The sequence below is a fragment of the Agelaius tricolor genome, unplaced genomic scaffold (assembly GCF_023055355.1).
Source record: "Agelaius tricolor isolate 1412-34295 unplaced genomic scaffold, bAgeTri1.0.p SCAF_24, whole genome shotgun sequence".
NCBI lineage: Eukaryota > Metazoa > Chordata > Aves > Passeriformes > Icteridae > Agelaius > Agelaius tricolor.
In genome coordinates, this window is record NW_027269284.1 from 8,490,666 (window position 1) to 9,644,098 (window position 1,153,433).

Consider the following 1,153,433-nt stretch of genomic DNA (forward strand, 5'->3'; position numbering starts at 1 on the left):
CCTGGTTGCACTGTGCTCTAGGGCAGATGAAAACCATGTATTTTTTTCACAGCCATCAGTTGCAATCAGTGCTGTTCACCCAAGGCACAGCCCATGGGCACAGATCCAGCCAGAGCCACTCTTTGCTCTCCCTGTGGCAGTCACCAGGAGATCCTTTGGAGGTGGTGCAGGGCTGTCCTGCTGTATCCCACTGGAGCAGAAGGAACAGGTTCTTACCCTGCACAACCCATTGTGGTCACAGAGAGAACATGTCTCCAGGGATTTTCCCTCTATCTCTTTGGATCACTTTTTGCTTTGGATTTAATTCAAGCAAGTTCTTGAACGGGGAGGAGAGAATTAAAGAAAATTTTACCTTTCTAATGGCCAGGTTGTCTGTTTTGACAAAGAGGAAAGCAATAGGCCACAGAATTGCTTATTTTGGTTCTTTTGATGGGGAGGGAGAATTAAAGAAAATTTTACTTTTTTAATGACCAGGTTGTCTGTTTTGACAATAAGGAATGCAATAGGCACGGAATTGCTTAGCTATGTTATAATTTCTCCTCCTCAGAGTCCAAATTTCTGGTGTCTTCTCATTACACTTCAGTTGTGAGGACAGTTCAACAACAAAAGTTGGAGTATTTGCAGTTTTATTTCTGTTGCCAGGCTCTCTGTTCATTGTGGGAGGATTCCATATGCAACCCGATACGATTTTCCTCTGTTAAGAAATAGTCCTGGCAGTAAACGGTTTGAGTCATCTTTCTGTTTGCTTGACTTCTCCCATAATAATATTATTCAAATCTTGATTCACCCCCTAATCTCACAAGACAGGATTTTAGATGTTTAAAGAAAAAAAAAAAAAATTCTTTTATTTTTTTTCATTTTGACCTAAGAAAGCTCAGAGTCAAAAGGCTCATATTGTATTTTGCTTTAATTAGGTAGAGAGCAAAAAACTTCTACAGAAAGGCACATTCCTTAGAAGGTCAGTCTGCAACATGATTGATTACAGCTTGTTTTAGTGGGGAGGAATATGGTGGCATCATCATTAGTAGTGAGGTGTGTCTCACCACTTCTCAGAACCATCATTTCACCTCTGAACTAGCAGAGACATTCCCTCATGTGTATTCAAATTCCCATTCAGGGATGCAACCAAGATAGACAATTACAGGTCCAATAAAGGCTCACTCATAGATGTTCCCACAGCATAGGAACTGAAGCAACTCGAGTGTCATAAGGTCAAGTGCTGTTCTTCAAGACAAGAATAATAGCTGTGTTAGTCCTGAAATATTACATTTTCTTCAATACAGATCCAATGTTAAATTGTAATTAACTTCTTGGACCAGGCAGGCATAGATCTTGTCTTAGAAATCTAATACTTTTGCATCACATGTTTTTGTAGATTCTTGGTGGACTTGTAATGAACAAGAGGGGAAATCACAGCCCAGGGTCCCACCGTCCTAAATGCTGTACACAAACAGATCTCCAAAACACTGCAATTTAGAGAGAAGACAAGAAATTATGCACTTTGAACAAATCAATCTGTCAGTACTGGTGAGACTATGTGCAGCAATCTCAATGCTCCATTTGCCATTTTTAGCCAAAATTTTCTGAGACCTTCCTAATTTGGAAAAGAAGCTTTATGTGAAAAAGAGTAACCAGTGCTCAGCATCCAGAATGGCATGATGGAGCCTGGAGTAAATATCCTATCAGCAAATAAAAGATTTCAAAATTAGGATTGCACTATGATGAGTTCTGAAGACCAAGGGTTTACACTTAATGAAGGATTGAAGTCAGTGGAGAGACAAAGAAAGCAAGGGGCAGCCAAGTCCTGTGCTAAGAGAAAGTGCAAATAATGTCTCATATTGGCATGGAAATGATAAGGACAGAGGTGCATTTTCCAAGGACAGAGAAAAATAAATAATGGGTACATACTTCTATAAGTATGTTTGAAAGGGAAGTCAATTGTTTTTACAGAGAACTCAAAAGAGTTTTAAAGTCTAGAGATAGTTTGGACATAAGAACAAGGCTGGCTGATGGTGAGCTTTCATCCACACTGGAAATCTCTCCTTAAACCACTGATTTAAGTAATTACATCTGTTAAACTTTTTGTTCAGTTATTTTTTTGCTTCCATATGTATCTAGGCAACACCTGGAATAATATTATTTTCTAAAAACTTCTAAAATGCAGTGGTTCACTGCAACATGTTGCAACATTTCCAGATACAGATTTCATACACACACAGACACACACTTATTTACAAAACTCAACCCATGTGAGTGTGTTCAGAAGCAAAAATAAATTATTTTAAGCAGGCTTATGCAAATCATTATCTTGCTGGTTGCTACTTTCTGTCAGAATTCAGCCAAAAAAAAAATGTCTAAATGTAGGTTAGCATGTATATTTTTTTAAGAGTCATAACATTATCACAGTAATCATCTCCTTATGAAAGCGTAATGAATGGCAAAGAGATAATAAGGAGCTATTTGTAATATGGCATATTAATTAGAATCATAATAAAAGTTAATAAGATCATTATATCAAGAGTTACACTGTAAAATGTGGGAAAGGGAATTCTCTTATTACATTCAAGAATTACAGCAGAACTGTGAGCATACTTTACATTTTAAGTTCATACAAAAAAATAATTTGGTAAATCTAATTTTTGTAATGAAGTTGCAGTTATATTTTTGAGTCACATAAGGGAATTCCTGTTATTTTATCAAATGCATCTTACAGAAGATATTACCACTTTAATTACCTCAAGATGTTTAGAGACATTGCCTCTTAATTAAAAATCAGAGGACCTAATGGCAGTGGTATGCCTAAGAGCTCAGGGAAATCATTTGTTGATCTGTGGTTGCTATGAGGCTATTGAGAGCTATAGATTGTCTGTGGATTAACATACAGCTATGCAAACTATAAATGGTTAGAAAAGCTTGAAGGTTTCATGCAAACTCCATGTCAAGACCCCCTCTGATTACTGAGGCAATAAAATGTGTTTTAAATTATTTCATTGTACTGTTTCCACACTTCAAAGCCAAACTCTGCCTAAACCCATTCCTTGCATTTGTGACCTATGCAAACTCTGCTATGTCTCATGCAGGTCATGGTGGGTGTCTATGGCACAACAAGTAAGTCAGGGGTTAAACCACACCAAAAAAACCCAAACCCAATTGTGAACAGTCATCAGCAAGCAGTGGTCTCTGAGGCAGGGAGTTTCAGCCCATGAAGCTGAGAGGAGAAGAGCAGGCAGTGCCCTGTGCATAGGAAGCACCTCCCCAGCACCAGGGCTGTGCCCTGCCTGACCCTGTGCCACAGGAACCTGCAGGCAGAAGAGCCAGGGCAACAGCCCCATCAAAGTGTCCCCATAGCATAGCACAGGCCATGCTGGTGAGTCACCTGGACTTGCAGTTTGGGAAATATCTTGTTGCTTTGTTTTCTTTGAAAATGTCTTTGTTTTCTTGTCTTGAAATGTCATCAGGTATCTGAGTAAAACTGATCAATTCTGTCAAAGATCACAGGTATGGGTCAAACCTGAGCAGCATTTTTTAAGTCACAAGGGGAGCCCTGAGAGGATGGGCTGTGCTCCAGCCTGGCACCAAGCCCAGGTGTTAGGCACAGCCTGAACCCACTCCCCAGCCCTGGGGTTTGGCAGCACCTGCCCTGCCCCAGCCAAGCAGAGCATCTGCACAGACTCCACTGAAACGTGTGCGTGACACTCCACAAACACAGCCCCCAAACTGCCAGGACAGCCTGTGGCTCTGCAGCAGGGCTTAGCTGAAAGCAGAGGAAGAGTGCACATGAAAAACCTTTTGATTTACAGCACAGTGTGACCAGAAGCATATTTACAATTGCTTAAAATTGTTTACACAGCAAAGTAACAACTGACGCAGCTGTTTCCTCCTCCTACCAGTCAAATTCATTTTTTATCTTTTTTGCTATTTCAACATTTTGGTTTTTTGATAAAATACATTCTACCATACTGCTTTACTGTCTCCCTTGTTTTGCCTCAAGATTTAAAGATGCTGTGAAATGACTTAAGGCCCAAATGTTGATGAGTTGGCATGTGTACCATGACATCTTCCTCAACAGGGATTTATAGGTGGAATATGTCCTTTGCAGGAAGCTCTGCAGAACACAGGAAGAAAGTTGTGTTTAGAGCTGCCACTTGCAAAACTAAACAATGTCCTCCAACAACATTACACCAGAGGCTCTGTATGATGAAAGAAAGTCCTGCCTTGCCTACCACCTCTCTTAAAAATATTCCCATCTCCAGGAAACAACATCTCAGAAAGTGCCATCCATCTGTTGCCAGCTGGCATTTTTGCCTCAGTAGAAGAGCCAGAAGACAGACAAAAAGGCAGAAAATCAAGATTTTTGATCTGTGCTCAATTTAGGTCCAATTTGAGCAGTTACTGTGGGTTTGTTTCTTTTTTGACTTCCCACAAAAAATTCCTCAGAAGATCAGCTGCAGAAACAGTGCTATGTGCCATTCTAGAAACTGCATTCCAGAATCCTCCTACTCCTTCAAAACTGCCTCACTGTTGTGTCACAGGACCTCAAAGGTTTTACATCCAGGTGAAATGTGGACATGAGCCAATGCTGTTCATCCCCTTTCTTCTCTCTTCCCTTCATCACTTGCATGCTCCCATCTTTCTGTAAGCCCATCTTCCTGTCCCACAGCAATGCAGAGAGCAGAGCTGTACCCATCATTGTCAGTAGCCCATACTGGTGAGCCACAGGCACGTGAAGCTTGGCTCCAATCTTTCTTGCAGCAAGGTTTCTTCTGCTGGAACTTTAATCCACCCTGTCACACCCCACTTCAAACCTCTAAACTCCCAGTACAAGGCATTGGCATGCAAAGCCACATAATGAGGTGGGAGCACTGAGCCTCAGAGCAGGTGACAAGCACACCTATGAGCCTGCCTAGTCAGAGGGGACCAGGAAATCACATCATGTGATGATGAAAGGGCATCACAGAAGGTTTGCAGTGCTGCACTGAGGTTTTCTGAGATGCACTGACCAGAACACAGATCCCTCTGTGTCAGCCTGGGTTCCTGCACTGAACCTGTGTTCTGTTTCAGGAGTTCTCATGCCTGACCTGTATGAAATAGAAAAGCAAGGATTTCAGTCACCATAGGGTTAGGAGATGCCACAAAACCATTGGCAGGCAGGTAGCCACACTCTTCAACTACTAGCCCAGAGGCTTGAGTATGTGACAGCAGATACAACACACTTGACACCATCTTGCTTTATTTTCCACCAAAACAAGTCCTCTTTTCAAGATGATGTGATGCTCTCAACCTCTCCTCTGTGCCTCCAAGCCAAGCCCAGGGTTCCCACAGGTTCCCTCTTGTCCCACAACCTGTTTCCCTTCTTTTCCTCTGCTCCACTATGTCCCCTATTCTCCTCCCCATGAGCACTGATGTCTGACATTCACTCCCTTCTTGTGTCACTCCGAGTGCTGCTGCAGTTTTTGACACAAAATTTGAATCAAATTAACATACTTCAAATCCTCCTTTGACTCAAGTGCATGTACAGCCAGAGGCTTTTTTTTTTCTTTTCCTGGCTCTGGGGTTTTGCCAGTGGGACAATTAACACTGCCACAGGTGTGCCATTGTTCCCTTGAGTCAGTGTGTGAGGTGTCCTGTGCCTTCTCCACTGCCTGGCAGGTGAGCACTGAGCTGTCTGCAGCTTAGCTCTTCCCTGTGTTTGATGTGGTTTCCCCAAAGAACTAAAGACACCCTGTACACATAAATAAACAATAATGCAAACTGTGAAGAGGCCATTGCCATTTTGCTTTCTACTTCCACCCAGTGTGAGCAGCTAGCAAAGGAAGGACCTCCCAAATGTCCTTCTGCAAGCACTGAGCAACCCTTATCCTGTTACAGATCTTCCTCATATTGGAAATTCTATGGGCTCATTGATCTAAAATATACACTCACATTCAAAAAATCTAGGCACTCACAAGTTAGATGTCTGTACTGAATGGCAGTGGAAGCATTTCCATCACAAGAGGGGTTCTTGAGCATCTTAAAGGAGCTGATGACTTGGGCCAGGGGTACATAAATTGATAGTTTCTATGGCAAGATGCTTTTTTATCCAAGATAAAGGTCAAGCACATCTGGAAGATATAATAGCTGTGTCCTATAGAGACTACATCAACTATCTTTCTGCCAAAATCTACTATAAACAGGCACAAAGGGCCAATCTGCTGATTTTCCCAGCTGTCACTGGTTTATTTAAGGGGTTATGTCAGTTTTCAATTATTGTTCAGTTAAGAAAAAAAAAGAAATGTATTCTGTAAGCTCTGTGTCAAATTATCATTGTTGCATGCTATGATTCCTTGAGATTTTAAAAGCTGCATTTCTGTTCTACTTATCTTCTTGGATTGTACATAATTGTTAAATGGTTCCTAAAATCTGTTAGCCATTTCACACAACAAATTGAACTTTCATGAAATAATTATAGGAAGAAATCTGCTTAAAGTTTGGGACTTGCTGTCCCAATCCAAACTGTCCAGTGCATGTCTTAAATGTACCAATATTAATTTTTACTTTATTTTTGAAGTGCTAAATAAAATCACTGTAATCACATTACTCAAAACTGCATGGCATAGCTATGAGTTGAAACTGCAAGAGCCCAAGTGTAAGCAGGTGTGTCTATAGAGAGATTCTATAAGCAAGAGATCGATTGTGAGCAGAGAGGTGCAGGATTTGGTGACGGGAGGCACACTGCAGACAGGTGCACCTAGAGCCCTGCTCCTCTCTGCAGCTCCTGAGTCCAGTTCAGGATGGTGAGGAGCACCCAGGAGAGTGCAGAATCCACAGCCCCCCTGTGGTTCAGGCTGAGCCTTTTTAACCATGCTGCCAGCAAGGAGGTGACTGATTCAGAGGAGGCAAGGGCAGCATCCAGCTCCCACCTCAGCATGACCTGCACTTCCCTGGGAAATACCTTCACCACTCACTTCTGAATGAAGCAAGTCGAAACCTGGGTGCGTCCTGAGGTGTCAGAAGCAAAGCAAAGCTCAGCAGTGGCAGTTTAGGCTTGGTACATGGTTCCCAGCCCCTTCTGTGCTCCACAAAGCCCCCAGCCCAAAAACCTGTGTGATGGCCTTGGCTGAAGCTGAGGAGGAGGAGGAGGAGGAGGAGTGCATTCAGCTGCACCACATCCTCAGTGACCAGGGCCTCTGACCAGGGCCTCACCAGTTTCTGCAGCTGACAGTGCTATCAGTTTATATTCACCACACTGGGCACTTTCTGGGCTTAAAAGGAAAGTTAGTCTGATATTGGGTTGTCCATTTCATTAATCACCTTAATTGCTGCTTGAGAACTTAAATTAGCAAAGAGGTATTAAATGCAGATAAGGGGCATTTTTTATTAAAAGGGCTGGACTTGTAGCAGCTGGTTTGAATGGACAGGCAGGAGGTGAAACATCAGGGGTTGGTTTTTGTCTTTGTCCTGGAATCAGAGAAGTGAGAAGCTGACACTGCTGTTGTTTCTTTTGCACAAGCAATCTTATTCTTTAGAGAGCTAAAGTAAAGAAATAAAGAAAAAGAGAAATGAAGAGACAAATAAAGTTCTACTTGTAATTTACTCCCCTAATTAAATGAAGACACAACATTTGGTGACAAAGCTGCACCACAGAGTTAGTTAGAGATTTTTGCTAGGGATTTACAGCACTTGGCTGTGCAGTAGCTGCCTTTAAACTTGCTCATGGTTTCAACTAAGGTTTAAAGTGCTGTCTCCTTAATTTAGGCCTTAATTAATTTTTCTTTATCCCCAAACTTAATAGTTTGATGAGCCTTGTAGATATAAAGAAAGCATGAACACACTGAGAAAGATTAGATAGATAGATAGATAGATAGATAGATAGATAAGGAACAAACTCTCTACCAAGTACCATTCAACACTTCTCTACTTCTTAGTTACATTTTGTTAAAGCAGGACAAATTTTTGGACATGTACAGTATGCTTACAAAAATATTTTTCTACTCTTATCCTTTTTTATAGGCTGGGTCAAGTTAAACATTTGTGAAAAAGATGATTCAGCTCCTTTATTTACATGGAACTTTTGTAGCTCACCAGAGGTGGGGAACAATTAAATGCTTGTCTTATGAGGTCATTCATGAAGGATGATTTGTTTTCCCGGGAATCCTGTGCTATTAGGGGTGATAAGGTCTGGAGAAACTCCAGGACAAAAGGGGAGACTGCTCCAGCATATAATGGGAGAGGCTCTGATGAGTCAGCACTTCTGAGACAACAGAAAAGCAGAGCACAGCCAGGATGTTGGCAGGGACCTGTCTGAGCAGCAGGTGCACGTTAGTCAGCATCTACCAGGAACACTCACAAAGGCAGTCCCCAGTGAACTTCTCTGGGCACAACCTCAGCTCTTGAACAACTTGAAAATGCTGATTCTGGGACTGGAACACGTAGGTCTTCCTAAAATACAAGTCAGGCAAGCTGTAAGGAAAACTTGGGCTCAGTCTGCAGGCTGGACGTTGTCCAAAGGGTGCTGAATACATAGGGGTAAAGAGAGACATGCAGGAGAAACAGAAGATTTGATCTCAGATTTTTGCTCTGTAGATAGTATCTGTGATACTTCATCAAGTGGTGAGCCAGGCAGTCCCCACCTAGACCTACATTCAGCAGGGCATTGGTGTCTGAGCCAGCCTCTCCTGGCCTTAGCTATCTATTGAAGGTGCAGCTGAGGTGATCATCTAGAATGCCCTGATAATCACTGAAATAGAAGCAGGGTCTTGCAGGGTACAGCTCATAGCAGCTGTTTCAGAGGTCTGTGGTGGGGTCAGACAAATCACATTTTCCACAGACACTAAAAAGTTATTTGTTTCCAGACTGGAATATTTGTTAGGGCACATATTCCAGTGGGCACATATTCCTGGCTGTGGGTCTATTTCACATGTCCCCAGATCTGCTACACTTGCACCCAACAGCTCTGGTGAGATCCAGAAACAAGCCTGTGAGTATCTGCATACAGCCTCTGCCATTTCCAGCCATCACAGGGGGAAAGGAGATTATCCCACTGGTGGAGAAAGGAGAGTATCCCACTGATGGTCAGTGGTGGTGGTCCCTCTCCTCCTGAAGCACTGTTACTGAGAAGAAGCATGACCATGAGTAAGAGAGCAAGAAAGAGGACAAGAACCATGACATTTTAGATTAGGTAACTTTCTGTGTCTCAAGAAATGAAACTTTAGCCAACAACTAAGATTGTTTGGATGGGGGATATTTATTTAAGTCCCACACTGGGCATTAGACGCATCAGTCCAACAAGTTCTGTAGGAAACATCCTGTTTATGCAGAGTCTAGCACAAGAGGGATGAAGCAATGCTGTTCCTCTTTAAGTGGTGTTAGAGACAAAAGTGAAGAAGGACCACAGCTTGTATCTGCCAGTGAAAGGTGCCTTGGAGGTTGAGCCTCTGCTGGTAAATTAAGCAGGTTCAGAAAGGCACCCAGGCCAGCAGGCACAGGGCAGGCTCTGCCACTGAGCTCACCTGTCCTCCAGGCTGTCCCTGTCACCCCAGCCCTGCCACTGCTCTGGCAGCTCAGCCCCACTCAGCCAGGAGCCATCACCAGCAGTGCCTCATTTTTTGTAGGAATTTAACACCTAGGTGAAAATAGGCGAGAAAATTTAGGAAGAATGAATAAAATTCAAAATCATACTTTGACCTTTCCTTTAGACAATAATAAAAAAAAAATTAAGCAGGAATTTCCAAAATTTAGCAACACATGGCAGATTGGCTTAGTCTTTAGAAGTGCTAAAAAGGGAAATTTCTAATCTATAGAAATGCTCTTAAATTCACTGAGGTCATCAGAGATGGCAAAAGGTAGAGGATAGTCTTAATAGAGTGCAAAGGTGCCTCAGCTTAAGAGCAGGAAAAATAGCCAGTACTCCAGATGGGAAGCAGATTGAAAAACATTCTTTGTTTATATTTATTTATTCAATTTCATGGTGTCCTTGGTTGCCCAGAGGAGCTACTGAGAGTAGATTCTACTGTGCTGTCAGAGTTAGGTTACACACACGTTTAGAAATTCAGCTGTCTGCCACTAATGAATTGTTCAGTGCAGCTTGAGGTAATGATGCAATTAGCAATAGTAAGCCAAATCTGTCCCAGGTGAAGCTCTACTGATGTCAGTGGCTTTATTTGGGATGATGTGCTTATTCCAGTGTGTGTAGGGACAGTGTGTAAAAAGAAGAGTCTTGAAAAAGGACTTGCATGGATTTCATTTGTCTTTTCCAATACTAATCCTGCATTACATTGAGTAAAATGTCAAAACACAACATTTGCATTTCTGGGGGCCAACTCACAGGCCCAGTGCAGTAATGCAGGAACCTCATCCATGGGTGAGATCCCTGCCCATGGTGGGGGGACGTGGGACAAGATGATCTTTAAGGTCCCTCCCAAACCAGACCATTCTATGATTTATGATTCTCTGATTCTGTTTAATAATTATTTTGTATCTGCAATAGTGTCCTTTAAAATTCTACCCATAAACATGTAAATAACAGGTTTTCCATTCCCTGCTGACATGCTGCCATTTGGAATTTGTAAAAGTAAAATAAGTACTCAAAGTCCTTATACCCAGCTATTCAGGAATTAATTTGGTTCAGAGGAGACCACAGTAAGTGCATGACAGACAAAATAAGAGTAAATTTTGCCTTCACTTCCCTCCTGATTGGGACACTGTGAAACACAAAGCAATAACCTTTCCTTGGCCAAAAGGCTTTTAAAGTCTGTTCCACCAATTAAAGATATATTTTATTGCAATGAAGTTACCAGGGCTCCATGACTGTTGCCCTGATAACTAAGAAACAAAATAAAGATTAAAACTGAAAGCACAAACCAGCTATTTCACCCAGGTTGTACAGGAAGTCTGTGTCAGAGCTTCCAAATCATTCTGATTCAGGGTTGCTCAATTATTTTTTCTGGACTTTGCTGGAAAATTGTGTTACTGTCCCCTTGGTAGAAAGTGAAGCCCTGATGCAGGTCTCCCCAGCCAGAAAGCCTCTCCAAGCTGCAAGAGGCACTGGCCTGCACTAGCATGGGAGACATCAACATCTGTGACTGAAAAAGTCCAAGTGAATCATGTTCCTGGTCAAGATCTTGTCCAGAAATCATCAGCCCTAGTTGGTGTCTTAAATAAAGAGCCATCCTTCCTTCTATTGCTTTTGAAACAATGAGGGCAAATTTATGACTAACAGGAAAGTCCACTTGATAGCAACATAAAGAGTGCAACAGTACCTACAGTCCTCAGCTTTATTATCTCTGAAAAAAAACAGTGTTTTTAAAATGGATCTGCTAAAGTGTGACCTCTTAAATGATCTCTGCTAGTGGGTTGTAGCAACAGTTCCCCAGCTGTGCTGTTATTCATAAGTAACCATAGAAATTAAAGTGCTGCCAAGTATGTGCTCTTTGTTTTTTTCGAAGGGCTGAAAGATGATGCAGTGATGTCTTTGCCCCTCCTGACTTAATTCTGAACTCACCCCCTGGCAGCCCTGATGGAGAGGTGAAGATGAGACTGGCTGTTATTGGAAAGCTCTACCATCAGAGAGCTCAGTCAACAATGTCCCTTCTGCCACTGGGATGCTGGTGCATTTTCAAAAGCCCTGCAGCTAGAAATAAGATGTGGTGGGAAGTTATATCCTGTTGTTATTCAGTAATTGCTGTTTTTAATGAAAACTATATTTTGTTTATTTCTATTGAGATTTAACTGAAGCAGTGTTGGTATCTTCAGTCAAATAATTTGTTATGGAAAGAAAAAGTCGTATAAAATCTCTCCTACAGGGACACTTTCAAGTTATTTATTAGCCCACATTGATCTTTGAGTTTTTCTGGGTAATTTTGTTGTTGAATAGGATTCTCTGCCTCTGAAGTGGCATCTAGGCTTTTCCAGTATCCACTAGAGTGGCACAATTCCAATGGGCAGTACTAATCCTGTGTTAGGATGGGATCAATCCTCCTTCTCCCAGTCTCAGAGGGAGGAATTAGCTGACACCCAGCTCCTGTCTTAGAGGCAGCTACAGCTGGGTGAGAGGACCACTCATCATGTTTTGCTGCCCATTTACTGGGCAATTGAAGGACTAAGAAATCCTGGTGTTTTGCTTTTTATTACCCCAATTTCTTTTTTCCACACCCTGTACTGCCCACATGAGCCAGGTACCCATGGGCAATGACAGCCCAATGTGCTTTTGCTTTTCCTTGACTGGGCAACATCTGTCCTATAGGAAAGGACACAGCTTCCCACCTGCCCAGGAGAATTTAGAGACCATCCACAATGTGGTGCAGTGATTTCTCCTGGAGCTTTTCAAGGGGGAAATCACAGAAGGGAACTTTCTAGCTTGGCATGGCAGCAGTAAATTGTGCACAGCAGACTCAATTGTCTCTGAGCACTTCTGGCTTGGCATCAGTGTGGGAGGAAGTAACTCATGTCTCTCTACAAACAGAGTGAAAGAATCACCACCCCAGATCTGTTAATCAAAATTAAACAAAATAATAGATTTGGCAAAAAAAGTTATTATTTCCCTCTGTCACCCTTTGAGGGATTCACTAAAGCCCAGTTTGATTTCACCACAGGAACTTTGTCTAAGGGAAAAAAATCCTTTAAAAAAAATCCTTTAAAATCTGGCTTATGCTTGCCAGATATTCCATGCTGATGTGTACCAAAAATGTTGGATCATAGAAATGTTTGCAGTTCGAAAAACAAAAACAAAACCTCTTCATGTTGGTTCAAATAAGGAAATCATACAAATACCGTGAAGACAAAACTGCCAACTCCAGAGTCCAAATGAATTTAAAAGTCTATATTTAGCTCCTACTATTTCTGTTTCAATTATAAAACATTTCTTGTTAAATACACACCCTCATCTCAAATGCTACACTCAGTGTAGTTACTTGGAACCCCATAATTCATCTCTATTTTTAGTTTGCTCACAAATAAAGGAATGGCAAAGGACAGCAAGTAAATGATTTAGGCTGATATTTTGACAGGACCCTCACAGTTGCTGCACTAGGAATTGCTCTGGAAAAAATCCAAACTTGCCCAACTCCTGTTAAACAACTTCTCTTACAAAGTGTCAGATCTTAAGCAACCCTTTCCCTGCTTTGGGGAAGAGTAGGAGAAAAGGGTACATGAATCCTTGCTAGAGCAGAAGGAGTGGGTTTTCTAAGTGTGCAAATGGCATTAAATGTTGTTTTGTGACCATGGATCACTCCTTGAAAGAGGGAGATCCTTAATTTAAATGCCAGGTCTAGATGTTACTAGGGGTATTAGGCTGTTGGAATTTTTTATCCTATTTAGATTTTCTTGAAAGATTTGTAATTCCCTAATTGCACATTAGAAACAAAAGTGTTTCCATCTTCTAATAAATGCCAAATTTCTTTCTAGATTCAATTCAAAATGTTCAGCATATGTTCCATGTGCCCTGCTGTCTGCCACAGAGCATTTCAAATTTGCCAGCAGCCTGGACTCAGGAAGTGAAAAAAGGAGGAGAAATGCAGAAACATGATTCAGTCCCACTTGTGGTAAATAACAATGGGCTGAAAAATAGAGGGATTTATTTTATTTTAAATAGAAAAAATGTTAATACCTAACATTTTCAGCAGGTTGTAGAAAAAAAGAAATCCAACTGATGAAAAATCTGGATGGGCAGTGGAGATGTGGGGCCAGGCTGTTCACTCTCCCTCAGGCTCATGCCAAGGTGTGAGGGGTCAGGTCTCAGCAAACCCACTGGACACTCTTAGGGGAATTTCTTTGCTTTACCACTCCCTCACATGCATGGTGCTTTTCCAAGCTCAAGGGGAGTGAGACTAAGCCAACACCAATTTGGCAGAATGAGAATTGGCTTAGTTGCTTGGTATAATTAAATGGGCTCTCACAGGATGAAGTTTGGGAAAAGGAAAATTTAAACTGGAATACAATTTACACCAATTGAACGAAGGAGGATGTGAAGCCTTGCCATAAGGAAAGAATCTGTTTCTTGTGTCCAAAGCCTTTCAAAACTGGACCACACAAAATCCTAAGTACTTCTCCCAGGAGCAATAATCTACTGGTGGAGAGATGGAAGGGATGAAGTAATATAAGACAGATATTAAACCCTTCTTTGAGGTACAAGGAGGGAGGTATATATCCTCAATAGAGAGAAAAGACAGGCAGAGGGGCTAAAGGCTAACTCCAAAAAAGTTAGCTATAATTGAATAGTAATATAGTTTTTAAGTGTGATGTGGAAAACTCTAATTTAGCTGCTGTAAATCCCAGAAGAAGTTACATTTTACTGGTAGCTCACTTTCTCTTTAAACTTGCACATCCATGCTTGCCTCAACGCAATGGCATGAGGCAAAGCCCAGCCAGGAGCCCTCCTAGGCTGCAGGCATAATGCAAAATCCCCAAAATAATTTTAAAAAATTAAAAATAAAAGAGAAAATCACCCAGCTTCTCTCATATTTTAGCCCAATTTGTAATCATTAGGATTTGGCATAAAAGGCCAGTTTTGCCCCAGCCTTCTTTCCCTCCAACTATCCTTTAAATGCCATCTCTGAGTTGAGCCTTTGAAAAGTGTCTGTGCTGAGGACACAAGGCCAGATGAGGCCCCTGGATGGGATGATGGGATGATGGGATGATGGGATGATGGGATGATGGGATGACAGCTGGTCCCAGTGCCCTTGGTACAGCTGCCAGGCCAGGCTGTGTGTGAGGACTGCAGTGACTGCTGGAGCCTCGTAGCCACCATTTCTCTTCACAGAGAAAAGCAAGGCACATCTTCCCAAGAATATTTCTGGGATTCACATTCTCTGAACCTCAGAAAAAGAAGAAACAATTCTTATCTCATTTACTGCTCCTGTGTTGTTCACAAGTGGAATGCATTGTGGAAGATTGTTTATCTGAAGGGAATTGGTAAATGGATTCTGGTGTGAGTGTTTTGATTCACTGACTGATTGAATACAGGAGTGTGTGTTGGGACTGTTGGCTGACAGTCACAAGATTCTGGGCAGAATTGAGCTGAGTTGGGTGCTTGTGCAGATTCAGTTTAGATGGAGTGTAATATAGTGTAGAATAATATAGCATAATAAAGTAATTAATTAGCCTTCTGATATCAACAGAGTCCTCCTCAACATTTCCTGCCTTCATTGGGGTTGCCCTGATCCTATAGAGCCTGGCTGTGGCACTGGCACCACGAGCTCAGTTATTGTTATCTGTGTCACCCATCACCAGCCCCGCTGTGGTGCCAGCCCAACCCTGGCCATCTCCAGCACTGTCCTGGACACAAAGGTGATGTCCTGAACTTGCAGGGCGATGCCTGCACAGCTGGGGTCCCCAGAGGCTGCACCCCAGCCCCTCAGGGACAGGCAATGCCACCCTTCCCCCCTTGCTATAGCCAAGGTTTGCTAAATTCATTAAGAAATCTGCAGGTTTTGCCTTAAATTAGCTACTCTATCAAGAGCTGCAGACAGGAGCAGACACAGCATTGTCATATGTCCAAACTCAGTCCCAAACATTAAACTAGTTAATTATACTGAAGTATGTTTACACAAGCTGACTAAAAGGTAGAAGGTAAATGTTAATGCCTTTGTGTTTATAATGAGAGTAACGTCAGTTTCTTCATACATGGAAGTTTGAAAGCTGCAATGCAGAATAAAAAACTATCACAAGTGTGAGGATTTTTAAAATTAAATATTTATATCATGAGATTATTCAATTTGATTAGAAGGATTTTTGAAAGTAGAATTGGCTTGAAATAGCTGCACATCAAACAGCTACTCTCTCAAACTAAATTAATGAATAAAATATGGAGTCCTATACAGCACTGTGTCACATACATACAGTACAAACATACATACACAAACCATAAAGAAAATGGCTCAGTTTTTCTCTTCAATGCTAGAGAATATTTAAATACAGAACTTTTTTTAAAACATTGAAAACAAAGAGAGGTTTGACACTAGAGCACTTTGCACAGCAATACTTTTGCAGCAGCATATCTCTTTAAAGTAGCAAGAAAATGAGAAGAGTTTCTAGGAAATCTCAAAGACAATGTTAATAAAAGCAACTCACAAAAAAAAGAAAGAATAAGGGAAAACAAAACTGACAACTTTCTTGTAACCACAAGCTTTGATTAAATACTGAATTCACAGTTGCAAAGACATTTGTTCTGCAAAGTATAAAATTTATTGCCTGTTCTGAACTGCCTGTGTCCTGTTTTATCAGCATCTGATGTTGCTGATCCCTTGGAAGATATTTGTTTCACACACCCAGTGATGTCTAGTAAGTTCCTTCTCCTAGGAGAGACTAATTTGTTGCAGCAAATTCCCAAAAACCTACAGTGAGCTGGAAATCATCCTAACTCAGCTGTGTCTTCTCGGAATGACATGCACTGACTGGCTGCAGAAAGATGAACTGAAAGTACATAACCTCATTCAATGCTAGGTGGTCCCAAATGTCCCTGGAACAATTCTCCAGTGGTTTTTATTCTTAAACTGATATCACACACTCATGCTATCTCAGAGTGTGAAGTTTGAGCAATATAATGAATCATGGAAGCTGAGGCATTGCAAATACAGACTTACTAAGAGGCTGCAAAAACAGCCCATGAAAAACAGCAGAGCAGCATCTACAGACTTCAATGAACTTTGGGTCAAGCCTTGAAAAGCACTGCCTTCTCCAATGACCAACAAATTAAAAACCAATCAATTGGATTTACTTCAAACTCATGTCCAACTTCAAAGAGCAGAAGCAAGATCACTTTCTGTATTAAGAGTGAAATTCCCTCTGCTTTAAAAGATGCATTTCTTCATCACTAAATGCATTCACAGCCAGCTTCCCCTAATTAATAATGGATCATCTGAGTTGAGAATAATGTCATGGATCGACAGGCAACCAGCTCAATAGTTCAGAAATGTCTCTGTGTTGCATCTCTTCCCTGTGTATTTTTAATAATTTGGACACGAAACTGTCACTTCTGGTCCTAAATTAACTCCAGAAGATAACTTCTGTTGTTAAATCAGAAGTACCACTGGGCTACAATGCTCTCTCATAGGATGGTGCTCACCAAGAGCCCAGGTGAGAGGGAGCCAGTCCATGCCCAGGTTGTGATCAGAGGCTGGAGCATGTCTCCTGTGAAGGCAGTCTAAAAGAGCTGGAATTGCTCAGCCCAGAGAGGAGAAGGCTCCAGGGAGACCTTAGGGCAGCTTCCAGTGCCTCAAGGGGATAAAGGAGGGCTGGAGAGGGGATTTGACAAGGGCATGTAGAGATAGGACAATTGGGATGGCTTTAAACTGAAAGAGGGAATTGGATTGGATTGGATTGGATTGGATTGGATTGGATTGGATAAAAGGAAGGAATTCTTCACTGTGAGGGTGGTGAGACACTGGAATAGGTTGCCCAGAGAGGTTGTGGCCTCCCCATCCCTGGATATGTTCATGACCAGGCTGGATGGGGCTCCGAATAACCTGATCTAGCAGGAGGCATCCCTGTCCATGGCAAGGGATTGGAACTAGATAATCTTTGAGGTGCTTTCCAACCCAAACCATTCTAGGATTCTATGATTACCCTGAAGCTGGATTTCTGACTATATATAACTGAGATATAATAGAAGGGCCTTGACTGAAGTTTGACGTTGTTGTCATCGTTCCTCTAAAGCACTACAACATCAAGGATTCATCAAAGCATGGAAACGTTTGTGTTATCCAAAATCAGCCCAAACAATACATTTCTAAGTTCTCCTGTCAGAAAACCAACATCAAACACTTGGCATGCTTGACACAACTGGTTTTTAAAAGACAAAAAAAAAATCAAATGTTTCCAATGCCTCAGTTGGAAGCACGACATCTCTTTAAGCATGTTCACTTAAGGACTATTCCCCAAACACAGAGGAGTAAAGTGATTTATAATTTGTTTGCAAAAGAGGGTCAAGCCTCTAAACATCAAGGCTGGTGCCATTTTGGTATATTCTGAAGAGTTGAAGGGCTTGGGTTTGCCTGTACAAGAGGCTTCAACTGCAGCTGGTAATGGTATAAACACAGTTGTGCTTAAATACATATCCTTATACTTGTGTAGCTGATTTTGGCCAGGCAAGGAATTATACTGGTAGAAAAGTTTTTATTAATACACATTCATAACTGTATCCAAAACAGCATTATGCCAACATATATATACACTGGAAAAATAATAATACTCTTAAACAATCCCAGCTACACGATTATAGGCACTGCCTCATCTTCTCAAATGGCTTTTATCCCTCTTCTGAACACTTACTATAAGGATGAAACATATAAAAGTGGATTGCAGTCTAACTTTCCTGCAGAAAATGTAATGTATGGTCCATTTGACATCTTGAAATAACATTAAGCGAACCAAAAAACCTGAAAGTTAGATTTGGCATGTGACATATTTGTAAATCAGCTTTCCATTGCATCAAATCCTCCATTATTTTTAATAATGAAATTGGTGTTGCAGCCTTCAGCTAAGTAAAACATTCACTTAACATGGCTGAATCTTTCAAATGATTATTCAAGGCATGAGCTGGTCTGTTATGCTCTTTATGCTGTGCCTAGAAGCCAAGGAAAGTCTCAGTGGAGGGTAAGTCAGTGAGAGCCTTCCCAGAGGGCTCTGGAGGTTTTAGCAGCTATTCTGCAGAGTAGGTGCCATCAGGTGTGTGCATTTAGGAGAATTCCCAGGAGCAGAGCAGACTGAAAGGTTCCTCTCCCTCTTGCTTGGTTGTTTCACCCTCAGAAGTATTTTTACGGATAACGATGATTCCACAATGATTTTTAATTGTTTGCAAGGACCATTTGGAATTGTATAAAAATTAAGTGTGCATATTTAGTGTAAACCTGTACTTACCATTTTGGAGGGTTGTTTTCTAAGGGCTTTTGGCAAATTAGGAAACTCCTGCTGCAGCTGTGAGTACTTTTTATTTAAACATCTGAAATTCCACAGCTATCAGCACATTAGCTTGAGCTTCAGTGACTCGTAAATCTTTCTCAGCCTCTTATTTCATGAGGTCTAGTTCAAGCATTAGATGGAAATTGCATTTTGCAGAGACCATATTTGAGTGCATTACTTAAAGGGAAGCAAATGGATTTTCATTTTAGCAGTAGTCCAGGTAGATACTAGACAGTGTTCAAAAAATCAAGGATCTGGTTTGAGCTAGACAGCAGGTTTTTAATAGAAATAAAAGACAGAGATATTTTTTACCATTAGTAATGACATGAAACATCAGGGATATCTGAAGATCACATTATCTCAAGAACACATTATCTCAAAATGCAGACTCCTTGACACAGCAGCTACCTTGCCAAAAGCTGGTGACAAGGGATCCACCCACCCTAAGAATGCTGTTTGGATTCCCAGTTCTTCAGCCCCACTTTGAACACACCCTGCAGACAATGGCAGGGCTGCTTGCCCGTTTTGAAGCTATCAAGTGCAATCTGAGCCTTTTAAGAGCTCTTTTTAAACATCCATCTTGGACTGACCTGTGATGCAGGTAATGGTATACCTAGTTAAGAAACAAGAAAACTCTTTTGATGATGTTCCAAATGGTTTACCACCCAGGCATCCATTTTTCATGATCCTTAAAACCATGGCCTATTTGAGCCTGCTGAGAGACTCAACATTTTTCTGCACCACAAGAAACTGTGCTGGTGGTTTGGGGCTCGTGCTCAGTGCCATGATCTAAAACTTCCCAAATTTTAGAGAACCTAAGCCAGATCTTCTGCTTTCCATTCCATCATTGTTCTATGGATTTCTTGTCACATCCCTGAAAATGCAAGGATTTGATACCCTTTCTGAAGACCCAGGGTGACTTTTGCCTTGAATGAGGCCCCATCTTAGCCCAGCAGTTTTCTCACAAAGCGAAGATGCAAATCTCCCTCACCACCAAACATCAACACAATTGCACCACTCATGCAGGCAGAGGACCCAGGTTTGCATTGCCCATAAACTGGGCACAGTGCCTTACCAGTGAAAATAGAGAGACTTTTCACCATTTTCCTCCACCACCCATTCAGCACCTTCTACACAGTGAAATTTTCCATTGAGAAACCTCAAGAGAACAAAAGTCAGCCTGAGCACCAACAACCCCGTGGCTTGGATCCCCTCCTGACAGAGCAGTGGGCACTTAGACATGCACTCATTCTTCTGTGGAAGGTGCTCACTAAAGGCTGAGGGGAGCTACAGACAGGAGTGGCTTCACTGTGAAAAAACAATTCCAGGAAAAACATCTGGGCCAAGCTAGACACGGGAAAAATTCTCGTGCACGGAGTGTCTTTAACATTGCATTGCCAAAGACTAGAGATTTAACCTTGTTCTCCCAGCTTTTCTCCTGGCAGAACTGGAACACATCCTGAGAGTGTGCCCCAGGGGACGGGGATGTCATGAAGAAGACTGACAAAATGTGTGGCGCTTAGGAACCCTGAGAGGACTAGGTACTGATCTGCTATCAGGATTTGGAAAGAAATCCATATTTCCAACACCAGAAATGTAGATATCTAGACATGTTCACTGATGGGAATTCCATTTCTTTGAAAGGTATGAAAAAATCCAAGGATCTATGTTTTGGATTTGAGTACCTTAAGCTCCTTTGCAGACCTTGGCCTTTCCTTTTTATCTCTGACACTGATGTCATTCATGGCTTGTGCATTTTTACAGAGCAAGTGACATAATAGTCTACTACAGTCAGTCAATAAAAATCCAAATAGAGCTGCAAAAAGCAAAAGGCTATTTTTTTAAAGCCCTAAACAGGAATTGTGTGGTGTTTAATGGACTACCTGCAGTGTAGGGAATTGCTTTGGGCCAGGTAGAAATGGGGTCCGGAAGTCCTGAACGTAGTCAAAGCAAATAGTTTCCAGACAGTGACAAGGTTTTCAGGATTTATAACACAGGTGATGTAGTGCAAATAGGCAGCCTGCAGAGACACCAATCCTCCACTCCTGCTTCCTGAAAATCAGCTCTGGAGATTTTATTGTCTGTGTGACCATTCTTTTCCAGTGAATTCCCAGGCAGATGCTGCTGTCAGCACATTATGTTTCTCAGAATGGACAATAAAAAGTCAGATGTGTGACCCAGGCTGTGTAACTGCAAAATGGCAGCCCCTCAATGTCTCCATTTTCACCAGTAACTTATGCACCCAGTCAGCACCAGCCACGTAAGCTCTAGCACTGACAACACAGAAAAGCCCAGCACACCATCAGAAGACTATGAATATTCTCCTACCTCTCTTATATATTACAGGCTTTTTCAGCATGTCTATTGAGTAAGATTCTTCATGGAAACAGCAGCAAAGGTTTTGGCAGTTGTAGTGTTTTTTCATCATCTGTTAATGCAGTGGGCAGAACACTCATGCAGCCTGTGAAACACCTATTTCTAGTTGTTTTCTTAGCGTAAGGAATATCAAATTCACACATCCTAGGAATGAGATCTAAACATTGAACTGTTGGAGGATGACTTCATGTACCCTTTTAGACAGCCAGCTTTCACTGGAGTTATAAAAGATTCACTAGGCCAAGAGATAATCCTTCTATTTTCAGTCTAAAGTATTCCTTTATGAGGGCAGACTCACGTTCCAGTCCTTGCTGTAAGACCTGTTTATATATCTTGTCCAATTACTATGGATACTGTAGAAATAGGATGCAAAACTCCTACATGCAGTAAAATTAGAAGAGCGTGTTTGCAGCTTTCAGGGAAACAACCCAACCACTAAATTAGAGTGTTGATTTCATTTCTTCTTCTGTCTCATTCATTTTTCCTTGAGTGTGATCAAAACTGAATAGTACCATCGATAGAAAACCTTTTATTCTCAATTTAGTTGCTTACATTTGTATTTCATTTCATTTCTGATTTGCCCACAACATTGGTAGCATAGGAACACACTCTACAGTGTGCACTCATTGTTTTGTAAAACCAGTTAAAAATAACCAAACCAACAACCTCAAAAGCACAACTCTGATGTTATTTGGCTTCCATCTTCTCTTTTGCAAAACTATATTCTGAATCTGAAGAAGTTTAGTATCGAGCAATAGTTTTAATGTTTAGCTTAATGTTTCACTGAGTTCCTCCTCCTTACTCATGCCCCTTGGGCTACCATTCCTCTTGTTGTTTTCATCTTTAATAAATGTTTTTAGCAGGTTTTCTTCTCTCTCTTAGTCATAATTTGGCAAAAAAAACACCTTTTTTTTTATCTTCCAATGTTTTTCTAAACTTACTCATTGATTTCTCATTCAATACTGTTAACTCTTCAAATTCAACATGCATTTCTTTATTTTAATTAAATTATTCAATACCTATCCGAAATTTACATATGAAGCACAAAACCACTTGATTCTGGAACTCTACAACGTTAAAAGATGTTTTCTTACTTCTTTGTGTTAAAACTTCTTCACTGACACCAAGATTTCAAAATATCTTTCTCTAGCTATATATCTCATTCCAAAGAAAATTTGGTGGAGAACATAATTTAACATTTTTCCATATTTAATAGCATTTATTCATCCTGAAAGTACTTCAGTGATGTGACTACTATGGCCATCTGGACTTTTCATAAATCTGTGGAAAGGTACTTCCAGACAGTACATCCTTCCTCTTAACTTTGCCCCTTTTTGAGGTATGCTGTTATCTTCCTTTTTTTTTTTTTCCAAGAAAATTTAGAAAAATAATATATTCTCAGCTAGTAGGACTCAGGTAGATGAAGCTAGGCAAGATGTCTTCTCCCTCTTCTGTAGATTTTGGCAAGGTCTGACTTCAGTGTTTCTTAGTTTCCATTAACATGATAAATAATGGCTTTTAGTAAAGCTGGGCCTAGCACCAATTCTTGTAATACTTCTTATGTTCATCTTCCCTTCCAAACTGGAACATAGCCATTATCATTAACCTTGATTTATGGTCTCCTGTCTGCTTGCCAGCCTACTTGAAAGTGTAGCTATCCTACTCCTTTTTAATTCATTTCTGAAATGAGATTCCATGCCATGCTATTATAAAGTCCAGATTCAGCAAATATTCTGAATTCCTACTGTGTATTAATCCTGCCACTCCATTTAACCAGAGATGTCACTTTGAGGAGAGCACAAAGCCCAAGGACTGTTAAGAATGAGCATTCCCAGAACAGCAAGAATAGGGGAAATAGGTCTGACAGGTTGAAGAGATGACTCTGGACCTCAGAAATAGTCATATCCCTTTTCAGAGACCTTCTGTTTTATCATTATGCCAAGGAGCCAGCATGAAATTGTCTTTATTCACTTTCCTCCAGAATTCGCAAGCATGGGCTCCATTCATCTGCATAAATAGAAAAATAGTTCATTTCTATTTTATTTATTTCCTAAATACCTTCAGGAAAGTTGGCATTCTGAGGGGGAATTGGTTTAGTACAATTTTCCTTGATGAGTTCAACGCAGTTCTATCGTGTTGTAAGGACTAAAAGCTGCTCTTTCTCAAAACTTTTTTAAAATAAGGTTTGTTCTCAGAGGTCTCACTCTGTAATCATCAGACAAAGGTGTAATTAAGCTTGTTCATTGCTGAAAATTTGTTTCTCCTTGATTTCTTTCCACCTTTGTCTTTACTGATAAGAGGAGTGGAGGCAAGGCAAATCTGATTAATGGAGGTAAGAATTCTGAATCTAGGTAAGGAAAAGCCTCCTCTGAGGCAAACAACCCATTACCCACATAAGAGCACCTGAAGAGCAATGCAGGGGCAGAAATTATCTGCAGCAAATGCAATTAGAAATCTCTCATAATTTCTGAAATAAGGAATATAAGTAAGAGTAGCAATAAATTATCTAGCAAACATTTTATTTATTGGTATTTATTTCTTCTTCCCTCTGTCCCTGTGAGCATTGTTGCACAGGATAAGCAGACTGAGATACTTTTAGGTGGTGCAAAATACAGTCTACAACTTCTTCAGGAAGGAAAATAATTACCAGCAAAGCTTGAAGCTGGAGAGGTCATTAATTTTCTAGCTTTGATTCTGTAAAATAAACCTCCAACACTGCCAAGAAGCAAAGAGCAACAGTCTCAGTTGCTAACTCTTAGTTTCCATCTCCCTCTAGGGCATCTCATGCTCAAGATCTCATCAGATACACTTTGATCCCATAAGCTGATGCTTCTGCTGTGACCTTGTAGCTGGTGCTTACAGCTGTGTCTGTGCACTAAGATAACAAAAGCAACATAGGAGCCTGAGTAGACAAAATAAATCCCTTTAAGGCAACCAAAATTGTTACACAAGAACACAAGGTGGAAAGGGAAAATGTACATGAGAAAAGACAAGACATTAGGAATTTCTAATGAATTCCTGATGAGAGGGTTGGGGATTAGCTGAAACTGGTAAAACAAGTTTATATGGTTTCTTTGGGCCCAGGGCACAGAGAGGTGGAAGGGTATCTTTACTGATCATGAAGTGTAAAAAGGAAGGTGGTGTAGCTATGAGAATTGGGTTACAATTATGGGCATTTCAAGACATTTAATTCTGTTTGCCCCATGGAGTTTTTTTGTTGCTCCCCCCAAATTCTAGATGTAAAAAAGGAGGGCTACAGAAAAAAAAACATCTTTCTCTGCCAACAAAATCCATTTTGATCCCTGACATTTCTTTCCATTCTCCATATTCTTGCCTACCTCAAATTCAACATAAACTTTGGAAGACATTAGCACACCGATTTGTCTGAAACAACTGTGCTCTTTTCTTCTTTGTTCTAATCCTTTTAACAGCTGCTTTCCAGCAACTTAGAAAGAATTTGGATCTGCTAGATGTTAATTATTACACTGCTTGCCTACTCCTCCCACCATGTGTGTGCCCTGATCCTGTTCTCCTTCACCATAAAATCACGGCAAACTACACCACAGAGGCAGCATTACTGCAAAAACATTTCTACACACAGAGGTCCTTATCTAGTTATTGCTCAATACTCTCTCAGGGACACTTGACTTCAGTGGGAGCAGAGATTTCAGGTCATGGACTGCAGAGCACAGGAACCCCCACGGAAATTTTATGTAGCAGATCAAGGCAGTGAAGCCCCGCCAACACGGTCCTGTGGGAATACTGACACCACAACTGAGAAGTGTTGACTTCTGCCTCCATTTAGGATATACTGCGAGATCAGAACCTGCATTTATATATCAGCCTAAGGCTGTAAAACCTTTCATGACACTTCAAGTTTGATAAAAACATGTTTGTCACTGTTTTAATATTACTTTTAGCATGACCTTATTTATAGACCTAATAGTAGATTTAAGATATCCTAGAGGTGGAGTTGGTAGCACTGCCTACTATTAAACATTACTAACACTTCCACTTACAAGGTTCTGTATTTAACAGCATATAGCTTTGCCAGACCTGAATGGTTTGGGCTGCAGTTTTACATGTAGCTCCGAAAATATAGCCTTAGGCTGAATTTTATTGGCAAGTGTCAGCCAAAATTGTGCAACTGTCCAGCTTTCTTCAAGAACAAAAGTGAGAAAATTAAATATCTTTTGCAATGTTAAAAGTACACAGACATTTTCTTGGAGAAGCTGGAAGACACCTTGGAAACACAGTGAAAATTATACTTTCTTACATGAAGCACATTTTCAATTCTTTCCACCAAATCTAGACAAAGTTTTACAAGATAAACTTCTATGATATCATAGATCAAATGGGCTCAGCAGAAACAGCTTCTGGTTTAAAAGCTAAACAGCACCAGTTCTGTCCTCAGTGAACATCCACATCTTCTCACATCTCCTGTAGTGCTGGTCTCACAGTGAGAGTTGGAAACAGGACATCTTCCAGATTTCCTCTCTTTGGGGACAGATTCCTTGGTATAGAAACTAGGCAATAAAAATCAAACTGAAACATGAACTTGGATGGCAGGAAGCACAGAGGAGAAATGGTCTACTAAGAATTGGAGAGGAGGCAAAGACAGACCAGTGAAGGGGAGGACACTGAAAATGAGTGGACCAAGATATAAATCTTTTCTGGAGGATGGAAAGTGAGCCTGGATGAATTACTTGGAATAAGAGGCCCAGAAGAATCAATGCAGTCATAGGAACATGTTGGACAAGGTGAGACATGAAGTGACAAGTTGAGAGTCATAACATACTTTTTTTAGCCTGCAATTGATACCCAGCTTCCTAAGCCTCATCCCTTGCTGTTGCCAGATTGTGGCTGTGAAACCCATTGGTGATCTATAATGCATTTTTCTTCTTCACAGCTGGTCTCTATAAATTATGTCAATGTATTTCTGCTATAAATTATTTAACTGCTTGACAGCACCCTGCTGGGCTCAGCAATGATATATGATGAAATACTTCTATTTCTTTTACAAGAAATATGAAATCAGGCCTGGTCAGTAATGGGTGCTGTGGTTTAAGATGACACTGCCATCTAAGCCAGAAATTTTATTTCCTCTGGTGGTTTAACTGTACCAATGGTTCCATCATCTCTAAATGAAGCCTAAAAATGTCTCTTGCATATTCAGTGTGAATTCTGGAGAGGTTTTGGTGAAAATGCTCAGATCTGACTAATGTTGCACTGAACTTGACAAAGAGCATTTGCACAATCTGGTTACCTCACTCATAATTACAGTAATCTCCATCTAGGACATGGCCTAAAACACAATAAAAGAATTTGAATGCTTCATAGCCAAAAAATCATTATTTGGTAGAAAAAAAACAAATAGGCAGGCTTTTGTTAATTTATTTAGTACAATGATGATGATACTGTGGGCTTGTGTAAAATGCTACTTGATATCAATGGAAGGCAAATGTTTGTGCTAAAAGATTGGTTTCTTAAGATTTCAGTGCCTGACTGTAGTTTCTAGATTTGCCTGGGGCATTTTAAACGATTCTGCATGTGCTGACACTGGTATATATATATATATGTATACAATTCTCTGAAATATGAAATATCCCTTGTATATTTTCTTTTTTATCACATGAGATTTCCTTATTTTAGTTCCTGATTGAAGAAATTTTATTCTGGATACCAGAATTTATACGACCCATAGCTCAGTTCAATGTTCAGTTCTTTATTTTTGAAAGCAAAGAAGAAAATTACAAACCATTCTGGATACTTTTTCTGAATTTGCTATATTAAACCAAAAAAAGCACAGATATTTGTTTGTGGTTGGAAAAACCTAAGCTGCCATTGCAGTTCTTTTTCACCTACTGTTGAGGTTAGGAAGATCAGTCACAGTTTTTTCCACAGTTTAGCTTGGCCTCTGACTTTGTACAGTGACTCTGTGTCACACCAGTGCCAGCAAAGCTACCCATTTCTCTCAGCATCAAACACCAAAAACTCAGCTTCGTGGAATTAAATTCTTCCCCTTTCTTACAGCAGAAAGGTTGAAGCTCACCTGAGCTAAAGCAGGGTATATTTTATCTGTGCTCTCCAAGGTTTCCTACAGCAAGGTAACAGAAAGGTGACTTGTTAGAATTCTGATCAAGCACTCCTGGTTTAGGATTTTCTTGGAAAATCTTTTCACCTTCCTGAAATGGAGGCAATCTGGGGAGATCAATTTTCAGAGGAAGAAATTGTTCCCAAACTTAGGAGTCCCCAGGCTGCATCTTGAAGCAGTGGCTTTAAGATATTTCTTACTGGGTTTGCAGTAAGGCTGCAGGCAAGAGGAGGTCTGGATTGAGTCCTTGGGTTAAATAGAGCACATTTAGGTCTCTGACAGCTACAGCCAGTGAGGAACCTTGACTGTGAACACTGTGAGGACTTTGGTAGAACAAAGGTACCCATGCCCAATACCTCAGGCTGGATGTTTCCTATCCTGTGCCTATCTGGGATACAGGCAGGAGCCATTCCTCCAGCTTTGCCCACAGGTCCACTTTAGAGAGATTGCTAACCTTAAAGAAGACAGAATACTGTTTGTGTATGTAGTATAAGTTTTCCTCCCATAGTCTCTTCAAAAAAATTTCACTGCAGATTTGATCTGTGCTGAGTGGACCAAAACACAAGGACTCCCTCCTCCACACCAGCCACAAGTTGCATACTCCTTCTGGCTTTGTTCCCTCTTGGACCTTGGATTCCTGTTGGCTTAGTGGAGAGGGAGAGCTCCAGTTCTCCCCAGCCCAGCCCAGGGCCAGAGCTCTGCTCTCTGGCATGAAAGCACAGCTGAATGCCCCTCATTCAGCTCCTTGCCTGGTGAGAGCTTAAAGCATAAGACTCACAAAACAAGGGAATCACTTTTGTCTTGAGGAGCACTGTTTTTAAAGGAAACCATGAAGCATTATTCTCTCAAAAACCAGATGTAAATCTCTAGCCACAGAAGACCCTCTAAACTCTGAAATGTATGGATACATCATTCTGTAGGCTTGAGTCCAGAGTCTATGCTCTGGAGAGGGATAGTATTCATAACACATAAAACCCCCATTCTTTTCCTATTGGTTAGGATTAGGCTTCTCCTTGCTTAATACATGTGTTATGTATTTTCCAAGATGTCCAGTTTTCCCCCTGCTCTTCAAAGGGAGCCCATGCACTTTCATACACACTCATTCTCTGCACTCAGAGGGTCAATGAATTAAAAATCCTGGTGCATCAAAGTTCTTTTAGGAAAACAACCTATGGGCTGGATCCATATAATTAAATTTCTTGTCTGTGTATGTAATAAAATTTGGTATCTCAATTTACTTGGCCTATTTGAAACATCCAGACACCAAAAACTTACCCTCAAAAGAGAAAAACAATTTATAGTGTGACAAGCAGAATGTTTACAAAACACATTACAGAATCAAAACACTGATTTTTTTGGATACAGAAATGGAGACGTAAAGGCTCTGTATAAAAGAGTCATGGAAAACCACTGGCTGGACTGTTGCACTTCATGATTCCAAGTTAATACTTTCTGATCCGGCCACTGAAGCCACCCAGCATATTCTGATGAAACCTGTGCAAGTGATTTGCCAATATAAGTGGAAGAACTGGCTCAGTCTGTACTCCCTCCTCCTTAGTGTGAATGGGATTACAGAGACAAATACTATCACACACATTGACATTTTCCAGTTATTGTCTAAAGTGTTGCTAATGCCAAGAAACAAAACAAGAAATCAAATTTCTCTTAGGATTCCCTCAACCACACCAGTTATCACTGAATGGTAGAAGGATATAACCTGAATCTCAAATTCCCTAAGTCATATGGGAATATTTTCCTGGTAGAATAATACAAGGACTATACATTACTGATTGTTTGCCCTTTTCCTATCCTATTTAAGATGTTACTGGCTAGAACCAAAAGTACAGAATCCTTTGCTAAACAGATATTTGCTCTTTCTGTGCCATCTAAAGTCCATTATTTCCCTGCTGGCTATGAGGAAATGCTAAGACATTTGGGATTGTTCAGCCTGGAGAAGAGAAGGCATCAGGATGAGCTAATTGTGGCCTTCTGGTGCCTGAAGGGGGCCTACAGGGAGGATTGAGAGAGGCTGCAGGAGCTCGCAGTGACAGGCCAGGGAGAATGGCTCCAGCCTGCAGGAGAGAGGTTGAGCTCAAGTGTTTGGAAGAGCTTTTCTGTGAGGGTGGTGAGACACTGGGATGGATTGCTCCGAGAAGTTGTGGATGCCCCATCCCTGGAAGTGTTCAAGGACACTTTGGAGCTCTGAGCAGCCTGGTCTAGTGAAAGGCATCACTGTCTGTGGCAGGAGGGGTGGAAATAGAAGATCTTTATGGTCCCTTCCAACTCAAGTCATTCTACAATGCATTTTATGATCTGTCTTTTTGTTCTGAAAACTAACACATTACCCATACCACCAAATCCATTTGAATCATAATCTTTAGTCTCATACTATCAAGAAAGCTACATGTTCCAAAGCATGAAATCTTAATCATATGGATCAAGAAACAAAAGGAGGCTTAGCCATTCATTAAGCCTACGTATTTTTGGGCTGCCATCAGCTTCAACCTACTACATTGTTGGTTGTTCTGGGTTGTCTTCAAATCTCACTGTGCTGCAACATTCTTCTGCAAAACTTCAGAAATAACACTACTTAGACATATTTAAGGAATATGTGTCCAGTACATGTCATGCCAATAGATGTCATTAGTAAGTATCCAGGTAAAAAAATTAGAATTGCATCATCACACACTTGAGTTATACAAGTTAAAAATAATTTCCCTTCTACACAGTAGAGAATTATAGGAAGGAAAAAAAGGTGTCTAACACCTTGAAAAGGGTTAAACAACAATTATCTGACCTCCAATACTTTGAAAGGAAAATAACACTGCTCTAGTATTGAATATACTCAGTGTTTATGAAAAACTATCAACACAAAAAAATCTGTCAGATTCTCTTGCATCATTTTCATCTTTCTGTGCTTGTATTGTTTATATACCCATGGTTTTTCTCTCCCTGACTCAGACATGCATCATCACTATTTCTGGGAAAATATTATTGACATTTTGTCCTTGGGTGTCTGTCACTTGTGGAGGGGGAGGGCTGAGGCTATCTAATGCATGGAATGTAGGTCATAAAAAGCTGAGGGCACTCAAGATGTTTTTGAACCAGAAAACAGACATTACTGGAATGGGAAAATAAGGAATTAGATGGCTTCATGTGATTTAATTTTAGATGCTTCACTGAAACACCACAGCTGCTCTGCTGGTAGCATATTTTCTGGAGAAAATTAGCTGTGTTCTAACAATGGTTCAGTGCTGGTAGACAAAGTGAGAAAAAGTCAGCAATTAAATGGAATTTCTTTTTTCCCTCTGCAGAAATATTGGGGAACTCAACATTCCTCCAATTCAGCTTGCTCATCCATGGAAGCTGCAAGGTACAAGCTGAAGCTTAGACACTACCTCACCACCTCCAGCCCCATCCAAGGCAATTCGTAAAGAGCACTTCACATCATTGACAAAGGAATTTGGGACAGTTGGAAAGTGCTTCACAAGTTTTTTCCATTCCAATTCTTCATTCTGGGCGGTCCTTACCAGACCCTGCTCTGGGTTTTGGCTCTTCTCTACCCAAAGCTGGCCAGAATAATTTCAGTTATATAACATTTGCCAGACACTCCTCTATTCTTCAGCCTGTCTCTTTTCACCACATAACCCAGAGTTCCAATTTGCCTAAGAGCATTTTCTCCCCTTCCTACTTTATCAAATTCTCTCCTTGATTGTCATTATCTCTGTGGGAATCTCTACAAATATTTAAAACTATTTCATATCCCTAACTGCTTCTTCAGAGCTCAGATGTTAATACATAATGCTGCTGTCTCCCTGGTCACTGTTGAATGAGTACCCAACAACAGTTACAAAGGGAGGTATTCATATCTCAGCAATTGGAATCTTGTCACAGATATCTTTTATGAAAAATCCTTTCCTTAGGATTTTTTTTCTCCTGAGAAGCTGAGAGGCCTCAGGAAAAAATGTAAACAATGGTTATCTGATGCTGTGGAATGCAACAGGTGGATCTTTGATTGGTCCATGTTGGTTGTTTCTAAATAATGGCCAATCACAGTCAGCTGGCTCAGACTCTCTGTCCGAGACAGAAGCCTTTATTATCATTCCTTCTTTTTCTATTCTTAGCCAGCCTTCTGATGAAATCCTTTCTTCTATTCTTTACTATAGTTTTAATGTAATATATATCATAAAATAATAAATCAAGCCTTCTGAAACATGGAGTCAGATCCTCCTCTCTTCTTTCATCCTAAGACCCCTGTGAACACCGTCAGAGAATCTTTCTTAGGAAGCTCTCATTTCCCATGAAGTCAGTGGAGAATGCTGTTTTATCTAACTTTGGTACATGTACTAGGCATGGGGAATATCCTTAAACAACTCTAAGTACATGACAGAGGCTTTAGAAGCATTCATGTAAGAAATATAATTTTCTTCTAGGAAAGCAGAAGCCTCCCTTTTACAGCTGTGTGTTCCACCTAAGTGGAGTTCCACCTAAGTCTTCGTGGAACTAGGAGGAGTGATGACTTGCAGGGCACAAAAACACTGCTGTTGATCCATGTTATTGGTCCTTTTGATATTCTGCTCCCCTCCCTCTGCCCTTACCCAGTGCTGTGTGATGGGCAGGTGTTGGTCACAGCCTGGGCACGATCCTGAGCCCACATCTCACTCATGCCCTGAAACTGGCCTTGCATGGTTAATCCCTCATAGCCAGGTGGTTACTGAGCATTTTGAAGACTACTGACCCCAGTGATTTCCAAACCAATGTTTATGCAAATGGGAGGCACAGGATGTTTAATGTCTGTCTGCTACACTTCTAGTGCAGTCACCAGCAACCATGCAATCCTCTATCATTATTTAATAGCTCACTTGAGAATAGCAGCCTGATTGCCCTTTCAACAGTTGTGGCCCAGAAAATGCAAGATTACACAACTTCAGTCACTTCTTGACAGCTTACAAGAAAGTAAATTTAAAAGGTCTTTGTGGGGTTGGAAATTTCTGATTGCAGAAGCCCAATCTTAAATGAAACACCATAAAACACTACTAGGGAATAAAAGACATTCTTTCAGAGTTACAGAAAAATGCACATTGCAGGTAATTTCTCAGTAGAAGTGCCTACCAGGAATCCTCTAGTTTGTCTGCAAATGTAATAAAGTCCAGGAGAGGAAGCAGAGTTGGAGATAAATGATGCAGAAGGATCTCTGCAGGGGCAATGAGAAAAAAGACACCATCTGAAAATATATATGATCATAGTCCACCTGATTTTTAACAGTAATGAGAAAGAATTAAGAAAAATAAATTTCAAAGTGCCAATTCAAATGTACATAAGTTGTAGTAGATCTAATTAGTCCTCATAAAGGCTTGAAGGGAATGGCTGCAAATGGTAGATCGATCAGAACTTAATCAAAAAGGAGAAAACAAATTTGCCTTTAAAAATCTCACCTGAAAATAACATATTCACAACCCAGACATTCTGGATTTTCCTGTAATAGCCAAAGCATAAGACAAGAAAAAGTACTAAAATGTCATTTTGTCTGAGAGAAAAAAATTTGGATGGATGCACTGGTTGAACACAATAGAACTCTAGATATGAGTGAGGCTGTCAGCATAAGTTTCCCTGAGTAATTAATTCACAGAGAAGAAAAAATTCAAAGGTAAAGTAATTAGGAATACCTGCACCAAACTGGAGAGATGAGTTAAATCAGATGTTTTAATTACTGACAGGGCTGTGTTTCACACGTGCTTTATCACTTGGATTACTATCAATAAGTAAATGAAACAATTAAAGACAGTACAGAATGCAAAATAAACCTTGATTAAAGGAACCAAACAACTTTAAATCCATTTCAGCTAAGGCTTAATACTGAAAAGCATCAGACTGTTAACTTCTATTCCAGTCATTCAGTTAGAGCCTGAACTGCAATGTTTGAAAATTAACAGACTCCCACAGGAACACAGAATTTCAATATAGAGTGCTCTTGCATGTCTTTTTCCACTTGATCTACCTGATACAAAACTAGTAGAATAAGGGCAGATTGCAAGTGAGTCTGAATTTTAAAAATCTGGATATGTTATTAAATGCAGACAATAAGCAGTAGTAAGCACACAGGGAAAATTCTATACTTCAAGCCATGATTTTTCTTTTCAAGAACATTTTTGCAGCTCTGCTCTTTATATAAACTGAGACTCCTCAAGTTCCATCTGCCCCATTCTGCAATTCTCTGCTGATACATTCTGCAATCCAAGTAAGTACCAAAGCCCTCAAATATTATATAGAAAATATACATTCCAGACCTTCAAAGCCTTTGAAAGCAAAGCCTCTTTCAGCTTTTCCTTGACAAGATCTAGTGGGACAGACACACCAGCTGCTCAGACCTGAAAAAGGGCTTTTTGAAACAAAAAATGTGAGTATAGCAAATATTCAAAATGAGACTGCAGCACATACAGACTTCCTGAAAATTAGGAACAAATCAAAGCTGTGACACCTGTAGTGGTATTTGTATTATACAGGCAGTATTAGCAACTGGCAGCATCCTGGTTTAAACAATCAATCAGCCATCTCTTTGACTTGGCTCACTATCAGGTGACATAGTTAAAGAAAATAAGTCCCTGGAAGACTGAAAAATTCTCAAATTAATAAGATGCTTACAGTTAAAACCAATTCATGGCATATTTTGCCACAGAGCAGATAACTTGCATATCAGTGAATGGCATACAGCATTCCTTGACAGTTTCAGTCAATTATGTACTCTCTTCTGATAAAAACAAGAACAGATTTTTAAAGCTTTATCTATAGAAACTTTCTATTTTCCAATGGTTTAATTTGTGAAGGAAACAGAACTCTGCTTTCCACTGGAGAGGAAGGCAGGTGGGGTGATGGTATACCTGTGGGACTCTAGAAAAAGACAGGAAAAGTCTTGCCTGATCAGTATTTCAGTTGCCCTCCAGTTTTACATTTTTCCTCCATGATCAGGCTGAAAGCCACTGAGAGGATTTCTCCCTGGCTCCATGCTATGGAATGAATACAATCACTAGAGCAGAAAGATTGGACACAGCTCTCATGCTGATACTAATGAGGTTCCTGGTATAATTTCCATACCCCCTCTAAGCTGATGCTATAAATAACAATCAATGCAACCTTACATGGCTAAGTCTTGATAAAGTTTCTGATGGTGCCAAAATATCCTATTTCTCTGCCTGCCAGCTGCTTTCAATAAAGTGCCTTCCATCTTGTGGAGCTGTGTTTGCATTACCCTCCTCCCCCTGAGCTGCTTACAGTGATGCTTACAGTTGGGTCAAACTTTTTCCCCTGTCTTGCCCTTTTGCCTCTGTATAAAAAGTAGGCTCATTATTCTCTGCAGCCACCCACAAAGAAGAAAGGATATGTATATACCACCTCTTTCTGAAAGCATTTCACATTGATTTAAGACTTTCTTCCACTCAGGGCTCACTTGCACTGCTCTTAGTGAAAGCTCTCTAAAAATGGCCAGTAACTAATGACAAATAAAAATAAAGTTGAGTGGAAGGAAAAGAGCTCTAAAGCTGACAAGTACACAGAGACCTTTTGTCCTAGCCTTATCACAGCTGCATTGACATTGGATAGAGGCAGAGAGGCAGCTGTGGGTTGGAGGTTTTTCAGGATTGATGGGACTTGAGAAGCATTTCAATATTGCAATACTGGACCTCTGTATCTAATCTCAGTTAAGACTTATTTCAGATAGCTTCTCAGACCCCAATGCTCATAATCCAGTCTGGTTTCTGGTTTTTTCCCTTAGGGCAGGAATCATACAGAACTCCCAGAACACTGAGTAAGAAAATCCAGTTCTCCCAATTCTTATTTCCTGTACAATTAGACAATGTATTTGTTATAATTTATGAAAGGAATCTGTTCAGAACTTAAAGGTCAACTGGCCTGAATGGAACTAAATTCTTGCCCTGTGTGCAAAGGAAGAAATAGAAGACATGGAAAAAAACAACCAATAAACCAACCAAAAAAACCTGAACCTTTCCATAGTGTCCAAGTTCCAGTAAGTGCAGAAGTGAAGCAATTGCTGTCCTTCTTCCTTTAAATGAGTAAGCACATGGCTGAGTGCAGCACCTCTGCTGGATGGGCTGGTCTGGCAGGCACAGCTCAGAGCCCACCCTGGGGTAAGGCCATGAACAGAGCAGGGAGGCTGAGGTGGAGGTGAGGGTTTCCATGCATGCCCAGGACTGACCCCAGAATTGCCCAGTCCATGACTGCCCACCTTCACTGACTTCTCCTGTGGCTCCACTGTGGCACTCCAGCCTGTCAGAAAATTTCACAGGTGAAGTCTTTTACTATTGATGAGGAAACAGTTTAAAAAAGTGTATTCCAACACTCCTGCTTGTGCACTAAGCCATATGCCAGGCAGGCAAAATATCTCAGACTAAATTTTTTGGGAAATCTATCAAACCACAAACCCAGGCTAAGTCAGAGTGAGTGTGGGAGTCAATGCACTTATTTAGAGCTCAGTAGTGCAGGGCTACAGGCTGTGCACACAGAGAGAGGAGTCAGTTGTTGCTCTGAAGCAGTTCCAGTCCACAGTAGGAAAGGAGACCCAATTCACTGTGGTACATGAAGTAGTAAATGTTCAATTTTCTAAAGGGAATTTTAATTCATTTATGCCCCAGAAAGGAAAATCCTAATAATAGTCTTATCTGAACTACATCTACTTTATTTGGAACTGGAAAGCAGGGTTGTAAAGGTTATTTTGCGAGATCTGATAACTCTTAACTAAAGGATAGACTTTTATTACTTGCTATTGAGAATTGGATTAAAGCTATTCTATTGGAGTCTTCTTAAACTTCCATTATTGGTCATACTACCTTCTGTATCACCATAAATGGATTTAGAAAAGTAACTGGAAAAAGATCTGATCTAATTGCAGAAGTAAGTACAGGCTCAAGATTCAAGGCTATGATGTTATGGGTTACTTTTTCAGTTTTCAGCCAAATATTTTTAAGGCATTCTTACAAAAGGCCACCACTAATTGGGAGATTCTCCCAGAGGAACAAAATATCTGCTGTAACAAAACAGTTGCCACAATTTGTAGAGTTAAAAAGAGATATCTGTTCATATTCAATTCCTGTTTGAACAATGAGATAGTGTTGCAAGAGATGTCATAAGAATTATTTGTGTTTGAAAAAATGTGTCTCCAGGCTATAAGAGGCAAGGGGCAACACTGAATTTGAGTGTTTCTACCAGTACACCCAGCTCCAAAATAAATGTTATGAAACTTGGTGTGATTAAATTTTGGCTTTGGTGTGATTAAATTTTATCTTACTGCTGCATCAGTATTGAAAATATGATTTTGTTAGTTCTGTATTTATACATCAGAGGTAGACTGACAAACTCTTACAATATCAGAGACTGCAACAAGATTTTTCTATTGCATCTCATTCTAATTATACATTGGATCTGGTATTTTGAATTGTAAGTTATTATTTTGATTCTTGAGATACCCCTCCATTAACCTAAGAAAAAAGTAATATGACATCTAGGCTGTTTCTGTTGGACTGTGTGCTCTGGTTTCTCTTTCAAGTAATTGCAGTTACTTGTGGCTTTATATTTCTCACTTCAACAGCAGCATTGGCCCTGTAGTCTAAAAGCCTTCACTATTTAGTAAATGCTAAACTAACCCTGCACTCAGCACAGGTGAGGTCACATCTCAACTTCTGTGTTCAGTTCTGGGCCCCTCCCAAGAGGAAAGACACTGAGGGGCTGGAGAGTGGCCAAACAAGGACAATGGGGCTGGGGAAGGGTCTGGAGCAGAATTCTGATGAGGAGCAGCTGAGGGAGCTGGGGGCTTTCAGCCTGGAGAAAAGGAGGCTCAGGAGGGACCCTATGGCTCACCAAAACCACTGGAAGGAGGCTGTGCCAGTGGGGTTCAGCCCCTTCTCCCAGATAACAGGACAAGAGCAAACAGCCTTCAGTGGTGCCACAGGATGTTCAGATTGTATATTAGGAAATCTTTGATCATGGAAAGGGTTATCAAGCACTGGAAGTGGCTACCCAGGGAGTCACCATTACTGGGGGTACTTAAAAAAGGTGTAGCTGTGACACTCATGGCCTTGGCAGTGCTGGGTTAAGGGTTGGACTCAAGGAAATTGGAGGACTTTTCCAACCTAAGTTGATTCTTTGAATCTATGATTAAAATTCAGGGTACATCTAAGCTGGTCTAAAACTCTGATTTGAGGACAGCATTTTCTTAGATGTTAAACTTACTCTGTTTTATTTAGCTAAAAAGTGCAGACCATTACATAATCCTATTATTTTTACCAACTGCATGCATTCCTTGAGAAGAGCATTAGAGAATAACACCCAGTGACTGCCCAGTCACATTTTTACTGATTACCACAGTAAGGTCAAGTCAGGTGAGGACAGAATGAAAATACATAAAATAGAATAGGGTAGCATTGAATAGGAGAGGCCAAGCCAGGCCAGGCAAGGCCAGAACTAGGTTGGCCTCCATTTGATTTGATATATTTATATCTGCTATGTATTTGTAATTTGATTCTTGCAGTGTTTCAAAGTGATCTGAACACTTTTAGCTTTGTTTCTTCAGAAGAAGTCAGCTTGGTAATTTATACAGATCCTAAAACTGGCAGTATATTTTCAACTTGGCCCCTTGGCTCAAATCCAGGTCACCCCTTAACATAAAATTATAACTATTTCATGACAGATGCAAAAGGATTTTGTTGATCTTAGACCAGATCTTAACAGCTTGTAACTTACCACAAAGACAAGTACCTTGTTTGTACTTGCAATAAATATGGAGGGGATTGACTGGTGTCTGGATTTACTCCCTGCCTTTTTCTTATTGCTTCTCAGTGTCACAACTGAAAATGAAGTCCAGCAAAATTTATCAGATAATGGGATTTTTTCCCCCCAAAAAAAAGCTTATTTTTAGGAAAATACTGGTTTCCATCATGTAAAGAACCTTTTTTATTTACCTGCATTTCATGATAAACTAATGAATAAATCTTGCCTCACTACATCTCCCTCCTGGGATTTAGAATATTTCATATGGATAATAAAAATGTAGCTATTCTTGTTAAAAAGTTATCATCTTTCTGATTTCTCTGTTCATAAATCCTCCTTTTCTTTGCTTGATATGCAAAGCTTGTCTGCTGCCTTTATTTGGAAAAGTCAACTTGGCAAACAGCAAAGGCTGGGAGTAGAAAGACAGGGATAAAAAAGATAGAGGTTATTTAATTTGACAACCTGACCTTAGTGGTGAAGCACAGAACACAAAGCTCTAGCATGATCCCTAAAGGGTCTTCTGAAGGCTTTAGCAGCAGCAAGGCTGGATGCTTTCTTGCATCTTGAGGTATCAAAGGAAATGGAATAAATCTTGTCTTCTATTTTCCCCCTCAGAACTGGCTTTCTCAGAAGCCTTGCCAGTATCCAAATAGCTGCCTTATGAGTTTATACTCTATAAAGTGCACAGATTACTTGATTTACTTCAAAATTGCCTACTACTATATTATTCCATGCCTAAAAATAGGGAAAATCAGACAGCCTGTACATATCCTGCTTTCTAACAGATTTATAAGGAGGCTGACAGGTAACTTACTTGTAGTTGGCCACTTCTAGCACACCTCAAAACCCTCAGCTGGTTTTCATATTCAAACACCCCAACAGCTCCCAGATATTTCAGACCTTCCAGAACCAAACACATTGTTAATGCACAAAGATGTTTATGGGGGTTTTTCCTGTTCCTACTTGTTGTAATGTTAATTTGTAGGTGGGTGCTAATGGAGGCTGCCTTCAAAAGAACCTGACCCTTTCAGACAAATGTTTGCTGAGGTTGAGCAGGTAAGATCTGTGAACACAGGCACAATTTTAGCATTTGGGGTTTTTTCCTGCAGTCAGTCCCTATAAAAATTGGAGAGAATCCTTGTGCTTTAACTTCTCTGAGTTTTGACCCAAGCACCAGTCACTTCCTCTCAGAAGGTAAAAGCAAATGGAAGAGCTTCTGGCAAGGCAGGATTGGTCTTGTTTTGACTTATTAGCTTTGAGTATTTCCTATGGTATGAAGTATGGCCCTAACTTATAAAGGACAAAGAAGAAATTAGCTAAGGGATAGTTTAATTTTATATTTACTATTCTGCCTTTTAATTGCAAGAACCTTACTATCCTAAGAGAATGTTCTAGTTGAGATTTGACACACAAAGAAAACATATATAAAAATCAAAAAGAACACAAAAACACAAACTCCCAGCACTGACTCTTTCTAATAAAGGGGAAACAGGGTATGACTTTACCCAGGAAAACATGATAGAGAATAGGTGATGACTTATCAGGATTAATGATTAAAAATCATTAAAATGATTAAAATATAAACTGTCAGCTGAAAAATCAGCCCAAATGAAACTTTCTGCTGCCTAGAGACAGCACCCTGACTAATTGGCCATGCTGTCTTTAGCCTGCTCAGACACTGAATTCAGGCATCTAGAAAAGCACATGTTCACAGCCATAAGCTAAGGTTTCAGTGAAGGGACTGAATAGCAGAGAGGAGCCAGTGTCCATTTAGACATCTGTCTCCTTGCAGCCCACACAGGCCCAGTGAGTTGTGTTATTTTAAATCACATAGAGGCAGAATTTGCAATTTGATAGCATAATCTTATTTTCCCTGAGTTTTCAGAATGCTTTGTGCTAGCAGTGCTACCAGTTACATCTAATAGATGCAGGAAGTGAAGCAAAGGAGGAGTTAAACAACCAGTCCACCACAGATCACAGTCTGGAACAGATTTAAACTGCAACCCCACTACTTTTCAAGTTGCAGAAAACTTGTTATCTGTATAAATTCAGGGCTTATTTACCACAGCCACCTCCTCCCTTGCCCTCTTCCTGCCCCAAGATTCTCATTCCTGTGAGATTCTCATTCCTGGTCAGATTTTTTTAATGTCTGCTAGCCACAAAATTAATCTGTGATCTCCCTGGTGAATACCTCTACAATTTTTATATTCTCTTTTATAATAGTTTCTACTTTTTGTATCTTATGTTTGCATAGACAGCCTATGCACACACAACATGAATACACCATGTCTATTTTGTGGTGTATATAAGCTGGAACTCATTAGAAGTGTGTCTTCATCTCTCATAAGACCAGGGCTGCTATGAACTTGCTACCTATGGCAGAGGAAACACAGGTTGGACTGGCAAATTGTGATTACTTGCAGAGATTTGGAGGGATTATTTAATACTGGAAACCCAAAAATTCCAGCATGGACCAGATTTCAGTATTCACCAAAATCACGTGCTCAACTTCAAGCACATGCTTTCTTTCCCAGATTTTAGGATCAGGTCCTGGGATTCTGTGGTGTATTTGTGCTGGACCCACAGACAGATTATTTGTTAAGCAGACAAAGCTCCCGTGCCTGGAACTGAGGGGCAGATGAGTATTAATTTCAGAGATAATTAACCTACCTGTTTTCTCTTTCAGGATTTTAGTTACCTTACACTGTCAGTCACTCTCCTGTTTCAGTGTTTACCAAGGCTATTGAGACTCAGCATGGCAAATGAGCAGAATTGTTTTGATGCATTGTTGTAACAGACTATGAACATCTCCTCTGCTTTCAGAAACATTTACCATAGCAGCTGAAGAACGATTTTTCAAAATACAGCTATGGGATTAGGTCTTGGGTCCCAGAACATCTCCTATGCCCCTAACACACCCTTCTCTAATTCTCCTAATCCCTGCACACACACAAAAGAAAGTTAAATGACCTACAGTGACTCGGTTTTTCTTTTCTGTTTTCAGGGGAAAATTTCAATCTAAACAAAATCTATCCTGTGTAGTACATTATTATCAATATGACTTTCTATTTGTTGAAATTGGCACAATTAGAGCTGGGGAATTATCAGTGAAAATGAACTGCTGCTAAACATCACTAAGTATTTAGCCTTAATGTCATGCAGATCTTTCCTATTTTGTATAAATTTAAATGCTGGACATGAAGTTGTTTCTCAAAATGGTGTGATTTTAGCTAAAGATGCCCAATATGGAGCAAACCCCACATTTTTAAAATGTGTTTTATACAGCTGCCATTAAAAATTTGAAAAATTTCCTTCTTGCCTTCTTCTGGACATGTAATGTGCCCTGTGATGTAATTTATTTTATTTTATTTCTGTCTGAGCTGTTGATGTGTTCGTAGAAAGATGAATGAACCTCAAAATGTGCCTCTGTAATTAGGAGCATCGAGATGAACCTGAGGGGAGTCTTTCCTCCAGTAGAGATGTTTACATTCTGGTGCTTACTCCCCTAAATCAGGACACAAACCAGTGCTGTGGTGTTACATACTGCCACACACATACAAATTTTGTCTTATGGCCAGTCTCTAGGAAATAAAATACCACCCACAGTGAATCATGTAATCTATAAGGTATTCATTAAATACCACCTACATCTTCTGGAGGATCTGGACCTCAGATCCCATGGGAATGGGACTGTGTAAAGATGCAGTTAAATAAACCTCTGTATCATCCAACCACTCTGAACCACAGCAAGAGCAAGCTGAGCTTCTGGCCAGCATTGCTTTTCTCTTCTCCTTCATTTTCCTCCATGCTAATAATGAAAGCAGGATGGTGGGGAGCTCATTTTTCACTCTTTGACATCCCCTTTCTTGTTTTTCTCTAAAAATAGAAAGGACCACAGAGGCTTGATTTCACAGAGTGTATATCTATCACTGTAAGCCCACACTGCACATGCAAATGAAAAGGTGCCAAGAGCTGTTCAAAATCTGTGATATTTTAACTGCATAACTTTCTACTCACTGACCACCTAAAGCTTAAGTATCTCTTTGCATTTACCCCCCAAATCTCAGGGACCTAAACAAGATGATGACTGCAGCAATATTTTTTTTGTATATTAGAAGTAAATGTAAACAGGAATCAGTTTTCAGGAGAAAAGAAAACTATATTTTATGCTGATTTATCACCTGCAGAGTTATGTTCTCAAACAGATGGAGGTAGGTATCAGCAAGCTGGGGGATGTAACTTCTGCCCAGCTGTTGTAATTAATGGCAATTGCTGCAAACTCTCACAGTTCCATACACAGGCAAAGGTATGCCTGGCCTGCAGCAGTCAGCAGAATCACAGAAACCCACCCAAATTGCATGGCAGGCCTTTGTTGGATGACAAAGTAACTTCCAGGTATCTTTTAGAGGGTCTTTCTGTCTTAGTCTTTCATCCCAGAATCTGACTCCATGCTATTAGGGTTGTCAGCATTAGCCATTTACTCTGCTGGGTGTATAATGTATAAAATAAATTTTGTTTTATGAAAACACTGCCCATTTAAAAAGTTATCTTAGACAAGGTTCACCTCTCTCTTAAGAAAATACTGATTTTATTTAATTACCTACCATCTTTCAAAGCAAAATAATTTCAGAAATTTTTCAAATATTGTTCCAATTAAAGGAAAATTTGTAATGCCAACCAGTACAAAATGTGTAAAGATTAGTATTTTTATTTTCAACACAAATATTAAATTGTTTAAATGGCATAAATAAGGTGTAGTAAAGCTTGCTTTATTCTAGAAGGTAGTGGTGATGCAGAGAAGTTTGCCAGGCTGCCTTCAGAGGCTGCTCTCTTTCAATTTGCCAGAATTTACTCATGTGTCTTTTTCTGCAGCTGATGCTGCAGATGTCTGTGAAGCAAAAGCAAACAAACAGAATACACAAAAAAACCCTCAAAACAAAACAACCAACCCTCCCCAAAAAAACATTGCAGCTCCTTCATATAATCTTCACTTCCTTGGTTGCATAGCCTCATACCAATAAGATTAAAGACATTGATCAGCAAGAGCTCATAACTTCTCCTTAAAAATCTCAGAAGCACTCAGAAAATTTACTTCAAAAATAAAACCAACAAAACCAAAGACCATGTGTACGCATATTTTGGGGGGAAAACATGCAAAACAATGGTATATATTCATCATTGCACCTCTCACCACTTTCTCAGATTTCACCCACTGACTTTCCTCTTCATATAGCATCTGACATCCCAAATCTCTGAGAAACTGCAAAGAGTTTTTCAAAACATCAGAACTCCCTTAACCTGCTGCAAAAGTTTCTCTGCTTTTCTCTAAAAGGGGAATTTCACTGTAAGATTTATGGGCCAGAATGGCAATATTTAACCTCACAGAAGTAACACATTTCAGATGTAGAAGTCTTTCTGCAGGGGCACAACTGGCAGCTTTATGCCCTTAATGTGAGCAATAGATCATTTTCCAGCAGGATGCACACCTGGCAGTGGGTGACATGCAGGGGCAAACAGAGCACTGGTGTCCAACCACAAGGACTACCAACAGGATGGACTTCCAAACTCAGATACTTTTATGTACATAGAAAAGGGTTTGGGGAGCATTTCTGCTGGTTGAGGTGTATTTTCCTATGTTCCTTGCATCTGGATTTATAGACAGGAAAGAAACAGCTTTGGTGGTAAAACAACTAGAAAGGCAAGTGTAATTAATGCATTTCAAACACAGATCAGATAACTTTAGGTAGGTGGGCACAGGGGAGTAAACTTAAAATCCCAACAAGTCAGGAGCCAACATTTTGCTACCTTCAGTAGAAAAACCATTACTCTTGCAGATAAATCTACACAATACCATGAATGATCACATACTAATACATTCAGAAAGTACATTTCTCCTCTTGTCACAGAACTTAATGTCTTACTTCTGCTGAACATGGAAAAATGCTGAGATTTTTTTTTACTCATTCAAAATTAGGATTGAATTTAAGCTAATAATCACAGGTGAAATCTTCATTATTCTGGATCCATCTTACAATTATAAGGTTATTTATATCCATTGAAAGTCATCTCATCTAACTTGGGATTTGTACAGTGCAGTCATGTACATCAGTTCAGGTTATCAGAGGCCTCTTCAGAGGAAGGAGGCTTTATAGTAAATATTTTTAGGATACAACCTTTGGGGCTGGTTTTGAACCTCTGCTTTCTGAGAAGAGGAAAGCCACTGTTTCTTTGCCTTGATGCTAAGGGGCATGTAGCCAGGTAGCTCAGATGAAATGACCAGCAGTCTATGTGACACCAACCCTGAGGGGGACTTCTTCCTCCAGAAGGAGAACAGAGCAGTTGGCACAGCTCTTGTAGTGCTGCACATCTTCTTGATCAACAAAGATGTCATAAAATCACCATCAAAAGCATTAGCACTGTACTCTAAAGCTTCATGATCTCTCTTTGGCATTTAGGATCTTATTCAGAAGACACTTGAAGGCTTTTTATTTTCCTCTTGTGTGTTGGTTCAGTTTTTAGGGTTTGGTTGTCGTTTGTTTTTTTCCCAAGCTGCTTCAAGGGCTGCAAGCAGCGAAGCATCCTGCCCTGCTATTTATAGTGATGGAGGTAAAAATCATTTTAAGAGTGGAGCACAACTTCAGATGGAGGCAATTGAGAGTCATTGAACTCAGCAGCTGTGCAGCTGCGTCACCAAAACCCTCACACTGCCCAGTTATTTTCCTTGGCCACTGCTGCCTTTAAGAACTTGTTTTTTCCTGACTATGCTTCAGTTGGCTGTTTGTGAAGGCCTGGCTGGTGTTTGTTGAACAAAGAAAGAGCAAGAAGTCGCTTCTGTTATTCTCCAGAGATCTTTATAGGGAAAATGCTGTTTAATATTGACATATTCTCACAGTCTCTGGGGAAGAGAGAAAGGGAGGGGAAGAGGAAGGGGAGATGGGGGAGCACTGTCTGACCTTTCTCCTCAGAGGATAAAAATCAAAAGAGGAAAAACCCAAATATATATTTTCTTTTTTGTTGTTGTTGTTTGTGATTGTTGCAGACTGAAGTTCCTCTCCTGTATCCATGTTCTCTTCTCCCTGAGCATTAGTTCACTGCTAGCAAATATTATCTGCATTTTTGAGTATAAAAATGCAATAATGTATTTTTTCTAATGTTTGACAGAAGATAGAGAATTGGACCAACCAACAAGGTCTCCTAAGCAACTGCACCTTAACTGACAGAGGATCTTCTTTCTGCCTCGTTTTACAGCCCATGGCATCACCTGCAAATTCTTCTATAGCAAAGGTCCAGAAAGCTGTTCTGCTGACACTGACATAGGGAAAACCTGGATAAAAGACTAAATCTACTATTTACAGAACACCAAAGTTGCAAAAATAACCTACTACTGTTGGAGCAAGGATCAGAATAAACACAGACCTGGAGGCTTTCCCTAGGCATGTCCAATTAAATGAAGATTATAGCTAGCCAAGTAAATAAAGGGAATAATTTTTTTAAAAAAATACGCTAAACACCTTTTTCCTTCCCTTTTTAAGTTTTCTTCTTACTTCAAAGCAATCCTCAGACTTTAGTCCTGTATGTGGGCACAGAAAGCACACCCATACTGCCCATACACACTGGGGTACACCCTCAGCCTTGTATGTCTACAAACACCAGCTCCTGCCTGGTGGTGCCTAAACAGAGGCAGCATCTCCCACATCCTGCAGTGTCTTGTGGTTAAACAAACTTTTCATCAACCCAGTACCTGGGTTGATTTTGCTATGGACTTGAAAAAGTCTGCTCAGCACAGCACTCCAGACTCCAGAGCCTGGGAAGAAAGAAATAAAAATTCCTCCTTCTTCCTTATTTCTGCTAAAACAACAAAGCCTCAAGCAAGATAAAAGCACTCCAAACAAACTTTAAAGAGTGTGAGGCTGCTCCCTGGGATATATGGAGGTATGGAATAGCTGTGCAAAGGGAGAAGGGCAAACAGAGCAGCTGCTGCAGAGGGTAAAATGCAGAGGTGTGAAAGCCCTGTGGCAGATGCTGTGGGGAAGAGCTTTGCACAGAATAACTGATGCAGAGGCAGCCCCAGGACATGCAGAGAAAGGAGGGACTGTTGGCTGGGGTGTGGTTGTGCACAATGTACACAACAGCACACAGAGAGCAGGTTGTGCAGGAGAGCTGACTTGTATTGATTTTCTGTGTGAACACTGGGGCTCCCCAGTAATTCATATTTCTGCTGCCTTTTCGAGCCTTTTCAGATCTCCACAGGCCAAAATTCCTGAAGTGGCAGCAGATACAACTGCTGGACCATGAGAGTGCTCTGGACAACACAGCAGCCCCAGCCTACAAATCACAGCTTGCTGTTACACATGAGCAAGTGTAAAAGCCTGGCAAACCCTAAGGCTCGTGCACATCTTGAGCCTTATACAGTTCCGTGACAGGTGCTGGATTCCCTTGTTTTTCCTTGTTTGCACACACAAAGTGCCTCTCTCTCTCCTCCCTGTGATGTTTTTTAGCTGGTATCAGAGGTACAAGTGTGTTAGAGCACTCATTTAGTGGGGGAACAGAGAGCTATAAATAATCAGCCATTGGAGCAGCTCTGTGGGGCTCAGGGAAGATGACAAAATGTGCGGCACATTGACTACAGCCTAAAGGCTCTCTCCCCATTACTGCTTCCTCTTGGGGACAGTCACTGATGTTTTGGGACATTACAATCCTATACTGAGGGTAGAGAATTATAAGGTGCCATCCCTCCAGAAAGGGCCTTCAAGTACTTGGCAGCTGTGCAGCAGCCTGGCCCAGTTAGTTATAGGAAAGTTAGTTATGCCCATCTAGTTATAGGAAAGAAAGTAACAGACATACCTTCTTTTCTTTTTTTTTTTTCCTCAGGATATGGTTACTTTCTTTCTTTGCTTTGTGTTGTTTTCTTGTTTCCTGCTCCACCCATACCTTGTCTTCCTAACAGCCACAACCTCTATCTATGGATGGAATTTTATTGTGCATGTTGTGTTCTCATTCCTGTTTTGTACCAACATTGAGCCTGAAAAGCTGCCATTGCCTTGCTGAGCTTCCCAGTGGGCACACATGAGCAGGACAGGTGAGAGGGAGCTCCCCCACAGGGCTTAGCTAGGGCAGGGCTGAGCAGCAACCACAGATGACCTTGCTGGGCTGCAGCATAGAAGTGTCCTGAAATACTCATGTCTTTCTTACAGTAACTGGTAGTCTCTCTCTTTGTTTATTTTGCTGATTAGGCCTTGCAGAAATAATGAGGTCAATGACCACTTTGACTTGAAAAAGCTGTAGCTGCCAGTCCAGTTCTTTTGAGAAATCAAGATCACTTACTTTTTTTTTCCCTGAGAGACACAACCAGTAACTGCTTACAACAGAAAGACTGCCAGAATATTTTGTTTTAACGAGACACCACCTGCCATTTTACTTCCTTTTATCCAAGAAACAAAGATATCAAGTTTGGGCCATAAACTTGATGCTAACTGCTGGCATTAGAAGATGCTGACCCTATCTTTGAGTAATTACCCTTCACAGTTCTGGCTGATGTCAGGGGGACAAGTGGAAATTAATAAAGCCTACTCATATCTCAGCAGACAAGGGTCACACCTCAGCTGAAATGACACAAATACTTCTGCAGCCAAAGGGAATGACAATGCTTTCTTTCTAAAGAATCTCAGCTGGCCTTTGTAACCTTGGAGGGAGATCTCTGACAGAGCAACAGCACTTGCACACCACTGAATGTGATGTGCGAGTTCATCAAGGTTTTCAGAGACAGCTTACAAAACCTAGGAACTCCTGGTAGAAAGCAATATTTTTTGATGAATAAGGAAATAGCCTTTCTCTCCCCACACAGTGACTTGATTAAAAGGCCAAGGCATTTGGCAAGCACCAACAACAGTGTTTTCAATTTTTAATACTGTTGTGTCACTTCCAGTCTCTATCCAATCTTGCTGTATTAGGAGTTTTTATGCAATCTATTTCAAAATCAGCAATTTGTTAACTGGAAGACAAAAAGCTTATTTTACAGTAAAAGAAGCTAATCACTCTCTAGGGTCTTCTTTAGCAAACAATTCCTTGGCCAAAACCTGAAAAAATAGCAACAAATTCAGAAATACTTCAATTTCTTTTGCATTAATCAATGGTTACAAACAGACACCCCTCACAAACCTAAAATGTTGGGGCCAACATGGTGCATGTGGATGGATAGGCTTAACTTTGGCCATGAGAGCATCCTTCTGCATGCCACAGCTACCCTAACTTCAGAACACAAGTAGTTTTTGGCAGTCTGGATGCTAAGCTGAATCTAAACATAAAGGAATTGGAATATTCAACAGCTACAACTGACCATCTTTTGTTTGTGGTGTGAAAACAGCAGGGGGGTGAAGCCATCATTACAGGCACATCACATTTCTGTGATGGAAAGTAACACTGTTCATATTTAAGAGGAAGGTACCCCATCCACCTCTGAACTTCAGAGCTGCAGTCCCAGTCAGCCAGCAAGGGGGGAACAGATTGTGCTTTTCCATGTGTGCTTTTCCATGTGTGGCACTGTACATACCTGAAGATGCAAGGCCTGTCACACATGAGTGAGTTGGTATAACCAGAAAGTCTAGGCATGATAGCAATCTCAAGGGAACTGCTCCAAAGATTAATTCCTTTTTGCATCAGTGTAACAAAAAGACATGAGAAACAGGTCTGGAAATCACAGCTTGATGTGGAAAACGCTCCAGATAGAAATGTTCCTCTGCCTCTTTGTTAAATGAAGAAATATTCACTAAGGGAGAAGATACTTGTTTGGTTTGGGGTACCTAGGAGATCTGGATTTAGCTCTTAGCAATTTCTCTCTTGGGTTTATTACACAGAAGTCTCACATGCTCTAGCTGTAAAACAGGGTTACTGGTGTGCTTCCCTTCTGTTTCTCATCACATACAGAGGGAACTGAGGACAACAGGACCCCAATTTGATACTCTCTAACTGACATCAAAGCACAGTTCATAAATATGGAAGAACACAGCGTAAATAAATGACTTGAGTGCAAAGCATTTCTAAACATAGTCTAAATAAGGGCAGAATAATTATATCATAGGGATGCAAAGGGTTTTCATAACATCAGGGCCCAATTTTCTGTAAAAAGATTTTCTCTTGGGAGACCTTATTCCAGAGACAGTAGAAGCAGAGAAGACATTTGTTTAAAAAGAGGTTTACATCAACAGATTATTTGTGTAAACTTTAATCTCCTTACAGTAGAAACATACACAGTCAAAGCCAAAAGTAGTGTAACAATTTTACAGCAAAGCTCACCGGTAAAAATGCAAAACAGGTTTGTATCAAATTCTTAAAAAATTGTGCACTTTTTCAAACTTAACTTTGTTCAGCACATCGTTTTGATTTATATATAAGGCATTAATTCTATAAGAATCATTTACTATATTCCAAAAATCGCATGACCTAGGTGTAACACTCTATAGCCTGACACCATTTTTGTTCCTTTCAATATTTACAGATTTCATCTACCTGCATTGACATGGAGCACAGAAGCACTAAGAACAAGCTTTGCCAATAATAGGTTCACATTGAAAAGTTACATAAAAGGAAAAAAAAAGCTCAATTTTGCATTGCAATAACTTGGGTTCGGCTGCAGCCATGATTGTAGTTTAAGAATAATTCCCTCTTTATATACTTCCTCACTTCCAGTAGTATTTGGATCTTTTCATAGGCAGAGTTGAATCTGCTCTGCATCTGCAGCTACAGGAACTGGGACCCATTTCTACAAGCTACCCAAAACCAGTTTTTCTCCTCCTCCCCAGAACACAGTACTTAAGTTTCTTTGAAATTTAGATCTTCTATAAATGGCATCTTTGAAGTCATTCTAGCTACTATGTACAGAAATGGCTCAGGCAATTAAGTTAGTCCACCTTGTCATTAGTCAACAGGAAGTATAATTACTGTAGCTGTAAAGGAGGTATCTAGTGTTCCAGAATAAGTGAGTTTACTTATGGTGAGAGCTCCCTCAATTCTATTTACATGACAACTTCAGGCTCAATGTTAAATAGCAAGTCATCATTTCCTCTTCGGACTTCAAGTAGTAGAGGTGATTCATTCATCACAGCGTCCTGCAGGTCACTGGAAGTCACCAAAGGACGCCCATTGACTTTCACAATAATATCTCCATCCTGGATCCCTCCTCTGCAAAGGCAAGAACAAGGCACTAAGGATGCATTCGATGCAGAGGAAGAGTACAAAGGCTATTCACCATCTCTTTTGCGAATGTAATAAATTTTGATTTGTTTTAGTCTCCACTGAAGGGAAATTCCAGCCTCCTGACTGTGAAATAATAACCGGTGGCACTTGCTAAATGCAAAATAAGGCTCAGGTTATTTCACTGAGGATTTTTTTCCTTAACAACAAAAACAATTTTCTCATGTCTTCTACAAAACTACAGCAAATGAGAAAGAGAAAAAAGGCTTTTATCTATTACTGATTCACTTTACTCAGTCCATTTGCAAGAACATGCTTTTCTGCCACCAATATGTATTTCAAGAACTGAAAATTAAAACCTCAAAATTTTGAGACAACTAGACCAGCTAAAGCACTGGGAAATTATTTCTCTCTTGCTGCTCAAATATAATCCTTAATAGCTGCTTTCATTAATTTTGGTTTTGATCTTCCTAAAATCATTTTTAGAAATATTTTATTTACTTTTCAACTGTTCTGTCAAACAGCCTCTTCCTTTAAGATTAAGCACTGTCTCAGATAACAGCTCTGACAGTGCCTTATGTGAACATTATTCTGTTTCCTGCTTAAACTTAATCTAAGTTTCTTTTTATTAATATTCAACATACTCCACAAAACTCCTCAAACTAGTTCATTGAATTTGGGATGCTCTTTTTATTTGCACACAGTTAGTGTTTCATAATGTCAACAAAGGTTGTAGTGAGGTAGGTGGCAGTCTCTTTTACCAAGTAACAGGACAAGAAGAAATGGCCTTATATTGTTCAAAGGGAAGTTTAAATTGGAAAATAGGAAAAATTCCTTCACAGAAAGGGTTTTCAAACACTGCAACAGGTCACTCAGCAAAGTGGTGGTGTCACCATCCCTGGAGGAATTTAAAAGATGGGAAGAAGTGGCACTTAGAGACAGCTCACCGGTGGCCTTGGCAGTTCTGGGTTCATGGTTTGACTTGATGATCTTAAGGGTCATTTCCAACCTAAACAATTCCATTATTTAAATAGTTCTGAAATGCTTAGTTGTTGTACAGGCAAGCAGAATCTTAGCACAAATATTTTAAACCTAAAGGCACAATTTTTAATTGTTTAAATACAGATCAAGCCTGGAAGAGGAAATACTTGAATATAAAAAGAAATATTACCTTCTAGTATCCCTTTGGAGGTTTATTTGTGGTGAAGAAAATACTGTGCTCTACCTACCTATGAGAAGGTGAGTTTGGAACAACTTCGTGTACATAAATTCCACTTCTGACATCAGGAAAATCAGCATTACTGTGCTTCAGTTCCTCCACCAAGCTGAAAGAAGAACAAAGTTATAAAGAATTTGATTGCACTACAAAAGCATATAAATATTTTTTATTTATTAAGACTTTTTGTGACAAAAAGTAAAAGACTTAATTAATTGTTTAGCCTGTTGTTTTGTGATGAAAATATAGGGGATTTGGACTTAGATTAAAACAAACTATATAGATTTTAAGAGAGGTAAAACTCCTTACCTGTTCAAAGCATGCTAAACTTAATGGTCTTGCAAATCTCCTGCAAGAATCTGACTTTGGCTCTTTGCAGCAGTAGCACAGAGGGCCTTGTTCATGGGCACAAGAACAGAAGCACTCCCAGGGACAAAAGGTTTTTCTGCCCAAACACTTAGTGCTGGTGACAGGGCAGAAATTTGCTAACTTTTCTAGTTTCTTTTATTTTACAAGTGATTCTTAATTTGTCTTTATCTAGAACAATGGAGTTTTTGATAACTCCAGAGAGAAGACAGATCAGAGCTGGAAACAAAGCTGGATCAAAGCTTCAGTTTCCCCAAGTTGTCATCAGCAATTTGTGCATCACTTTCTAAAGAAAGAAGACAGGAACCCCCTGCAAAATAGAGCCTCTACAAACATCCCCTCATTTCAGAGATGGTGACATCATTTCAGGTCAATGTGTACAATGTGGGTTAAAACCCCTTTCTGGAAAGATTTTAAACCAAGGATGGATCACTGGGCTGTCTGCCATGAAAAACTGGGGTCCCACAGAAGGAAAACAAGCCAAAATGGCTACACAGCTTCTCTTTATTTGATTTAGTACTGAGGAAGCTAACAATTGAATAACTAAAGCAAACACAACAAGGGAAGTGGTCTTTTTCTGAAAATAGGCCTGCAGACATCTTACATGGCTTCCTTAGATGTTCCAAAAGCAGTAAAATCTCACATCATGTTCACAATTATGCAGAGAAATTCTGAGTGTCTCTCCACCAGTGATGTTAATGCCATTACACTGATTCATTCCAGCTGAGGATCTGACCCTTCAGGGAGGACTGCAGGAGAGTAGCTCAAGGAAAAAAGATGGCTTTACTACAACCCCAGCTGGAAATTGTCTTGTTTAATTTTGCAGTCTACTGCCACATTGGAAACATGCCTACTGCTGGGGAAGAACACCAGCACAAGAGCACTCATTTATTATCCAAGAATATATCTGGGTAACAGCAAGACACAAAGCAATGTAAGAGGGAAAAGGCAGTAAAGAGCCAGAGGAGGGTGTCCATTTCTGGCTTTGTTAACACAGAGGCACAAAGCTTTAGTCTGGCACTTCAGCAGCTCTTTCTAGTTAATGGCTAGGCACCAAACCTCACACCATATGGCCTCCAATGGCACTGATAAAACACCACCAAACCCTCCATCAGCTGATCTGTCATTGGCACTCAGAGTCACCTGAAAGCACCTTTTTTTTTTTAATGCCACCTAAAACTTGGTGTAACTCCAGATGTCCTTGTCAAGAACTAAAATCAGTATTTAGAGAATTTCCAGGTCTCAGAACATAGATTTCACCTATATCATTTAAATGCCTGCACATTTCCTAGAAGCCAATGTCCACTTTTGGATCTCTGAAGATTTGTAGAGAAAGATGAATGAATTTCTGAAGCACTGCTGACCACATCTTGTGTGCATGAACATACCACTACCTCTCTAGGATACTTACGCAGGTGTTATTGTCAGCATTCTGATGCCAATGAAACGTTTCTTCCCATCTGAAAGGAACACAGAGGATATTTAAGACATTTAGGTAAACACTACCTAAAAATAAATACCTAAAAATAACTTCTCTGATGACCCAAAATACCTGAAAATTAAAATGGAATGTATCAGATTTTAACAAAACTAAACAAAATTACACACATCTGTACTAAAGTGGGTTTTTTTAATTAGCTTTGGTCTACAAATTACAATCCCTCTCCCTGCAACTAGGGGTAAGAGAGAAAGCTCATTTACATTCTCTAAGAGTTTTTCCTCCAGGAAACTGCTGTGATTTAGTATCACATGAATTCAGCAAATAGAAAATTTCATAACCAGCTACCATTTAATCTGAAACTGATCAATACAATTTCCTCACATGATGTTCTCATTAAAATGTAGAAATGGAATCTAAACATCTAAATTTCCACTTTTCAGAGAAGGGGCAATCAAAAGATTCACACTGATTATAATGCAAATGGCTTGTTATTTCTACCCCAAAGAATAAAAAGCAAGTTTAAAAAATATCCCAAAACATGTAGACCTTTGCCAAAATGATCACAAAAATACTCAGAAGGTGGAGCACCTCTGCTATGAAGATGGGCTGACAGAGTTGGGGTTGCTCATCCTAGAGAAGAGAAGGTTCCAGGGACACCTTAATGAGGTCTTTCAGTATTTAAAGAGGGCTTATAAGACAGGACAAAAGGTAATGGCTTCAAACTAAAAGGGGGTAGATTGGCAGTAGGTATCAGGAAGAATTTTTTATTATGAGGGTTGTAGCACATTGGAAAATGCTGCCCAGAGAAGTGGTAGATGCCTCAGCTGCCAACACTCAAGGTCAGGTTGGATGCAATGAAAGGTGTCCCTGATCACTGCAGAGGGGTTGGACTAGATGAACTTTAAAGGTCCCTTCTGATAGAAACTATTCTGTAATTTTATGATTTGCCAGGACTCTGTGGAATTTGAAATGGTGAGAAATCACTCCTGTAGGAAGAACACCATATTTCTGAAGTTAGCTTTTACTAAGCCAAGATATTGCACAGCTGGCTTATGAAAAAAATGCACTTTGATGACTTCCTGCAGTGAGTGCTGCAGTACTCAGTTACATCCGCCATGAAACAATATTTCCCCTTACTTGTTCCAGCACAACAACTTCACAAGATCTTTGAGTTTCTCCAGGTTCTCAAATGAGGAAAAAAGAGATCTACACACTCTTCTCTAGCTCTTATTCTTTCCAAGAAAAATACTCCCAAGTAAAGGACTTAGTTCTGAATATTACACATGCCAAATATTCCCACTGGAGTCACTGAAAATGTTGACTACTAAACATTGGATTTACTACACTCTGAAAAATCTGGCATCCATAACTGTCATCCCTACTTTGCCCTGAAATGCTTGGCTCTCCTCTATTTTAAAAGAAAACTAGCAAGATCAAAATCAGCTATTGTAAGAGTGTCAAGAAGTTCAATTGCTCAAATTTGAAGTCTGAAGAGCTTTGGGCATGACCATGAACTAGCTCACAGTGCTCCTCCAGTCCCCATGGTAGAAATGTAATTTTTCACTTTTTAAAAATATTCAGACATGATAATTCTCCCCCCTAAAAACAATCCCCTTGCCCATGCAATGTAGACAGTTAAATAATGAAATTCCCTTCATAAGAGCAGTGACAGCATCTGTGATGAGAGTTCTCCCTTTGCATTAAACAATTTGATGCTGGTCATTGCCTGTGAGGCAGAAATTTGCAGAAACATGAAGATACTCTGGAGCCTGAGTTAAGAATATTTACATGATGAAAAATGAAAATGAAAGAAGAGACAAAAGAAATTGACTTGGAAGAAACAGAACTGCAAGAATGAAAAACCGCAGGAGAAATGACACTAGTGATAAAAGGAATTATTTCTCCAGTGCTAAAGATATATGTAAACATAAAGCTTTAGGGAAAAAATAAGTCTTGCAACTACAGACTTACTCCTAACCAAAATTCTAATTCTACCTTCAACTTTGGGCAGGTCAAAGTATTCCTTCACTTCTGTTCATGCACTGAAATTCAAAAAGGCCTTCAGCTCTCTCTCTGAAGTAGGTTTGTCATACTGCAAACAGCAATTCATACTACAGGAGTAGCAGGCTATTTCATAAAGTAAAACTAAAAAATATGAGCCACAGGTTACTTTAGCAGCAGAGCATACACTCCTCTCTTTCCCCTCTCCAGACATCTTGTGTGTCAGAATACAAGTTAAAAATTCAGTCCTTTTGTTTCATAAAAGTCCATTCCACTGAATTTAACCCAAGTTAAACACCTTCAACAAAAACCACAGTTTTCAACAATGATTAATGGGAATTTAACTGTCCATCTTATTTGAGGTATCAGCAGAGACTGAACAGGCACAGACAACCAGCAGTAGTGTTTTATCATTCCCAAAGTGTAGGCATGGTGATGTTGGGGCTAAGTCACATTGGCAGAGCAGTGTGTGGCACCTGGAACTACCACTGTCATATTACATCTGCTCTGTGAATAGAAAGTCTCAAAACCTGTCATTCTGGCAATTTGTGCAATCATGAAAGAAAAGAAAAAATAATTAGGAGAACTGGAATAAAGTGATGTCACAAATCTAAGGAGCACATCACAAGGGGGCCAGTCCCTCCAGTAGTTAACCTATGTTAGAATAATCAGGTTTACCAAATGTGAAACCATTGTGGCCTAAAGCTGGAGCACAGCACAGAAGAGAAAGACTCAAATCTCATTTTTGTAAACACCAGGCCAGATTAAACACTGATTCCAGGGGTACAAAGCCAAGCAAACCAACCTCAACCACAAGACTAAACTTAAATCTGCTTAGTAATAATAGAAAGTCACAAGCAGCTGACCCAAGTATCTAGAAGAAGTTCACTATTCCCAGAAATTTCTGTTTCACAGCAAGGAAAGCACTTGCCTTACTGTTAAACTTTATTTATTGATGCTTGCAATAATAGAGATAAAAGCCAGACAGATAAACACTAACCAAAGGCAGAAATGTTTATGACTTATAAACTGTAGCAAAAAGAACTGATAAATCCAAATTAAGGGGGCATATACTCAAACTTCTATGGGCTTGAGCAACTGTTGTGCAAAATTATACCCAATGCAGCTGATTTCAGTGGGGCCAGGATATCACCAGACTTCCAAGTGAAGAAACAGATCCTGCACTTCTTATTCAAGTGCCAGGCAAAGATACTTTACTGCTAAATCATTTTGCACCTAGCTCATCTTGCAGACTACATGAACAGCCCTGAAAGCATTTAAGAAAGATTCTAATGCCAAATAGAAAGCATGAAAACAGCTCAAGCCTGTACTACTGGACTCTGTGTAGAGTCCCTTTCATATAGACTACATAGCTGAATTTAATCATTGGTCTGAATCTGTGCTCAGTAAGGCTCCTAAGCAACCCTCATGATTTGTGGTAATTATTATGGGTAATAATCATTCAAATACAAAGGTAAGAATATGGATTCAACACAACTAATACAAGGCCCTGGGGATGTAAAATGAGGGTTCATGTAAATGAGTTGTTTGGTGTGGCCAATGCAGAACTCCCCCATTTCCCCTTGCCCATCTGAAACAAGGTTTATTCACTTTTCTGCTGGCACTTTTAGAGGCCAAGCTGACCTTTTAGGATGGATTTTCTCTTTATTTTTTTTTTTCAAATTGCTGACTTACTGACTTCTACCATAAAGCATCTAAAAGACTTCCTAGTTTTACTGTTCTGCTCAAGTCTAAACTAGGAATAGATAGAGCTAAGACCAAAATGGAGAAATTCCTAAAAAAAAATTTAAAAATAAAATCAATCAATGCTTAAGTATGTAGTTAACTTCCAGACATAAACACAGAATACACAGCTGATTAAAAGAGATACAGATGGAGACACTTAACTTTATGTAGCAATTTAAGACTTCCTAACTATAAAAGGACATTAACCTTATTACTGGTAACCCCAAAATTACCAAAGACTTTCAGACCATTCAACAGACAAACATCTCTGTGAAGGCTGTGACAAATCTTTAGTCAAAAATACATTAGGTGCTATTATATATTAACAATGCATTAGGTAATATAGAATGTACAGAAAATATAACCAGTGCAAATTCCTCATTCAAATTGCATCCTCTACTTTTCCCCCACTCTCCATTCCTGTTCTTCAACAGATCAGATATTTGAAGCTATATATAACAGATGAGATTTAAAAAAATATATGTCTTCTATATAAAACATTTATCTGATCAACTGAGATTTGAAAGACTAATGTCCAGCTTATTAAACAATTGAGTATCTACTATGCCAGAATAAATCTGGAAAGAGTGGTATCCTAAGGGAATGTTATCATCTTCAGGCAATATGATATTAAGAGCAAAATGGTAATACCCACAAATGTCTTTCTATGACCTAATTGTACCATAAGGGAGGATCCCACTGAAACTACTGAAATATAACTGGAAGAAAACGTGATAGAAACATCCCTAAAATTCTGCTTACATAATTCATTATGCCAAAAAATAGCAACTATACAATAAACCAGAGAACTATTACTAAGGGCCTAAGAAATGAAAACTAAGTCCCAAATATGTGGTGAAAATATTTCCTAGAAACTTTCTCTATGCATTAAGGGCAGTAAATGACTGCTCTGCTATAGCAAAATTATAAGATGCACTTCAGAGAAGCAAAAGCAAAAAAAATTTGAAAAATAATTAATAAAATTTCCTGTGCCCCAGGATTTTTGGAGCAATGACAGTCCCATTGACACTAAGAGAAAGTGTAAATCCTTTTGATTAGGGAATTATGTGATATGATTAAAAATAAAAATCTGTATGTTACAATCCCAGTATAAACTTGAATCTTTCACAGTTTTTGCCCTGGAAGAACAGGGTTCTTCCATGGGCAAAGCTGTCTCTGGGCCCTTAGCTTGGCTCATCATTCTGTGGAGGTAAAGGTGCCTGAAGGAGCAAGGTGACTGATTTCAGTGGTGACACCCCTGACCTTCACTGACTTTCCAGCCCCAGTTACCAGGAGATGGTGAGTTCTGCACAAAGCCTGAGTTCATGCCTCTAGGCAAGGCCTGCAGGCTGAGTCACTGCTCCTCCCTGGACTGGGACAAGCAGTTTGGTTCTAAAGAGTAACATCACTAATGAGACACCTGTTTGTTTTAGAAACCAACAATAAGTTAGTAACCAGGGTGAATACATAAGTTTTTTTGACATGCTGACTGAAACAAAATTATGTCAGCTACTTTGAAATGCATTTCTCAGCATATAATTAACAACCTTTTTTCAACTACTTGTCCCCCTTCTCTCAAATCAACAGTGAAAACAATATGGTTTGTGGAATCCAACAGAGCACAGATGAGGGGACCCATCAAGTTTGTGATGCTCTCATACAAGCAGATGCATCACTTTAAAACCACTGACTAAGGAAGTTTCCAAAATAACAGTATCTGAGAAGACAGTAGGGAAACAACCCTGGCATCAGAACTGGATGAACTCAGGAGAAGACAAGATTAATAACAAAGATTCAAGAGAAGAAGCAGCAGCAGCCAACACTCGTGATAAAAGATTAGTAGTAGGGTGTGGACAGATAAATTGGCAAGTGAAAGAGTAAGGAAGGTTTGGCCTGGATGCAGCATTACTAGATCAGATTTGGCTGTGCAGCCTGTAGTATGACATCTAGAGCAGGGTGACAGATATGGTGCAGGCATGTAAAAAAAGTCTAAAGTACTGCAGTTGTCATTGCCAATAGATTTAGATTTATATGCTGTCCAGTGCAGAGGCCTTTCTTTCTGCCTCTCTCCCATCTTCCCACGTATTTCTTCACAAATTAGTAACAGCCCTTCTTCCACCAGGGCCTGAGAGTCTGTCACAATATGTGATTATATAGCACTGACATACATGACCATGCTAAAATATAGGTCAGGTTCTATGGACTACATCCCACCTGTGGACAGATGCTTTAAAAGGTTTTTAACTTATTTTCTACAGTATACCTTAATCTTTTTGCTTGACAATAAGTGAAAAGAGGATAATAAAACTCCTTAAACAAGTGATCATCTGTTCTCAAGATCAGTTGAGACAGCAATGATTCATCTGTGTCCTCACTATTCTCAGAGGCCCTATTTCCCATATTTATACACACACTGTCTGCTCTTTGGGGGTGTGAGTAATAAGAAGTCTCTCCTACTTCTGTGAAATTGTTTTCTATTTCCCAGTCTGTGATGCTCTATAATGGAGAAGGATGCTGCTCCTTTCAGTAATAGGATCCCACACCCATGTCTTTTAGCACTTCACCTGGATCAGGATAATAACTGAAAGATTATCCTGATAATAACTGAATATAATATATAACTGATATAATAACTGAAAGATTACCCCTGTTTCTTGCAGACCTTACCTTTACTTTGTTTGTCATGTGACTCTGTGAGAAACTGAGTGATACGGTCTGAAGGAATTGCAAAAGAAATTCCAGCTGTGACCTTCAAGGTGTTAATCCCAATCACTTCACCATCCTGTTGAGAGACAACACCCAATTAAATTTGTTCCTAAGTACAGGATTCATCTCCCTGCCTAGAATTTCATGTTAAAAGCTGGTGTAAGAAATTCTAGAGTGTTGTAATCACTCAAGAAATAAACACTACTTATAAGGGAGGATCTGGGCTTTGATTCATGATCCATTTCACATTTAACTGTGATGGCCAGAGAGATTACAGTACAGTGTGTTCATCCAAGGTCCATCCCAACACTCAGCAAGACATTCCCTCTGCCAAGTGGGCAGGGAAGTCACTACTATCACTACAGCCACAAGTCACTGCCCTGCAAAACCAGTGCTGATTGGAAGCAATCTACTTTGGAAGAGTTGTGTGGGGTAGCCAGGTTCCATCTCTGTCGTGCATCCCAGATTTCACAGCATGAACTAACAAGTGTAACTGCTCCCTCCAGATCCAATATTCCTCACTGCTATGTAAATTTTTCTGTGCTCAATGGGGAAATGTTCTCCTGTGGTGTGTGAAATGAAACCTAATTTGCATATTCTTCATTAGCTACAGGCTATCTGCCTTCATTAGCTAAATGAATGGAAGCTGGAATGACCCATGAATCTTCCCAAAAGAACATTCTCCCACTTGAAACTAGCTCTTGAAACAAAACCAACCAACCAAACCAAGTCACATGGACTTACCAGATTAACTAGAGGTCCTCCAGAGTTGCCATACTGTAAAAATGACATAAGGGAACAATAAATTAATACTTCACTGTTGTAAATGCAATTCTCATTGCAAACAGTACTGTTTTTTAAGTAAATGAAAGAGAAGAGGTAATTTCTTAGGCAGCACTGACAGACACTATCAATCACAGAAGATCACAAGTAGCTCTTATCCTACCCCTACACCCCTCCCATGATTATAGTTGTTTGGTTTTTTCAGAAACAGAAATTAAGTTAGGAGCCACTCCAGATAGACAGACCCTGAGTTTATGACATTGAATAGCTAAAGCTAGTATTTTGATTCTCCTAAAGCCTGTCAGAACAATGTTTCGAAGTAGTTAATTGTTATTTATAGTTATACTTCAGTGAAGTGCTTCTACAATTTTTGTTTCACTCATCACTTTGGTTTGTAACACTGTCAGTCTCTCATTCTCCACTGGAGCAGAATACAGTGGTTTACATATTTAATCACAGCATATTGCTATGAGGTAGCTACTACATAAGGATTGATTTAGTAACCACAGACACATATGCCTCTCTAGGGAAGGCATAGAGCAACTCTGAACAGCCCAAAATTACCTAATACCTAATGGCCCTTAAAGGAAATAAGCAACAGGACCACAGGAAATGAGAGTTGGGGAAGTTGCTTGTCCATCTTCAAGCTGGCTCAACAATTTGTTTTTGAGTGAGGCCAGAGTTTTAGAGTAGGTTTGCAAAACAGCCAAGAGCAGCAACTTACTACTCAAAAGAAACAAAAGCTAAGTGATGTATGACAGAGAAGCAAGACACAAACTATTTACACTTAGATAGCACTGGGCAAACTTTATAGATTCATAGGAGAATAAAACAGACATTAAAATTTATCAAACAGCTTCAAAGCTCAAATTAAACAATTAGATAAATTCCTTATATTGTATCTCTCCAGTGACCAGAGGCTGCACATGTGATTTTTATGTCTGACTGGCACAAAGAAACCAAAATAATGATTTTTCAGCCTTGCTCAGCACATGGTCTTTCATTCACTCGTCTTCTGCTTGAAGGATGTGAAAGACCTTCAGCACATGCAATACAGCTCCATTTAGAACCTTATGGCCCTGTTTTCTCCTGCCCTATGTTACTGCTGTCCCAGCATTCCTCAAAAGGCAGCTGCATGCACATTCCTGCAGGAAAGTCTTGGCTGAGCCACAGGAATGCTCTGAACAGACCAACTCTCAAACTCCTCCCATTCTCAGGAGAAAATGAGTGCATTAGCTAAGCACAAAGCATCCTTATGCCAGGGACCATCTTCATGCTTTGCAGTCCCAGATGGCAAAGCAATTCAAACTTAGTGTCATTTTCCTCACCTCATCTGCTATCATTCTTTGGTCCAGCATTATCTAACACACTCTGCTATCCTTGTCTAAACCTGCTCATTAGCTTTGGAAGGCAGCAAATGTCTAAGCACATACACAAGGAAGGAGTCTGAGCTTGAAAAATGTGTATAGGCAAGAAGTCAAGAATCCCATGTTCCAATTCTGTCTCCCCCACCAATTCAGTGTGTGCTCCCAAGTAACCCATCTTGCCTAAGTTTCCAATTAAATGTCTAGAGAGGTTCAGCTCCTGGGTTGCACAAAAGCTTTTTGAAAAACCTCACTTTTATGTCATATCTTAGCACAAAAAATAATTCTCCTCTTTTTTCCTCCCTACACAATTTCTTTCAACAAGTCTGTGACAATAACAATTTGTGAAGCACTCTGTGTGTAAAACATTATTATTGCTTGTTATGACAAATTTGACATTCAAGTCCAACAAACAAATCCTGAAATATTTTCCTTTCAATGTGTAACAGATTTAAAGTATAAAATTTCAGGCCATTTTCTACCTCAGATATGTGTGCAGTGCTCATTTTAGAAGCAGTACAAACTAAACATACACCCAAGCACTTCACTTAAGCTCTTTGGATCACTCCAAGATGCTCTGAAGGAACACTATTTAATGTATTTCTATATACATGCAATGCTTAGCTCCAAACCTTACCTCAAACTTTGTTATTTTCCACCTTGACTCTTGTTTTGATTATGTGATGTGCAAAGGGAAAACAAACAGCAACAAATATCCCCAGTCCTCTCCTTATGTTCTTACCTGGGTGTCCTGTCACTACACTGAAGCACATACTCTCAATTTGACTACTCCATCTGCTTCTAAAGGATGGAGATGAAAGAAATTTTGGCTCTATTCTACAGCTTCCTTGACCAGAGCAACTCAGCAGGCAGAGAGAGAAATGTTTTAATTTACTGCTGGTTGATACAACCATGCTGCTGCATGAGATTTACAGAATTCAAAGCATCTGACCTATGCAGCATCCTCACAGACAACCTCAGTGGGAGAACTTTTATTTATCATTCCCTTCACAACGCTGCCTGAACACACCTTACAGACACTGCATAGAGTTTTGAAAAAGAAGAATTTCACTGATGTTAAACAAAGCTGCTGGATTCATGTCTCAGAGCAGGCCCTTCCATGCTGCACAGTGGGGACAGCCTGTGAGGTGGAGCTTACATTAATGATGGCATCTGTCTGGATGTAATCCATGTCCGAGTCCCGCAGGCCCAGCTCTTTGCCGTCTCGCTGAGCCGTGCTGACAATACCTGTGGTCACAGTGTTCTGTAAGGCAAAGGGGCTCCCAATTGCCACCACAAATTCTCCTGGCCTCAGATCAGCTGAGTGTCCCAGTAACAATACTGGTAGTTTTTTCTTAATCAAACAGAGAGAGAAAGAAATAAGCATTAGTTCACACTTGAAAATAATCTGATTGCAAAGATCAAAAACCAGCAAAAAGTTAGGAACACTTTCCACTACATTAATCAAAGAGCCACTCACTATCCTACACCCAAAACTTATGCTGTTTTAAACCATCTTCAAAAACAAACAGCTATCTGTAGTTCCTTGCAATTTCACCAAGAAAAGAAGGGCATCAAAATTTCCCTGTTTTCCAGCAGATTGTTGCCTCCTCCTAGAACCAGCACAAAAACCAATTGTTGACTACCACTCTCTCTGCATTATGCCCACCTTGCAGTCCATGCATACTGCCACAAAGCTTAGAAAGATTAGCCTGGGTATTTAGGTAAATATAGCACAATTTTGCCACATATTACATGAGTGACTTTTTTTTTTCTTAGTTTTTTACAGTTCCTAGCACAGAAGACAAAGTAATTTAATTCCAAAATAGGAAAAATTTCCAGGCCTGTATTTCAGTACATTGCTTTCCACAGATCTAAGGAATCCTTAAACATATATTCTAGTCAATCACTTTGTACTAAGTGAAACTGAAATTGCCCAAATGAAGGCATTCTCCTGTTTATGTCACTCACCTTAGGGTGAATCTTTATTGTTGCAATGTCAGATTTCTTGTCAATGTCTTTGATTGTTGCTTCATAGGTATCTCCATTCTGGAGCTGTACCTTCAGTTGTTGTCTCCCTGATATTGCATTTGTGCTTGACACCACATGGGCATTGGTCACAATTAAACCAGAATCAGACATAATAAACCCAGATCCACTGGAAAGGGGGACATTTCGACCAAAGAGAGGGTGCCTGCACAAAAAGCAAGCATTTTGTGTCATAAGCAAAACAAACTTAAGAAAAGATTATATTAGACATCACTTACCACGTTTCACCCTGAGAATCAAACTTTTTAAAAAATTACAAAGAAAGGATCCCTTCCTGAAAATTGTGACTGGCTTTAGTCAGTCAGGGAGACAGGAATTGAGGTTTACAGACAATCAGCAGGATCTTTTTCCTTTGTTTTCCAATTTTGTCTTCATAATCTTCCTTGCATAGAGTGTAGGTGACAAAAAAGGAAGGAGAAGCAGCCTATCTGATCCCACTGGTTATTGATTACATACTGAAAGAGGGAAATAATAAAGCTAAGAAATTAACTGATCATCTAATGGGAGAAGGGGAAGAAGGAACCTTGCAGCTGGACAGAAGCATAAAGGAAGAGAAAAGGTCTAAGGAGATCATAAAGCCCAAGTGCAGACTGGAAAAAGCATGTTTGGAAACCAAAATGACTAGGAATATGAAAGAAAAAATGGAAAACACTACCAATGGGTAAAACTTGGTGGGAAACAACATGTGCTGCAAAACAGACAGGTAAAAGATTTTGCAAACTGTTCAAGGCGTTACAGATTTTCTCTGTGAACAACTGTTGTAATGACCTTATGTTAGGGGAACATAAAGTGTCTGCACAGCAGAAAACAAGAAAAGGCCCACAAAGTCTTTCTTCCAATACATGGTCCTGGTTAGGATATTATTTGAAAGTTCTGGACTATTTAGCAGTAAACAATTGAAGCAAATCCCATGAAAAAGTAGTATCAATATTAGCACCCAGCAAGCTGCTAGGAAAAGAACAAACAATCTTAACAATATATGAAAAGATCTTGAGCATCTTCAGCTGTAACATCCTCTCAAAGGACCAATCACCATGTGCATAAAACTATGTCCCTTGATATACTTGATTATCTTGATTTTGGATATTAAAAAAGCCTACAAAAATTCTCCAAAAAATTCTTATATCTGCAGAAATTGAGAGGACTCCAGGAGGAAAGGTATTCACATAATGGAGTGCATGCAATATTTGCAGTAATTTGTTCTGAAAGCAGGTTGTTCTGAGGACTCATATTTAAACCTCTCAGGTGGCTTTGACACTCAGGGCTGATCTTGCCACATCAGGTCCAGCTTCAGCATCCTGAATATTGGTGATGTTCTGGTCAAAAACTTTAGTTCATTTCTGTCTTAACAGGAGTCATTTCTGTGTTTAGATAGACTACATCTCCTTGACATTCTACCCTTTAATGCTCTTCCTGCCAAAATAAAATCACCTCTCCTTCAAAGTTGAAAAACTAACAACAAGCCATTTTTTTCCAGCTTAGTGTCTAAATATGTGTGCGCACACACACATATAAATATACATACATATATATATATGTATTTAAACTGAGATACAAATACAGTCCAACAAGCAAAACATTTTAGTGAAGGTGGAAGAGAACTCCAAAAATGAGATATACTTATTTTAGGGTAGACAGTTATATATATTGTATAGTACTGTAAACCCATTAGAATAGATCTACTGAACAGGAACAATACACACAAACAAGTGGTTCTCTGGAGAAATGGGTCTGCTGTAATGTTTTAGAATGTTTTGTGAACCTCAAATTCAAAAGGAAAGTTAGTACACTGTAGATCTTTGTTAAACAATGTAACTAAAACAAAGAATTGAAAGTTTACCTGAGGAAAAGTTCAATGTGCACAACTGCAGGTGCAATCTTTTCCACCACATCAGCTATGAAGTTGAATTTGTATCTTGGGCTGCTGGACTGTAGGTGACCTATACTAGCAGAAAGAATTGGATATGTTAATAAGACAATACATTTTTTATCAAGTAGGCAAGATGAATCTGCTTTGATTTGGTCTGTTTCTCCAACTAGAACGGTTTCAAAACAGTACTGGAAAAGGAATCAAAGTCATTAAGATTGTTCAAAATTTACCTAGCATTCTGCATGATCCTGAGAAAATTAAATATCAGCATCACTTAGCTCTACATTCTTTTCTTTGGAAGTCTATAAGCTCTGTCTTGAGCATTTTTCTGAGGACAACTACTTGGTATTATCCAAGACACAGAGGGTCATAAGCAAAGGACTTTAGGAGGTCATTAGTTCTACCTCCTGCTCAAAGCTGCATCAGCTACAAAGGGAAACAGAGTTGGGACTTGCAAAACACCAAGGATGGACATTCCAGAAACTGCCTGGGAAACTTGTCCCACTGCTTCACTGTCCCCCATGATGTTTAGGTTTTGCTTACATCACATCTGAACTTGTTGAGCTCATGTTCCAACTCATGCCCCTTGTTTCTCATCCTCCCATTATGCACCTCTGTGTGAATCTGGCACACAGGGAGGCTGCTCTTAGGTCCCCTTGAAGCTTTCTCTTCCCAAAACTGAACAAGCCCAGTACCCTCAGTTTCTCCTCCCAGGAGATATGTCCAGTTCCCCCCAAACATCCTCATGACCTTCTGAACTCTAGCTTGTCAATGCCTTTCTTGTACTGAGAGATTCAAAACTGGATGCAGTATTCCAGATGTGGTCTGACAAGTGCTGAGTACCACAGCTGCAAAAGTTTGAATTGTGACTCCCAAATTAAGTTCTATTTTTTTTTTAAGTAGACACATTAGAAACCTGACTTAAATTACAACCTTTGCACCTAAAACTTTCTGCAAATTCACATTTAGGCTGTCATATGCATCTGGGCCTACAAATAGACTACTAAAATGTCTGACAAAAGCCAGTATGGTACTACGTTAAACAGCACTATACACAGCATTTGTTAAGAGTCAATAAAATTGTGTGAAGTTAAGATCTTAAAGAGGTGGGGGAAAAGCCCATGGCATCCTGGCTTCTAGCACCACAACATCCCAGAGGAATAGCACTGCTTGTGCTAAATGTTATATTCTCTGCAGTCTTTCATCCACAGAGCCATACCATCACACAGGTAAAGCATATGATAGGGGATGTATCCCCACACTCAAATAGCAATCTTTTGTGTTCACAGCCTGAAGCTTTAAAATTAACTATGGGATCTACCAAAGTGAGCAAATGAGTTGAAAAAACTAGACCAAGAAGACTAGGAATTTCTTCACAGAAGTCTGCAAGTTCTTTATCCTGTTACTGGACATGGGATTTAGTTCTGAATGAAAAGAAACCCTGCTTATATTTAGCAAGTTAGATTTATGTGATACTGAATAAACAAAAGGAACAGCTTGGCAGGACTAGGTTCAGTCTATTATTTCTATGCACATTCTCACACACACTGAAGAATCTCTCCAGCCAATTGAACATTCTTGTTTTAGTGCTTAGTTTAAAAGAGACACAGCAAACAAGAATCACAGAGGACAGTCAAATGTAAGCACAATACACTGTTATTTATTTTGCTTACAAGGCCACTAAAGAGTTATTTTACCTTCAGTTCCCAAGCAGCTTGCCTGATTATGCATTATATCCTTTGAAGTCTACTGACATGACTTTGAACACTTGCCTACACAGCAAGTGCTCACTGACAGGATATAACATTGCCATCACATTTATCCTAATAGACATGACCATGCATCAGTGAAAGGCAGCTGATGAACTGCACAGAACTGGGGAAAAACTGGGGATGAATGCAGCCTTTCAGTTGGTGTAAATCAGCATAGCTCTGGGTGAGTCAGGGCAACTAAATCCATTTGCATCTTCTAAGTGCTCAACTGTTCTGCCCTAACCAAATGGATACAGCACTGTACATGGCCACAAGCACAGGAAGAGCCTTGTTCAAAAACCTCACTCCTGACTAGCACCAGGCAAACATCATGGGTGGCTTTCCAGGTAGGATTTGGGGGAGGCAAAGAGAAAGTCTCTGTAAGAGGTAGTGAAAACAACATGAAAAAAAGGTGAGGAAAATAAAATGCAGCAATACAGAGAGGAGACTAAAACTGAAACAATGTTTACCTTCTTCTCATACAATAGTGAAAACATTTCTGTGTCTGAGCAGAAGCCCAGAACCTCCCTGCTGTGGTTAGAAGACAAGAATGCTCAAACCTGAAATAAAATTGAAATCTGCACCAATATTAAAGGGAAATCTGAAACAAAGGAGGATCAAGAATAACAGACATTCAGGCTTTGTATGAAAGGCATGTCTGAAGATCTGGGCTGATCAGAGATGAGCTGTTTTTTTCTCTGGTGGGGATCAAACACTGGTGAAAACTGACTTACAAAGCTGATCTTTCTGGAATAATTTTCTGCAAGCTGGCAGTGATGAGAACCTTTAAACACATTATATGATGTGCCAGGAACTCAAACTACAGACCTGGAAGGTGTAACTGCACACTTGCATTCACTCAGCAACTATTTAAGGGAACTGAAGTGTTGGTTATTATTTACAGCATTTTAGTGCATAATTATTAAACTGATGGTTTTCATCAGAAATCCTCAACATACTTCAAAGGGAAGAACTGAAGCCTGGGAAACTGAAGAAGGAAGCAACATCCAACACTGAGTATACTGTATAATGCCAGCCTGAATACAAGTGTTGTAAATTTAGAGGTAGAATCTATCCTTTAATGTGCACTAGTTGGTAGACACCAGCTGCTGCTACTGTCCTTTCTAAGAGAGAAAGTTGAATATGTATCTCTCCCCTCCATATTTCTGCTGCCTTGTAGAGCCCCACACAGCCCTCAGCTCTCTGCTGCCCTGAGCATGTAACAGCTCTGAGCCCACAAAACTTCTGTAGATTTTGACCCATTGACCCTCTGAGATTTGCCACATAGTTTTTCAAAGGCCTCTCAATAACCTGCATTATTTTCCATGTTATTACTGAGTGTTCAAAATCATCTCACACTAACAAAATCTAATTTATCTTGGCAAAAACCCATAATTTAATCCGATTAGCCATGTGTTGCATAACCAAGATTTCAAAGGTGCTGCAACCAGGTTGTATTTGAAACAAAAGCAAATTTATGCTGTATGAGTCTTTAGCTGTCTATGCATTTCTTAGTCAAAAAAACTAGATTTCCCCAATCCGCCCCATAGCCACAAATCAACCAGATTTTCAGCAGCCTTGAACTTTGAGCCTATCATTTCAACTAAGTGATTAGATCTTCAGGTCTCCAGCTCCCCTTGCAGAACACTTAAAACTCAGATTTCAATGTAAGTGCATGGAGCTAAAGATTTTCAGCCTATTTTCTAAAATGCAACCTTATGCTTCCAATTTTATGGGCTCCAACTACACTGAATTTAAATGGATAAAGCTGAGTGCCTTTCAGGTAGGAGTAGTCTTATTATCAGTTAAAGATTTTTCCTGGATAGTGGTGTTACCTACAGGCTATGGGTCCATTTAAGAGTGGTTTATTTACTTTCTTGCAGAGACAATAGACCCCACTCCAATCTCATTAACACTGCCGTAAACCGGGAACAATGCCAACAAATCTGTTGCGCTAACCTAGTATGAAGAGAACTGGAAAAAAATTCAGCAGAAATAATCATTATAATCCCACTGAAGACAATAAAACCAGACCAATTTACATTTGCAAAAGACTGAACATTTCTGAATATCTGCCAACTTAGTCTCTGTAGAAATAAATCAAATCACATTCACTGCTTTCTTAAAGACAATGCATTGTATTAAAATCCACAATTTTATATTCATTAAGAATTTGTGAGCCTGGAAAACTCATTCTTTTAAAGTTGTTTCCCCACCCCCCCTTTTAAAACCTGCTTCAGAAAAGATCTGTGCATTCAGCAAAATTATTATGTCTAAGGGAGGACTGCAACCTGGCAGATCTGATCACCAGGGATAAACACTGTCCCTACTGCGCTTTCATGGAAAGAAATGAAAGACAAATAAAAGATTATAATGTCTCTGCTTAAAAAACAGAAACATCTGCTGGAAACATAGGTTCATGGGCAGCTTTTCTGATGAATTCAGCATTAAGATCAAGTTGCATAGCTGTGCACTGACCATAAAGCCTTGGTGAGTTTAATGCCACATTATGTTTCAGGCAACTTGTTTATACAATGGATGTCTACCGTGCACAGATGAAAACAATTTGGTGAACCAACACCAAAGTGGCTTTCTTGTGCAATGCAGCAATCACAAGGGCCAGACAGAGACAGAGTGGCACAAGCTTTCTAGCACAGACACCACACTGACTTTGTATGCTTGGTATCCCTCCTTTCCAAGTGACCCTCATGAGGAGATACAGCAAGAACAGCCTTTTCCTGTCACCCATCCTTTACAAAGCATTGAAGTGCTCTACTCTGAATTGTATACCAAATCCTGTACACTATCCATCCTCACCTGCAGGAACTCAAAGCAACTCAGGCATAAGGAGAACAAGCAGCACAGGAATGTGACCAAAATTTGTGTTCCCAGCTAATACCTTGCAGTACATGTCCCTAAATACAGCTGCAGGCAGCTTTAAGGCTTTGATGGCAGCAACACCAGCAAGAGACTTCTATCCCTCACTGGGCCAACTTCTCAGAAATGCACATAATCATACACTCAGTTGTTCCTCTGTATCTTCAATGTACAGGCACATTCCAAACACCTGTGTGCAATGACTTATGAATTAATTGTGTTTCAAACACTCTCTTAGGAATATGAACTTTTAGGCTCCTATCTTGCAAAGATCTGACTGACTTGGGTGAGTAAACACCACCACCCCTTTTTGAGAGTGACTTCAGGTTAACAGTGCAGAGGACAGTAAATGGTGAGTGTCAAGTCCAGCCTCAAAGGTTTTCTAATTAAGCTTTTAATTTTTCTAGTTCCATTGACAAAAGAGCACCAGTATTTAAAAAAAATAAATTTGCTTCCATGTCTTAGGTAAGAAAAGAGAAATCTGTCTTCACAGAAGCTATTTGCAAAATAACCTTGCAGGGAATTTAACTGTACTAAGATATACTGAGATCAAAACCAGTCCTTCATTCAAGAAACAAACAGGTTGACTGTAGATGGCAGGTGACCAAGTGAATCCTTTGAGTGAGATGTCTGACATCTTAGTGGATTGATACATGGCATTGTTAAAACTTGCACTTGCTGCCCTGAGAAACAAGGCTCTGTAGGAATAGATCTTTGATTACAGAGGTTGTCCTCCAAAAGTATTTCTCCCATTACTTACATGCTGGCTTGTAATAGCTTGTTGTTATCACAGTAGGTGACAGAAGGCAGAAAAAAAAAATAGCTTCACAATATATTCCCATATATAAACATATATACTGTTGAAAAAAGTTGGAAAATCCCCCCAGTATTTGTAGAAGGGAGTTTAACTTTGCACAGGATTTCTGCAGACTGCTCCCATTAGTATCTCTGAGAAGCCCCTGGGCACTGGTACATGGCAGAGCATCAGGAATGGAGCCCCTGGACCTCCAGGCAGTGCACACCCCATTTAATCCACTGTGTGTAGAAATTGCAATTTGGCATGGTGCTTTTCAACCCAATGCAAGACTTCAACAAGGACAAAAGCATTTTAAATTCTGTTAACTTTTCAATTATCACTCAGTAACCCTGGCCACCTCATTCCTTCCTTCCTTCATCCTTTACTACCCAGGTTTCATGCATCCCTATTCACCAGACTGCTGTCACCAGGAAATCACAGCTGTTTCTCAGCCTGTCTGGGTTTATCACAGCCAGAATCCAACTCAGCATCAACACAAGCAACTCAAAAAGGAGAGGAACAGACATTTCAGGAGCCACTCTGGGCCTGTGCATGTTTTAAATAGGGCCTTAGTCATACTATGTGAAACTTCTGTTATCTGAGATTGTTTTAATATATGGATGGTTAAGTAAAACTGCATTTACTTCATAACTAGCTTATCCCTTCAAGTTCTGAGTCATCTGAGGCCAGGCAAGAACAGGAGAAAAAGAAATTTGACAGCAATTTTAAACTGTCAACTTTCTTCCAAGCCTCTCATTACAGCCATTGCAAGTTATTGTTAAAAAAAAAAAACAAACCAAAACAAACAAAAAAACCCATAATTGAGTTCTATTCCTGGCTCAACCACCAACTCAGCCTGACCTTGGGCAAGACACTCAGTTTCTTTGAGCTTCAGTTTGTGCAGCTGTAGAACTGAACAAAAAAAAAAAAAATTAAATCTCAACTGAAAACCAGATGCTTCATCTAAGCTGATGTTTTCTGAGACAAAAAAAATAAAGCCAAATTAAAGTAAACACTAAAATAGTTGCTTGGAAAAAAAAAAATCTTTTCTGCCTCACAGCCCTAAATTCCTAAGCCTATTAGCATTAGATTCAGGAGGATTCCTTAAAGAAAATGTCACATATACCCAATGCCAAGCACACAGCAAGCTCACAGATGCAGGCTAGTTCACTCATTTTGGTTAAACATTTTGATTATTTCACGTGGATCAGTTTCAACCAAGTTTTAGGAGTACTAAAGTTAACATTTGCTGATGTGAAAAGGTACAGGCAAAGAACAATTTATAACTACAAAACACTGGAGAGATGGAACACTGCAGCTTCAGGCTGGCATCTGAAACAATTCTTGGCTCTGACAAGATTCTCTGAAAGGAACTCCAGGAACATCATTTGAATATCCTCCCACTCTGAACTGGCTTAGCCTTTCCAAAGATCAAAATATATATGAAAGGCCCCCTATTCACAGAAAGGCTACAACACTACCCCTATTCCTTCTGAACCCTGCCAATCATTTTGGCCAGTTTGCTATGAATAAACAGGATGCTTAGTGATTTACCTGACATAATGGAAACATTAATGCATGTTTTAAAACACCATTAAGCATAGCACTTTTCTCTTTTCAGGAACTCTATGGGAAATGTAGCAGAAGCAAAGCCTTAAAATAATATACCAGTAAGTATGTGGAAAGATATTGCCAGCATTAACACTTCCATGAAGAGACACATTTTAATATTAAAAGGAAATTACTAGCTTAAGAGATTACTAAACTTTCCAAAGTTAAATCACCAAGCCTGAAGTTGTGTGTCATAGCATATCACAGGCTCTGAGCAGAGGCCTCAACACTTTACTGCAACCACAAGATCATTTGATTGCCTGAGTATCAATATTTTACACTATAAAGGAACTTCTCGGGCTTTTTTTTCCTTACAAGACTATTTTTCTTTACAAGGGCTCTACAAGACTACAAAACCCTTTGGTGAAGAAAACAAACCAGACAAAAGACCACGTTTTAGGTGGTTGATCAATACTCAGCGCCTTTTCTGCCCTGATGGGCTTTTAGAGGCATTTTCTGATTCGCCTGTTAGGTCAATCTGACTAACACCCCAAAATCCCCCAGGGACGGTCCCGGAGCTCAGGTGTTCCCGGGTCCTGCTCTGTTTGTGCGGGCTGTGCCCTGCAGAGGGGATGCCACCAACACCAACACGGCCACCAAACAGCGCGGCCGGCACCGCAGCCAGCGCAGGTGGCACCGGCCGGACGGGAGCAGGCTGGTACCGCTGCCCCTGCCTCCAGAAAAGCTGCTGCCGCTGCCCCTGCCTCCAGAAAAGCTGCTGCCGCTGCCCTGGCCCTGGCCTGGCAGCCGAGCCACCTCCACCCACCTCGCTCCCATCAGGCAAGCGCGCCCGCCTCCTGTCCGGGAGCACTGCGAGGCATCATCCACAGCCGTGCTGCTGGTTTGGGGGAGCCCTGCCCAAACCCACACTGAGCATCCAGCAGTTCTGCTGGTCAGAGAGCACCTGAGCATCCATTCCACATACCACAGGTGTCATTAGTTTCCACATCCTTGGAGGTTTTTAGAGTACCTAGATCCACCCAGTCTTCCCAAGCCACGGAAAATCGCGACTTTCTTTACCCAGGTGTCCCACCTCCCACCCCGCGGCAGGTCCCACCATGCTCCTACCCGATTCACAGGCTCCCTTCTGGACCTGGGCGATGCCGGGCAGCCCGTGCTGCAGCGCCTTGCGGCTCACCGCCTTCAGCTGGCAGATGTTGTCGTACGTCCGGCCGTCGCTGCCGCACACCTGGGCGCTGAGCTTGCACTGGCAGACGCCCTTGGCGAAGCGCTTGCCCATGGGGTAGCGGCAATCGAGGCTGTCCCCGCAGGGCGGGTCCTCCTTGCGGCCGCACGAGTCCCCCTCGCCCGCGGCGCAGATGAGGCAGCAGCCGCAGCGGTCGGGGACGTACCCACTGGGGCAGCTGGGGCTGGGGCATGTGGAGACATCGCAGCGGGCCGGGCACTTGGCGCGGCCGAGCTGGAGCTCCGCGGCGTGCGGGCCGGCGCTGAGGGACAGCAGGAGCAGCGGGCTCAGCAGCGACACCCGCATCCTCGGCGGGGACAGCGGCGGCGGAGCGCGGGTTGCGAGCCCGGCCGGCCCCGGGGCAGGAGGCGGGAAGGTGCGATCGCGGCGAGGGAAGGGGAAGGCGGGCTTTATGCACACTCGGGCAGCACAGCGCCGTGTGCCCCAGGCAGCGCTTCTGCGGGCCGAGCGGGACGGCGGAGGGCAGCAGGCCAGAGACAGGGCCGCGGAGTCACGGCCGGCTCGGTCCCCGCAGGACGCGGTGGCTCCCAGGACTCAGCTGGCCGGACTGAGGCGCTGAGCCATGGCACGGAGCACCGAGAGCAGGCGGAGCGGGAGGCGCTAGGAAGGCGGCGGCAGGGTTATATGAGGGACGGGCCCGCCGCCTCCCGCAGCACCGGCAGCTCCCCAGGCTCCACCCCGGGCGGGACGGACGGAGCGGGGAGGGCCCGTTCCCCTCAGCTGGGCGCTGCGGGGCAGAGCCGCCCGCCTGCTGGCAAATCGCCGCCCCGAACGGGGAGAGCCCGGCGTGAGGACACCAGGGGCTGTGGGTGCCCGACGTGGCATAAACAAAGGCGAACCTGTTACATCTGAGCGGCTGTGATCTCTGTGAGTGCAGGGGCAGAAAGCCGGCAGCCGCTTTGCCTGCCCTCATGCTTGTCTGTAATGTCAGCAGTAATAGGGGCGTTTGTCGCCACTGCCACCGAAGAGTAATCAAGTTTGGTCTCGCTTAGTTTGGTCTCTGCTGTAATGTTAAACGTGGTCTCGGGCACAAATCCCTCTTTGCAGGTATCAGAGCAGAGACACAAGTAGCTGAACGCAGTCCTTGCAGCCACTTATTCTGCAAGGCATCATTGCACATTGTACGAGACACTTTCCAGCTGCCAAAGGGGATCTGCTGGGTTCCACACCGTCATTTGCTTCTACAGAAGATTTGGCAGCTTCTCTATAATAGTAGTTGGAAGTGTTGCCAAAGCCTTCGTATTTGAGGTTTGAGGGTTTTAATCTACTATTAAACATATTCAGTAAGACTATCAGGTGGAAGAGTGCATGTGTTGAGCTCTCAACTAGTCACCTCCACAGTCTTTAGAACATGCAGAGTAAATCTTGCCCATGCATGCCATCTTTATCAAGAAAATACTCACTTTTGCTCTAAGGTAATCACAATTTTTACTAGACATAACTAATTAATCCAAGTATGGGTTGAGGGGTTGAGCTGGCTTTCAAAAGAGTTAAGCTGACTTCAGAAAAAGGACGTCTGACGTAGCTCACCCAGAACCTATACCAAACATTGGAAGTCTTACTTGACACATCCAGCCTTGACTTTTGCCTGCAGTTCCCTTTTCCTTCTTACTCACACAGGGGACAAAACTCATGTAGTCCTGCAAGGTACTGCCTCAGGCCTTCTGATGGGATCCTGTGAGCTAGGTTTTAGTAGACACAATTCACTGAGCTGCATCAGGCTGTAGGATTGGAATAACCACACTGTGTTCTAATTAAGGATCTCTTGAATGCAGTAGGCAGCAGCCAGAATCCCCCATGACAGTGACTTAGTGTTTTGTTGTTCCCTCTGTTATAGGGGCAGAGTTGGTCCAAGCCTGGATTTTCCAAGCAGCAGCAGTCTCACTTATGACCAAAAAAAAGGTATATATCATAGCTAAAGATGTGGCATGTCTTGTGATAAGAAAACTGTAAGATTTTGCTGTAGCATATATTTTTCCACATTTTGAAAAGGTAAGATTTACCTAAGTGACTTTATAGTGTAATATCTAAAATATGAAAAATGTCAGTGTTTTGATAAACTTGCCCTTTAAGGAAACAGACTAATAAAAGTGAAAAGTGTTTGGCCTGAGACGTGGATCTGAAGGAAACAAGAGTATGGTGTGTATGTAAGGTGAATATATTTGTTATTTACAATGACAGTTACAAGGAAGAGGCTGAGAAAAATGTTTCAAATTACAAAGTGGTAAATACAAAATAGTCTGTGAGGTACTGTTGTTACTAGTGTTGGACTACAGACTATTTCATAGTTCTGTTGGATTCCTGCTGTTCTCTGTAGTCACACTTGGAGACTGCAAACACAATATAAGAAAAAAGGGTGAATATCAACAAGTAAATACAGCCACCTTAATTGGAGAGAGTTTGGCATATAAAATGAGTACACAGAATCTTTCATAATTAGCTCATCAGTCTGCATCTCATTCATTTAGGATTAAAAAAAAATCTGAAAGGCATTTTCTGCTAACTGATATCTTGCAGCCAAAATATAACAGATGAAATCATTTGTCTCAGATAAACATAGGTATAGTATGGGATACTTTCCCCCCCAAAACTCATTATTCCAAAAAAACCAGAGTGATGTAGAGAATAAGGTTAGGAATAAAAATGAAACTCACAAAAAGTATTGGGTGTGTTCCTTTTGGGAACAGTGAGTAAAGTTTCTTGGCTCAATGACACTTGTTGAACACCTTTCACTAGAATTTGAATTCATTCAGAATTCAAATGTGGCACTAAAAGCTGTTTAAATGATAATTCATTCAGTAACAGTTCTCCATGACTTGGAAAAATGAGCATTTCGTGGGTTCTGAATCACCTCTGTCTGGTGGAAATGATGCTTTACTGCAGAGCTGGAAGGGAAGGGAGGTGCCTCAAGGCAAATCCAAAGCAATGCAGCAAATGTTACTGGTGACTCAGTGGGTCTCTGTTTTCTCTCTTGAGGGCCAAATTGTGTTTTTGCAAGCCCAAAGGACAGCAGAGCATGCAGTCACCATGTCCTTAACTGAATATAAAGCCTTAGCTCCAAAACTCACCTACTGCATTCTGAACTCTCCCCTTTTCTTTCTTACAATAGGAAATAAAGTCTTGTTGCCCTTTTATGAAGTTAATTGTCCTTTTGTGCTTGCTTGTTTCCATCTCCTGGCATACGTACAGGGCAGGTCCCTGGCTGCTCCTACGTGTGCCTGGCAGCATATGTGTCATCAGAGCCATGGATGCTGGGCTCTCCTGTGCTGTGCAGGTCACATAGCCATGACAGAGAAGCAGGGTGGCACATGACATTACACAGAATTAAAAGTTAAACGATGCTCTAGTGCTGTTCTGGAGATCTAGATGCTGCTGATAATGGAAGTGCCATTTGAATGATATCTAAATCTAAATTTATGAGCCCATAACCATTAAAATGCATACTTAACTGCTTAAGTAGAAGAATATTTTCCACTCTATCTTGTCCCAGTCCATACTGGGTAATTATGTGCCATCTCTTTAAATCTCTATGTGTCTCTTAGTTATAAAAGTCACAATGCAATCCAATTTATACACAGTCCTAAATCCTATTATTCTAATTCATCATGGTGTATTCATAAGTCTTATAAGTTTCTTTGGAGTGAATTTCTATGTAATTCAAATTTCTTGTTGTTTCTTTAGTATGGTTAAAGATCAGAAACACTCACTGCTGTTATAACCTAACTATACAAATTGTGTAAGTTAAAGACCCTCTGACCTTGCCATTGAGGTCTCTAAATTAGGAGCACATGTTTAATATTCATCCTCACTTCCTCGTAGGAGTATTTTGAAAAGAAATCCAAAGCACACTTTAAACTGGAGTAATAAACACTGTTTATTTATCAGATTGTCTGCATCTCATTTCCTGGACTAAACAGCAAAAGTCTGTTTGCACTCCTGACATTGCAAGTCTCACAAGCTGATCCAAGAGAACATCTGTCAGTTTGTTTTCAAGACTGGACGCTGCAGAAGAAAAGAAGAGGTGGGAGGAGAAATAAGACTTTCACAAACACATCAGTTCAAACAAAGTGATAACTTTCTCAGCTGTCTTCCAGGCAAGCAGGCAAGCTGTGCCCTAGAAATATACTTTTAAGGAAAATTTCTTTCTCTTTCCTCCATCCCCTAATAGTAATTGAAAAGCAGAGGTAATTTTTTTCTTTTTCGTGTTCTGCCTGAAACTGATGCCAATAAATAATCTTTGGAAATGTTAATGAATCCAAAAATCTATTCAAGAAATGCTCTGAAAGTGAACTGAAAGCAAAGTAAAAAATCCAAAGCTTTTTCTCCTCTTACATGTATTCAGCTGTTCTGAACTCATTGCTTTTGGTGCAGGAGAAAAAAGGTAGGTTTTTGGCACAGAGACAGGATGATCTGAAGGAAATGCCACAGCCTGCTCTCTTCTTCACTCCCAGCCAAAAGAACAGTTTGTGTTAGTATGTTTAAGGAGAGGAAATTGAAACTGTTAATAACAGAACTGGCCTAGAAATCATAAGCTATAAATTTTGCCACAGTCTTAACAGGATTTTTTGTAGTTGTGGAAGGGGGAATCATGTCTCAGACTTTATTGTTAAGTTATTCTGCAGTCAAAAGATGAGTGTATTTTTAAGCATGTGTTTAGGAACAAAATAAGAATGTTTTTTATTGGAAAATACTGATTCGTAAAAATGAAAGGTGTCCAGAGGAAGAAAGCAATAGGATTTGTGTTTTGAAGAGCTGTTTGATGTGTGAGGGTGTTTATAAAGAGACAAGGTAGGTCAAAATATGTGTTTGAACAGGGAAGAGTGGAGAAGGAAAGAAGGAAAGAAAAGACCCCTTTGTTTTTTCCCTCCGTGAAATCCAAGTAGCAAAATTTCAGGCTTTTTTCCTGAGCTGTAGGAGAGAATTTCAATTCTCTGATCTTTCTGGTCAAGAACAGGGACTTGGCTTTGGTGTTTTGGTGTTGCAGGTAAATATTCTATTTACACTGGAAAATCCAGTTTCTTATATAGTTTTAGAAACTTCTGTTTTTTTGCAGAAGCAAAAAGACAGGAAAGATCAAAGCCACATAGGAGGGCAGGTTTCCTGCTTTGCAGCCCCCTCTCTTTGCTGCACTGTGCAAGCTCAGGTGGCTGCTGCGCGGGCTTGAGGGGTCTCAGCAGACCTAAGGCAGAGTCGCTGCTCGGCAGAATACCAAAGTTTGTAGTGCTTTAAAAATACTGATCTATTGATCCTTACCTCCTGCTGGCCTCCAAAGGGAGAATGGTGACACCAGCTACTATCAGTTTAGTATGGGAAGGGCTATCTGAAAGTGAGAAAGTCAAGTCAAGTTCAAGTCAAACTTTTGTGGGTTCCTCAGACTAGACATGTTGCCAGGCCCATGCTGCATCTGCTCTAGCTCATTGATTTGTGTGTGTGTGTGTGAGATTCGAATTTGTGGAACCAGCAGCCACATGGAAATGGCTGTGACTCATAGAAACTCCTTATTCTTGTCATAATTGGTTACTGTGAATTGAAGGAAAACACAAACGTAAATGGGATTTTGCTTCTTTCTGCTCTGTGCGCTGCTTTGCTGTTGAACAACTGCCTAGAACTTCAAATAACCTAATCCCAGCTGATGTATCCCTGTGAATATACATGTCCTGCTCATCAAACAGGACGTTGTTGATGAGCAACATCCTGCTTATCAGAAAGGATGCAGTGCATTAAAGGGGACTTAATTTCTAAGGAATGAGTTAAAGGAATCACTTTTAGAGATTTTCTACTTGGCTGGGCCAATATGTTCGACCTTAGGATGCTCTTAATGAACTGCCAAAATCAACCTAGAAGAGCAGTTCACAGTATAGTGAAAATAAAATCATCTCATAAGCCTTCAGAAAACCATAAAGTAATAAACAGATATGATTAAGAACATACTTTGTCTCACAAGCCTAATTTCAATAGGTATGTAGACTGTAAAAGCTGTGGGTGTCACATGATTATATACTGATATTACTAATATCTTTGATCATATTTTTGGAAGCAAACAGTGAAACTAACATCTGGGTAAAACTTCGCAATGCACAGCTTCTTGGAATTCTGCTGTTCAAATAGTCATCAGTCCTTCAAAGTCCATCACAAATTATGTTGGATGTTTCCAGAGGAACACATCTTGAACCCTGTTGTTATGGTTCCTTCAGCTGACTGCAAGACAAAAGAATAGAAAAATTGAAATTTACAATTATTTCTTTAAATAGAGAAGTGTTTCTGGTAAGTAAGATGCAATTCAATAAGAGCAACTGCAGAGTGCTACACTTAGCAGAAGTAATGAGCAATCCAGTAGCGAAACTGACTGGCTCAGTACAGTTCCCCATGTAAGTCTGCAACCCTGTGAGAGACCCCAGCACCTCCCCTCTCCTCTTTCCTCTTTCCTCACTGCTTGTAAGGTCTCAGTTGGAATTCAGTGCCTACTACTTTTTAAGCATTTCCTGCTTAAAAAGTATGAATCAATTGGAGAAAATCCACGAGAGTGTAAAATCATTAGACCTTTAGAAATATGACTTAAAGCTAAGCTTTAGAGACCTGAAATTGTTTAGTCTAGGACAAAAGAAGACAGAAAAAGGATATGACAAGAGTATTCAAATATGTAAAAGGTTGCTAAAAGAGAGTAACAATCTGTTATTTGTATTTATGGGATAGCTCAAGAAGAAAAAGACTCAAAATGCTGCTAGGAAATTTTAGGACTGGTACTACAAAGATTGTCTTCAGTGTAAAGTGTATTTTTAAATATAAAGATAGCAAAGAACTGAAACTAAGTTTGTGGACAATATGTGGAATCTCTGTTTTTAAGGACCTTGTTAATAAGAAAGCTCATATAGTTTTTGTTCAGAAATTACTCTAGAAAGAATAGATCCTGTTTTGGAAAGGTAGAATTTTGAACTCCCGTCCTACTTTATTTTTGATTGTCTCACCATAATGCAGACAATCTGTAGGGGGATAGAATATAAGTAAATAAAGGTAGTATAGAAAGTAATCTTACCCCCTAAAGAGTTGCAGCTGGGTTAATTATTAAAGATTAGGAGCAGGCCTGACTTTCACAGGCCACAGCTGTAGCCAGTAAGATGAAGAGTGTTATAAAAGAGTGGATTGGTTGCTTGAGGGGAACTGGAGTCAGCTAGTTGCTGTGAGAAAAAGGAAGGGGCAGTGCTTAGAGGAGCTGCCTACAAGAAACATTAAGGAGGTAGGAAACTCTAGCAACATGGAACCTTTGCAATATAGTGACAATAGAACTCTTGCAATATAATGACAACAACAATCAGCCTGATTAAAGGGTATATGATTGGATAGCAGAATGTTATCATGTCCTTAAATGAGTTCAGGGAGCCCACTCAAATTTTCACGATAAAAGAAAGAAAAAGACTGATTGGAATTAGGGATGAAGGAGGATTCCACTAAGACTGTTGCAGACTAGGAGTTTCAGTACTGATAAAACCACAAGGCAAAACCCAAAGAGAAGTACAGTGAGACTGAAAGTGAAAATGGTTGCACAGCTAGAGTCTGAGGTCTAGCAATGATCAGCGGATAAAGTGCTGAGGGTGGGGGGATTTAAGAGAAATATATAACAGATGGGAGGATGGGGAAAAGAGAAACATTTCTTCCAAATGGCATATATTTTCTCGTGGAAGGATTGGCAATATTAGAGAATCTTGCCAAGAGGAGGATATACTGTGAATAGAGCTATGCTAACTGTATTACATTAAGTTCTGTTCAGCAAGTAAGAAAAGACTTCTTTTTGAACGAGTAAATTAGTTACTGTTTTACAAATGCAGATTCCATGTATTAACACAACTTGCTCTCTTTGTACTATAATTATTAGTATCACTCTGTATTCAGTACATAACTATGCATATTTTCTAAAACATCCCAAAATCAACCTTCTTCTGTTTTCCATTTCTTCCCTAATGTTTTTTTTTTCCTTGATACCATCCCATTTTATGTGACTGGTTTTTTCCCTTTTGGCAGAGTAACAAGGTTCAGGGGCCTGCAGATTTTATGAATCTTTTTATGGTGGCTTGGCTTTGTGGAAGGATGGTGTGGATGTCACTGGATGTCAGCCAATCTTTCTGTGAGAGGGTCTGCAGGGTGGGTGCCAAGAGGGATAGGAATTGGAAGACTGAAACAGAATTTTAGAATTAATTAGAGAAACAAATATAGAATTAATTCTAGAAATCAAAGTTAAAAGTTTAAATTTATGAAGAAACCTTTCTTCTCTTTAATTCAAGAAAGGATAAGTTGTTTAACTTGGAAAGGGTTAGGGGATTTACCATAAATATAGTGGTTGCCTAGAGTGTATGATGCTTTTCCCATCAAATTTTTCTAATTAAATGATCAGTCCAAAGGAAGACTGCTGAAAAAAGGTGGGTTTAGGAGCCTTTCCAACCTCAAGTTTTTAAACTCCTGAGCGTTTTCCTAGTTTTAAATTAAAAAATTAATAGGCTACATTTGTGTGTGCGGGGGGTGTTTATGGTCTTTTTATAAGCCTGAGAATTGTGTTTTTGAGCTTCCCTCTGTGAAATGAGAACTGCAAAATTGTTTTATTATGGAATGGAAAGTCTCAAATTACTGCTGTATTTAATGTTTGAAGAAAAATACCACAAATCCAAGATTTGCCATAAAATTATAAGAGTTGGAAATTTTGGGTTAAGTCAGAGGTCTAAAACTTAAAGGTAAGTAGAACTACTTCTGAGGAATTAAAGAAAAAGCTACATAAGCACAATGAGGGAAGTTATAAAGCAACCTCATTTTTCCCGGTGAAGACAGAATGATGGCAGAAGAGAGGAGCTAGCAGAACTCAAAATCTGGGTAGGGAGATTGATTGATAGGATGAGGAAAACCATAAAGAGGAGGGACAGCATGGGGACAAGCATGGAGAAGATAAGGTCAGTCTAGAGGGCCAGTGTCCTCTCATTTATGGTGACTTAAAACAGGTCCTTGGAACAAAGCAAGGAAAGTGACACTTCCCATGCTAGGTGGTGCTGCTGATTTGGAAGCAGCAGTTTTCTCACATCTATTTTAAACATGACTGTTTTAAACTGGAGCTCTCAGCCCAACCATGTGCATGAGAATAGCTGTTAGCGAAAGGGCCGATTGCAGAGGTGGTTGTTACACCTTCTCACCCAAGCTATGGGCATTTTTATTAGCTCAGCCCTGTGAAATAAGTGGCCAGAGAAAAGTTAAGAGGACAGGTGTTACTGTTGGTCCAAGCTGTTTGCCACAGGGCTGCATTTGCTTACCCTGGCACGTTTGGTGTGATTACAGCACACAAAGAATGTTTCTGCAGATAAAGCGACCAGCAAATGATTTCATGAGCCTGTTTGTGACAGATGTGTGCAGTGTGAAGAAACACTGTAGCACAAACTGTAGCACTCCTCAAGATCGTGTTATTCCAGCTCGTTAATCACTTCTTTCTGGTTTGTCTCCATGGATGACTATCTGTGAAAACTCACCAGTGCTCGCAACAAGGATTTCTGCTTGCCACCCCCCCACATAGAGGCCTGTTGAAATTCTGTGTATTGTTATCAAAGCCCCCCTGCAAGACAGATGAGAGCTGTACTTTTTTCGTGTCTGCTTCACACTCCTCTTCCATTTGGAGCCAAGAGCTGCCTTGTACAGGAAATCTCCCACAATGTTTCATGCTAAAAAAAATACTGGGTTTAATCAATATTCTCACAAATTCTTTTATCAGTGTGCTTTATCCAAATAAGTTAAAACTATCATGGCTTTTTTTTTGGTGATGACTGGACAAAAGAAGAATAAATAATAGGCACTCTAAATTAGAGGAATTTGCATAATGAAATTACTGAATCATATTGCTACAGTGAAGTTGGAGCATAAAATATGTTTGGAAACATGCGTGTTTTAAGGATATTTTTAATGTAAGAGAGGAAAAAGAGGAGATGCTTGTCTTCTCTCCACTCAAAAGAACCCAAGGGAATGTATAATTACTCCTATCCCCAGGACTTCTGTGTGCTGCTGGCCCAGATTTTGGAAAATTTTACTAGTCAAGGAGTCATGCATGCCTGTTTCCTCATCCTTTACTTGTCATGGAGCAGCTGCATTTCAGAGTTGTTAGGAAAGAGCAGTGACTACATATGGAAGAAAACAAAATGAATGTATCAGTATTTTCAGTTGAGATTAAATCTGAAAATAAGCAAGTAATGTTCATTGTTGCAAGGAAGAACAGGGATTCAAAAATTCCCTGTCTATTGGTGTACGGACTCAAAGATTTTCCGCAGACAAATCTTTTAACATTGGATATTTTTACAGGTTGAGTTGCAAGGACAGTTGTTTTATGGTTCTGCCAATTTCTTGGTGTTCAGGAAGAGCACAGTGAACCACTCAGGTCCCAAATGTGCTTTTCTCCCCTGGATTGCCATTCAGTCAGGCCAGAGAGCCTCAAAGTTCCAGTCCCACTCTCCCCAGCCCTTCCTGCTGTCCTTAGAGAAGGAAGAAGGCACTGCACCCTTAGTGGGATTATGGTGAGCTTTAGTTTTCCAAGGCAGTAGATGAGGTGTTTGGTGTTACACAGTGCTACATAGACATGAGCAACTGAGAGGGGATGGACTTCTCACAGCCAGGTGGCTGAAAATCCCCAAAACAGGCCAAGTGTGACATTGCCAGGTAGGAGTCACTGCAGGGAAACACACCCGGGACTGAAATAGCTTCTGCACTAACGTGTCTGGGTATAATCCCTGACTGTGCATTGGCCTAAATCTTCCCTTCAGAAGATCAGAAGGAGATGAAGATATAGTCATATTTTATATAGAAGTATGGGGATTGCAGAACTCATCCTGAAAGCAAGGAAAAGAGCTGTGTGCTGCTCTCACTCAGAGGGTGAGAGGAGCTCCTCCTGGCTCTCCATCTAACCCGTCACTAGTGACTTGCCCAAGTTCTGGAGAGCTTGTCTCATCAGAACTGCCTTGTTTAATGTTACCTTTGTCTCTCATCCAGCTTCTTGAAGAATCTCTCTCCTTGTTTCTTGCATTCATCCCCTGTCTCATTCACCTCCCACATTTAAAGAGATGACTCTTACACCAGATACCTGATTTGGATGATGTGATGAACTTAACTCACGTAAATTATATAATTTATCAAATTATAGAGGTCCCTTTTCATCCATCAACACCCCCAAATCTTTCCCCCAGGATTGGTAATGCATCCAAGCCCGTCTGTTGTATCCACAGGGTATAACTAACCCAGTGAACTGTAATTATGGTTGTTGCTACATATCGTGCTCAGCATTTTGCTTGTTCTTATAGAAATCTGCTCTTCCTATTGTTTTTCTCCTGTTAAGTGTTCCTCATCTTATGTTTCAAAAAAACCTTTTCTTTGAAAGCATTTATCATGTTGAAATGTTTTTATCAACAAATGGGAAGTCATCTGGTATCAATATTTAGTAAATAAGTATGATTTAGCAACAAAAAATGTTTTTTCCCCATTTTTGTAACTCTCTTTTCTTGGTGTGCACAAAGTGCCAACAATCTGTTTTTCTAGTGTAGATAATGTTTTCTTATACTAGCTTTTTGATGGCTGTGGTCTAAAACATCTGCTCATGGACAGGATCACTTGGGATTTTTGTTGCTTTTTGATTTCTACTTCTGTCTTTGGAGTTCAAAAAACGCCCACTCACCTGACAGCATCAAAACCAAACCAGAACAAAAGCCCATCTGCTGTGGGTGAATTTCCCAATGCACAGCTGACAGCAGATCTAGAAGGGAGCTGAACTTGGGGCCAAGTCCAATGCAGCTTTGGTTTGTAGAGTTCATTTGAATCCAGAGCACACCAGGAGAAATCCTGGCACCTGACACTGAGTGAGGAATGCAAAACTTGATCCACGATGTTCTGGACTTGGTTTCACTAGTGTTATATAACCTGTCCAGGACACTGAGGTCAGTGTCTTTTCCCTTGTGAAATGTTCAATAAGATCTTTGATTGGCCACAGGCCACCAAGTGTCAGGTTTATCTTTCTCAGCAGTACAGGGCCTCTTTGAAGCACACTGGGCACTTGGTGGGAAGACTGCTGTCTTCTGAATCACTACCACCCTTTCACTCCAGCATCCAGCAGTCCTTTGAGATCACAGCTGCCATCCAGATTTTAGCCACTCTGAGCCTGCATTGCTCTACAAAATCTGGAGAGATGATAACCTAAGTCGGTGTAGTGTCTGAGTTGAAAGCACCTCACAGTTTCAGCAACCTTTAAATCAATGGCTGATAAGTAGGTTCTTTACTCTGCAGGCAGGCTAAAATTTCCACAATACGCACAACTTCCAGAATACAAGTACAGCTTTCAAGGCTCAGCTAGAGAGATCAAACTGAGTTAGCTAGTGAAAAGGTAAAAATGTATAGGGAACTTAGATGTCATATTAGAAAGTCTGTCTCTTCAGTCTGAAATTTCCCTCTTAGATACCGAAATCTATGGTTGCAATGAAAGTTTCACAAAATTAGCAGGAAATATAGAAAATTATATGATCTGGAGAGACATTACGGTTCTCTGAGCACAGAAAATCCTTATGGATCAACCTGGAGGCACTGGCAGAGAAATAAAAACTTCAACTCAGTGTTGGTTATCAAACACAAGACAGAGGCTCTTTAACTTTTTTATTGTTTTGGACTTTGAGTTATAGAACAGCAGAATCTTTAGTTCAAGACAAGCAGAGCATTTAGTTCATTTCATGAATATCATCCCTTGAATTCAAGATACAATTAATTTCATCAAATGTGGATGTCTACTTTCAGATTACAGAAATAATTCAGTGTATTTTACTGCCATTAATATTAAGATTAGCCTGGATACTTGAGTTACATGTAGACATGTCCTTTGCAACTACTTATGGCTCAATCCAGTTGCACACATATGGATCTGTTGCCATCTGAGCTGCATTCTATCTGGCCTGCAAAAGGGCACTGGCACTGCAGAAAAGCATAGCTGTCTTATACACCCCATTTTTCCTGGCAGCCCTGCAAACATCTTGAATATATTAAAGTGCTAAAAATCACAATCTGCACTGATACTTAGAAAGTTGAATTCAGACCTTGAAGTAAGGGGAGAGGAATCACATGCATTGTGTGTTGTTTCATTTGAGAGCTTGAACAGGCTTTAGTTCACCTTTCACATAAGACACCCTCAATCTTTCCCTTGGTTTAGATGGGAATCAGGTAAGCTATATAAAGTAAAGAGACTGAATAGCCCTCCAAACTGACACTATCCAGACTGCATTATTTCATTTCAAATAAAAGCAAAGCTGGTCAGAATCAAAACTTATGCTTATCTAATTGCTGGTTTTTATCTCAAGTCCTGTAGATTGATATCTGCATCCCTGATAAAACTGGTGTAGTGGATTCTAGATATGTATTCAAGACCCAGATTTTATAATACTGCCAATGAAGTTTGATTCAGTTAGTGAGCTCCAGAGCTCTGTAGTGGGAAGTTACTTTGTAGTCCCAGTAAAGGAAAAGCAGGTCTGGCAATTGACAGCTGAGGGTTGGGACAGGGCAGTCATCACAGAGATTGCAGTGGAGGAATGTTGTACAGTGAAAAAATGTTTCTGTGATGGGTTCTGATTAACATTTTCAGGAATTTCTATCAGACATTGAGCATCCACACTGCTAACCAGATTCAAAGAAATTAGAGAGGGGTCTAGAGTATTCCTGAAATATGCTGGACAATCCAGCATATCCACTCTCATAGCAGTGGAGGCATTCCTGCTGACTCCAGCATCAACAGGAGAGGGACTCAAAGCCCACTTCTGCTGCCAGAACTCTCAGAGCAGAAGCTCTTTACAACAAAAAGCTGTGCATTTATGAGTTGAAATACAATACATGCCATTTTTCTGTTAAAACTTCCTTACACATATAAAGCTTTGCTTCTTGGCTTTCATGCAGTTGTTCTGTCCTGACCAAGCTGGATATCGAGCTGCCTGCTCTCTAATAGAGCCCATGACCATCCACACTGTTGATATCTTTATGCCAAATTCTTTTGATGAGTTTGTTTCACTTGGCATTTCATGCACACACAGAGAATAGTCACCAGCAGGCATCTTACATTAATTCATTTATTCTAAAATCATGCAAAGACTTGAAGAATATGCTTTTAGAAGGAGACCAATATCTCTTGGTCTTGTAACTGTTTTCCAAATTTGGCTTCCCTTAGACAGCAGAGAGAGTAGAAGAATGTGTGGGGTGTCGCTAGCAAACTTGTGTTTCATGTTTTCAGCTAGATTTTCACATTTGAAAATAATATCTGCTCTTTCCCTCTTTCTCAGTAAGACTTTTTAGAAAGAGATTAGATGCAACCATTTTCTAAAATCCCAATATAATGTAAGAGCTGAAAGAGAAGCTTGAAAGAAGGCAACTGAAAAAGAAATATATTCCCCACCATGATCATAACTCATAGCTATGTGTTGTGAGAACTCTAACAAGCTAATCCGTCTGGTTTTGGTTTTCAGTCACAGATGAACTAACAGCCTCTCATTTAAGTTACTGCATGGAACCACTGTGAGCTTAAGAAGCATTAGTCATTTTATTTGCATTCAAAGGGTTGTGTTTTTTAAAATGTAAGGAATATCCCTTCCTTTAAGAAAGGAATATATCCTGCATAGCAAGGATTAGCAGAGAGGCAGAAAAATATGTGTTAGCTAAAAATTGATTACATAGACTCATTCGGGTTGGGCAAGGATCCTTCTGTGTCATCAATTCCATTCCACTGCACCAGCATCAAACTGATGATACCAGTCGGATTGTGGGATGGAAGAAAGTATCATTTCAGAAAGGAAGAACCTAAAATTATTTCAGTGTATGTGTATGAAATTAAGGACCTTGAACTGTTCTGATCTCTCTCCTGTAGAAAAGAGAAGATTTGCATTATTTTTGCCAACTTTCTCTTTAATACCCTCAGTTGATATCCACTGTACACATTTTAATTCTAAATATTTGTTCTTTCTTTTCTCACTGTTTCTTTCAAGAATGTTACTAGAAGTCCTGAAGGAAGTAATTATCAGCAGATTACATGAGATTTAGCAACCATGCTTTTGCCACATAGCAAAGAAGGTAATATAGGGGCTTCAGCTTGTCTGCTTCGTTAAGGCTTGTAGCAGTTAATGAAAACTTCTAAATGTGGAAATATGCTTCTATTCAAGGGAAGCCATACCATAAGGAAGCAACATTGTTCACAACAGACTTCCTTTTTCAAGAACTCACTCAAGTTTGTTGTAGTTTTTACAGTGCTTCCATTTGGCATTGGGTCAGGCCTCTTCAATGATGAATTTGAAACCCTCATAGATAGGAGAATATTCTATGCAATGATAATTCAAAGAAATTACCATGCTACAGTGGAGCATAGCAGAAAATTTTGCTGTAGTAGGAATTCTAGTCTGTCATTTTGGTTTTGACCTAGAAATTATCTGACATACTATAGACAGATAAATTGTTACCATTTTTTGATTGTATACGTTGTTTGAAATAAGCTCAAACAGCTGGTTTTCAGTATATTTTCAATCTTTTTTTTTTATATTAGTCTCATTATCCATTACTCCAGTGCTATTACTATAGATTTCATAGGAAGGCAGAGATTATCTTAAAAAAATTTGAACTACATTATCCCTAACTTACTGGCAAAGTGTTCTTCATTTCTCAGACACTGATAAAGCAGGGCTCAGCTGGGCTTGGGAGGCTGTTACCTTTAATTCAACACACATCTAAGTCAATATATATCTTGTTTTCCTGCAGATAGAAAACCAATCAGACAGGGTTACATGGAAATACACCCCAGACTCTTACAATGTAGGATATCTCATTTCCCAAAGAACCATAGGGTAACAGCTTTGTTCACAGGAAGCATTTTTAGGACATCACTGTGTAAGGTCACTGGGAAAGAGTCTTTGGCTTCCTCCCCAAAGAGTTCCTGAAAAAAATATTTGTGCATAACTTGGGTCAAAGATGTCCAGACTGTTGAATGGAAAGACAGACAAAACTGAATTTCTGTGGCCAGAAAACTTCTGTGAAATAGCATGCTACTTCCATGGTACTTATGATCATTTTATGGGGTTTTATTTTGGTTTGTTTGCTTGGGTTTTTTTTAATTATGTGGTTTTTTATTCATTTAGAAGCTTCAGTACGGTGTGATTTTTTTTCTGTGGCCTATATTTATCACTAGCTATTGTTTCTAATTCTTAGTAGTTCTGTCACCTTTTCTATTAGACTATAACATTTTAGGGAAGACGATTATGGTCTTCATTCTGCAGAGATAATTTTGTCTCCACACATGAGCATACAGACATATGTGTGAAGGAATTTCTTTTCAGACCTCTGGGAGCCATTTTCAGTTCTCTTTACAGGCTTTGAAGATATGTTCTCTGTGGTGTCTGCTCTGTTACACTTTGGGTAACACTGGTAGAGATCCCAGAAGCTGTTCATGTGAGAGGTTAGAAACTCATGTACACAAGCTGTTATTCTCCCAACCAGCTTCATAATTCTCTCCTACAGAAAAATGGGATTTGTTTTGCTTTCCCTTGGGCCTCATGACATAGGTCAAGATTTTCCATGGACAAATACAGTCAGCACTGGTATCGTTTCATAACTTAAAATGGCTCATAAATCCACAGAAATTTTCTGTTAGTGAGAGATAAATTTACCTCAGAAATCCATTTTTATGAAAGCCACAGACAAAATATTCTTGAAGTCATCTCCTTTTATATGCGTGGTAATAGCCGTTTTGCCTTGAGGTGCATTTGGAACTATTGAATTTTCAATTTAAAATTTAATAAAAACACAACTTATTGATCTCACTCCTCTTTCCTCACTACATCGCTGGTCCTATAAAAGAAGAAAAATTCTGCACATTTCTAAACTTAAAAATTGTACTAAATATTTCATTTTCCCAGTATTTTATATACTTTACTTTTTTGCCAAAAGGAAAGTAACTTTTAATTTTAAAAAATAATATTTTAAGAATAATTTCCAATCTGTACTGCTTATAGTAATGGGCTGATTATTCTTAATAACAGAACCAGGACCAAATTCTGCCTTATGGCACATGAGGGTTGGAGACCACAGCCTTAGTGTTGTTTTTTCAGTCCACTAGTCTCAAGCAAAAATAGGGCTATCCCTTGAAATTAAAGTAGTTCAGCAAGAGTAATCAGAAGATAGTATTTAGGATCAAGGTCTTGTGACAGGCATATTCTATAAATAACAGCAAACAGAAATAAAAAATGTATGCCGTCATTAAAAAAAATTCTATTGCTAAATTATGTCTAGCACCTGTGGAAGACAGCAGTCAGCACCCAGCCTATAAATTTAACATTTTTTGTTCACATAAGCAAGTCTCAGTTCTTGCAGACTTGGTTCTGAGCTTTGCCATTACCTCACTGAGGATTTGTGCTCACTGGTGTGTTTGTGTTTGTGCAGCAGTGGAAATTTTTTTTTTAGCAAGTATGAGAAGAAAGCCTGCATGTTTTTCAATTTTGAAAATATTATCCTTGGCAATGAAAGTGATAAACTGAGTTGCTAAAAATGGTGTACTCTCTAGGGTATATTTCTTGGTTTATACCTGAAATAGGACACCAAACTCAATTACAACAAATCTCTCAGGTGACAAAATTAGCACAGTAGCATGAGCTCTGCCAATTAACCATGAGAAGGCTCTCGTTAACTTAGATTTTTGGAGTTACGTAGTGATACAAATAATTTATTGCACATATTACTGATTTGATACCATGGAATGGTTGCGTGCACCTTTATAACTTTTGCAGTGTTACTGGAGAAATACTGTAGTCACTGGAAAAGCAGTTGTGTTCTAGTCTTCAGGGTGCTTGCCTTTCATCAACTTCAAACCACAGTGCCCAAAGCTGAAAGGCCAATATAGGACAATCAACAAAGTCAATTGGATGTGTAATGGAAGTTTCCAACGCTGGGATCATTGTGCTTCACACACAAATGAGACCCAGCAAAAGCAGGTATATGGAAATTGCCCCACTGTTTTACAGATGGGACTTCCTCTTCCAAAAGAAAACTTTTATTCCAATAAGGACCTGCTTTTGGAACTGCAAAGCCCACATATGATTATCTGGGACCTGTGGATAAATACTAAGATATTCTGTAATGGTATCCATCAGTTTGTGGGAAACCACAAAGCCAGAGAGGCCCTGTGTGATTTCACAGTCTTACTGACCTGTTTGGAACATTCTGTTACAACTTCCTCCATTTTCTATTACCTCTTCCCCAAAATTAACAGTGCCTGATGATTAGGGAGGGCAACATGTTGCTGTTACTCTTTTTAAAAGACTGATTTACTAAGGAAGTTTGAAACTGCTTTCTGGATTGAGATGTCAATCAAAATAAGCAAAGGAATATCTTGTTAGCAGATTCTGATGGAACTTAGATTTGAGGTTTGAGCTATTCATGAAATAGAAACTAAGGTTATATCACAGGTATAACATCAGTCAGGAGAATCCAATGGCCAAAATTATAAGTGTCTATGGGTTTCAAATTGCTTTAAGCAGTTGATAAGCATGAGTTTGGAGTTCTGGAGCTTTGGTTTCAGGTGCTGAACATCTGACCATTCATCTGTCTAGCTCACACAATAGTACTTCAAAGTATTTTCATTGAGGGCAGTGGACAGAAAAGAGATGGAAGACAGAAGAAACAAATAACAAGAAGAATTACTGGAAAATATTGTGTCATGCTTCACCCACTATTACATCTGATTCTTCCTGATAAATATTGTAAAATTTTGCAAGTAGCTTCATTTTTCAGTTACCATTAGGGAGTCTTACATTCAGCTGAAATAAAAATCTGCATATGAAACAATTCTGCCTATAAAAACGTTTTAGTAGTGGAAATGAATTTCTGAGCAGACCAGAACATGCGATTGATGTAACATTTCTGTTCTAAATTATGGGTTTATAGTCCAAAATGTTAGTGACAGCTGTTCATTAGCCTATACTCCTCTCTCAATCTCATTTCCCAGTGGACAGTCACCCAGAGCAGAATCATCAGTCTTGGTAAGTAATTGTTTCTGCATCAGCCTGGAGACTAAACTATCCTCCCATAAACTGAGAAAGCCTTTTAGCATCATGTATTTCATACTGTGCCTGTGCTATGCCTGTACAGATAAAGAAATTGTCTGTCTCTTTTGCTGTCATATCTACTTTCATTCACAAGCACTAAGCTTGTCTGAGCACAAGAATAATACAATGGAAAAGTTAAATCTTCCAAAAATATTTTTTATTGTTTAGCTTGGGTTTACCAAAGCCCATGCAGTCACTGTAGGATACGTCATTCCTTACTAAGCATCTACCCAGTGTTTTGGTATAATCACCACTCAAAATCTCTCCTGAGCTCTTCAACCTGATTAAATGCCATGACACAGCTTTGTCACTGGTCAGAAACACATTAGCACTGACAGTGCCAAAGATATGGCTATAGCCTAAAAAATCTGAAAGAAAACAGGTTTCCCCTATCTCTTGCTCTAGTGATGTAAGCATGGTTTATTCCTACAGAGCACAACCAAGTGAAATAATGCTTTTTAGTTAGTGGTTGGACAACTAGACATGAAAGAGTCTGAATCACCACCTCCTTTGGCTTCTATCCACTATAGTCTGGGACATTTACAGATGGAAGGCTTTTGATCCCTCCAGCTAAAGCTGGTCTATTTTGTCAAATTAAATCCTGAAAGCATGCAAATGCAAAGGATCAGATGGATCCCTAGGGATCTAGTGCAACCCTGGTTCCCTGAGGCAGAAATACCTACAGCAAGGACACAAAATATTAAAAAAATATTTATCTAATTTGTTTTGTAAAAGTGCAATGAATGTGACCCTCCATATGTGATAGATCTTGGTATTTTAATGAAGTACGCCTTCTATTATGAAAATATACAGTATAAATTGTTTTCCTTTCCCCTGCAGATGAGAGGAGCTAACCTCTTTGTAAAAGGCTTTTACATTGTCAAGCCCATTATATCTGCCCTCAGTCTGTTCTAGACTAAACAAACATTGCTTCTTCCACAAAGTTCATATTTTCTAAACTTCTTATCAGTTTTATTGTTCCTCTTTGGGCTCTAATTTGTCAACATGTTTCTTCTGTTGAGTTGTGCCTAAACTAGATACAGTCCCAAGATCTAACTGGACAGAGAATAAATTTATCTCTGTTGTCCATGACACTTCTACTGATTTGAAGCTTGCCGTTTTTGTACTGCAGCCAAAATGTTTGTTAATGTCTGAGTTGCCACCCATCACAATCCCCATCCGCCTGTCACCCAGTCAGATATTCCCCTTCCACATCTATTTTCCATAACATAGGCCTTTAACACAAGTTTCCTTTCTCAAAGAGATTTGAATTCTGATCCTGCTCTCAGTAGTGCATTTAGCCCTTTCCAATTTGCCATTAAAGGCAAATTATATACATCCAGATTTCTTCAAAAGAAGGTTGACGTTTGAAATCCTTTCTATTTTGATAGTGTGAAGTCCCAGCTGCTTGTTTTCAAATTCTTTCTAAATCTCATATTTACATCATGTATTCCTCTAAAAGAGGATGTATGAAGTGACACTGTTTTACAAAATTTGTCATTTGTTGCTTCACCTTCATCCACTGCCTCATTAAAGCACTTATCCTGGGAAGCTCTGATGTGTGAGCTCAAGGGCATTTTACCATCATCTTGGTGCTTCCTACTGCCAGTTTGATGCCAGTGGCAGATATTATGCCTTTGTTTTATTAAATCCCACTTCTGAGATCCTTGGCTGCTACAGGTTTCTCAAACTATAAGAACAACGGCAATCCAAGAATTGCAAAATTGTTGTCAAATCTAAACTGCAGAGACTTTGTGCTTTTCTGCTGGACTCTATAATAATAAAGAATTCCATCCAAGAGTAGGATCTTGGGATTGAACCAAATTTATATGTTCTTTGGAAAAGGATGTGTGAAATAAATTTGTTACAAGATCTTTTCTTTTAATAAGTTCAATTATAAATACATAAACCTCCTTCTAAGTCATTATTTAAGCCTCAACAATAATGAAAATTTATTTTCATGGTGCTTTATTCCAGAGGTTTTATTAGTTTGTTTTCATTCATGAAAGATGAATTTAAAGACTGAACATGATTTTAATGCGCAGAAGAGTATGGACCAAATGAAAAATTATACTTCACTCCACCCAGCAAAGAGCTACACCTCCCCTTACTAGACTGATAATTTGAAAGGAAGAAAATAGCTTCAGGTTGGTTTCTGAAATTCTTTAAAATTGGATGAATTTAACCCATTTTGTTTTCCACCATTTACTTAGAAATATTGCCTCAAAATATGGATTATTTCAAACATTGATATTCCACCATGCCCTGTAATACAGAATACAGAAACTAAATGTGATAGTAAAAACCAATAGGTTCTTCTTTTTTATGCCTGAATTCAGACATTTGCCAAGATTGTGAACACATCTGAGACATTTATACTCAGCTCACTGAACCTATGGATCTGGGGAACTCAAAGGTTGTCTTTGGTGCTTTATTCCATGAGGTCTAACAAGTAATTATCTTTTTTTCTTGTATCTTCCATGGTGTCCCAATCTTCCTTGCATTGTATGAAAATAAATTCTTCAGTCAACTTAAGCAAAATAAAAACAGGGCTAAAATCTTAACAAGAATTGTATGTTTGTAAAAAATAAAAATTTGAAAAACTTGTGATCTGCAGTAAAGTAATAAAGAAATGGAAAATAGGCATATTATACATAATTTTAATTCTTCAATCTTCCATCTTTTAGTAATTCTTTTGGTACTTTTCGTGTACATTTATTACTTTTTGATACTGAAATACTTTTTATTTACTGAGGACTTCCTATGGGAATGTAGCTATTGAATTCTTGTATCTTATTGGCATGCACATTTTCAGTTACCAATTTGAGTCTCTTTGCTTAAACTGTGTTACCAATAGCAGAGGAGTGAGTTTAATGGTTTTATCTTTAGTTGCTATGGCATAACTAATCAACACCATGACAAAAAATACAAATTTTGAAGATGCAGTGAAGATATTAAAAACTCATTGCTGTCCTGTGCTTGTTCAATTAACAGATTTTTTTTTTCCTCTATAAGAACTGGATGCATAATTTGTTCTAGGGATTAAGGTTGGTTTTTTTGCAGAATAGAAATTAAGTCATTAAAAGCAGTGTAGTAACACAGTGTTAGATGAAAAATAATGCTAAAAAAGAGGATCTGCAAGTGTCACGAGACTGGTTCTGCTATGTTGGAATTCTCCAAACTACTGTGTCATTAGTGGAGAATATCCCACACATGTTGATACTGTAATTAAAGCCTAGATGCATATTAAGTTAGATCTTTCCACAGTATTTTTCATTACCTGAGTGATATTGAAAATACATATTCTTGCCTAATCAAAACCTTTGTATTAAGGTGTTTCAGCTTTAAGTTAAAATTTCTGAAATTACAAAAGAATGATACAACTTTTGAGAGATAAAAATCATTTTTTACCTTATATTTTCCTGTAATTCAGCAAAACTGAAGGCTTAGTTTTAAAATTTCCTGACTCCCCAGTACTGAAAATTAAATGAAGAATAAAATTATCCTGTCATTGATAGTCTCTCATGCAGTATAACTGATAGACTAACTGTGGAAGGTTTATGCACAAGATGACTAATTAAGGAAGAATCCAAGCAGAAATTGTCCAACTCACAATCCAGTGAAATCTTCCAAATATTAGCTTCATGGAAGAGTAAACAAAGCAGTCAGTAACTTGGCTTAGGAATTGTGGAATGGGAGAAGCCTCTAATTACAGAAATATGAATTAGCCAATAAAGGATAATGGATTTTTTCAGAAGAGAAAAAAATTCTGTAAGGTTTTGAACTATAGGGAAAGTGTGAGACTGGTTTTAAAACATGCACTTGTGATCTTCTTCCAAAATCAGGCCTCTCTAATGGGTCTTATAAACCAGACCCTGTAAAATGTGTCCCACTCTGCAGCCCACTTTCCAGTAGAACCTTTAATATTTTGTAGAGCAGTAAAAGAGAGGGGAAGGTCACTGAAAGGACAAGCAAGAAGGATGTGTAGGAATACACCAAAACTTTTACATCCTGTGGAGAAGTGCTCCTCACAGTTTAGTGCAAACACAAGGATGAGGAAATCTCTCCCGTTCATCCCTGCCCACGTAACCCACTTCTCCAGACTCTCACACGGGAAAACACACACCAGAGCTGCTCCCAGATGGGAAGGAGATCCAGTCTCAGCCCACATTCACTGTTTCCATGATTCCACTCAACTTGAGCCCTTCTGCAGGACCTCAGCATTCAGCTTTCATCTCCCATGGCAAGGGAATGTTGTGCTAGATATAGACCTTGAGCCAATCTCAAATTCTTAATTTGACCCAGATCTACAGCTTTATTTTAATGGAGCTTGGCTGATTTATGTGAACTGAGAATGTGGCTTATTGTCCAAATCAGAATTCCATGTCTCAGCAACTGAGTAAAATAAAACCTTAACTTGTGAACACAGAGGTCCAAAGGCAGAAATATAAATATTTTTAAATGCTCAAAGTTTATATTAGATTTAACCTACTATAAACTATATCCAGCATATTTAATACAGGATTATTTTCTAAAAAATAATTTTAAAATAGAACACAGTTCAGAAAAGATCAACAAATCCATTTGGGTAATCATGGTATAGATTTTAAAGTAAAGTTGATGAGCACTAAAAAAGCAGTTTGCAAAACTGCACATATTTGCAAATTATCAAAGAATAAAACCATAGAGAAATGTGCTCAGTGCATTGCTTTTGAATTTTACCCCTTGCCAATTAGAAAGGATGTGTATAACAAAAAGCAGCAAAGCATTCTGAATCCATGTAATTGCTGTGACTATGGGAGACTGGACATTATGTAGCAGTATCTTCAAAAGCAGTTCCCATGGCTTTTTCCTCATTCTGAGCAGAGGATAAGCCTTTTTCATACTTATCACAGCTTTTCTCTTATTTTCTCTTAGAAGTCTTGTTGGTTTCTTTGCTTCACCCTTTTCAGGGCACAGAGTGTGCACATGGCAGAGCCTGCTCACCCCTGCAAGATTAAAGTAGATGAAGCTTGCTCAGCAGGCACAGAATTTTGGTAGCATGCTTCAAAACATCTTTCCTATGCAAGTTAAAAAATTTTAAAAGCTTATGACAGGAATAATTTTCAATATGAGAAAACACACTGTTAAAAAAACCCCTTGGCTTTCCTGGCAAATCAGTGTTCCTGGTCACTAAGGCTTAATAGTGAACAGGTAACCAGATTTTCACAGTCTAAAATAAACATTGACCAATTAGTACACTTTTCTCTAGACTCATTCTTAGAAATAAGATTGATTTTCTTCCAACCTTAACTGGTTTGTGGCAGACACCCAGGAACCAGCAAGAGCAATGAAAAGCCTGGCAGGCATAAAAGTAAAAACGATGTCTAAAAAAGGAAAGCAATAGAGCAAACATAATTGGCAAAAGATGCAATAAGAACAACTTTTCTCTGATTTAGTAAGAAAGTGTGTCATCTTTTTAATGACCCAGAAAGTCACAGATGCAACTTTATACACATTGATCAACTGGTAGGCAGAAAAAGGAAATATGTAACTGTAAAGTGATTCTACACAAAAATTCTACTGTGAAAGAAGAAAAAATATGTCAGAAATAAAGATGTCAATTAAAATTCATTAGTAAAGGACAGGTTTTTAGGCTAAGATACTTCTTGACACATACCTCAATTTTCTTGAAATTTCCTGTAGTTGCAAATATTTTAAGCTTTTAAGAAGCCTGTAGTTATCAATAAGTTAAAATAAATGGGATATTTTGGATAATAAAGATAGAATAATAATTATCTAATTATCATTATTTCATGCTGAACAACTTATTTACTCAGCTGTATGTTTGCATGTAAGACTGCTGGCATCTCTGGTATGCAGGAAGAACAGAAAAAATAACTTTTATACAGTGTATAATTGATATACCTACAGCAGAGCATAAAAGAAAAACAGTTTTCAGATTACTTAGTAAGCAATTTACAAGTGTTTTCTCTTGAGTTCAATTCATCAGTACCAGACTACATCATTTTAACTATGTCTTTACACAACATAAGTCTTGACCAATATGAGACAGATTCAGGATTTAAATGAATTTGCAGTGCATATCACTTTAATCTACCAAGGAAATAGCTACAGATTTATGCCAAGAATTAAAAAGTCAAAAAGAAATAATTTCTAGGGAATAGCTTCATGGATAGTGTGGATGTATTTATTTCACTACCCTGTGTTTGTACAATTTGGGTGTTTCTCTATGGTTAGTAGTAATTTTCAGGAAGTTCCACTTAATATGAGGAAAAACTCTTTTACTGTGCAGGTGACAGAGCACTGGTTGCTCAGGGAGGATGTGGAGTCTCCCTCACTGGAGATATTCAAGAACTGTCTGGACACAATCCTGTGCAATGTGCTCTCTGTTGACTCTGCCTGTGCAGGGAGGTTGAGCCAGGTGCACCATGTCCAACCTCACCCATTCTGTGATTGTGTGAATATCAACTCTGAAAACATAAGACAAATCCTGACCACATTTTACATTTATGCTAAAATTTAAGTCTAAATTAAAGAAGGGAAGACTGAAAAGGGATCTGATCAATGCACATAACTATCTCAAAGGCAGGTGCCAAGAGGATGGTGCCAGACTCTTTTCAGTGGTGCCCAGTGACAGGATGAAGAACAATGGATGTGAAATACAACACAAGAAGTTTCTCCTCAACATGAGGAAGAACTTTACACTGAGGATGGCAGAGCACTGGCACAGCTGCCCAGGGAGGTCATGGAGCTTCCCTTTCTGGAGGCATTCCAAACCTGGACATGTTCCTGTGTAACCTGCTCTAGGTGACCCTGTCTGGCAGAGGGTTGGACTGGTGATCTCCAAAGCTCCCTTCCAATCCTACCAATTCTGTGATTCTGTGAATTGAGAGTGAAATTGCCTCAATAAACCACAGGTTGTTGAAGGCTACAGATACTTTTTAAAGGATTGTAGACTAAAAGTGATTAATTTACACTTGAATTTTAAGGAAATACAGATGCTTTGCTGCATTGCCACTGAAGAACAGTGTATCTGGAATTGGAATGTTTTGTATGTTATTATATGGATAAGAATTGCTAAAGAGAAATTATAGAAAAATATAGAGAATAACTTAGGGGGTTGCTGTATCACCAGACCTAAGTCCCCAATTCTCCTAAAAACACCTGCTCCCACCCATTCACGACCAGAGGTCAAAGTGCACAAGAACTCCAGAAAAGGAACCAACACTAGGGTTCACATTCAGTTTCAGTCATTTCTTGGATGTTCACTTGCACCTCCTAATACCCATCTGCTCTTGCTCTCTTGGTTTTTGATATTACAAAATCCACACTGTTATACTGGCAGTGGGTTAAATCTTCTTGAGGGAGAGAAAGAAACAGCTGTGTTGAACCTCAAACATGCACCCATGGCATATATTAGCAAAGGCAGGCACACAAAAATGTGTCTTCATCTTAAGCAAAATGCAAACAGGAGGATAATTGTTCATGATTATTTTTAAAGTCTTTCCCCAGCTTGGGAATAGATTGGATCCTGAGAAGTCTCTCTCTCTGTCAGTGTATAATCTGACTGATAGAACAAAAGTATCTAATACCAGCCCATAGTGTTAAATATAATTCAGGAAAGATTCAGAAAGAACCAGTGCTATATTTAGAACAGCAAAAATACTCCATTTATTGTGCTCATTCCAACTTCCAAAAAATTAGATATTTTCCATGCAATGGTGAAATTTCCTTCTGTTGACTTGGCAAAGAAAGGCTACTTTGAACAGATTTTGTACATCTGCTACATCAGGAGAAACACCTGCTGACAATTTTTGAGCGTTTCCCAGCACATAACTCTCTAGAGTAATTCAGAATCTAAATGGCATATAAGTTTACATAATATTGTAAGTCAGAGTAATTGTGTTTAATTTGCCTTTTCATGGAAAAATACAATCCCTTTAATATGCCAGTGCAAAAGCAATTTAACCTGCCACCCAGTGATTAAAATGCCAGAGCGAGACAGATATTTGTGAAATTAAACATTTTTCTTACCTTCATTATCTGAAATGGCCAAATGAAGGCAGCAAAGCATTAGGAGCAAAATTTTTAAAGGAAGATTTCCTGAGCACTCAGCAGAGAATAACACCAGGCAGACAATTTGTATTAACTGGGAAAGCAGCTACTTATACCAATAATAATAATATGTACCAATATTTTTGGAACAGCTTCAGAAAAATTTCTTGGATCGCTAGGTCAGGTATTTTGAATGTCACTGCCTGTACTGTCGCACCAGGCTCATGCAAAGAATTCATGGAGCGTTTCTCTTGGCAAAAGAAGTAGATGTCAAAAGTTGACCTTACTCAAAAAAAATACCAGGAGTTCTGAGCATGTACCTGCATCCAACCTCACTCAGCAGGTTTCTTCTCTACCACAGTACCCCACACTAGCACAGCAGTTTGCCTATTAAAAAACAAATCTGCATGGTACCTCAGAGCAGCCAAGCTCTAGATTGTGGGTAAGTCAGTTAAAGGCGTTTCAAAGTAGTTTAGAATTATTATCTTCCATTCTTTTTACTCCCTGCAAATGCTCTTTTGCTTTCTTAGAGTGTATTTCCCTTGCAATAGATGCTGACTGATGCTGCGGAAGCTCTGTTTTGCTTGCCCTGGTAAAGGGTCTTGACGAGTTTTAGCTCATCCATTTCTAGAGGGTTTATTTGAGTGAGTCATGGGGTTGTTAGGGCTGGTTTTTTGTTTGTTTTAAGAAATTTTAGCAGGATGGGAAGGGTATTGGAGAAAGTGGGATGCTTTTCCAAGTTGCTGGATTCCTTTGATGGCTGGCAGGCAGGAAGGCACTGATGCGAAGCTAGACATTGCCACCCGGTGGCCAGAGGCGCCCGGCTGGCCAGCGCTGGGGCCGGGCCCGCAAAACACCGAGTGCTCGCACCACATTAGAGCTTCAGGGTCCCGGAAAACGTCAAGAGGGCTCAGCTTCTCCAAGCAGGCCAAAGGTGCAAAAATGGGGACATGTAGCCCTGACATCTATTACTCTGAAATGAACTGCTTATCCATGAGAGGGGACAGGACTGTCCTCCCTTGCAGAGACACACACAGAACTTGCAGAGTTTGGAGCATCTTTTTATTGAACCAGGAGAGAGGGAGAGGACCGGCTCCTCACTGCCTGAGTACTGTACTCTGTATTTTCCTCTTTGGAAAACACATGAGCTTCTACAGGAGGAAATCCTTTCCCGTAATTAAGTATTCTGTACCATGGTACCTTCACTACAATTTCCTTCTCTCCAATCCCATTTTAAAAATGAAGGGGTGACACTTGGGAACATGTCATTTCTGGATGAGAAAGCACTACAAGCATCTGGCTCTATATCTGACAGAGTTCTACACATGGAGCTGCTCACAGGCACCAGTTTGTGCCAGTTCAGGAAGGAGAACATTGTTATCAAATCAAGCAGAAATACCTACAGTGTGTCAGTTCCTGCAGAGCTTTTAACAGCTCAGCAGTGCTTTTTGGCTCATTAAGAGTATCAAAACTTGCTGATCAGCTACATAGCTCATTCTGGGTGGAAGCCCTACGAATCTTCATGCACTTCCTATGTCTGTTTTTCATTTATCTTCAAGCATCCCATTCCTCACTGTCTTTTCTAACAAACAGACTCTGCAGAGATCTGATTCTATACCCTACCTAGTAGGTATCCAGACTCCAGGCTGTTCAGCCATTTGTTTAATTATGCTGGAAGAATTTTCTACCAGTTATCTGTCCAAAACTGATCATTTACATAACAGCAATGGGAAAACAGTTTTATAGTAATCAGATTTCCATTCAATAAAGACTTGCACCAGGAAGCTCATCAGGTAAAAGTAATCTCCCATATCTCTGGAATTCCACATTGCAGATCATTCTCAGATGGTAAAGAGACTAGGGCCACTTAACAGGTCTCTCCTGCAGGGAACATGAATCCTACCACTCCTGACTGGATGAGCAGTACTTATCAGTGTAATCCTTCTATCCAAATTCAGTTCCTCTAGAACCTGTAAATTCCAGATTTGATGTTCAAGTGCATTAATTGCATTTGTTATCTCAGAATCATAAAATTATATTGTGCTCCCTGGAGGAAAAGATGTATTTAAAGATCAAACAGGTTTTGAAGCAGCATTTAAAAATTAAATAGATATGCAGTTCTTTCAAATCCTCTGCTTGTGATGTACTTTAACCACATGCAGTAGCAAAACAGAATTCCCATGTCACCAAAGCCAATTCAGATCCTGCCTTTCCAAAAACCAGATACATGTTTATATACTGCTCTACTGGTTTCAAGGGAATGGTTAAGAAATTCCATGTACTATACACTGCCTAAGCACAATTTAAACTAAAGGGTAAATTAATAATGTAGAACAAGATTGCTATGAAAGCAAAAATTCCTTGGAATCAAGGCAACAAGATGAAGTAGCTGTGCAAGAAAGAAGATCGGCCTTATCAGCAGAATTGAGTTCCAGATAAAGTGCAGCTTCCCTTCCCAGAACACAGAGACAGCCTATGATTGCAGCAACCAGAATCAGCAAGAGGTTATAAATTTAGCTAGTTTGAAAACCAAATGAAATGGAAAATAGAATGTCAAGCACTGAAAAGCAAGCTAATGAACAGAGAGCAGCATCCACAATTTTCACAGCTCCGAAGAGATCATACAGGACTTTGTCATCTTATTGCAAAGCTCCATACCATCTTGGTGATTTCTCATGTGCAGCTCCTCACAGCACAGCCAACAAACTCCAACTCTCTCCTCACCCAGCTAACCCACGCTTTTGTAGCACTCTTCTTCTTATTGGACACAGCTGTGGCCTATTAAGGGCAGGCCTTTTCCTAATCTTTGGTGATTGGTACAGCTGCAGCTCCTCAGGTGTGACACTGGAGCGGTGGCCGGTTGGAGAGAAACGCCCAGGCTAGAGAAACAGTGTCCAGCCAACCTCCAGCCAGTCAGGCACTGCCCCAACTCATAGCCAAGGCCCTGTGCCTAAGCGATGTTATGCTTGTGGGCAGATTGGCGCGGTAAGACTCCAAAGGTTGCAGGCGAGAAAAGAAGAGGCGACTCTCAGATTCTCCGGGTAAGGGGTTTTAATGAGGAGAGGTGTGGAGGGTAGGGGAGGAGAAATCCGAGAGCCCCGAAGCCGGGAAAACTTCGGGTTATAAAGGGAAGAGGAGGGGCTAGGGGCAACAAATCAGAAGGGAGGTGAGAAAGATACATTCGAGATTGACGGTGGTAAGGGACCAACAGAACTTGGTTGGGGGTGGAGCTCTGGCCCCTCAACCAATCACCCGACACCCTAGCCAGAAGCTTCTGGAAAAAGAGGCAGGGGTGCCGAGTGATAGGCAGGCAGCCGGCGGGGGGGGGAACAAACAAGATACATTAGGTAACCATAACAACTTGGGAGGGGTACAATGACTGATGTAAACTGGAACCCGGGCAGACCCATCAACATAACTATGGGGGGAGAACTGAGCAAACACAAAGCGAACCGCAACATGACACTACCTTCTGCACTATTTTCTTACATTCTATCCCTCCACACAGGACCTTCTCTTGAGTTTTCAGGTCAAGAGCATGTGGGATAATTAATTTCCCATGCTTAATGGGACACTATGATACCAGCATGAATCTGTCATCAAGTCATTCCTTAAGACACCATTACACTAAACCTTTCAAATTTACTATGTCAGAAGAGAAAACAAGCAAAAAAAATGCTTATTGTGTAAAGAACCTTCTAGAAATAGCAAATACAAAGTGTTTAATCTCAAATGCCACTTTACTTTCTGGACCTTGAGCTAAGAGCAGGACCATAGTGAGTTACCTTGCCTAGCTATGTTATCACACTGCTTCAAGGTAATTAAAAGGTCATAGTTATCATGATAGTGGCAATCATCCATTATATAGACCATGGAAAGACCAAGGAAAGAGATGCACTTCCCCTTTCCCTGGAGAGTATCTCAATTCTATCTAGATCTATATATACTGACATAGATATGTAATATACATATAATACATACAGACACACATATATATATTCTCTCCCTGTAGGAAATAAGTAAAACTGACAAAGAATTCTAAAGGTCAAAAAGATGACAAAATTCAATTACCTGAATGTATATATAGAAAGAATTCAGAGCATGCTCTGAATGACAGGTTTTAGGAAAAGAAAGATTCTCAGGCAAAAAACCAAGCCAAGGCAATGAGATTACATAGCTATAGAGTTCTGAAAAAAAAAAATGGTGTGTTTTTTACCTTTCCCCAGACTTGACAATATAAACAAACATAATATGTAGCCAACAGCCCCATCTGGTTTCTGAGACTGTATATACAACTTCCAAAAACATCCATACTTCCTTTCTTTGTAGTATCCCTCAAAAATAAAATAAATCAGCAGTTTCTGTAGAGAGTTCCTGAGAGAATAAACAGGCATCATCTCAAAATGGACTTCTTTTGAAACTAAAGTGAAATAATAAATTTTTCTGAAAAATATTTAATTCCATGTAACACAGTAGGAAAATCTGCAATAAGTCATTGCAGGCAATAGTGACAATTCTGAAAAGGGGGCTTAAATTGTCTTTGAAAATAGGGGAGGAAGGCCTTCACATGACCACTGAAATCCACAAAACTACTACTCACATTACGAGAGCCTTCAGTTCTACAAACCCGTTAGCTCTTAGTACAATATGTATGTAAGTTTTCTTGAATTAGAAGATAAAGCTAGTTCCCATAAGTACTGCAGTAGATGAATTTGACAGAAAATGAGGAGTGGTGTCTGGGGAATTGGGTCAAACCAATTCTTAAGCCCATCTAACATGCTTGTGCAGATGCATTTACTTGATGTCAAAAAATGTAATAAAGCTAAGTCAGGCAAAGGAAGCCACAATTCATATTGAGTGGTTTTTCTGCTGTAACACTTTATTAAATATTTTTCATTGCATTTATGCATTAATCATTTTCCAATATCCATCAAGGCAGAAAGATATAGCAAAGAAAATTGTAGTTTAAAAAAAAAAGAGACTGTTGGGTTTTGGTTTTAGTTCACAGACTGATCCTTAACAAGTACAAGACTGTGTATCTCAAAGGCAATGAAATGTAATTCACTGTCATATAAACTGGTAATTTAGTCTGGGATGAGGAGCTCCACCTTTCAGCACACTGATAATGAGTCATTGAATGCAGCCTGCATCCTCCTACAAAGCCAGTGCAGTGTTTCCTTAGGTACTTCCGCAGTAGTTAGGCTGCATTTTCCAAAAATTCTTATGAACTCTTGTAACACTGATCAGGAGCTAAATTTATTCTCCTGACATTCAGCTCTGTTGCGAAGGTTCTTGCCTTTTGGTAGAAGAAGAGAGACATTTCCCTATCCACGAGGAAGTTATGGTAGATCACAGCAAGCCTGGTGTAAATCTTCAGTTGAGCTTTTTTATTGCCCAGGTCCATGGCAGCAGCGAGTGCCAAGTGGTAATAGCCAGCTGCATCAAAGGGGTCCTGAAATAAGAGGCTCAAAGATAGTACAGCCAGTGCAAGAGGACTGCAGAGCTCAGCTTTGTAAGTATCTAACAAAAATAATATGGATTTTGAGGTTTTGAGGTTTTCCCACTTGAAAAACACAAAATCAGAAAATGGCAAAATCTGATTCTATTAAATATTACTCATTATAAAAATTTGCTACACAAGTTATTAAAATTTCTTACCTTAAGGTCATAGAATATAATATCTCCTAAGATTGAGTACACCTTGACATAATAGAGTGTTTCCTCCTCAAACTCCAGAGGAGAGGAACAGAGGGACAAGGCCTTTAAATAGAAGTGTTCAGCCAGTTCACAGTGACCCAAATGGTGATGGATGGCTGCCAGGCGATGGTAAGCTATTCTTTCATTTAGCTGATTTCCTAAGGTGATAACAGAGGAGTCAGGATATAAACAAAGAGACAGACTACTCAAATCTATGCTACTTTTAAAAAATTCTTTATTGAATTAGCTGAACTTTTATTGAAAAAAAACCACATTTGCTTAAGAGATGCATGGTCAAAACCTGCCCTTCAAGAAAAAAACCTATGGAATTTCTGAATTTCCTCCTTTAAGATTAACAGTGTCTGGGATTTTAAGAAATAACTACATTCATCTCTCCTGTATATACTATAATATGTGTGTGTATATATATATATATACACACACACACAATGTGCATACTTAGAAAGAAAATGAATTATTATGAAAGAAAGTTAATGGGAATAAAGACTCCATTGACCATTCCAATATATATTTTACAACAAAAAGATTATTTTCAGACTGATAAAAATGACTTCTTAATCAGTTGAACAACTACCAAATTTGAAGAACGGTCATTTTGAAACAAGACCTATAATTTTTGATTTTTCCATCTTATGTTGGTTCACAATCAGAGCCTGGGGCAAATCTGAAAGTACTCTCAAAAGCCTCTTAGGACTATTTTCTTCATGAGTATTGTATCTTAGCTCTTAGAAGCACACTCAGTTTGGACCTAAAATTCCAGGTTTGATTCTGCGCTCTACCACAGGTTTTCCATTTGATCCTAAGTTAGAAGAGTAAAAAATAAATTGCTCATTTTTGAATAGAAGAAAAAAATAGTAATTATAGTAGTGTTATGAAATCCTGGCAAGAAATTACTGAATGCAAGGGAAGAAAAATTTAAATTTAGAGTTCTGTTATATTTTTAGAGGTATCACTCATACTCAGCTACAATGGAAATTGTTCTTACCTAATTTTACACTGAGGACAAGAGCTACTCTTGCATATTCCAGACTTTCCTCATAAGCCTTCAGATTCGTCAGCAATTCCACCAATTTATTGCATAACCTGAGTTCAGTGGTTTTGTTGCCAGTCTGAACAGCAAGTGGAAGAGCCCTGTCCTGAAACACACAACAGCAGCTTAGGAATGGCTGAACCCCAAGATGTGCACTGACAGCTCTCATTTATATTAAATCAAGTAATTTTTGGTTTCATGTTGCTCTTTGCTTAGAACAGCTCTTGCAACCAGAAGTGCATTTGAAACAGGTGATATCTGCTAACAGCATGGTAAGTACTCACTGGAACAGTTTGCTGAGAGGTTCAGCTTTTGGTTCAGCATTTATAGAATACCTGCTATGGTGGGAGGTACATAACTATCAATGCAGCAGAAAAACTGCACAAACCCTGTAGAAAGTCACTGCTTTCTCGTTTTCCCAAGTACCATTGAAAAATATGTCTCCAGCAGCTTCAAACAATTCCATTCCTAAATTTGGATCTCCTGTGCAAAGAGCAGCATCCTGAGCAACCTGAAAAGTAAAAAAGGAATGGGGAAGGAAAGAAAGAAATTAAATCTTGTTTACTCCATGGTTACAAAAAATCATAAGTATTAGCAATTTTAAAAATATATTTTTATTTTCTCTCCTATTATAGTGATGAGAAAGGCTATATTTGATGTGAACATGCCCCTTTTTTGTACCCTGTCTTTGAATTAGCCAATGGCAGGTGCAAAAGAAGAAACAAAAACCTGGTTACATTTTCTGGCAATAGTATCCTGCTATCTTTGTCAGCACATGACATTCTAAAAACAGCAGTGTATTTGATAGCTGCCACATAGTAAATTTGAATTAGATCAAACATATCATAGAAATAAATTCAAAATTCAAGTAAGATATTGCTAACTGCAGATTTGAAAGCCTGTGAACTGATTTCTGTAAATAAATGCAGGTCCACTACTCTGTTCTCATAGATAAACACATGTCTTGTTAGCAAAAAGGATATAATGACAGACAGCGTGCAAAGCAAGAATACCAGGATCCTCAGTTATTGACAGAGAAAATAACAATGAAAAATGTGCCTTTTACATAGGGCAAGGTTAAGGATCCTGCTGTGGCTTTGTCTTTAGTTCTCAAATTGCAGTCAGTTAATACAAATCCTTCTTTCTACTTGAGCACAGAGGTGTGCAGCACACATGCCTCTGCTCTCACACGTGAAAAGACAACAGCAGCTCCAGCTGGCCCTGTGTCATACTAGGCATGGCCACTGCAGGAAAAACTCTGATGCTGTGGAAATGCTTCCTAAAGAAGCTGCTCTGTTTTCCTGGGAATCTGGCCCACAAGCCAGCATGCTGAGGTGATTGTTCTCTGTTACCCACCAGCAGGTAGCATGCCTGTGTCATATAATTGCTGTGGTGCTGTAGAGCTGGTAAATGATGTTGAAGGAACCCACAGAATTAACAGGACCTAAGAAATGTCACTGCCCAAAATCCTTCCAGAATCAAGCAACAGATTAAAATGGATTAGCAGAGGAAAATGCTGAGACTTTCCCTTCCCCTGCTGAGCCTTACATGAATGGTGGCATTAAATGATCAGAACATCCATTGGCCAAATGTATGGAACTTTTATATCTGATTACTTACTCTTACCATGCCACCTGCACAACACTGATACCATGTGCATGCCTGTTGACAATGTACCTGAATATACAGATCCACAAGCTCATTCTGCCTCAGAACATAATAGATCTTTCCTGCCCGGAGCCAAGCATATGCTTCCTTCTCTTTTTTCTGGAGATCTATAAATATTCCAAGGCTTCTTTTGGTATATTCCAGAGCTGACCTGTAGGCCCTGAAACAGGTAAAAGTGCTAATCACAAAAGGGTTCTTCAGAATTGCAAATAGTTTTCTTCATAGCAAGCAATGTTGCTGTAAGACATTCTGTTTCCCCTATTTAGGGCAAAATTATAATTTCTCAGCTATATTACACTAGTAACTAAAGAACTCTTTTTCCTCTTCTGTTCCATCTACATTTCCTGTTAAATTTTTATTATATTGTTATATATTATGTAATTATGTTATATATAATGGTATATTATATACATTATTATATTATGTTATTCATACATTTTCCCTGTTATATAATTTCAAGATGGTTTATATGTGTCCTTGCTCTACCTCAAACTTATGAGAAGTAGAAAAGCTTTAACTCTTCTATTATTGATAGATTTTGACTAAAAATGTCAAAGAAATCACATCTATATGTTTTTAATCATCTATACATCTGACTTAAGTGCAATTGAGACTAATCAGCAATTGTTGAAAAAAACCAAGAAACTGGGAGGAGAGTGGTAGGGCAGAGGAGAATGGGACATGTCATGATCAGTTCTAGAAGCACTTAAATTACCAGATTTATTGATGTTGTGGTGCTTTATACCAGACATAGAAACCCCAGAAATCTTAAATCTTTCTCCATCTTGTGCTAGACTCCCATCACCTTGACCCAATGCATTTTCTTCTGAGCACAAGAGACAAACGTATTAAAATGGAACATGAGCTGCACAGCTGTGGTGTTGGAAGAGCTGAGTTTCGTTGTTACTCAGGGCAGCTAACACAAGGAATACTGGGATAGTGGGGTCTAACACAATATTGAGTTTGTGCTATTATCTGGTGGCATGCTAACATGTTACACAGTCAACATCTGGGAGCCAGAGAGCTCCATTGACTAGAAGCACACAAAGCAGCAGCTTCTCCAGCTAGAAGTGGAGAAGACTCCAGTGAAGTCCTGCAAATTCCAGGCAGCTTTAAATCTTAACCAACTCCTTTATCTTCAGTCTCTCCAAAGGATGGTCACCAACTATATCATTAAAAAGCCCTAACAAAGTAAAATAAATTGTGTGATCTACTAAGCACTTTGGATGCTCAGACTAAAGGCACTTAAAGTTGAAATAGGTATCTGTTCTCTTTCCATGACTGAGAATTCTTTTGCATTCTTACTCAGGCAAGCTTGAAAATATCTGAATCAAAAGTAACTCCTTGAAATACAGCAAGAAAAAAAAAAAATCAGACAAAGCAGCCTTAAAAAACACTCTAAATATTCTTAGAGAAAGCTAAGTTTCCTCAGCACTTGCTACTATAATTTAACTTGTGCAGTTTGTTATTTCAATAGATCAGAGAAAAAAATTGGTATTTGGAAAATAAGAGCAGTACAGAAATTGCAGAAGAGCAAAACTGTGCAGGTTTCCACTTTGGCTTTGTACTTATGTAAGTTTTGAAAAAAGCCCTTCCTCAAAGAGAAACATTTACATAGAGGCAATTTAATGCCTGACCTGTTTGGAATATGTCTTTTGGTGCCTTAAAAAAAAAAGTCTTGCAAAAATCCTTGAAAACAAATCACCTGATATAGCAATCATCAAGAGCTGCATAACATATAATAGGTTTAAAATGTATTTACATAGATTTTAAAAATAAATTGGTTTTTGGAGTAGTACTAATCCCTTCAGAACATCTTGTCTCCCTTGAGAGATTACAGTTACTTAAAAAGAAACAAGAAAATTCTCCATTAGCACTGGACTTTTCAATTCTGATAAAGTGTATTACTAAAGCAGAGAGAGGAAAAAAAAATCAGTCACATTCAGCTTTTGCAGAAAAATTAAGATCCTTTGCAGGATGAAAAAGTTAAAATCAGAATGAAAGAAAAGTCATTCAGCATGTCTTACCTTTCTGTTCCTAAAGACAAATAGAGCTGACTAATAGTTTCCAAAATTTGTCCCTCCAGAACTTTGTTGGACATCTTTCTGGCTAAAGATAGTTGATATTCATTGTAGATGACACACTGAGTCTCATTGGGAGCAACTGTACTGTAGAAATGACACAGCAGTTTAATTGCTTGCAGCTGACCTAGGAGAATAGATTGGAAATACAAACATGAATCTCTGTTTTAAAATGAAAGTTAATTAATTTTAAAATTATTCATTTTCACTGTTTCACAAATTACTGCACAGATGATGAAAGATATAGAAATCTAATGATTTCTAGAATCACCCCACTGCCATTTAATTCACCCCCAAAGTTCACAAATGCTAGAGGTTACTTCAACCTTCATTTCCAAAAGAAAATAGTAATACAGTCACCTTACCTGCATTAGCTGACTCAATTATGGCAGGAAAAATAACAAAATAATATATGAACCTTCTAAATACAGATGTAACGTATATGTATAACATTCCCAAACAGAGTACATCTTGTGACTTGTAAGAGACATACTTACTCTCCAGATGACTTGTCTCCATTGCAACTAAAAAAGCCCATTCATAGTAAAACCTTCCTTTCTCTCTGTCAGTTCCACCAACATAATAACGTCCCAGCTGAAGGAGCACTTGGATAAAATCTTGACCACAGTCCATAATTGGAAGCTTGGAGAACAGCTTAACTGCCCTGATAAAATAATGTTCTGCCAGCTTGCTGGCTGCTGCATGCAGGCAGAGGGCCCCAAAATTGGCCAGGGCTATGGCTTGGTTATGGGTCACCTCAGTCTCTTCTGAGAGACGCAGCGCTTTGTAGTAGCTCTCAGCAGCTTCTTTTGTGTTGTTTGTCCTCTTCAAAGCAATGGCAAGCATGTTGTAAGCAATGCCAAGCTGCTGAGGACTGCTCCATGCAGAGCCTACAACAGCATTTAAAATGGCCAAAGCCACATCATACTGCTTGTAAAGAATGTATAGCCAAGCAAGTGAAACCAAATAGTTGATAGTTTCCTCTGGCTTAGCAGAAGCAGAGTCCAGTGCTTTCATTATGTAAGCAATGGCTTTTCCATACTGTTTGTGGTGGCTATACAGCTTTGCTAAGCTGAGATAGATAGTGCTGCACAATCCTTCCTCCTCATTAGTAAAGACAGAAGAAAGTGCTTGTATGAGGTAAGGTGCAATTTGGGATGGGAATATTTGTCTGAGTTTTCTCAGGCCATATAGTTTGGGAGCATTTTTGATGACTAAATCAATCCTTTTCAGGGAATCCATTAAGGTACTGGAGCTCTGGGGAGAGGTAACCTTTATGCAACTTAATACAATGTGTGGCAAACACTTGTCATGGTAGGACTCTGCCAGTTTGAAGTAACAGTTGTTGGATAAACTGTTTTGTAAACCCAGGTCATTGAGCAACAGCTGAAACCTTTCCAAGAATGGCAGTGCCTCTTGGTGTTGTTTGCGTGCACTGTAATGTTTTGCCAGCAGAAAGCATGCCCTTGCCTCTGCATGTTTATTCTGGCTCAAAATTGTCCTCTTCAGAGCATACTTCAGTATATCTGATTCCAGGTCAGCACTACAAATGTAGTTGGGAATTCCCATGAGAAGAGATGCAGCCTTGTCAAAAATATGAGTACACTTTTCTTTGTTCTTCTGTGTCAAGTAGATGACTGTTAGATTTGTATAAAGAGCAATCACAAAGTACAAATCACTAAACTCTCCAGCTACTGCTCTCAGTGCTTCCTCAAAATACACACGAGCTTGGGAAAACTTCAGCTTTTTGACACTGAGCCTGCCTAAGAGAAAGCATAGCCTTGCTAGTGCCCAGGACAGACCTGCTTTCTTTGCTGCTTCCCTTGCTAATCGTAAAAAATTAACCAGTTCTTCTTCTTCTGAAAATCCATAAAACATGCTATTTGTAAATGAATAAGAGAAATTATACAGGCTTTTGAAGCTGCTCTCATACTCTTTCCTATTTAAGAAGAGTAACAATGGCTCAAAGGTGTCAGATGCTTGAGAATCTTCTTGACATATGTGGAAGCAAGGCCCTTCAGGTAGAGGAATTATTTCAGTCTTTGAAGAGCCAGCAGATTCCTTCCCTTCAGCAGCTGGCTCTTCAGCTTGAGTGGCCTCCAAATTCTTGAAGTTCTTCAGCAATTCTTCTATCTTGCCATTCTTGCTAGTGGATCCTGGGCTAGAAGGTGAGCGTGCAATTTCTGAAATTTAAAAATAAATTACAGATCACAACTTCTTGTATGCATGCACACAAAGGCCTTTGATAGACCAACTAAAACATTTGTCAGTGCAGATGCTGTTACAAAAACATTATGTAAACATACCATGATTTCTTAACAGAATGTCTAGGAGAAAAGCCAAAGGTGTAAAAAGATAGCAAGGAGGCTGGAGAAGTGTGGGAGACTGGAGGAGTGGGAATAAACACAATGTGCCACATGTTAGCAGGTTAGTGATCAGTACACTTGTCTAGCCAGGCCCTGGGGCTGATCCAACACTAATCCAACTCAGCATTAATTCAAACTGCCTTTTGTCTGTGTATACTCAAAAATACAGTCAGTGTATATTCTCTGTTCTTTCCATGTGTGTGTGAGCAAGAGACCTGCCCAAGAAATACAATTCAGACTAGCTGGTAAGCAGAAGGAAATCTAGGAAGATCCAAGGTCTGAAGTGGAGACTGGATAAGGGGCCCAGGGGTCAGGGCATAGTTGGACCTTAAGGTGTGGGGGAAATGGGAAACCATTCATGTAGAGTAAGGTTGTGTCCTGACAGCATGCTCAGGGGGCAGGTCAGCCAAGGCAGGGAGTAGACTGTGCTATTTGAGCTGGTCAAGTCTCACTCTGCTTGGGGGTGCCTGCAAAGGTTCTGTTCTCCTGCCCGGTCCTGGCCAGCCAGGCCTGTGTCTTGTGTAATAGGATTTCTTCTATTTATCAAATATCAGCCCTGATTCTCTGCTGGCACAGATTATCTTTCACAAAATTACCAATTTGTGGCAACTGATGTGGCCATCGATCTAAGTTGTCCGAGTGACAACATCATTGAATACCTTCAAATATAATAAAGGCAGATATGCCATCAATTCTTAGTCCTCCCACTGTTTTCCAGGCAGTTAATAGGGCAGGGATTAGGGATGGAGTACACAGTCATAGTCAGTTCTTAAATTTACAGCTGCAGATCCAACAGGAGCTTGTTGAAGTCACAGATTTAGAGCTCAATTCCCTTAGAATCTCATTTCTGAAACTGCAGCAGAATCACAAATATAAAAATTGTTGTTTAGGAAAATGTTTTACAATATGAGTAATGATAGTGACAGCTTAGCAACAAAATGCCAAAGGGAAATAATTCTGCATTCTCAACAAAATATCTCCTTTGGGAAATCTATTCTGGGACGAAGTTTTCTAACAACAAAAAAAAAAACTGCTGGAATTCAAACTCAGCAGTTTCCAGGTGCCCCAAAGGCAGTATTTTGCCTTGATAAACAATATGGAGGGGCTGAGATGATGAATGTGTGTCACATCAGGGAAAGTCAGTCATAGAATTTACAGCTGGATAGCAAGCCCCAAGAAAGACATTTGCTATCAGTGAAAACCCACAATGTGTTACAGAAAACCTAGTCAGAAGGGGCTAAAGCAAAATCTCAAAGCAAACAATGAGACAAGGAAATTAACATATGAAGAGACATTAGAAGGAGAATAGCTGGCAAAGACACCAAAAATATCAGAAGTCTCATTAATTTTATGTAAAAATTGTATGTGTATGAACTATTACCACATTCATGAGCTTTCTGAAATTCAGGTTCTTCTAATTCATCTGTAAGAAAGAAAAAAAAATCATCTTAGCTATAGTATCTTGGTCATTTTTCAGTTTCAAATCTCCTAAAATAAGGCTATATTTAGTTGATAATTCTTTAAGTCAGAATAATTTGGTATATCCTGGAAATTTAGGAAAAAAACAAATATTCTAAATCTGACCCAAAGCTAACAGGGGCTTACCTTCCTGCTGACACAATTCACTGCTTGTGCATGGCTATCATCAAGTTGTTACCTCTGCTCAGTAAGGTGGGGAGCACATCACAGTCAGAATAAAAGCCAACCTATCCTGCAGGAGGGAGGCATTTCTGCTACATTAAAATACAAGTGGGGAGCAAAGATATGACCATTCTCCACAACCTGCTCGTAAAATGAGGTAGCAAGGAGCCCTTAATATTTTTAGTGTCACTCCCAGGGTAATGGGGAGAGAGGTGGGAAGGGAAGTTATTTAGGGTGTTTTTGTAGATAAGTGTCAGACTTTTGTAGCCATTCCAATACCAGGTGGGTGAAAAAAAATCACTCTTTTTTAAAAAAAAAAAATTAGGTTAATTTTGTAGACATTATAACTATAGATCTAGCTTTACATTTAAACATAGCACAGCTGTAGAGCATTTAAGAATTACTATTTTGAGTAGCAGATATTTCTCAAGGCATTTAAGTAGTCATGCTGCATTTCAGGAATATTATCACTGTCTTTTTCACACTTGATGCAATAGAAGTGGTACTGTGGGTATGAAGGATATTTACAAAATCAGAGGCTCACAGACCTATTTAAGCTCTATTTAAGCTGGTGGAAATCTACTTTACTAGCCTTTGAGAATGACCTCTCACTGACTGTTTACTTCTGGAAGTTCTTTTTATAAATGCTTTTCTGACTTTGGTGGATGAAAGCCACAGATGTTTACAGTAGTTGTAACTTAATACTCTAAATATTTAATCAGGGAAGTGCACATAAGTAAATACTTCTCAGTAAATTGATGTTGTTGGAAGAATTGAAAATCCATTTAGTCAGATCACAAAACAAAATATCAAGTGAATATTGAATATTATTGCTCTGGATGAGTTATGAGAATCAATTGAGCTGTTTAAGAGAAAAGTGGTAAAGATGGTACTATGAGCTTGGGAAGATGCAAAAGGAGGTGGTACTTACAAAGATTAGGGAGGAGATGTAGTGAAAAATGTGCAACAGCAACATAGCAGTATGTCCATTAAGCCCATGCCATGCTTTAGTACCTTAGAGGTTTGAGCTTTTGTTTCCAGGCTTTTCATTAGGGCACAGGAGGGGAGACGTGCAGGCATTTTGCACATTGCCAGGGCAGGTCTGGCACACCCTAGTTATTGTTCACACTCACACACACACCCTGCTGATTTGCAGAATTAAACTAACGTGCCTGACTCCAACCTACACTGCAGCTCCTTTCAACCTGGAGCCTACAGTTCTGTCTCTCAGAATGGCATTAATGGAGATAAAACTTCCTTAGGTATTGGGCAAGCAAATGCATCACCAGCAGCCTGTGGTGGAATGGAAAACCACTGCCTCTCCTCAGTTCAGCAAGACTGTTACTGATGCCTCAGGTTTTAGCTTTTATATTTTTCAAATTCTGTACTGCTTTAGTGTGTGGGTCTGGGCTTCATGTTAGGGGATAGTAAGCTCTCTTCAGAGAGTAGTGAGACAAAACAATCCTTCTCTAGCTGGGGGCCAAGGACAACCCATCCAGATCTCAGGCCCAAGAGCATAAACAGTGGTGGACTGAAGAGAGAAAAACAAGAAGGATGGGACTTCATGGGCTGGAGCTTTAATTGGACAATTAACTCCAATATGCTAATGGACACACTTATAAAAGTGTGAGAACCTGTGACTGGTCACCCATTTTGTGACTATTTTGAGTTCACCTGGGGTGTAACCTTAGCTGGGCTCTTGTGCTGCCCAAGGTGGATCTGCTGAGGCCTCCTAATAGACATGTACTTTATTTTTTAGCTCCATTTAGTCTCTGTTCTAGGTTGGCCTTCTCAAGGCATCATTACATCACCCTGCCTTACAGTAAGTCTGTGAAGGTGAAACCCCAGTTACCCCAATTTTCTATACACAGCACAGAGAAATAACAGCTGTATCAGAGATTATGTTACTATCACTATGATTTTGCCACTTTTCTATACCTTTGAAAATTAAATCAAGCATGAAGAGGTGTGTGTTTGCATAAGCTGTCAATAATTATTAGGCTGTGCTACCTTTCCCAAGACCAAAAAGCCAGCAGTGTTTGGGTGAATATACTGCTTTATACAATGCAGCCATGTGAAGTTATAATTTGTAATTCAGTCATGTAAAAGCTTGGAGATCTGTGCAGCACAGTAAGAGAGTTTTTAAAAGCCTGTTGTTTAAATTCACTCAGGAAAAAAGAAAAAAACCCAAAAGATTTACAAATCCTCTGCTGGGAAAAGCCTTGAAACAGCTGAAGAATAGCAAAGATGATATAAAGAATTTTTACATGCTATATCAAAGATCCAATTGATTACCAAGATATTTCAAAATAGATGTAAATGCTGGAATGTCATTGAAAAAATAATTTTATAACAGGGGTATAGGAACTACACATGTATCTTGTGCAGTAAAAAGGAGTAAAACTCATACTTACCTATTCTGTACACAGAGCAAACATCTGTGATGGAGGTTTGCTTCAACAAATGTACTACTTCTTCCAAATTTTTTTCTTTTGAAAAAAAAGATAGCTCTTCTGCTTCAAGAAAATCCAGATCTTGTGGTCTAGCAAAGAAAGGAGTAACTTTGAAGGTGCCTGAAAGCAGATTTGACTTAAGGAGCTCACTGCACCAGTCACATGTAAACTTAGAGAAACTAATACAATCTCTACATTATTGGTTGTGCTGTGTTCAAAATTAATTTCAGTCAATGTATAAAAGATGCATATAAACTGATAGTAACCATGCTAACAACTAACAGTTCCTGCCATAGCAGAGTAAGCTTTGTGTCAGTGTCATTGGATAGCATTTTATGAGAGTATTTATTAGAAGCATGAGTCTTGAGGGACTTCATGGTATTGATTTTCTAATATAGGCTTTAAGTTATATATGAAATGAACCTGCAAGCAGCATTTAAGAACTCCTTGTTTCAGTATGCAAACAGTTCAGGCATATTAATAAGAGCTGCCTATTTACATGGTGCCAATGCATGATGAAATACACCCTTTTTAGAGGTTTCAGTCTGCATTATTAGCAACTGTTTACAAAGGTCCCATTAGAAACAAGTTAAGGCATATAACTGAGGGTACTACAAAAAAAAAAAAAAAAAACCCAAAAAAACCCTGCTTGTATTTGTGAGCCAAAGAATAGAAACTGAACCAATATAAGTCCAACCTCTTTTTCCAGGAAGAAACTCAGATACAGACTGATAGTATTTTGCAGTATTTAAGCAGACTTGATATTCCAATTCCTTTGCAGTTTTGACTGATATATGCTATGATAATTCACATTAAAACAACAACAAAAAAATCCCAAAAGCAAACCCCCAAAAAAACCCAAAAACACAAAGCCCAAAACACACACACACCAAAAAACCCCAAAAAAACAACAAAAAACCCAAAACCAGACCCTGAATTTAATGTTCAGCATTTCAAAACTGAGACTAGGTTATTTTTGTTTATGAGAGATAAATATGTATTACTCACTTATTTTTAGATAAGTCCAGTTTAACGTGACCTGTCTTTATAAAACCTATTTGGCCAGTAAACACATGTCTTCCAAGAAACCACTCCATGCATTCAATGAAGTAGCCAAGGATCTCAATTTTGTCCCCTTCCTGGAAACTCAGCTCTTCTGACACAATACTTTCATAATTCATCACAGCTAGACAGGATCCCATTGCTGTGTAATAAGGAGATAAATAATATTTGCAGATAAAGTCATTTAACAATAGAAATACACTTCATAGAATAGCAACTCAGCAGAATATATTTAACAAAAAACATTCCTGGAACCTGTGAGTTGAATATCTGCTGTGACAAGATTTAAAGCATCCAAACCTCATTGGTTTGATAAATAGATCTGTAAATAGCATAAAAATCCTCATTTCCCATTAGAAAGCAAAGCCTAAAATATTCTCACAATTCTAACATAATTCATAATGGAGCAAAAAGAAATGCTTTAAGTCCTTACTTTCCCTATTATAAAGGGCTCTGAACTTGGGCCAGAGTAAAGCACTTGAACCAATTTTGAACCAATTAAAATAATCCCTATGGGATAAATGTGGGTATTTACCAGTCAGTACAGTATTGAAACTGAAATCATGGAAGAAAATAAGTCATATTTGCTCTCTAACCTCAAACCATCTGTATAAGTTTTATTTCTCTGGCAGTATGAGAAAAAGCAGCACACATATCAAAGATTCACAATTACACTGGTGCATTTTCTGAAGCATCCTCAACTCAGTCACTCTGTACTACCTTGTGTAGTATTTGGGAGGAAAAGGGGGAAAGACAAGACTTTAGAGTTTGACTCTTTAGAGTTTAATCTTAGACAAATTTATAGTCTCACTAATTTTACTGCAAACTAATTTTGAAAGCTGTGTCCCCACTCTAATACAATGGACAAAAAGTCCATTTAACTTTTTAGTCTGTTCTAGCAAAAGCATAGAGTAAATTTGGTGTTATTCTAATGTTGATGTTTGAATGAAGTTTCTTACCAACTTTTTTGATTGATTTAGATTCATTTTTATATGAAAAATCTATGGGGTTAGAATACCCTTTAAGAAACCACCTGAAAGCAGAAAAAGAAATTGAAGTTAGTGTGTATAGAACACTTCACTTAATCTTGTGACAGTCATATGTAAGATACATATGAAAACTGATATGTCCCTCCCACAACTAGCTTTCAATTTCAGCACTGCCCATACACTTCAGACACATTTAGGGTTTCATTAATATTAGTAGTAAAAGTACTGCTACTATTAGTGGTAAAAGTCCTGCTACTTCAGGAAAACAAACCAAACTGAGAAAGTCTTGCTATTTTTCCCTGCCCCAGGTAGAGGCATCCCTGAGCAGACATGCAGATGTATATGGAATAAGTGGGTAGAGTCAGGTACCTACTGATGGAAAGGCTCCAATGGCTCCAGGGAAGCATTAGACCACATGGGCATGTCACTATCCACAGATCCACCTGTCACATCTGCAGTAAAAGCCCCAGTCTCAAAAGAAGTTGTTTCATTGTCTGTAACCATCATCTTTCTTATTGTATTATCAGGATATAAAACAAAAAAAGATCCTGAAATAAAAGCAGTTGAGCAGATGTCATTTTATGTAACGTTTGAGTGTCATATAAGCCCTAAAACTGGCTTCAAGATCATCAGTAATATTCATTTAGAAATTGAAAATCTGATCTTTGTCAAGAATTTTCTTGCTGATTGTCAGATATTCATACATTTCTGTCTAGTGTGTCTTTCCATAGGGAAAAAAAAAGTAGAGATTGTGTCTTAATAAGCACAGAGCCCTCTGCTGCAATTCTGCATATTCCTATTGCAGAAACAAATCACCACCTGTCCTGGCATCCTGTGTCTGGCAGTACCAGCAGGTGATGCTGTTTAGGAGAAGCACTGGTAACTGTTTATAATCCTTCTCCTGCACATCCTCCAGAGCCTACAATAATATTAAGCAAGTTGGAATGTACATCACTCCCTAATCCTTTTGTATCCATTTATGCACCAGCTGCACATGAATTTCTTCAATCCCTTCATGATCTCACTGAACCTAATCTGTGATTGCTCCTTTCTTTTCTCTTTACAATGTGCATTTGGAGTGAGTAAATTTAAACTTCAACTCCATAAAGTATTTGAATAGGTCTTAATGTCTGATTTGGGGATTTTAAATAAAGATGCTTCCCTGAACCTAGCCTTAGCATGTACAGTCTTTCTTACCTTCCTGTATGAGCAGACTTCTGTACATCAAATTTAATGATTTTTCATTTATACAGACTTCAATGCCTGTATCTTCCTCCTCTTGGGAATATAGCCAGAAAGACTGGTCTAGGAACAAATTCTCCATGCAATGATCTATAAAACCTAGGAAAAAGAAAACCCAATTTGTTTTATCTGCCATTTTAGAGTACTACACAAAAATACAAACTTTCAGAGAGTTAGAGACTACTCCATTATTACTTAATGCACAATGTATAAATCACAAAGTTGTGTTCAACAAATTCCCAAAAATTGTGTGCAATTGAATACAAATTAATATACTGAACTATTGTATGGTGAAACAACTTTACCCAGTGACTGGTAGGTTAGAAACTTCCATATTTCTTCAAAAGTTTTAAATGTCACCACTATTAAATCTTGATCACTGTGAATAGACAGGAGTCTGGCAGAAAGCTCCTAAAAATCAAAACAAGTACTTTAATGACAATTATATCAGATTTAAGCACAATTTCTCACTAGATAACACTTCGGCTAACATACTATTCATTAAGAAGGATTAAAAAAATAAGAATCCAGAATTCTATCTGTATGAGATATCTGTTCTTTAACATACAGGGAGCCAAATTTTAATCCGACTCCTGCTTAGCAATTGTACTGACAGTTTGTGAGGTTAATTTACAGAGGAAACAAAGACCACACTGAGTAGGACTGAAGGTTTGTCTAGTTCAGAAATGTCTATGTCTACTTATATGCATAACCATATATTCAAATGTTTCTATATAGGCAAGTATATAGTAGTTCTTTCCAAGAATATCCTCCACACAGAGTGGTTTACAGCACGGGAACTGCCTTTGCCAGACGTATGGGCATTAATATTCAATAGTGGAAAGGAGTTATTTTGGAGCTTTTTTTAACATGAAATTTCTCACTTGATCCGTGTAAATTTTTAGGTTCTACAACTTCCTGATGTAGATTACCCTCAGAGCTCTGTACCCACACAAAAATGCAGCTCCTTTGATGCAACTTTGAACCTGCTTCCTGGTATAGTCAGCCTTTATCCAAAAGAGATATTGAATAATTATTTCCAAGTTTCCTCGTTTTTTGTTAAAACAAATATACTAAATTATAATTTTTCTTTTTTAAAAGATGCAGTAAGATATTTTTATCCTACTTCATACTGGTTCAGATTGCTAGAATAACATTAAATTAGACTTTTGACAAAGATAAGCAATGATCATTGTAAGTGGTGATGATGGATTTTAAGTTATTCCAGAAATGCTGAAAGGAACAACTACATAAACCTTCAAATAAGTGAAAGAAAGACACATTTTGCTGGATTCTGGACAGAGGGGGGTATTATAGACTCTGGTTGCACTCCAGTTTGTAGCTTAAAAACAGGGCTCCCCAAAGATGCTGGCCATTGCCTTTCAGGGAAATACAGAGAACTGTGTAATTTATGAGACAAGTGTCTGCATCACTATCTCAGAGAATAAATCAAACTTAAAGCTAACACATATGATGCTACTGTACCCTTACTCCCATCATGTTAAAATTGAAATACAGCTCAAAAAAATTGAAGGACTGATCAAGAAATTGATTCTAACTCAAGGCAGCAGGGAAGAAATTGTCCCTCAAACCTTTTCTATAATCTGAGTAAAATGGAGCTGATTCACTGATTTTATGACTGTTACAGCACAATTTTAAAAATCTCTGAATTAATTCTGTTTAACATCCATATTTTCATTTCACACAATCTGAACACATTGAAATATAAAAGTCCAACCTAGACTTCATCAGGCATGTCTCATCACTGCTTTGATCTTCTACATGCACCTTTCTACACCAGATTACATATTAATGAGAGCCTGAAATCTATTAATAAATTGCCAACACATGCCAAAGTATGTCAGCCTCAGGGGCTTCGTGCACTGCTGAATATCAAAACATTCTAACGAAACTTAACATTATCAATCTTGTTTCCTTCAAAGCCTTTTCCAGTCTGTTTCTAATCTAGTCCATTTGTTTGCTCTTTTCCTTTGCCTCCCAATCCCATCTCCCTTCCTCCCTCTCCCTCTAAACACAATCCAGAGCAGAGAAGCAGAAGTACAGACTGCTTGCACAGCTGCAAAGTCAGCAGCCTGGTGGTAGGGTGGTCACAACACTTGAAAAGAAAATGGTATAGAAACATGTGTCTGTATTAGTCAAAAACCACAACTAATTAAGATTTCAGTAGTTTGGTTTGCTAGTGAAGGAGGCCGAAACCCTTGGCACAGACCAAAAAAAAAGACACACCAGACACACCAGAGGTTAAATGGTATCTTTTTTTTTTTCAAGAGGAAGGAGGAGACTAACTTTTTTTGAAAGTAAACCTCATTGGTTGTAGAGGACAGGTTTCCCATGCACAAAAAAAAATAAGGAGTAATAAAATTTGGCCAACAGTTGTATGCTATTTAAAGTCATGGCCATTTAGCCCTAGGAAGTCCAATGCTTAGGCTATTCTCTTTCAGACTTCCTCTTTGGCTTAGCAGTGAGCTTCCCAGGAAATTAGCATGCAAAATAACTCCAGGTGTCTGGAAGCTAAAGTGATGAGTCAATACAAGGGCAAATTAAAATAAATCAAAGCTCCATTGTTTCCCTTGATGTAAATGAAAGCAGAAATTTTTTAAAATAAACTCATTCAATTACTTATTAAGGTGGGTTTATTTCTTTTATATAAATTTGATGTTCCAGTCTTTTTCAATAATTCAATATTTCTAAAGCCCCTAAATGTTTCTGGTACACAGGAGACTGGTCACTCAAATTCAAGCACCCAGCATGTAGCTGGAAATAGGACCCAAATACCTGGAAGATGATTTCAGTGGCACAGGGGGTATTATCTGAATAAATCAAACAATTTCCAAGCAATTGACTTACACTGAAGACAGTCATCACCTCCTTGCTGTCATTTTCCAGAAGTCGGAGGTGCCCTCTGAGCTGTCTTTGGAGCCTGGGATCAGGACATCCACTCTTTCTTTTGACCATTGTTAACTTCAAGGAGATATCTGGAGGAGGATATCCATTTTCAGTACTACAAGCTTTGTGAATCAGCTTTGGAGAACCAAAAAAAGCCTCAAAATCTTAGAATACACATTAAGATATATTTTTTCAGCTTCAGAGACAGGCACACAGTACACTGATCTATTGCATGTTTCTTTTACATTTTTGTTTACATTTCTGTAGACATAGGAGCCTAGCATGAAACAATTTTAAGAGACAACTGATATTTATGGATGGAGAAGGAAAAAAAAAAAGATAAAAGCAAGAAGATTGGTAATTTGTCAATTTAGACAGGTCTGGGCATTGCAAACATGCTCAGATTTCCAAATATTCCATGCATATCAGAAATCAAAGCAAACAGATACTGCCATCACAAAAAAAAAAAAACAAAACAACTTGAAAAACAAATAGTTCTGCATGTTACAATCCATCATGCTAATCTTAAATTCATAGCTATCAGATATGTCACCCCCTCTGCTTCAGAAGCCTTTTATAAATCAAATACTGTAAAAGCTGTTTCCCAGCTAAGCTGGTTGAACAGTACCAACCAGGTTAAATGGTACAACCAAAAGCTCACTTAGATAATTTTCCCAGCACATCTGAAAGCAGCTAGATACCTATTCCCAAGCTCTTGGCATCTGTTTATGAGAAGCTTTTACTACAGCTCCAGCCAGCTTCTCTCACATAAAGAGGATCTTTGATAAAGCTGCTTTTATTTCACATTAATTTGTTAATTTAGCTCAATAACAGTAAATCAAATTTTCAGACACCCAGATGGGCACATATAAGCCAATAATACCCAGTCAGGAAGAATTCCAATTGCAAAGTATGTAAATAGGTCACACTTCCAGCAATATGGAACTGTTATGCATACTAAAATATTCCACCTCCTCTGAGTTTCACATTTTAATCAGTAAAATACATGGCTTTCATATTTTAGTCTAATATGCTGTATCTTGCTCTGTTTTCAGAGGGCTTCCTATGCACGTCTCCAGGAGTTTTACCATCACTTGCATAAATTACTCATTACTTTAAGGTCAAGAAGGGTGTCTCAGAAATATAAACCTGTGTTACTGAATTACAAGGCCTCTCCCTTTAAGCTGTGGTCATATAGTCAATTTTTAGTAGAAAGAACACACAATAGAGTCTCTGAGTGCTGTTCAGATCACTGCTAAAGTAGAATTACTGACCTTTTCATTTTACCTGAAAACATAAAAAATACTGGCACAAGAGAAGACTGACTTAAAAATGTATACATTCATTTTACCTAATCAAATTGGTTCGGAAGTAGAATATATATAATAGTAGACATGCAACCTAATTTTCTATAAAAGTTAATGAAATAATTATTACATTTAATTAAAATAACAAATACAGATAATTCTGTCAAAAAACCCCTATAATAATGCCTTATAGAGATGAAATATTGTCTAAAACCCCATTATAATCTCCAATCTGCTTCTGTGAGCCCCGACTCGAGTTACAAAGAACCCAAATCCTGTACAAAGCAAGACAAGCAGGTACATAAAGCACAAATAATTTGAGTAGAAACAACCATATGCCTGGGGAAGACTGCCTGGCACTGATGTGATTTGTCAGGTCAAGCCAGAGAGCAGGGAACAGCTCAGTGCTGGTTTTGATGGCACAAGAAGGGAAACGTGCCAAGACCCTCAATTCACAGTGCCTGCCATCAGCCCTCCAGAGGTGAAGCCTACTGAACCCACTTACTGAAGGACTGCACTCAATTGACACTTCCCTGAAAATACAGCATTTAAACAATAAAAGTAGATACTTGGAAAGGCCATAAACTTTAAAAGATAAGACATTTGAAGGATTGAAAGACATTTGTAAAATAAGCTATGAACTTTTTATTTGCTTATTTTTTTTTTTTTTGTAACCAGTACAATATAGTACATAAATTATTTCTGTTTTTTTATATCAGTTGCTTCCTCTTTTTGTAAGATAGTCTCAACAAATCTTTATATATAAGTTGGTCACTTCACAGCTGCCATGAAATACATTGTAAAACTTATAGGAGTGGTGACTGCAAATGTTGACATAGTTGAGTTGTCTCAAAAATAAAAAGTAAACTGTGAGAAAATCATTCTAATATAAAGATAGGATGGGAGAAAAATGCCTTACCAGTTGGAAAATTCTCTGCCTGACTGGGAAGGGTCCTTGAACTGACATTCATGCATTTTTCACTTGGAGAACACTCTATTATGATAAATAAAAGGAATGGTTATGTGCCTTTTCTAAGTCATATAAAATACCCTGAAAAAAACCCCAGCAAAATACCCCATGCTTTCAAAGCATTTGATGTATCAAATAACTTCTAAGACAGATTAACTATTTTCTCCCCTTCCTGCTATATAATTCCCAAACCCTACAAAAAGTCTGCAGAATATTTCTTTCCTCCTCCCTAGAGGGAGAAATTAAATCTTAATTGCATCATCTTGATGTGAAATTTCAAGATGGGGCATTGGTGGTAAGAAAGATTCTCAGGAAACAGAATTCTCATTTGGGAGAGAGCAAGGGTCAGACCTAATTTTCTCTTCCTTTGCACCTATATTAAAATGGCTCCCACTGATGCTTCAGTGGTATAAATTGCTGTGTCTTGTACCAATTAGTACATGGAGAAAAATAACTGTTCATCTGTTATATGCATACGTAACACTTATGAAAGGGTACTGTAAAATCAAGTGATTTGAAGTTTCAGGAAAATATCACAAATAAGGTATGTTTTGTATTAATAGCAATCTGCTTTTTTTCTTTTAACCTGTATTTCTTCCTCTCCTTTGGAGAATGATATATTTTTGTGCTAATAAAACAACCATTTCATTCTCTCAAGGCTTCCTGGGCAAGGGAGTGAAGACAAGGCTTCATATTTCTAAGAAGAAAAGAGAAATAGATCTTTCATTTTTTTCTAGAAAATTTCTGAGGCAATTTTCATGTATCCCAAGATATTATCCTATGAAGCTCTGCTTTTAAAATTAATCCTGTAATATAACAGGGCATGGTAATTTCCAAATCTTTTGCATCTTCCCTCAAGTGCATCTATGAATTTTAAATTAACAAAGTCATGCAAATAAATAAGGATACATAGAAAGAGTTTTCCCACCTCACAAAGAAAGGAAGCACTAAAAACATTGTCTTTAAGGCCTATTATTAGCAGATACTCAAACTAGAAATTGAAATCCCCAAACACTTTAGTTTTGTAGGGTCTTGGTTGGGTACTTGACAGAAACTTTGGGGTTGGGGTTTTATTTATTAAAAGTCCATTTTCTTAATATGGACTATATGATGTTTGTTGTTAACTAGAAATTTGATAATAAGCTCAACACTGTGCAGGCTGACTGTGTTTAGGAAATGTTCTAAATTTAAGTCCCCCAGAGCTTCTGGAACCAGGCTTACCTGTAGTTCTGCTTTTTCTGGTTTTAGTCACAATTACAAACAGAAGGTGTCAAAACTTTGACAACATGTTATTATTTTTATAATCATTTAATAGTTCACAAAAACAATAAATTAGCATTTGTTTTTGATATGTGAACTATTTTTAGATATTAAAAACTAACTTTCCTTGAAAGGTAGTTATCAAGACATTAACATCCTTTTCTGTGACTTTTAGGAAAAGGCAAAGGCTATCAGCAAGCATTTGAATTACTCATCAGTTTATTTTCAAATAATAGTTTGCTGTTAAATTGGAGTGAAAGGGTAAGAGTTACTATAAATACAGTTTGAATATGCTTGAACTTTTTAAAGTGCTATAATTAGCTTCAAAAATGTAATATTAACTCCTACTTGGTAGAATGTCTTGCATACTTCTTGGAAAGCTAAAGAGCAACTTTCTACTGCCCTGGAATGCTTGTACCTGGTCTTTAATGTCAGAAATGTTGCAGTTGTGAACAGAAAGATATTGTGCAAGTCACAGGACATATACTCTAAAATGAAATAGGCTTTTTGTCCATGATTTTTGGAAGTATTTTCACATTAAGAACACTCTTGAGCCTACTGTAAACTAAGAGCCTGGTCATTGCCACCTTCCTATGTCCCTCCACTCCTCCACTCAAAAGGTCCTTCTGACTGGTATGATTTTACCCCACAAAGTAGATTTTCTTTTGCACAAAGGCAGTACTACACCTCTGATGAAAAAGGAACTAAAAAAAATATTAAAATAGAAACTTGGCTTCTGAATCTTACAGATATAACAAAAAGAACATATATTTCAGTACCCTGGCTCTTGGGTTCTGATAATTCTCATCTCCTCTTATCTTACTAAAAGATAATCCATTTGCCTGCCCCAAGTGAATTTCAATGTAGATTGTTCAATAGTCCAATTTATGCAGCATTTCTATAGAGGAAACATAGCTGCTTTTTGTATTCCAAAAGAAGCCCATCTGGGTTCTGTGATTCTGTGAAAAACACATGAGAGTTCTCAGCTTCTACACCATTTAAAAAACACAGTAATTCAAGCACAAGGAGAAGTCAGGAGCAGAGGCACCAGGATGCATTTTTTGAGGTCTTACCCATTTGTTCTTGCAGCGTGTCCATCCCAGCTCCATCCCTGAGGGTGCTGATGGCAGCGTTGCTCTCCACATGTTTGCAGTCACACCTGCACATTTCCTGCTCTGTTTCTTCCCTCTCCAAGTTCCTGTCTTGCTCTCCCTCCAGAGCAGGGACAATGGTGCTAGTGCTGAGCATAGATGTGCCACCTGCCAAACTCTCCATAATTTGAAGTTCCTCACAGTGACAAAATTAACATTATCAATAACCTGAAAGGGAAAAAAATATCAACTGTATTTTTTATAAAAGCATCAGAAAAGACGAACACATTCAAGAGCTGTGCCTCTCCTGCAGGAGTTATTTTTAATTGTAATATGGATTAAAGAATTTTGCAACAGGCTTTTTTCAGAGGAACTGTTGCGTAACACCCAAATTTATCCCAGAAAAAGCTCCTGCAATGAGGTGGCATCACTGCTTTAGGAACAAAGCAACAGACCTGCCTAACAGCAACAATCCAAGGCCTGAAGTGAAATGTATTTGTGCCCACTGCTAATTATTTGTTCTTGGCCAGCTATAAAGCAGAGCCTCCCAGGGATAACATCATTCACATCAACTGAGGAATTGCAGGGAAAAAACATCATTTTCTAAAGGTGACAAGAATGGAACAAGTACTGCATGCTGAATTCAACCAACAAAGAGGGTTTATATAAATTCAGCTAAAGAATGAATCCTCCACAGGAACCCACTGTGCAGGAAGACACGCAGCCAAAGAGCCAAGTAATGCTTTGCAGCAAAGCAGAAAAGTGAAGCCCTACTGAAGCTAGAGGCTGAGTCTGGCAGCAAGACTCCATTTGGCATGATCAGGAAGAAGGAATAGAAATTGAATTAGAGCACAAGTGGCTGCAAGCTTCACTGCTCCCTGCAGTCACTGAGGTGAGGCGTCCTGCAATCCCCTTTTGTGGGCACAAGCTAATTTAGGGTCAGGGAGATGCAGCCAGACCACCAGCCAAAGCATCTGCAAAGGATGTGACTCATGTAGCCAGAACATGCCCACTGATATTTACACTTCTCCTCAGTGGGCTTTCACATGTGTCTAAATGATTTCATAAAGGCACAGGATAGATTTTGCTTTATTCCTGTTATTTGGATTAAATCTGAATTCCTTTATTTACTCCAGCCATACTCCATTAACGAGCTACATTCATGATGAGTGTCCAAGGTTGTAATCTTTGGGAAATTTCACCTCATTTGTTTTCCAGCAGAAAATGGTTCAATCTGAAGCTGTAGATGAAAGGTGCACTTCTGCTCTGCTAAAGCCCCAGACTAGCACCTGGTCACCCAGGATCCACTTATGCCCTGCCTTTACTCTGGTGAAGAAACGTCTCACTTCTCCATCTACCATGCAATGGGGTGTCCCAAAGCACATGGTTCTGGCTTTTTTCTTCACAACCCTGCCTCTTCCAACACTTCTTGCCCTCCAAACTTTATGTCATAGATCCCTAACCCTGAGCAAACCAAGCACCAACAAGAGCAGCACAACAGCTGCCAGGGTAAGCAGGTACACAGGACAAGGGAGGATCTGTCTGCACAACTTTCCTACCCCTTTACAGTCATTGAAACCTTTGCCCCAAATGAGCACTTCTTGAAAAAAACAGTGAACTATATATAGACCTAGGCAAGTTATGCAATTAGAGAAAATTAATGAGGTATAGTTACAGGTTGGATGACCAGCTCAGAGAATTAAATCATAACCAGATCTACCACAAGTTAATGAAGCATGAAGAAATCTAGGCTGGATTTTGCTTTAATGTTTTCATTGTCCCATTTTGCCATTTATTCAAAAGTGCCTATCAGAGTGCTGAAGCTGACTTTCAAAAGACACTTTTGGTGCTGCATCACAGTTCTCTATATAAAGCTATGTATAAAAATTCATATATGCACCTACAAAACAGAGGTGGTAACTCAAACACAAGTAATTTTTATCCCTTCTCTCAGAAAAGAACATTTGAATTATCATATTTGGTTGACACTGAAAAACTGCCTATCAGACTTGATGACCCAGTTATAAGTGATTAAAAATACAGGCCTGCCAAAGGCCAAACTCACTTTGCCAGGGATCTGTTTTTCCATTTATATAGCTGATCTTTTCCTTGAAGTAATGACAGTAGCTAACACCATTCTTTTCATTACTGTACCAGGATTATATGTAATGCATTCCGATTTTCACACTTAGCAATTAAATACTTTTCTGCATATATTTGTAAATATTAGTATGTCATGTTGATGAAGATGCAAATGTTTTGGTGTTAATGATAATTTGTAAATATTTTGGTATTAATGAAAATAAACCTCCAAAGGAGGTTGTTTAGGTTACATTGTTCTATAAATCCAAAGACAGTTGTTATTTTTAGATCAGGATTACCCTTAATCCCAGAAATGAAATGCAGTGTTCAGATTATTCATTTTTTTCCATAAGTTCCTATCTACAAACAAAAATATCATCCTGCATAAAATTTAGGAAGAAAACATACTCTAACTGGAATTATTAGAATTCAGTTGAACTGGAAAAGAGATACTGATAAAATTTTTCATCTCTTCTTCATCAGCTTCTGTTGATATGAGTAACATATATGCAGGTCTGTGAATGAACTTAGAAAGCTTGGTGCTACAAGAGGACATCTGAACAAATCAAAATGGATATAATCTGTTTAAGAAGATTCAGTCATAGAGCCAAAGCCAAGCAAAAAAACCAGAATGAGTGAAAGAAAAGCAAACAGGTATGTCCATATGTCTGTTTCCTCTGGGTTCTTCCAAGATGCACAGAAGAAAAACTCTAACCCTAAACATTTTTAGCAGTCATGTTCTCTTCTACAGATTTCTTTTCCATTTTTGCCTTACCACCAAATGTCAACCCACGTGGCTTTGTGTAAGTACTGAGAACAAAATAGTAAACTTTCCCATAACTAGGCCCTTTGTCTACCTAGGCCCTTTTGAATGTTTATCTGGCATCTAAATGTATCCTAACTGACACAAATTTGGTCCCAAGTGACAAAGATTTCATAGAAATTTACATTAAATCCCTGTACTTTTATTATTTGCCTTTAACTATCATGTAAGTACCCCAAGACACATAAGCAAAGCTACAGTATAATTATCCTATTTATTATGCTGATGCTTTCTCAGTTATTAAAATTGTTCCACCACAAATTAAAGCAGATTTAATGGCAGAGAACCAGAGAGAAACATTCATCTAGTATAAAACAGCTTTAGAGAATACTAAAGCTCAGTGCTTGAGTCACTCTCATTATTAGATATTTCTTCATAAACCTATAATGCTAGTTAAGTATAATGGAATATTAGCATCTAACCATTTGTTGATGGCAAAAAATACAAGATTAAGATCTTCAAGAGTAAAGATCTTTAGTAAGATCTAAAGATCTTCTAGAGTAAAGATCTTCTAGAGTACAGATCACTCACCATATAAATTTTGTCATCTCTAACTAGTTCTTGCAATCTACACTTAGGTGTAGACTATGCATGCTGACTAAGCATTTTATTTATAACTTAGAAAAAACTATTTTTCTCATGCTTTTTGAGGCATTTTTGCACCAAAAATTCATATTTGGTGCAGGATGTTGGCCATAAAACTGTCTGATCATCCTTTTCCTCTGAACCCAGAGCCAAGCTCTACTCAAAAGCCCTGCAGCCAAGATGTGGCTCTGCCAGATGCTCATGGGGAGGCTCAGTTTCCAAGGCAGCAGAGGGAGGAGCAGCAGATGCTGGACAGCTCAGCACCTTGGGTGCTCCTGTGTGCCCTGGTGCCCTCCCTGCCCATGGCCCTGGGTGCCCTGGTGCCCTCCCTGCCCGTGGCCCTGGGTGTTCTGGTGTCCTCCCTGCCCATGGCCCGAGCTCCCTGGACACTGGAAATGCGTCCAAGGGCTCTGTGTGCTGCCCCACACCCTGTCCAGGCTTGTGGAGCTCAGAAGGTCACTCCACCTTCCTTGTCCCTTCTCAGGGCACAGCAGGCAGGAAAGGACAGTATCCAACAGCTGTTGGACATCAGGGGGAAATGAGACATTATTTTTCCTCCTTTATCGTGCCTTTCTGTGTGTTGCTTCCCTTTTGCTGAGTGTTTTCAAAGCTCAGCTAATCAGAAGAAAAACATATAGCTTGAGATTTTTCCATGTAGGCTGAGGGTTGTTTTTCTCCCCTGCCTTTTTTTTTTATTATTTTAAGATGTGTTGTGGATAACAGGAACACCAATTCATTCCCATTTAAAGGGTGTTGAAGGAGAAAACCAGTAACATTCACTGAACCAGATTCTCTCTCTCCCTCTAAAGATATATTTCTGAGACTAGGACCTGGTATACAAAAATGGGCTTTATTCAAACTAGCTGCCCAAAACCTGTATGCAATACAATATTTCTTTCATTCATATCTTCCCTCTAGGAGCCTCAGGAAAATGTACTAATGACTTACTAAGGACCTGTCTTGCAGCTATACTGCCCTAAGTTAATCTAGGTCATTTTCCCAAACTGACACTAGAATAGTTATTTTATTCCTCCTTCCAGTTCCAATTAACATTTCTCATCTTCTGTATTAGGCTACAAACATCTTAAAGCCAAGATCATTACAAACTTTTTCCTTAGGGAGTAAATCAGACTTGATCTCTATGAAATTCAGTCACAGGGATGAATGTAAAAAAAAAAAAATCCATATTAGGTTCCATATAGGCAGCTGTTTTTATGTATTCCACATAAAGGTAAGCAAATCTAGAATCAGGGTAAACAAACTTAGGAATCTGAGTGCTTTCCAACAATGGAAGATTGACTCCTTTATTGCAGAAGTAAGTTGAGTTTAGTTAGCAATTCTCAGTAAACAATGTTGCAATAGGTATCATTGTTCCCAGCTGGTCTACAAAGAAAAAAGCCCTAGCAAGCTTCAGAGGTCCAATAGATACCTTTAAAAGCTTCAGCCCTCTCTATGATTAATTTTCTTTATATCTCAGTAGCACTGAAATATATTTTCCATCCTCAACACAGCTCTAAAAGCACCAAAATTTCCAAGTTTAGATATGGAAAACTGGAGAATAAAATCCACAATCTCATAACTGCTTAAAAATAAGCATAAACTCTAGAGATGCTTTAAAATAAAAATCAGATCACTGTTAGGAAACTATAAAAGGCATCTGTGAATCTCAGTACTTCATTCTGAGTGCTAGATGTGACAGAACTTGGCCTGTGGCAGATAATGCAGAGAAATAAAGTAGGAGCTGTTGCCACTGAATCACAGCCCAGCTGACACCACACTACCTAGAAGAGGGAAACAGAGCAGCACAGAAATCCCAGCAGGTTCTCCTAACTGTGACAGATCACATTTACACATATTTTCCAGTGATTTCATTATGGGCACACCGAGGAACAGAACACTACCAAAATTACCCATTGAACTGGCTGCAATTCCAACACATTGACAATAAACCAGTCAAATTCCAGGCCACAAGAACCTAAAGCAGAGCAAAAGAGGGAGATGTAGACACAGAGCCCAGAACTTCCCCTACCTTTTCCAGGTCTGATCCACTGTAACATGCTGGTAAAGAGCAGGCAGATCCCTGCCTTCCTCAGCTCTGCTCAAAACTGACTCCAGCACAGCTCTTCCTGTTTGACCTCCTTATCTTTCCTGTTGATTGCACAGCCTGGCTTGGATGTGGCCAGTACAGAAAGTTGTCCATTAACCAATACTGTTAATTCCAAAACTTTTTTTTTTTCAAAGAAAGAAACATTCCTGAGAAAGGAGTTGAGCTACTAAAGTTCATTATGCAAAGCAGAAATGTATCCAGGGTGCTGGAAGGTTCATTCACACACTCCAGCTTTTCAAAGCAATAATTTATTGTGGCATTTTGCATTGGTGGCTAAAATCTCCAAGAGACACATCCAGGGCATTGTCTTAAAAAAGCATTGTTCAGAAAAAAGTTACAAACAGTCCTTCAGATAAAGTAAAGGACTTTGTCACCCTTTTGCTTTTGATTGCAAAATTAGATTTCTTGCTATCATTACAGCTGCAAAACACTCTGATGAAAAATTGTTTGACAAAATATTTACACCAATATACTCAGGTTTAAATGCAGAAGTCTATTATTTAGCAGATCTATGCAGCATAAAATATCAGTTTGGGGAGTTGAGCAAGACTGTTGTGGAATGCACACAGAGTTTATCTTCTGTGTAACAAGACTGATCCATGTGCCATGTCCTGAATGACCCACAAAGGCAGTGGGCTCAAGGTGATGGGCTGTTCCCACTGCACTGTTGCCCTCCTACAGTTCTTGCCAGCAGGAATAAAAAACCAGACCCTTCAGATGCCTTTGAGACCTTAGTTATGACTCCTGCCAGTCCATCTCAAGGAACATGCACTTGAGAGTTGTTTTTAAACATTAGAAATCAGGTATTAATTATAAATCATGCTCTCATTTACCTTACTTCATCCCATCACCCCACGTAAACAGGAATTAGAAATGCTACTTCACACTGATGGGGTAGTCTGTTCCTGCAGTGTGCTTGGGAACTCTCCATCTTCCCAGAAATTATACATTTGGAAGGTACTCAAGTGATTGAGTACATCACAACCAACCAATCATCCCAGAGGGAATTAATTTGATATTGCACTATAATGCAGTACACAAAGCATACCACTTCAGGAGTAATTAATTTATGTAGTAACTATGCCAACAGCATGAAATACCACATTTCTGTCACCACTTTACTGATTAATTTTCCATGAGTTTCATACATGTCCAAGTCTTCTCATCACATTTATTTTATACGTATATTTAAAGATAATATTTGGTTACATTTTATTACATCAGTTCTTCACTGGTATTCCTCTTTTTTTATATGATTCAAAGTAGTTTTGAAAAAAAACCTCCAAGAGTCATCTAAGCCTATATTTTTTCCTAAGGGATAATAATCTTTCAGTCTCTATTTCTGAGTCTCAATCATTGTAGAACCTGCCAGTGATTAGTATGTCCCTAAGATCTTAAAAGATACAACTAACTTTTTTTTTAGAGTACTGAAACTAGGAGAGATGCAATTCACTTCAAGAAACACAAAAAATAGCACCAACTGAACTCCAGGCTCCTTAGCTCCCTTTCCCATACTATCTAAAATAGTTTAGGTAAGAAGGGACCTTTAAAAGTTGTCTTAGCCAACTCCTCCCTGCAATCTTCAACTAGATCAGAAATCTTCAGCTTCCTCTGTGATTTTACTCTGAAGTCATGCTCCATGTATTTCATCCCACCACAGCCAGTACTTCAATTCTTGGTGATTGGCATACAGACATTTAGTTTAGGTGGAAATAAGAAAAACAAAGTTTTCAGTTTTAAGGTAATGACATCAAAAGTTAGCCCTGTACTTCCTATTGTCTTGTTGGAACAGTACTAATCTGCATGACAAATCTTTAGGTGAATAACCTTATTGGACAGCTGCTCTCATGAAATAACTCCAGAGACCAATATATTGCAGCAAACAGGAAAAAAACAGAGGTAGCACAGATTGGTTTCCACATTAGTAATCATATCCCTTATACATTCTAATTACTATGAATTGTGCTACCTGTTTCAGGTTTCCTTTTGCTAAAAATAGGCTTCAAAGTTGTTTCTTCTAGTCAATTCTTTAACTAATAAAATTACATGAAGACTTGATGGTGTTGTTTATGTTGGGTTGTCCCTGATCTCTTCAGAATTATTAAAAGAAGCTGACAGGAGGCTGGGGAGGACATTGGGTGTTGATACAAAACACTTCCTCTAATTGTCTCTCTCAGGCATTGCTTTTCATCATCCTGTTTGTCTGCCCTTCTGCAGCTGCATGTTTGTCTGACCATTTTTTTCACTTAGCAGCTTGTTTTAAGGAAAACACCACATTTTAATTTTAAGGCTGACTTATACCTTCCAGTATGACTCTTATTCCATCACAGCTGGGGAAATACCTGTGAAGGAACAGTCCACTGCCAAAGGAATAACTCTAACTTGTAAAAATATTGAGGCATAACTCATTTGATTATTCACTGGCAAGTGACAGAAATATCAGATTTAGGTGAGAAGGGATATTGCTACAGATTTTACTAAATTTCTACCTGATTTCTTTAATCTCAAGTCCCATAAAAGGTAATAAGCATATTGTCCCTTGCTGGAACCCATCATAAAAAAATCCTGTTTGTTCCATGTTTTGCTGACACTGGCATTCTCCACTATTTACATCTAGCATGGCAAATTTGAAATCATGCACAATACTGGCTGCTGTCTTGGCTAAATTACTCTCTGTTGGTTCCTCTTTCAACTAGTAATTGAGTTACACCTATTTAAAAGAAATGTAATGTTATATAATCTGTATTGCAAAGTTCAAAAAAAAAATTAATTGACCCCCTAGATGTGAAAAACATTCAGTTTGAAGTACTAACTCACAGTGGTGACATTTTAGCAAATTTACCTAATGATATTAATTCTAGCCAGATTATCAGCATGCATGGATATTAGTTGTGTTATGTGCATGCTGTGATTACACACAACTTCCACAGAAACAGGTTTGGCCATATGTTTCCTTTTGATTAGCATGTTATCACTCCACAGCATATATATGTTATCTCTAACTGCATATAGAACAGAACTAGCTAAAGTACTTTCTGCTGATCTCCTGTCATTTTTGCATCTGCCTGCTTGAAAACCAGATAGCTTCCCCCAAGTCTTGACAAAACACCATCCCAGCTCCACAGCCAGGTTCAGAAAGGAAAACCAGAAAACATGAACAGAAAAACACCCTGTCACCCATCTGTACGGAAACGCTGTCGCCTTCTGGTCTGCAGGAAAATGCTGAGTCAAAGCATCCAGCTGTGACAGCACTTCCACAGCTCCTGAGCTATTTACACAGCCCACCAAATAATGGCTCACAGTTACCCTGCTAATGGTAATATTAAATCTATATTGAATTAATATTATAGAAAATTAAATTAATTGATATTATATTAAATGTTATGTTTATATTATTTAATATAATATTTACTATATATTATCTTAAAATATATATAATGTTAAATTAATTAATTAAAATACTAATAATAGATGTTACTCAGCTTGTTATTCCTGAGCACAAGAAGGGCCATGGTACACATCTGACAGAGCTTCCTCCCAAGTGCCACTGCTACTCTCTTGAAAACACTGCAGACCAAAAATCCAACACACTCCTAACCAAGGAAGCCCATATTGAAATCTCAGCAGGCAAAAGGGGATCCAGTCATGGTTGGATTCACATTTCCATATCAGCCATGGCATGGATCATAGGCCTTCCAAGAGCAGAGAAGGAGAAAACTTCTAGAAGAGTCTCATCAGCTCAGAATAAAAATTGTGATTATCACTTATCACTTAGAATCACTAATCATAGATTAATCCTTTCATTTCTGTATTTTATGGCTGAGCAGGATTTATTTTCTGCCCCATAGGAATAACAGCCTCCCTAAATCAAGCACAAACTTTGGAGTCCTGTGCAGCACAGAAAGCACATTACTTCTCAATCACCCCAAACCCAACACACTGAGAGTTCATATTCACAAGCTTCAGCATAGGAAATGAGCTTTCCCTATTTTGCTTTCATCTTCAAGTAGAATTTAATTCCTCTTATCTACTGGAATTAACAAACCACTTAGCAAATAGAGCCTCTAAAATATGCAAGGATAAAGAAATTCAGAAATATTTGTTGACAAGGAAACAATAATTCTGTTCATCTAAAAACCTCTAATTATTAAAAGGAGGGGAAAAAAATCAGTACTCCAGACACTTTACACTTAAACTCCCACAGAACATCCTTTTTTAAAAAAGTTTTTTTTTTTCCCCCGACAGGCTAAATCCTCACCTTTCACAGCATTACAGGGGAACTGAAAAAAACCAGGTACTTCCTTTTATAATTAGGTGAAGGGATTTTTTAATTAAAGGTTAACTATTTTCAGCTGCCTGAAGTTTGCAGGTAGTTTCCTTATTCTTAAGGAAACCTTCTCAGAGGCAGCCAGCAAATAATTATATATCACAATCATATATTGAGTAGAGATTATTTGTTATCTCTTTTCCTTCAGAGGACTCTTTTCACAGGGTCACATGTCCAGCAAGGTTGGAAGAGACCTTCAAGAGCATCCTTCAAGAGCATCTAGTCCCACGTTAAACATTTAGAAAAAGGCAGCACTCAAGGCTTTTTCCTGGAATAAGATTTCTTGCTGAGGTTGTCACAGCTTTTCTGCTGTCCTTTAAAGCAGAGAAAACTATGTCAGTATATCTAAAACTGTTTATTCTGAGGAGTGGAGTAGAAAGCTACAGCTCCTTGATCTTAAAAAAGAAGGGGGAGGAGCAGCAGCAATGAATATTTAGTTCTGCTTCAATTCCTTCTCCCTTCCTAGGATTTGCATAAATGTGTACTATTTGAAATGTATTTTTATATTTCTATGTACATATTCAACTCTTTTCTTTACTAGCATGCCAGAGCACTTCTGGGATGGATACAAAGACTTTGAAGAAAGAAGCACTTACAATCCTTAACCATACACTGAAACACTTAATTTGCAGAACTGAAATTTTACCCATCTGTTTGGTGATTCTGCTTAGTGCTAAAAAGTGCAGGGCCATGGAAATTTATTTATAGGAGCCTGAATATATGTGGAATACAGATATCTCCTGAGCTAGTTTTGGCATTGAGAAAGGAAATTTTGACTTCCTTAGGCATTCAAAAATTGGAGAAAAGATGTTTTGATATGGATTCAGTAGAAATGAAATCTTTTGGCTTTCCTAATGCTCTGTGGAAGAACATGCCTGAAGGAATATCTGGAAGACTAAAACCAACAGAGAGCCATCAGGATAGAAACAATCACAGAATTTCAATTTATCATCCTATAAGCTCTGTTCCATTCACAGAGTGCAACTTGGTTTACTGTCAGTAGTTTCCCCTTTGACCAAGGTAGCCCAAAAATACTGTCTTCCTATAGTTTGGGATTACCATTTCCAGCCACCAAAATGTCCACTGTAGAGAAAATCCTATAGTGATACTTTTGACTTCAACAAATAACTATAAAATCTGTCTTCACATGGAACTAGCAAAATAATTGGAATTTTTCCAAATTACTGCTGCCCTCTAGTTGAGACCTGAAGAAGGGTTTACACCTCCATTTTTTTGCAGCTTTGTCTGTAGATCTAAGTTATAATTTCTAGTAGCAACTTTCCTCTCACATTTATCCTTTTAGACCATTTGGCCACAAGTACCAGAACTAAGTATATTAAAAGGTATTTATAAACATAACAAGCACAACATTTTCTGCTTAAGTATCCAGCCTTGTATGCTTGAGGTCATACATCTTATAAGAAGAATAAAATCTTTAAAAGGTATAGTTCAACCCTCAGTCTTGAGAAATATGAGGAAAGATTTCTGTTTATCAGGGAAAATCTGAAAGAGTGGAACTTTTGTCAATACATATCTGAAAATCATGAAAACTCTAGATGGTTCCTGTCTGGAATTTGGCCTTGGAACCTTCTTACAATTCCATTTATGGACTTTTGATTAAATCAACTGTACTTGCACCAGCCACCACAGACAATAATGGTGTTAAGGTGTGACTGTGTGGGGGGATGGTATAAAAAGATTCCTAAGTTTAAGGCTATGCAGCTAAACACAAAAATTTTAATAAACACGAACCTATTTTGGACTCACTCCATTAAGTGCACAGCACATCTCATGTCCATTAATTACATTCAGTGATATTTTTTCCACTTTTTCCCACGTTTGAAAAAAATATATTGCTTCCATTCCTTCTTTTTTTTTTTTCCAGTTGACATCTGTGCATACATCATCCACAATCCCCATGTAAACTTTAAGTCCTCATTTAGGTAGGCTTGGTCCAGGCCATTTCACACAGGCTGAGACCTTCCCCTAGTGAAGCCTGGAAAGCAACACAGCTAGTCCAGGGTGGCTTTGTTGCAGCTGAGGACACAGAGAGAAGAATCAATCACAGCTGCACTTTCCTAGGGCCTGATGTCTCAGGGATGTTCACTGCCAGAGTGGGCTGGAAGTTCCTGCAAACTGTCACACATCTTCCCAGGCAAAGCCTCAGTTACAGATGGCGCTACACGAGAATTTCATCAGCTCAGAAGGGTTTTTATTCTGCTGGCATGAGGCTGTGTTGGATGGGGTTTTTTTACATAAGAGCAGTGTTAGCTATGCAGTGTAGGATAAGGAATGGGAAATCAGCTTAGGGTGCAAAACAGAGTTAAATTGAATAAGGGCCATGAATTGCAATATCATCTACTCCAAGGGAGAAGCTGCAGCTTCACATAAAGAGTGGTTTTCCAAGGAGTCACATTTGCAAGGGATAACAATATACTTAATAAGTGTTAACCTCTCTGCAACAAAAGGGACCTCATTATCCTTCTTGTTTACTACAGAAAGCACAATATTATTTACATGTTTACTGTTTTAAGTGTTGATTTCAGTGGTTACACACACTGTGTGACATGGCACTGAAATCCTTGCAAGTTCCACCTGCCATTCCCAAATTAAAATTAAATTTTTGCCCATGTTTTTTGCAAGTGTAGTGAGTTTTATATTATTCATGCTTCGTTTTGGCTCTTCCCCAAACCCTTTGCATTTGTATTTCTGTCCATTTCATTGCTGTGACCTTGGAGTTTGTCATCCTTGTGTATGAATTCTATATGGATGCTCATCATTACCTGCTAGACTTCCTGCCACGTGCAGCAGCCTGCAATACCAAAATTTATTTGTTCTGACCAACTTTCCAAAAGCTGACTGCTGACATGAGAGAACAGTCTTTGATTGTCTCACTGTAACAAAGATTCCTTTCATCCTCAGCCATTGCTCCCTTTGATGTTATTTCATGCTTGCTGTTTTCAAAGTTTGCCTGGGAGTTTTATTTGACCTACTGATCATAATGCATTTAGGTTTGTAATGGGTAATGGATATCAAGTTATAGCTGCTGATGCAGGGTTTATATTCTTCCCATGGTGTGAGAGGAGCTTTGTATAAAAGTTATTGCTGACATCTTCATAGTGCAACTCAGACATCTTAATATAGTGCCATGTTATTATTTCATTACTGCTGCTTCACACTAATTCATTATTTATAAACACGTGTGCTCCTGCCTCAGTGAGTAGCTGGAAATTTATTCCCATACCCAGAATCTCATTTTAAAATCCCAGTTTGTTACTCTTCTGGAACTTCAAGCTTGCCTTATATTTTATTTACTACCAATGTCATTCCAACACAGCAAACAGAGCAAGGTGGTGGAGAGGTAACTGCTGTCCCTGGCTGCAAACACAAGGGTGGCTTATTTTGGCAGCTGCCCCAGTACCAGTAATTCTGTGATATAGTAATTTTAATGTCAAAAAGCTCATAACTTGGTATGGAATTAGTCATAAAATTACAGAAGGACTGCAACCTAGGCAAAGTAGCCCAGCCCTGAATTCCTAAGAGATATATGACACCAGAAAAATAAAAGTAGGAATGTTTTCAACAGAGATGTTTAGGGAGCTTTCGTCACGCAAAACAGAATCAGTAAAAAACAAAAGAGGGGTCATGACAGCATGTCATGTCAGGTTCTTAATATTCTGTGATACAAAAGAATTTCTATTTTTGAATTGATAGGAAAATAACATATTTCTGTAAATGTATAGAACACGATTGAAGGATAATTTGTCATTTAAAACATAAGCACTTCAAAATACATTACTGTAAATTGCAAGATTTCTTTTGTCTTCCAGAAAATTTAACACCTGTCAAAAGACAGCAGCTTAGATTAGACAGCAGTTTAGATTGAAAATCAGCCTATAAAGCAGATCTCAGGTTAAAAGGTAAAAATTACCGTAGATTCTTAGGAGCTTAAATTCAGTTTTCAGGATTATACAATAGAACTTAATAGCATGAAATACAGAGCTGCACAGTAAGATTCACAAAAGCAAGTCTAATTTATGCAATTTTTCTCTGATTTTTTTTTCCATGAGAGATCTATTTAGGGCAACTTCAGAAGGGTTTCAACAACCAATAGCATAGCTGGCACAAAGCAACTGTTCTTTTAGGTTTCACTCCAAGTTGGTGGTATTTGACCTGAAAATCTCATGATACTGTGTCAGCTTTGAACATAAAGCCAAGGGAAAATTTAACCAGGTTAAACAGCTGCTTGGATTTGTAGTTTCCTACTGCCTGGATTAGCATGTAAATCACTTCTGGCAATTGGATAGATAATGGCTTTTTTCATAGGCTTGGTTTTGTTTGGTTTTTTGTTTTTTTTTTTTTTGCTTTGTTTGTTTGTTGTTGAAGGTTGGTTGGTTTGTTTATTTGGGTTGGTTTGTTTTGTTGGGGTTTTTTGGAAGACATAAAAGTTCTGCTTCATTCCTAGTGCAGAAGTTTTAATTCCCCTCTCTCTCTCTTGCTGGACCCTCCGTCATTGAGGTACTTTTAAAATATGACCCCTCTCATAGGGCAATGACCTAAAAAACTTTCAGACAAATAATCAAATAAAAGCAATAATTTTATTGTCCTGGAAGACCATGACCACCCTGAAGTTGGAAACTTCAGAAATATTAGAAACAATCCTTTTTTCTTGCTTCAGCTGGACCTTTTTTAACAGAAGACACACAATATGGAATTTTTTCTTTGCATTTACAGTGCTCATTCTTTTTTTTCTTTACATGAAAACATATTCCTTACTCGAGGGAAGATACATAAATATATATTCCCTTATGTGAGGAGGATGCATTTCTGATAACTGGGATGGTCACAAATTCAGTAGACAATGAAGATTTTACTTTCCTGATACAGCTAATGCAATAGAGCCAGACACAAAGATGTACTTAAGAAAGACACAGAGTTTAAATGCACATGGACAGTAAAATGTAAAGTTCTTCCATAACGTTGTCCAAATAATACTGGTGGAGAAATTTTAGAAAACACTTCTGTGCTAAAAAGTAAATTTGTCTTGAATAGCATCTTTCAAGCATTTTCAAAATCAATGCTCTTAGAAGAATTAAGGATGACACTGAGGATGTGAAGGAAGAGACAGGATCATCAGGCTTGTCAGGTGCCAATTGAATTCCCAGTAATGACAGAAATAATGCAAAGTGCTGACAGGTCAAAGGCTGACTTTTCAGTCTTCTTCACCACTGCTGAACAAGCTGATTGCTTTCAAAAATGAAAATCAGGAGATGACTGCCTACTAGGCTGAGATTGGTAACAAGAGGCTGAATATTACAGTGCCCCAAAGAGTGTATCTGCCCATTCTCAGGACAGATCATTGTCCTGAGAATGGGCAGATACACTCTTTGGGGCACTGTAATATTCATTTATTCTTAATTTATTCTGCTGTTTATTCTGTGACTTGGTGCTCAGTTAAAATTGTTTAGTATAAGCCTTCTTGGCAACCCTTCCTGGATGGTTTCACTTTGACTGTGAAACCAACAATTTCACCATACTTTTGCTATCAACCCTTTCCAGGCCAGCTTATCAGAGAAGAAGATAATTTTTTTCTGGAGAGCAAGGATAACATCAAATCCAACAGAATTCAGAATAAACTCTGGCGACTCTTTTTGCCATAGACCACTCGTGCACTGAACTGTGACCTCTTCCCACGTAATGCTTTTGTCATCTGTGTCATCCATGATACTGAACTACCTCCAAAAGTCATTGAAGCAGGGTTTTTTCTGGATAAGCTTGGGAAATGTCTTTTTTAGACAGTGGACCTTTTAAGTGCTGATTACTCCCTTATTCACTGGCTGGAGTAAGGGGATCTTATCAGAAGCAGACCGTGATTTTTCCAGGGGTTCACAGAAGCTTTTAATTAAGCTTGTGGCAGGTGGCATTACCCTAAACAGGGGGAAATTTGAAATCCATGGCCTGTTTCTCCGTGTTCCCTAAGATCTGGCTCTGTGAGGGCACTTTGAGCATTTGTGTAGTAACCTTGACCTTTAAGTTGTCTCTATGACTTGTAGGAAAATTTTCCAAAACTTCTTGTGGCCCTGGAGTTCCCACTGCAATGAATTATGAAAGGCTTTAGTATGCATTCTCCTTTTGCCACCCAGCAGAAGAGTCAAACTGTCTTTTAGCAGCCTTCAAGCCCAAGGCTGTTTCCTCTTCATTGCCTCCAATACGGATTGTACACCCACCACATCCAAGACAAGATTTCTGTCTAATTTAGCTTTTAAAGCAACCCTTATGCATAGCCACAGGGTTACTGACATCACTCAGAGATTGCCTTGAACTCATGATGATTATTATATGCAAAGACACTTCATGATTAAAACCAAAGTTGGTAATCAAACAATAAAACTCCAGAACAAATGACAGAAAGTGACAGCAGCATGGTACTGAAGTTGCAAGTCACCCATTTTAAGGAATGACTAACTAGAGTAGGAGTGAAGGGTGAAATCTGATGGAGCAGTGTAAACTCAGAAGTGGAGAAATATACTCACAGAGAAAGTGAACAGGGAAATGTTTGCTATCTCTTTTATTACAAGAATGAGCAGGTATCAAGTAAAAATAGCAAACAGCAGGTTCAAAACAACAGCAGATAGTTCTTCACAACAGACAGGTCAGCTGTGGAATTCCCTGCACAGGAGGCTGTAGTTGTTTGAGGCGTGCCTGGGTTCAAGCTACAACTGGACAAGACAACAGAAGAAAATCCACAGAAGGTTCTTCTAAACAAACAACACACATCTGGCTCAGGAAATCCCCTCAGCAGATACCCACTGATGGTGGCTGTCAGGAATGGGATGTTACTTGCTTGGATTGTCTGTTCATATGGCTGTTCAGATTGCAGGTCCACATTCTTCCTGATGGCAGTGATTCTGTCCATCCACATCAGACAAATGCCATGAGAGCCATAAGGTACTGCCATTCTTACACAGGGCCAAGGACCATGATTCTTTATCAAAGTGTGATGTGTAAGCACTGCTACAGAGCTCATCTCTTCAGTTTCAGGTGGAGGCTGGGAAAGCTGTGTAGGTTTTATGCTTACAACTGTTAATTAAGTTATAACTTTTAGGCAACTGTCAGTGGAAAAGAGCAGACTGATATTAATGCAAAGCAAGTCTTCACATCCCTATTTCCTCATGCTGTTACTGTAACCCCAAGCTGCCCTGAGCACAGTCTGAAATCAGCATCAGAGCAGCTGTGCAGTACAGCACGCTTATGCAACCACGCTGGCTGCTTTTGTATTTGTTAAAACAGATGTTTGTTTCTTAAAAAAATATCCCATTAATTCTCACAGAAATAAAATAGATTTTTCAGATGGATGAAATACTAAATCGGTATTTAATAAAAAAAAGGCTTTAATAGTAATTGTGTGAGCTTGTACTCTCAAATCCAAAGGATCAGTGAAAGTTCACCTGATCCAGAAAGCATTGCTTTACCCTGCTGAACGCCCAGACCTGCTGCCAACACCTTCCGTGCGGTGCAGCGCTGCCTGGGAGCCTGGGCTGCGCCGGGGAACAGCGCTAGCATCTTCATGGTCGCTGCCCGGCGCTTCGGGGACATCCCGGAGCACCTGTGCACCTCACGGCTGGGCCATCGTACGAGCCCAGCACCAGCGGGACAGGAAAATGCAGAGGAAGATCTCAGCCGCAGGGCGAGGGAGACCGGGCGGGGCGGCCGGCAGGTGGGAGCGGGCTGCGACTGGGGCCGAGAGCTGGGCAGAAGTTTCTGCGGGGCGGGGGTGCTGCAGCAGCTCTGCCCGCAGCAGCGGCGGGGCCGGAGCCGCCCCCGGCCGCAGCAAGGCACGGAGGGGGATGTAGTCCGCGGGGCTGCCTACACTTCCCAAGGTGCCGCCGTGCCGAGCCGAGCCGAGCCGAGCCGTGCCGAACCGAGCGGAGCCGCGGCGCGGCTGCGGGTGCCGGCACCTGGCGGCGGGGGCGGAGCGCGGCGCGGCCCCGCTGCGCGGCGGGCGGGGACGGGGACGGGGACGGAGCCGCCTGCGGGGCGCGGTGACGGCGGCGGCGGCGGCGGGAGCGCCATGAGCACCGGCACAGGTAGGCGGGCGCGGGGGGCGGCCGGGACCCCCGGTGTTTCGGGGCATCTTTGCCGCTGCCCACCTCGGGTCCGTCTCGTTGCAGCGCGGGGTGCGGGCAGCGGCAGCCGGATAAAAATTGCTCACCTAAAACCACCCGAAAATACGAGAATCTGTATGTGCGCCTGTGGCGGGGGGAGCTGCCGCAGCCTCGGGCGCTGCCGGAGCCTCGGGCGCTGTCGGGCGGGAGGGGCTGCGGACCCAGCGCGGGGCTCCGGCGGAGCCGCCCCCGCCCCGGGCATTCCCCGCAGCCCCGGCCGGAGCCCGCAGCCCCGGGCGTTCCCCGCAGCCCCGGCCGGAGCCCGCAGCCCCGGGCGTTCCCCGCAGCCCCGGCCGGAGCCCGCAGGACGGGCTGGGGCGGCCGCGGCCGGGCCGCCCTGGCTCCATCCCCTGCCGGTACCCAGCGGCTCGGGCGTCTCGGCGCGGCCCCGCAGCCGAGGCGCGGTGCGGGCGGCATCAGCTGGTGCCCCGGCATCCCGGGTGGGAGCATGCAGCTTTTCAGACGGGGATATTTGGGTTAAAAACCGGCCTTTTCTGCTGGGCGAGATATTGTGGCGGTAGAGAAGGTGGATATTAGGGATGTGCCACGGAGCCCAGGCTAGGATTGCCGCCCGGAGGAATCCAGTTGCCCAGGGCAATACAAAACTAATTTATCCTGTGATACATTCAGGATTTGACTTGGAACTGTATTTTTTAGCGATTCAGCATTCATCTGCGTTGAGTGTCGGCGGGGGGTGGTTACTTCAGAGCACAGCCGATTGCAAAATATTACAGTCCTTAAGGCAAATGCAGGGTTGCGCACAGAGGAGAGGGGACTGTGGGAGGTGGTTGTGTGTTTCGTTTGTGAGGGTAACTGTAGTGCTAAATATACGCTCTACCACAACAACAGGGAGAGGCTGAATAGCTACAATTATGTGGTGACTCTGTATGTCAACATGCTTAATCATACCACATCCTCGCAGCGAGCCAAAGGGAGCCTGCTGCAAACAGAGAGGGAGAACGAGCTCCCGGTTAGGACAGCGAGTGACCTGGGTCAGGCACCTGCTGCGGATTGCAGCTGAAAGCCAAGTCTGGCATTTCCTCATGTTTGTTGGTGGTGTAAGTGCTTTCATGTGTGCTGATTGTCCACGTCCTCGTGTGGTCTGTGGGTGAAACACGGGCTGCCAGCATGCCTGTCCTCTCTGTGGAAGTGCCCAGGCCAAGGCAGGTGTGCAGGTGAGAGCAAAGCATATGTTGCAGGGTGTTTGAACTACTGTAGAAATCCCAAGTCTGTTTCTTTCTTTAAAGAGCATCGGGATAATTAACAAGGATAGTAACATCTCCTTTGGCACTAGTGAAATGCCGGTAGGGAATCCACTCCTTGGTTGCCTGTCTGTAATGTTGAACTCAAGAACATGAAATACTGAGAAATGTTTAAATTCTATTGTGGTAGAACTGAGCTTGGTAGAGGAAATATTAGAGTGCAATTTTTTCTCTCTATAATATTTTAAATGTCAGTTAAATAGATTCTGAAGTTATAAACCCAGTAGAAAAGTTAGTGCAGAGGAGACTTGACACAGTTCTATCTCAGTAATTGCTCCAAACACGGTGTAAATTAAATAGCAAAAAAGAACAGTGCCAAGATAAAAATAACATCCTGAGAAAAAAGAGAGTGGAAAAAAACCCTGAGATTCTTAGGTCTAATTTGAAAGAATAACTGGCAGTTTTAGGAGTTTTGGTTTTAAGTATAGGGTTAGCTTTGATCTTTCCAGATTTTGACTTTGTGTGTCTGTGTGGGCTATGTAAACAACCTGCAATCAATTCTCATGATAAATTAAATGTGAGGAGCCCATATCTACTCAGTGAAATCAATGGAAATTTTCCATTAACATTAATGGGTCAAGTATTGTACAACAAATTCAGTGCCACTGTTTGTTTAAAATTGCTGTTCCCAAAAGATTTCCACCAAAATTACTATGGAAAGGCTTTAATTCAAAGTTTGCTGTTTACTCTAACAGAAATACATTTCTGGTTCTGCAAAGAAAACAAGGGTGAAGTGGTGTGTTAAAATCAGCCTCACATAAGCTCCAATGAATTGCTGCATGGTTTGGTAATCTAGGAGAAATTCCCAATATTTCTCTTACTCTTGAGATGGAGCAAACAGTTGTGAATCTGCCTTATTACTCCAGAAACTTTTGCTCGGTCTGTGTCCTCTCTTGCACCAAGGCAGCACATCATTCACTGTCTGTATCAAGAGGGTTTCAGGCAGTGCTGTGACACTGCTTTGCCACTTTAACCATAACATTTGGCATTAGGTACAGAAATGCTTATATTTGCTAAGGGTGATGTTGATAAAGTTAATACAATTTAAAATGGTTCAGTAGTGCATGCATTGAGCCATTGTCTTGATGAAGGCTGCAGACTCATGCTATAATTTTAAATCTAGAAAGCATATGATCACCTGGTTTAGTAAGACACAGCTCAGATGCATCATTACATGTGTTGTAATTAGATTTTTCCACACATGATTTTCCTCAGCTGCCTTCTACATATACTTAACCATTGGTTTTGGCTGAGACTATTTCTAAGAAAGAGCCTATTCACTGCTTTTTCTACCTGGGAGATTTGCATGAAATGGTTGTGCTTTTAGGATACTAAAGGTACTTTTAAGAGTTTATAATATGGTTTTTCAGTCTAATAATTAAGTTCTTTGCCATCTTGAAATTGTAGCAAGAAGAACAGAATAGGTTAAATATTTGAGATTGTGAAAATGAGGTTCTCCTCAATTCCCAGAAATAGGGTAACATGATGTCTATTATTTAAGTGCAAAAAGGGAATCACAGAGCTAATTACATACTAGGTGAGTTAGATTAGATTAAATTAAATGTCATGACACAAATTCACACAGCTATTTAGTCTTTAAACTATTATATTAAAGGGGCAATTTGATTGCATGGATCAGAGGACAGCAAATGGAGTGTCACAGCCCAAATGGAGCAGGAATGTAGTGGCTCTGGTTACAAAAGAGGTTACTCAGGTTGGTCACACAGGGTCCAGCTCAGCTTGGAGATGATTAATTCCTTTTCAAAGTTCACATGCAACTATGCTGATAAGAATCCTCCCTAGAGACAAAAGTTATGATTGTTTCAGACTGTGCTATATTTTATACTTTGATACAGCATTTTTCTTTCAGCCCTTCGTTCTGGGCACTGGTAAAAGAGCATTGAATTACTAGACAGGAGCACCAAGAGGTCAGCTTGCTTTGGAGTTTGCCTGCTAATGAACGTGTTCACCTTATAAGATGCAATCCTACATGTTTCATAATTAAACAAGAGTAGAACTACTTCATTTCATTGCCATTTTAGTCAGGTTTCCCTGAAAAAAAAACAACAACCTCTATTTCCTGATGGTATTTTCTTCCTGAAAATTGGGTTGAATTGCAAAGACTCTATTTAATTTCTTAGACTGTAAAAATCAGGAAGCTGTATCTTGGGATTTGTTAAGGTTTTGGGGGATTCTTTACAGCTCTTAAGAAAATGGTTTCAGCTCAGTGCATGTATCTTTTAAATGGCAGCATGTTTGTGGATGGTGGAAACACACAGCACAGTTAGGATGGGGTGACGTGGGTCAGAAGAGATTCTCAGGTGATGTCACATCAGCTGGTAACTCCTGCCTGCAGGACATCCTGTCTCCTGGTGGCCTTCACATGCTGCCCAGGTGCTGCAGCCCATCTCTGGAAAGGTGGATAGTTCTGCTCAACAGAATCCAGGCATTTGGCTTTCTCAGTGAGGTCTCCTTCTGGCTCTCTTGCCTGTTTTCAGTGCAGCACCTGCCCAGTACTGAGCACCCTTCTGGGCTGGTATGGGCTGCTGTCTGTTCACTTCTGACTGCCCCTGCAGTACGAGGTGCAAGCAGTATGCTTTCAGTTCTGTTCCTCAGGACATTATTGCTTATGTACTTAATCACCAAGAATTATCTTTGACATAAAAACATAGAAATGTAGAGAAAATTGAGAAATACAAGCATGGCTGCTTTTATCTCTCTTCTTCTGTGCAATGGGATGGCCAACATTCAAGGAGGAGTGAAGAAATCCTAATTTTAGTTTTGCTCAATTTGAAAAACAATTCCTGTCTATACAAATTAAGACTTAGCAGTGGAAACTCCTCTTTCCTGATTACTGTTAATTGTAAGCTCACTGCTGCATTTTCCAGTCCTGTAGGGGTTTGCTGGTACCATTAACTCACCTTTGGACCTTTGGTTCTCCAACCAAGCACCCAGCACTCGAAGTAAAGAATTAAACATATTTGTGTTAAAAGGGCTTGTGCTGCACGGGGCTGTTAGAAACAGAGCTCTGTAAGTGCCAGAATGGGAGGGGCCCAGGCAGCACAGCTGGGTCTCTGCATAAGCCCAGCATCAGATAGATGGAGGATGGTGCCTGGGCCTTGGAGATTATTGGACAATTTGTTGGCTTGCCCTCTGAATCCTTAAATATAACCTTAAGGCAAACATTTCTGAATTTATATTATTCCCTGTGTCAAGATCCATTAGCAGCATGTCAAGGTCCATATCTGTTAGCATCTGAAACATTGGAATGTTTTTTTTTCACAGCTTATTAGTTGATGTTCGTGCTCTGAATCTAGATGGAGTATTGTATTGCATGAAGCGTGGTTACTTATTTTTCCATTTCAGACAAGAAATGTGAGATGAATAAAAACTTTGTTCAGTGAATATTTCTGTAGCTTTAGGAGCTATTTTTTCCCCTTTCTCTTTAAAATCAAATCCTTCTACTGGCATTAGTCAAATTGATCATTAACTATGTTTTGAAGAATGTCCTGATCTTATAGGACAAGATTCTTGATTTGTATATGAAAGAAAACAGTCTCAGCACAGGTGGCCATGAAAAATACAAATTCCTGAATTGCAGGAGATCACTAGTAATGCACTGAAAATACTTTAATGTTCTTAATTGCAGGTTGGTTTTTTTCCTACTTAGAAACTGTTATTTTTAGGTTTAAGTAATGCTGTCATTGTAAAACAGTAACAGATTGCAGTTGCTCCTCATGGTGGATATGAAGACCAAATGTGTAATCTTGGTTGTTACTGCATAGTAGCTGCTCACAAATACAGCATCCAGTTCCTTGGGAAGTTTTCAAGTACCTCTTCTGTCAGTTCATTTCTAGCATGAGGCACTGTGATACTTCAGAGGAAGATGAAATGTGGTTCTTCCTCTTCCCTTTTGCCAAGTTCATTTGTGCTTCAGTGGGGAAAAAATCCCTCACCTGTACTGGTTTATGGAGTGAAGTAGCTGGGTGTGGTGTACAAAAGGGGAGCACTAAGCATTCAGTAGTTGTGTTCCTTCCAGTCTATTTCAGGCAGTGACAAAGATTGAATTGCTGTCATGCTGTTTGTATGGTAAAATTCGTGGTGAAGTAGGAGTTAAAGTTTGATGCATATCATATGAAGAACAAGCCACAGAACCTGTTCTGCTCAAGTGTCAGGCAAGAGCTTTTGTCACTTTAAAAAATAGGTCATATACTTCCTTCTCCTCCTAAGTATATGACTTAGAGATTATATGACATAGAGTAAGTGACTTAGGATAAAGGGAATTTCAGAAGTGATTCATAAGGCAGTTTACTAGATGATGTCTAAATATATACTGGGATCTTCTCTGCTGAGCAACTCTTGAGTGGGACTGAATGAATGGACAGCCTTGTATGCAAGGATTCATTTGGAGAGTTCTTGGTCAGAGACCACTTTGTTTTTTTCTTGACTTATTTTTACCTCTGTCAAGAGATTTTACTGAGGTACATTTATAAATCCTAGACTGCTGTAAGTTTTGCTTTTAAGATAATGTGAATGCCCTAGAAGTCATGAAAAATACTTTTACAGTTTCCTGTTTGTTTTTGTCTCAGTTACCTTCATTTGCTTTGCTCTGTTTACAAGTTCTGCCTCTCTTTGTTCCTGTTGGTGTTGTTGGTATTGCAAACTCAGCTGGAACCTGCAAGTCAAGCAGGCTTTTCTGTTCTTTACTTTGTAAGACCCCACTGATGATATTTGACAGAGTTCAGCTGGGAAGTTTGGCTTTATGGAGTCTTGTAGGATTTTCTGTGATGTTTCCTTTGGCTTTGCAATACCAGCAGCATGAAGGCAATCACCTGGTTACAGTTTTAGATGCAACACAGATACAGAGGATCTAATCTTTAAGGTACCATATACAATTGTGTACTGATACCAGGGAAACCATAGAAATAGAGGCTCTGTTGCCACTATTAATTACCCTGATGAGAGGAAGATGGGAATGGGGAAGGGTTTGCAGCCAAGTGCCTGAGCTGGGACACACACGGGAGCAGCTGGGGCTGCGTCTGTCTGTACCGTGGGTGTCTGGCGCTGGCCCTGGCACCTCACCCTGTGACTTGCACATATGCTCTCTGTTCTGCTGCCTGTCAACCTGGCTGCAAGTCAGGCTTGCCAATCCAGGGCTTTGCCTGTGCTCTGAGCCTGGGTTTGCTCGGCAGCTCTGGCCCTGCTCAGACCAAACTCAGCCCTGTGCTCTGGCTTCAGGCAGTGACAGGAACGTTCCTGGGTGCAGGTGATGGGTAAGTACTGGTGATAAGGGAGGAGAGTTGCTTTGCACTGACCTTTCCATGACTAATAGTGTAACTGAGCTGTGATGTTCCCACCCACTTGGTCAGCAGAGTGGACCTGCCAGGATTGGTGCAGTGAGCAGGACGGGGGAAGCTGCTGTGTGCTTCCCTTGGGAGTGTGGCAGCCAGGGAGAGGGGGTGGAGAGCTCTGCTCTTGATCCACCTGGAAAAGGGAGACAAGACCGAGGGGAACTGAATTTTTCAATTTTCTAACCCCCCCAATGGGTTGATGAAGGGGAGATGAAGCCAAGCTCCTCTCACAAAGGCATAGGAAAGGGGCAAGAAGCAACAGTCAGGAGTAACAGGAGGAGTTCATGCTGCTTGTAAGGAAAAGTGAAATCCCAGTGATAGTGCTTGAACCCAGGAGGGAACCAAGGAGGGTAGCAGAGGGGCTGTGAAATCTCCAGCCTCTGAGGTTTTCAAAATTTAATAGGCCAGGTTGCTCCAGCACTTGCCAAACTGAAGATTGGCCTTCAGTCAGCTGGATCTCTGGTTATCTGGTCCAAAGTTTTCAGTGGGTATTTGAAACTGTCCTAAGCCATGACTGCAGAGCATCTGTTGTGTTGCTACAGAGATCTGCAGGCAGATTAATCTTGAATGTTTTGTGTGGCTATTTACCAACCAATCTTCCTGGACATGTTTTGATGCCTCATTCCTGCCTTGGAAAATTGGAGAAAAATTAGTGTCAGCTGCATGTATGAACATTGGTAAGCTTTCCTGAACCAGACCCCATGGAGAAACAGCGTTTATGTATCACAGATCTCTTGAACAATTGCCTAAAGATGCAGGCCTGTCCTGGGGGTTATGTGTGTGCAGCTGCAGAGCCCCTCAGCTGGGACACGGAGTTTGGTGTGAAAATCTGGCTTCTCCACTGCTGAGACCTTGGGAAGTTTAAAGTATCATCGCCCATCACTGTAAACTGCAGTGTTTTATCTCTTTGAAACTAGGGCATTTATTTATGTGCCTTTGTACAGAATTAGGTGCAATCATTTCAGCATCTTTGTTCTAATAACCATAGGCTTTCATGGTGCCAAACTAAGGTAAAAAACACCTCACAGATTGCCTTAATGTGTTGTCAATGAGAGCATAACCAAAGCTTTTCTAGAACCTTCTGTCTGTATGAGCCATGGGACCTTTAGTAATGATAAAACACAATAGATTGTGTTTCAATTTGCTGACATTTATTGTCATTATTTCAGATCATTAGACTGTCCAGCTTGGATTGAGTGCTTGTGTGGCCCAGTAGTTTGTTTCCAGCTGTGCCCATTGTCCTGATCTGGGAGCTAATGATGACAATGGCTGTGTCCATCTTGGTCTTGTATGTTTTTCAAGATAGTACTAAGGAATCATCACCTCAGATGATGAATTTTAGCTTCTTTTTGGTAGTGTGGCCTAAATTTCATTAAATGCATAAAGCCAGCTTAACAAAGTTCTATTTATATCTTAATAGAGCTACCCACTGACACTGCTGCAGATTTGGTTGTCTATATTATTAATAGGATTTGACCTAAAGCTAAAGCCTAGGTTGTGCTGGGAACCCTCAACTTCTGCTACTGCTAAACTTTGGGGTTAAATCAAATTTCTGGTCTGCAGTCAAGTGATGCATTTTCAGAAAAACTGCTGAAGCAATAGTCACATTTTGCATTTCTTTCCATAGATCTATAATTTTAACTTATGATACGCCTGAGTTTTTTCCCAAGGTCAAAGCTGACTTTTGATGGGAACAACTCAGGCTGTGTCCTGTGAAGTTGATGATGAGATTGATGTTAGGGGAGTGCTGCCAGCTCTGGGGAAATGCTCAGCTGAGCTTTCTGTCTTGTCTCTGAAGCACATAAGGTCTGCACAGATCTAGAAGTGTGCCATAGCCGTGCCTATTTTAGAAAGCAGCAAGCAGCACGAGCTGCAAATTTAAGTTGGCAGGAGAAGCCTGGCTGTTAAGCTGAAGCTGTCAGAAACTGCCACAGTGTTGGTTGGATGCTCGATTTACCTGTCCTGCTCAGAATTAGAAAGATGGAGCTTCTCAGGCCCTTTCTAAATACGAGGGTAAATAGTATTTTTGGAAATATATAGAAATCATGTACATTGGATGATTCCATCCTAGTAATTTTGCTATCATACATGTGTTTTGTATGGTCAGTAATTATGTATTTATTACAGTGATGGATGCTTTCAGTATAGCTGTTGGCACCATGGCCATCAAAAAGCACAAATATTTCAGTTCTGCATTCCATCTTTAATTCCAGTTACTTGCATAAACAATTTTTGAGACACTGCCTAACTTATGGGTCAAATTCAGTTGCTAAACCATCTAATCCTCTCCTACTTTTCTGTATGTGGTTGTTTTCACTCATATATCCCAATAGTGAGTTACTTGCAAAAGCAGAAGTGTGTTCTTTCAAGACAATAAAAGGTATTGAACATATCCCTTCTCCTGATAGTCCATTTCTGTGCCAGTTACGCTGCATGCTTAGAAAATGCTGTACTGGTTTACATTTTGGTAATAAAAAAAAAAAATCTTTTTTCCATAGGTGAGCCTGTGAATCTTTTTTAAAGAGTTGCACATCCATTGTTGCTTAGAGAGACCTCAGCAGTGGGTAAACAACAAACCTTGACATTTTAAAGGAAAATTCCTACCCTTAGCTTGCCTTGTGGCTCTGTGCTGTGGATCTGGAAGGCAGATCGTGTCTCTTGTGCTGGAAGGCAAAGGACTGAAATTTAGATAGCCCCTGTGAATTTTCTAGGGAAATCATTGTTAACTGTGCTGTGGGAAAAAAAAATATTACATGGGTGTTACTTCCATTGCACTGATATTATGGTTCCATGAAGAATTAATGCTTACTAAAGAACTAACTGCTAAAGATTGGTCACAGGCTACCTGGCATTGCATCTTGGCAGCTCTGGGTAGCACTGAGGAGGGAGGGCTTTGGGTGGGCAGTAGGAGCTGCACATCCACAAATCCATTGGACAAAATGGTTTAAACAAATCACAAACAAATAAACAAATCACCCAATGTGTTCCACTCCTTCCTGTCTCTAGGCTGCTTCCAACATGGCTCTTGAATCTCACTGTCAGTGTTAAAATCTCTTTTCATCAATTTATTTCAGCTTTTATTGCATACTTCTTTCTAAGCATCCTGAAATGGTATGGCTTAAAGAAAGCAATAATGCAATAAATGACTGGAAAACTTTTAAATACAAACAATGTAATTATTACAATAATTGCTGTTATATTAATATTCTCTGTATCTTTTCTGACTGCAGTTTATATTGTTTGTAAACTATTGGGAGGAGATGTTGTCTCTGGCTTTGTGTCATAGGTAAACAGTTGTAGTATTTTTAATCCCAGACTAAAAGATAAGATCTTATCTTTAGGAAAATTTTGCCATATTTTGCAGGAACCCCTTCCTTTTTTGGTAGGATGTATGAGATTTACGTTCTCTGATGCCAGAGTTTCTTTTTGGTAGAATTTCATCATGGTATGTTGGTGCTCATTTTTTTGTAAATATGTTTAAATTTCTAATAGTTTTTTGTCAATTGACTGCAAAGCTCTCACAGAAGGAGGGGATTTGCTTGTGCAGAACTGAGAAGAGATTTGTGACTTGTGTTGGGTAGGATTAGTCAAGAGAAGAGGAGTCTGAAATACCAAAGTCTGAATTAAATGTTCCTTCTGTTAGATCACTCTGACTTTACATGTGTAAGACTTAATACATTTTGGGTTATTTTTGGCATGGGCATGAGTGGCTGACATTTGTCTATAGATGTAAGAGTGGAAATTGAAAGGTTAATTTGTTTGCCATCTTCCCCTAAGTTTTGAAAATAATATCTGGTCTTAGCTTGTCCAGTGGCTCAAGAAGGGAGGGAAGAGTTGGGCTTGAGAAAACTAACTGTAACAAAGCCAGTTTCCTGCTGCTAACTCCATGCCCCTGGCAGCCTAAATATTCCTGCCCTTGATTTTTGTTTCTCTCTGGATCATATTTATGAGGAGATTTCATTTCAAAAAACAACCAGGATTGCAGCTGATGTCATCAGAAAAAACTTCACATGTGAAATACTTTCAAAAAAATCCTTAGAACCTAACTCTGGAATTTATTTTTTTAAATTTTATTTTTATTTTTTATTTTTACATGGTAGGAAAAGGCAGCATGGGCTGGCACCCAAGCCTTGAGCGTGCAGCCCCACCAAGGAATCTGTGCAGCCTGTCCCAGCACACCCCTGCCAGCAGCTGTCACTGTCACTTGCCAGTTCTTTAAAGCTCTTTAAAGGTGGCATAACGTGGTGGCAAAGAGATAACGTGCAGCTTTCTCCCCTAGAGGCAGGCTTAAGTTAATATTCCCCCAAAGGCCATTGTTACGGATAAGCGCAGCAGCAAAGTGGAAAAGCTCCAGGTTTCTCTGTGCTCACCCATCTCCCTTTCCCAGCTGGGTAGGGAAGCTGGGGTTTGAGGCAACTTTCCAATTTTACAATTTCTGCAGCTTTCATCAGTTACAATGACATGGATTCAATAGGTAGTTTAGAAAATTTTGTGATCTCTTCCAGGTCACACTGATAGCATGAGTGAGCTTTTGTGACCTGAAAGCTGAGTTGTTGGGGTGAAGATTATTTCAGCTCTGAGGGTTGGTACTGAGTCAAGCTTCTTTACTGAGTATGATTGTCTAGATAAAGGGAACCTGCTCCTAGCCACACATGGCACTCCTCTTCAAAAGACATTGAGACAACCAAGTCCATCTTAAAAAAATCTGGCTAAAGTGCACTGCTTTGATTGTGTCCTGTTGCTCTCAGTTTGGAAGCATCAGATTCCTGTGTTCATTTCTTTGTCAGCAGGCTTTGATCATTTCATCATTGCAGAAGAGTGTCACTGCTGGTAGAATTTAAAATTGTTGGGGGAAAAGAATATAAGAATGATTCCAAGGAGAGGTGGAGCTGACAGGCCACGCTGGGGGTGCCTGCTGGGGACCAGCACAGGGTGGTTATGGAGATGTGTTGCTGAACACACTCCTTCCAGCTTTTTTGCTGTTAGAAGCCTTTTGACACCTGTGCCTGTATTCCAGAGGTGTCTCACAGTGGGTTGTGCAATGGGCCATTGCAGTCCCAATGAGGAGTGGCTGGCTGCCCACCATCAAGCCAGATGAGCCTGCTGTACAGAAAAATGCAGACAAGTGTTTCTTTGCAGGAATTCCTCACTGTCATGCAACATTATCCCTTAACTGGGTGTACGAGCACAGAAGCATGTTTCAGAAGCTGTATTTTTAAAAGTACACTCCACAATTTTGATTTTACATTACAGTTTAAGAAGTTCACGAGGGTTTTTTGCAGAGCTGTTGACATGACCCCAGTGCTGAAGCAGCAGCCAGCCCTGCAGTGCCTGTAGGAAAAGCCTGTCACATCCCAATGCCCAACCCAAATCACCAGGGTAAGGTGCTGGCAAGCTAAATGTGTCTTACCTGTGCCCAGAGCCTCAAGAAACCAGAAGTGCTAATGCAAGGGCTGCTGACTTATCAAAGGGCTGCAGCTACATGCAAGAGGATTATTTTTACTAATACATGCTTAGAGTTTGTCAGGCTAATAAGGCTCTGCAACATCTCTTGTGAATGCACTGAAAGTTCAGTAGACTTCATATTGCTCCTTCAGTTTGAAATGTGCAGTGTTCATCTTTACAGCTTGGAATTCCTTGTTTGTCCTGCTCATCATAATGTTTTAAAAATGATTCTAAAATTGATTCCTTAAAAGTTTTTGAGGTGAATACTCTTCATGGTCAAGACTAGCTGTACTGCCATGTATAATCCCATTGAAGCATAAGGAACTATGCATTTATATAAGAAATAAAACTTCATCCTGTAGTTATTAAAATCTGCTCTCACCTTAGAATTAAAATTTTGAAGAACATTTCCTGAAAAAGTTTGATTCAAATAAGAATATTTAGATTTCAGATTTTAATACTATTACTCAGAGACCCATTGCAAATACAGCTTTGGTCACCTTTCCTATGCAGACACAGAAATTAAGCTATTATGCCTTAAAGTTAAACTCCCAGAGCCCCATCATTTATGAATTATTGTGCTGCAGATTGTTAATGGAATATATTATACTGGAAGTTTTATCTGCATCTGTCTTATATAATTTAATGCAAATAAATTGTAGATAAAATATCCTAGGACATGAAATGTTTATTTGTGATAATAGTTCTGTTTATTCAGCTTGAGGAAACTGGAGGTGAAGTTAAGAGTAAGTACACTTAAAAGGAAGCAAGAAAACAGGTTTTAATTATGATTTAAAGTAAAATAAGCAAATAAGTCTAAAATAAAATGATTAAAGATTGCTGTAGGTTGCTGCAGTGGTACATTAACATACTAAACTATTTAGAGTGTGACACATTTTCCACATCAGAATTAAACAAATAGCAGCTTAATACGTTAAGTCATCTCAGCGACATCTGCTCTGTCAGTTGCCTACGGGCTGGAAAATGAAGCGTTACAGCAAAGGATCCACAGATGGATCCAGCAGCTCGGGATTTGCTCTGAGTGCTGGAGGGCCTGGGGCCAATTCTGGGTCCCTTGGCACCAGCCATGTTGGTGATTTGCCTTTGGCCCCTGCCTTGGTTTGGTTCAAGGTGCTCAGCTGTGGGCGTTGTCGCCACTGTCCCATTTCCCCCACCACAGCCATAAAATCAGGGAGTGGGACAAAGAGGCCATTCCTGCTGTTTCCAAGAGGAATATCACTTGCTGAGGGAGTATTTTTTCTTTTTTCTTTTTTTTTTTTTTCCCTGAATGTTTTTTTCCTTTCCTTGAGGCTACACTGGTGAGTGGAACTGCCCCATCAGCTCTTTCAACACCCTGGGAAGGTCCCTTCAACACTCATGTGGTTGGTGATTTTTCTCCAAAGTAGTGTATCTCTAGGACTTAAATAAATACTTATATGTAAAAAAAAATACTATAGTATCATAAATTTAGAGAGTATACAAGCAGAAGACAAAATCTTATGCATATTGCTGAGATCTCTAAATTAGGCCATGTTCACGCTCAAGAACATTAAGGGAAAAATCACAAGCAGTGGAATCCATAATCATAAAATGGAGCAGAAACTGGAGCCTCATTTTTACCATTTGCATTTTGTTTATGTTGTTCATACTGGAAAGGGATGAGAAGACTTTATAGAATGTTAAAGACTTCTAACCTTTTTCTGCAACTATGACAACTAGAACCAAATTCATCTAATAAAAAACTGAAGAACAGATTGCTGTGCAGTCACATATCCCTGAGGGATGGTACTTAATTTAAAACAACAAGTATTTCAAGGCTGTGATAGAACTTTGAGGGCTTAACAATACTTCTTATATTGCAGTCAAAACTCCCAGAGCTCCCATATGGAAGAGTCAGCCAAAATTCACAGTGCAGCCAGATTAGCAGTGTTAATCACATTGCCTGTTCTTTAAACTGCAAGGAGCCTGGGCAGGGTGTGGAGGCTGGAAACTGGATACCTGTGCAGTAATGCCTGTGATCCTGAGGATATATTGTTAGGTGGGATTGGTATTTATTGTCTCAACAAAATCTCTACTTCTGAGGCGAATTGCAATGTCAAATGTGTAGCTTTTTAAGCTGCCTCGGTTTCTTTAAATGTTTATTTTGTGCATAGATTTAAAAAGTGTTTGGCTGCTCTACTTCTACTGTGAATTTTTGGTGGTGGATCACTGATGTCACTGTGTATCTAATACTTGGTTTGTAGGGTCAGTCCTCAGGTTAGGCTGCTGCAAATCTACATATTTATTGTGACTGGTAACAATGTGGGACAATAAATTAATTATGACATTTAAATCTAAAAGAAAGGAATTTATTTAGCCATTTAAGCATGAGTATAATATTAGTTTTTATTCTTTTAGAATCCAGTGATCTAAAGCTACAGATGAGAACTGTTGACACCCCCTTCAGGGCATTCCAAGCTCCTTTATGGCAGATCCAGGTAGAAGAGTTTTGGTTTCTTACTTAGGATACGTGGTACTATGATGGAAGGTGACTTGGTAAAAAAAAAAAAAAAAACCTGTATGGGCAAAATGCTGTGAATTACAGGTGTTCAGCAGCACTGAACACTGGGTCAGCTTTCAAAAGATACAAAATATGGGTTTGGAAGGGTAATTTTAATCACCCTGCTTTAAATTTGTGTGCTCACTCAGCTGTGATGGTATTCATGTGAGAGAGGGATTTAGAGAGCTCTGCTTTGTGTCATGCCAGGGTCCTGGCCCTGGGGGAAGTGGAGCAGGGCTGTGGACAGGCTGCATGGCAGAGGCTGGATGCTCAAGCAGGGTCTGCAGGAGCCAGGCTCCTTTGGGAGGCTGGGGGAGACCTCAGTGTCCTCATGTCCCACTGCTGGCCTGGAGAGAGGATGTGCCCAGGCTCTGCTCAGAGGTGGGGGCAAAAGCACAGGGCTCAAGCCCATGACAGCTTGCAACAGGGCAAAGTCTGATTAAGCAGAAGAGGAAGCAAAATTGCCAAGAAGATTGTAAAGCTCTGGAGGAGGGGAAGTGGCAGCCTTACATCCTTGGGGCTTTGAGGACAGGACGAGGCCCTGGGCAACCTGATCTAGTGGGATCTGTGCTGAGGAGGAGGCTGGACTGAATGACCTCCAGAGGTGCCTTCCAACCTAAATTATTCTGGTTCTAAATATAGCGTGTGGGAGTGCTAAACTTAACTTTGGCATGATTAAAATCACATTTAAAGCTAAAGCAGGACAGCAAGACAATGCTTCTGGGACTCTTGTGCAGCACTTCCAAAAAACACAGGCTCACATACATTTCCAGGGGAAGCTCAGTTGTTCTGAAGCACAGTGTTATACCAGAGTTACATGGTGATTTTAAAACCATAGCTGTGCCTCAGAGTGTGTGTGTGGTGCTTACATGTGCTTTGTAAGAGGTCAGATTTATTTCTGCAGGTCACAAACTGAACAGCTGAATGGATTCAAGGCTCCTAACTCCCATTCTGTGGCAGATAATTAAAAGATCTAATCTCTTGTACAGCTGACCTGAGAATAAATTTCTAATAGTCTGTAGATTTGCTGCACAGCAGAGTACACAGCTTCTTATTATAATTTAATATGTTGTTAGTACAGCTAGACTAATTTTGATATAGTGTCTTGATTTATTTTCTTTTTGAGTGAATGTCAAAAATAAAAGAAATTCCTAGATAGGAGAGGTATAATCTCAGTAATATAAAACTTCCTGTAAAATGATAGCAAAAAATACTGAGAAAAAGGAGCTTTTATTTAAAGATAGAGCAATTTAAAGTTAAAAGAAGCAAATATCATTACATTTTCTAATTATGTTCCATAACTAATCATACAACCAATAAATGCATTGAAATGTGCCAAAGTTGAGGTTTAGCATATAAGTATTAAGGCTTTTGAGTAGGTCTGAGTGTGTTTGATAGGTTTTGGATTACTGCTTTAAATAAAATAAATTAAACCTTACTGTGTGAGTAGAATAATAAACTTTAAAGTGATTGTTATAATTCTACCTTTGTACAAATGTAATCTCACTGGTTGAACAGAGAACATACTAAATTAATGGAGAACTCCATCTCAGTAGTTTCAGAGGGATAATAATGAGTTTATTTTCTGTCTTTTTCTAGTTCTGGTAATTATTAACAGACCAAATATGGAACTGGGAAATCTGTCAGTCTGCTAGAGCATCTTTGGGGACTGCTGCTGCTGCTGTAGTGCTGGAGAATTGGGCACCTAGGCTCCCTGTCTGGAGGACAAAGAGATGACTCCCAGCAATTTTCCTTTACCCTTACCTGGTGCTAAGTGGAACTCACAGCTGAAATTAACCTAATCAATTTTTAAATAAGTGTTGATTACACCTGCATGGATATAACCACCCTAGCAGACTGTCAGTAATGGGGCTGAAGGCAGGAATTATGTGGCAGATTGGACCTGCAATTGGAAAGAAAGTTCAATAGAGGTTTAAAAGAAGCAAATGATCAAGTGCAGCAGAAAATATTCTTGAACTAGAGGTGCAGAGATTCTGCTGCTTTCTGAAGAGCCATACTGAATGGCCTTGTGTCAGTGGTGTATTTCTAAATCAAGATAATATTTCTATAATAATATAGAAAACCTCCATGACACCATCTTGAAAAAAGAATATTTACCCAAAAAATACTGTATTTTTTAGATGACAATTGTAGAATGACACAGTATTACTCATTTTTTTCCAAATGATTGCCACAAATCTTTGGGACACTTTTTATTATTTTGGTTAAGACAAAGAATTGACAGCAGGTATTCCTTGTAAAATAACATTTTCTCAAGAAAATAATATGAAGAAAGGCCTATTTTGTGTGAATAGCAGGGCCCAAGATCAGACAGAGATCTGCTATTTCTCTACTCTAGAGAACCTATTGTTGTTCTCTTATTATTGAAAGTAGCAGTTGGTGGGGTTTGCATTTCCCCTGGTCCTTTTCTTTCCTCAGGACCACATCTGTGTTGGCCAGCAGTTGCCAGGTATTTGTATGCAGGGGTTTACTGTTTTACAAATCTTCCCCTAAAAGAGGCAGCTTTGTTCTTTTTTCTTTTTTTTTTTCCTTCTCCTTCCTTTGTTTTTCACTTGGTCTGTAAAGTTTTGTAGATATGAGTCTACATTAAAGATACAGTTTGCACATTTATTTAATATTTGGTTATATCCTGAGCTTGCATAATCAGCATCTGGAAGTAAGAGTTTGTAACATTTTGAAAATAATCAGAAAGAGAATTTCTTCTTCCAGTGCCCAATTTTAAGTCTAGAGATTAAAGATGTTTCATTTTTATTATGCAATACCACACATTGTTAATTTTTGCCCAAGAGAAATGCTTAACCCATTAAATATTATGTCTTTGCTTTGAATAAAATATATTTGCACATTGTTTCATATACAGTGTTCTCACTGAGTGATTTTGTTTGGGAATTAACTCTTCTGATAAAATTTGCATTGCTATTGGCAGTAGCATTTCAGGAAACTTTAGCAAAGAATGGAAGACTGAAGTGTTACCTGATCTCTCTATTTGTATAAAGCTCATGTTTACATAGAGGGAAGAACTGAAAACTTGTTCCTTTGAAAATTACAGCTGTCATTGAAAAGATGCCATGTTAGACTTACTCACAGTGCTCTGGAAATATGAAGGTGCCTAAAAGAATTGCTGTTATCAACTCAGTGGTGCAATGCAAGGTATTAAAACCTGTCTGCCCTGGGCTCTAGCTGGGTGTCAGACAGGGAACCTGTGACATGATGGGGTCATCAAGCTTGTATGGCTTGGAGCATAAGGGGAAGTTCATTGTTCTGTGCCAGACTGGAATTCAGACCTGAGTTTTCAGCTCCATTTCAGCTCAGCATTGGAAGAGGGACTGAAATTGAGATAGCAGAGTTTCTAATGCTTAGTGACACAGCAAATGCTACTAATAGACTCACAAAGAGTTGGAACTGATTTGTGATTGACAGCATGAAAAATGTTGTCAGAATGACTGAGTCTGGAAGCCAGGTCAAGTTAAGGCTTTCTGAAGTCATGGTGGCTAATTCAGAGTTTTCTGCTTTCGGCACCTAAGGTCTCATTGGTTGGGTGAGCTAGTTGGTTGTCAGTGGAGAGAAGCATTTCCATAAGATGTCACATTTTCCACAGCCCCAGTGACAGTTGTAGCTAAAATTATTACAGTGGTAAGGATTGGATTGCATTAAGGAATTGTTCCTAGTTCTCTGCTTATTTAACATGTTAGCCCTTACTATGTCCTTTTCCTAGCTCTTATGTAAGAAACTCTATTGCTGAGAAAATTCAATTGCATCATATCATTTTTCAAACCCTGAGGAACCCATCAGTCTTTTCATGGAGTTGCATATTGTGCTTTGAATATGAAATTAATACTTACTGCTTCCAGCTTGATCAGTGTAACTTTATTAGGCTGTGTTTGTCTTAGGTACCTCACTCAGTGCTACAATCATGTCTGTGTTTTAAGAGAGCACCTCAAAAAGCACTTTTTGAAATTCAGGCCTGTTTCTACAGAAACACTATTAAAATGAAGCAGTTTTAAAGTCCAGATAATGATAGTGCTTAGCAGTGCAGAAAAACAAGTGATACAGGAGAGAATGTTGATTTCATTCATTACAAAGCAGAATTGTCTTCTTTAATTCAGTGAGAGCAGGGCTGTCACTCCAAATGATAGAGAGAAGTGGGATGTGGTAGAAAGGATATTTACCATCTGAGTCATCACGTACTTCAGGAGTATTTGGACTGACTCTTTGTTTGTTTTCTGTTTTGGAAATAAACGCTGGAAATGTGCTGTGGTAGCATCGACCACTTGTTCTTTCTGTGTGTTGCATTAAAGTAAAGTTGGGCTTCTCTTTAATTAAAACCATTATTTTTCTGTGGTGTTCTGGAAGCAGAGCAGTGCCAGACTGTGCTCTGCTGCTCCTTTGGTTCATGGTCAGCAGTGGGAAGGGTGAGCAGAGCTCCCAGGTGTCACAGCCCTGGGAAACAGTAAGGGAGGCTCCCTTCCTCCAGCAACACGGTGAAAGGAATGTTTGAAGAAACTGCCTGCCCAGGAGAAGGATTGAAGTTGGGAAAATGAGATGCTAAGGGCACTCAGGGAGAAGCATTTGTGGGAAAATAGAGCTAAAATATAAGTAAATGGACCTAGTAGCGAGTAAATTGGTCATTGGGTGTTACCCTGCTCTGGATGAGCCCAGTGCCTCATGTCCTCTGTTCTTAAACTGTGTGTGGGTTTTGTGGGGCTGCATGTGCTTATTGGGCTCCTTGCTGGCTGTGTGTGGACAAATCCCTGCACGCCCTTGTTCCCCAGATTTGGCTCTGCATAATTATCCTGCTTCTACACAAAGCCAACTGCCTGAAGAGCAGCTGTCAGTGCAAAGACCAAACCCATGTGCGAGCAACCATGGGGGTAGTGGAAGGGAGGCTGAAGTGCTTAAGGTGGGAGCGTTGGGAGTGCAGATCTTAGGATCTTCAGCTGGTCACCATGACTTTGAGAAACATTAAAAGTCTCTTTTCTCAGCCTGAGCGCTTGAAGAATGAGTCAGAGCTCTTCAGTTCTCGGTCTCAAGGTTGTTTATTGTGTCTTATCTATAAAAGTTTTTCTCTTGCTCTGCTGAGGTCTGTCCAGGAAGACAATTCCAGGCACTCTGCCTGCCCCCAGGGTGGTGTTATGTCTTTATACTAAAAACTACATATACAATGTTTACAATTACTTCCCAATACCTATCACCTATGTTAGACAGTGAGCTTCTACTCTAAACCAATCTAAAAGTGCCAACATCACAGCAGAAGATGGAGGCCAAGAAGAAGAAGGAGAAAGGCTGGACACACTCAGATTCCTCCATCTTGCCCCCTGAACTCCCATTCTAGAAACTCCAAAATCTATTTTTTCACCTCGTGATAACTTCACTATTATTCCACTTAAAATGTTGTGGCTTGCTGATCTTCATAAAAGGTTGGTAACTTGCTCTATGGGTTATAATCAAACCCACAGGTGTTTTGGGCTCTGTGCCAGGGCTTCTGAGCCCCCTGGCAGGGGTCTTGGCCGTTCTAGACAGACAGAAAGAAGTTCCAACATGCAAACAGCCTCAGAGCTGGGCAGGCACAAGGAGGGGATGTGCTGGAAGGTGTCGTGGCCCAAGCTGGGTCCTGGAAGAGCCATGTCTGTGATGGCCCAGCAGCCTGAGTCTGGCCCCAGTGGCATCTAGGTCAGGGGACAGTGTCCTGCGTCACTGCTGCCTTAGCAGGTTGTTATTATAGACCCAAATTGGGGGGATTATTGGCAATTGGAGCAGCTTGCAGCCAGATGAAACTCCTGGTTTCCTTGCCCTTGGGAGGGGGAGGAGGAGGAGGAGTGACCTACATCTGCCCAGGGGCTGCCAAGCTCCACATTGCAGTGGCTTGCTAGGGCTCTCTGTTAGGGACAGAGGTAAAGGCTCCTCTGGAGACAGAGGGAGGTAAAGGATCTTGGTGTTCACCAGACCTTGGCTACAATTTTAGATTAATTGGATGTGTTGTGTAGAGTGTGAGGCATTAACCAGCTTTAGCGGCTGGATGGGGAATAGTGTGATTCAGGATCTCCTGACCACACTACTGTCCACTGGACACAATAAAGATACTTGGTGTTTCAACCCTGTTGAAATCAGGGGACAGAGGTTAGGGTGGAATTTGGCACTGGATTTTCGTCTGTCCTTCACTGAATTGCATTTCTGTACATTACCTGGGAAAAATGCTATACAATATCTCTTTTTCCATATAAGACATGATTTCATCAGATGATGTTGCTGCTTCCCCTTCTGTCTGTAAAAGAGTGAATATAAAGCTTCAGAACAAAATATTTATTTTGAGCTGAAGCCCATTTGCTGTCTGAATGAGGTGGTGGTTTGCAAATTAAGCAGCTCAAAACTTGGTCTAAAAGCAAGTTGTATAGATACCTCAGAAATGTTCCTGTTGATAATAGAACTGTTAGTTGCAGAGCTGTGCATGATGTAGCACTGTAGCTGGAGGCTCTGGGGTCGTGTTAGTGTGAATGTAACACATTTCTGCTATGAATGCAGTGTTGGGAGATAATTGATTGCAGAAATTGTGTAGCCTGAATGTGGAAAGGGCAGCAACGTGCTGGTTTGTCTGATGGGGATGAAACAGAATTAGATTTGTATGGGTGTAACTGAATCTAAGAAGGAATTCTTACACTGTAAAAAATTTGACAAAGATAACTAATTTGCACTGTGTGAGGTAGTGTGACTTTAGCACCAGAACTACAGTAACATCAATATCTATGTATATCTTAATTAATTCTATGATTGCAATAAAACAAGAACTAATCCCTTTCTAATGCCAAATTAAGCAGAGCAAATAAAAGCAGGAGTTCAATTTTATATTTCAGAGTAACTATTTTTGACATTTTTATGCTGTAGACTACAACATTAAAAGGAAAGAGCCTTTGCAAATTGTAATTCTTTTAGAAATATATTTCATATGTGCTAGTGAGAAGTTAGTAAATTTTATTCATTAATGATTGGGTGTGATATATTGTGGCTTGGCAAAGCAAAATGAACTATTGCTTTCTATATTATTTTATATTGCTTTTGCTTTTTGGTGTTGCTGTAACAAACAGGCATCACTGTTGTTATTATTACTCTGTTTGTACCAGTGAATGGAAAGACAAATGAGCCATGGAAATTCCTTGTACACTGTTTTTCCCCAGTTGCAAACATTTGCTCATTTCCAAGCCAGGGAATGTGCTTGTTGCCCTCCGGCCTTGGAGGATGCAGATGGAGCAGATGCCAGTGTGAAGAGTGATGCAGAGCAGGGGTGCACCCAGCAGGTGCTGCAGACCTGGGGGCAGGAAATAGCATCACAGTCACAGTTTCTGATATTGGGTCATGGCTCTGAAAAAACACTGCCCTAAAGATGAGGGGACTGGCAGGAATATGGTTTGGGTAACTGCTGGAGGTGCTAGAAGTGATCATCAGGCAGACAGGGAGGTGCAGAACAGTAATAGATAGAGAATCCAGTGATTTTTTTTTAGTTGATTCTTAAGATTTTGGAGCTGCTTATGGTGGAACTGAGCAATAAAGAATATCCATTACTTTAGACACAGTCCAAATAAAAAAAAATCTGCTTTGTTTCTTGGTATTAAAGTGAGCTCAGACACATAATTGCATTTCAGATGTTACTGATGGGAAATTGTAACCTCAGGCAAGCAGGGGAAAGGCTGAACTTTCTGGTTGTGATGAGCCAACTGCTAAGATCAAAACTTGACAGAACTAGGAAATGAATGCTGATGAAAGTCTTCAACCCAGATCAATAATGGTTTTACTGGTGGGCTTTACTGGGAACAGTGTTAAATGTAACAGCATCACATTTCCAGTGGTGGCTTCTTTTTTACTTTCAAACCAGCACTCCACATTGTTGACAAATTCCTCAGCGATCATCAACCAAAATGAATGCATTTAAGTAGGATTTGGATGTGACCCGCTGCTTTGCAGCTACATCCCTTCACAGAGAATGGGATTTGGAAAGCAGGCAGAAAAATGTTCTCTGGCATGGTCCCTGTGGGCTGAAGGCAAGGATTAAAGTGCTGGGAGCTGTGTGTGTGTGCAGGACACAGAATGTTGTAGATGAGGATGTGTCTGAAATCCCCACTCCCCTCTGGGGCAGATTGCTTCTTCAGGGCTTTTCACTTGGGATTTAAATTCCAGATCCTAAATATGATCTTCTGTGTCTCTCTCCTTTGTAAACCTGAGCAGAGCTATCTGTGCAAACACCAGGGTTGGGCTTGCAGCTGCTTGAGCCTCTGAGGAAGAGGAATATGCACCCATGGGTCCCTATTGGATCTGTTGGTGTAAAACTCACCTTGCCACTTGTTCAGATGGTCCCAATCTGAAGATGATAGTCAGAATTTTTGCACAGGCTGATCTCTGTCTCTGCATGGCCATCTCTAAACTGTCCTGGCTGTGGCATCACCATAGCTGGACTGACTGCAGGGTTTGTGGGAAGGCATCCCAGGCTTGTGGGATGAGTGCATCCAAAAAATATGACAAGGATTCAGAGAGGTCTCTATGGTCACAGAGTTGTTTCTTGGAAAACAAGGAAGGCAACTCTTCAGATGGAAACTGCTCAGGTCTGCTGGGTGACACTGAGTTAGGGCCTTGGTACCCACACTCACAAAGGACACGAGCACAAAGAAGCACACACAGCTGTTTCCACTACATGTGGAAGCCAAAGGGGCTTTCCCACAGTCAGCCATGGACAGCTGGGAAGTGGGAAGTGAAAAATCAGTGTTGACGAGGAGTTTCCAGCCTTACAGCTTTGGACTTAACTGTGTGGCATTTCAGGCACATGAGTTCTCTTAGACATAGATCCAGGCCTCTTAACTCTCAGAATGTCCCATTTTTGTGGGGGATGATGGGGGTGGGATGTGTGCCTTTTCTTTTTTTTTTTTTTTTTTTTTTTTTTGGTAAGAAATCTTCAAAGTTAAATTTATTGATTCCAATTGGAACACATGAGAGGTTGAATCTTTTTTTTTTCTGGATCGCGTGCAACCTACATCATCATTTGATAATTTTCTAAGATAGGTAGCTGGTGATTGAAGAACTATGGCTATGTCTATGTAACTTTTCAGAAGAGAGCAGTGCAATGAAGGTCCTTTAAGTCTGTCTAATTCTTTAGGTAATAATTCTGTTTACTCTCTATTTAAGCACTTGAAATTTCCATTGATTAAAAATCCAGACAATTTAAACGATAATTTTGTATATAAACCAATGATAAATTAAAATTTAGTAATCTCTTTCTTTCTTTGTGTGCATGTAGCATCATCCCACACAGAAGAATCTTTCCTTTAAAACCTTCTCCATGCATTCATTTAGTCCCAAAAGAAATACCCAAAAATTATCTTGGCATCTTTGCAGTGCCATCTTTCTTGCACCACTCATGATCTCCTAAATGCCAAAATCACATTGTAGTTTAAATCCTCCTGTATTCAAAGATATAAATGAGTTTTTCTAATTCTCATGCCTACCATGTGCAATTTTTGGCCACATCAACTGGCTTTTATTGCCTTGTTCTGCTTCTCTGATTTCCCTCCCATAAAATGTGAGTTTTTTCCTGGGTGGTTCTTGTTACATTACCTTTTCTGTTGCAGCCAGGATGCCTTCCCTTAATACAATACATCCCATTATCCTAGCTCACCACTGGGTGTACAATTTCCCTCCTGCTTTCTTAAGTCCTTTCTGTGAAAAGTCCCTTGTAGTGCCTTTTAGAAACCTTTGATTAACCTTTTGTTAATTACTTGCCTTATCCTTATTACATGACAGGTTTTCTCTGAGCTAAATTGTAGCCTACGACCTCTACTTGAGCAGATCTTTCCTTATCTGAGGTCTGCTCCATTTTGCTGGCAGTCCCTGTGAGTTTCATAGGGTCAGCAGAGTCCTGGGCTGACAGGTTCATTCCTGAGGGTGTGACCTGCAGAACCATTGCTGTGGCTCTCATTGCCTCTCTGCTGCTAGCCAGACCCTATCCCTTTGTCCTTTCACCTGGGTGGGTCACTTCTGCATTCTGGATGTCCTCTCACTTCATTATGAGGCAATTTTCGGTTTTTTCTGTTCTCTAAACATTTTTTTGCACCCTGTTTTTAGGTTTGATACACCCCGTTTTCCATTATAAAATCTCTGCTAAAGGCTTTGTAGGGTTTATGTTTGGTTTCTGCTCACTGATTTGGGTGCACAGTTTTCTGAAGAATATTAGATGGTGCTTTCATTCTGGCTGGGGGAGCACAGGGGGCTAATGCCAGCATGGTCTGGATCTAGGTCTGCCATAGAGAGGTCCCCCCTGGAAAAAGGAGCTGCCAGTGGGAGAAGTTCTGCTTTTGTTCATCCAACTTGCTGGCCAGCAGTCAAGGGCTGTCTTCATGGATTTCAGGGCTGAAGAAGCTCTTTATTCCCAAGAGACAGCAAGGAGCAGAGCAGGACTCGTGACCCAGTTACCTCTGGAGCAAACACGGCTGCCTGCTCTCTGTCAGAGCTCAGAGTGGGTCCTCAGTCTGATTTTTCCTGCTTCATAAATATGCAGGATTCACAGAATCACAGGCTGGTTGAGGTTGAAAGGGGCCTCTGGAGTTCCTCTAGTCCAAGCTCCCTGCTAGAGCAGGTTCTTGACTTCAGTGTCTTGTACAGGAGCCCACTGTCTCTGCCCTGCCTGCACGTGTTTCAATTAAAGGTGACTGCATGTGGCTCATTGCTGTGCAGTTAATGACAATGATATCTCATGCATGGACTTGAGGATGGAGGTGTTTGAGAGCCAGATGTGTAAACTCAGGCTGGTTCTGAGCAGGACAGGTTTTGGTGGCATGCAACAGGTCACTGGGGGCAGGGTAGGGTGGGTTTGCAAGTCCATTCCCAGCAGAAATGGGATTAATGCAAGAGAGGCTGGGCAGAAAGTTGGAAGGCATGAGTTTAGTTGTAGAGGCACCAATTACTCACCATTTACCCTTTTCCTGCTCATTTTCGCTTCTGCCATGGGTTTGTCCTTTTTTGTTTCTATCATGAATGACTGGGGAAACGGAAAACATCTATTACTTAATTTTATTTTTGTCCTAGTGATAAAATATGACTGAAATCTGTATCATTATATATAGAGATATATTTAGTTTTATTGTGTTTTTCAAATAATAGAGTATCCTGAGTTGGAAAGAACACACAAGGATCCTCAAAGTTCCAAGTCTTAGCCCTGCACTGATGTGCAGGAGTCACACCATGTGCCCCAGAAGTGTTGTTCAAATGCTTCTTGAGCTCTGTCAGGCTGGTGTTGTGACTCCTTCCCTGGGGAGCTGTTCCAGTGCCCAACACCCTCTGGTGGAAGAGGTGAAGAATCTCTTCTGAAATCCAACCTAAACCTCCTCTGACACAACCTCAGGCCATTCCCTGGGGTCCTGTCACAGGTCACTACAGAGAAAAGTGCCTCCCTTTGTGATCATATTATCCCCAGTAGAAAATCCAAATTATCACCAAACTGGGTCAAAACTACCAAAAGCAAAAATAACATGAAGCAGCACTGTAACCAGTTTTAGCAACTTAGAAGAAAATAAATCTTAAAGTATACTGAGAAATCTGTGAAATATGATGATTTCTTGTATTTTCCAGCATTTTCAAAGTAAAATTCATTAATTAGAGATTCTTTATGGAAAGTTAATATCTTAATCTGTATTGAGACTGGACTCTATAGAGTCCCCATTTGCCATTAAATGATTGGGTAGAAACTTGTTGAGCTACTTAAAAGTCTAGGGACTTAGTTTTATAAAATCATAAAGGCTCCTGTGTTGGAAGGGACCCATGGGGATTGTTGAGTTCAGCTCCTTACTCCACACAGGGCAACCTAAAATTTAAACCAATATGCCAATCCCAAGCAACTTAAGAGTTGCTGCAAGCTATCAGGTTTTCGTGATGTTTCAATATACAACAGTATACCTGTTGTGTATTGCAATGTCCCTGAGTCACAGGTGGTGTTGTAGCTCTGATTTAAAAAAAAAAAATCTTAGTTAGAAAATTCTTCCATATTTTATAGTGAAGAACAAACTCTACATTCTTCTACATTTAATAAAGTAATTGTTTCAAAACATTTTCAGAGAAAGACTGTGAAAAAAGCTCAAAATTGGCCTAGTGAAGTGCAGTGAACAGCAGGAACGAGGTTAGACTATGTCCTGTCACCTTCCTAGAGTCATATTCCTAGAATCCTATTGGAATACCTCAAACCAAAAGGGACCCATGAAGATCATCAGGTCTAACTCCTTGTTCCTTGCAGGCACTACCTAAAGCTAAACTATAACCAGTCCAGTTACTACTGACATTCACTTTAGCTTACACTTGGGAAGAGGGCAGGGAGTCCAGGAAAAAAGTGTGAGTTAATTAGGAACAGGTCTGAAACATTTTTAAAATGTCCTTTATAATTCATGGTACCATAGGTTATAAAGATTTTTCAGCCAGCTCATCCATTTCAGAGTGGCCTAAATGCATTGCTGTCTGTTTGCTGTTTGCAAAGATGTTGGTGACAGCATTGACCTGGGTAATGCAACCTTGGAAAAAGCAAACCTGAAACACGATGGGTGAGAGCACTGCTGTGGCTACCAGGACTTCACTTGAGATTTTAAGAGGAGCCAAGTGTCCTGTCCTTTTCTGTAGCAAGGGCAGTGTGCTGTTATTACTGTTAAAACAGTGGAGTTACAGGTGTTTGGTCTGTGTTGGTGTGACAAATCAGATTCAAGCTATGTAGGGAGATAGAATATAAGTAAATAAAGGTAGTATAGAAAGTAATCTTACCCCCTAAAGAGTTGCAGCTGGGTTAATTATTAAAGATTAGGAGCAGGCCTGACTTTAACAGGCCACAGCTGTAGCCAGTAAGATGAAGAGTGTTATAAAAGAGTGGATTGGTTCGTTGAGGGGAACTGGAGTCAGTTGGCTGCTGTGAGAAGAAGCAAGAGTCAGTGCTTGGAGGAGCTGCCTACGAGAAACATCAAGGCGGTAGGAAACTCTAGCAACATGGAGCCTTTGCAATATAGTGACAATAGAACTCTTGTGATATAATGGCAACAAAGCTACAAGGTTTTCTGGATTACTTGCAGCAGAAGGTCTCTGATCTCTGCCTGTGCTGCTGCCACTGCTGTCCCTTGTCATGCCCATCATGAGTCAGCCCATCATGCTAATGAAGGGCAATGGCCTCCTGTTTTGTGCCTGTGAAACCCATGAGTGGTGATGGAGTTTCTCAGAAACACCACGAAAACCCTCTGAGCTCCTCCTTTGCTGTAGCCAAGTGGTGAGACTGCAGGGGAGGCTCAGGGATCACACCTCAAACTGTAAATACAAATCAGTGCACTGTGTGACTGCATTGTGATCATACAATGTTAAAATGCAAGTTACCAAGCATTTAGCCTTGGGAGCCTGGCAAGCAGAGGGAAAGGCTGTGTTAGAGTGAAAGCCCTTTCACTTTTCCTGCCTATTAATTTACGTGCCTTCAGAGTGTTGCCATTTAGCAAAGTGCCTTTTGTGTTTCTGCCAAGCTGAAGTAGCCGCTGGGAAAAACTAAGTAGGCCAAATCCTGCAAATATCTGGAGAGCTCAGCCAGGGTGGCTGATGGTGATCCAAAAGAGTGTGAGGATGGATTTGGCTTCACGCAGGCAGCACAGGAAAATTGAACAAAATAAAAAGCTGACTTAAGAGTTTCATGTCAAAAGGTAGTTGCTGCAAGATAATGCATATAGGAGATTTTTTTTTTAATTGAGTTGTTCATAGTTTTGGTTGAGTGTATAGAAACCTGGGATCTTCAGATCTATGCTCTGGGTCTCAGGCCATGTCAGCTGAGGGCTATTTAAAGTTATAGACCATGTCTGGCATGGCCCAGGGCAGTGGTGTCCTCACCATATAGATTCCTGAAGTCACAGTACTTATAGAAGTGCTCATTCTGTTCCCATGCAGTGCTTTAAATAGCTCAACACATCACTGTTATTCCAGTGCCACACATTCCATCTCCATCTGAGCAAGCAGGAGATTTTTGGCTGCCAGGTATTATTGCACAGTGGGAGCATCTCTGCTTTCATCATCTCCTCCTCCATCAGTGCTGTGCCCTCCTGCACCGGGGGAAGGCACCGCTGTGTTTGGGGGGTGTCAAAAGGGGTTTCTCTGCTACCTCAGCCCGCGTTTATAATTTACAACAAGGAGTTTGCAGGTTTTAGTTCTTTTAGCCTTCCTCCTCAGCTGCCCAGCGCCGCCCTGAAGCGGCCGTGCTGCCACCTGGTGCAAACTCACCCCTTGCTGGCACGTCCCGCACCCGGTCCCCGCGGGACAGCGGTGCCACCCCCCATGGACGTGACAATATTTCGGCTTCTGGAGGTCGCTATTTTTGCCCGGCGGTGACGGCGAGCCTGGCCCCGCTCCCTCCTGTGCGGGGGTGCGGCCGGCGCCACCCGAGCCGGTGCCGGTGACAGCGGCGGTGACAGCAGCGGTGGTGGCAGCGCTCGCTGCGGATCCCGCTCCCCGCGGCAGCGGCTCCTGCGGGAATTGCCCCTCTGGGAGGGAATTAACGCAGGAATGCCCGAAGATACAGGTACGGTGTGGTGACTCCGCGTTCTGGTCAGCCTAGACCTGAAATGAGTCGTTTTTCATCTGGGGCTGTGGTAACTAAATCACTGATGCTGTCGTGAGAATAACAACTCGGCTTTTGTGCGGGAACGCAGCAGAGTGGGGAAAGATGGTTAAAGGTTTATTGTAAGGTGTGCTTTGTGTTCTTTTAATTATATGAATGATGATTTGGAAATTATACTGATTCTGGTAGTTAGCTGACAGCTCAATTTGAACACTTTCCTTGTTTTTTTTTAATTGAAATTGACTTCAGCGTTTATATTAGACTATAATGCGAAAAAAGCCCCTATTTCTATGTGCAGATATCTTGGAGTATTCTGTATCCTATCTCATAGCAATCTGCCTAAACCTGTACAAAACCAGCCTTTACAATACTGCAGTAGCAATTATTCAAACTCAGCAGAGATTTCTATGAACTGTGTTTGAATTCAGTAAATATTTTATTATAATAATGAGGGCAGGAGGTTAGCTTATGCTTTGTTTATGTGATGTGAATCTAGCACAGAGCATATGGTGAGATTTTAAACTCTTGTGTGAATACTTGAGCTGTGTTGCACCTCTTGTGCATGGTTTATTCACATCCTGTTGGAAACACCTCTCTTTTGCCTCTGTTCCCAAAAACTCTGTAATTGGTGGTAAAAGCAGAGGTCAGCTCAGCTGTGCTGTGTGCCTGCCCTGTATCAGCTGTGGGTTTCTGTTTTGATGGTGATGAGTAGGAAGTGCTGGCAAAGGCATGCCTTGGAAAGGCACTGTAGGAGGGGTTGCTTTTATGTAGTAGAAACAGGTATACATTTCAAAAAGGAACACAGTTCTTGAAGCATTTTACTTTGTATTTTTGGACAATGTGAAAGAATTACATTGAGACACATTGAAGTAGAGATTTGTCAAACTTGGTGAATACTTTTTCTTATAATACAGGAACTAAAGAATTAGCAATGCTTTGCTGTAGGAGCCCCCAGAGAGGTCTTGGAAAGAGCAGTGAGCACTTCTGGGGGGATGCCCAGACCCTCTTGGTGCAGAGGAGCACTCCTGGGAAAGGGAGTGAGGTTTGTGCTGGCCTGGGGACACCTCAGCCCTCTGCGTGGCCAGCTGGAGGGCTCGAGGGGCCATGTAATACGGACATTGACAGCAAAACTTCTTTCCCTTTATCCTCCTGATCTTCTGGTTTCCTGTGAGACATACAGAAGAACAGGGCATTTTATTGAGAAGGCACCATAAAGCAGGGGAACACATTTGTAAAGTCACTTGACACAAGGTGCTAATTGAGAAACAGGGTACAGCAGTTACTTAATGTTCTGTTCCAGTCCCTCTAACATCTCTACTCCTTAGGCAGGGCTGGGGCCAGGGAATTGCTCTGGCTGAGTGGGGCTGGCAGGATGGATGGGAAGAGCTTGTGGAGCTCTCATTACACAATTGCTCTTTTTCTCATATTTTCTGTGGAAAGGACCAATGGGGTCTCAGGCCCCCAGAAGGCTCCATTATGAATCACTGGTTCTTAGGGGAAAAAAAAAAACCAAACCAAAAACAACCCCCTTCTCTAAATGGAACATACAGCTGACATGCATGTAGCTCTCTGATCACTGCATGTATTACTGTATTCTGTATTTCTGTGTTATCCTCACATCAGCACAGCCCCTTGTCACTGGATTTTAAACACAGACCCAAGACAGGGAGAGAGCAGAGGCCAGCTCTGCAGTGGGAATAATGCTTCACTGGGATATTTAGAGGCACTTAAATGCATCTTTCCTTTAAGAAAAACCTATCAGATCTTTAAAAACATCTGAATGTTTTTAAATTCAGCCCTGAGTGTTTTGACTCAGTTGACACAAGAAGGGTTTGTTAAAACAACAACTTAAACTCCAATCTCTAATTCCTGCAGTACTTGTGTGCATCTTCTTTAATCCTGCTCCAGGAAGATTGCAAATTTAATTCCTCTCTGGGCTGCTGTGAACCTCACCCTCCCCAAGTCACTTGATAAAGCATAACAGCAATCAATAATTTTGTCCTGTTTCTCAAATCCGTAGTGAGTAAATGGAATTTGGGTCCCATATTTGTTTATTTTGATTTTCAGTAGCCACCTGTAGTTATAGAGATAAATTTTCAGTGTCAAAGCAAAGATAATTTGCTGGTAATTCCTTCTTGCAGAATAACATCCCTTACCAGTGCTGTGTGGTTTTGGTTCAGAGTGGGAATGTGGCCTTTGCCTTTGTTGAAAAAAGTGAACGTTATTATGAACTAAACAGCTTATAATTACAGTTTGAAATTTTCATGTCTAATATTTTTTCCACTCAAAAATATGTTTTCATCTCATGAAGCAAAAAGTGGTGGATTTATAGAGGAGCCTGTAGTGCTGATAGTTACTAAAGAAAATTGTATCTTTTCTGCTGATGGAGGGTTGCTGTTGCAGGCCAATACTTTATTTGTATGAGCCTGAAATGAAAGGCTTGCACTTTTTTATCCCAGCCCCCAGAACACAATAATTGAAGCACCAGAACAATCCACAGAAAGGACAGGGAAGGTGCTCCCCCACCCCCCAGGCCCTGTGTTTTTCCTTGCATTGTTGCCTTTAGGTTCTGGTTCTGCACTATCCTTCCAGGAACCTTGGTGAGGAATTACCAAGGAATTACCACTTTCCCTCCATTGAGAGTAATTGGGGTTGTTGCAAATATTAGGAATAAAATTTCTTTTCTCATGACTTTTGTCTTTCCACTCAAATTACATCTCTCTTTAGATCACAGTACTGTTTAAAATGTCAGCATCCCAGAAGGACAGGTTGGATGGGGCTTTGAGCAATGTAGTGTTGAGGAAGGTGTCCCTGCCAATGCAGGAGGGTTGGAACTAGGTGACCTTTAAAGTCCCCTCCAACCCAAATCATTCAAGGATTCTGAGATTATAATATCAAATTGTGTCATTTGGCCCTCTATAATTTTGGGCTTCTTTAATCACCAAGAGCAGTAAATCTATTAAACTGTTTTTTTTAGAACAGAGTTAAATAATGTGACACAAATGAGTTATGTGGCCTTAACTATGTCTGTATAGTAAACAAAGAAAATGAAAGTCTTTATTATTAAACTTTATAGTTGAGGTTTGATTCCAGATTAAATGTGCATTCTTAAGCATGACACTTGTTAATTTTCAGTACTTGATTTCCAAGCTCAGAAATGGCTCCTGTAGGTTCCTGTGCAGAGTTGAAACAAAACACAACAAACTGGTAAAAGCATTAGGACTGTGTTGAATTCTGCAGTTTCTGGACATGTTTCTTCATGAGATCTGTAATCTGTCATGAAGGTTTCTCATTTAGCTCTTGGAGAGCCTGATAGCAAAAGGGTTTGTCATCTTCTGCACAGACCATCCTAGAGTGGCTCTTTTGCCAAGAGTTTGATTTCCCTCAGCAGTTTGCTCACAGCAGAGAGGAGGTGGCATGTTCTATCCCAGGCTCCTGAGCAGAGCCTGACCAGGGACTTGTGAACCCTCTCCCTTCTGCCACCACCATCAGTTTGTCTTGCTCTGCTTCCAAATGTTCCTGTCTCACCCCAATCTTTCCCTTATCTCTGGCACCTTAACCCAGTCCCCAGAGCTGTTAAATCCTGCTTGGTCTAGCAATGACAAAGGAGCTGGGCTTAGTCAAAGGGATGGGCTTTTACCACAAGCTGTGGATTTTGGATCCAGTGTACCTGTCACAGTGTTCACTGAGGTCATGCTGCAGCCTTTGATCCAAATACTTCCAAAAGCAAGCTGCTCTGCTTTCTTTTTCATGTTGAAAACCAATATATTGTATATTAACCTTTTTTCACTTTTATAAAAAGCTTAAACATTTTGCCTGAAATTTTCCCTGAAGAAATGAGTTTGAGATCATCAAATGCAAGTAATGTTTATGTGAATGGGTAAAGTTTGGCAAAGCTCTCAGGGAAATATTGGGATTTTTAGGGATGGTCCTGTGTAGGGCCAGGAGTTGCACTTGATGATCCCTGTCAGTGCCTCCCAACTCAGGATATTCTGTGAGTATGCAGAAGTTATAAGCACACTGAAAACATCACTTTCCAGCAGCCATAAGATGTGTAATGCAGCTTTAATAATAAGCAATGCCACTGTCCCTCCTTCCCTGTGGTACATGCAGCAAGTGCCCATCTAGAATAAGCAGTATAGAAGTGAGTCTGAGGAGTTTATCTCATTTGACAATTCTTCAGCAAACTGTTGCTGGTTCATGTGCCCCACTTGGTCCAGAGCTAAGCAGAATTATCTACTGTGGAGACAGTCTGAGTCTTGACATCAGAGATGTGTGAGCCCTGGATAGCTGGCAAGAATATTGGCAGTAATGTCCCCAGCAGACAAGTCTTGCACAAAGAAGTCCTGTGGAAACTGTGGAAATTGTTCATTCCTTGCCAGTTTTTGTCCTTGTCAAAAAGTGAGTGCAGTCAGATCCTTTTAGGGTTTAAGGATTAATGAGGATACCTCTGCTGGAGCAGAATGTAGTCTGGGAGAAAGGCAAATTTAGAGGAATCAGGTATTCAGTTTTATTTTGGTTTAGAAAAAGTAGCATAAAGTTAAGAAGGAAATTTCTACAAATTGGGGTAAAATGGAAGCATTTAATTTTTAATGAACTTTTTAGTCAGTTATGATCTGATGAATAGTCTCAGATTATTGCATTCCATCAGTAATTCATTATTTCACTTATTAAATATGTTGATTTTTTCTTCTGCTGCTTTGAGGACTGATTTTGATACATTAAGGCATAAAGGTAGAATACTGAAAAATTGCCATGTAAAACTTATCTCCTTAAATATGGTTTGAAATGTAAGTTAAAAAATGAAGTTCCTGAACTGAATTAGTTTCTCAGAATTGTCAGCAGTTGAAATTTCAACCTAAACCATATTATGTGTCAATGTCTTAAAATGCAAACTAATATTTGATTAATTAATATGATTTTGTTGTGCTAGATGGAAGAGTAAGTGTTTCAAACTGTCTTCAGAAGGACCTGTTTGTAATGATCTCAGAGGCACTGTATTCCCACTGGGGTTTTGTGGGAAATACTTAGTAGCTCAGTTCTGAACTGGGAGAAAAGAAAAAGAATGATTTCTTTCTCTGCAGTGTATATTTTAAATATGCTTTGTTTTACTTCAAAATTAATGGAAAAATTCCAGAAGAAATTTCAAAGAAGAATTTTTTAAAAACCTAAACCTAAATATTTTCCTTTTTGAATTTCTTTTATAGCTGAGTTACTGAGTTTTTAATTCCAAACCTTAATTTAGAGATGCAAAGGGAAGGAAATATGTGAAGTCCTGTCCTGTAGCTCTGGACACTGAGCACCAAATACATCATGGGAAACAAATTTTTCTGGTTTTTGACACATTTTCAGCTTGCAGCCAGTGCCAGAAACCAAAATAACCCAACTTTGCAACAGTTTTCAGTGTTGTGCTGCTTTGCAGAAAGTGCAGCATTGGAGTCCCAGGGGCAAGAAGGCAAATGGAAAAGCAGTGTTTTCTCTGGAAGTGGGAGGCTGTTGGCACTGGAGGCAGGATGGGTGTTTGGGGGTGGGCTGGCCCTGGCAGGGCTCTGGTTCCTCCTGGCTCTGCTCTGGGCTGGGTTTCTCTGCCCTGTGGGACTCAGCACAGCATGAGCTGGCAGCTTTCTGTGCTGGCCAGGCTCAGATGCCTCTGGAGAGATGCTGCTCCCAAAGGCTGGAACAGGGGAATAGTGGAGTGTGAGGAAAAGTCAATTGTTTAATTGTTCCAATCAGAATTTTTTATTTCAAATGCGACTCCTTAGGCCCAAATGTTCTGGCTATGGTCAGCTCTTTTTAAGTCAAGTCTTTCATGAATTATATGCTACAAATTTGATACTTTGGAGAGAGCAAACCTTTATTTACAGTTGCACTTTTAGCTGCTACTCTAGTAACTAACTCATGAAAATATTTTGTTTTGGTTTCTTACAGGGTTGATTCTTTTTCAGGGTGGGTCGTTTGTTTTGGGCAGGTTACAGTACAGAGAGATTCTTGTGTCAAAAGTAAAGTATTGCAAAGTTCAGAGTTTCCTCTGGTTTTATTTGAGGAATAAATCAGACCCTCATAGTAGCCTGAAGGATCTGTACTTGCTCTGTGTAAGTTTGAGCATCTGCCTTTCTGTAAGCTTCCCGTTGCCTGTTGTGCTTATGGTGTTTTTATTGGAGATGTCCTTAATTATAACCAGGCCTTCAGTAATTGCTCCAAAGTTCACAATGCCTTGAGCAGGACTTTTGGACCATCACAGAACGTGTAATTTTAGCAGACAAGGCAGAATGCTGGTGGGTGGTGAATAATGTCATGAGAAGCTCAAGCCCATCTATCTGCTGGGTAAAAAAAAAAAAAAAACAAAAAAACCAAAAGAACTAACCCAAACCACTTTAGTTGCAGGAGTAGAAAGTGATGTTTTGGGTAAAACTTACAGCAAGTCCTCTGGAAGAGTGTGTGGGAGGGAAGCTAAGCATCTTACTGAAATACTGACTCCTTCAACTCAGTGGATGTGGAAAGGCCTTTTTTGCTTAAGCCTATTGGCATATGAGAGGTTGCTCCATCTTGACTGGTTGGTTGGTGAGTTTATTTTGTAGCTAAAATTTAAACAAAATCACTTTGAAATAAGCAACCCAGCCTTTGAGTAAGCATGCCACATTGCAGAAGAAAATGTCATTAAATATGTCATTTACTTGAAATGCTTTATGTGCTTTCCTGTTATTAGTTCTTCACACAGGGAAAAAGCCAGATGTGTTGAGTTACAGTACAGCTCCTTTATAATTAACTGCCTTGATGTTTCCTCTCTTGACTCCTAAGTACTCTGATAAAATATTGATGCAAGTGCTGCAGCAGCACTGCAAGAATAAGGTCATATCTCACCTGTTCCACATAACACATTGAGATGCCTACTTATCTCATTTTATCAACAGCACAATAAATGCAATTTCTAATTTACATCACAAGATGGCAGCAAATTTTTAATTCACTTAATTTTCACTAACCTAGATTAACCTAACCTCTTGAAATTGTGGTTTTCTTACAAAATGACAAAAAACTTGGGTTAATGGTCAGATATGTGTGCTATTTACAGGGATGTCAATATTTCAGAAGTATTCAAAACATCTACAGAGCTTTATTTCTGCTTTAAAATCAGTAAAAAAAGGCATTTACTATGAACTTTAAATATCAGTAGCTCACAGTGTAAGAGTTACCAACTCCCATTAAAGATATTTTGAATAAAAACTATAGCTTTTATCTATATTCTTTGATTCCTTGAAGAGAAAATATGACAAAGCAGTTTTTGAAATTCAGGCAGAGGTTCTCAAGACTTGATCATCATCACAGACTTTCTTCTAAAAGGAATTCTGATTTATGTTTGAAGTGTGTTCAGTCAAAAACTTTCAAAGATATGAAATAACAGGGTTGGATTGCCTCAACTCCTTTTGGCAGATCTTTTCTCCTGTGCTGGCCAATCCCAGAAGTTCAAATTTTAGTCTGCTTGAACTGATTTGTCCTAGGTGTTGTTAATTGTCATTGCTTGTAGATCTTACTGAGGATGCATCTATGGCCTTTAAAATGCTCTACTTTTTGTTTTCCCCTGCAGTTTCCCAACCACAGGCTGTACATAGCCAGCTGGAGAAGCCATCCAGTACTGCAATTCTCTGCAATACCTGTGGAAAACCATGCAAAGGAGAAGTTTTGAGAGTTCAGAGCAAATATTTCCATATTAAATGCTTTGTTTGCAAAGGTAAGTGTGTCTGCTGCTTCTATAAGTAGTGCATTAGCAATGGTTGTGACTTAATGATCCTGCAAACTTCACAAGCGTATTTTACAATCCAATCCATGCCTGAAAGGATTTACTGTGAAATCCCTGACTCCTTACTGTAAGATAATAAATAACCAAAGTCACAAAACTGGAGAATGTTTTCAATGGATATAAAGATGTTTATATCCATATTGGAGTTTACTATAGATTTGGGATGTCAGGAAGAAGAGCACTTTGGGAGAACAGTGCAGGGCTAGGAGAGGATGAACATTTGTGAAGAAACTCAGAGGTTTTCTGTCCCCCAGCTCTCTAATGTGTGCTGTAGGGTGCACCATGGCCACATCTGTCCAGGTTCTCTTGTGCTGGACTGTGATCTTTAAATTCCAGTGTTACCCTCTGTGCTTTTCCATTTTTTGGGGGGAATGACTTGGTTTGCTCCAGATTGGTGCCTGGTGATCTAATATTGTCTCATGAATAGCAGAAGGATGGTCACAGGAAAAGGGAATTATCTGATACAGCACCCCTTCTGTAGATACTTGCTTGTTTAAAAACTTGTCTGGAAGCTGCAAAGATCTAATTTGTTTTAAATGTACAGGTACATAAATATTAACTGATGTTGACTGAACAACCTGCTTACTCTATTATTAACCAGTGCTTTTAATAAATGACATTTATTAAACCTTGTAGCCCAGTCTAGAGACATGAGCATGTCTCTGCTTCCTGATGTGTTACTGTAACTATTCCTACTCCTCTTTAGAGGAAATACTAGAAAGAAAACTGTCACTATCTGTTAGCTATACTGATATTTTTTAAAATCCAATGGGATTGAATACATACTATTAAAAACTGAGGCAATCTTTAATGATTTAGACAGACAGGACTAAATGTTCAGCTCAATAATTGTGTTCTTTGCAAAATTGCACCACAAGCAAAATAAGCATGCTGCACTTCCCTAAACAACAAAAATATTTTGGTCATCTATTCAGAAGAGATTAGTATTTAAAGCAGACCACAGCCCATACATTCATCTTTTACGTTCTTTTAAAGCCAGCTGTTCTTATGGCAAATTTCACTGTTAAATCAGTTTTTCAGACCTAGCTCAGTAAAAGAGCAGCTGATCTGTTATTCAAGAGTCTTGTTTCCTACATGAACCAGTAACATTCTGGTATTTAGTCCATATTATCATCTTTATGAAGTCCAAGCCTCCTGTATTTTTAATAGATTTGCTATGAGAAAAAACAAATTCTGCAGAAGGAGTAAGACAGAGTTGTACATCCAATTTTTTGGTTTTATAGTCCATCTCCATTTAGATGATGCCAGGTCACCAGCAAATGCAGCATATGGTCACTGAACTGATTCATTGATCCCAAATTTAGGCAGTGCAGAGGGGTCTTTCCCACCCCCATGCAGAGGAAGATGATGAATGCATTGTAGAATTGCATTGCCCCTATCTGTCTGTAAGAGATAAGAAGGAGTTTGTTCTGCTTCTGGCAGATCTTGGATAAAATGAGGAAAAAATCTCAGTGTCAGTGAGGTAGCAGGGTAGCATCTGTCAGCCACCTGTCAGTCTCTCAGCTGGCACAGGAGAGTGTCAGAGGTGTGGTGAAACTGCTGCTAGGTGTCAAGGCTCTTGCCCTCCTCCTTACTAATCATTTTGCTAAGTTTGCCCACATGATTGCTTTGAGGATTTTCTTTCATTATTTATTTGCCTTAATTTCTTTTATCTTTCTTTTACCTTTCAATGGTTTCCATCAATTTTTCTGGCATTCTTCTGGTATCTGTTTTTATTTTGTTTCTGGGCTTTATTTGTTACTTAAGAAGCATAAGTTGCTTTGTAATATGGATTTGCCATATTGTTAGGTGTGAAGAGCTTTGGAACAAACAGCACACTGAATATACAATGTCGCAGACATCTTTCATGAAAAATCCGTTCTTAGGATTTTTCCTTGTGAGAAGCTGCAGTTTCAGTAACCAAAGTAAACAATGGTTATCTGCTGCTGTGGAATGCAACAGGTAAACCCATGATTGGTCTCCTGTGGGTGTTTGGATTTCTTGACCACTCATGGCTGAGCTGGCTCTTGCTCTGTCTGAGACACAGATCTTTGTTATTCATTCTTTTCTATTCTTAGCTAGCTGCTGAAGAAACCTTTTCCTTTCTATTGCTTTTTAGTATAGTCTTAATGTAACATATATCATAAAATAATAAATCAAGCCTTCTGATCATGGAGTCAACATTCTCGTCTCTTCTTCATCCTGAAAACCCTTGTGACCACAGTCACAATACATTTCCCTGGCTGCATAAAAGGAGAAAAAGCAGGTTAGGCAAATGTGGCTTAAATTTTTAAATTAGTGGTTGAAGGAATACAGTTCATGTGTTAGGATTTAGCAAAAAAAAATGGTATTCAGTTCTGATCAATGTATCTGCTTTCAGCCTTGGAGGAGAGTTTTGTGCCATGACCTCTGCTGTGCACGGGCAGGGTGATGGTTCTGGGAATGTATTTATCCTATTGTTGATTCCTGCCTGTGGTGCATTTATTTCAATGCTGCTCAGCCATGCAGTTTGTCCTGTCTCACTCATGCACCAAAGATAGCACGTGGAGCCAGGCTGTGTGTCCAGCATGCAGGGCTGTCCAGGACAGATAATCCCATGTGTGGGCTGCTGCATTGCCCTGCCAGGATGCCTGCCTGCTGGGTTGACTGCCTCTGTGTGAAACCACCTTGTAGCCTGCATCAGAAAACATGTAGTAGTTATAAGGCTGCAGGGAGTTTTGGTTCCTCTCACAGAATTTAGGGCTGTACAGTGGTGGAAAATGCTAACTGATAAGAATGACAAATGGAGGTATCTGAGGTCTGTTTGAATGACCTCATCAGTGACAGATGACGTAACACTGGAAGAAGTTACACCTTTTTGAATATGTGTGAAATTTGAAACTAATTCTTTGATACTTTTGGATAAATTATGAGGTTTCAGAGGGTCAGATACATTGAATTCTGTATTTCTACGCTTTTTTTAGGGTAGAAAGGCAGTTTTGTGTATTGCCATACTTCTGTCTGATTATTCATAGAATGGTTTGGGTTGGAAAGAACCTTAAAGATCACCTCATTCCAACTCCCCTGCCATGAGGAAGGACACCTTCAACTAGACCAGGATGCTCAAAGCCCCATCCAGCCTTGGACACTTCCAGGGTTGGGGCAGCCCCAACTTTTCTGGGCAACCTTGTGAATTTCAGAATGGTAACAGCAACTACATAGATGCCTTTTGTATTCAAATGAAATTACATAACCAAGAAAGGTTAGGATAAAGTCACTAATTCCCATGCAGTTCTTCTTGCATTCCCCAGATAATGATTCTAAACAATTCAAAGTTTTTCGAAGGCGGACAACTCCTTTATTGTTCAAGACTAAGAGACACATCCAGATTAAAAAATTTAACAGCAGTACTGGGAGCATCTACTAGTCTTGCTCAGTATCAAAGTACAATAGGACCTAGGGAGGTAAATAGGCATTATAAATAAGGTTTGTACTCATATCTATTCATTTGTGTTATTACCTGTTCAGCTGCATGTCTAATCTGCTAATAAAATTCTGCAGGGAACATGCCATCTAACCTTACTTCAAATTTTTACTTAATTTTTGGTTTAAAGTATATCCCATTGATATCAGGTTTGATAGAAGTACTGTTATAATGAAGCTGGTATCTTTGATATAGTAAGGCAAAATTTCATCAGACTTCAAGGGCTTTGGTTCCCATGTTTGCTAATTCTTTTTTTATTTGTTACCACTATAATAAAATTGTCAAGGACTGTAATAAAAAGCACTGTAATAAAGTATTTATGACTTAGACTGTCAAATTTAAAAAAAAAAATCGTTGAATATAAACTATTCTGAGGGTGTCTGTCAGGTCAGAACTGCATTTAATGGAGCAGATGGTATTAGACAAATATTAACTTGGGGCTTGCTTACAACTGTGATTTAGTAGACCCAGCAGAGAGACAGGTTAACATAGAATTGTAGATAGGAAGATGTAGGTGCTGTAATTATATTATCTTGGATTGCCTCTTAGATCATTGATAATGATAGAAATTACCCTGTTTCATTAGTATTTAATTTTCTGTGTTTTGACAATATCCTAATATTTCCAGAGTTGCAGTGACCAATTTCAACAGGAGAACCCATACCATCTTGCTATAAAGAGTGTTCTTTGTACATATGTGAGAAGAACTATAACTCACATCTGTGTCCTTTCCTGGTTTGTCTCCATGAAAGGAAATAAACTTCCAGTGTGAGCCAGAGAGGTGAAAACATGACCTATGTGCTATACCTGCTTCATTCTATCTTGTATGTGTCTTGTTTTACCCCTAATCAAAATTGTCCTCATTGCTGGCTTGTTATGGGTGCAGCACATGAAGTCTTCCCTGCTGGCACAGCTAGCAGTTGCAATTATTAATTTTCATTAATAATTGCAACAATACTTCCCATTATTTTTCATGGTCTTTTTTTTTTTTTAATTAATCTGCTAGAATTTATCACATCTTCACCTTAGAATGGGGTACGTGGTGCTGGGGATTAGTGTTTCTGTGACCCTGCAGTGTCCTGGGAATTGTGAAACAGCCCAGGTCTGCATATATCACTTCTATACCATTTTCTCAGTAGAACATGCAACAGAACCCAGAGTTATATCATTTATTGGGAAGTCCCCTTAATGGGAAGAGCTAAGACAAAATATTCAGTGAAAATATTAAAAACATGGAGTAACTTGGCAATAGGAGCTATTTCTTTGTTAGATCAAATGCATCTGCTAGGATATAAATAAGTTCTAAGCTACACTGAGTAATCTGAGGGAATTGCATTTGAGCATAGCTGCAGGGTTTCACATTTCAAAATGGGAGTCACCTACGGGAAGCTCATTTGTGAGATTGCCCAGTCCCGGATTTTGCCAGGGAGTAGCAATTTCTGGTATTTCTGCTGTCATGGGCACTGGGGATTAGTGTAGGGACTCTTATTCATCAGGTACTCTCAGCAACGTGGCCAGCACTTCCTGAGTCCTTCAGGAGTTTGCAATCCCTGGTCATATTAACTCAATATCACAGGAAAAACTGTTCACAGTGTAATGCTCACCAAGGTTGCAGAGTGTGGTAGGTTTAGGGCTGCCTTACCAATGTCATGTTAGCTTGTAATCCTTTATTTCACTGAAATTATGATGATGATAATAATGATCACTTTTGCTGGTGCAAAAGTAATTTAATGTATCAGCAAATGGTTCTATGTTGTAGTTTTGAAACCTGAACTTTAAAATTTTTAATCTGTTTTTCTAAAAATAATTACAGCTCAAGCAAATTTTGGTCAGTTAATTAATTTGCACTATCACAAAGTAATGGGTAATTTTCCTTTTTTTATAATCATGTTCTCGTTGCAACCTTTCTTTGCATTCATGAAGACCTTTCTGCAGCCCCTCACATCCTGGCCATACACCCATCACACCAGCACTCTAGCAACATGACAGATATATTTCAACCAGAGTCCGATAAATCTTTTTTTAAGAGTATCTTTCACAAATTTAATAAATACATAATATTAGTAAAGTGTGGTGAAATGGGAGGAATCATGGTTACAAGTATTGGTAAAGGAATATCTTAATAACATTCAATAGAAGGTAGCTAACTACCCACCAAAGGAGGCCAAACCTCTGTTGCTTCTGTTTTCCAATTTATTTACTCCTTATTTGCATCCTTCTAGTCCATTATAGTTATAGTAGAAAGGTAAGTGCACATTAGAGGATAGGATTTTCAAGTCTGTGTAAGCTTTGTAGGCAGTAAAGATTCTATTCATATAAAGAAATTTTGAACATTATACATGGTTTCAACCCACATTAGATAATGTCACAGAATTATTATTATTATTTAAAAAAAGCCCATAAGTCTTTTTAATTACTCAAGTTCTCTTTTGGGGTAAGGTTTTCCTGTGGGAAAAAAAAAAACAAACCTGAGTGCAAGGATGCCTTTCTGCAGGGGACTTGCAGACTGTGATGCTCTTTCCCTTGAGGACACAGCAGGGGTACAGCAGCACTGTGGAGTAGCTACTGGGCATTTCAGTGCACTAAGGTGATGTGATGCCTGTATTGAGACTCAGAGAGAGTTGTTGCCTAAAATTCATCACTGCCACTGTGGTATTATTCCACCTCCCACTTGCTGCAACTCATTAACACGAGGCCATCTGCCATATCTGTGAATAGAGCAGGGACTTCATTTGCAAGCCTGGAACTGGCACCCAAAGCACTGTTAAAAAAAAATCTGAAAATATTTGGTGTTGTTGCTTTGCATGTTGGGTTTCTTTTGGGTTGTGGCTTTTACTGTATTTTATTGTTTTTAAAAACCTGTTTTAAATAGTCTGGCTAATGACAGCAGTATTTTATGATAGACATTTAAGATGTTATTAGGTTTAACATGGGTTAAAACACATTACTCTGTTTCTTAAATTTCTTTAGCATACTTGTAAATTTTAAGTAACCAGATTGAGTTCTTAAAATAAGAAATTAGTATAAACGAGACATTTTTTCCAGTTTTCCTGGGGATTATTTTGGTAGTTGGAAACAGCCACATACCTAATGCTGTGAGGACCTTGTTCACCTCTAAGACTATGGGAGAGCTTTTACAGGGCAGCAGCACTGTCTCTAAGCTATTGGGAAACTATGCTCTCCAGAAGGAAAATGGAAATATACTTTCTAATGAAAAATTACTCAATGTGTAGTTCCCATTTATTATAGGATTCAAGGTACATAGTGCACAGGAAACTTCCAAAACTCTCCTTCATTTTAATTGGTACACTCTAATGTTTTGTCAATCTCATAAGAGTATTCTGAATCTCAAAGGGTTTTCCTGCACTGAAGTGTTTACTCCACAAATAAATTTGTGAGCATGATGGCCAGTGTAGCCAGGGAGCTTGTGTAGGTGCTGTACTCTCTATCCTCTATAGCTTCATCAGTGCTGCATCTGCATGGTGGAGTGTAAGATGTATCCCCACAGTTCTCTGTATCTTTTCTGCTCCTGGAAGTTGCTGGTTTTCTTCCATCAGACCTGTCTTTCCTGCATTTCCTGGTTGGAAGCTGGAGAAGAGACCAGCAGGTCTGTGCAGGACTTTTCTGGGGCTGCATGCTGCTTTTGTTAGCCCTGGATAGGAACAGGATGAGGTATCATTCAAGTCCTTGAGATTATAGATGGTATTTTGGATATTATTGCTAATACCCTGCCAATGACTGACAGGCTTGAGTGTTCTTGATTTCACAGATGTGTTTGGAAAGACAGTTGATATGATCATTTGTGCACAGAAGAGAGATTGAATTGTATGGTTTATATACCCCATTGCAAGGTTCCTTCTGTCTAAGAAATTATATTCCCATGCCAGTATTTGTATGGCCAGCAAACTTGGAGCTGGGAAAGACTTGCCCAAAAGTTTTGTGAAAAGCTTATCTGGACTTACCACACCAGACCCTGCAAGAAGGAGTATCAGAGTCACAGCCATCTGCTGGAAATGAGCTTAGATTGCCTCAGATTAATTGCAGTTCAGTTTGAACTTCAGTCAAAGCTGTAATGGTGGAAGTTTGCCAGGTGGTTCTGATTCCTTCTCATAGGCATAGGGGCCAGGAGAAATATTCCTCATGTGATCCTGGGCTTTTGGAGAATGGGATCCCAGACTTCATTGGTGGTGTATGAATACATACAATTTAGCTGCCAAAAGAGAATAATATCAGCAGTGTACTACGTGTCATTCTTGGGATCGCGGTCAGCCAGCAGCATCCATCACATGGATGGAGGAAAATACCAAAGTGGACATAAAACCACAGTGCTGAGGGAGAAAAATTTTATTTAACTTACATCAGGCAGAAGATGGGAGGGAAAAATACAGACTTGATATGTGCAGTTGCATGTAAGCAAACGATTTGATTGTCTGGCACGCTGGCAGCAGAACAGCACTGCTGGGCTGACCAGACCTGCAGTGCCTGCTGCAGCTTGCTGCAATGTGCAGCAGCACAGAGTGCAGCATCCCCCAAGCAGCTCAGGACACAGCTGGTTTTTAGGCCCACCATGCAGCCAAAAAATTAATCTAATTTCAGTAGGCTCATTTGCCAGCACAGAAAACAGATGAATTTTATACTTGTACACTGCAAATGGAGTACTGATGGCATACAGTAGGGGAATAGCAATGTGCTTAAAATGCATTGATTAATTGATTTACTGCTATTTATTTTTGTAAAATCATAGCATGATGGAAGGGACATTTAAAGGTCATCTGGTCCAAACTCCCCTGGAATGAGCAGCAATGTCTTCAACCAAATCATCTTGCTCAGGGCTCTGTCCAATCTGACTTTCAATGTTTCCAGAGATGGACCATCTACCATCTCTCTGGGCAGCCTGTTCCAGTGTCTCACCAGCATCACTTAAATTCTTCCATACATCCTGTTTAAATTGTGCTTATTTTAGTTTAAAGCCATTACACACTGCATAAATTCCAGTGCTTCAGATGCTGTTGCAGACACCGTGCTAGGGAAAAAAGTAGTCGGTTTCTAAACCAGTAGAGGAACCCCTCACATCTATATGTGAAGTATTTTGGTGCCAGGCAGCTGCACATGGTCTTGAAAAGTGGAATTATCCAGCTGTAAGAGAAGCTGAGATACCCTCCCTAAAAATGGTGTGGATATTGTCCCTCTCAAGTCCCATAGCACATCTGGGTACTGGCTTGGTTCTAAATGTCATAAGAATATGACACAAACACTTCTTCAATACTTTAGAATTCCTCCTAAAGCTTATAACTGCTGAGGAAAAGAGAGTTTTCTTTGCCTTGTATGCAAGGTAATACTGAGACAAGAAGATGAGTTACTCTGTGTTAGTCTCTTCATTAATATAATTACTGTTTTCAGTGCTTTTCTCTTCTCACCAAGACGAACTCCAGAAGCTGTTGAAAACTGTTTCTAGGTTAAAAATAACCCTTCCTCCAGATACTCCTTTTGCAAGACAAATGCTAGGTGGGAGTGGATGTGACATAATGCTAATTTCCTGTCCTAGGAGAGTAAGATCTGGTAGCTGCCTTCAGATATTCTCTCTAGACTTCTTCCAGCTTTCTCTTCCCAGTTTCTTGTCTCTGCAGCATCATCTCAGATGGGCAGTGTCTGTGTCCACACAAGTAGCCAGCTAGGGGCACAGCATCTCACCTGAGGGAAGGCCAATGGGTCTCTTTTCAGAGCTGCTCTTCTCAGCTTTAAAGCATGATTATTTTTAATATCCAAGCCAGTATTTAACTGGAATCCATATGTTTTTCCCTGGTCAGCTGAGTGTCAAGTTAAACTGGATCAGATGGTTCAGAGAGTGAAGGAGCAGGCAAGGGTTTGTTACTCAAGGTATGGCCAATGGAGCAGAGCTGGTGGTGATGCTCATTCAGCCACTCTTTGGATAGGGGGAGGCTGAAGTGATGGTGGTGCAGGAAGGGGCCTGGTGAGAGGATGCTGAGCTCACTTTTATTTAAAGTCCCAATAACTTGTTTTTCTGTCTCTCTTTAGGAGAGCAGTTTCACTGCAGGGTTTCCTGAGAAGCCAGGATTAAGTGCATTGGTGCAGACTGCTTTAGTGACAGGACAGAGAGAGGCCAATACCCTCAGGGTGAGACCGAGTGCCACCAAATGCCAGTGGCACAACTGTTGCTGACCCCATGTGCCCCAAGCCTTGCACCAGGCCTCTCTTAGCTGCAGTGAGAGCCTGCCTGGCTTCCATTCAGACTATAAATACAGATTTGGTTGTGCTTATCTCTCATTTTAGCAGGTGAACAGGGACAAAAGTGCACAACAGAGCAGTGGCAAATAATTTGTGGCTACGCTATTGAGTCATCTTCCTCTGGTGATGGAAGCCCAGCTGCAAGTCCCTCTGTGATGGTGCACAGCAGAATGTGTTAACCAGTGCCTGTTCTGTAGCTCCAAGTGTCTCTTGGTGCCTTTGTCCAGGTGCACTGCAGTCAGGTGTGCCACTACCAGCATAAAGAAATGTGTTTAGGGATATAGCCCCTCCTTCCTCTTTTCAGAAATGCAGTTGTGTCCTTTTAACTTTTTTCTCTTATGATCCATTTTACAAGTTCAAACACTGTATGATGCAATTTGGAGCTGCTCTGGGGCATCAGTATCAGCTCAGCATGCTGCTCAGCATCATCCTGAATCCATAGTTGAGCTCTTCTTCTGTGACATCAGTAGGTAGCTGAAATACATAGGCTGAAAGAAACTCATGATATCCAGCAAGTTGTGCCAGATTTTTGGAAAGTCTGTTCAAAAAGCCTGTCCTTCATAAAAATGAGAGCACAGGTGAGAAAGAGAAATGCTAAAGCAAATGTGTAAAGCCTGTGAAGTAGAGAACATGAACAATGTATTCAAATATAAGCCATCTAATCTGTGTTGTCCATGACACATGCAATAATAATAATTGGAATTATTGGAATTGTTTTGAATTATAGGAAAGATTAGAGCCCGCAGTTCTTCAGTTCTTGACCATGCACTAATACAGTTCTAGCGTGATTGTTGTTTCCTGACTCCTAGCAGTCAGGGCCATCTCCAGGGAGAATGATGAGCACTGAAATCCCACACAGGGATGAGCCCTCAGAAGGTTCAAGGAGAGCCTTGAGCCCAGGCCTCCTGTGCTACAGTTAACAAAGACTATAAAAAAGGGAGGGTGATTGGATGTTATTTTGAATGAATGACCTGGATCCTCTGCTTTCTTGGGGTTTCTGTGCTGTGTGTGTTGCTTTGTGCCTTGGGCACCTCTGTTGGACTATTTTTCTTGTAGTTTAGGTGCAAGATGACTGATTCTGACACTTCAAACAGCTTTGGGTGTGAGTTGCCAGGCTTTACATTTAGAAACCAAAGTGCCTGTGGGCTCTCAGGTACCCAAGTGTAAATCTCAATCTGGAATTTTACAAGCGTGGATACTTCTCCTATTTTGGGACCAAGGCACTGAGCAACTCTGCAATGTTTAGTACATGCAACCCAAATTTATAAGCAATATTCCCACTCCTGTTCTGTGGGCTGTATGTGAGTAGTGGCACTGCTGTAGTTCAGCATGGTTTGACTGTAAACACCATTTGCTGATGGGAACACATTCCCACATGAACATCCCCAGGAGCAGAAGTGTGTAGTAACAAGTGTGGTGCTGTGACTTGTACTAAAGGAGTACTCATCACAGCAGCACAATCACCACTTTGAAGTCCAGTTCTCTGTTAAATCAAGTCAGGTCTGTTTTCAAAGATCCTGGCCAATGTGGATGATGGTTATGTTCTACATGTCTGCTCTTTCTGTATGACTTCACCAGACCATTGTATCTCTCCTTTCCCATCTTACATGTTCTCAAAATTCCAGCCTAGCTCCATCCATGGTGCAATGAAGAAAACTCCTGAACAGTCTCACAAGCCTTTGGTTAATCAACTTTAACCCTTTCCTACAGCTTTAATTTAAAAAATAGAAATTGACATTTAGGACTAAAACCTTACTTTTGCCAGGAGCAGATGAACCTGGAGATGCCTCCAGTTCATATGTGGTGAGTGATGCTCATCAGGTAAACATGAGAGCTGCTTTAAACTGATTTAACTTGTGGAAACTTGCAGCAGTTGCCATGAGCATCAGCCCCTGTGTTTAGAGACAGCACTAGTTAACCCTTTTATGTCCAGGAGGAATATCAAACACCTGTAATCTGTCAGAGATGTTTCTTTGTAACACTGGTGCTTTAGATTTTAAAGATTTATATCCTTTATGCATTTCTTTTAACCTGTTAAATATGTTAGATGTTGTATATGGTGACCCTGAACTCAACTTCTACAGACTTTAACTTTGTGCTCACAGCTGTTGCACTGAGGTTTTACATTAAATAAGTCCAGGCTATTAGTGCCCAAAATACATGACAGATGTAATTTACTGTAAGAGTAGTGCCTTTCAGATGCACATCTGCTCTGTGATCATAAGCCCATACACTGAAGTGCTCCATTATGAACCATTCAGATCACAGGTGAAAAATCAACCTAATTTTAGAACATTTGTTTCTTGCCTTCTGAGTCTGCCCTTTCTCTTTCTGCAGCTTGTGGATGTGACCTGGCTCAAGGAGGATTTTTTGTGAGACAGGGAGACTACATCTGTACTTTGGACTACCAGAGACTCTATGGCACACGCTGCTTCAGTTGTGATGAATTCATTGAGGGAGAAGTGGTCTCAGCACTGGGCAAAACCTATCACCCAGACTGTTTTGTGTGTGCTGTCTGCAGGTAGGTGTTCTACATGAAGTTGTGTTTCTGATGCCAGAATGCCCTGAATGCCAGGCATTCTAACCTATAGCCTAGAGACAAGGTTTTCTGTTACTCACTCCTTAAAAAATTGCAGAATTAAAAAGAAAAAAAAAAATCTGTAATTTTGAGTGCCTCCCTTTTTTCCAAATGTGTTTTTCTTTTTTATGTTGTCTTATCTGTGATGTTTTCAAAGTACTTTAGAAACTTCCACTGTCTTCATTGTAAGATGTTTTGCACCAAGTGTTGCTTAATTTCTCTGGTATCTGCTGCTTTGTCATTTTTTGGCCTGAAGTTACAAAGAATTCCAGTGCCAGTGGCTGAATCCTCAGCAGGCCACTACCAAAGCCAAGTGTAGATTAGTGGGATCATTTCCCACATGGGTCCCAAACTCAGCAATACAAGGGACTGATGTCATTTTGACCTGCATCTTAATCCTCTTGTGTAGGAATAGCACAAACACATCTATTGAGGACTTCATGAAGAAGCTTGAAGTGCACTTAGCCTTCAGAAAACCCACAGTTTTAGCAGTTTGGAGTAAGTGGAAATGCTGCCACAGTTTCTCTGGCTAAACCTGAGCTTTGAGGAGTGCAAGAACAGCAGCCCCCACTCTGGCAGGGTTTCAGAGCCCCGGGAGGGCTGGTGCAGCTCAGGGGCTCTGTGTGCAGGTGACTGTGCAGTCCCAAACCAGCATGGCCATGCCACTGTGGCTGTCTGCCAGCCCAGCCTGCCCTGCCATGGGGCTCAGGAATCCTCCTGTGCTGGGGCAGGAGCAGGACATCAAATCCCAGAGCAGCTGTGGCTCCTGACAGAATCTCAGTTAAATAAAACAATGGCTCAAATAATAATAATAATAATAGCTGTGATAGAGGGAGACTCTGAGATGGACAAGCCTTTATTATATTAAATTCTGTCTAAGTTCTAATCTGTTTAATAGGCAATTTTTCCTTTTGGATACTTAACACAAATGTGGAGAGTAAAGATAAGAAAAATCCTAAAATTCTTTTCATATTTTATTTTTTCTTTTAATAGTAAAGGAAAACTTCTGGCTGTACATGCTATTGGCCTGCAGCCTGGCAATATTACAGCTCTTCTAGAGATGAGCAGAACTAATTTTTGGTACCTTTATTCTCAGCACTTGTACCTTCTGTAAAGTGAGGTACTCCTTCATTTAAGAGAAACCAAAAAACTGGTTGATTCCATTTTTCTGGCTAAACATGCTTGTATCCTCAGTCGCACCACTAGAGCTTAGCAGAAATGTATTTAACTGTCTATTACTGTACTTAGAAACTGTCTACCTTGGGTTTCAGGCCATTGGAAATACCAACTCCTGCTTTATTTAGTCAATCATAGTTTAGAGCTTGGTGATACAGTTTATTTTGTCTCCCTGGAAATTTGGAATAATTTTCCTTGTGACTAAAATATTTATTTTTAAGTGCCTAACAATTCAGGTGAGTTAAATTGCAGCACTGTGAAATTATTCATGCTGCAAATACAATGTGTGATGAAGAATGTGGTAAAGCTTTTAAAAATGAAGTTCCTGATACAATAATATATCATACAAAAAATAAAATCAGAGATGTTCCCTAACCTTCTGTATCACTAAATAGTTGTATTAAATGCTATTTTGCTGTTTTTAGTCGCTCAGTAGAGAGACCCAGATCTGCTTTTGTTGCTTTTCTTGGAAGGACACACAAATTCATATTGTCTTCATCAGAGCCAGCTAATGCCCTGCTGACTAGCAGGATTCAATTAGTGTCTCCCAGGGGGGTTGTAACACTGATTTGTGGTGCAGAGCAGCAGAAGAATCCTGTCATGTGTTTATGCTTTAAATCAGCTTCAATTACCCCTGTCATTGCAAGCCAGACATAACCTGTGTTTTTTATGGGGAAGGGTGTCCTATCTAAACATCATCAGCATTTATTTTATTGAGTGATATCCTCAGCAAAAATAAGGTTGGTAGGCTGTAAAGACATGTTGTCTAAGCCAAAAGAAAGCACTTGTTTGTTTTTTAAGAAACAGTAATGATAAAAGAGGAGGGAAATGGTTTAAAGCTCTCTACCTTGACATTTCCCTTGGTGGGAAGAGTCAGGAGAGCCATTTGTGCCCTCATTTTTTACAGATGGGCAGAAACCTTAAATACTGCACCAAGGCACGCTGTCAGTAGTAGCTGGTGGATGATGCCAACTGCGTTTGGCATTACCTTTTACAGCCAGACTTTAATGTGGGTGCTGTGTTAGAAATCTAACCTCCAGAATGGTGTGAATTTGAGAGGTGCTGACTGCCTGCCAGTGGGGCTGTTCCCACTCTCATGGAAACCAAGCCAGGCTCTTACCATCTTCAGCATGAAAACACTGGCAGCAGAAGGCATTTTGCACTCATGACACATTTCTCCAGAATGCTGCAGGATCATTAAAATTCTTTTAAATGAGCACTTCTGCAACCCCTACTTCTGTAGCTGCTGAAGTAACACTTCTGAACTGTTTCTACATTGCATAGTAAACCAGTGCCAGTAGCAAGTCCTTTTTTCCCCCTTATTTTCAGAGAAGATAAAGTTTGAATAGAAACATGTGGGAAGTGTATGGTAGCAGCAGTGGGAAAACCTAGCTAGCAGGAGCAGTGGGAAGAAGTCAGCACTCCAAGCTCAGTTGTCTCCTGATATTACTACTGTAGGATGCCACATGGCTCAGTGTCACTGCATTTGTAACCTGCTGCCCTGCTCTGTGAAAAAGCTGGAGTGTCAGAAATAATCCAGCTCATCCCTGGGCATCTCTTGGGTGTCAGATGCTGCTGCCCAGGGCTTCCACAAGCTAAAGTTAAAAAAAAAAAAAAAAAAAAGAATTTGTATTCAGAGAAAAACTGGTAGAAGTACAATATATTGTGCCATCCTATTTGATTGTTTCTCTCTATCTTGTGTTAACCAAGTGACTCTTAAAAAAAAAAATCAGGTTTCAGTTGTGTGTTTGCTCTGCTGGAGTAAAGATTAAAAACTTAATGCCTTCTTCTTCCAGTGCTGTTCATAGTCTAGTGAAGCCTTTTTTCTGCAGTGGTATTTTGTGATGATAATGCCTAAAACTAGGAATGAGTGGAAGAATAACAACATAGATTGAAAAGTGTTGCAGATTAAATACTTACTCTGAATTCCCAGGAAGTGGCTGAGCAATCTTCTTATAGCTTTATTAATTGGAAGGGGCTGTGTCCTCCAGAGGATTGCCAAAGACATTTCCTTCAAAAGCTTAGTGTGTTTGTAAAAGTAAAATAGAAAGAGGGAGAAAATTGAGGCTGGCTGTGGCAATAGAAGCTTAATTTTATTAAAATTGTGCACATACTTCTTACATGGCTGTCATAGTCAGGACAGTTTGGCTCTTATGTAGGATGGGAAAGGGCAGGACATTGAGTCTTTCAGAAAGAAATGGGTTGTCATACCTGTGGTAATTCTTTGAAAATGGAATTTTCAGGAGATGTCTTAGTGTGTTAACAAGTCCTATAGATTTAGTAATCATATATAAGATATATGGTCTGTCTAATGTGGTACCTAGAGTACGTTTTCTGTTACTTGTGGGCTGTGTGTTGACTGAATACTAAAAACTAGGGATTTGATTTTATGGGTGTTACTGAAATTAGTAAAGTTGGGGGGTTGGTGTTTATGTACCCAGTTGGAGGAGTGTATGTAATGGCTCCCCCTTTAGTTTCAGTATTCTTGCACTTAAAAGTTGGAAAAAAATTGTGACATGTAAATGATAAAGAGAGAACAACTTGACCCCTAGGTGGAGGATAGATTAGCACATGCATTCTGGATTAATAAGGAAGCAGGTTTGTGTCTGCTTTTCAGATTTTTATATTTAAGTCTTTCTGAGCTCAGGAAGTTTTCTTTTAAAACAGCATCGTGACAGAAGCTGAATGTGTGCCATGTAGAGGTGAGCAGTATGTGGACAGGAAAGAGGCAGATACGTATTCTTCAAGGGGTTGCCTGCCAAATCCAGCTATAAAACCTCTTTCAACCTATTTGTATTTTTACTGTCTTCAAGAAGGCAATTCGCTTTGGCCAGGCAGTTGAATATAAAGAATCAGAAAGCTTAAATTATTTTCTTTTTTTCAGCAGAAGATTGTGTAGTCCTACATATATAACACTGCTCCTTCTAGAAAGAACTGACATCTTTTGTGTATGCATGTCTTAAGAAATTAGGATAATGATGAAAATAAAAGTTCAAATTCAGTTTCTTCTTAAACATAGAAGTCATGACAGACTTTTTGAATGCGCTAAACCTTTTTATTTGCTCAAATTTTAATGCTGCTGAATTTGGAAAGGGTTTGGTTTCCACTTAAGCAGTACTTGGTGCTTCTTAAGGCATCTCATGAAGTGGTCTTCATCTCACTACCAGTCAGCCACTGAACATTGCTAGGTAGGGTGTTGAGCCCAAGATTCTGAAATCAGCCTGAGTGTTCTTGGCATTTTGATTCTAAAGCACATGTATTCACCAATATGTGGTTCTTCCTGAACAAAGGCAGGGTGGTGTGCTGCTCTTCAGGTTTAGGTCTCCTGCTCTGTAGAGGAAGAGTCTGGAGTGCAAGTCCTGTGAGGAGCAGCTTGAGGGTACTGGAGTTGTTTATCTGGAGAAAAGGAGGCTCAAGGGGTATTTGCTGCTCTCTACAACTGCCTGGAAGGAGGCTGTAGTGAGCTGGGGGTCGGTTTCTGCTCCCAGGCAATCAGCGACAGGACAAGGGGAAATGCTATTCCAAACAGCTGATGTTGTGCCAAGGAAAGTTCAGATTGGATATCAGGAAAAGGTTCTTTGCTGAAAAGGGGGTTAAGCATTGGAACAGGGTGCCCAGGGAGGTGATGGAATCACTATCTATGCCAGTGTTCATGAAATCAGTAGACATGGCACTATGTGATGATATGAGCATGGTGGAGTTTGGTCAAAGATTGGACTTGATGATCTTGGAGGTCTTTTACAACCTTACTGATTCTAGGATTCTTTGGTTCTATATGGAGCATCCCTATAGCCCTACAATAATGTAGGATGGAAGGGATTTTTGGTGGTCCTGTGGTCCAGCCCCTGGCTCAAAGCAAGTCCAGTTTGAGTAGACAGCTGAAGGCATTTTTTTTAACATATCTCCAACAGACTCTCTGAACAGTGTGTTCCAGCATTCAACAAGCTCATGATAATTTTTTTCCTTATATTGAGTTGACATTTCCCATGTTCCAGCTTATGTCTGCTGCCTCTTGTCCTTTCACTCTTTACCTCTGAGAAGAGCGTGGTTCCAGTTTTGTGTAGATGTTATCAGGTAGTTTTAGACAGCAACACAATCTCTCCTGAGAAAGTACATCTTCTGCAGCCCCTGCCTGCCCATGTGTCCTGTGCTGCACTCTGGACCTGCCACCTTCCCTCATCTCCCTCCAGTAAATCTTGTCCTGAGGAGCCCAAGATGGTGCCTGCTGCAGTCTCCTAAATGATGAACAGAGGGAAGGTCACATCCCTGTGTCACCCCCCAGTCTCCTAAATGATGAACAGAGGGAAGGTCACATCCCTGTGTCACCCCCCAGTCTCCTAAATGATGAACAGAGGGTCAGTCCCTGTCCCTGCTGGCTGCACTAATGCCTCCCAGGATGTGGCTGTTCAGTTGCTGTGGGGACACACTGGTAACTCATGTCCAGCATGGTGTCCACTGGGACCCCACATCTTCTTATGCTTTCCAGCTGATTAACCCCTGTGGTGCACTGGTGCATAGAGTTGTTCCTCACCTCTCGTAGGATTTAGCATTTTCCCTCACTGAAATTTGTGTAGATGGTAGATAGCACTCAATGTCCACTTTGTTATCATCATTTTAATCCTCAGGGATTCATCCCTATGGAGCACCTTGAGGGATGTGATTGTACCAGGTATGAGTTAGAGCAGAATTTGATCCTGCTGGTCCTTAGGATGCTGTCTGACATTACACCTGACCTGGTGAAACTGCAGCCACCTACTGACATGAATAGCTTTGCTCTCTCAACAGCCTGACCACTGGCTTGTCTTAATTTTCATATATCAAATTTAGTTGACTGTTCAACATAGAGTCACATCAGCAATTTAAAGAATAGATGGGCATCTCTCTGCTCTGAAAAAAAAAAAACCATTTTATTTTGTCCCTCTCAGAAAGCTTGAATGACTTGCCCACAGCTGCATAGATTGAGATGTGGTGCAGAGAAAGACAAGACCTTTGGTATCAGCACAAGACCTTTTGGTTTCAACACACAGCCTGGATTAGGCTGATGGTGATTCAAGGTTTTACAATATGGTTTTGTTGGTCCCCTCCAGATTTTTTTCTGGGTTTGCAAATATTGTAGGCAGGTGGATAAAACAAAATTTATTGGGAAATGAATCATAGATGTCTTAAAATTCTGCAAGTCATTTGAGAGAGCTGCTTTAAAAATGCTCTTAATTCTCATTTTAAAAATAGATTATCCAACTGTGAAAATCTCACTGAATATTTATTAAAGGATAAGTAGCTAATTAAAACCCTGTCCTGGTTTTTGCAATACCTAGCAGTGTTCAGTGGGTGACTGGTGGTGAGATATCATTGTATTTGAAGGCAGATATGCTGTTCTTAGCCTAAAATTCTATATATAGTCCTGCTCACAACTTACAGAGCTCAGAAACTGAAACCTTGTTAATTGGCTGTTACCACCTTCTGCTGTGCCTTCACTCATACTGGCACTGAAATGCTTGAGCAGGGCTGCTTGTGAAAGGGAGAGGTCAGCTGCTACAGGAAAACTGACAAATGTGTGGGGTGTGAATTCCCAGTGAACAAGACGGTGAAACAAACTTTGAAACTTACTTATAGGTTTAGAAGACCTGTGAGGGGAGGAAATGTCTGTCTGTACCTTGGGGTGGAACAGCTCCAAGGAAGATTTCTCTGGGGTTTTTTTAGAGCAAGATGTCTTGCATATTTGGAGAACAATAAAGAATCAAAATTGTTGCTCTCCCCCATTGGAATGGAAAGGCATGGTGATTAGCTACTGAATCATTAGAAAATAAACCAAGTTCAGTATTTTTATGGGCTAGGAAACCCCTATGTGGCCTCCCATCTAAGGAGGCTCTGTGACCTGCTGTGGTGCCTGTGATCTTTGGCATGTTTGGAGCTGTCATCTGCCTGCTTCTGTCTTTGTGCCATAGGAGGTGAATATTCCTCTTCTTCTCCTCTACTTTTAACTTACTTCCTTTCAGATTGTCTGATTGCTCAGACAATGATGAGATGAGCCAATTCAAAGTGGGCACTCCCTGCTTCTACATTAGCTGCTGCTTGGTGCCTCTGTTTGAGGGGGGCTTCTGTGCTCAGCTGGAAGTTCAGCTGGATCTTTATTAGGAAGATGTAATTATCAGATATACCTCACCTCTCCGTGCTGCTCCTTATATACTGCATACAAGATTGTTCAGTAGCTACAGACATCCTTCAGAGCAGTGAATTGCTCACAGCTCCAGCACATCACCATCCCTGGGATTATTAATGGTGTTTAACTGAGACAGCTCAGCAGAGCCCAGCTGGGTCATGAGCTGAGCCCAGCCTTGGTCCCCATGGCAAAACACAGTGGAAGGAGCTGTCCTGCCCAGGGCATGCAGCTGTGCATTGGAGTGAGAGGTGGTTGTGTGCTGGTATCAGTGCAGCAGGGGAGGGTTAATTTGGGGCAGATTGCCAGTGCTTATAATAAATCTGTGTGTATCTGTAAGTCAAGATGAGATCTCTTCCTGAAAACATGCAGGAGATTGGATACAAGTTCTTGTCTCACTTCTGGAATGGTTGAAATCCCTTGGCTTGTGTCTTTCCAGGTCAGTTAGTAGTGTTAAGCTCTAGGCTTGATTTTGTAATTTTTTTTTTAATGAAAACATGAATAAATGGTTTATTTCACATTTGCAGTAGAAAACTAGGACAGCATTTGAATTGTATCGCTCCATTTTTGAGATAGTTTTTGGTAATTAGTCATGAATTTTTATTATTTATATAGAAGTGTATCACATTTACTAATTTTTATTCAAATTTATGTATGTTTATTTGAATAAATTTTTGGTTGGTCCAGATGACGTTCAGAGCTCCTTTCCAGCCTCAACTCTTCTGTGAGTTCATAAAGCTCGTTCATTTTTCAGCATATCAGAAGTATCTCTGACTTTAAAAGTATCAAAATCTGTTGCAGACAACAGTTATGGACTAAAAAGATGGTGTTGGGAGTTTTTTTGAATGTGTAACACAGAAGCTTGCTACTGCTGCAAGACAGGACAGGTTTGCTCACTGGAGTGCAGCTCCACCACATCCTGCCTGTCACACTAGAAACAGTGTTGTCTTCTGGTTAGGTTATTGAGTAAAATTAATAGTACAAAATCCTCTTTGAAACAGATGGAAATTTAGGCATGGATACAACTAGGCATGGCACATATTCCTGAATCTATACTGACATGGTGTTGGACCTTGTTGTACCAGAGTCATGCACGGATCATTTTGTTGGGTCAGAGAGTAAGGCAACATTAAAGGCAATTTTCATAGAGTATTTTTACTTATTGTACTTTGAGTGACAAGGTAGGAAGTTTTTTGACCATAAAGACTTGAGAAAGAGAGAAAAAAAAGGTGAAATGCAGAATTCATTATCAGATATCAAAAAAGAGAATAATATTTACACTCCATGTCTCCTCATTCTTTAAATTATCACCAGCGATCCAAAATGCATGGCACTTAGCTGGTTTCAAATATATATTAGTAACATTATATAGAAACAAAGGACAGCATTGCTTCTGGTTTTTTTCTAAGTAATAAAAAATTATTTTTAATTTAATTCAAGTGCAGAATAAAGTAAGTTTCTCTTAGGCAGTTTAGGGAGCAAAATAATGTTTAAATTTAGCGCAAAGTATCTGTGTAGCTTTTGTAGTGGAGACAACCTCACAATTGATATGAATTTGATAGCATTTGTGGGAGAATGCCATGAGTTTTAATGAAATGTTAATGAAATAGTGTGGTCAGATGGACTTCACCATGAAGCAGAAGGTGTGTGTTATGTTTGTGCCCCATTAAGCCATATTTTGATACTTGGATAGGGATTTAGTTGGACACGAGCTTTGGGTGGAGTGAAATGTGTTTCTAAATCCTCACCATCCTTTGCTGCATATGAAGTGATTTCTCCATCTGGCTCCCTTAGAGGGAAAGCCTCAGTGGTTTCTGTGCCCAGACAAGGAAGTGCACAGCAGAGAGCTTTTGTTTTAAGAACATTGATAAAAAGGAATGGTTTAATTAAGTGTAAGGAGAGCTGTTGTTGGGTAGGGAAAACAAATAATGTAGACGCTGTGGGTTTTATAACTGGGATAGGTTTTTTTCCCTTTGAGAGTTCAATAACATTTGCTTTCTGAGCACATAGATTAAGAGAAAGACTTTGATGTGATAAAAGTTGTGAGGACAAGTGCTGATTTTTAATGTAAAAAGTCATCACTCTCGTGCAGCTATTTAACAACATAAAAGCAGCTGCATTTGCCTCTACTTAACTCCCTGTAATGCCAATTTTATTTTCATTCTGTAACTGATCCTGTTAGTGATGAACTCTGGCTGATACTACATTTCTTAGATACACAACAATTTGGACTTGAGTGCTCACTGTGTTTTTGTAGCTTTAGATACTATTATTTTTCCTAAGAAGCTGTAACCATCTGCATTTGAAGTTGTCTGTTTGATATGCCCCTTTGATACTTAAGCCTCTAAGTGGCTGGAAAATTGAATGAGAGCTGGGCAAGCAGAGAGAAAGAAGCCAGAGCATAATCAGTTCCTTTGTGGGAAGATATTTAATTGTGATAAAGGCATGAGACTGTAACCAGTTTGCTTTTGTTTCTGCTCTTGCAGGTTGCCTTTCCCTGCGGGTGACAGGGTAACTTTTAATGGGAAGGAATGCATCTGCCAGAAATGTTCCCTGCCCCCTTCCAGCAGCACTGGCTCCTTCCCTGTACAGAACCTGAGAAGTAAGTACGGATTTCTGCTCTTTTCAGTCAGTGCTTCTTAGTCTGCACAGGTTTCAAGGGCATAATTTTACACCAGTGTGTACAATTGGAACTTCTACTACTCTGCTGCATAAGAGGTGTCATGAAATTCGAGGTAGCCACATGAAAAAGTATAGGGTGGTTTTTCAAGAAAGTCTGATATTTAAAAGAAGCACAGATGGTGCCATTATAGGATTAACAATACATTGAACCTCTCAAAGATTTGATTAAAATGAACTAAATCAAATTATTTGGAGAAAAACATAATATAGATGCTAATATTTTTGAGGATTCAGCCCAAGTCCATCTGAAATAAAAGCCAGGGTGAGATTTAATGATTTTTAAGTGTTCCAGTTCCAGCTTCAGAAAATATCACTGGCAGGACTGCATGGCTAAATACTACACAGCAAGGGGTTTAATGTGTGAGGTGTCAGTGAGGGGCATTCACCCTGACCTCAGACTATTATGCACTGTCAGAAGATACAAACAGCAGGGGAAAGAAAAGTGGTCTTTTCGCACCAACTTCTTTGCAGTAAATCATAGAGGGGCATTGTTGCTCTGGACTCCGTTCCTCTGCTCTTTTGCTCATAAAGTGCTGCCATGCTTTAAGAGTCCACTGCTCACTTCATGTAATTAAACAGCAGCAGCAATGCAATTAAACAGCAAAGACAGAAAAATTTTTAATGACTGTTACATCAAGCTGGATTCAGCATGGCTGAGGAAGGGCCCTATGGATTGCTCATCTTCCTGTGTAAGGAGTCTAGCCCACTTCTGGGAGAAATCTCTCCTTTTCTCTTTTTCTTTCCCCCCCCACATTTCTTCACAGAAGTTTTCACCATCTCATTTCTACAGTTCATCAGCCAAACCTGCTGTGTGAATGCCCTGTGAGATATTCTATGGATTCCTCTTGCTAATGCCGTTCTGTTTTGGGGATAGGTTGGCCCTTTCTGTTGGGTGCTTTCTTTTGTCACTTATTCTGCAGATGGATCCTCCTTGGCCATCTTTGCTGTCTCCTTGTCACATGTGAAAAGTGCCTTTGACTACAATGGACATTATTAGCCTGGTTGAGTACTGACAGGACAAGTTCATTTGATGGTCTGTGGTACAGAATCCTTTAATGTATTTACATTCCCTTTCTCCGTGCACACACACACCGTGGGGAGTTTTTCTTGTCATTGCATTTCCTCAGCTCTCTTGGGTCTGCACTGAACCTTCACAGAGCCCAGATACCTGCAAACCTCAGCAAAGCACTTGCCTTAGAGGGAGACAGCACTGGGAGCAAGTACATCTCTGTGGCAAAACCTGACCCTGGAAAATAAAAGTTTACCTTTTCCCCACATTGCATAGAGCAGTGAATGGTGTATCTCCTGACAAGAGCTTTCTTGGAGAAGACCTTAATGCTTTAAACGAGCAACTCTTGTTAGTAGTGCACAAAAACATGATCTCAGGCAAACGTTTTCAAGGAAGGAGTAGTACACTGACCCTGTGTTACATTGGTTTGTTCCTGTCTCAGAACTGTCTGATGTGTGCCATGTGTGCTGCTCCCCAGCCTGTTTAGCTCAGCAGTGCTTTCAGAACATCTCTGGGGACTCACTGAGCTCCCAGCATCACTGCCCCCTCTGACAATTCCTTCTGTTTTCATCCTCCCCTTTTGCTTCTAACCTCCTTCATGCACTCCATTTGGAAGAAATGAACAATGTAAAATACTTGCTTTCTGCCTGAGTCCTTGAATTTTTTATTACATAAGTACCTACCTTTCTGTTTTGTTTTGTTTTATAAAACAATAGCTCTGAAAGCCTCTTGTGACAGTGTTGATTTTGAGAGAGTACTCAAGGAAGAATATTAACATGGAGCAGCAAATTGATGTGTTCTGCAGAGTTATTGCTTGAAATTAGTTGAGTCACCAAAGGATGCTGCATCCAAGATGGGAAGACAAGGACATGCATCAGTAGGCACTGTTGGCATAGCAACCACAATATTTGTTTGTAATTATCTGGCACTTTACAGAGAAAGCAGCAGTTGGGAAAAAAAAGAGTAGCTCACAAAATGCTGCATTTCTGCCCACCCAAGCTTAAACCAGATGAAAGGTGAATGACATTTGAGCACATGATGTTGTGTTCAGTTTGTGAAATAAACCCTCAAGCAGTCGGATTAAATTAGATTTCCAGATGAATCCCCAGTACAGAGGAGATCACAAACAAATTTCTGATTGCAGTTGAACAACAGATACTGTAGAATACTGCAGGGACTAAAACCAGGCACACGCCCAAATGTTCTTTATTATTAGCAAAACTCAAATGTTCTGATCTGTAGTGCACATGCTTTTGTGCTAGGCTTGTTTCCAGGTATTGGTGCTCTGGAGGGTAACATTAAAGAGCCACATTATTGCTCCCTCAATACATTCCAAATCCACTAAAGGAAAATACAAACTGTGCTTTATCATTGTGTGCTCAGAAGTGAAACATTTACAATTTCACTTACACTGTCTCATTAGGGTCATGTAACCAGTGAAATACAGTCTTAAATCAGAAAGTTTTTAAGACTGTTTAAATGCTTTAATGAAATCCTAGGTTGAGAGTTCTGTCCTAATAACTTGATAAATCTTTCTAATGCTTTTGCATAGCTTTGTCTCCCATGTAAGACATTTTTATGGGTTTGTTTTCTCTCCTGGAATTTCTGAATGATTAAATGTCTTTCAGGCTTTGTCTTTTCTCTAGAAAATTATTGGTATACCTGAAGAATTCCTAAAAATACTATGTATTTTTCCACATGAGATGGAAGATATTTTATGGAGCATTAGAAGATTACTGAGATATTGCTACTAGAATCAATTTATCACTGGCATTTTTCCCTTTTTTCCACATATTCTACTATTTTTACATTTAGTAAGAAAATCATCCACAGACAGGAAATCTGTAGAGTGAAGGATGAATGAGAGATGGACCTTGTAGGGTATTAGAGGCTTCATTTGGGTTATAGAGAACCAGATCCATGTCTATGTAACATCTTTGAAGAGGGCAGAAACTGATTGTAGGTTTGGCTTTTGCTAGCTTAGTCAAAATCTTCCATTGTTAAAAAGAAGGGCAACCAAACCCCCAGACAGTCTTGTTCTGAATTTCTGGGGGGCATAACTGGTTTACCTACAGCCTGTTTAACCAACACAGACTAACCTCTGTTACCAGTTAGTGCATGTTCTACATGTATTTTTTGTTAGCACCTCTTGAAAGTTTATATAAGTGAATTTTTTATAGAGAATAAATACATAGACAGCCATCACTTTCACATATTGAAATGCCTCTAAGTATTGGTGTGTTTTACTGGGTACAGGAAATTTCATACCAGGATTTCAGCTTGGATTTTTTTCATGGTTGCAAAAAGAATTTTGAAATAAGTAGAGCTTGCAGATCCAAAGGCAAAGGCCAATATGAAGAATCAGTTGTTTTACTCTTGCTCTTTTTTATTTCTTTTATCAGGCTGATTTGCAGTGCTTGAAAAATCAATCAGCAAAACTTCATTTTTTAGAACACAGTATAAATGAATTAAAATGAACCTAAGTCACTAGGAAACTAAAGTCATTAGCTTTTTATCTTTGAATGATGCATGTTTTGTGGCAATTTCAGAGCTTTCCAAGGGCAGCAGCAGTTGCCATCCATCAGTGAGCAGTGGATGGAGCCTGGGTGAGCTGGTGCTGGGACACTGATGGATCCTTGTGCTGCTGTAACCAACTGCTGCATGACCACCTGAAGAATATGATTCACTCATTTGGGCTTTTCTCTTGCAGATTGTGGGGGCTGTGGTTCAGAAATAAAAAATGGTCAGTCCTTGGTCGCCTTGGACAAACACTGGCATTTGGGCTGTTTTAAGTGCAATACATGTGGCAAGCTACTGAATGCAGAGTATATCAGCAAGTAAGTAGAGGAGTATTTTCACCTCTTTTAATCATTCTTTTAATGCCAAATAATTAATTTATAATTGCATTTATTTGCATTGTTAAGCATAATATAGAAATATAATATAATAATATAATTAAGTAATATAATATATAAATGCATATTGCATTACCTTTATATATATATATATATATGTATTCAGAAATATATAAGATAGTAGAGATTATTGTCTAAATTATTACCTAAATTGTATTTTAAAAATGAAATGGAGAAAAGTGGAAGTAACATTTTTCCATTTACCTGGAATGGGACTTGACAAAGCAGCTATACTGCAGAGAGGCAGCAAGTGGAATTTGGAATTTGGAAAGTCCCAAATGTATGCCCTTAGTTACCTATGGTTTTGCTCTCTGTGATGCTGTAATGTAAAGAAGCAGGTACTGTTCTTTCTATATGCATTACATAAGAGGAAATGTTAGCCAGAAGTTCATTAAGGATGTACATGCCATGATTTTGTGCAGCTCCAGACCCTCATGCTGTCAAATTTGGACTGAATGTGATGACAGCAATGAGAAAGAGCACAAAGCACCCACACAGACCACGTCCCATGTCAACACTTGGATCACTTTGATCACTCTGCCAGTGACATGCAGGCCTTTCACTGGCCAAGCACCTGGGATTAATTTCTGCTTCAGAGAAGTGGATTATGTTGAAATTTGGTTAAGCAGCAAAGTAACTCAGTCACCAGTGCTCAGAGATGATGGAGTTTCAGAGCCTATGTCCCCCTGACTTTCAACAATTCTTTGGATTTTGATTAATACAAGTACAACATTTAATTTCACAGCTTGCACTGGAGAACAATATTTATTAAAATGGTGTTCCTAAATAAGGTTTTACATTGTCTCAATGTTGGGCTAGTCTGCTGTATTTTAGTACAGTGCTTTTTTTGCTTGTTATTGAATATACCTCCCACCATAAATTGTAAAGATATAATTACTGCAAAATCGTCTTTTTAAAAAGGCTAAATGCCAAACAAAATAACTCAAGAGAAGAAACATCCTGTCTTTAATTAATTCAATTAATTATTGTGATAACTTCTAGGTTAGTCTCTAAGAAATCCAACTTCCAGGCTATAAAATTAATTTCTATGTTTCTCCAAGGAAATGTCTGATAAAATTATGCCTCTACTGATAAATCTGTCTGATCATGGGCTGTTTTAGTATAACAAACAAAACATATTTAACTATGTTTAACTTGAACTTTGAAGCATGAGAAGAGTCTCCAGTTTCTTCTTAGAGCAATTTATTTTCATTCATCCATTTAATGGTCTATATGTACAATTTAGTAAAATTGTAAAATGTAAAATTAACAGGTTCTTGTCAGGGCAATAGTCCAAGTGATCTTGTCTTGACACTTTAAAATAAAAGCTGAGACCCCAGGTTTTTTTCCTCATATCTCTAAATTGTATCTTAACTCACTGGTGGTGGTGAAATAGCTGCTTACATCATGCATGAACACACTGCTGCTCAGGCTGAATTCTTGTAGTCATTGCTGGCTTCTGTGGAGCAATTCCCAAGTTGTTTGATCCATGACTGCCTTTAAGCAAGTCCAGTCAAGTGTGCCAGTAGATTTAAATGTTTTTCAAAACTTGGTTTACAGACAAGATATTTGAGAAATTGCTCTCTGCAGTCTCAGCTAAAGGATTAGGTAATACATATATCAGATGATACATCAGTTGGATGGATTAGATGATAAGAGGGGAAGAGTAATATGGTGAAATAACTTTCCAGAGAGGAGGAAACACGTGAAAGAAGTTAATGGGTAACATGATTAAACAGGTGATGTGAGGGTCTCAGAGACTGAGTTTTATTACAAGGCTGATGCCTGAGTTTGGCAACAAAGGAGAGAAGTGGTCCAAAATAGTTGTTCATTACTATTCAGCTTTTTACAATATTAATGACTGTGAGGGAGGCAGGAAAGCCCATAAATACCCTATGCAGTGTTGAAGCTGACAGATTTTAGATGCATAATCTCCCAGTGAACTGTAAGCTTACATCAAACAGCATCTGTACAGCCTGTTGTTCTTCCCTAGGGATGGGGTTCCATATTGTGAAACAGACTACCACGCCAAGTTTGGGATCAGGTGTGACAACTGTGAAAAGTACATCACAGGAAGAGTGCTCGAGGTAAGGAGAACCTGTCATTCAAGCACATCCCAAAGTGTACAAAAAGATTAGCTCTTTTGGGTTTGGTCCTGTGCTCACAAATGAGTGTTAATGCCACAGCTTAATGTTACTTTTAGTGAATACCAGGAACTCTGTCTGTAATCAGGTTTTTTGTTTCTTCTGTTAATGATTTGGTAATACACAAACTCCCTAAATGGATATTTATGGTACTGGAGAATGTTCAGGCAGCAGAAGTAATAAATGAATGTGTTATCAGGCACATTTTAAAACTTGCATTAAATTCATTTGCAGTGTCTGCTTTTTTTTATTCTCTTTTATGTTCCCCAAAGATAGGATGAAGCTGTTGAAAAGTAAAATGAATGATTTGAATTGTGTTTTTGCAACCAGAAATGAACTGTGTGGCAGAGATTTGTTTGCACTTGTTGTTCTAAGAAGCAGGAAATTGTTTAGTGTAGGGTTATGTTTTTATGCATTATGCAAAAATTTCCATATAACTGACTCAATGTCACAAAATTCATATATTCCTTTGATCAGAATAAAATTTATCCTTGGATCTAAGTCTAATGTTACCCTGTCAGTCATCAATTATCTGCTTTTTCTTTCTGCTTTTCCCTGTGAAGTCCAAGCAGCACTGGAATTAGGAAGAGTTGCTCGGTTCACTCTTTTCTCTTCATCAGCTAAGAAAGCCTGGAGAAATCCCAAAGGGCTTCCACCAGTGAAAGATCTGCTTGGAGTCACACAAAGACTTAACTGTCCAAGTGGTGGACAATGATAACTTGTTAGGAGCTGATGAGCAAGTATCCATACTAGATGGGAATCTGTCTTGGATGGGATGATATGGTGTTAACATAGGCACGAGAGATTTTTCCATTAACAAATGTTTTTACAGACCTTTCTGAAAGGAGATCTCTAAAAGGGAATTTGAAAGAGTATAAAGACAGTTTTCTTACTTTTTTTGGACACAATTGTCTCAACTGGAAGAGGCAAAACAAAAGAAAACATCTTAAAACCTTCAAAAATGTAAAAGGTGACCATGGAAGCTGTTATATATTTTCAGAGGTGTCAAGCATTGACATTGAATGAAAGGGAGTAAAAGGGGGTGAGATTTGAAAGTGAAGGTAATTAGAAGAGGTGAATGCAGAGAGTAGAGTTAAAGCTGTGGTAAATTTGGAGTGCACTTACTAGAGCAGTTTACAAGGAGTGATTAATGCTGAGACAGGAGAAGAACAGAAGCTCCAGTTTCTGTACTGACTCTTGGCTTCACAATATTTTGTTTTTCTATCCTGGTACTTGAAATATGTGCAAGAATCCTCTTTTTATGTGGTAATATTTTACCTGCAGTATGGTTAAACAATAGCATGTGGTGTGGTATGATTAAGAACTGGGTCCTTACTGTCTCTATGGGTAATAAAAAGAAAAAAAAAAGCCTTAAAGATCTGCAAAGTAACATTACCAAGTGTGATTTGTGGGACCTGGGAGCACATGTGACTGTAGCTGATTCTTCTGACTGCTTGGTGAGAGTGTACTGAATAGGAAGACGGTTCCTTGTTTTTATGGTAGATGGGCCAGCAACAAACTTGGGAAAAGATAATTTTTGAAAGCTATTGTAGGAGTTCTACCATGACAGATTAAATAGGATGATTTTGGTCAGTGTGTGTCCCTCTCGTCTCCACTCCTCAGTGTTGCTCTAAGGACAGCTCTGTACCACTGATCCTCATCTTGCTTTGGTACTGGTTCAGGCTGGGAGCTACATTCATTGGTCTGTGGCATTTAACTGTGGAAAAAAATACTGATGCAAGATTCCAGAACCTTTAAAAAAAAGTAGATGAGGAGAAAGGACTTTCAGCATCTGTAAAAGCACAGATAGTATCATTGTGAAACAGGAAACATAGGTTGAGGTTAGAATGGAGCAGGAAATGGATTTGAATGGTTACAATGACATTTTAATGTCTGGACACTTGTTGGAACAACATGGAAATTCTATGATCTCTAAATTTTTTTTCTATAGAACTGTACAAAACAATTTCTTGGTTGGTGTGTGACAAAGCTAATGAAGCTTGAACATGGGTGCATGTCGCATGTCCGAGCATTCTGCTGTCACAGTAGGTCCTGTTCCTCGTGACATCTCCCAAGATATCTGCTCCCATCCCCTCTGTTTTGCCATGACACATCTCAAGAGCTTTCTGTACATTGCCACTGCCTGTTCTCAGGGAGTGACTCACACTGTGAGCCCTCTCCCATGGTGATCAGCCTGGGTTTCCATGACTCTTTGGAGCTCTGGAAGGGATCACTTAAACAGCCATTGAGTTTCAGTGTGGGTCATGGAGAGCAGCTGGCTGAGGAGGCAATGCACACACCTCCTTTCAGCAGGAAGGCAAACAAAAAGTCACAGTCTGAGCAAACAGCTTTGAAAGGACTCAGAAAGCATGTCCATAGCTAATGTGTTTAAGGCATTTGTTGTTTGTGTGCAGCAGATGGGCTTGTTCTAAAGGCTTGGAACTGGGCTGATCTCTTCTCTCTCTCTCTGGTCTTGGTGTCAAACTCAATGTCTGTTTGTCCCTAGCAGGCTAATTGAGATGTTTGTGTATCTCCTGGTCAGGAGGACAGAGAAAATAGAAGGTAGCAATGCCTGTTCTTTGTTGGAGGATGCATTATTTTAGTGGAGTTGTCTGGAATATTGAGACATTTTTCAAAACATCAGTATTTTCTTTTGCCATCTTGAATATTATCTGGAGAAACACAGAAATAATAGGGCAAATTGCTCTTAAATTGGGGGGAAATCTTGACAGCAATACTTATTAGGCAGGGGAGTGCTCTCCCAAGGGAGCTGCTGGAAACCATCACTTTGAAAGTCTTGTAACAAGATTGGACAAGGCACTGGAAAATCCATGTTAGGGAACGGTCCTGCAATGACAAAGGGAGGGACTATATGACCTAATAGGATTTTTTCCATCTCTGATTTCTGTGATAATGTCAGGAGGACAGCTGCTTCCAATGTTATTCTATGACTAGATTTTATAATATTGTCTCCCTTTGCAACACTTGTTCATTTTAGGTGTTTATTCAGCAGAAAGGAAGGGAGTGTCAACCAGTGTGAGTTACTGATAAGTTATAAAATATGGCTGTTTTTGTAGGTCCTCAGCCAAATACAATGATGATTTAGTTACCTAAATTCTTCTCTCAGCCCATTTTCTGAGGGCCAGATTCATTCAGTGTAGTAAATGGGCTTAGACACAGGATAACTTTGTTTATAATTCCATTCTTGTTCCTTTCTTCCCCTCCACTCCACCTTGGCTTGCACCCACTCTTCCAGGGAACTTGTACTGGAAAAGCTATAAAAGGGGCTGAGCAGTTCATTTATGGAGATGATAAATTTTATTACTTTTAACAGCAATGATTTTGCTGTTCTGTTATTTTTTGTTTTAACCCTACCCACCAGTGCATTTATGGGCAAGATTTGCTTTGTTTGTGATGCATACAGAACACTCTTAAATACAAATCAATCCTCTCCTAGAAGTTGTGTTATTTTATCCCTGACCATATATATTGATAAACCTTCCAATTTAAATGAGGAGCAGGAAGTTGCTGGAGTTTACTTTTGTAGTTTGACTTAAAATGCACTGTGACTGAAAACCTCTAGGGAGAGAAAGGGTTTACTTCAGTGCTCATGCTGTATCTCTGCTGCCAATCCTGCAATAGTTAGCATCATGCAATAGCACACATCTTAAAATAACAAGCCATTGATTTTTATGACCAGCCATTTCCCTTTTGTCATGTTGCAATCCATTTCTCTGCACTTAGAACTAAAAATATTTTTCTCCTTTTTTCTATTACAAGCAGTAATTTATTAGTTAAAATTTCAACTTGTGGCAATGAGCATACCCTAAAAAATCTTAATTGTCTTTTTAAAAAAAAAATTACTGTATGTCTTATGATAATACAGAGCCTGCTTTAAACTCCTTTCATTCAAGAAAACATTTTCCATTTCTTTCCTCATTTTAATGAGTCTTTTAGCTGCATTTTGCTGGGGGAGGCAGAGATGTGTAGTCTGTCTCTCGGTCCTTCCCACATAGCAGGTTGTGTAAAAGGTTTGGAAAGCTGTTGAGGTTCATGACAAAGCTGTGTGACAGCCAATGACTCCCCCTTGTCCTCTCCTGGGAGGCATTTCTGGGTTTCCTTAACATCTGATACTTGAAACATCATCTCAGTTCCAGCATCTTTCTATTTTAAAGTGGTCTGCATAAGGAGAGTTAAAAATGCTTTGGATATGATTGATTTTTAGCTTTTTTTGTTTTCCCCTCCAACTGATGAAATATGAGAACTTATAGAGAGTAGTCTTAGTTCCTCTCAACTTCTATTTTACAAAACTGAGTGAACCCAGTTCTCTGCTGCTAAAGTCAGCTCCAGGCTTTTCTAGTGATGCTGTGGGTTCCTGACTGGAGCCACCTTCTCTCAGCATGGATGAACATTGTACTCCAGACAATGCCTCAGCACTGCCTTGTGCAGTGATAGTAACCCCTTCCACCATTTCTAGAGAAAGTGATTTCCTGGTGTGTCCCCCACTGGTGTGAATTTCTTCTGTGAGTTCTTTAACACTGACAGCCCATAGCGAGATATTGAGACGTTACTTTGTGGGGAGGGGTTCTCTTTATCTGCTTTTTCAGCTGGTGCTTTCCTCTATTGTTAGAGGAAGCCTCCTTATCCAGAGATAACCTTCTGAGGATGTTTTAATGACAGACACAGTATGGGCTGTGAGGGGGTCACATTTGCTTGGACAGGCAACTGTGTCCCATCAGTGCCCAAAATACCCTTCAGGGATATTTTCAGCTCTCAATTTTATCTACAACTGTCCCATGATTCACAGCTACATGACTGGTGTAAATGTGGCTTACAAGTGCTGTTGAAAATCACAGCAGTTAGAGCCATCTTTCTGTTTAGTATCTGACATCCTAACACGGCAGCATGGCACTCAGTTTATGTGGGGGAAGAAAGAGTTACCATTTTACTTGTTTACATATATGTGTAAATGTCCAGAAAAACATAATCAATGTATGTTCTTAAAATCTATTAATCACAACCATATGTTATTTTGAAATAAGGGAACAAATGCAGTGGGCACTAGGCAGGAATGAGACTAGAAATGTCAATAATTTGTATTTCGATTAGATGTCATTTATGACAAAGTCACAGTTTTAATTTACTAATTAAAACAAGAATCTTCTTTTCTGTAGTTTGTTTTTTGCCTTGCCCTGGGGTTGAGCTGATTTTGTTTGCAGCCATATCTACTTTGTAAATCGATTGCCTTTCCCTTTGCAAGAGTGTCAGGATATCAGAGAGACGATACTAATTCTTTAGAGCAGGGAGTACAAATTTCTGCCTGCAGTGTGGAAGAATGGTTCATTCTGCAATGTCTGTTGCCCTGCTGTTTCATTAACAACAGGACCTACTGATGTGTGAAAGGTGCTTGAAAAGCTTATTACATAGGCATTAATAGTGAAACATGCAATAAAGGCAGCTCTGTCTGTGGGAGTGAAGGGTTCCCTGTGCATGGGCAGCCTTGGGAGCGCTGTCAGAGCAGCAGAAGCATCCAAGTGTCAGTGCTGCCTTCGTTAGAAACTGCTCTCTGCGCTTCTCTCCTTCAACAGAGAAGAAAGAACACTGTGGGAAAGACAAATCTAAATAAATCAGCATTAGCTTTTGCAAAAGGAGACCATCCAAGGTAGGAAATGTTAACTAGCCCTTTCAGTGCATAATGTTTGCTGAGATGCAAGGCATTCTGCAGCTTGGGAATGGTCTCTGGTTTGGTGCCACTTGCATTTATCTGGGACTGCTGGCTTGCAAAGGCAGGTTAATCATCAGTGCATTTATCTGAATTTGGCTGGGTAAGTGTTGACAGTTGACCTAGACTTTCTTCTTTAAAACAGGCATTATTAAAAATACTATCAGCCAGCAGATAAATAGCGATGCAAATGCTTTTTGTCCTTATCTTTTAGCTTTCTCTGTAGCACAGTTATATTGGTCTAGATGAATTTAACTCATCTTTCTCCCACTTCCAGCCTTTCCCTTTTTAGCCACCTCTTCTCTCCAGAAATACAGATCTATGCCTGTCTTTATTGTCTGAACTGCTACAAACTCACAAATTGTTAATGTGTCAGGAGAAAACTATACATTAAACCAAACTCTTTGCATAGCTTTCACCCTGTAAATAATTTGTTAGGTTTTTTTGAAGAGCACTGAGTGCCATTTGATGATAGCTTAAGACTTACAGTTTTACCAAAGGAAAGGGTTCTGCAAACTATGTCTGAATTACAGAAAAGTTAGGATTTGAGGGAAACTGATTGATAGAGAAGAAAGAATGACTGTTCCAGGTTTTGTGAGGATTTTTTTATTTCTTTTCTCAGCTGCTTATTTGCTTTTCTGTTGCGAATTCCTCCCACATGTGTGGGGAAAGTCCTCAGCAGTGCTGCTGTGCATTTGTGCTTGTGTGGGTTTGTATGTGTTAGTTTTAGTGCAGTTTGATTTTTGAGCCTGGCAGACTCGTGGTGCCCATTGCCTTTCCTCACACAAAAATGTAGTCCCAGTTAACTGTCTCAGATTATCTGGATTGACTGACTGAAGGATCAAAGGGGTGATTGCAGCAGTCACCCTGATCCTGCTGAGCCTCAGACCCCAGTGTGCAGCTACCCTGCCTCCCTAAGCCATGTGTGGTGATGCATTAACATCCAGTGCCTTTTGCCATTTGGGTGTTCTTACAGTGTGGAATGTTGCACCTCATGGGTATTTTCAGTCCCTCATCCACTTATTTCATGTATTCTTTCATTCCTGGTGGTCCTCTGACCCACATCAGGGGAATGCTGCTGTTGCACAGCTCTGCAAAGCCCCAGAGCTCCCTTGCCCTGTCAGCAGCACAAGCCCTGCCTCCAGCTCTGTCCTGTAACCATGGCAGTGGTGCAGCAGTGACTGCACTCAGTGACAATTGCCTTTGTTGATAAAGTATCTCCAGGATGCTCTGGCCCATGTGAAAACAGTTCAACATGTCAGCTAATAGCAGGAGAGCAGCCTGTGACTCATTTCTTGTAGCTTTAAGATTTTTTCATCCTATTAACCTTCAGCACTTTTTGTGCTTTTTCAAATTTCTTTCCCCCCATGCCAAAGTAAGAACTTTTGAATGGTACATTGAACTGGAAATATGTAGATTGGGTCTGAAAGTAGAAGCTTCCTACTTTCAGGAAAGATTATTAATGTCAGTTCTGCATGTGACAGCAGCATTTCCACTCCCAGGTAAATCCAGTGATCCAGAACAGCAGTCCTTACTCAGGCACAGGATGAGAGACAGGTTCTGTTCTTAGATGTTTACAGCCCAGATCACCACGTTCAGCTTGAAAAGAGCTGTGCTGGCTTTCTCTGATTGCTTGGGTTGTTTCTCCAGGGCTGTTCAGTGTTGGTTGAGCTTCATTCTTCCCATCTGAAATGGGTGTGCTAAATACACAGCTGCAAAGTTGAAAATTAAGGGGAATATGTCTGCAAGTCATCTTTCTCCTTCTTCACTCCCTCTCTCCTATCAAGAGTTGGCACAAGTGAGAGCCAGCTGCAGCTTGTCTTGGCCCCTAGGTGGGTTTTAAGGAGTGGGAAAGGAAAGTGGAAAAGGAGATTTGTTGAACAGATGGAAAACAGAAGCCTCTTCCAGTCTCAGTGGGTGGCAAGAAAAATTGCAAAGCTGAGAAGAAAAAGACAAAAGAGGGAGATCACTCACTCCATAACAGAAACATCTGAGTGCAAAATCAGTGGGTTTAGGTATGACAGGCCATTTTGATTTACAAGAACATTTACCAAATTCTGTAGAAAAAAGTGCACTCTTGTCCTCTTCCAGATTTTATCTGATTTTGGCAGGGCTGAATTTGCTCCTGGGCCAGAACTTGTTTGGAGAGCTCACAGAATGAGATTACAGTTGTAATAGTGCTAGTTTTCCTTCTATTATTTATTTTTTTCTCAATTATCCCCTTTATGGTTTTTTAATTACTTTTATTTTATTTTCTCCCACAACCATTAGAAACTTCTTCTTCTGCAAGTCGGGTTTTATAGTAAGTTGTTATCATTCTGAGATAAATGTTCTTGTTGATTTGATTTACACCTTATACCTGGAAGAATAAGGAGTGTGTGGGAAGCAATTAAAATGACTCAAATGTGGGAGGGAATTCTCAAGGCTCTGCAAAGCACAGCAGGATGAGCCAGAACCAAGACAACATGAAACAACTGTGCATGTGAGATTGCTAAAGCTGTAGGTAATGCTGCAGGTGTGTGTAGTGAACATTTCATGTGACTGTTTCTTGGCATCTAGTAGGATGAAAAATGAATCTAGTATGGAGAAGATGAGGAGAATGATTGATATTGAACATTACACTGCATTTACAGTGGTGTAAATCCTGATGAAAATGGTTCATTTGCCCTGGCAGACTGTTGAAGTGAGTCAGTGGTGAGTCAGGTCCACTGTGACTAAGAGAATTAGAGAGAGTTTTTCTCCACAGAATTCTGTCTTTAATTTCTGGCTCTCACACTTTTTTTCTGCTCAACACTGTTGTATGACATAAATAATAGACATTTTGCCAAATACCTCTGCCTTTACAATGCTGCCTGTCCCTTCAAACCCAGTAGATGATATGACAGCTGTTTACTAACTTCATCATTACTGTGTACAACTATTACTGAGTAATTCTTTGAGTCCTTCTGTTCATATGCAAAACTCTGGCTTTGCTAGAAGTGTGAGTGGAGGTTTTATGTGATTCCACTTAAAGCTGTTAACTGAGCAGAGTGTTATATTCCAAGCACAGAGGGTATTTTCTGAATAGCATCACTCTAATTTGAATATACCCTTAGAATTCAGTTTATGGAAGCCAGTATAGTCTTTGTAATATGCCACAAGGTGGGTGCAGTGGCAGAGTTACCAGTGTGTGCATCCATGGATAGCACTTGATGGTGCAGGGCTGTGCACCTCTTTGTGGTACTCCTGAGAGAAAGACAGGACAAACATCTGAGCCCTAGATGTTACACTGCCTTTTGGATTTAAATGCACACTGTGCAGTGTGGGTTGAAGTGCTGGCCAGAAGCAGGAGGGTTATATTAACCTGTGGGAATAAGCAAGAACAACCTCTGATTTGCTTTGCTTAATTGACTTGATAGAAAAATGTTCTAAGCCAGTTCTGTGCTGTTGGGTCAGAGAGTTATTAGATATCTCACATTCTTCTGGGAGCAGGAATTAAAACCTTATCTCAGCCAAAGTCAGGGAATTGCATTTACTGAGAGAAATTGCGAATTTGCCTTTATAAATCAATGCAGTGACTGATTAGGCTATTAAACAACAAAATGCTGTATCTCATTCATAAAATTTATTAAATTTCATAAAGATAAATATGTGGAGTTCCTTTTTATACCTGTGCTTCATTACCAGTTTTGTGTACATTTCTGGCACCTAAGAAAAAGTACAATTCATTCACATAATGGCCTAATATCTTAGTAAAAACATCATTTGGGGAATGAATGAAGAAGTATAAACAGGATGAATTAAATTTCCATTAAAGGAGTTCAGTGATTTTCCACTTTTCCACCTTTTTTTTATATACTCTGAAAAAAAATTCCTAGTGAAAGTACATGCTCCTCAATGTTGAGTTTAAAATGATAGATAATGAAGCAAGTATGAAATGATAGATAATGGGAGCAGAACAGAGACAGCAGATTTTAAGGGAGTCTTCCACAGAGGGCAAGAACTAGCAATGTGATTTTGGTGGAGGGACAACCATGATAGTTGAGGGCTTGGAACACATATCCTGAGGAGATGCTCAGGGAGCTGAACTTTTTCAGCCTAGGAAAGTGATGATTTTAGTGGGACCTAACTGTGATGTTCCCATAGCTATGAGGAGGCCCTTGAATATGTGGAGACAAGCACCTTACTGAGGCACATGGTGGGAGGGCAGGAGACAACTAAATTTAAAGTCATAAATTTAAAGCACAGAGGTTCTGACTGCATAAAAAGGGAAAAAAAATCAGTATTAATAACAAAGAATAACTCCTGTCTGTTGGAGAAATATTCTCAGAGGTTGTGCAGTGTCCATCCTTGAAGGTTTTCGGTATTCAACTGAAAAAATTCCTGGTCTGAATTGAGTATCAACCATGCTTTGAGCAGGAGGTTGGATTAGATGAATGACTCTGTCATTCTTTGATTGCTTGCAAACTTCCTGTCTTTAAACTGAATTCTATTTCTGTTGCCTGTGCTATGAAGTTTGCCTGAAGGAATATCAGTGTTCTTTAATGAAAAAATGGAAATGTCCATATGAATGGACATTAGTCAGGAAATGGAGACAAAATATACAAAAGAGAATAATTGATTGTGTAATCCAAGTTTTACACTTTTACCCATCCCTACATTGCCTAAGTATTTTTACCCTTCCCATCCCATACAAACAGTAGCTTCTCTCCACTTTAAAAAGCAACACAAATCAAGTCTTATGTCTTCTATAAGATGTTTAAAGCTTCATTTCAGATTGAGAAGCTGCCAGATGGGAAGGCTTATTGGCTGTCAGTGGTTTTGTGCTTTATGCTGTTTCCCTTTGCTTGGACAGGTGGTTGTCTGGTGATGACACAACTCTCCAACAAATTTGTTCCATGTGAAAGGCTTTTAACTAAGAATGCTTTATACCAGTCTTCTGAGGGCTTTGTTTGTGAGTCAGGCAGCTGGACCATGCCTTGGCATACCCCTCAGCTCAGTGTTTTGTAGGCTGTTTTTCATTATTTCTGTTCAGGGTAGGGTACAGTTAGGACTTGACTTGGGGATTTTAGAATATGAAGTTGGCAGGATTTGGAACTGCTTCAATAGACAACACTTAGTGGTAATGAGGAACTATTATAGCAACTATATTGTATTATACACTCAAAATGGAAAATATGCTTTGATATGATTGAAACATTGCAGCAATTTAACCTTTTGTCACTTCCACAAACTCTTTACTCCCTGCAATAAAAGATGTCAATTACCCTTATGCATTTTGGTAACAAGATTGATTTTTTTTTATTGTTATTATTTTTCATTTTTACAGGAAGAAGTTTGCTGATAGCTTTTAATTCTTAGGAAAAGAATCAGATAGTTGTAAGTTTATCTAGTATATTAAACCATTTTCTGTACTTTCTATCTTCCCTTTCCTAATTACTTCATTGAATAATGTAATGAGGATGTACTTAGACTTCAGTGATGAATCAGACATCAGAAATCTTGAGTCTTCCTTCCAGGACTCAGCTCACTCTGAGCTTTAGGCTGCTCAGTTTCTCATGTGTCAATCCATAAGCAATTGTCGCTCATCAGCTGCTGTAAAAAATTATATCAATCACACTTCTAGAAACAGCATGAGACATCAGACAAGCAATGCCATTGTGGTAGAGTTACAGTTATTGTGCATATCATCTTTTATATATTCTGCCACTTCATCACTTATGGCAGCCATAGCCAGAAAATGAGCAGAGCTTTTTGCTGAGCTGTCTGCAGTAATGTAATATACTTTTCCTGGGTGATGACAGCTAATTTAAAACTCAAACTTAACTAGTTAAAGCTATTCCTTTTGGTATGAACTGCTCTAGTTTTGCTAGAGCTGCATGTTTTCCAGGCCTGGTGATCATACTGTTCTGAAGATTTTTGAGTAACACCCCTTACTGTCTCCAAATTGTGCTTTGAACAATGCGATTCACATTTGCCACATCAGCTTTATTCTCCTTTTACTTAGTTCAAGCCCTCAAGTTATGAGAAAAGGTGGTTGTTTGTACTTTGTTGCAGAGCTCTCTGGTCTTGCTTTAAGTGAAGATGAGTTTGTCTGTCAATGTAGGACAGGTTGCAGCACTGAAATGGTCCCCATGCTCAGGGCAAGGACTGCAGGAGGTCTGTGTTCATCAGCCCAGATCAACATCATTCCTCATGTTGATCAGCCCAGAAGGCTTTTCCTTCCTGCAGAGGAGACTTCACATTCAAAGGGGTCTCTTATACCTAAAGGGAAAGAAGTAACTCATAATGCTTTGTCTCAGGGTGCTGAGGATTGTTTTGACTCCATTTAAAGAGGGCAATTTGGTGATTGTGGGAAGCTGGTTCAAGGTCAGTTGAAGAAAAAATAAATTGTTAGTATATGTACTGTATTATTACTAAGGACACACTTTGCTATTCAGGTTTGAGGTAATCTCAGCTGAAAATTAATCTTCACAATAATACTATCTTCACATCTGGATTCCTGGGCACAAAGACCTGGTGCAGTCTTGAAGCAAATGTAGGATATTGAGGAGGTTTTTTAGAAACTATCACTTGAACTGTAAGAGATCTCTCAGAGATGAATGTTGCTTCTTTTGTGCTCTGAGTGTGTTGGTGTTTTATTAAACACTGAGACAACAATCTGTCAAACTAAGCTTTCAAACTGTGCAAGGAAGAAGTAACCATATGGTTAGAAATTTGTTTGCTGCATTGAACTACCTCACATTAATATAAGCAAGAAGAGAAAAAAATGATGAAGCCTTTATTACAAATAAACCAAAACCATATAATATTTGCTGCTCTAAGCTTATAAAATAGCTGGGTTCTGCTGGAATCAATTGTTCATCTGTGAGAGCAAGCCCCTGAAATTGAAGGGACAGGAGAAAGGGGCACTGGTAAAAGCCTCCTTGGTGTTTACCCAAGGGACTCTATGATTCAGACTCAGGTCCTAGGTTTGAATATAATTTATGATATCTAATCAGGGTAACTGCATACACATATCAATAAATAGTGTTAGTTAATTCCTGCATCAGCTGCCCAGCCTCAGGGTCAGCTAGCACCTCTCATTTAGAAATATAGGGTGGTCTTTTTTAAATACTTCCAAGTGTTGAAGTATCTGCTATGTCTTGTCTTCTGTGCTTTGATTAGAAGAAGGACCAAAAAAATTAAAAGGGGCAACAAAAGTCACTGTCAGCACTTAGACTTATATGAAAATTTTTGAGTTTGTGCCATTTTAATTCAGAGATACTTATGCAAAATCCATTGGAGTTCTCCTGATGTGATCATCAGCAAAAGAATCACTGTACTTTCCTCCCCCAATTTTTCTGTTACAGTTGTGTCTATGTCATCAAAGAGGTCTTTCTGTGCCATTCTATACTAGTTGATATTACTGACTATGCAAGTGAGTTCACTAAGTGAAATAAAATTATATATTTGTTTGTACTGTTAAATTTAGGGAAATAGACTTAGTTTTGTGATGCATCCAGGTTATTTGAGAATTTGTCCTGGCAGTTTATTTTACCATAGAAGTAATTTAATTCCATTAGAGAATGTCAGCCTGGGGATTGTATCATATGTGCTAAATCAGTTGGGTTATTGAAGTTATGTGTTCCATTAGCAATGTTTGTGCATTTCCAAGGGAAATTGTATTTCTTTTCAATTTGATACACCAAACATAAGTTTGTCTGGTGATAATCAAATACTCTTCTGTGCTTTAATACCTTGCCCTGTGCACTAGGGCAAGCAATTTTAAATCAGAAGTTTAAACACAATGCTGATACTTTGTGGTCTGGTACTTTAAAGGTGTTATCACAAATATTAGTGACCATCTTCCATGTCTAAAATTGCAAAAATCATTCTGAAATCTGCACAAATGGTAACATAAAAAGAGTGAGCTGGAGCAGAGCTGTTTTCAAAATGGCAATTCTGATGTGATGTGTTGCTCTTTGTTGCCAATCTGAAATGCTGCAGCAGGTTTTCAGGAGTGAATCAAGTTAACATTGATGCAATGATACCAGAGATTCTTTAATCTAGAATTACTGCATTCCTGTGATTGGTACTGTGAATGGCAAAATAGCCCCCTCCCACAGATTACATTCTTTAATGTAAATGCCTCTGAAAGCTTTGAAATTTGGTGAATAAGAAAGAGTTAGAAAAGTCACCTTCATAGTAACAGGGCTAATTTTCTACATTGATAGAAGGGGATTTGCAGTGCTATGAGAGCCTGTTGACATGCTGAAGGCAGTGGGGCAATAGTTGATAGTAGTTTCTTAAAGGCATCCCTAACCCTAGTAGCACTTGCAATGTTTTTCGGGTAAGCAGATTATGAGACATCCTACATGGACTAAAATTTGCATTTTTTTAACTTCAGGAGAATTTCTACAAAAATCAGGCTTAGCTTAATCTTGAGTTAACTTTTGCACATGAACTTTTTTTGCTTTGTGTAGGCAAGACCATAATTACATTTTAAAGCATGAATTGTCTAGAATGACAAAGCAGCATTGTGGTTGTAGGAGACTGTTGAACTAATTGTCATTAACTAATTAAATTATTCATATTCAAGAGAATGAAAGAAAAACTGCTAAATTGCTCAATATTAATCATCTGTACCTTCTTTTTGAACAGGCAGGAGAGAAGCATTATCACCCAACCTGCGCACGATGTGTCAGGTGCAATCAGATGTTTGCAGAAGGAGAAGAAATGTATCTTCAAGGTAAACCAAACAAAGAATAAAACAGTTACACTTGGCTCTCTTGCCCACACCATAGGCTTGCACAGGAAAAATTCAGTGTTACAGAAGGACTTGTGCAATAAAGTATGCAATGGGAAAAAAAGTCATTTAACACATGAGCTGAAATCCTTCATATGTAGCAACTTCTAGCTCTACTAAACTGATCAAAGAAAACCGCTTACACAGTTAAATACAGGGGAAAACACCAGAGAAAATAAAGGCTTTTGTATATGTCTTTGACTGGCATTGTCTTTTCAAAGGAAAACAGAAAAGAGAAACTCAGTAGGATGTAGGAACTGCATGGCTGGTGTATTATCCTAAAATCACATGCCTGCCCAGATCTGTGTTTACAACTTCTCAATTGTCCATGGTTTTCTAAAAGTGTACTTGGAAATTTTTCCTTAAGCTGGAAAAGTTAGACTTTATTTAGAACACAGCAGTGGTCTCAGTAAGATCTAATGATGGTTTAGTACTTTATTTTAAATGACAATTCTATTGTCACTTTGGTTTGCAACAACAAGCTCATTAAAGGGCATAGTGATACTTGTCTGTGCTCATGAATTTCCCCTCAGGAGCCAGAAAATGCTGCAGTTCTTCCATTTGAAAAGGATCTTAGCTGTGCTAAAACCCCATAATTAATCAATGCTTTAAAAAAGTACATCAAACTACAAATTTGTTTCTAGATTTCAAACCTTCTGAAAATTGTTTGCAAGTCAATCTTCTTTTTAAGTTCCATTTGTTGTAAGGGTGGATATTTGTTAGGTTTTGTTCTGATTATTAGTTCAAATAATAGCAAGGTATGCTCAGGTTCTCTTAATTTGGATCTGTTTTACTGTATTTTCTGGTACATGGAATGTTTACACCAGCTTACTGTCCTGCCCTTTTTGTCTTCACATGGAGAGCAGTTTCCATCAGAAACTGGTGTTAATGCCATGAAAGATCTATAATCAGTTATTTGGACTGCCTAAACAGTGGTCATCCAACAGACAGCTTCTGGGTAAAAGGACATTTTTTATTCAGTGTGAAAATGTTTCCCAGACAGTGTTGCTTGGCTATAGACAGGAGTAGATTAAAAAAAATCTAAATGCTTCTTAAATCCATTGGGATAATTTGAAGCAATTTATGGGACAAATGAGGGAAACTCAAATCCACTTGTAAGTGGAAGAGAACTTAGCATTAAATTTAAAGGTGCTATAAAAATGTTTCTTAGTCGTTCAGTAACAAAAAATCTCAGTAACTTAGTAAACATAATTTATCTGGTCTGTTCTTATAGGTACTCTTTTACTGCAAGAGTCTGGGTTCATCTGAGTTATTTTTGTGAAATAAATTCTAATGATCTCCATCTGTCTTCTGGGAAATAGACTGTGTTTCTATCTTGTTTCCAAAATCCACTAGTTAGAAAACTATCAAACTGCTGTGAAAACAAAGCATTTTCAATAACTCTTCTTGATACTCCCCACCCAGTATAAACATTAAGTATTTGTTGTGCAGAGGTTCTCAGATTCCAGTTTAGTCAGGCAGAAGTTGTAGTGCACTCACATTGTTTACCTCTGGAGCTTTTATCTGTGCCATGTCTGGGCTCAGACTGGCAAAAACATAAAAGTTTCTTCTTACTATTAAGACTTGCAAATGACTATTTTATTTTATATCATTATGCACATTCCACTTCTAGTGAACACTATTTTAAACGTCATGTTCAACTTTTTGAAATAGTTTTTTCCTTTGTGACTAGTGCAAAACTATTCAAGTTTGTCTCACACTTATTGTTTACTTTCATTAAGATGCTCATTTCAATACCTGTATGCAAGAGAGAATTGGTTCATTTGGTATCTCCTGCTTCCTCCATGATTCCTGACATTCCCCTGAGTTTATGCAGTTCCTTAGTAGCTAGAAGTGTACGTGGACAAACATGTGGGAAGGACAAGATTGGAACAGTGAATAAATGATAGAGTAGATTTTCAGCTAGGGTTACAAGGCACAATGCTGTGTATAATTCCATCCCACCACGGCATGCTGGGTATGAGCCAAGCCTACTACTACAGGAATATGTATTACAGGAGTGTAGGAAATTCTAACCATGTATAAAGGCAAAATTTACCATGAAACAGAGGCAAAGCCCAGCTGGACACAGCCCTGCCTGCTGTAATGGGAGCTCCCTGAGCAGGAGGTTGGATTGGTGGAGCTCCAGAGATCCCATATTACATCGTTAGGACTCAGATTTTGATGTTGGTCTGCCATATTGAGGTACATGTAGCTTTCTGAAGTCTTTTAAATGTCTATGATGAGGCTCAGTGGGATGAGGGGCTGTCCTCTTGACCTCTGAAAGTGTCCTGCACTGATGGGAATTAGTCAGTAACCTACATCTTATAAAACATTATAGGAGGGTTTAATAATGTTCTTATTTTGAACTTTTTTAAGGTTCTTATTATGGAACTGAATTAAGTAGAACTTTCAATTTACTTTGCAGGAACATCCATTTGGCATCCAGTTTGTAGACAGGCTGCAAAGGCTGAAGAAAAAAACAAGGTAAAAAACCTGTATTTTTTACCCAATCTTACTTGATTGCCATATTATTCTCTATCTTTTTTTTTTTTTTTTTTCATCGGGTATGGATGGAAGTGTTTGGAAAATTCTCCCTACTGTAATTTTAAATCTTAACTAATGGGAATCCAGTTTGCTAATGAAATGTAATCATGTAATATAAGTACTCTACTTTTAATCAGTGATTAAAGCCATAGATGAAGGAGAGTGTTGACCTAAGAGTTATATATATATATGTATAAGCTAAATAAGTAAAAATGTGAAAACATGACTAAGAAAAAAAAAGTTAATTTTTAACTTCTGCCTGATTATGATGTTATCAGTTTATGACCTCTTCTCTTCTCATGTGGCTCTGAACTTAAAAGATCAGAGGAGACTTTATTTGTTTTTACAAAAAAAAAATTTCCTTAGAGTTTCTGTTTCATTATTTGTTTCTAAAATGTTGGCAAGCCAGCCACAATTTAATTTAATCTCTGGCTTTAAGTACCTCCTTAAGTTGTGCACCTCTCTGTGTGCAAGGGGAAAAGGGGGGGGAATTCTGGCAGAAGATGAGCAGATAAATAAGCTGTCCCTAGGATATGAAGAATTAATGATCCTTCTGAAGTGGTGGGAATGAGTTACAACTATCTCATTTAATGTAGAGGCCAAGTGTGGGTTTTTCACTTCTGATGTTCTCTGAAGTGGTACCCTTGGTATCCTTGTTCAAAAAAGCTCTGCTTTGGTTCAAGTCTTGGAGGAAGGCACATGGGACAAGTCAGAACAGCAGGCAGCATCCATAAAAAGATTGTTAAATCTGGTGTGTCAGAAAGTCCAACTTTGACTAAATTACAGCTTGGAAAAAAAAAAAACAAACTTGTTTGGGCTTTACCCTAAAGGATCTTGGCTGTAGTTTTTTTACCCATGTGTTTGGGAAGTGATTGCTTGGTGTTGTTTATGACAAGCTCTGAATATCAAATAATTTTCCCAAGACTAGCAGTTTTTCTTTTTCCTGGAGTTTTTCCTATTTTCTGATCTTTATGTTCACTATTGAAAAAATAAAACCAGAAGGAAGGATGCCATTTTTAAGAGAGTAATAATGAACTTTTCAACATAACTTGTAATGTCTGGAATGAGATCTACTGCTTGAGAAATTTACTGTTCGACCTTGCAGTTTGTTGTTTTTAAGTTATCTTCCTATATATAGATACATGAACAGCATGTAATTGAAGTAGGTGACAAAGGCAAGAGGAGAAAGTGGCAGCATGCTCCAAAACTTTGAAGATGGAGTGGAGGGGAAAAAGAAGTTGTGAAAGAGAGTGACAGCATAAAGAAAGATGATGGGAGAGTGAGATTTTAAGCAGAAGGGAGGATGCTGGAAAAGACAGGAGAAATCAAAGCAGCAAGGGAAAGGAAGGTTTATAAAAAGGCATATAGGGAAAAGAGGTAGGTGGAAGAAGAAGAAAAATGTGTAGTACAGAAAATGAACTAACAGAGACAATAGGGTCAACAAAGGTGTGAGGTTTTATTGAAAAAGCTGGGAGATGATGTGGAGCAGGTGTGGATGGGGTACTAAAAGGGGTAATGGGTCATGAAGAGAATAAAGAACATGTGTGAGATGTGGGATGTCTCATATCCAATTCTTTAGCCACCAGCATCCTCCAAGTCCTTCTCCCTTCACCACCCAGTTTGTGGAGGTGGCACTGGAGATTCCCCTGCCAGGTGCAGGACCTTGCACTGGCCTTGTTGAATTTCATGAGGTTTGCATGGCCCCACTTCCCAAGCCTATCAGGATCCCTGTGGATGGCATCCCTTCCCTCCAGCGTGTTGTCCCCACCACGTGGCTGGCTGTCATCTGCAGGTTTGCCAGGGATGTGCTCAATCCTCCTGTCTGGGTCATGGAGGGAGATATTGAGCTTTACTGCTCCCTGTAAGGACCCTTGAAGAGCAGCACCTGTTACTGGTTTCCACTTGGGCAGTCCAAAGAGGTTACTGGAAATGTGCAAGGCTCATGCTGGGAACTCCAGTGACCTTGGTGCCAATGGAAAGCCAGGACTGGGCTCTTCCAAGGGGTGTCAGGAAAAAAGGACTCACCTCCTATCTTGGAGGTCCTTGGAAAGACCCAGAGCTCCAAGAGAACCTCGGGAGGTCATCTGGTCCAATCCCTCTGCTCAAGCTTGGCTGCCTTGGGCCAGATGCCCATGACCATGCTTAGGACACAGAAAGAAACCCTGAAGCTTTATCTGGGCATCCTGAGCTCTATCCAAAACTGCCATTTGACTTCAACAGGGTTCAAAACACTGGAATAATGTAATTATTCTAAAGTTATTTTTCTCTTCTGCATTGAGTGTCCTGTAGGGACCTCATGGTTTGTACATGACATCAGTGTATCAATGACACTTTCATGTCATTTATGCAAGTTCTGGAAAACTGAAAAGTGCTTTAATTATGCAGAAGAGGTGTTTAATTAGACTGTCTGTCTTAAATGATCCTTTTCCATGTTTCACTGTGAGTAAATGGCATGGCAGTGTGACATGTCCAGTCACAATGTAAAATGGTTTGATGGCATAAATTTGGAGTAAAAATGTTGCCACTGTATTGTCTTGTAACTGTCTCTGAGAGTGCCCAAAGGCTGTCCTGCCATCCCAGAAATGCTCTGGGCCATTTTGTTCTGAAGAAGGGATAAGAAAACCATGTGTAAAACAATTCCTGCACTTTTGAAAGGTTAAATTGACTGTCTGCAAGTGTTCTTTTATTTTTAATTCCATATTTTGAGCTCTCTATAATACGTCATTTTTGAGTGGTAGAGATTGAATTAAATTAAATGTCTTGTATGCTTTTTTCCAAATAACTACTATATTATCTTTGACTCTCCTGTATTTCCTATCTATTTCACTTCTCCTGCCATAGGAAACTAGGACTTCCTCTGAGAGTATTATTTCTGTACCTGCTTCAAGTACATCAGGTTCCCCAAGCCGTGTGATCTATGTGAGTATTTCCCAGTGAAATTTGTTCTGTGGGATGGGGAAAACCTCGTGCTTCCTCCTACAATTTAGCACATTATATGGAAAGTTAGTACCTCTAAAGCACTGCAGTTGATGATTCCTCTAAAATGGAATTATTTTCTCAAGTTTAAAATATCTGAATACTGCATTTGCTGTTACAGGATCCTGGCATTTTCCTCCTATATTTTGTGGTCTATTTGTAGCACTTACACTACAGCTAGGGCTGGCTTATACCAAAGCATGCAGAATACCACAGTTCTTTCTGAAAAGAAAAGTTTAAGTAAACAGTACAGCCCACAGGTAGATTACAAGCTTAGATTTGAGCACAACTTGTTTAAATTGAGCTCCTGAGCCTGTATCTGCTTGCTTATGGGAACTCTCATGTGTGTGATTGCAGGACTCTGCCCATGCCAAATGCCAGTCCCTCACTCAGAGGACCTTTGATGTGTTTATGGTTTATGGAGCACTCTGAAAAGCTCATTGAGAGAATTTAAAATAACAAGTATAATAAAATCTTAGGGTTTTTTTTTTTCAATTCAAGATCAAAATTTCTGTAGTGTAGTGTTCAAATTCTCAAGGCTACCAGCAATAGATAAAAAATGCAAATGTGGTATGATCCCTGCAGATATCTCTTGCAGGACTTGAGCATTTCCAGGGCTTTTCTTTCTCCTGGCCAAGTATCCTTCAGGTATGCAGGCCATCCTCATCAGTTAGAGCCATATAGTGAGAAACTTGCTGGAGATGCAGTTGACTTCCAGAGAGGTTATTATACAGATACTAAGGGCTTTTATCTCCCACATAGAGGCAAGCAAAAGAGTGCTTTGGATCTAAACTTGTCTTTTTTCCTCAAATAAAAGTTATTTTGAATACAGTGTGGGCTTTATCTGAGTAAGATTGAACCTGCAGTGGAACAAGTGCCCCTTCTCTAGATGCTTATTATGACTCTGAGTGCTGCTGAATACCAGTGGTGTATTACCAGCCAAGAAATGTCATTGTGAAGACAGTTCATTGTGCAGGGTGCCTATTATCATATAAGCACTTTCTTTGGTCAGATGAGCTCTTTTTTTTTCAGGCAGGGACCATCTCATTGTGTTTTTAAGCATGAGAATTCTCCTAAGATTTATATGTTTTTAGAGACATTTATCTAACTGCAGGATGATACTGTTTTTATTGATGTTTGTGTTACAACTTTAAACATGCTTCACTGGCTGTTAAAAGTCAAGGATGAACCTCCATTCTCCTTTTCTGGTTTTGTTTGTTTGCTTGTTTGTTTTTAAAGGCTATCATTAAATCAGCACACAACCCTGATGTTTTTTACTGTAATATACAGCTGGGACTGGGAAAGAATAAAGTTGACTAGCAATATGAGTCAGTCAGAAAAAAAGACTCCCCAGAGCAGTGCAGGTTCTTGTTCTGTCTGTCCCATCTCTCACTGCTTAATTGTCAAAACTTGATTTTGATTGATTAATCAATCCTATTTTGGCTTTCAGAAACAGGAAAGTAAAGAGAATTAAAAACATGTTAGAGACTTCTATATTATCACAATGGTCCCTTGGCTATCTGTTTTTACATGTGTTTTCTGTTACAGGAGTGTTATGACATACAGACATGCTCAAGATCTGCCTTGTGTGCTTTTGTGGCTGTTTTTGCCAAACCTAAATTCTTGCTGCCACTGAAAGGAAGGTCCCACCCGCACGCAGCCCTGTCCCTCTCTGGCTGTGCCTTCCCATCCCCTCTTTGCTGCTAATACTAGTGTGTACACAGAGATATGCAGTCAAATTTGAGGCCAGACTGAGCTAAACAATAACTCAGGAAAAACCTCCAGACAACCAAAGAGGCAAAAAAAACCCAAAAAACCCAAGCTGTCTACATGACTTCTAATGCTAGTGTAGAAGGCAGAACAGGGTGGGATGGTGCACACAGGGCAGCAGCTTTCAGCAGTAGCATAGATCCAATCATTAAACCTGTAGTAAAATTGTACCTTACCAGCTGGTGAGCTCTGTGGAGTATTTCATGGACAGAAGAGTTTAGAGCAAACAGTTCCAGCTTAGGAACTGTGAGTTTGTTGTGGTCAGAGCAGTGCTGAACATCATCATGGGCACCACCCCATGGCAGGGCAGCTGTGCCTCTGGGCTGTGGTGGTGTGGTCACATAGGGAAAGGTGAAAAAAGGGGTTTTTTTTTGACATAAATGTGAATGTGCCTCATACAGATGGTTTACTAAAGCCATACCACTTCTTCTTCATCTACTGATAACAGAATTTGGTGTCTTCTTGCACTGAGAGAGGGCACAGGCCAGTGCCTTTTGAAGGTAATGGGCATCTTTTCATGACCTGTAGGGATGACTTCATTATATCCAGACTGAAATTTGCCCTAGTGCTGGCAGCCCCTTGGAGTTCCTAATTAAAAATGTGTTGATTTCTAAATTATGCCATTAAACAAGGTTAAAATAAAAGTCCTGCTTTATACTTTGCTTAATTTTATTAAGGCTGAATTAGATGCTCCAACCTAATATATCCAACTGGAAGGCCTACATTACTTTACATAGCTGTGTTATATGTGCTCTCATACAAGGAATAGAAATCACACTATATTTTTATACAGATCATATTCACAATTATATGTTTGTAAAATTACATATTCCAAATGAAACAGATACTCTATACTTACTGCATGGTTTTACCAGAACCCTAAATACCAAATTACTGAAGAAATGGCTTGAAGCCTCTCAGCTGTAATTTGAGCTTTCCTGAGCTGATTTGAACTCCATTCACATAATTGAATGTAGGTGAAACAAATAAAATAAAAATACTGTGTAGACTCAATGTTTTGAAGAATTGTTTAGAAAGCAGCTATATCCCTAAGGTGTTTCTTCATCCAAATTTTCCCACATTGAAAGGAATTACATAATAAGTTAAGTTTTACTCCTCTGACATCTGAAATCTAATGGGAAGTTGCACATCTAGATGGAGAGCCAAAATTACTGTAATTCAGATTTAAATATTCCCAGTTCTGAACTACTTTGGATTCACTAGAATAATGGCCAAAAACCTGGATACCTTAACTGAAATCACAGCCTCTTTGGCCTTCCTTGTAGGTGTAATGCTGCCCAAAGTATTTCTGGGACAGATGGGACAGACAGATTCTTTACCTTTGCATTAGCTGTCTCTGCACCAGAGCTCTCTGCTGCCTTCTCAGCAGGGAGGGACTTACTTTCATTAAGGGGATATTTCATTGCTCTTCAGTTTCTGAAAGGAGCTGCAAAGAGAGTGAGATCTGTAGATGGCTGAAGAATCATGTACATGGTTAAAACATATTTTTTCATTAGTTTTGAGGATGGGAATATGTGATGGTGATGGCACCTGGTTCTGCTTTTTTATTCAAGAGTAATCTTCCTTCTTTTCATGCAGTTTATGTTTGCACAAATTCATGCATTGTTTTAGAAAAAGGGGTAACTGGAAGTTGTTGATTAAATTTTTCCTGGATTATTAACCTGATAGAAAACTTCCCTGGAAAATCTATTGAACTTTTCTTAGCTCATACTAAGAAAAAACAGAATTACTGCACACATAAATCTGGATACTTTTGTATTTTTGCATGTGGAAAACATTATTACAATTTTATAGCTGATCATACTGAGATTTTAAGAGCACAGCAAGATTCACTCATTGTTTTGTTGCCAACAAAGAGCTTATCCTTCTGCAAAACTTGAAGTGGGAATGAGACCATTATGTTGCCCATTTCTCCACTCTCAGTGTGGCCAACTTGTTGTCATATCTACAACACTGTATGTGCTGGAGACAGTTTTGGTGCAATTATCCTAAGGGTAATCTGTGCAAATGTGGCAGCTTGGTAATAAGTTACTCTTTTGGAATATGTGTGGTAGGAGGAGAACAGGGACCAGCACAGTCCTTTCCCTCTGTTGGTTGTGTGAGCCTCATGAGAGGATTTGAACTTGGCTTGAGTGGCATCTGTGATCTTCCACCACGGTGCAAATCCATCATCTGCTGGTTTGTGACCCATAATCAAGGGCTGCTTGGACATAGGAAAGGAGGTGAAGCTGTGGGACACAAGGGCATGGGAAAGATCAAAGAGCTGATTAATGCTTTTCAGCATCTGGAGAGTACATGCTGGAAATACATATTTGATTATTCACTACTCCTTACAGCAAGGGAATTCTGCACACCAAAACCACTTCAAAATTCAGTGTGTTTTGCCTGAAAAAGGCTGCAGTATCTGTCCCCTATATCTGTTTGGGCATCCAGGAGTAAGTGGGATGTAACCAGGGAATTGGAATGATGCCATGCTACTCCTGTTAGCCAAATGCCAGTGGCAAGGTAAAGGCAACAGTATATAAAAGAAAACAGCATTAACATTTAGCATAGTGTAGTAAATACAAGAGATTTAAAAGTTCACAAACAAAAAAAGTGGTTGATTATGACTTTTCTACCTACATTTATCTTTCCTTGTCTGATTGCATCCTGCTCATATTCTTTCTTATTCTCACTGCTTTCTTTCCTCCTTTTCTTAGGCAAAGCTTGGAGATGAAATTCTTGACTACAGGGACTTGGCTGCTCTTCCTAAAAATAAAGCCATCTATAACATTGACCGCCCAGATATGATCTCCTATTCTCCATATATCAGTTACTCTTCAGATGACAGGCATAGTTACGGGGAGGTACTGAAACATGGGTATTTTTTTTACTCTGAGTTTCAGGTTTTATGTGCATCATTGAACATGTTGCCAAAGACTATTAACATGTGCATAATGTTTTTTTTTTTTAATGTAACTTTTGTAGCTCTAGTTAATTTTAATTGAGTCATGTCATCCATTCATTCCCAATGACTTCCAAAAAAAAAAAAAGAGAACAACCAAACCCAAGATGTTCATTTCTGTTATTTTCATTTTTTAGTTTATAGAAATTAAAACATTGCTTTCTGTTATCATTTTTTTAAAGACATGACATGTAATTAAAATGTTTTTCCATGGGAGTAGTTCTGCATGCGGTAGGAAACAAGAGCCTTTGCTAATTACAATGCAAAAATGAGAAGCAAAGCCAAATGTCTTTCATGATTTATTTTTTTTTGAACAAAGTGTATCATGTTATTTTGGTAACAAAACAATGGTATCACTTTCCTGTGTACAAATTTCTTTCAACTGTCCCTTACTTAACTTCATCCTCATGTCATGCATGCACTTCAGCCTTTTCATATGCAGAGCTAATATGATACAGTTTGTGCTAATGAAATCTAATTTAACACAATACTAATAACTAATACCAATTCTGGGCTTTGTGAAACATATTTGTATATAACTCCTGTCATGCAAGTTAGCTTTTCTTCTCTGAATGTACCTGCATTTCATTTGACTTTCTGATTGCTTTTATACTTTTAGCTAAATTTTTACAATTTAAACCTTTACAATATGCTAGATATGAGCAATATACATACAGTGTAGCATGGAAGTCTGCTTTGTTCTCTCCAGGTGTCAGTAAATGAGCAGAAATAAATGCTATAATTAATGGTCATGATATTAATAAAAGCCTTAGTCATGCTATCACTTGCACCTTTTACACTTAATCAGTACCACTAAGGTACCACTGTCAGGTGAAGTGCAGTGCATATGTTAGATTCTGCAGACTTTCTTCCCAGCCCTCTCTGCACAGTGCTGAACCATGATAGCTCCATTGTAAAGTATTCAAAAATAATTAAATTGTATTTGGTAGAGGGTTTAAATGGTATATTGGGGTTTCTGATTTCACAAAATCAAAAGCTCCTACCTCACCCTAAACAAGTGGAGCACAATCACTTCCTTTCTATGTCAAAATTTTTTGGTGCTGCTGATGGCTGTGGCCCTTCTCAAGTGCCTGGTGACATCCAGGCTTGGCAGAGGTGCACAGACCAAACATGGACTGTGCTTGCAGTCCAACATATTTCCTGGTGCTCCAACTATTTATTATCCTTGATATTACCAGGGAGGAAAAAAAATCCTGTCTCCCAAATTTCAGCATCCTGGCTTCTTACCTGCAGCTGCAGTACTTTCAGTCTATTTGCTCAACTAACCAAACAAAGTGTTTGATTTGGAAAGGAACATTAGCAGCAGATTGTCAAATTACATGATGTTTGATTGAAAGTAAATAGTGCAGGCATTTTTCTTTCCCTTAAAACTGTCAGTTCTAGTCCTGATTTTTGAGGTCCTTCAATGCAGATTTAATTAGGGATTGTGTGTAGTTTCAGGCACTTTAACTGGGAGTTCCCTATTGCCCTTCTCTGTGCCTCAGGACTGGCCTCACCAGACCCCAGGATTCTGTAGTAGAGAAATCACTCAAAGATAGATATGAAGATATTTATATATTAGTTCTTATGTACTTAATTCAAAATAGATTTAAAAAATCGCCCTAACTTAATTGACAGGTGTTTTTCCTAACTGTATCATGTGTTATACATGGATAGTGATATTTTAAGAGTAATTCTTCTCACAAGTAACATCATGCATGAATTTGTATCACTAATTTGTTGTGTGTTGCTGTTTGCAGTCACCTCAGTTGCTCTCTCCAACACCTACTGAGGTAATCCCCAGTGCCTTTGTTCTCCTATTCTGACCCATTTTGTAATGCATTAACCTGGTCATATTATTAACCAGCAGTGTCTGAAATGTGGGGTTTGCCCCTTGCCTCTGCAGTGCATGGGGTTTACAATTTATGATTTTCAGAGTGTTACTTGTGTTCAATACGTGCTCTGCTTCTGGATTGTTATCTGTATGCATCTGTCTCCACTGTCATCCATGTTTCTGCTTTCCAAAATAAAGGTTGTATGGTGGTCACTTCTTCAAGCTCTACTGAATAAATTATATTGGGAAATATGATTTATGTTCACATTTAAAGCTGCCAGTGTGAGCTGATTCAAATTAGTGCTTGGCATAGATTTCTCTTCTTTTATTCTTCTCATTTTTTTCCACAAATAGTTAAACTACTTATACTATTTGTGTGCATCTACTTTTAAATCATTTGCACATACCTGAACTTCTAGATCTATTTTGATGTGCGTTAATTAAGTTAGTCATTGTTTCAAGAAACATCACTTTGGAAGCAGTGAAAGCATTTAATGTATTTTCCCAGATAGTAACTCAGTTCCATATCATGGGTCTGGCTATTTTCTCCATTATCCCATTTTATGCACTGCAAAATTTTGGTAATCATGGAAAATTAAGGACTTTAAGAACTGGTTAACAGAGAAGTTAACCAGTAGAGATGTAATTTTTTTGATAATTTAAAAATAAAAGCATGTTTCATATAATATTTGGTGACATGGAGTAGGTTGATTGTTCCTTGCAGAGACACAAGGTACACAAAGGTAAGGTCTGAAACAACATGAAAAATTGATGTTTTGTAAGATTATAACAATATCCTTTAAATTCAGTTACCAAACTGCCAATATTAAGTTCCAGAAGAGATACTGGTGTGGAGGTTGGGACTGCCATGATTTGTGTATACTCCCATGTTATCCAGCTTCTCTGTGCTTGCTGTCTCTTTTTGAGGAATCTGTGATCAGGTGCTTGGGCATCATCATCTGCAAACTTGTCACCAGTTTTGTTGCAGGCATTTTTTGTTAGAGGAGAGTTCCATACACGTGTCACACAACTGGACACATCACAGACCATTAGCTGACACTCATATGATATTTAAATATCATTACAAGACTTTGTAGAGCCATTGCAATACTGCTTGTAATTCTCTCCACAAATTTTAGAGTGGGTATTACACGATGTAGGTACAGTGGGAAGGAAACACCTCAAGCTGGATGTTGAGAGGAGTTGGTGGCAGAATTCCTACAGGACACTGCACACTTGGGAAGGCATCAGTTGTTCTTTGCTTTTTTGTGAAACTACTTCTGAATTTGATATTAAAACAATGATGCTGCTGGCCGCTATCCTAAACTGATTTTCCACTTTTGAAAGTGTAGCTGGTAGGTCTGGAGTGATGTTGAAGGGATGGAGCACATCTTGTTCACAGGATAAACCTGAAGATGTGAGAATATTGTACATCTCTGTAGAGTCAAGGATAGTCCCAGAGAAGCCAAATTCATCTAAAGATGAATGTATGGATTCATGATAAGTGACTGACACTTGATGTAGGATATCTTCACTCTTTTCTACTGGAGAAAAACAGGAGAGGGGAAGCATTTTTTTGAGTATGACTTTCCATAAAAGAGTATCTGCAGGTTACATTCATTTGTTCTAATATGAACTTAAGCCAATTCTCACATGTCTTAAAAAAGGGGAGATTTGAATTTGCTTTTATAGCAAGTTTACACAAAGTCACTTCCCCATGTATTTCACTCAGTAGTGCTTTTACTGTTAGGAAGACTCTACTTGCAAATTGCATTTGCAGTTGAACTAGCTGTTGAAAATCAGAGGCTTGGTGTGTACATGGTTTTGGCTGGTTGAAGCCAAGGGTTTAGTGGGAATTGGATTGCATGAATGGCTCTGCACAATGGTGCAGTATTAATGCTGATGTGCTTATATTGGATTTCTCAGGCTAATGACCATGTTACAGTGTGGTGCACTGGGCAATTTATACACAATCAGTTTCATGATGTAGTGAAACCAGCAAATGCTGATTTTTGTGTTGTCTGCAGCCATTATGCATCTATTCATATGGGTAAAAAGTGACCATAATGCTGTCATGCTGATCTGAGCTCATCTTCCACCCAATTTCATTTGTTCAGGAAATTACACTGTCCTGAAGCAACACTTTTACAGTTCTTTTCAAATTAAATTGTAATTTTATATTTATGTGTGTGCTGACTTTTCTGGCAACATGACCATTCTCTGGTACTTGGCAGAGCTCATTCAGTCACTCTGCAGGTGGAGGTGCCAAAAGCCACCTCATTTCATTAGAATTGCATGGGATCTTAGGACAGCACTGACTGCCATCTACACAGCACAGAAACACATGAGATGGCATATTCTGCCTGTTTGAGAGGTTGCTTCTCTTCCCTAGTAACATGTGTTTTCTCTCTTCCTCTAAGGGTGACCAAGATGACAGATCTTTCAAGCAGTACAGGACATCAAGTCCCAGCTCTGCTGGCTCCCTGGGCTATGGTCGGTACACCCCCACCTCCCATTCTCCTCAGCATTACAGCAGACCAGGTAATCCAAAAGCAGCCTTACTTATTCTCTAGATTTCTCCATTACTTAGTGTTATGTTGTAAGTAGAAATGACTTCAGCAGTCAGGGGTTTAAGGTGGAATAGCAATTCATGGCAGGGATTTATTTACAGTGAAAAGCGAGTTCCATGGGGAGAAAGGAAACGCTTCAGGAATGTGCATCCAAGAAAACAAAACCAGGCATTTACAAAAAATTGATTCTCTGTAGACACAAGATAGGAGGGTTTAAGGGACTTAATCCTGGTCTCATCCTGCCTGAAGATGCACACTCATTCCACAGCTCTTCCAAGGGGTGGCACAGTGAGTGCACACAAAGCCAGGAGGGAGATCAAGTGACCTTGTGTTACTTTCTTGTACCACAGGGTCATGGCTCATGTCCCCTCTCCCCAGTGCAAGAGCTGGAGGAATGACCAGTTCTGAAGGCTGAATTTTGAAGGCCAAGTTGCTTTGATTGGGAAGTTTACATAGTGTTTTTTGCAGCTTTGAGCTGTAACAGCAGCTGTGTTGGTGCTCTTGTCACACAGACAGGAGGGGTCATCTCCTTTTGACCTTTGCATGAGAATGCTTTACAAAACCTCATTCGTATCTGGGCTCTGTACAGGGTTTTATCCTTGGAAATAATGGGTGAAATTGCTCAAAATTAATTGTATTTTTTCTCTACTCCATTATTTAGGTGAAGAACACAGAGCATTTATATTATTTTTTTGTTGTCTTTTAATTTCATCATACATTATAATTCTAAACTAGTTTGGAAATATGAAAGTTCTTAATCTTTCCAGGGGAAATGAAGATTTTAGAGATAACAGAAACAGTTTTTACAGGATTTGAATATTTGTACTACACAAAGTCTTTGACAAAATGGAAATGAGGTGGAGTAAAAAAAAAATCTATTAGAGTGACATTAATCTCTGCTGAAGGTCTGGTAGCTGTCGCACCTCATCTTAGCAGCACAATGTTAAAGCAAGGTGGAAAGACAAAAGGAATTCCAAATAAAACTGAATGCTTTAAAATTTAGAAAATAATCTTCATAATCACCGTTTTTAATAATTGCCACTAATCCTCCAAACTGTGTTATCAGGACATTATTGCAGCAAAGCAGAGGTGACTTGAGAGTATTTTTAAAGGTACTTAATGACATATCTAACTTTCAGAGCTCAAATAACTTCAGGATGTTTCTTCAAGGATTTAAATTAGCCATGCACTAGAGTGCCCTGGTCATTGTGAACTAAATCCCAGCAGTGTGCAGCACCGACAGTGGGAACTGGACCCACTCATGGCACAGTTCTCTGCAGAGACAGAGAGGCTCTTCCCATTTCATTTCATTAGACCCATTATGAGCATTCCTCATTCCCTCTTGCAGCTTTTTAATATGCAGGTTTTCCCCTGAGTGCAGCCATGCCTTTTGTGGTGCCTTTTCTGGAATATTTTCTGATGCCTTACAGCGGTTTTGGGTGATGCCCTTTCTGTCTGCAGAAAGTCCCTGTCCCTTGGCCGACCCCATGGCGTGGCAACTGGCATGTTTTTAGCAATAACCAGAGAAAGAGGAAGACTTAAATGTAAACTGTATGTTTTCTAAGCATCAGGAGGAAAATGTTCCTGAAAAAAAAGGATGGCATTGTAATTTGTGGCTTTCAGTAAGTGAACTAAATAGTTTATTTTCACTTACTCTCTGTTGCCCCCAGCTGGTACTCACAGTCTTGGTACCAGTAGCTGCATCTCCCTGCCCCAACACCCAAGCCTTACATCTACATTCAGACATCATTACATCCCTTTCTTCAAAGGTAAGGTCCAGGAATGCAAAACCGTGCTGTGATAATGTAGATTTATTCAGCTGTGTTTCACTTTTATGTCTGTGCAAGCATGGCTTCCACTTGGATAAAATTTGTCTTAATTTTGTGCAAATGCTTCCTTGATGTACTGTGTAAGTTTTACAAACTGAGTGGGTATGGGGTGTTTTATTTTTGCTTTTTCAGTGAGTGTTCAGTGTCTTTCATAGGGATAGAGGGAAGGAATTAGCTTTTATAATGAAACTGAAGAAGGAAAATACTTAAAAGTCTGCTAGTTCTAAAATACCTTTACCCTTTCTGGTGATGCTAAATAGTATAATTAAGCTTACACATTTGATACAACATAGGATGATCAGTTATCTAACCTTCCAACCTACATTTAGATATTCTTCATATTATTTGTAGCATTGCCAAAAATTATGACAGCTGGTTACATCAGTGCAGCTGCACTGACTCTCAATTAGTCCATGCTATATCTTACAAAACAGTGACTGAATCTGTTCTCCTTGCCATTAGTTTTTTTGCAGTGGAATTAACTTCTAGCAGCCTCCATGTTGTGGATGAGACAGTGCTGAGGAGTACCAAGACCCTTTGAGGCAAAGGGTTTTTTCAGTCAGTTGGTTAAATATCTGAGAGAGAAGGAATTCACCTACCACATCTGCCTTCTCCAGTAACAATAGGAACTGTGAGGCCACATGAATGGCAAACACTTTCAATGCCTGTTCCTTGACTCTCATATACTATCTGATTTAATAAAGTAAAACTGTTGTTCCTGAGGTTGTAACCAGTAAAGAGAAGGGAATGACCCTCTGCAGGAGACAGACTTGCACATTCAAGTGAATAGCAGGTACTCATTGCCTTTGGAATAAAAACTAATGCATCTTTTTTGGGCCCTGATGCTGCCCAAAGTTAGCTGAATTTCACTGGGATAAACAGGAACAGAATCAAGCTTGAGGCATCCAAATATGATCCTTGAGAGAAAATTTTGGAGGAAAGAGCTGATGAGATTAAACTGTTTGTTGTTGTTTTAGAGGCTACCTGCAAAGCTCCTTTCCACAACCAGAAGCAGCCAGCATCCCACACACATTTCTTGAAAGGCTGGCACAATCCCTGGTATTCTCTGAGGCACTGCTTGAACTGTTTTTGTATCTGTCCTCTCATTTGGGATGGTATTGTCCAACCTGATGTACTGAGTAAAAGAAACTTCTTTGGTGTGCTGCAGCACATGATTTCATGTATGGAAAGCCTTTCCTCAAAGTCCTGCTGGCAGTTGCTTGGCAGCACTCCTGTGCAAATGATTTTCTGCTCAGTGCTACCTGCTGTTTCTCAGAGCAGCAGCAATTATTAAGTGCTGCTGTTTGGATGAAGGAATCATTAAGTGGTAGCTCCTTGTGCCCAAATAATTATTAGTAATGTGATCAAAATTATAATATTTTGCAATTCTGAGGCACTTTTTTATCAAGGAGCTAAAATATTTTGCAGGCAGTGCCTTAAGGTGCCTCACAATGTTCCTGTGAGGCAGGTGAACATTTTTATAATTTTCCTAAATCGGTAATCCTGAGCTCTGCCAAGGTTGAATAGATTATTCACTGGTTTACATTGAGTTAATGTCTCTGCCCAAAATAAGTCAAAAGATTTGCTTCATCCTCTTCAAGGTCTCTTAATTCAGAGTTACAGAATGTGGTTTTTTCCTTATCTTAAGGAGCCTTTTGATGATGTGGATGTGCTCTTTTTCTCTTCAAAGTGGTTAGTGTGGGAAGAGTGGGATTGTAGCAATAGTTGGTTTGTATCCAGACCAACCATAATGTTGCCGCTTCAGTTTTAAGAAAGTGAAATCTTGCTTATTTAAAAAAAAAAAAATCCAAAAATAATACACTGCTTGACTATACTATAAGTATTCTTTTTAAAACCAGCACTCCACATATGTCATAAAAGAGATTTCTTTACACTTCCAGTAGACAGATACATTACTACCCTAGGGAAATTAAGACAAGCAAAATTTTCCCTTTGATTTCACTGAGGTTGCATCATGTTCTTCCTGAGAATGACAGGGTTCATAATTTTTTCCAGTGACAAATAGGATTACTAAGTTCCTGTTCTTCCATCAGTGTTCTGCAGTCTAGCCCCATGAAGTGTAATGGGATGAACTGTTATTTATCATGAAGGCAGATGATTTGGTTGTGCTCTTTTAAGGATTTTTGTCTTCAAAATAAGTCCTGTGACAGCCTCACTTCAAGAAAGCTTCACAATTCATGCCACTGCAAGTGATAGGTGTGATATTCCAAGCACCTATGCTTGGTGTGGTAGTTCCTCATGAGTTGATGGAGTTTTGAATGTGCTGAGCCCTGCTGAAAAAATGTTTGCTTAAAACATAGTGGAAATTATCTTGCCTTTGTAGTGCAGGAGCACAGCTTCCAAAGCCCTTTTTTTTTGGCTTTGAACACTTGAAAAGAATTAGTGATCAAACTTCAGAAAACTTCTTTTAATTTAATGCACCATGGGCAGAGATATTAAAGGGCCCAGTTTATGAGTAGGCTTGGACAGCTCCCTCATTCAACCTGGGGCATCTGTTTGTTCTTCAGTCCTAAACTTAGACAGCTCTTACTAGAATTTACTGTAAATTTTCCCATCCTCACAGATAAGATAAAAGCTGGCTAAGTAGGAGATATAAGCAATTTTACTTTTCCTTGAAAATGAAGCATGGTCTGAGCCCTGATCAGTTGGCTCTACACACACAGGGTTAAAAGTACAGCCTGCCCTGTCAGCAACCAGAGGACACAAGGAAGTTTTTGTGGTTTACACTCAAGTTCAAAGTAAGCCTTCCCAGATTCTTTCCAAGTTAAACAACATCCAGGGAAGAGTTCAAGATTCTGGTTTTTTGCCCTTCACTGATCAGTAGAGAAGATCACAGCCTGTGGCTGCTTATGGCAGAAGGCAAACCCAAAAGTTTGAAAATTGCTCTCTCTAGTAGTTGTCTTTTCTCTGAGAATTTATTTGAAGTTCTTCTTCAGTCTATACTAAGCAAACCTTGAAAGAAATAGGTTATTGGCAAAGTCTCATTTTAGAGATTTAAATTATAGCCTGGCTTAAGTGGCTGTCTGTAGTTCCTACTCATTAACTTTCTACATGGGTCTTCAGTTTGCTTTATTATTAAACACTTACTTTGGTATGAAAAATGTGAAATACAGCTGCTCACATGTTTATCTGAATCAGTGGCAGAATGAAAGTTCAAATGTGCATCAGTTTGTATGAGTGGAGTCCAAGAAGAACCTTTTCCATCATTTCATCCTTAATTCTTCCATTTTGAGCAAGTTAGAGGTGATGGCTTTGCAAACTGCTCCACACAGATGATCCTTGCACTGAGCAATTTTTAGATTCCCTGTCCCCTGGTACTTGCACTTATATCTTGTGTTCCCACAAGCTTATTCCTCTTAATTAATGCTTCCTCCTGATTCCTTGCTGACACTCTACCCTGTCTGAAGAATGATTCTCTCTGTGTGTACAGTACCAGCACTTTGGGTCACTGCTCAATGAAGTGATTATTAATTCAGATCATATCTGAATAGACATTTGAATGATATGCTAATTTTTAATTAAATGAGGAATTAATACACTGTGGAAATTGCTTGAGAACTTTTCTGTTTAAATTAGAAAAATCCAGTAACAATATCTAATTTGAGTGAAGGACATTACAGAATTTTTAAGAATTTTGGAGGTGTAATGGAGTAAATATCTGCCAGTGACATTCAGGGTTCTTCTATTTAATAGGGATAAGCAGGAATTTGAGCAGCAAGCAACAAAGAAAGATGGAATTCATAAATGTGGAGTGAAAACCTGTCCCCACTTTTTTCCTTCCAAGGGCAAAGTGGGAATCTAGAAACTGAATAACTGTCTGGTTTCTTGTCTGAGGACTACTTGCCTGCAAGCTCATGGTGATGCACCAGATTCTTAGTAATTCCATATTTTTTTCTTAACATTTTGGAAGGACCATAGGCCATTAGCAGCTGTAGATGGCATTTCAATCTCTCAATGTCCCAGATTACACTTTTCCAACAAGAAATCACTGAGTGGTTGCAGCTGAACAGCTTTTGAGGTTTAATTTTTGGTCTACTGTGGACGCAACAGACACAAAATTTGGGATGGATTAGTCAGTGTATTGCCATGAGATAACACAGCACACTGTTCTGACCTTGTCTGTCCTGTCTCTGCTCCCACTGAGCTCGGTGGCACTGTCCCCTTGGCCTCAGTGGTGCATGGCAAGGCTGGCTTTGGTGCAGTGGGGTGGCCGTGCCCCCCTGTGTGTCAGCAGAGACCATCCACAGGCATGGCCTTGCCAGCTCTGGTATCCCAGCAGCTCTGTGGTTATGGAACATCCCCTTCATGAAGGCAGAACTCAGCTGCAGATCTAATGCCCTGAGCTGCTGCACTTTCTTCACCCCAGAGAAACCTGCTACGACATCATCATTACCCAGCCATTAAATTTGTGCTTCATCCACACTAAAACAATAACAGCAAATTAACAATCATTTGATGTAAGAATAAATGTCATGTTTGCTTCCGGTTGCTTAACAGTGCTGTAAACTAAAAGGATTTTACAAGTCCCAAAAAAGTAGAGCTTTACTTTTTTGTTTGCCAAGCAGCACTATAATGCCATAGAGTGTGCTTCAGGGAAATGAGCCAAGAGGAGATGAATGGCACATAATAAGCATTTGAAAAAAGAAGTGGAAAAATGAATATGGAAAAATCCTATGTGTGTCTTGGAATTTGGTGAAGTGACTATGGCATTATAGATCCATGACTTGATAATCCAACCTTGTTTGCATAAAAATGCTGTGGCATGTTACCTGTGGGAAAAGTTTGCAATGGAAAGCCGAATTTCAACATCTCTTTTTGTCACTGATATATGCAGGATTTTTTGACTTAACCATAAAGTTGATATTCTTGTCTGGTCCTGCTTTGAGATAATTTAAACACTACTGAATTATGTATTACTAGTTTCAGGGGCAGGCTATGAGCCATAGCATTTAACTTTTAAAACACCTAATCAATAGATTATTCAGTTAAGACTATGCAAAACACATGGCAAGATTCTGGATGTTCTTATCCTTTGATTTTCTTTTTTAAAGCATCATTAAAAGAGAAGTTTTCACTTCAAAGTAGGGCATCTTAATCTGATATCTATCAGATAGTAATTTTTGATGAGTTGTTAGGAGTCTGAGCCAATATACTATGTTGAAAAAGAATGGGTTTTACAAAACCATATATTTAAAACTGTTGGATTAACAAGTCATTCTGAACAAGCTTTTATGCTTGAAATACTCTACTTTGCTTTCCATTTTTCTTTTATCTGCTTTCTTTGCTCTTCCCCTTGGAGGCAGTGAAAGTGGTCGGAGCACTCCAAGCTTATCCATGTACTCTGACAGCAAATCTTCACCTTCTGTCTATCAGCAGGCTCCTAGGCATTTCCATATTCCAGGTAGGCATTAACTGCTTAGCTTTTGATCTTCAATTTCTAGCACCTGTTTGTTCTCTTCTGAATGTAATTTTTTTTTTTTTTTGGCATTGACTTGTGAATTTCAAAGTGCAGAAAGAGAAAATATCTACTAATTAAATATCTGTTGTTAAACTTCATCTCAAAAATAAAAGAAAGCTGTGTGCTCATGTACCTCTATGTTAAAAAAATTGCTTTACAGAAGGAACAGAATGAAAAATGTTACCAACAGTACAAAGCTATAGCAGCACTGGGTTAGTGGCTGAACTAGATGATCTTAGATGTCTTTTACAGCTTTAACGATTCTAAGATCCCATGATTTATAGTGCCATAACTGCATAGATGTATTGAATTTGTGTGCAGGAGGAATGACTGAAGAGGTTTTTGTTATTTGGTTGTTTGTTTTTTTTTTTTCTTATCAGTCTATTATCTGAATTTAAGTAATAGTAACATAAACTTTAAAAGAAGCTGGAAGACTTCAGAACTGCAGGGGGTTCATTGTGACAATCTCTGTATATTTACTCTACTGTTTTCAAGTTCAGTCAACAAGCACATTAAAGTTACATCCACACCGTTTAGCTTTTTGACTGCTAAACACATCTACATCTTTACTGTAATCCTTTGTTTATTCACATTTAGCTTCTGTGGTTAATGTTTCTGTAAACAGACCACAATTAGGAATTCTATCAGCCACAGTACTGAGTAAATCTGATGTCTGTGATTTGGGAACCCTAGACTGTGGCTCTGAGTGCTTCCAGAAAATTCCTGGAAGGCCAAGTTAGCTATATAATTCAAAGTAAAGACAGATTATAGGATTTCCTAAAAGAATAGTTTGTATTTCCAGTATAAACATTCATACCTGAACATGTACACTTTATTTATAAACAATGGAGAAAATCCTTTTCCAAGTGTGACAGTTGTAGTAGTCTGTTGTACTCCTATATGAATTTTCAATAGTGGCAAGTGTGCCAATTTCTTTCTTGCTGATTATGAGTTATATTCTGGTGGTGCAGATGAAACCACCTACACATCACCAAATGGATGCCACTCAAGTTGTCCTATGGCATTTTGAGGGACTTAGGGGGAATATGTTGCACAGGTAGGTATAAAGGTTTTTGGCATATGATGGATAATGTTCCATCCTCTTTTAATAACCAGCGAATGGCAAACCACTGAATGAATGCATAGTCTTTGATGAAGTTTTTGCATTGTTACTGTTGCTGAGAGGAGACAAGAGCAGCATGGTCTGAACTGCTTGCTTACTCTGTCATTCTTTCCTTTCTCTTTCCTCTTCCTCAGACACTGGCGTAAAAGATAACATCTATAGGAAACCTCCTATCTACAAACAGCATGGTACAGTCTGCTTTTCTCTGTTGCAGTTTTATCTATGTGTCTTTGCAAAAAATGTGTATTGACTCCCAAATTCGTTTGCTGTAGTCTTTGCATTTCATTATGTGTCTATAACCTCAAATAGAAAAGGAGAAAAAGTGACGTGAAAATTAAATAGCATTTGGTATAACATGATGTCCAAGGATACAGTAAGTTCTCCAGATCTGGGACACTGGTATTTTGATATGTTGTGATGATTCAGAGCTGGCAATAAGTGTCACATAAAATGGTGTGCTACACCCTGACTGCTGTTCCATGCCCTGTTTGCCCTCTCCTGCCCCTCTGTGCCTGCTCCTCAATATCAATCATTAGATGTAACTTCTCAGGCTGAGCAAAAAAAAAAAAAAAAAAAGAAAAACAGACAGCTAAAAAAGTTTAATATTATAATAGTGTTTGGAAAAATCATGAACAAATGCAAAGTAACAATCATCTAGTGTAAGTCAGCACAGTTTCACTCATTTACAGAAGCTGATGATAGGACTCTGATATCCTGTATCCTGGCTGTGTAATTTAATTTTATAGATACTTTTGGTTTGCAAAGAGGATTCTAAGCAACAGCTTTATATTTGCAGGCTGGGCATTTTTGTATCAATTTGCTGTCTGTCGAAGTCTGGATTATGTCAGTTTTGCACTGCTGTATGGAGTTGTCCTCGTAATCACTGAAGTGAGCAGAGAATTAAAGTAGCAAGTCAGCAATCCCAATAGGTTAACAAGAATATATGTTTTAAACTTTCTTTTCTAGATTATAGACATTCTGAAAGATTGTGTTGGAAATACTTTTTTTTTCCTACCAGAGAACAAAACATAATTTACTCTAACTAAAAAATCCCCAAAATCCATAAAATCCAGAAACAGCAATAACAACAAAAATCAATAAACTTTCCTCCAATAAAAATAATACAAATGAATACCAAATTTTAAAAGATTTATTTTTTGTTCTGGAAGGACTCCCAGCTAAAGCATGAACACATGAGCAGCTGATGATTCAGCTCCTCAAACTAATGGGACACTGAACTAATTCATGCTGAAAAGGAGCCAGATAACATTCCTTTGTTGAAGAGACCAAGTTTGAACAAACAAGCACAAAAATGTTCTGCAAAACAAGAAGTGCAAGAAGCTCTTCCAAAACATTTGGTTTAAAAGGTTTTAGTTACATCAGCACCCAACAGATTTGCTATAGCCACAGCTTCTGTGTTTCTATTATAAACAACCAACTTCAGAATGAGAAAAAGGTGGTGGAAGAATGGAACATGCAAGAGATCATGCTCAGAGCTGGGGTTGGAAAGTGAAGAGTGTAGGAGCCTGCATGGTTGTGTGTGTGTGTATTTGTGTTTTAGAAATATTTGAACATCATTCAAACTTAGTAAAAAAGTTTTGAAATCACGTTGGGATTCATAGCAGAAGAGAGCATCCCTTGTAGTGGTGAAGCTAATGCTCAGTACTGATGAAATTCAGGGCACTTGGATTTACCTGCCAGCAATGTGTTACATGAAGCCTTCTCAGGAACTTGGGAGGGGCTGGCCTTCATGGCCCTCACTGGTTTTGGCTGTAAATCCTCTGCATCTCTTTGGAGGCAGATGCTGTCAAGATCTTGTGGAACTTTCTTGAAATTTCTGAATAGAAATCTTAAATCAAGCATGGGGCGTTTTTCCTTTGAAAACATCAATGTCTTGGAACAAAAATAAAATTTACAGAAACGCATCAGATCCTCTATAAGGATTTCTGATTTAATGAGACCAAGATCTGTTCACATAACCTGGAATAATTTACTGACTTGCAGTTTAGGGTGTGCTCCTAAAATATCTGTGAACCAGGTTTAGGTCCTTCTTGCAGAGTAGGGACTTTATTCATCATCTGTCATATCTGAATATTCTTTCCTATTTTATTCCTCAGAGAAGCAGCTCGCCATCATGGGGAAATACCCTTGTCAGGGTGCTGTGAGATAACTGTGAAAACCTTTTTCATAATGCTGTTCACATTTTGTAACCCAGCTTTTTTTTTTTTCCCCACACTAAATGGAAGTGGAGGGAAGCAGCCAAACCCTCTACAGTTCCAGATTTTCACCTCTAATCTACAGATATTTTCCTTATGGCAATTTGTCATTTTTTAGCTACCACCTTCTCAGCAAAACCAGTTAAGGTCTAGATGTGAGCTGTGCAATGGCACCAGAAATTGGATCAGAATAAGACTGAAATGCTTTTGGTGATGGCCTTTTGCCTGTGTTGTTTAGACACAGAGCAGATCCTCAACAGGCATGAGGGCTGGGGAACTGGAGAGGGCAGGGTTTTTCCAAACTTCCTGGGAGTTTTCCAGCACTTCTAATGGTGCAATTTAATCTCTTCTCCATCTCTGTCTCTAAGAATCTCATCTGAGCCTTAACTTTTGTATTATTGTACTCTTTCTCTTAATAATAATTACATTTTCTGTCTACATTGCATTGCACAGGCCCATTTTTCTCAGGCATTGCAGACAACCCCCTTTTCACATTCATTTCTCATAACCTTAAAATTATGCTATGTCCTTCCATTATTCCAGTTTTGCCCCATTAAAACTCTCCCCAGATTACCCAAAGGGATACAAGGCAAGTAGGGGCTCAAATTTTCAGAACTTACTGAAATTGTGTGAAATTTGGCACAAAACTTTCTGTAAGATTCTCAAGTGTAACTTGGTGTCTGGAACAATACCCTGGGAAATAAAAGACAAGGAAAAACACATTTGAGGGTTGGGAACTATCTAATGAAGAGCTTTGAGGTTTTCAGTTCTCTTCTCAGCATATTGGAAAGTTACAAGGAAATAACCCAATGGTAAAAAATCTGCAACTTTTTTTGGGAAACATTCTTTAACAGGACAATATGGGCAGAAGAGGAAAGTCATAAAATTGGCTGGTCAAGAATTTTGAATTTTAGAGTCTTACACAATCTCCCATGCATATTTTATAAAGAGGACATGCCAAGTTTGTTCATAATTTTCTTTACCATGATTGTCTGCCCATCTCTGGGATCCCAGGAGACCCAGGTGTGCTGACTACAAAATATCTGTGTGACTACTTGTACTTTCATGGTCATTGTAGCACAGAAGGGGGAAGTGGCTTCCCTGTGAGTGGTGGCTGTAGAAATTTGTCCCTAAGTTATGATGTACAATTCTTTTTCCCACCAATCATTCTCCAAAAGTATTTTCTTCCTGAAAATGCAGGTTCAAAATCCAGCAGGAATAGATTCTCTAAATTCACTGTATACATGAAGGATGAGGATTACTGTAATACTTTCAAAATTATTTCAGTTAATTATGTGAAACCGTAGCTCTATACATCAAATTTTCTGTCAAACTCTGTTTTTTTAAAATTGATTTTTCTCCCCCTCTTAAAAATATTCAGAACATAACTACAGTCAAAACAGAAGACAAAAAATGAGATGCATTCTGTTCAAATTTTTAAAATTAATTTAATCTTACAGCAGCAAGAAGATCAGAAGGGGAGGATGGAAGCTTGGATCAGGACAGTAAGAAGGTAATGATCAGAAAGAACAAAAGGAAGCATTGATCATTCTTGAAGTAACTGGTTTTTAAAACGCATTCATATATAAAGGTATTCTTTAAAATAATTGAATTAATCATTATTACTTTTAGGTCTTTCCAAAAAGACATAGAAAAGCTTAATCTCTCACCCAAAGGGTTTAGAATGTACATTCTACAGTAAAGAGTAGTAGGGATATTGAGATTAAGAGCAATAAACTGTGGATTTTCACTGGATCTCAATATCTACATTGGTGATTCAGCTAATCCTGCAGACATAGGGTGCACATCAACCTAGAAGAAAAATGTCAAGAGCAGATTAATTATAAGAAAATGACAGAGGGCATCTTCTAAACTGGGGCACAGTGGGCAGCTTCATGAACAGAGAAACTATCCTCAGCCCTGCTACAAATTAAAAGTTTCTGGTAGCTGTGATGTCTAATTCACCATACAGCCAGCTTTTGTAATTTGATAAAGGGTGGTACAAGCGGCAGTGAGCATTAACAGACACGCAGTTCACAGGGCATGTGAGACAGCCGAGGTAGGAGAGCTGCCTCCAGGTGTTAAATCCTGTATCTTATAACAGCCTTTTCCTCTCTGCAGCTGAAGAGCAGCTGGCTGATCCTGAAAGGGGATCTGGAGACCAGAACCAACTCCCCAGACTCGGAGACGCGCTCGCTGTCACTCACTGCCAGCAGCGACCGGGCACAGGAGGGCACGGCCACACCGTACTGCCGTGAGTGCTGGGGCACCAGGGGTCCTGCTGGGGCACCCAGGGGTCCTGCTGGGGCACCAGGGGTCCTGCTGGGGCACCCAGGGGTCCTGCTGCAGGCCAGGCACTCAGCTCCCTGTGTGTGCTGCAGCCCAGGCACTCAGCTCCCTGTGTGTGCTGCAGCCCAGGCACTCAGCTCCCTGTGCTGCAGCCCAGGCACTCAGCTCCCTGGCAATGCTGCAGCCCAGGCACTCAGCTCTCTGTGCTGCAGCCCTGGCACTCAGCTCCCTGTGTGTGCTGCAGCCCAGGCACTCAGCTCCCTGTGCTGCAGCCCAGGCACTCAGCTCCCTGGCAATGCTGCAGCCCTGGCACTCAGCTCCCTGTGTGTGCTGCAGCCCAGGCACTCAGCTCCCTGTGTGTGCTGCAGCCCAGGCACTCAGCTCCCTGTGTGTGCTGCAGCCCAGGCACTCAGCTCCCTGTGTGTGCTGAAGCCCAGGCACTCAGCTCCCTGTGTGTGCTGCAGCCCAGGCACTCAGCTCTCTGTGCTGCAGCCCTGGCACTCAGCTCCCTGGCAGTGCATCAGCCCAGGCACTCAGCTCCCTGTGTGTGCTGCAGCCCTGGCACTCAGCTCCCTGTGTGTGCTGCAGCCCAGCCTCACATCTCCCTGGTTGGGCTGCAGCGCAGGCACTCAGCTCCCTGTGTGTGCTGCAGCCCAGGCACTCAGCTCCCTGTGTGTGCTGCAGCCCAGGCACTCAGCTCCCTGTGTGTGCTGCAGCCCAGGCACTCAGCTCCCTGGCAGTGCTGCAGCCCAGGCACTCAGCTCCCTGTGTGTGCTGCAGCCCTGGCACTCAGCTCCTTGTTTGCCTTTGTGCTTATCTCTGCCATAACTACACCCATCTGTCTGTTGTGCCGTGGTTTGGGAGCATTCAGTGCCTCCAGACTTTGATGGTGAAACTATTTTTTAGTTTCTTATTAGTGAAAGGAGCAGCATTGTGGTGGTCAAGGGTTCCCAGGACAAGGGAAGAGATGAGAATCTTGACTCCATGTTTCAGAATGCTGTTTTATTATTTTATGAGATATATTATATTAAAAGAAAATGGTATACTAAAACTGTACTAAAGAAAGAGAAAGGAGACATCAGAAGGCTAGCAAAGAAAGGAATGAATAATAAAATCTTGTGACTGCTCACGGCCTCGACACAGCTGGCTGTCATTGGTCATCAAGTAAAAAACAATTCACATGCTGGGTAAACAATTCTACAAAGTAGCAAAACATAGAGAAGCTGAAGCTTCCCAGCTTCTCAGGAGAAAATATCCTGGCATAGGGATTTTTCATAAGATCTGTCAGTGACACAGCATTGCCTGTGTAAATGAACTGTTGTCTCTTTGGAGAGCAGAGATTCCTCACCACAAAAACCCACTCCTCATAAAAGTGCCCATTTATTATATGATACCAGTTTTCAGTAGACAGGATGGCAGTATCAAGCAGATTTTTCATTTGTGCTAATTAGTACTTGACACAAACTATGTATTTTGAATACTGATGGAGCCATTCCTTCTCTATCATGATATGCATAAAGATTTCCTTGCTCCAGAGATTAACTTAGACTTCTTTTTTTTTTTTGTTATCACTCACAGTTATAAGGTCACAGAAGTATTCCAGGTGGGAAAAGGAATAATTCTGAATACTGGCCCATGTTAGCTGTCAGTACCAAAAGCATGTTCCACACATTTCTTATTACACATTTCAGCAAGTCAGAAGCATTACTATTGGGCCTGAATTTTACTTTTAAGTTACATACATGACAAAAAATAAGTTTAGCAAATTTTAAGAAATAACTGGGATGTTCCTCTCCTTGCCTCCTCCACTTTGCCCCATGCTGCAGCAGCGGGTCATCCAGGGTAAACAAGCTGGGGAAGCAGTTTTCCAAAAGAATGCACCCAATGCAAGGCATGTCTGGCAGCAGGGTGAGGATGTCAGTGTTGTGGGCATTTTGGTAATGTGATAGTTGGCTCCATCAACTTGTATTAAGGAAATTATGGCTTAGCTATGCAAGGAAGAGGGAAAACAGATGCTACAAAGTCTGTCACAAGGCTGTAACAAGATAAAGAAGAAAACTTATTTTAGACTCACCAGTCTCACAGGTCTAGCTTAAAGGAATTTGATAACTTAATCCTCACTAGAAATCACAAACATGTGCACAAGGTGTACTGCAGGATTCCCTGTGCAGGGGAAACCAAGTCTGACCACCTAACATCTGATTCATCTGTAAATCGTAGCCCACAAATGAGAACCTTTGGAACCTTTCATTGTCATACACACATGGGATCTGTCTGGAAGCTTTATGGACTAGATCTGATGCTCTTCTACACATGTTTTGAGAGACCAGTCCTTAAGTGCAGATTTTAAGCAGGGAGAAGTACATAGCACTCTGAGAACTGTTATACAGGAACAACATATGGTGTTCATTTTTTCCTCTGAGAATGTTCCTATACCTGTCACTCTGCTCTATTAGCACTTCTTTCATATTTTTGATTATCTTGGGAATGTAGAACTATTAAAACTAGAAATGCAATAGATAATTCACACCTCCGTGTCAGGGCCAATATCCCATTTGTGCCAATATAGTTTCTGTAGTTCATTTTCCATTGCTTTTTATCAGCATTTCTCTGTCCCTCATGAAAGTTGACCCCATTACCCAGTTAGCAGCTACACAGAAATAACATTGAGGAAGTTTTATCTTCCTGAAATTTACACTTTTTCTTTCCTTATGCTTTTATTCACTTACCTGACTGTTTTAATACCTGTGGACATCCTAATTAATTCCTTCTCTATTCAGTGTTTCCCTGTTTAGTTCTGAATATTTATAGTCTGTCATATGCCCCCCACTGGTCACAGAAGAGTAGCATCTCTACCTCTTGCACTTCTGCTTGAGAACTCTGGCTTTCAGCCCTATCCCTGTGGCATAGTCAGTGACTATCAGAGACAATAAACCTGTTGGGTATAGGTTTGGTGCCAAGTGGTTACATGCAGAATGGAGGGAGTTAGCAGGCTGTGAATTGGTAGTGATGTTTCTAGATATACTGAGCAAAAAGCCCTGCATTTTTCTGTCCAGGCTCTGAACATACTGGAAAAGGGTTGTTTTGCTCTAAAAGAAGTTTTGCCACATTAAATTACTTAAATGCCCAGAAGAACACAACTAACGCAGCACATCAGTGTCCGGCTTGTGCAATCAACAGACAGGACTTGTATCTCCTTACATCCACCTGTGAAAATGGGTCTTGTTTCTGTATATGTAGATGTGCAATAGCTAATAATTTACCACAATTCATGATTTTAAATGTTGTGTATTTAGGAAGGCAGATATCTAGGAAGGCATGTAACTCTTGCTGTTGATGTGTCCATGATGTGCTGAGAGGCAGCCTCAGACAGGACAAAGCAGGAGCCATACCCCTGCAGAGGGTAGCTGTTCAGATAGTGTCTAATCACAGAGGAGCGGGGCTGGATCAGCGGCTCTCAGTGCTGTGTTTGGGCCCTTCGGACTCAGCTCTGCGCTCCGCTGCTCCGGGCGGCCGCGCGGTGTCGCCGGCGCCGCGACTGCGGCTCAGCCCGGCGGCTCCGGGGCAGCTTCGGGCCGGCTCCGGCTCAGCCCGGCGGCTCCTGGGCAGCTCCGGCTCAGCCCGGCGGCTCCGGGGCAGCTTCGGGCCGGCTCCGGCTCAGCCCGGCGGCTCCGGGGCAGCTTCGGGCCGGCTCCGGCTCAGCCCGGCGGCTCCGGGCAGCTTCGGGCCAGCTCCGGCGGCTCCCGGCCAGCTCCGAGCCAGCTCCGGCTCAGCCCGGCGGCTCCGGGGTAGCTCCGGCTCAGCCCGGCAGCTCCCGGGCAGCTTCGGGCCAGCTCCGGGGCAGCTCCGGCTCAGCCCGACAGCTCCGGGGCAGCTCCGCGCCGGCTCCGGCTCAGCCCGGCAGCTTCGGGGCAGCTCCGCGCCCGCCTGGCTCTGCTGCCAACCCCTCTTTACCTTGAGGCAGTGTTCCTCGGTGACCGAAGGTTATTTAGCGATACAACAAACCTCATTCGCCCATCTTCTCTGTAGCCAAAAGGCCAAAAGATTGATATGCATGCACACTGATGTCCAACATAGCAGCTTTTTCCAGGCAGGAGCAGAGATGGCAGCTTTGTTGCAGATACAGGCATTCTGTTGCACAGGTATTATTTTACTCTTTGCTCTCTGCTGGCACTACCATTCACATAATGATTTGTTATTTTTTCCTCTCTTAAGTTTAAAAACTGTAGTTGCCCTTTTCTAATGGTAGGAGGCATTTGGTTTGCAATTCAGTTTGAGCCTGTTGCTCCCTGTTTAAGTACATTCAGTGCTTTGAATTTTTTTTTTCCATCATGACAGTGATTCACTGGCTTACCCTTACTCCTTTAGCTTTTCATCCATGCTCAGTGCTGCACTTTCTGTTCCCTGGATGAAATACTCCTTCAGTGCTCAAGCCCTACCTGGGCTGTCTTTCACCTTTGCTGAGTACTGACACAGTGCAACTCCCAGTGATCCCATTTCTTCTTGCCTTGTTCTCTTTTTATTTGGATAGCTGGAGAAACTTTTGCTATTTGTTTTAAAATCATTTTCAGTGTTTAACTCAGCTTGACTTCTGGCAGTTTTCAGTTTATCTCAGCACATTTTGAGCTCTCTGCTGATCCATCTTTTGCTTTTTCTTTCTGCATGCCTATTCCTAATAATTTCCTTAGGGTATTTATTAATCCAGTGGGGTCTGGATTCCTCTTTGGACAGAGACTGCTAACAATTTTGACAGAAAGAAGTATTGTACATTCAGTTCTTTGAGCCATCTGACTTCTGTAACTCTTTGCACCAGTTTTACATAATGTCCTATACTGGAGTCAGGAATATTTATTACACATGTATTTGTTATTCTATTGTTTAACTTTTAAACTTTCTTATTAGAGTCTTAATACTAAAATTAAGTCGTTTCAGTTGTCTCATGATGACCACACTCAGTTTCATCACTGTATTAATCATTTATTCACCACTTTGCCAGTTTTCTCCATCTTAAAACTTTCTTTCACTTGGGTGTATATACTCTGGCTGATTTACTTTATCCACCGCTGTATCTTCATTTTTGCATTTTTCCAAGAGATGTTTTACAGGAAAAAAAAAAGTTTTTATTTTTTTAAGTAAGTGGTAGGGTATCAACCCATCTTTTTTAAGAAACGAAACCATAACCCAGACCTCATATAGCACATTCAGAAGTGATGATCTAAATCCCTTTAATCCCAATTTCAAGTTATGGTTTAGCACCAATCTGGAAGGCAGAGATTTCACAATCTCTCAAATCACAAGCTTTGCATCATGTAGGTGCATGAGGCTTCCATAATGTGAGCCCCACAACTCCCTCCACATTGTGCCCTGGCCTGCTGCTGTTTCTAGATATTGCTACACATGTTCATGTGCATGAAATATGGAGAAAAGATGAGCATAGGTCAGTTATATCTCATCTCATTGATAGAATATTTGCATTGATCTTGTAATTGCTGTTTCTGGATGTTTTCTTGGATTCCCTGTTTTAGTAGGCTGTGAAAGATTTAGCTGTATATTATGTCTTTTACAGGATTTCCATATTCTAAGTCTGCTTCTCTACCTGGCTATGGAAAGAATGGCTTACATCAGGTAGGTGCACATTTAAATCCATTCTCCAAGGAATAAGGTCTCATAAACAGACAACTCAGTAACTAGTTAAAAACATACACAGTAGTAACACTTCAAAGGTGTTTTGGCTGCCAGCCCTGTCTGACAGAGTCATTCCCTAAGTGGGTTACAGTTTGTCTCTCTGCAAGAGTGAGACTGAGGCTTCTCCTTTTAATTGTGTGCATTGTGAGCATTGGGAATCTTGATTCTCCTCCCAAAGCAAATAAAGATCTAAAATGTACAGGCTGCACACATTAGTCATAGGATAGCTTGAATTAATGATAGAGACAGGGCTGTAATTAGACAAGTAATGATCTTAGAGCAAAGGTGGAACAGCCCACATCCACTGCATTCCTTGAACCATCTGTTCTGTTTTTTCTAGTATGAATGTGTGTCTGTGTGGGGTGTGTGTATTCACACACAGCCATTGTACTTTTAAGGCAGGGAGGGATCAATGAAGACTGAATGACAAGCAGCAATCTAGAAAGAAAATTGTCTAACAAAATTATAATCAGAACAGACAAGGAATGCTTTTTTAAATCATTTTTTGCAACTTTTGTTCGTCTTTAATAAAGAGGAAGCTTTGAAAATGTGGCCTCTCTGGCATCTAGCATTAAGGATTCTCAGGTCATGGCTTACACTATTAGGTGAAAAACCACTATGGTTTATAGTAATGAGCAATACATAGATGCATGTGCACCTACAGTTTGAAGAATTGATTTGTGTCCAAATTGCATGGAGAGGACCTTGTTCAAGTTCCTTTCTTTCTCCAAAGGAAGATGTGAAACCTGCAAAAGCACAGGTTTTGAGGAGGATTAAACTTCCCCAGTAACAAGAGTCAAACTGAGAGTCACTTGGAAGGAGCTACAAGAAAGAAATTATCAAGGAGTAGCTAAATGGATTTTTCAGTAGCTGCTGAAATGTCCATCCCTTTGAGTTAATATTACAGGACTAATTATGTCTGTGTTGCTTCAATACCTCGTTTCTTGAATTCTTCTCTGAAGAAAGGAATGACACTGAAATTTTGTCAAATAATATTTAGAAATTTAAAAGGGTCCATATAAAACTAATCCCACCTGTGAGTCAAGAGGTTTTTCTGACTGTTCAGAATAGGTGTTGCCAGTAACCTGAAGTGAACAAGACACTGACTTGTGCCCAGCCACTGCACTGGTGGTGAGGCACCAAAGCCTTCCCAAGCCTTCCCGAGGCCAGAACACTCAGGATGCCTTGCAGTGTGATGGGAAAGCAGCAGATGGCAGCATCTGTCCCTTTTAAAGAATCCCAAACCTGGATGAGAGTTGAAAAGGTTGCTCATGGTCAAATCCTTGAGGCCAAAATTCCTCTCAGAATGGATGTCCTCTGTTTGGATTGTAGGTTCATTCATACCAGCTTTTTTGGTTCGTTATTTTTAATCAGCCATCCTAGTGCTGCATAAATAAAACTCCAAAAGCAAACAAGGAGCCTTGCAGGTTATTGTGGGCATAGCTGTGCACACCATTGATACCCTAGCAGGCAAAAATGAGACTTGGGAAAAAAAAAAATCACATAATAGTGCTTTTCTGCTTTCCTGTACTGTTTTTATCATAGCATTTGTCAGCAAAGGAAGAAGACAGTGATTCAAACAAAGCACATATATGGCACATGTAGAGTTCTCCCTGGTCAGTGGCATCAGCAGTGTGAAGCAGAAGGAGAAAAGTTGCAGTGCAGCAGAAGTGATTTGGGATGATGTCAGTAACACATCAGCATGTGACACTTTCAGTGTGTTTACCTTGCTTACTTGAGCAATTAGGTCAAATTTGATTGAGACTTATTTCTCTTTCTCTCACACAAGGATCTGTATTTGGGTTCTATGTGTTTCTTTTTTTCTCTCAACAATATTCAGAGTGGGGTTTTTGTGTATTTTGCTGTTACATTGCTTCTTTCTTTCTCTGTCAGCCTGAAACTATGGGCCAATATGAAACGGACCAGGATGCAAGCTGGGGGATGAAAGGTACATTTTTTTTGCAATATCATTTCCCCTTGTGTTTTCACCCTTTGAGGATTTTAATTAACATATTGCCATAAAGGTTACTATGCTGAGCTCTTCCTGTAGTTCACATAATAATGACTAGCCAGAGGCACAGCTCAGTGTCATGGTTATCACAGAGAATATTATTTTTTACTTACCCCAAGTTAAAGGCTTGACAGAAGTCTTGCATCATAGGGTGGTGCAACCAGGCTGAGTCAACAGCAGGATCCTTGATATGTGGCAACAGCTTTGTGGTGTTAGTCTCATATCAAAGACAGGAGGAAATTTAAGATAATCTTTCCTTCAAGTCTAGTTGGAAAAAGTCCATTGTGCTTCAGTGTGGTTAAAAAGTGCAGAGTTCAAAATGCAGAATTTATTTGCAGTATTTTCTTTTTTTACAGTTTTAAGTGGACTGTGCATTTAATATGGAACTTGGGTTGGAATTTTCTAAGGAGCTGAAAAATTTTATTTCCAAGACACTTTATCTCAGTTTTAAAATCTTACTCTAATGCTTCAGTTCATGACTCTGTGCTGATAAAAATCTTTGTCGCTGTGTTTGAATAGGTTAAAGTACAAGTTTGGAAAAGTAGACTCAATCTCTGATTTTATTTCAGACCATAAAGAGGTCTGGGAAAACCTTTTGGCTCTCCTGGTTGTGTTTAATCACCATTGTGAATAGATAACATTGTGTAGTTATATCATACATAGTCATACACTGACCTAAGTAGAATTCCCTTGTGCTAGTGTAGATCCAGGAGTCACTGTTACCACATCCCCAAATCATCTTTTCTTCCCTATTGTTATTCCCACTGTAGTCAGCCCAAGTGCAGGGTGTCAGCATCTTGTAATATGGTATTATCTCAGTGGTTTTCATCTATGCTTCCAAACTGACATGCCTTTAATAATCCATATATTTTAACTATTTTCAGTAAAGAACAATAAGGGCAGGAGTTTTGGATGACAGACTGACTTAACTCTGCACATAAGCCTCCTGTAAAAAGAGATACCCAATTTTGCCAGACATACTCACCGTGTAACCCAATGGCATCGGGAGATGGATTTTCTGTAAAAAGCCTTTGATTTCCAGGACAATTGCTTTGGTAATAGACAGTGTTATAGGCATTCAGGGCATGGGGGTCAAATTCTTACTATGCATGCAGTTATCCAACAGCTATTGAGAAGAGAGAAATGTAGTAGCATAGCACATTTGTGATGTACCTAAATGTTCATTGTGGCGACACCAAAAAATGACTATAAATTCTAAACTGTGAACCTGTTCTCATTCTTTTGCAGAATACAAGGTAAGAAGGGCTTTTCCAGCACTGGAAGAACAATCAGATTCAGCACTTCCTAGCAAGGTTACATGGGTTCCTTTCTTTTATTTCATTTTGTTAATTTTTGTCCCAGTGAAATATTTGTCAAATCAGGATGCAAGTATGTACCATTTTTTAGTAAGTTCCTCATACCACCATTTCCTTGCCTCAGAATTGGATTCAGCTGGAGTTCATATGCTCTTGTCTTTTTAACAGATTTACCCCTATGAAACACTTATTGTAACAAACCGAGTTCGTGTGAAATTGCCCAAGGATGTGGACAGGACCAGGCTGGAGGTAGGAATGTTTGCTCAACAGTTTTGCAAGCACTTCTCCTGTTTGCCTACTATCCTGCATACCCCTGTGCCTCAGTAATAGCAACAAAGAAGAGAGAAGAGTAAGGGAGAAGAATGGCATTATGTATTGTATTTTTTTCTCAAAAAAGGCAGTATGTAGGCAATTTAACTAAAAAATTGCCTAAAACCCGGCAAATGTCTGACCAAATGGTGTTTTGCAAAGATACTGATAAAACCCATCAGTTTTGGATGATTTTACAGGGTATTGGAAGTTCAGGTGGGGAGTGGGAAAATGTGGAGTTTGTTTTGGTTTGAATTCATATAAAAAACATCCTCATAGAATAACCTAAATATTACAAAAGGGCTCAATTCATCCTGAAAACACATGGATCTCTGTTTGGTCTGTTGTCTTATTCAGCCTCTCCTTTGGCTGTGTGATCTGTGTTCATTCTACTGCAGCTTTGCTCTACCATACACATCTTGCTTAGGATAGAGAAATGTAGATATAATTTATCATAACAGAAAGCTGAGTATCCAAAGATCAAATCCTGAAATTGATGTTCAAACAAAATTCCCAAAAAATCCAAAGTTGATTTTTTTGACTGATCAATGACAGGACTGAGTAAAAACTCACCTTAAGTAACCTATCTTTCTGTGAACTACTATTAAGAAGAAGAGATAGCTCAATAAAAAATATGTGATAACAGTACTTTTAGGAACATTTATATTTTAATAAATTTACTGTATTTTGAAGTTGATAATATGACAAGAAAAGAAGAAAGAAAAATTACTTTTAGAACAAGAAAAGAAGTAAAACTTTGAAGGAGCAGAAAATTCCTCTGATTAAAATCAGTTTTTAAAAACAATAATTTACCAGACTTGCATTCATGTACTATGTTTTGAAATTGGTGTTATGCTCTCGAATACTTGAATGTGCTTGTCACTTGATTTCCTTGCATCAATCAGTGTTGATTTGATTGTAAGGAAAAGAGAGCCTCAGTTATGTGCTGTTTTAAGTCTGGTTTATAGCAGGGCAGGATAGCAATACTGAAAAGCATGATGAGTCTGGAAAAAGGAGCAGGGAGTTGGAGGGATGCTCCTCTGGACACATCCAGTGAAGGATTCTTTCATACATATATATTTACCCACATGTGTAAATATGTATGTGTGTGTTAAAGAATAGAGTCTCTGTTTAAACACAGCAGACTGGTCTGAATAGCAAATGCAGCTCTAAATTGCTTTGTTAAGACAACACAGAGTTTGCTTTGGATGGATCATGCCTGCCCTGGCTGCCATTATCTGTAACTCATACACCATCCTCAGCTGGGATTGCTGTTTGTTTAACTTTGGAGCTGTTCAGTCTGCCTCACACCAGGTGCAGCACAGGGCCTGTTGGCTCAAGGAGCCCAACCACTTCAAAGATCTCACAGAGGTTTGCAAAAAAGAACAATAAACAAGATCTGCTTCAAACCTGCACCAGAAAAGCAGTGAGGGGACCAGGCCAATCCTGCTGATTGCTGCACTATGCTAAACACATGTGTCTGCAGGAAGGACTCCTTTGTAGACTGTCTTACATTTAATAGGGATTGGTAGTTTTTTAAACAATTAAATTAGCAGAGTTTGAATAGCACTGTAACAAGTGTAAGAGCAGAGGCAGTTGCTCACCTACACATTCAAACCACGTGCAGAGTTGAGTGACAGGCACAAACCATTGCCTTCCCTGTCAGCCTCTTCCCCTCATTCCTGACCCTTTCTTTTGTGTTACAGAATTCCTGGAAATAAGTAGCTTTGCATAGAAAAGCAGCCTATCATTATTTCCCGTTTGTGGCAGAAGTAGAAGATAATAACTTAATTATTGACTTGTACACTCAGCAGATTTCAGGCTTGGGTAGGACCCAGGACTCAAGGAGCCCAGGACTGTGTGGGTTTTTAGGTTTGCACAGAAGCAGACCAGGCTTAGAAATGGATACAGACGACTGTCTGTTAGCAGAGGGCTCACTTCACATACATTGATACCTTGGTATCTCCAAGTTTTTGAGGACAGCACTGGGAATACTGAAAGCATGCACTAACTAAGGTTATATTTCATCCTTTCTTGAGATCCATTTCACACTTGCTGGATGGTATGATTCAATGCTTGGGATCTCTAAGAGGCAAGTGCTCTTTCCAATCTGAATTTGTTTCCAGCTGATATTCTGTTTTCATCCTGCACATCCAATGTCACTTGTGAAAGGGCTGGATTTCGCCTACAGAAATGGTAGCAGTGCTAAAATCCATGTATTATCCAAGCTGTAGAGTGATATATCTAGGAAAATCTCCTAAGAAAAAAAAATCCATGTTCTAATACACCAGTTTTATTCTGATTATTTGTGTGGGCTGAAGCCTCACCAAAGCAGAGCAAGTTTCTGGTGTGATGGCTGTGTCCAAGGGTACAGGTGGTGTCTGTGAAAGGAGACCTGGAGCTTCTGTGCTTCATATCAGCTGTCAAGCCTGAAAACAGTCTTACTGTGTCTGGTATCAACAAAACATCTCTCTCACTCATGATGTTTCTGATTTCCTGGTCCAGTTTGGAGCAATAAGGTTCAACTAAGTTTGCATGAGGTAGATTTATTTAAGAGCTGTCTCACAATTTGACTCGAAGCAGCTCCTCTTTGTGAAACAGTTTGTTGTGAACTTTGAATGATCCATCATAGATGTGATGGAAGGGGCATTATTGTTTGTCTATGAGTCATTCTGCCAAGCAAAGTCTCCTGCACTGAGTGTTCCTATCAGGAGAAGTGAACTCAAGTCAATGATATTAGCTCCTGGGGTCAAATTAAGGGAGGCCACAATGAAACCTTGGCTAATGTTCAAGGACCACAGGAGGGTGGGGGTTTAATGGGTGGTAGTGTTTTCCTAACTTCACTCCCATTGTGAGTATTTTTTAGATTACACTGTTGTGCAAGAAATTTATTTTAAGGATTATAAAAATATTTTCCTGTAAAAATGCATATTTCTCTAAACCCTAGAGGTATCTAGAGATTAGGATGGCTCAACTGGTAATAAATGTATTCAAGTAGTCATTCTTTCCTCAAAAGTATGTGTAACTAAGCATAGAAACACACAGCATGTTTTTGTTTGCTTGTCTTAACTCAGCAGTGAGACAGAAGTACCCAGTTCCTTGTGCTCTTCCAAGGAGATGTCTATGCCAACAATGAACTAATACATGCAGCACCAAGAACTGGTTATAATGAGCAGCCTGCTGATTTTTAAATACCTTACTGGCACTTTGGTTTTTGAATAAATAGTCTGGATCTCACTTTTGTATAAGCTGATTAGAAATGCAAGGAATTCACAGTAGATAAGGATTTGGCCAAGGAATATTTTAGGAGTTTCTCTCTACCACGGTGCTGTTTATTGTAATGTTAGATGAACAGAGCAGCATTCCCATGAGCTATTCTAACAGGAAATGGTGAAGAACAAGTTTATTCACGTAACATTGCAAGTTATATGAACAACCAAGCAGTAACACCGGGTGGATTATCCATCCTGGGTGGAGAAGAGGAGTTGCACCCTCCCCATGTCTGCAGATGAACTTGAGGGAACTGCAGCTGATGCTTAGGTGAGCAGAGCTCTGTTCAGAGGGCCCTGGCCAGGCTGCAGGAGTGATTGACAGACACTTCATGGAATTCAGTGGAGATAAATCCACATCCTTGCACTTGTGACCAAGTAACACAATTCATCAGGACAAGATGGGGGGAACGGCTCTGAGGAAAAGTACCTGATGATGCTGATGGAGAGCAAGCTGAAAATGAATCAGCAGCTTGCCTTTGTAGTATGAGGTGTTACAGGGCAGATCATACCCTTCCCAGAGAGTGGCACTGGAAAGCCAAGAGGCAACAGTCACAATCTGCAGGAAAGGAAATTACAATTGGATATAAGGGGAATGTTCCTCGCTGTAAGAGCAGTGCAGTGAACAGGTTGCCCAAGAGGCTGTGGAATCTTTACCCCTGAAGGCGTGCAGAGCACAGCTGGAGAAGACCTTGAGGAACATGGTCTGTTTTGTCTTTATAGTCTTCATGGTCCTTAAAGTTGACCCTGCTTTGGAGACCTCTCTAAGTCTCTAATTTGCCTAGACTGGTATATTCTGTGAAGATATAGTATAATTACAAAACAGGATTATTTGGTGAGTTTGTTGCAAAAGCATCTGAAAAAAATAGACAATTTGGTCTATCTCAGAACTTTTTCCCTTTTTATTTTTTTTAATGCAACAGTTAAAATATAAGTGTTGTAAACTAAACTTCCCCATTTTGGACAACTTAAGTCCTGAGTTTTCAGGTCTAAGACATCTCCTTTGGATGGTACACATTGGCACATTCCTTACCTGATGCTTCTCAAAGGAAATTGAGAATATTTACACTTCATATACACTTTCATACACAACATATACACTTTCAAATATTTTGCAACCTCTTTTAAGTACTTGAATACCTTTATCATTTGAGCCTTGTGCTCCTAAAAGCATGCATTTGAGACTTTTCTCTTAGCTTGGATATTGTTTGCCTGTTCTTCAGTCAGAACAGTGTGGTTCAGTGCACACATTGCCCATAGATATTGGTAGTTCATGCCCAACTGCATGGATTTATTTTTTTTTTCCTTCTGCAGTTGCTTTTATCACAGAGTATAAGATTTCTTTTGTGGTCACAGGCTGGTAGTTTTGAAAGCCAAAATAGTTAGGATCTTCCATTTGGAAACCATGTTTTAGTGTTTTCATTTGATTTCCTTATCTTAATGTAGCTTAGGTTTTTTTAGCTGTTTCTTTTGAATGCCAAGGCTTAAAAGCATTATCCATTCGTGCCTATCAAATGCTGTAGAAAGTAAATTATTACACTTTTTGTTTGAGCCTGTTCATTCTTTGTTTAACTGACACAATTGCTAAGGAAAAAGTACCCTGGAATGTCAAGTAGCAAAGTTTCATTTGCCACCTTGTTCTTCTGTAAACAGAAATGAGAGATTTAAACATGGGTGTGGTCTTATTTGAACAGAGCACTCACTTTAAATCAAACATGCTTTTCCTCCTGGAACTGCTTGTCTGGATTTGCTTTAGGGATAACATTTTTTCCACTACTTTTCATTCAACAACAACCCTGGGTTCCAGCCATTTGGGCTTCAACAATTTTAGGACTTGTTTCCAGTAACTGAGGCTGAATGTTTAAGAGCCCAAGCTCCTGGATGTCATTCATACAAGTAGCATCGTGTGTCTCACCTCCTCTGGAGCTCAGATGGGGAAAATAAGAGCAAGACTGGACTGCTCTGTGTTTTAGAGTTTGCAGTTTGGGGCTGGGTTTGAGGTTACAGGCTGACTTGTAACCAAGTTAAAATAACTTTTAACTTATAAAATAAAGCTGATAACCTGGGGTGAAAGTGTGGGTCACTGCCTTCAGCAGAACTATTTCGCACTGTTAAACTTGAAAAATACATGGGTGGTGTTTCTCATTCTAGGCATGCGCTTGTGTTGTGATCAGTGATGCATGTTTATATCAGATTTCAAAGCCTTTTACAAAAGGAGCCATTATAAGATGAAAATACGCATTAGAATTGATGAGATATAATGTGGAAAGTAATTTCTGCGTGAATGGAAACACTGTAGGAGTGAACAGAGATTAGATGTGGAACACTTACATTACAGGTGCATTGAAGTCCAAACTGAGGGAAGCTGGAAAATCTGCTTTAAGAATAAGGTATTTTATGCCTAAAACAAATGAATTTTTTGAAATTCATCTTCTTTATATTTTCACAACTTACTATGGATGCCAAGGGTTTTTTTATTTATGAATTATTTTCTTAATTATACAGAATTTTTTAGCAGCCATCAGCTGGAGGCAATGACTTATGTCAATGTCAGTAATGAAAAAGCTCATTTGAATGACAGGATGGTGGCATAGATTATCATCAGAGATATTCTGTGTATGCTATTTACATAGTGTTCATATACCTGACATACCATATACATAATGTTCATATACCTGAGAGAAATACATACAAGTCCCAGCTTTCTGTACCTTTAGGGATGACTCAGCTGGGCAAAATCCTGGCTGTGCAGTGCTCCTACAGAAGATGTTCTGTGTGCTTTGTGATGCTTCCCAGGAGGTTAGATTGGCAGCACCCTGCAGTGGTAGTGCTGAGTGGAATGCAGCCTCTCTAGGAGACTTCATGGTACCCTGAAGTACTGAATGAGATGAAGCCCCAGACCCAGGGGCCTTGTAGAGGTGCTTGGGGTGATATGGGCATGGGGAAGGGGCTCAGACTCCTTTCCTCACTGCTCATATTTCACTGCTTTCCCTGGAAACCCCTCTGGGCACCCACATTGCTGCTTGGAGGGGGATCTGCAGCTCCTGCAAGGCTTGCCTGCACAAGGGCTCTCTTTGTGCTGCCAATAATTGCCCTTGTCTGGGGTAACTGCAGGTGCCTGCTGCCTTATCCTCTGATCAGCAGAGCTGCCCTAGTCATCCTTTGATACCTTTTAAAGTTCATTAGGTGCAATTCATGCCATTTCTTAACTTTCCCTCCCCAATCACATAATTACTTAATAGTTTCAAATATTTATTGAGCATGAAGCTTAATTAGGCTGTAGATGAGCATAACATTCAATACTCCCTTGGGAATGTGGCACATGGCTAATTACAGCTTTGTAATTAGCCATGCAGCAGGCTTAGAAGAAACCTCTGAAAAGCCTGCTGAGCCCCAGCAGTGAAACAGAAAGAGGGGTGAAGAGTGCAAACCTTGTGAAAGCAAAACGAGGTTTCACAAGTCAATAGAAAAAAAATTCCAGCAAATTTTGATTGGCCATCTGAGAGTTTTATTTGGGCTAACCTTGAGAAGCATGAGAGAAGAGAGTGGAAGGGCAGTGAAGAAGAGAAAAACTGGAGAGGGGAAGAAGCTATTATTTTCTAAGTGTTGAAATACTTATACAATCCTGAGTCTTACTATAGGAAAAGTTTGTGCACCAACTTGAAGAGCTGAGGCTTGGTTATTTACATGAATGCTCACTTACCTGTGAATAAAACTTTCTCAATAAATCCCTGTTTATTTTGAGTATTTCTCATACTGAAATCTCTGGAGAAGATCCTGTAGCTTTTACTTTTGGATTATGTGAATCAGAAGTTGGAAGTGTGGCAAGGATTTTGAATAAAAACGAATTGAAGTAGACAGCTACTAAAATTCACTCTGTTAAACAGAGTGCACAGAAGTGCCTCAGAGAGACTGGCTGAAAGAGTCACCACAGATTCAAGCAAAGGCAGTGTGGTGCTCAGCTGTCCTTTCCCATGAATACAGCAAAACAAAGAGCAAAAGAGAAACAAACCTGAGGTTTTAAATTCCTCTAGGAACTAGGACCTTGATTTTTCTGGTCTTCAACTCATCACCTGCTGCCATCCACTGAGTTCTTTCATTGGCTCAATTTTTTTTTTACTTTATGAGGAAGTAGGATATCCTCTGAGCTTCCTACATCAGCAGGTTTGCACATGAGGGCTCCCATCCAATTACTGACACAGAACAGGGATGCCTGTGAAGCACCCCTTGGTCACCAGGTACTGCAGGTTGGCTGCAGGTGAGCTGCAGTTTTATCTTCCTGTGACTTATGCATAACAATGCCACATTCCTAAGTGCTGGGGTAATTTTCTTCACAATGGCAGTGTGGGGCTGTGGTGTGGATTTGTGCTGAATACAGGGTTGATAATATGGAGATGTTTTTGTTATTGCTGAGCAGAGCTTACACAGAGCCAAGGTCTCTGCTTGTCACCCTCCACTCTGGCAGGGGAGTTGGAGGTGAATGGGAGGCTGGGAGGAGACACAGCCAGGACAGGTGACCCAAACTGACAAATGGGATAATGCAGAGCATGTGACACCATGCTCAGTGTATAAGTGGGGAGTGGAAGGAAGGGGGAACATTTGGAGTTTTTGTCTTCCTAAGTAGCTGCTATGCATGATGGGCCCTGCTCTCCTGGATATGGCTGAGCACCCGCCTGCCCATGGGAAGCAGTGAATTAATTCCTTGTTTTGCTTTGCTTGTGTGTGTGGCTTTTTCTTTCCCTATTAAACTGTCTTTATCTCAACACATGACTTTTCCAGCTTTCACCCTTCCAATTCTTTCCTTGATCCCACTATTGGGGGAGTGAGTGAATGGCTGTGTGGGTTGCCAGCTGCAGTGAAACCATGACACTATGTATTGGTTTTAAGCATCTCTGAATTTCATTAAGAGCTAAATCATTCTTGGGGAAAAGAAATCTCATTGAATTAAATAAAAATTATTTCTATTTAGAATTATTACTGGCTTTTTAGCAGACCACAGAAATAGAGACAAGCCTCATTGATTTATAGTGAAAAGCACCACTTCTTTCTGAGATAACACTGTGGAGCAAGCATTTGAATGTGCAATTAATTACTTTTGTTCTGAGAGAGTAAAAAATGAGGTCATGTCTGTACTGCTCATTTTCATATTTGTGTTTCACAGAGAATGAGGATTTTCTGTTCTAGTGGTTGCAATGCAGCACAGAGGTTTAGCTCAGCCCTTGCTTAGTTCTGTGTATCCTAATAAAAGGCTCAGATTAATACAATGTTATCAAAACAACATGATGCCATAGTCCTTTCTATTGTAGCAATATCACACTTAACTATATCACAAAAGCTGATATTCTGATGCTGTGAGTATAGCAGTCATCATAGTGAAGAATCATCTTTAAATTGCTTACCTTATCTTTTAGCAAGGTTTTCAGGTAGCATCATGTTAACATCATTATGTAGCTTCCAAAATGACCTCACTGACATAGAGTGAGTTCAGAGTGTGGGCAGAACAGGTCCTTGGTAAGTCCTCTCTTCTCTCCTCAGTGTCTGCAACGTGCCCAGCCTTGCTGTTGATGCAGAGCAGAGAAGGAGATTGAGTTAAGCTGCCTGAATATGGCCAAACTGTCACAAAGGGAATTAGGAATCACTTACTAGCACACTGTAAAACACCCAGACTTCCTATGTAAACAAGGCCAACTGTAGTAAAAAAAAAAAAAGGAATGATGTTGCTTTTACTAGTAAGTTTGGCCATTCCTTCCTTTAATAGCCCAGTGATGCATTATTAACATAGCTGGATATTTTAAGCTGATCCATTACTGAAAAAAGAAAAAGGAAATTATGTTCTTGGCCTTGTAAAGCATAGCTTCACCCATATTCTCTCATACCTCAAGATGAGTATCTTTCATATTCCCTGCTCATAGTTTTCAATTTCCCTTCTTTTGTTTCCCTAATGAGAGAAGGTAACGCTTCAGTTAAGGCAAATTAATATTCCAATAGCTGAGAAGAAAGATTAATCAGCCCAGGATTTCTTACTGGTGCATTTTTTCTGCCTTTAGGTTTGAGAAGAGCTCTCGGTTTTAAAGCTTTGAGGAAAGCTGTTAGGAAAGTCCCAACAATAGTGCAGGCAAAATTTAGCATCACATATACATAGAAAAGTGTGACCATAAACTTCTGACACTGGTGTGTTCCCCTGGTGTTTAGACCCTTCAAATATTTGTAGATATTACCATATTTTACCTTAGTCATCATTTGGCTGAGCTTAGCCATACTTAGGCCTTTTAGTGTTTCCTCATAAATCAAACTGCAACCCGTGATTACTTTCGTTGCTTTTATCTGCAGCTTTGCCAGTTTGATGACATCTTTCTGGGACCAAGGTTTTATTCCAAATTTGAAGACAGAACTTAAGTCATTGCTGCTTCTAGGGTCAGTCCCAAATCTAGAGGCCGTGGTGCTAAAGAAGGGTATGGTGAAAGCTTCTAAGATGCAGGGACAGCAGCAGGGAATATGTTACACTGGGGATAGACTGGCATTCTCACAGAGGGTTCAGACTAAAGGGAAAATGTTCCCTTCTACCAGAATTAGTTTTGCATGTGAAAAATGCCTTGATGGAATAAGAAACTGCTAATGTGGAAGTCAGTTTGTTAGTCCTTGAGGTGAGGGTATATGGGGAAGAAAATTAAAAGCAAAGAGACTCTCTACTTGAATGGATGTGGAAATAAGTGAGTTTATGCTTTCCCCATCTCAGTCACTTTGTCCCTGGGCTGGAAGCTGCCACCTGCTTTTGGACCAGGCAGCACCAAATGAGACCTTCTGTGAGGAGGAAAAAAATGGTGCTGTTATAAAACAAAACTGAGGTACAGGAAATAGAAAATGAGTGTATGCAGAGAATGAAGGTGATGTCATCTGCACACAGGCAGAGGAGCACAGTGCACAGCTAATTAATTCTGCCTTGGATAGCTGCATATGGATGGGAAGCTCACTAAGCCTGAGGGCAAAGCAAAAGGATAAATGGCAAAGTACAACACTGAAGGGGGAATTGCACAGCTTGTGGTGAGATGGGTGGCAGCTTCATTAGGAGGGGAAGATGTAGCAAATGTTTGTCACTCTGGAGGAAAGAAGTGATTTTGGGCTTCTTGAGTTTTCCTCCACTGACCTTCAGTACTGGAACAGATCTGAGACCACAGCACTTTCTCATAATACATGGTGTAAATTACCTCAGGAAAAGAAAAATGGTGAAAACATAGTCCTTTTAAAGTTTTATGTGATTTTGTATGGTTTTGGAAGATTGGCAAGGTAGCTTTACCTGCAAGGGTACATAGGCTTTCTCACTTTCTGAGTTAGAACTACAGTTTGCCACTGCTTTCTCCTGAGTGAGGAGATGTCTTAAGTCTTATCCACAACCTAGAAAGTAAAATAAAATAAAATAAAATATTTCACATCCAGACTTCCTTTTCAGCCTACAGACTTGTTCCTTGCTGTGGGAAGTTGCTAAAGTTAAACTTACTTGCATTTGTCCGCTGGATTACCAGAAAAATATTCTAAAAAAACCAATGCAGAGAGAATGCAGAGACTTTCATTCTGTCAGTGAGAGATTGTTTCTAGAATACATTGTCAGATGTTGCTCATTTCCATGTGAAAAATGATCTCCTTTGCTAAATATGCATGGTGTGTTTGTTCCATGCTATGAGCAGTGCTTATGGTGGGTTGCTGTCATTTGTCAAATGAAAAGTGAAGGCTCAGTTCCAAGATCTTAGTCACTGTTGTTCTGAAAATGTGGAATCTCAAGGGAAAAAAACAAGTCCTGTTTAAAAAAACCAAGTCTGTCCTTTCTTAAGAAACAAGAAACCATGATAACTACTCAAAGCAATTATATATAATGACTTCTTACAAACAATTTCTTTCGTTTTCTTGAGTAAATTACATTACAAATGAAATCTTTGTTAATAAATGGAAAGTGATATTTTGCTTCCAAATTCATTCACATATTTACTTTTTCTACCTTTTCAGTGTGGATGCTAATAATTTCTAGGGAATTGTTATCCTACCTCCTTCCGATTCTTTATGTTGGATTTCTTTCCCATCTCTTTTTAATTTTTTTTTACTATTAAAGCATCAAAACATCAAATAGGAGCATATTTCCTGACATTTTAAACCCCCCTACTTTATCCAGCCTGAACGTCTGACTAGAGTCTCTCCCATGGATAAGCACATTTTGGATTTCAGAATTTAGCAGTATGCTCTCTCCTTTGTTACAAGGTTGCTATTAGTGGACCAGTGTGGTGTCCAGTGCTCTCATTAAAGATCAAGGCAAAACAAATCCAACTCCGAAATTACATTGTTATCAATCTCTTTAAAGTCCTGGAATAACTTGAATTTGTCTCAGTGTGCTCTGTCATCAGGCACCCTGGATAAACATACTTTCTCCCAAAAAACATAGCTTCTGTTCAGTTAGAACTATATTAAAAAGATCACTTTTTTTCAAAAGTCACTACTGCCATCAATAATTTCATTTCCCAGCTACTCTGAGCTCATTTGGTTTCAATGCAGTCTTTTCCAGAAACAATTTTGGAATTTAAATGCAAACCCTAATGCATTATTTTGTGGTGTGTTTTAAAACTTAGGGCAGAAATATTCCTGTGCACAGACAAGCTTAATGATATCTTTTGTATTTTCATTTTCAAGAGGCATTTGTCCCCTGAAGAGTTCCAGGAAGTCTTCAAAATGAGTATTGAGGAATTTGATCGTCTGGCACTTTGGAAGCGGAATGACCTGAAGAAAAAGGCCCTGCTTTTCTAAACCCTCCCGGATCAAATATGTGCTTAATCAAAACAAAAATAGTCTTGCCAGAACTATCACATGCACTTGCTGTTGAACCATTGTCCAGCTTCATTGTGTTAGTATGTGTCGGGGAAACAAGACAGATTAGATGGTAATGTGTTGGGATACAGAGAATTTGCTAATCTTGCATTTCCAGCTGGTTTTGTCAGTAACTCCTGGTCCTACCCAGTTTACAATGTGCAAAAAAATCTAGCTTTAAATTTATTGTTGCTTGCATTTGTTGCTTGATGCAAATGGAAATTCTGAAAGGAAGAGAAAAAAGTGTAGCTGTACACAGGAAATGCATCCAACATTTTATTCCATTCAGTTTTATAATGCAATTTTTTACAAAACCAAGTAAGTAATTATTATAGAAATTTGCCAGCGGGGGATCAGATGCTATTAAAATAAGGTAAAAGCCAAAGAAAAGCATATCTGCGAGCAATTACTGCAATTGTTTATCTGTGGTACTTTTTAAGAATGAAAGCAGAAATATGGAAGCACCTTAATTCTACTTCTTATATTTAAACACAGTGTACTCTTTAAAAGATCATATTTCTCTAGAAGGTAACTAGCTATCTTTAATTACAACACCAGAGTTTTTATTTTATTAAGAATATATTGTGACATAAAACGGTTATAATTACTAAAATGTATACAGACCTACTAAGATTTAGTTCCATTCATCAGGAAAACTGAAGCCTTATACAAAACTGGTTGAAGAGTGTATTGTGCCAGTTGACTGTGTTTTCCTGTTAGCCTGGGGTGTTTGAAGAATGGTTTTTTTACATTTCATGCTGATAAAATACCATGTAATCTTAATTACTATGTAGATAGATATATCTATCTATAAAAGAATTATTTTCATTAATATATGTCCTAAGTGAAGGCATTCTTACTTTCTCAACTTTCCATCTTTATACAGTAAGCCATGAGAACTGTGATGGCATTTGGTAATGGAAATGGAACAGTTCAGCATAAAATGTAACAAAAAAAAGCTTGGTGTGCTCTATCAGTAATACAGACAATTAGAATCAAATCCATAAAACCCTCATGCATTAATATTTGCATGTTTCTGTACAAGTCAATTTGAGAAAAAAACAAACTATGTGATACTGGTGCAGTACCTTGAAACTATCTTAAATAACAAGCAAAGCTAACAAAATCTAAGCATTTGATATAAGTGTTAGACCTTAATATCTCTTCCAGCTGAAAGACTGTATTAAATTTAATAGTTTCATTTGGTCAGAGGTATGGTTGCTGACAAAGAATGTTTTAAAGTGAGTTGCTAGTTTTTTGTGATACTAAATGAGCATTACAAAAAGTACATTTTTCAGCCATGTGTCAGTATTCTGCATTTTTACTGCCTTGGATGTTTGTACTCACCTCCTAGTTCACTATGTCTTTTCGCATTTCCTTAAGGTAACTGGTTAATATATGCACTACAACACACTATTTCAACTGACCCAGCATTGGAACAATCATAGCATTGAACATGCCTTCTTCCAACTAACTTTCAAAGTCCATGCTGTTGGAAATAAATATTTTCTCATTACCTAAATGTTTTGTCTGATGATACAAATGTTTAAAAAAATTCATTAAAACAAAGACATAACGGAATGACTTTGCTAATGTGTGTATAATTTTTTAGATGATATTGCTGCTCTGGATAGGGTCTTCCCCTTATATTAATGTAAATAATATCTAATTTGCATTGTTTGCTCACCGAGGAGAGCATTGAGGGTACCTCTGAATGTCAAGTTACTGTAAAGTTGGTCTTGATTTAAACAATCAAGCAGCTGTCACAGCTCAGCAAGCAGAAGTTGCTTCACTGGTGATGTACAGAACCACCAGCCTGTGTAGGGAATCATTAGCCAGTTTCAATTGAGAGCTCCCAGTCACATCTAGACCACATCCATAATGCTCTTCAACCTAGAGTAGCTTGTTGCATTATTTTGTGAAAACTGGCAGCCCATTGAAATGGGCCAATGTAAAATGTGAGCAGCAGGGTCCATTGCAACTATGAAAAACTAAATCCAGGAGAACAATTGGTTGGAGAACTATTATGAGGAATTTTGACACTGGCAATGACCACTCTTCTCATCCACACGTTCCTGGGACATCATATGGATTACAGGCATTTTCTGAGTGATTAAGAAAATCTCAGGTTGATCAAAGAAATCCATGTATCAGTGCAGATCAGGTTCAGTATGGATTTTCATAAATAATTTGAAAATTTCTTAACCGCAACAGCTTTTGTACTGGTGTAGGATTCTATCTATGCTGTAAGGAAAAAGTGCATTACTGAGCACCACAGGCAGCTCTGTGCTGCTCTATTGTTTTATTCACCAGCAGATGTATGGCTGATGACAAGTGAGGATGGTGAGCTCATGTGTGAGCTGTTGGACCCATTTTCACTGTTTTGAGACAGTTCATGTTTTATAATGTCAAGCCTTTAAAGTGTCTCTTGAAGGTCCTTGTCCTACCTGAGCTAAATCAGGTACAACTCTTGCTTTACATACCCCCATCTAGAGTTTTTAGCTCATGAGCATCAGTTCTTACCACAATGCCCAACTCTATTAGGAGTTGTACCCCTTCCTCTTTCTATATTTTCAGACAAATTCCTTTATCCTTCTGTGCTTCCTTTTATGAATTGCCCCTATCATAGTCCTGTCCACTGAATATAAGAAGGCAATGCCTCTGCAGAAGTACACATTGCAGGCTACCTAATCTTGGATGAAATTAATTCTATTAATTAATTAATAGAATTAATTGAGGGAAATAAGCCAATTTTTACCAATTGGTAGAGTACCAGTCTTAAAACTACTGGCAGTTCCTAGACCATGTTACCAAATCATTCTCCAGCAATCAGGAAAATACTTTGAGTTGCACAGATCTCACAAAACTCCCTAACACAGTAATTTTTTGTGCTCATTATACTATTCACTAAACAGGCATGCATTCAATGCCAAACACGCAAAAATGTTTTAGAAGACAGTCAGTTTATCAACTTACGTTCCTAATACCAGCCAAAACCAAAAAGGAATTTTGGCTTCCATACACAAAACCTTTGCTGACTTTAGATGAACAAGTACTCTTGTGTGTCCTTATTTCATTTCCATGAAGTTTGAAATGGTCTGTTTTGTGCAAAGGTGGCACAGCTCGGTAAGCTGTTCATTTTTTCACGTGATACATGCCAGTGTATCACCCTATATTTAAAGCATCTACTGTCATATGGTGCAGTGACCTATTCAGTTAGGCTCTCCAGCCTAACTAAATTCACATTTACAGTATGATATTGTGTGCTGGATTTGGCACCAGCTAAATGTACCAGTGTGAAAGGACCATAAAGTGAGTAGCATTGTAATTTACTTCACTGCTGAGTTGTCTGTACATCACCTAAACTCCATAAACCGTAGTATACCAGAGAATACAAGATTCCTGTTTCTAAAATCTTATTATGTTTTCCCTGTTTAAAAATTGCAAATTGGAATTTCAGGCATGTTGTTTTCTTTCAGGAACTTTGAGTGTCTAATTAAATGTGGATAGACTGACGTGGGAAGTAAATATTCAGGTTTATTTTAATAGGGTTCCATATGCTAATCTTATGTAGGATTATGAAATTGAAAAGGCATTCAGAGTAATGAGATAAGACTTTGCCAGAATGTTCCATCTGATAGTGTGGTCTGGTGTTGGCAGTAAAAAACTGAGTCTCAACAAATCATAGGCTGTTTTTCAGATAATGCTCTTTAGAGTTATTAAGTCACTGTTCTATAGTCTTATTTTCAAGGACATGCTGCCTTTCGGCATTTTTGTAAGTATGGATGTGGATATGCAGCTCCAAAGGATCAATATAGCTCTTGGAGCAACTTATTTTGATATGTATACAAGAAGCAGGGGAATTCTGTCAGAGACTTCATTTTCATTCTTGGATCTGAGCTGTATGTCTCAGCTGCTCATGTCAGCCCTATGTATGACCTAATTCTCACCTCATGTATTTTAAAGAAGACATGTCTCAAACTCAGCAATGAAAGAGACAGCATTTCATCATCACAGTCTTTGAGACAAAGGAATATGTGGGGTTTTGTGGTTGCTGAAGGAATATCTTACCAACAATTCCAGCTAGGAATGCCTAGGCATGCTGTCTGAGAAGAACTTGACATTTTTGTCTGACCTTCTGCTATTTCTTCTCCTCATGGTTCAGGGGAGAACTCTGAAACCTGTAATTACAGAAACAAGAAAATGCATAGTTGTGAGATAGTACCTGGAATCTAATAACCCTCTGAGGCAAGGCTGATTTTACATAGGGAAAAAGATATGGTTCAGACCAAGAGAGATGCCTGGTCTTACATTCCACATTTTGATTTTGAGAAGCCATCTATTTGACATTTCCCGTGTGTGACTAAGACCAAATTATTTTACTAACCTTTTCACATATCTACAGGAAAATGCTGTTCTGTTATTTGCAGATGAGCTGGATGAGATCCCAGGCACTTCTGTCTGGCACTCAACTCTGGTGCATAAGTTTCAGAGTGTCCTTATATTTGTATTCTCCTGCCCCTTTGATTTGTGTGTGAGAAAAAGGACAGGATCATTTTATAAGCTTCCTAAGACCTCAACTGACCTTTGACCAATGTGATTACTTGCTGGGTCACAGTTGTGGCTACCATTTTTCATATATCTTGAGTATCTCAAAAAAAAAAAGATGGCTGTTATTAATTTTAGAATGACAGATGTGACTCTCTTGCACATGTAAATTTATACTGAGGCTTGCATCCCCTTATCATATCCAAGCTGCCTCTGAGGTATGGGTAAATCCTTAAAGGCTCATAGGAGGAGCTGGCTCAGGCTTTTTGAGTCTTTGCATCCCTTCTCACTTTTTCTAGACTGTGAAAAGCCATGTTAGAAAAGGTGGTACTCAGTCAAAGTACATGGCCATGAAAAGCAAGATCTCAGTAGTTTAACTCCCAGGTGATGAAGCACCCCCAGCAAATTGCAATTTGTTGTGCTATTGCAGCAGCTTGTTACTCCCTCCTCACAACCACCATCTCTGTGAGTTACACTCAGAGAAGTTAGTTCTAAATGCTGCTACTTTTCATGATTTAGGACATTTTTCTTCCTTCCCCTCGGTGTTTGACATCTGTGCCCACAGGTAAGCAGGTAGGTTCCTTGTCTGTAATGCTTGGACAGATGTCTGCAGCACCCAGGCTGTTGGGACCTGCCAGTCCTTCCCTGCCAGTCTGGACAAGCAGCAGCTCCAGAGGGGTCAGGAGGAAACAAAACCAGGCAAAAGCATCCTGTCCCACACAGGTAAATGTATCCCAATTTGGGCATTAGTGTCCCAGCTATTATGTATTTACCTTTTGTTACAAGTCTGGAGTCCGTTGATTTCTGGTTTTCAGTCTAGTTACATTTGTGTCATGGATGATTTGCTGTTGATCTGTTTTTTCCATTTGCTATCATCCATTCTTTTATTACATCCTCTACCTTGTCTCTCCACTAAAAATTGCAGTATGTTTTATTTCTTTTGAGACTAAAACCTTTCTTTGCCAGTGATAGTTCTGCAAATCTTCTGCAAATGTCTCTCAGCCCATTGTGTTCAGGAATGGTCTGACAAGAGAAAGGCTTCCTATTTGCCATGTTATGTCAAGCACTCTATATATATATATATATATATGGTTTGTTTGTTTGTTGGTTTGGTTTGGTTGTTTTTTGGGGGTTTTTTTGGTTGGTTTTTTTTGGGGTTTTTTTGGGTTTTTTTGTTTTTGTTTTTGTTTTTTTTGTGGTTTTTTTGGGTTTTTTGGGGGTGGAGGGGGAGGTAGGGAAGAAGAAAACTGAGAATGACTTTTTTTATTTACAAACCTACAAAACCTACGTTATGCTGATTCCTTGCTTGACCTAACCTCACTCTTGCAAATTGCTGGAGGTTTTTTTCCATACAAGTGGACACGATTCTGAACTCTGACATGAGTCATTGTTATTTCTACGGCTATAAATTTTTTTCTATTAACTGATAATTAAGAAAGCACCATGATTGATAGCAAACTGAGGTTGTTAATGGTCTGTCTGAACTTCCTTTCAGTGCTCTGACCTGGAATAATTCATTTGAGGAACAGGGTTAAAAACCTTCATGTCACTTGACAATTTTGCTAGTCAGACTTTAAAAAAAAAATTCTCTCAAGTTATGGATGTGGAACATAAACACTTTGAGCTCCACAATTTTTCCCAATTTTATACTAGACATTTTTCATCTGACAGTTTTTGACAGATGGAAGTGCCAGGAGAACTGTATGAGTTGCTGTATAAGGATCAAATTATTCAAATTGCATTTTTTTGTCTTAATACCTTTTTTCAGTATGATAACTGATTATTTTTATAGTGCAATAAAAATAATATAATAATCAAAAATACTGAAATAATTTACTCCATTTTAAATGGCACAGGAGACAAATACAGAATAGAAGCTAAAATTTATCTTTCAATAAGATTCCAGTTTTGGCCCAATGTTGATTGAATTCAAAGAAAGCAGGGGCAAGAAAGCAAGACTTAGAGGAAATCTTCCCCTATTGTATTCATCTTTAATATAAAATTTAAATTTATAAGAAGTAAAATTACAAGAATAAGATTTTTTTTTTCAAGTTAGTAATACCCAAAGACAGAGCTACTTTTCAGTGATTCTGAGGGTTTAATATGCATTTAATAAAAGGATGTTAGCATAGTATTTTGAAAATGTCAGTAACTAAATGCTAATCCCACTGAAATCACTGGCGTTCGTACCTGCACCAGAGCGCAAAGGTCAGGTTATACAGAATTTCTTCCAAAACTGAAATCACAGGGAAGGATTGTTTGCCTATGTTTAGTTCAAACAGAAGAATGTAAGTGGAAAGTAACTATTTTTACCTGCACATTAAGGTTCTATAAAATGTATGTTCTCCTTTTTTACATATTCCTTCTTTAGCCCTGATTCAAAATCAAGAACCTAATTTGAGGTATTTACATCTCTGTGAATTTATTTGCAGATAGTTTTGTTACACAGATGACCTCCCTGTGTGGAGAGTAAGGAGAGGCCTGTGCATTGCAGAAAAGCAGCACAATCCCTGCTCTTGAAGTTTCTATAATGCACACTTTTTCAGATTTGCTTTTTGCACAAGGGTGAATGGCATTTCTGCTGTATAAGTCCTTTTGGGACATGTATCTACTCAGCTTATAGATCCCTGAAACAAATTTTTCACGTGTATCTAAAATATAATTGCTTTTTCCCCCAGTGGACTTGGAAATTATGTGGGGCCCAAGAAGAAATAACTCATGATACTCTTTTAAAAAAATAAAAAAGATGCTATTAGGTTCTTAATAACAATGGATTCTGCTGTAACGGGATCACAGTATATGATAAGCAAGGGCAAAAGACCCTATCTTTATCAAGAACTTTTTTTCTATTTGTAAAATACATTTTTTCCTAGTCTGTAAATGCCTTGGGTATCTGAGACAACTTCAAAAACAGTGATGTTTTCCTTACTGAAAAATTACGGTTTCAAAGTAACAGAAGAAGATTTCTCTTCTAAAAAGGCATAACTTGCCTCCTGCTTTTGAAATCCTGCCATCAATATGTTTTACTGAAGAGAGTGGCAATTGCTGCAATGTCACTCCATCTCTTGACAGCCCAGACTGCACAGGATTTTTGCCTGCTTTTCACTCTTCCCTGAGACCATCCATTCCCCCCTGGCAGTACAATATGAGGGCAGGAGTTTGGACACATCAGGAGGCAGCTGAGCCTGCCCTGCCCTGCCTGACACACCAGTGGCACAGGGCAGTGTGGGGTCTCACATGAAGTCAACATTTTGCCCATTCTAGGTCTTTGGGTTTTTTGTCTGCTCAGCCCCCCTTCCAAGAAAAAGAAAAAAACAATCCAAAGAGGCAAATTATTTTACAGTCTGATACCAAGTATCACACAGGCTTTTCCCCACAGCTTTGATTTCACTTTAAGGTACTGAAAATAATGAACATAACCTTGTACAGTCACCCTGAAAGGTCTTACTGAAAAGTATTGAGCAGACTTTCAGGGAACACCAGTCATCACTTAGAGCATGCAATAGGTTTTCTTACACTTGTTTTCTCAGGATGTTGCTGAGAACAGGATGTTGCTGAGTTTTTGGGGCCTCTTAGACTAGTGAGTTGTCAGGTTATGGACTCAGTCCAAGGCAGATTTGAAGTGGAATTGAGTGTATCTTTAAAAACTGACCCATACTTCCAAATGCCTAAACTACTGTTTTCCTGCCTTTTTACATTACTTAAGTGAGCCAAATCCAAATTGCTTGGAGTACCTTGCAAGACATAAATCACAAAAAAAAATGGTTGGAGATTTTTTTTTCTCATGACTGTGTTTCTCAGATTTCATCCAATGTTGATTTTCCAAGGGGAAAAAAACCCTTAAAATATGCATAAATGACTCCTTTAAGCACATCCTAAAGATAACAAATATGGTCTGTCATTGTCATGACTTCTCTGTTTCAACACACTACAGATTATCTGATGGTTCAAGTCCCAGTTTTGTAAACAAGTCTATTTGGATACCTTACTGCTGGGACTACTTGATTGTTTTATTTTTCTTTGCTCTGATTATTTTCTTTTCTTTTGTGATAACCAGTGATAAGAAGATTATAGGAAGACTGGGGATCCCTGTGACTAAGCTTCACCGAGTCCTGCCTAAAGCTTGTGAAGATTATTTCTACAGTAATGAAGTTACCCTTGATAGAGTAGAACTTTATAATGAATTATTGAGAATAAAGACAGTTTGAAACACTGCATGAATATTTGGTCTTAAAGCTAAAAAGTACTTTTTCAAGCTAGAGGACATGTATTTCAAATAGGGACGTTTCCACAGATTTGCTTTCTGCTGCTTTGTGTTAAAAGATGATTAGTTTAAGAAGTTTATTGGGTACAAAGTATGACGTACAGTTACTGTGGACCTCAGATTTCCTATTAATGATGTGACTTCAGTTTCCCTGCAAGCAATTCCTTAGGAATCACTTGATTTATTTTGATGATATTGTGTTCTAGGTGAATTATATGCTGTTCTTTTAATTCTATAAAATAGAATTTGTATTTAAGTAGCGTCATTAAAGATTCATGGGGAAGAAATTCAATGAATCACTAAGTTGTATTTTGCAGCTGAAGCAGCTTATAGAATGCATATGTACAAATGAAAAAGTGGGGGAGTAATGCCATTTTGAAGTGTAGCATCGTGAAAACTAAAAATTCAAATAAGAAAAAAGTTCTTTTGAGCCCTTCTGCCTGAGAGAGAGCTTGTCCATGAGGAACAGCTTGTGCTGTCTGATGATTGTCTTTATGACAGATAGCCCATTATTTAGTCCCTATGGAATTACCACCACAAGACATGAAGTCTTTACCACTCTCTCCAACAGCCTAAGGACAAACCCTTAAGTTATCTCACTTTTATATCTGACAGAGGGCACAAAGTGCCTATTTTCTTGCTGGTCTTGTGATGACTTTCTCTGATCTGTGTTTCTCTGCTGATCAGCTTCCTAACTTCTTCAGGACATTTCTGTGGAAGAAATACTCTGAAGTGTTGCTAGAACCAAGTGCCCTGTTTACAGACCAGAGTGTCTTATGGCAGGCAGAGGCTGAAGTGTTACTTAATGTGATGTGCGCATTAAAATTAAAAAAAACCCCAAACAATAAAACTAGAGTCAGTAAAGCCAGCAAATAATGGAAGTGCTCAGTGCAAGCATACAAATCAATGGTACTGCATGTGCCACAGCAGCCAAGGGCTGTGCTTTTACAACGAAGTACTGGATTGTTCTCCCTAGAGATCATATTTTACAGGTCATGATACAAATTAAATAGCTCAAAGAGAGCAATAGCTGCAAGCAATTGAACCGTGGAGAAGAGAAGTTGTGGTTTAATTTTTTCAAGACCAGCTAAGCATTTACTATTGCCTGAAAAATCTCGACTTCTAAGTACTCCAAGGCTCCTCCCTGCCAACTCTCAACAATTAGAATACAAAAAGGCAGGTAGGAGCAGGCTGCTGCTGGAATAGCTCAGCCAGTAGGCAAGTCCTTCCCTGCCCATACCCAAAGGCATACAAGAAAGAGAACAGCTGAAAGTGAGCTTTTAGGCTAAGTAATAGTTGTTGAAAACGCTGGGCTGTGAATTCAGCTCTCCTGTTTTGGGCTACAGAGATCTCATGCATATCCTAAGTGGCCACACAGTGTACATGCTGACTAAATAGAATTTTCCCTGGTCAAACCTGTTACCTTTGGTATGACCTTCTTGGAATGACTGAGGATGATGAAACAGGACAGAAGAGCACATTAAACCTGGCCAGAACAACCCAAATTTTATTAATCAAAATTTAAGGTGCTTAACAAGTTGCATACTCTGTGATACAAAGTAAGCTACAAGCTTGTACAGAATTATGCACTTGCATGTCCAATGCTCCCCAAATATTTCTCACAAGAGCACACTTGTGCATCTGGCTGAAGTTAAAGGAGTTCTGACACCCAGCTGGACTAAAGACAGAGTTGCCTTAACTAGTGTTCTTCCTTGAGTGACATTCTTCTGTGACCTCAGATTTTCAGTTTCTGCATGGACAGGGAGGAAAAGAAATATATATAAATATAGAATAATAAATAAATATCTATATGTATTTATATATATATATATATTTGGATATCTCAAAGTTGGAACATGTTTACTCAGGTTGCCCCTTATAAGTTTGCCCAGGCTCAGCAATTTTGTTACAAACTGAAGCCTGCAGGTTTAATCAATATAAGTCTCAGTTTAATCAAAAAGTCTCACTTTGATTTAGATCTGGTTTATATTAAGCTAAACTAAAATGACAGAACCAGGTGTTGGGTTTGTACATGATTTTACACCATTTCAACAAAAGAGCTTAAATTTTAGATAAATGCAGACATGCTAGTTATGCCCCAAATCCATGTTATTCCTCTTCTGCTCAGTGCTCAGGTCACAGCATCTCCTGGGCAGGAATGGGGAGGGCATGGGCTGCACTGAGGCTCCCGCTGTGGCATCTCAGTATTCCAGCTTTTACTCGGGGAACAAGCCTCCGGCTCCAGGGAGGCTTTACTCTGGGGCAAGAACCCAGGTTTGATCTGCCAGCATCTGCCTCGCAAGGAGCACTTGGGCTCACCTACCCCGCACCCGGGGGCTGCTGCGCACCCCTGCCCCATCCTGCCCCGTACCCGGGGCTGCTGTGCACACCTGCCCCATCCTGCCCGCACCGGGGGCTGCTGCGCACACCTGCCTCATCCTGCCCGGGGGCTGCTGTGCACACCTGCCTCATCCTGCCCCGTATCCGAGACTGCTGCGCACACCTGCCCCATCCTGCCCGTACCCGGGGCTGCTGCGCACACCTGCCCCATCCTGCCCGCACCGGGGGCTGCTGCGCACCCCTGCCCCATCCTGCCCGTACCCGGGGCTGCTGTGCACACCTGCCCCATCCTGCCCCGTACCCGGGGGCTGCTGCGCACACCTGCCCCATCCTGCCCGCACTGGGGGCTGCTGCGCACACCTGCCCCATCCTGCCCGCACCGGGGGCTGCTGCGCACACCTGCCCCATCCTGCCCGGGGGCTGCTGCACACACCTGCCCCATCCTGCCCCGTACCCGGGGCTGCTGCGCACACCTGACCCATCCTGCCCGGGGGCTGCTGCGCACACCTGCCCCATCCTGCCCGCAGCCGGGGCTGCTGCCCGCCCCCCCCGCCTTTGTTCCGCTGGCTCCGCCTCGGCGCTGTCCCCTCCCCGCGGGGCGGGCCCGGCCCGGGGGCGGTGGGAGCGGGCTGCTGCTCCCGCCCCGCTGTCCCCTCCCCGCTGTCCCCTGCCGGCGCGGCGCTGGCTGCGCTCCGCGGCAGAGCGGGGCTGCGGGAGGAGCCGCGGGAGGAGCCGCGCTCGGCCGCTTTGTGCCGGCAGCCGCCGCAGGACGGCCGCAAAGGTAGGAGGGCTCCGGCCCCGCTCGCCGCCGCCCGCCCCGGGCAGCATCCCTGCCGAGCTCCGCGGGCGGAGAGGGAGCACGGCAGGGAAGAAGAGGGAGGGAAAGGGCTGGATCCAGAAATGGGCTTTTTCAGCCGCTGCTCCGTTGCTGCTCCCGGCAGCCCCGTGCTAGGAAAGCTGTGGGTTTACTGGGGAAAAAAAAGCTGAAAAAAATAGAAAAAAAAAAAAAAGTCTCGCTCGTTTTCTCGGCCGGGAGCAGCACATGGAAAGAGCTGGAGGGAACCCGGTTATCGGGCGGTGGCGGCCCCTGCCCGGGCTGTGGAAGGGCAGGAGCCCGGCCGAGATCCTCCGGAACGCAGCCCTCTGTCTGTCCGCCATCCCGAAACTCGCATCCCTTCCCGGGAAAGGCACCGGCCCCGCAGCCGCGCTGCTGCTTTGTACCGCTGCGAGCTTCCTTATTTTCTGCCTTGCGGGGTGGGCTGAGGTGGTCTCCCCGCAGGCTGGGCCATTTGATCTGTTTCATCATAGCCGAGAGATTGCATCATGTTACAGTCCTGGAGTCAGTCAGGGCACAGGCGAACAGAACCATCTTTCCAGATCCATCCCCTCGGCTTCCCGGGCCGACCCCCTCCTTGATTTCCTGTTGAGCTGAGGAGCAGCCTGCCATTGGAGGCTGGGGGGGACCGGGCACAGCGACGTGGTTCGATTTCTTCCACTGAGAGGTTTTTTGGAAACTCGAGTTTCTCGGTCCTACGCGCGGTATATGTCTTGTGTAGAGGGCTTAGAGGAAACTTGCCAAAGATTTAGGCGGTAGGAAAATAATGGGCGGCAAAAGAGGCAGATAAACTGCCAAAAGCAGGAGTCGCTCCATAAGCTAAAAGCTCTGGAGTGGCAGGAGGTGAGTGGGTTCAGGCAGGCATCCCTCGGCAACCCAGGTATTCACCTGCCCTAAAGGATAGTGCAGCTGAGTAAATGCACACTGAAAGGCAAGACAAGGCACATGTGAGAAACAGAGAAGCATTTAGCTCATTTCCTCTCTGGAGGATCTCCTTTATGATCATTTTGATGCAAACACTTGGTGTGCCTGTGCCTGTTCTGTTTATTGTATTACTGAAGTTTGCGGCTGAGGTCCAACTATGAAATGATAAATCTCAAAAGCAGAGAGATCCAATTAAATCATGTACTTCAGTCTAAGGCTTCTTAAGGCGACAGATTCTGCTGTCCTTTGTGCAGCTCTTTGTTTTGTTCCATAGGGGAAAAAAATGTTGTGGCAGGGCTTGGTTCAGTTCTCAGAGGTATCCATAACAATTAATGATTATTCCATAACTAGTGTCTCGCCCTTGCAGGTGCTCTGCTACTGTTTGCTCCGAGTGTTACAGGGCCACTCTTTTCCTTTCATGAAAATCATAGTATTGTGAACCTTTTTTTGTGTGCCTTTCTGAGAATGGTCGGTGCAGGGGCACAAGGGAGCAGCTTGGCAGCCAGATGGATCAATCCATCAGTGCTCTCGGATATGGGCGCCTGGTGCCTTTCCGTCATCCCTTATGCCTCCTGGTGGTTTCCATGGGAAGAACTGCACAATTACTTTCTTGTTTTGAACGAACCATTTTTCCTTTTAGAACTGGTGTAAAAGAAGAGCAAATGCTACATGAGAGCAAGAGGGAGAGTATCCCGTCTTTCTGGGGCTATAGGGCCCCACATGGGTTTAAGAAGAATTTGAAATGGATTTGAAAAAGAAGGATCTACAGTTTTCTTTGTGTGTTAGCCAGTGATTGCAGTGACAAGCCGGCAAACAGAACAATGAGCAGATACTCACTGCCTTTGGTGATATGTGGCACTGTTTGGTGTTTCCTAGGAAATTTGTCATCAAAAGTCAAAGTGTTATATTGTGTTCCTGTGGCTTGGGTAGATTTTTAGTTGAAGGGATTTGGAAGGTCTGTGGGGTTAAATCTGAAGTATTGAAGCAGTGCCAACGAGGACAGTGTAAAATGCAAGACTTCAATAGATCAACCACTTACATAATTTCAAAATTTTACAATCTTAGTGAAGGATGATTTTCCTTTTTCTCTCCTGAAGTTCTCAGAGTTGAAGAGATACTGTCTGACACATAAAACCCAAAAGCAAATATTGAAGTCTCAGTGGGACAGACTGTGTTTGGTACATGTATGACAAATTCCTTACAGTGGTGCAAAGACAACTTGCTGTAAGACCAGGAATTGTATTGCCCTGCTGCTTGCTGCAGTCTCCCTTGTGACACTGCCTCAGGACAAAGAGCCAGCGGTTCAGGGCTGGTTGATGCTATCTGGAGTCGACTGATTTAATTTCCATGCATTTTCAAAAGTTTTGTGTCTGATAGGTCAGTCAGGGGGAGTGTGGTATCCAGGAGCCCTCCTGGTTAACTGCTTTGTTCAAAGCTGTGCTCTTTGTTTCCTGAGGAGGGGTTGAGGAGGAAGAGGAGGAGGAGGAAGAGATGTACTTTATATTCATTTGCAGATCTCCAGCTGAGGTGGGAGGGTGGGATGCAAAGACTTGCACCTCCAAACTCCTGTATAGCTTAGTCTACTCTGTTCTGTTATGGGTTAGTCATAGTAAAGCATACTGTGGCAATTTTCCAAAAAAATTATGCATCCCTTCCAGCTGTGCAGTTCAACTGGTTTTAGGTGTGAATGACACCTAGCTACTGGTATGGTTCTAACTTCCCTTACTCATCACTTCATTGACAAATAGTGTTTCATCTGGTGTAGAAACTGTCTGGGCTGGGCAGGTGACTGGGTTACACACTCAGTATGTGTTATTCCAGATCACTATACTTCTAATGTAAAGTGTTTTTAGGCTCACAGTTGAACTCCTAATAGTCAAACCCATCAAGATTAATAGAAATGTTCAAGTCAGCCTGAGGACTGCAGGTACTGTGAACTCTGAGCTTTCAGTGAAGGACTGAAAAAAACAGATCTTGAATGTACTCCTCCATCTGTAAGGGTTGTCTAGGAGGGATTAGTTTTAGGAATTAGTTTTCCTACTATGAAGCACCCCAAGCTGACCTTAGAGCAATTTAAGTTTCCAAGACCATACCAGGTGTCTTTTTGGGGAGTGTCTGCATGGAGCCATACCAGAGCAGTCTGTCAGCACAGAATGAGCAGGTAGGAATGCATGTGGCTGCAGTGGCACAGGGATGAGCCTGAGCTCAGAGTGCAGGGGTTGCACCAGCACAGCTGTCTCACTGCACCAACCTGTCCATGCACACATGAAGGTCTGCCTTTTGTAGTGCATCACTGCTCTAAAACATTTTGTGTCTATTCAATTGCTCTTTCTCTACTATCTGATTATCTTTAGGGCCCCTCCAAACCCAAACTATTCTATGATACTCTGTGATCAGAAGTTAATTCTTGACTCTCCAGGTCATGAAAGACATGCTGCTGTGAGTAATGTTAATGAATAATGTTGCAGGCACATAGCTTGGGTATGTGCAGTGGGGGATATCTCATAGCAGGTAACAGTCTTTTGGGACATCATCTCTATTTTCCAGAGATATGGCAAGTAATTAAAACCTGAATGGCAAAACTGCCATCGGTTTCCCCTTTGCCATCCTAGCAAAAAGTCAGCAATGGCTCAGTGTGCATAGAAAGGTTTGACTGCCAAAGGTGCTGAGCACCCTTAACACAGCAATGCCCAAATGAGCTGCTGGTGGTTACCTCTCCAAGTATGCCTTGGAGAATACAGGAGGCTGTGGAAAGGATAAATCAATAGCTCTTTTATATTTTGCCAGTGTTCATCAAGAAATCTAGGAAAGAAACTCCTAAGAGGATTTTTTTAATCAGCTGGATCTTGTATAGATACTGCTCTTTACATGTATTGGTATTTTAAAAATCGATTGTGTATGTTTGGCAGTAAAAGGAGCAAACTGATAGACGTGTCTTTTCTAAATCTCTTTCTTAAACTGGAACAGGAAAAAAAAAATCAATGTATTATTCCTTTTATGGTGACATAGTGGTGGGATTTTTTTAACTATCTAGGGGATGCCTGCTGCCAAGATCTCTCTGCCATTATGTAGTTTTGAGCTGAGTGATAAAGACTCTTTCTCTAAGACAGATGTTCGTAATGGCCTTACTGTGCCAAAATCTTTGTGAGTACAAAATGCTGTATAAAAATATTTCCATCCATTAATGGTGAGTGCCAGAAAAGAGTACACAAGTGGTTTCAAATTTAATCTGTAATGTAGCTGATGTCTCAAAGATAACAACATCTTACCCCCAAGAAATCCAACACTGTATGTGAGGTAATTGCTATGACTTACACTGAATATATATAATTCATTAGGGGACTGTCATTATATCATGCTTGTGAATTCCCCAAAGTCTCTTATCAGTGTCCTCATGACATCTCAACATCTATGGAAAAGATGATTTTGGTGTCCCACTTGAGTGGCTGATGCTCTGGCTTGCCAGTAGCCACTTCCAGTGAGCATGCTTGCCTTGTTCATTTAAAATGAATAGACTTTGAGAAAGGAGCTTAGTTCATATATTCACATCATCAGAGATAGCACTCTCTCACAGGGAATATGTAGTGGTATGTTATCTCAGTCTTGCAGAAGAGCAAATAGTAAAAGCTCTTTTATGTGCAGCTTTCATGCTAAACTACTCTGCACTGTCTTCAAAGTATAAATGCTCAATATTTGGCCAGTTGCTGTGGATAGATTTTTTTTTTTTTTTTTTTTGGTCCAAATAATGATCTTTAAGTATGTCTTGGAAACTTATCTGGTCTTTCATGGGTTACACATGCTTATGGCATTCCTGTTAGAAACTGGAAGAGAGGAGAAGGCAAGGTAAGGACGGAATTTCCCTGTTATTAGCAATTAGCGGATCCAGATTTTATTCTCCTGTACCATTTTTTGCCAGGAGCAGCTGCAAAGGGAGAATTACACTGTGACCTTCACAGCACTTCCTAGTGCCATCATCAATCAGATCTGGCAGGAGCTTTATCACATCTATCAGTGTGGCTCATAAGCCACATGCTGTCTAGTCTGGGGGGAAAAACAAACAAACAATGGGAGCTACTGTAGGGTTTGTTTAAAATAAAACAGCCAGGAGTGAGCTTTTCCCATATGTGCCAGCTTTGTAGGCAGATTTCTGTTTTTGCCTGTGCTTTTGGGCTGATTAATAAAAGATGATGGTTGTAAAGCAGTGGAAGAGATTTTCACTACATTTCAATGGCACTGGCAACTCATTCACAAGTATGTAAATTGCAGCTTCAACATTTCTCAGGCAATGCTCTTCAGTCCCATTCTAACCCTCAGCATTATTTTTACTAAGGCATTTATGCAGTTAGATTAATTCAGGTGTTTTCTACACAGGTAAATGTTACAGAATAAATAAGTGTTTTCAGACCTCTCTGATTCTTATATGAAATAACAAAGCTTTCTCAGATTAAGTGGTTTGCTATTTTTTTTTTTTTTTGGTAGGATCATGTGTGCCTTTGTGGGCTACTCTAGGTCTCTTCCAGAGGCAAGTTCATAATGTAGCAGCCAAGGGCAGCTGATCAGTTGCAGCATCTCCCTTTTCAGCATGCAAAACATTTTTAACATCTTGTAAATGGCTGGTTTGTTCTCTGCTTGGTTGGTTGGTTTCCCCTATTTACCTTGGTCTGATTATGGAGTTTTACTAAAATTTAAAACATTTTGTGTTCTTACAATTTTTCATTGTTACACCAAGTTCATTGCTGTTTTCAAATTCCTTTGCTCTCCTTTTCTTGCTATCTGCACTAGATAAAACTTTCTTGCTTTCCTTGCCTGTGCTCAATACAGTGACAGGTTGTCACCTCATGCCTGACTTGCTGGCAGGCACAGTCCTTGCTGACAGGGAGATGGGAGAGCAAGAAGCAATGGGGACAGGCAGAATTGCTACTGTATGTGGAATTCTAGCTGCCTTCATGGTGGTGATATGTTTGTATGGGATATATACAAATGAAGATGTACATGTATATAGATAAATAAAGATGTGTAGGTGATATGTTAGAGCTGCCTTTGTCACACAGGTTTTTTGAGAAAAAAGGCTAATAGATAAATAAATGTACTGTTATACTTTTGAATAAAAGATTAAGGCCTTGAGCTTCAAACTGCTAGTGTTAATGGCCAACAGCAGGGTGTGATCTATAATTTCTGGGGTTTTTAACCAGCCAGTTCTTGGCAGAAGCCATCTTGGTACCAGATCTGGGCAAGGAAGTTTGAAATGCCATATGAAATGAGCAGGTGCAAGGAAAAGGCACATAAAATGTGAAATACACTTAGCAAAAGGTTATCTATTCTGTCAGGAAAAAAGAAGTCACGTGAACTGGCTAGCTGGTTATGGAAATAATTACTTTTGTGTTTTTCCTCAGTGTGTGCTGTGTCATTTTGACAGGTTTTATAGCCCCAGCTGCTGCACTGGGCAGGGCAGTGGCTGCAGTGCTCGGTCCCTGCCCCACAGACCAGCAAACCTGAGGGGCAAGGAGCCTGCCCAAAACTGTACTGCCTGTTCTCCATCTTCTGGTTCCTGCAGCCAGGCACCATGCACAAACACTTGGTAGAGAGGTTTGAGGAGTCCACAGCCATGAGCAGTCCCATTTCTGCAGCAGGATGAGGAGGAGAGGGAAAGCTGCCCGCAGGACTTGGTCTGAGATGCTGAGTCCTGTGTCTGGGGGCTCCTGCTTCAGGAGGATGCAGCAAACCAGCTGCAGGTCAGGCCAAACAAAAAGACATGGTTTCAACCCTGAAACCATGGAGTTGAAAACAGGACAGATCATGCAAAAGGCAGAGGGATGAGTTAAGGAGCAGGGCTGCTCAATGTCACCATGGCAGTGGTGGTTGGGAGCTGAGCTGCAGAGGGGCCACTCTGATGCTGCTGCATCTCAGCATAGATCAAACAGAAGGAAATTGCCCCTTGGAGAGTGGGGTTTATTCATGTAATGCAGCCCATGCTAGGGAATGGAGTGAAATACTGGATTTGTCACTGGCTGTAAGAGATCAGGCTGAAGAAAGTAAATACCTGAAAATGTTAGGAAGCTCAGTGATTCTAAGCTCTCTTAATACACACATTATCAAAAGAATACCTGTTGGAAAATGAAAAGATCTGGTTCTTGGAAGGGGAAAAAAGGTATTCAGACTGAAGAACTTCTGAGAATATTCAGAACTCTTCTCCTTGCCTGAGCCCTGTGTCTGCACCATGTGTTTGTCATTAGCACCATGAACAGCTGAGAGTCTCCTTAGAGGGGCAATGATGGGTGCATGGTGCGTCCTTCAGGAAGAACCAGGAGAGCTGAGAGGAGATGAGGGGCTAGGTCAGGCCACAGCATTTTGTTTTGAGCTTAACAGGAATGAAATCCACCCTGAAGAGTCTTGGGGAAAATTCTGGATGAGGGCCAGTATGAATAATGCTGAGTGCAGATGGGTGGGACCCCACCTGGTTACAAAAACAATCCCATTTCCAAGGTTAGCTATTTCTGCTGAAAAAAGGGATATTTAACAAGTAAGGTTTCACTTAAAAGGAAAAAAAAAACAGTTGAGACCTTAAAAAAACAAACCGAAGTCAAAATATCTGAAAGTCTCTCACTTCAGAAATTAATGAAAACAAGCCCCCAAACATGCAGACAGCTGAAAGCACACACCAAAAACCTCAGATAAACAAAACAAGTGTCCTCTGGGGAAAGGAAGAGTTGTTCCCTCTCTGGGAAAATTTGCCTGTTCCTGTGGCTTGTGAACTTTTCATCTTCTCTGGGACTTTCTGCTGTCCTTGGTTTGCTTTTTTCAGCTTCTTGGTCTTCTTTCCCTGGAGCCTAGAAAAGTGTTTATGCAAGCACTGGACTTTAAGTAAATGAATGACGAGTGCTGTTCCTCAGGGCTTGGTTTTGGGAGCAGTCTTGTTTAACTTTTTGTCAGTGACAAGGGCAGTGGGATTGAGTGCAGCTCAGCATGCTCTAGCCTCTACCCCTGCAGCTTGTGGCCACCAAGACACCCTCACCTTGTGACAGCCACATCCTGAGCATTATTCCAGAGCTAATCTGGAGCAAACTGTATTCAACAAGCGCCAAAAATGCAACAGTTAATTGTAGTCTGACTCAAGTTTCCATTAGTCTCCACTTGACTACTGTTCCTGTCTGAGTGAGCCTCACAGCCTCTCAACACAGCAATTTCCTTCGCATCCCTTTGGATCTTCCTCTTTATTGTTGTTTGCAAAACACTGAGTCTCGATTTTGAATATGTGGAAAATCTTGCTGAGAGCTGTCCCCCCTTTGACCTCATTCTGTTCAGATCTCTCATTTTTCTGTCTTCCTGCCTATAGTCCAACTATGTAACTTTTAAAAGTGGTCTGAGTGTAAAAAATAAGTTGCAGTGAAGGCTTGTCTGTAAACAGTAGCTGTCTCTACAACCCAAGGGCTAGTAGAGGTGTGTGGAAAGCCCAAATGACTGACTGTCCCAAAGAAGTGACTAAAATAATAATTAGATTCAGAGGAAAGCAAAAGTTGCCTCGAAGAGGTATGATGTGTGGAGATTTCTAGACTTCCTCAACCCTTTTTAAATCCTTCAAAAATTTTTTTTTTCTACCACAATAACATCTTTTAAAGCATTATGGAACTAGCTCTGCTGTTCTTGCACTTGGGATTCCAGTCTGGTTTATGGTCAGCACACCCACAGGCTCTAGGATATAAGTGCAAACTCAGATTGCCCTGAAGTTTATTGTACTTTATGGGAGCAAAGGGTGAAATCCATCTTCAAGATTTGGGGTCATTTTTTCATTTTCTAGGTTTCTTGACAAACCAACTCTTACAAACAACCCAGCTGTTCTGGGGTTTTCTACCAGCTTTAAAGAAAAACAACCAAATAAAGGAAAAGTACTCTGGCAAATAGGGATCAAAGCTTAGCTTGGTTTGAGTGTGCTTTAAGTAGTCTCAGTCTTTGCACTGACACCAGTTAAGTTCTTCTGCTTCAGGGAGGTAACTTGGAAGCAGCACTTGTGAGCGAGTCCAGGCCTTTCCCTGCACATTGCTGTAGGGAAGGGCTGTTTCCTGCTAAGGTCTGAGTGTTTCCCTCTGTGAGATAGGATCTGAACAACCCAGAGCAAGACCTACATGTAAATAATGTGAAAATAGAGATGCATGAAACAATGCTGCTTTCCAAGGTGTGATTGATGAGCAGTTCTTGGCCGGGAGGCATCACTTGGATGGCCCATCCTTGGCCAGGAGCAAAGGAGACAGCACAGAAGGAATGTGCCCTTTCCCAAGCTGTAGTTGGAGCCATGTGGAGAGAGCAAAAGAAGCAAGGCCCTTCTAGCAAGTGCCATCAGTGACTTATAAAGCACTTGGTACCTTAGAGCAGCTCTTTATATGTTAATAACTCATTAAAATCTAATGACTTCATGAAATTGGACAGTAGGAACTGGAAATGGCAGATGTTCAGGGTGCAAAGGGAAGGGAGAGAAGCATGTAAGAATCCTTCAGCATCTTTTCCATTTCTTTGTGTTGCCACCCCTGCTTTTTAAGCATAATAAAATTGTAAGGGTTTTGGTGCACTGGTCACCTCTCATCAGCCCTGCTAGTGCCTCAGCACTCCTGAGGTTTCAGTACAAACCCACAATCTTCTCTAATGAAGTGCAAGGAAGGGAGAGAAGCATGTAAGAATCCTTCAGCATCTTTTCCATTTATTTGTGTTGCCACCCCTGCTTTTTAAGCTTTCTTTTTAACTCTTGCAATGCTAATGAGTTCAGGAACACTCCTAAATTCTGGGATAAACAAGCTTTTATCTACTTTACCTGGAAACCTTTCTGACATTAGTGCCAGGTGTTACATCCCTAAGACCTTTTGTCACTCCTAAATTCTGGGATAAACAAGCTTTTACCTACTTCACCTGGGAACCTTTCTGACATAATGCCAGGTGTTACATCCCTAAGACCTTTTGCCACAGCACCTTTGAACTGTGCTTTGCAGGGGTTACCTCACCTGCCCCTTGTGCCATGCAGCCTGCAGCAAACATCTCACCTGATGTTTTACACTGTTGGCATGAGTGGTGCCACTCAATGCTCTGCTCTTTGCTATTGAAATTACAGCCTGTGCCCTTCTCCCAGTGAGCCTGCAGAGAAAAGCTGTGCAGGCTTTCTCACTGACTTGGGACATGCTGAGACCTCCACATGTGCCTGCACTTCTCTTTGATTGCCTTCTCCAGGGTCAGCTGTAAGAGCTGACCAGCCTGGATCAATTCAGTTCGTGCCAAGATAATCCTTGCCCTGTTCAGTTCAGCTGCATGCAGAACAAAAAGTACGTGTATAAATCCAGAGGGCTCTTACCAGCTCTAGGATGGGTGGAATGAGGCATGGCTCTGTGTGTACCATAGCACTTCATGGGGCTGCTTTGTTTTAATCAGGCATAAAGAGCATTTTTGTATAGTTCAGTAATATAAAAGTAATATTGAGCAACTGCACCTTGTGATGAGAGTTGCCAGGGTGTAACTACATAAAAGCAGACAAAGGGCATGGCAAGAAGGTTTTTGCTTGGATTGAAGAAATTGTTATTAGAGGCATAATTCTCCAAAATTGTGGTTGTTGGACCATCTGAAGTAAGCCTGCCTAGGAAAATGTTTAACTCCTTTTGCCACTGTTTCTTTATTAAAGTGAGAATTTCTTCCTGGTGAGATTTTTGTAAGGAGGAAACTTCACATACACCAGTGAAGTTGTCCAAAGCAGAAGGGAAAATGCCATTTCAAACTGTTAAGTACAGAATTAATAAAGGCCACCTGGAAAAATAAATGTTCATTGGTTGCTGATTTCACATGTAAAGTGCATTTTCTTCTGGAATTATTATTTATACTGTAGTAAACCCAATACAGAATTAAATCATTTTATTCAGTTTTTAATTTGGCATTATAACCGGCTGATGCCTCTTCCTTCCTGTGCTTCAGAATTAACATTCTTGTCTAAAATAACTCTTTGTCTGCCTGGAGGCAAGTGAATTTCTGTCATTGACTAATACCAGAAACTTCAGGGACTTGGGACCCTAATACTGGGACTGCTGGGAAACACTGAACACCAGCAGAGTGGCCTTTGAGTGTAGAGAATTGAGAATTTTCATTGTCTGCTGCCATTATCTTGTTTTACATTCTGCTTGTCTGCCAGCTTGTTGCTAGTAAAAGATTACTAGAATCTGGGCTTTTGAAAATCCCATTATTTTCCTTTCTTTATCTGATCACACCATGGAATTATGTCACTGAATTAAAATTCTGAGAGTGGTAGACTTTGTGTCCTGGATGATTAAACATTTTGTCAGCATGAAGTTGCATGGTTTCTAATTTAAGGATCAGAGGGCTGCATCCCTTCTGCTCAGTGTGAGGGCTAAGAAATAGCATTACCAACCTAGCAAAACAGCTGCAAAATGTGTATTAAGACTGGCAAGTGGATTCGTTGGGGTACTTTCCTGTTGTCCTAGCTTCTTTGTCTTCCCAGATGGTTTTTTCCTACCTTCTTCATGCCTGAATCATTTTCAGAATCTCTCAAAGCAAGAACTGTATATTCTGGATAAAAAATGTGCCACTGCTCTTTTGCCATATAGTCATTAATATTATATTATATATTATAGTTATTATAGGATTTTTTACTTGTTAGGTCAGATTGGTGTCATTTTCCAGATTAAAAATAGTCACTTCTGAAGGGAAGATATAGAATGATGTATTGATTGTGACTGATAGCTGCTTTTCCAAATGATCACCTATCAGCATCTACTCATACAGGGCACTTAGCAACATAGAATGACTTTAATCTAACTGCAGGCCCAAAGATGGCAATATATCTGCTGGACTTGAAAAACATTAAACTGGTTTGTCTGCACACTTCACTTGAAAATATCCCACCCCAAAACAACCATATTAGTTATTGTTTATGCTTATGTTTGTTATTAAGCAGCAATCTGCCCCACACTGGAGGTATTTTGGGTCCACATCTGAATGGTACCCTATCCTCTATATATGACTTTTGCCATCCTTTTTATTAGCCTTGCCTTGCTCTTTGATTGAATACCTGTGTCTGTTGTTAATTTTCATTTGTGATGAGTTTCGGATAGGGTCGGCATCCTGACAAATTGCTTTAGAAGACAAATGGTGAGCAAGTGTCCCCATTGTAAGAAATGAGACCAAGGTGCTCCATCATGGAGATTTTCAGTCCCTCAATACAGAATGTTGCTGATGGGAACTTGTTTGGGTCTCCTTTCTTATCAGAAGACCATGGGTAGAAGTTATGTACGGGATTTAATTTCAGACTACTTGCAATCGCTGTCCCTCAAATACAGAATGCAACTTGACATGTGCAACCAAAGGTAAAGTGAAACAGAACACAACCAACTTAGAATTTTATTTCATAAAAATATATAAAATCATCAATTTTATATCACTGATTAAAGATATGAATGATTGCAAATAGTTATAAAATTTGTGAAATAAGATGCTTATCTAAATCAGTTGTAGAAGAGCAGTAGTGGGATCCAGAGGGGTACTAAAGGGATATTTAACTGCATTATTCAGTGTACTCTGGGGCTGGAACTAAATTGCTACAGCTGAACTGGCATTGGTAGGTTCGGAAAAGCAAAGGTACTGAGTGTACTGCAAGCCCTGCTTATCTGTGGGACTTGTGGGAATAGGCTTGCTGTTTGTTAAAACCATTTTCACTGTGTTTGTGGTGGCCTGTCACATTTGCTGTTCTTGATAGATGGGTGTCAGCTATGAGCCAAAAGTGCTTTCTTTCCATCCTCCCTTTTCTTAGGACAGTGGGATGAAATCTTTCATTTATACATCACATCTGTTAAGTTTTTCATGTTTTGAGACATGGAGAAAAAGACCATGATGAGTCTGTGACAGGAGAAAGCCAAAGTTAAAGTAGAATGAGAATGTATTTTTATGAAGTTATGTTGCATTTACCAATTGTGAAGATTAGCATTTGTAAATGTGCTTCTTAGCTGAGGATAAACAGTTTGTTTTAATCTACTCACATCTAAATTAGGACTCAGCTATTGGTACTTGCAAGGGACTAAGAAAAGCACTCACTCAGGCCATCTGTTGAGAAAATGGGAATATGAAACTGTCATTGTATGTTCACAAATCCTTCCTGTCCCTGGTGCTTTAAGAGCAGCCTCATGTGAATGCTGAGTGAGTCTGAAAGTGAGGAGGCTCTGTGGGATCTCCACTGTGGCTCTCTGTGGTGCCAGTTAATAGGTTCTTCAGAAAATGCAAGTCTGGATATTTCTCACACTCCTGCTCTCAGCAAAACTGGTTAAGTACTGTTAAAAGATGACCTGAAAATAATAAATAATAATAGCACAAGTAAATATATGTGAGTATAACATATCACTAAACAACTTTCTACCTATGTATCAATATGTTACTGTAATGAAAAAGCTCTTTTTCACTTTCATTTTAGTAAACATGGGATCAGATTTCCAAATGAAAGGCATGTGAAATCTGATAGGCACTTAGAGTGGGGTGCATTGTGCCTGACTGCAGAGCAGGTCTGAGCTCCTTCCCAGCAGACCTTCTGTACAATCAGGGGATGCAAATTGGCTTCTCCAGGATGTGATTAATCTGATCTATTCTAGACATCTGTTTTAGGAAGACTGAATTTCTCCACTGGCTGTGCATTGAGCCTAGGGCAGCTAGCTGAGATACAGATGACTGCTTTGTGAGCACTGGCATTTAGAGCAATGGCACTGCTAAAGCTCAAATGGCCTGCGTCACCTTTCAACCCTACAAAATGAGTAATTCTTCTGAATTAAAGGAGTTTATTCTGGAGGCTTAAGACAAGATAATCATTCTTTGCATTTGCATGCAAACTCTGGGTTTAGTTAGTACTTACAAAAAGGTCTGTCACAACATCTTTGCATGGCTGCTACAGAGTTTTGATGGCTTATGGTATTCAGGAAAAACATCTTTGGAAAGAGAATGGAAATGCAAGAAAGATGACATTCTCAGTAAATGAGGTTTATGATATAAAATTCTTAGTGGTGTTCTTCTGGGCATTGCTGTATAATTTTAGTTTTCTGATTTATGAGTACTTTGCCATATTGGTCACATAGAAAATTATTTGCATACCAAATGTGAATTCATTCAGCTGTGAGATTTTCATTTAGGCTGCTGCTCTCCATGCCTAACTAATTAAGATATCATGCATTTGAGTAACTGAGGTTCTTAATCTTCAAGAAACTAAAAATAATTCGTTTTATTGCCACTGTTTAAAATTTTAAAACAACAAATAAAAGTGCCATCAAAATAAAATGTTCTCAAGACAGGAAAAGAAACTGATTGTGTAGTGGCTTGGAAGTCATCACATGGGAAACTACAGATAGAATTTGGGAAATTTTTTTCCTTACATTTGAAAAAGGTGCATGCTAGAGATTGTAATTTCTGGGAAGTTGGAGTGTCTGGGTTTAACTGATAATTTACTAATCTGTTTAAAGATGAATCTTACATTTAAACAATATCAGGAATTTGGGATTTTGATAGGAATCCCAGGGGAGGACCAGTGGCTTGGATTTATTTCCAAGACCTGATTATTTTATAAGTATATTTCAGGTTTGGCCAGGAAGTATAGATATGGATAATTGAGAAATATGACTTTCTTTAGGAGAAATGTCTATATGAAATGTTGTATTGTAAGGTGATTTCCTTAAAGGCTGCTCTTTAATCAAACTCAGTTGTTTGGTTTTTTATTATATACTCTATCATATTACTTATTGAATACATTTTATATCTTTATCATTCTGAGGTAGTGTAATAGAGCAATAATTTCCATAGAATATAGAAGAAATTTAAATAGCGATGACTGGAAACTGTAAACCTGCAACAGCACTCAAATGACTCCAGTGGGAAATGAACACCTGTAAAAATGGGTTTGCCCATGAGATGCAATCAGGCAGAGTTTGCTGCACACGTGTGCTTGCATTGAATCCCATGGAAAAGTTCAGAGAGTTAAATATGTGTATTTCCATGCCAAAGTCCCAGTGGAGCTGCAGACCTCTGAAGATGCAGCACCTTGTGGAGCTCCTTCATTTTCCCCTGAGGCAGACAGTGCACACAGCCCGTGTTCTCTATTTCTTGTTGATATTTGTTTACTGGTATCAGCCTTTGTCTGACTTCTTGTTGCTGTTTAAGTCTTAAAAATAGTTCAAAGACTTAATAATAAGCTTAAGCTATTTTTGTAAGGAATGTAGTTCTTCATCACTGCTGCAGGCTGAATAATTGCTGGGTTCCTTGTATGGTAGGTGACCTCCCAGAAAGATTCATTAGTGTTTGGAACAGGATGATTATTCTTGTATTGTTTTACCTAAATAGTTTTGGTTGAAAGAAAGAGATAAGTTAAATATTATTAGAAGTTGGAGAGGTAGAGTATATTTTAGAAAGTGCTGTTCATAAACACATCACATTCACTCTGTGCAGACCACCACATGGTTGCTGTTTAATTTAGGCAAGTGTCCATTTATGTGTTCTTTACAAGGGCTTGTGATACATTGAGCAGCTGGAGTTTTTGTTAGCTTTTTATATTAACCAGAGAGGCAAGGTGGAACTAAACGAGAGCCTTGGTAAGTACTTCTCTGCTTTCTTCAAAACTGTATCCAAGATCCCTAGCAAAATACCACAATGTGCTGCAGGTGTTGGTAGGGAGAGATGAGTTGTAAATATATTTACACAGCTCTCCTTACCTTTCTGTCCAGAGAATTGCTGATTTCTTTGACAGTTAAAGACCTTAAGTGCAATAAAATGTAAAGGACTGGGCAGGGATAAAGGATTTTAAGTGCAAGGAGCTCTGGAGATGCCTCCCTTTCACTATTGACCTTGATTTAGAAGAAATTGGTTTCTACTAGCAACTATATAGCACATAGGTGCTTATACCTCTTTACTTCGACATTGGATAGGACTTCTTGATATAAAACTGATTTGTAACTAGTCTTGTCCCCTGCAAAGTAGTGAGGTCACCTAATCTAGTGAAATGTATTGCAAGTGTAGTTCTGGAATAAAACCACATATTATTCAACAAGCCTACAATTGAGAGTCTCTCAGTTGCAAAATGGTGGAAACTTCTAAATTTTTTAATTCAAGCAGTCTCATTTGCTGATCACAGACAGATCTGGGGAGAATTGACCCCAGCTTCTTTGAAGATGGCTATCTGGTGCCCATCACTCCTTTTGTTGCTATTCTGATATTCTGCAGAATGTGCTTTTATTTATCTCTCTCCCTATGTATGTATGTATACATACATATATAAATATACACACACATGTATATAAGTATGCACTGGTTGTTGTTCTAGTGTCAGTGGAGGGTGTCTGAGAGAAGCCATGCTGTGAAAAAGGACACCCCAGTCTCTGTCTCCCTGTACTGCCTCATCCCTGGCGCTGAGATTCCTGTGTGACACATGCCCCTGGGTCTCAGCAGGGCACCTGAGGCTTCTCTGCTTAATTTAGGGAAGCTTGCCCACTTTTCCTGAACCCTGGTGAGGATTTTCAGCTTTAACCTGGGCTGTAGGATTTTGATGTGGAAACAGAAGCACTAAGTAAACTAGATAGTGCTTCCAATTGCTGAATTGGTTTAGCTGAGTGTGAGTTGTGGGGTAGAAAAGATACAGGAACTTAAACTGTGTTATGGAGAGCAGGTCATATATAAATACAATACATGCATTTATACATGTATTATATATACAAGATATAGAAATACTAACCCATTGCAGGGGAATTGTAAAAGCTTTCAGGAGAGATTTCTTCCTATTGCTTCAGATGCATTTCCATTTTTCTCATCAACTGGAAACACCAACTACCTTTCCATACTCCATCCTTAAAGGGTATGGGTTCTTTGTATTTGTTTGAGTGTTGGGGTTTATTGTTTTGGGTTTTTTGTGGTGATGGTGGGGGTTTGGTTTTGTTTTTTTGTTTAATGCTTTCATTTGCCATGCTACTTGTGGATTTCAAAACCTTGCCAGAAGGTATTTTTAAAATTGGTCACTCCTCTTGGTTGTCACACGTCAGCACAGATCAAAATACTTGTCAACTATTTTTCCAATAAATATCTTTATTAAATTCATCTTACAGTGTGAGTGTATATGTGTAGTCTGCTTCTGTAAAGGTTGAATAATATTCTTGAATCTACTTTCTAGGAAAAGAGACTGTAGTAGGAATTGTAATGTATTCAATTTCCCCTGGAGAACAATGTCCTGAGGGTTAAAATACATCAAAAAATTAAATATTTGCCTTTGGAATGTGAGATGTGGATGACTGTGTGCATTCCTCTGTTAAAACCTTTCCTTATCCAGTTGCACTCTCTTCTATTTAATTGTCAGGTAGGAGCACAAATCAAAAAATATAAAAAGGAAATGGTAATTATGATAGCCCATTGGATCATTATTTATGTAAGCAAATACAGTCTCTACTGATGTTGTATTTATTGACCTTAAACCAAATTTCAGAAGGCAAAATAAACAATGTCTCTAATGTAACACATGAAAGACTACAGGACTGTTTAATTCTTGCAGAATTATTCAGAATGAACTTTCCCACTCTTTGCATGGTTGCCTTGTAGTTTTTAAAAGCATTGTTACCAGAGAAGATAATGCTTTCCACAGAGCTGCAGGATAACACCCCTGCTAGGGATGCACTGCCTCAGGGAGGAGAAAGCCACAGGTGAGCCTGCTTGCAGCTTTTGCTTTCATTTGAAAATAATTATGACATTTAGGCTGTTGGTGACTGTGCCTCTGATAATTCCAGCAGGTTAGAGCATCTGAGTCTGTTTCACATGTAATACACAGAAGTATTTTGCATATGTTTTTAATAATTACCATTTTTTCCTTCAGGTGTTTTTCCTTCAGGTGTTCCTATGCAGCCCCAAATTTCTCTGTCGGAATCACACATGCTCCAAGAAGCTGAGCTCGCTGATGATAAAACCAGCCTTGTTTCTGCTCCCACATAGCTACTGAGTGCTTCAGATAAACAAGGGAAACCCCTCAGGAGCAGGGGCTGCTCCCTGAGGAGCTGGGAGGGAGCTGCAGCCTGAGTGCCTGACCCTGAGTGCCTGACCCAGGAGACAGAGATGTTTTCTCCCACCACTTGTCCTCTGGTAGCTGTCATGCTTCTACCCACAGCTACATGGGGACAGTCACCTATGGACATGTATATAGCTTGTGGAAATAGATAAATAGATAAATATATATATTTATATATGTACATTTTTATACACACACATATACAGGACTACACCATATGCAGTGTTACCATTGTGTGGCATCTACACCATGGACTGCTGTTTCACAGTGACTTTAAATTTAAATGTAGAATGCTGTTACAAGATATGATCCAGCTCATGCTCCCTTCCTTGCTCTTGCCCTGCAGAGACTCTCACTGGCACATGCTGAGCTGGCTTCATGCCCTCCTCTGGCTCACCCATGGCCCAAAAATGCTAATTTTGGCCCAAAGGAAGTAATGGAAATGAAGGATCAGGGATGACATCAGTCCCTCTCAGCAGCAGCCTGGGTTAACTTTAACTTTTTGTAAAACCACAGCTTTCAGGAAAGGCAGGGATGAAAAAAGAAACCCAGAAATAACCATCTGATTTGAAATACCTACTTGCACACTTGAGTGTGCTTCTTTTACTTGTGCAGACTGCACTGAGAGTCATCTCAGTGTCTCAGAAAGTGACTCTCCAGTTACTGTTTTCTCAGTGACCCGTTTCAAGGAGAACATCCAGCCTGGCCTGAGGGACAGCAAGTTCTCTAATCAGGGAATAGTTAAGATGAAAGCACCCTGCAAGCATCTTGGAAGGGGGAAGTAGAGAGGGCATCAGCAGGAGTTTTTTATTTACATTTAATTGAACATCTTGTCCTCTCACAGAATATATGGTTTTAGCTCCTGCCAGTCTAAAAAGAGAAGTAGGAGAAATACCTTTGGAATTTAAACTCCTAGTGATGTCAGAATTACCTTTTGTCCTGACTTTTCCAGGTTTTTTATTATTTGGATGGTATGTCACAGCTACTCTCTAAATTAAACTGCTACTCCTTGACATGCATCAAAGAGATTACTTAAGAACTTGATTTTTTTCCACTTAAATTTAAGTGGAGAACTCAACATTATTAGATCTAAGTCTTTAATGAGGATCACTAATTTCCCGTGAAAATTGCATTTTGTTTATATTGAAAATTGTATTGTATAATTGTATATTTTATCACATTTTCTGTGAAAAGTAAGAAGAAAGAAAAGGAAGATCTTAGGACAAGCTCTGCACAGACTTCTTTATTGCTAAGCCTGTCAAACCCTTGGTTAAGAGCTCTGGTGTACCCTTCTTGGCCAGCTGAAGTTAATTCTACTCATGCATGGCTGAGCTGCTTAGGATTCAGCTGCTGAACTGCTTGGCATTCAAATACTAACAAGAAACAGGGATCTTTTGCATTAGCATGACTCTTTCAGGCACAGTGGCTCAGCAGATGAAATAAGACTGGTTCAGCTCCCATGCATGGATGGGGAGGAGGGAGAGGGATATCCTTGGCAACTGTGCCAAGGTCTGTCCAAACCCTGGGAGATCTGTGCCATTCTGTTGAGAGGAGCTGATGGTGAAGGGCCTGTATAGTGTCTCTTCCTTCTCTCTTTTTTTCTCCTGCCTGAACTTACATAACAATTCAGGACTGACAGAAAGGAGCCAATAACCCATTATTGCTTCTCCATAATTTGGCTTTGTCTTGGCCACTTCTTTACAACCTCCTAGTTTGTCATGTTAGCAGAGCTGTGTTTCCTCATCACAACTTTTTTTAATCGTGAAGGGATAAGGTCAACTGAACTATATATGTATATATTGTCACTACTAATACTTCAGGCAGACACAGAGCTTTTTCTCTGATTAAAGTGATGTGCAGTAATATCAGGAGGTGTTGGATTATGTCATGTTTTTCCCCGTTACTCAAACAGAGCTTGAGCAACTGAAGGTTGTTCCTGGACTCCCAAGCACATCATTTGTATCATCTTGCAAATCCTTCCCTTTCCATCATCCTGCTTTTCATAAAAATGACTGCTAGAACATGAGGGAGAGTTGGCAAGCCTTCTGCAATATTTTGGCATGTGGGAAGGGGTCTCTCAACCTGCAGCAAAGCAGTTCCTTCAGACTGCCACCAGCTGGGATGTTTGCAGCTTTTTTGTCATCTTGTCTCATGCCCAGATGACAGAAAGGTTTATTATTCTGGGCAATTAGGGTGAATGTTCCTCACTTGTTTTTCATCTTTGGTATGATAAATTTGGTGATGAAACCCTGAAGAGTGTTTTAATGCTGTTTTTTTGCTTATGCAGAGGCTGAAGGCCAGTAACATTATAAAATGTCATGCCTGGCCTCCCTTACCCGTGTTTAATAGAAGTAATTAAAAGTGTTACCATGTTGTTGCATTACCTACAGCAATAATCAAATAACTGTATACAATAATCAATTAGCTGTAAACACTCCCAGAGTGTGAGAAGTGGTGGCCACATCTTGGCCAAGGCTGAAGGACTGATGGGAAGCCTTTGCCAGGGTAACAGGCAAACACTGTACTGGGAGTGTTGTCTGCAAGAGATGTCAAATAATCCTCAGGGCCCAAATAACCTTGGAGGGCCTCATCTAGAGCAGGGTCTCATGTGGGGCACTGTGCTTGAGGGATAATTTGGACTATGACTTATAAAAGAGATTTCAGTACAAAAGCAAAAGGAATATTCAGAAGTTCTGAGGATGCAACCTGTGAGAGGTTGGGAAGGGATTTCAGTTGTTTAGCAGAGAGGAAAATGAGGAGAGGCATCACAATAGTCTTCAGGTATGTTAAGGCTGCAATAAAAACAGCGTGTTCCCCCTATATTCTGTGGGTAGAACCAGTGTAGATGGGCTTAAGACTCAAAAAAGAAGATTGATAATACATGTTAGAACCACTTTTTCTTAGGTTAATAGTTTGAAGGTTGGGTTTGATTGCCAGGTAAAAGGTTGGACTGATTTCCCTGAGGAGTGAGATAGCTGGTCTCACCTAGGATGAGAATGATCTTCCTCAATGTTGCTTTCAGCCATAATCTTGGAATGAACACAAACTATTTGTGTTGTGTGCATTCTCCTGGTTTTTTAAACCCTTTCCCATGCAAAAGATTGATCTTTCCTCATGCTAATGCATAATGATGTCTAAACAAAGTAAACTTAAACAATAGTAAAGGACATTTTTCATGAGGGTAGCTTGGATTTTCTGGCTGCTCTCTTCAGTGACCTGACAGCTTGTTTACTCATCATACAGTATGATGGTCATACATTAAATAACTAATGAAAAATAGTTTTGACCTCTTGGAAGCTTTAAATGCTAAAATACCATTGCTTCACTTATCATATTCATAGTTCTTCTCAAATCACAGTTTCATGTTCACCCAAAGCTGCTCTCCCATAGAACTTTATATTTGAAATTATTCTGTTCTTTTTCTTCTTTTCTTCTTTTATTGTGTTGAAATTCAGTTCTACAGTCATAGCAAAATTGACATGTCCTTCACCTATTCGCCCTTGGAAGCAGCTACAGGATTGGCTGCTTTGTCACCTCTTCTCAACAGCAATACCTTCCCTTTCTCTCCCTCCCCTTTGCCTCTCAAATGGCCAGAATTTGAAAACCATCTGCTGTCAGGCTGGGACGTGCTTTCTGTTTCCTTTCAGTTTTTGGTTGCTGGCACCTCTCAGTCGCTGATGAGAGCGCATCCCTGTCCTGATCAGCTCCGCTCTCCCGAGAGCCAGCCCGCCAGGGACACGGCTGGCAAAAGGCGGGGTGGTGCAGTGTACAACTCTGTCTTATTAAAGTCTCCAGGAGGAAAATGTCCAGCTGAGTGTTTAAAGGAGGGAATGCTGGAGAGGCTCTGACAGAGCAGACATCTTCTGGCACTGCGGTCTGTCCTTCCTTCCGCCTGCTTCTGCTGTCTCATCCTGCTTCCTCTGATGGCTGCTGCTTTAGAAGTGGCTTTAGTACAAAAAGGGTTTTCTTTGAAGTATTGTGGAAATGCCATTTCTAAGAAAATATGACCAGCAAAATCCCAGCTTTCTTTTTCAGCTATCTGGTTAGAGCACAGCACACAGTATCTGTGTTTCTCCTCTTCTGGTGTAATATTAAATCTTTCAGTGACTTTTACGGTTCAATTGCTTTTGGCAAACTTCAGTTCTCCATCTTAAACCCACGCACTTGTATAAACATAACTGGCTTCAAGCTGTGTCAAATATAATCACTTAGCTACAAACACAAAAACACCCAGATATAATTGCTAAGATTCCACTTTTTATAAACATTTTAGACTGAAAATGAGAATTTGGAGTGACAATCACACCCCGCTTCCTAGAACCTTTTTGGTTCTTCCATTCATTTTTCCCTGTTGTCATCCTTTTCTATTCACTAAAAGCACATTTTTGCTGCTCTGATCCCCACAGAAATATATTCTGCCTAAATTGTGTCTTAAAAAATACACAGAGACACATGACAATGGGAAATACAAAGCAAAAGCTGAAATATGACACCAGCATTCCTTAAGGAGAGGAATACTGAATATTAAGTGAAATCCTGAAGTTTCTTGTGCTGCTGCCTAAAAGCAGCTTGATATGGGTGGTGAGCATTAAAAACTAAACTATGTTGAGGAAGGAGTGGAGTCAGCAAAACAATTCAAATAATGCATTGGCTTTATGTTTCTGTTCGAGAGTAAACATTAGTCAAATAGGAAAAAAAGAAACTAAAAAATCATTTTAAAAAAGTCAGTATGCTGGCAAAAACAAACCCACAAGTGGTGGGGCAGAAGAGATTGCAGGGTTTATTTTGAGGAGGCTCTTAGGATATTTTTGAGCAATTCCTCCCTCCCACACAGTGCTCCAAAGCAGTGGATCACTTTCGGCTTTGTTTGAAAGTTAAAAATACTAACCAGAAAAAAAAGAAAACCCAAACAACAAACAACCCCCCCCCCCCGTGCTTTTTTTAAAAATTGCCAGTAAAAGCGTGGAAGTTTTGTTCTGTGCAAACGGTGTCAAAACAGCTTTCAGTCCCCCAGCACTACCCAAACTTGAACTTTCTGAAAGGCTCTTCCTGCGATTCAGAAAATGTAGTTGCACTTTGCATGAACATCACAAGCTGTAATAAGAATTCAGCTTGTTTCATACTCATCTGTAATTCTATCCTTTGGTTTAAAAAAAAAGCCAAACAAAAAAAAAAAAACCCAAGAAAAACCAACTGTGTCACACAAATATTAAGCCATGTGTTACCATCCATTAAGCTGCAGCTCTGGGACTGCTGAGACTCCAGGAAGGGTAGATGAACATGAATTAGCTGCTGATCCTTTTGCAGGCTTCACTCCTACACTTGCCCAGGTATTGTCTAATTCACTCCCCAAACACACTTCCCAAAACCCTGTGAACAGAGCTTGGAGCTGCTTTCAGGGTAGGCAAGGATGGTGGTTGCTTGTGTTGATTATGTGGAAGGTATTAACTACTGAACAGCCTGTAAATATTTACTGAGCTGTAAAAGTCACAGAAAACTGAAAAGTTTTGGATAATATTAAAAAAAACCCTTGAGAATCTTTTCTAGCTCTTCGTACAACCTAGGTATAAATTAAATTGTAAGTTACATTATTGTCTTCTCAAATGATAAAAATACTCCAAATTTCATAGTAAAATAGCTGAATTGTTGAGAATTCCAAAGGTTTGTTTTCTCTGTGGTCCAATTTGTTCCATTGACAAAAGCATATGGTTAATATTACTAAAGAAAGTACACACTTTTATTGATGGAACTGCCTTCATTCACTTGGTTTTGGAATACATGGGTTTACTTAGGGAAAACCCAGATGTAGATGATTAGATGAAAGGGAAAACCACCAAAAACAATAGGATGAGACTAAATCTGTGGAGCCACCATAATGTATCTGCATATCTGGATTGCTATTTTCTCATAATGAGTAACAGGACCCGGAAACCCTTTAACATATGTTACGTTCACAATGAATCAACTCACAGTTTTACTCATATCCTTTTTATACTTTTATAAAACAAAATTTGGATCTGGTTCCAGCAATTTAGAAATGTTTTATGGCAACTGAGTCAAAGAATTTGGCAGGTTTTGCAGTTTGGAAGGCCACTGGAATGTTTTGAAAAAGCCATACTAACGTCTTAGTAATAATGAGGTAAAAGTGATAAAGATTTCTTTGTTGCAGAATGTAGGATTCTAATTTTTATTTGAATAGTTGGAGAATATTCACTCTAAGAGATTCCTGTAGGTTTTGTCTTTCAGATGATATATTCTCTGTAAGGAAGGAGTCATCCATGGGGAACCTTCTGACTTTTTCTGTATTTGCATGGAGATGGATGGTTTGATTTGATATGAAGAAATGGACTGCCCTGTTTTGTTAATAGATTTGTTTAGATAAACTTGTTAAAAAATAATTGCAAAAATTTCTGGTCTCTACCTATAAATTGCAAAAACCAGTTACAAATACATATTGGTTTTCTAATATCAAGCTTAGGTTTTCAGGGAAGTAACAGATAGACAATGTAGGATAGAGTTTTTGTGTTTAACATAAGGGCCAAGAAGGTACCAGGTGCTCCCTGGAAATTATGAGAGTGTAATAAGAAAAAAAATCTCACCCCTCTTTCTTAAATATTTAAATGTCAATGAACCACCATGTCAAAATGTTTAATGTGGGCAACATGATTGGCATAAATAACATGATCTGGCATAAATAACTGATGTTTTTTCTGTTAAGTTTGCTGCCTAGCAAAATACGTGTGCGGTTTTTGGCAGTAAGCATTAACAATTCCTAACAAATAGAATCTTGTCACTGATGCTGCACTTTTCCAGAAGGACTGGGATGAGGAATAAGTGCAAAGGGTTAAGGAACTGGTTTCTGGCTGCCACAGTATTAAGTATTTTAGGAATATAGCTGGATCTTCTTGTAAATCAGAGTAAAGTAAGGAGTAAATGCATGAAAGTTAACAGAACACTACACAGTTAAAGTCAGGGTCTGATTGTGTTGTGTTTTTACTCCATTATGGTGTATTTATTCCATTATGTCAGCTAGCATGGCACATGAGGGCCTGTTGGTACAGGAATTGTTGGATCATTTTGTTTGTGGAGAAGTTACATTGTCAGTGGTTTGACTCTGGTGTCCTTCCTGAGCATCGTGCTGTGTTAGGTGTTTGATGTCACGGTGGGAAGAGGCATGTTGGGAGTCTGATCACTTCCATCTGTAATCAGAGGACTTCAGGATATTGCAACATTTGTGAAAAGAAGCGTGTCAGTGTGTCACAGTGGTGAGAGATCTTAAATAAATTCAACATAGGCTGTACTAGAAGAACGTGAAGAACCTGAGACTAAAATGTTGCAATCTAAATTTCCAGCCTCCCTTATCTGATCATTGAAGCCACTGATTTACAGAGTAATGAAGCTTGAAAACCACCAGGAGCTCAGCAGGGTTATCCATCTTTGGATCAGCTTACAGGGCTGGAGTTATACTGAGTTCTTGACACTGAAGGTCACTCCTTGGCTACCAGCAGAGGAATAATCCTGCTTTGGCTGTCTTAGACCTTGAGACTGAACAAAGACCTTGAGATTTTGATTTTCTTGTTAAGTGGTTTGTGTCTGATATGTGTGCCACTGGGACACATGCAGGATGCCTTTGGGGTTTGATATACCTTCCCATGTACACTTGTAGCACTGGTTTGCAGAGCAGGTGTCCCATCTGCCAGGGACAGCAGAGGCAGCAGGGACCTGGGCTTCATGGGCACTGAATGCATAGGGGCACAATTGTGCACTACAGAGATGTTGTTTCTCGTTTGTGTTTTTTTATAGTAACAGAACTCTAGGGAAAAACAATGTTTGCTCATTGTTTTGAGGGACAGCAGGAACAGCATATTTGTATTTCGTCATAAATTGTTAATGCCTTCAGTCCAGTTATGATGATAAATTATTAATTATTCACCATTTTGTACTCTTCTGTATCTTAACATGGCATAGGTGGCTTGTTTCTCACTGGAGCATTAGGAAGGGAATGCATCTGGTAATAGCAAGACTTTCATGAATTTGAAACAAATTAGATTAGGGAAAACAGAAGAGTGAACAATCTTAGACTATCTATTAGTGTTTGAACAAAGTTGTATTTCACTCAAGATTTTTCATTTAAAATATATATTAGTAGATCATAATTCTTCATTTTTTGTTGTATTTTTAGGTTTGATTTCTCCACTTCCAGTGCCAGTAGTTATTATATAAAATCAGTAGTTATTTTAACTGGCAGTCACATCATTAACAATCTGTGCAGGTTTTTTGTTGTTGCAGTTCATATTTACCAAATGCTTTTATTTTTTCTCTTAAAAGCTGTTTACTCATAAATTATTTCCCTGTTTCAATACAGAATGTGAAATAGTTTGTGTACTTTTTCAGTAGATGCTGAAGCAAAAGAAAGGAAATTTGGGCCACACAGTCATCATTGGCATTTGTTAGGATTATTATGCTGTATAACAGTTTGCTTTTACTAAATATCTTTTGATTGGCCACCAAGCCTTTCCTGGACTTTTAAAATTTGACAGTTGAGTCATGCATGTAATTTCAAAGATTATAGTAGACATCTGGAATTGGATTACAAGTTTATGGGTGTTTGACTTCATGGCAATCCTAATTTTAGACTATTCTTTAAACAAATAAATCTACTATTTAGTTCAGACAGATGCCAAATAAATGGCTTCTGCCAACCTGGCTAATTTTTTCCCCTTTTTCCCTCTGAATACAAAGATAAGTGTTCTGTTAGTGTTCATTTGAAGGGACACAGTAGTTGGATATGTACATCTATTAATCTTTAGGCTATTAATTGAAATTTGGCCAACCTCAAAGTCATTAGCATGATTGAGGCTGTTTCTAGCTAGTGTGAAATGAGCTGGAAGTCTTATCTAAATATAGATAGGCATCTATAATAAAAAGCTTTTGCTGCAACTGATGCAGAAAATATATATGTGGTGGGCATAATTAAGTATATAAATAACAAATTTTGCATTCCTGGGATGTAAAAAAGTTTTTTTTACCTAGAAAAAAAGTTGTCTGAATCATTGTTTGAGGTCTTCTAGTGGAGAGTATCTTTTTGAGTTTTCCCTTACATTATTCTGCTATGCCTGCACATGCTGCTTTTGGAAATAAGACTTTAGTTTTCGTGACTGAGATGTATTTCAGACACAGTGGAATAACCTTCAGTATAATTACAATGTCTGTGTGTGGATGAAACCTTGAGATGAATGTAGTTTTGATCCAGAATGGAAAGATGTAAGAACTGTGTCTCTCCTAACATTAAGATAAGTACTAGAGGCAGATGAGATTAAATGTGAATAAGCCAACCTGAACATCTAGTCCTGCAAGTAGTGGTACTGTCTATAGCTATAGTAAAGCCTTAGTTCATTTCACACTGTTTTGCAATCTTCTGGGTATTACTGTAATGAAAATAGTAAAAGTATTGTCAATATTTGTAACTGTCATCAAAAGACTTGTTCTGCAGACGTGTGTATTCTGCAGAAAGTTCTCTGTTCATAATTCAGTTAAATGAACTTAAATGTATTAAACTTAAAAACACCCCACACATTTGCCATTGTAGATGCAAAAAGAATGTAGAATTAAATGTCTTTAGAAATTTCAGTCATTTTACAGGCTGGGATCTATTACAGCCATAGATCATCTCCCTGGAGCATGGAGTATTTCCCTTTTGGGAAAGGCTGAGGGAGCTGGGCCTGTTCAGCCTTGAGGATACTGAAGGGAATCTTAAAGGTGCATACAAATACCTTAAGGGCAGGTGTCATGATGGTGGGGTCAGGCTCTTTTCAGTGCTGCCCAGAGACAGGGTAGGGGCAACAGGCACAGACTGAGCACAGGAAGTTCCATCTAAATATGTGGGAAATCTTCTTTACATTGAGGCTGAAAGAGGACTGCAACAGGGAAATAATTTTGTGGTCTCTTCTCTGGAGATAGGCACAACCTGCTGGGGTGCAGCCCTGTATAACCTGCTCTAGGTGAAGCTCCTTGAGTTGGGCTAGGTGATCTCCACAGGTCTCTTCCAACCCCAAGCATTCTATAATTCTGTGACAGAAGGATGTCAGAGTCTCACGTCACTTTGGCCACTAAGACTGAAGGAGATGGGGAAAACCTTCATGTAGAGCATCAAGCTCTGCCTGCCTTTGTGAGGAGGAGCAGACAGGGTGATTAGAGAAAAGAATGGTAATGAATCTGTCAGTATGTGTCCTCCTGTTTGGATGAAATGACACCTTCCTGCCAGAGCATGTACCAGCCTTCTGAGGACCCCAGAGAAGGTCTGAATCTCTGAGTAGCTGGGTGCAGAAGGAGCATCTTCTGAAATGACTAGTCACATGAATTCAGATTATTATGGCTGTGACTGGTGTATTTTGCTTAATGTCTTGTAGGAGCAAACCTTAACAGCTGATAAGGATGAAGGTTCCCCAGGTGTCATCTACCCTGCAGCAAGTCTCCCCCAATACCTCTCAGGTCTAATTCTATTATGATGCTTTCCACTTTGAGAAATCTTTTTTTTTCCTTTATTTTCCTTAGCAACTTCATTACTATCAGAAAAAAGCCAACACTGGCCCTGCAGCACAAAGGATGGTTCCAAGGCATGGCTGTGCCTTTGTGCATGAAGGGTCTGTAGGAGAGAGGCTCAGCTTCCAGCAGAGTTGTTTTGTGCCTCAGGAAACCTGACCTTGTGCCATCATCAGGTCTGTAGTGCCAAGAGACAATGACCTAATACAAAAGCACTAGCAGGAAGTATTTAATGAAAATCTAGAAGTCACTTTCATGGAGACAGCTCCAAATTTTCTATATCTTAATGTTAGCAAAGCATTCTCTTGAAATAGGAGTGACTTGTTGAACATATAAATGGATTTTGTGATTAAACTCAACTATTGAAAGATTGCATTTTCAACCTCAGAGTAAGGCATTAAAAAGAAGAACAAAAATCAGTTGCTCCAGAGTAATTTTAAAATGAAAGTCAGCAGCCCTGAGGACAGCACCTGGCTGGGTTGTTTTACCAGGGACTTGGTTGGATTCATGATGAATGCACCAGATCTAGCAGTTGTGCAGCTACAGGGTGAGATGGCTCTTCCTCAAGGAGAAGGAATCCTTCCTTTTGCACTCAGCTGAGGTGCACTGCACTGCTGAGTCCAGTTCTTGATGGGGGGAAAAGCCAGAAACCCACAGCAGAAAGTGGGGACAGAGCAGCTCCACCCCTTCCCAACCATCAACAGTCTCACTGGGTTAGGAGCAAGGAATTGCATTTTCTAGCCAATGTGCCAGAGGAAAATAATCTAAGTTAACTTTTGTGTTTACTGTAAATTCTGCAGGTCTGTTTAGAATGACATTTCCCACATGTCTGAAAGCAAGAAGGTGTTTTAGGACTGTTTCTTTTATTACAATTGTCTCTGATATAACGGGGATTTTTCTTTCATATGAAACTATATAAAAGTAGTACATTATGGCATTGACACTGTTTCCAAATTGATGTTTTTGTATTATTTAGAAAATGTTCCAAGCCAAAGGCAAATGCCCCAAATTAGCTTAGAAACAATATAACTCAAAGAAAAAATCGTCCCCTGGTTAAAATCCAGCTCTGGAAAAAGGGAGAATTAGATTGTCATCCTAACTGGCACCAGCTCCTGCACAGCATTTGGCAGATTACTTAGGTCAGATTTAGGTGTGGTGTTTATGATTAAGTGAAGAGGCTCTGGTTTCCAAGCAGGTTGATATTTAATGATATTTTAACTGATAATAAGGGCCAGTTCTCTCAAAAGTGCTGAAATTTGAGCTTTTGGGGATTTTAGAAATGAATCAACTAAATGCACGTTTAGGAAAGTATGTAAAATAATTATGTAAGGACACAGACTTAAGTGTCCTTTTATTAACAAAATTACTTTAAGGAATTCTAATGCCAAAAATTAATAGGCATTTGAAAAGAATGAAATGCATGGCTGTTAAAAAGGTACGAAACAGACTAAAATAATAGCAGTTCATTTTTTCCCTCCAAAAATAAATACTACAATTGAGAAGATAGTGCAAGTTACAAAAGCTTTTATTTACCTCATTTTGAATAGAATTGGAATTTATTTCTGCTTCAGAACAAAAGTTTGGAGGAGAAAAAAAGAAGTTTCCTATTACAGATGATTTTAATTTACTCCTAATAAATCTGACTTGTATTATACTCATTCTTCTGAGCTCTTATTGGAAACTGCCTGAGCAGAAAGTTCATTTTTCCTGAAAAGTCACACTTCCTCCTGGATGTGAGTAAGAACGTGTATGTTTATTTAGTAATTTATTTTTTTTAAAACTAAATAAAAGACCTCTCCAAATACACAGGACTGCCAAGAAGTGGATATTTGCCGGTAATTTTCGTGGTAAGTTTCCAGAACATCTTTTTCTAACATAAAACACTGTGTTATTCTGAGGTGTAATAAAATGTTCTTGTGCTTTTAAAGCATTAAAAAATGGCTCTGAAACACTGGCTGTAAATGAGAGGACCTTATCTCAGTACCTCAGGTTGGTGGGACTTACGTTTCTTCTTGATAGAAGACTTCTGAACAGGTCTCTGGTTCTCAGGAGGGATCTCTCACTACCCCACATGGTGTTCGTGCTTGGCACATTGCAAATCTCACCTCCTGGTGTGGCAGTTTCTCATGGTCTTGAGGAGAAGAGAGAAGAATGGTTGAGGGGGTGCAAAAGAGCACTGGATCATTACAGCATTTGGCTCTTGCTGAGGAAATGGCCATTTAACCCTCCACTACCTCCTCCTTCTAGCAAGAGTACACCAAGACATAACTCCATCAGAGCTGACCCTTGGCAGTGATCTGTGTGTTCCATAAACCTCCTTTCACTGGAGGCTCTCACAAGTGCTCAGTTAACAGCAATGTGATGTTAGAAACAGAGAAACTTCATAATTCTGGGATGGGAGCTCCTTTGCTTCCCCCTCTCTTGCTGCCATGGTGAAGCTGGTGGCTCTGGCACACCGGTCAGCATCTTTTTGTGAAAAGCACAGCTGGACAGCTGCGTTCCCACCAGACTATTACATTAATGTTCATCAAAATTATACTTTACCTGCTTTAATGGACCTAAATCCTGCTATAAAGCAGACTTCTGTTTTCAGGAATTCAGCATATTCTTGTACAATGCCAAAATAAATAGGGGGTAGGAGACAGGGATGAAACAGAGCTAATGAGGGTTTTATGCTGAGTGAATGTTTGGACTGTAAACTCTACAGTGGTTTGGGCTGTGTATACACACTTGTGTTCTAAGGAGGCTGATCTCAACACCAGTGTCCAACAATAAATAAGATTTTGCAAAGAGAATAAATAAAATTTTGAGAAGACAGATAAGGCTGCAGCCTGTCCAAAGCTGAAAGGCAGCAGAGAGGCTCATTATGAGGTGCTGAACCTATAAGAAAACATTAGGATTCAATGCCCTTGAAAAACATGTGTAAATTAGAAAAGAATTTCATACAATTAAGTGAAACCCAAAATAATAAGCAAATAAACTATGACCCAGACTATTCCTTGAACTCCACTTTGCCCTTGACTTTTCTGCTGATTCACTGACACCAAGACATGCTCCAGTGTAGGGGCAGAAACAGGGACAAATTGTGATGGAATCAAATACTGCTAAGATCCTGCCAAAGCAGATGCAGCCCTTTTCTCCTCTCTGTCCATGTCTGAGGGCACTGTTGCCAGAGATCCAGCTTTCTAGCAAAGGCACAAAAAGAGCGTGCTCCATCCCATCATTTTGGTCACCTCGGCATAACGAGACTTCTGGGAAGTTTCTTATTAACCCCTGAGAAAATGATCACCCTGTCTGGTCTGTGCCCTACCCTGTGGACAGAATCATTAGCAAAAGATACATTCTTTGCATCCTTGCTGATATTTTGTATTTTTACTTTTCAGTTGCATTTTTCAAGTTTCTACCATACATATTATATCAGTTGTTTTCTTTGAATTGTGTTCACTCTCTTCAAAGTTCTTATGTTATTTAGCTTCCTGTTGTTTAAGTGGGAAAGACTATAGAAGGTATATGTTTATTTGTTCTTTTGGAAGAACTTCACTATTATTTGGACCACCTAGAAGATTAAATCCTGCCAAAGTATCAATGACCTGTCCTGAGTCCTTTACTCAAAGGTATATACTGTAAATAAGGATAAATAACAATTCCTTATTGTCTTATGCAGGGAAAGTTAGAAATGACTGAAGAAATCAGACAGAAGGGCTGGATTGCTTGCTGGCAGACCTTTGGGATCATACTCTGCTTTTTACTTACATACATTTTACTTCTTGTCATGCTTTCATATTTCTATAGCTGAAAAAACACTTATAGCTGAAAAACCACCTCTTTTATAACACATATATGAAAGCAACATAAGGATTCTTGTGTATGCCATCCAAGCATACACAAGAATTCTTATGTTGCTTTCATATATGTGTTATAAAAGACATAAACAATATTATTTGTATCTCCAATGACAAGGCCATAAAAAGCCCCGGAGGAAGTATTGTTTGCTTCAGTGCACCTCATGGGTGCATCAAGAGCCAGAAGCATGTCTGCTTAGTCCTCTGGTATCTTTTATCTAGCCCTCTCATTCTGGAGGAGCAGAGGTGTTGGGGCACAGCTATTATCTGTCTGCTTCCTAGGCTTTCCATACAGCCTTTGTAGCCAGGATTGTTTATTCTCTAAATAGGTTTCTGAGATGGTGTTGAAGCTTCTTGAGGCAAAACTGTTGCCCTGGTGTGTGGCTGAGGCTTCTGTAGCTTACCCCTGCATAGGTGCCTGTGTCTAACTTAGTGCCAGGAGGTGTTTGCTGTGCTGGTCCTCAGCTGCAAATTCTGCAAATCAGAACATACAGGCCTTGCAAGACATTCCCTGACAAAATGCTTTCCAAAGTTGATATATATTCTGAAAAATGCCATCTGACTGTGATGATTGCCAAAGAGCAGTGTTTTTAAGGCACCACTGCTGAACCTAAAATTTATGTCAAGAGCTCAATGAACCCTTTTCTTTTAGCTTTTAATTTGAAGGCCTGCTGACAGCACTGCTCCATTGATCTGCTCCATGGATCACTGAGCTGTGGCCTCACAGAGCAAGCTTTGGGAAACTGTTACCAGAGCTCCAAAGAGTGATATTATTAGCTCACGATTTGCTACACTTAAGTAGTGCTCCCGAAGGAGCAAGGTACTGGACTGAGTGTGCAGAGTTCTGAATTCTCCTCTGTTTTTGCCATTTATTTTTGTAGTGGTCTTGGGCAATTGCTTTTCTTTACAGTCGCTTAGTTGTTGCTCTTTTAACCTTAGAGAATGATAATTGTTAAAAGACTTGATGAGACTATGGAGAAAGAGCAATCCTCAAGTTCCACGTAGATGTTTGAGACTGAGCTTTTATGCTTTGTTTTTTTAATCCATAAAGGGAAGATACCAACACTCAAACCTGAAGCCTCCTAAGCTGGGAGGCTTAATGAATATTCATGCAGTGCTCTGAAGAGTAAGTGCCTAAGAATTTTCCAAATAATAATTACACCTGCTGACTTGTATTCTAAGCCCCCTTCCACCCTTGCTCTTTCATTATTTCAACATAGTCTCTCAGGGCTGTGGAGCTGAGACCATTGGAATTTAATAATGAACATTTCAGAGTTGTGCATATGTGGTGTGCTTGCATATGACGATAATTTTCACCTATGGATTTTATTTCTCCATTTTCTTCTTGTTTCAGGCATTTAGGATGAGCTGTTACAGTGGGATACAGTTTCACTGTAGCCTGTGATAGAATTTTTTGCTAATGTCATTGTGTCAGAGGGTGACACAAGACTGTGCCCTGGCAGCCACCAGTGGGGGTGATGTGTTGGCATGGTTGAGTATTTTTATTCTGAAGCATTTATTCTTTCTCAGTATGAGGGCTTAAAAAAGGAATCCGAGTAGTTCTAATTAATCCATGCTGCAAATAATCTCTGGCTTGGCTTGCAATCCAGTCCTCTTCCTCCCTACTCCTGGACCTAGGTAATGCATTTGCCTGCAGGCTACTGCAAGCCAGGAATGTGAGTCTGGGGCCCAGGGTGACCTGTGATTGTCCTTCCAGGCCAGACTCCTTGGGCTGGGGAGACTGGGCGTCCCTCTGAGCCTGCACCTCCTCCTTGGCAGTGGCTCAGCATCCTTCAGCTCCATGTCAGGATAATGAGGTGAGGGGCCCCGGGGGCCGCGAGCGCTGCCAGGATGGATCTCAGCCCCTGACTCCTTGCCAGCCTTCTGAGCAACTTTGGCACTGGAGATGGAGGAGAGGCTGGAAACTAGAAAGTCATGAATGCTTACATGGTTCTGCCATCATCATCATCATCATCATCGTTATTATTGTTTATTAACATCTGCACATCTGGTCAGGCCATGCTGTGGCTTGTGCAGAGGCAGCTCCTGCCAGTGGGATCTGCCTCCATTCACAGTCCTGCAAAGTCAGGGAAACCTGCACAGTTGTGTTGAAACTTCTTAATAAAATTTAATGTTATAAAAGTTTATATAATAGTAAATTCTGTATGGTTTTAACAATTTATTTAACAATTTTTAATGCAAATATTTAATGATTTACTTTATAGGAGTTTGGGCTTTTTTAGGATTAACGAAACATTTCTCTTCTTCAATAAGAACTTTCCACTGCATTCAGGTCACATTATTTAGATCCACATTTTCATTACAAAGCCAAAGACAAAAATAAACAACACTGTCAAAAAAGGATAAAATTAGTCACATTATCTGGGGAGGGCCACAGCTTGATTTGAATTTTCTGATGTGCTAAGAGTTAGATTATCTCAGCAGCCATTGACACTGGGAGAACTTTACCATTAATGGGAATCATTAGAAAAGGCTTTTTGGATCTGAGATTCCATCTCAAACATTCAGTGTATGTACACATTCAACATGTATGTGTATATATATATTTGGTCTGTAGGGCTAATTTGGTGTTGCAGCACAGCAGCTACATTGACACCAAATTTGTGGATTTAGAGAACTGCAGAACACAAAATTTCCCCATTTTTCACTGGTCTCCCCATGAGGGAAGTGCCAGGGTGTGCACAGAGCTGCCCTTGCATGCAGTGTGGTTGGGACACCAGCTCTCAGTGTGTCCTGTCACTCCTTGTGTGGAAACAGGACACAGAGGACAATGTGATTCTTTCATTACCCCAGTATTGTCTGATTGTAGGATAAAATGAAGTTCAGATTAGCCTGAGTTTGTGCCTACAGCCCTACAAGCTTCATGGAGCATTAATTTAGGTACAAGTATGTCTGTGGTCGTGTTTCACCATGAAGTTTCTCCAGCATGACTGGGCATTGCTCTTAAAAGCTTTATCAGAGCCCTGCTTCAGACCATCCTGTGGCTGCACAAGCACACATGCCAGCCCAGAGAAGAGGCAGAAATGACAGCCTGGGCTTGGGAAAAGCTGTGGTTTGGGAAAGGTGCCCATGGCTGCTTCTTCTGGTGGCAGTGCCAAGTTGTGCTCTGTGACAGTCTTTGTGGTACTAAGCCTGCCTCAGTTTCCCATCTGTGAACCACAGAGTGCTGCTTTGTAATCCAAAAGGATGGTAGGAAAATGGAGTAGTCTCCAGTGCCTTGAGAATGAGCATTGCTTTCTAAAAGTTAGGAGATATTTGCTCTCCTGTTTCTCTGACTTGAAAAATTGCAAAGGCTTTTTTTAGAATCCATGCCTTCATCATAATGATTTCTTGATTTAGCTGTTAGTCAGTTTTCATCACTTTGCCATCTGGAATGAAAAGGAAGTGTAAGCAGATTCTGCCTTTCTTCATATTTCTCTTAAGGAAAACTGTGGTAAAAAAAAAAAAAAAGTGTAACCAGGAGAAAACAGATTAAATAAGCAAAGAAGACAAAAAGCCTTACCCCAAGCACACATTTACATTTTTCCTATAAACAAGCTATTTAACTGAGTTAAACCTTTCTGTTTTTCTTCAAAGAATGCTGTAAAGGTTCATGGATTGTGAATGACCCATCTTCCTCTTGTTTTTCTTTTCATGTTCCTTCCATTTCATCAGGACCATGTGGCCTTTTTTGAAGCACCTTTCTGCCATTCTCAAATGCTCCTTATTTAAATAGTTTTTATTTTTCTCCTGGTCTTTTCTGCCTTTTGCCAATTGTCTGTCCATTTCTTGCTTTGAGGAGGTGAACAAGGTTGCCCAGCATTATTTTATTTCTAATGTATGTATCTGTCCTGAGCTCCTACAAATATGGGGACAGATCTAGAAGGGACTAGGACATGATGGAACATTTTATCCTTTCTAATGTTGTTTGGGTTTGGGTTTTTGGGGTTTTTCTTTTTCATTTTAGAACTTTATTAGCAGTAGGCATGGTTCTCAAACTGTAGCTTAAGAAAGAAATGGTTGTAAACATTCATCTTAACAGTTTCTTCACTTCATTTTCAAAGTGATTTAAACAGAAGGGAAATGGTTTGGGCTTTGGTTTTTTGTAGATACGTACATTTTACTAGAATTCCCCTAAGACCTGCTAAAGTGGATCTGACTGCTTGCTTTCTTATTGTAAATAATTTCTAAATTGAATGATGAAAAATACATGTAGGGTAAAATATATTTTACTAGGAGGCTTTTAAAAATGCTCAATTTGATGATGTTCCCAGAAGAAGTTTCTAGTGTGTCTTCCATGGAAAAGAAGAGAGCAGATGGCTATCTCAGATTATTGCCCTTGAAGCCTGTGAAATTAGTTCTTCTCTAAAATCAGTGTGTTGCAATTTATATATAGGGAATGCCTCTTTGAGACTTTCTCTGGATAAAAGGCCACAGAACTAAGATTGTATGAGAATTGTAACCTCAATAATATGCTTGATTCTTCTCACATTTTGCTTTTCTTCATGCAGTGCAAATCAGATGCAAATAGGAAACTATTAGGAATAAATGATCAAGATGATAAAATGTAATTTCACTTGTTTCCTTAACAGCCATGAACAGCCCCTACAGGGAAATGTAATTTATACAAGCAAGACCAGTCCTGAGTTTTCTGTACTTCAGCTTGGAAAAGACCTTCTTATGTTCTTTGAAAGAGATGTACACTTTATTAATTTACTTTTTAACTCTGATGAAAATGTATAGGGGAAGGAGAAGGGGAAAGTACTATAGCACAGACTGGGAGGAAGATTCAGACCAATTTGTTTCAGGGTCTACAATTTGGTCTCTCTTGATGGAGGACAGATGCTGTCAGATTAGAGGCCACTGTCAGCCCATTTGAGTTGCAAAGAGGGTTGCATGTGTGGTCTAATAATGATCTAAGGAGGACAGATGTAACATCAGCTTCTGGTTCAAGCAGCCACTGTATTAATTTTCAAGTGAGCAGCAGCAGCAGCAGATGGTGAGATGAGGCAAGGATGCAAATGCTTGCCATGGCCAGCTTTTGTGTTTGTGCAGGGCAGGGCTCAGCCCCTGCCTGGCCAGCCCAGCTGGTCAGTGCCAGCCTGGCTGGGAGGGTCCTCAGGGGCTCAGAGCCTGACCCTGCCTCTTTGTGCTGTGATGCAATGGGATAACTTTTATAGAGAGTCAGCACATTTTTGGTAATAACCGAGACCAACAGATGCATCAGGCTGTGGTTTCCTAGTTAGGTTATGAGTCTGGGAAAAACAAAGCATATAAACTCAGGAAAATGTGCAAACTTGCTACAAACTCTGATCGTTGCTGTTTTGCTTTTTTTTCTTGAGGGAGGGTGCTGAGTTTTTGCCTTTGAGATCTCAGTGGGAGGACATTTGGCAGTGCATCTTCTTTGTTACTCAGGAATATGGGAAAAGCTGGGGAGCACCTTTAGGCAAATGTGGCTAAGCAAACCATGCAGTATCTCATCCAGACAAACAAGGCATTGAATTGATGGCACACTCAGCCCTTGGTGAAGCTCATGTTGATCAGGGCATTCCCTGAGCTGTGACAGAAGTTTGGTGAGGACAAATGGACATGCAGTGAACCTCTGAGTCATAAAATGTGACTTCCCTGCCCAAGTGATACTGCTGAAGTGTGCTCAGAGGTTATTTGTGCTTGCTGTGTAGTTTGAATATAGGGTTTTGTTCTGAACCCAATGGTCCGTTTTTATCTTTATGGTATCCATCAGCTGATACAAGTGGGCAGTCACAGAGAGAATATGCTAAGGATGTGGGTAAAGTGCTTTTCTTCTTCTGCCATGTGGCCTGATAGGAAGTTTTTAAATGCTGTAACAGTGAGCAGCTGATGTTGCTCGTGCTGTTCCATCCCAGCACTTTTTACAAACAATAAATTATCTCCTTGACCTGAAGAAACACAGCCAGACTCCAAGTGAGTGAGAGCCACTGGTCACATTTTGGACACATGTCCTCCGAGCTTAGAAATATTCTTGGAATATGGAACAATGGTTTTATTTTTTGCAAATACCACCTCTGTGTTGGAAAGGGCCAGGTGTGAGGGGGAGGATGGAGCTGGCACAGCTGGCCAGGCAGTGCCCATGCTGGTGCCAGGATGTGTTCTGGCAGCTGCCCTGGTCTCCCATCCTCAGAGCTGTATTTTCCCACTGCTGGCAGGAGGAACAGACATCTCACTGTTTGTCTGCTTTGCTCCTTTTGCGTTGGGATGAACTTAGTGCCTTTTAGATGTTAATAACTAAAACGCTTTTTTTGTTCCCCTCTCTCTGAACCCATCCTGCTGCTTTGGTTATTGTAACTGATCAGAAGGATTGGGAGGTTTTTTTACCATGGGAAAACATTGGCAGGGTCTGACCCAAAGGTAGATAAAAACCCAGCTGCATGACGAGACGTGGTGCAACTGTTGGTCAAGGGGAATGTGAGGATTGCTGCTGAAGGGAATGCTGAAAGAAAGAGGGATTTCATGGGAGAGAGGGAGCCTGCCTGGCAGGGAAAAGGGAGGCTGTTCCAAACATGTGGGGCAGTCTGACCAGATGTAAAAAAAAAAAAATAACAGATAATGTACAGAAAACAGAAAATGATGCAAGGGGAGTGCAAGTCGTGGAGGTAAATTTTCCCTGGGATCTTGTAGGTAAGGCTGTCTAGCACAGTCTGTATTCCAAAGAGGTGCAGGGCTGATTGAATGGAAGAGGAAAGGTGGCTGGAGCAGCCTGAGAGAAAGGTGTTGACAGGAGTTTATTACTGTTTCTCAAACATATGTTTTCTGGTTTCATGATAAATTTAGAGCATGGCCATAATACAAGTATTTGCTGCATGTCCAGGGTTGCAGTGAATTAATTGGGCTTTAGTGAAACTGCATGAAGTACACCAGATAAAGACCCAAAGTTTTGAATAAAGGTTTTATTTTTTTCTTTCTTTTTTTGTTATGAAGATAATTTTTCGTTTCTTTGTTTTCTGAATATGTCTTGTTTTCTGGCTAAACAGTACCAGAGATAAAAATTCCCATCTATCAATACTATGGATGTTGAAAATAATTCAGCTTTCCAATTAGTCTATCTCACATGGTATGTTGGTGACACAGTGACAACTTCTTACATGACATTTGTGGGGTCTAAATCTAGTCACAAAACCTGTGCCAGAGTGTTTGTGCTGCTCTCTTCAGCATGCTCACTTTCAGGTCCCATAAATACAGTATTATTGCCCATGTCCTGCCAGGGCAATGAGCCTCTCATGTACTGCTGCCATTATTTAAAACTCCCACTGTCACTTCCAGCATTGAATATTGAAATGATGAGGTTTCTGTGTATTTGTAAAGGTGGGAAAATGAGATTTTGTGACAAAATAGCATTTTGAATTCCAGTACAGTCCTTCAAGTGGCAACATTTCAGTTGACTTATTGGACCCACTTATTATTAGTATATTCTTTAGCACCTCTTCCTTTCTAAAAAATACATGAAAGGGCACTTGTTTGAATTCTGATTCTCCTTTTGTAAGAAAATATAACTTATTTTCAGGGACCTAGGTTTTCATAGTTTCCTGAAATGTATTTTCTGACTTTATCTTCTTTTAGAGAGTAACCTTGGATCGGTTAGTAACAAATGTTGACAAAGAAGGGGCATTGAAGGATGCTCTGTGGAGCTCCATTAGCAGGTGTGGGTCCCACTGCTGGCTGATCCCTTCCTGTGCTCAGGGACTTTGCTGTCTTTGCTGTCGCCCTCCCTTGTAGCAGCCTCAGTCCAAGCCCAGAGGCACCTGGATCAAACCCAGGCTCCCAGCACTCTCTGTGCTGGCCATGGCAGGGTTCCATAGGGAGCCTTGCTCTGTCTCATTGGCATGCTGCAGAGCTGTGCTGAGGGCAGCAGCTGAAAGGAGTAATTTGCCTCAGGCTGGCTGAGCTCAATTTTTTTCAAATTTATTTTTTTATTTATTTTCAGAAACTATAAAATTAAAAGTTTATTTAATTTTCTTGTCTTCCTAGTAACCATGAAGGAGAACCAGAAGGAGGAAAAATCAGAGAGACATTGGTGTATTACAGAGAATTAACCTGAGGGGTAGAGGGAATTGAATTTCCCCATTTTAGAATTACAGCTTTCCTACTTTATCACAGCTAGCTGAATCCACTGTTGAAAGGCATATGTTGCTGGTTTCAATAGAGAATATATTTCATGCATTTATGGATCATGTGTGTCATCTGTATCAATGTGTACATATATTAATAGAAATTTTCAAAAGCCTGACAGAAAAAGCAGAACATGCTTCTCTCCTTGGGGAGAGCATCAGACAATAATCAATATATGGCAGAAGTTACTCACTGCATAATGAACCCAGCAATGAGAACTGTCATATAAAAAGTGTTGTAGGACAGAAAAAAAGGAGTTCTTTTCCATCTTCGCATCCAAATGTGAGAGCTTATGGATCTATTCTTATAAAATGCAATATTATCTCATTTCTGGCTCTAATTTAGCTGCACACTGGAAGTCTGGACTCCAGATTCACAAAGTGAAAACTGTTCTTCAGCTGTCCTGCTCACATGGATGACATGATCAGACTCTGGACTTGAACAATTTTAAAGTTTGCTATTTGGTGTGGATAATAAAATTGTGTTGCTCAATACAGAAATACCAAATTATAATGTGCAGTTGCTACCATTGCCATATTTGTATTTCTTTGTCATTGTTTTGCTATTCTGTTGCTCCATTCCATTAACTTCCTTAATTTACTGTCTCACATTTCTTCTGGATATGTAATTATTCATAACTTTGATAGAAGTTCTACCCTAAGAAGGGATCTGTGTTCAGCTGGGGACACGAGTGAGGAGCTCACAGGGGGTGCTGCAGTGCTTCTCTTTGTTTTTACTGCCACAGGTCATTGGTTTCTGTGGTCTCAGCCTTATCTGAGCCCGTTTCCCCTGGGATCTGGAGACAGGCACAGACTTTCACCTCCTACTGCAGATTTTCTGTCCTCTTCATCAGAGGGAAGTGCTTTTCTTTTGTGGATTTGGAGCCTGTTCATTAATTCTGTAGTGGCTGCTTGTCTTTGGTGGTTTGGAGGGAGGGAGGAGGTGAGATAATGCAGGAGCCAGCAGACAGGACCTGGAATGCCTTGTCCTGATGGGATGATGGCAGCTGATCCTTTTGGAGGTGGTTAAATGCAAGAATTTCCAGTTTCCTGCTGCAGAGGGATAATGGGAGTCCAAAAAGAGAGCTGAACCTGGGTGCCCACAGAGGCAGGGGGTGAGACTTTCTCAGCCTGCTGGGCATCCAGTGAGGGTGAAATCCATGTTCATATGCTTTACAAAGTGTGTCACATTTATTTTGGGAACAATAGAAATCTCATATGGAAAACATACTTTCAGATAAAGTCTTGAACAACTTTATAAAAGTCCACTGTAAGTTTAGTTAGTTAGTTATCAGCATTTTTTTCTTTTTGGCTATCATATTATGAGTTCCATGTAGTTCTATGTGAAATAAAAAGAAATTCCTTGAACACTATTTTTTTCTTCTTTTTTGGTTCTTCCTTTGTTTCTTATTTTTTATTTTCTTTTTTTTTCCTTTTTTATTTCTCCTTTTTTCATTTTTCCTTCTCTGTTTTATTTTTAGTTCTTTTTTTTTCAATGAGTCTGTGAATTTGCTTACAAGCAGGCGTTTCCCTCCAAAGTCTGTGACATTGCTTAAAGATTGGTTTGCACCTTAAAAAATAAATGCTTTATCTATCCACCCTGCTAATGGATTACACCCCAGCACTGCTGTCACTCATTGCATGGCTGTAGGATTTTTGGCATGGCTCTAGGATTCAGTGATGGAGCAGGATTTTTGGCAGCTTGTTTCTTGTCCAGACATTCCTTAATGCCTTCCCACCTCTTGTTTTATCACCCAGGTATTGAAGCAGTAGCACTTGGAGCTCTGATAGCTTTTTTGGAAAGCTGGTTCTGTAAAAGCCAATTCCTTGAGATCTGAAGCAGAGGAGAGAAGGAGAAAGAGGAATACATGTGCATTGTGGGTGAAGTGATCCCTTGAGGTTGATCATGAATATGCATAAGACAGGAGGAGTTTTTAGTAGATTTGTTTTGCCTCTCTTACCCCAAGCTGTCTGGAGAGAATCTTTGTGACAGGCTGGGGAATGCCAAATTTTAAACAATAAACGGTTTTTTTGCCATTTTTAGAGGGGTGTAATTATTTTTATGCTAAAACACTCTAATGGAAATCCTTGTTTATGTTTTACTTGCATCATACTGGTTCTTCATCTCTAGGGCTTCATTTACTGTTTAGGGTTCACCCCTTTTTAACACACTACTATTCTTTGCTCCAATGCCATGTATCCCCAAGCTGATCATCTGCACTTTCTGATGCAGGATTTAGCATATTTATCAGGTAGAATCCATCACACTTGTACATTATGGTTCTCATTATGTACATTATGAGCAGCAGAGAAGGGTGAGTGCAACCAAGAGGAAACTCATCAAGTGAGAAGTCTTGACTCCTCATAGGGTGTTCCTCAAGCAACAAGACCTTTTATTTCTTGAGGGCAGGGGATTCTAATACAATTTTCAAATATGTCAGCTAGTTTCTGGTAGCATATTGAAAAAATTAAAAAAACTTTTCCTGCTGCTAAATATGCTCTCACTGCTTGCTTTCAGATTTTGTGTGCTTCTGTGTGAAAATATTTTCCTGGATAATGATAAATTAGTCATGAAAGGAGCTTTTTTATTAATTGCTGGGTACAGGATATTTATAACTGCATTATAGGATTGAGTGAAAGTGCATCAAAGTGATTTTGTATTTTTCTTCGTAAAGATTTTTGTCTCCTTGTGGCTCTGCATTCATTGTAGTGTCCCTGATATTTATAGCTTTATAAAAAACAGCCATGGTTTCCTCAGCAGTAGTCTGTTATGAGCTTTTTAATAAAATATTCAAATTACAGCATCCAAAACTAAGGATAATGACACTATTTCAAGAGAAATGGATTTAAGCATGAAGTTCACATTCTGCTTTTTATTTTAAATGAGAACGCATGTCTGGTTTCTACAATGTTGCTTGGTACCCAAATACCAGTGAGGTTTTTTTGAAGGACTGGGAGAGTCACTATGTCTCAAGAAGATTTTATATATAGGTTGAAGATTGGCCTCAATGTTACCCATTAATCCAATCAAATTTGTTTGGGGAAGTCAAGTGGGATCACCCCCCATGAAACCAGGGCTCAAGATTCTGACATAGATTTTTTGCTTTCCTGGAAGATGCACTCCCCAAAAATACACCTCTCTCCACAAACAGAGAGGTAGCAAGGTGGAAATCTCTGGCCTGTATTGTATACAAAGTCAGATTAGGTGATTTCTTGTAGTGAGTCTCTGTTCTAGCCTTCAACTTCTGCAAATGACAAACCAAACAGAGAACAAAAACCACAAGCACAGAGAAATTTGATTCAGCAATGTTCGCAATGTTCAAGGAACTGATCAATAGGATCTTCTAAAAAACTGAAGCTCAATTAAAATTTGTTATGCTGTGATAGGTTTGTATACTTATGTATTTTCATAAATGCATTTATAACAGACATGCAAGCCTGGAAGTGTGGGAGGTTTGTGCTGTATGGACAAGACAATAATTAATAAACATATTTCCTGTCCTCCTTCCTGGACTTGCATTTCTTTTTCTTTAAAAGTTCACTAGTGTATATTAGTCAACTGAAAAACACTTTCAGGTCATTTATGCTATGGCAAGGTTAAGAAATACTGTAATTGCTAGGACTGACCAAAAACAATCTGACCATTTTTCTAATGAGCTCATTCTTGTCATTTCTTCTGGTTTAAGCAACCTTGAAATCATGTGTGTGATACAGAACTGTCCCTACAATTTTTTTCAAATCAACTGGAAGTGAAAACTATATTCTTTTAAAAAATGGTTATAAGCTAGTTATCTGTAAACATAGATTTGGAATAATTGCATCATTATGCATTTTTATTCCCATTTGGTTTTAGTTCTGGTTTGGAACAAAATCTGCAGTGTGATGTAATTGGCTTCTTCTGATTATTTTTGCCTTAGTGTATTCTGTTGCTGGCTGGTGTATATAGTTTTTATGTGCTGCCATTTGACAAACTTTAAAACTCTTGAGAGCTGGTCTTGGAAACCCTTCTGGATTTATCATTGTTTTTTTATTTGTGCATGGCAATTACAGCAGCCCATTAGGGGCCTATAATTCCTATTGAGCATAGAATGGACTTCTCATCATTTAATATGGAATGTGATTTTGTTCCTCAGTCCAGCTAAAAGCAGCTTACTGTTGTGATTACCATCCCTGGGCTCCACCCTGCCTTTCACCACCTGCCACTTACCAGTAATTCCTTTGGCAATGAGAATACAGCCAAAACTGTCAAATAAATTGGCCCCTTTTTTGAGAGCCTTCTTCTGATTATTATTCTTTCTTTGTGGTGATGTCAGATTTCCAAGGGTAATCTCTCACTGGAGGAGTATGTTTTTCTTTGGTGCTTGCATCACCCGCACTTTTTCAGTCTCCATTTAAGAAATAATGATTGCTTACTGAAAATATGTAGATTTTCTGTTACTCAGTTCCATTTTTTTTTTGTGAGTACATCTTCACATTTCTAGGAAGGAGAAAATAAGATTTTTTAATCCAGAAAATCAGCCAAGGACTGACAACAGGGAAACTTGTTTCTTCCTCTGAACATACAAGTTCATCTTGGAAAAAAGAGTTTTCAGTACTTTATTTCAGTACACTCCATGGCAGTATTCCTGCTCTTTCCTTAAGCAGCAAAAGTACTAACAGAGGAAAGTATGCTTTAGGATATGTGGAAAGAGTGTTCCTTGCTAGCTGGGAACAATGTTTCCCTTCTTTCTTTTCAGATGTTTGACTTCTGTGCATATATGAAGTGAAATTCAGAACTTTCTTCCTTCACCCTTTGGTATTTATGATACTATTAACTCCCACAAAAGAAAATACATCCCTCATTTAGTCCTGGTAGAAACAATGTCTAAGTGTTCACGTCTCGATTTTTTTAGCAGCTGCCAAGAATTTCATTCTGTTGTCACACTAGAATTGCGAATTAGCATTTTTGGCTGCCTGCCTGAAGTCAGTGTGACACACCTGTGAGCCTGGCCAGGCAGGAGCAGCAGTTTGTCCTTGCTCTGTGTTCCTGGGTGAGGCACTGCTCCACCTCCGAGCCTCTGGACAGCTGGCCCAGGGCACATGCAGTGAGTGCCACTGTGCTGCCAGGGCAGTGCTTTGGTGTGGTTGTGTTTTCAAGGATTGCCTCACTGGTATCAGGTTCATCTTCCCATCCTTTTATCCATCCTAACCAAAACTTTGTGTTTAAATCCTCTGCTGGGGCAGTTCAATTGTTGAAAATCCTCTTACCTCTACTGTTTCCCACACCAGTACCTTTGGTGGGCTGGTCACTGTAGGTCTATGGGAAGGGGTCACCAGGGACTGCAATGCAGATTTCCTCCAGGATACAGAGAAAAGCCACATATTTAGTACCACATAGGGTACAATCAGGAGAGATTTGGGCTGGTGCAGCTCCCAGAAGTCTCTCCAGTTGTGGTTTCCTATCCCTTGTCCTCTTGCTCCCCTGTCTCTTTCCCTGGTAACTCCCTATTGCTCTGTTTTCATTTCTCATTGTGCAATCCATCTGTTTATATTAGATTATAAGATCCTGAGAAGGAGGATCTGATAAGTTTTAATAACACGGTTGTGTACACTTTGCATATCAAAGGTATCTGATGCTTTCATCCTTTTTTCCCTTCCTAGAAGTTCTCAGCAAAGAAGTGAGGTGACTGTGGCATACAGTATTCTTTGGTGAAGAGGTGAAGGCAGAGCTCCCTTTCAGCCTATTTACAGTCCCCTGCCTTAAAGAAATCAGGAAACATGGCATTGCAAAGAAATATTAGTGCACTAATATATGCAATTACTAACAGTAATTGCAGTTACTAACAATAAATATGTCTGTAGAACTACGTGAAAAATACACATTTCTTGTACTGCATACTGATTAGGTTTCACAATGATTGCCTAGATTGTCTGATAATGATAGCTTTTGAAAGCATGTATCATATCAAGTAACTATTAAAATATTCATATATTCTGTAACTAAAATGAACAATATTAATGCATTTTATATTCAAAGCATACTTAAAAGGTGGAGACCAGTATACACAGAATGGACTATACATCTTATCTCTAAAGTTTATAATTTGAGAAAAATATAAGAGCTGATTATTTGGATATTACTTTTTTTTTTTTTGTTGGTCATATGGACTTTTTATTTCTCCTAGAGTCTTGTGATCACTTTGCTAATCTGAACCTATGCCTTTGTGCTTCAGAAAGCTGTATGCTGTAAATATTTGTTTCATAATTTGAACAACTCTGGAAGTAATAGGGTTGTTGTGAAATACTTTGGATTTCTGACAGATTTCTAGAGAGCTTAGACAGCTACAAATATGATGGCAAAAAAATTACCATTGTAGCCATGGGATGTTTTTAATGAGCTACATTGTGAAGCCACACAGACAGTTTTCCTGTCATTTTAAAAACCCTTTTCTTGCCAATATATTGTGACAATCTTGGGGAAACAGTTCCTGAAAATGTTTATGGACAGTTTATGTCCACTACTGCTCAGTTGAATAAAAGAATATCATCACCAAGAAAAACTTGGGCAGGGTGGAGTTAAATGTACAAATGAATAGTGTCTGAGAAAATTAAAGGTTAAGGGTCTGGAGCACAAGTCTTAAGAGCAGTATCTAAAGGAGCTGAGATTGTTTAGATTGGAGAAAATGGGATCCAGGTTGGCCATTGTCTACAACTGCCTGAAAGGAAGTTGTAGGGAGGTGGGTGCCAGTGTTTTACCCCAGGTCAAAAGGAAATGCCCTCAGTTTGCACCAGGGGATGTTTAGGTTGGATATTATGAAAAATGTCTTCTGTGAAAAGATGGTTAAACATTGGAGTAGACTGCTCAAGAAGGTGGTGAAGTCACTGTCCTTGATAACCACGTGGATGTGGGGCTTCGGGACATGGTTTAGTGGTGCACTTGGCAGTGCTGTGGTTGGACATGATGATCTTAAAAGTCTTTTACAGCCTAAATGATTCTATGAAAATACTTGCCCAAGCCTACTTCTTCAGGGATTTCTTTGTTAAGATGTTTTCATGCCCTGGTATTGCTGACTGGCACATCTTCTGTGCTTGCCAGGAGTTTGTTGGCTTTGCCAGAGCAGTCAGAGCATAGGTACAGTCTCCAAATGCATGGGAGAATCTGCATTTCTTGGAGACAAAAATAGGCCAGGAGTCCCTTGCAGGAGTGTAGCTGACATCTGTGGGGTAAAGCAAATGCACCTCAAACAAGGGTTGTTTAAACATCCTGACATGTTCTCAGAAATGGAAGAAAGGATTCCAGGTTCACTTGGGTAAACAATTGTATCAGAAAGGTTTTAGGAGTAGGGAAGAGCTGGTAAGGGAGTAAGCAGCAAAGAATGTACCTTTTAGAGGTCTGAAGGGGCTTAGCAGCAGTTGCCCAGTTAGGCCTGGAAAAGACTGTAAAAACAAATGTGATTAAGTAGAGAAAAATTTAAGTGGAGGCATTTCGGAATGAGGATACAAAACTATAAATAGTACATCCCCTTAAGCAAAGGGACCAGAGAATCTCAGAATTATGAGAGAACTGAAGCATGAAAGTGGGGTTCAATATCATGGGTTTCCTCAGAAATCTGCTGAAGAGATCATATGATCAGGCTAACAAAAGTGTTTCTATGTATGGTCTGAGCTACTGCAGTTCTTAGGATGATGCAAGACTTTGGTGATAACTTAAAAGGAAAAAAGTAGAACTGTGCTTATGAAATTCATTGATAAAAAAATTGAGAAGCACTGGGAATAGAGAGAAGGAAAGTAATTTTTTCTAGAGTTGGAAAGCTTTGAGATCTGGAATAATAGAATAGGATGAAATGTGAAATGCATCATGTAGAATCTGGGGAGGGATAAGAAAACATGTGAGAGATTGGAAGCTTGTCTTTGGAGATCATAAAAAAGAAAAATCAGTACCTGCTCTTACCACAGCAAACAGAAGAAAAAAGATGAAGGAAAGATTCATTAAAATACCAGTGGTGTCTGGAAGCTTTACCAAGCCTTACATTTGTTCTGCTGTTAGAAATTTTGCAGTTTGTTAGTGGGAGGGGAACCAGAGAGGCAGAAATAGAAAAGCCAGGGGCCACCATTCCTGCACATAACTTGTCTGGTGCTGGCTTCATTGTGTGGCATGTGAAAAGCTATGTCTTCCAGTTAGGAAATAAATGTTATAAATGCCAGCAGTGCTCACTAATGGATTATTCTGTTGGTTCTTTAATGCATAATAATGTTAAAGTCTCTTTTCATCAGGGAGGACCATACATTTTTAAGAAATACTAGAAAATATCCATGAATGTAGATAAATGAGAACTAACTTTTGTTTCCAATGGGACTTTTCAGAAAAAGTAATTCTGTTCTTTTGTCTTTCAGCCATGGAAGAGTTAATAGTTGAGCTGCGCCTGTTTCTTGAACTTCTGGACCATGAATATCTAACTTCCACTGTCAGGGAGAAGAAGGCAGTAATAACTAACATTCTCCTGAGGATACAGTCATCAAAAGGTCAGTGCTGGGGTGTGTTTTCTCGCTTGCAGAATGCACAGAATAAGTCTGTACTCAGTGAAATAACTTTTAAGAGCTGAAGACAGGCCCTAAATTGAAGCAAGACAGAAAGACAGGGTGAAGCCAAAGTGTAACTTTCCTGAATGCTTTGCTTTGTGTCCAGCAGTGAAATACAGCAACAGGCACACCTAGGAATTATTGCCTAGGTAGAAAGTTTTCACTTCTGCTGGTAGAGTGGCTGCTTCATTTAATTTGTGCCAGTAATGCTGTTTGTGAGTTTTGATGCCAGGGAGTGAGTGCTGGCCACAGCACCGTTTCATCTGTGTCAAATCACCCAAATCCATCAAAAGGCCTGATACTGAGGTGGAGTCTGGTGCATAACTGATACAGGAGTGCCAAGCCAGAGATAGGAAATGGTTGCCAGAATGTTTGGATTGCATTTTGCAGTTAGACTCACTTTCTTGTTTTCTTCCTATCTAAAACCATTTTTATTGCACAACTTCTTGTCTTCATCACGATTATGGAACTGAGTGCAACATAAGTGATTCACTGTGTACAGGAACTTTTCCACAGAGCTTTGGTGAAGAACATTCCTCACTATTTTTTCTAACAGTACCCTTATATTTTTTACCACACTTTTCTGTATGCAGTGACATCTGGGCCCTAAGACCTCTGTCTGCACTACATCTGACAGAAGTACTGCCAGTGTAAACCCCCAGTTTAGATTTTTGAAAAATAACAGTTTGTTGAAGAAAAATGCCACATTATGAGCAGCTGTATTTCTCTTGATTTGTTTCTTCTCTGGTGCTAGAAAAATGTGGTCTTGTTTTGATGCAGTGTTGCCCCCGCTTATTAAAGAAATAGTCTTTGCTGTGGGATTCAAGTCCAAGGAGATCTTTAAAGTCATGATTGTCCTCTTCTCCATTTCGACATTCTTTAAGACTCACCACTATTTTTACCTTACACTGAGAGAACAAGGTAGATACCAGTTTCTCATATTGTGGAAGGAGTCTTCATGCTCCAAAAGCTCATCAAAATACACCAAACTCCCCAAAAATCTGTAGGGGTGAACCTGCAATTTATGTTTAGAAACAGTTGTATGTCACTGGCATGCAAAATAACCTCAGCAATGCTGAGCTGACACTGCATGTTCTTCTTGCAATCTTTACAACTAGATTTACTACGAAAAACATTTGACTTGTTCTGGAAGTCAGGTGTCATTCTTTTGCCAGCTTTGAAAACATGAGGAAAGATTGTCACATTCTTTCTTTTGGGATTGTGGATGGTGTTCCAGGAGGAAAAACCCTCCATTTCACAGTGCCGAATATGTTTCTGGACTCTAGAGCTCAATTATTTATGCTGTTAAATTGAGGAGTGATGCTTGCATTAGTTTGGCCTGAGCAGACTCGTGTCCTCCATCAGTTCCTAGGCATGATGTGGGAGTTAGCTTGGGCAAAGATCTGCTCCCTGTACACAGATCAAAATCACTTTGAGAGTGAGAGGTCTTAACTGTGTGAATATCAATTTCTGTGTGCCAGGGCACCTTCCTAGGTGTGTCCAGTCTATGTCTCTGCACGTGGTGACAGATAAGAAGACCCCAGAACCATAGCTTTCCACTAATCAGCACCTACCATTTAGGTTTTAAAGCCTATTGCAGGCTCTGTAACAAGGTCCATTTCATCCAATTACAGGATCCACCCATCACCAAGATCCCTGTGAGATCCATGTATTAAGTGGTAGGGCTTTGCTCAGCACTTGCTAGTGCAGTTGTTACTGGAACATTTTACTCACCTCTAGTGCCTTCCTTCAAGGAGATCAAATGTAGGCATTTCAAAGAAAAGTTGTAAAAGTGATTAAAGGATCCAGGAATATGCCTTCAAATTAACCAAAATGAGGTGCCATAATTAATCTTTATGTAGAAAAGGAGTGACTGAGAACAAGCTCCTAGACTTACACAAGAGTAAGTGCAATGCTGAATGCTTGTTTCAAAGTGGAAATAAAGCACCTTTTGAGCATTGAAGCTGTGAACTAATGGAAGAACTTAGCAAGTTCTGCATGCCATTGCTGGCATCTTATCAAGATGGAATATTTTGCTAAAAGATATGCTCTAGTACAAACCAGAGTTAAGGAAACCCCATAGTTCAGTTAAATAAGAGATCATAGGACTATGCTTTATATATCTATAAACTTTAGTTTATGTAGTTGAGTGGAATTTAAGCCAGCATGGCCTCTAAAAAAGCATCCAGTTTCTCTCTCCAGGCTACTCATGCATTGCCTCTTCCTTTCTGCTAGCACAAACATTATTTGCTTTTTTTTGCTGGTTTAGTCCTAACCAGTGTCACTTCCCTGGTCTGGTTCATCCTAAGGCCACACACATGCTTATGCTGGCTCAAAGGAGAGGTTGGTGCAGGGGCAGGAACAAGGCAGGGAAGGAGAGGAACTGCCTCCTTGGGAGCTCTGCCATCACATCCTGGCCTTGAGTGTGTGTGAAGCTACCCAGGGAGTCATGTACTTTACTGGAGCCGACCCTGCTGCTTTTTTTATCGGTCATAACATTCAGTACTCCCATCCCTTTGAAACTATTCATCTCTTCATTAAAATTAAAAGCAATAAAAGACGCATAAACCCACAGTACTCTGTAACTAAGATGAGCTATCATTTGGAGTCTGTTTTTCAGATTGTTGTTTTACTCCACCCACACAACTCCACGAGAGCTCTTGGGCTGCTGGCACAGTTTAAGAGGCTTGAGGACTGTGCTGAGTTCAAGCTCTTTAGCTGCATTTGCAAAAATCAACAGGGTGAATCCAACAGGATTGTTTGATTGCTGGAGAAAACCATGTAAGATCAATGGGGATTGGTGATGATGGATCTGGGAAACTGGGAACTGGCTGGCTTTGTTAGAATGTCTGGAAATGAACAATTATGTTTTTCTTTGTAAAGGTGTGGAAATTACATTGATGGGCCGGTTGGGTTTCAGTAAAACACTTCAAACTGAGTGAGTTCTTACTTGGGGAATTCTTTAGAAATCTTTTGCCTTGTTTTGTTCCATCTCCCCTAAATGCACACTGTTCTCTTCATCTAATATCTATCAAGCAGAGAGAACTGGGCCAGGCAGATGTGTTCTTCACATCGTAGCTGCTTGGCCTCAACTTGCCCTGCATCCAAACTAGTGGTTACTCTGAATAGCTGGCAAAACTATAAACCTTATTTTTCTTCCTGAGCCTTGGCATGCCCAGTGGCGTGTAAGTCTGAAGAAAACACTTGGCATTTCATTCTAAAACTCAGACTTTTTTCTAAAAAACAAAGACACAAAGAGTTTATTTTGGAGTAAGAACTGTTGCTGGATTTAGGCATTTAATATGACTATCAACACTGCCTGTTTTCTTTAACAGGACCTGATGCCCTAAACCTGTTGTACTCCTTTTGCAATATAAATTGGTAGAAGAAATTAAATGATAGAGCAGGTTCCTGTTAACATACACATAGATTGAAAACTGGGGAAAATAGTTTTATGGAGTCCATAGTATTTACTTGGAATTGTTTGGGTTTTTTTCAGTAAAAATACCTTCATATATGACTTCTGGTTGTTATCGAAAGCATGGGAGACTTGGATATGGCTGGCAGTCATAATATGGACTCATCACTCATCCTATGTAAAGAGCAATGAGTGAAAGTTACACTGGAAAAAAACGAAAAAAGGAATGTTTCCCAAGACTAATCACTCTCTCGATTTGTAGGAAGAAAGAAGAATCTGTAGTCTTTGGAGACAGTTTAATAAATCAGTGTTGTTTTTCAGCCCATGACTTCACAGCCAGTGGGTCTGGGATATTATGACAAGAAACATTTCATCATTGATTACATTTTTGAGAATTACATGATCTTGACCGAAAGGCATCCATTTGACTGTGTAAATATGTATTTTAAAAATGCAACTAAACACTAGGAACTAAATTCCATCTGGGGTTAAGCAGGGTAGAATCCATGGACTGAATGTTTGCCAGAACATTGAGGAGATGCACCCTAATCTTCTTTTGATATTTAGAAGAATAAACAATATCCTGTTTCTATGAAGGGAATTCAACTGTGACTTAAATTATTGTGCCAAAAACACAGAGTGAGTTAGTCCTTCCTCTTTTCTCCTGTCAGGGAGATGCAACAATGGCACAAAGGACCCTCAAAGCAGCTTTTACATTCATTCTTTTCCCTTATCAAATTCACCTGGAAAACTATGAGGTTATTAAAATAAAAAATTAGTGAGAAGGAAATGGTGGGAAAATACTCTCAGTGTGCATTTCTGTTAATGGTGAATTGGTTAGGGCAGTGTCCCTCCGCAGTGCTCCAGGCTGGGGTGTCTCAGCATCCTGTCTCCCCTGGGACTTTGACTGACACAGCAGGATCCCAGGGAACATGGGCACTGTGGGCTTGGCTAAAAAGCTGTCACCATCACTTCCAGGAAAAACAGGCAGGTGGGGGCTCTTCTTCCACCCTCTTCTCCATTCCTTTGGCATGGAAGATGGTTTGGGGCTTGTTTCTCCATGCTGGCCTTGCCCATCCAAAATGTGCCATGGAAACAGGTGTTGATCATCTCCATTGAAAAAAGGCAGCTGGTCATGTACTGCCCACAGGCTGTGTTTTATTCACTGTATGGTGCCACTGGGATGTTTTCAAATGTAGCATATTCCCCCAATTAATGTTTTTATCTGGCAAGCACCTGGCAGCGTGTTTGAAAGTTGTTCAAGTCTTTGAGTTTGAGATGGATGGGCAGTTCAGAATGATTTCCTGTAATTTTTTTTCAATGTCTGGTATTTGTTGATCCAAACAGCATATATGTCATTATCATATAGAGCAAGTATGTGTTTGTTCTGCTTGATTAAATTCCTGAATTCCCAGCATTCTTCCAGTCCTGCCTCAGTAACTGCACTTGGGAGGTGGGCTGTGATCAGAACTGCATGCCAGATTTCACTGTGTGACAGTCAGACATGGGAGCCACATGTGGAAAAAATACCCCATTTGCATCCACCAAGGTATTAAGTGATGTTTGTTGCTCTTCCACAGGTTTAGAAATAAAAGAACATGTCCAGAAGCAAGAAGTTGCCAACAGTTTGCCGGCGCCTCCTCAAATGCCTCTGCCAGAAATACCTCAGCAGTGGCTGGTGAGTGTTATATTTAATTGTATAAATATATACAAGAGAGAATGTATTTATGGTAAGTCCTAAAAGAAATGGTTACAAGGGAGAAGAGCCTGCAGGTCCAGGGAAATAATTATTCCTCTCACCTCTGCTTTGGTTGAGGGAATTCGGTTCGGCCTGCAGAAGAGACATCAAAAAATAACCTGTGGTGAGATAAGCCTGGGAATAGGTCACCTGCAAAGGCTGTGGAATGGCACTCCTTGGAGATTTTCAGAATTCAGACAGAAATCTGAGCAACATAGCCTTCATTTCAAAGGTTGACCTGTCCTGTGTTGGAGGTTGGCCTAGCCAAGCCCACAGGGCCCAGACAGTTTCTTACACTTTTATTGGTAACATTTCCTGGAGCAAGCCTAACGAGAAGACTCCTTTCAGCAGCTGAAAAATGAAGATCCAGAGTTTTAAAGTTAAGGAAGTATTCTTCTTTCATTTCATGGTGTTGCCTTTCCTGCCCAATCTCTGGGTAGGAAATTCCCTTCAGATCAAGCAGATGCACTGATTCTTAGAGGTGTTTATAGCAAAGGTATTGATTGAGATCTGTAATTCAATCCTCCAGCTGGGAGCAGCTGTCTTGTTATAGAAAAAAACTGTAAACAAGTTTCAGGCCTTCTCTCATAGTGACTCTACAGAAAGAAGAAAACATTTTCAACATTTTTTTAGAGAAGTGTAAGCATATCGTGGTTTAGCCTGTTGAAGGCTGAACTGATACTCTTAAAGTATCCATCTCGTTATTCTTGGGTGGAAAATATTGTGCACAGAGATAAGGACCATCCATGGAGACCCAGGTTCATTGAATCAGGAAGCACAGATGCAGCTTACAGGGCGAGAGGAACTGGATGGCTGATATTCTGCCTCATTTTACTGTGGTATTTTATGCCTGGGCCTGAGGGAAATATAGCCAGTAGCATCTTATGAATGTAAGAAGTAATGTATGAAATGGAACTCCTGGCCAGCCTTTTGTAAAATGCTGTGGACTGCAGAAAAAAAAAAGAAAAAACACAGCAAACATTTATAGTATGGAGCACCTTAATCTTACTTTCTTTCTAAGCAATGCCAGCTTTAGGTTTGTGACAGTAGATTAATTACGCATTTATTTAATGGATGCAAAACAAGTGTTATTAATATTCAGTGAAACTTAGAGAATTCATTTCACGGTTAACAGTGCCAGAAACTGATTATTTTTATTTAATTCAAAATACGTGCAGCATAAATTACAAGGGAAAGAGTTCAGAAGAGGCAGGAAAATTATGCAAAATGAACATGCCTTTGAAATGTAGACTTCAGGTACTTCAGGTTTCATAAACTGAAACCAACTAAGATCCTCATTCTTTTATATTTGTGTGGGTTCAGTTTGGCTCTGAGTATTCAAGTTGTTTTTCTTAGAACAACCCATCTCCTTTTCCTTTCTCATACACTAATGTGTAAATTCCCCTAAAGTTGGTACAGCTGCAGCAAGTTAAATGGTGTGAAGTATGAATTAGGTCCAGGAGGTCAGCTCTGGTTTTTGCAGTAGTTAATTTTGGATTTTTAATAACAAAAATATTTCTCTGAGATACTGTGGGAATTACCATGGAAGTTGACACAGTTAGAGCTGGCTGGTCTGCAGTGTGGTCTTCCCAAGTTGAGCCTGGCAAAGCGTATTTTGAACATGGCCCTCCCTTGTGATCTGCCTGTAACACTGTGGATGTTTTCACCTCAATTCATCAAGTTTTTCTGTAGTGTTAGAAGCTGATTTTAGCCAGTGTTTCTGCAATTCTGTTGCTGCTGTCAGGCAGTGGTGGATTCACCTCCCTTTCAGTGCCACTATGAGATGAGCCAGGAGGTGTCCCAAGCCTCTCACTGTCTTGCAGTACCCAAATACAGGTTACAAGTGGTGATATTTTAATATGGCAGCACACTGTAATTTGTATAAAAGATCACAGACTGCTGCTGTCCTGCAAAAGACCAGGAGGAATCTGAACAAAAAGACAAAACCATCAGCTTTTTGTGCTTTGAACACTATGGTAAGCTCAGAGCCCAGTCTTACTTTGAATTCTGCTCCTGAAGTCACATTGATATAATGGAATTGATCATTATATCATTGATCATTTCTTGGAAACCTTTCACTATTAGGTGTCTCTTTATTAAACCCTTGTTATTATTGATATGTTCAGAGACTGTCATCTCTCTTTTCATACACAGGACATTTGTGCCAGTGGCCAAGATCTAATTCTCTTATCCATTACTGCTCTTGCATGGTGATTTTCAATGCACCCTGAATCAATGGAGTCCTAAAAATTTGTAGCTGATGCCAAACTCTATGAACACTTTACATAATTGCAGTGATATAAATACTGAGCTACCTTTCCTAGCCACTTTTCATAGACTGTGTTTTCATAGCTGAGTGGGAAAAATTCCCTGGGCTCACCAGAGGCTGGAATATCCTGCTGCTGGTTGCCCTTCTTCACATGGCAAGTTGGAAGTCATTCTCTATGGCACCTCTCTTTGACAGCTATTCAGGACAGAAAGTTTTTTTTCCACTTGCTAAGTAACATCTAGTGATGGTCTCAGCTTCCAATGAAAGCACATTGTGCTGATGCAGCATAGGAATTTACTGGAGGTGGGAATCAATAACTTCAAATAAACTGCACACTGTTTTAAAATCTCTGGGTTTAGCCCATCAGTTATTGAATGTGATGAAAATTAAAGGTTCATTTACACCACTGTTTCTCTTTATGTCACTCAAGGATTTCTGCATTCAAAAATGTTTAGTCTGAATTGGTGTTTAAGTTTCTACTTATGTAAAGATGTGTGGGTGGAAAGGAATTTAATACTCCTTAAAGTAGTGCCAGGAGCCAGAAATATGTGTGGGCAGGTGCTGTGCAAGGCTTCCTTTGTAAATCTGTAAATAGACCTGCATATTTGCTCAGGCCAAATCTTTTATCGCTTTTGTTATTCATCAGCCCATGAACTAAGAGTATAAAATTCATTTTATTGAGACATACTGTTAATAGTTTAAACAAAGTCTCAAGTTATTAAAACACATTAGAGCCTGCAGAGTTTTCCTGGACTCAGTGGGCTTTGAAGGAACAAAGTTGAGGGACAAAGCTGGGCCTTAGGTATAGTTGAATTAAGAAAATCACTAAGCACAGTCTCTTAGTAATCCTCTTTTGCATACATTTCCTTGGCTGCATTTGGTCTAGCAGACTTTCTGTCAGGCGTGGAAAGCCCAAATCCCCTCTTGCTTTAGTCTGTGTGTGCAGCTCCTTTAGGTCAGCAAATGAAATGCTGCAGATAAAGGATGTGAGGCTTAAGGGCAGCTCTGAGTTCCTCTGCAGAGCTGAGACACCATTTGTCTGGGTGCCTTACTCTGAGCTTGCCAGCAGGAATTCAGTGCCAGCTCTGAAGCTTTGTTTGGGTCACTGTGTTTGAAATGGAGTCCTATTTGTTCTTAGTCCTTCTGGATGAGCCTACAGAGAATTACCAGGAAGGAAACTTGGACATGATGGGTGCCCACATGCCTGCTTGCCCTTCGTGCACCAGGTCCCAGAGGTCTGTCCATCTCCTCTCCATCCCACGGTGCAGCTGCTGCACAGCCCAGGCCATGGGCTGGACATGTGCAGGGATCTGGGGAGACCCCCATGCAAAGAGCTGGTCCAAAATTCTGGTTCCAGCATCTGCTTCACCCTTAGAAGGGACTTCATCAGGAAGGCAGATCAGTGAAAAAGCAGGGAGTAGTTCAGATATGCTGGATTTGACTTTGCTGTCCAGAAGGGGTAGCTGCAAGTGCCGCCTTAGGTGGGACTGCAAGTGGAAATCCCATTCCTTCAACAGAGATCCTGGGCAAAAGCTCCTTTAAGTTCTAAGGAGACTTTGAAAACTATTTTTTTATCTCACAGGCTGCTCCAATTGCATAACCTGATCCAAAGCCTACCTGAAAGCCCAGCAGAAAACTTCCACTAGATTACTTTGTGGGTTCCAGGAGCTGGACTTGATGATCCTGGTGGATCCCTTCTAGCTCAGCATATTCTATGGTTCCTTCCTGAACCTGCTCACTGCCAGGGCTTGTATTCAGCCTGCCTCACTCACCTCTACATCAGCAGCTGCTTTTTTGGCTTTCCCCTGCTCCTCACAGGCACAAAGCTGTGCTCAATGATGGGTTTGGAGGAATAACAGAGCCAAGGCTCTGTGCATGCTTCAAAGTGCTGCTGGTGGTTTAACACCTGGGATCCCATCATTGCACCATCACCAAACTGTCTTGAAGTGCATTTTCCACTGGGGCAGTGGGATAATATCCGGCGTGTCCCGCTGCTCAGAGGATTCCTGGCATCAATTATCCACAGCATGACAGTGACAGAACACTTCTAGCCTCCAAGCATTTGGTTGTCATATTACATCTGACAGTTGGTGATTTCATTGCACTGTGCTGTCCAACAAAATCAAACACAAACAGCACACTTAGCTATTTTGCATGATTTTCACAGGGAAATCGAGTGTGTGTTTTGTTTTTCTTGGAATAGTGACAATTTAATAATTATTTAAGCACAGCAAATGTTCAGCAGAATTCCAGAACCCTGCAGATATGAATCAAAAGAATGGGTCATCTTCCTCCAACCCACTCCTGCACAATACACATTCACTCTGTAGGAGTTCTTCGTATAAATGGGTTTCCTGTTGTGGGGAAATCATTTCACAGCCTCCCTTTATCTGGTTGCCTGTCAGGTAAACTCCTAAATATTTATTAGAAAATGCTGAAATGAGACAGTGTCCTTGGAGAAGAAAAATCACCTGGAAATTGAAAGGATTCTTGAGGTGATATATCACTAATTATATTAATCATCCTTTGCATAGCAAACAAAAAAGTGCCAGTTTTTAAGCTTTTTCTAAAGTGTGCCTTGAGAAAAGTGCCATTACAGAAGAAAGGGGTCCATGTGTCAGGTGGGTATTTGGGAATCTCTGTTTCATCTACGTTTTTTTTCTAACACTGAAAAACAATTATTATTCTCCATTTCTCTTTAAAGATGATCTTAAGGCAGTATTAATTTTCAGGTTCTTTCCTTCCTGGAGCAGAGTCAAAAGAAGAGTTGAAAGCCACAAAAATAAATTTAACAAATATTTATTTGTTTCATTCAGAGCTGGCTATGCTTTCAGCTTGAACAGGTCTGAGCAAGTTCTTCCATAATGAAGAAACAAGTAAAGAGGCCTTTTTAAATTATCAGTGCAGTTAAAATCTATTCACTAGCTTTTAGGTTTCTTTAACCCACTATTTCAATTTTAAAGTTGTTCCACATTGTTTCTTTGACCCACTATTTCATTTTTAAAGTTGTTCCACTGGCAACTGTTCATTGTCAGTCTTTGTGTGTTTAAGTAGGTCTTTTCCCCTCACCATGGTATGTGTGCTTCAGATACCCTTTGTAATCCCAATCATATTCCCCTCAGGTTTCATTTCATTCCACTGTGTATAAGAAAAGCTCTGTCAGTTTTCATTCTGAGCTATGGTTCAGTGCTAGTGAATGATATCAGTGTTTCTCCCAAGCACCTGCTATAAGGATCATGTACTTTGATCATAAGTGACCAGAACAGCAGTCAGTCAAAACAGCAGTCAGTCAGTCAGGCAGTCTTCTGGACATAGAATCAGAATCATTTATGTTGGAAAAGACCCTTAAGATCATTGAGTCCAGCTGTTTGCCTAAAGCTCCCCCTAAACCGTGTCCCCACGTGCCACATCTACCTGACTCTAAATAGCTCCAGTGGTGGTGACTTCACAGCTTCCCTGGGCAGCCTGTTCAGTGCTCTACCACCCCTCTGGTGAACACATCTCTCCTAATATCTGAGCCTCCCCTGGCATGACTTGGGAGTGTGATATTTGTCCTGTTGCTTGTTACTTGGGAGGAGAGCCTGACCCCACCTGCCTACAGCCTCCTTTCAGGTGAGGGATGGGGTCTCTCGAGCCACCTTTTCTCCAGGCCAAACACCCCCAGCTCCCTCAGCCTCTAAGACTTGTGTTCCAGACCCTTTCCCAGCTCTGTTGCCCTTCTCTGGACTCACTCCAGCACCTCAGAGTCCTTCTTGTTGTGAGGGGCCCAAAAGGATTTGAGGTATGACCTCACCAGTGGCGAGTACAGGGTGACAATCCCTGCCCTGGTCCTGTTGGCCACACTATTGCTGATCCAGACCAGGTGCCATTGGCCTTCTTGGCCACCTGGGCACACTGGGATTGTGGAATATAATATGTCATTGCAGAAGGAATAAGGATGAAGAAATGTATGCCCCCTCTTTTTTGTGTTAGCAATGTCTTGCAGGGCGCTCCAGTTGCCATTTCTGTTTTCCACGGCTGAGGTTGGTGAATTATTGTTGATGATTTATTTCACATTTGCAAATGGTACCACAGAAAAGTTTTAGTTAAAGCAATTACCTTCTCAGTTAATTTATAGTATACCTTTATAGCAATACATATCACCATATTTCAAAACTTTCCTCATGTCTAAGCTGCCAGAATGAGCTGTTCTCAGCTGCCTTTAGTTGGAATTTACATTTAAACTGCATGAGTTAGAGTAGAATTGAACTCCTTTACCAAGTTATTTCTGTGATCATTGTGAAGCTATTTGCCTTTTTGTCTTTTTTTTTAACTAGATACTGATGATCTTTGACCTTCTTACAAGAAAATTATTAAATTACTAATGGCACAGATTTTGTAGGATATTGTCCCACCATTTACTGTAGAATGCTCACACTTCTGACCTCAGGTTTTTCATTTCTTATTTCTATGCTATACCTGTCCATAAAATGCCATCTCTGTGTTGATAGGGCCCAAATTTTTTTGCTTTCTTTATCATACTCATTAATGTTCTGTGCACAAATACATGGGGAAGGAATTAGGCCAGTAAGGACCAAGTCTCCTCTTGTCTTAATTTGATGCAGTGCTCAGGCTCTTATACAATATAGTTCCAGTGGAAATGGCATTGCCTACACTTTTATCACTGTACTGCCTTGTCCTCACTGTCATGTCACACACTTGGATGAGTTTATTTACTTCTGGAAGAGAAAGGTGATTTTGTCTTTTCTGGGGAGTACAGACACTTCTTTGAGCACAGTCAGAATAAACAACTCTGACTGAGAGCCCCATGCTGCTTAAAATTCAGATTAATCCTTCTCATGTAATATGTATGAAAGTGTTCCCTAGCATTAATTAAAGCCCATTTTATTTCTTGGTACACACAGACCCTTTGCTTGACTTGAGTCAAGTCTATTGTTTTGTCTGAGTGATGCTTCCAACTGGCTGTGTAATAACCTTTTATTTTAAATTATGAATGATACAGAAATACCTTGTTTTTGTTTCTGGCTCATTCACTTTCACTTTTAATTATTTTGTTAGATCTTCTGTTCCTTCCATTGAGTCAGGAGTTTATTTTCACTCCAGTTGTCCGCAGAGTTTGAGTGTAACTCTTTCCAGCTACCTGTCCTTTCAATGGTGCATTCCATGCTCCAGTCTTTTTGGTTTTATTTACTATCTCAAATAATATGTATGTAATGATATACAGTAGCAAGAACTGAGACAATTTGTGTCTGGACACAGACTGACAGTGTCATCAGAGGTGCAAGAACCAACTGGGTTTTCTACTCAGTCAATATACTATGTTGTTCTGTTTCTGTTCCAGTTCATCCTCTTCATTGTCATCTTTGCCTTCCCGTTTCTTAGGTGAAGGGGTTATTCAGGTGTCTGAGCAGATGTGTTGTACCTTGTGAACCAGTAACTCAGCTCCTGGTGAGGTACAGCTGTAAATGCTCTCCAGACAATCTTCAGATCAAACTGTGGAGCCATAGGACGCCCTGATTCATTCTTTAATGCGAGCAAGCCTGTTCAGATCTCTTTCCCATCATCAGGCTGTGCTCTGTGAGGCTGTGATCTGTTTGTAGTCACTGTCTAAGCACTTTTCCAGTGATACCTTTAATTAGGCATTCACCCCCGAGTCAGCAGACACGCTCTCAGGCTGTGTCAGATGTTCCTCCGCTCCCTGGAGGACAGGGTGCCAAGTGTGTGCCTTCTGTTCCTAACCTGAAACCTGCTCAAACCCCTGTTCAGGATCACCCCCTAAGGAGAAGCTCCACTTGAGCTTATACTCATCCTCTGCCTGGTGATCACTTGCACTTCTTTCCCCCTTGCCCTATCTGTCCAGCACTGCAGGAGCTGGTGAGTTGTTGGAATTCAGGACATCCCTCTGGCTGTCCTGGATGGCTCGAGCCCCTGCCAGGGGGCTTAAGAGACCATGGCACAGAGCCCAAGATACCTGTGACTTTGATTATGACCCATGGAAAAAATTACCAAGCTTATATGAGGATCTGCAAGCCATGAAAGTCCAAGTAGAATAATAGTTAGTTTGTCATGGGGTGAAAAATAGATTTGTGGTGTTTTTAGAATGGGGGTTCAGGAGGCAAGATGGAGGAATCTGGGCATGTCCAGCTTTCTCCTTCTTCTTCTTCTTCTTGACTTCCATCTTCTGCTGTGATGCTGGCACTTTTAGATTGGTTTAAGGTGGAAACTCACTGTCTAACATAGGTGATCGGTATTGGGAAGTTATTGTAAATATTGTACACGTAGTTTTTAGTATAAAAAGATAACACTTCCCCAAGGCAGTCTGTGTGCTGACCTGCTGAACAGACCTTGGCAGGACAGGAGAAAGAATTTTATAGTTAAGAAACAATAAACAACCTTGAGAACGAGAGCTAAAGAGTTCTGACTCCTTGTTCGACTGCTGGGCTGGGAAAAGAGACTTGTACGTATCTTGGGGTCACTCTGACCAGCAAAATTCCCAAGAGTGGTGACCAGTTCTGCTGTTATAGGATTCATATTGCTGGGCCTCCCATCATGTCAAACTGGTTGTTGGCTTTTCAGGGAATTCCTTCTGTTTTTTCCTGATAGCACTGGCATTGTAGAGGTGTGTGCTGTAACTGCACGTGCAGTCAGAGATGGTCAGGTGGGATTACACCAACAGCCCATCATGTGCCCCTGTAACCCCCCTTCTGGTGGGACTGACAGGGTTACTCCATTCCAAAAAGTTGAACTTTGTAGCTGTCTGTCTGGTTTTGCTGCCTTTTGTGCTCAGAAGCTGGGAAGATAAGTTGTTAGACTTCCTTCACATTATTTGGCTCCCGGTTTTGTGGTCTCCAACTGACAAGCTCAGAAATAATAAACTTAGAATAAGAAGCAGAGGTCAAATGAAGAATATTTCTCAGCTTTTCCTTGTGTACTCTCAGGCTAATATTGCACAGCTTAAAGTGATCTTAATGTCCCACAGTCACCACTTTTGTCCTGAATAAATCCAAGGTCCATCCAGGTCCTCAACTGCTGAGAATTAATAGTGAATTATCTTTAGCAGAATTTTGAATTTATTTAAGGGCTGTCGTACCAAGCACATGGCAAGTACTAATGCCCAGTTTCCAACCCTTACAGTGTTACAAAAAAAGCCTGATTGAAATGTATGCTCAGGAATTTTGTGAATTGCCTTTTACCCAGTTTGTTGGTTCATCTTGCTTTGTGGACATCCATTTCTGCACATGTGGAGTTAGAGATCATAGATGTGTGCATACTCTTCCCCCTGCCTCCAGGCTGAAGATGCAGTGGGGTTGTGCAGAGGTCAGGTCTAAGCTTGCTCCAGAGCAATGTGCCTGTCTCAAAATTTGTTCTTGACAGCCTGGATTTGCCTGCTGGCTCCTGAACAGCTTTCTTGGACATCCCCAGTGTGTGACCCCTTTTCTGTTTTCATGCTGCTGCCTTCAGCACTGAGGGGCTGTGTGTGAGCTGGATCCAAACTGGTGGTTGCTATAATAACACAGCTCTAAGTGTGGCACTTGAGTTGCTGGCAGGGTTTGCCTGCAGCACAGGTTACTGACAGGCTCTGCTGAACTCACAGCTTTGCACTGGAATCTCCACATCCTAAATCATTGCATAAAGGAAGCTATTGCTTTCTATTTTCTACAGAGTGTAAGTCTTCATTGGGATATGAAGTGATTTTATATCCTCAGACCTCTATACATTGACATTTATTTTCCTTTGTCACTCAGACTGCTTTCCATACTGTCACCAGATTATCAGATGGGCCATCTGTAAGATAAAAGTTACTGTCTATCTTGCTCAGTACCCTTGGGCAGAAGGGGGAAAATAAAGTAGTCTATCTCTTAGGATAAAGAGTTTATTTGTGATGTGTGGAATACAGGTGGGCAGGTGGAGGGGAAGATTATAATATGCCATTAATTTAAAATGTCCATACAAGTCCGTTTCAGAGTCCAGTAGGATAACAAATTTTACCATTTTGTTTCTCTTAACAATCAATCCTGTGACCTGGAATTGGGGATCCTGTGCACAATCCAGTCTCTAATTTCATCAGAGATCTCAACTCTGTAGTGTAATGATCACCTCATCTGCTTCTTGGTTTCAATTAAAGCAGCTCTCAGTTGTTCTCAAACCCAGGACCTGACAAACATCTTCATGAGCACTGTTTCATTCTTGCTGTTACTGTTCTGGACAATAACATATTCCATTTTTGTCCCTTTTCCTCCAAGGAGATAAAAGTAATGTCAATTTCTTTTCTCAGTTCTTATTCCTGTGACTGAGAGAGGTGGTTTATCTTAAGAGGCAACATTTTCTAGGCTTTTTCTCTGTTGCCTCTTACTAAAACAGGAGAAAACAAAACAAATAAAAAAGGAGGAATTCATGCTGATGCCTTCCTTGCAGGTTGCCACGTCTTTCCTCCTGATACCACTCAAGCTACACATGTTCTGGTCTTTTTTTTAATTTAATCCTTTTACAGAATATGTAAATAATTTTGTGGAGTTTATGGCCTTTTTATATTTTCAGGTAAACTATAGAAAAGTTACTGAATAGAGACTTAACTCATAATTCATAACTTCATCAAAATTCTTCCACTAAAAATTGCTAAGTGGAAAGAATGAAACAATACAACAAGCAATAGTAAAAACATTAACCAACTATAATATTAGTAATTAATACCAGAATGCACACATATATGTTTTTGCATCTCTTGGTGGTCAAACTCATAAACTTCATAGCTGTCAAAAGATGTAGTTGTTTATGGTACAGATTTGAAGTTTTATTTTGTATTTAATAAATTTTGGGTTTTTTTCATATTAAAGCAGCCCCACTTTTATCAGAAAGTATTTAATTTTGGATGTTTCTGTTTCTCCCTTTTAAAAAAATATTTTTTATAATTGTTTTCAATTTTGTTATGGCAAGCACTGCAAAATGCATTTCAGAGAGGAGGGCCCAGTTAATTCAGCAATGGATTCCATCTGTGTTGACCTTGGCTGCACAGCCCAGCCCGCCCCAGCTGTATGAAGTAACTGGTGCTCCAGCAGGGTCAGAATCAGACAAGCACCATTTGTGTTTCATTTCCTTTTTTCTTTCTTTCTGAATAACATTTTGTCTAAAAACAAGGATTTTTTTTTCTCCTGATCTTTATTGGGATTTTTCATTTGTCCCAGGATAAAATACAGCTTTGAAACCTTGGTGCTGTTTCAAGTCAAAATTGGAATGACTCAGGACATGTATTTCCTGGGTGAATGAGGTTCAATAATGATAGGAATTTCATGTATTGTATGCAGCTGATGGAAAAAATGGTTTAAGGCTAGACCAAGAAATTAAATTTGTCTACTGAAAAGGGTGGTATGAATGTATACTGCCCCAGGAACAAACTGTGACCCCAGTTAACGAGAACAAGGTTCTGCCCACTGTGTGAAGGGGGAAAATCAACTCTTTGGAGGCAGTCCTGCCTCTTGTGTTTAGCACTTCAGGCTACACAGAGGTGATATGTGTAGAGCAATTAATAACTGCTGTCAATTTTCCAACAGTAATGAACATGTAATAATTTTTAATGCCCCTTATGGCTGTTGTACAGCAGCAGCTAACCTTGAAAGATTTATTTTGTCATGATGCACAGGTTGTCAATTTGATTTTTTTTCCCAGCAAAATTATGGGATCACTACACTAAAAGTCATATTTTTTTCTTTATTCTGCTCCTTTGACAGATAATTTCTCTACCACATCTGGTATGTGAGGAAATCTCATTTGGTTCACATAATAAGTAACAGTAATTGCCAACTGTAATTTGTAATTGATTGTGACATAAGAAGTTGGCTGTATCATTTGATAATAGAAGTAATATTAGTGTAAATTTCAGTCTGACCAGGAATTTCTGTGCTCAGTCGTGAATCAGTTCATTGTTTGTGAAAAAGTTTCTCCTTTTACTTGGTGTGCAAAGGTGAGTCCATGCTGGATGAGCTGAAGGGCAGGGTCAGTCACTAGCTCCTTGCATCCTGCACTCTGGGAATGCACAAGCACTTACCTGCAAGGTGGAGCAACCTCCTTGATGGGAATTGGACTACAGAGCCCTCTGAGGGTGGGACTCAATGGTGATGGTGTCAAGAATTGGGTGACTGGTGTAGATGTGTAATCAGCTATGAGATTTGGAGATGTCTAGCTTTGAAATATTCAAAGATGAATCCAGCCCTGGAAGTGCCCACAGAAGTAATTTCACTGCAGTTAATGGCACATGTTATTAAAGCTCAGGCTCCTCCCAGGTAACTTCAGGTCTGTAGCAAAAGAGGAGCACAGTCCCTGTGGCCTCATCTGTGTGATGTGGAAGAAGGCTCTGCTAGACTGGTCAGCCCACCTGAGGTACAGCCCAAAAGTGTCTGTATCTCTGTATCTGACCAGGTTCTCACTTCAGTATCTTCCTTTATTCCCTTAGTTTACACTGCATCAGTCCAGTGCAGGCAAACACCGTTGCATCTCTGTCATTCCGTTAAAAAAAAAAAATCTTGAAAAACTGTTACTGCAGAAATGCGACTCTGCTTGCAAGTTAATTTTTTGTAATAATTGGTGCTGAAAAAAGGCTTCAATATTTTCTGTAAAACATAAATATGAAACTAAAAACCTGGGGCAAATATGAATAGGTTCCATAAAATACAGTTGTTTAGGTACTTGTTCTATTTCCTTACCTAAGGAAATAGAACAGTAAAGTCATATGGAAGAAGTCACAGAGTACTACATTTACTTTGTTATTATATCTACATACCACCAGTTGGTCAGTTTTAAATTAAAAACAGGTTTATATTTAAAAGAAGCATTTTGGAATTTGACCTATTATTTGACATAGTTATTTTATCATGTAATAGTTTATTGATTTTTCAAACTTTTCCTTGTTTGTAGATCACTTTTCACTATGTAGAAATAGCATTATAAACATTAATATGTACATTAAGAGTTGATTTGCCATTGAAGAAACACCTATCATGAAATTATGGTTCAATTTTCTGTCCTTAGTCTCTGCCAGCCCAGGCTATTTAACTTTTCTACAGTGTGCAGCCAAACTGCTGTTTGCTTCTCTAATGTGAATTATTTTAGGTGTAAAATGCTAATAAATTAGCCTTAACACTGTAAAGTGGTCTGTGCATAGAAATCTGTTTCTTACATAGACCCATTAGATCTAAATGGAGAACTATATCTTTTCAGCATTTTTACCACTTAATGCTGTTGTAGAGAAAAATTCTTTTAATGTAGCTGTAGGATTCTACAGTGTTTATCATCTCCGAAGAACTCAGTTGGAGGACCTGTAAAAAAGTTTTGTTTCCTTATCATGGTAGAGGTGAAAGTCTGGACAATAATGATACATTTTAACATGTATCAGCGTGTTATGAAGCATAATTAAGTTGCTTTACTGCTTCAAGTCTCAACCTTTCCTTATTATTGTTTATTTATAATAATATATGGGGAACTTGAGATTTGGGCTTTCTTCTAATCTAAAAGATGCTACCTTGCAGAGCATCTAATTGAGCCCTCCAGAGCCTTGCCTTTAGAGATAGTCAACATAAGAAATAGTCACAAGAGCAGGGTTTATGAAGCTGGTTGCATTGACCCTGATCATGAGCAGATGTTCTGTCCATTTTAATTTAACACCTTGTTGGTCTGTAATCACTTTTTCTCTTTTTGTTCATTTAGCCACCAGACAATGGGCCTCCACCACTGCCAACATCCTCCCTTCCTGAAGGCTATTATGAAGAGGCAGTGCCACTTAGTCCTGGGAAGGCTCCTGAGTACATCACTTCCAGTGAGTAAGACATTTCCAGGCAGTTTCTGAGCAGTTGGTAATTCCAGTGTCCTTCAGCTTTTTTATTATTGGAGAACTTAATCTCTTTTGGTGCTGCTGTGGTGTTGTGTTGTGAGTCACTTTGACAGTTTGGGCCATTTCTGGTTATCCTTGCTGGCCATGTATTGGGTTGGTTTGCAGAACTGTTTCGGTCTGCATTGGGTTGGTTTGCAGAACTGTTTTGGTCTGCATTGGGTTGGTTTGCAGAACTGTTTCGGTCTGCATTGGACTGGTTTGCAGAACTGATTTGGTCTGCATTGGGTTGGTTTGCAGAACTGTTTTGGTGTGCTCAAACCAGGCTCCTTTTACAGAAAACTAAATTTGGTTCTCAAGTGAGGAGCACATAAACAGGTTTCAGCAGCTATTGCAGACTGAGGGTCCAAATTAGCCATTAATCTTTTAGACTTCTTTGAACCACAGATAATGGGGGCCCTGGATGAGGAGTCCAGAGCTAGATATTGCCCAGATCCCTCTAAATTGATCACACTGTGAATGTGGAGGTCTCAGAAACTGGTACTGACCTGCACATCTGCCCTGCTGTGCCTCTACTGCACTGAATTGCTTGCTAAAATAGACAAATAAAATTAAAAAAAAAAAAAAAGGAACTGTTGGAAAGATGTATTTGCAGCATTTCTGATGACACATTGTGGAAAGGGATGAATTGGTCACAGCAGCTCCCACAAGCCATGTGTGATGCCCATGGCAGTACTTTGTGCCCACCTGTTCAGGGCAGTAGGCAGAGGGCTGCCTCTGGCTGTCTACCAGAATGTCCTTCTGCAACACCCAAATGTTCTTTTTCACACCCAAAGGCTTCCCCAAAGAGCTGTGCACTTCAGTGGAGCTGTGCTGAGAGCACCCTGATGAAACACTGCAATGACTGCTGTGACCTTTATACAGGGTCATTTGTGTACCATCTTTATGCTGCTTTTTTATTGGCTGGAGTAATTTATTGCTTGTGTAGGGCTGATTTATCACTAATCGTTATTTTCTACGGTCCAAAGATTAAAGGCATATCTTCCCCTATTTTATAGCCATTTTAATTATTTTAAATTATCTCTCTGTTCTTAAAACATGCACAAGAGTCACCTTAAAACTAAAATACTATTCATCTGTATACTGCACAAACTGATGTTATCTAGCAGCTTTTAATTAACCAAAGAAATTCAAGGTAAGAAAGAGTTTCATGTGCTGGAAAGCAAATGAAAGAACATATGGACTTAGAAGAGCAGCAGAATCACTCTTCATTTCCTCCCTTGAAATGCTGCAGGGTGGTCCTGCTGCACCCTGTAACCCAGTGAGCTTCTGACTTGGGTTTTGTTGTTAAACAAGAGCCATGCTCAGGCAGAAAAATATTAATGGTGCAAATATTAATAGCACTGCTAAAAAATCACCTAGGGTAAAACAAGGCAAAGTATGAAGCTGATTTCTTATTGTACTTAACCATTTCCATGCATAAAAATAGTTAGGGTATCAGCCTTAAAAGTTCATTAATAATTTCATAATTTAAGTATAGTATATCTATATCTCCAGACATTTAAAGTTCTGTTAGTGTGACTTAGCATCTCACTTGTTGAGGTTTTGTTGTATTTTTTTATGTTCTGAACTTCATAATATCTTAAAAATTGTTTTAAAAGAATTCCTCTCTTTACTGGCAATGAATTTGTTTTTAAATTCAATTGTGCAATTAATGATACATCTTCACTCATGCAAAATGTCCACTAAATCCAGTTGTGTGGTAATTAAAATCAGCTACTAAAGTATATTAAAATATATAACCATTGCTGTTTGGAGTATTTTAGATGGAGAAGACAATAGAAAAAAGTACTTGAAGTAAAAGAAGTCTAAGAATGCATCTATTGGGATAGATATAATTATTTTAAATAAACATTCCCATGGAATATTTTTGTAATGTCATTAATAGCAAGGAGACTTACATACCATGTGTCTTACCTGTAAAAGTAAACAAGCACTGAAGAAAATTGCAGAAGAAAGTCATGAAAATTAAATATCCATAACTTTCCCAAGTCCCTCTGATTGGTTTGTAAATAAGTGCTTGCATGTAGATGAAAAGAAGAGCTTGTATGACTTACTTGTCTGTCTTTGGGAATTCTATGAAACGTTGTGGTGGGTAGATCCTGCCCTATAACCTATTCCTATGATCTTTGCCATATGGGGGGTTTGTTTCTCGATGTGATGCACTAAAGCAAGATGAAGATGTCTCTCTGTGAAAGAATTACAGAAAATGAAGCTATCTGTCAAAGAATATTTTGAAGATAATGAAACACTACCTAAAATTCTAGCTATGTATTCCCAGCTTACTGTTTCATTAAAATTCACACGGTGTCTGTATGGGTCTTGGCAAAGTATCTTATTTTAATTAATGTAATGCATTGATATTACTGAGCACTGAAACAGTAACTTGTTCTTGGCTGATTTTCAAAAGCTTTCACTTAAAATGAACCTTCTTGAGGTTTTCAGTTATTACAGTGTGCTTCATGGCTAAGTGTTTTAACCTAACACTTTTACACTTTTATTAAAGATTATGACTCAGATGCCATGAGCAGCTCTTACGAATCCTATGATGAAGAGGAGGAGGATGGAAAGGGGAAGAAAATGAGACATCAGTGGCCTTCTGAGGAAGCCTCTATGGATCTGGTGAAGGATGCCAAAATCTGTGCCTTCCTTCTTAGGAAAAAAAGATTTGGGCAATGGACCAAACTACTGTGTGTTATCAAAGAAAACAAACTACTGGTAATTCTTATTTTTAGCTAGCTATATTTTCATTGTACCTTTTAAATAATGTATTTATTTTTACAGGAATCTGATTTTTGGAATATGTTCTGCAAACAGTGGCCAAGTCTGCAGTAACCTTACCAAAGAGTTCGGTCATGATTTACCCAAGAAGCAGAAAAGCACTGAAATTATAAGTGTATCATTTCACCACTTAAAACTTTGATTTTTATTTCACTTCAGCTTGAACCCCAGCAGTTCTCTGATATTGGAAAGAACATCTGGCCCATTATCTTCTAAAATATTTAATTTGGAAAAAAATAGTTGCTGAAACTGTAAATCCAGTCTTTCATTCCCTGCAGACAAAAAATCTCATAGGGAGCTCTGTGTGTGAACTGTTGGATCAGACTGCTGGAGAGAAAAGTCCCTTGTTGGACTGAGAATTCACTTGGCAGCATATGCTGTGGTAATGTACACACTTTAGACTAAACCTTTGCCATCTGTTCTGCAGTAATTATGATGCAGTATTCACACGATGCACAGCTGCATTATAAAAGGGACAGAAACAAGTGGATGTATTTATTCCTTAAGCAAATCTGTTATGCCTCTTTCTGATTGGAGGCACCAGTGAAAGATTCCATGAATTATCTGCCCACAGATGTAGTTTTGTTTTCTGAAAATAGACCTTAATTGAGGGAAGCATTTACTGTGTGTTGTTATGAGCAAACTAATGCTTATATTAATCCATAAGTTGGGGTCCTCGGTGCTCCTGCCTTCTGATATGGTGCTTCCAGCCATTGCACCTAATTACATAACAATTACTGCACTACCCCAAGTGTTAAAAGCTGATTAACAAGTCATAGAACATTTTCTGTAGAACCTCTCTATTCTACAGTGGTACAATATAGTTTAGGTGTGTTCACTTTCCAAGTACATTTGTGCTTATGGCAGTATAGAAAATAGCAGGATATGACATGGAGGTAGGAGATTTCTGAAAATACAGTTGGAATGAATTTGCTAGTTTGCAGTAGCTTTAATTTTTGTACCCTCCTGTATTTAAATGTCGAAAAAAAGTTTATTCTGATTCAGCTTTTATTATATTCTTATAATGCCATCATCCTTAATGCACATTTTTATCACCATATATCAGTATCATATCAGATTTCAGGACCATCTGATAACAGCTTGAAGAAGGGAAAGAAAGTGATGGAGAAACAGATTTTTCCCTGAAGTCATACAGCATTTGTTCTACAATTACATTTATTGTTTCATATAAAAATATGTTATTTTTTATATTTTCATTTCCTTTACCCACATGTGTGGTCCGAAAAGCTTTTTTTTTCCTTATAGAGATTGTCTTTCAGTAATTCTATAATGGGGATTAAGAAAATAAAAGTCACAATAGGAGTCTAAAGACCAAGTTACACAAGATTGGTTTATTGTTTGAAGGAGGACTTGGACAGTTAACTTATGAGATATGCAAGTAAAACAAATATGTGTTCTTAGGGATTAGTAATTGCTTGTGTCATAAATGCAGCTGTCATCATAAAACAAAAATATTTTAATTAGGATTAGACATTAGAAATAACTTTTAGTAGGGAATTACTTTTCACTTAAAGTCCGTTAGGGACTCATTTTTCACCTAAAGTCTTTTAATATATACATACTTCAGTTTTAGCAATGTATAATTTTAAATAAAATATTTAGATAAATATAAAAGGAATTACAAGCTGTTTATTGGTTCTTAAAGTGAATAATGTTGTATTTCTTCAAGACTTCATAGCTTGAAAACTTAGTATTTTTTAAATGTTGCAAATTAAAATCTGTGACCAAACTGGAGAAACTTTAGGGTAATGGGCTTTAGAGAGGGAAAGCTTTTCAGTGATCTGCAGAGGCTGGTTTAGAATTGGCTGTATTTGCTCAGCCTAACTTCTGGTGTTTATAACATACTTCTATTAATTGTCTTCCAGACAATTGCATCCTGGCATGAATACTGCTGCAGACAGGCAGAACTTCATGTGCTTTTCTCTATTCACATAAATGCTCAGCTGTCCTTTGTATGCAGATACTGGTTAGTCCTATTGATTGTCAGAGACCCCTTTTTTATCAGATGTCTTTTCAGCCTTAGTGCTTATTTGTATGAGGGAAAGCCCAGTTTACATAAGTATATAAAATAACTGGACATTTGTACAGAGAGTTAAACATTGTTCTGCAGTCTTTGGGAGCCTCAGCTGTACTTGATGGGTTGGAAGGGGGGAATGGAGGCTGGGTCTGTAGGACAGGTGATGTAAAGAGGGAGCCCTCTGTCTTCAGACCACCAGTTCCAGCAGAGAGCAGGCCATCAGTGACCCAGCAGGAAATGGCTGTTCACTGACAGCATTTACTGATGAGGGAAGATGAATTTACTGATGAGGGAAGAAATGTAAGTACATTATTGTAGCCAGGAGCTTACAAAATGAAGTAACATGGAAATTTGTGCAGGGACTATTTGACTTTATTAACTGGAAAAGTGTGATTTTACCCACTTTCCATGAAGTTTTTTTTTACTTATCTCAAGAAAATGAACAGGTGAGTAAGGCTGTGCCAGTGTCTTTGCAGTTGCAGTGTGTAGGCACTGATGTAGATTTGCCTTCATATTCTGGTCTGTCACTGGAGGGCAAGGTAAACATCTGGGCTTTAAAGTTGTTAAGTTACAAGTTTATTCTGCTGCTACATGTGAACAGATATCCTAAATCACCTTCTTCCTACCTGATCAAGATCAAGGTTGAGTCATAAGGATAATGCAGAGACACTTAATGCTCTCCATATGTTGTACCTGTCATGCAATAAAAGACATCTTTTATTGTCAGTCTGGAAGTAATTTTGCTTTACAGAGTGGATGAGTTTGCTCTGGCTGAACTCTGTGGTATGTGGTAAAGGGATGTGTAAAAAACATTCAAAATTTTATGAATTAAAAATACAGCATTTCTACAATTTCCCCCAAGGTTCAGAAAGATAATATCTAACTCTGGAACTTCCCTTATGTTTATTTAGTGTTACAAAAGCTCCAAGGACCAGCAGCCCCAGATGGAGCTGTTCCTGAATGACTGCAGTATCACCTATATTCCCAAAGACAGCAAAAAGAAGAAGCATGAGCTGAAAATCTCTCACCAAGGAGCAGATGCCCTGGTTCTGGCAGTGCAGAGCAAGGAGCAGGCAGAGCAGTGGCTAAAGGTAAGGGGGGATTTCTGACCAGGAGTTTTTCTACCCACAGAGTGTTCACATTGCTCAGATGCTGTTACAAACTGAGACACAGACAACAACTTCCAGACAAATCCAGACCACCTAATTTGGTACTGCAGAAATACAGACTTCAGGTTCAGGCATCAAAGCAATTCCTCAGGGTTAACCCAGTGCTGCTGCTGTGATGGTTTTCACTGCTAATAGCACAATAATCTGGCACAGAGAGGAGAGGTGGCAAATTCCCTTCCATCTTCTTCTCCAGATCATTTTCCAGAAAGATTTGGTGGTTAGGGTGGAAGATTCAAATTCCCTCAGGTGGAGGCAGCTGGCACCAATACTATTTTTGGCATGGTGTCACCTTTTTAAAAGAAGATTCTCTGAGGAGATACCTGTTTGAACTGCTTTGGATGGGGAAAAATCCTTCAGCTTCCTGTAGGCCGTTCAAGTTTCCTAATTCTGGTTTAGCAAAGTATCATCTGTTACGGTTTGTCCTGCAAATGCAGACTTCAGAGAAAACGGGATTTTGTCATCTTCCATTCCTCTCTGTTCAATGTCTGCAAACATGGAAAATCCCAAGGCAAGGGCTGCAGTTACAGATCCTAACCAGATTACTGGTATTTATATTGGATTTGCCAGTCTCAAAGGTGGAGGTCAGTGAGTAGTGTGGGAAACTATTACTGCAGTTGCAGTAGCAACTGTTTTAAGACCTTGAAATCCAGCCTTTTAAATACATGTATAAGTCTGAAAGCATCAGACTCATCAGGCATTCTCCATGCTGTGCTCTGATCTAACCTTATATGGTACTTATTTTTCTAAGAATAAATTGTATTTCCCCAAATACAATTGAATTAAACACATAGGAATTTCCTGATGGCAGATAGTTTTTCTGCAGAAGAGGGAGACATAAAATGCAGCTTAAGCGGTATAAATTCTGCTGTGGGCTAATGTACTAAATGGAAAATTAATCTGTAATTTCCTATTTTGCAATATTTGAATATACCTTTTGGGGGTTTGAGGTTTATGTGTGTTTGGTTTTGACTCTGGCTTTGTATCCTAGCTTAGAAAATGCTCTATTGTCATTTTAATGGCAATTAATCCCAGCCATGTATTTGTTAGGCTTCTTCTAACATCAATATCTTGTCCTAAGTTTTAAAGTCATGCAAGTGTCCCACTAGTTCAGCTAGCAGTTCAAAATCACTGTTTGGAATGAAGAGAAGTTCATAAGTCATGTTCCCTTCCAAGGGAATTCTGCTGTAATTAGATCATAGAAACTGCACCCTTATTTCCTCTGTTGTTCTCAATTTAGTAATACTGAATTCACTGGCATCTATCAGACGTTCTTTCATAAAAATTCTTTTATTTTTTTAAATTGTATATAAAGCATCCCCACACAGGCAGACAGAGCAGTACTAGATTTTTCCATATCCCAGATGCATTCCTGCTGCTTCAAACTGAGAAGAAAAAGAGGGATTTTGTGCAGTTGCATGTTCACACAGTTGTGTATTCTGTGTCTGCAAAGCATTTGGAGAGAGTCTGACAGCACTTTATTTAGCTCCTTCATGCTGCAAAGCTCTCTATTCATGAAATCTTTCATGTACATGGCAGCGTTACTGTACTCAACTTCCAAGTCCTCAGTGCTGCTTCAGCCCTTTGCTTCTGCAGAAATTGCCTTTCCCACAGCTAACCAGAAAAGATTTGTGCAGCTCTTGCAACAGCTCCAGTGTTTTCCAAAAGTACAGCCTTGGGAGAAATAAAATAAGCATTGCTTTCTGTATTTTTTTAAATACATCAAAATTTAAGGATTTTTTTTTTATTATATAAGCAATTATGTTTGAATCATTCAAGCCTTACTCAAAATTAGCTTCTGAAAATCACGTGTGACTTTGTGTGGGACATCCTTACACTATGAAAGAGGTCACTGCTTCATTTTGGGTGATTTTTGCTTTCCCAGCCTCTCAGTCAGAGGGCCAAGATCCTTCCCAGTGCTCTGTCCCTTACATGTGATTTCTGTAGTTAATAAAATGGGCAGATCCAGAGACTGCCAATGAGAAAGAACTCTGCAACCACATTTTTAGAGCATAAGAGGAAGATGCCTTCTTGGTCAAAGGTACTGCACAGTGTTTGCCACTTGAGGCAGATTATCACCCAGGAGCAATGGGTTCTCATGAATTCAAATGTTAAGTGTCACATTAAAGCTTTACAGTTGATCCTAAAAACCTCAAAATGTTTTTGGAGACTAGATTGTCCTTTGAAGGCTAAACCCAATTTTTTTTCCAATTTATGTATATAATCCGTATAGAATATGTTTATCAAGTAAATAATTTTAAAATATCTATTGGAAGACAAATTCTAAATCGATGTAGAATACTTCAGACCTTTTTTTTTTGTAAAGATGACACCAAAAAAGCCCCAACTGATAAACATAGTGCAAATTGAAGTCTAGACTGGAAACCACAAAGGGAGTTTCAGATTTACCAGCTAACAAATGCTTGATGAAAACAGATAGCTGATGTCACCAAAGAGCCTGTCAAGATTTCAGAGGAAGGAGCAAAGCTAGTATAAATTCAGGCTAGAGCTGAGATCATCTCAGTAATATGGTGGGCAACAAAAAGTGGTGGAATTTTCCAGACTTGAGTCCTAAAATGTTCCCACAAAAATGTACATGAAAAAATGTGTGCAGTTACACACTCTGACCCAAAAATGATCTTTTTCCATGCGTGCTTGAGTATATGTGCATCTGTGCATTTTGTGGTCAAGTAAGGTCTGAAATTTTCCTGTTTGTCTCAGCACATCCAACAGACTGCTAAAACTACACTTATTTGTCAGCATCCCTGGGAAATGCTGCTTTAAAAAAAAGGACCAGTAAGACCATGATCTTACAAGAAGCTGCTTATTCAGTGGCTTCGTTTGTACAGCTGAATGTGCTCTGTGTGCAGAACCCTCAGACTAGGCCACAGAAAACTGCACTCAATATTAGAAATACATGGATGCCAAAGAAATTGAGGTAACTTGTTGTAGAAGACTGGCAGAAGAAGGAAATGGTCACAGTGACTGGTCCCAAGGCCTTCTCTTCCTCCTGACATTCCTCCTACAAAAATGTATTTCTGGTTTATCATGCATGAGGTGTAATCTGTCATTCTGGAGTACTGGCCTTGATTTTCATTTTTCCCTAACATTAGGCACCCTTAGTTAACTTCTCTTCATTTTCTGGTGCTCTGGCACTGTGCAGCAATCTCTCCAGCTGAGGGTCTGTAATTGAGCAGTGAATCTTCCAGCCATACAGAGACATTGCTTCATCTATCATTTTGACAATGCTCAGCCAGTTCTGAACTTGTCAAAATAAGGAGGATATTTTGCCCTGAAGAGAGAATAAAATCATGGTTGGGACTGTATCCAGTCATCCAAAGGCTCTGCAGCATTCCTTGTAGGGCTGTTTAGCTGGTTCACCTACCCAGTTTTTCTCTCTGATTAACTGCATGTTATCTCTTATGAAAGTCTATGAAAACATCTCTTTTTTTTTTCACTGTCCTGAGTTTAGTGAAGGTAATCAAGTAACTTCTGGCCTCCAGTCTTTATGTGGACAGTTTTACTGAAGAGTAAACTACTGACAGAGCTGTTCTTTAGCCCGTTTATATCAGCATAAAATTGAGTTTGTAACTGTAAACATTGTGTGGCTGCTTTTGCTTTCTGTGGGGATTTCCAGCTAGAGATCTTCAACACTTCAAGCATTTCTTTCTTGGCTTATGTAATAACTCCCCAAAGAGGTTATTAGCTGCATTTTGTAACTGAGTAGAATCAAGTGCGGAATGGTCAAGCCCTAAAATTGACTTTAAAAAGTGGTTTTGGGGATGCATACCTGGTACTAGTGGTTTCCATGCAGTGTTTGTTAATTTGTAATTAACTTAAAGAATGTACTGTGACCCAAGGCAGTCGGGCCAGGTTCTTTCTCCACTGCCCATCATCACCAGCAGCAAAGGCTGTGCAAACTAAATGAAACCTCCCAGGAATTGCACCCCTGTTGTCTCAATCAGATGGTTTAAAATACCTCAGTTCAAGTCACAGCAAGGTCAGTGAGTTTGCATAAGAGCTCTTTAGGGCCTCGCCTGCAGAGGGGACAGACCAAACTGCACGTGGGAGTTTTGACCAGTCTGCAGGACTCTGCCAGTGGGCAGAGCCAGAGGATCCCAGCTTGGCTGTGAGCCAGAGTCTCTGTGTGTGTGTGTGTGTGTGTGACCAGCACCATGGAAAACAATGCATAATTTAAAAGAACCAGATGTATATGTAAATTAAAGAAAAAACCAACCAAACCACCCACGAATACAGAACCACAAACATCCTATTTCCTTGTCTTCTCAGTGATAATTTTTCTCTGGGTTTCCTGACTAAAATCACAAATGCAAGCTGTCACAGTCAGAGCAGAACCCAGGAGGGCTGGGATTTTCACCACTAGATACTATTCCTCCTCTTTCCTACTCACAGCTTTGGATGGAGAATCATTTAAATCACACCTAGCTGAGACTCACAGCCTAAAGTGCCATGTGCATCTCTGTGGCACCCAGGCTGGGGATGCAGCTGCCCTGGCACAGGGCACCTCTGCTTCCTGCCACCCTCCCCAGCCTCTGGGGAGTGCCTCCTCCCTGGGCTCTGCCTGATCCAGCAGCCATAAATGGCAATGGACTTCATGGCAATAATGCAGGAGAAATGATACAGGGCTTGTCTTGGTTGGGTAAGTCAGAGGAGTATTCCTAAGGGGATGCACAGGCACTAAGGACAGGCTTACTGACTGCTAGGCTGCCAGAATCTCATCCTCACTTTGCTCAGACAAATGGCAGTAAGGCAGGAAGATTAATCTTTCCAGGCTAAGGGATAAATAATGCTTTCCAGTCCAGAAGGTAAAGGGGGTTTCTTTTTGAGACTTAAAACATAGGCTGTGATGGGAATAATTTTTGCATTTCCTGCCTAAGATTTTCCTCTAGGTGAACTCCTCAGGGCATTTCTGCTCTGCAAAACACTAACAGGAGTTCTGCTGCTCTCCTAAGGAGGAGGGTATTGACACTAGCATATGAAACAGTCCACAAGAAGGAGAAAATGAGGATTTAGTCATGCCAAAATGACAGAGTCCCAGAAAGGCAGTACTCTTCCAGCAGTGAAAAAGGAGTGTTTCAGGAATGGGAAATACTGACTTACAGCTGGAGCCAAACCCTTTTCCCTGTGCTGTGTTGTACTTCAGCAGATTTCAGCTTTGCCATATTCCGGTTTCCAGAGTTAAGTGGCAGAGCCAAGGGACACAGCCCATCCCATTCCCAGCAATTCCAGTATTTGTGAACCATGTGGGCAGAGGGGGACAAGTGGGTGGGTGGCTGGCTGGATTTCTGGCCTGATTACATAAAGTAAAGCAAATGTGCAGTCAGGCTGTGAGCTTTCTGTCTTGAACTCGATCATATTAAAAGTGTGAGCTCCTCATGGGAGTTCCCTGAGAACACAAGATGATACAAAATGCTGTAATCACATCCTTGTGGCAGGGAGGCTGTAGCTTGAGCTCATCCATGGTATCTACCAGGAGAGAGGTCTGCAAGCTCCTCGAGCTCCTCTTATTCCTTAACAGGTCCCAGAGAGATCAGCCATAAGGAACTATCTACAATTGTACTTTTACTCAGAATTTGTTTGGTTTCTGTGTGGCAGGGGCTGGCTGGCAAGTAGCTGGCTTTCTGGTTTTACTACAGAGCCAGTGCTTTTTATTTGGAGCTTGGAACTTTAAAGTAGCCAGAAGAATCTAATTTACTTTTTTTGACTTCATATGTAGAATAAATGTTGAGCAAGTATTTTACTTCTAGTCCTGGTGTGTCTTTTAAAATAAGATACAAGAATTAAGAAATTTGTGGGTGTATGCAGATATGAAGTTTTTTATCGTAAATATGAGTGCTTCTGTAGTAAGATAGTTTTAAAGAAAGAAATATTCCAGACACGCCATGTGGCAGAAATTCCACTGACTTCACCCGTGGCTCAGGGCAGGGGATCTTTCCAGCTTCCTACCTACAAATATTTCTCCTCTGTGCCTTATGTCATTGCACTCAGTGCTGTACTCTGACTTATATCCTGATCCACCTGGGCATTCAAGGTCTGAAGCCCAAGTCTGATGAGGAGCAGCTAAGGGAGCTAGGGCTGTTTAACCTGGAGAAAAGGAGGTTCAGGGAGGACCTTTGTGTTCTCTGCAGCTGTAGCCAGGTGGGGATCAGTCTCCTCTCCCAAGTAACATGTGACAGGAAAAGAGAAAATGATCTCAAGTCTCACCAGAGCAGGTTTAGATTGGATATTAGGAAAAATTTCTTCACTGAAAGGAACAGGCTGCCAAGGAAAGTGGTGGAGTCAGTCCCTGGAGATATTTAAATACTGTGTAGATGTGGCGCTTAGGGACATGGTTTAGTGGTGCATTTGGCGCTGATGGATTAACTGCTGGACTCTGTCTTAGGGGTCTTTTCCAACTAAATGATTCTCTAATTCTATAAATAAGAAATAATAATACAGTTCAGGTTGCAGAAGCTTTTTCCAGGTCTGCTAATCGTAACATGGTAATGGTAATTGTGGTACTTCAGATTCTTGTAATGGAATAACAAAAGATTATTTTAAATGCATTTGGTTTTGAGGCTATTCAAAGAAATACTGGGTCTTCACTTTTCTGATTACATTTGCTCATAGATTTTAAGTATTTGAATAGATAGTCTGTTTATGGTGTCAGTTTGATTTTCCTGGCAGATCACACTGTGTGTGTGTGTACATGTAATGTACAAAGGTATTTGTGTTGAGAAAAAGGGAGTTATTTCCTTTCCCTAACGTGTGAGAAAACTTAAGCTAATAATGGACTATTTGCCATTACAAAGTGTTCTCGGTGCACCCTTCCACATGATGCCATTTTATTAAAAATAACACTCTTGGGGATTCCTTTATTTTCCCTTTCTGTTCTTGCAGCTACTGAGATACATTTATTGATATTTTTAGGCATTTCATTGCAATGGATAAAAGTTAGCTGAACTCCATTCCTCACTCTCACTGACAATTACTTTTTAATGAAAATAGTAATCTTTTGTTTTCATATGGCTCCAGAAGATGGAACATAGAAAAAACTGACAAGAACTTTTGAGTCTTGTGATTGAAATTATGCAAGTTGGCAATACTGGTGGAATGTTTTATCCTTAAAATTTTGAGCTGAAGCTATATGCATGTGAAAACCAGATTTTTAATGGCAGCTGTCTGCAAACATAATTACAGAGAGTGCATCCAGGCAACCATTATATATTAAAGACATTTCATCCTGGTGAGGTGGAGGAGAATGAATTTTGTGCTGTGCATTAAACACAATTATAGTGCACATAGAAGGTGATGAGCAAGTCTTTGCCAGTGAACCTTTTGAACCCAAATGAAGTGTTCGACTCTTGAGTATGCATTTACTTTAGATCCTGCCACCAACTCCCTTTTGACAATGTGTCATTTTTTAAATCAAAATTTAATTACAACCCAATTAAGCACTTCATCTTCTCCTTAAATATGTGGGGTATGATAAGAACCGGATTTACTTGAGTGCATGACTTAGCACATACTGTTGAGTTAGTGCTGCCAAATCATTTCCCTCTGTTCTGTCTGTAACTCCCATTACAATCTGCCTTTGCCAAAATTAACTAACTGTGTGGTGTGAGCAGATGCTGAAAACATAAGCCATTGAATCAGGGTCATGCAGGAGACAGAAATGAATGTTCCCAGAAACTGTACAGTCACATTTCCCTAGGAAGAAAACGACAGTGTATTTACACCATACTGATGACCAGTGGTTGAAAAAAAAACCAAACAGACACATCAAAAATCTTACAATTTTGGGGAGTTGAGGGCTTTTCTTAACTGTGAGGTGCTCTGCTGCAGATACATCTACATTTTGTGTTACAAAGGACACCAAGTGCCATGAAATGCTGCTCTTGTTTCTGGAACAAAATATAGGGTAGTCAGACAGTCAGGAAAGGATGCTGAAGTGTTTTGAGATTTTAGCTCAGAAATAAAAATGTAGGTTCATCTCCCAGCTTTGGTTAGTTTTTTTTTGTGTGTGTCATTGACATCATTCTTTTGTTCCTGGGTTCTTCCTCTGTAAAATGGGGTTGCTGCTCTTCCTTTCTCTAAGGTGTATAATGCCTGTAATGTATGATGTGCTCCTGAGTTAGCATAAGGGTCTTTGTAGGCCCATAAACATTTGATTTGTTTTAGCTTCACCCTTAAAGGGAGCTTAAGTGCTGGGAAAGGACTGTTTGGTGCCATCCTTTGCTTTTTAGTATTTCCTCATCAAAATTGTTCAGTTTGAAACTCAGCATGAGCTTGGATTGAGAGCCTGTTCTCATCAGCACAAGCAGTTTCAGGATGATAATGGGCTGGTGATAGCTTCACAAGAGATAAAACCCTTAGCTATGGCCATGGGGAATCATCAAGCATCTTTACTCATTGTGTATTTTTACATTTTTGTAATTTCAGGTTTTTAAGTTCTTCACAGTCCATCAAAATATCAGCAAATTCCCACTTCAAGATTTTTCTTTAACTTTTTAGAACAGAAAGTGTCATTTCTGTTTGCTACAAACATATTTACAAATTCTTTGACCTTTAACTCTTGAGTTAATGTGCAATTATAATACAAAAATGCCCCAAAATACCTCTGTGCAATATTAACTCAACCAGCACTTCACTGGTTTTCTGATAGCAAAAAAGAGCATCTGTGAAGTGTGTTATATAAAACTCTTGTCTATTGGCTTGAGGTACCTTGGATCCCATTTTCTCATCACTGTAATTAAATTACTTTGCTTGTGTCAGCTGAGTTCATATAGCAAAATTAGCTCATGGAAATCAGCAGTGCTATTGGTGTCTTCACTTAGGAGAGCCTTGGAGCTTAGTCTGCTTAGAAACTGAAACCTTCCACCTCCAGACTTTATGTCTCCTTCAGGTCATATATGAAATGACTTAGGGAGGGAGCATGGAGAGGTTGTTGTAGTGTCAGCCTGCCTGACACCTGCCAACCTAGTAAAAGTCTGTGTGGTTCTCCTTCCCATCTCCTTTCACATCCAAATATAATTTCTAATCTCTCTGATTTGTATTTTATGAATTATTAATAAGTTTTGCCTTGTCTCCTAAGGTTATAAAAGATGTGTGCAGCAACTGCACAGGAGCTGTAGACTCTGATGGGCCATTGTCTAGTTCTCCAGTACACAAAGTGGAGCTGGAAAAGGTAAAGTTATCAAAATGGTGAATGCAAAATGCCTTATGATTACTCAAAGAGACACTGGATGTAAATCCTTGCTGCCTTGTGCTGCTGTTTCAGGCACACAGTGCCTGTGTTGTGTTGGTCTGTTTGGATATGTGCACACATCCTGCAGAGCTGAGGTTTCTGCCATGTCAGTTTGTTTGGCCATGAACAAGGAGCAGCCTGGCTTGGGTCCAGCTTCTCCTCAGCCATAGCAGGGTGCAGATTAATGGGTCTGGTACACGTGCTGAGATGCAGAGATAGATGGTCTGCAACAAATGCAAACAGCAAGCAGGGGTGTCACTCTTGAGGAAGAAAAGATGAAGATTATACCAGGGTTTTAAGGGAAACTCTCTTATTTTGGGGAATTGAGTCCTTGAAGAGCTCCCTGGGCATGCTGAGCTCACTGTTTTGGCAGACTCTTCCAAGCATTCGTGTCTCAGTAGAGAAACTTGGCTACTCACACGTGGTACTTGGCTACTCCACTGCCTTGACTCAGCAGGATGTGAGAGCAGGAATTAGGGAAGTGAGCAGCTTTGCAGTGAATGATTGGTGCATTACCAGCACCAGGTTAAGCCCCTGCTCCATTAAGGCATCCAGGTGAGCAAATCTCTCTCCAGCCCCTGCTTAAAAATCCCACTGACAGTTTTCATCACCCAGTTCCTGGTGGCAAGTGCCACCCCTGTGGTGGAAGTGCCTCACTGCCTCTGGTGTTGTTGCTTTGGTCCTGGGAACAGTTCCAGGACAGCCAGAAGCTGTTGTCTTTGCATGTTTGCACACACACAGACAAAGGAACTTAAAGTGCTGAAAAATAGGGGTTTTTTTCTAAAATACATGCCATGAAAAGGTGTAGTTTATGTGGTCATCCATTCTTTTTTGTGATAATCTGCACATCTGCTTCATGGCTTCAGTTCTGAGTAATGTGGCCATCAAAACTGTGCTGTCATAAGCTCTACCTACATCAACCCAGACCTCACACATAACCATTATAAAATAGTCAGTGCTAAGAATTTCTTTCAAAAGCCTTTCTTGCACATATTGAAAGTACTGAAGGACCTTGTAGGATTACACTATTTTCTGATAGGTTGTAATTGCAAATGCATCTGTGAAGCATTTTTGAAGATACAGCTTTTACTCTGCTCATATCTGATACATGTAATTCTTTATTGCAACATTTAGAGCCTAGAAATACATATGGTGAATTATGAATATTTCACTGATTTTAATACACTTTCAAATATATACTATTTTATTGTTTCTGCGATTTTCTAAAGGCTCTAAAACTGAATTTTTTACTATCTCCTAATTCTCTTCCAAGTGGATGAGAGCTTGAAAGTGTGTTTTATCTCATAGTAAGTCTATTTGTGAAGGGACTCATGACATTTGATTTTATGAAGGTGCAAACATTGTATGTCAGCTGATCTCTTTCCCCTGCAGAAGCTGTCATCTGAGAGGCCAAGCTCAGATGGGGAAGGTGCTGTGGAAAATGGCATCACTACCGTGTGCAATGGTAAAGAACAAGGTATGTCTGGTGTGAGTGATGTGTGCTGAGAGAAAGGGGAATACCTCACTTTCATCTTTCCAATAAAGTAAAGTTTCTGAATGGTTTAATTAGGATTCAGTTTAACTTGAAAGCTGAGCTATGTCAAGAAGGATTCCTTCAATTTTGGCGGCTACATTTGATGTTATTGGGCAAGTAAAATCTGTATAATTAGTATAAGGAAACAGAATATAGAAATTTTGATTTGGCCCTTTCTGTGTTCAAAAGTATAGGTTTTCAGAGCAATAGGCAAATAACAGGTTTTTTAGTAACTGTATAGTGACAATATAAATAGTGGTGTAAAGCTTCTAAACAAAAAAAACAATCATTAAATACTAGAAGGAGAGAACCATGCATATTTATATATATTAATATATGTGTGTGTGTGCACAGACACCTTCATATATAAGCTATCATATTACATATGATTATTTATCTTAAAAATATATAGTCATGCAATATCAGTGAGTTTTGAGTACCTATGTGTATAATTTTGCCTATGCTACTTTGGAGCCGTGCATTTTCTGTAGTCCTTATATTCTAACAAAGGTAAACCCCAAATCCAGAGGGAGTTCTGGCCAAGTTATTTCTAATACACTCAACCCTTGTGCTCTCTTCCCCATCCTCTTTCCTCCTCCACAAAGCAGAAGAAATTCTGTGCCTTCCTCAGCTTGCTGTTAGATAAAGCATTTCCCTGCTGCTGTTAGTGAAGGGTAACATGAGCTGCAGAGAGCACAGTGTCAATACTGGCCTTGGTGCCAACGCTGTCTCACCTTTTGATCTTGTCCCTTATCTCCTGCCTGGATCTCTGAACAGTATGGGACAATGCCATGGTTTCTGGTTTCCTGAAAGCCGTGGTACATTTTCGCTTTTTTTTTTTTTTTCACATTTTAAAATCTTCTATTAAGCTTTCATAAAACTCTGAAACATGTGGAGAATCATCTGTGACCCAAAACCTGTGTTGGCCACGAGGTCCAGAAATACCAGGTGGCCCAGGTACCCTGCAGAAGGTGTGGTGATGCAGCTGGAAAAGCAGCCCAGCTTAGATGCCTCAAGGAGGGTCATTTAAAATACCAAAATTTGGTATTTTGAAAATGAACTTTCAGCACATAGTAGGAGAAATTATGGGCATTAATGACTGCAAGAAGACTGAAGTGTGCTTGGTGAAGTTATGCTATGCCTTTGTAAAATGGATAGGGAGTGTTTGAGGGAGTACATGGGAAGGAGGCTTCAGTGAATGATCATCTCCAGCTGGCACCAGCCACCAGCCCTGCTCTGCTCTAAACCAGCTGCTTGCTTTGCTGTGGGGAAGGAAATGAGAATAAAAGGCTTTTGTGAAAAAAAATCACTGGCAATTGGGCAATTAGTATATCCTTTGACTCAAAAAGATTAAGTCATGAAGGCCTTATTTCTGCTGCCTCTCAGTTCTGCAGGGAAAAAAACAGCAATGTAAAGGGAAGACAGGACAGGAAAACAAACACTAGAAGGGCTTATTCCACTGTCTGTTCATGCCTGTGGGAATGATTCCTTTTAGCTTCTGTCTCAGAGAAATGAGGTTTTCTGTCTCTGGCTTCTTTCAGTGCTTTTCATCTGCCCCTCAATAGCCTCAGTCAGCTTTTGGCTGCTGCTGTGTGGGATGGAAACCTGTGTGAGGGCAGGTGCTGTGCCCCCAGGCAGGGGTTCCTGAGCTGATGGGATGGGTGGCCTTCCTCCCTCCAACGAGGAAGCCCATTGCATGTTTAGAGAGAACAGTGTAAGTTGTGAGCACCCTTCCCTTGAAACAGATAATGAGACCTGGATGTGTTGGGGTTGGCTGGGGGGCAGCACTTGCAGAGCTGCCTTTCCCCTCAGCACCGGCAGATTTGTACAGTCTTGGCTACAGATACAATTTCTAAATAACGTTCCATGATTGCTAGCAATTAAACTAAGTGATAAATTATCCCATGGTGAGTCCCAAACTGCTTCTCTATTTGCTGTGCATTCTTCTTCCCAGCTCATCAGTTCATGCACTCATTTCTCATGTGAACATTTTGTCCAATTTTTTCCTCAGTTTGTGCAAACCACTATGGACAAACTCAGTTTGTCCATAACCACTAAGTGTTCCCTAATGCAAAAGTAATTGATATGTTGGGGATAAAGATAGAGAAGCTCAATTAGTAACTATTTAAAATTAATTGTTCATTGAAATCACATATGAGGGCAAGTTGATGGAATTTTTGATGCCCCGTCAGTTAGCAGAGACTTTTGCTCTCTTGCCAGAATCCAGTTTAAGCCACTGAATGCAGTTTTTGAAGTTTATTTTGTTTGTTCTGTTTTTGCAAAGAAATTCTTGTTTTGTTTTTTTGTTTTTTTTTTTCTGAATCTGTTTGGTTTTAGAAACTCTTCTTTAAAAAAAAAATTAGGATTTTAATCAGGTAGGCACTTCTAAACACCTTATCCATAGTTCTTGCCATATTTCATTCAGCAGCTGAACCTGCTTCAGTTCTCAGAGTGGTAATATTCCTACTATCAAATGAAGTTAGTGGAAGCATAGACTGGATGTTAGCAAAATACCTCTTTTCAGCACAGCTTTTTCTTTCCAATGGTCACAAAACTGGCCAACTATAGCTATTGAATGTTCATACTGATCCCACTGATTTCTTATCAGTTAGTTCATAAATCTTGTCTTTCTAAAATGTCCATTGTGATAAGATCTCTTAACCTAACTGTACACAGAAAAAGTCGTTTTGCTAAGCAAGCATATTCTGTCTTTTTTGTGTACTTAATTATTGAAGTATTTTGAGAAAAATGCTTAGGAATACTGAAGAAAACACTGAAGAAGTGTATGACTGGATTTTTATTGCTGTGTATATGATCTAAATTTATATACAGGTACTTCAGTCATACTCCTAAATTAGGTGATGACTGCTGTGGAAAGAGACTTGAAGCTTGATTAGATTAAATAAAGTTGGAAGATTGATTTTTGTTTGTATTATCCTTCAGAATGCCATGATTCTTATCACACAGAGGTTATTGGGTAATCTAGTGTTTGTCTCATTGAAATCTGCAACTTTTGTACAGTTGTTTGTTTTTGCTCTTCCTTATGTCTTGCATAGGATATTTTTGTCTGAACTTCTGTTTTTATTCAGGTTCTCTCTGTTGGTTGGGGTACACACACTACTAAATACACACTTCTGCTTTCTTAATAGTGAAGAGGAAAAAAAGTTCGAAAACGGAAGCCAAGGGCACTGTGACTAAAGTAACAGGGAAAAAAATAACAAAGATCATTGGTTTAGGAAAGAAAAAGCCATCGACAGATGAACAGACCTCATCAGCTGAAGAAGATGTTCCAACATGTGGTAAGTGGTTTTTTCCTTGAGTCTTAAATGCACATTGCTATTAAAATTTTATAGCATTCTAGCCTAGGAATTTCTCTAAGATTGCTTTTACTGCAGTAATTCTTCCCCATCATTGGAAGGATGCACCCAGACTGCAAGAGGAGTAATCAGGAGTTTGTCATTTGCAAAGAGACTGAAATAATTTGACTTTTTAAATAAAACGGTAACAGAGGCTCAGGAATCACTGCTCTTTGCAGAAGTGAGGAAGAGGAGGGAGAAAATTGTGAAAAAGAAGCATAAAGAAACAAGTGCTGTTCTCAAACAGATGGTTATAAAATGAATATAGGCTGAACTGTGAAATAAATTGAGGCTACAAAGTAGAAGAAGGTTCTTGGAAAGTGATCAGGTCTTTTATAGTAGATTGTGGTTAAGGTTTTATGAAATAGCAGACAGCAGTCAACTAGCCTCAACCAAAATGATTTGAGTTTAATTATGGGTTCCTAAAGTGGTACATATTGGACAAAATGAAGTAACAAATTTCTAGTAAGCTATTTTAACTCTTAATTTTGACCATTCCATATGACAGCTGTAGTGCACAGGGAAGTGTATAAAAGGGCATGCAGAAAATACTTGTGTTTTGTATTGTAGCTGCTAAGATTTGCTCACAATTTAAGACATCATGCAGTGCACTTAGCTGATGTCCTCACAGCTCTGCTTTTTTAAAACAATGCAGTGTAGTTACATTCTCCAGTTTATCTTTTGGTGCTCCAGTATTAGGTCACACTTACACATGAATAAGATTGAACTCACCCTTCACCCAATCCCTTCAAAAGACAAATTTCCTTGGAAAGCTTTGAAGCAGTTGCACCAGATTCTGAGTTTGGATTTTACCCTTTAATTGACTGGAAAAACTTAGGGAAACCCAGAAGTCTGTGATTAGGGAGCAGCTGGCAGAAAACTGATTGGGGCATGAAGTGTGTTAGATGCCTGCCCAAGGTGATGGCAGTAGCTCCATGGACCACCAGAGAGAACTTCATCAATTACAGGTGGCTTTCAAACCACACTTTGGGCATCATTCACATCAGCAAACTTTGATTAAATAAGTGCATGTGTCTATACATCAGCTAAGTACAGATGTGATTTATTGACCAAAAGAGCAGCTGGGGAAAGCTGTGTCCAGCCAGATGCATTGTCCAGGGCATCTGGCCTCCATAAGGACTCAAACTTCCGGGCTCTCATACTCCCTTGATAATTCTGCATTATGTGAGAAGTTAACCACTGCTGTACAATCTAATTCTTCATATTTCTATCATTAGTTTGGATATGGACATAAATACAGATTCAGCCTTTGCTATTTGCCTCCATTTGGCTCTACTCAACACCACTTGCAGATTTTAAAGGAAAATATATAAAAGTCTAGGCTTTGGTCATTGCAGGAAGTCTTGGCTTGAGGGAGTTTCTCACCACCAGCAGTTTGGCTCAGTTCAGTGCCCTCTGGGAGGCTGCTCCATAGTTGAAGGTTTTTACACTTCAGAAGGCTCTGCCTCCTGTGAAGAAAGGCAAAATCCCAGCAGGGCTGCAGGTGTCACCCAGCTGGTGTAGAAACTAAAACCCACCTGCACTTGCAGTCATGGCAGAGCCTTGCCTCCAACACCACCGCTCCTGGAGTGCCTGCACTAAGCTGAAGTGCTCATGCCACAAAGGGGAGCACACTCAAGGCGTTTTGGTCATGTCAGCTTGTGAAGGTTTAAGCAGAGATGCGGGGGGTAGAAAGTGGGATCCTGTGTAGTTCAACTCTGAAGCAGGAAGTGTTGCAGGAGCTTTTCTGAGAGGTGCCCTGGGAGCAGAGGGGAAAAACTGTCTGAAAAAAAAGGACTCTCACTCCAAAACAAGCTGTATCTGGCTTGCACGGGAAGGTTTTTTTCATTTCTAGGGATTGTAATGTAATGCACAGTGATACAGGGTTTTGTTACAGGAGGAGGGAGGAGAGCTGAAGAGTGTGATTATCACAAGGAGCCAAAACCAGAGGATTAAGCACATCCTCATTTTTTATAGCACCTTCCAAGATGTGCACAATTCTGATCTGCTATATCCTGTTGGATCACACTTTGACATTGGAACCATAATGTTGGAAGGAAAACCTAGAAAAATGAATAATAAGTCATAGTTTTAATGAAAACCAAAGAGAGAGCTCTCCAACAGGATTAAATGAAAATCATGTCTGAGATAGAAGACAGCTTTTTAACCTCACTTCTGGCTTTTGCAAGATATCATTTATTTCCTTCCTCCTAGCCTGTTTGGAAGCAGCAACATGCTGAATTCATGTACCATTTGTAATGTGGAAGCAAAAGTAAAAGGTTTTTGGGTTTTTTTTGGTTTTTTTTTGTTTTGTTTTGGTTTTTTTTTTTTTGTTTGTTTGTTTTTTTTTTTTTTTTTTCCTATTTCCAAACTCTAGTAAGGCAGGAAAAAAGGGCATTGCTTTGATTGTAAGGTTTGAGTCTGGAATGATTGTTGCTATGGCACAGAGAAGGAAAACCACAAAACTCTGCCTGTTTAATGATATTATATGCCACTATATTGATATAGAGCATGGTAAGAAAACTGGGTGGTTTTAAAAGAAAATTTTTAATGCATTTTAATATGTAAGGATTCTGTATCATAATTACTTCCTGAATTTTAAATCAACATGAATTTTATTTCTATTTGTAAAGGTAACAATCTTTTAAGTTCTGGTTTGCAAGTGCGGCAATCCAGATGTGCATTCTTCTTTCTAAATGTAATTAGAACATAGAGCATCAACACTTCCTAGGTCATTTAAACACTGCTTTTGGATGTTACACAAGGTAGCTCAATACATACTTACATAATATGAGCTGTGATTTTCCCAGAAAAAGTTGGTCAGACACAGTTACCAAAGTCATTACCCACGGAGAGGCAGAGTGAGCACATTGGCTGTGTATGTTACTCCTTTCATAAGTGTCCCTCTCCTGTTCTTACTGAAGTCCTGGGGACCTGTGTGCTCCTACACGTGCAGCTGCTGCAGGCACTGACACAGAACAGCCATTTGGATCACATATTTATATGCTTTTTCTTGGTTATTGGCACAGTGAGAGTTTTCATTAAAAGAAGTGGGGCAGGGTCATTTACTTGTCTTCCTAAAATCCATCTGGACTTTCTATTAGAAGAGGAACAAGTTACTTAAAGGCTAGCATTACATTGAGAAGTGAGTTTCTTTTTTTCCTCCTTTTCAGAAAAAGCGAGGAGTAAAATATCTCACATTTCATTTTATTGCAGGATATCTCAACGTGCTCTCTAATAACCGCTGGCGCGAGCGCTGGTGCAGAGTGAAGGACAATAAACTCATTTTCCACAAGGACAGGACAGACCTGAAGACACACATTGTTTCCATCCCACTCCGTGGCTGTGAAGTCATCCTGGGGCTGGATTCGAAGCATCCCCTGACCTTCCGCCTGCTGCGGAACGGGCAGGAGGTTGCTGTGCTTGAGGTACAGTGGCTGTGACTTTTAGCAGCTCCCACAAGGTGAATCAGAGAGGCACTTTCATACAGACTGTGTTTGCCCATTAAAAAAAAAAATCTTCAGAATAATACTATTACAAAGCTGAACTATAAATGTTGGAAGGAGGAAAGAAGTAGTAAATGATGCAGACAAAGAAAGAACTGAGATTAAATGTAGTTCAGAAATCTTCTCAGTAAAATACTTTTTTCTGCACTGACCTCCCCTTGACCTGGTGCTAGATTATCCCCGCTCCTTCTCTAGGCATACTTTTATATCAGGATTATAATTACTTAGGGTAAATAACTTAGCAATAATTAAATAATGGATCACTGTTGATGAGAGCTCTAAAACTCCTAACTTTCATTTGTTGCTATTTATGGGAACTCCTTTTGTTTAGTCTGTGTCTGTATTAATACAGTTATGCATTTCAGAAAATGCAGTGTGCCATCAGCCTGGGGTATCTCCTGACTCTCCTCACATATACACACCTTTGTCTGTGTTAGGTGGGTCAGGCTTTCTATAGGGGCTTTATTCATCATCTTGTAAAACCTAAAATAAGAAGACATTTAAAGCCAAGTATAATGAGCAGGAGGCAACCTTCTACTTTCGTGGCAGGACAGGGACTTTGACTACTTTGGGTTTCTGACTACACATCAAGTCTCCTGTCCTTGCAACCAGGCCTGTTATATGACAGCAGTTCAGAGAATTTGAAAATAGAAAACAGCTCAAGGAACTGTGAAAAGCAATGAAATACGTAAAAATAAGAAATTTAGAAACCACTATATTTGTTAAGGAAAAATTGTTGCCTTTCCCCTGCTACTTCTATCCAATATTTGTTTTGCTAGTGTTTAACTTCTGAATTGGTGACTTGAAGCAAAATATAAAAAAAACTTCAATTATTTTAATAGTATTAATGCTTTTACTTGTGTTATCAGGAAGATGAATGCTATCATTTAGACAAATGTAGCAAAATTTTTCAAAAAGTAACATTAAAATCTCTTCACTATTTTGTTCCCTCTTCCCTTTTGTTTCTGTTTAACAGTAACACTTTCTTCTCAGGAGTCTTGCTGTCCAAAAATCCTCCAGCCTAACATAAGAAAATAATTATGTTAAAGCTTTCAGTATTCTGAAGTCTAAAATAAGCATTACTTGAATCTAAATCCACTGGCCTTAAATGATTATTTTTTCGTCTTTTTAGTGGATTGCCCACTTTGTATTACATCATAAATGATGAGCACATAGCTTAGTTAAAGTGCCCTCCTTCTAGCAAAGCAGATTTAATATGAAATCCTGGGGTTTTTAAGAGTTCAGCAGAATGAAACCAGAGCCTCTCATACCATGTGGTAGCAATTTGTCAGCCGAGAAGAATGTGCATTTTGCAATCATGCTCAGCCCAGTGGCAGAGCCAAGACCTGACCTGTGTTCTTGCCCTCTCCTCACAGGCCTCCTCCTCAGAAGACATGGGCAGATGGATTGGAATTCTGCTGGCAGAAACGGGGTCTTCAACAGACCCTGGAGCTCTGCACTACGACTACATCGACGTGGAAATGACGGCAAGCGTGATCCAGGCTGCCAAGCAAACCTTCTGGTGAGGGCGTTCCCAGTGCTGCTCCCAGGGCTCTGGGCATGCACCGCCGTGTGTCAGCTCCACTGCCAGCACAGCTTATCAGAATCCACCTCCCCCCTTGCACATATTGAATCCTGAAGTGGCTCAGCATTGCAGCATGTTAGATGTGTTTATGATTATTCTGTTGGAATCCTGCTAAGTTCTGTAAAAGATGCAAGGTGGTATGCAACTTTACTCAAATCTTTACTGATTTTTTTTCAGTAGGTCCCCTTATCAAATGCTATATTTTAATCTTCTGTTTTACCTAAAGTCTTAGAGCTGTTCCTGAAAGAGAACAAATATTCTGAAATATGCAGCTACGTAATTCACATTTATTGGCTGTATTTGCTGTACATACAGGGAAATATACAGCATATTATTGATCAATATATGCTGCACACTCACAGTATACAGCAAATTTAATTCTTGGACAGTCACATAATCAGTGTTTCCTTTTCAAGTTCTTTCTGATTAATTAAAAACTTTATCAAATCCACCCAGTTCAATTAATTTCTGGGGTTCAGTATAGGAGGTGGAAATTGAGAAAGTGCCTAGAGAGTGCAGCATGGAAACTGTTTAAATTGCAAATCAATAGAGTGAATTCACCATTACTGATCCTATGCTAAAAGGAGAAATGCATACTTAGCAGATACAGTGATTTACATGTTCAAATCATTTGAGGCACTAAAGCAGTCCTTGATGGGAAAACCCATCTTTTTTCCTTGGCTAGATGAGGTTTTTATAAACAGGAGTGAAGAAACAGTGGGGACAGGGGGATGCCCTGCTGGAGTTGTTCCCTGTGGTCAGGAAGTGGGTGGCCTGAGAAGACAGCTGGCAAAGGCATCATCCCTCATCCTACTGCAAGATGACACACCCCAGACTAATTTGGAATTTGTGTGACTTAATACATTAGAGAATCACACCCCATCTGCCCATCATGACTTTGAACAGATAGAAAATGAAGGGGGGAAAAAAAAGGAAAAAAGTTTTGGAGTTTTCCAAAAGATGATCCTATTGCCATTAGCAAGCTTCCAAGAGAATTTAACAAGGGAAAATGCCCAGCTTCAATGAGAGTCCAGTTTCTGATGGAAATCAAAGTGACTCAGTGTTAACACAAGCCCAGTTTTGTGAAAACAGAATAATTTTGATAGAATTAAAATGCTTTTAGCATTCAGACTTACGTTAATATTTGTTTAGAAGTTAATAGGGCCCAAAAAGTTTCTCCTGTGTTGACATGTATTTTTGCTTCAGTCAGCATCTAGCAATAACCACATTTAAGAGAAATAGAACGGTAACCTTTTCCCCCTGAATTCTGCATGGCTTTCCTTTTCTGTACAAATGTGGTACTAATTGGAGCCAAGTGAAAAAACATATGCAAGTAGACCACATGTTAGAAAGCAATGTCAAACAACTTGCAAAATAGCAGAATTTCCCTTTTAAGAATTAATTAAAATTCATTGGGTGTCTTAAAGAGCCTGTGAGGGCTTGCTGATAAGCAATAGAGTAGCTGTCTGCTGATTTTCAACTACGGCTAGAAAATGAGGAGAAATTACAATGGTACTTAAATGTTAATGAACTACTACATTTGCCCTTTATAGAATGAATATCAGTATTCCAAATTAAAGGAAGTTATCATTAAAGCTTAGTTTATCACTCAGTCACTTTAGATTATTGGTTATTCACTTATTAAGACTGATGCTTTGCAAAACTATCAGCTCCTCATTAACAGTCCCATCAATTTCCTTCACCTAAGTCATTAGGTATGGAGGAAAAGCTAAGGAAACTTGCTTCCAGGCAAATTTCTCCATTTTCCTTCTAGCAGTTTCTGAATACAATTAACTTGCATGGACGCACCTGAAAACATGATTAATGAGGATTATTGAAATAATGATTATGAATTGTTTGCAATTACTGAGATAAATCCTGCCTTCCTTTGGTGGTGGAAATAGTTCCTACAAGTGCATCAGATGCCACTAATGAATATCCCAGTTTTCAGACATGGTTATTGTATATTGCTGTAATTGAAGCCTCTTAACTAGAAAGAAATAGAGCAACAACTCCAAACTCAATTCTTCACACCAACCAGAAACATTTGTGTAATGCTCTTCCTCAAGAACAGTAAACAAATGCAGCCCTCTAATAATGTCTAACAAGGCATGAGTTATGATAAGGTTAAAAACATTTTTATCATGGGCTTTTCCTGGGCTTTTTGCTGTCAGTTTGCTTGAAGTAAGAAAAGCTTCTGTCTAATGTTTTTTCCATCCCCACACTGCCCTGAAGGGTTCACATGGAGCTGGGCAGGTTCATCCCTCCTCCCTGTGAGCCCAGGGTTCCCGTGGCTCAGGTGAGCCCCAGTTCTCCCTCTGAATGAGAAACTCAATGGACTCCATGTTATTCCAGAGCCAAAAGAAAGCAACTGTTGAAACCACAGCATTCCTGAGCTCCTGCCAGCACCACAGAAGACCCTCTCTGCTTTAGCAGTGCTTTATCATATTTTATGAATGTCAGCACAGACTCTGAATAGTTCCATTGTTTGGGATGGAAAACATTGTTTTCCCATTTATGTACACCTGAAACTGTAGGAACGGAATTATTTTGGATCTCACTCTATACCTTATTCAATTCCAGCAGTTGCTACAAAGGAAGACTCACCCTTGGAGTCATTATTAAGCAACAGTGTTGATTGGAATAGGCTAAGGGGAAAAAATTAAAATATATTATATAAATGTATATCCCTTTTGAAGTTTCCAGAGGATCAGGTCCACCATGTGTAACAGATCAAGAACGAACATATAGAGTATTTGCATGTAAAATTACCCATGGAAGGTTGGGGAGCATAGTGCCATAGCCAGCCAAAAGTCCTGATACAGAAAAGAAGAATTCCCAGGTTTTGAGGAAGTAATTATTCAGGAAATTTTTATAGATATGGTAACTTGGATTTCATCGAAATTATGTGGGGTTTTTTTGAATTTTTGCTGGATTTTATTCTTAGTTCTCTTATTTCCTAAGTTTGCAGCCCCTTGGGCATGCATGCACACAGAAACACCTGCTTCTCCCCAGTGCAGACAACAAGGGAACATTTCTGGGACCCTGTCAGGCTGGTGTGTAACAGAGACCAGCAGGTTCCTATGTAAACATGCCACTGAGCAATTACAGCTGTTGCCCTCCTGGCCTTCACACAGCCATATCCCCACTGCAAGAATGGAGAACAGGAACATATGTTGTGTTGCTGGCTGTAGCAGCAACATGTGAGTAGCGAAGAAAGAAAAAACCACCCTGTGGAAAGTGAGAAGCTGCGTGCTTCCAGGCTGCACAATCAGGCACAGGGAATTTACCACTGTATCATCACTTAGGCTTAGCTTTGAGTGCTGGTTCTTATTATTTTCTCTTTGCATTGTTCAGCTTCATGAACAGGCGGGTGATATCCACGAGCCCATACCGGGGGAGCGCTGCCAACGGCTACGCCTGCCCCAGCGGGATGGCGCTCCATTACGACGATGTTCCCTGCATCAACGGATCGGTAAGAGCTCAGCCTGCACACAGCAAATGCTTTGCATGTGTTCATTGCCATGTGGACATCTGAAAATTGTATTATCTAAAGATCCTCACTGGGCAGTTTCCAGATGAACTCATGGTTTTTTTTGATTGGGGGTTGCAGACTCCTCTCACACCTATATAGAATATAAGGGCATGGGACATATTGTTTACATTAACCTGCTTGTGAGCCAATGTGCATTTAGAAAGCAGTTGCCTGTTGATGATTTGTTGCCAAGCCCTTAAATATAATACTCACTTGAGGAGGTATTTTTTTAGATCAGAATGGAAAGGGCAAAATTAAGGACTCAGTTACACCAGGCACGTTTTGATGTCTGTTGAAAAAAAACACCAACACCCAAACACTTCTCAGTCTCTGTGGCTGCATTCCTGAGGATTGCAGGTGCTGCTTGTCCCAAAGGAGAACCACAGTGGTCACTTCCATCTTCATAAATTGCAGAGCTGATCATAGGCAGATGTGTAAGAGGATTTAACATCTAGTGGATGCTCACCAATAGCAATATGGGGTCCTCAGGAAGGTTGAAGGTTTGCAGGGAAGCTACAGCCTATGTCAGCTCTTAATTTGGGCTGTTGAATTGGGGCCCCACTAAGGGCGAACTCAAGAGAAATTAATAGTTTCAGAGTGTGAAATTAACTGGACATTCAGTCCTCCAATATGTCAGTACTATCCAAAAGATGTTAGAAATCCCCTCTTGGGAACAGTGCATGATCACTTGTGTGGGGAGCAGTCTTTGAGTAGTTCTTGGATGTGCTCATGCCTTTGTTTGAGTAGTGTACTGCCATGGCCAGGACGGGTTAATGAAGGTTATTTAGCAGTCAGGTTGGTTTCTTTTAAGGTTAATCAGATGAATCCTGGAGTACTGTTGTTGAGATTTCCATTTTTCTAAAAATTAACAAAAAAAGGAACTATTTTAGTTCTTGTAGCTCAGAATAATAAATCTCCATCAAATAAAATGTGCTAGCATACCAGCAGCTGATATTCATGGGAAAGACATGTAGCCTGAAGAAATTAAAAAAACAAGCTAGAAAAAACTTGGCTTCTGATAGCTGCTAGGCTGTATTACTTTTAACAAGTCAAGGACCAGATGTAATCCCGTGGACTCATCTGTGTAAACCTGAGCATCCCCCTGCTAACACAGTCTGCCCCTGCCCCCTGGGTGCTGAAGGCATAGTCAGGGTGCTAGGTTTGCTTGCACTCAGGGCTGAGGCTGTGAGCCATGGAATGCAATGCTTGCTTTCCACACAATGTCCTCCCCCCACTTTCTAAATAGTGTCAGTAGTAAGGGTGTATGCTCGCTAAGCACTGAGGGCTTGCTGGAGTCCAAAGCATCACTAATGTTTTAATTTCACTTAGGAGGTTCTGCATGGTGCATTGTTCACTAACTGCTGAGGTGTATGTGTTGCAGTGGGAACCAGAAGATGGCTTTCCTTCTTCTCGTAGCAGGAACATTGGAGAAGAAATGCTTTATGATAACGCAGGCCTGTACGATAACTTGCCGTCTCCAAAAATCTTTGCGCGCTATCCGCCAGCTGACAGGAAAGCCAATAGGTTATCTGCTGACAAACTCTCCTCTAACCATTACAAACACCCTGTCTCATCCAATCTGTCTTCTGCTCAGTCTGTCACTAATACCTCTGCTGTGGGGAGGGGATCTGGCTCACAGGTACTGTACTGTTTAATACTTAACAAAGCTTTTTATTTGTTCTGTTTATCTGGTTGTTATCTGAAGGGACTCTTAAGAGTCCCTTAGTGTTAGCACTGAAGTGCCTGGAGTTTAGTTATGAGCCCACTGCAAATGAAGCAGATTTGCAAAGGTGTAAATTCCAATGTGGAAGTAGTGGTACTTGGGAAAGGCTTTGCCAGCATGTTCTTGATGATTTACAGATGGTGAATAATAAGGAAAAAATCAATGTGACCTTCTACACTTAACCTGAATGCATGTCTAGCTACCTTTTGGCTCCTCAGGCAGAGATGTCTTAGAAAAAAAAAACCAAAAAAGATAGGTGACATGTGACCTGACTGTGACAGCAAATTTGGCTCTTTAGAATTGTACTGATCTATATATCATGTATACTATGGTTAAATATTTTGTGAATATGCATGTATATCATAACTTGATGTTATATATTCAGTAAATTATGTTGTATATATTCATATACACCATCTTTTTATTACTGCCTGTTATTTTCTTCCCCATAAAAAAAAAAGCCTTTGTCTCTGCTGCTTTCTGAGGGTGGCTGCAGGCTTTTGTACGTCAAACATGAACCTACAGAGCAAATGAAGTCCTGTGAGCTCAGCCTTGTAGCAGATGGGCACAACCCAGCAGGGGAGCAGAGCAAGCCTTGCTCACAGCCCTTAGCTGGTCTCTGAAAGGTGGCCATTGGCTTAAACCAATGTATCACAGTGTGAATGTATCACAGTGATGAGTGGTTTTCAATCTAATCTGACATGGAACAGTTAAGATAAATGTTTCCCTTGTATAAGGTACTTATCATACTGTGTGTTAACTCACTTAACCCTTAAAAAACTTCATATTGGAATATTGGAATCCAGTGAAGTTGCAGAATTGGAGGTGGACATGAGCAATAAATTACTGCAGCAGCAAGCTTCTGTGTGCACTCCCAATTCAGTCCTCACAAACAGAGCATGGCACACATGTGCCCTTTGCTTGGCTGGAGCATCCTCCAGGGAGACACTATGAGTAGTCAGGACAGGGCTATCTCTCCAGAGTTCAGTTCATTTCTGTGAGTCCTCTAAATGGAAATCCCTTTAACATGAGATGCTCTGTTCCTGGTAATCTTGTGAGCCTGTCTGGCCATTATGAGAGGGTTTCTTTAAGTAAGAAAAGCTTTTAAGTAGTAGCTAGAAGTTGTATAAGGGGAAAATGATATCTTAACTCCTATCACTTAAAAACATGTAATAATCATATTGTTTCAAAAAAAAATCCACAAGGATGGCAAGGTCATATAGTAAATAAGAAATAATGTTGAATTTTTTGTGTGGCAAACCCTAGTAGGTTTTACTGTGTGAAATTAACTCTGAAAAACTTGTGTTTTAAGTCTTTACTGTAAAAAATTTTTCAAAGGTACTTTTTTTTTCTGCCTTGCAGTGGCTTTCTTAATACTGTAAATGCCAGGGTTCTAAATGCCTTGGAAACCATGATGCCACCAGAAACAGGGAGTTCATCCTTTGTTATCCTGTGATTGCTGGCGTGGCTCCAGCTGAGCAGGCAGCTCCCAGAGGCATCTCTGGAGGAAGCGCCGTCTCCAGCTCAATCAATGTGCTCTATTAAGGCTCTCTGATGTAGCAAGCACCTTTCTGTCAAGCTCTGCCCTTGATGAAAGGGTGAAAGTAATGGCCAGCGGCACGGGAATAGCTGGAGCCCATTTGTACTTTTGTTTTCAAACAGTTTAAAGGCAAGAAGCCTCCTGTGACTGCTAATGGGATCACTGCAAAAGCGAGGACTTTAAACAGCCAGCCCAAGAAATCCGAGACGGCTTCGTGTGTGAAGCGCACGGCATCCAGTAAGTGTCTGTCCTCACTGCTGCTCACTGGGCAGTCAGGAGGGTCCCAAGAAGGGCTCTCCTCTTAGCAGGCAAGGTACAGAACCAGTGTGGTTTTGTGAGCTGAGAGGCTGAGGAGGAGGAGATGCCAAGACTGAACAGGACATACTTTGGTGACTTAATTCCAGCCACGCCACACAAGAAAAGGGTGCCTGTCATATTGGGAGAATGATAAATATGAAATGTGGACCTGTGGCTGCTGCAAAGTCATGAGGACAGCAGGGAAAAAAGGAAGGATAATGATTCCTCATTTGCAGCAGAGAGGAATTCTTTCTTCCTGTTGGAAAAGGAGGATGAGGAGCTGGTATAGATGTAAGAACACTGTGTTGCTCTTAAGTGGACTTACTAATGAAGTCTTATTTAAGAAGCCATGGATTTAATGGCAACAAGAGAAATTGGTGTTGGACTTTCGGACAAAAGTAAATAGCTTCTAACTGACTAAAACTGGCCTAACAATTCTTTGTCAGGAATGATTTCCTATCATAGAGTGTGCCTTCAGATATGTGACAGACAAAGTGATCTCTTAGCTGACCTATCTTCTTTTAGTCTGCAACTGGAGCAGAGCTATAGAGGGAGCTGTGATATCAATCAGACCACAAATATATGAGCCACAAAATGAAAGCATTTGTATGGGAAATTAAAAAAGAAAAAGAAAGCTGTGAACAAAGAACTGTGAACATCTTTGTATTCTCTTATGTAAGGTGAGAAAAGATGTGCACTTGAAGTAGGAATAAAAGTCAGGCAAAAGGCCAAGCAGGTGGTTTTTCCTCTGACCCTTTCAATTAGAAACGAAGGGTTCTTAGCTAGAGAGGAGCCTCCTTTCCATCTTCTGAGCTACAGAGAAAGGCAAGACCATTTTTCAAAACCAGTGTGCTATAAAGTAACTGGTATTTCTCATTTTCCTCATGTAAATATAAAGAACAAACTCTATCCCAGATCACTGTTGTAGCTGTGCTGCAGAACTTGGCAGAAATCATGGACCTTGAGAAAGAGCCAGTGGAAGAGGAAGGCCAAACCTTTTCCTCAAGCCATAGAATTATAGAATGGTTTGGGTTGGAAGGGAGCCTTGAGGATCATCCAGTTGCAGCACCCCTGCCGTGGGGAGCCGTGACATGCTTCATGTCATGTTTAGTCTCAGGGACCAGTTCAGGGTTGTGCTGTTAATTTAAACCCTAATTAACTACAATCTGATACATGCAGATGCAGAGCAGTACAAATATGGCAAGAACCGTGTGGAGGCAGATGCAAAGAAGTTACAAAGCAAAGAGGAGGAGCTGCTGAAGAAAAAAGAAGCCCTTCGGAACAGGCTGGCCCAGCTCCGGAAAGAAAGGAAAGATCTGCGTGCTGCCATTGAAGTCAATGCTGGTAGGAGGTGCTTTTTTGGGCTGAATTCTCACCTGAGAATTAGGCTTAGCTATCCAAACACCTTTGTATTCCGTGCTGAATGTCACCCTAAACAAAGTTAGGTTTCAATGCTGAGTAATGCTCTGTAATGTCTGTATTTGCTTTCTATATAGATACAAAATGTATAAGATAAAAATACATATGTGTAAGTGTACATCCTTATTTTTATACATGCATGTGTATTTGTACACATACCTAAGGAATTACTCTGGTGAGAACTTCAGATAAGAGGAACATGGGAATAATTTTTTTGTCACTAGCTAATTATATTTTCATGATACAGAAAAATAAAACAATACTGATTGGAAACCAGACTAAGATATCTAAGAATGTCACTTGATAGAAGGCATTTGATTTATGCTACTAAACATTTTTACATTAGAAAAGTGTTTTATGTAAAGAACCTAATTATTTTTTTCATGTCACTGATATGTAGAGAGCTTGTTTCCTTACTTTTTAGAAAGAAAATAATTTCTCCAAGTGTCACTTTAACATTATTATTACTGAAATAATAAAATTGCTGTGAATGGCAGGCAGGAAGACCCAAGTGATTCTTGAAGACAAGTTAAAGAAGCTGGAAGAGGAATGTAAGCAGAAGGAGGCTGAACGTGTAAATCTGGAGCTGGAACTGACTGAGGTGAAGGAGAGCCTTAAGAAAGCCTTGGCTGGTGGCATCACACTGGGCTTGGCTATTGAGCCCAAATCAGGAACATCAAGTCCACAGGTATGCAAAGCCATTGAACATGCAAATCCCAGCACCATGGGCTGGGAGTGCTCAGCCTTCCCAGCTCCAGCAAAAATGAGTAGGAACTGAGAGTTGGATAATGGTTTTTTAAGACTGAGAAATTAAGAGCAGAATTAAATGCCTTTCTGTGTTATTTGCATTTCCTGCAGCAGGAGGGGACAGGTAGACATGGGAATCACAGGCAGGATATGTTAGGATAATGTGCAAAAAGCCAACACTTTGTCCCCAGTGGTTGTATAAGTGCAGGAACCAAGACATTGCTCCAGCCCAGGGAGATTTAAATGCACCAAGTCATCATGCAGTGATGAAGAACTGCTTGTGCTGTTCCCCTGTCAGCTGTGTCACACTCTGCAAGGGCTGCAGCCATCACAGAAAGATCAGAAGGATACATCAATTCCTCTGGATTATCCATAGTTGTTTAATCAGACCCATAGTCCTTTAACAGAAAAGAAACTTCAATTTTCATCACAGAACATGCATGTACATTGTTTTGTTTCTTTTGTTCTAATCTTCTTTTCATCTATTCATCATTATTATGAATATACTTTCTTTAAAGAAGAGTTCTGCAGTTCTGAATATAAAGTAGAAAGTATTGCACGTGTGACTACTTGGAGGAAACTCAATATAGGCTTTTCACTCTTTATTAGTCTCCAATTTTCAAGCACCGAACGTTGGAAAACTCTCCCATCTCCAGCTGTGATACCAGTGATACTGAGTGCTCCATCCCTGTGAACAGTGCAGCAGCTCTGAAGAGACCTCCCTCAACAAACAACTCTCCATGTCGAGGCCATGTCCTTCGAAAAGCAAAGGTGTGAGCACTGGTGTCTTAATTGTCTTCTTCTGTGCTTTTTCATACTTTCTTACAAAGTCTTATTTAGCCTTAAGAAGAGAATATGTAAATTATTCATATTACTACATAAATACTGCTGATTTGGGGAACCTTCTGCAGAAGAGTTGGTAAGTAAGTTTGGGAGACAGATTTGACTGTACTCTGATTCCATGTTTTTCTCTGTTGCTTTTTAGATTTGATTTGCAAAGTAAGTAGTCTGTGGTGTAGACAGTCCATGTGTCCACTACTCTGTAGCAGAGAAGTGGTTAAAAGAGCACTGTTACAGTAAGTGATTAGAAATGGCACAAGATTGGATCTGACCTTTTCCAGCCACTGCAAGAACATTATAATTAATGACAATCTGTTATGCAAGTATCTGCTCAATGTACATTTAAAATAAAAGTTGAATGACTTCAATTTTGTCTTGCAAGTACCAGGCTGAAATTTGCTGTCCTCTTGTATTGTTAAAGTTTTCTAATTTTTGTGGTTTCGTTTAAATGGGATTTGTATGACCATTCTTCTGGGCGGAATTTGCTGGCAGCATAAACATGTGGGCAACACATAACCAAGGGTGGCAGTAATAGTGCTGGGCCCAAGCTTTTGTTTATTTAGTAGTTCACTGCCAGTTGTAATTATAAACAGCAATAATCATAAACACTCATGAAAGCTATTTCCAATTTCTTCAAGTGACTTTTGTTACACGTATTCATTGATTATATACATTTCCAGTGTCTGAGCATAAGCCTGGAACCTAAGTGTAGTAGATACTGAAAAATAAGCATCTCAAAAAATTATTTTATTATTACATTATTATAATAGAATTATTTTTCCTGATACACCATTTGTGACAGCTTTCTCACTCTTCTTCTACCCCCTTTGCGTGGACACAACTGCTTTTTCCTGCCAGTTAGCCTGATTCATTTAAATCCAACTAAGAATAATTACACTCAGCATAATAGGTTTCAGTTCTAATCAACTTTGAAGTCTGCAGCTTGTGTTTCAAACCTGAGGAAGGATTTATATGCTCTAAAGCTTATCTGTGTTTTCCAATTATAGCCTAATTTGTGCCATAACGATATCATCTCTAACTGTACACTTTGTCTTAGATGTGGATGGCAGCTCAGCAATACTCAGGGAGTGTGGTCTAGCAGAGCACAGTGCTTGCAAATGGGAGCATGGATTTGTGCTGGACAGGCACATTAAATCCAGACATCTAATCGTTACAGCTGGAGAAACCAGAGCATTATAAAAACCTAAACATTTTTGGTGTAAAGAATACCTTCCTGGAGTACATTTTTTATGCTCAGCACATACCATACAGGAAAAGCCCTGCTGTGTTTGGTGTTGGTGTGCTTTGGATGGCACCATTAGTTGGTCAAGCTTTTTGGCAGAGGAATCTTGGATATAGGATTAGTCTAATCGAAAAGGATATGGAGCAACTAAGCATATTTTTCCCATGCTGGGAAAAATAACTCAAAGTATCCAATTCAGCTTGAATAGCTTTTCCCTAAAACCTCATGCACTAAATATTAAGAGTGAAATTTTGCTGAATTAGATAGTGCAACCCAATCTGTTCCCAGCCCATTGGCAGCCACAGCTGCCATCAGGTGCACATCTGCAGCACGCCCCACACTCAGGGGTCGCTGTACGTGTGCGGGGGTGGAATTTGGCTCTCAATTCTTTTGGCCTTTTGCAGCTGCTAGTGAGCCCAGGCCTTGTAGATGTGGTCAGGAAAGGGTGTCACACATGAGTATCCCAGAGCAGGACTTGGCTCTCCAGGCATGGATGTCAGTGCAGTTTGTGGGAGTGAAACTGATCCCAGCATCTCCAGCAGCTGGCACCTCTCCCGATGCTATGAGGGAGTTGTATAAATGTTCAAAATATCAGAATATGGTTTTTACCCCTGGTGTGTATTTGAATGCACTGAATGCCCCCCTTCTTGGCCTTTTCCTTGCATTGTGTCACAGCCAGCCTCGTGTCACAGCATGCTCACCAGGCAGCAGCTGCTGCTCTCTGTGCCTCTGTGCCCTGCACAGCTGGGACAGCAAGTTTGGAAACTCTGCCACCAGAAGCTTTCTCCTCTCAGATGCACTAACATTAGAAGGAGATACAGAGAGAAGCAGTAAGACAGATCTAGTGTTAAGAAAGAGCAGCGATTTGGGGATTGGCTGTGCAGGACACACATTATATCTACACATACATACGCATACATACATTTGAATTTTTAAACTTTACTTTTTTACAAGTGTCTTTAATTATTTTTTTTTAGAAAGTAATTATGCATATTTTTAAGAAGCCAGAAGGCATTTTAATTGCAATTTTGTCTAATCTGTACTTGGCTAGAAATGGAAACTCCAATTATAATACGGAAAATAATATTCTGCATCAGTAGTCCTAGAGAAGTAAAAAGATTCAAAAATCCTTTCTGTACAGCAATTATTTAAACATTTCACATGTTCATTTAAATATCAAATTAGTTTCTAAAGCCAAATTGTTATGTGCAGCAAGAAAACTGAAATTAGTACTTCTGATTTGTTTTTGAAACTACTGGGCTGGTGAATGTCAGCATCTTACATCTTGCTTGTGTTCAAGGACTGCAGAAGAAAAGGATCTGTCCCAGTTTCCCAGCTCCCAGTCAGGCTGTCAGTGTTGACTGAGACATTCTTTCCTTAGTGTGAGCCTGCAGGAGCAGTGGAAAGAAACAAAAAGTTCCTTTTGCACCTGCAAAAGAAGCTTCTGCTTTCAAGCCTTATTTAACACTTCAAAGAAAATCTTCTCCCAGTTGCTTAGCCAAGGATTTCCTTTATAGCCTTGGTAGCATATCTATAGAGAACACAGATTTAATAGAGTTTTTAAAGTAATCTAATTTCTACCAGTACTGTGTTTTAACTTTAGAATTACCATAATTTGAAGAATAAAACTGAATATTTAAAATACATTGAATTTTAGTAAAAGCACCATTTAAATTTTAAAAAAACCAAACAGAAGTTTAGAAACAAAGTAAATTATTGTCTAATGTTAAACCCAAGGATTTTTTTTTTTCTTACACTGCTAAAGCAGCCATCAACTGTGACCTTCACTGTTATTTTACAACAGCTGAAGAGGTGTCATGGTCATACAGCTGTTGTAAGAGCCAAACTAATGCTCTTAGTGCTTTCAGCAGCAGGAACAGCTATTTACGTGCATAAGTAATGGATTTCAGTCAGTGCTCTTAAATGTTGTGGAATGAGTGTTAAATTCAGGAATTCAGGTTGGAAGCCAAGTCAGCAGGCTGCCTGCAGAGTGTCTCTCCCTGGTGGGTCAGAGAGGAATCTGCAGCCCCAGTGCCTGGCGAGGAGCAGCTGGGGGTTCCTCCAAGGGGATTGCTGGAGCCAGAGGCCACCTCCTGTGGATCTTCAGTAGTTCCTGAGGCTGTAAGGGTGGGATTCAAGGAGGGGTGCAGTGTGGATGTCCTGAGGTGAGCCCACCCTGCTTCAGCCCTTCTGCTGCTGTGTGCTGTTAGGAGATGCTGTAGGTGACACTCGACAGCCACAAGTTTTACTGACCTGGGGGCTCAGCTGTGGCAACCTCATGATTTTCACTTATGTGGCAGAAGAAATGGCAGTACCTTGCTCTGAGACAAATGACCAAAAGCATTATAGATTACATGTTTTGCTGTGGATGGTGTCCCTGCCCTCAGCTAACAGGTGAGGAAACTGAGGCACAGAAAGTCAAAGCAATTTCTTTAATTTGCCAGGCAATAGCTCAGTTTGGATTATCTATAAGGGAAACAAATGCAATGCAAACTGACTTGTTTCTCTTAACCCTGTTTGTTAGTCTCTCTGCTAAGTTGCTCTTTTTAGTCATAAATTTATGTGTTTGCCATGAGTCTTACTTACAATAAAAAAAATTGAAGAGCAGTAAAGCAATCACTTGGTGTCAGCTCTGAGAAATATTGAGGGCTTCCTGCTGTCTTGCAGCAGTCATTTAGAGAGCCTTGTGTGCTTAGATCAGCCTCTCCCTTACTCAGGGAGAGCTGAGTGCTTTACACCAGCTGTGGGGTGTCAGTTGCTCCAGAAGTCCCCTCTGCAGAATACAAACATGGCTTATTTGCACTGCACTAGGAAATATGTTGCTGTATGTAGTTGTGGAAGGGTGGATGCTGTGCACAGACTATCAGAACATACTTGTTAGCATTCCCTAACTAATTTTTGGATTGAATCCAGCAAAGTTAATGAAAAAACCGTTATTGACCTCAGTTGTGGCTCAGCAGATACAATCACATCAGTGAAATACCCTGATTGTTATAACATTTTCTGTATTTTTTTCCCCTTTCCAGGAATGGGAGATGAAAAATGGAACATAAACATAACAAAGCCACTCAATTTCCATAAAGGCCTTACCTACTACAGACCAAGACCTAGGCTGCAAAGGACTCACCTGGAAGGTCACATCAAGTGATAAAACATGAGAAGTTTTATAACTGTTAAGTTAATGGTAGCTTGGCGCTAATTTGCCTGTATTCCCTCTACTGTATTGCTGTGTAACTACGTGTGCCCCTTTTTATTAGCTGTAACTCCTTGTTTCCAACTTCACTGGTAGAGAAAATGAAAACCAAAAAAAAACCCCAACCATAGGAACTAAAAAGGAGCATAAAGTCACAGTTGAAAGTTTACTTTGCTGAAGCAGCAAGGAACCAGCAGTGTTAATCATAGTGCATCAGACGGCTGGAACACTGCTGAAGACTGGTGGGAAATCCTGACTCCTGCAGGTTAAAACTGCCTTTGGAGCTCTGCCACAGAGCAGGTCTAACTCATCAGCAGAGGCTTTGCTGGTGGCTGCTCCCATGGCAAAACAAAGCTGAGGAAATGTGCTTGCAGAAGCAGCAGTGCCTGCTCAGCCCAGCAGCTCTGCAGGGCCACAAGGACTCATTGGTGAAGCATTTTTGGATACTTTTCAGACAGATGCTTTTGTCATGGGGAGATTAAAAGCTGCCAAACTTCGAGACAGATGCGTTTTTGTACGTTCTCTTTATTGCTGTTCTGAAGCACCAGTCATTTTCAAAGGTCATGTTCTTGAACTATGACTTGTTCCTGATTTTTTTAAAAGGCAAACAGGTATTTTTAGATACTGCTTCTTTTCTATACATTTTAAAGAAGAAAAAGAAAACAATTGAACTTAGTCCTCAACAGATAACGGCAACTCAGAATGACTTATGCAGTCAGTCTTGTTTTGTTTTTTATAATATAGTATTGTTAAACTTGAGGTATAGAACACTGCTGTACTTAGTTTCCTTTGTCTGTTTTCAGACCTCAGCTATTATTTTTTGAGGAGGATGGACTGAAAAGGTAATAATTTTCAGACTCTTTTATAAACAGTTTAACAAATAATTGGGAATTTTCTCAAACAGGGGTCCATTTCTGATTGCTAGGAAATAGCATGTTGCATTTTAGTCTGTAAAATTACAAGAATCTGTTTTTCTTTGTCTCTTATCCATGTCATTCCTGAGAAATTACATGCAGTAAATTGCCACTGAAGCCCTTCAAAATCTCAAGATTGGTTTTAAAAAATCAGAAGGGGGTTGGGGGGAGAATGTATAAATCTTCTTTTAAGTTTTCTGTTTTGGTTTTTTTAGGCCTTTGGAGAGTTTTCAATCATACTCTCAAGATTTTTTTCCTCCTCAACTGTGAGGAGTAGAAAATTAATTTTAAAAATTACCTCAAAATATGAGTAGTGTTTTAATCACAGATGTTAGGGCTGGAGTCTTGATAATCAGTTAAGACTGCAATTAAAATCACAGAAGTTGGCAAGACAGCAGTTATCAAGGATCCCATCCCTTCGTGGCCAAGCCTGCAGATTCTCTCTTACCTTTAGGAATGGGCGTGTGCAGCTCCAGGGGGGGAACTGGGATTCTCAGCTGAGCTGGATTCCAGAGGGCTCCCTGCAGGAGCTTGTGGGATTGGAAGGCACAGATCTGTCAGAAAGACCTGACAGCTGCCAGGAGATGGGGCTGTGTCCTGTTCCCAAATGCATTTAGGGCCAGGGACCCCACTGACCTTAGCAGTGTAGAAATGGAGCCCAGCATGAAAAAAGGCTCTTTGCTTCCTGGTACCAAGGGCCACAGGAATGCAGATACAGTAGGAAAGCAAGTGTCAGTGTGGTTTTCATTGAAAACACAATTTTTTAATATTAGTTTAGGTCACTTATTAACTCTCTAACTTGAGGGCACATTCTGTACTGTGTGACTATGGACTAAACAGCATCAAATTCCCATAAATAATAGCAGAAACAAATTTGAAGCAAAAGTTCATTTAGGCTTTTTATTTCAAATTAAGTTATTTATTTGTATATTTCAATAAATATTTAATTTATATCTGTACATATTTATAATGCAAATTAGGCTTCTAGTCAAGGTTAGCAGTGATGTAACAGTTGCCATTAAGAAGTGGTCCCACATGAAGTAATGCAGAGTAGTCAAAAGCCAGATCACTTGTCTTGTTTACCCAATATTGGCATTGTCTCTTTCCACCCCCTTATCCAATGGTTTAAAAAAAAAAAAAAAAAGAAAGAAAAATTCCTTGGCAAGGACAGGTTTAATCCATGCCTGAGGTGGATGTGTGTCAGTCTCTGCCCAGGTAAATGGAAATTGTGTGGTTCGTGCTGCCTCCTTCAGCCCTGCTGTAGGTGCAGGTCTCCCTCAGCACCTGTGGCACCCCGAGCCCCTGTGGTGCCCCCTGATCTGAACATCTTCCACTCTTCCTCCAGCAGAGGCTCCACAAAGCCACCACCACTTCAGTCTGTTCTGTGTAACAGCCAAGGTTCTGAAAGGAAGAAAACCAAAAAACTTGGGAAATAACCTCTCTGTAGACCACTCTCAGTGCTGTGAAATGTACTCTGTTGCCTTGAATAGCACTATTGCTGCACAATTTTTTATAAAGAGCAACAGAACTTGTATTTTTCACTGTTTTTAGATGCCAGGATCACCAGGCAAACTCAGCCATAGAGCAGCATGACTTTTGTTTTAAAAGAAAACTCTCGTATTTTGAACCATTTCTATGTCTTCTAAGAAAATGTTACACTTATGCTTCCTCACCAAATGCCTGTTACTGTACCAGGTGCTTTTTTAAAATTGTTTGTTTTGTTTGGTTTTTTTTTTAAATGGGTGATGCTTTTTTTTTTTATAAAAAACCCAGATCGTAACTTTGGGGGATCAAGGGCCTTTTTTTAATGAGATGATTGTGGCAATTTGATTTTTCAAATGGAGAATATTAATTTAGTATCAAGTTTTGTTAGACACTTTCAAATTAATTGGCCAAGGGTGTATGTTGTATGATAATGTTCTCATATTAAGAATGTAATTATTTCCTTATTGTATTTTTTAAAAAACAAAATCATATTTAAAAAAAAATCTCTGTGAAAAAAAGCATGATAGAAACATGAAAAAAAAAGGTTTTGTTTTATTTTTGTTATTGGATATGTTGGCAGTGCCCATTATAATTGTCTGTAAATATAGCCTTTCTACTGTATTTCTCAGTGTATTTAAGTTCTTTCTGACACACATTCATGGACACTTCTGCTAAAAAAAAAAAAAAAAAGAACAAAAGTCCAAAATAGACCCACCTTCAAATGTGTGTCTTAGTAGCTTCAACTAACTTTATGCCTTTCTAGTTTATTCTTCAGAAAGTCTTGCAAAGTGTGAAAAAAGACTGGCACCTGGCAGGTGCGACAGATCCGAGACCATTATTAATAAAGTTACCTGTCAAAAAAAGGATTTGCAGTGCTGTTTCTTGGTGTTTGTCAGTTCCAGAAGGCCCCTAAGGTGCTGAGATGGCACCATAGCAGCTCTCCCACAACAGAGACTCAGCTGAGAACCATTCTCCCGTGCCAGTCAGTTGGAAAATGTTTGGACGTTATCTTGAGTATTTTTTGGCATCAGTTGTATCCCCATTTAACTGAGCAGTGACCTCCTGCAATGTGAATGCAGCCCAAGGACTCTCTTGGCAATGGAAATGTGGAATTTGATGTATTTAGAGCTCATAGCAGCACTTCCTGCTTGCCTGTTGCATCTGCACCAGTTTGCTTAGATGTCAATGCCACTGGTAAATTATGCAATATGTAAAACATTAAAAATTACCTCTAAGAAATGAAAGTGGATTAAAATTAAACTGAGCTGATTACCAGGCTACTTAAAGATGAATGTAGCAATTTCTTATGGATGACTGACAGATGAGATTGAGAAGTGTAAAGCTGTAATTACTCCTTGCTGCTTTTCTTAGATTTTGCTCTTGTTCCTGTTACACCACAATTATTACCAAATTTATAAAGTAGAAAGCTTAAGTAGAATATACATTTCATTTTCCCAAACTGAGAGAAGCAATATTCTGAAGTAGCTAATTGGGGTTTTTTCTGTAGTTACACCTCCAAGATCATAATGGAGTTTTAATAGGTAGGCCCGTGTACTGCAAAATAACAATAAAATACAAAAAAAAACCCCAAAACAAAACAAAACAAAAAACCAACCAACCAACCAAACAAACAAACAAATACAAAAAAAACCAAAGCAAAAAAACCCCAAACAAACAAAAATTAACCTAAAAATGCAACAGGAAAAACAAAAACAAAACCAAAAAAACCTGCTATAATACTTATGGTCTAAAATGCAGCAAGTATCTTGAGTCTCTGTCTGATTCACAAGACTTGCAGAAGCAAATGGCAAAAGAAAGGAAACCACCTGCATTGCTGGTGTCTCAATCATCTGCATTTGTACCTATACAACATAATCCAAATGGCTCTGACTGCCATAAATAGATAAACTCTATGGGAGATGGTACAAGGAGCACAGCAATCCCTCCAGACAAGGAAAAATCCTTGTCATATTACAATGAAATCCAAGGGAAAAACAAAGATAAGGTCATTCCAGTGTGAAAAAAAATAACTTTGAGGAGGGGGGGGCTGTGTTAACATGTTATAAACATGGGGGAACAAAATAGTACCTGCCAATAGTCCCTGCCACTAACAGTACAAACACTGAGGGTATCTAAATCAATGGTCAGGTTCAAAAGAACTGCCCAATTCAGCTACAGAACTTGTCACAGAATTTTATTGATGCTAAAAGCTTATATGATGCTAAAAGCATAAACAATAAACAAAATTCTTGGCAGAAGGGAATTACTTAAAACTATCAAACACAAAGCTCCCTGCTTCAAAACAGCAAAGTCCAGCTCCAGGGAGGCTGGAAGTGTGTTCTGTTTATGTGTCCTTCTGTGCTTCCCCCTACTCTCCTGACATATTACTGCTGATAAATGAAGCTGTTTTCTTTCACAGAAAAATGCCTTTTTTTTACACCAGCAGTTACAAAAACATTCCCTTCTATACAGCCATGTATCTTATTCTTTTCAATTTGACTTTTAAAGCAAGAACCTGTCTTTTCAGATCAAGGTAATGCAAAATTATTCCTTCACAATTTAGATAACAAAAAAAAATCTTATCAAGGGTATTCTTCATCAGTAATCTGATTACAAGGGAATAATTTTCCTATTAGATTTTGCAGAACCAGCAGAGTTGCAGTTACATGGTCTTGAGCTGAACATAAGCTTAATTCCTGGTTTAACTACTAATTTTTAAATAGACTGTTAATTGCTCTCACTAAATTATTCCTTAGAATTTTTACTTCTTTAGCCTGGTTTTGGCATGTACTGCTGATTTTGAACTTTGTTTTGAAATCAGCTTTTGGTATGGTACTGTAATGGCAGGAATGGATCCTTTTATCACTTTCAAAATACAATGCACAACATTTGTACTATTTTGCTTCAGCTTTTGAAAGCCATGAGGTTTTCAAAAAGAAATGTTTCAAATGTACTGCACCAGAGTACAGTACATTTTGTCCACAGCAGCTGGACCCATAAGAAAGCAAAACGTCTTTCAAGGCATAAATCACAAAAAAAAAAAAAAAAAAATTGAAAAGAAATCAGTGTCTTAATGGAAAACAGGAAAAAATATTGCCTGTTGTTTATGCCTCAAAAGTTTTATTAGAGAGACATGACTTATGATGATGTTGAAATCAGTTAAGCTTCAAAATAGTGTAGCAATTGATATGACTTTGATGATGATAGCAAAGGAAACAGAAGTGAAGCAATTATTCTTTTCTTTCCACAGAAATCAGTTTCTGAAGTAAAGTAGCCCTTCAGGTTAGATATTAGCAAATTTTATTTGGTGTCTCATTTGTGGGAACAGCTTGGCTGTGTCTGCTCTCACTCCTGACCTTCCAAATCAGGAGCTCTTCTTGGAAAGAACTATTTGCAACATCATTAAAAGTAACTTTATAGTTTCTTTGAGTTTTGCTTTTATTTATATCAGAGCACTACATTTGGAAAATGAGATGTCATTTGAGATTCAACAGTCTGCTTTTGTAGAGATGATGAACTGCAGTTAAAGTCTCAGCTAGGCACAGGATAGGATTAGAGAACCTAAAATGACAAATTGCAGTGTTTCCTAGCTGGGCTGCACAAGCAGGGGAAGCTCAAGCTTCATTCCTGCATCCAGCCCCACATTTAGCATGGTGTGCCACGGGGAAGGGTCAGAGTGCCCACACCACAGGGCTCCCCCAGCTGCCAGCTCCTCCAGCAGGCACCCTGGGAGAGTGCTCAGCTAGGGCAGACTGAGAAAATTCAGTTTCATCTCGTCTGAATTATTTTTCTTTTTAATTATCCATCTTTAGATCCCTCAAAATATATCCACTCTGTGAATAAATAATCCATTTGTGGTCCTATTAAAACTTCATTGCAGTCTATAAAATTTGTATGGCTAATTAAAAAATCACTAGATAATAATTCATGGTGCTGCTTTATCCCAGTATAAGCTTTAATAAGACTTCACATTGCACATCCACAACAATTAGCAACATCTCTGTTTTTCCCTGTTGTGGGCAAGAGGCAGTGAAAAGAAACATCGAGTGTTTATTCTACCAGTGTCAGACTTTCCCTGGGAAGGCACCAAGCTACACAGCAGCAGCCACCTCTCAGCAAACCATAAACTCTATTCCAGCCTGAAAATATCTCTAAACTTTGAAGCAGGAAGGAATGCCCAGTCTGTAGGGATGGAAGGCATTTTCTGACTTCAGCAATTCAGTGACCTTCAGCAAAGACAGAGAGCACTTGCCAGGACCATAGGAGAAAACCTTTAGGACATTAAGGCCAAGACTTTATAAAAATATACTATATAATTTTGCATTTCATTTCCAAAGACTCTAGGCAGAGTGAAATAAATATATGTAGCAGCTGGGCATGTCCAGTGGGCATAATTCTGAGGATTTTGGTTTTGCTAGCTTTGTATATGATTGAATATAGTTTGTAGCTCAGTTTTATTTTGAGTCAAGGCCTGATCCTTACACACAGCTACATCCAGCTTAAGGGCTAAGTGACTTGCAGACCCCTCAATTTTGCAAAGAGAATGCAGCTTCTACAGCACAGGCATCTCCTTAGGAAAAGAGTGGGGTAAAGGAAGGGCAATGAATAAAAAGAAAAGAAGAGATTGGAATAAAGGCACGGGAAGGGCAGAACACACATACCTCTGTTCTGTGGATGGCGCTCTATCACAGGGAGATGAATTCTTTAGCAGGACAGAAATACCCAGCCTCTGTTGCAGTGGCAGAACAGCCCTGCATGGCTTCTGTCTCACCACAGGATGTCACCCTCCACCAGCTACACTGCAGACCCTTCCAGGAAAAGGAAAAAGGACTTTTCCCTCTTTCCCTATGAATGGAGCCGAGCTGCAGTGTAGGAGGATGGAGTGGAGTGGCTAAAGAGGAGGAGAATGAAGGTTTGCTGCAGCCTTTGAGCTCAGTGTTGCAGAGTTGAGTCGTTTGCTGCTAAATTCAGACACACAAACTCAGGGGACTGGTTAAACCATTTCCCCTCCACAAAACCCATGAGAAGCTTCAAAAGAAAAACAAAGCAATCAATAGTTTAGAACCAAATTTTATTAAAGAAAAACCTGGAGTGCAGGTTCTCAGGACAAATGCATACCTTTGGATGCAGTGGAGTACACAGGTACGTATACAGTAGTTTGCCTGCTACATGTTTGGAAGCTGAAAGAGACCGTGATAATCTGTACTGCACAGTTCATCACCATTGTTAAAAGTTGCCAAAAATTTGCTTGTGGATTGCTAACAGATACTTGGTTATGTGTGTGCACTACATATTGCACAAGAGTTTTTGATTAAGCTATTACTTGTGCAATTGAATCACAGTTAAGTGTTACGTCAAGCATATTCAAACATATATTTGTTTCCTTTTCTCAAAAACAGCACATCACTACAAAACTGCCATTAAATGTTACATATTTACAAAAAATATACAAATAACACTTTTCCCCATTTTTGACAATGCACCAATTATGGATTTATTTCATTCTTCACTTGAGCCCTGTTACTGTATACAAAGAAACCTGCTTAAAGTCAAGGTCACCTGAAACAAAATTAGGAGAAGGCATGTTCTGTTTTCACAAATACAGAATGTGCAAAGGCAGAAGGAGAGGGCTGTGTAGCCATGTATGTTAAAGGTAGGGGTTATAGCATACTGATGACTGCTAAGAACCTACACAAGGAGTGGAATAACCCCCAATCAAAATTAGGCATTTGCTGACCAAGCAGTCATAAGCAGTTAAAAAATTCAGTTCTACCTTGGTTTTAATTAGCTTACATCTATCCAAAGAACTCTCATGCTAGCAATGGGAATAAAAATTATGGTGAAAATCAGTGAGTAACCTGTGAGTAACAGGTGCATTGAGAAGACTGATTTTAACCTGCAGTTGCTTTCGAAATCCACTGTGGATGAAATTCTTCTGTAACACAAAGCTGAACTGATAATGTCTGTGGAACTGCATGGCCATAAATTAGGGTAGAATTTGGGCCAGCAATGCCAAATAAACAATGTTCCACATTAACAACAGGGTAGCTAGACATGCTTTGTGAATCTTCACAAGACATATGTCAAGTCTAGTTTTTATTTTACAGCCTTTCACATACTTACCAAGAGCTGCAGCACTAATTAGCCACAAAATATTATTTAGGCTTGGTTTAATTACCATTTTTTCCTCTTTTGTTTTCATGGGTAATGTCAGCAAAATCTGTATTTGTCTGTCTGTATCTGGATTCAGAGACTTTGCATACACCTGTGCTGGAACAGCCACAGATGCACTGTAAAAAAGCTGGCTTCCATCCTTTGCTCTTAAAAAGGAAAATTCTCCTATTCCAACTCTCATCTCTCCACATATTTCTCCAATCTAGGATGAAGCAATATTTCTAGTGCTGTTTCATAAATATAACAAGTTAATACACCAAGTTAATTTCATTTAGGTAAGGAAGGGCAATACATGATGTCACCTAAATCCACACTTGCAATGCAGTAGGGTGGTATTCTTTAAAACACCTTCTGCAAAGAAACCTGTCAAAGTTTAATGGAAACATAAATCACAGGTGCTGTACATATTTGTAAAAATAAGTGGGTAGGTGAAACAAAAAAAAGTGGAAGCTTCCCAAAGCACTCTGCCAGATGATCAAGTTCCCCACCCTCTTCCAATTTGCTATTCCTCTGCAAACTTCTTGTATTTATTTTTCCTCAGCCACACGGAAGAGGATGAAAATTAGTTAATCACCTTTTAACATCAACCCAGTTTTTTGACAGAATGACAATCAGAGGAAAACAACTCAGAGAAGACTGGGATCAAGAGAGGAGAATTCAAGTATACTTCTCCATTTGATTACGTTTTCCCTCCAGAGCCTTCTGCACTGCAGCAAGCACAACCATGACTTTACACCCATGAGGAAATAAATCACAGCCTGTCAGTGACAAATGAAAAAAAGGATCTGTACTCAAAGGCCTGGTGTGCATATGAAATGGAGGAACTCTCTGTTCCTAAAATTAAAATTTCTAATCACATGTTCAGTAAACTCCAATCACTGGTGTTTACCCTCAGGAATACTACACCAGCTCCATTCATCTTCTTTAAACATTATAAAATTACAGCTCACACAGGCATTCTAGCAAATTACATTTCAACAGTACAAATGCAAGAGACAGACTCTATAAAATAATTCTTTTCCCTTGTGTCCTAGCTTGGTGCTGTGCTAGGGAGGAACACCATTAGCAAATGACCCCCAGTCATCTGGAGCACCCATAGAGGCATCTTGACTCCTAAAGCAACATCTTTTCCATGCACCTCAGGTGGAATGTTGCTGCAAGTCAGATCTGTCTTAAATTATCGGCAGAGATGGTGATAATTTTGCATGTTCCTCGTGCTGCATCAATTTAGACTCATGGTTTAAAGACTCTGCATGCAACCAACAAAATAAAATAGTTGCCATTACAAATCAAAGCTTCCAGACTTAACCATAACAAAATCAACAACGTGGTAAAACCATACACACTGGTAACACTGACTTTCTCCCTGCTGTTCCTTGTCCTGGTTAGTCCTGTGCTCCCCTCCCTCCACATCTCTCCCACTTACATTCCCTAAGACAGGCTATACCTTTCCAAGATACCACTGGACTTTTCAATGATCTTACTCCCATTACATTCTCCAAGCTCCTCCAGCATGATGATTCTGCCAAATATATCTGGTGACTTTGCTTAAATTTGTATTTTATGGAACTTGAATCCAAGCCATTTTCCCCACCCTCTAGGAAAGGTTTCATACACACCCATTCCATAAACCTGTCAAGTCAAATTGCTCCTGACCCTCTGTTAACAAAGAATTCTCTTTACTCCACCTATGGCTCAGCTTTGGGTTGTAACAATTTCTCTAAAAGGCTGTGTCTCACCTTGGGTCTCAGCATTTCCCATACTGAAATACAAATGCAGCCCAGTGGTCTGGCAAGGTGCTCTACCCCTGCTGCAATTCTGTACCTGCCAGACTGTGAGGCTGGCAAAGCAAGCCAGCCCTTGCTGTGCTCCAGGAAACTCATAGGAACACCATGTCTCAGCCTGGAACCCAAAGGAAGGCAGAGGAAGATATGTGGGAGATAACAGATAACCATCTTTGCCAATTAAATACATAATTTTACTACAGACCAACAGCAAAACCAATCTATACACTGGAGAGAGAGGAAATGCTGGTTTTTATTCTTTCAGGGAGTATAATATTCATCCACATCTCAAACTAGAAGCATGAGCTCCCTGGGATGAACATCTGAGAGAAGTTCTTGAAAAGGAAAAGATAAGAATTCCAGAAAGGTTCAGCAAAAATGAGAGCCAAAATTAAAGCTGAAAGGATTAAAAGATACTGAAGTGGGAAAGAAGCAGGAAGGATGGACTGCAGTGACACAAAGCACAGGGAACCTCATCGACTCAGACAATAGAGCAGAGCTAAAGGAGAGGCAGGGAGGGGGAAGATTGTGATTCTTGCTTTCAGCTGGGACACAGTAGGGTGCATATCCAAATAGAAACACAGACAGTAACATAAAGCAGAACAAAAAGCAAGGAAGGAAAAGTGAACCGTAGAAAACTGTCATCTGGAAAAGCCAGGCAAGGCAGAGCCACAAACAGCAGCAACAATGAAAGAGAACAAAAGGACTACAAAACAGGGGTGGGGGGACAGGAGGAGAAACAGAAAAGAGTGGAAATTTGGCTTTTTTTTTTTTTTTTCTAGTTTCAGAAGCTACTTGGCAAAGATTTGGAAGTATTAAGCAATGTAGGTAACTTCAGGAACAGTTACTTTGCTACTTCAGCATGTCAGAAGATTAACCCCAAAGACAGGAGTGTATTTACGAGTAAATGGAGCCAATGAATTTGGCAATTCACTGGGCAGTTTGTTTGTGAAGATATGCTGTAATTTTAAACATTTAAATGCCCTGATGTGAACCTGAAGCATAGAGGTGGTGTATTACAATATTCTCCTTAGGACTAGTTTTACCATTTGCAAACTGCCTATGTGCCTGTTACTGATGTTTGAGGCCACGCTTCCTCTGCACAGTCCTTTCTATTCAAAATCCATAACAAGAATATCTCAAAAGCCACATGGATATAAGCCTGCTGTTTTCCTGTATGAGCTGTCCTCATTAAAAGTATCTCTTTCACCATTTCAGAATGATTTCATTTTTAAACTCTTTTAATCAATAAGCAGTGTGAATTAATACTTTTTCTAAAAAGTGAATAAGCCAATTCATTTGCTTTGATCTGCAAGAGCAGACACTGTCAGTAAGAACTAAATATAAGTATCAAAAGCTGGCTAAAATTAGCAACAAATAACATAGAAATATTAAGACATGTTAAGAAAGTTATTTGGAATGCCTGGCCTTCCTAGTGATTAATATACTCATTATACCATTAAAAATACGTGCAAAAAAGGCATATTATTTAAGCAGTGCCAGGTACTGCTGCTTGTATTATTGCTGCTTAACAGGGCTTTATGTCCACTGTATTGCAAGTAATCAGTGTAAAGATGCAAATTCTACAGAAACTCAGAAATCAAGGCTGATCAAGGCAGATGAAGTTTGTGTGAAATCCAAGTGTTGCGAGGAAAAACTATTAAGCAAAATTACTTGTGTAAGGGAAAGAATGCACTCTCTGTCAGGGCTAGTAAATGTTCTTCTAAAAGAAAATCAATCTGGAAGGGAGGCAAAGAGTTTGCAAATAAGATTATGTATTTTTACATATTCTACTAAAAAGTATTTAATGCAAACCATAATAGCTCTTTGATAAGGATTTTTTCACACAGCTATATTGTTGTATTTCAGAGTACATACTTCTAAGCCTTCCAGTATTTCTTATGTTAGAAACTGTTTTACAGAAGATCACCTCAGCTACCAGCATATAACCTAGCTGGAAACAGTAATACTGATAAGCTTCACATATAAAAAAAAGGGATGAAAAGAATGGAAGTCATACATGGCTCCACAATTCATAGTTTAAGTAATTTGCTACTCCATTTAACAGGAGGAAAAAAGCTGGGACTGAAGACTTACAGAAATGAGATCTCATATTAAAAATCATGAAACTAACTTGCTGTACATATCAATTTCAGTGGAAAAATATTCCAAGAGGATGCATTCTTTACCCTCCAGAGCAGCCTGAAGTACCATTACAGGTTCTTCCTTCCCCAAAAACATGCCTCCTCTCTGCTTATGCAACACACCTGAAAAGAAGGAACAAATAACAACTTTTTGTGCATGGCATTCCATTCAGATTTGGGGAATGGGCTGTTCTAGGGCTGTCTCAACATGGAGCAACCCCTCTGAACCCCCTGCAGCCTGAGCATGCACAGAGAGCTGGAGGCAACGCGGCTGGGGTGGTCAGATGGGGACAAGGGCTGCCCTGGGACAGAAGAGTACAAATTTGAGAGGGCACAGCTTGACATTTCCCAAAGACTGCAGGGTTAGGCTATTAGTTGCAAAAGCTAACCAGGGGTCTGACTTATTTGTCACTTTGATGATTATAGTCTAAAAATAAGTCAAAAATATTACAGGAATAAAAATGCATTTAAATGGCACTGAGAGGACGAATGCTAAGAAGCTGAAAGGAAATACAGAACATGAAAATACAAACTTAATGTTAAGATAATTGTCTGAGCAGACCTTACTTACAGTCAATTAAATGCCATTCTAATGAAAGTTTTAGGCTTTCTCAGACTAGTACTGGCTATGTGCCAGTCTCTTGAAGAAAGTTGTAGAAGCAGTGTGCAACTGGGACTAAAACAGAGAAAATGAGCCAGGAAGCAGCTTTTTCGATGGACTTAAAAGACAAATCAAAATTTTGTATCTCAAAAATCAAGATTTATAAGGGTAAATGCTTATAAATTTTGTCCTGGTGGAAATTCAATACTTTGAGAGAAATGGGCACTTACTTTCATCTAAATTGCTGAAATAAAAATGAATATGGAAACAATATAGTGGTATCAATCAATATACAATAAAACAACTACAATAACTCCAACTGGAAGGAACTGTGCAATGAAATAAAATGTTTAGTCTCTCTTTTCCCCTGAAGTCTCATTAATGAAAAAATTACAAAACTTTTTTAATAGGAAACGTAGAAAAAAATCTATGACTGAAATTGTCATTGATTCTATCTACTTAGAAACATTGACTTGAAATAACACTAGAAATTCAAAACTTATCAGAACCTCTGGTTCATCATCAAAAAGCTACTGCATGTATTTAATTTCTTATAAGGATTTTCTTTTTCTCACACATTTTTTTGAGCATGTATCTGTGTAAGGAGGATGGAAATTACTGCAGTTCCATTCTATTGATCTCCATTGAAGATACAGCCTACAGTAGTAGAGTGTTCCCACCAAGAGAAGGTCTCATTGGACTGAAAACACAGCTAACCATGATAATCATGTCAGATGAAACCTGCTTTGCACTAGGAACTACTGATGGCAAAGCAATGATTTGTCTTTCTCTACAGGACAGTTAGTTAACAACTCATCTACTTTATATGAATAAACAGTTTACTCCTCATTACACCAGTCGTTGAAAGAAGAAAATGCATCAAGAAGGATTTAATTCAATGAGAATATCATAAAAGAGTTCCAAGAAATTGGATGTGAATTGTGGATACAACATCTCGCCTCAGGCTTTCTGTTTCTTCACAGCCATTTCCACCACCCTCTTCAACAGAGTATAAAAATATTCACTGGTTTATATTGCTTACATTATTGAAAAATTAATTAATGCTGTGTGCATTTTCCCTAAATGTCCTCTGAGCATTTCTGAGTATTTTATATGGATGGGCTGCTCCAAAGCCATATAAAACATTTAATGTCAAAAGAGAAAGCAAAGACAACAGCTGTAAATCTTGATGGTTCTGTTAGAATGCTTCAGATCATACTGCTTGGAGCACTCTGACAAGTACAGAGTGTTACTGAAATTGCAAATACATCAGATTTTAAGAAGGCCAAAAGAGGCCAATGAGGCCAGTACACTGCCAGTTTTTTAGATTCAGTATAGTTCAATATCAGTGCTGATAAATATCACTGTACCCATTTTTACAAGGTTTTTGATCAAATAACAATGCAGAGAAGTCAGTTCACAATACTAGTGTGCAACAGCAAATTCACAGCCAATGTTGCAGTGCTACCACATAACAGTATGTTCCAATAGCAGTGTTTAAATAAAATTATCTTCTTTTTTCTATTTTACCAGTGATGCACCTTTCTTGAATTATTCATTTTTTACATTTATACATAATTGCAGCTGGTTTCAATAGAGAACTTTTAAGAACAATGATAATTACAAGTGAAACAAAGAAAGTTAAACCATTAATAATTTATAGTAACAAAATTCTTTTGCTCTGATGATTCTGAACAAACAGTAATGAATTTAGCCTCACAATACCCCTGTGAGGTAGGCAATCACTATCAGCCCCATTTTACAAGTGGGGAAACCAGAGCACATACAAGGGAAGTAACTTGCTCAAAGTCTGGGTACAGAATCCAGGTATCTGACAGTCATCTTCTGTTTCTTAGCCACCACATCACCCTTCCCCACTAAAAAACATAACTAAAATATGTACAAATACTGCATGTGTGCATGCACACATGTGTGACTAGCACTTGTGCCCAGAAGCAGCTCTGTGTTTCTGAATACTCATGTGTCAGGATTTTAGATACATATAAAGAATAAAAAGATATTTATTCTTTATATGTATCTAAAGATTTGAGAACTAGCACTAGTGAGTCTTTTCATTTACAGATAAACCGAGACACCATGAAGGAGAAAATGGTAATAATACTTTCTCAGTTTTAAAAGAACTCATTTAAAAATTATTCTTGAGAGGAAATCAAAGGCTTCCTTTATTATCTGCTGGGTATGATTAATACAGTTATGGCAATACCAACATGTCTTTAGAAAACTGTTTTTAAGACATGACAAATCAACCTCACAGGAGTGCTGTATGAATCAAATTAATAAGCATTGGAAAAATTATTACAGGTACTAGACTGTGCTAAGTGTTAATTAGAGTACCAAGCAGTTACATATTCTAAGTTCCAAAAGACTCCTGTGATCAGAAACACAAATCACCCTGAATTAAATGCATAAAAGTAGCTGTTAAAGCATAAATTAGTTGTGTGACCTAGTTCCAACCATGTGAGAACAACCCCAAGCTGGAGCTTCCATCCCATTCCTTGTCTGTGGAGCTGGTTTGCCACTCACCTGCCCTATACAAACAACCTATTTCAGATTTATTTCACAGGAACAAGTAAGATGGTTGCAATGTTATTTTATTCTCTGCTCCAGCTCATTTCCACTAGAAAAAGCAAGAAGAGCTGGTGAGGAGAGAAAGCCCCTGGTGCAATGATCCCAAGAGTTTCCAATTCACAGCATGTTTTGTATATGCACTTTTCTTCAAGAAACCCAGACTCAGAAACATTTAAGACCTTGGATTTCCCCAGTCTGGCACACAACAGTCAGCCAGGGCATTGCTTCTCTGTTAATAAGTTTACATGGCACTATACAACTAAATAGGCAGAAATCTTAGAACAATTTTTGTAATTATTTTCCTGAGCGGTTTGCAAGTGCTTTTCAGAATCTTCACTCTAACTTCTCCACCTAGTTCCTTACAGTAAATTTATAATCTAGATTTTCTTGTGCTTTACTCATACATCCTATGGGGGTTCATGAGAGCCTACAGTACTACACTGAGTTACTACCTCCCAATCTGCTGCATTTGATGATAATATGCTCTATATTCACAACTACATGGAAGAATGATTCCAATGCATACACTGATTTTAAGACAGTTCTTTTCTATTTGACCAGCCTTCATTATTTTCTGTTTGCATTTCTGGATGATGCACTATCTGTATCCTTCTCAAACAAGGTGGTGTGCAAGCTTGTCACTAGCATCAGTATGACATTCAGTGAGTACAGAGTTATTTATTCTCTATCAAAGGCAAAAAGTGAAGAGATTATATAGGTTTCTGAGAGAAGCATCCTAATCCCAGGCAGCTGTGACACACAGGATGCCAGACATTTAAACTTACCACACAGCACCACACTTGTTTTCCTACATGGCAAAAATAAACCACAGAGCAAAGACAAGAGGAGTGTGGATTCACTGCATCACCATTCCCTAGGCATGCAGAGGTCAAGACTAGGAAACTCTGACCCAAGTGACAAAAGTGGGATTAGGAAACAAGGACCTGACTCACAAACCTTTCTGCAGGCAGCTCCTCCAGGAGCCCTTCCCCTGCTGTCCCTGCAGAAAAAGGGGCCACTGGTGGTAGGGACTGAGAGACACCCCTGGTGATGGGAAGGGAACAGGAAGCCCGAAATCCCTTCCCATCATCCCCGTGACCCTTTGGATTGTCAAACCAACCCCAGTGGAAAAGGTCAGGTTGGGGTTTGCTCATTCCCACCAGAAAGGGCAAATGCCAGGAGAAATCCCAATCAGGGATGCCCTGGGAAGGAGAAAGGAGATGGCAGCAGTACCCAGCCCTTCCCAGAGCAGAACACTGACCCACCCAGCACAGCTGCCCTTAGAGGAAGTTTTAAAAAAATAACCATACAAAGAAAACTGTGTAAAAGAGGTATTTACACTCTCTGCAAATTTAAAAAGAGACAGGCCACCAGCCTAGGGTTTAACAGGAGAACTCATCTGGCAGCTGCCATCATCCTAGAGGGGCTCGCTCAGGAGAAAATAAAAAAGAGCAACTAAAATGACTGTCTGCAAGTGAAGGCACCTGATCTGGAAATAGCATCAAGCTGGTGTTTTTCTTTCACATGGGATGGGAGGGGGGGAGATACTGCTGCTGATAGTTTTTCAAGACTTGCTACACTTACAAGAGCATTATTGTATATTACAAGAAATCCTAATTAACATTTTACTTCATTTAATCCTCAGAAGGGCCTAAGCCTAAATTTGTTAGATTGTCTCACACATGTTTAAGTTAAGAGCTGGTCTCAACTAGGAGTGCATTTGTCTCTCTCTCAGTCCTTTCCCAGTACAGAAACACTTGGCCTACTAAAAAAATTGTCATTGTGATCAACCATCTTTTCTGGTCTAGTCACTTGTGTAAAAATCACCTTTTTGGGCTGAAGACTCCCAGCCTTCCACTGAATACCTCAATTAAAAATATAATTAAAAAGTTACAGTCAATCATTCTAAAAAAACCCATAAAGAAATAGAGCATATACAGAAAAGAAACAAGGTGGCATTGAAGGAGCCTAGGGCTACAAATTTGCTACCATAGTTTGAGTTTCAGTCGAAATGAGTTCCCAGGCCATTGAGTGAACACAAGACATGTTATCCTTTGCCCTTGGTAACTGAGGATGGATGCTTTTTTCCACAGGACTGATAAGAAACCTCCTCTCCATCAGCATTTACAGCCATGTTTGCAATTTTGGGACATCACCAGGGAAAAATAAAACGGTAGAGTGAAGAGTCTTTCGGTTTTTGTGTTCAGCTGCAAATATCAGCTAACCAGGTAACTGTGCATCTCTCTGGAGTTGATGCTCAAAACCACGCCTGAGTGATTGCCTAGGGAAATACAGAAACAAAAGGCCAACATTAGTGCACTTCAGGTACTCCACAATAAATCCCCCTTTTATTGCAGAGACAAGTAAATTGCATAAGAGAGTGTCTTATCAAACAACAGGTCAGGTGAAGGTTGGTGCAACGGCTCCATGTACCTACAGCACACTTTTGCACTAAGCTTTTGCTCATGGTGGTGGATTTGTGGTGAATTCCTAGGGTTTCTATCCAAGTGACAGCATAAGTTGGTTCTCTTTGTGGCTTATAAAGGTGTAGTTGTCTCGAGGGGTGCAGGTGAGGGAGGAGAATGGAACCTGAGGCGTCCATTCGACATGCCACTGACCTGGGACTGGACACTGACCGGCATCAGCAATAAGGGAACTCTGTAGCTGTTCAAGTTGCCACCTCTCCCAGAAGGAGTCACTGCAAGGTAATGGTGTTGAGGAGTCCCAAGGTGGGGGTTGCGATAAAGTAGGCAACATAAAATATATAGAAAACAAAAAAAGTGGATGGGTGAGTCTGGAAATATTGTACTGTGGAAATTCAAAAGTTATGAGAAGAGAGAGAACAAACAGAAACCCAGGCCTGTAACTCCCTGCTGCGCATGGACATCTCCCAAGAGGGAGGGAGAAAGCTCACCAGAGCTAGGAGGGATCTCCATAGCATAGGAACCTTCTGCAAATAATGTAGTAAACCAGAATTTAATATAAAGCAGGGATTATAACAGGTTTCATAGTCTAAACCAGATAAAATAGAGTATCATTAACAGGAATATTTTCTTGGCAGTACTGAGCAATACCGGAGCTAGTGGAAAGTATTGCAAATAACAAAACAGTAGAGCGAGCAGGAGTGTAGTTTTATGTATTAAATAACATCTTCTGTCTCAAGGCTGTACAGTAGCTGACAAATACAAATGATTATGATCCACAAAAATGAGCTTTTTACACTCTCCTGGAAAGTCTGCTGCTGCAGACAACGTGGCTGAAGCACAAATCACCTCAAAATCACATTCACATTCTTATGTCATCAAAACATCATATCTTGTACTCTTCAACCCAAAAATAATGCTCTGCTCAGATGGAAGATTTTTGTTTCCTCAGAGTAACAAGTGCAGGGCAAGCAGAGATTAATTCTAAAAGTGTTACAAATCAGGGTAGCATTTCTTTTTTAGAGCATCCCAAGCTGCCTTCTTTTAAATAAGCCATGAGGGATTTTCTACCATTAAAAGAAGTTATGCTTTTCTACTAGAGGTGTTTGAATGCTCCACTTTAATAGGCATGTCTGCAAGGACCTTGTTAGCATTCAGCTTCTTCTCTAAAGGCCCTGGAGACGAGGTGACCAAACAAATTTAACTTAGACTTTGTTTTTCCAGGTTTGTTTTTGGAACTAACTCCGGTAAAGTCAGGGGAGCAACAAAGGTCATCTTGCAAAATTAGAATGAAAGCAGTGATACTCATACACAAGGTTGTCAGAGAAGAGATAGAAATACACAAAGCAAAGCAAGAGGCTCGATTCTTCCCTTGTGTTCAAAGCTAACACCTCCTAGAAGAACCTAGAAGCACACACAGTTCTGCAAATGAAAATAAAGACATGGACAACAAACAGAAAAGGTGAAACCCCAAATAAAGAAATCTCTCGTCAGCCCAGGTTCTGTCTTGCCCAGGCTACCTTGGGTGCAGCTAAAACACATCTTCTTCCTTGGGGTTCACAAAGACATTATAATTGCCTTTCACACCATCAATCTACTGCTATAAATCCCAAGAGCTTTGGATCATCTGATTTATTTTCACAAATTTCCAGAAATGGAACTGGGTGTTGTTTACATTGTCCTACAATTTTCAGACTGTGACCTGAAAGCAGTCTGAAGACAATGTATTATAGATCAGAACTCCATGTTGCATTAAAACTAACCACAGGGTGCCAGGATATACACTTCCACCTGACACTGAAATCATTTGCACTGAGGTACTCACAGAAAGTTTCCCTCATGGGTTCTTTATAACCACCTCATCAATACTAGAAAATCAACAGCTAAATTAAGGAAGACTTATGATACTTTTAATACATGAATAAATTTAATGTTTCTAATAACAAAAAATTTAAATGCCATTGGAATATGAAGGCAAATAAAGCAATGGATCTCCATACAATCCATCTGAAATCACAGAAGCATTGACTCTACAAATCCTTCTGGCCCGAACTCAATTTTCCGCTAATTCAGAGGATTACTGAGTGAATTCAACTCTTGTAGATTATATCCCATTCCACCAAATAAAATTTATCTCTAAAATTGTCTAAGTCAGTCTCCTGACATTAAACTACTATGTCTGTACTCATGCTCTATATAGCACATCATCCATACATTAGCCTGTATCTCAAGCAAGCCAAAAGGTGATTGGGATAATCCCTTGTTACTGGTGTTAGCATTTGCATCTTTTTGAGACTGAAAACAAAAAAGAATTAAAATGAAAACAAACATAAATTTAAAATCAACTACTTATGAAAATTTATAAGCTAAAAACGAAGTTACCTCTTGCGTTACCTAGTGTTTGAGAGTCCAGATCATCATCAATAAACTCCTCACCCTGGATGATGTTCTGGGTGTCCTCACTGTGATTAACAGGGCTTGTCATCTCCTGCTCTTTTTCATTGTGCATCTGGGCGTAGACATTTCTGCCTGGCAGTTTCCTAAATGGTACAAGAAGAAAAAAATTTTGGGATGGAATTTTTTGTGCCGCACACACATTGGCATCAGAGCAGAGCTCCAGCAGGGCAAAGCTGTTCCAAAACAAAAAATCATCACCAATCCCATCCTTCCTTAATTTTGTGATTATAACCTAAACTTACCAACTCTTTGTTCTCTGTCACAGTTTTATATAACTGCCTTTTCAGGATCTCCAGACTAACATAATATTTAAGCATCCATTTCTAAGATTAACAGACAATAAGCAATGTTGAAAAAAAATTACTAAAGCCACAGAAAACCTATTTTAAGAATTCAAGCAATGAAAGGGCCCAGTGGGTGTTCATTCTTGGTCCCAGGTGTCTTCATATACACTAAGCTGGGCTGCAATCATCTTCACATCTCCCTGGGCATGTGGGCTGACACTGAAGTGTGATAGCATCAGCTGGCACTCATAATCAATCAGGGACAGGGAGAAAAAGTCAGGAGAAGTCCAGGAAATAGGGAATGGAAAGGAGCAGACTGAAGAGCCAGGAGGCCAAGACCAAGGGGGAAGGAGTAAGAACATAAACAGGCATCAATAAGAGCACAAGACAGGGGAGGCTGCTTAAGTTTAGCAGGCAGCACTGAAGGAGACAGAGTATAAAGTTTGGACTGGGAACTGATGAATTAGACAAACTCCACAAGAGACAATAATTCACTCACTCTGACTGGAATCTAGAGAAACAAAAATCATCTTATTAAATTATCACCCTGGCTGAGACTGAGAGGCTTAAGACTTAATAAAGATAAGGGGTTCTTAACTAGATTAATTTAAATTAGACTTTGTCAACTCAAAGGGAAAAATCAGGGACTGCTAGCTTTGCAACAGATTTTATGGTTTAAACATTCCTCAAGAGCCATACCCTTTGTGCTGTAGCTGTGCTCACCTGCAGTCTGCCTAGGCACATGAGGACATCCTTTCCCAAGCACCAAGCAGACACTTCAGATTAGGGAGCTGCAGGCTCTAAGCTCCATTTCCTACAGTGCCAGAAGCTGCTTGACAGCTTGAGCAGCATGACAGCAGATCATGGCTGTCAAAGTCTGTGCTTAAAGCCAGATTATTACAGTGGGCAGAAAAGAAAAACAACGAGAAGGAAAGAAAAAAACAGGGTTGAACAGCTGTGGTTTCTGTTGAGCCCCTTTAGACAGTGAGAGAATAGAAAAAGTGACACTAATTTTTAGGCATCTCTCTAAAAGCAACCCTCTCCTGCTCCGTATTACAGTGGCAGTTTAAAAGCTGGATAAATATACAAATTATTCTATTTTCTCTAGGCTTTTGAAGAAGATCTGTTTGAAATGCCATTTCACAAGAAGGTGTCTTTAGCAAGGGGCACCATTTTAATTTGAGATTAAAAAAAGTAACTGCAACAAACTATTCTGAAAAACAACTTCCATTGCATCAAAGTAATGAAAATAAATGGAATTTACTAAAAAATTAAAGATGACTGAAGATAATCTCCTTCCTTTAATCTGAGCAATCCAAAAGATAAATTGAGTCCTATATATCTACATAAACACACATATCTGTATAGGTATGTGTATACATACACACACACAGATTTATATCTCTAAATAAAAAATAGGTATTTTATCCCATTATTTATAAGCAGTACAAAACCAAAGGAAAAGGAGAAGGATGGAAAGAAGGTCTGATGACAAAATGCTGTGTTATTATGATCACTTCAACAGGTCTGAGGGCTCCTCCAACAAAAACATACACATAAAGCCAAGCCCTGCATCACTCTCCTTTCATTATATGGATTTTAAAAAAAAGCAATTTTGCAAGAGGGAAGGACATTCCTTATAACCAAAACAAATACATTAGGTAATTAATTGTGATTTTTTTTCTCTAGGGCCAGTAACTCCAGACTGTTTTTAATGTGTCTGGTAATGAAACTGGTCATGTGGAAAACTATTCTCTCAATCAGACCTGCATCAAACCTGTCAAACTGCTCACTTTCAGTCCACCATCAAAAGCCTAAGGGAGACAAAACCCAGAAGAATGTCTCTGTAACACATCTGCAGAATTAGCACATATGTTTCTACAATAATTATAATAACCTCCTCTGAACTATTTCTGACAGATTGGAGAAGCATCAATGGCATTATCAAAACAATTTTGACATAATAAAAATGTTAAACGTCTCAAAGCCATATGGCACATCAGACCTTTGCAGTTAAGTAAAGGGAGAAGAGCTGCTAGTGTGACTATTGCCTATGAAACCAGGGTAACAAAGTGTGTTCTTTGGTGTAAATCCTGAGGCTTCAACTCACAGCTCCTGCATGGCTTGCTAGTTAGAGATACCATGAGCAGAACACATACTAGTAAAGATGTTCAGGAAAAATGAAGAAACCTCTCAAATTCACAACCAACCATTAAATGTATTGTTGCTAAGACCATTTCCTTATGGTTTAGGAATAAAAGGAGAAAGAAATAATTGTGAGCTGTTATTTCTCACTCGCCTTATCCTGCCCAATTCTGCTAAGTGCAGATCCTTTGGGGAAGGTATAAAGCTGAGGTACTCAGTACTTCCACACTTTCCTTTGCTTCTCACACTTACATGGAAACGACTAACATTGAATGGATTGGAGGGAGGAGAATATCACAGGCCTGAGAAGACATGCACTGGAGGCATTAGACCTTTGCCACACTACAGAGATCTGCCTGTGTTTCATAGTGGTTCAGCTTTACAAGGAACACACTCAACCACACTGAAGGAAATGATAGTCCATGTGGTATTAACATACCCTCTGAACAGAGAGAAGCTGTGAGACAAGCAGAGAAGAAGGAAAACACTATTCTTATCTCGCTTGCTGTGCCTGTGTTGTGCTGAAGTAGAATGCAATACTGAGATTGTTTACCCAAAGTGAGGATGTTTTGTTCCCTGGCCAAGAAGTGTGTGTGGGTCAGACTGTCACAGGACAGTCAGGAGAGAATCAGAGATGATGAGTGCAGCTCTGTGCAGCTGTGAGCAAGAGTGAGTGCATGGCAGATTCAGTTTGGATATTACAATGTACATAGTATAGTATAATAAAGTAATTCTTTAGCCTTCTGATGATGGAGTCAGACACATCATTCTCTCTCCCCTTTGTCAGAGTCGCCTTTGATTTACACTAAGTCCAAGCCTTTTCAAGAGGCATTTTTAACACATGTGCTGGATATTCTGTTTATGGGGGATGACCACACTGTGGGATGAAATAGGATGTGGATACTGGAACCTCGCTAAAGATGGGCCTGATTCTGGCAAATTTTATGGCTTGAACATGCAGGAAGGAGGCTGCCACCACCCCTACTCACACAGAATAAAACTCTAGTGTACCCTGATGTGCTTTGCTCTTCTTCAAGAAGCAGCTAATTTTGAGTCCAATGTAACTGTTTGAAGCAGGCAGAGCTGAAATTTTTGGGTCTACACAAAAGACTACTGTGAAAACATGACAAGACACGAAATTTGACCCAAGAGATTTGTATCAGCAAAATGAAAATTGAAAGCACATTTAGAAGAACAGACAAGAAGATTATGCAATAGCTTCTTTGGGGGTTTAACTCATCTGCAAAATGCATGTGCTTCACATCCATCACTGGAGACAATTACCTCTTCTGAGCAGCACTCCATGGTTTACATTTTTAGTTCCTTTTGTTTTTCCTGTAGCGTTTTATTTCAGTCATGAAAAAGAAGAAATATTATGCCTGCTTTGAGGACCATAAAAATACGAGCTAGAGATGTAATTCTGCACACCACTGCTAAAGAACATCACAGCGCTTGATTTCACCAAGCTCTCCAGGTCCCACACCTTTTAGAAGCTATTCCAGGAAGTACTTTGTTTTCCTTCCTTTATTCAGAAAATCTAATCAATTCATACCCCAAACTGTTAGCACTTAGAAATGTTCAGCAGGAAGGAACAGCAGGAGGGGGACGTGATATTGATTCCTACTCATTTAAGCTCTAGTTTATTTGGCTTCAATTCCTTCTTTGTGGAAAAAAAAAATATCCATTCGCCTTTATGAAACTTCATTTATTTTCCAGAGGCTTGATTAAAATTCAGTTTACTATAAAAAATTTGAACATATTCACATGGCAAAGAGTATGGAATAATGTAGCATTTTCTTGGAACTTAAATAAAAATAACAAAAATAATAATCCATTAAATAGAATACTTTACTGTGGTGTTGACTTTATTATGTTTGGATAAATGTTCAGATGACTGATTTCTTTGTGCTTTAAGGCACTCCTGATATACTTGCCTCTTCCATTTCTGAAATCTTTTCTGCATGCTATTACTTTGATTTCCGAGGATGTTTTTACAAAATATTATGGAACATTAAATTAGTGCCTGGTTTTTTTATCACTAAAAGGCATGGATTGGGACTAAGCTTGCTCTCATGGAACATAAAAGTAGTATAAGCAAGGTGGGGAAAAAAGATAGCTTTTCTTCAGAGACTGAAAATGAGATAGTAAGTCAATGAGGCAGAAAGATAACACAGTTCTGCTCCAGATTGTGGAAATGACCCAAGAGGGGGTTCATTTACCAAAATTGGTACTTGATAGTAGCAGGCAAAAAAGGAATACACACAAAATAGGATAAATCTGGGTGAAGACGATTCATGGTGATTTGTGAAAACAATGCATGCAGCTTTAAGTAGTAAAGCAGTTTGCAGTAGTTTGCATACAAATTAAAAGGTGAAGATTTTCATACTCTTTCAGAGAATTGAATTTGCTGCAATTAGCCAGGTAAAATATATAAGCACAACAGCCAGCCATTTGCTCTGGTTTGGCTACTCTAATATCCTGCTATTGTACAGAAATGAAAAATAAGAAAATGATGATTTCAGATCTTCTGCTAGTAGCATGATGATTACATGGCAGCTTTGATGTGGCTAAAATATAATTTTCCTTTCCTCCACTTTGCCTGGTGCAGACAGTGCTATTTCCCTTCTCTATACTGTTGCCCAGGATCCCACACCATAAAGCTTCTTCTGAGAGGATGAAGAAATCTTTTCTGGATGGCAGCATGAAAACCACAAAAATTACAAACATTGTTTCAAAGGGAATGGAAGAAATGTGTTTTTACTGAACCAAATCTAGTAAAGATGGCATGGTATAAAAAAAATATACGCAGATCCCAGATCCACATTAAGAAACAGCCCTGGATTTTTCAAATGATTTCCCAGCTGCTTCATATTGTTGTGGGCAAAATAAGCAGCTGCAGTCCATTTTACCTGCATGCTTAAACAGCTGGAGCACACTAGTGAGTATTCCAACATGTTGTTTGCTTGAGGCACCCACTCTGTGGTGCTTTCCTTTTCAGGAAGTGAGAGCAGAGCAGGGCAGGGCAGAGACGCTTCACTTGTGTCTTGCCCACACCCACAGCTGCTCTCAGCTCTGCTCCTCCTGCACAGGCAAGGTTGGTTCACCTGCAAGGAATGACCCCTTGCTCCTTGCTGCCACGCTCAAAATCCTATCTAAACCAATAGCTCAGATAAACCAAACAGCCCATTTGTTCAGCACCATTACAATTAGTTTTTAAAAACCCATCGCATTTATCATTTAAAATTTACTTGCCCTATACGGAGTAAAAATAGCCCTAATCTGAAGTCCTTATCGACTCTGATGGCAAAGGAGCAAACCTCTGTGTTTCTCAAAACATTTTGGATTCTTTTTTTCTTTCCTTTGTTTAAAGAAATGAACCATTCTTGGGATTGCCACAAGTCCCTTCCTGAGCTCTGGGGACTCCATCACCAGTTTTTCTGGACGTGGCTGGATGCACAAAGAAACCATCAGATAAAGTGGGGAGTGCGTGAATTTCAGGAATGGGGACATGAAAGGATAAACACTTGCAATTTTACAGCATGTGAAAACAGAGGGCAGCAGTCTTCCTAGTCAATGCCTAAGTATTTGGGATTAGGGCATATAAGATGTGACCTACAGTCATCCAATCATTAGCTAGACAGCCATAACAGCTCTGGTTATCCAGCAGATCATAAAATTACAGACTTCAGAAATGATTTGGGCAGGTGACCATGCTTGGGGACAAGATGTTTCAGCACTCAGAATCCATGGGGCAATTTGGCCATGTTTTGCCATTTTCTATCAAAGCTGTAGGTCTACACAAAAGCCTGCTATTTTCTCTCCTTTTTTCATCACAAGTCTGAACTCTGTCACTGCAAGTAGATGACATGCTCTCATGTATGAAGCTGTAACCTCCCTGCCAATCCAGTTACCATCTTATTTTGCAAGCCAGTTTTTCCATCTTGCATCTTTGCAGGTATCAAACTTAACTTTGAGCCAGCAAAGAGAGAGAAAGCAGCCCAAGACATGTTCATGCAGTCTCCTGCCAACCACCTGCTTTGCATGTGCTCCAAGGCTAGCTGCAGGTCCTCTAGACCCATTCAATGTAGTGATAAAACTAGGTTCAAAAAAAACTTCACTGAGATAGGGAAAAAGGAGTTTTAACCCTTGTATTAATCTTCATGAATGAAGGGAAGGCACCACCAAATGTTTTCCATCTCCTCCTTAGGTTTGTAAATCATACGTCATAATTATGGACAGTATTATCATTTCAACACTTTACACATCTGTAATTTCTCTGTTGAATTAAATAATATTTCTATTTCCCCAAGTTATCCAAGTTACCATAGGCCACAGTAATTCTGAAATTATCACTTAAAATTGAACATTTTTTATTGCCTATGGCATTCTTTCAGCAAATTAATTTTTAATACCCAGGCATATAATAGTGAAAAGTCTCCTTAATGTATTATAACTTGCAACTTTTATATCTATAAAGGACACTCATTTCATAGCCTCAGTCCCTGTGGACCAGTTTGTAAACTTACACACTCACTGTACCGACTTTAAAGGGACTGTACTCCCAACAAGCACTCCATGAGGACCCAGCAGTGCACCAACCATCTCCATCAACACAAGAAAGACTTTTAAAAAAGGATTCAAGATTTTGGTGGGACAGGAGTTCATGGGGAGCCCATGAGGAAAAAGCAATTTTTGAAACATAGCACTGATTAGGTGCTTAATATTGTTTGAAGAAGAAATTGCAAAGGAAGCATGCAACCAAAAAATTGTCAATTTTGAAAAGCTTAGCAGTATTACTTAAAAAGGATTCTTTCAAATATCTCAGAAACAGATAAGATACAGACTAAAATTGAAAACTACTGCATGGCCATTCATCAATGTCAACAGCAGTTTTCAGGCTACTGACAAACTTTTGAATATATCTCACAATAGTCCTCACTTGCATCTAAGTAACCCCCAGCCCCCAAATGTAAATGCAAATGATTTTCATGAATTATATACAGAAGTGCAAGAGACATTCAAGCTCACAATTTGGAAATTGTACTGTATTTTCCTCCTTAATAAAAGCTCTACTTATAAAGCAATGGTTCATAGAGCATTTTAGAAAGAACTCAAGGAAAAATATGTTTCTATTCCTTTCTTGAATATTTTATACTTCTTCTACCATGCAGTAATTGTGACTGCTATTTAATTGCTCTCATTTAAGAGCTAATAAAAGATATAAATCCGATAGCCTTTAAAAGATATCACAAGGAAATTTTATGATCGAAACACAAACAGAAAATCCTCCATTGTATTGCTATTGAAATAATATAATTACATCACATCAACCATTTTTATGTTTTTTCCTTGCTTCAGGCACCTAAAGGACCAAAATGGATTTTTATTTCATTTTAGACAGGCTGATTCAGTATTCTGTGCTTTGTCCTTTAAAGCAATCAGTCACTATGAACTCTAAAAAACTCAGGTTCTTGAAGAAAAATGGGTTTTTCTCTATTGACATAAAAATCCTTTAGCTAAAAAAACTCTTACTTAATGCTAGTTTCATTTACTGCTGTCACAAACTTAATGCTGATAGCAGTTCTATAAACTTGTATTTATTTTAAATAAAAATCACCCCCTAAAAAATGAGGCAAATCAGTATGAATCCTCACTGACATGAGATGATGATGATGATGATGATGATGATGATGAAGGCTTGTGTCCAGTATGCTTAAACCCAACAGCTTCTGAATGCCCCAGAGATACAGAAATGCCATTAGGATAGACAATGCTAACACTGTCCCATGAACAAGAACAAATTATTTAAATTGCACAGCAGCTCAGATTAAAATTAATTGCAGACTAAAGATATATCAGACTGTCCAAGGCTGGCATTGCTCAGTTTTGAGAATATCCTTCACAGAAGAAATATTTCCTGCAGAAATATTTCTTCCTTCCACACACTCTAGTGCCAAGTTAACGCTAATTTCTTTCTGTCAGTCATTTTCCATGGCATTGCCTCAGCAATTAAAATGTAATGTGTGCAAAGAGAAGCCCCAGAGCATTACATGCTTTGATAAAACTACTTTTTTAAGCAAATCAGCATTGCAGATGCAATCCCTGTCCCAATAGTTTTAGCTTATTCATAACTGTTAGGAGTAATGAAAAGGGAATTAATCAGGAATGATATTTTAGTTCATCTATGATTCTTGATGGTATTATTTAGACAAACTGAACAAACTCTCCATAGTTCCTATATTGTTGATATTTATCTTGGATCACAGCAAGTGAAACAAGCAACAGTTCAGTACCTTGATGTCTGAAAAGATCAGAAAAATATGGCTTTTCAAAGTGGTGCACTTCTTGCAATTCTTCAATAAATCTTCTTTATAAATGACAAACTCTGTCTTGCTAATCTATGGATAAATCTAATTATTAAAATGCATCTATTGATTAAGGTTTACTTGCCTTTTGAACTTGTAGAGGATGAAAGCCCCAACTGCAACTAGACAAACAACAAAGAGAACCACAATAGCCCAGTAGCCACCGCCTCCTCCAATTGTCTGAGAGTCTGAAACACAAAATAAAAGAACAGTTTTGCATGTCCCCTTCCACATCATTCACATTCTTGAGCATTCTTTTCTATTTAATTGTCAGGTCAAAAACATTGGCTGTTGTTTTTGCAACCTCTTCTTTTCACTCCATCTGGCTTCTTCAGAAAGGCAAAACCACAGAACTGGTTGGTGACTTGTTACTGAAGAACAGAGGACCCATTCAAAAAATAGAAAGCAACAAACAGCAAAACACAAGATCCTGAAGATTTAATTATTTGCGTACACAGTGGTTGTTAGGGTTTTTTTCAGAGAATCTAAAGTTATCATAGTAAATGATCACACACCCTAAGTATTTGCTTTGCAAAAGCAGGGCTGCATTAATTTCACAGATGGAGAAACCAAGGCTCTGAACAACAAATGAACTTGTCAAGGTCATGCATTGGTAAAGGCTGGAATGAACATGGACTTCTTTCAATCCCTTTTGTGCTGGCAAACAAATGTCAACCCTTTACACCAGACAAGGTACCACAGTGAGACTGTAGCACAAGTCTACACTAGAAACTAGATAAAAGAGCTTTGTTTTCTACAGAGAGATGACAGATAAAATATCACACCATAATTTACAAAAATTGAGAGTGGCTGGCTAAAGCTGTTCTCCCACAACACACTGAAATTAATAAAGAAGGATATATTATGGAGACCCTACAGCAACCTTCCCATTAGTTGATCAGAAGATCAGAGATACATGGCAGAGATGCAGCAGGCCTTGTGTTAGACCCATGTAGTCACAGCAGCAGAGGTAATGGCTGATATAAAGGCAAAGAAATTCTGCTTTCTTAGCAGCCAGTGCAACCTAAAGTGCCTTTGATCACCAGAGGAGTTTTTGAAGCCTAGTTGGCTCTTCCTTCAGAGCACTGTTCTGTACAATGGAGGAATTTACTTTATGTTGTGGTTACTCAGAAAAAGCAAGAAGCACGTGATACAAATCGTGAAGTATGAATGGAAAGGGAAACATAAAAAAAAATTATTTGGTTGTGATTGTTAATAAAGGCCAAATGAAAATGTGTGTGTATATATATATATACATATATAAAAATAACCACATATAAATATATATAAAAACATATATTAAAACATAAATATATAAATAAACATACATATAAATCATATATGCATATATGTTTATTTATATGTAACAAGTACCAAGGAAATATATACATATGTGTTATATGTACACATACATATTGATATAAAGATTTTTTCCCCTTAAATTATTAGAACTTGAACAGGCATCCAAAAGTTGGTCTATTGATAGCTTTTTTTATATATTTACCTGAACTGGAGTCAGCTAAAGTCACTAAGACCCAGTATCCTCCCCTCAGAAAGAAACTGATGTTGTGTGCATTCAGGGCTTGCTTTATAGCTGCTATTCTCTGAAAATACAACAGAGAGAATGTCAGATGTCTTGTGCTCTGTTCCACTTTGAGACACTCAATGTTTTAAAAATGAAAACTTCTGGTTCTTTAAATGGTGAAAGCACTTGTCAATGACGAGCTGAAATCTAAAAGAAATTCAATATTTAAAAATCAAGCAAAACTCCAGAAGACATAAAAGCTGAAAACATCTCAATTTTATAGCCAAATCTTTCTTTTTGATTACCCAAGTCTTTACATTTACCCAGTATGAGGCAGACAGCAAGCAATTTGCACGTGCTATTGGGTTTACCTGGGTCATAACTCACACAATGCATAATCCATATTAAAAGCCCCCATTCTTCTAACTTATCAGAAGAAAACCTGTGATGTCACTTTGGATTTTTTGTCATGAAAATTAACTACTATTTAATAATGAACTGCATGTCATAATTTACCTTACCTCCTTACCTATAAGGGAATGAATTCCATTTATAGCTAATTTTTAACAATACTCCATAGAAATAGATATATTCATTCATGTGGAAAAAAAAATCAGTATTCCTCCCATTTTCCTCCAGTGGATAGAGCAAAGTGAAATATGGTCTTTCATATTTTTATGGAGCAGAACCATTAAATATACCCTCACATCCTAACCCTGGATGACAAATTGTCTGAATTATACTTTCTACTTGCTTGTGTCTTCAACATGGTCAATTTTCTAAAAGATCAAAGCTAGTTTTATACTCTATGCCTTATAATTTGGGACACGACTTCCCAGAGGATGCCAAATTAGAAATTTGCTTTATGTCCATGAAACCTTCACAAGTAACTCCTTTTACGATATTATCAATTATGGTGCTCATCTTTGACAAGCTTTTGAAGTATAATGGATAAAAATTCCTGTAGTCCCTCTCATATTATGGACAGACACTATACAAAAGTTCAAACATCGTCATTCTTTTTGAGGAATATCTAACTTCTGAAGCTATTCCACTGACTTTATTAAATTTTTTTTATGTGGGAATGACTCAACGTAATGGTGAAGTGAGCATGGCTTCAGTTATTTCACAAGACAATTACAGCAGATAGCTCCTAAGTATTTATCTTGTTGCCTAAAGCCTGAAAAGAAAATGGATATGAAATCTTCACTTAGGAGTTAGGAGTAACTCCTTCTTAGGATTAGGAGGCCTTAAAGTGATGCTGCTATCAATGAATAAAATTTCTTTGTATCAATCCAGGGTCATTCATGAGTTCATGGTGTACAGTGCCAGAGAGACAACTACTTTAGATTAATCCGACTTACAGCCACCAAATGAAATTTATGAGCTCCATAACTTTTGATTCTTCATATTTTCCTGGCAGGTTTGTAAGGAACCCAACATTTGGTGTGGTTTTTGCTTAAGTGATTAAGACTTGTTTCTTATTTAACTCCCCACTGTTGGATTTGAACCCAAGTCTAAATGATCATGTCCTCAGGTCCTCAAGTCAAAAATTTGAATCTCATGTGAATCCAACCAAAGGTTCTGGCTTACTTATTTCACTGAAAGACTAATGTTTTTTTCAGTGCTCATGGGGTTTTTTCCTGCCCCAAGATATTTATTGAGCTCCTCTCTAGACTTCTTAAGTGTAAGGTTCGTATACCAGCATTTGAATTTTCCATCTTCTTTTTTTACATCCTTTACGATGACAATGTTTGAATATGTCAATGGCTCCTGCATTATAAGAATGTAAAAGAATGAAAAATAATGACACTGTTCAAACTCTTACCCACTTCTACATCTTGGCTTCTGACTTTCCCTTTTTGCCAAAGCAACTCACTGGGAATTTTCATGAAGTAGTTTGTCTGGATAGAAATCTTCCTCAGACCCCTGCCTTCCAGATTATAGTTTAATTACATTTTAATTGACTCTTTCAACTGGACTCATCCCACCTGACATTAGACATACAGTAGATGTGCATAAATTAAGCAACCAAGTCTTCTCTGGAGTCAATAATTAGAATGGAATACTTTTGAAAATTCTCTGTTCTTGAAAGCAGGTTAAATCACAGCTTTTATTTCTCCCTGCATATATTTGAAACAAAAAGGGGTCTTGTCAGAGTGGAATAAAATTTCAGAATTTCCAAAGGGCTCCTCCTACTGCACTGACAGCTTTCTTACCATCTTTGTTATTGATGGCTACTTTTATCAGTAATGATTCATATTCTACATGACTAACCTAATAAACAGCATCACATCCCAACACTCCATGTAAAGCACCAATAAAAACTCCAGCAAGCAGCTGTTCCTTGCCTGAGCAAGAAATTATTGCCTTAAATCTTTCTGAAATAATGTAATATTCCCAAATCTAAAAGGTTTTCAGCCAAGAACAAAGAGGTTCTCTTTAAGAAAAGACATTTTATAACTATGTCTAAGTTAAAGGTATCAGGGACACCTCCTCGACATGTGCAGAAAACATTCTGCATTGCTGAATCCTCTCAAAAGTGTCACAACTCTGACTTTGAGAACTGGCATGAGCAGTGTGACAAAGCACATCTTTTCACTGATTCATGATACAAATCTTCAAGATTCTCTTCTAGTAACAGAAGGGATTGTAAGGAATCTTTAAAATATGACAACATGAGTATTTTCCTGCTGACTTACCAGAAGCTATTGCTTCTAAGTTTATTTATATAGGATATATTTTCAGGATATTTCTCAAGTCACAAATGATTCTGATATAACACATTTTATCAAAATTTCTGCCATTCAAGTCTAAAGCAACAAATTTATATGCACATATCAATAGCTAAAACAATGTCTATTAGCAATAATATAAAACCAGAAATGTAGGCAGCTGTCACAAGAAGACTGGCTGTACATCTCTACAGCACTCTACTCTACAAAACAATCAATGTTGAGATGTGAGACTGCTGCACCTGACTTATCATCACAGCACAGCAAAGGCTGCTGAAATTGCAGTCTCCCTTGTTCCTGCTCCAGCCACGGGTCTGACCTGGTTCATCCTAACAATGTCAGAAATGTACACATATTCTCCAGATTATATAATTATTTCCCCTTCCCCTGCTCCTCTAGTTCCAGAAAACCTTCCAAGGTCTTACTGGAGAACTAATTACAAAACTGTGTCCTGTTACACTACTGGGACATCCCTACAGCCCCACTGAATGGAAGCTTTTCCAAATCATTTGCAGCCTGGGATTGCTCCTCTTTATGCTTTAAAGTAACTCACATGATGTTTCATACACAAACATGGGAACAACCTTGAGACAGCATTGATTTTAACTGATACTCTTTAAGCTGCCTTGAAGCACAGCACTAATATTGAAATTGAGATTTAAAGGGAAATAATATGCATAACACTTTGCACTGAAGTAAAATGTTTGTACAACCAAAAGAATCTATCACCATTAGTTTCCCTAAATTATTGAACATATCCATTCCCCAAAGGCTCAGAATAAGGAATTTCCTTTAGAAACTTCACCTTGCTTCCTCAAGAAATGTAAATTTTCAAATAATTTCGAAGTGGTAATATTCCCCTGGCTGAGAGCCTCAGTTCATGAATGTGTCTCTACAAAAGAAACAACCTGCAAAAATTAACTAATTCCTGACACATAATCAGGAATTCAGACTCCCAGGAATTCTCACTGTGATTACCAGGGAGAACAGTAAGGGTGTCTGCCAAAAAAGTAGAAAGCTTTGTGCACTCACACATTTTAATGATAGACACCTGTTAAAGTACTTGGACAACTTCAACATATTCCTTTGGACCTTCCAAAGTATATCTCATGAACTCCAAACACAATCTACTTGGTTTTTGTTAATATGAAGAGCTTTGTCTTGCCTACTTCCCCAGCTCTTCAGAGACCGTGACCTTGTCTTAGAAAGCTTTAAAATGCCCCTCAAAGTTAAGGATACCTTACACTGATTCTTTGTAACTGGCAGGACATGAACTGCAAGGTACAGGCACAGGATCTGTTTCTTCTCTATCACAGCAAAAGGACAAATACAATAAATTTTAAGTGTCAAACAGTCTTCTGGTTTTCAACTGGCATGAAGTCTTTTACTATGGAGGAAACATTGTTTGGAAACAACTAGGGAGAAACTAATGTCTGATTTTCAATCCTGTGTCCACTAAATTTGTTTTGTACCAATTCACAACGACATTTTCTTACAAGGGCAGAAAATACTTGCTTGATGCTCTTTACATTATGGGTCAATGACTAAGGTTCTGGCTTTGTTTGGACCTGAAATCTAATTTCCTTCTGAAGACAGTGCAGAGACTTTGCTCTACTGGATCTTCACAGAATGACAAGCATCACTGCTGTTTCTGTTTAAAAGACAGGCCAATATTAAATACTCTTGAGAAACACACTAATACCAGAAAGAAGTAGATTGTGCTGGTCTGGACACTGTCAAACACAGCAGACATAGCTGCTGTAGCATTCACACGTATCTGTCAGATGGGAGCGAGATCTTTACATAGACAGGATCACCTCTTAATTTCATATAAAGGCAATGAGAGTACAGCCACTTATTGCAAAACAGGATGAAGGCTGTCCTAGGCAGATGTGCATTGCTCTGGTTACCTTATCACTTGTTATGCTTCTCTTCTTTTTTGGTTGATTTGCAGGTAGTAGCACATGCAAGTCAGCAGCTGTGGGCAGACCAGGTTTCACAACTGTCATGAGTGTTTCTTCAGGTATACTGGTCTCCTGTGAAGACAATGAAGACACACTCTGTGTTTTATATAAAATACATAAGTAACTCCACATATGGCTTTTAGACTTCATTGTTCAGATCCTTAATATCTAAAGGGAATTCCACTAGAAGCTGAAATATGAACAAAGCCAAACATAAATGTACTGAAATATGAGTTGCTCTTTGAATATTGGAAGACCTAAGTGTTGTTATCGCATTAAAGTAATTCAGTGGCATCAAGAAAAGAAGCAAAATGAGGAGGTTTTCAAGTTTTATCAAAACTCTGCAATGGCCAAACACTTCTGAGGTAACAAGAAAAAAAAATCCCTAGTGGTTTAGGATCCTTTGTGGGCAATTCAGACACAGTGTAGACTTAGAAGTGCATATTCATTACAGCTAACTTTAGCTTCTGAAGGTTGCTTAGGAGGGTGCTTAATGGACAGAGAGAAGTCCTTCAATGTGAGACTAAGAACACTCAGGTTCAGCTTCTGAAATTGTAATGAATACCTTCATTCCCCTGCTGAAAGTCAAGTGCACCTCTTTGTAAAACAGTTTGTGCAAATTTGGCATTTAGTCCAAAATTTCTCCATGTTTGTACAATGCAGCCACACAATTTTAGTGACCATACCCTGGGCACTTTCCTTGGTCTTCCTCAAACAGATTCTGAGACTCTATTAAATTGTTCATATGCTTTGGTAAATGTTTTAGTAATTATTAAAATGCAAGAGGTTTTAATAGGGGAATAAAATAGTTTTTGACTGACTCTAATGGAACTCATTATGGAATGAGTTTAATTTGATAAAAGCAAGAAATTAATTTGACATCTGATAAGAATCTCAAAGAACAAAAAGCGGGAAACTTTATAAAGTCAAAAAGTTTAGAACCTGATTTGCATGACTGCAAATCCAGGAAGAGTAAAATGATTTAGAATTCCAACATTTTATAAACAATATCAAGCTGTACCTCAGTGCCACTGCCCCCATGAAAGCCAGTGTGTGCACCCTCACTTGCTGGCAGGGTGTGTGCCTGAAGAGCTCTCGAGCCCAAAGTTTCCATGAGGTGATCTAATGCCACAGCACTACTGCATAGTTTGCACCTGATTTAACCTACAGGATTCAGCTGTTCCAGATTTCTTTTGTGAACATGCTCTGAAAAACAACTGTATAAATTTTGTGCCTATATACTATACATAATTTTCAAAGTTACAGAACAAGCATAGGAAATTCTTTCTTTCTGCTTTGTTTTCACAAAAAGATAATGTCTTTTATATTACTCATTGCTTAGCTTCTAAATCTACCACATTTAAGCTACTTAACTCTTCCTGCTTTGGAGTCAGCAGTGTTTGCTAATATGTCTCTTCCTAATCCCAGAGAGCAATATTTAGCATTAATTGCCAATTAGGCTGTGTTAGACCTAAACTGTCTGTGTTACAATATCATCGTCGACAGCTTGCACTTAAAAGTGACACTAGGCTCAAACTTGCATGAAATGTGGCTCATGAGGTTCACTTTATTATTTTGCTCTGCCTCCATTTCAAAATACCTTCTACATGAGAATGTATTAACTTAACCTTCAAGCTTTACAACTGGTGAGGGACCATTTTATGACCAATCTGAAGGAGCACCTTTGCAAGAAGTCGCGTCACCACCCGCCCAATGTCTTCTCTCCACTCAGGTATGTCGGGGTTGTACATGTCCAGGTCCTTAGTAAACTTCAGAGGAAGAACATGAAAATTATCTAGAAAAACAAAAAGAAATAGCACGAAATAAACTAGATTGCAGAAGGGGTTTGATAGAACTGAAAGTCTCTATTTAGCACTTTGTGCTGTGCAGCACTGCAGTATCTAGGACCCCTGCTGCTCTCTGTTGTCAGGCATTCAATTTCTTTCTGTATTTTCATCAGCACCATCAAAATTGTGCCCAAAGACTAAAGAAAGGAGGAAGAAAAGGAAACAAAGTAGATTTACATACATGCTCTAGGGTCATAATGTTCCCAATAATTTTCCCCTAGCTCAATAAGGGAGTATTAAAAAGAAGTCATTGGTTTCTTTTATTAGAAATGCTAATGTACCAATGGATTTTATTCTCACTAAATCATAAGCATGTGGGGGTTTTTACACTAGATGTTTCTGTTTTCTGTATAAAATGAACATATTACTCCATAAATTAAATATGAAAATAGGAACAGAAATTACATTACAAAGGCTAACTACTTCCCTCTTTGAAGAAAAAATAAAACAAAGGTACACCCACAATATTTCTCTGGATATTTTCAAAAATATCTGAAATACTAGAAATGGGATGATCCTCAGAAAAAAGTCTCTAAAATCTTCCCTTTCTCCCTACAGGATCCTTGGATGAAAACCTAGGGAACTTAATGCAAAGCAGGGATAGAGAACCTCTGGAATGCACAAGTCAAACCTGCTTCCCCTCAGTGTTTCCAACAGAATTTTATTTAAACATGGCTTTCTTTTTCAAAAGTTTCTTTATTTTTCTGATGGCCAGTACTTTCATGCTCTTGATATCAGGATTGGCAAAAGAAGCACTGGAATGATAAAGCCATTGATGTAGTCACACTAAGAGGGTTATACTTCTAAAGGTTTCTTAAAGAGCTGATGCATTTATAAATGGTAATATAAATATTATACCCATTTATCTTTGAAAATGAGAAGGTTCATAAAAGCTCCATTTAGCATAAGTGTGGGTTTTGTCATTATTTCAAAATAGTAAGTATAATAAAAGCAAAAATAACACAATCTTCTTCAGACAACAGAGATGTATCACGTCTTGTATTGCATGATAGCTGAAGGCTTTTAGCTCTGCATTAAAATAAAAGCTTTTATACTTATCACAGTCCCCACATGTGACAGTACAATTACAAATTTAAATAATTTCCCAGCACTGAATTTTCCACAGTATATTCTGCCTTGTCACCACATAATAAAACACAAAAAAGCCACACCAGGACACAGTGTGGAACAAGAGCTGAAGGGTTATTTAATAATTACAGCAGAGCTATATTTGATCCAAAATCTCAGATAAACATCAAGGTAACAGTGATATATTGTGATGAAAGGCAATTATTTGACACGGTTTTCAATGCTGAGAGCATTTTCTTTTTTTTTTTTTCTTTTTTTTTCAGAGGTATTTAGACTACTTTACTTACAAATTCTGGGAAACTTTCTAGTCACTGGCCAAAATACTATTTTAACACATATAGCATCTAGGAACCACAGTAACATTTAAAATAAGCAAAGTAAACAAAATGTTTGACTATTCAGCTTTTTGGAGTTATTTAGTGACTGTTCATGCCTCTTATTTTAACAATTAAATCTGGCATTAGATTTAATTTTACAATAGGTTCACTTGTGGTAGGGCTGGTTTTAGACATCCAATAAAATTACATATTAAACAAAAAAAAAGGAAAAAGACTAATGTCTCACCAAAAACATGGATAACTTTTGAGTCCTGAAGCATAGAGCTCCCACAGGAAACTTGTACTGTAACTCTGACATCACCTGTCTCAGCAAACTTTGTCACCAGAAAACTCTCCAATGTAAGCAGTGGCTTTAAAAAAAACAAAGAACAGAATTTCAGCAAGAACCATGAGAACAGTGCTGAAAAACACTGTTGTTAAAAATATCAGCAAAAAAAATTTCACATAAAATTTAAAATTTTCAATATTTTATCAAATCTATCAACTACAATTTTCAATACAGAATTTTTCTTTCCTTGAAAGGATCTTATGCAATCAAGCAGCCAGATGAGAAAAATCTTTCTTTTAGAGTAATCAGTCAAGTATTAGGTTTTCAGTCAGATCCCACTAAAATTAATGGAGTCTGAGTGAGTCTCAACAATCTCTACAAGATTATATGAAGCAACTCATTTGCCTCAAAAAATGTAGGGTATAACAGGGTCAAAAGGATTAATGCTGTCAGAGCAGCAGCCCACAGTCACCTCTAAGGTGGAGCTGAGATACTCTGCTCCCTTACCACATCCTTAAGAAAGACAAAACCCTTCACAAGACCCTCAGAGCCTCTTCTTGCAATGGCAAAGTCAGTAATGATGAACAGATACAGGCTGGGATTAGGGTAGACAGGACATTCACAAGAAGAAAGTTCACTGCACTTATTTGAAGCATTCCTCTGTCACACTTAGTCTGCCTCATAAAGAAAATTTCTTATCTGTTATTGAAAAAATGACCTTAAAAGAAATTAACCCAGCTATACAATAAATACTCCCCAGCAGAAATACTTGGATGCTCTAGGACATGTTTATACAGACTTTGATCCACAAATGAATAACACTAGATTGTTTGAGTGCTCTCAATGTTTTGATATCCTTTAAGATAACACATTTATTTTTGATATGACAGTTATTTTAGACTCACAGAAAACATTTATCTATACAATGAAAAAACCCAAACAACCTATATATATATTTGTTCAGCACTTCAATTTACATCACTCATGTTATTAGCTTGGAAGTGCATAAATCTAAGTTTCATCATTCATCAGTAATGATCCCAAATCCACTCCCCTCTAGAAACTGTTTTTTCCCACAGGTAATGAAGCAGAAGAAAATGTTGTTTTCCCCCCACAAAGCAAACAGTTTAAAATTAGAAAGAAAGGGACAACCTTTACTGGAAAGGGATTGAAATAATCTCTTGAAATAATCAAAACCATGTGTGTACCTGAAGATTGTTTCCTATCCACCAGTAGAAAACTGTCAAATTAGGGTTCTTAGGCAGGATGATGGCTGTCAGGTTCACCTCCTGGTTTCTCCCAATGACTGGAACCACTTCTAAATTTAAAGCCTGGAGTGGAGCTGAACAAAGTTCCAAAAATATCATTGAACAAGAATCCATCAATTTATTAACACCTCCTTCCCCAAAAGCCTCCCACCTGTTCACCATAAGGTCCTGAATTTATTTTTCCCTTCCTCCTTTCCTTCCTCTTTTACATCCATATTGAAAGCTATGGACATAATTGGAAAGACCTCATTTCAACTACAAAACATCCCCCAGATGACCCCAAAACCCCTCAAACCAAATCTTAAAGCAATAAGACAGATCAACAAAATGGGCTTCTCTCATACCCATTCGTTTCATTCATGTCCAATTCGAGACACATAAGCAAATACTCCAGTTAAAAACTGGAAAAGGCAATCTCAGCTTTTTTTTTTTCTTTTTTTAAACTCAGTAACAAAAGATCAAATGAATAGAAATCTAACAAGTCTCAAATTGCTAAGGGAAAATCAGAAAACTGAAAAAGAATGCTGCTGACTACTCATTTTCATTATAAAATATCAGCTGTTAGGCTCACATAAAAAATCTCATTAATTCATGCTTTAAAATAGATCTGTACATCAGGGGAGCATTTATTTGCAAATCAAAATAGATAACCTCTGGACTCCAAAATGTGGTAGGTTTATTCCTTTCTGAACTACTAAAACCATAAACATGACTATTTGTTTAAAAGAAATGGATCATTACAACGGTTTTATCTGCTTGTGTTATGTTTATTAGTGTTGTGCTGTTTCACAGTACAGTAACTGTGTTGAAAGAAAATCTTTCCCTCAGAGGTTTCCCAGTATATCTTTATCAGAATGTCTGAAGGTAAAAGCTTTTTAACAGCACAATGTGGGAACTAGAATTTCTTAATTTCTTCACCTGCACCAACTACCTGGGATACGAAACCACTGCAGAGTTCAACATTCATTCCTTACACAGAATGAATACCATCCATTTCTGTTCCATTCGAAATATTTTTTAACTCATTCAAAGGTTTTTCATCTCAGTGCAAACTTAATGGTAATTAACACTGCTCTGAAGCATTTCTCTTATTTTGTATCAGGGACTGAGTCATTGCTGGTTCACTTCTAATTTCACTTTGACTAAACTGACTGAACTTCTGAGAGTAAGCTGTCCAAAGCCCTTTTCCACCTCACTTCACTTGGTCTGTGTGGTGCTTCATCTGAATGTAAGGCTCTATTTTACTCTGCATTTTCTCCAATAACTCTCAAACCACCTACATGAATTCAAAAAATGTTGGGTGCTTTAACAAATTATTTCTTCAGTAGCTTCCAGAGGAGTAAAAAATGCTTCTCTGGTGATGGTGTCTTGAATAAAATTCAGAAATGTTAGGAATTTCAATAAATTTGTTCCTCCTAGAAATATATTTTCCTTCTCGAAGGATCTGAGAAACTTTTTACCTTCTGCCACAAACCTGTGTTTTCACAGAGGAAACTGATTACTTTGAGATATGGTTTTGTTCCAGAAGAAGATTACTTTCTTTTCCAAAATTTTTAGAGGCCAAGTTACTTGGTACTTGAATGATGACTGTAATTTCAGGTTTGATCTTTCTATATATTAAAGAGCTGAGAATAATTACTGTGAATCCTTCTGCTTGTCTCTGTTACACAATTCCATAATGCATTTGAACAAGCTTCATAGCACTCTTAAGTGTGTACAATTAAGACTGAAGTTATATGATTTCTATTTAACTAAGTTCAAATTTCAGTAGTTTCCAAAGTTCTACACTATACAGGTCATGGTTCCGTGAAAAATAAAATGCATGCAGCATATGTATTAATGGATGTATGCAGCTCTTCTTTAGTTCTTTTTATTCTGAGTTCTTGGGCCTCTACAGTTGCCTACTCACATTTATGCTAATTCTAATTTCTAATTTGTCTTGCAGTTCATTAGAAAGTTTTAGATTGTTTAATCTGGATCAGAAAGTATGATTTGCCTGACAGGCTAAAATTCTCATAACTGTCCTGCATTAAAGAGTATCACATAGCAACCTGGCAGAAGTGGAAAGATTTCCTCTTCCATTTCCCTCTGAAAAAATTCCCTGGGAATAATACATCAGTTGAAGACTGCTGACTCCTGAAAGAAGAATTCTACAGAGACCCCTGCTTTCATGGTATTCCACAGTGAAAAATGTCCCTTAATGGCTATCAGTGTTTCACTAGAACGTAGAAATTGCAGTTTAATTAGTGCCAACTAATTTCCTCAAATCTTGTAATTTACCTAAAAAAATTAAACAGAGCAAATCGCGGTGAAAGCATTTCCTCAAGCAGGCTGTGTAACACACTTCCATGAGTCTGCCAGTCCCTGTGCAGCATTCAGGGCAGGCTCAGGCAGGAATCACATCTGCCTCAGTGCCCTGCTGCCTCTGCACTTCAGCACCAGTCCCCTAATGCACCAATCATTTACTTGTGTAAAACAACTCTGCTTTCTGCAATTTGAAAATCTGCTGCATAAAAGAGAATCAACATCTTTTAGTTTTACTGTTTACTCTAACATAGGCCATGTTAAAAGCACACTTTGAGAAAGTCTTCTGCTTTTTATCAGGCCTTGCTACTGCTTGTCATTCTCTGAAGGGTTAGAAGTTATTCTTGGAGAGAAGAATGTCACACAGAGTTTTTTCCTGTTCATTGCTTGTATAGCTCTACTATTTCTTTGCCTACTCCACTTCTCAGCACCTAGAAGCTTCTCAAATGTAACAGTGAAGCCCTAAGTAATTTATCTGAGCTCTTCGGAGGTGTCAAATGATTTAAAAAACAAACACAACAAAGAAACAGATAATGAAACTGAGTTGTAAAATTTGATTCTGAATCTTTATGTTTGATACAAACAGGAGATTGGTCTTTAGCATGAATGTGTTTGCCTTTGTCTGCTACTCAAAGAAGAACTGGAAACTCTGAACTCAAGAACGCTGACTAGCAAAATACAAAAATATCAGCAGTCACTAGACAAGCTGACATAAAGCAGATGGCTCTGTGCATAACCTGGTATATGGCTCCAGTGATTTCCACTGCTTTGGGATTAGGATGGAAGGCACACCACTCACAACAGAGGGAAACAGACACCTGGAGAATGCAAGATGAGTATCTTTCCCTTTGATGTTACTAGTTTCTGAATTTTTTGACGCATCTGAAAACAGGCAATAGCTGTCCTGAATCTCAAAGGAAGAGGAGAAATCAGTTCCACTTCTGAGTTTCCTTCTTCATTTCAGTTATGAGATGACTGAGGTACATTAAGCTTGCAATGGTGCATGATATTCCCTGGGCCGTGCTATTCTTTATTTTATATCTGTTTGATTGGGGTTTTTCAGTCTTAATTAAGGAGAGGAACAGAAATACAAGTCAAATAATACTGCCTGCAAACATTAAATTATATCCAAGCACCATTTAAAACTCTGTGACAATTAACTACCTAAAATTTAGATTTAGAACCACTGAGATTTTGACTATTTTTTAGAATCATACAAGAACTCATGTTTCCCAACACGTCTGTTAACTTGCTTTACACTGCACCTGGAAGCTCTACAAAGACATAGCTCAAAGTATTAAATTTTAGCTGCTAAGGCTGACAAGGGGTTTTGAATCAGGAAGATGGATCAAACCTGAAATTTATACTGAGGCATGCTTGTTATTTAAAAGATTAATAAACCATCCTTCTGCCAAATCCAAACAAAACTAATTCTGACCTCCTGCTGGATTAGGTTTACAAGCTTCTGCATTAATAACACACAACACTGCAGGACTGCATGAGGATATTGAAAAAATAGGGTCTTTCTTAATTGTGACTAGCAATTTTCTTTCCTCCTTCATAGCTGACATGAGGTTTGTACACAGTGGCCAAAGTAAGAAAACCAAAGAGCTGATTTACAGTTGACTTGGACGAACACCACAGCCTCGTCATGCCCAGCCACATTCTCAGCCTTCACGGAGACGCGGTAAATCCCGGGATTCTCGTAGCGGTGACGGATGGGCTCTCCAGTCATCGTCAGGTTCACGTATATCGCCTTAAAGCCATCCCCAAGATCTACCTGGTATTTGGTACTCAATACATCACCCTAAAAGGAAATCACATCACAGATATCTGCAATGGCCACAACCAAAATAGACAGGACACATGTTCATAACCTTTTACAGAATCACAACAGCGTTTTCAGCCCCAGCCAGACATCTTGACCCAACTGCAACAGCTGCAGTAAAACCACTACTGCCATGGCAATTACATTAGTGCAACAGATGCTGTGTGCACTAATAGAGAAAATACCATGTTTACAGAGCAAGGTGCTACCTTAAAATTACATACCCCAGACCACTAACCAAGTTGTATGGGACAGAAACCATCACTCTTCTCTTAATGCAGCTGGACATTATGTAACATAATGGTGCAGAACAGCCCAAGGTTCAAAAGTGATGCTCATGTGATTGTAAGCAACAGAAGATTGCTATTTTAGCAATTTACTACTCATCACATGAGCTTCTAGCCTTTGCAGTTATAAAGTAAAACCAATTGGCTTAGATGTTCTTCACAGCGCTTTCCAGCCATACCTTCTCACTGTCAACCCTGTGGCCTTTAAGACCCAAGCTGGGATCTTTCCAGAGTTGTAGAGTGTTACATGGATCTACCAGCATGTTAAGAGCTAACATGCTCTAGTGCAAAATTAGATGCATGCTTAATAAAGCTGAGTTTGGGAAATGGTTTAAAAGTCCAGTCAAATAATTCGATCATGTCAAATAGCTCATGAAATTTATAATTCATAATACTTCTGTTAAGTGTTCCTTTAAGTAACACTGCACTCCTAAATTCAGGCCTAAAGTGCCACAAGGCTGATACCATTGTCAGAGAACAAACATGCCCATCATTCATGTTGTCACAGCATAGCTGCTCAAGAGAGAAATCAGGTCTGTGCCACATGGACCGGTCATTTGGATTCAGTCAAAGGAAAATTTGTTTTAGCTGTGAGCAGCAATGCTTTTTCAACACTACTGGCAGCACTGCCTGAGCAAGTGGCCCTGATTCCTTGACCTCCAGCAGTGTGGATGTTCCTGCTTGCTTCCCAGAGACCATGGCAAGCTGCAGGGCCAGGCTATGTAGAAAAGCCTCTTGGTTGTGGAAACACAAGTATAGATTTCAAAAACTTCCTTTCCTCTATGAAAGGAATGTATGCACCCATATGCTGGTCAAGCAACATGAAAGGCCATCAAAGCAGAAAAGGATTGACATTAAAGTATTCAAAAATCACTTCATTTCTCCAAAACCCACGCTCTGAAATTGCTTTATTTCAAAATTTAATCCTAAAAGGCAGCACTATGTAATTCTTTTCACAATGACAACGATCAGTGATTGCAATAATCTCCCCAGGAAACTGATAAATTATCCAGAATTCTATTCTATTCTATTCTATTCTATTCTATTCTATTCTATTCTATTCTATTCTATTCTATTGATTTAGCAGGACAGGTGCCAGGCATCTTATCCAGCTCTATGATTTTTCCAAGAGAGGTTAGACCAGATGATCCTTGAGGTCCCTTCCAAACTGTCAGTCTGTATTTCTATGATCCTTTGAAAATCAAAGGAGGTATCATGCCTAGAACCCATGTAATCCTGACATTACCTTTCCAAAAGGAAGGAAAACATACTATTATTTCCTCCTTTTATTATTTTACAGTGTGGATGATTTTGTTCCATGTTTTATCACACGAAACAACATTGCTTATAATGTAAAAAATACCCATAATAAGGAACCTCTAGGATTATCAAATACCTAAGCACCATATTTCAAGACACATAAAGGACTGTGAAAGGCTCTTCATTGTGAATAGTTTTTTCCCAAATAACATCTTTACTTTGACAACAGAAGGGTAGAATTTTGCAGAGGAGATAACATGTTATTAAAGTTTAAAGCAGAAGAGATATCTCCTTGCCAGCAATGTGTCAGCAAGTGGAATCTCTTTAGATGACATTAGCTTGCATACAATTCTTTTTCACTCTGTCTAATGCTAGCAAGTGTACATGCATATTTTTTCCAGGTGAGACAGAAACCAGCATTGAAAGACAGTAGAGGAAGGTTCTCTTAACATTTTATTCTATTAACTTCCCTAGTGTGAAGATGAGGGTGCTTTCTTCAAAACATCCAGGTATTTCTATTTCCTGACGGGTAAAGACAGAGTATGGAGAAGTAGCAAAACAGTGATAAAGGGAAAAGGCAGATAAATCTATAAGGAATTGGGGACATCTACTTCTATAAAAAATAGAGGATTGTCATGACATTATTTATTCATATATTCAGCCAAAAAAATTTGGGGAAAATTATGACCATGATGGTGTATTTATTCTTTATTATTATTTCTAAGGACAGTTGCAAACTGCCCAAATGTACCAGAAGCCTGCTTCCTTTCCTCTCTAATGTCTGGTATTCCTGCACCTAACAACATGCATTCACAGAAACTAGCAAATTAATTTTGTTCACCAGAGAAAAGAATATGTTTTGGTTTGTTGTAGTAGAGCTGATTCCTAAACTCAGTAATTGTTATGAATTCTCACTGGACTTTGTCATACAGATTAAGTTCTAGGCAGTGCTCAGAACATTTGAGTTTAAATATTATTCTTAGCCATAGAGGGCACCAAACTGCTATATTTCTTCTAAGTCTGTCTTCCTCTTTGATGCATGGAGCAAAGAGTTCACCAAAAGACAGAGCAAGGGATTCTCTTCAAGATCCGTTATTTCTGGAGATTTTTGAATAATTTTAAATGTTTTTCATATTGCCACAGAGATTCATTAAAGCTTCAGTAGGAAGAAACTCAAACTGCCAATCAAAATCATTAGAGTCCAAATTGTAACCAAATGCTCTAGGCTTACAATAAACATTTCCAAACAAATTCTAAAAAGAGAAGGCAGCAGGACTTGCCACACAAACTGTTGGGGCACTGCATGCACTGGGACAGAGCCTGTGAAGCATTAAGCAGCCCAGTGTTCTGCACGTGACCTTCTTGATTCTATTACAGAAATAAATCCCAAGTGCTTGATTTATAGAGCACAGGTTTGCCAAAATGTGTGAACTTTCTTCAAGTTCTTGCAAACCAGTGGGGTTAGCCAGGATTACAATACTCTGGTAACCTGAGCAGAGCAGTTATAGCTTAATGCTAAAAAACAAGCATGAGAAAACAAACCCATGGCAAACAATTCATCCAAGAGTTACTCGCTGCTGTTGGTCAGGGCCTTAGGGAATTGTCTTTCAATAAACAGAAAATGCCCCTGTATCTTTGGCAACACAACTAAAATATAAAAATATTCTTATGCTGAGCTATTTGCTGATTTCTGTAAGGCTTTGCCTCATTCCTTTCTGAAAGGTTGATTCTCAAAAGCATCTAAAGCCAAGTATTAAATGTTCTCTCCATTTTTGTTCTTCTCTGATACAGCAGTTGAAATTTTCAGTTCAAGAAGACTTTGGTAATCCAGTTACTCTGACTTTCCAAGAAATCAGTGCTTTTTCTCCTGAGGAGACAAATCCTGTTCTGCGGGTGGAATTTGGAGGTTCACTGAGTTTACTGGCTTATCTTATTCACTTGAAATCAAGTTTCAGTATTTAGAAAGCTGTTAATCTTTGTCTCAAGCACAAATTAATCTTCAATCAGCAGCAAAACCGGTAGGAATGAAACTAACCCTAAAATCAGCAATTCACCTTCCATGTAGCCAATGTTTATTACTACCTGCTCTTGTTGGACAATGAAGGTGATGTCTTCCCCAGGCCTTACAGCCAGACTTTCTTCTCTGATGCTGATCTGAAGTCCCTTGGGAGCAATCAATGGACACATATGGTGTGCTAAGTTCTGCTGCAGGTCTACTCCACCTTCACACACATTAGAAACAACTTTCCTGTACCTGCAAAAACAGTAAACAGTGGGCACAATGAATTGGAGGTAAGGAAAAGAATGACAGCAAAGGCACCAAATGCATGTGTGATTGAGGCCACTGCATTTTCCTTGGGTTCACAAACAGAGAAGATTGCAAATGATCAAAGCCAACTAACAATGCAAGTACTTTCATTGCCTTAACTGGGGTAACCTGCTGAAGAAAGGGTGTGGAGCATGGATGAGAATTTCACTTACATGCATTGGAAGAGTCTGTGTTTTCCAACTTAGAAACATGCCTGACTAGCCCTTGGGCACCTAGACAGTCTGCTGTCCTCTCTGTCATCCCCTTTTCTAGCATCCAAGTCTTCAATGCTCTAGAGGTCTTGGTTCAAATCCCACAGATTGGGAAGAAATTAGACCAAACAGCTTCTACATTAACCCAGAACTAATTGCTTAACTGCTGCTTCCAAATCTATTTGTTTCTTAAAACACTTAAAGCATTTGTTTGATATAACTGTATAAAAGAGTGAAAGGACTCACACTTTTAAAGTGCTAATAATGAAATGGTCGGATGTGTACAGTAATTATTTATAGATCACTTTCACACAGGTATGTTATTTTTAAACATCCTTTACAATCAGAGTTACATTTCATTCTTCTGAATTCCCACTCTGTATATCCCAGCTGTCATCCACAACCCAAAAGGCAGCATTTTCCTCTGTAAGGTAAATATACACAGAGACTGTGATTCTATTGCCAGATTGGACATTTCAGCATTTGGTTCTCATCTCCACAACCGACTGTGATGGTGTTATGATAAGCCAGAATAGATGCCAGCTGCAAGTTATTCTCAGCACAGACGTCAGACTACATTGTAGTGTATATTCTATGCAGTATTGTTTATAGTTACTAAAGCTTTCCTTTGATTCTGAGTGTCCCATATGGTCAGGAAAAGAATCTTTTCTCCACAGAACTCCTTACCCTTATGGAAGTGAGAAACTTGGAAATTCTGTGAGATGCTGTCAGTTCCTCAGAGTAATTCATTGGACCCAAACTGAAAATTACTCTGAACCCAAGAAACGAGCTAAAAGGCTCATGAACATTCCTATCAGAAGTGTAATAATAGATACAAAATATTACCAAAAAAATAAAAATTCTGAAAAGACAGCTCACCCTCTTCTCAAATGGATTAGTTTTTAAGTGCTGTGAACACACAAGGCAATATTTTCCTTTCATTAATCTGTAGGAACCTCCTGATCATGCCCTATGTCAGAATCAGAACTTTTCCATTTCCCAGTTTTTACAGTTTGCCTAATTTACATTTCATAGAATCATAGACTGGTTTGGGTTGGAAGAGACCTTAAAGATTATCTCTATTAACCCTCCTATCATGGACAGGGACATCTTCCACTAGATCAGGATGCTCAAAGCCCCATCCAACCTGGCCTTCAACACTTCCAGCGATGGGGAATCCCCAGTTTCTCTGGGCAACCTGTGCCCAGAGAAACTCACCACTCTCACAGCAAAGAAATTTTTCCTATTATCTAATCCAAACCTTCACTCCTTCAGTTAAAGGCCATTCCCCCTGGTCCTATCACTACATGTCCTTGTGTAAAGTCCCTCTCCAGCTCTTTCGTAGACTCCATTTAAGTATTTAAATATGAATTTCTTTCAAACCACATTTGAGGCTACTGATTGAAATATTCTACCCCTCTCTGGAAGCCTCATCGAGCCCATGAAATGCAAAATCAGCTTACCCAGTGCTGCTGGTGTATGCCTGCCCCAACACACAATCTTCAGGAGGTGCTTCTGGGTTAAACCAAAAGTCAGCAAAGCATTTGCTCGACTCCAGCTTCAGAGGTGCAGAGCGCTCAAACCCGTAATCACTGAAAAACATCAACACCAAACATGTTACTACCCCCACTTCACTCTGCAATCCAGTTTGGGGTGAACGAGACTACATTTTTCAAAGTCAATATATTTTTTCAGTGTTATTCTACTAGATGACCATACAAGTTGATGAAGCCAATTCTGTTCTAATTTCAGTGGGAGTTGTGTACACTTGGGGGAAAAACTGGTTGCAATTACTTCGTCAGTTCTGCAAAATTACCTCCCTTGGTAAAAAAGAATTTTTTTAAAGGTTTCCTTTGACACTCAGACCAAACATTTCTTTTCTTTTCTTTTTTTTTTTTTTTTTTTAAGCTTGCCTTTAAAATTAATTCCATGGTCATTTTTCAAGTCTTGGTCAACAAAGAAAAACATCAGGATCTGTTCAGTCAGGTGAAACAAATACTTAAACATAGCAAGATTTTTAATGGGAACAGGGGCAAAAGGAGGAAAATAAACCCATCTCAACCTCTATGTAAATATTTATTAGAAATAAGTCAAAAGGCCCACAGACAGACTCACCATAAGAAATCAGTGTTCACACATTCACAAACTTTGGATGTGAGAGCTGATGTGAAACTTTTCCCTTTAATGCACCAAGATGAAATCTTCCTCTTCCGAAAGCTTCTCTGCTGGCCCATGATGCAACGATCACCCTGAATATCAAAGCACTGGACTTATTGCCACAGAACCTCCACAAACAGACCTTGTGTTGTCCTGAGAAAGGCTGGTCTTCCTGCCAAGACTATAAACCTTACCAGCCCTCTGATCTCAGATATATAGGTATAGAAAGCCCTCATATCCACTGCTGTCCACTAACAGATCATTACAGAGTTGTAACATGGGCCATATTTCCAGGACACAAATCTGAAGATGCACATGAAAATGAAAGTGCAATTTATGTTTCATAAGTGCCCAAACCTGTGTGCAAAGCTCAGAATTGCCATTTAAAAATTTCATCTGTCTTCAGATAGTGAATTTCTCTAAATGACCATATCTCATGTTGCCTGTCCATTTGAAGCACCAACCATGAGGACACAGAACGAGCTCTCTCCATACACACTCCATTGGTAAATGGGCAGCTGCAAGTACTCTGTCAAAGTAATTTTAGTAGTTTCTAATTTCTGAAAGATATTTCAATGCCAATACCCCAGGATACTGTTACCCTTTAGGCTCAGATCTGTGTAACATTCTTTGTATACACACAGCAGTCCCAAACAGGAGGTGTAAAATTAGGCACGAGAACTAGAAAATGAGAGCTGGAGTAACACTGAAGTATGCGAAAAATAAACCAACCCTGGTGGAAGAAGTAAAACATAAAAATCAGAATGATTATGAATAAATATGATGTGTTCCATTTAATAAAAAATACCACCACATATTGGTCTCTTTAATCAGTACATAGTACAGACAATTTAGCTTCCGGAAAGTGGATTTGGCCAGAGCATCATGATTAGCACAGCCTTAGTGCACTATGCAGAAAGGATATTGCCCAAAACAACTGGACTCCATTACATTATTGGTCCACTGAGATCCTAAATTACTTCTGGAATGGACTTTACTTATGGCAATTTATATATGAGTATGGTATGTGGTCAGGAAGTTGGCAGAACATGACTGCATGTTGAAATTGTTTCAATCAATATTACACACTTCACTTTATGGGACATGCTTCCCAACCCAGCAGGACCACCTATTATTATGGCAACCCCCCAGATATACTTCTGCCTTTTTTGGGACACAGATCACACAACCAAAGGGAACACGAAATCCTCTCTGAATTTAAACTCCAGCGAAATCAGCATAAGGAGACTAAGCTGTGGGTGTAGCATCCCAATTCAATTTGGAAACATTTTCTTAGCACACAACACTATATGAATCTGAAAGCTATGGAAAAATTTTGTCAGTTAACATAAAACTATGAATACCTGCAGATTTGTGAGCTCCCAAGACTCATAGTCTTCATCAGTGCACTCCCTGGGGAAGGATGGTCTGAAATCCACCTTCACCAGTTCCCAGTCTGAGCGGTAGCTGATATGTCCAAAGACTCTGAACAAAAGACCAAAAGGAAACTCTTACTGCAAAGAAATACCAAACAGCTTAGATTCAAAATTTCAGTCTTATCTTTTCCTATCCACAGTCGTAGTTCTCTGCTAAAAGGTGCCAGGTTAATTTTTCTTCCACTTTTATTCCTCTTCTATGTACAATGAATCTAGTTAGGAAACACTTGTTAATTGTATGAAACTTTACAATGAAGAGATATAACTCATATGTTAAAGGTTTTTTTCCCTAGCAAACTATCCAAAAATTAAATAGGGAATAATATTTTCTAATTTGAAATAATTTTTTTTCTCTATTATCTTGCTATGTGAAACAGACAGAGCTCTCAGATTTTGACAGGAAGCTCAGATCAGGGAGCAGAAACCCAGATGACCAGAGTCAGTTTCCAGCTCTGTTGCTCATTCCTTGTGATTTGCAATTTCTTCAGTTCTTTTTCTTGTGGGATTTTGTTTTAATTTCTACAGTCTTCAGATGGCAACATGCTATTGTTAAACTCACAGCATTATCATAATATTTTATTAATTTCTAAGGAATACACTACATCTCCACAGTGTGCTGGAGAATTCAGAGTCTCTTCTTCATTTCAGATAGTTCAAAGTATAACAAAAACCAGCCAAAAATGGTATAATCTTTTTTTGGGGGTGGTGGAGGGGGAAGGAAAAAAAAAAGGAAATCTCATTGCTTTAAAAAACAAACTGCACTTTCAAAGCAGACAACTTTTTTTAAGTCAGAATCTTTATTTCCAAAACAAAATGGGTACATATGACATCAAACAACAAATTAGAAAGGATAAAGACTCTTTTTGGGCAAAAGTAAAATGTATTTGTGGTTTGTATCAGGCTTATGTGACTTACTTGCCAAAGAATTTAAGGTTAATTCTGAAGCCAACAATTTCTGTGCAGTTCATACTGCACGGAGTTCATATTCCAAGTTTTAGTATCATTGTCCAAAGTAATTAATTCTTTTGCTTTGCCCTCAGTTTTGTCCAAATCCAGGCACAGCAGGAACGGTACAGTTTTACTAAAATCATTCTGCAGTGCCCAGTCATTTCTCTTGTCCTGAATTCCAGGTTCAGATTGGAACTGGAGTAGACCAGAAGTGATTGATTTTCTACAGCACAGAGGCAATACACAAAGCATGTTCCCTCGTAAATGGCTTACAGCTCTGAAATATTCCAAAAAGGCTGAAAAATAGTTCACAGAGACTAAAGATGTACAATGATTTCCCCCTTTCCTTTCTGGTGTCTTTGCTTCTCCTCCACAGCAGAGAGCTGTAGATATCAATAGGTTATTGCTCACACTGCTCCCATTATAGTGACTGGACAACCCATGCTCACAGGAAACCACACCACAAGCAGTGCAGTTAATTAAACACAAACATATGCATTTAGTTTGTATTTCTTACTCTTTTCTTGTAAGGCTCTGAGATTAAAGGACTTGGAACATCTAATTCCTTTCCTTCTAAACGTACTTATGGCTCAGAAGTAGAAGCAATGCACACAAACTAAAAAATGTGGCTCAGTCACTGGCTGTATGTGCACATAGGTGTGTGGTCCCATTTCTCTCATTAAGCCTAAGGGTTTGGTTCTTTTTTCTGGTTCAGCTGGATCCTAAGAGCTGCTGTCACCATATAATCTTATTCACTGGTAGTTACATACTCAATAAAGTGTCTACCTAGGTGGTCTCTTGCTTTTTCCACAATGCCTGTTTCAATATGACTGGGTTTGCTGACAAACATGAAGTGTCTTTTGTATGCAAAATGTCCTGTGCCTGTTTTCTAAAATCTTTGTTTCTCCATACAAGGTACTAACATAAGGCAGACTTCACCATGTGCTTATGCAACTACCTACCTCAGTGATTGCTGCTCCAGGCATCACAAGACTTCACAAATTTACTGCATTTCTTTTATTAACTCGTTCATAAAAATATACATTCAAGTGCAAGTAGCCAAGTTAAAGCTTCACTCCTGCCTCAAGAAAAGTATTTTCTACAGAACAAATGAAATTTTCTCCATTCGTGTGAGCTATCTCAGGCAGATTAGCCAAGGAAAGAGGAAGAAAGGAGGTGGTGTTTTGAGTTCAAGGCAGAACAGAATAATGACATTCTCCTGAAAACATAATCTCTGAACTATTATTAACGCTCTTTGAAATCTCATGAGGATGATTCCAAATAACTATGGCAAGGGAAAGATGTTGCTTATATATATAAATACACACACACAACCACACATACACTTTTATGTGTGTATATAGAACCAGAGATATAAAAGAACAAAACAGAGCTCAGAGAATTAGAGATTAATTTTGATACCCACAGAGATACCAAAAAATTATTGAGCTATCCACTTCTAAGCACCTTGGAGATAATTAAAATGATAACAAACAGCTACCACAGATTTATCAAAACCAAATCATGTCAAACTAATGTAATTTTCTCCTTTTACAGGGTGACTGGATTAGTGGATAAAGGAAAGAAAAAAATGCAGCATGTTTTGACCTTTGTTAAAACTGTTACACATTTCTACCTGACATTGTCTCAATATAAAAAAGAAAACAGTGCAGATAAAATCACTGTGAAGAGGAATGGAAGTACATATTGAATTAGAAGAATCCATTTTCAAAAGGTAGTTATCAAATAAAGAATATTTTGAGATATGTAACACAAAGATATGATGGGCCCACAGTCAATATTTTCATTAACAATTGTGGTCAAATAAGAAAGACAAAAAGTTTTGCTGGTAACACACAAAGAAGGGAGTGGACATGATGGAAGCAATGTTCAGAAATCAATATGATGACATACTCCAAAACCAAGCAAAAAGTACTCCTTGGGAAAAAAGAAACCCAAACCCATATGAAAGGTGGAAACCAAAATGGAAAATAACTTTCAAATATCAAATAAAAGACTTGGGTAATTCTGTGGAATTAAAACAAGAATGAAGTGTTGCTGCAAAATAAGAAAGACTAATTCTAGGTTGTATTGAGAACTCAAAAACAGAAGACATGGGGGTAATTATTTTGATAAACTTGGCACTGGTAAAGCCTCTGGAAGAATATTGTGTCTAATTTTGGATTTTATATGCATATTTACAGACCCACTAAAAATGAATTTGAAGAAGGGCAAAATGACTCATAAGCTGCTTAGAAAATGTAACCAATGAAGAATGATTGAAAGAATTGGGTTTTTCGCTGGAATAGATAAAGCTGTACAACAAAATGTTTGCAGAGTCTTGTTACAGAGTAAAGAGCTGACTTCAAAGAGACCTAGAGGAAGGGCAAGAAAGACCAAGGACAAGGATCAATTTAAAAGATACTGCCACATTATTCTCTAATTCCTGCTCCTCAGTACTGGTGAGTTTACATGTGAAGTGCTGGGTCCAGTTCTGGGCTCCCCAGTACAAGAGAGAGATGGAATGACTGGAGGGAGTCCAACAAAAGGCTGTGAAGGGATGAAGGGGCTGGAGCAGCTCTTGTGAAAGGAGAGGTTGAGAGAAGTGGGACTGTTCAGCCCAAAGAAGAGAAGGCTCAGGGGAAAATGTCAAAAACTCTCTATAAACATCTGGAGGGAAGGCACAAAGAAGATTCTTTGCTAGGATTGGAGCCAGGTCTTCAGTGGTGCCCACTGACAGGACCAGTGGCAACAGATTCCAAATGAAATACAGGAAGTCTTCTCTGAACATCAGGAATCAACATTTCTGCTGTGAGGGTGCACTGTGTTCAGGGGCCCAGAGAGGCTGTGAGTCTCCACCCCTGGAGACATTCAAAAGCCATCTGGGAACAGCCCTGTGTGAGTGGCTCTGGGTGGGTGTGTGTGAGCAAAGGGGTTGGACCAGATCATCCCCGGAGGTCACTTCCGACCTCAGTGATTTTATGATTCTAGAATTCTGTTGAAGTTATCATTCAAGATGTTGAAGTTGTTCATTCTGCCCCACTAGAGTGGGAAATTAGAAAATATCAGGATTATAGATAGAAGGTAGATAAATATTGTTCAGTTCCACACCCTATAACGATAGAAAAACTATAGAAATTACTCTGGAAATTATGCAAAACCTACTGGGATAATATGGCAGCTATGTACAAACCATGTGTGCAAACAGCAAAGTCACTGTTTCAGGGGGTGAACTGTAACATTCTCTTCTGTGGATTTTTAGCAGAAGACTGAAATAACATTTCTGCACGTTGGTCCAGGCTCTTGGGGAAAAAAAAAAAAAGGAACCCAACAAAAAAACCCCAAAAACTCATTTCCATTATGGCTGTTCTGATTCTACAAACTGAAGATGACGTTCTCACAGAGCACAGTAATGACACCAAACATTCTCTGGCTTAAATAAAATCCCAAAGATTTAAGAAAGTGTCCCAGTACAGTCACAAACTCCATTAAAAATCCAGACACACAGCTTTGTAATTCCTAGGGTAAATTTTCCAAGGAATGAAGCATTTTACACACATCCACTTTAGCAAACTGTTTGAAAAAAAGTCTTAATGATTATTAATGCTGTTGCTGCAGTAGCATGTGTTGCACACACCTCACATGAGCACATTTAAATGTGCTGCTAAAGATAACTAGAATAAAAAAGAAGTATTTTTCAAGGTAACTAAGGAAGTATTAAGTAGGATTCAATGGATTAGACAAAAATATGAGCTACAATAAAGCAATACATAACAGCAATCACAATATAATTGCTCAGGTGCAAAATATATAATATATATGATGAATAAAATCATATGAATGAAAAAAACTGAAATGGTGCAGCAAGTGTAACTGATGACTAGAAGTTATATATCAAGATGATAGCAATTCATAAGCTACTAAAACCTTCCTCTTGATTAACTATATTTCATTAGAAAGCCATCAAATCAATTCTGTTGAAACCATAAAAGATGATGCTGTGATAAATAATTTTTGGAAGAAATTCCAATTACCTTGGAAATTAATTTACTTTTATTTGCAAGATTTAGGATCCATAATTTTAACTTCAGTGTTTCAGTTGCCATAACAACTTTGTACATTTGTTCCTAGTTCATTTATGAGCACATAATTTTTTAATTTGATTGCATCATTTGATAGATAAGACAGTTTAATGCAGTTTTTAAGCTAACTCATTTAAACTATTTGTTGGAGGATTGCTGGTTATTTCTGTTCCTGATAAAGCTCATAATCAGGCAGAGTTAATTTAACAGAAATTATATGCAATGATAATCTTTTCCAGTAAATTCTGTTCAATAGACGAGACCTATTCAATAGAGACTCCTTGCTCAGGTGAGCAGCAGTAGCTGTGTCATCTCCTGTCCCTGTGTTTTGCTTTACTCATGAATACCTGAGAACACTCAAAGACCTCAGAGTGGTGGGAGTGATCCTGCAGGATTTTCCCACCAAGGTCACAAAGGTCACGTGGGGAATTTATTCAGATGTTTAATGTAGCAACTAAAACTGTGCAAGTTTTGCAGTTGTACTGAGGACTAGTGATGACAATTGTGTGATGCACAGTCCCTTTGTTTGAAATCAGAAGCCTCTTTCATTCTAGACTCACTGCTTTAATCTCCAAGTGCTGCACTGGCTTTTGCTCTCCTCTGTATGAGTTTGCCATCAGCTGTGATGTTCAGAACAGGACACTGCAGCAGAGTGTCTGCACAGTAATGAGCTGCCCTGTTGGCATACTCTGCTAAATTCATATGCCACTTGGGGGTGGCCTCTAGTTTTTTTGAAAGAGACTTCAAAAGTATGGAGCTACTGACAGTAAAACCTAGGATTTGAATCAGGGTCAGTTGAGGGCCCACATACAGGTGAGATGGGCATCTCAAGGGCTCTCTCTTGGATAATATGTCGAAATTCCTTTGGAGAGCACCTAAGCAAACTGTCCAAGCATGTACCCAAAATTCTTTACAGATCCAAACCTCACTAGCTAACAGTGAGTATATGATCAAGGTGGGAAAGGAAACCACACTATGAGAGATGCTAGTTAATTCTTTTAACAATTCTTTCTGTCTCCTTTTAAATGGAAGCAGTCACAGGGCTTCATCAAAAAATTATATTTATACCTTGTTCCGAATTGAAGGTCTCCTTTCCAGCAGTAAATCATATGAGAAGGAAATAGAATGGTCAGTGAACTTATTGTTTTGTACATTTTTTAACTCTCATGTTTTGTATATTTTTTAACTCTCAGACCTCTCTGCTAATTTTGATAAGACTATTGCAATTTCAGATTAAATATTCAATCTACCTTACAGTTCACTAGATATCAAAGACCATTTACATTAAAAAACCAGCATCTTTCTCAGTTATCTTCTACATAAAAGGATTAGTTAGAAGTCTTGTCAATTTATGGTGACTTCAAAGAGCTGAGTCCTTTGCTTCACGTAGACCTTTACTATGAATGATGAAAATATCCTTGAAAAAGCAAATAAATGTGACAATCTTCTTTTTGTTCTGCCTGTTGTGGTTCATATTATTAAAGTGTCTTTGAACATACGCTGAGACATGCCAAAATCTGTGTAGAAATTACCTAGCTGAGGAGCAATTCGATGAGATGGTGGCAGGGAAGGATGTACTTTAGTGTAGTCACTGCCAACAGGCAGTGCTCTTGTTAACTCACAGGAATAATATTATTATTGAAAGATTTTCCAAGGGGATTTGGGTTGGCAGAGATAGCCATGAATATGTCCTACAGTGACATTTAAAGCCTACTATTTTCAAAGGAGAAAATGACAAGTGACTCTTTACTAGATGAGCTTTCCTTCCAACAGTTGTCTTTGCTTCCATTACATTGTTGTAAAATCAACAAAAACCCAGATAAGTCAGAGGGTTCCTTCTGGTAAAATGGGTGAAAGTAATGTGAGATTCAAGCTGCAGTCTGTTACACATCAAGATTATAATTCAGCATATTTTTCTAATTCTCCAAAAGAACATAACAGAGGTCACATTTCAGTGGCCTTCCTAAATTGCAACTAGAGAAATGATGAATGCTTCCATGTGCAAAAGTAGACACCTGCCTACATAAAGCAACTGCACATAAAAAGTGCTTGTGTATACAGGAGATCATGTTCAAATATGCTGAGACATTTATGATTTAAATGCCTTAAACTACAAACACATGCATATACTTAATACACTAAAGAGAAGAGTAGGGTTTCTGGGTTGGGCTGGTTTTTTTGGGTTTTGGTTGGGTGTTTTTTTTTTGGCTGCCAAAGTGAAAAATGAAGGGAGGAAACAATTTACTTGAAATTGAACCAAAATATGTTTTTTCATTGTTTCCTGTTCCCATAAGCTAATAATTGCCATTCATTCTTTAATGCCAAAACATCTTGGTTTTAGCTCTTTTGGGGAAAAAGAACGGAAATGAATGCTTAGGTTCTGAGAAGTGCTGGGGAGAAGCAGAATGAGGGTGTTTCCACTTCATCCAGGATTTCAGTGTCTCCATGATATTTGTGAATTACATCCAACATTTTTTCCCATCTATTTGATAAATTCCTATCCAAGAACAACCTTTTAACACGTAGGCTGTTTGGAAAACATTGCAGATTTAGTGCCTAGCCTAATGTCTTATGCAGAAGTAAATACAAAGTGGACAGTGAACAAAATTGTTTAAAGAGAAACATATGACACTGTAGAGGATAGCTTTTACATAATTCAACTCTCTGTTTTCATCTTACTTAAAGATCAAATTAATCTGGGATACTTGTAAAATTTTAAAATTCTTTAGCTAATACTCTCTTTCCTACTCATATATTTAAAAAGCAAGTCTCATCACAATTAGAAATTCTTAATTCAGACTTCACCTAGCAGAGCTAGAGTTACTAGACTACAGTCATCTAAATTGTGGTTTCTTCATTTTGAGAGTAAAATATAGTTCAAGGCCCCAACCAAAAGCAAATAAAGTGTTAAGAAAATTTAGTTGTTGTCTAAGTTTGTAATGGTTATTTATTTGAAATAGAAACCAAAAGGGAAGCATAGTTAGAGGATCAAAGCTTCAGGCACTCTCTCCGTGAAAAGGGCTTAAAATTACACAAAGCCTATTCTGAATGAAAAAGTCACATCACAATTTTCTGTCCTCTCCTCCTGTAAACAGTGATAAGGCAATAAATGGATTCTAACAGAACATGGATTCCTAACTTTTCAGTTCCTCTTACTCAAATATATTAACAGATCTGTCCTAAAAATGTATTAAATATGGGCTTTAAAGTGACACTGAAAGCATCCTGTTCCTGTGCTTCTGACTACAATATGAAACTGTAAGGAAAGAAATTTAAAGAACAAACTTTACTTTAAAGAATAAACTTCTTTTGAGCAGAGTGAGACTGGGGCAGTACAATGTCTTGGCTCCAAGGTCACAAGATAGTGGTGACACTGCAATGCTTTGACTTGCTCTGCTAACATCTTTGTCCACAGAGATGACAGCAAAAGCATTAGGCTTGCTGCTAAACAGAGATCTGTACATCTGCATTAGCTGATGTCTAGATTGCATTGGAATAGAAGAAGCAGTTTGCTTTTCCAATGCTTTTTTCACCACATTTCCTCTGTTTAATCTCAGATATGTTCCTTCTCATGAAGAGAGCAGGACAACCATTTCATAACTGAACAATGATTCTCATTCAAGACATTAACTAGCTGAAAAGAAAACCCAGAATTTGCCTTCAGAAACCAGCTATTCTCCACCATAATGAGGCTTTATCTACCTTTTATCTACCTTTTATAAGTGTTGCAGTATGAGGAAGTCAGTAGAGAAGAATTCAAAACACAGAGAAGTATCTTCACCTAGTAAGGTACTCAGAGGACAGGAAAAGGAATGTCCTGCCATGTGTGATAAAAAGCTCCAAAAAGTACATGCAATGCTGACTGCTATTGATGTTGTTAAATGTGAGGTTGACATTCCTAGCAGAATCAACAGTTACAAAAATCCAGACAGCTCTACCGAATATCTAACACTTATTAATATTCATCTGGTTTAGAGTAAGTTAAAATTAAACTATCTTCCTGTTTCCATGATCACCCAGGAACCCCAAGGAACACAATGGGCATTCAAGACAGCAAAATATGTAGGCAGGAGTTCAGAGATGCCATAAAGTTCCTAGCAGCATCCAAAGTTGTTATTCTATGAGACAATACAAAAAAAATAGCCCTCTGGAAAAATACAATTACCCACAAGGAAGATTTTTATTCTACCTGACATAAAGAAAAGCAGTTCTTTTATGTAACCTCTTATTGGCCTTTTAAAAGGGGCTATGGTCTGTGGTACCATATGTTATTGTGCCTACTGGGTTTACACTGCAATCTAAATAACCTGGTTTGGGAAACACTCCCAGAAGCTGAGATGTGATTTAGAAGCATTTCAAACAGGTTTGAAACTTTCATTACATTAACTATTTCCTCTGGAGAGGAACATCAATATTTCAGACACTCAAAAATTCTTCCTTTTGCACTGACTTAGGACATTACTCAATCCATTATTAGCAAGTAATTTTTCCCAACTATAAAATATTGTTCAGTATTGTTCAACAGAGTTGCAGTAACTTTGATTGTTACAAATTTAGAACAAAATAAAACCTACTAGTCCATGCACTATTTTGATGAAAATACACTAGTTGAGAAAATTTCTTAGCAAACCTTACTTATTCATTTAGCAATAAATACTGAATTTGAGCTCCTCATTTAGAATTTGATTTTTACACAGATCAAGTTTCCTAAAATGTATGAATACTTAATTGCTTATCTTTCCTAAACTCATAACCAGGTCTCTTTAGAAATGGAAATCTAGACAGATTGAAAACAGAATGAGTTTCCTAAAGTTTTGAATATTTTACCACTAAAACTCCTAAAAATCGTAACTAGGTTTTTTGCAGAGCACAATGGAATAAAATATATTTTCCTTAGCATTTGTATGTACATACCTAGAATACTGCAGGGGATTTTGATGAATGATTTAGATTAATGTTGACTGACAGATGACAAATGAGTTTTAGGAAAACTTTTGACAAGTCAACATTTGGCTTTCCTCTCTGTTTTGGAGAAAACACAAAACTTTCTGAAATGAAGACTTGAGGCAACCAGGTTCACATTTTCCTTTTTCTTCAGTAAAGCTTACTAAACCACTTCACATTGGAATGAAAAACAATCATGAGTGACATTCCTTAGGGGTCAGTATTGGGACTAGTGCTGTTTAACACCTTTGCTGGAACATGGACAGTGGGATCAAGTCCTCCTGTAGAAAATCTGCCACTGACAGCAAACTGTGTGGTGCAGTCAACACTCTGGAGTGAAGGGACCATCCAGAGGGACCTTGAAGGCTTGAGAGGTGGGGTTGTGTGAACCTTGTAAAGTTCAACAAGGCCCTGCACCAGGTTTGGGTCAATACCAAGCACAAATACAGGCTGGTGGAAGAATGAATTAAAAACAGCCCTGATGAGAAGAAGTGGGGGGTGTTGGTTAACAAGAAGTTCAACATGAGCCATCAGTGTGTGCTCACAGCCCAGAAAGCCAATTTTATCCTGCAATGCATCCAAAGCACTGCAGACCACAAGGCAAGAGAGAGGATTCTGCCACCCTGTCCACTCTCTTGAGACCCCACCCATAGTGCTGCACCCAGCTCTGGGGTCCCCCCAGAGAAGAACACAAGAAGGATGTGGAGGCATTGGACCATGTCCAGAGAAGCTGTGGATACTCCATCCCTGGAAATGTTCAAGGCCAGGCAGGATGGGGCTTTGAGCAAGTTATTCTAGTAGGTGCCCTGCCCATGAGAGGAGGAGTGGAACTAAATAGTCTCAAAGTTCCCTTCCAGCCCAAACCATTCTGGGATTTTATGATTCTGGATAAATTAGGACAGAACTGAAATTCAAATTCAAGCCACTTACAAGTCCAGTAAATATCCCAGACACCATGCTGGAGAATGAGAAGTCTCTTACACACAGATTGACTTCAGTGGGTCTAGGATTTTACCTTAACAGTCAATTTCAGGACTTCTAAAATTTCTTTGACTCTTTTGGGAGTTTATTCTAGAAGCTTTAGATGAAATACTGTCTATTCCTTAATTTTGCTGCACACTGCACATTTTTTCAGTTATTACCTTCCCACTTCAGAATTGTGCTATCTCTACTAATTTATGCAGATTTTGACTCTTTATTCAAAGTCTTTATTCAAGCACATTCCATACCAAAGGAAGAGAATCAAATTCCTGTACTAGGAAAATATATCAAACTAGGTCCTTGGCAATGGATTTGGGGATTCCTCAATTAATTTATTTCCATTACCACTTACAAGGTCATCTTACCATATTCTACTAGGAAGAAAATTCTTTCAAACAAAATGAAAAGATAGACTAGTTGATTTCCGGGTTTTTTTCCAGGGAATGTGCATTTCTCAAAAGCAACAAATCACTGTAGATTAAGTCAAGCACAATAATTTAGTACAAGAATAGGTTTTCAGGAAAAATGGACTAAGCCAGACAGAACGACAAAAGGTCTTGACATAAAGTCAGACAGAGCACCACTGGGCTGACAACATCACCCTGAAGGTGACACAGTCAAAAGCAGTGGGAGAGATGAGGAAGTTTATACAATGGCAACAATGAAACACATACTGCAGGTTTATTCCTCTCTTTTTCTTTAGAATCTGGTAGGAAATTTGCATGTATCTTCAGGGCCAGTCTGTGCTATTAAATGTTTGATGCCCTCCATGCTCAGTAAAACTAGTTTAAAAGTAAGATCCGACAAGCCTGGCATGACACACTAGAGTCAGACTCTTGCTGTGCCTCTAGAAATACACAAGTCACATGATGCTTTTATTGTCAGATTGGGCTCATGTACCATTCCTAGCTGCAGCTCCATGTACTTTAGATAGATGATTTTAGACAGGCATCATGTTTTACAAGAGCTCTTTAGCCCATTCAGCCAGATATTTAAGCACATCTTCACAGAATCACTGTTTTTAATGATACTTAATAAGGAAAGAACCCCAAGCCCAGAGCATACAGTCACCACACATCACTTTATGTGCCAGTAAGTACAGTTTGGGATAAGCTTTTGATCTGTCTACTTTTACTGAAATCAATGGAAATCCCTCATTCAGAGGCATAAGTGTCTCCATGTGGCATATATTATATCATAAATAAACCTGTATTTGAGAGAAGAGAGAGATGATGGGATAATACTGTTCTTCTCAGGTTATAGATGCATAATGGAGGATAAATGGGGCAGTGAAGAAAGAGAGAAAAAACCAACAGCCCAAACCCCACGTCTGCACAGTGCTATGGACTTGGCACAGCCCTTGGAAGTACATTGGGTAGGATTTCTGCTTTGCTGAGAGTCCTTTATACACTGGGCTATTAATTTATTTTTCCCTGGGGAAAATGCCACTGGTACATTTGTAAGTCCTGGGAGACAAAGCTTGCCATGAGCACGCTGAGCTCCATATAAAGAATCACACAAACTGTTGCAACAGGAGCACACAGAACAACCTGCGTGCATTGCCCTCAGTGCACTCCCCTCTCTGGCTGCAGGCAGCATGTGCCTTTCTCCCCTACTGGACAGGTGTGTTTTACTCTCAGACAGTTCTAAAACACTAGCATTTATCCTAGAGATGGAGCAAAATGTGCAGCTCAGATCCAGATGTCCCAGATCCTTTGGTAAAAGACAGATAAACAGGATAAACAATTCTGAGTTGCAGAATTCGGTTATTTTTAACTCTATTCACAGCATCTGCCTCTGTCACTGCACAGAATGAAAACAAATATTTGATAGCACAGTGCTTGGTTACATCAAGTACTGCAGTGCTATTTACTAAGACAATACTACAGTTATTTACACAGTGAAGACATAGATGTTTTACATTTTTGATCTGACTAAAAATCTGTAGAAAACATAAAAAAGCCAAGAGGAAATAGTTATTTTTTCCCCTGCATCTTTCAGATTTGTAAAGCAGACCTATTATTCCACTCTCCCCAGTGGTAACTTTGCAAGATGTAATTTCAACATAATCTTTAAAATCTGAAATACTGCAGTCAGATGATTTCAAAGACAGGTTACATACCAGGGAGGTTCAGACATCACTGTAAGTGTCTATTTGACTGTGAGAAGCAAAAGCCACTGACTCAAGGACCATCTCAAACATGCACAGCTGAAAATCTATGCAAATGCATACACAGAGAGAGCCCTGAAAACAGAGGTGAAACCAAAACCTTACGTCATGACCAGTGTCTCATCTCCAGGTTCACTAAGTAGTCCATCTACAAAGACAGAAGTGCTGGTAAAATTATGTGTGCTCCAGGTCTGGCCTTCATCTATGCTGAACCTGGAAAAAAGCAGAAAAAGCTTTCATTTACAACTATTGGTAAACAAAGCAGAATGTACTTTAAAAATCCCCTCACTACTAAAGCTTAGGATTTTCAATCACAAAATAGAGTGTGCCTAGACAGTGCATGATATTAATGTGATCTTCTCCAGGGATTGGAGAAGATCCAGGGATTCACATTTTTATGAGAGGGTGTAATAAATTTTCCACAAAAATAAATTTCCTCAGGTCAATTAAAAACTGAGCTCTGTCAACAAATTATCTTGCTACCTTGAAGATTCAAAAGCTAATTAATTCACATTTCAATCTTTCTATGAGCTAAAGGCCTGTTAAGCAGAGGCCAGTGAAACATGAGAGGCCAAGTGCTAAAACATGTGAGGTGCACTAACTGCAGGCACCAGTATGAAGGTGGCCCTTCATGGCTGCTACCATCCACTTAAAGATTTGTAAAAGATACTGATGAATCAGCAAAACATATTTCAAATGTGCACCCCAAAACTTATAAGTCAAAGTCTCTTTTTTTCTGTACGTTTCCTTCAGGTCTTTTGGTCAGTGGGTTAATGATGGCTTTCAGTCCAGATAACCAGGTACAGAGCCTAGTTCCTATTCATGTATATAACACAGTTCTGCAAAAATGAGCCAATTCACAAGTGATAAAGATGTGGTTTTATGTCTTTTAATGTCTTTTTTAAAGATGTATTTTTATGCTGAAGATTATAGTTCTGTGTGCCATTACACAAGGTTACCATGTTTTGCTGCACTATCTATGCAGTCTAAAACTTGATATTCTATACCAAACTGCTTTGCACAAACCTTTGCTGCCAAACAGGCTGAGAAGGCCATTTGCTGCACTGTCACCTATGAGAAGATCTATGCACACTGCAGTTACTTTGTGCATGAATATCTCAGATGAGCTGTGATTCTGGCACACTAAACTACACAGCACATAAGCGCAAATAAGTCCTTCACCTGTTGGCTCTCAAGCTCTACAATAAATTGCTCTTGCCAGAGAAACCCAGGGTTATTCTCCAATTTCCCTATGGCCCTTGGAGGGGACAGAGACTTTACAGTATCAATGAACTCTCCTGATTTCACACCTAAGCCATGCATGCAGCACAGGCTGAGCATCACTGACACGCACTGCTGGTGCCAGGCAGCAGCAGATAAACAATTATGCTGAACATGGCTACTGTAGAGTTCCAGAAGAGTCATTTAAGCAAAAATTGCCTACACGGATGCAAGAAATTTTATTATGATTAATGCATGATGCCATGGTATTTTCAGCATCATGACATCATCTTAAAGTAAACATCCAACAGCATTTTTGTTGACTCAATGAATGTTAAATTAAGTTGATTCCACCTGTGCTTCATACATGATCACAATGAAATGCTTATCTTAAACTCTGAAATTTGCCTGAGGTCTTGAGTACACAACAGCTCTACTCTAATAGACTGTAGAATTACTTGAGTATTTTCAGAGGAATAGAGGTGTCTTTGATAGCCACAATAACTCCACCATGGTCCAAGTACAAGATGTGGTGCTCTTCTTCAAAGACCTACAAGTCAGACAAAGAAAGGCCAGCTAAGCAAATGTACAAAACAGCTGAAATAAAATGAACACGCAAACAAGAATTAAGAGACTTATGTTTTATAATGTCCACACTTCAAACTGAAAAGAACATAAAAGTCGTGTTAAGTCTTATATTTCTCCCAGCTGTAAAAGAAAAGAAAATTAAGTAGGTGAATCAGAAAATGTTCAGGTTCAAATCATAGTCAGATTAAACTGCCTAAAGTGATTTTAGCCCAAGCTTATATTTCTCATAGCGTGCATTCTGCATTCCTTCCTGTTATATATCAGCAAGTGACCCATCACCTTACTTTGGTGTTTGCCATATTCTGTGTATCATGCAGAATAAAATGCTTTGCAGTCTAATTCTAAGAAAAAAAGGAAAAGTACTGCTGTCTGTGACTTTCTCACATATTCCCCAGAACCTACACAACGTGAAATAATTGGTGCAAGATGTTTTCTGCATTTCCAATGTCAGTGAGTTTAAGTTCAAATATTATGTGATGTCCCACGGAGACCACTGTGAGTTTGGAACCAAGATACATGTAATATTGATTTAATGGTATAAAGGATTAAAAACTTCATAAATTATTTTAATTCCTTTTCTAGAGGTGACTAGCAGTACTAAAATAAAAGCACAGGTAGATACCTTTCCTGTTTTACATCTAAAATCTGTTTTAAGACAGGATTTGCTTTTGTAATTAACCTCTGTAGTTCATTAAACACAAAACCAAGTGATACATGGGAATTATACACACTTAGCCTTTATAGACAAACATGCAGTCTCCCGTATGCTTTGACAAAGCAAAGGTGAAAATGATACAGGTTAGCTTTACTTTGCCTTGTAAATGAAAAAATACTGACAATACTAAATTATTTTCTTCTTTTGGAAAATGAAGTGCTACATTTAGAGGATTTCTCAGAAAGACTGAGCTGGAGCTGGGGTGAAAATATCTTGCAGCACACTCACAATTACTTCAAAAATAGGAAGCATTTAATTTGGGTTGAGAACTCAGTCTTCCTCTCATCTAGTAAGAACATATTTTATGGGAATCCTAGGACTTCAAGGGTCTGAGCAGTTTTTCAGTGTTGCCAGGCAAACCTGGCAACCCCTGATATGAGGCACTGATAGTCCAACCTATTCATTCATCCAGCTGCATATTTTAGAAGAGAATTCAGTAAAGGACAGACATTAATTTTAGATGCACTTCAAAAGGATGAGATCAGCTGGAGTCAGATAAGCAAGCAGAGTTTTGATCCTCCTCTAAACTTTGTTTGACCTTTCCTTCAAACCAAAATGCAACAGGATGTGCTGGGACACCAAGTCTCCCATAGCTTCAGCACCAAAGATAAAGGAAGCTGATACCTGCACCACTTAATGCAAATCAGCCTTTCCCAGAAAAGCACCATGGTAGGTCTTCATGTAGCATTTTAATAACCCTGCTTTAGCACACTATAAAGCACAGAGGACACGTTACAGGCATATTAATGCAGTTGTTATTTCATGCTCTTCTTGCACACACTTCAAACTTTTTATAAACAAAATGTATGAAAGCCTTATGAAAATAATTCTTCATCTTCAATACATTGAAAAGAATGAACAGTTTCGTGGCTGTTTATCACAAAAGTAAATATTTATCTCTACTTGCTGGTAAAAAAACTCAAGACAAACAGTTTGCAAAGGATTGAGGCAAAGGTGGTCCCAGTGTGAGAGATGAAGTTCAGACCTATGAAGATGAGATAATGTGAGTTCACAGCAGGCCACAAATTCTGATATACATCTCTCCACTAACTAAATTCTGGCCACGAATTTTGATATACATCTCTACACTAACTAAAGTAGGCAATAAATCTATTCTGATCCTTACTACTAGCCAGCCACAACAGAAAAAGATTTTTATAACCTATTTCTGTATTTTTTTTTGTGCTTTATAGTCACAATATCATCTCCTATTCTATCCTCTTCCTTCTGCTCTAAATGCTTTTTTTCCTATGTCTGTCCCAACACTCCAGCAGCTATTTCAGGCCAGAATATCTGTTGGAAGAAATTGGGACAGCTCCATGAAATCAGTGAAAGCATATTTAAGTGCTCCTAGAAAAATAGATGCCATACAACTTTACTTCATATTACAGAAGTTGCAAGAATAAACAAAAATTCCTGAGATTACCTTTTTATTTCAAGTGATATCCATTACTAAATTTAAATCTGGAAACAGAAGCTTTTCTACACAGAATGAGCCACAGTTCTCAGGGTTGAAAGGCTGGAATTACATTCTATTTTGTTGTGCTTATAAGTGTTACCATCTATCTCCTAAGATGCCTGCAGGAAAACATGTATTCTCACTTAACCAAAGGTTTTTCAAGTTGCTTTGATACACAAGGATTTGACACAGTTAAATAATATTCCAACAAAAAACCAGCAGACTAAAGCTCCAGAGATCTAGATTTAGTTCCTAGACATCCAAAAGGCTTTATCTGCAACCTCATTAGTTTTGCTGAACATTTTGTTGCTGCAAGAGCTACTCTGGTAGCAGATCAAATGTGAAAGGTTTATTATTGCTGACTTCTTCCTTTTATTTATGCCATTTTCTTTGAAATCCAGACCTTTCTCTTACTCTTTTCTGTATAAATACTTTGCTGTATTTCAAGTACAGTGTTGTAACAGATGCTGTTAACATAACAACAGCAACCAGACTTGTGAACAGATATCAGTATTATAATAAAATAAAAACACTCATATGTATACATAATCCTTAGCACTTAACAGAGTATCCTAATATTTCATGTTCATTAACACATTTTATTATATTGTTCTCCTGGTATAATAGAGAAATCTTTCAAATAAACATGAGTTCACCTTAGGCTACATCTTCACGGTCCACTTGGCACTTAAGTTAATGGCTGGACTTAGTGATCTTAAGTGTCTTTTCTCACTTTAATGATTCTATGATTCCAAGCCCAAATATTTCATGATAATGTCAAGGTGAGATTCCTTTCTTCTACAATCCAGTTCACGGCATGGGTGTTTAAGCTGCTTGCCAAGCAGCTCCTAAAGCACTACTGTTAATTACAATGCAATGTTGCACAGTACATAGCCACAATTTGCAGTTTTCTTCAAACAAAAGAGTGATGGTTTCAAGATATACCAACAAGCAGCTCAGCTATGCAACAAAAAGGTAGAAGAACAACTGGAACTAGCACAAGTGGTATTGTGGTTATTTAGAATAACAATTCTTGGTTTTGCTTCTTGTGTGAGCTGACACAGACAGGATGCAGGAACAACCACGAAACCACAGATGAAATGCAATAATAAATTTATCCTCATTACCTGGCCAACCAGGGGAGCCCTGAAGCAGCAGCTGGGCAAAGGCATACAAGTGGGGATGTAGACACTGCAGATCAGTCCATGCCAGAGGATCACCCAGCCTACTGTACTGTAGGGGTTTGCACAGACATAATTTACCACTCTGCTTGGTTTTTGAAGCAGCAGGGCAGGGATCTCAGCCATGTTTGATACTGTGCATCTATCACAGGCCTATGTTATCTAAACATAGATGTTTGACTTGTCCAACACAGAGGGCCAAAAAAATTAATAATATGATATATGTGGGTTTTGACACCTGCACATGACTGTGTTTACAGTCCTCCTCACCAACCTTCTGATTTTCCTGGATATTTCTATTTATCACCAGAATTTACTTAATTTCAAAACCTCTTATTTAATCACTCATTTCTGTCTATGCACTCTGGCTGTGTTTATAGATAAGTCTTCCTGAACCCTTACATGACCACATCAAATGCAAGCTATGGAAGGTTTGGTGCTGTCTCAGAGGACACCATTGAATTACAGCATCTTTGACCTTCCCCACAGTGCTCTAATGCACAGTCCTATGAACCAATACTGCTATTATGTCAATAAAGGTTTAATTAATTCCGTGCACTACATTTTCCCCAAAGTCTCTTAGGTTTGCTTTTCCTCATTCTCTGTCCCTATACACAAGCACAGACTGCTCCTCTCCTGCTCTGTACCCAGCTCAGTAACATCATGTGAGCTTGTGAGAAAGGTGCCAGGCCCTCATTAATGACAACCACAAAGTCTCCAAGGCTGAGACTTAGACAAAGTGTTGTGCCAAAGCACAGGATTTCACCAGCTCACAAGACCTGCAATTTACTGAATTATCTAAATTCCTGTATCACCTGACTGAAGCCTTCTCTTTTGTTGTAAAAACTCCAGCAGAGAAAGGAAATGTGCTGCTGTCCTCTGAAAGAATTGTTTAATTGTGCACAGTGAGGCCATGAAATACATAAAACAATCTACAGTTTCATTCTGATCACAAATATTAGAGTTTAGTAAGCTCTTTCAAGGGCTTCATAGGAGTTTCAATTAAAATAAAGCTAGCAATGTTTTTTGCCACATTGACTGTCACAATGAGGGATTGGTTTGTGGTTGATTTTACAGCATAAATAGGTACCTTAGGGTCAAGTTGCAACATATATCATTTACCTGCGTGTCTCTACAAATAAAAAGCAGTGAAAATATTAATTTGATCTCATTCCTCTTTTCTTCTTATTTTTCACCCCAGAAAAACTATAAAACTTTGGCAAATGCAGACAAGAAATTATGAGAGGCCTCTAAAAGTATTAAACAACCCAGTACCCACTTTAAATCCTGGAAGGCTTTTGCATTTACACACCTATTTATTGTATGCTAGATTTCAAGATGGAATTTGGTATAAAATTTTATCTTTTAAACATCAAAGGACATTATCATTACAAAAATAACCTAATTCTTTTAAAAGTGCTCTGTGGAGTACTAATGGAACCCTACCACAGCAATATAAGAAACTGTCTGTATTTTTCTCTTTTAACCTCAAATTCCCCAAGCTCAGTCAGTAACACTACTGAAAATATTTTCACACTTAATGGTTCTAAAAAAATAACAAAATTTTATTTCAGCTGAACACTACGACACTACTTTAACTGAAATTAAATTATTTTTTGAAAACACTTTGGTCCTTTGAGGGTGCTTTTTTTTATCCTGGATATCTATTATAAGTAGAATCTATATGATATTGTGTATTGTTGCTATATACATATATAGAGAAAGAAAATACCCCTATGCTGAGTGCATTGGGTTTGCACAGCAATGTTTGGTAGCAGGTTAGTCCACTGGGGTGGCTTCCTTGAGACACTTCTAGAGAAGCTTTCCCACATCCTACAGCCAACACCAGCCAGCTTCAAGATGGACATGCCACTGGTCCATTGACTCAACTCAAGGCTGAGTTATCAGTGACAGCAGCAGCACCTCTGGGATAATGTATTTAACAAGTCCACAACAGCAACTACAACAGGAGTGAAGAGGTGAGGATATGAGAGGGTAACAGCCCTGCAGACACCAAGGTCAGTGCAGAAGGAGGGGCAGGAGGTGCTCCAAGTGCCAGAGCAGAGGTTCCTCTGCAGCCCCCAGTGCAGCCCATGGTGAGTTCCTGAATTTATTAAATCATGCCAAAAGACTTAAAAATTTTTATTATTTTTTGAAAATATCTTTTCACTGTCTCCATTTCAATGAAGAAAAAGTTTATGCTTTAGTAACAGCTTTCAGACTGAAGCAGAAGAATTTTTGCCCTTGTACCTAAGCTGTCTCTTAGCTCAGAATATTTGTACTGTAAGATCTAGTCGAAGTCCACTTCATCATTAGCATAGGAAGATTACTTAAATTATTAAAAACCAAAACAGACACTATGTTTTTTGCATAAGATACTTACAGGATCTTTAAAGAGACCAAAATATTTGAACTTCAGCAGAACCTGACAGGTTGATCAATTTTAGTCTTAGAAAATCACCTTCTTAATCTCTTAGTTTCCAAGCAAACTGGAGATAATAATACCACCTCCTTCAAAAGAGTGAGTATCTAAAGATTAGTTAAGCATTACATAATTCATGACATTTGGTACATTAGAATTATTTCCAGTTCCTTTGATGATTTATGCCTCCTACCTGACGCCACGTGTTGCCACAGTCAGATGTTATGTACATCTCTTCTTTGTACTCCACCAGCTGGGACCCCAGGTTACCTGTCACAAAAGAGGAGAAAACAAGGGTTGCATCCACATGAGCAAGAGAGATTGGATCTAGCCCTGATGCCAGTCTGAGTAAGAAGTTTCCAGGTCAGAGCAAGAACTAAACACAGTTGAACAGGCTTACTTCATTTCTGGTAGAACCAGCTAAATCCTTTAAAAACACAAATGTACAATTTCAAAGTTCTCCTTTCCATTGCTAAGTTGTCCATAGGTGGAAGCAATGAGGCTTGATTCTAATACCAAAATACCAACATTTTAGTTTTGTTGCTGCACGCTGAAAATTTATTATGAAACAACATGTATTTAAGATGTAAATATGAAACACCCATAAACTCAGAAGCTTTAACCTTAATATACTGTAAAGTTATTCACATTGTACTCAAACTGTTAAAATGAAATATTTTATCTTTAAAGCTTGATAAAGTGGTAGTAGACTAGAATCTGGTGAAATATGCAACATAAAAAGAGGGTATAGGGCTTTTGAAAAAGAATAAATACAAAAGAATTGAAAGCAGAATTATTTGATTTACCGAAATATTAAGCAGAAAGTTACTGAATATACTGACAAATAGCACTGAGGAGAATTCAGTTAACTGAATTCAAAGTTAACAGAAGTGTTGAACTTGGGGAAAATGATAGCAGATGCAGTCCCAAATACAGAGATCTCCATCTTTTAACATGCAGTACTTCAAATAACAAATTATTAAACCATCAGGCAGCTTAATGTTCTAGGGGAGAATCATGCATGGCACAATATTCCTTCTAAATGATATCCTCCTGGGGATTTAGACTTAAATATATGGTTTGAATGTTTTCACTGTAGAAATAAGATGAAAATTATCAGATCCTCTTAAGCAGAAGAGATGATGAAAGAAAACACTTGAGATTAGAACAGCACTATGAAATTTCACTTGTGTATTATAAAAATAGTTGGTTTTTAACCACTAGACCAGATCTGTTTATACAGAGTGTGCTTACAGGTTCTGAATGGTTCCCAAGAGGAATGACAGCACCCACTGCCCAAAATACACACTCTATTTAGACCATCAAGGGTGCATGTGCTCCACTCTTTGATAAGATAACTCTACCTCATTTAATCCTAAATACATCCCAGACAGAACTGGAATACTTGTATTGAATCAGGGAATTTATAGGAGCCAGTTAATTCCTTTAAATTGCATCTAACAGTTCAGAAGATGCCACTTCCCATTCTTGGGCTTTTCTTGGGTTTTCATCTTTCCAACACACTCCACATTCTCTCATTTATCACATAATTCAGTAAAGATTTAGTTGCTCATAGAATCATAGAATATGTTGAGTTGGAAGGGACCCATCAAGATCATTGAATCCAACTCCTGGCCCTGCACAGGACACCTCAAGGATCACACCATGTGCCTGAGAGCATTGTCCAAATGCTTCTTGAACTGTCAGGCTGTGCTGTGACCCCTTCCCTGGGGAGCCTGTTCCAAAGCTCAATCACCTTCTGGGTGAAAAACCTTTTCCTGATATCTAACCTAGACCTCCCATGAATATAACCAAATGAAATAGTTCCAAAAGGAAAGCTGCAGACATTAATTCAGTTATATTTTCTCCCCAAATTCAGCTTTAAGATTAATCTGATCACTAGAAGGAGATATGAATGAGAAATCACCTTCTCAGGGCTGAAGGAAGGGAAGGAAGATTTGATAAACTGCATACACAAAATACATTTCTTCTGCTATACCTACTTTACTCTGTTATACTTTTCACTGCTATATCACCTGCAAATGGACATATTCTTGTGCTACTGAAGTTAATCACAGAATGTTTTCTATAGGACAGCTGAAAACAGAAATATTTATCTGCTTGCTAGAATCTAACATACTGCTGTCAGTCTACACTCTTCTTTACACAGATAACTTTAATAAATGCAGTGTTAGTTTTGCTCCTGAATAAATGTTGTTTATTCTACCTCTTTTCACCACTTACTGAATTCCACTTGCATGAGTAGGTCTTTATTTTGAGCATTGCTAGGGATCTGCACTTTAAAGAATTCAGTGGTAAATTGCCTTGCTAATGGAAAATTGCTCTGTAAACTAAACAGCATCTACTTGTGCTTCATTAAAAAGCCTTTTCTATCCAGCTGATTTAGTAATGACATTAGCAACATTGTACTTGCAGCTCTGTTAAAAGACAGACATGACTTCTCCTAGTTCTGATTTTACCTTTACTGTCTTTTCTTGGTAAAAGACCAAAAGGAGTTGATGGGCTCAGTTATAATTCCAGAGACTTTTCATTCTGCCTAAACCACAACTGATGCCAACAGGAATAGAATCTGGGACCCTGCTTTGGGAAAAAGGACTTCAGTGATATTTGATCTTTGAAAAGAGTCCATCGATGGGCCAAGGGTGGAAGCCCAGAAGTGGTGCATGGAGGACCTGCTGATTGTTGACACAATGTTTAATTGTGTCATTAATGAAGGCTGTAACTTTCACTACTTCCAGAATTTTTGGAACAACAATTATATTATGTAATTTTGCAAACGTTGTAAAATGAAGTCTTCAAGCAGAAAAAAACCCCAAAACATAAAACTTCCTTACTTTTCTGTAAGGAAGGATAAAACTTGTAAGTGCAGCTGGAGTTTTCTCTGTGGGTACCAGAGACCATGGCCTGCTGAAAAAGAGCATCAGTGGATTCAGACAGAAACAGCAGGCAAGGCCAAAAGAAGGAAAGCTGCAGCACCACGGGAGCCAGGCAGGCTCCTGCAAAGTGCACAGGGAAGCACCCATGCAGCCAAACCTGACATGTGACAGACAGAAGGAAACTTCCACAGGAACACATAATGATGCATACATTTTATAAGCCACAGAAAAGCCATTCTGAAAGCTGTTAGCCTGAAAAAATAGAACTGGAATAAAACCAAGTTCTTCAAAGATCCAAGAGAAATCGCCCAACTTTTATTAGCAAACCTTTCTATTTAACATGTGTGACACAAGAGTTATGAGTTTTCTCTAGTTAAAAAGTTACATTGTTTTAACTTTATTTTTCAATTTGCTAATAAAAAATAACTTCAAAGATTTGGAGCATTTTGTTCTTTTTGAGATTTAAAATAAAGTGCATAATTTTAGGCCCTAGCTACCTTGTAGAGTGTTGTGTTACTGGATAAACCAGCTAACTTAACACAGTGTGTGTAATGGCACCCCATAAACCCACTCACAACAGCTCCAATTCACATCAAATGAAATGCAAAAAAATCCTGACATTAATAACACCACAAACAAACAACTGCAAAGCCACAGCAGCACTCCAAGTAGAACCAAGAAATTCTGAACCTTTCCATGACATATCTGAGGAGAATTATAAAACATATTTGTGGTAAGTGTGGCACCCAATAACATGTGAGCACAACTGACACTGTGACCAAGTGACAGGAGAAGGTGAGAAAGACACAATTATGACCAGCCCAGGACTGGATGACAACAATGTTTAAGTACAATTCCCACCATGTCCTGAAGTGTTTGGATTGTACCACACCCCATAAATATCAGTGTGCTACATTGCCTGGTGGGCCACACCAAAATTTGTGTTTCTTATTACAGCTGTAAATACCTGCAGTAACTCCTCAGGTGTGCCACTACAGCAAGGAAACTTTTCTATCATGTTAGTGTGTCTGTGTTAGATCTCAAAATCCATCTGGGGGAACAAGCAAATGTAATCTAATACACTGAAGGCAACTCAGGTCCATACTGGAAAAGCAACTGCAACTGGAATGGGGACTCAGCTGCAGGCATGTGCTTTTTGGGGCTGTGGTAGAGTGAATTTTCTTCACAGCACCTGGTACAGGGCTGTGTTTTGGACCTGTACTGAGAAGGTGTTGTTGACAATACAAAGGTGTTTTCAGTCCTGCAGTGCTTACACAGAGTCAAAGCCTTTTCTGCTCCTCACCCCACTCCAGCAGCGAGGAGGCAGAGGCTGCCCAAGGAATTGGAAATGGGCACAGCCAGGACAAATGAGCCCAGCTGACCTGGGGATATTCCAGGCCAAGTGTCAGCATGTTCAGCAATAAACTGGGGAGAGGTTGGTGCAGGGGCATTGCTCAGGGACAGGCTGGGCACCAGGTGGTTGGAGGTGAGCAACTGTTTTTATTTACATCACTTCCCTTTCTTGGATTTCATTTCTCTCTCTCATTTTTCCTTTAATTTCAATTTATTATTATTATTATTATTATTATTATTATTATTAATTTCAGTTGTTTAAACTGCTCTTCTCTCAATCCATGAATTTCCTCACTTTTACCCTCCCAATTCCCTTCCCCCCATTCTCCTGGAGGGGAAGGGAGCAAGGAGCTGTGTGATGCTTAGGTGCTGGCTGGACTTAAACCATGCCAAGGCTTTATTAGCCACAGCTACAAATGGTACCATTCTAACATGACTGAGTGTCCTGAAAACTCCTCTGACACAGAGTGACACAGAGTGTTTGCCATCCAGTTTCAGCAAGTTTTGTTTGTAATACAGAAATTTCTCAAATATTTCTTACAATATTTTGTATTCTTTTTGTGACTAATAAGACACACATTTGTGTGTCTACTCCGGTGCCTGGGGGATGATACACGCCTGAATTGTCCTTAAACACTCTCCCAAAGGCTTTTGCCACCAACACAGCCAGGACACTCTGCTAGATGGACTCTGCTTGAGTCAGTTTTGCTCTGCTGTTATGTTCTGACACTGCTTCTATTCAGGAAGCAAAAGGAAATATTTTGGCGTACCTTTTCCAGTTTTTGATTAAGAACAGTTTGCAGTTTCCTTTACTTGCATTCTTAGAAACCTTTTCAAATTGTGTTTTGGGATACATGAAATCTTCTTTTGCTTTTTCACTTGTCCTGAGTAAAGGCTGATTTTAAGTAACTGCATAAAATCATGTGTTCCATCCTAGCAGGGTGGCAGTACCAAAAACTAGAATACAGAGGCACTAACTACTGTTCAACATAGCTTTTTCCAAGCTTTCTTTAACTCTGCACATGGAAGTTTAGCAGCTGGTAGCACAGGGATGTAAAAGAAATCAATGTTTTCCAGTGATGTCTGGTGGCCAGCAAAGCTCTCTGGAAAGGTGGTACAGCTGTGAGAAACACAGCTCTCAATACAGATCTCAAGAGAGTTGGGCATTTTGGCAGGTTCTTACTGGATCACAAAAAATATAGAAGATTATTTCATTTAAAATTTACCACGAATTTACATGTTTCAAGTGCTAGTTATCACTGTGTTTACCCATATTTTTATATGTGACTTTGGACATGTTTACAGTAAGAAGAAATAATCCCCATATGCAATGCTTAGATAATCCTTCTAAAATGGAAAATCTTTTCCAATCATTTAAATGAAGCATACAAACAGACACCTACTCCAAAAAGAGAGATGTGCCTTGCCTGGATTACTGGTAATTAATACAGCTGTAACATGCCCTTGGGCCATGCACAATAAGTTAAAATTTCATGGTTTGCAATCTTGTAGTCACAGTACAGAACAAACATACAACCAATTTGTATTTAAATCTCCCAGACACGCAGTTTTGCCTGGCAAGCTGAAGATATGTTCAGATGAGGGAGTGGGGAATCAGAATTGAGGAATGTAACAAAAATTTAAAGGAATTTCAAGATGTTCACTCCAAAATGTGCTGGAAAATGCTCAATCATCTCCCTGTTCCCTTACCCATTTTTGATAGAGGCATCCTAGTGTGCTACTTCTGTGAAAAATGATGGAAATTCACCACAATGTATGCAATTATATTTGGCCCTGATATGAGAAAAAGTAAACAGAACTTCTCCAGCACTTCCTCAATTTGTGTGAATGTGCAAAATTTACTGCTTGCTTGATTTGCCATCTGGATTGGAAGCTAAGCAGGCAATTATTGTAAACTAGCACCTGAAAAAGCTACACTTCTCTAAACATTTTTCATAGAAAAGTCCTTAGCAAGTTTATAGTAAAAATTTGCACATCAATTGACACACATTTCATAGCTGATGCTGTGAGAAATAGAAGTCGTTGCCAAGATTAAAATGCACAAAAATCAAATGTAAATGCAAAATCCTACTGCATTTCTTAAAGGGAGCAAAGCAGTTATTTAAAATACCACTTTCGTATGGAGCTACAAAATTTAATATTCTGTCTGAACAATTTTTATATAGACAGAAGCTAAAAATATGAGTTCCTTAGAACTATTTATGCAAGTTTAACAGAGTGGGGTTTTTATTTGTAAACATGAGTTTAAAAAGATGCAATTTTATCATTTTATTATAGATGTTAAATTTTCCCAATTTTCTAGGTGTTAAATGCAGTTCACCAGTTAATTATTCCTTTTTTTAAATTAAAACAATATTCAGGAGTCTCTGATCTCTGATTTTTCCAGCATTTTCCATATCAAAACTTTACTTAAATCACGGAATAGCTTTTCCATTATCAAAAGCAGCTGTGTTGTATAAGCTTCCCAGAAAGAAGTCAAAATCCACTTTTTAAAGAGATTTTTTTCTTTTTTTGCTTTTTGATTGATAGGGTTCTTATGCTTAGGAACCATATTTCCAGTTCTTATCCACTTGTTTGCATCACTTGTTTGTTTCTACCCTGTGGTTACCCTGCCAGGAAAAAAAAAAAGCATATTCTTCAGTGTCCTTTAGTTTTTCAGCTAATGGGGGTTTTCTTGTAAATATTCTCTATTTCCATCAACTGCCAAAGAGACCTTCTTAGCACCTGCTCACTGGTCCTGAAAATTGATTATCAGAATTGTACACAGTCGTATTAATAATGTCACTGTACAGTATTTTGCCAGAGTATTAATAATTCCCTCTCTCTGTTGGCAATTATTTACCTATTTCACACCAAGAATAATTTTGCTTTTTACAGCTCAAGGCACTGATGATTCCTAGACACGCTGTGATCAACTGACATTCATGGATCCTATCCTCTTCAGTCATTTCCAGAAGATGCAATCTCCCTAAATCTAACAGTAAAATTCCAATAGTATGTGATGTGGCCCAAATAATCTGATTCCTGGATCTCCTAAGAACCTAATACTTATGTTGATTCAGGATTGTGAATCAACATATAGGATTATCAGTTTCAAGGATCAGGCCAAAGGAAATTCAAGCTCACTCTGTGTAAACATTTCTGATAAGAAGTGTAAGTTTACAAGGGTATCAGGTTTGCCAGATAAGACTGAACACATGCACTGAATCCAGATGACCTGGGCATCCAAATAATGTAAATGCAAGTCCAAATCAGAGTTGATTCAGGTCATCTTTTGGCAAGGGGATGCAGTTGCTCTCTAGTATTTTTAAGGCTCCAAAATAGATCCCTTTGCTCTGTTTTCAGCTACAGAAGTTTTTCTTCTACCAGAAAAAGGATACACTGCCCTCTCTTGCACTCAAACTTTTCCCACTTCCACACCACCCCTCCCAGGGGATAGGCAGCTATCAGCAAGGTGGCTTGGAACTGAGCAAGGGTGTCTTCTACCATTCCCATTACATTACTGGTTGCTCCACAGGCAAGTCAAATTTAACATATTGGTTCAGTTCCTCCTGAGATCAGGATTTTATCAAAACCACTCCCTCCTGATCACATTGAGGAAAGTTGCTGACAAGTTGTCTACCTGGCAGAGTAAGACAATGTCACAGTGACAAATGTCACCCTGTTCTAGAAGGGAATGAAGGGCAAAATACTCTTCTACTTTTCTACAACCTGCCCTCCCTAATGTGGTCTCAGAGAACAGTGCACTTAAAAAACATCTACAAACCCCAGACAAAAGAAAACAACCCAACATCTCAACAAATATCTGTTCAACACATCAGATTACAGTGCAAAGAGAAAGAAAAATGAAATAGGAATAATGAACAAATTAAATCTCACTGATTAATTTACTACTGGAAGGCATTTAATATGATGAGATTCAAATTAAGAATTTACATTTTGAGTGCCTTTGTGAAAAAAGAAGATATTTGAAATGGAAGATATTTTTTTAAACATTTGAATTCATAAGGTTTGACCTGAACACATATCAGGAATCTATCTACAAGGGCATTGCACAAACTCTTAGTCTCATTTGTACCAATAAAAACACAGCAGCATTTCACCAGATAGATCTGTCTCCAGTAAAACACTTTGAACTCCCTTTACATTACAGAAAAACTTGAAGTCTTCAGTTATATTGAAAAATTACCAGTACTGGCAGCTGTCATTCTGTTTAAGCACCAAATATTCTCACCTTGACATTCTCAGGAAACTTTCAACTTAGTAAGCTGTTTGTCAGAGACTAGTGTAGGATAAAGTAGAAGCCATTATTCATTAAAAACAGATGCACTTTTATGAAAAGAGAAGCTACATGTGTGCATTTCACCTAAACATCATCCATAACATAAGAATAAAAGAATACAATTTTAAAAAGCTCTTAGTATCGTTAACATTTAGACAATTTTGAAACAAATAAACAGAAGGTTAAATAAAATGAAGAGATGGGTTACAAAGATACAAAGCAAAACTGAGTTATGTGAATATTTTTCTTGATGAGTGCTCAACACTGCAATGGAATTTCCTTTATTAAATTCCACTTCATACTGACATAACTCCATATGTAAGTTATAATGGAGAAGCCACAACCAGCATCACTCCCAACACAGCCTCTTTCAATTCCTCTCTCTTTAGGCAGAAAGGAATTAATAAAAATTACAAGACAAATTATCTGTATCCAGGCTTAAAGAACAAAGGATTGACCACTGTTTCCATTAGTTTTTCTGGGTTATTCATGATGCTGAAGGGCCTGCACATCAGTTCCAGAGAAAAAGAAAGCAGGACGTCCTTCAGCCATCACCACACCTCCACAGCACATTAATGGGGAAGGAGGGACTGCACAGCACAGCAGAGCATGATGGACCCAGGTGACTGATTTAGATCTGATGTAGATCTGTGTCTGAGAAGATGCAACTCTGGGCCTTCCATTGACTTATATATTGAATTGTTTCATCATAAAGGATTATTCTGCAGGAAAGCCTTGTTTTGGCAATGTTTTTAGCACGGTATTCTTACAAATCCAAAGCCTACATCTCCAAAGAATCCCTGCCAGATTTCAGGTGTTAAAAAGCAATGCCATGGACTTACCTGCCCCCATGATGAGCCCTGGTGCAGTGTCCTTGGTGTGCACTGTGCCTGACACATAGGGGTTGTCTGCCCACCGCAGATGCAGGTGGAGGTGACAATCAGGCTTGTGGGGGAAGAAGCAGAGAACAGGTTTAAAAATCACTGCTATCACTTATGCTCCTAGAATAAATGAAAGCCCAGACAGGGAGCAGCTTCAGCAATGTATGTCTTCATAAAGAAGAAGAATGGTTGCTTCCCATGGAGCCGAATTCCAGTCTGAAGTATCGGTCTTCACTTTATATCAAGAGTCTCTGGTGATGTCTGCATAGTGTGCCACTGTCTCAACAAAAAGATTTGCAAACTCAAGGAAGTCAGCATTATTATACAAACCCCCTCCTGACTGCATAATTGCTTAAAAATATTAACTAACAGCAGCAAGTATTGCATGTTTGTTGGTCCCAGGTAAATGGCAAAATTATTATTAAAAACAACTGTTTGGGCTGAAATGCCTTTTTTAGTAAAAAAGTGGTATGAAAAATAGCATAGTGAGTTTAGGACACATCATGTCTCCTTGCTAAGCAACTTACTGCTTCTTGCCCTTTGTGCAGTGCACTCAAAGGTCATATTGTTCACAGCAATGTGACCAGGAGCTTCACCAGGAGCCAGCTGCCAGCTCTGCCTGGGAGCTGCTGCCAGTGCCATTGTCCCACTCACCTCAGCCTGATCTGCACCAGACCCCACAGGCTGGAGCCCTGCAGCACAGCCTTGAACTCTCCAAAAGTGAACCAGCAGCTCCAGCCCTTCACTTCTGCCATGGGGAGAGGGAGTAAATCTCTGGCAGTGGCAGGACTACAAGCATTTGTTTTGCCCACAAATGCAGAGCTTTGGGTCTGCAGGAGCAGAGAGTCAGTGGGAAAAATATAAGGCTTTCAGTAAATCCTTGCAAATAATAAAATACTATGGGCACTTGGGACATCTAAACAAACAGAAATAACATCTTACAAAAAGAAAGGAATATTTTATGCAAGTTACCATGGTATTTATTTTCAAGCAACTGTCAGGAGTTCCCTTTAACAGGGAACCAAAGGTTACCTTGGTTTATTATGAAACAAAAATATGAAGAGATGGAAAGAGAAAAATTATTGGTAATCTGAGTTTGACTCATGATGTGCCCCATATATCCAGACACAAATGACTGCCATGATTATTCTGAACTGGGTTGTGTGGTTGACACACAAGAAATGTGCCCTCTTTGTGTCAAAGTGATTTCAAATATGAAATGCAGTGCACCAGAAAGCACTGACTCCTCATTCTACATGATGGCTGGACTAAGAGCCTATGGAACCACAGCTCAAGCAATGCAAGTCCATTTGCCTGCTAAACTCAGCACAAAGCTCTTGGGCTGTTGGAACTCCTGCACATCCTACCATGCAGGTAATTCTTGCACACTTCAGAGGGAGGATACACCAAAAAGAGCCACTTACAGGTTTGCAGTTGGTGGGTTTGCCGTTCATATCAATGTCTGGAGGGTTTAGAAAATCCCAGTCACGGCCTTTGTTGTAGGTTATCAGGGTTGTAACTTTCCCATCAATTTTCTGGTTGGCCAAAAAGACTCCTTTTACACCTCTGACCTGAAGCATAGAGAAGAAAAGCTAATATCCAGCACATACACGTTTCTTTCAGCAAGGATTATCCCTGATTAGCTGCTCTTTTGTGGCTCTGAACTGTGTATCTCAGGTAGTTTCTCCTGGAAACTGAAAGGAAAGTGGATGATACCTTAAAAAAATATGAGGAAAGAAAAAATATAAGAGGAAAGGGACAAAGGGGGAATACAAGGACAATTACAAACTGATTTTTATTTCTAAATGTATTTAAAAAGCATATGCAGTTCTCTCCATGTCAGAAGGGTAATTAAAATACATGTTTAATATAGCAAAACACAACAATTTATATAGCAAAATATAAAAATTATGGTAGTATGGTCCACCAATAAAGTTTCCCCTCTGCATTTTCCTTAAATATGGACATTTTTAAAATGCTGTTCTACAAATGATGTAAGCAATTTTTAACAGTCATCTAACTTTTAACCTGAATTTCTGTGCCCATATCACACAAATACATTACAATAACACAACACAGTATCATAGCCTTTAAAATAACACTGATCTGGGAAGCAGTCTTGTCCTTTGCAGGAAATAAATACAGGCAGATCATCTGAGAAAGACACATTAAGGGCTGAATCACCCTCTCAAGCATCTGAAATGCTTCCACAGTCCACCCTTCACCAGTTTAACCTCTGGAGAAAAAATAATAACAAAAAATGACCCTCTTCTCTTGGGCTGTTATTTTATTTCAAAACAACCTTTATTAGAAAATTACTACAACTCAAAGTGTCGAAGTTAATGGGTATAATTTTAGAAGCAGCCTGACAGTAATTATAACTTAATATGTTTAGTTCTAGCCCTAACATTTAAATTATTAACATATTAATGTATATTCCACCCATGGGCACGAGATAAGGTCTTCTATTAAAAGTGAAGGTTTCCTTAAGAGTGCTCTCGGTTCCCTTGCCATTATTTATGAGACTTCCTGAATTTTTGAAAAATTCTGGACAACATATATAAACTGATACACATTTCCAGCACAGTACAGCTTGCTCATCTCCTTGGATGCTGATTCTTAACAAAACTGAATCATTCATTACAAATACATGCACAAGACAGCCAGCTCTTTGGATGATCAGGAATATTTGGCTCCTGATAATATGATGCACTTCTGAACTTTTATTTTTCATTTGAAATATTTACTGTTCCTTTCTTTTTCCAGTTGCCAGGTCTTAACTCCATTTAACATTCATTTAGCAGAAGTCTGCATTGAAGGTGAAAAGCAGGCATCCCTACCAGCAAGCTACAGATTTGATACTCACTGTTTATTAATACAGGAAGGAACTGATCCAAACCTACAGAGAATGTGGGTGTTCTGCTGGTTATGGTAACAGCCTAGAACTTGGAAATATATATAAGTTTATATATGAAAAAAGTTCTATATAAACATTTAAATACTCTACTCTCCCACAAGCTCCTTCTTTCTCAAATCCTGTGCATATGTGGTTGGGTTACTTATCCAGGACGCTGAAAGTTCACAACCACCTCCAAGTCAAACCTACCATAAAAGTAAACTATTTGCAGTGCAGGTGAGAAAAGGAAAGGAAGAGAAGAAATTGTGAACCTGCTTTCTTTAATTTCAAAGCATTTTAATCTTGCCGGGGATTTTTTACATAGTCTACCTTCAAGAGATAGCTCAGCCACAAAAAAAGCCTGGCAGTTCAAATATTTACATGAGAAGGCAGACTTGGGGTAAAATTTTTGTGCATGTCTTCCTTCCAGTGAACACAATATTAAATATTTAAACAATAATTAGATCAGAGACTGCAACTGAGGTTTCCCTCTTCATCTGTGGATGGCAAAACCAGTGCTGCATCATGATTATTTTTCTTTCTCCTCTCTTTCCCTTTCCCACCCACTCATTTAATGAATATTTAATAATTCCATATAATCATCAAATAGGAGTCAGGCTAAAATTTTTCTCCATTGCCACTCCCATCTCTAATCTAACCAAGCTCTAGGGTAACTTCTCCTCTCTAGAAAATGGGACATAAGTGTTTGGATCTATCAAGCACTGAAAGGTTATGAAAACATTTCTTCCAGTATCTCAGTTAACTTCTCTCACTGCTGTTTTAAAAGATAAAAGCCAACCAGCACTTCACAGCATTTGCACTTTGAATGAAAGGCATAAACCCTGCTTGAAATAATAAATAGGTTTCAGGCATCTATCTTCAGAGCAAGTTCAGAAATATCATGTTTGGAGTGGTGCATTAATCTAAAACCCAATAACTAACACAAAATTATGGTGTGTAAAAAATGGCATCTTTAAAACATCCCACCCCTGCTGTAGCATTTTCCATTTCATTTGTCCTGTGGCCTATACAAATACACACCTGACTTTGTAAATACTGGAAATGAAGTGTGTCTAATCTATCTCCTGGCTGTGATGCCAAGGCACCCAAATTCTTCTGTACATTCTATTCCTTGACTTAGTTCCCTAATCTAAAATTGCAAGATAAGTATCTTTCTATCAAGAAAGGAAAAGATTCACATTAATAGTAAGTTTCTATGGAAAAGAAGACATTTCAACATTGTGCAGTGCTCAGTTACTGTGATGAACAGCCCAGGACAGCTGTACAGGAGGAAATTCAAAGCACCTTTCTGCTGATTTTTTTTGGACTTTGAGCTTAGTTCTCAGAGTGCCTATTTTCTTAAACAGTTCAGGGGATAGTTGTTCCCCAGTACTCTTAGAAAAGCACTTTGTACCTAATAAAATTGTTTTCTGAGACTTTCTGCTGTGACTTGTTAATTGCTCCTTGTTACATTTCTGATATTTCACCCCAACAATATTCTGTTTTGTTGGTAGCAAGAAGCACAGTTCAGATGTCCCACAGTCTTTTATAGCAGCAGTTACTGAAATGTAGAAATTACTGCTATATCATATATGTTTGTGACTAAAATTTAAATATATACAATTTGTTGTTTGGGGGAAAAAGGCATGAAGAAAGTGTACTGCAACTCATGTAGCTCTTATCTACAGAAGGAGTCACAGCAGGAACCAATGCAGAGGTATTGCCTTAGTATGCCCATTCTGCAAATATGTTTATGTCAAATTTGTGACTCCTTCACACTGGCAGCACTAGATACAATTTCAAAAACATGCTCCTTGAAATTGTCACATAATTCAAGGGCATGGTCCTTTTGGACAGTCATTTAGTGCTTAATTTTTTTTTCTTCTCTTCTTTAAACAATTATTTGTAAATTGTTCCCTTTTACGTGTGCAACATGAGAAGAAATATGGTGCAAACAAAAGATACAGCATAGAAAAGAAAATTAATACAGACAGGCAGATACCTATTAAAAATTTTATGGCTGATGTACAAGCAAAAGATTAAGTGCAGTCAAAAGATAACAAAGATGAACAGTACAAATTGTAAGGAGAATTACATACTGGCAGAAAGAGAAGCTTTCCACCACTGAAGATTGTCTCTGTGCTGCACTGAACGTTCCCCTACCCAACATGGGACACTTGCATTAAAATGCCCGAAAGAGAAAACCCAGATTAGAATAAAAAAAATCCCATCCTCAAGGGCTGCAATATGTGTTTTATTTATTAGCAATTTTATACTGAGTAAACAACCCACACATTATGAGCACTTGATCCCATTCTAGTAAACAAGATGAGCACTAATTATTTATCATGCAAGCTATCTAGAAGCCATCAGCACTCTCCTATAAAGCAACTCAGTTTCAAAAATAGCTTAAAAGAATTGAATTGTATGGCTCCACGTGTATAGTCCTTATCATGTGTACATTTTCTTCTTAATGTAACCCTACAAATTGATCCAGCACACAATAAACTACAATTGCATTATCTAATATGCCCTCGGCAACATTGGGGAAATTATTAAACAATCAGTGTAACTGAATTAAGTTAATAATTCTTGTAGACAAAAGGATAGCCAGGGGTAGCATCTCTGTACGACTTATCTGAAATTACATGCTACAGGTGATGCAAGGAGTAGAGATTGCACCTGACTGCCTTTTAGCTTTGCCTGGTCACAGGGGTGCCCAAGAGTAAAACGCTGCAAATTAATGCTATCGATAAATCACCCAGTGGGAACGTGGCTACACACAATGTGTAGCTTCACTCATTAGGAAGCCTCATTTCTAAAAAGGTAGAGTCTAGAGAATAATCACTGGTAATGAGAGACCTTTTTGTTTTACCACAGCCATTTAGAAAGAAAAAGCTAAAGAAAGATGGAGGAGATAAGGAGGAAGAAAACACTATCATTTTCCTGCACCAAGAGTCTAATTACAGCCATTTAACAGTTCTGTCATTGTGTGCCTTGTATCCAGAATTACTACAAACCTTTGCCAAAGAAGTCTGGTGCACCTTTAAAATTTTTGTTTTTGTTTTTGTTTTTGTTTTTGTTTTTTAAATTAACACCAGGCAAATTACATATAATGGGACAAACTGAGTCAGACCAAAGCCAGTTTAATGCTCTGATACTGGCCAGAAAGAACAGAACTAGAGCAAATGTTACATTGAAATTCATTATTCTGAAATTCCATTCCCTAAACAGGAATGGAATTGATAACAGCCTCTGATTCTCTTCCAAAACACTATAGTCTTTTATTTTGCCAAGTGAGCTGATGTTAAAATACAAGATAAATTTGTTTACAGCTGAGTTGGTCTCACAGAAAATGCTGTTGGCACACACATGTACTGAAAGCAAGTGAATTTGCTGCCCAATATCTAATTTTGTTGGCTCTTAGCCTTTCAGAGCTCACACAACCTAGCACAAGGCTTGCAGGATTACTACTTAAAACCCTACTGGCTAAAAGATGTCCTGCTCTTAAGCCAGGAAAAGCACCAGTGAGTCACCTAGAAGAAAAAAACTGTACATAGACAGCTGCATAACTTCTTACTTCAATAATAAATTGTGTTGCCAGATTCACTTTTCAATATCTTAAAAAGAACTCAGTTTTGGATTTGCATATCCATAGAACCCCATCACAAGAATCTAGTTAGAGTATACACAACACATTAGTAGGGCAGGAGGGAAACATGTAAGTAGTAACAATGGGCTACAAATAAGAAATCCTAGACTTTCTATTTAAATATAACTGTGAAAATACATTACTTAAAATTAATTCTACTCATAATAAATAAAAAAAAAAATCCTCCCCACAGACTACACATAATGGGAAATGTAAAGATGTACCTCCAGAATATCTATCAGGACATTCTCTTCTGGCTGCTTCGTGCTCCGGACATTCTCCAGCAAGATGGAGTAGTAAACACCTTGTGGGTCAGACTGGTACAGGTTGTATGTGTCTGTCTGGTACCACTCCTGTACAGCCACAAACACCTGGTTTTCATCTGTACTGATTATCTGTAAATCCTGTAGGAAAATAAGGTACAAAATGACTAATTTTTTACATAATTTCTATTGTACAAACAGTGAGTTGGTCAGGAGTGTTTAATACTGGGGGGGGGGGGAACATCTGAATGTTTAAAAACAATAACCTCCCAAAATAATACTAATCAGCATGCCTATCCCAGTGCTCCAAAGTGGTTCCTCACTGCCTTCTGACTGCAGTGCAAACCACCTTAGTGAAGGAAAAAATCTTGAATGTACAATATCTGTACTCTGCTTTGACTTCAGCAGGAAATGATTTCTTGAAAGGAAAAATAGTGAAAGGAAAAAAATCCCAAGTGACAGACTTTTTAAAATCTGGATAAGAGTCAATGGAAGAATGAAACAACATTAACAAAGCTAATCTAAAAAAATAATCTTCAAGTAATAGAGAAATGAAAATTAGGTAAAAAAATAGCATATCACAAAGAGGATCAGATACATTGTACAGCACTTCACATGGGATATAGCACTTATCATGCACCCAGCTCATGTGCATTGTAGTAGATTACATTAATTTGTCTATCTATGTCTACACAACCACTTAAATATTCAACAGTAATAAAAGGAGAGTCAACATTCTGCAATCATTTCCCAAGAATTTCAGGCATGGATATTGCTACAGCTTGCTTTCAGTTTTCCCAGCTTCTTCACTCCAAATATCTCAGACAAAAAAAAAATGCACAGCTGGGGAAAATAATTTAACACTAATATCAAACAGAAGAAATAAATCAGGAAGTAGCAACATTGAACTAAGCTTAGGAAAGAGAATAAAGGGACATGACTTGGCAACATGATTTGGGAGCACAAAGGCAGATGTTGGGGCTATGTAAGAAATGACATAAAGTCACAGAGACTGGAAGCTTGTCAACTCTTGATGACCTTGGAACTTAACTGGGATATTGCATTCAGTTCTGGTCACCTTATTATTGAAAAAGTTTAAGGCAATGGAGTGAATATTAAATAGTTACCAGAATGTCAAGACAATATCAATTTAGAATGAATTGGCTTAAAAAAAAAAAATCAAGAAAAAAACTTTGTAGAACTCAAGGAGACAGACCAGTTTCAGAAGAATCCAGTTAAGACTGAAGAAAGAGTGAGGAACAGAGGAACACTGAGTACTCAGCAAAGCATGGCAGTCACACTGTAGGCAATGCACAGTGACTGAGACACTTAGATTAAAAAAAGGCATGTATAGAAGTAAAATAATGCAAAGGAAAGATTTTTAATATGAACAGAGGAGGGTTATTAAATACTAATAGTTTAGTTATAGTTTAGTTAAATTTAAAGTATTTTTGCATATGTGACACATCTCAACACAAAGGAATCTAAGTGAAGTTTCCTATCAACGACAGCTCAATGCTGTTTCCAAAGACTCTCATTTGAACTTTGTAGTAAAGTAGATTTTTGTTTAGCATCCCAGGAATAGCTCTTTTTTTTTTTTTTGTTTTTTTTGGTACTGAACAATTACTCCAAAGCAGAGTCTGCCAGAAATGCCAGCAAAACACAGCAACTGATCACAACAGGTTCTTTTAAAAGTCTCTTTAATGTATAGAATGTTTCATTTCCTGCCTAGAACCAGGGCAACATGAGGATTGGTAGCCCACATGGAAAGTTCTCATGGCTATCTGAAAATAAGGATGGAAACGAAGCAGAGTCAAAAAGAATAAAGAAACTATTTTTTAATGTGAAAACCTCTAGAAAACCCCTAATCTTCCACGAAGCCAGGAGCTTTCTGCAAAATTAACGACTACATTATTACAATAAAACATTCACACAGTGCCACAGAAATGCAAACCCCCAGGGAATGTAGGCAAGGCACCTTCCCTGCCCCAATGCTGTCCCACTCCATGCTTTCCCTGGTGAGGTGGCAGGGGTTGCCTGGGTGGCCCTTGGTGGCAGAGGTAAGAGCTGGGGATGGGCTCAGATCTGGGTCTCCCATCCCAGGCTGGGGTAGGAGCAGCTGAGCCATCAGAAGCAACACACAAAGAGCCAAAATGTGCAGTGCACAAGGACAGGGAGATTAATTTGGGGCAGACTGTGGGGGTCATGTGAGGGAAAGAGAGGTTGGATGCAAACTTTTACTCAGCAAATCAGAATTCACTTTGCTCTTGGCAGTGGCTGCTCGTAATAAAGATGTTTGTCCTCTCAGGCTGCTGGTTGGCAACTTTGCTGAGGCAAGAGTTTAACAGATCCTGGTCTTAGCAAGTGAAATTACCCTTGCACTGCCTTGAACTTTGTTCCTTCCTTTCAGATTTCCAGCTCAGCCTTACAGCTATTTTCCTTTCAGAATGATTTCTTTTCCCTCAAGAAACAAAGCAGTCTTTCAGTTATACTACCTTGCAACAATCCTGTGCAGCATTTCCTGCTTTCTGATACAATCTTTTGGGAAAAGTAATTGACAATGTGAGGAAAACTGCAAATTTCATGCCCAATTCTTCAACTTATCTTTCAAAATCCCAGTTAACACAAACTGCTGAAAATCTAGTTAAAACAAAGCCAAATGGCCATGTCACTTTTCTACTATTCCTATACTGAAAGGTGAATTTAAAAAGAAGGAATTAACTGGCAAATACAGGGGATGGATTCCATTCCTTCATCCCAGCTACCCCCACTGCTCAAGAGGTGAGAAGCACATGGACAGGGGACATCAGCAAACAGTGCTAGGCAGTACCTACTGTCTGTCACCTAAGAGTTAACCAGAAAGGATGTCCGAGGGAAAAAAAATCTTGATGGAGAGAATGCACGTTTTTACTGCTTTATCTAATTCATGGACACAGTTACAACCTTAGGCTGTAACCTCAGCAGATCCTACAAGGAAAGCATTTATTCTTTTATGATTTCACGCTTGGACTACGGCAATTGCCTTGTGCTGGACCTGCTGCCTTCTCTCTCTTCATTCTGCAAGCTACTCAAAGTGCCACTGATCACCACATTTTTCTGTAATTATGCTATTCACACACAATTTATTCAAATTAATTTATAAAGACCTTCTTCACTGATGTTAGAGATCTTCAGGGTTTGGAACATTCCTTATTGTCTCTATTCAGATTTTTGTTATCTCCAGGCTGCATTTTCATACACATTCACTATTTAAGATCTTGTGATTTTCTTTCACTTCCATGCTGAAATGAGAACCCATGGCCTTCCAGAAGACCCAAGGCAGAACCTTCTCCCAGATTTGCCATAGCAACCATGCTGTTTCCTCTGTGGTATGTTCATTTCTCCATGGGCATCCCTTCTCTTATCTCTGCTACTTTACTTTTGGCCTCTCAAGTCTGCTATGCCTCCTCTGCTCTCTCTCTTACTGACCCACGTATCCATGCTCTTGCTATTTTGACTTTCCTCTTTATCTCTTTGTTTTTGCAAAGCTCACCAATGTCAGCTGGTATCAGCCACAGTCTGTAATTCCCAAATACCAGTATTCTCCTTCTTAGGTTGTAAGCTTTTGCACAGTTCTGAGGTTCTATGAGCTGCATTGCCCAAAACTTCTTGTTGTTTTGTTTTGTTTTTTTTTTAAACCTCTAAGCCCCCATGAGATTTCTCTGTTTTGTTTACTAAGGTGCTTCTTGTGCACTCTATTTTGTACAATTCCTTTGTCACAATTTTTCCTTCATCATTCTCTCTTCACTGGGACATGTTATACCACACTAAGCACAGAAATCTGTATATTTATCAGTAAAAATCTGTGAAACTATTCATAGGTCCAAAGCAGTGAACCAGCCCATGGAATTAGAATTAAGGACAGCTGGAGATGTATTGAATCAGAATTACTTTTTCTACAAAAAATGCTAAACAAATCCTGATCAAAGACTTCATATTAAAATTTGGCATGATTAAGTTAGGCATCCAGTGACAGGTCATGTCACTCCTGCTCTCTCAGGGACTTGTAAGCTGCTATGTTTGTACTACATCAATAGCAGAGAACATAATTAACAAACAAATAACACAAAGAGAGTTTCAAAGTGATACCCAAAATAATTAGGCATTTGCAGAAGGCCAACTTGTTCCAAAAGATGAGCATCACTTCAAAGAAACTCCATATCACATGGAACAGACACAGTCTGTTAAATCAGTGAGTCTGAGGGTGTACACAAGGCATTGAAAGAACTGGGCATGTTCAGCCATGACCTGGAGCACAGGCATCCAAGAACTCCTCCATCAAGTATACAGACACAATCAAATATTTCTTCTTGAAAACACTGCTTAAAAATTATTTCTTTACTTCTAACACAGAGATGCCAACAGTCTTTCCATAATTAATTACCTGTTTTTAATGTAGTCAAGTCTGTTATCAGATAAAGCTGAATGAACATGCAATCAAAAGTTGGTCCAAAAAGCCTAAACAGAGCTGGATGTGGGGCAGTTGGGGATAGCAGGAAAGAAGGGAAGAGGTTTAAAGGAGGAAGGGAAGGGCAATAAGTTGTCTTCATTGTATACAGACACATACCATCTACATTCAGTAACTGACCAGCCTATAAGTTTGCAAATACTTTACAGAATTTTATATTCAAGAAATGTTCAGTATGGTTTATCATATTACTAACTGTGATAAGAAACTCTATGACACAAATAAGTACAATTACAGCCTGAAGACAGAAGGCTACAAAAGATGACAAGATTGTACAGCCCACTAGTGCTCCTTTGTCTACAATGTGCTGATAACATAGGAAGTATCATTCAAAATTCTTGGGGGTTTAAATCTTACAATTTATGGTCATGCCAGAATTCTGCCCCTTTGCAATCCTTTGATGCTGTGGTTGAGCAAAATGTTAACATGAAATAAGCAATGTATTAAACAGAGAATGGTGAGGAGTAAATGTATCAGTAGTGGAACAGATGTAAGGACTCAAGGCTCTGCAGTCTCAGTCTTGACCTCCAGATGTACCACATTTATACTCCTGTAATCTCTCAAGCACAGTCAAGGTAACTGGATGGCACATATCCCAAAGATAATCCTCCTAATCTTCCTTGCATGGCTGAGTAAAAAAGTTCATGGAGAGAAATCAATAAGTTGCACAGTGAAGAAAAGAACAGTTCCTTGAATCCTCCTCAGATGGATTTGTACACCCAGCAAGTCAGACAACTGCTATAGCTCAGGTTCACTGGCTGCTGTGGTGACACTGCCTGGGAAAGGAATATTTCCTCTGCAGCAAATGCCACTGCCACCTGCATTCCCACTCTTTCCCTTTTCTTCTTTGCTCAACAGCTATTCCAGTGGAGTTCCAGAAGAATGGAGCTGCCACTAAAAACTGCTCTTCTGCCTGGTACAGGGGAACAACCTCACCCAAAGCTTCCCAGGGTGGTGAGTGGCAGAGGTGGCAAAGGGGCTTCCCAAGTGGAACAAAAATTACTGGGAGACTAAGAGCCTTGCAAATGAGCTGTCATAGACTCAGTAGTTTGCAATCCAACCATCTGGCAGCCAAATCCTTAGAGAACATCACACAAAAGGGTTGCAGGAATCTTCTACCATTTCTGCTGTTAATGGATAGACCCACTGAAGGATTGTCTTAGATCTATTATTGAATGACACAGACAATTTCAGAAGTCTATGCTTAAAACAGTGATGAGTATTCAGACTGAAGCCAAGAAGAGGTGGGCATGCTTTGAGGTGACCAGGTGAAAATCAAACCAAAAAAATACATGGATCTGATAGAAGGCATCTATAGGAGATTTGTATTGCCATGAATAAAGTACAGACTTCAACCTATTTCTGAGGCAATTGGATTTTTTTCTTCTTTTGTTTTTGTTTGTTCTTACCCTATACTTCTATTTTTCCTGGTTACCTGAAAAATTTTACATTATTGCTTATTTCACAAGATAGAAAATAGATACAGAGATTGAAAAAGATAAAAGAAGCTTTTCCCACACCATATATTTTCAGAACTAAACTTTCTGAATTGCAGCAGGATACAACAAACAATAGAGCTCTTGCATCATTAAGATTTTGTAGGAGGCATGAATGAATGCAGAATCAATCAATGCCTTGTATCAGTTCTTAAAGGGAGATCATTATCAATAGGATTTATTTAAGAGAGACGGGAAGAGGACTCAGAATAATTAAATTATTCCAAATTCCAATAGTAAAATTGCCATAATTTGTAGCAGTTTCCTTGGCTTGGTCAAAAATTTTGTTAACAATGTTTTTTCCTTAAACTCTCAGAATGAACTAGTTCCCAGTTTTAGTGTTACCCACATCAGAGCATGACTCAAATACCTGCACAAGGACCAGCCCCAATGTACTGCTCCTCTCTCTCCCTCTTCAAATTGCACTTCTCAAGGAGAGGGCAATCAGGGCTGGTGCTGACAGTCGGGATGGGGCTTTAGCCTGTGCCTCTGGGCAGACTTGCCCTCCCAGCTGTGGCAGCTGAACCTCCTCTGCTCCAGGCTGAACACAGCCCAGGGGGGATTGCTGGATCCCCTGGGACCCTCCTAACCAGCCAAGCTGACCCACAAATGCTGTCCTGCTGCTCTTGCCTTGACTTTGGTATTCACTTCCCACGAGTTCCTAACTTGTGATCTAGTTTTAGCAGCACAGAACAAGCAGTCTTGGTACAATGGAATACAGTATAGAAACCAGCTCAATTTTAAAACAACAGTTTGAAAACAGTAGTTTGAAAATTCCTCTTCTGTTTTGGGGAGCATACAAGCAACCTTTGATATGGTCCCACCAGCCTTTGCTTCCACCTTTCCTGGCAGCAGCCAGCACTTGTCAAATGCAGGAGACAGCTGTGGGATTCCATGCAATGTCAGTATCAAACACAGTGTTACAAAAAGAAAAAGATCTCTCACCAGCACAGAAGAAAGGTTAAAAAAATTATCTGAATTCTGATGGCCCCCAATGGCTCTGCTGTCTGTACACACACAGAGCAATGATGTGTTACAAAAAGGTGATCTCAGAGGCACTGTGGAGCTGGAGCCCAGAAACTTAACAGAGGTAAAGCTTGGCTGGAAGCTGCTTTTAGCAGCCTCTCATTCACAAGTAAGGAGGACTGTAAATATGAACAAAGACACACTATTATTTTCTAGGTTTATCTTTGGGGATGCATTTGGACAAACACAAACAAAAATACAAATGCAAATAATATAAAAAAAAGATAATAAATTCCTTGCAGATTTCCAACCTTTTTATATTGAAAGGAAAATGAGACATCAAAAACATTTTTTAACTATTCAGTCTGAAACTGCTCATTCTATCTCTTTATGCAAAATCATCATGAAAGGAATCTATGCAGCAAAAGAATAACATCTGAAGAACCCAGCCCAGTTCCCTAAGGCTACAGGTTGCATTTTGGCACAGCTCTCCTGATATTGTTAGACACAACCTTGACCAGTCTAGAGCAAGTTCTGACTTAGCTACAGTTTTCCTTCCCTATTAACAATCATTGCTCAAAAATTCTGTACAGAGACCACTTGGAAAGAGATTTTTTTGACACTTCATTTCATGCTTTCAAGAAAAATGAAATATAGCCTGTTATAGTCATGCTTCATCTCCTGGTTAAGCAAAATCTAATATTAAAACTCTCTGAAACTCAGATCTTTCAAAAGCTATTGGTTTTAATCAATCTTAAAAAACATCCTTTGTAAATTCTTCCATTCTGTTTATCTCCAACCACCATAAAAGAAGCAGCTTCAAAGCCACATGTTCTAAATGCACATTTAATGTGCCAGGATCTTTGCTGATATCCTGTGTCTTTGCAAAGTTCCATGATCCAATTCTACTGCACTTGGATGATTCTCACTGAAATATAGCACTGTAAAAAATTTTAGAGCTGTGTTCATATTTATTTCAGTATGTAAAATTTCTGTTCTAATGTGAAGGTACCAAATCACTTAAAAGAAAATGTCTTAGAAAAGGTTAAAATCTTTCATATTCATAATTATTCTAAATCACTATTCAAAATGTATTTCTGGCTTCCAGGCCCTCTTCCTGCAATTTTCAACTCTGTTTTGTGCAGATACCAAAGAAACGTCTCCTGGCAGTATTGTCAAAATGCTGAAGAGATAATATTTACTTTATTTTTCTTGTTGGGTATTGTCTGAACTAGGAAGAGCACAAAAACATCCCTTTCAAAATGACATAGTCAACCTGTTCCTAGGTAGCAATAGACTCTATCCAAAATGAAACCATTAACTTCTAATTTATTTATTCAGTCAGGCCTGGGGTAATCCACTTAGCAAGGAAAAAAAAAAAAAAAAGAGAAAAATAAACAAAAGCCATATTTTCCAAGGCAAAGAATTGAGCATGCAGCACTATTTCAAACAATCCAGACTCCATATGACAGAAATGCCAGGGAATTGTGGCTGACACTTTATGAATGTGTCAGAAGCTCCTTGTTTACACTCTGCTTCCCTGCCTTGCTCCTTAATTGCTTATTTGTGTCCCAGTGCAGGGTTCAATGGGCTGCAGTCCCTTGAGGTTTCCATGTTTGGCATATTTTAACCTTCAAAACCTGGATATTCTCCTGCTCTTTTCCTGACTACAGTTTCCCCCAAGAAAGCACAAAGGCTGCCTTGAAGGTCTAAAACCCACAGAAATAACTTTGTGTTACTGTTGGTCTATATATCTGTCTTTGACTACACATTTCTTACACAAGATAGAGACACAGAGAGATAGAGAGATAGATATTTCTGTAGTGTTACTAGGAACATATCCAAGTTTCAGATTTTTGTCCAACTAATACCTGAGAATTTGATCTGAGATTCTGGTAATATGAAGTAATTTAAAATTACTTCAGATCACCATATATACTGGCATAAAAAATCTAAGATGAAAAAAATCTAATATTAGAATGTTTGCTTTATAACAATAACAGCAAAAGGAAATAAATTGTACTCTAATGTCCATCCTTAGATGGGCAATTAATTAAACTAATACAATTCAAGGCATGCAAAGAAAACAAGTTCTCTGCTAAGTAAGTGGCAGAATCACAGAGAATCACATGAAAAAGCAGGAACCTCATGAGACCTCCAGATCAGCCTCCTGCTGGGAGCAGGGAAAACTGTAAGGTCAGAGTTGTTACTGAGGGTTTTATCCAGCTGGATCTCTCTAACTTCCAAGTTATTTTTCTTCAGGACTGCAGAAGCCTTCTAACTGTAAAGTTAGGAAATAGACTGTGTGCAGCACAAAAAATTCAACTGCATCAGTTAGACCATATTTAAATTTCTGTGCTTAACTGCTGATTTACTATGGAAATATAGAAACCCTACCACCAGGAAGATATGGTAGACTGAAGGAGCCTCTCACCAAGTCTTGCAATTTCATTGAGCAGTCAAAGTCAGTACTGGGATTCTTTAATGAAATAGAGAAACACCAAGTAGCTAATTTCTCTTCTATTAGTATTCATGCTTATACCAGACAACACCATGTGGAATTAAAATGTAATTGATTCTTGAAAGAACACTTGCTCTATATCTTTCCATTGCCATTGGGTGTATAGCACTGCCTTATGGAATCAAAGCTCAAAAACTGTTGCAGTAATGACAAATAAGCTGTTATACATTATTCCCCTCTATGGTTTACAAGTACTACATTAATGGAATAAAAAGTAGCATTCAAAATAAAAACAAGGGTTCAAAAGTCCTTACAAGGAGAAACGTTGATCTCAGAATAATGAAGTTTGAAAAAGAGCAGAACAAAACTGGTTTAGGTAGAAAGAGAAGATGACAAATGCAACAAGAGAAAGGAAAGCATGCACACTTACTTTTGGCAATGCATATTTTGGCAACTTCATCTGAACAAAGCCATTTCGACGGTACGACACGTAATACTTGGTCCTGTTTGCTGATGTTGTCTACAGAAAGGAGAAACAGAACTCTGTGACAGCTTATGTGAAATCTAAAGAGCCTGAGATAGAAAACTGCTTTGCATTTAAGCTGTAACTGAAATATGTAGTCATTACTTTTACTGCAGAGTTCCAAAGTACCAAAAGGAATATTCCAAATAAACATCAGTGAAAATTGTCAACTCACAACCTCTCCTGGATTTTCTAATCAAAAATTTAACACCAATGTGCTGGTATATAAATTGGCATAATTCCAACTAAACCTTTGAGCACCACCAGATCATATCAGTAAATAAAACTCAGCCTTTGGCAATATTTCACTTTTTTCACATTGAGCCTCATCTTCTTTTTTTGACTTGGGAAATCCATTTAAAATACTACTCCAATCCCACTATTCTTCTCCTAAATTTTTGTGTTTAAAAAGGGAACAAGATTCAAAAGACAGCCTATCCTGAAACATGAAAACTTGACTTGGCTTGGTAAAAATAAAGTTGATATATGACAGCAGGTCCACATGCCTGAATATTTTAAAAGTAACAAAGTATTTAATATTGTATGCATTTTTTTTTGTGGTATAAAGAATGTGATGCCTTTAGGAATGTGATTTGTGAAATGATGATGGATCAAACCAAAAACCTCATCATTTGCTTAACTAGTGCTAAATGGCAGTCTTACCCATCTGTCCACGGGCTTTTTTTAAATGCATGTTTTATCATCATTCATTTAAATGACTGGAGATGATGCAAGGCAGAGGAAAATTGGACTTGAAGCACATAGTCATGTCAAGCCTCACTGATATTAAAGGCTGGTCTGTGCTTAAGAACAGTGTTGAAACTTTAATCCTCCTACTGAAATCACCTCTGAAACTGTCTGACTGTCAGTGCAAATTGGGAAAAAAAATGAGTATTAGAAAGTTTCTAATCTTTGTGGACATAGGCATACTAAAGAAATGTGGCTGAGATGGTAAAAATCTCCAAAATAGATTTGGGCCAGTGCAGACCTGCAACACCGTGATTCACATCTGCACAGCTCAGGCAAGATGAACAATGCCAGAGGCAGGGAGACAGTCTCAAACTCTCCTGTCTTGTTGCACAGAGGATTCTGTCCCATCCTCTTTCTGACAGGCATCATTGTGATATCATGAGGAGTCCTTGGTCTGATTATAACTTATATAACTGTACTTTAGTGTAGTGATAAAAGAATTTCCACATAGTTTCAAAAGTATGTGTTTCTCAGATGTGCAGCTGATGTGTGGTTCCACTGGAACAGGTAAATGCTGTCCTGCCTCACAACTCTGGGGTGCTTTGCTTCAGATATGACTACAGGATCCCAGAGTCACCTTCTATCCTCCAGTAATACAGATATGGCTAACTGCAAACCAATTTAGCAATAAGATATACGTTACATATTGTGTTTTACTGCAGAAAAGTCCAAAGGAAAAACACTAGGGATGTTTCCCCTTTATGAGGAACACATGAACACCTCATCTACTGGCACTGACATGTCTCAGATCTAGAGAGACCAAATTACCAAAAGCATCATTGAGGTGCAACTGTCTATTACTTATGTGTATACATTTCCACTTTTTGTGTCTGCTCATGTCTGTCATGAAAGGGAGTAATAGCTCAGGATGCAGTTGTACATGGCATCCAGCAAAGCAAAATGCTTGATGAGGAAGCAGCCAGTGTTTTGCTGAGCACAGCAGTCTGGAAGTTTGCATGGTGAGAAGAAGTTCTCAGCATCTACACACTACGAAATGGATTTTTAGACTGTGCCTGAGGGGAGCCACAGATGATAACACCTTTGAGCAAAATGCATTCCATGAGTGCTAGATCTTATCTGAAAAGGGCTACTTTAGTCCAGAAGTTCTTTCTCAATGCCATTGGGTTTTAGTTTTGGGGGTTTTTTTTGTTATTGTTGTGGGTTTTGGTTTTTTTTTTTTCCTTTTAGCTGGTGCATGGGTTTTTGTTGGGCTTTCTTTAGTTTTTTTTGTTTGGATGGGGTTTTTTTTAGTGTTAATTCTTCTAAGCCATGCAGGTCCTTGAAACCACTATGCCAAACAAGAGGGGAAAAGATCCTTTGTGACCCTGCTAATTTACAGGTCCTTGTGGAAGAAACAGGCTCAAGGGGGGAAAGTTGGAAAGGAGCCAAGCTGATGCACACTGAGGCACTGGTGGGGAGGGGTATCCACTGCCCCAAAATAGCTTTCCTGCAAAAGTCAGTAAATATACAAGCCTTGCAGCAAACAAACCTCATCAAAGTAAGAGAAAAATGATAGCTGAGCACTAAGGAAAGCACAGCAACTTCCCTACTAAAATCTAATAAAACAAAAAGGGCATAACTGCTCCTTGAGAAGTTTGCAGCTCTGAGAGATTCAAACCACAACCAGTGCCAAGCACTTAAAACAATACTTACAAGTGTGCCTGAGCTGTACTGGTGCCACATGGCTGACAAAGTTCCAGCCCATATTTCTGCAGGCAGGTCTTGTAATTTGGGAATGAAACAACCCCAACGTAATTTGGACCACCATGAGCTGTAGACGTTGCGCTTGGGGACACGGTTTAGTGATGGACTTGGCAGTGTTCGGTTTGTGGCTGGACTCGATTTTAAGGGTCTTTTCCAAACTAAATCATCCTATGATTCCATGCTAATTTGCTCCAAGCTCCCCAGCTATGGCCATTTTGCTTCCTAAGCACAGCCATGTTAGCAGTTCTTTCCTGGCAAAATCTCTTCAGAGGAAAATCCACGTGCAAGAGAAGAAGCTGTGCAAATACTCTGTCAGTGGCTGCCCCTGGATGCTCTTCCCAGGGAATGTTTTTGTGTTTTGTCCTGGAAAGGACCTAGAAGAGTTTCTAATCTCAGGAACATAAGGTTTGCATTTCACCTAACACACAAGAGTATTTATAAAAAGTAACACAATCCACTTGAAAATTTTCACATAGTTAAAGTTCAACTTGTTGCACAAACTAAAGATGCTTTTTTTTAAAATTTCTTTTTTGTTTGGAATGATAAAGGAATGCTTTTTACCATGTAAAAAATCATAAATCATCATTCATGAATTCCTCCCTGCTCCTTACAGTGTTGCTGCACTGTTTGGAACTTTATTTTTGAATTCCAAAATAAGCTGTCTCTCCCAAAAATGGCAGAGAAATATGAGGTACATATATACCTGAAGAAATATGTAGTCATCCTGCACAGTCAGGGAATCCCGATCAGTGCTGCCAGCAAATGGGACTGTCATTGTCTTATCAGAACAATTTTGAATCTGGCAAGTGATGTAGCGATAACCTGAGGGAAGAGAGACAGAAACATATGACAGGGCTATCAAGGGAAAAAGAAGCAAGCAGTACTAAATGCTATTCATGTAGGAAAAAGGCTGCCTTTGCCAGGTGAGTTAGTTGTAGAATTATTACATTAAACTCTCCTATAAGACTTTTTCAATCTCCAACATACTGAGAATATATTAACTGCTTACAGCTCAGATCGTTCCCTGGAGGCAGCCTGTTATTATCCAAATTTTGCTGGTCCAGAGAGATTAGGGGTTAGATGAATGAGCCATTCATGGGTGGGGATAATAGAAGGAGCCTCTTTTCTCACTTAACCTATGCACAGAGCCGAATTATTCACTTGGAGATATGGCAGCCTGACACAACATAGCTGAAATCAATAGATCAAGCCCAGTATAAAATTGTGATGAATGAGAAAAGAATCAGGCTCCATTTAATAGACAGCGTGCAGAATTTTAAAGCCTATTTTCAAAGCTCTGTAAGAATGTTCAGACACACTATTAGCACACTATTGGAACTGGTCTGTTGGGGCAGGATTTCTATATTCAGAGTTAATACCTTGCTGCAAAAGCTTAGGCTGATTTACAATCAGAGGAGGCTATGGCCTTTCTCTTCCTCTCCAGTTAGCAAGGACTATCTTCTCTCCCTGGATTCTTAGAACAGCACCACTGCATCTTTGATATAATCTGCTCTTATCAGAGACAGCAGAGCCAACAATCACTATCTTATACCAGCTGTGACTTAAAGACCTTCCCTGGGACTCTTTAAGACCTTCCCTAAGCTCTTGTACAGCTCATCCTTTGTCACAAGCTTCTGAGCACAAAGCAGTTGAGCGACTTGCCCAAGCACAGTGAGGAAAATGTTATTTACACAATCTTGTGCCCAGATCACTGATGCTACTCATGCTCCAGGTACAGTGTGAGAGAGCAAATCATGTATCCCCATGTCCTTAACTAGCTTTGCAGTGTGAGGGGAAATGCATCCCACATTTAATGACTTTTTATTAGAGAAGGACAAACCAGTATACTGGATACAATTATTTGTTTTAAAATCTGGATCTGTTTTAGAGGCAGTTAGAGTCAATCCAAGTTCTCCTGCTTATGTCCAAATCATCACCATGAGGATATTTGGTGCAGCAATGGACCAACTAAAGTCTTGCAGGTGTTCACAGTTCACAACACAAAAATTACAGTTCTTTGTCATATGGATAGTGCAAAGATGCTGTTTCTACTAAAATCAATGGCTATGCTTTTATTGACCCTAATTGCATAAAGCCAGTCCAGGAGATATTTCACGAGAGTTTTTCTTTCTCTGCTATTTCTTAAATAATAAAAAATAAAATAAGAATCCCACAAAAAAAACCCCAACCAACCAACCAACCAACCAAACAAAAAAACCCAAAAAAAACCCCCCAAAAAAACCCAAAAAAAACCAACCAAAAAACCAAAAAACCCCACCAAAACTGAAACAAACAAACAAAAAAAGAACAACCAACCAACCAAAAAAACACCCAATAACTAACCAACCAACAAACCAACCAACCAATCACACTCCCCTCCAAAAAAGCCACCCTAAACCAAAACCAACCAAGTGAAAAAATAAACCAAAAAAACCACCCAAAATCCACCACCAACCAAAATCTCCTTAGCATTCAGTCCCTGAAGAATCATCTTACATTGTCTCTAAAGAAAACATCTGATGGAGCTGTCACCATGTCTCATAAACCTCACTGCTAAAAGATTTAGACTTTTTTTCATTCAGCTTTTAACATGATAACTTTGATTTTTTAATAGGGCTATGATTAAGAAAAGCTATGGGAACAGAGCAAGTCAAACTGTGCATTCTTTATGGCTCACTTTTAGACTGCACAGGAACTTAGATGATCTGATTCAAGGAATTAAATTATCTTTCAGGAGTAGGATAGGTAACAAGAAACTATACAAGCATTTGGAATCATGGTGACTCTTTAAGCACATTCTGACTACTAATCAGCTTTTCCATTTATTTCCCTTTTGAAGTTTCAGAGTATAGTGGATACTGTAAGATGAGGAAATTCTGAGAGATGGTGGCTGCTGCACTAGACCTGACATGTGCAATGATTCACATTAACAGACACTCACCCAGCACTAACACTGCATTGCCAGTTTTATTCGCAAATCAGGAAAAACTGTTCAATGTTCAAATGCCAGGATAAATTGCACTATTAATGGACATTATCAATAGAGCTTAGCATCTTGACATCAATTCCTCTTAAAGTGAAAAACAAGTAGATTTTAAATTACACTATATTTTTATATAACAGGACAGTTTTGCTGAGTACAAATAAACAGAGAAAGAATCTGACTTGCACATTTTCTCTTCTGACTAGTTTTAAAAACAGTCCAAAAAGTACCTGTAAACCAAAGAGAAATAACTACATACTAGTGTATCAATTGATAGCATTTTCATTTGCATACCTCCACTGGGGTCCTGGATTTCCATATGAACTAAATCAAGGTCCCCGTCAACTCCAGCAACAGCCCTGAGAACATAATGTAATCAAGTTATGTAGAGCCAGCTACAGAATAGCAATCATGTGGATGGAAGAAAAGAGAGGATTTCATACCAACCAGCTTTAGAATTCTAGATGGGAATAAAATAAACCCCATTTATAATGTCCTATTACTAACATCTACAAACAACTTATTTTTTCCTACTTTACATTATGCTTTTCTTAAATTTCTTTAGAATCTCTTCTACTAAAAATGCATATAAATAGAATCAATTGAAAAAAAGGAGTAGAAATATACATGAAACTAGGAAAAAACCTTCATAATCATAAATTGATATATACACACACACAGATATGCAGACATTCACATGCACTGGCAAGCACTATAGCATCTTTTTACAATTATGTTTAACATTTGAGACTATAAAGCAGATATAATGCTAAAAAAGAGTTAGATTCCTTTCTTATTAGAAATATCTTAGACTTGACACATGGTTTCCATAACAAATTGATATATCTTTGGTTAGCATAGTCAAGAGAAGAGTACATTCTGCTTTGACAAAGAAAATGAAGAATAATTTTGAGAAAAATATCCTGAGAAGGAAATTCAGTCAGAGTTGATCAAGGTACCATTTAACTTTGTAAAGGTGTAATGGGAATACAGGATGATTTTCTCCCAATATCTCTCATGTCAAATATGCTCAGCCAAAAGATGAGTTTGCTGCCCTCAGGGCTTCCATCCTGGCAATGGCAGCCCCAACTGTGCTTTTTTCTGGCCCTTCTATTGCCATCAGTCAGGCAGGTTCTGCAGAGACAGCTCTGGGCTGGCACTGGGGCTGTCACAACGTGGAGCAGCATCCAGCCCCACTCCCACAGACACATCACTTTTCTCAAGGCCCTTCACTGGCAGGGCAAGAGTCATCGAGGCAGAAAATGTGAGCTGAAGACATGCAAAGGAGATCCACTGAGTGATAAAGGGCAGCTGGATGCAGATATTAAAAAGGTCCATTAAGATACTTAAGAGAAGATTATCATTTTGATACAATTATTAACAATCAAATGCCATAAAGCTAGACTTTGTCTGAAATTACATCATTGTTTAATGGTTTTAGTAGCAGTGATTTATGAGGAGTGGTTAAAACTCAGACTCAGTAATTGCTGGCTCCTCAGGAACACAGGCCAGGGGGAAGAAACTGGCCACTGCTGCATAACAACCAGAAATAATCACATTTGCTGTTTTTCCCTATAAGATAAATGATCAGTCCAAAGGAGGAAAGGGAGGGGGAGACATGAACCCCCTCCAAGCCATAAGATGTCAGAGAAACTTATAGTGGGATTTTCTTTTTAGCAAATGCATGGAAAAATCTTGCATTTATTAAGAATTTGATCTCTCAAACACAAACTCTTTTAGCATTTTGGAGGCAATACATTAGCTTAGAGAAGGTTTTAGAGCCACTGAGGTCTGATGAAAATATAAATGAGCAGAGGGAAGGGATCTGTGAACTTCTGTGTTGTGTGTGCTGTTATCTATGTTTCTAGATAGCCACAATCCAAAATCAAACCTGTTATAACTCTGTAGTCAGCAATTTGAGGGAAGAAAATGTTTGCTGAATATTTTACTTTTAGTGTTGGACCTCAGGCAGCTGAACCAAAGAAACTTTTGGGTTGAATTTTCTAAGCCTGACATGCTAATAAACATCAATAATGCAAAGAAAGTTTTTGGGGACTTCTGAAATGATTTCTTGTATCTATAATTTATCACACATGATTTCATAAGCACAGTTTGAGGTATTTGTCAATATCTTTACCGTCTCATCTTTATTTCAACAGCTCAGAATTACAGTGATCTCACTTCTATCATGCTCCTCCTAACAGTGGCAGCTGACACATATAGATTCAAATCTTGTTTCCAGTGCAATTTTTCAGTGAAAGAAGATGTAACTGATCTAAGGAACACTGAAGAATGAAACTTTCCAACCCAGACTACTTTTTTCCTTTAGACTTTAATAAATTATAATTATTTAATTAATTATAAATTACACAGAATATTTCAAAAATATTATTTGTGTTTTTAATTACTCTAAGTGTACTGATGAACTCTAGCAGCAGACACTATTTACTCAATGAGGATGTTACACCCTCAAAGTCTACTTTTGAATGTCAGCTATGGAGCAGAGTTTCTGAACTCCAAAGTTCCTTTAGCCAGCTTTACAAACACTTAGGAATAGTCCTTTCTTCTTTTATTGAAAAAAGACCAAATCTCTTACAGCTGCTAAGAAAATCTCCAGAAGAGAGTATAACTAATATAGAGAATTTGAAGCTATATCCCTGAAGAATAAACTAATCTCATTTCAGTGGACTCTTCTGCCAACAGTACTTAAAAGATAATACAGTTATTTCACTTGTGCTTAAATCATGAACCAGAGGAAAAGTTGTGTGATGTTCTGCAGGCTAAACACAGAGCAGGGCCCTCTGCTGAGCTTCTGAAAATACCAGGCAGACAAGGTGCATACAGGAACACAAACCTTATGTGGTCCTCTGAAAAGGAAAGCTCAGTTGCATACTTTTTCTTTTTGAGGGAGAAATGTAAGACACAGTCAGGATTTTTTTTTCCAATTTCATTTACAATCTCCCTACTACCACAACATAAGTGCACTGTACTGGTGTGAGCATTGTGTCCACACATCCATTCACAAGGACAATTTATTGTTCCCCAGCTGGCTTTAGGACAGGAACTCTTCTGTCTTATAAAGCACAGATGCAATGGACCCTGATAATCTGACAGCTTCTTCCTTCTTGGTTGACCTTTTAGAATAAATTCTAATATTTTTTTCCTCCAAATACAACAAGCATTTTCTTATAAACTATCTGTTTTTTCTCAGTTTCAGTAGTGGTTACTTTTGGTTTGGTTAAAATTCCCCCACTCTTCTCAGGGTACTTTGCAATAAAAATGTTCTCACCTCAGCGGTCTGGGACCACTTGTTTGTTTAGTAGTTTTACTTAGGTAAACTCAGGGCTTTCTGGGTAACTTTTTAATGTTTTACATTCAACTGCTGAGTTTTCCAATGAAATTCAGACTAACTTTCAGATCAGACACGTCTTCCTCTAGGAAAAGAAACATTTCTTGACCAAGTGTACGTGTGGGATAAAGCAAGTGCAACACACCAACACTTCAGATCACATAACAGGGTGGTTACAACACTTCAGAATTAAAATATTCCAACTTGACTGCAGGGTGGTGTAAATAAAAGTAGCCTCAATATGCCTCTTTCCTTCCCTGTGAACATAAACTCCCATTATCTCCCTTGTGCTTGTCTGACACCATGTTGAGCCTCTTGGGAAAAATAGTTCTGCAAAATGTAATTTTAGAAAAATTTTTTGAGGGATTAGTTTTCTTATGCATATGAGTTTTTTGCACTTTATAGAAGTTCTCCTGAAAGATTAGCTAGTGTATGACCTAGTTCTTCATAATTTTTGCATTAGTGCTTCACCAGGTAATTTCACTGACCTGAACTGCATTATATCAGCATGAAAATAGTGCAAAGGAGGTGACTGCAAAGCTCTTTGTGTTTGTCTTAGTATGTTTATAAATGTATATTTCATGATACAACCATTAGATATTTTGTAGTTTTAAATAACTATACTGAAATTCTAAGAATTTAGAATTTTAATAGAAGTTAAAAGTTTAATGAGAGACTTTTGGTATTATTTTAATAAAATCTTTTATTTTATATAGCTATCTCTCTTTTTCCCTAGATGCCCCAATATTTTCTTCCTCTAGTTCAGTGCAGCATTGGGCAAACACCAATAGTCACCTGAACTTTCACAGTTATGTCATATTCATTATTATTATTATCATGAATACCATGATTCAGTTAATTACCACTGGCATGTAATAGTACACATCTCAAAATGTGAATCATAAGCATCAGTCCCTTCTATGATAATTATTATTCAATTTTACTTCAAGCAGGAAACCTTTTGTTTCCAGTAGTCCAGGTCATTATGAAGGGCAGCAATTGTCTGCAAACACTAATCCAGTAGAGTCTGCTCTGGACAAATGTCTTCCCTACCTCCAGTGGATCCCTTCATTGTTAAACATTTGATGCAGTTCATTTGGATGAATATTAATGAAGAGATAACTTCAAATAGGACATCTGAAAACAAAACCAAATCCAGACAAACATGCCTGCTGATGTGCAGGAGCCTCCAATCAAAGGCCATCTGAAAACTTGCTGGGTTCCTTAATCTGCCCCTCTCATAATCTTGGAATATAAAGTTTATCCAAAAAGTAACATGTTCCCCATTGATACTGACTGATTTTTAGCAATTGGCTTAAGGGCACTGCTGTGCTTAGAAAACAGATCAAAATTATACAAATGCTTTCACTAAGTAGTTTAAAATGGCATTGACTCTTGGCAAGCTGGTTACTCAGGAAGACAAAACTATGATTTTATTCATACAACCTAAAAATCCATCTGCTTATGACTGATTTGTGTTCCAGGCTTTGCTGTCTTCCCATCCACTTTAAAAGACACACCTTTAATGTTTCAGTCAATGCTTTACACAGCCAGATTGTTCTCTTATTGTTTATTTCCTATAATTTATTTCCCAATGCCTAAATGCTTTTTAACAGCAATGTTTTTCCTGCCATGTTTGTCCAAACAGAAGAGCTACCATGGTTTTTCCCTGCCTAGGGTTCACCTTGGCTGGCCACAAGGTGCTCACAAGCTATTCTCTCACTGCCCCATCTTGGCAGGACAGAGAGAGAAAATATAATGAAAAGTTAAAGAGTGGAGATAAAGACAGGGAGCTCACTCACAAATTAGTGTCACAGGTGAAACAGACTTGACTTGGGGAAGAGTAATTTAATTTATTGCTAATGAATAACAGGGTAGAATAATGGCTCACCTTGGCCTTCACCACAGGCTGCAGGGGTGTCTCTGCCCTGGCACCTGGAGCATCTCTTCCCCCTCTTTCTGCACTGACCTTGGTGTCTGCAGGGCTGTTCCTCTCACATATTCTCACACCTGTTGTGCACTTTTTACCCTTTCTTTAATCTCTTATCACAGAGGCACCACCAGCATCACCCCAGGCTCAGTCTGGCCAGTAGAGGTTTTCCTTGGAGCTGGCTGGAACTGGCTCGGTCTGACACGAGGGCAGCTCCTGATCTCATCCCACAGAAGCCCTGAACACTCCTGCTACCACACCTTGCCACATGGACCAGCCACACACTTCATTACACAGAAACAGAAACAAAACCTTTTTCAAGTGATTAAGTCAAATAATAAAAAATTCAATGACAAAGGCTTAGTGAAATCCTCTTTGCATTTCTCTCCTTGAGGACATAACATAGCTGACATCCTCTCTTTCACCTGACACTTGAATAGCCAGGCACCCACTACATTTGACATAAATGGGTACAGCTGTGACTGAGTATCTGCATGGAATTTCATGATGAGAACAGAACTTTGTTCCCAGAGAACAACTGCTTCATCAAAATTAACTCATCATTTTTTTTCTTTTTATGTTCTTACCTCCCAGAAAATGGAAGACCTGTAGCTAAAAATAAGAACAACAGATGCCCATAGCATAGGATCCAAATATCCAAGTGAGTCAAGGATAAAGAATTCCTAAGGCTCTAGATAATCATAAAAGAAATGTGTTGAGCCCAATTCTCTGGTAATTACCAATTCCTTTCTTGCCATCCCAGGGTATATTTGTGCTGGTGTAGACAGCTGATTCACAATCCATTCTTTGCTAATGTATTACTAAGACCTATTTTGAGAAATCAAAAGGATTTCTCAATGCTGCATAAGCCTTGGGGACTGAGAAGAATAGCAGCAGACCTAGAGGAATTCCAAACTCCACTACTCTTTCTTCTTCTCAAGGATTACCACATAATGCATCACTTTTTAAAATGGGCTTCTTACACAAAAGCAGTTATAAACCATCTAATGGGTAGGTGTTTGATTTTTGGCTGAGATAGTTCATATCTTGCATTCCATGCTACAAATGCACCAAGAACTGAAAAAAAGCACTTATAAAGGATGGGTGCTATAACATCTCCTAAATAGAAATCATCACACTGGGGCAAGTGCAATTTGTAGGCACAAGTAAAACTGGTCAAAACAAGTGAAATTTATTAATTTTACAGAAAAAAAGTGGCTCAAAATTAAAAAAATGGCTAATATTTATACAGAAAAAACCCTTATTTTCTATACGTTGATACAATTTTTTTTAATTACAGTGTGACAGTATTATTTGTTAGTTTCAAATCTGGCTTTCATGCTTTTGCTTTATAGGTCTTTGGTTTTAGAATAGGGTAGAATGAACTATTTCAGTTGGAAGGTATCTACAAGAACCCTCCAGTCTCACTGCCTGACCTATTTAACACTGACCAAAATTTAAAGCAAGTGGTTGATGGCATTGCCCAAATGCCTCTTAAACACTGACAGGCCTGGGGTATCAGCCAGCTCTCTGGTAAACCTCCTTTGCCTCCTAAAATGCTAGGAGAGACCAGCTCTTATGAAGGCTTAGCCAGCTTTCTCTTCCAAAAGGATAAATGAATCAAATAGGAAAATCAGCTAGGATGGTGTAAGAAAAGATCACACTGTATCACAGAAGAAAATATTTTGTGGTCCTAAATTAGAGAGGGTTGTGTACACTTTCTACTGATGCCAATAATATTTTCATTAGTTCTACCATCCTGAAAGATCAAATTCCACACATAAAATCTAAAAACATATTTAAGGAAGGATCAAGAACAAGAAAGCAAATAAACCCTTGAAGATGATATTAATATATTGCTCATAAATCTCTAATATGTATCTGAACATAAATATTTAGAATACTCAGTCTCGACTGACCTTCCCTTAATATAAATACATAACACATTCTATCAAATTAACTGTATTTAGATTTTAATTTCTTTTTGAAAACAAAAATAAAAGCCTATTCAGGAAATGCATGAAGATCTGGCTGCTTCTGGAGGCACAGAAAAAATGGTTTCTACAAAGCACAGGAAAATATTATGACTGATAATATTTGTAGTTACCAGACTGAAATAAAAATCTTAGGCTATATGATTAAACTCAGTGGCAAAGATCAAATTGAAATCAAAGAGGAAACATCTGCTAAAGATCTGCCCAGTGAAATGTTCTTGGCACAGCCAGCCACGATCAGCAAGAGACATGCCCTCATTTATCATGAGATGTACAATTAGTTTGGCACAATATTTTTAACACATCAGATGTACACTGACAGGAAAACAACACTAGACTTGTCCCCACAGTGAAGCTACTACAAAGCCCAATTCTTACATCTGTTGAAAATTACACAAACACTTGTTTCTATCTATCACTCAGATAATTTGGGTGACAAAGGCCATAAAATACTGGAAAGTCTCACATGACAGACAAACTCCCACTGGAAAGCCATCATGTCCAACTCTCCACTCACAGCTCACTCTTTATAGATTGCAAATTTCCATATGAAATGGAAGTAAAATATAGATCTTTATTTTATATAAGTTTATGAGAAGGATAATTTGGTAGTGCTGCACTGAACATCTGCTTCCAAACCCTTGTTATTGCTGGCTGATACAGTTCTTGAGAGGAATCATTCTGGTGATACAGAAAAGAGGGAAACAACCCCCTAGAAAATATTTCTACTGGTTATAAATGTACAGAATCTTCAAATTTATAATTCTTATTTGTGAGGAATGTGACATTTATGAACAACCATGACTTTGAAGTACTACATTGGAGTTATTCCTATCAAATGATATAAGGAAACATAGGGATTCTGAAACACAGCAAAATACAGACTTTAATATTAAACATGCCCTTGTAGGCCTTGATCCTTACATACAGAAAACAGTGACAAATTATTTGGGTCGGAGCAAAACTGAGACACATTTCAGTGGCTTTCTGTATTTTTCATTATTTAAGTATCAGATGAGCATAAACTCCAATAAAAAAAAGTCTGTGAGAGAGAGGCTCCCACTCTTATTTCTCACCTGTTAGTGACTTGGATGGTTTCCAGACTTCATGCATTTTAAAATATTTTTATTAAAGATATAACCACATGCCCTCATGATTTACATCCTATATAATCTCGCTGGGGAAGAATTGGTTATAACACAGATATGACATTTCTGACATACAGTGCTACTTAAAAACAATTATACCTTTCCACAGGGTACTTAAAAGACCTGCAAAGTGTATGGCCTATGAAACTCCATCTGCTGTGCAGAAATAAGCTGTTCAATAGCTGTCCAAATCTATACTTTGCAGGAGCAAGTAAGCAGAAAGCGTCTGCTCAACTCAACTGTTTCAGCAGATGAAGCTGAGGCAAACTGCAATAAATCAGATGAATGTTCTACAACCCAACTATAGGCTACTTATATAAAATTATGGGCAGTAAGTAGGTTGCAGATTGAAAATGAGGCACTTGGAAGTGTGAAAAACCTTGTGTGTGTTGTGCCCAGGGCTGATGAGACCAACAGGGCAGCAGGGCAGGCTGGGTCTTGTGCTCTCAGCTCTTTCAGACAGGGTTTGAACTGTCCCTGTGTCCCTGCCCCAGCCTCAACCTTCCCCCTGCCTGGCTTCAGCAGCAGCAGCAGCAGCAGCAGCACACCCTAGGCTCACCAAATTATGCTTTGGCAGTGGCCATGTATCTGCAGGCACCATAACAACTCTGTGTGCTTTGTAATCAGTTTGTGCAGGTTTTGTTCTGTTGCTTTGTTTTATCCTGAGTATGGCCAGGATGAGTCTTTATTTAAACACAAGTTATTTATTTAAACAACTACAAGAAAAACTGGGAGGGTCACAGACAAAACCAAGATCAGGCATCTATTGCAATACTGTCAATGCCTCCAGCACACCACTAAATTACCACCAAAAGCCAGATATGTTTCCACAGACATATGGAAAATTATACTTTGCACAACTGACAAGGATCAGAGTCCAGTTAGAAGTTAAGAGCCATTTAGGGAACACAAGTGTTTAATGTAGTATGACTTAAACCTGTAATAAAAAAATACATACTTACACACCAAAATTAAATGTGAAAGGTGAGAGTGTGAAACTGACCAATTTAAAAAATAAAATTAATTAAAACGTTATCAAAAAGTTAATTTTGGTTTTAAAGAACCTATACCATTTTCAAAATAGTTTTATTTGTTAAAATAAGGACAAATAACAAATAACAAATAACTTTTCAAACATTTTGTCAACCTGTTTAAATCACTCCTTAGATACTTTGTGAGACACATATACAATGTGAGATACGTGCACAATACTTGAGATGCAAATTAAATAATTAGATATATATGTTCTCAATAAAGTCACATTTTCACCAGTTTCCTAACTGGTGAAATCATACCCACTAACTGGAATCATATATACACTTGCACTTTCCAAGTGCATGTATGATTCCAGTTAGTAGGTATGATCCAGCCTCTCTTAAAAAATTTATAGATCTTTCTCTGCAAAAAAGACTCCTCTCCTTTCTAAAGATAATTTCACCAATAAAATGGAGAGCAATTTCATTCAACATTGCAGCTTTCTTTAAATCTTGGGCTCCATAGATCCAGACCTATACCCCTTGCATGTGCTGATACTCAGTATGACCCCTGGCAAGAGTATGGCTTTGCAATAGAGGATACAGAAACATTGCCATCATCTGCAAAGGATGCCAAGACTCACACCATCCCCATCCATACTTCTGTAAACATCTTCTTGGATTAGAATGAAATGCTTTTGCTGCTCATTCTATTATTTCAAAAATAACAGACTTCTTACCAAAAAAAATGATCTTTAGAAACTCGTTCCTGCAGAAGATTCCATTTTTTCCCCAAGTCAATAGATACATAAATCTAGAAAAGGAGAAAAGAAGGTGAAAAATTAGTTTATAGGAAACTGATAATACTGTACATCTTCAAAGACAGGCCCTATATCACTATTAGAAAGACAGATCGTACACAAATTTAATGAAAAAAATGAAACAAACACAAAAACACATTACCAGGAGCTCAGTACCTTGTTTTCCAGAGTAACTGCCTTTCATAGAGAAACTATTTTAAAAAATCATCTATAATAAAGAAAATGCAGCAACAATGACTTTTTGTTTACTGTGAAAACACAATTCATTTAGGGTCAGATTTTTTTTTTACCTCAGCATGGTTACACAAGAGGGATGGTAAAAGGGCACTTCTTCCCATTCATTGACCAAAGATGCACAAATGTTTCTTTTATGCTTCAAGCCTTAATGCCATCAAAACTACTTAAGCTAGGAAGTCAGTGGATTTAAAACTCTGCTAAAATAGGACTGAAATATATTACAGAAATGCTTAAGAGATTTGATGGGAGATGGACTTATGGGCTTGCTCCACAGACACTAATTTATAACCCATGAGAAGTGGTCCTTCAGCACAGAGGCACAAAATGGCCTGGAGGAGAAGGATTCCAGCTCCACCTTTTCCATAAACAGTTCCCCTATGGCAAAAAACCCAAATGCTAATGACATGGATGGATATCAAAAGTGCCAATGAAAGATGTTTTCCCCCAGAATAATGTGGGATCTAAAATAGCTCTTAACAAATCTCCTTCCTTTAGCATTTGCCTTCAAAATGTGTTTCCTCAAGTTAAAATAGGAAGTTTCTATCAGACTTCTAAAAAGACAGATTTAAAGCCCCCTGCTGCCTGCATGCATTTCTTATTTGATCCAATTTACATAAGATGGGTTTTCTCTTGATATCCCTAATAAGGAGGATAAAAAGGCAAGGAAAACTGTTCTTCTCTGATGTAGAATTCACCAATTCAGTAACTGAGTGTTCTGGGGGAAAGTATCTTAATAGGAGTAGTCAGGAATGCTTATGTTTTAAAATGATAGGTTCAATGACAAAAGATAAAAAGCCCCCACAGCTCTGTATTATGTTCTATTATAGAAAAACAGCAATATTAATATGTAAAGATAAAGGCTGAGGTAAAGCAGCATAAACTCTGTGGGTAAATCTACTGAAGTTTGAATTAGAGATAGAATTTCCCAGTCACTCTGCAATTCACAAAAACTGGGCTTCCTTCCATTGCACACTTGATTAAAGTAGACAGACCACAGAGTAGGAAACTACAACGAGGACTCAGGCTGCTTATTGACCCAGTCAATGCAGAGAAAAATGATTGGGGATAAAAATTCTTCATCCTCAGATCTAAATGATGGGGCTGCAGAGCCAGGATCCTGATTTGCCTGCTAAATTTTTGCTATTAATTTTATGTGGCTTAGGATTTGCTGCAGCCAGGGTGTTTTATAGCATCCTGCTCTGAGCCACCTCCCTGGGGGGTTGGATGTGGCTGTGAATGAGCTGGACTGGACTGAGCAGGGTGAAGAACCTGAGCTGCTTACATCTTCAAACACCTGTGACTGCAGGCATTGCAGAGAAGATAACCATTGGGTTTACCATTTTTCTAAACAGTCCTGCTCACTGAGTAACCTCCCTCAGGGGACTGCTTAAATCTGGAGAGATGATCATTTAATACACTATCCCAACCCTGTTGTCTGAGCTGCAAAGAAAGCCAAGAATTCAGATGTTCCCAGCAAGAGGGAAGAGAACTGTTTAGGATAAGGGACAACACTGGCACATGAACAAAGGGATGTATTTTTGTCATCAGTGAATTTCAGCAGAAAATGAAAGATTCTTGCTCTTTGAACAGAGACACCTGTACAAGAGAAGCCAAAGGCCAAACCAAATCCACCCCCACTTCCCCAAACCCAAACTCACACACACATTTAAGATCAAAGTCTGGGAGCTTATGAGTGAACAGTTTGGCTTTCTGCAGAGGGAAGAAGCCCCTGCAATCTCACTGTTAGGGAGAGTAAAGTAAGACTAATAAGGCATATTCACACTCAAATGAAATTTTAACTGACACAGTATATGAAATATATAAAAAATAACATGGAGATAAAAAATAACTTACGTACACATTGAACTTCCTGCAATAAAAAATCCAAGTGATCCATATGTATTTTTTTTTCAACAGGCACTTGTGATAAAACTCTTAAATGAGATTAGATAGGATGTGAAAACAGTTATTTTATTAGACAGCTAAAATCTCTGGCTGAAGCAAACAGATCTAATAGGTCTTATAATTTTGCCTATGCTCACTTGTTCAATAAATGTGCGGAGAAGCATTTTAAAAAATATTGAAAATATTTTTCTGTTTTGCCATTACTTCATCCTTTCTGCTTCCAAATGAAAAATTAAATCTACTGCATCCTTGACAATTTTTGAAAAAAAATCTAGAAGCATTTATGTAGGCTCAGCAAATAGATGATTGTTATTCATTATAACTGAGGGGTTGCCAGAAAAAGAGTGTATAGATTTGAGTCAGTAAATGGATTAATCCAACCACATTGACTGGATTTGCATTCATTTATGATGTCAGCTAGAGGCTAGAGATTTATTTAAACAGAATCTAGGGTTCTGAATGAAAGAACAACACATATTTTGCAATATGAAATAAGCCCTAAATCGAATCAAAAGTTGTGAAAAAGGCCAAGATGCTCCAGTAGACAAAGAAGCCTTGCTGACTGCTATTTATGAAGGACCTGATTCCTTGCATTCCTTGCATTCCTTGCAGTCTCTTACAAAGTGCCTTTGTAAGGAATTATTTGAGTAACAGAAGCTAATTGTTTCTCCAGTTTAGAGTTTTAGATTGCATTACATTCTGATACTACTTTTTTTTAGGGAAGGTAAAGTTACTTAACTCAAAAACCTAGAGTGTACTGACTCCTCAGGGCAATTTCAGATCAACACTATCTCTCACGATCATTGATTTTAGTACAGTGACCTTTTCTTGTGTCAAGTTGCAATTTTGATTTTCAACTCCTTCTCTGCAAACATCACTTTATCTTCCTCTCCCTTCTAGACCAAATAGATCAGATTTCATACAAAACATAAGCAGGTTACTGACCCAGTTATAGTCAAAGGCATCCTTCATTCCTACACATCCAAGGTAAAGATGTAGGACTTGTCAAGGAAGTCTTTATGGTTGACTCCTTTTTGTGTCATTGATAGCCTGAGAAAGTCCATCAGATTACCTAACCCTTCCAGCTATTCCTGCAGAACTATTCCTTGCTGAATAATTTTTATAGTTTCTTTTTTTTTTTTTTTTGGTCCAGTCACATTTTAAGCATGGCAAATAGCATCACCCTTTTGGGAGATTCTCCAATTATAAAATGCCTGAAAAGCTTCCTAACATGCTTAATTGATCAAAACACAAACCAACTGCTTCACTTTGTACTTCTATCTCCTGCTCTCTTGTGATAAATACTTTTACCCTCTTGTTGTGGGCTGGACAACTTGTTAATACACTTTGGACTCTTACATTTCATGATTCTGCCACTCTGTAAGTATAAAAAATTCAATAATTATATCTACTGTCAGGAACAAAAGTCAAACTTTAAAAATATTTTCATAACAAAGGTTTTCATTGATATTTTCATAACAAAGGCTTTTCGTTACTTCAGGCTTCCCTGATGCATTTTATTTACATAACACGCATTCAAATTATTTGTAATTGTGTTAGGATTTCAAACCAAAGCTAAATAAAATATTTTGTTTAATTTGTGACTTAGCTTGGTTTGCTATGTTTTTTATTCTAGTTCTACCCTAATTTGCAAACCCCTGTAAAAATGAATTGGTTTGGGGTCAACTGTTAACTTATATATTTAAAAACATGTCCAAAAGGGTGACTTGGTACAACATCACTGGAACCAGCGCAGTATTTGCCTGCAGTATGTGCAACTTCTTTACTAATCTCACTACCTAAACAATCACTTTCTTTGAGGTATGATGAGGGTCAAATGGGCTGGAGTTTACCAATTTAAGTTTAAAACAGGAGTTTTGGTAGAGGTGAGTCAAGGCTGGAATGAGAGTGAGTTTACAGCTGCAGTTTTGGCACTGTGAAAGAGAGATGAGCTACACACTTAGAGATGGTGTGCACACTCACCAGTGCTTAGCCCACCCCACCCAGAAAATTGACTCCACAGTTTAAGCACAAGAAATCTGAAAGAGGGTAAAAATTTATAAACATGAACAGCTCCTGAATCTGAAAGTGGTATAAAGCCACTACAAGGGAGATAATTATTGTACATTTCTACAGAGTCACTGATTCCACAAATCTTATTCTTCTTAGTGAGTGTGCAGTTTGTTTTGTATGAGTTTATTTTATATCCTGTGAACAGCCTTTGGGGACAATATTTCAACTTCATTAACTTGCTACTGTACTATAAATTGTTTATGGTCACTTTTCAGGGAGGGGCATGTTTCATTATTATTTAACTATTATGCAGAAGGATAAATATTCCCAATATCAATACCAACTGAAAATGCCAGGATTGAAACTACTATAACCACAAAGATTTGGACATCAATAAAATAAATATTTAAATAAATCTCAAAACCACTATATGATTCCCTTCTGGGCAATTGTTATTTCATAAAACCCAACACTAAGCAGCATATCAGAATTACTTTATTTAATAGAGCAATTCCTAAATTTCAAAGAAATTCTGTATCTTCAAGCCTTACCTTGCCTTCCTTGGTATAAGCAAGTACTTTATCTTCTTCTTTGGGGTGAAAAAGGAGAGTTTCCACAAAGAAAGCAATGGGTTGTTTCTGGAAAGTGGCTCCTTCATCCGTGCTTATGAAAAGGCTTTGGTCACGGTCATTATGGGAAGAACTTACAAGAATTATCTAAAAGACAAAAACAACAAGAAACCTTCAGAAGCCTGATTTCTCTGTAACAGGGAACAGAGCCTTATTTTCTTTGTGTTAATGTCAGATTTTGTACACACCTTATCTTACATTGCAAAATTCTGCTGACAAGAAACTCAAATCACCTAAGATAAAAAGATTGCAAGGTTTTATTAATCTTCCCTGACCAAACTTGTGAATGTTACATTCTATGACTTCTCTTGGAATCCACACCAAACTGGTTATGCTTCTCATCTCTGCTCAGAATGACTGCCTTGGGTTTTGGTGCTTGTACAAGGTTCATGAGGCCACATGATAAAATCTCCAGACTAATGAAAAAAAAAAGATACTACTAGTAATGACTTATTTAAATACGTCCATATAAATACATCTTTTTATTTAGTGAGGCTACTAAATGTAAGAGCAATCATTGCCATAGCAGAAGAATGACTGAGGAGAAATAACTTCTTTATAATATCTCTCCATTGTTTCATCATTCTCCTCTTCCTGACAAATTTTGAATAAAAAGGCAATTCACTTTGATGCAGAAGAATATGCAACAAATTATCTGCATTTCCTTCTCAGGTCCAAACAATGCCTTGGCTCAAGATAATATCTTGAGCTGTTTCCTTGTGTGATCTTTATGGAACAAAGAAATTCTCCCCACATAATTTAGTTACAATTTCACTCATTTCAGCTTCTTCACCTTTTGCTACAACATCATGGTCAATGTGAGGATCCATTTTGATTGTTTTTCCAGATCAAAAAAGTCCAGTTGGCATTCAAAAATCTGCCTTTATCAACTGATAGCCTGCAAACAAACTGGATTTTCAAAGTCCAACTGGGCTCTCTCTAGCTCATACTTCAAAAACAATTTTAAAAAATCCTTAACTCAAAATGTATTTAGAATATTCAGCAAATGGTGCAGAAAACACCACAGAATACTGATCACTGTGATACAGTGACTGTAAATTGCTTACAGAGATAAATGGCAATGATTTATGCAAACAGAATCACAATAATGTGAATACAGAGAAGGAAAGAGATTAACAAAACCAGTACAGTTTTAATGTAGTCACTTTTTTAGAGCAGAGCTGAAGTTAAAATTTTGAAACTTCTAATGAATTATACAGATACGACAGCTGGGCTGAGCTTTTACTGCAATTGGTCTTGGGGGGAAAACTATAAATTCAACATTTACAGATGCTCCAATTTGACAAGTAACTTAAGCATGTGCACTTTTCCTTGAGGCACATACACAGTTGCACTAATTTCAAGGGCTTTCATATACCTCAAATAGGGCACTTATTGAAGTACATTGTTCAACAAGAGAGACAACTGCAGATACTTCAGGGTTCGTGGTCCAGTGCTGAAATCCCACACTAAAGCACATATTAAGGCAAATCTATTCCATTAGCTGAGTGACTAGGTCAGTAAGAAGAGCAAAATAATAACCCATTACATTGTAAAATCTTGTAATTTTTAATGATATAATTTACCCAAGAGAAAGAAAATGACATTTTTATTGGAAAGTCTCTGTAAATGACACCTTCACAAATGCCTTCTCTTATTTCTATTGTATCCAATGGCTTTCTGTCTCTTGGGCTTTTTGTCCCTTCAGTGTCTGTTTAATTCATTACTATCTACACTCCACCAGTAGCTGCTGGTGGCCTAGATACAACATTCAGAGATTCTTGTGACACACTCATTTATTAGGTTTTCTGCAGCAGGCATGGCATGAACCTGAAATTGAATGTGGCTGGCATGTGCTGCCCTGTCCCTGTGCCTGCATCTCAAGGGGGAGGGAAGAAGTGTTTGTGCCAAGCACAGACATCTGTACTTTCTTGCCAGACTCCTGTCTGTGACTTAGGCTTAAAATATCTATTTTCTCTTGGAAATAAATAAATTCAAACTACTTTCCTGCTGAGTGAGGTACACAGTGCTCATTCCTGTTGGTTCGTGACCAGAACATAGAGAGAAGGACCTGCTCCCCAGAAAAGGCATGAACTGCACTAGACCAGAACAGTAATCTCTGGACCACAGAAATACTGGCTTGCCTTTTTTTCTTTCTGACCCTATAAATCTTACACTTCCAAAGATATAAAAATTATGGCTTCAAAATAATAAAGGACTGAGATTCATAAAGTAGCGAGTGGTTTTCACTGTTAATGAGGCTTAAATATAGGTATGGCCAAGTTTCATAATGTGGACTCAACAGCACTGAAATCATAGGAAAAATGCTTGTTATAATGTAATGCAAACACACTGTGATATTTGCTAATGCTGTCCTTCAGAAAATATTATGTATCTTTTAGAGTTAAATCTGTTTTTAAAAATAGCCTAAAGATTGTAGACTTGCAAGCATATATAGCAGGGTTGCTAACTATTCTTTTATTCACACACATCATAATTCATTTAAATCAATATTTTTGAATTTCACTCAGTGCTGTGATTTATATTTCCATAGTTTAAAGTGATCATTATGTGTCAGACATACAGATTTCCTCCCACAGCTAACACACCGGGTGCTCAGACTTGCCTGCTGGCTAACACCAGTTATTTAGGAAAAAGCTCCAGAGTAAATATTGTATCCACATTAGATGCTTTCCATAGCAAGTTTTATTTACTTTGTAAGTGGAACAAGTAGCAAAACCCTCCTGCAAGCAGCTGATGAAGGGATGCATCTGGGACATACTGTCTGGAGAGCCAACTAGCAGTGATGGCTTTACCTCAAAATAAACTTCTTCCTTGAATAACTGTGCATTTAAAAACCAGAACAGATTTTAAGCACAGATAAATTTGAGCTCCTTATAAACATTTTCCATATCATTTCTCACTCCTGTGAGATTTTTTTTTTTTTCAATTGTAGCATTATATTTATGTTGTTTATCTCAAACATCAGTACGTAATTTCCATCCAGCTAAATAAACCACAATAACATGTGTATACATTCAGGTCTTATGTAAGTCTACAACTGCCAGTAGCTACACAGAAGTAAAAAAATATATTTCAAGGAGATAAACAGCCCTATGGATTGTAAAGACAAAGAGTAAAAATAATATCTGTTATAGATGAACAAAGGGAAAAGGAAAAAAATCCAATAAAAAAGAAAAATACCACACCATGCCAATATAGGAATTCAACCATTCCAAAACTAAATAAAAGCCGCGCTTTTCCTCATTACAGGAAAAGTCAGTGAGGCAGGAGTTAACAGAAAAACCAAACAAATCTGAAAATAACATAATTAAATCCATTTGTTTAATCTCTCTTTCAAGACTGATTGGCCAATATGCCTGTCTAACCATTCCTACTATGAGTGGAATCACAATCTGAGCCCCAAAGAATGAAAAGATTCTGATGGCTTAGGCTACAGTTCTTTGCATATCAGACTTTTTCTTTCACTGTTACCATGAAGATTTGGAATAATCATAGTGATTACTTGGGAGTCTTAACTGTAGATTTGGCAGCAATTCAGAGCTATGCTGCAATTTCAAGTGGCAATAAACAGAGGATATTAACATGCATCATTTGCACTGTGTCTGAAATATAACCCCCCTCCCCTCAGTTTACGTCCAATCAAAATTTAAACTCAAGACAAATTTGATCTTAATCAGCACTTTCTCTAAAACGAGGCAATTTTCTAACATATTACAATTGTGCTGTCTCTTTCAACTGTAGCAACTGATCTTAATTTTAATTGTAGCTTTTATTTTCCTTTCTATTTCCCTCATATTACAAAGGCAAAAAATAAAAAAGTAAAAATGCCCATGATTAATAAATTTTTACAGTCACAGCATCTGAATTGCTATAGGACACTTCTGCAGTGAGTGGTGAGAGATGAGACACTATTTTTTAATTCTAGAATCCTCCAGCAGGTCAGAAATCAAGACATTCCTCAGTGCTCCATGCTGACCCTGAAGGAAGAAACCTCCTTTGGGCAGAGGAAGAAATGAAACAAATATAGAGACTCTTCATTTAAGCACACAGCAGACATGCTCTGAGAAGCCAAGCATGGCCAGAAAGAACCTATCCTTTCTCAGCCATCCCCAGCAGGCTGAACTCCCACTGGACATAGAGGATTCATCTCTGGAGATACAATCCTAAAGAATGCTGGACCCACCCACTCCAGGGAAAAACCCTCAATGATGTGAACATATAAGCCATCCCCACTGAGGTCAAACAATTTCATAGAACACTTCCAGAGAGGGCTCATCAACAACTACTCTGAACAATATTCTTGCCAGCACCTCACCACCCTCACAGTAAAGAACTTCTCCCTAATATCCAGTCTAAATCTGCCCTCCCTCACCTTAAAGCCAGGAAGAACATGCAGTGCTAATGCCTAGGTGAAGGTGCTTAGCCAAACTGGAGACAAGGCTGCTGAGCACAGGGCATCACCATTGACACTATCACAGACACCTCTGTGCCTGCACAGCTCTGATGGGAAATGGCCTTTGTGCCAGCAGTGCCAATCTCAGGGCAGTACTCACAGAGCTTCACAGCACTGCAGTCACAAACTCAACATTTTTAAGACTAATTAACTCATCTATTTGTCTTGGGTTTATAATTTGTGTTATTCATGTGTTATTAGATACACCTGGCTGAGAGGGAGATTACTAAAGCTTCTGGTCCCACTTGTAAATGAGATGTGGCTTCTCAGGCAGCATTCATAGAACACACAAAGTGGACTCCAAAGGGTTATGATTTTTATTTTGGATGGTATGAGAGACCTGATAACTCAAGAGTGTCTAAGTGAGAGTGAAATATAGTCCCTTTACTCTCAGAGTGATGAAAAACAATACCTAAAAAATCAGACCAAGGTCATTCCAAGCAGAGAGTAAAATGAAATGTCTCCCAGATAGCAGTTTAATCTTGTAGATTTTCCCAGGAAGATGCATTACAAAATCACTCCACACAAATGTTAAGTTATAAGTGGATCTAATAAGTCTGCTTCTGTGTCCAACTGAATTGGGTGGAATACATATAGAAAGGAATTTACAGACACCCCAGAACAGTATTTTACTTTTCATATTAAGCATTCACAACTTCCTCTAGAACTGTTACTTTCCCTTGAAGAGTCCCTTTTAAGATGTCACACAGAAGCATTTCAAAACAGCAACTGGTCTCTAGGAGAAACACCATAAGGGAGGGGAAAATGGGAATATTAAGGATGATTCCTGAGAATTATTTGCTACACTAATCACATAATCTCTGGACACAATCAAAGCCCATCTGAAGCTATCCTGGTGGAGCTAATGGAAAGCATGTATCACAGTTTCTTCTCCCCTGGGTTGTGGTCAGCTCATTAATCATCTGGAATATCACAACAGAAGGTGCAATATTTTTTTGTCTCGTATCAGCAACTTATTAGGCACTTTAGGATGTGGAATGAATATTTAGAGGTCAGGATCTTAAAATAGGCTGGTTAGCAACTGGAGCAGTTGGTAATGTATGACATACTGAAGAAGGAGTGAATATCAGAGTTAGAACCTTAATAGAAAAATGTGTTCAGAGGAACTGGACAGACCACAGTTGGCTTACACTGCACCTAAGCAAGCCTGAAATAATATAATCAGGTCATAAAAGAAAATAGTTTTGAAATAGTTGGCTTTCCTTTAGGAAAGAAATCAAGTTTGAGGGTGCTTACATATCATAATAATGAATGCCTGCAGAGAACCAGCTATGGCTGTTCTGACTGGTATTGATGAACAGACTGAAATTTCTGCCCTGTTGGCAACCTGTATCTAACTAAATCAGCCAGATCTTTGCAACTAAATACCTCAAAGGGGCTGATGATGCCAAGTCTCTAGGGAATACCAATTACAACTCAGTTCATCAGTCTCTTTACTTAGAAAAGGGGAGGGATACACAAGCTGATCCCAGCCCTCCACAGGAACAAACCTCATGCATCTATAACCTGCTAGAACCAAAACATCATTGCCACTTGACTACCATGACAGTGCAAATTTTCTTGAGAAATGCTCCCTTCAAAAACATTTCAGAGCAGTACCTCATCCTTCCAGCCTGAGAATTCAAAAAAAAGTGGCACGCATTAAGCAAATTAGGAATTTTTGCAATATACTGAGAATATGCCAAAGGTCACAGTAAAAACAGAAGAGTCCTTTGATCTTCTTGCAAAGTCCAATGTCAGCCTGGCTATTGCTAATTCTTCAGCAAAAATGATCATTTGATATATCCCTTGTAGATTCCTACATCCAAAGTGGGCAAAACTTAATGTTGAGATGCTTTGAGGGGTGGTCCCCATATAGGTTTGTTCACATATTCAAAAGTTTGGGTTTAAATTGATGCACTCCAGTGTACCAAGAACTAAATCAGATGGTCTTTTCCAGTATGCTGTAAATCAGCAGTTTGAGAGGGAAATAGCACTAGGAAAGGCATAGCACCAATTCTTGTCACAGCAGGGGAATGTTCCCTAACCTGGTTTTATATTGCCTATGAAACAAAAACATTTTTTGTGTCTAAGAGGTAAAAAAAGAAAAAAAAAAGAAAAAAGAAAGAAGAAGAAGGAAAAAAAAGTAGTATTAAAACCAGAGATGGGCAAGTTTAACTCTTTCCCACTAATATTTCCACAAACATTAGTATTTACTGGAAAAAACAGGCACACACTGACCTTTTTAGCTTAGGCATTCACAGATTAATCTAATTCCAGAGCTTATTTTGTAGACCTCCAACTAAACTGCAAATATTTTCTTCCTCAACACATCACAGAGCAAAAAAATATAAAACAATGCTTTCCAAACAGGATAATGGATGCATAACAAATGACTGCAGTATGTGATTTGATCTAAATTAATGAAGAAACAGTTCAAACAGTTCCTAGCTACCAACCATTAATTTGTCAACAGCAAAATCTGCACTAAGCTCAAAGAGAAATTACATGGATGGTAATTAGTGACGGGGAGAAAACATGAAGGAAAAAAGGCAGTTGTGGTGGCTAAAATGATCACTGATATAGGATTGATCAGGACCTCATCATCTTCTGTAATAGATAAACACATTTCTGTCTTAAAAATACTAAAGGTATTCCTTTTGGTCCTCTACTATGAATCTCAGCTCTGTTATAAGACTGTATAAGAATTTTCTGGGAAGACTACAAAAGTGAACTCTCAAAACATTGCTCTGGGGTATCTCACTTTGCACAATTTTTCCTCTCCAATCCCAAATACTCATCAGGTGTTTTCACAGGCAAAGGCCGTCCTATAATGCACCCAAGACATCCCCAGCATTAACTGAGGCATCAACTTCCAGCACATCTATTCCTCTCTCTCCCAGTTTTACAGAGCATTTCTTATGGAGATCAAGGTAATTGATAACTCTGCCAGAAGTTATGAAGAATAAGTAGCATTTTCCAAACTTGTAGGTAATAAATGTGTGTGTGTGAGTGTGAATATACACATTTGCAAACACAAACAAGGTCAAGGAACCAGATGGGCCACCTCCAAAGCTGCTGAAGCTGCTGACTCCAATCACTGAGAGCTTTGAAAGGCTCAGTGACTGGGAGTTCCTGAAGACTGGAAAACAATAAACATCATGCCTGTCTTAGCATCATCTGCAAAGTGCTTCAGAAGGGTCTCACAGGTCTCACATGTATTTTGCTTTTGCCCATTTCCATACCTAAAGGGGTAGCTGGCACTAGGAAATGAGCTGGTAAAGTCTTTATCCTTCAGGAAGCTCCTGATTCCTTTTGAAAAGTGTAGACACTAGCCTGGATGGGTATAGTTAAAGATTGAACAGGTCTTCTCCCCTACACCAGGAGGGAAAACACAAACCTGGGGGAAAGAGCTGCTCTGAGCAAGTCTTTTGTACTTAAGTCACACCAGATTATGTGGGTTTGAAGGAGAAAATGGGAGACGGAAAAAATGGAGAGGAGCAGAGGCAATGCTGGAAAAACAGTAATTATTTTTCACTTGAATTTGGCCATACCTCCATTATGTAGGCTACAAAGCTTAATTATAAAAGCTCTTGCTATTGAAATATTTCCCCTTATCTTTGATATCCAGTCCAAATGGACTGGAAAAAAAACCCTTGAAAAGCAGAAAGAAAATGTCTTTTAAAGTAATTTTTGGTCCCATTAGGGTGAATCTCATTAATAGAAAAGGGACTTCACTGAAGAATAGAGCTTTTATATTCAGAAGCATACAGTACTGCTGTGCCTGATTGTAGCAGCACTGCAGATAATAAACCTTTCTCCACTGGGGCTTAGATTTTTTGCAGTTGTAAAATACCCATTTGATATTGAGGTAGGATTTCAGTAAATACACATACCTGGTACCTGTTGTCCTCGTTTTCTCTGGGTGTACTTGGGTGGTGGTGACTGGTGCTTTTGGAAGAGGATGTTTAAAATATTTTTTCTATTGAAAAGCATATTTTTTTTCATAACTGAAATGTATTGCTGAAAACTTACATCAGATTTACAAGTATGATTCCTAGGGCCCATGAGGGACTTGAGGGGAGAGAACAGCTCCCTCTGGGGATGCTCCACCTTATGTGCATGGTTAGAAAATATTTGTTGGGGCAGAGATACTGTCTTTGTTCATTAGTTGTTAGAGCACTCATGTGTGGGATTGCAGGAACAAGTCCTGGCCTCACCCCTGTTGAATGCTACTATTACTAAACCTTAGGCAATTCTGTACATATTCTCACACATATGAGAGGGACATCACCCAAACCAACTCAGAAATAGAAATAACATGCTCTTGCTCATTTGCTACATTGGAAAAATTTAGGGGCAAGTGTTATTGTTTCTATCTTTGTCCCTGAGAATGTTATTTTGACTCTTTTCCACTAGATTTTAATGAGTAGTTTAAAAGTGAATACAGACATTAATAAATGAATGAACAAATATTTCTACTAATACCCTTTTCTCATTTTACTAACATTTAATCCTCCTTAAAAGCTTGTAATTAAAACAGGCATTTGTTTGCTTGTTATTTTGTTTGGTTTTAACATAATATTTTACTGGAAATGGAAAGTTGAGGGGCTTGGCTCCTAGCAGTGTGTTTAGAGACAGGGAACAGTAAGGAAGATTTCAGGAGCTTTCTCTCCTCCCAAGAACATTGCTAGAGATTCAGCTACAAATTATAACTGATATGGAAAAAGAAAATCCAGGCAATATTGTTCTTTTCCTTTCTAAGACAAGCAACTACACAGAGCTCTAAAAACATGACACCAAGGTTAGTCTTGGAGTTACAATTCTGATCCCAGTCAGATAGAATTCTGCAAAGTGACCATTTTGCAGACCCTGGGACTGATGCCATCTTAAAGCAGAATCCAAACAAAACATCAGCCTTATCACTGCTTTTGCCCTTACAAGATTTTTGCAGTGGTTCTTGAGGCTGTAACATGAATGTCTTATGAGACTTTGCATTTATCACAGTTTCTCTATATCTCCCATCAATACCAACAAGATGTGAGTAAAAATAAGTGTCCTTTGAGTGCTGTTAAAAGATGGGTGCCTGCAGTGTGTGGAAGGTAACTTCCCAACAGAGCTGATGAGGGACACAACTAGGGAACACAACTAGGGAACATGCCCTGCTGGACCTCCTGTTTAGGAACAGGGACACTGCTGTGGTCACAAAAATTATAAGTTTGCTGCTCTTGGAGAAGCATTTATGGCATTTGGAAGAAGGTCCTCCTGATGAAGGGAGAAAAGTGGAAGGGCCAAAGCCCAGCAAGAATTTAACCTGCCCAATGCCATTTAAAAAAAAAAAAGTTTTGGTGGCCTTTCTTGCGTGTTTTGGGTTGCAGTTTTTTGCTATTTTGTTTGGGACTTTTTTGTTGTGATTGTTGGGTTTTTTTCCTGTTGGCATTAGCCCTGTAAATGACACTGTACTTACTTATTTTTATAAAGTCCTTGCCAGTATAACTGTCCAACACATCTTGTTCTTCACCTCTTATGCTTTAAGCCACTGCAGCCTGGGACTACAGCTAGACATTGATAAAAAATGCAAGAATACTTACAGACTTTTTTATTGATTGCATTTGAGACAATGCTCCTAAAAACTTGTGAGCACCATCAAATCACCATAATACAACACAACTAACTGGGTGGAGGCCAATGTGAGCAAGCCATAAAGGATGAGACATAAAAAATGAAACACTGGGATATATAAAGAGCCTCTTTCACATAATTAAAGTTAATTAAAAACTCCCAGTATAATCTATATCCAGAAAAAATGGCCTTTTGTCATTTCTTCAAGTGAGTTCCCTGAGAGAAGCACTCATCTGAGACTGCAGTCCATTCCAGAAAAGTAAATAGAAATCACAAAATAATCAACAGCCTGTCCCAAGGGGCAAACTAATTTACCAACAGTTCTTGATAATTTATTGCAAGTTAAACAGTTCAGTGACATGCAGGAGAAAAAAGGGGAGAAAAAAACTTATTTATTCTCTTGCCTGACAGTGTCTCACAACCAAATCTATCTTCCTACATCAGCTTGTTCCTTGGCATTTCTTTGAGAGAATTGATAAGTGGACAAGAAAAAGTTTGTAGAGAAATAAACTATAACTTATTTACTGTTACTGAAAATAAAAGGGCTTATAGAACTCAAAAGGTATCAAAGATGGCATGTTTACAAAAAAAAAAAACAAAAACAAAAACACAAAAAACCCCTCAACCTTCCCCCAAAAACCAAGAGAAAAGATAAGCCTCATTCAAGAAGCAAGATTGCCCAGGGGGATGGCTAGTTTTCCCAAATTGCCTGCAAACACACCTTCGTGATCTGTGAAATAATTTGCCTTGGATGACTAAACAATATATTGTATGTTTATACAAAGGATCCTAATAAAAATGTTTCAGGAAAAATTACGAAAATTAAAATGACCAAAATTTCTCAGAGTTTTAACTGTATAAATCCATGTGGTGATTTGGCATGCAGAAATAACACTGATGCTAGCATTCATAAACAAAGCAGCAAGAAGACCCCACCATCTAAAATGTGCTCAGCATGCCTGTAATCCCAGCTAGGTTTTCAAAGGGCTTCAGCACATCCATTTTTCTGTCAGCCTGATTACAAGTTGCCCAGGGCAAGATTCTCTCCCTGTTTCCCATCTGGACAGTGGTGAGCTCAATCATACCTCTGCCTGTAGGTGCAATAATGATAAAAGTAAACAAATACAGCTGCAAAAACCACACTGGTCACACCCAGTGCTGAGAGCAGCTGAGTGTTTTTTGAAGCAATTTTTTTTTTTAAACTTCAAATGAGAACTTGGTGATTTTTAAAGAAACAATAATTATTTATGGCATATTAATTCAAATGAGCTACACACTGTCCTCATTTCCTCTGTCATATTCAGAAAGCAGATCCACTAATTTCATTCACTGTACTAGTGTGTGATTTGCAAACTGCTCAGCATCAGAAATTCCCAACTGCAGCATCGCTTATGCTTTCCACAATTTTTAGAGAATTTAAATCTACGCCTACAGAGAAGCCTGGGTCTGCTTAGCCTCCTATTCTGAGCATCTTTTGCAAGGTTTATCACTAGGAAGAGTTTTCAGTATCCCCAAGCTACAAATGACTTTCCAAAGAGCCATGGCTGTGGGTGTTAATGAAAGGCTCGCTGTGATCTGGGCTCTTGGAGTAGCTGCAGACAAGGAGAAAGAGAGCAAAAGAGAACAACACAGGTTCATGCCCCAAGAACCTGAAGTGGCACCATGCTAACAGACAATAATCACTGCAAGCAATTGAGAAGCTGAACTGTTCCCCTGGAAAACATGCTGTGACAGAGAAATGTCAGATTGCCAACAGCTAGTTGAAACAGGATGAAACAAGAAGCTGAAGTTATGTTTTTGGAGTGGCCTATATAATTTCTGCAGAATGCTAAATTCTTGCAAACTCTCAACAACAAAATACCCAACCTGTCAAACCTCAGCTAAGATGTGTTCATCTGGTTGCCATCTCTCTCTCTCAGTGACATTGAGGACTGTCAGGTCCCTCTGCTGAGCAGGGCACAGGATTCTACAGAAATCCAACCAGCTGGGGCAGCTACAGCATGATGCCAGTGCTTTTCTAGTACAAAACAATTGTTTACTTCTTTCTTTTCCACATTCAAATTTACGGTGAATGTATGTATTTAGTCTTTCAGTTTTGAGAATTCAATTTGTGAATTCAGATTTAGGCCATAGATTCTTACAGAGCATGGAACCTACATCTACTGCAGAAAGATTCTTTGCAGGGAACTGGGACCATAAGGTTCAATGTAGTGCAGATTTGTTTCCAGTAAAGGATTGTTGTACAATAAAGTAACTTCCCACTGGAAAAAAAAAGTCTGTCTTATATTGAGACACTTTTCAGAAACAGGCAAAAGCTAAACTCTGCAGCCCAGCCCCCTGTTCACACTATAACTTATTAACCACAAGTTGGTTATCTGTGGTTTCTACCAGTAAAATGAACAGTCTTTACATGTCTGCAGAGCTTGGGAAACATTCATGAGACACAGATCATTATTTCAAGTTTGTATTGTCGCTAGTGTTCAAGATTTACCATGTTCAAGCTGGGAATTTATATATTTTGCTCCCCCAACCCCCAGGTACATCTTTTGATTTCCCTCCATTATTCATGTCTAAGTGAAACTGCAAGTTGACAAACAGTTATTGAAGGAGAAGGAGCAGTGTAGGTTATAGGTAATTTAAATATGCATCTCCATCAAAAGTTGCAGTTGAAGGGATTTGTTCCTGCTCTGTATCTTTAGAAAAGGAGCAGTTAAAAGGCCTGCCCTGGGCCTCCCAGGGAAGCACTGATTGTCTCTAGTTCCCATTATGTAGCTCAATAGCAATGGGGGATCCTGTGATACTCTAACTTCCCATGAAAAATGGTTTGGCTTTATGTCAATGTTCTGCCTACACCTGCCTTCAGAATTTAGGAATGATTTAAGATTTATTTTAATCTATTCCCAAATCCTTCACTATTTTTAATCAAAACAGTCAACTGTGACCTTTGTTAATCCATGCTCGCTATGCTAAATATAAGGGGAAAAAAACAACTTCAAAAGTTTCAGGGTACTTTTTGCAATTGTAGTTATAGCAAAAAACAATTTGTTGTGAATGGTGTAACATAATGGAAGCTGACAAGGTACAATAACTGTTTCCCAAAGCACACTGCACTCTGCAAACACACATCACAGCAGCAAAAACCACACAGCTTTTCCTCAATAGAAGATCTGTAATAAAATTACATGCTCTCAAAGCCTTCCCTCTCAGCACAAGACCCTAAATCTATGCCAACTCTTCTGTATGTTGAGATGAGACTCTGCAGCTTCTCTGCTGAAGGTTACATTCTAGAAAAGGAGCAGTAAAAAGGCCTGTCCTGGTCATAGACCAGAATATTATGATAAATTGCTTTATTGGTAGCTTAAACAAGATTCACCAGGATATGATTCTTGGAGCCCAACAAAGATGTGCTGTGATGGACAGGCAGCAAAACAAGGCATTAGAGAGCCCAGGCTGTATTTGATATTCTCTCAGCAATTCAGTGTAAGACTTGGGGGAGTGTTTTCCTCACCTCTCCGTGCTTTATAATACCCATCAACATAATGAAGGTAAATGCTTATGTGCATTGCAGGATTAATGTGATGGAATAAAAATAGGCCTTAACATTGAACTGGCCTTTGCTATAAATACTCCAGAATATCCCTACTTATATTTCTCAAAAAAATAACAACACAGGTTTCATCCTCTCTGGGTTTCTTCTCATTTTCTCTGCTGGCATTTTGACCATTTAATGCAAAAATTTTGTTGCAATGTGCATAGTGTAGATCAAAATAGTAACCACTGAACAAGAAAACAAAAACTATGGTGAAGAAAAATAAACATCTGTACTGTTCAAAGGAGTCTCAAAAGCAGATTTTCCATAAATAAGTGAATCTTCTACTCATTCAACTTCATAGCTCCCTGTAGAAATGACAGAGCCAAATATGCTGTTAAACCTGCTGAGCTCAGTCTAACAGATGCAAATCTTTACCCTGAGAAATAAAATTTCTTGCTATAATATCTGTTTTAATCACATTTGCCAGTGTAAAATTGGTGGCTAAAACAATGAAGTCCAGATGTATTTTGACCTTTCAAAAAAAACAGAGTTGCAGGTCTATACAGTCCTTCTTCACTTTAACATGGGAGGTATTTTGGAGAAAAAACTAATCATTCCTTATGTAAAAGAAGGCTGCAGAATCAGGTCTGCCATGACCATCTGTTGAACTAAAACAATTTGTGATGAGCATCTTGTTTTTCAGAGGTGTGAGAATTCAGGCCTTTGAGCTGGTTTATCCTCCATAGCACACCAGCACTCTGTGACTTTCATATTACCAAAAACTACTCAATTCAGTGTGAGAAGTTAGCACTTGTACTAGCACTGCATTTCCCCCACCCTACCTGTTCTGACCTGAAAGTTAGCCAAATACCTGTTTTTAGTTCTAGTAATTACCACTCTTCAGAGTCTCACCACCCTGCAGAAAGACCTGAATCACAGGACTCACCATTATATAAAACATAAGAATGGACTGCACTTGAGCTGCTCAATAAAAAGTAATCAAAAGCTAAGGTGACTCCATCAGCATTGAGAGCTACCAGAGCTTCTGGATGCTGAGTTCTCTGTCAGTTTATTGGAATTAATGGAACACAGACTAGATACTGTCTGATCACAGAAAGATTCTTAAAGATATTTTTCAAGCAAACATTTGTGCACAGTCTTGATCTGATGTTTTATTAAAATAAACACATTTCTGTAGTCTGCAGAGTACAAGACCATGAGTGCCCCTTGCAGATGGCAGAGAAGGCTTGGAGGCTGCTGGCAGTTGTCAGCATTCCCTTAGACCTAACCCCAAGGAAGGTTTGTATTCTGCAGGGACAGCCTTCCTCACTGAGTTGGGGAGCAAAAGGAAAAGCAGAACTACAATACTCATGGAGACCCACTGGAAATAAATAAATCAATACAGAATTTACAACTATTGCTGAATGATCAGAATATCTTTTCCTCCCTTTCTTTCTTCTATTCTGAATAGCAGTTTGGAAAACAATAAGTATGTAACATAGATTTCCAGCTGAAATTTTAATCTTGTAAAAAGACAAATGGATAAAATGAATGAAAATCAAGTATGAGTCTTACATCAAAGCAGTTCTAGTGTGTTCCAATACAAGAGTGAATATATACCATTGCAGAGAAATATGTCAAATAATCCTAAGATTTAATTTTTTTCTTTCTATTTACAGAGAAAAATGTATTTACTAGAGTAATTTTAAGAACCTTTGAAGAGCAGTATTTGGCTGCTTGAAAAATATTAAAAAGCCATTAAAATGTGGCATTTGTGCAATCCATGCAGACAAAAACTGCAGGAAATCTTAAAAGTCATGCTGCCATCTGAATAATCACTGGGAATATCAGCATTACTCACTCCACATCACTAGCTACTCCTCAGTCACAAACAGCTGTAATTAGGGAATTATTGGAAAATGTGAAAATGTATCTTACTGGGCTACCAAAATTATTTTTTATCACCTCAAGATATGCATTAAAAAGACAGTGTCAGTAACAGACAAAATTTTTCTTCCCAATTCATACTCTATACATAAACAACTCAATTTTCACCAGACTGGATCTCTATTTGCCTTGCTTTCAGTAATTATTATAGATACAGTCAGTCTTACATGAGAACAATACAGGTATATTTTTCCTTGTTCATCATCTCTTTACTCTCAGTCTTAATTATTTAATTACATCTACAGCAGAACTTGCTACATTTTACAGGGACAAACCATTTTACATTTCAATAGTGGCTCTTTAGTAATTCAACTCAGCTCCCTGCTATCCAGACACATTTATTTCTTTATTCTCATTACAGTGTTGAATTAACACATATCCAACATTCAACCAGGAGAAGCACTTCAGGTGCCTTGATCCAGCATGACTGAATTATTGACATGACATTCCTTCCTGAATCAAAAAGTCTTCCTTGTCAAAAGCAATCTCCAGTTCCTACTTTCTGCTGCTGCTGCTCTTCCTTTCTCTCCCTGCCCTTGCATGAGTCTTGATTTCCCCTGGAGGGATACTCATCTTTTTTCAATCCCACTTGTCTTGGTCCTTCCCTGTTAGGTACAAAGCTAATACTCCTGTTCCTTTTAACTTTGATTGTCAAACATATCAGCTGTCTGCTCAGAAAGAGTCACAATTAAAAGCACTGTGATCCTCTATATACGTATTTGAAGGGAAGGTGTCAAGAGGATGGAGCCAGACTCTGCTCAGTGGTGCCAACCACAAGGTCAAGAGGCAGTGGGGAGAAAATGATGCACAAGAAATTCCACCTGAATAATGGAAATAACTTTACTGTGTGGGTGACCAAACACTGGAAGTGTCCAGAGAGCGTGTGGAGTCTCCCTCAACTGGAGATATTTAAGAACTGTCTGGACACAAACCTGTTCCATGTGCTCTGGGATGGCCCTGCTTGAGCAGGGAAGTTGGACCAGATGACCCAGTGGCTGTCCCTTCCAGCCTGACCCATGCTGTGATTCTGTGATCCTGTCCCAGAAGACTAAAGTACAACTGTTGTATCTGAAGGGCTTCTGAATACTTCTACAACTCTTTACAAACCACAGCAGCTCAGAAATGTGAACAAAGAGATTCTATTATTTTTACTGTAAAAAAGCAAACAGACTGAAGGACAAAGGAAAAATATTACCATTACTCTCCATGTTGTGAACTGATGGAGAAAAACAAAGATCTGCTTTAAAAAAACCTCTTACTACAGTATGTAAACAAAGCCATGGAAAAACACTGAGAATAAAGCAATTCCTTTTGTAACGCCATGAATTTTCCAATTATGTCCAAACTTGTTACTCTAAGCCCTTAAAAATCTGGTCTTAATCTTAGGCACTAAGCACTTCTGTCCTTGCCTACCATCCCCCAAATCTGTTCCCAAAAGGATTCTATAACTTGAATTCTTTTGGGAAGTCTATTGCAGAACAGGGTATTGATGTAATGCATGTTCTGTTTCACTCAAGAACTTTATACATAAAATTGATACTCAATACAAGAATACACATTTCTTCATTTCAAATATGCATATATTTTATGGCAACTAAATGCCAGTTCTCAATGTGTGTCATTAATACCAAGCACCAGTAGCATAGAGACATTATTTCTAACATCACACTAATCTTATGAGTAACAACTCATCCTTTCTATCAGATAAAAAAGAAGTAACAGTTTCTGATCTCAGATTACAGCTGTGATGTTGCTGATGGAAGAACATTCTGTCTAACAGAACGACCTGTGTTACCTTTTGTTAGGGAAGTGTCAACTGTGAAAGGCTTCATTAAGAAGAGAGAACGAATGAGCAAGACAGAAAAGCCCTTTAAGAAAGTTAGGCTGTCAGGTTTTCTTGAAGGAAAGTAACAGTCCTTTCAACACTGCTGTGTGAATTGAATTATATTTGACATTTATTCCAACTCAAACCTACCTAAAAGTTACACAGTCAATCAACATTCATTAGAGTCAAGCAGATTTATTAAAGTGTTTTTCTCTTCCCTTCACACTCTCACCTTTACAGATCCTCCCTCAGTAACTTTCCAGCACAGCATGATGCAAGACAGTCAACTTTTTACTGAGCTCTGTGCATGGCACATTCTAGCTTAGTGAGCTTTAAGAAGGTGGTGTGTACCTATGAAACTTCAGAGATAAGTTTAATTGAGAGGCAGGTATCACCACTGATACACAGCTGACACAGATGTGCACCGCTGCCCTTCAGGGACCTGTCCAAGGCTTTGTGATAGCAACTCTCTGCTATCAGATATTTGCCACCAGGGGTTTCAGGGGGGTTCAAAAGCTGTAACACTTGAGATTCCTATCCTGCCTCCCCAGCTTCTACCTCTTAATCAAGTTTTGATAAGCCATCACTTGTACAGCAGGTTGTGAACTTAGAGATTAGGCAACAGAGCACACTCAGCTGTGCTCAAAGCATGACAGTGCTGGTCTCAGTGCAGTGAACTGGGGATGTGATAGCATTAAGCTGTGCTCCTGTTCAAATGCAGGGCATGCTTCAGAAGGCCAGGTAACTGAAAAACCTTTTATCTCTCTGTGACATAAAAAAAGACAATAAAACCCTATAAAAAATTATGGAAAGTTTTGCTGCGTGCCTCAATGTTAACTCTGAGCACCTGATAGTGCTCAAATACAGCTGCTATGAGGCTTTCATTTGTTGGAGGAATTGATCTAAAAGGCAGCCTGCAACACACATGTAAACAGCTGAATCAGTTATGCATCAAACTATTGACACCAAACAATTTTAAGCAGTCATTTACCATAAAAAGGCAGAGCAAGTGCTGTATTTTTCCTAACTATAAAAGCCTCACAGTTTCATACCTTTTAAGTCTAGAAAAGGCCACTACAACTCTCTCTCGTGGGAGCAACACTGCTGAAACTGCATGTGATAGTAATGTAAATTTCTAGCATCATTTTCACACTGCCATAATTTTGCTGGCTTGCTGGATTTCCCCCAGATTTAATTACCTCTTTAATATTATGCTGCCTATACTTGTCATATAAAAAACACTGTGATCTAAACCTTCAAAATGGGGCAACTTTATTTCCTATACAGGGTTCACTGCATGTCCCCTTCTGCTGTAAAATGTAGTTCAAGCCAAAAAACAAAACAATCCAAAGATCAAGAGGGACTGGGGGGAGTAATTCTAACACCATCCTTCTCAACATCATATCAAACACAGTGATCATGGGGGGGGGGGTGTGTATGAATACTTCAGGTTTTATCAGAAGATATTGGGACACCATTAATATCCAAGTAGCCTCCATTTATTTCTGCATTAATGGAATCATATTTCAGCTGAAGAAAGGTCATCAGCTGTCAAGGAGGAGCATTAACTGGATTAGGAATTGCAGAGGCAGTGGTGGCAAATAAATTTGGCTCACAAAGTACTCATGGGCTGTATTTTTTTGCCTGAAGCCTATTTTCAAGTAATTTTCCAGTCCCATCAATTACATCAACAAAGTAAATACTTTGTTTATTCCAGACTTGAAATATCCACTCTTCAAAACAAACAAACAAAATTTCCACAAAAGCTTTACATAGTTCCTTCCTTTAGTCTATCTCTCAGAAAATGAACTCTGTGCTACCAAAATATTCTGGCTTTAGGACAACAGTTGGAAAAAAAAAAAACAACAGTAAGATCACAAATATGTATGGCTGTCAGTTTTCCATCTGAAGTGTTCACTAAAAAACTTATCTTGGTTGAAATCCAAAACTGTTCCATTAATTTTAATGGAATGACTTTGGAATTAAACTAGCATGGAGCACAATTTGCTCCTTAATGACAGTTATTTACAGAAGGGAAGCTGCTTCATGTAATCAGTCAGAGCACCTGCTTTTGTAATCAGCCTGTGGAATCAGAGAGATTACATGATTACTACCAAACATTTGCAGATACATTCTGAAAGAATTCATTGCTACTTCATAATTTTAATCAAGGTGGCAGAAAAAGACCCACTGAAGAAATAAAAATAAGGTACCATCTCAGCAGGTATTAGGAGGATGGAAGAGAAGCACGACATTGGCCTGAAGCTTGTTTCTAAAACAGATTTAAAACTTTTAAACCACATTTTTTCACCAAAATTCCAAAGAAAAATTCATCATTTGATTAGCTCCTCATAGGGCTTGAGATCAATCTGCAATCAACTGAGATCATCCTTAATTTTAATAACATTTTATAGTAGCAAGGGTAATAGGAATTGGCAGAGGATAACCCCTCAGACTCATGGTACACTATGAAAGACTTGTGTGGATGATAAAAATTAAGACACCAACCTCTTCCCTAGATCTGCTAGGAGATTCCACCATTGAATAGAAACTTTTACTAGAAAAAGTCACAAAAAGAATAATTTTAGCACACCCTCCACCAAGTCACTGGGCATTTGTACACTCTTTGTTTCTCTTATTAAATTCTAAATATGTTGTAAAATAGTTTTCTTCAATGACCACACTCAGTAACATATCTGACACCAAACAAGCTGAGAAAGAGCATCAATTAAAAATCTTGCAGATAGTGAGCTTCACATTGGATTTGTATAATAACTAGTTCAGAAGAAAATTGGACTGCATAGCATGCAAAATGCTTCAGTATATTCATAAACAGACTGAAAAATCATTGGAAAAATTAAATCTGCAGTCCATTATCCTGATACACAGCAGCAATACAGAGAAACAACTAAGATACCTGACTGTAAGGACTCAATCATAACACTATTATGAATATTTTTGTTATGAGGAACTTCAACATTGAATTCTATACCCTATATATTAAAAAAGAAGAATATTTGCATCTTGAATGTATAGTATGATTCAAATCCAAAATATTACAAGTTTCTCTCAGCAGTGTGAAAATATCTCTGTGTGATGCTTGAGCCACATTACTTTGCTTAGAAAATTAAGCAAATCCAAGTCTTGGAGAATGCTGATTTACAGCATAGGAAAGTTTTTCAGTAAAAAACCACTCTGTTAAAATGTTGGCTACTTTAAACCTTTTAATAAAATTCCTCTATTTATAAATAAAAGAGTATGCTAGCCTTTTTCTCCGTTTGATTATGGACTATGGCATGGAAATGTTATTTTTCTGCACTTTTTTAATGTAAAAAACCTCCAAACCCCAAAACTAAGCAAATGGCTGTTCTCCAAAGGACAGATAAGCTTCCAGCAGTGGAATTCAGCCCAGAAAGACTCAGGTGCTCATCCTTCCAGTGCTGCATGCATTATCTACAATTTATCAGCTCTCCCAATTACCTGGGGATTGAAGAGTTTTTGTAATCATAAACTTGCTAACTCTATTATACTAATGGACATACTGTCAAGCAGGCTCTTGAAACATTAAGATGAATGACCATTTTGTCAGTGACAGAGTAACCAGAATGAATGACTTAATTTTTAAGAAGTTGCATGCATAATTACACATGCAAGTAGATGCAGACATGGGACTGCATCTCATGTACACGTTTACTGAAGCAACAACTGAATTTTCATCATCACTATGGGAATAGGTCAGAGCTTTGTGCTTACAGAGATCTATACACTTCTATACATACACGTTCCAAACATATGAATAAAGCCACTCAAGACTTGCTGGAAACAAAGTATAACCTCTGGCTTAGTGTTTGGAAGAAAAGCTAAGAAATCAAGTTACATAGAATAGGAAAGGCTAAGATTAAGATAAAATTTCAATGCCCATTTGATTGGATACTGATTTTATGTTTATAAAATGTAATATATTTCATCTGAAAGAAAACCAGATGCACAAATATCAAGAAATACAGATAAAATTCATTTTCCTTAGTATTTACAACAGAACCTCTTGATTTCCTCTACCAAAAGCGCTTCTATGTTGACTACCAACCTATGCAACACCTTACATGAGTATGATGAAACCACACACCATGTCTTGCTGGAAAGAGACACATAATGTCTCACCATTTAATCAGGTTGACCAAGCACAATTCTATTTGTTTGCCCATACCTGCTCACATGGTTTATGTGTGGCTGTATTTGCAGTGTGCCCTTAGCATCACAATATGTCTTTTTTGCATTGCCAAAAGAAACCAAATCATGATGTGCTACCTCAGTATTTATTCCCTGCACATTTCTATGATTTCCTGCTATTTTTAGCAGAACATGCTGGAACTCAACATCAGAAAGAAATCATGAAAACATTAATTTTTCTTATTGCCAGATCTTCTGTCTGGTCTAGTGCTAGAGAATCCCTTCTCTACATCCACTCACATGAGAGACCTCTTGCTGTATGAGCAGATCCAATTAATGCAGTAGGTTTACTCCTGCAGCCAAATGCTAATGTACACAACAAGTAAAGTCACTGAAACGGGGCTCCAACATTTTGTTGGTTCACAGTAAATTCCCACTCATTTTCACAGATGTGTTTACTCAGCTCCTAATATTCCAGCACTCCTGTCCCAGAGATATGGACCAGAAATGCTGGAGCTAAAATTGCCAAAACTTACACTGAAGTTTCTTGTGCAACCTTGGCTCAGCATCTCAGGTTTTCATCACAAATTAGTCTTTGAGCATGTGTTCCCTTTGTTCTTGCATACAGTCCCATATTTTCTTCATTCCCTGGCAAAAGATCAATATTTAACCTTGAAAGACCATCTACTACCTAATATTAAAACAATCAGGTAGGAGATATGGAAAATAAAAATTCAGTGTAAATTTTACCTAAAGCCAGCCAGAACTATAAGCAAAAGTCCCACATTAGGAAGTACTAGGGAACTTTAATGGCAATCACAAATACTTGGATCATCCTTTTGACAGCATAGGCAGCATGATCCCATAGTTTTGCTATCTGTGCATTTTATTTTCTATTGCCATGGGATCTGCTGGCAATAATGTATTGCTATTAATGTGCTATGAAAAATGTCTGATATGATTTGCTTCAAACCCCTGCTACCTTGTCTGTACCCCATATTAACAGGAGGTTTATCTAGGATCTGTTGCTCAGTGTTTTGTACTATACAATTCTTAGCTCCATCAGTGTGCAGGGAACCCAGGGAGAGGATTCTCACTTTCTACCACCAAAATCCTTTATCAACTTCTTCACTTCCACTTAACAGAAAAGTAAATTTTTGTCTGCTCTTCCCAGCTTTACAGACTATGACATATTTCTCCTTTCACATGGACTGGCTTTATTTCAGCCTTATTTCATGTCTTCCCTATTGATCCTTTTTACAAACATGTTAGGGTCAGATTACATTTTCAATAAGTAGAACTTGAGCTTAATTTATTAACATGTTTAAAAAGTTCTATATCCATCATTGCTATCAATATGATGACATCTCTGGGTTTGGGTGTTTTTTTTGATTGCTTAGTATATAACCTGTTTGACACTCTGTATATAACAAGCTTCACAGTTGGTGAAGCTGAAGGTCAAGAATACCTCTTTCTTCTTTTGCTCCTGTTTGAGAGCTCTTGCCCTAAGATGTGTCCAAAGGGAGGAGGAGCTTTCTGCCCCTCTGGTTATATTTGCTCTTTATCATGTTCTTGATGCAGAGCTGGAGGCTGAGGCAGGGAGCACTGTTGTACTTTGTGAGGATTCTTATTTCAATGGATTTCTGCTATTCTTGTGTTTTAAGTCACCAGAAGCCTTTAAGTTACAAGCCTCCAGTAATCCAGTTACATATTGGGAATGTGCTACATAAGCATTAAAGGCAATTGTTGATATCTTCCAGGGGCTCCAAACAGCTCAGATCATTTTTAACTGGCCCCCTTGGCTGCCACACAGGGCTGTATTACTCATATCTGGAGGGAGATGTGTCCAGCCAACTTTATCCACTGCCAAATATGTTTATTTATTGCAGCACTTCAGTACATTCCCTAAGCTCTTCTGTTCAATAGCTGGTGGAAGAGGCAGGATTAAAAGGCTGCTTCTCAGCATCTTTGGCTATCTTTACATTTTTCTTCAAAGACATGTATAGGACAGAAGCTACCCCATGGCTTTTAGAAGCAGAGATGATGAGTGATCCTCTTTGGCTGTAAAGCATACCTTGCAGCTGTCCCTGATTTTTGCTTCTAAAGTTCACTACCCTCCTTGATCTCAATTGTGACTTCGCTGAAAAACGGAGGCAAGGAAATGTCAGGTTATAAAACAAGGAACAACCCTTTGGAAACAACATTCTCTTTTTAAAAAAATTCAAAACATAATGAAGAATTCGTGGCTTAGTGCAAAATTTAACAGTATGCCTGCTTCCAGGCAAAAGCATATTAATAATTTGTTTAAATAACGAATTTTTCTGATGTTACATATTCTTAAGGTACTCTCTACATGGAAGGGTCAGAGAAAGCAAGAAGCCAAATATCTTTAAAGGAGCTCACTAAGTGAAAATTAATGTGATGCTTTTTTCCTCTTTTAACATACCCATAGGGACTGCTCTATCAGCCAAGAATACTAACAGGTCTCACTATTCTGAACACAAAATCAGCATGTGAAAGCACACGTTTCCTCTGAATATTTTCTAAGCCCAGCCCTCTCCCATCTTCATCATCCTTCCTTCTTGGCTTCCTCCCCTAAAGGGAATCCTTCAGATTCAATGGTGGCATATTACAACTGGGAACCCAAATGCAATGGGGTTGCTTTTATTTGACTTAGGAAGTAAAGAACTTACCCAAACATATCTCATTCCATGATGTGACCTTACTCATACAGCTGGTCTTTTGACAAATAATACAATGTTTGCAAGTCTAGAATACCTTAGGTAAGACAAAATCCACATGCTCGCATTAGCCTAGATGCGGTAAAAAAAAAAAACAAATGGAAACATTCACCTTGAATCTCTAATATTTAGGTTGCTGCTCATTAAATTCTTTGGAAGGCTTATTTCAGACAAGATAGATTTATTGGATAAGGAAGCTTAAGGAGGCCATTGCTTCTCAATTACCATTAGACACAGCAGAATATATTTGTGCTTCATATGACATGGTCATCATTGTGTAGATATGTAACTTGCCTCAACATTTCACCCTCCCTTCTGTCCATCTACACTTGGGACTACAGCTGTGTCTAAATTCAATATATTCACTGGGTAGGGATTACCTCACATTTTCTATGCACTGCATGAACATTAACTTATTAACCTTCTTAAGAGCCGTGGGAGATTCATCTGAAACCCATTCAAATCCCACTGGAGGATATGGGAAGATTCAGCTTTGAATCAGGCTCACATATAAGTAAAGCAAAACATAAGATTCCATTTAACTTAAGACTACATAACAGCCCAAACTTCAGTCAAGGTCAGTTTCATCCTCTCGATTATTTACGGATGTTCCAACTCCTCTGGCTGTTTAAAACATTCCTGTTACTTCTGGTTCTGCTTACAACAGTCAGAGTGTTACAGCAAATCTCACAGAGAGGACAAAATGTTCAAGTTTCATGAACTTGAGGTTTCATCTAACCATTTTTAATTTTTTTAAAGCAATGCTTATACTCTGAGAAATGAAGATTTTATCTAAATCATTACTGAAGGGATCAGGGTACTTGGTGTGATTGCAGCATGTTTTAGCCTATGCATATCTAAAGTTTATGATTGTCACAGAGTACAGTAAGCACAGGATATAATTTTCTAAGGTATCTAAGCATACCCTTTCCATTGATAGATATTCTTGTAAGTAATTAAGTCACCTTAAAAATTATCCTATCTATGGTTAATTATGAGCAATAGAAAAATCAAAAAGTGGGACTCTGCAATATCTACTGTGATTACTTAATGAAGTTTTTAAAACTCAAAATGAACTTAATATTTAAATTAACTAATTCCTAATGTAAAGGCTTTTTTCTTCATAGCTATGGTAAGTTAATCACTTATAAAAGGAATAACATAACTGGAAGTGTTTAAAGCAGGTTTGAATTGGTCTTTGAGCCACCTGGTCTACTGGAAGTTGTCCCTGCCTATGGTAGAGGGGTTGAAATTAGATGATCTGAAGGGTCCCTTCTAACCCAAACCATTCTATAATTCTATGATCAAACTTTCAGAAAACTTCTTTTATTGCTGAGATATTTGGTGTTGAGATTTGGGGTTGCATTTTGGGTTTTTTGTAAATAACCAATGTCAGAAATCCTTAACATAACAAGAATACCCTTAAATTAAAACCCCGGTTACACTACAGCCTTTTCTTAAAGGGCACTAAGTTATAACATGGATTCTGCTTGCTAAGGCATATCACTTCATGCCAAACGTAGTTAAATTCTTCAGGTTCAGTTTGTAAATTCAGCATTTATTTCCCAAATGACCAAACAACTACCACAAACTGCAAAAATCATGAAGGACCCAACCCATTCTGAAATGGACCACTGTGATTCCTTCCTTTAAATATTAGTACATAGAAAAAGAAAAAGTTCAATTAGTATGTGCACTAAACTAAGTAGTATTGTCTTTGTGTGCTTCCCCAAAGCTTTTGTCAGAATTCATGAATCATAACAATAGGACTGGGAGAACCTCAGGTTCTTGAAAACCCTTCCAGCCACCTGGTAGCTGAAATGCTTTAAAATGTTCTAGCAGAACTTACTATCAAACAGAGTCCTCCAGTAAACATAAGCCATGTTACCTAGGGTTTCCCTGCTAAAAAATCAATTTTGTAAAACAAAACTTTCAACTAGAGGCCAGGTTTGAAAAAGAAAAAAATATTTGGAGGAACATAAAACACCTTTGCAAGAAGAGCAAAAGAAAAGCTTGTCTATTTCTGCACATTCTTTCTACTACTCTCTTTTATTTCAACAATTTTTTCTTCCCTTCTTGTTCAGTGATGACTGCTTTGGGAAATTTTGAAATTTCTTCAGTAGACAGTTGTACAAGAGGTAAGGGGCTCAGGCAGGAGAACACTGCAGTAAAAATCCTTCTATTGGAAGATCTGTATTTCTGACTCACTGGAAAGAATGTGCCTATTAGAAGGAGCACAAAAAAGCTGACTATAAAGTATAACAGGACTTATTGAAAACTTATATAAATCATCTGCAAGCCAAACACTGTATCACAAATACCAATAAAGGCAACTTCCAACCCTGAGCAGCTGGTAAAAAAAAATATGATTAGTACTTGAATAAATAGATTGATGTGCCCCTGCAAATCCTGGTTTAAGATCTTATACTGTCATGAAGAAAATTATTAATTTGACTGTAACAGAACTTTGGCAGATCGGATGACCTTGACTCACAGTGTGAGAAGCTGTCCTGGCACAAACACAGAATTGCAATTTTAGGCAACTGTTTTGACTTTTAAACTACAGAATTATAGAACCTGCTGGGGTAGGAGGTTCCACTTGATTTAATTTACTTTATTTTGACTTTTCTCAGGCATCCAAGCTTGCCAAGGAGTGAACTAGATGGTTGCTGTATTATCTGACAACTACAGCTACATGGTACGTGGGCACTGTGAATAATTTCAGCTGGATAACTTTTTTGATGATAAAATTTCACTATATAAAGTGCTTAGGACTTTTCATCTACTAGAATCCAAAACTCCATGCACAGCTTTATATTCTCCTTCAGATCTTCTCTATTAATATGGTACTCACTTGAGAGGCTTATCTTTTACAGAAAAACACATTATGCAGCTTCAAGAAATTTGCTAATACTTTTATGTCATATTGGTCAAACTATGATGGGACACAAAAGTGTCAGACTAATAATACAGAATCTCAAAGTAACAGGCTAAATGGAAAGCATTTATGCTAAGCTATCATTTACATAATGTTTTTTTATAACTAGTGTAGTTGATATAAATAGGATATTATATTAATGGCAAAACCTCCAACCCTTTAGGGTTGGTCATTTTTATCTTAGCCTGGGCTTGATTTGTGCTTAAGCTAAAAGAGGACACCAGTTCTGGATTCTATTTTCACTTTCCAGTTCAATGACACACACGACATTGAGGTTTTTTCCTCATCTGGTTTTAGCTGGAAAAAGAAGATCACAAAGAAATACAAATTACACCAGATGAGCCCAAGGCACACTACATGTGCTTCACATTTCAAATGTTAAATAGTTTAGATCATACAACTAATGAGAAAAAACTTTTCCAAACTGGTTAGATGGCATTAAGTGGGCTTAAGTCTGAAAAGAGACAAGACAACAGACAGGAGAGCAAATGAATATGAGCTACTAAGGCTACAGTCCTCAGAATAATTAAGGAGAAGATGGAATAATGCTGCTTGCAAAGAGGAGTAATTGTTCTATATCAGTGAGACTATAAAAGTTACTCATTAAAAAGCAAAATGCACTATATCCAAAATGAAGATTACTGGAAGGGATAAAAACAAATGTTTAGTTTTTAAATCAACTTCTAGTGCCTGACTTTGCTATACAATTAGTGTTCATGTCTCTTTTCAAATATCAGTGACAATACTGAAGTGAATATTGGAAGAAATGCTGAAGCAGGATTTCACTGGGGTCAAAAAATATGTTTAACATGCAAAAAGATTTCTTACTTAAAAAGTGGGTCTCACTATAGGTGAAACAAAACCACTTCCAGAAAATATGTCTGGAAACTGGTCACTTACTAGGTGGATTCAAAGCAGGAAAGTAGGGCTAGTGCAATGAGGAATCACAGAAATATGATAGAGAAGGCAGTAGTCCTGCAACTAAAAATGGCCACTGTTCACAGAGATTTAGCCCCAGACAGATTGCATAGTCCCCTTAACTGCATACAAATAAATAGAAATCTGGCTGAATGTTTTTGCTTTCACTTCCTTGGCAAGAAAATACAACAGCTATATGCATCTAGCAATAAATACTGCCCCATTTCCTAAAGCAGCTGCCTCTGGCCACTGAGCAATCCTTATGAAACCCTTTCTTCCCTCTCTTCCCAGCAAGGCAGCACGTTTCAGCAGTACAAACTGCACCCCAGTGACCACAATCCTGCTCCAGGAGCTGTCATTATCTGGGGCTGACTCTGCCAGAGAATCACAATGAAGAAGCCTCTTCACTTTCCTGTCTATTGCAGTTCTCTGTAAAGATGATGATGCTGGTGATAATACCTTTCTAATCACAAAAATAAAGGGGAATGATAAGGGCTGTAAATGATTTATGCAACACACTGATATAATGGGGAGCCACATTTAAGTGTAAAGTGTATTTCAGTTATGCCAGCTAGAAAAAAATAGATCACAAAAGCATATTGGAGCTTGCAGTAATATTTTTTGCTAATTAGTTGTGCAGAGAGAATGAGGAAACTGGCCTTCCAATACCTATCACTAATGAGACTCAATTTAGGCCTTTTACATAATCTACTTATGAGAGCAAATAAAATCCCCACCCTATCTGATAGATATATACTGGGATAAATTTCCCAAAGAGATTTGCCTCAATCATGAAACCAAGCAGAATGTTAAGACTTTGATGTGAAGATGGAGGCTTAAGATGAAAATCATTCTACAAATTAAAAAACTGTGCCTTCTAAAATAACAGCTGGAAAAAGTTCTAAAATCAATCCAGAATGAATGATTGGTAATGGTGTCTCAGACCAGAACCTAGCCAGTGCTTTTCCTGGGCACAATCATTAAGCTTTTGAAAGTGGTTATATGCTCTGAATAAACTTAATTTGAAGTTAATGTGCTAGTTTGCCCTTTAAAAAAAAAAACAAAACCACACAGATAAGGATGTACCTTTGGGCAACTGTGGTTAACTGAATCAGTCCTTCATGTACAAGTATTAGAAGAAATTTAAGAATGTGCTTACAATATTATCTTGCAGCATCAATATTTCTGCTAGTCAGATACTACTTCTCCATTTTTTACAGAACCAAACCCACCAGTTCCATCAAGATCATCATGAAGCTACTGCTCTTTCTCGGCTATTTAAAAAATAATTTTGCTTTTAGCCTCAGAACAAAAATACCACAATACATAAATCCACAAATTAGCCACCATGTAATGTGAAAACCCACAGGAAAGGCAGGTGTAGACAACGTCCTATAAACTCTTGGGATGCTTATTCAAAGACCTGTACATGCTGGGTAAAAACTAGTCACAGTTTACCAAAATATACCCAGAAAAGACAGTTGATGATGTATTTGTTGAAAGATTCCACAAAAGATAGGCTGAGCATTGCCAATGACAGATTTTCTCCAAAGGGTTTTTTCAACCAGAAATCAAAAAAAGTGCATACAATAATAATAGCTACTATAAAAACCTTGTTTTACACTGGCACCATTGCACACAGTGATCTTTCTGCCCAGGTATGTTCCCTTCAGGTACAGACCTGATCTTCAGGTACAGACCTGACATGGGACTCAGAGCTGCCAGGGAGGAGAGCAGCAGGATTTCTACTGGTACTTGCATCTATAACATCTACATGCACCTACTACTGATTTAAAAACTTGCCAGTGGTTGTTAGGATCTAACATGGCAGCCAAATTTGAAATCATATTAAATTTACCTACTTTGTCAACACAAAATTTATCTACAATTTTCAGCAAATCAAATGAACCTGAAATACATTATTTAATCAACTCTACACATTGTAAGGTCCAAAGAGAGGACAATACATGAGGAACATGCTATGATTTAGAAAACCTTTGTTTGTGAAGCAATCTGAATGAAGTCAACCTCAGTGGTTTTTATTTAAAATCCCTTGATATATGTACTTTGTGCAAACTCAGGTAAGTTGAGCAGTTTTGAGTTTTACTATATGGATGGGGTTTCTTTTCCTACTGGAATATTACGTGAAAATCGTTAATTGTTACACTTCAGAACCAAAAACTAAGAGTAATTAATGAAAACAATGTAGAACAACTAAAAACACTGAGCTAGCTGATCTCAGCTATAGCTGCTAATTAATTGTTATGTTATCCTGCTTGTAAAGTGTTATCTGTATACATAGAAATCTTTTCTCCATGCCATCCCTGCACGTCCTTGTATATTGTCCTGTACCCTTTGTCACTGACCAACACCTCCAGAGGAAAGCAAAACCACCACAGTAAATTTAAATTCTGTTGAACTTTTAGCTGATTAAGGTAAAGGATGACATGATTTGACCTCCCATTAAGAAATGTGAGCAAGTGTTGCTTTTCCAGACAAATTATCAATAACATTTTAATTAAGGTTTGATTGAGCCAAAGCAATTATCACATGGCAGCAGGTAGTGAGCAGCAAAGAGCTCAGGGTATCATTCTTTCCCTGCAAGGGCTGGAAGAAGACAGGGTAATTACTATTGACGAGGCTAATCTTCCAGTTTTCTAACCTCAGGCATGCTCAGAGAGACAAATCCCACTCAGCATTCCTTGTCGACAAATTGGTCATTTACATAAACATGTTTTCTCGCCAACATACGCTATTGTAGTAGATTTCCCAAAGATGGCAGCAGGCCAGACACTTACTTAGCAGCCAATGTTCATGTCTTTTGCATAAACATATGTGCTTTTCTAGCCTTTATATAAAAGTCTGGAGACTAAACCTTACTAAGGGCAAGTGGAGCTTTGGGTCAAAACCTACCAACGAGGGTCCCTGCCTTTGAAGTCACTCCCTATTATCATAACAGGATACAGCTATAATGCTTTTTTCCCCACTGGACATTTCCTGTCCCCCCAAGGAAACTTTCAAGGCTTTTGGAAATAAAATTACTGTTAGACAGAGCATACACAATTTTTTTACATACTGGTTTAGCTGTCCAAAAGCATTACTTCAACACTGCATCTACATTACCCACACAAAGCAGTAACCCATGGCGTGCCCTGCCCAGGTTGTTTCAACACAGCATTTACATTGTTCTCCAGGTACCAGACTGAAGCTGGGAAATGGTATTATTTCATTCACAGGTTTTATTCACATGCAGATGCTGTATTTAATACTGTTCACCCCCTTGTCTCCCCAAAGATCAGACTAACTCCATTCACAAGGGATGAGACCACCCTGCCAAAATGCTTATCTGCAATAAGACTAATGTAGATTTTTGCAGTAACAATTACTGATAATAGTGACTGCCCACCCAGCTTATGGATATTTCTGTGGTCTTCTATATAGTATTGGGAAAATAAAATAAATTTAGGAAAAAAACCCCTTGTATCTACCTCTTATTAATGATACGACTTTTTTTTTTCTTTTTTCTTTCTTTTAAAAAAATTTTTAGGCTAAGCAAACTCAAATGCTGCAGTATAAACTAAGTGAATACACAAAAATATTGACAGAATGTAGACAGATTTTTTAGAAAGTGACCTCTGTCATGTTCTTCAAACATTTTACAGGCTATCCCTGCTGATGAACAGCTATCCCATCTCACAAGGTTCCATCAGACAAGAAATAGGATATCTAATTATTCTGCATCCATCACTGGAATGATCTAAGCTTGGACTAAGAAATAACCACCATGACATCTCATTTAATAGTAGATATATTTAAAAGATGATCTTCATAAAACAGATTTCCTTGTATAAAAAAAAAAAAAAATGAAACAAAAGACAGAAACCAAAAAAAAAGAAAAATCAAACATTTCTGTACATCCAATTTAACATTCTGCATCTTCTCAATTATTTCACAAGGAAATTTGCAAATGCATTTGCAAATTGTGATTACAGTCTTCCAAAGGCTAAAATTCCAATCATCATATGAGGCCTTTTCTGCTTCGCTAAGTACATTTCTCTAAATGTTCCTGACTCTCATGGCAGGTCAGAGGAAATATTGTTAGTATTTATCACTTGCACAGTGTCAGGAAGAAACAATAATGCACTTCCTACAGACAGATGGATGCTATTCTGAAAGGCATAAAATCAAAGTAGGTAAAGAAATAAAAAGAGAATGGATAAAAGCATTCCTAAGCTCAGTACACATTTTGTTGTCTCAACTCTATTTGCTTTGCTTTCCACATTTCTTTGTAAATAAAGTCAGAGCCTGATAAAAGGTGGGCAGCAATGTGTACAAACCCTGCAATATACACTCCTCCCTGGTATCATCCATGCTGAGACTAAATGGTGGAACAGCATCCCAGGGCCTTATCTGAATACATTCCCAGGCTGCCTCCTACCTCAAAACCCCTTCTGTTTTATTTCCTACATGGCTAAGGATTTTACCCACACTTTACACTATAAAACCAAAGAAATCACTGAATTTGTTTGTGCTTCCACAAAAGAACTATAGAATTCACTATGGTGAGCAGTGCAACAAACACTTTGGATACAGGTAGTCCTGCAAGGGGCAGGGAGTTGGACTCAACAACCCTTATGGGTCCATTTTAACTTGAGACATCACCTGGGACTCAACAAGTAAAAACAGAAAAAGTAACTGAAAGATACATTTATTAAAATTCACCTGACAGTTCAATCCCTTTTGTCCTTGAAAAGTTTAGTTACAGCTTGAAGATGACAGCTGTAGATTTCCCTCCAAGGGGTTTCAGAGTTTTCTCTCAATATATTCATCATGTATTGATACCTTTGCAAGGCTAAAACGAAGATTACACCTTCTCATATCTGATGTCAGATACTAATAACATGGATTCTAGTAAGTCAGTAAGGATTTGGTCTGAGACTTTTCACTGTGCCCCAGTTCCTTACAGTCTCCTTGTGATGGGGTCAGCCAGGGAGGAAGGGATAACACATTGGCTGTTTATAAACTTCAGGCTGTTACCTCCCTGTTTATCAATTTTTGAGAATAGTCATAAATTTTGACATTACATTACTGCACTAATGAAATCAGAGGGAACCTTCACAATAAATATTGAGTGAGAATTGAGAAACTTTTGCTGTCAGGTTCCCAAGCTGGCCAAGGAAAATATGCCCTGTCAGTGGGGCAGCATCCTATACTGTGGCCTTAGTCCAAATCTGATTGAAATAACACTGATAAAATTTGCTCTGCCCTGAGTGTTGCAACAAGTGTTGCTTCATGGGCTGCATAATTGAAAACCATAGGGAATTATATTCTCTCCCAGCTAAGGGTCTCCTCATTGACAGGCACAGGTAGATGCTTTATTTACCACACAGCTCCTGGAGCTCCCCATTTACCAGCATGGCTGTCATTAACCTTCCACAGGCACATTGCTGCTGCTATGGGGATCCACCCTGGCCATGAAGACAGCTCCATTCTGTGCTGTGTATGCCAAGGAGAAGTTACAATTCTGAAACCGCGCTGTCACGAAGGGACGTCACAGCAGTTGTGAGCATCAGCAGCTTGGCAAGAGAGGGGACAACAGCTCAAGAGGAAAGTCAGGACTGGTCTAATGAAATGAAGGCCACAGGAGGTGCCAGGGAACCCAGAAAGCCACGTTATACCAGTTCAAATCACCTTTCCTCCCACTTCTCCAGAGTAAGCAATCACTGCTGAAAATAAAAATTTCAAAGCAGGAGAAAAGAGTGCAGGAGAGCACTCTCCTGCATTTCCACATCTAAATTATATCATAATAAACAACAAATTAAAAACAAACAAGCAAACAAAAGAATTAGCTCTTTAACCTAATCTACCATAGGCACAGAAACTCAATAACACTATTTATTTTTAAAATGAATTCAGTAGACTTACCTATCAGAGGAAACAAGAATCATAAAATCTAAACAGAATAGCACCTTTATTAGATAATATTTAGTTTGCACACCACAATTTGCATTATAATCATCACCTACTTTCTTCTCAGAAAAGATTTCTAAAGACCAACATAATGAGATTTACAATTTATTGTATTTGTAATTATACATTACCGTACCAATCTCCAGCATTATTTAAATTTGTCAAATAATATTTATTAGTAGTCTAGGAAGCCTTTAATTCAATAGTAATCTACATTTGTCAAATAAAGAACTAGAATACATTTTGATTTGCATTATCTTTTCTTTCTTAAAAAATTGAATTTTTATATTCACTAATTTTCAAAATTCAGCGTCCATTACATCTTGAGATCATTAACTCCTTTGCATCCTAATACACTATTAATGAAATCAAAAGTAAAAAAGCCAATCCATTTGTAGATATGAGAAGGAATTTCTAACATAAAACATTCTATTGCAACGTAAAAGTACTAATGATGTGTTCCTCAGGTTTCCACAGAAATATTTCATCTGTCCATATTCAGGGAGGTAAAAAAGTATTCAGGCATCCAAAACTCAAATCAGACAAAATTTAGGCAGAGTCAAAACATGAGAGCTACAAAATAATTTTCACTGTACCACCTCCCTTATTTAATGGACCCTGAGAACTTCTGCTTTCTCCTTGAAAAAACAATAAATCCTGGGATGTTTTGAGTTTACTGTTGTACACTTGCCGACTTTCCTCAGCTCTGTCTGTAAATGCATGCCAGCTCCAGCTCAGACTCACAAAGTCAGACATCTATGAGTCTAAAATTTGTGTCTACTAATCTAGGAGATGTACTCAGCCCGTGCCCACAAGGATGGACAGCAAGAAGCTCAAAAAGGCAGAAAATGAAGAGCAGAAGACAGCAGCATTGCTCACATTCTCCTAATGGCATGCGATGGCCGAGCACTCTGCCTGGGAAGTGCAAGACCCAATACTACACCTTCACCTGAAAACTATTTATTTACTATTGTAGAAGAATAGGAATATAAAATGCATAAAGCAGAGTCAGTCAGAAGCTGCAGCATGATTTCTGAGCTGTGCTCTCTCCTGACAGACAAATGCCTAGCCCAGGAACACTCCAGGCAGGCCACAGACACATTTTTGCATGCTGTCTTTGTCCTGACAAATGGCTCAAAGGCATTTCCAGGCTTCAATAGCATTAAGCACAATTCAGTTTTGTAGTGGCACCACCAATGGTTGGGAACAGAGAGGGGGCAGGAGCAGGTTATCAGCATTTCAAGGGCAGCAGTGGCTGGAGGGGCTTGTGTGTGAAAGGCAAACAGCAGGATGGAGGTACTGGGATCTGCCTGATTGGGAAGAGCTGGCTCTGAGGGACCAGGATCACAGCTATTTAAGCTGCAGATGGTTGAAATCTCTTTCTTTCTCTTCCCCCAAACCATGTTTCTTCAGGGATCTCACCCTCTCTCCTTACTTCCTCATGACACTGCTGACAGCCTGCAGCTGCTGCTACACCTTTGTATAATGTCCTGCAGCCCCAGGCAACTTGGCTCCTGCTTTGAGCTGGCCAGACAGTCCAGCACACTTCACATCTTGCACACCTGACAGTCCTCATCTGTTTTATAAAGAGCATGTCCTGGAAGGTGGGATTGTGGGCTCCATTCCTGGAGCTGGATTTCAAAGAATAACTGATGATGTTCAGCAGTGCTGCAAATCCTCTCCCAGGTCACCTTCAGACCTGCTGGGTGATACAAAAGGCTCATTCCCTCAAAAGGCTTCATTCCCTCAAAAGGCTTTGAGGGAATCAGGGTGAGGATGCCTCACTGCCCTTTTAGGGCATTCAAAACTTGTTTAAATTAAAATGAAAATTGATTTTCTGCTTTTTGTTTTTCTTCTGCTAGGGACCTGCTCCCATTTTCACTAGGCTGGTCCAGAATTTACAGTACTCAATAGGAAGAACTGTAATGACAACAGTTTCTTTGAGCCAGCACTTTGATATTGACCTCAACAGTGGCTGATCAGGCTCTCAAACAAACACACACACATAAATTTTTGCCCCTCTCAGTACAGAAGAAACCAGCTACAAGAAGGAGTTGGGTGTCTGTGCCAAAAATGAAAGGAAGAAAATATATGATATTTTCATGTTCACAAATACATGAAACACCCAAAACCATGATGGGTCTCATCACCTTGATTACCAAAAGATGACCTTTACTCTTAATTATTTTCATGTTTCTGAAGGTTTGAGTACAAAGCCTGCCATAGCTGAGCTTTCCATGGTTGGAAGCATTTGTATATGTCCACTGTGTTTATGTATTAAGCACTGTTAATGTACTCTACCACTAAGTACCTTCCTCAGTTTAAAATCAAAACATCACAATCAACTTTTTCTTTCTTCAAGGCACTGCTGTAGTGGTAATCCAAGAGGGGAGGCAGAGTCTGTATTTCAGAGATCCTCCACTATGTAACTGCTTGAAAGGCACTTTGCTATGTCTTTTATCACTTTGAGTACTGAGCAATCTTTTCCCTATTACCAGTTACATCCTCCTGAAATAAAAGTGTTGGAAAGTCCCTCCACCTCTGTTTAATGTTAAAGTTACCATTTGGTCACTGTAACTTTCCAAATTGCAGCAGTTTTTTCTTATGGGATTTCTAGATGCAATCAGATACTTAAAGGGGACACTAAAAAGCCTAAGGAAAATTAGACACTGAACTATGAACTTTTCTGGGTGACCTTAGACAACTTTTCCTTGTGATTCATCCAATTAATCTGGGGAAGAAAAACAAAAAGCCAACAAAACTGCCAAACTTTATTGCCCCCCCCAAAAAAACCCCATACCTAAACAAAAACAATAGACCAACAAAAATAAACAAACAAAACCCAAAAAACCCACCCACAACAGTGTAAAACTATCTCAGATCTTGAAAAAAATTAGAGGTGATGTGTCATCTGAGCTCACCTTGCAGCACCATCCTACTACAGGGCTGAACACATTCCTGAAATTTTGATTTTATAAATTATGTATAGTGTACACAGCTAGAAGATACAAGCGCAATCTTGAGAAGTCAGAAGTGCCAACTGGCTAAATCACTATATTTCTTTAAACTTACATTCTGAACTTAGAAATCACTGTGAAAATTTCAATTAGCGCAAACTAAGGTGTACTAATAAACTGAGTACAGGAAAATATCCCAGTTTGCAGCTTTGATTGTACTGAATTCACGAGTTTTCCAGTGAAACATCACTAATGTGGCAGCAATGGATGTTTGCTGATCAAAAAGAAATCACTTTAATAAAGAATTTACCCACCTAACACTGCAGTGCCTTTTTTGAGGCCACACGTGCAGTGTCTCTTTGAAAGGTGCAGCAAGAATTTAGGACATCATAATCTGACCCACTATTCCTCAGTCCAGGACTTGAAAAGGTGTCCTACTTCTGGAAATATTTTTTGCTGCTATTTCTTTTCCTTCACTTCTTCATCATATGGGTTTTAAAAATTTACTGCTTATTTTCTCTTCCTCCAAATGCCATTTTCTATCACTCCCTGCTGCCTTCCTCTGCACTTGTCTGGAGCTCAGAACTGAAATGGATTATCTGAACTCAGTGCTGTCTCCAGAGGAGTCACCATGATGACAAAATTCAAGGAAATAAAAACATCTGAGTCACTGATTAGTCTGAGGAAAGGGCCAGACAGGACAGGTGGGGAGGAGAGGGAGATGAGCCCATTATTGTTTAAACCTCCCAATGAGTCACGATGAATACAACCCTGAGCCCAGCTGAAAACAGAATTTAGGAATCAGGAATTATATACTTCAGCAAACATATTGATAGTGTTTCCCATAGAAATAATTCCCCTTGAAGCACCACAGAGTTGCAAAGGGACTGTTTCTGAGTTGTGTTTTACAGTATCTCACTGGCAAATACACAGCAACACACCTTCACAATTCACCTGCTTGTCTTAATTTACAAAGATAATCCACAACATGAAGGTATTTTGGGTTCTAATGTTGTGTAAAAATGCTGGAGACTATTTCTAAAACCAACCACAATTAGGTAGAAATAGACTCCTCAGCCTTGTCAAGAATGACAAGCAGTTGGAAAGAAAGCTTTTGCATAAAGTCACAGGTTGCATCCTTTTTCTCTAAAGGAGTGTCAATGCTGTGCACTGCAATGATGAAGGGGAAAAAGAATAAATGAGAAGTTGTCAGGCACTGAGAGGGAGCAGCACTGATTTGGTATAAATTCAAAAAGCAAAAAAACAAAACACAAAATGTCTTGGTACAGATGTATAGCTTAGTAGTTGATTTTGTCCCAAAATAGACAATTTCCAGACATAACAGCCTAGCAGCACCAGGGAATCACTTTAATAAGTACTTCCTTGTTTGGTTATCACTGACTTATTTTTTCCATTAAAATTATAGATATGCTGAGTTACTGAAATCTCTACAATAAAATTATATTTAAACGTTAAAATAAGTTATTTTAAAACCTAAACAAAATGTCTGCAATGAGCAGGAAATGTCCCTTACTGAAGAATAGCTGCCATTATTACTGTTTCATGCTATAGCAGATGTCTTATAACCCTTCTATGTACTATCCAAAGTACTTCTACATTTTATATATTATGTGCCTCATGAATCAGAACATTTTTGTAAGACTTTTCTGATTTAATAATCTAATATTTTAATAATACTCAAAGCATTTTGCAAACAGTCTGTTTTGCATACAGATTCCAGACAAGCTCTTTTAAGCTCATCACACTGATGTCAGTCTGTGATCTATATTCTATAAAGAAGTCCAATTGACCTTCAGGCCTAAGTTTTATTAATTTATGCACTTCCATTACAAAACAGCACAACAGCAGTTACAGCTTACTCCAAACTGTTTCAAGTTTGAGGGATCTGGATTGATGGGCCAAGGCCAATTTTAGGAGGTTCAACAGGGCCAAGTGTTGGCTCCTGCCCTTGGAACACAACAGCCCCAGGCAGCACCAACCCAGGGCTGGGTCAGAGTGGCTGGAAAGGCGCAGTAGAAAAGGACCTGGGGGTGCTGGTGACAGCAGCTGAGCAGGAGCCAGCTGTGCCCAGGTACTCGAGATGGCCAATGGCACCTGGGCTGGAGCAGGACTCGTGCGGCCAGCAGGACCAGGGCAGTGATCAGCACTCTCTTTCCCCTGGGTAACAAGGGACAGTACAAGAGGACATGGCCTCAAAATGCACCAGGGAAGGTTTAAATCTGATACTATGAAAAGATAACCCCACTGAAAGGGTTATCAAGCATTGGAACAGGATGCCCAGGGAAGTGGGGGAATCACTGTCCCTGGAAGGGCTTGAACGTGTAGGTGTGGTGCTTAGGGACACTGTTGAGTGGTGAACCTGGCAGTGGTAGGTTTTTAGCTGGATAAAGGTAGATTTATGGATGGTTTATGGATGATTTTGGAGGTCTTTTCCAACCCTAATGATTCTATAATTCCATGATTCTAGGTCTCTTACTCTTCAGTAACCATAAGTAGCTGCCTCTACCCCAAGGTGGTTTGAGTGTGACTTGATAACTTGGTGAATTCTAGTGGCCAAAAGCTGTCTTCCTCCAAAAAAAAAAAAAAAAAGACAATTCTGTCACACTTCATAAGGTTTGGTTTGGTTTTTGTTTTAATACACAGTATGAAAATGGTAGGGAACCCTCCTCCCCTTCTCTCAATGTCTTTATTGAGTGGATGTCCCTTAACTTCATTCCTTGAATAGCCTTTTCTCTTAGACACAAGCATTCTCTTATGAAATTTCCTTTATGTCTTTATCTCCAGGCATATTCTGCTCTTACCATTCACTTAATAGCACTTTTCTTAACCTTTACAAATGAAAAATAAATCCTCCCAATGGTGTGAAAAGCATTATATTGGGTTGACAGTAAAGACTGGTGTTCAAAACCATTCACAAATTAGCAGGCAACTAATAAATCACAACAGTATTAGAACAGTATGCAGGAGAAATATCCCTGCTTTGGGGGATCAATTTGAAGAAACACAAATGAATAGCACAAAATGACCAAAACTTGATGGATTGACAAGCCCATCTAGAATAAGGAAAGAAAAAGGAAAGTTAAGCCCAGAGGAGGATATCAGATCCAACATCTAGGGGTGAGAGTGACAGCCATGCTATTACATGACCAATTCTTAACATTATTCTCCCCTCAGAAAAGATCCAGAAGAAGAAACTTTCTAAAAGTGGTAATTCAGACAAATTTTCTGCCACCTATGTAAGACAAAGTTGGTAAAATCTGAGAGAAAAACAAATGAAGAATAAGAGAGAAGATAGTTCCACCATCAGAAAACTGAAAACACAATATTCAGTCAGTTCTAAAGAACTGGACACAAAGTTTGGGAAAATGTCCAGTAATGGTGACACAGACAGCTTCAAATGATGTAACAAAGATCATGTTTCAATTGCTTATTCAGTTTCACATGCAAAACATAGGACAAGCCAGATGTAACTGCCAAGATATCAAGAAAAGTTTATGATTTTCAAGTTCTCTATTTTTCCACATTTACTGAAGGAGGTTTTAATTCTGTTAACAAAGTTTACTGTCATTTTTGGTCTAACTTTGCCAATTTAATTTTAATAAGAATTTGATACATAAGTATTAACTTAGTTTTCCCAGAGCTCCTTTTATTACTTGGGGAATCACCAATTCACAGATTTCTAATGGAAAGGATCATCATCACTCCTAGCCTGGAATCAGCACAGTAGGACTACATGGAACCACTCACTATTCACAAGTTCAGCTATTTATTCAGCTAGTCTACAGTATTTTCCACATTATAGAATAAATCAATAGTTTCATACCAAGTGCCTCAAGAGGTGAATGTCACAGCCCATTAAAATTTGCATGCAGTATGAAGTTTAAATTGCCTGGCTGAGCATTTCTGGAAAAATACCTCCTCTTGCCATATACATAAATTGTAGTCACACCACAGTCACATGATATCTCAGTATTTCTTTTGAAAAACAATGCAGTACTTCAAATTCTTTAAAACATATGTATGCAAAACTCCCCCAAAGATTCAGCTTCAAATGAAAAAAGTCACCTAATTTGTCACAATTTGGATTTCTTTACTATGCTGCAGAAGGATCCAGCCCTGCATGAACTCTTGAGCTGCAAGGTGAACCACAGGTAACTGAAAAAAGTCATCTAAATGACAAATCCATTAAATACTACTGGAGATTACTGGTGATTTTTACTGATTTGAGAGGACTACCTCTACAGTTAAAGAAAAAATGCTGGCATTCAGTCTAGGTACCTCTCTTGTCTACTGTCTTAGTTAAATTAAATAAAGATATGAAAATCTCTCCTGGATTTGAAAGAAAAAGAAAGAATTGATTTGGTTTGAGGAGAAGGGCGTATTGGGTACAGCCCTTAATTGCTGGCCTTAAGTAAGGTTTTAGAGCACTGCTATTTGTTGAGAAGCCATCACCAGGATGGATAACTGCATCTGTGAATGAGGGCACATGCTTAGAAATTCCAATAACAACTCACAGAATCTACTTGAAAATACAGTGGAGAGTGTTGACCTGACAGGACTGAAGCACTTGATCCTCAACTGCCTTCTTGTGCTGGACATTCCAAGCACACACATGGCACACCTCTAGCACCTTTCCTCCCCTCTGAAGCTCCCACAGCCTCAGAGCTTTGTCACACACCTACCACCCAGTTTCCCTTTCAGTTCTTATTTTCCTGATAAATGATTTGGCTATGCTCAGGTTCTGACTCTTCCTGCTATTCCCATCTGTCTTCTCTCACCTTCTCTCACCCCTCTTCTCTTATCAAATGCCCAACAGAAAATCTATCAACAGCCAAGTGTAAAAATATTCCCCCAGCATAGTGACACATTTTTCCATTCTTCTAATCAATCTGTAAAAATGGTCAATGTTCAGTATGATATGTCTTGAATCCAGCTGAAGATATTAGAGTTAATATCAGGATATTAACCTGATATATTAACCTAACATCATGGATCCGCACTCCAAGAAATCAAATCATATAGCATCCAAATTCCTGCACATCTTTTGCAGATGTGATGTCATACAAGCTGTGTTATTCTCATGCCCATAAGGAATTGTAACTCCTTTGACTTCTCTCCAACACACTCCTTTTAATTGAAGCTGGACCTTCTGCCAGTAGGAAAGAGTTGTTAAGAGAGGAGAGGAAATAAAATACCTGTCAATATGTCTGAAAGAAGAAAACATTAATATAAGCCAAAAGAACAAGACCACACTCTGGCATTTTAAAGTACATGCCACAAAAGCATCATTTAACACACTGGTCTCAGAGAACTGCCTTTGTAAACTTACTTTTTCATTTTTTTAAAAGGAATAAGATGTAGAAGCCACAGTAAAAAATTCTTCAGTTGAAGAGATTGATTCTCACCAGTAGCATTGCTCATGTAAGGTAAAGTCATGATAAGCACTATCAGATTTTGATCACTCTGCAGAAAAAGATTCTTAATGATCTTATGAAGAATCTAACTAAGCTACATTCAGTTATTTTTTATGTTTAATCACCACATATCTAGTACTCAGAACTGAATTCTGTATGTTTATTAAAAGTATTAAAGAAGAGAGGAAAATCTACATTGAGGAAAATTTTATAAAATTCTGAGAAAACTATGGATGCGTATTTCTAAATACTACTGCCAGTTAAAAAAATACATTTTCTCAAGTAAAAAGCCACAAAAATAATATTTTCTCTAGAATTTAATTTATACAATAAAACTTTTAGAAGGCCTTCTCTTAATTTTCCTGAGAACACTGACAACAAGAATTGCTAGAGATGTCCTCTGAAATACTCACATGTAAACCCACATAGAGGCAGATGAGAAATCCAGAAATCCACCATGTATGTACAAAATACAATGGGGATTTGAGTGTCAAATCTCACAGTGGTGGACTTCATCAAAGAAAGAATTACAGCTTTGTGTCTTCTTTGAATAGTGGACCAGGATTTTCTTCAAAGCTTTCAGTGAAATTGACTTCTAACCAGTCACCTTTAATCTTTAAAATCACAAAAAAAATAGGTGCCATTCTTGAGATGTAGCTACAAGAATGAATTCTTTACCAATTGACCATTTTTATTAACACAATTGAATTTTGACACAATTTCCACTAAACCTAAGCAATTATGAGATCTAAGGATTCCAGGTTTTTCATCACAAGGAGGATATCTCAAGGCTTTGCCTTGAAACAATGCACTGAATGAGGTCTGCTACTGCAACTGCATTTGTTCTCCAGTAGAAAAGAAAATCTGATGTCACTGTAATGACACTGATAATACCTTGTTACCACAGAAGAAAGCCTGTGATAAGATAAAGGGATTTCCCTGTAGCATAGGATAAATCTGTCTGAACAAAGAAAGATCATCCCTGCTAATCCTGAAGTACACAAATTTAGAGAAATTTGCATTATAAATATGATTGCAAAATATCATCGTAGATGACATTCTTCTTCTGAGAATTTTCACAGCTATTTACTGGTCCTTCACTCCATATGGGAGATCAAAGTCAAGGTGAACTGCTCAGAAGTCTGCCACAACCAGAAATACAGCATCATGTATCAAATAATTTATATTTATTCAAACACATAATACTCAACCCTGACTTTAGTGAGATGCCAAAACACCTTCTTTCAATTGATTTTTAGAAGTGCAACTTCTTTCAGGTCTGTAAATAATCTGACTGACCTATAAACATAAACATTAATGAGTTTTCATGAATATAATAAAATTTAGTGTGATATAGGGTTAGAGTGATGCTATAAATGGGAGGAATTAGTTTGGAGGAGAGAAGGCTCAAGGAGATCTTATCAGTGGAGGGTGCAAAGAAATGGAGCCAGGATATGTACAGTGACATAGCCAGAGGCAGTGAGCACATACTGAGACACAGGAGGTTTCCTCTAACATCAGGAAACACCTTCTTGCTGAGTGTGACCAGGTGCCCTCACCTTGCCTGAGCAATCAAAGTTTGTATTTGCCAAAGTCTCGGTGTATTTACCCTAGACTAATTCCAGTACCTTGAAATGTCACCCCTGGAGGATACTGCAGGAGAGGCTCAACTACATCCTACAGATCCACCCAAAATCAGGCAGTCAGTGAAGCAGCATCCATTCAGCTCTTTCTTGCCTTTGAGTCACTTCTGAACAACCCGGGGTGTACCAGCAATTCCTTCACAGCTTCTGATGCACACAGCACTAGCTAAGCTGGTGACAAATTGAATTTTGAAGTAAGTATGTATTTAGAAGATAAGAAATGTGAGAAGTTCCTTCTGGGTTTTAAAATTAAGTCTGTTTTGGATTAGAAGAAAAAAACCTGAGAGTTTGGTTCTATACTAATATTTAAGTAGGCTAATAGCAAATAGTCTGGCTAATACTGAAATTATTGAGGTTTTCCTACTGCGATGTCTTTTTCTTTTTTTATTCACTGCTTTAAGCTGTTTTACAAATATGCTGGAACTACAGCTTTGAATGGCTTTAACAACATAGGAGCTATTGATTTTTGCACCGAGTTCCAAGAGCTGATGAATGTCCTTTTTCCACTTCAGGAGAAGAGAGATGGCAGCTCTTCCATCTGTTGGGACTGAGAACCTCTTTCACTGAAAAACAGCTGGGCCTTTTTTCCTCCTAAGGGAGGAAAACCAGAAGAATTTGGCCATGTAGAAGTTCTTTAATAGACAGTGCTTGCATTGAGAGTCTATAGCAACATGGGCTGCTTTCTATAGAGGGTTTGTTTGTGTCCCAGGCACCAGAGCCAAGGGACATGGCAGCATTATTTGCTGAATGTTGCTGTTACTGCAAGATAAATACAGCAATTCTTCTTTTTATCTGTGAAGTGCCTTTCAGATAAACAGTCTGACCTGAAGTAAAGTCCTTTGCTGTTTAAAAACAGAACCAGAAAAGATCTCTTTTCCCAACAAAAGCAGAACAAAGCAGAGATGGCTTTGGACCTGATCTTTAAGACCAGCATCTGATACCATCCCAACCAGGGTAACATTAGTAACATTAGAGGGGAAAGAAAAACAAAAAAAAAATTAAAAGGGAAGTTCAAGAAAAATGCCACTGAAGAAATTATGAGACATAGAAACAAGACAATAATAAGGCTGAAATTTTCAGGACCTTTGCTGTCAGGTCCTGCAAAATCAAAGTCAGTAACAAGCCCTGGCCAAGAAGCAGGAGCCCAGCAGGGCCATTAGGACTGGGTTGGGACTGAACTACAACTCTCCAGTGGATGTGTTGTGCTCTGAGCTGCTGAGTGCTGAAACAGCATTTTAGGAGGATAATAATCTGTAAGAAAATTTGTTCTCTATTTCACCTTTGGTAGACTAGAACGTAGAAATGCTTTTGCTCATAAGAATGAGAGATGCAGGGAATAAGTTTGCTCCTCTTCCAAGCTCAATGCATATTTAACTACGTTACATCCTTGTATTTTCATGTACCAGTAATGTACAAATAAAAATATGTTGTTTCCAAGAATCCAACATAAAGATACTAGATGTTACTAAATGCATCATATGCATCTATTCCCTTTGGTCAAAGAGCTCTCCCTGCTCCCTCTGGATTTCCCCAGCACCAAGTAAAGACAGTTGTTCTTGAAACCTCAAACAGTGGAAGCCTCACTCTATCTCTAGGCTACCTGCTTCAAGGCTTCACCCTCCATATTGTTAGAAGTTTTTCTCTGATGTATAACCTAAATCTTCCTTGCTGCAATTCAAGCCTTTTTCTCACTGATCTCCTCGTAAAAGACCAGGAATGCATTCTCTACCTCTTTGTAACAGCCTTTTATATATTTGAAAGCTGTATCATAACCTCATAGTCCCACCTCTCTACCAAATATATTTATTCAAAATCCAATCCCTTCAACCTTTTCTTATTACAGTTTTGTTTTTCTTAACAGACTTCTGAGGGCTCTTGTTTTTTGCTGAGCTCTTCTAAATTGGCCCATATCTTTTTTGACCTTAGGAGAATCAAGGACTAAAGAATTCCTTCTGATGTTTAACACAATATTCCTGTGTTCCTGTCACACACTCCAGATGGTGTTTGACACCACTGACAAGAGATTGTTTACCTAAGTTCAAGTCAAAATTGACTATTAGTGCACACTTCTTGTATGGCTGACTCCTAAGGAATCATTACCCACCCTCTGCTTGTACAGTTAATTATTCCAGTCTAAATATAGTAGCTTAAATCTGTCCTTTCCACACAGCTAAGCTTATTTTATTTTTCCCATAGTGTTTCAGTAACAGAATGGCTAAAATGATTTTAAATTCACAAGATTCAGACTTTGTCTTCTAAACATCCTTGTATGTTTTAAAATATTTTTATCATGACCTGAAGAATGAATAAGCAGTCTCTGTCCTTCATTCAAAGTATTTAATGAAAATATAGAGTAGCAATTGGGCTCCTGAAAGGTCCCATTTCATATATCTGTCCGTTCTGACAGATTTTCTCATGTATAACTATATAGACATCTACAGCTTCTCTCCTATCCATCAAAACTGTTAAGCCGTCAGGATAGAAAAGTAAATTTACAACACTTTTTTCTTTTCTTGATTAACCTTGGTTTCTTGATTACAGTTATTATGCATAATTATAATCTTCCAGTTGCGTACAATAAAATTATTTATTTCTACCAATGCTTTTCTAAAAAATTAGTTAAATTGACAATCTTGTAATGCCAAGAATCTTCCTCCTTCCCTTCTTTTACAGATGGCATTATGTTTGCCCTTTTCAACCAGGTTTTGCTTAAAAACTATCATGCCACTGAAGGCCAGCCAGTTAAAAAAACCCCTGGAGTATTTCTTGCCTACAGAGCCTCCGTCTGGTAGGGGTTCTCAAAGTATGAGTAATATAAAGACCTGCACAAAATGCAGCAGTGGCAGAGTAGAAGTTTGAAGTCCAATGTTTCCCTCTGCCTGGAAGGACTCAAATCCATGTCTCCTATCAAAGCAGCTCTAGATATGAAATTACCTCTCTGGAGGGTGCAGCAGGGAGGAACAGGGATTTTGAAGCCTTGCAGCACTTCTCACAACACCACTCCTGTATTTTATAGCAGCCTTTGCTTAGTGCAGAAGCTGAGTCATAAGGATCCTCATCACCCCCTGTATTTTTCCTTTCTCACTTCTTGTGCCTTACAGGGCACAGGGGGACAGTTTCAGCAGGACAGCAGAGTCAGAGCCCATCATGCTGATGACAGCACTGAACCAGTCTCTTTCACCTCCTAAGCAAACTAACACAGGACATTAATGTCTTCAGAAGTCCCCTCCAAACCCCTCCAAGACTGCTGCCATCTTCCTGGAGTGTACCTAATAAGGTTCTACACATTATGTGGTCTGTCCAAATTACTATAATTGACAATATTTAAAAAGATCAATCATTATGCACAGATATTCTAAAAGTCAATCCTAATATTTAGCAAATCCCTTCAGAACAGTATTTTCTGTTTCACCCCAGTGTATTGAATCTACTTCCATCAGCAAAACTGAACTCACCTCGCTAGAAAAACACTGATTGAGGCCATGCACTTAGAAGTACTGACATAGTCTGTGTGCCTGAAAATATCACTGCAAGAATGCTTACTCACTCCTTATGTTCACTGCAAGAAAAACACTATAATAATTTCCTAATACATAAAAACACCTATCTCAATGCACCCATACATAGTAAGCAGTGATTACATTCAGAAAGCATAGCCTGAGAAGTAGTTAAATGTCAAAAAAAGCACATAATCCCTCCCCTCAAGAAAAATATCTTTTAATGACATTTTTCAACCATACTTTTAATTTGCTTCCTAACAGTGACAAAAACCCCACTACGTTTAGCATATCACAAATTTCTGACCACCATAATCATCCTCTATGCTGGATTGCTTTAAATTATAAAAGAAAAAACAAACAGACAAAAAACTAACCAACCAAACAAAAAAACTCAAACAAAAAAAACCCCACTACAATCAAAAGTAGAAGATTACACTTATTAAAACAAAAGTACATGGAAGCTACTTATTATTCCTTACTTTAGGATGGGCAGAAACAGTACAGGTAGAGCAAGGAAAATAGGCAACATAAACATAGAAATGTACTGTAGCTAAGTAAGAAAATAATAGAAACTACTTTATTATAAGGTACAAAGCTTAGAAAATATTCTTGCAAAAGACATGATCATTGTTATTATAGAACCATATAACAGGGGAATGCCTGTGGGTGTTCCTCTTATGCATGTGGGATTTAGCAGCAAAGAAAATGAATACAAATAAAGCAATAAGAATCCTCTCCAGACTTTGGTTTAGCCCTGCATGCCCTCCTTTGTCATTCCAGCTGATCAATTGGTCTTTACTGTTAGCAAGGTCTTATCTTGCTAACATTTGCATGTTTGCAGGCTTATTTGAACTGTAAACCCTTGAAGCAAAAAGCTGACAAGCTTTCTGGAAGTAACCACAACATATAAATAGCTACACAATCAGGAAAATTACATGGTCTTTAGGCTGTTTCATCCATTCCTCATGGAAGTCTATTCTAAAAACTTTTCACTCCAATTCAACAAAAATAGTTTCCTCTTAAATCAATGGATTAGGCTGAGAACACCTCCAAAGCACAACCAAAATGAACAATAGCATGGGAGCACGTCCTGTTCTGAAACTGAGGCAGAGAGCAACACCTCTGATCACAGGAAAAGGCCGAAAACTGAGAAAAACATTGTCTCCATAATTTAATGGAAGAAGAAATGACCACATCTGTTTTGCAAAAACAGAAATGCCTACACTGCAGTTCCCTTAAAATGCTGAAGTTTGTTTAAAATGAAGTTATGTCAGGTTCATCACCCTTTCATTAATAACACACAGTTATTTGTGGGAAAAATAAGAGATCTTGGAAGAGTAAAGTAGATAAATCCTGTTTATGGATACCTGATGCTGTGGGGTGCACTCAGGTGGAAGGCTGGCAGTGGCCCCAGCCAACTCATGGGATCTGGGAGCACAGCTGGAGTCAAGCTGATGACTCAATGCCAGAGAAACCTTAGTGCCCCGCAATTACCACTGGTTTTATACCAGTCTCCTAACAGTCTAAAACTCATCAGGATCTAATATTCAAAGCAACCTGATTTTTCTGTAAGTTTTAAGCAAACACCAACAAGACTTGCATCAACTTCATATTGAAAGAGAACCCCAGGTGCACAAAAAGATCCAAGAGAAGCCTTCCACTCAAGGACTTTATGTTGTCCTATCAGAAAGGAGGAGAATCAACAGACTACATGCAAGAGGTTACAGAGCTACAACTCCAACTTCCACTGAATGGAGAAAGTCACTGACTTCAGGCAGGGGCAGTAACCCTCTGGAGAACAACTAAATGCCTCTAGTACCAGGGTCGAGTACTTGTGAGAAGATACAGCTCACTGACAGATTTCCTGCATTTAGCATAGAAGTACCTTTCTTTCAAAAGGATGGTTTACATTCCTGGAGTCTTGACCTCCTTCTCCTTGGACAGAACATCTGAGCCTTTTCCATTCCAACAAGTACCAAACTATCTTCTCCCAAGTGGTATAAATGGCATTAACATAACTAAATACTGGTTAACCATTGTCTTTCAAGTTTACCCAGTTCTGTTTGGATGACAATAGTCCAAAAGCTTGCCCAACTTTTCGCAGCTTTATGGTCCGTGCCACAAAACATTGATCAACTGTCAATATATTTGCCTCCTTTGTAAGTCTTGGAATGCACAGAGAAGCCTAAGGCTGTGGTTTACCAAGGTAGCTTTTCAAGTTCTAATTGGAATTCCTGTTTCCATACTCAGACCAAAGATCTGCAACTCAGATCTTTGAGGCATCAATGCAAAAACTATCACCAAGACTCATCAACCAGTTAAAGAGTGACTTGAGTAGGACACAAACATTTCTACAGGTAGATAAGTAGGTGAAAGGTGCAATTTTACTAATTTCTGCTAGGAAATTAGAACACATGGTATGATATCCCAGCTTCTCTAGCAACAGAATTTTTACACTGTCTAATAAGTGCATCAAATTGGAAAAAATGTATCATCTACAGTCTGAATAACCAAAATTTTCCTTTCTTCTTATTATGAATAATGTTGAAAACAATAATATAAATTCAAATGTCAGAATCTATTAAGACCTCCTTGCTAGAAGAGGCTTGATTTTTCAGGGGAAAGAAATCCATACAGATCTGACTTATTATTGGTTTATTAAAAATTAATTCATGCCAAGGCCACATTAAATGCTCATCTCATTAAAGAAAATATAATGATTTCAGTGAAGATAACATAAGAAATAGATGTTAAAACTTATTATTAGGATTAATCATAAAAACATATTGTCGAGAAATACCACAAATGAAACGCTAACGTGATGACTAAACTATTGAAAAATATTCTCCACAGCTATTTTTAAGTTAAACCACCTTAGAAAGCATTTATTGTTCTGAAATTTGATCATTTAGGACCAATAATTTTGATATGCTATAAATAAATTGTTTGGCAAGCCTTTGCTTAACCCCACAGTGCACAATTTCTTTAATGAAGTTAACACTATGCTATTAAGGGAACAGGGATTTGAGTTCCAGTCTCGTATTTCTTTTGTGAATGTAAGTAAATTATTTTCTTAAACTAATAGTATCTTTCTAAGAGAAGGTTTAAGGAAAAGATTTTGAAAAATGTAAGGCTCTCAAGTAAAATGAACATGTATATAGGGATGTAGGTCAAGGTAGTATATTAAGACATATATACAGATGTTAAAACAATTCTATCAAAAGCAATTCTATCAGGGTATAAAAACAAAGTAACTGAAAGGGACAAAATCCTTTTAACAAAAATATTCAAATATGATGCTAAACTAATATTACCAAGAATATTTGTTTTCTCATTGTTACACAGAGGTAAAAGTTGCCTCATCACAGCATTTTTATTCTGATATTTCCAAACAATCAAATAAATTCTAGTATTCCCATTTAAATGTTAAAACATGAGTCAGTACAAGAAAAAGCTTATGGTTGGGTAGAGCAGTTGCCATGCTGAAATGTAAGTTTTAGGCAGCTGTGATATGAAATAGCTGTAAAGTTTCATGTAAAAATCTACAATTTTCTGAAGCAAATATTATGTCCCTTTCCATTTGTATGGACTCTTTCACCCACTACATAGATGGAAATATAACACCTCAGGGGATAAAATGGATGCAGAAAATTAAATCGTTTTCAATTGAAATCATCAAGAAAAAGAGCAAATGTCATGCTTTGTGCTCAGCCACAATTTATTTTAAACTTTAGCACAAGTTTAAAATACATTGAGGCATTCCCCATTAATTGCAACATCATTACATTTTCCAGGTACCTCTCCCTGTTTAATCACATTATCAGGTTTTTCCTGATCTTCTGCTTCACTATTTTCCAAGTGCTTACAGTACTCCTCAGGTTGGTGTCATCTATAGATTTAATAAGCACATTCTTGACACAAAGGCTTTTTTTTTTTGACAGTGAAATATTAATAACATACCCCTATTATAGCTTTTTCAACATTTTTTTATCCAACTACAATAATTTCTTCTGTTGAAGTCAAAATATGACACCTACTGCCTGTCCTTCACCCACAAAACCTGTTATTCTACACAAGATGAACATCAAATTGGTCTGACACATTTTGTTCTTGGCAAATGTATGTTTACCATCCTTTATCCCTTTATTTTTCTAGGTGTTACAGGTACCTTGAGTGACTTCTTCCAGTATTTTTCCAGTAATTGAAGTACAGCATGTAAAAAAACCTCACTGAATAGCTGAAGTCCTGAGTAGAATGGATGTATAAGCTATTAATTTAAAATAAATAACACTTTAAAAAGCTTATTTGATTCAAATTCCATGCAACCTAAAATACCTAGGCTTCCTAATATCAGAATATTTTCTTCTTAGAAATACAGTTGTGACATTTCAAGAGTTGGGAGAAAATGACCTTATTCAAATATTTCACTTATTTAAGCATAATTCAAACATAACACTCAAAAACCTACTCAGTGTTCAGTGACATAGGTTTCAGCATGCTGTAGCCAATCATTTTTTAATTCACTAATGGATTGGTTTTACTGAGTTTGATATTATTGTAGTTTTTACAAAACTCAGGACAATCTTTGAAGCCCTGGTACAAAAGACAAGGGAGCACACGTGTTATTTTCTGCCCTACAGGAGACCCAACAGCTGTTATCACACCATGGCTTTGAACAGAACTAAGAAGCAGCTCAGGTGATGCTTTGCAGTAGCTGTAACCACTTAAGAGACAGTGCTCACCTTGCTTTTAAAAGATCTCTAAATGGGCTGTATTAAATTGATGTCAGCAGAATTTTGTTACTATAAAACGTGGTGAGGCATGTAACTTCTTCCACATTACTTAAAAACAAAGCAAAACACCCAAAACACCCATTCCTTACATGTTTAAGAAACAAAACTAGGGACATCACGAGAAGAAACAGTTTTCAATTTCCTCCCTTAGGATCTCCTTGCTCAGCAAGCCCTGACTGCCTGCGTGACAGAGAATGTCTAACACACTACTGCAATTTACTGCAAGGCACCTCATACTACATGGACCAAAATCCTGCTGCAAATGCTTTTCCTGTTACAATCCTATCACATCTTCAGGTGAAGGAAAAAAAAATATCTTGGAGAACCTGCTTAATTAGACCAACATTGAAAATTTTAATACTATTAAATAGCATAACTGCTTGTCCACAACTGGCATTTCCCTTAGTCTTCAATGTGTACACTGTAAGACCATGAAGGCACGACCTTTCTGTTCACTTGAGTAACATTTTTATATATGCAAAGATCTGGCTTATTTTCTATTGACCATGACTAATGTATTGAATTGATACATAACATGCTTAAGTCACACAGTTTACTACAGACTTACAACTGCAAATAAAAGCTGATAGGTGACTGTCTTCAGTGTAAAACCAGGCAAAGGGGATTATATTTTTAGCAGAAATATCCCTATTCGCAATGAAATTGTGTTTTCCCAGCTAAGCGCTTTAAGAAGATGCATTTCCTTTTCACAGCACGAGGATTTGATGCTGTGATGGGTATATTAATACCAAGCTGCCAGAAGTGCTTAGTAATCTCCTGTGGGTGCAATCAGCCCTGCTCTCACTCCTGTTTCATCCAAAACAGGAAGGAGGAGTGAGAAGAGCATTGCCCATTTTCCTGCAGAGTAGGAGAGAGAAGAGCTTTAACAGAGCCCTGAAGGGCTCTGGGATGTGTCAGAAACCTGCCTAATCCAACAAAGGCTGTGACATGAGGCAGTTCAGAGACAGAGGCAGTAACATGCACTTGTTTTTCTGATAACCAAGATCTCTGTATCCCCACAAAAAATAAATAATTAAAAATACCAGCATCAAAAGATGAACCAAAGACCCACTCAGGAAGCTCCAAAGTTAACAAGGAGCTACAGCATGAGAAGAGGGTTGTCTATAAATTTCTGCCATATTCAGAAGTGAAGGCATCTGAGTAAGGGCTCCCCTCACTTGAGATCCAGGTGACAGAGGCAGGACTTGTACCTAAAAGCCACATCCAACTGTGGGTGACAAGGACAACTGTGCCCTGCAGGTTAACACATATAGCCAGGAATGGAAGAGGTGGGGTCAGAATCTTTCCTTGGGTAGAAGAAAACTCAGCCTGTCAGGCACCTCAGAGAGGCAAGTCTGCTTCCATCTAATTCCAAATGCTTTCATAAATTTGGAGAGAATTCGCTGCATATCTCTGCAGGTTGAGAGAGAATAGATGTGTGTTTACATCCCATGGGCAAATTATCTGTAAATATGTTTGGTGAACTGTTGCAGGCAGGTAAAAGATGTTATAAAAGAAGGGTCTTATAAAATATGGATTAGGCCGTGCTAGTTCAGCTAAGCTAACAACAGCTTGCAAGTTCCCAAGCAAAGCAATCATGAGAGTGAGAGTTCATTAACATAACAAACTATTTCTAGTTGAGAAACAACCTAGTAATAAAATCTGTAATAATAAGGGATCTGTCTCATGAGAATCAGAAGAAAAAGTATGTAAGCTAACTAAAAATACAGAAGTTTATATGCAAAACACCATGTACTGACCAATGAACTAAGTGTGAGTATATTGTCAATCAATAAGATCTGAAACAGTGCCTTCTGATAATCCTATAAAATATGACCTATACAATAAAGATTTGGCTTTTCTGCATGAAGAAAATGGAGTCTCAGTGAACAACTGCTTCTCTCTTTCCATTCATTATTGAGGTAAGAACCTGAACACCTCAGGGCATTTCAATTAAACATCTAGAATTTACTAGGAGGAGTACAAGTCAGAGTGCCTGCCCACAGCCTACAGGAGAGTCTGGTGAAGAGGTTTCATGGCTGCACATTAGAGCAGAGTGTTTGCAGGCAGAGTCAGCTGTTTCTGTGGCTTCATACTCAGAGTACTCAGTGGGAGAAACTGGGTTATGCACCCTGTTTAGTTTATGCATTGTACATTTTACAGCCACCCAATGAAAACAGAAAATGCCCAGAGCAGGGCTGTGAAGTCAGGTCTGAGTCCCCTGACATTTGGCTATGGAGCAGCTTGCAAAGGAGACACCACATTCCAGTTACACATTGGTGACTGAGGTGCACAAAGGGGAACAGAGGGTAAGAATTACACTGCAGCCCTTACCTTTTATTAAAGCATAACCAAAAAACCCTCTCACACACAAAACCTGGATCACACTTTGTATTGCAATCAGACAAACATTTCATTTGTGGAACACCATGTGTCCAAGGAAAAAACAGAATTCTATTAAATAAATGTACTCATCTCATAGCTGCAAATGTTAAATGATTTTTTTTCTTGAAATTGCTACACAAAGTGCCACAGATCATCCTCATCTGTTTCCAGCTGTGATCTAATGCTTTAGAGGGATGCATAAAACCTCATGCACCTGGAGATTAGGAGATTTCTATAACTCCAGCTATCAGCTTGCAAAACCAAAGCTCAACATTTTACATAATTTGTACTTTATATTTAAAGTGTGCATGATGGTTTTACATTCAATAAATTTTACTGTACTCATTTTCACATTAAAAATATTTTTCATCTTATTTTCAGATTACTTGTTATGAATTAAGCCTTTTTAAGGGGTGGAAAAGGTGAATCTTGCATAAGAAGCTTGGTTTTGTTGCTACCCTGAAGGCTTCTCCTCACCCCTTGTGTCCATTTAACAGTTTAAGTCTCCTTACTGAGACTAGAGAGTACCATAACAATATTAATGACTTTTAAGAGAAAGAAACAAATGGCTTGCAAATAAAATAAAATATTTTTTAAATGGAGTGGAGGGGGGGAAAAGCTATTTTTTACTGATGTACTTACACTCTTTATCCTTATTTTTAATGCAGGATTGGTGAAATACTGCCTTATGGAAGCTGATGGCAAAACTCCCTTACTCCTTTGGTGAGGAAATATATTGGAAGATAGGCAATAGAAGGGAGAAAAAAAAGCTGCAGTTCTCTAAGTCTTGTGCCTGCTCCTGGAATGTTGTGGTGGAATGAGGTTATGCAGAAAGAAACAGGGATGTGCTAGAGTTAAATGCAATGCTCAGAAAACACAAAAGAAACTGGAATGTTAATGAACCAGAGAGCACAGTTAGAATGCAGAATTAATTTGTAGTCAAGACAAGTGAAGCCTGAAATTTGCTTTTGAATTCTGCTACTTGTTGTCTGTAGTCTGTGTTAGGTTCTGAGGCTTGCTTTTTTCCTCATTCTACTAGGATTTAGCATTTAAGAATAAACAAAACACAAGTATATGAGTCACACTAATGACCCAAGAGTAGAAGGTTTTAAAATTCCTGTTTCTTGGCCAGCTGAGCTCAATTCTACTCTTAATCCTTTTGTAATAAATTAATAAACAGAAAGAGAAGACAATCCTTTAAGTTGAAAAAACAGAGGGTGGACATGATGGAAGACAAGCTCCACATAGTTCTAGGGAAGAAACAGATTTGTACATTTCTTCACAAAACTGCAATTTTGGCCCCATTTTGCAGGAATATCAGAGTGGAGCATTCAACAATACCTGTCTCATTTTTTCAGTGGCACAGCTGGACTGCTTGCTCATGCTAATTTGTTTACCTTTTCTTAGCAGCACCAGCATCTTATCTATTATCAGCCCTACTTCCCCTTTTCTCCACCCTGGGCTGACTCATAGATGCTTCCACAAAGGTACTGACATTCTGAATTAAAAGATACACATTGGCTTCTGCAGGGACATGTGGCCCTTGGAAGCACCAGTAAGTATTTTATACCAATGCCACCTTGTTTTGCAACTTAACAGATGTTCTCTGTCACTTCTCTAATAACTTCTGTGCTCTTCTAGCATCCTGAATGCATGGGGGTAGGACCCCTCCTCATGGAACTCTTTTGCAATTCCTGAGCATGATGAAGGGCTGCCCTCAAGCCCCATCATCACATACCTCCTGAAGGCTCTTCTCTCTTCTCTTCTCTCTTCTCTTCTCTTCTCTTCTCTTCTCTTCTCTTCTCTTCTCTTCTCTTCTCTTCTCTTCTCTTCTCTTCTCTTCTCTTCTCTTCTCTTCTCTTCTCTTCTCTTCTCTTCTCTTCCCTTCCCTCCCCTCCCCTCCCCTCCCCTCCCCTCCCCTCCCCTCCCCTTCCCTTCCCTTCCCTTCCCTTCCCTTCCCTTCCCTTCCCTTCCCTTCCCTTCCCTTCCCTTCCCTTCCCTTCCCTTCCCTTCCCTTCCCTTCCCTTCCCTTCCCTTCCCTTCCCTTCCCTTCCCTTCCACTTTTTCTGCAGCCCTACAGCCTGTGCCAGGTTCCTCCAGGTATGCAGATTCATTTATTTTGTGACTTTGTCTTCAAGCAGATTGTTCTTCTCTTCTGTCTCACTGGTTGTGTGTGTGTGCCCAGTGTGCTGGCCATGCTCTGACATCCTTGCTGAACTTGTGCAGTAAGACTCTGAAGATCATAATCTGGTAACCTTAGCTTTTCATCTCCATTCCCAATAATTTCAACTCTCAGTGTAAATGTTTGCTGTCAAATATGATTCACATTTAAAGTAATGGAATGCCCAAAAGAAAAAAATGGCCATTACTTTTTATGAGTTGCCCATGTTGAGTGGTACTTGATAATACAGCTCATTTGGACCACTCATTCCTTCTCATTTGCAACAACAGGAAGGCAAATCAGCTAAAAACCTGGGGAACTAACCTCAGTGTGGAGAACTGAGCTGGCATTCTGACAAAAGAAAATGATCTGGCAATGAAAGAAAACCCTTCACAAATTTTTCAAGATTACAGGTACTCTTAATTTCACTAAAAGGTCCTGTTTTCTATTCTTAGCAGAGAACCATGTAACAATTACTAGGTGAAGGGGAGAAGCTAAAAATGGAAACAGGAAAATTTAAGATTATTTTTCATAATGATTTCCTCCATATTGTATTATTTTTTTCAAAAATAATTGGAAAAAAAAAATCTTGGCAACAACCTCCTTCAACTAAATATTTAATGCGTATTGCTTTCTGAACAAAAGAGAAATAATGGGAAACTTAAGTCCTGCACTGGGCCTCCTTTATCTGTAAACTTTTATTGAATCTCCATGTTTGCAAACAATAAATAATAATAATAAAACTGAGCATTTTTATAGTTGTTTTCATCCATAAACTCCAAGGTACTCTTTAGTACGCTTGTCTAACTATAGCCAATAATTTTCCCTGTTGACTGGTGTGGAATGCTCAATGCAAGTGTAGTCCATTAAAAGGGAAATGAGGAGAAAGATTGTCTTGTGGTTAGTGCCTGTGACTGGGAGTAATAATTCTTCAGTTTTATTTCCAGCTCAGACATTGACTCACAGAATGACCCTGGGCAAGTCACAACGATGAAGAGAGAAAAAGAGAATAAAGTTTGTACCTTCAAATGAAGCTTGATTTTCCTAACTGCCAACTATCTGGAAATTCTCTTTGTGTAAAAACTCTGTCTTAATCCCTTGTTCCAGTATTTGACCCATCTGAAATTCAATCTTCACAAGAAATGGAACTGGTTAAACTGGAATCAATTTCAAATTGATCTCATTAATTTGGTATCAATCTCAACTGTATACATGCTTAAGCAACTAAACTCTCACTTAAGTAACAGGCTTATTTAGTAAAATATCTATCTTATTAAATAAAATTTCAAGTCAGCAATTTTAGAGCTTCTGGACTAGAAGATGACACTGGATTATCCTGGTTCACACTCAGCTTTCCTCTAAGGCACCTTTCTACCCTGCTCCTGCATTTTGTAGGCACTGTTATGTCATGACTCTCCTCCCACGTGATTCAATTCTGTTCAATATATTTCATTGTCAAACCATTATTGTAGATTCCTTTTTCCTACCTTTAGCTAAACTTTCACCATTCTGTGACTGCTGAGAAATCTGCTCCCAATTCCAACTAGCCAATCTTATTTTGCAAATGTCTTTGGGGGAAAAAACCCAACAAACCATCACACTCAGAAAATAGTCTAACCAGTAACACTGGTCTGACAAGATTAATCTTGATTAATTTATTCTCATATGAACAGTGAAAACTTGTCAATTTATGGGTTTTAGATCAAACTGTGATCTCAATACAAGGAAAACCAAAGCAAATCCATATGCTAATATGTGATGTTGCTGTGAACCTTTTCTGTGGATCACTAATAAAAGCCAACAGAATATCAATGGCACCTTATTGAAATTATCTCTCACACTCTCAGATATAGGAGAGAGTCTCATGTGCATTTAACACATTTAAAAGGGAATTCTCATTAGTGAGTGTGTACATTTTAGAATCAAATCAATTCTAAATATCAAGATGACATAGATGCTAGATAGCCACAAATAGAACCTTCCTGATGTTCATATTTTAACAAAAACTAAATCACATTTATAAATATTTCAATATAGTGTCTGCATCAATGTACTGCAGTAAGAGAAAAATTTCATGTGCTGATTTGTGGGTACTGGTATGCACCCTGATTTCAGAAAGAAATTACCAACTTGTGTTTTTCTTTCAGATCTTCTCACCATCCTCAGATTATCTATATAACAAAGTGGTTTATTTCTTAATTGGCATGGTACTATCCCCAGTAAAATCAATAGTTTTACTTCATTAATTTTGAAGTCAGCAGAGCCTTCTAAGACATTTAATATCTCCCATGGAAATTCTTGAGAGTTAGTCAAACTGCAGAAAGAAAATAAATAATACAGATATGTATGAATTGAAGTATTTCAAGCTGGACATTTCTGCCAACAGGATAAAGAAACTTTGCTTAAAACTACTAGCAGCAAAGAAACACCAGTTTTAAAGAGAGAATATAACTCAATGTCCAGCTACTCAGCACAGGGGTCAAGAGGGAATGAATATCTGGAATTATGTTACATGGAGAACAAGAATTTTACTTCTACCTCTCTCCATTTCTGTGGGTGAAAATCTGCCATTTTTTTGTAAATTCGTGGATCAAAATAAAATGTGAAAACCATTATTAGGCTGTGAAAGATTAGAAGAAATTTTAGAGAACAGAAAAGAGGAGAAGTAGCAGAAAATAGTGGTCAGAAAGGTTTGAGCACCACACAGGAGAAGCAGCAGTAGTAAGGACAGATGAGAGGAGAGAGGCTTGAGATAAAAGAACAGAAAAACTGAACAGAATTCTGTTTCACAAACTCAAAAGCCTTCATAATCTGTTCACTGAGTAGCTTTATGAAGGGAAGCAAAGTAGCATATAAATAATTGAACAACTTTGTGAATAAAAAAATTGAAAAGAAACCCATCTGTTATGTTTTTCACAGGAAAAAAAACCATAAGCTTATAACATCACAAAAGCATGTTGACAAGAACCTCACCAGGAAGAAAAGCATTGCTTTATAGTACTTAATATTCATAAAATCACAGAATAGTTCAGCCTGATATACACATACTGCAGTTTTAAAAATAATAACTATCATCCAATTTTCTATCTTTGTTGAGAACAAGTGAATGCTCTTCACCAAATCTGAGCCCCCTCCATCGTGTTGGTTTGATCCTGAACACATCAACACTTTACTTGCTTTGTAAGAGAGAGGAGGAAAGATCAAAGGAAATATCTGAAACATTAGGAGTAACACTGGGCAATAAGAGCAAAAATTAAGTCCAGTGCTTGTAGCTAGGTTTAACAACAGCACCGGCACAAAGGGTACAGACATTTTTTTTAAATGCCACACAAATTCCAAGAGGGTGTCTTGGGTCTGTATTATGTTACCACTGTGTTATTATTAGTGCTGTCATCACACAAAACATATAGTAGTTATATTTCATTTGCATTTTTTGGATAGGTTGCACACTACTCAGGTGGGGACTGGGTCTTTTCCTGTAGCTTCTGTGGCATAAAGTTGAAATACCTCGTATGGTACCATAGGAATTTAAAATTCTAACACAAGTGAAAGCGTGATTCTTGGTTCCTGACCTAGCAATCATTCTTTCCTAAGCATTTCCAGTGGTTTACATGCACCTGTGGACTGTAAATGAAAATAATTTAATTTTTAAATCCCCAAAATTATACATTTGTTGCAGGTTTTAGCTCTTGTAGTCAGATTTATGAAGATACTGAAAGCACACAAATGCAAATATGTGCTTAAAATGAGCTCCAGCAGTGCCCACAATCATTTAGCTAAACTTTGGTTTTAATCACCAAGTTGTTTAAACATTTATGCAAATTCTACAAGAAGTCTGCCTGCTTCCTCTGGTCCCTTGACTTCTTTATAAACCTTAATCAGGGTCTGCAGTTTTATTCACGTGACCTTAAAGCTTCATGAAATCTTAAACACATAAGAGATCTAAGCAGAAGGGAGCCAGATCTTATTTCAGAATTTCTATTGAACTATTTATTTGATTCCTCATCAATGCTATGATAAGGAAGAAAAAAAAAAAAAAGGAAAGGAAAGGAAATTGCAGCAGTTTGTCCCTGCAACATTATCTCAACTTTGTCCAAGATTGACAAGACACCTCATTATACAAGCCAGCATGTGTACAAACTGCACAGGGACACTGAGATGACATTTATAAGCTCTGTGTGAAATTTTCCATGCAAAGCCCAAGGGACAAGCCTAGGTTGTTTGTCATGGTTTGGAATGAATTTAGTTCATTTTTAAGCCAATATTGGGTCATGTTGTATGGTAGATTACCTTTTCCTTTCTAATCTAGGTAGCATCTGGTTAATAAACAATTCAAATACACTGGGGATATGGTAGATCACTGAGAAAGAAGCATGGATATAGAAGTGTTCTAATTTATTTAGAGAAAGTTCTCTTAAGGTGAGAAAATGGTAATTACCCCTGCAGCACAGAATCATCAGCATCTACGCTCGAGGAGCTGTAAAAAATCAGTCTAAAAACTGGTTCAATTTCCAGAGCCAAGACAGTCCCTACTGCATGGCTCACTGGGGTCCAGACCTAAATGGAGCAAGTGAAAGAAACCAAACATACCGAAGAATGCAGCATTCCAGTTATAACTGTTTGTCTAATTTAACTACTGCCAAACACCTGCTCCTCTGCCCCTTCCCTGTGCAGCAGTGATTCCTAAGTCAGGGTGATTTAAAGGATTTCCCCTTGACTTATACCTGCAATGAAATACACTTTATTTCTTTTCTTTTTTTTTTTTTTATAAACGGCAATTTGGTAGTTTTGGAACTAACATTGGAACTAACTTGATTTTAGCCTAACAATCCAGAAAGACAAAAAAAACTCGTTTCTCACTAATGTTGTGCCACAGAGACAGACACCTCAAAAGAGCAACTTTTACCAGTCATCTTAGACATTTATTTTAGGACAGGATGCATAATATTTATACTGCAAACAACAACCCAGAAATGTTCCAACCTTTAACATCTGATAGAGAGGTTTCTGATGTTTGTGGACTATTAGTTCTAGAAACAGATGTTAAAGCCCTAATTGATATTATGATCAAGTTTACCTTTTTTTTTGTTTACCTGAAGATATAAAGCTCTTCCACCATTTAGTAGACATCCAGATGGCTGAAAATATTCTCAAAGGCTGCACAATTAATTGCAGTATACGGTTCATAACAGAGAGCAGATAGTCACTTTATATGTGCACAGCTAATCCTGAATGCCTTGAAACACCATCACATTCTCATTTAATGAATCTCTCTCTTAATGTTGCCAGTTTGTGATGTCTCCCTTTGGAAAGCAATGAAAAAAAAAATTATCTCCCTTGCAGACAAAGCCAAAGGTGGTAAAGGAAAGCTTTGGTCTTCTATTTCAAAGAGAGTAAATAATAATTTTGAAATTTTCATTAATGCCACCATGAACACATCTATAATTATTTATGCTGATTCTTGAGACTTAACTATTAAAGGAAGCAAAGGTTTTTCATGATACTTTCACTCCCAAGACTAATTATTTTTTAAAAAATATCATTGTTGTTATTTTTAAAGTAAATTAATACAAATTTAGAGATTCAATCACTGGTACTCCACTGGTGACAACAGAAATATGTTTCATTTTACCTTAAGTTCACATTAAAAGAGACTCTCATTCAGTTTGCACCTCTTGGCACACTGGGCACTAAGATACAGAAATATTCTGCTTTCTCCTTGAATCTTCATTAATATAATTTACATTTTAAAACGGCATCAAAAAGAAGAAAAGAAGAAATGCATTTTGTGTGCTCTGTAAGTCCAGTGGCTGGTCAACTGGACCAAAGGAACACTAAAACACATCCATGAAGCAGGCAGATAGTATCCAAAAGCTTCAATATTAAGTGGCCCAAAAAGCCCTCTGAAAAACTCAGTGCCAGGGTTCAGTTCTCCAGCAATTAGTAACAAGCATTTGCACAAAGAGAGGCAGAGATGCTCTGCTGGCTGTAGAGCCCACCCCAGAACCTGCCAGCCACTGTGGTACAGAGAGGAGCACTGACAATTGAAGAGGAAAAGGCTGCCCAGCATCTCCTCATTATTAACATTTGCCACAGCACATTTTCCTCCCAGCACACCTATGGCAAAGCACAGGTTATTACATGGGGTTGTTCTTTTATTTCACTTCACCTCAACTTTCATTTAGAAATATATGTCTCCTCAATCCTCATTCTGGAACATTTCTTCTGCTACAGAGGCAAATTTTAAATATTTTATAGATTTATATACATACAAACACACTGATTATAGATGACTTCTGATTGCCTGTCAGACAGAATTGATCCACTATTAATATGTGCCTATACTTTAGTACAGTAAAAACCTGGTCAAGTAACCTGATTAGTCAGAGAGTTTGGTTTCATAGAGAGTTGTAACCCTACCCTATAACCATCTTTCTCTCCTCCTTCATCTAAGCACACTTTCTCCTCAAAAACTGTACCACAAAGAGCTGCAATGAACTTGGCTGTTTGTGCTCAATGCTTGCACTAGCCAAGTTCAGTTTAAATATGTATCCACTTTTATTTCATTTGTCAGCTACAAAATAAATATCACATCTTACATAGCAATTATATTGAAATATCCATCACTTGGGATAAGAATGCAGAAATACTTAACTTTTTTTGCATTTTGTTACCTTAAACTATCATTCTTCACTTAATAATGACATAGGTTTAGTGCATTAAATACATATTGCAGTGAGAATGGCTGAGTTAAGAGAATATTCTTCTTCTTATCCTTCTCCTTCTTCCTCTTAGTAGTATTATTATTATTTCCACCTTAGAAAATATGCATCTGGTGGCAGAAGGATATAAAACTTCAAGCAGAAATCCCCACTAAGTTTAACACATACGGATTATGGCCTGGAAAGACAAGCACTGGATTTCAGGGGAGATAACCAGCATTACAACCCATGGAAGTCCTAAGAAACAAGACCTCTTCAGGACCCTTGCAAATCCAGGCTTTATTTGCTGTGCATCCACCCCACAAAAGAATTTAAGGAATTTAACTCAAGGCCCCAAATGACAGGTTTGTAATGCACAGAGATAAAGAGCTATTGTGCTGGATGGATTTTCAATGGAAGGCACCATTATACCTTTTATCAACAGTATGAAAACATACAAGAAAGAAATATGCACAGAATTGCTGGAGAGATCCCAGAAAAGCAGCTAGGAGGGGCTGTGACAAGGAGGAAACCAGAATAATTTCAGGAAAAAAAATCTGTACTACCATAACTTTTGTTCTACTTCTTCTGTTTTAAATTTAAGAGAGTATGCCAAGAAATACATATGGGCTCTGGTCCACAGTGTCCTGGAGAAGGTCATTAAATTTTGCCCAGCCACAAGAAAATCTTCTTTGGGTTGGTTTAGGAGAGCACAATTATATTGCTGATTCCAGTGCCACAGTAAAAAAAAGAATGCTAAAAAAATTAACACACTTCATCAGTGAGTATCTGATAATTTGCAAACTCTCTGTTTTAAATCTGTTTTATAAAAAAAAAAAGTGAATAGAAAGATCATTACTTCACTTAGGGGGAGGGGGAGGACAAAATTCATTTCAACAAATGGTTCCTAAGATGCCTGGGGGCAGAGTTATCCATGGTACACATATACAGTATCCAACACAGACTTTACAGGTGCTCTCCAGATTTTACTGCAAGTCTGTGAAAAATAATAGTCCTCTCAAGGACATCCATTTTCCCAGGGTTTAACAAAATAAATCTAAAAGATGAATGGCCTTTTTTCAAACCAGTCTCAAAATTACAGGGATTCACCAGTATTGCAGTCTCTTTGAAAGTAAGAGAATGCAGCCATAAACAGTTTAATCTCTTGATTTGATGATGTTTTTATACCCTTTACATCAAAACAGAGCAGCTGGTATGCACTAATGAATACGGCCCATGGCCCCCAGCTTTAAACTCCCTCTTGCTCATTCTAAGTCCCATTCTAACCCAATTTGACACTCACAGCAGAAGCAGCTTCTTGGAAATTTTCAGTTGGCAACAATGGTAAGGGTTGGACCCCAGTAAACTGTTCTGAGATAGGGGAGAGACATGCACACAGGCAGAATGTCATTCCTGATTAGGAAGCAAAAAAACCACCATGGTTTAGTTCCAGGCAGTTCCTTTCTTGCTGCTTTCCACCGCCTCTAATCAGAGCCCTACCTCGTACATATCTCTCACACCCATCTGGCAATAGCCTCCACATTCTTTATCCCCATGAACCACAAATGAATGCAGAAAGCTGCCCTGTTCTCTCTTCACACCAATCCTCTACAGCCCAAACCCCATCCCAGCTTAAGTGAGAATCAGGGAATCACACAGCAGAATGCAATGCCACCAAGAGGAGGGGGCAATGAGGCAAGGACAGCAATTCCAGATCTCCTTGGTCAAAAAAAAAATAAAAAGCACAAAGGAACTTGAAAGGATTCAAGGAGCCCCTCAATTGCATGTCCTAGTTAAAACAATCCTTGGGCTTTCAGAAAACTTAGTTTTTAACTCAGAGAAATAGGACTTGATACAATCAGAGAAATGTAGAATTGTTGAGATTGGAAAAGACCTTTCAGATCATCAAGTCCAGGCATCAATGTAGCACCACCACCATTCATCATTGAACAGATTATCAAGGGGCATAGCCACATGCTTCATTAGCACTTTCAGGAATCATGACTCCAACACTTCTCCTGGGCAGTCTGTTCCAATGCTTTATAACCCTTGCCATGCTTTTCCCCCCAATATCTATTCAAAACCCTGTGTAACAGACCAAAGCTGGCACAGAAATAGACTGCATTGCCACATTTCATCCCACAGCTGGAGCAATAACAGGAGCTCATATTTGCTAGCTGCTGAAGTAAAAAAAAAAAAACCTCACTGATATTTGCAACAGATATTTAATGACCTAAAAACAGAACTAAATCTAAAACACTACATTGGCCACTAGACACAAGACTGAAGTGAGTGAAATTGTTTTGATAGATCTGGAATTCAGGAAGAAAAAGTACATCTCCCTTTAATTCACTTCCTCTTCCTTTGGTTATTCATATAAGAATAATGAATTCTCATTCTCTTCCTTAGAGGCTCTATCAATAACATTGCAGACAAACCCAATTAGCATTTAAAGGCTGCAACCTGCTTGAATTGCTTTGAGATTCCTTTGAGCTCATCTCCCAGTCAGACAATATACTGAAACTGATTTAGCCCACTCTTTGAAATATCACTGCTATTTTGCTCTTAATATATCACAAACAAAAATCCGCCTTCATTCTGACAGAGGGCCACAATGGATTTTGCATAAAGTTGAATAAATGAGAGCAGATGATAACCAAGCAAGATCCAATCTCATGATTTCAAACAGTACATCTATTTTGCATAAACAAATTAACTTTTGGAAAAAAGTTCCTCAAAACCATTTGCTTTATACTTGGCTCAAAAGTGGTGAAATCTGAAATCATCCCAATGCCACGCTGGTCCAGGAGTTCTGAAATTACTTTGAAAACACTCAAAGCTACTATTGTTTTAGAGAGGGGGATGTTGCACATTATTATAGCTGTAGATGTTTCAATTGTTCCCATATATATATTTCCAGTTATTTCTTCCAAGGCTGGTAAAACACTAGCCTCAATACCATCTTAAGGAAATGACTGCATGGGTTAATTATACAATGTGTGAATAAATCTTTTCTTCCATCCTTTTTTTATTTCCCCCTTCCAGTTTCAATCAGTGTTTCCTTGTTCTTCTATTCAAGCGTTAAAAATAAAATACAAATTCACATCCTGATTTTCTTTACTGTAATCACTACTTGGGCTAATTTTACTGTTTCCCTCTTATTCATCTCTCCTTAAATAGTCTAAGGCATTTCAGGCTCTTCATATGATAAATTTTCTCCATAAACACCTAATCCTCATCTTCCCTCTAAACCCCTCTCTGCCTCTCTCAGGTGTCTTTCTGATGCAGCAATTGGAACCAAACATTGAATCTGAGGTAAGGGCAAAGCACTGATTTTTCCTGGGTTTTTAATAAAATCATAGTAATAGTGTCCTCAGCATTTCCCCCTCCCTCATTGTCACAACTTTTGAACATTTTTTTAATTTGTTTTTTGAACATTTTGAACATTCCTTGGCAGCTGTTGCACATAGAAGTCTGAATGTAGCTGTCTACACTGATGCCAAGATTTATTTTTGACTTGATGTTGTCAAGTTAGAGCATAAAATTAATTTCTAAATTTAAACACCTGCATGAATATCTAGATCTGAAATAGTTACCCAAGCTTCTCTATGTAATGAAGAGAAATAGGCACTTTAAGGCACAAATTCAGACATGCATTCTATGAATTGGACTACATCCTAAAAATGCAGTTTCGTCCACCAATTACAATTAACTGAGATAATGACATCTACACCTTAGGCCTAGAGGAATCCTACCCAATCAACCATCTTTCATTTTTACAATTCCATCCATTCATATTTTTGAATAAGTAAAAAAAAAAATTAAAAGAAGAAAGGTAACAAAAAATCCTAAGAAAGAAAAAAATAACAATAATAATTTTAGGAGATTTTCCTCCTAGGCCTGAAGCCAGTTTTGTAAAGTGATCATTACCAAATCAAAGAAGCAGAGGACTACCAGAATGGGTCAACAATGTTTATCTTGATGACAACATTTCAAAATCAAAGTTGTTCCATTCATAATTCTCACAGCTTTGTCACATTTTTCTGAAGAACTGTCAAACCATTTTTTCTTTCTTAATAAAAAAGCTTCCATTCCATCTGGCAACTTCCAGCTTGAATTAAAGAGTTGGATTCTCTGCTACTTTGTTGAGTTGGTTCCATGGTCAGATTTAGATTTCAGGAGGGCACACAAGTAAGACACTCAACGTGCAAACCAAATAGATGGAGTTCCTCTGAGACTTCCTTAATGTCAGTTAAGAATTCCCTTCTGCACTTCCTTGAAATTTCATTCCTATTTATGTCATTGTAGAGAAGTGAAGTTGGGGATGGAAGCAGAAGAAGAAAAGAGGGAAGAAAGCAAAACATGGAGCTGACTTAAAAAAAAAAAAAAGAAAAGTTCAATCTTTTCCAGTAGAAGTTACTCTATTGGTATAGCACGTAGAAGAACAGAGGATTTATATTCCACAAAAACAGCATTCAATGCTTTCTGTAAAAAAAAACCCAAAAGAACACCCAAAATCCCAAAACAACATCTTAGAAAGGTCCTGAAAAGAACTCAAATTTAAGGTAACACTCCAACAGCATCATTGTCGTTTTGTGAAAATGTTGAAAGCTAGAGGAAGATTTTGTTTCCTAATGGCAATGACAGCAGCTGTGCTCAAGAGCTGCCCTGGGTTTTCATTTTGCTTGCTTGTTTTCCAATAAAGTACTATTGATTCCCAGTCAGGTGGTACAAAGGGCTGTATAAAATACTCTCTGAGAAAATTACCACAATGTCTTTACTCACCTTCCACCCTCTTCTTCAACTCGATTTAAACAAAGGAGACTTAATGATTCCCCTGCTTGATGCTTTGGAGAATAGGAATGTGCACTTAAAACAGCAACTGCTGTTTGCTTACCAAATCTTTTATCTTAAATGCAGGCACTTTAAGAATATGTTGAGATGATTTTAAAAACTATGAAAAAATTTAGAAGCACTTTCTCTATAATGAGACATCAAAGTTTGATGTAGAATATGGTTTTGCAATAAAATTTCATCCTTTCTCATTTGCATTTCAAATAAACCATTAATATCTTACAAAAGGACCAAGAACTGAGATAAAACACACTTTACACTTTGATATGTTAGCTGTTGTTCACCCCTGTGGTTTCAACTTTTTCTGCTACTAGAGTTACTACAACTTCACACTTTTTTTAATTTAGCCTTATGCCATCACCAGTGTCTGAAGCCAAAAAAGCTGCCTTGACATGGGTTTCTAAAGACCACAAAAACCTACAGTACAGATGGATTATGGCTTCAAAAGCTTTCAAAAGGGACTTGTAGCTTATTTTTCTCTTTATGCCCCTTTAATGTCTTCAGCCCCCTTTGTAGCAAGCATCATCTGCTGCTGAACTCCCCATCTGCCTCTTGCTGCAACCTTCTGTAACCTGAAAACAAATTTAAGATAAATATTTTAAAAAATCTGATGAATGTCTTAAACAATTAACCTGAGTTTCTTCAGCCAATACTGCCAAGTTTGCAGTTGTATATCTAGGAATGCTACCAGGAAGGAGAGGAAAAGAGAGGTGCTTGTTCCTACCATCACCATGTGCTGTAAGAAATCCAAGCAAGTTTGCATCCACAGGGTCCCAAAGCAGCAGCTGAAAGTTCAGGGCACTAAACTTCCCCGTGAACAACAATCGGGATCCACAAAACGTCTGTTTATTGCCTACCTGCCTTGTTTCAGAAAAGCATTTTTAGGGTATAAAGATTGTGATTATTCTGGAGATAGCTTGCCTTTGATTCAGTGAGAGGTCATTTCTGGTTTGTGAGCAGCATGGATTCATTCCTGTGAGAGAGATGCACACCTTAGACATGCTGATAAACAGACAAAAAGGACAAATGCAGCCACACTTCATCCACATTTCCCAGGTGAATGACCTCTGCTCTCCACTAGAAAAGCACAACCTGACTCTCCCATTGCAAATACAGATCTCTGGCACTGCCGCCGGAATTTCTACTAGAGTATTTTTATCCAAAGCCTGTTTTATCAGAAATGTATCAGCCAGAAGAATGTGGACTGCAGAGAGCCTCAGCATGCCAGGTACTAGGGGAAACCAAGATTTTTAAAGTGGAACCCACAAGAGCTGTTCACAGAGCATCATCATCAGATGCAGGGAAGGCAGTAGATGTTGTTTATTTGGATTTCAGCAAGGCCTTTGGCACTGTCTCCCACAGCTCACTCCTAGACAAGCTGGCAGCCCGTGGCTTGGACAGGAGCACTCTGTGCTGGGTTAGGAACTGCCTGGATGGCCGGGCCCAGAGAGTGGTGGTGAATGGTGCTGCATCCAGCTGGGGTCAGTCACCAGAGGTGTCCCTCAGGGGTGTGGGCTGGGGCCAGCTCTGTTCAATATTTTTATTGATGACATGGATGAGGGTTCAGAGTCTTTCATCAGCAAATTTGCAGATGACACTAAGCTGGGAGCGTGTGTCGATCTGTTAGAGGGACAGAGGGCTTTGCAGAAGGACTCAGAACGGTTGGATGGACGGGCAGAATCGAATGGGATGAAGTTCAATAAGTCCAAGTGCCGAGTCCTGCACTTTGGCCACAATAACCCCCTGCAATGTTATAGGCTGGGGACGGTGTGGCTGGACAGTGCTCAGGAGGAAAGGGACCTGGGCGTGCTGGTTGACAGTCGGCTGAACATGAGCCAGCAGTGTGCCCAGGTGGCCAAGAAGGCCAATGGCATCCTGGCCTGTATCAGGAATAGTGTGGCCAGCAGGAGCAGGGAGGTCATTCTGCCCCTGTACTCGGCACTGGTGAGGCCACACCTTGAGTATTGCGTCCAGTTCTGGGCCCCTCAGTTTAGGAGGGACGTTGAGATGCTTGAGCGTGTCCAAAGGAGAGCAATGAGGCTGGTGAGGGGATTGGAACACAAGCCCTGTGAAGAACGACTGAGGGAGCTGGGGTTGTTCAGCCTGGAGAAAAGGAGACTCAGAGCTGACCTTATCACTCTCTTCAGCTTCCTGAAGGGTGACTGTGGTGAGCTGGGGGTCGGTCTCTTTCTCCTGGCAAGAACAGACAGAACAAGAGGACACGGTCTCAAGCTGCACCAAGAGAGATACAGGCTAGAATTAAGGAGGAAGTTTTTCACAGAAAGAGTGGTCAAATACTGGAACCATCTACCCAGGAAGGTGGTGGAGTCACCATCCCTTGGTGTGTTTAAAAAAAGACTGGATGTGGCACTTGGTGCCATGATCTAGCTGAGGTGTTAGAACGTGGGTTGGACTCGATGATCTTAAAGGGCTCTTCCAACCTAGAAATTCTGTGATCTGGGGATGGATGTTAAAGGTCAAGTTGGAATAGCATCTCTTTTACTTCTAACTGGGCCTTTTCCATCATATATATCTCGTCAAAGCATACATCTGGTAAGATCTTTATCCTGCCTGGTCTTCCTTCCAAAAGAAAATACTTTGGAAAGTTTAAGACAGGTTTACTTAGCCTGTTTTGAGTATTCAAGCATAACAGAGAAAGCAGTTGTGTCTTTCATTAAAAAAAAAATGTTCTGTACTTTTCTGCACACTCATCAATCTAACCCTCACATTTTATCTGTAGTTTACTTGCTCTGAGTGTTGAGAATATACTCTGCACTTCATAAGTAATCCCTGCCCCAGAGAATGAGGATGATCTGCAGTTTGAAACCACAGTTAGTCCCTACTGAATTAAAAAAAGATTATTCATGTGTGTAAAGCTCCATTTATACAAAAAGGAAACATACTTAGAGGTTAAAGGAAGGCTGAAAACCATCTCCCCCCCACCCCAAACTAAACCAACCCAACCAACCATTAAAGCCACTGGAAACAGCAGAGGATGAAGTGAAGAGGGGAAAATCAAAGAGTGCTTCCCACCCCTAAAGAACCCCTTGAGAATGAGTCTGTACCACTGTTCAATTATTCTGTAGCATAATAAGCCCTAAACGTTGATGCTAACGGGACTGTTCATATGGATATGGTTTCCCCAGCTGAGCTCAGGTATTTTCAGCAAAACATAAAAAACCCCCTATGGCTGGAAAGCAAGTTTGATTTAAAATTAAACTAAAATTAGAATAAAATTCTAATAAAAATTCAGAATAAAAATTGTTAAGTTAACACTTTCATATTGTTGGCATTGTACATAATCTAAGTTCTGATGCATGTAATACAGGACAGCTATATCGTTTTGTGCACACAAAAAAAAAAAGAAAAAGAAAAAAAAATTAAAAATTCAGATTATTACATGTTGGGCATGGAGAAATTACTCTGAGATCACAAAGGCTACCTTTGGATCAACATTACTCTCATATCAGTTAAGTATTTGGGGTAAAAGGTTTGCATTTGCTTTTGGAAACTGCTTCTTTACCAACTCGAATACATACTGCATCCACATGAAAATTCAGACTGTCTCTCACCATGTTTCCAGATGAAATATGTGTCTACTCTCCAATTCCAATGGGCTTTGTATCTATGTGATGCTAATCCTAATAATGAATTACTGAATCTCTAAATTAGAAAGATTTAGAAGTTGATGAACATAAGATTCTAAGACAAGTTTCCTTTATTTTCAAATATTTAAGGAAAAAAAAGGATTAGAAACTGTCATTAATAAAATCACTTCTCCGATGTATTTTCCCACTTTCTCATTAAAGGTAAATTTAAATTTAAAAAGCCAATACCTTACAATATCATAACCACTTTTTTCAACCTCTTGTGTATTAATGATACTAATGCAACAATAATTTGAAAGAAGCTTTATTAAGCAAATTTCTGCATTTTTCACTGGATACAGCTATTACAGGCAACTTAATGCCTCTCAACTCTAATAAAAGTCATAAAACACTTTGCAGAGAGATTAACATGATTAAAGTATCATCCAGGGAGACTCTGAACTATGGTTGCATGTGAACTCAAACAAAGGGGTTTTGCTACAGACAGCATTGTCAGCCTGAAGAGATGCTGCTACATTCAAGTTAGGGGAAAAAAAATGAAAATCAATATTATTATAAATTAGATATTTTCTAGAAGTTTGCAGTAATTGAGAGACATATCTTGAGAGACAGATACTCGTTTGTAGACCAAGCCTTTGAGCCACAAGAGTGATACTGATAAAACACATACGTGTGTCGATACTTGAATGAGTAGTCACTAAAAAGGTTACAAGTGCAGCAATTCTAATCCAATTATACAGGCAAAAAAAGTCCATAAAATCTATATCAAAAGCTGAAGTCTAAAACTTATTTCCATTCCACAGTGACAGATGAAAGTGATTTCATCCTTAGAGGTATCTACTGAGTGATACATTTTTTGCTATCATTTAATAGTCTAGTTATTTAAAATCAATACTCCCACGCATGCTGTCATTCTTCTCCTCCTGTCCCATTCAGGACTGGGGAAGCAAAGAATTCCCTTATGTAATTATAAATCCATTTAAAACAAAATATTGAACCATGTTTTCAAATCTTCTTCCCACTACATGGCATTTTCAATGTAATTACTTCTAAAACTTCCACAGCTGAATTTAGTTTCCTTATAGAAAAGGCTTGGGAATGCAGAAGAGAAAAGGCTAGAAATGCAGAAGGGGATGAAAATCTGTATTGGATTTCAGCATAATTATCAACACTCTCCTCTGGTCACATCCACAAGGGAAGTCAAGACACCTACTTGCCAAAGCAGAATAAACAACCCTGCTTTTTTAGATGCATAAAGGTTTGTCTAAATAACTGCTCTGACAGGGCTCCCTGAGCCATGCCTGTAAGCAGAAGCATGATGAAAGGACACTTACCTATCATGCCAGCACAGAAATATTGATTGCAGGGGTAAAAAAGGTAAACGTGCTTATATTTGGGTTCCCTTGGCTCTGTGTTAAATTTTTGGTACTTTTTAATGATTGTTATTATGATTTCTTTTTTTAATCCACTCCCTATTCTGATTGTAAAGACTGAGGCATATAGAGTGGAATACAACTCCTGTTGATACACTGAGAAGGGCAGAAGATCAAGAGTTCACTTAATGCAAATGGCATAAAATGGTGAAAAATACCACCTCCTCCTAGAGATTGTACACTGAGCAAAAGTCTGCAGCTTGATACTAAAAGAAGACTGAAATTGTCAGCTTCCTCTCAAATTAAGTGTTTCATTTTGTATGGACATAAGTGACACAGGTAGTATCAGGGGTTTTTTTGGTTGGAGGAAGGAGTGTGGGAATTGTTATTTATTGCACTATATGATCAGCTACACTCTAGGTTAAAGAGCATGACACCTACCAGCTTAAAGCCAAACTGGACAAGGACATAGACTAATACCTGTTCACTGGGTCAGCAAGAAGAGATTTAGAGAGGCAAGAAGGGCCAGTGATAGGACCTGTCTCTACATCCCCTCTTCCATGAATAATCTGGGAGGGCAAAATCCTGAATTTGGTTCACAAGTACTTTTATATCTACTGATCACTGAGTAGAAAGTAGAAACCCTCCTAGGGGAATGGAGATTTCTCTGAAAATCACAAGCTCTGGTTTGGATTCCCTCTAGTTAAAGCAGTCCTGTGATCCTGGTACTACATTGCCTGGACAGATGCTCTCATCCCTCACCCACAGGTATACAGGAATGACCCCATATAGCAGCCACAGCTTTGCAGCACTGTCAGTACCTGTTAGACATGTGCTAAATACACCTGCTAAAGTATTTGCTTGGGAGGTTGAGCAGTGAGTGCAGCTGCAAGATCCACACAGCCTCTGGCACCAGGCACGAGCCAGGACATCCAGCTCAGCTGAGCCTGAGCCACCTCTGGGCTCTCATGGCAGTAAAAGGCACCTCAACTCCACTAGTGAAAAGAGCTGGACTTCCAGGGTTTGCAGCTCACTCAGTGACGTTCTCAGGTTTATTCTCCTGCACTTTGATTCCATCAGAACTGTACTTAGGTGCTAAATTTTGAGCTAGGCTTAAGCAAAAATTATGAGAGTGCTGTGAGAGGCAACAAAGGAATGAGTAGCTGGGAGAGAGGGGTGTCACAGCCACAGCAAAGAGGGTATCCACACCTATCTGCTGAAAGAAATGAGAAGATTTAGAAAGTGATGAGAAAGTTCAACAGCCAATATCATGCTCATCCATTGAATCCATCACTTAACAAAGACAATATACAGCAAACATCACATGAAAAAGCTGTAAGAGAATTCCATTTGAAGGTTGAAAAAGAGTACGCTGAATCATTCCAGGAGCATCCAGATATATTCTTGTACATCTCCTTCTGAACAGGATAATTTATTATGTGATACACATCATACTACTGAAGCAGTTTTTAATGAAGAATATTCAGTTATAGAAGAGCAAATATTCAATAATAATCTATTCAGAGAACAATATTAAACTTTAAAATATACTGGGTGAATTTAGCATTTAATATTTTTTTGAAATAATATAGTCACAGGAAGCACTGGCCAGAGGAAGATGCAGATGCTTAACAGGGCTTTTGCAATTTTACGCTTTTCAGATATTCATACAATTACCCACACTAGTGATGACAGAGGGTTTACATCAATGTCTTTTCTCCATGACAGGAGAGGAATAGATTCTGAGAAAAACTACTATAGAAAAGTAAATCTCTGCTCCATACTTTTTGCCCTACAGTTTTTATACACTGCAATCTTCCACCGATTCACAGTTCAGTACTTTTCAAAACAAGAGTGGCAGCTTTATGTTTAAGAGCATAAGCATGCTTTTCTTCCATAAATTTCTTAATCCATTTTTAAACAATTTCAAATGTTTGCCATCAACCTACTCATGTACCAACAGTGAAACACACAAAGCAGCTGTAGAAGAAAGAAAGTAGGACCACCAGAAAACCCAGATAGACTATCAAACAAATTCTTCTCTTTCAAATATTAGTTGGATCCTCAAAAACATCTCTGACATACTTCCAATATTCAGAAACTCCTCAATGTACATTTTATTTATTATTTTTATTGTTTAAAATTTTTTCTAATGATTAATTATGAATCTTGAGCTTACTGGGTAGTTTCACATATCACACATCTTGACCCTCCTTCCCCTTCAATTTTGAAGTATATTGCACACTTTCTAGTGCTCTCGTGGCACATCAGACTTTATCAACTGGTACAAGGCAGAGCTGTTTCATCCCTAAATTCCTCTTCCCTCCTGGGTAATTACCAATAGCCTCTGGCAATACATTTTAATATCTCCTCTACTGTCACTTCAGATGTTCCCTGTGAGCAAGAGTGATGGTAGGAGGAACCCTTGTCTCAATGCACACAGTAGAAAATTATTCCACTGTCTTTATTGTTTCAAATTTCACCTGACACAATCAAACCAATTGATTATCTTCACTGTGCTACTCTGAAGTGAGGAACAACAAGGTGCTTACCTTCCTTTGATGGCTATAAAGTCAGAGTAATTGCTGTTTAAGTGTTCTCACTCTAAGATGTGATTTTACTGCAAAAAGAACATTATGCAGTACAGTATAGCAGAAAACAAGTAATTATCCTGAACAGCAATTAAGTTCTTCACAAGCTCAAGTTCAAAATCTATTTCATCCATGTTAGGTTAAAAGCATTAAGGAAATTGATCCAAACTTTCATATCAATGAAAGAGTATTATTTAAAAAGATGAAACAACTTGATTTACCTTTCGTAAAGGTGTTTCCATAAAGAAGGAAGTCCTCTAATAATTTAGAGGATCAAATTAAAAAAAAAAAAAAGGAAAAAGAAAACCAGAAGTTATTTTGTTTTGGGTTTTTAATCTCACAATATAACCTTACTTCTGTTAAAACATTTATGATCTTTCAAGACTTTGCCCAGAAATCCAGTGGCCTATGGAATCCTTTACTTCCTTCTGCAAATTTAACTATATAAATTTCTCTAACAATATTACTGTAAAGCCATGTTATTTTATGGAGGGGCATTTGTTTTCTTTATGCTTTTGTAAAGCCAAACACTTTCACAGGCAAGACTGCAGCTTCCCATATAAAATGTTTACACCCTTTAAAAAACACTTTATCACATTAGTAAACTTAAATTGGAGCTGTCAGATTTCTTCAAAGTATCCTGAGGAATCTGTCAGCAGCGTGGCCATGTGCATAAATTCTGGCATTTCCTTTCACAGTATATCAAACCCTAGATGGATGAACGATCTGAAACTGTTATGTGTGTGCTGCTGTCTGAAAGAGTTGAGCTGTTTGGTTTAATGGCAGAAAAATGTTCTTCCAGCTGCACTTACATGACATAATCATGATGTACAGTCAATGGCCACATTTACAGCCTGTGATATAACACCTTTGGATACGTGAAAGCAGCAGGCAGCACACTGCCCATTGCAGCTCCCAGCTCTAAAAGCCACCCTTCAGTCAAACAACAGACACAGCTCGTGTCTAACTACAGGTCAGCATCAGCCATCAGCAAGGAGGTGCTCAGAAGACTTGGTTGGGAGGTTGGTCTTGTCACTAGCCCCTGCTGCCAAATAGTGATTTCAGGGAACCATGCCTGCGTTTACTTCTAGAGTAGAATAAATAGCAAAATAGGGTCAGCTAAATGCACTAAAATACAACAAACATCTACTGCAATCTCAAATATCTTGCTGACCAAGGTCAGCAAAAAGAAGGCCTTCAACTGCATCATCTCAACTACAAGTTAATGCAACCAAAATGGAAATGTAAAAAAAAAAAAAAAACCAAAAACCAAAAAGGGGAAACAAAAGTAGCCAAATACTACCAAGATTCAAAGGTATTTGCTCTTCTTACAGAGAATTTTGATGAAGGAAACAATACTTCATATACACAAGAGATATGTGAGTAGAGTAACAGAAAACAGCAACCTGTTGTGCGGTTAACAAGTACTCTCTGCTTAAAACAGGTTTAGGCTTTTCACACTCAGATTGCACTGTTGATCTGGTCTCTCTTCAGCTGGCCTTTACTAAAAGAAACTTATTCAGACACTTTAAAATTGCCTAGCAGTGGAGAGAACTGCCCTAAGCTGAATCAATCACTGTTGCCTTACTTCTTTTTCTTAAACAAACAAACGAAAAAAACCCCTCTGTTTTCTCCCTGTATGAAAATTACAAAAATTATTACCAAGTGTTGGGAGAATATTAAAAAAAAGATAATATAATAAAAAAGAGAATATATAAAAAATATAATAAAGATAATATATTAAAAAATATAATTACATCCTTTGACATCTTAACTACTATCATACTGAAGTATGTCAAATGCATCCTTTGTTAAAACACTTAAAACTGATTTATCCTAATATCAGTGTTACTTAATTTAATAAGCATTTCCATACAGCTTTAGTGTCTTTAAAAACACTAAGTAAATGAGCAGTTAAGAGAAATGTTACAAAATCTCAGACAATCAAGGGAAACCTGCGGAGCTGAAATTATTTCTCCAACATTAATAGGACCTAGAACCCTTGAAAAGCTGATTTGTTGTCCTTGGGAACTTAATAGCAATTATTGCTCATATTCAAATGACACAATGGAACACCAAGCCTTCCATTTAAATGGCAGCCAGAGATCACCTCTGTCATCCCAAATCCTGGGCCCAAACATGTGAACCAATATGGATGCAGACTGCCATGGTTTATTTCCCAAATAATGGACAACCTCATAATGACTATGGATTAAATTATTTGTACAATTTTGTGTAGTGAATAAAATACATATTTCACACACCTATTCACAATATCAGTAAGCAAGGAAGTGCATGATTTAGTAAATGAATATTTGTTAAATTGGAATTAATTAGGGAACATGCAAAATTGGAAGTTATTCAGCCCTTATATATAAAATGAAGGACACTTATTTTGTACTTCCACATCAAACTTGTTTTGAATATGTTTTATTTTCTCTGACAGATGAGAAAGCCCTCTAGTAATCCTTCAAGAATCATTTTCTTGCAGCAAGACAATATTAATAAATATAACCACGATGAAAAGCATATTAAAAAATGCATATTAAAAATTGAATTGTATTTACAGAATGTAAGTTTGAACAGGGTCTAATTTGCACCCATTTAACCTGAATTTCCCTGACCTAATAAAAAATTCAAGCAACCTCTGTTATTCTACAGTAGCAAAAGCAACACATTGCTCATTAAGGTGGGAGTTTATACTCAAAAGCACAGGAAAAATTGAGTCCTTTGCTCTCCTTACTACATAAAGACTCCTCAGACAAGGTATGTGCAGTCTGTGCTGCATGCAGTTATGGGATGGCAGCAGAAACATCACTGTTAACATCCCCCCACAGCATCTTCTGACTCCCTGAAAAACAACTATTAAGCAATATATAGACAGAGGTACTAACAACTTTTGACTTGCCCCTGGGCTAGGCATGACTTGCCTCTTTCTGAGCTGTCTTTTTATAATAGCTTCCACATTTTGACTAAGACTTCATTACACACAAATTAACAATCAGAATGCCTTTTTTTTTAATGAATGCTGATACATGGGAAAAAAACCTGATCCCATCAAACCTGTTTTTCAGTTTTTATAAAAAATATGCTTCATCAAGTACTCAGACAGCTCAGATCTATCTCCCAAAGTTAAAAAACAAGTTTTGAGCTGCACTTACATCTAATAATTTTCCAGGATGTAGTAATTGTTAGACTACAATTGTGCAAGGAATCAGCAAGTTTATGTTTACCTTTATACCTCTCAACTAATTCCAAATACCTTATTTGTATTGTAAAACAAGTCACCTATCACTATATAAGAAATATATGAAGCTGTAAAACCTAATTTAAAGTTACTCTAATGTCTTGGTCCTTTCATAATATCATTGCCTGTGCAATGGCAAACTAAACAAATCTTTTGCTTTGAAGAACATCCTGACATGCATTTTAATGCTCCTGAATGTTCTTTGTCATCTGCAATAATAAATTGAGAGCCAGTGCTCAAGGAAATAAAAAAAACTCATCTGAAAGGCTGCATTGGCATAAGAGACTTCTAATTGAAATGTTAAAGCTTTGAGATGTGAAAAAGACTTTACAGAGACTTTTTGTGTTCTAGTTTTATATATATATAAACACACCCCTTCATCTACAGTCAAGATCACACAGCCCTCACTGCTCATTACACAGAAAACGTGGGTTCTAACTCCAGTCCTCCAATTCACAGTATCACAGAACCATTAAGGTGGGAAAAGACTCCAAGACCATTGAGTACAACCTTTGACAGACCAGCTCCTTGTCAACTAGGCCATGGCACTAAGTGTCACATCCAGCCCTCCCTTGAGCAGCTCCAGGGATGGTGATTCCACTGCTGAGGAACTCATTCAGTGCAGGCAGCTCAGTGAGCTGCAGGTTGAGCACCAGGCAAAAGGCCATGAAATGCCACCCTTTGAAAACCAAAGGGCTCAGGGACCTGTGGCACCAGCCAGGGGACTGGACACTTAGGGCAGGAGACAAGGACTCACAGACATTTTGTGCTTAGACTGTGAGAGGTCTTTGTTCAAGGTCCTTCCTTGGAGGCACCAGCTGGAGAGATTATTTTGTTATTGCACCAAGACTGAATTATTTTAACAATTGAGACGTCTGAGACTGTGCTGTGGGGATCCTGGTCTGGCTGGGTGAGTGTGGAGGGTGTAGCTATGGGGTGGCCTCAGTCCCAGCTCAGGTGGTGTGGGTGTGACTGCCTGAGTGGCTCCTGGATGGTTGGATAGGGAAGTTCCCTTAACACCACCATCTCCCTGGGCAGTTTAACCCAATGCCTGGACCCATATCTACCTTAGAGGTCTTCAGTACACAAAACACAGCCTCAGGCAAACGATACTAGGAGTATTCAGGCCATTTCAGAGTATGCTGGGGTCATAAGAAATGTATTTTTTAAATAATTAATATGTTTACATATAAAAAATGTCTAGACAACATAGATGAGTATGACTTAACTAGTATTAATTAAGAAAAACATTAAGACAGATAAAAAGGGATGCTGTAATTGGAAGAAGCAACTGAGACAACAGAAAGTAGTAGTTGTTCTTATTTATTCACATAAATATGTAGATTATCTTTGTTCCTCCAGTGACTGCACTGCCTGGTTTATGCTTCCCTTTGTTACCATTTCTAAGTCACTGCTGGGGAATTGGGCTCTTTCATTCAAAGCCTCAAATACACAATTTGCAGATTTTACAAGAACTATGTTGTACTGTCCTTATACTCCAAAACAGAAAAACAGAACAAGACAGATTTTCTCATACTAACTCCAGCTATTTTCAGTGTAAAGGTAATTGTGTCATGCCAATGGACAGAGAGGGCATTATTTTCTGACACCATCCTTTTCTATGCTGCTTTAATAAATATAACATATGATAACAAAGACTTTGTATTCAGAACATGCTTTTAAGATTAACCATATTTTTAGGAATTCTTTGTAAACAGAGCTTCTTCCTTTGAAGTTGGATTTGAAAACATTGATAGTGTTTATCCCAGAAGGGAAATAAACAAGAAGATTCATAATTAATGTATCAAAAATAATGAGTTATATTGAGAGGGAACTTTAGCTCTCTGCCTCATGACAGAAGAGTCATTCCACAAAAGTGACTAGTGGTATACTTTAAAAAAAGGAAATATTAACTCTTTCCTCTTCACTCCTTGTTATGAGATATTGTTATCCTAAACAAATTTCTTTTTGAGACAGGATATTAAACTAAGCAGATCACATCTACCTACCTTAGATTCCCTTCTATTAATGTTGGTTTCTTAGCACACAAATACTTTAATAAAGAAGTTCAATAACAATAGTCCATGCACACATTCAGCCAGGGATTAGATTCCAAATCCAGTTATTATAGTTTATTCAGCTAACAAATATTACATGGCCCATGGCAACCATCACAACAGTGTATACAGCCTTAGATCACAATAAACACAAATGAATGCACTACAGCCTAATGCACAGTGTTAAAGACAACTTACATGACTTTGTCAGACACCATACGCGATCGTGCGTTTGAGGCGTTAGCACCAAATTCATCCCTCCCAACTGCAGACATCCAAGGGTAATACTTAACTTGTGTGCATGCCATGGTTTGTGGTCTTTCTCCAGTGAGTGAAGGCTCACCCTGGGCTATGCACATCCCAGATGGAAGGAAATGCACCCTCCAAAGGCCACGCCCGCTCCACAAGGAAAAACTGAGGTTAGGAAGGTAAATCAAAGATAGCTCTGCAGGTTTTGGAATTAAGCTGGAGCCCAATGTACTAATCTCACCCTCCCAAACTTTTTTCTTTGTGATTAAAAGAAACCAAGAAAAACCTGAAAGCTGGCAGCTCCAATGGCTCCATGTTTCTACAAGGCATAAGCCTTTTCCTCATATAAGCTGCTGGCTAATTCTTTGGCTCAAGTCCACCCCTCCTGCTGTTGACTGAGGAATTGATTGTATAAGGATCCCTCTTCCTCCGCACAGACTTAGGTGGCTTGACTTGGAAAGCTATGAACCTTGATTAAACAAAGATTGCTATTTTGCACAAAAGATGCTGAAAAGCACTTGGATCATTTGTTCTGCTACCTCAGCTGCCTTCTGGCAAAACTTCCAATGCAAAATGTTGAGCAATTCAGGGATGATACCATCTCAGCCCACTACAGACATTTCTTGAAGGCCATGTGACCCCAGCTGAGATTGCACTGAATTCACAGAACAAAGTATTGTTCCTTCAAGGAGGATAGGACTCAACCTCGGATTACAGACACTATGAACTGGCAGCATCGCTCTTAAAAACTGTTAATAATTCATTGTCAGCCCCTGGAGAAGAACAAATTAAAAATGCTGCTTGAAATATCATCTTTATTGGCAATACTGGTGAAAAAAAAAACTTCTTTTCCCTATTCACTGCATGCAAACACACAAAGAAAATGGCCTTCTTTAAATGAAAACAGTTGCTGACATTTTACATTTCTGATTTTACTTTATTTACAGAGGATTCTGATTCTGTCTGCTGGGAAATGACATTTTCCTTCAGCTAACAAAATGAAAATATATAGAAAAAATGGTGGAGCTGGCATTTATAGGAAATACAGCCAGAAAATTACAGAGGACAAATAGCCAATTGTGTTTTCTATAATTACAAAGAAACGTGAATTAGAGTTTGAATTATTGTGTTTTATTTATGATTCTATTTATGACCTCAAGTATACAATAATAGCATCCTTTTTAAAATCTACCTTTCAAAGCATCAGTTAACACTGACTACCAGAAAGGACATTTCTTGAAATTATAGTCTTAGGAGTACAATTGTAAGTTTTTAATAAGGTGACTAAAATATTATAGCAATGAATATATGTAAGTATTGATCGATAAAAATAACAAAATAATTCTTATCTCTTATCCAGGAATTACCATAGATATTTATTGTAAGATGTCAAAATGATCTCATGAATTTATTTATAGCCTTGAAAATACAGACAGAAAGATGAAATACTAAACTCACAATAGAATTATTCAATCAAATATATTATATTTCACCCAAAAATAGGATATCAGACTAACAGTGTATTCTGGTTAGGCAGCACAATTTGACTAAGAATGCATATTTTTATTCACTATTTCTACAAACTGTCAGCAGTTGTAGAAACACAGACTTTATGTTTCCAATGATGGCTGACAGCACAAGTCAAGTCACCAGCTTTGCCTTCCCTACATGGTTGAAGAACTGTAGTATCATTTATCCACTGCAAAGGTTCACAAAGGCCTGGCAGAGTGAGATTAATATGTTTCTTTATGAGGCAAGCAGTAATGTTTATATCCTTCCTTCTTCTTGAGTAGTGTCTGACTGCAAACCCTTTGTATAATCAGGCTTGATGGGTGTCACTGGAGGCTCAAATTAAAATAAATGCAAAAATCAAGCTTTGGAACAAATGAGGGAATACTAAATCATTGTGGAAGAACTTAGAAAGGATCAGCAATGTTCCTGGTTTTCAATTTACTTTTCCAGCAGAGCATTAGCAGAGCACTGCAGACATCCCCATCCATTTGCGCTGCAGGACCAACACCACCCACCCTGAAAAGCCAAAATACTGTATTCCCAAATTGTTTACATCAAATACAGAAAAAAACCTTTCCTGCACACCTTCAGATAGACTCTGAAAAGCCAAACCAAACAACAAATTCAGTCTCCCAGGAGGAAAAAAAAAATCAGTTGTTTTTTTACACACAGGAACCTGGATACCTTGTTCCCAAGTGACATTTTCATAATTTCAGCCTCCTGCAATGGTGCAGCCAGGGTGCAGCCAGGGGAGATGCACTGCTGGGGGTCACAAGTCAGCATGAATCTGAGTGCTGAACCTTGGTAATCCACCCAGGAGTAAAGCAAGCCAGGGGACACCACAGTTTATATTCTCTCTCACCATGAAGGTGGCATGGATTTGGTAACTTTAGAGGAGTTGATCAGGATGACTCTGGTCTAAGTGCTGAACACAACACAGTCCCACATTTGCTGCTCTATTTACAAAGCAGCACGCCAGATTCCTTCTGAAAATCCAGCTTTTCTGCAGTTCTGCTGAAAGTGATTCGTTTGCTAATACCAACAGTCTCACTGTTTTATCACCTATTAGCTAACCATAGTCTTAAATTTAGCTAACCATAGTCTTAAAGAATTGCAGTCCTTTGGGTAATACATATTTTAAAATAAGGTAAACAGGATGATGAAAAGAGAGTAATCCAGATTCTTCAATACATACTTCTAAATCAACCCAAGGAGGGCAAAAATTGACAGTTTCTGAGTTTCTATGAACATGTACAAAGCACACAGGCATATGTTTAGATGCAAATACTCCCTTTGCAGAGCATCCAACACTTATTTCTTAGTCCTGAAGGCCCAGAAATGACAGGCCTACAACTGTGTCTTTGTTGAAGCATTGAAGAGCTCCTCTAAATAATTTTTAGGTTGAATTCCCCCGCCTTCAAATCATCTTCAGAGTCCTAGAGAATCAAACTCCCAGCAGGTGGCTCAGCTTTAAAATAAAAGGAAGCAGTGACAACCACTTGCTAAAAAATTATTTTTGGTTGTAATTGTAGGGTGGGACTTTCTAAAGCTCTCATTGCTTAGCTTTGCTCCCACAGGCTAAGAAGTGAAGTATGCTATGAACTCCAGCAGGAAGCCAGCAAAACAGCCTTTGACTAGCCAATCTCACCCACAATTACAATTACATATTCTTGAGAATAGAATATTCTCAAGAAATAGCCAGCTGCTCCAATTAGTGCTTATGTAAGTGAAGCAGCATTCGGGGTTCCTTATCTCCCAGAAATTTGTCACCATCAATGATCACACCAAAAAAAATCAATACAGAATATTAGGTAGGTGGGGCACAGTATATTTAGCAAGTAAATTTTCTCAAATGTAAAATTTTATAATGCCACAAATCTGTAAGGAAAATATAAGCCATAGAAATGCTCTAAGAGCTGAAAAGTCAGCTTTACCATGTAAGGCCTCCAAGCTCAATCTGTTCAGCAAGAGCAAACTGTTCTTACCTAAACAAGGAAAAGATGTGATGAAAGAGAAATGTTCAATTTCAATGCTGTATGTATGTTAGGATATGACAGCTGAAAACTGAAATAAGACCTGATGTTGTAGCAGCGAAAACAAAGCAATTTTTAAATTCATGGTTTTGTCTTGTCCATGTTCACATGAGATTTAGTAACTGGGACAGAATCTTGCCCCAGCTCACCAGCCTCGGTTTCCTGCACAAATAGCACCAATACTCTGCTTCTGCTCTTTACACATCTAGCCTTGCTTTTCCCCACCTCCTTTCAATTGCAGTTCTACTCATTTTTAAATACAGAGAGGATTTTTTTGCTTATGGCTTCCTGCCAAACACTTCTTCTTTCATGTTCTTGAGCCCTGGCTTTATTAGCCTTGTCTATCAGCATGCCCAGAAGATGCTCTCACCCATGCACTGACAGGCTCTTCCTAACATTTCCTAAAGTACTATCAGCAATGAATTGTCTTTCTTCCTAGTCTGAAGGAATTCTAAGTTTCTCCTCTCTTCTTTAGCCTGTCAGAAGCATTACTTCCCTGGCATTAAACATTCTGCTGAATGATCAATTGCAATAAGAAGAATTACAAATCTTTGGAAACTTACTTAAATATTCAATAATTTTAAAATATGAAAATTCACCTACAGTGATACTTTAAGCTTTTTTCCTGAAGACCTTAATGCCATCTGCAGCTGCTGCTTTTATTAAGATTAGAATTAATGCATTTGTATTTTGGAGCAGATTTATATAGTGGTCCAGATGCAATTAGGGTACAGTTAAAATTTGACATTGGGGATTCCCAAATCCAACACAGTCATGCACTAATGCACAAAATCACTGTTGTCCAATAAATCTGCCTTCCCATCTTGTGCTACTGAGACTTAGAGGAAGATTTTTCAAAGGGTAATATTGGCTTACTTCTTTGGTAACAGAGAGGTTCTGGCCACTCACAGGTGATCTAGAAAAGGGATACAGTGGTACCTGCCACAAACCATGGACAGGTAGGGTGGTACACTGACCACTTTGCTGTGCCCCCCATTTGCTCTCGTTGCCTTTACAAAAGGACTTTTACATTTTTTTCTTCACATTGAAACTCCCATTATGTGGTTTGTATTTGCTCTACTACTACAAATCCTACAGGAAATGCCCACCAAATACCTCTCCATGGAATCCTCTCCATGCCTCCTGAAGTGACACATGCCTTTTACTGAAATCTCTGATGCCAATAAATCCTGGTGTTCTTTTCTTATAGAATAATAGACTGTCCTGAGTTGGAAGAGACCCACAAGGATCATTGAGTCCAACTGCTGGCCCTGCACAGCACCATCCCCAAGATGTGTTGTGTGCCCAAAAGTATTGTCCAAACACTTCCTGAACTCTGTCAGCCTTGCTGTTGTGACCACTGCTCTGAGGAGCCAGTTCCAGTGCCCAGCCACCCTCTGGGGGAGGCCTATTTACACCAGGCCTTTTCCTTGCTTCCTAATTCTTCATTTCTGCATATTGGCTCTTATCCAAAATGACGAGAATTTCTACAACCACCCAGATAAACACTCTTAATTCTCTTTAAGACCTACTTTTCCTCTATGTTAAATATGACTTTGGGGAGCAGATCTGAGGTCAGTTTAATCCAGCCCTTTTTTTTCCCCTTTTAGAAGAAATTTGAAGACATCTGAGAAAAGAAGCTTATGACATTATAATTTCAGCATACACAACAACCCTGCCCTGGTCTGACTCTCTAGTTTTTATCAAATATTTAGATTTAGGTCCCTTCTGATTTATTTTGTAACCAATCAGTAGCAATTTGTGTCTTCTCAAGGCCTTTACTCCTTCCCCATTCCAGGAGCCCAGGTGGTTAAAAATTTGTGGCACAGGGTGGATACAGGGCAGGTCCATGAGATGCTGCTCCTGCAGATCCAGAGGGGAATCACTGATAGGCTCAGCCACCTCAAGGAAAACTGCAACAAAGGGATTCTGTTTGAGGCTCTCAGGAGGAAAAACAGAACTCTGCTTTTATAATCAGCCTGTCCAGTGATCAGGCTCCACCACAGAAACTGCTGATCCATTTACCAAACTTAACCAAGTTGAATATCAATCATGCACACATTTCTTGAAGAAAGAAAAATTAATATATTTCAAGTTAAAAAGTTCATTCTTTCATATTAACGTTGCAGAAACTCATATCTTTGTCTGACTTATTACCAAGTAACCTCTTGAATATCCAAGGATATCACTCCCTCACTCACCTCCCTGTACAAGCCTTCAAGGCTTCAGAAATCCCTATTGATCCAATGCTAACTCCCCTGAATTCATAAGTCAACAGCAGCAGTGGAAGCTAGAGGTTGCAGGCCTTACTGCAGAAACCCCTCTGTCAAAAGCCTGGTAACACACACAAATGTTTTCTCAAAGAATTGTTAATTTGCCTCCCTGCCATCTGTGACACTTTTAAGAGTCAAAAGCCAAAGTTGTTTGTCTCAATACCCAAATTTCTATTGCCACTGCTCCTCACAAAGGTTCACCATGTAGATCTGCACATTCTGCAGATCTGAATTTCCCTAGATAATGTGTCATTTGCTATTTATTAGTAATATTTAATATTTCTGGGGTGAGCAGTTCTGCTCACCCCAGAAGGATTCTAAGTCACATATAGGGCCAATGAAGCTTCTACAACAGAGTGAGAGCTGACAGCTAAAGAACTTGCCTAACAATTACAGATTTCAGCGGGTCACATTCTCAATGAATGAAAAAAAAAAATCCACCTTTACTAAAAGAGCCATGGAATCTGAATAGCCTCATCAAGCAGGTAGCAACTGATATTTTCCCTTCAGCAGAAAATACCTGTGTTAAATTGAACAAATGACAATGAACTTGCTTCAGAAGGGAGATGATATTCACACCTGCTGCCAAATCTGAGTGGTACCACACTGAAATAGTTCACTGATAATATATTTCATAAAGCATGTATTGGCATGCAACTGAGGAAGATGCTCAAGTTCCACAAATACATCAATAATTTTCTGTACTTCCTATGCATTAATAATATTAAAAAAGAACTTAATAAATACTTCCTTTATTAATCACACTGAGATTTTCATTCAGGGTTAATTCTAAAGGAATTTAGTTATTTCAATCATACCTTACTGATCCTTGTTTCCTGTCAGAACTACCACCTTTCTCATTATACCCTGCTAAAACAATGCCCACCAGAGATTGTTAGCTCAAAATGACCTGCAAGTGGTTTTGATCTACAGGTACACAGTTGCCTTTGTCAGAAGACCCCTGCCTATTCATTTTTACCATCTCTATTCGAGTAACATTAGACACAAAACTGTTATTGTCCCTGTTTCCCATGTCTGCAGGAAAACCTCCCTAATATTAACACAGCTGTTGTTTTGAAAAAGACACCTACAGTACTTCAGTAGAGCCCATCTGAGGCAACACACAGCAAACACTTTTATGCCCAAGTAACCAATAGGAAATGGCCACGGACATTGAATACTATCTAAAATGGTGTGTGACCCCTAGTTGAGTATTTTCTATTACATTTTCCAAAATAACCTCAACCAAGTTATTATTAGTAGGAGTGAAAAGACACTTCAGCAAAGATGGAGCTCAAATCTGTCATGTGTGCATATTATTCTGAATTTAATTTCTTCCTGAAGGTTACCAGTGCACACACAATTGAGGAAGAACATAGCTTTTCTAAAGACAAAAGATCTGGATTGTAAGGAGATCAGCTGTTAACAAACTCAAAGTTAGAAGAGGTATCCCCAGCTCACTATGTCCATCTCCAGACATCCTGTGATCTTGCAGAAAGAACACCTATTTTTCTGTACTGTTGCACTCTCATTACAGCAATTTACAGCCTGCATCACAGTTCCACAAGTCTCATCTTATTGCTTTGGGAGGTGCCCAACAATCCCCTTGCTGCAAAGAGAGGCACCAACAGCAACGAACAGTCACCCATCTAACACATTCTTAAGAGTAATAATAACAGCAATTCATACCAGAAAACATGAATTACTTAGCAACCAATAACATCTATCTATAGTTTCAAGTCATTTTATAATGCATGGAAGGAATGCAGATGGAAATTAGGATTTCCTCATTAATAGTTTTCATTTGTTGTGTCAGAGATAGAAAAAACTCTTCAAACAAAAGTTTCCTTTTTTAGTATTGATTTAGAAATGCAAACTTAACACAGGATTAGATGCTTAAGGTTTTAACAGCAAACACACACAAAGAGGAAGTCAATAATGACAATGAAAGGCCAAGTTCTAAATCTTTACTGGTTATTTCTAAAAATCTGCCTCTCAATGTACATTTCCTCAGTCTCTAAACAAATCTTGTTATAGCCAATCAATGATATATTTCATGTCTCTCTCCAGTTTTATGACTTTTCATTGTGAGATGTCATCGGCTTTTTATTAATTTGACAACTAAAATGTCCTAAATGCCTATGTTTTATTGCTACAGTGAAAGGAAGTGAGACCTTTCTCCCTACTAGATTACTAGTAATTATTACCAACATTTGTATAATTTCTGGGTCTGGCCAACACTGTACAAGACTACACAACTACAGCAGCAGTCCTTTTATGTTTTCTTTTTACAAGTCACAGGATTGAAGAATTATGATGGGGAAAAGGCCATTCTTTAAAAGAGAAATTATATACAGTAGAAGAATTTCTCCTTTTCCTAAATCATGAGGAACCAGAGGTACAGTGTAACAAACAACTTTTCCTTTTTCCACATACAACTTTTCTTTAATATTTTGCAAGCTAATTCTTTGTTCAATACACCTGCTCAGTTAGGACACTCAGCCCTTGCAGCGATTCTGAAAAAAGGACAAAGGAGTATGAAAAACTGTTTAAAAACTGCAATATTAAATGAGCCATAAACACTGGATTGTTATATATCAGCCCTTGAGTTCAACTTGAGGATAACACAGCATACAGATTTTAAAACAATAAATGGTCTAGCAGGAACCAAGATGAGCAATATTCATTACTGTGACTATAAAATCAAATACAGGAGCAAGCTGGAAACACTGGCCACACACCACTTATATAAAATACATATCCCAAGGGATAAAATATTGAACCAGTGCAAATTTTGAGTTCTTTTTCTACATTGTAGCCTCTGTCTGATTTCAGGGAAATCACTTCAGCCAGTCTCAGTTTCAAAAGTGAGCACCATAACATGAAGAGAGAAGCAAAAAAAAAAAAAAAAAGTCTCTAAATGGTTTGATTAATACTTAACAGAAAAGTTTGGGGTTTTGTTTGCTGCCTTGCACTCAATGGAGGGAAGGTAGGTAAGAGCCACCAAGGTCAGGTCTGCTTTCTTCTTACTGCCATGGAGGTGGAAGCTGTCAGATTTTCACTGCTTTTATTTATTTATTTAAGTGACTTTACTGTGACCATGGCTGAAATACTGGTCCTGGTTCCTGCCCATTTAAGTGGCTGTTTGCTAACTGAAAGCTTAAAAATCCAATGACCTTTTGTAGTTGCAGCAAGGTGTGTGTTATCCTGCCAATATCTACTCTCTCATGAGCTCCATGCTCGTTAGTTGACATTAAGCATGACTGCCATAAAGGTGATGTAGCTGAGCTCTAAATGGTACCTGCATTGTCCTATGGATATTTATTCCATGGCTACACTGTAATTAAAGGCTTTATCAAAACCTTTGGGAAATTCACTTACAAAGCAGAGTTAAAAAATTTGGATTGTTCTAAATTACTGTATTTTCAACCAGCAATTCAGTAGACGGCCAGAAAATGCAGCCAAAAATCTTAAACAATTTTTAGACTGGGAACAGAAATTAGCAACAACCAGTTCATACAACTACTGTGTTATTTTCAGAGAGCATTAACAGATACTGACCTGTACACAGCTCATGATGGCTGAACAATATGTTATGTTCAAAAAAATTCTCCAGAACACACTTCCTTGCAGCAAAACAGAATGAACTCTGTATTTTCCACTCAACTAAAATGTTGCCAGTTAGACAGCTAAGAGACAAAGCTAAGCTCAGTCAATAGCTCTTTTTGATATGTTATCTGGGTAAGAGTTAAGCCTGCTTTCTACCCTTTCATAGTTAATTCTTGACATTCTAAGTGTGGCTAAAATAAATCCACAGCAAATCAACCCAATATAAACATGAGATATCATATAAAGACAGGTCACCTGAAGTCTACAAAACTCTCCTCTATAAATCAGCTTATTGTTCCAGGCCTTCATTTAAAAAGCAGTGAGAGACAGGTTAAACATGGTGCTGAAGGATGCAGACACACAGTACAGTATTAGAGCTCCATTTCAACCTTTCTTAAAGGTAGTCTGAGGAAGTGCAGTAAACTCAGTAATTTCGGTGAACTATGCTGCAGAGATTTAAAAGATTTATTTCTTTCTCCATCTATCGACATTCATTTTTCGTGTAATTAAACTGCTGTCATGGATCAATGAGCACAGATAACAACTAAAAGTAGCACAAGAGAATCCACCAGCAATCTTTTTCATTAAGTACATAACCAAATATTATTTGTTAGGCTGCAACACAAAATGCATCTAAAAGATCTCATTTTGTTTGAAAACAGAGGGACAGCCAGAACTTGTGACCTTCTAGAGATGAAGACATAAAATCAAAGCATTCAGGAGAAAACAAGCCAGTCCTTAATACTAATATGAGGTTTAAATCTAATATGAGGTATAAATCTAATTTTTAGAGATAAGGCTCCAACGAAAATATCAACCCAGTTAAAATGACAGCTGTTAGAATTAGGCCCTCAGCAATAATATAATTACAGAGCAAAATAAATTCAAAATCTTTAAGAACAAAAAAGTAAATATTTCAGATGTGTATACGCAAATCAATTTTTCATATTTCGACAAGCTGATGCTTCTTTAAAGTCACTGCATGAGTAGGAAGTATCACTTAGGAAGTAGATGAAGAGTAATGAGAAAATACAGAGAAAGTAATGTTTGAGTTTTTTAATTCAGCCCCTTGACATTTTATTTGTGTTCCTAAAAATATCAGCACCGGTTGACCATAAAAATCTGCTTCTATACTAACAGTGACAAAAAAACCCAAACATTATAACAACAACAAATATTGCTTCTAAATACTTAATACACAATTATTTTTTTGCCAGGGAAAAAAAGAGATCCTTAAGCTCGTTCCCCTGCCAAATTTTGCAGTCTTTAGGAACCTGAACTTTGGCATTCTCTTTTGACTTTGGCCCAGTATTAAACCAATTCTTATACAGAACTATCTTATAAAGCTCTTTTTATTAAAAAAAATGCTTCACTTTGCTTATGGATCCTACATGAACAGCCTTTGCACCTGAAACACTGAAATTACCAGCGAAAGCACAAAGCATCACAGCTACACAGTACAGAAACCAGTGAGTGATGACCTCCATTTAATACAGCTTGTGATTGCTCTATTTTTTCATAAAAGCTAAAGCAATTTCAGTAAAATCTAGACCAGCAATATGTCAGTTTTCAGACAATCCTGACTAAAAAGGTATGCATATTTTACACGAACTTGCATATTTTTTTTACATTTGAATACTAGCAGAATTTAAAAGCATTAGCACCATTGGTATTAATAGCCTTTGCATACTAAAATCCCACAAAGCGAGACTACTTCCCTTGGTTTCCATTTCTCAATGCTTTAACTACTAAAAATGTCCCTGCAAGCATATCTGTACCAGGCAAGAGACCAAGTGAGTTTTAAAAAATCTCAAGAAGAGGCACCTTATCCAATTACACCGTCCAAAGATATTCACACTTTATCTATAAATGACTCAGAAACCAAGACAAGGTTAGGACAATGATCTACCATTGACTCATTAATGGCCCCACATCACATCTGCAAGTGTGCTCTCAACACACAGTGGCAGAAATGGCTATTCAATTTTGCAGGATGATTGGAAGCTTCATATTCCAGGTGTAAAAAGAGAATCTCACTCCTCAATATATATTACATTTCTAATTAGCATAAAAATACTATTCTGCTTTTCTGAAAAGAACTGTAGCTGACAGAGTAATCCCGAAGAGAAATACAATTACTTGTGTTGTATTGTCCTCTCTTCCTTAACAGTTGCTCATTAAGGGGCTTGATGCTAGTGAAAATGGTGTCAACATTCTCCTTTAATGCAAAGCAGTAGCTTTGCAGCCTCTGATTATTTTGACATTTCTACCCGAAACAAAAAGCATTTCAAAGTCTGCACTGTCTGTAAGGGATGCAGAGAGTGGACAATCTGTTTATTCTTGCATGTTTGCTTTCAAGGTTTATCACTTGGTTCATGTAGGAAGAGATGGGGGAAAAAGCAAAGCATGCCAAGAAATAACAAAGGGAATACAAGACAGGAGCACATCTGCTGATGTATGCTGTTAGAAAACTGCACACTTGGAAAAAAGGGGGATACACAAAATATTGACCCCATCATCTTCCTCACATCCAAACCAGGGTTCAATCTGGACAGAAAATTGCCATTCCTAGGTGGGAAGATCTTGCTCTGCTCCCTTTGTACATTATATATAGATTACAGACAGTATCTCCCACAGTGTAACACGCACTTGTGGCCTCCACAACTCTCCATGGAGGTAATTTACAGGAATTTTTGTGAGCCTCCACTGACCAGCTTTCTGCAATCAAAAGAACACATGCAGCTGAAAGTCAAACGTGCCATGGTTCCCATCACAAAGCTGCCACACTGAGCCATGCAGGGGAAGACAGCAGAAAGCCTCCCATGGGCTGTGTTCTGCAACAGCCTTGCATCCTCGCACAGCCCCAGACCAGCCTGCTGTACCTGGCTGGCTGGCAGTTTCTCTATAAAATGTTTGAAACTTGTACCAAAATTCTCTGCTGGGAAGCAACAAAGACAAGCTGACAGTGGCAATCAGCAGCAAGTACATGTGCAGGGGTTTTTCTGCTTCACATGCTGGCTCACCCCTTAAAGGCAAGCATTTATGGAGAAAGCAACAAAAGGCTGTCCCAAGCTTAGTTTCTTTACATTACTGTACTTCCATGTTTCACCATCTTTTTCAGCATGTTTCCCACTCTTACCCTGTCCTGTTCCTTTGTGCTGTCCTTGATGCTTTCACAGACTTAGATAAGGAAATTGTACTCAAATAGATAAAGCTGTCTTCTGCCACTATTACTAACACCAAACAATACCATATAATTCTTCCTCTAGAGTCTTATTCAATATGAACAAAGGAAATAAAAACCAATCCACAGAATCTAGTATTTTTTTAGAATAGTTTTCAAGCTTATCTATACAATATTATAGAATGAACAGAATTTATCTAATACGTTACAGTTATTCCACAGGGAGAGAGAAAAGGGTAAGACAATCCAAAGGAAGTAAACAAAATAACTCTGGCAGGGTATGCTTAGATCTCACCCTACCACTCCTCCCACATAGAGGGAAACACACAGCCACTGAAGTAAACATATATTATACTGTAGTTATTACCACCTTATTGATACAATTATAAAACCATTAACTTTAAGAAAGCATATGTTTTTCTGAACTTAATTTAAATGGAAAAAAATATGATTTCTACAAGGTTACAGTCTTGCAGTGACTATTGTGTTTATTATTAGATATATTATTCTTACTTTCCTAACCAGGATGTCTTACTCAGATCAGACAGTGGTGGGTGTCAGCTAATTCACACCTCTAAGACCACAGAAGTGTCACTTGAGACAAAAATCTCAAAGGCAGCAAGTCAACAAGCACCACTGACTCCATCAATGCTACCAAACAGGGGTCTGGCCCACCAGACACATTTGATACAAAGCTCTGCCACAAGAGCATCCTCACCAGCATCCCCTGCTCTCCTCAGATACAGCTCTCATTGCCACCACTCTTTTCTTTTGACCTTCCAGGACCCAAATCATCTTGCAGATGGCCCCACTTTACTTTGCTACATGGTTCTGCAGACCTGGGTGCCTTCTGTATGTCATCTGCTGACAGCTCAAAAAAGATGTACCACTCACCTTCTTCCTAATTAACTTGGGCTAAATTACAGGCTAGTGCAGAAAAAAAGATTCAGTGTGAGAATGAGTACTAACATGTAGCAAGGAACTGAATACCTGTACTCATATTTACAAAATTTACCTCACTTTTAACAAACAAAAAGAAAGAAAAGCTGTAACTATGGCAATGTAGCTGTTGTACCTACTCTCTAGTTCATGTGCTGCAAAGGCCTGCACACATATTTTGTCTGCTTTAGCAAAACAACTCGCTGCTCCATCTATTCCTTCAATCTCCAGTTAGCTTCATTGCCTCTCTCACACTTCTAGCACTGACTTAACTGGCCTCTTTAGTCCTCACAAGTGCATTAACAAAGCTTCCCATCAAACTATCACCCAAAGTACTATTATTAGCTGAGCTCTAATATAGCACAGAAATTGAGAATGGCTGCAGCTAGAAAAAGCCTATGTAGATGTTACTTGTCTGACAGCTTCAGGCTTATTTTCAACATGTTAAATAACTCAAAAATGACTCAGGCAGAGATTCACTGACATCAACCCCTGCACAGCTGAGTAAGTAATGTTAAGGCCCTGTAAATGGAAGGAAATCCTATTATGAATGCCAGAAGGGGCATCAGTCTTTTCTTCCAAGCCAGTGCTCCCTGTGAATGAGGGGAACAGTGCTAAGAACCAAACAAAAAGCCTGATTTCCAGCAGTTACAGTAAAGCAATGCATTCTTTCAAGGTGGGTGACACCCAGGGAAAAGCTCCAAAAGACCACTGAAAAAATTACACTTTTAGAGATCAACCTTAAACATGAAAATTTCTACAGTGCTAAAAACTTAATGGAAGCTATACTGAGTAAACAACACCTGGCTGCTCTGCTTCTTGCAATTTATGGCTTTTTAAATTTCCTTTTGCCACTTTCTTCATTCAGGTCCTAACAACCCCAATACCACCAGCCAGCCTGCAGGCAGGCAGGAAGAAGCTGGGTTCTACAGCCTTGGTCCTGGGGAGGGAAGGGGGGATGATGCAGGGGGAAAGGGAGCAAATAAATACACAAAGAGAAACTATTAGTCACTACAAAATGTCCTGCCAGGGAACGTTTGGGAAGTACTGTTATTGAGGTGCACGTAAGCGTGAGCAGATCCTTTCTGTCACTTCAGAGGAAAAAGGGGTGAGGATGAAGGAGGTCTTACAGAAGGGAATATCTGTGCAGAAATGGCAGCTATGTCTGGGCTAACCAGAAAACAGGAGCTGAACCTCGATGCCAAAGTCTCTCCCCATTCAGAGCCAGGAAATCAAATTCCATTCTTGTTTTATCTTGGCACAGATCTTTTGCTTCAACCTCTGAATTACAGCAGTTTCTGGGATTAGGACTCAGGGCCATTATTTTTGGCCTTTAAAAAAAGACTGCACTAAGCAGAGAGTAACTATGTCTAGTACAAATACAAGTTGAGCAATGGGTAAGTTTTAATTCAGACACATTAATCAAAGAAAATAAAGCAATGTAAAAGCATCTGGCAACACACAAATTAGTTAGACTAAATGTCTCACTTCTCACAGTAATTGTTTCTTGGGTTGATTAAGGAGGCTTTTCTCCTCTCAGCTGTCCTGAAAGGTTTGCATTTTCCTCCCTTCTTTGAATCCCTCTAAGGTATTGCCATAATGAACATTTCTCCTGGAGACTTCTGGATAGATTCACCATGTTTTGGCTGTGATTTCCATGTGACAACTACTAAATTTCATCACCTGAGCAGCCCTGCAACACTTGCTGGACTGAAGCACAGTTCATTGATGTAATATAAATGAGAATTTTGCATCTTGTCTCATCTGTGGCTTCTGCTGTCCCAGATGGGCAGAGATCAGCCCTGTAACACAGCACTTACCTGTAGGCCACCAAATTGGCCTTTATATTATTTTCCTCATTAGCTGCCCATATATCCCAGAGAGAGCTGTATCTCTTTATGGATTCACTTGGAAAATAAATAATTACCTTCAGATGGTTATGTTTTACAATGACATCTATTTCTCACAACCAGCCTGACAGAAGCTTTTCCTCCTCACAGAAATTATAAAACAGACTGCTTGTTCCCTTAAAATTACTCTACCCTTGGCCCTTAATACATAAATCTTATTCTTCCAGTGCTCACACACAGTTTGAGTTTTCTTTCATTTAGTTAAAATGAAAAGTATTTAATTTCAAGATTCTCTGAATCATACTAAATAATTCATATAACCAAAACTAAATCGCAGCCATGGTCTCAGTTATACATCAAATCTTGGTGTAACTTGCATGACATAACATCAGAAAACATCATCTTTGAGCAAGGGATACTCAGACTCTCCAATTACTTTCCCTTTACCACTAGGGGCCAGCAGTTCACCTGCTGCAGCTACACCAAGGAGTACCCGCCCACCTGAAAGAAATTCTGCTCCCTCTTCCACCTGCTAAACCATATTAAAACAGGCCAGAAATTCATATCCACACATATTACAAATAAGGAATATCTCCTTTTGGTCAAAAGAAATACTTTATAGAGGGAGAGAGAATAAACTTGGGCCATTATGAATTTAAAGGAGGTACAAGAAATATAAAAATAGAAGCATTAGAGTGGAGGAGAACAATGGGGGATTTTTGAGGGATGGTTATTTTACCCCATTGAAAGCTAAAAGCCCAAGGAAGGGTGCTAATTGTTTTCACTGTTTTAATGCTGTCTTTGAAATTAGTATCTATGGCCTGAGACATATAATTTAACATTTGGCTGCCCTTCCCTCTAGCTGTATCAGGCTACCTAGGGAGCAAAGACACAATGGATTTGATATCTCATCCCAGCACATTCACTTGGAGACAATCCTTTGCTTTGGAAAATGGCAAGCACTAATCATAGGAAAAAAAATTCTCTGTTTAAACATCAAAAAAAGCAAAAATGTTTAAAATGTCTTTACCATATATTTATTTACCTTTACTTGTTTGGAGACAGGGGAGCAAGCAAGAGCTACTAAACAGCACCTCTATTATTGAGCTATTATGTCATGGTGTCAAAATTACAAGGGAGGAACATCATCTTATCTCAGACATTGCATTACTGTAAGCAATTACCAGATTATGCAGCTCTGGGCAAAACCAGCTTAGCATTCTTTTGGGTTCCTCTGGACTTAAACAGCACCCATCTCCTAGGAATTGTGTAATTTAAGAGCACTACAAGAGAACTACTGAAAGAGATTAAGAGATTATTAATTAAAATTTTATCTGATATTGAAAAACCAACCAACTTCTAGTGGAGATGAATCTGTGTATAAAGGACAAAGTTTAGTTATAGTTGTTCTTATTTACAGTTTTCCTAAGGAACAGACAACGAGGAAAAGATGAACCCACCAATTTCATCCCCTTACTTCCACCTCTTTGCAAGCCAGTGGCCAAGACTGCAATGCAGATACTCCTCACATGGCAATACCTTCAACAATACAGTTTCTCCTTGAAAATTGGACCTCCTTTAAGCACTTTTGCACTGTGCTGTGAAATAAAGCCTCACAAGTATTTTTGCCTACATTAGGAAGATTCCATAACAGTGATGGCTGATCCCAGCTAGGAAAACCTTGGCATGGTGCACTCTTGGAGAGCTGGGAAACATCAGAGGTGGTAAAAGGTCTCTTCAAAGTCTGAGCAAGGAATCTCTAAGACTAAACCTAGATATTTTCCCCACCTCACAGTAAGCAAAACAGCACAGCATGTGGGAAAACCAGCAGTCACATGCTGCCCATCAGCCTCAGAAAAACCCTGAACAGCAGACCCCAAGGTTGATGTGACAAGCAGAGGTCCCCTGAACACAATGTAATTGCATCAGGTTATACCAGCTGTGAGTCTAGCACAGGGTTTTGCTATCTATTAATAGCTGGTATAATTCTGTTAAAACTTCTCAGCACAGTTCAGCTGCAGGTCAGTCTGTTTTCAAAGAAAACAAAGATGATAATTCTGGTGAAATGGTTGCCTGAAATACAATAAAATACTCATTAGGAAACTCAGGCTGCTTTTACCCTCAAGAACATTTATTAACCCTTGTATTAGGTTCCTCAAATCCTTTCTGCTTGCAGTGTAAAACCAGCCCTGTTTTCCCTGCTGCCTCCATTTTGCATTGCCACAGTCGTGTGCTTGTAGCTTCTCCTCACAGTTTTAAGCCAGTAAATGGGTTTCAGGACAATAGACACTCAAGCTCCTGTTTATCAAAATTCTTTAGGGAAAAAAATACATAAGAGAAGTTAATTCCATCTGTTCACCTTCACTGAATCCTTCCCTTCTTTTGGCATGGATTTTCCATCGACATCAGGCTTGCACCTCCAGCAAGAGAGATGGTCAAGCCATTATATTTACCAAAACAAATTATGCAAGCTGATGAAAAGAGTTGCTTGTAGCAATATCATTGGGAGAGGGCATAGAGGAAAAAGGGCTCAAAATCAAGTGTTGTTATCAATGGAATTTTGTTCATGTCAGTAGAGAATCTGTGCACCAGAAGAAAAGAAACAGGGAGAGAATGGCTGTAATTCCTTAGCAGGAAGCCAAAATGAAAAATAACATATCTCTAACAGAGCTACTTAGAGAGTCCTTCAGCAAGTAAGCCTGGGTCCAGTAATTGCAGCATTCTTACAGCAGTAAACAGATTACTAAAAAGCAAGAGCAAGCCTTGGGAAAATGCAATTACAGGAATGATAGGTCTCATCTAACTATTTTGTGTTATTTAGCACATATTTTCCAAGTAGTAGAAGACCTGCATTTTCAAAGAGAAAAACAGCTGCTTTACCAAACCAAGGGAGAAAAAGGCATTTTGAGAGACTTGCCCAGAACATGGAGCACAGAGATTTGCAGATATCCAGATAGGCTTGATTAACTACTGCTTTCTCTTGACTGGCAGATAATTTGCTCAAGAGGCCCAACACTCACACCAAGCCTAGAGTTTTAACGTGCACTGGAGACTTAAAATTCCCAAAACTTGGGACTTACATCTCTGTCAATGTACAAGAAAAGAGCAGGTACACAGTTATAGAGGTAATAACGCATAACAGAACTCACAGTTCCAAGCATAGTCTTGGAAACAACAGAAATTATGTTTGTATTCAGAAATAAAACTAAAATCAGTGATATTAGGTCAGTTGGACACACTATAATAATTTCATTTGTTATTGATTTGTATGTTTGATATGCTATGTTGAGATAGCTCTTCTTTTTTAAAGTAGCATACTCAGCTTTAGGAATGTGCCCTGTGAAAATCTCAAAACATTTGTTTCACATTATGGTCACTGTTCTGAAGCCTACAGTGACAGACTCAGATCCTAAAAAACCTGTTTCTCCTTTTCTGCCAGAGGAAGTTCACCAGCTCACAACAGTGGGAGAGACAGAAGAGATCTGTAGTGATCTGAGTCCTTTCCTGTGGCACATGCAGACTGACAGGCGTGGTTGGATATAGCTGCTAGAAAACAAAGCAAGCTGAGCAATTACAGCTGTTTGTCTCAGGAAAAGAGAATTGTGTCATCAGTAAATCTAACTGAGGTGTACTGATTGAGCCAGCAATGCTGCCTCTTCAGAAACCTGATGAAAATGCCAACACAAAGGCCACCAATGGGCGCTCTACAGTTTATGGGGAGAGCTGAAAGGGGTCACCAGATGTTCTGTACAGAACATACTTTGTCTATAGGCATGGTGCAGGTTCTCATAGATTGTCTGTTTTAAAAAGACTTCACAAAAAAAAGGTCCTATAAAATTCTACCATCAATACCATGTGTGCTCAGCCAAACCCCCAGAAGCTCATACACTAACAGTGAGGATATATGCCTAGGAAACTACACACAGGGAACACTGCCACTTAATTGGCTCTGCAAGCAATCCCTGATGCTGTCACACACACAGAGTGATCCAACTCAATGGTGTCTAGCTTTCCCTATATCTTTTTTCCATGAAAAATTACATTCTGGCACCTCACACAATTTTGCCATGAGTTACACAAATTTGTCTAACTTCACTTGAAGTGAAAGGTCTAAAGCAGTTTACTTACATAGACACATTGTAAACAAAACTAGATTGAAAAGGTGAAAAAACCCCTGTCAATAAACAGCAAATAATGCAATATATAGAAAAATAAAAAAAAATCTGCAGAAGAGAGGGTGGCTCTGGAGGGGGGTGAATACTCCCATGCACACTGTGTCCTTCTCTTTCACCAGTGAACTTGCTACACAAGGAGCTGGCAAACCTTTTGCCTAAAGGGAAACCATAACAAGGCATCTGCCCCAGCCTTTACTGAATTGCAAACCACAGCTTCAGGCACCCTTAACTCCCACACAGTAGATCACCAGTGCCTCTCAGGTTCAGCTGTCTCCAGTGTGCTGCTAGACTTCAAAACAGGAAAGTTGTTAAGTAAAAAGTCAGCCAAGTGACAAAAGAACCAATATCAATAGACATAATGCAACCAAACCAAGTGAACTGGGGTCATCTTGCTTACAGCAGCATGGCTTTCCATCCCTGGAGAAACTGGGATGCTCTCAGCCTAACAAGGCACTGATTCCTGTCTCACTCGGGCTCCAGGGGCATGACAGGAGCAATCTTTTTCTCCCATCAGAGAAGGAGTGGGGAGGAAATGCTGCAACCTTGAAAGGTCTGGATCAGATGGTAACTGAACAAAAGAGAAAGGATGTCAAGGAAATTATAAATAAATGTTTAAAATGGGTATTCTGGCCAACTGGAGGATTGAACCAACACATTTTTGTACAGTGAGCTGTGTGAAACTGGTGACTTCAAGACTCAGAGGATCTGTTTTAACAATTTATACTGCAGGTTGCACAGCATTTTCCTTTCTCATGGTGTCTTTGACTCTGCAATATAAAACCAGATTATATATATAAATAGGCTGACTCACACTGTTCATCTTGTATGAGAAAGAGTCTTATGCAGTTTTGAATTTAAGTTAAACAATTAAAAATAAATACACATTAATTAAATCATACTCTGAGTGGAAAACCCACGAAACTGAATTCTGAATGGGTGGGGCACTCTGTCACCCCAGAAACCCAGCAGACCTCAGGAGGTCTCCATGCCAGACTCCTGCTCAAGCTGACCAGTGAAAGAACTGCTTTAAAATTATTTTAAAAAGATATTGCAAAAAAAGGTACTAGATCATATAAAGTATCTTAAATAATGGAAATAACTTCAAGCTACTTGAGTTTACTTCATCAACATCAGACAATGCATGCTGTGATGTAGAACCACATTGCTACTTACTGATCCAAAATAGTAATTTCTCTAAAGGTAATGAAATAAACCCTTATTTTGCAGGTTGGGTTGGTTGCATTACCAGCTCAGTAAAAAGCAGATATGTTCAAGGTATTCTGGGGCAAGGTATCTAGTCTATTATAAATGGCATTCATTAATCACATAACCAAAAAAAAAGAAAAAAAAGAAAACTGAAAAGAATATCTCCTTTTTAGGAACATATTTCAATTATTGAACAAATATTGTGTTCACAGAAAAACAGTTGCCCTTCTATAACAGGCAGTTTTAATGAGTCTATTTCCATAAAAATGCTTGATTTTCAGCTTCAAACCACTCCAGTGCCCTCCTTCAACTCCCTTGCTAGGCATCTGATTAAAAATAAGTATCATGAAATATATTCGCAGTTTTATTCATTTGAGTCTTTTTCCAGGACTATTCCCTGATATCACTTTTAGTTGTTTCCCATTAAATACTCTAGGGCTTCCATTGCTGATTAACACACAAACGCACACACCTCACATCCCACACTCCATTTCAAAGAACATGGATTGATTTATGGATTGTGATATGGTCTAATACCACTTAAAAAATCTCCTACTTTCTACTGCAAAGAGAGTAAAATGAGTCACCTTCACAACAGAGATATTTGCCACTTCCACAGGAGATGGAGGTTTCATTTCTCTACTCCCTGACTTTCAAATTAGCCACTGACAGCTCCACAAAGGTAAACACACCCAACCCTACACTCTCACCAAAAACTGCTACATCCCTACAGAGCAGGAGCTCCTAGAGCATGAGCAGAGCAGCCAGCCTCCTCCACAGTGTCCTCCTGGGTGACAAACCTCTCCTGCAGGAAGGCTGCTGCATTGGATTCTGTTTGAAAGACATACAGAAAAAACATCAGGACTCACTTCACTTAAATCATTTGGGGGTTTTAACTTTGTCAGAAGAGCTCCTTGAAGGCCAACCTGCTACACTCCCTTTTTAGCAGGGAGGGAGGGAGGGAGAGGGAGAAGGTCTGTCTCTAAGAGCTCTGTGCTGGCCTAAAATCATATTTAAACTCACACCCTGGGAAACGAGGCTCTGGGACAGATCCCCAGCACGTGAGTATCCCTGCAATACAAACCAGCTGCTGTGTCACCTCTGCATGGGCTAAACCTGGACGTCTTCCCTGGTTTGGTGGTGCTTTCCATAACAGTAGCTTAAATCCAATTCTTACTATTGGCAGAATTTCAAACCCCTTCACACTACATTTGCCTGAGTTTAAACAGCACTGAACCATGCAGTGAAGGTATAGCCAAAATTTCAAGCTCTTCCAGAAGAACCTCCAATGAACAGCTGATCAGAAATGTAGCAGCAATGTGATACTCCTTTAATTCCTCAAGGAATAACAGGACAGTGCTTTTTCTCAATCATTACTATGGTCATTACATATACTGCTGTATTTCAGGACTTAACATTGCTCTGATTCACAAGCAATAAAGGAGGGAACAGAAAGGCAGTGGATCTGCCAGGTCTGCTCTTGGTCTGGTTTGGTTTCTTTTTGGAAGTGTGCAATTGCTGTCAAGGCAATGAACTGCAGAAGGTGTTCCTTCAGGAAAAACCACATTGGTTTTAGTCCTTTTATCTCAGCAGAGGTCACCCTGAAAGCTGCATTGGAGAAACAAAACAAAAGCATGTCTGATGTAATGTGTCTGACTACCGAGAAAGAAAAGCCCCACAAGCTTGAAACAAAGCCTCCAGCAAAAGATTTCTGTGTGCCCTGTGACACACACAGCCACCAGCAATTTATAACTTAAAAAAAAGAGCTAAGAGAAGGCTTCAGATAAATTGCATTTTGCTGTAAAACAGACACTTGATTTGCTTGGGGGGGGAAAAAAAAACTACTCTTCTTATTTATAAATTAAAATATGGAGAGGTTCCTGTCCCACTCCTCTACTAAAGACTAATTTTTGCACATTCCATCTTATTCCCCAGCTCCCAAATGCAATTGTGCAAATGCTTAACCTTAAGCACTGCACTGAAGTCGATAGCATCATCCACTTGCTCAGTGCCAAACATGACCAGATTAAACTCCAGCTGCAGCAGAACACAGAAACCAACCTGAAATCCATGTTTTAGATGAAACTGTGACCAATGCTCTGTAGGGTGAGGGGACAGCTGAGGCTGTTCTAATGTTCATCTTAGAGACACAAAATAACACAGCAGCAGAACAGGGAAAAGAGCCCAGGATTTGTAGCTTCTCTGTTCCAGACTGAGTCTTTAATTTCTCAGGCCCATATGCCAATGGAGTAGTTTGTTAAGCTGTTTCAGTCCTGATCAAGACATTTGAATATGAATCTTTAGATTGTTGCTGAAGCTGCTTGAATTAAGCTTAAAAAGTAGCACAAAAAACACAGAGTAACAAATATGTATTACAGGTCCCTTAAGCCCAGTCCTTACTGATTTTACAGGACATTTGAAGAGCTGAAACCCGAATTAAAAAGACATGCATGGATTCTATATTAGCAGTATATGTTTAACAGCTAAAAACTCTCTTAAAAATTTTATTAGTCCAATTTTGAAATTTGCATGACAACACATACTGCAGTGTCTGTGTACAAGCTGTACTGCTACCTGACACCAAAACAGGACTTTCTGAGGCAATAAATAACATCATTTCTAGTGAAGATGATGGGAAGAAATGCTGCCATTGGATCATCTCCCTGGAGCTCCTAGAGCCTCACAATTCTTTCTCCATGGCTTTCTGACATAAGCCTAGAAGAAGGATATGTATTTTCTAAATAATAAAGCTTGGTCTGAGGAGGCAATGGGCAAGGGGTGTTAAGCAGGACCCTTTCATTAGCCGTGGTTATAAGACAGAACATTATTACTCAATGCAATGATATATCACAGCAACAGTGTACAAGACAGCTTGAAATACACAAATATAAAGCAACTTATGCTATTGATGAGGTTAACATTCCTAAGCAAGCAAAGATATTGAAAAGTCAATTTATAGCCATTTCAAAAATATTGTTGCTCAATAGGCAGGCCAAAACTTTCAATTTAGCACTGCATTTTAGCACAAATGCTTGTTAAAAACCAACTGAATACCAGCAACAGTTATTCCTCTCTTTTACTGAAAAATCAATTGTTTGCTGTGGGAAAAACATGAGTACATATTTAAATTCCTATTAAAACAAAACAAAAAAAAAGTGCAGAGAATTTTACTTATAAAAATGTGGACAAATGGGCTATTCCTTGCAAAGATTTATAGATCAGCTAGAGACTGTTGTCACACCAGACTTAAAAAAATTTTACCACAGTACAGAGGCTCAAGAATACTTTTGTTTGAGCACAGAACTTTTCTAAACATAATGCAGCTCTGCTAACAGCCACCAGCCCTTAAGTGGAAGCCCTTGGAGAGGTATTACCCTGAAAGCCATTTATCTTTTACTTCAATTTGCAAGCAAACACCAACACAGAGGGCCATTAGAGAACAAGTGCTCTCTGGATGCTGAAAATCAATGGAGGAAAATTAAAAATCAACAAAGCTCTCACATACAGCCTCTTAAATGAAATGGCCTGTGATCCAGTCAATCCTAGTTAAGAGGAGAGTAAAATAAAATCTTAATCAAGGATGAGCTTTAGTGACACTTCTTACGATATTTATATTGTATATGATGTACCTCCAACTATAACCTGTGTCATAAGAATATAATCTGCTAATAAATAAAGTCATAGTGCATAGAACAATTAAGAAACTATTTTCAACACTCCAGTTCTAATGCCAGACTAAAGGTTGATGCTCCAAGAAGGCTGATGACAAATGAGGTGGCACAAGAAACATAGCAGAAGTTTTGTACAATATTTCGATAAATGCCCCTTCACTTGCATCCTCAAGAGTAAAAACTCAGCTAATTTACATTTTATCAAACTTGGGTTAGATCCTGTAGCACCACTGGGAGTAACACACTACCTGTGATGCTCTTCCATGTTGCTCACAGCCATGGAGAAATCAAAAAAATAAAGAAGTAAAAATATTTAAAAGATTTGTTTATGCTGTTTTATCTACTAATCACTATCACCCATGAACCACTCAAACCACTGGTTCTAAGAATATGAATATAAAGATGGCAAAAGAATTCAATGTCATGTGAATTAATCTCCTGTTACCTTGCAATAAACATGCAACAGCATGAGGTTTGCCAACAAAATAAAAGATCATTCAAGAAGGCAATTATTAGCCATCCTAATGAGACAATTCCTGTAGAATGCAATAGTTATAGCACAACAAAGTAGTTTTATCCTACACGTACTAAAATAATCTTTACTGGTTGAATTAATTTTCTCTATTATTTCTGAATAAGGAGAAGGTCAGTGTTTCTACTTTTGGTGATAATTCCATAACATGGCAACCAGAGAGAAGATGAAAGGATTTACTTAGATCCTTTCTAATTTCCATTATAAATACAATTTCTGTGTGGAAAGAGGAATTCAGAGGTAAAAAAATAAACAGAAATGAGAGACCTTACACCCAAGGCATGTCTCCCCATTTGCTTACAGCCTGTTCAACAAATAGAACCAGTAATTCGAAATTAATGCAAAGGATAGGGTAGGGAACCAAGCACAACAGTTTTGAGTGAGAACAAGCAAAATGTAAAGATCAGGTCTCCAAGTTCTCTACCCTTTTTGCTGCAATTGCTCCTAGGTGGATGTGCCGTGCATGGCACCATGGTAAGGATTGATTGGTTTACAACTGTACTAGGTGGACAAGGTGAAGTGATGAAGCTGTTAATTACTCCAGAAGATCAGAACAGTTTGAGCCTTTGATATGGTGATGGATTTCTCTGTTGATTTATGTGTCATGGTCCCACCTGAGGCTGAGCGTGCCATCGGTTGTTAGATGTTGTGGAACCACCTCGTGTTTCCAACTTCAGCCAGACAGATCTGGGCAGAATATGGTTTCTCTTTCCCTGTTCTTTCAGAGAAGAATCAGTGCTTCAGGCTCTTCTGTGAAACTCCTTTTACTCAGCACAATGGAATTACAGATCCAACCAAAACACATAACGCCTCTTTTTTTGTTAGGGCTCTTTTACCTCTCTTACCTCTGTTACCTCTTTTGTTGGGGCTGATTTCATCAGCAGCAAATGAAGTCCCTCCTCTTTGCCTGACCTGCTAGAAACATACAGACTTTGAAAACCTTTTCACACACCTTTCATCCTGTACAAGGACTGTTTTTCAAAGGCTTTGCAAGCTGTTGGGTGCAAAAAGCCTTTAATGATTACCATATTTTCCTTGTTTACTAGTGTGAGTCTGCTAAAAATGTGGGCATCATTGATGTGTTCTACCAGAAAATACGAACTTGAAAAGTGCCCAAATGGCCACCTATCTTATAATCATGAAGACAGAGGGAATGGCATATCTGAACACAAACACAACAAACTGAAGACTACATAAATCTGCAGAACTGACATTTCAAGATAATTGTTTGGCAGTCAAAGTGTTTTCCAAAATGATAAAAATGAAAATTTGCAATTTATTCTTCCAGAATAAAGACAGTTTCCACAGGTGCCTAACTCAGGAAGTCTTAGATGACAGATTCAATAATTTTTAATAGGTAAGGGAATAGAAGCTAAAATACAAACGGGAATAGAAGCTAAAATACAAACTGTACTTTAACTTTTTGTTTTCACTTCTGAGGTTAAAATTTAAAGATACTTGAAATTAGGGTGACAAAGAGAATAGCTCAGGACATCTTTCTTTATTGTAAAGCTCAAGAAAATTTGTAAAAAATCACAGGAGATTTTCTCTGATTACAAAAGGCAAAGATAAAATGGCAGTTGCCAAAACCTTGACTACATTGCCTGCTTTTCCCTAGCAAGGTTCATTTGATTGCAACTTGACTCATCAGATGTTGCTTTAACACCTCTTGAGATGCACAAAGTTGATGTCTATGCTCCCCTGAAGACAAGAACATATTTTTCAAAGCTCTAGGCTGCCAGCCGCACTGCAGTGAAACATATGCTGTCCTGTTACTTCAGATAATAAACAGCTTCTCTTTTGTTCAGCAAATCAGCCACAGAAATAAATTATTTTGTCTCCTGAGACTTCTGAAATGAGTGAGGTCTCTGCAAAAAGGCATCAACTGCATTGTGTTTACTGGGTAATGTACTTCTAACACAGGACTAGATTATTGAAACCAAGGTATGATAATTCAGCTGGCTTCTGTAGGCAGCAGCTGAGGTAATCAGTGGTGACTCTGCTATTCCCACCAGCAATCCTTGTGGAAAAGCTATAAATACTGCATACCCACCACTACATGTGATGAACAAACATTGACAATAGACCGTATTCTGAAATGGTCAGTAAGCAACCTCATTCCCATAGGAGAACTCCATTTAGGAAGAGATTTTTAGATTGAGAAACTACATCCAAGTGAAAGTATATCCTGGTGACATTGTTTTAGAAACTTCAAGCACTGACATCAGCCACCAGCTCAGCCCCTTGGGGCACTACTGCTCATATATGAAGAACATTTCACCCAGATAATGGGTTCTTCACACAGAACCAACCTCACAACAACCATCATCACATTTATTTCATTTGGAAGCCACCCATCACCATGGTGCACTCATTCCCATCATCCAGATCATTAACATCTTCATCAGTGATCTGGATGGGGGGGACCACAAAATCATAGAATACCAGGTTGGCCAGGACCCCTGGAATCATCTGATCCAACAAATCTTGGCAAAAGAGTGCACTTTCAGTAAGTTCACAGATAACACCAAGTTGGGCTGGAATGTTGATCTGCCAGAGGGCTGGAAGGCTCTGCAGAGTAATCTGGACAGTCTGGATTGATGGGCCAAGGTAACTCTGTGAGGTTTAACACAGTCAAAGTGCCAGGTCCTGCCCTCATGACCCCTTCATGGGAGTCATGTCCCTGGCACTTGGGGACATGGGTTAGTGGTGGCACTGGCAGCGTTAGGCTTACAATTGGTCTTGATAATCTTAAAGATCTTTTCCAATACAATTAATTATGTGATTTTATGGTACCCCAGTGTGAACTGGGGATTCATACCCTCGAGCTTTAGAAAGGGAAGGAGTTTACGTAGAGGTTTGACCAAAATAACACCAGGACATTTCTTAAACAAATGAAGGAAATAAGACACTCTGAAAGCAGAGCACCAGTTTGAGGTGATTCTTGACTAAAACTGCATCTGATGTGCAATTTTTCATCCAAGTACAACTCCCTCAGCTTTCAGTGCTGCAGTTGTTAGCAGTGTCCATGCAAGGCTGCCCAGCCATACAGGCTGAGCTGAATGCTGCTGCTGCTCCTGGTGTGCCAGGAAAAGCCTCCTCCAGGTCAAGCTGCAACTGGAAGGGTGGGAGGACTAAAAGAGAATTGGGATGAAAATAAGCTGGAATGGAAAGATCGAGGAAGAGACTCTAGGGAAACACTTTTTTTGGAGCTTTCACCAAAGGAAAGTGGGGAAAGATGTGCCATTTCCATCAACCCACCACTCCCAGAAGCTGACTAGAGTCACAAGGAATAAAAGCAAACAGGTCAGAGTGATTCCAGACCTCCCCAGGTTACTATTCCAGTTCTTGCTGTCTGAAAAATCAATACTCAAAACACATGAAAGGCCAGGTTGCAGCACTGTGCACAGCTAGACAACAAGCCTAGATGAAAGGTCATCAAACTGGAGTACATCTGATTACCATATAACATACTACCACAGAGCTGGGCAAGCCTAAATTGAAGGTTTTCTCCTGATGTTTACAATTCCTTAAGAAATTAAAATAAGCTGGAAACTTCAATCATCTTAGTGTGCAGCAATCAACATATATTTACCAGATTTAAAAGTAAACTGGAAATTTACTGTGCATTCTTACATTATTCCTAATTTTCCTAAGATCTACCAAAAATGCCTACAGCCTTGAGAACAGACCTTTTGTAGAGATTTCTGGTAAAAGCCACGGTAGATGTCACTGCCAGTTTACAACAGCTGTAATGCTCTCTGGGATAATTTTGTTAGCTGAAGCTGCAGGAAGGCAGGAAGGGGGACTCTGGCATTCTGTTACTACATCATTTGCTGATTTTTAAATAAACTTATTTGCTATCATGAACACTTAGAGACTTAGATTTTGTCTCTTTTTTTCCTGGGTGATATTCTGGACATGGCTTAAATGCTGTGTGCAGGTGACAGAGCAGTGTTAAGGAACAGCAAAGTGTCCAACCTCAAACACTGACAAGCTGCAGTAGTTCCTTTAGTCAGAGAGCAGACAAGAGAGACGGTAAAAAACCACCACTAACAAAACACAGCGTGCTATCAAAATGTTCAAAAGAGATGAATAACTGGCAATTACCTAAATCATGGACCACTGAACACAAGATAGAAAACCAGAGCAGTGTCACCTGCAGACTGTGAGCATCAGCCTAATGAATTCGCCTCTTAAGATCTTGGTTTAAAAAAAAAGGGGGGGAAGAGGACAATGCTGCTACTGATGAATCAAAAAAAAAAAAAAAAAAGAAAAATTTAAAAGCAAAGCAGTATCCCTTATGGCTTGGAAGTAAACTCAGAGTTATAAATATTATGTAAGTCAAAAATTTACCAGCTATCAGAGTAAAAAATGCGTAAGGTTGTGACACTTACCAGGCTATTAAAATGTCAAAGCACTTTCAGAAAAAAATAAATTTGGGCCAGAAAATGCTGAAGTAGCAAAGGCAGTGTTTACAATGCATGTTTTAATTCTGACTAGTTTGCCAAGCCAAATGCTAATTTTAATTAGGAAAATTTATTATTTTTATAAGCAAACCTTGACATCATTTTAAAGCACTACATTTAAAAGGGTGACAACAAACAAAATATTCCACTTTATCTCATTGGTTTTCCTTATCTTAGAACCATAAACACTTTTCCAAGCATTTTAATTTGGAAGTCAACATATATATTTTTTTTTCCAGAACTTTTCAGTCTTGGTAAAAATTTCTGATCTTATCCTAATACAGCCATGTGATAATGGTACTTGACCTGGTAAATGGCTTATAGAAGTGTTAATAAAAATTGAATTCTGTGAACTGTGCAGAAACACAGGGGCAATGTTTTCCAACTGAGTATCTAGAATTAAGGTCCTAGGTGTGAATTGAATTCTCTTCTTCATTTCTGAGTACAACTTTTTAAATATGTAGTTCAAATTGCCTCAAACACTTTAGAAAAGCTTTAAAACTTTCATTATCTTCATGGAGTAGATTTCTACAAAGTTAAGAAATTTGACTCAGAAGTTACATCATTCATCTTAGACATTTTATCTTAGATAACAGAGCGATGAATATTTAATCAAATTATGTGTATTCACCTATTTAATATTTTTTTAAAAACAACATAATGTGTAAAAATCTACTTGATCCCTCTTAAATCTAATTATGATCTTTCCATTGAAAATACTTCGTAAATTTTAGTCTTTGCAGAACTAATGAACTTTTTTTATTTTTGGTCATCAAAATATACTTTCATATATTTGACTACTGATATTTATGGTATTGATACACCTTCCATAAGCCCAAACTCCCCTGTAAACTGGTAATAATGTATATTATTTAATTAATCTAATATTTTGCTGTGATGAAAAAGGCTAGTTTTCATGACTAGTCTTCAAGCTGAGAGACTGCCTTAGATGTGTGGCATATTATTAAATTTCTCTAATTTCTTTCCCATGCAAGTAATTTACATCTTTCTGTTTCCACATCTGTAAAAGGGAAATCTTATAACCTCTCCGGAATTCCCAAAGTTATTAACAGGAGACGCCAAGTCATCCACGTGCACATAAAATTCTGAGATCTTATGGCAGAGTGCAGAACACAAGTGGTTTTAATATGGTCCTGCAATATACCCAGCAATACATTAGTACCTCCTGAATGGAATTTTAGTCCAGAGCAGACACTTTTATAGACTTTGTCAGCCTAAATCAAGTGAAAAGTTACAGCTGGGCCTTACAATAATATACAGCATGTAAGAGTTTCTGAGGAGCCTTTGCTTTGCAATCCCAAAGCCCAGCACAAATCCTGTATCCCTGAGACTTACATAGCAAATATGCAAGAAGAACAATATAGAGCCAGATGCAGACTTCCTGCTCCTGTGCTACAGCACTTTGCAGAGCAGAGCAGCATTTCTGAAATCCTCAGCAGCAGCACCAGGTAAGAGAACCATTGCCTTTCCTGGGGCTCACAGAATGAGCAAGGTGTTCAACACTATTATTCTCATGGACAGACTGGAACCTTTAGCCAAACCCCACTAATTTATGCCTGCCAGCACTGCATCCCAAACAAACTGTAAAAGCATTTAAACATAGAGCGATGCTATCTGTAAAAAAAATTGTTCATGGGTATGGCTAAATTTTAAAAAATCAGGACATGTATTAGCACTAAAAAAACTACTCTAGTGCGTTTACTATCTTAAATTGATATGAGATGTTTGATTCTTTCCATGGATCCCAGGCTGATTCCTGTAGTCATAGTTACACTGAAAGCACAGCTTTTATGCAACTTGCAGTTGTCCGTTTTTGGCACCGATTTTTACAAGATAAACACCCACAATCCCCCAGTGCTACCTGACAAACCTCCATCCCACACTCTCCCTGCACAGATTCCTGCCTTCTAAAAGAATGAGAGCATCTTAGTCAAATCTGAAAGCCAATTCAAGACCCAGACTGCTAATTTTGTTTAGAGGACTGAGAATAAAATAACATAGCTATAAATTGTAGATCCCGCAATTGCAGCAAAAATTGATCCTGTTTTATTTGGGGCAAAAAGCTGACTTTTCTCATTTCACTGAGAATAAAGGTATTACCATCACATTCAAATTATTACCTATGCACTGAACCAGACATGACTCATAAAAGCTAAACAATCTTAAAAAATACAGGAACATATTTATAACAATTATTTTCAGCATGTTGCAAATCTTAAAATGCTGATGAAAATTGCAGGGGTGTGACAAAAAAATACCTGAGAAATGTGCATTTGTCTTGAAATGGGTTCCTAAAAATACTTAGCACTTATTTAGGGATCATAGGTGATCTAGAGACTTCAGTATTATGGTCAAGTATATAAATAAGGAAACTAAGCCAGACTAATTCTGTACTTTGTGTAAAACCTTGCCTTGCAAACTGATCTGAAGGTAGGGTGTCAAACCATGTCATGTCACAGTGGTTTTGCATCAGGCAAATGCAATTACAAGGTATGAGGCAATAGGAAGCCAGGCTTCAAGGAGGCTCAGGCTTGCTCAAGGTCATAGAAACTGATGTCAGGTCTCCTGGCTAACAGCTCTCTAACTGAACCATCCACCCACCACTGCTGAAGAGATTTGTTTCATGAATGATAGTTAAGGATGTGCCAGCAGATTTATTATTATTATCCCAAGAATACTGTGATTTTTAATAGAAACAGACTATTAGCTACATTGTTCTAAATAATGTTTTTCTTTAGTAATTGTAACCATGAAAGAAAAAGCTTAAATTTGGTCCACAATCTATGTGAGAGCTGTAAGAAAAAGTAATACTCAAAAATGGAAAAGTAGAAAGAGTTTTGGAAAGAGATTAGGAAATGGAAAAGCGGAAATAGATGATGAAAGGTTACAAAATTAAACCACCAAAAGAACAGTGAAGAGAGAAATACCTACTAGTCACAAGCTTAAACAAGATTGGATAAAAACCCTCCTTAAAACCAAACAGGCAATATTAAGGAGAATCCACCATTCATTTCATAGCAATCTTCTGCTATGAAGGGATGGCAGCATTACTCCCACAGATGGAAAAAATCTGTCTCTAGTACAAGCCCCAAAGAGACCACATCAAGAAGGCTTCAGAGATGGCTTAGTTAAATATGAGAATCCAATTTCCAGGAGAAAGTATCTTTCTCTGACAGAAACACATTGTGTGGAAAAAAAAAATTAAAATCCTGTTTTATTTTTGCTGACTGTGCTCAAACACACGGGTGCAGGCTGCATTAGAACATATTTGCCACACAGGTGCTGCTTTTTCAGTAGACATTTGCTGCTGCTGCAGGGTGCTGGGACTACTGGGAGTCAGGATTCATTTCAGAATTAGAAACAGGTAAGCAAGCAGTTACATTCACCCCTTCTAGGAAATGGCACAAAGAGAGTAGAATAATCAAAGTCACTGTAATGCTTAATTTCCACAATCGTTTAGAAGTCCTGCTTGTGGCATGACGGGTTGATTGTAGAAGTTGACTGGTTTAACATCAGTTTTACTCCTGCTGGAGCAGATCAGGGGGGCAGCAGGGATTCTCAGGGGGCTGAGCACACTGCCAGCCCTGCAAAATGGCCATGGCCACCATTTAAACCTGCTCATTTCCACTGCGCTTCCATGCCAGCTCTGGGGATAAAAGTCCTGCTGCATTTCTGCCACTGAGAGAGCCAGGGAAGCCTGTGTGGTCAGCACAAGGGAAGTTGAACAGCAGTGGTGAAGAGAAGCAGGATTTGACACATCAGTAGATTGGACAATGCTAGCAGAGCAGGAGGTGGGGATGCTGGGACTCATCCACCACTCCATGCCTGGGGAAATGAGAAGGAAACACACAGGGCTCCAGGAGATGCAGACAATCCATCAGCAAGCATAATGAATATGTTTCAGCCACACTACACCATGATTTTCTTGGGGCTGTGTGGGGAATACACCTACTGCTCACAGTCCTTGCAGACCTCCTGAATGGTGCTCATCTCTTGTCAAATACAGTTTGGCAGTTTTCACATCATCTCCTTAGCACAGACCTCCTGGTTCCTGCTGTTAGGCTCTGAGTTAAGATGAAAGAGTTCCAAATTTCTTCCCTTCTGCAACATGGGGAACATGATACAGCCTCCTGGCATGTTGGGATGTTCAGTAAATAATTAGACAAAAGTAATCTCAATATACAAGACTATTGAAATTTATATAAATAATCTAAATCAGTCACAAAAACCTTGCCTATGCCAGTTCAACACAAACCTGACTCTGTTCTACAGATTTATCTGTACCCATTTCATCCAAGCAGATTTGGTGACCAGCTAAATACTTACTGAGTACAGTAAGAGGCTTGTTACCAATCCTTTACCATTTCCTATTTTTAGTTATCTTTTCTCTCTTTTCTCCCATTTCATCTTGTTAAGGTTCAGCACATCTTCCTTTTTTGTTTTACCTGTGACAGAATTCACACAGATTGAGTAACTTTCTATTCACTCTTCATATGGACACCTTCTCCTTTGGACACTATCCCATATATTAAGATTTGCCTCCTTGTTATATTTAATTCTGCAAGTTCCATATTGCATCAGAAATTCTTCCAGGATGATATTTGCATGGAAATGTAATGGAAATGCTTTAAAAAAAAGATGTTTATGGTACTCATAATTATTGATTAGAAGACATTTGCAGCTTTTGCTAGGACACATTAAATTCTCTGCCATGACAGAGAAAAGCCTCATTCAGGTCCCACTCAGGTCTAGAGATCTACTGCAGATAGTTGTGGTTGATTATTTCAGGGTTTTTTTCCCCCTTAGTTGTTATCTCAAGCAGAGAAGGATTTCAAAAGTACTTTCAGGTCAATAAGCACATGGGCAGGCTGGACAAGGGAAACACACGACTTGCCTGGTGTCCAGCACAGCAAATCCACACCTCCCACCCCCTCTACATTTTTCTCTGGCATATGGCTCAAATTTTGAATTGGGCCCAAGAATCTACATTTTAAAATAATGAGCCTGAAATAACTACCTGGTCTAAATTTTGCAAAAAATTTAATTTATCCTTATTTTTAAACATAGCAAATCAAAGTCTCAGATCTTAAACCCCCCCTGGCATGGAATATTGTGCATTGCCATTCCCTCTGGCCAGCCACCCCTCAGCAGCACACCCTCCCCCAGGTGCTGAGGGCAGCTTCAGACCTGCTTTCTGCTGCATGCTCTTGATTGACTGCTCCTATTTCTCCAAGCAATGACCGCTGCTCACCATAATAGCAAATAAAACCTTGCTGAAAATACGATGCTTGGAATCCTTCTCTTTCCAGAATTACTGGGAGGGAAATAGATGTCTCTCAAGAGCAGAATCATATGCACAATGGTCTCTTAACAGTTGCTCGGAGGTCTTTTCCATTTTCACATAAATCTTTTTTATGCTGTACTCCCACCAACTAGTCATTTTATTTTTGGCTTCACTACAGTAAACTTAATTTAACATTACGTCTTTTTGGTAGTTGTTGGTGTGCTTTTATGACTAATGAGTTTTAGACAGGATATTCATAAAAACAGAACAAAAGCATCTATAATGAGCACACTGTAAAGGCAGGCCTATTTTTCCTCAGAATAATTGTATGCCTGAGCACAAAAGATTGCAAAAGTTGCGCATTAGGCTACAAAATCACAGTGGAAGGTCAGTCTCAAAAACTTAAATTGAGATCTCTAAGCATCAAATGAATTCTAGGATAGAATAATAACACAGAATGTTCAAGCATGCAGCCATTTAGCTCACACACCCTCTACCTTGATGAGCAATTATCCTCCATACCTACATGCTGTGGGAAACCTACATGGTCATGGCATTCTGCTGTTCACTTGTATTGTTACCCAGGTTTGTTGGCTTGGCTGACTTTTGTGGGTAGTTTTCTTTCTTTTTTTTTAATATCAATTGCAGCCTTTAAAGACAGTGTACTTCAGGTACTGGACTGTGGAATATTTATTGGCTCCAAGAGAGTAGAATTGACACAAAAATGTCAGAGGCACCTTCAGCTCACATGGTTCAATGTTTTAGTAGACCTGCATTCAAAAGGGTACTCAAAGACAAACCTGTGATGATCAACAAGATCAAACCATGATCAACAAGAGCTGAGGATTCCTTCTAGCTCTGCACATACAAGAACAAGATGGAGAAATGCAGAGAAAGAGTTTTGATGGAAACAAAACTAAACCTTTCTCTGTCACACTGTAGGAAAATACATTCATAATCTACTGGTTAGGAGAAAGGGTATTCTCAAATAGAGCAGTAACACTTGCTCCTACTTACACTTATTGAAAGGGTTACAAGGAGTTAGAATATGACAATGACATAGGAGTTACATATTTTTTTATGCAGCCCTGTTTACATACAAACTGTGAAAAAGCCTTGGTTTCTCAACCACAGCAGAAATCAGTCCAGCTGGAAAGCTATGGCTCCTAACCCTCCATTTAGCCAGTAAATAACTCAAATACTTCTTTAATAGCCAGATCCCAAACCATTGTTTCATCCACAGCTTTAATTTTCAACAGTTCCACTCTGTTTCTCAAAGCTCTATCCTATTTTTTCCACATATACATAGTCACACCCCATCAAACAGCATCCATCAAATCCTCCCCATATATGTCATGGGCTTGGTAGTGCTGCATGAACCTCTGCTGTGGGCTGTGACTTCAGCTAACAGCTCAATGAAAGCTCTGACTGTTTTAACCTATTGAGTTCCAGTTGCATTTAGCAGCTTCGGGGTTGTCAACGAAGCAACTGCTCATCAATTGTGTGTGAATAAAATCTGGGATTTCTGCCCAGGACTGCCTCTCACAGCAATCTACCAACAAGCAAAGTGTGGGTGGGGGGGAGAAAAAGTCAATTATTGGGCATATTTCTGGTAGTATCTAGAATACCTGAAGACAAACTGAACAGTCATGGACTTAAGCCTTAATCAAACCAATGCAGTCAGGTCACATTAGTGCCCTGATGGTGCATCACTGGAATAAAATGGAATGGTGACACTGCTTATAAGGCAAGAATACACCATGGTAGAGATCTCAACATACAAACTCATATTCTGTAATTTCACAGGGAAATGTTCCTCAATTAACTACTCATCTTATTGAAAGGAATTTCCCTTACCTGACTACTAGTAGAAGTGTAAGATAATTCTGCTCTCTATATTTGCAGATATTCTGGCATGGTCTCTAAGGAAACTGATACTTGAGTAGAATTATTCCTTACAAGTGAATGTAGTCAGACTGCATTTTGACAAATTCCACAACCAATTGTTCTGCTCTGAAAGACAAATGTCAAAATTATGTAAGACTGCATTTACCTGCAAGTGCTTACAAACATTGTTCAAAACAACTGCATCTTGGGAAGTGCTTTTATGGTTCTGGCAAATACTCTTCTGCAAAGTATAATTCATACTATTTAAATTATCAGGAGTAAAAATAGTTTATAAAAAAAGTCTATATCCTTATTACTATCTTAAGTGTTCTGCCTTGTTTGGCAAGGAAGAATATGCTTGTCACCTTGTCTTTCATTTTGGAAAAAAACATGCAATTATTGGTTATTGTGACAGCTGGGAAATGTAAGTGTTCAACTCATTTAACTAATAAGTTAGTGTATCACAATCAATACTTGTTTTCTCTTAATATTAAAAGCCTGAATATAAACTGCTTAGCTGCATGTTTTCCAAGAGCATATAAATGGAAGGATGGATGCACCAATTGCATTAGCATGAATTGAAATTAAAATATGCACTGAATGTGAGGGGAAATAAAAAAAAAAGAAATCAGTGTGTTCATTCAACTCCTCCCCAGCAACACTACATAAAATAAAATATGTAATTTCTACATCCAACAGCATATATGCCCCCAAAAAAGTTAAATATTTTATTGATAATTTAGCCGAGTGAAATTAAATTGTGCTAACTTTTTTCTTCTGTAGAAAGAATTTACTTTGTTCACCTGATTCCAGATTGACACTATAGAAGCCTTAATCCCATATCAATAAGCCACACACATCACACTTCCAAGTCAGAATTAAAATGTTGGTTTGGAAATGGAGAACACAAAGCAAATTATTTCCTGCACGTGGTACATGATGGATTTCCTGCACCATTTGATGCTATCAGCACGTGCTAATTACTGAAAAGGAGATAATTACATAAATTCTGTTGTTTAAAGTGCAGGGACATACCTTATCACTGCACAACCCTTCAAGACTGCATAGGGAAAGGCTATTTTATGACACAGATAAATAAAAAAGTGCTTCAAATGGAGACGTTAGCATCAGAGGGATTGGACAGCAGAACTCCCCTACACAAGTCTACAGCTTTCCAAAACCATATCAGTGTCTTTAGCAGCTAGTTTATACTACACTAAAACCAGACAGAATGCAAACCAAGGATTAATGCATCCTTAGGAAGCATAAACTCTTAATTAGAGTGTGACCTTGCCTATTACTCTGCTGTTTCATAGCATTTAGGGTGATGATCTTTGATCCTACTTGGTCATTTGCAGGTAGGTCAAAATGTTTTCTACTTGTGCAGCTGGCTGACTGCAATTCAAATCTGCCTCACAAACAATACAGCCACAGTTCACACCTACATCCCATCATTTCATCAGAAAAGTCCATTCAGAGCAACAAACAAAGCCCTCTAAAGCTCTAACCTCAGAGATTTGCCAGCATTTCTTGTCAAAACTGGGTTTCATAGCTTGAGTCCTCTGGTAACTGCAGCAACACAATTTCTGTATTTGAATTTTGCTGCTTTCAGACAGAAAAAGACCCAGAGTGAATGAATTTACCTCAACTGTCAAAAGATTGTGTAGACATGACCTTGCTACAACTCCTTCCAGATTCTTAATTTAAGCCTACAGTACTCACCCACAGCTTGTTCATAGAAGGCTATGACACATTTCCAAAGCAAAATGGAATGTGCCACTTTTTGAATGGATGTAGTAGGGTTTTAGAGATGATTTCTGTGCTTCCTCCAGCTTATTCAGTCCCCAACATTCCTATATTTTACCTCATACAATCCTTTTTCCATATAGTACTATGTGAAAAGGATGCGGTTGTACTTTTTGTTAATGCACTTCATCAACTGCATTATTTTCAATACATCTTAAGAAAATGAAAATTAGAGTCATTCACAGAAAATTTCCAGAACAATTTCACACTTACTGTATAAAGCTCATTTAGAATTCCATTGCTCTGTCTGGTATGATGGCAGCTCACAGAATGGAGGCAAGTTGAGTGAAAGCCTAAGCCACTCCAGGAGATGGTATATTGGAAGCTATATACTGTAAAAATGATGTCAGCCCAAGAGCTAGATTGGAGCCTTCCAGCAGATATTTAATTTATTTGCATTTCAAAACAAACAAACAATCTCCCACTTCATGTTTGTTTCTTGGCCCATGAGATCTCTAGTCACACCACCCAAATCAAAGATGGCAAAGGCTGGGACTGGAAGAATGAAGAACTTGCCATGGTAGAGGAGGACAGGTTTGAGACCATCTAAGGAACCTGAAGGTGCACAGGTCCATGGGACTGATGAGAGGAATCCACAAGCCCTGAGGGAACTGGTGGATGAAATGAGCCAAGAGCACTCTGGTACTTAATTGTCATCTGGGGTTAAACCATGGCTTAATTGCCATGGTTTAACCATTGTCACGGGTTAAACCATGACCCATCTCTTTATATGTCTTTGTAGGAAGCCACAGTTTGATTCTGTTCAAACCCACAACAGTCACAAAGTCAGTTACAGAGACCTCCACAAGATAATTCAACCTTATTCTCATGGAATTCTTACAAAGAACTATGATTTTAACAGTATGAACTGCCTGGAGATACCCATATTTCTCCTTTGGTGTTTTTGTTTGCTTGGGCTTTTGTTTTTGCCTTTTTTTGTTTGGTTGGTTGGTTTTTGGATTTTTTTTTTTTTATTGTAGAGGGAGAGAGCTGGACCAGTTACCTAATTCTATAGAACTTAAATCAGATGTAGTTAGTGCCCTGATGACACTGAGGTGGGAATGATGAGCTTTAAATGTGCAGAATCTCTTCTTCCACAAATGAGGACTACAATGGCTAAATGAAATGAAATAATAGAACATTTTTTACTATATGAAGTATTAAAAATCCCCATAAATATATTTTATCTTTGCTTTCATATATTTTCCCAGTCACTAAATGCTAAGTGGTAGCATGGGAGTACTTATGCTTTAAATTTAAAGTGCATGCTCAGTTCCAGTATAGGCAGTCCAGTTTCCATTTTCAGCACATTTTAAAAGATGGGAACTGGTTGAAGAAAACCCACACATAATGATCTGAAGTAACATCAAGAACAAGTAAAACCCTGAAGCTTCTGCTCAGCTATGAAAAAGGGAATCAGAGTTCTAAATATCCTATTCCACCCCAGCACAACTGTGCTGAAAGAGACAGACAGGGAGATTCATCTGTGTTTTCATCTCATTTCAAAAGTTCCGTATCTTTTCAGTGATTTCTCATGGGCAGCTCCTCACAGCACAGCCAACAAACTCCAACTCTCTCCTCACCCAGCTAACCCACTCTTTTGTAGCACTCCTCTTCTTATTGGACACAGCTGTGGCTTGTCAAGGGCAGGCCTGTTCCTAATCTTTGGTGATTGGTACAGCTGCAGCTCCTCAGGTGTGACACTACCTTCTGCACTATTTTTATTTTCTTACATTCTATCCCTCCACAGATATGTTCCTCCATCATCCCAATTAACTTGTGTGAGATCAACTTAGTCTTGCTCTTAATGCCCAACTCAAAGGTCGAGCACCTAAAATTTCCCATTACAACAGACTTACAACATGAAGCTCTTAAAACATGAAGACTTCCCTCTTACCTTCCACAGGTGACTGTGAAACCTCCAAGAATAGTCTGAAGCAGCTGGCTAAAGCATGCAACCCCACTGCTTTTATCATTTTTGTACCACATATGCATGTATGTATATTTCCATGTATTAATATATCTCACTCTGGCATCATTCAAAGGCTCTAGAAATCCTTTCTGCTCTGCTGGTTTTGTTGTTTGTATACTAACAAACAACACCTTCATAGAAGCAAATATTCTATTTTATACACATAAAAATTGTGTATTTATATTGACTCAAAGGTACTTTCTGTATCAGGTGGCTTTCAATATCATATTAGCTTACTAAGTGGGGTTTGTATCTCTAAGAACTTCAACTTGTGAAATTCAGTAGAATATAGATTTTTCTTAGACAGGATTAAGATGAGGGTTCTTGTGAACACTGGTATGTCTTTCAGGCCTGAAATTAGGCAGTGGTATTACTGCTGTTTATTTTTTCACACAAATGGCACAATCATATTGTCGCTGAATCGTTGTGCTTGGGCAGGCTTTGATATTGTAGCTGATTGAGCTGGGATAGATCCTCCATGGGGCTCTCAATCCATCTCATCCTTCTAGCTTTTATTCCAGAAACTGAGATGGGTAAAGATTTTTGGTTTTATTCTTTTGGACTTGAAACCACCAGTAGATTGTATATCTGAACCACATAATCTGAAGCAACTTCGTGCTTGTTGGCAGTTCCACTTTAAGAAACAAAATAATACTTTCTGGCTTCTCAGTAGATTAAAAATATATTACCAATTTCAGACATAGCACAGCTTGGGAAATACAATATGTACTTAATCATCAAGGCAGACTTACTGCGTTCCACTGATTTTTGATTAAGCAAAACAGACAGAAAAACAAAACAAACATTGTTCTTCCAATCAGAGGCCTCTACTGGAAATCAGTGTTTCTGTATTACACTGGATTTAAAAGGCCCTTATCAAGAGAAAATTCTTATTTCATGAAAGACCCACTGTGCTTATGTTTCACATTGCACTTCACAATTCTTGCCATTTAAATCACAGGCACTTTTAAGACATAAAAGGGCTGTTACTGTGATTTTTTTCCCCATAATCATTGTTCCTTTGCTTCTAATATAACATCCACTGTAAATACACTCAGTGGGTCGATTTTGCTCCCACTTATGAAGTCCACTTAACCTTTCCAGGTTCCAGGAAAAGTGTTTTGTTTCTTAGTAATGATGCAGGAACATTTCTTAAGAAAGCTTCATGGGGAGGGGTTTTTAAAATTTATTTAATTAAGGTTCTACACAGGAAAAACTCATTATCAATGACAGCCTGCCCAATCCCTATACTTTATATTAAGGAACATGTAAAGAACCTTGTGCATTAAAGATGAAGAGTTTGAATGTTAGTCCCAGAATCCACTGGGATGTGTGAAAACCTACAGAATTTCATTTTTCATTTGCTCTATGAAAGTTTGATTTCCAGGAGTCATATGAGTCAATGATCTCATAAGGTTCCCATGTCCATCAAGGTAATTTTTTTTTCTGTCTGTACTATTCAGGAACAATAAATATCCCACTTCTGTATGTCACAAATGCACCAAAGGTGATCTTCACCATCAGGAAAATCAGTTTCCTATATTGTGAAAACCTGTAAAACACTCTTTACATAGTTCCAGAATCTCACCTGCACTACAAAAAGGGTTTTATGCCACATACCTTCTTTTTGTTGGTGGAACAAATGTAGAAATTGTCAATAACAGTGGCAATCCCGGGCTGTAGATTCAACTTTGTGTATAATGTCCCAAAATCTGAAGACCTGAAAGAAATCAAACATCTGTAAGTGCTCTTTTCTAAAGGCTTCAGCATTGAAACTCTGCAAAGAAAACCTCTCTGTGCACTAACAGCCCATTTTCAATGCTTCTCTGCCATCCTTTTGTTCTTTTCAGTGTTCATTAGCTACTAAAAGAAACCCACTACTATGAAGAAAACTAAATTCTAGGTTTGAAAAAAATGCCTAGTTCTGTCTGTACTTTGAAGTTCTCTGCAGTGTTAGCTTATTTTTTTCTGTGCAGTGACAGAAGCCTGACATGTACACCTTTCCATCACCACCCACAAAGTGGGAAAAAAAGACCTATGATGAGCACATGCTCATTGGCAAGTACTAACAGCATCTCCTCAGCTGTGCAGAAAAAGAAGAGTTGACTTCAGAGCTTGCTGTTGCTTAAGAGAAGAATTTGGCCCAAGATCTCGAAGATTCACATTAGACCTCTAGCAGAATTAGTATTGAATAAAGGTATCCCATCCACTCCTCCAGGTCTTTTTCAGAGGATCACTGAATTTGAATTAAAACAAGGAAAGTCAGTATTTGGCCATCAGTATGTCACACAGACATCTTCATGAGTATTTCAAATGTAGGCACTCTGCAGAGTTGTTCCATACTTCTGAAAAGCTGCCAGTGAAAAATGGCATTCATGCTCTGCAATTGTATTGCCAATTTCAATTAAAAAAGAATGGACAAGTAATATGTTAATATAAAGAAAAGTCAGAGCAAGTCACACCCAAATTTAAATCACTTTGGATGAAATCTTGCTTGTTCTTTTCAGGATCAAACCATATGCCCTCTCCATATTTACAGTTATCCATCTTGCATTTGGAAAGGGACTCAGACACATCTAAGGCACTTGTCCCTTCTTCACCAAGAAGCACTCCCTAGGACAGAGTTGGTGGGAGGACTTCCACTCTATACACCCTTTTCTCTCCCTGGAATAACAAGCAGGGCTGAAGGTACCCTGCCTTAACTCTGCATCATTCAAACAACTGGGAGCACTCAAAAGCTCTCATGTCAAGAGAACCATGACAAGACTGTCCCACCCAGTGTGACACTGCACTGCCTGAGCAGTGATTTCTGCCCAGCAGCTCCTTTCTACCACATTCATTGCTCCCCAGCAGGCTCTGCTGCCTCATGCTCCTCACCCAGGGCAGTCACTGCTGAAGTTTGTGGGAGCATGACTGAGTACAGTGAGAGAGAACAGAGAAGAACCAAGTCCCTGGCTGAGTGTGCACACATTGAGAAGTAGCCCACTGCCAGAGGTCTCCTCCAAGCCATGTGAGGCAGGTTATTCCCTGAACGGCTGGTGCCCACAGAAAGCCACCGTGAGCATCCCACCTATGTCCCAGTGCCACCCAGAACGTCACTGAAGTTGGAGGGCATGTTGTATGAAGCCAGGGGTGCCTTCTGTGCTTTCACCAATCCAGCTTTCCACAAGATACAGGAACTTTCAGCTGCTGCCATGGAGCAGCTTTCTGTCTTTGGCATCAGCAGGCATAGTGGGCAGACAGAGATATGCCTGGAACAGGTCCTAAGGAATACCTAGAAAGGTTAATATTTACCTTGCTTTTCTTCCTTCTCCACCAGTTAAAAAAAACCAGCTGGTCATAACACAATGACAGCCAGGCCATCCTCCAGACTAAAGCTGAGAGTTTAGCCATTTTATTGTGTTATCTGAATGGATTTGATCTGGGATATTTTTCCCCCACAATGTTGCTTTCTCTGCAGATATACAGCAACACATTAGAGAATTAACCGAATCATGGCAATTCGATTTCGACAAATAAATATGTAGATATCAAACACATAAAACTGCAGTGTACTACTGGGTGTTCAGCACAGAACTAATTAAAATTCTAAGGGGAATAGGATGGACAGTGCTAAACCTAATTTGCCAGTGGTATTTGACAGAAAGAAATTACAGCAAAGACATAAAATATCAACTTCAGACAGATGTATTGAAACCATGCAGAACAAGTATGTATAATGGAAACATAACCTAGTCTATTCTCTTTGAGGGAAGATTATCAGGTCAGTGGCTAGCCCAGTAATAACATCCTGAAATAATTCTCTGAACCTTAAAGATGATTCAATTTACTTTGAAGAGGCAGTTTCAGGATTAATACAATGGGACCACTGGAGAGTGACACCATGCGAGGGACACCATGGCAACTCTGTCAATGTGTGAAAAGAGTCCAGGCAGGAAGCCCAAAAAAGATAAGCAAGTTCCAAGATAAAAAGTTCTAGTCCAAAACTTTCCCTTCTAATTCTCATGACTTATAGGTAGAATGCAAAAAATGAATAAAGTTTTAACAAGATGAGAGCACTAAGTACTGTGTTTTCAGACAAATGTAATAAAACTATACAGTCAAAAAATTTTTTTTTTCAGGTAAAAATTAGCAATCTCAAGGGAAAAAAGAAATCCAGTTCCAGCCTGAGAAAATAGGCAACTGTATGTCCTGAAAAGTACACCATGCCTAAACAGGAAAAACATGATTGGAAGAAGATCTATGGATCTATGGAGTCAGAATGTATTCTGGCTTCCAAATCTTTTTTACTATACCCCAGACTTGAGAGAGCCCAGGAATGCCAGCTATTCTTTGAGACATTCATCCACAAGAGGACATAGTTCAAGGGCATCATTCAAGGGGGGCACTGTGAAAAATAATGGGTTTTCCAAATCTACTGTAATCCAGAGAAAACAGGTCACCTCAACTTTTTCACTTAAAATATAACTTCAAAGTTCCTGACTGCATATATAAAGAACTAACATTTTGAAGCATGCAGCTAGAACAGAATATCCTTTAATTGCACTACTAAGCTACAGACAGTTGGGGAGGATGAATTCTATAATCCCAGTGCACACGTATTTCAATATATATTTAAACATATATTTGTACTTGTACAAAATTAAGGAAAGGAGGAGCCCTTTATGGTTTTAATGGAAAGAGGACACACATGTACCTGATGAGAAGAGTAAAGCTTCCTCCTATACCGTGGTTTATTTGAAGTGGCAGCACAACAGCAGAACTCCATAAACTGGAGCAAGATGTGTACAGACTGCCTTGGTAAAGAAGGGTCTGACCTGCAGTTCTAAGTGATCTGGACACAGTTAATCAGAATTTTGGCTTTATGTAACACATTGTAGGGGAAACAGCAAGCTATACTCAGGCTGCTTCCTGCTGCTGTGTATCCATCTGTGCACTACAGGCTACAGATTACAAGGGTGTTTCTTCATTGAGCAAAACTTAGTGGCGGATTCACAGGATACACATCATCCAGTACTCAGGAGACAGAACCATTGGATGGTGGGACAACATGATTACTCACATACTGATGCAGACATCACACAACCTGAGCCAGGCAGTTTGTGGCTTTTTTGAAGTCATGTACATAATTCTGCTGTAATATGTGTTAGCCTTTTTTTTTTTTCTTTTCCCTTGATGGAAAAAATCAGTTCTCACTGTAAGAACAGCATGTTCAGATAAGAGTCCTCAAAATCATACAGTGATATTACAGCACAGACATAATCAGCTCTTTTTAGCTTAATATTGTGAGCACAAAAAAATAGGTGGGAACACGTCCAAGTGGTAAAGAAATGTACCCTCATGAAATAAAACTCCCAAAGCCCCTAAGCTCTCTACAAATTTAGGCCTCATCCTCAAACATGTAACTTTTTTTAGATTTGAGGTAAAATAAATCTGTGTCTAACATAATTTGGAACTGTACCTAAACATTGAATCTGGATATCTTCCAAAAGAAATTTTGAGAAAGAAGAAGAAATTTAGCAGATACCGAAAGAGACATGAACCAAATGTCTGCCTTTCTGAACTTCACTACCATTATAAAGCTCTCTCCTGTAACTCACACCTATGATTGAACATTGCTCACTGTTAGTTGTTTTCCCAGGTTTTATTTACAAGTAGATATTTAAAAATATATAAGAAAAATTAAAATTTAGTATAGTAAAATGTTAATGAAGATTGTTAGAGATGAAAATTGCATTCCCAAATCAAATGTAATACTCAAAGAACACATAAACTGCAAAAAAAAATGCTTCCTTCCTTTTTTTTTGTAATGAATTGAAGAGACACTCGAAAGAGAATGGTTGGAACACTTAACACACATGTTCATCAGATTTCCTCTACTTTTTCTTCTTGAAGACTAACTCAAGATTCATTCTAGTCAAATGAGTCATATTGTACAAGCTCCATTAACCTAAAATCTTAGAAGACAACAATGAAGAGGTTTCAAATGACTCTTGGACCACTAAACTGGTGAAACTAAAAAAAATGTCTATTTGAAAGAAAAGAATAAAAAGATCTGCTGGTTTAGATAATTGGGAAATTGTTGAAAAAAAGATTCAATTGAGATGCACATTAGAGAATCAAGGAAGAGTGGATCTGTACATAAAACTCACTCAACTGCTTCCCACTTAATTTTCTCCAGACTCTATTGCAAATGTTGTCTTCCCACCTTCCCCTCCTTTCAGTCAGCAGAACAGTCCAAGATTTACAGCATGAACTTTTAAAATACAGGATAAATTATTTCAGATTCTTGCTCTGGGACAGACTTAGATCTAACAGTAGGATTTCCTTTGTGCTCTGGTCCCTCACCTGAATAATAGAGACAACATTGTCGACTACACCTCAAATGTGTGTAAGGAAAATAGATAACTAGAGCAGAGTAATGAGGAACTGGCTGATGGAGTATCTAAAACAGACACATCAGAGGTTCCAGCAACAAATACCAGGACAAGCGTACTGAAAGGGAAGAAACCAGAGGAACATCATTAAAGAAGTGGAAAACTAACTCATCATCTTCACTTAAACAACACAGAAGCCTTCAAAGGTTTTTACATGTCCAATGTGGAAATTGCAGAGGCTTTGGTTAGCCTCATAAAATCCTTTCAAACAAAACCCAAAACCTCAAAAGCCCCAAAGCCTTTCTTCAGAGAACAAACACATTGTAACATTGAATTCCAACACCCAAGTCATATATTGAGGAATTCATGTGGCTGAAAGTTTCTTCAAAGACTGTAGAAGTATAGGACTCCTAGCAATCCAATTAACACCCAGCAATCTAATTAACAGATTAATAATCAGCTATCAGCTTTGCTGGAGTACTTTTTGGAAATGCCTCTTTCTCTACTTTCCAGAAAACTGAGCCTTTTGGACATTATACATTTTCCCTCCCAAAACCAAAAATATAGAAATGCTTCTTCCTTAATCCAGTTTTACACTAAAGAATCAATGGCATAGGCTAGAGGGAGCATAAAATATTTTAGCAACTTCGTATTTAGGCAATAGAGGGTTTACCTACTATTCCCAAAACCACTAGAGATTAACATGTCCTGTTTTCACTTATCAATTATTGATATCATATATTGATCACATATCTGATAACACAGATTTTTAAGAGCTGTTGGTAATCCCAACAGTGAAGTGACCTGTTCCATAATTGCCCTGCTGTGTACAGGACATGGTGCAACTTTGCATTCATACAGTTATAAAGACTTCTGCCAATAATTACAGGTATTCATGATTGTAAATTGCTGACCTAAAAAATTCCATGGGGAAAGAAAATAAAAGAGCCCAAAATACTGCATTTGCATCAAGTGAAGAGTTAAGGAGGATCATAAACATTGCATGTTCTAGAACTGGGCTTTTATTCAAAGCATGAAACATATCGAATTCAACTGGCCACAGCAGAAGGAAAACCAGTCCTCTGTAGCCAACAATAAAAGCCAGGATTACCATGACTAAAGGTGACTTTAGGGAGTCAGATCTCTCCTCAGGAGCTCTGGCTGCTAATATCAGAGTGACAAATACGACATGACCTTATTTTGCAATGCACACAGCCGGGTCCTCTGACACCACACGGTACCAAGCCTGACTGGGCCCCAGACTGGCATGCCAGGCTACAATCTCCTACCCTGATGTTGCAATTACCTTTGAAAAAATGTTTTGATTCCACATTTTTCAGGAACTATCCTGTCTCAGAGCTGTCTGGACCCAATACTTCGTACAAGTACAGGAACCACTCACATTTTCTTATGGGAGAGCATGGATGGTGATAAACAGAGCACTTTGTACTGATGGGGGTGTTACTTGATGGAGATATGGGAATTATGCAATATGTATTTATGTACAGTATCATTTTTTCCCTTACTAGTATCTTCTGTCATGCATTTATCAGGTACTGGTTTTGGTTAATTGCTTCATCTGCACAATGCACACACACACATGTTCAAACTCCAATAGTTAGCAGCATTGTGTCTTTAGTATCTACTACATATCTTTCTGTGCTGTATTTAAACATTCCCACTCTGCATATCTCACTGTATTCCATAGCAGTTATCTTTTGCAGCCCTTCATTAGTCCTTCAATATACCACAAACATCCTGCTCATTAGCCTATAATCACTCTGCTTATCAGTTACATTTTCAAGCTCCTCATTACTTTGCTGCACAGCTGCAACAATTAGCTTTTATATTCTACAGGCTGACAAAACATCACATTAGCTTCTATTAGCTGCAGCCATCTCCTGCCCTCTCAGAAAGTGTTAGTTTAGGTTAGACACCTATTCTGAAACTACTGCCTTGCTGCATTAATTCCATCACCAACAACAGCACTTGCTGACAGCACGTCTTGGAAGGTACAGCCTGTAGCCACGCTCGCACTACACAGATACTTGTGATGAATCCACTCAAGCATGAAACAAGCAGTGTCACAGTGACAAAGCAGACAAGACACCGCCAGCAAGACAGGGTTATGTCTTACTTTTGCAAAAAGCAAAAGCTCTGGGTTATTTCTTCTTTAGCTTTGCAGCCATGGAAGAGCTGGGGCATGCGCTGGATCAAGCTGCTCTCAAGGGGCACAGGGAATTTTGAATTTGCTTGGGGGTAAATTAAAAATTCTCCCACAATCATTCAATCCCAGTCATTTGTTCCCGTTAAAAACAAACTTATTGAAACAATTCACAGTCAAATTAACAGTTTTAAAGTCCTGCTCTTGGATCATTTCAGTAATGCTGTTTACAGCTCCTTCCCACAAACAGTTCCAGTGACCTACATGAGGGAGTAAAAAATAAAAATGAAATTGTTGGAAATAGGGAAAGATCAATTTCTTACCACACTTTCTTTACTGAATTCAATGTATTGTGTAACCAGCAGTTAGTATGCAGGCATTTCTCATAAGAAACAGCCCTGTATAGATTCAGTTTCAGCAGCTGCAAGTCCAGCACTGCATTAGCAAGGAATGGAGTGTATTATGGAGCATTTGGGAGATTTGCTACTGAGAGACTTAACTATTTAATTAACTATTCAATTAACTACTCAATTATTACCTACAAAACAAATTGATATTTCCTACATAATAATAGCTTCCTTTCACCTATTTAGACATGCATCTTTGGAAAAAAAAAATAGGTTGGGTTTAGTTTTGTGGGGTTTTTTTGTTTGGGTTTTTTTTTAGTTTAGGAAAAAGAAGTCTTTGTTGCGAAAATGCAATTTTCCAAAATTATGATTACTAACTATATTGCCAGAAGTGGAAACATACATACATCACTTCCAGTATGATTTCTTCTTTATGAGTGTTGTGAAGGGAAATGAGTAATTACAAAGGAATTATTTCTTATCTCACATACTTGTGTTCTTTGGGGAAAGGAGATGGTTCAAGAATATTTTCTTGAGGTTTACAAGGAACATTAAAATTTTCCACCATGGAAAAATGCTAGGCATTTCCCATAGCCCAGGGTTTTTATTTAAACCACTAAACACAGCTGAAATATTTCTGAAACAACTTTATTCTCAGGCAGCTTCTTGGAAGGCAAGAAGCATGTTGGGATATATGAGAGAATTTGGCCTTGTGCTTTCTGACCAGAACAGCAAATTTTCTTGTAATCACTGGATAGAACTAGTTGAAATAGGAACATTTATTAAATTAAAAAAGAACTGATAATAATTTAATAAATTGCATATGCACATTCACATGCAATTATCTATTCCTCTAGCAATGGGCTCTGCCAACTATAACAGTCTTCTACTCATTCTTCAGTAAGCACAACTTTTCTTTAACTCCAATTGTAGCAGTTTTAGCTTTTGCTGCTGATGTGCTGATCTCCATTTTATGATTGCTGTGGGGGAGGTGAGAGGGAAAATGAACTATATGGCCAGGTGTAGCACTTTATAAAAAGGTAAATGAAGTCAACCGAAGTTTTGTCAGTAATTTGAGCATACTATTCTGCACCTGAAGCCAAATGCTTGGCAAAACTAAGGGAGTAACTGGACATTTTTAAAACAAATAAAAATCCTAAACAAGTAAATACAGTAAAATAGACTCTGGAAATGTTATCAGAGACCCACTGTTGCCTGTTGTGAGTTTTCTGGAATGCTTTTCTGAAACTGCAAGTATACATCCGGGATGGAGGCTGGTCAGTGCTCAGATGCAGCTCAAGTTCATCCAAGATATTTCCAATGTTCCCAGTGTCAAAGGAGTGATTATTTCAAGTTATTGAAATTACATCACAACAAAACCTTTACAAGGAATTTTAAAGCATTGTTTTGAATCCTTCTCCTTCACAAACAGTCCATGTCAAAACAATCATCTGCCTCACCCATGTCTGCCCACAAACAATTGATGTATCTGAATCATGAAAACATTCAGATGGTTAAACAGAATCAGGTTTTCCTAACAGGTTTAAAATCACTGAGTGTCTGTGCTGCCTGAGCTGGCAGCATGCAGAACACATCAGGAAACAGGTAGGAATGGGAGGAGGCACATCTCAGGGTGCTGCAGCAACCAGGGGCACCAGGGAATTCAGGTACAACCACTTCAGCAAGGTTTGTTTTTGCTATTTGCTAATCAACCCAACTATAATCTCCTAACAGCATTCTACAGTTGCTGAAGGGATTTTATTTACTTATTTATTTATTTATTTATTTTGTTTAGAGCTTTCAGCAGCCCAATTTCCCTTACAGTCATTCTCCCGTAACTGCAGTGACACCTGTGGAGGGCTGAGCCCATCAGCTGTAGTTTGGCCTCCTGTTGAACTTGGCAAGCCAGCAGCACATAAAGCCCCAGCAGATGTTTCTGCTTTAATAGCAGCTCTTTCAAACCCTTGGCCAGACATAAATCCAAAATAGATCCAGAAAAGAGACAAGCAGTGCCACCATCATGGCTCTTAAAATTAGGAGGCAGAACTAGCCTTTTCTGCAGGACTCTGAGAGACCATTAGCAGCAGAAGGTGTTGGGAAGTGTTCCCATAAATTATTCTGACAGGTTAAGAGGGCCAGCCACAGCAAATGCAGCACATTTTGCACTGTGTCACAGTTTGCTAGGAAACAGAATCCTAAGACAAACACACGCATTTACACAGGAGTTTCCAAACTGAGATCACACTTCATAGCAACAAGTACAGGAAGCAGCCAATTTTATGGCCATTAACACTTCCACATGGATCTATGGTGCTTCCACACCATGTTAATGAACATTGCAAAAATAAAACAGTAAGGCAATGATCCTTGGTAGAAAGGATCTTCTGAATACATGCCTTGCTAGATCTATTTTCTTAAAAGAAAGCTGCACTAAGAGTGTATTTACAGCTGCCACTGTGCTTTATGGGAGAGGAGGTTGATATATACCAGGGTGACAGGCTAATACATCCATTCACTTGGTGATGACTAACTGCCCCTAACAGAAGCCTGGTCCACTGTAAATTACTGACATGTAATTTCAAATGCAAGTTAAAACAACCCCCACAGAATAAGAATAGTTCTCAGCACCCAAAATAACTCAAAGCACTGAAGGAGCTGAAAACTTCAATCATATTCTTGTCTGACATTAAAGGAGACTGGGAAGAGAAAAAAGTGACCCAGTGTCTAAAAAGGGGTTCTTTTGTAGGAATGAAGGTTATTAACTGTTCTCCTGCTTCCCCTATCACCTACTACTCAGGCTCAGATGGAGGTGCCAGTAGCAGATGTAGCTCTGAGGCTGTCAGGGTGTCTGGGCTTTCTCACTGAGGCTGGGACAGCAGGGGATGGGCTCCTTCCTTGCATGAGCCTTGTGGTGTTTGAAGGTCACCAAGAGAACAGCTGCAGATGGAGGCCAGCAAATTTCACAGTGTCCAAGAAGATGGGAAAGAGATCCATGATGATGGCAGCAAGTTTAGAGATGAAACAAAACTGTGAGGAGTGGCTGATATATCAGTAATACATCTTGTGGAGACACAGGCAAACAGGAATCTCATAAAGCTCAGCAAAGTGAGGTAGAAAGTACTACATCTGGGAAGAAATAACCCCGTGCATTGGTATGTACTGCAGGGCAACAGGCTGCAAGGCAGCTTGGCAGGAAAAGCCCTGGTGGACATCAAATCAAACCTAAGCCAACAAAGTGCCATTGCAGTAAAGGCAGCTCACAGTGTCTTGAGCTGAATCAGGAAGAGCATTTCCAGCAGGCCGAGGGAGGTGAAAGCTTCCCACTCAGCAGAGCTGAGATAGAGCTGCAGTGATGGGGCCCCTCAGAAGGAGAGGCACAGACATGCTGGAGCACACCCAGCAAAGAGCCACAGAGATGATTGGAGACTGGAGCACCTACCACAAAGAGCAAGGCTGAGAGAACTGGGGCTGCTCAGCCTGGAGAAGGCTTGGGAGAGACCTTATCAATGTATATAAATAATTGATGTGAGTGTATAAAGATGGAGCCAGACTCTTCTTGGCAGTGCTCAGTGACAAGCAAAGAGGCAATGGACACAAACTGAAGTATATCAAACTCTGTTTAAACATAAGAAATTTTTTTTCTTTTTTTTATTTTTACCGCAGGCTGCCCAGGGAATTTGTGGTATCTCCATCCTTAGAGATATTCAAAAGTCAGCTGGACAAGATCTAGATCACTGGGCTGGATTCAATGATGTCAAAGAGCTCTCTTCCAACATCACTCAACTTGTAATTCAACTTTCAGTAACTGCAGAATCACATTATTTGACTTCACTGAAGATACTGTGCATCAAAAGTAATTTTCTGTAGACAACCAACACAGTTAAAGCATCACCAACACATGGGAGGAATTCACTGCATATATGCTGGGGAATCCAAAACTTCACAAACTAAAACTAAAAGCTTTGTTATTTTGCTTGAAGTCCAGCAGAATTGAATTCTGCTTGGAGTGTGCTTGTTCCAAAGAAGTTCCTAACTGGCAGCACTGTGAATTAAGCCAACAAAAGAAACCTTCACATTTACTGATAAGAAAAGTGCTTACAACACAGAGCTTGCATAATCTTAGGATGTGAAGTCTGAAATTACAGTTGTATCCAAAACTCTACATTTGAAGTGGCACAAAAGAATTTTATCTAAATGTCATTTTGCAGTCATATAGCTCAGTCTTATTCAACTGCCCAAAGCAGTCAAGCTAAAATAAAGAGAAAAAAACAGATTTACCCAAGGAAAGCTTTTTTTTTATCCTTTTCTGCTGTTGTTGGTTGCACTCTAAACCCCCACTTTAGGAATTTAACCTATGAAAGCTTTGGCAAACCTTTTGGTATATGCGGTCAAGCCTACAGTTCACAGGGAAAGTTCAGCATGACACAACTACTCTACAAATAAATGCAGAGATTCCAAATTCTAGCCTCTAGTCCCACCAAACATGTTTTATTAAATACCTTTTACACATTACTTGGAAACCAGCTTGACTTTACACCAGTAAATTAAAACCCAACATGCCAGCATTTGGGAAGAGACCAAGATACATTTGCTGTTCTTATTTCCAAATAATTTCCACTTCAGGGCAGTTTCTTCAAAGAAATTCAGATTCCAGTTATCACTGAGAAAAACAAAGTAAGGTGGTCAGAATGAGTCACTCGATGCCTACTGCCCTACATTTGTGGAATATCCCATGGAAAACCACAGAGTGCTATCTGCTCTCCTTCTCATAACATCATAGAATCATTTAAGTAGGAAGGGACCTCTAGGATTATCAGCCAATGAACCATTAACTCAGCACTGCCAAATTCACCACATGAGATACATTTATGTATATAAGTATGTATAAATTTAACTGTAATATAAATATGTGTAAATTTATATGTAAATGTATCTTGAATGCAGACTGGATCAGACTGGTTCTCCAGGTATAAATTGTTTTCTTTTTATTGAGACAGACTCTCATTATAATCATATATATACCTTAAAGACACATATAATTCCTTGATTGCTGAATCCCCTGAAGTGCTTTATCATACAGGCATTTTATATTTTTTCTGATTTTTAATATTCTTGCTAATATCAATGAGATATTCAAGTCAAAATTTTGTTGGTTTTATATATTTACTTAGTAGGTAAAGGGAATTTCTTTCTTCCAGAGCCATCTGTCTAACTTTAGACTGTGTCCTACTATAAAAGTGGGAGACTGGCTCTATTTAACATTACCATTTATTAACCTATGTCTAACATCTAACCCTGTAGAAAAAGTTCTACAGAAAATTTAGGGAAATGAAAGATAGTGACACATTTTTAGGGCATGCTAAAAAATGCCAAAATCTTTCAGCATATTGAAAGACAAAAATTACCTAACTTCTGAGCATGTATTTGCCAAATGCATCATAGTGAATGCAATAGTTGAAATAAATAATTTTTTTAATGCCTGTAAATTACCCTCCATGCATTATCAACACTAAAACATGATAATTCTTAAATTAAATTTAACCATCTTGCTTCTTTTAGTTACTTAAATGTGTTCAGTACACATTTAAGTTTAGTTACTTAAAAAGTTGAGACCCCTTTAACATAATAGATTTTTGCTATTTCTAATATTCAGAAGTAATAAACTGCAGAATGCTGTCTTCCAGGTCATATGTAATGGTTGTTCATCATTAGCTACTATTCCAAGGATACCAAAATGGACATCATGCACATATATTTTCCAAGATACACTTTTGTCATGTTCTGATCTCTCTTCTTTATTAAGAATTTGCTAGTAAAACTGATTGATAGGTAGTCCTATTGTACGAGGAAAATGTGTCATTCAACTCTTTGACCTTGTCTTTGCAGTAACAGTCAAGTGTCTTTGAAATTTGTTTACTTCAGAATTTACAAGAGCATTAAAGACAGGATGTCAGCACATCTCGAGTTTGAAAAGATCTTATAATAGTAATAAATGAGTCTGGACAGTAGGGTCATCTGTAATGTACTTTAAGAAAGAGACACAAACTTCATTTTTTCACTTTATAGTTAAAGACAAGTAAAACCATTCTTAAACTACGCTGTGGTTTTTTTATTGGTTTGGTTTTGTTTTTTTGGACTGAGGAACATTATTTTTTGAGACCAAGATAGACCACATTACATGAGATAAAGACAGATGCAAAATACTTTCCAGAAACAGTTCCAGAACCTAAAAAGCTTTTTCTTACCTCTCACTGAGCAAGCTCTGGGCAAGTTTGAGAAGCAGCCTCAAAGCTGGTTTGCTCTTTCATCATGATGTACAATGAATAGAACTGAATTTTTCCATCTATCACTAACATGGTATCTATCAGCATTCCTGCACTTCAGAGTCACAAAAAGAAGTGTGATGGAGGATGGAAATATTTTCAAGTGCTAATGCTTTCCTTTCTTCATTAGCATTATTACATTAAAAAATTACATGCAGCAATATTTTTCTTTTGTGTTTCCTAAATATTTGCATTGCTGCCTAACTGCATAACTGTCTCAGAAAGAAAAGTGATCTTTTATTCCACTTAAGAGCAGAGTCCTAATGATGCCAAAGTTGTGGCTTCAACCCCTGTATAGGCCACTCACTTAAGAGTTGAACTTGATGATCCTTTTGGCCCCCTCCCAAGGGGAGAATAAGAATAAGAATATATTATAAGAATATTCTGTGCGTGAATATAGTTGCACTCTCTTTATTTACCTCCTTGGAAATTCATCTCTTCTACTGCATGAGATTAGTAAGAATAATACAAAATATGTTAATCAGATGACCCATCAAATCCCACAGAAATTGTCCTCTATATCAGTGCTGTGTCTTCAGGATCTGACTAATCTAGCATAACAAGGAACAGTCACATCACGTCCCTGTTTGCATTGGCCACATATGGGCTATCAGCAGCTACATGTGGATAGCATTTTGATTAGCACTTAAAGTTGGTAATTTTTTTTTATTGTTATAATTTTTGGATCTGTCTCAGATTCTTCTAATAGTTTGCATATTTTACATAAATAAGTAAATATGCATTCAAAACAACTGAGCTTCAGATGCTTCATATTCCCTCAAATATTACAAAAGGTCAGAGAAACTTTTGGATTTGTCTCAATAAAGCATTAAAATCGAACTAACTGATACTTGTAGCCTCTAAGACACTAAGAGACGTAAATGTGAAGGGTATTACCATACAACCAAAAGAAGTTGTAAATAATTATAAAAAGAAGTAAAATAAGAAGCAGCTTTGAGTCACTTATTCTGTTAAAAATGCAGATTATAAGGAAGGGGTATTAGCTGATGATTGATAAGAAACTTCAAGTGATCCCAAATCTTTAAGTTATTCATGCTGATATTCAAAATGTAATTACTTTCAAACCACACAGTAGAGTTGGATTAATGGAACAAATACTTTAGAAGTAATCCATGAGTCATGCCTACTTATTATTATGAGGTTTGGATTACTTTTCATTTCAGCTCTGTGCCTGTACTAAATAACAACAATAAGTAACACCACATTCAGGCTCTCACATCTTTATACACATACTGTCAAGTATAAAAGGAAAGAAAAGAAGAATTTTTACGTAAGATTTTTAATGAAATGTCTTAAAGAAAATATAGATTGGGTTATGCATATAGTAGGTAGATTTTCCAGTTTTATGCTGTGTGATTGTCTCTTCAAATCTTTAGGTACAGATTTGGGGGAAAAAATACCTTGTCTTTTTTAGTAAATGTGTTAAAAGGCAAAGAATGTGGGAGGGAATTAGTTCTGCTGTTCCTCAATCCCTCAAGCATCAGACACACAAAGGAAGAGTATAATGAAATAGGAAGACAGAAGCATCTTCCATGCTCGTAGTGAATAAGCAATACTGCAAGGCATACAATTACTAAACATGTATGTGACTTCATCATTAGAAGACCTAAGGTCCTGAGGAGGGAAACATGATCTGTTATCCTTTGCTGCCCACTCTACCCCTACTTCCACTTCTAAGTCTATGAGAAGGAAAGCAAAATTTGCCTTTGGAGATGGTTGACCTTTAGTAACTGCATTTCCAATAATTATCACAGCATTGATTGCACATATAATCTTTCTTTTCTACCTATCTTTTCTTTGCCTTCCCCATGACAGTAGCATTGTTTTTTGCTACTTTTTCTTCCCATTTCATTCTTATCTCTTGGTAGTGATTACACAAGACTCAGTGTGTAGCAGAGAAAGGAGAGAGAAATGCATTAGTCCTTACTTTGAAAACTGGACATGCTAGGCACAGATTTAATCTAAATTGCCAGTACAGCATCACTAACAGTACTGATAGCAATGTCAGGCATCCTTGGACAAAGTCGAGAAGGCCTATTTGCATTTGCCTTGGAATTTTCTATTATCTTCTCTTTTAGCCTAAGAACACTTGGTGGCAATTTACTGTCCTGTCTCAGAAAAGAGAAGAAAAATTCCTTAAATATCAGCTATAATGTCTGCAGGCAACTGCTTCCAAAACTGTTAAATAAGGTGCTCTCTGTCAGAATATTTCAAATATCACTATACACTGCCAATTGAAAACAACACACCTGCAATGCAGTTCCACAGCTCAGCTGTGAAGCACTGGCCCATGGGCTTGCAGACCTCACTTGCCACTCTCACCACCCTGGTTTCCATTATAACTGAGAAAAGGTGAAACTGAGAATGATGAAACAATTTGCATTTCTTGAAAAGGGTAAATATTCTGCAAAGATGTTTAAAGGAAGGGAAGAGATGCTAGGAGCCATGTTTTAAGACCCCCTTTAAAAAGGCACCTACCTAAGTAAATCCCTTGGAATCAAGCTCTGTAATTTCTATGTATATGAACACTAAATTCATCTCATTACACCAGTATATCACAGAACACTGTTATTATGTTATTCAGAGAAATTACTGTTTACAAAGTATCAATGATAGTTGCTTCAGAATATTTGTAAAGTAATTCTTGACCTGTATCTTGTTCGGCATAAAATGAAATGTTTCCTTATGCCCTGTCAGAAGTAAATTTAGTTTTGACTGATCAACTCGAGAGTTGGAGAACCAGAGTTCTGCCTTGAGCATTTGTGATTATAAATTCTGACTGCCATCCTCAAGAATTCTCTAATGCATAGTTAAAATCTATTGATTTGGAAAATCCTTTTGCCATTTGCTGAAGTCTATTTGTAGATGATGAACAAAAGACATGTCTAGACAGGACTGAAATAAATTAATTCTCAAATATGAGCTAATATTCACAGAAAACAATATTCTGTTGCTTGACTCAAGCAGAACAAGACATTCAATTAGGCATGTGGCTTCTTTGATGTCCTGTATCCCAGCACAAGACTTGGCTCCCCAGCCTGCTGCCATATGCTTCCTGTTTGAAACCAAACTCAACTGCAATCTCAAACACATTCAAACACAGAGAAGACTTCTGAGGGAAAATTTACTGCCACAATCTTCATCCTGGTTGCACCTTCTCTGATTCCATGATGGTATTGGCTTGCCAGTTAATTCTCACTGTGGGAGTAATGTTACCATACTGTCCATCAAATTGCATCCACAGAACAAAACAATGCCAGCTCCTAACCTCAGAAAAAACACCTGCAGACAGAAGCAGAGGACCCACACTGGGTGCAGTCTGCCCCTAGAGAACAACAGTCAGTTTAGAGAAAGAGTGATATGAAAAATGGAATTGGGTCTACATGCCATGAAGTACATGGTAACAATTCCTATCAGGGCTGATTCTGTTTACATGCCACCCTGAAACTCCCAAATACACCCAGGAGCTTGGAAGGACTTGCAGAAAACAAGATCTAATGAGAGCTGCCCTTCTCAGTTGTGGAGGTTTTTCACAGGAGCCAGAGCTCCTGGTCACCTTGTGCTCACGATGAAAACCACTTGCTCATCCAGAGACAAGGAAATATTCCAGCATTATCCTTCCAGTTCTCTGGCACTATCCCTGCTGATGCAGAACAACAACACCTTCTAACTTAACAATTCATTCTTTAAAGAGTCCTTCATAATGTAAATGTTAATTCCCTACTGCCCTTCACTACAGACAAGCATTTAGAAATACTAATTTCATCTCGAAATCTGCTTATCCAAGTGGTTAAAAATCATTTCAGTTGAGAACATGTACCCTTCCAAAGAAAAAGTTATTTCCATAATCAAAATCTCTGTTTCTCCTCCCCAACTTGAGACCATCTCAACAGAAGTGTGCAGGGGGAGCAGTTCAAGAGGTTTTTTTTGTTCACTTCATGAACCACTTGTAACAGAACTTTGTATCCTTGAACGAGTCTCTCAATTATTCTTTGTGTACTGCATATGCCTGCAATAATGCTCTCTTGCCTAAGCACTCCCCAGACACACTGCTCCTCTCTTTGCAACTAATAGTGACTGAACAGAAGCATAAGAGGTGATTTGACTGAACAGAACTGTAAAACAAAAGTGATCTCTGCTGCATGGAGATGCTGAACAATCACCATACCTGTCCCAACAAACCTATTCACAGAACAAGTGCTCCTTTAGCTGGTCTGCACGTCTTCCTTTCTGGCAGTGTTTTGCCACTAGAAAACATCCCTCTTTCAAGATCAACCTTGGAATTACTTGGTTAATATGTTTTGGAATACTTCAGCTTTCATAAAGATTTGATTTCACTATGGAAAAGTCAAAATGCCATCAGTCAGTAGCACAAACATTTCTTAGCTCCTCTTCCTTACCTACATTTGGTGAGTGTTCATATTTGTCTGAAAATGTATGCAGGTGGAAAAGGCTGTACCATATAAGAGTCATACAAACCAACCTCCAGCCAAAGCCCTGCAGGTATTGCCATGGAAGAACTTGGAGAAGAGAAGATCTAATGAGAGCCCTCCTGCTCACATCCTCCAGTAACAGTGGGCTACTCCTAATAGCAAAGACATCAATTGATTTTCTTTTTTTTTTTTAATGGATATTGAATCCAGCAATAAAGGGATCTGATTCCAGTGTTCTGCCTTTATTATGGAGCTGACATCTGTGTACAATAGCAAATTCATTTACAACTTGGCCCATGGCACAGGATTGGGAACTAGATTATTTTTAAGGTCTCTTCCAATCCAAGCCATTCTATGATTCTATGAACTTTTCATGAGAATCCAGGAGAGCTAACAGGGCTGTTTTCTGTATTTGACAGCATAAACCCATGAGGAAATCCTGCAACTTGGAAGAAACAAGCCTGCTAGAAACTGTTCCTTCTTCCAGATCTAAAAGATATTTCAGATAACGAAGAGAACTGAAAATGCATTAGGGCAGAAATGTAACATATGCAAAGCATGAAAAAGCTAAAGGAACCTTCTTAATTTGAGCATAAGTCATAATGAGCAAATTCAAATTTCTTGCCACAGTGCCTAAAAATATTAAATTTTTGTATACAATATTAATTTTTTGTATACAAGTACTGTAAAAATAACTTTCAACTCAGCAAAAGTGTTTCAGTCCTCAATCCTTCCATTACTGAACAGTAGATCTAAACACACATTTCCAGCATACCTGCAATCCAGGTTTGCTGGATTCCAGCATTGACAGAAGCACCTCTCAGGATTAAAAACATGTTTTCTCTATGAAAAATGAAACATCCTGGTGGCATTCAGAACAGCTGCCAACTGCTGTATTACTGGTGAATGACTCACCCCTAGAAAGGATTCCTTCAGGTGTCCCATCCACCTCAAACACCCCAGGGCACCCTGCCTGCTCTGCCATGCCCACCTCCACCTTTGCAAAGGCAATTACAGGGATAAAAGAAAGTGAATCCTTTGCCTCTCTTGAATTCCCATCATTTCCTGCTGTAGGCTATTCCTCTCTGTGATAAAGGTGCCTCACTGCTTTTCAATCTGAGTTTATGCCTCTTTAAACTACAGTATCATGCCACATAGAGCAGCATAGAGTGACAATGAAACCCAAGGAATGGAGGCAAATTTTGCTTTATTGCACCATTGCTATGGAAGCTGGCAACAAACCCTAATGCCACCCAGGGCTATGTGCCACTGGAGTCTGTGAACTTTCTTAATGTGCTTTCAAAATTACCACTTTCAGAAGGTCACAAGAGTTATCAGAATAACTCTGACACTTTTAAAAAAGCCAAAATACTAAAAATATGTTTCATTTACCACCAAGACATCACAGCAGATAAAAGTGTTTATTTTAGGCATGGCCGTAAAAGGTTTTCAGAAGGAAGACAAAATTTACCACATACTGGAAGGATAAGAACATCTGATTTTACCCTACCACAGGTACATTTAATAGTTATTGATCAATGTAACAGTATGGATCTGCCTAACACGAGAAACTCTAACAATGTAAATTTAAGCAATATTACCTGTAGGCGAAATTTTTCAGGCTTTAAATACACAAAGCAGTAAGTAGTCCTAAAGCCCAAAATTTCTTTTCTGATAATATCAATTTTCCATTAGAATCAAAGTAAACAAACAAACAAACCCATAGAGAAATACAGACATCAGGGCTGCAAGTTTTTGCAAAAGACACCTCCCTAATTTCCATCACTGCCAAGGCAGGTAAATTATACTTTATGCCTAACAGATGTTTGTTTGTACATTTATTAACCTCCAGTAATGAAGATTTTAAAACTTTCTCAGGCAAACAATCCAAATAGTATAACACTATAAAGTTTTTCCTGTTTCCTAACTCATATTTTCTTTGCTGACATGTAAGCCTGCTATTCACCATCTAGCATTATGCATTTAGAGTCTGCATCCTCTTTGCTGGTATTTTTTATTATATTTGATTGACACATTGCCTGCTGACTGCTATTCTTTAAAATGAAGCCCCCACATTCTTCTGGTCTTTGTCACAAGTCAATTGTTACATCTTCCTTCACCCCTGATTCTCTTTAGGCTCACTCCCAGCTGATGCCCTACAAAACCAAATTGACCAGAAGGACTAATCCGTGTCTTTTACACATAAAATATACATATATTTCAGTGTGAGGTTTGACTTTTCTGCATCACAAAGACAGTACTGTAGTTCAGTTTGTGGTTAATTTTAAAACTCAAGCTTTATTTCTGTAAAATTTCCACTTAATTGGTAGCTGTGAAGCTGTCAATTCCTGCTAAAGTGAAAAAGTTTGCCCTTAGACCTATTAATTAATCTCCTCTGGTTTTCCTATCATTTCCTCAGTTTGCCAACATCATATTGAATTCCAGTTCTGTCTTCCAACAATACTTAGAAACGTTTCAGATTCCAAGATATACAGATAAAATATAAACACTGTCTATTCCATCAACCAGATCAGTAATAAAAATTGATTGACTCCAAACACAAAATTGTCAAAAGAATCTCCTTCATCTCACTTTTCTGTTTTTCCAGTGAAGCTGACTGTGAAGAAGTCTTTAGACCACCTCTCCACCTTCTCTGTAGCAGCTTCATTCTATTATGCACCCCTAGATACTGGTTTGCTTTCCATGAGACCATCAAAATCTTTGGACAAAAATAAAGAACTGGATACTCTAAAATTACTTTATGAAAAGTGACCAATTAGAGCAATAAAATGTAGATGCCTTTTACTCAACTCACACTGATAATCCCATTATTCTACATGCCGGATTTCCATCAACTTCAGTGCTCAGCATTGGAATATTAACAATTCACATTATAATTCTGGTACTTACAAGTGGGATGTGGTACACAACAGCAAAGGAGATAATTTACTGTAGTCTTTTGCATGCTACCCACAGAACAAAAAATTTAAAACTACAGCAGCATGGGATAAAATATTGGGTTTAGACACTAACTTGAGTCAGCCTTGTGACTAGAACTATGTTTGGTGGAGAAATCTGGTAGTGGATTATAGAGTTGTCATTTGTAACAAGTGTAATCCTCATACTGCAAAGTCAGGAGATTTCAGATTTTGGACTGCAGAGAAATCCAGATTCATATGCATGACAGCCTTGTGCCCCTGGCCAAAAGAATTCTAGTGTGGGACATTCAGAAGCCAGTTTTGAACATGATCTGGATGCAGTAGAGTATGTACTTGTGCTAGACTTCCACTGCTCACATTCCAAATACATCACTTTTCTTGTGCTGACTATATTCAAAAGAATTGCCCACAATAATTTGTCTGTATCAATGCTTGTAGGATGGGTAAAAGAAGAACTAGCAAGACATTTTGAAAAAAATAAAAGAGAAAAGGTAAAGTTTATCCTAAAACAAAACAGAATAACGTAACATGAAGACAGACCTGAAGAGCTGAATCCACATAGGTTGGGAAACAACGAGGATTTTGGCAGAGCAAATTTAGCAATGACAGCCAGTGTAGTATGACAACTAAACTATAGTTTAACAAAAGGAAACAGCCTCTAATATCAACATGTTTAGGTTTCATTGGATGCAAAATAACCAAGCTTCTCCATACTTAAAGCAGAGGTGGTTTATTCAGCACCGAAAACGCATTTCCTCTCAATTTATCTTTGCTAGGAAAGAATTTCCCAGGTTTCCCCAGAGCCAGCAGCACATGCTGAAATGAGAAAGTTTAATCAATTCTAAATACTTCTTCAGCTTACATCTCCTGTACATCTGAGTGAGCAGTTGGGTATTTGTCTCTTTTCTCACAATTAAATGGAAAGGACTTTTTCATATGACACGACAGAAATTTGAAAGTGATTTCTAAGAAGGTGCTTCATAATGCAAATCTAGGTAAAGGCAACATTATTTCTTCCTGTCTAATTCTTGAAGGGTGTGTCTGTGACAAAGCAAACCTAAAACATGTCTGAACAGTATTGCATTATACTTGATAATATTCTACCATATCCAAAAATCAAAACTAATAGAAAGCATTAATATGAAGCAAATTTAATACATGAGAGAAGGAAATATATCTGCAGTGCATTTTATGCTAATCTTCTCACATGACACAACAATGCTCAGATCAACACCTTTTGGCAAATAAAATATGATATATATGTATCTACACACACATAAATATGTATGTGGTGTTACACATTTTTATTATTAATTTGGGTAAGTAAGTCTATCCATACACACTGGTATTACTGAGATTGTACAATTTCCTCTACTGACATTTCATCTTTCTCACCTTACAATGATTCCTCCCTTCACAGATGGCCGGGAAACCATTTTCTTGTCATAAAATCTTTGAGACTCCATATTGCTATGGTTTGACTTAGGATCAAAATAAGGGTAAAAGAACAACAAACCAAAAGACTTTTATCAATATATCCACTAGTCCTGTGAGACCCCTTGGTTCAGCTTCTCGACCCTGCACTCCCTACAGGACCACATTGCTTTTTCTGAGATAGGTGTTTGTCAATGTGTGGCCCCACAGAATTCCCAGCCACAAACTACAAATTTTGGTAAAAGGATTCTTGGTGAAACCAGTACAGATCTGTAAAAGCTTTATTTCCATAAATGTAAATGCACATAAAAAAAAAAAAAAAAAAAAAACCCAAAAAAAAACCAACAAAAACAAAACCACCAGTCACTTTCAGGCTGACCCTCAGTTTATGCTCTTACTGAAAGCTGGGGAAAGCACAGAACCAGGAGGAGTGTACACACTTTATCCCAGAGTGACTGTTGGCAGAGTAGAAGTAAAGTCAAATGGGAATAAATGTGTAACTCAATATTCTGTTTTAATCCTATTCATAGCAACTGACTGATAAGAAATAAATGAATATAGTTTTAGTTCAATTACTAAAATATTTGAGTTTTAATATAGTTCTAAATAGTGTATTTATCATTAGTTTCCAGACCTGTAAAATCTTAATTTATGAGCTTTTTTATTTTAATCACCCTAGCCATCTGTAGCACATCTGTTACTTGCTAGTATACAGTAATTAACTTAAATGTGGACCAGGTACTATCCTGAATCAACAGATATCAAAGCACCTGCTTTGATAAGAGTCACACACTTCTTTATCAGCTAAAATAGTTGCTCAGGTTAGAGCTAGATTTACTATCCATCCCCTAAACATATGTGATCTATCTCTATGTAGTAATTTAAAAGAAAGCCTTGATTTTTTTTAATGTTCACCATTTTAGTTGCAAAATGGTCTCTCTTAGTGAGACATCTCATATAAAAAGACAGGTACTCTGATATTAATATGTATTTGGTTTTAGATACAAAAAAAATGATTGTTTCACATTCACTCAATTAGAAATGCTGTCTCACTGAAATTTTTCTGCTGAGTATGGGGAAAGGGTCCATCTTTGTGGTCTCTGCTGGAGAGAGCACATTTAATGAATTTATTTAAAAAGTTCTTAGAATATTAATTCATTAGGTTTTTAAATACTCATCATGAACATGCTGAATCCACGTAACTACCATTCCAAAATTTGCAGGCAGCCTTGGTCACATGGCTACAGCCATGAGACTTCCCAGCCAACTGGATCTGTCTTTAATTGCATCCTCAGCACAAGTCACTTTTGACAATCCTGTTACATTTCAAACAAGACATAACAGAATCCATCATGAATCCCTGGATAATTACATTTTGTTACCTTAGAGGTCTGTGGCTCCTATAATTAATCGCCTTCCTTTTAAAGTCAGCCTAGAAGAGAATGGCTTTCAGCCAAGAAAGTTTTTAAAATGTTCAAAGACTCATTCTGAGGAACAGCAGGTGCTCTTTGTTTTTATTTCTCAGTGCGCTCATGCCAGAGAAGCAGGGCATTCAATTGCCATGTGTCCACAACCTAATGCTCTCTCCATCTCCATAAAAGAGGGAGATTATTGTACCATTCACAGCAATACTCCAGTAAACACAGCAAGGATTGCACTATTAGGAAGGCTGTTTTGGGAAGTTTTTCTCTTGGGGAAACACGGTTCATAGGTGCCCATGAAAAAAAGTCTGCTGCAGTATTTGTGCATCAAACCTTTCATCACATGTGTTCCATCCTCACTGAGGGTGCTCAGCCTGTTAGTTCTCAGAACACAAAGCATTTCAATCCTCCTTCCCTGGGCAGCAGGGAGCTCATTAGTACCACCAGCTCACCATCTGTCTCTGAAGGAGGAAGAGACGGAATTAATATATGATGGAGCAGAGAGGGGAAAAAAAGGCAAACAAAAAAATGGTTGGGGAGCAGCAGGATGTCATCCAGAATGGCATACAAGTTTCCTTTGAAATAATTTCTCCTTGTCTGCACAAAACATGGAGAATAGTTGGGGCATGGCTATGAAATGTTCACAAAAGCATTTGTAAAGACTGAGTTTTGGTAATTTTAAATACAGTGTTGTTCAAAAATTCTCAGGAGATATTCATTAAATACAGCTGTGCTCAGAAGAATCCTGTGAAACCTTCCTTGAGCTGTTCTGTCTGAAGCCAGGGGCAGACAGCAGCTGAAATGATGCTTTTCTGCTTTGAGGCATAATGAGAGAAAAGGTAATGAAAGTGAGCAGCTCCTGGCACAGACTGAGGCACATCCTGAAGCATGGCCCATGTGAGGGGTCAGTGACAGAGGGGAACAATCATTTATAGCTGGAAAGGGTCACACCTGGCCTACACACCCAAAACAAAAGCTGCAATCACCCAGCTGTGGAGCACTCTCCTTCCCACTTCAAGTCAGTACAAGTCACTGGGAAAGCAAGAAGAGGCCAGAGAGGGAGAAATTGGGCTGGGATAAAGCCACACATGGTCACAGCCAAACCAGAACTGAAATCCCAAATTATTAAGTTGAAGCTCAAACCGAAAGTCAATTATCAAGTGAATCCTGTACCATCTGATCCTTCAGGAATTTTGATAGAAATATTCAGAAAGAGAATACATCTTACTGAAAAGCAGGAGTGGCTGCACAAAGCATTTAGGGCTTTGAAACAGTAACATAAATATCAGCCTTACAACTGATCCCACAGACCTTCAGATCAAAGGAGCAACTTCCCAGATGTACAAAGATGAACAGCTCAGATATTAAATGTCCACAATCTGAGCCTCTTTCAATTCTGTTTTCTTTGGCTGTTAATTTCTTTGTTAAGGAAAACACACTACAAGCCAATTAAAAATTTGGAAAAAGATCCAGCCAAATAATACAGAATACTTAAGTCAGACAGGGATATTTACACTGTTGTACCTAATCGAATGCTTTGATTTTCAGAATGACTGAAAAGTTGCCAACAGGTATTGTCAGCACCATTTTTTGGAAAACCAACTCACTGATCTACAAGGTACTACAATCAGCTTTCAGGTTTTTAAATTTATTTATTTCAAAATTGTGTTCTCCTAAAAGGGGAAATATGTCTAGCTATGAATGCCAAAAAATGTTAATGGTCTGACCTCAGTTTTCTGCTGATCATGAACTATGTGGCACTTGTCCAATAAACATAATAGAGTGGGAAAACTAGTAACTGTTTTTTCTTGAAAAAACAAAGTGAGTATGCCATCAGCACACAGAGTAAATGCACTTCTGTGCTACTTTCTGGGTCACAGAGACTCTCACAGCTCACAGTATCCTTCTCCTGACTATTTCATACCCTTCTGTGAGTCTGACATACCTTGACAACACATCTTTGTCATATTTGCAACTTCAAAAGACAAATGTAGTTACAAAAGCAACCCACTATAGCAGCACTTTGGTGAAACCAAATCTTACATCTGAAGAAAAACTTGTTAATGACTCAAATCCAGCCCTGTTTTACAATGTGTTTAGCTGGACTAGATCCCTGATTTTCACTGGAACTGCCCCAGAAGTGCAACCAAAGAACCCTTTTTATCATCAGCATAACAAAGAGGTGAGTCCAGTTCACAGCACAAGAGCTCTTACACTTCTTTGAAAAAGTGTCATCCAGACTACTTATGAAAAACATTTTCATTTCTGAAGTTCTAGTGCCAGTGATGAGCAGATTATTTGATTGCATTATATTACTTTCTGTTCCTCATGGACAAATGTACCAGAATGGATAGAGGCATGTAAACTATTGGATGCAAATCCCTGCCATAGAAGAAAATTCAGAAATACTGAGCCCAAGACAGTGAGACAAGACATAACTGCTAATACTGGTTTTTAGCAAGGAATGGAGTGGCTACAGCCCTGTTCACTGGCTGAGGTAGAGAAAACTGGAAATCATGAAAAACATAAGTGTGGGTAAATAGGGAGACACGAGCCAAGCCAGCACTTGGCTGATGTCTCCCTCAGAAATATGTCTTTGCCCATTATAAACAGCTATTTGCTTCTTTTGAAGATATTAACATGAGGTTCATTCATTCATGTCACTACTGTACACTCAGCTTTCGAGGTTTCAGTGTTGATGGCCATTCATAAAACAATAAATGAATGAATACTGGCCTTCACAATATATTTAACAAGCCTCTCAAAATCTGAAATCAATAATCTTAGTGCTACCCAAGTAAATTGCCACACTGCCTGCCTCTTACACAAAATGGTTTAGATTTTCTAAATACAGTAGTTGACCATGACAGCTGACAATCATCTAAATCTCTTGTATCTGTTGGCACACAAAGAGGACCTTTTGTAGTAATTCACAATTATGTCCCCAGGATTAGTATTTGGGTTCTGCTCAAGAAGAAGTGTGCTAGGTAACAAATGCCACATGGAAAATTATGTCTGAAAATTAACCTTCTCTTTTGCTTAAATTTGTTGGATGGTAATTTTGAAGAAGGTGCTTGCATTTCTTGAGTAGGGAGTTTGACTAGACTGATGACCTCCAGAGATCCCTTTAAGGACCTGGCAAGCATCCATTCTCTTGAAAAAGAGGAGCATGTGCCAACCCACAATACACAGTAACCACTGTTGTTGCAGAATTTTATCTCCTGAGTAGTAGATAAAATCAAGGTGCCCCAAAGCCAGAAATACAACCAGACTCACAAGAAGGACGAGAGAACAGCTGCCAGTCCTGAAGACAGATTTTCACAAGGAGATTCACATACAAGTTCATGACACATTTTGTTTTGATGAGCTTCTAGCAAGCAAATATATATATATACACACAAAGAGACTTTTATACCATTAACATATTGGTAACTTATCTGGAATCATGTTTTCAAAAGAAGGTACTCTCCATTTAACTGGAATTGTGTCAAAGTAGAATCCCCTCTTTTTCTTTGCTTACCTCTTGCCTTGAAGCACTTTTCCAGGGTTTTTATTTATTTATAATCTAGGTAGGCCTCCTAAAGAGTTGGAATATTGTTTGTTCTAACAAATTGCAATCATAATTAATAAATGTGCTAAACCTGCTGTCGACCTAACTGATGAGGAAAACTGATGAGGACTGGATCCTAGCAGGGAAGGATTTTTCCCTGCTGTGTCTTTTTTAAAAGAAAAAAAAAAATCTACTTGTGGTTCAGGACAGAGGTAGTGAAATGAGAGAAATTATGTTGAAATGCTTTAGTACTCCAAAGAAGTTTTAAAAGCATAAAATTTTAATTTTAAATTTAATGCAAAATTTAAGTAATGACTGGTATTGAATTAAGAAGCCCTTAGAGATCATTAAAATGGTAATTTGAAAGCAGGAGATGGTTGTCCTGTTTTATCTATTGCTCCTCTAAGAAACAAACTTCTGCTTGATCTGCTGTACTGATAGCCCACCATATTCTTGTTAGTGTGTCTTTCTCACAGACATCTACAAGCTTTTCCCAGAACCATCTAATAGAGAAGAGGGAGAATTATCTCCAATTTGGTTACTCAGTGCCCTGAACTTTGTTCATAGGGCAATTCACAGTGGCCCTGGGCACTTTGGTGAGGGTAAGAAGAAATATCATAAAACCATCATACTACTACACTCATTTTGAGGGTGAAAAATAAGGAAAACACAAGGGAAAAGGAAATCCAACATGAAAACCCAACACAGCATCAAAGGTGTCAAAAATCCTATTCACTAATGCCCACTACCAACATTGTTAGAATTTTCACCAAACACAGTGGTGCAATAACTATTCATTAATAGATAATCACACTGAACTTCTAGGATTCTCAATTATGAGGACAGCACACATGTGTTAAATATTTAATTGGAAATAACCAATTACATTAATTAGGGGGACTTTAGGCTGCTGTTCCAGTGGTAATTGTATTTGTCAGGACAGAGAGAGATATACTCCACAATGTCAGTATAATATTCTTCAGAAGAATAAGTATTGATTAAACCTTACTGTGGTTATCTAATTGTGGCTAGAGGAATTATGGTGCCATTTTCAGGGCAGACCATAAGTAAGTGAAGAATATGCCTGTGATAAAAAAAATAAAACCAATAAAGCCATTAGGTTCCATGTGATGCTTTAGGAGCTTGCCTGGAGAATTCCCTCAAGTAAAACTGGTTGTACTATTAAAACCAGTGAATCATAACAACTGCCATGAGGGAATTACCCAGCACACTTTCCTGCTCTGGTAACCTTGCACCCCATGGACAGCAAGGTACATGAAACCACCCCCTGGGAAAGACTCTTTACTTCTCTACTGTGTTGTTATGTAAAAGACTCAGATGGCAATTTACTATTTTCTGTTCCAACTTTTTTTCACCCTTCTTAGCCACCAAGCCTGTCTGATTTCATTTGCCATTAATGATGCTTAGCTGAGGGCCATAGAAATTAAACTCTTAAAGGACTCATTTCACCTGGAATTTCCATGATTAAAGGTATGTCTTTGCCAGGGAAACCAGAGCAAGTTTCTGACTTCCCAGTCATACTGCAAAATACAAACTATTTATTTATGCTCAAGCTCCATAGCAATGTCTTGCTCAAACTAAACTATTGGGTCTGACAGCAGTGTTTAGCTATCAATATAAATACTGTCCAAGTTCATATGAAAATTGTACAGTCCCCAGCTCCAAATTATCTGACTATCTAACAGAAAGGTGGCTGAGTAATGTGGTACCTTCATACATCCCAGAGCACATGCATTAAGCAGTGCTAAGCAGAAAGGTTCTGCTGAATTTCTGCCCATGTTATTCAGCACAGTCCATCCCTGCTAAGAATAACTCTCTGCTCCAGTAACCCAGAAAGTGGAGCAACATCCTCTGCTTTAGCCCCACAGCCAGTCAGCCCACACAGCATTTACTCAGGCTTCTGTTGAATCCCTTTGCTTGGATACTACATTCACAAATGTAATGGGGTAGGGGGAACATGATAGATGTGATGGGAGATAGCAAAAAAACAGAAAAAAATTTAGCATTCCCCTCATAAGAACAAGAAGCATATATAGCAACTATATGTAAAAAAGGAATAAAATTTTAAAAAAAATTACTCCACTCTGTATAAGTTTTAAAGGTTGTTGCAAGCTGGAGAGAATCCACTTTGAAATTTCTTATTTTATTAACTTTTCCAACAGCTTTAAGCATTTTTTCAGTATAATTTTATGGCTAATAAATTATCATTATTTTGAATTGTCTGAAAATCATGAATCAATTCAGTCACAAAGCAGATCTGTTTGATTAAATGTTCTTGTTCCTTACTGCCTCTGTCTTGCAATTTTCCCCCTTTGCTTCCTTTATTTCTTTGCCTCTCCTCACATCACCCTGTTGTACTGCCTTTAATATAAAAGATGGCCTTCATTCTCATGTACTATTTAAATTCATCATGTCTGACCTCTTCAAATGCAATGAATGCATAATTAATTTTCATTATAAATTTAGAATACTTCCTCTCTTCTTGCCAGTTCAAGCTTGTTGTAGCTTTCAACAGCTATCCTGTTTTATTTTATATTCCTTATGAAATTCTTTCATGCTGTCTTCCTTTCAAATTTCACTTCACAAACAATTTGACTCTGGTGCACACAGCAGGAACCTGCTCAGAGCCTGATGCAAGAATCAGCAGTAAAAGAATGGGTGTTTGGTCCATCACTAAAACACAGACTGTACTGATATGGGAGGAAAAACAGCTGTGTGCATCATCCACCCTGGAAAGAGAGGTTTTAGGATTGATATGCAGAGTCCTTACTGTTAATAACAAGTGTTTAAGAAATAGATACAACACAGAGCTAAAAGTATACACTTGTTTTGCTTGTTAAATTTTGTGATTACTTCAGCATTTTTCTCTTTTTCATAGTCATTAGGAATGCTCTTACTTTTGTGTTCGCACAGATTTCCAAAACCCTTGGCACACAGGCTTTGTTTGGATATTGCTTCTCCTCTTCAAAAAGGGTAACAATTCTATATCACTAAAATACTGCCAGCTGCAGCTTCAGCTGACAATGGGCACTTCACACAAATTCATGGACAGGGTGATCAGCCAGAGACCACAGGAAAGGAGAGCAGCTTGCTCAGGTTGGATTTCAGCACCTTCCATGTCAAGGGGACTACCACCTAAGGGAACTTCCTTGCAACTCCACAGCACTAAAAATTAAGAACTTTGCTGAGCAACCATCAGGCTTATCTAATTGACCAGAACAGTTTTGAAATCTATTTCAAGCTGAACAAATAGACTTGTGAAAACTGCAGCACTCAGAATGTTTTCCCATGAAGGACATAGAGGTGGAAGACTTATTTCCACTCTGCATTGCCAGTTTGTAGGAAAAGCATAACAGTACACTTCCCGTAGTTTTATGACTTGACTAAACCAATTTTGGGGGTTTTTATAACAACTGCATTAACTTTAGTTCCTGTGTTTATTCTTTTTTCTGTAAAATAGTCATCAAAGAAAGGAAAAAGCAAAAAACTTAATAACAGGTGACTACTCATGACTAAAACAGATCTCCAAAAGTTCTGCTCAATTTAGTTGCTTCTGTAAAACACAGCATTTAAAGACTGAAGCTTAGTTGGTGCATCAGATCCACTGTAACTGCACGGGAAAGCTTTCTATATGCAAGTTAAAGTACTTTTTAACTATTTTGCAGAACAACTATTATCTCTACTAGCTCACTGACTTGAAAAGAGCCCTTTTTCAGAACAGTAAACTGTGAATTGTCTGGGGTTGTTTTGTTAAACCACTTTTTGTGGCAAATAAGTAATTTTGTTGTCATTTCCATCCTACTGTCCAAATAGATCAAATTTCAACCTACAGGCAAATTCTTGCCAAACAAGGTCCCAGTGACATGACACCAAGGCAGAAAGGTGACACATTAAGAATGCAATAGTGGCAATTGTTGTTTTAATGGATTGTCTTAGGAGGCATGAAATGTTGAATTTTCCTTTTTATCCATTAAAAAAAAAAGGCAAAAAAAACCCAAAAAAAAACCCACAAAAAAAAAAAATACCCAAACTAAAATCTGTGAACTTTACCTTCTGAATATAATTCAGTTAAATTAATGGAAAGCTATCTGCTGTACCCAATCCTGGTTTTGGCTGGGGTAGTGTTAATTTTCTCCTTGGAAGGTGGCACAGCACAGAATGCTGTGTTTTGGATTTAGGATGAGAATAATGTTGATCACACTCTGATGTTTTGGCTGCTGCTCAGCAGTGCTCACCCTACATCAAGGACTCTTCAGTGGCTCCTGTCTGCCAGTGAGGAGCTGCACCAGGAGGTGCCAGCAGGGAGCAGAGCCAGAGCCCAACCTGTGATGCCCAAAGTGATATTCCTCACTCAGGGCTTCATGCTCAGGAAATAACCAGGGAGTTGGCTGGGAGGTGCCAGGCACTGCAGAGGGAGTCTCTGGGCAGTTGGCAGCAGATGGTGAGCAGCTGCAGTGTGCAGTGCCTGCTCTTCGTGGGGTTTATTTCTCTCTCTCTTTTTGTTGTCCACATTTTCATGATAATTATCATTATTAGATTTTATTCCAATTATAAAGATTTTATCTCAATTATAAATTCCTATCTCAAACCACAGGTTTTACTTGTTTGGTTTTTTCTCTGATTGTCCTCCCCATCCTTCCATGGGAGGGGAAGGTGGAAGGTGTGGGAAATCAGCAGTGCAGTACCTGGCTGCTGCCTGGGTTAAACCATGACACATGAGCTCCATGTATTGCTGCTCCTATCTGCTATACTTGGATTTAAATAAGCTGTAAGGGAACTAAACAATACTAAAAAGAAGCAAATGGCACAAATTCCAGAGATCTAACTAATGCACTGGAGATTATTAAAAAAAGGGAAAGGGGGTTAGAGCATACAAAGTATCCCATATCACGAATGGATATAATGACAATCAAAACCCACCCTAAACAAAAGAGCTCTTGAAAAAGTGATACCAGTTTCTTAACCATGGTCTTGAAAAAGAGCTAACACACTGTGTCAACTACAGGCCTGGAGACTATGACTACATGCCAGGAGCACACTTTTATAATTTTCCTGGTTCTATTGAGAGATGGTGAAAAGGGCATTTACTCTATGGTTAGATATTGATACAACCATCCTGGAAATTATCCTGGAGAGAAGGAGGAGAAAGGGAAATGCTTGAGTGGAAAGAAGATTTATTGGATAATTTAATACGATTTTCTCATCACTAAATTTTATTTTTTTTTTGTCCCTAATCACCTTTCTTCTACCTCATTAAATCCAATTTCACTTCATCTTATCTTTCTTTACTCTCTAATTTCATAGACCATCATGTAATTCCTCTCTTGCCAAACAGCATACTTTTTTTTGCATCAGTCTTTCCACATCTACTTTTCCCCACCTTATCATTTAGCTGCCTCATTTCTTCCTGCTCATTATCTCTCTTGCCATAAACTTGTCACTGCTATAGTGGTGTCCATCCTGTCTTTCTGCAGCCTTATGCACCTCGACTTTGCTTGATTTCTTTGTTTTGGCCAATTTTTTGGCTGTGTCATTTTAAATTTCTTCATTTTGCTTCTTTCTAGAAACACACACACACACACACATATATATATGTATATAAAAGGATAACATCAGCTATACAATCATTGAATTGTGTTACAGGGCATCCATGCTCCTGCACACATTGTTAACTATACTGAGGGTTAACTGTACAAGAATAAAAATAAATTTAGTACTTCTACATAGTTTGGACTGATCTGCATTTTACTCATGCCCCTGAATTTCACTCTGTTTCAGCAATGGACATTTCAGTAATTCTGCACATTTTCTGATTTTATACATAATGAGTAAGATTACTTGAACATTATGTCATCTTGGGAAGATTCAACAAGGTACTTGGACCAGCACTCAGTCTTGCTGGACTGAAAAGACTGAATCCTATCAAACAACATTACAACACCATCTTTTGTAATTTGTCCCCCACATATTCTTAATGAAGGAAAAATGTATATACACATACAAATCTCCTCCTTAGCCTCATTCCCCATCTCTCAAGATTTTAATGGAAAAAAGAATTTAAATGCCACCATCAGTAATTGCTTTTATCAGCTCTGAAAGAGTCCCTATTCTATCATAAGAGTAGAACCTTTCAATGAGTTAATGATCGATCATCTAAGGCAAAGAAGGGGACTGGGACACTCCCCAAAAGGGCAAGGCCCCAAATAATCAGGCACTGTGGGAGGTCTGAGACTCATTCCTGTGTCTCTGCACCTGTGTGCAGGAAGCCAGCCTGGCTCAGGAGTTTGCATTGCATTACCATAGGCACAGTGAGCAAATGGAAATCCTCCTAGAAATGGGAGCACAGAAACACTCAAGAAGGACCTGGATAAGTATCAGCTTCATGACATTTGGCTCATGCATCACAAAGGGAGGGCTTTGTAAAAGGCAAGAAACAGCCCTGTCAAAGGCCCAGGTCAGGGATGAGGGGCAGACACAAGGATTCTTCCAGTCAGTATGACCAGGACTGAGATGCAGTTTCCAATCCATCTTTGACCAGTTTGAAGTCAGGTATCACGTCCATCCATCATGTCCTGGAGTGATCCCCCTCTCCAAAAATAAAAAGTATAGATGCATTTGTACAATGTGGGCCTGAGGTCCTAAACTTTGATTGCCTGGAGCTGTCCCTGAAGAAAGCCAGCTCCCAGGAGATAACATCCATCACACACCAATCTGCCAGCTCTCCAGGAAACTCTGTGTTCAAGCAATCATGCCCAGTGGGATGGGCAAACTAGGAAAAAGAGAATGTGCTGACCTCTTCCCTAAACAATTTTTATGAATAAGGGAAAAGATGTTCAGTTGACAACATTACCAGCAATTATTAAGGAACAGATATTGGGTGTCTTGTGATTTAAAACAAAAAAGAATGTAGAAATATCTGGTCATGAGCAACAGAATATTTTTAGGAGTACAAGCAGTGTTGTCTGGAGCTGGACCTATTCTCAGTTTACCTTTGGCAATAAATGTAAAATATTAATAGCCACATATTGTCAATATATTCATATATTCACATAGAACAGTTCAAACTGGAGCCCTCTATATTTACAAACAGAAATTGGCATGAAATATTTGATCATACCAGTCTCAGAATAAACCCTGCACATCTTTTGCAAGCAGACCCCAAGAAGAACTAATTCTTCTCTGATCCCTCTGATAAAACTACTGGGTAGACAGAGAACTGACTGGAGAGGTGCAAGTTCAAATCATCTGCATAGATGTAAAACTGTTTCAAGAACACAGTAACAGGTGAAGGTAAAATAAATGTTAGTCAAATTCATAAGTGTAAAAACACAGTATGCGAATAAATGGGGTTCTGGGACAGGCAAGTCATTCCCACTGCTCTTTTTCCCCTGCTAAAAGTGCTCTCTTTCTGCTTACCTTATCATTTCTTGTCTGTCAGACAAAGATTTGGTATTACCATCCTTGTTAACAGACCATCTCTTTAAAATCAACACTCAAATTCCCTGGTTCTTGGAGACCACATGTAAAATGAAGGTGCAGAAAAAAACCCACAAATCAAATAAATTCCAGCTTGTTCTGTATGTTTTTTTCCAGTCAAGGGTCTTAATGTTATGTTTTATAATGTTTAACAATGTATGACTCCATTGGAATCAACTTAAATAATGAGATGTCAAAAATATATTTTGTTGCATTTATCTAAGTTAGTAAGAAATTCAAAATTCCTTTAATGACAAACTAAAATATTTTCATTTGCTGTCAAAGAGTCTTTGATGTTATTCTGTAAGTGAATGCATCTGTTGCATTAAAATTCTTGTGTAAAGCTACATTCATCATTTGCTTTAGAAAATAACCTCTCAACCATAAAACTGGTTCATCTGGACATTAAAATGCAGAACATCAAGAATAGAAATAGGAAGAAGAAATCATTTAGATACAGAGATAGAGTAGTAGAACCTCATTCACTGCTATGTTAAAATACACTTGTGCTCAACTTTATTTTTTGCTTTTTTATCACTAGCTGCTAGTACGGAGAACTCACAAATAAATATTCATTATACAAGAATAATATACACCAAGAAAAGCAATATATTTCCACATATCTCTGTTCCTGATTTTATCTATATAAAGAAGAAAACTTTTGTATTTCAGGGCATAAGTACATAAAGCATGTGGAAATGAACATACACATGGCATCAGTCAGTTCACTGACAGCTTCTCTGAGGAAAGGATTTTGTCTGGGTACAGATTCTAGACTTAGAGGTTTCACAGAAATTCTTATACAGGACCAAGAAAATGGGAATCCACCTCATGGGACACTGAATTGTGATTTAACAGACAGAAAACATATTAATTAAATGAATGCAACGTCTTTGCTTCAACCTTGGAAAATATTTTGGATTTAGGGCCTGATATGACTAGTCCAAATTCAAAATATCACATGAAAGCCCTCTAAGTTTACCAGGCCTGGGAACTGACAGCCAATGAGGGAAAATACAGAAGCAAATGGGTTCTCATTTGTCATAAGCAGAAGATGATGACAGAATTTTAAAAACACCATTTTAATATTTTACCATGCAATTTAGATTTCTTCAAGAATGCAGAAACTTTAATGTCTTCTATAGAGAAAATGTTAATTAGTGTAAAGTGATAACTTGTCACTGCTTATATCTAAAACCTTGTGAGCAAAATACCAATGGGGAGAAAGGAAGGGATGAAATTTTCATTCTGCAACAAGTATGTTAAATCTACTCTTTTCAGGTCATGCTTTTTCTCCTTTTAAAGCTTCATTCACAGCTGTTTCTATCCTCCTTTTCTGTCAAAGCCCTTTTTTAGCCACAACATTGAATGTCTCTGGTGCATCAACACTTTAATAACAGTATAGGGCTTATTACATTTGCTGGTTTCATTCATTCTGTGCAATATTTTAGTATTCAAAAATAGTCATCAATCCCTTCAGGCCTGCTCACAGTCTTAGCAGAGAGTAGGGCTGTAAGTATTTAAGGGTCTGTAACTGTCAATTTATTTGAAGAAAATGGATGATAAAACATGTAATCTATGCCATTTGAGGCTCCTTCTTTTCCATTAAGAATTTACATGATTACTGAAACAACAAGCCAATCTTCCCTAAACCAAGGGTAATTAAAAACACAAAATCTGTAAGGAATACCAATTTTAAAGACAGGCTTAGATTAATCTAGTCCTTGAAGGGATAAGAGGCAAGATGGCAGAACTGAGGACAATGGTGTTTGCTAAAAGCTAAAGTATTTTGTGATATGAATCTTAATAACCCTGTTGTGTGTCTCATGGACAAGATTAGTCTTCTACAAGTGGAGAGCTGGGAAAATGACAGCAATAACCCTCCTGCTATGGAGGAAAGTTCGGGGTTCAGCAGGTCCTAGTTCTGTCCCTAGAGCATAGTTCTGTAGCCCCAAATTGCTTAATTCCTCCATTCTCCAGCTTGTCAGCTGTAAATGGGAGTGAAATTTTGGTTTTTTTCCAAAGCAAAACTCCTCATGACCCAATGGGAATACAAAACCAGAGTTGCACACAGACACACACACACAATACCTGCACACACCACACACTCTGGCAGAGAGGACTCTGTCTCCAGAGAGGAGCCCTTCATATCAATGTAGTCCAAGAAATAGTAACCAGCAGCTATGGACTTCTTGTAGCCCAAGAAATATTAACTAGCAGGCATTGAACAGAACTATTTTTCTCAGATTATAGTTCTACTCTACTACACAACCAAAAGAATATGAAATTGATTCATTACATATGGCCACTACTCTCTCTCTCTGTAACTGCATTCTCTAACTTTACCTGTACAGAAAATGGTGTGCTTGGTTATAAATGGACAATATTTTGTGTTACCACACTTGTAAAAAATAATCAAAATGCTACATATTGAAATATTACACAAAAAGAAAATTAAATGTTCAAGAGGCCAACACACTTTTTTACATGGTTTTGTTGCAGATGTAATTTTTTGAGAATTTTTCTAGTTTGTTGATTTCAAAGAGTGGCATTTCTGCTTATTCATATGTCAATTTATGCATTTTTCCTTTCTTCAAAACCAATTAGATTATGTAACAAAGTTTTTCATCCCTGCAGAGATTAAGATAAAGTTTTATGGAATGAAGAATAGCACAAATATTCAGATGATAAGTATTATTTAAAGTTCTAACATTGAAAATCATGCTAACATTTTCAAGTGCCCAGACTTTGTAACTCTTCGGCAACAACTGGAATATATTTTAAACTTCTTAGGAAACTCCGATCTTTATTCAATATTTAACTTTTTTAATGTCACAAGTTGTATTACCCCATTAATCAAATTGATAGAGGAGACTTGAATTTCCCATTAAAATCAAAAGTAGCAATTACACAACAGTGAAGAAAATTTAGATTACATGTCAGTCAATCTCTGAAGCAAACACATCAGTCCCTGCATTTCATTTATAAATCCACCAAAATTTCTGTTTTAAAATCTTCTAAATCAAAATTTAGGAGTCGTGCCAACAGTACATTTTACTAAGATGCTTCTGCTGAGAAAATACCCTGTTTGTTTCCATTGGATTGAGAATAAAAGTCATTGCAAGGTAGGTTTTAAATGGTTAAAAAGGGGAATCATGTTCCACAAAGGTTCAAATTAAGAAAACAGAGCAGTGCAACACCCCATCTATTAGTCAGTAATAACATGACTCGTTCAGTGACAGGAACATGCTCAGAGCTGCATGCAAAAGAAAGAAGACAGGAATGCTGCCCCGAGGCAGCTGTAATGACACACAAGACAGGCACATAAGGCATCTCAGAGCTGAAGACAACTTTATCTTAAACTGTAAATCATTTTAAGAAGACCTAAAATCATTTGTATGACCTATCAGTATCAATCACACATAGGAGATGAAAAGAGTTTATTTCCCCCCTGAATGGGGAAAATCATCCAGGTGTAAATAAGAGATCAAAGTTCGGACTGGATAAAAAAATAACCAACCCAAAAATAAATGATTGAATATGAAAAGCATGCTAAGGAAATAGAAGGTGAGAAATTCAGAAATGTAAACAGCATCAGAGAGCAGCATATAAATGGATGACATTAGTTTTGCCAGCAAAGAGATCCAGGGAAAAAGAAAGTGAGCAGTGGGGAGGGCAGCAGGAAGGATACACAACCAGAAAGGTCAAGGGCACATCCAAAGAAATTAAAATAAGGAAAAGAAGTTCTAGTTTGGGGGACAGAAAGACAATTCTACAGAAGAAGCTACAGGTTAAAAATATTCCCAGAGGCTGAAGGAAGATACTTAAAAATAAATTCTTTTTGTATGCAGGTCCTTTCCCTCAGTATTTATTGCCTCAACGCAAGACACATCTGTAAAAATTGATCCATAGGTATGTTGGGTAATTGAAACTTTAATTTACAGTTATTGGTCCTTTTATTAGAAAGGTCACTTAATCCATGTCAGCTTCTGCTTTCTCTGACATTATTTACACTTGTTTTCAACAGCTGGAGAATATTTTCTGTATGTAGCACACAGAGTAGATTAAGATTTATAGTACATGGGCCTAATAAATTAAAAAGCATGAACAGAGGAGTGTGTAGGTGCTATATTTGCATTTTTATCAAAATTTTATATTTCATACAGAAATGCATATAAGTCTAGCAAGAAAATTAGTAAGTACCTATTACACTTGCACATAAAACAGCTATTGACTGTGCAAGGCTGCTAAAACCATGAAAAAGTCCATTTCATATATGAGAGTACTATTTGCTAAGGGAGAATTATATTGGTTGGATCAGTGGCCAGAATAAATTCAACAAATTAATGTATTCTAAAGATTGTTTTCAATGTCACATCTTTTCTATTTCTCCATAAGGTACTGATCTTTCCTGCAGAAAGGAAACTGGGCTGGCAGGACCCTTGCCCTGATCACAGCAGCAGCTGTTCTGCTCTTTCTTGGGCAAAATCAGGACATCCTGAGCAAAGAAAAAAGAATACACGTTTTGAAGAGAAAGGCTGCTTAGAGTTTACTAAATTCCAGATTTATTAGGAGACAGAGGATGTGGCCAATGCCCTTGCTAGTGATCTTGCAATTTACTGAAATTGATCAGATTATGTGCAAATCCTTAAAAAGTAGAGTTATTCAAAAGAAAAGTAAACTCAAGGCCAAGAAAACAGATGCTAAGCCCTATCCCAGATTACTGCTAATGAAAGAACACAAATTCTCCAGCTATAAAAGGGAGCTTGAGAAACAAACATCATAGGGCACAGAATCAGCTGAGCTAGAAACTGCAAAAAATGTACAAATTAAAAAGTCATTCATTTTTCCAATATGGCTTTCTATAACATGTTTTCTGATATTTCAGTGCTATATTAAACTCCTACTATTAACAGACCCTATGCAGGAGTCCTCCTTTTTGGGAGTCTAGAGAAACTCCTCAAGTGACTTACTCTTGAAGAGTTGAGCAGGGGTGCTTTAAACATTTTCTCCTTCCCAAAAGAAAGAGATTTCAAAACCTATGGATTGTTTTTGACAGTCACCTGGGGCTGCATGTAAATCCCTGCCCCAAACCCTGTTTTCCTAATTACAGCACTGTCATTAATTTGGAATGAAGGATATTCTAAGGCCAAAAATAAAAATAGAGGCTTCTGATCAAAATCCTTAGGGTAGAAAAAGATACTGAACAGATGAGAACAACTCAGGTAAGAAAAAGTCAGCCTTCCAAAACAAAAGCTGCCTGAAGTTTATTAATAAAGGTGGGAAGAGTTTCATGTGACTAACAGGATAATAGTTTCATTTGAATTTTAAAAGAAGAGTTTCACTTGAATTTTAAAAGAAAATTCACTGTTGATTGACTTCAGGTCCTTCAGGTTAGGACTTTATGAGTTTTAAGAAAAAGATGGAGCCAAGGTACAGAATCTAGCAACTGACATTACATGGTGCACTAGCTGTGGTGAAGCAAGGAAAACCTATCAGTCATTTCTTTTGTAAAGGTCTTCCAGAAACTCATCTGTATCTGGGTTTTACCCACAACATGTTCTTAACTTTAGAAATTCCAGCTGCAGTTGAATTTTATGCAGGTCAATCCCATTTCTATTACAAATGGGTATCTTAGGGCAATATTCCTCTGCCAAAAAGCAGGTTTTGGCCAATATTGCCAACTTATTCCTACTTATTTAAATTCATTAGCTGGAGTAAAAAAAAAAAAAAAAAGGAAAACATGGCCTTGAATAACTTGGAGCATTTCATGTTTAGAAATTCCTGTGCCTGCAATGTCTTTCTCCGCCACTACAAGCCATGAGATATTTCACCATTGTGAAAGTCAGGTGGGAGCTGTGCCCGAGTGTTGACAGTGAGCCCCAGGAACATGGTGCATGTTCACAAACTCTCCAGAGTCCCCCCACAGGCACTTTTTCTCTCAGAAGCTGTTGCAATGAAGATCCATGTTGAAGGACTGGATAATTTTACAATTACAATTCTCAGCCACTTGTGAGCTGCCTGATTCAGTTATACTGAGAGCATTTCATGTATTAAAGCAACTGTACAAAGTGCAGTGTAAGAAGCTTAACTCTCATTTCATTTCCATCACACTGTATTGCAAAAGCTCTATGGACCTTGCAGTGAATCATGCTGAGATCCCAAAGGGGTGCAGTTAAAAATTCAGAACCTTAGATGTTCTACTAAAAAGACAGATTACCTAAAATGCTGTTAATGAATCTAAAATATGAAATAAATGAGTATGCTTCACAACTCAAACTAAAAGGATAGGTCAAATATTCCACTATTTGTAAGGACATGTCAATGAAAATACTATATATATATATTTGGTTGCCAAATAACCAAGTTACTGAACTCTTGCTTATCTCTCAAATGGAGAAAAGAGTAAAACTATGTCTTAAAAGATCCTACAACGGGGACATTGATAATGGAATAAAGGGAGCCTTGGAAATGTGTGCTACACTGAGATGTGTAATTAGGACTTCTAATTCTAGCAAGACTTACATCAACAGATGGCTTAAAACCTTAATCCTTTTATCATTTTATGGCATCTATAGCAGACAGCTGGAAGAACCAATGGAGGTGGGAAAACAGAGAGTTCACTGATGAATTAAAGCCTTTCTTCATCATAGTGAGACATAACAGAAGGAATTTGTTAAATTATTACTAGTGTACACACACATATTTAACTGAATTATAACTAAAGATATGTCCATAAGAAAGTAATTCTTCTCTGAGTGACAATCCCAGGACTGTGAAATTATTTTCTAAAACCTTTTCTCATCTGGGATTATAAACATTTATTCCTTAAAATCGTGACCTCTGTATAAATTAGAGCTCTTGTCTGTTGCACAGACATTTGACCACCCACATTTCATGGACTTTTCCCTCCTCTCCAAGGCAGAGTGAATGTGATTTATATTTTCATTGTTTAAAAGACAGATATTATTTTAGTTCAATTTATGTATTCATTTGAAACTTGAGTGTTGTGACTCTAAACCCATGTGCCAATTAGATTAAGGCAGGCAGACTCCTGTAGAGAACAATCATTTTTCCATTCAGAAACTATAAAGTCAGAAATCAGTAACCTGTTTATATATTTTTTAAAGGACCCAAAATTCTAAATGTCTACCCCAGTCCTCCCCTAACACTCTAGAGCTGTTCTCTCAGTTTTTTGCTTTCTAGCTCATCTTTTTATGCATCCCATAGTTATTCTTCCTTTCTTGAAAAGAAATACAAATTCAATAGAATGAACAATATTAACTGAAATTTTGAATGTGACAAAGTTGAAATGCCATCACAGGTGACAAATGAGTCTCTTCAGACAGACATTTTTCTTTCTAAGAACTGAAAATCAGAATTCCTGTCTTCCAACCACACAATGATTAGAGCTTCTCTCTCCAAACAATGTGAGGTTTTTAATGAGAGAGGTATGAAAAAAATGTACAGCTCGTGATATGTGCTACTTAAAAGAAAGTAGAAATTAGCCTTAAAGCAAAGTAATTTTTGCATCAACCTGATTCCTATTGAAATTAATGAGAAATCTCATTTAGGCTTCTAAAAAGGACAGATATATTATAGACTTCAAGGCATTTTAAAAACTGCATGTCCCACAGTTTCAGCAGTCAAACAAATGGGATGTCCATAAAAGAGATTAAGTGTAATTGAAAACAAATTAATCAATTATTAAAGCTTTACCAATATACCAACTGATAGAAATTCTTTTGAAATTGCATTCAAATTAATGGGAAATATCAATGTTTCTTACTAAATTATTATAACTATGGTCTTTAAACTTCTATTCATAATGGACATTTGGGGGATTATGAAAGAGGACCATACACCTCTACCCATGTTCATGGATTACACATACTAAACAGGTTTTCAGGGAAGAAATCCTCTAAGGTTTTATTTGGTTCACAAATTTCCACTTCTCCACCTTTTGAAACTGAAAATTCTGTTTAGCAGCCATTTAAATCAGAAGAAAAGGAAACAAAATATTTTGAGATAACTTCTCTGTTGGCTCCCACATGCCTTCACAAACATGACATTTTGGCATCCTTCAAAGCAATGACACCTTTGCAATTATGATCACCTTCTACAGCAAACTCCAACAGAATAGGGAAAAATATATGTATAAGGTAGTCATATTTTTATACATCTAGCCAACTAAAAAAAAAGCAAGAGAAATAATTTGAAAGGTTTATTTTTTTACATGAAATAAGGGAAGATATCTCTAAAAACACAAGTGAAAGAAAGTGGGCTTTTCCCATAACCCCTGTGTTTGAAATGCAGAGGACAGAGCCATCAGGGTTGGGCACTGACAGTTCTTCTTTAATTTGATCCCTATCAGTGATTTCAGAAAACAAAAGAAACCTCCACAAACACTAGAAGGGATAGACATAATTGCAATGTGACTTCTTAACAGCACAGATGTAGAGATGAAGATATTTTATCAGTACAGTAGGCTACACTTGAGATTTACATTACCATTATCAGCATTACTGAAGATGACTGCATTTTTAACAGGTAATAAGCTACACAACAGTAAAAAGGTAGAAATGGGAATGTTAAAATGTGAATCAGTGTGAAGAGAAAATTTTTTGAAATTCTACCTATACAGATTAGTAGGACCGAAAGCTTTCTTGCCTAACAGTACAATGGAGACACAAGTCTATATTTAAATTCTCTGCAGTTTGAAACCTTTAAAAAAGCTTCTTAACACCTCACATTTTTGAAGCTTGTTAAGATAATTACAGGTTCAAAAGCAAGTTTATAGGCAAAGTTTCTTATCCTTTGATAGTGCTTCCTCTTACTACCCTAGTACAGTGGTACTTCCTTTAAGCATTTCTCTCATATTCTTCAAGTTATTCCTAATACCATATTTCCTGGTATGGCACTAGGGGAATTTAATCTTCATAATAAGAGGTCTGGGAACTTAGAACTCTGAATTATGTCTGTAAATTTACATTAATCTTAACTTTTCATTTACATCTAATCCAATGTGAATATTTTATTAATCATTTTATTAATTAGTAAAAAAATAGAAACAGAAATAGTTGAAGAGCAGGAGGGGTTCTTTGGACTTTTACATATGATATAGTGAGGAAAAAGTGGTGCAGTTACCACACTTCAGACAGGTACCTCCCTAATAATAGGCCTTGAGACACTTTATAAGGAGCCTCTGTTGAAAAGTTTTATCAGGATTATACACACAAGTTTCTGCAAAGGGGAACTCTTGTTATTGTTCTAAATACTTCTACTAAAATCCCTAAAACTGGCCAGTGATAAGGAGACATGAGATCCTACTACACATCTTCCAATATTAAACTGGGAACCTCCTGGAGCTGTGAAAAAAGCTTTATGCTTCTCTTTATCCCACAAAACCAGGGTCTGAAATTAAAGGTCAGATCCATTATTTCACATCAGTGCTAAAGGCAGGAGAATTTATTCACTACAGAATTAAAGATTAACCAGATGCTTCACCAGGCATATGACTGTCATAACTTAGCAGACATTATGAGAATGTAGAAATCTGGAAGCACCCTGTAAAAGTTGATGCTATCTCCAGTCTTTTGCTGTATTCCAGAAGGAGGCTGGGAAAGCTGAAATACCAAAGATGGTTTTGTCTTTGTATTTTCAAAGCCAATCTTTTTTGCATCACCCACCTTTGGCTGCTATTGTGCTAGTAAATCAACCATCAGAACAAGGAGAACAAGCAGGGTTCATCTACAGATTTTGACAAGTGGCAAAGCATCGCAAAAACCTAAAATTAGGATCAATAAATAAAATTAACTCCTCATATTTTCCCTCCTTCTCATACTTAGATGTGCAAATAGAGCAGTAAAATATTCCATGTTGCTTAAAAATGCTATACTTCAGGTGTTGCTTCCCTCTCTTTGTTTTGTTTTTCTTTGACTACTAGATCCACATGGCCTAAATACATGGCAACTTAGCTGTTGCCTAGACTTTTCATAATATTTCCACCTCTAGCCTCCTGTAGGCTAGACACTGAAACAGCGACATCAATGTAATCTAATTTATGCCAAAATCTGGTAAAATTATTCTGTAAACAGTCATCTCAGCCTATTTTCAGATGGGTTGCCTATGAAATTCAGTCCTGTGCTATTCTTAGCTTGCTTTAATGACCAAAATTTTAGAAGACGCAATTTAATGCAATTGTATAAAGTTAGAAAGACAGCCTCTTTCCTGTTAACATTCTTGTTCTCAAGCTCTAACAAGAGCATCATTTCACACTCTCTCCTGCATTCAGATGCGTTAAATCCACTGGGGCCAGACTTTGCTTCAGTTGCCTTATTAAAACTCCAAGTTACTCTACCAAGCTAAACAGGATGAGGCTAAATTTGTGTCAGCTTAACTGAAAGCATAATCCAGACCTTTAAGATTTTACCCCAAAACTCCATTCAATTTATATTTTGGGAAATGGACTCAACACTACGGTCTTAGCACAGGAGAGAGAGCCTTACACAGTGTGTAACTTGTAATTCCCTTCAGTTCTTGTTGCACCTGTCTTCACTTGCTCTGGAAAAGTGATGTATTTGCCTTCTGCTCCAATGCATGAACAGAGCTGCTTCATCCATAACCTTGTCATTACATTTCCGGCTCTTAGACGCTTCTTGGATACTCCCTCAGGCATTGCAGTTTGTTGCAGAGCATGACCCATTTCCATAATCTCCTCTTTCCACTGTTGTCTCTCTGAATGGGATATGTTCTTTTCTCTGGGAATCTGCAGCAGGTCTCCCATGCATATCCAAAATGTTCGCTCTTGCTTACAAGCTCCATCACTGGCTTGTTCATAATGACATACAAGCACCATTATTCTACCAAACACAAAGGACTTTTTTGACAGTAAAAGGTGTCCCTAGTGATCTAAGGCTGACTCAGCCTTAGATGCAAATGTGTAGACTGTAAAATGATGATAAATTGATTCTGTACCAATGAATGCACATCAGGCACCTTAATAATCTGTTTTCAAAGGCAATCACTTAGGTCTTCTGTTCATTTTTAGAGACAAACTATTAAATCAAGTAAGAAAGCATTTTTCCCTCTTCAAAAACATGTCAGAAAACATTACGGTTTCTCCTCTGCTCAAGAGAAGTAAGGTCCATGCACACAAATGTGATTTAACAGAGCACCCTTGGCAACTCTTCTCATTTTAGGGCCCAGTTTGGCCTTTCTCCCATGTAATTCTATCAGAGCCACTGCCCAAGCTCTTGAAGTCCCTGTGAGCAGGCAAGAGCACACAAGTGCAGGGCAACAGATCCCAACTTGCCTCACCAACAGAGGGATCACAGAAACATTTTGGTCTGGAAACCAGAGCGTGAGGGTCTAACATGGCAGTTTTACTCCCAGCTCCTTCTCTTACATGGAGCTGGACATCAGTCTTTGTGACACCAAAAGCAGGGTCTATCTGCTGTTTAATTTCTCCTCTCAATTTATCTTCCAGCTCATTAATCCGTTTCCCAGCAACCTGTCCCCAGTTTCTATTCTTACAGGCAATTCTTCTCTGAGCTCCTGCTGGGAGGCATCCATCTTTCAAAGCAGCCAAGCTTTAATTCCTTCTTGTCTTGCTGCATCAATCCTTCTTTTTTTCTGTCCTGAAAATTCAAGACTTGTTCTCAGATTAAGAAAACATTGCTGGAAATGGGACAGCTAACCTGAGTAATGGACACCCTTTCTTAGAGAAAAAGCTTTCAAGTACCTGGAAAAGGAACACCCCATATTCTAGTACAGAAATTATAACATCCCAATAAACAGAGTCTCACTTAGCTAGACAATTCTTGAGAGAATAGAGCAAGTGTCTTCAGTGGCAAAGCACCTTCTAGAATACAAGACCTAAAACCAATTTGAAATTACCCCATCTAAAACACTCATGTATATATTATCGAGTTCCTACATTTGATGTTTTCATTTATCTAGCAAACAACTAAACAATTGAGATGTTATTAGTTTCAATTCCCACCACAGTGAGAATGTGTATATAAATAAATGGAAACCTCCTTTTAGAGCATTTGCATATACTGCCAATGCACATTTGCAGCCCAGCTTCTGTGCTGTTGTTTGCTTTGCTTATGCTAACAGTGGAAAATATTTCTAACAGAAAGTGCTCCAGGTCACTTTTTGTACCTGATGCAGAGATAATAAGAGGTTGTTTCATAAAAACTTTACTTTCAGTCTCAGCTCAATTAAGAGATGTGTTTTCTTATCAAGTTTCTCTTCTCTGTCCTTGTATCCTTGTACACTCAAGGATTGCTGCCAGACTAGCCAAGCCAGCCCTACTGCTATTGGAATGCCTGCAGGGAAGGTAGGTGATGTGACCTCTGGTTGCTTCAGTACAAAGTACAGCTGCTGCCACATTTTGCTTTCTCACTCTTGTGCTACTACCTATATTTGTTCTGTTTATGCAGACTCATGCCATATATTTGGAGACACTTTTATCAGTAACAAGAAGGTTTTCTGTGTTGTTCTGCTTGGATTTTTTAATTTAGAGAATTTTTCTTGCTTTCCTTTTTTTTCTTGCTGGCAGTTACTCCAATATAGGACTATGCATACTAAGAAAAGATAACTTGGAGAAGAGTTAGCAGATATGATGAGTAAGGGAAAAAAATTGATTTCCCTCTCCAGTACTCCTTTTTTATTACTTCTTTAGGGTTTGAGGCATGAAGTAATTCCCTTATCTGGACAAATATATTTGACCAGAAGTAGTTCAAATAATAGAGGCAGCAAGGAAAGCTCCGCTGAAGAATACAGAGAAGAACTATTGGAGACAATAGACCTGGGGAGAAGCTACAAAGGCAGAGAGATGGTGGATGTGGATATCCACAGGAGACATCATATTGAAAATTAAAAAAAAAAAAAAAAAAAGAGGACTGAAAAGCAATAGTCTAGCTTGAACTTTTGTATATTTCCTCTATACTCCAAGGCCTGGACCAATTCCTTCTTTGTTATTGTTGTTCCTATTTCATTAAAGCCTCTGGCCCCACTAGAGATGCCCTGGCTATTCCTGTTCTCAGGCTCGCATCATCCTTCCCCATTTCCTATCTGGACAGCCTGAACCCCTTCTGCTGTTGAAATTCAGTTACATTTTTGGCAAATAAACTTGGTGGTCAGTTAAGAAGCACCACAGGAAGGTCTGCTGCACATGTGCCAGGGCCACAGGGGACTGTCAGGCTGCACAGGAATAAATACACACTGGAGCATGCACTGGAACAGGAGCTCCCAGAACACCACTCAGAGGCACCCTGAAGGCACTGGAGGCACTGAAATGTGCTGGGGATGCAGCTGGACATAAGGCTGCCTTTGGCTGCTCCTGCACAGCAAGAAGGATGTAACTTCCCTCTACAAATGCCTCCTGCTGTAGATATGGTATCACACAATTCTAAAGCAAAAATTTCTGCACACCCAGGCACTATAAAGGGATGCAGTCTCTTTCAATATTGCACAGCCCTAGTCATCCTTACAATGCAGAGTGACACTAATAACCATAACTAATAGAATTTTTTTCCCCTTATATTTAGGTTAAATGATAATCCACCAAGGATATTGGGCATCCAATGCCATGTTTACAAATATAAACTGGTAAAATGCTAACATCATCTACATTAGAGAATACTTTTTTCCACACTTGAGTAGAATTAGATGATTCTCTAACCTTGTGCTATGAACAGTTCATTGCCAGTTTCATTTATAACAATGTTACTACAAAAAAACAGTACCTGGGGAATTTTAGGGCATGAAATCTCTCCAATACTCCTTAAAAGTTGCAAGGTCATAATTATAACTAAGATGGATGTCCATGTTTTTATTCATTTATCACAATGGAGAAGATTTCTTTACTGTGAATGGCAACCAAAAAAAAAAAGAACAGACGAACCAAAGACCTTGGGAGTTTGACAAAGTACAGGATTCAGTAGCCTGAAACAGCACAGACTGAGCAGGCATGCTGGAAGAGAACAAGTCTGGTCCAGTGCTTGATGGAGTGACTATCATAAGCTCCCTATCTTAATTTTTTTTTTTTTCTTGCTTGTCTTCCTTTTACTGTTTGCTATAAACCTTTCTGTGCTTGATATTCAGTCACTCTCTTTTCTCCTTCAAAGGTGCTTTTTGGGTTTTTTTGTACAATGTGGAATCAACTTACTCTCATACAATCTGCAAAGAAATTCAATAAAGCCTGCAATTCAAGCTGTGAGTCTTTGAAAAAACACAGAATCAAATATCAACAACACAACTGTGTGCCCCCATCTATTTCATCCTGTGACAGCATCATAAGTTTATCACAGAGGAACTATCTGTAGCAGTGGAGACTGGCTTTCAGCTGTAAGCCCCATAAAATATTTTTATAGAAATAAGAGTTAAAGAACTCATCTACCTCTCTACTACAACATAACAAGTGTTTTCCTTCACACATACATTATATCTCCTCAAAATGACAAAATATATGTGACAGCTTCAGCATACCTAATTACTAGATCACAAATAAATACATTTCCAGCTGAAGGATAAAATATCCTGGAGGCATGAAACATTTCTGTCAATAACTGATTTAAAGCCTTGAAGGACACTATGTAGCAACTAAACCACTTATTAATCATATTTATTTGCTTACATGGCACCAATGTATTTCTTAGCACCACCAGCTGAACTGCTGCCATTTCTTTAATCAAAATCTATTTCTGGCCCGTATGGAAATCTGTGGCCCATAAACATAAAGTACATCTTGGGACTATGTCCTTTTCAAAATTTTTAATGTTTATTTAGGATCAAGTCCAGATTTTATTAAGTCTTGGAAAGAGTCTTATTTAGTTCTAAAGTGCTTGTTCAACTCACTGGGCAGTTTGCACTGCCTCAGTACGGGGCTGCCATGGCTGGAGGCCCTGGCCCAGGCTCAAGACAAAAGTGTGAAGATTTCCATTACCATCTCCTGCATGAGTCAGCAGGGAGCCATCACACTCCAGTCAGACTCATGAGAAACTCTCTGTGCTATGTTTCCAAGTGGAACTGTATATTTAAAAGAGAATGAAAGATAAGCCTTGACAGATGTATTTCATTGGCATTAAGTGTAATGTAAGAGCATGTGATAATGAAGAGTTGGCTGGGTCCCTTAAGACCCATCTCTAGAATAAGTTTATTCCATCTAATTTTTACAATTAAAAGGAATTGCAGAAAGGAGAACCAAAGCATTATCCAGCTCAAAATACAAATATGCTGAATTAGCAATGTCAGAGCTAATTGTTACTGGCTGATAGAACCTCTGCCCACGCAGCAAGCAAGTGATGGAAAAACTCTGTATTAACAAACAAACTCTGAACTCATTTAAGACTATAAATCCATTTTTCTTTGGTGAAGATATCTGAGATATTGCTTCTTTTTTAGATCATAAAGTAAACCATAGAACAATACTCAGATATTCACTATAAGCAATCCCACCCTGAGTTTCTAAACAAAACATGGAAAGTTATTTACATACTCTCATACTTTCAGACTGTGGTCTCAAGCCTGCTTATGGGTCAGTCACAGACACATGACAAGCTTCCATAGCTGCTTCAGAAAACAACATTAAATGCTTATTTCTAATTAAAAAGAAAAAAATGTTTATAAGGCAGCCCAAGTCAGATGCAAAAGAAAAAAACAGCCCAAGTCAAACAAGGAAAACACCTCAGAAATACAAGTTAAAGCAATACATACAGCAATAATTAAACAACATTATACTGACTCATGTTACTCTCTTAAATAGCCCCAGTGAAAGCAAGAGGATGACTTTTAATATAAGGTTCAAGTAATATGGTTTTCAGTTAATAAAAGAAACTTATTCTTCTGGGCAGTCTTTTATAATGATGAAGTTCAAAAGAGATTAAATGACTGTGAAAGGCTTTTTTCCCCTTTTCCAAAATTCATATTGCTCTTTTCAGTTTCACTTTGGGTTACACATTTCATACATTCAGTTCATGAATGTGAATGTAATCTTACACTATGGATCATGGCCCCTCTGGAGCAGGGACAAAGGAGCTAAAGGAAGATTGAGCATTGTTAGGCAGCAGTAATCTGCAAGAACTCAGCTCTTCCAAGGTTCCAAGGTGGAGAAATGAGAGCAGGCTGTGATAAGTGACTATGCATGGTTTCACATGCTGAGAAAGTGCTCATCTAATGCAATTGTTTACAACAGCTCAGATCCTCCAAAACATTTGTGTGAGCCAGTAATTACAGATGCATCTCAGTCTTCACATGGTAGAGGAAGTAAGTCAGTGTCAACTCAGGGGGTCACTTCAAAATAAGTAAACCAAAAAGAGGTCAGGAATTTCAGTTTAAAAATGCCAAGTACTCAGATCAAATACTCCAGAAGTCTACAATAGGAATTATTCCTGAGCTGTACACAATGATTCAGATTTCTACAAGCACAAGTGACAGGGGCTGAGCATATGGGAGCTAGGCTGCAATTACACACTCACTAGCAGTACTGACTACAGCAGCTTAACTAATCTTCTCAGTCCCAGCCACTTATTGCTGCCCTTGCATGGCAGGCAGTACTGTGCTGGAAAAGGTGTTTGTGTGCCCAGCTCATGGCTAAAAAAGGAAAACCAGTCAAACTGTAAAACAATTCCATTAGAAAAATAACCATGATTGCTATCACTAGGGCTGTAGCAGCACACATGGAGAGCCAATAAGACAGCTGAGAGAAGACACTGATCAAGTTATGCTGCTACCATGAGTTGCTCAGCAGCTACATCCAGCCAGGAAGAGCTGCCACATCTCCCTGAAAAGCTTTACCACATCTTGTGCCAGTGTCATGGGTGCCCAATTTCCCATTATTTTTTTGGTTTTTTTTAATCAGGAATATAAGAATAAAAAGTAAAAACAAGGATTCCTTTGGCCTTCTTGGCCACAAGGGCACTTCTGGCTCATGAAAAACTTGTTCACTATGAAGCTGAGGTCCTTCTTGCAGAAGGTCAGCCTCCAGCCTGTGCCTGGGGTTATTCCTCCCCAGGTGCAGGACCCTGCATTTGCCCTTGTTGAATTTCAGCAGGTTTCTCTCTGCCCATCTCTGAAGCCCATCAAGGTCCCTGTGAAGGGCTGCACAGCCCTCTGGGGTGCTGATCACTCCTCCCAGCCTTGTGTCATCAGCAAACTTGCTGCCCCTCCAGCACTGACAAACAAGTTAAAAATACTGGGCCCAGTAGAGAACCCTTGGGGGACATCTTGACCCTGTGCCACTGATCACAACCCTTTGGGATTAGCACTCAGCCAGTTTTGAAACCATTCCAGTCACCCAGCACACACTTCTTGAGTCTGCCTAGAAGGACTTCATAAGAGACAGTGTCAAAAGCCTTGCTAAGTCAAGGTTCACATTATCCACAGCTCTCCCTTCATCCCTCCAGGTAATTTTTAGAGGCAAAATACCCTGTAAGGAGAAAATTTCAACTCTCCCTGGCAGTATGTATGCATAACAGATACAATTTTGTACTTACTGCTTATTTATTTTCAGTATTGGAAAATAAGTCTGTGACTATGATCTTCTGGAAGACTTCAACCCCGATTCTCTCTCCCCGGATGGGTTGATCTCTCCTTGGTCTCGCATTTGTGCTCCAAAAATCAACAGAACACACATCACTTTTCCCAGCAGGAAGTTTTTTTACCAGTACAAGGAAAAGTGGCTTTTCATGCAGGACATTCCTTTTAAATTGTTTCTCAGAAGCAGCCACAGAGCATAACATTTGTGCATTTTGTCTCCTTTCTTCCCTCATCAGGATTTATAATGGAATGAACCTAAAGCAACTACTGAAACACTGGGCTGCAGTGTTTGGATTCATGCACAGGTAATTTTTCCTGTTGTAAAATAGATGGACTTATCCTTAATTTGTCAAGGTGCAACAAGGGGTGACTGGTCTCCAAAGGCCAAGGTCACCAGGGCAAGAACCTCACTGACCAGTGTTTCATTGCAGCACATCAAGTGAAGAGAGCTGGGCAGGCTGGAGATGGTGGCCTGGTCCAGCTGTGAGTCCAGAGGGTAAGGCAATGTCCTGGTGATGAGCCAGGACTGAGCTCCAGCCACACCAGGCTCGTGTCAGAGTCAGAGCATGGAGCACAGGGCCAGACAGGCATACCTGGTGTGGCAGCAGAGCTGGAGAAAGCAGCAGCCATGGTGTGGCTCAGGCTGTGATGATCCCCACAGAGCTTGGTCATGGCCGCCAAAACCCATCGGTGCCTTCAGGGTGCACAGTTCCAGGAGGAGTGAATGGGTTTTGTTGTCTGTTTGATTTTGAATTTAAAAACACTGAAAACTAAGGAGATAATGCCTAAGCTCTTCTGAATGTTTTCCTGAGCTGGGTTCTTAACATCCATCTAATCTGGAGGATTCAATTTGCTTAGCTTTTAGAATATATAATTTTTCAGGGGAATAAAGGGTATATGTGTTTTCCTACTGAATATGATACTATTTCTTATTGCCAATTCATTATTAGCATAATTTCTACAAAATTTCTAAGACTTTGTTCTGAAAATAATCCTTATGTCCATAGGCCTTTAAAAGATAATCATGGGGTATTAGGTAAATACTATCTCTAATCAGAGGAAAAATCTTGCATTAATGCCATTTCATTCATATTTGAAAGTCAATGTTCAACTGCCCTTGAAAGATTCCCCAAATGACACTGAATCAGTGACACTCCAGAGAGACTACAGAATTGGGCCCAATGGCAAAAAATAGAAAACAACTTTGCCACAAGAACAATAGCCAGTTTGCTGTCACCTACTTATACCAGTTTGCCAAATAATCCTTCTCACAAATCTATGCATTAACAGTAAGTATTTTTATCATCACCAAACACAAAGAATTAAAAAAAAAAAAAAAAAAGAATTCTAGTGTGCTGGGAGCTGCATGCCACCACATATATGCTGAAGCAAATCTTTGAAGTGTTCTTTTGGGGTTTTTTATGTTGCTCTCCAGTTTACTTCTGACATCTCTGAATCCTTAAAGCTTCACCTTTCTTCTTGTGCAACTTTCTGTGCTTTTCTCTAATTGCTAAATCATGATAAAGCCAAGATAGACTTTTGTGCTAAAATTCAGTATTGATGTGCTTGCTCTTCATTACACCGACCTCAAATTTCCCAGGACCTATTTGCAGAACAGCTCTCAGTTATTCCTTGTTCCAAATGTGGATAGCTCTTTATGCTCCATCCCAATTCCCCTTGTTGATATGGTTTTTCATCTTTACAAATGACAGCAGACCTTTTGTGTACTTGTCAACACTTTTTTAAAGTTTTAAGCTATCCACACCTCTTTCAGGCACAATAGTTTAGACACATGGTACTTCTTGGGATGTTTAACCTTTGCTGACAATCGATTCCACAAAAAGTATTTGTACTCACTTTATTGCTGTCATAAAAGAAATTAAATGTGATGGACATATGGTTATTTTGAAGCAATGTGTTTTAAATGAACTCTTAAGAAGTAATGTTGTACACTAGCCAATCAAATACTTTGATATAACTCCAGATACTCTATTAATTCTGAATTATAGCCCTCCTTCCTACATCTTCTTTCAGATCTCATGTCCTTAATATACAATGAAGAGCACTTATGGGAATTGGAAATAGAGGGTTCATACTTATGGCTGCAATCCATTTTTTTATTAGAAGTCAAAATCAGCCCATCAGTCAAAGAAATACCATTTCCTATAACAGTTCATGAGGGATGGGATAGAATTTTTCTACTACTTTTGAAATCCATGATAAGATAGTTGAGAAATCCTAAAATCAGAGGTAGCAACCAAGACCAGAGTGATGCTTCAATTTGCAGATAGAGGAATTACAAGTGGTTTGCCTAGTTGAAATCTAACATTCAGGACCAAAATCTGCTGCTTTTTCCTCTCAGAAAATAGTATTAGAGATTCTTTATCTCTAAAGTCAGACATCTTACATGCTGTGGGACTGTTTTAAATGCATTTTGTGATATTTAAATCTATAAAGAGCGCCTGAATTTAAAAAAAATACAAATGAACATAGAACTAAACTAACATGGAATGTCAGTGTGACTGTGCATCTGTGCCACTGCATTGTCTGTATGCCCCAACCTGAGGCAGACAGCAGAGCAGAGAAGAGGATGATGGTCTTGACACAACACCTTACAGTGTAGGCAATTAGGCTATTGAATATGAAGTCAAAATAACAAATTGCTCGTTAAATAATTTTAAGTGATACTTTCCTAGAACATTCTTGTAACAAGATTCAATGCCTGTGTCAAAATTCCATGTCTCCAGTCCTAGAGACTCTGGCAAGCAGATTAATAACTGAAAGTGTAATGCACTGTTATCTTTCATTGTTATCCTTCACTGACAAATTATGAGGTCCCAGATACATAATTTTTTTAATCTTGTATTTAAAAAATGATATAATCATGAATGAAACCACTCCAAATTTTACTCTTGACAATCTGCAAAAGACTGTGCTTATGTTGTAACATGTTGCTTCTGGTTTAGTTCTTTGAACATGAGTCCTATTATTAGTATTGGAAGAGATGAAGGATTCTGGTATTAACCTGTATTTGCCTGTTTTAGCAGGCCTAACTTGGTTTCTTTGACCTAAATGGCACTCTATAATTATATTTTCCCACACTGACAAATTTCACCCTCGGAATCCAGGCACGTGGACAGAACCAGATTGCATAACTGCATTGCACTTCTGCAAGGTGTTTGTATCTGCTCTCATTTCAGCTTAAGCCATGTATTTATTTCAATTTAGCTGCAGCTGTGTAGGAACACACTGAAGGTAAACAAAGTTTAGACACACGAGCAATACAGATATATGTGCTGAAAACTTGTGAGCAGTAACAGCTGTACTCAGGGCCTTGGAATAAACCTATCTAAAAGGGAGACAAAAACCTCATCTCGCATTTGTGATGGACTAAGAACATAGATTTCATTGATAAAAATTGAGCTGATGAGCTGAACCTGTAACACTACCAATATTCAGAGCAGGTTTAAGTCCTCCTAAGATGTAAGCCCTTTAATTAAGGGCCCCCATTTAATTAAGGAAGACTGTGCTAAGACAAGACCTTATGTTAATACTCTTATACCACCAAAATCAAACAGCTGAACTATTCAGGATCACATCACCTGACATTTGTTTGCACAAACAATTTGGCACATGCTTATGAACAATGGATGCTTCTGTGGAGGCAGGATCGTTCATTACAGAGCATGGACTGAATTATTCATAGAAAATAAATTATTTAATACCAGTGCTTTAAAGTACTGCATGCCAGTTTGGGCACTTATTACAAAAAGGGCATTAATAAATTAGAGAAAATCTGAAGTAGGCAAGCAAAACAATGAACAGGTTGTAGAGACAAAGCCCAGAGGCGAGGGAGTGAAAATGCTTTGTTTGTACCTGGCAGAAAAGGTGAGAGTACACTTTTCAAGAATAATTCCTTCTGCCAAGGGATTATTTACAGTGGGGTAGAGACACCTAAAAGAAGTAACAGATTGAATCTAAAAATGGCCAATATAAAAAAAAAGCTAAAAAATATTTTTTAAATTACTGATAATATAAAGCTAAAGTTAAGAGAAACAGAAGCAGTAACAAAATTGTAAATGGCTTAGAAATCCAGAGACATGGTGAGACAGGTATTTCAGATATTCTACTACACTTCACAGAGAAATTCAAGCTACAAAGCCTAGGTTAAATTTAAAAAAAAAAAAGAAAAGAAAAAAAAAGAAGGAAGAATAACCTTAGTAATCATCTGCCACCAGACACTGGGGAGAAGAATCTAAGCGACAAAAGTCTGAAAGGAACAGATCAGACAGTCTGAATCAGTGCCATCCTCAATAAAAGGAGACATGTTGTGAAAGGAGGGGAAAAGCTGGCCACAAAAGGCATTAGAGGGATTCATTCTATTCAAAGACTCATCTGTGCAGCATATAGAACACCCTGTCAGGTAGCAGCAGGATTTCATGAGTGGGGGAGGTGTAAAACATGCTATCAGAAGATGTACTGGGGCATAAAAATACCAATATGGCTCAATCAGGGAGGGGCAGGAAGCTGAGAAACCACCAGGCCACATTCACTTTTGTAATAAATCTTTTGCTCTGCATACTTTCATGCCTGGTACAGTGAGAAATGACAAAACCTGCCTCTCTCTCACAAATGGTACACTCTTTTACCTGGCATTAATAATTATTTTCACCAAAAGCTTTGGGAGAAAATAAAATTGTATTTATAAAACAGATATGAATTCTTGAGATTACTTTAAGTTCAATACCTCTATTAAGGCTCTAGCATTAACCATAAAATATCACTTTCAACAGTGTTACCTTAGCCCCTCCTTATCATCTGACAATGAACTTTTTTGAGTTTTCTGGAGTGCTTTCCCTTTCCTCTTTCAGATAAAAATTGCACTACATTCTAATATTAAACAGTCCAATCAAAAAGCAGCAATAATGTTTTGTTGTCTCTTCAAGGTGGGACTTGAATCTTGCTCTTCCCCCAGCCTTTATTTACATCAGGAGAAAGTGCCCCACCAGCACAGAGCAGTTTGTAGTTTGCACTCTGAGTAAAGAGTGAATGAATCATTTAATCATGTAACACATCCAACATTTGCTAGAGCAGAACAAGAAATGCAATATTATCCAGTAAGCCTGTTAGGTGGGTGGGTGTCTTGTTACAAAGTAGGGCTGAAAAATCATTAGAAAGACTTAGATAATCCTCAGATTGGCTCAAATTTTCCAGCTGGAGAAAGGTCTTCCCCTATTAAAATAGCCCCAGATATGCATTAGAGCACCGGAGCTGTGAAATGAAATACCCTGAGGCTTCCAGAGCTTCACAGAAGCCTTGTACTTACAAATGTTTCAAATATATCAGCTTGGTGACAATGTTCAAGCCCTTTGCCTGGCAGGATGAATTGCTGTTGCCAGAGACAATTACAAAAGAAATTTTCAAACTATTCCAAAGCGTTCTGTATCAGCTGGTTAAGGGAACTTTTTAAAGAAGACACAGAGAAAGGCTGGGAGCTAGAAATCACTGCTCTTTTAGAGACTGGTAAAAATGTTAACATTGTTATTGTATCATGCTCTAAATTTCTAATGGACAGTGAAATTTATAAAAATTATCTGGTATCCAAAATTTTACAGTGCTGTTGTTGCATTCTGTGGTTGAACTGTACAATATTCTCAAGTCTTTGAGCCAATTCTCTGCAGTGGTATTTACCAACAGCAAGCACCCCTTTCTATGAAACATGAGTTACAGTTTGAAGAGTAAAGGACTCTGACATAGGCAGGGGAAAAAACCAAATTTTCTAGTTTTTTGAGGTCTGGACTAGTCATCCCAGAGGCTGCAGCCAAGCCATGGACTGTAATTTAGACATTTTGCAAAGATTTGAGCATGATATGGTCCATTCATAAAGCCACAAACATACCCACTCTAAATTAGTTCTGTTTTTTCAACACAAGAGCTACTGAAATATTTTCTTTGGTGCAAGGCAAGAACCTCATCTGTTAATTCTGCAGACTGTACTTTTGCCCTAGAAAAGGTATGTTGAGCCACATCAAAGGGAAGTGCAAAGTGACTGTGACCATGAGAAGTCCTGCACCAACCATTTCTACTCTCTGACACTAACAGTGCATTTCCACCTTCTTTGCTTCTTCATCCAAAGCTGAAAATGGGCTAAGACCATACAGATATGCAGAGGCATTGCCTCCATGGCCTGAAGTTTTAGCTATCATGGCTCAGTTATTATCCTAACACATTTTTCTGTTGTAAAACCATTCCAGAAAATTTACTCTCCCTATTCCTACTCTCTCCATTCAGCTTCCTCCTCTACAGAAGTTCCACAAATGTTTCTTTTCACTGCCTGTGAAAAAGTTGAATGTAAGGGAATAGCATTAACATCTGCAGATTTTCAAATTTTTTAAAGGCTTATTATCTCGAATATTGCAACTTGGTAAAAGAAAAAGAAATATTTGGTCTTGTTCATTGATAAGACAAAAGAGACTCCACTGATCTTTAAACAACATTCTACAAATCCACAGTCTTATTTTTATTAAAAGTCTCACATTAAACCTGCTCTACTGACAAATATTGCTTGACAAGGAACAAGTTCAGCTCATTTAAAGACTAGTGTTGCCTAGAGCTTGCCATCAACCCTGACTCAAGCACCGCCGTAATCCTTCCATTTGTTACAGACTGATCATAGCCTAATTTACCTAAAGTAAAAAATCAGAAAATTGCATTTCAATTTCATACATTTTCAAAGTAAGTAACTGGTAAATCCAGAATGATACATTCTCCCACTTGTAATGCTTTCAGTCAATGAGCCCGTGGATCCCAGCAGTGCTGATTGCACAACACCTTTCCACACACTCAATCCCCTGCAGCAGTGCCACTTGCTCCCACTGTAGCAATAGAGTAACCAATTTCATGCCAGCCTTGGAGAAATCAGTATGCAAAAAGTGTTGGTACCCTACTGAAAAATTAATTAGTGCTATTTGTATGCATCATTCAACTTTTTGTAACAGTGAACAAGAACTGCATAGCTATTTCCTAAATTTTGCTCTAACTTTTTTGCGCTGTTTTAAAATTCAATAAGCACAAATCACTGGTGCTCTATACAGCTAAACAACAAACTGCTTTGCTATGACTCCTCCATTTATTTACTTAATGGAGACACTTATAATGCAAAATCCTTTGAATACTAATGCTTGTTTCCATAGGTGCTCTCTCCTAATTTTAAGGGTTGTAAAAGTAACAAAAGAGAAAAAAAAATTACACTGTACTCAAAATTCTTCTACAGTTTCCACATATCATGCCTGTAATTCCAGAATTTGCACTTCAAGCACGGATGTGGCTCAACATCTCACACAAAACACTGGACCCCATGTAAAGACATTGAGACAATTGATCTCCATGTGTCTAAGGAGGATTTCAATCTGGGATCATTTGGCATAAAGAGAAGACTGCTGCTAGCACTGACTGAGGAAACTCTTCACAAAGCAGCAGTATTTTTATTTCACAGGTATTAAAAAATAATTCCTGCTTCACTTAGCACTATTAACATTCACAGCATTACAAATAGTGAAATAAAATCCTGAATAGCCAAAATAAGCAGCCTTACCAAGTTTCTCAGCAAGCACACAAAACTGCCAGCAGTGAGGCATTTCAATAACGAAATTTAAATACAATACCTAGAAGTACTGTGTATGAGTGATTGTTATGTTAACACAACAATAAGACATGAGTTATTTATTTAAGCCCTTAGTAATCCTGTATCATATCAGGCAATGGTCTTATCCCACTCAAGATCAATCTTAAATGCTTAAGCCTTTCAGGTGGGCTAATGTTGCTTCTCAGTCTTCATTGCAGTGGGAATGAAGGGCAAAGTAAATGATTAATGGAGCATTTCATTAGTTTTTTTCATCACAAACTGTGAATAGGAGTTTCCATTTGACTGCCCAATTTCAGCCCATTTGGAAGGAGATAATATTGGCTGGATTGGTTGGGACACATGGTGAGAGGCAATTCACATGCAGTGTGTTTGTGGAGACAAAGCCATTGACCAGAAAAGTAACAGCCACCATTCTTCTACCATCCACTACCTAAAGGCTGAAGTGTCAGCAAAAGTAATGTTTGGATAGTCAAGAATTTCCAGTATCTATCTTTTTTCAAATATGCCATTAGAAGGAAATGCTGCAAATATAGTCACACACAAAGCAAATTCAGCTGTCCAGACAGAGGCTACTGCAGTCTCCTAAAGCAATCTCCAGTCTGACATATATCCACAAAAACCCCAAAACATTAAAACCCCTCAAATTTATGAAATTCTGAATATACCAGCGTAAAAGTTTGTCTATGAAGGCAGTTGGCAAAGCAAGTATGACTGAAGTAAAATATTCACGAAACACTGCATTTGAAATATGCTAATGGCTAATGGAATTGATAACTATATTTTGTAACAAACTAATTCACTACCTGATAGTTGCATGTCTCTTTTCTGAACCTTAAACTCAGCTAAACTTTTGGAAGCTAAAAAGTTAAGAGTCCAGCCAAACCTCTGAAGAAGTAATAATTCTACTCTTGCTAAAGCAAAATACCAGGAATAATCTGCCAGTGTTCCAGATACAGTTAGTAGTTAAACCATCAAATCAAAATCTAAAATTAAACAGATGTTAAGATTAATCTGTGGGCTCACATGATTATGGTGGTATTTGCAATTACCAAGAATTAACACTGGGTTAGATATTGGGCTAATTCTAGAGGGTTTCAGGTTTGGGTTTCCTCCTTGGCCTCTAAGTGCTACAAACTTTGACACTAACTTCAGGAAGAGAATGAGTGTGCTACATTCTACATGTAAAGCTCCAAGTGATATTTATCAGCAAAAATTGATGAACAGCTCTTTTGGGAAAAGGTCTCAAATCTCAGCTCTGATTTAAATGGCACTTAAACTCTATTTTCACTGCCTTCTGGTTCAAACTGGCCAATTGCAAAACTCCAAATCTGCTATTTTCAGGATTTACTCCCCAAACTCCTCCCATCTGCTATCAATCATTCCAAATAGCAGCAGTAAAACCCAGGGGAACATCTGGAACAGTCTTATGGGTAGAAATACCTAATGAATATCTCTAGCACTATAGCAACCTTGGCTGGATTCATTTCAAAGTGACTTTTACCAGCAAAGACTAGGCAGGGTTAATTAAGAAATATTAATTCAGGCTTATTATTCTTTCACAAAAGAGGGCTAAGCAAATTCAACTGTATTCAGCTGAGCTGTGAAGCCTGTTTAAAACCTAAACAGAGGACAAAATCTAAGTAATGATTTAATAAAGACTAAAGCAAAATGATACTTACTCCTTCTGGAGTAGGAACTAGCAGAGCATTATTATAATTTTGAAAAAAGCTCAGATGAAACACTATTACCTGATCAAGAAGGTATCTGCTGAGGGGTACAGAAATACTTCTAAAGAGATCAAAAGAAAGGACATCAAATTCAAACAAATAGTTTTAAAACAGAGACCCAAATCAGAGGGGATCCTGCGCCACTTTACAGCCAAATACACCAGAAATGATGTAGGAATGAGATTATCAAATTTGCTAAAGCATTATTTCACCTCTTTTTTCTGTCAGCCAATACATTAAAATACCACTGTAGCAAATGGCACACCAAGCTTTATGAGCACCTAGCTTGGTTAGCATTTATGCTGTCCCAAACACGCTGTTGTTCTCCACCCTTCCAGTCACCTTTGGCAAACCACCCTGCTGTTCTGCTTCTCTGTAACTGCTTGCTGATGCCTTCAGTAGATGCACAGGCTGTCCCTAGCCCTGCTCCCCTGCCACAGGCCATGGCTCCCTCATTCACAGCAAAACCCTGGGCAAGAGGAGTGAGCCAGAGCCAGAAAGTGCTGCAAAAACACCTGGCTGTCACCTCCTCCTGTGCCCAGGGCACACCCTGCCCTCTCTCCCTGCAGCCACACCAACACCAGCCCCTGACAGGGGATAGGTGGCCTCTGCCTGGGGTAGGAGAGGGAAAGGAGCTGCCCTTTCTGTACCAGAGGAGATTCTGATCATTAAATTGCCTGTGCAACTCCAGCCTTAAGATACGTGTTGGATATAAAGAGGACTAAGAAACCCAACCCAGCACACAAACACAATACCCCAAGCCTTGCACCTGCTGTCCACTTAAAAATAATTTCAAGGCATTCGTGGTGGTGTTTCTTATCTTTTTAAAAAAACATACAGCAGTGTGAAGGCAGTGCTGCTGTGTGACCCATGTCCATGCAGATGCTCTATCCTCTAAGGCAGAGGCTGTGAGACAGATTATGCTCAGGTAACTGATTGCACATTCATCTAACCCACATGACCACCCTTTCACATGCAGCTCCATAAAATACATAAGCATGTAACAAAGCAAAATGCCCAGGTTCATTGCACAAGCAACATTATATTCAAAGTCAGACTTCTTTTGCAGAAAGATTAATTTTAATGAACTTACAAATAAAACCAATGAAAGCCAGACAAATTGAAGAGATTAAAGTGTACGATCAAGACAGGCAGGAGAAATTGTGTTGTGAATAATTAATCACAAATCAAAAGTCTTCTGAAGCCAATTATTTTCCTAGGATTCCTTCAATTGTGAATATCCACTATGGAATGACCTATGCCTTTCCCATTTATGCTTCTCTAAGGCACAGTGCAGGTACTACTAGCAATATCAAAGATTCCCCTAATTCAGGATTAAATTCCTGGTGGCAGCAGGGGGTGGTGGGATTCTTGTTAATTGATAAATCTTACAATTACCTCCTCTGGAGAGATTTTCAGCCATGAAAAATCCATTATTTTTAAATGTCTAAAAACCATCTGTATCTTGGGATATCCCATAAGTTCTCAATTACAGGATGGACAGAGGCTGAATGAAATAACTTCATCCAAGTAGAAGGAACATGGATTCATAGAATGGTATTAATTAGAAGGGTCCTTAAAGAACATCTAGTTCCAAACCCCCTGCCCTGGGAAGGGACATCTCCACTTCACCATGCTGCTCAAAGCCCCATCCAACCTAGCCTTGAAATCTTCCAGGGATGGAGGATACTGGAAGGCTCCTAATTCCAGCAGTACAGAGGGGTATTACACACTCTTATGCAAATGCATGGATTTCTACTGCAAACATGCACAATTGTGCTCAGGTTCTCAACAGCAAATTGGGAACACTGGCCTTTTTTGCATTGCACACTTTCTTTTTTACAGCACACATTTACTTAAGCAATTACTGCCTGCTGTCTTCTGTGTACTAAGCATTTGGACTGCTTTTTTACCTCATCAGTACATCTTCAGAAACAAGGTCTCAGCAGAATCTTCTCTCTTTTAATTGTCTAGTTTGATACTTTAGTCTTTTCAAAGTGCTCCCTGTGTTCTTTAAATATTTAAGGAGAATACAACCCCTTCATCTTTTGAAAAGGCCAGATTGTCATCCAAAATGCTTTGTTCCAGTTTGGAGCTCCATTGAACTAGAAGCACAAAGTCTGTGAAACTGTCCTGATCTCTCATAAAGTTGCTCCCGTGCCTCTTTCCTCCACTGACAGCGTGACTTCCCACCCCTCCTTCCAATGCCCCTTTTACACATGAGAGGCTCTGTTAAGCAAATGATTCATCTTCAGATTTCTCATTGCTCACATCCCTCCTGAAGACCCCCTACTGCCATTTACACTATGCTAAAAAAAAAAAATAACCACCAAAAAAAAACCCCAAAACTTTCTTTTCTAGTAGGCTTTTTTTTTTTTGGTCCAACATGCTGTGCTTGCATGTGATAGCAACCCCTTTAACCAACTGCTTTCTCCAGTGGTTCTTTTCAGCCTTTATGCTCTCCAAGGAAGCTTCTCTACTGTATGAACAAAGCACACAGCCCCAACAAAACATATTGGCCAAATACTGAAATGTAGAAAGATGCATTAAGCTGGGCTCTTTTTTCTGTTGCTTTGTTTAATTTCTGACATTAGGGGATCTCAGTGAAGGACTTCCCTGAAATGCTTTATAGAGTCATGGTAAAGATGTAGGTGAAGCTATTTGATGCTGAAAAAATAAGAAAGGAATTCAAGTTAGAAAAGATAGGAATAAAAGACAGGTAAGGACACAAGGACACACAGAAAATTATATTTGGGAAGGAAATACAAAGGCAGAGCAGGCAGAGAGATGGGAACAGGAAATGCAAATACTAATCTTAGCAAATCACTGAACATTAGAAGAAAATGTTCATAAGCTAAAAGCCTATTCAAATACCGAGAAAGGTAAGTACAACTTGGTTCATCATGTTTTAGCTGTAGGACAAAGCTCACACCCTATCTGTACAGGTTATCTGGTCACTTTTCCTCAGCTGGAAACACACACAGGTGAAATTGAATGTTGTTGTACAATGTGTAAAAACAACCTGCATCAGTGGATGCAAAAAAATCTGCTGTGAAATGCATGATTAGGAAAGGATGTGTATGGAACACATTTTGCATTGTTTAAAGTATTGATATAGGATCTACCATTGTTTTCTTTATTTTATTAAAGTACTTATCTCTTGAGTGATCAGTAACTTAGATCCAGGCTGGGTTGGTGAAGAAGCTTACAGCACCAGCAATTAAGCTTTAGATAAACACATAAAGTGGAGTTTGTTTTTCCTTACAGATATAGGGCAAGCATGGGGGAATCTGATGATTTCACAGCATGGCAACACTTTTCTCTCAGCAATTCACAAAGCAGCTATCATCAAATCACAAAAACTGCAGCCTTCACAGGTTTCTTTGATTGTTTTCCTGTATTGAAAACACACATTGCACAATATGTTTCCTGCACTGTGAAAAAATTTCACTTTTGCTTCTAGTATCACTTCTGAAGTTTTATTTCATTGCCAAATCTGTTTTTTTTCCCAAGTATTTACTGGGGAAAAAGAAAAAAATTCTCACCTTTCAGCCTCTTAGAAGTTTCCTGTCCAAAACCACTTCACAGAGAGCAAGCCCAGCTTGCACCCACTCCCCTTAACAGCAGACCTCAGGAGGCAGCGTGGGAGAAAAAGCAGAGAACAGACATGGAGAACAAGGTAAGAAAGAAAAAAGAAAACTGGGAGGAAAAGAACAGGTTCAGAAAAGACCTGCCTCAATGCACAGCCTCTCAAGGCCACCAGCCCAGCAAGGAACAGGTTCAAGAGGGCACCTCACTGCTTCTGGGAGCACTCCTGGGCACTGGCTGAGCCAGGGAAGGCCAGAAACTAAAGATGCTTCCTGCTGCTCCCCCAGTGCATCACCTGCCCAGCATTCCTGCCAACTGCAGCCTCAACAAGCAGCTCTGAGGCAAAACTGGGGATAAAGGAAGACAAAAGGTAATGTGCTGGATTTACGAAAATGTCTTCCTTAAAAGAATATGTCATGTGTTCTACCTGTCAGTCCCTGCCCAAAGGAATTATATACACACATAAAAAACATTACAGAGAGAAAACTCATCATGAGCTGTACAATCTTTTACAGCTGCTGGAAAGAAATCTTTTTCTGCAATGACCAAAACCAGCTTTACCTCTCCTCCACCCCTTTTCCACCCCTCCCCCTTAGCAACTCTCTTGCAACTCTTCAGCCTGGTGAGTATCACTCATCTCTGTGTATGAGTGACATGAACTGTCCAGAAACTGAGGCACACTGTATACCTGACACCTGACTGCTGGCTTTGAATAGCAGAACATATTGCCAAGAGTTTCTCCTGCAATTGCATCATTTAGCACTGACAGTGGCTGAGAAGCTGCTAACACTTTCAGAAGCTTCAGACCCTATTCACAAACCTCATGGTGACAGGTCTGAGAGACAGAGGCTGTAGTCTCAGGACATACTGGCTTTCAGCAGCCACCTCCTCTGGAAGTGTTGCTAAAGACAAAACCAATTAGAATTAATAACAGAGACAGGTAGGGAAATCCTGAGGGAGACATCCCTTAAAGTGAAGGCTTTGCTTGAGCTAAATCCAGATGAAACAGATCTGTGAGGGATGTGCTTGTAGTTAGGTATTTCATGATTAATATTGAAGTTAATTATGATGTCATTATCTTTTGCCTCCTTAGTGTACTTAGAAATCACAGACTGGAATGGAAAGGCACAGAATATCCTGCCTACCCCAGAAACACAGAATTTTAGAATGCACAATGATGCATCTATTTAGATAGCAGTACTGGCAAAACAAATGCAATATTTACCCAAAAATAAGTGTTCTGATTAAAAAAGACCTACTGTCATGGGAAAGAAGCTACCAAGACACGAGTCCATTTATAAAAAATGAATTAAAATGAGAAATATGAAAAGTCATCAAACATAATAAGGGAATCCATTAATCCAATCAGAGATGCCATCTTTCAGAGGCATTGCCAAAACAGGAGTACCCCACCTGAGGATGCACAAGAAGCCAGAAGCAGAGAGTAATGGCTCAGAAAGCTGACCAAACCCTACAAGGGGTCTTGGCAACAACTACTTGAAGATATCCAAACTCATTTGTCAACCTTTTGCATTTTATCACTTGTTAATGGGTGACTCAACTGGAGGGAAAAAAATACGAAGAGTGCAGATGGGCAATGCTCAATATTTGAATAATAGATCATTTCCATTAAGTTGTAAAAAGAATGTAAAATTGCATGGTGATCTATTAATCTGATTTAGTGATGGATAACTAAAATGATGAATATGGATGATATAATTTTAATGAGTGCTACATTTAACAAGCATGAACATTGGTGAGTGTGAACACTAGTGAATGAATAGCACGGCTTAAAAAGTTTTGGATCTGACAAATATAACTAGAACTCTTCCTAGCATGCATATTATTAGTATCTTGAGATTAAACAAGATCTATTGGAGCATGTAATTGGTGACAGATAAAGAGATCTTAAGTCATGTAAGCAGTTTTCTCTTGCTTGGTGAATATATTTTAGAGTCCACATTGTACTGCATGGAAATGTATTTGCTGCAGCTAAACTGACATTCCTGTCTTTTACCAGGCTGGCAATGGAAAGAACAATGAAAAATACAAAGGTTGCTCAAATTTTAGTATAAGCCAATTATTAGTTATGAAAGGAAAGCTCAGGAGAGGCAATGAGTTGAGACTCAAAGTCCCATTAGAAGACAATCAGATGCCCGGCTGCCCATGCCCCAAGTATCTATACTGGAACAGGGACACAAACCTGCACACCCCCACCAACCCAGCCACCCATCTTGCCCACAGCTGTTGGCCACCACATCCCAGCTCCTCCACAGTATCCCAAGCTGCTCATATCCAAATTCAAGCTGCTATTTTTCATCTATTCATGCACAATGCAATAAAGATTCTTCCTAGTAAAGTTCCACTAGTTCTCTACCCATTTTGTAGCAAACACAAAACTCACTTCACATCAGAATCAATCTGCCTGCCAGAGCTCAGGCTTGAGCCTATCCAACAGTGTCCTCTTTCCTTCTTTTTCCCCTTTTGCAGCCTTATATAGCTGCTGCACAAGTGTCAGCAAGTGAAACACATCAGTCTCCTTCTCAAAGTACCTATACTGTATTAAATAGATAACGCCTATAGACAATATCTAGACAGCTTCATGGCTGTAAACTGCAGAGATTTTGTTACACTTACAGTTACTATTTCACTTCAGATATTCACCCTTCATCACTCCTTTACTCCATTATTCTCACTAGTTTTTTGGCATCATGATGCTTGCACACTTACAAGATAGAGATATGAAAGCAATGGCATGAAGCTATACAATGGAAAATGCCTCTTTGAAAAAGAAAGATCTTTTAGGCTTTAGGCAAAAGGTGAAAACTTATTCCCTGTTCCAGACAGAGCACACCAGAAACAGCATCTTGAGTGGAGCCTCTTGTGGAGCCAGGGATCAGAATCCAGATTTGTTGGCTTTCACTACCAGGATCTCATCACTTGAGCTCCTCATGCAGCACCTTCTCATACCAGATGTGCTCAGGGTACTTTGGTTTGCTACATTGAGCTCTTCAGCCCATACTTCCTGTAAACATTCCCCATGCATTTTGATCTAAAGTTCCTTTTTCATATCAGGTACTTCAGTCTGCCTAAAATATTTTAGTTAAAAAAAAAGCAGGACTTGGCTAAATACCATGACAGCTCCAACTTTCCTTAGCTTTCCAATTTCATTAATTCAGCCTCTGAGCTCAATATGCAACTTTGATGCAGTTCTTTTTTTCACATATCAGTGAGTACTCTTCTCAAGAAGATAATTTCCATTTTCTTTAGCACAACTGAGGTTTGTTTCTTTTTCATTTTCCCACCCTAGGAAGAACAGTCTGCCCTGAGCCTCACTGGTAAGCAATTAAAATCTGGAAACTTGCCAGCCTCTGTGGTACTGTGAATTCATTTCCCAAGTACACATGTAATTCTTGGAGCTGAAGTCGAAACAATAAAATGTGTAAAACTTGACTATATTATGACTCCTCACTCAATGACAAAGCCCCTTTCACACAAAGAAATTGGAGCAAATCAGTCAATAATGAGAAAGTGCAGGCACTAATTATTTTATTACAAATCTGAAAAATATGCATAATTTAATTTTTGGAAATTAAATGTGCTTATGATAGAATAATCATTTTTCAGCTGTGACATCATTAGCACTCCAGTTGCCTTTAATATTTCTCAATAATATACTTATTCTCACTATTAAAGCTGAGCAATATTCCAAATATCTGGACTTCAAAAACTCATATTCTGTTTGCAACTATCAGTTTGATCCTCTCCAGATACTGCAGAAAAGCCAAAAAACACCAGTGATTGAGGGGAAAGGACCTTGTAAAAGCAATGTTTTAAAGGTAGCATAGCCCAGTAAATGCAATTAGTGAATCTTTGCCCTGTATATTGTATGAAATGCAGAACAGCAGCAATAGACTTGCTGGAGGGTTCACAGGAAGGTCACAGGCACAGATGTCAGTGCCCAGCCCAGGCACATTTCACTGGAAGGGAACTGAGTCCCAGGGCCTTATCCCTGTGGATTGAACGTGGATTTGGGAAAGCTTCAGGTTTCGGGCTGGAAACAGAAGAAAAAGGGCAGGGGGTGGGGGAGAGAAGGAGGCTCATCAGCCAAACCATATTACATTTCCCTCTGCACTCCCACAGCTCAGGCCATGAAAGCAGCTAATCCTAACAAATCCATGTTATAAAATTTTTTCACCTAATTCATACAATCATTTTATTGTTTGTGTATGTGTACCTATCCCTCACAAAGATTTAAACTGGTGTGCCTTACATATATTGGAAGATTAACAAAGCTGCTACAGCATGTGGCTTGTTGGAATCAAAGGGAACAGATTTGTTCCAATGTCCTATAACTGTTTTAAAATAAATTCAGTGATTTCACCTGAAATCCTATATGGTGTTCTATGCTATATAGTCATGATTATGACATTAAAGTTAAAGGTCATTCAAGGTTTATTTTCTAGCCTTTGATAAGTGGAGGATTTATTCTCGTGAACCCTTTATATGCCAAAATTTAGCACTGCGTTATTTGGGCTCTACAGTAAATGCAAATGTGTTTCTGAAATGTGGTGTAGATCCATTATGGAGCAAAGTAAAATTTAGGACCTAAAAAAATCTTCACACACTTATACAGCAGTGCACAAGAGTAAAAATATTAAAAACAGTCCTTCATCAAATGCTCAGTAATTTTATTAACCTAATCCAAAAATAGCTAATAAGGAATTAATATTCATTCACCAGTGTCTGCATCCTAATTAAGAAAGACTTTTGAATTAACCAATGTATTCTTTTAGGCCAAGGTTCAGCAAAACATAAAAGTACAAGTCTAAATCCATTTCTAGCTGAATAAGTCTGCTTTATGCTTAATCCAAAGGGCTAAATCCATTTATTAAAGATCTAAAAGGGGTTTGAGGATTGAAATATATAGAGTGATACCAGTATTCTCTCAAAAAGAGTGACTTAAAAGGCTGAAAGATTATTTTATAAAGATAAAAATTGAGGAAACATGATAAGCATGCTGCATAACGAAAGCACATGCTACAGAGGGCGGTTGTAACACTTTTTTATTTAATGCAGTACCATGACAAAGGTATTCTGAATGAAACAAAGAATGAATCAAATCAAACCTGATCAAGCAAAACAATCTTTTTTGAGCAACTGATGCACAGATTTCCATCTATGTCACATCACAAAGAAATCAAGTATAAAAGAATGATATTTACCTCATGGAATGATATTTAGAAAAACAGGAATTTCTAGAGTTACTGGCAAGTTTTCCATCACATTTTGAAAATCTTCCTGAACCCAATCCTTCAGTGTCTCAACCAGTTCAGGCACCACAGAAACCTCTCAACCCATTCTGCACTTTTCTTTAAGCATTTGGTACTCAGATGTTACACACTGGACTAATTGCATCATTGGTCCCCTAGTAACTATCTGCTGCTTGAAGATCAACATACAGATTCTCTTATATCAGCAAGACAAAGTAATTTGGTTACCTGGCAGTATAATGGCACTGTTGAAAAATTTGCCCTTTCACATTCTCTTCTTCGGCTTACCCACGGTCTTTATCTGTTGCTCTGAAACAGCTGACTTTTCTTCCCAGGTATACCTCTAAAATTGACATATTTTAGTTTGTTTTTTTATGTTTTGTTCTTTTTCCCATTAAAGAAGAGCTGCCATTCAGATGTGGGCCACAAATGTACAACAGTCTCCAGGTGATACACAAAGATCAGTGGTCGGGAGGACGGGTGTGTTCAAGTGAACGTTTGCATTTTGTCATGACAACAGCATGCCTTGCAACTAGCATTAATTGCTTCTCCTGAAGTAGATCTGACAGAGCTTTGCTCAGAATACATTCAATCTATAAAATTTCATGCAGCACTGCAGAAGGAATACTGATTTTGAAAACTGTAATACCAACAACTCATTTCTCATCAGCTCAGAACCACTTGTGGTATGTTTAATAGATTCATTTCATTAAGGTGCCCAACCCTACATAAAAAGACCAAAGTCATCACTAACTATATTTTTATTATTACACTTATTTTTTAAAATTCAGTATTTTTCTTTTACAAAGCATCACAGTATTGCAAAGTAATTTTTCCAAAATCACTAACAGCAGAAAAAAGATTAGTGCTAGCACAGGTCTGAGGACCTGAAGAGAAGAGAAGGCTATTTTCTCAACAGGGGCTATAAGATGGTCTTTGTTTCCTGCTATATCACTATAAAATGTAATGCCATGAACTTGTGAACAATTTATGTCAGAAAACAATACAACATCAGACTCCCTTCCTTCAACAGTGAAGGCAGAAGATCCAACAATCAGTGGGATTATCTTCCAAAGTGCAAAAAGCCATCAGTATTATTTCAATATAGCACAGACCATGGGAAGGAATGTAATCATCTTTTTATTTGAGTAAAAATTGAGAATAAGATGGCCTGTACTAAATGAAAAAGGAAACTTCAGACACATAATCTCTTCATTATAGCTATTTCCTTTTTAATAGAGAGTTTCTTTTCTTCTGATATGAAGCTTAATTTATTAGCTGCTATTTAAGAAACTGATATAAAGACATTAAACTAAGCTATACACTTGATTTACAGCAGAATGTTAATTACTAAAATCGTAACTGTAATTTAAACTTGCATATTTTTATAGCTCTAAATACAAATAATTTCTCACAGAAAGAAATGCTATAGTAGCATAATTTTGGTTATATAAAGAATGTTTATACTCACAGAATAAGCTTGACTCAAAAGTGTCCATTCTCATATGGCTGATATCTGTTCAAATATGCTTTATTCTACACAGTCTAATGATTTGAATCCACTCACAAATGCAAAAATTTCATTGTTCTATATTTCCATATCACTTGTGTGAGCCCTGTTTGGTAGTGCTTGATACCATTGCAACTGAACAGTTAAAAACTAATCTACAATTCAAATGCTCACAAAAGCACTGCATGTACTCCTGTTTTTTGTAATACCATAGTGAAAATACCATACTGAAGACAAGCATTCTTACTTAGCACAGTTGCAAATATGACTTCTACTCTTCCAAAAAGAAACACAAGAAAAAGTTATGAGTAAGAGTCAAAGAAAATTAGTACATAATTCCATAAGCACTCACTCATACAAACTACCCATCTATTCCCCACCTATTCCCCTTGCTCATATAAAGGAATCCCATGCAGTGAAAAACATTTGCCTGTGTTTGATTGATTTCAGATTTCAGAGATCAGGACTCACAGGTTACACTTTCACTCTGCCACTGGCTTGTCTGTAACCTAGGGCAAATTACTCAATGTCTTTATCTTTTTTTATATGAAAAATGGGGCTACAAATACTTCCTTTAGGAGGGCAGTTACAAGGATTATTAATGCTTCCTGAAATGCTCCAAGTTCCTCCAATTAAAAACATGTCATAAATACTACCCAGAGCATAATGTTACAGTGTAACAATTGCAGGCTAGTACTAAAAGTGGAAATTATTATTTTGAGAACAAGGATAATATAATGCAGATTTCAATTACATCTTTAAAAAAGTTCTGTGAAAAGCTTGAAGAAACTAGGCTACTATCATTTATGATCCCTTGGCTTCCTAAGTTGCTTTAAGTCTAAATTCTCTCAAGCATTTAGTCAATAATTGACTGCTTTCAAACTGAACTCAAACTGCAGAATCAAACCAAACAACGTCCCAGACCTCCACCAAAATCAAAGCTTTGTGTGAGGAAAACACATACTGGGCTAATGCAAAGCATGCTTTGATTTTGATCTTCTTTTGAATATTTCTCAGTTTCAATTTTGTCCATTAGGCAAATGACTGAGACAATCAGAAGGTAGTTGCCCTTGGTGAACTAACAGTCAAAACCCACCACATTTTGACCCTTTTGAAAAGCTCCAGGAGCCTGCCATACTCGAGGCAATCTTCGGACTTAATGTCTTCCAGTCCTAAAGAGTTTATTCAAATCTCCATGGACAGTCCCTTCTTTAGCCTCTGCAGGAGAAGAGATGTTTCAGAGCCCACCTTCTACCCTGATCTCCAAGGATCACCCTTATACCAATGAAACCCTGCTGCTATAGGACCATGAAGAACTTTTCTAAGTGCAGCTGAGCACAGTCCTGAACAGAAGACATGGAAAACCAGACACACAGTAAGTCATTGCCCTGTACTCAGGCCAAGAGCCAAGCAAAAGTTTTCATTTTAATTTTTCTTCCCCTGATCTAAGAAAAACACCCTCTATATGCAAAAAAGAAATATGACCAAGAGTAAGTACCTCACAAAACATTCACAATATCTCACAGAGAATGATATCAAGCATGTGTTCATGCCAGATTTCATGAGGAACATTGAAGTGAGGTTAAAGCCAGCTATATGAGTCAACATAAAAGTGAACATTTTCCCACTGCTGAACATAATTAATATACCATTATTCTTCCAAGGGAAGGATTTTTCAACCCCAAATTCTAGATTTCACCCTTTTTTCTATAGCCTTTTCAATTTTTTTTAATTCTGCATGATGACAGCAGAGACAATCGAATTGTTATGTTTTCTCATGTTTCTGTATAATGACTAAAGCATTTTGGCTTGCATTTAGAAAGTAGATAAAAATCCCCCTCACACCAACAAAAGCCTCACTCTTTTGGGCAGAGACCAAGCACAGACAATTACAGCCTTAGTCAAATAAATCTTTAAAAGAAGGAATCAGAATACGTCCATTAGTAGAACTTCCTTCTCTGCTGTCTGTAAAACTACTTTACATCTAATCAAGGAATTTAACAGGTAGTGCAGCTGTCCTAAAATATTATCTTCTTTTGCAGAAATGCATGGGAAATGAAGATCACCTCCAGCACACTGCATAACTCAAAAGCCAATAAAATAACTGCAAAAAAAATTGATCCAGAAGCCATATCAGGCCATCTTTGTATCTGGAGTGATATATTGAAACCAAAAAGTGACAAAGGCACTTGATAAATCAATTCATAATCATGCTACACACAGCACTAGAAACATAATCCATATTGTGCTGGTGAGATTGCACTGGCGCCCAGCAGGTGCTGGAAAATATTTCACCTCTGCTTAGCTTTATTACCCATCTCCATGGGCACACAATGGCCATCTACAGGTTCCAGGGCACCAGAACCACGTGCACCAGAACTAACAAATGGTCATACTTGAACAAGACATGCTGGTTTCATTCTCTGCACTGCAAAGAAACCTATTGTATAATGCTGGAATATTCAGCCAGAAATTTAGTAATTCAAATTCATTCTTTACTGTCTGAATTAAATTCTTCATTAGCTTATCATGACACCAATGCTCAGTTTTCAAAATCACACATCAAACTTTGCCTAAAAACCATATATATAGAAACTCATGTTTTCTTTGAAAGTGTGAGTAAATCACCTTTTCAATTACTTTACAGGTCTGCTTTAACCTATCACATCTATGGATGCTTTTTGCCTTATCTTTTCTTGTAGAGCTCAGGGAATGAAGAGAAAAATTTGTGGGTATTTTAATATTATTGATAAGAAGGACACTCCAATGCCTTGGCTTTGAATCCAGACAAAGAAGCCTGGTCTACACCAGGAAAAGAATACCCTTAGAACTTGGTTTGATCAGCAGTCATAAAGAGGCAAAAACAATAGAAATTATAAAGAAAACAATTATAGCAGTTTTCTCACGTGGCTTAATCACCTACAGCAGCTGCAGTCACTCCCTGTTGTGTTTATGCTCAAGATTTTAGTTCACATGCATTAGTACATCCTGTTAGTGGGAATTTAGACCCCTCATGCTTAAATGAATTGGGCATCCTCCTCTTTATACATTTTACCTAGAAATTAAAACCTGCCAGATCCATTTAATACCATGTACATTATGAGAAAGATTAAATGCATCAAACATAAGTATTCACTAATCAATAGCTTCTTTCTCCTCTCCCCCTCAAATATCTTCACCACTTCCCACCCAAGAGTGAGCAATCTACTATTTCTATAAGCTGCATGTTGAATAATAGCTTATCCATCTATATCACCAGAGATTATAGTAACCAGCATAAAAGCCATTATCTGATTCAACAATCACCACTAAATTCTGCAGCAAGCCATGCCTTTTCTAGATAATGAGATTGAACGCTACTTTGAAGTTCCTTACAGCCTAATTTACTGAAGATTTGTAGGGCATTTATGAAGTTTTCCCTGCAGAGCTCTGAACTTGCCAAGACCAAAATCAGGAGCGAAGATGTAAATAAAAGAGAGGCAGTTTAACAGTCCACACCAGCTGCTCATTTCTTAGACAAACAGTATTTCTTCTACTTTGAAGATACAAAACAACTTCTAAAATGAGGTATCCAGGAGGTATTTTGTTTTGCTATTGAACCTGACCCAGAGAAGAACTGCAGATACATCACTATGAAAACCTGGTTTGTTGTAGTGCACACAAAATTCTTTGATTGTCTAATGAAGAATTAAAATTTGCATTAGATACTATAAAGGAAGACAGATGATCGACAATGCAGCAATAGTATAGAAGATGAGACAGTGCTGCAGAAGAGAATGAAAAGGGGAAGGGGTGCCATCAAACAATCATGATTATTACAGTAATTTGCTGTTAAAGCACATCAGTTCCTTATTATCCGCACTTCTGGCCCCGTGAATCAATAAACACAGTATAGTAGAAGACATTATAAGTTAATGGATGAGCTTTTTCACTCTGAGGGTCAACAATTAAAACATTTCTCAGTTTTGTTCATGGAGAACTTGAGAACAGAGGCTGCTCAGTTCAGAGTAGTTCAGCTGGCACAGAGAAACTGGCCCAGCAGCAGCTTTGCACTGTTCCTGACCACATTGTTTGCTGCATTTAAATTCACTCTTATCATTTAAGGAATGTAGTATCATTAAAAAAAAAGAACAGGCTAGAATAGGACAGGATAGGATTGGATAGAACACATAATTTGGAATAATGCATAGAGAACAACATATGTCTCGACTAATTTACCACAGCAGTCCATTCATTTATAGCACAGCTGGTTTTCAGCTAATTTACACCACAACAGAGGATAAATGTCCCTTTAAAAACATCCAGACAAGCAAGTGACCTTCCTTTCTGATTCTATATTTTCACAATCTTCAAAAAAATGCTTTCATCAAAAAAGAGAAACACTCTGAGGTAGAAGCAGCAGTAGTTATAGAGCAATAACACTCTTTCCACATTTCAGATCAGAAAGAATGGATTCCTTCAGGAACTTTATGGCATGACAGTGGCTTTCCTTGTTACATTTTAGCAATTAATTTTAGAAGCATTTCCTCAGCATCACCCACATGCAAGTAGCCACTCACACCACTTAATAGGAATAATTTTCTCTCTGCGTTGCAAGCACACACGCATTTTAGTGTGTGCTTTAGACCAGAAGAAAACAGGATGAAAACAAGCCTGTTGCACTGTACTTCAACTTGGAAATAAATGCAATAAATCACTATTTCTCTTATATGTTCTGAGGCAAAAATACAGCTTAGCTCTTTCACCAATTTCTAGAAGAGCTGAAATCAGCAAACTGAATTTGGCATGCCAGGTTGGGTAAGCAGCCAAATTTGGACGTTGAAGGCTGGTGGAACCAAAGGGCTTTTTACATTTTAAGAATGGTGAGAAAAGCCTGAAAAAAGGCAGTTGACATGTCATAGGAAAATTCAGAGAATATTTAACCACCATTCCATAGGAGTCAAATTCTTTGCATGTACCACTGCAACATAAAGAACTTGTCCTTACTTCAAACAAACCAACATTAAAAAAAACAAACTATGATGAAGTGTTGTTTAAGGAAGAAGATCAATATATTTCAGATATATATTTCTGAAATGCTAGAGATATTCAGTTGTGCACCAAATTTTCACCACTAGGTAAATTTAAACTCTCTCCCAAGCAATACCTCAAGCTCTCAGTATACTATAAGCTGCATTCACTTGTCCTGTTCATGAATAAAATATTATGATATAGTGTGGACCTACTAGTGCAATATCTTTAAATATTAAAAAACTTTAAACTCCTCTCTAGAGAAAAATATTACCTCTGCTTCCACAAAATGGATAAAGAGTCTTGTCTTAAATCAAAGCTAATAACTGACAGAGTTGGCAACTAAGTACTTGGGATACAACTGTTTGAGCCAAGCCTTTGTCTTTAAAGAAAAGATAACTCCTCTTGAAAACTGTGATTTGCAAGATGAGCTTTCATTGAGGCAGTACAGCAAAATTCATATGCAGAGAAGAGGATGATAACAAAGTAGGTTATAAAAAAATGGTGGAGAGTTTTCCAAAAGATATGCTCATAGCAGGGGCAGCAGGTTCCTACGCCAGTGAGTAACCCTGGATGTGCATAGAGCAGACTTCAACCTTACTGGCTCTTTGCAGGTCATCTTCCTCAGTATTGCATCAGCAAAGAAGAACTCATGAATAGCTACAGTAATCCTGATGCAAACTGTGGTTCCATGAATCTGAAACTTTGAATGCTGACAGAGGCAGGACATGTCTCCAAATCTCCAATCTGTGTGTGTTTTCATGGTCTGTCCTAAGCATCCTACGTCACTCCTTGCTGATAAGAAGACACCAGGCTTCAAAAACCCATGTGCTGAACATTTCCAGTTTTTACAACGGTTTAGGTTTCTTCAGTCACTTAAATATGTTGTGCCTTAGCTTGGTAAAAAAAACTTCCTGTGAAAATGGGCACAATTCAAACAAACACTGTCATTCTCTTGCACACTGCTGGCACAAAACTGCACCCACCTCAATTTCTGCTATAAAACTGCACCTACCTCAATTTCTGCTATATAATACCATTTAGGTATTATGACCAGTTGGGGACAGTATCATGAGGACAAAAATTCTGTTATAAGAAACAAGACTATGATCCAGAAAAAGTGCTGAGAATAATTTAAGACACCTTTTAAGATCAAAGTTGACAGGGCTGTGACCATATCTGCAGTTATTCAATATTACCTTCTGCAAGAGTAGCACTAGCTGTATGGTAAATGACTCCAAGAAAGAGAAATTTCTCATGATTTTGAAATTTCTTTTTCCTGGGAAAAGGTTACCTTGAGACATAAGAGCAATTTCTGCAGCACAGAAAGTATTTGTTCCATGGTTATCACTACCTGCATCAGGACTGTGGCATATAAGAAGCCTCAACTGTTGGGAAATGAAGACACTATGATATGAAGTGTTATGTTTTTGTACAAACACAGAATCACAGAATGACTAGCTTGGAAGAGACCTTCAAGATCATTGAGTCCAACTCATGCCCCAACGCCTCAATTAAACCATGGCACCGAGTGCCACATTCAGTCTTTTTTAAACACATCCAGGGATGGTGATTCCACCACCTCCCTGGGCAGGCCATTCCAGTACTTTATCACTCTTTCTGTAAAAAACTTTCTCCTACTCTCCAACCAATATTTCCCTTGGCACAGCTTCAGACTGTGTCCTCTGGTTCTGTCAGTGCTGCCTGGTGAAAGAGATCATCCCCCACCTGACTACAGCCACCTTTCAGGGAGTTGCAGAGAGTGATAAGGTCACCCCTGAGTGTCCTTTTCTCCAGACTAAATACCCCCAGCTCCCTCAGTCATTCCTCACAGGGTTTGTGTTCCCAGCCCCTCACCAGCCTCATTGCCCTCCTCTGGACACGCTCAAGCATCTCAATGTCCTTCCCAAACTGAGGGCCCAGAACTGGACACAGCACTCAAGGTGTGGCCTCACCAGTGTTGAGTACAGGGGAAGCATGATCTCCCTGCTCCTGCTGGCCACACTATTTGTGATCCAGGCCAGGAGCCATTGGCCTTCTTGGCCACCAGGGCACACTGCTGGCTCATGTCCAGCCAGCTGTCACCAGTACCCCCAGGTCCCTTTCTGCCTGGGCACTGTCCAGCCACACCATCCCCAGCCTAGAGCATTGCAGGGCGTTACTGTGGCCAAAATGCAGGACTTGGCACTTGGACTTACTAAACTTCATCTTGTTAGACTCAGCCCATCCATTCCACTGTTCCAGGTCTCTCTGCAGAGCCCTCCTACCTTCCAACAGATCAACAAATGCATCCAGCTTAATTTACCTGCAAATTTGCTAATGAAAGACTCAATCCCCTCATCCATGTCATCAATAAAAATATTGAACAGAGCTGGCCCCAGCACAGAGCCCTGAGGGACACCACTGGTGCCTGGCTGCCAGCTGGATGCAGCGCCATTCACCACCACTCTCTGGGCCTGGCCATCCAGGCAGTTCCTAACCCAGCACAGAGTGCTCCTGTCCCAGCTGTGGGCTGCCAGCTTTTCCAGGAGTGTGCTGTGGGAGACAGTGTCAAAGGCCTTGCTTAAGTCCAGGTACACAACATCCACAGCCTTTCCTGCATCCACCAGGTGGGTCACTTGATCATAAAAGGAGGTCAGGTTGGTCAAACATGACCTAAACCCCTAAACTCATGGTGGCTGGGTCTGATACCCTGGGCATCCTCTAGGTGCTGTGTGATGACACTCAATACAAACTGTTCCATAACCTCACCAGGTACTGAGGTCAGGCTAACTGGCCTAACCAGGATCCTCCTTCCTTCTCTTTTTGTGAATGGGCAACACATTGGCCAGCTTCCAGTCATCTGGAACCTCACCTAAATAACAAGCCAAAACATTTATCTAAAAACAAGTGTTCAAGGTCATCATCTGCCTTTGTTCAACTTAACATCTGGCTGAATTTTCTAACTGAATTCTGCCTCCCTGCAGAGCTGACAGCATGCATGGGTACTCCTGTAACAAAACCATTTATGCAAAGCTATGGAATGTTAAAGTATCTACTCCCAATGCAGATGATACTGTGCTCTCACATGCCCTGCTCCACTCATAGGCAATTTCCTCCTAGAATTCATCACCACCATCTTCCCATCTCCCTCATGCTTTGCCTGCTTCAACAGCTGCTACCAAAGGCAGCTACTTCTGAGCTATGCAAAACACACATTTTTTGTTTCTGTTTTATTTGTTTGGTTTTGTTTGTTCGAGTTTTCTTGTTTGTTTGTTTTATTTTTGTTTTTTTCCTGTGGAAGGCCACAAGTGGGAGCCTACCTCAATGTGCATACTGCCCTACAGCATTTCATCTTCCCCTCCCAGGGATACAACCAGCCACTGACACCCAACCACTTCAACATTTGTACTCTGGCTTCACAGGAAGCAATTTCACAGGCCATGAGTTCTCTCAGTATTGTCTCCTAGACTGATCCATTAAGGAATTACAGAGTCTGTCTGTCTGTGTTGCTCAAGTAGCCTCTGCATTCATAACTGCAAGTGGGGGAAAAGGAAAACAGCCCCACAAACTTCAACACATTTGCTTTGCAAGGCCACCATGCTCACACTGCTCACTGGCCTCCTTCAGGTCTCCCTGCTCTAATAGAAACAGGGATGACATCCTAAGAGTTAAATGAGCAGAGTTTTTGGGAAATAGGTGGTGTTAAATTCTATTAAATACAAAACATCTTTTCTGCCTTGTCTGCACATTAAAATGCAAAGTTTTCCATTAAATGCTTGGCTTACTTATAGAAGATTGTTTACATTTAATCCAGTGAAAGGGAATCATTCACCAGCACACTCATGCAGGTTGTGGACTATACTGGAGGCTATTTTTAGTCCTTGCATGGTTGCCATGTTGCCTTGTATTGTTTAGTCCTTGGTCTGTCTGCCATGATCCTTGCTGATCCCTTCATCAACTAACTTTGTCATCTGAAATGCTGTAAAATCACGTAGACAAACCTCAAAGAAATCAAAATAAATAGCAGCCATCACTTGGAGCTCATTTTTGCACACAATTGTGTATGCTTCAGAATTGTGCCTAGAATTCAGATACACAAATTTCCACTTAATCTGTGTCCAATTCATATTTTGTCACAGATAATATGTGTGCATTCACTAGATCACTCATATGTTTCCAAGCCATAAACCTAAGATAAAAAATGTGTGACCCTCATCGACACAAGGACCTGCAACTAAGTTGCTGGCATGGCATTAAGGGAGAAACAGAGCAACTTTAAGCAAGTTTGCTCACAGTGAACTCATTTCTACATAGCTACATTTTTTCCAAAACTAGCTGTGTATAGCACATTGACCTTTCTTTCACTATAAGCAGACTTTCTGTGAAGGGGGGGAGGCAGAAAAAAGAGCAGAGAAAAACAGAGGCAGATCACAGGTCACTCTAAGAACAGGTTGTATTCTCAGATTTGAACAAAAGTGACTATCAGCATCAATTTTAAAAGATTAGTTGTATCAGAGGGAGGCCTCAGAAGGCAGTCATTTTCCAGATACATTCTTCCTATTTGTAAGACATCAAAGGACAAAGCCCAACTTTTGTCTTTCTATTTTCACCTTTACTTTTATTTCCTTTTTAAGCAAACCTCTCAGTGGCAACTGGAACATCAGAAAGATTTAGTCATAATAAAAATCTATATCTATATATGGGCATATATAATGATAATGTGCAAGGATATGACACTGACTTCATCCTTTAGGGTCTGAATCCCAAGAACATTAATTTCTTTTTATTAACGGAATAGGGAGGAAGAAGGGAAAGCAGCATCAGAAAGCTAATAAGAAAGAAAACGTGTCAAGTTTTTTTTGGTAAACTTAATTCCATAAACACATGTAAATGATGATACAAAAAATGCCCAAATAAGGCAGAAAATGCTGAGCTGTAGGAGACATACATTTGATGAGGCTTTCCTTGAGGCAAAGTTTTCATGCAGAAGAGCATTTTCCTCTTTCACCATTACTGCCGCCTTGCAAGGGGCTTTCCAAAAAAACAAAGTTTTCTTTGGGTGCTGTAAATGGACAATGTTTTCTGCACCAGGAGTGAAAGGTCTTCTGTGAGCTGCAAACACTCTGAACTCAGGGCAGGAGCTCCTATCTCACAACCCCCAGAGGACTGGCTTTCACCTGACTCTCCACACATCACACCAACTTTCCAAGGTTAACCTGAGCATCACTTGGAAATTTTCTTCTTAAAATAATCAGTTATTCATAATGTATTCCAAACATCAAATATAATTTCCTACATTAAATATTCATATCAGATAGGTTTTCAGTTGTAAGAAATTAATGCCATTTTAAAAGGCCCTAAGTCTGCAGTATGTAACTTTAAAGAATATAAACATTTCACAAACTGAGTAGTATTTATATTGCTCTCAAAGCCTGTGACAAATGTATGATGTATCTGACAATCTTAACTTTTTACAGCTATTGATTTAGAATTAATTTAGAATTACTACAGATTTAATTGTATTCTAAGCAGTCAATGCTACAAAGCGACACATTATCTGACTGCAGAGACAACTTGGGTCAAATTAGAGTTGGATATTCAATTAGTTTCAGCTTCTTGATGTTTGTGTGTGTTTTTCCCCACTCCTACTGAAGTCATGAATGTGTGACTTGCTTATTTAACAGCAACGTGATGTGCGCAAAGTAAGAAAAATGTAGAGAAATAATTATAATTAAAAAAAAACAAACCAAAACCACTAGCACATTATAAAGTAGAAAAGAAGAAAAGCACTCTCAAGCTGTTCTTTTTGCAGAACAAACAAACTACTCAGACCTTCAAACAGGCAGGGGATATAAATATCTCGAGCTAGAACATTCAGACTTGAGGAGCTTATCAGACCCTTGAACCAGAACCATTCAATTTGCAGCAATTTGAGCTAAGGCATCCTGAACTGAACTTGTAACTTCCACAACACAATAGACTCACTTGACAATATATAACTCATGGTACACAGAAGCATAATGAGGCAAATTCTTTGAAGAGATCACAGTCTCTCTGTATTAAACCTTGTTTCATACTTGTAATATAGCTATAAAATATACTAATGCTTCTTGTAGAAAATTCAAAACAGTTTGGTAATTTTTTTTTAATTTAATTAGGATTTTCCTCTTTTCTTAAAGAAAGATTAGTCAAAGCAGTCCAACTCTCCTGTTTTCCCAAAAGCCAGGCATTTGCAAAGTAGGCCAGAGAGCCATTAAAGCATTTTCAGATGGGCAGCAGGTATATTGAATAACCTTCTTTGCCACACAATCCAGTACAGGCAGTAATAGCAGTAGCCCTCTACATAAAAGAAAGGAGAAATCAGAGATTTTTAGGAAAAAAATGTCTACATTCCCCTCAGTTATATAAAGTAATCTGCTAAAGATGCCAAAGGGAGATAACAATAATCTTGTATAGGGTAGAAGTGAATGTCAGCTCAAGTTTGCGAGTGTCCACTGCTGCCCACCCCAGCCCTGCACATGCAGAATCACCTTCCTGCATGCAAGCACCACCTGCTGTGGGAAAAAGGCCTCAATTCAAAGATAAGAGTCAGGGATTTACTGCAATTTATGGGGAAGTCTTGTAGCACAATGAAAAATAAAATTTTACAGTGAACTAAAATGATTTGGTCTGCATTTACTTCCATATTTTATATTATAATGTGTTTGATTAACTTTGATGGCTTTGAAGATTTAAATAGCAACATGGATAAACTTTTGTACTGAAAATGGAGAAGGACATTATAAATCCTGTCAGGAAAGGCTATAGGGAAAACAGAAAATGTGACAGATGGAGAGGAAATACTGCGAAGTTTAGGTACATGAGGAAGCTGTCTGAGTTGGAAAATCAAGCATATTATTTAGTTAATTATTCCACATCCTAATCTAGGCAATGAAACAATTAACTAAACTTCAAAGAGCTGGTATCCATGCAAGTATAATTTGATTTTTTTTTTAATGTTGGCATCTCAGTGAAATAAATATTTACACCTCTTAATGACTATTCTTGCAGCCAGACTTTTAAACCCAGAGAAGCAAAGAGTTGCTGGTTTGCACTTCTAACAACTAAAAGAAATTACTGAAGAAAGAGGAGCTTGATTTGTTTTGGGTTCCTTTGTTGCTGTTAGATTTAGGGTATTTTGTGTTCCTTGGTGATAATGGTGATGCTTTGTTTTGGGCTTTTCTTTAGAAAAGCTTAGCCACAGGACTAGATTTAACCCAAGGAATAAAATGCAACATATTAAGAGTTGCACAAAGAGTTGTAGAAAGTGACTCAATTATCCATCCATGCACAAGCACTCCAACACCAAAGCACAGTCCAACACAACCCTTTTGTCATTTTCACAGAGAGCACGGGAGGCAAGGGCAAAAGCTTCTCCTGAACTCTACCAGACAAGGAAGGAGATAAAAATCAATCAGATTTAGAATCATGCAGCTGATGTCTTGTAGCTCCTTTCCATTTTACACCCATGTCTCAGGTGCTGAATTTTACCACTGACTTCAAATATATCCATTGAGGCAAGAAATGAAACAGCACAGGAGATATTCTGTGCTTGGGGCTGCAAGAACAAAGACAACATTTTACATTCAAGCTTCCAGGAATGTAGTTTTAATTTTTTTCTTCTGCCTTGCTTGTGTAGCAAAAATTACCCTCTCCAGCAAACCAGAAACTTACTCTTAATAAAATGAGAAACACTATATAGAGCTGTTTTGCCTGGATCTGTAGGTTTCCACACCACTGATGCAGGCATTGTTTTCTAAATTTGTTTTTTTCTGAGTTAATTAGAATAAATAGGTTTTCCATTTTTCCTCACCTCTTTGGTGCCAACAAGCACTTTAGGGAATTCCTGGCTGGGTTTTATCAGTTAGTTGATCAATCACTTTTCTATTAGAGACACAAACATTGAAGATGTGATTGAAGTATAAGGTTATTTAGTCTTCACATATTCAGTGGCAGCTACAAAACAAAGCAGCCAGCAAAGTGATTAAAGTGATTTAAAAGGGTCAAATAAACCATAAAGAACATTCTTAATTGTATTCATAATAAAGTTATCTTTACCACAGCAGTCAAAGCAGCTGTGGATGCTCTGAGATCTGCAGAGTACTAATGAGCAAGGGAATACAGCACAGGACTTAGACTCAAAATCTGAAGAGGTGCATGAGATGTATGGAAAATGCTGTGCTAAACACGTCCGATTCTGAAAGATGCAATTATTCTCAGGACATCAAGTCTGCAGTGTCTTAAGTCTCTGCATTCCAAATTCCAGTTTTTATCCCCAATCCCTCTCTTGGGGCTAACAGGAACATACAGATATGTGAGACACTTCTAATTGAAATCGATATTAAAGATGTTCACTCAGATACTGGAAAAAACCCTGCTGGGAAAAAGCCCTGCTGGGAGTATTTGCAAGATGAGCTTTCATGTGCACATGAGCTACCCTGTGCCCTCTGCTTTCAACTATCAGCCCCTGTTCTTATGCTCCTCTCTCCTTCCCAAAAATAAAATCCCAACTGATGTCCTTTGAGGAGATTTCTTCATCAGCCTCACAAAACCTCCTGCCCACAACCCTTTGTCCCCATGGCAGCACCCTGAGCCTACCTGAGCTCACTGAACAATAGAGGAGATGGAGAGAAGATCCACCAGAGCCCATCATGAACAGAGCCTGTTCCAGGATGGCTACACCATCTGTGTTGGGTTCACACCAGGCATCAACCACTTCTGGGTGGTGGCTTTCCCCCTGCAGAATTTCCTAACCATAAATCTCAATCTGTGCGGCTACAAAGCTCTTGGCTGCCAAAATACCAAAGACTTTTGAGGGCAGAAAAGCGTCCTCGAGGGCATGAAAGTGTGTTTTTGAGTGGGTGCCAGAACAGCTCATGGAAGATGCCATAGGGAGCCAGTACAATTTAAAAAAGCCCAAACCCACAGCTCCTCAAACACTGGGGGAGTAGGGAGTCACAGTAACGCTGCTGCAGGTGTAACACAGAAGGGACAGCAAGCAGGAGATGTAGCACGTGGCAGAACACCTCACATAGCACAGGGCCTGAATGAAAGATTCTCACTGTACTACTGGGCAAATACCCCTGGGCATTGTTAAAAGTGTGTCATATTTGCAGATACTGGCTGCTGGAATTTGCCAATGGCACCGAGTGTCTGTGCTGGCACAGCAGCTCAGCTTTCCATGGGCTCTGCACCAGCTGATTTTTTCAGCTCTGCTGAGAAAAAGGAAAGGAAGTCCTAGCAAAGACAAATATTTGACTTCATACATTCACAAAACCAGCACATATGAACCTGAAAACTTTCACCCACAATCTGTTTCACATATCTGAATGAGAAACACTTTAAAAAAATATGCTCAACATCAGACTGCAATATTCATGATGATGACTTCACTGTGATTACCTTGAGCAAATCACCATCATAAAACAAAATTCTATTTTAAAATTCAAAGCACATATTTTACAGGAAATTGGAAAACTCCAAAGAATCACTTCTCCAAAATTTAAAACAGTAGTTGGCATTAAAACTGAAAATAAACAAAAATATTAAGTGTAAGTTTTAACAAAATACAAGGATGTCTGTACAAATAAAAGCTTCTAAATTCTCAAGAAGTCATCATTACTCAAACAAAAACCAGGCAATGAAAGTATCATGCTTAAAATGTGACATGGAATTCGCAATGAAAACAGAAAAAAACCCAGAAAATAAAAAATACATATGAGAATAAAAGTGAGCATGTGGATGCATAAGGCTGAAGAAAGGAAAGGGAAAGAACGTAAAAATAATAATGGCAAGAAAGATACAGCAGATCTGCAAGGAGTGAGTGGCAAAACTGCAAAGGATGATGTAAAGTACAAAAAGTACACAGAAATGCTCTACTTTTTCCCCTGTCCTCTATTCAGAATGAAGCAGGAGGATGCATTCACCTCATGCAAAGTTGTGGATGGAATAGGAAGTCTGCCATATGTGACAAAGAAGGATGTTAAGCAATATCTGCTAAAATTAAACAATGTTCAAATCAGAAGCCTGGATAACACATACCCCTGAGTGCTAAAAGGGCATGCTGAGGAGCTTCCCTGAATTGCTAATATTATTTTTAAACAAACCTTTGAAAAATTGGGACCTTCCAAAGAAAAAGAACTGCCAAAGGAGACCTAATATTTAAACAAGGATAAAAGAGACGGGCCACAGACCTCTAGAACAGTTATTTAGCATTCAGTAAAAGGAGTGATTAATTTGAAATTTCATCAACAAAGAATTAGAGGCTAAAAATCTAATTAATGTCAATCAGTTAGTTTAATGGAAGGCTGGTCTTGTAAAACAAACCTATTTTCTTTTCATGAAGAGATAACAGGTCTGCTTGACAAAGGCAATTTTATGCTATAGTGCACTTGATTTCTCCATGGCATTTGACTTAGTACCACATGACAACTCAATTAAAAAATGATGACGTGGAATTAACAGAGTGTACTTCAGTTGGATTTAACTGTGGTATAATCATGGGTCTCAAAATGTTCTTGATACCAACAACTCCTCCTCTAGTGGAACGACAAGGAATTCATTCTTCATCTGAAGTTATTTTTATAAAAAAATATAAAATGTCCTGTGGTCACCACGGTAGGTGAGACAGTTACTCAGAGTTAGGAAAGAAAATGAGGTGCCTGAGAAACAAACTGAGCTCCTGCCTACATGGAGAACCTAACAAAATTCATTTTAATAGAACCAAATGCAGGACAACACAAGGGGAATTCAGAATGGAGTTTTTATGTGCTGAATGGGAAGTCCAGAATTGTACTTGACTTGCCTACTTAAGGAATTCAGATATTTGTCAAAGTTTTTAAATTAAAAGTCTATGCTTCTTACAGAATTACAGAAAAAAAAATAGACCTCTCCAGAGTTGTATGGCTGAAGGTTATCAGTTGGTCACTGCCATGAGAACCACCCACTTTGGGAACTTGGAGAACAGTTTCAGTTGAAGTGAGACTTAAAAAAAATAAGCCAAAGGAAAAAGAAGAATGAGAACTTCAGGAAAACCTCTTGAAATGCTTTCTTAGTAAAAAGCACCTATTACATTTTTGAGGGGAAAAAATAACTATATAAAGCTTAGACAAACAAAGAAATCATCCCCATTTTATATTATTTGTGAGCCCTCTGACAGAATACCAGCATAACATCCACAATTTAAGAAACATGTGGAAATACTGGAAAACATTAAAAGGAGGACCACAAAAATTACTCCAGTCTAGAAAACATGATTTATGATCTGGGACTTAAGAAGTGCAACATAGTCAGATCATCAAAGAGAAGGTTATGAGCTGACTTCATCACCACATAGGTATTTTCACACATAACTGATAACAGGATGGAAATAGTTAATCATGCAGGCAATGGCATAACTAACTTCCAGTCACTGGATCTCATTAGCAAGTTAAACCTTGAAAAAACCTTTTGATTACTTTCACAGCCAGGAAAATCAAATTGAAATATTTTACCAGGGGATTCTGCATTGCTTGAAGTCTTTCAAAGAAAATTATGCCATCCTTCTAGAATATATTTCTCTTCCTTTTTTTCCCTGCAAAAATTCTCTGCAGTAAGCACGCTTTGGACTGAACGGGAAAGATCATGCTTTGACTTGCAGAGGCAGAAAGACTATAAAAGTAAGACTCCAAACCCTTGGCCTGCTCATTTCTCTTCATTCACAGGTTCTTACCTTCACTCACAGTTTCCTTTCTCTGCAAAGAATCAGATTTAATTCTCTTCTCCATTAGGAAGATGATTTTGCTTAAATACCATGTTCTAGGACTTCCAAAATCACTCGCTGAGGTCAGAAGCAACACCTTCTCCCTTTCAAGCAGCTAACTAGACTTACTCCAAAGGCAGAAGCGAAAGGACTCTATTTAGCTTATCCTACTTTATTAGATATTAAACACATTTAAAACTTGAAACTAGGAAAATGGTGCTATGAACTTTCTTTTCTGATGAACTCATGTAATCATACCTAATAAATTCCCTGTCATTCCAAGAATATCACATAGTGGGAGGTTTTCTCATCTCTCCTGTTCTCTGGAATAGTCTCCAGAAGACAAAAGAGCTTTAATCTGAATAAAGGGGTATTTGAATTAAAGAAAAAAAAAAATCTATTATTTTCTCTGAAGAAAATAAGAACTAAATTCTCTAGTGGTTTCTTTGGGCCTGAAACCTGTGAAGTGAAGCTTGTATCTTCCACAGTTTTCATAGTGATTGTCAGCATGCCAAGATATAACGTGAAAATAGGTCACAAGTAGCCCTGGTTGAGATTGTAATTGCACTAAGATTATGACAATTAGAAACCAAGAATAAATCTCCAGAAAGATAGGATTGCAGCCTGCATTTTGCATGGGATTTGAGAAACACAGTGTATGTCTGTCAGTGAAAGAAGCTCAGTTCCCAGCCCAGGGAGTCACATTCCCAGAGACACACTTGACCCTGAAGCCTCATGTTTCCTAAATGAACAAAACATGTCACCAAGATGCTCTGTAGATGCCTAGGAAAAGCTCCTAGAAAAATCTTTAAGAGCACCACACATGAATCTTATAGCAGAGCTAAAACCAGGATTTATGCCTCAACCAGATTGTGCATCTATTCTGTGTTCCAGAATACATGGCACAAAGACTGCAGTTAATTCTTACCTGACTAATCTTCACTATTCAGGGCTAGACACAATCCTGTGATACACCCAAAAAAAAACCCCTCAGTGAAAACTCCAAGCAAAAAACCACAAAATCTTAGTCATCACATGCAAAGTAATCTTTCAAAAGAAGCAACAAAGAAAATTTGTGCCTTATTTCTAAGGCTAATAAACCACCATCATGAGCAAGAGTCACAGATACAACATGTAGCTAATTATTTGGTGGCTTCCAGAACCATCTGCTTACTCAACAGGATGTGAATGCTCTGAATTACAGGGAGATATTCTTCATTGCATTTGCACTAAAAAAATTACACAGCATCTGTTATTGATGGTCTTCATTATGACTGGATGACCACAACTCTTAGTCACAGTCTGTCATTTGTCCACAGTGTCATATCATCCATCTGGCATCTTCTAATATTTTCACCATGCCACCAAGGTGTGCATAACACAGTCTGACTATGAAGTAAGCCCAGTGTTTCAAACACCAAAAGGTTTCCATGAAAGGAGGTAGCCTATTGCTAAGTACTTACTCCTGAAAAGCAGCTCACCTAAACTTGTGAGCCCTTTAAAAAAAAAAGCCACCACAAGGCATCAAGACCCCCAAGAGCCTACTACAGCCTCCCTGGGATTTGAGGCTCTGCTCCATGTGTCCCTGGGGAGCACTCTGTAGCAAGGAAAACACTCCCAGCTCCTCAACTTCCTGAAATCACTCATCTAGAATTTAAGTGTAGTGTGCACATGGCTTCCTTCATTTACACCAGAATATGCCTTTCCTTTCCTCAAGTAAATAATTTTCTAGGTTCAGAAACACACCAGAATGTTTTGATCTTTATCATTGTTAGAAAACACAGCCCAGCTGCCACAGCCATTCTTCTCTCTCCAAGTGTTTGAATACACCTCACACACAGTTTCTTTCAGTCAACAAATGTTTGTCAGAAAGAGACACCTGACTTCCTTATCTGTTTTGTCCCCAAAAAACATAAGGTTTCTCGTAAAACTCACTAGGCCTTGATCTAGTCCTGTTTTAGGGAGGAAAAAAAAGAAAAAAAACCCAAACAAACAGGTGGGGAAAGGCAGAGAAGGAGCATCTACTCAGGCAGCAAAACCTTCCAAAAGCAAATAAAGTCATCTGTGTTGTTACTGTAAAGTGTCTATAGTGCTGCCAGCTAATTGTTGGTGCAAGAAAGAAACAGTTCTGATATTTAAAATAATCTAAGAGAATGTATATTCCCAAGATCAAATCTCATGCAACACCATCTGGATTTGGGTCTAGACAACATCCCTGACATTTTACAGTACTTATCAGCACCCCAGTTAAGTGTTGCTGACAGGGGCTGTGGAAAGTGAACTGGGCAGGTGAGTTAGGCTGGAAACTTCAGGCTCCTGGGAGGAGCCTCTGTTTAGGACCTCTATTTCAGGCAGGTTCTGTGTCCATCTCCAGATCATTGTGCCATTGTTTGCAGTGGCTTTAATATCTCTCCTGCCACAAGCTGACAGCCTTCACTAAGGTAGAAGGAAAAGCAAAGCAAGCCACCAATTCACACCAATACTTTGCTAAATAAATAAATAAACAGAACTTGTTGCACATACCATGTATCCTTATACTTAGCAGCAACACATAGTGAGAATTCGCAGGTCCCATACATTGCAGATTCTTTAAGTCCTATTTAACATGAAGGAAAATAAGAAAACAAACCAACAAAAACCCCTCAGAATACCCAGATGTTTCTGAAAAGGCCAGCATTGTTTCTCATTTCACTGCATATATTATACCACCATCTAGAAGTTTTACAACACATTTTGTATTAGCTTTTCAGGTCAGCAGTTTTTCAAGCTTTGTGGGCTCAGAGCGTTTAGCACCTCTGCAATTTTTCCAGTTTGGCTTTCTCCAAAGATGGGCCACCATCCAAAAACCCAACTTCTACCTCATGGCTGCTCTCCCATCCTGCATTGCCAGCCCTCATTTCTGATTGTGTCCCAAGGCAGGCCAAGTGAGCGGAAGAAAAAAGAAAAGTCAAGGTTTGTGTTAAATATTCAAAAGTCATTCTGTGGTTTCCTTTAAGTTTAATTTAATTTTGCAATTTTCCTAAAGGAAGTTCATTTCAGACTTTTCTTTCAGAACAGGTAATTCTCTCCAACTCCTGAGAGAACAAAAGGACTGAGTCTCAGGGATGAATTCAGAGCACACCAGAATCACTATACTAAAGGTGAGCTCTTGCAACACAAGTTTGCCACCAGTTCCATCACAATGCTCTGTCTGGACTATTCCAGATGTATTCTGGATGTACTAATTCCCATGGGGTATGACTGTAGGTGTCCAATTCCCTGACTGGCACTAGGTTCAGTTGTCACACCTGCAGAGCAGGTCCCAGGAGGAGGGAGTTCCCAATAAAATCATCCTGCTCTTCCAAACAGCACTGACCTTTCCATCTTCAGCTCCTACAGGAGACATGAAAGATGCCCAGCCTTCTCCATAACCAGCTGTGTATTTTTTGCCAGTGACATTACATAAAATAGACAATAGAGCCCTTCTGGCTTTACCATGTGCCCAACCCATGCCTTCAAGGGCCATTCTGTCAGGGCAGGGAGGAACAAATGCATGGGCAATCTCTAATGATTAGTGAAATCTACTTGTCCATTTCCTACTATTAGGAGATCAAACAGAAACCTCAGCCTGGATGCATTACAGTCTCATTAAGCCTTAAAGCCAGAATGGAATAAACCATTGCACACAAATTCATTTACTCTTGAAATTCAAGCCAGTCAGTCAGGACAGGAAGGACAAGAAAATAACAGCCTTTTGTAGTGAGTAAATTACAGACAAATGGGTTTACAGGGCAGATGATCTCAGTTTTTAAATCTAGACTCAACTAAAACAACTCCACTAGAAAAAGAGGTTTCATATTTTCCTTTAATGCATGGAGCATACATTTGCTGATGTACAAAAGGAAACTAAAATTTGCTATTATAAGGTTGGAATAAATAAGGCCATGGTCTCCCCAAGCCCTCCCCTGCCTACAAACGAAGTAAACAGAAAGATGGCATTTAGGAAAGAACACAAACTGAGCAAGTAATTGCATTTAATAATTGCATAGATCAGTAGGAAACTGCACAAGAGAACAGGATTTAGAAGGATATCTTGAATAGCCTACTCCCATTTGGATTTTGTTAAGCAGACTGTATAAAATCTAATATTAAATGTATAAGTATAAGAATGTTTAGACAGTTTTGCAAGCTTGGACCAGTCTCAGAAGGAGAACTGCTCACCAGCCATGACAAACATAAAAATAGAGCTAATATTTCTACAACAAGCATTGGTTTTGAAATAAAAAGAGCCAAAAGATGCAAACTATTAGAAAGTGCTGCTAGTGAATGACTGCTATTTCATTCCACTTCTTCCCATTCAGCATTGGAAAGTAAGAATATTCAGGTACCACTGCATAAGATCAGTAACAAACAATGAGAAGTTATGATCTCTTCTGAGGCATCATTCTTAATTAATAACATACATTGTATTAATACATGATGTTCTAATACATAATTAAGTACAAATATGTTATTTTATCTTTAAATAAATAATTAATTTTAAACCATTTGTTCTATGAATAGAAAGAGAACTTACATATGATATATGTATATAAATTATGTTTTGAAGTAATATTAGCTGGTAAAGAATATATTTTAAAATTGGCATATGCTGTTTTAACTTGACCTTTTTTTTAACATTTGCAACAATTCACCTTTATAAACATGGCCTTAAACTTATACTGTAAATAGGAACACAGTCAAAAATACTGGGATTTGTAATTTTTCTGGGTTCTGCATTTGGGACTACAGGTAGTATTTGCATGCAATTCAACAGCTGTCACAGGGAATTGTTCTGTACTGAACCTGGAACATCAGACTTGCCAGGTGAATGAAGGAAAACAAGATCCTGCCCCAGATCTGCTTGACCGAAACTACCCATGTGATCCTTACAGTTCTCAGCATTAATTCAACAACTTCTTCTCAATCTAGGGATTTTTTGCATGTTTTAAAACATATGTATTTGTGAATTCATACTTGTATTCTAAAATTTCAGCTTTAGCTCAGCACTCAGTAATTTCAGATGTTACACAGCTTCAGTTACCTTCTTTGGCTTAGTAGAGATGCTGCTTTTCCATATTTAAAGTGTTTTGAGAAAAGACAATTTAAACTCACTGCAGGATTTGCTTTGCTCCTAAGTGCTCTATATCGATTGCCCTAAAATCCCTCCTGTTCTTGTTTTATTGTTTGCTTTATTTCCTTCTGATGCTACACAGGGAACTTGAATCATTTTTCCATCAGCTTCTATAGTGTGAACCAAAACCAGCTCGAGGGGAGCTCCACTTGCCCATTCTGAGCATGAAGAGCTCTGACACCCTGGGTGGTGGAAGGGACCCTGGACCCTGCATTCCCACAGAAGCGCTCGGTGCCACCATCCATGGGAGCCCTCGTGGCTGAGAACTTGCAAGTGCTGTGTCCATGTGTGTGACAGTCAGCAGGGAGGGTGGCAGCAGCTGGAGCTGTGGCTGGACTGCAGGTGTGCTACAGCCCTGCTGCAAAAGAGCCCATTGGCACAGGAAATACCCACCCCAGGACCCAGCACACCCTGACAGCCCCAGCTGCAGGGCATTAGAGAGAAGGGGACCCTGTTCTAGGAACGGGCAAGATACAGCTCTAGCCATGGGAATTGTCCTTTTTTTCATACTGTGAAATCTTATAACAAATCTGAGTATCATCCTGAGACTTCAGATAATTATTTTTCCTTTAAGTGGCCTTTCTTTTCAGACAGGTAATCACAAAAAAAAATCCTGGCTCTCTTTTTTTCCTTTATTTAAATCAATGCAAAAGAAAATTTCTGTTAATTCCTAAAGTAGGAAAAAAACCCCTTAAAAATACCAGTCCTAAAGTCAAAAAATGCCAGAAGATAAGTAAAAATAATTCAAAGTTCAGTAACTGAAACCTGTTTCTGAATTCTGGATGTACAGAATTGACATTGCCTAAAGTCCCCTATGACCCCAAGTATTTACTTCTACATCTTCTATTCTCATATGCAAATATAATTAATTTTAAAAATATATACTTCAGGACTAAGTCAGAAGACTTCTAATGCCACTTGAATTATTATTCCCCACTCTTGAAATGTGATTCTTAATCTAATTCTCATGTTGACTCTAACAACTGGTCTTTCTAAATAGTCCAGACTTCCATTAGCAAAAGTTATGAGAATGCTGTATTGCATATGATAAAGTAATTTTATATATTTATGATGTTGAAGTTACATGAATAAAAGTGGAATCTGAGATTTTATTGATAACTAATACAGTATGCAGTGCTCTGCTTCCAAGAAAATTTGCATTATGACCTGACATTTCTTGGTGTATACATGCAATTCTGGTAAATCATAAGGGAATTGGAAGCACTCACCAAAATTTGCTATTTAATGAGCATGGAACACAGGTTCCCACTGATGATTAATATCCAAATTTTCATCACATCTAAGTGCCTAATTAAATTCACTGATTTGTTCTGATCCTCTAGAGAGAGGAGATCCAAAAACAAAGTCTGAATCTAGATTTGCTCCATTTGCTTCCTCAAATCCCATCTCTGGGAATTACCAAGGAAAGCACAAATAGACTTCAAGCAACTAGAAAAGCCTCTCTAAAGGAAGAACTGCTTGTATTAATTCACATGCTCCCACTGTAAATTTATCAATCAACACATATATTTAGCTAACCAAGATATGCATGCAATTTTTATTATAAAACATAATAGTCAAGTGAAAAATAAACGAACCAGATAGTGGAATTCTGGATTCTGTGTGTCAAAACACGCATTAGAAGTTCTTTAACAGAATGAAAGGAAAGGGAAGGATATTGCAAATGTGGACTTGAAATGAAAAGGCTTCAAAGAATCACACATGGACACACACAAATAAATTGTGCAGGCCCTGCACATGACTTCTTTGGTTTTAGAGGCAGTTTAACTAATAGCAAGAGATTTTATATTTTCCAGGGAGGCTTTAAAAGTAATCATTGTCTGTGTGTTCTTTGTCCATAACTCTTTTGTGGCAGCTAGCAGAATTTAATTTTCTTCCCTTATTTCAGTAATAAATTTCTTTTAACTTTCTTTTGCCCCAACACAAAAGCAGTATTCAAGTTAAAGAAACAGAAGACTTAACCAAGGCAAAACCCCAGAGTTTTAGAGGTTGTCAAATCTGACAATAGTGGAGTACTTCTCTGGATTCTAGCTCATGGTCTGAACATGCTTCAGTTCTTAAACACCACATTTTTAAGGCCATGGTATCAGGTGGCTGACTTTTAGGAATAAGAAAGGATGCTCACAAATTGCATCTGGATCCCAGGTTAATTCTTCATCTTGGATAGATCACTACTCAGGAAGAACAAGCACTACAGGAACTTCTGTGAAACACATGTTCAAACAAAAACTTCATTGGCTTCATAGTTCCTTAATTAAGTTTTAAATTGTTCATACATAAACACCAATGTGTATTTATATTTCTGTGATACCTTTTCTCAATGATGAACTAAACAGGCTATTCACTTCTTACTGTAACAACTTTTTATGGAATAAGAATTTTACACTTCATTCTATAAAGCACATAAAACCAGAATATACCAAGTTCTGAATGCACAGCAAGTTAATGTATGGAGCATAAAAGTTTAACTTCCTAAAGCAAAGCATTTTTCTTTCCATTCAGTACTGTATTACCAAGGGTAGGAAATATTTCATTCATGCTTACAACTTGTACCCTGAGTTCCTGGGTCACTTCTGACTGGCAGTGCCAGATACCCAGGTTACTGCATGGCCTGTGGCAAGAGATACTCTTGGAAAAAATATTATGGAAAGAAAGAGGCAGAAATAATCTCCTCTGTTGTGGCAGGAAAGAGGAAACCGATGATTCCCTGGGGTTTCTTTCAGTGTGAGAACATTCTGCAGCTTTAAAACATTTACTTGAGAAATCAGTATTACTCTGCAGATTAGACTCACATGAAAGTTAGTAAATGGCAATATGCCAGAGCACTCAGCTGAGTGCTCCTGTCAGTGAGGGGATCCCTCCAATACTCAGGAAAAATCTTGAACCATAAGAATCTGAAGACTAACAGCTGGACCCCGCAGTCTGGGATCTCAGTTTTCTGTGCTTTAACTTCTGAGCCCTAGCCCCTAATTGCAGTAAGTACAAAACCACAAACAACCCCCCTTACACCTTGCCCAGAATAACCCTAAGAAAACAGAAATTGAAGTAAAACTCATCAAAGCTGATGGAGACAGACACATCTTCAAAGGCTTATAAGATTGGCTTATTTTAGTTGGTGGGCAAATGCTGGAAGAGCAGCTGGGCCTATTAATACCTGTGTGTCTCACCTGTGTGCAAAAGCCCACAACTAACAATGAGAAAATACCAAATTATTATTCCTGGATGTGTTTATTTTCACCCAGGTATTCCTAAGTCACACCCATCACTTTTCAACAAGGTAGAGATATTAAACCATCTAATTGGGCATCAGTGCAACACATGTCTTCTTGCAGGCTGTGGGTAACATTAAATACTCCAGCAAGATCCAGGAATGCAATATGAAAGGTTTGAAAAAGTTAGATTCACAAAAGCTACTGACACAATTAGCACTAATTGTCAATCACACACTAGGTGGTAGTGATTCAACAGGCAACAGCCATGGAGGCTGCACTCTCCCTCTGCTAAAGATGGACCTTCCACAGCATGGAGCTGAGAAACAGCTCTTACCATCACTGAACTGAACCTGTTCTGAAGAGAAAAGGTGGCCCTTACTTCCCAACATTATGATTCATATTTCAAAAGCACAAGGTTTTTCTTAAATATTTATCCTTTAGATGCCATAAGATATTTCAGAAACACAGTAAGATGGAGTTCCTAGCTACAATCTATCTTCAAAATAATAGTAAGGTATATATGTGTATGAAATTAATTAATTCTGGAGTGCCCCATGAAAGCACAAGTCTGATTTGCCCTTCCACATTATTTCCCTCATCACTTCATATATGCACTTATATGGCCAAACTAAAACCAGACTGTCTTCACCTAACATGTTGATGAAATTTTGCCATTGTCCAAAAAAAAGACCTCTCCCAAAATCCAGTTATATTCAAAGTCAAATGTTTGGAGCCAGGTTCTGAAATTCTTGTTAAGGGCACTCAGGTGGTTTAGGTTAAGCAACTAAGGTGGAAGGATGCAAACATCCAATGGTTCTTACTTATATGAGTCACCTGAGTGGTTTGATCCCTCTCATATGCACTTCATAAGGGTTACCTTTATTACAAGAAGAAACAGTACCAAAAGTAATTGTTAAAACATATGCATATGTATAAGGTAAATACCCAGCCCCAGAGATGCAATAATCCCTCACCTCAGTTTGCACAGCTGCTGATGGTGAAATTGCCCAATGCAAAGATCACAGGAGGCTGCACCACAACCTCCCATAGTCATTTCCAGCCAACACACCTGGGATTGTATGATCCTGCTTCTGCAGCTCTCTTACCCCTTCCTGGGAGCTTTAAACTGTGGGTAATTAAGCCTCAGAGGCTAGACCACAAACGAACAAATAAATCTGTTTCTACTGCCTCCAAAGGGAATTCAGATTCATCTGATGTAAAACTTCTGTGCAATGCCATCTCCCCTTACAGCACCTACATTGGCCAGGGAGACACTTTTAGCTCAGCTTCATCCTGGCCCCTGCTACCTCCACTGTGCTCCTTGGCACATGGAAGAGAAGTCTCTCTCTCATCTGGTAGAAGGTCCATGTCCCCAAGATTTGCAGGCTAAAAATGTAACCCTGACAGTTTCAAACATGCTTCTTCAAGGACACAATTCTTTCCAAGGAAAGGCTGCAATAAGAAGAGAAATTTGAGAATTGTACGAGCAGTTCTGGTATTGAACAGAGAAAGAAACTCAGGAATTTCCCTCCTCTATATACACCAGTTCTGCAACTTAGCCAGGTAACAGACTTATCCTCTGGTAAATTCTCATTTTCAGAGCTCAGGCTTCATTCTAATCTCCATTTCCAAAGGTGAGAATCCTACCTCTGGCCTGCTTATCCAAGGTGACATCAGATTCCATGAAAGTGGGCAATTCCTGCTGCAATCCTGATTTGGACTAGATCTTCCCCTTCAGAATGGTTTACAAAAAGTACTTGGTATATTGCACATGAAATACAGTGAATCTCTTTTTGACCACCAAAGCTCTATATATAAACTTGAAACAAATCCAAGACAAAGGAAAAAAAATCTCCAATGTTATCACCCCTGTAGGAAGGGCCTAGAGAGAGATAGGTCATTTGTTCAAATAATCTCATCTTGAAGAATGGCTTAAGAGTTCAAAAGCCTGAGGGGTATTGCAAGAATGAATTTTACTTTTCAGGGAAGACATCAAACCCAGGCATTTCTGTGGCAGACATACCAGCATATCCTTTCAGATCCCTCTGAGTATATTTTCCGCTTTTTGGATTTGAAATCTTGAAGCAATACAACAAGCTCTCATTTTTTAATTAAGTTTCTCGTAGGCAAGACTGAAGAAGGAATATCAGTCAGTGTCTCTAAAGTGGGAGCTAGCACAAAACCCCACTAATAGGCCTATTGACCTAACATTCACAGACTTTACCATTCCTAAAATATTTTCCACCAGTCCAGGCAGCAACAAATAACAGGTTTTGATGTTCTTAGTCATGGTACATTATCAGGGAATATACAATCAACTTCTCTTTGAAAAGGTTGACTGCTACTGCTCTTCTAAGTTCATTTATGCATTATATTCTCCTGCCTGCAGTGCCAGAGTATGTACTGCATATTCTAATTGGACAAAATGGAAATGTTGCACAGCTGCTGATGGTTATTCAAACTCTATTTGGGCTGGTTTGTTTTTCTGGGTTTTTTTTTTTTAAGATAGAAATAGTCTCTTAATTGAAGGTGTGTTTGCTGAGAGAAAATAATTGTTATGAAGGCAAAACTGTCTCGTCTCAAAGGAAAGAAATTCAAGTGGAGTAACAGGATGCATATCAGACAACCATATGTAGGAGACTTCATGAAAAGTGCAATTCCTTCTGATACTACATTCACATTCTTGACAGCCACACTTTACAAACTACCAAAGATTGGAGAAATGAACTCTAATGATAAACAGCTCCTAAGAAATGAATAGCTGGTCAGGTTTACACCAATTCCTTCCCAGGAAGATATTCTTGGGAATTAAAGCTGCTGCTTTTGGAATATCTTCTCATAGGCAATACATTGAAAACTAAGCACCAGTGATTTCAAATCCAAACACTTCACAAAAGTTTCATGTAATAAGGAAATGTTTTCTAGTAATACCAAACTATTAATGTTGCATGCTGCAATGACATAATGCTAGGTATATTTTCTGCCACTCTAGAAGAGGAGGTACATAAAGCAAAGCACAAAGTTTATTTTATTTTTAATTTATATCTACAAGAATAATTTTTTAATTTTGTTATTACTTAGTGAGCAAGCTTGGCCTCTACCTCAAGTGTTTTCCAAAATGCTAAAACACAATTGTTTTATTTTGACTTACTTTTTAATTTAGCTCTCTAGTAAAAAGAAAAAAAAAAAGAAAGAAAAAAAAATACATTGTTTGCATTTGAAACCCACAGGACTCTCAGTGCTTTCAAATCAATGAATTCAGAAAGAATTAAGTCACACTGTTTTTCCCATCAAAAAGTCACTATGACATCCAGATGCAGAACTATGACTCTAAACACAGACATGAGAGGATGTTGACAGTAATTGCTCTTGTATCACTTTGGTTTTCTTTCCATTGAAATGTACAGCTCAGAATTCATACCTCTCCCAGCCTCTCTATGTAGTCACATGCACACACACATCCAAAAAACCACATTTAAATATATGGATAGATCAATATCAAGGTATATAAAGGTAATCATATTCCCAGAAAATAAGGAAAGATAGAAGGAGTTTTTTGGTTGGTTGGGGATTTTTTTGTTTGAGGTTATTTTCTTTTGTTTTCTTTCCCTAGAGATGAAAACAACAGCAGGGAAACAAAAAGAATATAATTTTATACTGAGGTCCAAAAGTTAAACTTCAGGAACATACTTGCAATATACACACAATAATTAAAAATATATAAATATGCCCCTTTTAATGATGAAATTTCAAAGTTACAGATCAGGACTTCATTAAGACATTATTTTAGTCACCCAGCCAAGAAAAGTTGCCAGCTGATAGAGCTCACCTCTACCCTTCCTAAGGTTTCTAGTTTGCCTCAGGAAAGCCTTGAATGTGCACCTCCATTTTTGAGACACAGAAGAAATCCCTTTGCCCTGAAGGTTCTCAGCATGCCACTCAGAGTATTTTATGTAGGAAAGTCACAAAAGGAAAATACATTTCCCAAGTTCCTCCTCCAAGTACAATCCAAATGATGAAGTGCAGTAACAGAATACTTAAATGGCCAACAGTTTAAAAATGAAAGTTTAGCTCTGCTCTGTACAGAACAGAGCACATTTACTAGAACTACTCAGGTAATTGATTTCTTCAGGTGGAATTAACATTTTAATTAGCAATGAAGTCATTTTGCACTCTAAGGATAACAAGGAAATTATCACATTGTCAGAAACTAAACACAAAGTTTGTAAAATGTACAGTTTATATAAGTAATTGATTTACACAAGGTTGCATTTTAGAACAAATCATGATGCTTTCTCCAAGTAAAGATGTGTATTCAATCATATTTTCAGTAGTATAAATATACAGATATGCCTGTATCAGTGAAGTTATATTCCACAGTAATATCTTATGCAATTAATCAATGTAATTATATCCCTGCCATGAAAATATAAAAGATTATTTAAATCATGCAAGGGAGGGCTGTAATTTTCCATCTCTTGCTGATTAAATCCCACTTTTCAGTAAGGGTTAAAGTGTACATTATGCTACCTTCCTACTTACATTTTCCAAGGTGCTAATTCTCTTTTCTGAAATCGGTTTAGCTGCCAATATGTTCAATCAGCAAACGAAGGTGCCACACTAAGCAGTTTCTTTACATAAGAAAAGAGAATCTCCCTGTCCATTTCTCAACTAAGCCAGCCAGGAATTAGGTGAGGAGGACTGTAGTTTCCATTTCTCTTGGATACTTCTTCTCAGAAGGAAAAGTCTAGCAACTTACTGAACAAGGCAGGAAGTGATGGCAGCTACATTCCTATTCCAATTCCACCCAAACCATTAAAACTATGGTTATCATCACCTACCTAGGAAAACCCTGAGTACACAATACACAAGCAGCAATCTGTCCCTATCCAGAATTGTCTGAATGGACTGACAGGAGTGAACCAGATACAAGCATCATCTGAAGGCTGTTTGGAAAAGAGCAATTTAATCTGCTCCTGTTTTCCTCACTCTGTCACTCAGTCACTCTCCTTCTGCATTCCTCCCACCTTCATTCAGGTTCTTGCTCAACAAGGCACCAAGCTGAACTTCACCAATCCCACCTACCCTGAATTGTTTGTGCTGTATTTTTGTTCCCTCTTTCCCCCTAAATGTATCTTAGATCCAGACCAAGAGAACTGCACAGAGCTGGTACCTGCTGACTCCTCCACTTTTCCCAGTGGGACTCTTATGATCCAGATTCATCCCACTTAACATTCACCTTACAGAAATCAGTGGACAAAGGCAACTGCCATGGTCAGGTCAGCACCCCTCTCTTCCCAATCATCCTCTGGAGACCTATACTCATGTCCATTAGCAACACATATGTTCTCAGGCAACTAACTACCTACTTAATTTAGGCATTTAAGTTAATGGAAATATCTGGGGCTCACAGTCACTTGGTGAATTTAGAAAAGATCTTCCTTTAAAAAATAAAACCTACAAGGAAAAGAGGGAAATGGAATTAGTTACAATTCTGCTCATTAAAACTTAAGTATCTGTATTTTCCTTGTTTTCCTCTTTGTTTCTAGTAGCACTACTAAATATTTTAGATAGTTTCTGCTTGGCAGAATAAATGGATTCAAGCCCTTACTAATAAGTTCTTTAACTCCAAATTAGTCACGACTGTAAGAAAAGGAGCAAAAAGGGCAATTTAAAATTTATAACCTCCTTAATATTGTGTACAGTCTTGACAAAAATACACAGACAAACCTAAAAAGCATTTAAGTAACTGTGGTCCACTTGCCAAACACAGTAAAGGCACTTCCAGAGAATGATTATTTCTGTTTAACTTCAGCTGTCTGTAGTTTGTGGGGCTTTTCTGACACGGGCAAAGAGGAGCTCAGCCAGAAATCTGAAACCTGTTACATTTAGGAACACATTTTTGTGTAGCAACTAGGTGCCTGATGACTTCATGGGAATATCTAAACCTATTTAAAATTTGGCAAAACAGCTTAATGAGTATTTTTACTTCCTGTTTAATTTGCACACTACAGGAAAAAAAAAAAAGGAAATGAAAAAAGAACCAGAAACAGACAGTTGGTCTCCAAAAATCCTATACATTTCTTAGTCTCTTAGACTACCATATATATAAAATCTTGCATACTATTGCAGAGATATTGCATACTATTGTAAGAGCTATATAATGTCTTTCTATAGCCTTAAGGAAACACACTCAAAAGCAAATATTTGAAATTACAAAGAGGGATGACAACAGCAGCTTGGGGTGGCTGAGATGCTGCAACTGCTGAAAGTTGATTGTATCCAAGTAACACCAAGGCAGGATTTCTCCTCCCACTCCAGGGCTGCCAGGGCACAATACTGAGTGGTACAAGAAGGAACTGAAAAACAGATTAAAATGCCTGTTCAAACCCTACTTCTCTTCATACCTCCCATATATACAGAGTTTGATAGAAAGTCCAACTCCACACTTCTAATTAACATAGAAACCACAAATTAATAATAAATAGAAGAATACAGTCCCCACAGCACAACAGAAAAAGCACCGAAAAAATTATTCCTATGTCTACATATTAAAAGGGTCAAATGTGCCAAAAGCAGGAAGGAAAATAAATTGTTTTAAATTGCTGCTCTTTCCTCTTCATTGGAAAATGAAAGCATCTCAGTATCCCCCTGTTAAACCAATGACAAAAGTTCATTATGAAACCCAGTTAGAGCCCATCTTCTAAAGTTTTCCTACATTCATTTGTTTTTCAATACATGTAAACTACATGCCCATGAGAAGGGGAAAAAAAAAAACATAATACAGAGCTAGAAATTAGAAATTTAAAATAGGAATTTAACATGTGCCTTCCTTAAACGCTTTCCCCTCCACATTTTACTAAGTTTGCTGGTTTCCAGTTGTAAATACATATGCCTCACAGCAATACTGTAAGTATTTAGATTCACTTGGTTTTAATCTGGAGCAAGCATTAGAGCCTGTAACCTGACCTGCTGAATAAAACTGGCCAGAACATGTTGCTCAAGTACAGCTACATGAGAGGGCAGCAACTCACCTGACCAATGCACTTCTTTCTAAAAGCCACCCAGCCTTAGCAGAATCCATCACTTCCTCTGACTGGTTTGTTTCAGTAAACAATTATGTTTCTAATTAAAAATGTGTTCCTGAATTCTAATTTGAATTTGCCTTGCTTCAATTCCCAGCCATTGCTTTTATTCGTGTCTTTTTCTTGTTAGAGTTTAGAGCTCTGCAGTACTTGCTCTGCTAGAGAGGACAGTGGATTTCTCCACAATGGGCTACATGTGTGCCTACAGAAATACACAAATACAGAGTATCACATCCCCATTACCTGAGAGCAACACCTCTACAAAGTCCAAAAATGTGCATGTAGCAGTTGAAATATGTCCAGGCAAACAGGCTTAAGTCCTCTCTTTTTATAAAGACTGCTTTGATAAGAACAAAAGATAATAATTTTATTTAGCACCTCATCAAAGAAACAGCACTCACATGAATGTTCATCATTTGAGCACTATGGGTCACTCAATGCCCACTTCCTTCTCCCTGCTACACTTAGCACATAGCTCCAGGTCTGAGCTTGCCAGGATTAAGGCTCCACTGCAATCATATACCCCTCAATAGCCAAGTTGACATTTACAGGCTGACAAAGTAATGATTAATAGTTTAACCATTAATAGTTTTCAATATAAGTATTAATAGTTTTATGCAGCATTTATTTGCACATTAGTTTTTTTCTGCAAAGACAGAGTGAAAGTATGAAATACCCTCCTAGGAGTTTCTTCCACATCTTTTTTTTCTTTACAGGTTTTCCCCTCCTACTGTCCTCTTTCTCAGACACAGAATAGACCAGATAAAAGAAATGCAGGGACAAGAGGACAAGGCTTCCTCCTTGTCTTTTCTTGGCAGCTCTGATATAAAGATTTGTTCTTGTAACCGGCTCCTTAGCAAGGAAGGGACCTTCTGTTGTACAGGAAGGTCACAGGCAGAGTTTCACTACTGCAAAAACAAACAAAAGCTCCTATCTTAAAAATATATGAAATCATATTTGGCAAGGCTTGGAAACCTAATGAAATTCCTAGGAAATGTAATCCACAATTGACCTTAATAAGTACAATTCTTGATCATTTTTCTTAGAAATGCTGGTCTCCTGTTACTAACGTTTCTTATATTTTAAAACATCCTGAAAAAACTGGTGGCAGAGGATGAAGAGAGATCTCTTCACAGATGACAGATGTTTTCCTGTAAACAGGGAGGGCATAAGCAAGAGGCACAGACAGTGAAGAGGGGACTCTCAAACATCACTGCTCAAATCCCTGACAGGCAGGATCTACTACAGACACAAGCAGTAGTGAGAGAAACTACAATCCAGATGACTGAACTGTCTCTGGCCACTAAAATTAACAAATAATAACAAATAATGGTGTTCTGGAGGTAGCGTCCATGAAGCATTAAACAGCAGTTTTATTTTAAATGACGCAAATGATGGCCAAGCATTGAGGGTGAATTGCAAAGCCAGAGGAAAGTGTTGGCTGCCTGGTGGATGCAGTGTGGGAAGCTGCTGCAGACATGCAAAGCCTGTTTTATTCATGTGTACTATCTCTGTTTTGATTCACCAGAAAACACCAGAAAAGTCAAAAAAAAAATCAAAGCATGCTGGTTAATTTCAACTTAGTTTTATAACAAATATATATAACCAAAAAAAAAAAAAAAAAAAAAAAAAAGGCAGCCAGATGACAAATGTACAAAAAACACATGGCCATGGATTTTACAAAGGCTTCCTCACTTTTTAGTGAGAATTTTCCCAGGGAAACCACTGGAGTGAGGGAGAAAGACAAAAATTCTTTTGAGTTAATGACCCTCTTCCCTAAAAAGAAACAGTTCTGCCTCATCTTTGGCATTTCCAATGCATAAACTCAGTCATAAGAAAAGGAGAAAGTAAAAGAATTCCCAAAAAAATATATTGATAGTAAAGACATAGCATTGCTTTCAATTTTTAAATGGAAATAACAATGCTGAAAATTCCATTTACTTTCTTTCTTACATTTGAATTCTATAACATTGATAGCCACATGATGAAAAAACAAATTAAGAAAAGACATATAGAAAAAGAATGTTCAAAGGCACAGAAGAAGTCACATTTTGGGACATGCAACTTTGGAAGAAGGAAGGCAAACACTCTATGTTAAACAAAGAATAGGAGAGAGATTGTTAAAACTGAAACTGGAGGTCATTGTAAGCGGTCAGATTAAAACATCTCCCATTTAAACAAGCATGAAAAAGTAGAAAAGAATACCAAAGGATAAATAAAGCAATGTCCTTCTATATATAAATGTTAGATATTAAAGAAACAAAGGGGGAATACAGAAAAAAAACCCAGAATAACTAGCAAGGGTACTATCCATCAGAAAAATCTGAAAGCTACATCTAATAAATGAGTTCAGTGTAGGAAGTGACATGGAACCCCCTGGAGTGGCAGTTGCTCCCCCAGAGGGTGGGAGCACAGCAGGCAGCATTTAGCACATCACCACTGGGCTGGCCTGGTGGGAGCTGTGAGATTTGCTCCACAAACTCAACCAGAGCCAGACCAGGAAACTCAGAACTAATGGGAGATTTCAACAGCCCCATGCAGATTGCTTAAATGTTGTATCAGGGCACGGGGCCAAGAGGAAATTTTCAGAGCAGCTTCGTGAGCGGCTATCCAGGAAACTCAGAGGGGAAGCAACTCTTCACTGGGTCTCAGCAGGGCTGTCAGGGAGTCACTGCAACCGTGAGCAGCACGGACGTAGATCAACATCTGTGCATAGGTAAGGAAGCCAAAATATCCACAGGGAAAGGGCTCTTGCACAAAAAGGAGGAAGCTTGGTTAAAACAAACAAACAAACAAACAAAATCTACAAGAATGAATACAAAGGGTAAAATTTTGGAAACATCTTTCCAAAGGCATAAGGCTGAATTTCAGTGCAAGTGCATACCACATAAAGTGGACCAAAGATAACAAAAGGCAGGATTGAAAAGAAACATGACTCAAAGAAAGACAATTTTAATGAGCTGAATTTGACCTGCTGAAGATAATGGGGAAAAACATCCTCAGAAGGATAACCCTATAATGCAATAGGCCAAAATAAAAACCTTTGAAACACAACTTGCAAAAGTTTACGCTGTAATTATAAATCTTCTGTCAACCTCCCAAAAGATGCAAAGTCTGCCACAGCAATCTGTGGAACCAATACATGAGCAAGGTGAGAAAAGAGCACCCAGAGACAAAGCCACAGCAGAGAAAGCAAACTAATGCTTTGCATCTCTGCTCATCCCAAAGCTGCTTTGAAAGGTTCCCATGTCTTAATACTGTCACTGTATTAAGAAATGCCTCAGATTAAAGCGTCAGTGAAAGAAATTTTACACAAATCAATGCTACTCATCTGTCCAGACCAGATGGTATTCATCCAAATGTTCTAAAGGAACTCAAGGATGAAATCACTAAGCCATTAATTGCAAAGTGTCTTCTCATTTAAAATAATGTTTGTATTAGAAAAATGAACAGTGCAATATGGGTTCCAATTTCTTAAAGGTCTCCAAAAGCAATTCAGAGAGGCACTTCAGGGCATTAAAATCTGCAAAATAGTAAAAATTATTCCATCTCTGTAATTTGACACACAGAGAAATAAAAGGTATTGAGTCAGAGTCCACATTACCTTGGAAAGGGAATGCATGATCCATTAATATCTTCATTTATTTGACAGAATCAATGAATATATAAAATTAAAACTCAACCAAATTGTCTTCTCCAAGTTTTTCAGAAAGATCCCCTACAAAATGTGCTCAAGAAGCTGCATTGCTAGAAGATAGGAGGACAGGTCTTCATTTGGAGAAATAATTATTTTAAAATCAGGAAACATTAGGTTTGATTAATTTTTTGCTATTGAGAAAAGTCCTCAAGGAGACCCACCAGGTTCTTCATCAGTCCTATTTAACCTATCATAATTATAGAAATGAGGCAGATGGTGACAAAAGTATGCTGATAGCACTGGAGCATTCAAAGGAGTAAAACAAAGACAAGTAAATATCAGGTAAGATAGTAAACATAAAAGTTTGTAGATGAATCTCATGATGCTGAGTGACATTAAAAAGGGAAATTCTGGCATTACATACAAAATGAAGACTTTTGAACAAACCCTGAAGGTACTTGAGTTATATGACCCAGGGTACCATGAAAACACCAACCTGCCATTCAGCACTGATTCAAGAAAACACAACCTCAGAAATATTTAGAACAGTAACAGGTTTTTTCTAAAGGTTTAGAAACCACCACTATAGCCCTGTATTAGCCCCTTCACAGTGCCTTTACCTTGAACATGTTCAACACTGCTGTACTTAAACAAGGACACAAGGGAAGCACAAGAAGTACACCAAGGAGGAACAAGGACAAGCAGAGAAGTGAAATGACTCCTCTTCAGGGACCAGAAACTGAAGTGTCCACAAAACCTAAAGCTTACAAGATAACGTGGAGCAGCTGTTTCCTCAAAACCTGTATTTGTGGGGGGAAAAATGTGAAAAAGGTGCTCCACCATTTTTCAAATACCAAGGAGAGTGTTCATGCAAGAATAAATGTCCTCCCTATCTTCTAGAGAGGCTAAAAGCAGCAACCAGGGAGCTACGAGCACCTCTACCTCTCCTTCATCCCTGCCTGAGAGACAGAGAGCTGGGAGTGTTGAGAAGAAAATACTCAGGGGCCCCTTATTCATACACATAAATACATGATGGGGAGGTTTAAGGAAGCTGAGAGACTTTTTTTCTGTGGTGTCCAATGATGTGACACAGGAAATTCCACGTAAATACCTAAAAAAAGACCTTTGAATGTGAAGAGGGTCAAACACTGGTGCAGGCTGCTGGCCCAGACAGGTTTAGTCTCCATCCTTGAAACTGTTCAAAAACCAGCTGAGCACAGTCCTGGGCTGACAGTGCTGTTAGAAGGACCTTGGATCAGATGATCTTAAGAGATTCCTTCCACTCTCAATTATTATATAGTTCTCTGAAACTTCAGTACAGACTTCTGCCCTTTCCTGGCAGTTCAATTTGCTATGAGCAACTGGAAAAGACAAAGGACTGCTCAGCTCAGTGCTCTGCTGTGAACTATGGTCATTTCCACTTTCTGAATTATTTTCAGGAAACTATTCTTATTTAAAACAGGTAAAATGTATCATTTTAAGATGGAATCAATTTATGTTCATGAAGACTACTCAATGTGACTAATATTTTCCAAAGGTTAAAACCAAAAAAATAAAAGGAAAGAAAAAGGAACAGTACACACAACTCAGCTTTCTTCTTGCATGGAAGAATCAACAGTAGAGCAAATCACAAATTAAAGCATAAACCTAATATTTGCTTTCTTTCACCTCATCTGATTAGAGCCATTAAATTTGCATCATCCTTAGCTGTGCAATAATTATCACGGAAAGCTTAGCCTGTTAAATTCAATTCTCACATTGCAAAAGCTTTCCAGGGAGAGAGTCTCCTTTTCATATAACTTCCCCAGGATATAAATGGAGGTTATGTCATTGGAAGAATCTATTTTTACTCCTAATCTTCTTTCTAAAGGTGCTTAGAACTGACTTGTAAGAACCTTCTTATCCCAAACCAAAGAATACAGGGCAGAAAATGATGAATTTGTAGCTGTGAATAACTTTAATATTGCTTTGCACTACATCATCCTGACTCTTACCATACTCAATGAGTTTAATGTCACTTTCCCTCACTCCTCATCTGATAGAAAAAAAAACAGGAGGAAAAAATTAATGGCAAAGAAGGGAATATGTAAGGGAAGAAGTTCCTAAAACAATAACCCCCTAAACAGCTTCCTCTGCATGTACAAGGTGTATATATAGGAGGGGTTTGCAAAACCATATTCTCCAACTGAGATTTCATCTTGATTTATTTTTCCTCTTCCTACCCATTTATTTTAAATTATAATAATATTCAATCCATCTAAATTTAATAGAACAATTCAGAACAAAACTTGAATAATTTTTCAAATTATACAAGACTGCTTATCCAGTATGGATGCCATGCAAATTGAGCATTAAAATCTACCAAGACCATACAATCTTCAGTAAGAGAAATGCCCCACATCCAAGCTGTCTGACACCATTGCATAACATCTCTATTTAAAGCTAAACAAAACCCTCATTTACATGATTCAGTAACACCATAAATTAGCAAGTCTCCCTCTGAGTACCAACCCCTTTTCCTAATGAGTACATGGGTAATTTGAGTATTTCTGGTTGTTAAATGCTACCAATCTAAGGCATTGGGTTTTTTGTGTCTTTTTCAGAATTGTTCCTCTAAGCAGAACTGACACAGGAGACACACGAAAGATTCACTCATTTAACGTTTTCATGCATGCAGCTTTTGCTGATAACCTTTCAATCTGAACTACCTTGTTTCCTTTTAATTAATGCTCACTGGGGAAAACATTCCCATTCAAAGTGACAGGATGCATGGATGAGGTGTAAAGGAAACAGGAATAATGTCCTGGCCTCTGCTGTCAAAGTAATGCAAAAGCCTGAGAGTGCACAGGTACCCAAAGGCAACAGCCCTGGTCTGTACACACATTTTGCTAAGACACTTGAGTTAATCAGGCTCTCAGTGAACACCAGGCATGAGTGTGGATGCCTTCCTCCCTCCCTCCCTATTGTACAGAGCCTTCTGACTTCACACAGCCTTTAAAATAATTGACAAACAACATTTCACAGTTTCAAACTTAATATTTATGACACTAAACATTAAAGGAGATAAAACTGAACATTGTACTCATGGCCAAAACTCCAGTCTGAATCATCCCCATCCCAAGAGCATATTTCACAGCTGCATTTGTATCAATTTCCTGGTCCTTCTGCACTAGGTCCCTACTGGAACATAAATCATCATTGACTCTCTTGGGGCTTCTGCCCACTTTAAGAACTTGGCTGTGAGCAATCAGGTGGAGATTACCACCTCTTCCAATGCACAGTTGGTGTTATGCACTATTAATTTATAAATGGGATGAAACTTATAAACTAAGTTAATGTTTTTAACAAGCATTATTGACAAGTCAGAATGTTATAAAGCTTTTTGTAAAGAACTGTGATAGTGTCTTCCATGTACTTATTTTCTAACTTCCCTACTACTTTTTGACGTTCCCTTCACCCAACCAGTAGAAAAACAACTGGGGAATGCACATACCTATCCAACTGAGCAATTACTACCTCCCTTTCTTTCTTAAAGAAACTCACCAAAAAATAATTTACAGAGAAATCTGGATAAGGAGCAAGAAGTCAGAAACGTATTTTTGGTCAAACCAGCTAAGATGGGGAATATCAGCAAGAAAAAACAAATTAATAAATACATCCATCACTTCCCTCAAGCCTGCTGGCTACAGCAAAGGTCACCCAGGATTGAGCAGAGCAAGCAGCAAGCCCTCCTGTAAACTGAACCTTAGATTGAAACAGCCCTTTACTTCCCTTTGATAAGCTGGACATCTGAAGGCTGTGCATCCCTCACATCAGGCCATTTTCTCCAGCTTCCAAATGCCCCCATGACTCTATCCCCCTTTTTCTACATGCCCTGATGTACTTGTCATTTATAGAAATGTTCAGCTCATTTATTTAGCACTTGAGCAAAGACAGTGCCCAACTTAACACACATGCTAGCAGTTTTGGTTAGTCTTACAGTACTCTTGGTGAGTCACAGGCTGATTTGAAAAGAAAATGTGACCACCAGAAGCCACACCTCATGTGCACCCTACCTCTGACCAAATTCTGAGCAGTGGCCCTACACAACTGGAGGCAATCAGTTTTCTTACACTTACATCTGGATAATCACATCTTTCAGCAGGGCTGGGACTGATCCATTTGCTTGTTTCCAATATGGAGCTAAGCTGAGGTGTTTTAAAGAAAATGAAAGATACCATTGCCTTTCTGCAGGTGGCTGTCCTGCTGCCATTCAGCTGTCCAGGTAGGACTGAGTTCAGCCTGGTTAACTTAATGGGGGACAGGGACTCAGCTCAACACTGGGACTCTTGCCATTTGCTATCAGATGCAGAAGGAAACCAGGAGCCAAGAATCTACTCAAGCCACTTGGCCTCCAGTGTGCCTCCTTCTGCCCATTACACTAAGTGACAAAATGAGGTGTGAGGCTCAACAAATATCCTTGCTTGTGACAGAGCAATGAATAGATCAGGCAGATGAGAATAAGGGGATCAGCAGACTTAGTTCTAACACACCATTTCTCTCCATTTTGATGTCCAAACTGATGCAATCACTATCAGATGCACAGAGGAAGCCCAAGGCCTTTCAAGTCTACAGTTTTAGCTCATATTAATCTAACCTATGCATATTCAATATTGCCTTTTTCCCACCCCAAGGAAAATCACCCAATTTCTGCCTAGTTGAAAATTCTTTATGATGCAAAAAAAACCCAAAACTGCTGAGCAAATTTTGTCAAGATGAGAAAGTTCCTCCTGTTGAGCTTGAGTTTAACCCTTTTTCAGCTACAGGACTTCATCCATAGAACACATTCTCCAGTGATCCAAAAAATGCCCCCCCCAGAGGCCATCAATTGGATGGAAAAAGGAATGGGAATGATGATTACTACTTCCAGAAGAAATGGCATAAGAAATGCACTGCACAGATGTTCAGTCTAAAGACTCCACAGTTGGTACAATTTTAGGACCTGACTTGTAACCCATCCAGATCAACAGAGCCCCAGTGCTTCCAAAGGTGCTGGAGTGCTTTATGCCAATTCAGCCACTTTATTCTCGTGTCCCCCATGCATTTGTACCCTAAAACACAGTTTGTTTTCCAGGAGAGAAGATGGAGGGCCACACAGATTAGCTTGGCCCCAAGGGTAAGACCACACAGTTCACTTCTTCTGGAGTGGCTGTTTTGCAGTAATCAACCTGAAGGGGAAATCCTGCTCACTGTGAGCACAGCAGCACCAACAGCTGCTGCTTCTCATGGGAATTTTACAGACAGAGTGCAAAGGAAAATTAAACTGTGAATTTATAATACAGAGTGGAGTTTTGAAAAGAAAACTGGAACAAACCCTGTGTGGTCCAGGCTCTGCCTCAGTGTCATCCCAATATTTTCTTTGTAATGTGCAACACAGTCATTCACTTTGCTTCACTACCCACAAGAGAACAGACTAGAGCCTTTTCATAAACTCCATTCCCCATTAACCAGCCAAATGGAACATATTGATTCAAAAAAAGACAGAATCATAACACATAAAAGTTTTGACCCTTTGTTCTTTCATTTCTCCTAACAAAACACAATAGCAAAACAGCATGTTCAAGGGAACAACTTTCAACAGAACAAGTGCAACCTGGCTCCCTTTTGTTTCCCATCCTCTGTTCTGAGTGTTTTCATGACAAAGACTGTTTCACTATTTTGTTACATAAATTGAAGCAAATCCATCAGCTTCTCAAAGGTTCTGGGGTGGCTACTGTATATTTGGACTTTCAAAGTTAATCTTGAATTTCATTCAATTTCTTTGAATTATTTCCAGTTCTTGAATTTATCACATAGTCCACAAAAGAATCCAGCTTTGATATGGGAAGATGCCAAGAGACAAGAAATCCACCAAACTGCACTCTTACAATTACTTCTCAGTTTGTAATCACCTTTTAAAGCAACCAGCAGATTTACTCCAGAGGTTTCAGGTGTCTACATTGACCCTTGAAGCACTGTCATTTAACAATATACATATGCAAAAGTACAGATCAAGCTAAAGATGATTCAAAATTGTCCAAAACCCAAATCCCATAGCAATAAAAACTGCTGTATGAAGTCCATTCTTTGAACAAGCCTTTAGATTTACCAATATCCCAAAAGCCCTCAAAAAATTCGGCTTTGCACTTTTCAATATTCTCAATGGATAGAACACTCTTCAAAGTGAAGGATCATTAGAACAAAAATTCTCCTTCCTTTCCTGGCAAAACCTAATGTTTGTGGTCACATTAATGTTTACCTGTGGTAGACAAATCTTCAAAAGAAAAAAAATACTTTAATCTGCCATTCAGTCTGACTAATGCTTTATTTAGAAGAGCCTATGTTACAACCAATTACAGCACATCCTTCCTAATTACCTGGGAGTTGCTCTACAACAAAATACAATTCTATTACTAGAAATAAAAGGCTTGGCTTTGGTTTGTGGATTACAGCAGCTGCAGCCAAGAGATGTCATAAATAATGTACCAGCAACTAAATCAAAACCTATCAAGAATTCATAGTGCATAACAAAAGTGAGGACAAAAAGTTAATGCTGGCATCCCCACTCTTCTTACACTGAGCAGTTGAGTGCAAACAAGACCAATGTTATCTTTCTGTACAGGTAATGAAGTGACTTGGGTGTCTAAGCAATTTCTAAAGAATTGAATTTCCCCTGCTAATGATTTCAGCATTTCACACTGATTTTTGCATTCAGATAAATAAGGTAACTATTCTAAACAATTCCCCATAGAACAGGCTATTTTATATTGTGAGAGCAGCAGAAAGGAACTTCCAGAAAACAGATAATCCCAGTTCTGCAAATGGAATTAAAATAATAATAATTAAAAAAAAAAATCTGTGTCACTTCACTGAGGAAAGAGTTCAGCAATGTGAAACCAGTCCAATGCAGGGTCATTTAGATGCTGGGAACTGGAGCATACAATGTACAAGGAAAGGCTGAGGGGGCTGGGTTAGGTCATTCTAGGAAATGGGGCTGATGGAGAATCTGATTTCACTCAGCATCTAAAGAGAAGTTTTAAATAAGACAGGGTCAGAGTAGACAGTGAAAAGGCAATAGATGGCAAGCACAAGCTGCAGGATGGGAAATGCCAGCTGACAAAACCCCTCACAATGACAGCAGCAAAGCATTGCCCAGTAAAGCTGGGAGATTTCTGACCTGGACATTTTTCAGATCTAGGCAGGATGAGGCCATGAGTGACCTGATTAACTTCTGCAGCCACTCCTGATTTGAGCAGGGATTGTACTTGATTTCCATTGTGCTCCCTTGCAACTAAATCATTCTCTGCATGGATGCAATACAGTATAAACTTGCCAGTAAAGCAGAGATATAAGTGACCCACTGGGTATCAGAAAACTTACATCCTATTCCCAGACCTAACAAACATGCTAAAGAAAAAACAATTAATGATCTTTATTATATTAACAGAACTGTGCATCTATTCCAAACATGAATTTAAAAACAAACCAAAAACATAACTCAAGCATTTGGATGTACCAAGACTTCCAGTTAGCATGGAATCAAATATAATTTCATATTTCAATATTCACTCCTATTTATTTATTGATCTACCTTACAAATGTCCACAAGGCTTTTGAGAAGCTAAGTTTTATTATCACTTTGAAGATCTCAGAACTCCAACCCTGCTTTTCTCATATCTGGGCACATGAAGAGAGCTCCTCTAAGCAGACCTGTTAAGGCAATGCTATGATAGGTCATGGTGTTTTATAAAGCATATTTGTAACATACTTTCCTGGTCTTTACATCATTAACTTCACTTCCTTCTTCAGTTTTATTTAAAGATGATTCTTGGATGCTTTCCACTCTGGAATACCAACAGATTCTTATATTCATCTGAGGCCACATGGAAAGCTGAGGCAAGGGAGTTTTCACTCTAGGCTTCCACACTGTGCCAGAATGTGCTGCACTTTCACAGTGCACAGGTTTAATCTTTTACTGGTGCATCCTCCCCAATAGCACTGAGAAGTCTGAATTGTACTGAAAACTGCACCAAAATAGCAGAGCTTAAGTATTATGTACCTGAAATCATCATATATACAAAAGTCCATCACATGTATATTTTGCTTCCAAATATTTCTACATGGAGATTAAAAGTAAAATGCTGTTATTTTTCTAATTCTACCTGTCAGGCTGAAGAAAATTAAAAGTTAATGAAACCTGAGAGACCACTATTTAGCATAGAAACTGCATAAGAGTAGGGTGAAGGGAGGGAAATCTCAAACCGTAGTCAGCATACTTCAGAACAGCACAACTTGATTTTCCCATTCTATCCCTACGAGACATTGCAAAATTAGGGACTGGACAGCATTTGGCACTAATTAAGATAAAACAATGATAAGTTTCCAAATTCTTGGAGGAGAGTAAAATTTAAAATAATTTTACATTGAAGTCTTCAGAACAGCCAACAATCCTAAGGAAAGATCAGCATTACAGAAAACTATTCTAAATCATACAGAGAGCAGAACCATACATCCCCTTCCTGCCAGAAAGGAAAGCTTGGTAGCCAGACTATCAAAAGGCTGAATGACACAGATTTTTTGAACCCAATTGTTAGTTTTTTTGATATTAAGGAAGCATGTTTTACCATATGTCTCTTTATTTGTTTCCCTAGCTTTTGCCCAGGGGTGGTTGTATTTCACTCTTACTGTGATGCCTTTTTATCAAGGGGAATAATTTGAGCTGCATGCACACTCTTCAAGAAAAATTATGTTCATTTGGTAAAGAAAGTACATACCAGATTTGAAAAAAAAAAAAAAAAAAAAAAAGAATTTTTTACTCACACAGATGCTTTTCAACAAATAGGTGATAACAAGTATTGCCCCACTCCTGCCCAAAATGACGATTACAGATCCTATGATAGAAAGTTGGGATAAAATGTATTCACAGGTCACTGAAATATCTACAGTCTGTCAAAGCAACTATGAAGAGAAAGCTCTGCCATCAGAAGGGTATCAGCCAAAATACCAAAATTTTCTTCACACCTCATCTAAAAAGCATCTTCTCCATTCTGGACTGAAGCAATCAGGCCCAGAAGAGACAAACCAGTTCTGTGAGAGAGGGAGGGTAACAGCTGGCCAAAACAAGGCCACTAGGAGAGAAAAATCACTGAGAAAGTGAAATATCCTTTTTGAAGGTGAGCTCAAGAACAGGTATTTGTTAAAACATTGTAACTTGCTATCCCTGTTCTATATACAATAGAAGGAAAATACACCAAGGGAGAAATAGGGGGAACAGTAGCAGGAGGGGACAAACTCACACATAAACCTCCTCAGAATATTTTTATTTTTTTTTTAATTAGCCTGAACAGAGATTCAATTGACTAATTGCCATATGATCAGTCATCTTTTCAACGAGAGGTTGCAAGCAGAGGGAGGAAAAGCCCTGAATTAACATTCTGTATTTCAGAAAGCCCCCCCCAAAAAAAAATCAAGACATTTAAATCTTACTGTAATACAAAAATGTATTTCATTTTTGTCATCTACCCACACCCTCAAATTCTTCAGCATGTGAGATTATATTTACATTTTAGAAACTAGCCTGTATTGCTGTATTGAGTTTTTAATTTTCCCTGTTCTTACCAAATTAAAGCAGAGAAAGCTGCCTAACAATACGATGATCTTAATAAATAAATTATGTGGGAAATATTGCCTTTGTTATTTTCACACTGAAAAATATATTCCACACTGCAGAGATAATGAGGGTATAAAACATTAACACTACATTTTTCTATACCATTCTGCATAATTAACCATGCAGCTGTTCATTCATTTAGTCCCAACAACCAAATTAATTTGCAATCAGTTCACAGTGGATGCTCTGGAGCAGACTGCATGTGCTGCAGGAGCAAGTGAAGCTGCTCACATTCCACACACCACATCAGTGCACAAGGTGCTCAACTCTAAGAGATGCAATGGGGGTTGCAAAATGGTATTTTCAAAGATCAGCTATGAAAAGGCACTGTGCCATCAGCTGTCTCATAGGGAAAATATGGGTATTTTCAGGTGAGCCTCATGGCGTGTCCGTGCCCTTTGATGGACTCCTGTCCTTCTCAGGCTCAAACCAAAAACTTTAAGGACACAAACATTAAACATCCATAAACATTACAGCACCTTCCTTTTATTTGTATTAATGCAGTATTAGAGCCCCAGCACTGATAGGTATCTCACAATCAGTTCTCCAAATTATCTGTATTCCCAAGAAACAAAAGACCAAGTGAGGAAAGCAGAGTAAAGGCAGATTCTCAAAAAAAGGCCACAGAATAGGCTGGTGGAATGAAGGTGGAACCAGCAGCATCACTGGCTGCTGAGTAGAATGTCACATGTGCCTTATCACAAGCTCCCTGACACCACGATTTAACCCTTTTCAGGTTTTAAAAAGTATCCTATTCCAAGTTTTATACCTCATTCATCATCATGAAAATGCAATGAGCAATGAAACTAGCTGCTTTGATTGTGGTTTCTCATTGATTTCATTTCACAGAGTGGCAAAGGAAACACTGTGAGAGAGAGAGAGAGGAAGAGACAGTGTCATTCCATCTGCCCCAGGTTATGGGCCCTGCACCTCCCTGCTGTGCCACCCTGCTGACAGTGGGAGTTAATGGATGATAATCCAGCAAGGCACCTCTGATTACCAAAAACTTGACAGCTCAACTCTCTTCATATGAACTTAGGACAGAGGATTCATGCAAAAATAAAAGCCCCAAGGTTGCTGTTCACAGTTTGCTCACACAGAAGTGTGGATCATGGGCAAAACTTCCCTCTTTTATGCAGGGAGGGAGGGCAAAAGAAAACCACAAGCCCCATGGATAACTAATGCATAGAAAGACAGCATTTTCTGTTTCTCACCTTAAATCTGTCTGCTGAGGCTGGCAAGAAAGAGGATCATTTCTTGTAGGGAGGCTTTTTCAATAAAATACCATGACAAAGCTGAGGAAACACCAGCAAAGCAACTTTTCTAAGCATCCTACTGCTACCAACCTGCATGGGTCTTGGGAAGCAAAGATCAATTCTGTTACCATCAGTCTTGGCCAGAGTCTACTTAAAACAGAAACCTGTGGTATAATTCCCACAAAGTGTGCTGCACTAGTTAAAGGAATCAGAAATTCTATTACTTAGGCTCAAGTTACTCAAACAAGAGAAAAGGATTCTTAAGCCATTTAAAATAAATGGTTATTCTTTTTCAATAAATTGACTCACTCATTATGAGTTATATCTTGCAATGACTTAATTCATTTTCCAGATGGAGGATTAAGGGGAAAAAAAACAATCAACCTGTAAAGCAGCAAAATTCTCATGCTCCAAGATGTATTTAACATGTTCAGCCATGCTGCAATCAGCTTCAATGAGCACAAGTGTACTGCAAGAGCCCTTTCCTAACTACATAAATCACAGCTTTCTAACTGGATCTTAATTTGCATGTCATATATTCTCTATGTGATCACAAGCTAGTGCAGTAACATGTTAACATTCAAAATCATCATCATTATTCCAAGTTGTTGAAGACATGGAGAAGTAGTTGTGACACAGCACTCTCAACTGTGACCAACAGATATTCAGTAAAGAAATTTGGATAGACTTATTTGGTAGCTTTTACTTGCTTGTAGGATATGTTCTTCTCAGTTCAGACCTTCATACATACTAAGACATCAAAATAATTTTTAAATGCTAATATGGCAACATAAACCAAAAATTACCAGCTTCAGCTAAATCGCATGCCTTTTAAAAGGAAAACCTTTTTAAAGACATCTCTTTCAGATATCCACAGCCAAATTTCACTCCTCTGTGTAATGGCCAAAAACTACAGCCAAAACATGGCAGGATGAGTGGAACACCAAGGCACCAACAAGGTTACTGCCAACCCACTGTGCTGGGCTTGGGCTCAGAAAGTCAATGGTAGGTCATGTGTCCATTAGAGCACACATGGCAATAGCAGCACCCTCTGTGCTCCTGAATCAATTCCACTACCCATTAAAAATATCAATAATTGCCTCTTCAATTCCTTGCACATTCCAAGGTTTGTCAAGATATGTATATTTAATTTCCTTTACCTTCTACATATTTTTCCTTCTTATACCCATAATAAAACATTGCTGAAATGCTGAAACCCACTACATCCACTTTTTAACTATGGTTTTACAGCATATTTTATATTTCCAAAATAAATTTAGAATAAAGATTTTCCTGCACAATTCAATTCATAATGGCACACTGTTGAGTTTTAGCAAGACAATGCAAGTTACAGCAAAACAATGAAAGTGTTTGTAATACTATTACATGAATACAGAAATATGATCAAAGAGAGCATAAAAAGCTGTTGTTCAGTAAGAAGAATAAAATTCTAATTGTAAGACTGCCTTTTCAACGCTGCTCAAAACCTTTGCTCAGTGGAACAGGTGTAAATAAGGATATAATATGAGCACAAGAGAGCTGCACAGGTATAATTGAGAACACTGTAGTTTGATTGCAGAACTTGCATTACTCATGATGATGCATTAACTAGAGAAAGCACAGCTAGACATTAGATCCCAAGCTGAGCTCACTGGGCTAATAATTAGAAAGCCATTTCTTTTTATTTTTTGACTTCGAAGGAGAAAATTTGATATGAAAATCACAGACTCAATAACTTCATCCCTTGGGGCCATTTCTACAAAGTCACTTTTCAAAGCAGAGCCACAATATAAGGCCATCTGGAAGTTCAAGTTGTTGCAGAATGCAACAGTTGCTCATTTATTAAGCAGTACTTCATACCAAAAATTTCACTGGGGCACTGAACTGTATATTGGGGGGTTTTGTTTTCCTTTTAAAATTAATTTCAGGAAACAGCTGAAATGAGTTTCACCTACAAGTCCAAAGATTTTGGAAACAAATGTCCATATTCATTTTCACACATTCTGTGAGCCATCTGGAAATTTTACTTTCCTGAGCCATATGCTGTTCACTCTATCCACCTTAAAAGAATCTCCAGCTCTTTGTAGTCTGGATTTTTGCTTTAGTGTAGGCCTGCACTCTGCAAATGCCCGAAGCCCCCTGCAGTCACTGTGCCCCAATCACTCCTGAGGGCCAGCAGGCTTGCACAAGTGAGCCTTGTCCTTGAATAGATGGCTTGCTGTGGGTGCAGACAGAAAGAGCTGTGCCACCACAGGCAGGATATTCCTGGCTCCTTGGGATTTGGCAAGCACGATGCTGTCTGAGAGAGAGGCTCTCCGAATGTTCTCACCTCTATCTGCTTCAACTTTCAACCTCCCACAGCACTTCGACTTTCCTTCCCCCTCAGGCTGATTTTGGAGTAAGAACTCCCAGAAAGCTCAACTGGGACATCCAAAAATATTTAAAGAGGTGGGGAAGTTTCTTCATTTAGTATTTCTTTAGTGAAATTATGGGGCAAAACAACCCAACATCTCTAAAAAACCTGGCATTTGTCTAGGGCTACCAACATCTTGGACTATCTAGCACTCAGCAGGCAAAGCTAAGGGGATCCAAGAGTGCAGTTAACATCAAGTAAAGTCGTTTGTTTTGCTGTGGTGAAGCAGTAACAACATGGTGATGCCATTGGGAACAATGGCAATTACACAGCAAGCCACTTCAGCATTACTCTATCATTACAGCTTGATAATATGCAATCAAAACGTTATTAGCAATCATCAGCAGCATCTATTATTCATTGCTTAGATCAAGCTAAGAAAGGGAAGGCTGAATGTCTACCAGTAACAGGACTCTGAGCCAGTCTAAGCACAGGGTTGGAAGGTAATTCCATGGCCACATAGTGCTGAGTCACCACTGCATAACCTTCAGAAATATTACCATCTCAGTTGTTCCATGTATAAAAATGAATAAAAATAATCATCTATATTTCCAATTTTATTAGGAATAATTAACTCAGATAAGTGTTATCATTAATTTCATAGTGGTTACTAATTCAGAGTTAAACTACTTGATTGTAAAATTTAATACTTATATCTAAAGTTGCAGGCATTCAACAGATGCAAGGAGTTATCTGAAGTTGTAAAATATGTGCACCTACATATTTGTGCACAAATGGGCCCATAAAGCATATGAGAACACACACTCAGCCTAAATGGTCAGTTGGTTTCAGCTCCTTCATACTGAAAATATGCTGGATAAATGTGTGTGAACTCTGCCACAAACAGCTCTAGTATGTAAAGTATCTTCCATGTATGCACCACTTGTTGCAATAATTTTAGTATTTGAGTTGCCAGTTTTTTCAGTAGGCTAATGAGCTCTAACATGACAACCAACCTGCATTCCCAATATGTACCACAGTTTGGAAACTCCAAAAGTAGAGCTGAAAACAATCCTCTGTTCCTTCTCAAAAAGTAATTTTAGTTTATATTCAAGAGGCAACCAATGTTATCTCTATTTATTTCCCTACCTTATTTTGAGTAAAAGAATTATACAATTTACACCTTGACAATTACTTGATAAGTAAATTAGGAAAGCATCAGAAATAGCTAACTAAAGAAGCACAGTCTGGTATTTTTTAACTCCATACTTCCATCAGCATTTTATCTTCACCTCTTCAGTGCAACCAGACATGGCTATTACAAGTAAAAACCCTGTTAATAATTTCATTAACAGCGCTAGTTTCCCTATTTTTTTCAACAAGGAAGAATTCTAAGTTAATTGAAATTTAGGTCTCCCAAGCCTGTAACATGACTTATGTGGGCAGGCATAAGTTACCTACACAAACTGACAATGCTCTGCAGAGGTACAAAAATGCATCACCAAGATCCACCCACACATCTTCTTCACACTGAGTTCCCCCACCTAGGCATGTACCTCTGACTGGTGTTTTTAACCACCATTTGTATCACTCTTGAAAGTCTGACTGCAGCTCCAAAGTCACTAAGAACAAGCAAGGATCACTAGACCATCTTTTCTCATTCTTTGTTCCACTAAACAAGGGGGAAAAAGTTCTTTTGAGTGATGGGAGAAAAGAAAAGAGATGAAGTGGAAATATGTTTTAGAAGATGAAAGACACAGTTTCAAGTAACAAAATAACTGATAAACACCAAGGTAGGTTGATTTTTACTGACCAGAAAGAGAAATTGGGATATTAACATTAAAAATTACCCTAGTCAGAATTGATCAGTTTATAAACTAGTTTATTTTCACTTAGTGACTAAGTCACATAGTGACTTAGATAATATGATTTCTGGTATTATCTAGCCAGGCAACATAGGAACAAAAACATCAGGACATTTCAGGAAATAACTGGAGAGGGTCTGTTACCACTAGGGCACAGAAACAGATTAATGGCATTTCTCTGCTAACAAAAAAAACCCTCTATCGTTTTTCACACCTGTTTTACACATATTTGTTTCATACAAGTAAGAAGAGTGCAAAAGAGAATTAAACAAAAAAGGTGAAAATATATACACTATGCATGCTGGGCAGGCTGCCAATGTGAATACAACACCCCAGTTCCATCAGCAAATGTGGGTGAAAACTGGTGAAGCTCCAACCATTTTACACAGAAGTCCCTTGACTGTAAAGGGATTTCAGCTTCATTCAGTTATTTAGTCCAAATAGTGAGTTACATCTCAGCAGAGAGGGGCTCTATTTGATACTTTTGCAATAGTTGGTCTGATTTGCACTTTTCCAGATCCAAGCACTTTGTAACTCTTCTAGTTTGACAACTGTGTCTCTTCTATGTCACAGAGGGCAGAGATGGAGGAAGGAAGTGAGCCCAGAATATATCCAGGCATGGATCACCTAGCTAGCAACCCCTGGCACAGGTGCTCATCTAAAGCACTCACTTCCTTTCAGCTTTTCCACCCTGGTTTTAGAAACCACAGAAACACGGAATGGTTTGGTTTGGGTTGGAAGGGACCTGAAAGACCATGTAGTTCAACCACTGCTGCCATGGGCAGGGAGCCTTCCACTGGACCAGGTGACTCAGAACCCACCCAGCCTGTCTGGTCAACGAGTCCCAGCCTCCATCCCTGGCTCAGCAGGTTCTGGCATCATCACATGATGAGTGAGCTCCCAGGGGCTCCCTTGACAAAGTGGATGGTCCAAGGCACCCTGATGCCCAGACCCTGGCTGGGCTGTGCCCTGTGAAATTGCAAGATGTACCCAAGGAGAGTCCCCCAAGGCCCCATCCCTGCCGCACTAAAGCGGAGCCATGGGCACTCAGCATATCCTCAAAACCTGACACCACTGAGAGAGAGCCCTGGGGACATCTGTGCCCAGCCCTTGGGGCAGGACCTGACCTGTGCCAGTACCAAAGCATCTGGTACATCTGTTCCTTGTAAGTAAAAAGGCACGATTTCCAGATGATGCACGCTAGTATCAATTTTATTTGAATGCAATTCACACCAGTTCTTTACACCAGCTGTCAGCAAGGTCTGGATGACCTTGTTTTAAGTGTTTATGTTTTCCAAGGAAAGAAACATTATCTGAAGCCTGGTTTATGTTTATTTTGAAAGACCAGAGTTTATTTTGAAGAATCCAACTGAAAATGCTTAAAAAACTATGATAGATACTCCGAAGTATGAATTGGAAAACTTGAAATATATTGCATATGTTGTATGGGCCACTGACAAATAACAGGAAAGCAGTGTGTGCTTACGCAGTTGGGAGTATCCAAACTGTCATTTGGTTGTCTTATTTGCACAAGATGTTGGACAAAAATTAAAACAGAAACAAATGTGCAATAAATTTTATGTCTTGCAAGTTTAAAGGATGGTTACAAATGAACTGTCACAGCCCAAAAAAGGCCAGTCTCCATTTGATCTTACTCTCTTTCCTGAATACCTCCTTCTTATAACTAGAAATACCCTTATTCTGCATGGACCACTGGCCTTGGCCAGACTGAGCACTATTCAGACACTGGTATGACAACAAGTTATGGCAGAAGCACTGTCACTGAGAAACCCCACACAGTTAAAACAGTGCCACCTCTTTCAAAATAAGTAACGAGGCTGTTTTGCAGCATGCCCTGGAAAGAGACTTTTCCCATTCCCTATTCCCTTACCCAGTCCTTTTCTTGGATTGTCTCTGTAAAGGTCCTTACACTCACAGCTGAAGGCCAAGTCCCCATACAAACTCTTGGGACAGCATGAAGTTTGTAAGTACCTAAGCCATGAGGTTTTAGATAAATTATTTGTTTCTAGACCCAAAGATTATGAGCTACATTTGAATTTAACTCTCCTGTCATTTTTACTGCTAGAGATTACCAGCAAAACCATCAGAGCAAATACTGGTGCAGTATCACATTTATTGATAACAGTGAAATACTTTAGCTTTTCAAATGTACATGATGGGTCCAGAAAAAAAATTTGTTGTGGAAAATTTTGTACAATCTGTGCACACACAGGCAACAAGCATATGGGTATCTTAATTCACAAGTATTATGGGAATAAGAATCAGTTTAGAAATTTATTTGGATTACGATTTATTCCCAGTTGTCATAAAACACAATATAACCTCCACTGCTGGTATACTTCATCCAGACAATCCTAACTACTTCCAAAGCAGGATTATTTACTAACCTCAGTACACTACTCAAGCAGTAAGGATTCCCAAAGGACATATCCCATCACAGTAAGCATTTCAAACTTTTAGAGTAAATTTGATGCAGAATTTCTAGGCAAAGGAAAAACATGGCAACTTGCAAAGTAGCGTCAAGATCAACCTTATATTCTCCATCATTCTTTGTTTCTACTGTTAAAACCATTACAAACTCTAATTCAAGAACAGGAAATGCATCCAAGGAAGAGAAGGGGTAGGAGCTGATGACAATCTGGATAATCTTACTACAATAGTATCAGTCAGCTACCAACTCAGCTCAGCAGCAGTCTGGAAAAGGAAGGGATGGATCTATTCCAAGAACGGCAGGAGTGAAGATTATAGAAAAAGCAGAGGTCTTACCTCCACAAAGAGCTCTCCAGAACTTTCCCCATGTCAGTATGATAATACTTGGTAAGGATCAGGATCACCTAAAGAAAATTAGAATAAATAGATTTAAATATGTAAACTGATGTAGAAACAGAAACAGACATGGGCAGCATGATTTTGGGAAAAACAAAAGTGAGGCTTCTGAAAACCTGAGAAGTATTTTACCTCATTTTAACTCTTAGAGTTTTGCTTTTGAGCCTGGCATTTTCATTTTTCTTTCTGGGAAGAGTGATTTCAGTGCTTGAAGTTTTCTGCAAACCTGGTGACTGTGAAAGATTGCCCATTTCACATAAACAGTGGAGTTGGAATTGTCACATAAATACCACCAGCACATGACATTCCTCAAGCAATCTTTATGACTTTCTGATTAGGAAAAACCAACCTGGTTGCTTGTTTAAATTTAGGAGGCAACTCTACAGACACAATTTTTTTTTAATCCAAAGTGTTAAACAATGGTGATTAACTTTGATTATCCAGATTTAAAAAAATCAGGAGAAAAACAGCTCTGGTCTTCCTTACAAAATCAGCAATGCAACTTTCATAGCTATCACTTTTCACTTCTTGAAGCATCACTTTTTCCCCTTCATGAACCAGCTCTGTGCTCAATAAATCACTCATCTGCATCAGCGACAGCCAACAAAACACACAAGCAAGTTTTTTCCACAAAACATCTTCATCCTATGAAAATAGTCAGCAAGAAATATTTTTCATCTTCTCAACAAGTGACAAATTCACTGGTCAAATAATGTAAAGCAGTAGCCCACAAGCAGTGGACCAAGCTCAACACTATGGTTTATGCTTGGATCTTGTACAGGTTTCTTTCATTTGCTGCCAGCCCATCTTAGTGGCTCTCAGAGCCCCATGCCCACGGCAGCTCCAGAGAGGCAGAACAGGCTGGTCCCCTGCACAGCTGGAGACTTTCTTTAATGTGGGGTCAGCAGCAGCCTCCAACAGCTTGGAGCAAGCTGTTCTTTGACTGGCACTGCTCTGCGCTGACCACCAGATGAAATCTACAGCAAACAGCAACTGTAGGTGTTTGCTTTGATTATTCAGATAATTAAATATGCCAATGATACATTTATGCTGCACTCCATGTATGCTGGAGATTGTGAGAGAACAGAATTACAGTCTAAGGATGTTATTACATGGAAATAATGCAGTGTTTTACAGAACTGAGGTGTAATACCAGTCTCACCCAGGGTTAGCCAAACCTAATAAATTCATAACACATATTCCTGGATGTATATTGATATAAGCAAAAGTGGAAACAATCCATAATTCACAAGTATTATTCACTCCTATTCTCAAAAGAACCACAATTTACCAGATCACTTTTTTTGGAATTTGATTATTTATAAAAATAAAAGTTTTGGCTTAAAAAAGAAAAAAAAATAGGTTACTACAAGACTTACAAAGCAAAGGGTAAGAGCCATTTCCCAAAGGAGAGTCTATCTGTGGATGAGATTCCTGGCTACAGCTCAAGCACGTTCTACCAGGTCAGCTATTTATTGTATCATCAGTGTCTTAACTACAGCTTTTACTGGTGCTTGCAGTTAAGAGGAAAAAGAAAGAAAATTCACTATTGGGAGCATCTATTGGCTCCAATTATTAAGGAAAAAGTTTCAGACTGTGCTTTTCCAAACAAGTATAATCCCTCTTTAGTCACAAAAACTGATCTGGAATTTATTTTTTTAAGAGATACAAGAATGTATACTTGGTACATGATAATAAAAAAGAAAATACCTAAAAATACAAGAGATCATACTTTCTTTCCTTCCATTTATGTAGAAATGGAGGCTGAATCCTGAACTTGGTGAACCAACTTTTTTCATCCCTGTATGTCCTAGAATTAGAAATTTTAAAATTCAGATAATTTTCACCAATGTGTGTTGGAGCCATCCTGCCATTGTTCCATTCCTGAATTAAACAGATTAAAATCACACACAGAAATTCCTATGGTGTCATCCTCAGTCTACCCGCTTTGAACATAACCTGTATGGATGCACCAACAAAGAACCTTCCAGAAAAGCCATTTTTGTAGCTTAGCAGCTGTCAGGAATGTTAAAGACTGACAGGCTCATGGTACTGCTGGCTAGCTGCAGTTCACCTGAGCATGCACACACTGAACCAGAAAGGCACTGCTGTTCCACCCACCTCAACTGAATGGCTTTCAGGTAACTGCAAACTGCAGTGGGGAGGAGCCATAAGCAGTAAAACACCCTCTGGATGCTGCAGGATTGGTGCTTTAAACTGAGTCAGAGCTCTGAAAAATAGATGTCAGTACTTTCCAATCTGACTGGTAAATTCATGTAAAAATTTAAGTTTGCACCTTATTTTGCACTTGGGAAGTAAAGAGAATGACTTAGTAGGAAAAACAAAGCCCTAAGAAGCCATCTCTGAACTCTCAAACAACATTAGCAGATTCCTGTAACGAATTAAGAAGAATGAAGCTGCTGAGGGGCTGACCATCGTGTCAACTTTGCCAGTGGATTTCATCCCAGTATCTGAATAATGGAGGCCATCTATTTAACAGATTTCACAGCACAGTCCTTTAGCCTGTGGGCACCTTTTCAAGTGATCCTGAAAACAGGATCCAGGCTGATCATAATGGCAGTTTTTCCAAATTAATAGATAGATCCAAAGAACAGAAAGAATTATTTCACAGTGAAAGCATAAAGGTCTTCAGGATCTCTGCATTCTACCCATCATTTTTAAGAGCAGAAGCCTGGTTCACTGATTTCATTTTAATGAGACTCCATAATTATGAGCATTTTACAGGCTGGATTGAAGCCAGTGGTTCATACACAGTGGTTCATACATGGCTCTCCAGTGAAAGTGCTTGGGTGGCCTGTGGTGGGGAGAGACACAGCAGCAACTGAGCAGTGATCAAGGATATGATTCTTAACCAGCTCATACCATCAGTCATGGACAGCTACAACAAATTTAACTTTTTTTCTCTTATTATTTTACAGCTAAAACAAATGTAGGCAATGAAGGAGAATTAAGATTTATCAGATTTTTTACTTTAAGTTAGATTTATAGGATTATCTAGAAATCTCCACTCTATCCAGACTTCCAGAGACTTGTGAATCCATTTTAAACCATTTAAACTTCACCCACAATTCTTTGAGTTCCCTCCCAGAGTATGACAATGGAGGTGACAAGAATGATTACTGTCATGTGCTAGGGGCCTATGAATACCTGATGGTGCTTCTGGACAAAAATACTGAAAGGGAAAAAAAGAAAGTGAAAACTTTCAGCTTTTGCCACAAAAATGATACTCTATTACCTGCTTCTTTACCAAAGCCTTTGGTAAAGGCCTCTGCATCAAGCCAGTATTTCTCTCTAGGTGCCATGGTATGGAAGATAAATCCCTGATGAATTCTAAGAATCAAATGCAATGTGCATCAGAAGTTAGTTTTCCATGGAAGAAATACCTAGCTTCAGTCAAATTCTCTGTGTTGGGCCTTCAGAAATTTCTCTACCTCATCCTCCCCCTCCTTTTTTGGTGGGGAGAGGGACAGTGGGGTGCACAGATGGAATTCTGGTTCTCCCACATCCTTCCTCTGCTTCCATAACTTCGTTCTGCCCGTGTGAATTCTCAGTAGTCTCAGCTCCAAACTGTTCTCCAAATAAAGGAGTTGGAGCAGTTTCCATTCAAAATCTTTTCTGGATGTAGAGCTGTCTTCAGGGGTGCACTGGGTTTCCAGTGAATGACAGACCAGGAAAACAAATGGAAAATTCCAGATATTATTACCCATGAATAATGCAAGGTAGAATGATCTATGTTTATCCCCTCTCCTTTCCTGTTGCTCTCCTCTGAAAATGCTTTGCAGCAAGGCTGGGCTGAAAAGAGAACAACTTCACTTTACAAGACACAATGTGCTTTTAATCATTTCCTAATAAAATTTTGGCTTTAAGAAGCCCATTTTAATCCTCTCTTTTCATCACCATGTAAGCTAAGGGGGCTGAGAAGGGAAAAAGGAATGAATTCTAGATCAATCACCTTTCCTGGTGTTTATATTTTATCTTTCTCTGGAGGATTTGCTAAAGTCCTTTTCTCTTTGATAAACATCAACTTTTGGAAAACTATTTTATTTTTTCCCCATGCTCCCTCCATGATGCTTTTTTTTCATGGACCATTCTTAACAAAGATCTCTCTTTCTCTATCTACATGCAGATTCTTTCAGATAAAGTTTTATTTGGTCCCTGAAATTTGTGATTTTAGGTTTCAGGATTTTTTTAATCTATTTAGAAGTTCCATAGCAAAAATCTCATACTTTCAAATGCACAATTACAAGTATGATTGCGAGGTTTTGTCTTTTCTCAAGTTTTTAGACATTGAGAGCATGCTGTAAGTACTTCTGGGCAGCCAGAGCTACCAGGAAAATAAACTCCTCAGACAGATTCAAGTTTCTGCAAACTTTTTAGCATCTGCTTAATTTAATTCATGTGAATGAACCCACTGAAATCCAAAGAAGTGTTTATGAGAGCCACTTAATACCCTGTATGACTGGAAAATAAGCTGCATTTTTGCTCAAGAACAGATCCTCACTCACCTTTTCAACTATTTAACTATTCCACTGTACACCACAACTATTTTGGGGAGATCAAGAGGTTCTAGGCACATCCTATTAATTTTTCACTACCACCCCCTGTAATTCCAAAACTTTTTTGACACCTAATAATCAAAAAGCTCCCTAACAAATTATAGGCAGCCACCTACTGCTCCAATCCCTCAAGCCATTTCCACTTTTGCAGCAGCAGGCTCTTCAATCATCATGCTAAGAGCAATGTTAATTTTCACATCTCTTATTTAAAACAAAGACTCTTAAGAGAAAAACAAAATTCAGGAAATTATTAATATGAAGGCACATTACTACAAGTCTATTATATGGACTAACATACTACTCTTAATAACTACATCATAATTTGATTATGCTAGGAAAACTAAACAGAAAAAGGGCATTTAGGTTGACTCTGTTGCAGCACTATGATAAAAGGTAAAAAAGCAAACATTTAAACCATTATTTAAGCTATTAAGAATTCACTGTATAAGCTTCTACTCCTCTCTGGTAATAAAGTTCATAAAAGCAATACATGATTTAATATGAAATACTGAAAGAATTAGATTTCTATTTCTTCCAACTAAATTGTATTCGGAGACTAGAGGACTTACGGTGTATGAAGTCACTGACTATACCAGTGCACTTGTATTAAACATTAGCAATAATTCCATACAGTGAATTAATTCATAATTCAAAGTAAGACACAATAATGACTCAATTCCTGTTCTCTAAGAGGTATTTCCATCCACAAGAGCTGAATATGTGCATAGTCTTAAAAGCAGTGGTTGTGATTGCTTCCAGATTCAAAACCATTTTAAACATAGTACTTTGCACATTGACCCTGAAAACATTCATACAGAAAAGTAACTTTAAGATATCAAATAGATTTAATCTACTGTCTAGCACAGAACAGGATTATCCTCTGTTAGCTCTGTACAAACACAGGACAAAAAGACAACCTACTGCCTTCAGGAGCCTACAGTTCAAGCACAGAGCACAAGAAGTCTTCAACACCATCACCATCAACCATTACCGGCTCATGCCAAATTTTCAATACAAGCTTCTGAGAAAATTATGTTTCTGTGATACCACTCCATATGTATGACTCTGTATATGTATGGGTTTGGCTCCTCATCCCCACTTTTTAATTCTAAATCCAGTGACTGATTTCAATCATATTTAACAGAAAAGTAGATAGCCATATGGCTGAAGTAGCCACATCAGTTTATACCACAAGTCCACGGCACAGATGCATCTAGAACAGCAATAAACAAAAAACTACAAAAAAAAAAAAAAAAAAAAAAAAAAAAAAAAAAAAAAAAAAAAGAATGGGGAAGGCATATAAATAAAGATGCTTCCCAAATCTAAGCTGGGCTTCAGGTGGAGTTGTTAGCAGCTGGCTGCTGGATAAGCACAGGTTTCTGTGGTACTGCCTGACCCATCCACACAAAAACAGAGACTGTTGTTATATACAGTTGTTATATAACTGTTAATGATCAGACCCCAAAAATCAAAGTTTATGCAGAACTGGTCAGCCAATGTGAACTGCTGCTACTTCAACATATTCACATTGCTGCTCCTTTCTAGAACCAGGAGGTGCAGGTCCAAGATTTCTGGGCATGCTGCAGATGCAGAGCTTGCTCAAGCAAATGGGAGGGAACTCAGTCTGAATTATTAGAATCAAATCTGCAGCTTTGGAAGCTGTCTAACATTTTAACTAGTTGTTTAATTAAACTTCCTGTTCTTTTTCAAACAGCCCCAAACAATGTCACCTCTGACACAAAAATCTCCGGTTTTCTGTCATTTCCTTTTACTACACAACCAGAGGAATTTTTAGGTTTAAATATTTAACATAGCATTTGATAAGTTCTTAAAACCACATTTGCAAACATGCCAAGAGAATAAATTTCTAAAACATGAAGCAAGGATTTTTTTCCTGTCTCTCTAGTCCCCTAATTGTGATTCTTTTTTAAATATGGACTAGCTTTACTTATCTTCCCTACTAATGTATGCTAAATTGAATTAGCAATCCTTCCTGCAGAACCAAACTTATTATGTGAATATTCTTTTTCTTTCCCATGAAAATTCAAGAGGAAGCAGAGCTAATATCGAAAGATGGCATATGTAAAACATCTTTAGTCTCTTCCAAATATTTCAAGAATTCAATATTATAAATAAGCTGTTTACCTCCATCATCACTATTATATAGCTATTCACTACCAGAAAAGAAAAATCAGATTTTAAGTGCAGTTTGTGAAATATCCCCAGTCTCTCATTTAGTGTTACAGCCCAATAGTAAAATATAAAAATTGAAACAGCTTCTAATCTGCATCACTAAATGCTTTCTCAAGGCCTGAGCTTTTTTTTTTTTTTAAAGAAAAACATTTACATATAAAAATAACTTGGCTTTTTATTTTAAAAATTAAATTATTATGCAAGACATATGGAAATACCAATAGAGGAGGATACTACAAGCTGGGAAAAGCATTTCTTTGACGCAGGGCTGTGGGCAGACATGTTCATATTGGTTACTCTCCCTCACAGCTGCTCTGTCTTCACCAGAACCACAGGATTAGGCATCATTGAACCAAATAACATCATATTTACCAGAGGTTTCATCAACCTACAATGACCTCAAAATAACATTTAATTCTTTCTGAAATGGCTGACGGTGTTCAAATGAGACCTAATTGTCTATCATAAAAAGGCTTTATAAACACTGTACATGGAAGCAAGGACTTTGATACTTCATAAAGATCAGTCAAAGAACCACACTGTTTAATATCCTTCTTCATAATGAATAAGGGCTGAAATTTGTATTAACTGAATATTAGGTGCCTGAGTTTGTTCTGTATGAGTGAGAAAGATAAACAAAGGAACATGGTCTACAGAGTGGAACACGGGCACACTCCTACCTGAAAGAAGTTCTGCCAGGACAAGCATGCTAAAGACCAAGGCAGTTCTATTACAGTGACAGAGTGATGCTGATGAATATTTCAGTCAGAAGACCAGAGAGAAACCAGAGGCAGATGCAAAACTTGTTTCACACCTTTTGTGATGTGGACCCTGTATGTTGTACTAATCAGCATTTACATGGTCAGGGATACTTTAACTCTGCTTATTCTAAAGCTGGAAAATGAAACAAAAAAGAGAGTAAGGAGGATTAAGTGGAAAGAAAAAAAAATCAGGTTGCCTAGTAAAACAGGAATAACCCAAAACAGATCTGGGGCTGATACTCAAGATCCTGTCTAACAAAAGTCCCTGAGTCCCCCAGTTTGATCACCTTTCCAGTGAGGAGTGCCTGGGTGCCTCCCCAAAAGGGATCATACTCTCTGCAGTTTCACACAGGCATAGACAAGGCCCAACTTTTCCTGGGTGGAAGTCAGTCTCTCTAGGACTGCCTTTCATTTTAACTGTTTCATCTTACTTATCTTGCTAAAATAATTAATTTCAGAAGTACCAACACGCTGCCCCTAGCATAATGTGAGAGGGAACCATTCCCACTCCAATGCCAAGCCTGCCTGCTCCCCATGGCCCCATTCACAATAAACTTGGAACACCTCAAATGGCATTAACAGAATTCAGCTACTGTAAAATACTGGGAATGAACCCCTTTGAGAAGAAGGATGAAAGCACATTCATCTTCAGCATTATTCCTGAAGCAGCAGAACTTCATATCCGTGCCAATGGAAAGGGCGTAAAGGAGCAGAGGGAACATCCAAGTGGGTTAGGAGACTATTAGAGAGGGCTTGGGAGCAGTTGGGAAAATTGGTCAAGGGCCAAATACGTCAAAGAAAACATTGGAAGCGACTGAGGGAGTGCTGGAAAGTTCTCCACATTCAGTCTGAAGCCAAACCAGGAGATTTCCAATCTGTGAGCACCGAGTTTTTGCCAGCTTTTTGTGTTCCTTCACCCAGCCTCTGCCCTAGGTGTCCATTTCTTTAAGAGCCACGGGGACATAAAAAAGCTAAGTGAAATTATATGGCATTATCTGTGAAAAGGAACAGCTCTTTCACCACATCATTTTGGATCCCTCTTGTCATATAGACACTGTGCTTTAGTTTAACCACTATGAAGTATAATAACATCATCAGTCATCTTAGAGCCAGGTTTCAAATTAACCTCGCATTCCAATCTCAAACCTCTAATACATTTTAAATGACCCTCAGATCAAGTAGATACAAGCAGGGAAAGATTGTAGGCCCTGATAAATGAGATCTATATTTCTTTATTTTACTCCAGTAAAGACTTAGGTATTCAACAGATTCTTTAGAGACAGTTTTTGCATGTCAGCATTTAATTGGCTGTAGCTAGAGCTGCAAAGCAGTTTCAGTCACAAACCCTTAATGTGAAATTCTCCCTCTTAAAGACTGATGTTTTTTCATGGTTGGTCTCTCCCCATGATCACAGATTGGTTTAGAAATATGCTAAGTACGTCTTTCTTCATGTTATGAGCACTACTGTTTTCTGTCTTCATGGATTTAAGGATAGATCCAATAGTTAAGCAGCACAAGAAGTGGAAGGAAAATATTTTAAATTCATGCCTAGAACTCTTCTGAACAGTTACCTCTACACTTACACCTTCTCATGGCTCTCTTCTGTAGAAATGTGGTAATTTCAGTCTTCTCACGCCCCCTTAACATAATGTTTATTTTACAGTTGAGAAATGGAGACAGATGTATTACCCTGGTTTATCCCAACTTTAGGATAGGAAAAGAGAGAGATACCTCTAGAGATCAGTTTTGCCTACATGTAACAGTTCTTTGGAAGTACTGTGTTTCCTAGTGATTTATCATACTGAGGACCTACACTTCCAGCTTGACCCTCTCAGAAAGATTGGATGAATCCCTGTCTAAACAAGCTGCAGGAGAAGTCCAGGCAGAGCAGAAAACATCATATAAAGTGAGAACAAACTGAGAAGCAGGATCAACAGACACATCTAAATTCCATATGCCTAACCCCAAGGATCTTCTTTTCTCATCCATGATGTTGCCAGACCCAACTCCCACACCTACCAAAAGCTTTCAGGGTCCCAAGACCCTTTCCCTTTTCACTGCTACCCACAGCACACCCACATGTGGAGCTAGAAGGTCTGCAGTAGTTATGTGCTTCTGTATCACCAATGTCCTGACATGCAAGAGAAACTGTGCCAAAGAGGCAGCATCTTTATTATGGAAAAAAATCTTTTTTCCCTTACCTGCTAGAAAAACAAAGGAAAGAGTTGAAGAAATTTGATATATGAGATATATCATCTCAGAAGGTGCAGCAGACTAAATTTTTTAACTACTAAAAAACCCCATATTTCATTTCTTCAAAATGGTAGGTATGACCATGATATAATTAATTCCAAGGTTCTTTACAACAGAACTTTATACTATCAGACAGTTAAAACTTTTGTACAGTGTACATGACATTTACTGTTGTCCTCCATTATATTGAGCATCTCTCTGGAACTGCTATTTATTTTCCAATCATTTTTCCTAATGAGTTTGTTCTATATTTGAATTACAAATGCCTGTCTCTATTTATATTTTATTTCTGAAACTTAAGAGAATAGTCTTCACTGTTTACCAGTCAACAGTCTTTTTCTTATGGAAATTAACTTATCCCAAAACAAAGAAAAAAAATCTGAACCTTTAAATTCTCGCAAATTGCTTTTCCTCAATTTAGGGGTTTAAGTGATGCCATGACAGAAAGACAGTAATAGCCAGAGCTCAGAAGCTACAGTCCAAAACCAATGGCAGCTTTTCAGCTCAATGTTGTTCAGCAAATTGATGTTTTTGCTGTTCCCTCCTCCCCCTTCCATAACCATGCCTTACTCAGAGTATAACCCAAAGTCTGAACCAATTAGAATCTGGATTAAGCCCATTCTAAACACAGGAAAAATAAATCAGATCTTGAAATTTCTTACATGAAGAGAAGGATCCAGTTTTGATGAAACCTGCCTCACCCATTCTGTGCACAGGAAAAACAACCACATTGTATTTTCCACTAAATGCAAGTAATTGTACAAATTTCTGACTTTAAATGTCAAGTTATAATGGACATGAGACCACTGCAAGAGAATAGCTAGAACAAAACCTAAAGATGCAAGCTTTTTCACCATACAGTGTGAACTTACACTGCCAGAGGTATCTCTAAATAGACATTTCTTGAAGTAAAATTCACTCACAATGTACAAGAGAAAGCAAGCAGAACCAACTACTGGAAATTACCTCCGACCTATTATGTCAATCCCTGATCAACTACACACATTGTTGTTATTTTTTTTAATACTGTATTTTGCAATCGTTTTATAAGATTAGAGGCCACAAGAAAAATGCATTACCCATATGTCTAAAACAACATTCAATTACTTTCATTTCCCCACTTTGGAAGGAGAAATAGCTTTTCATCAGTAGAAATTATTTTCCAACCTCTCCCAAGTCCGTCATCATCTTAGACAAGGCAGTAGCCCTGTATTTTTCAAAGGCAAATAGAAGGAAAAAGAAGCTTTCAGTGCAGCCCAAGAAATAGCTGCAGAAGATTATTTTGTAAACACACACAGTAAAATGAATAAAACATCTGTTCAAGACTACTCAGCCACCTCCTGAAGACAGAAGCATGTCAAAACTGACCAAGTTTTAGGGGGGGAGAAAAATAACTCGAAAAACCTTCTATCTTCCCTGCCAATTCTTCCATGAATTGTCTTTTTCCAAATAGAAGACCAGTGACATTTCTTCAGGAAACAGAGTGTTAAAAATAAGGAAACTAAAGTTTGTTTAAGCTCAAATTTGACTTTTAATAGTCATTTGTACCAATGGTAACTCAACAAAAATGTTTGGGCATGATACAGGAAAAATAGAGAGCAAAGTGGCTCAGGCTTTCTTTCTGAGACTTAAAATGAGCAGGGATAACAATCACACTAGTTAATTAATAAAGTATCCCTATTACTGCTATGTGAAGAGAGAAATTAAAAATGTTAAAGCCCAATGTTGAGAGATTTTAGCTCAGTCCAGGGATTTTCTACCTGTGTTCACAAACTGCCCAGCTCAGAGCACTACCCACAGACACTGAAGCAATTTCTGGGGCATTGATTCCGTATCAGCAGGGAAAGAAATCAAGTCCCCTCAATATTCCCTGGTCTGGAGAAGGTGAAAGAATTCTTTAATCTTTGTGACAACAAATTGACAGCAATTTACCTGAATTTGGGTTTTTTTTCTTTTTTTTGTAGATTATCTATCCCTTCCCCAAATCACAACACAAACAGCTTGAAGTGCATTTCTCAGGAAGAAGGCATAATATGTACACCTCTTAACCAGTTGTGCTTATTAACTAAGTTACCATTAGATGATGATCCAAAAATATTTTCCCAAAAGAAAGAAGAGAGCCAGTTTATGGACATAAAGGTCAGGGGACTACAGTGAAGAAGTAGAAATTATCCAATATCTGGAAATAATGCAAGTCCTCCAGGAATAAAATAAACAGGCAGTAAATGTGCTATCAGAGAAATGCATCAGCCAGGAAGGGGGAAGCAGATACTCACATAAATTCTGTTTCTTGGTTTCTATTTTAACTAAAGCAGTGCCTATTTTCTCAGCGAGTTAAGCTATTTGGAGATCTATCAGTCCCTAAGGATTTTTTACTCCTCAGTGCCTTAAGAAAAATAGCTTAGAGAAACATGCAGGGTCTCTGATCACAGCTCAGGCAAGTTTTTGTTTTGATTTTAGCATCCTGGTATCTAGGGTTGGCCCTCCTTCCCTTCTTTTTATTTTTTTTTTTTAATTTTATTTTCTCAGAGCAAAGAATACTAACAGTCTGTGGCTGTGCATGACTGGCTAACACAGAGACAGACAGAGATCTGCAAACTTCAGTCCCAACTCCCCCGGTCCAGAAACAGCATTATGGATAGATAATAAGAATTGTAAACTGAATTTTGAAAAATGGATTTTTATCCAAAACCAAGACTAGTTGCTAATTCTTTCTTTTACTTAAAAAGATAAAATCAACTTACCTACTCCTCCCCCCACAAATCAATGCATTATAGATACATTTCTCTGGATCTGTCTTTAATTATTAATTACCTTTCAGCTCTGCAGTGACTCTCATGGTTATTTCACACTGATAGACCAGAGAAAAGGGTCCATCCCACTGCAGCTAGAAGAGAGGTAGGAAGATGGACAAAAGCAAAAAGGAGGGGGAAGGTGGGAATTGGCAAGCTTCCACGACAGTTTGTTTATTTTAGTTTCCAAGATTATGAAAATTTTATTTTCAACACCAAAGGAAAAAGGCAGAAATAAAAAATTAACTAACTGCCTGGAGCTAAATGTTTCCTGCTTAGAATTGAGCTGCAAATGTGTAGAAATAGATATTTCTACAATTATAACCTTAATTCTAATAGTGTTTGATACAGTGAAATGTAACAGTCCTCATAGCAGGTAATGGGAGATAATGATCAGAAAGCCAAATGTTTTCTGGCTAAATTCATAAGGAATCCAAGAGGATAAAGGCTACAAAGGAAGCGTTCCTAGGGTGGGAGGGAAGGTAACACTTTCCTGAACTAAAAAAGTATTTTTGCTTCCTGGCAGTGGTTCTTTTTTACTGCAAAGTGAAGAATTTCTGTACTCAGGCATCTCAGAGACCCTGAAAGGCATGTGTAGCTTTTAGGCTCTCTAAACTGTAGGTTCTAGCTCCTAAGATGTACTTGTAGTTTAATTTACCCTAAAACTGTTTGTATTTTGTGTAAGATACAGTGATTGTTCCTGAAGGTTTATGTGTCAGAAACATTCTGATTTATCCCAACTGATTAATCTGATATTTTGCTCTTACATTGGGATAGGAAGACAGAGACAAAATCCCCATAATCAAGATTGCCATGACTCAGGCATAAGGAGAAGATGGTGTCTCTAAGCAATGAGGCAGGTTCTCTCTGTCCATTCTCCTCTCCTCCCACACTTCCAGACCCAAATCCATACAAATCAGAAACATACTTAAAGCACATTGCACAAAATGCAACTATCTATACTTTTAAAAATATACTGCTCCTACCTCTTCCTCTAGCAATGAGTTTCACATTTATTTAAGCAACCAAGCAAGTAATGATGACTTATTCCTTGAGTAACTTTATCTACCTTCGATATTTATCTACGGGATCATGTCATGTGCTTTTATAGAAGATTAAAAGACCTCTTCTGACAAATATATTTTCCATAAATAAGTACTTACACACAGTAATCACATTGCTTTTTGACCTTTTCTCTTTGGTAAGATTAATGACTGGCCTCCCTGCAATTCACCTCATAAAGCTTACTTTTCAGCATCTGGATGATTTTTTTGGGGGTCATCTCCCTCCTCCCACCTCTCACCCCTTATCTTCAGAATGTATTTTCCAGAATTGAGGACATTTCTGAGGTGACAATACCAGATCTGAGCAGCAGCAGCTACCAAAGGCAAAGCCAAGAAGCCAAGTTGATTTTCTTGTTCTTGATATGCCCTTTATGGCCAGCCCACAAACAGCTTTACAGGAACCTCACCACAGGTTTCCAGGAACAGAGATTGTGGGATAAGCCAGCATAGTTCTGCTATTGGAAAACTAACTTAAACCAGTTTGTTCTTCTTTCCCCTAAAAGTGAAAGCTCGCTTGGCAAGTATGCTTAATACTTGCCGTGCAAGGAGGGACTAAATGAATATACATATACATACAAAAATAAGCAGCATTTTTTTCAATTACCCCACCAGGTTCTCCCTGAAAATTCAAGAACTTTCTAAACCCAGACATTATTCATCTCTCAGACTCCAAAGAGCTGGTTTTAATCTGTCTCCTCTTGCTTAGCCTTAGGCTTTGTAGACCTACACCTACACCTCCAGCAAAAATTATTCTAACTAGTCTGTGCTTCCCTGGGCTAATTGCCAGCAGAATTCAATGATTTTCTGCAGAAGAGCAAGCAAGTTTGTCAAGAAAAAGTCTGCAGCTGGAGACAAGGAGAAAAAAAAATGAAAGCAAGAACATCTTCCAGGTTCAGTTCACAAATACATATATAGGACAATATCAGCATCAAGAACAAACCTCTTGAGCTCTCTTTCCCATCAATTCAGTTGATTTACTCATTGAGGAAGCTACCCCCAAAAACCTTACATTCACTTCAGGGTTGCTAATTCCCAAAGCAGCCTTCCATCCTGAAAGCCTTATATCTTTGCATGTGCAGCTCTCCATCTGTTTCCATAAAAGTGAATTTTTGAATTTTCATCTAATCAACCATTTCAGATTATGTTTGCAACAACCTTCATTATTTTAGTGATTTTTGTGCTATCTACAAACTTATCAGCAAATTCATGTCACTATCCATATTGGTGATTGAAAATATGGAAATACTGACTGGCACTGGATTCAGAAAGAATGCTTAGAAAATAAGTAAATGAGTTTTCACAAAATTGTGAATTATGTCCCCACTGCTTCCTCAAGGGAGATTTTCCTTCTTTCCTGGCACTTGCTCCAAATGGACTATTCCAGCTTGTGGAAAACATGCTCTGACTTCTGTAGCTGACAGACCTGCCTTGGATCGTAAACACCCAATATCCTTTTTTCAACACTAAGCCATCATTTGAATTCACAGCTTTTAAGGAAACACCATGTGTTTCAACTGTCATATTTACCCAATACTAAAATGCCTACCAGGAAAAATAAATTTTATTCTCATAGCGCAACGCGTTACATTCCTAATTGCAGAACTGGAAACAGTCAAAAACGGAAACTGTTCCCTGCATGACATCATGCTCAGCACTAAAGTGGCTCCAGTGTTTCAGTGAGCAATGTGCCAAAAGACACTCTCACTCATCTCTCTGCAACTTGCTTCTTCGTCACGTCTCCAGGAAAATCAAGCTTTAGAATTTGGAGTTCATATCAGCGCTATAACTGAGCACACTCTTCTTTCAAACCAGGCTTCTTCCCTCTTTTGGTTGGTTTTCCCCTCAGAAATGGAATAAAATGTGCAAGGGCAAAGATCTAAGTAACTCGTTCTTCCTGGTTGCATTCAGCTTCTCATGACAAATCTGCCGTATAAACTATGTCCCGTCACATCCAGGAAGGTGTGGGGATCCTCTCATTGATATTTATCATTCAGGAATTCCCTACAACAGCAACATACACAATCCAGAATACTGTGTCCCTCTTTGGGACCCTCTGCAACAGACTGACAGCCTGGAGCAACTCCAGTAGAGAACCATGATGAGAGAGCTGAAGCACGTGTCAGAAAAGGAAAAGTAAGGTGGCTCCATTTGTCCAGTGAAGAGAACACTAAGGCAGCACCTTCCACCACCTAAAGAAAAGAGAGACAGACTTTTCCCAGGTCTGAGAACAAGAGAAATAAAACCACAAGCTGGAGGGTAAATTCCAGGGGGATATAAAAAGAAAAATAATTGCACCCTGAGATTGATTAGGTAGAAGGTCACCCAGCGAGGCTGACAAATCTCTAACCTTGGTGTTCTCAAATTATACCTGAACCAGACAGACCCTTAACAGCTTCACCTCACCTTTGATATGGGCCCTACCTTGAGCAGGGAGCTGGGCCAGATGACCTCCAGATGTTCCTCCCAACCTCAATTACTCTGTAATTCCATGCTACATGGATGGTTTAAATTAATCTCATGTGCCTTAATGTATTATGTGAATATAATACTTTAAGAGTTGTGTTCATCAAATTTCTAAGTCCAAAAGTTTGCAGGAAGCCAAGTATATTTTAATATCATAACCACTTTCCTCACTTTGTAAGGAAAACAATTTTTTTCTATCCTTTAATAATGACTTCATAAAAAATATTTGAATAATTTTTAACTTACCAACTTTCTCTCTGCTGCTGCAGTTAGCTGTTATCACTATGATAAGCACACAGTAAAAAGTATTGGTTTTCTTAGACATAGCAAGTTCAGACATAGGATGCCTACTCAGACTTAATCTCTAACTCAGTTTCTAGGCATAATTCATGGTCAGAGTACATCATTCTTTGCCTTTGCTGTTTTCCTATCCTTTTTTATTATCACATTATGGCAACAGTAACACTACAGCTACAATAACCTAAACCCATTTAATAATACTAAGTAGGAATAGACTCACTTACTAAGGAGTATGATGAATAACAGCCTCTTCCTCCACAAAATTATTTTCTCTAGTATGCCAATGGTTGTACTCAGTTGAGGCTGGATCAGATGATCCCACTGGGGTCCCTTCCAACCTTACTCCTGAGATTCTCTGATTTGGTGCCAGTCATTGGACAGGTTGGTGGCAGAGCTGGGACCAGAGCCAAGGACACCTCCTTTACCACTAGACCAGCAGCCTTCACACATTTCAATATTTTTTTCCAGTGAGATACTATAACTTATTTATATATATGACTAAATAAATCAATAAATAACAACAACAACAAGCTTTAACATTTTGTGATTTTAAACAATATGAATTATGGGGTATTTGTTATACACGAGCAAGTATATTTTAAATTGTGATGCTCAGAGTTGAGCTAATAATTTTTCCCAGAGAAGGAACAAGAAAAACTCTCAGTGCTTTCCCAAAACACTGTTATATACACTCTTTGCTAAGTAGGGGCACTAGATACCAGTGATACACAAAAGATCTTCCAATACAGTCTATAAAATATTTCAAAATATTCTTGGTGAAACACTGCACTGAAATATAACATCACATCATACGCTGTCATTTTGGAGGTAAAACTTTATGCTGTTGCAGTATGCCTTTCACTCAAATTCACAGAACTGAAAAGCAAGGGGAGAAAAGTAGTGGCAGGATGGCTCATTTGACAAAGTACCCTGTAGCAACCACATCAATTAAGTTTGCATAGATCTCCAAGTGTGAGGCAGTTAATGAAACACTGATCATTTTCCCCAACTCTAACTTAGACATGTTAATTAAAAATTAGAAGAAATCATCATCATATAAAATGAGTTCACGGAGAGAGAGTATAAAAATACCTACCAGGCAGTGCTCTGTACACGAGACTTCTTTTCAACACTAATTAAAATGGATATTTCTGCACATGCAAGTCTACCCAATGAAACGCAAATAATAGTGTGAGTTTAACATTTAATGATTTCTCTGTAAAGGAGAAGACTTTCATTTGGGAATGCTATAATTTACTCTGAGTAAGATCCATTTAATCATCATGTTTACTGCCTTCTTTTTCTGCTCACATTTCCTTTTTCTAGCCAGTCATGCAATTGGCAATTTAAGGTTTAAATTGTGACCACTTAACACTTTATCTATTGCACTTCTCAACCCTCATTTTTATTTTTCTCCTTGTACCACAAACTAGCTAGCTGAAAATCTTCCCTAGCTGATAAAATGAGTCATTTACAGTACCAAATGAAACAGTGATGCCTACAGCCTCACCCCACAGCAGAGGAATCACCCGGGGGCAGGCTCAGTTCAGCTGCACGACTGAAAAGGAGAGGGGTTTCAGAGAGCTCTGCAGAGGGAGGGGTGAGGCCAAGCCAAACAGGAATAAGGAGAAGAGGGAAAATGCTCTGGAGGCACACATCCTGAACATAGACAATTCAGATCAAGCTCCTCTGATGGTGAATTTTCAGCTTCAAGGAAGTCTCCTTCACTTAACTCCCCATGACCAGAGAATAGATACAATAATTCTTTGTTTTCCCCACACAGTCCTTAATTTGCTAAAACTTTGCAGTCTCCAAGACAAATGCTTTTTCTCCTGTAAGTAAAGTATTCAGTGGGATCAAACTCTGACACTGACTGAGACCTTAGGGAAATGCACAGTGGTTAGCAAAATTAAAGGATGAAATATCAAGCACTCCATAAATAGCCAAAGCTAGGATTAAAACTACTACATTTTGTCAACTCTTTCTCCTGCCTGTCTCTTCCCAACTAGCTCTGTTTCCCAGTCCATGGAAATCATTTATTACACAAATCAGCCTCCCTTGGCTGTGCATTCACAAGCAAAGCTGCTAACTTAGAGGAGCCTATTTTTAGCTAGTGTGCCTGGTTTCCCAGAGCGACCAGGGCTGGAGCTGCAAAGCATTTCTTTCACATCTCCTCCTGCAATGAGGTGCAGCAGCCAGAACGGGCAGCAGGGCTGCTGTGGGTGAGCAGGATCTGCCCTGAGCACTTACTTGCCTCTAAGATAACATTAACTCCTTTGAACACATTTGTTTTAGTGAAAAATTTACCAGACTACGAAGAGAAGACTGAATCTCTACCTGACATTCGTAACAAAATGATCACACAAACTTCTTTTTAATAAGATGTACATGAGCAGATGAGCAAGGGGAGATGAGTCACTTCTTTTTTTTGAGCCCAGAGATTTCTGTTAAGCCCATCCTGTCACTGCTACAGAACTGGAAGGGTTCCAGGCTAGTAGCCCACTATGAAGGAGAAAGAAAATAAGGGTGTATTGTGAAAAGCACAATGGAGGCTAATGGCCAAATGGTCAACTGCTGTCTTAATCAGTGCTGCTAATTAAAAAAAAAATTAAAAAGCCACTGCAAAAGTACTTTTAATTGTTAAACTGCATACAAACATACAGAAAAGAATGCAGAACCTTTCAGAGCAAAAAGACCCATAGCTTAAGGAGAAAACATAAGAGCAGTGCAGCTGCAGCAAGTGGCCACAGCTCATTGCAACAAGCGTGGACTTGTTCAGTTGTGTGAGCAACAATTTCCAGTCCTGAATGGTGACTTTCTCAAATACTCATCATAAACTTAAAACGACCCTTCCCCACCACCCTCTGCAGGGTGCTCAAAAGGGACAGAAATCATGACCTTAGGAAGCATGGAAATACAGACTTCTATTTAACAAGAGGAGTTTAATACTTCAGTTGTCCCACAGAAGGGATAAGTCCACACATAAGTCCCTAATGCACAAGATGTTCCCTCAACTAAAAAAGCTCTAAGTGAGCAGAATTCCCAGGATCAGCCCAAAGGGGACTCAATTAGGAGGAGCCAAGGCTGTAATTCCAGCACAGAAACCATGATTCAGCAATGCACCCAGGCACATACCAAGTATTCATCAAATAAGGCCTCAACTTTCTAACACACATTTTCTAAAGGACAACTGTGTTGCTGACCTAGAAAGCAGCAATTTGTTCCAGCCCAACTTTTATTCCATTCATACAATGGGATAGAGAATGCCATTGATCAGCTGCAATTTAGAATTAAAGAAAAAATGCATTGCAAAAAGTGGAGGTTTTATTAGTTTATTTTTAAATTCTGATAATTCTCCTGTAAGAGTCAATTCTATGAATGTGACTGAATTTTATTGTAATAAGGAATAGTGCCATTCTATTGATGCTGGAGTAAGATTTGTTTTGTAGAACACAAGAATTTCTGTGATGATCTCCTAGGTACCTGTAGCACCTTGGAAGCCCCCAGTATTTCAAATCCATAAATAGTGCTAACATATAATTGGATAAGATGTGATATTGTTTCTGTAAGTATCAGTGGTGTCATGGGCTTGTATTTAAAAAAAATAAATAAAAAACCAACAACAAAATCAAACACTTCATTTCAGCATCTAACTCTCATGCCACAAGAGTGACTGTCTGTTCATGACCAACGAAATTCTGCTTTCAAGAATGTGAAAGATACTACTTGCAGTTAGGATAAAATTCTTTCCACAAAATCAGAATTGTCTGGTCTGATTCTTAATGTTTTCATTCTCTACAGATTCAGCCAGTGTTATAGGAATATCTCCTGTTACATGAATGTGATCACTTATACAGTCCATTGTGATGCATCAGAATAATTCCCCTTAGATCATACATGAATATATAAGAAACCCTATACCTTGCTAAAGATGCATTTCTTTTCTGAATCAAATAATTTCACTTCAAACAGAAAATGTTGATGGCTTGAAAATAAAACCTTTAAAACAACATTCAGGATACCTATAGATTATATTTTAAAATAAACTTAAATAATATTATTTATTTTACTGTTGTAACCTCTGGTAATTACAAAGCACTGTAGGTCACATTAGAAAAAAATTAACAATAGCCAGTTTCCAACAGGACAATGACAGATATGATAAAGCAAGAATTCTCCCTTTAGGATAACTTTGCAATAGTAAATAGCACCATTAAAAGGAAGCCTTCTTCTATTAATCTTTTAAGATTTCCTTAAGACAATGCTCTGATAGTTGTTGTAGTTTCATTCTGGGAAACTAACTAATTTTGCAAAGAATAAGTCTTCAAATTTACACAAATTATCTGCACCAGTAAGATCTTGCTAAGAACATCAATCTCATAGGGAAGACTTTTCAGCAACTTCTTCTTCACACTGCAAAAATATCATCTGTTGAAATGATGCTTCATAGCAGCTGATCAGGGTTTCAAAGTGAGAACATTAACTAGCTGTAAACTACTAAACAGCTCTTAAAATTGCACAAATAAGTTGCATGAATTTACAATCAGATTTTCCTCATAAATTGCTATGTTATGCACCTCGGAGATTTTTTCTTTTGGCGGAAAGACGTATTTCAAAGCATTCCTTTCTTTCACAGAAACATAGAGAAACCTATATATCTAACACACTGCTAGACTACAAACATCACCATTAAAACAGCAAATCACGCTGCTAATAATGTGAAGGAAAAACTCATTTTACTGTAATCTCCTTCTCCTGCTGTGGAAAAAAAAAGAGAAATAGGAAGAACCCAAAATAATGGTAAAATGTCCTTAAAAACTTAGAGCTAAGAAATAAAAAGCATTCAGCACTAGGCCTGATTGTGCTTCATGTGCAGTTGGTTTCATTTAGTGCCATTGCACCCAGGCAGCACATGGGTAGCCAGGCTCAGACTGCTCATTTTACATCTGAAACTAAGATGAACAGAACCCAATTGCTGGTTAAGAAGAGCTGCAGCACTCACTGTGTTCAAACCTCTCTCACAGTAAGGTTTCCAAAGCAGTTGAGGAAACACAACCACTCATTTTCTTTCAACATTTCACCAGCAGATTTACATAAATAGCTGTTGAATTGGAGTGAGGCTCTACTGCAGAGCTACCCCTCGGGCTCCTAAAAAAACACCAAAGCACTGCTTCAGTATTAACCCAGCCTGACAGTTCAAATCTGACAAGCAAATGCTGAAAAGTTAATTTGCTATTGTCAAGCTATATGTTGGCTCAGGTATTATCCTCCTGCACTCCTCCAATCACCCCCATGGATCAGGTAACATCTGTCTTCCAGCATCAGGCACAGAGCCAGCACGGATTTCACGCTGCGCTGCCTGGCTAATTTGACAGCAGTGCTCCAGATCACACTTGGTCTGCTGGATGATAAAGGAGCACCTGGTCTGGGATTAACAATCATGGAGCTGGACTCTTATTTCTGATTCACACCAGCCTGGGAGTAGCAACAGCCTCCTGGGGAGGAGAGAAGAACAGCATGAGAACCAGCACCTCCCTGCCTGCGGGATCACACAGCCCAGGACCAGCGGGAAGAGAGCACACACGGCCATGCCCAGAGCCTGCAGGAAAACCTTCCCCCACAGCTGTGCACCAAGACAACCTCAGTCACGAGGATCTGAAGGCTGTCAGAGCTCATTCACTGCTCTGCAACTCCAGCAGTCAGATTTCTCTTGCCTAAAGTGGACATGGGGACAAAGAAACAGCCTCCCAGCAACTGCTCCACACTGCACAGCCCCAGATGTGGGGGAATTGCTCCCCAGCCATCCTTGGCTGAGCAGAGCTGTACAGGTGTAACTCTGACCAGAGCAGTCTGGGTCACACAGTGCTGCAAAATGCAGGCCTATTTCAGAAGCCATCCAGGTTATTTGCTATTCAGTGGAATGTAGCCACATTTCTCTTCACAGAGAAAAGCAAGGCACAATTCTTCCCAAGAATATTTCTGAGATTCACATTCTCTGAACCTCAGAGAAAGGAAAAACAATTCTCATCATTTGCTGTGCCTGTGTTGTGCCAAAGTAGAATGCAATATGGAGATTGTTTACTCAAAGTGATGATGTTTTGTTTCCTTGGCCTGTCAGAACCAAGTGTGTGTGTCAGGACTGTCGAGTGACAATCACGAGATTCTGTGCCGTGTGTGCAGTTGTGTGCTTGGCAGATTCAGTTTAGATGTAATGTCATACAGATGTAATATAGTATAATGAAGTAATTAATTAGCCTTCTGATAAGATGGAGTCAGATGCATCATTTCTTCCTTCCTTCCTGCAAATACTATACTGGAAAACACTGAGACACTGTCAGTCTGGGATCTCATTCCTGAATCCAATTTAATGGTATTATATGCTGATAAAGATCCCTAACATTTAAATTTCTTTTTTCTAAAGCCTTCTAGGCAGGGAAAGCAACGCTGAATCAATAACAAACTTACATGAACCATGTATGTGTGTAATGGGAGACAGCAGAACCTCCACAGGGGATACAGGAAGCAAAAGTTTGGTGTAACTGTGATTGTTGTCACTCTTGCTTTCCCTGAGGACCAATTTCATTGCAAAATCTATTAACATTGGCAACAAGCAGAAAGTTTATAACAACTGAAATCTAAGTTGTTCCTTTTTACAGCATATTTTGAGTAAAATCAATTCCACAACAATTCCCCTATGTCTCACTGCTAAGGTGACTACGTATGACTTTTCCCCCCAACAAGAAGTTTCTGTATCCACCTGATTTCCATGGTACAGCAGGAAGGAGGGTGACCAAGCCACATTAATGCACTGATGAGCTAAGCAGCTTGTTAGTATAAAGACTTACTATGAAGTGTTTCACATTGAGACTACACAGTTTTTTGCTAGCAAGTAAATAAGCTTCACCAAAATCTTCCCTACTTACTTTAAATGAAATATATGCATCATCACTAGAAAAAAAAATGCTAAAAATTGTTCTTGTGATTGCCAGACTCAAATCTTCCCTGTTTCAAAGACATACATGAACTAAAGGAGCATCTCCCTTCTTTATACAATATATACAATTGTAGAGAACTGTAGTACACAGTCAATGCTTATTTTTCTTCTTTTTTAATTTTTTCAGTGAGGGGGAGAAACATTTTTACCAGGATTGGTGTGTTATTATTCTTCTGATGGCCCTCATTTGCTTTTTTCCCCAACAAACCTAAACAAGAAGCACAACTCTAAATGCTATTATGTAAATGAGATTAAGTGATTAAACAGATGAGATACTAACACCAAGAAGTAATAAACTATAAATATCAAGAGATCCAGAAAGATGTACCAAATATCTACAAAAAACATTAAAGAATCGTAAGATAAGCTCTAGAATAATGTAGACACAAACCAGAAAATAACAAACTATTAAGAAAATTTGGAAGTTTTCTTACACTAAGAAAGAATGTATCAGATATCTTTGACCTACTGTTAGATAAAGAAGTGTTCTCATTGTCAGAGCACTATTGAACCTGCTGCAAAACAAGCAAACTTGAGTGATTTTCTTCATGTATCACTAAGGAATCATGGTGCTTTTAAAGCAACATCAAATTAAAACCAGATGTATTAAGTGTTCAGGGGATGTTAACATGAGGTAATGTAGGGGACCTGACATTTGTGCATTTGAGACAGCCCCACAAGTGCCCCTCTGTCTCAGCAGTGCTCCCTCTGAACCCAGCCTGCCCCAGCACTGCCTTCAACTTTAGAAGCTGAGGGAAGCAGAAAAGAGCTCTGCCATGGAGCACCACAATTCCCTGAAGAGACATCACCATAACCCCCCCAGAAACAGTCACATTTTCACTCAGTCTGGTGCCTGAGAAATGTAACTTCTCCACTGTCTACCCTGCACAATGGTTTGTGTCACACACCAGGACTCCACACACTCAAGCAAAACCCAGCGCTGCGCACAAAGGCTGCTGCAGAGGGGTCAGAACAACTCTCACAGTGACAACCTGGTCACTGTAAAGTCAGGTCAATGTGACAAAGGTGCAAAATGCTGACAGCTCTGTCACTTGCTCCCAGCCATGGCCAGACTATTTAAGCTGCCAATTACCTGTCCTGGGTTATGGATGCAGCTCCACACAGAGCACACTAAACTAAGGTTTATTAGCTCAAGTGCAGCAACAACTCATTTTTGCAGCTTCTCACCTAGGTTTTGTCTAGAAGCAGAGCAGAGGTATTTCTTGCTCACAACTTGAGCTAATTAGCCTTTCCAAAATCCTGGGGGCTTAGAACAGTGGTTCAAGGGTCTTGAAACTGCACTCCAAGCTTATTCTGGATGACACATATTATCCAAAGCCTACACCTGCCTCCCAATACCCTGGGTAATAGAGAAATGACTACAAGCATGATCTCTTGACTTACAATGCAAGGATCTAATCACTACACCAAGTGATGAGAAAGGCCACCTGAGGCCTTTAAAGTGCTACAGTTTCTCAGAAGAGAAAATTAGACCATACACAGGGACAAATACAACACATGCACCAATCCTGAGCTTTGCATGAAGAATATATTTCCATTATACAGTTAGACATAGGCAACAATACTGATCAGACACAGCAATTCCAGGAGAAAAAAAAGCATGTGTATTCCCAATTCCAAGGCTTTGCTTCCATTTCCAAGGTGCTGCATTCAGCTACAGTCTCTGTTTAACCCTCTGTAATCTCCTTCTTGCTGATTTTAATTTATATCACCTGATATAAATTAAAAGCTCATTAAATTATTTATTGGCTGCTTAGGCACTTTTTCTTTGATTTCCATTCTGTTTATTCAACAGAGGCCACACTCTGAGAACAGTGTCTAAGCACATTAGAGAAGTATACTAAGCAATGGTTACAAACTACCATGTAACCTTCTCCAAGAGTTCTCTTGGCCAGAATTCTGCATGCCACCAAGAATTTTGAGAGCTTTAATAAAACAGCACAAATCTAACCTGCTCAGTGTTTGCTTTTCAAAAGGCAAGCAGATGAAGCATGCCTGCTATAGGCAAAATAAGTTGATGAGCTTTGCAGTGCTCTATATTGCACAGAAATATTACACAAAAAGATACAAATGTCCACAGCCTACCACATGCTACCCCACACCAGAAGGTAGGGGTAGCAATCTCATACTGCACAGGTCCAACATTCTCCTTCAGCCAAAGGATTTCCCCCAATGAAATGGGGAGAGATGCTTCTGTGCTGACTCTCTGGGTTGTTGCCTTTATCTGAAGTCAGAGACCACAGATGATAATATTCTTTATTGCTTAAACTTGTAACAGCATCACATCCTCTGCAAGGGGTTCATTGGCTTTCTTGCACCTGAGATACATCACCCAGTCCAGGAAACCCACCTAGATAAATAATGTATACTCTGCTGTTACCTTTCTGCTTTATAACTATTCTGTCCTGCTTGGTAGCCTGGTAACCCTAGCAATGAAAGCCACCATTCTGATGAGATTTAAAAAAAAAAAACAAAAACCATAAGTTTCAGGGCATGATTCAGCAACTGAGAATACAATTTAAGTCATAAAACTATTTTCACCTTGTCTCTTTTCTTCTCTCTCCTTTCCTCTCTACCCCATTCCTCTCAAATACAACAAAAAGTCCCTGGCCTCAGGATTTTTGCCAGGGGGTTGTACCCTAAAGTCCTTTCAGAATACAGTCAAATCTCAGTCCCTTCTCTGATGCTGGGAAACAGCATTACTCATCTATGACAGCATGATAACTCTGGATGTTTCCATCAAGTTGACAAAGATGCATAACTTAAATAAAAATTCATGTTCAAATTATCAACAAATGAAAGTTAATGATGGATCAAATTTGGCAGAACTATTCTAACATGTAACACAATTTGGTACCAAGCTATAAGAAGTGAAATTTAAGTGATAAATGGTTGCTGGAGACCTTTTCAAGATAATTGACATGCTACAGTGCATTAATATTTCTTTCATTAGTATCCATCTGGAGCACTCATCTGTTGGCAAAAGGCCAAGTGCATTGTGTAGAAAATACCCCTACCACAAGAGTCTTCTACTTAAAAGACAAATGCCTTGGGAAACCAAATATTAGTCAGATAATATTAAGAGTCTGATTTTTGACCTTGGTTCTCCACTGTCATCTCTTCTTACATCCATATCATTTACTGAAATGATACTACCACAGTCTGAATTATTTTTTGTTCTAAGTACTTGATTTTTTTTCTGAAACCAGGTATTTTGATATGAACATGACCTGAGTATCCCCTGCAGATCCTTTTACAGATCAAAAGCACAAAAATATTTTTGAAAGATAGGCTTTTGTAGCAAGTGTCATCTAAGTCTATTGATTATTTTCAGAGTAAATCAGTGTCAATTATCATCTTTTTCATCTGTTCTAAGAATTGTAGTTGTCCTCTTCCCTCTTTCTCTACTGAATAAGAGTCTTGTTACAAAAGAGCATGGACTGGAATCACAGGTTCCTGAGGGCTTCATCCAGCCTGATGCTGTAATGATATTATCTCCTCTTCATGTTTCCTTATAATTGCTCCATTTTGAAGCCAGCATGAGATCCTCCTGCTCGTTCTCAACACAGTCAGCATCATCCACCTTTCAGCTCTACTGGGCACTTCTAGTTTGTCACAGTGACTCTGGCCATAAGATTCTCCCAGCAAATGCTTTCAGCAAGTTGTATTTGTCAGTCCTGAGAAGCAGGACTTTATTTGCCATGGTCAGTCTCACCTTGGAGCCCAACCCAGGCCCTTCCTATTGCAGAGCCTGCCATCTTCATTTCAGCTCTGCCAGAGTCCTGCCCTGAGCTGTGTCAAGGCTGTGCTTGTTCCCCCCTCCCAGTCTCTGATGTTCCTGAACCCTACTTAGATCTCCTGGCTTTGGACCCGACTTGATATCTTTCCTGCAACTAGGGAAATGCTCATTCTACATAATTTTTAACCCAGATCAAACTTAAAAAGGAAGAAAAAATTAAAAGCTGACAAATTTTCAGACCCTGGTTGACCTGCTTTTCTACTTTGTTTTATAATATCTGTCCAGTTTCGGAGAGGTGGTTACAGCACACACCTGCAGCTGAGGTGGAGAAACAGCACCATCATTCAATTAATGTTAAAAAGCTAATAGAAATACTTTTAAACCAATCATTGGCAAAAAGTCAAATAAGTACAAAAGAGAGAGAAAAGATAAATCCTGTGGATTCCCCTGAGCCAAACAAGCCTTGAATTCCCAGCATCAATAAAAAGAGCAGAAAAAGAAGGAAGAATGCAGTTGTCCCTTGTGTCATCATATAGAAGTTAAAAAGCACAAGACCCTTTTCACCCTGCACAATCACAGTTCACTTCTCTTTGAAAAGATCTAAAGATCTTTTGAGAGATTAAAATACATCTATTTTCTGCTATTACAACCACAGGACAGTGATCTTTGTATGGATTTTATGCCCACACGCAGGCAGCTGAAAAAGATAGCGATGTGAGCAGCTGCTAACCGAGAACTGTAGCACAAATAAAAAGAAGACAACACCACAGGCTAAGCTTCTGGAGCCACAGCAAATAGCTGTTAATGGTGTGGTGCAGGTACTGCTTTGGGACCCACCTGCTGCCAGCCAGCTCAGCCACAAAAACTTCCTTCCTAAGGAAAAGGAGCAGGAGAAGTCAAGTTTTTCCTATCACCAATCCAAAACATTATATATGGATTTCAAGGGAATCATAATAGAATAAATCTGGAGTATCCTGGAGAAGAGGGTTTTAGCATAGGAGACTTAATTACTTTTACCACAGAAAGAAATTCTTTTCCCCACAAGAAAACAGAACTGAACTAATGGCCTGGGAGAAAAAGCTAAACAAGCAGGCAAGTGGAAATGCAAACCAAGATTATCTTAAATGCACATGGGACAGAATTCAGAAGAGTAGGAATGTTGCTGAACAAACAGCATAAATCCACCACACTAGAGAGCCACTCAAGGGACAAAAATCAGAAGAGAGCCTAAATTAGAAAGAAAAGGGGGTAGAATAGCATATATACAAATGAGAATGACATTCATAAAGAGCTTATTATACATTCCTTCTCAGTTATACAATCACCACTGCCAACCTGTTTAATTCTGTGAAATCATAATTCATCTTAGGATTCACACACATCCATCTTCTTCATTTCCTGTCTCTCCTCCAGTTTTAGCATGTATTACCTCCTAAAATACAAATACATCACTTGCTTCCCAGCCACACGGATCTCTTCCTGACTTCCCTGAATGTTTTCTATGCACACCTTCCCCACACAGTTTTTGTCCATTTGGATATCCAATAATCTCATCTGGAATCTATGCAGCAATGATTTTTTTCCTGCTGCTTAGAAACTCCAGCAGTCTACCCCATCCCACAGATTTTTCAGGATGTGAACTATACCAGAAACAGCATCATTCATCTGTATGAGTGATTCCTGACCAGAAAGGTATTTAGCAACACAGGCCTTTGAACTGAGGCTACTAGGGGCTGCAAATCTCACAAAATGTACCAAATTCTGCATACACTTATGATCAAGGTTACAGTGGCCATGCTACACCATGGGAATAACCAAATTCAGAGGGACTGAGGTATCATAATCAACAAGAATGTTGCATTAAAAGACTAATAGGTCAAATGGACACCCATCTCTGATCAGAGCAGCCCTCACAGGGATGTACACTGAGAAGGGGACGCAATATAGAGCAGCACAGTGACAACCCCCCATAAAGATCCTGAACCTTACAGAAAATTCAACCATCACACAAACCTTGTCATAGGTAGATAAAGGGAATATTGATCAGCTAACACTGTTTTAGGATTTCTTTCTATTACATGTATCACAGGAACAGCAAACTGCCTCAGTCAGGGCTCAGTCCCCATTAAGTCACCTTGTGGAGGCCTGGCCCAACTGGACTTCTCATACTGGTTTTCAGTAGCATCATGGCTGACAAACTGTTTCTCCTAAGTGTTTAAATTTCACTTGGTTGGGTGCAGCCATTCTTGATTTGGTCAAGGTGAAGAGCCTGTGCTTCCCTAGCTTAGTGATCCATAAAAAAAAAAAGAATATAAATGTTGTAAGGCTTTGATATAGAGCAATGTTCAGTGAGGGTACCAATAAGGCAGCAGGAATCTTCATTAATCCTATGGGGAAAGGCATATATTTATTCTGGTTTCCATCACATAGTGGAAAACATACACCAACGTTATAGGAATTCCAGACCTTGAGTAAGAGCATCTGTAAAATCAAAGAGTGAAATAGGGGAAATGGGTAAAGAAGATTAAAAGGCCTCATGTACCTCTGAAGTACAATAATTTGAGACAGGAAATTGGTATCACTATAGCAACCAACATAGTATCATGAATGGCTGAAAGGAATTTTTAAAGCCTACAGGGGTGGGAAACTGGATGTTTGGGACATTAAAGGAACATTTTATTTACAGTTAAGCACTTAAAGAAACAAATCAGTCATATGGCACATTGTATTTCTAATAATTTTTTCCTCAAACTCGGCATTATGCAGTTTTGTTACATCTAATTAGTAAGAAGTCTCATTACAGTTCACAGATGGTGAAGTCTTTAACAGGAATACAAAAAGACTACTTTTAATCAGTTTAACTTTGTGCCTGCAGACTTAACTTTGGTACGACTGCAGGCACAATATCCAGATGTAAATAAAATTTCAAGTGCCAAAATATTTCCCATGAGGGAATGACTTGCAGGAGCTATCAAGCAACAAAAGCTTGCAGTAATAGGACGAAATTTATATGGAACTCCAGTGGGAGAGCGTGGAAAGATGGCTTGGGGTAAAATTAGAAGAAAATGAGAAGTTGTATTCACATCCTAACAAAAGTTGCAACACTACAGAAATTATAGGATAAAATGCAGCTGCTGCTCCCTGGGTGGAATGCATTTGGCAGCTCAAAACCTCTGCCATGATTCTTCCCCATACACAGAACCTGCAACCACAGCACCTGCTAAGGAGGATGAATGCAGGATGAGCAGAGCAGAAGCACCTCTGCCAGGCTCTTTTGAAGTCTTTGCAGGGAAGGGAACTCAATGGTAGCTGGAAATCACGCGGTGCCTGTCAGCCAGGGGAGATGGGGGAGGGTGTCCTACTGCTGAGCCAGCAAGTCAGGCCTCAAATTGCTCTCCTCAGATGAACTTGGTTCATTAAAACCTAATTGTAATACTAACACACATGTCCATCCCAAAGTTACCCTTCTCCAAGGTACAAACCACCTCTCCCTGAGTATACAATCTGAATTTATTGACTACTGACTTTAGGAGCAAAGTGAGAGAACTTGACACCAATCAGTAACAAAGGTATGCATGACTAGAGTCACTTGAGCTCCACCTAAACAAAGAAATAGTACGAAAGTAAGTTGAGAATGGGGAAAAGTCAGGGAAGACTCCATCATAAGTGCTGGGATCAGTTGATGGGCTGAATTCTCCTCTCCCTAATAGGGACATCTATTGGTTAAGAACTCTACTCTGTGCATGCAGAATACTCTTAGTGGGGATTAGAGTTTGCCTGTGTATTATTTTGAATATATTTTTGCATTCAGACACTATCACCGGCAATCCTTGAAACTTAACCTGTCACATTTTTATAAATATAAAGTGTTATTCCATAAACTGTTGGTGTGAGTCCTTCATGGTCATCAGTAGTTGCCAGCAGTGGGCAACAGCCAAATAAGGTGGAGGACCCACTGAGGGGTCTCCCTTTTGCTGTTGGAGTGCCCCTAAGTCAGTCAAACCCCCTCTGCTCCAGCAGCACGCTCAGCCCTTGTAGAAAGGGCTCGATAATGGGACACCAACAGAATGGCTGGGCACAAGGGACTCAGCTTTCCTGGGGCACTGACAAACCAAACACTAAGGACTGAAGAAATCTCCCCACATGAAGGATCAAGGAAAATACCCCTTCTCATGTGACAGATGCATATACAGATATGTCCTGTGCGCAATGTGTCAGAAATTTCTCTTCCAAACCACCAGCAAGAGAGGCATAATACAATTTCTCCTGTCAATCTGTCAATCAAATTCCCAGTTAGCAATGAAAGTCCTACCCAATAAAACAATGATGAGGCTCTAACAACATGCTGGAAGTTCAGAAGTGTTGTGACAAAAAAAAAAGGAAAATAACTGTATTTTAAATTGTGAGAAAGGATGAAAGCATTCTGAAAGCATGTGAAAATAAATAGGAATGCCAGGCAAGACAGTCAGCATGGTTAGTCTGGTGAACAGACCAATGGAGTATGGAGACTTGCCTATCCTCTGTAGTTGTTCTGTATATTCTGCTCTTGATTTAAGTGGAATCATTTAAAGGCAAAGATTTCCTGAGAAGACAGTGAACCTACTAAAGTTTGGTACAAGCTTGGTTTAAGCTGTCCCCTGAGCTTTACCAGACCATTAGCTTTCATGATGATACCACACAATAGGTCTCTTGTTACACCCACAGTGCTAGATGCTGCACAAACACCAAGCCCAAAAGATGCCCACCCCAAAGATAAGTCTAGATAAGCCCATATAAAGTTTATATACAGCAGATTTACCAATACTGGAGGACCCTAGAGCCAGAGTGCCTAATCCATGAACTGAGGCAGCATGGGAAAGAAATTCATTTCACATATGCAGAAATAACTTTGAATCACTCAGTCTTTGCTTGGTCAAAAAAAATGCCCTTTTTCAGACACAGCAACTTCTGCTGACATGCCAAGGCCACCTTTCCATCCTGGCTATGAAAAAGGCACCGAAGGCACAGCAGCTCTTGTTCACTGCAGCCACAGGCCCAGGGAAGCCATCACTTGTATACCCACATGGAGAACAAGAAACATCTATGGATCCAATTGGCAAAATGAGACAGGAGCACCCCAAGACTGATGACAGGCTTCTTCCTCATTCTATAAGCAATTACTCCAGCATGCTAATGGTCTGAACAAAACAAAGCACTCTTCTAGAAGACTAATCTCAAAATCAAATATTGAGTCCAGATGTGACATGAAAAAGCAGCATTCACCAGGCCTTCTTAGAATTTTGACCAGCCAAAGAAAGTGCAAACTTGAAGAAAAAAATTCTCTAAGACTCTAAACACCAGAAAGGGGAGCTAGAAGGAGAATCTCACCAAAATCAAGGAATAATGGAGATTCTTCCTAGTAAAGAGCAGAAGGAAGTGGTTCCAAAATCCCAGTTTACCTAGGACTTGGCCAACTGTACTTCTCCATGCTTACCAAATGTGGAAAGCTGACAGGATCAAGCAACAGCAGCATTTCTTGCTACAGAAAATGTTTTTAATAAGCGAAAAGACAAGTTTACAGCTGACAGAAGTTGATTAATTTCCTTGTATGTAACCCTTACAATATTAACAGAAGGAAGCCTTTAATTAATATAGTAAGGTTTTAAAAATAAACAAACAAACAAAACTCCCAAAACCAGGGTGGACATTTCAGCTACTGCCAGGAAGATTTTGCATGAGGCATTCAGATGAGACTTCTGTGAGCTAGGTTTTGTAGCAATTAAGAAAGTCTGAAATGAAGAGGGGAAAAAAAGAAGACAGAGAGACTCTCTAAGATCAAAAGCTGGGAAAGAATCTGTGAGAAAACGTGCTTTTTCAAAAATTGCAGCCATGAGACACATCACATTGTTAAGCTTGCAAAACCCAAGACAGCACTGAAATAATTTTCTATTCTCTTGCTTGTGGTATTTTCTTAGAGCACCAAGTATCTTTTATTATCATTATGACTATCATGACTGCAACTTGATAATAATAATCATTATCAGAACCCAGGATTTCTGGCAGGAGAACACAGAAAGCTGCAGAAAGTACTCAGAATACATTTTAAATTATGCATTTCTTGGCTAAGATGTGGTGAGAAGAATTTGCCCTTTTACTGTCTGAGTTGTCAGAAAATTCGTAAGAGCAATAAGAAATAAAGTGCTTCAATTTTAAAGTGCTGTTTTGATTATAAAAATAGGACAAGTAATGAAAAACCCAGTATTTTGATTACTACATGTTTACCACACCTGATGTCTGAATAAATCTGATAGCATGATCACATGTTTTAGTATTCCCATAAATATTCCTAATCCCTAAGAATTTTAAGTTATCAAATGGTGTCTAACTTGCAAGACACCAAACCCCAGAGATAAATGATAATCAAAGTTGTTCCAGCAGGAGCCTGCTGTAAGATTAGACCTTACAGCTATTCTTTCTCCTGATCACAGAATCACAGACTGGTTTGGGCTGGAAGGGACCTTAAAGGTCATCTCATTCCAACTCTCCTTCCACTACAACAGGCTGCCCAGACCCCATCCAAACTAACCCTGAACATTTCCAGGGATGAATTCCATTTACTTTAACAGAACTCTGCATTTTCACTGTAAGTAAATGCAAAGCTTAGTGACCAATCAAGCAATAAGAATTTTTTTAAGAAAAAGACTCAAAGAATATTTTTCAAATTTAATCAGCGTGCATCCATTTTTACTTCAAATGTCTGAGTCACAATCCATTACTGAAATGAGAATTTTAATAAGGTTACTATTTTGCTTCTGTCTCATTAGTTTTATTACTAATTGCAATGATTTATATCTATTGTAAATATTACTATAAGGCACATACTTCAGGGTTACATTCAGGCCAAACTGTGATTCAAATCTACATTTTATTACATTTAATTGTGTTTCTCTGACACATGGTTGAGCTATCAGATCTACAGGAGGTGTGCTTGGTCTTGAATTACTTGAATGGAGCTGCTAAGGAATTTAAGTTAAAGATTCTCCTTTCCCCTGGAAACACAGATATGTCCTACTACAGTAAAATCAGTCCCAGCTGCTTACTCTGTATTGCAAGGTGTAGTGGGAGATGCAGAATCTGGACAAGTCATTAGAAATATGAGATAAGATTTTCATCCCTTTTTTTCAGGGGAAGAAGCAAAATGAGGGGAAATTAGCTCAGGGTTTTGTGTTTCTGCAGTACCCCTCACTCAGAATTTCACAGCTGAAAATTCACCACTTTTGCAACAAGCTTGGCAGAAAGGTAGTAAGCTCCAAAGTTAAGAGCCCACTACAACTGCATTAAGAAGGGAAACTGGGGAAAAACAAGGCCAGCCTTAGCAGGATACTTATTGACAGCATGGACTCTGAGAAGTTCATGTCAACCCTTCCAACCTGCAGACTGAGACTAACCCAAACCAAAACAGTGTTCTCCTTGGCAGTAAGATGACAAAGTTACTCTGGTTTGTCCTTGCAATGACTATCTTTCATTTCCAGCAACTGAACTTCTTTGTCCATGAAAATCTTCAAGAGGTGAGAGTCTTGTGTAAAACAAAAAAAATCTGCACAGCAATTTCTCCAGATATACTCAGGATATGAAAGCTCTATGGCTTTAAGTAAAAACATGAAGTCAGCAAGAGGGAATACATAGCCCTTACACTTATATCTCACATATTTCTTTTGTTTTTCCCCAGAAAAGGCACATTTAAAACAAAACAAAACAAAAAACAACAATAACAAAAAAAACCCAAACCCCCCCACACACACACACAAAACCTAAAAAAACCCCACAAAACCAACAACACAGCATGTCTGAAACATGTTGTTTAACACACTTGAATTGGATCTCTATCCAACCTTTATGCCCATTTCAAATATTTCTTTCACTACCAGTGGAATACAAAGTTGCTGCTGTACAAATTGCTCTTTTACTTCATGGAACACGAAGCCTAATAAAATCCTCCTGTTAAAGTTTTGCCTCCCAATTAAAAAGAGGGATTAGTGCTCTCAAGCAAAAACCAAGAAACATTTTCTTTGAGTTCCAGACCATGAGATTTGTTTTCTATCTCAAAGGCAGTGGATGCCAATAAGCTTGATCCCTGTTGATAAGAACTTGAGAGGAACTTGCATTACAGATATTCCCATCAGAGCATCTTCCTTCACAGCTGAAATGAGAAGCACTGAAGGCCAGCAGGAAAAGCTGTCTCTCCTGGGCCAATTGGGATGATAGGAGCAATCAATGTGCACGAGCTGTTTGTATGATTTCAATACTTCTCATTCAAAGGAGTTGAGATCTCCATCCCCTGTGTAGAGGCTGAGTGCACTGAGTGTCTAAAATAAAACCAACAGGAGGAGGAGGTTTCATTGCATGTGCAGGAAACACTGTGTTCAGCCAACCAGGGAAAAATAATAGCAGCTCTCTTTAGACTTCCAAAAAACCTCTCAAAGCTTCCCATTTCACCTATGTTCTTGCAAATATTACAGTTCCACATCAATGAAATGCAATCAGAAATTTTAAGTGATTCTTCCTCTGTGTGTGTATATACATACATATACTACATATACATATATAAAGCCTTACAAGTAGAAAGAAAAAACAAAAATCTTTTCAATTCTACACACGCTTTAAAGGTACTTTAACTACCTAATTACTCTGTAAAAGTATTTAGGAACTCCAGGCCACGCAATACTAAGAAATGTGTTTTAAGTCTATTGTTCTAAGAATAAAAATATATTTAGGACCTACAGCATGTGATGAGTTAAAAAAAAAAAAACACACAAAAAACCAAAACCAAAACAACCAACAAAAGAAACAAAAGAAAAAGATCCTGAACAGCTCCTTTGTGTCTGTAAACAAGCAGGCTCTTTGGACCCCTGTCCCATGCTCCCATAGCTTGTGACAGCTTCAAGTCACTGGCCTCTGCCTGCATGAAAGATCTGTTTAAAGAGAACATTTCAAGAGACTGTAAATCACTGGGTATGGACAACAATGTGTTTTTCTCAACACATGAGCCAGGTCCCCTTGGGAAGATGTTGGCAAACTACATCAAGAGAGAGTTTCTATGCAAGCGGTGTGGTTTGGACCTCTGCTAATTCCTACTGCCCACGTTTCCCCAGTGCTAACCCCACAAAGTGGGACCAGCTTCTGAGCTTAGGAGGAGAGGGATTGCATCAAGATGTGCACTGCTGAAACCATGCTCACATTTGGGTTTTTATTTTCTCTGAATATATGAGTTTTGCAGGATGCTTTCCTCACAAACAGGAAGCCAAGCTAAGTGCAGGGCCATGTGCACTGGCAATGCATCCTGAACCAGAGACCTTCTGCCCTCCAAAGCTGAACTACTGCAGGCAGGATGAAGCTTTTCAAGACTAAATTGTTCTGTGGAAAGCCTCTGGCTGCCAGCCTCTGCTCACTGCTGCAGGGAGATGCTGGCAGGCTGTGCAGACAAGCTGGGTCCTGAAGCAGCAGGAGGCACAGTTATGTGTGGGGACATGGGGCCAGAAGCTCATTCAGGCTTGGCACCAAGCCACATTATGATGGCACCTGACAGAAGATTGCAGTGATTTTGTTACCTCCATCAGCCTTCTCTCCAAACACCTACTTTGCCTTTGCTGAGGTGCAGAAACCCTTCTGATTTTCTCCTTTTCTGCACTGGGGTTCAGTACAACCCACAAGCACATGGTGCAATTTTACCCTATAACACTCCATCCATGGCTAGTTTGTTTTTAGGAGTGTAAAAGGTGATGTGTCTCTTGTTACAAAACTGCTTTATACATCTCATCTGCCTGACATGAGAAGTGCCCTGGGCAATTGGTATTACTGCTAATGATGCAGTTACCACCAACACACATATTTCTGTCCTTGCCTTTCCTTATTTATTTGCTCATTCCTGAACCAAAAGTACAGAATTTCCAATTCTATATGGTTATAGATAGGATGCATAATAAGGATGCAACTGGGCTGTGACCTCTTTGTATAGTGAGGAAATGCTGTTATTCTGCCACAGAACTGTACTACCATGAGCACCAAGATGATTTGGCCCTTTGCCTTTTCACCTCTGCAGTACAGACAGATCACATGTTCACCTCTGCAACACAGAGAGATCACATTTTTGAAATAAAATATTTTTAAATATTTTATAAAAAATTATTATTCTTCCCTCTTATTTCTTTTACATTCTGAAATTCTTTACCTTGTCCCTGCCATATTGGCTGTGATAACCAGTATCATCTGCTGCATCACTTCTGGGTGAGCTAGAACAGCAAGCCAGCTGCATTTGCCAGGTAAAACCATACCTACCCAGCCAAAAAACCTTCCAGATCTGCATCTTAGCATTAAAGCTGGATAACAAGACACTGGTTATTTATTACAGTAGATGACAAATAGTTGCAAATGTCTGAAACTGTAGATTTTTGCATTCAAAAATTCTGATCTTTCAAAATAATCAGAAGTGCTGCCAACAGATTCAATTGGTAAAAGCATTTTCATGAGAGTAAACTTACTGATCATACTGATCAGTAAGTCAAATCAAGCACCTCTATACTCAGATTTTGGAGTTGTTGTTTCTGCATATGAAAATGCTAAAGAAAAAGCTGCATTGCCTCTATCAGAATTTGCAAAAGCAATACCATAACCTGTTGCTTGTGGTTTCTCAGGAGTCTTAGAGATAGCTGTGTAAGCTTACAGCTCTTCCAGGGAGGAGAGAAGGCACTTAATACTGGCTTAAACACTGAAAGGGATGGCAAGCCAGAAGGCAGACAGGAGGAGTAATTCAGAATGCCTATTTGTATGCACTGCAAATACATTCATGCAGTTGTCCTCGTGCCAGTTGTCTTTAGAGACAGCCCAAGTGAAGTTAAGCCAGCTGTGCCAGGCCTGGCAAGGGCATCCCAGCCGGAGTTCTGTGCCCAGATGTAAAACATAAGACATCGTCTGTGGAAAGTCAGTTTGCAAACAATTCCTAAGGGAGCTCCCTAATGCACTGGTGAGCAATGCAAACACACTGCACAAACCTACAGACTGTGTTGTGTGCAGATCTATAAAGTAGATTCCAAATCTAGGTTTTTCCTAAAGATATCAGCTCTAATTCTTAGCCTCAGGGCAACTACTTCACACCAGATGTAACAATTCAAGGAACAACTGCTAGAGAAGTGGATAAAACAATTGAAAAGGTCCATATGCAAGTTAGTTACTGGTGTCACGAGGATCAGATGAGAAAGATCATTTACAAGGCAAGTCCCCAACCAGCTGACATATAACAATAACATGAAGTCAACAAACACCAGAGATTGAACTGCAGAGTCAAGTAGTGCCAGGAACTGAGAAGTGGCTGATGCAGAAGAATAACCAGCAGCAATTAACACAGCAGCCTGCACAAGATGCTGCCCTGATACCTGCTGGTATCTGGTACACAGACACATGGAGAGGCTGAGCATTCTGAGATGCTGCAGAACTACAGTGTGGTCTGATACAAGGCCCTGAAGCAATTCTATGCATGAGATAAAACTCCTGAACTATGAATGGAGACTTGTTGCTTTACTTATCAAAAAATTAAGGAATAGTCATAATTCATCACCAGGCTTTGCAACAAGGAAAAATTTACTTGCAATGGAATGAGAAGTCTCTGCTCATTGTATATACACACATACTTTGGAAACAGTATTTCTAATACTGCTGTACTAAAAAAAAAGCTCACCCTTGATGACCACATCACAAGACTTCATGGCACATTGACAGAGCAAACTTACTTTTGGGTGATGTTGAAGGTGGTCCCATCTGACATCCCTCCAAAGCCGTCACCTTTCATTCTCAGAGTTTTTAGCTTGCTTACTAAGTGATTAAATGCTTCCTTTGGTGGTTCACAGGAGTTCCATGTAGCCTAATCAGGCCATGCCCCCCAGGATATTGTTGCAGTAAGCCCAGAAGCACATTTTTAAGCTAAAAAGCTCCAGCTGGGACTGCTGCTTCCACCAATTTTTGATGCCAGGTGGACAAAGATAAAGGCTGAGCAAGGGAAACTAGTGCAAGTGATCAGTAAGGACAGCTGGGAAGATTGAAACACAAGGAGAGCAGCTGAAACTAGCTGAATACATGTCTTTCAGTGTAATACTAGGAAAAAAAAAAGTGCAGTTTAGTCTTCTCTCAGCCTCCAGAAGAGAGTGAAAAAGCATTAGATGGTCTTCTGACAGCATAAAGTATAAACAGTCTGAGGAATTAGTGTTGGCTAATCAATATATCTACCAAAGGAAAGCAATGCTGCTGAGCCTGCAATAGTTCAATAGCAATTCAGCCTACTGATCTAGCCAACAATTTTGCCTCTGCAGGTTTTGCAGGACTGTGTTCTCAGGAAGGTCTCCCCAGTCCAGGGCAGTTTCCATAGTACAGTAGAGGATTTTTTGGGGGGAGAGCACTATGCAGATACAGGGCAGATCTCATATCTCCAGTTATTCAGGTAATGGCTACCAGGTGTGTTTTACTCTGTGGCAGGTAATTAGATTGTTCTTAGTGATTAAAAACATGGAGGAGTTCATACAACAAAAACTATCTCAGGTTTCTCTGAAAAGAAGGAGATGAACCATGACCCAGGGATGCAGGAGGAAAGTATGGTAACTCCCCAGCATGTTTCATTCATAGCAGTGGGGTATCAGATCTGAAGAACTAGTAGAATAAACCCAGAGACTCAATTCAGGGAAGTCTTCAAGAAGCTTTTTGCAATAAACCCATGATCTCTTTGCTCTTCCTCATACAAGTAGGCAGATATACACACCTTCTGCACATGTGATGGGCTAAAGTATTTGGATTCCTATTAAGTAATGAAAATAATAGAACTTCTAGTTTTGTTTTCAAATGCTTACTTTAAAATGCAGATATATGAACTGGTGAAAAGAGTCTCTGCACCATTAGATGCTACTGCTCCTTTATCTTCAAGGTCTTTGATGTTGTATTGTTATGGATGAGGAGTTAAAGAATGTTAATGACTGCTGATACATAGCAGCAACTGCTGCTTCTTGAATTCCAATAAACCCTTTGATATCAATGTATGAATATTATAGGAAACATTGTCCCATTGAAGTGACTAAAAAAAGACTGGCAAAAGAGGAAACCATGTGTAGATCAGCAGGAAAGTTGGACAAACATGCTGCAGAGAAAGCCACCATAACTCTTGTCAACTCTGTCCCTTTTGATGTAGGTCACTTAGGAAAGGCAGAGGCACAACCTCATATCCTCAGCAAAAGGGAAGAGTGGGAATTCTTTGGGGACAAAACAACTGAGGAAGGCATCTGGCACACAGGAATAACTCCATTATGGCAGGCTGCTCAGAAGCAAACAGACCTTCAAATGGAAAAAAAAAAAAAAAAAGGGATTATTTATAAAACAGATTTCAGCAGTGGCTGGGGAAGAAGAACGAAGTTCTTATCTATATTGACCTGGGAGGAAGGCAGGGTAGAAGAATGTGACTGAGACACATTATCTCTCTGTTCTCAGAGAAAAGGGAAACAAGGAGAGTGTCCCATATGTTAAAAATTAAGAGGCTGAAGTCCCTATTACAAAGATCAAGCAATCAGTTTCCACCTTCATAAGCGTTTTAACCACTACATCCACAAAGTCTGTGGCTTTTGCCTTTCCTGTCAGCTCTACTGAGGTACTGAAGCAGGAGCCCTGTCTTCTGGCCCACTCACTTGGGGAAATCTGGTGCACTGCCCACTCACCAGAAGTCCTCACCACACCTCAGACCACTTCTGACCCATAGCTCAAGTGCTGCTGAACACAGCAAGTGCAGAGGCAGAGCTTCAAGGCACCTCTGGAGAAAGGGCAGAGACCTCCCCTCCAGCTGCCTTGCACTTACAAGCAGAGACCACAGGGCTGTGGCAGCACAACCATCAGCTCAAGGGCCTGCTGCTGACTCAGCAGTCTCATGTTCTTCCAAATCCAGCTGTATTTTACACTCCTCAAGCACCCAGGAAACTTTTTTCCTAAGCACTCCCTTGCTTTTCTGTCCAAAGTAGCCCAAATCCCCATAATTTATGTGTTCTTCCAATAGCAGCCCCTGAGTTTCCACCAACAACCAGCTGTCAAATACCCACACAACCTGTATGATCTCAATACACACCACCAGTCTCACAAAGCCATTTTTAGAGCCACCCACCTCCCAGTGACTAAGCACTCCATCCACATACAGCTTTCCTGTCAGATGCCTCTCAACTCTCCCACTTGTTTGCAGAAGAGGTCAGGCAGGGGCTCTATTTCTTGTACATTTCACAGGGTCTGATGTTTCCCATCCCTGCCCTACATGAACAATATTTTAAGCAAGATTCACTGATGAAAATCCAGATTTTTATTATAAATTTGCTTACATATAAAGAGATTTTACTTCATAAACCCAGACAGAACAACCTGAATAGTATTTGACAGTAATTTTTTGGCTTTACCTAGCTAAAAAGAAAAAAACAATATTTTTTACTGTGGGTGGATGTGGATGTGTGTTGAAGTGGTATTTTCCCAAAGTAATCTTAACAAGTATTGCATTAGAGCTATTTATAAAATTAAATTCTATGGCTGACAGTTTTTCTGGGAGCTCAATGCTTCCTATGACTAAGATCACTTTGCTGGAAGTCAGAAGTTCTATACTTACAAAGTCACAGATGGAAACTGAAGTATAGCACTAAAAAGTATTGATATTCACCACTACTAGCTCAGATTAAAACAGCTAACATGCTTTCCCAAAGGTGAACAGGTTATCAACAGCAAGAGTGAGTAAAAACAAAACTCTTTTTATTCACAGAAGTGAATAAAAACCAAAACTGCATGTACTTCAAGATACTGAAACAGGAATCCCCAATCCCAGAGACAAAAATAATAGTATGCCCAAGCTGAAGTTTGCTACATAAACCCATGATAATATTTAAAACAAGCTATGCTTCTGCTAACAAATCATGTTCAAATTATGATTATGGAAATTTGGGTATGATCATAATTGTTGCATATTTCCATCATAAACAAGGTCGTGTTCATGACAAACTCCCAACCTTACGTTCCCTTCTTGGTCAGCAGGACATAGTGATGCTCTTCTCTACTAAAAATTCATTAAATTATTTAAGCTTGGCTAAAGATCTATATCTGTTCAGAGGCTTTTAGTTTACTTGTTTGCTAGCATTATTTATTGATTTACTTACAAGTGAGTATGGGAGGCATGGGAACACTTTCCCCTATTATTCATCAGCATCTAATTTTGGCCAGATATAAGTCTGCTGTTGCAAAGTTCCATGTCTACCAGCAGTGCATCCCTGGCCCACACCCTATACACAATCCTTTACCAATTTTTCTGAGTCTGAGTTTCTAGTGGCTGTCATTCATTAATTAAAAGGGCAGAGGACAAAGCTGATTATGATAAGAACATCAAAGAAATTAGAAAGATTCTATGATTTCCAACAAAAGGGGAAAAAATTACATGTAACTAAAGATCCATAAAAACAGGTATGTCCTTAGATAAAACAATCTAAAAAAACCACAAAATTCACCTACAAATACCTTTAGTATCTACAATGCTTAGAGCATTTGCTATAGTACATATCTGCATGCACAAAAGAATGATCAAAATTCTTAGACAGCTTTACTGTTTTACTTCATGTAAAACTGATAAGATAAAGAACAACAAAGTTTTGTGTTTAGTCATCTATGAACAGAAGTTGTTCCTAGAATTTTATAGGTGTCTGTTTTCAGCACACATAATTCATGTCCCTTCTAAATATGTAAATCAGAGATTTTATAGACACCTCTCTCTAGCAAAATCATACTCAGCATATTCTAAAGTGGGAGACTAGAACCAGCCTATCCTGTCATTCAATCAGCAATTAGCCTGATTTTAAAATACAGAACATAATCTCCCACAGAATTCAGTAGAAAGTGCAAGTTATCAGCATTCAGGAGATCTAAGTTGTTTCTGTTTAGCAACTGAAATTAATTTGAAAATGTTTAACCTGCTGGGCCCAAACCTTGAGTAAATGACTTCTGACTTGAACAACATCTTCCCTAACATAATTAAGAATATTCACTGGTAACAGAGCACTTAACAAGGCACCAGGGGGCCTATATGTAGCCGACAATAGGGAAATTTCAATTATTAAGTTGTAACTTCACAGAACCTACAAGCAATAAGCTTCTGGACATGAAGACCGGCCAAAAAAAGGCAAGAAGACAGGGAGAAGATTTGCTGCAAGGGAAGGTATGTGAAGAGATTTTGTTCTTCATAAATGGGTCATTATTTTAAAGTCAGGAAGTGTCTACTCCATCCTCTGAGCTCTCCTCTTTTAGGCTTCACTATAACCAAGCCTTCGTGCCACATTCTTTTCTATACAAATTGGCAGCAGCCAAAGTAATACCAGCACTAACAAAGCACATTTACAGCAGAACATGAACTACTGAACTTTGTGGTTTGCAGAGCAAAAATATCAAAGGAAGAAATATCCCTGGCAATGAATTCTGCTGCTACTGATTAACAGATAGACAAGCACAGCCTCCCCTCCAGAGATCAGCAGACTTCCACAAAGGCTTTCAGAAAGTTGAAAAACACACCTCAAGGCATAGAGCAAAAATCAAACCTGTGTCTGTCCCCTCAAACACCTCAGTCTCTGCTGAAGTCCTCTCCATGCCCACCAATGCAATGCATCACTGATTCTCAATACTGTCAAAAATACTGTATACTGAAATTCGGCTATAATTGGAGGAGGAAATGAACCTGGCCTTAGACTTCCCACAGAAAGCAGAAAAACCTTAACTCAAATGTTTGAAGTTGCAGGATAAAAGGTATTTCTAAGGGTATACAGAAAAATCTGTAAGAAACATAGATTGTTATTGTTTATTCTCATATGCAATGTTAACAGAAATCATTAATTACATAGTACACTAAAAATGCCAGTCTTGGGAAACTTAATTTGGCAACCAGAAAACACAAGTGTACATTTAGGACAAATCCTACCATACCCAGCACCTAGCAATGTCATGCTGAATGCCCTTGCTCTCACTGACACAATTCTTCAGGGGTCCTCAGTGAAGCACAGAAACAATCCTTCAGTTGCTTTCTTTGCTTCCAGTCTAACAAGATGTGTTGCCTACACAGAAATACAATACAATACAGGACAAGTATGTATTGCCTAACATCTTCAGTTTTCCATCATGCACCTCCTCTTTTTATTTGTTGAATAGTGCTCCAAAAGTTCATTAACTAATACTTGTAAAAAAGGTTTGAAGATTAACATGAGTAGATAGGGATGAGTATTGTTATTATCAAAGAACAAAGCAGAGGTCATGAAGTGTCGAGCAGATTTGTTCTGCATGACAAAAGCTTTACAAATTCTTTCCCATCTCTCTAAAAATTCTTACATATCATGAAAGGATCTTGCAGGAAGGACATACTACTTGTCAAATTCTTTCAATGCTATTTACTGATACCAAAACATAATACTAAATACAGTTGTGGGGAAGAAAATGTTTTTCTAAAGTTATTCTTCTATTTAAGTCTAGCACAAAACTTCTGCTGAAAATGTACATTTTGAAAATACTGATGGATAGAGGTTTGTGTTTGCTTCTACAAGTCTGTTGATTCTGTTCATAGGTGACATGCATACATACCTCTGCCTCTGACAAAACTGAAATGGATTTGCAGTAGTTGTCACTTTACTACAACATTAAAAAACCTGATAAAGCAGCACATCTGTTGAGAAAACATATAGAAAAATGTTCATGCTGCTGCAAAGCCTATCCAAGTGCAGGATGATTTCTCACTGCATCAAGACCACATGGATGGGCATGCAAAGAACATCCTAATTTAAGCTGATCTGTAGGCAGGCAGCTCTTCTCCAACAGCAAGGGCTGAATATTTATCACAATTCCCTGTCTGTTCTTTAAACAGAGAGTAAAATGGTACCGAAACCTGCAAATGCATCTCCTAGCAATGGCAGCTAATTACCATTCAGGCTCCAGCTCCTATCCCAGCTGCTCAGGGATAATTACCCCTAATGAAAGTGGTGGTGCAGGCTTCTTGGCTCTGCTAACTTGTCTCAGAATAACAGACCGCCAAAGACATTTGGCATTCAGCACACCTTGCCACAGAGGAACACTATTGATCCACGTGCCACAGCATCACATCCAGACTGAGAAATACTGTTGTGAAAAACATATGATACACTCAAAAGCAGAGGAAAACATCACTTCACAAGACCAGACAGTTCCTCTGTGCCAAGACTGTCTGAAATGCAGCCTGCCCACAGGACAGCACAGCTCCTTAACACAAAGCCATTTGGGACTACAGACAAGTAATGCTCTTATTTACAGAGCAATTAGGACAGGGGAGGGTGCTAACACACACAGCAAGCTTAGTGTGGTTGGGGCAGACCCTGGTCTTTTTGGCCCCTTTGGCCATTTACTGTTACACTGTGCAAAACACTTCTCACTATGGTGAAAACATCATCAGGATTTACTTCAGCTCAAATTTCCCTTCAGCTCCAAATTTGCTGTTTTGGCAAAACATCCAGTGAGCATCCTACAGGTCGTGCTCCCCAGGGATCAGTGTTGGGCCCAGTCCTGTTATGATGAACTGGATGAGGGGATGTGAGCATACCCTCACAAATTTGTGGACTACACCAAGTTGGGCAAGAATGTTGATCTGAGGGCAGGAAGGATCTGCAGAAGGATCTGGACAGGCGGGATTGATGGGCTGAGGTCAATGGCAGGAGGCTCAACAAAGCCAAGTGCTGGGTCCTATGCTTGGGTCACAACAACCCCAGGCAGTGCCACAGGCTGGGGCAGAGTGGCTGGAAAGCTGCCCAGTGTGAAAGGACCTGGGGGTGCTGGGTGAGAGCAACTGAACATGGCCAGTGTGTGCCCAGGTGGCCAAGAAGGCCAATGGCACCTGGCTTGGATCAGGAACAGTGTGTCCAGCAGGACCAGGGAAGACATTCTACCCTTGCACTCAGCAGTGGTGAGACCACACCTCTAGTGGTGTGTCCAGTTCTGGGCCTCTCACTGCACTGAGGTGCTGGACTAAGTCCAGAGAAGGGCAGCAGAGCTGGTGAAGAGTCTGGAGCACAAGTTCTATAAGGAGTGGCTGAGGGAGCAGGGGGTGTTTAGTCTGCAGAAAAAGAGGCTCAGGGGAGACCTTACTGCTCTTCACAACTACCTGAAAGAACACTGTAGCCAGGGGAGAATTGGTCTCTTCTCCCAGGCAACTACTGACAGGACAAGAGGTCCTGCCTCAAGCTGTGCCAGGAGATGTTCAGACTGGATGTCAGGAGGGAATTGTTCATGGAAAGGGTTGCTAAACATTGGAATGGACTGTCCAGGGAGGTGGTGGAAGTCACTGTCCCTGGGGGTGTCCAAGAAACAACTGGATGTGGCACGCAGCTGGACAAGGTGGAGATCAGTCAAAGGTTGGACTTTATGATCTCAGAGGTCTTTTCCAAAGTAAATGATTCTGTGATTCTGTCTTACAGTTTCAGCTCTAGAAAAATGGTATCAATATTTCATGGTCAAGATATTTTCATTAGATGGCTTTTCTTACATGTGCTACACAGCAAGTGGCTGCATAATATTTGCCTGAGGTTTTGAGAAGGAATGATTCTCATTTGGTCTAACAGAAACAGTAGGAAAATAATGTTGCCCTCCCTCTTTTTCTACACAGCCATAAGCAACACAGATAAACCAACATCAAGATGCAACTTTGCATGACAGAGCTGGGAACTGATAGGGAACATTTACAGAACATTTCTGCAGGGAGCAGCCTCGGGAATTGACAGAACAGAGGAAATATTATGAAATTTCATCTTATTTTGAGTCTTTCAAACAAAATTTACCTCTTTTTTTTCTTCCTTGAAAATATGTACTTAATGACTGCAATACCAACACAGAGCAGAATGACACAGAAATGAAGGTACAGAGAAAAGGGAGAAAGATACACTCTTAGACAAAATGTGAAGCACAGAGGACTGTCAATAATGTGAATTGATGAGCTGGAGAGATGTGAAAAAATTGTTCCAAAGGATAGAAGAAATAAGGAGTTTCTCTGACAGCAAGAAGACTTTTTGATTTGCCAAGGAAGTGGTCATCAAGATGAAGGCACAGGAAGCTGGGAAAAGTGACAGAGAAAAATACGAATTGAGAATGTGGAAGATTTGTGAAACCTCTCCAGCTTTTTTATTTTTTTGAATGTGAAAATCATCAAGTCCTATTGTTATTGAGATGAAATGACACTTTTGCCTTTAAGTATGAAGAAGAAAAGGAGCGAGAAAAGGAATAAGTACTATGATGAACAGCTCTGAACACAAAGTCAATAAAAACAATGGTTGAGAGAATATCCAATCAATACACAAACTTTATAAATAACGTTTTGGACATAATACTACTTACTTTTTTCAGTCTGCATATGATAAGGCTCAGTAATGCTGAAATTTATATTTATTTGGCAGTTACATATTACTGGCCACTTTCTATCCCTGTCTTTGGAAAAATCAAGTACTTGCTAGCAGTAGAGACCACAGGAGTCACACAGTTCTTTTGATGCAACACTGCAAGTTTTGCATTCTCCCTGTGTTTGGTTGACAGTTGAATTCAGAGTTTGCTTAGAGAGATGCCTAGGTTGATAGTCCTTAATTCAACAAAATTTGAATGCCACATTGCTAACTTATACTTCATAAACACAGAGAAATATAATGTGAGACCCCAGAGACTCAGGCTCCTAGCACAGCTGAATTTTAACATCCTAACTTGTGAGTACACATTGTGATTTACATGTTTTAAAAATACCTAAGTGATTTGTAATAAAGTTAAATAAAAGCCTTCTGTGCTGAGGCCCAGGACAAAAACGGGAAAAAATTCAGAGTCATTCTTAGTGTTCCTTGCAGTATTTGAATAATAAGTGGTCTCAAAGCACTGGATGACCTCATTAAGAAGTGGCATGGTTAAATTGCAAAACATTTCACTATAAATGGAGCATCTGCAGACAATGCTGTACAACAGAAACTAATTTAAGTCTTAATTCCATAGATCCCCGATATGGTAGGTTTGGCTTTGCTGGAATTTAGGAAATAATGGGAATGCTATTCCAAATCCCACACCTGTGCTTCAGAAGAACACCTTGTGCTTAGAGCATTTCAGGATGTGCACAGACACACACAGCCCTCTTTAGAAACAACTTACTCTGCACTGATAGTACTCCCACTTAAGTCTTTTTCTCTTAACAAAGCTGTCAACTGGCTGATAAAACTTTCTTTGCTGTCCCTTGGAGATTACCAGTTTATCTAAGATTCTTCCCAATTACAGCATAAAAGAACTCTCCAAGTCCTCACACATTCACTCCATCCATCTAGTGTGATGCCCCCTGCTCTGCTGAGGAAGGAAAGAGGATCTTTATGCTTGCAGGTTCTGCACACAGGGTGATATGTGACATTGCCACCCAGTTCTCAATAAAGATCACCCACTCCACTGCACTCAATTTGCTTCCATCAGCTGTAACAAATGTTCTTTATTTCTCTACACTTGGGGGGAGAAAAACAGCCTTAACTAAATTGGGGCTACTGGTAGGGAGCCATGAAGTCCAAATAACAAGGAGACAAAATTATTTTTCTTTTAACCTCGTTTCCTCCTACAGCCCTAGCACAAAGCCTGGTGGTCTGGGAAGGGAGATGTAACCTGCAGATCTCTGCACTGTGCAGCTGGCAGCGAATCCTCCCTCGAAGCCCCTACGAAGGTACTTACTGCTTCAGTCACAGCCTTGTCTGATCTGAATGGCAAGGGATGAAAATTAAAGGATCAACAGCATTCAAAATTACAGTCTTCTGTGTCAGCTAAGTGTCAGGCAAGGCAATAGCTCCAGTCCACTTCAATTAGTTTAATTCCCATTTGGAGTGCATCCACCCTCCATCTCAGCAAACAGCTCTGTTGCCTTGTCTCTCTGCCAGACTACTTGGCCTTCTTATGTGATGATATACATGTAGAAGGACAATTTCTAGGATACAAACCACAAGGTACACAGTTTATTTTACTACAAAAACATCGTGGCTTTGTTAAGGATTCTGAACTCCCCCACACAAGTAGATTTGCCCTGTTCTGTGACAATACCTGCGCCTAATTTAACACATCATTTTAATTATTGCTAAAAATCAAATAAGCAGCACATTATTTCTGTCTCCTGGGAGAGACTGCAATTTACATCTCCAAAAATAATATAATTCACAGCAAAATTGAAGTCCCAGTGTGTACAATAATTTTCTAAAACATACCCACCACTGTCAATTAACCAAAACCTATCTAAACCATTCTCTAATGCACCAGATAATTTAAACACTAAAATAGCCTTTAAAATCCCATAGAATAAATACAATACCTCATCCAAGAGAAAGTGATTATCATTTTCATTTCACTCCTTAGACAGTTCCTAATAGGGCCCATTCCCCTAATATATGTCCAAAACATCCATTAAGGATAATGAGAACAATGCACATGAATCATGTGGGAGACTGCAATTCACGTTTTCTGGTAGGGACCACACTGTGACCTCCTGTGCAACACAAGTCTAAAATAGTTCAGCTGAGCTGTTCCTCCACACCTTTACAAATGAAAGCAGACCAGAATCTTGCCCCAGATTCCTAGTATTTACATAATACTAATGAAATAAGATATTTAAAGAATTATCTTGAAAGAAACCTTGGAAATCTTCCTGCCATAAAGGGATATAAAGGAAAATATTCTGACTAGCTGAAGAAAAGAGAATACATATCTAGTGCAAGTTTATGTACTAATAGACAGATACATTTATACACCTGTATTATTTTATATCTAGAAATACATCTAGATAACTTACAAAACAGATATGAGTTACTCCACAGCTGCTAGTGTGTAGCCCCACATTTATCTCCACAGAGAAAAGCAAGGCACAATTCTTCCCAAGAATATTTTTGAGATTCACATTCTCCAAACCTCAGAGAAAGGAAAACAATTCTTATCATTTGCTGTGCCTGTGTTTGTGCAAAAGTAGAATGCAATATGAAGATTGTTTACCCAAAGTCATGGTGTTTTGTTTCCTTGGCCTGTCAGGGACAAGTGTTTGTGAGTGTCAGGACTGACAATCATGAGATTCAGTGCAGTGTGTGCAGTTGTGTGCAGAGTTGAGTGCTTGGCAGATTCAGTTTTAGATGTACAGAATAATATAGTATAATAAAGTAATTAATTAGCCTTCTGATATCAATGGAGTCCTCATCATTCCTCCCTCACTGGGGCCTCGCAGCACTGCTATACCAATGGTGTCATTCTCCTTAGTGTTCTGAGTTGCAGTATCAATTTAGGCCAGCCTAATTTTTTATAATAGATGCTATTTCCCAAGTTAAAATACACAGCACCCTGCAAAACAGGCACTGGGTAAATGGAACTTGTAAGCTGCAGCCTCTCCAATACAATTATAACCCCAGTGCTCAGCACTGTGCCATTATCACAACCCATCCATAGCCCAGAGATACCAAGCAGGAATACACCAGCCTAACTGAACAGGCACTCTTATTAGACTGCAGAGATGGCTTGTACAGAATCCCTTACACTCAGGGCAGGGACATTATACAAGGAGCAAGAAGTCTTCATGTGGTATGGGGGAAGTTACTCTTTTTTGCAGGCTGAACCACTCATGTCACCTTTCATTTACTTAACACAGAAATTGGTACCAGAACTAGCAGACTGTGATGCAATGTTTGATTTGTGGAGCTATGGTGTTAGCAATGGTTCATTGAGACTATTTCTCATAAACTACCATTAAAGTACTCTTTGTAATTATGTGGAGCAATTAAGCATAAATTACCAAAAATGACATTGGGCAAAAACATTTGCATATATTAACTCTGCTGACCCCTGTGACTTTACATGGGGAAGAATCTGGAGCTAGCCAAAAATATGCCTTGATGGGCAACTTGGAGCTAGGCAGGAATAAAAAAATTAATCCTATTGAATTTAAAATACATTTATTAAAAGCATTCATTCTAATCCAGAATCTTTTAAATTATTTACTGAATATCAAAATATACTGAATTGGAAATGCCATTTTTAAAGCCTTCTCAAATTGAAACCAAGGCATTACTACACATCTGGCAAAGTTCTGCTAGAAATGCTGTTGTCCTGTACAAACAGCCACTTCTACTGAACAGCAAGGAAGAGAATTTGGTCCTTTTTTAAATACTCTGTACAGATTATAAGAAAGTTTGTTTCCAAATGTTGAGGGCTTACATACATGTGCCTCCACAGTACATTAATATATGCTCTAAACCATCCTATGTTTCAGAGTAAAAACTAACTGAATACATGGAATCATTTCTCTGTCTTCCTTGTCTGTATTTCCCTGTGTCTATTTTGTCTATGTCTATATTCAAAAGGGATGAGTGCCATAATTTTAGAATGAAGACATAATAAAAAAAATAAAGAACACATGTTTTCTAAAAATTTGTGTATTTCTGATACTTCTTTTTTGATACTTTTTCTTAAGATTCCATTAAAAATACCATCTTTAAAATAAGCTTCCTCTTTCACTTTGAGAGAAGAGCAGATAAAACTAAAGCATCAAAAAACAGTACAAGATAAATAATATCATCTACAAACCAAAGAGCAAATGTATGTCTCATAAGTTAAACATCTTAAGCACTAGAGAAAAAGCCAAAGTGGTTTCCCCCTTAAACAGAGAAATCTTTTTTTGTCCTATACCACCATAGTCAATGGAAATCTGACAAATATTGAGTCTACAGTCTTTCCAGTCTCCAAGATAATAAAAATACTTATCTTCAGTCATCAGCATTTTCTTTAAATCCACAAATGATTAAGTACTTCTGTAGAGTCAAAGCCATTTCTCAAAAAAATAATTATAATCACCAATAATCCTTTTAAGAAATTGCACTGTATCCTCTAGGAAGCCTTTTTCCCTCTCCTCTAAGAACAGCTTCACATGCCCAAGCTTCATGTGTCAAGTTACAGGCATCACATGTAAGTGGATCTTACAGTTCCAGGGAGCAATCTACAAAATCCTTACTTTCATGACTAGGTTTCATGAAATATTTTCATGTCTTTAGGCTCTCTGTTACTCTCATTTTGATTACAACTGCTGCTATGTTTGTTTATTAAATGTACAGGGCTCAGAACATCATCAGAAGAAAACCAGTATGAATTTTGCTTTGTTCAAGTGTTTGTTGTGAGCCACAGAGATTTGCACCCCGAGCTTTATCTTGCTGAGAAGATTTGTGTGTTTCACAGAAAACTGGGTAATATGTTGATAACAACATGCAATGCCAATTTGATGACTGATGAGAAAAGATAGTGTGTTCAGAATCAAATACCATCCCTAGAGACTTCCCATAGCATGCAGAGAGTAATTTGAGACAGGCACCATGATTTCTTCAGCTATTTTCTATCCCTCCTTAAAAGAACAGGATTGACAGATGTGAAGATTTAACACACTTCAGCTTTTCCTTATGACCTCTGATATGGCCACCCCTGTTCTTTATTGTTATAGTATGTGCAGAAACTGTGTGTTGACTGAAAATCATTTGTGGTTGCTTAATTCATGGATGGATTCTATTCTATCCTGCTCTGATCTGTTCTATATCCAAAAATAGTTGAAGACATTCAACACCGTTTATCTCTCACTGATTTACCTCCAAGGAGAAGGTACTCAGGAACTGCTAATATAAGGCTCTAGCTTCTCTCTGATTTATTCACTTGCTAGAAAGGCGTATCAAGTTTCTAAACACTCAAACACAGGAGTTCCAACAACACAGAGAAAATAAATTCCATCTTTGACCTTTTTTAAACTGCTCTTATAGCATCACTCTGTAAGACTGAATTCATTATTCTACTCAATATATTCCATTCAGTGGCTGCAAGACATTAGCTAGGATTAAAATCAGGTCAGCAGCACTAAGAATATGTAGCACTTTACCTTGAAGAACACAAAGGCATCAAAACACCCCAAAATGGTCAAAACTGATCTGTTTGCTCTAGGATTCGGTATTCTCTGTGGCAAGCTGATGGCCCTCTTTCAGTTTTTCTGAAGAGTAACAATGAACCCCATTTAAAAGATCGATATTTATAAAAGAACGTGATGAGGTCAGGACAGGCTTTAAAGGTGGAAATGACATTACTGTTATTCATGACATGATAATACCCAGGGCCTCTGGGTATGATATGACATGATAATAACCTGGATACTACTGTGTTAGTTATTTTACAAAGAATGAGAGGTAAATGGAGCCATCACGTGAAAAAATATTTTAAATATATAGGAGAGAGATAAATACATATGACAGAGAATGGGCCAGAGCCCTAGGGTCACAGCATCTCACATGAGAATTTGAGACTATACAATTGATCAATTTATTTACTCATCTTCCCACAACACTAAACACCTCTTAAATTAGATAATTTTTAAATTAGTTCCTCCCTTGCAGGTAGTATATCTGTATGTTGGTTGTACATCACACCATCCAGGCAAGTAGGGGCATCATAGAGAAGAGCTGCACCTAAAACCTTAATCAATGAGGGCAGACATAGAGTATTCCCAGTTAGGTTCATCTCCATTCAAGGTGGTTGAACTGTACAAGATTTGTAACACTTTCTCCCTTTCCCCACCTACTCTCTAAATACGGCTATTACATACGGATACCAAATTACAGATGCATTCATATCCCAACTCATTATCTGCATCTGTTACTTGCTATTTCAGCAGAAAATCCTCTATCACGAGCACTCCCGCTGTGCTTGCCAGTGGAGTTAGATGCGGACCTCCTGACCTGGAGCACGAGGTCTGTAGAGCGTGCTGAGAACTAAATCTGCCCGCGGGCAGCTCCAGCAGCCCAAAGAGCTGGCTGGATGAAGTAACGCATTATTGGCCTCGAGTCCCACAATAGGCGCGGGCTCCTTTGGGATCGGTGCGGGCTGGTTTGAGATGGGTGCGGGGTTCCTTTGGGATCGGTGCGGGCTGGTTTGGGATGGGCGCGGGTTTCTTTGGGATCGGTGCGGGCTATTTTGGGATGGGCGCGGGTTTCTTTGGGATCGGTGCGGGCTATTTTGGGATGGGCGCGGGTTTCTTTGGGATCGGTGCGGGCTGGTTTGGGATGGGCGCGGGTTCCTTTGGGATCGGTGCGGGCTATTTTGGGATGGGCGCGGGCTATTTTGGGATCGGTGCGGGCTGGTTTGGGATGGGCGCGGGTTTCTTTGGGATCGGTGCGGGCTGGTTTGGGATGGGCGCGGGTTTCTTTGGGATCGGTGCGGGCTATTTTGGGATGGGCGCGGGTTTCTTTGGGATCGGTGCGGGCTGTTTTGGGATGGGCGCGGGTTTCTTTGGGATCGGTGCGGGCTGGTTTGGGATGGGCGCGGGTTTCTTTGGGATCGGTGCGGGCTGGTTTGGGATGGGCGCGGGTTTCTTTGGGATCGGTACGGGCTATTTTGGGATGGGCGCGGGTTCCTTTGGGATCGGCGCGGGTCCCTCCGGGCTCCGGGAAGGCGCCGATCGGGACTGGCGTGTGCCGGCGCCCTCTGCTGGCGGCCAGCGCGAACCACGCGCCGCTGCCCGGAGGTCGGGCCGGGGCCCGTCCCGGCCGGCGGAGAGGCCTGTCCTCCTCGTGTTGAAGCATTCCCATAATCTTCATGGTTATGCAGTGACAGCCATATTAGTGCGTGACAGACAGCAGATATTCACGTGTATTTTGGGGTGAGCTATTTGTGTACTGTCCTTCTAAGTGTAACAATCGTGCTGACCCTGTTTTCAGCGAATACTTGGCTCCTTCTGTGCGTCATTTTCCCTGGATTCATGTCAGTGATGAAAACCAGCACGAGGGAGGCAATCTCGTCTAGGGTCCGGGTAAAGTTGCCCTGGATCCCGGGTTCCCCTGCCTGGCCCATGACCTCCTGGCCTGCTTTGTTCACACTGCAGGAGCACCTGGGGAGCTCCAGAACAGGGCAGGGTGAGGGCACTTCTCTGGTGTGAACCCTTAACAAAAACCGGGCTTGGCCTTCCTGGGTAACAACATACAAAAGAAAAATGAAATAAATAGATTGCAATAGGGTGCCAGAAGTACTGTGTCATTAATTTGGGTTCCAGTTTCTCCAAAAGCACCTCCAAAAGATGTTCACATGAAAGGTGAACGTGGATTTTTAAACGCTGGTATTACATTATGTGGGAGGTTTTTTGACACATTTTCCTACAGTAGCTTTTTTCTGTGGAACAGGTAACACTGAATCTTTCTGTAGACTGTGTTTCCATCATGACAAGATACAGAACTGCACAATACCTCAATTAAATGTTTGCTTTACAACTAGCAGTAAAAAAACTACATCTGAAACCTTCATCCTTGGTAGTTATCTCACCCATAGCTGCAAATGATCTCTTTTAAGAGAGATTCAGAGCCAGGACTTCCACATAAGCAGTTTCTCAAAGAGAAATTCATTCAGCTGACAGGACCATGAAAACCTCAGAAGTTTAAAAAATAAAAATAAAAAAATCACTGCAAGTTTTTCTTCTTTGGATTTCACCCCCTGCTTTTTTAGCTATGTATGTCCACAGCTCCCTTCCCTTGCCTGCACACACACACAAAACTAGCTGCAACGCAAAAATTCAATCCTCAGTATGAGGCTGTCATCACACTAAAATAAAACTGCTCATTTTTAACCGAAGGAAACTTTTTTATGACTTGTTCCTCCAATAAAGCCATCATCCCATGCTAACGAGGTGCTGTGAGATAGCTCACATGGTCCTGCCGAGGCGCTGCTCCTCGCCGCAGCAGGAGGAGCGGGAGGAGGCTCAGCAGCTCGACCTGCCTGCTCCCTCATAGGCAGGGAGATGTCACCTCCTCCTGACCCCATCCTTTGAGCAAAATTAAGAGCCTTTCCACTGGAATGCAGTGCTACAGGCAAACATGCCCTAAGGAAATAAGAGCTATCAAATCAGTAAAGCCTTGCAGGATGAGGCCCTGTCTCTATCTTTCCCTGATATTCTTTTCCAGTTCTCAAAAGCTGTGTCACTGCCAAACCGCAGCTTCCACATCATTGATGTTCACATGAAGGGGCTCCTGTTTTGTTTAGGGAACTAAAGTGAAGACATTTTAAGCTAAATTTTAATTAACCACTTATTTGCACTTACAGTGACATGTTCCTAAACACAGGTTGAAGAAACCTCTGCTGCAGTTTCCTTTTATCTGTTTATTCTAAATTCTCTCAACAAGATTATTAACAGGTAGCTAAGCCTAAAAAGGATAAAATTCTACTTTATTATAACTGCAAAGAATACAATTAAGGGGAATTAGAGAGGTAAAGTGGCAGTTCCAATTTTCCTGTTTTTAAGCCGGTAGAGCTCTCTGCAGAAGACTTTGCATCTTCTGCAAAGCCTGTGTATGCATACACACATAATGCAATGGAGTTTTAATAGAAGAGTTTCTTATTAAACAAGGTCAATTTTCATTACTGTTACAAAGATAATATTATGAAAAAATAGAGTAATACTGGGTGTAATATGGTGAAAAACTTAAAACACTGCAATGATCTTTAATAGACCCTGTAACAGTTTCCCATGTGCTTCTTTGGCACAGCCTGCATCTTTTCTGTCACTGTGAGACTGGGAATAGCTACCAATATCCCCACTGGGGGCTACCATCATATGCGCCAGCCATGCTTAGCACAGCCTGGAAATAAGACTCCAAAGATTTTACTAAGGGTTATAAAGAGCTGGTAGGCACAGAGCCCACATAAATGAGCAAGACAGTCCATCTAGCTGATGGACCATGTCTTGTAATCATCCACAAGGAAAGCTGCTGCCCTGTCTGTTCAGTCACAGAACTACTACCACGGCTGAGCTTGAATTTTGTCATTCCAACAATCTCATTGGAAATAGGAGATGTATGAAATATCCTGAGTCTGCACTGAAGGATTGCTGCTGTAAAGCCACTGCTCCTCAAAACGGCCCTACCCATCCCCTGAACTCTTGCAGTACTAAGTCCATAATTTAGTACAAGTCTAAAATATCACTTTGATCAACCAACATGCCCTGGAGATGTCTTCTCTCAAACAGGCATGTTGAACTGCTTAAACCTGACCTGCATGTGACTGCAAAAATGCACCTGAGAACTACTGATTTATGGAGCTGACTGAAGAACTACTTCCCTTCTAATACAACAGGCAACCACAGCTCTGGAGATACTTTTCTATTTGGGAATGTTTCCTCAGAGCATGTATCTCACGCACACCTCCTCCAGTCCAATTGTTTGTGGTTCCCACTGGCCCTTTCTTTATTTGGGACCCATGAGTGCAACATATAAACACACTTCATGATAGGCTAGTGATAGGTTAATTCCTACCCTTGGGATGGCCCAAACTATTTAATGGGAAAGACCAAACCCAGCTGGATGGCTTGCAAGTATCTTATAATGAATGTGCTTAAAAATGGCAAGATTCAGAGATGGACAGCCATAATGCAGCCTAGGACAACAAATCACCTTCTGCCACATAATGAAGGTCAATCAACTCAAGTTCTGTGGGACTGAGGGTGGCAGCAAGTTTTTAGACATAGATATTTGCATGATGTCTAATACAAAGCCTATGCTCTGTGCCTGCTAATAAATGTGTCCTTGTAAAATCCCTGTGAAGTAGAAAAGTAGTGTTATCCTGATTTTTCACAGATGGAAAATGGAGACACAGAGAAATTAAAGGGGAGAGGCTGTCTCTAGGGTACGCATGACGCAAAACAGCCAAATCTTTATAGGTCAAAACTGCCACTTTGAATTGCACCTAGCAACAGATGGGAAACCAGATTCATTCCATTATGTGTCCTTTTCAGTGAGGAGAGAGAAAATAACCAGTGTAAAAAAAAATATGGCTTATTTTTGCTATTATTGTTTGTTAAGGACTGCTAGAACAGAATGTGCTGTGGAGGAGATGGAGGGGAAATGATGATTATTGCAAGGGTAACATTTACCTACAAATCTTGTAATCAAGGAGTTGCTTTTTGCACCAGTCTATTCCCAGCAGCTTTAAAATCTCCCAGATGAGTAAAGACATTTGGTCTCTAGCCCAGTGTTCCCTCATAGGAAGTAAAGTAAATAGCAAGCCAGCAAGAAGGGAAAAGCCAGGCTTATCAGGCTGTTGCTGCTCTATCTCGTGCTGCCTTCCACAGTTTGCAGGGCACATGAAAAGTAGAATAAATACCCAGTTACATTTTGCTTATCATCTGACACATTTCACAAAAAAAAAGAAAGGCATCCACTGAGGGTTTTCTCTTTTTAATTCTGTCTGCTGCTGACAGAAGGGGTGCTTAGAATCAGACAGAAAAGATAAAATGGTTTTAAATATGTATATATTTAAGAGGTTATCTCAAAGGAAAAAATATTTTTCTGCTGTGGTTGTCTGCTATCTTAGCCCTGCTTTAAACATTTATCTGATGAAATCACTGCATTCCTCAAAAGAGACGGTTCGTGAGTCCTCAGGTTCTTATGGCTAACAAATAATTAAATAGCCCAAACCCTGCACTTTTAACAGTGAAGTGTCTGACTCATGATGCCTAGTTAAAAACCCAGCAGGTCCAGCATGGCCCCCTGCCTGGGGGGGGTAATGCACTCTCCCACAGCAGGACAGGATTTTGGCCAGGCCCCTCAGCTCAGGACTCCCACGGCATTGCCAGCAGCCCCTGCAAACAGGATACAGACGGATTCACCGCAGAGCCACGCTGACAGCCTGGACAAGAGGCATTAACATTGCAGAAATTAAAGCAAGATGAATTAAGGACATCAGCTTTTCTTTGGGATTAGCTGCTTTTATGGACCTTGGGAAAAGCATCAGCTTTTTAAAACTACTTCTAATTTGAGACTGCATGGTTTGAAAGGCTGTTTTTAAAGGTATGGTGGTGACCCCAGTTCAGACAGCAATACAAATGGATGACTAGTTGCTAATATTTATAGTTCTTTGCATCCAGGTGTCTCAGAGCATTTTAGAGACACTTGTGAGAGGAATTTCTAGAAACTGTAAATCATATGGGTGATGGCAAACAAGAGACAAACAGGTACAGAGGGCTAAATGACTTCCATGAGGTTGGCTGAACATCTGAAAACCTAAGTCAAGTACTTTCCGCTCCACTTCCATGTGGTTTTATTTCATAGCAATTCAAAAGTCCTGTCCTGCTGTTATTGTTTCACTGATATTTTTATTTAAGCATTTTGTATAGTATAACCTGTCAAAGTGCAAACTTCTAAGAGGAGTTCCAAGTAAGTACATAATTTCTACCTGTACCCTAAATTAGGAGAGAAATTTAAATTTAAAAACAATTAAACTAGATCAATTCAATCTGGAACAAATCATGTAAGGGAGGAAAAATATAACTTGCCATCCCTTTAAAAACATTCTGGGCAGTGAGTTATGGACAGCTGTCAGACTGGTGGAAAACCCAAGGGATCAACACGAGATGACCACAATAACATCTTATATCCAAAGGAACCTCTAATTTCAGCCTAGTGTTTGTAAATACAAATGTGACATTAATACATGTGAAGGTCGGCATGTGTTGGAGACACCAACTGCTGATTTGAAGTGCTAGTAATCTTTCACAGTACCTCTACTCCCTGACAGTGTGAAAAGAGGTGGCTGGTACAACAGCTGCAACTTCAATTACCTGTGAGGACATAATTCTAGATGCACACTGTCTTCAGAGTAAAAAACATAACCCATGTCTTGTGCTCCAACCAACCCTGGATTTAACACAATGAGCAAACTAAAAAAATCTGCAAGCTGATGTGAGTGAGATGCAAGGTCAGGTATCCTTCAGAAACACAGGAAGGGAAGGAGGGGAAGATCATGAACTAGATTAATCTGATTACAAATAACCTTCCACCATGCACTTGATGGAGGTGAGCACTGATAAGCCCCTGTAAGAACTGAAAAGTCTTGAAGTCAGGGATCATAGTTTATCTGAAATGGCAGAAAACCTGCCTGACTACCTTAGAAGGGGCTTGGCCAATTCCACTTTGATTTCTAACAGGTGCTACAGAGAACCATACAAATTAATTAAAAGGTAATGAAGGAAATGATCCCTTAGACTTTATCGAGCTCTCTTGTATCCAATATCGGTTCAGTGTAGCAGCCAGGAAGGGATCTGCAGGAAAACATAAAGGAGAAATTGGGGAAAACTTCTCACAGCATCCAGACTTTTCAAGTGACTGACCCAACTCTGCTACATCTCACCATGTGGAAAAGATCTAGCACCTTTCCACGTGCCTTTGCCTTGCTTCCCCTTCAAGTGGTGGCGACAATCTGAGGGATGGGGGTGAGGGAAGGAAATTGATGTTGACAGAATGTCCAAAAAGGGCAATGCATGCCTTGAACACAACTAGTTGAGTGGTTAAATGGGGTAAGATGTACCACACAGGATGTAAGGGGGGATTCTATGCTCTGTACTTCAGACAGGCCAACAGTTCACTGCCAGCCTGAAGACTGATGATTATTAAGAAGAAAACCTCCAACTGTTGACATTATTCATACTGAAGCTGCACTTATTCCAAGATTTAAAAAAAAAAATCTCTTGCTGCAAAATGTTCATTATCAGAGATATATGATGTGGCAATAGCACAGGAGTGGAGTTTATAATCCTGCTCCTGTAGCTCAGCCCAGCCAGGGCTCCACACAGCTCCAATCCTGCTTGGGAGGAGCTGAAGATGAGCCATGCAGCTGAAGAGTGTACAAAGCAGATCTGTATCAGCTTTCCTTTCTCAAAAGCATCCTCTCTGGGACAAATCATTAAAAGCACCTGCACAACATAGAGGGACAGGTAGCTCTGGATATTCACAAGGCCAAAAAACATCCATATTTTGAGTGTATCTCCATAACAGTAATTCTAAATACATCATGGCAATGACAATATACATCTTCTGACTCACTTATCAAGAACTAACTTAAAAACAATGACTTCAGGTTGATTTGAATGGTTCTGATCCATCAGCAGGCTAGAAAGTTGTTCAAAATTATGTACTATATACCTTGAAGTGCTTAATGAAAAAGCTTTATAGTTAATTTCTATGAACTGTAAATCCCAAACAAATTTTTCATCATTCTTCCCTTGTATAACCTCTCCTTACTTGTAGCTAATTAAAAAGCAGGGTCCCAAATTGCCTGCTCTTGTAATATCATCCTATGGAGAAAAAAAATTAAAAATTGTAAAATTGCTCCAACACTTTTGGAAATTACATTTTAAAATACTGCCTCTGAGTGCAAACATGGACAGAACAGAAATAAAGTCAAGTGAAAACAGACAAGCCAGGCCACCAAGAAATAAGTTCTCCTTACATTACTATGTAAACATATAATATAGGGAATCTAACACCTGGAGATCACAATGAAAAGCCTAAGAGAGGTGGAATATAACCAATGATTCTCAGAATTCGGGCCAAAGAAAGAATGCAACATTTGTTTCTCTGGCAAACAGGTTCTGGACTTGTCCCTACTTCAGGCCATTAAAAAACTTGCAATAAAAATACATTTTATACCTTAAAGCTTGAAGGAATCTACGCAAGAATGGACTTTTTCCATGTTTGCTCTTATTTAATCAAGTGAAAAATTTCATTTCACTGAAGTTTACTCTGTATGATTTCATCAATGCACAGTAGTAGCAAGTAATTTAAGCATTTCTGTTTTCAGATCTTAATCTTTACAATGTAGTTTTTAAATCTGCCACTTTCCTTTTTGGAGGGTAACTAACAACAGAGTGCATTCATTCCATCCTTTCCCAACCAAGCAAAACACTCACTGGGATTTCCTTTTCAAGCCTGCTAATTGAAAACATTCTGCAGTTTATTAGTCACTATACAGATTATCTGCTGACATGCAAACTCTCACTCATTCCAGACTTGTTAATTAACATGTAATTACTGATCCCACAGAGACTGGACTGCAGGTGTGATGCTCTGGGTCCTGCTCTAATAACCGCTCCTCTCAGATGCCAGCACAGATGCAATACACAGCAGTTGTATTGTCCCAGAACACCATCTCACCCTCCCTAAAAGCACACAGGCTCTGTTTCAGTTTCAGTACTTTTTACTTTTTTTTTTTACTTTTTTTTTTTACTTTTTTCTCTGGGTTTATGTGCAACACCCACTCACAATTTAGCACAGAAAAGCAACAAAAATCTGTGCTCTCCCATCAGCCTGTCTCAGCAGGAGCTGGCCCACGGCAGCTGTTCTGCATGGTGAATTTGAATGGGAAGACCAAGAGGACAAGAATGGCAGAGGATGAAGGAGAGAAAAACAAGGAAACAGACAGATATTCCCTGTCATTTCTGTGACCACCTAAATGATGATCTCACCTACTGGTGTATCCAATGGAAGGCGATTCTCAGTAAAGTCTCTTACAGAGCACTAATCTCTACATTAAAATACTACCTTCCAATCAATTACTCTTATATGAAGCCTCATGGTACCATAACTATTCCCTTCATGTATTCTTTGGATAATGGGATGTTCAAGAAGAAACCTTTTTCAAATACCTTGCCATTGAATTTCCTATAAGGCTTGAAATGTTTCAAAAAGTCTTTGCTTAAGGAAGACAAAATGGTTATCAAATAGTAACAGTGAGAGTATAAAGGCACTGCCATGGAAAGTTGGGTCAGATGAAACCACCTACAAGTTTATAATTCCTTATTAGCAAGGTTATACTGGTCAAGAACCAAGTCCAGAAGGAATTTTATTAAGCAAAGTACAGTTGTCAGGGAAAAGTACATCCAAATTTAAAACAAGTAGGGAATGGGACTGTTAAAAGCATGTAGAGTAGCCACATAATTTTATCACTGAAGTCAGAAGTAAAACTGCCCTTGACTGCAACCAATGGGAGCAGACTGTATTGACAGTTTTGAAAATGTAATCCTGCTTATATAGGTATTAAGAACAATTTCTGAATCCCTGGAGAGCATCTCCAATAAAAACATGATCAGAAGTCACTAAAATTCCCATCTCAGACGGACCTCAAAAATTTGCTGCACTGCAGTTCATTGTGAACTGAGTATGATCATAACAAGCAAGCTTTCGATACTCTTTCATAATCCTGTTAGAGAAAACAAAAGACTAAACTGTTCTAAGCAGGAGCCACATTCAGTTTGAAAGTTTCATTTACTGGATTTCAACAACAACAAAATCTTTGCAACAAGAACATTGTGCCACTACTAGGACCTTCTGGACCTGCACGGACTCACCTTTCTATGCATTGACAATTCACCTTTAACTGCACTGCTAGTTTACCAACCTTTCCAGAAGGAAATGGATGAGAAAGAACATGCTAGTACAAAATGGTCAAGAGAGTCACTAAGGAAAGGGACTTTTGGAATTAATAAGTCTTTTTCACAAGATATACTGTCTGGGAAGCAGCTGTGCATTTGCATCAGAGGAGAGATCAACTCTGTCCGAAACAAAAGCACATAACCTGTCAAGGGAAGGAACAGGGAAACTCCTGTGTCATAGATGATTCCAAGATTTAATATCTTGACCCAGATCTGACAATCAGAGCAGAAGTAGTTACTTTTATTAAACATGACACGTTAACAACATTCAAGACCCACAATGACTCAATAGCCATGGCACTGGTGGAGAAAGCTGTAGCAACGTCAGCCTTTCTGTATTTGGAGCAGCAATATTTCAACCTGCTCTTGCATATGGGCATTAGAGGACATCTCTTCAAGGCACTGGCTTCAAAGAGACTTGAAAAAAATGAAGCAGTAAGATAGGTCACTGCTTAGCTATCATATGGCAGTAATCTTCTGAAACCTTGACAATTCCTAGCAAAACCCAGGTTCAGCCAAGCACTTGGTCTACCATGGTCACTATGTGATCCTGACCTTGCCAACTTCTCTCTGCTAAGGATTCAGGAAGAGCCTGTTCACAAAGCTCCCATCAGTGACAGATTTAGAACAGACTCCACGACAGCATTTCACACAACTGAATTTGCCAATATAAATGGACACATTATGCCATGTAGGAAACTTTATGCAGTGGAATTTTATAAATTCCACCTTCGCTACAAGAAGGTCATTTTATGCAACTCAGTGACTAAAGCAGACTGAAGAGAAAACCAAACCTCTGAAGAAGGAAAATGCAAGACAGTTGTTCACAAAGTGACGATAGGTGGGAACAAACAGATTTATATAAGCAAAGATTAAGATGAACAGTTCAGCTTGACAGGAGATGTTTTATCTGTAAACTCTTTCACAAAAATCAGTGAAGATACTGCCTACAAAATATAAGTTGGAGCAAAATCCATCTCTTTAAGAGTTAATGTAATTCTAGGAGAATAAAGCAAATTCTGCTTCTGACCCTGTCCGTGATACATCAGTCTTCATCATTGTGAAGTGGCCTGACCTCTTCCTCCAAGCAGAATGATGAAAGACAGCTACTAAAACTACCCACTTTCAGATCTTGGCTTCTAGAAGAGAGGCAGTTGCCCCTCTTTCTGAGTAAGAAAACACAGAAAAGAATTACCAGAAAAGGTCACACTCAGCCACATCTATGAAAGGGTTCAAAGGCTTTTTCATACGTGGATAACACTGGGAAAGGCTTGTCAGGAGAGCCTCAGCACTGTACAGTGCCACTGAAGCTTCCAGCCTCTAGTTTGCTGCTGACAATCCAGGACAATAAATGGTGAAAGGAAACGCATCAGGAGCAGTCCTATTTATCTTTCCATTGCTGTTATCCATAGGTAGGGTCCTGAAAGAGCTCCTTCACACTTCCAGTACAAACACTTACATGGGTTTTTCCTCTCACCTCAATTTAGTTTCAAATAATACCCAAATAAGTCCATCAGCCTTTTGGAAGGATGACAAAGAGACTGTCTATCAACAGAGTCACATGATGACATTTGCAGCACATACTCTTAAATCTGTGCTTTCAGGTAGTGTCTTGGACCCTTTCTCCTACAGATTGTAATGTTCATATAAAACATACCCCTTGAAAGAGGAGAAAAACTGGTTACAACAGAAAGAAAATGTAAGCACATTTCTGTCTTCTAAAGTAAGGCCAGAGAAGACACGAGCTATAAGTGAAATACATATGGAGGCTTCTCAAGTAAAAATTATTTGTATAACTGAAAAGAGAACAAATATTGAGTAAGGGATTGATAAGAAACTACTAGTTCTTTAATATTCTGTTATCTCTTCCTTATTTGTTAACCTCAGAATAAAAAATATGTTATATTGTTTATGTGGATTTCTTTTCCTGAGATTATATTCAGCTCTGGGAAAGGTGAAGAAAACAATGACGTTTTCTCAGTCTAATATTTCTGCTCAATAATTAATGGAAGAAAGAGAAATCTGGAAACAAACAAAGAATTAAATCAAAACCTATCCTTTATCCTGTCTGGGGCTGTTATCTATACTGTTGTTCATAAGCGAGCATGGTTTTCATTAATGAGCTACTGTTTCAAGCTCAGTGTTTACAGATCACTACAGTACCACAGAAATCTTTCAGTATTAAATACACAATTCTGACTCATTCCAAGACTCCTCCCAACTGTGCTCATCAATGCATTCCATGGCAGAATTCCTTTTGAACTAGCTCAGTACACCGATGTTATTAAAATGTACATGAATGTGATTACAGTAACAATAAACTGAAATTTGCATCAAATGCAGTCTCATTAATTGATCATATCCAATTTGACAATTTAAATGCATTAAAAAAAATACTGTTCTAGATGACAGATTCTAACTTGGTTAATTTTCTAAAAAATATCATTCTTGCTTCATCTTGATTTTATACATTTTAATTTTAAAAACACATATTACTTAAACTTGGAAAGAAGATTAGTCAAAGAAACAGAAAACCTGAGTGTTGTCCTAAATTAATGAAGCCTCAAAAGAGTGCTTTAGATTTCTACTTACTTGCTTCCCCAATCACTCAGGACACCAGAGATGCAGATGGACAGAGATGGCAGATGACAGCCTGCTGCACTTGGGCTATCAAAAAAGCAGGTGCAAAAAAGCATGCCCAAGCACGGCCCTCTGAGCTCACCTGAAGGGTGTTCAACAGAAGAGGGTTGGGTTTGGCTCCTGAAGCTGGTGCAGCATCATTGCCACATCTTTGTAAGGCAAGATAAATGCTTGGGCAAGAAGAATTATACTCAGTTCTTAATGTCTACTTCCTACCACCCATCCAACAGGGAAAACACCAGCACTCTACAGCAGCTTGGGTTGTAGTTACTGAAATGGCTGGATTCAACAGAACAATGCCCACAGTCCTGGCATCCTGACTTTTTTAAAATCAAACACAAGTGAAGGAACATACTTCATGCTCCTTTTAGACACTGCTAGGAAGCAGGTGAGCTTGGAGCATTGTTTCACCTTGCAGAGAGGAATCCAAGACAAAAGATTCTTTCAACATCTTTTATCTTTTAGAACAATTCAGAGGAAACATTAGACCTGTGAATAACAAAACCACTACCAATTACACAGAGTCTGCATTTTCACCTGCTGACCCTGTATTGCACAGACTTCAGTCCCTGAACTATTCTTTCTAAGTCAAGTTACTGGTTTGTTTTGTACAGCTACACAGATGTGATCACTGTACATGAATACCTCTGCAGAAATCCATCCATTGCAGAATGAGACAGCCTTTAAAATAAATCATTTTTAAATATGCAGTAATCAGAACAGATTACAAATTGAGTTAATATCTTTAAGATAAACTGAAGGCTTCTTACTAATGTAATAGACTATGGATCATATCCTGGGGGTGCTCAAACCAGGCCCACCTATTTTATAAAAAGCCTAAACACATGGCTTTGTTTTCAAAGTGCTGAAACTTTAGCAACTTGCAATGATCTTGAAGTTCAAGATTTTTGAAAAACACCAAGGAATATAATTTAAACATCTAAATACAAGCTTACTGGAATTTTCAAAGAAAATTCTAAATCAATACCTATGTAATTAATTTACAGGCCTTGAGCAGTACCACTGGAAGAATCTTACTAAAGATTCCTCATTTACATACTGGTGGCTGTAATCCACTGAGGTATTTTAATGCACCAGGAAAAACACAAACACTTATCCCAACTCTCAAATTCATGTTACCACAACTCTGACATCCTTATGTACTCTCTCAGCCCACAGCCAGGTAATCCCATGGAGCTCAAACCTCTTACACTGAGATTTAAGGTAGATTATGTTGTTGGGCTTTCACTCCTGTAACTCAGCTGATGCAAGGTAATTTATTAAGCTTTAATAAACTGATTACAATCTAAGCCCTAAGTTTCTCCTGAAGCTACCAGGAGTTGCTGAGAGTCATGGAGTTACAATCACTTAAGAAGTTACCACTTACCAACCATTCTGTGTGGATACTTACATGAAGCATCCCTAGGGGTGGCTTAAATCAATTTAACTTCCAGTTAGTCATTCCACACTCAGTTGTGTCTGTACCCTATACAATATAATTTCAAGCTGCATCATTGAACACCATCCAGTTGCCCTTAAAAATATATCTGATTCAGATAGGTTAAATTTCCATAAGTAAGCATTCAAATGCAAATTAAACTGATGTAACTGTTTTCTAAGAAATAAACAGTTATGCATGGAAGACTATCAGTCCATTTAAACACGTCTTTTTTCTCATTCTTAAATAAATTTTAGACTATATTTAGAGTATGTTGGATAGTAGCGCTCTAAAACACCTGTTTCACATAACTTTTTGGATCTTTAAGGATTACCAATGATAGTAATTATCAAAGATTCAAACAGCAACTATACATATTTTTCTTTATACTATATACAATTTATAGGTAAATCTTCATTATATTGATATAGGAGATGAAAGCTAATCTAGCAAGGAAATGTTGAACTAAATTTAAATATCCTTCAGGAACCACCATTAATGAATTGCTGTAAAGTTTGTATATTATACTATTATATACAAACTTCCGCGACTCCAACCTAAATGATTCACCATTTCTTAGAATCAGTGAATCATTTAGGTTGGAAAAGACCTTAATATTATCAAGTCCAACAATTAATCCAGGTGCTGAAACACCACTAAAGGATGTCCCAAAGCCCCAGTTGTGCACGTTTTTTAAATCCCTCCAGGGACAGTGATTTCACCACTTCTTTGAACTCCCTGTCCCAATGCTTGACAACCCTTTTGTAAAAAAGCTTTTCCTAGTATCTAACCTAAACCTCCCTTGTGCAATTTGAGGCCATTTCCTCTTCTCCTCTCACTTGCTGCCTGGGAGAAGGGACCAATCCCCACCTGGCCACAACCTCCTTCAGATATCTTCTCATTAGTCAATTTACATCTATTATTGTTCCAGAAGGAAAAAACTAAACTTAGAGAAAATGTAGGCAAACCCATGACCTTCAAAAGAAATGGGAACACCTGCTCATTTCTTTTATTTGCTGCAAAACTAGAAACATGAAGAGAATTTGGTATGAAGAACTGTCTAATGCTTGTATGCAGACTATCAAAATACAGTGGCAGTGGTTCTTGGCAGCACTCCTCAACAGGATGCTGCAGCAAGCACTGGTAAAAAAAGATCCATAGGGAAATAGATGAAAACTGTTTTCTATTGAGCACCTATTTAAATAGCAACTGATGCTTTATCAACAGAAATGGCCAGAGTCAAACCTGAAGCTCTCTAGTAGCATCCAAATGCTGCCAAAGGGTAAATGTCCCATTGTCTTTGGTATGTTACAAATTATTACAAAACAAAAATCATGGTCATTTAAAAATCTTACTCAGATGGAAAGGAACAATGACAGAAGTCTGCACACAATATAAATAATTTATGCCCAATTCTTTGCAGAATCAAGGCATAAAGTTACAGATGCAGAAAGTCTTCAGATTTTATAATATTTAAACAAAGTTTTGAGCTTTTATTCTGTTGTACCTAATCCTATATCTTCAGGGGCCATAGTGATGAACTGCAACTGAGTTTACTGTCTGAAAACTATTTAAAATATAATCACTAAAGATTATAATACAACAGCACATATTTCATTAGGCTACTCTAGATCCCAGTTGACAGGATATGAAAACGAGACTGCCTGCTTTATCAGAAAAAGCAGGAGAACACCTCCTGGATTTTGGCAGAAGATCAGTCCAGAGTTCTTGGAATACAAAAGTATTTGCAAAACATCTGCAAGGATCCTAAAGACAATAGATTAAAAAGCCTGACTTTCCCAACTCTCTAGAATCCAATAAAAATTTTGTGTGCTAGTAAAAGAGGAATCAAAATGTGTATATTACCTAAATAATTTATATCTCTCCTCCAGCTCTGTGGACACTTAATCCCTTGTTGGGTCAATATTTCATTATTCTATGAAATTAGAACCCAAAAGGTTAACCCAAAATTAGAGGAATTCTAGAACCTATGTGGAATCATCTGTGATTCCAGAACATATAATATTGGTGAGGATATGACACAGAGCACATAGAAAAGGAACAGCTTTCTTTGTGCCTTCACAGCCTGTACCTGTCACTCCAATGTGTGGAGACCTATGGAGAATGTTATTTTCACAAATTATTTAGGAGCCTTGTTTCAGCACTGTCAGAGTTTGCAAACTAGATGTCCCACATTTCTGAACACTTAAACACAGTTATGTGGCATTAAAAGCCAGAATCTGTGTGTGAGAGGAGTGCACAGGCTGCTGCAGTGGCATCAGCAGCAGGGAGCTGTCATTGCACCCCCCTGCTGCAAACACGTCAGGGAGTCAAGGGCATGGCAGGATGAGTACTGATGAGTCTGTGTAACACTTCCTTCAAGTGATGGCAACTTAACACACAGGTCCAATCAAAGGCTGCAGCATGTGAAAACAAAATCAAAGCAGGGCCCTTGAGGGACTAAATATAGCTCCAAATCTAAACTTTCTGAGAAATGCTAAGAAAAGATGAAATGTGCAAGAAAATTGACTTATTCTAAAACAGAGTCAAGAGCTACATCTGATCTTTGGACACCTGCCTATCAAGCCACATCTTAACCAACTGCCTCCAGTGGTTTAGCTCATACTTTTCATTTCTCCTTAATATGGCTATTACAGTAACTACTTTCAATTTAAATCTGGCACTACAAGTCATAGTCTGGTGCTATTAAAAGAATGTATTAAACAGGATTATGTATTAGATGATTCTACACACCCAGAAAGCATTTGCTGGGAAACTGTGACATTCTAGCTTTGCAAACACTGTAGCATGTGCTATGTATAGATGTACACATTCTTGAGCTCCTATGCAAGCACACACTCTGCCATGGCTCATGTATATATAGATGCACGAGTACCCACACTGTAAGAGAAAGGATAAGGTATTGGATCTGTAAGCAAAACAGCAGAAGATCAAATCGAGGAAAAGTGAACCAAGAAAACAAATACATCAGATCAGCAGTGCAGACACATCACTTACCACTTGGAAAGCACTACATTAGGCTGCAACTTCATTTCTTGAAACAATGAGGAACAGGTAGGAGAGCTCTACAGCAGAACCCCCACTGTTGTGCCAGCTCTGGCTGAGCAGAGCAGGGGGGTTGTTCCTCACCCCTGAGAGCTTTCTCTCCCTTTCTTTCCCAACCTGACCCCTGGCACCACATGCCTGCAGGCTTGGTGCTGGACTGGGTCTGGCATTTCTTCTGCCAGGCCTGCTCTGCTCTGATAGGTGCCAGACTGTTGCTGCAGCTGTAGCTGAGGTCTCAGGACATTGTGCACATATGACCAGACTGATGATAACAACTGTAAGAGGAAGGAGGAAAAGAAAGAGACTAGAAATCAATGACTTACTGTACCAAGAAAGAACCAATTATTCAGCAAATCTGCTTTTGCTAATTCTGTCACACAACCTCATTCATTAAAGTTCCATCATTATTTGAATTAACTGTTGCTGTCACAGCAATAATAGTCACAATCAGACACTCACATTCTGCAACTACATAGCTTCTATTAGTCCCAATTTAGTGATGTTGCCTGCAACTAATGAACTGGTTTGTAGTTTAATTATAGTGCTTACCAGATAATTTATTAGACAGCAATAAAGTTTAGATTTACTTCTCCTGCAATGCTGCTCCATTATTAGATGTATACATGAAGCTGCATTTTGTTCTCAATTACACATGTATAAATCTTGAGAAACTCTACTGAATTAAAAGTTATTTTAAATTGACATGCAGCTACTTTGCATTTGAAAATTTGTAACACAGCACAGTTTTGTTCCATGTACATGCATTACTTACAGCACTCCAGGTGGTTACTTTGATAATGATACAGAGCATTTTTGTACTGTTGAAATAAATGCCAATCCTGTTACAGAAAGTGCTTTTATAATAAAAAATAAAATTAACTAAACATTTAGTGCAAAAAACAGCATTCAGACAATTCCTGCTATATAGTCAAAGATGATTAACTAAAAGGAAAACTGTTCTCAAAAAGGTAAATTTAATTTGCCTCAATACCAACTCAGTGAAATATTAGGAAGCAGAAGCTACTGTATAAAAATCTGATATCAATTAACAGAGCTCCCATTAAAAAAAAGGGATTGATTTTGGCAAGCAGATAAGAATAAATACCAAAAAAATCACAAGGTAAAGTTTTATTTATTATATTACAATATTATATGGTTTAGCTCCACATAGAACTAAAAGGATAGGACTCAAACTTCAAATTCAATAAAGCCTGAACCTGGACAAACTCAGTACTAACAGATACAACTTTTTTTTTAATACAGCATAATGGTGGGATTTTATAGTTGCTTTGAACACATATAAGCATATGTTAGACTCTTTCACATAGCTGCCTTTTAACTCATCAGTGGCATTCAGTAATGAAGACTGTGATTCTGCCCCTGTCTCAGTGGTGAAATTTGAGCAGGTGTACTACTGTGAAAGCAAGGAAAATCTTGCATTAGCCTTCTAACTCCCCTTTGGGATATCTGGCTTTGGGAATGCCACAGAAAACCTGCTTCACTTCTCTTTCAGTGAAATGGGACTTAGAAAACCAACCAAGTTCAATTACACTGTGGGGTGGTTTCCACTGGGGAGGCCTCCTTCTATGTGATTCTTAAATAATTCTGGCCTGTTCAATGGCCCACCCAGTCAATACAAAACAGATTCATTTCTCCAGAGATTTTGCAAAATGTGGGCTTCTCTTCCTAGGGATCCAGGTCTTGAGCAGATGCAGATTATGTAAACCCAAATTACTGAATTTCCCTGTGCATTTACCCCATTTACACAAAAAGATACTAATGTTTCCTTTGTCTACTGCTAATACTCATATGTTTAGACTGAATCCTTTCAATCACAATGGTTTCTTGGTTCATTCCTGGAACAGACAAGGTACTAATTGATGGTGGAACAGGTAAAATCTAATTACAGAAATAGTAAAATGGGTTGTTCTGAATGCTGCACGACATTTCTTAACGTTGAGAAAACAGAATGAAATACATTAATTTTAAAACTGTAGTCTTTTAAAAACATTACATATTCTTTCCAATGGTTTGCTTTTGGCTCTTCAATTTTTAACGAACAAGAGATTTTGGCTAGGACACCCCATGAGGTCTCAAAGCCCACAGCAGTTTCCATCATATCAGTAACTTCAGCCCAAGCTGTGAAACTTTTGTCAGAAGAATGACTTTGAAGTTGCTGGATTTCTGTAAGAAGCATGGGTTTGACCTAAAACTAGAATATTTTAGAAAGAATAAGATGAAGAAAAATCCAGATGGTATCCAACCTGTGCTCCAGTCCTTGAAAGTTGAGTTTTATTTCTCAGACATCATCTTTCCTCTGAAACTGGCTTTCTCTTCAAACTAGAATGCCTTCAAATGGTCCGTGCATCTGCCCACACAAAGGGCTGACTGCCAGTTTAAGGTGTTACCTCTACAGAGATTTTTACTCCACAGCATCCTGTATGTATTGAAGTGGCAGTGTGGCCTTGGACAAAACAGAAGGAAAGGAAAATTACAGAAAAGAGAATTCTAAAATACTTGGGGGAGAGCAAGGAGGCTGAAGGAAGCAGGTAGGTATGAACACATTCACACAAATACATAAAATCAATATGAACTAATTTACATTTCAAAGCTGTAACTGATGGGAAACCAAGAAGACCTGTCCTGAGGTTTTAAGTCAAAGAGCTAGGGGCTCTTGGCCAAGTCAGCTCTGAGTTCATATTTCTGATGTGTACAAAAGCTCAGGAGCCAAACTCACCGGCAGAAGAGGAAACATCTGCCACACACACATCTTCTGTCTGCATGTGCCCCATGCCAAACTCCCAACCTTTTTAACCAAATGCCCAGAAACTTCCAATGTGAATGCCACTCCTTGATGTCATATAACAGTGAAAGGAGAATTAATTTTTAAAAAAATAAATGAGAAAGAAAGAGAAAAAGAAGTATGTAAGGAGGGGAATGAAACAGTTTGTTTTCACTTCTCAGTATCACTCACCCATACACACACACTGAAAAAATGGCAAGGGGAGCACTCACAGACCACTACATACTGCACTTGTCAAGAAACAGCCAAGTAGCCAAGAAAACCATGCCTCTCTTATACGTGTTGTATTTATATATTGATTGTCTGTGTGAAGTGACCACATTGCTTTAGTAGGCTCCAGTCACCAATGACCTGTGTCAAATCAGTTACAAAAATGCAATGATCAAAAAATAATTGTTTTTTCTTTCTCCACTGAAGTAAAATTCTTGTATTTTCTTTACCTAAATCCTCCAGCTCCTGCTACCTCTTCCTTTAGGAAGAGTGGCATTTGTCACAGACAAAAAGCACACATTTGGAAAAAAAATACCTGGAAAAAGCTGAATAAAGCTGAAAGAGTGGCTCCACTATATCAAAATAGCAATACCAACAAATGACATAGGAAAAATTAAAAGTACACAGAAAGAAACCAGCATCTTCCCATCACTGCCCCATTAGCATATCCAAGAAGTCTCTGTGTTGTCACCTTACTGCAAAAGTTCCATACCATCTTGGTGATTTCTCATAGGGAGCTCCTCACAGCACTGACTCCTCCTTCTTCACAGCACAGCCAACAAACTCCAACTCTCTCCTCACCCAGCTAACCCACTCTTTTGTGGCACTCTTCTTCTTATTGGACACAGCTGTGGCCTCTCAAGGGCAGGGCTGTTCCTAATCTTTGGTGATTGGTACAGCTGCAACTCCTCAGGTGTGAGTCTACCTTCTGCACTATCTTTATTTTCTTACATTCTATCCCTCCACATCTCTGAGTTCTTTCAAACCTCTCCTAAGAGTGCAAGAAAGATTTGGACAATGACACCCATCACCTTCGATGTTGCACTGGGCCCAGTTCCAATTTCCTGCAGCATTCCAGCAGACCTCAGAAATACCAGTGCTTACTGCCTCAGGCTAAACCAAATTACAGAATCTCTTGGTTTCAATTTTCTATTCCACCAAAAGTCCCCAGAGCCACAGCTGTCACTGGACTCCCCACTAATACCCATATGCAGGGTTAATATTAAGGGACAGTTAATACCCTTTAATTCATTTTTGGCCTGTCTGCATTTTAAGCTTTACACAAAGTGGCAAAACCAAGAAAACCAAGAAATACAGTCAAGTTCCACAAATTGAGTTAGAACTTGTTTTCTAAAATATTTTGGTAATACAGAGATATCAATGACAAAAATATGTCAGCTTTCAAGATAAACAGGGAAAACAATTCAAGTAAGAAACCAAGATAAGCTTGTGCAGCTTTGGTGTTTTTGACACCAGTCTGTTGATACACATACAACCTGTAGTTGAGTTACTTAAATATAAGATATTGGCCAATTTTAATACACCATATCCATAGGTTTTATATTTCTATTTTGTTTTTGGTTTGGTTTTTTTTTGGCCTGAACTGCTGGATTTGTTGTCATCTAAAATATAAAGCTATTTAGTCATAAACACTTATAGCAGCAGCAGCAGCAGCAAAGACCCTCTGTGACTACTGCATAAAATCTCTATTTTGATTTGAGCCATATTGAATTTAACTATTTTAATGATAACTTCTCTCACCAGGAGGTCACATAATAACTTTCTCAGCCTGTAGGGAGAGAACACAGCTGAACTGATACATCACCACCAGTTTTCTGCTTCTATGCTTTATGCTTTAAGGAAGCATCTTCTTTCACACAGCTCTACCTGTTAAATATTGTGCAAGGATGCTGTTCATTTGACTGAAAAAATATGCAGCATAAGGCAGGCCTGCACTACAAAACCACTGAATTTAATTGAAGATACTGAATAGCTCTTCAGAGGTTTGGTTGTTTTAATTCAGCTCCTAGTTTTTATTCCCTCATAAAACAGACCAATTCAAGCACAAAGCAACTATGTAGCCCATTGTATTCTGCACATAAATTCAGTGAGCTCAATAAAAGTACTCTAGCAAACAAACTTATCAATACTTCAGCAAATCTGGAAGACCACCACTAAAGGCAGCAGCCCTTTTCCTTTCCCAGTTTTGTGCACAAGTGCAATGTCATGGATCCAATAGATGTGCATGTGCTTACAAGTCCCACAAGGCAATGGCTGCACCAGTCTGAGCAAGAAGGTTTGTGGTCCCAGCCTATACACATTTTTAATCTCATTTTTCAACAAGTATCCTTTCCTACCTCTCCTCTAAAACTTGAAACAAACAAGTGTGCTTTTGCAACTCTTGCCTGTACTATAAACAAAATATACACCAAAAAATGCAAACCAGAACATTACTTACTGCCAAGCTCTGAACAAACACAGAAACACTTACAGTAGACACATAATGATTGTTATTTTCTACTCATACCCTCCATACTAGACATCTGCCAAAAGTTACTTTATTTGAAATCCTTAAAATTCTTGAAAAGCCAAAAGCACTTTGGAGACTTCTTACTTCTCTGAGTATTGGATTACAGTATGTGCATGCAACCGACTGACAAGTGAAAAAAAAATATTATTTATGCTTGCATAAGATCAAAAGCATGTACAGTAAATATTTCTGACAATATCAGGACTATTCCTGAATAACCATCCCATGGAACTGGAGTGGAAAGGGAGGGCTCATCTTCAGCTCTTGTACAGAGGCTTGGAAGTATCCCTAGTCCTTCCCAGAGCAGAAGAAAGCATAAACACTGGAAAGACCTGGCCTGAAATCCTGGCTCAAATGATTTCAGATGAGTCAACATTTCACCCAACAGTGAATGTGGGAGATTTATTTTGTAAGCAAACATCAGGCAGCACAAAGCAACTGAAGAAATACAGTTTCAAAATGGGACTGCTGACAATCGACCTCCAGAGCCTGCAGGACCCTCCAGAGTTGTGAAACGGACACTGGCTGCAGCAGAATGGCACAAATGCTACAGGCTGGCCTCTGCTTCAACACAACAAATGTTTGGGGTTTATTCCTCATTACTGCTACTTTCATTTAAAATCCTTCTGGTAAAAAGCAATAGATTTCCCTTTAGGTGTGTTCCTTCTATATTGTGAATGGAAGCATATAAAGAGTTTTACTTATACTTTTAATTTCTGATTTTAATTTCTAATGGTCCTTCATTGCCTCTTGGATGTCAGGCATAATACAAGATACTGTGCAGTCTGCATCAATGTGTCCAGGTTCTGCCCATCTCAGCAAACCACAGATCTCTCTCAGCTATACCTAATGCAGGGAGCAATTGATTTCCAAACATTTTAAACTACCATACTTATTTGTCTCCATATCCTTTACCTCTGTTCTACTCATTCCTGGTGAACTAGCTCAGCTGGTTAGAGCAAGGGACTAATAATGCCAAGGAACACGTGGAACACTCAAGGCAGGATTGCTAAGCTGTGACTTCAAAAGCTGATTTAATGCCCTTAAGGTACACACTGTGCATACCTAGATTTCAAAAGACTAATGAGATGGACAAATAAGGTCGATCACAGCAAAAGTTGGAAGCTATTCCAAGTGAGGATACCTTGAGTAAGGTGCCAGCCAGAGTTCAGACATCATGCTGCCACAAGCCCTGGGCCAACACTTTACCTCTATGTGCCAGTGCAGCAATAGCGTAAGTGAATTGCATCTAAGAGGGCACACAGCTGTGTAAATCTGCACCCCTGGGCACAGAGTGTTCCAGCAGTAAATGCCTGGAGTAAAACAGAGGTGCCTGAAGTACAGGGGGAATGAGCTATACCTTTGCTTGACCTGAGATAATACTCAGTGCAACTGAAGATCAGAGAGTTCAGGTTTTACCAAACAAGAAACACATCTGACTTGGAAAGCATTATTCAGGATGTCATGGTACTCGTTAGTTGTAAATCTACAGTAATTCTAAAACAGAAGCTGGAATAACACCAATTTTAAAAAGGTGAGATTTAGAAAAGAATTAGGCAATCCCCTTGGTTTGTTTTGCATGGACTAATTAACAATAATTGCAATCTGCACTAATGAGGCAGGTGTTACCTAAGTGTAAGCAGCAAAAAAACAACCTCCTAAGCAATTCTCTGTCTAAACATTAGGTCTTCCTCAAACTTAAAGATACATTCCTTACCAATTTATTTTAATTACCCATAAGCAACAGGGGGGGAAATCACTCACATCTCAGTCATTTAAGTCCAAATTTCACTAGTACACAGATGAGTTACAAAGACCTCCATAACACAGCTGAGGATGAAAATTCTGAGAAGCTGTTGAATATAATGATGCAACAGAGAGATAAAATTTACCTCACAAACCATTCAAATCTGGACAGAGACAGATGGAGGAAGTATATCAAATGCTGGTATTTCAGGGGAAAAAAATTTAAATAGTGAAAACATGATTACAATATCAATTTAGAAAATATAAAATCTACTGAAGTCTTACTTCCTGAGTCCATAGAGGTCTCAAATGCAACTGCTGAAGGATTGATGCTACAATTTAATTGTGGAGATATTCTGAATTCATATATTCCAAATGTTTCTACCCAGCTGCTCTGTGCCCCATGAAAAAAAGAGCTGAGCTTCATTGTCCATCCACAGGACCTGGCTTCAAATACTCACTTCAATTCCACTCCTTTCTGAGACTGGGAAAACAATTTAACTCCTGATGGCCCAGTACTAATGCTGACTAATCCTGCACAAACCCTCTGATCTACCACGATTCAACTCATGAATTCTTTTGGAGCATACAAGTTAACCTGATACTACTTTCTGCTCATCCAGTGGCACTGCAAAGAATTCACCAAACAGCCACAGCCTCAGCTCTACCCAACAGCCCTTCCCCTGTCCTTGGAAAGACTTGGAACCCAGCAGACAGCATTGCCCTGCTGCCTCATCACCCAGGCAGGGTGGTGCCACAAATCTGGGCAAAGCAGGAGCTGGAGCCAACTGCAGCTGAGCACAGCATAAAACAACTGACCATAGCATAAAACAACTGACCACAGCATAAAACAGGTCCCTGTCTTGGTCAAATATTATTGTCTCAATCTCCCTGCTTTATACTGCAAACCTACAATTACTTTGCTCCATCCTCTGGATGGCCATGATCTGTGTTATTTAGTGGATGGGAACTACATATCCTAGGCTACAAATCTGTAACACTACCCTGGTTCTTGTCATTCAAAGTGATACAGAGCCAAGAAAAAGTAAGCAAAATTCTTCTCCCATCGCTCCACTTCTTCAGCTACTCCAAATATTAGCTCTGCAGAAGTTCACATAGATAATACACACACACACACAAGTTAAAAACCTGTGCTTTTACCTTCTGCCTGAATTTGTCATGCTTTGGTTTCCAGCCAAATGTTCTTGCCATGTCTTTGACAACAGGATTGAAGATGCCTCTACTCTCAAAAATTATTCCCTCTGTGGGTAATTATGGTTGTCACACCATTCAAAAACCTTCTGAACGCTCACTTCTACCATAATAATTTAACAAATAAAACTAGTCAGGTTTTACTTTTTCAAAGTAGGTGTTTGTAGACAAAAATTGACTTCTCCATATTAAAACGGGGGGGGGGGGGGGGGGGAAATCCCAACATTTTGGAAGAGAGGTCGGGAGATTTTGTTACTTGCTTTGACAAAACTCATGGTCTCCTTTTTTTCTCTTTTCTGTAGTTCGGTTTTTTCCTTCTTTTCCCAGATCCTTTCATTTCTTGTAGTCAAATCAAAAAGTAGGAGGCAGACAGATTAAAATGGCATTTAAAATTCAAATACTTAATTAAAACCCACAAAATGTAAAACTTTCTCTTGAAATTTTCAAACTTTTAGTAGCATAAAAACTCAAAGCATGAAAGGGTTGCTTTTCTCTTTGTTAAAGCAGCTCTGTATCTGGGCAAGTTACGGTCTCTCGTTAAAATTATACTCTTGAAATTAAAATATATAAACACATATTTTTGAAGGCATATTCTCCTCTACTACTTAGCCTCTGAAATGCACTTTGCCTGCTTTCTTTTCTTAATTTTCTTTCTATTTTCATTGCTTCTGATGTTTTACTCCAAGTTCTTCTGCTGTTTTAAGACACAAAGAAAAACATTCAAATGCCACTGAAGGATAAATGTATACAGAAAAACAATCATGAGCACCATAAATTTATTACCTCTAGCTGTATAACAAGATGACCTTATTTACAATATATCATATTCATTGACTGTTACATAGTGTCCTTTGAAATCTGTTAATTCGGCAGTAATGTCTTAATAATATCCAACTGTGTCTATTACAAAGCATATATATTATCTCATGTATTGAAATAACTTCTCATTACAGCATTTCCTAACTCCTACATCCCCATCTGACAAACATTTAAACAATTTTTACCTCATATTTTAAAGTATGGCTGACAAATGCAGAAGATGAATACTTCCAGGAAAACAGGGGAATAGTAATGAGTATACTTCTTATCTATGACACTGCATTTTTCTGTTTTCATTGTTCACAGTGCTAATACAGTGCTGCTTCAAAATGCAGGTACTGATAGATGCAAATCACTAATAATGGCATGTTCTTCTTTTCATCTCCTCCCTTAAATCTGAGTATTTTTAAAACTAAATTATACTTTAAATATGAGCAGTATCAGAAAGCCAATCAGGAGAAGAAATCTAGGCTTTATTTTTCCTCTTTGCTCACCCAGAAATATCGCCAAAAGCATAAATAAATTATTGATTTAATTAATTAATTACTTAATTAATAAAATCACTTTCCTGCTATTAGTAACAGGAATAAGTGAGCTTGGTTTTCCAACCAAAATGAAATTTTAAGAACAGAAAGTAGAGGGAGGGAATAAATACGGAAACCCACAAGCAATCACTGAGGTCACCTTCTGAACCACACACTGATTTTTCTGACAACAAACCTACTCTAATCTAGAATAGAGGTTGACAATGATGTTCCTGTGGTCACAATACTCCATTGTAGCAGCCAAATTAGTGTTTCTTTTATTCATAATGTCCTTGTGTTTTGCTGTCCAAAGTCACTTAGGTGAATTTACTGAATATATTTTCACAACAGTAGATCAATTGGAAAGGCTTAGGAGCATATAATTATTCCATATCATTGCATTTTACTGCTGTGATAGGACAAACTTATCCAATGGAGGAAAAAAAAGATCCATTTCAGAGTACAGAAGGTTTATTTCTTTCTATTTCTGTCTTTTTTTTTCCCCTAAATGTCCCTGGCTTTTATACTTTCATAAGTAAAATGATTCACTGCAGGAAATGAAGCGTTAGTGCAGCTTCACGACATTTGGAAGCTACAGCTGTTTCAATAACAAGAGTTTTAGCCCTGAATGTACTAGTAGCACTTGGAGCTGAAAGCATCTATTGAGTGAGGAAGGGCTTGACCCTTTGCTCAGTGACTTCAAAGTTGTGAGTCATATGGCCCGAAAAGAATTCCTGAAGTCTTTAGAAATAACAGTGTAACATAACCATTGTGCTACAAATGGCTTCTGTTAAAAAGCACATCTATCATTATGCACCAAACTACACAAATGAGTCTGAAAAATGTAACCACACTTTTCAAAGGCTAAATGCAAAGAAATAAAAAGCTGCAGGCCTGGACAGCTCAGTCTCCCTGCTGGGAGAGGAGCTGGTTCATTCCCCCTGCCACCTGCAGCACAGGTGGGCTCTGGGCTGTGCTCTCCTCACTAGAACATCCTTTTCTAACATCTACATGAATTGCTTTGTCACAGGAGAACAGGTAGGAATCACAATTACTAACAACTGTACTGTCTTCTATCTTCTCCAGCAAAGATGCTTCATTTACCAATTAGAGAATACTCTTTTTTGCCTCTTAACAAACCTTTTCTCATAGCTTCAGTGGGAGCTTCCATCTCTCAGAAGCCTCAGCCAGGGTCACTAGGCAATGAATGAGTCTCTAAAAAGGAAGGAAATACCTGCAGGTGTTGCTGATCAACTGTACAAGAGGTAACAGCCACTATGAGCACAATCTCATGTCCAATATAATGAAGTTAAAAGGGGGAAATATATTTTAACTACCTGTATAAAAGATAATTAAGATAGAGGCAAGAGTGTCTCCATAAACAAAACAAGAGAGAACATATTAAAAAATAAATAAAAAGAGGGAACTAGGAAAAACAGTTGAGAAAATCAATTATCTAGAAAAAAATTAGTAATATTGGTTCCAAAGAAGGAAGGGGTAAATAACTGGAAAGGAGACAAACAAAGGAGAAAAATACTGCAAGCAGCAATATCAAAGGCAGGAAAACTGCTGTGAAACAGAACAAAGGAGACCCTGGGGAAGAAAGGATGGTAATGAATGCTTACTCAACCCAAGAGATGTGAACATTAGGTATTGGTCAAAACAGACAGTACCAATGTTTAAAAAGTATTTATATAAGAAATTAATCAAGAAACATGTTTCCATCCTGCAATCAATGGTTTATGTAACATCTTTATTAGAAATCTAAACAGTTAAAACAGATGTCTGTGGGTCAGCATCACTGATCACAGCATCACTGAGGCTGGACACTGAAACAACCTGAGAAAAAGTCCTAAATCCAAGCAATACAACAAATTCCAGCAATACAACAAAGGAAAGCCACTGTAATGAAATGCACTCTGGAAAGATTCAATGAATTCACAATCAGCCTTGACTCCTCAGGGAAAGACATCACCTCCTTATGGTCATATGGGCTGCTTGATTAAAATCTTTTGCTCACTATTATGGAAAAGATGCACTTTGATCTGTGAACCAAGTTCCTTTCCAGTGAAGAGGCATTGGTTAACTGTATCCTGAAGTACTTTAGTTCTAAGAGAACTCGAGTAACTCATGATTCTTCTATGACACATGAATACTAAAGAATGCAGCAAAAACTTTGTCTTCCTTTAGTGGGGTTTTTTAATTCAACAAATCCACACACACAAAAAAAAAACCAAAACCCCACCAAAACCCAAAAAACAACAACAAAAAAAACCCACCAACAACAAAAAAAAATGCAATAAAGCTGAATTTGATATGAAAATACCTATTTTCTTAAATAGGCCATGACTAATAAAATGTACCCTAAAAGGACTGGATTGCCAGACATGCAAGGGCCAGATGAAGCTGCCTGATGACAGCCCATCCTTAATTTTCCTGCCTGCAACAGACTCTAAAGGGTTAAGTACATGAGGGTTTTTCCCTATTCAAAACTCTGTGCAACCTATTTCCTTACCCAGAACATCTCATGCATTGTGTTAGAGCACAATGAAAGTATTCAGAAATTCTTGTGATTCATTCATTTTCTATCATTGGTTTTAGGCTGCTGGTTAGGAAAGTGTTACTGTGGAATAACACAAGTGCTCTGATTAAAATGACTTTGGGTCTTTAATTCACCTCTTCTGGACTTTGGGTGACACAAGCTGAAGCAGAATCTGGCCTCTTCCACTTCTCACATCCTTAAAATAAATCCTTGAAATATGGCTTCATCACCCTTTTCCTCAGCTATAGGAGCAATACTGGGTTAGATCATGAATGTCAGTGAGTTGCTAAAGCCCAAAGCAATGCAATGATTTTGTCCAGCAGAGAGATTAGGTCTATTGTTCTGTAAGGATCTAAAAGGTGATAAAACTTTCCATTCTGGAAGGATGCTGCTGTCAAATGTGCATCTGCTTCTTCTGATTTAAACATCCATTTGCATGTGAAAAGATTCTAAATTATATGTGTGCTCCACATGCAATGCTTCACAGTAATCAAATAAAAGGGCTAAGAATGACAGAGATGCTTCAGTGCTACACATGAGTGCTTATGGTTACTGATACCACAGTTGCCTATCTGCAATTAAAGGTGATCTAGAAAACCACTGCAAGCCCCTGTGCCCCCAGAAAAGCTGGGAATAAGATAATACAGCTGCATGGGCAGGGAAGTGTCTCATGGACAGGCAGCTTGTGGCTCCATCTCAGCTCACCAGGCCTCCAAGTATGATCTCCTCAGTCTTGCTTCTGGGTCAGGTATCCACATAAAAAATAATCTGAACTGTAGGCTCTGGCTTGGTTTATTTAGAATATGCCAAGAAAAAAAGAAGAAACTTTCTACAAAAACAAAACTACAGAAGATAGAAATAATTCTTTCCAGGTTTGGATTCAGGCTGATCCAACAAGCCTAGCTTTGTCCCACATCTGTTTGGAGGATGGAAAATTTGCTTACACTTGCCCTCAGGAAGGGTAAATTGTGTATCAGAATGTTGGTTGAGCAAAATAAGGAGCTTGTGTCCAAATTGTTTCTCAGACTGCAGAAATTAAAGCTCTAAAAGATTACGGTATCTCCTTGCTGGAAGACAAAAACTATGTTCTTTAATAAAAGATGCTCTTACAAAGAGGATTTTCTGCTACATACACACATCATTCCAATTTTGATGAAAGTCTCATAAATAAAATTAACAAAACTGTCTCTCTCCCTGGCAGGTCATTTTTTATCATACCCAAATTTCTTAACAAGTAGCAATTACCAAGCCACATTGCCTCTAAGTGCACCCAACAGTCACAGACTACAGGATGACATATTATACCCATGAATACCTCACAATTGAAATACATTTTCCCTATGGGACTACATCACTGCTTGATTTAATTTTTCCTGACATTTGGCCTGGAGCTTCTTTAAAGAAATGAACTTAGGATGGCTTTGCTGACAGCAAAGGACAAACCATGGCTATATACCCAAATCCTACTTAAATCATGCACACTACCCTTTTAAAACACTGATCCTGTATAAATTGTAGCATAGTCACTGGATCTATTAGTCAGAGTTCATCTTCTACTGTTTGAGGATGAGCTATAGGTCCACATAAGCAGTACAAAAGGTCCAGCATAAATCATACAACTGCAAAGGAATAAACAGCTTCACCAGTGACAAATTTATCGATGTGGAAGGAGATATGCCAACTCGTCAGAATCCCTGCCAGGGCTTTTTACAGCCTCAGTAGTTCTTACTATGAATCATCTATATTCTGCTTTGGATTGGTTTCTTCTTCCTTTTCCTCCACAACATTCACTAAAACAATGGTACCTAAAAAGACTCAATTTCAAGAGAGAGAGGCAAATGGAGAACCTTACTGTGAACTGAGGGAAAAGAGATAAGTTAGGAATTAGAACACTACAGTGTTTCTAATAAATGTCCTGTCTGAAGAGCAGCCAAAAACGTCTACATTCATTCCCCAATTAGGTTATATATCTCTTTAACATTATGAAGCTGTTATTAATGTTCTGAAGTTTTGTGACTCTTCAAATAGTAATGTCTATTTTAAGTGACATATTGACAAGTTCAGAGAAGGAAGTGCTCTGGCTTTGATAGAGGCACAGTAATACCATCTATGGAGTATTTTCAGTGGTTTCATGACAGTGTCTCAATCCTGTGCCTGAGAACCAAACTGTAGCTGTGTGATCTCCACTTCTGGAATCCTTGGTTTCAGTACTGAGGGGAACTGAATATATCATAAGGAGGAAAACTACTTAGGCAAAGCTCTAAACATTTATTTGTATTTTAATTAACATATTGTCTCAAAAATATCTAGAAATGGTTCCCAAAGGAAAAAAAAAATAAAAGGAAAACTATGAAAAAAATTAAAATTAAGACTGAATTAGGCCTGGCTCCAGTCTCATTCTTCTAAGGACAGTTTTCTCTGAGCTCCACATCTTCACCTCACAGTGGTCTAACAATAAATGCTCCTCAATGCAAACCCATCCAAGGCTGACATTCCACCAAGACATCAATAAACTGCCTGTACCCCAACAGGAGCAGAAAGTATTTCATCCATAAACAGAGTGGTCACCCAGGAAGCAGTGGAACACTGAGACAAGTTAAAGCAAGACAAACAGCACTGTTTGTAGACACCATTACACTACATGCACTCTAAGTTTTGTGACTCTCTTTGGACATTTTGATGCACTTCATCTAAAGACAAGTATTTCAGGCATTTTATAATCTGTTCCACACAATTATCTTTAAACTCAATTTTTTCTCATGCTCCTTTATTTTGCTCCCAATCCTCTTTTCTCTGCCCTCTAGAGCAGCTTGTCCACCTGCAGAACAGAAGAACACAGGCATGGAATAACCCATTTCTGAGTTAAAAATGGTTAGTTCAGGATTAAAAGTGGCAATGGTTGACCCATCTTTGAATACATGAATCTTTGAATAAGTGACTAAATGCTTAAAAGCAGCTTAGATCTGTCCCATGAATAGCAAAACAGAGAAACTGGACACTTTCAAATGCCCACTATTCACCTTTCTCATTCTTTTAAATGCACAGACTGTTTAATTGTAGAAACCATGGGACAATATGCTCCAGGATTAGGCCTCAAGAATAATCTCTTTCCTTTTTCATGCATCTACAGGATTGCCAGTGTTCTTGTTGTCAGGGTATCTTTTGTGCCCTGAGCAATCTTTTAGAACATGGAGAAACAATCCCATGCAATTGAGTCCCTGCTTATCACACAAACCTTGGATGAAATGTTCTCACTGAAAAAATGAAATTAAATTAATGTAAACTACCATTAAGTAAAGAAATTGAAAGGTTTCTGTGATATAAAGATTGCCTATATGAGCCATTTTTCACACACTGTTGTATGTTTTGAAAAAAAAAGTCTCTCCACCTTCTAAAATAAGTGAAAAAGTTTCAATTCAATCTTTGAAAATACTTGATTTTGAAGAGGCAAAAAATGCCTTTTAAGCGTTCAGATTTGTACAAAGAGCCTTGTCTGAATCATACTCTCAAGAACAAACAACAGCCCCTTCCAGTTCAAATGAACTGAATTCTTTTTCAAAAACTCCATTCTTTTTGCTGAGCTCTAACTCTCTGTTCTGTCCCTCTGGCACACCTGACCCATGTCTCCCTTTGCCCATGTTCCTCTCAATAATGATGATTTTCGCTCTCCAACACTGTAACTCAATCTCCTCATCTTTCCCTAGGTTTCTTTGGCTTGAGGCAGTCAGAACTAAGATTATTTTAAGACCCACATTTTTTCCTAGGTATGTAGCAGACCTTTGGTGTGACCAAAGCAAATCTTTCAGCTCTCTGCTTCCATCTCATATATTTAGGAGAGGATGTCAGGCAAGGACAGTCCCTCCATCACAACTCTTCATGTTCAGTAGAACCATGACCTCATTAAAGGACCCAAATGATAATATTTCTGTGCCAGATTTTAAATTCAAACATGATTTGGTTTGCAAAATGGTAAGCAAATTTGTTCCTTGACAACACTGTAAACCTTTTAAATCATGTGTAAGCAGCAGAATAAACCTCTGCATTGCTAGGGCAGAATAAGATATTTTAGTGCCAACTCTGGTCCATTAGATTTTAATTGGCTCCAGCTGGCAGTCCCATAAACTATAACATTTTTTACCTGCAGTTGAGCAGCTGTCCACACAAAGTGAAGAAAAAAATTTCCTACCCAGGAAAAAGGAGAAAATATGTTGCCTGTAACTTCTTCCTTATAGTCTACAAATACAGAACTAAGTATGGCCAGTGTACCTGATTAAACAGCTCCTTCAGAGTTCCTTTTTACCCATAGTCTAAATAACCTCAAAACCTTAAATTCTGCAATATATTTACACAAAGAGAGTCAGTCATTCAAACACAATTCTTCAAGCAATCTGTATAACACTGTATGAGTGAGAGAGTTAAATTTAACTCAGAAACTTAATATGAACTCAGAAACAGAAATGGTCAGGGTTTTTCCAACTCTCAGCCTCTGCTTTACCTGCCTGGCTAGATGCACTATGGGGCAGAGCACCTCACTGCTTCTTTGGGGCAAACTCAACAGGCATTACAGCTCAGACTGGAGAATTCATTGGAGCTTTCCCACTCAGGTAAAAAAGATTTAGTCACAGAAATGATGAATTGAATTAGTTCTGCCACTACAACCATGAAGTACAATTTTAGTGAAGTACAGACAACTGTCCACATATTCCCTATGTATGTGTAGATAGACAGATACCAATTACAAACAGTTCACAAAAATCACAGCAGCTTCATCAAATTCTAATCTCATTGAAGTAAATCCAGAATAACTAGCAAACCAAAGATTCCAGATTTTCACTAAGAATGGCCAAGATGACAACTCGGTCTGCTGGGTTCCAACTGAACGATTTCCTTTCCCTTCCTTTATTTCTCTTTGAGAACAAACAAGGAGGGAAAAAAAAAAAACCAACAGAATTTCAGTCTGAGCTGCAAATCAAATCTTTTCAGCTAAAGAGTCTCACGTGTATTACTGCTAATAACAGACATGGCACTGTCTCCTGCAATCCACCTGTGAGAGGAGAGGGTGGGAGCTGGGCAAGCCCTTTCAGAGACACCAGAGCATTCCCCAGGGCCACTGCTGAGCCCCCTCCCAGCACAGCAGGACAAGAACAATCCTGCTGAGCTCTGCAGGCACTGCCAATGACCAGCACTCAAAGAGCTGCAGAAATCCCCCTTTGCCAGCTGATATGTGCAACACCCCTTTAAAATCTTGAATCTCAAATGGGTGTTTGTTGCGCTGTCCCCTGCTGAGCACACAAGCCCCATTCTCCTGCCTCCCTCGCCCCTGCTCCTCTCCCGATGCCACAAAGCTCTGTTGGACCAGGAAAACCACACTGAAACATGAACATCTGTGGGGTGTGCAGGCCTTCAGGGTTTGAAGCCTCCAAGATTTTTTTCTGCTCAAGGAGCACCCAGGAGGATGTGAGGCTGAGCTTCCCACCCCACTCAGAAATGAGCAGCCTCGCACTCTGGCATCCTTCCTCCCCACACACGTGCCGGCAATAAAGCAAACAGTCAGAGCTATTTAAAAAATTACTCTAATGATGTAAATTAGACAAACATTAATAAACTCAGCAGGTTATTTCCCTACTGGAAAAACCACCATAGATCAGAACAGCTCTCACATCAGTGATTCATATTGTTATACAAGGCCTGTGTCTGGAAATAAAAGTTCCACATGAGACTTGCACTGAAAACACCTTATCCGTCAGGATTGCCTTTATTATTTCTGAAGTACAAAGAGGCCAATAAAAGAGCTGTATTAAAACAGGGCCCCTGTTACCAGAGTGCTGTGATTAAATGTTTGACTTACAGTTTGCTTTATTAAGTAAAGCAAACACCATCAGCTTTCCAGCTTTCTGAACTTTGAGTCATTTTTTAACATGAGGGCTGACCCAAACCTGCTCATGTCCTACAAGCCTGGAAACTGCACATAATGCAATCCTGCAGGTTATATTTTATCCTGCTGTAAATTGTTAGCTGCCTGATTATATAAGGGTTAATTTACCATTAGGGGGATATGTTAAAGTCAGACAACAGAGAGACTGAAGAATCACAGGTTTTGCTCTTGATAAAGCCAGACAGTTACTTCTCATTTTAAAAGAAACACATAATCTTATAATAAAATTGAATCAAAAAATTCTCCAATTCCTAATATTTTTGGTTAATGATGTCATTTCTATATGTGAAATAATAGGTGATTCTCAAAAAAAGAACACTGAGGAACTACAGACTAACAGACAAAAGACACCGAAGTTCAAGTACTTTCTTCCTACCTCCATACTGGAGAAAAATTTAAGCATGAAGAGAAGCTTCTCAAACACCTGTAACAGAAGCCACGGGACATCAACGGGACTCTCAGCTTGTCAGTGGTGGGTGAGGCTCCCAAGCACCTGCCAGCAGTGGTCTACCCTTCCAAGGCTTCCTCCAAATATAATGGCACAGCTAATCCTGACTTGGGGGTTTTTGACCATTTTGGCACTTGTGATTTCTCTTTCCCAATACTATCTTCGGCAATATCTTATTATGAATGATTAATTCTATGCTAGAAACAAAAAACTATGGAAGCAGACCAAACTACCAGTCCAAACCCTGCTTTTAAATCTGATGTCAGCAACCAGCACACAATGCTGAACAGCCCTAGACTGTGTTACTTCACAGGCTGGATAACTCTAGACTGCTACAATGAGATCTTTACTGACTTAAAAGAATTTTTGCCTACTGCTTCCTTCACATGTAGACAACTCTATTCAGATATTTGAATTCAAAAGCAGGATCTTACCCTAAGATCTAGAGGGATGATGCAGGCTCAGGTTTTACTGAATTTTTCCACCCCAAAGAGAGGAGTGCCTTCATGAGGAGTGTGGGGAACTTTGCATCAGAGACAGATTTTACAATTTTCCCTTTGTTAAGTCACAAAGGACAGTAGTGGGTGCTGTTCCTTCTGCCTGCAACTTGTAAGTAAAAAAAAAGTTTTAGGTAGGTAACTTAGCCATTGTTCCTCACATACAGTTTAGCTGTTCTGTTGCACTGCAGACTGTGAGGCCACAAAGGATTTAAGCATGTCATTTAATCATTCTCCAAAAGACAAGCTGAACAATGTCACATCTTTATCATTGCATATGGCATCACTTACCCTGATAGCTGTAAAAGCAAGAATCACTGTTAGGCATTTAATCCTGTCAGACAGGGATATTAACCTGCTATTTTAGAAGCCATTGCCATCTGATCTGTAGTACTGACAATGATGGCTTCCCAAGGAACAATTCCTTCTGCCAAACCATTGAACGGTACAAATAGCTTTGATGGAAATGGAACTCTAGAGCTGGTCGAGAAAACTTTTGATGCAAATGGAATTTATTTCAGTAAAGATAGTGTGGGAGGAAAAACAGGCTCTTTAAAACATTCATTAACTTCCTGTAGTACATAACAAGTTCATCTCTTTCCCTCATTTGTAAGCATGCACACATACATTATTCACTTATCTGTGCCTACAAGGATAAAATCAAAGAATGACCTCATGCCACAGTTAATTTCCTAGCAAGGATCTCAACCCCAAAGTACACTTCAAGGGGAAGAAGGTGAATAAACAGAGGATTTTGAGTAACAGATTAGACATTTGCTTGCATAGTACTGAGCTGAGCCTAAGCACAACTGCAGGAAGCAACTGGACCCTAGACTCTCAGCAGAATACAGCCAAAGCAGCTGGACTCAGTTGACAATGAGTCTTTCAGACATGAGATGTTTCATTCATATATCACACAATGGCTACATGAGTAATGAACAGATGGGTTTGCTATTCCCACCACTTAGTGGAGCATGAAGTGATGCACTGACAGGTAGGAGAGAGAAGAATTCGAAGCAGGTGTTGTAGTAACACTATGACAGCATAGAGTATGTCAAAATGCAGGGTGCAAAATAATTAACTAAAATGTATTCAGAGGCTCCAAAATTAGAAGTATTGTTTAGTAGATAAAGTTTTTAAATTATTTTTCAAGCTCAGAGGGCAAAATTATAATAAGCTAGGACATTTTGGAGTGAACCCTGTAACTAATCCATTCAGGCCTGTATGTCCTTCTGTATTAATGGATGGGAGACAAGGATCATTTATATATTTGTGCCCTCCAAGCCAGACTGCTGCAGCACACAGGACATGGAACTGAAAGCTGGAGAGGTCTAACAGACTCCAGCTGATGTAAGAGGCAGCTGCCCAATTAGTAATGGGTTTGCTGTCTCACTGACACATCGGTGCTCTAGACACTGTACTTGCTGATGAGAGTAAAATGAAAAAAAAAACCAACCCAAAAACCACCAAACAACCACCAGAGTTTTTATCTTCAAATCTATCCTACTATTTGACTCTCAACTGGAACCTCCTGAATTGGTTTTCTGCCATTGTATGATGGTGTCTGGGACTGGAAGCTGACTTGCCTTGTAAAGCTAACATAAAGAAAACCAAAAGCATTGTTTAAAATCACACCAATTTCTCTTGGATTTAAGTAAAATCATGCCAAATCTCTCCCAGAAGCCAAAAATTCTCAACTTCAAGTTATATTTTGTATTCTTTTTAAGTCTCATGAATGACTTTTAAAAAATAATTCATTAATTTAGTACTGAAAGTTTTTAATATTTTAACAAGGAATGCATACCAGATTTCATTTCTTCCTAAAATATTTTAATAAAATATTAACATTTAATTAGGTATTGCTAACAATTACAAAGTAAATTAATTTTTGTGTTATACTAAAAACTGTGCGGTTTTTGCTGCAACTGTCATAATGTGAGTGAAATAAAAAATAGTTTCTCTTCCAGTCTCTGTGTGAGAAGCTTTGCTTGGGAGCAGTACACCTCCTCATACATCACTTGTCCTTAGGGTTATACCCACATTACTTTCCTCCTTGGGCTTTTTCTCATCATTTTGGACAAAGACGTTGCTAAATGTGTTTGGGATTGACACACCTTCCATTTCCTCTGTGTGAATAAACAGCAGCTCCAAAGCTCAACAGCCATGCAAAGCTACTGCTAGTGAGACAGAGCTTCGATCTCAAGTCTCTGTTGCTTCCAAACTTTATGGTACAATAAAAAGAGCAGCTGTTAACTTGGAAAGACAAGATGTAATTGATGGGAGCTGTAGGCCACTGGGGTGGAACACACATATTTCCATGATTTCCATGGAATCTGTGCACAGTCCTGACTGAGCCCAGTCACTGGGGTGTGGCCTTTGTGCCTTCTCCCCAAGAGGGGAGAGCCCTGCAGCTCTGGCTCACAGCCTCTGCACTGAGGAAAGAGACTGCCATCTACTGAGGCAACCCCTCCTCTGGCAAACAGGGAGTTAATGCCATGAAGAGGGGATTCATGGTTAAGGCAAGGAGTTTAGAGAGCTCCCACAGACATCAGCTGTTCACACTAACAAAGACTTAATAGGGAACGATAATTTCAAATAAATCTTTTTCTTCTCTTCCCTTCTTCCCCAGCTACTTTCCCTTAGTCAACAAACTGATTTTCTAATGGAAATTATTCATTCCATGTATACTTTTGCAACATCTAACCCCTGTAATCCTTTTGTTCTGAAGGACAGAGATTTCTATGCCTGCTGTTTTGCTGCACTGAAGAGGCAAAGCAAAAAGGTGGAGTATCTGAAAAAGAAAACAGAAAAGGAGAGTGGAGTGTTGCAAGAAGGAAGGCTTTTGAGTGCTCACAAAGTTCACCAAAACATTTATATGAAACAGTCACTGGAAAAGATCAAAGAAAATGCAGTAAAACATATAGTGAATAAAAGAACATTGCCACAAACAGCTCATACCCACTGACAGAGAAGTGTGTTCCTACCATTAGCATAGAGCTTAATAAGCCTGAGCACTTGAAAAGTATCTTAAAGCAAAGATCTCAGAGCAATTGCAAATATTAAGGCTCGTTCTTGCAAGAGGTGCTCTTCATCATCAGCTGTTAATATCCATCAGAGCCTACGATGTTCAGGATCTTGCAGGACCCAACCCTAATTGATTAAAAGCCTCAAAACAATGCAACGATGTATTAATTATTGTCTCCAATTGAACCAGAAAAAAACCCTAAGAAATAAAAGATTTCAGAAGATACTGCATGCTTCTATATTCCACTAAGATCCACTAATTTTCCTGGAAACCCAGAGAGTTCCTACAGCAAACATAAAGCTGAAACATTCAGTCACGAACGTCGGTGTGAATATACAGTTAATTACAGAAATAGCAAGTGCTGGGAATGTTGGCTGTCCAGAATGAAAAGCAGAGTTCTGGGTTTACATGAAGAAACTAGGTGGCTTATATAAGCACCTGGTTTTAGAAAAATAAACTCAATCTTGTCCATGTGATTTTTCAAATGTCATCCAGCAAGCTGATCTCAAAGGTGGGATGAAAATATATGAATTTTTATCCCTAACCAAAAGTCCCATCCCATTCTTCTCATGATGTAAAGTGAGACAAAGGAAGAGGGTAATTATTTTATCCTGGGATAACTCAATTCCATTTAGCTAACTCTGCCCTGATGGAAATAAAACTTTTCTGCTTTCCATCTTCCCAGGGCTGTTACAACAAGAATTACCACATAGTTTCAGCTGACTGCACCTGTTGTTGACAACGTCACTTCCCAACTGTGCAGAGATTTAGAAATGGCTATTAAACACTCATCAAAGAATAAAAACAAAATTGAATCTAAATGGGCTGTGCTACACTCCATGGAAGAGAGACAGCTGGCAGAGCTGCATTGCACTGAGGCCTTCTGTCAGGCTCCACAAGGAATGTCACCCAGCTTCACTGGTGGCATATCAGCTGTAGTGGCAGATTCCCACATTCCAGGTTATCTGCTCAAATCAATTCTCCATACATAGCATGAGATGCCTTCCTTGGTATGTTTATAACAGACTGTTGGATATATATTATAATATATATAATACTGAGAAGCACCCAAGAAAAATTTAACCCAGCTGGTTTGTTAAAAAAGTATCAATATCACTGTTCATTTTTTATCTTATATTCATTCAAGACAGAAATGCCTGAAATAATTTCCTATACTATAAACCCTCCAGAAATAAACAATCAGGCTAATGTGAAAGTCCATATTTTGTTATTATGACCATCATTTTTATTTGTTTCAATTGTCTCTTGCATAGACACAGAGATGCCACATTCTCCCATCTCCCAGGGAGGTCCTGCCATTGGCAAGGTGCTTTAAAGAGCAGTCTGGGAAGTAGGTACACATATGATGGATCCCATTCCCACCAGCAAATTGCCTTACAGGCAATTTGAGAAAGTTTGAGAAGGCTCCAACACCCAGCTTGACTTGATTACAAAGCCATTACCATTTTTGTCTTGCTGCAGTCATGAATATTTCCAGCCACTTCAAGCAGTCTTGCATGATTTGGAGCTAAAGACTCTTAGAGAGATGTGAGGACATTTTCCTGCTCAACTACTATGCATTGTAGGTAAATAACTGATTTCTTTATCCAAACTGTTGAGCTACAAGTGGAGAGGGTGAGGGAGGAAACCTCAGGGGAACAGGTCTGATCTCATTTCTTATCAACGGTTCACTGCTGCCAAATGCAGCCATCAGAGAAAATCCAGCAAACCTTAAACACTTAAAAATGGAAAGACTGAACATCCCCCAGAGAAAAGCTAATGGGATACAGAGCTTTTCACCTCCAGGTCACAAGCTCAAATCTGGCTCCTCTCAGAAGCAAGAAGACTAGCAGGCTGCTCCTCAGCTGGATGGAGGGATGCTCTTCAACCAGCCAAGCCCTCACTGCGAGTCAGCAAGTTTTGAGAAATAATCCATTGCACACCAGTCCTGCTCTGAGCAGAGGCTGAAACTTCTGCCTGCAGAATGTCTTAACATCACAGCCACAGCATATTAGTGTTGAGGATGAGGTAGAAATACACTGCCCAGGATGCTTATTTAAATTTCAACACTTTCATCTTCTGTCATGGTTGACAGTTCCCAACCCAGTGTTATGTACTAAGCTTTTTTTATTCAAGATGTTTTTCTTACTGTTTCTGCTTCATATAAATGGCCTGACAAACTTGTAGCAAGCCTCAGAGGGAAGCCAATGGGAAAGAATGCAAATAAAACAGTAGCTAAACTTTTAGGCTACAAAATAATGTTTCTTTCATACAGTAATACTGTGCAATACTGCCTCCCACACACTATTATAGATGTCACATATATAAATGGATTAGAGAAATTAGAGAAATGAGTAAGAGTCATAAGGTCTGATTTAATGGGCAATAGAACAGGACTACTGAGACTTGGAACATGTACTAATTCCAACTGAAGTTAAAATTAACATCTCCACCTGCTGTAATGGCACATGGACACATCTTTTAGTTATAATTTAGTGAAGCCAGTGGAAAAACAAGTACTAAATTCACATCCAAATATCCAGATGCATATTTAGAAGCCTGAAATATAAGGGAAAGGATTTCTGGAGGTCATAAGATCCAATGCCTTGATGAAAGCAGGGTCAGCTTCCAAATCAGAGCAGGCTGTTGTGGGTTGTGCCAAGCAAAACAGTGAGGATCCCACAACATGTCTGGACAACTGTTGTAGTGCTTAACTACCAATTGCTTTCGTGGTGAAAAACTTTATACTAATATCTAATGATATTTTTATGCTCTTTTTAGAACATAAGCAAAGGACCAAGAATTTTCCTGAACTGCTGCTAGTCTAATATCTAATGATATTTTTATGCTCTTTTTAGAACATAAGCAAAGGACCAAGAATTTTCCTGAACTGCTGCTAGTCCCACCTCAATGGGAAAGAGAGTTTCCAATCATACCCAATGACATATTGTATCCTCTCCATTTTTTATCTCATCTTTAACAGGAAAAAATGCAGCGGAAAAAAGAAAAAAAAAGGAAAAAAATCTGCTTTTTTTTGACATCTCAGAATCCATGACACTAACTGCTATGATTGTCTCCAACACCAGAAAGGAAAGTCTGTGTAAGCAGTCAACAGTCTAACAGATGGTGAGGCTGTCTGTGGGTATCCTATTCTCTGAGGCATTATATATATATATGTGTTTATATATATAAAATCCCACTAATGTCTAGTCTCTGATTTATTTTTTTTTTTTTGAAATTATCATTCTGGAGTTCCATTTCTGTGAGTCAAAAAAATAATAAAAAAAAATTCATGCCTGAGGAGGTTATTTCCATAATGGCAGAATATTTTTGGTGACAGCACAGTGTGCTGCAGGTGATGTTACAACATAAAATCACTGCTATATTAAGTTCATCACAGTAGTCCCTTGGGATACTTTACTGAAATGTATTCTTATGATAAAACTCAAATTTAAAAATAAAAATGACCAGAGCTATATGTAGCCCTGTGTTCTAAGCAGCATAAGATGCTGTTAGAACTGCACCTCCAATATCTTCAGGAATTTGCTGCTTAGGAGTAATTGCCAGCAGATCATGAACAAGACAAAATACAGACAAAATACAAGACAAAGCATCTGATGGAATAAAAAGTGGCATTATTTTCCTTGAACTAGAATCTATTACAGCATTAATGATTTAGATATTCAAAAGCTTTCAACTAACATTCAGATAAGACAGTGGAACATAATGTCAATATTTATGAATATACAAATACATTAAGACAATAGCAACAAGAATTCTCTTCTACTAATTGACTCCTTTTCCATAAAGACAGCATGAACTGCAGTTCTCCTTGACTCTTCTCTGACACTTAGATACATGTATTCTCATAAATTCAATGTTACTGAGGAGAGATGAGGGAATATTTGGGAGAAAAAAGAAGTCAACAAAATCTGCTCAGAAATTGTTGAATTTCTGATGAAAGTTTTTCCAAAATACCTGGTGATTTCACACGCTTAATTTCACAAGGAATACTGAAAGAACTTGTCTTTCACTGAGTGATGAGGATGTTTTTATGAGGCAACAAGACAGACATATAAAGTAATTAGTGATTTTTCAAAGAGTAAATTTGTGCCTAGAACGCATGCCCAGGAGACTAAGCAACCAATAGAATGACAAAATCATAGAATAGTTTGGGCTGGAAGGGACCTTCAAGATCATCTAGTTCCAGCTCCCCTGTCATGGGCAGGGACACCTTCCAGTGCACAGCAGGTTGCTCAAAGCCCCATCCAGCCTGGCCCTGAACACTCTCAGGGATGTGGCATTAACAATTTCTCTGAGCAAGCTGCTCCAGTGTCTCAGCACCCTCACTGTAAAGACTCACCTCCCAATATCTAGCCCAAACCTGCCCTCTTCCAGCTAAAAGCCACTTGCCCTTGTCCTGTCACTACATGCCCATGTCAAGAGTCCTTCTATGCCTCCCTTGTAGCCCTTTATTTGTACTGGAAGGTTTCCTGGAGCCTTCTCGTCTCTAGGCTGAACAACCCAACACTCTCAGCCTGTCTTCACAGCAGGGACACTCCAGCCTCCTTGTGGCCTCCTCTGGGCTTTCTCCAGCAGGTCCCTGTCCTCCCTGTGTTGAGCCCTGCAGGTGGGGTCTCAGGAGAGCAGAGCAGAGGGGCAGAATGCCCTCCCTGGCCCTGCTGCCCACACTGCCTTGGATGCAGCCCAGGAAAGCTTTGGCTTTCTGGGCTGTGAGTGCACATGGCCTGCTCATGTTGAGGATCTCATACACCAACACAAAATAACATTACACACTCATGTGGGACAGGACTTGAATGCAATACCTTGCCCAGTGGCAGCTGATGACAGAAGTCAGTGAGACAGCACATAATTACCCAAGCTGGAATTTTGCCCAGATACCCAAGTTAACAACCTAGAACATACATACCACAGATCTTTAATTACCACCAGTAATCATGACCTCAGTTTTATGCATCATCTGAAGTGTGCCCTGGGAAATAAAAAAAGTGTCCAGTATACATGACTGAGTGAAAAACAGTAAAGATTTTGGTGATTTTTAGGGAGAAAGGCAAAGCACTGGTTAGAACTGCAGAGATCTCCCTAGGAAGGTAATAGGGATACAAAATCTGATTTTTGTCACAAATGACTTTCAGCTAGCAAGATCTCTTGGGGAAAAAAAAAAAACCAATACCCCTTTTCTTTCATCAGTCAAAGCAAGTTTGATGATGCTGCCTCTTGATTTAATGTTGCTCTACCCAGGTATAAAAGGGAATTTCAAATCTACTCTACTATTTAAAGAAACTCTTACTGCCTTAAGTCTTTTAGAGAATATACTGATTGCATTACCAAGAGACCAGAAGCACCGTTTTTTAAAGAATTTCTGTTGTTACCATCTTCACCTGACTGTGATTTTCTATTTTTCATTTTCCTCTGTATTGTGATACTTAGGAACAGTGAATTGTTAGATGCACTCCAATTGTTGAGAAAGGTTTTCTTTCTTCATGTCCCTTAAAAAACATGTTGAGGCACTCTTTAACATAAGTTAAATTGGTTTATGCAAAATATTGTTTAGAAAACAGCCCTACCAGCGAGATTATGAAAAGCAGAACAAAAGTTTTCCTTTAGCATCTACTCTAATTCATCAATGAGCTGGCTACTTCTTTAATTGGACAGGACTTTCTTTATCACTGCCTGTCTCTTAAAACTATCCATTGCAACAGTACATATATAGCTCTGAATTTACTCTTATATGAGAGTTAGGGAACAATTAGCAGGAAGAAAAAAACAATGGCTCTAAACTGGTTTAAAACATTTTTTTTTGTTTCCAAATTTTAATTCATTCTAACGAGGAAATTGGAAGAATCATTATTACTCATTCAGATTTACTCCTAAGACCTAGAGAAGTTGTTGGCCACAGGACCATCCATTTTATGCATGCTAGAGTTAAGGAGGTACCAAATCAGGCACAGATGCCTGTGTCAGAGCCTAAGCCCCTTCTCTCACACTTTGCTGAATTACACAGACTGCAAGGTAAAACGATGTGTTCATTTCCTTACCTTTTCCTTGTTAATGTGTCATTCTCCAGTCATTTTCCTCAGTGTATTTTGGCTCCAGCACAGATGACCCATTGTAATTTGCCTGCAAAGTCTCACTCTGAAGGTCTCAGATGTTTGGTTTTACTCAGAAATGTGACTACATAAAGATTTCACATTTTTATTGCTATTTTTGTCTTACTCTACTGCCCCAGTAGAGTCTCAGGGAAATCTGTTCAGTGGAATAACACAAGCAGGGCATGCTGCTTTCTGCCCCTGCTCATTCTGCAAATCTAACTCAGTGAACAGAGGAGGAACTGGATTTTATTCTGGCCCACACTTTGTCAGCAGGACCATTAATGAAGTTCCAGCATTTTCACCTGCACCACCACATTAACAGAAACTTGTTTAACACTGCAGTAGCAAAGAACAAAAGTACAGTAGGAACCCACAGTGCTGCTCTGGCACTCACTTTATTCTCCAGTTCTCTTTGAAGGAAGGATTAAATCCACAGCTGAAATAAACATCTCTGTTGGGAATAAAACCCAAACCCACAATCAAAAAAAAAACCTTCAACATACAGAATCCCTCTTTACTGTCTGTGTTAAATCCAGCTTTTCAATAGCATTACTCTGCTGTAAAATCAAATAGGATATTAAAATGACAGTAATTCCTCAAAAATGGCAATTTGTTATTTGTTAGTTGTTTATAATTTGTGTTACTATTCAGAAATACACTCTGTTAAATAAGAAGTGGACAGTTTTCACAGTTTCTGGTCTTCCAAACAATATATCACACAGTGGCAAATACTCTGACCATCTTCAGGCAAAAGACATTTTAGTAGGCTCTTGGGGTTTTGGGGGGGTATCAGGTTTTTGGCTATGGCTCTTGATGGGGTTTTTTTACCCTCTTGCAAACCATGGTATCAGTAAAAGAGCTTTTTTTCCCCAAAAAAACAAGTCAAACTTGTTTTTAATAAAGATGCCAGAATACTACCAAGGTTCAAGAAGATATTTGGGATTTTAAAAATGAATGCAGACCTATTAGCAAACAGATTGACAAAGTTCTCATATGTATGGGCAAAAGGACAGGAAAAAACCCCCGAGAACTGTAAAGTGAAATCACCTATGAGCAAATGAGTTTGAGTGCATGTACAGGCAATTACAGATCAAATAAGCAACCAATAGCAACTGAATTAGTACCATAATTCTGATACCCTCCTTGGCTTTTGGCACTTATTAGAAGCTTAGAGTTTTTGTGAGCATTTTTCCTACAATAAGCCTTAACATGTACAGCAGTGTTCAAAATCCTATTCATTACCAATGCCAAGAATATGAAAGGACATTACCCAGCACACACAGGCAGGAGCCAATTCATCTAAACTCAGCATGAAAATGTGCTGTTACTATTCAAACCAGAGGGCACAACAGGCAATGAGGCACTGGCTGGCCTTTGTTGCTGAAGAGTTGATCAAATTATCAAGTAATGCACATCCTGATTTAAAAGAAGAGGGGGGGAAAAAAGACAGTAAACTGAATTTTAAGATTAATAAAAAATAAGCTTTCTTAAAGACTAGCAACTGAATGAAAACTTCAATCAATTTTCTGATTTAGGATTACTGGACACCATTGAGAAACAAGGAGAGCAGATAGCAAGCTAGTGCAGCCAGTCAAATCACTGCCATCTCACTGGAGATCCCTGTGAGCAGTCAGGGCACAGTTAAGGGATGAGCCTCAGGAACACACACTCACAGGAAGTCACCATGGCTCAGCTCATTTACTGGTTAACAACACCTGTGGTGAGTTTCAATCTTCTGAAGAACCATGGTGCAAAGAAAAATGAGACTCAATTCCCAAAAAGCCCAAATCCAGAAAGTCATTGGTTAGATACCAGCAAAAGAACATGAAATACCAATCCTTCCCTTGTCTTCATGCAGGACTCCTGGACAGACATTCACAAAGCAAATTATGGCCTGGGGAAAGAAGTCAATTTTAAATAAATTCATGGATGACAAAGTCTCCAGAAGATAAAAGCCTAAAGAAGGTAATTCAGACTCACAACCTGTTTCTTTTTGAAAGAAGTGAACAAGTGTGAAACCTGGCTTCTCAGCACCAAGGTAGCTCATGAATACATCTTGAACACTGACTGCTGTCTAACCACAGGGCCACAGACACACTGAGAGATCTCACAGCAAGAGAAAGACCTCAGAGAGATGCCAGAAGAACTGAAACAGAAAAGAATGAAAAAATCCTCAACAGTTGAATATTATTTTCAGTCTTAATTGACCAGAACATTGTGTGGGATCTGCAATTTTATCCAGATGGACATTTCATGTAGGGAAGCTCCAATCCCAGCTCTGCTCTTGGATCCACTGGACACCACAGTCCCTTGCTCTGAGGTTACTCAAAGTTAATCTCAGCTCTGCAACTGGCCCAGTAGCTACAGCACATCACCCAAGCCCCCTGAATTCAGATAATTCATCTATGCAGTACTTAATCAAAATATATCTCATATATAAACTTTAATCAAAAGCACTGTTATGTCCTTAGATGTAGGACGATAATCATATAATTTACATTTACATCACATTTCCATATATCATACATGCTCCTCTCATTGTGCTTTCATTATGTAATCCTGGTATAAACCTACAGTGTGGCTGAGCAGTGTTTTTAACCTCTCCTTTTAGTATTTCATTCATCTTGTAATAGCCTTTTACCCTGCAGTTTGCTGAAGTTTTTTTTCTTCTTTTTTTTTTCCCTTTTTTTCTGTTCCTCATTACTTGGCAGCCCAAGGGAAGCAGGGTTTGGATTAACTTTCAGGGAGGAAGTACAAAATATTAAAACTCGCCCAGCCCAATATCTATTTCATTTAATGTTCACTGGAATATTTATTGGTCAAGACACTTTGTTAAATGTGAGACTATATTCCAGGACACTTTATCTAAAAAATAAATCTGATCAGGATAAGGACATGAGTTTGGATGTACACTATACTTATAGGGAGTGGTTTTCATAACATGAACATACTTGTCTTCTACAAGCAATTACTTCAATGGCTAAAGAATACAGAAAAGTAAAGAGAGCACTTAAAACAGTGAATCTCATTTTGTTTTGCCGTTTGTTATCAAAAATTCACTTGAAAAATAAAAGAACAAACAAAGGAAAGAGGTCAGGGGTAGGGTAATCTAGCTGCACTGGAGGAAAATGCCCATGTTAAGTGCAGTGTTAATGAAGTTTAGTGAATTTTAAAGACAAATGTTAACAGATACTTCATAAAGCAATCAAAACATGTTTTTGCAGCACTCTCTTCCCTTGACTTTACTCTCTCTTTGTTCCTTTCAAAGAAGGCTATGGAAAATGATTTGGTATAAACAGGGGATTACTTTTCTCTCTCATTGCTCATTCCCCATTTGCTCTGTTTTGACAGCAGAGCCCATTATTAAAGCAATAACACAAATACAATTCTGCCTGCTCCACAGTACACAGCAATCACAGGTACTTTTACTTACTGAAATGGAAGTAGAAAGGATGAGCAGCAAGGCAGGTCATTTCCAGATTCTATTTGATTCTCAAAAGCCAGAAGAGGGTATGGAGACAACACATCTTTTTATGTTCTGCTCTGCATCCCTTTACAGTGGGTTGGGTCAGATCAGCATCACTCACTGTGCCAAGCCCCAGGGGCAGGAAAGGAAGGAGAGTGTGATGGCACTGCTCCCCTTTCCATGGAGACATGCACAGGGAATGCAACAACCACGTGCCCACTCTTGGAAGCAGTCTGGCTCTTAATGCTGCCTTTGAAATTTTCTAACTTCACATTAAGCTCCAGCTGAGCTGTAATGCTACTGCTAAGTCCTAGGAATTCAGAAAATTACTACATTTTCATAAATCATGTCAAGTTCTCAAATTCTCCCTCCTGCACACAGTCCAGTCTTGAAAACAATAATCACTTTCATTTCCTAGGTTGGGTACAGTTTGTGACAGCTACATAAATCTGTAAGATGTCCATATTGCACTAGATTTACACCACAAGGAATGAGAACAGAATCCAGCCCAACTCTTTGAAGTGTTTTCTGGTGTGTTTCCATTTGCTGAACTGCTTTTGATTTTGGATTGCCAGTGTCACAAGAACACAGACAAACCAAAAAAAGTATTTAGCAAAATTTAAATCATAGCAAAATTTCTAAATCTATGCAGAGTTTCATATCACCTTCCTTTCCTTTCCTTTCCTTTCATCCTTATTTGATAAACAATGTCTACATTTAGGGCACAGACTGTATGGTCTAAAAATGCAAGTGAATAATTCTACTGATAACAAAAACTATTTTCACACAAGCAAGGTGAACAGGATTTGGCTGGGAATCCCTTGTGGAGGAAGAGGCTGAAGGCAAAGAAAACCAAAAGGAGAAGTGGAACTCCCCAAGGCTCAGTGTTGCTATGTCAGCATCAATGTGGGCACTGCTCTGTTTTATTTTACAGAGAGATGTGAACTTTAGCTACATTAGAAGCCAGCTCTATCTACAGCTGTTCCTTGACATCTGAGGCCAGATGGTTCCCAAAAAAGGCTTATTCAAGACAGTGCAATCCTTACCAAAATGGAAGCTGGTAATGCTAATAGTAGGATAATGTCAGAGAAAGGTCTGTGGTACATGATAAAGAAAAGCAGAGGTGATAAGAATCAGTTCTCTGCTCCATCTATTTGATGCACAGCTGCTGCTTAGCCATCACAGGCTCTGTTCTAACACATTCCTGTAGTGTAATTCCTATTTTTTTTATCACTTGGGTTGTGAAGGCCCAACTTAATTGTTTCTCTCCAATAAGTACCATTTTGTCTGATTATCACTGATGTTCTGACAACAAGAAAGAAAAAGGTATTAACTCCTGACAGCACTGCACTTTCAGAATTGGCCTCAATATTTGTTTTCTGCTTCTCTCTTGTCCTCTCCATTTCAATTTTGGTCACTTGCATATTCAGCAACATGCTTTACAAAGTGTTGTATCCCCCACTGCTTCCTAACCAACCTTTGACAGTGTTCATTGCTAATCCAGGAGTTTGCACAAGTCCATAGCACAAGGTCAGGTATAATTATCTTCTCCACTTTTTCCCCACTCCCTCAAGGCAATAATAGCTTCAGGGAATTAAATACAGGATCAAAAATGAGAACTCTACTCCTATTAATTGACCTGCATTTTCAGAGGCATTACAGGGGGAATGTCAGGGTTTCAGGTGCAGCAGAATGAAGCTATTAGCACCTGCTGTCACGTGTGAGGCTTCCTTACTCCATTCATACTGTTTAGAGCTCACACAAATTGCCCAGACAGCATTTCTCTACTTTTGGGCAGAGGCTGTGAGAAGTTTAGGCTACATACCAGATGCAAAGTTATGCCTAGGTGAGCTTTCAGTGAACATGAATTTTTCAGTCCAACATTGTTCCAAATACTCTATTTCATCTTTCTTCACATATGTGCAATTCCTTGTCTTCCTTGCACATCCTTCTCCTTCCACAGAAAGTTACAAGTCATCTAAAGTTCACTGAGTGCCTCCAAGATGGCAGAAAGACAAAGTCAATATTCACACTTTCTCGTGGTTTAAATAAAAAGAAAATTACAGGAGAAACACAGAAAGAAGTAGGAAGAAATTAAGCAAAGGTCGGATTTTCAAGATATGAGTTTCCTTGTTTGCTCTGGAAGCAAGTCATGCTCCACCAGAAGCATGCTATAATCTATTTCACAGTGCTAGGACTAGAACTCAGACTAGCAGCATGCATGAAAGACAGAAGTCATTCTTTTTTGTTAAAAATTAAGGGACACCAAAACCCCTAAAAAGACCCTGCAGGCTAAAATTCAGGAAAACATCTTCTGTGTTATCTGCAACCATGGAATGTGGTGTCTCTAGGATATCTCCTCATAGATATCAGAAAATTAGATAAATGTATCAAATTTTCTCCAGATCTGCTGACATATTCTGCCACAGATTGCCTTCTCCTTCTCATCACAGAGCAGGAGCATGCACCCAGCCTGCAAACTCAACATTTTCACAGCACCGAGCTCATCCCCATGAGGACCATCCTAAAGCTCTGACACATCATTCTTACCACTGAACTCCCTCCACTGGCTCTCATTCAAGGACACCTTCCTTGGCCTTTGCACTGCCTGCATTTGCACTGCTTGTCTCACTCCAGTATGCTCAAACACACCAGTAACAGCAGCCTCAAACAGCCTTTTGTCCTGTCACCTACAACTCTGGCACATCCAGCCCCAGAAATGCTGTCTCAGGACCAGCTCAAAAGGTTCCTCTGTCAAATCTATTTCTCTTAGAGGTTAGCAGTTAGCTGTGGCCAGACACTACCTCCTTCTGCTTACCCTTAGGGACTGATTTTTGTCTAGCCAACCATGGGCCACATCATGGTTGTCATCACAACTTTCCATCCCTTCAAAAGCTTTGAAATATCTTATTTTGATCAAGATCACAAGCTCCCTGGAACATCATTTCTCATTTACCACTATGTGTTTGCACAGTTCTTGGAGCACTATGGACCAGGTCTGACTAAGAGTGCCCAGTACAACAAGAGTATAAATACAACCAGTTTTCAGTTTCTGTTCATATTAAGAGTACAAGACAACACCATACAAGTCTTCTTTATAATCAGCAATTGAGCATGTATTTTCTATTCTCCTCAACTCTCAGGTAAGCACTCTGAATGACTCCATCCATACTGAGGACAGAATTCCTGCTATATTGCTCTTTTCTGCTTTGAGGTTTGTCTCATGAAGGCTTAAGGTGACCAGCACTTCTTATTCTGTCCTGTAAGTAAAATCTGCCCTCTCTGATCTCTTGGTAGAGCCTCCACCCAGGTGTCCCCAGGAGTTGGGGAGGAAAACCACAACAGTAAAATCTCTGTTGGGAAGAGCAGACCCAAAGAGTTGCTGCAGAGGGAATGGCACTGCAGAGGGCTGGGATGCAGGAGGGGGAGGGAGGTTACTGCCCTTCTCCCACCAACCCTGATAAAACCTTAGCAGAACAGAAGAGATTTTTACTCTGGAGAATCATCAGACTCAACAAATAATGATTTTCAAGGTGGGGAAATTGCTGGACCAAGCCTGCCACAACCTCACAGAGAAGCATCTGCAGAGGGAAGCCTGGGCAGCAGTGCTGCCATCAGCAGCTGTTTGGCACAGCTTTTACTCACAACAGGCTTTGCCTGGGATGGGCTATCAGCCCCTTCCCTCTGCAGTCCCCTGGGATACCCAGGGCACTGGTGTGGAAAGAGTTAAGATAAGGAAAACCATCAAAGCTACAGGGGACTCTTTCAAATTGCTTCTTGTGGGGCAAAACACAAATGTTAAAATACACATTAATTTTCTTCCCCATAGCAGGAGCTTTGCAGATATTGACAACTCTCTCAGGATGAAGCTTACAGCAGCTGCATTAATTTATACTATTGAGCTATAATGCTTTTAATTTATTTTCTAATTTGCTTCACATCCCCAAATTCCCTAAACTGTTTCTGTCTGTTTAATATGAAGGTTAGGCAAGGCTCTACCAGATAAATCCACCTTAAGGCTATCAGAAACCTTTTGTGAAGCAAAAGCATTCTCCTTCCAAAGAGGCCTTTCTTCTGTTCATGAAAAGACTATTAATAACACAATTATTCCTGTTGAAAGAAAAGGCCATAATTAATAGACTCAAGAGCAAAACATCCATCCTACAGAAAACAGATTTTCTGTTCCTAGAGGCAATATTTTAAATCCAGAGTATTCCTTTGGATTTAGGAGATGCTAAATCTAGAAAATAATGGAAAATAATAGAGACTGAAAACATAAAAAAAAAAGTTGCAGATTCCATGAATAGCTCAGCACTGAAACAGAAAATGAGAGGCTACACTTCTTATTTCCAGCAGTCAATTAGACTTACCTTTCACACCATGGCTTGAACTAAATGATCTGCAAATATATTTTACACATGTTATACCAAAGCTCAGCATTTGAAGTATACAAGCATATATTTTTAAGGATACAGCTACTTCAGAAGTATTTCCCTTATTTGCAACCTCATTCAGTTAGCTGGTAGCTGAACAAAATATTAACAAGCTTTCTGTGCAGTGCTAGAGGAAAAAGAGCATGGGAAAGAAGGACGAGATAAATGAAGAGCAGAAAGCAGAGTGATAGCAGAATTTTTTGAAAGCTAGTGGTCTCCAAACCTTCCCAGCTATTAGCTGATCAGCATCACTCTTGTACCAGTGATAACCTACCCAATCTCAGGTGTGCTCCAGGAGAACAGTTAGAGTCTACTCCACACCTCACCACCTTAGAAAACACCTATTTGCTGGAATTGAGCCCCATTTTGATTTAAAGTGAACCTAATTAAATGGGATGCATGCAGGGAGATAGAGAGACTCATTGACTGGGTAAAGAGTAGGAGCCTGGAGCTGTAGTGATAAAAGTGAAGTAGCAGGGGTGTCACCCCAACCAGCTGTAAGTTCATTTCCATTCTGTAATATTTCATTGGCATGACAGCTGCTCGTCTGTCGTGCTTCTAATCAGCTGCAAATGTCTGGGGGGCTGTCGTGGGTCCATTTGTCACCACTGGCTTCTCCTCATTCACACACAGGCATGGCAGCACCTCTGCTTTTATGCCATGTTAATCAGAGTGTGGGTTTGGTGTTTCGAGTTTTGTTGCTTTCTTGTTGGTTTCGTTTTTGTTGTTGTTGTTTGTTAGGTTTTGGTTTTGGTTTTTTTTGGGAGGGTGCATGTGTCCTTTTTCACCCCCTCCCCTCTGCCATGTTCCCACATACCTTTGGCACTGGAGAAAAGATCTCTGTTCCATTTTTTCCCCTATCATGATTTACCTTTACTCTGTCCAATGTTACCCTGTGCAATGTTTTGGTTATCCCACTTCCTACCATTACTACATGCTCATACTAATAAATACTCAGTATCACAATGGAGAAGCTTCTCTCCTTTTATCTTAACTGTGCTGCTGGAGGAGATTTGTTCAGAGTAGACAATGATTCAGCATCTTTCTTTATCAAAATCTCACCAGAGTGTTTGGTGCTGCTCTGCCTGAGCCCCCATTGGGGGTAGTGTGTCACCCAACACTCACTGAATTTGAACAGTGCAAAGTCACATTAGAAACACCACAACTCACTCAGAGAAAAATGCCTAAACCAGTACAAAACACTTCACTTATGTTGCAAAAATAAAGTTGCTATTTCTGACAACTGTGACCTTTAAGTGTTCAGTGTACAGAGCCAAAAAAAGGATATTTTGCTGCCACCTTTACAATAAAAGATTTCAGTATGTCCTACAGAGTGTCTAAACCCACAGCTTTTGGTGGTGAAACTGCTGTGTCAGTTCACTATTGCCAATTGTACAGAGACACATGCCCACATACAGACTTATACACAAGTATATTGAAGGATGCTGTAGCATATGATTTTTTAAAGTAAATTATGTGAAATTATTTCATTACTATACTCCAGTACTATCCCATCAAAACCAAATCAACACAGAGCACTGCATGAATAACTCTGAGATGACAGAAACTAAGAAACAATGTGAGAGTTGAGGAGACCTTCTGACAAATTTGGCTTTGATTATATACTTGGTGAGAACTAGTTGCTTAATAATTATAAAGTGTTTTGCATATAAAACCCAATAGCTGTAGATATTTTCTGTATTTTTCTACAGTAAAGAATCAGAAAACAGTGACTACTGCTGGGTCTGGTCTTGGTTTGGTTGCACCAAAAATTCATGCTTCACTTGCAAAATCTTGTATGACAACAGCTATCATTAAAATCTGCTTATTCTTTGTGTTGTTTCAGGCTTAATGCACATCTCTAAAGTGACAGGCTACACAGGCACCCTTCAGGGAAAAATCTGCAGAGTATTATTTCATTTGGATAGCCAGGCCTAAGGTGAAAATACTCATCAGTATAAGCTTGTTAGCTTATATATCTGCTACCATTTATGACAAGGCTAAAACAGCTCCTTAGAGGAGTTCAAAACACATACCATCAACTCAGAGGACAGCATCTGTCACAGGAAAAGGGAGGTGAAACACATTTTGCATTAATTCAGCACACAGTCCCCACAGAATTCCTTGGCAGAAGCTATCCTGCCACTGCCCCACGGGGCAAAATGGCAAAACAAGCATCTCAGGTTTGTGCTGTGCCCTCCATTTCACACACACAGACACAAATCTGCCATTAACCTCCCCATGCACCTCAACAGAAAGTTGTTGCAACACAAATCTGTGCAGCTGAGCAGCAAACTGCAGTTCAGGAGACACGTGGTCATTGCCTATGCCTTACATCTGGCAAGTCCATCCTTTGCATTTCCAAAGGCAAACCTTTAAGCCCTTTTCCCAAAGCTCCTGGCTACCCCTGCTCTGAAGGATATCCACATTTTCCACTTGCTAGTACATGCAAGCCAAGCTTTTACAGCTCAGGAGCTCTCTTTCACAGATCTTTTCAGAATTCTGTCTTTTATTAGGCATCTGTGATATTTGCCACAAGGAGGAAAAGGAGGGAAAATACCCACCTAACAGCCCCTGCTAGATTAATTCCTGTAGATTTCTTCTTTCATGGACTTTAGCGAGTTTATATACATATAAACAAAGAGAGCACCGTTGTTAACAGAACGTTGTTAACATTCTCTATAAAAGAATGAGTCTCTTTTATCTTTCACCCATGGATTGGCAGGACATTCTGATGTCACTACTTTTCCCACTTCCAATATGAGTGCAACTGACTGCATTGAGGTCAGAGCTTAGCTCACCTCAGCTACATTTAAGACAAGAGAGCTCCTTCAGCTGGCAAAAAAAGATAGAAAGCGACACCCAGGAGAATGAAAAAATCTTTCATTTTGTATTCTAATTTTTGGTGATTGGAAGCTGCTTCTCTATGGTGATGCTAATTTGTTTTTTTAAAAATGAGACTCCCCCCTGGGATGAAAATCTCCTCAGAGGTCTCTGGCCTTTTGTTTCAAATTCCTTGTGAAGTCCTTAGGGTTGAAAATGCGGCTGCTTCTTAATACATTCAATTTTCCATGTGTTAGGGTCAGTAATCCAGTCCCATGCAGAGCAGGATCTTCCAGTTGGTTCTGAGCTTCCATGACGACAGTGAGCAGGGAGATAAACATTATGGAGACACACAGAGCCCCCAACAGCAGTACCTCACAAAAACACTACCCAGCCTGCCTTTCCTTCTCTTCTTTTTTCTTTAAATAAATCATCAGTGAATATGTGCCTTGTGGTTATGCTCCTATGAGAAGCCATCTGACAAATCATAATTAAAAACCATCCGAAAAATCATTCACTGCATTTTTTAACATCTGCTTAGAAATCCCTTTTAGATTTTCCTACCTATTTTGGGTGCACAGTGTATGTAAAACCCGGCACACAAAGGGAGAAGCGTTCATCTCACGCCACTTTATCTTTGAAGTGCTGATAAGGGGACCTAAAAATGCTAATACATTTGGAAATTCCCCACAGAGCCATAATGAACAGATTTCTATAAACCTCAGTATTCTGCCAGTGTCTCGGGTGAGAGAATTCTTCAGTAAAAGCAGTTTTCTTCCTCATCCATGCTGCATACCTCAGACAACCAGCAAAGGAGAAAGCAACACTTTACAAAATCTACATTTGTTTTCCCTTTCTGCATGTGTGTATTAAGAGTTTATACATTTAAATTCATGCAGCCCACCCTGAATTGTCCAGCTGCCATCCTACTGGGCAGGGCAGTTAAAAACCAAGAGCTAAATTAACTTCAGCTCAGTAGAGAGCAGTGGTCCAAACCAAGACAAATGTGAGAGAAAGTGGCTCAGTCTAACCTGAGGGCAGCATGTGACTCCCTAGCAACCACAAGCAGCAGATGGGCTTTTTCCTCTGCCTCTCTCTCTTACAAATGGTAGCAAAGTTGTCCAGCAATTAAAGCTGCTGGGAGACAAGAACATAAACCATTGAGCAAGATGTATATTATTCAAGAAGAATCTTGTTCCTTACAGATTCCTCATGGTTATAGCTGTAAAACAGAGAATATGCTATCCTCCAACCTTTCCAAAAGACCAGGAGGTTCATGGACGTAAGGTAGATACACACAATTTTTTTGGAGGAAAAAACACCGGTTGGAGAGGGTTTAATGTTCTCAAGGAAACACAATACTAACAACTACACTTGGATGGTAACAAAACAACAAAAAGTTGGAAATAGAATGGCATTTTTCATCAAAAGATGACAAAGGATTGTGCAATGGATCTCTGCCTCCTTATCTTTAAGTGAGGACAAGACAGAAAAGATTTGCCAAGGCCACCCACTAAGTGAGAGCTAAGACTAGAAAACCTGACTCTGTTATTAGGTACCAACCATCCTGGGAGAAAGGACCTTGTTCATGTGACCATATCTGACTTGGGCTTAAATATATTTAATTGTCTTCCTAAAATTTTGATGTACATAAAGCAGTATTTCATATTGGAGTGGAAGCTGAATTAACAATAATACAATTTTAAACACACAAACCTTTTTCCCCAAAGGATTTCCTAGTGTTTAGGAAAACCTTACTTGCAACATCAAGAAAATGAAGTGGCAGAGGGATATAGCACCAATGTAACTCCTGTGAAAATGTTTGAAAGTGATGGAAGAAAGGTGTCCAAAAAGTCTAAGACAAATTTGCATCATTACAGGATTGTGTGATTTCAGTAATGCACATACTGGCAATACATATATAGGCACAGTGCATAAGCTGCCAGATAAAGAAGTTGTGTTTATCATTTTTCCAAATAAGAGAATTGGAGAAATCAGTATTAAGCATAAAATTCAACACATTTACATGAGACAATTTTAGACAAACACTGAAGCACTGAGAGACTGAAAAAAATTATTCTTAATTCCAGCTCTGAGCTGGGCATCTCCTTTGTAGCTCGCATGGAGTTCAACTCCCTTTCCTACAAAGTTATTGGGATCAGTATTTTCTGAGCTCTGCTTTGTTTGAGGATGCAGAATTGGGTGTAAGGAGAAGAAAGTAATATTTAAACACTAAAATTTAAGTGCTGGCTGTGATAACATTGCCCAAGTCCTGCTAGTGTGTGTTCCAAAGCATAATGCACTGACCATGCCTACTATGACAGATACAGCATTTTAGGAGCAATAAGATCAGGGTAGTCTTGGCACTTGAAAAATCTCTAGCCCTGAGTTCCTGCCCCTCTGATTACTGACAGAGTTAGATAGAACAAAGATCTACCTAGAAGTCATTTGAGTGCATAAGAGAAAAGACAAGTTCATAAAAAGAATAAACAAATCCATTTGTTTCAACTTCTCCTGATCAATTTTAGGTATATTTTGAGATGATATAAATGCCTGAGCAAGGAGATAGGCACACAGGATGTCTGCTGATCCAGGCTGCATTGCCTCTACTGCATTAAGGCCTTACACAACTGCATAAATGGCCTTGGGATTAGGTCCTGTGGGAAGTGAAAACAAAAGTAACATACTTGAGTGCAAACTAAATCAATAATCGTGAAGCTTTTTATTCCTCTCAGTCAAGAGTCAAATGAAAGACAATCAATACAATTATTGTAACTTCTTCCTGAAAAAGCAACAGATAATCTATTCAGCAGAGTTGGAGGAACCCAAAGCACAGTGCAAAAGATCAGCTCTCTTCATTGTGAGAACAGCAAATGATGCTCAGTGCTTTTCTAGCTAGTTCTGCCAAACTCACAGGAAATAGAAACAAATTCCAGGCTAGTGCCATTATCATCAGTGGATACTTTCTAAAAGAGACTGCATTCTCCACATCATTTAAATCTGCACATCAAATGGAAACACTCGTGTGCACAAAGCTCAAAACAGATTTTTTGCAGAGTAAAACTTTCATCAATAATTGTTTTTTGCTGTAGGACAAGAAATGTTCAACAATCCAATTTTTCCATTCCCATTCACAACACCTTTGATTTCTTCAACACCTCCCCATTTTTTTCAATTCACACCTACACCACCCATGCAGAATTCCCTTAGCAGCACTGGCAGCTGCACTAACAAGAACTGAGCATCTCACATTATTAGACCTTTTTCTACTACAGGTTCTTTATAGAGACTAAATAGCCTACAAGCCAGACACAGCAATGAAATGTAAACAACCTTGGTAGAGAGAGGGAAAAAACAAAGTATTGAAAAAGGAACTGAAGAGGAAATCCAGGAATTTTGAACAATCTAAACTGGTGACAATCGTAGTGGTTTTGTAGCAGGGATGCTTCATTTTTGAAGGCATTTTTCTTAGTAGCACTTTCCTAGCTATAAGAACCACATATATTTCCCCTACAAAAATCTGTTTTGCTAGTCTCAGCCTAGCCCACTGCCCTGACAGCTCTGCAGTATTCAGAGCTGAAAGCATCAATTTAGAAATATCAGCTATGATGTCCCTGTCAGAGAGATTTGCACCTTTTTGTCTTCCTTACAGGTGACTCAGTTTTAGTCTTTCACCTCTCTGTCTAGTACACACAATCATAATGGCAGCAAGAGAATGATTCTTCTGACAGGCTGCTCCAGTATCTTGCTCTTCAGTCCTCCAAAAATGTCCTTCTGTTTGCTTCTGATATTATTGTTGTTGTTATGACCTCTCTATGGTTTTGTTTCAGCTCTATCAAAAGGTAGAGATTTCCCAAAACCATTTTCTCAAGGACTCTGAGGAGAGCACTTCATCCCAATGGCACAGACTTTTGTTCAAACCAATTCCTCTTCCCCTTTTTGCTAGAAGTGTCACAGAACAAGTTTTATTTGAGAAGTTTAAATAACTGAAAGCAACAAAGAAAATTCAAAGCTTCCTGGCAAAGGAGTTAATTCAGTTATGCATGTACTTGCACTCATTATTCCCAGCTTTTTACTGTCATTCACAACTCTCAGTTACTCACAATTCTATTTATTAATACAAAGGAGGAAACACTTATCCAGTAGATTCTGGTCCTACAGTGAAACATGCACCTCTTGCTTTGGTAGAAAGTCTTCTACTGGCCAGACCATTAAAAAGATTGGAACAGAGATACTTTCTAACCCTTCTACTGCCCATATAAGGGACTATTTAGTATTTACAACTCAAAAAAAAAAAAAAAAAAGGTAAGAGGGAAAATAAGCAGCAGAAGAAGTAAATACTAGGACCCAAGTCCTTTTATGAGGCTAAAAACTTGCCCATAATAGCAGAGGAAATTTGTGGAAGATAAAGAAATAAGTCTCAGTCTCTCAAGTTTCATAGTCACAAGGTAGACTTCCCTTTCTATGAACAGTACAGCTTCTGTACACCCAGTAACAAACAACTATTGTGATTCATAATCTATGTTAATATCTTAAACCATCACCTCTAACAACAGCCTGGAGAACTCTACTGGTTTGAAGAGCAGTGGAATTAGAAACTAATGTATTATGTTGGACAAGAGTTAAACCACAGTGGTATAGATCCAAATCCACCAAAACAAAAAAGTACAGAGGAGTACTCAGGAAGACTTCACTGCCTTCTTGGTACACAGACATTTTTCATTTGCTCATTATTTTCACATCAAGATTAGAAGTTTGTAGAATTTCTAATGCTCCAGGATATCATTATTAGAGATATTCCAGGCTTTGTCTTCATCCTTGTACTATTTTTAAAAGAATGTTATTAATGAGGAACAGTGTGTAATTTTGTGCTTGGAAACAGATGAAATCAGAAGTGTGTGTTCCTGTGTTTTAATATGGAATTGGAACAAACCTGTGAATTAGTCACACCATGCAACATGAGCTGTTGCATTTGTTATAAGAACCTTTCTCCCAAGAATTCAACTGGCTGTTTGATTATGGATATGTAACTAGGGGTTTATCATGGCCCAAAATTTTGACTTTGTGAACCACACCAAAGTCTCTTCTCCAATGCCAGGTTTATTTCTGACATACAGTGAATTTTTCGGTTTGTGGTTTGTAGGTTGTTTTTTTTAATAAGCTAAAGCAAGGCAATTTAATCATCTATAATATAATTTATGTAATAATAATGAAAAAATAAAAAAATAGGCTGGAATCTCATTAAATATAGGAATAGAGTTGTGTGTGGAATTTTATCTTCAACTCAGAGTCAAATTCCACAAATTTTCCTTGCTGAACACCTTTCATGGACTATACCAATACATCTGAACATCCCTGAAATACAAGAAGCAAGAGAATACAAGAAGAAGGTAGATATCAAACACACAATCTACACATTTTTGAGTAGACTCAAATGTTTTCCTTTATTTTAAACTGGAGAGGAATTATGCCTTATGCTATCTCGCTTAATTGAAATGAAAACACATTTTGAGACAATGAAAAGACACACAATGTCAGCTTGTATTCTAAAATTGATACAATTAAGTAGTTAATTAATGCAATTATAATTTTCTTCAGAAAACATTTCATTGCTGTTTTCTCTAAAACTTCACTGTCTCTGAAGGTCTCTGTGTGGAGAGGCCCTTCTCTACCATAAAGTCATCTTATGCTTTGTATAAACAGATATAACAATCCATCCAAAATGGCAAAAGTAAATAGCAATCCCTAAAGGAAGTAAAAAAAAATAGGAACAGAATGTAGAAATGTTTGTGTAATACAGAACTAGAAAATATTTGCAAATATTTTACTGGTCAAATTTACCTTTATCAAGGTATTAACACAGCTGAAAACATTTAAAGCATTTCTTAACAGGCTGTATTAACACAGTTCTGGTTGCCCAACCAGCACTTCTATGTGTTGTATTATTTGAAAGGTGTTTTAAACTGGAGAGCTCTCACAGAGGGAAACAAAATGTTCTCAGTGCTGGAGGAGCTCACCTACAATGAAATTGCAAAGGAAGCAAAACCTATGAGCTGCAGAAAAGAGAAGGAAACATCAATGTAGTTCATGACTAACTAGGTGAAAAGTAAAGAGGAAAGAAGGGAAGGATTTGGGTACACCCAAAATTTAGTGCAAAAGGAGAAACCATTTGAATAGCTAGAAATTGTATAATGATCTCCCTGTAAAAATGACAGCAGACATGACTCTTAAGATACTTGAAAGTATTGTTTTGTTCTGAAGAGCTTCAAAATAGAATGACACTCTCTTTTCCATAGCATCTGCTCTTTGCAAGACACTTGAACAAAACAGAATATTACTACTTTCATTCCTCATAACCTTGTTCTTTCTGCACAGTTCCATCACCTTCAGTGAGTGAGATCACGGAAGGCATAATCTAAAAAAAGTAGATTTTTCTTTTCTGATAACAGTCAATGAACCTTCTGCCACAAGCAGCTTATCTCTTACTGGAAATAGATTTAAGCACACACACAGAAAAAGAAGGAACATAACTTAATTCTCACATTTCAAAATTGAGTTTATGGGTCTGGCAGGAAAAAAAAAGCAGTTTTTCACTGATAAACTTAATACTTAAAATATTGACAAGTTGGAACTATAGAACCCCAGAATGTACCAACAAAAGCATTATTTGAGACAGCAATTTAGAATTAAAGAGAACTCAAAAGTAACATCCAACATTAGAGCTCAGAATGTCGAGAAATGCCAGTGCTCAGACAATATCCTCAAGGGTATGGGAGCAGTTACAGCAAGGAGTTCATGAGGAACCAAAACCTCCTGCATTCATCACAACAGATCCTTTCAGTGTGGTACCTATACATATGTAAGATGACAGTATTATTGTATACTTTTTAGAAAACCAAACCTTTGCCTTTACATATTTGCTTGTGCCTGAAAGCAAGAATACCAATTCATAAATAATTTCTAGAATAACATTTTAAGCAGGGTGTGATTTTTTAAACAGATTTATAGTCCATGGTAGGTAATCATAAAGGAACAATTTCTTCTCATATAAAGAGTTTCCAGCAGAATTTGTGACTATGTAAATTTACCAGGTTAAGAATATGAGAAAAATTTCAATTTCTTTTAATTTGGACTCCTATTGAAGGAAGTTTATCAATCTAAGTCCAATAATCTGGTTTTATATTGAGTAGGTATCAGAGCACATTCCACAATTAATGCTCTGTTCAAATAGACCAGTTAAAAGTCACACATTCTGAATTGGAACTTGAAATTCCATTTTGAGTTCCAAAAATGTTTTCATAAATGAAAAAATTAAGAAAAATCACAGGAAAACAAAACAAACAAACAAACAAACAACCACCCAGAAATGTTAGGATCCTAACCTCTCAAAGTACTGATTTTCTTGCCACATTACAAAAGAAATTAAGAGGGAGGGAGAAGGTGTTGATGGTGATGCTGACATGCTTGAAAATTTAGTCTCAATGCCACTAACAGCATAACCATTAATAGAAAACCAAGTGTGTGTTTTTATTAAGTTAACCTAAAGTGGAGTCAGGGCTTTCCCAAAGATTCGGATGATATTATAGTGGAATAGAGGAATTAATAAATTAAATGCAAAGCTACTGCTATTTAGTTTTGCAGCCAAATCTTATGGGCAATTATTTCTATGAGGATTTGGGGGGGGAAGGGGGAGGGGGGAGGGGTTGGATTGGGTTTTTTTTGTTTGTTTTGTTTTGGGGTTTGGGGGGGTTTTTTTTATTTTTGGTTTTTGGGGTTTTTTTTTTATTTTTACTGCTTTTCATTATTGCTACTGATTATCTGATCCCAAAAGAGGAAGCATGTAGAGAGGAGAATGAAGAGAAATGAATGGGTAGATAATTATACTCTATCAGATGTACTTGAAATCAATCACGATGCAGTGTACTCAGGCTGTTTTCCTGAGTTTTCTGTGCCTATGAAGTGTTCAAGGGGAAACCTCAGTAATGATCCAGCTTTCTAAACATTGATTTTTAACAGTGCTGTCATTTCAGCCAATAGAACTCAGGTAAAGACTAAAATGTTTTCCTTTATTTGGGAACTAACAAGTGCGTGTAGGAATTTCTGCAGAAATGAGGTGAAGAAAATAAAAGGGATGGTTGCATGAAGAAGGAAGATGATCAGAAAAAGGAAAAGGCAGTATTTCAGGTTTTATTAATGAGGTTTTTAAATGTTGCAAATTTTGCTTGTGTTTTTTGTATATGTGAAGCATTCTCCAGGTAGATAGTAATTAGTAGTGTCATCAGTCAGAATATTTCCATGTCTGTTCACCAGCTACATTAAGTTAATCCACTGGGTTCCAGTAAGGGACAATAGTATGTTTGTTTATGGCTTATCTGTACAATAAAATTAGGGAAGTTTTACTAAATTGAAAATGAGGAGAAAATAGTCAAGTATTTATTTTTTCATTAAAACTTTCTGTAAATATCTCTAATGTTTATTTCATGCTCATTAGGTGTTTGGACAACAGAATGTGCCACAGGAAAATAATACATGTGATAACTGACACACCTCTTTTGTATATTAAAAAATTTGTAATACAAAGCCTGAACTGTTGTGGGCAAAATTAATTTAAAACACTTTCCATTTTAAGGAACCATAAGTAACTCTACATGAAATAAGTAACTCTAAATGAAAGACTTAAAAAGAAAATGTTGCTTTTAAACCACTAGTGGTTTAACACCAAAAGCAATCATTTTTGAGAGAAGAAGATTCCATTTCAGCAACTGAGTTTGTTTTACCATTTGAATAACCAATAAACTCAAATTACCTTAACATGTCAATCCAACAACTAAAATTGCTCAGGAAGCTCCCCACTCTAGTGAAAGGTTTGCCAGTGCAATGGGTGATGCTCTTACAATTACAAAACAGATTTTATATCCAGAAGGCTTTCAGGAAGAGATCTTCACTTTCAAGTGCAAACATTCAGAAACTGTGCACATTTTGCTTGTAAAGATTACTGAACTCAACAGTAATACGATTACTAGAGAAGACTTGTTACATTGGTATAGCTGAGACCAACTTTATATTTGAAAGGTCAAATGTCAGGATGATCAATGTAGTAGTCCATGTAATCCAAATCTAAACAACACATTTACTTCATTTGAGTTCACAAATAAAATTAATTTTGATTTTACACAGGATGACTAGCACCTAGGCACTTCAAGTTCTAATGCAGTGACTCCTTCCATCTTAGCTTCCCCATGTGTAAACCAAGGATCAAATTTACCTTCCTAACTCAGCAGATATGTGGATTAGCTAGGGAGACTGAAAGCCCTTTGAAGATGAGAAGTGCTCCTCATTATTATCCAATGGCAGCATTCCAATTACAGGCTCTCTCCTTCTTCCTTTGGAAGGTGTCAAACACAATATAACACCCCATGCCTCACAAAGATTAAATATGTCTGATATGACAGGTCTAAGATGGACAGGATATTATCCTAACGAAGTTACATGCAAACATAATTACTCGTTCTCTAATTCATTTCATTTAACCTGCAAATGCTGTCAGTCTGCTTTCTGAAAAGAAGGACCCCAGAGCTCTGCCATTAAGAGAGATGTTATACTCTGTTGTTTCTTAAGAGTATATGTGAAAAAACCTCTCCTTCCTACTACCTCCACCATGTCAGACCTGTTATTTCATTTTGGTCTTATAAAGACATTGTGAGAATTTCATATTTCTTGGATATCTTGGATTCCTTGATATCTTGGAAGTTTGTTTTTATCCTCAGCACTCTGCCCACCTGCCACAGCCTTCCTATTAGTGAACTAATCCTGGTTATATTTTCATTTTACTCAAGCAATATCTAGAGTAGAGAAGCCAGGGGCAATTTTTAAAGGCATTTAAGCACCTACAGTAACTGCAGGCTAAGAACAGGTTTGTTTTTAAAATTTCATAAGGCCTCTGTCTGAATATTTAACTAACTAGATGCTCTTAAAAATCTTCTTTTCTTGAAGTCAGAGAAAAAAACATCTAAACAAGAATTCGTGTGTTTTGATATCAGCAGGATGCATCTTCTGCAGAGGTCACAGTCAGCTGATTCTCTAAATTGACTTCCAAAGTAACAAGTACCACTTCATAACAGAAAATTAAAAAAAAAAAAAAAAAGGGACTGTCACCAGCAAAGTACATACAGTCCCAAAGAGTCCTGGAGGACAAAGATGCTCATTTCAGAATACCAGGTTCTCTGCCCTAACCAGCACACACTGGGTGTCCTGTTTCTGCACAACCCAGGCAGAGCTGCTGCACCCAGGCTCAGCCCATGGCCTGAACCCAGCTCCTGACCGTGCTGGCAGCTCCTGCTCTGCTGGGTGTCCCCAGTGCCAGCAGCCACAGCCTGTCAGCACGGGGCTCACTGCTACCCCAGCAGCAGCAGAATGGGGACACACTGCCAAGGGCCTGCACTGCCCAGTGACAGACAGGTAAGCTCCATTTTGCAACATAATGAAGTGAGCCAAATGAGAAGAGCTCCAAAAGCATCTGAATAGGATAAAGAGAACACTGAATTTTTTCTTTGCTTTTTCTCAAAATTTTCATGTCAGGCTAAGCCAAGATGAAAGCATCAGCTGACAATCCTCAGCTAACCTGCTGGAAGTCGAGTTTTACAGGTTAAATTCAATGAGGCCTTTAGAAACCCACTGTATTCCTTATAGCAATCCAACTTTATTAAAGAGTTTTCAAACATACCATACCTTTGAAATAACAGGTGATGGCACCTCTAGCTTCTGACCTAGATATTTATCTTAACAGAGCTAGGATTTACAAATGCCCTGCAAAAGGTGCTGGTCTTTCTAATCAGTTCAAGCAATAAAGAATGGGATTTTTAATGCTCACTTTTCCATGAAACTACAGCTGTACCCTTTCATGTGGCTCTGCAGGTCAATCCTACAGCACATGCACAGGCAGCCAAGACCCCCATTTGCTGCAGCTATGCACACAAACTCACAGGAGCCTGCTGCTCTTTCAAAATGGTGAGAAATGCTGTATTTTGACTTATTTTAGGCACCGCTGCTACACTGTCAAGGGAATCAATTCCATAGAAAATTCCTCCCCATTGATAAGGACAGCTTGCTAGAGAAATCTGTGCAACAAAGCAATTTCAGTTCTTAGGGAGATGGTTGCATTTTCTGCAGATTAGACCACTTAGGAGTCATCCTTCTCTGTTAATAATCACCAATTTCTAAAAATTTAAAATTATTTTTAAAACCAGGATAAATTCTTCTTCATGATTGTCTAAAGACTCAAAAGGATAACAGGTGAAGGGTGAAGGACAGTGTTCACTAGAATTATAATTGCCAAGCCATTTGAAACACATTTTTGCAGAGGAGCACATAGATGCACTTAGAAGTTTGATGTTCAGACACACAATTAATTTTCCATCATCTCATGACAGCAAAGAAAGAGGCTGAGAACTGATTGACAGATTATGCTTCAGAGAAACAGAGGGATATCTGTTTGAGCAACTTAACTTTGTCTTGTCAGTTACTTTGCAAGAGATTGACCTTTTTAATTCCCATGTGAACCTGAAGTTAGAGCAGAAAAGGCCTGCCACACACACTGTACTGATAGATAGAAACACTTTTTTTTTTTTTTTTAAATACTAGAACACACATTCCTCTATCTTCAGTTCCTCAAGGGTGGGGCAGTTTGGCCAAGAGAGACACTGCTGGAACAGCAGCAGCAGCAGCCCTGGGACTGCAGCTGGAGCTGTATGGCCAAGCCAGAGCATAATTCCTCTGCCTGCATCCTTCACACTCCAGTGTGGCTCGGTGAGGCTGGAGATCCAATTCTGCAGCCATCCATCTTGATGTGATCGATGAAAGTACAGTCCCCTACAACGGCAAGTCTCAACAGGCAACACTGAATTCTGATTTAAGTAACTTCCAACTCTGACCACCTGAGTCAGTGGCCACATCTTTATATTAAAGACAGCAAAACACTACAACTCCAAAGGCTGGAAATGGAAGAAGACCAAATACAATAATTTCATATCCATATGGGCTTATTTCTATCATTGTTTTTTATTTCCTTAATGGCTTTAAATATCTTCTGTATCCCAGATAAATGTGCAAATTAGACTCCTTCTTTGCATAAACTACAAGTTTCTCTATAGCTATGTACACATTAAAGTAATCTTTGCAAATGTCTACAATTTTAAAAAAGCAACAAAGGCAGCACAAATAATCTGAAATCTTCCTGTTCCCCTGAAATGCAGGGTGGGTAATTTTCTTTAACCATCTGTCCTGGCTACTTTAAACAAATCATAATGCCCCCACTCATCTGAAGACAAACTTTTGTGACATCTCTGCTGCACCAAGCAATGGGTGCTACACCAAGCAAATGGATTTTCAATACCATGCTAGCTGCCACCATTAATACCCCTTTGCTTGGACTGCTTAGATAGAGCTGTCTTGATTTAAGATCTCCCCTTCAGCTCAGCCCTGATCAGAGTAGCATCAGAAACCTAGCAGTATATTTAAAGTTATTCACTGTAATGAAGCCATACCACACACAGAAGGAGTCTATTGTCAAAGCATAATTGCCATTGCTGGTACACCTTGGGACCTCCAGACTGGATTACTGTATTGATTTTTACATGGAGCAGTTGTGGATCACTTAAAAGTTGCAAGCAATGGAGAAAGCAGCCATCAACAAGGAACACAACAATTTTTCAAGCCATATTTCTGCCCTGTTAACCCTAATACAGCTCAGGATCTTGGTGCTGAGCTATGAAAGGTTAGGTTCAAGCTATTTTTAAGATCACCTTTCTTCCTCAGAGTGTTGTAATGTTAAAGGAAGCCTCCTAGTTTTAATTAATAATATCAACAGCAGGACATTTTTATTGAAGCAGATTTAACAGTGGCCTATTGTTTCTGTACAGATCTGATACAGTTCTATCTCTCTATGTTTAGGACAAGGTAGATGACTATGATGACACACACATGGCAAACAGGAACCTACACAAACACATCCCTGCAGTACATGAATGCCTCTTTTTCATTTCAAAAATATTTTAAAGCCTTGTCTTAAATTTGCAAATCCTTTAACCAGGCTGCCTTTACAATCCCCTCATTTTCCATGGCCTTGCAGGATAGCTCTGCTCTCGAGAAACAATGCAGCTTTGAGTGAAGCAGCAAGGACCACGTATTTTCAATGGCTGGATGCCAAATATTAAAGTCCTTGTCAAAAGAAATTTGCCAAAGACTGATATTTAACTCCAAACATAAACTACATTTTGGGGAGACCTTTCTCTAGGTAAACCATTGATAAAAATCATCCCCACAAGGGGAAAAAAGCATGTTTGATTCATATCCTTGTGAATGCAGAGAAATAACTGTCTTGATGGGAGTGGACACTGATAGTCTTATTTTTTTTTAAATAAAGCTTGATAAACATATCAAGATTCATACCTCAGTGGAAACTAAATTGTGTTTCTAAATCTTCATCTATAGATCTTTGAAAGTACTTAGTGTCTGATGTTGGGTGATTCTGTTTTCTGTGCTTTGAAAATCAAACCATGTACTTCAAAGCCCAGGGAGGATTTAAGCAGCAATTTTGAAAAAAACCCACCCACCCCAAAACCAAACTAACTTCAAAACCTACCTTTCAAATCATATATGACCAAAGAAAGGAAGGGTTGCATGATATCTGTATGTCTTAATCCTGGCATGGGTATATTTATTTCTACTGCCTTTGATCAATAAGCAGTAGAAATCCATGCACCTGGGAAGTTAAAACAGAAATCACAGCCTGACTCAGCAGCTTCTCCCACACACAAAGCTGTACTTCTAGAGAGGGTCCTGCTGAGCCAGGATCACATTTAAGGAAGGACTGTTAAACATGGAAGAAGGCTACATAATCAGGAGGAATACATCACTCACAAGAGACTAAGGAACAGTAGTATTTCCATACTCTATTATAGGGGAGGCACATGGTTTATGCGTTCTTCCATGGGTGGCTTGGATTAATTATGCATAGCACAGTAAAAAATATGAACCATGAAAATTGTAATGGACTGGTATCATTTCTGGCCACTTAGTGGCTTTATGCTCTCAGCATTTTTTCCCACACACTGGAAAACAAACAAGTGCAGGTGCAAGCTCCTTGTAAATGGAAACAAGCAAAGCTTCCCTAACAGCTGCTTTATCTCCTTGCTATCTCTGAGATAATACTGCAAACCAAGGCCCTAACTAATCCAACAGCTGTAATAAAAAGGCTGATGTTGTCATTTTTCTAATCACTTCAACAAGGTACACATACACAAAGTGATTATTGCATACACTATTGCTCTCTTTGCTTGCAGAAAACTGATCAGCCTATTGATTACAGCTTTATATTTACAGTCCAACAATGCAAGTATCTTTAACTTAGAAAGCAACAACCTGGCTGTCTCATTGGGTAGTACCCTATCAGAAACCAGAATCTACATTAATATCTATGGCTCACTAAAAATTTCCCCCTTTAAAGAACAGCTATGCACTATCTCCACTAAGAAATACAATTCCTTTCTTCTTTGCCCAAGACAGAAGCAGCTGCAATTCCAGGCACAGCCCTTACAGATACACCAGCCCTGTCAGCAAACCCAGCAGGGGCATTATGGTAATTACAGAATTCTGTCCATTGAAGAATAGGGTTATTCTGAATCAACAGGCACCACTGAGAGATCTCCATGTTTCCGAACAAAAAAGAAAAAAGAGAACTCATGCTTATGCTCTGAAACTAGTATTACAAATATTGTTTCATTTTTAGCCATATGCCTTTGCATTTGGATGGTACCACATCCCAAATGCCAGAAACCACTGTCCTGAAATGCTGTGGGGAACAGCTACAGCTTTGCATTAAGTTCAGCCAGCACCCCAATATGGAACCAGACAACAGATGTCCTGAAGAGCTATTTAAGTAGAAATTGTTCATTTATTCTTCAAAAATGTTATGTTTATTTGAGGGTGTTGGCAGGATACATGAAACATGTATTAGAGAACAAGAATGCTGTAAAACTCCTGGTGTAACCAAGAGACGAAACCAGCAAGTTTGTATATTTTTTTATTCTGCTGCTTGCTATTATGTTCCTCCCAGATAGTAGCTAATATGTGAAGTTGACATTGCAGGTGTGCAGCACAGGCCTCTGTGTTATCAAGGCATTATGGAATTACATGAACTGAATATTTTAATTGAAATAATCAAAAATAACTTACTAGACTTTAAGCCAAATAGGAGTATCTTGGCTTTCCTCCAGGATGTGTAGGAACAATATCCCAAGTTTGTTAACATATTGCAAACTTTTGTATAGGCAAGAGATCACAAAGTAAATCAGTTCTTCCCCTTCTGCATTATACAAATCATGTACTCATTCAATACATACCAAATCCTTCTCAAATATCTTGAAGTTTTTTTTCTGAGAATATACCAGGCTACCTAATAAATACAAATGTCTTTTATAAGTGGATTAAATTCCCAGTGAGGTATATAGAGTTCAGGTACATCACAAAGCAGATCCTTTCAATGAGTTAAGCAAAGCTAGAGAAAACATCAACCCTCACTGAAAGATATTCAACTTGTTTGTTTTGCAAAGTTTGCACAGAATTTCTTTAATGTATTTCAAATATTACTTTTTTGGGAATGAGTTAGTCCTCTAAACTACTGGCTCAAACAATTATATAAAGTATTCTTTATATAAATTCATGTTTTCAACTTAGTTTGTCACCTTGCATATGAATGTATAAAAAGACAAGAAGACAATAAATAACATTGGAACATACAAAAACCAAATAAAATCTCCTGCTTCAATGAATCACTGCACTATTACCTTGTACAATATCAATTCCTCATTAACAAATTTACATATAAAAAGCCTGTGCTCTCTGCCTTAAAAGACTGAATGGGTGAGGTTGTCTATGGAAAGGTGTCTTTGCAAGCAGAAATCTCCAGAGTATCCAAAGTGCTGTTGTCAGGCAAGCAATCAACTGGTCATGAACAGAAGCATCCAGCAAAGACATTGCTGCCTTGTGAAGCTGCAAAATAAGCATTACTGCAATTCCTCAACCTCTGAACACAGGCAGAGCCACAATAGCCTGGAGCTGCCAGAACTCTGGCAAACACTGACAGACACTTGAACTGCACCCACACACAGATCATCCCTGCTCTTCCAGGCAGCTGTGGGTGAGAGAATGGATAATGTCCTGGTGGGAAGGAATGATGGCTTTGTGTTCACTCAGCAGAATCCATGACAGCTGACCCAGAGCAGTGCAAGAACAGCAGCTGTAACTGCTCAGGGGATTGCAGAGGAGAGGGACAGGAGAAGGAAGGAGGGAAGATAAAAGCAGCCAAAGAGATGATGCACCTAAAAGACTATTCCAGAAAACAGCACTGAAGCCTATGATTAAATCATTAAAATAAAGGCTGAAATACTGAAGACGTCATCCTAAAGCTGGGAGAAAATTTATCAAAGTAACTTGTTTCCAAATGATGAACACCATGAAACTTAATTAAAGTTATGAGAAGGTATGAGTGCTTAGCAGTGATACGGATCAGGTCACTTGGTTATTTAAGAGGGAGTGATGAAATCTCATCTATGAGCTGGGCTACACATCCCAGATTTGGGGTCGGGAGGTTTTCATGGGCCAGGCTGATGCAGGAGTGACACATCTGAGTGCCTTTCCATGCACAGGGGGTAGCTAATCCCCAACTCCTCTGATTCCTCTCCAGGAAAGAGAGAGCAATACATGACATCCAAATACTAACAATTTATGCTGATTTAGGGATATACCTTGAGATATGTCTGGGATTTGAAAATTTTGTTTGCTGTGACTTCACGCACGAGCAAAAGAACTCATTTTTCCAAATCCTAGTAAATCAATAGCTGCCACTAAATATGAAACTATTTCTGAATCTTCATGGTAAATAAAGAATCCATGTCTTATCTAGCCCTCAATATAAAAGGATATCAAATTCTCGAGGTCATATTTTACACTCCCTGCTAGCACACAGTACAATTTATTAGCTTGTGGATCACAAATAATAACTTATGATATATTAGTGCAGGCAGAAAATAACCCACCTCTGCCAGTTAGACCCAGAAGGCACTCAGAAGTTTATTTTCCTCCTGTGTCTTCCATTCTGAAGACGTGGGAAAATGTGATTCCAGCTGATTCCACTGACTCGTATTCTCCACATAAATAGCAATTTAAAAGACAGAAATGTTAAAGGGCTGCTGTCTGTTGAGCTCAATATATTACATCTAGAGAGAAGGCCATTATGACCTGATAAATTGAAACAGGTAAATCTTAAGTTGTATCCAGATCATGAGAAAAAATTAATCATGTAGATGGAAAAGAAAACCATAATGTTATGCTACATTTGCCTCCTCTCCAGGAATATACCTAGAAATGTAAACATTTCAGGAAATAATATGAACTAATCAGCAAATCTTATATTGTGATTGGAAAGGACTACTCTGTCTCCAAAAATTACTATAATCTGTACATCAAAAGAGAAATGAAAGCTCTGCAAGTTTATGTAGTATTTAAATATTGCTGAACTACAAATGTAATGGTAAATTCAAGACAAAAAAAGGTAACCTATTTCTTCAAGGCTGAGAAATCATGAGGGTTGTGACCAGTTCAAATGATCAAAAACTATACTGCAAGTGTGTCTCCTGAGCTGTACACTTAACACATCACCTGCTTTGCAATGCAACGAGCTAGAGGGTACATATTACCTGGGGAAAATGTCCTCTTACATGTTTTCTAAATCTCCTGTGCATTTGTGTGTTAACAGACTCATACTCTTTTCTACCCTTTTTATCTCATCCATTAACACAGAACAAAGTGTTCTCAGGAATTAGTGTCCTCTTTTTCTTTGACTGATAAAAACTAAGTATGATAGGTAGCAAATTTTACAAATATTTCATCATAGTGAGCACCACACAGTGTAACACATCCAGTGTAGCACTCAAAAATTCAAAATATCAACTATAAATATAGTCACTAAGCACACCTTAAGAGTTCCCAGAACTAAAGCTCAGAGCTAATATGTGTTTAATACACTTTACAAGTACTGCCAGGCCAAAGTCAGATGACACCTTTAAGTCAGTGAACTCCACAGACAGTTTCATATTAATAACAATGAACATTTGGAAGACATGGGCAGAGCATTTGAAAAGGCTTTTCAGCCCAAGCTGGCACTCTTCTGGCACAAAATCTTAGTTTAACAGATACTGGTGTAAAAATAAATTATTAAACTGAACTGTATTCATCTGGGAAGGAAGCTTCTTATTTCTGATGGGAATACGCACAAAATAGCTCTTAATTCCTGAAAGGAGAAGGTTTTAACTTCTGGATGGTACTTCCCCTATTCACCTCCAATTGTCACAAGTAATTTAATTCAGAGGTAGAGCACAGAAGAAGGACTGGAATTACTCTACCACATTAACTTCTGATTAGAGATGGATATAAATTTTGGGAAATGGGCATAGTCAGACCCACAAGACAACCTCCAAGACAAGGACTGTCATTAAAAAAAAAAAGACATGAGCTGGCCAGACATTTGTGTTCTCTTTTCCACATTCAATAACAAATTCTTCTGTTGATTTTGTTTTGTTGTGTTTTTTAATTTAAGGGTGTCTCTACTACCTCCAAATATACTTCTTGAGGTGGAGAACAGTATAAGGCATACAGATGCAAGAGCCAGCAACTGGGGAACAGTTACTGTGGTACTTAAAGGGGGCCTGCAGAAGAGCTGCAGAGGGACTTTTGACAAGGGCATAGAGGGACAGGACAAGGAAGAATTACTTTAAATTGAAAAAGAAATTCTTTACTGTGAGGGTGGTGAGGTGCTGGCACAGGTTGCCCAAAGAAGATGTAGATGTGTGATCCCTGGAAGTGTTTAAGGCCAGGCTGGATGGTGCTTTGGGCAATCTGGTCTAGTGGAAGGCGTACCTGGCTGTAGGAGGAGAGTTGTAACAAGAGATGGTCTTTAAAATCTCTTCCAACCCAAACCATTATACAGTTCTAAGTACAGGTTTTAATATTCTCTGCCTCCTGCTGTTTTTCAGAAAGAGAAAAAAACCTCAAACTATCACAACAAATGAAATATCAGGTAACTCTTCAAATGGATAGCCAACATTGCTGTGCCTGCAATGCATTTCTGCTCACAAGCAGACATGAATCTCTTCTCTGCCATCAAGACCTTTATTATCAAAATAAATACTATGGGGGCAAAAAAGGACTCCCATGATGGTCACCTCATAGTAGCCACTCTTCTGACTCTTGCTCTAAATTCAGCTTCAAGTGCCTTCATCCATGTCAAGAAAAGCATACTGAAGTCAAAAAGCCTTATAAAATATTTGACTCATCATGATTTTTAAATCATTTTAAAGCATCAAGTTGAAAAACAGATGCAAAGGTTGAAAAAGTATCTTTTCTCTTTGAGTCCTCACAGAAACATTTTTACCCCTGCTTGTGAGAGCAGGACAACACCAGATTCATTCTAAGAAACTCCACATCCTGGAGAAGACTAGAAGAGATACCAGCCTCAGTTTCTGGAGCAATCATTCAAATCCCAAAACAGGTAAAACATGGTTCATTCTGAACATTTGCATTCTCTCAAAATAATCAATTTATGCTTCTATTAAAAAAAAAAACAAAAAACCAACACTTCAGATGTCTGCTTCAGTGAGCAAACTCCCCAAATGGAACAAGGATGGGACCTCCCCTTGGCATGTTTACATCATTGTAATTAATTCAGGCACTGCATCTCACCAGTTAACAAGCTGGTATATGAAATAATTCAATTTCATGGATGGCCCTACACGGTGCAGTTAGATGCACTTTCTGCTGATACAGAACTGTTTGAGTTTAACCAAATCTGATCCTTTCTGGACTGCAGGCAGAAGCAATACAGGGAGCAGCAGGGAGCAGTGCTCCTCTTCTTGCACATCTATCAGCATGGAGATGAGCCCAGCTTTACACAAGTGCTTGAGAGTGCTGGGGCAGTGTCCAGAAGGCAACTACAGGACTTGCAGTTACACAGATATCCTGTGCAAAGCAAAGCAGGGTTGGTGGTTGAACTTCAACACACGCAAGGCTCCTGTTCAGCTTGTTCCAATAAAAATTTCCTTACCATTCTCCCAAGGCTGTGTAGCAGGAGATTGTGTCTCACAAGAGAGAAAGGTTCTGAGTATTAGGAACTGTGTTGCTGTGGTGATGTTGATGATTCACACTCAGTCTGTGGCCTCACACCTGCCTGCCATGGCACAAACGTCACACTCACATCTGACACCATCAGACTCCTGCAGTCACACTGGAACAGGTTCCAAAGCAGCAAGGAACACACACCCACACTCACCTCTCATGGGAAGGCACTGGGACTTAGTCACCTGCTGAAGTGACTTGTTGACTAAAAATGGATTAAAGCCACGTCTGTAGTCAAATGCATGCTGAAATATTTGGCTGAAGAGGGACATTAATCTGTCTTAAGTGTAATTTGCTTTGCTTCCTTCATCTGCGTAGATTTGTGGTGGTGGTAATAGTTTTTACGGATTCACAGAAAGAGGAATAAAGATTTTTCTACTTTTATAACATCTCCAAGGGTTATCTGGGAGATCTCAGGCTAGAAGAGAATATACCAGTAACACAAACCATAGATCACAAGCAGAGTTTTGCAAAATGCATTAAAATTAGCTTGCATGATTTTATTTTCAAAATAAAACTTACCCTATATAGGAAATACTTCAATACCACAAAGCAATATTTAATTTGGTTTCCTCAAAACTCATCAAGCAGATGAATATCATTACATGGATTTTCGTACAGAAGGAAATAAAAATAAGGCTCCAAACACCAATTAGCTGACTCTGATCTTAGTTATTCAGATGTAAATGGGAAGGAACTCTACTGAAGCCACAAGAAAAAGAGCGCTGGCATGACCTTAATCTCAGCACACTACACAAACTACAGTCAACATTTGCCAAAGATCAGAGGTCTGAGACTTACCTAGAAGAGCACAAAACCTGGCCTGGAGAATCCAAATTTCAAATCCAAATTGCAGATTATTAAACAAATATGCCAACAGAAGTGCAAAAATTTCACTAGTGCCCAGCACAATCATTATTTTGTAGACATTTACAATGGCAAGCAATGCCCCAAGTACTTGCATGCTTAAAATCCAAATGGAACAACAGAAAGCTAAAGTTCATTATATTGTATTGTCTTTATATTCTATTGTCCACACCTCAAAATAAACATATATTTTCATTCTCATGCAGTAAGACTTGTTTTGCTTTGTGTGGCTTCTATATGTGAAGTATTTGGCAGCATTCTCTATGAACTATCTGGAAGAGCCTGCTCTCAAGCAAAGATTTAACAATCTTTAAGAAGAAGGAAACAGGCAGACATACAAACCATAACAGTTTTGATTCTGGACTGTTGCCAGTACTCAGCATAGTTTTAGTGTTTAAATACACATTTTTTTCTCTGCATGTAGATTTTACAGTGTGTTTCTTACTAGTGTGATCCATATCTCTCACTCAGACATACATAATACAAACAAATGTATATAACCTTTTTCCAGGAGTGAAATGCAAATTGCATTTCACACACAACAAATCCCATGATTATACACAGATGTACTGCACAGGACTTTTATGTTTCAGTCATGTCATATCTGAAAACATTCAGAGAGAGGGGTTTGCATGTGTGTGCTCTCCTTTGTTCCCAAGCAGCTAGTTCACTGCTAAGAAATGCTGATGAAATAGATTTTTATTGATGCTTCATCTAACATACTAGGATGTTTGGTTCACAGTAATTGAATTATCAATTCCTAGCTTCTTTAATATATTAATTTAATAAATGCAAGATATGTACAGCTGCTATCTCAAGAAGCTAATTTTCAAACTAAGGCAATGGTGGGATTCTTTAAGAAGATGACCTCTGTTTCAAAAGTCTGGACATATATAATAAAAAGGCAGCCAACAAAGTAATAAAATATTTTAAATATAGTTGTTTGAATTTAGATAACATAATTTTATTATCAGCCTTGGAAAACTAGGCTGAAAGAAATATTCTCACTAATAAAGAATGTGATTTTATTTCAGGCTAATTTTTTTAAATTATGATATGTATGTTAGCCAAACCTCCCCTGCATTTTCAGAACTGTCAGCAGTTTTCCTTTTAATCATAAGTCATGGAACAGAAGGATAATACAACACTCACTCCATAACAAAGGTAAACCCATCAATCATTACCATCATCACCTCTGGGTTAGTGTTCATCCTTATGAAAATGAAAGAGAAAATGCCAGTGTTCCAAGTTCTTTTAAAGTGGGAGAGAGAAGCAAGGTTAGTACAACTGTCTTTTTTTCTTTTTGAAACTCTTGCAATGAGATTCAACCTACAGCTCTCCACGATGGATCTCAAAAGCCTTGTCATGTCTTTCTGGAATGATGCTGGCAGGTACATGTCCTCCAAAAACCCACCCTCTTATCAGAGGAGAGCCCCGCACAGAAACAGGCTGACTAGGGGAGAGGGAAGTTTTAGAGCTCTCCCTTTTCTTCCTCCCCTCTCTGAAATTGCCTCCCCAGCTGCAGAGCAGGTAGTCCCAAGGCAGAGGATGCAGTGAGGGGTCACCAGTCAGGCAGACACTGCCCATCCTGGCTGCAGCTGCAGCAGGGGCTGCCAAAGTTAGCTCAGCCTGGCTGCTTCCAGCACACACTGCACCAGCTTCTGCCTTTGAAAGCTGAGGTACAAAGCTGGTATCTGAAAGAAAAGGTTCTTGTGGCTCTAGTTTCCACAGGCATTAAAATGTCATTGCAAAATCAGCTATTAGAGAAGAGAGAAATATCTTCAGGGCAAGAACTGGTTATATTCTCTGCAATAACTTGCTGGTAATCTTCTATTTAAAAGGTCTCTGTTCCTTCTCATCCATGCTAGGCCATGACCACCTAGCCACTATCTGAACTCCAGTATCACACATTTTGAGGATGAGACTTGTCATCTCACTACACTAGAAGAGAGTCACACATTTTGACACCAGTGGTGCTTAAACCATACCAAAACATCAGGGAGAGCCTTTGCATCAGCAGGGAGAGTACGAGCCCCACCAGAGTGGCACTGAGAAGATGCTGCCTTGCTTTCAGCTGGGGAACTGGGAAGTAGATTTCCCTTGTCTCCTGCATTAGTCCCAAGCCCCAATATAATCATGATAACTGCACTCTGTGCTTCTTCCCTGCAACCATGCAGTATCAGGAGGGATGAGATTAAAACTTGGGCAATGCTGTGTGCAAAAAACACCTCTGCTGTCTGCAAGGTCTCATATAAGAAATGATAGTTATGAAAACCTGTTCCTGCTGTCTGCTTTTGCTCTCATGGAGACTCCTGGGTAACTCTTCACCACAGGTAGCAGTGAGGAAGACAAACCAGAAATCTGCTGCTATACAAATGGTGCCTAAGCTGCAACCTGCCAACAGAAGCAGTGTGTTTTCACACTGTATCAGACTAACAAGCATGACAGGAAACCTAAAGCACCTAGATACTGCAAACTGATGCAAACCTCCAAACAATCTTAGCCCAAAATGGAGTATCAGCAATTTAATGAACATTTTCAGTGATCAAGTGATTGACTCAGCAATCTCAGTCGAGCATGGTAGCTGACAAAGTACACTCCCAGTCCTTTGCAATACAAAATAAAACAAAGACATATAAAATCCTTCCACAGCAAGTTTCTAATATATGAGCACTTGATTGCTTGCAAGCAGCTCTTCATGTGGGGATGCTTCCTCTGGAATCAGAGGGGATTATTTCAATTTAGTCACAAATTTGGTTTGTCAGTCTAGGAAAAAAAAAAAAGGAATAAAAAAAAAATCACTGTAGAATACAGATATCCCCATAGAGACATATATCAGTAAATCTGGAATTGTTTAAAATCACACTTAAATTTTTCCAGTAAAGCTTTTTACAAGCTGGCCATGTGAAAACAACACAGACTGGACAGCCTGTGAGAAATAAATTATAAGACCTTGAAACATGGTCATAACGCAGCCAGCGCTCAATCCACCATGATTCACACTTTCTTATACAATGAGAGTAATTTAAAAAAAAACTATGGGTGATCACTGACATTCACAAGAGCTGTGAGCTTTCCCAAAGCATTACCAGACAGCAAAAACAAAGGTTTGGGAGAAAATTCTTTTAACATTCCTGGCATATTTGTACAACAAAATTGGATTTCATGAAGATACTCCTTATTTACGTGTCCCATTAAAATTTCATCCTAATATCATGGAATCAGAGTAATTTTGATGAAACTAAATTAAAAAAGGAAGTCAGATGTTTTTTAGAATGGGAAAAACATGAATTACCCATACAAGGCAAATAAATTAGATCAAACAGTTCTGTGGCACCCAAATAAATCTGCTGAACCAAAGTTTGCAGGATGTTTTCTACAGGGAAAGAAATTGTTTCTAATCCCACCCTTTCTCCCTCTTGTCCATTTATATTCGAGAACTATCCCATAACATTTTATTTGGTAGAAGACAAAATTGTCAAATTATTTTTAAAAATGCTGAAGCAGGACTTTGCAAGTATATTTAGGAATAAATCTCAGAAGTCATGCACTGCCTCAGTATTTTTATGCCAATTCTACTGTATTTGTACTGATTTCATTAAGCATTCTATCTGCCAGAATTTAAATGTAAGCAATTCATAACAGAATATTTTGAAATAAAGTAATGCAACACATTAACTAGAACTTTCAGTTACACGGTACAATTTGTCAAATTGCCAACAGAACAACTCATTTGAAAAGACAGATTGTTGCTTATTCTTCAGCTGTCACTTGTGTTACTTCACTTCAGCTCCCTTTGCCTGACACTTGGCGCGGAGTTAGTCAATCATACTGACGGCTACCTGATGAGCTCTGATAAAACCCACAAACAAAACAGAGATTCTGGTGACTCATCCATCAGTCTGGAGAGCAATTTGATACCCCAGATAGTGGCTCCAGGAAAGCAACCCCTGCCAGCCACACATGCCAGCAGATATTAGTGACGCAATCTAGGCATGGCGTCCTCCCCAAGGCTAGGATATTATGGGGATAAATTACTTGGATTTGCTGGATTAAAAAAAATATAGTGAGATTCTGAATCTGTGGACTTTCAAAGTATTTTTGCAAACTCTCTCTGCTAAGGGTTTCTTTTAATTGTAGGCATTTAAAACAGCTACCTAATAAGAAAACAAAAAAAACCCAAAAAACAAAAATACCAACCCAACCAAAAATCCGAACCAAACCAAGCAACTTTGCAGAGTGTGTAGAGATTCTCTGTACTGGTCCAAACACCTCTGGAGATCCAACCACACATCTTCCACCAGGGATTCCATTGAGATCATGACCGATTTCTGTATTAGGTACACAACAGTTACAATGCAATATGATCATCTTGTCACTCTCCCTTCTCAGAGGCTTGATTTTCCTTTCCTGTGTTTAACTTGACCATATATTTTCATATCCTGTCTAGAGTTCCACAGGTGGAGCACAAATAAGACCTTATAGAATGATGCATTCACAGAAATAAAGAGTACATCCGCTGCTACTTTCCCTCTCCCTTTCATGTGCATCACATACACAGCAATAACCTTCATGCATCTTAAAGCTGCAACTGCTCACTCATGTGTGAAAATGAACCTCAGACTTCTACCAGTGATGAGGACAGAAGCCTAATGGTTTTGTCCAAATTAGCTCTTGAATTGGGTCATATATATTTTAATGAAGTAGAAGCTAATGTGGGAGCTAGATGCTAGATGAGTGCTTGTGATAGCTTTTGTCCTTGGTTTGATTAGTTTGGCAATCACAATCATTTACATAAATGGTGAGCACCTTACAGAGGGGCAATCACATCCCAAGGGGGCAGGAGAAAGGAATGTACATTCCATTCATAAAAAGATCTTACTGTGCAAATAGATGCCAGGTAATTTCATTCTCTGTCCCTGTGTTCATCATTGACAAAGAAACTCAGGTGGCTCAGGCAGCACTGCAGCAACCAGGACTGCATCCTTGGCCTGGTCACTGTGAGAAACACAATGAGCATCAGGGGAAAAAAGATGGGTGATTTTCCCTCTCATGCTGGTAAATGGGCATGCATGTTCTAGGAAGAATTATAATTTCCTGCAAACACATCCCCACACAAACATTTAAAATTTGCCCAAGTTTGTCAGCACAGCCTTCTCTCAGTTGTTCCACCCTTCCCAAGCAGCACTGCAATTCAGGATGGCATTCAGAGTTATCCAGTTTATAATCTATTATGAATCTAAATGGAATTAGACAAGCATCAAAATGTTAAAAAATTTCATCTGCTCACAGAATTGATACTGGCTGCAATTTTTTTCCACTGACTGGTGTGTTTTTAGATATAAACTCATTCATCTCAGAGCAGAAGAGAGCAGTAATGCACAACCTGATACTCCTTTCCAGTCATCTTGGCTTAGCACACTGAGAACTTAATTACCCTTCACTTATGGAAAGCATTCTTTCACATCTTTCTTTCCCATACTGGACTGAGACAACCAAAACATTTCACCATCACTGAGCAGGAGTAAGCAGGTGTTACCAACCCCTTGATTCTTCCAATTTTTCAGGGAAGTCATTTCTCAAATATTTTAATCTGTTGTATAGGTGAATCAACATTATTTCTAAGACATATTAATAAAAATTGTAGGTCTGCCCTGCCTATGAACTTCATGGTTACACTTCCAAGTAGGAAACCTGTGGGACTCACTTCCAAAAGATGTCATGAAACCATGATTTTACATGGTGTTCAACATGAATTGGGCAGGTACATAAGAGATCCATTGACAGTCACTGTGTAAATGAACCATATCAGGTTCAAGAAATCCCCTGAGCTAAATATTATCTGAAGCTGAGAGAACATTCATGGCAACATCAGACAGGCTTGTCCCCTTCTTGCCCCCTGGGTCTACTCACTGTGGCCACTGTTGGAGACAGGATATTGGGTTAGATGAAGTCTTTGTCTGAACCAGTACAGCTGTTATTATGCAGAAGCAGTAACATCCATAAGAGTTTACTGTGACAGAACAGATGTGAGGAAATGTTCAAGAAAACAGAGGAGCTGAAAAGTAATTTGGCAAGTAATGTTTTGGCAGCAGTACTGGCTTAAATAGCCTCCTTTCTCCCTGACCTCACCCACTTATTCCCACCGCTCCCTTCTTTGTGCTTGTACAGCTGTTTGTGCAGCCACATCGTGAACCAGGCTAGAAAACCATTTGGATGAGACACCTCTCTTCTTTCCTCCCCCTTTTCTGTAAGTTATTTTTCAGCCAGATCAGTATGCAGATTTAGCTGTGCTGCAGATTTAGCTGCTGCACAGCTGAACAAATAGTTTGCCACAACTACACAAGAAGCAGCACAAATCAGGAACACGTGTCCAGGGCCAGGACATGTTTATGCTCAGCATAAGCAAAGCTTAAGCAGGACCATCACATCACTACCAGCAGCCCACAGCCTGAGACTCCCTGGGGTAATGAAAGAAGTGTCTCTGTCCAGGGCAAGAGCCCAGCTTGCTGCCCAGCCACAGCAGCAACTGTGAGGACACTCTGCTCACCTGGTCTAGAAAAGAGAGAGTTTCAATACTGATCAGACAGTGAGACAAGCTGTTTGTACAGACACTCCCAAAGAGCATCATAACTCAGACAAACGTTAAAAGCTCTCCTAGGAGAAATGAGGCCACATTCAAGTTAAAAATGGGACATGGCCAGGTACCTGTAAATCACCTGAGGATGTTCCTGCTAAGCAGAATTACTGTGTCTCTTAAACAGTAGTTATTGAGTGCATTTGGCTTTATTAGTTCTCTGGGCAATTTCCCGATTAGGAACCCCCTGATTAAGTGGAAAAGGATACACTGCCTCTGCATTCTCTATAAACAACATATGGTAGTTTACTACCTAGGCACACACAGAGGCTGAGCAGAACACAAAGCAGAGGAGGGACCTGGGTACTGCTAATGCTTTCAGAACACAGGCACTAAATGACAACTTGGCTTCCATCTCCTTGCACAACCCAGTCTGACACCTTTGCCTCACAGTAAACAAGACTAATGCATTAGGAAACAGCAAGGTGCCATGAAAAGCACACACCTTTTCTTTCTTACATACACAGCATTTAAAGGCAGGGATCACTGTGCACATTGCTTTCCTGACAGACTGCCACAATAGGAACCAGCTCCTACCAGAAGCTGCATTATTTTCATACAGGTGGACCAAAAGGGCAAAATGCAGAATTGAACAGAACTGCCTTAAACTAACAGCAGCAGCTGTTGAACAGTGTGTAAGTGCTGGCAGCCAGAGACTGCAGCCCTCGTGACTGAAGGGCTCTGACTGCATAAACTAAACTCCTCTCAAACTCCATACACCTGCCTGGATGCTACTTCCCAGGTTAGCTGGAGGAAACCAGCAGAGGCTGCAGATGGACAAATTAATAAATGGGACACTACGGGCAGCTTAAACCCTGCACTTCATTATGTTCAAAACACAAACACAAGTCAAACACATACCAAACAAGCATCAATCGAAGTATTGATGTTGTCACTCTAAATTGTCTCCTTCTGATAAATTCTTTGAAGATGAAGGAATTAGGTGTATTCCACCAGAAAGGTCATATAATATGACTGTACAGAACCAAAAGAAAAGAAACAGAATTCAGACACAAAAGCTGATTTCTAAGAAGCCCCAAATCTAAATTGACTTCACCTCTCTCAACCCTTGAGATGCAACTGTCTCCAGTAGATTCTCCCAACACATACATACCAGCTAAAATTAGGCTCATTATTGTGACTCATCCAAGTGGCTGCCAATCACTTAAGTTAAAAAAAGAAACAATTCCAGCAGTTGTGTACTGCACACAGCCCTGTGCTGCACAAGACACTTGAAGCCAAATTGGAGCAAAGCAGCTCCATCACTTCAGAATGAAAAAACAACATAAGCAGTGCATTTCTTAACAGTCAAGGTCTTTTCTGATACATTATTTAAAACTATGAAAAACACAATTGTCTGAGCTGATTCTGCTCAACAGCTGGATTTTGAAAGATTGATCAAGTATGTGATAAAACCATTTACTTGAAGAATGTTTTTCTGGCAATCAGAGTGATACTGTCTCTGTATTTGTTCTCCACCCGTTAAAGGAAAAATTGTACCATGATAGTCAAAATAGACAAAACTTTCAGGGTTAACCCAACGACAGAAAGAGCACTGTCACACCTCTGCATCAAAGCAGAGGAAAATTTTGTTTCTGAGCAATTATGTCTGTCTATTTAAACTGGAATCTTCTGCAGTGAAGAACCACACCTTCCAAGAGCAGTGAGCAGTCAGCTCATGTTTAAGTCACTGACAGCAAGAGGCAGTCAGTACTTTTGGACATAAACTCCCTAAAGAATAAATTATAACAGAAGAAATCCAGTCAGGCTGCCACTACATCTAAAGACAAAATTCCCATTGAATTCAGCAGCACAAAAGTAGGCTTTGATACACGTTCCACACAAACTGGCATCAGACTTTGGTCTGTCCCCAAAAGGGGCAGAGCTGTGACAGCCCTCACGAAACGGAAGGGAGAGAGATACTAGAATTGAAGACACTTCTGCCTGCAAACAATTCTATATTCACTGGGAACTTCTATTTTAAGATGCACACTCTGGAACATAACTGTAACAAGCTGAAAGCTACAACTTTACATGCTACCATCCGATCTAGTCCTTTAAAGTGTGCCACAGAACTCACTCCCTTTATATTAATATATAGCAAAATTAACATGGTCTTGCCACTGTAAACCCTGACCAGAAGAACTTAAAAGGAGAGTTCTACACTTTGGTCCCCATGTGATGAAAAGGAATTTAGATTCCAGTGTAGCTGTAAGCTCTTCTGTTCTCTATGCCAGAGTTATGTCAAGAAAATGAGATTGGAATGTGGCCCCAAAACTCTACCAAAACAGTGGAAATTACGGGGTTTTTTTCAATCAAATGCTCCAGCATTCTGCTCTAGCCCATCAAGCCAGCATACTTATGAATCCAGAGTACCACAAAGAAGCCTTTATCTCATCAGTATGACATTGCACATGTCTCTAAGAAGCTGTCTAACTACTCATTAAGAAAGTGCAGTTCATCTGCTTTGGTAGAGGGTGGATCAAACCAGACTGTGTTTAACAGCACAGTCTTGGTATTCAGAAGTGTATTAGATTGCTACATTTGCACATGACAACTGCATTATGTTTGGGCGACAGGTTTGAAGAAATCTCCCTCCTTATATTGTAATATTACTGTCTTTATTTATAAGCTAGGAAATATCAGTTACTCATTGATCAAAACACACTGTCCATTAGTCCTTCTGCATTCCTCTTCAGCAAGGTAAGCCTTTTTGGGTTGGCTGAACAGAGGAGCAAAAAATTCCAGTGTGTACGTCAAGGCTGACATTCTCCAACTTGGCTGACTTCTGTTACACTCCTAAATCCTCATTTAGTTTTTCAGTAATGCTGCAAACCCCCACACAACATAACGCATAAAGACACAGTGGGAGTTAGCATCTATAAAAATCAGAGCAGTCCTACTTTATGCTTAACTACAAATTTGGATGGCTAACTTCAGCTATCAACATTCAAAAAATGTTGGCCTGATTGCTGTTCAAAAAATGTTGGCCTAAGTCTGCAAAGACAGTCAAGCTTAAGGACTGGACATGAACCAGAGGACCTCACTTAGGCCTCTGCCTAACCAAAACCTTCTCAGTGTGCAAATGCAGTTATCTGTGAGCTAGCACAGAATTAAGGGAACAAACAGAGCTGAAGAGAGGTGTTCACAAGCTGTGTGAAAAGAATCATGCACAGAAAGCTCTTTTGCTTTCTCTATGGAAGCTTAATAAGCAAGGTCCTGATATGAATACATCCACTTCCCAAAGGCAATTGCATCCAGTTTCTCCAGCAATGACCTTTCAGTGCACACTTTACTCACTTTACTCAGTGTGTAACTGACATTACAGGATGCATCCAAGGCCAGAATCCAAAAGAAAAGAAAGTGCAGTTACCATTAAGCTTATTTTTCACTCTGTATTTCATCACCATCCAGAAGGACATTAACAACTAATAAAGCTGCAATCTGGGTGCTCTGCAAAGGAGGTGGCTGTGAACAGCTGCTGGTCCATAAGCTGGTAAAGTGCTGCTGCCTGACAAGCCTGTCCTGCTCTCCAGGAGGCCAGAGCCACCTGGAGCATGGGGGAAGCCCTTGTCCCTTCCTTTCAGAATGCACAATATGCATGTGTGAATCAGCACCCACACCGAGCTGGCCTCCATCTATTGCCAAACCACGGAAAATTCAAAGTGAAAAACCATGGAAAATTCATAGCTCTGCCCACCCCCACTCCATTGTGTTTAGCTGAGGTAGTGCTGTTGTGGGTCATGTTGGATTGCTGTGCTCTCAAGGACATTGGCAAGAGCAGGCCTGAGAAAGTGAGTTAAAAGCTGTGGATTTCTGATATGCCACAGAACATCCTCGCTTCTGGGACTTCAAATTGGATCCACATTGTTTCCCCAGCATGGTCTAATATTTAATATTTCCCAGGCTCCAGAAGGCAGGGTGGGGCCCAGCCCCATGGCAAACTACCCAAAGCCATCACCCTCTCAAGGACCTGCAGTTTAATGCTATCATTCAACAGAGATTCAGGGAAAAGAGGGGAGATCTGTGGATAAAAACAACAGCACAATGCTTAGTTTGGCTGAATAGTCTTCAATGCTGCCTATTTCTCATAAGTATGTGCATGTTAATTAAAAATATTTCATAATCTGGTAGTGTTTTGCTTGAATGGCTTCTGGCAAGCTCTATGATATGCTTGAGTTTTTAGGGCATAGCAATGTAAAGTCCTACAGGTATCGGGTTCAGTACTGAAAGAATCTGACATTAAAAAGGTCAAACAACACAGCTTTAAAAAGACGAGATGGGAGGAATTTAGCAAGAAGAATCAAGTACTTTTCGTATTATTTTAAGGTGGTAACATGAGGTTTATTTCTTCAAGAGATGGGATTGTTTCTCAAGGAACTGAGCCAAATCCAACAAAAAGCTAACAAGACACAGACAATAAAGTACTGCCAGTGAGTTTAACAGATGTTTTTCAGCTCACTTAGTTTAACCTGTCCTTGCCTTTGGCAGAAGACTTTTAATTTTAGCAAGACAACTAGGATTTCATAGCAATGCTGAACAAACATTTTAGAAAGAACACAGCAGAAAAATGTTTATGCATACTCTGTGCAAGATGGACACTGGGTACTTCCCTCACCTTCCTCTGTTTGAAGTGAAGGATAAAATTCACAGAGCAGAGTTAAGCCACTACAAAGTGCCTTCTGAAAACCTTGCCCTTAGTAAGTTCCACTGTTTCTCTTTACACTCCCATGAGGTGGTAATTTATTTTATTAAACCAATAGTTTACACTGGAACTAAAACAACTTATTGCAGATCTTTCTTAATCAGCTTCATCAAGCTCAAGTGAAAAATATTTAGCTTGTTTAAAGAGATCAAATATTTGCATTTAGTGGATTATTAAGTAGGAACAAAACCATGTTCCTGACATATCTGGGATTTGATTAATAAGAAATTAAAATGTCTACACTGCATCTTAGCAAAATTCAGAGTTGCTGCATTAATAAAACACTGTCATATAATTAAAGCATGAAGAATATTTGGCTGATTTTAAAATTACATATCCTATCCTTGTGCGGGGTACACATTAAAACACAAGATATATATTGCTTCTCTCCTAAAAGGAAGCCTTAAATGGGTAGCTCTGAGAGCTACTTGGTCTGAGCAGCAGAAATGCACAATATTCTCCTGGAAGTTAGAAGTTCCTCCACTGCTAAATGTTTCTTCTGGTGCCAGTAAAGTGAGGATGTGTCACAAGGGGAATATCTGCCACTTCAACTGTAATTAAATTTGTTGCTGAGTATGATCCATATAAAAGTAATTCTTGATCCACTTCAGCTGGTGGTTATTTCCCCACAGAAAAATGAAGGACATTTCAGTAGGCAGTGATGAAGGCATGGGATTGAATACAAGCAGAAAAAGAGCCACTTGGATGGGAACAGGAATGTTGAAGGTTTTACTCTTTGGAAGCATTTTAAAGAAGGATACAAGAACTTGCCTCCTTGTAAGATTATTCTCAAAAGTCAATAGCACCTCACCAGGGGTTGAAATTGCATCTTTCCTATGGTTTTTCCCTTGTGACTGGTACTTACCACATTACTTACTACTGCAAAATCATTCCTTCATGTACAAAACTTTGCATTCAATTTCTAAGTATAAACCTCTGCCTAATGAAAGGCTGGTGGCTTGGTATCTTTTCCAGGCACAGGTGTGCAGCCAGCTGTGAGCTAACTGTGCATAGATGGAGCCAGAAGAGTTCCAGGCATTTAAACTGGAATTAAAATAAGTATTTAGTGCAATTTCAGATGCCTTAGAGCACCACACCCGGCTGATCTAAAATGACATGTATTTTTCCCAGGTCCAGTATTAGGCCAATTCCATGCATATTAATAGGACATGGTGCTTGTAGAGTGCCAGAGGGGCACCAGGTCAGTACATTAAACATCTGAGTTGCTAAAAAGTAAAGATTCTGGACCAGGGCCATGCAAGTACTCACAATACACAACTATGAGATGTTAGAGATGATCCCCAAAGCATATGAGAAGGAGCTGACTTCTAATCATACACTGCTTTTTCTGGCACAATAGGTCAGATAGGCATTTGGGAAAAGGAGGTGAATAAAACTTGTATTTGGAATTGTTTTGACTGCTATTGCTTGTACTAATTGCTTTTAAAAGGATTTTGTTTGATTGTTTAGATAGCATTTTAGGAGAGTAAAATTAAGCACTGAGACAGGTCTTTGAACACTTTAAACATTTCCAGAGGGATTTATGGACAAAATCTTTGGTGATCAGGAACAATCCAAATCCTGAATCAAAAGGTTAGCCTACTTAGGGCTTTTCATCTCCTTGAGAAACCATGGGCTCTTGAAAGACTTTGGCAGACCTGGCTGGATACTTTGGTACTTAATATGCAACAGCAAGAGCGAACAAGCTTGTGAACAGCCATTAAATCACAATCAAGGATAGAGTCTAATCAAGTCTAAAAAGAGCAACATTAGGTTTGAGCATGCAGTTTGTTATCAGCTGAACATATTAAACCATTAAAAGCATTCACACAGGAATCTGATGAATAATTTCATAGATCGATGATACCAAAATTTGAATATGAATACAAGCCACAAACTCACTCTGGGTTGAAATGCCTGCATCTCTCAGCTACCAGCAGCACCAGATATAATGCAGGACACAAATGTGATGTTAATAGGAATATTTTACAAAGTAGGCATCAAAACAAGAGATGGAAATAGCTTAAAATTTCAGCTTAAGGGGCTAGCACAGGGAACTCTTAAGCTTCAAAACCTGCAAAGGGGGAGCTCATGAAAATTCCCTATTTCTATCAACTGGTTTCCATTCTCCACAGGAAAAAAAATTAATACCAAATAATAACATTGTGCTCATTTTAGGGAGATACAGATAGGCAAAGTATGTGTCTGTCCATCAGGGGCCACAATTTATGAAGTAATACTTTATCTATTGAGAGGTGTAATTTGGGAAGCATTCAGAATCTTTCAAAAGTATTAACTTTGACAAGAATATGATGAAGTACATCTCTTTATCCCGTGCACAGAGTGATTAAATGAAGCTAGAAAAAAAAAGACATCATTGTTTCAAAACAGGAACCTTAAATTAGGCTCCTCATTATTAGATAGATGCAGATTTTCAAAAATGACTGATGAACTGACTCACACTCATCTTCACTTTAAGCAACCTTAAGTAGATCTGATTTTTAGAAAGTATTGTATTCTCAATCCTTTCAAATGATCCTTTAAAAAAAAACCTCAAAATGGGTATCTAAAAATCTTAAATATTTGAAATAATTAAATAGCTGTAAACATATCATTATAATTAACCACTTCTAAAACACTTGGTTTTGCTATCTTATTTTTGTTACTGGAAGAGATAGGCCCTTGGTCTTTGTAAGAGTGAAAAAAGCAGAATATCCCTTCTGGAAACAAACCAACAGCCAAGTTCATCTAAATACCTGGAGCATGAATTTTAGAGATTTAATTTTATTCATACAAATTTGTAAAGTGTTCTCCAAAGCCCATTTTGTGCTATGTGTACTGAACACACAAAACAAAGATGTTCAGCTCCTGCCTGGGATGCTTGGACACTCTGGGAAGGAGCAGCAGTAACAGATCAGCAGACAACCAGCACCAGCTTCCCAAAGTCTGCACTCCCAGCATCTCACCAATGCCCTGACTGCCAACACATCCACTCTTACTCAAGAAAAGGTAACAAAGCAGCACCAGAGCATTTCAAGGTCCTGAATTTAAAAAATGAAAACCAAAAAGATGCACAAAGAGTGACTGCTCAAAGGAAATGCATTAGTGATGGGACAAAGGGTGACTTTCATACACTCTGACATAGCAGCTAGACACTGAATCAATACACCATAAAAAATTAATTTAGCTGAAAAAAATCTTCTTGGCTCACCAGATTTTCACAGATTGAAGGGTTCTACTCTTACATAGAAGGGTTCCCATTAGGGAATACAAAGTAGACAGGTAGTGGAAAACTTTGTTAACAATCCATGGAACTGAGAATATTCAGAGCCCAGAGCCTGACAAAGAAAACAGTTACGAGAGAAAGAAAAACAGTAGAATGAAAACATAAATACTGTGGATGCATTGTGTTTCTGCTTGGTTACACAGTCCTAAGGGGCACACTGAACACTCCAAGGCAAGGGCAGTGACAACTGGCAGGAGTGTCCAGCACACTGCAGGACTCAGCTCTCTAACACAGTCCAGAGCTATTGCTCTTACATGATTTTATAACATAATCAAGGCACATGCACATATCCAGTGCATGCCCCATGCCTAGTTAAAGACAATGCAAAACACTATTTTGCTTTTGTTTTAACTTGGACCATGATTGAAAAGAACAGAATCTCATGTTCCAAAGAAGAGTCACGAGAACTGAGTAGTCTTCAAGAAAAAGAACTTCTGATTCCACTTTTGGGCTCATCTCAGTGTACTACAATGTACCAAACTTCAGAAAACCTCAGAAATATTGCTGTGCATTCCATAGATATAGTGTGTATGCAATTATACTCAATACCCATACCACCACCACCAGCAGCTGGAGGTTAATAAATTAATTTTCAGGGTAACTACATGTAGGTAAGGAACCATTGCTGTTCTCACTTTACAGAGTCAAAGCAGAAGCTCAAGAACCCAGGACTGTTCACTTTGATCTGGCTCCTGTTGATCCAAGACTATGATATCCATCATCAAACACAAAGCAATCTCTTTTACTGTGACTTAAAAGATTCCATTAAAGTCAAACTTCTAACCAAACTTCTCAAAAAAATTACATATAAATTCTTCCAGGAAAAATGGATACACTTTATGGCACAGTCTAAACTCACATTATCCTGCAGTATTTCCACAGGATGGTAAAAACTCATCCCTAATATCTGGTTTCATTTTCTTTGAAGAAGATGAAGTCCTAATACATCCACACTGGGGATCAATTAATTTGGGCAGTCCTTGTGATACCAGGACTTAAGAAGCTTCAGTTTAAATTCATATTTTCTTCTTAATTTGTTGTTTGGGATTTTTGAAAGCGGGTGTTTATAAATTTTATTATGTAAGAGGCCACTACAGTGAAAACTAAATGTCAACAAAGGTAACTAATATTCAGGCTAGCAACAAAGACAAGATAGATCTATCCAAAATCACCTCTTCTAGAAAATCCTGCAATCCTTAGCCAGGGAGATGGTTCACTTCATTTGACACAAGTATACACAAAACAACTGCAGATAATAAATCCACTGCTTTAATATCACCTATTATGCACTTTAACCAATGATCCTTCAAGGAAAAAAAGTATAAATAAAGCCTAGAACAAGCAGCTGAAGCAGCATCCATGCTCCTGTAGCATCCTGCCTCATCTTGCTTATTCTGCATCTGGCCCCCTTAAGCCTCTTTACCCAGCAGCAAAACTCTACCAGAATGAGCTGAGCAGCTCCTTCCAGCCCCATCTATTACTTGGTGAGGAAGAAGCTGGCACTGAACAGAGCTGGATACTTGTCAAAGAACAAGTTTGCTGAATGCACACAACACAGTAAATTACAGGCATATTTGCTTTAATTTCATTCTTATGCATCTCCTTAAATCAGAAGGTGGGAAGCACAACCTTTCTGTATTCAAAGTATTCATATTGGTTCCTAATCATCATTCTAATAAAAGGAAAACAATGAGCCTGTGGAAGGCTTTTCTTGCAGTTTATATGTTCTTAGACACTCTTTTGGTTACTATTCCACCTTTTCTCATTTAAGCACAAGCTACTTAAAATCTGAAAAATGTATTGCATTTTCATAGGTAGCACAGACAACTATTTCATTATACTTCTGCAAATAAATTCTTTTTTCATTCATGCTATGCAATGTTAAAGAAAGGACAATCAGCTGGCTACTGAATCTAAAATAGTTATTGAGCTTTGTGAAATGATGCAAAGATAGAAAAATGGAGTTAGATGGCAAAAGTAAAAGCCAGACTATCTTCTCTAATTAACATCTCACTAGATTTTTGGTTTCCTGGCAACTTTGTAGTTTCAGCCTTGTCAGATGAAAAGTATTTGCTTGATAAAATTTTCAGAAATTCCAATTTGTGAGTAAAACAGATCTTTACAGGGATCAGGAAGAAAAATTAGATCCTGTTTTCTTGTTTATTCAAATGGATTAAAAAAAAAAAGAAAGAAAGGTCTGACAAAATATTATGTCAATGGTATCATTTAGCAAAAACCAACTCCTTATTTCATATGAAAGACCCAGTGGTTCAACCTGGGTGTATATAACCCCCTTGGAGAGACTGTAATATGACCTTAATCTGGATGACTGAATCTGACTCTTAGGTTTTGCCAAAAATCTGTACACTCATTTGTGAACACAACATCAAGCATTTAATGTCTCATGCATCACTACAATAATGAGAAATGCCCTTTCCACTTGGCTGTCAGAAAGCTTGTAAACTTCTGAGCAACAACACTAATATAACCAACCTCAAAATATGGCCAGAGACTTTGCTGTCATACAGAAGAAATTAATTCAGTCCAGTTCAGATTCCTGTACTGCACTTCTCAGCACAGCACCTGAGCATGCCTGCACCATAAAATGGCAATAAATCTACTGCAGTCACAGAAAGAGAGTTGGATCCCTGGAGAAAGCCCTTCACAGTCTCCCTGTTCCACTTCTGTGCCATATGGCTCAACTCACATCACAATTTAATAAAGGCAAGAATATGTGATCCCTTTGAATCAGACTCTGCATCCAAAACTTTCCCTCTTGCAATAGGATATAATAGGATGAAAACAAATCTGCTTGAAAAAAACTTTTGGAAAGAGCACGACAGCTCCCAATTTCTTTTTCTCCCCTTTAGCTTTTCCAGGCTTATTCCAGTGAAAGCACAGCATGCCTGGGCCAAGTCCAATGAAAAGGTGCTCTTGGAATCATGTCAAAACCCACTTTGTGGCAACCCAGGCACAAACCATACTGTTAAAAATACTGTGCTCCTAAGATGACTTTGCTAAATACCTCTTCTACCACTAACTAAGTAGCACTAGGAGACATTGAACATTAGCTTGACAGTGTTATATGGAGCCTTGGCTGTAATCAAAGTCTTTTATTTTTCAAAATTGCATTATTAAATGGCCATAATATCCTACAGGAGCTTTTGAAGCTTTAAATCCATTAGCCCAGCATATACTATCAATGGTAAATATATTACCTATCCTTCCAACAGACACAGAATGATGGGTTATTCTCATTTCAGTCATCCCAAGGGCCAAATCTTTACCTTGTTTTGTTCTGTTTCCCAGCTACAAAGAGCAAAACATGTCCTTTCAGTCTGGCTGACTTTCATCAGTGATTAAGGGGAGAAAGAGAAAACCTATCAAATCTAAGGGACACACAGCACAAGCCAAAATGTTCCCTCCTCAGTGCTATGCTCAGGCTGGATGAGCGCTCAGTGTCATGGCAGAGCAGCAGCAGCTTTCACAGCACTCTGTCCCAGGGAACTGCCAGAAGCTGAACAAGGCCAGGAATTCAAGGAGCACTGACAAAGAATCCCTCGCTTCTGGCAAGGTAGCAATTCCTGCTCTTGCAGGCAGTTTGGTGCAGAAAACCACTGTCTTCCCAAAGGAGAGATAAGATTGAACAAGAGAGCAGAAGGCAGCTTACTCTTAAAGAGGCCAGAGAAGGAGGGAGTTGCTGCCCCAGCAGAACATGAGCAAAGAGGGATTTCTGTCTTTTTGCAATTTCTTTCTGTGATTTCTGTCTTCCAGCTCACATGTGCCAATGCTCTCCAATTTTATTTTTGCAGCTTTGAGTGTCACCCAACTATGAGCAATCTTTCTGGGGAAAAATAAAAGTATGGAAACTGTTATTTAACATGTAGAATATACAAAATGGAATCCCACAGAAATAATTTTCCAGCTGGCCTTGTTCTCCCATTCATATGATAGTTTTCATATTCTTCTGGAATTCTGTGTATTCGAGCTGCCAGAATACAGATGCTGGCCACTGTAACAGAACAAACTAACTCAGCACCCATGACTGACCTGCACAAAACACATCCTGTGATAGACACAAAGTTACTTTGAAAAATCCATCTAATATTAGAGAGATTCAAAACATTGTTTCTCCTGCAATGTTTAATTTTCCACTAGTTTCCTTGTGTTCATTTCCTTATTTATTGCAGAAAACTGGATCCTGCATAGTTAGGAAAAATTACATCTTTTCCTTTTCATTTATCCCACACAGCACAGACATTCAAGCTGGTGATTCAGCAGAAAGAAGGTCAATGTACTAATGGAATCAATAAACTTAAGTGTGATGAAGTGACTGCCACTTCAATTACTGTATAAACCGTAAATCATTTTCAAATGCAAGAAATGTCCTTCTATCAATAAACTATCTGTTTAAGCAATTGTTTAAAAATCAAAGTGTGATCTTGTAAACATTTTGGAACTCAGTTACATTGTACATCTCACTCATAACTTCTGCCTATTGCTCATTGCTTATTCCTTATAGACTTAGATTCAGTACAGAGTAAAGACTAACTGAAGGAGTATTTACAATTAGAAATTGTGGCAATGGTCTCCTGCTCCTGACTTCTTTTCTCTACTCCTTAGTCATAACTGGATGCTGTGACATTTCTCCCAAAAAAACTGGGAGCACAGAGTGAAACCTGTGCCCACTGCAAGCCACTGGTGCTGTCCAGACACAAAGAGTTCCATCTTTACACAAGCTGCCATCGCTACCAGAAACTTTAAAGGCTGATCTCATGTGTGCTGATACAGACCAATGGCTAAATATTCCTGTTAAGCTCTACATGCTGCATGGCCCTATATGACATGTCTCTCACTCAGGAAGCAAAGTCACAGGCTTTTTTTCTCACCCTGGAAATTTAAAATATGGTCCCTGGTGAAAGGAAGTCTCGTCTGCCCAAGTTAACAAAATACCATAGCATGACCTGCTCTTAACAGTCCTCGTTCCCCAGTGAAACGTATCACCCACTCACTGTCTCTCTCTCAAAGCCTGAAGGATGCTCACTGGCACAGAAAAGGAAGAGCAAGAAAATCCAGAGAGACTATTACTGATTAAGTACTGTATATCCAGTGGCATGAGGATGCACAACAACCCTTAGATGCAGCAGAAGCTTTTCATCCTGCAGCCCAGGACAGACAGGAGTTCTTACAGAGATAACCACTGGCAGCACTAATTATGTAGCCTGAAGCGGAACATATGTGGGATCACAAACTACTGAAGCATAGATTATTAGACAAGTGGAGCCAATATTCTCTCTGTAAACTTTTTCTAAAGATCTGCTACACTTCTGCAGGCAAAATAATGGGCATCGACTCTGCTTTTGGTGAACTCCACTTTCCAAATTATAGAACTTCAAAACTCTGTCAAATTTGGGATTCCTGTGCACTTTGTGCCACAGAAATGCATCATAAGAAACTGCTTTTTCCCTGAAGTTTTGGGAGAGATTAAAAGCATTAAAATAAAAATGAAATGTAGATTATTCAAGTCAAGAGAGAGACTGATTTCAGGGTTCAAAAATCCAACCTGGCTGTAGTAGAGCCCAAGTGGGAAACTGAGTCTGAAGACAGCAGTATCACTACTCCCAATCACAAAACTCCCACAACTCTAAATACACCCACCCATTCAACATGAGCCCACACTCCTTCTCAGAGCTAAACTTCCTGGCTCCCAAGAGAGGCAGCAGACTTTAAATTGCAATAGCAACTCCCACTGGCCCAATCTCCTTTGCTCCTTGTTTCCAGGTCCCAAATTATTTTCAGAGCCTCTGTTGGGTATGTACAAATTTCACCTTTGTTTCTTGTACAACAAGAACACCATGAGCTCCAAAAACTTCCTGACTGCATTAAAAAACAGTCCAAGCAGTAAAAATGTCAAATCCAGAACAATCTTTAATATTCAGTGAAACTACCTAATGCCAAATCTTTTACAATGTCTTTTGAAGATCCAAGACCTCTTGCTTCTGGGATGCTAAGCCTTCCTTTAGCACTCTGGCTTTATTCTGTCCTTAGCTAATGAAATCTTGGACCCTACCAGAGGTAATTCTCATATTACAACTCAAACTGCTTCTTCACAACACAGGTCCCCCAGGACAGCACACACAACTGCTGATAAAGCTGCACTGACCTCTGAAAAAATATTTGGGAAACACACAGTTCCATGCCTCCAGAATTTCAGTTTCCTCACAATTCATGGCAAGCCCTGTAGTTTTCAGTCATCTCATACCTAAACTGATGCCAGTAGCAGCCTGTGAAACCTCCTCAGCTTCCAGTGTAGAACATGCAAGACAGAGAGGCATTTTGCTACCATGAACTGCACCAGAAACTTCACCTGATGTTGTGTGAAGCTCCCACAGCACTCCTGTGTGCAGAGCAGACACACTCTGCTCACTGGTGTCCCATTTTTCACTGGTTATTCTTCAATAGACTTTCCTCAACAATTTCTTTGCCCTGTCAGTAGCAATAGCTTGGTAGAAGCACCAGAAATGCTGCTTCTTTGTTCTCTTCAGCAAGCTATGCACTTCTATTTATCTGAAAAATCAGTTTAATTCTTACAGATGTAAAGCTTAATATTCTGTGGGGTTTTTTTCTTCTGTTCTCTGAATGTCTCTGCAAGAAATTCTGCAGTTCTGAGGGTTCAACCAACGTTTGGTTTTACTTTAATTCTGTGTCTGGTCTTGGTAACACTTAATTCATATTGCTCTCAGAAGATGTTTTGAATTCATCAGCAGAAAGGGAATTTTCCAATCATCAGTGTTATCAAATCACATTTGTCACTTTTTCTTGTAAACACCCAGAAGGAATTTACTTCACTCAATAAATTCCAGCTATCTGCCTAGGAAGATGCAGGGACACTTAAAAGCTGTGCAGTAATAATAATAAAAGTGAGAATCCTTCCTCTGAACTCCTATGTTTAATGCATTAACATCTGCTGAATATTATTACCTGCTTTACTGTGGCATCTATATGCCCTACTGCAAAACCAAAATCTAAGGGACATACAAGGTACTGTTTGAGAAGCACAGATTTCACATTGGCCACATGGGAAAAGTGACAGACAAAAGGGAACATTCAACCAAAGCAACAGAGGTCATTTGTAAACATTTCAATGATTTTCTGTGAAGAAAATAAAGCAGAGGTTAACCTACAAAGTAATTCAAGTGAGACATAAATAAGTATATCTACATGCACACAGAGCTTCTAATTTTAACAGAACTTGTTTTTACTGGTGTAAATTGCTTATACAAAATTTACCAATAAATGTCTGAATGTCTGAATGAATAATCCAGAAATGTACTATGATGCTCATGTAGGTTGAAAAATTAAGGGTGTAGAGGGAGATAGAAAGAAAATTGCAGCAGTGCCAGAAGACTAAATAGAAGAAATAAAGAAAAAAAGAAAAAAAAAAAAGATTACAGGAGACCAGGAGACTGCTGAGCAGTAAAAGTGAAGTGAGGTAGAGGTGAAAGGAGATGTGGGAGCACGTATGCTGTGTGCCCATATGCCAGAAGGGAAGAACATCCAGGCAACAGCATGCAAAGCCCAATGACACCATGCAAGACTTGAAGTAGATGCACTGATTCAAAGCACAGTTTGCCATGAGAAGTAAGAGCCACAGAAATACAAAAATTCCCATTTTTCTAAAAGATTCCTTTCCTTATACATTATTTTAGTCAGCAAGGAAAAAGAATTAAATTTGTGGAGTTTACCAATAAAATGAACCTACCTAGAAGACCACAGTTGGAAGAGTGTGTTCCTGCCAGAGCATCACAGGACTAATGCTGATTAATGTTAAAGAGCCTGGAAGAGCACTGTAAAAATGATGAGCAGTCCAGAAAAGCAGCACCAAGCAAGCAACAAGGAAAGGATGAAAAAGCTGAGGGTATTAAATCTAAAGAACACAATACATAGGAGAAGTCTAATAAAGGCTTTCAGAGATATTAAAGCCTGATGAAAACAGACAGGAAATAAACTTTTCTCCATATGGAGTGGATAAGGAAAGAAGTAAACTGAAGCAAAGCAGATTTAAATCAGACATTAAAGAAAATAGTTTAACTCAGCAGTCCAGGTTCTTGTTATCACAATAAATTCTCTCCAATTCAGTTCTCCACAAACAACGACAGTGAAACCAGCTGGGAGTGTTTGTGTAAGTCTGGAAATACTCTGTAGCAGCTTAAGGCAGCCCTGCTACCCAGACAAACAGGTAGCAAACTGTACATCAAGTTTGTTTCACAACACACTGATTCAGCAGTGAAGCTACTCTCCCAACATTCCTGTTTCCATTCTGCTTTGGCCACATTTTCTCTGCCCCTTGTCTGTGTCAGATCTATCTCAGGTGTGTCAGCACAGTGGCTGCAGAGCTGCACCAAGCATCAGCACACTTAAAAATAACCTTGGGCTTGGAGGGTTTAAGAGGGCTAGAACCAGGGAAAATGCAAACTCAACATACTGCAAAGCATTTAAACTCACCAACAGACAGGTGAACCTCAGCTACTCACATAAATGGGACTTGCATGCCATGCCTAACACTCAGGAGCTGCTTACATCTGAGATCTAGAGTGCAAGCTCTCACCACACTGGGGTTATACACCCAGCAGAAACTCACATCTTCTCTGATAGCTTTGCACCACCATGCTCACAGGGCTGTTTCATGCTCTATACAATTCTCCTGAGAACAAATAACTGGCTCTTCAGTAATGAAACTGGAATGCTACAATGACATATTCTAAAATTAAAATATCAACATGACTTTCTCCTAGAAACTCCCAAGGAAATGGTTGCACTTACTCTATTTTGCAGTAAATTTCGAAGAAAGTATCTTTTGAAACTAAACATATTATGACCATTAGCAATGCTAATGGAATCCTCATTAAATAAATACATCTACCACAGAACATAAATTAAAATCCCTTTCAAAAATAAAAGCTGTCAAGACAATTATTGAAGTTTATGAAGGCTATAGCTATAGGCAGAAGGTTGGCTAGCATTATCTAAATATTTAACCTCATTGCTAAAGTACAATGGTCAATGTTGTACAACACATGTAGACCCCTGAGGCCTTCCAGAATAGAGTTACAGTGATTACAAATCAGGTAGGTTAAATTTGTTGTCTAAGTAGCTCAGCAGTTGACCCTGAAAGTAACTAAATATGAAGGCCCAGTTAATATTAAAGACACACAGATTATGTTACTAATGCAGCTCTAGGAAGTGGAACAGGAACAAAAAGCATTGCCCCAAACTGCAATGATAGATTGAAAGATTCAGGAATCAAAGCAAGGTCCAACTATGATGAGTTACAAGCTCACTCTCCTAGACCACTGATATCCCTCATTATAACTTGAAGACCTCATGTGGCAATTATTTTAGCTCAAATAAAACTTCTGCAGCACTTCACTGATTTGTAATTCTTCTTTGGCAGAAGAAGTCATATTCTTTCACCAACAGTTTAAATACTAATTATTTCTTTGCTGAACCCTGCAGTGAAACTCATCTCTAGAAGGGGCCATGTGAAAGCACTTCCAATATTTCTGCTGCCCAAAGAGCAATACTCTTCATTCGCTTCAGTGATTTTCTACCCAACAGGTACAACAGTGAAGTAATGAGCATTATAAAACTTAATACAGTGCCATATATATTTTATGACTCTGTAGATCCAGATCAGAGAACATCCAGATTGTTTTTACAGAACTAATGCCAGACACATTTCAAATTATTATGTATGCAATGATTCTAATAAATTTATAACTCTTACCAAACTAAAATTTAAAAAAACATATAGCTGAGAAAAATAATTTTAAAACATACCAAACATTCCTTAAGGAAGTTAAAATTTCCCAAGAATTTTAATAATAGATGTTATTATGAGAGAAAATAATATATATCAAAATCAAAAGTGGCATAATAAGAAGGATTTTTCACTAATGCAAGTATAAGACATTAAAAATACATGAAAATGAAAAACCTTTCACAATGCTCTACTGTTTGTACAGTACAGCATTTAAAAAGCAATACCAGGGAGGATGTAAAGCCACATAAAAGCTCTGGACAAGGGACTGTAAAATGAGATTCCCTCATATCAGACTAACATCAGAAAAATAACTTCCCTGTGTAGATTGCCACTATTTCTCTTCTGTTTACCTATGGTAACATGATAAATTTCCAAAATATCCAACAATTTAATGATCTTTGATGTTGCCCTTATAACCAAAAGACGGAACAAGACTTGCATATTTGACATTTAGATATGGAAAGATTCAAGTTACCTGCTCAAGTTTGAACAGAAAGCCTCTGGCAGCCCTGCAAACCAAAACTGCTCCTGAAGCCCAAGAGATTCAAAAACAACTGGACCCTCCTTGTTTGCCATTTCTGCAGGAACACATCAAGGTGCAACCAGGCAGTCCTCTGTAGAGAAACCACAACTCACCTCAAATCTGGTTTTGAGACAGAAACTACAGGGACAGAGGCTTACACTGTTGACAATCTGAGCAAAAATCTCCTACTTTAGGACCTTACTGAGGAGAAAGATTGGCTGTGCATCAGCTCTGGGCATAATAGTTTGAAAAAAGAGCCCAATGTCCAAATATCTTGATTAGAAAGCTGTTTAAAGTTTGTTCAACACTGTTCGCATCCATCAAACACTTCATTTTTTCTTTATTCAATTCCTCTTCCTCAACAGGAAGTTACAGCCAGGTGTAATCACAGAGAATTAGCTCAGCATTGGCCAAGTACAGCAAGAAAGTTCATAGGAGCACAGTTCTCCTGACAATAGCATCACAGTTAAAGGCAACATGAGTGGACAGGCTTCCCCAGCTCAGGATTGCCCATCCTAGCCTCACTTAGAGAATATACTATGTTTTACTTACATCAATCTGTGTTTTCAAAGAACAGCAGCTCAAACTTTAAATCTACAAACTATATAGGCAGAGTAAGTGTTTAACATAAAACATGTTTCTGTGTGAAAAGAAAATTGAGAATATACACACTTGGAAAGCACAAATTTCAACAGATTTTTCATACCTAGTGTGTGCTGGTTTTGGCTGGTGTAATTTTCTTCACAGTGGCTGGTATGTGGCTGGGTTTTGGACTTGTGCTGAACACAGGGTTGATAACATAGAGATGTTTTTGTTATTGCTGAGCAGAGCTTACACAGAGCCAAACCCTTTTCTGCTTTTCATACTCCACTCTGGCAGGGAAGTTGGAGGTCAATGGGAGGCTGGGAGGAGACACAGCCAGGACAGGTGACCCAAACTGACAAATGGGATAATGCAGACCATGTGACACCATGCTCAGTGTATAAAGTGAGGTGAAGAAGGAGGATGGGGTGGGATGTTTGGAGTGGTGGCATTTGTCTTCACAAGTCACTGTTACCATGGTAGGTCTGGCTGTCCTGGAGGTGGCTGAACACCTGCCTGCACATGGGAAGCAGGGTATTAATTTTTTGTTTTTCTTTGTTTGTGTGTGTGGCCCTTGATTTCCCTATCAAGCTGTGCTTATCTTCAACCCACCAGTTTTCCAGCTTTTACCCTTCCAATTCTCCCCCAGTGCCACTGGTAGGTGAGTGAGTGAGGGCTGTGTGGGGGCTGGTTGCCAGCTGAGGTGAAACCATGGCAGTCCTTTTTGTTGCCAACTAAGGCTGTTGTGGTTCAGGACTGGTATTCTCCACTTTAGTACTCCTTTAAAACCATGTGCCCCTTCCCTCCCCCCTCCAAATGGAGGCAGGCATTGAGGTAAGAACAATTTGCTGGAAATAGCAATGATAAAAAAAAATTAAAAATTATATTTTAAAGCAACAATATTAATAACAAAAGGTATAAGAAAATAAATTATTCACACAGAAAAACTCTCAATACTAGACAATATCAGATGGATCCCTCTACTATGTTTCTTGAGCAGAAGGAATCTCTTCTCCCCAGAAGGGATTCCCTTTTCCCCCACCCCAGCAATGACGAGGTGGTATAGAAGAACCTCTGTGTCCTACCGTGCCCCCTCCTGGATACTGCAAAACAAAACCTGTCCTGGCTGGAACCAGGACACACAGAAAGTAGTTTCATGCAAAAGCTGAAGTCCAGTTTAGAATGAGCACAAACTCTTCAGGAAGAGGGCCAGCATACAGTCTGCTAGTGCTGTTACACGTTGCTTTTCTGACCCATGTTTGACAGAATCAGCCTTGCATGCTGCCACCACCCTGAAGAATGACTAGGCCTGTCTAAGACAACATTTCATAACTAAATCCAGAAACATCTCACCTAAAGAGCAAATGTGTGATTCAGTTATTTTTTGCTTGGACAAACAATTTTTCCACCTAGTCTATACCTACAGAACAGGAAATCTGCTATTTCCACAGAAAAAGTTGCAGTCTTCACTCTCACCAGAATATCTCCTTCATATTTAAGAAACCCAATCAGCATTCTCAAAGGCTCTGATTTCAGTGCAAGTTGTACATCTTAATTTTATTTAAAATGTCTTCTGGAAACCACTGAACATCCTCTCCTCCAGTTTCTCACAGTATGTGTCAGGGATACACAGGAGGGGCCCAGGAATACATTGCAATATCAAATATTACATATGGTTGGGTTTAGTTGTGTTAACACAGCACAGCCATCCCAGCTGAATTTGCCTTGAAGATAAAGTATAAGCAGCACTGCTTAGTATGCTTCACAGTTGCCTCTAACAAGGTTTGAATGAAGGACAGAACAAATACAAACAAAATTATCTTACTTCCTATTGCACTTAAATTTTGACAGACTGGAAACTCTCCAAATTCTCCTAGTATTTTGTGGTTAAAATAGGAAAATCCAGTCTGCTACAAATGGAGAACAGTCCAATTAAACATATTTATTACTGAAAAATTGTCATCTCTGGAGCTGCCTTGAAGCATGATGCATCAACAAATTTGCCTGCTAAGGAAGCATCATGTATATAATGACCGAAGTTTGTGACATTAGCAAAGACCCTTCGAGAATGAAAAGTGATACAAATTACTGCAAGCTTTGCTTTCCAAACTTCTGATTGTTCCTGAATATGACACAAATGAAATCCATCTAAACTTACTCATTTTTCCAACATCTGTTAGGATCTCTCAAAGAGTCTGTCCTTGGGGACAATTTATCACATCACAAAATGATGACATTTGCACCACGACATGCTGACATTATGCTACCCTATTGTCACTATTTGTGACAAACACAGCCCTACAACAACCTTTTGTTAACCTCTCTGATACCATGGACAAATATTTGACCATGTAGTGCAAATAGAATCAATGACACCCTTGGGACCAAAGCAGAGCAAGTCTGTTCCCTTGTGTAAGCCAATGTCAGCCTATTTGCTCCTAATTTTATGGTACCAGGAATGCCACAAGTGCCACACGCTCTGATCCTGCAACACCTCAGACCAAGGACAGCCTGACATGCAAGGAGTTAGTTCATTGCAATAGTCAAGCTAAATGAAGCAGTAACAGAACTCTACAGTCAACATCTTTAAGTGGTAATAGGGAAGGATGAACCCAAATTAGCCTTCTAATTATTTTCTCTTTAACTTGACTATTTAGGCAATTACCTAAGTTACACAGTATAATGCCCTGACAATTTTTAGTACTGAACAGACTTGGTTTGCTGCACCACTGTTCCTTCAACAAAAAAAAAGAAGTGAAGGAAGAAAACCTTTTTTTTCCCCCATGTAGATATAATAATGATGCCTACTTTTGTGTCATTCCTCAGAATTACCAGCATGTGATTCAGAAACTACAAAAAATTACAAATAGAATTGGTGCTGCTTTTGTTGTCAGGATGAGCCTCATGCTGTTAGCAAAGAGAGATGAGAGCCACCTAATGCTTTGGGGGCTTAAATAGCTGTTAACTAACAGAGTGACCACTATGGTTGCAGTATTAGCCCAAGGATGTGACCCAAAGCACTCTGAAGGTGCTGTGGCCTGGCAGAGCCTTTGGGCTCAGTGACACCAGATGGAGAAGCCCTGCTCTGACAGCTCAGTGAGTGCAGCACAGAGCTCAGGACAATGAAACTCCACTACAGGGAGCCTTCTGCTGCAGGGAAGTGATGAGGACTCAGGTCTCGTTTCTCTCTGCTGAATTGATTGCCTGAGCAAGGAGATTGATGCAGAAATCAATTCACTGATGCCAGCTGGTTTCCCTCTATCTGCACTGGTAGTAAGTTGATTGGGATATTAGTTTCCTTCAGCTGATGTGTCTTCCATATGTAACATGCTGACCCTGGTGATGCTGAACACACAGCAGCTAGAAAATTTAAATTAACCAATCCATAGAAAGGAAGGTAGGGGAATAAGAGAGAATAAGACAAAGAAAAGCAAAAACGAGCAACCCTCATCTCATGTTAAGAGGCTTGTTTCTTCTAGATAACTGCAATAATGTAGAATTTTAGAGAAAATAAAATGAAGTGGAAGAACATAAGAAAGAACAATGTGGAATTCAACAATTAAAATATAATTCTTGGGTTATTACTTGTTTCTGTTTACTTTTGTCCATTTTGTAAGCTCTTGCACCTCTTTCTTCCCATTACTGTTAGCATTCCATTACCTGTAAGACAAATTAATGCCAAGGATCCTTCCATAATGGATGAAATTTAAGTCAATGAAGTGGTGATGCTTCATTCATAGCTGAGAAATACAATCACAGCCTGAGTTCCCAGAGAGTCTATAGATAAACCACTATAATTGAATGTTTTTACTGATGACCTTCAAAACAATTTTTAAAATTGAAAGAGAGCACTAGTAATCTCTATTTAAAAATGATGAGCTATTTGTAAATAATAATGAGCAAAATTTTCAAAATTCACCTTCAGCACTTCTTAAAATCTAAGAAACTTGATCATGCCTGTTTAATAAAACTTTTAAGCAACTTAAGAGAAAAGGATTGATTTCCATTTCAAAAGAATCACCAATTTTTAGTGAACAAAAACCTAGCTTAACTGTGTCATGCAAACTTGGAACAAACAAGCAGAATTTCTTGTATGTATCAAAACAACTTTATTATACAGCACACCAGAAGATCAGCTGTTTTAAAGTCAAATGCTGAGACATCAAAGGCATATTTTCATACATGGAAAGGTTGAGACACTTGAGTACTCTCAGGTAAGCTTCCATAAATTAAAAATGAGACTCACTTGTTGATAAGAACATACAAAGTATTGGTTATTTACCAAAGGAATAATGGCTTGAATTTAAAATTAATCCTGGCTTAGATGAAGTTGTCCATTTAATGAACATTTATTCAACTTCAAATAACCAAGGAAAACATTTGGGATATTTTGTGCTTTTTGCATATGACAGCACCATCATCCACACATCTAAAAGGATGCTTTAATAAATTCCATAGAAACAAAAAGACATCTAAAACTGCTTTTGCCATGCATCTTTCCTTCCAAAAACAACACTCACTCAAGACAAGTAACACTCATTAAAGTACCTAAATTGGTGAGAAATTTACAATAGAAAAAAACACATCATTTGTAAATTGTGTGGATAGATCTACTTGTTACTTCATATAATTTTTCTGACTTCAAATACTATTTAAATCAATAAGAATCAATAAATGGTTTTAAAATTCTAAAATGTAGAGACAAATCCACAAAATCTAAATTACTCAGAGAATATACCCCAAAATTTTTACTCATTTATCTTTAAGGAAAGGATAATAGAAATCCAGTACTAGCAAGTACATGAGCTCATCTTCCCTCTCATTTCATGTTTACAAACAAGGTGCTTCTTGCACCTGAGAAGCTTTTACAGTTACCCCTGAGCCACAAAGTGCTGTTGGCCAGAAAAGCTGTCTGGTGAAGGATCACAAAATTTTCATCTGAGTCTGATGCTCTTCCCTAAATATCCACAGGTCTAGCTGAGTACAGACATTCCCATGCTCTTCTTAGAAGTCATTCCCATAAGACAGTATCAATTTCATGTTAGATAAAAGCACTCAAAATCTGTTCATCTTCTTTCAGTCCATGAACCTCAGTGACTGCACAGCACTTGCATCAGAGAAATAAGCTATGCCAGAAACCAAGACCTTACATGTTTCTGCTTTTGACTCTCATGTTTTGAGAGCTCTGATAAAGTGACAGCTTGGATATATGAGATTCAAAGTTGCCTCCTGTGACAGCTTCAAACTCATTTGCTGCCTCTGCTTTCCTCAGATTGTGTTTGTTTCCAAAAGAAGCTTCATTCATTTAAATTCCTGCAATAAGTAACAGCTTGTAAATATTTAATTTCATTTAAAGGAAAAAGAATTCATTGCCTATCAGCTGCAAAAAATAATAATGAGGCATACTTGGCAAAGTCCCACCTCAGAATGACATCACCCAAGTATGAGAATGACATGCACTAGTATTTGAACTTAACCCAGACAATAAAATCCACAGCAACTGACATTTCAGAAGCTGTGTTTTGCTCACAATACCTCTTTTATATATTAAATCTAACACTGAATAGATTATGATTATTTTTCAATTACACCTGGATGATCAACCAAGTCATTTCAAATTCTTATTAGATGGCATGTGCAGATCACAGAACTGGAAATGGAATTTTGAGTATTTCATTTCTAATTATGATTATTTAAACTCACCTGGAAGCTTAACACAGAAGCAGTATACTTGATAGTATGTCCCCAATCCAAAACTAACCCTAGCTAAGTTTAAGGGATCTCTTCACAGCTTTCAGTTTGGGGCATTAGGTGAAATATAACACTCCTGGGCCAGTTTCAAGTAAGATGATGTATTTTGGGGACAGTTGTTTTTTAAATATCTGCTATTGCTATGCTCAAGAGCTACAGGTCCTGCCATGAACACAAGATTTCCTTAAGCAATGCCATGGAGTGTTTCCAATTCTACACACAACATGTGACCAAGTGTGAACGTCTACTTTCATGGGAATGACAACTCCCAAACTGATGGCATGTCAGTGTCATAACTAACCATGGCTTTCAAGATCTTTTTCTTCAGATGGAATGAGGAAGGTGATGCTATTCAAGCCCTCAAGGGTGAGAAAGGTGATTTAATACTGAGAAGGAAATGAAGGGACACTAACAAAGGAGACACACAAAGGAAGGAGGAATGAGACATACAAAAAAAAAAGCAGGCGAGGAAGTAACAGAAACAATGGACAGCTGCAGAACTTGCCTGAAGGGGAGCAAAGTTTCTGACTCACTGATAGTGACTGTGACAATCAGGTTCACTTAATAAATACAAGTCTATTTAGTGGCTACAAAACATAAAAGCTTGCCTATTTTGTGCAAACCATCCACATACAACAGACTGTGGATCAAAGACTATGAACTCTTTATATTATTCCCTGGCACAGAGTGTATGACTAAATGTGAATTTCAGTGCTCTCATCTCAATGGGCTCAACTTCTGAGCTATGGACCCCTGTGAAACATCACACTGGGCTGAGCTCTGCTCCCTCAGGGAAGCCTTGATGTACTTCACAAAGTACAGCAATGCAATAACCAGACTTGCTGGCAGTTTCTGCAAACAAGATAAAAATTACATCCTTCTGTAGCTTTACATTCCCATCTTTAGGAACAGTCTCTTCACAGTTAGGAACATGAGAGCCAAGATGCAATCCCTGCCAATAGATGGACATTGATTCAAACAGGAAGTAGAGGCACTTCTTTTCATGCAGCTCCAGTGTTCATAAAGCATCTCTTGCCTCAGAAACACACACAAAAGCACCCTGAACATTCCTGTGTGCTTGCAGACTGATCAAACTAAACCAAGTCCACCCACTGATGAAGAAACTTGTCTTTTATTCAATTCTTATGTTGTAGCAGTTCATGTCAGTTTAAGAAGTGCCTTTCTGCAGTTAACTAAACCACAAAAAAAACCCCAACTTATATTGATAATTTACCAGCTAACAACCCAGTTCTCACCTGGATTATATATGGTTGTCTGATATCAGTCATCTCCCTATCAAGGATTTTTAAATCAAGGAATGGAACAGAGGGCACAACATGCTTATATAATAAATTTTAAAAATTCTCTCTTAGGGTTTTCCAGGAGCAATGAGATTATTAAAAGGCTCAAAGCCTTCTAAATGAAGCCCACTTTATAAAAAACCGTCTGGTTTAAAGCAGTTGGAAGAGGAGGAAGAAAGGAAGGAAGGAAAAGAAGATCTTGTTCGTAGCCCTCAGTGCTCTGCCCAGTAGCCCTTGAGAGAGGCTGCAGGAAGATGAACATGTGTATTTCATTATGAACTGAAAACATGTTCACTAAGCTACAGTTTTTAAGCAAAGGTGCCTGATTCAGCCTATATGCAGGGAATGGGTTCCTTCTGCATCTTACTTCACAGAAGCTGACAGGAACCAACAAGTTAATCAGTGAATCAGAAAGTGGGTTTCACAGAGCTACAAAAATGCTGTGCAGCTGACATGCAACACATTTTTTTGCTTCTCTTCTTTAAAGTGGTTTTAGACAGTGTTAAATAATAGTATCTGTGACCTGAGAGAAATTTAGTACATTGATAGTGGGCTGCTTGCTCAAAGAACATGGACACTTTTGTTCTATCCACACATCTTCTTCCCTCTTGCATGTGGTCAGCAGCACCTTGGTGGATGTCACATACAAGAGAGGAAAGAAGAAACTCTGGATTCTTTCATATGTGTTTTGCCTATCAGGCTGGGAAATTACAAAAAGAAGAGGATCAGATCTCAGCTGACACCACCAGTATTGGCCTCCCTCACCCAGGGAGAAAGAAAGGCTCAGAACCACTAATAGCTTCCCAATTTTCTACCCCAAGCACCAATACAGTTCAGGGCAACCAGAGAGTTCCCTGTCAGTCCCCTGTAATCTGTCACTGGTGCTCAGGACATAGCTCTCAGCATAAATGTTTTGCACACTTTCTGTTCAGCTTGTGCTTCTCACTCAGGGCAAAGAACATGTTTCAAGACTGCTCTCAAGGCAGATGAGCACTTTCCACATACTAGCCATTCTGTGGTTGGGTAACAGGCAGGGAAACACAGGAAACCACTGATTAAAAGCCAAATAAATTAGCAAAATAAGAAATGGCCTTTTACATCAAAAGCTGCAACTTTGATGAAGTCCTACGGCCTATGAGGAGGCATCTGTGCTTGGGAGAAGAAAGCTTTTTCTATGCTCTAAGCTCATAAAATACAACAGTACTGAAGATTCCAAAGCCCTATGCACAGCAATTCAATGAGTGCAGGTTACAAGAGTGAAATGAGAGGCCAGAAGGAGTGAAGTTCAGTTAGCACACGTGCAGAACAGTGTAAGGCAGCCACATCTAATGTGAACCCTCAGTACTCTCAACAGGGCCCCACAAAGTGCTCAGAAAGAGCACACAGGGATCCCTCCCAAAAGCAGCTGGGAACTTACAAATAGAAATTTACTGATTCCATCCTGCCATGGACTAGGATACAGGGGTTTCTTTAGTTAAGAATCATCCAGATTAGACCCTGTAAGTAGAAACACACAAATGCATAGCAGATCCTGAGAATCTGATTTTGACTTCCTTTTCCACTGGGAAAATGGCTGCAGGTTTGAGGTGAGGTGGGCACAAGAGCATCAGTCTTTCTATGACATCCAACTGTTCTAGCATCACCAGCCAGGTCTATGGGAATCTCCAGGCATTTGCTGCCACAAATCTCCCCAGAATTCACCTCCTGAGCTCTGTACCAGGCTGACTGTTAGAGCACTGCATGTGTGCATGACATCCATTTGGATCCCCATTGACTGGTGGTGGTAACTGAAGTAAAGATCTCTGCACCAGGAAAGAAATCCAATAATCCACCTGCTCCTGGCCCATGCTGCTTTTGTTTGGTTTATTTCTGGTTTTCTATCTCATCCATGGAGCCCTTCAAAAGCCATGCATAAACAGAGCTGCCCATACACAAGGGGCTCACGAGTTCCCTCAGGGTTATACTCTTATCTCTACCTGTGTTAACACTGGTGCCTCCTTGGGCTGAACACCCAAAACAATTGCTGGGAGCATAAAACAAGAGCTGAGAGAAGTGTATTCTGCTCTCCATAAATGGCAAGACTTAATGAGTGCTGCTGCAGATTTAGATGTGTCAGACTTCACAAACAAATCCTCTGAAAAGACCAAGTTACAAAGTATCTTTCTGCTAGCAAACACAGGAAAAATACCTTATTGTATGTACCCCTGGAGGATTTTATGGCAACCTACTACCACTGATACAATTGTGTTTTCAATGAAGAAACAACAATTTCTTCAGAATCAGTTATATTTACCACTGTGAAACAGTGCTGAAAGCTCAAAGAGTGATTCCAACATCCTCCTCTCAGCCTCCAGCTCCATTCCCTTGGGCACCTGTCTTGCAGTGACAATTGTTGGTGGAGGGAAGCATGGGAATGCATTAATCATAAACAGGCTCTTCTTCACCACCTGAGAAAAGCAGCATTTCTCCACCATAGCTCAGTTAGGGAGGCCAAGCTGCACATTGGTAAAATTTACAGGTGCAACAGCTCAGTTCTCAATCATCATCATCGCCATTATTTATTTGTGTTTACAGCACATAAATGTTACCAACTCAGAGCAGAACCCCAGGACACATCTTGCTCACACACATGCAGGGGGAAGACTGCTCTTCCCCTGGGCACTTGCAGTCCAGGGACCAGACCACAGACAGTTACTGTGATTTAAAAAAGTGTTTTCACAGAGTGTAGCTTGCCATCTGCTAAAACTTAACACTCTGGCCAGTAAACATGGGCCTACTGCTCTACAGGAGTAAGGACACATCACAGGGGTTGGTGCTCCCAAATACAATGCTGCAACACTCATGCAGCTTTACTGCACCTCCAGTGACAAAGAAACAAAGTTCATAAAGTGAATGAGGAAAAAAAAAAACATCTACTTTATCTACTAGAATAAATTTTTAATAATGTTACTGCACAGAAACCACAAAAAACCAGCTTTTTTTCCTAATGAACAAATTAAGTTTCTATGACTTCCCTTAAAAAAGAAAAAAAACCAACTATTTGCTGTTCTGTGATTTTCTTTTTAGGAAAACAGATAATCATAATGATAATTAGAAGGATGCCAGAAATTAACAATAATCTCTGTGTGCAAGTACATTTCTAAAAATGTGCCCGTCAGACACACAATAGGTACTATTATATCTAGGTACTGTCCTATCCAGATGGTGCAATTAAAGAGCTAGAAAAAGTGAGCTACAAAAGAAAACTTAAAAGGTAAAAAAAATATTATTCAGAGAAATAATTATTAGTTTACAAGAGAAGAAAAAGTACAAACACTGAGAAAGAAACATAGTTGTTTGATTAAACTGCTAAACAAAGGCAGAAAAATCATATTAAATACAGGTTAAGTTTCACTGATACTGTTTTTAGTCACATAATCTTAAGACTGTTCTATGATCTTGAAGTGCCAGAGTCTAGGCATTTAAATTAAACTGGACTACACATTAAAAGGAGTCCTGATCAAAACAAACATCAGAACAAGCAGACAAGTTTGCATGACTTGTGAGAGTCTTCTCCAATTCCTGGGCTGTACTGTCAAAGGAACAAAGAAATCACAGATGTGATAGTCCTGCCTCTTTTAGGTGATAACCATTACTTTAATATCAAAGTGCAAAGCTAATTTTTAGGCAAAAGCCATCCCAAGAGATGGAGAAGTAACATTATTCTCACCTTGCAGGTGAGAAACTGCAAAATCACCCATGAAAGGCAAGTGGTATTTCAGAAGATACTGGTGAAGTAACTGGCAAAAGTTCTTTGGCACTACTGTTCAGCTTCTTCAATTTAATCCAACAGCTGTTGGAGCCTCATGCTCTGTCTCTGGCCAAGCCTTAAATTTCCCCCAGGCATCAACTGCACCTCAATTCTTGCTTAGAGCTCACAGAAGTGGTGACAGGGCTGTGCAGAGCATCCCCAGCTCTGCCAGGGCTCTCAGTCCTGCAAGGCAGCAGCACCTCAGCGTCTCTGCTCTTCCCACTACAGCCTCACCCAGGGCTGATGACCCCCAGCAGAATTCATAAGCCCAGCACCTCTCATCACACTAAAGTCAGCAAGATGTACACAGCTTTCTCAGGCATGTCTGTCAACATTGTCAGGGATCAATCCAGAGACCTTCCCCATCTCCTTCCTACTGCAGAAGTCCAAGCTTAGACTTAATGGCTGAAACACAGAATCACAGAATGGTTTGGTTTGGAAGGGACCATAAAGTTCATCGAGTTCCAGCCCCCCTGCCATAGGCAGGAAACCTTCCCCTAGACCATGTATCTCAAAGCCCCATCCATCCAGGCCTTGGACAGCTCCAGGAATGGGGCACCCACAGCATCTCCAGGCAACTTTTTCCAGTGTCTCACACCCTTGCAGTGGAGAATTTTCTCCTTCCTAAAGAAGTAAAGCACAGCAAAGGATCCCACACATTATTTCTTTAGAAGTGGTTTTGTCATTGGTGATTTGTTAGAGTTTTAAATTATTATTACTGGGACAGGGGGTTGGGATGGGAATGTTTGGTAAGGAATGTGAGACTTTGAGAATAAAAATTCTGAAGATGTTGCAGGTTATCAAGTTTCATTCTGAGGTACAGCAAGAAGTCATATACTGCAGAATAGTTTCAACGTATACTTTCTGCTTTTGCATAAATGAAGTTGAGTTTTCAGAACAACAGAAGGATCCCACCTGATTGTACTGCCCATTCTCTCTCCTTTATGCGAACAACCTTTGGTCTTAACTGACACAAACATAAAATATTATATTTGGACAGGCAAAAGACTTGGCATAAAAGCTTCTGCAACCTGGGCAGTTTCATGTTTTAAATTCATAAGGTGGTCCATACCTTACAGAGCTTTCCATTTTAGCAGGACAATTACTGTTTTTATGAAAAGCTCATAATTTCCCCCTTCCATTCTTTAAAAAAGGATCTTCTACTCTATTGAATTTTAATAAAGTCCAAAGAGATGTCCTCAATTCTTTCTCCAAAGATGTATATCAGTAGATTTCTAAGACCATCAGCTTGGGAAGAATGGATTATGTTCCCACAGGGATATGTGAACTGCTATCCCCAGCCTAAACCCATCCCTTATGATTGCTTTGTTTATCATGCACGTGCACTGCATCAGCAGTATCAGAGGGAGGATTTCAATCTGGTCTCTCTCTAGAGTGTACATTGCCAAATTTCCCTCTTAGATTTAAACTGAGCCTGTCCCAGTGTCAGCACAGTAGTTTTGCTATAATAGTTTGTTCCTAAGCAAGTCAGGTAATGCCAGTCAAACCAGCAAACCAGGTAAAACCAGGAATGGCTGCAGGTTCATGGAGGAGGACTTGGAAGCATGTTTGAAATACACATTTACTAATTAAATTTTATATCAATTTTAAGTGTCTGCTTAGGGGATGAGAAGAGGTGCTATCTCTCCTTCAGCAGCTGGAATTTACTGAAATGTGGATAGATCTCAGCAGGCAGCAATATGACTTACAGCCAGATGTAAGGCTGGTAGAGAGGGAAAACAGAGGCTGGCAGAAGCAAATAGATGAAGTAAGCCAGAAACTTTATACCAATAAAAAAGAAAAAGGAAAAAGAAATTTTAAACTCCTGAGTTACTTCAATCAGATTAAAATCATTCTGCTTTCCATGTGGGATTCTGCTGTTCCATTCAAATATGATTATTGGGTTTGGTTTCTGTTTGTTTTTATAATCACACTCTCATCTCAAGGAATTTTAAGAAAAACCTTCCCTATGGGAAATCTACTTTTCACTTTGCAATATATCTGCCATTTATCAAAGGTCTGAGCTGTCAGAATTTTTGACCTCATGCTCCCTTTAGTTTCATAAAATGTAGTCTGACTACTCTGCAGAAACACCACCCAAACCTTACCAGAAATGGACTTTAGCCCATGTTTGCACAGATAACTACATTTACCATTACAGGTACTGCAACAGTAGTGTTGAACTCAATGCTTTTTGTAGTTTTCCTCACAACTGATGGCAACTGAACAAAACAGAAACCAATTAAATAAAACATCTGCCAGAAGAATACATGTAGTCATCACTAGCCTCTACAAACCATAATGGTGAAACTGTATCAAAAAGAGAAAGTTTCTAAATTGAACAAAGTATCTGTACATCAAATATAAACAAGTCTGTATCTGCTAAAGTTTTTGTGTGTAGCAGTATCTGTACACATGCAATAAATCTTTCTTTTTGGTAAACCACTGCTTTTCAGGACTCAAAAAAATGTATGTGCATATTTATATTTATTTTCCAAAACAAACATGTTTATGGGGGATCACGACATCAAGTTACTGCACAAATAAGCACCTGCATGGACTTAATATTTTGACAACAAACAAAAAAATTAAATACTGGCACCATGAAACTGCAGACTTAGAAGAAGCTGGCCAAAGTCCTGCTCACACTACTTTAGCAGTCTGCACACAGCACAAAGAGCAGCCCCTGAATCAAAATCAATTGTGAATACAAGTCTCATTCTCCCCCTATTTCTGCTTTGGCTTTGATTTTTATTTTTTTTTTAAATTGGCTAGTATGAATGCAGAACGGGAATTCTTCAGGAGGGTCAAAAAGAATATAGTTTTGCAAACAAAGTTGCTTATCTAGCACCAAAAAAAAGAGTTCCTGGGATGACTAAGGTCTCTTCAAAGGAAAAGTAGGATTTTTAAAAGCTGTCATGAATTGAGTATTTTTCCCCCAAATCAGAAAGGCTTGCATATTTTTAGTAAATCTGGGCACATGCATATTTAGCTTAACACACCAAGGGCTATTCTTTTAGCATGCCACCTGTATATATTCCAATTCTCAGTGTTATTTATCATTACATGGATGGCAATTACTTGCCCTTCCCACAGTAAATGAGTGTTGCACCACCCACCTGCCATGTCTTCAGTTTATGATATTTTAAGACTGGCAGGAAAATTAGTTCCACTTGCATGAGCCTTTGTCTGAAAGTAAGACCACACAACAGCTTTCTGTGGGCAGAGGGGACAGAGAGCAGAAATACTAATTGCAGGAATTCACTAACCAGATACATTCTTGCTGTGACAAGTACAGGCTTTGCAAGACCTACACCACCAGTGATGGTTTTGACTATACATCCCACTGCAAAGAAAGGCTGGGGACATGCTTCTTGTTCATAGGATTTGTAAATAATTATTAGACTACAAAATAAAGTAATGAGGACACAAAGCCAGAAGCAATTTGCCTATCTCCCAGTACAGCTCTCTCTTGACAAAACAAGGAATTGTACCCTGATCTTCCCAGCGATTCAAGCCCACTTCACAATCATGCAACCACATCCTCTGCTTTGCCATCAAAGCCACCATTTCTCTAACTCACCAAACTAAGAGCATTACAAGAGGATAATAAGTCAATATCAGACTTCTACAGTACAGAGAAGAGGGAAGAGAGAGGATCAATTTAATTTATAGCCACCCTAGCTTCTCTCAAGACATCTCATGCAACCAAAAATCTCACAGCCCTACAACTGCAGCGCAGGATGATTTACACAATGGAAATTATTTTTTTAAAACTCCATCTGCACATCAACCTAACCTCTGCCCCTCTCACATTTATGTATTTGCCCTTGATCCACACACAAGTACTCCATGGCAGCACTTTCAATGAGCTGTTCATGCAGGTGAACATCCCTGAGGGATGCAGCTGCCCTCTCTGCTTTTATAGTTATTTATCTCTTCATCATGGAGCTCAAAGGAATAATCCTATTGCAAATTTCTTCTTCATTTATTTTACTAGGTGAGGTGTTTAAGAGGATATGTGATCATCTGGAGCTCATCACTGTCAAATTTTCAGCCACAGCTGTAAAGGGTAAAGAAACCAGTTTAGCTCCTTGGTTTACAAAGTGCTGAGTACCTCCAATGAGGTGCCAAATGTGTGTGGTGACACTTTCAGATTGCTGAGTGCCTCCTGAGGTTAGCAGGGCCTGATCCAAAACCCCACTGCAGGAATGACAACCCTTTCCTTGGCTGCAATGTTCCTGGGACAGAACAGAGCTTTGAGACTCAAGCCTGTGCTTCCAAGACAAGGAAAAACTTGCCACAGATTTAAGAACATAGAATAAGGTGGCAGGTTTGAGAAGCACTGGATCATAGTGTTCCTACCTGCAAACAACCCAGAGTAATATAAATAAATTCATACATATCTACTTAAAGAAATAGACATTCAAAACTACTTTAAATATGTTTGGGATCAGGTGCTTATTTTCAATTGTTTGAATATAACATACAGACATGCAGCAAAATTCTCTCCAATCCTCTGGAGGCCATCCTGTTTCCTCTGAGCTTAATGTATTTCTTCCACTCCTTAAAAAAATAATAATAAAGAAAAAAATATTCTATGAACTCTCTTTACAAATCATTTTTCTCTGGAAACCTTTGTTAAAATCAGCCCTTCTTCTGCAAGCATGCAATAAAACAAAGCTAACTAACATGAAAAGAAGCTGAAAAAATGCTGACAGTCATATTGTAAAACATCCAGTGCAAAGACTGGCTGCTTTCATTTGGGTTAAGGCAGCAAAGTCCCTCCTTAACAGGTCACTTGTTCAAATACTATCTTGCTTGACAGTAATCAGCTGATGGCAGGCAGAGTAAGCACCATACTTTGTGAGGAACTTTGCAAAAGTATTTTTATTGAATGTATAAATAATGTACAGAACGTTTGCAGGCATTTGTGATGAGTGTGTCCTTCTGCAATATTGAATTAGTAGATAGTAAATAAGCAAACAAAAAAAGAGCTAAGTTGCAGCAAAGACTGTAACCACTTTCATTTCTTTTGACAGTTGCCACTTATCTTTGCTTTTGAAGAGACTATGTGGTAGTATTCTAGTAAGGGAGCTGTAGCATACTGTGAAAAAATAATAACATTTTAGCAATACAAGCCCTCACTGCAGCATCTGTTATTAAATCTTTGCAGAGAGGCGAGGCGAGACCGCTAGTCATAACTGTGGATTAGCAAGGTTCTACTATATTCATTTTAGAGTGCAGAATGCTTTGCATGAAAGCTGTTACTTGCCTTCTATGTCAAAAAATGAACTTATGCCAACTTTTTAATACCGAATTCTTCAAGGAAGCTGTCCTAACAGCCTGCAAGCACTGTCCACAAAAAAATAGCAGCCGTCTAATAGCAGAGAAATGGAGGAAGGACAGAATCAGAATAGCTGATGCTGCTGATTTGCAACACTTTCTTTTCACAGAAAATGACCATCATCTTACACTTCCTTCCTGAGCAAACCAAAAACTGCCTTTGAAAGTGTCAAGCTTTATGATGCTGACTTCAACTCTGACACCCGATTATACAAGAGCATTAACATAAGCGCTCAGCATGCTCCAGGGAATCACTGCATCCTCATCAGTGGAGCCTTAGCAGCTCCACATCCTGGCTGACTCCCTAGCAAGACAGGCAAAAACCCGGGACTTCAGGTCCTAGAGAAAGGATGATAATTCACATACTTATGGGAAGTATAACACACACACTCTGAACTGAGCCAAGTTTAAGTAAACTTTATACTAAATTCACAAAGTTCAAGCAGAGTCAGAGCTTAGCTGAATGTAGTTAAAACGCTCAGGAGTTTTCCAGAAACACGAAAATCCTCCAGGAGAAAGTTCATCTTAAGCTTTCATAACGATATTTTCCTGACTATGAAGTTACACAGACAGTGCAAGGTGCTATGTAATATTTACCCATGACGCCCACTGTTATGATATAACGTTTCAGTGAAGAATAAATTAGAAGCAGCAAATCCCTGAAACCACCCTTGTGAATACACAACCATTAATGGATTAATACATAAAGAAGTGAAGACTAGCTGAAACTGAAAATTAGTTTAAAAAATCTTTGTGGCACCCACCGTGAGAGTTGCTGTCTAAAGCAGACAAACAATAAAGGCAAGACACATTGCTTTAACCGTGAAAAGTTGTGAACACTGATGCTCTAACGCAGTATCACTGGTCCCAGCGCAAGGTTTTTATGCACCGATGTGGCTGTAAAAGCCCCCTCGGAGAGCTGCTGCTATTCCGGACCTTTGCGGGACTTCCCTACGCACCTGCGGCGCCCTCCCGCTCTCTCACTCCTGCTGCTCACATCACCTCAAACCCAGAGCTACGTTTTATTTCATTTCCCGTTTGTTTCGGGTTTTTCTTTCCCCGGCGCTTGAGGAGGCAGAGCGCGGCGTGGGGGAGATTACATGGGGATAACTGAATCGCGGTGAATCGATTAAGCCTCGACAATTTAATCTGGGACTTCTTGCGGAGCTGGAGGAGATAATCCCCGCACCGCAGGTCGTCCGTGCCTCTCCTTTACCCGGATACCCTGGCACAGACCCGGGGGCACGCCGGCCGCACACGGACACCGCCTCGCCGGTCCGGAGCTAAGCCGCCTTCCTCCTCCTCCTCCTGCTCCTCCTCGCAGCGCGGCGCACACCGCGCACCCGGCGCCTCTGCAAGATGCGCGCTCGCAAACTTTCCAAACTTTCTGGGGAAGTGGCGAGGGGTACGCCGGGTCGGCCCGACCACGGCGGCGCTTCGCCTCCCGGCGGCACCTCACCGTCCGCAGCGCCCCGAGCGCTGCCCGCGGGGACTCCCCCGCCCCGGGCCGGCCAGCGGGAGGCGGGAGCAGCGCGCTCCGGCCGCACCGAGCGCAGGTTGCTCCCCGCAAGTTGGAAGAGCAAAGCAACGGCAAGGGCAGGGACCCCAAAGCCCGCCCGCGCTGCCCCTCGTACTCACGCTGCTGTTCTCGCCCGTCCAGTGCACCATCGCCTGGTTGTGAGACGCGTCCCCTTTCAGCACGAAGGAGGTGCTGATGAGGGAGACCTGCTCCCGGCCGGCCGCCAAGGATGCTCTCCTGGAGCGGCTGCTCCCCGCCGCCGCCCCGCCGCTCCACCGCGGCTCCGGCGGGCTGCGCGCCCCGCGGGTCAGGGCTACGGGGCGCGGGCGGCCGCAGGGCTCCGCGCAGCGCGGCGCGGCGGCGGCGCCCAGCACCGGCAGCAGCAGCAGCAGCAGCAGCAGCAGCGGCGGCGGCAGCCGGGCAGCCCCGCGCGGAGCGGCAGCGGCGGACACGCGTGGCCCGCCGTGCGCCATGGTGGCTCTCCGGCGTGGTAGTGACAGGCGGGGAGGTGGCGGGGAGGGAGGGAGACACCGCGGCGGAGGGCGGGGGCGGGGGAGGGCTGTAACTGGAGCGGGGCTCAGCGGCAGCGCCGTGCGCGGGGCTGCGCGCCCAGCCGGGGCGGCGCCGCCATCTGCTGGTCCGCGCCGAAACGCCGGGCGGGCGCCGGCGCTCACGGACACGGGCACTCGCGCCCCGCGGGAGCCGCGGCGGGGACAGCTCTCCCCCGCCACTTGTGAACTTTCACCGAAAGCTCCAGGGAGACGCTTCCCAGAGCGCCCCAGCAAGATTCGCGCAGACGCTCGGCGCGGGTGCGCTGCAGCCCGAGGGGCGCGGAGGGCGAGCACCCACCGCTGCCTCCCTGGACACGAAGGATGGCCTTGGCTTGGCCGTCCGTCCCAGGAGGCCGCAGTGAACGGTCAGAAGAGGTCTGTGTCAGAAGCTGAGAGCTGAGGAGCAAATGAAGCCCGTGCAAAAATATGATTTCTGTCATTAAGACAAGCGCTTCCGTGGGGAAAAGGATCTGTCCATTCTTCTGCCCCTCAGCTCATAGGTGGCGCCAGGCTCGTCACCTGCATCGTCCAGAGCCAACTGCTAATCTGGTGTTGCCCACTGTGGGGACATGAGCCTTGTAATTTGGGATTGATCCATGGCAGCCCCAAGAAAGGCTCTCCGGGCATGGGTACATCCAGGAGGGACCATGACTGGACCTGTGCAGGGTGGCATCACTCAACTGACAGGCGAAGGGGTGGAAGAAGATTCAGCCACCACAGTTTGAGTGCTCTTGCTGCTTCACTGCAGTGTGCTGCGTAACTGTGAATAAACTGGGACTTTGCCTCACGTGCTGTGAAGAGGGCACAAATTAGAAACCCAGAATAACTGAGGTTGGCAGGGACCTCTGGAAAAGTCCTGGTGCAACCTGCTGCTCAGTTGAGGGCCAGCTCTGAAGCTCAATCTAACTTCATGGTAAGATAAGGATACTCAGGCCTAAATGTAAGAAAACAAGTTTGAAAGACTGTTGACAAAAGTAATGACTCCAGGTATAGGCACCCAACAAAGGAGATCTGGGCTGGTTAAACCCAAGGTGAGTAAAGTTAATAAACCAGCTTTAGCTGTAATCTGCCTTTACCCTAATGGCCTAGAAAATTAGGATTACAAAGGCTTTTCTAGGAAGATTAATAGAAAAAATAGTATCCACTGGTTTAACTGTACCATTTACAGGCCTGTGATGACTACCACAGTGACCTACAGTGACCTGGTTTTACCAAATTCATGTAAAAACTACTTTCAGCAAGCTATATGACTATGTATTAGCTGCACACCTTCAGTGCTAGGAGACCTGTGGTAATCTGCCCTGTTATTACTGTAATAGCTCAAACCAAAAGGCAGTTTCAAATTCAGGATAACTCTCCATTTCAAAAGAAATGCAGAATAAAAGTTAAAATAGTATTTTTTTAAATCACATGTGCTTTTTCTGCAGCTCCCAATAAAATCCTCTTTCAGAGTTCCAAGCACAGCCCCACAATCTCAAAACAACCTCTGTGCAGCCTTCCCCCTTGTTCTTCCAGCACAGTGTCTGAACCAAAAGAAGATATTGCTCCTTATCTAGGAGTCTCCAGATGCCAGTTGTGGATATTCTGTTCCAAACACCCTGTCAACAGGAGCCTAGGAAGCACCACATGACCCAGGTCACCAGTAGCTGCCTCTGAAGGGGACTCCTGAAGTGCCATGGATTAAATTCATTTATTAAGTACATTTTGTGTATGGAGAAAGTTAATTTTTGGTCTCAGATCTTGATTCTGGAGACAATATCAAAAGCTCAGAAGGCCAAGGAGAAGCCATAGGGAGCTAAGGAAGGTGAAACGGGAGTGTGAGACAAGACTGACTTTGCATCCATTTAGTTTTCTCACAGCATCTTATCCCTCTGAAACACTACCCTTGTAAAGCAAAAACCACTGGGTTTAAGTGAGCAGAAAGTTAATTTTCCAGACAAAACCCTCCTGACTCTTGTAAACTGGTCTCAAGGACAGCTGTGGTCCAACACTTGTTTGAATCACTGCTGTTGGGCATGTTCTTTAGGGACACACAAGTTGGGCAGTGATTCAACAGTTCATAGAAGACACACCAGCAGAAAGTGATTCCTGTTGGAATAACAGTTCCACTCTGAGTGAGTCACCTTCCATCTTTTGCACCTCTGCACAAAGAGGAACAAGAGAAAAATGCAATGCAGAATGATTAAGGAAACATTGACCAACCACAACTGTATCAACCAACATGAAGGGGTCATTTCCCCATTATTAGGAATACAATAATTTTGATTCTTACATCATGCCCTGTCTCCTGTGTAACTGTGAATATTACCCACAGTTTGTAGAATAACCTAAAAGTATTCAGAAGAGATGGAAGGGCCCAAGTCCCTACATGTTAAAACTGGCAAGCAAAACCTAATCCTTCATCCGAATAAATGTGGCTGGACTTTGTCATGCTCATCCATTTTGCATTCACCACTGGGTTTGACAGGCTGGGCTCCTGAGAGCAGCAGCAAAGAGATGGTAACATCCACATTCCTAAAAGTCAAGCTCTCTGTATCTGTCAGCTACTGACACTTCCCATAATGAGACTTAAAAAGGAAAAGAAAATCAGGCAGTTGTTGCAGAACTAATGAAGCCTGGTTTCCTCTAGCCTTGCACCCTATGGTCAGCTGCAAGGTCTGCTTGAGTCTTTCCCCACTGTGAGAATATCTTTTCCATGATTTTCACAGGAACCTAGCAAACCCACTAATAAAGTTCTCCTTGTCTGCCCAATCACAAAACTTGGCATTTATTTTTGTGATCACCCCCAGTTTGCCAATTTAGCTGAAATTGTCTTAAGGGTTCAGAAGACTCTGGCCAAGGTGGGTGGACAAATCCACAGCCCAATGAATCACTCACTGACAAAGACTAATCAAGCCTTTTATTCTTAGGAAAGTTAATTAAATATTTTACCTAAAGAATGCTAAAGCTGCGAGAAATGGATGCAATTCTTATGTATAAATTGTGAGACTTGAATACATGGAGATGAATCACTCAACCCTCAACTATACTTGTCACTAATTGAATCCCTTAGTATCAGGCTTTTAAGAGGTCAAGGATTTAATGGAATCAAAAGTAACTTCTCCATTTTCCTTTCTTTAGAGATTATCATAACCAAGACAGATGTGTGGGCAACACAATGAAAATCTTTGCACCATCTCCTGTCTCTGGCACTTAGTGAAAGACTTCTTGCCTGGCTTCTTCAATGGCTGTTGAAGCTGGGTTTATATCAACCAGATTAATACATACTTGCTAAATACTGCAATCTAATAAATATTTCACATTTAATATATCAGTAATCCACAATAATAAAATGTATCTCTAGACAAGGGATGCTGTAGAAACAATACCTATATGGTATTATTTCACTGTGGTGCACACTTAATGACAGTAGAGTTTCAAAATACAAGTATGGAGCAGATTGGATGAAAATGCTAAGATTTGCAAAACTGGAAAAGAAGCTTCATTATATAACTCCCATTAATGCATTCAAAGTCCTGTGGCTAAGTCACCTGAGATAAAATGATGTCTTTATTTTGTCCAAAGTCAGGTGACTGCATCACAGGTCAGAGGCAAATTGTCTTAGATGGGTACTGTACAAAAAGAGAAACAAAGGTTGATCCAGCTTCCATCCATGGGTTTGCTAGGTTCCTGTGAAAATCATGGAAAAGATATTCTCACAATGTTTGGTTATGCAAAGGACAATCAAAACAACACACTTCTAGTCCAAAGCATGACCAGAATATTTAATTACTTCTTATTCTGTTGTGACTATTCTAGGTGAAATGCAAACACAAGAGAAGTGCTGCTGATTTTTATGGGCTTGTTAGCATCAAGGTTGATAATAAAGGAAGGAAGCTAACTGACAGACTAGCAAATATAATTTTGTTTAGAAAGCCCAAGCAAGCTAAGCAATGTAAGAGACCAACTCTGATAAGTGAGGAGCCCTCCCAGTTTCAAGTCTTGTTTAACTGGAACTTCTTAAGAGGTGCCAAAAGGATGGTTTAGATTTAGTTTAAGAATTCCTAAAACAAAGAGGCTTCCCTAAATGTCTGTAATTTTTTATGTCTCTTATAAACTCTGGCTCAGCAAATACACAGGGGCAGACAAAAAGATAAATTACTGAGTATCACAAACCTCTAAGCTCCTCTAGTCCCAAAATAGAAATGGCTCAAAAATCCAAGGCAAGTTTTGTCCTGTTAATGGCAGAATTATTAGTGCTATACTAATAACATTTACTTACATTTTTACTGACTGTCAGATTAGATTAAAAGGCTTCAATTAATCCACTTTATTTTTTACCACATCAATTTCTGATCAAGCTTCAGCTACAGAAAGCTTCAAAGTCTGCTCAGGCAGAAACCAATATGCAATACTAATACTCCTTTTGTTTGCAAATAAAAATATTGATAACAATTTGTTACATGTTTCACCCTCACAGCTGCCTTAGCTTTAATAAATCAAGATGACTGCAGATGCACAATATGGTAGAAAATCACAGAAGAATTACCCACTTAAGCATGCTCCTCATATATTGTTCTCCTCTTTTAAAGGTTGATTTAAACTAATGTATCAAGGTGCATTTAGGATGCCTTTTTCTATTCATTAGATCCATAACAATTTCCAGTTACATTGTGTTTATGTTGATCACATCACTAAAAGCACAAGGACCTGCAGGTTTTTTGACAAAATGCACATGCATGAAAGCAACTGAATCTCACACATTTATCAAAATGCCCAACTCCAAAACTCCTTATGATTCACTCTGACCATATCATTAGATAACAACTTAATAAACAGCAAAGCTTTACTACCTCGTTAGTCAATTAACAAAACCCAAATGCTTTCTTCTTTGTTAAATGAAAATTATTATACATAATACCATACTCTTATGCCAAACAGCAGAGCTTTTATTTAGCTATGCCTCTGAGGTTCCAAAATAATTTTATTTGTACACTGCAACTACCAAAAAAAAATCTTTCTATAGTCAACAAATCTAGGTGTCTTAACACTTTTCTCAGTAGTTGCTCCATTTGACAGAATAAAAAACAAAGCAGGTGTCAGGTTGTTTTTTTCTCATTAATTCATTGATGCATTGCTGTCAGCAGCCAGTCCAGATGCCCACAGAAGAAAGCTTAATTAATAGGTAGCATTCCTTGTCACAAAGAAAAAAAAAACTCTACTTCTGTGGGAAGTTGTGAAGTAAAAAAAAGTGAGTAACTGCCTTTGTTCTATGAAGAACTGACTAAGCTACAAAGTACATGTTCAATTATGCTGTTCAAATTTGAACAATATAAAAGAGTGGATTTCAGTATAGTGTATTATCTCTGATTATTACAGAGAGCTCTCTCCAGGTATGGGTATACTAGCTGGCATGCACTTATGAGAAAAAATTTGGAAGAGCTCTAAGTGATTTAAGGAAAACCTAAATAGCTTCCAATTTTACCAATCTCAAGTTAGCAAACAGCATGTACACAGAGAAAACTGACACAACTACCCCTTGGCCAGTGGCCTGTAAGCAGGCAGTCACTGATTCAATGAAAGCAATTGAGCAGCTAGGCACTTTTACTAGTGAGTAGGTAAATATACATTATAGTTTTGTTTAGTTCTAGCTCATAAAATAAAAGAGAAAACAAGTTGTACAATCGCTGTCACTGAGAAAACAGGCTGACAATTAATACAAGCTGGCTTGATCTCCTTGGGTTTTATCTTCCATCAATCAAAAGAAAAAAACCCAGCTAACCTGTACACATTTGTTATGCCACAAAGTGGCTTAGTCTGAAACAGAAAATAAAAGGTGAAGTGTAATGTTGTGGTGGCTATTGTAAGATTATCTGTCTTCAACCTTCATAATTTCTCATCAACAATTAATGAGCAGAGCTCTGAAAACATGGGAGCCATCTACACCTTAAGAGCTCAGAAGAGAACAAGACATTTTTGGTTTATGTGGCCAGCTAGACTATGGGAACTTGGTTTTCCAAGAACAGCTTTCACTTGTGTCTTTTCTGCCCTAAAATTTCATGGAGCTTATTTGGCAAAATATGGAAAGTTGAGAAATATTTGGGTATTTAGATAATCACAATGTGATGTGAAGGATGTAATCCTCAGGTTTAGATTCATCTTCCTATTTGTCTATTAAGTTCCTTTTATTTCAAATATAATGTTAATGTCCTACCAACCACTTAAATTCTGATCTAATCTTAACAGTACTTTTATCAGTGTCATTTTATTAAACAGTTTGCTAATACAGCTGCATTTCTGAGAAAATGGTGTGAGAAAAATAAATATTAAGCTGACCTAAAACCAAACCATTTTAAATCAGTCTTAGTCTTTTCCAAAGTGTCCAGAGTTCCAGCTGGAAGATCTGGAGACATCATAAAGGCACCATTTTTCTAGGAGGAGATGTTCCCACCTGGTAGATGTTTAGTGGGAAGTCAGTATGACATGTTTACAGCTACCTCAGTCCCCTTGAACTCTTCATGCAAAGAGCTTAGCAAGGAATGCAGATGTGAGCAGGCTCCAGTTAATGGTGAATATGTTTTGACCAGAGAGCAAATCCTTTCTACTGCAAGCATGCAAGCTTCAGTGGGTGTGGGACTGGGACCTAACTGTGTGGTCTTGTGTGCCTATTCCAAGGGTTGGGGAAGGCTTTTGCTCTGAGTTTTCCAGGGAGTGTGCTAAATTTTGTCTCATGGCTGAGGTCTGCAGATACAGCACTGGCTGGTTCAAAGCCAAACCAAGAAAAATGAGAGGGTTTTCTGCAGAAGACATATTCAGCTAAAACATCATAGAAAACCACGCTATTTTTAAGCTGTGAAATAGATTTACTTAAAGTAACAGCCTTCAGGAGTGTCTTCTTTAAATAATTAACAGAACTGTACATGAATTTTGTTTAGGTGGTACTTTTTTTTTCTGAGCTGATTTATTCTTTTTCATGTCCCTTTTTTTTCCTTGTTTGCTTGCTATAAAAATTTGCATGGTCTCAGTGAATAGATAGAGATAAGTCTTTCCCCAAAAAAGGAAGTTACTGAAATAATGTAGCACTGTGAAAAATGTGTACTATCAGATGCCAGGGAACCTGACTGCCACACATTTTGGAGAAGATCATTTTCAAAAAAAAAAAAAGCTGTATGAGTAATACTGAAAATTAAAGTAATAGAAACATAATAGACAACTGGTGCCAATTCCTCTCCTACAAACTATTGTTTTTGAAAAGCAAAACAGCTGGAGGCAGATGTTTTATGTAAGTAAAAGGCTGGAGGGCTTTGGAATCACGAACTGGAGAAATACAAAGCACTTCACACTTTCCAAGGCACCCCTTATCGATTCCATTTCTCCACTTAAGAATTCATTTCCTTTAAGTCACTCTTGCTCTGCATTTGAGCCAGTTAAACAAAACCCTACCATATTTTTAACATCTTAAAAATCTTATTTTATGCACAAAGCCAGGTTACTTATATCAAGACACTAAAGGTATATATACTATATACCTTTTGTCATTGTCCTATGAACACAGGATGACCTAACTACCCTGGGAAAAACCAGACTGGTGCATAAATATCACACTGTTTTGAACAGCCCTCTATAAGTCCTAGCATTGGTACCTCATTTAAACACAAAGAATGAAAAGGTAAAGTATTTATCTATCTTTTTTGTTTTCTATGTGGTATTTTCTCTCCAGTCCCAAACATTTGTGGCCGACTGTGAAGCTTCCTTTCACCCAGAATCTTGAAAGTGTCTGAATGTCTCAAAATGCAGGTAGACATTTTCAATGCTCTTGGTTCCTAATTTCTAGGAAGATCAATGGGAGCTATAAGCCCATATGCATTAGAAAATGCATTTGCACTTAAAATCTGGCATTAGTGGCTGTTTCCATTTTCTTTGGAATTATCAAGAAGAGGGAAGTCTGGCAAACATCTGTGTTTTTTCCATATGCCTGGTACATCATTCTGGTACTTTGAACCTGGCAACAAGCACCATGTGAGAGGAAAGGAAGAGCAAATGTGTGTCCATAGGAAATAATTCACTTGCCCAGAGGGGCTGTGGACTCTCCAGCCCTGGAAGTGTTCAAGACCAGCCTAAAAGGGGCTCTGAGTAACCTGGTGGAAGGATCCCTGCACATGAGAGGGGGTGGAACTGGATGATCTTTAAGGTCCCTTCCAACCCAAACCATCCAGTGATTCTAATGCACAAAGTTTGTACAACAGCTTATAGAGTCACAATATTTTTCATAGAGCTCCAGCTGTAAGATCAGGAGATTACGTAAAAGTCTCAGTGCTGGCTTTAGCAAGTGTGACAGTCCTCATGTCTTCAAAGAAAGACTGAAAACACAGAATAAATTAATCCTCTACACTCAGGATACTGGAAAACAAAAAATAGAGGGATCAAGAACTTCATTTTAATTTTACATTATTTAACACATTCTCATGATTTTTCAACATTTTAGTTTTTCTTTCACAGTGCTGTGGCAGAAGGGTCTAGCATGATGTTCTCACCATCTTCTGCCTGACTAAACTTGCAAAAGCATTTGGTGGTTATCACATTACTGGACTTGAGATGATTGCTTCTGCTTTTGAAATGATACTTAGAATCACAGCATCATAGAATGATTTGGGTTGGAAGGGATCTTAAAGATCATCTAGTTTTGACTAGATGCCATGGGCAGGGAACCTCCCACTAGATCAGACTGCTTAAAGCACCATCCAGCCTGGCCTTAGGAAGTAATTTTCATGAAAAAGGAACTTAACCTAGAATTCTTTTTTTCCAGCTTTGGTTGAATAATTCTGTATCCCTGAACTATAGAAGACAGAACACAAAATCTGGGGAAAATTACATTTGAAACACCTAAGAAAACAAATCTGCTTAGGGCTCATGAAAGAGTGTTTGAAATCTGAATTTGCATCACAAAAACTGTAAAAATTGACAAAGAAACAGAGAATGACTTTCATGTACATTTCAGTGACAACACTACTGCTAAAGTCCCACACCTCACTCTAACTTCATATATGATTCAGAGACTAGCCAAAGAAGTAGCACATTTATCCACTGAAATACTTAAAATACAGTGTTAGAAAAAAACCCAATCAAACAGAATGATCATATCTTTGCTTCAAAGACAACTTGCTCAAGAAAAATACAGTAAGCCCACAGATTTGTTTCTGCTATTGTAAAGATTCTGCAGTTTTAGTCTGCTGTAATCATATAAATTCATCCATCCATAAACTTAACTACTGTAAGTCTTATTCAAGAAAAGCCATTAAAAATACCTGAATGGCAGAGCAAAAATAGCAGTCTGAAAAGCAAATAAACCATCCATAGCTATTTTTATAAGACTGAAACTACCTACAACATACTGTCAAAAATTACTTTTCCCCATGAATTTTAAAACTGTTTTATGTGGCAAAAAATAATCACCCTTTGTGCCTATAGTGCAGTGTTTATATGTTTTCCCTTGTTCAGTTTTTGATACGGGAATAAATCATTGTTCCTGCAATTTTCCAGCAGTAGTTCCAGCTCTTGTAGTTTCAGCCTGCATAGAACTGCATGAAAGGATACAAATCTTCTGATTTGGGAGAAAAAAATAAAATTAAAAAAAACCAGACTTCTCATGAGGTTTCTGTTGTCAGCAGAAAATATTAGTGAAGAGATTCAGTTGTAGATATCTTGCTACAAAAGTTTTCTCATCTCTAGTTTATTTCTACCACTTCATTTTCAAAGCACTTTAATTTTCTAGTTTTTCCACCTCAGCTGTATTAGTAGTTATCCCTAGGGATATGAGTATTACTGTGAATCAGGTGCATGCCCAAGTATCCTTCCATGTCCAAAACCAGTCTAATTCTTTGTCCAGCTGTGGAGTATTGCATATGGCTGCTGGACTTCATTAGTTTGATCAGTCATCACAGCAGCATTTGATACAGTGCCTGTCACTGTTAGGTTATAAATTATGAAGAATATATTGAATACATTACTGATTTTGCAATTAAAAAAAAAAGGCAGTAAAGGAAGATCCTTACCAAGGCTCTCAAATCAGCAGAGACCTTGAGTATATAATTAACTCATTTAACTTAAGTCATGCAAATGGATCCACTGATTTCACTAGGAATCTTCCTTTGCATGCCTTGAAGAAAAACATTTTAATGAGTTTTTTTAAAAGGGTTAAAATGGTGCAACTATTCACTTCATGTCATTGCATCCACTAAGCATTAGCATTTCAGAGAAGGATTCACTTCATGGTTGTGTTTCCCATACTACTGATGCCTCAATGTAAGCTGTCATATTGGTCATCTGGACCTTTTATTTACCTTATTTATTTACCTTATTAGCCTCACTCATGCTGTGACCCCTAAACCAGGTTGGAAACCCATTTGCAACACAAAGGGAGAGGCCACTGAGTAATCCAAGGTTTTTAGGTCCTAGAGGGATGACACCTTAGAGACACCTGGATCCCAAGTGTGCCACCAGGTCAACAGACCACTCAAATTAAAGGATATTTCAGGGTATGGGTTCTACAGAGGATGCTGATCTAGGACAGGTCATGCAATGCAACAGAAATACTGCTGCTACTTCTGGCCACACACACCTACCAGAGAATAAAAGCAGCCTCTGGCCATTCAGAAGTTCACCACCTCTGACATATACATCAACATAAATAATGTCTGAACAGCTACAGCCATCCACTTACTGCTTCTCTTACTATAAATGTTGGGGGTGACCCTAAGAAAGCCTTACTGACATGCAAACCAAGCCTACAGGGATCTTCTTCAGGTGGCTGTAAGCCTTACATAAGCTCAAGTGGAAAAAAATGTTCCAAGAAAGATCCCATTAGAGCCATAATGCAAATAAGATATGTTTCCTAACTTTTTTTTTCTTTTTTACTTGGTTCCATTACTTCCAGTTAGCTAGATATCCTTACAATCTCTCCAAAAAAGTTTAACTCTTTCTCTTCATGGGTTTATTTTTTATTACCTTACAGAGTTCTGCCAGTATTCCCCATCATTGTCATCTTGTAATTGTGGTTTCCCTGAGATTTACACATTAAACTAGACTCACACATGGGGCTGAAAGACACAACCCAACCAGCTCTGCTTAAGCTCAGGTGTGCTGGCCCCAGCTGTCACCCAGGCTGCTGGGCTTGTGCTGACTTAGCCAGCTGAAACTCCAGCAGAGACTGCACCAACTCCTCCCTGAGACGCCTCACTGGACACAAGCAGAGATTCACATCCATGTTTGCTTTTTCCTTAGGGACTTCCTGGAGTGGCAAGTCAGAATCTGACTTTTCTTCATAAAAGGTTTACTGATTATGAGTGTTCTGTACCGTTCTTCATCTTCTTATCTCCTCCAGACTTCCAGAAGATACATATTAGGCATCTGTGCATCCTGTATTACAAGAGGATCTTTGCTTTTCAGCAGCAGCACTTTCATGAGGGTCTGTGCAACTTTCAGAGAATATTATCCCATGGGATTTATTGTTTCCACAAATTCACTTGAGCCAATTTCTAAAACATTCTGAATCAACATATTCAAAAAAGTAGAGCAACAGTGTTCAGAGTTTCTTACAAAAACCAGATTTTGCTATGCAGATTGTGAATGAGGCATTTATTACCAAATCAATAACTGCACCACTTACTTCTGTAGTTAGTTTGACCCTCTAATTTTGAGTGTTAAATAAATGAACCTACAATAAGATAACAAAAAAAAAAAAAAAAGACAGGTGGAAAGTTTAAGTGTCTCCCTTAAAACAAATAAACAAGAAAGGAGATATTTGCAAAGATTTGAGTTGAAAGATCATGAATGTGAATACAATCTCATGAAACATTGCCAAGAGTTGACCCACTAATGACAACAAGAAGACAACACAGTCGTTGGTTTAACAGGGGCAAGAGGAGGCTTTTTAGATAGCAATACACCAGTCAACTGAGTCAGGGCCAGACTGCAGGCAATCAAATAGCTCCTGCTGTTCTGATGAGCATCAGTAGATTACATCACCTTCTGTGCAAGAACATGCTTTACACTTCTCACAATAGCATCTGCTTCTTTAATATATGTGTGTCACAAGGGTTTGGGTAGGGAATCCCTGGACAATAATATTTTAGAAGAGCTTTCATTGGCTCTATTTATTTTCCAAACATGCGCAGGTGTAAGAGGCAGAAAGGTTTGGCTCTTAATGCTACAACATTCCTCATCTGCACATCTGCACTTCTGGCTGCTCTTCTCATCAGAATGCTGAGAGTTGGTAACTGGCACTGTTGTATGATTAATTTTAGTGTTTAACATGTACTAGCTCTGTGCATTCACAAAGCTAATCAAAACTAAATAATATGTGGCACTATCCAACTGGCTAAAACCAGAGAAAATTACATCAAATTCTTACCCCTTTTGAAGTCAACAGAGTTAATTGTGCCAAGCAGCATATGTGTTGAGTTTAGGCTTGGTTATAGACTGAGTGCAGCTGTAGGACTGACCACTACAGAAAGGGCATTCATTTGGCATGTTGTCTGAACATCCTTCTTTCCAAATCCTCAAGGAGCCATGCTGAATGAAGTACTTAAAAACAGTCCTCTCCTCACACAAAATTTCAACACAACATCTGTTATTTTATCATATTCAACAGCAGCAAGGCCATCAACACACACCAAATCTCTGAAACTCCCACAGGACCCTCCTGTGACAGGCATGTGATTACTGATTCACTCACTCAGGATACCTTGTCATGTGGCTGGACTCTGGTGCTGAGCTTTCTTTTCAGAGCACTTTTTATTGCTAAAGAAACCTGTGAATACTTGTCTAGTTCTAGAAAAGCACTGGGAACACCTTTCTCAGCAATTGTTTCATATGAGAACTGAATTTGTCTCTCTGCTGTTTTTATTCTGCATTTCTCAAAATAATATCAGTAATCACTCTATTGTCACAACACTTTTGATGAAAAATATTCAAATTAGAATTCACCAGCCATGAATGTTTCCCCCCCAGGTTGTATTCCCATGGACTTCTCTAAGAAGCATTCTCCTTTTAAAGCCAGGCATTTCTTCCAGGATTAATATGGTGCATTCATTTGTAATTGGATGCTAGATATTCAGCCAAAAAGTAGCTACATCAGGCCAATATGCAAGTATTTCTGTGTAAAATACACTAGAAAGAAATGCAGCATCTCCTATTTTGTTGATGACTCGTGTTCCCTGTCTCCAGAGGCAATCAGATCACTCCAGACTAGAGCCCAAGCATGTCACACAGACATTAGGGATGATTTGGAGAGCAGAGAACTGAAGTTTGAGATTCAAGCTAATATGGCAGCAAGATCTCATTCTCATCAGCTGAAGAGGTGGCTGGAAGTAAAGGGTCTGAAATGCAGAAAGAAATGCTAAGGTGAGGTATCAGGAAATGTTCCATAAGGTGAATTGGCAACACTTGGAAGAGAATGGCTCTGGTGACTGCAGATCCCTGTGCACCTTTTTAAGCACAGTAGAACAAGGCTTTCTGGAGAATGGCTGAGGTACAGCTGACCCTGGTTCAGAGCCAAGAGGTTCACCAGATGGCCATTACCAGCTGTATATTACATGTGCATAGGCTTTATTTTAAACCAGAACACCACAAGTAGGAATTTAGCCCTCAAAAGAGCACAAGTTCTGAGCAATACCTTTGGCTCAGCTTATCCTCTGCCCCTTTTCCATCAGATATTCCTTTAACTCCTTTCAAGCTATAGTCCTTCTTGTATTCCTTGGTCTCCTGGCCCATTTGCATACAGATTTTCAAAGCTCTTCTATGCTTTAGGCTTATATTATCATTTAGTTTTCCAGTCACTCTGCTTGCCAGCTTCTTTACCCTCCATTACCTTGTCTGATAGAATTTAGATTGCTTTTCCAGTATCTACTTCACCGAACCATTTAAAAGTCATTCTTAACCACTCTTGTATTATTTCTACAGCAACTTTCATTTTTTATTCTCAAAACTCCTTACATGTTGTACATACAGGTCTAAGATTACGAGGAGAAAAATATATCTTAGGTAGAAGTTTGTTAGTTGTAGAATATTTTGTAGCTTTTTAAAGCAGATGTTTCAACTATCAATAATAACTTTTTATCAAGTTATGAGTACAAAAGACTTCCTGGGCATAAAACCATGAATACAATACTATGATGGGAAGTGCTTGTTATTAACCTTACTGTGTATTTAGCAATTTATTTAGTATGTTTATTACTGTAGCTGCAGAGAACTGGAGGTTTTTGACATCTTCACTTGAAGATGTGTCTAAGGCACAAGAAAATATAATCTCAATTGTAATAATTATCACTTGATAAAGTAATGGAGAAGGCGCACATACAGTATATGTACATACAGTATGTGTGTGTGTATACATATATATATATATATATATATAATATTGCATAGACCAGAATTGGCCAGTACCTGCCATGTATAATCTGGGGAGGACTTTTGCCAACCTAAGAAGCAGCAGTTACACCAAAGAAGCAGCCAGAGGCAGCTGTGGAACTCAGAAGTAAAAGAGCTAAAGGAGGTACAGATCAAAGAAGTATCTCCTACAGAACTTGTCATATCCAGTGAAGAAAATTTCACCACTTGGGTGCTCTGAAAATCCTTAAAAGTAGGAAAGGGTGCAGTGGATGAGATTAAAGGCATAAGTTCTCATCTTCCTGGATGAACTGCACAGCTGATTGTAAGGTAAATGCCTTGTAAAGACCTTGTAAATATCATGACAAGGTATTCAAACATTATTTTCCTATAGCATGGTCACATTTTTAAAAAAATAAATTGTGAATAGATGCAAACACAGCTATCGCTGTTGTGTTTATACTTTACCCAGAGAAGTTGTGGATTCCCCATCCACAACTTGGATCCTTGGAAGTGTTCAAGGCTGGGTTGGATGGGGCTCTGATCAATCTGTTCTACTGAAAGGTGTCCCTGCTTATGGCAGGGGGTGGTGGATAAAGTCCTTTCCAACCCAAACCATTCAATGATTCCATGAAATTCTGTGTGCAGTGCTGATCTTGCCATTTCACAAAGGGTGTAACAGAACCTGGAGAAGGGAAGGTGCAATGATGATTGAAAGTATGAGCAACACTGGTATGTATGTGAAGAGGCTAGACAGACTCCTGAGCTTGGCTGAAGGATGACCAAAGAGGACTACAATATAGTTCTATGAAATAATTGGTAGGGAGAAAGTAGTTCATTAATTTGGCATGCAGAAGGGCTAAAACATTTTAAAAGGAACACTTCTTAGTATAATTACACTCCACATGAGATGTTGTAGAAGCAGAAATATAAAGAGAGAGCAGAGACAGGTAATGGCACATTAAGGCATTTGAACATCATGATACAGATGGAACATCCAGCCAGGTCTGAAAGTCCATGAGTTGCAATTTACAGAAAGGCTGGATGGCACCAGGGAAAGATTATTCAGTATTTGCCCTGTTTCCTTTATTTTTCTCCAACCATCTGTTACTAGATATTGAGAGAAAGTGTTCTATTTATATCCCTCTGCTTTGTTTGTGTCATCACTTTAACTTTTTAAATGCAAAGTAGCTAAACTATAAAAAGGAGAGCACAGCAGCAAGCCTACCTTTCTGTCCCTTTGTACACTCGGATACAAAGTAATAATAACTAAATAACAACAAAGGCATGTGAAATTCAATGGCTGACATGATGGCATTATCAAACTAGGCAGACAACTACCAGAATCTTGTCCAAATGGTATTAATTTCATGACCTTTAATTGACTTTTGCAAGATATTAAGTCAGCCATGTGAACATCTGGGGCCCAAGAAACTTGGTGCAAAAGCACCAAGCTTGAAGTCTCCCTCTTGAGGAATGCGTTATTCAGTGAAGGAAGTGGTGGAAGATTGCTGAATTATAAGAAATTGTCATCTAGTCACAGAGGAATTTAGGAAAATGACATGATTTAATGTCTTAGAAATTGTGAGGGTAGACTGGAGTATGTGTTCTGGACAAATAGGATTAAAGATATAATGGCAAAAACAGAACTGTAGAAAGAAAACTGTATCTGCTGGATAGATTATTATTAGTTACTAGACATTTTCAGCAGCAATTCTGGTTAAAATTTATTGAACTCTTCCTAATGCACAGTGATGGTAAAATTCTAGTAATGTTCACCAGGAAAAAGGAGCTGTAAACTATTAGGTTTCTAAACATTCAGTTTTAGCCTCATGCAGGATGACAAGTTCAGTTTTAGAAGTTGCCTCTATATTACCTATTCTCCTAAAACACTACATGGCACCTACATGCTCCTTTGCATTATAATAAGGTGCAAAGTCTATTCCAGGTTGATTGGGCAAAGCCTTGTCACCAACAGATAATACCATAAATTATGGTCTCTATCATATAATTAATATCAATCTGAATTGAATTAAGGTGTAGTTGCTACTTATTAAAATTCTAGCTCTAAGGCATGGAAAACATATATAATTAATTTCATAAAAAGAGAGCAGATTCTACTAAAATCAAGTGCCCTCTCATCACAGTCATAGTGAATGTTCTGTTATTTATGGTCTGCATATAACTTCATTTAATTAATTCTCTTTAGTAAAACTTTTATTATCCTAACTTACAATCTCAACATAGAAGTAGTGTTGGAAGCTTTGATTTTACTCTATTTAATGAGTACTCCTTCTGAAAAATATGTGTTTTGTTGTTTGAATTATACCTTCTGAGTATAAAATTCAGAATTTTTCACTCACATTTGGACTCTCAGCTTACAGTTTATTTATGAAGGGCAGTCTATTTCAATAATGAATCAAAACACATTGTTCCAATAAAGCTGAGAAACTGAATTACACAATAAGTCCTAATAGTTTGGGGTTTTGTCAGGTTGTTCAGCAGAAATGGAAAGAGGTCATCAAACCCCAGAAATTTCACTCAGACAAATTTCAGTCAGACAAATGACAAAGGTGTAAAGATTAGGATCAATATGGTTCCATCTCCTGCAAAAAGTCTGTATTAAATATTTACATTCTGAAAGCATCATGATATATCTGATTTCTGTGAGTCTGAAAAATGGATCTAACATAAGGATCTGAGTGTTATATCTAAAAGTATGCTCTTAAAATATGTGGGAGGTGATAAGGATTCTTAGGGAGGCTGAGATATCTGCCTTCAGCTTCTTGCAGTGAAAACTCTCCTTTAGAAATAAATAAATTAGAAATTTTTTTCAATAGTTTTTAAAGACATTGAGAACATTTACAATTTCAACGATTATTTCTTGTATATTCAAAAGATTGTCTAGTTTAAGCAATTGCAGAAAAAGTGTCAGAAAGTCCAGTTTTTCCCAGACAAAGACTTCCAGTTATAAACTACAACCAAAATAAACCATGTTTTAGTGAGCTCCCCAGATTTAAAATATGTACTTCAACAACTCCTAGCATTAAGAAAACTCAAGATGGATTGACACTGATGTCTGAACATATTTGAATCAAAGCTATTCCAACACAAACAGGCCACACCTCCCTCACCAGCCAACTTGTTTTGAGAAAACATGCAGGAATATTGTACTTCTACTCCCTTTCAAATTCTAGTGATTTAAGCATAACTATTGGTGAAACCAGACCTGGCTGTGTCTTTCCTTAGCAAAGAGGCTGTTATTATTTATTGTTACTAAATGACTCAAAAAAACTTCCTGATGCTGCTCAAAAGACAAAGGAAACTAAAATCACAAGTGGAACTTCCATCTGCAAGGACTCACCATTGTCTAGAAAAATAGAGTAGACATAGCTGCAAGAAATAAAAAACAAAGGAGCAGGCGGGGAAGGATTATTTCTGATATGTCAGAAACTGACCCTGAAGGAAGGAGCTTCTTGCTGTTGTGAGAGTGGCTGTGGAGGAAAGTCAGGGCATGGTGCTTCACTCCATTCTCTGTCCCTACACTTCCTAAAGGCACTGTGGGGGCCAGGAAAGCAGTGGAGCAGGAGGAGCACATAATACTGGTCAGATGCATCCAGCAGCATCCCTTCTTTCACATTATGGCTGCATCTGGTACTGCCATTCTTCTTAGGTCAGTTTGTAGCATTCTCTTGAATTTTCACTTTCACATCTCTGAATAAAAGCGAATTATTTTCAGCAGTTTTAAAATCAGAGGGACAATTCTTGTTGCAATGACACCTACTGAAATCAAAAGCAGCTTTGTTGGAGGTGCACTGTGGAAATAGAGCTCCATAAGATCTTGAGATATTCACGCTCCATGAAAAGGAGAAGACAAATGTAGTAAATAATTCATGTTCCACAAAAACAAACCAACCAACCAACCAACCCACCCACGAAACCAAAAACAAACAAACCACCAAAACCCAACCAACCAAAAAAACCCACCCGAAAATGTATTTAAAATAAAAAAAGTTTTACTATAAACTGCAGGTGAACCCTTGTTAAAATCCCCATTCCTTGATATAAGGAATAGTAGATTCTGTAATTTATCATCACAAAAGAAGATGTAATAAACAAAATAGATATAAAAATAAATTTCCCTCAATATTTTTATTTCTTCTTCTAAAAATGCTGGTGAATTCTGAGTTCCATGCAGAATGTATAGCAGCAGAAATGAGTAGTCTGAAAGCATGAAAGCTGCTCAAGTGCTGCAAGATGTCCTTAGACAGAAGACCACTGAGTGATGTGAAGGCTATGAACAATCTGACAGTTTGCAGACATATTGAGCAGCAGCAAGACTGCATTAGAATTTTAAAATATCTCACTAGAAAACGTAGCTAAAGCATTTGCTGTGCGTTAATCTGAAGACAAACTGGCAAAAAACAAGACAAACAAAACTCTACTAGCTGGCTGATAATGCATCAGCTACAGAAACAATGTAAGGAGGAGAAAAGCAGAAAGAGAGCTGGATTTTGCTTATTCAGTATAGTAAATCAAACTTTCAGTGTCATGAAAAATTACCAGTTTGGGCCCCTGTGCTTTGCATAATTAATATGTAAATAATTAATTATGAAAAGACTACAGAAGGTGAACATGGTACCTGATGTTATGAGCACTGAAAGAACAAATCCCAGTTTGTGTTGTATGAGGACTATCAATTTAGCCAGCTCCCTCAGTGCACTCAAACCTAAAGACTGGGACAAGGGGATGACACTCCTAACCTCAGCAGGTCTCTTTTAGTATCAGTGGTTTAGCACTTTAGAATTTATTTACCTGATACAGAGATTTTTATCATTATCCACCTCTGCCATGATGCCTGGATGAAGTAAGCTAACATGTAATTGAGCTAAATGGTTGGGTTTTTTACTTAGTCTAGCAAAAATGTGTGCCTGGATACATGCACATGCATACACTACACACAGAATGGTCATTTCTTTTGGATGCTTTCATGTTTCTCCACTACAACCTTACACTGTAAGAAGCCAGACACTTTGCTATCAGCCTTGTGCAGCATTAAACAGAGAAAAGCTCTGCTCCTCTGCAGCTCCTCCAAGACAGACAGACATTGATAGTGGTGATCAGGGCCAGAGTCCTGAACAACTCAGTACAAGACAGAGCCATGTTGTTCCAGTGAATCTTGGGTGAGCCTTGCATGGACCCACTGCCACAAGGAGGAACACCAGGGATGAACGCTGAATTTGTGAGTAACAATTAAGGATCTGTGGTACGGTTGACTCATGCATTAGGTGAAGATTCTTTTATAACCACAGAGAGTGTATCATAAACCCTCAGATTTTTTAATTGCTGTGCACTTGAAAGTTCTAGAAAAAATGAATTCTTTTTTTTCCCATCACATCAACCAGCTGTTTAGATAAAACATGTGCAATTAATAGGATGAGAAATGTATACTATTAGGTAAAATTATTTTTTATTTTATTCCTTATCTATGTGCATATACTAGATATATCAATCTACTGCATATCTACTCTCTGTATCAATCTAAAATGATACGTAACTACTGATACATTGTTAATTTGTGTACCCAGTGTATTGTATCCTTTCACTTTTCAAACACACTGTGTACATTCTTGCCATGAAATGAGATTTTCATATCTATACGTACATCAGGACTCAACCAGGTAATAGACTATACACTGTACTGCTCCTGCCCAGACATACATTTTTTGTCCATTTTGAGTTTGCTCCTGCCCAGACATATATTTTTTGTCCATTTTAAGTTTTGAGGACGAGGGATGTAATTTTCTTCAGATTTTTCTCACCCTGCACTCTTGAACATAGCTCAGCATGTTGCTTATTCATGCTAATTGCAGCTAATGAAGCTACAATTCTCAGGCACTGTTTCCCAATCAGGATGTATTATCCCTGCTGATTCTTTGGCCGTGGCTACAGTCACCAGCCCATCTTTAGCTGAGTTTGCTCAGGCTCTTAAGGGAATGACACAAATGTTTGTCTGACTCATTGACCCAAGGAGCATCCCTGGATCTACTGGAGCCTGTCCAGAGAAGGGCAATGAAGATGTTCAGAGGGCTGGAGCACCTCTGCTGTGAAGACAGGCTAAGAAGGCTGGGGTTGTCCAGCCTGGAGAAGATAAAGCTCTGAGGAGACCTAAAACACCTCCCAGATCCCAAGGTGGGGCCTTTAACAGAGCTGGAGAAGCACTTTGGACAAGGGCATGAAGTAATAGCACAAGGGGAAATGGCCTGAAGCAGAAAGAGACAAAGTTTAGATTAGGTATTAGGAAATAAGTCTTTGCTGTGATGGTGGTGAGACACTGGCACAGGTTGCCCAGAGAATGCCCCACCCCTAAAAGTGTCAATACAACCAGGGAGGATGGGGCAACTCAGTCTAGTGGAAGGGTCCCTGCCCATGGAGGGGGGGTCAGAAGGAGGTGATCTTTACCATTCCTTCCAGCACAAACCATTCTAGCATTCTACAATTTCTATGAAAACACAGGACATCTCTTTGGGAAGGACAGAAATATCTTTCTGTCCCTGGTTGACAAAAAAATAAAATACTTCTCTGCCCTTCCCCAGGGCCTTCTTAGAATCAATAATGCAGAGCAAGCATCAGTGTCAGCTTTCTCACTCCCTGCCCACCTCTCAAAGACACCTGCACAGGCTTTGGTTCATGCCAGCCTTGGCCTCTTGGTGGAGATTTCCTAAAAACATATCAATTATGAAAAACTTGCCAAGAAGATACCACCACAACTTCTACTGGAGTTGTGGTGGTATCTTCTACTTGTTCCCATTGGTGAAACTTTTTTTTTTCATTACCATATCAAAATGCCTTAGAAAGGCATCGTGTGCTTTCACCAGTCCACTCAGCAATCCAACACATGAGGGTTTTAATCCAGACATGGTTCACTATACATTAATCCTGTCTGAATTAATTAGGCACAGATAAATTCTAAATTAATTAGAAGCTTTCAGGAAAGAGACAGGAGCACTACTGTAAACAGACTGAATACAAAAGCTTCTGATCAACACACAACTGCAAATAAAAAGGCAAACAATGGGTAGAATTATGGGAGAAGGAGGGAAAAACATGATTACTTGAGATTCTCAGACTTATTTTTTTGTAATGGATTGATGTAAAAAATACATTTTAGCACTATTTTAGTCATTAGTATGTCTTCAGCTGAAATAGCACATTTAGTTCTGAGAATCTTTCTTTATTATCTTTGAAAATAAGTGCTTCAGCAAGATGCCAACAAGAAGAGACCTATGATGGACATATATAATCAATGGCATAGCCACTGTCAGCCAAGGTGTGGTATACCTTCACTCAGGGAAGTAGTGAAGGCAAAAGGCAGAAGTATTTTAAATACAAAAATTGTCAGTTAACCTCTGAAATTCATCACCAGCAGGCATTAAAAGCAAATCTTAAATGTTTATATAAACAGGATGAACACACAATTTTTATAGCAGGAGTAAAAAAAAAAATTAACTTCATGTTTGGGTGGATTTCTCACTGACAGCCCTTACAAAAATGCCTCTCCCAGAGGAAGGTGACTGTGTAATTTTAGAAAAGGGTTCCTCAAATCTCACTGTGGAACAAACCTGGGATACCAGACTAGAGACATGTTATTTTGACATACGTGACAATTCTTGTGTTCATGCACTTCATTGTTCACTAAAGTGATAGGTCATTAGACTAGGGCATTGGTTATCTTCAGCCACCTGGCAGAAGATACAACAAATATCAGCAATTTTATCTTTTTTTACCCATTGTCAGTCAGTAAGAGGCCCAGAGCTGCATCAGCCAGTTAATGGGATTTTATGTTCAAACTGCCTGCAAGAGCAGGACAGGATTCACTGATGAGGCAGGACTCTTCTGGTCCTAAATTACTAAATACATACTGTACCTGAAAAGCAAAGGGTTTCAGGAATTTTACATGAGGACCACAGTCTCTATTCAAGAAAGGCAACATCAGTTATGCTTGAATATCCATCAGTTTGATTCTGCATGCAAGGCACATAGAAAGAGCTCTACACCTTCATGTCTGAGCCCACAAAAAGTGATGCAGTGATGCTTGAAAGTGCCTGAGCCACTGGCAAGACATCTGTGCTTATTAAAAGCAAAAAAATAATAGAGTCATATTAATTTTTTGTTTGATCAGAATTTGAATTTCATATTAGTTATGTTTGTTCAGATTTAGAAGCATCTGTCATCCAAAACCACCGATCAATATTTTATTCATCACAAACCATTTAAATCCATTGTGAAACAACCTGGAGTAACAGCACAGAATTTAAAACTGCTACAATTAAAAACACAGCTCAGCATTTTCAGTACAAATTAATGATCTTCTGAGGGCTTCTGTTGTTGTTTCTTCATTGTTGTTCATACCCAAAGGTGAGCTGTTTTCATTGGCTCAATTCCCTTATGGTGGTCAGTTTATTTTATGTACTTATAGTTAAAAATACAGAGAAGATGTTACCAGGAGTAAGAAGATAGAAATACCAAAAAAAAGCAAGGGACCATCTATAGTCACAGACTGGTCAACCACCATGTTACTGAACACAAAGCTGCAGTGGATGGGATTTCCTGCAGGGTAACTTAGCATTTCAATAGAAGGAAGAACATTTCAATTCAGCTTTAACTGCTGAGTAAGCCTTGTGCCACTAAGGAAATACTGCAAACAGAATTGTCAGGCCACTGCATCTTTCTCCTGTTTCCCATCTTGTCACAGAAATTTCTAATCTTTGAATAGTGAGACTGTCTGAAAAGTAAAGAAAGCTATGCTGTTGCCTTTGAACTACTGACAATTTGCAGCTATGCTGAATGCCACAGATTTTAATGATAATTTGAATTACCATGTAGATAACATTAAATAACTATTGCTTTTGTATTGCAATTGTATTCTTTACTTAGTTAATTTTCATTGTTGGTATGCATTGTTATTTTCTCTTTACTGACAAAAATAAATTAACAACTTATTTGAGTAATACACAATTGTTGGGACTCTTCAGGGTCTTAGAGTCAGACTCCTGTGAATAGCATCTGTCTTGTTTGTTAAAGGTCTGCCTCTTTGTAATTTCTGTCAAAATGAACTAGGATTATAAATTCTAATTCATCCCAAATGTATAACACAGCATTTGAAGCTATTTAATGAAAAGTAAAAATCTTTAGTCTGCTGTATACCTGAAGAAAAATGTCAACTAATATTTTCTCTACATAACTTCCTAATTGATAGGGAAGGCTTTCCTAATCTAAAATTAGCAAACTAACCTGATTTTCTCTTATTTCTGTTGTCACCAAGTGTTTAATTAGTAGATCTGATCATCCTATCAACAGTTTGAGAGAAAACCAGCTTCATCTGCTCTTTCAGCACAGGTCAAGTTCTCAGCTTGGCATTAAATAATTATTGAACTGAACTATTTGAAAAGTCCAAAATAAGGCAGTTTCTTTGTATTTGAAAAACACCCCAAAAAAACCAACAACAACAAAAACCCAAACAAAACAACAATAACAAAAAACCCAAACAAAAAAACCCAACAACAACAAAAAAAAGAACAAGAAAACCCCTAAACTAAACCTGTATTCTAGCCTCAGTAACCAATGGTTTAAAACACTTAGTCTGTGTTACTCTGTGACCGCAGTGTTTTGACAACTGAAAATATTTGCAATATAATAAACCTCTATGGAATAAAAATAACTGAAAAGTAACTAGAAGTATATTTTACTAATAACAATTTATTATATACTCATGTTTTAAACATAAGGTTTTTTTAAGATATATTTTCAAAAGAAAATAGTTTTAGCTTAACTTCTAAAAATAATTTTAAATTACTTGGTTTTTATTCTACTTTATCATTACAAGCCAGCTTGATAAATAACTTATTCAAATTGATTTTTCTTTATTACACAGGTCAAGAAAGAGGAAGAAACACCTTTCCATGCAGTATAAGGTAATAAACATGACCATATTCCTGGGGCCTCAGCATGTACTCTGTTGGACCTTCTGGGAGTCTGAAGCAGCAAGACATGAGTGGACTAAAATAATAAGCTGGAAAAAAGGAGAGATATGGTGTAAGAGACCAAAGTTCAGCAAAGAGAGACTGCAAGACAAAAAAATGCTTATAAAGGAAAAAATAAAGTAATATTGAAGGAGGAGTCCCAGAAAAGAAAAAAAAATGGAGCAAATGTCAAGGTGATCAACAGCAGTCAAACATCAAGGCCTAATATCCATGTGGGACTTTATCACAGAATTGCCTGAGTTGGAAGGGTCCCACAAGGATCACTGAGTCCATCTCTCATGTGAATGACCCACACAGAGTCATCCACAATCCCACAACCCTGGCATTCTTAGCACCATGCTCTGACCAAGTGAGCACACAGGAGGTGTTTGCTGGCTGCTGCACAAAGTGCCAAATGTCCAGGAGATTTTCATGGCGTGCATTCCATTCATACTAAAGACCTTCAAGGTGCTGAGGACAATTCATGGTTTCAGTCACCATTATTAGGGATTGGGGAATATTTGTACATATCCACAGCAAATCTTCTGGTTTAGTTTCCTCTGAAAGCAATTTAGGTCATTCAAACTGCAACTCCTCTATGATGGAAGGAAATGCACAGTAAGTGTTGACAACTGGGAGATCTGCTTCAAAAATACTCTTCTGCTTCAGTCTGGGCTGACAGAGAATCCACCAGTGACACATTGGAGCCTGGATCTTCCTTTCACACAGACCATCAGGCTGGTCCTGACACATGGATGTCAAGGCACAGGAAGAAGGGAAGGAACAGTTCTTGATGTACAACAGCACACAGAGGCTTAACTCCTAATTTCAGCCACTGTGAGAAGGGCGCCCTTCACATCGAGGCTGTGAGTTCCTGTTTTGGAACAGGTAACATCCATTCTGACATTTCCTGAACTGATCTCTTGGAAGCCATTTGTAATATTTGTGTGTGTAACTAAATACATTTGCACAGTTCCACAGAAGCAAGGGGATACTACTCTAAAAAAAAAAAATCCTCTTTTCTTACATATAGGTAGATGAGGGAATACACAGAAGCAATAAGACCATGTTGATCTGCACAACAAGCAGCATGCTGCAGGGTGGAAACCAGCAACACAAAATATGGGCTGCACTTACAATAAAGTTCCACTTACAAATATTTTTAAAGGTTAAATGAGCATAATGTTATAAAGATGGTGTAGATTTCTATATATAAAGATTTACGTACTAAGGCTGACAATATCATTAGAAGATTTAATCTCTAGTTAAAGGCAATGATCATAAACAACCTACTGGATTGTAATGGCTGATTTTCCTTTTACTCAACTATCTATGAAGTCTTTTATTGACCCTCTGTATGATCCTGACTGTAACTTATGACCACAACGTGGATTTCTGTGGTTTTTTGCATCCTATCCACTTGACAATTTCCCTAGGCTAAAAAAAACATTTTAGACAGTGCTTATAAGCAGGTGTTATCAATACACTATGTTATGCTGTTGGAAGGAAACCAAAGTTTATTGCAGTTCTCCTCTATATTAAGCACTTTGTCACTTGGGAGGACAACATTGCTTACAGAAAAAATGTTTCAAAGCAGTTTAAAATTAGTTCTTTCTGCTATTATGGTTTACTGGCACTCTTTCCTTTCTCTTTTCCTTTCTCTATGTTCCCTTTGGGACAGATGGAGTGAGTAACAGTGAATAAAATGATACAATTGAATTAAATGCAGCAAGCTTCAGCAAGCACAGTTCCTGATCCTGCAAGGTGCCAAGTACTCTCAAGTCAAGATAAGGTACTTAGAGCTCTACTCTGAATCAAACAAGCATAAAAGACTAAGTATGAAACTCATTAATATGAAACAGGCACCAAAGAAGGGCATCACTTCCCTTACCTACAGGACTACTCCTGAATCACTTAAATGGTCAATTACCCAGGTCATCACTGCAATATCAATTTCCATTTTTGACTCCCATAGTCCTATGAAAATCAATGACTATACCATTGGTGCATATTGGTTTTCATGCACCTTGATGCTCCCTTTTCCCAAACTGCTGAAGCCAAAAATTGATATTACAGTATGTCCTTTATAGGATGCCTAATAATAAAAAAATGTTTTTAATGAGCACGGTCATACCCCATTGTTTTATTTATTTTTTCATAAAGCCAAGTAATGATGAGGGAGTGACTGAGGATAACTCCAAGGGCCACAGCCAAAGCAATGCCTGTTTTTATGGCATTTACAAAGAATGGCTTTTCAATTTTACACCACCATTCATATGTGGATTTCAAAGCCCTTGGCAGGCGCCACTAATACCTCCCAGTTAATCAAATAGTTAAAGGCAGACAAAGGAATCACAAACAATGGAGTGGAACACAGCAGCCAGTTAGCAGCACAGAGAGGGGTTTGAGAATGGATGTTCTAAGCTTTGATGCCAAAGCTTAGAACAGAACTCCTCTGTCTAATTTGGAATCAATTTAAAGTCCCCAAACCCATAAAAATTCTTGATTCTTGTGACACCTTCCACTGAAATTAATTAGATCACTTGCACAAAACAGGAGTTAGGGGTTATCCTTGTAGAGTGTACGTCAAGGACACTAAAGGTAGTATCCATTCTCAAATCAACTTTTTATCAATGTAAATTTCAATCAGCTGCAAGGACAGGCTTCTAGGTATCAGAATCATAAGACTAATGAAAAAATTTTACTCAGCCTTCTCTATGCTACAAGTCAATCCATTAGCCCTACATAATTAAAGAAAACTAATAAATCCTTAAAAATACAGAAACTTTAAAGACTTTTTAAAATCATCAGACCAAAGAAAATGTATTCAGGCATCAGAATTCTTCATACTGTGGACACATGACTCCAGCACACAGTTTGAGATCAGTATAGTTCAACTGGTTTTTCTGGCTCTTTTATCAATTTATCTCCCTCTCTTAATCATATATAGAAGTAATAGAAGTCAAAGAGAATTTTACAGAATCATGTGCAAAGATACTTCCTTTTCAGCAAACAAAACAATCAAGACTATGATCACAAATGTGTTTTGACAAAAAGTTAAAGATGATAGGTTATGCTTTAGAATGGTCACTCAGCTATTTCTCAGGTGTCACCAAGCACAACAGTTATCAATCTACAACAAAATGAACCATCCAAAAAAGCCTTAATCTAATAGGACTGTTATCTTTGGTACAGTCATCAGGTTACTTCTGGCCATCTGTTATTCCATTTTGTGTATGGAATTACACCATCAGTTTTTCCCAGGATTATTACAGATCAGAAAATTTGCTATTGGAAGAGACCTCTCCTCACCTATGTATTTAGTCAAGATACTCAAATTCTAGCCTATTAATTTCAGAAGGATGCAAGTTCCTCTTCTGGAGCTCCTCTCTGATACTGACCATCATACAAACAGTGTAACTGTGGACAGCAATGAGGCTGCACATAAAGATACACTTTAACCCAGTCTCCAAACAACATAGCTGAGAACAGCAATGCTTGCACCAGACATGCTGCCTGGGTAAGCTCTAAATTTTGGGTTGAGACTTGCAAAATCATATTATTAACTTTCACACAATAGTCCATTAAAAGTTCACCATAAGTTCTGAGTCTCTGTTGCATTGATAGGGCCCACTTAGGCAGATAGGTACAGTGAGACACCAAAATCCAGTGATTTTCTGGAGGCCCCAAAGATAAAGCTGAAAAAATCCATATCTCCTGTCATCAAGTCCTGTGATCCTCTGCAAGACCAACATTACCATATTAGTTGCATATAATAACACATCCCTTCTAGATCACAGCCTGGAACTTCACAAGGAATAATGAGACAAGCAGGGGCAGTAACAAAATAAAATTTAAAGCTTTTTGAGTTTCAACATACCTGTTGTATGTTCATAGGAGCTCTATCAGAGCAAAACTGAGCAAAGGATAAGTTACTATTTCTAAAAAATACTATTTTCACGTTTATATCATCTCCAGAGTAATTTAAATCATAGCTTATACTCTCAGTAGGTAAGAATCCTTTTTGTTGTTTTAATGAGAAGGGTGAATTCTGAAAAATAATTGTTGGGTGGGAGCTAATATTTTTAAAAGTTTCAGCCCATCCTGAGCTGTCTCAGATGTCAGCTTTCAGTTTGGGAAAGGTAAAAAAATCAGCAAACAGTTCACACTTCCCTTACCCAACGGTCAGAAATTGCTGTGGCAGGCATTGTGTGTAGATTCCAAGAGATGCTCTTCAGGCAATTCACACTGCTGAAGCACCACATCATGTCCTGATGGTACCCACAGCTGCACAGACCAGGAGACAGTAAAAACAGAGCTCTTCCACGAGTGAGTTCACCTGCCCCTGCCCATGGGGTGGGCATTATGGTTGCTCTGCTACAGCCTCATGGTTGGAAACACAACCTGAACTGTTCACTGGTGTCTGAACTCTTCATTTCAACAGCTGCTCCAGCTGCCTTTGTAAGAAGCTGCAGGGAAACATGATCAGCCATTCCCTTGTTTTGGAAAAAGAAGCAAAGGAAGCTACAGTACTTTGCCAGAAACAATTCTAGTGGCAGCAAAGCTGGCTACAGAAGTATCTCAACAGACTATAGCAGCAGTCCACATCAGTTATTTTTCTGAATTAGGGCTCCTAAATCCTGTGAGCACTTTACATCAACATTAATTGGAAGTCAAGGGTTCCCAGTACCCTCCAGGAATTAATACTACAGAAGGCACAGAAGGTCTTCCACCAAGTAACATAAGGATTTCAGTCTCAAATAAAGCCCTGTGGTTTTATTTTTATTTTGGGAGGAGGGAAGGGAAGGGAGCCAAGATACAAGCAGAGTCTTATGAGCAAATATAGATTCTTCTCCCCTGTCTTGCCCCATTAACTGTAACAAGGCTCTCCAGCCTCTCTACTCCACATTACTCTAATTCAATCCCAGTTTCCAGTCACCATTGCTAGCACTTCCATTTATAATACAAGTTAATTTAAGTCTCTCTCTGGGAGCAATACAACACCGAGGACTTTCATTTTCTCTCAATGTTCAACAACCAATGTAGTCAGACAGAAATTCCAGCTATAACATTTTGCATTTTTTCAGTATTGTTCACTTTCAGATGCTGTCTTACTTAGAGGCTTACCCAATATGAGGCCCTGGCATGCTGGATGCTAAACAGCTTGTTAAAATTCACTTCCTGAGCCAAACAGTTTGCAGTCTAAATAGGGAAAGAATGGCAGAGGAAAACAAACCAGTGACTTTTATACATTATCAAGGCAGAAGTATGGTCAAGTGCAAAGCCAGCTCAGACTTCCACATGGCACCATGCTGTTATTTAGGCACTACCTGAGCTCTGTGTCACTTCTAAGGACAGATACATCCATGGAAATCAGGAGAAGAGATGACTCAAGGACTAGCCTAAGATCTAAAATGTCTTCTGTGAAAGTGCACAGAATAACTTAGAAACCTCATACTTCTTTCCCATCTCCATTTTACCTGTCCCACATTTCAGAAGGATGTCATGTCCAGAGGTAAAGACTTGCTATAGAATGGGATAATTATGGAACAGTCAGTTTGAAAAAGAACCTCTTAAGAGCAATCTCTTCCTCAAAACATGGTGAATTCCAAAGTGAAACTGGGTTGCCCAAGGACTTAACAAATTACAGTATCTACGAGAATAGGGACTCCACAACCTCTCCAGATAATCTATTCCAGTAGTTAAATACCCTCCTTTCCCTGTAAAATAAAACTACATCATATCCAGAAATTTGACTAATGCCTTTGAATGGAGGCTATGGAAAAACTTGTATCCATTACATCTGGCCCTTCTGTGCATTCCTAATTCCATTCTCTCTCTCTATCTCTCCTAGAGGTAGTGGAAGACTGCAGTTAGATCCTCCCTCTTAATTTGTCCAGCATAAAAAACAACAGTGCTCTCAACTTTTCCTTGTGCTACCCCAAATTTCCTATGCTGCAGTTCTCTAACCATCTTGCTCCCTGCTGGACTGCTCCAGTTTATTCCTCTTTCTCTTGCACAGCTGGTCTAAATTGAACATAGTTCTCTACATGGGGTGTTATAAGTAATGAGCAGAGGGGAATAACCACTTGACTTGCTGGCTACAGACTTGACAAAGGTGCTCAGTATGCAACTGGCTTTCATTGCTTTGAGCATATTCCTGCTTACTCATGGTCACCTCACTGCCCACTAGCACCCCCCAGGTCTCTCTGCAGCATCACTTTCAAGACAGTTGGCCCCCAGCCTGCACTAATCTGTCTTGGCAGGATGTTGTCATCTTATTGTAAAAGTTCCATACCTTCTTGATGATTTCTCATGGGCAGGTCTTCACAGCACTGACTCCTTCTTCTTCACACTACAGCCAACAAACTCCAACTCACTGCACAACCAACAGAGCACACGTCTCTTCACAGCACAGCCAACAAACTCCAACCCTCTCCTCAACCACCTCTTTTGTAGCACTCCGCTTCTTATTGGACACAGCTGTGGCCTATCAAGGGCAGGGCTGTTCCTAATCTTTGGTGATTGGTACAGCTGCATCTCCTCAGGTGTGAGATTGCCTTCTGCACTATCTTTTCTTACATTCTATCCCATGGCAGCAGAACACTGCCTTTGTATTGTGAGCATTATGATGACTCTACCAGCCCCTTCCTATCATTTGTTGAGGTCACTCTGTATGGAAGCTCTGCCCCAGTCTAGCATATCAACTGCTCTCCTTCCACACACACAATTCTGCATTATTTATGAACTTGCTGAGGGTGCACGTTGGCCCTTTAGGCTGATGTATTGGAACAGGCTGCCCAGGGGAAGGGGTTAAGTCACCATCCCTAGAAGTATTCAAAGGCATGGAGAAGTGGTGCTTAGGAACATGGCTTAGTGGTGGACTTGGCAGTGCTGGTTTAACTGTGGGATACAATGACCTTACAAGTCTTTCCCAAACTAAATGATCCTATAATTCTATAAACCTATGAAGATGCTGAACAGTATCAGCCCCAACACTGATTGCTGAGGAAGATTACCTGCCAGTTTTAGTCCAAACCATACAGAGGTCTCTTTGAGCAAACAGTCCAATTTTTCAAAACTACCCAATTCAGGTCTCACCAACTTAGCCCCAAAGATGGTGTGGGAGATCACATCAGAAGCCTTGTCAAGGTAAACAACATTCACAGCTATTCCTTTGCAACAGAGCATTCATTTCATTCTAGAAAGCAATTAATTGGTCAGGTATCATTTATCCTGGTAAATCAGGGCTGTTCTCAGTTATCTTCCTGCTCTTCAAATAGCTGGGAGATAGCTTTCAACATGACTTCCTCCACAACTTCTGTAAGGACTGAGAGATGCCACCAAGCCTGTGGTTCACACAGTGCCCTTGCTTGCATTTTTGTAGAACATCATTAATTTAATAAACTCATGGAACAATAGATTGGATGCAAAATAGACACAATTAGAATGGAAAACAGCCCAGTGGAACAAGAAACTACAAAATCCTTATGATGTTTCCTGTGTCTGATGTGGCAGCAGAGGAAGGAAGAATTCTGAATATCCTGAGCAGACACCTGCTGTGCAGATTTTCCACATGGAACGCTATTTGAAGCCAAAGCACACAATTATTGAAACTGAGCTATTAACTGCCAGATCTTTTCCATGGTGTCATATAGGAGGACACTATAATCAACCATTTATCTGGCTAGAACAGAAACAAGACAAGATATTTCTGCTTATTCAACCTCTCTTGTAGACTTAAAGATGCTTCTCTAAAATCTCTCTCATGTTCATAAAAAAGTCAGGAAATATATTTAAAATTGCAGAAAGGAAAATTGATTCTCATCTCAGAGGATGGCTTTTTTCTTTTAGAAGTCCAGCTCCTATTCAACAACAGAATACCTCCTACTACTTTCAGTATGGGTTAGACTAAACCATTGATTGCACTGAGTTCATGACTAATATGAAGGAAGTGTAGGGACCAGCATATATTCAAGCTGAAGAATCTGAAGTTGTTCTAAGAGAGCCAGAAAAAACAACTTTCCTCTAGAAAACAACCTGGAATTCAAAGTTAACAACTATTTGACAATCAAAACCATCCATATTACATGAAAGACACTTAAGCACAGTTTAGAGACAGAAATCACTAGAAAACACTACGGTTTTCACCTCAATAAATTAAAGATGTTTATTGTAGCATAAACACAACTTCAGTGAAATATTTTTCTAGAAAATTTGAAGTACAGGCAGAAACCCTCTTTCAGACCCAAACTACACTTAAGAGCTGTGAGTATGTCTGCCTTTCTACATAAGACTTCTGTCTGAGAATTCACACAGCATTTGACACCTTTGGTTTCTTTGCTACAGAGCTTTACTAGGCATTTCAGTCACCTTCAGTTTATGAACCACTTCTTTTTTTAGACCCTTTGCAGGGGTATCAATACTAAAGAATCAAAAAATCAGAAATGGATGTCCAGGGAGTTACTGTTCCTTTCACTGGCTAATTCATGTTAGTCTAATGTACATAATTAAAAAAAAAAAACAACAAACCCACCAAAAAAATCCAAAAAACAAAAACAAAAAACAAACAAACAAAAAAAAAAAAACCAAAAAACCCCCCCAAAAAACCCCCAAACCAGTAACATGTACCAAATTAGTCACAATTTAGTACAGAGCGTGACATTTAAAATAATGTGGGTCACCCAGGAGCCAGATATTATTGACTTTCCATGACATTTATTTTTTTCAATGCCCAAGTTGATTTAGACAGTGGGGCTTAATCTTTGTAATATAGTACCTTTTCTTCCCCACAAATCTCTTTGTGACTTGAATGAGATTAATTAATGCTATTTTCAAGTATTATGCATGAATATTATGGCATTCTTGTGCTACATCTAATCTGGCTAACACCTGTGTAGTTTACATCTGCTTCTTTGAGTTTCTAGGAGTTTACATGTATATTTTTATGGTACAAAACTAACAAATGAAAACTAGATTTTTACCTGCTGTCTGGAGCAGTTAGTGCCCTAACATTGCCTTAGGCAGTGTCAGTGCCCTAGAGCTGCATGTTGCTATTGCTTGGCTGAAATGACTCCCTTCACATTAGAGCAGGGAAGTGAGAATATGTGAGTCCTCATTTCCCCAGGACAAGGTCAAAGCTTGCCCTTAAACCATGCCTGTCTTGGCTGGGGCTACAGTGCCTGATTTTGCACCACACTGCACCATTTGCAATCTGATGCTCTGCAAGAGCCATGCCCACCTCCAGCTGAAAAGTATGTCTGTCCCTTTACCCACCTTCTGGATAGCAGGTCTACCCACACTTTATTAGCATTTACATAGGCTCAGCACAGATTCAAACAGGAGTTCAACTGTGCCCTTTTAGCTCAAACCAAAATTGCAGGTTTTGGTAGAAAACTTTATGCTAAAATTAAAAAAAAAAAAAAGTGGGTAGAGCAGTTCTTATGCAGAAGCTAACATTTCAAAAAGGAGAATGATAATTACTTGTAAATACTACCTTAAAAACAAACAAAATTATGTCTACTATAGAAAATCAGGCTGTGTACATATGATATACCATTACAATTTTTACATGTTAGTTATTATATAGTTAGCACAAGTCCCTTTCCCTACTGTGGAAAGATCCCAAAGCCCTATAGATCATAGCTCTGCATAATTTTCAGCTATTTAAAATAAGTGTTCAGTGTTATTAACTCATAGAAAAGTGTTTTTCATTCCTATTACACTGGTGTTGGCAATTTGCATCACAAGCCATGCTGCAAAGTTGCAGAACAAAATGAGCACATCTTTAATGCTGGAAGTTGTTCTTCCACTTCAAAGTAAGACCTGAAATATCACTGAACAAGTGAAATGGAAGTTCAGGTTCACATGCATGGTTGCAGGAAGAATGTCTCAGTTATCAATTATTTACAGAGGGTTGTTCCTATCCCTCACAGGCTGCTGCCCCCAAACCTCTGCAAGTAGAAGAAACAAGCAGATGTTCTTCCTCTCCTTCAATGCAAAGCTGGATGTCTCAGCTGACTTTTCCAGGAGAAGCATTGAGAGCACCTGCACAATGCAGAGCACTGGGCACAGTGCTGCCATTACCAAGGGCTGTAGGGATGACTTTAATTTATAGAATTATAGAATATGCTGAGTTGGAAGGGGTTGACAGGCATCATTGAGTCCATCTCCTGGCCCTACACAGGACATCCCCCAGAGTCCCACCATGTGTCTGAGAGCATTGGCCAAAGCTTCTTGAGCTCTGTCAGGCTGTGCTGTGACCCCTTCCCTGGGGAGCTGTTCCAGTGCCCAACCAGCCTCTGGGTGAAGAACCTTTTCCTGATATCCAACCTAAACCTCCCTAACTCAGCTTCAGGCCATTTCCTCCTGTCACTGGTCACAAAAGTGAAGAGATTGGTGCCTGTCCCTCTGCTTCCCCTCATGAGGAAGCTGTAACTGCACTGAGGTCTTCCCTCAGTGTCCTCAGGCTGCACAGACCAAGTGTCCCCAGCCACTCCTCACACAGCTTCTCCCCAAGGCACTTCACCATCTCATGCCCCTCTTTTGCTCACTACCTAACACTTTTTAACATTGTGGTGCCCAGAACTGCAGCTTGACCCAAATTACCATGCCCAGCTAACCACAGCACTACATTCTTGTCTATGCTATATCTGACCTGAGAATAAACACAGCATTTTGCCTACAAGGTTGGCAATTTTTATGAATACAAATTTCATTAAGGAAAGATTCCTAAATTAAATATGACAACTAAAATTTCTGTGGAGAAAGAAAGCTTACAAAACATTTAAAAAAGAAACAAAGCTTTTAAAGCAATTTCACATTAGAACTGAAGTTAAATGAAAGAAAAATAAGCTGACTAAGCCATACACTCCTCTGTTATGGCTGAAATGCTTTCAAGTGAACTCTTTATGACAGCATTTGACATAACTAGGGAGTTCTTCATTTCAATTCAACATTCAGGACTTGAATAAATATCAAAAGGTGCCTATCTATTTATTTTATATAATTGCTAAAATTTATATGAAAGAGGTAGAATATTAATTTAGGTTCCAGCTTGCTTGTTGTAAAAGTTCTGAGAGACTCTGCTGCCATTTAATAATCAAGAAGTAATTCCTCACAGAGACACTGAGAGTGAACACAATGTTTCTGGATTTGTTGTAGTTGTTACATAATTCAGAAAGAGCCCTCCATTTTTATTAAACAAGTCAAAAACTTTGCTCACTGAAATTTTTCCATTGCATTTCCAAAATGCAACAAGTACTGTCTAATTTATATATAAAAATAAGCATTGTCACTAGACTTCATAAATTTTACCCTGCTTTATAATTTCTTTCTTTAGGAAATAGGACAGGGAGAGAAATTTGACAGTGAGTGACCTCCACCTTTGCCTATATCTATAACTAATGATTTTAGAGCTTAGTTTTTCAGGTGTCTTCCATGGAGTAGAAAGAACACAACACTACTGGATCACATTCAACATTCTTCTTTTGTAAGATATCTCTGGAACCATGAACAAAAACAATTAACACAAAGCTAGATCAGAACCTTGGGAAAGAAACTGAGTGTGGGTCTGTTAGACGTCAAATAAATCACTCAGAACATAATTTTTGTGGACAAAATAAGAATGTCAAATGTTTTTGCTTCTTATGCAATATATTCCACAGAAGTAAAAGAAATTTAATGGTTTTGTGAAATGTTGTAAGACAACCAGATTCACATAGGCAAAACAAACGTTAGTTCTAGACAAACAGTAAGTCAGAACACCAAGAGTAGGATTTTTGGGAGACACCTCAAAGGCACAGGACGCTAATAGTAAATGTTACATTCCAATAGGTTACAATATGGCAAAATCTACCTGGCTTTCCTGAGATCAACAGAAGGAAAGTCTTCTTGCCTTTGGACAGTAAACAAAGTATGGAGGAGAGAGACACACCACAACCAGCTTTCCAAAGTCCTGTTCTTGTGCATGGGTTTTAAGATTTCACTCTACAAGGAATCTGAAAGGAGCCGTGCCTTATAACATCTCAGGTAAAAGGGACACTGAACTACCCAAAGTGTTTATCAGCACTTAAAAAAAAAAATCCCCAACATGATTCAAATCAATTAATTAACACTCTGAAAGTCAAATCTAATGCTGAAATCAATAAGGTATTCTGTACAGCAACATTTGTCACATATTTGGAGTCAATTATAATAGAGTCTAAGGTGAAATGGAGTTGCAAGTGCTTTTACTTTTACAAAACAATGTAGTGAATAAGTTTTATTCCTTCCAGTATAATGAACTTCAGCCCTTTAAACAGAGGGGATCAGAAAGTTTTCCTTGGAAGTATGAAACTTTACTGGTCTCTTGTCATTCTGCTAACAGCACTGTTCTACAAAGGGTGAATAGAGCTGTTAAATCAGTGTATATACACATGTGACCTTCAGCATGGAGTGTTCTTTCCAGCAACCATGAAGTGTCTACAATAGTGACAAGTTATTTTCTGAGTAATCTTGTGTGTACATATATATCACAGGATGATATAAGATTTCATGTAGTAATCTTACTCTGCTCAGTAGAGTTAGGGTGACATATGCTGCTTTGTGATACAGAACAGAGGAAAATTGAGTTTTCTAATATAAGTCCTGACAAAAATAGTAAGTGAAATACCAGTAGTGCCAAAGATGATGGGGCAAACAGAGCCACTATTATGGGCTTTGTAATATCTCAGACACAGTCCTTGATTTTTAGAATTAATTTCACTGGGAAATGGAATGTCTGACAAGACACAGAGGTGATTTTTAAGAGGGCCATTGACAGAAGCGACCTCAATTTAACATATCAGCTGAAAGATAGTACCTCTTATCATGTAGCTTCTTCTAAAATCACTCTTCAGTGACAGCATCAAATATGAGGCAAAGTCCCAAGGCAATACAACAACCACCTTGTAACTTTCTGCTCCAAAAGCAAATGTACAGTGAAAAATTAACACTCTGTCACCAAGGACTTAATGGATGAATAGAAACTCATCAGGAACCACAGGTTATGCAAAAAAAAAAAAAAAAAAAAAAAGCCATTGGACAAAACTACCTCCTATCCAGAAATACTTCCATTTTCTTATCTTCCAAGAAAGAAAGCAACATTGGACTAGTTTCACAATGGATCAAGGACATGAGTTTAAGAGATGTTCTATGTGTAGAAAAGTGAATTTTCAAGAATGTCCTTGATAGCTCCCATTGAGCTCAGTGAAATGTGGGTAACTGAAATGTGGGTAAGGAGTGTTCAAAAACGTGCCTGAAATGACTTGATGAGGGCAGCAAGTTAGATGTAACATCCTAAATGAAACAGCAGAGGGCCAGCACTGTGCCCATCCCTGCACTGACGCTGATCACATCACTTTACACTCCATTCTCTTTTTTTAATTCTGGATTCAGCTCAGCCACTTGGTCACACTCTGATGCAAAGAACTGACAGCAAGAGGTCCAGAAATGTAAAGAAGGAATTGACAACTTCAGCCTTGGTTCCATATCATCTCAAGTAATAACATTCAGCAGCTTATGTCTGATTTTCTATTGTCTTTGCTTCACAGTCCAAATATCCTACATTTCTGTGCCCTTAGGCTGCTGTACTGTCACTAAAGAACCTCCTTCCCAAGACACGTTGCTTTCCACATTTTTAACTCCATATATAATTTCTGTCACCTCAGGAGCAGGAAAATCTCTAAAGCAGTGTTAACATCTCAGTTACCAGCTACTCATGTTTTAAATTAATATTTACAATGTTAATAAAAAATTCATTGTTTACCATGGCAACCTGTATCATACATATGCTACTGATGAGAGTGAGAGAACCCATTAAAAATAAATAAAAATAAGCACAGAAATGAACCATATCCATTTCTGGAAACATGATACTTCCAAAGAAGATGAAAAAATTAATCAGCTCTATTAAAAATCCAGATTTTCAAATCAATGCAAGGGAGACTGGAACATGAAATCTTGGGAGTCAATTATGAATCTTCAGTTTGTGGGGAACCTCCCCAATTTGGGTGTGTACAGTTCTAAGAAGGAGAAAATGAATAATATTAAAATAGAAATTGGATGTAAAAATATCAGTTTGATCCTACTTCTGTCTAAACTTTATATTCCTCTATTCCTTTCTGACATACTTATTAAAAAAGAAGCCTTGGAAAACTCCTATTTTGGCCTATTTTTTTTTTTTTTTGTCCCACCTGTTCATTTAGTTTTGTTGTTTTGGTTTTTTTTCATAACCACAAAATATTCTGCTACAACGTGAGAAGCTTATTTTAAAAACCAAAGCTTTCCCCACCTCGATTTCAGGAAACTCTCTAGAAAATATCAAGCCTGGACATCTCATAAGTACTAACCCCAATTTTTTTCTGAAGAAGGCTTCTGCCCAATCATGTCTGTGGTAAAGCTTTGCAGATGAAGCATGTGATAAAGCAGCATTTTTCTCCTGCAACAACAGGAGCTCATCTCCTGCACCTGAAAGGCTCAGATTCAAGTCCCTGTGCTGTCCTGCCTGTGCTGGCTGCAATCCTACAAGCAGCTGTACAGGTAAGCACAATGACCTGTACAGGTGTATTAAACCAAAGAGAAGGAACCCTGCTGGAGTGCAGCCCCTCCCAGAACAGCAACACAATCAGAGCAGGTCACTCTCCTGCCTAGAAGAAATAACTCTGCCGATTTCAGAAATATTACAGCAAGGATAAATTTAGCTCTGCACAATAAAAATGAGAACTTTACTGCAGGTGAACAATTGTCTGTACCCTATCTTTTCTGAGTAGCATAAAACATCAGGGGACAAATATTCAGTATGGTTTATTATTTTTGTTGTTGTTCTTGATGCCAGTTACTGTCAAAAAATATAAATATTTTCAGAGCAACAAAAAAAAATACTCCTATACTTCCTACTCTTCTTTAACTATGAGAAAAAGATATTAAAACATCATGAATTATTATTTTTAATATAAGATTTTTATGTGCAATGACTTTTTTCCAAACATTAATAAATCAGGAGGAAAGGCTTGGTCTCTTTGCAAAACACAGAATACATTAGGTACAATTTGTTTTTATTGATTTTCAGGGGCATTTGCAGAACACAAAGTGCAGTATAAAAAGAATATATTGCTTAAATATATTCACAGGCATGTTCTTTTCATTTCAGAACTTCAGAAAAACAACAGAAGGTCTTTCCAATCTGCTGTATGCTGGCTGCCACTTCTCTGTGGCACTTGGGGCAGCATTTATTGTGAAATGCAGTGGGGTTTATTTTCAATATGGTCCAAGCACCAAACATTTGATCTCCCTTTCTATTCACTAGAAGGAATGAGTTATCCAAAACTACAGGAGGATCTTAAGGAGCAGACAAAGCCTTCCTAGCCAATGGTTTCATTTAGAAGTCCATGTTTTGATGTTGTCCTAGGGTTCAAAGCAAGAAGAACAGGCTGGTAAGTATCTAGGAATTCAACATGAGACAAAAGGATGCTCTCAGATGACTTAAATCCAGGTTATGGTGACCCTCACATTTCTTTCCAACTCACAAGACAGAGCACAAAATGGAAGAGTCAAGACTGAAAACACCTCCTGAAATAGCTGGGTAAACCACTGACAAGAGGCAGAGTCACAAGAAATGCTGTGAGGCAGATGAGAGAAGAGCCAGGAAAAACAGACTGAAGACCAGAAAACTGAGCCAAACAAAGGCCTCAGGATGAATCTGAAAGGCAGACTGGAAAGGGCATCAATAATTTTGCCAGAAGCCAGGCAGACTCACAAACACAGGGGATGCACAGGCAGACAAACCCGAATGAAGCAATGCTGTGTGATGACTGCAAGGCAGAGAGCAACTTGCTGAGTCTTAAATATCTTTGAGGGGCCCTTCTTTGACATGCACAGAGAAGCCTGTACAGCAGCTCCAGTGACACGGCTGATATGGCACCTGTAGAACTGTGGTTTACAGGATCTGGGCAGACTTTTCCACTAGAACTGATGCTTGAAAAGTGATTCAGGTGCCTAAAAACAGGTGTGTAAAGGTATCAGTGTGGGACTGGTGGAAATAGAGCAGGACTCACTAAGGCTTGTGTACTTCTGGAACAGCAGCTGGAGGCCAGGTGGGGTGTGAGTTGTCTACGACAGATTTAGGTTTAGCACCTGCATCACTTGCTTTGTAACTGACGAGTAGAAAAGACAGAACTCAGCCCAACTGACACATACAGAAGTTCCACAGTGACCTCACTTAGCATTTGGATGTAAAAACATTGCTTGGTTTTGAAAATATTACTGTTTCCAGCCTAATACCACCTCTATCTCACATTATATGTCACCTCAGCTTCTGTGCTTCAAGTAGTCTTCAACTCCAGAAATAAATGCAACAAATTTCGCATAAAACCATGAGTTCAAATAAAGTAGGAGTGCTTACAGGTCAAATGGAGGATTGCTTTAAATTAAATTCTAGAAAGCCCCTAAACAAGGTGATATTTCACCACAGGGCAGCACAGGCTCTTCTAGAAGAAAACCGAGACAGTTCTACAGGAACAAGTTTCTCTAAACCAGAGGTTTATATTTATCTAGGTTATAGATTTACTTAACTAGAATTTCACCTAAATACAATGAAAATATGTCATGAAAAGCAAATAAAAACTAATGAACACACAACCACTGTAAAGTTAAGCCTAACACAAATTTTCTGGAACTACAAGTGAAGAACATATCTGAAGACCAAAATATTTGTGTGCATAAATAGAAATCTGATGCACAATTTCAGCTATTCCATTTGAAAGTTTTGCTTATAGCTTTCATAAAATGTATTCAAAGTTTAAATACCAGTATTTCTTTATGACAACTGGACACATGTCATTAACATGGATTAAGGGAAATTAAAAAAGAAGACACAAATACAATCAGGTCATATTTAGAATTAGCAGGATGTTAATCTAACTGCAAGGCCAGGCTCACCTATTGTTTTATGTACTGGCTCTGGCTGGGATGGAGTAAATTTTCTTCACAGCAACTTGTAAGATGCTGTGTCTTAGATTCATGGTTAAAACAGTGTTAATAACACACTGATTTTTAGCTAAAGCTGAGCAGTGCTTACAGTGTGCCAAGGCTACTTCTGGTTTTCCCTCCATCCCCCAGCAACCTGGCTGGGGTCAGGCAGGAGGCTGGGAGGAGCATGGCTGGGACAGCTGACCCAAGTTATCCAGAAGGTTATTCCATGCCATGTGCCTTGCTCAGCAATAAAGCTGGGGAGGGAATCTTCCCAAGGCAGGCAGGGCTCAGACACTGCCTGGGCATGAGCCTGTGAGTGAGCAGTGGTGATTGCCTTTTTTCTTCATTTACTAGACTGTTCTTTCTCTGAGCCACAAGCTTTTCTTGCTTTTGCCCTTCCAATTCTCTCCCTGGTGCCTGCTGTGGGAGGGTTAAGAGAGGGGCTGGTGGGTGCTTTGTTGCTGGCATCACATTGTGTCACCAGAGGAAGACAAATGTACCCTGTCTCTGCCATGCACTGGCTCTGCTGGAGAAGCTGAGACTGACTTTAAGTCATCACTCGACTTTTATCAGCATTTTGCATGCACTTTGTGATCTGCAGAGCCCTTACAAAGGCAGGTAATATCTGAAAAGTAAAAAGCTGGGTAAATTTGCTTTCTGCCTTGGAACTGCCCCCAGTTGGGAAATTATTCCTAACAAACCATAAGCTGTAACAACAAAATTGCCATTAAAGCATAAATGTTTTCTGTGCTATGTTCTTGCTTGACCTTGCTCATAGCTGTGCTGGCCAACTGCTAACACGATCTACATAGTTTAGCTGGAGTTTATGGAGAACTTGGCTCTGAAACACAGTTATTTGCAATGCAGAGGACCATGAGAACAGATCCTCTGAGTTTGTCATGCTGTCTTCTGGCAGAAAAGTACAGCATCTATTTACAGCTCTCAGAGTTATCTCTGAATCCACAACTTCTTGTTTATCCATATTTTATTCTCTTGGGTTTGTACCAAAGTATTAATAATAGTTATTGAAGAACAAGCAACAGTCCCAAGCAGCTCCTTCTGTCCCAAATCACAGAAGAGCTGTCAGATCAATGTGTAGACAGTTACTAATTTATCTGCAGAGCAGTGTAGAGCTGCATGAGATAGAAGTTGCCTCAGGTACTCCAGCTTTCCAAAAGCACAACCAGCTCAGAGTTAATTACCATGACAATGGACCAGGACACTTCAGCAGGTTTCTAGCTGCCACAGAATTCTTTGGTACTTCCTGACTACTGTCAGCCTTTGACTTATACCAAGTTAGTCTGGGTGGATCTGTCCTACACAGCCAAGACTATAAAAATAGCACAAATACACCATTCAGTACATGTACTTAATGCAGAACGGGGAAGATCAATGCTTCAACAGTTCATAACTGCACAATTATATTACAAATATTTTTCCTATGTATTCCTATTTTACTTGAAGTGATTCTGAATCTGAATATGATTCTTACTTTCCTCAGCATCTTCAAACTTGCATGTCCCATTCCAAGGAGGGAGCAGATTTTTATAGCTGTAACATGACAGTAATTTTATACATTCAGACTTTGCCAGCCAAAGCACTTGGGGAATCATAAAGAAGTTATACACACATGAAAAAAGACGCAATAGAAATATATATATATATTTTTTTAAAGTATCAAAATACAAATTAAACAAGCAAAGAAAGGTGGTCTAATAAAAATACAGGCATCAGTAGTCATAAGAAAGCTATTTCTTTGAAATGGAAGAGCCTGCTTTGTTTGGTAATTATGATGAACTAAAAGAGAAGCCTTGGTGGGGCAGGCATTCTCCACCTCGATGCTTTCTCACAGCACAGGCATAATTACCACCCAACACCAGCACCATGGAGCAGAGCAGGAGGTGCTGTCACACAATCTTAGGGATGGACACAGTGCTCTTGAAGCACTGGTCAGTATCAAAAAGCTGAAATTGTTCTTGATCACAGTGAGATCTAAAGGAAACCCAGCTTTGGCAAAACCCAGGAATGAGTAAGCAGAGATAGAAGCAGTGTGTTAAAGAGATTCTTCCACTCTGAACACAGCAGATGTGGTGATGCAAAGCGAAGAGCAGAAGTCAGAAGAGCAGGAAGGAGAAAGAACAACATAAGGACAAAAGCCAAGGACCAGTGATGTGTTTTAGTGGCAATGAGAAACAGTTCATCAGATCAGACCAGAGAACAGTGCAGAGAGCAGCAGCTGGCAATGGAGCCAGAAGGGAAGACTACATGATTTCAGCTACAGCAGAATTCCTATTTAATACCAATCATTAAAGTACAGATTTCCTTCTTGGTATTGTATTTTATTTTATAAACATCTAACACAAGAGCATTCACAATGCTGAACCAGTAATTTCCATGCACTTTCTGATGATTATTAACACATTAACCCGAGGTGATTCATGAATCTGAGGTGACCTTTAGAACAGCAGTGGAAGTGTGCCAATTGGTAAAAAACTTAAAGCAGCCATGTTCTTGCTTTCTGAACAAGGTGCAAACACTGTGGATGTAATTAGGTGTTTTCCTTCAGTTCTGTCTGTATCTGCCTGGCAGAGATTTACATTCTAATTTTATATCCAAAACCTGGAGATAGAGACCTAACCTAACCATAGTGACAGAACCCAAATGATTTTGAGGGAAATCTAACAAAAAGACACACTTGCCTTAAATGTCATTGGCCTAGCTTTAATGATGATATGAGCTCCTATAACATGGTTGAAGTTGCACCTTCAGAGATGCTTGTGGAAAGCAAAGAAAGTGTGAAGCATTCATTTAAGGGACAGGTTCAAGTCCAGCTTCAGAGACTGTGATCTTCACACAAAGCACCAAAAATGTATTAGGCAGATTTTATTTACATGGCAAAATTTTGAAAGCTTTTTATTCCTTCCCACTACAGCTATTTTTAGCTGAACTCCTTGTCCCTATTCTGGTCAGACTCATCTAGCCAGATTAGGATTAAATGGAGCACAGCAGTGGTCCCACAGGAGTGTTCACCCCCTCATTAATTAGGCACAGAATTACAATTAAAAGCTCTTGCTGCTTTATAGAGTTAAATAAAAGCAGAAGAAAATATTTTTTAAATTTTGCTTCACACTTCTTCCATTCATAGCTTTTCAAAACCATTGCACAAGGTCAGCAGAATGAGAATCCCCCCTTGTCAACCATCTGGGAGCTCAGAGAGCAGCCTATGGGACTGCACTGGGATTCTGAGCCCTGAAACATTGTGATGAAACAGAGCTCCCTGCACCAGCCCAACCAACCCTGCTGTTCAACATCCTGTCAGTCATCACAAAAAATATGTCATAAGCAAAGGAGAAAGTCACACCTGAGCAGTAAACAGCCACCTCAGGCTTTTGTGGTGCTACTGGCAGCCTATTTGCCAGCATCTGGCTCTGACTAATACAAGTCACTTGTACACAAAGGCAGCAGAAACAAGCCCACAGCAAGTAATTCATCAAACCTTAAAGAAAAATTAAGAGAGGAAAATGTAGATCTGAATGTCAAAGTACCATTCCATTGTTAGCCTATGTGCAGAAATAGAGACCAACAACTGCTCTCTTCTTGGCAAACCTGAATGTGACCAGAGAGCTGATCTCCCCTTCTGTCCAATTGTTCTGGTAAACTGAGAGGCAACAATTGATTTTTATGAAAAAAATCTTGAGAAAAGCCATGACACCATACTCAAAGAATCACAACAGATTTGACAACTCTTCTCTCAATGCTCAATAATTTTGTCTCAAGGTGGAAAGCCACATCAGCATGACAATAAATTGTTTCTGGGCATTTGAACAGCTTTGTTCTGATGGTAACTAAATAAAGTAAGATAGACAATGCCTGATTGGCAGAGTTTTCCCATTTTTATCACTCCAGGAATGCTACACGAGGCATACACGACTGTCCACAACAATATGAGGGCTAAGAGAACTGAAATAGATAGCCAGATTTGTAAATCCTTGGGATACCAGATGACTTATGCATTACATTACAATAAATTGCCACTGAAATTGTGGCATGCTGCTTTGGGGAAGGAACACTTCGGTGTCCTCCCAGGAACAGAACTTTTGTTATTCTAAATTGCTCTAATTAGCGCTCTTCAGAGCCCTGTGGCTATAGCTATTAGCTTTCCAACACAGCGACAACATTCTCCAGGCAACAAGATGGTTACAAAATACACCCTTCAAACTAGTTAGCAAAAGGCTATGGGAACTCCAAAGTACTCTTTATAATCAGAGCAAGATGTATGATTCTGTATTTTCAGCCTAGGGAAAAACCAGGCAGAATGTAAGTATTACACATTCACTCTTGGGAGAGTTTTCTTAAAATGTTTACAGTAAAAATGATAAATTCTGAATGTACAGATTAACTGTCTTAGTATTGCTCTAATTAAAAGTAAATAAGGTTGTCTCCCTACATACACATCCCAACCTGCATTTCAGGATTAAAAGTTTCTGAATTCAAGTACTGATTTAAACTTTATTGTCCTCTGTCTGAAATGGACCCATGGATTATCTGATTCTCAGTCTTGGTAACCCTTACAGAAGAAAAACTGCTATTATTTTATACACAAGGATCAGTCCCTTGATTTGCCACTAGGCATCTTCCCAGAGCAGACTATGGAACACTGTGGCTGTGTGGTCTGATCTGTGATCTTTTCTAAAGGGCAGAGCTACTAATGTTTGTCTTCACTGCTGTATGGTTCAGTAACAGGCTCACAGCTACATTATTATTTTTTAATTTGATTTAGGTATTTCCTGGTTACTGGCCTGAAAGGTCACTGCTGGAATATTTACAGAGATATTTTTGGTGGTGTCCTCCCCACCCCAAGCTTGCTCCCACCACAGCTCACTCAATATTTGGTTCTGGCTGGGATAAAACATTTGATTGGAGAAGATACAACAGCCTTTTTCCTTTACCCTCAAAACATTAATAAGAAAGTTCATATCTGAAACACAAATGCAATGACATTCTGTTTGCTGCTTGAATAGCAACAAACTACATCCTAGCATTAGGACTCTGAACAAGGTTTGGGTTTGTTTTTTTTTTTACAGAAATAGAAATGCCTTAATTTTTCATTTAAGTTTTCAAGCACAGACCTTACACTTGTGGCAATGTTCATCTTGAAGTATTATGGGGATTTTTTACTGCAAGTGCAATATTAATAAAAAGAGACTTATTCAGTTGATATTCTGAATTTTCAAAATACCACAGAAATTTCTTCGTGCTCACTACACAACTTTCTTGTAAGGTCCTGAAAGATTACTGCCCTTAATTGTAGTTGTAGAAATGTAGAAATGAGGTTAAGTAACTGCCCAAGACCACAAAGTTAATCACTAGTGGAAGTGGGAATGCTATCCTGACTATGTCATTCTATCACAAGCTCAGAGAAATTAGAGATTAGAATCACTTTCAAACCACAAGTTTAAAAGTGGCAGCTGGTTCACAGAATCTTCTGTGATGGAAGGGACCCACAAGAATCACTGAGTCCAACTCTTAAGTGAATGGCCTATGCAGGGATGATGGTTGACTGTTTAGAATTCAGAATAAGCATTATTTATCTTCAATTCATATTTAAACCAAGTATTTATGTGAAGAGGTAAAGATTGCTTGATAGGGAGAAGACTGGATGAGAAAAAACTGTACTTGTTCCTGAACACTATGACAGCCAACCAGGCCCAGCAACAGATGCTGAATACTCAGGAGCTGAGTATAAAAACACCTAACTCCAGAGCTGACTCTGCAATAAACCCAGAACAGCCTGCAACAGCCTGAGTCAAAACAAGCCATGAAAAAGTCTTGAGTGGGACAGTACTTACAGCCAACATCAGCCAGGATGCAAACAAGCTCCAGTAAACTTGCATGTTCTTCTTCTGAAGCTGCAGATGTTGTTTGGTCTTGACCCATCAGCATCTAAGCCAGCTGCAGGTTTTTCATGGCAGCTGTTCAACTTGCACAACTCACAACAAAATGAATTTTCACTGTTCCTTATCTTGAAAGGTTACTTGCAGAAGGCCAGTGAAATGTCATTTGGGGTAAATGGCTTCTAATACAAGCAGGATATTGTTCCAGATATATAAAGTCTAATGTATATCCTCAGTTATTGAGATATGTTGGCAGTGGGTTCTTCTCAGTCTTTTGTTATCAATTCTGTGATTTTGTGATCAATCAATCAAGCACAACTTCCAAAGATGGTGGGCAGCAAAGAAATGGAGACAAGCAGAAACAGGAATCTACATCCAAAGATGTGGGGGAAAACAACTCACAAGAACTATGAGGCAGACAGACTCCTTGTCTAGGTTTTGTAAGGAATAATGTTTTCAGGAAATATTTTAAAAACATCAGACCTAAAGATCCAATTGCCTTCTCTGTCTCATTTCTTCATGGCTTTCAGTAGATATCGTCCTTAATAGCTGCTCTTTGTTTTCTCCTTGTTCTCTATGATTCTTTCTCATCATTATCTTAATGATGAGAAAGATAAAACTTCCTCAATTATTTCTTTCAATATTTCTGAGGATAAAGGTTGAAATTTGTGGCTCATCAACTTTCTGGAAAGCAGATACTGACCATCACTCCATGTGGACAGGACATGGCACACAACCTTCCTCTTTGCTGTGTTACGGGATGTACCAGAACAACCACAGGCAAAATAAGCCTCAGTGGGATCTAAACCTGTCATGGTATGAGGCCACTGACCTGTTCAATTTATCCTGCTTTCTGCACAGGCAGGATGAATTGAAAGCCAGGCAAAGCAATCTGCTGAGTAAAGGCCATGTTGGAACCTTGGTGCATCCTGGCAAAGTCCCACTGTACTGAGCAAGGTCCCACGGGATCCTCATGCAGTGAGCCAAAAATGTCTTCTACACCTTTTCTTTCAGTATGAAGTTTAATTTTTCACTGAAACATAACAACTACTAAATTTGCATCTTTATCCTTCAGATTTCATTTGGAGAGTGCACAAACACGTGCAGGAATCAGGCTAACAGCTGGCATTCAGGCATCTGTGCATAACCTAGCACTCAGCCTCACAGCTGTACAATAAATACGTGACCCTGATTTATTTCCCCCTCCCCTTTAACAAGGTATTGACAAAGCAACTGAGGAGCTGCCCGAGTTCAGCTATCCCAGCATCACGGAGCAGGGCTCCCTCAGCCTCCAGTTACACATGACACTTGCGCAAACAGTTTGCACAAGCAGGTGGCCCAGTCTCGAACTAGGGGATTAGCAACATTATCCTATTTAATGAAAGCTCAAGGTTTCATTAAATGAAATTATTGTCTAGCAAGAGTTTACACAGCAGTTACAGCGAGTGCGTGTCGATCGAAACCTCTCTGTGGAGATTTGCAAATTACTGACGGGTGCTACAAGGTGTTATTGGTAACGGGCTTATCCAGCACTTAAAATGAGCTAAAATCTTCAAACTTTTCCAGTCACAGCTGGGACAGGCGGATCACGCGAGCAGCCCCCACAAGACAGCGACTCCCCCCTCCCACCAGACAAAATGGCGGCCGGCCGGCGGCCGGCCCGCGCCCCGCCCGCGGCCCCGCCCACCGCGCGTCACGGTGGGGCGAGGCGCGCGCGCCCCTCTGGGCGCTCCGCCGCGCCCCGGAATAGCCGCATGTTCGGCCTGGGGCGGCGCGTCCGCCGCGCTGATTGGCTCTCGGCCGCGTCACTCCCGGCCCGCCCGCTCGCTGATTGGCGGGGTGCGGGGGGCGGGCCGAGGCGGCCGGCGGACAGGAAGGCGCCATGGCGGCCGTGGCCCAGTGCGTGCGGGGAGCGCTGCGCCCGCGCCTCCCGCTATTGAGCGTCGCGCTGAGGTGAGGGGGCCGCGCCGTGCCGCGCCGTGCCGCGCCGTTCGCCCGACACCGGGCACTCTGGCTGGGGCCGCGCTCACCGCCGCACCGGGAGGAGAGCGAGGCGCGGTCCCGCCGCGCTGGGGTCCCAAGCCCTGAAGAGCCCTGTCCGACAGCTGGGCCGGGCCGGGCCGGGGCCGCCCCCATCCCCTGCCGCTCTTCGCTGCTCTCCCTTGCTCTTCTCCGGGAGAGCGGGCCCGGCTCGGCCCGGCTCTGCGGGGAGCCCGGAGGCTTCAGGCCCGGAGTGCCCATGCGGCGGGCGGGGATAGAACCCTTGTGTGAGGGCGGCGCTGGTCCCGCAGCCTCGTCCTTGGGTGGCTCGGCTCGCTCAGCCTCGGGAACGCCGCGGGGCGATGAGGAGCCATTGTGTGTGCGGGTGGGCCCGGGGGTGCCGCTGCACGGCGGGGACAGGCGGGCCCGGGGGTGCCGCTGCACGGCGGGGACGGGAGGCCCGGGGGTGCCGCTGCACAGCGGGGACGGGAGGCCCGGGGGTGCCGCTGCACAGCGGGGACAGGCGGGCCCGGGGGTGCCGCTGCACAGCGGCCGGGCCCGGCTCTGCGCCTGGCGTTTCTGGGAGACTCTTGCCGGCGATTGCATCACGGAATTTGTTTCTTCATAGAGCTTAGGGCTGCAAACGCGTGCTCCCCTTTGAAGCTCTGTGAAGTTCTGTGACTATAAACTGAGTGTAGTGGACACTTACAAGCTGGTATCTTGCAGCAGTTACTTACTGCTACAGTTTAAATGGCCGGAGATCTGCTGCTTCTGATGGAGGGTTCTGCACCCAGTATTCACAGGCTTAGAATTGTATTAATTCATGCTTTGATGTGGGAATTTTGTGGATGTTATGTGTCAAAGTGTCTTTTATGTCTAGAAAATGCTGATATCTTACAAAATAAGCATTAGAATAGTAATGTCCATCTTCTTATCTTAGAACATCTCCACGACTGCTTTGTGCAGCAACACAACAGAAAAATACCGGCCAGAACTTGGAAGAGGACCACAGTCAGAGCCAAAATGAGCAGAAGGTGGAACCCAGCTCTGCTGAAAAACTGCTAGCTGAAGAAAAGGCCAAACTGGAAGAACAACTAAAAGAAGTTACTGTAAGTGCCCCTGGGTTATTAGGTTGCACATGTTGCAAGCTGTGTGCCCAAGAGCCTGCGCTGTGGGTTCTCAGTGCACAGTCTGGATATGGTTATGTGACTTCTGTTTAGTTGTGTAAAATCCACAATTTGATAATTTCTTTAAACTTAAGAGTACATGTCCTACAAGACCTGGGATGCATCTGTTATAAATGATCAAATCAGCAGCCAAATTAGTAATAAAAATTTAACAAAGACTTACTAGATCGATAACAAAAAATAGAATTTCGAAAAAAAAACCCACCACAGCCTCGGGCAGTGTTGAACCCGGGTTTCGGTGCTGGGTGAACCAGGATCTGACTGACAAAGTGCCAGCGTTTCCCCAGTGGTTCACCCCAAGGGCTTCAAGCAGCCAGCTTATATACAGTTTATTCTGCCTGAGGCAGGGGTGACCGAAGGTTTCTTTGTGTCTCTTCACATGTAGAACCGGGTCCATACGTGTGCAGGAATAGACAAAGGTAGGTCCAGGGGTCCAGAAGGATGAGTGGTTCAGACATTCCATGGAAACAATCAATCATGGCCCAGGAAGATTTCTTTCATAGTTAACAGACTTGATATTATCTCACTGTTGTCCGGGAACTAATTGAATAAACATAAGACTCTGCTCCCAGCCAGGGTGGTCACAGAAATATCTTAGATTCTACAATATTTTATACACATATATAACATGAATTATCTCTACCATATACTACACATCCCTGGTCAAAAATTAAGATCTTGGTTAATTTTTTCCCAGTTTCTGGATGGAGTTGGACCTTTTCCTGCCAGAAAACTTGTTACTGGTTTTCACATAGGTTTAGCTCAGTGGAGAAGTAATTTCTGGGAGCCATGGAAGGGTGTGAATGTGTCTCTGGTGTGTGCATTTGTGTGTGTTAACAGTAGACTTCATGGAAACAGCTGCTGACTTTCCAAAGGTCAGAGTTAATGGTGCTTAGCTTTTGTACAATAGTGTACTTAAGCTGTAGTTAGGAAGTTTCAAACCTTTTCTGTTGGAGAGCCCTTCAGACTCCAGGCTGAAGTGTCACATCCCTTCTCTGTGGCCTCGTGTATTCTCTCCTGTGCACAACTGCAGCAGCTGAAGGATGCCCGGGGAGGTGGGAGGTGGGCATTAAGCTAAAATATTAACGAGTGCTTTATATAAAATGTCTTTCTGACATTTGAGGCTGCAATAGGTAGCCCAGAACCTTCTGTAGAACCAGCACCTGTGGATCATATGTCGACTGAGTTTGCTTTCTGTTGCCCTTCCCAAAGCTCTACAGGAAAAATTTGAGATGTCATTTCGTGTCTTGGTTTGCTGTTGGTTGCTTAATGCAGCTCTTCAGGCAGCTTGTTGACTATTTTTATTCTGTTTTGAGATTCTTTACTGGCATACAAAGCTCAAGGATATTCAGGGTGGAAGCCATTCAGGGTTAGTTGGTAAAGCACTCAGTGTGAATTTTTATTTTATTAATTTTACTGTATTTCACACCATAGTGCATCTGCTGGTAAATGGCCATATTTCTAGGAATAGACCAAAACCTGACCTAAACAACAGAGGAGTTAGGCTTCAGTTTGTAAAGGCTGAGAAAACTGAAGGTACCCTGTGGTGTTTATGCAGAAGGAAGAGATGGCTTGGAAGGCATGCCTGGGTTGAATCTGATTTGCTGTATTGTCAGTGTTCCTCGTGACTGATGAAGGATTTCTGGGAGCACACAGCAGAAAAAGCAGAAATACTGGGTTCATAGAACTTTATATATCTGTAGAGGGAAATTTTTTTTCCAGCTAATCTGTTGACAAATACTAAGAGTTTGGAAAACTATCTAATTTCCTTTCCCTCATTTCTGTCCTTATGAAGTGAAGCAAACTTTAGTCTTGCTAGGAGGGATGGGGTGATAATTGACATGTTCTTTCAGATTGCCCTAAATGGTGGATTTAGGGTATGAAGCTGTTTCAAATGCTGTTTTATACTGCATATGCTGGATTGTTGTCAGCTGCCTGACTAGGAGGAGTAACTTCTGTTACTTGTTTTTCTTCTTTAGGAGAAGTACAAGCGTGCCTTGGCAGATGCAGAAAACGTGAGGCAAAGAAGCCAGAAACTGGTGGAAGAGGCAAAGTTATACGGTCAGTGGAGGCTCCTGGTGTTCACTCAGTGAGACCCAGGAAATGCAAAACCTGGAAAAATGAAGCTGACTGACCTTGCAGTATTGACAAGTTCTGACAATGATTCTGACTACGTGCTTAAAAAATGCTTTTGAGGCAGAGAGGTTTGAACAGTTCCTCAGTTTGCATCAGAATTGTGACCATCTCCCCAGCCAAGGGCAAGATTTAAACTGCTGAAGTCAACAGCTGGCACTTTCTCTAAATTTGGTATCTGGTTTCCTACAATGTGTACTGCATTTGTAGATTTTTAGTAAATTTTTGCAGCCTGAAGTTTGCCTTTTTCATGTGTTTTGGTCTCAGATCTTACCAGGAGCATAGAATATTGGTTTGCCTTCTGGTTTGAGTTTCTGGTTGGTTTTGGGTTTTTTGGTGGTGGTTTTGTTTGTTTGTTTGTTTTGTTTGTTTTGGGTTTTTGGTTTTGTTTGTTTGTTTGCGGTTTTTTGTTGTTGTTTTTTTGAGGGGGATGTTTGGTTATTTGGGGACTCTTGTGGGGTTGGGTTGGTTGGTTTTTTGGGGTTTTTTTGGGTTGGTTGAGTGTTTTTGTTGTTTTCTGGTTTTAGTGTTTGTTTTGAATTTGGTCCTTTTTTGATTTTGGGATATTTTTGTGGGTTTTTTTAGCCTTTTACAGTTGAATAACTGTTCTGTTGAAGAGGAAACCTTTCAAATAGAAGTAATGCCTCTGAATGAACGGATTCTTTTCAGTTGTAGAAATGTACAATCACTGGCTGTGAGGAGTGCTAGAAGCACATCTTCCCTCAAGAGCCAGGCTAGCAGCATCTGATTTAGCTTTCTGACATTTCCAACACATATCTGTAAAACAGAAGTTGTGTGCAAATGCTGCAGCAGCAGAGTGCTGTTTTATCCTGATGTTTGAAAAATGAGCTGCTCTTTTTCACCACACACCAGACACAGCTGTAGTTTAATTCTCAGTACTCAAGTTCTCATTTCTGAATACAGGGTCTCCAGTTAATGTGTACTGTAAGAAAAGTACATAGTACTCTTGCATTCTTTTTCATGGATGTTTGAGTGCTTCATCCTGAGGTTGATTTGCAACAAGCATTGTTTGACTAATGTTCTACATACTGCAAAGGACTTGGAGTCATGTCTGAGCTCAGAGGTGCTACAATGGAAATTAATTTATTTTGAAAACTAGATTACATATAATCTGTAAGTTTTATTGCTTGTGCCTGGCTGCTTGTTCTGTTAAAAAAAGAGAAATTCCTTTCTGAGACTTGCATAAATTCTGAGTTGCAGTCACAGATATTTGCAAATATCATGTATGCAATAAAAAAACAAACCAAACCACCTTCTGAAGAGTTTGGTTATTTGGTTTGATGCAGAAAACTAGACAGCTGATTTGTCTATATTTGGTACAGTTCAGCCCCAGTCATAGCTCTAGTTTCTAGTTTAAAACCATGACAGTTTTTTTCAGATTGTTGGAACTACTTGGATGTTGTTAGTCACTGTTCTGTAAAGAGCTTGAGTCTCTACAGAGCTGAGCAGTTGTTAGAGAGACCCTTTCCTGAGAACCAGCTGATCCCCCCAGATCTTGTAAGGTGCTTCTACAGTTGTGGGGTTTTTTTGTTTAAACCAAAGATGTGGCCTCTGGTAATGGTCATATCACTTCTTGGTAAGGAAAAAAACCCCATCCAAAATGTGAGCTAGAATTAAAAGGCTGAATCCAGCTTAAAAAAGAACCAAACTGAAACCCAGTGCTGTTTGTCCTTTGCTTACCTCTATGCAGAAATGTGTTAATTTATTGAACTGTTTTAATTTTTTCTTGATTGCTAATGCCTTAAGTGAGATTAGTCCAGATTCTCTTAGTGTGGGCCTCAGGACAAGGACTGTGATTAATTTGGAAATTGCTCAGTATTTGCAAGGCACAGCTGCTGATTCTGTAAAAGAGGTTTGTAGAGGGAGGGAGAGGTGCAAGTTCTTTTCATTCAAGGAAGAATCCTTGTTCATCTCTTGTAATCCTCATGAGTCTGATTACATGCTTGTCTTCTGCAAATCTTTTTATGACATCAGATTAAAAGGTAGAAAAGTAGGAATTATGCTTTGAACGTTAGGTGATGAGAGAGACATGAGGAAATTACTTGAAGCCATCTGAAGGTTTTGGTAACTTTGGCAAGAATTCTGTTATTTTTATGTCATCAGCCTAACTTTAACTCATTTGAGTTAAAATCACTTTTTTTTTGTTTTCCATAGAAGTAGAGGAGATGGTGTGGATTTCAAGGTATCTCTAATAGTTCTTTATTGTCATCCAAAAGTGGAAAGGATATTTTACCCCAAATGATTACAGTCTCTCATATATTCTTAAAAGTCTGAGAGTGCAGATTATTGCTGTAGCTTTTGGGGTTGTGAGGTTGGGGGATTTTAACACTTGTTTCCCTCAGTGGACTAATCCCATTCTCTCCTCCTTTATCCATTTTCAGGGATCCAGAGCTTCTGCAAGGACTTACTAGAAGTTGCAGACATTTTGGAGAAAGCAACAGAAAGCGTCCCAAAAGAAGAAATCAAAGACGAAAACCCTCACTTGAAGAGCTTGTACGAAGGTCTTGTCATGACAGAAATGCAGATTCAGAAGGTGTTTAAAAAGCATGGCCTGCTCAGACTGAACCCTGTGGGGGCCAAGTTCGATCCGTACGAGCACGAGGCGCTGTTCCACACGGCCGCCGAGGGGCAGGAGCCCGGCACCATCGCGCTGGTCTCCAAGATCGGCTACAAGCTGCACGGCCGCACGCTGCGGCCCGCCCTGGTGGGAGTGGTCAAGGACGCCTAGCGGCTCCCGCGGCGGCTCTCCGGTGCCCTACAACTATTAAACAGCTGGATGGTTTTTCTCTCACACCGTGCTTCCCTCGTTCCTCTGCTCCCTGAGAGGGTTACATGAGTTGGTTGAGGTTTCCCAGTGAAAATGAAGTAACCGATGAAATTCTCCTGCTTAGTGGCCTTCGACATCACTGTTCCATGAGCTCTTCTTTAGTGTGAAGAGAGCCATTAAGCCCCCTAATGCTTTAGATTAGATAATGTTTTATACAACTATTGCTCCTGAGATGGTGAATTAAATTGAAAAGAATGAAACGCTCACAAGAATGGTGCAATTTTGAGTTTATCACTGTGTGGATTGAAAATGCAGATAGTGGTTCAGACACTTCCTTTGGTTTTGTAGAATCTCACCTTGCAGAAGAAGTGATGTAGTACAAATAACCTGCCTTCTGCAAGCACCCATCAGCTTTTACACACTGATGTGATAAATGCCCTGTTTTGTCTATTCAGAAATAATCTCTCAACAACTGAAGCTGAAACCTGTGTGAATTCTGAACTGTAAATAAATGGCAATGGAGATTAGATATCTTTTGTAATTGTTCAACCCTTTTGTCCTGTACTAACATTGAATCAGGAAAACCATCTAATACTTGTATGGCATTGGAGAACCAATAGAATTTATCCTATCTCTGGATTTTTAATTTAATGTTGTATAAATTGGTTTAAATAATTTTTATAGTCTTGTAACTTTCAGCTTTGCAGTCAGTTTGTTATGCAAACTGTAGTTACAATCCTGATGAGAGCCAGAACACCCAAAGAAGTGAATTGCTCAGAGTTTGGTATATGATTTCTTTTAGACTTATATAAATAATTGCATGTAAGTGGCTCAAACCAAAGTGTGAACCTAGTTTCATTTTCTTTATTTCTTACATTTACTCAGCTTGGATATTAGATTGCACCAGAACTTTTCTCTATGCAGCTCTTGCCATGTCTGACTCCACCTGCTGCTCCCAATCCTGCAGAATCAGCATAAAATACAGCACATGATTACCTGAACAACATTTGTCTGGTCACCTGGATGGGAGTGGGTGGAACCTGGCAAATTACACAACTGACAAAGGATCTGTCCTCTTGTGTTCTGAAAGCCCACACTGTTAACACACAGGGACAGGATCTTCAAACTTAGGGAAGTTATTAGGTCCTGTAAAAAGTAAGTACTTCTGAATTTTTTACCATGTTTCTGGTTATTGTGGATTAAGGAGCTTCTTACCTTAAATATTGATTACATTTTTTGTGATTCAGATGGAGTTGCCAAGAGCTTACTGAACACTGGACCTACTCATAGTGAGAAGTGATTAGTCATTCCTTAAGACATTTTGCCCAGTGTTGTTTTCTTCATGGGAATTAAGCAGTTAACCAGGAACAGCCTAAGTGCATAAAACTGTTTGGAGGTTAGTCATGTCAATCATATTTAAGGATTCATTCCTTCTCAACTGTACAAAAGAATGCTTTTACTGGGCAGAGGAAGGAGAGTAATTATCTGATGTGTGAAGACAACTACAATGTTAAATTTTTTAACTTATCAAGTACAGGGGAAAAATGCAAAGATCAAGTTTAAAAATAAGAGGGGGGAAAAAGGGAATTCCATATACTAAAGTTGAATTTGGAAGTATCTTTCCTCCCTCTGGGTTTAAGAGCACGCTGTAGTTGTGTGCAGTAGGATTGAAGAAATTGTGTTGTTGCACTTTGACTGGGACCTGTTCTCACAGCTGGTAGCAAAAAGGGACCAGGTTCCATTTTATATAAAGAACTGTCATGTGTTCTGTCTCCTCCCAGTCCCTCTGGATCTAAACTAAATGTAATAACAATGTCCTTAGGATAGCAGTTTTTGTAATAGAGTTAAAACAAAGGGACACATTGTTGCCTAGCAGATGAAGATTTTGTTAATGAGCTTCCCAGTGCTTCACACAGTCATTTTGGACTGCATCAGTTCATTAGGGGTGTTCTCAAACACAAGCTCCTGTTCATGTTCAACACAGGCTCATCTTTGAAGCTGGTAACCGAGTCTCTCATTTAAGTGCTTCCCCTGCCCTCAGAAAGGCTTTGGCTGGAGTGGGTCAGTCTGTGCAGAGCTCCACCAACCTGTGCCCTCTGCCACAGCCCAGGAAGGAGCACTGAAGAAAGGAAGGAAGTTCTGAAATTTAAACACCCACCAAAGCTAGCACCAGTACTAGCTATCTCCTACACTGCATTTCCACCCATCACATTTAGCTGCAAGGCAGCTCCAATTGTTAGTGCAAAGATTTAATCAATTTTCCTACATTATTGTTAAATCAATCATTGAAAGAAACTTTAATACAAGTTTATTTACCAATTCACAATGCAAAAATTAGTAAAATGCTGTGTGCAAACATCAGTGAGGCTTTGTGTGATTTCAGCACAGGCGTTTGTGTGTCTGGCACAGCTACAAATGTAAATTTCAAATGAAGGCAACGTTCCCTCTAAGGAAGAAAGAAGCTGATGAGCTGAACATGCTCATGGGGTATCTTGCTTCACAGCATTGAGTGTGCCATCACTTAGGAGTGACTGGGGCACAGGCAAAACCATTGTGGGAAGAGTAAACCAGAAGGTTCGTGAAGCCCGTTCCAGTTGCAAAGGAATCGAATGCAGTGGGGCACAAGAGAATAAGGGCAGAGCTTAGTTTGGGAGATTTCCCAGGCAGTTCATGGTCACAGGCTGGTGCAAACCCACAAACCCTGCTCTCACTGCCTGCTGGGCCTGCCAGGAGCAGGGGCACGAGGGGCTGGAGCCAGAGCCCTGCAGCATCCGAGCACAGCACAGTCCCCACCCAGGGCACAAAATCAGGATTTTCAACAGCTTAGAGAGTGTTGCTTTTCCATAGGCTTACATCAATGGTGTTAAGACAGATACTATCATTAGTAATAACTTTAATTAGAAAAGTCAAGAGCATTAAGCATATAAAACACCTTGTCATTAGCAACATGAAGGCTGGATTATTTGTACAGTACAGGAAGCACTTCCAGATCAACACAAAATACAAGTTGAAAGAGCTCTTTGCCATCCCAGCGCCTTCACCACAGAAGAGAAGCAGCATAGCTGTAGTAAATTGCTGGATTAACATTAACTGCATCTCAATTTATAAGCAATCAAACAGAAAACCAGCAGCTCATAACAAAGGAATGCTTAGACTAAATCAGTTCCATGTGAAATATGGAACAGCAGCATCCTCTAGTGCAAGTCACCTTTAAAATAAAAAGCATAGCTGAAAATGAGACATTGCTTCTAGGGAAGCCTGTTCCAAGGGACTAATATTTGCTAAAGCAAACATTTACCACCTTGAGTTAGCTTGCAAGTACAAAATAAATATTGATATCCATATTGCATACATTAAAAATACTTTTATTTTACATTCATTTTGATGTTCAATAAGTTACATCTAGCACCAAAGAAACATTTTGGAGGGGTTGAGGAATTAAGAAGCTACAAAGTGTAAAAGCAGAATTCACTTCAACATTTAAATGACTCATTGGTGCCTAGATTTTTTCCTAAGTTATTGTTCAGATGGGCTTTATGCTATTGCTTCAGTTTAACTTAGATGTGCCAAAACAGTGTAGAAATATGAAAATCACAGACTTGAGGGAAAAAACCCCAGAAGAACCAAAACCAAAACAAATCTCTCAAACTCCCAGCTACATGCAGAATTGAGGCTTCAAAACAGCATGTTATGGCAGTTAAATAACCAAGTTACAAGAAGAACCAAATTGCATAACTAGAATGCTGAAAAGAAAGACTGAGCTTCCTTCCCACAGGAGCAGGACAGAGAAAATAACCAAGGGTTTATACCTAATGAACTCGTGTGCTGCTTGTACATGCAAATAGGGTGGAAGTGGTTATTAAAGCTACTCAGCACACTGCAGTTAGCTCCACTGCTGCCAAGAAGAGACAGTTTTGTCTCGAGTATGCCACAACAAACCACTTACAGATAAGCCAAACAAAGTATTACATCCCAGAGGACATAGCCCTTACCTTTTTTGAAGGGACATAACATAAGCTCAAAAGAAAAAGGCACTAGAGTTTTGGTTTTTTTTCCTTAGAAATGCTGGCTTTGTAATTGTACCCCTTTTATTCTAAACTCACTGGTAACACTAGTTTGGTAATGCTGGATGTATTAAATGAAACCCAGTTCTGATCAGAATACCCTGCCAAACTGCAGAATTAATACTGTTTTAAGATTTTGTGGTATCCTCACTGACTACAGCCCAAAGCATCAAAGCAAGATGACATTTCCAGGCCTTGCACTCATATTGAAGCCAGTCAGGTTCCAAGTTTGGTACACCTGCACTCCAGACCTGCCCAGCCTGCCTCCAGCCACAGCTTCCTGCTCCAGACACGACCAGCAGAGAGGCTTAGGCACAAGTAACTGTTCCATCTTCCACGTGGCAACCACTGTTTTTTATTCATTTGGTTAAATACCAGCAGGGAATTGAAGGATGAAATGGGCAGAAAAATTTTTTCTAATTCTCCTTCAACATCTTTCCCTTAATCAACAGATCTTACTAGAACACTGCTGTGGGCTGGGCATTTGTGTTTCCCACTGTGCTACATCCCAGCTGGTGCTGGCTCCAGCAGCACTCCAGGCAGCAGCTGCCAGAACTGGAGGAGATCCCTCCCAAGGTGCACTGCCCTTCTTCCTGTCAGTAAACTCAGATTCAATGGGCCTGGGCTGGTACATTCAAGGTATGTGCAACTCAGCCTGCAGGGGCTGGTTAACCAAATTTGGGAATGCTATGTGCATTTTGACCAAATCTGCATCAATAGTTATTTTTGTTTTTAAAGACCAATCTCAGCCATCACAACCCATTTGAGAATCTTGCTCCCTTTCCCTGACTTCCCAACGAAATTCAGGAGGCAGCTACACCTCCTCAGCCTCTATGAGCTCAGCAGTTAAGATCCCAAAGGAGGATACGCAGACTCCCCCAGTAAGGAAAAAACAGTGATTTTGCTGCCTGAGGCTCTCAACTTCTGCCAAACACCTCACTGCCTACTCTCCCAAATGCCATTTCTGGCCCAAATCAGGTACCTTGCTGTAGCTGACCCCTCCTCTGGAGCAGAGCACCACAGCTGCTGGGGATTCCTGACACTCCAGTACCAAGCAGGAAACGTCAACTCTTCAGAGGGGTCTGTTTCAGGAAACTCAGGTCAAAACAATGCCCGGATCAGCTGGGAGCTCTTCAAGAACCCCCCTCCACAGCACAAGTCCCTGGAGGCATCTCAGCTATCCCATTTCCTCCCTTCCTTCCACTCCCTGCCACAGCTCAGCCCTGCTGTACTCCTGAACTCTCATCCCGGCGTCCCCACGCCTAGGCTGTAGTCACGAAGGACAATGTTCCAAAAGCTTAGCACTGCTCACCAAAGTCCCTGCTCAACTGCTCCTGAGCACAGGACTTCTGTAAGCTTCACTTTGCTGCCAGCATTATGCCAAAAAAAAAAAACAAAACAAAGGGTGAAGAAAGTTTCCAGTGAATGAAACTATCTCCTACCTTCAAAGAAAAGCAAGGATTACGCTGATATTCATTTATCCAATAGTACGGACTAAAGCAACTACTCTGGGACTACCGGACTTGAGTAAGTTCACATGAAAAAATCTGTTCTAAGAATGTACCAAAAGCAGTGAAATCCAATGTAGAAGTTTCACAATTAAGTATTTTCCATGATCCAAAGCAAAAGTCTATTTAAACCACCATGGATCAGGATGACTGTGGAGGTTTATGTATTTGCTCTTTTGTGTTTTTAAGCGACATGGTTTCTGTATCTTTGGGGAGGGAAGGAAAAAATAACGAAGTCCTTGAGGCTGTAATGGGCCTCCGCTGTGTTTTTTGAGATCAGCTGAATTTCATGAAGCATCCCTGGATATCCAACCACTTTCTGTCAGAAAGTTTAAAATCCTTTTCTTCAGTACCTTATCTAAGTAACTGGGAAGGCGACTCTTTGAAGGAATTCCTTGTCTTTTTTGGAGATGGTCTTTAATGATGATAGTTTTTACAGTCACGTAACGTGCAGGACTCAAGTTCAGAGAGCTGCAGAGCACCTTTTCCCTGTCCGACAAGAGTTCAAAGCCAGGCAGGTTTTCAATGGCAGCAAATTCACCTTCTTTACCCTCTTCCTTCCCTCTCTTGGAACTAGCTATGTTCTTGTTCTCCTTCCTCTTTTCCCGTTTGTGCCGGGCCGCCTCATACTCTGCCGACTCCTCCATTTTGGTGATCCCGTTCCGCCGGTACCGCTGCAGCTCCCGAATCTTCGCTCGAAGTATCCTCTCCTTGTGCATGTTCTCAAAGAAGTCTTCAAACTCCTTACAAGACATGAACTGGTACAAAGGCCTCAGTTTCAACCTCAACTCCTTCTCTTCCTTTGTGATCTTCCGTTTGGGAGTTTTCTCCTTGTCCTTTTTGTCCTTCCCTAGGAAGGCCGGTACCAAGTTATAATCTCGCGCGATGTTCTTGCGCCGCTGCCTCTCCTTGAGCTTCCTCACGTACATGTCCACGTGAGCCCTCTTCAGCTCGATCTCCACGTCGTCGTCGTCGTAGTTGACCGAGAGGCCGCTGATGAGCGTCTCGGCGTCCTGGTCGTACTCGATCTCGTAGTCGTCGCGCAGGGGCATGTAGCCCAGCTGCTGCTGCTCGGCCACCGAGATGTCCAGCGGCGGCAGCGGCGTCGTCAGGCTGGGGGACAGCGGGCCGCCGCTGGGACACGTGTGGTCCGTCACCCTGTTGGGAATGGTGTCAGGGATGCAGGCCTTGCCCAGGTTGCCGTGGATGTACATGCTCACGTAGTGCTCCATCACCTCCTGCGGCGTTCGGGACGCGCCCACGTGAGCGGCCATGTCCTCCTAAACAGAAGAAACGGAGGAGTGATGAAATGATTCCTGTTATTTCTCCAGCATAATGAGCACTCAGAAAGGGCATGACTTTCTCCTTGCTCCTCAAAAGTCAACTCCCAGTACCTAAACTTCTCTAGCAATACCGGCCCCATTTCTATCAGATCTGTGATTTCAGCTCTGGATGAGCATTTACAGTGCATGGAGGCAGGTAAGCCACGAAACAGCACCTCACAGTGACTCCCACAAAGCCAGCTCACCATAACCAGGAAGCTTTCCAAGCCCCAAGACAACACCAATAGCACTGTACCCCACGGGTTTTGCTTGTTTATATCACGTTGCTGAGGACCAACATGGAAATAAACAGTATTTACTGTAAGAGTAACAACTCTTATTCTTTTCTAGTTATTTAAGAATTAAGCAAGTTGCAACAGTTGTACACTTTAAGGTTTTGAAAAAGTCCTTATATTTAATGAAGCAAAACATAAGTAACAACAAATCAAGTAAATCAGAAATTAATCAAATGGTCCAGCAGAGGGCAATGAGGATGACCGAGGGACTGGAGCATCTCTTACAAGGACAGGCTGAGGGACTTGGGCTTGTTCAGCCTCAAGAAGGGACAACTGAAAGGGGACATCACCAAAGTCCATCAGTATCTGAAGGGAGGTGTCAGACGGACCAGGCTCTGCTCTGTGGTGCCATGCAAAAGGACAAGAGGTAACAAGCAGAAACTGATGCACAGCAAGTCCCACATGTACGTGAGAAAGAACTTCTTCACTGTGCAGGTGACTGAGCACTAGGACACACTGCCCAGAGAGGCTGTGGGGTCTCCTTCACTGGAAGCAGCCAAGAACAATCTGGATGCAATTCTGTGCAATGTGCTCCGGGATGACCCAGTGGAGTCCTTTCCGACCTGGCCCACTCTGTGACTCTGAGACGCTTTCCCACGGCTGCATTTAAGCCCAGGTCTGGCTGTGCAGTGCCGCTGAAGGCGAGCAGCCAGCCCCAGCCGGGACACACGGAGGCAGAGGCCGAGCACGGCTCAGAGGCAGGTGCCAGGTCTGTGACACGGACGGGCTGGCGGGAGGCAAACGCAGAGCTTGGAGCGGCGACAGCTCCGAGCTGCGGGTGCGCTCCTGGGAGCGGCGGGGAGCCCGCGGGGAGCGAGGGGCAGCCCGGGCTCCGCAGCGCAGGACGCGCCCCGGGGCTGCTGTCAGGGCCGCCGGTCCCAGCAGGAGGATCGCCCCTGCCCCCGCCCCCGCCCCTGTCCCTCGGCCCTTACCCAGTTGCCGAAGCCGAACTGCTCGATGGCGTCCAGCAGCAGCTGCTCCTCGCGGCTGCTCCAGCCGCCCTCGGCCTCGGCGCCCCAGAGGGTGAAGCGGCCGCCGTCCACCAGCTGGTAGCCGTGCCATCGGCGGTGCGGGCCGATCTCGGCGCCCGCAGAGAAGCACTCGGGGCAGAGCTCGATGTCGGCGCACTCGGTGCAGCGGAAGCGCAGCGGGCTCACCTCGGCCAGGCAGTACACGCAGTACTTCTTCCCCAGTTCCGCCATCTTACCCCGCCCGCGCGCGCGCGCGGCCGCGCCCCCGCCGCCCGCGCCGCCAATGGCAGCGCGCTGGGGGGGCGGGGCCTCGGCCAGCGCCGGCCAATGGGGCCGGGGCTAGCGGGCGCGGGGGGTGTCAGCGCGAGGCGGCGGCTCCGATTGGCCGAGCCGGGCCCGTCTGCCCTTCCCGCGGCCAATGGGAGGAGCCGCCCCGAGCGGAGCTGCCGCGCAGGGGCCGCCCGCCAGGGGGCGGGGCCGCGCACGAGCAGGGGGCGGGGCCTCGCGGGTGCCCGGCAACGGGGGAAGCGGGGCCGGGCCGGGCCCGGCGGGAGGAGCCTCGTCAGTGTCAGTGTCAGTCATTGCCAGTGTCAGTGTGTCATTGTCAGTGTCACTGTCATTGCCATTGCCAGTGTGTCATTGTCAGTGTCACTGTCATTGCCAGTGTGTCATTGTCAGTGTCAGTGCCATTGTCAGTGTGACATCCCAAACGGAAGCACCTCTTCCCGAGCAGATGAGGATTAAAGAAATAAAGAGATTCTTCTTTTAGTTCTATTCCTCTCGGCCCACACAGAAAACATCAGGCTGAGATGTGAAATCCAAACTGTGGAACCACCGTGACTGCTCGGAGAGAACTGCTCAGCGCTCCATGCACTGAGAGCACGTGAAAGAAGAGCTCAACCGTCTGGGATGAAATCCTGAAACTCAGAAAGAACTTATTGAACTCAGTCCATATTCTCAGCCACTTCATGGAAAAACTGGAGCCAATGGAAGCTGAAAGCCAAGGTGAAAAGGCTAAACTAATGGGCGTGGAAAAGTGACAGAAGAGAGCTAAATCCTGACCAAAAGAAAGCTGGCCAAACAACCTGAAAGCCTGTGGAGAAACAACCTGGAACTGCAGCAGAAACGTGGGTGCTTGGAAGTGAGATACCACTGCAGGATTTCGAGGAGAAATACTGTAGAGCTGCTGAGTCAGCAGCTGGAAATGCAGAAATGTCACTATGCTGGGCTGACCCCTGCTTGTAGGGGAGTTCAGATGAAAAGCCAGAAAGCAAATTCCTCCTTCCTTGCTGAGCATGGCTGAAAAAACTTGGAATTATTATTTGGGAAAACAAAGTAAATCTAGTTTTGAACAAATGTGTGCAACTCCTGTAACAGATACAATGTAAATCTCTTTCAGTATTCGGTGTTAAGAGAGAAGAAATCTGATGTCACATTCCAATTCTGCACATCAGGAGATACTTCAGTGGAAGGAGGTGGGACAGCTGCTTGCTGGAACAACCAGATCCATGGCAGCCAAGGCTTTGCCCGTGTTCTGCACATACCCTTGTTGCACAGGTACTGCCTTCTCTCCCCTCTTTTATTTGATCCTTCAAACTCTTCATTTCAGCAACAGGAAGTTCTGAAGTTATGCCTATGTCAGAAGTAAAACAACACTGACTTAACTTGAGCACAAAAATGCTTTGTGATTATGAAACCTGCAAAAAACTAAGATTTCTTCTTTTGAAACCAAGCCAGGATAAGGTATTTAAGCATTCCTGAACTCTGAAAATACACAAAGATTTATTTACAACTATTTTTCATAATACATGTATCAGACCTCAGGTCTTGTCCAGAGAAAGATGTATGAAAAGGGATAAAACCACAGGCATAGTAAGTATCAGATTTTCTAAATGTCACAGGGTATTTAACAGGTATCTCAACATGAGAACTTCAAAGCATCAGCAAAAAGTCCTCTACCTTCAATTAACAAATAGCCCAAAGTCCTCTTTTTGAACAGACAAAAATTGTTAAAGCCACCTGTGAAGAAAAAGACTAGTACTGGAATTTTTAGTATCTGAATTACACTGACAACAGTTAAGATAACTTTACATGACTTTATTTAACAAAACCATATATTTACAGTTGAAAAAAGTTCCAGTTTGATACACATATCTAAACAAAACAAATGTGGTAACTACATAACCCAATTTAAACATGATGTACAGGAGATGTACAACACTTCTCTATATATCATTCTTGTTTTAAAACATTCAAAAATAAGCTGTTACAAGGTACCTTTTTTCCCCAAATGAATTGTTTACTAAATGAAATAATATTACTGATTGACTGCAGATCGAAGTTGCAAAACTGCTTTATTATAAAGTGCAGATTGTAAAGAATCCCAAAGCTGGCTGGAGTTTTCTGGCTTCTCTGATCTGCTGCATATACAGTGGTACTTCTCATGTATTGCAGCAGATTCATTTTTCTTTACACCCATGAAGAAAAGAAAGTTTGCTTGATGGGGACATTTTCTGCATGAAAGAAAATCTCATGCAACATTGTTACAGATACTTTCAAGTACCTGAACAATAAAATTGTCAATTTTTTAATGCAATTCCCTGAATTTCTTAGAGAAGATTTCTGTATTAGCTGATTAAGAGATTTGGTATACTGCAAGAAACTTGAAAAGCTCAGTGGCAACAAATTCTATGCCATTACTACTCAGCTCTGTTTTTATCAAAATTCAAGCATGACCTTCAAATCAAGTAATTGAGAAGTTGAAATAATTGCATGTTTAGGCAGGTGATTTTTTTTCACATGTATTTTGTTTGAAAATAAACTGTGCAAAGCTCCTTATTGCATTGCTGTTTCTTCATTAAAGAACATACCTTATATACACAAAGAAATCATTTAGAAAATATATACAACTTCTAAGAACAGATCAAATCACAAAACAAAGTAATTACATTTGCAAGTAACAAACAGTGCACAAGTGTTGCAGCAGGCCTTTTCCCCACAACTATGCCCACTGTCACTGTTACATTCAACATCTTATTGAGAAGAGAAAAAGAACAGGCTGTGATGGCTGCCAAGATACCTAGTAGCTAAAAAATGCTTTTTTAACCAAACAAATGAGCCACACTTGTAGACTTGCTTTAAAAGAAAATACAAATGTAGTTGCAATGAAGACTTAAATCACAAAGCCAGTTAAAGTACCACCTAAACATGTATATTGAGGAAAAAGTGATCTCTGTGTTCCATAAACCGTTTAAAAGCATAGTGCAAATGTTTTGGATGGTAGGCCTCTCGTATTCTTCATGGAAAGGCAGATTTGTTGTAGGAATAGAAAAAGTGATATTAAAAAACACTTACTGACCTTCCTGCTTTCTATTGCACTTCAAAGCAATGGAGCATACAAGTACCAGTCATTGGAGGACAAATTCTGTACAAATTCTGAGTGAATTAACACGTTTGCTATCACATCTTAATGTCTATTTTCAGTAAGTGATGACCGAGGTGACGTCTTGTGGTGGAATTAAGATGATCAACAAAAACCACATCCATTACACCAGCTACACAAAGTGGACAGGAGAAGAGGTCAATGAGGTATCGGACTTGCAGGCTGCATTTGCATTACACATCTTTCTAAGTGATTATGAGTCCTCACTTACCAGGGAATCTTGTCCTCACTCTTCTTAATATTACAATCAAATTATCCCTCATAGAAATAATGTCTGTACCAAAGGACAGTGTTTTGATTATGTCCCACAGTCCTTTACACTGTATGTTGAGTTGAGCAGTGTGCAACTATTCTTCTTGGTTTTATTCAGACAATGCCAAAGTAATCAGCATAAAGCAGCTGAAGAGCACTGGGAAACTGCTGACCATACAGCTGGAGGATTTAGTAATGCCTGTTCACAGTTAACACAAATATTGCTTCAGTTACCTTTCCCTTTTCAATGATCACCATTAGCATAAAATAGGTTTTACACTACACACTATGCAATAAACATTCTTGTAAATCAGAGGCACTCATGATTTGCCCTTCAACATTCACCTGAATGCAGAGAGGATCTACAATCTATGAGGAGTTTACGTAATGGCCGCTGTAACTTGCCTCATGTATCAGAGGTCAGATGGAACGCTCAGAAATGACAGCTTGTACTTATCCTGATGGTGCCTGGCATGTTTCCCAATAAACTTCTTTCACCTGTCACTTGTGGATCTGCTCCATATAACATTCCCACTGTGGCAGCAGCTTCAGGAGATTCCACAAAACCTTTGCTTTTCAGCAGCAACACTGGCAAATATTAATAGCTCCCCTACAACCTTTCCTCTTTAGTTCTGCCAGTGAGCAAAGCTTGGTTTAAAGCAGCTACCAAAATTGCTTTTAACCATTTCTCAGTTTATCTGCTAAGTCCAGTTCTATCTCCATGACTGGACACACGGCACACAGTAAGCAGATGGTTGTGAAGAACATTGTGAAACAGCAGTACCCCAGGAGAAGGACACATGCATGGAAACATGCATTTAGTGGTATGTGACCTTGGCTTTCAACAGAGGAAAGAAAGCACAATTGGGAAATTATGCCACCTTAATACCAGAACCCTCTTGGTGAGTTTAGAATCTAGTCTGATGAACGTTATTTCCTCCACATGCATCCAGATTGGAAAATAAATTTCCAAGGCATCTTGAAGAATAATTAGTTTTGCACTGCTAGTTTGACTTCTCTTCCAAGCTTATTTTCTACTTAACTTTTTCTTATTAAAGAAAGGAATGTAGTTCTATGTCTACATGATTTCTTTGGTAAATGGGACCCACATCCTATAAAATCAGAAGCATTTCTAAAGAAATGGTCCTTACACCATTTAGAATTCAAGCACCAGTTATCTAAAATCCAGATCCAGCTACTGTTACAGGTATTGGGAATATATCCTGCCTAAGAATGGAACGGGAACAGCTGTCAAAGCAACCAACATTGCTGAATGTCCAGTCTTTTAAAACATCTAAGAAAAAAAAAAAATTAGAAAACCCCCAAACCCTTGATGTTATTTTGATTCACTGCCCTCATCAGAAGTACAGAATGTGTAATGCTCTCCACAGTATATGCTCATACCACTAAAAGTTTAAGGCTAAGCCTAGGTTTAGTTTATAAGGGGTTTATCCCCTAATTTCCTTTCTCCTTTTGTTTTTTTTCACTCCTCCTCCTCGATTTTCTTCTCTCCTCCTTAAGGCTATTCTACTACTAAATGTAACTCTGAACTAACACTTTGATTTGCAGGCTCATACATGTCAAACAGTATCAATACTTTTGCCACTTTAGCTCTTTTCCTGGGAGTCACTGGAGGTGAACCCAACGTTAACGCTTCAGTGAAGGACTTCCTTTTTCCATCTCCCGGTTATCTTTCTGCAGAGCAGCCAGTATCTAGACATTGCAGGAGAGGAGAGAGAAGAAAAGCATTAGATTAAAGAAATAATAATTCATTCTGAAGAGTTTCTAATTATGTCTGAGCAACACTACTTTTAACTATTTAATGTAATTAAATTTAGAAAACTTCTCCCCTGACAAGAGAGCTCTCCCGTAAGTCCTTGTGACATGGTGGATTAGAAACAGATTTAACAAAGGTTTAAACTCCATCTCCCCCAACACACACTTTTGAAGCCCCATTTAGGGTTCCTGGCAGAATAGCACCCTTATCTCTCCTTCCCCACGAGGGAAACAGCAGCAGGCTGGCAATTTATTTGGAATGCCATCCTCATGCACACATGACATGTTCAAGGAAGGTGAGACAACTGAACAACCTGTGGAGCCACTCCTGCTGTGAAGGTTAAAATGTTCATCTTGAAGAGAAAAGTGGCAATCCCCAGCATCTACAGGCTGGGAGATTCCCCAGGAGAGAACCAGAAACACCCAGTTGCAGCTGAATTGCCCCAACCCCTACATTTAACACCACCTTTCATTTTCTCTGCAAAAAAGCAGTTGGATAAAATGGGCAGAGCTCTGTTATGGAATGACTTACAAAGTGGGCTGTATTGCTGCTTTGAACATAGAAAAAAAAAAAGGGTGTGTTTCCACTCTCCAACATAAATGGCTGCTACAGGCAGTTAATGATTTCCAAATTCAGATGACACATCTTTTTTTCTTTAAACTGAAATTTAGTTAAAATTACAGCAATGAAACAATTTCTGAAATCACATGCTAAATCCCAATAAAGAAGTCAGAAATGCAATCACTTCTGCAGAGCCCAAATTAGGCAGAGTAGAGCTCTTCAAGAAGATTAAAATGATTGTATGATAGCATGTGACAACTTCTCCCAAAGAGTGGATATCTGCTTTTAAGTATCAAGTTGCAATGTTGCTAGCAGCCTTTGTAATTAAAAAAATTTCCAAGTTGTCTGACTTTTTACTTCATAAATTTCACTCAATATTTCAATTTTGAATGTTGGCTGAGCTCTCCCTTTCCAGAGGAGATTAAACTGAGGGAATCCACTCATCTCAATGTATGCTAAGAGCATGGAGTGAGCTACACAGTCCTACCTACCCATAAAATCGAGCACTAGCTCTGCTGAAACATTCTTCCAGATGTTGCCAAACCCCATTTTCATGAGTAAAGTAAATTCATCAGTTAACAAAGACTAACATCCTCTTTACCTGAGCCCATTTTTTGTTTCTACTTTGCATCTGAATGGCAGCAATAGATGCGAAGAATTCTTCTGAAGGCAAGTCCTCTGGTAGCTTTGTTAAAAACTGAGCTATATGAATGAAGTCCATTTTGGTCAAAATATCTTCAAAAAGTTTGAGTATTCCCAACGCTGTACGGAACAAGAACTCTTCTCCATCACGGCAGAACACATCCCAGACACGACAAGCCAAGTCTAGTGGCAAAGATTTGCTGTACAATGTGAATATCCTGAAAGACAGAACAAAATTTTCACTTCTTGGACAAGAAGGCTTGGATACTCACAGAAACACACACACCAATCATCAGTCAGTTTGAGGCTTCTCAAATATTTGTAATTGAATATTCCTTTTTATATTTCAGAAGTACTTCTGTTAGTTGCAGCACACCAATCCATGAAACAATATAAAATTGTACAACTATTAAAGTGTGGTCTCTAAGTTTGATTTTCTTGGATCATACCAGAAGAAACAATATACATGATTTTACAATGGGCATGTGATGACCACAGCTGTAATCAAAGGCCTATTTAATCATCACTTCAGAGCTGAGAATTGATGCAGTTTTAGTTGCAAAAACTCAAAAAGCTGAACTTTAAGAGAAGCTTCAATGGGCATTTTGTGGTTCAGATAAAGGAGATGTTTCTTGTGTTTCAGGCTTGATTGACAGGCAAAGTAATATTAGTGTGAATTTTGGAGGAAGGATCAGCCTGAACTCCCTTGAGAGAAACAGGCCAGGCAGGATGTCCAGAGAGGTGCAGATAGTGGTGATAAGGTGGTGGCTCAGTGTGCCTGTACAGATGTGATTCCAAGGGTAATACCAGAAGCGACAGCTTCATCCCAGTTGCTAAAACTCCATTCTCATTAATGAGCATGAGCACTTTTCTTCCCTCACCAAAATGCTGACAGCCTTGCAGCCAGAAACAAGAAGTTGCTCCCTCCTCTCTCTTTTATCCAATATCTCACTGCACAGCAGAGCAGGAGCTGCCAACAATGATCTAACAGCACGTGATGAGAATAATTTCCTGGAATCATTTTACATTATATAAGGGGAAAGAGTTATGGTGGTTTTATCCTTCAGAATTCAGAAATAACTTTTCCACAGATGCACTGCACAAACATCTCTGTAAAACTGCAAAGAACTCTCTCCCCAGCAGAGGTCAGCAAAGGCTCAAATTGCAATCAAACCTTTCCACAGCTTTTAACAAATAACTCCTTTTCAAGTATGCTGAATTGAACAGTAGTGTACACGTGTTTAAAACTACCTCTATCCCCTCCAATTTTTTATTTGGGAAATTTGGATTCACATTAAAAAGATAAAATGGAACATATATACACACACATATATATAGGTATGGAATATGAAGTAATGTATTTTCACAGCAAAGTCTAATAATCAAAGGTTTTCTGCATTATCTGCTTTTTACTATATAAAAATTTATTTGAATGATGTGTTGTTAAGTATATGGCTTCTGTGTGAATCACCACACTTTAGAAAAAAAAAAAGAATATATTCATTTGATTAACATCCTGATGAAACTAACATTTGCACAAATTCAGGTGACAGGTGAATTGCAGGTTTAAGATCCTTAGGATTTTGCTGTTTTTGCTATTTTTACATCTCATTGCAATCTTCTTATAACAAGTGGAAACATTTTAAATCCCGTTCTCCAAAAAGCTAAGTTGGTATTCTAAAATAAGGGATGCAAAACCCAGACACTTCTTCACCATACATACATGAAGGTGTAAGAAGAGCATGATACAAGCTCTTTCTCTGGGTTACTGGCTGATCCTGCACTGCAGACTTCATTTACTTTGTACACTCTTTCAATCTTTTTGAGCAGTCACAGACCATATAAAACTGTACTGTCACAGAATACCTACATGGCAGAATTAAGACTTTTGTCTGTACACACACACAGAGGAAATAGCAACAGGTTTTCAATTTAAAAGGAACAGTGTAATAGGAAGCAATTCAGCTGAGTCCTTTCCTGGTCACCAAGTAGCAGGGAAACACTACTGCAGCCAGAAATAAGTCTTGGTTAAAGAGAAGTAACATTGCCAACTTTATAGACCCGTTGTTATTCACAAAAGCAATTATTCTGTCATGATTCAGACCTAACCTGAATAACCCATTTGTATTAAATCTCCAACTGTGCAGAAAATTAACTGTCAAAAGACAGAACTATTTATGAGAACACTTCTTTTGTATGAAAGGATTTACTCGCATCAAAAAGGCTGTCACATCAAGTCAGGTATTTGCTACTGAGCTCTTCATAATTTGGAAGGAAGTGCCATTTGCAGGAACCTGACAATTAACTTTCATTAATATCTGCATGGAATTGATGCATCAAGACCTAACAGCAGAGACTAGGCCCCCTAGAATAAGCAGTGAAAGGCCAGTAGGAATCACTGCTTAGATTCCTAGAATAGATACAGCATTTCATCCTTTCAAACATTTCCTACTGAAAGACATTTTTATTAGACATCTGAGCTACTGGTTGAAACTCTGCTGGAATTTACTGGGGTAATAAAGCAGCTGCCAGACTGAGGCAGTTCCAGCAGCATCTTCCAGCAGCACTGGCACTCCTTGCACATGACCTGCTGTCCCTGTACTGCAGGGTGCCTTCTGTCTGCAGCTCTCCTGCAACGCGCTGTGTCGCAGGCAACACAGCTAAACTCACACAGAGATGTCCAGTGTCAGCAATACAGGCTCCTGGCCTTTCTCTGGTTGGAAGAGGAAGAGAAGCAGCACCAGAGGCTCCTCCCTGGCCCTGTTTCTGATGAAAGTGTACTTTGAGGTAGATGAAGGCCTGGCTGGTTTGCTGCTCACAGCAAAAGCATATGACCATAAAGTCATCAAGAAAGCAAAGCACTGCTACCATGATAATAATAAGCTCCATCCTTCTTCCCTTAGCTTTTTCTTCCTCCCCTTCCTTTTTCTCTTTTCTTTCTAATTAAAAAGTCTTTATAAGATATCAGCAAGAGCAATGCAGACAGGACAGATTTTGGATTGAGAACTCACACACATCATTGATGCAAATCAGATCTTATGTATTCTTGCATTACACATTCCTTTCCCATATCTGTAAATTTAAAAATCATTACAGTCTAAAAAAAAAAGTACAAGTGTTTATTTAATTTCTTATTTGGAAAAGAAATTTAATGCTGACTGCAAGAGAACATTTTCTGGGGGGCACAGACTATGCTTTTCTCAAAGTAACAGAAAACAAACTTATACATACTTTACTGTATAAGTGTATGGAAGGAAGTGCCTGCTAAAAATGGCCACACAAAGTGGCTTGGACCTCTATCCTAACAAGCACATGGTGTCAATAGAAACTTCGTGTTCAGGGAGCACAATCACACTCCATGTAGTACTAAAGAACCACTGATCAATCCATCAGTACAAACACAGCCCTTGGCTATAATTATTGCCAAAACCCTTTTCCTGAGTAGGGATAAAGAGGTGTTTGCATAGCAGCAGCAGGCCATAAATAGACAGCATGTGTCCTTGGCAAATCCACATTCCACTCTGCTCACAAGAGCCTGCAGAACATCAGCTGACAGAGTGAGAGGCCAAAACTGGGCTATTCAGACACACTATTTCCCCTCTGTTCTTTGTGAACCTGACTCCACATTGTTCTTTATGGCTTTTTCACACTTGATCCTCTTTATACTCACCAAAAAAAAGTAAAACCCTGTATAGTTTTTGAATTCTTTCTACAAGATTTATCAGTTGGAGTTTAGGCTTAGAGCACATGGGTCCTTTTTAAATGAGATGCCTTACCTGTGGCAGGTGTACCCCAATAATCATGTCACAGTGCCTTTCATTAAACTACTCAGCTCTTGGAGTTTTCCCGTCATAGAAGGCAGCAGTGGAACTAAACTGGCAGGGAGGCTTTCCTCCCTAAGTCCTCTACCAGCTCCAAGAAAACCTGCACAGCTGGGTCCACCTACAGCATTTCTTTTTCTTGCAACATATCCCTTCAAAAATTATTTAAGCACACCAATTTTACTGCTGTTCCCTGCAGCACAGGTGACAGGAAGAAGCACAAAGCAGACTAGTTGTCTCCATTTTAATTGTGGAAGGAGCAGGAAGGTTTCCCAGCAACTGGTCTGTGCAGCACTGGCTACTGGAGCCTCCCAGAGCTGGCAGCAGCAGAGATTTACTGCACACATGCCTGCACAGTAACCACACCAGCCACTGGAATAGCAGCAGGGATCCCCTTTGGAACTCAGAACAAATGTTCATTTAAATAAAAGTAATGTTAGAGCAAGGCTGTTTCACAGAGATTTTTACCTACATGCAAAAGGTCTGCCTACTCAAAGCAATGTTGTACCATATTCTTCCCTGACTTTAAATACACTGCAGCCACACTCTTAGTGGGAATTTAAAGAAAAAAAAATCTAAATCTGCTTCCTACAGGATCAAAGTATTTTGAAGTAGAATGTATGTATATGTATGCACACACACACACACACACGTATAAATATCATCACACCTATATTTAAGTAAAATATGTAAGTTTTACACACATACAACCTTTACAGTCTAATAAAATTAAGGACAGAGTGGTATGAGCTGTGTAGTTCAAGACAAGTGTGAAAAAGTTTAATACAGTATTGGGCAGGTCTATCTCAAAGAGCCTACATTCCTGTGCATGATCAGTGCTGTAACTCTCTAGGGATGGGAAGGAACACAGTAAATTGTCCTTGGAATTAAAATAAACAGCTTGAATATGGATGCAGGTAGTCAGCAAGAAATGTTAATCATCAGTTCACTGATGCAAAGACCTTGAGAAGCATCATCCACAGTCACTCCTCACTGACTTCTCTTTCAAGTGCTCTTGACACCCAGAGAGGTAACAAAAGGAGGATCTGATATGCCTCAAGACTTCAAGAGCACTTCAACACAGATGTCATCACTTCAGTTCTTCACTCACAAGTCAGTCATTTTTCCTTTTGGTTTGTTTTGGTTTTGTATTGGGTTTTTCCCCTATATATGTACTAAGAGAAAACAACTAATCACGTAAATGTTTACTCAAGAAATATAAATATAAATAAAGAGTATTCTATCAAAGCAAAATTATTGAAGGGAATGTAAACCTTCAATCTTCTGTCAAAACAGTATTTTTTCCTAAATCTCTAATTGCTGGTACTGTTTCTTAGGATTTCTTCTTTACAGTGTGAAGTTAAACAATAGCATGATATTAACATGCCTGTACCATGCCCAATTTTAGTTCCTCCTACAGAGCAATCACCTTATTTATGACAGCATCATATCCAATTAGTAATCCACAGTATCACAGAATACCCTGAGTTGGAAAGGACCCACAAAGATTACTGAGCCCAGTTCCTGGTCCTGCACAGGAGCCACCTGGAGTATCACACCATGTGCCTGAGAGCATTGCCTGAAAGCTTCTTGAACTCTGCCAGGCTTGGTGCTCTGACCACTTTCCTGGGGAGCCTGTGCCAGTGTCCAGCCACCCTCTGGGAAGAAGAATCTTTTCCTAATATTTAGTTTGAATTTCACAGCTTCATGCACTGTTGCCACAGAGAAGAGATCAGTGCCTGCCCCTCCTCTTCTCACAGGGAAGCTGTAACTGCAGTGGGGTCTCCCCTCAGTCTCCTCTAGGCTGACCAGACCAAGTAACCTCAGCTACTCCTCACACAGCTTCCTCTAAAGCCATTCACCATCCTTATCGCTCTCCTTTACACAGTCTTTAATAGTTAACTATGGTTTTTATATTGTGGTGCCCAAAACTGCCCCCAACACTCGAGGTGAGGCTACCCCAGTGCAGAGCAGGACAATCCCCTCCCTTGCCTGGCTGGCAATGCTGGGCCTGATGTGCTTCAGACAGGGCTGGCCCTCCTGGCTGATTCACACTCAACTTGCCACTGACCAGGACCCCCAGGTCCTTTTCTATGGTGCTGCTTTCCAGCATCTCATCCCCCAGTCTGTCTGTACATCCAGGATTGCTCCATTCTAGCTGCAGAATCTGGAGAGGTTACTGTGAGATGCTATCAAAATCTTTAGTGAAGTCTAAAAATATCACATCTACCCAACCAGGTGGGTAACCTTGTCATAAAAGGAAAATAAATTTGTGAAGCAGGGCTTTCACCTCGTGAAAGCACAGCTGGCTGTGCTATCCTCCAGGTGTCTTTCAATATGTTCCAGAATAACCTTATGGCTCCATAATTTTACCAGTCACTGTAGTGACTCTGACAGGCCTTTTGTTTCCTGAAAATCAGGACAATGCTAACCAGCTTCCAGAAAAACAGAACCTCTCCAGATTGCCAAGACTGTTCAAAAATCATTGAGAGAGATCTCATGATGATATCTGCCAGCTCTTGCATGAATCCCATCAGGCTGGAACAGCAAATCCCACAAGTTCAGGGTCAAATGGAAGTTTATCATCCTCACAGCCATGGTCTTCCAGCTCAGGGCTCTGAGACTCCCAAAGCACATCATCATCATCATTAAATACCAAAGTGAAGACAGCATTAAAAACTCTGCCTAGTCTGTGTCCCTGCTGGCAAGGGGACATCATCATGTAACAGGCTGACATAATTTCTGGACTGCTATTGACATTATTGTCCATTAAAAATACAATATCCTGGTGATTTCAGTGTTGTCCTTCCAGTTACTCTCCCACATGTATGTTTACATGTCATCTTATTCTGATGTCCCTTTTATTCAATTGCTTTCTCCACACAGGGTTTCACAACACCCAGGCATACAATTTCAACATCTTTCCTCTATCACTGAACACACCAGCCTCTGCTCTCTTTCTTCCCTTCTGTCTTATCCTAGTACTTTTTCTATTCTCTGTGCACAGATCTACTTCAGTTTAATACTGTCAGCCTTCAGTCACAAATTCTTTCCCATGGTATTTCTTCCATTAAATGTTGGGAGAAATGAGCCTGTTCATTACAATTCCCAACAATTCCCCTGCACATGATGCATTAAAATTTAATCCCAGTGTAACAGCCAAGTCACAAAGCCCATGGTTTGTATAAGTTACACCACCCTCTGTGCAACAGGCACATACAAACCATGCAAATCAAGCAAAGGCAGCACAAAAAGTCCATTTGGATGGAGCTGAATCAACCAAAGGACATTAAGGACAACAAGAAGGGCTTTCCTGCATCTGCAGGAAAAAAAAAGACTGGTCTTAAAGAACAGGGTACTGCCAAAGACCTTCAGGTAAAATCACATTAACACTACAAATATTTTCCAGAAAAATAAGCTGTTCCAGAAGAACAGTTTATTAATCTCAGGGAAAAAATCCCAATGTTACCACTGGGAATTTATTCTCTTACTTAAGGTATTTGTCAGATACCTGAGAACAGAAGAAATTGTCAACAATGTAAGGGCAAACCAATTTTTCACAAAAAAATCTTTCATGTCATCCCAAAACTGACAATCAAGTCTATCTGAAAAGAGACTTTTTAACTGCCCCAAACCAAGGTCTCACAGGCACAAATGCAAGCGCTCAATGTGGAGTGCATAATACCTCACTGAAATTTGGCAAAAGTGCAAATAAGATCTTTGTCTTTTTTCCTCTCTAAGGAAAATCTTCTGATTATACTAGAACTGAAAGGAAAGACAGTTTCATCTAATAAAAAGACTCTAATTGCCCATCTGCTGAGTGGAATAGCTTTTCTGTAGCTTTGAGTTTTATGTTGTATGGACACATGTTTTAATTACACTTTTCCCAGTCTGTGCAGGACAAAGTATACATTTCAAATGCAAGACTGGAAATATTTTCTGAATAGACAACCCTAGTAGACACCTGCACATGCAACAGACAAATTTTCTCAGAAGGCCAGCATTATTTCAAAACAAGCTTCCAACTTAACACAAGTACAGTAATAAAGGTTAGGCAAATGTTAAACATCACAGAAGTAAGTGGGAATGATTTGGATTGACAACTCAAGTACTGAACAAAAAATAAAGCCTCTATCTTAGAACAAAATTAAACCAGGTAAGAATGTTCCCATTTCTGTCATGAACACTGACATGGAGCTGCATACCACACAAATTAGTAATTACTCTTTCAAGTCTTACCAATCAATTAGATAGATGTCTGGAGTTAAGTTATTTTTTTTGAAGTGGGCAAATAACTTTGGCAGATTTTCTTCAAAGAATACCTCAAATGCAGCAAAGTAAGTCAACATCTGGGAAAATATAACAGGGAGAAAACAAGCAGTTAGCTGTGTTATTAATAAGCTTAAATGTATTTTCTGTTGTAGGATTAACACCCTTCAAAAATAGGATCAATGAATTACATGATTCTATAAACAGCTAAGAATTTACATAAAAGGCAGCATCTGCAAGCACTAAGAGTTTAAGATCCACTCTATATATGATCCTCATACTAAACAATGTAACATTTTCTTTGGGTCTTGGCCAGCTTCCTTTGGAAAGAAAAATACCAGCAGGAGGGAAGTTTTTGGCTGATTTCTCAAAATAATTATAACAGAATGGTGTTTTATGCTTGTGGCAGTAATTTAATATTGTACTGAATAAAATCCAAGACCCAATGGAACATAATGAAATACAAAACTAAAATAATGTTAATACTCCACAGCAACAGTGAAGAGTCCAGTATATTCCAGTCATAAATCATAATCTAATACCAAAGCTATTCTAATAGTCTAATACCAACATAACACCATACATTCTACATTTAGATAATAGGCATTTCTTTTGCAAAAAGGAAGATATGAGTTTCACACAAAAAATTCAAAGACTGGGAAAAAACATCTATGCAAGAGAAACAGTTTGTAACTCTCTGACATCATAACCCCTCAACTTCATTGCTTTTAACAAAAAGACTTTTATGCTATCTTAGAATTCAAGTATTTAGTCAAATTTATTAACAGAGAACATGTTAAAAATATTTTCTAATTCAAGCAAGAGTCAAAACCAAAAGATTATTTAATCACTGTCCCTAATACTATAGGGAGGAAAGCTAAGCACAGTCCTTGAATGATTCAGTAACACAAATCCCAATAAAAGCAATAAAGAAAGGCTGTCATTTCTTCAAAGTATGACTTGCAACAGCACACTTTTCCCCAAAACATCGTGACAGTAAAGGGAAAAGGGATCCTTTTGGAAACTTCTGTGTGAAATCCTTTTAAAGAATGAAGAGCTTATCTCCCAGGTTTTTTAATGTCCTTACAGAAATATTTCCCATTTCCTCTGAATGACAGATGATGGACTACTTTCATTAACAGTGACAAATAAACACCTGAGCCTGGTAGTCAGTATGAGGCTTTCAGTAAAACAGAGATGGGTGCATGCTAGAGAAATAACTGAAGCCACTGGAATCTCTGAACTGTCAGTTACTCAAAAACAGCTTCAGGTCAAACATGACACCAGAAATCCAGGAACTCACTTTAGAGAACTGTACCCCTGAATCAGCTCCCCAGTGTGGATTTTTAAATGCATGAAATCCAAGCACCTATGAGACCTGTGAGTATAAAGGAATCAGGTAATGCATCAAACAGTGCTACTTTCAAAATAATCTGCTGGCACCACTATAAGACACTTGTACTGAAGTTCCTACTTTCAAAAGTACTGCAGAGGCAGGACCTTACACATAACTGCTACAGTCATTTCTATTGATGGTAATGTGGGCAGCAGTACAAGTAGTATTTTGATCAAATCAACATTTAACAAGACTTTTCCTTAGTGGTAATAAAAATATATATTTAATAAAATTAACCAACAAAGGTAGTCAAGATAAACCTGTATAAATTACTATTATTCACACAACTAGCTTATGCTGGTATTATTTTTTATTAATTTACTATACAAAAAAAAAATCAGCATTTGCTTATTAAGCTGACACAAAAAGATGAGGGTAGACTGCAGATTAGTATGTTCACCAGAGAAAGCAAAAACTGTCTAACTCAAGTGTCACTAGTCCCTTTGAAATATTAGATGACATTTTCTTTGTGTTGTTAAATCATGGGTTTGCTTTCATGACATTAATATTTCATGTACCACCATCTCTGCCCTCTGTAAGCACACAGTTATCCCATAGTCCCTATTTGGCCAGGCTATTAGAACTGAACAGCACTATCTGAAAGAGCTGCAAGCCCCTCTAGCTCAGCTAAAAAAATATTTATCTAATTCTATCCAATTCAATTCCAAAACCATCTTCACAAAAACCATATTTACACACTGAATGCATGAGCATGTCCTCCTTTTCCAAGGACTGTAATGGAGATAGCTGATACTGCTCCTAGCAATGCTGGCTGCCCTGGGGCACATTTTCCCATGGTATTTACAACTGATGAAATTCAGGGACTGAACAGGGAATACTTTTCCATCAGGAATACTGATAAGATTTCTAGTGTCTACTTTTTAAACCACAACAGTGACTGTTGTCATCACTCATTCTCTTGCATTTGAACTCTTAAGAGGCAGATCCTATTTTAATAGTGCTAAGAGATGAGAAAGAAATACAGAATGCCATATATTTTACACAAAAATACCTTTAAAGTAAATTAAAACCACATCTGAGGAGCTGTGTCTTATTTTGCTAGTGCACCTGCTGACATGGAATTTTAGAGACTCTAGAAAAAGTAAGGGAATCAGCTCCCAGTGAAAACTTGGGGGGTGAGAGGTTTCTTTCTCTGAAAAGCAGCCTGTGGGACTCACACACAGCTGCTACAGGAAGATATGGAAAACCTGGTTCTCCCTGCAATAGTCTGTTTTTAGCAACCTATTAGCCTCTGATAAAAAGTGCTTTCAAGACACTTTCATTAAGGTGCTTTCAGCTTTCAACTGCAGCATTGTTGAGAACCACCTACAGTAATATTCTCATAACTATTCTCTGAGCATCATAAAATAGCTACTCAACAATTTCATTCACATGTCTTTTTCAAAAAGATTGATAGGGTGATCTTTGGTTTGACTTTTTTGAGGGATTATGCATACGTGTTTTGGGGGTTTTTTGTTATAAAGTGTGGTGATTTAAAACAAATTCTGATTTCTTTTCCAAGCCACTGAAATCATAATTTTTTTTAACTTTTCCTACACATTATCCACAGCACGTTGATTACATGGTTTTTTGCATACTTACAAGGCCATGGTCCACACGGAAAAATGCCATCTGACAGGGCTTATTTAAAAGGTTAGAAAAAGCAATGAAGGCATCTGCAGTATCCAAGTTCAAGATCAATACAGCTGCTATGAATGACATGCCCTGCACCTGAAGAAAGGAGAAGAGTTACTCTTTAGCAGTAATTCTATTATATTGCCTCATTTTGTCCTTGTGCTCACTAGTATTTGATGCACTCATTGAGCTGCTGCATCTTGAGAAATGTTCAGAAAAGTAGGACTTTTTAACCCACATGCCCCTTGATATCACATGTTCAGTGCATGGAAGTTAACAATTCCCATGTTGTCTTCTTTCAAAGGCTCCAAGTTGAACTCCTAGGATAGGCTAGGTTGACAACACTTTCAAATATACAGAATAAAGATTTTTTTAACAATTAGGTGTTTCAAAGTAATCCCTTTTCTCCCAGGGATGGGTCATCTAGATCCTTATTTAAGGAAAGCTGAACTTGAACCCTAGAGACAAAGCCTGTACTTTTGTTTTCCAATAAATTACCAGCAGTTAAAAACAACTGCACTGAGTCATTTGATAAACAAAACCATTCTAAGATTATACATTTGCTTTATTGATATTGTTCCCTTTCTCTACAAAGTCTGTTGTGGAATCCAGGCAAACCTCTCTCACCCGAGGGTGCAGTGCTGCCACAGTGAGTCACATGGAGCAAGGTGTGACTGTCATTCCTGCAAACCTGAGGAACAAGCTCCTTCCCAACACAACAGGTTGTTGCTGTGCCACATGAGGCACAGCAGCTGATCTGCCCTTTGTCTCATTCCCAGCAGTCATGCTCAGCAGCTCCTGCCAAGCATTATGTGCTACCCACAAAGTAGGAATGTCCCCTCTCTACACTTGCCTTGTCTAAAACTGCTCCTCAATAAAGAATAAGCCTCTCTGTATAACTCTGCTCTGCACACAGAGACTACATGAAATCACTCAGCCCTCTCATAATCACTACTTCAAACACTATGATTGAGCTCATGTAGCTTCAATGGGCATTGCTTTAGAGATTGGTCCAGAAACTCACAGTGCTAAGGGACAGAAATAACAATCATTTCAATTCAACAGCAGTCTCAGTAAGATTGGTACTGATAATAAGGACATAACTACACCTTGTCTTGGATTCCAATTTTCAAATTATGTACTTTTCAGTACAAATATGGATTTTCCAATTACTTAACCTGTAAAAAGTTTAAATCCAGCAAAATAAATGTTATACACACTTCTCAAGCATGTACAGTAATAGAAAAAAGCACACAACCACCCCCCCCAAATCAATTAATACAGGTCTAAAAATGACTAATTAATAAAATCCTTCCTCCCCCTAATAACATCTCCCTCCCCACCCTGAAAAAAATAAATTCTTTACTTACATAGCCTACATCAGGTCTGTAACAAGTATAGGCTCCTAAAATACTGTGCAAAGTGTCATGGTAAGGACCACCCTATAATTAAACAAAACCAGCACAATACACCTGATTATACAACAAGCATGTTAAAAAACCTTCAGTGCTACAGATGGTCTCTATTACTGCTGACAAAGTAGCAGTAATACTCTTTCCCAATGTAGCTTAGAACAGCTGAACTATTCCAAATAATTTTAGCTTTAACAGAATGAAACAACTCTCCAAACCCCATTTATTATAAATACAAACAGTTCATCCAATACATTGATTACATATTAAATACTTATACAATAGGAAGGCAAGCCTAAGAGATTCCTTACAGCTCAGCAGCACTCTGGCAATGGTGCTAAGGATGCAGAACCACTTAATTGTCTCTGAGACTGGAGGCAAAAGTCAATCATGAAGAAAACAGTCAAAACAGCAATATGCCATAACACAGAAAGAGCATATTGAGAAGGACATGTACAGCTAAAAAGAATTTCACATTGCTGACTATTAACAGCTGCCATATCTTGCACTGAGTACTGTAAATGACTGAGAATGTCCAAAGAGAGAAGATTTTGCGTAAAAATGTTGATTTATCACAATCTAAATCTTTTAGAGGGCTGCTGAAATCTGTGCATAGAAGTACAAAAACTGATTAACCTGAGTCACTAAAGCACACTAAAACCATACAAGCTAAACCAGTTTTGCCTCAAAACAAAAAAGGCCAACCAGTCCCATTTGTTTGAGATGTTCTCTCTCACTGTATATTTATAACCAGCAATGTTGATTCACTGACTTTGGAACACTCACCTGCATCACTTCATCAGACAGAAACCAGCATGAACTATGTTAGATAAATCACAGTGATTACCAAACAGTTTGGGGTTTTGTATGCACCTTGATGTTACTCTCCTCTAGATTATTTCTAGTTTTCCAAAATCTCTAGGAACTTTATCCTCTCAAGATGTGTGCTCATTCAGAACTCTACAGCCTGTTCCAACCAAGGGACAGGCCAGATTATGTAAACCTAATTTCTTTGACATATCAAGACAAAAGTTAACATTGCTTACTTGTTGGAATATACAGAGACTAGGAAATGTTCTTGAGATATCCAATTTTATTAACTCCAAGCTTGCTTCTCTGTCAGCTGCAGAAAAACCAGCATCTGCAAAAGCCAAAGTTTTAATACATTTATTACAAACATTTGCTCTTGTTTTTATTTTCCAGCAAGGTTTACCTTTTGCACCTTTTGATGTGAATGCTAGGGAATAAGGCTACAGACAGAACAAATTCCCACATTCAGCAGACAGGCTAAGCAGAAAGTACATCCTGACCTCGAGCAACCCTCCAGTGCCCAGTGACCCTCAATATGTTTTGAAGTGAAGTAGGGAAAGATACAGGGCAAGGCAGGTCAGGCACTTTTTGTGTATCTGCTGACAAATCATTTGACAGATACAAGCCTGTTAATTGTGACCCCTCATCACCAACAAGGCTTCCCAGTGGATCCTGAGGTAGCTGCTTCTCTGAAAAAGCTGTGGTGGAAGAGGGAAGTGCTAAAGCAGCAGCCTGTGATAGATGCCACCTATCTCTATTACTCTCCTTTCAGCTTCATGTTTATTTAGCCTTTGTAGATCTTGTAACTGATACTATAATACCCTCTCCATAACTGAAACAGATCCTGCATCAAGTACATTTCTATAGCATTAGCCTTCATTCTGGTATCAAGATGTCTTACTGGTATTCTGTCTGTTCTGTATAGTTGGGAATTACCTACTGCTGTTTACTGAGCAAGCTGTCAATAGGCAATGAGCATCAATCAAATGAGTATCTACACTCCAGAAAATAAAGTGCAAGAGGAAGCTGGAAACATACTAGGTGTTATCTTATTTAAGATATAAACAATCTCAAGGGAACAAAGTGGGAATTTCCAATCAAAAATATTTTTCTGCTTATAAATGCCAGTATGTAATGTTGTCTTTTTTTTTTCTCCCTTCGGTATAATTACTTACTGAAGGCAATTTCAATCATTTGCATGTAGCTGCCTAATCTCTCAAAAACAGTCAACTCTTCCAATTAGTAAACCTCAAACTACTTCATCTGCAAAAAAAACCCTGCTGCTCTCTGAAGCACACCAATGACTTGAGCTCAAAGTTGCAATAAGGGACTAGAATGCAATTTTCTGCTCTAACCTGAATTGCAATCCCAAAACTATAGATGCAGAAAAGTATTTTGGTGTCCCAATTCCAGTGATAATCCCCAAACTACTATTTGTAGTTTTCCTACAAATTTGCATCAAAGTAAGAACTGTACCCAGAGATTACTTATAAAAAAACTCAAACAAGTGTGTACAACGCTTTTGTACAACACCAGAATTTCATTGAGAAAAATACAGCTATTCCTGGCTTTCACAAAAAGACATTTTCTTTTTACCAGAACACAACTTTAAAGCTGATTTTTTTTTAATTTTTTTTGTGTGTTTGTTTAAAATATGTGATTTCATTTTAAGGAACTAGTTTACAAAATGTCTTATTCTATAACACAGCAGAAATCATTTACAAAAAGCATACCTTCACATTCTACTTCAGGCCCTCCTGTACTAAGTGATCGCCACTTCTCTTTGGCACGAGCCAGGCAAATATCATACAGTTCTGGAGAAAGAAAAACACAAAACCAAGTTCACTATTTTATATATACATACATATATACATATATATTCACTATATTATATACACTGTAGCACATGCTCATGTCCACTAACCACCCACCACATGGACAATGCTGCCCTAGGCATTAACAGCAGCAGAACTTCCAGCTGGGTTACAGTGTTGAAAGATGTGTTCCCCTCACCTGTAACTTCATATTAAGTGAAAAGGAAAGGCAATCTAAACTACATTTTACATTCAAATATTTGCTTTTTCTTGCAGAACACTGATGTTCAAAATGACAGTCTGAATGGATAATTAGGAAAGTCTAGCAAATTATGTAAGAACTATACCCAAAGTAACTAAACAATGCACAGAAAAGCAGCACAATACAGCAGGAGTATAGGCAGTCTATCCCATTTCCATGTTGGAATTAATAACATAAGTTAGTCTTTCAGAGCTGAATTTTTCTGTACTCAGAAGTAATAGATTATTTCTACTCTCAAAAATCAAAGTACAAATCTTGCCAGGGGTCTGTTAATCTCTTACAAACCTGTTGTCTTACTTCAAATCAAAGGAAATACACTATACACATACTCATAGGCATTTCAAAATTAACAATTTTATGTTTCAAAAAGAAAAAAAAATTGAGTCATTAGTTCTGACCATCTCCATCCAACATCAAAGCAAGACACAGTGACAGCAATACTCAGAAACAATTCACAGCAGCAGTCCTAGAACAGCTACAAGACTAAAAGACACTGTATTTTTGAACAAAACACATCAAAGCAGCACAAAAAAAGCATAACTAGATAACATTTCCTCACACCCACACCACAACAGGTACAAGAATGTCCCCTTGCAATTTCACTCTGTGAGATAGCAGCAGCCTCACCGTGGGTGATGTTTAACTCGTTTCCAATGGCCAGGCTCCAGACTTTGCCTCTCACGCTCGGAGGAATGCCCTGCCACCACAGCTCTCGCACTTTACGCGAACAACACCTGCTCAAAGTAAAACAGGTCATTCTAAGAAACATTTCCTTGCCAGCTGAATTGCAAATATCCTATCACTGCTGATGGGATTCAAACCAAAATGAACATCAATGGCCCAAGAAGTAAAATACAATTTGCACATTCTTTAGTACTATTTTGCTTTGAACTGCAAAGGAAATCTTTTTTCTTTCCAACGTAATGGCTTTATATTGACAGAAGCACAGCAAACACAATACACATAATCTGCAGCCACACTTGATTAGCAAAAATCATAGGGGAAAAGTAAACAAATGGAAAGGAATTCCACACCTATGCCACTGCCTATGCTAAAGACTGGACAGCTCCATACAAGACTAAATACAGGAACAAGATACGAAAGTCTGCCCTCTGCCATCACCCTGCTGTGCAAAGACATGCAGCTTCCCACCTATCTTTGCAGTTCTGTGCCTCTGGAAAAATCCACAAAGATGTGACAAGGATTAACTTTTAGGTGGGAGCTTGAAAGACATTTTAAATGTCTTAAACAGGCTTTGAAATGGATGCAGCTGACATTCAGCAATCTGGGAGCCCAGGAGGAGGAGAAACAAAATAGCACCTAAGCACGAATGAAAAGTGGTAAAACCACAACAATCCATTTATCCTTCAGCAGATTCTGAAAATTAAAATGTAAAACAGCAAATACATTGGGGAACTTCTGAATTTATAAACCAATAAAGGAAAAGGTGGCCCAATTTTTACAGCAATCATAACAGATGCGTCTTCAAATACTAAAGACAAACATGTAAATCAACAATTTCTTTAGACTCAGTTTATTACACCTCAGTTCTCCAGAAACACATTTTCCAACAAATTCTGTCTTTTTAATACATATTCTCAGGATAACTGAATTCAATTGTTAAGCAAATTGGAGTTCTGAGTGCTGTTGGTTTATGGCTTATGTTGTGGTGGTTGTATTTGGAGCACTGGGGGCTGGTTTTTTTAAGATGACTGGCAAGGATCACCAAGGTATTTTATCAACTGGCTGTGCCATGTCTTTGAAGGAAATCTTCTAGCATTTAATATAAATAACTTTTTCCCTATTTCTCTTTTCCATCATTTGATTATCCCAGCATATATACCATTCTAGAATTAAAGAGGCTTCATAAACCATTCACATACCTCAATCTACACTGATATTACACTAACAGCTCAGTCAAGGAAAGCTCATTTCTGATAAATGAATGTTCAAGTACTATGCCTTATGCTTTTACATTCTCTACCACAGATCACTCCTCAGTGCTTCACAGTTTCTGAGTATCTTGAGCTTTCATTAAAGACAAGTAATAAGACTCAGCACTGCATCACTTCCAACCACTCTGTAGAAATAAAGATGTTGCTTATTTTTTTTGTAGCTGTTCAAGAATGATTTTCTAACAAAAGCTTCCAAGACCATTTAAAATTTATGTTTCTTAACTTTGCAACTTCTCTTCAGGATATACACTACAATTTTAATTAAAACTCAATATAACATACTGTCTTACATAGTTTCCCAGTTGGGTAAGATTTCATTGTTCCAAGTTAAAACAGCATTGCCAATGCTGTCTTCCAGTTTACAGCGTTCTTCCAGTTGTTTCTTTCTCTTCTGGGCTTCTTTAAGCTCTGCAAAAAAGGAATTTCCTTCCTAAGTTAATAAAACCAGAAACTAAATATTCAGTTAGTCATGGCTGTGCAACCATGTTAAGCACACTGTGTTCACCCTAAAGTACAGTGGACTGTTCAAATTCTGAAAAACTCCCAAGCATACAGCAAGCTGAGCAGTGATTGCAAATGTGAATAAAGAACAAACTGGAACTACAAGTTTCATTTTCCACAGATGGGACAATGAGAATTGGATAGTGCATGATTTCTTTGACTCTTCAAATCTAACCACACTATTAACTTTGATTTAACACCTCAGTCAGTCAACAGCCTCACCTAGTAGAACAGGTCAGAGTATTTCCTAATAAAGCCCCACCCCTCTTATGGCAGACTCAAAACTACAGGCCAAATTAATACAATTTTTTTTTTGGTTTTGATTCTTCTATTACAATTTAGGTATACTGTCATGAAATCACAAGAGCCACATTTCTGATGCTACTTCACATATGGATAATCTAAATGTTACACATACCAAATGGAAAACTTCAGTTCACTAAGAAGAAAATGTATTTCATGTCTAGTTTAGACGTACTTTGCAGTTTGAATTATCACTCAGTATTTCTTCCTGCATTATCAATTACTGCTTTTTCCACTGGCAAATTTGTTAAACAAATGCAGGCAGTCTCTACAGCAGGACATGGGTGTGCATTCACATGCTATCTACAGTATGAGGAGGTGCTCACTTGGCAAGCAGAACTCACTGAAGAACAGCAGTACCATGAACAAGGTGTTTGGAATGGACACATTTTACCTGATGGATCCACTTTAAAGCCCCACAGAAACTGTGCCTGAGCAGAACCATAGCAACTGCCTCATAATATTTTCAGCTCTGACACGAGCTCTTTGCAAGCCTGCTGAAATGCAGGCTTTCAATTTTTCTCTAACCAACAAGAGGGTGTTTACAGTCTTTGATCTCCTGACATCTTGACAATGTATCGCCCTGCAAAGCTGTTCATCTGGAGTGGCTTCAGGGAAAATGGGTTTGTCATGGTATTTATCTGGACAGAATGACTTACTCCAGTTCAATGAAGACAGCACAAGGGCCTGGCCATTGCCTAACAATCATCCCATTTTCCCCAATCCACCCACCCTCCATGCAGAGAAAGAACAGGGAAACTCCTTTACACTACACATACAGTAGCAGATATACTTAACAGGAGTCACATGAAGTCAGAACTTCACTGGTAGGTATGTGATGTTCAAGATGACAAGAGGATACTTCTATTAGTGTGTCACTTGCTGCAGTTAAGTCCTGTGTTCACATACCCTTTTCACTGTTTCATACAGTTCAAGGGTGTGACCAGCTGGAAAACTATATTTCCAGTAGCTCCCACTGGATGCAAAACCCAAGTCCAAATCTCCTATTATTGCAATGCTTGTTTTGAATTAGAAAACCCAGATGGTCAAAAATACCAGCCAAAAGAAACGACAACCATCACCTCTTCCTCATGTTCATGGTACAGTTTTACTAAGACACTTCTGCAAAAAATATCAGGCAAGAAATTATGAGCATATCCTTGAGAAAGCTGTAAATTTTAAGTGAGAGATTATCAAATGAACATAACTGCATACATTTTCCTGTGTGGAAAATTATGTGTTTATGTACTACGGCCCGAACAGGTTGCTTCCAGCATGAAACTGACAAATATCCTGCAGTTTCAAGTCCAGTCTTCACTAATTTGGCCAACAATCTACTTCAATATATTACTAAGTTTTTAAACCTACAAATAGTGGGTTTGTCAATCACTCATTTAAGAGTTATGGATTAAAAAATTATTTCCTGCTGAGTTCTAGGACCATTTTTTTTCAGCTTGGAGCTGGGCTTTTCAACAAAACTACCTTTGCTCCTCTTTCTTGGGAGTGATCTTTCTTTGAGAGGAAGCAGAGATCCCTCACATTACAGAGCAACAGAGTGACTCAAGTGCATTCCAGGTTTAGAAATATCCCTATACTTTTCAAATCTGAAGACAAGAAATTCCATCACCTCTTTTTTTTGCTTGAACCACCATTTCTTCGTACTGTTGCCTGTGTTTCTGAGCTTCTTCTGCTGGTTTTGCAGGAAGGTTCCTAAAAAATAATATTTACAGTTGGCATGACTGTCTAAATAAAATTCTAGACACTTCTAAATGAAAAGCACACTCGGCTTCCTGTCAAAATATCCAGTCAAAGAGCAGAACAACAGATCCTTGGAAAGAATCTTTTTTTTTGCCAGAGTCAGCAGAAGGGAAGAACACTGACCAGCTATGAGTACGTTTATACACAAAATACGCTGAGTAATTTCCTTACGTTTGGTAATTTCAGCATTTTTATTGTTAAACCAACTGAACCCACAGGCTGGTCTTCATAAAGAGAATACACTGCTATATACAATACTGGCTGCTTTGGATTTGAACTGGTAAGATACAGGACTGTATTCTTTCTTACTGTTCACCTTGTTTAAGAGTTACATCCACAACTTTCTTTACTCACATGTAATGACTCCCTAATCCAGCTTTTTCCTGCTCTCTGAAATTCCATTTCTATTTTAAAGAGTTAACTCCTTCCCTTCTCTTCTAGAGCAACAAGTGGCACTGGAGTCATCCTCTATATTCTCCATTTTTTAATACTAACAAAACATTTTGATTTGTGATTAAGGCTCTGCCATACAAATGCATGTGTTCATATGTCAGAACACACGACCTTTCAGCTAATCCTATTTGTAATGAACATAACCATATGTATCTCTTACAGCTACAGCATCAGCAAAACATCAAAACAGGAAATGACTATTTTGTTCTGTATTGTAGAACACTGTATTTTGTTCCTAGAACAGTATATATCTTTCATTAATAGAAAAGCTATGCAAAAATTCACTTTCATGTTCCATCCTGCCTGATGTGTGACACTGTTTCCATGTGTCACACATCAGGCAGCTGACAGCCCCCAACACCATTAACAGTTAGAAAGCATTACTATTTATGTAACCACAGTGCCTGTAAGGTACACATAAGCATGTCATACAGGCCCATGAGTATTTTTACAAATCAAGGTTGTTAGCAGAAAAACAAAAGTAAATTTTCACTTTGGTGAAATGTTGGTTTGTTAACCAGAGAGACCAATCAACTCTTTATCCATCTTCACTTTGGTAAATCGATCTGCATCCTTTTCTTAAATCCAAGTCTTTAGAAATTATTTAAGTTAGGGGAAGTTTGGAAAGGAAAACCAGATGAAAGAAGTCAAGTATTGCTAACTTAAATTCTACCACACAAATTATTGGCTCTATATCTTAACATTGCCAACAAACATGTGAGATGGTGTTTAGTATCTATTAAAATTCAACTAATGCTTTTTCCAGTTGAAGCTAGAGGCACTATGTAATATTTATTGATTTTTTACTGTGAAGTTTTACCTAAGCCCTACAAACAAGTGTGAAATCAAGAGCAGGTATTTTGAAAAAAAAATAATCTCACTCCACTTTTCTGTCCGAAGTCTTAAAAAGGAAACTACTCAAAGACTAATAGGCAAACACAAAAAAAAGTATACAAAGTGTGGGTAAACAATGAAAAAAAGATTCCTTAATAAGAGTCAGATAACAGCACTGCTGTCCAGAGCAGTTTTCCCATTAGATGAAAGAAGTGATGCTTCAACTGTCTTCAATTTTAAAAATACTTTTCTGCTACAAGTTCCCCACTCTATCAACAGTAGGAAAGAAAGCAAAATCTGAACATTCCCTGTAATGTAACACTAACTTCATCTGTCTGAACACTGTACTACTCAGATTATCCCACAAAAAAGAGATTTTTAATAGACAAGTTTTAAATACAACAGATAACCTAGTACACTTTGTTTCCAGTTGGACATAATAAAGCCTGCTATAACAAATAATCACTCTTATACTTTTCTACATCTCCCAATGTCTTGCCACACAGTCCATCAGCCAAGCCAGAAAGTTCTTTAAGTAACCCTACAATTAGACTACTTGGATGCAAGCATTTCTTATACAAGTTTGTGTTGATGAAAACACAGATCTATGTTATGCCAGTTCTTCACATCAATGCACAGCTATACTAAAAATGCAGATGTCATGGCCATAAAGCCAGTTTACATTCATAATCATAAACTGACTAAGCATGACTGAATTTGTGTAATTCAGGAGAAAAACATGGTAAAGCAGCTGCTGGTAAATCGCTTTGGAGTCACTCTGCATATGCAAAAATCTCCTTGCAGTAAAAGGTATGAAACAACTCATCAAGTGCTTGACAACCCTTAAAATGTGATGCTGAACTCCCTGCAGAGCAATCACTATACTGTTTCATTATTTATGGAGGTGTGGCCTTTCTCTGTGTAAACAGGACATTGTATTCTTGCTTCTCAATTTCTTTAGCATATACTAGTTTTGTTTTTATGCTTAGGTTATCTCATGGAAAATAAAAATCCCTTAATCATGTTAAGGAGGTAGAATTACTCAAAACAAAAGCTCTGCTATCCTAATTAACTCTCTTCACAAAAAGCCATTGCTTTTATTATAAAATGAAGTTCTTTCTGTTTGAATAATTTTTCTCATAATCACCCCAATTTCATATTCAGTAGTCTGAAAAAAAAAATCTACTTTAGATTTTAAATTATCTGTTGAAGTTAGAGTAAGCAAATACACTGAGTTAGAAAATACTTGCTAGGTTTTAAAGAGACCCTCACTGTGGCACTTCCAAAACTTACGCTGGTCGGTCCTCTAAAATAAGTGCTGTAGTGGAGAGTGGTTCAAAATCAAGATTCTTCCTCACATTCTGTTTAGGAGAGAGTGGTCTCTGAGCTCGTCCAGTTTTTTCTTCATATTCCTAGAGAAGAAAAAGACAGGGAAACTTACATGAGTGCAGAGCACCAAGATGATGCACTTGAGAATTTAAAAAGGGATCTAGAAAACTTTTCAAGACAATGTTTTCACATCTCAGCCCTACTACAGTCCCTTTGAAGCTTTTCAACTAGAGCAACCTCAACACTGAAAATACCATAAACAAAATTTATGTTCAGGAGTGAATCTTGATGGTTTTTTCCATTCTTTCTGTTTGTAAACACATCTTAAGTTCCCCTGGCTGACAGCCTGCTTTTCCGAAGTATTACTAAGGAGTTTACAAACAGCAGGTACTTTCTGAGGCACAAAAATAGGACCTATTTAAATTTTTATTAATTTACACTGTTTTCAAACTAAAGTAAAAAGTGACCACAACCTCCATGTCTTAAAATCTCATTGTAAGATTTCTCCTACACAAGCTGTTTTCATACGCAACAGCTCAACAATGGGGAGAGAAAAAAACAAAGGCCACACTTGGTACAATGCCTTGGACAATCCTAAATCACAGTAGATCATAACATGCTAACCTGTGTCTGTAATCAGACACTGACACACTGGAGCAAGGCTAGCAGAGAGGCACTGAGATGTCAGGGTGTGGAGCAAGTGCCACATGAAGAGAGGCCAAGAGAACCAGGCTTGCTCAGCCTCCAGAGGAAGAGGCTTTGTAGGGAGAGGAGGCGAGCACTGGGACAAGTTGCCTTGTGACACAATTCCCAACCTTGGAAGCATTTAAAGCTCAGGGGGATGAGCCCTGAGAACCTGGTTAAAGCAGACTCTGTCCTGAGAGGAGAGTTCACCCCTCAAGGTCCTTCTACCCTTAATTACTGCATCACCCTGACCTGCAGGAGAGGACTTGGCATTCAGGTACCATTTTATTTTTACTTTTCCTACAAAAACTGGTTTAAAAGAAAGTATACTAAAACCATGACCTAATGGGATAAAACAACCTTTACACAATTTCCATGTACTTCAGTGCTTGAAGTATTACAGCAAACATTAAATATGCAAAGTATCAGTGATACACAAACAACAAACATGGTCAAACAGTCCTAAGGAAAAATCACATCCACATTATATGTAGTTACTTCTACATTAAGCTTTATAATGATTCTTGCCACTTCCAAAACTCAAAGGCTTTAATGCACAACTTTTTTATTCCATTTCTATTAAAATAAAATTTAGAAAAACACAAATGTGCACTATCAATGAGCACTATGAAGAGTGCTCCAGCCACACACCTTTTCCTGCTAGCACAAAGAGTTCCTCAGATGGTTCTGCTCTCTTTCTCTCAACCTAACCTCTCCATTTCAGCAAAACTTTCTTGAGCAATAGATACAGCGTTTCCAACCAGCGATGTTCTTTCGGCAACTAAAACAGGATCCATCCCTTCCAGAAAGGCTGTCTCCAATCACATCTTAAAAAAGGTGATGGATGAAAACTAGTCATGATGTAATGAATGTGGACCAACACAGCCTTGGTCTTCTACTCCGTGTTGTACAGTTCAATCCTCGTTCAAACTACTTCCATGGGACTCATGGATACAGGTCTGTGCAGCCCTCAGGACACACAAAATCCCTATTTTTCCTTGTCTATTAACTGGGCACTGCCTCAACAATCAATCCTATGATGACTACATTGCTGTAATGGGAAACATGGTCATGAATTTGGAATGTCTGGCTCATTAATACCAGCTAATACCGCTATGACATCAGTTGGAAAACAAGGAAAAGAACCAAAGAAAATGCATTTAAACTACGGACTAGCACTTAGCTTGTCAAGTAAAGGGACAGTGCTCATGCTGACAAAGCCATTCACTAAAAAAAACCTCCAGAAAGAAAATAAGCAAAATCATACTATAAAAAAGGTACTGAGGTAGAGAGCATATTCAGAAAGCACAGGTTTACACTGGTCACTTGCACCAGCAAACAACTGAGAGTGACCAGTGAGTAAGTGCACCATCATAATGGGCTTCAGCTGCACCAGCTGCAGAGTAAATCCACTGTGCTGATAGCAATGAAGCAAATGGCTTTTCTTTCTCCCAGTTTCTATTAAGAGACTGATTTTTTTAATGAGCCCTTTTTCACAAATTAACATAGTCAAATATTAACCTCTCTTACTCCCTAAAGCATCTCAGAATTTGACATTAAAACATATGCACCCATTGTTTATTATAGCAGAAGTTCCAGAAAAGCTGCTTAATTTTGACTTATGAAAATTATATTCAGGGTCTTCTTTCACTGAAAGCCAACTGGAGAGCAAAATTGCTTTTGGAAAGTGAGAAAAGAATGTCCACACTGGGCTTCAATGGGAATTTTATTCTGAACACCCAAATTGATTTGGAAATCCCTTTCAGCTAAGCAAAAAGTTCTCCAGATCAGCACTACACATCTCCTTACAAGAATTTCTTGGTTAAGAAAATGTTTTATTTCTAAATATGGATGCTAGTTACAGTATCAGCACATCAGGACAATTACGCAAACCTCCCAGAAGAGCCAAAGCCCACCCTGCATTTCAGCAAGTATTCACTGGTGTTCTACTCAGCACTACCCTACAGTAAAAAAGCCAGACCAGCACAAAAATGGGAGTGGCACATTTGATCAGATTACAAGTATGATTCCTTTGTACCAATTTCATCCTTTTCAGTGGTAGCCAAAAAAGAATAAAAATGTCCTCTTGTGATATTATCTACAAGACTGCTTTTTATTAAGGGAAAATTAAAAAAAAAACCAAAAAAAACCACCAACAAAACAAAACCTCCTACCCCAGTTCCCCCCCCCAAAACCCACAAAAACCAAATATCCCAAAATTCACAGAAAACAGAAGTTCATGAAAATTATCTTTTACCCCAGTGAGAAGAGAATGCAATTTCAGAGCACAATGTATGATACAGCAATGAAGCACACTGAAGCCTCCACAAACTCATATTAAGAGTATCTGCTGACTGAGCAAGTGCAAGTATTTGCACATACAGGCAGATTGCAATAGGCTGAGCTACACAATAGGTCATTTTAAGCTTTTTCTTTTAAACCAGACTCAAATCTCTCACAGGTACAAATAATTCAGGATATGTTTAAATGCTATGCTGCAATTAGGGGTTACTAACCTGATACAGTTACAAGTTAATTTTAGGATCAACTTAGGATGAGCTGACCGTTTACGACTTAAAATACAGCCTTATGACTGGGATCATTTAGGCTTTCTTCCAGGTTTCGCCTTTAGCTGTTCACAAGAGCTGAACAAGGGTTTGAAGATGTTCTATTAAAAGCGTGCTGTAGATTAAAGCACTGATTTAAATAATCCAAACTAAACAAAGAAAGCCCACAGAAACACGCCTCCTGAAACCAAGTTTAATTCTGGGTGGAACCTGCCAGCTTTGCAGTTAAAATGCGAGAAGCTCTGACTGTGGTGATCCTATGCGATTCTTCAAAAAAGACAAGCCAACCTACAAAGGGATCCTCAACAATCTCTGCCGAGAGACACAAATAACCCTCTAGAACCCAGGGCAAGCGCTCAAAGACCGACTGCTCTACCCGGGAGAGCGCTGTGGGACTTCCCACACGCCCCAAGGCTCCCCAGGCACCAGCAGCACAGCAGAACTGAACCTACAATAACACAAACTGCTCTATCAAGGTCATCTTGTTTTGGCCCTGCGTTTTTAAAGGCAGCCACTTTCCGACAGAGCCGAATATGAAATATTCATGCTGGCTGCCGGAGCGGCAGACGCCAGGCTGCGGGACTCTGGCTCCAGGGGCGGCAGCAGGGCAGGGCAGGAGCGATGGCCGGGATTCCAGCCGGGTTCCAGCCTGCAGCCCCCACGCTCCGACACCCCGAACACCCGGCAGAGCTGCGCTGCCGCCTTCCATCCCGGCGGAGCCCCGCCCCGCACAAAGAGAATCCCCTTCCCGGTTAGCTGCTTCTCCCCCGGACTCGGTGCGGCGACTGAGAAGCGGACGAGGCCGGGTTCACCCACAAGCGTTCAAGTCCGCGCCCGCCCATCCCGCCTGCCCCGACTCCCGCGCCCCGCAGCTGCCCCGCTCCGCTCACCATGAACGCTGCGGTCCCTCACGGGCGGCGGCGCCGGAGCCCCATTGCCCGCCCCGCACCGCGGGCCTGGCTCCCGCCGCCCGGGCCCGCACGGCCTCGCGGGCCGCCCGCCCGCCCCGCCCGGGCCGCCTCCCGCGGGTGGGTCCGGCCGGGCCGCCCCGCCCCGCCAGCCGCGCTAATCACCCGCGGAGCCGCCGCACAGCATCGCTTCTCTCCGCCTCGCCCAGCGCTGCCTGGGCACGCACGGCACCGCCTGGCACACGCCTCCCGCCTCTCGGGCCGCTCCGGCAGCCCGGCCCTGCCCGGTGCGGATCCGGGGCCGTGACGGACAACCCAAGCCTCGCACAAGCTCGTCTGCATTAGCCGCAGTCTTTGTCAGCTCGGCATTACGGGTGCCCTCAGGACGCAGCTGCATTCCTCAAACAGTGACATCTCTCTCCTCTGCTTTCCCACACTGCCGCTTCCCCTCCCCGCGTCCCTGGTTCCAAGCCAGGCGTTTGCTTGTACCGAGTCCTGCTTTGTGGCTTGCTGAGACTGCCTCGGTACCTGTCCGAGATGCAAGAGCAGCTAAAACTCACCAACCCCTACATCAGTGCCGAAGGATGCAATACTTCCCTACAGCATAAACATCTTTTCAGTACCACTCATGCTCTGTCCACCTCTGACAGCTCTATGAGATAGATATATAAATCTCTTCTACAGTTCGGACAACTTCCACATTACCTCTTGCTAAATATGTTGCCTCAATCCAGATAGAATATCAACCTTAATTTTAATTTGTCCAAAGGCTCTGTCATTTAACTCAGTAGAGACACCCAAGTTGCTGTGGCTTCATCTTTGGTAGACTTGCATTTTAAAATATTATCTATTGACCTGCAAGTGTTGCCATTTTCTCAGCTCTGCACTAAGGATTTCATATTCTTAAGCATCACTAGCTGTGGGGTACAGCTGCCAGCTCATGATCTTTATCAAAGTCTGATCCTCAATCCCAAAATTATTAGCAAGGACTGATCTGAAAACAAGCAGTCACTTAAGTATTCTGCTTTCTAAGGGTGGATTTGCAGAAGGTAAATTATTTTCTCAGAATTGCTAGGTGCTGTATCAGCTATTGTTTTCAACCTGTGATTTCGCATCTATTTCACAGATTCAGTGATACAATGCCAAATACAGAACAGCTCACTGTTTAAAAGTATCTCAGCTCCATTCCCACCGATGCCAATTAGTTGCAGACACCTGCCATCCAAACATCTCATGTCAAAGCAAAAGTCAACACAGCCCATGCAAAACACTACGGGCTCCAAACTAAGTTACCACATACATCAAAAAACCATTAATGTAAAGTATAGTTGTTAACATAGGCAAAAAGCAGCTCCTGAGGAAGAGCACCCTTGGATGGGCAGTGGTATTCCTGCAGTACATGTCTGTGCTTTCACACTGAAAATAGAATTATATTGCAGCTCTTCTGCAAAGCAGACTGGCAGAAAGGGATGCCTGGTGACACAGGGTAAAAAGTGAAGTACTCCCTGTAACTCAAACCACAGCTGGCCACATGTTAAGAGTTGGTAGCAGTCACTATTTTTAGGTTGCTGCATTTACAACAGTATCTGAGACTACTTAAACAGGTAGTGTACAAGATTCAATTACATTTTATTTTTTCCACTGGCCTCACCCAGCATATGAATTAAGAACTGGACCAGAATTGCACAAGCAAAGAGAAAACTATTTTTTCCTGGTTTTTAAGTCTTACCACTACCTCAACAGTGCTTCAGTGTTCCCTTCCATTGTTTCATGACTGTCTAATGCATCTCCATCTGAAATCTCTTCCCTTTTCTAAATGAAATAGTTTACCAGACAAATTTCAGCTGGTGCACACCCAGCTCCTCACTGCCCCCCATCCCCCTTCTGGCCCCTCACACCATTTTCTGTGCCACCATTAATCAGCAATGTGACTTGCAATATGCTGCACTGGGGAAATGACACCACCAAACCCACACCTTCTGTTCTGTTCCATTAGTTTGGTTACTCTGCAATGCCTGCTGTGAGGCAATGTGAACGTGAAAGGAAAAGGAAAGGAAAGGAACATGCAGCAGGACTACCAGATCATGAAATTTGTTATGATCTTTGGGCTGGGAAACTTAAGATCTGATTCTTCACATGGCACCATGCCACATAGTAGTAATTTTAATAAAGACCCTTATATATACAATGACCAAAGAGAATTTAAGGAGACTGAAACCTCAGGCAAAGACCAGATTATGAGACTATCCTTCAAAACTTAACGGAGAATACATACTTCTGAGTTCAGATATTACACTGTCAAACAATTTCTTAGGGATCTTTACATATAACTTTAAAACCAGTACAGAACTATTCTGAAATGCAATTAATTTATTAGTTACTGATCTAACAACCTGAGAAATCAGAATTGCACGCTCAACCTGTACAGTTTAGTGATCAGCCAAGCTCCACAAATAATTAATGGTTCAAAACCCATCAGCCCTACTTGCTTTACACAGCTCTCTGTATGTGTATACATTTATGTTTAATCCTCTTACATTAAAGAAAGGATATGAGCAGAAGATAGCAATTACATGACAGAACTTGGCAGTAATAACATCTCTATGAAGTTTTATCTTCCACCAGGACATCTTTCTCATCTTTAGTACTACAGCACTCTCCTGTTCTATACTTTACAAATTAGGAATGCCTAAGCAATGTAAAAGATAAGATACTATGGCCAGGCTGTGAGGAAAACCTCCCACTATTTGTAGGCATCGTTTCAAGTGCTCTGAAATTTTCCTCATTTCCCCTGGGAAGCAGCTACTTTTCTTTTCAGATTACAGGGAATACACAACCTGGGCTGGCAACTGATGTGATCCCACCCAATCACACTAAAGTTAAATGGATAAAATAATCCAGACATGTTACAGAAAGTTACGAGTAAAGCAAAAGAGTGAGAAGCCACATATTCTGTATTTCAGTCCTGTGCTCCAGCACCTGGACTATTTTAACAATTTTTCCATATACGTATTTTTATAACATCATATTTTGAGCAAGGTTTAGATTAAGGAACATTTAAAACCTAAGCATAGACAAGGCCAGGTAAATTCTTTGAAGAAAGAATAACAGCTTGCTGATTTGTTGCCTCTAATCATTCAACGTGCTATGTATCAGGTGGTTCTCACCCTCAGGGCTCACATTTCGCTTGTGCTATATGTAAATAATTTAAGTGGGTTTTGGTTATATAGAGTGACATGCTTCATTAAAAAAAAAACAAAAGGAAGGAAAATACTTGAAGTACTCAGAGACAAAGCATACCATGAACCATTTTGCTTAAGAACAGCTTTTTACTGTCAAAAGCAGGATCTTCAATCAGATTGTGGAGTGTAATGTTACAAGTGACTCCAGCATGAGTCGCAGTAACAACAAAAAAACAACACCCTCCTGCTTAGAACCCTGCAAAGGACACCATTGAATCTGCACATACAAAAGCGTGCACACTTTCCCTAGGTACTGACGCTATCTGGTACACTGCAGTGTTAATCAAATGGAAACATCTGCAGGAAAGGCCTCCAGCAGGACAAGCATCTGGGAAATGTCTGAACAAGAAAACACAAGCTAAACGGTTGTTTTATTTTACTGCTATTTTCTCGTGAGCATCTGCCAGAATAAAACACTATAAACACCTGCTTTCAACACATCCCATTAACATTACTTCCAGGGACTGGAATTCCACTGGATATGGACTTAATGTGAAAATGTAACTTTACTTAATCTGTATGACTACTCACTGATCTCTCCACCTTTATTATCTGTGTAGGGTCAGCATCATACCCTTCCACATAAACTCTTAGCAACTTTTTCTTCTGACATTTCACATTAGTGCTGATGTTGCAGAAGAAAACCAACCTTTCCTATCTAGTCTCAACCCTTCTTTACTGTGGCTGAAGATCATGTTAGAACTGTTTCTCTCATTCTGAGAGACACTAAAATAAAAGGACTCTCCATGCCACATCAACCTGATGCTAACACCACTCTGAAATGGCCAAAAATCCAGATTAATTTCAGAATATAGAGGAAAGGAGTCAAGAAATATCACATTTCATCTTGCAAGTTCTCAAATCAGTTGCCAATACTTGTAATATTCAATACAGTGCAGAAGTCCCCCAGGTATGCCACCTACTTCGCAATGCACATTTGCATTTTATGCTGTTCAGAGACCCCCCAACAGCACACAGTCAGTGTTTTGTTTGCAAACAGTTGCTTTGTAGGTAAGTATGTGCCCACTTGTATCTACCTCCATGACTCCAGCACATACACCATATTGGAGTAGGGAAAGATACTTCACTTGATACTTTTAACCACATTCTACTTCTCCCCTGGTTTTCAATCTCCCTGTTTATCTCCCTTCTGCTTCCTCAATCAAGACTTGGGTATCTTTAAGGGTATCAGACCTCTTCAAGTTTAATGCTTGTCTGCCCTTGGAAATTACAGAAAAATAAGGAAATAAGTCGACTGCATTAAAACCTCTGAGTGTTTTTCTCCACCCATGTTTGCTTCTCTAATCCCTGAAATTACCTTAGAAGCCATTACTGATGCCAATTTCTTACATGCTTAATAAAAGCTTCTTTTGTACTTATACTGAGTGTGCACCATATTTTCTCTCATCACTTGGCCAGATCCTTGTGTATTCATTATTTTACAAAAAAAAACCCTATAAAAAAGTAAATATTCCTGAATACAATCATCTTCACAACTTAAAGTTCAGTCTTGACAGGAAGAAATTGTAGTTTTTTAAAGCTACACACAAATATAATATATGAAGGAGGGCACCATACCTTCGTAGTGTGGCTTAAAGTGATGACTATTTTCAGGCTTTAATATTCATGAAGCTGTTTCCACTGAACTTTGTCATGCTCAAGTGACAAGTTCTCAATAGAGCACAAGAAAATTATGTGAAAATACTGACAGGCATGAAAAAATTGTAATAAAATAATGGTAAAAAATAGGACCAAGAATCCTCAGAGAGAGAATGAGAACATAAAATTGGCTAGTCTTCCTTCAGAAAGACACTTCAGGAAAAAGCACCAGTCTGGCTTTTCAAAATCCTTACATCCATTTCTTCAGGTACTGTGTGTTGAGGGTTTCCACCAACACACAGTACCTCCATTCATTTTGCAGAGCTAAAGAAAATCAGCTTTATTTGTTGGTGCTAGTGAGCATGGTAAGAGTTAGCCTTTCAAAACCTGTATCTATCCCCATTCTTTAATTTTAGATGAAGTTTGAGATGTATAAACTGGAAGACAGACAAAGAAAACCTTTGGGTCGAGTTTCTTGGGAGCTTGCTTCTGCTTAACACACAATTAGCACAATGAAGTCTAGCAAAGCTTTCTCAATTTTACATGTCAGCAATGGAAATGTTCCAGTCTCCACTTAAAATAGGCAGTTCTAACACAATATTTAGGGGCTACACACCTGCTTTCAAAGATTTATTGCCAGCTCTGCTTCACAGCAATGTTTTGCCAAGTGTTTGTGCAATGCAACAGCCAAAGGCACATGGGGTTATTTCCAGGCTTGCTCTCTTCAGACATCTATTTTCATTCAAAAACCCATGAGGGGAGGGGGGAATCTGAAAGCCTCCTGTGTGTTGCCAGTGGAAGGTTACTACATGGAAAAAAACTTACTGCCTACACAAAGGAATAAGTGTTTAAGTATCTTTCTATTACCACTGGAAGAAACACAAATACCAGCTGCATGATGGATTCTTACTTAACACAATTAAGAACAAACTTCCACTGATGTATCAGCTGTCCTCAATAGTTATAATCTTGGCATTGAAATTTTGGGATTAGAAAGAGTTGTGTATTTGGTACTCAAAAGTTGATCATTTTTCCAGGAATTTGTGGCTTCCTGCATTTAAAAATAATCTTGTGCTATCAGCATTCATATTCCAGTTAATGCTAATTATCAACTTGGTCTACAAAGTAACTGTCCCTATTGAGACAAAGGGAACAACTTCAAAGTTCCTGCACTTCCCCCAGAACATGCCACCAGCACTGAAACAGACCCTGCAGCAGAGACCAGCAGCTGACACTGTAACTGCAGCACCAACTAACCAAGCTTGTCCTTCTATTTAGTGTCTCCCCTCCTGAAAGCAGATACTTATCCTCCAACACTGCCTGCTACACTCTTCAGGATCCCTCCATCTTCCAGGGCTTTTGATACCCACAATTTACAAGGTATTCTAGAGAGTGAGAAAGCTAAAATAAAAGCTTTAAATCTGAAAAAAGATTTCAAAAACACTTTGTAGCTTGTCATAGCTATTTAAACCAATACTCAAACCTGTTTTCTATTAGTCTAATGCTTGTAACATATTTTGTACTTTCACACATTGTTAACATATGGGAAGAGGTTCCAGCAGCATCAAAAGCAAAAAGCTAATCAAGAGCAGCACTTTGTCAGCTACACCTTGCTAGATTATGATACCTGACTGGGTCATATTAAATGCTTTTATTATTAAAATACACAGGAACAATCATCCTGACATAGCTTTCATTTACTGTGAATGGAAGCAACTACTCTTGCTTTTTCTGTTTAAATATGATAGTATGTTTGTTTTAGGCAGATTTTCAAGACAGGACAAGGGCAACACACTCTTTGTAGATTAATACAGTCTACTGGAATTGCTGAATGATCTATTTATTACTGCTCTTGTTGGGGAAAAAGAAAAGACTTTTTAAGACATCATTGACATAATAGGTTTCTTTTTTCCCTTATTTATATTTACCTTCACAAAAGTTAGATGCCCTTTACATATGATTACAATAAAATAAAGGTATTTGTAACTGGATCAGAAGGAAAGATACAAAAGAGCTGTGCATTAAGGCAACTTGCAAGTTTTGGGTTATAATTGTTAAGTAAGAAAGTTACACCTTTATTTCCAGGGAATGTAACAATAATAGACATAGGTTAGACTAACTTTCTAACTATACCTTCTTACACTGCACTTGCTTCCTGTTAAAAAAAAGGAACTCTGCCACACAGATCTAAATCCTGACAAAAAGAAATGAACCCAACAGTGAAGAACATGGGAAGTGACTCATTTTCACCCTTGGACTTCTCATGCAGAATACAAAATAGGCACTACACATTTTCTAGCTTCAAAGTGGCAGTGAAGTCTATGTACAAACACTCACCCCATTGGCAGCTATAGCCAGCAGTCACAATGACACACCCAGGCTACCCAAAGACAAGCTCTGTACAAACAGGAGACAGTGCTCTATCCAGAGCTGCACCTCTGGCTCCTGCCACAACCAGCAGCCAGCTTGAACCAACTACTTCCCCTCCAAAGGCCTTAAAGGGGCCATGGGAATGCAGCAAAGCACGGCTCAGAAAAGTTCTGTATTTTTAGCACTGCAGGCCATCAGCAGAGGCTGCAGATGTGGATGTGGAACAGGAGGCAGCAGCTCCCCACACTGCACAGATTCACCCAGGACAGGAGGCAGCAGCTCCCCACACTGCACAGATTCCACCTGGAACAGGAGGCAGCAGCTCCCCACACTGCACAGACTCCATCAGGACAGGAGGCAGCAGCTCCCCACACTGCACAGGTTCCACCTGGAACAGGAGGCAGCAGCTCCCCACACTGCACAGATTCCATCAGGACAGGAGGCAGCAGCTCCCCACACTGCACAGATTCACCCAGGACAGGAGACAGCAGCTCCCCACACTGCACAGATTCCACCCAGGACAGGAGGCAGCAGCTCCCCACACTGCACAGATTCCACCTGGAACAAGAGGCAGCAGCTCCCCACACTGCACAGATTCCATCACTGCACAGATTCCATCAGGACAGGAGGCAGCAGCTCCCCACACTGCACAGATTCCACCCAGGACAGGAGGCAGCAGCTCCCCACACTGCACAGACTCCATCAGGACAGGAGGCAGCAGCTCCCCACACTGCACAGATTCACCCAGGACAGGAGGCAGCAGCTCCCCACACTGCACAGATTCACCCAGGACAGGAGGCAGCAGCTCCCAAGCTGCACAGATTCCCCCAGAACAGGAGGCAGCAGCTCCCCACACTGCACAGATTCCACCTGGAACAGGAGGCAGCAGCTCCCCACACTGCACAGATTCACCCAGGACAGGAGGCAGCAGCTCCCCACACTGCACAGATTCACCCAGAACAGGAGGCAGCAGCTCCCCACACTGCACAGATTCCATCAGGACAGGAGGCAGCAGCTCCCCACACTGCACAGATTCCACCCACGCACGTGTAGCTGCACGAGCACCTCCACACATCAGCACTCTGGGGACTCTGTTCTGCTCTGGGCCTTTTTTATCCTGGAGAAAACACACTGCTTATAACAGGAGAGTTTATCACTGTCTGCTTGAAGCATGGGCTGTAGTAAATTCTTTCCATATTTCTTGCTGGGTGCTGTTGCTTTGAAACTCTTTTCCATCTAACAGATCCAAGCCAGAAAACAGACCTTTATAAAATCTCTTTACTTCATCAACCAGGATTATAGCTTAAATCAAGTGAAAATTGTATTATAATTAACCCAATTCAACTTACAAAGTTTTTCCTATAGTAATATTATCAGCTTTACTGTTCATCCCATAACAAAGCATCACCTGTGAGCCAAGCAATTTATTTTCCAGTTTCAAGAGCTCATTTTCACTTTATCATGTGCTGCAGAGTGAGCCTCTTCAGTACAACTGATTTTAATTGACTGGAAGGTTGACCCCCCACATACAGCCATATCCTAATTATTACAGAAAAACATTTGGGAAAATTATAATCCCCAAGTTAAAAACCATAGTTATTTTTAGTTATTAAGGAACTACCATTAAAATTTTTTAATATTCCAACATGGATATCAGCAAATGAGATATAAAACATTCAGACCTGAATTTTTGAATAAAGATTGTAATTGAAAGGCCTCAAGTGTTATATGTGCTTAATTTTATGAATATTGAAACTTTAAAAAATGAAGATATTCCATTCAGCTCTGATTAGAATTCATATACTGAAAGCTAAATTGTACAGCCCTCATAGGGTCAAAGCACACTTAGAAAGGAAAAAAAAACCCAAAGCTTGCTGATTAAAATTTGATTTTGCTATTACAGAAAAGAAAATTAAAATAAATACACTACATTAAAAAAAAAAAAACCAAAAAAACAATGGAATTTCACTGGGGATGAAAGCTGTAACGTCTCTAGGATACAGCCAAAATCTGGCTTTCCTCTATATGCCTTAATCTTTCAATACACAAAATCTTGACTGGCCATATGCAAACAAGTTCTGTGAAGACAGATCACATGAGAGAGACAACCAAATTATATGCTGGCTACTTCTTTTTGAATTTTAAAAGAATTTCTTTAGAAGAACATTCACTAACAAAACTGGGGGAAAAAAAGTTGCTGCAAATAAATGGTATTTACATATAATTCTGCCAAGCTTGAAAAGAGTTTCTGAAAGAAACAGTGGCTGCAAAGCTTAGTTCAGTTCTACAGTCTACTGGGAGAGAACTTAGCTTCAGTGGTTATTCTTGGTGAAGTTCTGTCATCTGACTGACTTTGTGCATTTTCAAACACCAATTGCAAAAGCAACTGGCATAACCAGTTCTGCTCAAGCAGAATTCCTGAAGAGAACTGATATAAAAAATTAATCATGCAAACCGCCATTGCAAATGCACTTCCAGCTTCTCCAAGATTACTCATCCTGACAGTTTCTAAGTTTTAAAACATTTAACAGAATAAAAACTATAAAAAAGCTCTCAGTGACCCAGTAAAGCAACCCAGCCTGAGCATATTCCAGTATTGCTTCTCTATCAGAAGACTAATACATATATTTTCAGCATTAAAAACAGGACAAGCAACATCTTAGCTGGAGCGATTTTAATTCCTATACTGTTAAATCACAGTATGATGCTGTGTTGTATATACACTTGTTGAACAAGAGAGTGCTGTCAGAAGAGTTTTTACAGGGCCTGAGGAAAGGCTCATGTGCTCACAAAGCCTGTCTGAGCATTGTTTTGGTGAGGGGGGCACCTAAATCAGGCTGTGCTTTTAGATGCTGCTGAGGCTCAGTTAGTGACTTACAGCACTACTCATGACTCAAAGCCTACATGTCAAAAATAACTTCAAAAAAGCACCAAATCATTTAGGAAGGATTAGTTATTGTTACCCAAGAGGCACTGGAGACAATTGTTTTAGGCTGCAATTTTGCCAGGAACTCACTAATGGTTAGATGCCATACCACACTACCAATTTAATAGTGACTGTTTTGTAACAAATACATACAGTCATTCAAAGCTGTAATGTAAGATAGTTTGGATGCAAAAGAAAAATAGTCACAGTACCAGCAACAACCACAAATTGTCAATAAATTATTTACCCACTTAATAAAGAACATGCACTACAGTAAAATATATTGATAAATGTCAGGGTACTGCACTTATTAAGCCTCTTCAATTTTGTCATCAAAAATCTTTGGTGGACACTTCAGAGCCACTAATTGTGTCAAGACAGGCTGTAGATAAAGCCTGAATGGTTGAGTACAGTGACAAGTTCAAAAAGCCACCTCAATTTCATCTTAACAGCCTAACTACAGCTAAGAACAGTCACATGACATGTGGATTTCCAGAATACTTTACCCTGAATTAAGCAGCACAATCCTTCAAATCAGCATTTGCATTTCACACACAGTAGCTGGTTTTAAAGTTTCACTACATGGTCTCTTTCCATGCAAACATTACTATTCCCACAGTCATTTGAACAAGGAAGTGACAACTGAAATACAGAAAAAGCTCCAAACAAAAAGGCTACATGCAATCCAAAAATCCCAGATCAAGTCAGACTGAAAGAGGCTGTTTTCCTGTTACTGAAAGAGCAGCTCATGAGCTACTGACCACATAGCTGGATTTCACAAGGTTTTCCCCATTGGAAAGATAAATCATTTGATTCACTAGCCAAGAGCTTGGGTTCATCTCTAGTAGAACCAGTTCTCTGAAATGTTGCTTTCAACAATGCTGGAAAAAAGTGACTTTCACTTAGGTTTTTTATTCTCTTATGACACACTAAGGGAGGCTCTTCATGCCTCATGAACTCAGTGTAATGAGCAAGTAGAACACATTCTTCTGAACAGCACTGTTGTAACAGAAGTAAAATTTCAACAAAGAGCCTTTTCTGGTACTGAAATTGTGTGCAACTCCAACAAACAGGCTGCACAGTCCTATTTACAGATCATAAACTTAACTGGCTTCTTCATTCACCACTAATGCTAACACAGAATTTAACAAATACCTTTTGTATTTTCTTTGGGTCTTTCTGTAAGTTTTCTCCAAGAGGTACTTTTCCAAACAACTTCCATCGCACATCATTTTGTTTTTCAAATCTTGCACTCTGCTTTCTGGTAAACAAATTCCTAAAAAAAAAAAAAAAAGTTTTATTAAGAAAAAGGGTTGATTAATTATAATAAAAAGAAGGATGAACACTTGCTAACCTTATGTATCCTAATGATATATTCCAACTTCTCTTGTGGTTGTGCTGACACACTGTTTCCCAGCTTCAAAAGGAGCATCATGCAGTATTATCACCATACCAGGCAATGGACTTTGTTAAATTATAACTTTTAGTAGATAAAAAAGTTCATTTTCCAGCTGTCTAAAAGTGGACACCTTTCTTTAGCATTCCTGGAGATCATTCAGCCTCACTCTTTAAAAACAACTAAGAACCTCTTGCTGCACAAACATTCTTTACCCACCTGTTACAACACATTACTACCAAAAACCACAAAAACCTTGGAGACATGGTACCCTTCTGCTGCATTCGATCTGCTTTCACAAAAGATTATTTTTCTAAATAAGCTTAAAAGCAGCTATCAAAACACATTAATTCCGAAGTCTCTCTGAAATGTCCAATATTTAGCTTAAACACTGTAGGAACAGTTATAAAGCTAGACACAAAGCCACTGAAAATTAGATTAGTTTTATTGACATTGTTAGTTTTTAATCATAAAGAGATTTTCCAGACTTGCATCTTCACACCACAGCTACTTTTTCCAAAACTGGACACACAGCACAGACCAATCTTCATGATTTTGATAGCACTCAGCTCCTCCAAGAACAGATATTCTACTCCGTGGCATGCCTGCATTATTAAAGTAACCAATTTTCTTTTATCCTACTGTCCAGTTTATCACATATTCAAATATGTCCAGGTTAGTTCTGTTATTTACTCACCTCAAGGCAGATTTTTCTGGAAACTGATTATTGCTTTTTGCTCACTCATCAAAAGAAAAAATAAATCCACTGAGATAAAAGCATTTTTCCTACTGCGATCAGCAGGCAGCTGCAGCACCTTCAAATCACAGATGCTTCCATTCTGACATTACTGCTTTTCCTTACAGTTACCACCTTAATGCCCTGTGTGTTGGTCCATGCAGTACACACTGTTTCTTACATAAAAAGTGTGATTGTTTGGGAAATAAAACTATTTTGAGTTTCACATTCTAGAAGAGCTGAATACATGTCTGCAACAGGAACAATCTAGGTACTAAAAAGTTGTTATTCCTGGTCACTTTGTATCAGTTGCCATGAAAAATACCATAGCTGTACCAACAGAGAAAACACTGCTGGAATACAAGAGATATGTTTCATATGTGAAAAACAATTAAAGTTATAACATCAAAGTGTGCTGAAATATATTATAAGGTTAATAGTATGCACTGCCATCCATAAATATGCATATATTTATACAAATTATCACATGCTTCTGTATCACAAGGGTACAGTTACCTTGAAATTCAAACCAAGAATAGATTATCATATTAAAAGATAAGGACAAAGTGTTTATGTACAGGAACCATGCAAGTCAATTACATCTGATGCCAAAGCTAAGCAGTAACTGTACCCCTCCAAACCCTTTCACTTAGGCAGAGATTGTAAGGGAACTAAAGCCTGAGAGGATGCATCAAGCAAGTTCTAAAATGTATCTAAGAATAAAAAGGAAAGCATGGCAAAAATAACATAACAAAATCTACTGCATGTGAATAGGATATACAATGCAAGACTGGCTGCTCTTGCAAAAGGTTTTTTTTCAGGTTGTTATTACTGCAGAAGCAAGCAAAATCCAGACTCCAAACCATCTTCAGAGAAAACAAGAACTTTTAGCATCAGGGCCACTGGAAGAGCCCTGTAAGGAGGCACATCTCTGTGACAGCTCTGTGCACATTCAAATCCTTTTGCAAGTAAAAGGCTTTCATCACACTTCATTAGCACTGCAATAACACAAAAATTAAAGGCAATTTTCTCTCTGTCTTTATCCACATTAGAGGTTCCTAGCACAAGTGTATATACAAGCAACAACTCCTTCAGTCTCCTCTGAGGGATTTTAAGAACAGCAGTAGGTCTTTACCCTCAGAGCAAAGTAAAGATGAATTGGAATGATAAATTCTAACAGCTCTCTGCTGCAAGTGCCTGCATAAAAACGAACCAAATCTGAAAAGCCAATCTCACACACTTCCTCTCAACTCAATTCCACAATCCTATCTACTTTCCCTTTAGCAGCAGCGTCACAATAAATAATCTGTTCTACAGCTTATCTAGCAGATGGCACAGCACTTGTTCAGCTCACTCTTCTCTGTCCCTACATTCTAGGGCACCAGGCATCTCTTCCTCCCTTTGTACTATGTCAGGGACTTACAGTTCACTTTTAATTTAAAATATATATATATTGAACTGAAAGCAGCAGGCATGGTCAATATCCAAATTTCATTCTGTACTGTCCTTTTCCTCCACCCTGTGTCTGGGCCTAAATCCCAGTGTTTGGTTGATGTCCACACTCTTTACAAACTCCAGAAAGTCTTAAAATCCCCTGAAGGCTTAACATAATCAGCAGCCACAAATCAGTAAACCAGATGTAGAAGAGCAAACTACAATGTGTTCTTGCTTTGACTGAGGACACACAGCATTAAACCCTGATCTGCCCCACACTGAAACACAGCACAGGTAATATATGACAGGATGGCATGGAAGGAGCAGAAGAGATGCCACCTAATTTGCACCTATTCTGAGAAAAGGGAAAAAATAAACCCAAAAAAACCCCCAAAAAAACCCCAAAATCCCAAAACCAAAAAAACCCCACCCAACAAAAAAACCCCACCCAACAAACAAACACAAAAAACCCCACAAAAAACAAACAAAGCAAAAAAAAAAAAAAAACCCCAAAAAAACAAACCAACCAACCAAAAAGGAACTATGGAATGCTCTCTGGTTCAATTTCTACAGAGCTTTGCAATAAATCAGGACAACACCACAGGTCCTGATAAAGTCACTACTTGAGATTCCTGAACTGAAAGTAAACCCTTAAAATATGCAACTGCCTTAGGAGGAAGTTTCTGCCATATATATGTCAGAGCAAACAACTCATAGCAAAACCTTTCATTTTTCTGCTGCTACAGCAACAAAAGGAATTATTTTTCTTCTATTTTTACACAGCTCCCTCCGATTTTTTAAGAAAAGCATTAAGCCATTTCACTTCTGAGCAAATTCACTTCAAAATATTCCACATTAAAGGTAACTTAAGAGCTTACTAACAGAAAATGCATGTTAACAAGAAGCAAAGCTTCTCTTTTTGAAAAAACAAAACCCTAAACAAACAGATCTTTACTCTGAAGATGAGCCTAGAAATTCTAGGGTAAAAAATGGCAAAGCTTCATTACAAGTGTTTGAAGATAACAAAAATAAATTGGAGGTCCTGATTGTAAAAAAGTGCTTGACATGACTTGAAAGAAAAGATTATATGCTCATCATTAGTTCAGTTTCACTGTCCTCTTCAAATCTATCAGAGCACATCATGATGATTTACAATAGGGATATTAACAAGACCATCTGACATGATGCATGATGTCTGCAGCCTCATTAGTGTGGAGTCATCACAGTGTCATGGATTGCATCTGCATTTCTGTTGTATGTGCCCACTATTTTATACTAAGTATTTGTAGCTGCTTATTTTAGAAAAGCCAAGTACAGAAGTTAAATTGAGATCAAATTTCAGTTAGAAAACTGCTATTTCACAGTCCCCTACAAACAGTATTTTGCACCAAACAGCTGTTTAACCTTGCTATTTTAATTGAGCTGTGGAGAGGGATTACCTACCTGAAGAGAATTTAATTCTAACTCCAGAGTTCATTTTTACATACAAAGAACATCCTGTGGTACAGGACAGAGATGGAACAATCTTTTGCTTGAGCATACAGATATTGCATCATCACTCTATACTTATCTGCCCAGCTGCCTTTTCTGTGGGGAAAAAGAGGAAGTTAACACCAAGAAGCAAGTTTAGCAGCGTCAGGAAAACCTTATTTTTTAATAAAACTTAAGAAACAATTCCATTTTGGGTCTCTAAGCACTGCTCAAATAAATGTACAAAACAGCTGTTAATAAATGTACTGCACATGTGTATATTGCCACTCTTTAAGTAGCCTTGTATGCTATCATGATCAGGGTGAAGCCTCAATCAAATTTTAAAAATGTGTTTCTAAAGATATTAGAACAACATCAATAACAAGTAATCAAGTCAAACCTATTGATACTGCATCTGTTGGAGCATTTTCAAGCTTTTGCTTTTAAAAAAACCCAGCACCACCACAGTTTATGTAGTTCTGTCCAATTTTCTTTCCAAAAAGACAGGAGGTCTGCAACACAACTGCCAGCAATTACTGCTGCATGAGGAGTTGAGAGCAGCAGCTCCACAAGCACTCAGTTATTCATTTTTTCCACATTTCAGCTGTGCTTTGTTCCATGCAAGGTCAGTCACTTCTGTGAAGTCACCTCCTAAGAGGTTATTCCTTTCTACCACATCCCCCCTGTTCAGTACTCAAACCTATCCACTAAAGCAGCAGAGACAGTGCTGCCATGACTGCCATGGCTTCTGTTGCCAGTTTACTCCAAATCTTGAAGTCACTGCAAAGCTCCTTCCTGAAAAGTCTCAAAGTCTTCTCAAGCCAGGAAGGCCCAACCCTGAGCCCATTCAGATATCTCTGAAGTTTGGTACCACCAGAGTCAAGGAACTGTTTCTCTGGCACATGTCCCTGAAACAACAGGAAAAAAGGATGGGCTCCCACAGGGGCTGTCAGAGGGTGGAGCTGACCAAGGCAGGCACACACACACCCCTCTGGACTTCAGGCAACACACAGTATCTTTTTACCAGAAAGCCCAAGATGACCAGATTACTGAAACAAAAGGGTAGAGGAGCTTAGGATTTAGGAGCTTTTACAACCAGAGCATTTGGGTTATTCAGAAAATCTGAATTTCAGCTTTACTGATGTGACTGTTTTGCCAGGGGTCCTTAGAAGAAGTTCTGCAGTACTTGAACTACTGGCATGCAGCACAGAATCACAACTGCAAACAATAGAAAAGTGAGATGGCAAATGCTGCTCTGTGATAGACTTACACTGGCCTAGCATAGAGATTACACTTCCAAGTAAATGGGTTCCTTACTCTTAAAAAGATGGTTGGTATACAGAAACATGTATGAAAATTGTCTAGAAAGTGATTCAGCTCATGCAAACTGATGCAATTTCTTATCTGCATTTAACCAACACTGATTTGCAAAACCAAGTAAATTTTTGTTACATGTTTTAAAAATACACACATCTCCAGCTCTCAAGATGCATGCTCCAAATTTTAATTGTCTTTCAATTAAGGTTATTTTCAGAAGATAAAACAAGCGAAATAGTTATGCAAATTAACTACTGGAAGGACTTAGCAGTCACATGAGCACAACAGCTGTAAAATAAGGACAGTGGAGAAAATTCAAAAGGTTCAGTTTTGTAGAACAATTTTATCTTGAAAGACAATTTTTCAAATGGGTATCAGACTGGCATGTGTTCTGAAGAAGCAAGAAAGAAACAGAGGCAAGTCAAACTTCATTTCACCTGCTTCTGAAAGAAGACCCTGAAACTCCCCTGATAACTCTGAACTACACAAGGAGAGAGCACCAAGGTCTTGAACCCCTCAATGAATTTAGCCAGGCTGAGGCTAAGGTCCATGTATATTTAGATAAGTAAGCAGATGTGAATCATATCTGGTAAACCCTCACTGAGCACACAGGCACTGTAAGACATGTCTCCACAGACATTACTCCACAAGGCATCCAGAAAGCTACATTGAAACAAGACATTTTTAATAACATACAGCACCTACTAAGCAAAAACTACAGTAAGATAAACTTTATTAAATATTTGCTGCATTGTCAGCAAAAATGTCCAGCCATCTTATCTGATGTGGTATTAATTAATTAACACTAACTAGGAAACATTCCAAACAACAACATTATTTTCTTTTCATCTGCCAATGACCCTTTCTGTTCTGTACTAATCATAACTTTTGTAACTTACCAATAAATAGAAGAAAGAGTCTCATCTCTAGATGTTCCTAACTTGCTCACTTAAAGAATTTCCAGAGAAAATAAATCCTGAAAAATCAGCAACATATTCTATCAAAGGAATTTTTGTTACCTGACTAGTGGAGGAACAAGACTGACACATAAATCAGGATGACTGGAGAACTGATGGACTTGAGAAGGCACAGTTGTCAGGAGATCCACCAAAGTCTCCTGAAGTGCCCTAAATCTACATCCTCCAAAGGGAAAAGCAACAATTGGTACCCATGACCCAGTAATGCTGGTTTCTAGAAATAATTCACTAGATGCAGTTCTAAACAAGCCCTCCTCTCAAACCCAGATCACCTCTCAGTCAACCTACACATCAACACAACCAACAGACAGAATACCATCAAAAAAGTTCAAGTACTTTGGCTACAGTCAAGAACCTCCATAAACAAGTCAGAAGTTATGCTTTGAATAAGATTCCAAAATTACATACAAAAGCAGGGTTTGCAGAAGTTTGTCCCTTCAAGATTGCCAAAGGTCAGAGTAAAGGAGGAATAATGCTTGGTTTATGGATAAACAAACCAACAGAAATAAAGCCAGACAGCCTACAAGCTGACCTGCCTATGAAAGAGGCTGAACTATGATAAATTCCTACCACATTTTCTAAACAAAGTTTTCCAATCACTAACATTCCAGTATGTTCAGTAAGAATCAAAAACAATAACAGTTCACAGTGTAACAGATACTTGCAGGTCTGGAAAAAAAAGACCTCCACAGTTGAGAGAAGCAGTAATACAATATAAATTAGCAGTATAGGATATCTGATAGCTTGCAGAGGGTAACTTGGAAATTTCTCTAGATTTCTGGGGGAAAGAGCAGGGTTTAATAAACTATTTATCAAAACTACAATATTCTGCATGTATCTTTCTTCTTACAGGTTCCCCTCATTTTACAGGGGAACAAAGCTGTTACTTCAGCTGCTGACTGCTCTGAAGTATCCAAGACATGCAAAGATAAATCAGGCAGTAACCTGGTGGGTTCAGCTTTAGAACTGGCTACAGCAAACCAAGAAGTATTTTGCACATGGAAAATGCACAGTGCTGGTCTACCATGCAAATACTGAAGAATTCTCAGAAACTGGAGTTTCAGCAAGTAAGGACTGTCACAAAAAATCAACACTCAGGTCCAGCTTCAAACTAATATATTAGCATCAACCAGCTAAAATTAATGATCCTTTTCTAGCTGGCCAAATTCCCAGTTATTCTCATATTACCAGAGTAATTGAAATTCTATTCCTAAAATTTGAAAGTAGATTTCTTCATTGATTTGAAGCACTATTACCACACAAATAAAAAAAACAGAATACATGAAATGTCATCCTAAGCAAAAAGCTGAACCAAAGTAAACTCTAAGACCTTGCAGCAAAAGAAATTAAATATGGACCTGTCTGCATTAAGATCAAAAGGAAAAAGTGAATAAAAGCTCTGCCTAATACCTAACAAGACCATATCTGTATCTGGTGTGGGGCTCCTGGACTACAAAAAAGAATCAAAAACTGGAGAAAGTCCAGTGGATTAACACTGTGATGGCTGGGTGCTGAGGCCCACACCACACAAGCAGGGATGCTGACAAAGGTGTTTTCATTTAGCCTGGATGACCAGAGATGCAATGAGGGAAAAACCCCAATGAGGAAAAAACCCCAAGCTGCTGTAAGGCATGTTCCAAATGGATAAAAGGGGAGGAAAAACAATCACAGTGGCAGAATATGAATGCTGAACTGTGCAGTGCAGGGAGGTGAGCTCCAAGCTGGGATGCACTCACAGCTGCTCGGGGTCCCAAGGAACATGGTCTGGTGCTGAAGCCGGCCCTGCACCAAGCAGGGGCTTAGGAACAGCTCCAGAAACCCTCCCTGAGCTGAGCTGCTCTGGATTCCACACTCACAAAAGGCTCCTGCTCACCAAGGGGAGTCCTGTTCTTTGTCCTACCTCCAACTGCTGCCAAGTTCTTGTGTTTATTCTGTCAGCTCCAAAGGGTAAATGACCCTAATACTTACTGAAGGGTTTTTTTTAATTATTATTCTTAAGATATGGCTGGAGAACTTTGGAGGCACTTAATGACTAAAAAGAGACTTAACACAAAAAAGAATGGATTCAGAAAATTTATGGTTTCCATGTACCAGTTCTGTTAATAAAATTCTATGTAAGGATGAAAACTTCAACAGACTGTTTCTTGTTTGAGCCTTTTTAAATGTGTTTAAAACCAAAGTTAATATTGACTCCAACTCTTCCAGATTATGTAACACAGGAAGGGATACTGTATAAATCAAAACATCAAGGAGCAAAAATTTATTTATTCCATCTAATTTCATCTTGCTCACTGCATTTTTCAGGAAAGAAAAAGTCAGCTGAATATTAAACAGTACTTTGATCAGATGGAGAGAGAGAGCATCACAAAGCAGTAATTGTGCTGATATTCTCCATTCCTCATGTCATCTACTTCTCACAGCTCCTTTTAACAAAGGAAAACACCAGTAAAGCTCTTGCAAATTAAACAAAGATACAAAGACCATCTAACCCACCCATTTACTAAACCTTCATAGAGACAGTGAATCAGAATGAAACCAGAGCTTAACTTCATTAATCTGAATTAGCTCCTGAAGTCTCATGCACATCTGTGAGAAACTTTTGTAGTTCTCACTCCTTCTATTCAAAAGCAAGCGTGTGCAGGGCTGTACTGGGTTTGCATGGCAAAGTTTTGGGAGTGGGGGACTACAGGAGTGGCTGCTGTGAAAAGCACTCAGAGGCTTCTCCCCATGTCCAACAGAGCCAATGCCAGCTGGCTCCAGGACAAACCTGCTATTGGCCAAGGCTGACTCCAATAGGGACAATGGTAGCTTCCATGGAATAGCAGTTCAGAGAGGAAAAAATCTGCTGCACAACAGCAGCAGCAGCCAAAAGAGAGGAGTGAGACCATGTGAGAGGAACAGCCCTGCAGACACCAAGGTCAGTGCAGAAGGAGGGGCAGGAGGTGCTCCAAGTGCCAGAGCAGAGGTTCCTCTGCAGCCCCCAGTGCAGCCCATGGTGAGGCAGCTGTGTCCTGCAGCCCATGGAGCCCCAGGATGGAGCAGAGATCCATCTGCAGCCCCTGGAGCCCCAGGATGGAGCAGAGATCCACCTGCAGCCCATGGAGGTCCAGGATGGAGCAGAGATCCACCTGCAGCCCATGGAGGTCCAGGATGGAGCAGAGATCCACCTGCAGCCCACGGAGGTCCAGGATGGAGCAGAGATCCACCTGCAGCCCACGGAGCCCCAGGATGGAGCAGAGATCCACCTGCAGCCCATGGAGCCCCAGGATGGAGCAGAGATCCACCTGCAGCCCACGGAGCCCCAGGATGGAGCAGAGATCCACCTGCAGCCCATGGAGCCCCAGGATGGAGCAGAGATCCACCTGCAGCCCACGGAGCCCCAGGATGGAGCAGAGATCCACCTGCAGCCCATGGAGCCCCAGGATGGAGCAGAGATCCACCTGCAGCCCACGGAGCCCCAGGATGGAGCAGAGATCCACCTGCAGCCCATGGAGGTCCAGGATGGAGCAGAGATCCACCTGCAGCCCATGGAGCCCCAGGATGGAGCAGAGATCCACCTGCAGCCCACGGAGGTCCAGGATGGAGCAGAGATCCACCTGCAGCCCACGGAGCCCCAGGATGGAGCAGAGATCCACCTGCAGCCCACGGAGCCCCAGGATGGAGCAGAGATCCACCTGCAGCCCATGGAGCCCCAGGATGGAGCAGAGATCCACCTGCAGCCCACGGAGCCCCAGGATGGAGCAGAGATCCACCTGCAGCCCGTGGAGCCCCAGGATGGAGCAGAGATCCACCTGCAGCCCATGGAGGTCCAGGATGGAGCAGAGATCCACCTGCAGCCCATGGAGGACCCCACAGTGGAGAAGGTGGACGAGCCTCAAGGACACTGACCCTGGGAGAACTGGAGCAGGCTCCTGGCAGCACCTGTGGCCCCTTGGAACGAGGAGCCCATGCTGGAGCAGGTTTGCTGCCAGGACCTGTGACCCCACAAGGGAAGGAGGGTGGGGGAAGCATTACAGCTCAATGCTGCAAGCAACATTCAACACCCATCCATGTTACAAATTTCATTCACCAGCCAGTATCAGGCTTCTGTAATGCTTCCCACCAGCCACTAGAAAAGAAACATGCACGTGTCACCTGCTTTGAAGTAATAACTAGACCACACTAAGTCCTCACTTACTGCATAGTTTTGTACAGTTACTAAAAAAAACTCCAAAACTCAAACTGTCACTGAGCAGATTTTCATTTAGTTTCTATAATGAACAAATAAGTTCAACAAGCTTCTTTGTTTAAAGTCTTGTTTGTGTAAAACTGTTTCCAGTTACTCAACAGCAAAACTAAAATATTAATCTACTACTCTTTATACTAAAGAGCCACATGTCAAAATTTAGTGAAAAGTTTAAGGTAGAACTAAAAGAACTGTAATTGTAAAGAGTTACATTATCCCACACAAAAAGGGAAAATAAGGATTGCAATTAATTTAGACAGTTTCAGTTCAACACCTAGTGGAGAACAGGCCACATGACAAAGTTCAAAACTTCATTCTCTGAATAAGACAGGAATTCTGAAAACTGTATCATACAATTTTCAACTTTTATCAAAAGCCAAGGCTTTGTAGAATTCCAGCCTTCCACCTGTGGAAGATTTGCTTTGAGAGAGAATGTTTATTTCAGAAAATTCTGCTGATTTCTTCTGTTCCACACAGAGCTGTGGTAGTAAATACAGGTGGAGAGAAGATTTTTAGTCTGTCAGTTCCACTAGAGAGAGTGGCCTTCAAAGAAGAACTATCCAAAACCACACTTTGAAGACTGAAGCCCCTTTCAGATGAGCCCACCTGAATGCCTCACAGGCTGCTGAAAGACTGCTGCCAGCATCCTGTGTTCAACAGATCCTCAGTGCCTATGCTGCTTCCCACACCACTGCAGCATGAGCTTGTTTGCCCTCCTCTCTTCCCAGCCCTTTTAGCCGCCTGCTATTGGCAACAATTTGCTAGAAATGCACCCAGGGAAAGCAGCAGGGAAGGACAAAACTGCCACTCAGTTATTCCCTTCCCTCCACAAGGGCAGTGAACCCTGTGGGGCAGCTGCAGCACTTGGGAGCCCAGCAGCCTGGGCTGGCTGGCCCTGCAGCTCCCTCCATCACAGGCTGCCTTTCTGCAGTCCTTCCCATCAGCTTCTGGACAACTGCACCTGGAGCTCAGGTTGGCTTTGCTCACTTGTGGTTGGAAGCAGTGACTTCTATCTGCCCCCACAGTGCATCCAGCTCTTTCTGTTCCTCTGCCTACACACTTCAGTCCTGCTCTCAGCTGGTCTCCTCCTGAACAGCCAATACTCTAAGAGGCTTCATTGAACAGAAACTTCCATAGAAGAGAGGACAGCATCATAACTAATATCTCAGATTGGTCAACTGCAATTATTTTCACAATTTTTCTTCCCTCCTATGGTCAGTGAATTCCCATTATTGGAGACATGAAAGTGGGAAATCAGCATTAGAGTGCTCCTTGTCATTCTACCTTCCTTTTAATAACAAAATTATAGAAGTACAATAAGCTGTCCTCTCATTAAAAGCAACAAACTGCATTATGAAAGGGTCCTATCCATTAACACAGATGACTGACTTTTGCCATTGATGGACCTAATTTCTAAATTCAGAACTCCAAATTATATGTGACCAGTAATCTCAAAACATGGGTGTACATATGTGATGTAAACATATTAAATTCATATGATTTCAGACTTAAAACAGTTACTGAAAGCAGCAGCTACTGTTTTGAAATTTAAGACTTTTTTCTTCTCAGATTACAAGCAAGGTCACAGGTACATGCTTCTACATATGGTATAGGATGCCAATCTTGCTCCAGAAGCTTTCTTCCAGAAATGCAGAGATTCTTTGCAAATAGTAAAATGTAACATTCTTCTTAAAGCCCTTTATTTCATGTGCAGTCCCTATGCTCCTTAGAGGCTTCCTGACATCCAAATACTTAGAACACTAGGATTAAAAACTTCTAGGAGTAGCCTGAAAAGAAAGAAGATCCAGATTCTTGGGAAAACACACAATATCCATGGCAGTGGACTAAGTAAAGACTTAGACTGCTTGTAATCCATTAAAATGAAACAAACTGCATGGCTTATTATTTAGCTGTACAGAGAGTGACCCCTTTATGGTCACTCTCCATGTAAGCACAAAAATCCTTATTCTCAGTCTCCAAAATGATAATTGAAAATTATAAACGGAAAGGGCAACTTCTGCAGTAAGATCACTACAGGTCTGATTCAGCAAAGCTGTTTAAGATCCACACATTTAAAAAGTTTCAGCAGTACTGTACAGAAGTCCAAAGGTAAAACTCATTAACCCACACTACTCTGGGTCAATAAGGCAAAGGAGCAGACAAGCCAGACTCTTTTAGTCTCCCACCCAGTTATTTGCTCACACTGGTTTTAAACCCAAGTTCCTGCATATATTCAAATGAATGAAATTAATTCCAACTCAGGATTACATAAAAGACCTCTGGGCTTTTAAAGCTGATACAAGTGACACTTGAAAACAACCAACATGTCAGTTTTTTTTGTCAACAGTCAGCATTACAGCTTCTTTCAGAAGCAGTAATTCATTTTCATATGCCAACTTTGAGCCTAATGACAGCACTGTACCTGTGGTGCCTTAAGCTCTTCCAAGAGGAAAGCTGTGTGTAAGCAAGAAAGCGACCTCCTTCTCACTTTTGATCTTCCTGGCCACACCCAAAGATGCACCCAGCAGCCTGAGGAAACCACTAGGCCTTATGGATACTCAAACTGCTGGAGACACAAACTGAGCCAGAGAAGCAGGCCAGGAAACTTTCTTCACACAGTGCTCAAAGAAGCAGGGCAGGAGCACTCCATTCCCAAGTGATCTTGAAGGTGCCAGAACTGAAGGAAGTAAGCCAACAGTGCTTCCTTCTTCCTTGATCTCTTCTACAACTCATTTTGTAAATGCAGTCTCAAACCAAAACTTCATAACACACCACAGAACCGACACAGAATATGCAACCTTGTGCACAGTGCACATGCACACATGCATACAGTCTCAAAAGGAAAAGTGAATGTACAGAGTGCCAAAAAATTACTTTATATTCTAAACCAACTACTTCTCTAAGCATTTTCTTGGTATTGAGAAAGACTTACCCCCTAGCTGATACATAAGTAGCTTAAGCACATGTGACCAAGCACTGGAGGCATCTAATTATTGTCAGTATTATCTCTACAGGCAGCCACAAAACTGACATGTCAAGGCCAAGTTTACTCTGATAAGATCAGAGAAATTAGCACATTCTCAGAGGCCAGATGGGGTTCAATACAAGCAGAGGTGCCATTTCAAGAAGCAAGGTTTCTCCCTTTTACCAAATATCAACAACCTGTGCAAAACATTAAGCTGACTCATCTTTGCTCTCAATGGCTCAAAGGTGTACCCTATTACCCAGAGAAGCCCTCAAAGAGCTAAACCTGCAGATTAAGGCTGAGTCTCTGCACTGCAGCCTTACCCCAGGACCATCAGGCTGCTGCAAGGCAGTGTACAAAGTACTCAGGTCTCATTATTCCATGTTGTACACATGTATGCCAGCCACTGGCCAAAGCCAAGACAATTTGGCTTTCTCCTGGCATGGTTCATGCTTGGTTTTCTGAAGTGAAGTTTATGCACTCAACCTGAGACTGAAGCACAACTTTCAGCAGAGTGCAGTGCTGAGAACACACTCCTTTCTGGGACTTTGTTTACACCCACCACTGCAGCATTTGGAACAAACTGCTTTAGGGAGCTCCCTCTCAGCAAGCTGATCTTTAACAATACTGTTCAAAATGCCTCCTCTTCATCTCACACTGTACACAAACCCTGGTACAGAGCACAGGGGGAGCTGAGTAGGAAGGCCTCTAGAAAGCAGATACTTTCAAACAAAACACTGGAAGACCCAGGTTCATTTACTTCAGTACTCGTATAAGTCCTGGGAATCCAAGAAACTCCAGGGAACAGGGAGTTTTCAAACCCAGGGATGGCAGATTACAAACACCAACATAAACTAGCAAGGGCATGTTTTGAACCCTTACAATGCTGACAGTATAAATATAAATAGTACTCCCTGTGGCACAGAACAACCTCTGAGGCTCCCTGCGTGTTCAATACCTGTGAAACTCACCAACAGGTCTCATGACATGAGACGGTGCATAAAATATGGGGGTGTGGTGTGCAAGTACAGACAGACAGTGGGCAGCTCTTGTTTCCAAAACAGTGCAGGAAGTGGATGCCAAAGAGGAGGATATTCAAGGTCAGGTTACAGACTGAGCACCTGGAACTTCAAAGCCGATCATCTAGTTTGAACTTAATCCTCATATTCTTACAATGACATCACCCAGTGACCAAGATTATCTGCTCCCCATTTAAAAGGCAGTAATGACAGCCCTTGTTTCCTGGCATTCAATGTACCTGCAAAGATTCAGGTGAAAAAGCTCAGTCTAGTGAGTACTACAGTTTCTGCAACACTGGTAAAACCACCACAGACTACACTAGAACAGAATTTGGACACATGGCTTTGCTGTGTTGGATAAGAAAAGCTGAGAAGTGGTTAAACATCCTACTCTGAGTGGGGTCTAAATGTGCCTGTTCCACTCTGCTCCCTGCCAGGCTGAAGGACAGCATTTGTTCCAGTTAGCAGTTGTGCTACCAGAACGGGTAACAAAAGTTTATGCTTTGAAGTGCTGAGAAGCCTCCTGCTTCAGAATTAAGTCTGGTTCCATGGCAACAAACAGACAAGGGTCCACAAAAGCATCAGCACCTCAAACATGACTGATGACTGGAGTTCTGCTGCACAGTACTTTAACCTAAGAATAAAAATCAACAAAGGCTTCAGTCAACTTAGGTCTAAACAAACTGATTTTCTTAAGCTTTGCAAATAAGGCAGCCTTTCAAAGAATGTTTTCTGCCAATTCTTGATGTATTTTATTAGCCTACTTATCTCATGCAAGAGAAAAATTGCATGAGGAAAGAGATACTAGCTGAAGCCATGTGCAAAACAGGTTATTTACAGCCAACTCTGCTTGATGTCTAAAATGTCTTTCTAGAACAATTTATTTTAAATATATCAAACTTCAGATGATAAAAATAAGAAACATTATGAGCGCCTTACATAACTTTAAAAAAAGAACCCACTAGCAAACAGCTCAACTCCCCAAAGTAGCTTAGTCCTCTTCCTTATTCCCCACTTCCCTGGGGTATCTGCATTTAATTCATACAAAGGCCACAATTAGAAACTGCTTTGGGTAGTCAATGCCATCATTTCAACAAATGGGTGACACAATGTCAGATGTTTTTATTCCACACAAAAATTAAGGGAAAAGGTATTAAAAAAGCAGTAACTGAGATTTGGAAAAACCAGAGTAGTCATACCAAGTGTTTGTAAAGTATTTGTATTTTAAGCTTCATACCCTTAGAATAATCAATAAAATATTCCATCACTACTAAACTACTTATGAATTTTCAGATGTCAAAGTCCTTTAATACAGGTATGGATTCTACCTATATTTATCTATTTATGTGACACAAGATTAAAGACCTTGGCCAAAATCACAAGATATCACAAAAGATATCACTGGAGAAGCCACTGTTCAGAAGAAAAAAGACCTTGTTCAGAAATCCTTTTACTGTAACATAGAAGGAATGTTCCAAGATTTAAGATGCTTCCATACACCATGAACATAACAGAGTAGGATGCAGAGCCTTAGACCGCAGCAATATTTGCCTATTTACTCAAACCAGAAAATATATGTTAATACTGATCTCAAAACACCAAGGTATTATATTTTGCAAAGTACAACATCAAAGAGGACCTTTCTCCTAAGATCTTCCATAATCCATTAAAATATATTTTATGGAAACATTACCTGGCAAAGAAGTTTGTAAAAGGTCCCAGTATTTTCCGTTTACTGTCCACGTCTGTCCCATGACAATACTGCTGCTGGTTCTGGTCAGTGCTGTCTCTAGAGGAATTCAGGGTAACATCTGAAAAGTGCGCCTCATCAGTCTCCAGATTGACAATTGCACTTGAACTGCTTGTGACCACAAAGTCCAAAATGTCTTCATTGCTAACTGATAGAGTTGTTGACAGTTCCGTGCTAAGACTAGACACACTACAAACAGAGATGTCATCGCTTCGATTGAGCGTTTTTGAGGTTGGGCTGTAGAGTTTGACCGTGTCATAGCCAGTCCTGGGGAAGGTGGAGGATTTGCGCACGGCGTGCTCGTGCTCGGCAGCCGGCGCATGCGGAGGCACGTACGGCGGCAGCGTGCACGCGCTCTGGAAAGCCCTGTCAGGCACCAGCTCGGGTTCTGACTGCTTTCTCTTCACATTCAACACACTGCAGTGAACAGGCTCTGGATTTCCTATTTCTAGAGTTGGAATACCAGAATCCACTGATTTAAGGCTATGACAATCTTCTAAAGCACTGGAGAGGAGGCCAGGTCCATACTCGGGCAATGAGAGATCTCTCGGGGTCCCAGAGTTCAAGTTTTGAAGGCCCTGGATACCGCTGCCCACTCTTGCATCCACAATTCCCACGAAGGTCAAACCATTTAAAGAGTTGGATATATTTGCATCAGTTGTCTTGGCCCAGCTAGTAACTGGTTAAAAAGAAAGAAAAGATTAGGAGTTTGCAGGAAGGTTGTGGATTGTTCTCGACTGTTTGTTTTGTAGGATTGGTTTTTTTTCATGGTTGTTTTCTTGGTTTGTTTTTTTAATGCACTCAGTCCTGTCCTAATTTAGGCTTTTAATTAAAAATTATTTGTCTTCTCTTGCACATGATTATTATCCCTTCCCCCCAGCATGAACAACCAGGACAATGGCAACTTAAATTAGGTAAACGTGAAGCATGAAAAGCTTTTCATAAGCAGTTTGTGTGCTCATGTTTGCTCCTTACACATCTCCTGGGAGTGAAATTACATACTATAAAACCTGCAGTATTTTAATGTTCCCTGTCAATACTGAGGCAAATATATGAGATTTATTTTTATACAGTCCTAAATTCATATTTGCTGATGTCAGAGAGCTACAAAACTTGTTTCCATACACTTAGACCAGATTCATAATTGTTCATTTAAACAGAATTTCTCAGCATTCTTTTGGAAACTATAAAACTGATAATAAAATTGTCACAGAAGAGAATGCATAATGTATTACTGTTGCATTAAGGAAGAGATGCAAACTCTGAACAGCTATAAAACTATCCACAGAGTCAATGTTTTGACAGTATGCACAATGCACTTCATCAGTGAACATTTGGTAGCAATAACATTTGCAAATACACTGAATTTACTGCGCTCAGGGACTCTGATCCTCCATCCATGCTGTCTCCCCAGGGGCTGCCAGCAGGTCAGTTAATCCAGTCAGTGCCCCAATTCCAGTCTGAATCTGAATGACCTGCAAAGCAAGGGCTGTGAAAAAGTAGCTACAGGTTGGAGGCACCGAACTTAACGGCAACTTTTATACACCTGGGACACCAAAAGGAATACTGCCCTGGCTTCCAGAACTGCTACTGACCCTTTAAACACTATATGAGCTATATAACACTATATATTACACAGATCTTTTTCCATATGAGTAGTAAATTGTCTACAGCTCTTCTGAAGTTTGCAATGCAATTACTCTGCAGCAGTTGGCAGAACAAATATGCACATATTGCTTCAATTTCTTCTGTCTGAAACACTCTGGGATAAGTGTGAATGAGTGAAGAACACTCATTCCATCTTGCAAACAGACTGCTTTCTAGACAGATTTTTCTTCAGCTCCTGAAGCCTGGTCTCCTATTCTCTCTCGAGTAGAGCACTCAATTAAAGGTCCTGGTTGTTCTCTAGAAGGTCCTCCCCACATTCTATTTTTAAAAAACAAATACACATGTACCCAAAAGAAAACCCAAACTTCTCAATCTCAAATGTCAGGGAAAACTGCTATCTCACAACAGTTCTAACCCCCTGGTTAATGTCACCTGAGCCCTGCCAAACACCAGGGTTTGACACACAGTCCATCCTTGGATCTGAGGACATCAATACAGTTTGGCATTGTGATACCAACAGGCAGTGAGTGTGAGAAAACTCATTTCAAACATATCACACTGGTCCAAACAGAATTTTTTTTCCGTAAGTTTTCAGTCATGTGGAAAGTTCAGGAATCCACCTGTACTTCGTATGCTACACTAAATCTTTAACTTACTACCCAAACAATATTTGCTAGCAGTTCAATCCACTTCTAAGTACAGGCAAAAGTCGAGGACAGACAACCCTGGATATTTCATCTTTTAGACTTCTTCAGAACTTTTTAACAGCCAACTATATGCTACCCATCCAAATCAATCATAGCATCAATTGCCTAATCCTCTGCCTAAGCAAGGTTTCAAGTGTATTGTTTTGACTAAAAAGCTTGTGAAGATGTGTGAAGTCTTTCTCAAAGAGTTGCTATAGCAACTTTTTCATATTACCATGGTTTGAAAAGTTTACATCCCCTGCAATTAAAGTGTGTTTTGAAATAGCTGGCATACCAACTGTGTACATTCTAAATTCTTTATTCACTAAATTAAAGTTGCAAGGGCCAGCAAAAAACAAACCCTAAACAGCAATTTTTGAATGCAGGCAGCAAACTATACTCCAGGAGTCAACAGTGATAGTTCAAGTGTACAAATAGGACAGAACATGGAGCATCAGATATAATTACTGTTGTATATACTGGAATCTCCTGTTCTCAGACCTTCTTACTTGAATTCACTTGTTTTTCTAACATAACTCTGACTTTGTTCTTCTCCTTGCGCTCACCTTTATTCCTTCATATACTTCACATTGCTCTTCAAACCCACAGCCCACCCCAGCCCCTTTTGTTACTCTAAAGCATATACACATACACACTTCAGAACAGGGTAACCAAGAGGTTTGACTTAAAAGAATTCAAACTTTTGAATGAATCTAGAAAGTGCAGTCCAGGAAACAAAACACAAATGTAATCTGTCAGGAACAGCTTTGATGATGTTTGGGTAAACAGTACAAGCATGTTCCCATAATGAATTCCTCCCATGACTGCCTTTACTTCTGCTCAATGATTTTCCCAAGCAGCAGCCAGTCCTTAGCTTAATTGCACTGCTCTTCTCAACCAAGCTTACAAATGGTAAGCATTCAAGTGACCTTGGCAGAGGCAGTAACTACAGCAGCTCAAGAGGCCAAATACTGTAAACAAAAGAATTACAAAGAAAAAAAGTGAAAATAGCTTCTGTACTCAGTGTGGAATTTTATTTTAACTTGACTTGGTATTTTTTCAAGCGATAAATTTAACAGGAAGAGTTCCTTTAAACGGGCAAGCAAGAAATGCAGAAGCATACAACACTACAGCTTGCTGGAGCAAATTATGCAATAACAAGTTACAAAGGTTTTACACAGTTCAGCAAAACTGTGGGAGGCTTTGAAGTGTACCCATCAAGGGCTTTAAATGAAAACTTGAGATGCAGTCAGCTCTCAAGAACACACAGGAGAACTCCTTGATTCATTTTGAGTTAAGCTGTTGTAGGATTGTTTTTAAGGATGGAGTGATATTTATACTCTGTTTTAGCTGCCTCATTGGTAAGTGCAAAATCTGACAATTTATGTCAAATATTCTGTCGTGTACTCCCAATGCTAACTTCTTTCCATAAAGCATTTATTAACATAACAATGTTGAAACATTATCATCTGAGTACCATAAACTACTGAGAAATAGTATGCAATTTTGTCTGCACAAGATTCATAATCCCCATTGTTTATTTAAATATATTAGATTGAAATAAAATCAATATTTGTAAAGTCTTAACATCCTATGTCTTATAGAGAACATGATCTCATAAGAGGGAACATCCCACAGGAAATAACAAGGAAAAGGGAGTTAGGAAAATAAGCCAAGGTCACAAGTGGCAATGAGAGAGCAGGTAGATGCTATTTACTCATTAACACTTCCAACTTAAGTGCTAAGGAGCACATGATAAAGACAGTTTTGTAGCCAGGTTCAAAATTAACATCAGGACACAACTATTCACACAAAGGGCAGCTAACCTGTGCAACTCTTTGTCACAGAACACTGTGGATGCAAGAAATTTACATCTAAGCTTGGGAATACAAAATCACTGATGATTCCTAAGCAAAGAAAAACTCAGAAAGGCTCTAAACTGCAAGTATCAGAACTTCAAGAAAACATCAGCACACATTAGTTCTGCTTTCAGACCCTCCCCTAGGTACATTTTTTTCTGACAGGTGGAGTTTCCATCTGTCTCAGTAGGGCTGTCTGTACGGCCTCACATTCCCCAGATTCTGATCACAGCATGCAAGAAGGCATGTTCTGACAATAACCAGAGGCTTTAAAACACATTTTGGCTTTGCATATCACTCAACCATACAGAGGGAACAAGTCATATTTGATTATAATTTCTAAGATCCACAATAAAATGGCTTTTTAAACCACTTTGATATAAAAGTTAAATATAACAGCAATGCCAAACCATTAGAGTAAAACAAAATCAGAAAGATGCAAATTCAAGGCCTGTTATTCCAAGTTTGCTAGGACTTATGATGCAGTCCAGGCAAGCAACAAGGGTAAGACAATAATTTGCAAAAAAAGGCTTTCTCTTTGCTTGCCTCGCAGGAATGAGAAGAGGAATGATTGCATACACAGCTCAGTTCTCAAAGAGTTAACATCACACATTACCTCTTCAACACTTACTTCTGCTAGGAGTTTTTCTCAAACTTTTAAGAACAAGGAATTTCTTCAATTACAAAGTTGCATTTTTTTTTCTTCTTAAAGATATTTTTTAAATTAATGGCTTATATTCTCCATACTTTTGATATTATTTTTGTTGCATGTATCAAGAAATATATTGCTGTTATTGAGTGACCTTGGTGCACAAGAGCATCAAACTCAGCTTTGTTTATTAAAGATTTCTTTGTTCCATTTGTGTGCATGTTCTAACAGTCACAGCATTGCCAGAAGTGAAGAACTCCTGAAACTAGAAAAAGTCTGCCCTTTAACTAAACATGGGATACAGCAATTAAGGTTACCTATGTAAGTACTGCCGAAATTTTGCTGGCAAAAAAGAAAATAACCTAGTGGGGATGTTTTTTGTTTTGTTTTAATTAAGATGACTATTATCTAACTCTCAGCGGTGACCTTTTAGAAGTGTGAGCTTTACAAAGCTGGCTTCTGAGCGGAGTGCTCGGAGAATAATCATAAGTAAGCCATTCACCGCTTTCCGACTGTTTTTGCTCCGTCAGGCAAGCAATACAAACAAGTTACAGTGCTCTGCTAAAGCTTCTGCTCCAGAAGCGCTTTACAGGGCTTTTACCCTCCCCACACCATTATTACTGAAAACTCTGTGAATCACATTAAATTTGCAGCAACGTCAAGAGAACTTCAGCTGCTGTGAGATGTAGTTTTGTTTGGTCTTTGGGAATTGCCTGGGAGACCTCGACTAGAAGAGAGGCAGCGAGATGAAAGTTGCTTCCTTCTCACGGGCTGAACCCGACTCGCTGTGCGAAGGCTCCGAGCTAGCGGCCTTGGCTTACAAAACAACCCAAAGAAACTGAAACAACCGAAAGAAAAAAAAAAAGCCACAACCAAAGCCTTGAGGAAGCAGCGTTTCACTCTTCTCTGCGGTCTTCAACCCACTCGGTGAACACTCCGAGGGTTCAGCCCACCTGCTCCTCTCAACTTTTTTACGTGGCCACGGCCGGGTAAGTCAGCCCGGCAGCCAGCGCGGCCCCTCGGTGCTGAGGCTGCTCCCTCCCGCCCGCCCCGCTCGGCCCCGGGCTCTGCCCCTCACACCAACAGGTACCGCCAGCACCCCCAGCACGGCGGGGCTGCGCCGCCGCCCGAGCAGGAACAGCCCCGAGGAGCCCGGACGCCTCACCGGGGTAGCGCTGCCCTCCGTCGCTCTCGTCACGCTGGGCCATGCCCGACGCGCCCCACAGCCGCTGCTGCGGGACTAGGAGGCGGCCGGCGGCTGCGGCGGGCACTCCATGTCGCTGCTCTCCGGTCCCCGCGGAGCAGCGCCGGGCTCAGCGCGGCTGAGGCGGAGCAGCCGCCCCTCGCCGGCCACCCCCTCGGCGTGGCGCGGGGCCTCCCATGGCGGCGGCGGCGGCGCACACCTGGCTGCGGGACAGGTGCCGGGCTCCTCCGGCGATGCTCCAACCCCCGCAGCCCGGACTCCTCCCGCCCCGCCTCCGCTCCCCCTGCCCGGCGCGCCGGGGAAGCCCCGCCCTCCGGGAAAGGGAACGCCTGCGCGCAGGGGGGCGAGGGGCGGCCGCCGCCGAGCGCCATTTTGAATCGCCTCAGCGCCTGTGGCGGGCTGCGTTGCGGTGCTCGCTTGGCTCAGCCGCGGGGGCGCCCCGGGAGCGGGGCTGTGGCTCGGGCACTGGTTCCGAGGAGCCCCCGGAGCGGAGGGAAACGGGGTTGTGGCTGAGAGCGCTCGTTTCAAGGAGCCCCGGGCTCGGCGGGAGCCACTTTGTGGCCGCCGGGCGCTGCAGCCCGTCCCGCGTTACTGCCGGGGCCGGCGGGCGGCCCTGGCCGTGCCTGGGGGGAGCAGGTGGGTGGGCGGGCTGCGCTCGTGTTGGGGAAAACCAGAATTCAGTGGGTGTGGAAGTGTGGGCTGCGGAACGTGTGGAGGTATCGTGTCCAGGTGTGTCCCTAGCTCTGTGGAACTCTGGTATTATGTTCTGTAATGCCAAAAGCGGAAGCTCTAGGGTGGTAATTGCGATTTGTATTTTTATCTTTCCATTCTCTTCACCTTCCTCTCAAAGTGCGCCCTTTTGGGGGTGGAGCTGTGCACACCCTGCTCTACCCCCACACTGATTTCCGAGCAGTCAACACCTGACAGTAGCAGAGCTGTCGTGTTTCCTTATCAGCTGCGAAACTCGGCGCTGTTTTGTTTTCTGTTAAGGCTGCATGTTTTGCACCTAGAGTCGGTGATCATGTCTCTAGAACGGTGGTAAGATAAAGCTGCCCCCATCTGAACCGAGGATTTAAGCACTCCCGTCACCTCACGCCTCTCATGTCTACACTGAAGCTGGAAGTGTGAGGGCAGCAGACACAAATATCTGAACTTGTGTTGGGGCAGCTGGTTCACTATGAAGTGATGCAAACCCATGATTATTCAAGCTTTGATATGGGCAAGTTACACTTGAATGAATCGTGAGAGGCTGAGGTAAACCTGTACCGAAGTACTTGCCACCATGACCCTGTTGACACCAATTCCATACTATGAAGATAAGAATTGGATTGTCCTGAAAGTGCTCTGAAAATCTACCATCAACCAAAAATTATACCTCTGCAGATAGTTTGTTTCTGTGACGGCAGTTCTTAGTCGGCTGTATTTCTAAGATGGGTATCAACATAAAATGATTTAAGATTGGCACTAATTTTTCCATATATTCTTTTGAAAATGACTACCATCTCTGTAAGAGAGCTTCCATATTAAATGTAAATAAATAAAGGTAAATAAAAGCAAACCAATTTTGAGGCACTATAAACTTGTTTATATGCAAAAGATTTTTGGAGCTTATACTCTCACTAATTCCTTTTATTAAATTTTTTCTTCTGTTTTTGAGAGCATGAATCAATTCTTCTGTTGGAGCAACCAGAAGAGAGTATTGTCATCATGATGTGTCACTGTACCTAGGTTAGTTGTTTGGTTCCCAGGGTAAATAAAATAATGGAAACAGTCAGGACCTCCCTACTTCTGCAGAGTGCCTGCACAGGAAATAATGATGCTCCCAGCTTAATATAATTTAGGCTGAAGAAACAATTAGAAAAACCTGCTGCAGAATCTTTCAGTGGTAAGCAGAGCATATGGGAAGTCACAGAAAATTGCAGCCTGGTCAATATAAAAGAACCACCCCTGTATTGTACATGAATGGCTGTGTAACTCATAGGAAAGGGGAAGTAGCATTTCTGGTTGTCATGAGCTGTTACCAAAAGGTGTTTTGTATTAGCAGTTAGTATCAGTCCTTTCATGCCCCCCTCCGTCCCAGATAAGGTAAATTTCTGTCTGCAAATGTTGTGTATTATTACTTCTCTGTTTGGGGAAAAGCTGAAGGGCTCACACTGTGACTAAGTACAATGTCACACCAGTAGCTGTGATGAAGTGTGGCATGTGCTAATTACTGAAAGGAAACAGAACAGGTACTGCTAGGTACAGGAAGTACAAAAGCATAACTCAGCATAAAGGGGACCTTTAGCACCTTTATTTTGCAGCAGCTGTGCAAAATTTAAGTCCACATAGAAAGGCACACAGAAATCAATTCTTCCTGTTTAAACACGTGGGTTGTAAGTAAATCCTCAGAATGTGATAAGAAGTTAATTGTGGCACATAAAATCAGTGTGGTTATTATCAGTCTATTGCCACTGATTCAGGGTCAAGTAAACCTACAGCACACTTAATTTTATTAAAATTCTTGGAATAAAATCATGTTCTGTTTAACATGCAGCTGTTGTGTAGACATGAAATGTTACATAGAGCAGCCTCACACTGGCAGTTGATGTTCAGCTGGTGGGCAAAAAAACTTCTACATGTCTATTAATAGCCTGGTGCTAGTGAATTTAATTTTTTTAAAAACATTCTGTTCAAAAGCTCTGTCATACAGGCTCATATTAATGCCAGTAGAGTTTGATATCCCAGGTTTATGGTTATTCTGCAAGAAAGCATGAAGAGTTTTTGCTCTCTTCTGTCTTGGTGATTTCTCTAAAATATACAACATATGATAAAAGTACACCAAATACCAGTCCTTCCTCTGTTTCATTAGAGCCATGGAACAGAAATGCAATTTTCTGTCATGCTTCTGATGCCTGTAGATATGAGAAAGCATTCTCTACTTAGGCTTTCAGTTCTGTTTTGAAGCTTCAGCAATTTTGTAATTTATACAACTTCAAATTTATTTTTTAAGAGCTAGATGAGAACATCTAGATTGAATTTTAATTCATCACAAGCCAAGTGTGATGCCAGCAGCTTTCAGAGCTTCATTTGAATCCACTGTGCAGCTCTTCAAAGTCAGTAATTCTCTGTCATAAGCTAGAGGACAATTTAATTTTTTTCTTTATTGTAAAGGAAAGAGTAGCATGTTGTGAAGGTACAGCAGTTGTGCATCACTGTGAGCTGACCAACAGCTCCTGCCTCCACTTGCCATCTCTGTGATTTAAGGCAGTTCTGGCTCACCCAGGCCTGAGTGCAAGGGTTCCAAGTGTGGCAGTGCTGGACACTCCCAGCTGTCATCCATCAGAGACAGAGAAGCTCTCTCTGAAAAGCGAATGTTAGCAATACAGGAGACATTGCTCCTTTTCCTCCTTGCTTTACAGAATTACTGTAGGCACAGTGAAATAATCCATTCATGTTATATGGCACAAGAAAAGGGAACCGTGAATATATTCAGGTTTCTACTGACTTGTAGCAATAAAAAGGGTAATAATTCTGTGAAAAATTCAATACCTTGGAAGCAAATGGTGATGCTTTTGAGGAATGAATATTATGCTCTTCTACTTCAGATTCATCAGAAATTAATTTTGTTCACACAAAACTATTTTTGCCTGTCTGTATTTGATAGCAGTCCATTTTCAGCATGACCACCATGTGCACTGGCATTCCTACTAGAGGTGGACTGTCTGTACACCAGGCCATTTTCATAGGTTAGGGGTGAATCAGGAACAGCTGGAGAACATGGTATTTGATTATCCCAAAAGGATGCCTCTTCCTATAGGAACTTCGACCTGATAAAGGATGAGGAAGCTTGGTCTATAGCTACCATCACTTCTGTTACCACTGGGTAAGAACAGACTGAGGTGGTTTCCCTCCATGAGACAGCAAGAAAGTGAAGAGCAGGAAAGACAGGGTAAAGTGTGTGAGACTTTCCAGCATGTTTGAACTGATATTACTGAGACACGATGCGTGACAGGATTGTTCCTATCGCTGTCTACAAGCTGTTTGGGAAAGACAACATGAGTAATAAGGTGTGAAGGAGTAAAACTGTATCAACTAAAAACATTACTCCTTGCATAATATCTCAGAATTGCAGACTCCTGAGTGCCCATAAATAATCACTCACAAAGCCTCCACAGTACCTCTGTTACAGATCTTCACTCATCACTAAATCATGCCAGAGAAGGAAACATGGTTGCTATTATGCACAGCTGCATAATGAAAAGCTGGAGTTCTATAACAGATTTATTCTCTTATGCAAGCACTATTTAAATTACATTTCCAAAAGAAAACAGATCTATTCTGGAGCAGTTGCCAACATGGCAACATCTACTGGAACTCACTACAAAGTAAAAATGAAGTACTGGACTAAAAATCAATTGTTGTCTAGACCTAGTAGGGATGAAGGAAACTAAGTAACATTCAGTTTGGGCAGGTAACAGATTATTATGCCTCCATGGAACTGAGAACATGCAGTGATTCAAGGAATTTAATATTTTTGTACTGAATACAATAACAGGAAAAATGGTAGAAAAATATTTAAAACCCATGAGTGACACCTTAGACTCCCTGAAGAAGACTTTGTTGTCAAATAGATGAAGGTTCCAGAGGCAAATGATTGAGGGCTAGAACTCCATTGCAAAGTGAGGACCATTAGAAGCCAAATAGCAATGAAAAAATTAGAAGTTATGAAATGTAAGAAAAAAAGTAAAAAGGCAAAATCCTACTAAAAGGGCATTGGAAACATAAAGGATGTCTTTAATATTTATTATTGCACAACTAAAGTAACTGCAAAAAATTAAAAATTCAACACCAGTTTCTGTCCTGTCTCTGTAAGGGATCAGGCTGGCCCATCATAGCAGGTAGAGATTAATGAGACAAATTATTCTACAACACACAAGTTGTACTTTTTTTAACATAAATTGGGGATGAATGAAGGAAAAAACTACACAAGTTTGTGTAGACACAAGTTTGTGGGTCATTGCACAATTTCTGACACATTTGTCCAATATGTACCTAAAAATCTCTAGCAGTGGAAGTGGCATCCCTTTTTTTAGGTGGTGCTTATGTATTTGCTTTCAGTACTGCTACTGTACTGTACTGTTCTTTGCTTGAGCATTTCCATGGCTACCAACAGGAAAGCAGAGATTAATCTGAAAATGTATTCTTCTATACTTTTTAACAGTATTTTTAGTGCTTAGAAGGAAAAATGGTTTTAGAAGAAATTTAAGAATTTGAGTGTTCTCAGTTTTATGAGACAAGGAGAGTTGCTGCTTCTCCTGTGTCTCTGTTTGCTTGCAGTGAGTAAAATAAGGCCTGTGCAGAAATGATTGCAGTTAACCCTTCATCAGCAAATCCCAAAATTTTGATGTGACAAGCAGTTGTAGCACTTTAAATGACTGTCACAGCTGTTAACAGAGGGACACAGAGACTTTGCACTGCTTTTGCAACCCCTGGCTCTTGGATTAGCTGCAAATGCAGCAATGACAGACACTGTTCTTCCAGAATCATTTGCCCTACAAAAAGGCTGTCAGGCAGAAGGCAGTGCCCATGGCAGCCTCTCAGCTCAGCCTCAGTCCTCATTGTTTACAGGTGAAGTTGTTTTACACGGATGAAGTAGGACAGGGACACCAGTGTTTTGTCACTCAGTGGCTTTTTCTCAGCAGCATGTTGGCCCACTGTCAGCTCTGGCAGCTGTTTTTTCCTGTTCATCCCATTATCATCCCATTGGAGCAGAGGTAGACCATAAAATTTATAAGCATTTGCATGTAATACTACAATTTGAGAGGAACTTGAACAATGGAACAGAAGTCTTACAGTAGGAATCTAAAATGTATCAGCAAAGACTCCTTTGTCCCAGACCTCTGGAGTCTTTTTGCTATTAGTTTCACAGGTAATAAAAGAAAATTATGTGACATGCTGTATGTGGAAGGTAATGACTAATTCATTGGGGATAATACTTAACTATGCTGGTCCTGGCAGGGAAAGAATGAGTTACTGTGAAGGAATCCTGGCTTTCCAGAAGGTTCACTGCCTTCCCATGTATTTTCACATCAGACACTCCCATGAAGGCACAGTGTGACATGCATTTACAGCCAGCCTGTCCTACCATTAACAGATGCACTTGCTCTAGGACTATACAGTGGCAGTTTTTGCATGACAGAAGCATTGTTTACACTGGAAACAAATTCTTTACAATATGTGTATTTAATATTAATTCAGATACAGGAATTGAAAAGCCTGACTGATGAAATGTAGTTCTTTTATCAAGTATCTTCTATAAATGCAATGATAATATACTACTTCTGCTGTATTTAAGAAATAATTGAAAAATAATTGAAAATAACATATGCCTTTTAAAGTTTCAATGACCAAGTTTGAACAAAAGTATTCACCCAAGGACCTTACAGAGGGACTTCCATTATTTCCCAGTGTGTGTTTCTGTGTTGTTTTCACTGAACTCTTAATTCAGCAGAACTCATTCTGCACACAATCCCAGGTTACCCTGCCTGCAGACTTACAGCACCAAAATGCACAAGGCTCCACCAAGTAGAATGTGACCTGTTGGGGCTTTTTTTCCTTTCTCTGAAAGGAGGTGCAGCCATGGAATTAGTGAGATACTGGTTACTTGATGGCTGAACACAAATTAAAAGCAGAAATAGAAATCTGCTGGGTTAGATCCCCGTATTACATTACCAGTTCTGTAACCGTTATGTGAGAGAGGGTCTGGGTTTGCTTGGGTTTGATTTTTTTTAAAAGGTCTCCTGTTTTCTAAACATGAATTACAGCAATGAAAAGGACTCCCAAATTAGGTATGTCATGCCATTTCTCCAGAATATTTAATGCTTAACTGCATGTTGTATCTATACTATACACATTAGCCGAAGAAAATGAAGACACACACACACACACCATCCAATTGTCCTTTTATATTTTTATTCGGTGTTAAGTAACTCCACAAGAAAACAAAATCAGTTACTCTGGTGTACGTGAAATCAGAACAATACAACCACTTGAAGCAAAAAGTAGAAACAAATTTCAGCCCAGGAATGGAAAACTGATACTTCAATGCTATGGATATGCAATGCGCTTCATCCCACAGTGCGGTTCAGCGTATGCCAACCTTTAATGCTCTCGTCGTTGTTATTGTTGTTGGTGTGTGTTTCTATCCATATAGAAAAACTAAAAACCACACTTCAACTCTCACTGAAAGCCTTAGAGCTTTAGCCATTAAACTATGAAAACGAGTAAAGACAATTTGTTATTGCCCAAGCTCAAGATAGGATTTTATTTTCCCCAAAGGTGCTGGGATCATTACATGCCACAGTGTAACTATGAGCAACACCTTTGTTACTTTTGAGCCCTTTCTTACCAAGGAAGAAGCTCTAGCCAGAATTAACTGAGCTGAAGTTTGTGTTTGAAATATGTCCACTTGGTCACTTCCTGTTCTCAAATGAATTCTATTCCATTCTTCACTGCAGTGATTTGAAGAATTTGTGTGTAAAGTTCTTTTTTCCTTTCATGTTACAGTTAACTAGTTTCAGTGCAGGTGCTAAACAACCTCTCAAGGAAGCTCCAGAAGAAAGTAAAATATATAAAATCTATTCAAAGTCTGCAAATAAATTAAGAAAAGAAACTGTAAAGTGTCAAAAGATTTGCTGTATGAATACAAACCCTAAAACATAGTCTAAGAGGAGGACCAAAAGAAAGTCCTTGGATAAGGGCAACCAAGCCAGTTTTAGTAAGGATCTCACCAAAAGCGTTGCACGAAGACCGGCATGGTTTCCCAACCATGTATTTCAATTCTTACACTGTCAATTGAATAAAGGCAACAAAACCCAGTTACTCAGAAAGCATTTCTAGCGCAGAACATATTTCAAAGGCAGTTCAGCTCACATTTCAAACAGCTATGTTTCTTGTGAGGTTTATTGCCTGTCAAAAATAATGGTGAAGTTTTTCAAGTCAGTATTGGACTTTCTGCACTTCCTGGTGTTATAGACATGCTGCGATCGTGTAGACTAGTTAGTTGTTGTCATTTTTTAAACTAGGAGTTGTTAAAAACTCAGAATGTTTAGTTTTGCAAATATTGCTCCTCCTGGTTTATACATTTTGCATAATGTGTTAAAAGCAGAAGGAGTTGATAGTCTTGTACAGATGCAACTTGACAATGTATTGACTTTCTAAGTTAACAAAAGAAAATTTAAAAGCAAGTCACATAAAGCAACAATCACTACTGCAATCACACACGTATGTTGTAAGTCATCACCTTCCCTACCCCCACCCACCACACACATAACTTGCCCCACACATTCTCTCAGAAACACAAAATGAACTACGAGATTTACTAAATTACAGCCACAACAGCAGCTAACTGCAGCAGCCACAGGATTTCTTTCAAGTGAAGCACTGACCCTTTGCATTTAAAACATTGAACACTGAGCATTTTAGAGAGTTTCAGTCATTCAGGCTCAAGTTCAGTTACAGGATGCTTTTGCAGGTTACATGAATGCCTTCATCTGCAACAAGACAACATTCTCATTACTCATTAACAAAATTCACAACAATCCACACGTCACCCCAGTGGTTTATTATTTTTGGTGTTACTTTTTGAACTTCTGCCCCACATTGGCAAATTGCTAAAAAGGACAAAAAAAAAAAGAAAAAAAGGAAAAAAATAAAACCCACATTGCCTCCATACCTACAAAAAAATCCTTGGCTTCTCCAGTTAGCAAAAATACAAACCATGGTATCCTCAGTGTTGGTTTGTGGGAGGGGGGAATCATAGGATAGAAAACACAGTTTCTGTAAGTCTCTAAAGCACAACCCTGTTGTTCCTACTTCAAAGTTATGAGATTTACTGAATGAAGACTGGACAAGTCATTCATGCTTTTCTCCTGCATTCAGAAAGGCACTGATAGATTACAGTGTTAAGTATTTATCTCCCAGTTCTTAAAGAACAAAGCCTAATGTGCAGAAAGCTGAAGTCTCTGAATAGCAGAAGTAGTTGTAGACACTGCGATGCTAAGAAGATCGTAATAGTGGTAGGGCTACAGTTACGAAAGAAAATAACTGCAATTAAGATGCAAAAAAGCAGTGGTACTACTAAGACAAGCACATGCACATCCATTCTTGATTTGACAACACAATCTAGTCTAGTTCAAATAGCCAAGAATTTAACAGTATTTTTTGGGAAAAAAAATCTTCAACAGGACAGCTGTGTCCTCATCTATAAAATAAGCAAGAAGAGAAAGATAAATACACATCTGAATCCATTAACTGAAGAGGAAACTCAAGTTGTTGTTTTAGAGCTACAGACCCTCAAGAAAGATAGTTTTCCATCTTATGTTACTTTTCAATCATCTGCTCTACTCTGCAGTTTTTACAGTTGAGTTCGAGAAAAAAGCTCCTCCTCACATGGATCAGCCCATTCGCTTCCACCTTCTGAAGCTGTGTCTTCAGAGCTGGAGCTATCACTGGAGTAGATCTTCTTCCTGAAGCCATTTGGTTTTGCCTCAGCATTTAAATCATCTGCACATCTTGCTTCATAAACAGAAGAAACCTAAGGATTTAAACTGACAGTGTTGATGGGGAACAATAAAGAACATGCTTGCTTTTCTCTGGGCTGGGAGGTTATATGGATTTTTAGTTGTCCAAGAGAGATGCCACGATTACAGGGCAAGTCCTCCTCATTCCTGACTTAGTCCACTATGTAGAAAGGACTGCAGAACAGCAGGGAAAAAAGGTGGTGCTTTTATTATTTTTTCCTATTCCTTAATTTTAGGATTTGCATAACACAGCAAGAGAATCAAAAGTGAACTCAGGATGTATCTTTATCACAGTTCATGTTAGAAAAATTACTGTAAAAGTTATCTCCAAAACTTGATAGTAAGTATTAAATAGTAGGAAAACACAGCACAGATCTGACTAAACTTCAAGCAAATGTATTTTAAATATATTTTCATCTGAATGAGTAAAGCCATAGCAAGCATGTCACAATGTTAAACTAAGCACTATCATCACTCTGAAGTTTAAAGTTATATCAATAAACACATGTATACATGAATTTTTTTCCCTAGAGAAAAAAACAGACTTTTTTTGCTTGTAATGAGGACAGTATTCAGCATATATTATCTTTATGTCTTTATTTGCCGGTCCTTTCTGCCCTCATAGTGCACTTCAGCTCACTCTACACTTACTGAAATTAGAAGTTGAAGGAAAAGAAGACTCATGTTTAACACTCATGACAAGCAAATGGCAAGCATTCCCAAAGGAAACTGGCTTTGCTTATCTACTGGAAGTACAGCTGTTTGTACAAAGGGTTGTACTCCCCAAAGTACAACACCCTGAGGAACTTTTAGAAAGATGCTCAAGATGCAGAGGAGGTTAAAAAACAAAGTAAGAGAAGAGAAGCTTTTGAAGGTTCTTGCAGGAATTTCATTTGAGGGTAGACTGAGAACTGTGATGAAAGGAAAGATGCAGTAACCCACCCTTATAAAATAAGAAAAAAACTTTCTCCCCCAAACCATTGAGAAACTTACCATATTAAAATCTAAATGATGTTCATCATCATTGGATACTTCCTTTACATCTGCAAGTTCTCCTACACCATTCTCTCCCTTGGCATTTGTATAGCACTCTTATATTGTTTTTGTGGGGGTGTTTCAGATGCAAAGGAAGAAAAAACAGAATTGAGGAACACTGTTATTTACATTTACCATAAATTTCAGCATCCAGAGATGTATTCTTGGAATTCACACTCTATGCCATGTAAACTCTGTGCTTGTGGGGGTTTTTATGGTCTGACACCCATAAAGAAATCACCATAATACCTCATGGAAACTTCATCAAATCCTACCTGAATAACTAATAGTAAAAGAAGAAGCTACTTAGTTAAGGGAAACACCTAAAATACCAAAGAACGAGTTTTTTTTATGATAAATGGTTCAGTACATTTTTCAATTCTGATATTGCATTGTGTTCCACATCACTCCTATTTCTATACCCATACTGTATAGACTGAAACAGTAGCCTGCTCCTCACTGAAACTCAAGAACCCCAATTGATGTGAATGGCTATGATTTCTACTTACCAGAGTAAACTTGTATATATAATATCAACATCTATCATGTAGATAGATACATATGGACCACATGCATCAACACCCACATATAAAAAGTACCCATACTGAAAACTGGATACAGAAAAAGGTTTGTGGAAGAGTAATGTCAGCTGTGAGGATCAAGTCCCGGGCTTGTTTAAAAACTGAGTCGCATAGAGCAAACCGTGGCTCTGCTGTCCCTGACAGACACGGCGCTGTCCCTGACAGACATGGTGTTGTCCCTGACAGACATGGTGTTGTCCTTGACAGACATGGTGTTGTCCTTGACAGACACGGTGTTGTCCTTGACAGACACGGTGTTGTCCCTGACAGACACGGCCCTGTCCCTGACACGGCCCTGTCCCTGACAGACACAGCGCTGTCCCTGACACACACGGTGTTGTCCCTGACAGACACGGTGCTGTCCCTGACAGACACGGTGTTGTCCCTGACACGGTGTTGTCCCTGACAGACACGGTGTTGTCCCTGACAGACACGGCCCTGTCCCTGACACGGTGTTGTCCCTGACAGACACGGCCCTGTCCCTGACACGGTGTTGTCCCTGACAGACACGGCCCTGTCCCTGACACGGTGTTGTCCCTGACAGACATGGCGCTGTCCCTGACAGACACGGCGCTGTCCCTGACACGGTGTTGTCCCTGACAGACACGGCGCTGTCCCTGACAGACACGGCCCTGTCCCTGACACGGTGTTGTCCCTGACAGACATGGCGCTGTCCCTGACACGGCGCTGTCCCTGACAGACACGGCGCTGTCCCTGACAGACATGGCGCTGTCCCTGGCTCTGCATCAGCAGCTCCTGGGCTCAGGCGCGCTGGCCGCCAGGGGGCAGCCCCGGCGCCGCGGCTTTGCGGGGGACCCCGATCCCCCTGTGGGAAGACTGACGGCAGCTCTGAGCGCCCAACTGCTCCTGCACTGGGCACACTTCTACAGCTGGGAGTGAAGTAAAAGTTAAGATGTTCTTGGAAGTCACCCAAACTGTCCTAAACACCAAAGTAAGGCTGTTCTGGAACCAAGAACACAGTTTTAGTTGGCTGCGCTTAAAGGTGTGCTTCAAAAATAATAACTGACTAATCTACTTTCAAACTACTAAGGAACCAGGGCTCAAATCAAAACTTTCTCACCCTGAGCCTGTACTAACAGAAAGCACCAGAGATCCTGTCAATGCAGGATACCAATTCAGAATGGTCTAGTTTAGCTTCTTGCTTTGGAGACAGAAAAGGTGAATTGGTATGTGGGCAAAAAAAGCTGTGGGGATTCTTGCCGGTCTACTGAAAACCAGGGCTGGAGTCAGTTGTCAGAAGCTAGGGATTCCTGGGAGTGCTGGAAGCACACCTGCTTCTGGTCACGAGGAGCCTGCCTACTAAGACTGGACTTGCTCTCTGTGCAAGACAGAAAAATTCCCAGTCTGTCAGTGTAAAAGGAGTGGGCAAGTGGCAAATCCATCTCCTTCCCAGCCTCAAAGAGATTCCACACATTCACTGAATAACTGGCACGTTATTTATGCACACCCATAAAAGATAATCATCGTGTTTTCACATTGTTATAGACTTATCTACCTAAGAAGTATTTTTCAGGATGAAACATTAAAAAAATGTAATAAAGTGTTTTCATAATCAGAGATTTCCTGTTTATTTAATTGCAGGCTTTGGAATTAAGTAAATATGTGTAAATGTTAAGATTATTTAAAAACCACTTTCTTTTAAAACCAATTTAGAATCATGCTAGAGATCTACTACAAGTGCAACTGAAGCATCCCAGTTCTCTCTCAGATGAGAGATTTTTTGTGGAAGCTTACTGGTGGGCGTTTTTAAAATACAGACAGTAAATCCAATTCATCTGCAGCAATTCTAATCCATAACAAGGAGCATTTCATTCTAATATGGGTGCAACAGAAGGTTAGTTCTAACAGGCAGAGGTGCTTACCTTCACACTGTGATGCAGGAAAAAGGGGAGAATAGAGCGCCTTTTCCCACCAGCATTGCTTTTCCTGGCTGCCACTCATTTTCTGCAGATTAGTATTCAATATAGGAAAGTGTTTAGAAAATAATCACATTTCATTTTGCCACAAATAATATACTTACATGTAGAGGAGGAAATTCTGGTATTACAATGAATTTTCCTAAGTCTTACAGCTCACACTGCTCAAGTTGTAACATTAATGGGTAATGATTGTCAAACTACAGTGGAACATCCATTCTCTGAACTCTTACAGCCAATATGAGCTCCATGCTGGGGCTCAGACTTTGCCCATGCAGAGTTACACAAATACAGAAAAAAATTTTAATTCCAGCCCTACACTTTATAATCTAGAGAGAGCTACCCAAGAGATAGAAGTACGGTGAAATGTTAGCCAACATGACAAACATTTCATTGTAACACAAGACAGAGAAGACAGAGGACAAAAATTGGCAAAATTTCATGTTTAAAGTTTGGGAGGATGAATTGGCAGAACCATTACTCAATGGAAAAACACAAAATTAGAGAATTATGTGTCAACATGAGGAAAAACAGGTTATGAGGATGATCAATGATTTGTCTTTATGGTAGAAGTAATCCATTCACTAAGACTGCCAAAATTCTCTCCCTTTCCCCATATTTTAATGCTAGTTTAATTTTACCAGAGGCCTTTCCTTATGACATTGATGGACATGGCTAAAATAGCAAGGGCTTGTCACAACACACATGCCCCCAGTTTCACTGCTGTCCCTCAGGTAACCCCATTAGCATTCAAAAGATTATGCCACCTTGTAACATCCTCTATAGATATTAGAATGATTCAAAAAACAACAGTGCAAATGCCTACAACAAACATTAACAAATGAGCTTCAACACTGACTTTCTAGCCAGCTTCCTCCTCAGTAAACTTGAGAATGTTTAAACATGCAAGATTAATAAGCATCCTTTTGTTCCTCCTTAACCTGCTGTAGAACTACACACCCATAGAACTTAAACTGACAAACACTCCCTCCTTAATAAAGAGAAGCCCCTCTCAAACCAAAGGAGTGACTCAAGAGTGCTGTATTTAGAGACACGTCCTAGATTCAACTTACTTGAACTTATCCATGCTGGTTTCCTGTCATAAGACCCAGGAACAGTCTTTTTGGAACCACCCTCCAAAAATTCAAACCCTTAATTCCAGAAAAAAAAATTCTTAGGAACTTAAACCATCAGTTGGTGTCTTTTTTTAACATTAAAAAAAAAAAAAAAAGCAGCAGCTCAAGGGTATAAGCAGGACATAGTAAGAAATATGTGCATTTACAAATACATTCAATCATGGAAGCCACACTCTGTGCTGATTATAGATAGAGGCATCTAAACTCCACAGGCACAATGTATTATTAACTTCAAAGTCTCTCCCCTGCTGCTGTCACACCTGCACATGGGATAAGCTGCATGAACCCCAGCAGGTACTGGCAAAGCCAGCATCAGTCTGGCAGGGCACAAGGAGCTGCAGCAGCTTTGCTTCCGAGGCTCAGGCAGCAGCAGAGCTCAGCCCCTGCTCTGGGATGGCTCCATGGCTGAACCAGCAGTGGCTGCTTCAGCCCCCCTGTGCTTCCATCACACCCTGACACCTGGAGAGCTGGGGCAGGTCACAGAGAGCTCCCAGCTCATTGCTGAATTTCTGTTTGGGAGGGGATAGAGGACACTTTTAATGTCCATTTCATACATTTGCAGAAGAAAAGTTTTTTCCTACAGTTGCTTAAGTGTTTCCTAGAAATGCAGTCTCACATTGTGAAATTTCCTGTGAATCAAAGAGACACTCCCAATCAGGAAATACAAAATACCTACTCCCAAATAGCACAAGTCTACCTTCCTTTGTTGGCAATCTTTCCTTTTGAAAACAGGATTTTCAATTTATGTCTCCTTCTCCTCCTCTTTCACACGTACTCCTATACACTTCCAGTGTTTTATGAAAAGTTTTACTAAGTTTTCCAACTAACCATCTAAATAGCTACTATTATTTAGAATGGTGATAATAAATATTATGACTGGAAGTCTCTCCTCTCTGAAACCATTCATATTCATTTTACTTTATTCTTAAGTTAAACTCATAGACAGCAAGGCAAAACCAGCTACAATACTGTTTGAATCCCAGTTTTGCTGCAGGTCAGAGAGAAAACTAATGGGTTTCCTTTCTGGTTTTAAAGCTAGGCATAGAGTAACTGAGAGTAACTTCTCCCAGACTATTAGATACTAATTTGAAAACACCATCACTGACCAGCTGTACTGCTTCAGAACACATGGCTGAAAAGGGTAACAAAAGGCTTGAAGAATGTGAACAGAATAAGCACTAAAGCCTCAGTATGGTCTGAATGAATATTATCAGAAGTGTTACAACTGACAGAAAAAAATCATATTAATCTGTAAGCAAATATTTCTTTGAACCTGCTCTGCAAGCCCTTACTATCAGGAAGAATACAACACATGAATAATTCAGAAGCCTAAGCAGCAATGAACCCATTGACTCCCATTCCAAAAGATGAGGCCCTAATTTTAGTTCATCAGCCACCCAGTGAAGATACACTTGGCTCAAGAAGCCAGTCACAAATGAACAAAGGGAGCTGAGTCTAGACTTTATATTCTTAAAACCTATTTGGCAGTAACCTCATTGCTGAATTTTACTGAAAATATATGTGGAAAGGACTCTATGAGATAATCTAGCCTCTACTCTTGCACAAAGCTGGAATCAACTACAATGTACGATTCTTACGTTCAGTCTCATCAAGGCAGAATTTCCACTTCTTCCCTAAAAAATAACTGAGCCTTACAGTATGCTCCTTGTCTGGTTACAATTCTTATTCCTCAATTTCCTTTAGTGTGATTTAAGGTAATCACATCCAGTTCCTTTGTGTTTACTGGAGCCTACAGAGAGCATAGCTTTTCCCTTATCTCCTCTATGGCTTCTGCAAAACTGCTGCCTCTGCTCAGAGTCTCCCTTATTTGAGAAGAAACACCCCCAGTTCCTTCACTCTGTTTTCCTAAGTAGTGACCTTTGTGTTTTCTCCTCAAGACATCCTTCCTCATACAAGGAGCCCAGTACTTCAGCAGAGCAACTCTGCTCTTACAGAAGGGTATTCCTGTTCAAGGATCTCCATGTTGCTGTCTTTTGCAGTATATCATTCCTGATATACACTCAACTATGATGTATTTGAAAATGCTTTTCTGTTTCACATCACTTCCTCACCTGTCACTCCTCCCACAGTGTTTGTAAAGAGGGTTATTATTTTCTGTAGAAATTTTAGTTGACCCAGCAGTATTGCATTTTATGTTTCAGATACTATTCAGATTTAAAAACTTTTTGATTCTAATCCCGTCTTCCAGTGTACCTGCAGAACTTCCCAGTTTGTTATTATCAGGGATTTTCATAAACATGCCACATACTAAAAAAAAAATCATCTCTGTTGTCCTCTAGTAAGCCATTGACTGTTATTTTGAGAGTGCAATCTTTCTCCTAAACTAATACTTGGAAACTTCCTGTTACTGACACATTTGGGCCATTTGCAGTTTAAAGTACAGTTTAGGCAATTTAAGAGGGTCATTGGTTCCATTTTCCCTGAGTTCCATTTTCCTCTTTAAAAACAAGATTTGCTTCTTTATATATTTTCTATCTTCCATGTGTTTTTAAACAAGTATTCTAGTAGGCTTTTCTGAAATTAGTTGCTGCTCTTTGTGATACTCAGGTTAATACTGCAGTGACTAACTGAAATATTGTAATATCTGTATTTTCATTAACAGTGACAATAGATGCACTAATCAATACTGTGGATATTACATTTTCATAGCTTTCCAAGCTTGCTAGTTCTGTTTATCAAATATCTTTCTGTCATCTTTCTGTTTCTGATTTACTTCTAGAACTTTCAGGTGTACCAAATCTTTTTTACTTGCTTTGTTTAAACCTTGGGGTTTTTCCCTCATGATTTTTAAACTACTATTGTGAACTCTTTTCTTATCTTTTTAAAGTCCTTTCATACAATCCCTTCAATATCTTTGCAAAATAATGTTCTCATAATTAGAAGGTTAGAGCTTAAGAGTCTTTGTAGGTGTTTTCATCACCTGCCATGATCAGCACTTACCAAGGACTATCTGGCCCAGTCCTGTCTTAGGTAACCCTCAAATTACTCACTGTTTACAGTCAGTCCTTTGCTTTGCATGTGGATGACTCTACATGCTCTTTCTCCACTTGATTTCCCTGATTTTAAGGCACACAGTAGATACCTCCAAATTTTGTCTCCCACCTACCACTACCTGGATTTATGACTGTTTACCTTCTACCCTGCTGACCTCAGAACCAATGTTTATAAATCACCCCTCTTCCCTTCCTCTCCTGACAGCCCTTTCTAACGGGGTTATGCACTTCCACTGCACTACTCCACTCCAGCACAGAACCTCACCATATTCAAGGCCAATTCAGTCATGAGATACACAAACACAGTTTTTGTCAGTAGAATTTCCTCATCTCCAAAACCAGTGTCTCAGGCATGTTCAGACCTTAAAACCCCAGAGGTCCTTTTATTTATCTCAAGGACCAGACAGGAGGAGCATTCTTTAAGCACACCTGCTGGATTGGAGCCCATATAAAATGTGTTGACAGGAGATGCAGTGTTGGTATATTCACAGGCCATTAACTGGTGCAGACTGTGTACTTACCCATGACTCCACAGCTAAACAGCAGGAGCATTTACTCAGAAGAAAAAGGACTGTACTTTGATGGGGCAAGGGAGCTGTGTTTGTGGGGTCTTATGTAGTTGTTTGGGTGGCATGTGCTGGTGGTTTTTTGTAGAAGTTGTTTGGTTTGGACTTTTAAAAAAAATTGTTTTGTTGGTTTCATTTTGTTGTTGATTTGATTTTAGGTTTTTTTAATCTTATGGCTAGATATATAAATATCATTCATGTTTGAAAAAATTCTGCAGGAGCTGTTTGCAAATTCCTGCTGCAAAATACACTGTAATTCTAAAACAAGTGCTCTAATATAGAAGGTAAGAGGGAGGAAACTGAACCAGATTCTCCTACAGTCTTGTTCATAAATAGGAAGTATTTAGAGATGTGTGTTTCCACAGCACATATATAACTCAAGTTTAAGTGATGCAAAACAGAATATGTTACTATTACACTGTGGTTTATATTAGTATTTTCACATCCATTATTTATGCAAAAATACTGGAAGTACCTCAGAACACAACTCAAACTTTACATTAGATGACTGAGTTAAACAATGACTTTCATTTCTGTCCAAAGTCAAGCATAGAAACACAGAAAGTTTCATTTAAAAAAAAAATCTTTACAAATATTGATCTATACTAATAAATCCACACCACAGTGCCTGCTTTTCCCCCATGCATGTATGTGTGGGGTGTCCATGAAAAAAGTTGTTCCTAGACTGTCCTAATTCTAGGTATTTTATATTGATTTAGCTTAATGCTCATGAAAATAAATAATATCACTCTTAAAAAGAAAAAAGCTCACACACATCTTTTACAGACATTTAAGCACAATAAGAAATTTAAATACATGCTCTTGAGCCCAAAAGTCAATTACCTTCAGACTCCAGCTCAGGTGCTTAGAAAAGCCTGGAGTGTGCACACGCCTTCTTGAGACATGGTAGACAGAGGGGGACAAGTTAACCCAGGCTGTCTGAGCTTAGGGGGTAATCAAGCTCCCCAAGCCCCCCAGGAAGAGCTGAATTGCAAACCAAACTGGAGTCTAGACTGCTGAGAGGGTTGTTGGCCTTCTCAGTGGTTTATCACTTTGAAACTATGAAAATGCCTACAAAATCATGTGACCTGAGCAAGGGAAGCAGTAAGTTTTCCTCTTGCACTAAGGAACTCAAATGAAATGAAATACCAGGGCTTTCTGAACACTGTTCACTACCAGAAGACCTTTTACAAGCCTCAGAGCTACCATAAGCTATGGTACCACTGTATATACCAGCCACTTACTAGTTTCTTGAATGGATAAGTGGTTGAAGTGAAGATGAGAATAAGCAACCTCACAGAGCACTATGCATCCAGAAAGAAGATCTGACAAGGGCTGGAAGGAACTTCAGGCTCTTGCTGTCACAAATAACTGTAAAATCACTTGTTCATTCATTATGCCCTACTGCATGATGAAGTTAGATTTCACTTACTCCTGGTAAAAGGTAATTCCAGAATCTGTTCTGACTTACAGTCTAAGTTCATTAAGTTTTTTGATGACTCTTTCTGCAAGGCCTGGCACAAACACAGAAACTTCCCAAACTCCATAAAGCTTTTTGAAGCCACTTCTCTGTTAACTTAACAGAGCTGCAGGAACCAAGATGTCTAGAAAGGGTCTGGAAAAGTCACAAACTTGATTCTCTTGTGCAAGCAGCAGATATCAACTTATTGATGCTGGGAAAAGAAGCAATTAATTTAAAGAAGGATGAGAGAAGAAACAAATAAGGAAGAAGGAAAATAAGAAAGTCTGATTTTGTTGAACAAAAAGGTGAGATTTAGTTTTAGCAAGAGAAAGGTTAGCTTGCCTATGTATGAGTTAATGTTTCAACTTATAACTTGAGAAATAAGCAATTGCACAACACAAGCTGGGTGCAACTCTTCAGTTGAAAATGGAAAAACTTCCTCCAAATGTAAATACTACAATTGCTGAGTATGTGCAAGAGGAGGCTGAAGAGGAAAAGAAAATGTACAATGTAAGGAAAAGAAAATGTAAGATGTAACTTATAGCTATCCAGACAATATCTCTGGGCTGGCCACACATCTAATTCATTTTGATAGTTAAATGTTTCTACTCAAGAACAGAGGGAGCTCAAAGCAAGAAAAACTCAGGGTATTTTTGGCTAGAAAGGAATTTTTATCTTGATTATTACTTAACTTATGGCAACTATTATCAGAAAGAAACCTCTGAGCTTAACCCACAGTTATGCTGAGGCTTTCTTACAGTACTGTGGTAGCGAGGGATATTTTGCATCCATGTTTTATTTCTTTTTGGCTCTATGCTGACAATTAAGCCTTTTTACAAGTCTTTCTTTGCTGAAGTTTACATCCAGTAGTTCAACTCCAAATTCTTCTACTTGAAGAAACTATATTGAAAAGACTGACTTCAGAACTTTTTCTTCAGAATTTTAAAATATGTTTGAATCAAAATCAGTAATATTTCATTACTCAAAATTTATGCACATTTTAACATTTTATATGTAAATCAGATAACCTAAAAACCTAAGGTAAACAGATTTTTAAAGTCACGTGAGTGTACACATGCATATATTTCTAAAGGTATGCAAGATGACACCAAAATACCTGAAGATGGCTAATTTTTCACAGAATCACAGAACGACTGAGGTTCAAAAGGAACTCTGGAGGTCATCACATCCAACTCCCCCTGCTCAAGCTGGGCCCAGTAGAGCAGGCTGCCCAGGACCTTGTCCAGATGTCTTTTGAAATCTCCAAGGATGGAGACTCTACAGCCTTCCTGGGCAACCAGTGCCAGCACTCGGTCACCCTTACAATAAGCGAGTTTATTCTTACGTTCAGATGGAACCTCCAGTTTCTCTACAAAACTGTATTTTCTAGAGATCTATACAATCACAAACATTTAAACTGAACTGTCACATGACAAACTGCTGGTTATCAGCTGCCAGCTGCAAATTCTGTAATTTCATATATCCACATACCTCTTCATGCTCTCCTGAAGAAACAGGATTATCCTCATACGTGGGGAAATGACACCCTGCTTTACAACTGCAAAACCTGCCAGTCTCCTCACGTGGCTCCACTATTCTGCAGTTTACTTTAGAGCTCTCCACCACTCTCCCTTCTAGAGATTCTTTCATACTGCATTCTAAACAGGGATCTTGGTTTCCTACTGGCAACATCCCGGCCGACTCTTCTTGGGAATCCAGTGATGTCTGTGCACTCTTCTCCATTCCAGACTTTTTTAATCTGGGAAGGAATTTTCCAGATTCAAGCTCTGATTTTCCGTAATAATGCCCTTCTTTTTCTGCATCTTCTTCCAGAGGTTTGAGATCTGCTTGCGGATCCTCAAATACATCTACTTGGGGAGGGACAGCAATACCCCCCTCATCTTTTTCTGACTCAAATTCTGACTCGCTTCCACCACCTGGAGAAAGTTCAGATGCAGAAATTGGGCGAAAGTGAGTCCTCGGAGAAATCCGTATAGCCCTGTACTGCGTTCGATCCACACCACATATCCTGGGGTGTAAAACCTCACTGTCTGAATCGGAGCACAGAATCGACTTAGGTTTAAAACTAGGGCTGAAAGATGCAATTCCTTCTGGCTCAAACGAACACTCTACATGAAGAACTTGTGAAAATGGATTGTTCAGGTCAAAGGAAGAGAATGAGTATTCAAGCCCTGGTTCTTCGACTTGAAAGTTCCCACAAGCTCCCAGTAAGTCTTCATGGAAGATAAAAGAAAAACCCTTATTTAATCCGTTATCTCCACTCTTGGATTGCTCGTTCTGTTCAAATGACACAAACGGCCTCCATAATTGCCTGTGCCCAGGGGCAAAGCTATTACCTGGAGTCATAAAAACATCTGTGCCAGCTATTGTCACCACATCGGAAGCTGCACACTGCAGTAAGCTCCCCTTTGAGTGACCAGGTGGCACCACTGCCCATTCTCCATCACTGTTAAATGTTTTGAGCTCCCCATACACACCACCAAGTATAAATGAGTTTTCTTTATCCTGGTTAACATCCCAGGGTTTTGATGGTGTGGTATAGTCACCACCATCTACTTTAGATAAATCATTTGAGACAAAGGCTCTCTTCTCTACATTCTCCTTTTGACCTTCCCAAAGGTGATACTCTGATCTTTGCACTGCTTTATTGGGTTCCTGGAGGGTTTCAACTTTTGCTTCTGTATCCAAACAGCAGCAATAGTTATTTACATCAGTTGAAAACAATTCATCTTCTATTCCTTCTATTTCTACCATCGCTGCAGAATTTCTGTCTGTCATATTTGTCCAAATATCTTTAATAACCCCTGAGCTGTAGCCATCTCCATGTGGACTGCTTTCCCTACACCCTTGTGTAGTTTCATAGTCTTTACTTTCTGCTTTTTGTTCTAGCTGAATACCACAGACAGATTCTAGCTTAGATTTCTTTTTGAAAATCAAAGCGGGCATTTCTCCTAAACTTCTAGCTTGTTGCTGGCAGGTTTCTTCTGGCAGAAAATCTAGAATTTCTTCATCTACATAATTCGAAGACACTCTAGGAACTACATAATTAATATCTTCTGCATTAAATTGCGTGGATTCTTCATATGGAATATTTATAGTCTCATTGTCTGAACGTGTTTCTTCCGAGTGTGACCATGGACTACAGGTTCTTGTTGAAAGATTAGAACAGTGTTCATTTTCATCAAAGGCACTATTTTTGGTCCATATTAGCAATCTAGACTGTGTTTTCCCAAGAATATTAGCAGTGCTACTAGAATCTGCATTTTCATTTCCCAAGCTGAGTGTTTCAAAAGAAAATGGTAAAACAGAGTTACTGCATTGCACTTCAAACACTGAAAAACAAGAGTTTATACCAGACCCTTCATTAATATCTGAAAAGAGCTCTTGATTGCCAGCAAGCATGTGTGAATTAAGCATTGTGCTGTCTAGGATGGGGGAGAATCTGATCGGAGAATCTCCTCCAAAACTTTCCCCATCTGCATCACCAGAACTAGAAGATGAACAGCACTCCCAAAATTGAGCTAAATTACTAAGATCTTGCAACAACCACCCTTCAGCACCAACAGAGCTGGTCGAATCAGTCCATATTGCACTTTCCCCTTGCAACTCCATTCCATCTAACACTATGCAACATTCTGCCTCAAAATCAGTTTTTTCTTTACTCTTCTGTCGAATCATATTTAAAATCCGACTCTCCCCTTGCATCGTATCTGAGGCACCAGGATCCAACATGGATTGATCAATATCCACTTCATAGAAGTGCGTTAGTTCTGACAGATGAACATCATCTAAATACTTGTCGTCCTCTGGTTGAGAACATATTGAGGTCCCAGCGAGGTCAATATCCTCATTTAGAACTGCAGGCATTTCTACAAAGTGACCATCGATGAAAGTACCTGCTGCGAGGTATGTTTTATGAGTATTATTGTTGCTAATACAAAGACCATGCACTGATTCAGACAACTCTTCTACAGCCTCTGATGTTACTCCACATATATCTTCTCTGTTGCGGTACGTAGTCTCCAGCTTGCTTTTTCTGCTAAGAGGAACAAAGTACTCCGTAATCGGCTCAGTATACCACAAGGGCTCTTCTTTATATTCCTTTTCGTTTCTACTGTCTAAATACAAATCTTTTCCATCACTACCGCCAGCTTCTTTTCTTCCAATTTCTTTTAATGGCCTTTTACCTCTTTTGCACAGTTGTTTGATGGACCCGCTGCTGCTGCTGCTGCTGCTTCCGCTGTGGACTTTTCTATCAACCTTTTCACCAGATTTCACTGACAGCCTGCTCTGCCCGTTCCGCCCTTTTTTACTCCGAACCTCTCTTGTTTTGTGTCTTACTTTAATACATTTCATTGATGCCTTGTATTCACCTTGATTACCACTAGAACTTGAGCCAGCCTCGCTGGATCCCGATGACCAGGAGCGGGGACGCATCTTCCCTTCAGACTTATGTCGGACTTGCTTTTTGTACAAAACGGGCTTCTCTTCAACGGTGTTGTTACTGAACTTGTTTTCTTTCTCGTTTTTACTCTTCTTCTGCTGGGTTCTTTCCTGTACAGTGGCAGATACTTTGTTACTTCGGTCTTTAGTTACTTCACTTTCACTATTGCAGTCCTTCGGAGAAGATGTATCCGTGCTAGTTGGTGGAACAGTGGATGAAGATGAGGAGCTAGAGTAAGAGCATACTTTGGATTTATTCCATACAGTCATAATTTCCTGCAGGCAAACTGGTTTTTCAGAAAGAGGAGGAAATGCTTCATAGTACCTGAAAGCAAAACAAAAGGGACATTTGGATTGTAGAGCTTCAGATAAGTATTAAAAAACCACAGCAAAACACTACCAGTCTAATTGCTAAAAATCTAGTTTGCAGTACATATGCACATGCCACTCACTGCACCATTTGAATGATATCAAAGGGAAAATTAAAATGAGCTTTAAAAGTGCTTATATTAATATATGTTTAGAAATATACTGCATACAAGTAAAATAATTTCCTTTTCAGAGACTACTAAACATCACTGTAGAGAGAAATCTTAGATGCTCACAACAGTGGCTCCAGGTTTATTAGATAATGTGGTAATTCACTACAGTCTTCTTAAATGTTTGATTTAGATGAGAAAGTCCGGAATTTCAGTTTTTAAAATTTTCATTTATGAAATGAGACATTATCTGTTAAGTTCTACATAGTTTGATCATCCAGTTATTAAGAAAAAGCTATTAAAAAAGAGTAGGTTTTGAGTAGTTTAAGATGCTTAATAGCTTTATGCAAGAGGTACAAGATTAAAATATGCTTTTCTGCAACATTTATAGTAGTACGTGTTTGGTGGTAGAGAGATTTTTACAGAATCAAATATATTTCAATGAAAATTAAAATTTTTAGAAGTCAGTTAAATAAAATGCACATTAGCACAATCAGTTCCCTGAAGACAGATCATCCATTTAGTAACATTTCTACTAGGCTGTTGCTACTATTAAGAGATACAGAAGCAGTTGTATCTCTAAGAGAGGTCAATGACAAAACTCCTGGGTAGTTCAGTAACACTGGACTCAGGTACTTGCTAACTAGGAGATCACTTTGGTTATCAAGAGTTTAAAGGTTATAAGAGTTTGTTTGCCATTTCTGCAATAGAAGACAGCGAGATCTGAATCCAGGAAACAAATTATTCCCTCCTTGTAAATCTACATGTCAATTAATGTTGTTTTAAAGGTTTTTGTCTGGTTGATTCAGTCTTCAGGAAACTAAAAAAAAGTATGGTTTGAGTTCTGTATATAGTCAAATGAAAGCAGTCTGGGCTTTGACAGAAATTGAATTAGCCCATGGTACAAAATGCTTATACTTAAATATACAAGATTAACAAAAGAAGATGGCTTGAAAAGAAATTTATTTCTTAATATCCACAAAACTCCAGATTCCCCGCTGAGTTAACTTCCCTGTGTTAAAATATGTGAATAAAAAGAGAAAAGCATCTAAGATAATAATAATAATAAAAAAATGCATACATTTCTACTTGATCCTTTGCTGTGGGAGATAAATCAGTCTCAGGAGTCAAAGAGCCTTCTAACTTTTTGTGAATCTTCTCCTCTGTTTTGGAAAAAAATCCCAAATGCTTAACAGAAAAATTCAAAAAAGACTGTGTACTTTATAACAGTATTTAATAAAAAGCACCAGGATGTATAACCATAATAGTAGTAAAATTTCCATACAACACTGTAAATAACATTAAGAAATTATGAATTACCACCACCCAAGATTCAAGTTTTTCACACTTGTCCAGTCCTGCAAATCTGACCAAACACGACCAGCCAGCAACTCCATGCAACCTCATGGCTAGCAATGCCCCACTGGGAGGATTCCTGCTGAATGTTTAATTGGTCCAAATCCTTATCTCATTCTTGCATTGCTACAGACACAAAAAATATTTCTTAAAAATCGACTATTTAACTAAATGTTTTCATTATTGGCCACACACTTCTCATGTGTTTCACTAACAGGAAATATCCTTACAGTAATTTTTGAGCTTTGAGTGGATGTAAAGGCATATTTCCTGTGTGAGAGGTGACTGAAGATTTTCTAATTCTTTACATTCAAACCTTTAAAATAAAAAAAAAGTGAGACATACTATTTTTTTATTTTATTCTTTTCAAAATAAATGTTCAACATCACCTTGGCTCAGAAAGAAATTTACAGCATTATGAAATACTAAGAGCTGACTAATGATTACTGTTTAAAAACAAAAACAGGGAATGGAAACAGCTAAAACCATGCTTTAAGCAGGAAAACGTTTCTTTTATTTACAGCTACTTATACTACATAATAAGCATATTAATTTTACTCTAACTGTCCAAGGCTGCTGCTGTGTGCCTGAGTAAACATTTATGTGTGATGAATTTTCACTAGAGACAATACAACTTTACATTATGCTCCCTCTCCCCTAAGCTTGGCATCATAAAGCGCCCATTATCATTCCCCTATAGCCCAGAAATTTTAAGTAGTGGTGGTGATTTGGATGCTTTTCACACAAATAGTTTCCACATAATTATTTTGAGGCAAACCTGCTCTTTGCAAGTATCAATACACAAAAGGAACAGAATCAAGCCTACCTTATTATCATTACTTTTGGTAGAGAGGGGAGATGCTGAATTTGGAATATTTACTAAAAAAGCAGGCACAGCTGGATATGAATAGTTATAGCTTTTAATGAAGAAAGCTCCATTTGTGACTAGCTATTTCTTAGTAAATAAAGCATACCAATACAAAATTGCTTAAATTATTTGAATGAAATTATTCAAATGTATTTTAAAATTGCATGGCCTGTACTAAAAGCTACTGAAAAACAGCCTACTCCCCCACACCCACCCCTGTCCCAGAATGTTGCAGAGCTGATACATACAATACATGGCCTCAGAAGTTTAAACATTTTTTTTCCTCACCTTGCTTACTCTGAAGGTCTTTCAGTTTGGAGCAAAGCTCCTCCACTAACGTTTCAATCCCAGAGCTCTGCACGACAACAAAACCACGTGGGAAAAAAAGAAAAGAAAAACAGAAAACATAACTTACTAAAAAGAATTTTAATGTCATAGAAATATACCAATACAGTAAACATATCTTGGCAGACATACTGTTCTTTTTGCACAGTAACTACATATGAAAAAATCAACAAATATTATTCCTAGTATTAATCCAATCCTATAAATACATTAGTTAGAGGTCAAAATGATTCCATAGAACATGAAGATACATTCACACAGAGGTTTCAAACTACAGGTCACATTGTTGCACCATTGGATATCCAAAGCTTTGCAAACACAGCATGTCACATTTACTGCATGGTATGGCTGCAGATTTAGCCAGGAGTCTCAGCACAGAAGTTCAATGACCCACTGATCACCAAGATTCATTTCAAAAAGCTAGGCCTGATCCTTCTGGCTGCACAATTTATACCTGTGGGAATGGGACTGTTAAAAGGATACAGAAAATCAGGCATGAAGGTGGAAAGGAGAACAGGAGGAAGGTGTACCCACATATGTGGCAGAGAGGGAGAGGAAATGCTTCCACAGCATCTGTATGCAAAACCCTCCCATAGTCTTGCCAATTTAAAATGACTAGGTATTTTTTTCTTTTTAAACATTGTGTTATTAACAATACAGGACAGAAGAGGGAAAAATAAACATCTTCTTCATATTCCTATAAGTCTCTATTTTTCTTCCTTTATTCCTCTACATAACAAACATACACACAAAATAGTCCAATATATTACCCACAGAGGAAAACCCCATGTCACTCCAATGGAATAAAATTTGAATTCCAGTCAGTGAAATACTAAAAAGCAACCTAGAGCCTGAAATGACCCTTCCTGTTGGAGGGAAAACTAGGTGAGGTGGGTACTGTGTGGGTATTTGGATTGTCATTATTCAATGCTCAGGAATTGTGCTCAAAGATTGCACTTCACACTTTCCATAACAGCAAACAGAGCTGGAATCACAGCTAAACACAGCAAACTGGAACTAGTGAAGAAGATCCCAGAGGTCCCCTGTATGTCATCCTACAGCTGGGAGTGGTAATGAGGGAAGACCATGCAGCTTCTTGTATCTTGTGCACAGTTTCCTCAATATCAACTCCATTGTTAGAAGCCTAGTTCCAATTATACTTGGAGAAATTTACACAAACCCCCAAGAAAATTATCTCATCTTCTGAATTTAACATGGCCTTATTGTGCATATAGTTATGGGACATGTTTTCTCTCCAAAGGCAACGCCGATCAAATATCAAGTTACAGAAATGCACAGAAAAGAGTTTGCCTTGCTTTGTCACCCTGGTGGTATAAAGATTTCATTTTTTCAAGATCTAAGAGTTTCTCATCTCTCCTGATTGCTGTCCAGAAATTGCTGAGAAATGTGAATATATGTCGCTAAAGCACAAGCAAGTACTATGAAAAAGAGAGTATCATTTATTCAGTCAGACTGGCTTGTTTAATTCACTGTCAGAAAAACACACTTGAAAAATCATACACTGAAGCAATGATTTATATGCTAACTCTAAACTTTAATTATTTGCAGCCAAGTGAGAAAGAAAGCAATGTTCTATTCCTAATTGTATTGCTGCACTGAAGTGCTAAATATAAACCTTTATACCGCATACTTAACTGAGAATGACTTAGCAATATCAAACTTCAGAAGGCATCTTCTATATCAGTAAATTTACCAGTATAAATTTAATCATTCAGCAAGAACCAAGCAGGACAGTAATACGGACAAAGCTATGTAGTTGTAATAATTTGTCACTTTATGCCCTTACCACTCTTGACTCCCCCCTCCTCCCTCAAAAAGGTCAACAGAGGAGGAGCTGGCCTTGGTTTTCCTGAGCTCCCCAAACTGTCTAATCGAACAGACACCTGTAGCAAACACTCCAAGGAATACAGATTCACCTCCTTAACTTAATATAACATCATGCTAAAAAAATGCCCCAAACCAGCAACAATATTCTTACCATTACACCGAAGAAGCGAAAACTTTTGGAATCAAACGTTTCATTTCCTCCTGGACCATGAAACTAATACTGGAGTCAGCTGACGCGCCGCCCGCTGTCCTGCCCGGCGCTGAAGGAGACAGCGCTCGCTTGAAAAAAACGGGGGTGGGACCCACTGAGCACAACGCCAGGACTCCAGAGACCCCCTGCTCAACTTGCCACTGGAACAAATGCCTTAATGGAACAAATGCCACGGCAGCTATTTCATATATGGCACTGGTGTTCTCAGAATAGGAGATTTAGTTACTTTTTTTCTTGTTTACCTTAATGCGTTGTAGCTGTTACAAGCCCATGGCCTGAAAGTAACACGTTCCAGGCACTGGCTTGGTTCAATAGGACACAGCTAGCTAACAAAGCTAGGTGATCTGCTTGAATTACTTTGCTTATGTTCAAATTCAAAGACAGTCTCCAGTACAAATACTGGAGCACCTTATAAACATTTTGAAATATGGAAGTTTTAGTGCCCAATTATGATTGCTTTTTTAATTCCATCATGAAAGGCTTAAATCTCAAAATTGTCTGGCCCAGATTTCTACCAACCTATTTCTCTCATTCAAATTACAAAGGACAGTGCATAATTTTTAATTCATATTTTTCATTTTGCATAACAATATTTCCAGCACACCAAACACATTTTATTCTCTTCTACTGTTTTTAAGATATTTCTCTTTCCTTCCTCTACTTTAATATACATCCAGTTTCACCAAAAGTTTTCTTTTTGGCTTTTTATCAGCTGGCTGCAGCAAGGGAAGGATTACATAAAGGATAGGTGTTATATTACTGGCATAGGAGTGATGGTGCTAACAGATAAATTAAGCTTCTGAACTCACCCAGCATGAATAAGAACAGTCAATCTGACTGCTGGAGTTACAAGACTCCAATAACCACTGTCTTCCTTACTGACCACCAAGACCCTATTCAGAGCCTAATTAATGCAGTTCTGTATAATGAAGAATAAGACCAATTAAAAAAAAAAAAAGAGCAAAGCTCACACACATTTTTATACATATTTGTAAATATGTTTGGTACTTCTGACTTCTTTTTGAGGTTGGATTTTTTTTTCCCTAAACACGCAAGCACATACATATATATAATGTCAAATATTAAATCAAAGACCTTTTGAACACACTCTACTTTGGAAGTAGAGCAGTCAGAGAAGACAAGTGGTAACTCATTAGCCTCAAGCAGTCCAATTGCTTTTGTATGTACATTCACACCTCTGTATAGCTGCAGAAAATATTCCCAGATGATATTAAATCTGTAAGTGTAGTTACTTCTTAATGTAGTTGTTATAAATTTAAAATATTCAGTTATATCATGAACCATGGAGAAATCCAAACTGAAATTCACTAAAAACTGTTGCCTATGTTAACAGTGGGCACTGGCTTCTGTGTGTTCACAGTTTTGAATAAGAAGCTGTGAAACATTAGCTCCTCTCATATGCTTGACAAACCACTTGAATTCTTAACTGATATTCACCTCTGCTAGCAGGTTACTTCTGAATATTGCAAACAAGCACAGCACAGTCACCATCCAGAAAACATAAGAAGTTTTTCCTGCATTTGATCACAAACAGCACCACTATTATTTCACATAGCTATACTACGGAACTGAGAAGGGGATTGTTCAACAAAATTTTTCATTTTCACTGAGCTTTCTCCTCTTCCCATCACCCAGTAATATCATCTGGTTATGGGTTTCATATTTCCAACAAAAAAATGCCATGCAAACATATACTTTTTCCTGCAGCTCTGCACATATGCAATAGCCAAGCCTTCTGGACAAAACAAAGGAAAACAAACTTCTGATAGCCAGTAGTTAAAAGGAGATTTTCCACATCTGACAGATCATGAATATAGACATAGTAACTGAAAAATTCCATCAGATTATACTACTCAAAGGGAAGTGCTGTTTTAGGGAGATGCTGTTTGGCTTTAGGTTTTTTGGCATGTTCAAGTTTTTTGCCTCTAGTCTAACATAAGTTAAAAGCTTCCTCCAGAAGCTTTGAACTGTGCACTGCAAATATTTACTAAATATGGTTTGTTACTTCAGTCCTGTAAGGTGTGGGGAAAGGTCCTTGCCCCTCTTCCATCTTTTTGAAAAGCAAAAGCATTACAATTCCTTTTACTTGAACAATGAAAATAATCACTCATTTGCTATTAGGCTTTTGAGAGCTTTCTAGCTTACACTTTCAAAACAAATCCTCATTTTCTTTTCCCAAACATACAGAATTTGTTTAGGTTGGAAAGTACCTCTGGAGATCATCTAGTCCAAACCCTTGCTGAAAGAGGATAACCTAGAGAACACTGACACTCCTTTCACAAAATACAAGTTCAAGCAATCTAGAAATTAGAGTAAATCAATATATTCATACTTTCAAATCATTGATTTAACAGGCTATAGGCTCTCCAGAGAAGATGGCACTGTGACTGAACCAGGGCCATTTTCTTGGCACGTCTCCTGTCACCAAGTGCAGGATTAAACAGCTTTCCTATATGAATCAGCTGTTAAGCCACGTGAACTGAGTAAGGCACAAAATGTGATTCACTGCAACCACACATCTATTTCTATATTTTGTAGGATGATGAGAGAAAGTTAGAAGTCTAGGTTTTCATTTTTTAACATTCTGACACAGTATAATTCATCTGATTACAAATACTCTCAAAAGAGGCGCTCAAGACAGACTGAAAAAAAGACTAAAAAAAATCTTGGCTCAAGATCAGCACTATATGAATGAATAAATGAATAAATAAATCAATCCATTAAAACAGTAGCTTCTCTGGGGTGTTCAACCCAGGTGGAGTTCAAAGGAATAAAATAAGGTTCCAGCTTGCATTATGGAATTTTTTCCATCATAATAAGGTGGATGACACTAGGAAACATTCAAGAGTATGTACAACCTTTTTGACCCTTTAGAAGTAAGAACACAATTAAATCTTTATCTGATCACTTGAATACATAATGATTTACAACAAAGATATTGGACCAGTCAGAAAAACAGATTCTATTTATTAACGTCTCTTTTTGGGGCTCATGAATACTTGATCCAAAGTAATCTTCAATCAATGTGTGACCTCAGAATGTCAATTTCCAATCAAACTGACTTAATATCACAAAAATCCAAGCTATTTTAAGAAATAAGAGAGCAATAAATCTCCAATAAGGAAATAAAAATACTTCCCTACAGATCTCTTAATTGTGTCTTTGGTATTAAAACAACATTAGGGGAGGTAAATTACATATCTAGCACATTGCTAGGATCAGGCTCAGATTTCAGAGCTATGATTCACCACTTCACACAACACCTTCTAAGAGAGAGAGAGATAATAAATAGCACATGTTATTTACTAATTCTAGATAAAAGAGATCATCTGCCAGCTCAAATTAACTTCAAATGAACATGCTATCCCTAAATGTAGGTTACTAGAGCAGCTAATCTGACTTCTGTTATTTAAAACTTAATTCTTTTAGATCCCTCCCATAGCAGGCTACACTGAAATAGAAGTTATCCCCCCAAGAAAGGATAATTCCTCACTAGAAGCTATTCTTTCTGATTATTATTCATCACATATAAACAAACATGCTGACTTCAAAGCCACAACAGACTTGCTATCCTTGTAAGCAGTGCTGCTGAGATTTCACTTAATCACAGTACTTCAGCTTGCCCATGCTAAAACGCTCTTATCTGTATCATCAATAAAATGGGAGAAACTCGTAAAGTGTGTTCCCACCAATTATGCAAAGGCTCTTTTCTGCATCAAGTGAATTGCAGAAAGGACACTTGAATTTTCCCCAGGTGCTCTGCCAAATTTGTTCAAGTTTGCTTGTGTGTATGATAAGAATTCATAATGGACCCCCAACTCAAATTTTTGGTGAAAATGATTGTTCTGCATTAAGGAAAATGATAATCTAATAACACTGTTCTGTGAGGCAACACAGGGATATTTAGGAGAGCTCTGTAACCAACTCCTCTGGCATTTTCCTGGCCACTCCTTTGTGCCTGAAAGACTGTGCTGCTCCTCCCTCCAAGAAATGCATATGCCAGCTTTGCTTCTGTCCCAGGCTTAGCAGAGAAGCTGTGTGAGGACAGATCTGCCTTGCCCCAGTTTGTTCCCATTTTCATTGGAAGCACATACAAGGTGAAATAACTTTTAATCACACTGAACACACACTTTCAGCCTCCCAGACAGTCATCTGTACTATTGGAAATAATGCTTATGAAGCCACTTTTGTGTAGACTAAGCTCCCACAAGGAATTTCTCCAGTTCAATATGTATCTTTTCTATATTGAGAAAATGCATACAAAAATTGGAATAATTATAAGTTTTGTCAACTTCAATTAATGTTACTATTACTGACAGGGAAGAGGCTTCAGTAACAAGACAAATCAGATATGTAGTACTTTGAATATCTATTTAATGCCATAGTCACAGAGCAAAAGAAATTGATTTATTGTAATTAATCTATTCTTTGATGGTTACCTTGGCAAGACAAATTACTTTTATTTTCTATATGGCATCTAAAGTTATTTTTAAAATTCTTTTCTAAATAACACTGCATGTTCTGGGAACTGCTAGTATATCCCTTTCAATAAGGGCAACTGGACACAACTCAAAGGAAAGATAATATTCATTGACTTTGTGAAGGAAGTGCTTTGGTATTTTCCAGTAAAAGACTCTGAACAATCAGACACACAGAAATGCTAACTACTGAGCTAGTCAGCATATATGCTTCAAGAACCATCAAGGCTCTTTTGGAATCTTAACTTCAGTTTTTTGCTTTAATAAATTCAAATTTTCAACATGCACTTCACTCTTCTGATTTGTTAAGATGGCTTTTACACAACTTGATTCATTCCCGTGAAGTCCCATATCTTTACATTACCACTCTCATTCATGTCACTTCTAGTTATACAAAAATGTGTAATTTAAATCACTCAAGAAACCACACAATGTTTATAAGCTAATTCCCTGGTATCCCAGTGTAGTAGTTTGTATGTATTATCTAACTAATATTGGCTTACATTGAAGAAGCAGGGAACAGCAGGAATAAGTCAGTGATTAAAATTAATTTTAAATCATCTAGTTAAGGTGCCATTCTACTTAAGAGGAAAAGAAAGACTGCTCCCTTGCTACAAATTCCAGAAGTCCATTTTTCTCAGTTCTTTATCACTACTGCAAAGCGTAAGGCAGATTATGCAACAGTGACCTAGGCCAAATGTCACACAGATACCATAATCTGTGGAGGCAGCAATAGCTGGCCAAAGTAACCCATCAATAAAAAACATGCTCAGATGTGCAATCATAACCAATTTATTCATTTGGCCTGCACTAGCAGATTATTTCTTCCAAGAAGATTCATGTGCAGAACTGCAATAACTGTATGCATGCCCCACCTCTGCAAATGCTGAAGGCCAGGTTGGATGGGGCTCCAAGCAAACTGGTCTAGTGGGAGGTGTCCCTGCCCATGGCAGGAGGTTGGAATGAGATGATCTTTAAGGTTCCTTCCAAACCAAACCATTCTAGAATTCTATGATGCTATGAAAGTTTGACAGTTCTGCACTTCAAGTAAGAAAGATGACAAACACTAAGAAAATTTCAACAAAAATCTTATTTTAGACACATCTCAACTCTGTGCTGAAAGCAAGGCACATTTGAGAATAAAATTATAATTTTAAATTTTTAACAGAAGTGTTCAATAGAGCCACACTTGTTCCTCTACGTGGCCCCATATGATAACACAAGTATCAGAAGAGTTATATTCCCCCCTCATGACTCAAAGTAAGCAAAGCCAATGCTCTGTACTGTTAGCATGCCACACCTGAGTAATTTAAAATAAATTACTGTTACAAAGTTTCACCAATTATGTTTCTATGTTATCTCCAAGCAGTAATTTCTTAGAACAGTGGGATGGAAGGCACTGTGTGTTCTTGTCAAATATATTAGAGTGGTTCTCTTTCACAATTCATCACGGAATCCATCAACCAAGACTAGCTCTTGCTTTAACACGTTGTACACTGTTTCATGTTAGCAGATTTTGAGAGCTTGGTTAGTTCAGAATGGACCACATTGTCTGAACCCTATTATGGCAGGCCTTGGGACACCAGCAGCACTGGACACTAGGATTGTCTCAGGATGTGCTGTGGACCAGCTTAGGTAAAGTGGCCCCCTACACTGGGAGAAGGAGAGTCTTGGAGCACTGGTTTCATCCGTGCAGAAAGTAAGATCACAGGAATTGTCTCCTTTTCTCATTCTTAAAAAGTCCTCCCACATTTCAGCAGAAGGACACAGCAACTGGTTGAGCTGAAACTCTGGCACCATCTTGGGGTGCAGCTTCTTTGGTGACTGAACTGCAACAACACAGCTGGAGACCTGCTTGCTCTATTGAACAATGCCAATTTTAGCAGAAATTAGCCAGGTACGAGCTAATTAAGCTTGGATTTGTGACCAATGGACAGGCACATAAGCAATTTCAATATTATTACTAGGATATATACTTATTGAAAAGTCTCACATGCATCAGTCTCCATAACTAACCTCTAATTCCAACCTTGCTCCCAGTATCCACCTTGTAAAAAGTAACACACGTGAATTTCTAAACTCTTATTTATTTAATAAATTTCTGAGTCTCAAAGATACTGCCTTCTGTCTTTTTACAATAACAAGACAAGCAATGACAAGTTTCATTATTCAAATACAAAATAATGTACTTTCAGAACTAGGAGGTTTAAAAAAAATGAACCTCCACTTGCACCTGAACAAACTGATCACGTTTCTACAAATAACAACAATAAAACTAATCACCAAGCTATTTAATGTTGACAGATCAGCTGGTTTTACTTAAAATTTGAGGCAGTAATTTCAGGATAATATTTCTTATTTTCATCAAAGAACTTTTGTATAAATATTCCCCAGTCCCAAACATTAGGAATTTTTATCCAATGTTTCATTAGAATGGATATCCATCCCTACTTGAGCAGTTAATTGCAAAACAACCTTCAAAAATTTCTTCCATACTTTAGCAGGACAAAAATTAGGACAAAAATCTCTACTCAAGGTCAATATTAACAAGCTTTTTAAAATTTGAGCAATTCTTCAGCATGTCTTTAAACTGCTATTTATTCAAGTGTTTCAGAAAAAATAAACTTTAGAACTACAGTAAGAATAGCAATTGATTGCTGCATTAAAGTACTTGTCTTAACAGTCTTTCCCACCATCATTCTGCATTTTCTGGAGAGTTGCAATGTACTTACATTTCCTCTGCTCCTGACTGCATCAAGAGCATCTGCAGCCAAAGACTCATTTATACAAATATAGACAATTTGAGACACCAAAATGCTTGTCACACAAAAAATACTGTCCTCAGAATGTACACCCATTAACAATTTGCATTCTCACATATACCAGATGGTGCCTGTCAGAACCAGGCCTCCCCCCACAAACACACTTGGTCCACAACAGGCTCTGCCATGGCAAAGACACAGAGAGGCAGAGCAGCTTCTCTGACTCTTCATTCTCCACAATGTAGGAAATGTTTTAGAAATAAACAAAAAATTTGGGCTTCTTCAAGTCAGATCTTTGTTTTCAGCACTGTGAAATTAAAACTAGAACCTTGGATTTCTGTCTCAGATGAGTGTTTTACAGCATTACTCTTTTTAACACAAGAGGAAGAACAGAAGTCAAGCAAAACTAAGCTACCAAATGAAGCACCTAAGTATGAATGTAAAATATAAATTAAGTAAAAATGTATAAATGAAGTACCCTAAGAATGAATACTGTGGAAATGAAAACCCACAAGAGGTTATTTCAAAATACTTGTTTCAACCACTAAATGAAAGTCTGACAAAAAAAGTACTTACTGCTATCAAGCCAATTTTCATATAATCTATTTTATCACTTCCTCTCTCCATCAAGCACCTTCTTGAAGTGATCACTCAATTTTAAGGCTTTTGGTTACTGGTAGGGGAGGAGGCAGACTGTCTGCCGTTTCTTAACATGTTATTGGTTTAAATAGTTAAATGCAAAAATCAAAATTACATTAACCATATCTCTGTAATTTCCTATGAGAGTTACAAAAGTTACTACTGACCCTCATTACCTTTTCATCCTCTGCACACTTTTCTCTCTAAAATGACCAGGCTGCAAAATCCTAAAGTCTTCCCTGAATTGTCACCCTGCTTTGGCTCTTTTGTGTGTGTTTGTTTGTGTGTGCCTATACCCATGTGTGTATACATACATACATACTCTGTCTACAGACACACACAGGGTAAACACTACAATCACTTAAATACAATTTTATTTAAATATATTCAAGTTGAAATCCACTAAGACTTTTCCCCAATTATTCCCATTAAAGGGACTCAAACTTGCTTGTCTTACTACAATACTAAGGTTGAAAGAAGAGCAAGTGTTCCATATCCATGTGAGCAGATTGGCATTTCTGCATCCGCCTACTTTGAAAAAGGGATCACAGAAGGTAAGCAAAACTATAAACAAGCTCCATAACTGCCCATGTGGACTATTTATCAGCCACTTGCAAAAAGAGAACATCCTAATGAACACCTCTACCTCATCTGACAACAAAAAAAAATCACAGGTAAACATTTCTCAGACGATTCAGAAAACTGTTTTAAAAAATTCAAGTGGCCCTGGAAAAAAAGTATTTATACGTATCTCAATACTTTTCATAAATATTCCTTACACACAACTGATCTACCATTTCAACTACAGTTCACAGAGTATTTTTATCTTTTTGTAGAGAAAAAAACCATGAACATTGTATGGAGCAGCTTGAATGCCTCAGCAGAAATATTATTTTAACATTATCTTTCACAGTCCAAAATCTATTCATTATTCCCATCAGACCAGCACACAAACTTAAATACAAAAACACAACATCAGAAACGTGTTTCAAAAATCAGAAATAAAAGATATCTTACAAGTTACTTTAAAATATTACTAGCATTTAAGTAGGATCACCCCTCCCTTTAATTCTGGGGGAAAAATTGAAAGTCTGCATTTCTTTCATGCAATGCTTGTGTTAAATTACCTACAAAGCAGCTTTAAGTAAAAACTTTTTTAAAAGGGTTTAAAGGTTCGATTTTGTGTTTGAATATACATAATAAAAATTATGACCTGCAATTTCATTAATGACAAAAAATGTGCAAGCTTAATTGTCTGAGCAGGCAACAGAAGTCAAAATAGCTCTGAAATAACTCAAGTCTACAGGCTGCAGATTATAGGTTAATGCTGAACACTAACAAGGTGACAGAGGTCAAAGGTGAAGTTATTTTTCAACCTTTCAGATCTCATGTATTTTTATTCTTTCAAAACTGTAGTTGAATAGTTTCTTCCCTTCCCTGTTAAAGATTATTAATAAATTCACCTCCTTTCTTTTGCTCTGCAACTAAATTTCTCTATATAACATAAATTTAGTTTTAAGTGATGATTCTTGATTTTCAGCTATGCAGAGATGAATCAAGAGTGTAATTTCTGAAGTTAAGAATCAATCATCAGTATTCCTGCAGTGTCTGTATGAGACCTACATTTTATTGTTCATAAAATGAGTATACAAAGACAAACATATCCTCAAGAAAGACATTACTTCTTGCAATTATTTCTCTGTATTTGCTTCATATTCAAATTAACTTCTATGGTAGTTGGAGTGCTGACCTCAATATTCTGTAATTTTGAGAGCAGAGCAAATTACCAACAAAACTGTACTTTGCATCACTTTGTTAGGATAATAAGTAATGGGAAAATGGGAGGTCAGAAATCTCCCCATTAGTCAATTAGCAATTTAGTAACTGAACAAATACTCAAGTAGCTTCACAGTGAGCCAGAATGTGATGGTAATGCTGCTGAAGGTGGTGGGAATAACCACCACATCTTCCCCACTTCCTTGATTACTTTGCTACAGCCTTGCTGGCACGAGTGCCTGTGCCACAAATCTGACCAGGAAACCTCTCTGGGTTAACATTTCCTCTGTCCCAACCAGGTTAATCTCAGGAAACTGATTCACTTTCCCAAACCAGTTGTGCACATAGCCACCCAAATGCTTGTGCAAGCACAAGCTATGACTAGGAAGGTGTGGAGAGCAGTAACACAACTAGGCTGCAGAGGTGGGGTGGTTTCTTCTTACAGCACTGACAGATCAGAGTATTTATAGTTCTGTAAACTAAAAACAGTTTCTCATTTTTGCTGTCTGAAAAATCTCCCTGGAGAGCTTCCTTTGACTTGTGCTACAGATCATTCTTTCTTTTTAAACATTGCCTTCGACTGCTTCTCCCTTTGTCCACTTGTCTGCTCAACTACACAGTATCTGCTGCCTCTGCTATCTCCCTTCAACCTGCTGCCTTCACTTCTCCTCACCTGCTCTAGTCAGAGCACTTCCACTCCACTTCCACTCAATCACGTAACCTGGAAAGTGAACATGTGCTACTATACATGGCTTTTTATTCAGGAATTCTGGATAAAATGTTGCATGCACAGAACAAGATGGCTTCTGCCCACATGTTCCAGTCCTTTCTATCCACACACAACACAAAGTCAACTTAGAATTTTTAGAATTACTTTTATGCAAAGATTTGTGGTAATTTCAACTCAAACTGGTGCCCCTGACAAGAATAGGGAAGGGTTTACAGAAAGGAAAGCATGACACCACATAGTACAGAACCTCTTGTGAAATCATTCTAACATACACTGATATCATGATTTACTAAATAAAAATAAACAATTCTTGAAGAGCTCTTGGCAAACTAGTACTTTAAGAAGCCACAAATTAAAATATAAGCATCACAAGCAAAATACATCTTAGCACAAAGAAGGACATAAAGCCTTAAGAATCTATTAAATAGTTCAAACTTACTTCATCAGAAGCAGAGCGAAGACACTGGACAGCAGCCTGTTTTTTCATTTCCTCTAGTGTTAGATCAGAGCACTTTTTCTTACTCTTTCCCCATTTCTTGTAAGCTCCCTTTTCCCAGCCCAGGAAGATGTCATTCTCCTAAAATCAAATAAAGAAATTACATTATTTAAATACATTAGTATCTCAGTACTATAGCAGAAGAGGACTACAAATAACATACTGAGCAAAATGAAACCAACCCCATTCTATCTGCTAGAAACTACTTTTTGCCAAATTAAAGATTAGTTTGATTACATAAAACTTGCACTTACTATTCAGAAAAGCACATGCATCTTTCACAGGACATGAAGGCAACTCACACTTCACTGTAACATTTTCCAATTTTTGCAAAGAATATCCACAAAGGCAATATTATGGCCAACTTATGGTTGAATGTATTACTGTAATTTACACAAAATATGTTAGTTTCACTGATCTCTGAAATAATAAGAATGAGAAGCAAGTAGTTCAGAGAGTTAAGATCAAACTTAAGAGAAAGTTAAACAAGCCAGAAGAAAATGTGGTGTTAGATCCTGAAGCCTTCAACTCAGTGTTAAAATGAACATGATTACAGCTAGAGACAGCAGTAGCTATCATAAAATAAACCTGAACTATTTCAGAAGAAAATTCAAGTAATTGAGAAGTGAGGGTGAGTAGGTGGGGTTGGCTTCCCACACATGTAAGAACGATGAAGAACAATAACATCAGAGTAGAATGTTTTGTATTACATGCAATCATCTGAAGATACAACATCCCTTTGCAATCCCTTCTATATGGCTTTTCAGAATTTACAAAATTTATTACCAGACTTGCTTGTTCTTCACTGTCTGTTCACATACACATATATGATTTGCCATATTCATCTCATGAAATAAGCATTTTGGCTGTCAGTGAGATAGTCTTTAACATCTTAAAATGTATGCTTGTCTAAAAACATCTTCTCCAGAGAGATCCACAAACATCTGATACTTTTCAGCCTACCTGTATCAATCTTTTCAATGTATCTGTTACTGCTTCCAAAGAAAACCAGGCTAAGGCCTACCCTCATTTAGAAGAATTCCTAATTCCCCATGGTTTTAAAACAAAGTAAAACAAGCTGTCAGTGCAAATAATTGCTCCTGTGCAAAGAACAAGAGGGGAAAAAAATAGGAGCCAAGAGAGACCAATCATCTTCAGAAACAGCCACCAAAGGGCTGCCATTTGTGACTTCATGAGAAGGAGCAGAGCAATTTGCTGGATTTACTGCTTAAAGTCTTATTTGAGCACCAAAACTGGAGAACTGCATTTAGTGCTGAAAGAGCAAAAAGCTACCAATCACTCTGATTTTCCTAGCACTTGTGCAAGGTACCAGTAATTCACTTAAAACCAAAAATTTGAACAGGCTACTGCACTGTTATTAGAAGGAATAACAAAAGAAATAATAGAAAAGAATTTTAAAAAATCAGAGAATAGGTTTAAAAGACTGTGTATATCTACAATTCATTTTTAAAAAATAAATTTTTAAGTCTTTTCCAAAATTGCAGTGTATATATTTCTTTATACAACGAGGCTGTAGAGCACTCTAACTCTTCCCAATATTCATGGGAAAGAAAACAAACTGATGAGAATCACCTACTCCCCACCAGCTCCCAAAATCCCTCCAGCTCATTCACATGGGCACAGCTGCAAATAAGTAAATAGAGACCCATTGTGGGTGAAGATCCAGGTACACCAGCAAATTTACACTGGGTTAACTTCATTTATTCTGATTTTACGTGGGAAGTTCACAAAGACAACATCTGCAGTAGGAAAACATTCCCAAAATGCTATGTATTACTGCTTTTCTCTATGCTAACAAAGGTTTGCTTTGTACTGATAGATCATAGCTTTACCAACTATCTGTCAGCAGAGCAGCAAGAACCTTCATGCTCACAGAAATTTATAAAGCATTTCATTCAGTCCTTCACACATGTAATTTCAAAAATATCTGACACTTGTCTACAAACTTTGACAGTTTTCAACTTTTAAAAACTGAAAAACCTCTTTTAAGAGATATGCAGTTTTTTTAATGGGGGAAGGGAAGCTAAATGGAATTCTCACTTGGGCCCCCACCCCACAGATGTGGTATCATGGTCTCATCCCTCCTTCCAGAGTGAGTGACTTGTTTGTGCACTCTGGGAACAACGTGGCTTGTCCTTCAGGATGCAGCAATTGAGGACATAGCTCTGACAGAATTCTTGTTTTCTTTCTACCTCTTTATGCGATACACTTACAAAAAAAATTTCGGAGACATGGTTTTCAGTCACACTTGGCTGCCAAGTTTAAAACTTGGGTTTGGATTTTTTTTCCAAGACAAACTTGTAAGTTTTATAGCCTCAGATTTTACAAAACTAGCAAACACCATTAGATTAGAGCTATTCCATGAAAAACTTTGCAGTTTAAAATCTTCATCTAAACTACAGTATTTATCAGCACCATATATGTATTGGATATAGGCTACGTTACTGAGGATCTTGCACCTTCTGTACACAAATCAAACACCACACCCATAAAACCCTACAGAACAGTGAAGAAAAAAAAAAACTTAGGCATAATTCTTGTGTATCAGAACCATTCTGGATCAAAGACAAAAAGGTTTAACAAAGCCCAACATTACAGTAAAATGCCTGAGAAACAAGGAAATGTAATACACCCTAGAGAGTGAGTTTGTAGAACAGTGAGACACAAACAGAATGATCCTCTTCTTTTATGATGACTAAATTGTCAAAAAAAAAAAAAAAGACAGACAACCCAGTAGTTCTAACGGTTTAAATTATTTCAATTTAATGGTTTACATTAGTTAAATAAGTCTCTTAATTGTTTTCCTCTCTTTTGCTCCCTGTCTTCAGCAGTCAGGAGCCCATCAGTAGGTTTACTCCTTAGACTGAAAAGTATCAAGTCCATAACGAACAGGAAAAAAAGCAGCTCAGCAAAACATTCTGTATGCATGAAGACAGGTAAACTACTTCCTTCACATGGAAAGAATAACCAAGGACTTCTGATTGCTTCACCTACTAGATGCCTTCATTTACCATGTTTCCTAAGAGAACTAGAGATTATAACGTAATGCTCGTTTTAATGCAAGAGCTCTACACTGGTCACTGAACTTTTCACAAAAGTAATGCCACTCTGAACTTACAGATTTTAAAAGTGTGCATACACACAGAAGAAAAACCAAAATTTTGCTTACAGACTTCAAATATTTAAACCAGACTACCATTTCAAGAGGTGACCATCCAATATTAAAGAGGTATCAACAGAAAGCCAATACCCTCTGGATACTGAAAAAACCCCAAGTTCTTATATCTAAACTGTTATTCAAACATCTGCTCTTCAGAGTCCTACTATCTTCTACTTACTACGTAACTAGATAATTTCATTAGAGATTTTCAATCATGAAGACACTGAAAGTGCAGTTTCCTGACAAGAATAACTTAATAACTATAAATATGGCTAAAGAAACATTGATGAAGTATCTGTATTCTTCACACTAGTGGTGCCTCAAGAAAGCCAGTATTTTGAGTGCTTTATCTCAATTTTAAATTGAGATACAGGCACAAATTTTAAAAAGATTTTGAAATGGTTTGTTCTATTCAACTATGCAAAAGCAGCAATTCCACCACTTCCCTCTAAACTATCAAGAAATTGGAGAAAAAAAAAAAAAAGGAAGTTTGATAGTGATTCTCCTTTCATTTGCTGTAAAAAGAAGTATCTACTATCCATAAGAAAATAAATGTGACACCTTGCAATACGACTGAAATAAAAACATTATGAAGCTCATGATCCACATAAATGGTAATATTAGAAAGGGAAATATAACCTGTTTTTACAAAGGGAAAAAAAAGGAAGCCTTGGGGAACTACAGACCAGTCAGTGTCACTTCTGTGCCTGGCAAGATCGTGGCACAGATCCTCCTGGAATCTGTACTAGAGCATATGGAAAATAAGGAGGTGACTGGTGACAGCCAACATGGCTTCACTGGGGACAGATCATGCCTGACAAATTTCATGGCTTTCTATGACAGGATAACAGCTTTGGTGGGTAAGGGAAGAGTAAATGATGACAACTACCTGGACCTGTGCAAAGCTTGTGACACTGTCCTTGCCTCTGAAAGACAAGGATTTGACAGATGGACCACTCAGTGGATAAGGAATTGTTTGGATGGTCACACTCAGAGCTGTGGTCAATGGCTTGATGTTCAAATGAAGGCCAGTGCCAAGTGTGTCTCTGGGTCTGTATTGGTACTGATGCTGTTTAACACCTTTGTCAGTGACAGGGACAGTGGGATCAAGTGCTCCCTCAGCAAGTTTGTCAATCACACCAAGTCATAAGTTTTCTCCATGGCAAAAAAATATTGCTAAACACAGAATAGAGAGGACTGGGAAACGTTCTTTAATGTTAGATAATAACTCCAAATCCAGGTATTATCATGGAAGGAATTCATCTTGGACTCATAGTGAAAAACCAGGGAACCACCTAGCCACTACAGTCACCTCTTTCCCAGTTGTCCCAACCAGAACAGTCCCAACAGGCCCCGCAGAGCCTGACTGTAACAGAACTGCTGATAATGTAGCAGATCACAACATGCACTGCTATGACCTCAGGGTATTGGGAATGAGGGCAGGCAGGAAAGAATTCTCCTTATCAAAACTAATCAATCCAAGTATAAAATCCTGTAACCTTAGTTTCTGTCAATTATAAACTCTTGCTTATAATCCTACCAGTTTGAAAGGGCAGTCTATGTGATGTTCACTCATTAGAAGTTAGTTCTAGGCTAAAACTAAGGAGAAGAAATTCGTCACACCCACTCCAAAGAATGAGAGAACATGCAAATGCTGCATCTGTTAAAATCTTGTATTTGTTAAGCAGACTGCCTTTAGACTTTTCCCATTAAAGTGAAAGCAGGAAAGAAGAAAATTTAGCAAGGCTGTAGCTAGAGCTATAAAGGCATCATTTTACTTACATGCCTGACTTACAACGCAGAAAAGAAAGCCAGGAACTCAACAGAAAACTGCCACTACAGAGTCAAGGTGTCTGAAAGGGGCATGTCATGACTGGAGAAGTTATTTCATAACATTTATGGTTGCTTTCTTGGCTTTAGAGATAAAGTTGTGTGTCAAGCATCATAGACCACTGTAATAATCTGATTTCAGAGAATATAGGCAGCACATGTCTATGCTTGGAGAAATGTGGCAAGTGTACTGTCATGCAATGACATATGCCCAAAGAAAACAAAGGAAGTATCTCAATTATACCCAGAAATACAAACAGTACAATTGTATCAGCACAGAGATGGCTGCAAAGAAATCCTGACTGTTAGCAGGACTCACCAACCTGGCCCTTGGCCTTCCATCTCTGCTTTGTATTATGTACATCTTTGTGAGAATACATTAGCAGCCATAGCTTGATGAAAAAGGAACGAGCAGCTCAACATGATCACTCACACCAATAAAAACTCAGCCAAGTGTGGAAATAAAGTTTCTCAGATAAGCACAGTCCTTGACAATGAATGCTTCTCTTCTGCACTTACACATGAGTGAAGCTGACTGTCCTGGAACCTGTACAGTTTGCACAAGCCTACAGCTGAGCTCCAACCCCTGCCACCACAATTCCCACCCCTAAAACAGAATAGAGAATACAAACTCACAGTCCATGATATTCCAAACCTGTCCCGTATCTAACAGTCACTGGACAGAGAAATACAGAACAGATCAGTTACTGCACAATTTACAAGACAAATGTCAACTAAAAATCAAATAAGTTTCCTGACCCACATGCTTTTACAGTAAAGACACTTCAGCCATCTTCCATTGCTCGAGTGAAGAAGAATCCATATCCACCCAATTTTTCTCAAAAAACTATTATACACAAAAAATTACTTCCCAAAATTTGAATTACATAGCTCTCAGCTATAGTACCCCCCTTCCTAGAAAGGGATAGAGGGCAGGACCACAGCTAAGTTTTCCTCTATAAACTTTAAAACTTAGTTATCTGAGCTTTTAGAAAGTGGTTTAACTTTTGTATGAATAAGCTTTATGGGCATATTAATTTCAAGATATAGTACTATTTTCTAAATATGATTAATTGGTCCTTTCTTCAGTTTACATGTTTATGTATGGGAAGAAGAAGGGGGTTATTCCCATTGCTGTAAACATATATATTTGAGTAATCTAAGGATTTCAAATTAGTCATATAAAAAAGTACAGCTAAAAGTCTTGGTCTCACAGCTCCCCCTCCTACCTACTCTGTTCTTCATACACTGATTCCCACAATTTGAAATTTATATACTTAGTTGGGGTACTGACTAAAAAATTATGGTCAGAAAATTTTAAAAATTGTTCCTACAGGACTGCTTAATAAGTAGTATAAGCTGTTAAGTATAAGCTTAAGCTTATACAGCTTAATAAGCAGTAACACAAATACAAACTAAACAGAAAATGCTTTGCATTCAAGAAATTTATTTCCACATGTTGCTGGTGCACTTTGAAATTTACTGACACTTGTGTACAGTAGTCACACAGCATTTCCCTACTGTAGCTGAACCCACTCTGCATATTTAATGCCTTATCAAAAAATGTGTTTGAGTGACCCAAAAGCATTTCTTAGGGATGATAAAAGAATAGGTGCAATTATACTAGAAGCAGCATTGTTATTTTTGTGAAATAGGCATACCAGACAGAATAACATTTAACACATGGTTAGTGGAGTGCACAGGACCAAATCTTCATTCCTCCTCCTCTCTTTAGGTTATGGATGAGACATACAAACACACAACACATACAAAACCCCACATCCTCTTTCACCCAAAATGTACATGGGAAAAACGACTATCTATTACTAGAATAAAAATCCAGACATCAGGTCCCTCTACTGGGTTAATATGGGATGGCAGGAGAGCTAACAGCATCTTCCACTAGATCTGGGAACCTAGCAAGTGCATCCCAAGTTCAGTCTCCGAAGTGTCCTGTGTCCTTAGCACATGCAAGCCAAACACAGACTAAAGCTGGCAATGATACCCCCATCCCAGGGCAGAGGGATAGGCCAAAATCATTTATGGACTTAAAACCACAAGGTCAAACCCTCAAATATACCACATATGGGCTGAGGCGTCCCTTCCATGGCTCTCTTTTTCTCTTAAAAGAGAACTACATTTTGGACTTTAAATATCTAAGTGACAATGATCAAAAAGCAAGAATAAAAACTGACCAGAGTCAGGAAAAGTGTAACTACCATTCTGAAGACTTTTTATGCCTCCATATAAAAGATTACCTGAATAGAACTACTTCAAATCAGTCTACAAATAATTAGTCTTCCTGCAAAAAAAGTCTCTCTGTTAAAAATTGAAAAATCAAAAGAAAAAATCTCAACCTGGTCACAAAAGTACATAGTTTGCAGTGCAATAGCTAATTAATTCTGAGAGTTAGGAAAACATTCTCTTAAAAAAAAAAAAAAAAAAAAAAAAAAAAAAAAAAAAAAAAGATTTTTACTTTTGAGGTTCAGAAAAAAACTGTTAACTTCCAAAAATGAGTTGGAAGAAGTAGATCAAAAGCAACAGAAGACACTTGATTTGGAAAGTATGCATAACAAATGCATTTTGATCTTCCTGCTGCACAACCAAAGGTTTACAAACAAAGCCTTTATCTCACAGTGTCTAGCTGTTGGGGTTAGGTTTTGGGGTTTTTTTAAATAAAGGCTCTGTAAGGGAGAACAGTACACAGGAACAAATCTATAGCTCTAAACCATAAATTCGTTATATTCAAAATCAGTTAGGCTTACAATTAGTATGTGAAAGATGCAACACAGAACACTGATTTTAATACTGTATAAAGAATGATCAATGAAATAATGTTTCACACAAAGTATATTTTAAGGCAATGCCTTCTTCTTCACACAGATTATATTATCTTAATGCCATATTTACTGCATCATAAACTGGTTTGAGAACACATGCATCTACAAATATATTTTTAATCAGCATTTAAACAACAATCAAATCTTAAAAGCACCTACTTGGTTTGCTACTAGGAAACTAAGAGCAAGGTATTCTGATCAAAAATTAGTCTAGCATGAAGTCAAAAGGCTGTCTCACAATATTCACATCTCCACCAACAGCAATTCTGTGGGTGCCCAAAAGTTACAAACTTGACAGCAATTTCATGATTTTCTGCTTAATTTATCCAAAGTAAGTAAATTCAGTAATAAAATGCAAATGGTGAAAACATGTATACTTGGCAGAAACATTCTGCACTTTACTTACATTAAACAGTCTGTAAATCCACACGAATTTTATGAGGTTTTCCTTAATGGACCAAAAGTGACTAAAAAGTCATCTATCTCAGCACAAAATACCAGTGATTCCCAAACATTTTGAAAAGACCATTGACAGGCCTCAAAAAAAACCCAAACCAAACTGAACCAAGTAAACTCCCTAACACACTCCCTAAATAATGAATATCTTATATAGCATTGTTCAAGAGATTTCTTTAGTAATCTTTAGGCCATGTAGACATCTAATATATGCGCAAATCACTTTGAGAAAAAAAAAGGGCAAGTCTATCACTAAAATCCTTACTTGTCTTCTGATATGACAAACCTCAACTAGCTCAAAACTATTTCTGTGAACTGTATCACAGGAATCAAGGAAAATGTGGAAATCCAATGATCCAATGCATACTATCTTTGTATTTTCCATTCCATCAGTCAATACTGGGGAAAAAAATCCCAAAGAGCATCCTACTTCCACCCACTTAAATCCTCCCATCAGCAATATCTTTGCTGCCAAACAAAAACAGAGGGGAGAGGGAAATTAAAAAAAAAAAAAAAAAGAAAAAAAGTGTACAGTCAGAGTGAAGTACTTAAGAACTTTTACATCTTGAGCTCTTAGACTCACTTCCAAAAGTAGCAAGCATGGCTTGGATAAGAATTGTGCTCTAGGTGCCAACAATAACTCAGTTACCTTCAGTACTTGAGTATTTCAAAACAAACCAACATGCATTTAAATTGTGTATATTTAGAGAATTTTACAGTAATTCTTGATAGGTATGAATAACACATGTATAACCATAGCAGTCCTGAAGACCCTGGTACCACAGTACAGTTTACCATAAACAAGATTCCTTTCTTGGAAATTCTCTATTCCTTTGAAATACAGCTGGGCAAAACATACTGGCTTATAAATTTTCCCAATATTTTAATAGCTATTTCAGCTTAAGCCAATGAGCCAGAATAGAAACTGCAAACATTCCAGTAAAATTTGGTTGCAGTGTATTAGGGTTTTACTTCCACCCATGTTTTCTGTATTTGCAAAAATCCGCTATGAACTCTCTGGAAACTCATGACTTACCAATCTAACATTTTGTGATACTGAGCCTGAATCCATATAACAATACCCAACAAAAACCATTCTAACTGGGCAAGGCATAGATGTAACACCACTAACAAACCCAAACAAAACCCAAACAAAACAATCCCACCCTCACATACATACAAATAAAGGGGAATGAAAACCAACACAACCCCCCCTCCACACACACCCACATCCTTAGTCCTATCTTCTATGCAGATATCAAACTAGCTCACTGCAGAAAAAAAGATAATATTGAAGACAGCCACAGAAATCTGCACCAGAGTAACACTGGAGAAGACTGCATCAGAATCAAGACCAAAACCCACATATTAAATATTACTACCAGAGCAGAAGGGAACATCCTGCTTATTTGTAAAAATAACCCTGAAGATCTAATCAATCAAGACTCCCAGAGTCAATCAAGATTCCCATATTCCTTTGAAATTCTTATTTTAACTGTAAACAGAAGCGACTGATAACATAACAACAGCTATATCTTAAATATCTGTGTATGCCCAGTAAGGTTGGGAATGGGTTTTCTTACTTATTTTTGATACTAAATTTTTTTTGTACTTACCTGACAGAACCTCAGTCCAGACTTCAGAGTTCCATTTCCCTGCTACACTTGATGACACTAGAACATTATAAAGCAAGCACTGAAGGAGGCTCCCTGAAGCAACTAAAACAGTGCTAATGATACCATCAACACCCTGAGGTGGAAAGATCTTAATGACCATCTTCAGTCTGTAGCATTTCTAATGAAGATGACAGTATCCATAAGATTAAGACTTCCTAAATTAGTCCTCTTCACTCCCACCCCCCAAAAAAGCAAACTGCAATGGATTGTTCCTATGCATAATCCCATTGTGAGACTATACATTCCTTGTAACCTGCTCTAAACGGAAGCCACTGCTGTATTTTTAGGAAACAGGGATGGCTACTCACTATCCCCAAAAACAGAGTTCTAAAAGCAAAGAATCACAGAATCACATTACAGCTCAGGATGGAAGGGACCTCAAAGAACCATGTGGTCTACCCTTCCAAGGGAAAAGGAAAATAGACAAGACTATCTAGCACCCTACGGCATCTCAAAAACCTCCAGCAACAGGGATTCTATCACATTCCTGAGGAGGCTGTTCCAGTGAATGACTGTTCTCACTGAAGACAAGAAAACAGAAAAGGAAAAAAATTCTCATATCAAGATGAAACTGCCCCCAGTGCAACATGTACCCATTGTCCCTCGTCTCCTCCATGTGAATAGACTGCTTCAGTCCTTTTTGTAGCTGTCCTATAAGTTAGAAATCATTGCAAAAAGACTACTATTGAGAATAGCTCTTGCCACGGAAATTCTGTTATCTTTCTTAAGAATTAAAGGAATCACATGAGAGAAAAAATTCCTGAGATGCCAAGGACCAAATGTTCAATGGGAATTAATCTGGATTAAAGAAGCTCAGCAACTCTAAGTATTTTACTCCTAAATTAGTTCTCATTTAGGTATTTAATTCCTGTTCTCTTCCTTGACTTCTATTTGTAAGCAACACTAGTATATGTTTTTCCCCTTTAATATTGTACCCATCACCAAAACTGGATTGAAATTTCTTATACCTAAATACATGTTTTAGAGTAAAGACTTTTTTGTTTCTGAATAACTTTACCAAACAAAACTAATTTAAAATGTCAGGACATACAAAGAACCAGTAAGTAACAAGAAAAAAAAATTAAAATCAGTAATAAATAAATAACAAAACACATGTATTTAAATATTTCCTCAATTCTATGTTAGAAATTTGTACTTGCAGGCTTTACAGACTAAGCTATTTGAGGAAGGAATTAGGGAGCAGTATGTTTCATAACAGGTGCACCTAATCATTACTACAGAATATAATCCCAAAACTAAATAGATATTAGGTCTCAAAACTTAGGAAATAGTTATTTGAAGTAGGGCGAACACAGTAGAAGTAGATTATAAACAGGATCAAATGGGAGGAGGTGGAAAAAAAATCTTCCAGCTGCAAAGCCCAATGTTGTTCAGAAGACATCCTGCACGTTGGTACCACAGCACCCACTCAACAACACAGGTTTTGGCTACCCTGTCAGCATGTGGTATTCTTCTCCCTTTGGCTCATTAGGTTCAGATAATCAACTTGGAAAGAGAACAGACACATTCCTAAAAGCTCTGTTATCAAACCCACAAAGGATCCAGTTAAAGTATCAAAATGAGAAATAAACTGAATGAGATTTTAATAATATAGTTACCCTGCTTCTTGCAAAGCCTGATAAAAAGAAAACTAATTGTGGCACTTCAGTAATTTGAAATATCACAGTAGCAACTTCAAAGTTATGACAGTGGTCTGAAATGGACTGAAAAGAAACACATTTTCATTTCCCCCAAGGCCACTGGCCTATCTCTAAAGCTCCTCAAGTTCTCATGTGGCTTCAATTGGTTTCGTTTTTAATGTTCTCATCCCACATGCTCCTTTCATACAGGTTTTGGAACTTTTTTTTGCCCCCTTCTAAAATACAGGTATTCATGTCTGACCAAGACCTACATGTTCAGGTACATTCCAGAAAGTGCTTACACTGTGTTTTTTAAATTACTATTAATCATGGTGTTGTTGCTGATGTCACCTACTGCTGCCAGATACACTTTTAAAAAAAAGAAACAAAAAAACTTTTACAGATACAAGATTTCTGGTTTGCACAAGGGAAGCATTAAGGCTGTTATGCATGGTAATGGTTGCTAAGAGTTCAAACACTGACAGCATCTGACATGAATTTTTTTATTCTCCAATTACACTTACATCTATCTCACAATAACCTGCTCTGCTCTTGCTGGATTTTTAAGAAGATAAACTAGGAGACAATGGAATTTCTGAAGCAGTTAGGCAGCAATGCTTGAAGTATAACCAAAACAACAGTAATGAAAAAGAACTAATAATTAAGCTATCAAATAATAGGTATTTGCTTTTCTTCCTTCCTACTGTTACCACAGCCACCTTCTAAGACAAAGCCTATGTTTAATGGCATTTTCATCAGCCTTTTCAGAAAACACTGTAATTTCTCTAAGTCCTGAATCCATAAACTCCACTATTAAAAGTATTTCTATACAGGTTCATGATGCAGACAAATAAAAAGAAAAAAAAATAAAAAAGGTATCAAGACTGAATACTATGTTCTAGGGTCATAACTCTCTTGCATGCTTTTTATCAGCATTCAGCATTAAAATTATTTTAGAAGAAATTAATCATGTATGTATAATAATGTATTTCAAATACTTGAATACTAAAAGATATTTGGGGGGTGTTTATTCTTTACTGAAAATAGCACAACATAAAATCCACGGGAAGTGATGGGGGGGGTCTACAAACTACTGTGAAGCTGGGCAATGTGACACAATTCACAAGAATTACATTCATTTACTAATGTTCCTATATTAAATTAAGCTTCCAATCACAAGTAGTGATGGTCTCCATTAAGGACACAGATATTCCAGTGTTAACAATTCTGATATCAGTTGTAGCCATATGAAAACATTGTTTAATGCAATTGCCCATACAGCAACCTAACTACTTTAATCTCAGTTCACCCATCAAATCTGACTCCTGTGTGGTTTATACCCTCCTTCCACCCACACACTTAAAGACATCCACCCCCACAGCTGAAGCATACCCAGGTATATACACAAAACATAACTGGTACAAAAACTCACTTTCACTGGACAACATCTAAAATATGTAAATACCTGTTCCTGCAGGTCGTAGTCATAGCTATCATGCAGCAGAAGACTGAGGACATACCGAGTATAAATCATGGCATCAATGCCACACTTCTCTAGCTCTTGTCCCAGCCAGGTCTGCACTGGACCCAAAGCATGTAGCAGAGACATTTCAGAAACAGATACAGGGCCTGGATAAGAGCTTGAGGAGCTTTCAGATGGCAAACCATCCACAACAACTGTACAGATAGGGCGCATGAATCTAGGTGGTTGGCATCCTTATAACGTGAAGCATTTTCTGGAGTTGATTTTCCGTCGGTATCTGGAGGTGATTTTCACTCCAGTAAATAGGAGAGAGGCTTGACTTCTAGGACAATCATTTATATTTCCTGGCTGTTAGCCGACTGGAGACGAACATCACTCTTCAGGCATGACCAGTGAATAAACTAAATCCTAATAGCAAACACATATGTAGATGTGTTTTTCTACCTTAATTTCACATTGAGGCCAGATGCAAGTCCCCAGCAGGACCTATAAAGAGGAAAAAATGATAAGTTGTGACAATATGTATCCATACATGAATAATATTAAACAGTGAAAAAACCCACCCAAAGTAGAAAGCAGTCATTTACATACTGCTTACTCCAAACATATCGTACATCTACTCAGTGTCATTTTGAAGAGTGACAGGAATTATTACAAGTTTAAAGGTGACTTTTAGAAAAGGTACTTTTTACTGTAGGAAGAGAGACTTTTTCAAACATTTCACAAGTAATCTGTCGATTGAAACATATGTCTGACCTAGCTTTATGGGAAAGCTGAGATTTTATTACTTTCACTATCTGCTGAAAAAACCCACTCTCATAAAAAAAAAAAAGCCCTATGCTAGTTTGAATAAAGACTGCATATTTTGCATCACTAGAAGACAATATAATCCTACTGTTTTGCAGAGATACCCATTTCTAGAATAGAAGTGTTTCGTTTATAAAACACTGAATTAATGAAATTCATCTGATCAGGAGTTTCATAAATCCTACTACTAAATAGTTACTACTACCTTCAGGTTCAGGTTTTTTGGTGGTGGTGGTGGTTTTTGGGGGTTTTTTCTTAGTTTCAATTATTTGCCTTGTTCCAGGACAGTAAAACATTTTATCATCCAAAAACTGTCCTCATAAAAATATAAATCCCTGGAATAACTTCAAAAATTTGAGCAGAACATAATTTATCTATGCCAAAAATTAACATTTAACCCTCTTTACACAAAGCATACACCTGTCCTACCTGAGAGCTTAAACTCTAAACCATGTCCTAAAATAGACAAACTATCCTACGACTTATACCACCCACAATCACAAATCAATCTTGATAAGCCAGGGGCAGAAGGTGCAAGCACCACACACGTCAGCATTCTGCTCTTGAACGCAGAAAATGTCAGCCCAAAAAAGGCATTTTTGGATTGGTCTACTTATCAACCACATGCCAATCTGGCATTTGTGTAGGCCTTCTTTCTCCTCTCCAGCTTCTTAGCATGAGAAAACAAAGCTCAACTCCAAGCAGGAAATATCCCTTCACTGAAAGGAAACAAAATAGACTCAAGTGACTAAGCAAAATCTGCTGGTTTGTTTCAACCCCAGTGCAAGACAACCAGCACACAACAGCCATCACCTAATACAACTATCTGAACTAGGTACTGGGGGCAGCATTTCATGTGGGCAGCATGTGTTCTGCAGCCAAACAAAACTGAAAGTCGATACACGTCAACACAACAAAAGATTATAGTTTTAGGAGCTTTCTTTATAGCATCACACAGGTACAAATGTGTAGTCCAGATTTTTCTAAGTCAATTGCAACATCACCAAATAGAAACCCATTAAGATCAGTTGCTACCGAGTTTACAAAACCCTTTGCCTCTCCCAAAGTGACCTTACTGCTCTGGTTGCAATGTTCATTTTGAGAAAGGAGAAAACACGAAATTATTCAATATTGCTCAGCAGCATGTTTCAATTAGTCAAAATCTTTTAAGTAAGCACAAATAACAGTAGGTAGAAACATGCTGCAAGGCACTGGAGGTTACTGCTTCATCACATAATTAGAGAACAGAAAGTACAAGTAAAATCTAGTATTGTGACCCAAGGTAGTCCAAATCCAAGAGCCACATGTCCAAACTCTTAAGAAGTCCATACTATCTTAATTGTTAAAGAACAGCATTCCAGTCCTGCTGGCTCTCCACAGCACAGCATGTGATGAATGTTCTCCCCAAGTCAATGCCACGGCCCTTGTTGGCCCCCCAAATCTTACATTTCATAGATATAGGAAAACTGACACTCTTCATTTATCTTTCTTGAGACATGGTGCAGAACTACCTAAAGGTTCAAGGGAACGGGAGCCTCAATCCATTCCACTGCTACCAGTTTGATGCTAGAGCCACCAATAGATGCTCAGAGCCTGGAAAGGGATTGTAGGTCAGCAGGAGAGCACCTGAAGAGCAGCACAAAGGAACTTCTGCCACTCCAGCCAGCAAGTTGGCTCCACTGGGAGCCCAGCTAAAATGGAAACACGTGAAGCAAAGACAATAAAAAAAAAAAAAAGAAGTTAGCGACATGCACATGCCTGCATGTCTATCATCTTACTGGCATCACTAAGACATGGTGGGATGCCTCCTATGACTGGAGTGTTGGAATGGAAGGATACAGGGTGTTTAGGAAGGACAGGCACAGGAGACAAGGAGGGGACGTTACCCTCTATGAGAGTGACTGCCTGGAGTGCACGGAGCTCTGCCATGGAACAAAAGAGCAGCTGACTGAAAGGTTATGGGTCAGGATGAAAAGGAGGGCAGGGACAGGCCATGTTATACTGGGGCTCTGCCACAGGCTCCCCATCCAGGAAGACTGAACTATGAAGTCCTCTATGGACAGACAGGAGCAGCCTCACATTCACAAGCCCTGGTCCTCATGGGGGACTTCAACCACCTCCATATCTGTTAGAGAGGCAACACAGCAGAGCATAAGCAATCCAGGACCAGGAGGTGCCTGGAATGTGGTAATGGTGATACCTTCCTTCCCTGACTTAGAGAAGCCAACAAGGAGAGGTGCCATGCTGGGTCTCCTTCTCACTGACATGTTGGGGCTGCTGGGGAATGTGAAGCTCAAGGGCAGCCTGGGCTGCAGTGACTGTGAAACAGTGGAGTTCAAGATACTCAGGGCAGCAAGGGTTCACAGCAAGCTCATTGTCCTGGACTTCAGGAGAGCACAGTTTGGCCTTCTCAGGGATCTGCTTGCTAAAGGAGCCCAAGAAAACTGGTTAATATAGAAGATCACCTTCTCCAGGCTCAGGAGCAATGCATGCCTACCAAAGGAAGTCAGGCAAAACACCAGCCACCTGCATGGTTGAACAAGGAACATGGAACTCCTGGACAAACACAAACAGAAAAATGAAGCCTACAGAGGGTGGAAGCAAGGACAAGTAGCTTGAGAGGAATACAGAGAAATTGTCCAAGCAGCCAGGAATCAGGTAGGAAGCTAAAGCTGTGATAGAATTAAATCTAGCCAGGGATATGATGCTTGATGAAGCTTCTACACAAGAAAAAGCTTCTATAGGTACATCAGTGGTAAAGGGGCCCCTATCTCAAAGGAGACCCAGGACACGGACAAGGCTGAGGTACTTAATAACTTCTTTATCCTGGTGTTCACCAGCAAGTGCTCCAGACACACTCCCCACTCCCTGGAGGCAAATGTGGGGACCGGGAGAATGAAAAACTGCCCACTGCAGCACTAGGTCAGATTTGAATTGATTTCATCTAAGGAACCTGAAGGACATGAGTCCATGGAACCTGATGAAATACCCCTAGGTAGAGGGAACTTTAAAGGTGTTTGGAAGAAAAATGGGGACAGACTTTTTATAAGGGTCTGTAGTAACAAGATTTTGAACTAAAATCTGGTAGATTTAGATTGGACATTAGGAAGGTATTTTTACATTGAAGGGGTGAGACACTGAACAACTTGACCAGAGAAGCTGTGCATGATCTGTTCCAAGTATTCAAGGTCAGGCTGGGCAGGGCTTTGAGCAACCTTATCTAATGAAAGATGTCCCCACCCACAGAAGTGAGTGTTGATGATCTTGAAAGATTCCTTTCAACTCAAACCATTCTGAGTCTATATGGCAAAGCTTCTGGATACTGAATCACTTCAATCAAAACTGTGACACATTGTTTAGCTCCTTAGTTAAACCCAGTAAGGACTGAATTTATGTTTCAGCTTTTCCCTGAACGAGATGATAATGGGGCCTCTCTTTTCTACCTTAACACTTATTTAAGTGAGACGTTTGAGAAATTCAGTTCTTGAGACCTAAACTAACGAAATCTGATTGACTTCAGCTGACCAGTTACAGTGTGTCTTGCTTTTATTAGATGGGGAAGAGAGGGAAAAGACAGCAAGAGAGAAACAGATTATAAGAGGAATTATGAAATCAGACAACAAAATTTTTGTAATTTGTTTTGCACTCCAGCTTTTTTGAATATCATATTCTATTACCTCTTTTACAATTCAGTTACATGATATAAAACCTGGAAATCTAAACAAATTTATTAAATATTATTTAAGAGTTCTCATTTTACAACTCTCAAGTGCTTTGTTTCACAGATGGCCTTAAGCATTTCCATTATGTTTTAAAGTTAATAAAATTTCATAAAGAGTATTTTTCTATCTCAGTACTAGAGAGATTTTCCATATCAAATTAATACAAGTCACTCAAAGAGCAAACATTTCTGCTGATAGATGTGAAGCTTGATTTTAGAAATAACACTTTCTGACAAATAAATTATTATCCCTCTTAAATCTATTTCACACTGTCTCACTAAAAATAATTTTTCCATCCTCACAAGGCCAGGGCTAATCTGAACAGAGGGAGCACATTACATCTTAAATAATTAGTGGAAGCCTAGTTATTTTAACCAAGTCAGAAAGAATTCTCCATTTCCAATTATAAAATATTACAGATGGACATGCCTTAGAACAAGAATTACCAAATACAAATTTAAACATCTGCATCAATACTTTCTGAAAACTACTTTTATTTACAAAGTAAAAAATATATGTTGAAACTATTTCAAAATAATTTCTCCTTACTCCACTTCTTAGTATATTTTTTCCTTTAAAGTAACCTTCAGTTTTTGCAATACTAATCAATGACCTTAACAAGGTCACACTAGTTAAACTGTCAGCAGCTTAACCAGTAGAGACACAAGGGCCAATTTATGAAGCATCTTCTAAGGACTAAGAACACAATATTGTATAAACATTCTGATTTTTCAACTCAGACTGTCTTAGAATACATGTAATTCTCAAAATTCTATTCCATGTGATAGACACTAAATACTCTTTTGATCTACAACAGACAGCAGAAGAAAATAACTAAACCTTGGTCTCCTTAGATCCAGCTATGGCAAAGCAACAACTTTAAATAACATATAGAAAGCAACAGAAAGGAGGATCAATGATATGGAAAGTGATGCTGGAGCTTTCCAGGTTTGTTCCCTACAACACATTTGCTCTTTTATGGTAAATAACCTTTTTTTGAAAATTAAGTAATCTAGTCTTCTCCATAAAATAACTGGAATATGGGTACTGTCAGAACAAATACACAGAACTTTTTTTTTAAGTGTCTTGGTACTACAATAATCAAAGTAACACAAACAACTTCTTGTGGCAGTTGTCTCTATGGGATACAGGATGATAGCATAAGATCAAAGATTACCAAAGAATGCAGTAAAAGAAAGGTGTAATTAAATCACTCTTCAATGAAGCTCGATACAAGCACACCAAGAAACTGCTAATGCATGGACTATCAACAGAAAGATTAACTAAAAGTTCATGCCAAGCAAGACAATTCCATGTCTTTAACAGCTTTTTTCCTCCATATTCTCTTGCATACTGTTAGAAAACAGTAACCAAAGCCAAACCACAAAACCCACTGAATTAATCTCAGGTAACCCAATCTCTATTTCATCAGCACCAAGAGGCCTCTGAAAATTGTGCATCCACACAGCAAGGTCCCAAACCAACATTTTTTGTAAATTAAAAAACCCCAAAACAATACAATGATTTAACACTCTTTCAAGTTTTCTTAAATATCAACTTTTAAAGCAGTAGAAGACATTGGAATAAGTAAAAACTATACCCCTTACAATTGTCCCATCAGGTAAACTAAAGGTCCACAGACAATGTCTTGGGGATCATAAAAGGTAACTTGAAAAGGAAGCAAATCGTTTGTAGCCTTAAATTCACTACACTGGGGTCTATACTATCACTAGGAAAAAAAAAAAGTTACAAGGTTACATATTGAAAGAGGTTGAAAACTAATAACTGTTTACTTGTACAACCTGCGAGTCCCTACAAACTCAAATTTACTCCTCACACATTTTGATACATTTCTAGAGAAAGCCAATCTCTTGGATAATCCACAGATACTACTTTTCCTTCCTTCAGTTCTCAAAAGGGAAAACATCTGTGTTTCCAGTGTTTCATGCTGCCTACTGATACATGTTAACAATTAGACTAAACATATTCTCACACAATAGTTAAATCAAAACTGCTGTTTTATACAAAGTTTCCTGTATTATTCTTTGAAATACGCCAGTGTATGACACAGTTTAAATTAACAGCTCTCATTTCAAAAATTTTTTTCTCCACTTTGACACTGTTCATTTATAAAATGAACATAGAAAAAAAAATATATATATTTTTTAATGTGGAGAGAGCACATTTTTGTGGATAGTCCACATTTTTTAACCAGAACAATGTTTTTCAAACTAATGTTTTTTTCCCAGAATAGTTTTATTAAAAGCAAACAATATGTCCTCTCTCTGGCAACTACAAGTGGGGAAAAAATATGGAAATCCTAATTAATATTAAAAAAAGTAAAAACTTTGTCAAGTTTGGTCAACAACATACTAAAATCACATATACAGTGCAGCAAAGTTCAGTCCCCTTTAGAAAACTGATAGTCAAAAGCATGACCAAATTATATGATGGCAACAGAATTCCATATTGTTCTTATATATTGTGGAAGAATGTGTAATTTTACCCTAATTTCTTTTGTTTCTTTCCACAAAAACGCTGAACAAATCCTTAATAGAAAAAACCAAGCAGCTACACACTGAGAAAGGCACTGTCAAAGCCCATAACCAAAGCCTATTTAAAGTCTAGCAAACAATGGAATTTGTGTGTTTAATTTCACACAGTATTTAAAAGACATGTGAATTCAGAAGTAAGGGAGTTGTTATTTTTTAACCACATTCCTTGATAATCTAAGAAATTTGACTGTGTAGTCTTCAGAGCAAGGGCAGCTTTCTTTATGCACAACAAACTGCAAGAGCAGCAGCTTGATTCATGACCAAGGCACTGAAACACTACAGAAATATTGTCCTGCCATGAGAAACAGAGATTAAACACCTGGCTGCAATCAAAGCACTAAAAGTGGTCAGAAGCATAAAAGCAGCTCTGTGACTCAACTTTAAATATACATAAAACCAACTTTTCTAAGAAGCATTACCAAGAGGTACAAGAGTGATACAGTCCTATTTGTAATGGGTTTATGCTTTATAGGGAACTGGTGTTCTCTAAGGAGGCTGGGCTTACGGTTCTAGGGTAACTCAAGTCAAAGAACCCACAGGGGAGATCGAAACCAGTGCCTGAGTGTTACTGCAAGATTTTTTCCCTTGCAAATCTGCAATCTTATTTTCATAACACTTATCCAAATGAAAATCTGAAGCTGCTAATCCTGTATAAAAGCTTAATGGAATTACTCAAAGGATTCAAGAGCTACCATGTAAGCCCTAGTTACTTGGGTTAGCAAAGAAAAAGAACAGATATAATCAAGATGACACCAAGGGAAGCTAGGGGAATTCACCAGTACAGTTCTGAAAGATTCTGCTCTGGGACCTGTATTACCTGATAAATTCCTAAGTGGCTTAGAAGATGAGATGGGTGACAGTTTAGAAGCTACCAAAGGACAGCAAGTGACCAGGAATAGTGACTTCAGAGCAACTAAAAAATACAGAAGGCCATTATGAAACTGGACTGGGCAATAAAAAAGTAAACAAAAAATGGCATAGGCAAACTTGAAATGAGGCAGAGGGGCAATAACCACCCTATTCAGGCATAAATCAATGAGTTGTGAGCTATTAATCCATGTCTCTCCATGGATAGAGACTGATTGTTCAACATCTAATTTTTGTTACTAGAAAGTAACAATGAGTTAGTAAGATCTACATACAAAAATTCACACAACAGCTAGCAGAATTCCTTGCAAGACCCTCAATGGAAATCGAGTAAGAGAGATCCCTTGAGAGTTTTCAATTAGACAAACCATATCAGGGTCAGGAAATCCCCTAGGCTGAAAATAGTGTATGGCTGAGGGAGAATTTAGGGGAGGTATCATTCCCCCTGTTCTGTTTTTGTCCCTAACTGCTCCTTTAGAGATGATGCTGCAGACAAGTGCAGGGTTTGTCAAAGCCTTTGTCTGAACCAGTACAACTGCTCTTATAAAACATTTATGTTTACCATCATACAAGAACAACACTTCAAAAAACAGTTGCTGGAGGAGTGCAACAAGCTGATCCACTCACAGGGCCACACATTATTAACACACAGGACTTTGTTTAAAGATGTCAAAACATCAATCCTGTCAGGGAGCAAAAACCAAAAACAGCTATGGGAAACAGCTCTTAAGGGACGGCAGAATCAGCAGGTGAGACACTTGCACTAGGGGGTCAGTTGCATATCAAAGACCCCAAATTCTTGTCATCTGTGTATTCTTTACTTCTGCAAAACAAATATGTATGTAAGCTTGAAAATGTAAAACGTTTAAGCTAAGAAAAAAAGGCAAGACAGAAAGGAGAAAAGCATGACCTAAGAACAAAGCCTGTAGACACTATGTACACCCCAAAACTTCTTCATTTCATAGAATTGCAAGGTTTGAATGTGCCTTCATAAACAAGACTCTTTTGGAAAGGTCCTCATTACAGCGAGCTTGTAAAGAATCATCTCTGCAGACTGGAGACTAATGAAGTGGTCCTTCAGTATATATAATATGACTTAAAAAGAATCTTTAATAAGCCTAATAGTTGGCAAGTTTTGCAGATCATGGTTCAGTGGGAGTCTTGATAATTTGGGAATTTTATCTTCAAGATGGAAGTATTTTTATTTCATAGCATCACTCAGGAAACTGCTTCAGGAGGTCAACTCAATATTAAAGCTGCATTAAAAAAACCCAAAAGCAAGCATGTCATTATGCAGCACATAGATACCACTTCAATAAACAGAATGGAGCTCAGAGCATTTCTGACAAAATAAAACATGACAAAACAATCTCTGGTACCACAGATTATGCAATTGCACCAGATAAGTTTAAGTACAGCACATCTGTAACCTGCAACCACCTCAACCCAAAGATTTCTATCTCCAAAAGTTTTGCTATTTAAGAAAGACTTGAAACTGTTAAAAATATGTCCATTGATCAGATTTAAGAAATGGGAAGATATCTGTAAATTGCCTGAATCTAGAGAAGTGAAATGCTGCCTCACTATTATCAAATACTTGGCTGCCATTAACAATGGCAACAATTATATTATTTAAGAATTTGTCCAAAAGGTTATCCAGCTACCAATAGAGTACTAATAATTCCATTCTATCCTTAAAAAACAACAAACAGAAACTGACATCAGAATTTTTTTTCCTATTTAGTTTGTTAGTGTCTACACTGGTGTTTGAACCAAATTTTACTTTGTTTAAACATGACTACTTTTTTTTTAAATCTTAGCTGAAAAAGAAAAAATGTACACATATAGCATAACTTAGATGTGTGATAACTTTTTAGAACTTTAAAAATACAAATCAGCATCTAATGACAAAGAATTTTGGTAAATGTTTTTCACATTAAAAATTAATTAAAACAATGTCACACAAAGACTTAAAGGAATTACTACTGCTGCCAGCACAAGAACCAGTTTGCAAAAACCAGAAGTGATCATTTTTATAGCAGTAGTTACTAACTTCCAAGAGAACAACAGCAGCAGCATTTTGACAGAGATACCTCTGTGGATGACTTGAAGGTGAGTCAGTTTAACAGGAACTGCACCACCGCTGCACATTGCCACCAAGAGAGGACAAGACATTCCACTGTTTCTCTCATCCTCCCCTCCATGTTCCCACCCTCCTGTCCTTGTACTTTACACATCCACTGTGTGGCTGCAGAGATGAACTGTATCAATTTTTTGTTCCAAAGGGAAAGATTTCATTTTTGGTAACCCAGTCTTAAAAAAATACAAATCAGTGATCAACTTGCTCTCTTGCCACAGAATTTCTACATGTGGCATAAGAGAGGAAGTGGGGTTGCCCCTTTCAGCAGCAACCCACTATTAGATCCACTTAAGAATAACAAGAAAACATTAGGAAGGCAGAATGCAGAAGCTACATTTTAGCTAATTCAAATCCAAGTCTTTCAGACAATAATTATTCTAAGGAACGTGAGTGTGCAAGCCAATTCAGGTATTTCAATAGGATGATATTTACTTCCAATATTTTTACAGAAATTCACTAGACACCCATGTAACCACACCCTATACTCGTAACATCCAGGAGACTCAGTCTCAAACAGCAGCCTGGTGATAACAAAGAAATTACTGGTTCCTTCAGATTTGCTGGGAGCGAGGTAGGTGTTGCTCTGTAACTAAATGAGAACAGGATGGATCACCCAAGTGTGGAGAACCCAAGAGAATGTGTGGTAGTGCAGACCTCAAACACTGAGGCAGTGCCTCACCTCACACTTTACCCTCCAACCACCACAGTCATTTCTGTACCACTAACATCAGTTTTCAGACCTTTCTGCTATATTTCTTTTACCACTGAAGATAGTGGTATGATTTAAGTTTTTCAGTTTGAACTTTCAGATCTTAGCAGTGTACCAAGGCAATGCCAGAGACACGCATTTTGTTCTCTCTTGTTTAGCTCAGTTTATTACACAGGGATTGCCTGCCACTGGACCTGAGAGATCCTGGGGAGAAATACTTTTCTAGATGCAACTTCAAGAAGGAGACCGCTACAGTCTTTTCTGTTCAGTCCCATGAGAATCTTCACATGAACACTATTTATCAAAAGCAGTACCTTTTACTATGTACACATCACTGATTACCATCATCATACTTCAATAACACTTCCTCAGATTTACGGAAACATTAATGGAGTTAACAGACAACAAAACCAAATAGAACTGTGATCACATAGATGCACATATTTTGAGTTCACCAAGAAATTTATCTTCAGGATTTTTTGGCAGGTAAACTTTGTAAGCTTTCTACTACTTGTGTCTCACTATATTTACTAGCCTTATTTATCACCTAGAATTTATGCAGGACTTCAAAACACAATACAGGATGCAGTCAAGTAATGGAAAGACTAAGATATATGCTCTTGACAATTTGATAATTTTCTTTCCTGCCCTCCTGATGTCCTTTATTTACTTAACTTTTAGAGCAGTTCAAACTATCTGCTACCAACAGGTACTTGCCTGTATTTGAACACCATTCCCAAGTGGGATGGTAGTTCTTGGAGGCCCATGCACTAAGTTACATGTGTGTGCATTAAAACAGATGAGACCCCAGTTTTGAACACCTCAGTGAGAGACACAGGCACCCACCAACATACCCCAAAATGTGCTGCAGACTCCTCCAAGGCACAGGCAGCCACCAGGTGGAATCACCCTCCAGGCCACCAGTGCGACCACCCTGATAAAATATTCTGTGCTCTTCATATCAGTGGAATCCAATGGCCACTCTTGTAGTGCAACCATACAAGATTTATTTCAATTAATATACAATTTACTCTCAGGCACACACTGCATCTTTCATTCAGGCAAGGAAAAGGAGAATGAATTATGAATACCAAAGATCCAACCACCAGTGTTCATTTAAAGGCTATGATATTTGTCCTGCTTTTATACTTGCAAGGTTAATAATCTATATGTATATAAACAGCTAACTCATTAAAGACCACACTGTATATTTTACTCTGGTTTATTAATTTCTTTAATTTGTATGAAAGTATTTTCTGAATACTTACTATTGATGTTTTCTATACTTGGTCTGCAGCTCAGGGAGTTAATTACTATCTTGCTGAAAAGCTTTAAATAGCTTCATAAAGCGTTTAAGAACAAATATAACTTCACCTAACTATACAGCCTTTTCAGCAGTTATTTTAATAAAAAGAAGTTTCTCTAAATTCAGTTGAAAGTCATATATAGACAATGTTTTCATTAATAAGAGTGTAAAAACTTACAGGATGTGTCAGCCACAGGAGGCTCAGTAAACACAAAGAGTTCTGACAAGTTGAATTTGCAAGCTCTACAACTTAACCAGCAGAAGATACTGAATTTACAGCACATAAAATATGTGGCCTACAAAGAAAATAGTTTCAAATACTTTTCCCCTGCCCCTCTACCACCTCTGATTTTTATTCCAAAATATTAGTAAATGAACTTCCATTTATGAAATTGAGATCCGAAGTAGGATACTTTGCAATTTTGAAGAGAACAGCAAGTCAACATGAAATAATTTATATTTTAGCATTTGAATGAATTTGCATAGGCATTTATTGTTCAGTTTATGTTGTAAGGCTGCCAGGCTTTTTCCACAAAAACAGTGATGATATTTGTTATCATATCTCCACTTTTATGATTAGGTATGTTGTTTAAAAACACTACTTATTAAAAAAAGTTTACTAACTGAATAAGCAGGACAATTTAATATTGCTCTTAAAATAATACATTTGCTGCTTGATACTTCAAATGACAGATGAAAAGGTCATTTTACTAAAGTGCAACCAGAAAACCTCTTACAAAAACAGCAGGTCAGCATTGCATTAATTCTCTTCAAGGAAGTTACTGTACTGTTAACCAAGGCATTTCTTTCACAATTCAAGAACAAAGTTACTAAAAACTGGAACTCTGAGGTTTCTCTGAAGTCAGTAAGATATTCAGTTCAGAGAGACTGGTGAAAAAATCATCTACATACGATAAACTAATATCTGAACTTACAGAGGCGTTTTAACTTTTGTGTCACCTCACACAAGTCAACATGACTTCCATCTAAACTGCTATAAAAACATCAATAAAACAAAAAATTACTAAAGGTGATTCAGTTTCACTGTCAAATGCAAGACTTGAATATGCAGTGGATTGAACATCTACCTCAGAAAACAGAACCAGAAGAGGAATTCACTGAACAGTAGTCTTTAGCTAATTAGTACCAGTAATTAGCTCAAAGTCTTCAGAGAGCAGAATCAAATATCATGAAACAGTAAAAGCTTTTCCTGTACCTTAAAATGTAAAGATATGAACCCAACAAATAACTGGAAGCTGGCTCCATTTCTTTCAGGACATTCCAGTGTCCTAAATACAATGCAATGTTTTAATGTGTGTTTGCACATCCACTCAGCCAGTCTTCAATTTTGGTTCAAGTTCACAATAACACATTACAGTGTCACAAGGATCTTGTGAGAATTAATTACTCATCCAGTGGCAGCAATAGGCATTACTGATTTCTTCATTAGTGATTCTTCAAGCAGACCTTTTCCTTTAGGCTAATAAAACACAGTTTTCTTTAAAAGTACATATGACACATGGCAAATAACTTCTTTAATCAATCTGTGTATGTTTTAGCATGTTTTCCCATTTTACTGTTGATGATTATTATCTCAATCCAAGCCCTGACTATGCTAACACTACCTGGAATAACCCTGCAGATGATACAGATCTTGCAACCCCGCTCTGCTGCTCTGATGTTAAAGCTGTACCATCTTATGTCAGGTTGCTTTATTTTTCCTGGCCTTCAGCCACCCCCAGTCTCTTACTCCCTTATCTGTCTCTCTCTACTTTCTTCCACAGTCCATATATGCAAAATCTCATTGGCAAGACAATCTTGTCTCCCTTCAGCATTCTACAACCAAACCATAAAAACAAACTCACAAAATTTAACAACCTACAAAAGGGATAACAGCTACTCCTTCCCATACAGCACCTTAAACACAAGCACATGAAAATGAAATTTCACTTGAATTCACTCAGTGGTACAGCTGATAGAAAACTTCAGGCAGGTCTCTTTTCTCAATCCCAGCCAAGCACTCTATCCAGCAGACCTTGTTCCTTTGGTAAATTTAATAATAACTAGAGAAAGATTTTTAAAAGCTGTAAAAACTCCACAAAATTATTCAGATTTCGTCCCTGTTACAATTTATTTTTATTTATTAACAAACCTTTTCTCACAGAGTATAAATTTTCACATGCAATCCTTTCTAGAATAAGGCCTAGAAAGTTACAGACACAATTAACATTAGCATGGACTGCATATTTGAAATTTCTTCCTCAATACAGCAAAATCCAGAAATTTAAACATTCCCCAAATTTTAGTAAAAATGAAAATCACTACAGCAAACCTGAGCACAGACTTAGAAGGACAGAATTAAACTTACATGTAATATCAGAACTGAAAAAATAATTTAAATACATAATTTATATTTCCACGCTAATATAATTAAAACATCACATGTAATATCACAAGAATGAAATGAAAAATTAATTTAAATACTTCACTATTTAAATATCCACACTACTGCCTCAGAAATAAATCTCTTGGAAAGACACATTCCATATGCTCTCTTTGGTATCAAAGTTTTGAACAGAATTTAGATGCAGGAACAAAACAACAATGTATAGTATTATGCAGGTAGATCCAAACATCCTGCATATGAAATTATATAGGAATAAAATACTCAGTAGCTTCCAATAAAGCTACAGAAACAGCTGCTAGTAAGATGTCTGTGAAAGAATCATCTTTGTACTGAATGTTTAAGCTACTCAACCCTTTCCCCCACCCCCAACCACTTCTGTGGGCCAATAGAATACACATTATATCTCTTAACATCCAAAGAAATGTACCCAACCAACTTTCAGGAAAGTAGAGCAAGATGCTTTTTAGTAAAAATATTATAACTAGCCCATCTAGATCTTTTTCTACTAAAACATTCTTAGTCTTGCAATTATATGGTACTTCTGACTATAAAAATCTGGTAAATTATTTCCAAATTAACAAAAAACCATAATTTTCCTTCCAATCAGACAATTTTCCTTTTGTCTGTGCATTGAAACGTAACCAATACTCATTTTAATTTTTTTTCTTTTGTATTATCTAATTGGCTTTAGTTGGAAAAAATTCTTGGGGCAGGACTACAGGGATGGACAACACAACTCATTTCTGCAATTCCATTTGAAAATTATCCAAACAGCTTGTCACTTTTCTTGGACAAAAATGAAGGATACAAATGTCTGTTCCACAAGATAGAAGAATATCTTAAAAACAGACTATCCCAATAAACAGAACATATTAAATAGCTTCTACAAGATCATTTGTATTCCAAACTCCATTAGCAATGCAGATAATGGGAATATTTCCTGCTAACTCTCCAACTCTCACAGGAATTCTAAGTCTTACTACCTTCACCACATTCTGCTTTACCAGACATTGCTGCCTATCCTATTATAATGCTAAATTGTTACTTTCAGTTATTAGCTATTGCTTAAAGAAGCAGCAAACAGACACGATTTTGCTAGGATTCCAGCTAAGAATATAAAGTGTCTATTCTGACTCTACAACACTATGCCTAAAACCTAGTAAAATCCTTCAAGAAAATTCATCTGTGCACAGGTGAATTTAAAGGTTGCTTTATTCCCCCTATTTGCCTAGAAACAAGATGCTCAAGATGGACAAATAATGAAGTTTTGAACAGTATCTAAATCTTCCTCTGACCCTATTCCTGCTAGAATGCACAGCAAATGAGCAAAGGAAAATGCTGACATCATTTTACCCCTATGGAATTGCTCTTACGTGGAAGAATAACAAATAGCAACATCAAAAGCAGTGGGGAATGCTGAAATATGCCTATGAAACAGGCATAATAAGGTAAGAGAAGTTCAGGGCCTCCATTTTTTCTTCTTGAGTCACATATGGATCTCTTTGACCCTTACTTTCCTTCCAATTGCACTGCTCATGAGCAGAAAAGCTGGAGGGTCATATACCCAACCCAAATTTACAAAATTTGTGGACTCAAAGGGTCTGAATCCCAATGGTGCCCCAAACAGACAGATAAAGTTCTGTCACTGTACACGTGTTAATATCTGTCAAGCAGAACATGAGGCAATGGTGGGGATATGCACTGCTGAGGCTTTTAATGGCCTGTCTCAGGACTACCCCTATAACTGTCAAGTCTTTGAAAATAAATAACATTATGAACAGATAACATGCTACTCATTTTATTCAAGTCACTTACATCCCCTCTTATATCTCAATGGTGAAGAGAGAAGATTTTGATACCTATATGATATGCTTTATTGACTAGAAGAGAATGATTGTACACTACCATTTTAGCATATCCATACTAACAAGAAACAGCAGATGGAGGATTAGTACAAAATAAAATCTGTACAGTTACATGTCAAGTAACAGTCAAGTTCCATGTCATTTACTTTTGTAAGGCATATTTTTGCCTTAAATAATAAAGGAAAACGTCAATTACAGGATACCATGGATTGTGCGGAGTTTGCAATACCTAGGGTTTAAGCACTGCAGTGAAATACTTTGCTTTACACAATTATCTACTGAATCATCATGAGTTCACTTTTGACAGTTAAGAAACCAAAGTCAATCGGCAATTCCTACTTCATTCCAGGAATACAGAAGAAATAGACAGTGCACAATAGAAACCATAAACATTTCAAAGGGTTTGAATGAAGAAAAGCAACTACACGTACCACAGAGGCCTCTGATCCCAAGCTTATAAATTACAGCCCAAATCACTTATACACAGAAAACATCAGGCTACAGGAATGCATTTTATTTGAAAGGAAGGACAAGCAAATCGTACTATTTTCACCCTTCAGATCAGTATCAGGTACTGCAATGAGTAATTAAAACAAAGACAAGACAGAAAAAAAAAAGCACCGCACTTTGGCTTTCTTCAACTTTCATAACACGATTCAATACGTGTACACTTTTAATCGAGACGACACGACGAGAGGATGGAAACGAGTTTGCCGGAGCGAAGTGTCAGTTTGTGTCACTTCTGCATTCAGCTGTAACCTTCGCCAAACCTTGTCCCCCACCCCGCCCATCGCCCGCGAGAGGCCGCGGCCGGCGGTCCCGCCCCAGCGGCGCCCGTCTCCCAGCGCCCATAGGCTGCGGCTCCCGTCAGTCTGCCATCAGCCCAGCTCCGCCTCCTCCAGCAGCAGCAGCCCTAGCCCTCCTATCCGCCTTTTGCCTTCAATAGGCCCTAAAGGACAATGCTGCTGGAAGGGGAAAAAAAAAAAGAAAAAAAAGAAAAAAAAAAAGAAGAGGGGAGCGAGCCCCGCCAGAGCGGCCCTCGGGGCAGCGCTGTGAGGCCGCGGCTCAGCCGGGGAGGTTTCCATCGGCCCCAGCCCGTCCCCAGCTCCCCCTCCCCGGTGCGCGGCCGCCGCTGCGCTCTGAACGCCCGCTCAGGATGAAAGGTCACGGCGTGAGCACCAGCCGGGCCCGGCAGCGCTACAACCCCGTCACCTCAACCTCGGGGTCAGGCGGGGCAGGCGAGGCGCTGCCCGGATCGGGATCTCCCTACTCCGACCCCGAACCGCCGCATCCTCCGCTTTGCCGTCTGCTGGCGCCGGATGACACCGGCGCGGGCCGGCACCCGCGGCGGGTGCGTTCTGGGTGCCGCCTTTCCTTCCCTCCTTCTCCTCCCCTGCTCCCTGGCGTGAACCAGCCCGAGGACACCGAGCCGCTGCTCCCGCTCCAGGCTGGCGCCTTCCTCCCGGCCGCGGCACAAGCCGCTCACCTGGCGCCGGGTCCCGCCGGGATGGAAAAGCGCGGAGCCGGCGGCAGCCAGGGAGGGCTCAGCTCCCCTCCCGGGCAGCGCTCTGACCGGGGCACCCCGGCCGGGCCCCCCGCCCCGCCCCCGAGCCCTGCCCGCCGCCGGCCGGCAGCCGCCCCCCGCCCGGCCCCCGGCGCTCCTGTCACCCCCTCCCCGGCCCCTTCCTCCCGCGCCCCCCGGCACGCTCCCGCCGCGCTGCGCCAGGCGCAACCCAAGAGCGGGACGCGCCGTCCCGGGAACCCGTCCTCCCGGCGGGACCAGGCCCGGCCCCGCAACTCCTCCTCTTCCCGGGCTGTTAGCGGAGCGGGCAGGGATGCGCGGGCCTTCCCGGCCGGGCCCCGAGCCGCCGGCCCGGCGCTCCTGGGGGTCCAGCCCGCCTGTCCCAACGCAGCGGTGGGAAGGAAGCGGGGGAGGGGAAGGGCGCCCGCCGCCGCCTCCCGGCTCCGTCCTCCCGTTCCACGGGCAGGGCGGCTGCCACTCTCCCTCCCTCCCTTCAGCCCTGCCCCTCCCTCTGCTCCCCGGGCCCGCGGCGGGCATTTACCTGCCGTGGTGGCGCAGAGCGGGGCCCTGGGGCCTCTGGCAGCCGGAGGAGGCAGCGGACTCCGTCCCGCTGCTGCCGTCCCCGAGTGAGGCGGGCGGGACGGAGCCGGGACCTGCCCCGGGAGGCGTTACGTAAACCGGCGGCGGCGGCGGTTCCAGCGCCACGGGGAGGGAAGGAGGGAGGGAGGGGGCCGGGCCGGCCGCTCCGTCACCCGGCAACGGGACTCAGCGCCCCGGCGGACCGCGCCGCCGGCTCCGCCCCGTATCCCTCCGCCCAGAGGGCGGCCCGGATCCCTGATCCCGATCCGTGGGGCTGCGCCGGGCGGGAGGGAAGGGGCTAGCGACCATCGCGCCGGTGGGCGGGAGATGACGGGACCGGTCCGCTCTGCTCTGTCCCGTACTCATCCCTGTCCCTATCTCTGTCGGCCGCAGGGCCCGGGCACCGGCGAGCCGCCTTCATGTCGGGGCCGCGGCGCAGGAAGGGCGGGGGGAGGAGGGGAAGTGTCCTTTGCCCTGGTTGTACAGCCTCCCGCCCGCCGGAGAGCGCCGCGCTGCCCGCCGGCCGCCCCGTGAGGGAAGCGGCGGGCGAGGCGCTCGGGAGGTACCGGGCGGGCGGCGGCAGCGGCGCCGGGCCGCGGGGCCACCGCTGAGGCGGGAGAGGCGGCGGCCGGAAGCTCCCGCGCCTCTCCGGAGGGCTGTGCCGCCGGGAGGGGAACACCCAGGCAGGGCCGGCGTAGGAATGCGAGGGAGGGAGCGGGGGATAATGATGGAGCGTAGCGGTGTTTGTCATGTGAGGTCCTTTTGAAATCCTGAACGACTCCGAGAGCGAGGTTAGCAAATAAAAGTTTATTTTACTGCGCAATGAAAGCCCGTCTGGAAGGGAAGTCGTCTGTTCGGGGATTGTTGCCATTGAAAGTCGGGTTTAGTAGGTGAGCTCCTCGGGAGCCGCGGGGATTTTGTTCCAATTGATTAAATGCCAGTTTAATCACAACTGTTTACACAACCGTGGAGTAATGAAAGGGTAACATTTTTAGCATAGTAGATGGATGAAAATGGGCCACTGTAAGGCTGAAAATATGACAAGACACACCAAAGTACTCATTAAGCTTCTTAATTGGGAAAATAATGATGCCCTTTTCAGGTGTACACTACCACCCCACATTTCTCAAATACATGAACACATACGGGCCTAAGGAAAGTCAATATTATGTAAGACGTCAAAATAAGTCTTCTGTCTGTGTAATCCTGAGGTTTTCTTCCTTTTGTTCGCTGCTCAACGTGTGGCTCCTAGAGTTCCAAAATGCAGTATGTCATCCATGTTGGCTCACACTGCTCCTTTTGTGCACAGCATCTTCAGTCAATGGAACCATGATTGCCTTTGAAAACATGATCCCCCAGTACCGGATGTGGTCCCACTTAGGCCTTTCAACAAGTTAAGTCTGTATATAAAAAATACATCTCATAAGAAGCATGAATGCAAACACTGCCTCCCAGCCTATATACTCATTTCCTGATACAGAGCAACATTATTCTTATTTTTGTTTTAGCTAGGGTTTGCCAATTTTGAACATCCTTAGCACTTAATTTAGTCATAAATCTGACTTAGACTAGCCAAAAGTTAAGTATGCAAGATTGTGTAGCTACATGAACTACCAGCATTCTCTTAAATGTCGCTGAGGCAGTAATTGATGTCGTATGAACATGCTGTTAATCAGTTACTTTCTCCAAACCTTGCAGGAGTATTTTGGGAGAAATCTAAAGAGAAAGTAGTGCTTTAAACTGTGTGATAAAAGGACAGAATTGTTCCCTGAACTATTTAATTACTGTTCAAGTTATTTTCTTGTTATGAAAAGCTGAAACTGAAAAGCTTTGGGGGAAAAATCCTGCTGACTGTTTTCTGCTGAGTCATTCCCCGGGTTTATCAGAAGCGTTTCACCACCACTGTAACACAACTCGCGCCAATCGCAATCAAATCTCCTTTTGTTCAGGAGCTCAGAATTTGAATCCCCCTTTTCAAGGTAGAATAAGACATACTAAAATATGAGGCACCTGGGATCTGTCTGTAGTAACAATTGTCACCAATTTAAATCAATCTCCATGCAGCCCTCTGCACATATCCTCAATGTATTAGTAATGTGTATCATCAGTACAAATCCACTCCATTTCACCCTTTCTAAACACTTTTTCTCTGAAGGTTTGTAGAAGGAACAGATGCTCAGAACACTGGTGTTCTCCTAATGGAGCAAATCAGAGCATGGAGGCCAATGACAGATTATTCTGAATATTCACGTAGTTGCTGTGTGACATTTCAAATTGACAGTTCTGGTTTTGTGGTCAGATCTCAGGGATCCCAGCAGTGGAAATTTTTTGTTTGTTTGTTGGTTTTTGTTGGGTTTTATTTTCCTAACAACCCAGTTCTGATCTCCATTTGGCAAGCATTTCAGAAACAGCTGGTACACGACCATATGCCGTGCTGGCACTGCTGTGAGCTTATTTCCCACTTGTCCTCCTGGTCAATCAGAGTAGCTCCATGTGCTGAAGGACAGCTGGTCCCTTGGCATGCAAAGCAGCTAATGAACTTTTCCTCCAAAAAGCTGTAGGGACAGAGCACGTGAGCTGCAATCAGTGGTTTTTGCTTTCTGAAGTGCTATCAAAGATGGAAGTTTTCTATGGGAACCCTGTTTATTGCCTCTGTGTGACAACCTGCACCCTGAGAACAAATATGTGGGTGTGCATGGTAGGTGACAGCACTTGTTTGGAAAATGAAGGCTAAATGATCTGTGTTGAAAAGAATGCTAAACCACAACTGAGTGACTGATGGACTTTAGCTGTCAGCCTCAGCAAGTAGCACTGTTTCCCTTTTTCATTGTGATCCCTGCTAAAAGGGTCTCCAATAAATTTCTAAAAATGTATCCATTTCATAATATATTATTTTTCCCTTTTTCCTGAAAGAGAAATTGCACAGCAGTTCAGTATTACATAGCCTCAGTTTGTAAGCATTTTATTGTCAGCCATTCCTCTTACTTCCTTAAAATCAGTCCGTTTATAATATTCCCTAAAATTTCCTTGTAGGTGCAATAAAAATCCCCTGATTTTCCCTGAGCAGGGATTAAGTATCAGTTAGCTTTGAAAGTCATGATAACCAATCAGTAGACAATTCTCTTGTTCACAGTTCATAAACTGTTCATATAAAATGCTTGATAAAAACAATCTGCCCATTCAGCATTTTAGAAACAGAGCTACAGTACCATTCATGAGGGAATAAATGTAGTTCAAGAACTTAAAAGATCATCTAAATGTGCAGGATTTAAATATATGTGTAAGTCATAATGTGTTTTTAAAAATCTAGGAAATGGATGGACGATAATGTAAACTGAAACAGGGAATATCCAACAGACTCATGATGAGTTTTATTTGAAATCTTGATGCACAGATTCAAAATTATAATTTTCTCTTTGAAACTACTTTTCTTAATTCCATGAAGGCTTGCCTAACTTTTTTACTTCTTTTCAGGATCCATTTCAGGTTTTGAGCAAAGACGTTCACACCTCCCAGAAGTAATAACTTGGTTCAAATGACACATTCAAAAGGCATTCCTCAGCACTAGATCAGGTTTCAGATTCCTTTTTACTGATCCCTCTTTCCTAATAATATCCCTGTGCTGTACCAAAAACCAAGCTGTACATACCCACAGAATCAGAGGACCACTCTGTTGTCAGCATCAAGGACCTCATCTACTGCAGTGAATGGAATGTGACATTAAATTTTAGTGGGGCTTTCATTAGGTCACAGTTCAACCCTTTTTCTTTCAGACTCCTCTCAAAGAGGTTTCAATATCTTTAATAGGAACACACTAGCGTGGTGAGCTTGGAAGATCTGAGTCACTTGAAAAATCAATTGCATAATTCAAAGTAAATTTCTTTTCTGTTTAATCCAACTTGATCACTATAACCTCAAAATGTATTTTTGTTTTCTTTGAACAGAAACTGCATGTAAGAAACTGTCGCAGAAACTGCAGATCAGGCAGTGCTGTTCTGTAACCAGTGTCTGGGCTTGGTGTTGGTATTTCTTTAGGACTCTACTTTTTAAAAAATTATTTGGCTTCAGTATTACTCTTACCCTTTTTCATCCTGCAGCACTAACAATTGTGAAACCCTAATAGTACCTTGAGAAACCCTTGGATAGCCCAAAGTAATACATGAACAGCACTGTCTCAACATGGTGCTGTGTGCCTAAAACAGACCACCTGAGGTCTATTGTAAAAAGTACTCAAAGAAAATTATAAAGAACCATGATAATTGTCTGCAGCAGTTTGGACAAACAGCCAAGCAACACAAAAAGATTAGAAAAATGAAAACATTACACTACATAATGAATGTAAAGGTCCAAGTACCTAGATACAGCATTTGAAACCATACACCAAGGAATAGCTTTCACTTGTGGCGTAATGAAAGGACTACAGGAAGTACAGTGTTACAAAAATAAAACCATTTTCACAAGTGATGAAATACAAAGCAAGTATTACATGCAATTGCATTTTAAGGACAATTAGTCACCATTAAATATACCAGTGTCTCAAAATCTGATCGTTTTTTGTAATGCATATGTAGAAGAATTTTATGTCATAATGAGGTATGAATTTAATTGCATTGTATTTGTTGCTACATCAGCTATTGTCTAGCTATTAAGTTAATTACATGTTAAGTTTTAAACTAGATGAAACACATTATGACATCTGTTTTTTCCTATATACTACAGCCATTCCAGAATTACCATGTTGGAAATGTCTGAGGTTTTGGCAGCTCACTGTCTTACAAATAGTTCATGAATACAATTAAACATCCTTGAGTAGCCTGCAGCATCAGCATCCAATCCTTGTCTTGCTCATCAGAGATACAACATTATTCTACACTAATTCCACCATTTTTTTCACCAGATATTGACTGTATTCTCAGGCAGTGAAAATGCTGAAAACAGAGTTGAATGCATTCTCATAGCTGATGATCTGGCCACAGATTTTGGAATGAATGTACTACCATCTTTATTAATGATCTATAAAAAATGAAAGGTGAAAGAAACACTTGAAATTCTATTGAGTTCTTAAAGTAATTGCACTGAAGGTATTATTCTTTTCCTTAGCATTTTCTTAACAAGATATTCTATTGCAGACCCTGGTAATAGAAAAGTAATCCCTTGTGTATTAATGGCTTATTGTCCTGGCACTTTGACATTATGTTTTGACTGATCAAAAAGTTATCTTATCTGATTCCATAGTAAAAAACTGCAAAGCAAAAAGGTTGCATGTTTTCAGATGCTTTAGAAAAAAACAAAAAAACCCCTCCTCAAACTTGGTTTGAAAGCTGAGACTTGAAAGTGAAGGAATCTGTATACACGACTTACAGACTGTAGTAAGATTATTGTTGTTGTTCTTAGTAATAAAAGTGTTGGTATTTTTATTTGTGTGAACTTTTTTTATCTGTGTGGGAGCAAGAGGCAAAATGGCCATTGCTGCTCTCTGATAGAGCTGATGGGCTGGGAAATGCTGCCATTAGAAATAAATAGCTCCTTCTGTAGATATCAAAGGACTGTTAAGAGTGACTGATTAATACTAGTAGCCATTACAATGAGTTCATCTTCAATAGGGGAAAAAGTCAGGTTTGAAAAAAGCAGCATTTAAAAACGGGTATTGAATCCCAACCAAATATACTACTATTTTGATATTAAGGGGAAAAAAAATTGGCAGTACATGCAGAACTCTAGTATCTGCATTTCCAAAGCTGCTCTAGGAAGAGATTTCTAGCTGCTGTGATTGACTACAAGGCTGTCAGCCTGAAATAGAAACCATTTGAACAGCACGAGAGAAGGAGAGGGTATTTTTCTGTCAAGAAGTAGCTAATATTTCAATATTCTCCAACTAGACTGATATGCTCTCAAAAGTATATTTCATGATATTTTGGCTTGTAATTCTAACTGAATTAGATTAGATGCTCATTTAAAGAGTTACTCATTGGAACTTGTTAATGGGAAGAAAACTACCTCACTTTCCAAGGCTGGTTTATGTGTTTATGCTAAAAAGGTGTTTTCTCTCAATAGTTATCACTGTTGAGATGAAAACTACTTGCTTTGTGGTTTCATTAGCATTTTTTTTGTTAAAATAGGGTTGCCTTTTGAGTTTGATACTATTTCAATATCAACTGTGAAGGGAAAAAAAAAAAGTAGGCGTGGCTTTAACTGGCTGAACAGAGATTGCTGTCTTGGTGTTGAAACACCCCCACACATTTTGGCAGTTGAAGAGGTCATGAAATAAATGAACATTTAAATGCCTAAACCCAGCCAGCTTTTCCAGGTGTAAAGCATTCATTTGTAGGGGTCATTTCCCCTAAGAAAGTTGTTTTTTTTTTCTCTGAGGCTGACTGCGGGCCATACTGTGTTCACATTACGTAGGGAGGAGGCACTAAAGACCAAGCTAATCAAGCTATGCAGGGTGGTACAGCAGAGGGGAATATTAGGTGGCAGGATTGGGCCACAAGTACAGATCACAGATGGGAGTGTAATCCTACAAGATGGATTGTTTGAACATTATTTGTTAAAGGGGTAAAATGACTGCAGTCACATTAAATAAGAGAATAGTTTATTTCTCAGAATAAATATTTTCCTCCTAAATGTAAATGTCAATATTCATGGCATTGAATAAGAATTGATAGCCAAAGGCATTGCTTTCTGGCTTATTGCAATGTTTTGATTTTACAGATTTTTATTCCTGGGAGCATACTTTCATAGATGCATGTTCTTCTGCACAATGAAGAGTATTTGACTTTGAACTTTTCCAGGTAGGAAATCATATCCTTAAGAAACCAGATGAAAATTCCATGCTTCACTCTGGTGCATAAAAGTGATTCCTGTATTTGGAATTGAAGTATTGCCGTGGCAAAAAATATTATGACAACATTTCTTCCATAGTCAATGAAAAACTATAAGGCCCTGTAAAAAGGAATTCAGGGCACCTGTGTGAGGCACCAGCTCCTCTGCTCTGACTGCCTACGTCTGCCAGCTGATCCAGCACTCCCACATGCTGAAATGGAACACTGCTTAGAGCTCATCAGTGCAAAACAGTTTTGAAAATCATCTGAAGAGTCAGCAGGTTTGGCTTCGCCAGAGCAAACTTTTGACACCAAGACATTTTTACAAGTAGGAGCCATGAGAGGCTCCCACTCTCACATCCACATGACTGTTCTCTCTTCCCACTCCTTAAAGCCAGTGTGGCTCCATCCAGGTTTCCTGCCAGGGATGGTTCTTGGCTTGTGCTACCTCCTGATGATGCTGGGCAGCTGTTGTTGGCCAGCTGTGCTAATAGTTAAGTACTATGTAGTCCTGCAAAGGTACCTGTTGATTTGGGAATTTATCCTGGAAGACAGAAATGTGTTTTCTAGGCCTAGGTCTAGGACCTTTTCAGCCTTGAGTGAGCTGAGCCCACCAATTTTGATTTTCCCAAGGAATGAGCAAATGGTAGAATGCCCAAGGCTACAGCTACTCTCCATCCCTCTGTTGCAGCTAGATTATTGTTCAGAAAGGAAAGACAGAACCAAGAAGAGTATAAAACCAGACCCAAACTCCCTTTATCTTGTTGCAGAAGAAATGGCATGTCTAAAATTCTTGGGATTCAAACTCTGTTTCCATTTATATGTATGCAGTTTACCCAGTTTTGCAGTGCAAACTGTGAATGCTGTCTCTATCTCATGAGTGAGTTACTGAGAGCTGAAAGGAGGGAGATGTGAACCTCATCCCAAGGTATTCTCTACACTACTGCTTTAGAGCAGTCTTCTGGAAGAGCTGACTCCACATGCAGGATAAGAGTGCTAATGTCAGCTGGGAGTACTAAATGGAATTTGGGCTAAATTCAGAGCTACTCATGGATGTTAGGTGTGGGGATGGCCTCTCTGGGGATGAACTTAGGCGTTTCTTTCTCAATTACAACTTTAAGAGTTCAGTTTGGGATACTTTTAAGTATCTGGAGGGGTGGGCTCTATATAGAAAATTTTGAAGTCCAATATGGAGACTCTAGTAAATTTTAAGCTCTTCCATGGATATTAGGTGACCTGAATAGCTCTCTTGGATTTTAGACACTGTGCAGACTGGAGCTATTACAAAACTGGCAGGAAGACCAATGAGCAGAAATAGGCTGTCATAACTGAAACATGTTTTTTACCCTCTCATCTTCAAGACATGCACATTTGGAAAAGTAAAGAAGGCAGTTTCCTTGCTTACAATCACCTAATTTTAAATGTGGGAGTAAATTTGTGTAGGTTGGATTCAACTCCTTAAGATATTTGATACATTTTCTGTATGTTTGTGTAGTTTTCCTTCTGTGAATGAAATTTTCCACCCATATGATACTATAGTCCATGTTCCTTGTTTCATAGATTCACCACCAACTGCCTGGTAATATGTCAGTGAAAGTGAGGCATTCGGCTGCAATTTCTTTTCTAATGTAGCAGTGAAAGTGAGGTATTCAGCTGCAATTTCTTTTCAGCAAACTCTTAACTGACTTTTCTAGACAGTCACTGCTTGTCTTTATTTGTGACAAGGGAGTTTTGAAAACTGTTCCGTGAGCTGGTGGTAGAAAGTACTTCCAATGTACATGAAAAGTACCTCCTCATTTGTTTTACAAAGAAAATCTAGCAGTAGCTCAGCTGAAATTTAATAACTGCCTGGTTTTACTGCTGCTGCTGGTCTCATCCAAAGTCAATGGTAAGTGCTCACTTTTTTCTGGGATTGGTCTCGAATTTGGATTATGTGATTATTTGCATTAACTATTCTGCTTTGTACAGAATTATGTACAGTTATGATACAGATGTACAGATGATAACAAGCTCCCATGATTTAGTAATTATTTTTTTAAACTATAGATGCAGAGAACATTTTAATTGCTTACCACCCCATTTCAGGTGTTCACCTGAGTCGTGTCTCACTGGGGGCAGGCAGGTTTTGAGTTTATGCAGTTGTATGTTAAATCAACATTCTTCTTTGCTTGTGATGTGGATTTAGGGAGATTTTTCTTTTAATTCCATAATGATTGGATTCTCCAGTGCACTGCTCTTATTTTTCATGGTGGTGGATTTTGTAATACCAGCTGAGATTATATTCCTTTGGGACACCTGTCATTTGCATACACATAAGGCACTGAAGGTGCCTGTTCATTTCAGCTAGCAAGTAATCTTGTTCCCACTTAACTTGAAATACATTGTTCTCTGTATCCTAATTTTGGCTTTTACAGTTACTTGTTTAATTGCATTTGGATTACTCTGCACCGTGTTGTAATACATTATATTTAAAATCTGCAAGATAAAACATCACCATAAACAGATACATAGATATGGTCACAATGGAAACATTATGGCAGCTGGAGAGGTTGACATGATTTACCACCTGTCAGGAGTATGTCATCCTTGGCACAGTGTGGTGCTGCTCTGCTGGTAAAAGCTCTGTCTTTCCACTGGTCCTACCAGGCTCTCAGGCTACCCAGGGCTGAATAGAGAGGTTCTACCAAAACATTTCTGCACTCACTGGAATGGTGGCAGAACTCTCCACAGACAGGGTCTTGTGGTATTATCACTGCAGCAGCAGCCCATTCTTAGAAGGTGTAAAGATTTATGAAGGTTCAAGCTCTGGCATCCTCCACTTTTTTAACCCTTGAGCTGCTGGACAAATATGCCAGTGTCTCCTTGCAAAGCAATGGCAAATCACTCCTTCATGTGGGAGCAGCAACTTCTGCTGAGATTCATGCACCTCCCAAGTTTCCTTTCATCTCCATCCCAAGCTTGTACAAGATGGTAATGGTGGTATGACAGGAATTGTCTTTTTTGGCTGGAACAACACCCATGGTAGTGTATGATAGTTGCAGACAGTGTCAGTTGCTGTTTGCAGTGGCTGAATGTCTTGGTAAGAAGTTAATGTAATGCCAATGAAAAAAATAAGTTTCATAATTTATCTCTTTGGGAAGGTTTTGTCACATATAACTGTGAATGCTCCTTTCATCTTGCATTAGGGCTGTTTCTTTCACTTTCAGTCCCTTTTCCATGTCATAGGATAATCAAAAGAGACATTTGTACACCTACAATATGAGGGACTTCACAAGAAGCCACCACAGAATATTTCCATTTCTATGACATTAGAAAACCTGATTCTGAAGATTAAGCATTAGTTAAAATGTTTAGGTTGCATTAAACAATGTGGTGTACATTTGGTTCTGTCAGATCAGAATGCACCCTGTAAATCCCTGTACCTGGAAGGTCTCTGTGGAAGGACCATATGAGCTCTGCCATATTTTGACAGGATATAGCATATATAGAATATTCTAATAGTCTGCCACCTTCATCATGCTGACAACTTATTAAGGACTTCTAGAAAGCACAGAATAACATTTATGCAGCCAATTTGCAGTTCAGACAGATGTCAGGTAAGGTGCTACACAGAGATGAATCTACCTTTACTTGGTTAATATACACAAAGTCCTTATTTCCCTAGAAAGAAGAAAATACTGGTGTTGCAAAGTTTGTTGCAGAGGTGCATAAAAGTGAAAGCAGAAATCCATAAATATACATCCATATGCTACTATATATCCATGTCTATAAATTATATGGGGTTTTCAGCAAGGAGTGGTGAAGGATACATCTCTGCATTTCTCAGTATGTGTACATCATTTCCATGCATGTTTCAAGAGATAAACTGAATTCTTGAAGGTGAATGATAAGGGAGTGGGGGTTGTGGAGGACTGAGATAACACCAGGAGTCATCTGCAGGATATGGAAAGGATGGAGCTACCAAACTTTCTACATCAGGCCTCACAAATTTGAATATTTAAGTGGTCTCAGTGTTATTTAATATAATTTCAAGTGTCTCATGATCTCATAAATTTCTTTTGGTGTTTTCCAATCACAGGGAAATGGCTTACCATGATAAATATTCTTTCACGAGTGCATGTTATTAATCTGCCCCTTCAAGCACTGAAGTGTAGGCTGAGCCTTAACTGAGTGCTGAAGTCTTGATTTCACTGGGATTTAATCACAGGTTAAAGAGGTTTCCTGAGTTAGAGCCAGAAAGATAGTTTACAACTAAAGGACAGGAAGAAAACCTGTTTAGCTCCTAGACTGCTCTTGTCATCCATATATGCATGTTTACAAATCCATTTTCATACAAATCTGGGCAGAATGAGAGCTTGGTAAGAGAAGGGAGTACATCAGAGCCTGCCTCTGAATTTAATTGAACTGAGAAGTCATTGAATTTGGAGAATTGCTTCAAACCCATCTCTTGCAAACATGCTTTGGAATGCCCAGAAGATGCTGGGATGATACCCAAAAGACTGTTAGTAAAACAAAAGCTATTAGCATGTATCACGGTGTGCATCCTGGCAAACAGCTCAACAAAAATTCATATTGATAAAGCCAGTGGGGTCTGGGTCACCAGTGTTCAAGTTCATTCCTTTAAATATTGGAAAGATTTACCAGAAATTGTGTAATGAACCATTTTCATACCAACAAAGTTTCTATATTGCAGAAAATAATGTATTATTATAATGCATAGATTTGATGGCATATAAAGAGAATTTCTTGCACTTACCAAAAACACAGAAAATAAAAATAGTCAAGGAGTGGTCCATTATGAAATAGATTCAATAATTTAACAAAGAATGTATTAAAATGTATGCCTTAGATTATTTTCTGTGCTGTATCAACAAAAAAAAAAAACCAGAAATATTTCAAATGTAAAATGTGTGATCAATGGGCATAAATTTAGCTAGTATATACAAAATAGAGACAACAGTAAGAAAAATAGAGACAATTTCAATTAAGCAAGGGT

The 1,153,433-nt window shown here is 39.2% G+C and overlaps 9 protein-coding genes across 37 annotated transcripts; 3 read left to right on the plus strand and 6 right to left on the minus strand.

Annotated features, from left to right (window-relative positions):
• Positions 1–49,310: 49,310 nt before the first annotated feature.
• HTRA3 (HtrA serine peptidase 3) lies at positions 49,311–74,765 on the minus strand. The gene is made up of 9 exons (XM_071447329.1): positions 73,954–74,765; positions 65,821–65,920; positions 63,903–64,125; positions 63,091–63,285; positions 60,529–60,561; positions 59,746–59,860; positions 53,302–53,350; positions 51,538–51,633; positions 49,311–50,296 (listed from the first exon to the last, which is right to left on the minus strand). Exons 1-9 carry the CDS (start codon positions 74,375–74,377, stop codon positions 50,131–50,133), a joined length of 1,401 nt encoding a protein of 466 aa, XP_071303430.1. The 5' UTR covers positions 74,378–74,765; the 3' UTR covers positions 49,311–50,130.
• A 31,377-nt stretch (positions 74,766–106,142) lies between these two features.
• On the minus strand, positions 106,143–129,470 carry SH3TC1 (SH3 domain and tetratricopeptide repeats 1). Of its 2 annotated transcripts, none has more exons than XM_071447349.1 (16): positions 129,033–129,470; positions 124,384–124,511; positions 121,821–121,926; positions 121,471–121,614; positions 120,647–120,821; positions 120,244–120,317; positions 119,231–119,426; positions 118,184–118,311; positions 115,510–115,551; positions 112,260–113,945; positions 111,709–111,889; positions 109,691–109,841; positions 108,402–108,524; positions 107,969–108,119; positions 106,924–107,120; positions 106,143–106,717 (listed from the first exon to the last, which is right to left on the minus strand). In XM_071447349.1, the coding sequence occupies exons 1-16, from the start codon at positions 129,232–129,234 to the stop codon at positions 106,487–106,489; spliced, it is 3,915 nt and encodes a 1,304-aa protein (XP_071303450.1). In that variant the 5' UTR covers positions 129,235–129,470; the 3' UTR covers positions 106,143–106,486. The 2 variants fall into 2 exon arrangements, with proteins under 2 accessions (XP_071303450.1, XP_071303451.1); XM_071447350.1 differs by lacking the exon at positions 129,033–129,470 and adding an exon at positions 126,649–126,722.
• Positions 129,471–146,737: 17,267 nt separating this feature from the next.
• ABLIM2 (actin binding LIM protein family member 2) lies at positions 146,738–277,626 on the plus strand. 9 transcript variants are annotated; one of them, XM_071447454.1, is made up of 22 exons: positions 146,738–147,061; positions 183,939–184,082; positions 196,198–196,381; positions 206,258–206,373; positions 210,173–210,299; positions 212,371–212,464; positions 226,866–226,953; positions 229,439–229,497; positions 232,399–232,476; positions 237,024–237,170; positions 239,029–239,061; positions 241,523–241,643; positions 243,343–243,441; positions 248,822–248,923; positions 250,238–250,291; positions 253,780–253,832; positions 254,441–254,573; positions 260,175–260,233; positions 262,187–262,241; positions 263,553–263,617; positions 263,789–263,869; positions 275,872–277,626. In XM_071447454.1, exons 1-22 carry the CDS (start codon positions 147,046–147,048, stop codon positions 275,983–275,985), a joined length of 2,022 nt encoding a protein of 673 aa, XP_071303555.1. In that variant the 5' UTR covers positions 146,738–147,045; the 3' UTR covers positions 275,986–277,626. The 9 variants fall into 9 exon arrangements, with proteins under 9 accessions (XP_071303555.1, XP_071303558.1, XP_071303556.1 ...); XM_071447461.1 differs by lacking the exon at positions 146,738–147,061 and adding an exon at positions 176,129–176,314; XM_071447457.1 differs by lacking the exon at positions 243,343–243,441.
• A 10,184-nt stretch (positions 277,627–287,810) lies between these two features.
• AFAP1 (actin filament associated protein 1) lies at positions 287,811–399,411 on the plus strand. Of its 2 annotated transcripts, XM_071447209.1 has the most exons (18): positions 287,811–287,978; positions 336,908–337,036; positions 342,092–342,189; positions 356,216–356,324; positions 358,903–359,114; positions 362,127–362,306; positions 371,476–371,568; positions 373,021–373,105; positions 376,312–376,461; positions 379,735–379,946; positions 381,401–381,546; positions 384,967–385,084; positions 386,526–386,783; positions 388,530–388,644; positions 389,884–390,048; positions 390,621–390,811; positions 391,480–391,641; positions 395,980–399,411. In XM_071447209.1, exons 2-18 carry the CDS (start codon positions 336,910–336,912, stop codon positions 396,004–396,006), a joined length of 2,448 nt encoding a protein of 815 aa, XP_071303310.1. In that variant the 5' UTR covers positions 287,811–287,978; positions 336,908–336,909; the 3' UTR covers positions 396,007–399,411. The 2 variants fall into 2 exon arrangements, with proteins under 2 accessions (XP_071303310.1, XP_071303311.1); XM_071447210.1 differs by lacking the exon at positions 386,526–386,783 and having other exon boundaries at positions 287,813–287,978.
• A 4,186-nt stretch (positions 399,412–403,597) lies between these two features.
• SORCS2 (sortilin related VPS10 domain containing receptor 2) lies at positions 403,598–939,886 on the minus strand. Of its 6 annotated transcripts, none has more exons than XM_071447414.1 (28): positions 939,498–939,886; positions 765,424–765,491; positions 639,421–639,520; positions 515,606–515,770; positions 510,819–510,892; positions 500,978–501,042; positions 498,404–498,522; positions 495,154–495,243; positions 485,255–485,434; positions 479,907–480,053; positions 478,444–478,546; positions 469,242–469,318; positions 463,142–463,233; positions 461,568–461,675; positions 448,266–448,386; positions 446,860–446,993; positions 446,208–446,336; positions 444,307–444,478; positions 440,470–440,656; positions 436,486–436,619; positions 435,236–435,359; positions 433,418–433,530; positions 431,682–431,807; positions 427,016–427,115; positions 425,597–425,699; positions 416,697–416,800; positions 414,456–414,535; positions 403,598–414,118 (listed from the first exon to the last, which is right to left on the minus strand). In XM_071447414.1, exons 1-28 carry the CDS (start codon positions 939,849–939,851, stop codon positions 414,095–414,097), a joined length of 3,393 nt encoding a protein of 1,130 aa, XP_071303515.1. In that variant the 5' UTR covers positions 939,852–939,886; the 3' UTR covers positions 403,598–414,094. The 6 variants fall into 6 exon arrangements, with proteins under 6 accessions (XP_071303515.1, XP_071303512.1, XP_071303511.1 ...); XM_071447411.1 differs by having other exon boundaries at positions 416,655–416,800; XM_071447410.1 differs by having other exon boundaries at positions 416,643–416,800.
• A 49,108-nt stretch (positions 939,887–988,994) lies between these two features.
• On the plus strand, positions 988,995–995,815 carry GRPEL1 (GrpE like 1, mitochondrial). Its single transcript, XM_071447160.1, has 4 exons — positions 988,995–989,151; positions 990,119–990,287; positions 992,345–992,426; positions 994,901–995,815. The coding sequence occupies exons 1-4, from the start codon at positions 989,081–989,083 to the stop codon at positions 995,245–995,247; spliced, it is 669 nt and encodes a 222-aa protein (XP_071303261.1). The 5' UTR covers positions 988,995–989,080; the 3' UTR covers positions 995,248–995,815.
• A 2,347-nt stretch (positions 995,816–998,162) lies between these two features.
• TADA2B (transcriptional adaptor 2B) lies at positions 998,163–1,003,691 on the minus strand. 2 transcript variants are annotated; one of them, XM_071447158.1, is made up of 2 exons: positions 1,003,409–1,003,691; positions 998,163–1,002,138 (listed from the first exon to the last, which is right to left on the minus strand). In XM_071447158.1, the coding sequence occupies exons 1-2, from the start codon at positions 1,003,676–1,003,678 to the stop codon at positions 1,001,146–1,001,148; spliced, it is 1,263 nt and encodes a 420-aa protein (XP_071303259.1). In that variant the 5' UTR covers positions 1,003,679–1,003,691; the 3' UTR covers positions 998,163–1,001,145. The 2 variants fall into 2 exon arrangements, with proteins under 2 accessions (XP_071303259.1, XP_071303260.1); XM_071447159.1 differs by having other exon boundaries at positions 1,003,634–1,003,681.
• Positions 1,003,692–1,005,523: 1,832 nt separating this feature from the next.
• On the minus strand, positions 1,005,524–1,070,543 carry TBC1D14 (TBC1 domain family member 14). 2 transcript variants are annotated; one of them, XM_071447493.1, is made up of 14 exons: positions 1,070,226–1,070,543; positions 1,064,202–1,064,937; positions 1,048,125–1,048,245; positions 1,032,638–1,032,756; positions 1,029,927–1,030,009; positions 1,027,786–1,027,903; positions 1,026,168–1,026,274; positions 1,025,198–1,025,278; positions 1,023,701–1,023,795; positions 1,022,613–1,022,684; positions 1,021,210–1,021,338; positions 1,018,182–1,018,291; positions 1,010,081–1,010,339; positions 1,005,524–1,008,854 (listed from the first exon to the last, which is right to left on the minus strand). In XM_071447493.1, exons 1-14 carry the CDS (start codon positions 1,070,266–1,070,268, stop codon positions 1,008,789–1,008,791), a joined length of 2,139 nt encoding a protein of 712 aa, XP_071303594.1. In that variant the 5' UTR covers positions 1,070,269–1,070,543; the 3' UTR covers positions 1,005,524–1,008,788. The 2 variants fall into 2 exon arrangements, with proteins under 2 accessions (XP_071303594.1, XP_071303595.1); XM_071447494.1 differs by lacking the exons at positions 1,048,125–1,048,245; positions 1,064,202–1,064,937; positions 1,070,226–1,070,543 and adding an exon at positions 1,036,815–1,036,971.
• Positions 1,070,544–1,077,196: 6,653 nt separating this feature from the next.
• KIAA0232 (KIAA0232 ortholog) lies at positions 1,077,197–1,141,710 on the minus strand. Of its 12 annotated transcripts, XM_071447203.1 has the most exons (10): positions 1,141,579–1,141,710; positions 1,123,120–1,123,623; positions 1,109,975–1,110,112; positions 1,097,014–1,097,080; positions 1,095,583–1,095,664; positions 1,091,050–1,094,347; positions 1,083,327–1,083,408; positions 1,080,821–1,080,918; positions 1,079,697–1,079,841; positions 1,077,197–1,078,918 (listed from the first exon to the last, which is right to left on the minus strand). In XM_071447203.1, exons 2-10 carry the CDS (start codon positions 1,123,348–1,123,350, stop codon positions 1,078,821–1,078,823), a joined length of 4,239 nt encoding a protein of 1,412 aa, XP_071303304.1. In that variant the 5' UTR covers positions 1,123,351–1,123,623; positions 1,141,579–1,141,710; the 3' UTR covers positions 1,077,197–1,078,820. The 12 variants fall into 12 exon arrangements, with proteins under 12 accessions (XP_071303304.1, XP_071303295.1, XP_071303302.1 ...); XM_071447194.1 differs by lacking the exon at positions 1,079,697–1,079,841 and having other exon boundaries at positions 1,077,197–1,078,798; XM_071447193.1 differs by lacking the exon at positions 1,077,197–1,078,918 and having other exon boundaries at positions 1,079,363–1,079,841.
• Positions 1,141,711–1,153,433: the final 11,723 nt, after the last annotated feature.

Coding starts and splice junctions, on each gene's coding strand:
- HTRA3 (XM_071447329.1), bottom strand. CDS start 74,377: ATGCGGGTGTCGCTGCTGAGCCCGCTGCTCCTGCTGTCCCTCAGCGCC. Junction 63,286..63,902: donor CAATAAAGATTCACCCTAAG/GTGAGTGACATA, acceptor TGTTTGATTAAG/AAAAAACTACCAGTATTGTT. Junction 53,351..59,745: donor ACATGACAAACAAAGTAAAG/GTAAGGTCTGCA, acceptor TGTTCCTTTCAG/ATGGGAAGAAACGTTTCATT.
- SH3TC1 (XM_071447349.1), bottom strand. CDS start 129,234: ATGGAGAGTTTGGCAGGTGGCACATCTATGCTCAGCACTAGCACCATT. Junction 121,927..124,383: donor AGGTGATGACTGTCTTCAGT/GTAAGTCAATTG, acceptor TTTGATTTTTAG/GAGCTTTCTGCCAGACTCCT. Junction 107,121..107,968: donor TGTCCTCAGTGTAAAATTAG/GTAAGAACAATT, acceptor TTATCACCTTAG/GAAATCAGCTAAATGAAAGA.
- ABLIM2 (XM_071447454.1), top strand. Junction 210,300..212,370: donor AATGCAGAGTATATCAGCAA/GTAAGTAGAGGA, acceptor GTTCTTCCCTAG/GGATGGGGTTCCATATTGTG. Junction 229,498..232,398: donor AGGCTGAAGAAAAAAACAAG/GTAAAAAACCTG, acceptor CTCCTGCCATAG/GAAACTAGGACTTCCTCTGA.
- AFAP1 (XM_071447209.1), top strand. CDS start 336,910: ATGGAAGAGTTAATAGTTGAGCTGCGCCTGTTTCTTGAACTTCTGGAC. Junction 362,307..371,475: donor AGGCAGAGCAGTGGCTAAAG/GTAAGGGGGGAT, acceptor TTGTCTCCTAAG/GTTATAAAAGATGTGTGCAG. Junction 388,645..389,883: donor TGTGAAGCGCACGGCATCCA/GTAAGTGTCTGT, acceptor TGATACATGCAG/ATGCAGAGCAGTACAAATAT.
- SORCS2 (XM_071447410.1), bottom strand. CDS start 939,851: ATGGCGCACGGCGGGCCACGCGTGTCCGCCGCTGCCGCTCCGCGCGGG. Junction 495,244..498,403: donor ATGACTACATATTTCTTCAG/GTATATATGTAC, acceptor TCCTTTCTGTAG/ACAACATCAGCAAACAGGAC. Junction 485,435..495,153: donor CAAAATATGCATTGCCAAAA/GTAAGTGTGCAT, acceptor ATTTTCCTACAG/GATTTACAGATAATCAGTAC.
- GRPEL1 (XM_071447160.1), top strand. CDS start 989,081: ATGGCGGCCGTGGCCCAGTGCGTGCGGGGAGCGCTGCGCCCGCGCCTC. Junction 989,152..990,118: donor CTATTGAGCGTCGCGCTGAG/GTGAGGGGGCCG, acceptor TTCTTATCTTAG/AACATCTCCACGACTGCTTT. Junction 990,288..992,344: donor AACAACTAAAAGAAGTTACT/GTAAGTGCCCCT, acceptor TTTCTTCTTTAG/GAGAAGTACAAGCGTGCCTT.
- TADA2B (XM_071447158.1), bottom strand. CDS start 1,003,678: ATGGCGGAACTGGGGAAGAAGTACTGCGTGTACTGCCTGGCCGAGGTG. Junction 1,002,139..1,003,408: donor AGTTCGGCTTCGGCAACTGG/GTAAGGGCCGAG, acceptor TCTTCTGTTTAG/GAGGACATGGCCGCTCACGT.
- TBC1D14 (XM_071447493.1), bottom strand. CDS start 1,070,268: ATGGCCCAGCGTGACGAGAGCGACGGAGGGCAGCGCTACCCCG. Junction 1,027,904..1,029,926: donor GGTTCAAGCAAAAAAAAGAG/GTGATGGAATTT, acceptor CCTTTTTTGCAG/AGCTTAAAGAAGCCCAGAAG. Junction 1,026,275..1,027,785: donor TTACCCAACTGGGAAACTAT/GTAAGACAGTAT, acceptor TACTTTGAGCAG/GTGTTGTTCGCGTAAAGTGC.
- KIAA0232 (XM_071447191.1), bottom strand. CDS start 1,123,350: ATGCGCCCTATCTGTACAGTTGTTGTGGATGGTTTGCCATCTGAAAGC. Junction 1,110,113..1,123,119: donor ACTACGACCTGCAGGAACAG/GTATTTACATAT, acceptor ATTTGATTTTAG/GAGAATGACATCTTCCTGGG. Junction 1,097,081..1,109,974: donor TTCGCTCTGCTTCTGATGAA/GTAAGTTTGAAC, acceptor GTTGTCGTGCAG/AGCTCTGGGATTGAAACGTT.